The following is a 1,153,433-nucleotide window of genomic DNA, read 5'->3' as shown; positions in this document are numbered from 1 at the left end:
AAAAAGGTTACATGTGTTGTGGTAGTATCGGCAATTATTTATGTTGAGTAAAAATGAATCAGAGAATTCCTGTATAATTTTCGTATAAGAACGGAATAAATTGCAGCAAAGTTTCAGAAATGTTAAATATTACTTTTGGCGAGTCTGCAATGAGTGAAACATGGGTTTTAAGTGGCATAAGCGTTTCTGAATAGGCTGTTGTGACACCTTTTTTTAGTGTTGACACTTGACAATAAGACTAACACTTTGAAGCAGTACACGTGAGAACTTTGGGCCAGTGATGAATGTTTGTTCTTAGTGTGGTAGAGAACCTCCTTCAAAGACTAAGGCTGAGTCGCCATTTTCATTTTGTCTGTTCTATTCTAGTCTATTAACCGAGTTTCAGTCAATTAGATATTATTAGATACTCATGTTATCAGATTCAGAGACTCAGATATTCGGATTATCAGATTTCTAGATTACCAGATTTATTACGTACTGCGATTGCTGGACTATCGGTAGGATAGTTCCGTTGCGTATGTGGAAGATGGACAATGTAATGTAAGTGTTCATGTTTTTTACTAAATAATAATTAAGCTTCATTTAAAGTCAGCGTACGTATTTCAGAAACCTTTTCACTACTCTATACTCAGTAAACAATGCGCGAACGTTTCTGTGGTTTGGTGACTGTTTTTTAATTATTCAGAATTCCATTTTATGTTAAACAGCAACCCTTAATCTCTGAGCTTGTGAGAATTAATTTGTCTTTTACGAAGTCCGATAGCAAAAATTAATTCACGGTCAAATTTTATCTTTGAATTACAGATTAATTCCGTACGCTAAAACCATATTAGCCGCAGCTCGGGTTAACACTGGCTTGTGCAATCATGGATGTAATATCAAAAAGGATAAAGAAAGTGATTTTCATGCAAAATTTACATCAGAATCTACAACAAATTAATTTCAGCTCGAAATAGGAAGGATTCAGTTTTCAATGTTGTAAAGTTTAAAATATATGTTTGCTCTTTACGGTCAAAAAAGAACATTTTTACGTAATTTCACGGGAAAATAGAAGGTACCAACTTCATTTGCATAGTAACTATTGGATTTTGTTAAGTTAAAATACCGGCTTTGATGAACATTATTAGGCTTCAGGTCACTCATTTGCAGAGATGTTTATCTTTCTCAGTCGTAGTGTTTAACCGAACGTCCGATGTAGTAGAAGTGTTGACCGTTACATGACTGAAGAGATTAGGGTTTATATATATATATATATATATATATATATATATATATATATATATATATATATATATATATATAGGGTGTTACAAAAAGGTACGGCCAAACTTTCAGGAAACATTCTCACACACAAAGAAAGAAGATATGTTATGTGGACATGTGTCCGCAAACGCTTACTTTCCATGTTAGAGCTCATTTTATTACTTCTCTTCAAATCACATTAATCATGGAATGGAAACACACAGCAACAGAACGTACCAGCGTGACTTCAAACACTTTGTTACAGGAAATGTTCAAAATGTCCTCCGTTAGCGAGGATACATGCATCCACCCTCCGTCGCATGGAATCCCTGATGCGCTGATGCAGCCCTGGAGAATGGCGTATTGTATCACAGCCGTCCACAATACGAGCACGAAGAGTCTCTACATTTGGTACCGGGGTTGCGTAGACAAGAGCTTTCAAATGCCCCCATAAATGAAAGTCAAGAGGGTTGCGGTCAGGAGAGTGTGGAGGCCACGGAATTGGTCCGCCTCTACCAATCCATCGATCACCGAATCTGTTGTTGAGAAGCGTACGAACACTTCGACTGAAATGTGCAGGAGCTCCATCGTGCATGAACTACATGTTGTGTCGTACTTGTAAAGGCACATGTTCTAGCAGCACAGGTAGAGTATCCCGTATGAAATCATGATAACGTGCTCCATTGAGCGTAGGTGGAAGAACATGGGGCCCAATCAAGACATCACCAACAATGCCTGCCCAAAAGTTCACAGAAAATCTGTGTTGATGACGTGATTGCACAACTGCGTGCGGATTCTCGTCAGGCCACACATGTTGGTTGTGAAAATTTACAATTTGATCACGTTGGAATGAAGCTTCATTCGTAAAGAGAACATTTGCACTGAAATGAGGATTGACAGACACATTGTCGGATGAACCATTCGCAGAAGTGTACCCGTGGAGGCCAATCAGCTGCTGATAGTGCCTGCACACGCTGTACATGGTACGGAAACAACTGGTTCTCCCGTAGCACTCTCCACACAGTGACGTGGTCAACGTTACCTTGTACAGCAGCAACTTCTCTGACGCTGACATTAGGGTTATCGTCAACTGCACTGCATTGCAGGTGTCGTCGTCGTTCTAGGTCTTCCCCAGTCGCGAGTCATAGGCTGGAATGTTCCGTGCTCCCTAAGACGCCGATCAATTGCTTCGAACGTCTTCCTGTCGGGACACCTTCGTTCTGGAAATCTGTCTCGATACAAACGTACCGCGCCACGGCTATTGCCCCGTGCTAATCCATACATCAAATGAGCAACTGCCAACTCCGCATTTGTAAACATTGCACTGACTGCAAAACCACGTTCGTGATGAACACTAACCTGTTGATGCTACGTACTGATGTGCTTGATGCTAGTACTGTAGAGCAATGAGTCGCATGTCAACACAAGCAGCGAAGTCAACATTACCTTCCTTCAACTGGGCCAACTGGCGGTGAATCGAGGAAGTACAGTACATACTGACGAAACTAAAATGAGCTCTAACATGGAAATTAAGCGTTTCCGGACACATGGCCACATAACATCTTTTCTTTATTTGTGTGTGAGGAATGTTTCCTGAAAGTTTGGCCGTACCTTTTTGTAACAATCTGTATATATATGTGTGTGTGTGTGTGTGTGTATAAAATCTATATTTATGTAAATTGTTAATGACTGTTTCTTCTCAAGTAAACTTGTGGAACGAGAGAATATAAAGTGTAACTGAAAATAAAATGGAACACAAAAAACGATCGGACTTGACGCAGAATTCGACTTAAGGAGATCAGCGTTGAATTCTAGCACAAGATACAGTATTTCAGAAACTGTAGTGACTCACGATCCTTTTTTTATGGGAGTTTTGCTGAAAAAGTGTGTAAAGTACGGCATTTTTGCACTGAAATACGATGTGTTTCAAGATGGTGGTACGCGCCTGTAGTTGTTTTCGGAAGTGTTTAGCGATGAATAAACAATTTGACTGCACGAAGCATTTCCGTAATTTTTTGCTGTCAGATTTAAGAGTGTTGTTGTGGTTAGATTTAGAAAGAGTGCGTGATTTGACTGTGATTGGCGTATGGGAAAAGTCGACAAACGCCCGAAGATCGATCTGGCCGCACAAACAAGAGAACGTTAGCGATGATGAGAACTTAAGTAACTGGGAACAAGAAAGTTTTGGTCATGTTGAAATTACGCCAAATATGCCTCTACCTGATTTCGAAGGGCAGATGCAGGCTGAGCCAGAGACTACCTTGCGTACAGATTCTTTCGAATGCTTGTTCCGGGGAATTCGTGAATACGCCAAAGTTCGGGACGACGGTGTGACATCTAGGTTACGAGCTTTTGCAAAGCAGCACGAAGAAAAAGATAGAAAAAAAACATTGCAGGCTCAGTTACAACAACAGATTAGATGATACGTTGAGGTCGTTTACGGAACAGCAAGCTGAGAAAGTACAGCAGACGCTAACTCAGTTTTCAGCGCAATGCAGAACTAAACTAGATAGTTTACAAACCGAATTAGCTCGAATGAAAAGCGATTATGATAAGTTATCACAAAAAGTTAACACGATCGGAAGAAGTCTGCGCAGTGTTCAGACGGCACAACTTAATCTTGAGTTAGCCGTAAATAACATTTCAGAGTAAACACAAAATTTATCTCTGCAAGCTAACGAGCAGATTAAATCAGAGTTTGAGAATCAGGAACAAAAAGCCATTACTCAATTTAATCAGTGACTGACACAAAAAGACGAGCAAATTGTTGCAAAATTAAGTCAAGATTTACCTGTGGCAATAGAGCACGCCGAAGCACAAATCGCTAATGGTGCAATAGTAGGGCTTGAAACTCTGGCTACAGAGTTTCACAGATTACCGAACAAGTAAAGCAACTTAAAAAGGTAATGCATGGCATGAGACATGGTAACGTGGATCATTCATCAGTGGATTATGGTAGAGAAATGTGTTTCGGGAATAATCTCATTACGTCACTGGGTCAGGAACATGTGCCGCAGTCTAGAGGAGTAAATGGTTATTCGCCAGCAGCGAATTATAGAGCTAGTCAACAGGCGAACCTCTTCGCTGATGAGAACCTAATAATATAGAAAATCACTACATCTAGTGGTTTCAATTAAATCGTTTTGCGGCGTGCTCCCTAGATTGTGGATTGAAGGTCAAAAGATACTGTTCATAGTGCTCCTTACACAAGGCGGTGCCGCATTACGGACCACAAAGACAGCACAGTAGTGTGATACGCTCGAACATTTCGAACATGCATTTTTAGACAAATATCGGTCCACTGCGACACAGGAACGTTTACACGAGGAAGTAAACAACCAAGAGCCATACTACCAAAAGAAAGGTTCTTTGCGTAAATATTATGAGAGATCTCTTAATGAAACAAAATATTGGAACGAACATGTGTTACCAAAAAATGTAATCAGGGTACTGAAGTCCAGTTTACCAGTATCCACATAAGAAAAACTATTAACTATACTGGATAATGACACGGAAAAGTTCCTGTCCCTCATCGATTCCATAGACTTCATGCAAGAAGGAATGAAGGTGACTCATGTAATCGGAATGCACATGGTCCAAATTGTGCCAATGGTAACTCCCATAATGGGAATGATAAGCGGAACTTTGATATGTTCAATGATGGTGGACAGAGACAGGATAGACAATACCCCAACAGTAATCGGTATCCATCTCTGAATAATAGAGGAAACGGAAATGGATATTTTCAATTTACATATAGTAATAACCAGAACCATTCCTACCAGAACGACTGATGTAGGAATGAAAATCACCTGCAGAATTATAGCAGGTCAAAATTATAATAGGAATTTCCAAGAGAGTGCCTGAAAACCGAACCAGCAATTAGGCAGATGGCCAACAAATAATGGACCACCTCCTGGTGGATTGTATAATGGAAACAGCATATAGAAAAACTCCATACTGCAGAACACACCAGATCAGTGGCAACACTAACAATCTCATGAAATAAGGGTAGTGTACGTACAAACTGAGCCACTCCCATCTACCTCAAATCCGACAAACGAAAAGGACTGCGCTGCACCCTTGAGTGTGGCTCATGGTACTAAATGGGGAACTCAACCATTAACAAAACTAGGGTAACCATGTTACATGTCCACAACAGAACACTAACAGTCTCTACACTGTCACCTATAAACTGAAGCACGAAATTTACTAAACGACTTCAACACACAGAAAAGTCTAAAAAACACAGTGAGCGAACATTTCCAATAGTTTATTAAATCGTTATTTCGCCACAAACAGCACGAAACACCGCTGAAAATTATTAAATTTAATAACTGTATAACAGTGAAGAAATAACTTTTTCTGTACTTAGCTTTATAGCCGCTACAGCTGCAATTGCACGTCGCTAAATGTAAACACTCTACTGAGGCGTGAGCCCTGGACGAACGACGTAAGCACACTCACGAATAACAGATTAGATTAGATTAATACTTGTTCCATAGCTCATGAATACGACACTTCGTAATGATGTGGAACGTGTCAGATTAATAAAAGATGTCTGTACAAGATATTACATTACACAAAATATTGCATGACACTAATGTTTAAGTTGTTGTTTTTTGCTTTTTTCCCTTAATTTATATCTAAAAATTCAGCCAATGAGTACAAGGAGTTGTCATCTAGAAATTCTTTTAATTTATTTTTAAATGTTAGTTGGCTATCTGTCAGGCTTTTGATGCTGTTTGGTAGGTGACCAAAGACTTTTGTGGCAGCATAATTTACCCCTTTCTGTGCCAAAGTCAGATTTAACCCTGCATAGTGAAGATCATCCTTTCTCCTGGTGTTATAGCTATGCACACTGCTATTACTTTTGAACTGGGTAGGATTATTAACAACAAATTTCATAAGTGAATATATATACTGTGAGGTTACTGTGAGGATCCCTAGATCCTTAAATAGATGTCTGCAGGATGACCGTGGGTGGGCTCCTGCAATTATTCTGATTACACGTTTTTGAGCAATGAATACTTTTCTACTCGACGATGAATTACCCCAGAATATGATACCATACGAAAGCATTGAATGAAAGTAGGCATAGTAAGCTAATTTACTGAGATTCTTATCACCAAAATTTGCAATAACCCTAATAGCATACGTAGCTGAACTCAGATGTTTCAGCAGACCATCAATGTGTTGCTTCCAATTTAACCTCTCATCAGTGGACACACCTAAAAATTTTGAAAATTCTACCTTAGCCACAGACTTCTGTTCAAAGTCTATATTTATTACTGGAGTTGTGCCATTTACTGTACGGAACTGTATATACTGTGTTTTATCAAAATTTAAATAGAGTCCGTTTGCCGAGAACCACTTCATAATTTTGTGAAAAACATCATTTAAATTACATCACTTAGTTCTTGGTTTTTGGATATTATTACTATACTTGTATCATCAGCAAAAAGAACTAACTTTGCATCTTCATCAATGTGGAATGGTAAGTCATTAATGTATATCAATAACAGTAAAGGACCTAAGACCGAACCCTGTGGGACCCTGTACTTGATAGCCCCCCAGTTTGAGGAATCAGCTGTTGTTTTAACATTACATGAACCACTTATTTCAACTTTTTGCATTCTTCCAGTTAAGTATGAATTAAACCATTTGTGCACTGCCCCCACTCAAACCATAATGATTTAGCTTATCTAAAAGAATTCCATGATTTACACAATCAAAAGCCTTTGAGAGATCACAAAAAATACCAATGGGTGCTGTCGGGTTATTTAGGGCATTTAATATTTGATCAGTGAAAGCGTATATAGCATTTTCTGTTGAAAAGCCTTTCTGAAAACCAAACTGACATTTTGTTAGTACTTTATTTTTACAAATATGGGAGGCTACTCTTGAATACATTACTTTTTTCAAAAATTTTTGATAGAGCTGTCAGAAGAGAGACTGGGCGGTAGTTGTTGACATCCGACGTATCCCCCTTTTATGCAATGGTTTTACAATGGCATATTTCAGTCTATCGGGGAAAACACCCTGCTCCAAAGAGCTATTACATACGTGGCTGAGAATCCTACTTATCTGTGGGGACCACTCGAGTCAATAACACAGGAAGAAAGACTCAGATTAATGAAAATCCACTAATAAGTTACTTATACAGCAAATATTAACACAAATAACCTTTAAAATAAGTAACTGAAGACTTAAACTTATAAAATATTGACGAGCAATTTCAACAGCAGTCCAGCACACGTGACGTCACAGCAAAGCCTTGCATTACGTCCAAATCCAAAAGGTAATAGTCGTCTACACGCAGCTGCTGCAGTATACCAGGAACCTCTTCCATTAGAACATCCATTTTAACATCAGCTAATTTCACTTTTTATGGGATAACCACAGGATTTTTATATTTCCTCGAAATAATTTCCAGTGATTCCTTGCCGATTATTTCTCGCAGCCCCCTGCTGTGACACTGTCGGTCCCGTGTAGGAGAAAAGGCAGCTTCGCCTTGACACCATGTCTCGCAGTTACGAAATTGGAGAATTTACTATGCAGATAATAACTAAATGAGGTACACATCTCCTTCTTTAACATTACAGACCGTCCTCTTTCTAATAGTTGTTGGCAGTTCACTTGATCACAGATTTTAACCACCATACTGCTATCGCAAAATGGTTCTGTAAAGGGTGGAAGCACAGTTCCATTCTTCTCGCTAAATACTATACTATTTTCTGTATGATATATGTCGCCAAGGTCAGTAGTCAGATTATCCAGCTTCTGCTGTAATAAATACAAACCGAAGCATTCATCTGTCGGCTAGCAGCTGAGAGACGTTTAGCCCTATGGAAGAGTCCGTGTTGACACTTTCAGCTACAACGGAATAATGAGTTGCGGCTGTCAAGCCTTGTTTTACATTCTGAAGTTCCAAGGTGGTGGATCCACCTTAGTTCCCCGTCCCAGACATAGCACATTGTGGATCCACATCTAGACCTCGTTCTGGATTAAATGTGGGTTGGCCTACTCTGGATCATGGGATCCATCCCTGTCCAAAGCCATGTACAGATATTGTCCCAGATTCTACTGTGTGGATATTGCACTGTACTTGGAAACGTTTTCGGAGGGGGTGGTACAGTGCAATAGATGGACGGAATAGTAGTATAGCGCTGTACCCAATTATGATAACATGATTATGCAGTGTGGGATAAGATGGCACTAGCGAGCGCCAGTCTCCCTCCCTGCTACGGACACCAAACAGCGCAACTGCGCTAAGAGTTATGTAGAGTGTATGACCGGAAATCACGTGACCAGAAGTGCCACCATCTTGGAACTTTAGAGTATAAAAGAAGGCTTGACAGCCGCAACTGATCATTCCGCTGTGGTTGAAAGTGTCAACATGGACTACTACAAAGTGCTAAACGTCCCTCAGATATTAGCAGATAACAAGACCGACAAATGAACGCTTCGGTTTATGGTTATTACAGCAGTACCTGGATAACCTGGCTACTGACGTTGGGTACATAAATTACACAGAAAATAGTTAGTACTTAGCGAGAAGAATGAAAATATGCTTCCACCGATTATAGAACCGTTTTGTGATAACGGTATGCTGGTTAAAATCTCTGATCAAGTGGACTGTCAAGAACAATTAGAAAGAGGATGGTCTGTTATGTTAAAGAAGAAGATGTATGCCTCATTTAGTTATTATCTACATAGTAAATTCTCCAATTTCGTCACTGCGAGACACGGTGTCAAGGCGAAGCTGCCTCTTCTTCTCCACGGGAAAGACAGTGTGACAGGTAGGGGGGTGCGAGAAATAATCGGCAAGGAATCATTGGAAATTATTTCGAGGAAATATAAAAATCCTGTGGTTATCCCATAAAAAGTGGAATTATCTGACGTTAAAATGGATGTTCAAATGGAAGAGCTTCCTGGCATATTGCAACAGCTACGTGTAGACGACTATTACCTTTTGGATTTGAACGTACTGCAAGACTTTTCCGGAATTTTTAAGAAAATGGAAATATGTGACAATTTCAGCATGGAAGGAGATCACCAGGGGAACAGCAAGGCGATTGAGGACAAGGATAAGACAGTTATAATAGACTTTCTAGCATGGTTAAGCTCTAACTGTACAGATATATAACTAATTTATATGTCAGATCACAAGTCCTGGATTGAACAGAGATTTTGGTAACCACATTACAGATTTTGTAAAATGTCCTGATGTGTGACTGGAGAAATTTTTAGGTTTTCCTTGGCTGAGCAGAATGGCATTCCCAGGCCGGAGTCTACAACATACAACTACAGAATCGATTGTGGATTCGACCTTGTGCAAGAGTGTTTACGTGTATTAGGCGTCAACAGACAGCACTTCCAGTGTGCAGCACGTTACTCTGAGACAATTGCATCCATGTGGCGTCAATCAACAGATAACCTACAGAACACGTGGTGTGTTGTGTTTAATAACGTTCTGCAGTTTGTGTACTGGGGTAATAAGAACACCCGGGAATTGACAAGTGTGCAAGTAAGTCTCCCAAACACTCAAGACCGAGAAAAGCTCATCACCTACGTTCTGTCCGAATGCAATTTTAATATCTACCTATAACCTACTTGAAGATTCTTAACTGTGCTTCCAATATAAGCACTATACAGAAATGTCATGTTAAATCAGGAGAAACTTATTTTTATAAGTCTAGAACATCGCTCTCCACAATGCCATCCGTTATAGATATTGCAGAATTAGGACTGGTTGACACAGACGATGTTATACCAGAAGTCCTAAGAAAAAAAATCACTGTGTCGAACAGACTTAAACCACTCTCCATTAATGGAATTACGTCTTTGAGTACAATTACTGGCTCAAATGGCTCTAGGCACTATGGGGCTTAATATCTAAGGTCATCAGTCCCCTAGACTTAGAACTGCTTAAACCTGACTAACCTAAGGGCATCACACACATCCAACCCGAGGCAGGATTCGAACCTGCGACTGTAGCAGCAGCGCGGTTCCGGACTTACAATTAATGTGTTATGCACATGGAGAAGGAAACTGGATATAAAGGACTTTGTAATAAAGAAAAGAAAACTGGAATATATGGAGGAGACAACTGCCATAAACGAAGAATGTAAGCTGCAATTCGAAAAGGAAGTAGCTATTGCGGAAGCACACGCCAGGTTTACATATGGCTTTAAACATACTGCATGGACCAACCTGGTTACGACTGGGAAATGCAAGATTATAGCATTTACTGTAAAAAGTGGTGGTAAGTGGTCATATGTAGGAGCACTGGTCGAAGACGGCGGATTGAAGCATGTTTACTATGTTAAAGGACACACGAAAAATCTGTTTATCAAACTCTATTCCTCCTTGGATCTCCTTAGAAAGGATGGTTACATTATTTCGAAATGTGGTGGGCTTGTTGTTATAAAGTTAGTAACAGAACAGCCACTTGCAGAGCTTAAAACCAACGGAATAACAACCCTATAATGGCAATTCCTTTGCAAAAATTGTAAACTTACATACCATACCGAATTCCACAAGAATGTGCAGCAGAAGATCTGGCAGCCTACACTCAGGAAGATGTGGAATGTTATAACAACTATTGATGTAGGAAACAAAAAAAAAATTCTCGAACGCTCTCGCCTAGAAGAACTGCCAGAAGGAACAGAACTAATTGATAAAGCCATAAAAGAGATAGTTACAGAAAAAGATTAGACACATACTAAAATTCGAGAACACACCTTCTCTGTATTTGTCAAATTACTGGATGGAGAATGAAACAGATGATTCAGATGGGGATTTAAATTGTGAGTTAAAAATTAAACTGGATATTATTAAAAATATAGCTAACAAAAATAAGGAAAGAGTCGTTTTCTGTATGTAAATATATATGCAAAAGTTAGTAAAGATTTTGTGCTAGAATATTTGCTTATCTCATTCGCAAACCCACCGTAAAACCTGAGATAGTTTCTATATACAATGATCCATGTTCATGTATTTCGAATGAGGAAAGTGGATAGTCGGCTGTCCTTGAAAAGTAGTTGAAACTAGGTAGCTGAACGTATGGTAACCCCTTTTTCTTATACGAGGAACAGCTCGGTCACTTCCTGTGACACCAGAATATTGTAGAAGGAAGTAGTTTTACTAATTTAAGGGGCTCCGGAAAGGCGCAAAATCATGAAAAGTTCAATTTTTACTTTTTTGCGTTTTCTGAATCTGCAGACTATTACCTTTTAATAGATATAAAATTTATTCAATTCCGAAGACTACAATTATTTTTAAATTTTTTTTTGAAATGTGTTCTACATGGGCGTGACCTACTGTGGCGCTGTTAAACTGCTGTCAAATGGTGTTATTATTAACGTCCGTGTTCATCAGGTACATTTTAGTGATGTGAGATAAAGTATGTGTTGTGGCTAACCTGTGATGGTTCAATATATATCGCTGGTGTGATTGTCGATTGTTTCATGTTTATTTACTCTGTCGTTATCTCGAAAATATTCGTAATTAATTCTGTTTCTTGAATCTCTGTTTTGTTGAAGTATAATAATGAGTAAAAGTAAAGTTATTAGAAATCCTCTGAAGGCTTTTAAGAAAAGGAGAAATGTTGGAAAGCCAAAGGTATGTGTTATTACTGTAAACAATAAAGACGATGAAAATCCCCAACATAGCTTGTGTCCCAAAGAAGAAGACAGTTGGTGTAAATATAACAAAGGATTGCTAACTGGTGAAGTGTACACTCATAAGCATAGTCTGCCTCATGCAATAATGAAGGTGATAAAACCTATTTTCAGAGACTTAGCAGCACCTGAACTGTTGAAAAAGTGTATTCACGGAAAAACTCAAAACCCCAATGAAAGTGTAAATAGTGTTATATGGTCGAGAATCCCCAAGACTGTATTTGTTGGAATAGAAACACTTCACTTTGGTGTGTATGATGCTGTTGCGACTTTCAATGATGGCAACATTGTAAGGTGCAAGATATTTAGAAATATGGGAATGAAGATAGGTTCTAACATGGTACGAGCGATGCTTGCTTTAGACAAGGAACGCCTTCGGGCTGCAGACAGGGCTGTAAAGAGTCTAGAAATACAAGCAAGAGTAAACAGGAGGAGGAACAAGAGGAAGCTGGAGGAGGAGTTTGCAGAGGATGAAGATAATCCATCCTATGGACCTGGAATGCACTAAAAAGTTAATCCAATCTTTGTCGCTCGATTCCCAAAACTTTTATTTTCTCATACTAATTACATATTTTCTAAGGATCTTCCAAACATATTTGTTTCAAACTTTCAGTAAATGTTACACAGTACCTTCTGCATAATTTAACACAGCCTTTTTCCAAAAAAACTGTATATTTTTGAATATATAAATAAAAAATTGCAAAAAAATGTTGTGAATTTTCATTACAATTGAAAAAAAATCATCTTTAATAACTGAACTAAAATTTTGTAAAATCCCTGTGTTAAGTTGTAGCCCATATTCCAATAAATAATCTGTAAAAAGTTCAACTTCCTACCTCAAATACTTTGTGACGAAAGATGTAATTTATAAGTGTTATTTTAACATTGCAAGTATAGGGCGTTCCGGAGCCCCTTAAAGTTTGTCACCTTAGTGATTAGGCTAGGAAACTTCCAGGGTGATTGTGTCTGATGTTGTATTAATACATTCTGCATTAGAGTATTAAGAGCATTGCATTTCACGTGACTAATATTTTGGAAACCATATGACTTCGACAACATAGCATTTTTAGGTGCAGGACCCTGTAACAATATTAGTGTGTGTTAATGGTTTACAATCTTTTCTCCCATGCTGGTTCCTTCTTGGTACTGATTGCAGACACTGGAGTAATACTTCAGAATTGGTAGCATAATTGATTTACCTGAAATGTTTCAAACTCCACCAAACTGGAGCGCCATCATGTATAAACCACACATTTCTACTTAAGTATCTATTATATCACAACAACTCTTTCATGTCTGCTATACACTGATTAGTGGTGCTACCCTCCCTGACAAGCATGCTTCTGGAGAGATCATGCACTTGTATGGGTGGCGTGGGTAAGATTGGTATTTAACAGTCTTCACTGAATAGCAGTTAAGGACACAGCTCGTTCTGTTCCTTTACGAAATGTGGAATATAGCGGGTATAGTGTCCTCACACTTCTGGTCAGTTGCAGGGAGGATTGCTCAAAGACAATGCGGGGGTGATCTGTCAATCTCTGACTTTATCCTATGAATGCGAGAATACTCTGTGACAACCCATTCACACAGGGAAAGGTGGCCAATCGTAATCGTAAATTCTGCATTATGATCGAATACTACAAATATGTCGATAACTTGACAGCGTCGGTATAGGGCACTGTCTGATATACTTTGGTGTATATGACTCAATGGACGTACTGCACAGTCATATATCTGCATTCGCAATCTGGTACATGGTACTTGCAAAGTACTGGAGGGGTGATTTAGCGATATACAGAAATTGGGAAGCATTCAGCAGTGTCATCGGGTGGCGTTGAAATTATGGAAGAAGTAGTAAAATTGCGAAAATTGATCAAACTGTCAACTGTGGTGCTTATTACTGTACATTGTCCCATATTAATTGTGTCTTTCCCATCCCATCCATCCACTGGTATACTGCTGATTACCACGTAGTGATTGATTGACACCACTTGTTTGAGATGGAGAGTCCCTTGGCGGAACACTGGATATCTGCTACTTGTTACTATGGTGCATGGGATTAAATGTTGAGATGATTACCTTCAGGCAGTTGTTTGGGAGCATTCCTCAATGCTGCAGACTCGCCCTATTTCCATATGCTGTGATGTCCTCCAAATTTTTTTCGCCAATAAGATAACAGTACGTCTTTTTATTTCTACTACTCTGTGTGTGTTTTGACAGCACCATCCAGTGATCGTCATCACCGGAATATTAATTATGTACATCACTCAAAATGAGGAAACGAGCTCTTCAAAATGGAAGACTGAGACCTGCTACCCCACCATGGTGGAACATGAGATTAACTGTATAGCTCATCATCTTTGGATAGCTGTTTGGAAACGCTCTACAAAGCCACGAACTGTTCCAGTTTTCATATGTTGGGATGTATTTCACAATTTCTCAAGAAGAAGCATCGCCTCCGTGTTTTATTTCTACCATCCTGTGTATCGTGGGAGCTGCGTATTTTACACTAAGTGATGTTCGGCGTTCTGTGAGAGCCAGTGCACCAAATTGTGTTAATATCAGTTTAGCAGCTGACACAGACCTTGAAGCCATGGTATAAAAACAAAGTGTATGGCGGAGTACAATTACGTAGTCATACGCTAGCTGGATGTGTTGCAACTGAAAAACAATATATTAAACTGCTTATGAAAGAACAACACAGAAACTTCTTCTTGTTATTGATAGTCTGTTGGATATTGTCTTCCTCCAGTATAGGTGTCAAACCTTTACACAGGTCTGTGCAGGCGGCTTCGACCACTGGCCACCCGTTCTAATGGAGCGATACATCATGTCTTATATGCTCGATGTCAACACACACAGTATTTGTTTTGCGACATATCGATAGAGAGTGATGCAATAAAATCTTATGGGAGGTTCTTTTGCAAGGAGTGGTATGACTGGTTAAAGTTTGGATGCATATAGTTCATAGTTTTTACCTACTCTGGATGTTACAAAATAATGATGAGGAGTGCCCATTAACGTACTAAATGGCTGTATAGCTGATCTGTATCAATATTTCATTTGTCTGAAATGGATGTAATGCCGTCGTGCGCGGCAATTTGAAGATACAGAATGCTCGCAAACTACACCAATTTTGCTAGTAAAAATAATACAAATCGACTGTATATATTCTTACGCAATCATGACTGTTTTCATTGTTATCATCATGATTGCATTTTAAAGTAGGTGTTTACCGCAAGTCCTGTGCTATTTCACACTTCATAAGCTCTAATTATAAAATAGACACCACTTGATTTATAGCTCATTGTGGCACCTAGAAATGATAGTGTTTTTCTTGACATGTTCTGTGATGATAATATTACTTATGAAAATATATCACAAGAATCTGCTGCTATTGCGAATGTTTATCTGCTGGATGATAGAGGAGAGTTATGGAGCAAAAATGTCAGATGTAAGCACGAGTAGAGTATTGGTTTAGGATGTAGCGGAGGAATCCTATAGGGCTTTCTGCTAGGTGTCGTTAGGAGATTCTATTACAAGACATTCTCTCACAATTTGTTTTGCGATCACCTGTGCGATATAGTGCTGCATTGTTAAAATGTGACCTGCCATAGTGTACGAAACAGAAACACCCTCCTGAATTATAGCTTCTTGTTGTCGAACGTAAGATGATTGTGTCCTTTCTGGCATGCGAGAAAATGACATGAAAGGCTGTATTCTGTAATGTTCTCTCACGTGACTGAAATGTTTGTAATACACACATGCCTGACAATTTATTTACAGATACTGATTTAAACATGACCGACGCTCTCAAATCATTTACTTTAATCCATCAAACTGAAAGAAATCACTCCAATCTCTGCAGCTAGGTCATCCGAAATTGGCGGCAGTGGTGTAGTTTTTATCTCCACTTCACTGGATGTCACAAAATAACGGAAGCCGGGGGAAGAGAGAGAGAGAGATACTAATTGTATCCTGTAGTGAAACATAAAAACTATACTGATTTTGCTCATAAAACTGAAAGAAAATATTGACTGCGCCTATTTTTGTGGAAAGAGGACATTTATTATGGTCATGTGCGTGTTTACTTAAAAAAAAATAGGTTCTCGCTTATACGACGTGCGTCGATGTTAAATACAGATATTCTCCATTGCAGAACAGCATGCAGATGAGGGTGGAGGCGCTGTGTGTATGTGGTCACCCGAGGCAGCTGTACTCTCGCCAGGGCACAGCTACATTTTAGACGAACAGGCAAGCAGCACTTGGGGCGCCCGTCATTTATCTCGCTTCGTTTAGGGGACATAACAGCCTTTTGTGCTAGCGCAGAGCGACCGCCTGAACCACCCAGCCAGTTGCTCCGCTGGTCAAAGACTCTGCTACCATCTGCCCAACACTAGCATCTCGTAAGTTGAACACAATTCCCGTCAAAAACAGTAACTTCCGCTCCAGCCTCTTTCCCATCAGCTTGTAAGTGAATGATAGAGTTTAAGTACGTCTGCCACTAGGTTCGTGTGGTAATGTGAAAATTTTTCCCTGCAGGATAACATCAGTGGTATGGCATCGTCAATTTTTGAGCTATATTGCCATTTTAGGCGCTCCTTGTGTAGCGATATGCATATAATAGTGTAATTAGGACAGAACTTTATGATTAATTATGTAAGTAGGACTAATCTTTACTTCAGTTTCCCAACCAAAATAAGTAAAGTAAATCAACCTCCCTTCTGCATCTGGACAGTTTCCATGTCTTGGAGGGTGCACTTGGACTTTCTGTCGAGAAGAACTGGGGTTCGAGTCCCAGAAAGGGCACCGCCATTTTTAATTTCCGGCCAATTCACGGATGGGCATGGGGTGTGACGTCAGCACAGGCCCAGGACGATAAAAATCCCTCCAAAATTCGAAATCCCCACCAATAGGATAGGTGGGGGAGAGGGAGGAATGGGGAGGGGGTGACGACCCACATGTCAGCTGGGGAAAACACATGACGTCATATGAGGGTGGGGGTGGCGGTAGTTAATTGATCAATGTAATTACTTTACATATCAGTTTGATAGCAAAATTGTACTCGTGCCGCCATCTCCCTGCTGTTGACATGAATAAAATTTCCAGCACTGATGCATATTCTTTAACTCCTCCAGAGTATTCAATAACAGCTGTTTCTGTTGGAAGGTAAGTTGATTTATTAGTTCAGAGTACCATAAAAACTTAAGGAGTAAAATAAAATTCCTTCAGTGAGAGAACTGATATTTACAAAACAAAGCAGCTTCATTGTCAGACGAAACTAAAAGCAGTGGCAGTTGACAGCTTGTACATGTGAACAACAATTAATTTAAAAGCTCATGTGATAAATTTTTTAACTAAGGCTTCATCATGTCTGGTTTCATTAACGTTCCTTTTAGTAAAAGTTTTCAGTTAATCAATTAGGTTATTTCCATTTGTTACGGCGTCCATTTCGAGCCGTAGTAGTAAGCAGCTATAATTTGGAATTTATTCGGTTGCGCTACGGCGTCCAGGACAACGTTTCGCCTTCATACAAATCAAAAGAGCCGTCCCGTATACTCTTTGTTTTGTTACAGGCCGTGGGGGCGAAAGGAGTGTCTACCGGCCGCCGTGTCATCGTGCGCATTGCGGCATCATGCGGATGCGCCATGGAGGGACAGGTGGGCAGCTCACCGTTCTCTGGTCGTTCTGCAGACTTTCCAGCGGTGGAGCAGCTGCTCCTCGATCAAGCAGCTCATCACGAGGCTGAGCGCATCCCGTACCAGTCCTCCCACCAAGGAAAACTCCCAGGCAGTACTGAAAATCGAACCCCGGTCCTCTGTATAGCCGCCGTCTACGCTGACCACTCAGCTACAGAGGCGGACGCGAAACAAGAATGAAATAACAAAAAACTGTGATGCAGTAACATTTATAACACATTTATTATATATGTAAAACAAATATGCATTACATTCCACTGAGGATGCTTCATAAGTAAAATGAAGCGAAATGGGTATAGCATAAAAACAGACAGCCTTTTATTCAGTTGACTGTACGGGGATTACTTGTATGACGCACAGTTATCCAAATTTGTGATTTATTTACTTTAAAAACAAAGCAATTTTCGGGAAGACATGATCCTATAATCAAGAAAATAATAATAATCATCGTAAGTATAATAAAGATCTCACAGAAGACTCGACTACAAAAAATAAAGAATTCTAATGGCAAGATGCGGTTCATACACAGAGTGGCCCACTTAAATCTTTCAACACAAATATCTCTGGAACAACAATAGATATTAAAAAACCACTTTCGCAAGTGTGAATGTGGGGCAGGGCTCATGAAACTAAATACCATGACACATTCTAAAACGCAAGAAAATATTATTTACAACATAAACTTACGTTTTTTTAAAGGATCACCCCGTATTATTTCTTATCCAATCAATAACATGAAAAATTAAAACAGGAATGGCGTTGGTTGCATCTGAATAAGTGAATTACATCCTGAGAACTACAAAGCTTTGTTAACGCGTGAAAAGAACTAAACACCCTGCCTTGCATATCCCGAGATGCAAGCGTGAACCACACGTTTCCCGTAATGACGATGTCATTGACGTACTTCGATGCGACAACCGGTGTATTTATTGTTATTTACTGGAAATAATACAGATGCCCAGTCGCACACAATGAAAAATAAATAAAGATTTCTCTCGTTCGTGCTTTATTAATCTTTACTACAGTACTAGAATGGACATGTTGTTGTTGTGGTCTTCAGTCCTGAGACTGGTTTGATGCAGCTCTCCATGCTACTCTATCCTGTGCAAGCTTATTCATCTCCCAGTACCTACTGCAGCCTACATCCTTCTAAATCTGCTTAGTGTATTCATCTCTTGGTCTTCCTCTACAATTTTTACCCTCCACGCTGACCTCCAATACTAAATTGGTGATCCCTCGATGTCTCAGAACATGTCCTACCAACCGATCCCTTCTTCTAGTCAAGTTGTGCCACAAGCTCCTCTTCTCCCCAATTCTATTCAATACCTCCTCATTAGTTTTGTGATCTACCCATCTAATCTTCAGCATTCTTCTGTAGCACCACATTTCGAAAGCTTCTATTCTCTTCTTGTTCAAACTAGTTAACGTCCATGTTTCACTTCCATACATGGTTACACTCTACACAAATACTTTCAGAAACGACTTCCTGACACTTAAATCTATACTCGATGTTAACAAATTTCTCTTCTACAGAAATGCTTTCCTTGCCATTGCCAGTCTACATTTGATATCCTCTCTACTTCGACCATCATCAGTTATTTTGCTCCAGAGATAGCAAAACTCCTTTACTACTTTGAGTGTCTCATTTCCTAATCTAATTCCCTCAGCATCAACCGACTTAATTCGACTACATTCGATTATCCTCGTTTTGATTTTGTTGATGTTCATCTAATACCCTCCTTTCAAGCTACTGTCCATTCCGTTCAACTGCTCTTCCAAGACCTTTGCAGTCTCTGACAGACTTACAATGTCAACGGCAAACCTCAAAGTTTTTATTTCTTCTCCATGGAGAAGAAATAATAGCTCAATATACAGATTGAATAACATCGGGGATAGACTACAACTCTGCCTCACTCCCTTCCCAATCACTGCTTCCCTTTCATGTCCCTCGACTCTTATAGTTGCCATCTGCTTTCTGTACAAATTGTAAATAGCCTTTCGCTCCCTGTATTTTATCCCTGACACCTTCAGAATTTGCAAGAGAGTATTCCAATCAACATTGTCAAAAGCTTTCTCCAAGTCTACAAATGCTAGAAACATAGGTTTGCCTTTCCTTAATCTTTCTTCTAATATAAGTCGTAGGGTCAGTATTGCCTCACGTGTTCCAATATTTCTACGGAGTCCAAACTGATCTTCCCCGAGGTTGGCTTCTATCAGTTTTTCCATTCGTCTGTAAAGAATTCGCGTTAGTATTTTGCAGCTGTGACTTATTAAACTGATAGTTCGGTAATTTTCACATCTGTCAACACCTGCTTTCTTTGGGATTGGAATTATTATATTCTTCTTGAAGTCTGAGGGTATTTCGCCAGTCTCATACATCTTGCTCACCCGATGGTAGAGTTTTGTAAGGACTGGCTCTCCCAAGGCTGTCAGTAGTACTAATGGAATGTTGTCTTCTCCTGGGGCCTTGTTTCGACTCAGGTCTTTCAGTGCTCTGTCAAACTCTTTACGCAGTATGATATCTCCCATTTCATCTTCATCGACATCCGCTTCCATTTCCAGAATATTGTCCTCAAGTACGTCACCCTTGTCTAGACCCTCTATATAATCCTTCCACCTTTCTGCTTTCCCTTCTTTGCTTAGAACTGGGTTTCCATCAAAGCTCTTGATATTCATGCAAGTGGTTCTCCTTTCTCTAAAGGTCTCTTTAATTTTCCTGTACGCAGTATCTATCTTACCCCTAGTGAGACAAGCCTCTACATCCTTACATTTGTCCTCTAGCCATCCCTGCTTAGCCATTTTGCACTTCCTGTCGATGTCATTTTTGAGACGTTTGTATTCCTTTTTGCCTGCTTCATTTACTGCATTTTTATATTTTCTCCTTTCATCAATTAAATTCAATATTGCTTCTGTTACCCAAGGGTTTCTACTACCCCTCGTCTTTTTACCTATTTTTCCTCTGCTGCCTTCACTATTTCATCCCTCAAAGCTACCCATTCTTCTTCTGCTGTATTTCTTTCCCCCATTCCTGTCAATTGTTCCCTTATGCTCGCCCTGAAACTCTGTACAACCTCTGGTTCTTTCAGTTTGTCCAGGTCCCATCTCCTTAAATTCCCACCTTTTTGCAGTTTCTTCAGTTTGAATCTACAGTTTATAACCAATAGATTGTGGTCAAAGTCCACATCTGTCCCTTGAGATATCTTACAATTTAAAACTTTGTTCCTAAATCTCTGTCTTACCATTATATAATCTATCTGATACCTTTTAGTATCTCCAGGCTTCTTCCATGTATACAACCTTCTTTCATGATTCTTGAACCAAGCGTTAGCTATGATTAAGTTATGCTCAGCGCAAAATTCTATCCGGCGGCTTCTTCTTTCGTTTCATAGCCCCAATCCATATTCACCTACTAATTTCTTCGTCATGTGCAGAGCTAGTTGGTATATAAACTTGTACTACTGTAGTAGGCGTGGGCTTCGTATCTATCTTGACCACAATAATGCGTTCACTATGCTGTTTGTAGTAGCTTACCCGTACTCCTATTTTTTATTCATTATTAAACCTACACCTGCATTACTCTTATTTGATTTTGTATTTATAACCCTGTATTCACCTGACCAAAAGACTTGTTCCTCCTTCCACCGAACTTCACTAATTCCCACTATATCTAACTTTAACCTATCCATTTCCCTTTTTAAATTTTCTAACCTACCTGCCCGATTAAGGGATCTGACATTCCACGCTCCGATCCGTAGAATGCCAGTTTTCTTTCTCCTGATAACGACATCCTCTTGAGTAGTCCCCGCCCGGAGATCTGAATGGGGGACTATTTTACCTCCGGAATATTTTACCCAAGAGGACGCGATCATCATTTAATCATACAGTAGAGCTGCATGCCCTCGGGAAAAATTACGGCTGTAGTTTCCCCTTGCTTTCAGCCGTTCGCAGCATGGCCATTTTGGTTATTGTTACAAGGCCAGATCAGTCAATCATCCAGACTGTTGCCCCTGCAACCACTGAAAAGGCTGCTGCCTCTCTTCAGGAACCACACGTTTGTCTGGCCTCTCAACAGATACCCCTCCGTTGTGGTTGCACCTACGGTACGGCTATCTGTATCGTTGAGGCACGCAAGCCTCCCCACCAACGGCAAGGTCCATGGTTCATAGGGGGGGGGGGGGGGGAGAAGGGACATAACGGTAACGAAATACCAGATTCACCAGCCAGAGTAAAGATAATTAATGGATGGTCAAGGATTTAACGGAGGTGTAACTGCTAGTTGTAGGTAGCTGTACATCAGTTACATAATGGTATACGACACGTAAAAGTCATGTCACAGAATATTTTTAATAATTACCTGACATTTAAACTTTTGCACATGATGAAACGATTACATAAATGTACAATAGTACCTACAAAATAAACAAAAACGCACAAACCGTACCCTGGTATGCAATCACATTTCTCACAGCAGAGGCGCTACAACGCAAGTTCGAGAGATCGCCATTTACGTATGAACACCGCTGTGCACCCTCCGATATGGTCCGCCCCTGGTAGCTGAGTGGTTAGCCGGCACGGTAGCTCAGCGTGTTCGGTCAGAGGCCTGCTCGCCCTCTGTAATAAAAAACTGAGTCAAGGAATCAACCATCAGCTTGAACGGTTGTCTTGTGACGTCCGCCCAGACCAAACGCAACGAACAATACCGAACAAAATGAAAAAAAAAAGGAGTGGTCAGCGCGGCGGAATATCATACTAACGGCCCGGGTTCGATTCCTGGCTGGGTTGGAGATTTTCTCCGCTCAGGGACTGGGTGTTGTGTTGTCCCTATCATCATCATTTCATCCCCATCGACACGCAAGCCGCCGAAGTGGCGTCAACTCGAAAGACTTGCACCAGGCGAACGGTCTACTCGACGGGAGGCCCTAGCCACATGGCATTTCCATTTTACCCTCCCATACTGATAGCCCCCTGCTGTCAGTGTTTCTGGTGTTATTGCAGCTCATGCAGCGGTAATACAGGCTTTCGTGTTGTCCATTGCTGTTTGAAACTTGTGATACACACATTTTTCACACGTCCTTAGACAAAAAAGTTCATGGAGATGAGGTCAGGCGACTGCGATGGAAAGCTGTCAGCAGGACTGCCCAGTGCTATCATCGATTTGGGAACTGATGTTTTAGTACATTGATCCGTACCGTTCCGTAGTGTGTACGTAAATAAATAGCGCACGCAAGATGGAAACCGTTACCTTCATATCAACGTTTGAGGCGGGAAACCCTATTACTACTTTCGGCCCTCGTGATAACTGTGAAAGTAAGATTACGTACTTCAATCACATCGCGATTACGAGCACAGTGGCGTTCATGCTTGCGTCTCGGAATGTGCAATAGCGGAGCGTTTCATTTATTTCGAGCGTCAACTTCGCTTTGTAATTTCTCGGGATTTAACTGATATATTCGGATGCAACCAACGCCATTCTTTTTGTGATTTTTCATGTTATTGATTGCTTAAGAAATAATGCTGGGTATCCATTTAAAAAATACAAGTTTGTGTTGAATATAATATTTATTTCTCGTTTTAAGATGTTTCATAGTTTTTTCTTTCATGAGCCCCTGCCTTACATTCATACCCTCCGAAGTCGTCTTTCAATATCTGTTGTTGTATCAGAAATATCAGCGCTGACACGTTTACGTGGGCCACCCTGTAATAAGAAATGCATGTCCATCAACATAAAGTCACATAAGACAGTAATCAGGCCGAAATTCTGTATGCAAAGGAGACACTAAAACTCCATGCGAAAAATGACATAGGAAGCACACTGAGAGAAGAAAACAAAATCGTGTGAAAAATTCTCAGCCTTAAGTTGAGAGAAGAGGGATATACTCGTAGGTCACACTCAAGACCTATCAGTAGAAGTCAGGAAAAAAAAGTTAAAGTTCTAAGGGCACATCAGCAGGCTACCACCAACAAGACTGACGGAAAGAATTCTGACGTACATGTTGTTGTTGTAGTCTTCAGTCCTGAGACTGGTTTGGTGCAGCTCTCCATGCTACTCTATCCTGTGCAAGCTTATTCAACTCCCAGTACCTACTGCAACCTACATCCTTCTCAATCTGTTTAGTGTATTCATCTCTTGGTCTCCCTCTACGATTTTTCCCTCCATGCTGCTCTCCAATACTAAATTGGTGATCCCTCGATGTCTCAGAACATGTCCTACCAACCGATCCCTTCTTCTAGTCAAGTTGTGCCACAAGCTCCTCTTCTCCCCAATTCTATTCAATACCTCCTCATTAGTTTTGTGATCTACCCATCTAATCTTCAGCATTCTTCTGTAGCACCACATTTCGAAAGCTTCTATTCTCTTCTTGTTCAAACTAGTTAACGTCCATGTTTCACTTCCATATATGGCTACACTCTATACAAATACTTTCAGAAACGACTTCCTGACACTTAAATCTATACTCGATGTTAACAAATTTCTCTTTTACAGAAACGCTTTCCTTGCCATTGCCAGTCTACATTTGATATCCTCTCTACTTCGACCATCATCAGTTATTTTGCTCCCCAGATAGCAAAACTCCTTTACTACTTTAAGTGTCTCATTTCCTAATCTAATTCCCTCAGCATCAATCGACTTAATTCGACTACATTCGATTATCCTCGTTTTGCTTTTGTTGATGTTCATCTAATACCCTCCTTTCAAGCTACTGTCCATTCCGTTCAACTGCTCTTCCAAGTCCTTTGCTGTCTCTGACAGAATTACAATGTCATCGGCAAATATCAAAGTTTTTATTTCTTCTCCATGGAGAAGAAATAATAGCTCAATATACAGACTGAATAACATCGGGGATAGACTACAACCCTGTCTCACTCCCTTCCCAACCACTGCTTCCCTTTCATGCCCCTCGACTCTTATAACTGCCATCTGCTTTCTGTACAAATTGTAAAAAGCCTTTCGCTCCCTGTATTTTACCCCTGACACCTTCAGAATTTGAAAGAGAGTATTCCAATCAACATTGTCAAAAGCTTTCTCCAAGTCTACAAATGCTAGAAACGTAGGTTTGCCTTTCCTTAATCTTTCTTGTAATATAAGTCGTAGGGTCAGTATTGCCTCACGTGTTCCAACATTTCTACGGAATCCAAACTAATCTTCTCCGAGGTCGGCTTCTATCAGTTTTTCCATTCGTCTGTAAAGAATTTGCGTTAGTATTTTGCAGCTGTGACTTATTAAACTGATAGTTCGGTAATTTTCACATCTGTCAACACCTGCTTTCTTTGGGATTGGAATTATTATATTCTTCCTGAAGTCTGAGGGTATTTCGCCTGTCTCATACATCTTGCTCACCAGATGGTAGAGTTTTGTAAGGACTGGCTCTCCCAAGGCTGTCAGTAGTTCTAATGGAATGTTGTCTACTCCTGGGGCCTTGTTTCGACTCAGGTCTTTCCGTGCTCTGTCAAACTCTTTACGCAGTATCATATCTCCCATTTCATCTTCATCGACATTCGCTTCCATTTCCAGAATATTGTCCTCAAGTACGTCGCCCTTGTCTAGACCCTCTATATACTCCTTCCACCTTTCTGCTTTCCCTTCTTTGCTTAGAACTGGGTTTCCATCAAAGCTCTTGATATTCATGCAAGTGGTTCTCCTTTCTCTAAAGGTCTCTTTAATTTTCCTGTAAGCAGTATCTATCTTTCCCCTAGTGAGACAAGCCTCTACATCCTTTCATTTGTCCTCTAGCCATCCCTGCTTAGCCATTTTGCACTTCCTGTCGATCTCATTTTTGAGACGTTTGTATTACTTTTTGCCTGCTTCACTTACTGCATTTTTATATTTTCTTCTTTCATCAATTAAATTCAATATTTCTTCTGTTACCCAAGGATTTCTACTAGCCCTCGTCTTTTTACCTACTAGATCCTCTGCTGCCTTCACTACTTCATCTCTCAAAGCTACCCATTCTTCTTCTACTGTATTTCTTTCCCCCATTACTGTCAATTGTTCCCTTATGCTTGCCCTGAAACTCTGTACAACCTCTGGTTTATTCACTTTATCCATGTCCCATCTCCTTAGATTCCCACCTTTTTGGAGTTTCTTCAGTTTTAATCTACAGTTCATAACCTTTAGATTGTGGTCAGAGTCCACATCTGCCCCTGGAAATTTCTTACAATTTCAGACCTGGTTCCTAAATCTCTGTCTTACCATTATATCATCTATCTGAAACCTGTCAGTATCTCCAGGCCTCTTCCATGCATACAACATTCTTTTATGATTCTTGAACCAAGTGTTAGCTATGATTAAGTTATGCTCTGTGCAAAACTCTACCAGGCGGCTTCCTCTTTCATTTCTTAGCCCCAATCCATATTCACCTACTACGTTTCCTTCTCTCCCTTTTCCTAGTACCGAATTCCAGTCACCCATGACTATTAAATTTTCGTCTCCCTTCACTATCTGAATAATTTCTTTTATTTCATCATACATTTCCTCAATTTCTTCGTCATCTGCAAAGCTAGTTGGCATATAAACTTGTACTACTGTAGTAGGCGTGGGCTTCGTGTCTATCTCGGCCACAATAATGCGTTCACTATGCTGTTTGTAGTAGCTTACCCTTACTCCTACTTTTTTATTCGTTATTAAACCGACTTCTGCATTTCCCCTATTTGATTTTGTATTTATAAACTTGTATTCATCTGACCAAGAGTCTTATTCCTCCTGCCAGCGAACTTCACTAATTCCTACTATATCTAACTTTAACCTATCCATTTCCCTTTTTAAATTTTCTAACCTACCTGCTCGCTTAAGGGATCTGACATTCCACGCTCCGATCCGTAGAACGCCAGTTTTCTTTCTCCTGATAACGACGTCTTCCTGAGTAGTCCCCGCCCGGAGATCCGAATGGGAGACTATTTTATCTCCGGAATATTTTACCGAAGAGGACGCCATCATCAGTTGACCATACAGTGAAGCTGACGTACATATTAGGGATTAAGTCAACCACATTGCGGATCACACAAATCAAACTTCGCCTGGAAAAGCACATCTCGATACAATAGCAACTAAAGGGAGCAACATATACAGAGAGAAGAAGCACATATAAAATTTAAGGCCATAGAACGAAATCTGGGACAAACTGGACTGAAGATAGAAAGAGGAAAAAATGGGAGAACCGTGGATGATCAGAAAGAATGTTCAAATGAGGCAGAATGCTTTGCTTGGTCCTACGGTGTGCGACGAAAAATAATGCTGATTATAATGACAAAATGGCTTCAAATGGCTCTGAGCACTATGGGACTTAACTTCTGAGGTCATCAGTCCCCTAGAACTTAGAACTACTTAAACCTAACTAACCTAAGGACATCACACACATCCATGCCCGAGGCAGGATTCGAATCTGCAACCGTAGCGGTCGCGCGGTTCCAGCTGTAGCGCCTAGAACCGCTCGGCCACAACGGCCGGCTGATAATGACAATAACAGTAATAAATATATTGTCTTCAGTCAGTATTTTAATAACTAAAATCGCTGTTGAAGTTATAACGAAATTGATTGCACTAGCAGGAAGAGGACATGACGGATCATAAAAGGACTTAGCATTTTGTTTATTTATAATAAATTTTATGCATTTAATAATTTACTCAAATCGTTCAAGCATGCAAATTACATTTTTATTAACTGTAGGCGAACTACCCATCGCGCAGCTTACGGCGACATCTGAAGTTAATCAACAGGGAAGCTCTCATCCCAGCGATTTTAGGTAGCATTAGGGACACTGAAACTATAATCTTGTACCGGGGAAAGTTCTGAGCTTGACAGCAGATAGGCATGTGAAATCTAGCCGTACATTTCAATTGGAGTTGTGTATACTGGTTTAGAGTTAGAGATTTTCGCAAGTTAGCGACAGCCAGGATATTTATTTATTTGTGGCTTGAACAGTTGCTACTTGTAGTTATTTGCAGTTGGGGGTCCAGTCGGAACTTTTAATTATTTTTGTTAGCCACTGTTCGGACATGTGTTTGTATCAAGTTCAACAAACAGTAAGGACTACTATCTAATTCTTAGTTTCCCGAATACTGATCGGCTCTCAAAATATATAAAAATTACAGCATATCGTACACCGTATAGCAGTTCACGAGCTAATACACGAACTTCAACATTTTAAGTATACTTGGCTCATGCAATAAGCTGACAACATTCACGGTATACGTCCTAATATCTTGTCGGACCTCCTTTTCCCCAGCGTAGGGCGGCAACTTAACTTGGCATGACCTGAAGAAGTCGTTGGAAGTCACCTGCACAAATATTGAGCCATGCTGCCTCTACAGCTGTCCATAATTGCGAAAGAGTTGCCGGTGCAGGATTTTGTGCACGAACTGATCTCTCGATCAAGTCCCGTAAATGTTCGATGGGATTCATCTCAGGCGATCAGGGTGGCCAAGTCGTTCGCTCCAATTCTTCAGAATTTTCTTCAAACCAATCGTGGACAAGTGTGGTCCGGTGAAATGGCGCATTGTCATCCATAAAAATTCCGTCGTTGTTTGAGAACATGAACTCCATGAATGAACCTAACCATGAATCCGCCCATTCTATGTAAACACAGCCCACATCATTATGGAACAACTACCAGCTTCCACAGCGTGTTGTTGAAAACTTGGGCCCATCGCTTCCTGAGGTCTATGCCACACTCGAACCCTACCATCAACGCTTACCAACTGAAATCGGGTCTCATCTGACCAGGCCACTGTTTTGCAGTCGTCTAACGTCCAATCAGAATGGTCAAGAACCCAGGATGTCGTGGTGTTAACAAACCCATTCGCGTCGGTCGTCTGCTGCCACAGCCCAAAAACGCCAAATTTCGCCGCACGGCCCTAACAGATACGTTCGTGGTACGTCCCACATTGATTTCTGCAGTTATTTCACGCAATGTTGCTTGTCTTTTATCACTGCCAACTCTACTCGAAAGCCGCTGCTTTCTGTCGTTAAGTGAAGGCCGATGGCCACTGCGTTTTCCGCAGTGAGAGGTAATACCTGAAATTTGGTATTCTCGATACACTCTTGACGCTGTGGGTATAGGAATATTGAATTCCCTAACGATTTCCGAAGTGGAACATCCTATGCGTCTAGCTCCAACTGCCACTTCGCGTTCAAAGTCTGCTAATTCCCGTCCCGCGGCCATAATCACATTTGGAACCTTGTCGAATGAATAACGCCCACCCCGATAGCTGGGTGGCCAGCGTGACGGACTGCCGTCCTAAGGGGCCCGGGTTCGATTCTCGGCTGGGTCGGGGATTTTCTCCGCCGAGGAACTCGATGTTGTGTTGTATTCATCATCATTCCATCCCCATCCGGCGCGCAGGTCGCCCAATTTGGCGTCGAATGTAATATTAAGACCTGCACCAAGGCGGCCGGATCTGCCCCGTAAGGGGCCTCCCGGCCAATGACGCCAAACGCTCATTTCCATTTTTCCACATGAATAATCTAACTACAAATGGCAGCTCCGCCAATGCACTGCCCTTTTATACCTTGTGTAATCTGCATATGTGCGTATCGCTATCCGAGGATTTATGTCACCTCAGTGTATACTTAAAACGTGATGGCATAAAAAGAAGTAGTTTTAACAAATTTGCATACGCTTTTCTTCCTATGGTGTGGACTCTTGATACGGCAAAGGCGGTAATAGTTAGCTTCTAAACTACTTGTTCCGTGTATACTCAAGGTGAACTCATCCTTAAGAAGATACGTTCTATTTTACTGATTACCTGTCTCATATGAGAAAATAATCAATTAATACTCCGGGAGACTTTATGCACTCATGTTAGCTGAGTTACTTCTTCCCTTTTCCTTTCACTACGGCTAATCACATCGACAGTCAATCTGAATATCTCCTTACCGCCTTCAATGACGTCATTGTCAAAGTATGAAACGGCGATCGGTCGGGCCCCATTGGTTCGTCTATGGTCAGAATGCGGAAATTTTCCTTTACCTAGTCGTATCGACAACATCTTGGTCGCTGCAGGCGTACTTAGCGTTGGGTCTCTACGGCAAGTATAGGGACTTAGTCTAACAAATTTTTCTGGTATATGTTTATGTTTGTAGAGAAAACGAAAATGGGGACCTGAATTACAAAGAAAGAATCTGGAAAAGCGCTAATGATCTGAAAGGAAAGAAGGGTAGTAGTACTGATAAAACTCCTGGTGAAATGCTTCAAGCATTAGACCCAACAATAAAGCTTCTGGTATTTGTCTTAATCAATGAGATATATAAAACTCGTATTATCCCAGAAGAATTTAAGAAAAATATCATGATAATGATTCTAAAGAAGAACAAAGCAGCCACATTTCAAGATCGCATGACTACAAAATAGAAATTAAATCGAAAAAGACAAAAATACACATGTGCTATCAGCAACCAGAAGAAATAAACATCAACATTAGAGGAAATAAAATAAAACAAAAGATATCTTAAAAATATTTAGGAAGTAAGATGGAAGAAGAAGAGAAGAAGAAAATAACAAAGAATTAGATAAATGAAAGCCATGTACACGAATAAAAAGCTTTATCCAAAAAGCGTAAATACTGAAGTAAGGAAACGGGTGATTAAGAGCTGCATCTGAAGCATAGTGAAGCATGCACAACAGGAAAAATTAAATGAAATCTCTTGCAGCATTTGAGGTACGTTGCTAGAGATACCTATTAAAGGGAACAGATTAAACCACCAACCAAGAATGCCTGCAAAGAATTGGCGAAGAAGACACGAATAGATTGCTCACATACTACGATACAAACAGTCCCTTGTAAATGTTCCAGAAATATCATTACACGGAAGAAAGCCCTAGGAAGACCATGTTTGGCATTTATAAAAAAGGATATACAGAATTCAAGAGTCTCTAGTTGTACAGAAATGAAAAAAAAAACAGCTTAAACTACATCCAGGAGGAAAGCTGCCAATTAATCGGAAGACTGATGATCATGAAGATGTTTGTAATGATTTGTGAATGTTTGAAAACAAGTTAAATATACTGGCTGACAGGTATTTTAAATAGTTTCTTCTAGAATTCTGTGGCAACGGCCTTTCCGCAGTGGATACACCGGTTCCCGCGAGATCACCGAAGTTAAGCGCTGTCGGGCGTGGTCGGCACTTGGATGGGTGACCATCCAGGCCGCCATGCGCTGTTGCCATTGTTCGGGGTGCACTCAGCCTCGTGATGCCAATTGAGGAGCTACTCGGCCGAATAGTAGCGGCTTCGGTCAAGAATACCATGATAATGAATAACGACTGGGAGAGCGGTGTGCTGACCACACGCCCCTCCTATCCGCATCCTCCACTGAGGATGACACGGCGGTCGGATGGTCCCGGTACGCCACTCGTGGCCTGAAGACGGAGTGCTTTAGAATTCTAAGAATTCCTCGAAGTGGTGATATAGTACCCAAAGCGCGCCACATCATTAGTTCAGTGTTCACGTGATAATGGGTTGTAATGGGACACCCTCCTCCCACATTACCTCTCTATATAGAAATAGCCGATACCAGGGATACTTCCGAATCTCGTGTAGTTAAACATTATGTCGGCTGTTTCACTAAAAGAATTTCATATGATTTTCTATACAATATACTGTATTTCAGGCTAAAATGTATAAAAAGAAATTAATATTTTGCAATCGATATTTACTAGCTCTGTTTGTATAGCTAAAATTATTCTTCTTTTAGAAATATTTGAAATTACGATATATCTGGCATACTTAAAATTCATATTATTCATTGCATAATCTAACGCTAATTATTAAATTTATTTCTGGATTCATTTACAAAATAATGGTGTAACTTTGTGAAGAGGCTTCTTTTGTCACTGGAATATTGTTAGTACCGCAAAAAGAGTTGAGGTGTAGTGGGCATGCCTCCGATGGAAACGGACATGTTTTTAATTTTGGCAATAATAATGTAATTTTTAGTTTTATGAAAATGGAGACTGTGAAGTCAGTGTGATATAGAAGAATGTGAAAAAATTAAAAACATCATAGAAACAGAAAGTATTTCATCAGTTATTGTGTTAACTGGAACCCACAAAGTAAAAATTGCAGCCTCAAGGATCTACCACTAGACGTACTGTAGCCAACAAAGAGAAAATGAAGATAAGTAAAAAAAAAAATTGTAGTATCTTACGCCACTCGAAGCTTTTGAAACTAATGAAGAGACTGAAAATTCACTGGTGATATGTGGCAGGCTAAGATTACAAGGTGTTGCTACTATCACCGCGTGATGGGATAACTGAGTTCCTCGTACAGTTATCGATCAAAAATGAAATGAAGCACGAAACATGGAAGCGTATACAGCTGGTGGCGTGCGATGAGGGATGAGAACGGCGGTCAGCTGAGAGGTAATTTGCGGACACAGGGAGGGGGCTATCGATCGCAAGGGTCAAGGACGCACCGAGCAGTCTACGTGAAAGTTCACGGCGTCATCACACACAGACACCCCTGTGGGATTGGACTCGCCGACCACAGCTTGGGGTCACCGCCGCACATCTATACGGCGTTACGTGCTACAGACACCTTCAAACTACCAGAATAATGAAGGCAAAAATAACAAGCACAGTTAACGTGGTTGGCACCGAAATTTGCGTAACGTTCAAGAAAACGCTTAAACAGGCTTGATCAGAGCGATTACTTTTATCTCATAACCAGTCAAGACTCGTAGGCTGTCTTCAGATCTTTTCCAAAGTATAGCAAGCTCAAGATAATCCCGTTTCCGGGTTATCTACGCATAATTAAGAGATTTTTGAGAATACTGAAAACTGAACCGGAAATACAAATATCTAATCATACGGGGTGTTCAAAAAGTCTCTCCACAGTGCCGTGTGATTGTTAGCTGCGCGTGCCGTATGCCGCAGTGAATATACCGAAATGAAACTCAGTGAAATACAAGTTATTAATTTATTGAATATTCATTTTACTTACAAATTTTCACATTAAATGCTGAAAGTGTCCCCCTGTTGTTAAATACACAATTCAATTCCTCTAACCATGTTTCCAAACACAAGCTGTAACATTTCTTCTGTAACACAAGCAGTGAAAGTGGATATTGCAGTTTTCTATTCATCAATGGATTTTGGACGGTTTTTATAGACAGTTGCTTTCGTTGCACCTCAGAAGAAAAAGTCAGGTGGTGTTAGGTCAGGCGATCGTGCAGGCCAAAGTCCCTGTGACATTATGCGATCACCATAAACATCAGCAAGCAGTTACATTGAAACGCGAGCTTTATGCGCGGTTGCACCATCTTGTTGAAAATAACCGTTCAGTATTTCACTTAACACAAGTTCTCCTATGAATGAGTACAGAATATCACTGCAGTATCTTTGTGCGTTCATTGTTTCGTTGAAAAATATGGGACCCACAATCCGACGTCCAGAAATTGCAATCCAAACTCCTATTTTCACGGCCGGCCGGAGTGGCCGAGCGGTTCTAGGCGCTACAGTCTGGAACCGCGCGACCGCTACGGTCACAGGTTCGAATCCTGCCTCGGGCATGGATGTGTGTGATGTCCGTAGGTTAGTTAGGTTTAAGTAGTTCTAAGTTCTAGGGGACTGCTGACCTCAGAAGTTAAGTCCTATAGTGCTCAGAGCCATTTGAACCTATTTTCACAGAATGAAGTGGTTCCTTATGAATACACAATGGATTTACAGCACTCTACATACGAGAATTTTGCGAGTTCATGTACCCGGATAAATGAAACCGCGCCTCATCAGTGAAAAACGTTTCATTAAGAATATCACTTCCATCTTGTTGAACGAAATTTTTGAACCATTGACTATAATGCAGTCTCTTGCCATGATCAGTATTTTTCAGTTCTTGCACGACTGTCGCTTTGTATGGGAAACCAATTTTTTTCGTACAGCTGTGTGGGCCGTTCCGACACTAACATCGATTTCCTGGCAGAGTTTTCTTACTGACTTGTTGGGACTCATGGATATTTTATCGGAAATATCGAGTAGTTTATCCTCAAACAAAACGCTAGGACGACCACTTCTCGGTGCATCCGTCACTGAACCCGTACTTCGAAATTTGTGTCAAATCTCGCACAGCATCGCGATGTGAGGGTCTCCGGGAAAACTGAATTAAATGTTTGACGAACTGAAACTGTGTATTTACCGCCAGCTTTGAACACTTGCTCGACTAAAAACACACGTTCTTCAGTGACAAAAACGAAACAAACGAACAAAGGAACTAAACTTAAACATTCACGTCAACACGTAAAGACACATACCAACGATACTAATGACGCTGGCTGAGATACACGAAACAGTGGAATGTTGGGAGAATCCACTTGAAGGGAAGTAACCCAGGCAGGCGAACAATCATATGGCACGCGCGGCTAACAATCATACGGCACTCCGGAGAGACTTTTTGAGCACCCCCGTAATACTAAATTAAAGTTTCCCACTGCGTGTTTCTGTCTGTATGTGAAGGCTAACCTGAAGAACTACTATAGACATTTTGATACCTTTTTCAGTAATAGATTCAAGAGTAAGATTTCTGTATATAATTTATAATTACAGAATGATGCGCGTGTAATAAATAGGTAACACCGTGGCAAATGCATGTTTGAACATAAATGCAGATGCTAGCCAAGTTTGGAGATTGTGCTGTTGCATATGACCACTAACGCCTCCTGTGCAATGTCGTCAATATGTCAGGCACGGTCAGAATGGTGTTCTGTGTAGTAATGAGTGCTTTATGTCGGATCTAAGTGAACTCGAACGTCAACAAATGGTTGGTGCTTGTATGGTGATGGTTTCCGTAACTACAGTAGCCGAAGTGTTTGGTGTTTCAAGAGGCACCTTTTCGAAGATTTACACTGCATACAGGAAAAGTTCAAAAAGATCATCTGCTAAGTCCCAAAACGGATGAAGGTGTGTGTTGAGTGACCGTGACGGTCGTTGCAGGGGATTCTGAGGAAAACCAAGGGGTCGACACTGAAAATGTCACTGCAGCACTGAATATCCCACTCGCGAGCCCTGTCGGCACCAAAACAACACGAAGGGAGCCTCATAAGTAGGGAATTGCAGGGCGAGCTTGAATGCTGAAACCACTTGTCAGAGATGCAAATACTTGTTGACAGGAAGACATGCTACCAAACCCATAAAACCTTGAATGTGGAACAACGAAATAAAGTAATTTGGTCGGATGAGTCCTGTTTGAGACTGTTTCCAACTTCTGGCAGAGTTTACGTCCCAAGAAGAATCATGGCGGGGATTCGGTGATGATTTGGGCAGCCATAACGTGGCATTCCATGGGCCCCATGGTTACTCTGCTGGGTCACGTTATTCCCGGGCATAATGTGAAAATTTCTGCTGATCGGGTGTATCCCATGGAACAATGTTTGATCCCCAGTAATGATGATGTGTACCAAAACGTCAGGACCTCTGTGCACACAGCTCACATCATCCAGGACTGGTTTTGTGAGCACAAGGATGATTATGCGCATCTCTCCTTGCCACGCAGTCACTAGACTCAATATTATTGAGCCTTTGTGGTCTGCTTTGGAGAGAATGGTGTGTGATTGCTATCCACCTCAATCATCGTTACCTGAAATTGCTTCTACGAGGTGTGTTAATAAAGTAATGAGACTGATGTGACAAAAATGTTGCTTAGCGTTTTAGTCAAGTTTGTTGTTGTCTCCTTCAAAGTAGTTCCCTTGTGACTGCAAACATTTTTTCCAACTCTTCTGCCATTGATGGTAACATTTCTGGAACTCATCTTCTGTAATATCCTCCAAGACACTCGCCACAGCTTTTAGGACATCTTGTGTTGTTTGAAAATGGTGTCCATTGACCGCCGTTTTGACTCTTTGAAATAGAAAAAAGTCGCATGGAGCGATATCTGGTGATAAAGGTGGCTGTGGTAGTGTTTTGAGGTTAAAAATTGCTGTACTGACAGAGCAGTATGGGATGGCACATTATCCCATACCAAGAGCTTCAGTTATTATTAGATGAACCGTTTCCCGATTGATGTTCAGTTCTTCTGCAATTATTTTCACGGATAATCTTCGATCAGATCGCACGAGTTCACACAACCTGGCCAAGTTGACATCCATCCGTGAGGCTGATGGTCGTCCACTACGGTCTTCAACATTCCTTCTGTCTTCAAACGGCTCTGAGTACTATGGGACTTAACATCTGTGGTCATCAGTCCCCTAGAACTTAGAACTACTTAAACATAACTAACCTAAGGACATCACACACATCCATGCCCGAGGCAGGATTCGAACCTGCGACTGTAGCGGTCACGTGGTTCCAGACTGAAGCGCCACACCGGCCGGCCGTTCTGTCTTCACTAAACATTTTATGCCAACGAAAAACTTGAGCTCTTGACATAACCTCCTCTCCAATAGCCTTCTGAAGCTTACTGTAAGTTGTCGTCGCGTTTTCACCCAATTTAACGCAAAAAGAAATCGCATACAGTTGCGCAATATTATCGGTTCTATTCCCGTGACGAGAGACACAAACATGTCTTAACTTATTATAGCACAACTCACGACTGAGCCGTTGCATCAATGTGCCGCTTGGACTAGAAGCAGCTTATAGACCAAGGTCAAAGATATTGTGCCTATGTAAGCCTGCAGGGCTGCCACATCGTGCAAACAAAATCAGTCTAATTACTTTACTGTCGCACATCGTATTTTGCGGGAAGACTGGTGTAAGATTCACCTGAAAACTATACAGGGCCTGTATTTATCCATTCCGAGACGACAGGGAGCTGTTTTGAATGCCACCAGTGTTCCTAGGCATGGTAATGTGTTGCGTTTTTGGTGTTTCTAAATATTTGTCCACCCACTGTATCTATTGTTACCTGTTTCATATTTAAATGTTGTTTGAATTGACATCCTCTTGCACTGATGGTAGCTATGAACTGTTCAGCTACTGAGAAGCCGGTATTTGGAGGGAAAAGCAGTAGACATCAACCGCTACTCCAGAGAGTAGCGAAAGTGACCAAAATTTATACATACTATAAACCAGCTGTATCCGGCTACGCTTTGCTCTGGCTGAGTCTCCTTAAATGGAAAAGAAAGAAAAGAGACAGCACACGTTTCTAATATGTATGAGAATTGCATGTAAGGCCTAATCTCCTTCTCTCCCCTGTCTCTGTCTATCTCCCCGTCGTCCTTTCTTTGTCCACCTCCTCCTCCTCCCTCTCTCTCCATCTTCTGCCTCCTCTCTCTCCCCCTCTCTGTCCATCACTATCTTGCCCCTTTCTGTGGCAATCTTCTCCTCTCCCTCTCTCTCTCCATCTTGTCATGCCCTTCTCTCTATTCATTTCTTCCTTCCCATTTCCTGTGTCCGTTTCCTCGCAGCCCTCTGTCCATCTCTCCCTCCCCTCCTCTGACCATCAGACTTGTTTATTGTTATTGCAAATTCAGTTTCTGTAGTAGTATTCTAATTCTAAACCAATGAAGCCATAAATACAACTTGCCTGTTTGCTAACAACGTTTAACTACTTTATATATATATATACTGAAACGCCAAAGAAACTGCTATAGGCATGCGTATTCAAATACAGAGACATGTAAGCAGGTTGAATACGGTGCTGCGGTCGGCAACGCCTACATATGACAGCAAGTGTCTGGCGCGCAGTTGTTAGATCGGTTGCTGCTGCTACAGTGGCAGGTTATCAAGATTTAAGTGAGCCTGAACGTGGTGTTATAGTCGGTGCACGACGATGGGACACAGCATTACCGAGGTAGCGATGAAGTGGGGATTTTCCCGTACGACTATTTTAAGAGTGTACCGTGAATATCAGGACTCCGGTAAAACACAAATAGTTCAAATAGCTCTGAGCACTATGGGACTTAACAGCTGTTATCAGTCCCCTAGACTTAGAACGACCTAAACCGAAATAACCTAAGGACATCACACACATCCATGCCCGAGGCAGGATTCGAGCCTGCGACCGTAGCAGCAGCGCGGTTCCGGACTGAAGCGCCTAGAACCGCTCGGTCACAAAGGCCGGCAATCCGGTAAAACATCAAATCTCCGACATCGTTGCGGCAGGAAAAAGATTATGCAAGAACGGGACCAACGATGACTGAAGAGAATCGTTCAACATGACGGAAGTGCAACCATTCCTCAAACTGCTGCAGATTGGAACACAACCTACGACCAGCTTAGAGACAGAAGTGTTGACACATTCTTCAGGACCTGACCATCATTTTGCAGGACAATGCTCAAGCTCGTACAGTGCAAGCTGATACTGCTTTGTTTCACTGATGGGGCTGCTAAGTGCTATACCATCTACTGCACTCCCCTGACTTAAGCCTTCGTGAGTTCAACTCGATTTCTAAGCTGAAGGAAACACTTCACGGCATTCGCTTCAGACCAGCTACAAATTTGTCGGGCAGTATACCGCGCCACTCGAACTGTCAACAAAACTGGCACTGCCAAGAGTATTCTACGACTTCCACATCGCTGGCAACGGGTTATACACAATTCTGGTGACTACTTTGAAGGTCAGTAAAAATTTGAAACACGTATCTACTTTGTACGAGCTGAAAATAAATAGTTGCCACTATAAAAATTCCACCCTCGTATTTACATGTACGAGAGAAATAGGTACCTAAAACACGCCCATATTAGAATACGTTTTTAGGTAGATTTTCTGGCAGTTATAAGAGGGGCATGAAAGGGAAGCAGCGGTTGGGAAGGGAGTGAGACAGAGTTGTAGCCTATCTCCGATGTTATTCAATCTGTATATTGAGCAAGCACTAAAGGAAACAAAAGAAAAATTCGGAGTAGGAATTAAAATCCATGGAGAAGAAATAAAAACTTTGAGGTTCGCCGATGACATTGTAATTCTGTCAGAGACAGCAAAGGACATGGAAGAGCAGCTGAACCGAAAGGACAGTGTCTTGATAGGAGGATATAAGATGAACATCAACAAAAGAAAAACGAGGATAATGGAATGTAGTCGAATTAAATCGGGTGATGCTGCGGGAATTAGATTAGGAAATGAGACGCTTAAAGTAGTACAGGAGTTTTGCTATTTGGGAAGCAAAATAACTGATGATGGTCGAAGTAGAGAGAATATAAAATGTAGACTGGCAATGGCAAGGAAAGCGTTTCTGAAGAAGAGAAATTTGTTAACATCGAGTATATATTTAAGTGTCGGGAAATCGTTTCTGAAAGTATTTGTATGGAGTGTAGCCATGTATGGAAGTGAAACGTGGACGATTAATAGTTTAGACAATAAGAGAAAGGAAGCTTTCGAAATGTGGTGCTACAGAAGAATGCTGAAGATTAGATGGGTAGATCACATAACTAATGAGGAGGTATTGAATAGAATTGGAGAGAAATTTGTGCCACAACTTGACTAGAAGGAGGGATCGGTTGATAGGGCATATTCTGAGGCATCAAGGGATCACCAATTTAGTATTGGAGGGCAGAGTGGACGGTAAAAATAGCAGAGGGAGACCAAGAGATGAATACACTAAATAGATTCAGAAGGATGCAGGTTGCAGTAGGTACTGGGAAATGAAGAATCTTGCACAGGATAGAGTAGCATGGAGAGCTGCATCAAACCAGTCTCTGGACTGAAGACCACAAAAACAACACATTCCTTTAAAATATATACAGAAATTAAAGTGTCCCTCTGGTGATTTTATGTCTGAACGTGAAAGATATTCTCAGAAAATACCGTAGAGAACTTGATACGATATTTACAGACAAACAAACTGATTCTCGAGGAAGGTTTGTGTATATAATTTATTACGACTACGTAAGCAAGTTGTCCGACAGCAGATATTTACAAGGGAACCTCACATATTGGTCATTACCGATTTCGTCCAAAGTGTGGTATATGCAGGGTTTGACCAGAAATGAAAGTGATAAAAGTGGGAACAATAATAAAGATTTTTCTCCCTCATTGGGAGAGAAAACATCTTTCCAATATCTTTTGACCTAGTCAGACATTTGTGTACCAGATTCGATGCTGTCTCACGAAGACTTTGGGCTTAAAGAACAGATTCTCGAATTCTCCTTTAAGCTTAGCATTTTCCTTCAAAACTATGAAAATACGACTGTGGAAAACGGTTTTCATACCCGAGGCCAAGGAACTAGTTCTCCAGGTGATACTCAAGGGCTCGACGGCACAGGAACAATTGTGAGGTGTATATGGCTTTCAATGCTGGAGAAATTTAGATTTTCACATCTAGTTTTGTTGAATGTTTATGACGTCAATCTCAACTCGAGAAACAATATAATCAAGCTGCAGTCACGATTACACAATCAATTCTCTTGCCCAAAGCCTATCTTGTACTGAATTATGCCTGATATAAATCAGGATATTTGGAGGGCGAGCCGCAACAATTTGAAATCCTGCTGAATTTTGTTTTATATTGTGTTCTCTATTGCGTATACTGGGTGTTACAGAAAGGTACGGCCAAACTTTCAGGAAACATTCCTCACACACAAATAAAGAAAAGATGTTATGTGGGCATGTGTCCACTTTCCATGTTAGAGCTCATTTTAGTTTCGTCAGTATGTTCTTCCACCTACGCTCAATGGAGCACGTTATCAAGATTTCATACAGGATACTCTACCCGTGCTGCTAGAACATGTGCCTTTACAAGTACGATACAACATGTGGTTCATGCACGATGGAGCTCCTGCACATTTCAGTCGAAGTGTGCGTACGCTTCTCAACAACAGATTCCGTGACCGATGGATTGGTAGAGGCGGACCAATTCCATGGCCTCCACGCTCTCCTGACATCAACCCTCTTGACTTTCATTTATGGGGGCATTTGAAAGCTTTTGTCTACGCAACCCCGGTACCAAATGTAGAGACTCTTCGTGCTCGTATTGTGGACGACTGTGATACAATACGCCATTCTCCACGGCTGCGTCAGCGCATCAGGGATTCCATGCGACGGAGGGTGGATGCATGTATCCTCGCTAACGGATGACATTGTGAACATTTCCTGTAACAAAGTGTTTGAAGTCACGCTGGTACGTTCTGTTGCTGTGTGTTTCCATCCCATGATTAATGTGATTTGAAGAGAAGTAATAAAATGAGCTCTAACATGGAAAGTGGACACATGTCCACATAACATATTTTCTTTCTTTGTGTGTGACGAATGTTTCCTGAAAGTTTGGCCGTACCTTTTTGTAACACCCTGTATTGTGTGAAGAAATTTCGTCCATTTTATGTTCATGGTGTAAGGGAACATTGTGTTTTAACCATTTATTTACGGATTTTCGTTGTTGTAATGATTTTGTGTCATAATAATGAGTTACTTATTATTTTCAATTAAGAAAATATACGTATGTACAGCGGTAAAAGAAAGAATGTAAAACAATTTGAAACATAAAACAAAGCGTAAGTAAAACAAATAACTACACTGATAATGTTTAGATATTTTTATCAAGTATTTTGGAAATACTCTGACAGTATATTATTTTCCAAAAATGGTATTTGAAAAACCAGCTTTATTACACATGGATATGCTTGTTTAATTTATGTTAATGGGATGGCTTGCAAAATTACAAATTATCCACATCCGCATCCGGTGACGCCTGTGGGCTGAGGATGACACGGCGGCCGGTCGGTACCATTGGGTCCCCCAGGGCCTGTGGACGGAGTTTACGTTTACGTTTTATATGAGAAAAACTTATGCGTATCATTGTTTCGAAGACATTCCCTCTAAATATAAAATGCAACAGGGTGTGTTTTACCTCTTAAAAGTGAAGCTGAGCACAAACGAAAAAATATGTATTGGATTATTTTGCCCCTCTACACACCCGTCATACTTCATGAAGATCGTTTATTGACACTTGGGAGTGTTCCCTTGTGAGTATAGTGTTAGCCAGTTGAGAAAAAGATTATGTCGGTATTGTCATGTATGTCGGTATTCCCGCGTAAAGTTAACAGTTTCCACCATGAAACTGCCACGTTAAAGGATCAGACATCATACAAGCAAGTACGTAGTAACCTTCAATATAATCAAGCAGAACAATTTGACACTACCCCGCTAGAGCACAATCTTGGTATATTACGAAGTGTGAGATAATTAGACGCGGAGCAACGCCCGCAAAACACATTTTTAACTGTAATGAACCGACACAAAATGTCCGACTCAATGGTTTCGATTACAATCATTTCTTGTCAGTATGTAAGCTCGAAGTATTACGCAATAACGAAACACATCTCCACCTCTTAGACTGGGTACAACAGTTTTTACTCTCGTTACCACCTAATTGGCCTATTACACATAAATTGGTATTCATTTGCAGGTTTTTGGAGGGCAAGCCCGCCACCAGGATGCGCCCCATTGAAAGACAAGGTTACTCATTAGAAGAATTTCAATATGCCTTTTTGTCAAATTACTGGTCGGAAATAACGTAACGAGGAATTAAAGATCAGTTAATCAATTTACTGTCTTTTGAAAATTGTAACTTCCCAAACATTACGCAATTTTTTGAACACATCGTTCAACTAAATCAGCACCTCACCGAGCTATATAGTCAATCGGCATTAATACAGCTATGCGTCTCTAAATTACCGCGTTCATTACGAGTCTTCCCGTTAATCGAGCAACAAAATGAAAACATTCCTGCATTTCGCGATCTTTTACAACTTTTGAAAGTACAATATTGTGACTATTCCTTTGTAAATAAAAATTTCTCCCGGAACAGCAACAGTAATAACATGCATGGATATCAAAACTCATCAAGAAATTTTAATGACTGACGTAATAAGAGGTTCAGGAATGGCAACAACTTTCAAAATAATTTTCACAGACAACAAAATTTTAACAATCAGTATTCACAAAACCAACAACAGTACCAACAGTTTGGTAGCAATAACCAGAATTTTCAACAACAATTTACCACAAAAACCAGGAAGTTGGAAATTCCGGACAACAATATTCTCAGCAAGGTCAACCTAATTTCAATGGTTTGCCGCAAACTTTCATGAATACGCGACAGCATAGCAATAATGCTACACCACAAGTCAATAATTTCGTGTATAGAAACTGAAATGTTCCGTATCAGACGAATTACTGCAAGAAGAGGTCATAATCAGAATTGTCAGCGTAATTATGGCAATAACTTTTTTTCCAGAATCAAGGACAATTTCAACAAGAACCTCCACTTATTCTGAGTGAATTTGACGAAGATTAACACCCACCTCAAAACCCTAATGACCACAACAGCAGAGCTGTACAAATGATTGATATGCCACAACAAGCTGCGACAAATAATCAAATTCCGAATGCTACGTGACTAGAGGACAACCCCCTTGCTTTAGCCTGCAACGACGATCAGCAATTAGAATCTCACGAAACAGTAACTGAAAATGTAATCACTATCGTCGACATTAGAGAAACACTTTTACAAGAAAAGAATCAGATAGCTAGTTGTTAAGTCATTCTGACTTTTTTAACATTTTCATATCTATGCATAGAATGGTATTATGATCACACATTTTTCTCTTGCTTTATTTTGACTGACCAGTTTGACGACTATGGACCATAATGATTTTCTTTTGCAGCAAAAGTGCACTTTCCTTTGCCTTATTCCCACTTTTCCCAGTAACGAGTATCCTTACTTCTGCTATTATTATTTTATTTTCACTTCTCTGTACGTGATGTATTATTTATGTATACTCAATATTTACAACAAATACCATTTTCAAATCTCTTGTCCTTTAGAGATATTCTACTACACTGATCTTTCTTATGGGCTCTGACAGCATATAGACGGATTAATTATGAACTACGTATTTTATCATTTATTACTGTCAATCTTCATGTCCTATTTTATAGAATTATTGCCTGGAAACATTAAGTTTTCAGGCCTACTTACTGGCGCAGCCACTGTTTATATGTAACCACAATTGTTCTGCGGACAGTCACTACCAGTAAATGTATCTATCACTAGCTTACAACTAGAATAGCTCAACTATGAGTCTAAAACATACTCTACGTACCAAATTGTTAGATAACAAGCTATGAACACAATTTGTCACTTATATATTGTTGGCGCTGCCATAAATAACAAGAGTTGTTACCTGCATAAGTTTATGATTTTTTGTTAATATCCGCTACTGTCATATTTTACAATCTTAAAAGCATTTAATGCCTCTAAGTCCTATTTTCTCTTTATGTTATTGTTCTTCTCTACCTCATCCACTGAGATGGTCATGAAACACTCAGTTGTTTACTTGTCTGCAACAATGTAAATGCAAGCTTACTGATGTCGACGGTATTGCAATACAAATGAGAGAGCTGTAATGACACCATTCATTGCACTCACCACTCTACTATGCATCACTTAATATACAATTGGCTGAGTTGTTATTGGGTACCATATCTACTGCTGACGTAAATGAGTCTGCTCAGTCCAAATCTCACTACTTTGACATACCTAGTGATGTTCAAAAAATACTCAAGATAACATGGCTTAAAAATATAATCCTCTGATGAAGAAATATGAACTAATGTCTATGAATCCTCGATTTGCAGACCACCCAGACTGTAACTTTACCTCAACCATGACATTATCCCTGCCCTTTTCACTTTTTACTTCATATTTTATACTTATGACATATCTACACTATTCTTTGTGTAACAGTGCCTATGATTGGTCACAACTATGGGAAAGAGCGTTAAAATGGACACTTGATCTTACATACTAGTGCACATAAGCACTACAATTCTTAACAAGTTTGTAAAGACTTAGTTATGTTGTACTATAACTCTGTATTGCATAACTCAGGTTGTTTTAATTCCCATGTACTTTGTAAAGATCGAGATGCTCTTCTAATTGTATTTTTCTTAGATATTAGGCTACATTTTAGTTTCATGGTGCACATGAGCACTATCATATCTGACTATATTTACATTCATGATTCCTAACCAAAGACGTTAGATGGTTAAAGAAAATGCTTCACAAATTAACCATGATACTTGTATGCTGTTCAAAGAGCCAGATGCTCACAAAGATTTGTATTTCCTTATGAATCATCTGTTTTATGTTACGTTCGCAAACTTTAGTCAGCCTGTACTTACGTAATGTTAAGAATTTGTTGTGTTTTTATGGCCAGTTGCCGTAATAACCCTGTCAAATTCTTCAGAAGGAGGCAGCAGGATTATGAAAGATATATACACAGAGTAAATTAATTCAAGTTTTGAAAGAAAATATTATATTGAACTAGAGATGGTCAAATGTAGAATCGATTGTGTAGTAGCGTCGCTGCTCAACAGCGATCGCTGATTCGTGTTATAGGCAATATGGTACAGTGAAAAGTCTCTGTTGGATTCCTTTCATGTTAATTTCTTAAATCTGTTGTCATTTACGGCATACATTCCACTTCTAAATTTACTGTGGTGTTTCTGACTATCTGGGAGGCTACTGAGCAGTGAAACGTGTTACTTTTACACATAAACAAGAACGATCTGTCACACTACTACACTTTAAAACACAGTTTACATGTAATTCATGTCACACAGTCTCATACGGAACCTACGTCCGCTTTCTTTTATATACTGTATATGATAAGATACTGTCATCCCCTTTCCCTTCTGTGTGAAAGAATGAATGAGCAAATGTATTTCTAGTTGCATGCTGGATGGTAGCAGACAAGCCTGTCTGCTAGAGAACAGTAGGACCAACGTCAGAACAGGTAGCTACGCTTTCTAAAAGCAGAGAGGTTTCTATTCTTAGTATGGTCCTGTACGTCCCTTGTCATGTTGGTATAGGAAGCTACCTCTCTGGTCACTTCCGTTTGTATCTGTTAAGCATGCTCGGTAGGATCCCAGGTCAGTCTGTCCGCGGCGAGCGTCTGAAGTGGTAAGATCTCCGGCTAAGCGCGTGTCTGCTAAGTCCGTAGGACAATGGATTTCTTAAGATCAGCCTAACTGAAAATTTAATCACCTTTATTTCAGGTTTAGCTCTAAAATATCTAATGTTATCTTAAATTGCAACGCAGTGTAATTCGAGTGTGAAGTTCAGAATATATTCTGGTAGTTACTTTGTCACTACTTTGTGAGTAAAGTGGAACCACGTGTTGATCAGTAACTCTAACTAAGATCATAAATCTTAAATGCGAATGTGTGTGAGATTATAACGTCTTGTCTTGACAATATTTTTCAATATAGCAACTTTTCTTTATGTTCAACCCACATGGGGTGTACTTTGTGAGACCAGTACCACGTGCTTATACAATTGTTTGACCTATCAGGTTAGTAGTAAGACGATAGTAGCCAGTTCGAGGTTTTTCTTTTGTAAATTGCTTTTCGATCTAATTTATTTTAATTATCAAAATTATTGTGGAGTTACACTCTTTGTGTAAACCAAGTTGACCACGTGAAGCATGTGGTGTAATCATCAAAGTAGCCCTCAGCTATTCTTTTCGGGAAGATTTCACAGAGAGTTAGTATGAATTTAGTATACCAGTGTGTGGTAATTACATGTCGGACAGGATTGCGCTACGAACGTAACTTCTTTGGGTGAAAATTGAATCGGTTGGTTGTGGTTAATTTCCTCTTGCATATGTTTCAACGTTCTTCGTGTGTTATTTTATGAATGCAGTGTTGTATGCAGTCTCCCAATCTTGGCTCCATATTTGATGTGTTCCGTAAGATTACAATCTTACATTTTCACAATCCTAAATAAGGCACCAGCTTAGTTATGAATCAAGTTTAATATGCTGAAATTTCAATGATCAATGTTAAAATAAATTTCCAAATATAAACTGATTTATTTCTTTTTATTTAAATTCTCTTATATATATATATATATATATATATATATATATATATATATATATATATATATATATATATATATATATATATATATATCACCGGTTTTCGTATGACTATTAAAAGATTATAATTAATGTTAGTCTGGTTGGGAATTTGGTAAGCTAGGCTGGATACCTGGTGAAACAGTTGCGCAGTAATGCAAGGTTAACTTCCTCAGTTAGCTCACAGCTTTTAACCCACTTTTATGGTCTTGAACATTAGCACCGCTTTCAGAACAAATTAATGTAACAACATTACAACAGTAACTTTAGATCTGGAGATGTATCGAGAACTCTGAAGTGTAAAGACGTGTTGTATCTGATATGTACTGGATATATACTTATCGCTACGGCCAGTAATGATTTTTTTGTTTGCAAGATAGTACGAAGTTTGCTGACTGTAAAAGGAATCTCAACAGAAGATGGTAATAATTAAGGTTGTTTTGTTACTAACGCAATGCGTGTATTTATAAGTGATGATTGAGACATTGTATAGCACTCACATCAAGTGATTTTGTAAAGCTAATTGTTAATGTATTATCAGTTTACTGTGTTAATTATGAGCGTTATTAATTTTCAAAGCGTCAGAATACGAGTTTTAAAGTTAGTGTCATATTGTTACTTACTCCAAGTAAATATCAGTTCCCAGATGCATGTCATTTTTAATTAACTGTTTTTCTCAAGAAGTTGTTGCCTCAGTCATATTCGATTTAATTAAAATGTATGCTAAGCAACAGCCTTGCACAATAGCTACTTGGTAACTATATAGTTTAAAGTCTAACAGAGAGAAGTGCGAAGAGCGTTACCATTGCACAGATAAAAGTGATAAATTTTATTGTTTCAGGGATAGCATTCATTAAACATAGGTTCCATTATTTTCAAATAGATCAAGCTTTGTTTTATTACCAGGGTGAATTTGAAATGAATAGTGTTGCATGAAATTCAGTTTTTGTGATACGTAAATGCATGCAGTTTTGGTTTGGTTTAAAGTTATTGACAGTCTACATTCTTGCAGCTAAATTAAATTCATACTCTCGCAGTCACAAACGTTCAGTGCAGGGCAAAGCGCGTAAGCGACGAGATAAAATACACGTTCACATGCCATTACCATTCTAACAGTTATGTTTCAGGCCACCGTTAGTTTCGTAATGTCAATCATATTTCAAACGTTCATGTTACAAAGTGTGCGCTAATTGTGTTTCATTTTACCTTTTGTTGTTACTGTTTTTAACTACCAGTGCATTAAGTTATCTATCGTATACCTAAAAATTTATATTTTATTTTTCATCTTTAAATTCAATGCAAATACCTCCTCAATCTGGTTCTTGTTTTTTCGCTTAATATTATTTTTTCCTGTCATCTGGAGGAAGAGCGGGCTGCATCTAACGCTGCCCCCCCCCCCCCCCTTTACTGAGGCGTGGGAGGATGAAATAGTCACCCAGAAAAAAACTGTGGGTTCTCTTCTCTAAATACAGTACAAACAGCTTTAGAAAAGAAACGAGGAGAAAAGGTACACGATATGTTACATACGAATAAGAGGGGGTGTAAATGCTCAGTCAAGAGCGGGCTTTAGAGCAGCAGTGAAGCCTGAGGCTGGAGTTTATTGGGCTGCAAGAGTCGAGTTGACGGTGCACCCCGAGGAGAGGCGAGAGCTGACGTCAGGGTAATTACAGCGTCAACCGTGCGTCAGGCACGCCGGCGGCCAGGGCTGCAGAACACTCTGGTACACACCAGGCCGCGACGGACGAATAGCAACGTGACAGCCCGTCCCTGACGCACCAAAGCGTGTTGTATTTTATTCCGTATCCACTGTACTTAGCAAAAACGTGGTCTAATCACTTCAGTCTGCAACAGGTTTGAACAAATTACACTGAAGAACCAAAGAATTTGATACACCTGCTAATATCGTGTAGGGCCCCTGCGTGCACGCAGAAGTGCTGCAGCACGACGTGGCATGGACTCGATTAATGTCAGAAGTAGTGCAGGAGGGCATTGACACCATGAATCCTGCAGCGCTCTCCATAAATTCATCCTCATGAATCTTTTCTGAACAGTACGTTGCAAGGCATCCCAGATCTGCTCAATAATGTTCGTATCTGCGGAGTTAGGTGGCCAGCGGAACTATTCAAACTCAGAAGAATCCTCCAGGAGCTGCTCTGTAGGAGTTCTGGTCGTGTGGGGTGTCGCATTGTCCTGCTGGAATTGCCCAAGTCCGTCGGAACGCAAAACGGACATGAATGAGTGCAGGTGATCAGACAGGATATGTCACCTGGCAGAGCCGTATCTAGACGTTTCAGGCGTCTCATATCACTCCAGCTGCACACGCCCCACACCAATATTGAGCCTCCACCAGCGTGAACAGTCCTCTGCTGACATCCAGGGTCCATGGATTCATGAGGCTGTCTCCATACCAGTACATGTTCATCCGCTCCAAACAATTTGAAACGAGACTCGTCCGACCAGGCAACATGTTTCCGGTCATCAACAGTCCAGTATCGGTGTTGACGGGCCCAAGAGAGGCGTAAACCTTTGTGTCGTGCAGCCATCAAGGGTAGACGAGTGGGCCTTCGCCTCCGAAAGCCCATATCGATGATGTTTCGTTGAATGGTACGCACTCTGACACTTGTTCATGGCCCAGCACTAAAATCTGCAGCAATTTGCGGAAGGGCTGTTCTTCTCTTCAGTCGTCGTTGGTCCTGTTCTTCCAGAATCTTTTTCCTGCCGTAGCGATGTCGAAAATTTGATATTTTATCGGATTCCTGGTACTCACGGTACACTCGTGAAATGGTCGTACGGGAAAGTCCCCACTTCAACGCCACCTAGGAGATTCTGTGTCCCATCGCTCGTGCGCCGACTATAACGCCATGTTCAAACTCACTTGCCTGTTTACATATATCTGCATTTGAATACGCATACCTATACCAGTTCCTTTCGCGCTTCAGTGTATTTCCTTCCTTCGGTTAATAAATACATTTAGAATAAACGCTATTTGGGTTCATAGGTTGCTTAATTTGTCAACAAATCCAGATTATTTAAACTCACTCCCTAGCATGTGTCAAATAAGTACTGGTATAGTAAACAAGATCACAGATATGGTACCGCACTGACACACACCCCTCTCCATTTCCTTATGCAGTTATGTTTCATCCACGGTAGTGGATGGTTACTTCTCTGTTTTCAAGGTCGTCACGTGACATTTAGGTAATACTGGTAGAAAACATCGCGAAACTACACAACAACAGAAGAGAAAAATCTATACGAGGTTGCTACGAAAAGTAAAATATTTTCAAGAAATCTGAGAAACCATTGAATGATAAATCAATGCAGTGAAGACTGTTATATGTAGATTCAATCAGAAGAAAAAGGTACCAAACCGTTCGCTCGATGAAAGAATCTTTCGAATTGTGGAGCATATATATTGTTTTCCAGCATTATGAATTACCTCGAAGAAAACGGTGTATTGATACACGGACAAACCGGATTTAGAAAACATCATTCTTGTGAACCACAACTAGCTCTTAACTCACACCAAGTGTTCAGTTCTATTGACAAGAAATTTCAGATCGATTCCGTATTTCTAAATTCCAGAAGGCTTTTGACACTGTACCTCGTAAGCAGCTTGAAGCGAAATTGCATGTTTATGGAATATTTTCCCAGTTGTGTGACTGGATTCGTGATTTCCTGTCAGAGAGGTCACATTTTGTAGTTATTAACGGAAAGTCATCTAGTAAAACAGAATTGATTTCTGGCGTTTCCCGCGGTACTGTTACAGGCCTTATGCTGCTCCCCATCCATATAAACGGTTTAGGAGACAATCTGAAAAACCGTCTTAGGTTGTTTGCAGATGATGCTGTCGTTTTTCGACTGGGAAAGTCATCAGAAGATAAAAAAATACAAAACGATTTAGATAAGATATATGTATGGTGCGAAAATTGGCAATTGACACTAAATAACGAAAAGTCTGAGGTCATCCATGTGAGTGGTAAAAGGAATTCGTTAAACTTCCATTACACGACAAATCAGTCAAATCCAAAGGCTGTAAATTCAATACCTAGGAATTGCAATTACGAACAGCTTAAATTGGAAGCAACACACAGAAAATGTTCCGGGGAAATCTAATCAAAGACTAAGATTTATTGGCATAACACTTAAAAGATGCAACAATCTACTAAAGAGACTGCCTGCAGTGTGCTTGTCCGTCCTCTTTCAGTATACTTTTGCGCGGTGTGGGATCCTTACCAGATAGGATTGATGGAGCACATGGAGAAAGTTCAAAGAAGGGCAGCACATTTTGTATTATCGCGGAATAGGGGAGACAGTGAAATGATACAAGACTTGGGGTGGACATCATTAAAACAAAGGCGTTTTCCGCTGCGGAGGAATCTCCTCACGAAATTAAAATCACCAACTTCCTCCTCCGACTGCGAAAATATTTTGCAGTCGCCGACTTAAATAGGGGGAAACAAGGGAAATCAGAGCTCGCACGGAAAGATGTAGGTGTTCTTTTCCGCGTGCTGTATGGGATTGGAATAATAGAGTTACTGTGAAGGTTGTTCGATGAACCCTCTGCTAGCCACTTAAATGTGATTTGCAGAGTGAAACCTATCACGAAGTGGTCGTTCTACAGTTCTATCCGAGATAGGAAAACGACAGCTACTTACACCTAAACATCCAGAAGTCAGACAGTCATATCGGTACCAAACGTTGTATAGAGTATCAACCAAAATACCATTATAATTTATGCTATGCGCTGTTGTCCGGGAGAAGGTAAACGGTAAGTAATACGTACCACCTGACCAACGGAGCACAGGAAAAGCATAACTATGAGTGTACGTCGTTCGGAGCTACTGTCGAGAAGTCGGAAGACCGTTAATTTGTCATACCGAGGGCCCCGGATTCGAGCTTTTGTCATGCTACTTTTTGTAATGTAGTATGTGTGAAACTGTTATCTGAGAACATGCTCCTGACTCGTAAAAGCACTGATACGAGTTTATAAATGTACGGCGGTGCTGTCATCTAGCATTCAATTATTAATCTTATTGTCACTATTAATATTGTTGTTACTGTGATCAATATTACTATTAACACTTCCGCAAGTGTGAAGCAATTGTTTCTTTATTCTTCTGTTCCGAATGATTGTGTTTATCCTGTGAAACTACTACGCGGCTGCTACGGTCGCAGGTTCGAATCCTGCCTCGGGTATGGACGTGTGTGCTGTCCTTAGGTTAGTTAGATTTACGTAGTTCTAAGTGTAGGGGACTGATGACCTCAGATGTTAAGTCCCATAGTGCTTAGAGCCATTTGAACCATTTTGTGAAACTACAGATGTACTCTACAGGTTTGCTGATTTCAAATAAACGAAACGAAAGCGGACTGCCAATAGAAGTTTGCTATAGACTTTAAGCAATCCTCTTACAAGGCAGGAACATGTCTCATACAACAGTTTCGCACGTACTACAATACAAGAATTGGCACGACCAGTGCTCGAACGCAGGTCACTTGGTACGACAAACTAAGGTTCAAAAATGGTTCAAATGGCTCTGAGCACTATGGGACTCAACGGCTGAGGTCATTAGTCCCCTAGAACTTAGAACTAGTTAAACCTAACTAACCTAAGGACACCACACACATCCATGCCCGAGGCAGGATTCGAACCTGCGACCGTAGCGGTCTCGCGGTTCCAGACTGCAGCGCCAGAACCGCGCGGCCACTTCGGCCGGCGACAAACTAAGGCAGTACCAACTTCCGCACGGGAGCTCTACACGACAGTCCCTCACAGTTATTCTCTTCTTGTGCTCTGTAGGTCATGTGTCACCTATTATTCACCATTTACGCACATTCTCCTCGACGACAGCACATTGCACAAACTATGTCGGAGTTTTGGTTGATACTCTGTCGTTATACGACTTTGATACCGATATGACTGTCTGACATCTCGAGGTTTGGGTGACAGAGGGGTCAAGAAAAGTCCAAGACTAAGCCCTCCAAAACTTGCTACTGCAGTTCACATGCATACAGGAAAACCAATTCAGCACAGACTGTAAGTAATGCGCTTTATGTAGCTGGGTATTGGGACCGAACAGCCCGAAGAAAATCATGCAATATTAAAACGAACAGACGGCCGCTGTGGTCGAGTGATTCTAGGCGCCTCAGTCCAGAACCGCGCTGCTGCTAAGGTCGCAGGTTCGAATCCTGCCTCGGGCATGGATGTGTGTGATGTCCTTAGGTAAGTTGGGTTTAAGTAGTTCTAAGTCTTAGGGGATTGATGACCTCAGATGTTAAGTCCCATAGTGCTTAGAGGCATTAAAATGAACAAAAGGAAGCGAGTTACAATTGCAAGAGAACATAAATCCGATGAGCCTGATTTGTGGAAAAAGGTTGTATTTACTGACGAGAGTTGATCTAAGCTATCTAAGTCAAATGGGCGAGTGACGGTGTGGAGAAAAAAGAATTGTGAACTTGAAAAGACAAATATATTTTAGTAGTTGGGCTGCATAGTGTAAATGGTGTGGGGGGGGGGGGGATTTGTGTTTTATTGGTGGAAATATGGATCACAGTGTTTACATAAACATCCCAAAAATAGATCTATCCAGAAGTGAGAATAATATGGATCTTTTTGGAGGTTATATTTTCACACAAAATACTGATCCAGAAGATACAGTTCTAGATACAAGGTTGCAGCAATCGTAAAGCACTCCCCACTGAATGCCGACACCACCTCAATCCCCAGTCGCTAATCCAATAAAGGAGTGTACACGACAAAAATGTAAGGAATCATCAGATGTCGAATATAAATAATCTAAAACAGGGGTCACCAAACGTTTTTCCCAGCGAACCGGATAAGTTAAAAAAAATGGCTCTGAGCACTATGGGACTTAACATCTGAGGTCATCAGTCCCCTAGAACTTAGAACTACTTAAACCTAACTAACCTAAGGACATCACACACATCCATTCCCGAGGTAGGATTCGAACTTGCGACCGTAGCGGTCGCGCGATTCCAGACTGAAGCGCCTAGAACCGCTCGACCACACCGGCCGGCAAATTATATTATGCTAAAAATGTTATACCTGTTATTCTTATTAATGAAGTCCTAGGTGTGCGTGGTACGTTAAAAGTAAAGGTACGGTGGCTGGTCATTGAAAATTACAAGCACGTGGGAGGGAGGGACGAGGGGAGGAAGAGGAGGCGCCGGGTAAGTGACCAAATGTCTAGCACGAGCCGCGTCATCATTCATTGCAGTACCCGCAAGTCAGAACATAAGCTCTGGGAAAAAGACGAAAAACTAAGTACAGTATTCCGTGCTAACCGTGGGTCAGTGGCACGTATTGCACAATAAAACAACGACAATCAACAAGAAGGCGACATTCGTAAGATGATGGCAACATCAGATATAGTGAGCACATATCCGAATCTCACAAACTAAGTAGCAAAAATCGTTAGTGACTTTTGGCTTTCAAGATATAGTCAATGTTTGGTTTAGTATTGCTGCATCCCATCGAGAGAATTACTTTCAAATTTTCATCAGTCAGTCTCGTTCGATATGCTGACATAACATTCTGCATTTCTGAAAATGTGTGCTCACATACGTAGCTTATTCCAAACACTGATGCCATACCAGAGACAAATTTACTGACTTTCTGAAATTCCACTTCAGGTGAGCAAAGGTTTTCCTTCTCTGTGCTTCTCCTTCAACAATTCATTTGCTAGGAATTCAGAGAGTTTCCACTATAGTTCAACTGGGACATCATAAGGGTTACAATCCAAAGGATTCTGGAACACAAGAATTGTGGTGTCACCGCTAGACACCACACTTGCTAGGTGGTAACTTAAATCGGCCGCGGTCCTGTAGTACATGTCGGACCCGCGTGTCGCCACTGTGTAATCGCAATCCTAGCGCCACCACATGGCAGGTCACAAGACACGGACTAAACCTCGCCCCAGTTGTACGGAAGACATAGCTTGCGACCAGACGTACGAAGCTTTCCTCTCATTTGCCGAGAGACAGATAGAATAGCCTTCAGCTTAGTCCATAGCTACTACCTAGCAAGGCGCCATTTGTATCAGTGCTTATAGCATACTACTATTCAAGAGATGTATTCCAACAAGAGAATAAAAGTTAAGTAACATCTACGTACTTTTCTTCTTATTCATTAATAAGTCTCATGTTCCAGAACTTCAAGCCCGTCTACGTTAGTTTAGCGTGCACCTAGCTACCTCATTGTGTCTATGCTGTATGAGCTAGACACAACAAGAATGTCGCTCTTGTTTCTGTCAAGATCTGGAAAATGTCTCCAGAAAATTCTTCTTCAAGCTGTGAATTTTTTTTATCGGAAAATTATGGTTTATATGTAATGGGATTGTAGCAAAAAAGTCTTTGAAATAGTGAAAATGAGAAAAGTTTTCTCCTTCGAGTTGTACTACATACAATGTCAGCTTTCTTCGAAGTGATTCTGCAGTTATTACATACGAGGTAATCCTTTCCATGAAGTTTAAAGTTCTGTTCATTGATGTGGATTGTAATGTCGATCAATAAATCACTACTTTGACAGCCAGGTGGGATCTGACCGCTGGTTATCGGCTGTATCTTTTTCAGTGAGAAAAACATCTATGTCGTATCAGAGCTTGTAAAAACCATCTCACTGGTGTGTAATAAGGCAAGATACGATTCAGAATTAATTTCTTCACGAAAATCGTGAAACTGACGGTAGTTGAGTGCCTGCACCCGAATGAAGATCACAGTCTGGTTTCAGAACACAAGAAACATTTAAAGTCTTTCCCACAGAGTGCTTACTGATGAGTAAATGCAGTGTATCAAAAAAATGTCCGAAATTTGCAAATCTTTCAGCTGAGTCCTGATTACTGAACACAGTAAATTTAAATCACGTAACAGTCAAGGGGTACCCGCACGAATGAAGATCTAACATCCTAAATGTAATATTTACGTTTCAAGTATATCAGATCGTATCCTGTTCCATACGTTTTATGAATCAAATTCAACTGAGGTCGGCGGACCGAATGAACTGACGTCGTTGGGCAGGTCGAGTTCGCAGGCTGTAGTTTGGAGACTCCTGATCCAAGCAATGCTCTACTATAGCACTGGTGTAAAATCACAACCAAAAGAATCTCTGGAATCCATGTCAAGGATAATAAAGAGGAAACGAGCGTCAAACTAAGTACTAACCGTAACAGTTTTGGTTCAGAGTTTCACTCTCAGTGTTGCAGGCGAATATTTATTTTGTTTTCTAAATTGACTATCCTTCCTTTTGAATGTTTAACTATGTTTATGTAAATAGAAATTTTTCTTTATTGTAATCTCCTTTTCACTGACGAATAAAGGAGCCCATGACGCTGCTGTCCTCCGTTCTGAAAATTTTCCACGATCTTTACAGTCTTAAACATAAACTCAATTTAGGAGTAAACGTAAATATCAAATTCGAGAGGAAAATAGTTTAAATCCTGCTACACGTTTGATACCCATGAACTCACAGTATGGTGAATCACATTCATGAAAAAGGAAGTGTTTCACAGTTTTTATAACCACTTTTAGTATCTTGAAGCGCCCGAGGTCGCTTTTGTTTGCGACGAAAACACAGAATACAATTAACATAAGTTTTTGCAACCCACGCCACAGCAGCTAATGTTGTCCAGCAAAGCAACAAATACGGTCTAATCGCAAATATATTGTCAACATAGCCTGTAACTTCTTATGAAGTTCACACTACTTGAATGTCAGACACTATCTTCGCACGATATTCGTGGCAATATACGTCCATACAGTATTCGATATTGAAGCGTTCCGCAATATTTGGCAAACACTTCGAAGTAGGTGCATTCCAGCGAAGCTCACGCACACTTTCTCTCATCGAATCTTCGGTTATCGATATATCATTCGCTCTCTCCTTCTCATATAGCAGTTCCATTTACTACTTATTAAAAAATTATATCAAACTGAAATATTGCGCAGTCAAAATTAAATAAGTAAACAATAAATACGTTATACAACACATGTAGCTTAGTGGTCATCGCGCGTGACTGCCATGCAGAGGACGCGGGTTCGTTTCCCGGTACTGCCAAGACTTTTTTTGGTGTGAGGACTTGAACGGGTTGCAGTCGCAAGAGGAAGGCGTCAGACACGGCCTACCGATTCACCTCAAATTTGATAGGTGTATAACCTAAAATGAATGACTAAGATACGAGGACGTTCAATAAGTAATGGATCACATCTTTTTTCTCGGCCAGTTTCAGTTGAAAAAATGCGGAAGTTGTTATGGGATATCGTAGGATATTTCCGCTTCAGACCATATAGTTTCATGAAGGTCCGATAGCTGGCGGCGGCATATGTAGCATTCAAAATGGGTACTGGAACGTAGGTGCATTCCAGGCAGAGAGCTGTCTTTGGATTTGTTTACTTGGAAAACCAGAGCATCGCAGATATTCACAGGCGCTTGCAGAATGTCTACGGAGACCTGACACTGACAAAAGCACGGTGAGTCGTTGGGCGAAGCACCTGCCGTCACCGCAACAACGTCGCGCAAGCTTTTCCGATTCCCGTGTGCCGGCCGGCCGTACACAGCTGTGAGCCATGAAATGTTGGAACGTCCGGACACTCTCATTCAAGGTGATCGATGGATCACAATCAAACACATCGCGGAACAGCTGGACGTCTCTGCTGGTAGTGCTGACACACTCGTCCACCAGCTGGGGTATTTAGAGATCTTCTAACCAAACTGCATGCCTACGAAGTATCGCCTCAGTTGTGGGACTGGATTCGTGATTTCCTGTCAGAAAGGTCACAGTTCGTAGTAATAGACGGAAAGTCATCGAGTAATACAGAAGTAATATCCGGCGTTCCCCAAGGAAGTGTTGTAGGCCCTCTATTGTTCCTGATCTATATTAACGATATAGGAGACAATCTGAGTAGCCGTCTTAGATTGTTTGCAGATGATGCTGTCATTTACCTTCTTGTAAAGTCGTCAGACGATCCAAACGAATTGCAAAATGAGTTAGTTAAGATATCTGTATGGTGCGAAAAGTGGCAATTGAACCTGAATAAAGAAAAGTGTGAAGTTATTCACGTGAGTACTAAAAAAAATCAGCTATATTTCGATTACGTGATAAGTCACACAAATCTGAAGGCTGTAAATTCAGCTAAATACTTACTTATTACAATTACAAATAACCTAAATTGGAACGATCACATAGATAACATTGTGGGTAGAGCAAACCAAAGACTGTGATTCATTGGCAGAACACTTAGAAGGTGCAACAGGTCTACTAAAGAGACTGCTTACACCACGCTTGTCCGCCCTATTCTGAAGTATTGCTGTGCGGTGTGGGATCCGCATCAGGTGGGACTGACGGATGACATCGAAAAAGTACAAAGAAGGGCAGCTCGTTTTGTATTATGGCGAAATAGGCGAGATAGTGTCACAGACATGATACGTGAATTGGAGAGGCAATCATTAAAACAAAGGCGTTTTTGACTGCGACGATATCTTCTCAGGAAATTTCAATCACCAGTTTTCTCCTCCGATTGCGAAAACATTATGTTACCACCCACCTACGTAGGGAAAAATGATCATCACGATAAAATAAGAGAAATCAGGGCTCACAAAGAAAAATTTATGTGCTCGTTTTTCCCGCGTGCCGTTCTAGAGTGGAATGGTGGAGAGACAGCTTGAAGGTGGTTCATTGAACCCTCTTCCAGGCACTTTATTGTGAATAGCAATCACGTAGATGTAGATGTAGATGTGTAACCGCTGGGTTTCTCGCTGATTAGCAGAATACGACTACTTGCGCGTTACGAGGCTGATAGTGAAAATTTTTTGTCACACATAATCACAGGCGATAAAACATCGGTTCACCACTTCGAACAGTACACGAAACAGCAATCTATGGAGTAGCGCCGCACCACTTCACCTCCGAAGAAAAAGTTCAAACACGCACCCTTAAGCAGCAACGGTCTTCTAGGACTCTGGAGGGGTTATTCTGTTTGATGTCCTCCCTCATGATGCAACGGTCAACTCGGAAGTGTATTGTACTATCTTCAAGAAATTGAAGAAATTACTTTAGCGTGTTCGTCGTCACAAAATTCTAGTTCTCCTCCACGAAAAAATGCCTGACACAAGTCCGCAAACCCGAGAGGAGCTCAGAAAACTTCATTGGACTGTTCTTCCCCATCCATCCTACAGCACGGATCTCGCACCTTTCCCTTCCATCTGTTTCGCCCAATGAAGAAAGGACTTCGTGGGAAACAGAACATGGATGATGGAGAGGTTACAGATGGAGCAAGATGGTTCCGACGTAGACCAGCAGAGTAGAACCATGCACGCATACCAGCCGTCCTAGTAAGGTGGCGTAAGACCGTCACATTGAACGGAGATTGTATTGAAAACGGGAGTTTTGTAGCCAAAAATGTGGGGAAAGATATGGTGTAATGAAATCCTGAATGAAACCAACTACACTCATGCTCATAAATTAAGGATAATGCTGATACATGGTGAAACAACGCTCTGGTGGACGGTTTGCGGGTTTAAATCACCTCGAGGTATGACCATACGGTGCATTTGACCTGCAGTCGTCGCACTGTGGCGCTGGCAGCAGTCCACATACGCAGAGGTGTGTTGGTGCATTCTGAGTACGGCGTAGCGAGTAAGTGTGCCGACGTTTTCAGACGTCCAAATGGTGACTGTGTGTTGAAAATGGCTCAAAGAACACATATTGATGACATTATGAGGGGCAGAATACTAGGGCGACTGGAGGCTGGTCAAACACAGCAGGTCGTAGCACTTGAACTCCGTGTGCCACAAAGTGTGATCTCAAGATTATGGCAACGATTCCACCAGACAGGAAACGTGTCCAGGCGCTACAGTACGGGACGTCCACAGTGTACAACACCACAGTAAGACCGATATCTCACCATCAGTGCCCGCAGACGGCCATGGAGTACTGCAGGTAGCCTTGCTCGCGACCTTACCGCAGCCACTGAAACAGTTGTCTCCAGACCCACAGTCTACAGACGACTGAACAGACATGGTTTATTCGTCCGGAGACATGCAAGGTGCATTCCACTGACCCCTGGTCACAGGAGAGCCTGTAAAGCCTGGTGTCAAGAACACAGTACATGGTCATTGGAGCAGTGGTCCCAGGTTATGTTCACGGACGAGTCCAGGTACAGTCTGAACAGTGATTCTCGCTGTGTTTTCATCTGGCGTGAACCAGGAACCCGATACCAACTCCTTAATGTCCTTGAAAGGGACTTCTATGGAGGTCGTGGTTTGATGGTGTGGGGTGGGATTATGATTGGTGCACGTACATCCCTGCATGTCTTTGACAGAGGAACTGTAACAGGTCAGGTGTATCGGGACGTCATTTTGCACCAGTATGTCGGCCTTTTCAGGGGTGTAGTGGGTCCCACCTTCCTCCTGATGGATGATAACGCACGGCCCCACGGAGCTGCCATCGTGGAGGAGTACCTTGAAACAGAAGACATCAGGAGAATGGAGTGGCCTGCCTGTTCTCCAGACCTGAACCCCATCGAGCACGCCTGGGATGCTCTCGGTCGAAGTATCGCTGCACGTCTTCAAACCCCTACAACACTTTAGGAGCTCCGTCAGGCACTGGTGCAAGAATGGGAGGCTATAACCCAGCAGCTGCTCGACCACCTGATCCAGAGTATGCCAACCCGTTGTGCGGCCTGTGTACGTGCGAATGGTGATCATATCCCATATTGATGTCGGGGTACATCTGCAGGAAACAGTGGCGTTTTGTACCACATGTGTTTCGGGGCGGTTTTCTCAACTTATCACGAATACCTTGGTCTTACAGATCTGTGTCCTGTGTGTTCTCTATGTGGCTATGCTATTAGCGCCAGTTTTGTGTAGTGCCACGTTGTGTGGCACCACATTCTACAATTATCCTTAATTTATGAGCGTGAGTGTAGTTTACAGAAAAAAGTCTTGCATTACTTATTGAATGCACCTCGTATTTTGGCTCAGCGCCCCGCCGCTTTTGAGAAAAGCAACCCTAAATTTGATGACGCTCAACTGTCTCAAAACTGAAAACTGATCGTTTTTCATCATCATATGTAGGCCGTCCAGAAGCGCATATTTTCCTAGAGATCGGGAAAAGAATGGAAAAGAAACTATGGCGACTGTCACATACGTGTCCATATGGTATACGTTATTTAACCAAGGCGCTGCTAGCGTAGCGACGAAAGCATTTCGCTAGGGAGCAGAGAACCTATGTTTGGTTTTCAGATGCGTTCACCAGGCTTTGATTTTTCATTTTCATTTAGCTTTTTTGTTCTTCTTTCATTTTTTCCACATCGTACTTAGTAGTAATAGCAGAGTTACTGAAGTACAAAGGGCGTTCAAAAAGTTTTGCACAGTCGTATCTAATTTATTTATTTTTTGCAGAAGGAGAATGAAATTTTTTTGTGAACATACTTGAAACATTTAGCTATACATTGAGCCTGCTCAATGTAGCCACCATCAGCTGTGGCGCATCTGGCCCAACGTTTTTTATCATGTAAATGCACGTTGGTAAAATTCTGGGGATAGACTTTTACACCATCGCTTGACACAGGAAATAAGGTCTTTCTCACTATCAAATGTTTTACCGTGCAGGTGGGCCTTCAGACGACCAAAGAGGTAAAAATCAGAAGGAGCCAAGTCCGGAATGTAGGGAGGATGAGGAACAATTTTCCAACCCATTTTCCTGATTTTTTCTTGCGTCATAAGGGCTGTATGGTGTTTGGCATTGCCATGGTGTAGTCTGATGAGCTGAACCTGAAGCTGTGGTCTGTGGGTCTTTATGGCACGTCGCAGCTTGTAACAGTAACAATCCCGGTTAATTGTGGAGCCAGGTTCCAAAAAGTCAATGAAAATGACACCACACTAATTCCAGAAGAAGGAGGCCATCACCTTTCGGCCTGCTGTTCGTGAAAGTCTTGGTTTCTTCTTCCGACGGGAACCCGGATGACGCCACTCCATGATTTTGGTTTTTTTGCTCTCAGGTTCGGACAAAAACAATCATGTTTCGTCCTGGGTAATGATGCCGTCAAAACACTGTTTCCACTCTTCAGTAAAGTTCTCCATGAGACCTTCGCACACATTCTTCCTCATCGTTTTCATTTCTCTTGTCAATAATCTAGGCACACAACGTGCACAGATTTTTCTGTACCCTAGTGACTGTACCAGTGATACCACACTACCCAATGACAAACGAGTCATTTCAGCAAGCTGTCGTGTCGTCACACATCAGTCATTTTGGATGATTTGATCAATGGTCTCCTTATTCACATCACTCACTGCCGTCGATGATGTACCTCATCGTGGATTGTCCAGTAGAGAGAAAGCACCTTCTTTAAACCTCTGCAACCACCGCTGGATACTGTTGCGATCCATTATGTCCTCCCCATAAACAGGGATCAACTTCCTGTGAATCGATGTTGCAGAATCATTGCCGGTCTTGAAGAGCAACTCCATCACCGACTGTTGTCGCAATCTGACATCTACTTCACGGTCCATTATGGCTCATCCTGTAAATAAAATAAAATACTTTTATATACCAACTTATAGCTAAATGTTCCAAATATGTTCCCAAAAAATTTCATTCTCCTTCTGCAAAAAATAAAAAAAATAGCGACGTCTGTGCAAAACTTTTTGAACGCCTTTTGTAAGTGAACCAATAAGGAATAAGAAAATTAGACAAATAAGTTTCTGAAAATACTAGGACTAGTACAGAACTAAAATGTTAAGCCTCGTTATGTGAAACCAGTTCCGATTAAGACTGCTGAGAAGACGAGTATTCTATGCACGTTATCGCATAAGGGAGAAAAACGAACTCTTGTCTTTGTAGGTAGTATACATAAAACAATGCATTCGTACACGGCGCAATATTCCATCACAGCTCCTGGATAATTATTCCCTAAAATTTTCGTGTGCACATAAGAAACTAATGATTAATTTGCTCCCATGCATATAGAAGTGGTCATTCGTATAAGAGACTCATATTTACGTCACTTGCTGAAAACCAGGGCAACTGAAAAATTCAGTTTACAGAACATACCTTGAGAGCGTTGTAAACCCACACATTGCTCATAACAAGTCCTGTTACTGGATCCCTGCAGTAGACAAACTAAAACTGACATCTGTGGTAGCATGTATGTGACGTAGGTCAAGGGACTTGCACGGTAGAAGTAATACCGGGAAACTGCACTCTTGTGTGCCAGCCACGTGATGTTTATTTTCATCGCCAAATTAAACTCCTTATTCGGGGACTTCAAATTACAGACTGATTCTGAAAACCCAGCCGGAATTGCACAATCGCTCCAATGCAATAACGATTCCATACGTATTTCATGATAAACTTTTAGCAACGATTTTTCAGGCAATGTTATCGTTTGGTATGCATCAAAACTAAGGAAATTGAAATACTTTTAAACGTAAGCAAAGTTTGTTTTCCGTCGAATCTTTGGATGCAGTTACGGGAAGACTGCAGTCATTAGATGTTGTTGGTGCTGCGAGTGTGTTTGCATGAATGTTTTGTGACAGACAGGGGTGGTTAGAATTAAAGTGCAGCTACACACGGAGGTCCAGTGTGGGCTGTAATTATCTCATGGCAGCGAAACTTGGTAGCTATGGTAATCCGCTAATACGGAACCGATTTACGATGGAAAAAAATTAGTTCCATCTGTGGCAAGCAGGTGAAAATCTGGCGCTGTACAGCATTTCGTTAACGTCTCCGTTGCTCAAACTCAACAAATTGCATAAGTGGCAAATAATAATGAAATCAACATTATTTCTTTCTTTGATTGACCTTTTCTGCCCACATCCCGTTGCTAGTCCATTAGATATGGAAACATTTCTATATTTCTTTCTGACATTCACAGCGCCACATTTGAACCTGATGACCAAAATTGGAACTAATTTTTGTCCAACGTAGATCAGTTACGCATTGACACATTAGAATATCTACGAAGCTCCGCTGCCGTAGGATAATTACAACCCACACTGGACCTCTGTAAGCAGTTGCACTTTAATCGTAACCAAACGGTGCCATCCATCTAGTTGTTCGGAGGAACCTGACATGTAACAGAATAAGTGAAAGAGCCATTGTGAAGCTACCAAGATTAAATATTTAATTTCTCTAATGCAAGTCGTTTGAGAATTTTTTGGTCTACCTGATTGTTACTCTTCGTTGCTTTACTTGCTTTACTAACACTCCTATTGGTACCAATTTCGAAAAGGAAACAAATACAATGAAAAAACTGCGGAATGCATGTGGAAAACGAATAGAGATTCTTTGACACTAGCCATATGCCTTGGTCGCTACGTCAGCGCTGCTCTTGTTGAATGGTGCATACCTTATAGGTAATTTTTACGTAAACGGCAGTAGTAAAAGTACGAGATTCACACAAAGTCAATGCGTTTTGTGCGATATCCCACTCACCTGTTTACGGCCCATTCTTCTTTGACAGAAACACGGTTAACGGTCAGCAGTAACTTGCTATGTTATCAAACTGGTTGTTCCCGAGGCTGAACGAGGACAACTCCATTTTTCAACAAGCCGGGCACCCCCTCACTGGAGTCGCCAAGCGCATGAATATCTGAATGATACTCGTTTGGATTGGTCCGTCAAACAACCGGCAACGTAGCACTTCCCACTAGGCCTTCACGATCACCGTATTTGACGGACTGTAAGTCCTTCCTGTGGGATTTCATGGACGACAACGTTTATGCATCAACGCTACCACATTACCTAGAAGCGCTGAAGAACCGGATCCGTACTATAATAACATCATTTGCGATGGACATGCTTATCGTTGTATGGCAGGAATTCCAGGATCGACGGGATATTGTTTGCGTCGCTGGTGGAGAACATATTGAACATCTGTAATCTAAACTTGAGAGATTCGTAAATATGTGTCGCAAGTCTGAGAGTTGTATCTCTTACAGTTTAAAAAATATGTAAGAGTTTGAAATATGTGTATTCTTTTTGAAACATCATGTATTATGTTCCAGTTCGCAGTGATGTAAAAACAGGAAAGAAATGAAAAAATAGAATACCCCTCACACACACGAAATCTTTGAAATTTTTAAAAAACTGGAAGAGTTTCAGAAGTGCATCACATTTAGTTTTACAGACGGAGCCAACCCGCAGCAAATATCTGCTGGTGGCTAGGAAATCCATTCAGTATGAATAATGTCCTGAAATTTGCACAAGCTTACACCATAGGCAGAAGCAGTCGAGCGGTGTTACTACACTACTGGCCATTAAAATTGCTACACCAAGAAGAAATGCAGATCATAAAAGGATATTCATTGGACAAATATATTATACTAGAACTGACATGTGATTACATTTTCACGCAATTTGGGTGCATAGATCCTGAGAAATCAGTACCCAGAAAAACCACCTCTGGCCGTAATAACGGCCTTGATACGCCTGGGCATTGAGTCAAACAGAGCTTGGATAGCGTGTACAGGTACAGCTGCCCATGCAGCTTCAACACGATACCACAGTTCATCAAGAGTAGTGACTGGCGTATCGTGACGAGCCTGTTGCGCGGCCACCATTGACCAGACGTTTTCAGTTGGTGAGAGATATGGAGAATGTGCTGGCCAGGGCAGCAGTCTAACATTTTCTGTATCCAGAAAGGCGCGTACAGGGCATACAACATGCGGTCGTGGATTATCCTGCTAAAATGTAGGGTTTCGCAGGGATCGAATGAAGGATAGAGCCACGGGTCGTAAGACATCTGAAATGTAACGTCCACTGTTCAAAGTGCCGTCAATGCGAACAAGAGGTGACCGAGACGTGTAACCAATGGCACCCCATACCATCACGCCGGGTGATACGCTAGTATGGCGATGACGAATACACGCTTCCAATGTGCGTTTACCGCGATGTCGCCAAACACGGATGCGACCATCATGATGCTGTAAACAGAACCTGGATTCATCCGAAAAATGACGTTTTGCCATTCGTGCACCCAGGTTCGTCGTTGAGTACACCATCGCAGGCGCTCCTGTCTGTGATGCAGCGTCAAGGGTAACCGCAGCCATGGTCTCCGAGCTGATAGTCCATGCTGCTGCAAACGTCGTCGAACTGCTCGTGCAGATGGTTGTTGTCTTGCAAACGTCCCCATCTGTTGACTCAGGGATCGAGACGTGGCTGCACGATCCGTTACAGCCATGCGGATAAGATGCCTGTCACCTCGACTGCTAGTGATACGAGGCCGTTGAGATCCAGCACGGCGTTCCGTATTACCCTCCCGAACCCGCCGATTCCATATTCTGTTAACAGTCATTGGATCTCGACCAACGCGAGCAGCAATGTTGCGATACGATAAACCGCAAGTGCGATAGCCTACAATCCGACCTTTATCAAAGACGAAAACGTGATGGTACGCATTTCTCCTCCTTACACGAGGCATCACAACAACGTTTCACCAGGCAACGCCGGTCAACTGCTGTTTGTGTATGAGAAATCGGTTGGAAACTTTCCTCATGTCTGCACGTTGTAGGTGTCGGCACCGGCGCCAACCTTGTATGAAAGCTCTGAAAAGCTAATCATTTGCATATCACAGCATCTTCTTCCTGTCGGTTAAATTTCGCGTCTGTAGCACGTCATGGTGTAGCAATTTTAATGGCCAGTAGTGTATTTTATACCTTCCTGGCACCGTCTGCTCGAAACGTTACAAACTGATACTATCGGCTGGAAAGGAAAATTGTCATCATTCACATCACACATTCCGGTGTTAAAACTGCTCCAAAAAGTAAGTAATTATTGGCAACGCTATTCCGACAGGACATTGACTGAACGACACTAAAAACCTGAAACTGCGATTGCTATTTCATGGAAACTTAACTGTTGAGCTGATGGTAGTAAAGGGAGTACAAACTGGCCACATGTTGGAAAATCGTGCAGCTGTAGAGATAAAAAACTAAACAGCGCCTTGCTAGAACAGTAAAGAAGAGAGAAAAGAAAGTGTGGTGGGCGATTTGGTTAGATATATGGAACGGTCCCTCGCAGCTGGCAGCAGTTTTGGCATTTGTCGTGTGCCTGTCTCGGGACAGCAGTTGTTTCGTTTATTTGCCGCCGTAGCGGCTATAAAACCGATAGGCGGCCCATAACTCTGCCCGGCGTCCCTACCATCACCTGCTGGAGTCTCACGGCAGAGCAGGCAGCTGCAGCTACACGCGAACACTCTCATTCCGCACACAACTTTTCAAGTCATGTACAGTAACTGTTCGTTCATAAACTGTAGCAACCTTTTCTTGCTACTGTAACATTATTTACATATTATTTATGCGTTCCACCTTGGCATGGTAGATGTAATCAGTGTGTTCTGGAGCAATAGTGTAGAGCAGTATAATAAATTATTCTGGTCTGTAATTGGAGTATTATGGTCGGTAAAATATATATCTCTTTCCCATATACAGGGTGTAAATTTTAAGTTGACAAACCAGATTAACTCGAAAAATAAGCTTCACAGGAAAAAATGTGTAGAATCCAAAGTTGATCGTTTTCGAGGGGGACATCTATCTGCAGGTCCCCTGGAGAGGGAAGGGGGGGGGGGCGGATGGCAACTTTAAAATTTCAAATGGGAACCCCCATTTTTTATTGCAGAATCAGATTCTACATAAAAAAACTACGTACATTTTGTCTCAAGCATTTGTTTTGATTCTTGGTAGTTGGCGCTTTAATTCAAGAAAATCCATGTTCTCATTTTTGCCTGAAAAATGATTACGGATAAATAAAAAATATTTACTTCGTAAATTTTGATTCGGTTAGTTAGTTGGTTAACTAGTCAGATGATTTGTTTGATAATTAAAAGTTGAGTGGCCTCATGACCACGGAGTAAACAAAACTTATCCGAATCTGCGGAAAAAATTAATATTTGGGTCAACATTTGTAAAACTCTAATTCCTCCCTCTCAAACCCCACCCTGTGTGGAGAGAGGGAGAGTTTTAGTTTCAGTGAATCAAAATTTACGAAGTAAATAAGTATTTTTCATGTATCCGTAACCATTTTCCACGCAAATATCAGAACATGGATTTTCTTGAATTACAGCGCCAACTACCGAGAATTAAAACAAATGTTTAAGACAAAATGTACGTAGTTTTGTACGTAGAATCTGATTCTACAATAAAAAATGGGGGTTCCCATTTGAAATTTTAAAGTTGCCTTCGGCCCCACCTCCGGGGCGCTGGGGTGGCGGGCTAATTTTAGCACCAGCAGATGTCCCCCAAGAAAATTATCAACTTCGGATTCTCCACATTTTTTCGTGTGCTTATTTTTCGAGTTATTCTGGTTTGTCAACTTAAAATTTTCACCCTGTATGTTAACATCTATTGAACAATTTCTTGCATCAATTATTATAGAACAAACGAAGCACACATAGTGTGCTTCTCTGTACTCACTTCTCATCGTGTCTCCAGACTTGTAAGATGGGCATTTGCCACTCTATGTAATTTTAGAGTAACGATTCTCATATTTAGGTCGGAATACGTTGTCTCATTGTAAAATTACCTTACTCGTTACTAATAATTAGTACAGATCTGTGGTATGTTTCAGCAGCTTAATTATGAGGGGCTTTCAAAGAGTAATGCAATACATCATTTTTCTGCAAGCACTTTGTTTTTATTTAGGATTCCAATATACCGTATTATTCCCCATTCTTTTGGCTACAAAACCTTATTTTCAACATAATCTCCGTTCAATAGGACGGCCTTACTGGGAGGGCCTGTATGCCGGCAGGGTACCACTCTACTGGTCGATTTCGGAATCAACGTCTTGCTGCACCAATAACCTCCCCATCATCCGCGTACCTCTTCCTGCGGAATGCTCTCTTCATTGGGCCAAACAGATGGAGTTGGAAGGTACGAGATCCGGGCTGTAGGGTGGACGAGTAAGAACAGTCCAATGAAGATTTGTGAGCTTTCGGGTGCGCCGACTTGTGTGAGGCCTTGCGTTGTCACGGAGAACTAAAAGTTCGTTTATATTTTTCTGGCGACGAACACGATGTAGTCTTTTTTTTTCAGTTTCCTGAAGGTAGCACAGCGGAGTGCGACCGGACAGCGCGCAGGAGGTCGGACAGATTTTCTCGACCTTTTTCCGATGATGACAGACGCCTCGCTCAACGACTCACCGTGCTTTTGTTCACCGCCTGGTCTCCGTAGACGTTCCACAAGCACCTACGAATATCTGCGATGCTCTTGTTTTCCTCCAAAAAGAAACTCAATGAAGCTCTCTGCTTGGAATGCACCTGCGTTACAGACACCATTTTGAAGGCGACGTATAGCGCCGCTACAAAACGAAACTTCTTGAAACTATTGGGGCTGAAGTAGGAATATCCCACAATGTCACACAATAAACTCCGCATTTTTTCAACCGGAATTGGCCGAGAAAAAAACGTGATGCATTACTTACTGAACGGCTTCGGTAGGTCAGGAAGAGATTAGTTTTGATGATGTAATTTTCTCGTTTTGAGAGTGCTGAAGGGCGATCTGTTTTAATTGTAAAAAATCATTCAACGGCCAAGATCGCACAAAATATTTCTTTATCTAAGACAATCGGTTTCAACAGATTCTGTTGCCGTCTTCAGGTCTTAAAATCTTTTCTTGTAAAACATGTTCATTTTACGCTGAACCTCACGCAGTGGGCGTCAGGTAGATAAAAGTTAGCACGTTATAAAGATTTATCATCGCTAAAATATTTAAAAACATAAAGCTCCTTACACAAAAGGCCATGTCCATGTACATATTGCTTGCAGATGCTTACAGTATGTATAAGCGCATCGTTCAAATGAAAATGTTTTACAACAAAAGATTTTAAGACCTGAAGATGACAGCAAAGTCTGTTGAAACCGGTTTCTTAATAAAGAAGTATTTTATACAATCTTGGCTGTTGCGTCATCAGCGCGGCATTGTATGCGTATCTGCACCTTTTCAAGTCGGACCTGTAGTCAAAAAGTTCCTTTAAATACAAAGCAAGATTATTCCTGCTCTCCAATGCAACTCATCAGTGCATTGTACTGCGTTTCATCACGGGTAGCCGTCACCAAACTTATGTGCTCTCACACGAACACATATGCACCTCATTTCAACACCAAATAAAATGTTAAAGACAATCTCACAGATCCTGATCCACTATGGAGTTTTTCTTAAATCTGACCTAAATTTCAATTCGCGCACGACAGGTTTCTACTCCCGCTGTGGTCTTTCTGACCTGTCACAGGATCTATTAACAAATTCGTTACTAGGTGGTGCTAAGAAGCTACGCTCGTCGCCATTATCATTTCTCACTTTTTTTTGCAGCCAAGTTTTACGCTTTTCAGTCGCCATGATTATCACACTATTTTACACAAAAACACAGAAAAAACTATTTGGAAATGAAAAATAGGAACACATACTAAAATAGCACTGAAAATAATCAATATCTAATTAGTTGCAAATGTGACTGCGATATACTTAGCGCAAATCCACAAGCATGCCGCAACTGCTTTGCTCATTACAATACAGTACAACAATAAGAAACTACAACCACAAAGGAAATTCCGGATATACAATTACGCGCTAACAGTAAACAATAACTAATTTCTAATCGTGCACTAATTATTCAAACTACAAGAAAATGAGAAGGGTTCCTCGGCTAAGGGTCGACAGGTGAAACTAATTAATTTGTTTTGTCTACTGAAATAACTGAGTGGGTGAAACTTCTTATCGTTTACTTAAACCGCTGAGGGAAACTGCTGCTACTGACTCGTTACTTGTTTTTATCATTTCAACACTGACCGGAATTTTCCTGTTAAGACAACTCACACTTAACCTATTCATTTACTACCCACAAAATACATGCCCAACGCAATCTGACTGCTATGGGGTGACAACCTGGCTTCAAATAATTAACACAAAATAATGGCCCTGAATTGAAAGAAATCCTAACAATAACTCATACTTTTTCATAAGTCACTTACCTCACAGAAAATCTTCATAACACCAACTGCAGCAATTACAGCAAGCAGCAACTACAGCCAGCTGAATAAAAAGACTCTAACTACTACAGGCTTTAACTAGTAGTAGGCATATGGTTAGCAAAAGAAAGATTTTGTTGAAGAGTAAACTGTATTTAGCAGATATTACCTTAATCATATGACATCCAGTTCCAAAAATTATATAATCGTCAATAATTCCACTATCCAAACATTAGCAAATACAGCAATCATCATTTTACAATGCATACCCTACCAACACTGAATCTCCATGAAGGACACACGTCCAAACCGTCCGCTCGCTAACTGCTAACCGCTGATTGCTAACTGCTAGTCTGTCCAACCACAGTCTCTTACCAAATGGCGCAGAGCGTTATCACTGATATAAATACAGTCTATAGCGCTGCCAACATACAAACATATAGACAGGCTACTTACAATTGTGTTGGGGGGTCTGGCGAAAGCAAAGGCCTACATTTTGCTTCAATTGATGCTGCTTTCCCCATATATTTTACGGTTAAACACACTGACGAGCCGAAGCGTTATTTTCACTGTTCATGGCGAAGCTGAATGCCGCCTGCGGGCACGTGACGTGGTGACAAAGTATTATATAGAAGCTGAGCAGAGACGGAAGATAAATCATTTTAGAGACAATACGGACAGCGAATCAGGAAATACGTTTGACATAAGTGACTTTGACAAAGGGCCGACTATTATGGCCCAGAACCTGGAAACGAGCATCTCGCAAAGAGCAAAGCTGGTCGGCTGTCCGCGAGTCACTGTCGTGGCATCTACGGAAAGTAGTTGAAGAACGATGAAACCACGAGTAGGCCACAGGTAGGGTTGCCATACGCCACGGATTTCACGGACAGTCCGCGATTTTAGGGTAAATGAAAACGTCCGGGCCGAAAAGGCAAAGGGCCGGCCGAAGTGGCCGTGCGGTTAAAGGCGCTGCAGTCTGGAACCGCGAGACCGCTACGGTCGCAGGTTCGAATCCTGCCTCGGGCATGGATGTTTGTGATGTCCTTAGGTTAGTTAGGTTTAACTAGTTCTAAGTTCTAGGGGACTAATGACCTCAGCAGTTGAGTCCCATAGTGCTCAGAGCCATTTGAACCATTTGAAAAGGCAAATGTCCTCGATATTTGCTGGATTTGAAGTCAACTTCCGGTAATTTCAAAAATTGCTGTCAAAGAAGCATCAATATGTTATCTCTTTGCCTTCACATTATATAAAATCCAAACAGAACAGGCTTTCGAGATATGGAAACAATGGGCAGTCAGGCTCAGGCGTACGGTACATCCTCTTCGATTTGCGAGATTGCGAGTTTGGGCGGTCAGTCATCTCTGGCAATGAAGAGTATTATCCTCTTTGATTAGCTTGTTGAATGTTCGCATGGTTTGTTGTGATTGCGATTTCGTTGTGTTATATTGTATTAAATAGTTGTTATTATTTGCCTGGTGGTTTAATAATGTCGGCTAGACGGAAGGTTAAGTACAGGGAGGAATATACTGAACAATTTCCAAGTATAAAGCGAGGAAGAACTGAATACGAAGCTCAAATGATGACAATAGAACTTCGTGTACTGAATAATGTCATGCATATTCTTATTTTTTGTAATAAATGCTTTCTTAATGAAGCAGTCCTTCCTAAACTCTGGATCATTAATTAAATGCACATTTCCGTTAGCTTATGGGCATGAGGACTCCTTATTCCTCTTATTTCCTTCGATCGGCTACGGTGACCGTAAGTTTCGTCCTGGTTTTGGATTCCGAGATTATGGCAACCCTAGCCACAGGTTGTCGGGCGTCCACGCCTCATCACAGAACATGGAAATCTGATGCTTGGCCGGTCTGTGGCAGACCTGACGACAGAGTACAATGCTGGAGCAGGGACGGGTGTATAGGAGCACATCGCCCAGCTCACATTGTTTAACATGGGGCGCCACAGCAGACGACCACTACATATTTCACTGTCGGTTACTATTTCTATGGGTACGGGATCATAGAGATTGGACTCTGGATCAATGGAAACGTGTCACCTTGTGGATCAATCACTTTTTTTTTTTTTTTTTCAGTCCAGGTCACCGGTCAGAACCGCTGCTCAAAACATGCACCGCACCACGGAATGCTGACTGGTGGGGCAGTTTTATGATATGAGGGCTATTTACTAAGGCTTCCATGGCGCTTATGGTTTTAATCGAAGACACGACGACGGCTGCGGACTACATGAACATCATTGTATACCATTTACAGCCCTTCACGCCTGATGTCTCCCCCGATGGCGACGGCGTCTTCCGGAAGGATAACTGGCCATGTCACAATGCCGAAATTGTGTTACAGTGGTTTCAAGGGCTTAATAATGAACTCAGTTTTCATCTTGGCCGCCAAATTCACCAGATATGAACTCAATGGAACTCATCTGGGACGCAGTCGGGAGTCAGCTCCTCATCTACAAACCACAAACCCGTAATTTACAAGAATTATGTGAACTGTGCCACATACCTCTGGAAACCCACCATGGACTTGTAGAACCCATGACAAGTAGAATCGCTGTTTTATTTCGTTCCATAAGTGGACCAACACGATATTAAGGAGATATTCATGATGATTTGGTTCATCACTATAGGACTAAGTGTGTTGACTGCGACTACCTCCACGATAAGGTGGGGTTACCAGACGGTTCGTTATTAACGGATTCCTCCATTTTTTTCTATAAAAGTTTCTTCCTTATTTTACTATTCACCCGGACTGTATTATTCTCCGTTTTTGTACTTAAGTCTATTACATCTGCGTCTACATCTACATCTACAAGAATACTTCGCAAATCACATTTAAGTGCCTCCCAGAGGATTCATCGAATCACCTTCACAATAATTCTCTTGCATTCCAATCTCGTACAGTGCGCGGAAAAAACGAGCACCTATGTCTTTCCGTGCGAGCTCTGATTTCCCTTGTTATGGTGATCGTTTCTCCCGACGTAAGTCGACTGAATGAAATATTTTCGCATTCGGAGGAGAAAGATGGTGATTGAACTTACGTGAGAAGCTTCCGCCGCAACAAGAAACGCCTTTGTTTTAATGATGTCCACCCCAAATCCTGCATCATTTCAGTGACACTCTCTCCCCTATTTCATGGTAAAACAAAATGTGTTGCACTTCTTTGAACTTTCTCGATGTACTGCGTCAGTCCTATCTAGTAAGGATCCCACACCGCGCAGCAATATTCTAAAAGAGGACGGACAAGCGTAGTGTAGGCAGTCTCTTTAGTAGAGCTGTTACATTTTTTAAGTGTCGTGCCAATAAAACGCTGTCTTTGGTTAGCCTTCCCCACAACATTTTCTGTGTGTTCCTTCCAGTTTAAGTTGTGCGTAATTGTAGTTCCTAGGTATTTAGTTGGATTTACGCCCTTTAGATTGGAATGATTTATAGCGTAACCGAAGTTTAACGGATAAGTGTGGATGACCTCACACTTATCGTTATTTAGTGTCAATTGCCAATTTTCGCACCATACAGATATCTTATCTAAATTGTTTTGCAATTTGTTTTGATCTTATGATGACTTTACTAGTCGATAAAGGACAGCATCTGCAAACAACTTAGGACGGCTGCTCAGATTGTCTCCTAAATCGTTTATATAGATAAGAAACGGCCGAGGGTCTATAAGACTACCTTGGGGAACGCCAGAAATCACTTCTTTTTTACTCGATGACTTTCCGTCGATTACTACGAACTGTGACCTCTCTGACAGGAAGTCACGAATCCAGTCACATAACTGAGACGATATTTCACAAGCATGCAATTTCATTACAAGGGGCTTGTGTAGTACAGTGCAAAAGCCTTCTGGAAATCTATAAATGCGGAATCAGTTTGAAATCCCTTGTCGATAGCGCTTAACATTTCGTGTCAGAATAGAGCTAGTTGTGTTTCAGAAGAATGAGGTTTTCTAAATCCGTCTCGGCAGTGTGTCAATAGACCGGTTTCTTCTAGGTCATACATAATGTTGGAACACAATATATGTCCCAAAATCCTGCTGCATATCGACGTTAATGATGTTGATCTGTAATTTAGTGGATCACTCCTGCTACCTTTCTTGAATATTGGTGTAAGCTGTGCAACTTTCCAGTCTTTGAGAACGGATCTTTCATCGAGAGAAGAGTTGTATATGATTGTTAGGTATGGACCTATTGTATCAGCATACTCTGAAAGCAGCCTAACTGGAATACAGTCTGGATCGGAAGATTTGCTTTTGATGATTATGTCTGGTTTGTGGGGCGGTCAACTGCGCGGTCATCAGCATTCGTACTAAGTCCCAATTGTTACTCGGGCCAATTTTTTTCACAGTCCAATTTAGCTGCTGTCACAAATGATGATGATGATAATATGATGAGTACAACACAAACATCCAGTCCGCGGTCAGAGAAAATCTCCAAGCTGGCAGGGAATCGAACCAGGGACCACGTGATCCAGAGGCAGCAACGCTAGCCACAGAACACGAGCTGCGGACAGAATTGTTTTTGTTAAGTGATTTAAGTTGATTCTCTACTCCGAGAATATCTACTTCTACGTTACTCATGTTGGCAGCTGTTCTTGATTCGAATTCTGGAATGTTTACTTCATCTTCTTTGGGGAAGGAATTTCGGAAAGCTGTGTTTATTAACTCTGCTTTGGTATCACTGTCATCAATAGTATTTCCATTGCTATCGCGCAGAGAAGGCATTAATTGTGTCTTGCCGCTAGAATACTTCACATACGGCCAGAATCTCTTTGGATTTTCTGCCAGATTTCGAGATAAAGTTTCGTTGTGGACACTATCACAAGGATTTCGCATTGAACTCAACGCTAAATTTCGAGCTTCTGTAAAAGATCGCCAATGTTGGAGATTATGCGCCCGTTTAAATTCGGCATGTATTTATCGTTGTTTCTGCAACAGTATTCTGACCAAGGAGAACCAGCTCGTTCGTTTGTTAATTTATTTGGTATAAATCTCTCAATTGCTGCCGATACTATTTCTTTGAATTCAAGCCACATTAGGTGTACACTTGTATTTTTAATTTGGAAGGAGCGGAGATTGTCTCTCAGGAAGATGTCAAGTGAACTTTTATCTGATTTTTGAATAAGTATATTTTTCGTTTATTTTTGGAAGATGTGGGGGTTACAATATTGAATCTCGCTATGACAACCCTGGGTCCACTAATCCCTGTATCCGTTTTGATGCTTATTATTAGCTCAGGATTATTTGTTGCCAAGAGCTCAAGTGAGTTTTCACAACAGTTCACTATTTATGAATTATATTTTGTAGAATAAATGTAATCTTAATTTTTAACGTCTTGAAAAATAAGTGATTATAGTTCCTTTGGTTATCTTGAATTTCGTGAATAGGGGTATTTCGCACGGTGAACAAACCGATGTGAGTCAACATGCACAATACCAGGGACATCAAATTACGGAAAAGTGTAATTCTGGAAGTTCAAATAAACTACCGAGCTATTTTGTTAAGCAGTAAAGAGGTCTATGAGAAAAGCACTTTGGGTGAACTTAATTTAATATACCATACAGTGAAACATAAAGTAATTTATATAAGTGTGCAGTGCGGAAACACACTTGGGTCCCAGAATTTTAATGAGTCTACAAATTGCTTCCTAACATCCACTGGACTCTCTAAAGTGGAAATGATTGTGAAGAATGTTCTTGTGTTGCAAAGCAGCATAAATTCTTTCCTTCAGTACCTGAGCAAGTTGTACCAAATATTTGAAAAAGTGATGGGATTTTTGTTCAGAATCCCCGGCTCTAGTCCTTTGTGGAGCGAATAGTTTCATCCATGAAGAGTAGTGTTCAACGGGTTTAATCAAGGCAGGACTCCACGTAACAGATCACGCCCTGTTTACAATTTTTTTAGATTTACGAAGAATAACACTCAGTTTTTAAAAAGGTGCAAAAATTTGAGTGGAATGTAACGAAAATTAACGTGAATCTTATTTATTAACTCTTGAAAATGATAAATATTCCCTTTTGTGTCTTCAATATGTGTGCTTCCGCGCACGCTATTAGACATACGGAAGGGCTATGTAGTTTTTGTGCCACATAAACTACGTAGTTTAGTTTTGAAAATATTTCTGTAAACAAATAACGAGCCGTCACTCCTTTTTTTATTTTACAGAATCTGATAACGCTACGCCTGCCCGCATTTGCCGTGCTGAGCCGGTAATCAACAATGATTCGCGGGCGGCATGCACCACAGGCGTTCCCACTTTGTAGCACTGCGGTACTAGAAGTGATACAACATTGTATCCGCAATGTTTCGAGATTCGCGGCAATCCGCGCAGTTTTGGGAAGAGAAAGTCATTTGAAGTAAAACAGATTCTCTTACACTGGCTTGCCCGATATAGCTGTAAGTCTAAACTACTGTTGTAACGTTAACATCTTTTTCGTAAAATATATTTCTGGTTCAAATGGCTCTGAGCACTATGCGACTTAACTTCTGAGGTCATCAGTCGCCTAGAACTTAGAACTAATTAAACCTAACTAACCTAAGGACATCACACACATCCATGCCCGAGGCAGGATTCGAACCTGCGACCGGAGCGGTCGCTCGATATATTTCTGTTAACTGGGCACATGCATCTAGAAAACTCATGTATATTTGGAAGACTTCGTATCAGATTAATCTTATTCATGTTGAGCATCACAGCTGACACCAACGTTAATGACTAATAAAACCACCTCACCTGTATTACCTACACTCCTGTATTAAGACCAGTTTCGTTCGTTGAACGTCTTCAGGTTCAAAATGGTTCAAATGGCTCTGAGCACTATGGGACTTAACATCTATGGTCATAAGTCCCCTAGAACTTAGAACGACTTAAACCCAACTAACCTAAGGACAACACACAACACCCAGTCGTCACGAGGCAGAGAAAATCCCCGACCCTGCCGGGAATCGAACCCGGGAACCCGGGCGCGGGTAGCGAAAACGCTACCGCACGACCACGAGCTGCGGACCGTCTTCAGGTGCTATGCTAAAATCATGCCACTGTTTGTCACGACTTTAGCGCAACTCTACAGCCTGAAGACGTTCAACGAATGAAACCGGTCGTAACACAAAAATTATGCATTATTGCAACTGAGAAAATTTTTAATAATGATTAACATCAAATTAAATTGCGTGCCTGTGGAGTATCGTCTCAGTTATGCGACTGGATTCGCGATTTCCTGTCACAAAGGTCACAGTTCGTAGTAATCAACGGAAAATCTTAGAATAAAAGAGAATTGATACCTAGCGTTCCTCAAGCAAGTGTTACACGCACTTATCTGTTACTAATGCGTATAAATGATTTAGGGGACACTCAGGAGCCATCTTAGATTGTCTGAAAAGATACTGCCATTTACCGTCTACTAAACACACAGAAGAACAAAACCAAGTGCAGAATAATTTAGGCGAAATATCAGTGTGGTGCGACAAGTTTCAATTGACTCTAAATAAAGAAAAGTGTAAGGTCATCCACCAATTCAACTAAATACCTACGAATATTTACTAGGCGCTCAGTCCGGAACCGCGCGACTGCTACGGTCGCAGGTTCGAATCCTGCCTCGGGCATGGATGTGTGTGATGTCCTTAGGTTAGTTAGGTTTAAGTAGTTCTAAGTTCTAGGGGACTGATGACCATAGATGTTAAGTCGCATAGTGCTCAGAGCCATTTGAACCATTTTTTGAATATTTACTATTAACAACAGTCTTGATCACATTTTATTTAGTACAGTGACTGGTTTCGACCACTACTGTGGTCATCTTCAGACCAATGAGTAAGAACCTCTTTCTGCTAGAGAATCACTAGTGCGAACCTCCTTAGGTTCTTACTCATTAGTCTGAAGATAACCACAGTAGTGGTCGAAACCGGTCACTGTACTAAATAAATTGTGATCAAGACTGTTCTTAATAGTAAATATTTGTAACATACTGATCACTGTCACTCCCATAATGTATTAAAAAATACCTACGAATTACAATTACGAGCCACTTAAAGTGGGGTGATCGCATTGATAATGTTATGAAGGAGGCAAACCAAAGACTGCGTCTTATTGGCAGAACACTTAGAAGATGCAACACGTCTTCTCAAGAGATTGCACACACTATGCTTGTATGTCCTCTTCTAGAGTACTGCTGTGCGGTATGGGATCTTTACTAGATAGGATTGACGGAGGACATCGAAAAAGTCGAGAGAAGGACTGCTCGTTTTGTATTATCGCGTAATAGGGGAGAGAATTTTGTGGATATGACACGCCACTGGGCGTGGTAATCATTAAAACAAAGGCATTTTTTGTAGTGGCGAGTTTTCACAAAATTTCAGTCACGAACTTTTTCCACTGAATGCAAAAATACACTGACGGGAAAAACCGCAACACAAAAAATAACTAATGTAAGCTAATGAAATTTCAGGAAAACATTTGTCGAAGTATTATATTTCACTGATTAACATTGCAAGGTCACAGCTTAATGTTAGCGTGAGATAAACCATTGTAAATGTGAAATATTGGTACACGAATAACCAATGTAACCGCCAGAATGTTGAATGCAAACATGCAGACGTTGATGCATTGTGTTGTACAGGTGCCGGACGTCAGTTTGTGGAATAGAGTTCCACGCCCATGCACCGCGTCGGTCAAATCAGGGACGGTTAATGCTGTGTATGGAGGAAGCTGGAGGTATGGTCCGATTATGTCCCACACGTGCTCGATTGGAGACAGATCTGATGATCGACTTGGCCAAGACAACATATCGACTGTTCTCGAATGGCAGCACAACAGGTCGAATCACCAGAATGATACACAATTTTTCATTCTGGGCACTTGGGATAACCGCGAGAGTCCTCGTCCTGTCATACGAAATCGCACCCCAGGTGTAGATCCAGTGGATTAGCATGCAGACAGGTTGGTTGCGGGAACTCAACCGGTCCCCTTCTAAAGAAGGAAGAACTAGCTTTCGTCAGGAAACACAGTAGACCTCCAGCCTACCTTCCAATGAGCTCTCGCTTGACACCACTGAAGTCGCAAATGGCGGTAGTTTCGGGTCGGTGAAATGCACGCTACAGCGCGTCTGGCTTAGAGCTGTCCTTGAAGCAACCGATTTATAAAAGTTCGTTGTGTCACTGTGGTGCCAACTGCTGCTCAAATTGCTGCTACGGATGCGGAACGATACGCCACAGCCATACAACTTACACGTTGGGCTTTCCTCTCGTGGCTGTTCGGAGCCCGGTCTTCTTGCGATCGTACATTCTCGTGAACTGCTGTCAGCAGTGATGTACAGTGACTACATTGCTGCCAACTTTCTCTGCAGTATCACAGACGGAACATCCAGCTCCTCGCAGGCCTACTACACGACCTCGTTTAAACTCAGTGAGGTGCTGAAAATGGCGTCTTTGTCGCCTGAAAGGCATTCTTGACTGACATCAACTCACCATGTCCAATGTCAAAAATTGCAAATGTTCAGGACCGTTACAGCGTGCATTTAGAGCAAATGTGATTCGAATCCTCATAGTGGCGCTACTTATGCGACTGGCGCCAAATTTGAATATACGTCACCTTTCAGATAAAGAACAAGGCTACCAACTTTCGTTTACGCCGGCCGGAGTGGCCATGCGGTTCTAGGCGCTACAGTCTGGAACCGAGCGACCGCTACGGTCGCAGGTTCGAATCCTGCCTCGGGCATGGATGTGTGTGATGTCCTTAGGTTAGTTAGGTTTAATTAGTTCTAAGTTCTAGGCGACTGATGACCTCAGAAGTTAAGTCGCATAGTGCTCAGAGCCATTTGAACCATTTTTGAACTTTCGTTTACGTTCCGATTTTTTTTTCTTCGGTGTATTTTATTGACGCCAACCTACATAGGAAGAGGTGGTCAACATAAGAAAATTAGAGAGATCAGAGCTCGTACAGTAAGCTTTTTTCCACGCGCCGATCGAAAATGGAACGTTAGAGAAATAGCTTGAAGGTGGTTCGATGAAACCTGTGCCAGACACTTAAATGTGAATTGCAGAGTAGTTATGAAGATGCAGGTGAAGTACATAACAAACTTGTGACACATGACTGTGAGAAGCTACATTTAGAAACGGTTGTCGACTCCACAGAGCTGCATGTACTGAAACGCGACCAACATGGGTACACTTTGGCTCAAACACCTCTTTCAATTTTAATGCCTCTCATTATGTTCCTAGGCGATTACGGCTGTTTTCTCGACTACATGTCATCTGAATTTATATATTTTACCCACAAAATAATTACTGTGGAGATAGTCACCCCTACTCGCAGTACTATACAACTTCAGGGTATGCAACCGCGATTTAGATGCAGAAGGTTAATGTTCCCACAAAGCTGTTTCTTACCTTATTAGATGCAGAAAAGTAATTACTAATATAATTTAAGATCTCTCGCTTTTAGCACTATTGTCAAACACCATATGTCACGCTCCTCTGTATTTAGTCATTTACACCAAATGACATGCCTGATTTAAATCTGAAACTCAGTTCACCACCTTGAAATAGGTTCTCTCGGATCATTCATAACAATATTAATGAAAATTGCACTTTATTAGCTGTTTTAGTATGACTTATATTTTCAATGTATTTTTAGCCTAAGGCGCGCGCGCATGTGTGTGTGTGTGTGTGTGTGTGTGTGTGTGTGTGTGAAAGAAAGGGAGGGGAGAGGGTCAGAGATGTAGAGGTAGGGGGTAGGAGACAAAGAAAGGAAGAGGAAAAACAGATCAGAGCTGGAAGATGCTTCAATGGTAATTTTTATTAAAGTCAGAAACATGGACACTGTCTCTGCAAATGGAGACTTTGTACCCGATGGGCTACTTTAGAATTGAGTCACCATGGTCATTACCAACAACGTGCGTAGGACACGCAACAATAAACTTTATTATCTACACTGCGATGATGGTTTTCCGGGAAACCATTATTTAGCGTGCCGCAAGTATTAAAAACTGCGCAGTGACGTACCATTAAGCAGATTACTCGGTCAGTAGTTGCCATCACGATCAATAGGCTGATAAAGGTAGATGACCCGAAACGGTCATCCAGCCATGGTTAAATAGCTGGAGTTAAAATATAAGACTCTTTAAGTGTTTTTAAGGTTCCGTTCCTCAGTCGGTAAAAACGGAACCCTTATAGGACCACTGTGTTGTCCATCTTTCTTTCTACCTGTCCGACTGTTCAAAAATTATTGAGGAACGCGTAGACGCGCCAAGTTGAAATTTATGTCGCATATTGAAGTCCACGATCCCTCAACGATGTGAAACAGTGAAGCTTCTTAGTCACTGCAATAAAAATCTACGGCCATTTATATTCATATTTTGATATTCGCAAACTTAGTCATCAAAACTGACAGGGTACTTTCCGTTGACCTAGAATCATGAAATTTATCAAGAAGCAAGGTTTCACTCTACAACCAAAGGAAAACATCCGGAAATCGTTAATTTGTAATTATATCCAACGAAAAAATATTTTTTCATGTGTTATCAGACTGTCTATCTGTTCCTATGTCTCTTAAGACCCCTTTTACTCAGGAAAAAGTAGACTATCAACTTCGTATTTATGTTACATACTAAGGTCCATGGTCCCTTAGTAGTACAATGAAAGTTTGTTTCTAAGTCAATGCGACCAGAAGATGCGGTGATTTAAGTCACATTATTTAACACTAGCAAACTCACTCATTAAAAATCTCCAGAGTTCTTACCCTTGACGTAGAATCATGAAATTTGGCAAGAAGAAAGGAAAAAATCAGAAATTGTTAATTTGTATTATATCATAAGAAAAAAAAATTTCATTTGTCATTTGCTATGCGACTTTGAAACGTCCCCCTAGAAAAATTATACATGACTGTGCTTAAACTGACACACAATATTTTTTAGCGCAACGCAATCTGACTTTCAATAATCCCTACAAAAGAATGGCCCTGACTAATATTAACCTATACTTTTCACAAATCACTTACCTCACAAAAATCTTCGTTACTCGAACTATTGCAATACAGCGAGCGCCACTACTGCCAGCTAAATAAACGATTCAAACTACGGAAGGCACTAACTACTGATAGGCATAGTTAGCAAATGAAAGATTTTGATAGAGAACAAACAATGTATTTACCTTACTAGTATTCAAAAGTCATAATATATATAGCAGTTCATGACATCCAGTCTTACAAATTTCAAAACTCCGCCATTTCTCTCCCAACATCCACCACTGCTGGCGGCTCACCTCCAACTGCGCAACGCTACGCACTGTTAACAGCCAACTGCCCAACACTACAATGGCCAACAACAATGCAAACCAGCCACAGACTGCACACAGCACAGCCAGTGATTTTCATACAGAGCGCTACGTGGCGTTACCAATATAAAAACCTAAACAGCCTACTTACAACTTCAGACATAAAACCTACTCCATGGTCTTGGAATCCCTGGAACCAATATGTCGCCAAACTGTAACCTATATGTAAGCAATACGTAACATAGCTACAGCCAATATGCTTATGTTTGTCTGTGAAAATGGACTCGATAAGCAAACTGAGCTATCAGTAAACGGAGTCTAACCTACATAACACTGTGTGCGGGTTGTATGTCAGATTCATTGTACTTTAAGCCTTCAACAGATCGTTACTTGAAAAACTTAAAACTAACATTTGGATAAGCTACCTGGCTGCGTATTTGAATATGAAAAACTACAGGAACAAATGGACCTGTAACAATGAATACCTTAGCTATCTGACTGCGTTTTTGAACAAGAATTTACAAGTGACACATAAACTGGCTTGTGCAACGGAATTTGCTGGATTAGAGTACATGACATGTTGTGGTGTGTCAGTGTCTCTGTTTTGGCCCTAAGTTTTGTACTCACCTTTTTGGATGACTGTCTTTTTCCATGAGGTTTACAGCAATCTGCAGCAGCATGTAGCAGCAGCGGCTAAAGCTTATTGTTACTAAGAATGAATTTAATAAAAAGGAATTTGGTTGGGTCCTGTCAACTGCTAAATAACTTTTGAGGAGGGATTTCATTAATTAAGTCTATCTAAAACTTCAGAAACCAATAACATACAATGACAATAATAATGACATAGGTATCAGTAATGGCTGAGTACCAGATAACGAATTATTGCAGTTTCAAAGTTACATTAACATTTAATAACCACAACATATTTTTAGATGTGGAGAATAATTATTATTATTTGTAGTATAAGGAGGCTTCTTCTCCTGCCAAGCAAAACATGGGATTATTGCAAACTCGGACTAACAATCACGAGCCTAAACCTGCAATTGCTTTTGCGCTATGCTTTTTACCTTTACCTTGAATACCATCTTCAAGCGTAGTTATGCCATGTGAATCTCTCCTGGCCATATAAATGAAATCTGGCCTTGAGCGTGGTAAGATCTGTCATCACCGACGTGAGAGCAGCGTGACACGTCTTCTGTCTCCGAGCTCTCGACCGACACTACTACTTCCACTCTCACAGACAGATCTCGTCTCTCCTTCTCTTGACTAAACCATCAGTTTGTGTATATACACACTGAAGCGCCAAGGAAACTGCTATAGGCATGCGTATTCAAATGCAGAGATATGTAAATAGGCAAAATACGGCGCTGCGATCAGCAACGCCTACATAAGACATCAAGTGTGTGGCGCAGTTGTTACATCGGTTACTGCTGCTAAAATGGCAGGTTATCAAGATTTAAGTGAGTTTGAATGTGGTGTTGTAGTCGGTGCACGAGCGACCTCATTGCGGACGGAAAAATATCCTGAAAGAACGAGTCCAGAGGTGACTGAAGAGAATCGTTCAACGTGACAGAAGTGCAACCCTTCCGCAAATTGCTGCAGATTTCAATGCAGGGCCATCAACAAGTGTCGGCGTGCGAACCATTCAACAAAACATCATCCATATGGGCTTTCGGATTCGAAGGCCAACTCGTGAACTATTGATGACTGCACGACACAAAGCTTCACGCCTAGCCTAGGGCCGTCAACACCGACATTGGACTGTTGATGACTGGAAACATGTTGCGTGGTGGGACGAGTCGCGTTTCAAGTTGTATCGAGCGGATTGGCGTGGACGGTTATGGAGACAACCTCGTGAATCCATGGACCCTGCATGTCAGCAGGGAACTGTTCAAGCTGGTGGAGGCTCTGTAATGGTGTGGGGAGTGTACAGTTGCGACCCCAGATAGATCTAGACACGACTCTGACAGGTGACACGTACGTAAGGATCCTCTCTGATCACCTGCATCCATTCATGTCCATTGTGCATTTCTACGGACTTGGATAATTCCATCAGAACAATGCGACACCCCACACGTCCAGGATTGCTACAGAGTGGCTCCGGGAACACTCTTCTGAGTTTAACCGCTTCCGCTGGTCATCAAACTCCCCAGAAATGAACATTAATGAGCATATCTGGATTCCTTGCAACGTGCTGATCAGAAGAGATCTCCAATCTCTCGTACTCTTACTGATTTATGGACAGCCCTGCAAGATTCATGTTGTCAATTCCCTGAAGTACTGCTTCAGACATTAGTCAGTCCATGCCACGTCGTGTTGCGGCACTTCTGCTAGCTCGCGAATGCACAATGCAACACTTGGCGGATACTTCGACACTGTGCGATGACTGACAACGTGATAACTGTTCGATGATTACTAGTAACTGATGTCAGCTGGTAACTGATAACTGTGATGACTGGGTGTTGTGTGATGTCCTTAGGTTCTAGGGGACTGATGACCATAGATGTTAAGTCCCATAGTGCTCAGAGCCATTTGAACCATTTGGTAACTGATAACTGGAGGAAAGGGGCAATGGGTTCGCTTAAACCCGACATCGGCAGATGAATCTTTGTTTGCGCACTATTTGTCTGACATCAAGCGGAAGCAGGACATGATCTCGTGCTTTGAACGCTCTCTGTGGCGTCAGATCATAACTGTAGTGGATAGATATGACTTATGGCGGCAGCATAATACAGACCCTGTTATGTGTAGCATTTGTAACGAAGTGGCACCACGCTGGAGGCTAGGTCTGCTCTGTTTCGGCCTCTGTCTACGCAGCTGTGTACCGTTATCTGTTGGCGTACACAGCAGAGAGCATCTGAAATACACTCGTGCGCAAAACTTAGGAAAGACTGTAACTTTCGCATGACTGTCACGGCATGTAACCTAGCTCGATGAAACCTGGGCGATACATAGAAAGAACTCCTACACTACAGTAAAATATAGAAGGTAACTGAGAGAAATTCGAAATTAGACGAACGGAAATGGTATTTTCATCAAAGATGATAATAGCACTGAAGTTACAGCGATTTATGATGGTCCCCTGGATATTACAAAATGCGAGACGTGGTTCATAATAGGGTTTATGATTAATACGGTTGGCAGTACATTCTCTGCAACGTATTCCCATCCCGGCCGCGAGGTTGGAAAGGCCTTCTTGTGGTACGACGTTTCATTCCTCCAACAGCGCAGCAGACGGTTGTATGTCGTTGGTGCCTTTAGACGTGCTGCAATACATCTCTTACGCATTCCACACATGCTCGGTGGTATTTAAGTCCGACGTTCCGCTGGCCAGTCTATTCGCCGAATATCCTCTCGTTCCAAGAGCTCCTCTACTTACAGTGTTAGATGCATTCACGCGTCGTTATCCGTGAAAATGAAGTCAGTACCGAAAGCACCACTGAAAAGACACATGTAGGGAAGGTGAGTGTACCGTATTAAAAAATTTGGAATCAAATGGCTCTGAGCACTATGGGACTCAACTGCTGTGGTCATAAGTCCCCTAGAACTTAGAACTACTTAAACCTAACTAACCTAAGGACAGCACACAACACCCAGCCATCACGAGGCAGAGAAAATCCCTGACCCCGCCGGGAATCGAACCCGGGAACCCGGGCGATTTGGAATCCATTACGCCTATGCAATATTATGCCTCGGAACACCATAACACACGGACCATCAAAACCATCATGTTCGACAATGTATCTGGGTGTATTAAGTGTTCTCACCTCTAGCCATATGAGGATACGTCGAGCATTCTCGAACATGATAGTTTTGGTGGCCCAGGTGTTTGGTGTGGGGAGGCCTAATGTTGCTTGGATATATTGATCTCCCAGTATTTCAACATGGTACAGTTTCCGGTCAATGTTGTTATGACACTGTACTCCTTCCTGACAAACGAAAGCTGGATGAAGCGAAAATGAGAGTAACAAGAGGAATGAGAGAAGTGTTCAGTGTCTTCGAAAGTGTCTATAAATTAATCTGCTATGTATATATTGAAGCGCCAAAGAAACTGATATAGGCACGTGTATTCAAATACAAAGGTATGTAAACCGGCAGAATGCAGCTCTGTGGTCAGAAACGCATATACAGGGTGTTACAAAAAGGTACGGCCAAACTTTCAGGAAACATTCCTCACACACAAATAAAGAAAAGATGTTATGTGGGCATGTGTCCGGAAACGCTTAATTTCCATGTTAGAGCTCATTTTAGTTTCGTCAGTATGTTCTTCCACCTACGCTCAATGGAGCACGTTATCATGATTTCATACGGGATACTCTACCCGTGTTGCTAGAACATGTGCCTTTGCAAGTACGACACAACATGTGGTTCATGCACGATGGAGCTCCTGCACATTTCAGTCGAAGTGTTCGTACGCTTCTCAACAACAGATTCGGTGACCGATGGATTGGTAGAGGCGGACCAATTCCATGGCCTCCACGCTCTCCTGACCTCAACCCTCTTGACTTTCATTTATGGGGGCATTTGAAAGCTTTTGTCTACGCAACCCCGGTACCAAATGTAGAGACTCTTCGTGCTCGTATTGTGGACGACTGTGATACAATACGCCATTCTCCACGGCTGCATCTGCACATCAGGGATTCCATGCGACGGAGGGTGGATGCATGTATCCTCGCTAACGGATGACATTTTGAACATTTCCTGTAACAAAGTGTTTGAAGTCACGCTGGTACGTTCTGTTGCTGTGTGTTTCCATCCCATGATTAATGTGATTTGAAGAGAAGTAATGAAATGAGCTCTAACATGGAAAGTAAGCGTTTCCGGACACATGTCCACATAACATATTTTCTTTATTTGTGTGTGAGGAATGTTTCCTGAAAGTTTGGTCGTACCTTTTTGTAACACCCTGTATGAGACAAGAAGTGTCTGGCACAGTTGTTAGATCAGTCACTGCTGATACAATGGAAGGTTGTAAGGCGTCCGGATTTTACAGACCGTATATAAGCTTGATCCATAATGACAGTACGATACAGTATGAGATCCTCTGAAAATAATAATTATATTATATCAACAAAAGGCAATCGCAGTTAATCTCATGTACCGAAAACTAACAAAACAATACCTACCAACATATGGACAGGAGCATGAATAAACATCTACATCTCCATCTACATACATACTTCGCAATCCACCATACGATGCGTGGCGGAGGGTACCTCGTACCACAACTAGCATCTTCTCTCCCTGTTCCACTCCCAAACAGAACGAGGGAAAAATGACTGCCTATATGCCTCTGTACGAGCTCTAATCTCTCTTATCTTATCTTTGTGGTCTTTCCGCGAAATATAAGTTGGCGGCAGTAAAATTGTACTGCAATCAGCCTCAAATGCTGGTTCTCTAAGTTTTCTCAGTAGCGATTCACGAAAAGAACGCCTCCTTTCCTCTAGAGACTCCCACCCGAGTTCCTGAAGCGTTTCCGTAACACTCGCGTGATGATCAAACCTACCAGTAACAAATCTAGCAGCCCGCCTCTGAATTGCTTCTATGCCCCCCCCTCAATCCGACCTGATAGGGATCCCAAACGCTCGAGCAGTACTCAAGAATAGGTCGTATTAGTGTTTTATAAGCGGTCTCCTTTACAGATGAACCACATCTTCCCAAAATTCTACCAATGAACCGGACTATCCGCCTTCCCCACAACTGCCATTACATGCTTGTCCCACTTCATATCGATCTGCAATGTTACGCCCAAATATTTAATCGACGTGACTGTGTCAAGCGCTACACTACTAACGGAGTATTCAAACATTACGGGATTTTTTTCCTGTTCATCTGCATTACTTTACATTTATCTATATCTAGATTTAGCTGCCATTCTTTACACCAATCACAAATCCTGTCCAAGTCATCTTGTATCCTCCTACAGCCACTCAACGACGACACCTTCCCGTAAACCACAGCATCATCAGCAAACAGTCGCACATTGCTATCCACCCTATCCAAAAGATCATTTATGTAGATAGAAAACAACAGCGCACCTACCATACTTCCCTGGGGCACTCCAGATGATACCCTCATCTCCGATGAACACTCACCATCGAGGACAACGTACTGGGTTCTATTACTTAAGAAGTCTTCGAGCCATTCACATATTTGGGAACCAATCCCATATGCTCGTAGCTTAGTTAGGAGTCTGCAGTGGGGCACCGAGTCAAACGCTTTCCGGAAGTCAAGGAATATGTTGAAATGAAACGTATTTTGGAGACAAACAAAGCAGTGGTTAATGGCATCGGAAAACCCCATTTAACAAGAGAAGAGCGAGCTTCAGCGCACAAAGGGATAAGGCCAGAACAACACATTACTGCTTTTAATGTAAATAAGGCCGGGACCGAGGGTAAGTGCCTGCACAGCATTAACAGGGCTGGGCTCCAACCCAGCAAGAAAAATAAAATTCACCTCCAGCAAGATGGTGATTGGCTGAAGCCATACTGGGCGACACATACACGACACGGTAGGGAGATCCCCATTACATAAAAGCATTTCGAGGACAAAAATGGCAAGCTCGCTCTCTCATCTCGCGGCGGACCGCACAAGAGTGTGGAAAACAGCGAGGGAGTTGAGAGCTTTGCTTTGTGTAAAGTGAGGACGATACACTTCACATATCGTGGCGACGGTTAGCAAAGTGATAGTTAAATATTCCTGTGGGAATTTTTGTGGCAAAGAAATTGTGCATGTCGCTCGAATCCTTAGCGAGTGTGCAATAGTCATTATTTCGACTAGGGAAAGATCAACGTTCTACTGAATGCAGGAAAGTTGAGCCTGAGTGAATACAGTCAACGCTAGAGTAGGGAATTAGCGCTTCAGATCCAGTATGGAGACAACGACATTTCAGATGCCACTAGGTAAAGTACTATCGCACATTAGGCCAAAGTAAATGTTGAGTCTAGTATTGCTCACTCCTACTTGAATACTCTTTGACCATTGAATGTCAAGTCAGTGTTCAGTGTCTTCAAAAGCAAAATTTTGTCAACCGATCTGAGCAAAAATCCTAAGAGGTTTTGGTCTCACATACAATCAGTAAGTGGTACGAAATCTTCTACTCGTTCACTCAATGACCATACTAGCATCGACACTGGAGATAACAGAGAGACGGCCGAAATACTGAATTCAGTCTTTCGAAATTGTTTCACCACAGAAGATGATACCATGGTCGCTGCTTTCATTCACAGTACGAACATCGAAATAGCAGACACCTAGGTAACTGATCGCTGACTAGAAAAGCAATTACAGCCTCCTTGTAATCGGAAGGCATCAGGAACAGATGAGATACTGTACCTATAATATCCTACAAAGATTATGCATAAGATCTTGCTCCCCTTCTAGCAGCAGTTTATCGTAGATCGCTGAATCAGTATTAGTGATTGGAAAATAGCGCAGGTAACTCCCGTTTTCAAAAAGGTCGCAGGACAGATGCACTTCATTATAGGCCTATAATGTTGAAGTGAGTCTGTTGCAGAACTATGGAATATGTTTTATGCTCAAGAATTATGGCGGTTTTGGAGAACGAAAATCTCATCTATAAAATCATTACGGATTTCCCAAACACAGATGTTGCGAGACTCAGCTCGCTCTGTCCCTCCGTGAGATCCACAGCGCTCTATACAACGGCGCTCCGTGTAATGCAGTGTTCCTTGACTTCAGGACGGCATTTGGCACCGTTCTGCATTGCCGTTGAGTGAAAAAAAAATACAAGTTAACCGTGTACCGGAAAAGATTGCGACTGGATTCAAGACTTCCTTGCGAAGTGAACTCAACACGTCGCTCTTAACGGAACAAAATCGTCACATGTAAAGGTAATTTCCGGAGCACCCCAAGGAAGCGTTACAGGACCGTTGCTATTTGTGATGTATATACAAGAGCTAGTAGAAAACGTCGGAAGTTTCATAAGACTGTTCGCAGATGCGGCGGTCGTATACAAAAAGTAGCTGCCCCAGAAAACAGAATCGATTTCCAGAACGACCTGCAGAGGATTGATGAATGGTGGAGACTCTGGCGGTTGGCTATGAACGTAAATAAGTGTAACATATTGCGCGTAGATAGGAAAAGACATCCGCCGGCCGGGGTGGCCGAGCGGTTCTAGGCGCTACAGTCTGAAACCGCGCGACCGCTACGGTCGAAGGTTCGAATCGTGCCTCGGGCATGGATGTGTGTGATGTCCTTAGGTTAGTTAGGTTTAAGTAGTTTTAAGTCTAGGGGACTGATGACCTCAGCAGTTAAGTCCCATAGTGGTCAGAGCCATTTGATCCATTTTGTGAGGCACCCTGCACATCTTCTCAGGTCACACTGATTCATTACCTTCGGTTCATAGAAACAATAAGAACCGCAGACACATTTTGCCTGTAGGTGGTGTTGATCCATGATATCGATGTTGATCTCGAAACCGCGGGCCAACACGGTTCCAATGCTAATCATTTCTGCAGAACATACTAATGTACATGTCCTGTGAATATGAACGACCTATCTCAAGGCGTTAAAGGTATTCTGTTTTTTTTTCTGAACAACAACATAGCTCGCGAGATATTCTCTTCCAAACGCGTACTACGTCTTCACTGCAGAAGCCACGGAAATCTCACAAGTACACATATTGGCACTACGGAATGTTTCTATCTCTCGCGATCAGCCGCAAACCGCTCCACACTCCCCAATTCCCTCTCGCGAGTGTGCGTCCCCGTCGCGTCTCCGCGTCCAGCACTCACAAGGGAACCTCCCCATCGCACCCCCCTCAGAATTAGTTATAAGTTGGCACAGTGGATAGACCTTGAAAAACTGAACACAGATCAATCGAGAAAACAGGAAGAAGTTGTGTGGAACTATGAAAAAATTAGTAAAATATACAAACTTAGTAGTCCATGCGAAGATAGGCAACATTAAGGACACTGGGAGTCAAGGTGCGCCGTGGTCCCGTGGTTAGCGAGAGCAGCTACGGAACGAGAGGTCCTAGGTTCAAGTCATCCTTCGAGTGAAAAGTTTAATTTTTTATTTTCAGTTTATGTGACAAACTCTTATGTTTTCATCACTTTTTTGGGAGTGATTATCACATCTACAAGAAAACCTAAATCGGGCAAGGTAGAAGAATCTTTTTACCCATTCGCTAAGTGTACAAGTTAGGTGGGTCGACAACATATTCCTGTCATGTGACGCACATGCCGTCACCAGTGTCGTATAGAATATATCAGACGTGTTTTCCCGTGGAGGAATCGGTTGACCTATTACCTTGCGATCAAATGTTTTCGGTTCCCATTGGAGAGGCACGTCCTTTCGTCTAGTAATCGCACGGTTTTGCGGTGCGGTCGCAAAACACAGACACTAAACTTATTGCAGTGAACAGAAACGTCAATGAGCGAACGGACAGATCATAACTTTGCGAAAATAAAGAAAGTAAAATTTTCAATCGAGGGAAGACTTGAACCAAGGACCTCTCGTTCCGCAGCTACTCACGCTAACCACGGGACCACGGTGCTGCTGAGTTCGCACTCTCCTTGATGTTCCCTATCTTGCATGTGGACTACTCAGTTTGTATATTTTGCTTATTTTTTCACGGTTCCACAGAACTTCTTCCTGTTTTCTCGATTGACCTGTGTTCAGTTTTTCAAGGCCTATCCACTGTGCCAACTTATAACGAAATCTGAGGGGGGGGGGGGGTGCGATGGGGAGGTTCCCTTGTCAGTCCCGTGTCCTGTGCCGTACTCTCCCGCACCGCCGCACTGCCACAACTGCCTCGTGTCCTCTCTGGAAACGATGCTCCTCCCCAACCTCCACACGTCTCTCTTAGTAACGAGCGCTGTGATTGGCTAGAGCGCTCCCTCCATGTCTCCAAGCCATCATGCACTCACAAACATATTGAAACACTCGAAATACTGGATTTACATTTAAATAACTTGAAATTAAATAAATATTTCTACGGCTGGACCATAAACACGCTCCAACACACATTATTAGTAACATAAACAAATTAAATAAACATACATCAAAGGAATAGAACGAAAGGTAGGCCAGTAGCCTAATGTCTCTGTGCTCTCTAAAACACAGTAAATATTTAACCAATTTCTTCATGAATAGTATATATCGGATATAAACAAAGACATAGATGAATAAATATATTTAAAAGCATGCTGCTACCTTTTGTAGCTGTGGAGTACTTATGGCCTGACGCAATTAGTTGTAATCGGCCACTTTGACCTCCAATAACTCATGTACTATTCAAGTTACATGCCTGTAATTTATACCTATTTATGTTTACACTAATAGCTTTCTAAAGGCACGTCGATCGAAGAAATCGGGCGAAGCGTTTAAACTTTGGAAATTCGTTGCTGGGTGTTACTTGTATAATTTACAGTAAGATATTAAACTTTAAACAAATAAAGATATTGAAAATCTGATCACACCATCAGAATCGTCATGTAGATAATAGTAATGTACATGTTTCTTTTTAAGGTATCATGATTCATCTGGCTACTGTTAATTTCTATTCGAACTGTGAAATGTCAACCATGATGGTTTCACAAAGTCCGTCATCTTTGGCGCTCTCTTTCATTGACACAGCGTCACCATGGAATTCCCAGCCACGCGGTCGGGCTGGATCCCTTTTGCTTCGGCCAACGTCCGGCACCACGTGATCGCTGCCGGGCCGTGGCTCTGATGGAGTGTCCTGCGCGGCCGCCCCAGCTCCGAACATATATTTCCAGGGCGCCACAACTCGCCCGTTACCTCACAAGTATCTACCATAAAATATGTAGGAGCTACTATCCAGTGCGACATTAAGTCGAGTGACCACATATTCCTAGTAGGAAAAGCAGAGGCCAGACTGAGATTCATATGAAGATTCTTTAGGAATTATAAGTCATCCACGAAGGAAGGAGCTTACAAGGCATTTGTTCGACCGATTCTTGAGTATTGTTCATCAATCGGCGAACCTTACGAGGTAGGGCAGATAGAAGAGATAGAAAAGATCCAACTAAAGGAGGCGCGTTTCGTCACGGGATCGTTTAGTCGGCGCGACAGCATTACAGAGATGCTCAACAAACTCCAGTGGCAGCCATTACAAGACAGGTAGTGTGGATCAGGGAGGGTTTACTATTGAAGTGTCGACAGAGCACTTGCGGAATTTTGAATCCTGCCTAGTCGTCAAATGTGCGATGTCTAGGAAACCTGCTTTCTCGGAGCGCTAGACAACAATTCAAACAAATCGTATTAATGAGTTGTATTACGAAAAGTAACTGACAATACCTAACTTTGTGTTAAACAGATGTGCCGCAAGAAAAGGGCGATAGACAAAACAAGAAATCTCTTCAGTATAACAATTCCAAGTTCGAGCTACATAGAATGTACGAGCATGGTAATGAGCTTTGACAGTTCTATTCAAGTTGCTGGTCTTGAAAATTCTCGTAGAACTGGGCAGCGACCAGTTGGGAGCGGCGCTTACGTCGTCTTCGCATAGAGGCCGCTGCCGTGGCGTTGTCGTCCTGGCGAGGGGTAGGTCAGCGTGCGATTGGCTGACGTCTTCTTCTCAGCCCTCTGCGCTCTCTCCTTCCCCACTGGAGCGCCGGCGCTTCACTTTACGCCGTAACACGGAAACAGTCGGATAACATATTACTTTCTCCCATATAAATCTCAGGAAACGACCACAATAAGAAAATTCGAGAAATTAGAGACAGTGCAGAGGCTTACCAAAAGTCATTCTTCCCACGCGCCATTCGCGAGTGGAACAAGGAAGGGAGGATTAGTTGATGGTACTTAAACTAGCCTCCGCCAACACCTTTAGGTGACTTGCAGTGTGTGATATAGACGTAGATGCATGTTTTCAGGGCTGGCCCTGACTTCTTTTTTGTGAATGACAATGCTCGACGGTAACGAACAGCGCAGGTGGAGAAACTCTGACAGTAAGAGGATTTTCGGCGGATGGACTGGTCTGTCAAATCCCCGGACTTAACTCTCTATTGCAACAAAACATAAATTTACGTTTACTGTAAAGGAAACTACTCGCATATGCACGACGATGACGTCTGACGAGACATAGTCTGGCTGCATCGAGTTAGACTGTAGTTAGCGTCATTATATTGGCAGGAACGGTTCAAAATCGATAATCGTCGGGAGTACGTACGCAAATGTGAAAGCACTTGAACGAGTGAATTATTTCTGCCATTTAGATCACATGTAACTGTGTTTTTAAGGTATGTAAAATGCTAATGATAGCACAGATTACTTTTCCGTATCTCTGTAACTGAACGAATTAATCAATATTTTAGGTTTGTCGCCATGTTTCCATGTTCAGCCTCTTACATAATATTATGTGTGTCAGGCCCTACTCCCAGATGTTTTTTGACTGAAACTGGTTACCTGAAAAAAAAAATCATGCAGTAGAGCGTTAAATTCCACGGGCCACGTGTTGGATGCGTTAGGGTGACGTATTGCAGCGCGTCTTCACGCACCAAATATAACCCAGCAGTTAATCGCGCTGGTGGAGAAGTGTAATTCCCTACCACGAGAGCCCCTTTCCAAGATTGTGGCCAGCTTGGGAGTACGTTGGCGTCCGTGGTCATCACACGCCCTATTAAGAACCACGTTCCGCTTTTTATAGCCTCGCGGGGACCATCACAAACCGCGGTGACTATATTTTTATTACTGTATTTGGATAAATGAGTCATTTCTGTTCGTCTCATTGCGTATTTCGTACGGTGTCCTTCTATAGTGTACTGCAGCAGTTCTTTCTATGTACGGCCCGAAGTTTCGTCGAACTGTTATTTGAGAGAGACAAATTATGTAAGCGTTACTTTCGTCCTTTAGTTTTGCATACCAGTGTACTTGTCATTTTCGTAGTGGTGTGCGCTATTAATTTTTTTAAAGAACATAAATGTCAAGGGTTCGAGAGAAGAGGGACACCGACCGCTTTGTGGTAAGCCGTTTACAGTCGGCTACGTCGTCCTGCCGTCAGCTGGCTGGCCGCTTCCCCGTATCAGGCAGGCCTACTTGTTGTCTGGAGGCGCGGCGCTGTGTGGCCGTATCGACCGCCGTGTCTGCCTCTGTCGTGGCCACAGGCACTGCCGCCTGCTCACGCTCAGCACACGATAAGCCGCGCCGACTCGGCCTGAATGAGGTGACGTCACCACGCGCCCATTGATCGCCGCCCGCTGGATCCCGCACTTCTCGCTCTCTCTCTCTCTCTCTCTCTCTCTGTCTCTCCCTCTCCCGCTCTCTCTCTCTCTCTCTCTTTCTTCCAGACAACCCAAAGTTTCCCTGCTAGGCAAGACATCGCTAAGGCGCTGATAGCTCTGTTGTTTTTTGTTTCCGCCCTAATAAGGTAAACTGAGACCTCCACCCGTTATGTCACAGGCTGTTACCGTTGATAGTTTTATTAGATGGTTCAAATGGCTCTAAGCTCTGTGGGACTTAACATCTGAGGTCATCAGTCCCCTAGACTTAGAACTAACCTGAGGACATCACACACACCCACGCCCGAGACAGGATTCGAACCTGCGACCGTAGCAGCAGCGCGGTTCCGGACTGAAGCGCCTAGAAACGCTCGGCCGCAGCGGCCGGCTTTTTATTAGACCTGTAGTGTTTGACGGAGTACTGAACCGCCTAAGTAAAAACAAGGTCCCCAGAGCAGATGGCATCCGTCAGTGTTCTTGAGATTCTTGGGAGAACCAGCCATGAGAAAATATACTCACGTTCAGAAAAAACAGAATACCTTGAACGCCTGGAGATAGGACGTTCATATTCACAGGACATGTACATTAGTATGTTCTGCGGAAATGATTAGCATTTGAACCGTGTTGGCCCGCGGTTTCGAGATCAACGTCGATATCATGGATGAACATCATCTACGGTCAAAATGTGTCTGCGGTTCTTATTGTTGCTATGAACCGAAGGTAATGGATCAGTGTGACCTGAGCAGATGTGCAGGGTGCCTCACAGACGTATGCGCAAACCGTACTGTCAAATCAGTGACTTTAAAAGAGAGCACATGACTGGCATGACAAAATGTGATGCATTCATTTGGGAAAGTGTTGCTCGTGTCGGACGAGGTGTTTCGGCAGTGCAACGAGTGTGTGCAGAATAGTTCATGGGAGGCCGTAGAACACGATGAGATGTGTCAGATGGCACCACCCACAACACTCCCCTAGAAGATAGACACCTCACCCGAATGGCATTGCAGGACAGGTCTGCGTCCGCCTCGAAAGCCTACATTTGACGGATGTGCAGAAACATGCTAGACGGTGTAGCGGGACATCCTCCTCTCACATTACATTCCTCAACAGTAGTTGTCGATACCAGTATTATCTTCCCAATTTTTGACAGGTCAGTATTATCTCCGTTGCTTTTCTGAAAACTTTCGTACGATTTTATGCAAAATGTGTTATATTTCAAGCTAAAATTTATGAAAATGATTTACTTTATCAAATGTTTTAGTCTCGATGTTATAATCGATAAGTATTAGATCTGAAAGTACAGTTAAAATAATTTTATTAGAAACATTTGAAATTACGAACTATTGGTACATTTAAAATTTCTATTGTTGATTACACAGTACTCTACTGGCTACTATGTTTATTTCTGGATTCATTTGTGGAATAATAATCGAAAGAAATAATTTAGCAGAAACTAGTAGAAATTCACTTGGAATACGGTTATTTCCGCAGAGTGTGAGAGTCGTAAGCAGGCTTATGATGTGATAGGACGTATTTTTGTATTTTGTGCGAACAATATAATTTCGGCTTTGTTAGTGTAAAAAATCCAAAGACTGTATGATATACTAAATTGTGAAAAAATATACTAATGTAAAAACAAAAATTCTGCAACAACAGTCTTCAAATTTATCTAGATCAATCCAACCGTGAGGACCTGTGCTTTAAGAATCGGATCCCTAGACAAGAAGGACTGGAGCCAACTCTACATGACGAGCTAAGTAGACTAGAAAGATTATTGTAATCTTCGCTCCTATCAAATTTTTCATAAAAGACTTTGCTTGTTATGGACTATAGCTGCAAGTAGGAAGGAGGGAGTAGATTACAACGGCAATGGTGTATGGAACTACGTCGCTGTGGACAAGAATGGCATCAGATAGTGTTTTCGGACGAATCCCGGTTTTGTTTGTTTGAAAATGATATCCGCATTTTTGTTCGCCTTAGACACAACACAGTGACTGCATACACACAAGACATACAGGCGCCAGTTCAAGGCCTTATGGTGTGGGGTGCTATTGGCTACAACCACAAATCACGGTTGATGTGTGCCCAGGGCACTGTGACCACTGTGACTCCATATGAAAGACGTCCTGTGAACCGTAGCCATACCCTTTCTGCACAACACCCCAGACACCATATTTCAGCAAGACAATGCTCGGCCAACTACATGTTGCTGCACGAACAAGTACCCTCTTGGTGTCACAGGATGTCAGCCTTTAGCCTTGGCCCGCCACATCACCAGACTTGTCACCAATCGAAAGCTTGTGGCATATGATGAAACGACTGGTGCAGCGCTGTGACCCAATGCCAACCATCATAGATGAACTTTGGAACCAGCTGAGTGCAGCAGGGACGGCTATACCACAGGACACCATTCGCGCCTTATACACGTCGATGTCATCAAGCATGGAATAAGTTATTAGGGCTCATGGCGGACCCTGTGCCTACTAGGCAACACGACACATGTTGAACCGAGGTGACTGAAATGCTAATCATTTCTGTAGAACATACACTACTGGCCATTAAAATTGCTACACGACGAAGATGACGTGCTACAGACGCGAAATTTAACCGATAGGAAGAAGATGCTGTGATATACAAATGATTAGCTTTTCAAAGCTTTCACACAAGGTTGGCGACACCTACAACGTGCTGACACGAGGAAAGTTTCCAACCGATTTCTCATACACAAACAGCAGTTGACCGGCGTTGCCTGGTGAAACGTTGTTGTGATGCCTCGTGTAAGGAGGAGAAAAGCTTACCATCACATTTCCGACTTTGATAAAGGTCCGATTGTAGCCTATCGCGATTGCGGTTTATCGTATCGCGACATTGCTGCTCGCGTTAGTCGAGATCTTATGACTGTTAGTAGAATATGGAATCAGTGGGTTCAGGAGGGTAATACGGAACGCCGTGCTGGATTCCAACGGCCTCGTATCACTAGCAGTCGAGATGACAGGCATCTCATCCGCATGGCTGTAACAGATCGTGCAGCCACGTCTCGATCCCTGAGTCAACAGATGGGGACGTTTGCAAGACAACAACCAGCTGCACGAACAGTTCGACAACGTTGCAGCAGCATGGACTATCAGCTCGGAGACCATGGCTGCGGTTACCCTTGACGCTGTATCACAGAGAGGAGCGTCTGCGATGGTGTACTCAACGACGAACCTGGGTGCACGAATGGCAAAACGTCATTTTTTCGGATGAATCCAGGTTCTGTTTACAGCATCGTGATGGTCGCATCCGTGTTTGGTGATATCGCGGTGAACGCACATTGGAAGCGTGTATTCGTCATCGCCGTACTGGCGTATCACCCGGCGTGATGGTATGGGGTGCCATTGGTTACACGTCTCGGTCACCTCTTGTACGCATTGACGGCACTTTGAACAGTGAACGTTACATTTCAGATGTGTTACGACCCGTGGCTCTACCCTTCATTTGATCCCTGCGGAACCCTACATTTCAGCAGGATAATGCACGACCGCATGTTGCAGGTCCTGTACGGGCTTTCTGGATACAGAAAATGTTCGACTGCTGCCCTGGTCAGCACATTCTCCAGACCTCTCACCAATTGAAAACGTCTGATCAATGGTGGCCGAGCAACTGGCTCGTCACAATACGCCAGTCACTACTCTTGATGAACTGTGGTATCGTGTTGAAGCTGCATGGGCAGCTGTACCTCTACATGCGTTCCAGGCTCTGTTTGACTCAATGCCCAGGCGTATCAAGGCCGTTATTACGGCCAGAGTTGGTTGTTCTGGGTTCTGATTTCTCAGGATGTCTGCACCCACATTGCGTGAAAATGTAATCGCATGTCAGTTCTAGTATAATATATATGGCCAATGAATACCCGTTTATCGTCTCCATTTCTGCTTGGTGTAGCAATTTTAATGGTCAGTAGTGTTTTACTATACAAGTCCTCTGAATATGAAAGTCTTACCTCTAGTCATTCAAGGTGGTGTTTTTTCTGAACATGAGTGTAATTCTACCTGATGTGCAGTACGTATGTGACAGGCGAAATACGCTCAAACTGCAAGAAGAATGTAATGACTCCAGTTCCAAAGAAAGGGGTGCTAATAGGTGTGAATAGATCGATTAATCAGTTTAATAAGTCATTGTTGCACAATGCTGACACGAATTATTCACAAAAGAATGGAAAAATTGGTAGAGGCCGACTTTGGAGAAAATTTGTTTGGCTTCCCGAAGTGAAAGTGAAGAATAATTACAGGATCTGTTGAATGGAATGAACAGTCTAATGAGTACAGAATATGGATTGAGAGTAAATCGAAGAAAGACGAAAGTAGTGAGAAGCAGCAAAAATGAAAACCGCGTGAAACTTAACATCAGAATTGAGGATCACGAAGTAAACGAAGTTAAGGATTTCTGCTACAAAGACAGCAAAATAATCCATGATGAACGGGGCAAAGACGACGTAAAAAGCAAACTAGTACTGGCAAAGACGTCATTTCTGTCCAAGAGAAGTCTGCTAGCATCAAACATAGGCCCTAATATGACAACAAAATTTCTGAGAATATACGTTTGGAGCACAGCATTGTATGGTAGTGAACTGTGGAGTATGGCAAAACCGCCCGCCCGGTTAGCGGAGCGGTCTAACGCACGGCTTTCCGGAGTGAGAAGGAGCGCCTGGTCTCCGGTGTCGAGGTCCGGTGAACCGGCCAGTCTGTGGATGGTTTTTAGACGGTTTTCCATCTGCCTCGTAATAGAAATCCTATCATCCTGCCCTTTTCCATCTGCCTTATTCCGGCTTAGGTACACTATGTCGGCGATTGCTGCGCAAACATGTTTTCGACCACCATTACTCTACCACGCAAACATAGGGGTTACACTCGTCTGGTGTGAGACGTTTCCTGGGGGAGTCCACCGGGGGCCGAACAGCACAATAATCCTGGGTTCTGTGTGGGACGGCGAAGGGGTGAAGTGGACTGCGGTAGTCGTCGTGGGGCTGTGGACCACTGCGGCTGCGGCGGAGATGGAGCCTCTCCGTCGTTTCTAGGCCCCAGGTTAACATACAACATACAGGGCAAAACCGGAACAGAAGAGAATCGAAGTATTTAAAATATGGTGCTACAGACGGATGTTGAAAATTAGGTGAATTGATAAGGCAAGGAATTAGGTTCCGCGCATAATCGAGGAGGAAAAGAGTGTTGATGTTGTTGTTGTGGTCTTCAGTCCTGAGACTGGTTTGATGCAGCTCTCCATGCTACTCTATCCTGTGCAAGCTTCTTCATCTCCCAGTACCTACTGCAACCTACATCCTTCTGAATCTGCTTAGTGTATTCATCTCTTGGTCTCCCTCTACGATTTTTACCCTCCACGCTGCCCTCCAATGCTAAATTTGTGATCCCTTGATGCCTCAAAACATGTCCTACCAACCGATCCCTTCTTCTAGTCAAGTTGTGCCACAAACTTCTCTTCTCCCCAATCCTATTCAATACTTCCACATTAGTTACGTGATCTACCCACCTTATCTTCAGCATTCTTCTGTAGCACCACATTTCGGAAGCTTCTATTCTCTTCTTGTCCTAACTAGTTATCGTCCACGTTTCACTTCCATACATGGCTACACTCCATACAAATACTTTAAGAAACGACTTCCTGACACTTAAATCTATACTCAATGTTAACAACTTCCTCTTCTTCAGAAACGATTTCCTTGCCATTGCCAGTCTACTTTTTATATCCTCTCTACTTCGACCATCATCAGTTATTTTACTCCCTAAATAGCAAAACTCCTTTACTACTTTAAGTGTCTCATTTCCTAATCTAATCCCCTCAGCATCACCCGATTTGATTTGACTACATTCCATTATCCTCGTTTTGCTTTTGTTGATGCTCATATCCACCTTTCAAGACACTGTCCATTCCGTTCAACTGCTCTTCCAAGTCCTTTGCTGTCTCTGACAGAATTACAATGTCATCGGCGAACCTCAAAGTTTTTACTTCCTCTCCATGAATTTTAATACCTACTCCGAATTTTTCTTTTGTTTCCTTTACTGCTTGCTCGATATACAGATTGAATAACATCGGGGAGAGGCTACAACCCTGTCTCACTCCTTTCCCAACCACTGCTTCCCTTTTATGCCCCTCGACTCTTATAACTGCCATCTGGTTTCTGTACAAATTGTAAATAGCCTTTCGCTCCCTGTATTTTACCCCTGCCACCTTCAGAATTTGAAAGAGAGTATTCCAGTTAACATTGTCAAAAGCTTTCTCTAAGTCTACAAATGCTAGAAACGTAGGTTTGCCTTTCCTTAATCTTTCTTCTAAGATAAGTCGTAAGGTTAGTATTGCCTCACGTGCTCCAACATTTCTACGGAATCCAAACTGATCTTCCCCGAGGTCCGCTTCTACCAGTTTTTCCATTCGTCTGTAAAGAATTCGCCTTAGTATTTTGCAGCTGTGACTTATTAAACTGATAGTTCGGTAATTTTCACATCTGTCAACACCTGCTTTCTTTGGGATTGGAATTATTATATTCTTCTTGAAGTCTGAGGGTATTTCGCCTGTCTCATACATATTGCTCACCAGACGGTAGAGTTTTGTCATGACTGGCTCTCCCAAGGCCATCAGTAGTTCTAATGGAATGTTGTCTACTCCCGGGGCCTTGTTTCGACTCAGGTCTTTCAGTGCTCTGTCAAACTCTTCACGCAGTATCTTATCTCCCATTTCGTCTTCATCTACATCCTCTTCCATTTCCATAATATTTTCCTCAAGTACATCTCCCTTGTATAAACCCTCTATATACTCCTTCCACCTTTCTGCCTTCCCTTCTTTGCTTAGAACTGGGTTGCCATCTGAGCTCTTGATATTCATACAAGTGGTTCTCTTCTCTCCAAAGGTCTCTTTAATTTTCCTGTAGGCAGTATCTATTTTACCCCTAGTGAGACAAGCCTCTACATCCTTACATTTGTCCTCTAGCCATGTCTGCTTAGCCATTTTGCACTTCCTGTCGATCTCATTTTTGAGACGTTTGTATTCCTTTTTGCCTTCTTCACTTACTGCATTTTTATATTTTATCCTTTCATCAATTAAATTAAATATTTCTTCTGTTACCCAAGGATTTCTATTAGCCCTCGTCTTTTTACCTACTTGATCGTCTGCTGCCTTCACTACTTCATCCCTCAGAGCTTCCCATTCTTCTTCTACTGTATTTCTTTCCCCCATTCCTGTCAATTGTTCCCTTATGCTCTCCCTGAAACTCTCTACAACCTCTGGTTCTTTCAGTTTATCGAGGTCCCATCTCCTTAAATTCCCATCTTTTTGCAGTTTCTTCAGTTTCAATCTGCAGTTCATAACCAATAGATTGTGGTCAGAATCCACATCTGCCCCTGGAAATGTCTTACAATTTAAAACCTGGTTCCTAAATCTCTGTCTTACCATTATATAAACTATCTGATACCTTTTAGTATCTCCAGGATTCTTCCAGGTATACAACCTTCTTTTATGATTCTTGAACCAAGTGTTAGCTATGATTAAGTTATGCTCTGTGCAAAATTCTACAAGGCGGCTTCGTCTTTCATTTCTTCCCCCCAATCCATATTCACCTACTACGTTTCCTTCTCTCCCTTTTCCTACTGACGAATTCCAGCCACCCATGACTATTAAATTTTCGTCTCCCTTCACTACCTGAATAATTTCTTTTATCTCGTCATACATTTCATCAATTTCTTCATCACCTGCAAAGCTAGTTGGCATATAAACTTGTACTACTGTAGTAGGCGTGGGCTTTGTGTCTATCTTGGCCACAATAATGCGTTCACTATGCTGTTTGTAGTAGCTAACCCGCACTCCTATTTTTTTATTCATTATTAAACCTACTCCTGCATTACCCCTATTTGATTTTGTATTTATAACCCTGTAATCACCTGACCAAAAGTCTTGTTCCTCCTGCCACCGAACTTCACTATTTCCCACTATATCTAACTTTAACCTATCAATTTCCCTTTTTAAATTTTCTAACCTACCTGCCCGATTAAGGGATCTGACATTCCACGCTCCGATCCGTAGAACACCAGTTTTCTTTCTCCTGATAACGACGTCCTCTTGAGTAGTCCCCGCCCGGAGATCCGAATGGGGGACTATTTTACCTCCGGAATATTTTACCCAAGAGGACGCGATCATCATTTAATCATACAGTAAAGCAGCATGCCCTCGGGAAAAATTACGGCTGTAGTTTCCCCTTGCTTTCAGCCGTTCGCAGTACCAGCACAGCAAGGCCGTTTTGGTTAATGTTAGAAGGCCAGATCAGTCAATCATCCAGACTGTTGCCCCTGCAACTACTGAAAAGGCTGCTGCCCCTCTTCAGGAACTACATGTTTGTCTGGCTTCTCAACAGATACCCCTCCGTTGTGGTTGCACCTACGGTACGGCTATCTGTATCGCTGAGGCACGCAAGCCTCCCCACCAACGGCAAGGTCCACGGCTCAGGGGGGGGAAAGAGTATATGGGAAAAACTGATAAGAATAAGGGCAGGATGATAGGAGTTTTATTACGAAATCTGGGAATAACTTCCATGGTACTTGAGGGAGCTGTACACGGAAAGAACTTTAGAGGAAGAAAGAGACTAGAATACATCCAGCAAATAATTGAGGGTGTAGGTTGCAATTGCTACTCTGGGATTAAAAGTTTGGCACAGGAGAGGAATTCGTGGCTGGGCGCATCAAACCAGCAAGAAGAGGCTAATGAACTCAGAAAAAAAGAGAGGCAGAAATCTCAGCATCAAAGAAATTTTGAGTCAGGCCTGGAGGTGCGTTCAGGCAGCTAAATGGTGCAGGCGACTTCCGCAGTAAGAAGGAAATACGGATTCGAATCCTAGGCTGGCACAGATTTCCAATATTCACTAGGGGTCTAATAAAACTGTTAACATCAGCAGTTTGTCACATAACAGGTGAAGGTTTCAGTTTCAGTACTGTAACACAACAATATTTCACAATTTTAGGTAATTTCATTGTTTTGCAAATTAATAGAACTTACTTCCACATTATCTTTCCGGGATGCGTGAATTACGACTAATGCAACGGAGAAAAATGTAATACTATGTACTACAAACACTAAAGTACGCATTACGCACACAGCACCGCCAAAACAGTGTATTTATTCCATCAGTCTAAAAAGTTTCAAGATTGGATTAATACAAATATACAGAAAAGTTAAGATGGTGGGTTTAATGCTTCATTTGTTCTATATATTCTGCCCCCACTTCAGTACAACGCACAGAAATATCACACACCCATGTACGACTGTCCGAAACGTCTTTCTTTGCGGTGTTATTCAACTCGTGTGTCACATTGGCTTGAGTGTCGGTCATGTCGTCAAAACGATGAACCTTTTTTCGAATTTTGTCGTTTTCTGCTAGGTTAATATTTATAACGGCAAGTTTCGTCACCCATGATGATTTCTTCCTCAAAATAAATATCCGCGCTTGTATTGCAATCGAGTCATGGCAAGTGTCCATATGTCGTTGTTTTTGATCGGAAGTCAAGGTGCGCGGAGAAATTTGAACACACTTTTCTCTTCTTGAAACTATTCTGTAGAATGTTTTAAACACTTGATTCGTATTTGTGATACAACAAGGTTAACACACAATGACCGCACGTCCACGCTGCCTGCTCACAACTGATTAGTCGAATGTACACCTGTAGTCTATATTTGTAGTTCAAGCTTCCACCGTACTTACTGCGCTGACGTCGCTTACACACTAAAAATTGATGTTAGAACTTTCTCGACTAACGATGTACATCTTTCTGACGTTAATGACAATTGAATCAAGACACTAGATTCGGGGCTAAATGACTTCAAATTCGCCTCCAGTCCTCACAAACTGGTTTTATGAATAGGAAACCAATAACTCAATAAATTATGTGCCGAATGTGAAGAAAGACAGCCAGAAAGTAGAACGTATGGTATGATAAAAATTAAATGTGGAAACCGTTCCTGACAAATACCTTGTGTTCGAAGATGAAACGTATTTTGAAATTCGAACATACTGTTTTTTCACTTTCAACATGTTGTTGACACAGGAGCAGCAACATTTTTAATATTTTATGAAGCGTTACTTAAAAATCTGTCACAGCTGCAGTACATACGGTTCGCGACTAGTTTTGAACTAGCTGGTTCATTGTCAAGCCTGGTCTACTGGGGCAGCACTAAAAGTACCTGATCTAACTTAGTTGTTTTCGTTTGATAAGCACTAGTAAAGTCAATATGACATGTGATTACTCGAGAAATTAATATTGAATCAGCCTGGCTCGGACGAGAAAACCTTCTTTCAGCAATGAAGTACTGCCTTAGAAGTGAAGGAAAAATTTACGAAACCGTTCGGTTAATGTGTAATTCGTGGCCCGTGCAAAATTTGATAAGCAGCTGAAAGCATTTAAAATGCATGACTTCGTGGTTCCGAGATATCCAACTAAATGAAATCTTGGAACTAACCCTCGATTTCCACGATATTGTCTTGCTGGATACTCGATAATCACACAGATATGTGAAATACAGTGCTAAAGGGGGATATCAGTAATGAAACGGAGAGACGGAATATTATACGAAAAGGTAAGGGCGGTTATCTATACAGAATTCTTGCCAGAGGATCGGTCACCAGCTATGGGCCGGCCGCGGTGGTCTCGCGGTTCTAGGCGCACAGTCCGGAACCGTGCGACTTCTACGGTCGCAGGTTCGAATCCTGCCTCGGGCATGGATGTGTGTGATGTCCTTAGGTTAGTTAGGTTTAAGTAGTTCTAAGTTCTAGGGGACTGATAACCACAGCAGTTGAGTCCCATAGTGCTCAGAGCCATCTGAACCATTTGAACCAGCTATGGGATCCCACAATAGTTAGCTAGGCACCGGTAGGAGCACTAGAGGAGACAAACTGGATGGTTCAGAAAATGGCTCTGAGCACTATGGGACTTAACATCTTAGGTCATCAGTCCCCTAACTAACCTAAGGACATCACACACATCCATGCCCGAGGCAGGATTCGAACCTGCGACCGTAGCAGTCTCGGGGTTCCGGACTGCAGCGCCTAGAACCGCACGGCCACTACCCCCGGCTCAAACTGGATGGACAGACAAAGATTACAATATGTACATAAGATGATCAGAGATCTGTGATGTAGTAGGTACACAAACTTGAAAGTGTAAATATAGACTTCTACAGCCGTCGTCACAGTCAATAAAATTCTTCAGTTTATGTGGCTGTATTGTCAATAAGTAAGAGTCTGCGACGTTTTCGGCTACCACAAAATATGACACAAAATAGAGCTTATGTCTCTTATTTCTTTTGCAACAGTAAAGTCTAGGTCAATTTATTCCGTGCACTCTCAAGTAACTTCAGATTAATAATTTAATCTGCTATATATACACTGAAACGCCAAAGAAACTAATATAGGCGTGCGTATATAAATATGGCTCTGCGGTCGCAAACGCCTTTACGAAACAAGTGTCAGGCGCAGTTGTTACATCGGTTACTGCTGCTACAATGGCAGGTTATCAAGATTTAAGTGAGTTTGAACGTGGTGTTATAGTTGGCGCACTAGCGATGGGACACGATTTTCCCATACGACCATTTAACGAGTACACCATTAATATCAGGAATCGGGTAAAACATCAAATCTCCGACATAGCTTCGACCGGAAAAATATCCTGTAAGAACGGGCCAATGACGACTGAAGAGAATCGTTCAACGTTACAGAAGCGCAACCCTTTCGCAAATTGCTGCAGATTTCAATGCTGGGCCGTCATTAACTGTCAGAGTGAGAACCATTCAACGAAACATCATCGATATGGTCTTTCGGAGCCGACGGCCCACTCATGTACAGTTTATGACTGCACGACATGAAGCTTTACGCCTCGCCTGGGCCCGTCAACACCGACATTGGACTGTTGATGACTGGAAACGTGTAGCCTGCTCGGATTAGTCTCTTTTCAAGTTATACTGAGCGGATGGACGTGTACGGGTATGGAGACAGCCTCATGAATCCGTGGCCGCTACATGTCAGCAGAGAATTGTTCAAGTTGTGGAGGCTGTGTAATGGTGTGGGGCGGGTGAATTTGGAGTGATAGGGGGCCTCAGATACGTCTAGATACGACTCTGACAGGTGACACGTACGTAAGCATCATGTCTGATCACCTACATTCACTTATGCCCATTGCGCATTTCGACGGACTTGGGCAATTCCAGCAGGACAATGCGACACTGCACACGTCCAGAATTGCTACAGACTGGCCCCAGGAACACTATTCTAGGTTTAAACACTTTCGCTGGTCACCAGACTCCACAGACATGAACATTATTGAACATATCTGGGATGCCCTGCAACGTGCTGTTCAGAAGATATCTCCACCCTCTCGTACCCTTACGGATTTACGGACAGCCTTGCAGCACTACTTCAGATATTAGTCGAGTCCATGCCACGGCGTGTTGCGGCACTTCTGCGTTCTCGCGGAGGCCGTACACGATATGAGGCGGATGTACCAGTTTCTTTGCCTCTTCAGTGCAGAATGTAATGTGTACGTAGCGTATATCTGTATGGCCGGGACCTCGTGTCAGATTCCTGGATCGATTTCAACAAAATTTGGCACAGAAACAGAGGCCTTCACAAGTATCAACACCGTGGTGTTTATAACCTCCTAGCTCCGATACTAGCGGAGATTCCTTCTTTTCCGCGTCCCCTGTAGTATGATCACTAGGGAAGAAAGGGGCGGCGGGGGATAGGGGTGAGGATGCAACATTAAGATGTGCATGACTAGAACGGCAAATAAGACCCCCAGTTCGGTAACATAGTCAGTGGCACTCACGCACTTTCGTTGAGTACGTTACATATCCACCTGTCAGGAACTTCGACACACATTCAGCCTTGTGACCGCTCTAGCGCCTGAGGCATAGGCTACCCCTTCAGCACCCCTCAGGTTGTGTCCGCTTGCATCAAGCGCTAGAGCAGGCATATGCGTGGTTGCCACCGAGGGTCGTGCCGAATTGGGGGGGGATGGTCTTTGCCGTTTTATTCATGAAAATCTTAATGTTGTGCCCTCCTCCTCTCCTCCCCCCCCCCCCCCCCCCATGATCACGCCACTGGAGGGTGCGAAAAAGGAGGGATGAGAAAGCATAAGAACTAAGAACTCTTTGCTTCTTCGAAACACATTCAGATGTCGTCAGAGACTAGTGATACCAAGCTGTGCAGTAGAGCAAAAACTACGATCTTCCTACACTTCAAAGGTCTCAGATCACGTTCAGTGGGGATGAAACCCCACGTTGTCCTTAGAGTAGGATTGAAACGCCCTAGGGTTGGCAAGAAAGTCGTCTTGTTGCTCACTGCACTGAGAACTACCGTCTCCGACTGTGAATTGTGTGGTAATCGGCGCCCCAATGGATGGAGTGGTTTCATTGACGCCCTGCTACCCCTGATGCATTTTTGTGTCTATTTTGAGCGGTGGTATGTCTGAAACGTTTTCCTCGTGTGATTTCAACGCTGCATATCGCGATTCTGACCTCGATTGCAGAGGCGTAAAAATCGGGAATGTACTGTATGTAAGAGGGGATGTGACGATCTTCCTATCATTTGACATGTGCATGGTGGCGTTGGGCAGAATTGACGTGGAATTTGGTGCCAATTTCGCACCATTAACCCACGTTTCACCTCTTCTGAGCTGTGGCTTTTTTTAATGTGTCGAAACCTTACTTTTTGAAGCATCGCCAAACCCGAGAATGACGCAGGACACGACGCGTTTACATCGTTACAGAGGAAGGCTGTAGGCGTCTTGGTGCCAAATTTCAAACTTATATGTAGCAATGGGAGGTAGTTACGAGGTTTCGAAAAAGTGATCCTGTGGTTTTGTTGTGCAGTGTATATACAGGGTGACTCAGCTGCCCCTACCAATGGGCCTTTGCAACCCACAATGTATTCAAGTACCACATGTAAGATTTTCATATTATTTCACTCATTTCCTGCAAACTACAGAAGAAAATGTACAGGACATTTTTTATAAGAAATTTAATGTAGTTAAATTTTGTACTGGAATATGTTTTCTCTAGAGGCCGTAGAAAAACATATAAAAGTGATCTTCAAACGGGTTTTTCTTGAAAATGTCGAAAACGTTGGCCTCCGGTGAAAATGACTCCCAGTATAAAATGTAGTTACATTAAATTTTCTACAGAAGAGGTCCTGTTCATTTTCTCTGTAAGACTAATAGTTTACACGTAACGAGTGAGAGGGTATGAAAGTAGATGTCATTTTTGAAGGCGTTACGGGTTGCATAAAACCCATCGGTAGGGAGAGCTGAATCACAAGTATCTCCATGCAACTGTAATGTCTAAAAATTTATTTCCATTAAGAATGAGATGCTGTGTGTGTTCTGGTTGCTAAAAACTCCTCATTCCACAGCTAGTCCGATATTCTCTACTCTCGTATTTTGTTCATTAGGCCGCAGTGCGGGACTGCATCAAACGCCTTCCGGAAGTCAAGGAACACGGCATCAACACGGGCGCCGGTGTCAATTGGTTTCTGAGTCTCTTGAACGAACAGAACAAGTTGAGTTTGTTGATGCTTTCAGAACCCGTGTAGGTTTCTGCAGAGGAGATTTTCGGTCTCCAGAAATGCCATAATACTCGAGGGTAAAACACGTCCCAAAATTTTATAACAGACCAACGTCAGAAATGTAGGCATATAGTTCTGTGCTTCCGTACTACGACCATTCTTGAAACCATGAATGATCCGTGACTTTTTTCCAATCATTAGTAATGCTTCGCTCCTCTAGAAACCTACGGTACACTGCTTCTAGATTAGGTAGATGTTCTTTCGCATACTCTGTGTGAAATCGCATTGGTACGCCGTCAGGTACAGTGGCCTTTTCTCTGTATAGCAATTTCAATTGCTTTCCTATTCCGTGGTCACTTATTTCGATATCTTATTTTGACGCTCGTGCGACGATTTAATGGAGAAGCTACGGTGGAATCTCCTTCAGTGAAACGGTTTTAGACGTTTTATATTCGGCCTCCTGTGTGTCATCCTCCGTTTCGATTCCATTACGATGACAGAGATTCTGAACAGATGGCTGCGATCCATTTACTGATTTAACAAGAGTCAAAACTTCTCACAGTTTTCTGTAATGGCGGTAGATAGAACTTCAGATTTCGTTGAGCGCTTCATTCACGGCTCTCTTTGCGCTAATTTTGGGTTCGTTCAGTTTTTGTTTGTCTGTGAGACTTTGCTTATGATTAAATTTGTACTGAATCTCTCATCTTTTGGGTAACAGTTTTCCAACATGGCTGTCGAACCGTGTCTTTCCCATCTATCACAAATTTTGTCGGTACACACCTGTCTAAGGCGCATTGCACACTGTTGAACTTAGTGCTTTCACGCAAAACACTAACAGTGCTGGAGATGAAATTTTCGTGTTGACCGCTCACATAATATGAAAACTGTTTGTTGTCGTTCTTCAGAGTTGCTAATTGGTGAGAGTTCAGGAACGTGGATGCGTATGACATGTAGCGAATGAGAGCTGAATGGGTGGGTTAGTCTTAGTGAAACCAAGCACGTATATCAATTACTATCTGGAAAAATAGTGGCAGTAAGGCGAGATAGTGGGTGTGGAAATGTGGTGACATCGAAAAATAATCTTGACATACAACGTTTACTAGATTGGTGCGAGCCATTGCGGTATTTCTCCCATAGCCGTGAAGGTAACGTGCGAAAGGGAACATCCAAAATTAACCCAAAAATTTATTTATTCTTGCACTTTATTATGGTACCAGATCGATGACAGTGCCAAGTTCTTTGGGTAGACGAACATTCGCTGTGCAATGTCTTGACAGAGTGAGTCTTACAACTGAGTGCGCGCCCGCTTTCCACTAGTCAGCACGAGTTAGAAAGCAGGAGCGGAGGAAAGTACAGAGAATCTTAAGGGAAATAAATTATATTGAGGCAGTAACCCCCCCCCCCGCCCTCCTCCCCCGCACTTGAATCTTTCCACGCCTAAAACAGCTTCAAACGTCTGACACTTTACAAGTCAGTCAACGTGATAAATGTTTGACGTTAAGCTTAAACTATTTTCATTTCATTATTTTGTGAGACTGTAAGGGACAAAAAATTTCGACAGGATTTGAAAATATGTGTTAAGTTAGTTGCAAGTCGTGAAGTGCTCTCTGTATCAAATACTGGACGGGAATAGTGTGGGTAATTGGTGCACCACGAGTAACACTGCCTCAAGAGACACGGTTACTGGGTAATTGGTGCACCACGAGTAACACTGCCTCAAGAGACACGGTTACTAACATTAATACTTGACTTGTTGTGTTAAAACTTTAACTTAAGATTGTAATTCTTATTGAGAAGATCATGACAGCATTTTAAATATTGTCAATAATGATATGAAATACTGAAATCAATTTTTAAAATGTTGTCATGATCTTCTCAATAAAATGAGGTAGATGTCGACGGTAGGTAAGGAGTGGAGGTGTGATAAAAGATAACAGGTTGACTGAAGAGTTCTGGGAAAGTAATTCAAGGACAATTTAAAAACAAAATAAGTAGAAAGTGTAGTGGTGCATGTGTTTAAGATTAACAATCAGACGAGCACGAATAAAAGCGGCACTTGCGTGACAAGGTATTTTATTTAAGATGTAGAAAATTCTTGGGAAATATCCCATAGTACATTAACCAGAGTGAGTCTCCTGTTCTTAAAACAGTGACGTGTGTGAGTGTAAACTTAAGTTCAGTTACAGTCAAGTCTTCGAAGGAAGCACTTGAGCTACGAATTCATGACATCCAGAAACATATGGCTCCCGTATGAAAATATCGGTTACTTTCGATAAGTGCGTGTGGGGCCTGAAGATGGCATAATGAATTGCCGAAACTTGTGGTGACAATAAACAAAAAATTTAAAAAAATATGAGAAAAAATAACATCTCATTTGCATGGCTGTTTGGAGGATTTCATTGTTAAATAAACGTTTCGTTAAGTTGAAATTGCTATCTAACAGAGATACTTTTAATTTCAAGTACTTTTTATTAAACACTAGCTATAAGCAAGGACACTACATTATATCACAAATTTCGATGTACAATGTTGCCAACTACATGTGTAAGTAGGCTGTTTAGGTTTTTATGTTGGTAACGCCACGTAGCGCTCTGTATGAAAATCACTGACTGTGCTGTGTGCAGTCTGTGGCTGGTTGGCATTGTTGGAATATTCGCTATTGTAGTGTTGGGCAGTTGGATGTGAACAGCGCGTAGCGTTGGGCAGTTGGAGGTGAGCCGCCAGCAATGGTCGATGTGGAGAGAGGATGGCAGACTTTTGAGAGGTTGCTATAAGCGGACGACCTGGACGTGTGTCCGTCAGTAAAAGGAAATTTGCCGGCCGCGGTGGTCTCGCGGTTCTAGGCGCGCAGTCAGGAACCGTGCGACTGCTACGGTCGCAGGTTCGAATCCTGCCTCGGGCATGGATGTGTGTGATGTCCTTAGGTTAGTTAGGTTTAAGTAGTTCTAAGTTCTAGGGGACTGATAACCACAGCAGTTGAGTCCCATAGTGCTCAGAGCCATTTGAAAAGGAAATTTGTAAAGATGAATGTCAAAATTTTTCATTTGCTATCTTTGCCTATCAGTAGTTAATGCCTTCAGTAGTTAGAAACTGTTATTTAGATGGCAGTATTGGCGCTTGCTGTATTGCAGTAGTTCGAGTAACGAAGATTTTTGTGAGGTAAGTGATTCATGAAAGGTATGGGTTATTGTTAGTCAGGATCATTCTTTTGTAGTGATTATTGAAAATCAGACTGCATTGCACTAAAAAAAATGTGTATCAGTTTTGAGATGAGCAGAATAAGTAAAGAGAGAACTGCCTGAGTGCTTTCAGTTTTACTCAGCTGTCTCTGTATCAAATAACGTAGAAGTTTACCAGCACAGTCATTCATAATTCTTGTAAGGGGACGTTTCACATGGAAAGACTGAACTGGATACGTGGAATTGGCAAGATACACACGCCCACAGCTCTTAATCTTCCCTTGTCCACATATATGTATTTAGGTTCGTCGCACTCAACTAAACAGTTCCCATTACTTATTCCCTATACAGAAATTTCGATTAGTATCTTACTTACTTTTAAATCAGACTTCCGAAGAAAAGCTCACGAATGTGAACACATAGACTGAATCTGATCAGACCTCATCTCGTATAGGCATGTTTGACAGTGTCGCCTATTCGATGAGATACGATCTTTTTTTAAAAAATTACAAAAATACCTTTTATTCTAACAGTGGCTCCCCTTTTATTTCATGTTGTTGCCACTAATATAGGCTTACCAAAATGATTTGTGGTATTTCATTTATTACTACATTTAGCGATGCTGATGTAACACGTTATTTAGAGCTGGTTGTAAACTTATCAATTTATATTTTTATTTCTGATGTATATCGGTTTTATGTTCGTATTTTACTACACCAGTTATTGGTTGCAAATATGTCTTCCGTTTTGATTATTGATTAACTAATTTCTCTGAAAGTGATGTATTGACACAAGAGTGCATATAAATTATTTCCCTCTCCTTCTGTAATTACAACAGGACAATGCATAGCCAAGTAAAATAGCATCTGGACAACGACGCATCAGACCTGTCTGCTAGCTCGTTAAAAAGAGTCATAGAAACTTCATTCCAAAAACCAGTAATGCAATCCGACAGTGTCTTGATGTAGATGGCTGCAGTGCTGTTACGTGCTCTACAGGCTGCTATCTGCTACTCGTATGATTCTGAAGTTTTTAAGCACGCCCCACTTTCCCCCTCCACCTTTCCATTTCGTCCCTCCCTCCCTCTCTCTCTCCTCCTTCCTCCCTCTCTCCCTCGCTGTCCCTCCCCTTCCCCCCTCCCCATTTCTCTCCCGCTCTCTCTCCCTCCCTGCTACACATACACGCACAGAGTCTATACTGCTGACGTGTCGGAGTAGCCCAGAGCATCTCCGCCGCTATTTGGACTTGTTACAACTTCATCGAAGCAGACGGTCACTGGCTCGTTGACCGCACCAAGTCCTCGATTTGCGGAGGTGCCAACCGAGGCGGGAGCGCTGTTTGTGTCCGCCTAGGCGCGCTCCTTGATTGAGTCAATAGCCGCCTGCGGACGTCAGCCGAGTTAAGCGGACGCTTCCAGAAGGTCGGCCCGCCCTTGCAGGCCGGTCCACAGTGGCCAGCTCGAGGTCGGCCCTTGCGCTGCGTCATGTATTTTGGGTATCGGGACACTACACACATAAACACATTCATTTGACGGAAATTACGTAATAACACTGGAGGAAACGAATGCTGAACATCACTGTGGACGTGGCGTGCGAACACCATACCCGCACCAGGCACCGACAGTGCTCAGTGAAGATGATTAAAAGTGCCACGCTGTTAGTGGTGCACGGACCAAACACCGCTGAGCCCATCACCTTTGCATTTCAACATACTGCAACAGTGATCCATTAGATTAAATCTGTGAACGAGACCGGGTCTTGATCGAGGATCCCTGCCATTCGCTGGTACTCCATACCGCTAAACGGCTAACCTGGTACACAATCCCAGTTGCAGGTTGCCTACCTCACGACCTCCAGGGGCGACAATAATTTGATTTTCAATATTTCATGTAATTATTGACCGAATTTAAAAACAAAAAACGCTGTTACAATCTACTCATTGAGAGCTATAATCTTATATTAAACATTTAACACTGTAAGACGAACATTATAGTTAGGAACTGTGTATATGTCTGGAGGCAGTCTATCTCACGGCGCGCACATTACTCATACCATTATCATCTAGTGTTGGAGAATGAAAGCACGCAGCGACTTCCAGCAAACTTTATACATACATTCAAACCTTCACGAAAGTTCTTCTCGTTGACACACACCACAAAATGATGAAAGAAGAAAAGTTCATCACTTACTACATTTTCGCTATTCATGCGGTAAAACATCGGCACCCGACATGATGTTCTAATTTGACACTTCTTTAATACTAACTTGTTCCTAATACATTTTACCGACGGTATCTACACACACCAGTGAATGCACAGGCAAAATAACACCATTGTACGACTCAGTTCTGGAGATATGACGTCATCAAACATTCAGATGCGTGAAAAAATAGCTTTTGCTGAAAACGGAGCGAATATTATCCACACTTTATTCAAGTATTAATGAGAGCACTTAGCGACTTCCAACACACTTTTAAAACTTTCCTGTTGTGTTCCGAACGTACTTTTGAAGCAGATCATTGTACACTACTGGCCATTAAAATTGCTACACCAAGAAGAAATGCAGATGAGAAACAGGTATTCATTGGACAAATATATTATACTAGAACTGACATGTGATTACATTTTCACGCAATCTGGGTGCGTAGATCCTGAGAAATCAGTACCCATAACAACCACCTCTGGCCGTAATAACGGTCTTGATACGCCTGGGCGTTGAGTCAAACAGAGCTTGGATGGCGTGTACAGGTACAGCTGCCCATGCAGCTTCAACACGATATCACAGTTCATCAAGTGTAGTGACTGGCGTATTGTGACGAGCCAGTTGTTCGGTCACCATTGACCAGACGTTTTCAGTTGGTGAGAGATCAGTAGAATGTGCTGGCCAGGGCAGCAGTCGAACAGTTTCTGTATCAAGGAAGGTCCGTACAGGACCTGCAACATGCGGTCATGCATTATCCTGCTGAAATGTAGCGTTTCGCAGGGATCGAATGAAGGGTAGAGCCACGGCTCGTAACACATCTGAAATGTAACGTCCACTGTTCAAAGTGCCGTCAATGCGAACAAGTATGGCGATGACGAATACACGCTTCCAATGTGCTTTCACCGCGATGTCGCCAAACACGGATGCGACCATCATGATGCTGTAAACAGAATCCGGATTCATCCGAAAAAAATGACGTTTTGCCATTCGTGCACCAAGGTTCGTCGTTGAGTACACCATCGCAGGCGCTCCTCTCTGTGATGAAGCGTCAAGGGTAACCGCAGCCATGGTCTCCGAGCTGATAGTCCATGCTGCTGCAAACGTCGTCGAACTGTTCGTGCAGCTGGTTGTTGTCTTTCAAACGTCCCCATCTGTTGACTCAGGGATCGAGACGAGGCTGCACGATCCGTTACAGCCATGCGGATAAGATGCCTGTCATCTCGACTGCTAGTGATACGAGGCCGTTGGGATCCAGCACGGCGTTCCGTATTACTCTCCTGAACCCACCGATTCCATATTCTGCTAACAGTCATTGGATCTCGACCAACGCAAGCAGCAATGTTGCGGTACGATAAACCGCAATCGCGATAGGCTACAATCCGACCTTTATCAAAGTCAGAAACGTGATGGTACGCATTTCTCCTCCTTGCACGAGGCATCACAATAACGTTTCACCCGGCAACGCCGTTCAACTGCTGTTTGTGTATGAGAAATCGGTTGGAAACGTTCCTCATGTCAGCACGTTGTAGGTGTCACCACCGGTGCGAACCTTGTGTGAACGCTCTGAAAAGCTAATCATATGCATATCACAGCATCTTCTTCCTGTCGGTTAAATTTCGCGTCTGTAGCACGTCATCTTCGTGGTGTAGCAATTTTAATGGCCAGTAGTGTATGTTAGTGAAAAATGGACTGTAGCATTGGAGACGTTATACTACAGACGAATGTTGAAAGTTAGGTGGACTGATAAGGTAAGGAATGAGGAGGGTCTGTGCAGAAGCGGAGAGGAAAAGAATATGTGGAAAACACAGACAAGGAGAAGGGACAGGATGATAGGACACCTGTTAAGACATCAGGGAATGACTTCCATGGTCTAGAAGGAGTTGTAGAGGACAAAAACTGTAGAGGAAGAAAGACATTGGAATACCTCCAGAAAACGATAGAGGACGTAGGTTGCATGTGCTACTCAGATGAAGAGGTTGCCTAAGGAGAGGAATTCGTGGCTGGCCCTAGCAGACCAGTCAGAAGACTGATGATTTAAAAAAATCATTTGCAACTCAGATGTTTGAAGCTATTACATACATGGGAGTTCAGTTCTTAAAGGAATCGGGGTGGGGGTTTACTGGTGCTTTTCTACAAGATGCGTCGGGAACCTTCACTCTCAGAAAATAAAGGAAACAGGAGCTACAAACAAAATATTTTAATTACTAGCCTCCAGAGTAAGCACCAAAAGCTACAACATATTTCTGAGGTCGGCTGTAAACCTGCTGGGAACTGTCAGTAAACACTTCTTGTGGAATCGCTCGAAGGACCGTGGTCACGCGTTGTTGGATATCCGTAAGCTGGTTCAAATGGCTCTCAGCACCACGGGACTTAACATGGGTCATCAGTCCCCTAGAACTTAGAACTACTTAAACCTAACTAACCTAAGGACATCACACATATCCATGCCCGAGGCAGGATTCGAACCTCCTGCGACCGTAGCGGTCACGCGGTTCCAGCCTGTAGCGCCTAGAACTGCTCGGCCACCCCGGCCGGCTATCCGTAAGCGTTTCAGGACTTATATAAGGCGGGAAAACAAAAATAAGACTGCTGGCGCGAAATATGGAGAATAAGAAGGGTGTTGAAGAACAGTCGCCTTGCGTCGAACGAGAAAGTTGAGCACGCAGATCGCAGTGTAAGGACAGGCGTCGTCGTGGAGAAAATTCCATTGTCTACTACGGTATAGTTCTGGTCGAATCCGCCGGATGCGTTGCAGCAGCCCTTTGAAAACTCCATCGTAAACTTGTGTGTTTCCTCTCTATGGCACGCAACAACGTCAGATCACACGGCGGGAACGGCGGCTGCGTCGGTCGTGCGAAACAAATCATTATGTACAGAAAGTGTGTATTATTGAACAAAGTTAACCACAGACTGGCAATAATAGGAGTACATTTGGTCACGTGAGTTGAGAGTAGTTCGCATCGTTACCTCGCGACGCAGGCTTAGAAACTTATTACGGAAAATACTTTTGCAGTTTGCAGTGACGGATTACTGCTAACATACGGGGACTATTCGGAAAGTAAGGTCCGATCGGTCACGAAATGGAAATCACTCTGAAAATCAAAAATATTTTACTTGCAATAGTCAACTACGCCTTCCAGCTAATTCTCTACTTAGTCGACTCTGCGATTTAGACGTTTGTCGTAGCGTTGTATCAACTTTTCAATACCCTCGTCATAGAAGTACGCCGCCTGTGCTTTCTGCCAATTCTCTACGCTGGTCTGCAGCTCGCTGTCTGAGCCAGAACTTTGTCTTCATAGTCAGCTGTTCATGTGAGCATAGATGAACGTCAGAGGGGGATAAGTCCGGGGTGTACAGAGGGCGAGGTAAGACGTCCCATCGAAAACGATGAAGCAGTGTCTTCGTTGCCCCTGCGGTGTGCTGCCGAGAATTGTCATGAAGAAGGAAGCGCATGACAGTTATGTTATGTGGGCTGCATGGCATCAGGCGAAATCTCTCACCAGGCCCTCATACTTGGCGGGCGACAGTATTTTTCTAGGCATCTTTACGTGCTCGCCATGCCCTCAGAACTGAAAAGAGCGACGTAACGCGATCTGTGCAAAGCTTCATCAGATTTTCACCGCGATTTCCATTTCGCACCCAATTGGACCTTAGTTTGCGAAGAGCCCTCTTAATTAAATTTCATCATTTTAGAAAACTAATCTTTTGGGTCATATGCGACCATGTTTGACACTAATGAATATCACTTACGAGAAGTGAAAGGTAAAGGAAAAAATTTTTGCGTCCAAGACAAGTGTAATAAATAACTAACTTTATTGATGATGAGAATGAAAAGGAGTGACAGTGCTGAAACAAAAGGTGACTGAACCTGCCATTAAAATTGTAAGGTTGGGTAAGCTGATGATGTGGAGGGACATGATGTAAACTGGTGAGGAATTTAAGCACCTAGCCAAAAGAAAAAAGAACTGAAGTGTATGTAATAAAACTATACGAATCAGTGTCGTTCAGAAATTGCTGTGATGTTATGAGCAGTACAGACAAGCATTTTTGCGTAAACTTCACAGCTTTGGCACCACAGAAAGTACGTCAAGACTAGCAAGGAACTTTCAAAAAGTGCAAGCTTCATTAGATTTCTACAAAGAAATGAAGCATCAGAATTAAAACTGCGAGTAGTTTATTCTGTCACATTATATTGAATAAATGGCACAGGTAGAGTATGCGAGGAATATAGTCAACTAATAGCGCCAGTCAATGTTTAATTGTTGCGCTATGTTTGACATTAGGTGAGTAGCATGTGAAAGCGGACCCATTGTAAGAATACCGGGATGTACTCCGCCACTGCCTCCATTCCCTGTTCCCCGAACGTAAACATGGCAGTTCGCCTTGTCGGGTAATATGCGCCCAAAGAGTGCGACCTGCTGACTGTCTATGACGTGTTCGGCTAGGAGCAAAAGTTTCTGCTTGCTACCGAGAAAGCCGTGCTGTTGGCTTAGTGGGTGCTTTTCTCCGCTGAAGTTGAGCCGTTGTTTTGACAACGCACTGGCGTTAGTATACCCAAACACGAAGAACTTTCTGACCTCCAAACTTTCGCTATTTCCGGTAATCGATGCCTTTGGCTTCGATACGTTGAGCTACTTCCACTACCTCAGCAGGCAATGAATGCAAGCAGACATCTACGAAAAGGGAACACATTCTTTGGTCTATTTACGTTACATACGCTTAATAATTGGTTAATATAACTTTGAATGCTGTGGGTTCTTTTGCGATTCTGAGCTACATACAAATGAAAGTAATATTTACGGAATATTCCATCGGTTCTAGGAGGAACATAGACATATTAGCAACTTCAGTACAAAGTATTAATATCGCACAATAATATTTACTTCCCCCCCCCCCCCCCCCATGAACCATGCACCTTGCCGTTGGTGGGGAGGCTTGCGTGCCTCAGCGATACAGATAACCGTACCGTAGGTACAACCACAACGGAGGGGTATCTGTTGAGAGGCCAGACAAACGTGTGGTTCCTGAAGAGGGGCAGTAGCCTTTTCAGTAGTTGCAAGGGCAACAGTCTGGATGATTGACTGATCTGGCCTTGTAACAATAACCAAAACGGCCTTGCTGTGCTGGTACTGCGAACGGCTGAAAGCAAGGGGAAACTACGGCCGTAATTTTTCCCGAGGGCATGCAGCTTTACTGTATGATTAAATGATGATCGCGTCCTCTTGGGTAAAATATTCCGGAGGTAAAATAGTCCCCCATTCGGATCTCCGGGCGGGGACTACTCAAGAGGATGTCGTTATCAGGAGAAAGAAAACTGGCGTTCTACGGATCGGAGCATGGAATGTCAGATCCCTTAATCGGTAGGTAGGTTAGAAAATTTAAAAAGGGAAATGGATAGGTTAAAGTTAGATATAGTGGGAATTAGTGAAGTTCGGTGGCAGGAGGAACAAGACTTCTGGTCAGATGACTACAGGGTTATCAACACAAAGTCAAATAGGGGTAATGCAGGAGTAGGTTTAATAATGAATAGGAAAATAGGAATGCGGGTAAGCTACTACAAACAGCATAGTGAACGCATTATTGTGGCCAAGATAGATACGAAGCCCACACCTACTACAGTAGTACAAGTTTATATGCCAACTAGCTCTGCAGATGACGAAGAAATTGAAGAAATGTATGATGAAATAAAAGAAATTATTCAGATAGTGAAGGGAGACGAAAATGTAATAGTCATGGGTGATTGGAATTCGAGTGTAGGAAAAGGGAGAGAAGGAAACGTAGTAGGTGAATATGGATTGGGGCTAAGAAATGAAAGAGGAAGCCGCCTGGTAGAATTTTGCACAGAGCACAACTTAATCATAGCTAACACTTGGTTTAAGAATCATGATAGAAGGTTGTATACATGGAAGAACCCTGGAGATACTAAAAGGTATCAGATAGATTATATAATGGTAAGACAGAGATTTAGGAACCAGGTTTTAAATTGTAAGACATTTCCAGGGCAGATGTGGACTCTGACCATAATCTATTGGTTATGACCTGTAGATTAAAACTGAAGAAACTGCAAAAAGGTGGGAATTTAAGGAGATGGGACCTCGATAAACTGAAAGAACCAGAGGTTGTAGAGAGTTTCAGGGAGAGCATAAGGGAACAATTGACAGGAATGGGGGAAAGAAATACAGTAGAAGAGGAATGGGTAGCTTTGAGGGATGAAGTAGTGAAGGCAGCAGAGGATCAAATAGGTAAAAAGACGAGGGCTAGTAGAAATCCTTGGGTAACAGAATAAATATTGAATTTAATTGATGAAAGGAGAAAATATAAAAATGCAGTAAATGAAGCAGGCAAAAAGGAATACAAACGTCTCAAAAATGAGATCGACAGGAAGTGCAAAATGGCTAAGCAGGGATGGCTAGAGGACAAATGTAAGGATGTAGAGGCTTTTCTCACTAGGGGTAAGATATATACTGCCTACAGGAAAATTAAAGAGACCTTTGGAGATAAGAGAACCACTTGTATGAACATCAAGAACTCAGATGGAAACCCAGTTCTAAGCAAAGAAGGGAAAGCAGAAAGGTGGAAGGAGTATATAGAGGGTTTATACAAGGGCGATGTACTTGAGGACAATATTATGAAAATGGAAGAGGATGTAGATGAAGATGAAATGTGAGATACGATACTGCGTGAAGAGTTTGACAGAGCACTGAAAGACCTGAGTCGAAACAAGGCCCCCGGAGTAGACAACATTCCATTGGAACTAATGACGGCCTTGGGAGAGCCAGTCCTGACAAAACTCTACCATCTGGTGAGCAAGATGTATGAAACAGGTGAAATACCCTCAGACTTCAAGAAGAATATAATAATTTGTAGACTTAGAGAAAGCTTTTGACAATGTTGACTGGAAAACTCTCTTTCAAATTCTAAAGGTGGCAGGGGTAAAATACAGGGAGCGAAAGGCTATTTACAATTTGTACAGAAACCAGATGGCAGTTATAAGAGTCGAGGGACATGAAAGGGAAGCAGCGGTTGGGAAGGGAGTAAGACAGGGTTGTAGCCTCTCCCCGATGTTATTCAATCTGTATATTGAGCAAGCAGTAAAGAAAACAAAAGAAAAATTCGGAGTAGGTATTAAAATCCATGGAGAAGAAATAAAAACTTTGAAGTTCGCCGATGACATTGTAATTCTGTCAGAGACAGCAAAGGACTTGGAAGAGCAGTTGAACGGAATGGATGGTGTCTTGAAGGGAGGATATAAGATGAACATCAACAAAAGCAAAACGAGGATAATGGAATGTAGTCGAATTAAGTCGGGTGATGTTGAGGGTATTAGATTAGGAAATGAGACACTTAAAGTAGTAAAGGAGTTTTGCTATTTGGGGAGCAAAATAACCGATGATGGTCGAAGTAGAGAGGATATAAAATGTAGACTGGCAATGGCAAGGAAAGCGTTTCTGAAGAAGAGAAATTTGTTAACATCGAGTATAGATTTAAGTGTCAGGAAGTCATTTCTGAAAGTATTTGTATGGAGTGTAGCCATGTATGGAAGTGAAACATGGACGGTAAATAGTTTGGACAAGAAGAGGATAGAAGCTTTCGAAATGTGGTGCTACAGAAGAATGCTGAAGATTAGATGGGTAGATCACATAACTAATGAGGAGGTACTGAATAGGATTGGGGAGAAGAGGAGTTTGTGGCACAACTTGACCAGAAGAAGGGATCGGTTGGTAGGACATGTTCTGAAGCATCAAGGGATCACCAATTTAGTATTGGAGGGCATCGTGAAGGGTAAAAATCGTAGGGGGAGACCAAGAGATGAATACACTAAGCAGATTCAGAAGGATGTAGGTTGCAGTAGGTACTGGGAGATGAAAAAGCTTGCACAGGATAGAGTAGCATGGAGAGCTGCATCAAACCAGTCTCAGGACTGAAGACTACAACAACAACAACAACAATATTTATTTGTCCGTTATGAACCGGCTTTCGGCATCTTAGCCCATCATCAGATAACTTCATGCTAAACAGACAGTCCACACAACTTCAGCGAGAATTCATAGCTGTGCAAAGAATACTGTACAGAGAGATGTGACATTGTATGACTATATCGATACAAAACACAAGCATGATGTAATATCTAAAGAGACACTGAACAAATGAATCGTATATTACCGTGTGTTCAAATATTAAAATTATGTGTGTGTACAAAACAGAAATGTTCTACAAGTGAGTAATTCTGAAGAATTTCAAATTTTAAATAAGGGAATTAAATATGTTCCGAAAGCTAATATTTCCGAATAACAGCTAGACATACTGACAGTGGATCTTGAATATTGTTTGTCAGACGATGCGTTTACGAAACATTTGGTAGCTCACGAACTAAAAACTGTAAAAACAGATACGTTTAACGCTAGTTGTAGGGAGCAAAAGGTGTTGTGCACATTGAAGAAAAAACTTTCTTTTCAAGGTGTGATTGCCACCAAGAGTGACAAGGGGAACAGTGTAGCGTTACTTATTAAGTCAGAATATATCGAAAAAGTGTTTACATCCCTCAGCCGTGTAGAGTTCCCTGAGTTACCTAACCATCCCACAATGTAATATGCTATGGAACTGGAGAACCTTATTAGAACTTGCAAATCCATTTTACTGATAGCAATGCCACATATCTCGCAAACATGAATCCAACAGCTCCCAGGTTATATTGGTTATATACGTTTCCCAAAGAAGGTGGTCCAGTAAGATTTGTAGTGCCTTCAGTTTCAGGCAACTTATCATAAATTAGCGGAAGAGTTAGATTCATTAATTAGAACAAAAACTGAATTTCAACCAAAATATAGAGTACCTAATTCACTTGAATTAGTGAAAAAACTTAAAGCATTTATCCATTCCACCTAGTGCAAAACTAGTCTCATTTGATGTTAGGAGCCTGTTTTCTAGTATTGCTGGTGCAGGGGCAATGGATATTTAACAGAATGGTTACATAAAATCCGGAGACAGAAGATATAAGGATGGCATCTGAAACAATCTCTGTTTAGTCAGTGAGATGGGTTAGCAATGGAGTCCCCACTGAGTCCCTTATTAGCCGAAATGTTTGTGGATAATTTTGAGCAAACATTTTTAGATAAAGAACCTCTAAGTTCTAAAGTACAAATTTGGACTAGGTATGTGGATGATGTACTGCGCTTGTGGACACGTCCAACTAGAGAATTAAATAATTTTTTTCAAAATTTGAATTCACACCACAGTATAATCAAACTTACAGTGGATTTGAGAGGAGATCTCACCATTGACATCGGTAACAAACACCATTTATTTAAGATGTACAGGAAAGTAACCTGAACACACACAGTACTACCAGTCAGTTCCCAACATCCCATAACACATAAACATTCAGCCTTCACTCCGTGGTGCACCACCAAACCAAACCAGATTTAGAAAATGAACTGAAAGTAATGAAAGAAATAGCAAACAGTAATGGTTATAGTCCTACACTGATTCACAATGTACTCTGCAAAAAGAAAAGACAGTTCTTCTTTATTCACCTCAGACAGCACAAAACTACACTGATAACAAATGGGCCCCCATGTTATATGTGGGTAGGACTTCACAGGTTATTGCCAGGAAACTAAAATCCAGGAAATATACGCCAGCCTTTTACATTAGGAATACCGTTGCAAACCTTCTCTTCAACAGTAAAGATAAGATTTGTAATGCGCCAAGCCGTTTTCAGCCCGAAAACAGCGCATCGCTGGCTTGTATCGCCTCAACTTATCATCGATTTTTATGTGCTAGAAGAGATCGTCTATACAGTTTTCGTAAATTGTGTTAAAATGTTGTAGATAAGTGACAATTGAGGGTCGAGAAAAGCTGAATCCTGTCAAGTCAGCGAATTTGCAACGCCCAACCGATTGCTGAATAGCGGGGTGCGGCAAAGATAACGACTACGATGCAGCTGGCCACTAGAAATGTTAGCCGGGGACTGCAAAGAAGAAACACTTATTGTTAAAGAGAGAATTGGCGTGACATATTTGTTCGCAGAGAATGGTTCTTGGCTTGTCGTTTGAGAATTCCAGGAGTAGTATTCGAGTAGTATCCGAGTATCGTTCGAGTAGTGAGCCTAGAGAGAAATTATCTCAAGAGTGTGATGAGATCGGCTCACGCGTACAATACATGAACTAGTCTGCAATGGGGATGGAAGTAAAAGGAGTTCAAAGCAGTTCTAAGTCGTTCTTCAGGATTTCCTGGCGAGGCGTTGTCATGTCGATTAATCGGGTTTCTGCCGGTTATTCGAGTCTTTCCTGCACAATATTTCAACTGCGTGACTTGCAGTCTTCTACAGGTGTTGTCTGATACTGATTCCAGTGTGTAATGAGTCCAGTATTTATGCCTGTGTTGTACTAGGCGTTCTCTCTGCGGTCCGCGCCGCGTCTGACGCTCTGTCCGTGGTGTGAGCCGACCAATAGCACCGGCTGTGGCGTTTTCTTCTGGCCGCGGCTGTTCCGAACGCTGTGACCGTACTTCGTGGCTATTATCCGTTGTCAATATAGCTAAGTTTTGAATGGCGTTCAAGCTGTGCTAGACGTTTTATCTGCCGACTGTCGTCATTTGAGTCCTTCTGTGAATTGAGAGGTTCTGTTACCGTGGTGTGACGTGTTAGGCGTTCCGTTCGAAGTTCCTGCCCCCAGGAGCGGCTGCAGTGTCATTTCCAGGACGATTCTGTTCAAATTGTCGCTCGAGACCCGGAAGAACGCCCTCGGATATTGTGTATGTTGTCTGAGGCACCAGGCACAGATTTATTCGCTCATATGATGGAGTCTGAACAGTTCGTAGTGTCCACTCAGGGTGACTATTTACACCTGCCTACGGATTCCGTAAGCTACGACTGTCTCCACTGCATCGTGATGCCAAAGGACCCTGTTGGACCAGCTACATCTGGATGAAATCGTCGTCGACGTTTTGGTGAGTGTTCACATTTCCATTAGCACGCACGAGACACTATTCCGCTTATTCAGCTCAGCACTGCAGATTCGTTAATCTTTCTGTATTGCGGATGATGAATCACTTGGCGACTGCGAATTTGAATCGTCGTACGGCATCATTTTTAAAACACTAGGTAGCAACTCCACACATTTGATGTACGTTGAACAACTTACGTAGTATTTTTTCACAGATGTTTGCACTTTCTAAGGTCTGATGCAGCGTCAGATTGGTTTTCACAGGTTTACAAAATATACACGGGCATGTTTACAGAGACCTGAAACAAAAGTCATACTAGCACGCTTACAAGAAAATCTTAACTATATTCTAATGAAGTTCCTCGTAATTAATTTTAGCTGAGACCTCTTTATCTCTTTTAGTGAGTGAAGAATTAACTTCTCAAAATCTTTTCATCTCCTTTAACAACCAGAAAACTTATAATCAACGCAATAAAGAGCAGTTTAACCACTACACGAGGAAAGGAAAAGCATAGCAACTACATCAAGCTACTTCTGTTTAAGATAAACATCATGCATCTTCTTATACTAGTATTTGTTTTCACAAACAATGTATGCTACTTGCTACGAGGACAGGTGAAATACTAGTTCTAAATGCATGTTCTGCTCACAGCACAGTCTTTCTTATATTTCTATTTGCCCAACATCCTTTGTTTAATATTTATATTTTTCACTTTGCTAACCACAGTTGTAACTGTGTTTTTATACTACAAACCACTATGAATGCATAAATGTTTTGACTGCATTTTATGTTTAGGTTTACTGGTAACTCTGTGTCTGAGTATGGTGTTCGATTTTTTTCTACAACGCTACTTTGGTTTACGCTTTGTACAACGTGAACGTAAGTGTTGATTTACCCCCAAATGTGGCTTCCATAACCATGTATATGTTTCATTGGGCATAGCAGTCAAAAATTTATTTAATCGCTTAAAATGTAGGCTAAGTTAATGTGATATCCACGGTACTCGTTATTCCTCTTCAGCTGGAAGAGCAAAACTTGTGTTTAGCTGTTCAACGTACTGAATATAAATGTACCTACTTATCCTCCTTTCCATAAATTCACACACATTTACTGTTACACATAACTTATCAGCTAATATGAGAGACTGGTTCTTTTACTTGGTATCTTCCACCTCCATTTCAGTCCTTCCGCCAAGTGGGACGTACTACTTTGCATAATTCCCTACAAAATTCTTATTACCACATAACTTCTTAATTATCTATAACTGCCCGTAGGTCAGTCAACGAGATCATTCACACAGGCCGCTATCGACAGGGGATCTCAAGTTGATTCCGTATTTCTAGATTTGCGGAAAGCTTTTGACACCGTTCCTCACAAGCGACTTCTAATCAAGCTGCGGGCCTATGGGGTATCGTCTCAGTTGTGCGGCTGGATTCGTGATTTCCTGTCAGGAAGGTCGCAGTTCATAGTAATAGACGGCAAATCATCGAGTAAAACTGAAGTGATATCAGATGTTCCCCAGGGAAGCGTCCTGGGACCTCTGCTGTTCCTGATCTATATAAGTGACCTGGGTGACAATCTGAGCAGTTCTCTTAGGTTGTTCGCAGATGATGCTGTAATTTACCGTCTAGTAAGGTCATCCGAAGACCAGTATCAGTTGCAAAGCGATTTAGAAAAGATTGCTGTATGGTATGGCAGGTGGCAGTTGACGCTAAATAACAAAAAGTGTGAGGTGTTCCACATGAGTTCCAAAAGAAATCCGTTGGAATTCGATTACTCGATAAATAGCACAATTCTCAAGTCTGTCAATTCAACTAAGTACCTGGGTGTTAAAATTACGAACAACTTCGGTTGGAAAGACCACATAGATAATATTGTGGGGAAGGCGAGCCAAAGGTTGCGTTTCATTGGCAGGACACTTAGAAGATGCAACAAGTCCACTAAAGAGACAGCTTACACTACACTCGTTCGTCCTCTGTTAGAATATTGCTGCGCGGTGTGGGATCCTTACCAGGTGGGATTGACGGAGAACATCGAAAGGGTGCAAAAAAGGGCAGCTCGTTTTGTATTATCACGTAATAGGGGAGAGAGTGTGGCAGATATGATACGCGAGTTGGGATGGAAGTTTATAAAGCAAAGACGTTTTTCGTCGCGGCGAGATCTATTTACGAAATTTCAGTCACCAACTTTCTCTTCCGAATGCGAAAATATTTTGTTGAGCCCAACCTACATAGGTAGGAATGATCATAAAAATAAAATAAGAGAAATCAGAGCTCGAACAGAAAGATTTAGGTGTTCGTTTCTTCCGCGCGCTGTTCGGTTCAAAAAAAATGGTTCAAATGGCTCTGAGCACTATGGGACTCAACTGCTGAGGTCATTAGTCCCCTAGAACTTAGAACTAGTTAAACCTAACTAACCTAAGGACATCACAAACATCCATGCCCGAGGCAGGACTCGAACCTGCGACCGTAGCGGTCTTACGGTTCCAGACTGCAGCGCCTTTAACCGCACGGCCACTTCGGCCGGCGCGCTGTTCGGGAGTGGAATGGTAGAGAGATAGTATGATTGTGGTTCGATGAACCCTCTGCCAAGCACTTAAATGTGAACTGCAGAGTAATCATGTAGATGTAGATGTAGACAGACGCATACATGAAGTACAGTCGGTACATTTAATATTTTTGCTAATAACGTTTTGCCTTCATACTTGTTAGATATGTTTATCAATATTCAATACTTCCTCATGCGCTCTTTGACACTGAATTGCCTGCTGCACTGTGCTTGTGTAAATAACGTTTATTTGCCGTAATGAATCTTAACTTTCTTGAAGGCTTGTAGTTGCTAGCTATCCAAAGTTTTTGAGATTGTAATCATATGTGCCTAATTTCATTTTCTTCTTAACTTTTTTTAAAATTCCTTCCTATACAGTACATTAGTCTTTCGCGTTCACTTTAGAGATAGTTTTCAATAGAGTAGTGGAAAATAATGTAGAATTATCATAGCTTAATCGGTTTTAGGTTTATATAAACATATTAGGTCTTTCTTATTTTAAGTAGCTGTAGATAGTGTAATATAAATCGGATTTAATTTTAGTACCGTCACTATATTTATTAGCCTGTTCCTCTTCGTAACTTACACTTTAACATTTTTTTTATTTATTACTTTAGTATAATCGTAACCTTTCTGTAAATAGTTCTTTCCTCGCGCATGACTGTAGCTCTTTCTGTATAAACGATTTCTTTTGTATATAGCTTTTTACTCTGATGTATCTTTCTCCTTGTACATAATCCTACGTCTATGTACTGTCATATGAGTGAAGTTGGTTTCGAAGTTTTTCACGTAATGATGTGGCAAAATAAACATAACATTGGATAAATAATTCATGATGTGTAGAAAATGCAAAGTGTGTAGAAATAATATTATACATCTATGTTCTTATGTTTAATGCATTGGCTAATGGCATAACTATAACTAGTTATATAAGTAACATGGAAAAATTGCTACTTCAGTTCTTCAAATTCCCTGTAATTTGCCCTTATGTATGTGTCACTGTTTACTTAATGCAGTTTTATCCGTAGAAGTTCCTTTGCACAATTAAGTCTTGTTTGTGATTTTCAGTATTATTGTCTACTAATGGAAATACTACTTCCTGACGATGGAGAAAAAGGCGAGATAGATGATCAGCCTAGGTTACGTGAAATGTTATGGGAAGACTGTAGGAACAATAAACTTGTGTACCCCTTCGCACAAGAAGAAATTAGGCATATAATTCTAAGACTGGAAAAGAAAAAAATCTCCACGACCGGACAGGATCCCTGACGAACTAATACGAGCCTTATGTGATCAATTAGATAGTTACTTGTGCGATCTGTACAATGAGTGTCTTTTGAAGGAAGGGTCCCTGCACCGTGGAAGAACGTTGAAGTGGTAATAATTAGTAAAGGGCAACATAAAGATCCACTGATAGCCAAATCCATCAGACCGGTTTGTCTTCTGAACTTGTAGGCAGGATATTTGAAAAACTATTATGCAGAAGATTACAAGATCACAGATTGCTACACGGAATGAGCCCTCACCAGTACGGTTTTAGAAGAGACAAGTCAACTGAAGACGCAATTAACAAGGCGATTTCGCTAGCGATATATACTCATTCTACGTACGCTCTGGCGACGATGATTGACGTTGCCGGCGCTTTTGATAACCTATGGTGGCCGTCTTTCTTTGGTCGCCTTAGGGATTTTGAGTGTCCAGAAGCGCTGTATAATTGCCTGAGAGGTTATTGTGACGGGCGACATGTTTCTTTAACATGCCCAGGATGGAAAATAACGATAACAATAGCAAAAGGCTGTCCGCATCAGTTTGTGGTGCAGAGTTTTGGGATGCGGCACTGCAACCTGTACTACAGAAGTTGCGAATACACTCCTGGAAATGGAAAAAAGAACACATTGACACCGGTGTGTCAGACCCACCATACTTGCTCCGGACACTGCGAGAGGGCTGTACAAGCAATGATCACACGCACGGCACAGCGGACACACCAGGAACCGCGGTGTTGGCCGTCGAATGGCGCTAGCTGCGCAGCATTTGTGCACCGCCGCCGTCAGTGTCAGCCAGTTTGCCGTGGCATACGGAGCTCCATCGCAGTCTTTAACACTGGTAGCATGCCGCGACAGCGTGGACGTGAACCGTATGTGCAGTTGACGGACTTTGAGCGAGGGCGTATAGTGGGCATGCGGGAGGCCGGGTGGACGGACCGCCGAATTGCTCAACACGTGGGGCGTGAGGTCTCCACAGTACATCGATGTTGTCGCCAGTGGTCGGCGGAAGGTGCACGTGCCCGTCGACCTGGGACCGGACCGCAGCGACGCACGGATGCACGCCAAGACCGTAGGATCCTACGCAGTGCCGTAGGGGACCGCACCGCCACGTCCCAGCAAATTAGGGACACTGTTGCTCCTGGGGTATCGGCGAGGACCATTCGCAACGGTCTCCATGAAGCTGGGCTACGGTCCCGCACACCGTTAGGCCGTCTTCCGCTCACGCCCCAACATCGTGCAGCCCGCCTCCAGTGGTGTCGCGACAGGCGTGAATGGAGGGACGAATGGAGACGTGTCGTCTTCAGCGATGAGAGTCGCTTCTGCCTTGGTGCCAATGATGGTCGTATGCGTGTTTGGCGCCGTGCAGGTGAGCGCCACAATCAGGACTGCATACGACCGAGGCACACAGGGCCAACACCCGGCATCATGGTGTGGGGAGCGATCTCCTACACTGGCCGTACACCACTGGTGATCGTCGAGGGGACACTGAATAGTGCACGGTACATCCAAACCGTCATCGAACCCATCGTTCTACCATTCCTAGACCGGCAAGGGAACTTGCTGTTCCAACAGGACAATGCACGTCCGCATGTATCCCGTGCCACCCACCGTGCTCTAGAAGGTGTAAGTCAACTACCCTGGCCAGCAAGATCTCCGGATCTGTCCCCCATTGAGCATGTTTGGGACTGGATGAAGCGTCGTCTCACGCGGTCTGCACGTCCAGCACGAACGCTGGTCCAACTGAGGCGCCAGGTGGAAATGGCATGGCAAGCCGTTCCACAGGACTACATCCAGCATCTCTACGATCGTCTCCATGGGAGAATAGCAGCCTGCATTGCTGCGAAAGGTGGATATACACTGTACTAGTGCCGACATTGTGCATGCTCTGTTGCCTGTGTCTATGTGCCTGTGGTTCTGTCAGTGTGATCATGTGATGTATCTGACCCCAGGAATGTGTCAATAAAGTTTCCCCTTCCTGGGACAATGAATTCACGGTGTTCTTATTTCAATTTCCAGGAGTGTACATTACTGCGGTAACATAAGCGGTCTGGTTGCATTTGCAGATGTGCTGTTCGTTGTAAGTGGTGACTTCAGAAGAATTATAAAAGACAAACGTAATGCAGCTCCCCAAGAACTTAAGGGCTGGTGTCGAAGTGTTGAATTGTCACTAGCACCTCACAAAGCATCGAACCTACTGCTGAAAAGGAACCTAATATGAAATCCTAAAATAAAATTAAATGATATAACGATTATAAGAAGCGCAGTAACGAGATATCTAGGTGTATTTGTGGACGAATGCCGTAACTTTGCACATCATGTACAGAAAGCAAAAAATGCTTCAAATGGCTCTGAGCACTATGGGACTTAACTTCGGAGGTCATCAGTCCCCTAGAACTTAGAACTACTTAAACCTAACTAACCTAAGGACATCACCCACATCCATGCCCGAGGCAGGATTCGAACCTGCAACCGTAGCAGTCGCGCGGTTCCAGACTGAAGCGCCTAGAACCGCTCGGTCACACCGGCCGGCTACAGAAAGCAGGCAGAAACGGCACCAACGTAATGAATAAAATTATAATCATTGCAAATTTCGGCTTCCCTTGAAGACAATTAGAGTATACCGCCAATCTATATTAGCATCAGTCGTAGGACATGGTGCGAGCGTCTTGGTTCATAGAAGCCAGCCTCAGTAGTGAGAAGTGTTCAACGAGGCGTGTTACTAAGATTAACGGGAGCCTACGGCAGTACTCCAAATGATGCTTCGTTACTAATTCTAGGAATATACCCCCTGGACTTGGAAATTAGGAAACGGGGAGCATTTTACTGGCTAAATAAAGGCAATCAAATGGAAGTACGAAGGGTGCTTGCAACTGAGGCCAGCTCGAAAAATGCCAAAAAAAGATCGTATATTAAAACTGTGGCAAATTGAATGGGACACTTCAGGCATAGGCAGGAGAACATACAAATTCTCGCTAACATCAGAGAGAGGTTAATACTGAGATTTCTTAACCCATCGAGTGGACTGATACATTACCTGACTGACCAAGGTCCTTATGCCACGAATCTATACAAAATCAGAAGAAAGATGAATGATAGCTGTGCCTGCGGCTGTATGGCCGCACCTGGACACACATTGTGGGATTATGTGCTCTGTGAAGATGCAGCGGGTAATGGACACCAGGTATTAAGGATTTGGGACACCAAAGCAGCACTAAGGAGTCGACCTGGCTCATGTTGGACGATAGACTGCAGCCGCAGTATGCAAGAAGGCCAAGGAAGACTTCATGAGGCATTCAACCCTAAGTCATCATCCTTCCGTCCAGGCTAGACAACATACTCTGCAGATGGAGAGATGAATGAGGTGGCGACCACCGAGTGAAATACTGCCCCAGGAATCCATATAGTTTTGGTGGAAGTGATGATGGGAAGTGTGGACTTTTAGAAGTAATAGGGATGGTAGGAATTACTCGCAACAGTGGAAACACTGCTGACGTGCTGCCCGACGCCCAAGGAATCCAGCAGACTATGGCTGCTGACCGGAGTACCATGAGGGCGGATCCAGTAGCCGAAACAACCATGTACAACTTAAATGCTTCAAAATAAATGAACAAACAGAGAACAAATCCTAGTGTTTGGAGTAGATTAGTAGCTGGGTAGTTGGTTAAGGGTTTTAACGTAGTTTTGTAGTTGTACAGGTACTTGTAGTTTTTTTCTTTTTTAATCTCTTTTTTTTAAATAAAGTATCGGAAATAAATAATTAATACATGCCTTATAATTATCCAAGGATATTTGATTTGTGTGGCCTATTTTAGCTTTCTAGACACACTACTGGCCATTAAAATTGCTACACCACGAAGATGATGTGCTACAGACGCGAAATTTAACCGACAGGAAGAAGATGCTCTGATATGCAAATAATTAGGTTTTCAGAGCGTTCACACAAGGTTGGCGCCCGTGGCGATACCTACAACGTGCTGACATGACGAAAGTTTCCAACCGATTTCTCTTACATCAACAGCAGTTGACCGGCGTTGCCTGGTGAAACGTTGTTGTGATGCTTCGTGTAATGAGGAGAAATGCGTAGCATCACGCTTCCGACTTTGATAAATGTCGGATTGTAGCCTATCGCGATTGCAGTTTATCGTATCGCGACATTGCTGCTCGCGTTGGTCGAGATCCAATGACTGTTACCAGAATATGGAATGGATGGCTTCAGGAGGGTAATACGGAACGCCGTGCTGGATCCCAACGGCCTCGTATCACTAGCAGTCGAGATGATAGGCATCTTATCCGCATGGCTGTACCGGATCGTGCAGCCTCGTCTCGATCCCTGAGTCAACAGATGGGGACGTTTGCAAGACAACAACCATCTGCACGAACAGCTCGACGACGTTTGCAGCAGCATGGACTATCAGCTCGGACACCATAGCTGCGATTACCCTTTCCGCTGCATCACAGACAGGAGCGCCAGCGATGGTGTACTCAATGACGAACCTTGGTGCACGAATGGCAAAACGTCATTTTTTCGGATGAATCCAGGTTCTGTTTACAGCATCATGATGGTCGCATCCGTGTTTGGCGACATCGCGGTGAACGCACATTGGAAGCGTGTATTCGTCATCGCCATACTTGTTCGCATTGACGGCACTTTGAACAGTGGACGTTACATTTCAGATGTGTTACGACCCGTGGCTCTACCCTTCATTCGATCCCTGCGAAACCCTACATTTCAGCAGGATAATGCACGACCGCATGTTGCAGGTCCTGTACGGGCCTTTCTGGTTACATAAAATATTCGACTGCTGCCCTGGCCAGCACATTATCCAGATCTCTCACCAATTGAAAACATCTGGTCAATGGTGGCCGAGCAACTGGCTTGTCACAATACGCCAGTCACTACGTTTGATGGCCGGCCGCCGTGGTCTCGCGGTTCTAGGCGTGCAGTCCGGAACCGTGCGACTGCTACGGTCGCAGGTTCGAATCCTGCCTCGGGCATGGATGTGTGTAATGTCCTTAGGTTAGTTAGGTTTAAGTAGTTCTAAGTTCTAGGGGACTAATGACCACAGCAGTTGAGTCCCATAGTGCTCAGAGCCATTTGAACCATTTGAACTACGTTTGATGAACTGTGGTATCGTGTTGAAGCTGCATGGGCAGATGCACCTGTACACGCCATCCAAGCTCTGTTTGACTCAATGTCCAGGCGTATCAATGCCGTTATTACAGCCAGAGGTCGTTGTTCTGGGTACTGATGTCTCAGGATCTGTGCACCCAAATTGCATGAAAATGTAATCACATATCAGTTCTAGTATAATACATTTGTCCAATGAATGTCCGTTTATCATTTGCATTTCTTCTTGGTGTAGCAATTTTAATGACCAGTAGTGCAATAAGCTGTAATTGTGAAGAATAAATCATCAGAATAAATTCACTTTGTTAACCGGCGCACTCTAGCGCGTTGGGTATAGCGCTCATGCTCGAATATGGCCTTTGCATTATGCGGCGGCACGCCCGAAATTTTATGGAACAATGGCCATTGCACCCTATGCCAAAAGTGGAAAGAGGAGAGGGAGAAATGTTCACCACAGCAACTCAGCTAACTGCCTCCTCGCACTGCTTCAAGCGCAGGCTACCAGACTGTATTATTGTTGTTCATTTTTACTGTTTCCAAAAATATATTTAACCTGCCATTTGTATATTGTCATTTCGCTCTGAATAGAATAACAAAATTTTCGACACAGAGATCAAAGAATCTTCCTACTTACCTTGGGTTAGCCGCCCCTTGTGGATGAGCGGTTCTAGGCGCTTCAGTCCGGAACCGCGCTGCTGCTATGGTCGCAGGTTCGATTCCTGCCTCGGGCATGGATGTGTGTGATGTCCTTAGATTAGTTAAGTTTAAGTAGTTCTAAGTTCTAGGGGACTGATGACCTCAAATGCTAAGCCCCATAGTGCTTAGAGCCATTTGATTTTAACCTTGGTTTATGCCTAGTCTTTCGTTATGAGTTTCTCCAATTTGTTTCGAAAGTGATTTGGATAATCTGCGTGTAGTTGAGCGAAAAGTGTATATTCGTCACAGCCTAGAAATGTTTTCATTTTTTACTGTCAGGCAGACTCTCCAAATTTCTATAAGGACTATAGATTGTTGTATTTTTCATAAGGGTTGTAAGCGCTGAAGTGGTTGAGGTGCATTGACCTCTTTTGTTTAGCGTATGAATTCTTTGATATCTTAATGTCGATAGAATCCTGTTTTGGAGTTGCTCAACAAATAGCATCCCGGTTGTGGTATTCATTGTATAATGTACGGCGCCGTGTACAGCAACTGCCAATTTTTGCTAAGCTTTTTGTGTTTTGTAAATTGAGAACGTGTGCTCAATAGTACATCATGTCCAATGTGTAAAGTTGTTATGCGACATGCTGTTTTTTCCTAGCTTGAGCATTTATTTCCAACACTATTAAGGCCTGTCTAACATTTCTTCTAACGGTATCTCTTCCTCAGAAAATTTAGGTAAGGGTTTAACCTAGTCGCCTAATTTATACTTCTCGTACATTAATTCGATTGATGTAAAGCCTGTTGATGAGTGTGGCAAATTATTTACTATTTGATGAAGAGTGGCGTATTCAATCCAATTAGTGTGTATGTATGGCGTACATGTTCTGATAAACCTGTTAAACTCACTAAATACTCGTTTCCATTGGGCTGGCCTCGGGATGAAATTTAGTTCATAAATACGTTTTACGTTATGAGAGTTGACAAATGCTTTACACTTCGACTTCTGAAGATTTTCATTATTAGTCATAATAGCCTTTGGTTTACCCACTCTCAGAAAATATTCTCTCACAATTCAATTCAATTTAAGCATACATCTGCAGATATTTAGAAAACATGTTATACAAAGCTATTACTTATTTTGCTCCTCCTTTTGTTGTTGGAAAAGTACTGCGGCATCGACTGATATGTGGTCAAGGGACTTCGCTGGTATAATAGGATGTAATTCATTGAATCGTGATCTGTTTAAGTGTTTGGTCTTTTCACAGATTGATGACCTGTTGTACTCGACGTCTAATGTTCGTGAAATACCAGTATGACATTATTTTCTGAGTACATTTGTCTGTACCATAATATTCCTATGAGTTATGTGTGTACCTGATAAAACTATCCACATATGCTTTCGATAAACAAATAGATCAGTTACCAGATTGAGGTGTTCGACGTTAAAACTTCATTATGTAACTTATAACGTCTTCTCAATTCTGCATCGTCAGTACTCGTTAGTTCCTGCCTTACCTTGTTCCATCGAGTAGCTTCCCCTTGAAGCTGACTCATATTTTTACAAATTTTCACATAATGGGGCATCGTACATGAGTATAATTCTTAAGTCAGATTTCTGTTCTGTTAATTCTGCTTATTCATTCAATCATTGAGGAAGTCTAGACGGGGCAGTTGCCTTTGACATAAATTAGCTCAAAATCTAACTCTTGAAGAAAAAGATACCATCTCGCCATGTTGCTAATCTTTTGTGCATTAGTTTACATTTCAGTAAGAATGAAAGTGGTGTGGTTTCCCCACAGGAAGTACTCGAATTTGCGGAATGTCCATACTACTGTGAGCGCTTCAACTTTCACATTCTGTCAACGGTCGACTAGCAAAACTGATTATATTTACATTTTCATTTTCGTTAACGTGGTTAATCTGAAACAACATTGCCCGCAGACCCTGGAAGAACGCATCGGTACTGAGGCAAAATTCTTGTCTCATATCAGGAGCCTGTTTTATGGCTACAGAGTCTTGACATTTTTCTGTCCATAGCCATTTGCGGTTTTTCCTCAAAAGACAGAGCAGTGCGTTACTTTTAGTAGCTAGTGAGGCACATACTTACGGAAGAATGACGCTAAGCCCATGAATGCAACTGTTTTCTTTAGTTTGTGGGATAGGAAAGCATCTGATGGCATCTAGTTTGTGTGGAACAGGCGGTATGCCTCTTGGTGAAATAATGTGACCTAAGAACTTAACCTCTTGTTTTGGCAAATTCTGGCTTCTGTATGTTAACTGTGTCTTCTGAATCCATCGCATTGATACTCACTTTATCTGCTAGCTTATTATCCTCATAAGACTGTTTTCATTAAATCAACTGAGATTACGTTATCGCCTGAGTGAAGATAACATGAGCCATCGCCTAGTTCAATTTTCACTTGATATTGCCTGAAAAAATCCTTTCCTAGGAGACAGTTAACTATTAGTTTTTCTACCACTAGGAATGTACAAGTGACCGTGGTTCCAGCGAAAGTTATTGGAATATAGATTTGTAACTCGATGCCTTTTGACTTATTTCCTACAGCTGTTAAAATATAGTAATTTTTCACAGGTAAAGCAAGTAGGTTTAGTTTCCTTTTTATTTTACTGAAAAAGCTGTACGAAACAAGGTTAGTAGCTGCTCCTGTGTCTAGTATCATATATACATCTCTTGTTCCTATTTTGGCATTAACCATCGCCTGTACTTCATCGTTTACTTCTATTATATCATTTGTCTTATCTGTATGTAGATTATTTCGCACATCGATTCTTTTGTTATACTTTAAGAGGTAATTATTTATTAGCGTTATGCCCCCACTTCCGGTTGCGGTCGGTGGCGGGGGTTCTAGGCCCACCAATCGCCGTTCCGTTTACCGTCTGGGGTGAAGGCGTGCTGCCGCTCCCCGTCAGTCACTTCTACAATTTTTACAACGGTCGGTATTTTGCCACGTTCTATTCTGCACATAATTGAGGGCAGTGTTTCGCTGATTTTGGTTTATGCCCTCCCATAGCCGTTGTCTTCATAATTTTTATTCATTCTCATTCCAGTACTTTTGTTGTCTACTATCGCCGCGACCGTGCCAATTATTCCAGCCATTACAGTTATTTCTTGATGGTGAGCCACGGTACACTGAATTATAGTTTCTATTATTTCTCTTTTGGAGACAGTTACTTTGAGGATATCCGAATCCTCCATTACCGTGATATCCCTGTGGCGGTGCGCATGGATGCCAACCGCGATGCGTGTTGACGTACTGATTTCTCCTATTACTGCCGTAGTTGTTGTTGTTGTTAGATTATTAAATCCCTCATTTTTCGGTGAATCCTGCTGGTTTCTGTTACATCCATTTGTGTTTTGACAGCTCTCATAAATGAGGTCAAATGAATCCACGACCGTGAGAAAGTATTCTAGATCATAAGTTGGCACAGTTACCAGTTTCTCACGAATTTTATTCGTCAAACGACTCTTTAATATTCTCAAAACATGGACGCGAGATGTCTGATGCTCCAGTATCTCGTCTTGTACAAGTATCTTTTGAATACCGCTGTAGTTCGCCGTGTTTTACGTTAAATGGCTGCGGGTCAAAATTTCCATTCGTAGTCTTTCCATTATTTCTTTAGGAAGGTCTGTTCGAATGCTTCATGTATTCGACAATGATCTGCCTCTTTGGCTGCCCACAACCGCACGTCACCTCAAATGAAACACACAATGAACTGAATCCTTTACATTTCGGACTAATGGCGAGGTAAAACATTTCTGAAAGCTCTCGCAAAGAGAAAGGGGTGTGTTTTCTTGTATTCTTGTGAGTAGACTGGGAATTGTCTGTGTTTTATTAGACCGTCGTCTATTATGACTGAAGACAGGACAGGAATTACGGCATCAGACAGCGACGCCGTCCTACGCCTTTTCAGAGGCGGCAATACTGATACTGGCACACACGTTTGATTGTTTGCAAACTGTTTTCCTTTGCTTTTGTTATTATCTGATCTTGGTGAAACAATGGTCTCGTGACTACTCTCTAGTACTGCTTTTCTGCTTTTATTAGCTGCGGAAGGCGATTTTGTCCGATCTATCTGCTTCACTGATAAGTTCGGAACGAATTTTACCTTCTACTGCTTTCATATCACCATCCATTTTAGAGAGAATTTTATGTTCTTTTTCGTTAATGGCCTCTTCAATATAAGTCTTTTGTTCCCTAAAGCATGTTTTAGCTACTATAGAATCGCTGTCAAGGGTGCCGGCCTCAGCTCTCTCATTTAATTCTTTTACATCCTTATTGATGCGATCGTACTTGATTTTCCAACAAGTTTGTCCTAAACTCAGAAATCCTACGCCTTGCGTGATTTTTTTTGTATATCATCCGGTAAATTTTCGTACACGGGCCTCTGTTCAGATACGTGTCTTCGAATTGCTGTTACCATTTGAGCCAATCTTTCATATGGGATTTATAAACTACCGTGCGCCGTTGCAAGTTCCTCAAATTGATGTGCACTTCGACCTTGATCTCCACTCATATTAAAAAGTTTTTAATCTAACTGATTGTACATATTAGTAAATTTTGTATCTAATTTATTGCTTGCATTTGTCAACTGCGTGTTTAAGTTAGCACATAAACTTTCGAAGTCGTTAGAAAGTGTAATGACTTTTTGGTCTACGTTATTGAGGCTTTGATCTAAACTGCCGAGAACAGTGGACACGTTTGTGATTTTCGTACTCAAGTCTGTACGTAACTCAATAGTCATTTGTATAAATTTCTGTAAGTGCTATTCTACGGTTGATACCTGCGAATGATGATTGTATAATGTGCGTATAGCCTGAGTATGTTTGTATCTGTTCTGTTCACTCAATATGGAGGTCGGAAAATTTCTTGCGTCTGTTGCATTTTTTCTACCCAAATTATTTTTAGAAAGAGACATTTCCTATTGGAGGCTGTGAAGTAGCCTCATCGACTGTTAGCTATGCCACATCATGTGGTCTAACATTCTGTCCATTGATTGCAGCTGAATTTAGTTGTATATTGTTTTCGATTGTGAAATTGTCATCCTGCTGTGATGCATTGTCATTTTCATCATCTAATACATTAGATTCCGAGTCAGTATTTTCATGATCGCTACAGTTAGTATTAATTTTCTCATTGACACCTGATTCCGTTTTTGCTTATAATAAAATATACACACTGAAATTCAATCATTGAAATATAACAGGAACTCAATAGTTGTGGAAAATTTCACTCGTGATATACGTTCGCGACCAGGTGGCTTCTCATTAAGTCACTGTTACGTATATAAAAATCGTTTATTATTGCAATGAAAAATCAATTATACTTTGCTTGCAGAACGGTTTTAAGCAGGTCAAGGGTCAGGATATTGTGGCGGAATTGCTTTTGCTCGCTGAGATCAATGGAATATTCTTGATCCTACCTTTGGATGACGTATTTCTGTTCACGCTGTGTAAAGTTTAATCACTTGTCTTTGGAGAAAATTTTCTTCCGTTTCCACAATTTTATTCCTTTTCTACTGGTAACATCCTCATTTTCTTTTTGTCGAATATATGTAACAAAGAACACAATTAGTATTTGAACAACCACTGACATTACTTTCTACTTAGGACCCGAAGATTGTGTAATCTTGTGTCTCTCCGGTCGCCAGTGTATTACATTCTATTTTTTTACTACTGGCTGGAAAATGAATTACAGTTTTTGAATTGGATATGTTTCCTGACTTAACTGAGAAGTCGTAAATGAAGTTAATGAAATGCTTTTACTGGCGGCTGCCGAACAGACACCATCAAACATACCCGAAATAAGCATTCTGAGAAACCTTCAGAATAAAGGATGACAGCCAAAAACAGTTGCAGGATAGAATTTTTTTATTAAAACTCTTGACCACGGTTTCGGTACATATAAACATACCTTCATCAGAAGTAAAACTTCTAAAATTACATCATGCCATGGAGAATAATAAAATAATTATGCCAAAGGCGTCGTCAGTAATTTAAAACATCATCTCCATTTATACGACATGTGTAATGGGCACATGTCGTATAAATGGAGATGATGTTTTAAATTACTGACGACGCCTTTGGCATAATTATTTTATTATTCTCCATGGCATGATGTAATTTTAGAAGTTTTACTTCTGATGAAGGTATGTTTATATGTACCGAAACCGTGGTCAAGAGTTTTAATAAAAAAATTCTATCCTGCAACTGTTTTTGGCTGTCATCCTTTATTCTGAAGAATTTTAACAGTTGCTGCTGCAGCCATGTTTAAAATCTTGAAATTCTGAGAAACTTAATAGTAAATGTTCTATTTGGATTTTCTTCACAGTGGGTAACTTTACCTCTTCTTTCTGCTGCGATGGTCGTCTAGAATTCAGAAAAAGTAGAAGTTGCTAATTGTTGACTGTGTCACCTAATGAAAGAAACTCATATTTCGATGCGGTGAGATGAAATGTTTGCCAAATAAATAGTCACTGTGACTTACTTCACGTTATTTATATTAACCCAAAAACCAGTATTATTATTAACAAAAATGTTACAATAGGAAGAGCGATAAAAATGTTCGCGCCTTCTCTTCATCAAGACACACCACAGACTTCTCTCTCTCTCTCTCTCTCTCTCTCTCTCTCTCTCTCTCTCTTTGCCGACTAACAAAATAAAGGACCGCCGCATCTAACAGCATTTTTACTGCAGCGCCTAGCTCCTCTTTTTATCTTACGTATACCTATTTGGAAACATCTAGCAAATGTCATTACACATTCTATTGATATATCAGTCCCCTGCTTTTTTCTCCGAATGCGAAAATATTTTGTTGGCGCCGTCCTACCGAGAGAGAAATGAACACAGTAATAGAGTAAGAGAAACCAGAGCACCCACGGAAGTGATCGCTTTCCCACGCAGTCTTCGAGACTAGTCATTTAGATGGAGTGATGTTCCTCGCTGTAGTCTTCTGTACTAAAGTTCATAAGCCTGTAGATGCACTAGATCTAGGGTGAGTTCTGAATTGCGGCCGTTTAAAAAGATGAGCCTGCTAGTCAGATTCTCGAACTGTGAGGTCATGTGGAGATGTCCTCTAGCGGCGCATATGTGTGGCGCTGTCCTTCGGACAACGGTGAACGAGGAAAGCGATTTCGCCCCGCGGGTGCTGGCGAGAGATTGAAGAGTGCCGTCTTTCGTGTAGCTGTGCCTGACGCGCGGCGATCCGGATGCAGTCGACGGAGGTGTTATCGATATCGCACTTGTCACGAGGGTTTTGATAATATCAGAGCCTCATGGCTAGAGTTGCGTTCTACTAGAACTACAGCTCAGTTGGTATACTACATTTATGGATTGGTAAATGAATGTGTAAGAAACTGGAAGCTGACGACATCTCTTCGTGTATCTGTTTGTTTGGTTGTTTGTTTTGCACATAAGTAGAACCACACATCATTCAGTGTCAGTCCATCGTGTATTTTACATCCTTACAGAATATAAATTGCATTTTGTAAGGAATAAGAATTAGATGACCGCGTAACGCCTTTATGCAAATACAGTTTACAAACACAAACATAAAAAAATACATTTATATAATTGTTATTACGTATGCAGTAGAACGTGCTTCAACATGACCAAAGACAAGAGTTATTGATGAATGCGAAAGATGCTTATGAATGACAGAAACCTGTTTTATTTAAGTCTGACGAAGTACTGAAGTGATGTTTGATGTACTTTTGTATTGTTTTATTTTTCATTTTTTTTTATTTTTGAGGAGTTTGCTTTTTCAAGCGCTATATGAAAAGATCTGTATTTTTTCCTTATTTTTACTACCACATCCCTTTGATACTTGTTGCACATCAACGATTTTCAAATAAAACGTAAATTAAACATTGACAGTTTCAATGTTGCTATAAATTATGTTTCTTTTAAGCACCAAAGAGAAGAGCAACCAAGAAGAACAAAAATGTGCCATAGGCTACCCAGCCCTTTACACATTCTCAATTTGTTTCTAGACAGCTTCCAATTTTAGACGAATCAAGTAAGACACTGATCGCATACGTAAACAAAGCGATCGTTACGAGCCAACGCCCGATAGGCATGCAACACACGTAACATACAGATAACACATGCGCGACCTTAACTGACCAACGCTATTAGGAAAGCTTCCGAAGTCTACACTTACATATGATAGTCTACGGTAGCCTATGGTAGTTGTACAACTCTATTCTATGAGGATTTGTGTATCTGGCGCGTGCTGTGCTATGATGTCACGATTTATAATGAATCCATACTTGGCTGTAAGGAATGGCAAGGGACATACGAGAAATAGAGTTGTTGTATGCAGATCATGGTATGTGGTGTGCTTTATTCTTATTAGTTGAGAGTTCCACGATAAACCGAGAAATAGCAATACTATTTCTAATTTCAGATTCTCACTAACGGTAATTTTGTCAGGATGTGTGCATGTAAACCGCAGTAAGTGCCAAAAACATGGCTGCTAATAATACTAACGTGTGTAGTATTAGTGCAAGCTTTTCAGGGACGATTTGTACAAATCCGAGGATATTGACGGTAATTATGACCCAGATAAAAATCCTGAATATGGTCCTGGACGCAACGGTGCGTCAAAGGTTGTTGCTAAACAGGTAAACTTGATTAATTCTTTACGCAAGTGAACTGTTAAGTGCCGTGCCTTAGCATTCTTTACATGAATTTACGTGACAGCGTAATGGTAAAAACGCTAAGGGACATCCTTATCATTATTTACGTGCTGTGATAAAGCGACAATAAAATCGTAGATTCATTTTTGAGATTGTTACACTTCTTTGTTTCAAAATCTGGTAATGCAAATCTTAGTACCATAAACAGAAACAATTCAGATCTCTTAAATTTGTGTTCCATCCACATGAACCATAGACCTTGCCGTTGGTGGGGAGGCTTGCGTGCCTCATCGATACAGATAGCCGTACCGTAGGTGCAACCACAACGGAGGGGTATCTGTTGAGAGGCCTGACAAATGTATGGTTCCTGAAGAGGGGCAGCAGCCTTTTCAGTACTTGCAGGGGCAACAGTCTGGATGATTGACTGATCTGGCCTTGTAACAATAACCAAAACGGCCTTGCTGTGCTGGTACTGCGAACGGCTGAGAGCAAGGGGAAACTACGGCCGTAATTTTTTCCCGCGGGCATGCAGCTTTACTGTCTGGATAAATGATGATGGCGTCCTCTTGGGTAAAATATTCCGGAGGTAAAATAGTCCCCCATTCGGATCTCCGGGCGGGGACTACTCAGGAGGACGTCGTTATCAGGAGAAAGAAAACTGGCGTTCTACGGATCGGAGCGTGGAATGTCAGATCCCTTAATCAGTAGGTAGGTTAGAACATTTAAAAAGGGAAATAGGTTAAAGTTGGATATAGTGGGAATTAGTGGAGTTCGGTGGCAGGAGGAACAAGACTTTTGGTCAGGCGAATACAGGGTTATAAATACAAAATCAAATAGGGGTAATGCAGGAGTAGGTTTAATAATGAATAAAAAAATAGGAGTGCGGGTAAGCTACTACAAACAGCATAGTGAACGCATTATTGTGGCCAAGATAGACACGAAGCCCACGCCTACCACAGTAGTACAAGTTTATATGCCAACTAGCTCTGCAGATGACGAGGAAATTGAAGAAATGTATGATGAAATAAAAGAAATTATTCAGATAGTGAAAGGAGACGAAAATTTAATAGTCATGGGTGACTGGAATTCGGTAGTAGGAAAAGGGAGAGAAGGAATCGTAGTAGGTGAATATGGATTGGGGGGAAGAATTGAAAGCGGAAGCCGCCTGGTAGAATTTTGCACAGAGCACAACTTAATCATAGCTAACACTTGGTTCAAGATTCATACAAAAAGGTTGTATACATGGAAGAACCATGAGATACTGACAGGTGTCAGTTTATATAATGGTAAGACAGAGATTTAGGAACCAGGTTTTAAATTGTAAGACATTTCCAGGGGCAGATGTGGACTCTGACCACAATCTATTGTTTATGAACTGTAGATTAAAACTGAAGAAACTGCAAAAAGGTGGGAATTTAAGGATATGGGACCTGGATAAACTGACTAAACCAGAGGTTGTACAGACTTTCAGGGAGAGCATTAGGGAACAATTGACAGGAATGAAGGAAAGAAATACAGTAGAAGAAGAATGGGTAGCTCTGAGGATCAAGTAGGTAAAAAGACGAGGGCTAGTAGAAATCCTTGGGTGACAGAAGAAATATTGAATTTAATTGACGAAAGCAGAAAATATAAAAATGCAGTAAATGAAGCAGGCATAAAGGAATACAAACGTTTCAAAAAAGAGATCGACAGGAAGTGCAAAATGGCTAAGCAGGCATGGCTAGAGAACAAATGTAAGGATGTAGAGGCTTGTCTCACTAGGGGTAAGATAGATACTGCCTACAGGAAAATTAAAGAGACCTTTGGAGAGAAGAGAACCACTTGTATGAATATCAAGAGCTCAGATGGCAACCCAGTTCTAAGCAAAGAAGGGAAAGCAGAAAGGTGGAAGGAGTATATAGAGGGTCTATATAAGGGCGATGTACTTGAGGGCAATGTTATAGAAATGGAAGAGAATGTAGATGAAGATGAAATTGGAGATATCAATCTGCGCGAAGAGTTTGATAGGGCACTGAAAGACCTGAGTCGAAACAAGGCCCCGGGAGTAGACAACATTCCATTAGAACTACTGACAGCCTTGAGAGAGCCAGTCCTGACGAAACTCTACCATCTGGTGAGCAAGATGTATCAAAAAAGGCGAAGTACCCTCAGATTTCAAGAAGAATATAATAATTCCAATCCCAATGAAAGCAGGTGTTGACAGATGTGAAAATTGCCGAACTATCAGTTTAATAAGTCACGGCTGCAAAAAACTAACGCGAATTCTTTACAGACCAATGAAAAAACTGGCAGAAGCCGACCTCGGGGAAGATCAGTTTGGATTCCGTAGAAATATGGGAACACGTGAGGCAATACTGACCCTAGGACTTATTTTAGAAGCTAGATTAAGAAAAGGCAAACCTACGTTTCTAGCATTTGTAGACTTAGAGAAAGCTTTTGACATTGTTGACTGGAGTACTCTCTTTCAAATTCAGGTGGCAGGTGTAAAATACAGGGAGCGAAAGGCTATTTACAATTTGTACAGAAACCAGATGGCAGTTATAAGATTCGAGCGACATCAAAGGGAAGCAGTGGTTGGGAAGGGAGTGAGACAGGGTTTTAGCCTCTCCACGATGTTGTTCAATCTGTATATTGAGCAAGCAGTAAAAGAAACAAAAGAAAAATTCGGAGTAGGTACCAAAATCCATGGAGAATAAATAAAAACTTTAAGGTCCGCCGACGACATTATAATTCTGTCAGAGACAGCAATGGACTTGGAAGAGCAGTTAAACGGAATGGATAGTGTCTTGAAAGGATGATATAAGATGTACATCAACAAAACCAAAACGAGGATAATGGAATGTAGTCGAATTAAGTCGGGTGATACTGAGGAAATTAGATTGGGAAATGAGACACTTAAAGTAGTAAAGGAGTTTTGCTATTTGGGGAACAAAATAACTGATGATGGTCGAAGTAGAGAGGATATAAAATGGAGACTGGCAATGGCAAGGAAAGCGTTTCTGAAGAAGAGAAATTTGTTAACATCGAGTATAGATTTAAGTGTCAGGAAGTCGTTTATGAAAGTATTTGTATGGAGTGTAGCCATGTATGGAAGTGAAACAGTGGTCTAGCGGTTCTAGGCGCTCAGTCCGGAACCGCGCGACTGCTACGGTCGCAGGTACGAATCCTGCCTCGGGCGTGGATGTGTGTGATGTCCTTAGGTTAGTTAGGTTTAAGTAGTTCTAAGTTCTAGGGGACTGATGACCACAGATGTTAAGTCCCATAGTGCTCAGTGCCATTTGAACCATTTTTGAAGTGAAACATGGACGATAAATAGTTTGGACAAGAAGAGAATAGAAGCTTTCGAAATGTGGTGCTACAGAAGAATGTTGAAGATTAGGTGGGTAGATCACGTAACTAATGAGGAGGTACTGAATAGAATTGGGGAGAAGAGGAGTTTGTGGCACAACTTGACTAGAAGAAGGGATCGGTTGGTAGGACATGTTCTGAGGCATCAAGGGATCACCAATTTAGTATTGGAGGGCAGAGTGGAGGGTAAAATACGTAGAGGGAGGCCAAGAGATGAATACACTAAACAGATTCAGAAGGATGTAGGCTGCAGTACGTACTGGGAGATGAAGAAGCTTGCACTGGATAGAGTAGGATGGAGAGCTGCATCAAACCAGTCTGAGGACTGAAGACCACAACAACAACAACAAATTTGTGTTTTTGAGATCTTTCACAGCAACATATCCTTAAGTTACCCAGCAAGTAAGCTCTGGTAATTCAATGATAAATCATGTTAGATGCTCTCAGTTTACAAGTAAATAATGTTAAGTTCCCATCGACGTACTTTTAAGAATAAAAATTTGGATATAATTTACTTTCTATCAAGACTGATGTAAAAGCAACCTGCGTGCAACAACACAGCGAAACGGGGTGTGCTTACTCGGTAGCTGAACGTGTCTGGACCACACCAACAGAAAAAGATGGTTTCTTGCAATCCATTTCGTTTCTGTTAAATGCGGCAGTGTACTGTTTGAAGTGTGGTTTCCAATCCTCATTCTTATCATTGAACGCTGGAAATGCAGGCAGCAAAACTGCATACTGTTGAGGTAAAAGTGTAATCTGCTCGTGTGTGATGGAATGTGCTTTCTGTTGCACAATGCTTTTGCTATCGTTGTTGTAGATCTAATTGTTCCTGATGCTGCTTAAGTTACTGCCGTTGCCCCTGAAACTGTTTTTCTTGAGACGGCCGAAGTAGCCGTGCGGTTCTAGGCGCTGCAGTCTGGAACCGCAAGACCGCTACGGCGCAGGTTCGAATCCTGCCTCGGGCATGGATGTGTGTGATGTCCTTAGGTTAGTTAGGTTTAACTAGTTCTAAGTTCTAGGGGACTAATGACCTCAGAAGTTGAGTCCCATAGTGCTCAGAGCCATTTGAACCATTTGTTTTCCTTGAAAATTCATTTGCCGTTGCCGAGCCCTTAGAAATTCGGAAGCCATTTCACTGGTAGCTCGTTCAGATGCGGAGTTTAGTATACCTCCGTGATCACCTTCATGTTTGGCCATAGCAGTATTTTGTTCACAGCACCAAACTAGTTCGAAGCCAACAGTTGTCAACAACACAATTACCAATGCTATAAAGAGGCCGTGAGCGAAGTCCATTAACTTATAGTGAATCAAAGTTTATATTTGAACGATAGTTTCAGGCATTTGTGCTTTTTCAGTGGATATTTATCATAGTTCAATCTCAATAATTCAACAGATTTAGCGAAAAAAAGAGAGAAAACAGTGCCATTAATAACTGCCATGACCATCTCTCTGTAAACGTTCATCACTGAGAACTACCCATTTGTAGTTAATTGTGATAAGACAGTGTACCAGATGGAAGTTGACGCTATGCGTAAATGTTAGTTTATGGTACATAGTTTTCCTGTGTTTATGAGTGCCAATGTTTCTCATTGCTTATGGATATCTGTATGTGCTAAATAATCGGTTATTAACGGTGTCATATAGGTTCCAAATACTTGTAGGACTGATAAAACCTGAAAGAACATAAGCCGGCGGAAGTGGTCGAGCGGTTCTAGGCGCTGCAGTCTGGAACCGCGAGACCGCTACGGTCGCAGGTTCGAATCCTGGCTCGGGCATGGATGTATGTGATGTCCTTAGGTTAGTTAGGTTTAACTAGTTCTAAGTTCTAGGGGACTAATGACCTCAGAAGTGGAGTCCCATAGTGCTTAGAGCCATTTGAACCTGAAATAACATATTATGGAACAAAGCGTTATTGTATGTTCGTAGGCTTGTACGGCCAGTGTCAATTTGAGAAAAAATCATTTTGAATACTGCGCCACGTCAGTTATGTATGTAGGCGGGCCGGATATGTATAAACAAGTTTCATTTTAGAGTGTTCTGAAGATTAGGCATGGTCCAAAATGGATCTTGTGTCATGAACTTGGCGTCGATTTTTTCGAAAAAGGGAGTGACCTTCGCCGGCCGCTTTGACCGAGCGATTCTAGGCGCTTCAGTCCGGAACCGCGCTGCTGCTACGGTCGCGGGTTCGAATCCTGTCTCGGGCATGGATGTGTGTGATGTCCTTAGGTTAGTTAGGTTTAAGAAGTTCTATGTTGTAGCTAGGGGACTGATGACCTCACATGTTACGTCCCATAGTGCTTAGAGCTATTTGAACTGTTTTTTTTTCCTTGAGTGACCTTCGGAGAAACTACAATATCTGAGCAAAAGTATACGAACACTCCTATGTAATGCGAAATTGACTATTGGTTGTCACGACAGGTGGATCCGCAAGTCCAGGGTGTTTCAAAAAGAACGTACGCATTACAAAGTCAAAACTATCGATTCGTACGCCACGGCTCAGTGATAGCAGGAACGAAGACATTGTCTAGTTTATGTTCATTGCCACTAAAAGTTAGTAGTCTTCTGTCTGTTTGGTTACCGTTACATGTTCCAAAATTGCTACTCAGCCGTAAAAATCATTTTGCATTCTCGAGTTCACGAAGTGTAATTCCGTGATTACAGTGCAGTGACGTTTCAGGTTGAGGTAACAAACTGATCCTACCAATAGATGGAACGTTCACAGACGGTATCGACAGCTTCTAGACACAGGATGTGCGTATAAAGGAAAGAGTCTCAGCCGCTCTCTTGTTTCCGACGTAAATGTCGCACGAATTGTAACCACTTTCTAACGTAGTCTTATAATCAACTCGCCGTGCCAGTAGGGAGTTGCAACTGCCTACATCAACAATTTGGGGTGTTATGCTATTGACAATGATAACCCTATCGGACAACGCATCGTGATCAGTGACGAAACGACTTTGCACCTTAGTGGGAAACTACACAAACCCCATGTTCAATTTTGGGGCCTACAGAATCTACATATGCACACGGAACATTCACGAGATTCATTCAAAGTCAATGCGTTTTGTGCGATATCAAACTCATCTGTTTACTGCCCAGTCTGTTCTGATGCAAAACGCCATTAACGGTCAGCAGTATTTTGCTCTGTTACAAAACTTGTCCTCTCCGAAGCTGAATGGCTACAACTTTATTTTTCAACCACTAACGGCGTTCAAAAAGTTCCGCGCAGTCGTCTCTAATTTTTTAATTTTTTGCAGGAGGAAAATGAAATCTTTTGTGAACATACTTGAAACATTTAGTTATGAGTTGGTATATAAACGTATTTTCTTTTATTTGCAGGTGAGCCATAATGGACCGTGAAGTAGATGTCAGGTTGCGACAACGGTCGGTGATGGAGTTCCTCTTCAAGATCGGCGATGACTCTGCCACATAGATTCACAGGAAGTTGCTCCCTGTTTATGGGGAGGACACAGTGGGTCGCAGCAGTATCCAGCGGTGGTTGCACAGGTTTAAAGAAGGTGACTCCTCTCTATTGGACAATCCACGATGCGGTAGACCATCGACGGTAGTGAGTGATGTGAATAAGGAGACCATTGTCCAAATCATCCAACATGACATGTGTGTTCAAATCATCCAGCATGACATGTGTGACGACACGACAGCTTGCTGAAATGACTCGTTTGTCATTGGGTAGTGTGGTATCACTGGTACAGTCACTAGGTACAGAAAAATCTGTGCTCGTTGGGTACCTAAATTATTGACAAGAGAAATGAAAACGATGAGGAAGAATGTGTGCGAGAGTCTCATGCATACCTTTACTGAAGACTGGAAACATTGTTTTGACGGCTTCATTACCCGGGATGAAAGATGGTTGTTTTTGTCCGAACCTGAGAGCAAAACCCAATCCATGGATTGGCGTCATCCGGGTTCCCCTCGGAAGAAGAAACCAAGACTGTAACGAACAGCATGCCGAAAGGTGATGGCCTCCTCCTTCTGGGATCAGTGTGGTGTCATTTTCGTTGACTTTCTGGAAGCTGGCTCCACAATTAACCGGGACCGTTACTGTTTGTCATTGAACAGGCTGCGACGTGCCATCAAGACCCACACCCCCACAGCTTCAGGGTCAGCTTATCAGACTACACCATGACAGTGCCAAACCCCATACTATAACGCAGGAGAAAATCTGGAAAATGGGTTGGAAAATTGTTCCTCATCCTCCCTACAGTTCGGACTTGGCTCCGTCTGATATTTACCTCCTTGGTCGTCTGAGGGCCCACCTGCACAGTAAAACATTTGATAGTGAGAAAGACCCTATTTCCTGTGTCAAGCGATGGTGTAAAAGTCAATCCCCAGAATTGTACCATAGTGCATTTCCATTACGGAAAGAACGTTGGGCCAGATGCGTCACAGCTGGTGGAGGCTACATTGAGTAAGCTCAATGTATAGCTAAATGTTCCAAGTATGTTCACAAAAAATTTCATTCTCCTCCGGCAAAAAATAAAAAAATTAGATACGACTGTGCAAATCTTTTTGAACGCCCTTTGTAGATCGGCCATCCACTCACTGGATTCGCTAAGAGTGTAAATATCTGAATGAAACTCTACCGAGCCTTTGGACTGGCCGTCAAACAGCCGGTGACTTCTCATCTGGCCTCCACGGTCTCCAGATTTGACGCCCTGTGACGTCCTCCTGCAGCGTTTCATTAAGAACAGTGTTTATGCACCAACACCAACACAGTAACTAGACGACATGAAGAACGGGATCCGTACCGCAGTGACGATGGACATGCTTACCCGAATATGGGAGGAGTTCGAGCATTGATGTGGTATTTTTCGTGTCGTTGGTGGCGAACGTATTGCACATCTGTAATCTAAACTTCAGATATTTGTAAATGCGTGCCCCGCGTTTCATAGTTGTATGTCTTACAGTTTAAGAAATACATGCGTTCGAAATAAATATATTTTTTTTAAACATCCTGCATAAAGGAGGAGGGGAGTTTTGTGTTGTTCAATTGGTTCAAATGGCTCTAAGCACTATGGGACTTAACATCTGAGGTCATCAGTCCCCTAGACTTAGAACTAATTAAACCTAACTAACCTAAGGACATCACACACAGCCACGCCCGCGGCAGTATTCGAACCTGCGACCGTAGCAGCAGCGCGGTTCGGGACTGAAGCGCCTAGAACAGTTCGGCCAAACCGGCCGGCATTTGTGTTGTCAGCAGAGGAGAAGTAAGAGCAGAATGAACGTGGACGGATCATTCGATGTTACCTCAGTAACGAATTCATCAGGGATATTTAAACGCTTCTAAACGTGCGCACTGTTGGTGATGTGACTGAAGTGCAAACGAGAATAGAGAACGACATCGAAAACAAGAACAGACAGATCTCATGCATTGAAGAACTGGGGCCGGCGAGCACTTCGGAGAGTGGTTGTAAGAAATCAGCGGAGGGAATCACTCGTGAATACCAAAGTGCTACCGGCAGTCAAACTAGCCCAACAATTGTGCGTAGGGAGTGCAAAATAATTGGGTTCAATGGTCGAGCAGTTCCGGATAGACCGTACACTTCTGTAGGCAATGAGAAGCGACGTTTGGAGTTTTGTAGCCGGCCTGTGTGGCCGTGCGGTTCTAGGCGCTTCAGTCTGGAACCGCGTGACTGCTACGGTCGCAGGTTCGAATCCTGCCTCGGGCATGGATGTATGTGATGTCCTCAGGTTAGTTAGGTTTAAGTAGTTCTACGTTCTAGGGGACTGATGACCTTAGATGTTAAGTCCCATAGTTCTCAGAGCCATTAGAACCTTTTTTTTTTAGTTTTGTAAAGAGTGACACCACTGGACAGTGGATGACTGGAAACGAGTGTTTTGGAGTGATGACTGACAACTTGGAAATCCGATAGAAGAGTCTGCGATTGGCGAATGCCTGGAGAACGTTATCTGCCGACACCTGTAGTGCCAACACTGAAGTTTGGAAGATATGGTGCTACAATATGATGGCATTTTTCGTGGTTAGAATGTAATTCCCTTATTATTGCGCTTAAGAAAATGCTAAATGCGGAAAGATATGAACACAGTAATATCAGAAAATTGAGTCCGCCTTGATGTAAAACACCTTGTTATTTCTTTATTTATTCTCTCAAACTAGTTTCGGCAACAAATATCACCATCAGTGTTTTTTTTAAATCTAAAACATGCATCGTTTTTTAATAATAGTTTTCTATGGACACTTTTATACTACGTTATTTATTGTATGTTATAGCATGTTTTAGGCAATTATTGCCGCTGTCTGCGACAAATTTTCTGTGCGCTTTATTGTTTCTGTTGCCGTTTTTTACTTAACGAACATCATGTCATCTGCAGATATGTGAGCGGCTGTTAGTAAACAAAATACTAAAAGGCGAACTTGGTGTGTCAGCAATTTATACTTGGGGTTGTGGTAGTACCAGTTATTTGGTGACTACTGAGCTGTTACTTAGCTATTCGTGTACTCGCGTTCGTTGGATGGTATGTGGCTGCTTTTATACACAGAAAAACAAAACTTTCGCACTCTGTTTCCGATCCACAAACATTACGCCATCTTGCCGTTCGCGTGTGTCGCGAAAGGTGTATCCCATGTGGCTAGAAAGGCTATGAAAAACTGTAGCGCGAATTACGACGACTTCTGTTCATTATTTATGTCTCTGTGTGTGATGGGGAAGTAAACTACACATAGGAAATAAATATAATCAAACAAATTGCTTTTGAAAACGACTACAAAACAGATGTCATAAACTCAACAAGTTAAAACGGAAACATGCAGTACACACAGACAACACAGCAGGCCACACCACTTCAGAAAAAAGAGAGATGGTACACACTAACATACAATAACAAAATATCACATAGAATAGGAAACATCTTGAAAAAGCAAGGGATCCCAATAATAGCAGAACAAACAATACAGTTCAGAAAATACTAAGTTCAGTCAGAAAAACCTCAGGCAAATTCAGCAATTCTGGAATATAATAACTCACTTGCAACCCCTGTCAGGCCCAATACATAAGACAAACAAGCAGAAATTTCCGAACGAGGTACACAGAGCACATGAGAGGTCTGAAGAGTGACAGCACACATTCAACTTTCGCAGAACATCTAACGAACAAAACGTAACTCCACTAATATCGAAAACGATCTACACATTCTGAGAAACAATAACAGTCTATACCGCCAACTAACAATAGAAGAAAATTACTACATACAAAAGGCTATAGTCAAGGGAAAAAATGTAATAAACGAGCCGGCCGGAGTGGCCGAGCGGTTCTAGGCGCTACAGTCTGGAGCCGCGCGACCGCTACGGTCGCAGGTTCGAATCCTGCCTCGGGCATGGATGTGTGTGATGTCCTTAGGTTAGGTAGGTTTAAATAGTTCTAAGTTCTAGGGGACTGATGACCTCAGAAGTTAAGTCCCATAGTGCTCAGGGCCATTTGAACCATTTTTTGTAATAAACGAAAACACAACACTTTGTAACAACACACTCTTTACCGCTCTGAGAGAACTGATCAACGACACTGAACAGAAAGCACACACACGCAAAAGAACCATTTCCCCATCACACACAGAGACATAAATAATGAACAGAAGTCGTCGTAATTCGCGCTACAGTTTTTCATAGCCTTTCTAGCCACATGCGATACACCTTTCGCGACACACACGAACGGCAAGATGGCGTAATGTTTGTGGATCGGAAACAGAGCGCGAAAGTTTTGTTTTTCTGTGTATAAAAGCAGCCACATACCATCCAACGAACGCGAGTACACGAATAGCTAAGTAACAGCTCAGTAGTCACCAAATAACTGGTACTACCACAACCCCAAGTATAAATTGCTGACACACCAAGTTCGCCTTTTAGTATTTTGTTTACTAACAGCCGCTCACATATCTGCAGATGACATGATGTTCGTTAAGTAAAAAACGGCAACAGAAACAATAAAGCGCACAGAAAATTTGTCGCAGACAGCGGCAATAATTGCCTAAAACATGCTATAACATACAATAAATAACGTAGTATAAAAGCGTCCATAGAAAACTATAATTAAAAAACGAATAGTAAAAATGTAATACCGTCTACTGTGTTTGTATAACCATGCTATTTTCTGCATGTTTTAGATTAAAAAAAAAACACTGATGGTGATATTTGTTGCCAAAACTAGTTTGGGAGAATAAAGAAATAAACGAACAGCAAGGTGTTTTGCATCACGGCGGACTCAATTTTCTGATATTACTGCTTTTCTATGCAAACACGGACCAAATGGAAGAGTTCGAAGACAAAAAGACATGAACACATTTTACAGCATTGTAGACTTCGTGCAGCAGAGGAATAGTTGGGAGACAGTGACTGTTTGTATCAGCATTACAGTGGACCCTATGATAAAGCAGCATGGGTGAGGCAATGGTTTGTGGACAATAACATTCCTGAAATGGACTCCCCCCATCCCCCCACCCACCCTCTCCTGATTCCCGACTTGAATCCAGTGGGGATGGGTTAGGATGTCGCTGCCTTCTCTTGAGGTTGTATAGGCTGCCATTCTTCCACAGACACCTCCTTGAAAGTGTCCCCAGCACAGCTCAAGCCGTAATAAAGATGAAGAGTGGACACACGACATGTTAATGTCTGGATACTTTTGATCAGATACTGTAGGCCTGCAAGTCCTCGATTTCCAACGATCTCCCGTTTTAACAGAAAGAAGCGACATGTCATTGTGGCCAAACAAGTGATTTGCGCCGATCGTGGAACAATTCCGCGATATATCAAACGCGCCCTTTCTCAAAACGGCCGCCTTTCAACCTATGCCACTACCGACCGCATGCGATCCGTAGAGGCAGTAATACGAGGGTCACTCAATAATTAGAGAGATAAATTGGTGTGGAGAAAAAACTGTTAATAGAGCAAGTTTGGTACTTTCATGGCTTTAACTTGGCATCACTGGGATAAGCCCTGATCAGCTGATGTATCAACATTGTTTTGTTAATAATCTGAAAAATACATTTCAAGATGGCGAGTCCGACTGGAACTTCCACATTAGTTGAACAACGTTGTGGTATTCGTTTTTTACTTGCTGAAGGAGAGAAACCAGTGAATGTATACTTTATAATGTCTAAAGTTTATGATGAAGATTGTATGAATCTTGCGACTCAGTGACTGACGAACACTGTTCTAGCCGACCAGGTGCAGTTTCAACTACCTCCCTTGAAAGTCGAATTGATAACTTTATTAGTACCGACCGTCGTGTGACTGTGGCAATGTTCAAGTTAGTACTGGTACAGTTCATAACATTATCTGTAACAAGCTGAAGTACCGCAAAACATATGCAAGATGGGTTCCAAAGCAGTTGACGCGGCTACACCAGGAAACAAGGTTGAGAGTGTGCACGGAGCTAAAGGAACGTTATGAAAGAGAAGGTGAGCACTTCCTCAATAAAATTTTAACTTGTGATGTAACATGGATTCACTGTTATGAGCCAGAATGAAAAAGACAAAGCATGGAGTGGAAGCACACCAACTCACCTGTCAAGGAAAAATTCAAAACCCAAGCATGAGCAGGAAAAGTCATGTTGACAGTGTTTTGGGATGCTAAAGGTCCGGTTTTTTGTGATTATCTCGAAGAGCAGCGTACAATGAACAGCCAATACTACTCCGATGTGCTTTTAAACAAAGTGAAGCCAGCCATGAGAGAGAGACGTCGTGGGTCAGGTGTGATTCTCCAGCAAGACAACGCACGTCCTCATATTGCTTAACTAACAGGTGAAACCATCGACAGAATGGGTTGAAAAGTACTGCCCCATCTCCCTTACAGTCCTGACTTTGCACATAGTGATTTCCATTTGTTTGGTGCACTGAAGGTGGCATTACGTGGGATGAGGTTCCATGACAACGAGGAGTGAAAAAGTTTGTGGGAAATTGGTTCAAACATCAAGATAAAGAGTTCTTTGCAGCCGGAATAAAACAGCTTGCAGCTCTTTGGAACAAGTGCATAAATGTTCAAGAGGATTATTTTGAAAAGTAGGAAAAGTGTTGTTTTGTAAAAATAAACGATTTTTTCCTCCAGATCAATTTGTCTCTTTAATTACTGAATGACCCTCTCATATAACACGGTATAGAGCGTCCTCTGTCTTCACAATGACTTGCAGAGTATAGTTTGGCTGCCGATTTCGTATCACTATCAGTCTTGCGTACTGTCAGATCCATGCTCCTTATTTACCCTCTTCGAGACGATGCGCTTGTCTCGCCGCTGCAGCGTGGAAAGTTACATAATCAGCTAGTGGATGGAGTTGCCGCTTGAAGCGGTCGACGCTTTTAGAAGACGACAGCGCAGACTGTAGGGCGTCAGTGCGCCGAGCCGGCCTTGAACAAGTGATGACCGAGTTATTAATTGCCAGGCACTGGATTACGTCATATCTGTGCTGCTCTGGAGGGCAAGCCAGCTGGAAATTTCCAGCGCTGATTCACTAATTGGGGTCCATGCGCCGCCGCTCATCTGGCGGAAGTCTATTCCCGGCGTGCGCTGCACATACAGCGGGTGGGCTGCCATCGACCGCTGGAAACGCGGCAAAGAGCCGGCCGAGATACCGTCCTAATCCATATACTGGAGTCGTGCTCAGGAAAGCAGGAGTCACATTCCCACAAGGTTACACAGCAGTAACTTGCCACGACTGGCACTTTGTTTGCTTCACAGAAAATACATCGTTACCTGTTTCGAATTTTCCACATTCAATGTTAGGCGCCTTAACTGATAATTACTACTCTTAATTTAAAGTACGCAGTGCTGCAGACTATGTGACAGAAATGAAGACAATCAAATCCATTGTAGGTAACAGTGGTTACCGTGAATACGAAATAGTTTCACGTTCACGACGTATAACACAAAACAAAAGCAAACAAACTGACAAGGCCAACACCTGCTGTGGTGTCACCGCCAGACACCACACTTGCTAGGTGGTAGCCTTTACATCGGCCGCGGTCCATTAGTATACGTCGGACCCGCGTGTCGCCACTGTCAGTGATTGCAGACCGAGCGCCGCCACACGGCAGGTCTAGACACACTTCCTAGCACTCGCCCCAGTTGTACAGCCGACGTTGCTAGGAATGGTTCACTGACAATCACGCTCTCATTTGCCGAGACGATAGTTAGCATAGCCTTCAGCTACGTCATTTGCTACGACCTAGCAAGGCGCCGTATTCAATTAATATTGAGATTATAAAACATGTACCGTCAAGAGCGCTGTACACCAAATATGGATTAAAGTTAAGTATTCCAAGAACTACGTTCTTTTCTTATTAGACTCAACTCCTTTAATTGTTCCAGACCTCACGCCAGTCTGCGTGTAATTAAACGCGTGCATTTCGGCCTCCTCTAGCAACACGGTGTTGGCTCTTCTGCCAACACTACACCTGCAACATACGAAAACGTAAGCGTATAATTACACCTTGTTCAGGGATCATTTCAGAGAAAATACAATCGAGGTATGAATTTACAAACATGTGTATGCAAATGTGGCTCTTGAATGAAGTGACATGTACGAAAACGATGGAGAAAAGAATGTTTGCTGGTGCTAAAATGTTAAAAACGCTGTTCTTGGATTATGTGCAATATGCATTTCAGCTCGTTCAAGAGAAAAAATAAAGCAACTATTAAGACAAATACTGAAGGCGTTTTTTAATTCATACCTCCAGTGTACTGAATACAGTCACGTTTGAAGCTGCGAAATATGGATAAAATTAAATTTAGAGAAAATAGTTAAGCTGTTTACGAATACAGACATTAGAATCACTTTTGCCACCACTATCAATCTCACGGCCGGCCGGAGTGTCCGAGCGGTTCTAGGCGCTTCAGTCTGGAACCGCGTGACCGCTACGGTCGCAGGTTCGAATACTGACTCGGGCATGGATGTATGTGTTGTCCTTAGGTTTAAGTAGTTCTAAGTCTAGGGGAGTGATGACCTCAGGTGTTAAGTCCCATAGTGCTCGCTCAGAGCCATCAGTCTCACGACTACCTGAGAAACTGAGCAAACCAGGAATTTATAAAGTGAGATGCGGTCTTTCCAGCAAATCGTGTATTGGCCATACGGGCAGTGATGTTAAAATTCGGTTCAAGGAACAGTTTGACTGTTTCAGACTTGATAAAGCTAATAATCACCTACTACAAAGCACCGAAATGAAACCGGAACACTATTTCAATAATGGACAATGATCTCAAAAGTACTGCATACTTGAGAGAAGAGTTGTAAAACAGGCATCTTAGAGAAAATGGAAATATTCATCCGCGACCAAAGGTAGAAAAAACAAGATCCTAAATATAATTACAGGCTTCAGGCACTCATATTTCTTCATCAACCTGAATTCAAACCGTTAAAACAGAAAATACCTAACGATTAAGAATATATATGAACCTGTGTTCAATAGCAATAACTTCACACTTCCTCAAAATAATTTTTGTACACCGATGGAAAAAAATCCCAATACCAATAATGAGTTGTGAGGGACAAACGAAACTCGGTAGGCTTGTCTCTACATCTAAAAGATGATGTCTATTCAGATTTCTCCCTAGTCGCACTGAGAGGTTCCACGCTCTCTTTTTCATGTCGCCTCTCATTTTCATCAGTTTTATTAATGATTTATGTCATTGCACAGTGGTAACAGGCCGAATAAGGTTATTCTAATGTGGGTATATGTACTGAGAGCTCAAAGTACTTTTCACATGATTGCTATGCGTGTTGAGAACTGTATGTTGTCTTGCTTCGTTTAGTTTCCTCTGTTACTTCCCTGGATGGCCTGTTGCATCGGAGGACGCGGCACACAGCGTTTCCAGTGTGTGTGTGAGGGGGGGGGGGGGGGGCTGCACTTCCGCTAATACTGAGAGGGTCATACACCAATGGGCTTGAGCGCCTGACGGGACAACTGACCTCGGCCGAGTTTCGCCTATTTGTGTCCAGGGCGAAACGACATGCGAGACGTCTGAGTGTCGCCGCAGTTTGTGTGTTTACCGTTCCGGCGCGTCTGGAGCGATGACTGCTGGCGCCGACTGACTGCATTGTCCTCACAATTCTGAGAATACTTATGGACTGTGCCCTGCTGGGCGCGACTGTCTGGCGACAGATGGCCGGTGGTCTGGGTTTGTTGTTTTTGTAACCGGACAAACGGCAAGTTCAGTGTTCCGAGCTAAATAGCAGAGGCCTGATTGGTCAACTTAAACCGAGGCCAGTTGACGTCTTAAAGTGTGCTCGAAATTGAAAACAACGGTCGCTATTGGCGCGAATGATGTTCTTAGATAGTGTGAGGGAATTTTGGAATCACCAATGAATGCTGATTCACGGTTTTTCGAGAGTAGTGGGGAGTTGAATAACGTTGGCTTCGCTCTTGCGTAGAGCGGGCGCAGGGCATTCGGGATCTCATCTTCGGCGGAGTCGGACGGTCTTGCGACTTAGTCGCACTTTTTCGACAGAACTTAGAATTCTAGGACAGCCTTCGAAGCCAGGGGTTGAAACAGAGTTGCTGCACAGCAGAAGTCAGCGCCTGCATCATCAGAACGCTTCCTACCGACGACCTGCTGCAGGTTTCAGGACTGCTAAAGTATTTTGCGGCTCCGGCATTGTAGGACCTCTCAGTTTTATACTGAAGTATTCAGCAGCACGCGCGCTCACGTTGATACAAGTCCACCTTGCTTGTTTCTCCATGTGATCCCATTTGAGCTCTCACTACTAATCGCGATACTGCAAATAGTAGGGGGTTATTTGGTTCATTAGGACCTCCAGTCATTATCATCAATCTATTGCGTCACAGAGAGTAGGAGTCCCTTGTTCTCGAGCCAACTCCTACTCTCATAATAGTTCAGTATGACCTAACCTTTAGCCCACAGTTTGTATTGACAATCGGATACCTTTGTGTTCTGATTTATAATAAATCACATTGTAATATTTAATCCGCATATCATTTCATAGATAGATGTAGAATCCCATTTCCTGACGTTTATTACGATAAAATTCACTTTTTCTTTACTGAGTAGCCGGCCGCGGTGGTCTCGCGGTTCTAGGCGCGCAGTCCGGAACCGTGCGACTGCTACGGTCGCAGGTTCGAATCCTGCCTCGGGCATGGATGTGTGTGATGTCCTTAGGTTAGTTAGGTTTAAGTAGTTCTAAGTTCTAGGGGACTGATGACCACAGCAGTTGAGTCCCATAGTGCTCAGAGCCATTTGAACCATTTTTTACTGAGTAGATAATGATTTTTATTAAATTGTTGTGAGTGTGCAGTCCTTATTTTACCGACTAGCAGGTCCACCATCAAATCCTTTCATTACTGTTGTGCACATAATTAGGTGGTAGGTACGGAGGGGGTCGAGTGCATGTCCAATTCTCATGCAAAATTCGCCAGAATTAAAGAGGTACAAACTCTTCTTCACCCCGGCACCTCACAGTATAAGAGTGGCGCTAGTAGCACCATTAAGAGGATGCAAACCAGGCTTGCTTTAAAAACCGTGCTGTAACTGTCGTTTGCATTAGTTGTCTTTGTGACTCGATGCAGTGAGTTATGTTAGTCAAAAATGCATTTAACACGACGAAGAAAGACTTGGAGGAATGTAGCCACTGTGCGTAACTGCTGACAGTGGTGCTCACGAGAATGGACGTTCGCAAAAGACCGGGCTCCGGACGGTTGCAGGATCTATCTAGAGGGAAGAGCATCGTGCTCGGCATATAATTCTGGCCCATACTAATGCACCTACAGCAGCTATTTGAGCAGCAGGTGGCACCACAGTGGCACAACGAAAGGATACAAATGGACTACTTGAAGGACAGCTCCGATCCAGGCGCCCTGCAGCGCGTATTCCGCTGTCGCCACACACCGCCGTTTGCTTGTGCCAAGCGAGAGCTCATTGGAGGGCAGCGTGGCTGCCTGTTGGGTTTTCTGATGAAAGCTGGTTCTGCCTCGGTGCCAGTGATGGCTGCGTGTCGGTTAGAAGGAGAACAGTAGAGGACCTGCACCCAACCTATCTGCGTGCTAGGCACACAGGCTCTGCACCTATTCTTATGGTATGGAGTGCAATTTCGTATAACAACAGCAACACTCTCGTGCTTATCCCATGTACCCTGACCGCAGATTTGAACGTCAGTCTGCTGATTCGACCTGGTGTGCTGCAATTTAAGAATAGCGTTCCAGGGGGAGATTTCCAGCAGGTTACCGCTCGCCCACATAGCGCTGTTGTGATCCAACGTGCTCTACAGAATGCCGACATTTTGCCATGCCTGCTCGATAACCAAATATGTCTGCAATCGAGCGCATATGGGACAACATTGGGTGACAACTCCAGCGTCCTACACAATCGGAAATAAGCGTCCCTGTATTGACCGACAAGATGCGACAGGCAAGGATTTTCATCCCGCAAAGAGACTGCTGGTACCTGTACAACACGGTGCAGCCTTAGATTCAACATTCCAGCCGTTATAGCGGTTAATAATGTACCAGCATTTCACATTTGCAATCACTTATCTCGCGGTTACATTAGCCTGTGGTCTTGCACTGGTAAGCATTTAAATATGTTACCTAGACTAATGCATACCCGAAATTTAATTTATTTTTTGCTGGTGTCATTTTCTCCATCAGTGTATTACATGTGTATATGTGATTTATGCATGAGTAGAACCGTTAAATCACTAAGAAGGAATTTCGCCAACCTTTTAGCGTTACGAGTACAGTGCCTTACAAAATGGCGAAAAAACAAGAACAGTAATTATAGATGAAAAAGAATACATAGAGAAAACACTAGATTTTCGCCGGCCGGGGTGGACAGGAGGTTCTAGGCGCTACAGTCTGGAACCATGTGGCCGCTACGGTCGCAGGTTCGAATCCTGCCTCGGGCATGGATGTGTGTGATGTCCTTAGATTAGTTAGGTTTAAGTAGTTCTAAGTTCTAGGGGACTGATGACCTCAGAAGTTAAGTCCCATAGTGCTCAGAGCCTTTTGAACCAACTAGATTTTCTCAAAGACATCACAAAGCTGACCAGTGACCCAACAGCAAGGTACCAGAAAAACATTCGACAGACACTGAAAAACATCAAAAATACATTCTCAAAAGGCCAGGTAAAGAGGATGCAGAAAAATCCAAAAGCACCCACCCTTAATTCCTTACCAAAGGTTCACAAGGATAATATCCCATTCAGACCCGTCATTAACTTCCGAAATGCTCCAGTCTACCACCTAGCCCAACAGACACACACACGCTACTAAAAAAATTGAACACTTTTGATAACAGGAACCTGGAAAACTCAAAGGAATTCATATCATATGACGTCACATCAATGTACACTTGTATTCCATAAATGAAACAATCAACATCATCACACAAAGATTAAAAGAACGAGGAAACACAACAGATACACACATCGGTAAAATAAAAACCACACTCAAGACCATAACATCACAAAATTATTTTGTGTTCAACGAAGAATTTTATTGTCAACATGAGGGATTGCCAATGGGGTCACCAGTTAGTGGCCTTCTAGCTAACATATTTATGAACAACCTGGAGAACATGATCTTCAGACACATAATAAAACCAAAAAAATACAAAGTTATATACTGGTACCGTTACGTCGATAACATAATATGCCTGATTGATGAACCACCTACACACAGAATAGTTACAGAATGAAATAAACAACTTACACCCAAAAAAATTAACTTCACATTTGAAACAGAAACTAACAACATACTACATTTTCTAAATCTCACCATACATAAAACAAACATCACTCACAACTTCACAATATTCAGGAAACCGACAACCACAAGCACCACCATTCACAACCTATCTAACAACCCACGGACACATAAGCAAGAAACTTCAGATTAATGCTCCATAGATTAAACAGAACACCCATGAACAAACAGAACTACACAGAAGAACTAAATACAATAAAACAAATAGCAGTAGAAAATGGTATGATACCCATATGGTAGACAAGTTAAATCAAAAATATGTAAACAGTACAAAAATGAACATACTGCACACATACAGATCCTCACCCAACACAGAACAACACAAAACACAAACAATGACAACACACAAGACACAACAGAGCAACAACACACACACAAAACGAAATGGCACATACTCACCTACAATAACAAGACTGTTCACAGAATATGCAACATATTAAAGAAACAGGGACACCAAATAGGATACAGGACAGAGAAAAAAACACAGAAGAAGATCAAAACACAAGAAACACCCACGGATAAATTTAACAAATCAGGAATATATGAACTCACATGCAACACTTGCCAGTCAGTGTACATAGGACAAATATGAAGAAACTTAAAAACCAGATATTCAGAACATCTCAGGGCTTTAAAAAGCAACAGCTCCCATAGCACATTTGCTGGCCACCTTGTAGCCCACAATCACCACCCAACCACAACAGAAACAGACTTAAGAATACTAAAATCCAGCCACAGCCTATTCATCAAACTGACTATTGAGGAAAAATTCCACATACAGAAGGCAATAGCAGAAGGAAAACAGGTCATAAATGAATACACTACGCTCTGCAAGGTCACACTATTTAACACATTAAAGGAACTTTACAAAAAAGAAAACACAGATAGTCTACCCACACACACAGATACCACACACACACACGAAAAAATGGACACACTACACTCTGCAAAGACTCATCATTTGCACACAAAAGGACACCATGTAAAAAGACAACACAAACAGCTAAGAAGCGTACAGAAAACACACACACACACACACACACACACACACACACACACACACAAAGACACAAAGAAAAAATGTAAACAAAATTCATATTTGCGCCGAACTATCTGGTGAACAAATGAACACTGAATGGGCTGGGACACACAACAACCTCAATTACACTGTGTTTTGGTGAAGTTCAAAGTGCTTTTACGACCTTATTTGTGAAAATACTTGTTATATTTTCTTGTACATCACGACACCTCACCATTATGCTGAGAATAAAAGGGCTTGCCACATGAAAAACGAATATAGGCGCGAAATATCGTTTAGTTGATAGGTTAACTCACAACGAACTTTCTCATCAATATCGTTTGGTTGCAGATGACAAAATACCTGTAATAAATAACACACAAGTGCTCCTGAAAAATCATGCACACCAAGTGTAAAGGTTTTAGCAAAAAGAAACTAACTATTGTTTGAACTAAATATCCACATAATTTTGTAATCCTTTAGTAAAAATGTTCACATTACAGGTTAAATAAAACGGAAACCCACTGATGACGGCACAGTGGTGCTGAAACATGTTTGGGTACAGAGAAAAAACGGTGTTTTGCATAACTGGCGGACCTCAAATCCCACAATTTTAGCTGCAAACACGGGAAACACAAGGAGCTGAAAACCCAAATGATGAATAACAAGAACAGTTTTTGTTTGCTGGTATATGCTGAGATGTTTATTGTTTTATTGTTGCAACAGTGAAGCGTGCTTCCAGAAAGAATTATGGAAGAGAACTGCCAAATAAACCGAGCATTATGCGCTGTATCGAGAATTTAGGGACGCTCTTTGTCTCTAACAGAAAAATACCGGTCGACCAAGTGTTTCACAAGCAACCGTGGAGAGCGTGAGGGTAAGTTTCATACGAAGTCAAAAAAGTAAATAAATAAAAGTAAAAAGAAATAAATTAACGGTCCGCACAAGACACGAGCTCCGAATACCGCAGCAAACTATGTGGAAGATTTTGGAACGGCAGTTACTTTTTAAGTCGTTCCTTCTGCAGCTCGTGCAAGAATTCAAAAAATTGTTCAAATGGCTCTGAGCACTATGGGACAACTTCTGAGGTCATAAGTCCCCTAGAACTTAGAATTACTTAAACCTAACTAACCTAAGGACATCACACACATCCATGCCCGAGGCAGGATTCGAACCTGCGACCGTAGCGGTCACGCGGTTCCAGATTGTAGCACCTAGAACCGCTGGGCCACTCCGGCCCGCGTGCAAGAATTAAAACCGGAAGATTATGACCGGTATCTTTAGTTCTGCATCACAATACAGGAAGCAGTTGAGGAAGAACATTTCACCTGAAAGCTGATTTTCAGCGACGAAGTAACCTTTCATTTTGTTTTTTCTTTTTGGCAAGGTTAATCGCCACTGAGTGACAGCGCGAGCCACTGAAAATTCTTATGAAATTGTGGCCCATGAACAAGATTCACCACAGGGTAATGTTTTCTGTGTGGTGTCACAGACCGTGCTTACGTTACCCCTCTGTCATGCATGCTGAATCTGCCGAGGAGCGCATGAATGCTGCTGCGATGACCTATGGCAGGATGTTGCTACATAAGGCATGGAACGAGCTTCACTACCGCTTGGAGGTATCTTGTTAACAGCACTCATAGAAAATTTGTAAAGTGCAAAAGGCAAACTGGATGACTTTACAGTTCTATTCAAGCATAAATCATATTTGTGCATGTAATAGTTTGGAAAATATAAAGCTTTAAAAATGAATGAATCTTTTATAGTAGCCCTGTATAATTACACCTTATTTACGAGTCGTTTCAGACGAAATAGTCAAATTGCTTGAAAATACAATCATCAGAACCACGTTTATCACCACTAACAACTAAGGACGTAACTGATGTTCACATCAGCTGAGAAACTGAGCAAATTAGGAATTTATAGAGTAATATACAGTCATTGTAACAAATACTGCACTGGCCAGACGGACAGAAATTTTAAAGTCCTTTTTATAGAACATATGGATTCTTCCGGACTTGATACAGCTAACAAATCAACTTTTAGCGAAGTATGCAGACGAAACTGACAGTGCTGCAATAGAAAATCATATTAAAGCACTGCAGAAGGTAACCGGACAAAAAAGTAGTCACCCCTGTGTGCGTGGAGAAATGAATCTTGACACCTTTTACAGGCACGTGCTCAATCACTGGACAATTGCCTCTACGTGAGCATAAAGCAGTAGCGATCAGTGAGACATTTAAGTTACAAGCGGACATTTCACGTAAACATGGGTAACTGTAAGGACGTGACAGAGTGGCAAAAGGAGTCAATCGTGTTTGACGGCTGGCTTTGTTTCGCAGCGGATTGTTAACATATCTACAAGCAGTGGTAAAATACTCGTGGTCACAAAACAAGACGTCAGAATTGTGGTTAGAAAAAGGTTCTGACTAATGGGGACGCGTTCCGTGGCTTTTGAATCAAAATATCTTCCAAACGCGACCGGAATTGCTGCAGGCAGCGTATGAAGTCCATTCCAACCTGTTAACGAGAGAATATTGCGATGTAAACTGCATGCAATGAACATGAGTCGGTCACTTTGCAAGAGGCCGTTGCCCTCATTTCTCACACAGGCACAGGCACAGAAAGACAACAGCTTCATTGGGCGGAAAGAATACCTGATTGGTTTTCTGAGCACTATCCCTCCCTATTACGTCCTGACTGGCATGCAAAATCACCTGACAAAGCCCATAGAAAATCTGTGGAACATGGAACAGCGAGCAAAACCACATCAGCTTCTCCGCAATTTGGTGGAACTGCCAGATCAAATCCTCAGCGAGTGGCTTCACCTAGATGCGACACTTGTAATGATTTCTCTGCGGGTGACCAATTTTTTCTCCAGTGAGCTTACTTTAGAGAAGTGCTAGAGAATGGACATCTTGGAAGAAATGGAAATATTCATCCATGACCAAAAGTGGGAAAACGAGGATCTAAATGAAATTTCAGATTTCTAGAACTCATATTTCTTCATCCAGCTAAATACTGTTAAAACAGAATATACGTAACGATTAAGGATATATTTGAATCTGTGTTCTAATGGCAATAAATTTGCAATTTTTTTAAAGATTTCGTGAGGTGCCATGTACGATTGTGCAATTTCGGTCTTAGGCCATTTTCAAGTATTTCATGGACGTTTCTTTAATTGTATATTATGCCATGTGTGGTATCGACAGCTACGATGCCACTGCTTAGGTTGGCACTGCGACAGACACCGAAGACAGCGCCCGCTAGCCGGCGCTGGAGAGCTCTACGAGCATCGCTACAGATTCAGCCCATTTCATCAGGTGCAGACAGCCAGGACACTTCGCTTCAACTTCGCACCACCTTGCAAGTTATGTAATATGTTTGCATTTGTTTATCCACTAGTAAAGGTGCTTTAACAGTATCTGCAGTACCGAGAGATAAGTACCTTTTCCTGTTCCTACCCACGCGCCGCCTCCCAGGCGGGATACAAACCATGAATGTCCTTGCTCCTACGATTATATGTAATTATCACAAAATAAGTTATAAATAATTTTTCGGTATTTTAGGAGCTTCAGACCCTATAACAATGAAGATTATAAAATTTGCAATTCTTTAAAATAATTTTTTATGGTTGTTATTAACATCAAACTGTCACAGACGTGACAATAAGATGTGCGGAAGACACTGAAAATGAAAGATAACACGAGGATCGATACATCCATAACTAAATCTAAACAGCTTTGTTTTGACTATTGTCTTTTTTCTACTACACACCTGAGTTGAGGACAGAAAAAGATCAGCATCGTTTGTAATATCTGTACTTTATTGCATATCTAGATTTCAGCTAAGATCGCAGCTATCGTCATTGCGTTATACGTAGTCATGCAGACACAGCATAATTATAACGACGTATATTACGGTAAAACTTTGGCTTGTACAAGAATCAAACGTGTTGATGCTGACTTTCTTTCGGTCCTGGATTACATCGAGGTGGCGTCGTTCAATTATTCCCACGTAATCAAACATGATAGTTGAGTTGATTGTGTTGTAAGTAGTCATTAGAGGTTTATGAACAGATCCAAGGAGCCATAGCAGTGGAGGTAACTGTAGACACCACAAGGAGACACCCATATCATGAACAAAGCGAATGATAACGTTTTTTTTAATGTGAACAACAGATGCACAAATGAAGTGAATACTCCCTCATTTTAGGCTGACATTCTCTTTTTCCTCAGGAATACATACCAAGACAGTAAAGAACTTTAAGAACTATGTATAACCTGAAGATGAGGTTTGTTCATCGAAACATATTGCTTCATTAAATAATTTCAGTACCCATAAGTCAGTAAAATTTTGTGAAGTGCCTTTCTATGAAAAATCTTTCCACATTGCTCTTGTCGAATATCGATTATTTCTTCATTAGTATAATTTGAGGATCGGTTGGGTGGAATCAGTTAAGTGCAATGGATTGCGATGTTCTTTATACTTTTGACAAAATCTGCCGCAAATTGTGTATTTCTGGTTGATTACGTAAGCGCACGGCAAACTTCTTTCGGCATAAGTGCCATTATGAAGTATTCCTTTGACATTACATTTGTACGTCATTTCATTTTAGGTCAATGTAATAGCGCTATGAGATTTCGTCTTATATTATACTTACGTGTAGATGGAGTGACGTCCATAAATCATCTTGGAATGAAATTTCTTATATGTAGTATGTCGTTAATATAGGTCACGTAATTCCTTTATATAGAAGAATAATAGTGAAATTTCGTATTATTTGACAGTTATACTATTATATGATCGTTCCAATGCTGATGTAATAGTACTGTAAGATTTTATCTTACTCATATTTTTATTGCAGTAAATAATGAAATTGAAGTACTATAATACGCGGCACAAAAACAATTTCGACACAGATATAGTACTCAAACCTACAAAGACCATACTAAACCTAAAGCAGCAACATACATAAAGATATAACATTGAAAACAGATGACGAAACCAAAGCCAAATCGATTTATGTACCAACACTATACATAGATAACATATCAAGCAAAATAAACAAATTGTTAAGGAATACGAAAATATAACAAGTATTTCTGACTGCTAATAACTTACAAAGTTGAGACCGGGGAAAAGATGTATTCAAAATATCCCGCGGCAACTGCAACAGATTTTAAATCTAACAAACAGGACGACGTTTTAGCAAGGAAGAGTGCGAAAGCAACCAGTTAAGTTTTTACGTACATGAAAAAATGAAAATCATAGAGCGAACTCAATTGAAAATGATTTGAAAATTCATCACAGGAAACAAAGATCAAACCATAATTATTCTGGAAGAACCAGATATTTATGCACAAACAAATAGATATCCTAATGGCATACTAAACGAATAGTCGGACCTCAAACATAAAAGTTATCTGAAAAAAATACTGACATAATAGAAAAAGAAAAAGGATGATCACAACGCGATAAACAATACACACATTAAGATCGCACATCTACATAGTGCACAATATATCTGGCAAAAAATATCTCTGACTACTTAAGATATAATTTTCTTGTAAACACAAAGCATCATGGGAACGATAATAGTTTTACGACTGTCAAAAAATAACACGTAATATCTATAGAAAGAAAATACGTGACTTATGCTAACAGTACAGTACATAAAATAACTTACGTTCTAAGATGTTTTATGGACGTCACTAGACGTAAGTGTAATATAAAATAAAATCTCATAGTTCAATTACATTAGCATTGGAACGATATATAATTTTATAACTGTCAAATAATACGAAATTAGAATATTATTCTTCTATAGAAAGTAAATACGTGACCTATGTTAACAACATACTACATATAAGAAATTACGTTCCAAGATAAATGACATCACTCCGTCTAGACGTACGGCTTCCTCCGTCGGAGGTTCGAGTCCTCCCTCGGTCATGGGTGTGTGTGTCGTCCTTAGCATAAGTTACTTTAAGTTAGATTAAGTAGTGCGTACGCTTAGGGACCAATGACCCATAAGATTTTAACACAAAATTTCCAAAAATTTTCTAGGCGCAAGTATAATATAAAATCGTATAGTGGTATTACATAGACGTAGAATAAAACGATATATAAATGTTATATCAACAGGAACACTTGATAATGGCACATATGCCGAACCAAGCTTGTCGTGAGCTTCTGTAATCAACTATAAATAAACAATTTGCAGCTAATTTTGTCAAAAGTATAAAGATATATTATGACCTTATACGAGCTGCGGACCCATCAGAGAAGAAGCATTGAGATGTTACCATCACTTTATTATACCCTTTTTCAAAAGATATTACTGGTTTATACTAACAAAACGATGCCACGAGATTCAACTAAAACTTCACTACTTTCATGGATACTGCAATCTTGAACGGTATTCCCTACTTGGGAACTATTGTTTCGTTTTCTTCTGACACGCGACCAGAGCGTTCAGTATGCGCTCGGTTACCTTTGGACTGCGTCGTCTGACCGAGTGTTCATGACTGACGACATCGAACACTGTAGACGCCACATAAACGACCGCTTCACTGGGGCGCGCTCAGAAACAAACAACCTTAAAACTCAGTGTTAAGTCCAGAGATGCTTAACCATACGTTATCGCACCTAAAGCAGGTTTTATCTATCCTTGTATCGATCGATATGACGCAACGGTGAACTCAGAAACCTTTGATGTTGTCGTACGGAACATTGATTTACAGGAGAGTTGCTGTGGTCTTTGTAGTGGACTGACAAGTCAGCCAGTCCACAGTGACGGGTAGCCGAAAGGGCACACGTACACACACGCCGACTGGCGCGAAGTCTGGAACAGGATTCGTAATGAATGTGATAAAGAAAAGAACGTAGCTACTAGAACACTTAACTTTTATATCGTCCTCTGGTATACAGCATTCTTGATGATACAAGTGAGACTATCTTGAGATACATGCAATGGTACAAATGGCGCCTTGCTAGGTCGTAGCCATTAACTTAGCTGAAGGCTATTCTGTCTCTCGGCAAATGAGAGAAAGGCTTCGTACGTGTAGTCGCTAGCAATGTCGTCCGTACAACTGGGGCGAGTGCTAGTCAGTCTCTCTAGACCTGCCGTGTGGTGGCGCTCGGTCTACGATCACACAGTGGCGACACGCGGGTCCGACATGTACTAATGGACCGCGGCCGATTTAAGCTACCACCTAGCAAGTGTGGTGTCTGGCGGTGACACCACAGTCTTAGTAACCCTCCCTCTTCCTCCAACAAATAGCTTTAGCGTTTACGTTGTTATTGACGCTTTTACATTCACTCGCTGTGGTCTTCATTATTATTCACGTTCATTGGCCACCAATATGAAGTATCGAACCTTTGAATTTGTTTTCATTTAATGTAAATAGATCAAAACACGTAGTGCGTCTCGATAATTTGTGTTGTTGTAACAACAAAACGAGCTTTCAATAATCAGAAGAGAAGCTCGGTGGCCAAGTGGTTTAGCCCAGGAAAGAAGAAAAAAATTTTCATCGTGAAGTTCATGTAGAGTGTGATCTTGTTTGGCTGTGATCGCTGGCGACTGTCGAACAAAAATATGGCTCTGAGCACTATGGGACTTAACATCTGTGGTCATCAGTCCCCTAAAACTTAGAACTACTTAAACCTAACTAACCTAAGGACATCACATACATCCATGCCCGAGGCAGGATTCGAACCTGCGACCGTAGCAGTCACGTGGTTCCAGATTGAAGCGCCTAGAACCGCACGGCCACACCGGCCGGCGACTGTTGAACATATAAGCGCTTAAGAACGATGGAAATGTTGGTTAGGTGAAGCTGAGAGTTCCGACTGTTCACACTGAATTGCTTAAGTCTGGTGCAACTGCGCGAAAGTTCTGCTAAGTTCGACGTTACATGCCACACGCATAATTCAGACCACACAAATAATTCAGAGGAGTGTGTCACTGCGCACTGGTTTTTAGTAAGCCTGAAGCTTGCGCTTCCGTACCGAATTGTATAAAGTTCAAAACTGTGTCATACCAGCCTCCCAAAATCTATCTCAGTAATTTCAACTAAATTTTCCAACTGCAATAACACGCGAGTCTCACGCAGTTAACTGCTGGTTCACACACGCTATGACTCACTCTGTGCAGCCAGGATTTTGTCTACTTGCATCCTCTACTATACCTCCAAATTCCATACATTTACTGCCCACATTGAGGAATACGGTGATAAAAATGACATCTAATAACGTATACAGTCAGCTGCTCCTAATGGAGTCGCATTTAGCATTTTCTAAAGTGCAATAAGGGGAGAACAAGTTAACGAGGAGGACTGGCATATTGTAAGACATGCCTCCTGTGCATGTCATTGTTGGCACTAAGATGATGGCAGGTAAAGTAAACATAGGGTTTCGCCAACTGAATCCAGCCATCAGATCGCCATGGAGTATAGAATAATTTGTCACTTCACTCCAAAACCCTAGCTTCCAGCCGGCCGAAGTGGCCGTGCGGTTCTAGGCGCTACAGTTTGGAGCCGCATGACCGCTATGGTCACAGTTCGAATCCTGCCTCGGGCATGGATGTGTGTGATGTCCTTAGGTTAGTTAGGTTTAAGTAGTTCTAAGTTCTAGGGGACTGATGACCACAGCAGTTAAGTCCCATAGTGCTCAGAGCCACTTGAACCATTTGAACCTAGCTTCCAGTTGTCCACTATCCAGCGGATATTGCTCATTACACGAACTTCAGCATTGCTTAATATTAAGAACAGGAATGTCAGAAGACAAGGAGAATGTGCAGTATCGAGAAGCTGCTCAGGCATTGTAATCAGGGCTGCTGAGAGTGAGGACTGGCCATGGAGCGTGATACATGGCTGGACTCTTAACTAGAAATATAACAATCCATTTTTATTGACAATATAACGTACTTGGTCTGGCTCTGGAAGCTTGCATAAGTTAAAAATTGATTTTCATTGTATTGTTATACTAACCCAATTTTATTGTTATTTTAAAGAGGTTTGATATGAAACATGACAGTTTGAGGAATATTGGAGATAAAATGTGCTCATTGGGGTAAAATACAGAGTAAATGTAATTTCTTATTAAACACTAACCATATCTTTACAGTTGCAATCGGTTTATGCATGAAAGTGTGCAGTAGCCATATGTTAGAAAAAGCTGTGTGTAAAAATGCAGTTTTTGTGGGTCATATTTCAGGTTATGTTAATGAAACAACTAAGGGTCCTGTGTTCTGGATAGACCTCACTCTAGTGACGATTTGTATACATGTAGGAAGAATTGTGATACTGCAACTATCCTAGAGTACAGGGTAAAAATGTAAATGTTATGCACTTTCTCAAAACCAGGAGATCAAATTGGTTGGTTCTCTTGTCTTAGGTGTGATATAGAGAGGACTTCTGTTGCTTTCATATGCCATCTTTTGTCCATGTGTGATTCCTGAGAAGCTGAAAAATCCACAATTTCTTCTGTACAAAAAGAACAAATTGTGGGGACGGCCACTTTTGCAGTTTCTTTTGATGGGAAATAATGGAAAATTTTACTGTATGTTCTAAAGATGATATTCTCAGGGAACATCAAAACATTTATTTACACCCGCAGTCCCACAGGTGGCCCTCATCGGTCATACACGACATTTTCATATTTCCTCACTCGCTAAGCACAACCAATTAGTCCTAGAGATAAAATTAATAGGAATTTCTTGTACTAAATAAAACGTAGTGAAATTTTGTACCAAGATACGTTTCCAATAAAGACCGCAGTTTTCGAGTTACTTAAGAAAAACGTACAAAAATGACCTTCAACGCATCCTCACTCCCACTCTCAGCCCCCACCGGTCAGGATTTCCAACATTCTGTCAATGACAAATATTTGCGACTGCACGAATCATTTCTCCATTGGACCTTTCTCGGTCTACATTGACTGACCTTATTATGTTACTGGCTTAGTCGAGCTCTTACAAATTGAGGAATTGACGTTCGTGTAAATTTTACCTAACAATTTTGTCAGTCTTAAAAACATAAAAGAAAATTACAGCACTGCATTCGTTAGCCCTTCGGACTACGAAACTACTGTTCTCTTCGAGAGAGCCGGCTGGTGTGGCCGAGCGGTTCTAGGCGCTTCAGTCTGGAACAGCGAGACCGCTACGGTAGCGGGTTCGAATCCTGCCTCGGGCATGGATGTGTGTGATGTCCTTAGATTAGTTAGGTTTAAGTAGTTGTAAGTCTAGGGGACTGATAGCCTCAGATGTTAAGCCCCATAGTGCTCAGAGCCATTTGAACCATTTTTCTTCCAGAGTGGAACGGTAGAGAAATAACTTGTAAGTGGTTTGATGAACCCTGCCAGACACTTAATTGCAAATTGCAGAATAATCGTGTAAATGTAGATGTACAATATGAATAATATGCAGCGAAGTTTTGATGATGCGAGCTGTGTTGATATGGCAATGGTCAGAGAGACAAGAACTCTTAGACCTTCACTTTTCATCTACATCTACATGGTTACTCTGCAATGCACACTTAAATGCCTGGCAGAGGGTTCATCGAACCATTTTCATACTACTTCTCTACCATTCCACTCTAGAATGGAGCGTGGGAAAAAGGAACACCTAAATCTTTCCGTTCTAGCCCTGATTTCTCTTATTTTATTATGATGATCATTTCTCCCTACTTAGGCGGGTGTCAACAAAAAAAATTCGCATTCGGAAGAGAAAGTTGGTGACTGAAATTATGTAAATAGATCTCGCCGCAAAGAAAACCGCCTTTGTTTCAGTGACTGCCACCCCAACTCGCGTATCATATCAGTGACACTCTCACCCCTATTGCGCGATAACACGAAAGGAGTTGGCCTTCTTTGCACTTTTTCGATGTCCTTCGTCAATCCTACCTGGTAAGGGTCTCACACAACGCAGCAATATTCCAGCAGAGGGCGGACAAGTGTAATGTAGGCTGTCTCTTTAGTGGGTTCGTCGCATCTTCTAAGTGTTCTGCCAACAAAGCGAGTCTTTGTTTCGCCTTCCCCACAATATTGTGGTCTTCCCAATTTAAGTTGCTCGGAATTGTAATGTCTAGGTATTTAGTCGAATTGACAGCCCTTAGATTTGTGCGATTTATTGTATACCCAAAATTTATCGGATTTCTTTTAGTACCCATGTAGATGACCTCACACTGTAACCTCCCCACACAAAAATTAAGGGATGAAAATTGACCATAAACCCACAATAACATTAATTAAATAATGAACCATGAACGAAATGTAACCTCCTAACAGAAATAATAATATCTGGTAAATTTTATAAGGACAGCAGCGCTGACCTTCGGCCCTGTATTCTGAATAAAAAAACAAAAATTCTTACCTCAATAAAAACTGCAATTATATCTGCTCTTAATTATACATTCTTCGACACAGCTTCGTGCAATGCTGGCCTATATATTTTTTTGGATTCTTGGAAGCAATGATAATGCATTGGAAAAATTCTTTAAATTGAAATGAATACTTTTCTTTAAAAGAGCTGGCCTATATATATATATATATATATATATATATATATATATATATATATATATATATATATATATATATATATTTGGATTCTTGAAAGGAGTGACGATCCATTGGAAATGTTCTTTGAATTGAAATGAATGTTTTTCTTTAAAAGAGTTACTTTATAAAAAAAATTATTACCGGGGCATTTTTTTGAACAAATTAATTACAATTAACATACATTATTAGATATGCGCAATGCTGCTTCTTTACCTTCTACAACAATACTCATCCTCCAGAGTCCTGACCAGAGTCGCGAGCAGAGCACACCGCCGACGCATGCCGACTCCCGCAGATTACAACCGTCCACTCGCTACTAAAGCCGACCGACTAATACTGTCGACTGACTACTACTGTATCCAACTGACTACTACTGTCGACTCGCGCAGACTAGCGCAGACTCGCGACAAGCAACAACTAACAATAAACTACTCTCTAGTCAGAGATTCTGTCATGCTTCGCCCATCGCCGGCGAAGCATACGCCTTACAACACTTTTCTTTGTTTAGTGCCAATTGCCACTTTTCGCACCATACATAAATTCTCTCTAGGTTATTTTGTAATTGGAATTGATCGTCTGATGATTTTACTATACCGTAAATTACAGCGTCATCCGCGAAGAATCTAAGGGGGCTGCTCAGATTATCACCTAGAGCATTTATGTAAATCAGGAACAGCAGAGGGCCTATGGCACTACCTTGCGGAACGCCAGATATCACTTCTGTTCTACTCAATGGTTTACCGTCTATGACTATGAGGCGGCCGAAGTGGCCGTGCGGTTAAAGGCGCTGCAGTCTGGCACCGCAAGACCGCTACGGTCGCAGGTTCGAATCCTGCCTCGGGCATGGATGTTTGTGATGTCCTTAGGTTAGTTAGGTTTAACTAGTTCTAAGTTCTAGGGGACTAATGACCTCAGCAGTTGAGTCCCATAGTGCTCAGAGCCATTTTATGACTATGAACGGTGATCTCCCTGAGAGGAAATCACGAACTGAGACGATACTTCATATGCACGCAATTTGATTAGTAGTCGCTTGTGAGGAACGTTATCAAAAGCCTTCTGTAAATCTAGGAATATGGAATCGATCTGAGATTCCTTGTCGACAGCACTCATTACTTGATGGTAATAAAGAGCTAGCTGTGTTGCACAAGAATGATATTTTCTGAATACGTGTTGGTTGTGTTTCAATAAGTCATTTTCTTCAAGGTGATTCATAATGTTCGAGTACAGCATATGCTCCAAAATCCTACTGCAAATTGAGGTCAGTGATATGGGTCTGTAATTCAGTGGGTTACTCCTATTTCCATTCTTGAATATTGGTGGGACCTGTGCTACTTTCCAGTCTTTAGGAACAGACCTTTCGTCTAGTGAGCTGTTGTATATGATTGCTAAAAAAGGCGCTATTGTGTCTGCATACTCTGAAAGGAATCTGATTGGTATACCATCTGGACCGGAAGACTTGCCTTTCTTAAGTGATCTGAGTTGTACCGCAACACCTAAGATATCTACTTTTATGTCACTCATGCTAACAGCTGTTCTGGTTTCGAATTCTAGAATATTTACTTCGTTTTCTTTCGCGAAGGAATTACGCAAAACTGTATTTAGTAACTCGGCTTTAGTGGCACCATCATCGGTAACATTTCCATCGCTATCGCGCAGTGACTGTATTGACTTTTTTGCCACTGGTGTACTTTACCCACGTAAAATCTCTATGGGATTTCTACCCTATTGTGAGACAATGTTTCATTGTGGAAACTATTAAAAGCATCTCGCATTGACGTCCGCACTAAATTTCAAATGTGATGACCCCTCTGCGAAGTAAAGCGGCCGTGCTGGCTCTACGTTCCCTTCTGTCTGCGCTGGCTGGATCCCTAGGAGTCCCTGACCAGCGACACCGACGTCTGAAGTCACCTCGCTGGGCACGTCGGAAACGCCTATCTTCGCTCAGGCTTGCCTGCCGCTGATTCTGGACGCACACCGTTATGTCATAAACTGAGGTGATAAAAGTCATGGGATAGAGATATGCACATATTCAGATGGCGGCAGTATAGCTTACACAATATATGAAAACTCACAAGCTGCGACATTGTCGCGAAAAAAACAGTGACCCGTATATACAATAAGTTTTCTTTAATTTACGCCTATGGTTACAAACGTTTTGTTAACAGATTACCGGTTTCGGTCTATAATGGCCATAATCAGATCTGTTTTATAAAAACAAAGTCCTAATGTACTGCAGCCATAGTGGCATCGTCAATTTTCCGATCATTGGCTGGAAACGGTAACGTCTGGCTACTTGGAAACCATTTGCAGCCATTCATGTCATGTCACCGTGCCACAACTGTTCGCGATTGGTATGGTTTTGCCACCCAGATTTGACGATGCCACTATGGCTGCAGTACATTAGGACTTTGTTTTTATAAAATAGATATGATGATAGTCATTATAGACCGAAACCGGTAACCTGTTAACAAGAAGTTTGTGACCATAGACGTAAATTAAAGGAAATTTATATATAAAAGGGCTGCCCGTTGGCGGAGCTGTCACTGTACTCAGGTGACTCATGTGTAAAGCTTTTTGACGTGATTATGCCACACGACGGGAATTAATAGACTTCGAGCGGGGAATAGTAGTTGGACCTAGACGCGTAGGACATTCCATTTCGGAAATCGTTATGGAATTCAATTTTCCGAAATCTACAGTGTCAAGAACGTGCCGAGAATATCAAATTTCAAGCTTTATGTCTCGCCACAGACAACGCAGTGGCCGATGACAGAGAGCAGCGGCGTTTACGTAGAATTGTGAGCGCTAACAAACAAGCAATACTGCGTAAAATAACCACAGAAACCAAAGTAGGACCCAAGACGAACTTATTCATTAGGGCAGTGCGGCTAAATTTGGCGTTAATGGGCTATGGCAGCAGACGACCGGCGCGAGGTCCTTTGCTAACAGCACGACAGGGCCAGCAGTGCCTCTCCTGGGCTCTCGACCATGTCGGTTGGACACACTAGGTGACTGGAAAACCGTGGCTGGTCAAATGAATCCCGAATTTATTTGGGAGACCTGAAGGCTGGGTCCGAAAGCTGGTGGTGGCTCCATACAGGTGTTCGCTGCGTTTAGATGGAATGAAATGGTTCCTCTGGTCCAACGGAACCGATCATTGGCTGGAAATGGTAATGTCTGGCTATTTGCAGACCATTTGCAGCCATTCATGTTCCTAAACAACGTTGTGCCATGTCACCGGACAACAGCTGTTCGTGATTGGTATGGTTTTGCTTCCGAGATCGCCTGACATGAATTCCTCCGAACATTTAATGGACGTAATCGAATAGTCAGTTCGTGCACAAAATCGTGCACCGGCAACACTTTAGTAATTATGGGTGGCTATAGAGGCAGTATGGATCAACACTTCTACAGGGGACTTCCAATGACTTGTCCAGTCGCTACACTACGTCGGGCAAAAGGAGCTCCGACATCATAGTACGAGGTATCACTTTTTGCCACCTCACTGTATTTCAAAGTCGGCCAAACTATGGTGATGTTTCTTTTCTGACGATCAGAGAGGTAACATGGCTCTTCTCATACGCACTGCCTGTATCCCACCTGCTGAAAGACCTGTCCAGGGAGGGTAAATCTTCAACAAAGACATTCATGCGCGACTCACAGCTTCACTTCTTGTGTGGAAATTGTAATATTTCTGGCATAGTCAGCCATCACATTAGGCTCCAAGAAGCCGTTCCCAGAGCAGTGGAGATGCAAGAAGTATATAAATGAAATGTGGTGTGAGGTACCTGTGACAGATGTTACATTCCGTACCATTCATGTGACAAAGACCGCCTGCGTAATGCTACTACTCTGTGATTGGCTGCTGTGTTCGGAGCAAGGAAGTCAAAACGTTGAAGTATAGTTATTATTATTAGTTAAACTACTCATTGTAATGACTTCACTTTTTAATATAAATACACTCCTGGAAATTGAAATAAGAACACCGTGAATTCATTGTCCCAGGAAGGGGAAACTTTATTGACACATTCCTGGGGTCAGATACAACACATGATCACACTGACAGAACCACAGGCACATAGACACAGGCAACAGAGCATGCACAATGTCGGCACTAGTACAGTGTATATCCACCTTTCGCAGCAATGCAGGCTGCTGTTCTCCCATGGAGACGATCGTAGAGATGCTGGATGTAGTCCTGTGGAACGGCTTGCCATGCCATTTCCACCTGGCGCCTCAGTTGGACCAGCGTTCGTGCTGGACGTGCAGACCGCCTGAGACGACGCTTCATCCAGTCCCAAACATGCTCAATGGGGGACACATCCGGAGATCTTGCTGGCCAGGGTAGTTGACTTACACCTTCTAGAGCACGTTGGGTGGCACGGGATACATGCGGACGTGCATTGTCCGGTTGGAACAGCAAGTTCCCTTGCCGGTCTAGGAATGGTAGAACGATGGGTTCGATGACGGTTTGGATGTACCGTGCACTATTCAGTGTCCCCTCGACGATCACCAGTGGTGTACGGCCAGTGTAGGAGATCGCTCCCCACACCATGATGCCGGGTGTTGGCCCTGTGTGCCTCGTTCGTATGCAGTCCTGATTGTGGCGCTCACCTGCACGGCGCCAAACACGCATACGACCATCATTGGCACCAAGGCAGAAGCGACTCTCATCGCTGAAGACGACACGTCTCCATTCGTCCCTCCATTCACGCCTGTCGCGACACCACTGGAGGTGGGCTGCACGATGTTGGGGCGTGAGCGGAAGACGGCCTAACGGTGTGCGGGACCGTAGCCCAGCTTCATGGAGACGGTTGCGAATGGTCCTCGCCGATACCCCAGGAGCAACAGTGTCCCTAATTTGCTGGGAAGTGGCGGTGCGGTCCCCTACGGCACTGCGTAGGATCCTACGGTCTTGGCGTGCATCCGTGCGTCGCTGCGGTCCGGTCCCAGGTCGACGGGCACGTGCACCTTCCGCCGACCACTGGCGACAACATCGATGTACTGTGGAGACCTCACGCCCCACGTGTTGAGCAATTCGGCGGTACGTCCACCCGGCCTCCCGCATGCCCACTATACGCCCTCGCTCAAAGTCCGTCAACTGCACATACGGTTCACGTCCACGCTGTCGCGGCATGCTACCAGTGTTAAAGACTGCGATGGAGCTCCGTATGCCACGGCAAACTGGCTGACACTGACGGCGGCGGTGCACAAATGCTGCGCAGCTAGCGCCATTCGACAGCCAACACCGCGGTTCCTGGTGTGTCCGCTGTGCCGTGCGTGTGATCATTGCTTGTACAGCCCTCTCGCAGTGTCCGGAGCAAGTATGGTGGGTCTGACACACCGGTGTCAATGTGTTCTTTTTTCCATTTCCAGGAGTGTATCTCCCAACAGCTGACTATCAATTAGTCATTTTATAATTGTTAAAAACAATTTAAATCAAAAGCAAAAGACTGACGAAATTGCAGTCGAAACACTTCGGAAGCCCTCGGGTCACGCCTTTTCTGGTATGTCGCGCGAAGTGTTTCGGGCTGTTCGTCACTCTGGATTAGGCAGTCGAGAAGAACAGACATGTTGTCTGTCGTAGGATGTGTTTCCAATTTTTGTTTAAGTTCCTGTTCGTCACTCTGGATTAGGCAGTCGAGATGTACAGTCATGTTGTCTGTGGCAGGATATGTTTGCCAGTATTCAGTATTAAAAGATTCACTCCGGTAGTCACGAGGCACAGACACGTGCCACAAATAGTGTAAAGATACATTTTCGTAAACATTGTGTTTGATCATGTACTTTGCTGTGTCAGAAGGTGTTGTATTAAGATATGTAGTCTCTTCGTGTAGCTATATTAAAACACGCGAGTGGCATCCCAAAGAAGCGATACATTATTTCAGAACAGAACTTCGCTAAAAGTCAGTTTCAGTCTCAAGATACAGAACCTACGACCTGCGTGCTGTTTTCTGCGCTGGGGACATCAACTTGAAGACAGCAGGTTACTGAACTATAACAGAATCTTCGTATTCCATACAGTGCAGTGGAAACAACTAGGCACCTGACGTTTACTGCATGCACGGAACAATTGTACTCAGTGACACGTCTTCTGCAGTAATGCAGAGAAGGTAAAGGAGGATGATCATTATTAACACCAACAATCAATTCATTCTTCCTTTCTTGCCCTTAAATTTGCACACTTGATCTCAGCCTCCACTGTCCGCGTGACACGCTGCTGCAGCAGGTGGATTTCCCCTGGGGCGGTCTCCAGCGGTTGCTGAGCCATTGCTGAAGCCAGCTCTTGCATCATTACAAACTCTGTGTACTCAGTGGACAAGCTAGGAAATTCCAGTCTGTCTGTAAACACTTAACACACAGCTATCACACACTGCGAGGAGAGCTGTCACAGCGTGAGCAGGAAGAAAATACTTTCCACTTAGGCGGTCTATCAGCCTACGGTTCGATATGAAACTCTACTTCTTGCTAACATACCACTAAGCTAAATGTAATCCACGAATACGCAGTGACGGGTGTCGGTCCCTTCAACACTGCGAGACAGCGACACTATCCAGAGACGACGAAAGCCACCTGGCGTCCTCGTTGTAAGTACGCCACAATATGATGGGAAGGCATAAATTTGTAATTGTGATGTATAAATGTAGACTGAACCGAAGAATGAAAATGTTTATGAAGGCAAGGATTTGAACCCAGTGTCTCCTGGTCACTACGCAGATACGTTAACCACTACCCTAGCCTGGCGCAATGGCTTTACCTAACTGCACAAACTACTCTAGTACGCCTCCTGGTACAAATTTTGATTCAGTTTGCATATATACATCACAGATGTTTGAGACTTGAAAAGGTCTCTGGAACCATATAATGTCGTTTTTAAATATCACCTCGAAGAAAACTACGTATTTATTTGTTTGTTTGTAGGTACATGTTTCCAGTTCATGCACGCACTCAAATCCTCTCGCCTGAGTACCGTACCATAGCGCTAGTGGAGGCTAAACAAAATGCCACAGACCGAGGAGAAAACGGAGTGTTGGTGCTGTTGGCTGCATTTCAAGTGGAACAACGATGAGTTGCTGGAAGTGTGCATCAACAATATATGATCATATGATACAGTGATTAGGTGGCGCATATGCTTGCAATGTCGTCAAATAAATCTGAATGACGAACAGCCAAGTGACACACCATCTCACTATAGAGATGATAACGGAAAAAATGAAGATTAATGGACTAGTTTCCAATATGATGGTCGCCTTTGCGAACACGATGAAGATCTGGATTCTACGACTGCGCACCCTCGTTCAAAAAGAGCAGCGGTCAGAGGCAGCAGGCGAAACGTGATGACTTAGTCACTTGATCACAGCGGACGAGTGCTGGCAGTGACCCGGAGACAAGAGCAGCAAAGCAAAATGGTGCAGTAACAGACATTGCTCTTAAGAGGCACACAGTCATTAGAATTACTACCGAAAGATCCTGACCATGTTACGGGAGGCTGTCAAAACCGAGCGTCACGGGAAGCTGACCTAGGATGTGTTTTTGATCCAGGACAATGTCCGAGCTTATTTTGCACAGGTCGCAGCCACACATACTTATCCGCGCTATAAAATTTTGCATCAACTACGTATTCTCCTCAAGTCACCCACTGACCCATCCCTCTTTCCTCGGATGAAGGAACTAATAGGAGTAATACGTTTCCAGAATGACACCGGTGAGGTTTTCGAGACGGAACGTTCCCTGAACACTAAAAATGCAGATTTCGAGGCATCCACCAAGCCATGCATCGCTGAGAAAAGTGTGTCGTACTGAATGATGAATTTGCAGAGGAGGAGTAACCCTTGCGAAGTCTCACTGACTCACTTAAACATTTTATACCTCGTATATGGGCGAACATTGCTTTAAGCCAACACAACATTTTGACTTTTATTATGAATGATCCATCGCAGTTGCATGATCGAAATGTTAGCGGGAAATTAAAGCCGAATCCTGAAAGGATCCGTTCAAAATAATACGCTGCCGTTCCTGCTCCCTAACATCTTCACCTGTGACGGATGCGACCACTGGCTATTCGCCGAGGAACTAAGGTTGTTGATCATGCAAAACGTAATATTCTCGTCCAAACGTTAGAATATTATAGAATAGTGGACACAGCCGACTCATATCATTAATATTATGTGCATGAAAGAATTGCAGAATGTATTAGTTCCATGTCGATCACTTAACAATAGGCACTCATTGTTTGAGGCAAACGTGAGTGCTGCACCACAGGGTTCTGTTTTAGGTCCTTATTTCTGTCACAAATTTTGTACGTTTTCCTGTCATGGCACCCAGTGGAGTCCTTCGTCTTGGTAATCAGCGGCTGGCTTGCTGTAAGAGATCTTTACATTTATTATTATTGTTAAACACTGCAATCAGTCGGGAGAATCAATCGTTTGGGCAATTTGTTCCTTTTACGAAAGATTGCGATTTCAAGATGTGTACGAAGCCTTTTTGGACGATTTAACACAGACTCAGTGGTTGCAGGCTCTCTTCGACACAGCTGAAACTTCCCCACTAATTACAGGGCCAACGTGATCAACAAATGATTCAGAAAAAACTCATTCATTAATTCACTCCAGAACAAAAAAGTCACAAACCTTATTTATGGAGGAAATCGTGTATTAAATCCATCTCCATTACATGTCCAGATCTACGGTGATTCCACGCCTTCATTATTTTCCTTTTACAATCTCTTTCTCTTCAAAACAAACCGCTGGTGGCACAAATGTTAATTGGCTCGCTTTAGCGAGAAGAAAAGCAGAATATGTATCTCTCAGAAACACGTCGATCCCTCAACTGATACTCAAGAAGCTGTCCTAGTTACCACTCTAACAACCATGGAGAATGCGTATATGCATCTCTATTATGTCAAAGAATAAATGCACTAGAAAATACTTTGGCGTCGACGAGCTGTCGCCGCATATAATACGAGAAAATCAGATCAGATAACTTTTCCAAAGTGAATGAATGTGGATGGTTTGATTGAAAATGATTAATTGGTGCGTGGTAGAGGGTACTTGCTGTGGGGACATTACAACGTGTCAGGTGTTTCAAGAATTACGAGGCGATATTGGAGGTGGAACCTTTCCTGAAGAGCTCAAATGCAAATTTCAACGAACATAATCTCTGGCAAGTCATCTATCGTTGCGAAGAAGTGTCACATTGAAGCGTGAACACGTAGACTAGGACTAGCAGCTTCACCAAGTTTCATGGCCACAGCTTGATTTTTCTTTAGATGCTAATAAAAAACCTGGTGACTTCCCCCGTCCAATACGTGCACCGTACTGTTCCGAGGCGGGCCAGTCACGTGTTGGGCGCGTGCCTTTCAGCGGCCTTGTTCACGTCGTCCAATTTAGCGCCAGCGCTCTGTCTGGTGGGCCTTGGACTTCAGAGCTTTGAGCCGCCGCGCCGCCAAGGCTTGAAAGCACCGCCGCTTTGGCGCTCGCCAAATACACTGACGGAAAAAAATCGCAACACCAAGAAGGAGTTGTGCCACACAAACGAAAGGTGGCAGGCGTGTTTGTACATCTGGAAGATGATATCAGTTCCAATTTCGCGTCAGACACATCAGAGTGACCCTGTAACGGTCGTGAGCGTTAGTTACCTTTGAGATTGGACGTGATGAGTTGATGTTCGTCAAGAATGCCGTTATGAGTAAAAGACGCCATTGTCGACACCTCACTGAGTTTGAACGAGGTCGTGTAATAGGGTCATGAGAAGCTGGATGTCCCTTCTGCGATATTCCAGTAGGACTTTGTGAGGTGGCTATAATTTCGCACCTTACAAGAACTCATCCATATACTTTGTCGTGATAAAGAAACACAATTAGGTATCATGTGATAGGCTGTACATCGTATATATGAATATATAAAGGAGACTGACATTTTCACGTACGCCTTGTAAATAATTGTTAACGCTTATTGTATGAAAGGTGACGGAGTGTCTTTATTATAGAAACGGCGTAATGAATGATTGCCTATACTAGTAGAGGTCGGAGCGCCAGTGGAGATGAAACGGCAGGCAGAACTCAAGCTCTGGGTGGAAGGCCCGCACAGGTGTTGGTCCTGCTTAAACACAGGAAGTAGCTAGATGGACGTCGTGGCACCTGAGCTCTGGATCACAATAGGGTGACGGCCGGCCGCTATTGTAGTAGGGGCCGCAAGGATAACCGGATAATACACTAAAAATCTTAGACACAGGTGAGAGGAACGAAGAAGCGGCACCTCGGAAACCACGCAGGCTGGGTTATTTCCAAGGATTTTTACTTAGAAGCGTACCATTGTACGAGTATAGGTTTTTCCTCGCAATCTTTTCGCGCTGGATGACAAAAGACTAAAATATCGTTGGTCGGCGTTCAGAAGAATCTGTAGAGAAGGAGAATATTCCGTGGTTTCGGGAAGATGATTCGTTTTCGGAATTACTATGGTGGAGAGCCGAGCCTTGCTGGGAAGCCAGGGCTGGAGCGACGTGGTCTTCCGTTGTGAGCACCCATGTGTGACGGTCGCTCGATATCAGCTTTGTTGGGACAGACGGACTTGCTGTCTTTGCTCTCATGAGAGTTCACAGTTAGAACAGTTAGGCACTTTACTGTTGCGAACCTACACGATTCTGGACTTCACCTCCGGGTTGGAAGTAGTCGTTGAATACGCAGCGTTCAGTAATTGAGAGCACTTGCAGTGCCTATAATTACGTTGAGACGTTATCTGAAATCCGTCCTTGTGGCTGGGAGTTCGCGTTTCTGGTCTGTAGAACACAGAGAGGAGAAGACAGTATTAGAGTATATTAGTCAGAGGTCCGCCTTCTGCCGTCCTAGTGTTTGAAAGAGTTTTTATATCTGTGGCTGGAGTTCTTCCATCGACGCAGTGTACGAGAACCAGCACGCCGATGCACCAGACGCAGTACATACGGTGATATCGCAAATTGCTTCGGCTTATTAGGGCTATAAAGCTAAACAGCTGTGATCACTTTAGTTTATTTCCACTGAGGTTCCACACCACCGTAGATCATCTTTGAAAGTAGTGGTGGTGGTGGTGGTTAGTGTTTAACGTCCCGTCGACAACGAGGTCATTAGAGACGGAGCGCAAGCTCAGGTTAGGGAAGGATTGGGAAGGAAATCGGCCGTGCCCTTTTTTTTAAAGGAACCATCCCGGCATTTGCCCGATAACGATTTAGGGAAATCACTTGAAAGTAGTGTCTTCTAGTGTTTGGTACATAGAATATGTCAGTCATTTCGCGTTATTGATATTAGATCGCGCAGTCATAATAAGGGGCGGAGTTGGGCAATTGATTAGTAATTTTACTTAGGAAATGTAAACTTTGTAATATAAGGTTTTTTTATCTACAATAAATATATAAGCAGGAACAACGTATATCATTTAGTAGGATTAGTTGCCTTCATCATTCATTTATGTTTAGATTGTAATTTATAGAATTAAGAGATCCTAAGATCTGCTTCAGGGAGTAGTCAGACAGTGCCAAATCTTTATTTTAGCCTTTATTATTCTCCGTTGCGCACATTCATTTTACACCCGCCTGGAGTAGCATCTTGGAACTTGGCAAAAATGTAGCCACTGTATATGATCGCTGGAAGCAGTGGATACGAAAGTGTACAGTCACAAGAAGACCGGACCCTGGACGGCCACGTGGCACTACTGCGAGGGAAAACCACCGTGTTTCCGCGTATGACTCTTTGGAAATTTGTTGTAAGTTCCTATGGGATCAAACTGCTGAGGTCATCGGTCCATAGGCTTACACACTACTTAAACTAACTTACGCTAAGGACAACACACACACCCATGCCCGAGGGAGGACTCGAACCTCCGACGGGGGGAGCCGCGCGAACCGTGACAAGACGCCTAAGACCGCGCGGCTACCTCAGGGCGGCTAAACGCCAGAAGACCTTGGTGAAATGCAGGAAGACATGCAGAGGATTGATTATTGGTGCAGCAACTGGTCAGTTGACGCAGAGCATCTAACGTGTTGTTGTTGTTGTGGTCTTCAGTCCTGAGACTGGTTTGATGCAGCTCTCCATGCTACTCTATCCTGTGCAAGCTTCTTCATTTCCCAGTACTTACTGCAACCCACATCCTTCTGAATCTGCTTAGTGTATTCATCTCTTGGTCTCCCTCTACGATTTTTACCCTCCACACTGCCCTCCAATGCTAAATTTGTGATCCCCTGATGCCTCAGAACATGTCCTACCAACCGGTCCCTTCTTCATGTCAAGTTGTGCCACAAACTCCTCTTCTCCACAATTCTATTCAATACCTCCTCATTAGTTATGTGATCTACCCATCTATCCTACTGTACTGTGCATAAATAGGCGAGGAAAATCACAACTATATGGTTACACTAGTGGCGACAATCACTGGAAAATGGTAACTGCCGTAAGATACCTGCGAGTAGCCATTGGATGCGACATAAATGAGCACATAAAACAAATTGTAGAAAAGGCAGATGCTAGGCTGATATTTCTTAGAAGAATCTTAAGGAAACTAAATTCACCCAGTAAATAAGTGGCTTGCGAAACATTTGTTCGACAGAATCTTGAGTACTACTCATCGGCCCGAATCCTTTCCCACGTTTCCTGTGTTTCATCGACTTTACTTCGTCTTGGTATTCTAGACATATTATGGTTCAGATTATGTGGTATTGACCCCAAGGCACCAATGATGAACTCATTTTTCTTGAACCATCAGTCTTCTGGCTGGTTTGGTTTGGCCAACCACAAATTCCTTTCCTGTGCCAACGTTTTTATCTCAGAAGAGGGGCAGCAGCCTTTTCAGTAGTAGCAGGGGCAACAGTCTGGATGATTGACTGATCTGGCCTTGTAACAATAACCAAAACGTCCTTGCTGTGCTGGTACTGCGAAGGGCTGAAATCAAGGGGAAACTACAGCCGTAACTTTTCCCGAGGACATGCAGCATTACTGTATGGTTAAATGATGATGGCGTCCTCTTGGGTAAAATATTCCGGAGGTAAAATAGTCCCCCATTCCGATCTCCGGGCGGGGACTACTCAGGAGGACGTCGCTATCAGGAGAGAGAAAACTGGCATTCTACAGATCGGAGCGTGGAATGTCAGATCACTTAATCGGGTAGGTAGGTTAGAAAATTTAAAAAGGGAAATGGATAGGTTAAAGTTAGATATAGTGGGAATTAGTGAAGTTCGGTGGCAGGAGGAACAAGACTTTTGGTCAGGCGAATACAGGGTTATAAATACAAAATCAAATAGGGGTAATGCAGGAGTAGGTTTAATAATGAATAAAAAAATAGGAGTGCGGGTAAGCTACTACAAACAGCATAGTCAGCGCATTATTGTGGCCAAGATAGACACGAAGCCCACGCCTACCACAGTAGTACAAGTTTATATGCCAACTAGCTCTGCAGATGACGAAGAAATTGATGAAATGTATGATGAAATAAAAGAAATTATTCAGATAGTGAAGGGAGACGAAAATTTAATAGTCATGGGTGACTGGAATTCGGTAGTAGGAAAAGGGAGAGAAGGAATCGTAGTAGGTGAATATGGATTGGGGGGAAGAAATGAAAGAGGAAGCCGCCTGGTAGAATTTTGCACAGAGCACAACTTAATCATTGCTAACACTTGGTTCAAGAATCATACAAAAAGGTTGTATACATGGAAGAACCCTGGAGATACTAAAAGGTATCAGATAGATTATATAATGGTAAGACAGAGATTTAGGAACCAGGTTTTAAATTGTAGGACATTTCCAGGGGCAGATGTGGACTCTGACCACAATCTATTGGTTATGAACTGTAGATTAAAACTGAAGAAACTGCAAAAGGGTGGGAATTTAAGGAGATGGGACCTGGATAAACTGAAAGAACCAGAGGTTGTACAGAGTTTCAAGGAGAGCATAAGGGAACAATTGACAGGAATGGGGGAAAGAAATACAGTAGAAGAAGAATGGGTAGCTTTGAGGGATGAAGTAGTGAAGACAGCAGAGGATAACGTAGGTAAAAAGACGAGGACTGCTAGAAATCCTTGGGTAACAGAAGAAATATCGAACTTAATTGATGAAATGAGAAAATATAAAAATGCAATAAATGAAGCAGGCAAAAAGGAATACAAACGTCTCAAAAATGAGATCGACAGGAAGTGCAAAATGGCTAAGCAGGGATGGCTAGAGGGGTAAGATAGATACTGCCTACAGGAAAATTAAAGAGACCTTTGGAGAAAAGAGAACCACTTGTATGAATATCAAGAGCTCAGATGGAAACTTAGTTCTAAGCAAAGAAGGGAAAGTAGAAAGGTGGAAGGAGTATATAGAGGGTCTATACAAGGGCGATGTACTTGAGGACAGTATTATGGAAATGGAAGAGGATGTAGATGAAGATGAAATGGGAGATAGGATACTGCGTGAAGAGTTTGACAGAGCACTGAAAGACCTGAGTCGAAACAAGGCCCCGGGAGTAGACAACATTCCATTACAACTACTGACGGCCTTGGGAGAGCCACTCCTGACAAAACTCTACCATCTGGTGAGCAAGATATATGAGACAGGCGAAATACCCTCAGACTTCAAGAAGAATATAATAATTCCTATCCCAAAGAAAACAGGTGTTGACAGTTGTGAAAATTACCGAACTATCAGTTTAATAAGTCACGGCTGTAAAATACTAACCCGAATTCTTTACAGACGAATGGAAAAACCGATAGAAGCCGACTTCGGGGAAGATCAGTTTGGATTCCGTAGAAATATTGGAACACGTGAGGCAATACTGACCCTACGACTTATCTTAGAAAATAGATTAAGGAAAGGAAAACCTACGCTTCTAGCATTTGTAGACTTAGAGAAAGCTTTTGACAATGTTGACTGGAATACTCTCTTTCAAATTCTGAAGGTGGCAGGGGTAAAATACAGGGAGCGAAAGGCTATTTACAATTTGTACAGAAACCAGATGACAGTTATAAGAGTCGAGGGACACGAAAGGGAAGCAGTGGTTGGGAAGGGAGTGACACATGGTTATAGCCTCTCCCCGATGTTATTCAATCTGTATATTGAGCAAGCAGTGAAGGAAACAAAAGAAAAATACGGAGTAGGTATTAAAATCCATGGAGAAGAAATAAAAACTTTGAGGTTTGCCGATGACATTGTAATTCTGTCAGAGACAGCAAAGGACTTGGAAGAGCAGTTGAACGGAATGGACAGTGTCTTGAAAGGAGGATATAAGATGAACATCAACAAAACCAAAACGAGGAAAATGGAATGTAGTCGAATTAAGTCGGTTGATGCTGAGGGAATTAGATTAGGAAATGAGACACTTAAAGTAGTAAAGGAGTTTTGCTATTTGGAGAGCAAAATAACTGATGATGGTCGAAGTAGAGAGGATATAAAATGTAGACTGGCAATGGCAAGGATAGCGTTTCTGAAGAAGAGAAATTTGTTAACATCGAGTATAGATTTAAGTGTCAGGAAGTTGTTTCTGAAAGTATTTGTATGGAGTGTAGCCATGTACGGAAGTGAAACATGGACGATAAATAGTTTGGACAAGAAGAGAATAGAAGCTTCCGAAATGTGGTGCTACAGAAGAATGCTGAAGATTAGATGGGTAGATCACATAACTAATGAGGAAGTATTGGATAGGATTGGGGAGAAGAGAAGTTTGTGGCACAACTTGACTAGAAGAAGGGATCGGTTGGTAGGACATATTCTGAGGCATCAAGGGATCACCAATTTAGTATTGGAGGACAGCGTGAAGGGTAAAAATCGTAGAGGGAGACCAAGATGAATACACTAAGCAGATTCAGAAGGATGTAGGTTGCAGTAGTTACTGGGAGATGAAGAAGCTTGCACAGGATAGAGTAGCATGGAGAGCTGCATCAAACCAGTCTCAGGACTGAAGACCACAACAACAACAACAATAGCATTTGCGACCTACGTCCTCAGTTATTTTTCTGGGTGTATGCCGATCTCTGTTTTTTCACAGTTTTCACCCTCTACAGCTCCCTCTAATACCATGGAAGTTACCCGCCCGGCTAGCTGCGATGTCTAACGTGCTGCTTCCCGAGCGGGAAGGCGTGCTGGCCCCTGGCACGAATTCGTCCGGCGGATTAGTGTCGAGGTCTAATGTGCCGGCCAGTCGGTGGATGGTTGTTGAGGCGGTTTTCCATCTGCCTCGGCGAATGCGGGCTGGCTCCCCTTATTCCGCCTCAGATACACTATGTCGGCGATTGCTGCGCAAACAGTCACCACGCACGCGTAGACTATAATTACTTTTACCACGCAAACATTTGGGGCTACACTCGTCTGGGGGCCGGAGCGCACAATAACCGTGTGGGGCGGCGGTGGGGTGGGTGGGCTGCTGTGTCCTGTTGTGGGATTGTGAACCACTGAGGGCTACGTCGGGACGAAGCTTCTCCGTCGTTTCTAGGTCCCCGGTTCAATACACTATACACCATGGAAGTTATTCCCTGATGTCTTAACAGGTGCCCTATCATCTTGTCCCTCACTCTTTTCAGTGTTTTCCATATACGAGCATTCCTTTCCTCGCCGATTCTGCAGAGATATCCTCGCTCCTCACCTTATTAATCAATCTAATTTTCAACGTTTTTCTGATTTTTCTGTAGCACCACGTCTCAAATGCTTCGATTCACTTCTGTTGCGTTTTTCTCACAGTCTATGTTTCACTACCATACATTGCTGTGCTCTAAACATACATTCTCGGAAATATCTTCCTCAAATTAAGGCCTACGTTTGACACTAGAAGACTTCTCTTGGCCAGGAATGGCCTTTTCGCAAATGCTAGTCCGCTTCTTATGTACTACTTGCTCCGTTCGTCATGGGTTATTTTCCTGCCTCGATAGCAGATTTCCATAACTTCATTTACTTCAACAATCCTGATATTTTCTCTCTGTTCTCATTTCTGCTAGTTCTTACTACTTTCGTCTTTCTTCGAGTTTCTCTCAATCTATATTCTGTTCTCATTAGACTGTCCATACCATCCAGCAGATACTGTAATTCTTCTTCACTTTCACTGAGGACAGCAACGTCGTCAGCGAATTCTATCATTGATATGCTTTCACCTCAATTTTAACGCCGCACTTGAATCTTTCTTTTATTTCACTCACTGCTTCTTCGATGTTTTGATTGAATAGTAGCGGCGTAAGACTACATCCCTGTCTTACACCCTTTTTAATCCGAGCACTTCGTTCTTGGTCTTCCACTCTCATTATCCACCCTTGATTCTTGTATATGATGTATATTACACGTCTATCCCTATAACTTACCCCTATTTTCCTCAGTATTTCGAACATCTTGTACCATTTGACATTGTCGAACGCTTTTTCCAGGTTGACAAATCCTATTAATTTGTCTTGATTTTTCTTTATTCTTGCTCCCATTATCAACCGCAATGTCAGAACTGCCTCTCTGGTTCCTTTACTTTTCCTAAAGGCAAACTTATCGTCAGCTAACAGATCCTCAATTTTTCATTCTTCTGTATATTACTCTTGTCAGCAACTTGGATGTTTGAGCTGTTAAGCCGACTGTGTGATAATTCTGGCACTTGTCAGCTCTTGCTATCTTCGGAATTGTGCGGATGACGTCTTTCCTCAAGTCTGATGGTATATCGCTAGTCTCATACATTCTACACACCAACGTGAATAGTTGTTTTGTTGTCACTTCCCCCCAACGATTTTAGAAATTCCGATGGAGTGTTATCTTTTACCTGCCTTAAATGCAACAATGTCAGGCTTATTGGCTGCAGCCGTTCGGTCGATACGCATTTCTTGATCGTGCATACTAACTTTAGGTGTGTGGTCGTACCATTTGTTGGAGATACACACCTGGAAATGGAAAAAAGAACACATTGTCACCGGTGTGTCGGACCCACCATACTTGCTCCGGACACTGCGAGAGGGCTGTACAAGCAATGATCACACGCACGGCACAGCGGACACACCAGGAACCGCGGTGTTGGCCGTCGAATGGCGCTAGCTGCGCAGCATTTGTGCACCGCCGCCGTCAGTGTCAGCCAGTTTGCCGTGGCATACGGAGCTCCATCGCAGTCTTTAACACTGGTAGCATGCCGCGACAGCGTGGACGTGAACCGTATGTGCAGTTGACGGACTTTGAGCGAGGGCGTATAGTGGGCATGCGGGAGGCCGGGTGGACGTACCGCCGAATTGCTCAACACGTGGGGCGTGAGGTCTCCACAGTACATCGATGTTGTCGCCAGTGGTCGGCGGAAGGTGCACGTGCCCGTCGACCTGGGACCGGACCGCAGCGACGCACGGATGCACGCCAAGACCGTAGGATCCTACGCAGTGCCGTAGGGGACCGCACCGCCACTTCCCAGCAAATTATGGACACTGTTGCTCCTGGGGTATCGGCGAGGACCATTCGCAACCGTCTCCATGAAGCTGGGCTACGGTCCCGCACACCGTTAGGCCGTCTTCCGCTCACGCCCCAACATCGTGCAGCCCGCCTCCAGTGGTGTCGCGACAGGTGTGAATGGAGGGACGAATGGAGACGTGTCGTCTTCAGCGATGAGAGTCGCTTCTGCCTTGGTGCCAATGATGGTCGTATGCGTGTTTGGCGCCGCGCAGGTGAGCGCCACAATCAGGACTGCATACGACCGAGGCACACAGGGCCAACACCCGGCATCATGGTGTGGGGAGCGATCTCCTACACTGGCCGTACACCACTGGTGATCGTCGAGGGGACACTGAATAGTGCACGGTACATCCAAACCGTCATCGAACCCATCGTTCTACCATTCCTAGACCGGCAAGGGAACTTGCTGTTCCAACAGGACAATGCACGTCCGCATGTATCCCGTGCCACCCAACGTGCTCTAGAAGGTGTAAGTCAACTACCCTGGCCAGCAAGATCTCCGGATCTGTCCCCCATTGAGCATGTTTGGGACTGGATGAAGCGTCGTCTCACGCGGTCTGCACGTCCAGCACGAACGCTGGTCCAACTGAGGCGCCAGGTGGAAATGGCATGGCAAGCCGTTCCACAGGACTACATCCAGCATCTCTACGATCGTCTCCATGGGAGAACAGCAGCCTGCATTGCTGCGAAAGGTGGATATACACTGTACTAGTGCCGACATTGTGCATGCTCTGTTGCCTGTGTCTATGTGCCTGTGGTTCTGTCAGTGTGATCATGTGATGTACCTGACCCCAGGAATGTGTCAATAAAGTTTCCCCTTCCTGGGACAATGAATTCACGGTGTTCTTATTTCAATTTCCAGGAGTGTATGTGGAATTCCTACAGCTCTATATACGCTGGCCAAGAAAAAAAATGAAGCACGCAGAGGACACTGTCGTGTGTGAGTGTAGCTTCACACACATATGTACCATCGGCGGGTAGATATGTATAAATGATTTGTATTACAATTCTCTGTTATGAGTATAAAGGTCACCAGTGTACATTAGTGTTCTTCATGATTACTGTCGTTACCTGGCCTAGTAGTGTATGAAAGTGGCACGAACGGCGTTAGATGTAGAGTGATCACTACGAGAGACACGAAGATGACGCATACCCGTGTTAGACAGTGTTATTAGCATTCGGATGAGTTTCAAAAGAGGCCTCCTTCTCAGTCTCTATTTGGTCGGCAGGGCGAATCGCACAATATCCAGATTGGTGGAGCTTTCGGGTGTTACAGTGGCCCAATGTTCGACTAAGCCGTGCTGCGGCTCGCGTTGGTACTGTTTGTAGGTTTCCGCCCTCTGTTGGAGGCCAGACCGTATCATTTAGCTGAAATAGTTGCGGTTGTTTTTCTTCTTCTTGTGTTGACTGGCGCCACTCGGTTTCGCAAGCGTTGCCTGTCCGCTAGTGGCAGCAGCGGCGGTTATCGATATGTAGTAACTGTGGCTCTATCTTGGGGGCGACGTCGTGGTTCTTCTGGGTCGTGTCAGTGTGCAGTTCGGTTGGGGACTGAGGAGGAGCCAGGTCCGCGCAGAGCCAGAACACGCCGAGACCGCTGGCGGCGCATAGACTGCCGGCTCGAAGGCCTGTGGTCACGAGGGTGCACGACCTCGTCGTAAAACGGATCCTGCAAGCTTTAAGTTGAGTGCATTTGGATTCAAGTAGAGAAACCTCCACCACTGCGAGATCTCGCGATTTTCCAGTGACTTGGGTTCGTGTTGCTGCTCATAGTGTTGCCGAGGCGAAGGGCAGCGAGTGGAGTGCTTGGGGAACGCGGATCTGATTATCTTTCCTGGACTTGTAATTACTATTTATTGCGTTCAGTTTGTTACTATTTTTTAAGTTCAACCAGCGGTATTTTTCCTGCCTCGTGGCCGCTAACGCCCCAGTTACCTACCCTGGGGGTTGGTGTACGTTTCCTAGCCTTGCCGCTGCTGTCCGGTGAGGCGTGTAGTTTTGACAGCTTTCTTGATTGTAGGTTGGTTGGCGGTTCTTCTACTTTGGTGGTAGTGATTCCTTTCTTGTTCCGGGCGGTCTAAGCACAGTATTCGGCGGTCGGAGTCCAGACCGCCAGTTCCGGCTTTGGCGTACTTTTACATCCTTGCATTTGGTTTATTGGACGTCAGGTAGCCTCAGCAAGATTATCATTAGTCATTCGTTAGACTGCCACTAGTATGAGTTTCAATCTTGTGAAGTGAATGCAACTCTTGGCTGCCTATCTCATCGCTCGCGAAAGTGTTTTTTGCCAGACCTACTCAGAGGTCGATTCTTGGTGCACCGTCTGTGACTGGGCCTTGTCTTTTATTATTGTATTTGCTTTTTTGTTGTATGTTTCTAAATTTTTTAATATAACTACCATTCTTGGCGTTACAGCAGGTTTAAATGATTGTACTACCAAGTTTACCAACATTTGTCTCACGTGTTTGGTGATCAGTTGCTTGTTCTTTTAAATTAACCTTTACTGTTGTATTTGCTGTATTACTGTATTTTTTTAATTTTTTATATAACTGCTATTCTTGGCGTTACAGCAGATTTAAATAGTTTGTTACCAAGTTTATCATCATTTTGTCTCACCCGTCTGGTGATCAGTTGCCTGCCTTTTTAAATTAACCTTTGCTATTGCATTGCTGTTTTGCAGTATGTTTGTTAAATTTTTAATACTTGCCGTTCTTGGCGTTAAAGGCCTTCAACTGTGACTGTGTTTATTTAATTTATTTATTTATTTATTTATTGATTTATTTAACCTGGTAAGATTAGGGCCATGAGGCTCTCTCTTACATCTAACCAGGCATTCTACTTATTTTACATTCATATGTTTTAGTAGGCATGTTAAACTACATCTAGTACAAAAAGTGAAGTAAACAATTAGAAAGGTACACCTGGAAAAATACATACATATAGAGTTTATATTCGTAGATCATAAGCACTGTTATAATTAGACATTATTGAAGAGACAGATTTTATATAGGAGTGCTGGCAGCAGGGAGTATGAGGGAGACTGATGGTGAAGGGAGGAGAAGAATAGAGAGACATGATGAAACATAATTAAGGAAATATAAAGGGAAAGAAGATTGCGTGGCTAATAGAGATAGATGAAGAGGAAGGCATCTCAGGAGCGAGATAGGAGACGCTAGCTTTGCTATTTGACTGATGAGAGGACTCGCCTTTTACATTAATTTTGTGGAGAACTTTATGAGGATGATAGTAGGAAATGCTTCAACTTCTTCTTGAAAGCAGCAGGAGATTGAATTTTGCGCAAGGTAAGGGGCAATTTGTTCCAGAGGCGGACAGCGGCAACTGAGAAGGAGTTTGCAAAAGTTTTTGTTTTGTGAGTGGGCACAGTTAGGATACCAAATAAGAGTGACCTCGTGTTTCGATTATGATGGCATGACAGGTTTTTAATCTCTGAAGCAAGGTACTGGGGTGCTTGCGCGACGAGGAGTCTGTGAAGTAGAAATAGAGTGTGGTAGTCACGCAATTTGTCCGGCCGCAGCCACCCTAGCTCGGAGTATGAAGCACTAACATGATCATATCGGCGAATGTTGCAGGTGTAACGCACACTGGCATTCATGGTTAGCTCTAGCCGTCTTTTGTTTTCACTACTCATGCCTTGTTGAATCACGTCACAATAGTGGAGGTTCGGTAGAACGAGTGCTTGCACGAGCTGGCGTTTCAAGTCTTGTGGAAACATGTTCCGAAACTTTTTGAGAGCATAGAGACAAGCAGACGTCTTTCGGCACACTGCGACTGTATTCTCCGCCCAGTTGAGATGCTCATCCAAAGTTACACCCAAGTTCTTCACTGTTTTCTGATATGGTATTGGAGTACCGTCGAGCAGAATAGGAGGTAGCCGTTCGCGGAAATCTGAACTTATTAATTTCTGATGGGCTATTAAGATTACTTGCGTCTTTTTGCATTTAGTTTAAGCCCCAGGTTTTTCGCCCATGTCACTACTGAAGACAGATCATCATTCATCTGAGTGATTGCAGTGTTTACATCTTCAGGTCTGATGCTTAGGTAGAGCTGGAGGTCGTCGGCATAGAAATGATATTTACAGGAGGACAGAACCGACGAAATATCGTTGACATATAAAGAAAACAAAAGTGGTCCTAAGACTGATCCTTGTGGCACTCCCGAGGAAACATGTTTCCAGGAAGATTTTTCATTTACGCAGACAACACATTGCTGTCTGTCTTTTAAGTAGCTTTCAAACCATCTCATTGCACTATCAGAGAAATTAAGCTGTTGCATTTTTCTGAGCAATATGTCAAAGCTAACAGTGTCAAAAGCTTTGCTGAAGTCCAGTAGCGTCAATATTGTTGCCTTTCGATTGTCGATGGCATATTTCAGGTCATCAGTTACTTTAATTAGAGCAGTGTTTGTGCTGTGATGTTTTCGGAAACCGGATTGAAATTTGTCATACAGGCTGAATTCATGCAAGTGTTCAGTGATTTGGTCATGAACAATACAGGGTGATTCAAAAAGAATACCACAACTTTAAAAATGTGTATTTAATGAAAGAAACATAATATAACCTTCTGTTATACATCATTACAAAGAGTATTTAAAAAGGTTTTTTTTCACTCAAAAACAAGTTCAGAGATGTTCAATATGGCCCCCTCCAGACACACGAGCAATATCAACCCGATACTCCAACTCGTTCCACACTCTCTGTAGCATATCAGGCGTAACAGTTTGGATAGCTGCTGTTATTTCTCGTTTCAAATCATCAATGGTGGCTGGGAGAGGTGGCCGAAACACCATATCCTTAACATACCCCCATAAGAAAAAATCGCAGGGGGTAAGATCAGGGCTTCTTGGAGGCCAGTGATGAAGTGCTCTGTCACGGGCTGCCTGGCGGCCGATCCATCGCCTCGGGTAGTTGACGTTCAGGTAGTTACGGACAGATAAGTGCCAATGTGGTGGCGCTCCATCCTGCTGAAATATGAATTGTTGTGCTTCTTGTTCGATCTGAGAGAACAGCCAATTCTCTAACATCTCCAGATACTGTAGTCCAGTTACAGTAGCACCTTCGAAGAAAAAGGGACCAAAAACTTTATTGGCTGAAATGGCACAGAAAACGTTCACCTTAGGCGATTCACGTTCATACTGAGTTGTTTCCCGCGGATTCTCAGTGCCCCATATACAGACAATTGACGGTTGACTTTCCCGTTAGTGTGGAAAGTTGCTTCATCACTAAACACAACTTTGAAACGAAAGATTCATCTGTTTCCATTTGAGCAAGGATAAAATCACAGAAATCGATTCTTTTAATCTTATCAGCTGCAGACAGTGCTTGAACCAATTTCAGACGATAAGGTTTCATAACTAACCTTTTTCGTAGGACTCTCCATACAGTTGATTGTGGAATTTGCAGCTCTCTTTTAGCTCTGCGAGTCGATTTTCCTGGGCTGCGAACAAATGCTTGCTGGATGCGTGCTACATTTTCATCACTCGTTCTCGGCCGTCCAGAACTTTTCCCTTTGCACAAACACCCATTCTCTGTAAACTGTTTATACCAACGTTTAATACGAGGTGCGGCTAGAAAAAAACCGGACTGATGCTGGAAAAACATTTATTTACAATTATTTACAATTTCATGTTATCTCCTTCAATGTACTCTCCTCCTCGGTCTCTACACCGCTCCATACTAATTTTCCACTGTTCATAGCAATGCTGCAGATCATTTTCGGTAAGTCCATACATTACTTCCGTCGCTTTTTCTTTTACTGCTTCAACAGTCTCAAATCTAGTTCCTTTCAAAGCTGACTTGACTTTAGGGAAAAGAAAAAAGTCACAGGGGGCCAAATCAGGTGAGTAGGGTGGATGATCTGAGATGGGAATGTTGTGTTTTTCCAAAAACGTCTTCACTGACAACGCACTGTGAGCTGGGGCATTGTCTTGGTGAAGGATCCATGACTTTTTTCTCCACAAATCGTTCAATTTTCTCCGTACTCGCTCACGTAGGGTAGCCAGGACGCTAATGTAGTAATGCTGATTCACTGTTTGTCCCTCTGGTACCCAATCAATGTGCACAATCCCTTTGATGTCAATAAAAACAATCATCATTGCCTTGAATTTCGATTTTGACATTCGTGCTTTTTTTTGTCGTGGAGAACCAGGAGTTTTCCAATGCATCGATTGGCGTTTAGTTTCGGGATCGTAAGTAAAAAAACCACGATTCATCGCAAGTAATAACATTTTGTAAGAAGGTGGGATCACTTTCATTGTTTTCGAGGATGTCAGAACAAACCATTCGTCGGCGTTCCTTCTGTTCAATTGTGAGACACTTTGGAACCATTTTTGAACACACTTTGTTCATGTTGAAACTTTCATGAAGAATCTGCCTAACACTTTCCTTATCAACTCCTGTTAACTCAGATACTGCTCTGATTGTTAAACGGAGATCTTGTCGAACAAGTTTACCGATTTTTTCAATGTTTGCATCAGTTTTTGCTGACAATGGTCTGCCAGTGCGAGTGTCATCACTGGTGTCTTCGCGGCCATCTTTAAATCGTTTAAACCACTCAAACACTTGTGTTCGCGATAAACAATCATCGCCGTACACTTGTTGTAACATTACAAACGTTTCACTTGCAGATTTTCCTAGTTTGAAACAAAATTTGATGTTAACACGCTGTTCTTTCTGTACACTCAACATTTTCCGACGCACAGACAAAACGTCAACTACTTAAAACAGACGCCACGGGCAGACTGAGTGCAGGAGGCAGATGAAACTCGAGCAGTAGGCGGAGCGAGAGTCACGTGACAGGCCACGCGACTTTCAGCCTTATTGCATTCGTTTTATTGTTTCACCAGTACTAGTCCGGTTTTTTTTCTAGCCACACCTCGTACACCACCTATCAGGAGGTTTAACACCATACTTCGTTCGAAATGCACGCTGAACAACTGTCGTCGATTCACTTCTGCCGTACTCAATAACACAAAAAGCTTTCTGTTGAGCGGTCGCCATCTTAGCATCAACTGACGCTGACGCCTAGTCAACAGCGCCTCAAGCGAACAAATGTACAACTAAATGAAACTTTATAGCTCCCTTAATTCGCCGACAGATAGTGCTTAGCTCTGCCTTTTGTCGTTGCAGAGTTTTAAATTCCTAAAGTTGTGGTATTCTTTTTGAATCACCCTGTAGTTTTACAGGCTGGATTCACGAAATACTGCTGCTTTTTGTGCCTTTGACACAGCCCTGACACCAAGAACCACCATACAGTCAAGAAATGGCCTATAAGGAAGTCATTTGTTCCTGGAAACGTAAATGTGAACGATACCCCATTGGTTGCACCTGATAAAGTCATTTCGCCTCTCCTTCAAATCAAGCTGGGCTTTATCAAGAACTTTCTAAAGCTCTGGATAAAGAAAGTGAGGCCTTCAAAAACTTAAGAGTTTCTCAAATTAAGCGAGGCAAAACTTAAAGAAGGTATATTTGTTGGACCACAAACAAGAAAATTGCTCAAAGATCCAACCTTTGATATCAAACTCACAGATATCCAATTAGCTCCTTTTAAAGCAATTGTTAAGGGCTTTTTGGGTAACAAAAAAGACAAAAACTATGTTACCATTGTGAATGATCTGTTTGACAACTATAGGAACCTAGGGTGTAAAATGTCGCTTAAAATTCACTTTTTACATTCTCATCTTGATTTCCTCCCGGAAAATTTGGGAGCCGTAAGCGACGAGCATGGTGAACGATTTCACCAAGACATTCTTAGCATGGAACACCGTTACCAAGGCCATTGGACCCCGCCAGGGGGTCCACAACTCTTTTGTGGATACGTGCGTAACGAGCACGGGACCCCAAGCTAATGTGGCCCTCCTTCCTTTCCGGGCTGCATACCTTCCTTTTCCGCATCCTTCCCTATCCCCCATCTTCATCCCCCCTCCCGTCACCTCTGGCTCTTTCCTTCCCTTTCTCCCCCTGTGGGAGTATGGTTTGTGCCTACATCCGGAGACGGACGCTCGTAAATGTAACACATTCTTTGCCTTCTCTGCTTGCATGTCTTCATCCTTCCTTTGTCCTTCTCTTTTCCTTACCTGTTCTCTTTACCCTTTTCTCCGCTGCGGCGTTTGAGACCTCTCTTCTTTCCTTTCCCTTTCTTTGTTTTTCCCTTTCTCTTTCTTGCTCCCTGAGCGTGTCTGAAGGTTGACCCACGCATTTTCACGCGTAGCCGGTGACGGGGTAACGCGTAATTCCCCGCCCCGGGTATACAGGTAGGACACGTACGTACCCCCTGGTAACGGCCAGGCCCAGGGAGGGGTGATTACCCGAGCTGATACCTTCTGAAAGTGCCGATTGGTTCCTCCGTCCGTTTCTCGGGAGGTGTGACCTGAGGTGTGAACAATCACCTAAGGCGGGAGTGCCCTCAGAGAGGGCCCCCACAAGGGAGGAGCGCGCCATCGGAGACGCCGGTAATCATGGGGGATTCTTCCGAAATGGTTTCCTCATCTTCCACTATGTCTGCTCACAAGCGTAAGTTCACTGAGTCTCAGCCACAGACAGTTCTTCCATCGTTGCCACAGTTCCTTGTTGTTTCTCAGTCTGACGAAGGTCACAACTTCTCCACGGTCAACCCTTTCATTATTCAGAAAGGTGTCGACGCAATTGCAGGTCCTGTAAAGTCTTGTTCCAGATTACGGAATGGCACCTTGTTGTTAGAAAGAGTCAGTGCCCTCCAGGCACAAAAATTGCTGCGTACTTCACTGCTCCACACCTTCCCTGTCCGGGTGGAAGCACACCGTACCTTAAATTCCTCACGTGGAGTCGTTTATACTCGCTCCCTCGACGGATTGTCCGACGAGGAAATTCAACACTACCTGTCTGACCAGGGCGTAACGGCTGTTCATAGAGTCATGAAACGGGTTGACACAAACATCATTCCAACCCGTACTGTCTTCTTGACATTTGACAAAGTTCAACTCCCATCGAAAATCAAAGCGGGCTATGAGATAATTTCCGTTTGCCCTTACGTCTCAAACCCTACGTGTTGCTATCGGTGTCAGTGGTTCAATCACACCAGCCAGTCCTGTTCCAATCCGGCCAAATGTGTTACGTGTGGCAAGGATGCCCGTGAGGGTGCTTGTCCACCTCCATCCCTCGTTGCATCAACTGTATGAGTGACCACGCTGCTTCCTCTCGAGATTGCCCCATTTTTAAAGACGAAAAGCTCATTCAGGAAATCTGAGTGAAGGAAAAGGTGTCGACCTTTGCTGCTCGAAAATTATTCGCCAGTCGAAAGCCCACTGTGCCTCGGACAGGAAAATACAGCACTGTCCTTGCCTCTCATCGGCCAACAAAGGAGGCGGCCACGCAGACTTGTGATCTCACCTTTAGTGACACGGTCGTCAGATCGGCCAGCGCAAAGATCGCCCGTTCAACCTCCCCACTTTCGCCTGCTCCATCTATGGCTCACCCTTCATCGGGTTCTGCTAAATCTCGATCCCAAAAGTCAGACACCCAGACTTCCAAAAAAGAGCATACCCGTGAAGATTTTTCAGGTACCCCAACTTCACAACCATCTGTTCATCCTTCATCTAAACATCATGTTTCCAAGAAGGCTAATAAGAAACCCAGTTCCTCTGCTTCTCCGCCACAGCGTGTCTCATCTACAGCACCACCTGGCGGTAACTGCCCTCGGCCGTCTTCTGTGTCGCCGAGGCGCACTGCTGGCAGCCGATCAACCGGCCAATCGCTGGTGGCAGGAGCTGCTCCTGAACAACCTATGGATCAGGATCTTATGCCTTCGGCTGAGTGCCGTTTCACGCTGTTGGTCGCAAGCTCTGAGCAGTTGTTGAGTTGATGGCAACCTTGGTCACATTCTTCCATTTTCTGTCCACCATTGGAATATCCGCGGAATTCGAGCCAATCGGGATGAATTGACGATCCTCTTACGATCCTACTCGCCTGTCATCTTCTGTCTTCAGGAAACAAAGCTGCATCCCCACGACCGCTTTGTCTTCCCCCATTTTCAGTCAGTCCGATTTGATTTCCCCTCTGTTGAAGGCACTCCAGCACAAGGAGGACTCATGATTCTTCTCCATAATACTCTCCATTATCACCCAATCCCCTTAAACACTTCCTTCCAGGCAGTCGCTGTCCGTCTTTCCCTTTCTGGATAGACCTTCTCTCTTTGTACTGTATACATTCCATCGTCCACATCAATGGCACGAGCTGATCTCCTTCCTCTTCTTGGTCAGCTTCCACCCCCCTATTTGCTGGTTGGGAACTTCAATGCCCACCACCCACTTTGGGGATCTCCACATCCTTGTCCGCATGGCTCCCTACTGCTAGACGTCCTCCACCAAGCGGATCTTGTTTGCCTCAACACTGGGGACCCTACATTTTTGTCTGCCTCCACGACAAATTTCTCTCATTTGGACCTTTCGGTTGGTACTGCTCCGCTAGCTCGGCGCTTCGAATGGTTCGCCCTTGCTGATACACACTCGAGTGATCACTTTCCATGTGTCCTTCGATTGCAGCCACAACTGCCATATATGTGCCCGAGACGCTGGAAGTTTGCCCAAGCCGATTGGACACTTTTTTCGTCTCTAGCGACATTCAATGACCGTCACTTTCCTAGCGTCGACGATGAGGTCACACATATTACAGACGTTATTCTCACAGCTGCGGAACGTTCAATACCTTGCACCTCCTAATTGCCCCGGCGCCCCCCAGTTCCTTGGTGGAACGAGGCATGCCGTGACGCAATACGTGAGCGGTGACGTGCTCTTCGCGTTTTCAGACACCATCCTACATTGGCCAACTGTATCCGCTATAAGCAGTTCCGTGCGCGGTGTCGTCGCGTCATCCGCGATAGCAAGAAGGCAAGCTGGGACTTCTTTACTGGCTCATTTAACACCTTCACTCCCTCCTCGGAAGTTTGGAGTCGGACTCGACGGTTATCAGGCGCGCCTAGTTTCTCCCCGGTCTCTGGGCTCACTGTCGCGCATGATACATTAGTGGACCCCGTCGCAATTTCTACCTCATTGGGTCAACAATTTGCTGAGATTTCGAGCTCTTCAAATTACCCGCCAGCGTTTCTCCCGAAGAAACGTGCAGCGGAAGTGCGACCTCTTGCTTTCTCCTCTCAAAATCGCGAGAGCTACAATACTGTTTTCTCCATGCGGGAACTCCAACATGCACTCTCCTCTTCTCGCTCCTCCGCCTCAGGACCGAATGGTATTTACATCCAAATGTTGCTGCATTTATCATACCATAGTCTGCGTTACCTCCTTCGCCTTTATAATCGAATTTGGACACACAGTACTTTTCCCAGACGATGGCGGGAAGCTATCGTCGTTCCTGTTCCGAAATCTGGCAAGGACAAACATCTCCCCTCTAGCTATCGCCCCATTTCTCTCACGAGTAGTGTATGTAAGGTTTTGAGCGTATGGTGAATTGCCGTTTAGCTTGGTGGCTGGAGTCCCGCAGTCTTTTAACACCTGCCCAATGCGGTTTCCGAAAGCATCGTTCTGCAGTTAACCATCTTGTTTCTCTCTCCACTTATATCATGAACAATTTTCTCCGGAAACTCCAAACAGTAGCAATATTTTTTGGTCTGGAGAGAGCATACGATACCTGTTGGAGGATAGGCATCCTCCGCACACTGTTCTCTTGGGGCTTTCGCGGTCGGTTGCCCCTTTTTCTTCGCGAATTTATGGCAGAGCGCACATTTAAAGTGCGGGTGAACACTACTCTCTCCCGTACCTTCTCCCAACAAAACGGGGTACCCCAGGGCTCCGTGCTAAGTGTTGTACTGTTTGCCATTGCAATAAATCCAATTATGGATTGCCTCCTTCCTGATGTCTCGGGCTCCCTCTTTGTGGACGATTTTGCGACCTACTACAGCTCTCAACGGACCAGCCTTCTTGAACGACGTCTTCAAGGCTGTCTCGATCGCCTCCACTATTGGAGCATCGAAACAGGCTTCCGCTTTTCTCCCAGTAAGACCGTTTGTGTTAATTTTTGGCGTCGTACGGAGTTTCTTCCACCTTCCTTACATCTAGGACCTGTCAACCTTCCGTTTTCGGACGTCGCTAAATTCTTGGGTCTTATGTTTGACAGAAAACTGTGCTGGTCCTCCCACGTTTCCAATCTTTCGGCTCGCTGTCTGCGATCCCTCAAACACCCTCCGTGTCCTGAATGGTACCTCCTGGGGAGCGGACCGAGTGGTCCTTCTCCGCCTCTATCGCGCCTTAGTGCGCTCGAAATTGGACTATGGAAGCATAGTTTACTCCTCTGCTCGGCCGTCTATTCTTCGGCGTCTCGACTCTATCCACCACCGTGGATTACGTTTAGTGTCTGGAGCTTTTTACACCAGCCCTGTGGAAAGTCTTTATGCTGAGACTGCTGAACCTCCGCTGTCCAATCGGCGAGCTGTCCTTCTAAGTCGTTATGCTAACCATTTGTCTTCCATGCCTGCTAATCCGGCCCATGACATTTTTTTCGACGCCTCCTTGGATTTAGGGTATGCAGGCCGCCCTTCCTCCCTACTACCACCGGGAGTCCGCTTCCGTCAACTGCTCCATTCTCTTTCCTTCCGCTTTCCTAAAACTTTCTTGACAACTTGGGGTACAGCACCGCCTTGGCTCCGTCCCCGGACCTGCCTGCTCCGTGACCTTTGTCAGTTTCCCAAGGATGGTACCCCTTCACTTGTTTATCGTCGGGCATTTTCTGCTCTATGTGCACAAATGAAGGAAGCCACATTTATTTACACTGACGGCTCAAAAACATCGTTTGGTGTAGGGAGTGCCTATATTGTTGGCGACACCCCAAATCGATTTCGGCTTCCCGACCAGTGTTCGGTTTATACTGCGGAGCTTTACGCTGTTCTCCAGGCTGTCCACTACATCCGCCACCATCAGCGGATACAGTATGTTATCTGTTCAGTTTCTCTCAGCTCTCTATTCAGTCTCCAAGCTCTCTACCCTGTCCACCCTCTGGTCCACCGAATTCAGGACTGTCTGCGCTTGCTCCACCTGGGGGGCGTCTCGGTGACGTTCCTCTGGATCCCAGGACACGTTGGTATCTGTGGAAATGAGGCGGCCGATCTAGCGGCCAAGGCTGCAGTCTCTCTTCTTCGGCCAGCTATTCGCACGATTCCCTTCGCCGATCTATGGAGCGTTTTATGTCGTCGTGTTGTTCTTTTATGGCATGCACATTGGTCGACACTTCCCCATAATAAATTGCGGGACGTGAAAGCTCTTCCCTGTGCTTGGACCTCTTCCTCCCGAACGCGTCGTCGGGAGGAGGTAATTTTAACTAGACTCCGGATAGGGCACTGTCTTTTTAGCCATCGACATCTTTTAAGCTGCGATCCTCCCCCACTTTGTCCCCTCTGCTCTCAGCTGTGGACGGTAAGACACCTTTTACTTGAGTGCCCCTATTTTACTCCGTTACGCGCCCGTCTACAGCTGTCGCCTGAAATATCGTCCATTTTAGCAGATGACACGCGCTCAGCCGATCGCGTTCTCGAGTTTATTGGTGCCAGTGAGTTGACGTCAGTCATTTGAAGCTCTTTTTGGGGACAACCAACCACTTTCTGTAGTGGGTTTTTAAGCCTTCCTTCTGCTTTTAGTTTCTCCAATTTTTTGAGTTTCGTTCCCATTGCTGCTGGTTTCCATTTTCGTCTTTTACCTTTTCATAAGTCACAGACCGGGCGCTAATGACCATAGCAGTTTTGTGCCCAAAAAAACCAAAACAAAAAAAAGGCCATTGGAACCCTTAGATGATGGGTGACTACTGCTGGGGTCTTGTTAGGGAGAGTGATAAAACGGCAAACAAAAGAAGAGATCCGTCGTCGTATTTTTCAAAAACTAAAGACGATTAAAGGTGAAAATATCTTCTGAACTATTTTATTGCCATCATGTCCGTATATACATACAAAATAGTATTGATTTCAAACGTTCTGAATGCGCATTATTGTTTGAATTAATTGAGTCAGTTTTCGGTGTTACCATTTTTATTTTGCTGTGTATCTAGGAAACGTGACGTCATAGAGAGAAACTGATTTTACCAGTGTATTCAGCACCCCAAAATTAGGTAAATCCACCCATTTACAAACCAGATGCAGAAAAAAAGTTGAAATTTGTTAACTAGTGTAATTATAATTAATTAAATGAAACTGTAATGTGATGTAAACCCAGAGCTGCTGTAAAAGATGGTTTGAATGACCTGATCTGTTCAGGTTAAGTCATTGTGTATAATATGTGTAGGCGTAGTTTGATGGTGCATACCGCTACTCCGCAAGTCGCCCATTGCACCCCATGGTGGTTGTATGGTGTGCTAGCCCTCCATCTCCCATTCATGAGGAAGATTTTGGTTTGGAGCTACAGGGGTTGTGCTCGAAAACATGGTTGTCAAAAGAAGGTATCGCACCAATGGATTTCTTATTGGAAGTCAGTGAAGCAATGGGGAATCAAGTACTGAACTGGCCGGCGCTGGCCAGAATTTTCGAGAATGTTAAAGAATGTTGGAGATGAAGTTCGATCATTGTAGTATTGACAAATGAGTGTTATAAATGTTTGGAAGTGTGTTTCATCGGCGAGGAACAAACGGAAGTCGGCCAGCATCATGCAAATATACGAGTAAGTGTACTAGCTTATTTCCCGCTGCTACACCCGCGTGGGCTGTAGGGTCTGCACAGATTTGTTCGTTTTTCTGTAATCGAATTTTTATTTTGTTCACAAATTGTGACATCTTCTAAACTTATTACACTAATTCAGGCCGTAGAAGAATGGTCTGTTCCGAATGTACTTCTGACGAAAATGTGATTCTGGTAGCTGGAGTCGGTGGTCTTTGTTAATCCTGCCTTCTGAGTTTTTATGGTGGTATTTCCATACAAACTTCCATCTCCTAATACTTATTTATTTAGAAGTCAAATATTAATTTTCGTGTATTTAGCTTCAGATATATTTTGCTATAACGAAATATTTTCATAAAAATTTTGATCCCCTATTTCAACCCATTAAGGGCTGAATTTCCAAAAACACTGAAACACGTACTTTTTTATTTATAATCGAGAAATAAAAAGCCAGTTTTGATGGATGCAACCTTAAAAATGCTTTAGTAGTTGTTTAATAATGATTTATTTTTAAAAAATCTTTTCAACCATTTTTCACCCCCATAAGGAATAAATTTCGAAAAATGTTGAAACACATAGGTCTTTATTTTTGAGCGATAAACCATATACCAACTTTCATAATTCTAGCTTCAAAATCGCTTTAACAGCAATAGATTTTCAAAAAATCTTTCATCCCTTTTTTCACCAACTTAGAAGTGGAATTTCAAAAAATACCTTCTTAAACGACTTGTACAGTATAAAATCAACACACTCTCCAAATTTGAAGTTACTATCAGCAGTTTGGGCTGAGAGATGATGAGTCAATCAGTCAAGACATTTCCTTCTGTATACAGAGTGTAACAAAAATGCATGACACAAATTGCAGGACAGGTTCCTCACAGGTACATGAATAAATTATATTATACGAACATGGTTCTGGAAAGCTTTGTTTCCACATTACAACTCATTTTCCCCATCTCGTTAGTCATTGGAAACACACAAGAACAGAACGTTAGAATCATGGCGAGCGTGCACTACTCTTGGTGACGTCTGGTTGTTACGTCGTGCACCACCAGTGTTTTGTTTTTATGTCCCCGTTGCCATGCGACGCACGTCATTGCTTGTTTGCAGGTAACATCAATTGTTCCAGAGATAAGTACGACCTTTGCAAGCACATAGGGTACTACGTAATCACAGACTTGGCTAATGCAATGGCAGTGTACAGAAGTGCAGAGATGCAGATGCCAATTTGATATATGGATTAGCTGACGGAAATAGCTCTCGCGCTCAATGCAGGAATACTTGAAGCCGTTGATCGTCGACTTGGGGGAGGGGGGGGGGGGCATTTAAGCCTGATACTCACGACCGGCGGAAGCCTAGAGGGATGACACCGCAACGGGAGTCGGCAATCCTTCATGCAGTTCAAAAAAAAAAAAAAAAAAATGGTTCAAATGGCTCTGAGCACTATGGGACTCAACTGCTGTGGTCATCAGTCCCCTAGAACTTAGAACTACTTAAAACTAACTAACCTAAGGACATCTCACACATCCATGCCCGAGGCAGGATTCGAACCTGCGACCGTAGCGGTAGCGCGGTTCCAGACTGAAGCGCCTAGAACCGCTCGGTTCATGAGTTGACGACGACCCTAGTGTCAGTACAAGACATGTAGCTGCAACACTGAATGTTGACCACATGACTGTCGGGTAATTTCCAAGAATGATTGCCTATCGAAGTCACTGGGTCCAAACGATACATATCGAACGTTCGATCGTAAATCTATCATGCGACTCTGGTGGCGGGCGTTATGAGTATGTTTACGTTGGTCACTACAGTAACAACAAAAGAAGAGCGTTACGAAAATACTTGTAATTGCAAAGGAGACGCCTAACCTCACTCGTCGTCGGTGTTGTCGTCATGTGGAAGTCCATTACAGTGGTCTGGATGGGTCATTTGGAAGAGTCGAACCATGTATTCTTCCTGATACTCGTTCGTTTTCCGCACTGTCCACAGCATCGAAACTTCTTACGAAGTTTTACGCACTTCGCACCACCGCAGTCTACATAGACCCTTCTTCCCTCGTCCAGTAGTACTCCATATTTGCGACAAAAAGTCGAACTATTATCTACGCTGGATAAACATGGAATTAAATTCTTCCATGCGAGGGAATCCGCCGAAGAAACATCAAGAACATCAGACATCCCACTCACTAAAGACATAAACCGTCTGGGTTTCCCTAGCAACTCACAAATAATTCGCGAAGATGTGTAATTTAGAGCAAGTAGGGGAACGACGGAAAACAGGTAAAAATGACGATCACAAATAATTGATCACAACACCCGCCACCGGAGTCGCATGATCAATTTCGAATCACACGTTCGATATGTATCGTTTGGACCCAGCGACTTCGATAGGCAATCATTCTTGGAAATTACCGTCTGGCATGTGTTACAGCGTGTGCAGGAGCTGATTTTCCCGCACAGGTGCTCCTATGCGAATGGTTTATTTAACAGAGTGCAAATCAAATTGTAGTGCAACGGTGCTATTCACAGATGTGGCGTCGTTTCAGCGAGATTAGATTGTAAATTTTCACACTCGGCATGTATGGGCAGACGTCAATCCGCATGCAACTTTTGGAGCAAGTCGTCAATAAAGATTTTCTGTCAATGTTTGGGCCATCATTGTTGGTGACTTTGTTAGAGCCTCACTTTCTTGCACCCAGGCTCAACGGACAAAGCTGTCATAATTTCGTTGAGAATGCTGTACCTGATCTGTTAACAGATGAGCCTTTAGCTGTGCGATAAAACATGTACGATGGAACACCTCCTCATTTTAGTGTTTTTGTCCGTCAGCTTCTAAATAAGAGATTCGGTGACATGTGAATAGGTAGACATGGACCAATTGCCTGGCCTCGACGCTCTCCGGACCTATAGCCACTGGACTTTTATTTGTGAGGGCATTTGAAAGCTCTTGTACATGGAACCCTGTAAGTAGGCTGTTTAGGTTTTTATATTGGTAACGCCATGCAGCGCTCTATATGAAAATCACTGGCTGTGCTGTGTGCAGTCTGTGGCTGGGTGGCATTGTTGTAATATTCGCCATTGTAGTGTTGGGCTGTTGGCTGTTAACAACGCATAGCGTTGCGCAGTTGGAGGTGAGCCGCCAGCAGTGGTGGATGTGGGGAGAGAGATGGCGGAGTTTTGAAATTTGTAAGACTGGATGTCATGAACTGCTATATATATTATGACTATTAAGGTAAATACATTGTTTGTTCACTATTAAATTCTTTCATTTGCTAACTATGCCTATCAGTAGTGAAAGGTCTCTGTTGGATTCCTTTCATGTTTGATTTCTTAAATCTGTTGTCATTTATGGAATAAATTCCTCTTCTAAATTTACTGTGGCGTTTCTGACTATCTGGGAGGCGACTGAGTAGTGGAACGTGTTACTTTTACACGTAAACAAGAACAATCTGTAACACTACTACACTTTAAAACACAGTCACACAGTCTCATACGGAACCTACATCCACTTTCTGTTATATACTGTATATGATAAGATACTGTCATCCCCCTTCCCTTCTGTGTGAGAGGATGAATGATCAAATGTGTTTGTAGTTGCATGCTTGAGGGTAGCAGACAAGGCTGTCTGCTAGAGAACAGTAGGACCAACGTCGGAACAGGTAGCTATGCTTTCTTAAAGCAGAGAGGTTTCTATCCTTAGTATGGTCCTGTCCGTCCGTTGTCATGTTGTTATAGGAAGCTGCCCCTCTGGCCCCTTCCGTTTGTCTTTGTGAGCCACCCTCAGGAAGCACACTCGGTAGTAGGGAGTTGCAGTCTGGCGGTGGCGAGCGTCTGAAATGGTAAGATCTCTGGCTAAGCGCGTGTCTGCTAAGTCCGTAGGACAATGGATTTGTTAAGTTCAGCCTAACTGAGAATTTAATCACCTCTATTTCGGGTTTAGCACTAAAATATCTAAGGTTATCTTAAATTGCAGCGTAGTGTAATTCTCGTGTGAAGTTCAGATTATTTTCCGGTAGTTGCTTTGTTACTACTTGGTGAGTAAAGTGGAACCACGTGTTGATCAGTAACTCTAACTAAGATCAATCTTAAATGCAAATGCTTGTGTGATTATAACGTCTCGTCTTGACAATATTTTGCAATATAGCAACTTTTCTTTATGTCCAACCCACGTGGGGTGTACTTTGTGAGACCAGTACCACGTGCTTATATAACTGTTTGACCTGTCAGGTTAACAGTAAGACGTTAACAACCAGTTCGAGGTTTTCCTTTTGTAAATTGCTTTTTGATCTAATTTATTTTAATTATCGAAATTATTGTGGAGTTATACGCTTTGTGTAAACCAAGTTGACCACGTGAAGCATGTGGTGTAATCATCAAAGTAGCCCTCAGCTATTCTTTTTGCGATGATTTCACAAAGAGTTAATATGAATTTAGTATACCAGTGTGTGGTAATTACATGACGAACAGGATTGTGCTACGAACGTAATTTCTTTGGGTAAAAATTTGAATCTGTTTGTAGTGGTTAACTTTCTCTTGCATGCGTTTCAACGTTCTTTGTGTGTTGTTTTATGAATGCAGTGATGTATGCAGGCTCCCAATCTTGGCTCTATATTTGATGTGTTCCGTAAGATTTTCACAATCCTAAATAAGGCACCAGCTTGTTACGAATAGAATTTAATATGCTGAAATTTCATGATCAATCTTAAAATAAATTTCTAAATATGAACTGAATTCTTTCTTTTTATTTAAATTCTCCTTTTTATATATATATATTACCGGTTGTTGTATGACTATTAAAAGATTATAATTAATGTTAGTCTGTTTGGGAATTTAGTAAACCTAGAGTAGATACCTGATGAAACAGTTGCCCAGTAATCCACGGTTAACTTCCCCAGACAGCTCACAGCTTTCAACCCGCTTTCATTGGCTATTAGCACCGATTTCATAGTGAATTAATAAGTAGCAAAATTAAAGCTACAACATTACACATGGCGACCCTGTTCTGTGATTCCGCTAGACTCTGGAATCTCTGAAACGTTAGATTGCGAGCGTGTTATAATCTTAATTTTTTTTCTCCTACAGCGCTCAAACAACTTCTGCGTTGTTCTGAGCAGACTTTCAAAAGATTCACGGCGTTGTTGAGAGGCGTTGAGTCGTTTGTCTTGTTTTGTTTTCTATATTTGTGTGTTTTATATGTGTGTGTGTTTTTTTTCTCGCTTGTAAATTCCACTGTTTCGATCAAAGGTAAAAATTTGTTTTGCGTGTGAAAAAGTGTGTACTAGGTTGGGTATCTTTCGTGTGACTGTCGTAATTTTTGGGGGACACATTTATTGTGATTAGTGTGTTGCGTACTGGGTATAAATTGCACTAATGCAGACACATAACCAAGCTAAAAGTAAGCAACATGGACCAAGGGGATAATTTGATTTCGAATGTTAATGCATCGGACAGTTCCGAAAATACAATGGGAAATACTTCAGACGAAATGCAAAACAGCACGAACGGGCTCACATCAGAGCCAGAAATTAGTTTGCCCCCAACTAACCAAATTGATTTGGCAGAATTCATGAAAGCCTTATTGCAACAAAATAAAGAAAACGCAGAGAAATCCGAAAAATCGATCCGAGAGCTAGGCGAACAAATGACGCAGAAATCAGAAAAATCGTTCCGAGAACAAAAAGAATCATCCGAAAAATCGATCCGCGAGCTAGGCGAACAAATGACGCAGAAATCTGAAAAATCGATCCGTGAGCTAGGCGAACAAATAGACGAAAAACTAATCCCGCAGACAAATAAAGTCGACAAGTCGATGCAGAGAGTGTCCGATGATATCTCACAAAGAATAAACAATCTGGCAAGTGAAATAAAACGTGATATTATGAAAGAATTAGGCCGTACATTTGAACAAATCGATGACCGTCTGCAAGCCTTAGAACGGGACAAGCGGAGTGGCGATGCCGAGTCTAAAGAGAGCGAAGAACAGCTACTTAGGAATTTCCAAGCGCTGAGAGAAGAATGCCAAAGGGAACACCAGCAGGTACTCTCGAGGGTCCAAGAGGCGGAAACGCATTGTCCCACGTCCGTTAGCAACACAATAGCGGACAACAGTTTAGCGATCCATGCGTTGGAACAGCAAATGGAACAATTGAAGCAGACTGGGGCGGAGGACAAGAGACAAATAGATGATAAGATTGCGGCATTAGCGGACATTGTAGGCACGATGAAGCTGACGGAAAGCGAGAACAATACTACACCGGTAGCGGCCGCAGAGACCGAAGAAGTGCGTTCGCTTCTTAAATTTCAGAAGGGACAGTTCGAAGTGAACAGGCGACACAAAGCGGTAACAGGCGAATTACAAGAACGCGTGGCGCATCTGGAAAACCGCATGGCGTGTGATTCCGAACTCGCCAATAGCACTAAAAATAGCCGTACGAACAGTGCAGAGAGGGACTCCGGCCACGAGGGAGATTTTGACGACAGGGAAGAATGTAATTTGAGGGGCAGACATGAAAAAAATAGAAACATTCAAGGGCCTCGCCAGGAGGAAATGCGGGTATTTGATTTCAAACATTTCCTCACGGTGAGAAAGTTTGAGATATTTCGAAATTTGCAAAAAGGAATACATCCACGAGCATGGCTCGAGCAATTTGAGTTTTGTCTTCCCCCCGACTGGGCAAGTTCACATAAGATAGAATATATGTGTGGCTATTTGGAAGGCGAACCGGCGAGTCGCATGAGGTCGGCAGCGCGTCAATGCAACGCCACTCGGGAGTTTCGACAAGCCTTTCTGTCCGCCTATTGGTCGGAAGCGGCACAAGATAGGGTCAAACATGGCATAATTATGCTGCCAAATTTGAACCAGTCTGGTTTCGGCAGCCCTGCACGCCTATTCGACCACATGCTGCAGGCAAATCAATTTTTATACGACCCATACGGGCCTGTGGAACTAATTAGGATATGCATCACCAAATTGCCGATGCACTTGCGGCACGTCATTCTTGCGGGACGATGCAAAGAGGACGTGGAAACGTTTAAAACACTTCTCCAAGAGTTGGAATATAATACAGCAGAATGCCCGCCTAATCAGGCACAAAGTTATTACGGGGCACAGCAGCGCGATCGCAGTCGTGGCTGTATTACTATTCAACGGCGTGACTGGTCGTCGCGACGCGAACGGAACAATAATCGGGACCGACCGTATAGAAACTGGGGTGACAGTCGCGAACACAGGTGGAACAACAGAAATTATCGAGGACGTAGACAAGATCGTGAACGCAACAGGTACGGCAACCAGCATCGTTACTACGATGAACACGGTGGGAGTAGGATTGTAGGCGGAGCACCACGTGATGTTGAAATTCGGCCGGCCAACCCTAGACATAATTCGGCAAATGGAAATGAACGAAACCGGCAATGACAAACGATCAGTGCAGAAGGCGCCCAATCGGAACAAATGAGCGACATGGCAAATGAGAAGAAAGGACAGTGAGAAGTAGAGAGGACGGTGAGGAGAAAGAATTGATTAGTTTAAATTTGTGACGTATGCATTTTCAATAATATGTTGGTAAAAATAATGATAAAGATGTTTCTATGTGATTGATTGAAGTGATGTTTTTAATTTTTTTTCTTTCCTTGTGCAATTAGGATTTAGTTTGATTCAAACGTGAAGATAAAAGGTTTCTTTGTGAACGAGTGAAATGCTGTTTATGTTTTTTTTGTGTCAATTGAAAAGAGTCGCTCCTGAGGGAAGAAAGATCTGTGTTGAATTAATGCAAAACTCAGGGGAATATCCGATCTGTGGGTATTATGGGTCTGGCAAACCCAGGTCCCCAGCTGTTAGTAGCCTTGTTTCCGATTTTCTGCTTTCAGTGCTACTATCTATCTATTACTATTCTATATCTGTCTGTATAAATGAGGATCTCTTACTACAGTATGCGTGCTGTATGAATATTTTAAGATAGGAGAACTCTGAGAAAGGAATGAGTAAGTTTGGAATCTTGAAAACAGGATGCGATAATACAATTGTTTAACCATTGGCTTCCCAATATGCGATGATATGTTAATATTGATGATAGATGTCCTTTTTGTTCTTTATAGCTGAGTACGTAAAGTGCTGTCTGTGGATTTCGTAAGTATATTGATTCCCTTCAAGGTGAAAGAAGAATTGTGGTTTGTGTAATTTACGTGGCCCTGAAATATTATTGTGGTAGTCAAATACGAGCAGTTTTTCAGCAAATGGAGAATGGAACGGAAATGTGGATCCTTTTTGTAGTCTTGATTGATGTTGAGCCAAAGCCTGAAAAATTATTCTGCGTTAATACTTGTCCTAGAAAAGCAACGTTTATGTGTTTTGCTGATGCTGTGAGCATTACAGCTTACTGTTTTCGCTGGTGCGGGATGCACTGCAGCCTATATGATTTGTACTGAGGAAGTTTCCCTCTTGAAGGTAGAGGATGATTAAATAATTTTGATTATGGGACCGAAGGAAAGCTTGGTTTAAGGTAATAAGGATAAAGCAAAACATTTGTCATTTAAACTACAGGAGGATTCGGATCTTTTGTGTCTGTTGTAAGTTCAATATGTTAAGATGATACTGTTTTACAGAATAGAGGTGACCACAATTTTGCCATTCATGAGAAATGAATCCAGAATAACCACCACAGACGATTTGGAAGCGAAAGGTAACTTAAAGAAGGAACGAAATCGAAGCAAAATGGGTAAGAGAATGTAGTATAACCTGCATAATCCAGATATTTTTACCGTTCTCAGAGTCATCTGCGTGATTAATTCTTGTGATAACGTAAATTTAGATGAAATTTTCTTACTGTTTTATGTGTGAATCTTTTATTTGTCTGGCAGTAGTGGCGCTCGCTGTATTGCAGTAGTTCGAGTAACGAAGATTTTTGTGAGGTAAGTGATTTGTGAAAGGTATAGGTTAATGTTAGTCAGGGCCATTTTTTTGTAGGGATTATTGAAAGTCAGATTGCGTTGCGGTAAAAATATTGTGTGTCAGTTTAAGCACAGTCATGTATAATTTTTCAAAGGGGACGTTTCATATGCCGACCCTTAGCCGAGGATACCTCACTGGAATCTTCTGATTTTTTCTTGTAGTTTGTGTAATTAGTGTAGATTTTGTTTATTGCTAGCGCGTAATTGTAGAGAGAATCTCCGTTGTAGTTCCAGTCTTTCATTGTTGTACATTAAAACAGGTGTGGCACGCATGTAAATTTGCACCAAGTATTTCGCATCTGCGCTTGCAATTAACTAGATATAATTTTCGGTGCTATGTTAATGTGTTCTCTTATTTTTGCTCTTCAAATTGTGTTTTTATGTGTTGTCGAATGAAATATTGTGACAATAATGGCGTGTGAAAAACGTAATACTAGGCTCCAAAGTAAACTGAGAAATGACAGTGAAGACGAAAGCAGTGTGTTAGCGCCACCATGTAATGAATTAACTAATGTTCAAAGTAGTAATTTGGTAATTGTGCATAGGGAAATGGAGCGAGCTGCAAATAATGGTGTAGGCAGTGAAACAATTAGTGAACAGGGAAGCATTATCGATCGATCGGTCGGCGACAGCTCGCCTCAGGATTCCGAAATGACAGGACACAATCTTGCAAATATTGTAGATTCAGGTTTTGCGTCCTCACCGTTTTCTCAAATAAATCAAGACACATTTTCTGCTTTTCAAAATGTGAATATTGCCGCTTCAAATGCACTGCCGAATAGCACTGAGGAACATGTTTCAGACACCAGTGCACTGTTATTACAGTTAATGCAACAAATGGGCCAAAGCTACAAAAGTTAGACACAACGCTTGAACAAAATCAGAAACAAATGGGACAAAATCTTCAAAAGTTAGACACAATGGAACAATACCAGAGACAAACACAGCAACAAAAAATGGTTCAAATGGCTCTGAGCACTATGGGACTCAACTGCTGTGGTTATCAGTCCCCTAGAACTTAGAACTTCTTAAACCAAACTAACCTAAGGACATCACACACATCCATGCCCGAGGCAGGATTCGAACTTGCGACCGTAGCAGTCGCACGGTTCCGGACTGCGCGCCTAGAACCGCGAGACCACCGCGACCGGCAAAACACAGCAACAGTTAGACACAGTGGAACAAAATCTTCGGAAGTTAGTCGCCACACTTGAACAAACACGTGAAGATTTAACTACTGAGTTACATAACATTGAATAGAAATGTCAAAAAGTCTGTAATGACGTAAATACACAAATTTGTGAGCATTTCCAACCTATTTTTTCGTGTCATGAAAATGCATTACAGAATCACGAAGCAGCCATAAAAGAACTGCAAAATATTGTTCATGAAAATCACGACACCTTACAAGCTAAAATTGACTCAGTTGCATCTACCGATTCGGTTACGCAACTTGCAAAAACTCAGGAAAACTTCTGCAGAACTTAGCTTTCGGAGGACGATAACTACGACACTTCCACAGAGATTATCTTACAACAAGACGCACAGTTTAGCGCTACAGTGAGTGATTAATTTTGTATTTAAAACATTTATTTTTAAAGATATTTGAAGTACAATGATACAAAGTTTTTCCGTGATACATTTCATTCCATTGCAATAATCTGTAACATCTGAGGGTATAATTACATTAATCCTCACGGGGGTACACGCTTACTTTGTGTACCATGTGTTTGGCAAGCACAAGGAGCCCTAGCTAATATGTTATCTGCTTATACAACTTTACACTTCGGTACCATATTTCTCTAACACATAAATTACACAGCTATCTGATCATTTAACTGAGAGACAAACATTTTTTTTTACTACATCAGTGACACATGTTTACGCAATTACACAGTTGGATAATTTCATACTTATGAAATTGTATTTTGTCTGTACTTTCTGAACTGTTCCTATTTTTTCAGAACCATTGTGATGCTATGAGAGCTTTGAATGATGTATTTGGTATGGGATCATGATTTTTAAAGTACGTTTGAGGTAGATGACACTATTGAAATGAGCAGAGAATTTTTTTTTTTAGGTTTTTAAATTATTGCAGAAAGCTACGACGTTTTTGAGATTTGACTGAGGTGTTATGATGTTATTTTTACGACGACGATGTGTATTATGCTGCTGAGGTACGTATATGATCAATAAGCTGGTGCTATATGAGGAATTTGATTATGCTACGAATTTGTTATGATGAAATATTGAAGAAGTGTCGACGAATATGTATATGTGTAATAAGGTAAGGAATAATGAGTTGTGGTTAGGGACTCTGGCTTGTGAAAAAGGTTGTTGGAAACCAAGAATCGTACTTTAAGAGTTATGAAATGTATTAAATGCGTGAATGTATTACAATGCCGACGAAAATTTTTTGGACACTGTTATATTAATAGGATTTTGTTTCTACACATCTGTAACGCAAATTCTTGACCTGTGAAACTTTTTATATGAGACTGTCACTGTAGTGCAAACTGGTGTCGTAAATATTTCGGTAAGATTGTTAAGTGACCACCTCCACGTAATGCGTTGTGGGCACCCAGCTGCGCGACATTCGCCTGGAAAAAAGCCATTAGTGTGTGCCTTTCAGAGGCACAGGTGGAGAAGAAAAAAAGAAAAGGAGGCGATTATCCTCGCTATTGACATTCCTTTGTAGAAAGCATCGCAAATACGACACGCTCAAACTTGAAAAGATATGATTATACTGTGGAGATCTTAATTTATGATATTTACTAAAGTGCCTAATGAAATGATGAGAAACATTTTACATCTATTGCCTTTCTAGTTGAGAGAATTTTTTTGCCTTTGGAGACGCTATTTGCCTAGTGAATGACGTTTCATATGTTGCTTTATATATATATTTGCTCATTTTGTTTAATATTAAGTTTCTAGCTGCAGCAGCATTGGTTAAAATAAAACTTAATAGATGTACTAATATCACTATTTTCTGTCTACAGACCCAGTAAAGAATAATTTTATGATGTACTTTCGTAGGAAAGAGAGCGCAAATAGATATTTCCCTTCACAGGAATTGCAAAAATAATTTTTTAACAGTAAGTCATGGTGATGCATCAGTCTAGTGTTAAGATGTGACATAGCTATTAGACATGGCCATCTTTACTGTAATATTTTTTTATGCTTGAGCTTTGTCATAATTAGATATAAGTTATTGCATTTGCTGCTGCTGCTTGCTTTGCCAATTTCCATTTTTTTGTCATTGCTGTTTGTGTTAATTGTTTTGTGCTGCTGCATTGCCTCATCCCTTAGTATATATATCTGAGCTCAGTAGATGTAAGTTAGCTTAAAATGGGGTAGGCTATATAAGAGAACGAGTTGTGATGAATTGGAAGAAATGCATTGAGAAGCTATAAGAATATGGTTTGGCCAAAAAAGTATTTCGAAAGAGGATATGAATAAAAAAGTAGAGTTTAGAGACAACAAGTTTAGGTAGGACTTTCTTGGAAATAAATGATGTAAGATAATGGAAAATAAATAATGAGGTAAGAAATACGTGAACATATAAATACAGAAAGCATGCTTGGATAGGATGTTTTGGTGAAAACAAATGTTGAAATAAGACGAAAGATCTATGGAATGAAGTTTTGGGTTGGACTGCAGTATCAAATGTTACACTGAAAACGAACCCTGTCATTTACATTGTGTTATCCCCCTATGTGTTTGTGTACTCTTGTATATTTGTGTTTTTCCTGTCTTTATGTGTTTAGCTAATAAGAGTTATGTTGTAGAATTTTTCTAATAATATGTTATTTACTTTGTAAAGATGTTTAGACATTATTTATTCTGTTTTGTTTTAATGCTCGTGTGTGAAGTTGATGTTTCTAAAGTTATTCTGATCTTTTATGTATGTACTTATCTCATAATTCTTGTAACACTAGTGTACATGTTTATTTCTATACTTTTGTAAAGCCTGCATTACCACAAATGTTATCTGTATTGTTATGTTCTTTAATGATGTATTTTGCACCTTTGTTATTGTATTCTTATGTTATAAAATTGTAATTGACACCAGTTCATCAAATTAAGTAACTTGTAAGTTACATTTCACTGCACACATTTCTGTTGGTCATAGTATATGGACAATATGTGAGAAGTAGTTTGCACGTGTGTTGATAATTCAGCAAGGAACTGGATAACAGCATTGCTGGTTCTAAGGACATTACAAAAAGTTTTGTGAGTACACAAGTGGTGGTTTATGGACTTGCTATATTGTCCGCAAGACTCTTCGATGGTGATTGTGCACCTGCACAGTCGCAACAGATGGTTGCTGGCCGTCTCTACAAGGACTACAGTGGGTCTGCATCTTTGATGGCCCACCAATACCATTATTTCTACAAGGACCGCAGTGGGTCTGCACCTCTGATGGCCCACCAATACCATAATCTCTACCAGGACTGCAGTGGGTCTGCTCTGTGATGACCCACCTACCAATATTCTTCAAAAGTTCGACTGACTCTGCTGTGGGTTTGCTCTGTTGTGGCCCATTACCTGCCTGCATATCAAGAGTCAGCACTGTCTTTCCGTTAGAAGGACAACATTACTTCTTCAAGACTGCATGGAAATCCACTACTTCCATGTGGATTTTCTTTTACTGCTCAGACTTTGAGAAAAACACTGCTATTTTACTGTGATGAACGATCAGGACGGTCTTTATGGACTGTGAGAAAATTTTAGCTTTTGACCAACATTTTACCAATAAGTGTGTGCATTTGATTTCTCTGTTATTGTAATTGTGCAAAATTTTTAACAAATATGTATTGGCCAGTGCCCAAAACAATTTGTAAAATTTTTTTGGGGGACCATGGGGGCTATGTAAGTAGGCTGTTTGGGTTCTTATATTGGTAATGCCATGTAGCGCTCTATATGAAAATCACTGGCTGTGCTGTGTGCAGTCTGTGGCTGGGTGGCATTGTTGTAATATTCGCCATTGTAGTGTTGGGCTGTTGGCTGTTAACAGCGCATAGCGTTGCGCAGTTGGAGGTGAGCTGCCAGCAGTGGTGGATGTGGGGAGAGAGATGGCGAAGTTTTGTAATTTGTAAGACTGGATGTCATGAACTGCTATATATATTATAACTATTAAGGTAAATACATTGTTTGTTCTCTATTAAAATCTTTCATTTGCTAACTACGCCTATCAGTAGTTAGTGCCTTCCGTAGTTGAATCTTTTATTTAGCTGGCAGTAGTGGCGCTCGCTGTATTGCAGTAGTTAGAGTAACGAAGATTTTTGTGAGGTAAGTGATTTGTGAAAGGTATAGGTTAATGTTAGTCAGGGCCATTTTTTTGTAGGGATTATTGAAAGTCAGAGTGCGTTGCGCTAAAAAATATTGTGTGCCAGTTTAAGCAGAGTCATGTATAATTGTTCAAAGGGGACGTTTCATAACCCTTGTACAAGATGTTGAGTCTCTGTGTCCATATAATGTAAGGCTGGGAAACCACACATAATACATCATCGCAACCGAAATTCACTACGACGGCGGTTTGATGGACGTGTCATTGACCACGGAGGGCATATTGAACATCTCCTGTGAGAAATAATTGCATTTGGTATGCTGATGCATTCTGTTCGTGTGTGTTCCCCATGATTAATGAGTTGAAGAAAATGATTTGTAATATAGAAACAAAGTCTTTCCGGACCTGTGTTCATACAATATACGTAATTTCTTCCTCTACGTGTGAGGAATGTGTCCTCCAATTTGTCCCGTACGTTTTTGTTGCACCCTTTCTAAAGAAGATAAAGACGGCAAATCATCGAAGGACTGCAGAGGATTTTACATAAGTAAAATCAGTATGTTCACGTATTCAAAATAGATTGGATCAAATGCTAAGCGATGAGCCGATAAAAGATTAGTTGAAGAACACGAACGTCAATTCAACCCACCTCAAGTCAATGAAATTTCGGTTGTAATTGTGGACAGTGAGTGCAAAAGTCGTGATGTAATTATTCAACTAAGAAGAGAAGGATTATATCGTATCGCAGAAACATCATTCATACGATACACCTCAATATCCGTTAATTTTATGACTGAGAAGACAGTTAATATTTCAACTTGAAACAAGTGAACCTAATTACAGACGACACGGAATTTTAAGAGTATCGCATAATGATCAGAGAGGACGAGGGATAGAATCATATTACCAATTGCCATCACTTATTTAAACATTTTTCGTCCTCTGTAGCACCACCTTTCAAATGCTTCTATTCTTTCCTTGTCTGAACTATTTAGCGTCCAAATTTCATTTCTATACAAGGGTACATGCCAGACAAATACCGAAAGGACTTCCTAACACATAAATTCATATTCGAAGTACCTAATTTCCGTTTTCAGAAGTTCCTTCCTTGATGTTGCAAGTGTGCATTTTATATCCTTTCTACTTCGAGCGTCATCAGGTACTTTGCTGCCCAAATAGTAAAACTCATTTACTGCTTTCTGTGCCTCATTTTCTACATTAATCTCCTCAGCATCATATGATTTAATTCCATTCCATCACCCTTGTTTTACTTTTGTTAATGTTCATCTTGCAATCTCTTTTCGAAATACAATCCATTCCGTTCATCTACCCATTCAAAATCACAATGTCATTGACAAACCCCAAAGTTTTTTTTTAAATTTCTTGTTCCTCAGCTTTTCACAATTTCTCCTTGGCTTCCTTTACTGCTTGTTGAATATACAGAAGGAATAACGTTCAGAGTGGACTACATTCCTTTATTATCTATGCTTCCCTTTTACGTTCTTTGCCACTGATATCTGCAGTCTGACTTCTACACAAGCTATAAATAACCTTTCATTTTTTGTACTCTATCCTTGCTGCCTACAAAATTTCAGACTGTTGTTGCATCAACATCGTCAATAGCTTTCTCTAAACCAAAAGATAGTGTAGGTCTTTTTCGTCTTAGAGTGTATCTTACACACCGGCTGGAGACGTTTCTCATGACTGACCCTCGCCGGCCGGTGTGGCCGAGCGGTTCTAGGCGCTTCAGTCCGGAATCACGCTCCTGCTACTATCGCAGGTTCGAATCCTGCCTCGGGCATGGATGTGTGTGATGTCCTTAGGTTAGTTAGGTTTAAATAGTTCTCAGTCTAGGCAACTGATGACCTCAGGTGCTTAGAGCCATTTGAACCATTTGACTGACTCTCCCAAGGATCTTAATAAATCTGAGGGAATAGTTGAGCCATGCGCGGCTCGTGTACATGCCGTTTATTGCTTGGCATCTTGTCATTGCGATTATGGCATCTCATTTCTTATTAGATTTACTGGCGTCACTAAGTTGCTGGCTTGCCTGCCCGTGAGTGGCAGCAGCAGTGCTTATCGATATGAGTACTGTGGTACTGTCTTTGGAGCGACTGCTAGTATTTCCGGGCCGCGTTGTGTGGAGTGGGAAGTTGCGAACGGACTCCAGTTCGGTTGGGGCGCAGCAGCGGCAGGTCCGTGCAGCTCGAGGGCAAGCCGGGGCCTTCGTTGCACACCGAACGCTGGACGTGTAAGTTGAGTGAAGAGTTAACTGCTAATGCAACCTCGACTGTTGAAAGGTGGCTACACTGAGCCACAGCGCCAGAGATCGCGCTGTATTGTTCCGCCGCCTCCACTGGCAGAGTGTGTGTTGAGATGTCGTAGTAGTCAGTGCTTGTTAAGAACTCGTAGCGGAGAGTGATTGTTCAGATGTCGTAGTGGGCAGTGCTTGTCGAGGACTCGTAGTAGTCAGTTCGTGTTCAGATGTGCTAGTAAGGAGTGCTTGCTGAGATGTGATGCTGAAAAGTTCTTGTTGAGATGTGGTAATAGCGAGTCGGTGTGGAGATATATTGTAATGATTAGAGTGATTTTGGTCAATATATGAAGGTAACGAAACTTGATTTATTTTTCATTATTTCCATGTTTTAAATAATGCGTCATTACAGGTTCAGTCAACAAAGCATCTGGCTTGTGTTCTTGTATTAGAGTGTAATTCTGGTTTTCTTGAGTAATTATGGTATTTCTATTTTCTTTAATTAATTCAGTATAAATGTTATTTAAAAATTCTTGTGTTATTGAAGAGGAACCGTGCCAGATGCGTACGTTGAGTCATACTTCCACACACAGAACAGTTACACTTGTGCTTTGGTCTCGTAGGTTTTATAGTTGCTGGGGACTTAATTAATTAATTGTGTTAATGAAAATTTCCATTTCATTCCTTGTTATTGTTCTAAGCAGTCAGATTGCGTAATAATAATAGTCAGGGCCAACCGTTACGAGACTTCGTAATCGGACAAACAGCTACTAAAGCAGAAATTAAAATTATTTGCATTCTACATTTTAATTAAGCCCCCATGCACTGTTCTGAGATCTCGCCTCTGGTCGGCGGTTTGTTGCTCCCAGGGCCGCTGAGTCTGGTGGCAACAAGTGAAGTGTTTCGAAGCAGTGAAATTTTGCAGCCGTCTTTGTTATTCATCATTGAATTTACTATTATTCTTATTAGTGAAGTGCAAGCAGCGGTATTTTCTGCCTTGTGGCCGCTAACTCCCTAGTTACCTGCCCTGGAGGTTAGTGCACTTTTCCGGCAGTGTACCTTTCCTCGTCGTGTTGATGCTGTCTGACACGGCGTGTAGTTCGACGGCCTCTTGTATTGTACTGTGCATATTTTTTGGGAGGTTCTAGTGTTGGTTCTAGTGTTTCCTTTGGCCTTTGGTGTTTTCTGAAGACGTAGTGTTGTCTGTCTCTGCGCCATTCTCTAAAAATATTCCATCGTTGTACCGGTGATCGGACGTTAGGCGGATTGGTTAGCCGGTCGGTCGGCGCTTAAGCTGCTCCTAGTTTGAGTTGCCATCCTGTTACGTGAGTACAACTCTTGGCTGCCTGTCTCACCTTACATTATGTTTGAGTTACCTTCCCAGGCCGACCATTGGACCACTTGCTGAGAACCGCTTGTCCTGATTCCTTAGACTGAGATGTTTATTTTAAGGATATTTGTAATTTTCTAATTATTGTTGGTGTTGCCTTCAGCCGAGAAATAGCTTCACTCCTTTCGTGATAAGGCCTTCAGCCGTGTTACAGTAAGTTTTTGTAAGCAAACTTGTTTTAAAAGCAAGGGATTTATTTTAAAACTGCTATTTGGAATTGTTTTTCTGACATCTAATTCAGGGCTTCAGCCATTTGTGATTTGAAGTTATTGTTGGTGGCCTTCTGCCCCAAAATTGTGGAGTTTTTATGTGATAGGGTCTTCAGCCGTCATACAGTCAATTATGTGTGTGTTTTTTAAGAAATTGTTTTAAAATTTTAATTTCTTTAAATAAAGTTTACGTATTTGTTGTGCAACCAAGAGTAACCGATTACGGGCCCGCCGACAATCGTAGCCTTATCCTCCCCCGTCCTGAGAAACCAGCTCTCAATAGTGTACAGAGCTAAAAATAGCTACGGTAAAAAGAAAGGGCATTTTAACCCAATAACAGGCTTTCACTACCAGAGACTTCTTCACCTTGCATTTCTTTGTCTGCTGCATCTAAGTAAATTAGACTAGTATCTCACATGGCCTCGTGGCTAGTCTTCCACGAAATTCTTCTTTATATTTCGAACGTGCTATTCTTATTTACAAGGACGATGTTCTTGGGTACAATATTATAGAAATGGAAGAGAATGGAGATGAAGATGAAGTAGGAGATATGATACTACGTGAAGAGTTTGACAGAGCACTGAAAGAACTGAGTCGAAAAAAGGCCCCTGGAGTAGACAACATTCCATTAGAACTAGTGACAGCCTTGGGAGAGCAAGCCCTGACAAAACTCTACCATCTGGTGAGCAAGATGTATGAGACAGGCGAAATACTCTCAGACTTCAAGAAGAAAATAATAATTCCAATCCCAAAGAAAGCAGTGTTGACAGATGTGAAAATTACCGAACTATCAGTTTAATAAGCCACTGCTGCAAAATACTAACACGAATTCTTTACAGACGAATGGAAAAACTGGTAGAAACCGACCTCGGGGAAGATCAGTTTGGATTCCGTAGAAATATTGGAACACGTGAGGCAACACTGACCCTACGACTTATCTTAGAAAATAGATTAAGGAAAGGCAAACCTACGTTTCTAGTATTTGTAGTGAAATCTTTTGATAATGTTGACTGGAATACTCTCTTTCAAATTCTGAAGATGGCAGGGGTAAAATACAGGGAGCGAAAGGCTATTTACAATTTGTACAGAAACCAGATGGCAGTTATAAGAGTCGAGGGACATGAAAGGGAAGCAGTGGTTGGGAAGGGAGTGAGAGAGGGTTTTAGCCTCTCCCCAATGTTATTCAATCTGTATATTGAGCAAGCAGTAAAGGAAACAAGAGAAAAATTTGGTATAGGAAATAAAAAGCCATGGAGAAGAAATAAAAACTTTGAGGTTCGCCGATGGCATTGTAATTCTGTCAGAGACAGCAAAGGACTTGGAAGAGCAACTGAACGGAATGGACATGGTCTTGAAAGGAGGATATAAGATGAACATCAACAAAAGCAAAACGAGAATAATGGAATGTAGCCGAATTAAATCGGTTGATGCCGCGGGAATTAGATTACGAAATGAGACGCTTAAAGTAGTAAATGAGTATTGCTATTTGGGGAGCAAAATAACTGATGATGATCGAAGTAGAGAGGATATAAAATTTAGACTGGCAATGGCAAGGAAAGCATTTCTGAAGAAGAGAAATTTGTTTCTGAAACTATTTGTGTGGAGTGTAGCCATGTATGGAAGTGAAACGTGGACGATACTTAGTTTAGACAAGAAGAGAATAGAAGCTTTCGAAATGTGGCGCTACAGAAGAATGCTGAAGATTAGATGGGTAGATCACATAACTAATGAGGAAGTATTGAATAGAATTGGAGAGAAGAGAAATTTGTGGCACAACTTGACTAAAAGAAGGGATCGGTTGGTAGGGCATATTCTGAGGCATCAAGGGATCACCAATTTAGTATTAGAGGGCAGCGTGGAGGGTAAAAATCGTAGAGGGAGACAAAGAGATGAATACACTAAACAGATTCAGAAAGATGTAGGTTGCAGTAGGTACTGGGAGATGAAGAATCTTGCACAGGATAGAGTAGCATGGAGAGCTGCACCAAACCAGTCTGAGGACTGAAGACCACAACAACAACAACAAATTTGTGTTTTTGAGATGTTTCACAGCAACATATCCTTACGTTACCCAGCAAGTAAGACCTGAGCTGCCTGCGTTGCTTGCGCAGCGCTCGTGTGGCAGGGACCAGGCACGAGGTTCAGTGGCCTGAGGGGAGCTCGAACCGCGACCTGGGCACGGCAGAGGCCGGAGCGACGGCTGCGTATTGATCCGCCGCTCTAGCGCGCTACGCAGCGCCGGTGGCACTCTACACCAGGCCCTCGACAGCTCGCCCCGGGCTCGTCAATACTCTTCGCGGCCTTTGTTCTACGCCATGTCACGCCAACGATCTGTTCCAGATTGTTTAATAGCCATTACTCCATCTATTCGAGTATCCTGAGCGACTTAATTACGCACTACCAACTACAGCTGCTAATGAAGCCTCACACACTCCATGGTTACTGGTACACTACGTATCATAGAACGATGAGACATGTCTCTGAAAGAGTATGATGAAAATAATCTTCCGCGAGTAGCACGTGTTTTAAAGACTCATAGAAATCCTCTAGACTTACAGACTGGCTGTTCCTCTTGACTGTCAGTTGACTTAGCCAAAATTAACTCGTGAACACACGGTAAATCCATAACTGTAAAACTCTTTCACACTTAAATGCAGCTACTCGACCTGTAATTCAGTGCTGTGGGACAATACTCTTATAATAATGTGTCACTGTAGGTCATACGCACACGAACAAAAATTTTATCACTCCCATGAGATGTCAAGGTAATACCGTTAACACCGTTTCTAACCTTGATAACAGTTTCATTTCGGGGAGGAAGTAAGTCCAAAAGTTTCTTCAAGTATACCATATCCAGCAGAAATCAATCATTAATGATCAAATCCCCTACGGTCACCAGATTGTGGGGATGTAGATTCCTGCGTTTCACCCACTGTGCCGCATAGTAACACATTTTCTGTAGGATTAAGATCGAGTCATTTAAAGAGCCTGTCGATATCAGACAGGGGGCCTGAGTGTTCGCTAATGTAAAAACATATCCACACAGATACTCCGCAAACCACCTTAAGGTGCATTGCGGAGGGTATACTGTACCACTACTAGTCATGTCCTTTACTGTTACACTCGTTGTGTAACCTTAATTTCGTTGTTGTCATCATTTCACTCGACACTACATTCAGTTCATATATCGAGGGCATTCCATAGTGAATCTTTGTGTAATTAGACGTTTTTCCCGCAAGAATTGTAGAGTCTCCAAAAGTATGGGAACATCACAAACACAACACATTACTGAGACGCCCTGCTAAGCCCACAGGACAGGACGGGTAGTGTAAGTTGTGGAAAGGGGCCAAAATAAGCGGCTGTCAGTTACACTCGTACATACAACCTTTTATTTGATCAAACATTACAAGAGCCAAGAAAATTTATTAAAAAAAAAACACACACAGCTTTAGTTTTGGAACTTAATTACCGGCTGAATGCGCCGTACAATATCATGCCTTAAGGGCAAGACCACTTTTATTTAAAAAACGGCTGAAAGCCAATAACTTAAAGCTCAACCAAAATCAGAAATTTAAAAGGCAAAGCCTTATCTTAAAACAGTTCCTTAATTAGGCTGAAAGCCCAAAGAATCTGACACTTTAAGAGCACAACAACTTAAATTCAAAATAGGCTGAAGGCCCAGAGCTTAAGACTCAAAAACATTACTTTTAAAAATGCCAAAGGCTTTACGTAAAACAGTTCTTAAATTAGGCAGAAAGCCCAAACCATCTGACGCCTTAAGGGCAAAACAATCTTAATCTAAAAATCGGCTAGAAGCCATACAACTACAAACAACAAGAACAAACAAGAAAAGGCAGCATACCGAAGGGCGCTCAGAAGTTCCAAGGGTCGGCCTGGAATTCAAACACTAACGCTCGCTTAGGTGAGACAGACAGTCGGCCCAACAATTGTCGATCCGACGACAACCCAACCGACAGACAGTCAACGGAGCCACCGACAAGCTAACCTCCGCTTCACCCGACCAGCACACAATAGGCAGTTCAATGGAACAACATAGAAGGTATGGGCGCCCACGACCAATTATACATTGAGCTGTCAAACTACACACCGTGCTGGACAGTGACAACACAATGAGGAAAATACACTACCTGAATTTATATCAACGGCCAGGGCAGGTAACCGCAACGGTAACGGCCACAAGGCAAAAGATTCCGCTGGTGTACTTCAATTCAAATAACCAAGTACAGTTAAACTCCACCGGAGGGTGGCTAAAATTTGCCAACTTGAAAACACACATTGTTGCTATCCCAACAGCCGACAACGAACTCCAAAAGACACAGTGTGAACAGTCATGACTTGCTGGTAGATTAAGTCAAAACTCAACTTTCATTTCCAGGGTCGGTGAGCAACAAACCTCGTAACAATGGGAACAGCACCACACATTCCAACACCGCTTCGATGCCACCAGGGGGCCCGGCCATACCACGCGCCGCAGAGATTTCCTCACTGCTCCACGCCAACCGAGCAACTCACCACGTCCGGAAACGGTGGAAGGACAAAATATACGTCAGCGATGAGACGACAAACCAAACTACCAACCAACGGTCGTCCTGCTCCAATCTCCCTCTGTCGGACAGTTCATGTGTGTCACCAGCGGTTGGCGAGCACTGGCTGTCGGCGCCTCACCGACACTCCACTGCTGCTGCATCCTGACTCCACTGCTGGTCTGTCCCAAAGTGGCTGCCAGACACACGACGACCTGGAAATACTATCGATCGCTCCAGAGATGGTATGACAGTGCACTTGTTGATACGCACTGCTGCTGCCGCTCGTGGGCAAGCAAGGCAGGAGGTTAGTGGTGCCAGTAAATGGAATAAGAAAACGAGGCGGTAGTACCGTAATAGAAGATGACAAATAATAAATCAAATAAACGCGAGCCGTGCACGGTTCAATTACCACGACTATTACAGTGTAGGGAAACCGTCATCATTCAAAACAGCTTCCTGTCGTCTCGGAATCGATGAATACAGATTCTGTATGGTTTTCAAGGGAATCTTATACCATTATTCCTGCAAAATAGTAACAAGTCCAGTTAACGATTATGTAGGTGGACAGCGATCACGCTCTCTTGTCTCAAAAGTAGACCACAAAGCTGAATAATATCGAGATCTGGCTACAGTGGTGACCAGGGGAGGTGCGACAGTTCATCCTCGTGCTCACGAAACAAGTCATGGGCGACGTGAGCTCTGTGAACGGGGCTCCTATCGTCTTGGAACACAGTAACACCATTGGGGAACAAATATTGTACCACTGGATGGACTTCATCTGCCATAATGGCCGTCTTGGAAGACAGCATCACCGTTGGGGAACAAATATTGTACCACTGGATGGACCCCATTAGTTATAACCGCCACATAATCCTTTTGGGGTAATGCGACCTTGCAATGTGGCTCATGTGTCACTCTTGGGACGTAAACTCGAGCAGAAGTTGGAAACAGTGTGAAACAAGACTCATCCGACCAACTGACATTCTTCCATTGCCCCATAGACCAGGTTTTATGATTTCAGCACCTCGTTTTCTCGTCACGGGCATTTGCGTCACTGATGAGTACTTATGGAATTCCACTTCGCCTTGCCATTCCCTGCTTCTGGAGCTGCCTTTGTTTAGTTTTGGTGGTGCCAGGGTTCACGAGTGCGCATTTAGTTCTTCAGTAACTTTTGCACCCGTCGTCCCCTTATTTTTCATCACAATCCTCTTCAATGACCGTGCCTCACGAACACTCAACCACACACACTTCCGCCCACATTGTGACTTACAAGGGAACCTCCCCATCGCACCCCCCTCAGATTTAGTTATAAGTTTGCACAGAGGTAGGCCTTGAAAAACTGAACACAGATCAATCGAGAAAACAGGAAGAAGTTGTGTGGAACTATGAAAAAAAATAAGCAAAATATACAAACTGAGTAGTCCATGAGCAAGGTATGCAACATCAAGGAACATGAGAGCTTACGAGCGCCGTGGTCACGTGGTTAGCGTGAGCAGCTGAGGAACGAGAGGTCCTTGGTTCAAATCTTCCCTCGAGTGAAAAGTTTAATTTTTTATTTTCAGACAATTATCAAAGTTCAGGCACTCAGACATAATCAACTTCGCTCTCCGAAATTCCAGGACATGTTCAGATTTGCTTGGACATATGCAGGATTTGACGGTCTACACACGGAAATATTTGAAAACGTAAAAAACATATGTTTTGACAGAGCAAAGGGAAAACTGTGCGACTGTGAAACTGTTGCACTCATTTTTTGCAGTTTATGTGACAAACTCTTATGTTTTCATCACTTTTTTGGGAGTTATCATCACATCCACAAGAAAACCTAAATCGGGCAAGGTAGAAGAATCTTTTTACCCATTCGCCAAGTGTGCAAGTTAGATGGGTCGACAACATATTCCTGTCATGTGACGCACATGCCGTCACCAGTGTCGTATAGAATATATCAGACGTGTTTTCCTGTGGAGGAATTGGTTGACCTATGACCTTGCGATCAAATGTTTTCGGTTCCTATTGGAGAGGCACGTCCTTTCGTCTAGTAATCGCACGGTTTTGCGTTGCGGTCGCTAAACATAGACAGTAAATTTATTACAGTGAACAGAGACGTTAATGAACGAACGGACAGATCGTAACTTTGCTAAAATAAAGAAAGTGAAATTATCACTCGAAGGAAGACTCGAACCAAGGACCTCACGTTCCACAGCTCCTCCCTCTAACCACGAGACCACGGCGCTCCGTAGCTTACAGTGTCCTTGATGTTGCCTATCTAGTGCATGGACTACTCAGTTTGTATATTTTGCTTATTTTTTCATAGTTCCACACAACTTCTTCCTGTTTTCTCGATTGATCTGTGTTCAGTTTCTCAAGGCCTATCCACTGTGCCAACTTATAACTAAATCTGAGGGGGGTGCGATGGGGAGGTTTCCTTGTTATTGGATGATGTTTTCCCGCTTTCCCTGCATACGGTGTAAATTTTCTACACGGTGTCTCTTGAAATACCACACATTTCAGCCATCTTGGTTACGGAAGCACCCGCCATATGAACACCAACAATTTTCCCATGTTGAAATCCACTAAGCTCCGACATAATGTGCTCACAGTTACACAGAACACTGCCCTGACCACGAATGACACTTGCAACATATAGAGGACACTGCAGAGGCGTCCGTAGCGAAACACAACAGTTTAACCTGCAAGCTTGGCTAGCACTTGCATTTCTGTTCGAGCAGGCATTTCAAGATGTTTCTATATTTTTGTGCAACACCTGTACTTTAGGTTACGTTCCCCAGTTTCCGCGACATCTCACTCGCACACTGTAAGGCACCTGTCATCCATACTACAGAATACAAGGAAAATGCACTCTTTTCTGACAATGCGCCATTCCTGTTGCGTAATGGTCTTAGCGTTGGACGACGTGTGTAACTTACTTCCTGATGTCCCTATAAATGATCAAAGTATTCACTTACCTCTCTCAGATGTTCAATGTACCCTCCATCGGACGCACGACAAACATCCAGACGTTAGCCAAATTTGTTCAGTACTTTCGCTAGCTTGTCTTGAGTTAAAGTATTCACTAGTATTGCTATTCGTCGTCCTAGCTCAGCGAAAGTTGTTAGAAGAGGAGGCACATGTACGGATCTTTCAAAAATACCCACAAAAAATCAGAGACCTTGAGATCAGGCGAACTTGGAGGCGAATGATGGAGTACGAAATGTGTTCGTTCCTTAAAGCCGATCAGTCGTTGAAGACGCTCATTGTTAAGAAATGCTCTTACATGCACGTGCCAGTATGCTGGTCCTCAATCCTGCTGAAAAATGTTCTCGTAATTGTGAAAAAAGCCAACTCTCTACATAACAAGGCGCGTGATTCTTGTTACCATCTTTTCTACCAAAGAGAAGGGGCCGCAAAATCTTTTCCCGAAGCAAAGCACGTTATTCCTTACATAGTCTCTCTCGTGCTCATGGTTGTGCCCGTTGTATTCTCGGCATTCTTAGGTTGTGGGGGTTCACTTTTCAACTTAATGAAACGTAATCCCATCAATGAATTTACAAAATTCTACACATTATTATTTATTACTATCATGAAGTGATTGTAGCAACTGAATCCCCTATAATTTAAAACACGCCAAACATAGAAATACATGGTGACAATTATTGAACTATATGAAAAAAGGTAAATTAGTAACAAACTATGGCGTGCACACATTTATTCAACATGTAAATGTCACTACAGATATTTGGATTTAGGTTATGTCATGTTCGATATGCCTGCCATCATTGACGACGATGTGGCGAATACGAACAGCGAAATTCTGCACGACCCGCTGAAATGCCGGAGCATAGATGCTGTCGATGACCCCCTGAATGGCTGTTTTCAGCTCAGCAAAGGTTTTGTGGTTGCTGTACACCTGTCTTAAAAGGAATCGCATGTGTTAGATCCGGAAAATATGATGGCCAATCGAGGCCCATGCCAGTGGCTTCTGGGTACCCCAGAGCCAGAATGTGGCCCCAAAGTGCTCCTGCAGGATATCAAACACTCTCCTGCTTATATGGGGTAGACTCCGTCTTGCATGGACCACATCTCGTCGAAATCATGGTCACTTTGGATAATGGGGATGAAATCATCTTCCAAAAGCTTCACGTACCGTTCATCGAGGAATATCGCACCAATTATTCCGTGCCTGGACATTGCACATCATACGGTCACCCGTTGTAAGCGAAGAGACTTATCGATCGCGAAATGCGAATTCTCAGTCCTCTAAATGCGTCAATTTTGCTTATTGACGAACCCATCCAAATGAAAGTGGGCTTTGTCGCTAAATCAAACCATACATACGGATAGGGGTCTACTAATTCCCATCATGTCTCGCGGCCAACCGTGCAGTTTGAACGTCCTAACGCAAACAGTTCAGAAGTTATTACGATTTTATTTCGTATAGTTCAATAGTTGTCACATTGTATGACGAGAGGATAACGTCCCGTTGGCACACCGAGTACACTTCTATAGACAACGTGCAAAACTTAAATGAGCACACATGGGCAGCTCGTGGATTTTCCCTAACATAAAGAATTAGTGTCTACAACTGCTGGTGCCAGCGTCATATACTTTCACCTGTAAGAGTTGCAGTGCTGTACTCCCGAAGAAACCCACGCCGACCAGTTGTAACTGAACTGCACCTGCTGACGGGGAGAACACAGAACGACCTTTTTTGCTGTGTTTTGGTCATCTTCACTTCAGGCACATTCGGTTATGAACGAGCGAGAAAGTGGGATAGCTCCAACGGGGAGACTCCTACGTGTATACACATGAACCAGCAACATCTGACTGGCTGGTGTCAACGTAAACTTTTACTTTCTGACTCCATTCATGTAGAAGGTCTTGGAAAATCGGATGAATCTTTTCGAAACATCGTTTATATCACTTCCATAACAATGCAGCCACGGCAAACCATTGTCGCCTGTAGGGCAAAATTATTAATATTGTAATGGAAATGGCCAGTGATAAACTCCCATTGGCTAGTAAATAACCCGATACATACACTTAATTCACTTCGCGATCCAGTAACATTTTCTCCACAACATCTTTTATTTGCTTATGTACTAATATGAAACGCATTTTAAAAAGTTACTTTCAATGAAATATCGTAATTCTAGAACTATCATGCTTATTTCGTGCATCCGTCTAACTAAAAGCTATATTATTGTTATTGTTCTTATTACCAGTGTTAATATTGAGGATTGAAATAACAATATCAAAAGTCCTACTGTTAATGAAAAATGTCTATGTGATTATCGACACTTACGACACATAATGTCTTTGATCTCTTTCGGCCACTTGCTGGAACTTGTGGTGAGAGATAAATTGCTCTCGTTCATGTTTTGAAGTATCCTGCTGAAGTTTGGCTTTGATCCGATTGATATACTTTTAGAAGAGCAATATTGCAGCCCTGTAGCATTTAATATACTGACATATAAAGAAACGAATTGAACCCTGAAATTTTTTAATAAGATGGACTATCATCCCTTCAGACTAACTGTGCCAACAACAAAAAAAAAAGTAACGCAAAACGAAATAAAAGTTAAGTAGAAAGCAAAATTATAAACATTCAGATTTTAATTCAAAAATTTGTAATTTCCACCTCTCATTGGGTAACGGCCTTGCCGCAGTGGTTACACCGGTTCCCGTGAGATCACCGAAGTTAAGCGTTGTCGCGCGTGGTCGGCACTTGGATGGGTGACCATCCAGGCCGCCATGCGCTGTTGCCATTTTTCGGAGTGCTTTCAGCCTCGTGATGCCCATTGAGGAGCTACTCGACCGAATAGTAGCGGCTTCGGTCAAGAATACCATGTTACGGGCGGGAGAGCGTTGTGCTGACCCCACGCCCCTCCTATCCGCATCCTCCCCTGAGGATGACACGGCGGTCGGATGGTTCCGGTAGGCCACTCGTGGCCTGAAGACGGAGTGCATCTCTGATTGCCTCTCAAGATGTTGAACAATTTTCATGTAAACGAGGCCTCTGTGGTAGTGAGGTTCGCTGAACATTATTACTTTTATTTAGATTGCTTCAGTGTTGTGCTAATGAGAGATTACGTTAGAATCTACAGCCATGACATGACCTGCTTTTTTCGTCTCTCTCAATAATGTTTGTCGACGGTAAACTCATCTGTGGAATTGAAGCAATAGAATATATTTTAATCTCCTATGCACAGAAATCTTCGGTACGTTAACAAAATTCATAAAGTAAAAAATACCAAGGCACTACCTGCAAAACCGTTCGTACTCCGATATGTCGTATGATTTTAATTTGCCGTTAAAGGAAGTTATTGAGACTTTTCTCGCAAAGCTCCAGATGATTAGTAGTTACCTCCACATACATGTTTCTCATACCAAGCACCATATGGCACCGGTATGTGTTTTATTCATGGTCTAGGCAGAAAGAAACATATCACGGCAGAAGGTTACATCTCTCAGTGGTCTGAAGAGAAATACGCGGCTGCTGAAATCAATCATTGGCATAGTCGTGGCCCGTGTGATGAATGGCCGTCGCTCACGAACCTGCTGATCGAGACACTTTGTCGTCGTGCATGTATCTCGCTTGTGACTCATACTGCTGCGGAATTTCGAGGTCGCGTCGATACATCTCGGCTGTCAATAAAAGTGTCGTTCCTGCACAAGTAGCCGCGATAGCCGCGTATGGAATACAGAGAGAAACAAAGCCTTCCCTGTGTCGTCTAGATCAATAGAACGTGACGAATATATCGCAGACTTTAATTTTTGGATTTTTTTTTCTAAGAGAAATTTTTTCTTGGAGACAAATGGAAAAATAACTCTGTATGCTTAAATAAAACTTATCAGAATATTAAAATTCGTCTTTTTTCATTATACTGTAATGATGCAACATGAAACTTTACGATCTGCCGATGAAACAGTAATTCTGCCATAGGCCAAGGACCAGACAGACAAATTTAACGCAGTGGATAGCATCTTTAAATCAATCTATTTAAAAGTTCGTAAAGTAAGAATCCGCTTCGGTTGTAATGAGACTCTTCATTACAATGAACCTGAGAAGTATAAAAAAGCCAATGAAGCACACTCGAACTAAATCAAGTGATGTTAGGGGAATTTGATTAGGAAAGTAGACACTGAAAACAGTCGATATATTTTGCTGTTTAAGCCGCAAAGTAACCGACTATGATAGAAGAAGAGAGAATATGAAATGCAGACTGGCTATAGCAACAAAATTCTTTCTGAAACAGAGAATATTCCGCAAGCCACCCGACAGTGTGTACTCTGGTACCATTTACCGATCCCCCCTCCGTGTCCCACTCGTGAACGGCGCTTGGGAAGAACGATTGTCGGTAACCCTCTGTATTAGCTCTAACTGCTCGAATGTTTTCCTAGTGGTCATTTGGTGAGGCGTATGTAGAAGGAAGCAATATGTTGTCTACCTCATCCCGGAAGGTGCTTTCTCGATATTTCAATAGTAAACCTCTCCGTCTTGCACAATGTCTCTCTTATAGCGTCTCTCACTGAAGTTTGTTGAGCATTTCAGAAACGCCTTCGCACTCACTAAACGATCCCTTGAATCAGCAGGCCTTCCTTCGTTGGATCTTCTCTGTTTCTTCTATCAGTCCTAAATAGTAAGGTTCGCAGATTGGTGAACAATACTCAAGAATTGGTTGATCAACCGCCTTCTAAGCCACTTCTTCCGTGGATGAGATATATTTCTTTAAGATTCTTTCTTCGAACGTGAGTCTGGCGTCTGATTTCCCTGTAACTTGTTTTGTGTGGTCATTCTACTTATGGTGGCTCTGGACTGCAACTCGTAAATATTTTGCGGAAGATAGTGTTTCCACCAACTTTTCATCAACAGTATAGTTGCACAGTAGTGGATTTCTTTTCCTATGTATGCACGATGTTACATTTATTTACGTTCAGGGTCAACTGCCAGAGACTGCACCATTCATCAATCTTCCATAGGTCATTTTGCAAATCGATACTGTCTTCTGGCGTTGCTACTTTCTTACAGACAACCGCATCATCTGCGAAGTCTTAAAAAAGCTTTGGACGCTTTTTACTACATCATTTAATCTGAAGTGCCAAACAAACTGGTAAACACATGCGTACTTAAATACAGAGATATGTAAACAGGCAGCATACGACGCTGCGGTCGACAACGTTTATATACGGCAAGTGTCTGGCGCAGTTGTTACATCGGTTACTGCTGCTACAATGGCAGGTTATCAAGATTTAAGTGAGTTTGAACGTGGTGTTACAGTCGGTGCACGAGCAATGGGATACAGCATCTCCGAGGTAGCGATGAAATGGGGATTTGCCCGTACGACCATTTCACGAGTGTACTGTGAATATCAGGAATCCGGTAAAACATCAAATCTCCGACATCGCTGCGCCGGAAAAAGATCCTGCAAGAACAGGACCAACAACGACTGAAGAGAATCGTTCCACGTTACAGAAGTGCAACCTTTCCGCACATTGCTGCAGATTTCAATGCTGGGCTATCAACAAGTTTCAGCGTGCCAAACATTCAACGACACATCATCGATATGGGCTTTCGGAGTCGAAGGCCCACTCGTGTGCCCTTGATGACTGTACGACACGACGCTTTACGCCTCGCCTGGGCCAGTCAACACCAACATTAGACTGTTGATGACTGGAAACATGTTGACTGGTTGGACGAGTCTCGTTTCAAAATGTATAGAGCAGATAGACGTGCCCGGGTGTAGAGACAACCTCATGAATCCATGGACGCATGTCAGCAGGGACTGTTCAAATTGGTGGAGGCTCTGTAATGGTGTGGAGCGTGTGCAGCTCGAGTGGGCGGAAGACCTGATACGCCTAGATACGACTCAGACAGGTGACACGTGACACGTATCTAAGCATCGTGTCTGATCACCTGCATCCATTCATGTTCATTGTGCAGTCCGACTGATTTGGGCAACTCCAGCAGGACAATGCGACACCCCAAACGTCCAGAACTGCTACAGAGTGGCTCCAGGAACCCTCTTCTGAGTTTAAACACTTCCACTGGCCACAAAACGTCCCAGACATGAACATTGTTGAGATATCTTGGATGCCTTACAAAGTGCTGTTCAGAAGAGATCTCCACCCCCTCATACTCTTACGGATTTATGGACAGCCCTGCAGGATAGATGGTGTTAGTTACCTCCAGCACTACTTCTGATATTAGTCGAGCCCATGCCAAGTCGTGTTGTGGTACTTTTGCGAGCTCGCGGGTGTCCTACATGAAATTAGGCAGGTGTACCAGTTTATTTGGCTCTTCAGTGTATGTTCTTACCACTTGACTCATCCTCTATAACCAATGTGTAGTATGACAATTGCAAAGACTACAGGAGGACAACAAACACGTGAATGACCGGACGGAAAACTCCTAATTTCGCAAAAAAAAAAAAAAAAAAAAAGGGATCACGATGGTGATTTGAACACGGATCTCCAGCTTTGCTGTTGCAGATCTTGAATTTGGACTGTTCACTGTTCCTATTTTGCTTCTTTTTACACAGTTCAGTATATCTTCTTCCTGTTTGATCTGTGGTCAGTTTTTGACGTGCTGCCCACTGGGTCATTTTGCCACTAAATCTGAGGGGAGGTGCGATGGGGAGTTCCCTTGTTAGCAACGTTGAAGAAAGTGTATAAAATTTAGATTTGTCATGGAATGTAGAGTGGTCAAAATAAATGTTGCATATTGCTTTATTGTCAATACAGGACATAAGAGGAAACGCAACTGATTTTGTTCTGTCAGATACAGTCATAAGAAAACAAAAATAAAGAAATACACACATTTGCACTTGGTAAACACAAACAAAAAGCAAAAACAAAACCTTACAAAAGATTCCACTGCAAGCACTAAGTTTCTTCTCACAGTTATCTTGGATAATGTTGGATAATTTCCGTCCCCGGTAGTTGAATGATCAGCGCGACAGAATGACAATCCTAATGGCCTGGGTTCGATTCCCGGCTGGGTCAGAGATTTTCTCCGCTCAGGGCCTGGGTGTTGTGTTGTCCTGATCATCATCATTTCATCACCATCGACGCGCAAGTCGCCGATTTGGGGTCAAATAGAAAGACTTGCACCCGGCGAACGGTCTACCCGACGGCAGGCCCTAGTCACACGACATTTACATTTTTTTTGTCTTGGATAATACACTGCTTATGAACCAGGTGGTCCTAGTAAGTGGAGACACTTTTGAATGTGGTTAGGCATACTGCTTACCAAACTGTCCAGATAAGTTTGTGGGGTGTTGTTCCATTCCTCCAGGCTGTGATGTCCTGTAAGGCGTCTGGTGAGACAGGACGATAGCAAACATCTCGCTTTAGCATGGTCCATGCATTATCGGTGCTGTGAGATTCCTCCATCTAACTGATTCTACGCTCCACCAGGAAGGTATTTACAAGATTGTGACAATGGATCGTACCCTGTCGTCCATCAGCGGGAATCCAGCTGCAGTAAGTTCACGAAATGGAACCATAATGCATACAAGGATGTCGACCCGAAACTTCACACCAATCTTCCTCCCATGTCTGGCACAAGGGGTATTCTGCAACCATGCATCATACCACACCAAAACATGACTGAACTACTTTGATAAGGTTGCCGGTCAGTATCAGTATTATCAGCGTGGAGAGCGATGCGAGTCACATCAGGAAAGCGCATTGAGTTCCATTGCTGTCCAATCCAGAAAGAGTGGTTTCGAGCCCAAGCAACATGAGCCCCTCTCCGAACCCGATTTCGATAGATTAAGGTTTTATTTAAGTACGCTGAAAAGGATTTTGCTGAAAAAAATTTTTCGAGCCTTTAAAGAGCATTTTGCTACCACGTGTGTTTATGTGCCACTCCCACTTTTCTGTCACCCACTTTTCTGCATATATTTTAGATCTTTTGAAAGGTGGCTACACTGAGCCACAGCGCCAGAGATCGCGCTAGAGAGTATTGTTTTGCCGCCTCCACTGGCAGTGATTATTGAGAACTCGTAGTGGGCAGTGCCTTGGGAGAACTCGTGGTAGTCAGTGCTGAGATGTCGTAGTGAGTAGTGTTTGTTGAGATGAGCTAGTAGGCAGTGCTTGCTGAGATGTGATACTGAAAAGTTCTTGTTGAGATGTGGTAATAGCGAGTCGGTGTGGAGATATATTGTAATGATTAGAGTGATTTTGGTCAATATATGAAGGTAACGAAACTTGATTTATTTTTCATTATTTCCATGTTTTAAATAATGCGTCATTACAGGTTCAGTCAACAAAGCATCTGGCTTGTGTTCTTGTATTAGAGTGTAATTCTGGTTTTCTTGAGTATTTTTATTTTCTTTAATTAATTCAGTATAAATGATATTTAAAATTTCTTGTGTTATTGAAGAAGAACCGTGCCAGATGCGTACGTTGAGTCATACTTCCACACACAGAACAGTTACACTTGTGCTTTGGTTTCGTAGGTTTTATAGTTGCTGGGGACTTAATTAATTAATTGTGTTAATGAAAATTTCCATTTCATTCTTTGTTATTGTTCTATGCAGTCAGATAGCGTAATAATACTAGTCAGGGCCAACCGTTACGAGACTTCGTAACCGAACAGACAGTTACTGAAACAAACAAAAATTAAAATTATTTGCATTTTATTTTAATTAAGCCCCCATGCACGTGGCGACCGCTGCTTCGGATCGTCCCTTGGAATTCTTCTGATTGTAAAAAATAGTAGACAGTAGTATTGTTGTAGTAATTTGTAGTTTAGTAATTGTAGTCTATTTTGCATGTGTAGATGTGGTAATTGGCATTCTTGTAATGGTATTTTTTCAAAATTTTTTTTTGTTGTCTTGTCTACGGGTTTGACAATTTAGTGCAATTTTTTAAATTGTTCGATTAATCGTGTTTGACGGAAACATTTCGTGTGAATGGTATTGTTGGAGATATAGTGTCATTGTGTGTAATTTTCATATAGTGACGAGTTTTGTACGTTTTGTAAATGATTATGCGATCGATGAAAAAGGCAAAAATGATGGATAGTGAGAATGACGAAATTGTTAACAAAGCGAACTCGCCAACAGACGAAAACAGTATCATGAATAATGAAGTTGAAAACAATTTAATAAGTCGGGAAAATAGTCCGGAACCAATTCAAAACTTTTCACAATTAGAAAATTTTCAGAATTCGAGATTAACGACAGAAGATTCTGGAACAGTATCGAACACACATAGCTTTACAGCGATGACGAAGGAACCTGGTTTTGCGGGAAATGTTAGGGGCGAAAAGAATTTCGAACAAGTTAATATGGAGCAGTTGATGAGTGCAATATTAAATTTTCGATCTGAATTTAAAACAGAGATAGGAACAATTAAAACTGAGATGGGAACAATTAAAACTGAGATGGGAACAATTAAAACTGAGATGGGAACAATGGAAACACGGTTAGACTCACAAATAGGAACAATTAAAATTGAGATGGGAACAATGGAAACACGGTTAGACTCACGAATAGGGACATGTTTCAAAAATATGAAAGATGAATTAAAGAAAGAAATTAGAGAAGAAGTACAACCGATTTTGAAGGCTCGCAATAATAGCTTAATTTCAACAGAAATCAGACAAGAGGAACAGGACAGAGAACGGGAAGAAAAAGATCGCGTGATAGTACAAAATTTTTCAGAGTTAAATTTACAACGTGCAAATGATAAGGAAGAAATACTTGAAAGAATCGAGGAATCCGTACCAAATGACTTAACGCAACAGTGTGAACAGTCAACTACTAAATGTGACAATACCGAAACCCGAGTTGCGATACTTACGGAAGACGTAAACTTATTGGAAAGAGTTGAGGAGATTTCAGATAAATTGACAAGTCTTAGTTTAAATGGGGACAGAGATTCGGATGATACAGCTCCATTACCATTTGCAGAAACCGAAGAGTACCAGAACATAAATAAGCATGTTGAAAATCCGGCAAAATTTAATGAACGTGTTAAAAAGGAATTTGAGGCATTACGAATGCAAGTCAAACAAATTGAAGGCGAAATCGTAGGAAAAGACAGCAAAAAAAATTTAGAATCACAGATAGCAGAGGGGTTTGAAGAAAGTAATTTGTTTCATTTACGGGATGTAACAAGAGAGCGCCAGGCGCGCGAACTTGACAATAATCGACATTCAAACTGGGACAGACGCGGTAGGTCTTTGTCGCCACGAGGCGAAAACTTTGACTATAAACACTTTTTGACTGTTCGGAAATTTAAGATCTTCCGCAATTCTAAGAATGACATACATCCATGTGCATGGTTAGATCAATTTATGTACGCACTTCCGCCAAATTTGCCACTAAGTCACAAACTGAAATTTATGTGCAGCTATTAATGTCCTCAGGGGATTCACTACACTAAGTGAATATGTGCCGTAGCGTTCACAGGGCCCCGAGCTGTAGTGGTGCTATTTCCCTTTTAGTTTTCTGCACCGCTGCCTAATCTTTCACTATTCTTTGCATCTATAAAAACAACTCTTCTACTATCCATCTATCTAGACAGTAGGTAAAGTATAACCGAATATGACTGTTTTACCCAAAAGTGACTTCGGAAATTACCGTTTGGGCTTACTATATTTTCTGCAGCATTCATTCGTAGTTTAAACGAAATTTTACCTGTTTATCTTCGTGACAATATTACTTCATATGTTGACGATATTCTTATTGCTAAACGTTCTTGGAGTGAGCATAACAAAATTTTGGATTCATTATTACGTATTTTTGCACGAGTTGGCATGACAGTGAACTTGGAAAAATCTGAATTTGGTCGTTCTCAGGTGAAATTTCTCGGTCACCTTATTTCTACAGAAGGTATTCTCCCTGATCCAGAGAAACTAGACGCTATTCGTAATTATGCTGTTCCTTCCACAAAACGTGCTGTTCGTAGTTTCCTTGGTGTCTGTAATTTTCTTAGACGCTTTGTTAGATTGGATGATTTGGCCACACCTCGTTTACACATTTCAGTTATGCGCACATTGGTCCCAGAAAATGCTTTCATAAATTACGAGAAAATTGCTACTTCAGTAATATGGAAAAACGTATTCGATCTGTTCTTGCCAAATGCAAATTATGTCAAAAGGCTAAGCCGCCAACTGTTTCTCACAGAGCACCGTTGTTTCCTATCATTCCAGCGAAATTAAAGGACATGGCTGCAGTCGATTTGTTCGGTCCAGTGGTTCGTTCTACTAATGGTTTTGCGTACATTTTCGTAGCAGTGGAATTGACATCAAAATATGTGTGTTTTACACCTTTACGCAAAGCAACAGCTCGTTCAGTATCTAACGCTTTCATCAAACATTTTCTTAAAGAAGTTGGTCATGTTGATAAGGTTATATCAGATAATGGATCACAGTTTCGCTCTAAAATTTGGCTTCGTACTCTACGGCGTCGTAAGATTAAACCAATTTTTATTTCACTTTTTCACCCTCAATCTAATGCTTCAGAGAGATGGATGAGGGAAATCAATAAATTGTGCCGTCTTTATTGTCATCAGAATCACAGAACTTGGGATCAGTATCTTCATATTTTTCAAAACATTCTGAATGAACTTCCTAATGACTCAACTTCTTTACCGCCTCTATTGATATTAAAAAATAAAGTACCAACAAATCGCATTTCTGAAATTGTTCCTTTTCCGCCTACACGGAAACTGCGGCATTCTGAAGTTGTCTACCTGGCTCTACAAAATATTGCATCTGCGGCCGCTAGAAGAAAGAAATCAGCTAAACGTCCTGGTCGTTTAAAAATTTTGTCAGTTGGTCAAAAGGTGCTAATTAAGTCTCATCGTTTGTCTCATAAAGGAAAAGGCTTATGTCGCAAATTTTTTCTGCTTTATAACGGTCGATACAGGATTCGCAAAATTATACATGATAACACTGTTGAAGTAGAAACTCTTAAATCACGACGCTCTAAGGGAATACATCACATATCTAACGTTAAAATTTTTGTGGAATGACATACTTTAGAGAACCTAACAGCTACATGTAAACATGCAGAGAATACAAGGATACCGCGCCGTGTTCCGGCGGCGGCACATACTCAAAGCAACAGTCAAGTCGGCGCGCCGCACAAGGCAGTCGTTGACCGCAAACAATCGCTTCCTACGTCACGCGCCTACAGCTGATCGAGCGCTCAGTGCGAATGCACTGACAGACGTAAACAAATACACAGTCTAATTTCTCCGACTAAATTCAGTATAAAGCTATAGTGACTTGATAAATTATGTTATTAACGTTCAGTATTTTTCAGGATACGGTTGTATAAAATATTTAAGACCTTCAGGTAAATTCTATGTGTGTCCGACGTTAAGAGGACTTGCTATGGAGAAAATTTCAGGAAGAATGTAATTTCAAAAAAAAAAAAAAACCAAAAAGGTAACGATTAATTGAGTTTATTTTTCAGGTAACATATTTCCACTTAGGTACGTACTTTAGACGTAATTTGCTGCTCGCGATTACGTGATTCATACTTTGTGCTAAATTTCATGTTCTATGAATTTACTAGTGAAGCGACGTGCTTGCGCACATTAACTGATTTTGACAATGATTGACTAATGAACAGGGTTGTTATTTGTATATATTATGCATTGCTTGGCTGCACTGCTTTTTCACTGATGTCATATTTTTTAATTATGTGCCTGCTGTGCTTATTTATTTAAATTGTAATTGTCACCTGATTAATTGTGCTGATATGGTTATGTATGTAAGTTATACTTTGTGATTTATCTGCTTGCGCCTTCATGTTTACTTATTAAGATTACATATGAACATTTATTTGCTTATGCTGATATGATGCTAATGACCTGTTTATTACGTAAGGTATATGTTTGCTGCTGTGCGTATTGATTGCATATTTATACATTTCTGTTTGTTGTCATAACTACTCTTTAATTTGGTATGTAGAAATGCTGATATACTGTGTACGAACATGGAGTTTAGGTCACACTATGGTATTAATTATAGATTGTTTGCTTGGCAGAGCCTCGTTATAGGGATTGTGCTGCATCCACTTGTTGACATTCTGTTCGCTACTGGTATATTTACTCGCTATTGCATGTTTTGCTTACGCTCAGTGCATTATATTTTTAAGATAAGAAAATGAACTGCAGTAATTCGACGAACGACATTAGTACAAGAAACTTCATAGAAGTCACATGAGCTGGAGGTTTTATGGAAGCTGTATAAATTTATGTTACTAGGAAGGAAGCTAACGACATGACACACCAACATTAGGTTTAGACCATTGACAGTTATTACACTGCATTCTTCGTGAGCAATTGAAATAGGAAGTGACACTCGACACAAGAAATACTCCACATGTTTGCTTCTGTTTGCCATAATTCTTGAAGTGGTGTACACACTGTGAAATATTATGATCATTCACACTCCGTAATCGTACTTAATTACTGAGAGTTATTCGAACTAAGTCTGTTAGAGGTCATGTATGCATTTCTTTTATTTAATGATGGACAAGGAACCAAAATGTATCTTATAATTTATAATGAGTAGAAAATTTGGGTCAGATGGATTACACAGAGGTTGTGTGTGGACACTGTGTCTTCGGATTGTATGGGATGCTGAATTGAAGTTGCACTAGGATTTTGTCTGTACTTGTTCGAGGAGACTGACTAGAGGGAAGAGTTGTTATGGAAGTGAAATGATATTGGTGCTGAGGTTTATATGTATCGACGTATTGAAGATGTATTATAGAAGTATTGAGATTATGTAAAGTTGATGATTATTGGAGTTTCGTGGACAAGAGGTAAGGTAAATGAGGTATTATTGAAGTATTGAGATTATGTAATGCTGATGATTATTGGAGTTTGGTGGATAAGAGATGAAGTAAGTGAGGAGCATATTTTTTTTGTTGGTCTATATGGAACAAGGAGGATGAAGATGGCAGACTAGAACACTCAAGTAGAAGGAAGATTGTCTACACACACACTTTGTTAAATTAATAAGCAGTACATACTTTTTTTTTGAGAGAGGAAGTATTTGCATATCTTGGCTCACTGACAGTTGTTCAGCAACCGTACATTTTGATCTGGCTTGGCAAACATTGGTCTTGACATGATGACTATGACGTTGACTAACTATTATTGACTGTTATACATTGCTGCCACTACTACTTGATACACATGATGAACATAAAATTTTGACAGAATTGCATTCACACAGTTAACATTATTCAATTACACAGTAGCACTAATATGGATGAAAGATGAGTGAGTGTGTTTTGTGAGTTTTCCTTTTATAATCCCAGAGAAGTGATCCCAACCTATCTCCTAAATATTATTTTACTTGTTGTTGTGGCTTGCACTGACACCCATAAAAATTATAGGTTTACTGATATTTGTGTATTTGTAATATTTAATATGACAATTATCTGATATCATTTGTGTGTTTATTATGATTTGTATGTTTAGTGTAAAAGCATTGTATGTGTATTCAAACTATTGTTCATGCCTGAACTGTCTGATTAGTGATGGTGCTGCACTTTTCAACATGATGCGTGACATTTAGTCATGTTTAATTTCTGCTGATGAACAGTGTGATTAGTGAAAGTGAATAGTATGGACTGCGGTCAGCACCTGTTCAACATTGCTGGGTGCCACTGATGGACTGTTTCTACTGAAAAGATGTCACCTGTTGCTGTGTGCACCTGCTCAACATTGCTGGTGCCACTAATGGAACTGCTTATACTGAAATGGTGTTACTTGTTGATGTCTGCACCTGCTCAACATTGCTGGTGCCACTGATGGACTGCTTCTACTGAAAAGATGTCACCTGTTGATGTCTGCACCTGCTCAACATTGCTGGGTGCTACTGATGGACTGCTTCTACTGAAATGGTGTTACTTGTTGCTGTCTGCACCTGCTCAACATTGCTGGGTGCCACTGATGGACTGCTTATACTGAAATGATGTCACTTGTTGGTGTCTGCACCTGCTCAACATTGCTGGTGCCACTAATGGAACTGCTTATACTGAAATGGTGTTACTTGTTGGTGTCTGCACCTATTTAACATTGCTGGGTGCCACTGATGGACTGCTTCTACTGAAAAAATGTCACCTGTTGATATCTGCACCTGTTCAACATTGCTGGTGCCACTAATGGAACTGCTTATACTGAAATGGTGTTACTTGTTAGTGTCTGCACCTATTCAACATTACTGGGTGCCACTGATGGACTGTTTCTACTGAAAAAATGTCACTTGTTGGTTTTTGCACCTGTTGACCATTGCTGGGTGCTACTGCTGGAACTGTCAACTACTTGTTTCTTGAGCTATGGAAAGCATTTATGTGAATATTTGTATAAACTGATTTTTTGTGTATTACTGTTTGTGAAAAGTTATGAGACTCTTACCTGCACATATTCGTCATTGCTGACGCTATTGATTGAACTGTTTAACCACATAATACTTGTGTAAACTGTTATGTAAAGTCACATGTATGAAGGAATTTTTATTGCTTACTGTATTTTATATATTAGGTTATTGAAAGGTCAGTGCAAAGCCAAAATTTTATCTAGTTATATCATATTTACGCATTAATATTATCTTTTATTTTTGTCTGTATTTTTTTTTGACGAATTTGGTGGTATTTTCACCACCAATGCTGGCAAAAATACCATCAAATTCTAGCCCGTGGAGGAAGGGCATATGAAAGGTGGCTACACTGAGCCACAGCGCCAGAGATCGCGCTAGAGAGTATTGTTTTGCCGCCTCCACTGGCAGTGATTATTGAGAACTCGTAGTGGGCAGTGCCTTGGGAGAACTCGTGGTAGTCAGTGCTGAGATGTCGTAGTGAGTAGTGTTTGTTGAGATGAGCTAGTAGGCAGTGCTTGCTGAGATGTGATACTGAAAAGTTCTTGTTGAGATGTGGTAATAGCGAGTCGGTGTGGAGATATATTGTAATGATTAGAGTGATTTTGGTCAATATATGAAGGTAACGAAACTTGATTTATTTTTCATTATTTCCATGTTTTAAATAATGCGTCATTACAGGTTCAGTCAACAAAGCATCTGGCTTGTGTTCTTGTATTAGAGTGTAATTCTGGTTTTCTTGAGTATTTTTATTTTCTTTAATTAATTCAGTATAAATGATATTTAAAATTTCTTGTGTTATTGAAGAAGAACCGTGCCAGATGCGTACGTTGAGTCATACTTCCACACACAGAACAGTTACACTTGTGCTTTGGTTTCGTAGGTTTTATAGTTGCTGGGGACTTAATTAATTAATTGTGTTAATGAAAATTTCCATTTCATTCTTTGTTATTGTTCTATGCAGTCAGATAGCGTAATAATACTAGTCAGGGCCAACCGTTACGAGACTTCGTAACCGAACAGACAGTTACTGAAACAAAAAAAAAATTAAAATTATTTGCATTTTATTTTAATTAAGCCCCCATGCACTTTATATTCCCTACATTGCACGTTAGGTTTTTTTTTCACTCCTGGGTGTGTTGGCTTTCCTTGGAATGCAACGGTCGGTATTCTTTTGTTTCTGGTGTTTGTAACAACCTGCTTTCAAACACGCGGTTAGTTTTGTTCAAGTGTGATTGCGAGTAGTTGTTTTACTTACATTTGCATTGCTTGTTTACGTGTGGTTTTTTTCTGTTTTTTTCTTTTTTTATGGGACTTAACTACTGTGGTCATCAGTCCCCTAGAACTTAGAACTACTTAAACCTAACAAACCTAAGGATATCACACACATCCATGCCCGAGGCAGGATTCGAACCTGCGACCGTAGCAGTCGCGCGGTTCCGGACTGCGCGCCGAGAACCGCTAGACCACCGCGGCCGGCACGTGTGTTTTGTTGTGTTTATTGAAGATGACGAAACGTGAAGGTATTTTCAAGAAACGACCATTCAGAGGAAACAATTTTAGAAAGCTTTCTGTACAAGAGGTTGTGTCGCCTGGCTATGATGTTTCTAATTGTAATTCTTCAACAAGTACATCATCAAAGAAGCTCTCACCATTTCAAGAGAGTTACAACGAATTTACTGTAACTGACAAGGGGTGCAGTAACATTATTATAAATTTTAAGAATATTATCAGATGCAATTCTAAATTTGTACAATGTAGACAGTGTGATGAGTCACACAGTGTGAAAATTTGTGAGAGTGCCAGTGGGAGAAAAGGCCTACCAATTGCTTTGAATTTAATTTGCACTAAATGCTCAGCTGTGATTTCATTTATGAGTTCTTCAAAACCAGATGCAAGTGGCCCTTGTGAAATCAATACTAGATTAGTTTATGCCTTACGATCGATTGGCAAGAGCATGGCTGCAGGGAGAACATTTTGTTCAGTGATGAACTTACATCAACCATCAACCACCAAATAAATTTGAAAAACTGACTGCAATATTAGAGAAAGTCTGTATGTGAGGTAAGTGAGGAAAGCATGAAACTGGCTGCTAGAGAAGCAGTGGAAGAAAATGATGGATGTTCGGATATTGCAGTTGCACTTGATGGAAGTTGTCAGAAAAGAGGACATACTTCTCTGAATGGAGAAGTGACTGCCACGAGTGTAGACACAGGTAAAGTGTTAGGTGTGGAGCTAATGTCTAAATATTGCAAATGTTGTAAAGTCAGTGAACATAAAGAACACAGCTGTGTGGCTAATTTTAGAGGAACAAGTGGTGGTATGAAAGTTCATGGAGTACAACAAATATCTCATCACCCTGTAGAAACAAGAGGCGTATGGTACACCAAATATTTGGGCGATGGTGACAGTAAGGCATACAACAATGTGGTGAACTCTAAGCCATATGGAGATGCCATTATTAGAAAAATAGAATGTGTAGGCCTTGTTCAAAAACGTTTGGGAACAAGGCTGAGAAAATTAACCGTTGATATGAGAGGAAAAATATTAGAAGATAGAAGATTGTTGACTGTACAGGGTTGGTTAACTAAAACTGAAATCTAAAACTTGCAGGTATACTATGGGCAGGTCAATTAGAAGAAATAAAGAAAATCTGGAGGCAATGAAGAGAGATGTTTGGGCCAAATTCTTCCATAAGTCCTCTACTGATGATAAGCCATGTCATGGATTGTGTACATTAGGAGGAAAATCGTGGTGCAAATACAATAGGGCTCATGCAACTGGAGAATCTTATCCTCACCAGCATTCTCTTCCTGATGCTGTTATTACAGAAATTAAACCTATTTTCAGAGACTTGGCTCATCCTGACGTTCTAAGGAAATGTCTGCATGGGCAGACACAGAATCCAAATGAATGTTTCAACAGCATAATTTGGAACCGTCTTCCTAAAACTGTATTTGTAGGCATGCATACAATGAAACTAAGAGTTCATGATGCTGTTATTACATTCAATTGTGGTAATATTGGAAAGTGTTGGGTACTGAAAAATCTGGGAATTAATACTGGTGAAAATATGATCAATGGGCTGCAACATTGCGATAAAATGAGGATAGCCGATGCAGACAGGTCTGCATATAATATGGACAAGAAAGCAAGACAAACATCCAGGAAGGTAGAAAAGAAGTTGGAAGACCTGCTAGAGGCCAAAGAAGGGCCATCACATGCAGCAAGACAGTTTTAATTAACTGTAAGTAACAAATTTAACAAAAAAATATTTTCTGCAGAAAAAACTTAACATTTTTTGTTGATAAATTTAAAAAAGTGTTTCTTAAAAACTATAGAATTGATGAAGTAGATTTTAGTAGAGTTGACTCTATTAGCATCATGTAACATACAGTAAAAATATTAAGGTCCTGCATCAAATAGTTTTTTCAGAATGGGTAAAATACTTGCCTAAATTAACATGGGTTAGACAGGCAAGGTGGGGTCCCCTTAATAGGAAGAACCCTGATAAGTCTTCCGACACGTAATCCCTGCTGATGAAGCCAGTTTCGTATCGTTTGCGTTGACACCTGTGCTCTTGTAGCTGTTTGGGACTGCCGCTGTAGACGTGTAGCATTGTGTTGAGTGTTTGTGCTTGCTGTTACACGCAGATATCGGTCCTACACACCTGTTGTTTCCCTTCCATGGCCACTTCTCAGGCGATCCTCAACTGATCTTGTCGCTGTAAACTTGTTCCAGGTTTTCGAGACGTCACTTTCACTCACAGCGACCTTCGCTGCGCGGTCCACCTGTCTCGTTCCCTGCTCCGTTAAAGTTACTACACTAATGGCCATCAAAATTGCTACACCACGAATATGACGTGCTACAGACGCGAAATTTAACCGACGGGAAGAAGATGCTGTGATATGCAAATGATTAGCTTTTCACAGCATTCACACAAGGTTGGCGCTGGTGGCGACACCTACAGCTTCTTACATGAGCAAAGTTTCCAACCCATTTCTCATACACAAACAGCACTTGACCGGCGTTGCCTGGTGAAACGTTGATGTGATGCCTCGTGTAAGGAGGAGAAATGCGTACCATCACGTTTCCGACTTTGATAAAGGTCGGGTTGTAGCCAATCGCAATTGCGGTTTATCGTATCGCGACATTGCTGCTCGCGTTGGTCGAGATCCAGTGACTGTTAGCAGAATATGGAATCGGTGGGTTCAGGAGGGTAATACAGAACGCCGTGCTGGATCCCAACGGCCTCGTATCACTAGCAGTCGAGATGACAGGCATCTTATCACCATGGTAGTAACGGATCGTGCAGCCACATCTCGATCCCTGAGTCAACAGATGGGGACGTTTGTAAGACAACAACCATCTGCACGAACAGTTCGACGACGTTTGCAGCAGCATGGACTATGAGCTCGGTTACCCTTGACGCTGCATCACAGACAGGAGCGCCTGCGATGGTGTACTCAACGACGAACCTGGGTGCACGGATGGCAAAACGTCATTTTTCGGATGAATCCAGGTCCTGTTTACAGAATCATGATGGTCGCTTCCGTGTTTGGCGACATCGCGGTGAACGCACATTGGAAGCGTGTATTCGTCATCGCCATACTGGCGTATCACCCGGCGTGATGGTATGTGGTGCCATTGGTTACACGTCTCGGTCACCTCTTTTTCGCATTGACGGCACTTTGAACAGTGGACGTTACATTTCAGATGTGTTACGACCCGTGGCTCTACCCTTCATTCGATCCCTGCGAAACCCTACATTTCAGCACGATAATGCACGACCGTATGTTGCAGGTCCTGTGCGGGCCTTTCTGGATCCAGAAAATGTTCGACTGCTGTCCTGGCCAGTACATTCTCCAGATGTCTCACCAATTGAAAACGTGTGATCAATAGTGGCCGAGCAACTGGCTCGTCACAATACGCCAGTCACTACTCTTGATGAACTGTGGTATCATGTTGAAGCTGCATGGGCAGCTGTACCTGTACACACCATCCAAGCTGTGTTTGACTCAATGCTCAGGCGTATCAAGGCCGTTATTATGGGCAAAGGTGGTAGTTCTGGGTACTGATTTCTCAAGATCTATGCACCCAAATTGTGTGAAAATGTAATCACGCGTCAGTTCTAGTATAATTGTTGTCTTGGTGTAGCAATTTTAATGGCCAGTAGTGTATATTGAGTCTCTGAGTGTATGTTATTATTGTCCAAATCATTCAAAAGCCACGCAACCCTCGTAATACCGCACAGCACAAGTACTGATAAGTTTTCAGGTGACACAGCTGCCACAGACTGCACATACTGCCCCTACACGGTAGAAACATGGTTTGTTTCGTCTAGAATTACACCACAAACAAACCAGTCTATTGGAATCATAACACGTTTCTGGATCACAAGGTTCAGTATTAAAGTTTCGGCAATATGCAGCATTTATTTTGGCCACTGTATTAGTTATTATGTGAGTCATTTTGGGAAATAAATCAGAATTCGTAGCACAACAGAAAGAGAAAACGAAGACGCTTTCAGTATACAATACGCGCTGATCCGCAGTGGGATGGAGAGTATAATATATTCTACATTTCTACTAGCATTTGCCTCGGGATCTATTTCTTCGTTTCCACAAGTCTGCACACGTCTCCCCGCCCTACTCCCTGTGACGGTGGAGGGGGTGCAGTACTTACTGCTCGCACGTTTGCACTCAGCGTCTGCTCGCGGAGCACGTTTCCTGTGAAGCCCTGCGTTACGTGCTGTCGCTACGACTGCAGTCAGCTATCGTACATTTGAGAACGACACGACATGTCACTCCGTCTGCTTTGCAGTCTTAGGATGTATTCTGCGCTCAAACCTAATGTAATATCCCGAACAGAGTGTCTTCCTTTTTGCTACAAGGCATGGATCCCACAAGGATCGGTAATGCCAAACCCAATTCCTGCATTTCTCACATGATACACGAAATCTGTCGCAACGTCCAGAGATCGCAGTGACACACCATTGTCGGCAACACATACCGATAGCACAGAAGGTAGCGAGATCTCGGTGCGTTCCGCAACGACATATGGGAGGCGTTCCTGAAGACTATGCCTCCCCTGTCAGCATAGCAGCCAGCAGCACCCTCTCACGAGAGGTAAATACAGAGCCGAGCATGGGAACGTTCTCACCCAATTCGTGACCACATCTGAAGGAGTCAACAACCAACGAGTTGTTAAAGTTTCAGAGGAAACATACAGAGTGTATCAAAAAGAATCATCCAATTTTTAAAACACTATAGCTATTATGTTATTTGAGATATGTGCGTGAATAACGCACTGTTGGAAAGAGTAAACTCTCGAGTTTTACATGATTCCCGCTAGATAGTAGCAGTTTGCGCCCACTTGAGTTATAGTAAAAATTTTGTCGTGACAACAGAAAGCGGTTTGCGTTCTACACTCCTGGAAATGGAAAAAAGAACACATTGACACCGGTGTGTCAGACCCACCATACTTGCTCCGGACACTGCGAGAGGGCTGTACAAGCAATGATCACACGCACGGCACAGCGGACACACCAGGACCCGCGGTGTTGGCCGTCGAATGGCGCTAGCTGCGCAGCATTTGTGCACCGCCGCCGTCAGTGTCAGCCAGTTTGCCGTGGCATACGGAGCTCCATCGCAGTCTTTAACACTGGTAGCATGCCGCGACAGCATGGACGTGAACCGTATGTGCAGTTGACGGACTTCGAGCGAGGGCGTATAGTGGGCATGCGGGAGGCCGGGTGGACGTACCGCCGAATTACTCAACACGTGGGGCGTGAGGTCTCCACAGTACATCGATGTTGTCGCCAGTGGTCGGCGGAAGGTGCACGTGCCCGTCGACCTGGGACCGGACCGCAGCGACGCACGGATGCACGCCAAGACCGTAGGATCCTACGCAGTGCCGTAGGGGACCGCACCGCCACTTCCCAGCAAATTAGGGACACTGTTGCTCCTGGGGTATCGGCGAGGACCATTCGCAACCGTCTCCATGAAGCTGGGCTACGGTCCCGCACACCGTTAGGCCGTCTTCCGCTCACGCCCCAACATCGTGCAGCCCGCCTCCAGTGGTGTCGCGACAGGCGTGAATGGAGGGACGAATGGAGACGTGTCGTCTTCAGCGATGAGAGTCGCTTCTGCCTTGGTGCCAATGATGGTCGTATGCGTGTTTGGCGCCGTGCAGGTGAGCGCCACAATCAGGACTGCATACGACCGAGGCACACAGGGCCAACACCCGGCATCATGGTGTGGGGAGCGATCTCCTACACTGGCCGTACACCACTGGTGATCGTCGAGGGGACACTGAATAGTGCACGGTACGTCCAAACCGTCATCGAACCCATCGTTCTACCATTCCTAGACCGGCAAGGGAACTTGCTGTTCCAACAGGACAATGCACGTCCGCATGTATCCCGTGCCACCCAACGTGCTCTAGAAGGTGTAAGTCAACTACCCTGGCCAGCAAGATCTCCGGATCTGTCCCCCATTGAGCATGTTTGGGACTGGATGAAGCGTCATCTCACGCGGTCTGCACGTCCAGCACGAACGCTGGTCCAACTGAGGCGCCAGGTGGAAATGGCATGGCAAGCCGTTCCACAGGACTACATCCAGCATCTCTACGATCGTCTCCATGGGAGAATAGCAGCCTGCATTGCTGCGAAAGGTGGATATACACTGTACTAGTGCCGACATTGTGCATGCTCTGTTGCCTGTGTCTATGTGCCTGTGGTTCTGTCAGTGTGATCATGTGATGTATCTGACCCCAGGAATGTGTCAATAAAGTTTCCCCTTCCTGGGACAATGAATTCACGGTGTTCTTATTTCAATTTCCAGGAGTGTATGTTTTGCGCAGTGCCGGACTGGGCTAGCACTTGGGTGACCATCCGGTCTGCCGAGCGATGTCGGCAAGCGGGGTGCACTCAGCCATTGTGAGGCAAACTGAGGAGCTACTTGACTGAGAAGTAGCGGCTTCGGTCTCGTAAACTGTCATACGGCCGGGAGAGCGGTGTGCTGACCACATGACCCTCCATATTCGCATCCAGTGATGCCTATGGGTGAGGATGACACGGCGGCCGGTAGGTACCGTTGGGCCCTCCAAGGGCTGTTCGGGCGGAGTTTAGTTTCAGTGAGTTTCGTACTAGGTACGGTGTAGATCTTCCTACAGCACAGAGCATTAGGCGATCGCATGAACCTTCCGCGAAACAAATCGCCGGACCGTCCCTGAGTGTCTGACACAGACGTTGAAAGCATCCGCTATAGTTCCACAAAAAGTTCGCAGAAATTCGTTCGCCGTGCAGCTGTATAGCTCAGCATGCCCCCGATGTCCGTCTGGCGTGTGTTGCGTCGACGTTTACTCATGGAACCATACAAAATTCAGCTACTGCAAGCTCTCCGTGAAGGTGGCAAGATGGAGGATGACAGTTTTCTTCCACGCTAAGTGTTTATTGACGAAGCAGCATTCCATTTAAACGGAAAGGTGAACCATCAATGTGAGAATATGGGGTACGCAACAACCACATGAAGTTGTACAACATGAGAGGGACTCTCAAAAATTTAATATATTTTGTGCAGTTTCACGGGAAAAGCTGTATGGTCCATTTTTCTTTGCCGCGAACACTGCTACAGAGAGCACGTATCTCGATATGCTTGAGAACTTTCTTTTCGCACAGTTGGAGACTGATTCGAACGACTTCATTTACCAACAGGATGGGGCACCGCACACTGACATCTGGAAGAGCGGCAATTTTTAAATCAAAGGATTACTGAAAGATGGATCGGTCGCACTGGACCTAATGATTCAGCCTTACATTATTGGCCTCCGAGGTCACCGGACCCGACTGTCTGTGATTATTTCTTGTGGGGGTTTATAAAAGACTCTGTTTATGTGCCTCCGTTACCAACAACAATGAATGAACTGAGACATCACGTAACAGCAGCTGTGGAAGCTGTAACTCAAGACATGCTCACAGCGGTGTGGGAACAATTTGAATACCGCATTGACATGTGCCGTGCACCTCAACGTGGGCTTATTGAACACCTATGAAAAGTTGTGAAAAAACTTTTTGAGTTTCCCGTTCATCAAAAAACAATATTCGTTGTGTATTTTATTAGTTTCTGAAATATAGACGTGCCAAATCGGATGATTCTTTTTGTTACACCCTGTACTTTCGTAAATGTTGCTTCTCGTACCGCAATAGAATAATCTGCTAATAAGTGCATCAAGAGATGCTTTTCGAGTCAATGACAGTTGTAAATTATACAACAGTCGTGTGGCAAGGAAATTTGTCAAAGTTAAGAATATCTTCTACTCATATATGTGACAAAGTGAACTAATATTTCATGTGTTCTACTTTGATGAGTCTTCTGCCACAGCAATCAAAGAATCTACAGATACGGCCAGCCGAAAGGCGTTTCGTCTGGTCACAGCAAAAGCCATGGGTCAAGGCAATATTTCTTCACTTCCGAAGCGCTTTTGACCCACTAATGAAAATACGATTGTGTTGGATATCAAACGAAATTTGTAACTGAGTTGAGGATTTGTTGGTAGGGACGGCGCAGAGTGTTGTATTGGATTTCAAAGTGGTGCAAAGGTTCAAAACTCGCTTTAAACATCCAGAAATGTAAGATTGTACACTTCAGTACCTTATAACTCACATATCAATGAGTCACAATTCAAATCACTCAGCATTTACAAATGCCTGTGTGTAAACGGTTTGTAGGGATACAAAGCGGATCGATTGCATAGGCCAAGTCCAAGGTAAAGCAAGTGATAGATCGGTTCTTAGTAGCATACTGGGAAAATGTGATGACTTTACAGCGGAGATTACTTATAAAACTTTCGTACGATTGCTTTAGTATGTGGGCTTCATACCAGACAGGACAGAGAGTATATGGAAAGAACAGCAAGGAGGAAAGCACGAATACTCCCAGGTTTCTTTGACTCTCGACTTTGCGTCACGAAGTGCTGAAAAATCTGAACTAGCAGACGCCAACGATCTCTCAGCAACCTACTTACAAAGTTTGAAAAACCAATATCATGTGAGGTATCTAGGAATATACTGTGTGAGTAAAAAAATTTACGCTTTCAAAAACTCGTATAGACTAAACGTGCAACTTACTTCAAAGATCAACCTGTAAATATATTTTCTCTAGAAAGTTTTTTATGAACGGTGTAAGTAGGCTGTTTAGTTTTTTATATTGGTAACGCCACGTAGCGCTCTGTATGAAAATCACTGGCTGTGCTGTGTGCAGTCTGTGGCTGGTTTGCATTGTTGTTTGCTAGTGTTGGGCAGCTGGATGTGAACAGCACGTAGCGCTGCGCAGTTGGAGGTGAGCCGCCAGCAGTGGTGGATGTGGGGAGAGAGATGGCGGAATTTTGGAGAGCGGACGAACTGGATGTGTATCCATCAGAAAGAGTAAATTTGTAATATTGGATATCATGGACTGTTATATATATATTATGACTTTTGAACACTATTAAGGTAAATACACTGTTTGTTCTCTATCAAAATCTTTCATTTGCTAACTATGCCTATCAGTAGTTAGTGCCTTCAGTAGTTTAAATCTTTTATTTAGCTGGCAGTAGTGGCGCTCGCTGTATTGCAGTAGCTTGAGTAACAAAGATTTTTGTGAGGTAAGTGATTTGGAAAGGTATAGGTTAATGTTAGTCAGGGCCATTCTTTTGTAGGGATTATTGAAAGTCAGATTCCGTTGCGCTAAAAATATTGTGTGTCAGTTTAAGCACAGTCATGTATAATTTTTGTAAGGGGACATCTCAACGGGAGCGATTATTTTGTTGCAGGCTGCCGCTGCCAAAGAGTGCTAGTGCAGGAAATGGCGACTATACCACAACAGAAGAGATGCTGTGTCCTCAGTACCGTCATTCCGTGCTAGTGCGCTGGCGATTCCTTCATTCCTCCAATGATGTAGCTTCCCGAAGATGGTGGAACAGCAATTAATGAGAGGAGCACCACGTGGGCCTGTTTCCGCATGCCATTCCTTTTGTTGGGAATAGAGCAAACTGTCGAAGCAGTGGTTTGAACATTTCATTTACGAAACCTATCCGAGTATGGAGTCTCCTGTGCTTCTCATCTGAGATGTCCATTTCAGTCAATTCTAAAACACTCAGATAGCTGAACTGGCTAGGATTCATCACCGTCATTTAGTTAGCCTCTCTTCTCACTGCACCAATAATATCCAGCCACTGGATAAAATGTTTATGGGAGAGCTGAAGACCTACTATCGCGAAGAGATCTAGCAATGACTTCGAGCACATAACAGAACGCTAGGACCAATTACCGTTGCAGAATTCTTTGGTCGAGTCTATACGAAACTTCAGACCGGTGAAATTGCGGTCAATGTGTTCAGTTGAGAGGCACCCACATGCCTTGCTCATACTGTGGCATCAAGCAGTCAGGCCTGCAAGATGAGTGGTCTTCCAAGCGAGTGGATTCATTCTTATTTATCGAGTAACATGAACTCTCGTACTCACAATTAAGTTACAAATGATCCTCCTGTACGAATAATACGCAACGGAAACGCACATCTGACTACCAGTAATTTACAGAACTCTGACTGTTCACTACGCACTGGCAATACCACATTTTCTTTTTGTCCTTTATTTAACGGCTTTTATCAACACGTGGCCACCGCACTGAATATGAATGGCGCACACATTATAAATTCGCGACATCATGACAACATACAATTCGAAGGAAAAGTCCACCAATCTTTTTCTTTTCACTATCTTATTTATTCCGATAAATTCTATAACCTAAATAAACAAATTCTATAACCTACAACAATAACACATGAAAAATTCCGCCCAGTGGGCATGGCTTTACATTGGTGATTCTCTACCTTATGGTCTCGTAATTATTTAACGCTACAGTGCACTTTCTGGATAGGATGGTGGATCTTTTATTATATCTCACACTTCGACTCTCACAATCATCATCACGAAACTTTCCTCCAGATCGAGCGGTACAGAAGGAACAAGCATAACCCACTAATCTTTTGAAACGATCTTGCTACTCTCCCATGCAAACCACACATACCCAAATTACATGACATACACCACACTACAACACGGAATACAATACAATAAATAGTCACAACACTATCACTTTCAGCTTTCCCACTTCAATTAGTATTTATCCCAGTTTCACACGACACTGCCCCACTTTGTAATTCTACTTTCCTACTATGAACTCTGGAGATATTTGCACGTCTTCCTGTGCAATGCAAGCCAAGTGGCGTTGCTGGATAGACGGCCGACTCACCTTGCTTCTCTCTCAGAGTTTGAATCTAGCGTCACATGGAATCATATCACGCAAAGTAATATTAAGAACATATTCATCACACGCGCGAGTCCTCAACTGATACCATGGACGAGTACTTCTCTTTATCCTTTGTCTCATACACAGATTGAGACTCACACAGTATTCACCACGTGGAAGTACTCGTCTCTAATTTCAAGTCCTGCACACGCCATTTCTTAAATATTTCAACTTATGGTACACACGCTATTTCTTAAATATTTCAACTTATTGTACACACGCTAGTAATTCGGCTTAACTTAAGCACACAGAAGTATTTCAACTTATTGCTACACGTGGTTTCATTGTGACCGTTGGTCACTTCCGAAGATTACTACGATCCCATTAATATTACCTGCCTGACATTTAATTCTCCCCACAAAAGTTCCTGAAATAGAGAAATTATTATTTCAAACTACTCTTAAATATTCCACATGCACACCATGTCTCCACTCTTTTGTCATTACAGAGCACACATAAGACAGGTCTTAACAGCACAAGATCCAGCGGCAGAGTGCTGAAACATGGCCGTTCTTGAGGTCCTCTCGCACCTCTGCTGAAGTGGGGGAGCACCTTGCTACCGTATTGGTCAGCCACATTTCAGGCGCTCAATGCTCAGGTAAATTTCATCTCTTTGGTCCCACCAAAGGTGGCCAAAGGATCGTCTCAAAGATGATCATATATTCACATTCACTATCTGCAGTTAGCAGACGACCATACATTCATTCATTTCACAGATCTCACCAAACTGGATGTAGGGATTTACTTTGTGGGAGTGCACATGTGATCAATTAAATAAATAAATTGTCATTCTTTCCCACACTGGTATCCATCTTCGCTGTATTAATTGAAATTGAGTTATTTTACCAAAAAAAATGTGTTGTTCTGACAAAAATAATGAAGTATGTTGTACCTATTTTCAATGTCGGGCGGTACTGTACCCTTTCACAGTGTTACAGTCATTTTCACGCCCAACGGAAATGTTTACAGCGATCGTGGCTTCATTGTTGCAAACAATGGAAATCTTGGGAGTAGACCTACCAACGTCCTTTTGAGCAAGGAAATCAGGAGCAGCTATATGAGGGTAGAACTAAAGCAGGTTAGAAGAATTTATTAATTGTCTACTACAACACGGCTTTGGTTTGCTATTCTACAAAATTCAAAACAATCTTCATAAATAAACACAAAGCATTTTCTTTCTGCTCGGTTGGTCTGCTGTCGCAGTTAGTTGGAGTCCCTATGACATGTCACCTCTAACGCAAAGCAAGGTACCTGTACCACAAACGATCAGGACAAAGAAGATCTCAAAGGAGCTTCAGTGGAGGGAAGAGCCCCAAACCACTGACTCCTTTTACCGACCTCACAATTCGGATGATACAGTTGCTGAAAGATTCAAAGGAAACTTGAGTTTGATTTCACACACGTACCCGACTCATACGATAATACTTGGTGGTGACTTCAATTTACCCTCGATATGTTGGCGAAAATACATGTTTAATTCCGTAGGTACGCATAAAATATCATCCGAAATTGTGCTAAACGCTTCTCTGAAAATAATTTCGAGCAGTTAGTTCATGAGCCCATGCGAATAGTAAACGGTGGTAAAAACACACTTGACCTCTTAGCACCAAATAATCCTGAGTTAATAACAAGCATCAAAACCGATACAGGGATTAGTGAACACAGGGCTGTCGTAGCGCGACTGAATATTGCAATACCCACATCTTCCAAAAATAAGCGAGAAATATACCTATTCAAAAAAGCAGATAAAAATTCACTTGACGCCTTCCTGAGAGACAATCGCCACTTATTCCAAATTAATAATATAAGTGTAGATCAGATGTGGCTCGAATTCAAAGAAATAGTATCGGCAGCAATTGAGAGATTTATACCAAATAAATTAACAAACGACATAGCTGATCCTCCTTGGTACACAAAACGGATCAGAACACTGTTGCAGAAACAACGAAACAAACGTGCCGAACTTAAACAGATGCAAAATCCCCAACATAGCAGACTTTTTACAGAAGCTCGAAATTTAGCGCGGAGTTCAATGCGAGTTGCTTATAACAGTTTCCACTTTGTCTCGAAATCTGGCAGAAAATCCAAAGAGATTCTGGCCGTATGTGAAGTACGTTAGCGGCAAGAAACAGCCAATGCCTACTCTGCGCGATAGCAATGGAAATACTATTGATGGCAGTGCTGCCAAAGCAGAGTTACTAAACACAGCCTTCCGAAATGCCTTCACAAAAGAAGACGAAGTAAATATTCCAGAATTCGAATCGAGAACAGCTGCCAACATGAGTAACGTAGAAGTAAATGTCCTCGGAGTAGTGAAGCGACTTAAATCACTTAATAAAAGCAAGTCTTCTGGTCCAGACTGCATCCCAATTAGGATCCTTTCAGAGTATCCTGATGCATTAGCTCCATACTTAATAATCATAATCATATACAAACGTTCGCACGACGAAAGATCCGTACCCAGAGACTGGAAAGTTGCACAGGTCACACTAATATTCACGAAAGGTAGTAGGAGTAATCCACGAACTTACAGGCCCATATCGTTAACGTCGATATGCAACAGGATTTTGGAACATATATTGTGTTCGAACATTATGAATTACCTCGAAGAAAACGGTCTATTGACACACAGTCAACATGGGTTTAGAAAACATCGTTCCTGTGAAACACAACTAGCTCTTTATTCGTATGATGTGTTGAGTCCTATGACAAGGGATTTCAGATCGATTCCGTATTTCTGGATTTACGGTAGGCTTTTGACACTGTACCACAAAAGCGGCTCGTAGTGAAATTGCGTGCTTATGGAACATCGTCTCAGTTATGTGACTGGATTTGTGGTTTCCTGTCAAAGAGGTCACAGTTCGTAGTAATTGACGGAAAGTCATCGAGGAAAACAGAAGTGATTTCTGGCGTTCCCCAAGGTACTGTTATAGGCCCTTTGCTGTTCCTTATCTATATAAACGATTTGGGAGACAATCTGAGGAGCCGTCTTAGGTTGTTTGCAGATGACACTGTCGTTTATCGACTAATAAAGTCATCAGAATATCAAAACAAATTGCAAAACGATTTAGAAAAGATATCTGATTGGTGCGAAAATTGGCAGTTGACCCTAAATAACGAAAAGTGTGAGGTCTGCCCCATGAGTGCTGAAAGGAATTTGTTAAATTTCGGTTACACGATAAATCAGTCTAATCTAAAAGCCATAAATTCAACTAAATACCTAGGTACTACAGTTACGAACAACTTAAATTGTAAGGAACACATAGAAAATGTTGTGGGGAAGGCTAACCAAAGGCTGCGTTTTATTGGCAGGACACTTAGAAAATGTATCAGAACTACTAAGGAGACTGCCTACACTCGGCTAGTCCGTCCTCTTTTAGAATACTGCTGCGTGGTGTGGGATCCTTGCCAGATAGGACTGACGGAGTACATCGAAAAAGGTCAAAGAAGGCAGCACGTTTTCTATTATCACGAAATATGGGTGAGGGTGTCACAGAAATGATACGGGTTTTGGGCCGGACATCATTAAAAGAAAGGCGGTTTTCGTTGCGACGGAATCTTCTCACGAAATTCCAATTACTAACTTTCTCCTCCGAATGCGAAAATATTTTGTTGACACCGACCTACATAGGGAGGAACGAGATTGGAATAATAGAGAATTGTGAAGGTGGTTCGATGAACCCTCTGCCAGACACTTAAATGTGATTTCCAGAGTATCCATGTATGTGTAGATTTATTTTCAGTGACGAAGCAATGTTTCACACTGTTTTTGGGGAACAGGAAACTCCCTTTTTTCCATCGAACATATTCTGTATCTCCATCTACATGACTGTAATTCTCAATTAAGTGCCTGGCAGAGGGTTCATCGAACCATCTTCATGCAATTTCTCTACCGTTCCATTCTCAACCAACGCGTGATGAAAACGAACACTTAAATCTTTCCGTGAGAGCTCCGGTTTCTCTTACTTCATAATGATGTTCATTTCTCCCTACGTAGAAGGGCGCCAAAAAAAATTTTTTTCACACTCAGAGGAGAAAAAAAACACCGTTGTTTTAGCGATCGCAGCTGCAATTCGCTTATCATATCGGTGGCATTCTCCCCCAATTTCGCAACAATGCAAAATGACCTGCCCTTCTTTGAACTTTTTCGATGTGCTTCATCAATCCTAAGCGACGTAGATCTCACATCGCACAGCACCACTCCAGAAGAGGGCGGACAAGAGTAGCGCAAGCAGTTTCTTTAGTAGTCCTGTTGAATTTTCTAAGTGTTCTGCCAATAAATCGCAGTGTTTAGTTTACTTTCCCCATAACATTATCTATGTGATCGTTCAAATTTAAGGTATTCGTAAAAGTAAGCTCTAAGTATTTAGCTGAACTGACAGACTTTAGATTTAGCATATTCATTTTAGTACTTATGGAATGACTCCACACTTTTTATTATTTAGGGTCAATTGACACTTTTCGCAACATACAGGTATCTTACCTGAATCATTTTGTAATTGGTTGTGATGATCTGACAATCTGATTACTTTACAAAATGGTAGATGACAGCATCATCTGCAAACAATCTAAGAGGGCTGCTCAGATTGTCTCCTAAATCGTTGGTGTATATCGGGGACAGACGTAAGCCTATAACACTTCCTGGGGGTTCGCCAGATATTACTCGATGACTTTCCGTCAGTTACTTGTGACCTTTCTGGCAGAAAATCACGAATCCAAATGCAAATAAGACGATACTCCAGACACACGTAATTTGGTTAGAAATCGCTCGTCAGAATGGCGTCAAAAGCCCTCTGTAAATCTTAAAATAGGGGCCAGTTTGACATATCCTGCCGATAGCTCTCATTATTTCGTAAAAAAAGAGTAATTTTATTTCACAAGAACGATATATTCTGAACCCGTGTTGCCTGTTGTCAATAAATCGTTTCCTTCAAGATAATTCATAATATTCAGGCACAGTATATGTTCCAAAATCCTATTGCAGGTCGACGTTAGCGATATGGGTCTGTAATTCTGGGGACTACTCCTATTCATTATTCCTATATCCTTCCTTGAATAATGATGTTACTTGTGCAACTTTCCAATCTTTATGCGCGGATCTTCCGACGAGCCAGCGGTTGTGTATCATTGCTAAGCTTAGAGCTATTGTATCATCATATTCTGAAAGGAATCTGACTGGTATATAATCTGGACCAGAGATCTTGCCGTTATTAAATGACTGAAGCTGTTTTGGTACTGCGGGGACGCCTACTTTTAAGTTATTCATATTTGCAGTTGTTGTGACTCTGGCATATTTACTTCGTCTTCTTTGGTGAAGGAATTTCGGAAAACTATGTTTAGTAACTCTTCTCTAGTGGCACTCTCATAGTAACATCACCATTGTCATTGCGCAGTGAAGGTATTTATTGCATCGTGCCTCTAGTCTATACAAGGAGAATCACATAAAACAAGTACCGCAAATATTGCGGAAATGAAAAGTTCTATTAACGTGCATTTTTCACAGAATGGATTGGTGGCCAGGCGGTCGTATTGCTAGCCAATCAAGAGCCAGTAAAATATTTAGAATGCCTGTTGACATTAACAAATAAGGATAAAACAGAATGTCAGTGGTGTCTGCTACAGGACTCTAGTACGAGCCGCTTACGAGATGTGGTATTTTGAAAAGTTCCCACACCGACACTTGTACAATACCTGTGGTAGCACACACAAAAGAACAATACAAATACACACACTAGTTATGTGGATTCTGACCAGTAACGAGATAGTTGACCATCAGAGGTTGTGTTCAAAATCACCACTGGCAGCGGAAATACACGCTTCCAGTCTGGCACAGAACGACCTGTTGCGGAGATGTTCGAGCAGGCTGCAGTAATATGTCGTTTCACATCATTGGGGTGTAGTTGTTACGTCCTTGTCTCAAAATATGGTAGAAAACCCAAAGAGATTCTGGTCGTATGTAAAGTACTAAATACAGTTTTCCGTAATTCCTTCACGAAAGAAGACGACGTAAATATTCCAGAATTCGAAACCAGAACAGCTGCTAACATAAGTGATATAAAAGTAAATATCTTAGGTGTTGCGAAATAGCTCAAATCACTTAAGAAAGGCAAGTCTTCCGGTCCAGATGGTATACCAATCACGCTCCTTTCAGAGTATGCAGATACAATAGCGCCTTTCTTAGCAATCATATACAACCGCTCACTTGACGAAATGTCTGTTGCTAAAGACCGGAAAGCAGCACAGGTCACACCAATATTCAAGAAAGGAAATAGGAGTAACCCACTGAATTACAGACCCATATCACTGACCTCAATTTACAGTAGGATTTTGGTGTATATACTGTACTCGAAGATTATGAATCACCTTGAAGCAAATGACTTATTGATACATAATTGCCGGCCGCTGTGGCCGAGCGGCTCTAGGCACTACAGTCTGGAACCGCGCGCCCGCAACGGTCGCAGGTTCGAATCCTGTCTCGGGCATGGATGTGTGTGAGGTCCTTAGGTTAGTTAGGTTTAAGTAGTTCCAAGTTCTAGGGGACTGATGACATCAGAAGTTAAGTCCCATAGTGCTCAGAGCCATTTGAACCGTTTGATACACAACCAACACGGATTCAGAAAATATTGTTCTTGTGGAACGCAGCTAGCACTTTATTTCCATGAAGTAATGAGTGCTGTCGACAAGGGATCTCAGATCGATTCCATATTCCTAGATTTCCAAAAGGCCTTTGATGCCGTTCCTCACAAGCGACTACTAATCAAATTGCATGCATATGGAGTATCGTCTCAATTGTATGAATGGATTTGTGATTTCCTCTCAGAGAGGTCACAGTTCGTAGTGATAGACGGTAAACCATCGAGTAGAACAGAAGTGATATATGGCGTTCCGCAAGGTAGTGTCATAGGCCCTCTGCTGTTCCTGATTTAGATAAATGATCTAGGTGATAATCTGAGCAGCCCCCTTAGATTGTTTGCAGATGACGCTGTAATTTACCGTCTAGTAAAATCATCAGACGATCAATTCCAATTACAAAAGGATCTAGAGAGAATTTCTGTATGGTGCAAAAAGTGGCAATTGGCACTAAACAAAGAAAAGTGCGAGATCTTCCACATGGGTAAAGAAATCCGATAAATTTTGGGTATACGATAAATCGCACAAATCTAAGGGCTGTCAATTCGACTAAATACCTGGGAATTACAATTATGAGCAACTTAAATTGGAAAGACCACATAGATAATATTGTGCGGAAGGCGAACCAAAGACTGCGCTTTGTTGGCAGAACACTTAGAAGATGCGACAAACCCACTAAAGAGACAGCCTACATTACACACGTCCATCCTCTGCTGGAATATTGCTGGGCGGTGTGCGATCCTTACCAGGTAGGATTGCCGGAGGACATCGAAAAAGTGCAAAGAAGGGCAGCTCGTTTCGTGTTATCGCGCAATAGGGGTGAGAGTGTCACTGATATGATACGCGATTTGGGGTGGCAGTCACTGAAACAAAGATGATTTTTCTTTGCGGCGAGATCTATTTACGAAATTTCAATCACCAACTTCTCTTCCGAATGTGAAAATATTTTGTTGACACCCACCTACGTAGGGAGAAATGATCATCATAATAAAATAAGAGAAATCAGAGCTCGAATGGAAAGATTTAGGTGTTCCTTTTTCCCACGCGCCATTCGAGAGTGGTATGGTAGAGAAGTAGTATGAAAATAGTTCAATCAACCCCCTACCAGGCACTTAAGTGTGCGTTGCAGAGTAACCATGTAGATGTAGATGTCTCTCAGCTTTCCCCACAGTGGAAAGCCTACAGGCGTCAGGTACGGTGAACGGGAGGGGCAAGGTACAGGTTCTCTGCGTCCAATCCATAGAGTTGGAAACAATTGGTAAAGACATACTGTAATACTTCGTGCACTAGGGGCTGGACAGTCATCAAGTTGGTTTCTTCCTAGTCTGCAGAGGGACGCCTTCTAACATTAGTGGAAGATGGTGTGTTAGTAGGCTGCAAAACTTGGGCGCGTCTATGAAAAACGGGCCTATGAGCTGATGGTTCACTATTCCACACCACGCGTTTGCACCCATGGACGCTGACGTTCCATCTGACTAAACGAAAGGGGATTGTCAACAGACTAATAGTGCTTGTTTCGGCGATTTACCTGGTCACGATTGGTAAACGTGGCTTCATCACCAAACGAAATACCTGATACATATGGAATATCTTGTCTTAATGCACATGTGCAGAAGTTAACACGATTTTCGTCATTGTTTTAGTGGAGCTCTTGATGGAGAGAGATGTGATAGGGATGGAACGTATGTCGATGGAGAATACGTAGGACAGTTGCCTGACTCATGCCATTTCCTCATGCCATTGTGCGGGAGCTAAGGTGCGGATGAACTGTAACAGCAGCAAGAACATTAATTTTACCCTCTTCTTTCGTTACTTGTTTTCTTCACGTAACTGGTTGAAGAGGTTGATAAATAATTGCTGAGATAGTTGAAAACTATTGGGATACCTTGCCGCCTACACAGAACGAGAACGAACGTCATTCTTCCTACGGTCTCCATACTCCATGAGCACGTCGACTTTTTCTGCATTGGTAAATCCCATCGTCCACTCACGACCTACTACTTGGACTGTCACACAATAACTGACTAGCAAGTAGCAGTGCCCTCAAGGAACACACAAGCATACTGCAAACAAACATAACATCGTACTTTGCAACTACGCCGGCTGAATGGCGCAAACAATCGTTTGGGAAGTTTGCACGCTATGGTATATCCTAAGCGACTCGGGTTATACTCCTGCTGACATTCCAATTTACCCCAGTTTTAGTTTGTTAATGTTAATAGCCATTGCTCCATTTAAAGAAGTGTATGTTTGCACAAAAATACACTTCCTAATTATTATTACAATCTGTTTATTTGCTAACAGTACGAGCCCCTGACTACCTATCCATTCTGTGAATACTGGACATCAATAGCACTTTCCCTTCCCGCAATATTTGCGGTTCAGCTAATATGCTCCTTCCGCCGTAATACACCGTCGACAGCGACTTACAACAGAGCGACATGCCAACTGTGTTGTTCCTAATGGAGTAGCATCACAGGCTGCTCAATTTGTTCTTTAAGATTATTCAGTGTTAGCGCGTAAACTATGTTCTTGAGAGTTTTCCACAGATAGAAGACTAGAGGAGTTAAATCAGATCTAGCTGGAAGCTCCATACTCCCTCTTCATCCTGTCCATATGGGAGGGAATGAGAACTGCCCTCACATCAATGTCGGAGTGAGGTGGCGCCCCATCCTGCTGAAAATAGTAACCTTCATTTTCAAAAAAAGTCATTAAGGCCAGAAGTTATCATATTCAACATTTCTAATTAAGAGTCACCCGTGAAAGTGTTTTCATAGAAATTCCGCCCGATTAACCCTCTACAAGACAGACCACACCAGACTGATACTCCTGGTAGTTTAACGTGCCTTTCGCCGGTTACGTATGGATTCGCACTGGCCCAGTACACGCGGTTATGGCGATTAATTGTTCCGTTAAGTTTAAAGGTCGCTTCATCCGACCAAAGAATTAGATCTTGGAAACATTGCTCTTCTTCAAATCTGTTAATGAACTACTCACAAAAATCACTTCGCCTATCCGTATCATCCTCGTTAAGAATCTGGAAAAGTTTTGGAATGTAAGGCTTAAGCTTCTGAGTGCGAAAAATTCTATAAATACTGCTTTTGCAGATCCCAGTCTCACGAGACCGTTGCCTCACAGTTTTCTTCTGGGATTGTGTGTACGCCTGGATCGCAGCATCAACACTTTCATTGTCTGTTGAATTTCTCTTTCTTGCGCAATGTCCCTTCTTCATATGCTGCACCGCTCCTTCGACGTGAAACTTCTCTCGCAATCTTGTAATTGTTATCCTTGTTCGGTGGTGGTGTTCCAAATTCCACCCTTCAGCGTCGTCGTACCTGACTCTCATTCTCTGTTTTCCAGTAACACTTCAGCACTCGTTTCCGTTGCTCCAACGGCAACGTCATGTTTGTTTGCAATCCTGAAACAAAAGGAAGCGTTGTTACGTGTTACACCGCCTTCTGTATTATTTTGCACAAAAATTTTATTTCTGTTTCCTTTAATTAAAAAGATATTCAGATCCGAAGAGTACATACATTATTTTTGGACACCCTTAGTTGTTCTCTTTTGACATAGATGTCCCTACAGTGATCACACTGCGACGACTAGCTGTTCAACACCGCCTACACATGACGTTTTATTTAGAGGAGTTTTCGATGCGAGATACTGTATCAGAGTAACCACATTTTGACGTCTTTATTGCTCTGTCGGCTAGCTGACGTCATTTGTGCTTCCCGACGTCTATAAGTGCAGAATACGTGACGTCGGCGATGACATTGCGTGGTACGGCCCAGAATAAGACTCGCATTACGTCATGATGTTTCTCCACGCGACCATTGCGCTCAATGGCAAGGTCGCGTGTCGGCACACCATTTCTGCAACGAGTCGAAGTACCAATGTACAATAGCTGCAATCGCAAATATCGATTGCTTCTGCCTTTAGAATGTCAGTGCGAGCTGCATCTGGTGAGTCACTACCTCTCAGAGTCTCTTACGGCAATCATCGCATTATTTTGACAGTTTGTGGTGTTACATGAAAATGAGGGTTAATTATGTCTTGACTCCCTCAGTACCAGGTCCTTTATTTTCTCCACACTGCCGCACAACTTTGTAAATTACGGATTAAATAAGGCCTTTTCTGCTTGTGGGCTGGTACTTCTGAAATGTGATTCACAAAATTAAATCTCTATATATAAAAGGCAATGTCCAGACTGACTGACTGGAAATTTGGAAATTTGTGGTAAGGATTATAGGACCAAAGTGCTGAGGTCATCGGTCCCTAGGCTTACACACTACTTAATCTAACTTACGCTAAGGACAACACACACACCCGTGCCCGAGGGGGGACTCGAACCTCCGACGGGGGCAGAAGCGCGAACCGTGACAAGGCGCCCAAGACCGTACGGCTATTAGGCGCGGCAGTGACTCATCATTGCCCAGTCCAAAGCGCTAAGGATAGGATCTTGAAATTTGGAGAAGGTGTGGATCTTGTACTATAGGCTTCGTTTAAGAGGGGATTTTTCGAAATTCCAACCCCAAGGGAGCGAAATGGGGAATGAAGGGTTTTTTGAAAAACGTCTTTATTACGGCAGTTTTGAAGCTAGGCCTACGAAAATTGTTATTTGGTTTCTCGGTCAGAAATAAAGAAATACGTGTTCCAGCATTTGTGGAAATTTAACCCTATGGCGGTGAAGGCTTTTTTTTTAAATATATCATTATTACAGAACAACTAAAGTATTTTTAAAGCTACGTATATGAACATTGGTATTTGACTTCTCGGTAACAAATACAAAAATATGTGCTTTAGTGTTTTTATAAATTGAAACATCGGTGGCTGAAATAGGGGATGAGATCTTCTATGAAAATATTTCATTATGAAAACATTTTTAAAGCTAAGCATATGAAAAATTAAATTTCGTTTCTCAGTTAGAAATAAAAAACTACTTTGCAAATACGCTTCTAGGGTTTGCCGCCGGATCGTAATGTGTAACTCGAACAAAATTTCATAGATGCAACTGCTCGCCTTGCAGCAGTGACAGCAGCAGCTACCACCACTTGATGGTGTCGAGCAGTTGCATTGGTGAAATTTTGTGCGAATTACACATTACGATCCGGCGGCAAACCCGAGAAGCGTATTTGCAACAGATCCGTCGGGAAACCTTGAAAAGTCCCAAAAAAATACCTGTTTCACTGTTTTTGGAAATTCAACCGCTAAGGAGGTGAAGTAGGTTAGAGTGATTCACTGACTCATCGCCCAGCCTAAACCGCTAAGGATAGAAAGGTGAAGTTTTGGAGAGGTTGTGGATCTTATACTGTAAGCGTCATTTAAGAAAGGATTGTCCGAAATTCCACTCCTAAGGGGGTAAAATATGGGGCGAAAAGATTTTTGAAAGCAAGAGTATGTCGCTATTAAGGGAATTTTGAAGCTGGAACTACGAAAATGGTATTTGGTTTCTCAGTCAGAAAACAAAAAATACGTGTTTCAGTATTTCTGGAAATTCAGTCACTAAGGGGGTACAATATTGGGTGAAAATTTTATTGAAAATAAATAATTACTGATGAACTCCTAAAGGATTTTTAAGGTTACAGCTATGCCAACTGGTATTTGACTTCTCGGTAAGAAATTTAAAGAAATACCTGTTTCAGCGCTTCTGGAAATTCAACCCCAAGAGAGTGAAATAGGGGCTGCAAATATTTAACAAAATATTTCGTTACCTTAAAACAAATGTAAAGCTAAATTTATGAAAATTGGTATTTCACTTCTCAATTAGATGTAAAGAAATATTTGTTACGAGATGAAAGTAGCTATGGAAATATCTCCACAAGACTGCGAAAGGCTTGATTAACAAAATCTTTGTAGTCCAGCTACCAGGATAGCTTTTTGATCAGAAGCACACTCGGAAAAGACAGTGCTTACATGGCCTTAAATAGCGTGAAAAGCTTTGGAGGCGCTGCAGTTTGTGAACAACACGAAAATTCGATTAAATAAAAACAAAAAATCTCTGCTGGCCATAGAGCCTGCGAGAGCGAAGCAGCGGGCGCTGAACTAGTATTGTATAAGAGAGTCGCACGACTTATCAGTTACAAAATAATGTAGTAAGCTCTGCTATTATTCATGACTAAGTAAAAGGAGCGAATCGGCCCTCCTAACAGCACTATCAACGGTGGGAAGTTCAGCAGGGGAGAGTTTCGTAGCGTGGTCCGCTTTTCAGACTTCCGCCTCTAACCTGCCCTGTAATAGAAACTCAAAGGTGTATACAGAGTGAATCACCTGAAACTTACCCCGCAAATATTGCGCAAGTGGAAAGTACTGTTGATGTGCGATTTTCACGGAATGCATTGGTAGTCAGGGGCTCTAATTGTTCACTGTAGCCGGCCGAAGTGGCTGAGCGGTTCTAGGCGCTACAGTCTGGAACCGCGGGACCGCTACGGTAGCAGGTTCAAATCCTGCCTCGGGCATGGATGTGTGTGTTGTCCTAGGTTAGTTAGGTTTAAGTAGTTCTAAGTTCTAGGGGACCGATAACCAAAGAAGTTAAGTCCAATAGTGCTCAGAGCCACTTGAACCATTTGTTCACTGGACTCGCATTCGGGAGAATGACGGTTCAAACCCGCGTCCGGCCTTCCAGATTTAGGTTTTCAAGATTTCCCTAAATCGCTCCAGGAGAATGACGGGATGGTTATGTTGAAGACACAAGATTGGAAGATTTCCTTCCCCATCCTTGACACAGTCCGAGCTTATGCTCTGTCTCTAATGACATTGATGTCGGTGCGACAATAAACGCTATCTTCCCACCTTCGTTTCGAATTGTTTGCCAATCAACGGATTGTAATAATTCTTAGAACGAGTATTTTTGTGCAAACATATACTTTTTTAAATGGAACAATGCCTATTGACATTAACAAATAAATGCAGGGTAAATCAGAATGTCGCCGGTGTTTGTTAAAGGATTCCTGTAAGAGTCGTTTACGGGATGTCGTATTTTGCAAAGTTCGCACACAGACACTTGTACAATACCTGGAGAGGGAACTTCCTAGCAGATTAAAACTGTGAGCCGAACTCGAGACCTTTACCTTTCGCGGACAAGTGCTCTACCATCTGAGCTACCCAAGTACGACTCACGACCCGTCCTCACAGCTTCAATTCTGCCAGTATATCTTCTCCTATCTTCCAAACTTCACAGAAGCTCTTCTGCAAACCTTGCAGAACTAGCACTCCTGGAAGAAAGGATATTGCGGAGACATGGCTTAGCCACATCCTGGGGGATGTTTCCAGAATGAGATTTTCACTGCAGCGGAGTCTACGCTGATTAAAACTGTGGTAGAGCACTTGCCCGCTAAAGACAAAGGTCCCGAGTTCGAGTCTCGGTCCGGCGCAAAGTTTTAATTTGCCAGGAAGTGTCATATCAGTGCACATTCCGCTGCAGAGTGAATATCACATTCTGAATACCTGTAGAAGCTCACACTAAAGAACAACACAAATGCATACACTAGTTATGTGGGTTCTGACCAGTAACGAGACAACTGACCATCAGAGGTTTTGTTCAAAATTATCATCGACAGCGGTAATGCACTGTTCCTGCCTGGTATGGAACGACTGCAGCACACGTGCTAACATTCCAGAGGATATGTCAGAGCAAGCTGCACTAATACGTTATTACATATCACGGATGTAGCTGGTATCTCCTTGGAGACAGCATCTTTCAGCTTTCCCCCAGTAAAAAGCCAACAGGCGTCTACAGCGTACTTTGGTCGGGCCGGCTACGGTACAGGCTCTCTGCGTCCAGTACAGCTATTTGGAGACAATTTGTGCAGACATGTTGCAGTACTTATACTTCGTGCACTATGGGCTGGACAGCCATCATGCTGGTAAGACAGGCTTCTCCTAGTCTGCAGAGGAACGTCTTCTAACATTAGTGGAAGATGGCCTCTTACTTGTGCGCGTTCAGTGTTCCGTCTATGAAAAACGGGCCTATGGGCTGATGGTTCACTATCCCACACCACACCTTTACACTACATACACGCTGACGTTCCACCTGTCGAAGCCAATGCGGAGTGTCAGCAGACTAATAGTGTATGCTTCGGCTGTTTACCTGGCCATGACTGGTGAATGTGGCTTCATCACTAAACAAAATAATTGATACATATGGAGTACCTTGTCTTAAAGCTCATCTACAGAAGCTAACATTATTCTCATAATCGTTTCAGTATAGCTCTTGATGGAGAGAGATGGGGCAGGGGTGGAACCTATCTCGATGGAGAATGCGTAGCAGAGCTGCCTGACTCATGCCATTTCCTCGTGCGATTGCGCGGGAGCTAACATGCTGATCAACTGCAACGGCAAGAAGAACATTAATTTCCCCGTCTTCTTTCGTCACTTGTTTCCTTCTGTTACGTTGCCTAGGTGTTATATTATCACTTTCACGTAACTGGTTGAAGAGATTGATAAATAATTGCGGAGATAGCTGAAATCTGTTGCGATATCTTGCCGCATACACCGTACAAGAACGAACTGCTTTCTCCCTACGATCCCCGTACACCATAAGCATGTCGGCTTTTTCTGCGTTGATGAATTCCATCGTCCACTCACGACTCGTTGTTTGGATTGCCATACATTGACTCGTAAGTCGCAGTGCACTCAAGGAACACACAAACACACAGTAAGCAAACACAACAACATCGTACATAGCAACTATGCAGTGGCACAAACCACTGTCGATATTTCGTAAACGACTCGCTCTAGAATCCTGAAACAAACACCACTCATATTATAATTTACCCTACTTTTAGTATGTTAGTGTCAATAGGCATTGTTCTATTGTAAAAAGTGTGTGTTTGTACAAAAAATATATTTTCTAAGAATTGTTACAATCTGTTTATTGACTAACAGTACGAGTCCCTGACTGCCAATCCATTCTATGAAAACGGTACATCAATAGCACTTTCTGTTTCCCCAATATTTGTGGTCCACGTTTTAGGTGATTCGCTCTGTATATTAAGAGAAATGGTTATGTAAGATGTATATATCATGAGAAACGTCCGTTTGCTATGTATATTTGACAGTTTGTTCGGAATGTTTACCGCTCTGAGCATATTTGCATTCTTCGGCTACCAGAGGTGTTATCGAATAGAACTCGGGCGTGCGAAGGAGTCGGCAGCAGCTCTCGGCCAGAGAGCGAGTGAGGGCGAGGAGCTTGGATGGTGGATGTGTCGCAGTGTGATTTTTATTTGAGCTGTTCCATGGTGTGTAACTGAGGACTGGAGATGATACGACTGTATAGTGAGACGGCTCGTATGAAAAAAGGTAATTTGCATTAATTTAGGAATTAAGTTTAGAAATTATTGAAGCGGCCAACTTTACAAAACCTCACTGCTGGACATTTTCTGGATGTGAGTGGGGACTGAGGATAAGCGACTGAGTAGCTTTCGTATGTTCATCCTTTTAGCAGGAGGTCTCTGGGACGACGGCCGTTTACTATCCTGACAAGTAAATAAAAACATTTACAGCCGTCTTTAAGATATTATTTTATTTTGTCGCTACCAGTTTCAACGCTTCAGTGCGTCATCTTCAGGTTGTTTTTGATGCGATACAGGTTGATATGATCCCCATGCATACCACATCTGTTGCCAGCCTTACTGGATACACAGATGAAGTGTCAGGATTCCAACCATTAACTGCCAACTCAAGTTGATGGTTGGAGTGCTTCAAATTCGTCTTTACTTACCGGACACCCGTTATTTATATCTCCTACATCTGACATCATTCGCATTGCAAACGTAGATTTGTTAATCGCTTCACTAATTCTGTGGTATGCCAAAGTAAGAATCTATTGTAGGGCTCAACGAAAATTTGTGAAAATATTAAAAATTGTTTTCATTTACAACTTTCTTGTAAATTCAACAGGTGCGTTTTTCTAATAGGGCACAGTTTTTGTTACGCAACGGTTAATTATTGTGTGTGGTTGTTTCCTGAGTTTTTGTTACGCAACGGTTAGTTATTGTGTGTGGTTGTTTCCCGAGAAAACCATTCTGAGTGTCGTTTATAATTATTCTATGTACTGTGTGGTGTCCCGCCAGACACCACACTTGCTAGGTGGTAGCCTTTAAATCGGCCGCGGTCCGGTAGTATACGTTGCATGGGGGCTTAATTAATATATAATGAAAATAATTTTAATTTTTTGATTTAGTAGCTGTTTGTCCGATTACGAAGTCTCGTAAACGGTTGGCCCTGACTAGTATTATTACGCAATCTGACTGCATAGAACAACAACAAAGAATGAAATGGAAATTTTCATTAACACAATTAATTAATTAAGTCCCCAGCAACTATAAAACCTACGAAACCAAAGCACAAGTGTAACTGTTCTGTGTGTGGAAGTATGACTCAACGTACGCATCTGGCACGGTTCTTCTTCAACAACACAAGAAATTTTAAATATCATTTATACTGAATTAATTAAAGAAAATAGAAATACCATAATTACTCAAGAAAACCAGAATTACACTCTAATACTAGAACACAAGCCAGATGTTTTGTTGACTGAACCTGTAATGACGCATTATTCAGGACATTGAAATAATGAGAAAGAAAAGAAAAGTAGTTTGTTACCTTAATTTATATTGATGAAAAGCACTCTAGACATTACAATCTCTCCACACCGACTCGCTACTATCACATCTCAACAAGAACTTTTCAGTATCACATCTCAGCAAGCACTGCCTACTAGCTCATCTCAACAAACACTCCTCACTACGACATCTCAGCACTGACTACCACGAGTTCTCCCAAAGCACTGCCCACTACGACATCTCAATAATCACTGCCAGTGGAGGTGGCGGAACAATACTCTCTAGCGCGATCTCTGGCACTGTGGCTCAGTGTAGCCACCTTTCATATGCCCTTCCTCCACGGGCTAGAATTTGATGGTATTTTTGCCAGCATTGGTGGTGAAAATACCACCAAATTCGTCAAAAAAAATACAGACAAAAATAAAAGATAATATTCATGCGTAAATATCATATAACTAGATAAAATTTTGGCTTTGCACTGACCTTTCAATAACCTAATATATAAAATACAGTAAGCAATACAAATTCTTTCATACATGTGACTTTACATAACAGTTTACACAAGTATTATGTGGTTAAACAGTTCAATCAATAGCGTCAGCAATGACGAATATGTGCAGGTAAGAGTCTCATAACTTTTCACAAACAGTAATACACAAAAAATAAGTTTATACAAATATTCACATAAACGCTTTCCATAGCCCAAGAAACAAGTAGTTGACAGTTCCAACAGTAGCACCCAGCAATGGTCAACAGGTGCAAATACCAACAAGTGACATTTTTTCAGTAGAAACAGTCCATCAGTGGCACCCAGTAATGTTGAATAGGTGCAGACACCAACAAGTAACACCATTTCAGTATAAGCAGTTCCATCAGTGGCACCAGCAATGTTGAACAGGTGCAGATATCAACAGGTGACATCTTTTCAGTAGCAGTAGTCCATCAGTGGCACCCAGTAATGTTGAATAGGTGCAGACACCAACAAGTAACACCATTTCAGTATAAGCAGTTCCATTAGTGGCACCAGCAATGTTGAACAGGTGCAGACCGCAGTCCATAATATTCACTTTCACTAATCACACTGTTTATCAGCAGAAATTAAACATGACTAAATGTCACACATCATGTTGAAAAGTGCAGCACCATCACTAATCAGACAGTTCAGGCATGAACAATAGTTTGAATACACATACAATGCTTTTACACTAAACATACAAATCATAATAAACACACAAATGATATCAGATAATTGTCATATTAAATATTACAAATACACAAATATCAGTAAACCTATAATTTTTATGGGTGTCAGTGCAAGCCACAACAACAAGTAAAATAATATTTAGGAGATAGGTTGGTACCAATTTGGGATAGGGAAAGGAAAACACACAAAAAACACTCACTCATCTTTCATCCACATTAGTGCTACTGTGTAATTGAATAATGTTAACTGTGTAAATGCAATTCTGTCAAAATTTTATGTTCATCATGTGTATCAAGTAGTAGTGGCAGCAATGTATAACAGTCAATAATAGTTAGTCAGCGTCATAGTCATCATGTCAAGACCAATGTTTGCCAAGCCAGATCAGATTGTACGGTTGCTGAACAACTGTCAGTGAGCCAAGATATGCAATTACTTCCTCTCTCCAAAAAAAAAGTATATACTGCTTAGTGATTTAACAAAGTGTGTGTGTAGACAATATTCCTGCTACTTTAGTGTTCTAGTCTGCCATCTTTATCCTCCTTGTTCCATATAGACCAATGAAAAAAAAATATGCTCCTCACTTGCTTCACCTCTTATCCACCAAAACTCCAATAATCATCAGCATCACATAATCTCAATACTTCAATAATACCTCTTCAATACGTCGATCATCAATATCATTTAACTTACCTCTTGTTCACGAAAACTCCAATAATCATCAACTTCACATAATCTCAATACCTCAATCATACCTCTTCAATACGTCGATATATATAAACCTCAGCACCAATATCATTTCACTTCCATAACAACTCTTTCCTCTAGTCAGTCTCCTCGAACAAGTACAGACAAAATCCTAGTGCAACTTCAATTCAGCATCCCATACAATCCGAAGACACAGTGTCCAAACACAACCTCTCGTGTAATCCATCTGATCCAAATCTGCTACTCATTATAAATTATAAGATACATTTTGGTTCCTTGTCCATCATTAAATAAAAGAAATGCATACATGACCTCTAACAGACTTAGTTCGAATAACTCTCAGTAATTAAGTACGATTACGGAGTGTGAATGATCATAATATTTCACAGTGTGTACACCACTTCAAGAATTATGGCAAACAGAAGCAAACATGTGGAGTATTTCTTGTGTCGAGTGTCACTTCCTATTTCAATTGCTCACGAAGAATGCAGTGTAATAACTGTCAATGGTCTAAACCTAATGTTGGTGTGTCATGTCGTTAGCTTCCTTCCTAGTAACATAAATTTATACAGCTTCCATAAAACCTCCAGCTCATGTGACTTCTATGAAGTTTCTTGTACTAATGTCGTTCGTCGAATTACTGCAGTTCATTTTCTTATCTTAAAAATATCAGGCACTGAGCGTAAGCAAAACATGCAATAGCGAGTAAATATACCAGTAGAGAACAGAATGTCAACAAGTGGATGCAGCACAATCCCTATAACGAGTCTCCGTCAAGCGAACAATCTATAATTAACACCATGGTGTGACCTAATCTTCATGTTTGTACACTGTACATCAGCATGTCTATATTCTAAATTGAAGAGTAGTTATGACAACAAAAGGAAATGTGTTAATATATAATCCATACGCAAAGCAGCAAATATGTATCTTACATAATAAACAGGCCATTATCATCATATCAGCATAAGCAAATAAATGTTCATACGTAATCTTAATAAGTAAACATGAAGGCGCAAGCAGATAAATCACAAAGTATAACTTACATACATAACCACAGTCAGCACAATTAATCAGTTGACAATTACAATTTAAATAAATAAGCACAGCAGGCACATAATAAAAAAATATGACATCAGTGAAAAGGCATAGCAGCCAAGCGATGCATAATATACACAAGTAACAACCCTATTCATTAATCACTCATTGTCAAAATCAGCTAATGTACGCAAGCACGTCGCTTCACAAGTAAATTCATAGAACATGAAATTTAGCACAAAGTATGAATCACGTAATCGCGAGCAGCAAATTACATCTAAAGTACGTACCTAAGTGGAAATATGTTACCTGAAAAATAAACTCAATTAATAGTTACCATTTTAATTTATTACTTTTTTTTCTTCGAAATTACATTCTTCCTGAAATTTTCTCCATAGCAAGTCGTCTCAACGTCGGACACGCACAGAATTTACCTGAAGGTCTTAAATATTTTATACAACCGTATCCTAAAAAATACTGAACGTTAATAACATAATTTATAAAGTCACCATAGCTTTATACTGAATTTAATCCGAGAAATTAGACTGTGTATTTGTTTACGTCTGTCAGTGCATTCGCACTGAGCGCTCGATCAGCTGTAGGCGCGTGACGTAGGAAGTAATTGTTTGCAGTCAACGACAGCCTTGTGCGGCGCGCAGACTGACTGTTGCTTTGAGTATGTGCCGCCGCCAAAACACAGCGCGGTATCCTTGTATTCTCCGCATGTTTACATGTAGCTGTTGGTTTCTCTAAAGTATGTCACTCCACAAAAATTTTAACGTTTGATATATGATGTATTCCCTTAGAGCGCCGAGATTTAAGAGTTTCTACTTCAATAGTGTTATCATGAATAATTTTGCGAACCCTATATGGACCGTTATAAAGCAGAAAAAATTTGCGACACAAGCCCTTTCCTTTGTGAGACAAACGATGAGACTTAATTAACACCTTTTGACCAACTGACAAAATTTTTAAACGACCAGGACGTTTAGCTGATTTCTCTCTTCTAGCAGCCGCAGATGCAATATTTCGTAGAGCCAAGTTGACAACTTCAGAATGCCGCAGTTTCCGTGAAGGCGGAAAAGGAACGATTTCAGAAATGCGATTTGTTGGTACTTTATTTTTTAATATCAATAGAGGCGGTAAAGAAGTTGAGTCATTAGGGAGTTCATTCAGAACGTTTTGAAAAATATGAAGATACTGATCCCAAGTTCTGTGGTTCTGATGACAATAAAGACGACACAATTTATTGATTTCCTTCATCCATCTCTCTGAAGCGTTAGATTGAGGGTGAAAAAGTGAAATGAAAATTGGTTTAATCTTACGACGCCATAGAGTACGAAGCCAAATTTTAGAGCGAAACTGTGATCCATTATCTGATATAACCTTATCAACATGAATAACTTCTTTAAGAAAATGTTTGATGAAAGCGTTAGATACTGAACGAGCTGTTGCTTTGCGTAAAGGTGTAAAACACACATATTTTGATGTCAATTCCACTGCTACCAAAATGTACGCAAAACCATTAGTAGAACGAACCACTGGACCGAACAAATCAACTGCAGCCATGTCCTTTAATTTCGCTGGAATGATAGGAAACAACGGTGCTCTGTGAGAAACAGTTGGCGGCTTAGCCTTTTGACATAATTTGGATTTGGCAAGAACAAATCGAATACGTTTTTCCATATTACTGAAGTAGCAATTTTCTCGTAATTTATGAAAGCATTTTCTGGGACCAAAGTGCGCATAACTAAAATGTGTGTACCAAATCAATTTATTGACCCACTCATCAGGAATACAAACTAACCAAACAGAGTTGTCGACCGATTTTCGTTTGAAAAGAATGTCATTGCGAACTAAATAATGCTGTCTAATCGCTACGCTTTCCTTTCTCCTCCACTTCTCCTTAATGTCCTTCCAGATTGGATCCTTATTTTGCTCCTTAGCGATGTCCTGGAGCGAAGACGAAATAAAGTTCTCAAACGCAACACCTTGAATGTACATCAAACAATAATGGTTTTCTTTGCAGTCCTCTTCAGCACTTTGTTTCAAACCCACAGGTGCACGTGATAAAGCATCAGCAACAATATTTGAAGATCCCTGTATGTAAACAATACTAAAATCAAATTCCTGTAGGTACAACGCCCATCGTGACAATCTGCCATGAGTTAATTTTGTCGACATAAGAAATTCCAAAGCTCGATGATCAGTGTAAACCTTAGTATGTCTACCGAACAAAAATGTGCGAAATTTTGTGAAAGCCCAAACAACAGCCAAAGCTTCAAGTTCCGTAATCGAATAATTCTTTTCGGATTTAGAGAGAACACGACTTCCAAATGCAATAGTTTTCTGTACTACAACGCCGTTTTCTTCTATCTCTTGAAATAAATGTGCACCTAGGCCTTTGTATGATGAGTCCGTCGCCAAACAAAAATCTTTAGATAAATCCGGATGTGAAAGAAGTGGAGCAGCAACTAAAGCATCACGAAGTTGTTCAAATTCTGACTGAGCTTCCTCATCCCAACACCAATTAGAATTTTTTCCAGATAGTTCACATAAACGAGGTGTGGCCAAATTGTCCAATCTAACAAAGCGTCTAAGAAAATTACAGACACCAAGGAAACTACGAACATCACGTTTTGTGGTAGGAACAGCATAATTACGAATAGCGTCTAGTTTCTCTGGATCAGGAAGAATACCTTCGGTAGAAATAATGTGACCGAGAAATTTCACCTGAGAACGACCAAATTCAGATTTTTCCAAGTTCACTGTCATGCCAACTCGTGCAAAAATACGTAATAATGAATCCAAAATTTTGTTATGCTCACTCCAAGAACGTTTAGCAATAAGAATATCGTCAACATATGAAGTAATATTGTCACGAAGATAAACAGGTAAAATTTCATTTAAACTACGAATGAATGCTGCAGAAGATACAGTAAGTCCAAACGGTAATTTCCGAAACTGGTAACAGTTACCAAAGGCTAAAAAGGCAGTATATTTTCTACAATCAGGGTGGAGTTCTATTTGCCAAAAACTTGCGCGCATATCAATCGTGGATAAAACTTTAATTCCATGGAAATGTTGAAGTAGTTCATCTAAATTTTGTGGACGGTCAGTTTCAGGAATGATGATATTATTTATCTGTCTGGAATCCAGAACCAAACGAATTGACCCATCCTTTTTAAGAACAACGTGTAATGGGCTGGTATAAGGGCTGACTGCTGGCTCAATAATGCCCTGATCTAACATGTATTGAAGTTCATTCTTAACCTTGTCTCTGTAAGCCAAAGGAATAGCGTACGTTTTTCCGCGAAATGGTGTGTGTTCTTTTACTTTAAATAAATATTGTAAGCCTTGTATAGTTCCTGTGTGATGACTAAACACTGTAGCATGTGAAGTCAAAATATGGTGCAGCTCTTCTTTTGCAACGTCATCTGGCACTTCAGCTTTTTTAACCTTTTCATTAATTAATTCTTCGCTACTAATTATATCCTCCATCGCGTCTCTGTATCTATTGTCATTGTCATGAATAAACACACTGTCGTCATAATGCTCAACGAAAACATCAGAAGTAAGAAACCTTAAACATTTTGTATCTGATTCAGATCTTGCTAAACACTCGAAAAATTTCAAACATTTCGGCATTCCGGCAACAGTCAAATTCACACTTCCTTCTTTAAAGTTCAAAATTGCCTTATGTGTGTTAAGAAACTCCATACCTAATATAATCTGTGTACTGAGTAATGGAACAATAATAAAATTAGCAGACAATTCGTATCCTTGACAAATGAAATTTAGGTTGGTCTGTTGTTTAACTTCCACACCTTTTCCAGAAATCGCTCCTCGAATTGTAGTTTTAGAAATAGGTAACACAGGACAGGCAATAGTTCTTTCACATATACGAAAAACTGATTCACTAATGACGTTCAATGGGCTCCCAGAATCTAAAACTGCAGTGAACTTATTCTTACCCACACATACTTCAATAACAGGATGTAAAAATGCGTCTACATTATTTTCCTTTTCGCCTAGCAAGATGTCTCTCATATCTTCCAGGCGTACGTAGTGTAAAGTTGTAGTGTCATTACTTTCTGAACCGTCTATATTGCTGCCAGAAGCCGAAGCTGCAAGTCATGGTCGATTGTTTGCGTCACGTCTTTGATTATTCCCGTCATTTCGCGGATCAATTTCTACCATTTTCACTTGTCTCTCTGAATTTCTGTCACGCGGAGGATGCCAATTAGGTCCTTCCTGTCTGTTAGATGCAAATTCTTGGTTGTGTCTGTTATTAAAATTTCTGTTTTCCTGTCTGTCTGCATAACTACTTCTTGTATAATTTCGACTGTCACTTCTGAAATTATTGTTGTATCTACTACCCTGGTTATTTCTGTAGTAAGAATTTCTATTATTGTATGAATAATTTCTGTCTTGATGATACCGATTACTGTTTCCGTATGATTGATCATTCCGGTACGAATTACCGTTATTATAATTGTCTGTGTAATCTCTGTTAGAACGTCTGTTATTGTCATAAGGCTGGTATCTATTGTCCTGTCTGTTACGTCTGTCATTCTCAAAATTACCCATATAACGCCCGTTCCGATCACTATCCCTTTTCTCTGAAAATCTATCGTAATTACTGTTACTGAAAAAGTTACAAGAAGTCCCGTCGTCGTTGTCATACTCAAGTTCTTGTAACAAATTCTTAAAAGTCTCAATGTCGTCTTTACATCTTCCAGCTAAAGCAATTTGTCTTATGGATTGTGGCAACTTAGTTAAACAAATGCGAATTAATTCAGTCGGGCTATAAGGGTTGGACAGGAACTGATTCTTTCGAATCATGTCTTCAAAGTATTCTGCCGGCGTGCGGAACTCAGACTGTTTAAAATTACGCTGCATAATCAGACTATGTTTGACTCTGTCTTGTGTGTTTTCGGACCAATATGCCGATAGAAATGCATGATAAAAATCATTCAGATTATTACAATCTCTAATGAGTGCGCGCATCCGCGTCGCCGGTTCGTTTTCTAAATATCCACACTTAAATTCCAGTTTGTGACTTAGTGGCCAATTTGGTGGGAGTGCGTACATAAATTGATCTAACCATGCACATGGATGTATGTCATTCTTAGAATTGCGGAAGATCTTAAATTTCCGAACAGTCAAAAAGTGTTTATAGTCAAAGTTTTCGCCTCGTGGCGACAAAGACCTACCGCGTCTGTCCCAGTCCCAATGTCGATTATTGTCAAGTTCGCGCGCCTGGCGCTCTCTTGTTGCATCCCGTAAATGAAACAAATTATTTTCTTCAAACCCCTCTGGTATCTGTGATTCTAAATTTCTTCTGCTGTCTTTTCCTATGATTTCGCCTTCAATTTGTTTGACTTGCTTTCGTAATGCCTCAACTTCCCTTTTAACGCGTTCATTAAATTTTCCCTGATTTTCAACATGCTTATTTATGTTCTGGTACTCTTCGGTTTCTGCAAATGGTAATGGAGCTGTATCATCTGAATCTCTATCCCCATTTAAACTAAGACTTGTCAATTTATCTGAAATCTCCTCAACTCTTTCCGATAAGTCACCTATTTTTTCTTTCTGTTTACTTACGTCTTCCGTAAGTGTCGCGACTCGGGTTTCAGTATTGACACATTTGGTTGTTAACTGTTCATATTGTTGTGTTAGATTATTTATTCTGTCATTTGGTACGGATTCCTCGATTCTCTCAAATATTTCTTCCTTATCATGTGCACGTTGTAAATTTAACTCTGAAAATTTTTGTACTACCACGCGATCTCTTTCTTCCTGTTCTCTATCTTGTTCCCTTTGTCTAATCTCTACTGCAATTAATCTATTATTGTGAGAATTCAAAATCGGTTGTACTTCTTCTCTGATTTCTTTCTTTAACTCATCTTTCATATTTTTGAAACATGTCCCTATTCGTGAATCTAACCGTGTTTCCAAAGTTCCCATCTCTGTTTTAAATTCAGATCGAAACTGCTCCATTGTTTCCCTATCTGTTTTTAATTCAGATCTCAAAATTCCCATCTCTGTTTTGATTGTTCCTATTTGTGAGTCTAACCGTGTTTCCATTGTTCCCATTTGTGATCCCAGATTTAATATAGCACTCATCAACTGCTCCATAATAGCCGGTTCGAAATTCTTTTCGCCCCTAACATTTCCCGCGAAACCAACTTCTTTTGTCATAGCTGTAAAGCTATCTGTGTTCGATACTATTTCAGAATCTTCTATCGTTAATCTCGTATTCTGTGAATTTCCTGATTGAGAAAAATTTTGAAATGGTTCCGGACTATTTTCCCGACTTATTAAATTATTTTCCACTTCATTATTCATTATACTGTTCTCCTGTGTTGGCGAGTTCGCCATGTCAACAATTTCGTCATTCTGACTATCCATCATTTTTGCCTTTTTCATCGATCGCGTAATCCTTTACAGAGCATACAAAACTCGTCACTGTACGGAAATTACACACAATGACTCTTTATCTCCAACAATACCATTCACACGAAATGTTTCCCTCAAACACGATTAATCGAACAATTGAAATAATTGCACTAATTGTCAAACCCGTAGACAAGACAACAGAAATGAAATTTTGCAAAAAAAATACCATCAGAAGAATGACAATTACCAAATCTACACATGCAATATAGACTACAATTACTAAACTACAAATTACTACAACAATCCTACTGTCTACTATTTCTACAATCAGAAGAATTCCAAGGGACGATCCTGGCAGGGTCGCCACGTGCATGGGGGCTTAATTAAAATAGAATGCAAATAATTTTAATTTTTTGCTTCAGTAGCTGTTTGTCCGATTACGAAGTCTCGTAAACGGTTGGCCCTGACTAGTATTATTACGCAATCTGACTGCATAGAACAACAACAAAGAATGAAATGGAAATTTTCATTAACACAATTAATTAATTAAGTCCCCAGCAACTATAAAACCTACGAAACCAAAGCACAAGTGTAACTGTTCTGTGTGTGGAAGTATGACTTAACGTACGCATCTGGCACGGTTCTTCTTCAACAACACAAGAAATTTTAAATATCATTTATACTGAATTAATTAAAGAAAATAGAAATACCATAATTACTCAAGAAAACCAGAATTACACTCTAATACAAGAACACAAGCCAGATGCTTTGTTGACTGAACCTGTAATGACGCATTATTCAGGACATTGAAATAATGAGAAAGAAAAGAAAAGTAGTTTGTTACCTTAATCTATATTGATGAAAAGCACTCTAGACATTACAATCTCTCCACACCGACTCGCTACTATCACATCTCAACAAGAACTTTTCAGTATCACATCTCAGCAAGCACTGCCTACTAGCTCATCTCAACAAACACTCCTCACTACGACATCTCAGCACTGACTACCACGAGTTCTCCCAAAGCACTGCCCACTACGACATCTCAATAATCACTGCCAGTGGAGGTGGCGGAACAATACTCTCTTGCGCGATCTCTGGCGCTGTGGCTCAGTGTAGCCACCTTTCAACGTCGGACCCGCGTGTCGCCACTGTCAGTGATTGCAGACCGAGCGCCGCCACACGGCAGGTCTACAGAGACGTCCTAGCACTCGCCCCAGTTGTACAGCCGACGTTGCTAGGAATGGTTCACTGACAATTACGCTCTCATTTGCCGAGACGATAGTTAGCATAGCCTTCAGCTACGTCATTTGCTACGACCTAGCAAGGCGCCGTATTCAATTGATATTTATCTTGAAGCATGTACAGTCAAGAGAGGTGTACACGAAGTTTTCCAGCAGCAACGTACCTTATTGGCTATATTAATTACATTGTCCTGTTTCAGACCTCACGCCAGTTTGCGTGAGCTTAAACGCGTGCCTTTCGGCTTCCTCTCGTAGTGACTTGGCTGTCTTGCCAAGTCACAACATACTGTATATTCATTTGCCGATAGCCAGATGCAAAAAAAAATGGTTCAAATGGCTCTGATCACTAAGCGACTTAACATCTGAGGTCATCAGTCGCCTAGAACTTAGAACTAATTAAACCTAACCAACCTAAGGACATCACACACATCCATGCCCGAAGCAGGATTCGAACCTGCGACCGTAGCGGTCGTGCGGTTCCAGGCTGGAGCGCCTAGAACCGCTCGGCAACTCCGGCCGGCCTTAGCCAGATGCAGTTTAAATTAATTAGTATCACATATATTAAAAGTAAATTGCACAATTATGTTCGTGTTTAAAAGTAGGATGGCAAAGGTAATCGTAATTTTAGAAGTAATTGCTTTCACGTTGACAGCGAGAGGCACACACACACACAGTTTTCAATTACTAAAAGTAGGAGCATATTAGTTTCACCTGTTCCTGCTCAGGATGCGATCTTTTCGTAGTTTTTGATTCCGCAGTTAGATAAAAAGGCTCTGCTCTGCAGCCGGCCGGAGTGGCCGAGAGGTTCAAGGCACTTCAGTCTGGAACCGCTCTCAGAGGTATAAATGCAGGGCGTTTAACTCGTGCGGGCCATGCTACAGCGCCTCCGCGTCCTACCAACATTGTGAAGTGTCGGCGAACTGTAATGCGGAAGTGGGATAGTGCTCCGTCATGCAGAAACCACATAAACTGTCGCATTGCCAAAACCAGATTCTCAAGCAGCCAAGACAGAGTATTCCACAGAAGGCCCCAGTACTTGCCTTCATCGAGGCGTTGTGGAATAATAACCGGCCCAAGTATGTGGTCGCCAAGAATCCCTGTCCACCCATTGATGCTGAACCGATGCTGATGAGATGCCTCAGTCATTCCTCGAGGATTGCCTGTAGTCCACAGATGACGGTTATACGGATTTATTATTCAAATTGTAGTAAAGGTTAGTTTGTCCGTAAAGAGGACTGATGACAGAAATCTGATAATTGCGATGTCCGGTGCAATAACCATCGACAAAATTCTTCCCGTAGAGGGCAATCCGCTGCTGATAATCCTAGCACTCGTTGCGGGTGTTAGTAATAGTAGCGGTTGTCATACAGAATACACACAATCGAATTTTAGCCTACACCATGTTGGCTGGAGCGTGTACTAGGGTTTGTCTCAATATCCTGTAGAAACCGGACCTCCAAATCTAACGTAGACGTGGCCCGCTGCCTTCCTGCAAGTTCATCTGCCTGAAAGAATCCATGATCAAACAGACGCCCAAGAAGGGCTTGAAGTGTTGTTTGATGTGGTTGGCGTCTGTGAGCGTACTTGTTTTGATATAGCAGTGCTTCCTCCCGACCATTTCCATCCGCTTGGCCGTATACAAACACCATCTCGGCTTGTTCCCGACATGAATACTCGACCATTCTGCAGCCTACAGTACGTTGCGTCAATCGCAGTCTGCAACACAAAAGGAACACAAGGTACGTGGTGAGCAGAACATTCATTCGTCAGCGCTATCTACCATGGCAACGATACATTTCCAGACACATGTTCATAGGTCTTTTTTCCTCCATTTGCAATCAGGAATCCGTCCGTGCAGTTTGTCGATTTTATTCATGTTCACCCTATATACACTGGTGTCCAAAACGACAATAGGAAATTTTGCTAGGTTGCGTTTATTTTGCCACAAAACAGTACAAACAAGTGATAGTACAGTAGAACCAATGTAATGAATACAGAGCGCAACAACTGCAACATGCGTAACAGTAGACAGAAATGTTCTTTGTTTTTTTCCAACTTAATGGATTTGCACGCACATTCCGACAACTGATTAATGTGCTCAGTATGGGGTGTGACCATCTCTGGCAGCAATACAGTCCTGACAACAATGGAGCATGCTGTGAATGATGTCATCAGTCTCATATTGAGGCAGTAACGCCCATTCTTCCTGCAGAGTTGCTCGCAGTCTTGGAAAGTGGTTGACGGATGCTGACATGATGAAAGCCGTCTCCCTAGTGCATCCCAGACATACTCTATGGCATTCAAATCGGGATAGCGAGCGGGCTACGCCATGCGTGCAATATCTTCCGTTTCCAAGAAAACATCAACTACCCGTGCTCTATGAGTCGAGCATTATCGTCCATCAGTACGATGTTTGGGACCACGGTACCTCGCAACAACCGCAGATGATGTTCCGAGAATTCGTCACGATACCTGATAGCAGTTAAACCTTGCCCATTCACCCGTACAAGTTGATGAAGCGGGCTTCGTGTGGCCGACATAATCCCTGCCCACCCCATCAGGGTTCCTCCTCGATGTCGGTCTCCCTCCACAATGTTTGGGCCCAGAAATCGTGTTCCATGCGAATCCATCGAGAATCACTCTCCAGACTAAATCGAGACTCATCTGTGAAAACAACATTGGCCCACTGTTCGTCCGACCAGGTGGCATGCTGATGACTCCACTTTAGACGTTCCCTTCAGTCAAGACCCGTCAGAGGTAGACATAAACCATGTCTCCGACAGTAAAGGCCACTCTGCCGAAGCCTTCTGCACGCCGTTTGTCTCGATACAACACATCCAGTGGATGCTGCGAGCTCACATGGCAATTGCCTAAGGCGGTAATGTCGTTCCCTTACAGCCAAATAACAGTCCTCTCTTCTAAAGTCACACGGGATCGCCCTGCCCTGATTCGGAATACAGCTTCGGTCTCTATAAACTGTCGCCACATTCGAGAAACAGGAGAATGATTCACATTAAGCCATCGGACCAAATCAGTTTGCAACTGCCCTGCTTCCTTTCTTTCTATGACCCTCCACCGCAGAGAGCATCTTCTCTGTGCCATACTGCACCGACTGTGACTGTGTACACAGCTATTGTGGATGTGGGACTACCCGAAAAACACTATCTTGTTTCACAGGTGCCCTGGCGTCATCGTTGGCATGGTTATCCGTTGACCGGAATGCCATCTCTCGTGCAGAACACGACCGTACGGACATCTGGTTGACAATAGGATTATATTGTGGATTAGATACAGGACAGGGAAATTGCGGTTTGTACCATGTGGCCACGGTGCCTTGTATTGCGTAGGCTGGTCGCCGTACGACAGAACTGCCGTGTCCCTCTGCACTGGCCGGTCGGAGTGGCCGAGTGGTTCTAGGCGCTTCAGTCTGGAACCGCGTGACCGCTACGGTCGCAGGTTCGAATCCTGCCTTGGGCATGGATGTGTGTGATGTCCATAGGTTAGTTAGGTTAAAGTAGTTCTAAGTTCTAGGGGACTGATGACCTCAGATGTTAAGTCCCATAGTGCTCACAGCCATTTGAACCTTCTGCACTGGCCAACGCGGTGCAGTGGCGCGGTGATTCAGTTTGAAATTGTTTTGATATGGCAACGAGTTCAACTTTCGCAACTTCCGCTGTTACCATTGACACCAGTACAGCCACGATGACTGTTCATCGGTATGTGGAATAGAAATATGTGTTTAGGAAAGAGACCCGACTCGAATGGTGCATTCACAAGTACGGTTATAACTCCAGTACGACAGCAAATAAGCATGTGTAATAGCTACGCCAGTAACGACGTTCAGTTATAAAAGAAACAAGTAACGAATACTTTGTAGCGAGTATTTGTATCGACAGTATCGAATACAAGCAAGACAGAATTCAGTCGCCATTGTTACAGCACTAGACATCAGACAATCTTGCAACACATTTATATAGCGTCATATTGTAAGTAGGCTGTTTAGTTTTTTATGTTGGTAACGCCACGTAGCGCCCTGTAAGAAAATCACCGACTGTGCTGTGTGCAGTCTGTGGCTGGTTTGCTAACCATATTGTTGGAATATTCGCTATTGTAGTGTTGGGCAGTTGGATGTGAACAGCGCGTAGCGTTGCGCAGTTGGAGGTGAGCCACCAGCAGTGGTGGATGTGGGGAGAGAGATGGCAGAATTTTAAGAGCGGCCGATCTGAATGTGTGTCCGCCAGAAAGAGTAAATTTGTAATACTGGATATCATGAACTGATATATATATATTATGACTTTTGAACATTATTAAGGTACATTGTTTGTTCTCTATCAAAATCTTTCATTTGCTAACTATTCGTAGCAGTAGTTAGTGCCTTCAGTAGTTAGAATCTTTTATTTAGCTGGCAGTATTGGCGCTCGCTGTATTGCAGTAGTTCGAGTAACGAAGATTTTTGTGAGGTAAGTGATTCATGAAAGGTATGGGTTATTGTTAGTCAGGGCCATTCTTTTGTAAGGATTATTGAAAGTCAGATTGCGTTGAGCTAAAAAATATTGTGTGTCAGTTTAGTGTTGATCAGAATAAGTAAACAGCGAAATGTCTTGAGTACGTTCAGTTCTGCTCAGCTGTTTGAAAATCAAATAACGCAGAGGTTTTCCAGCACAGTAATTCATAAATTTTTCTAGGGGGATGTTTCAATATTTAATATCGGCAACGGCCTTGTCGCAGTGGATACACCGGTTGCCGTCAGATCACTAAAGTTAAGCGCTGTTGGGCGTGGCCGGCATTTGGATGGGTAACAGTCCGGGCCGCCATGCGTTGTTGCCATTTTTCGGGGTTGATGCCAACTGAGGAGCTACTCGACCGAATAGTAGCGGCTCCGGTCAAAGACAACCATCATAACGACCGGGAGAGTGGTGTGCTGACCACACGCCCCTCCTATCCGCATCCTCAGCTGAGGATGACACGGCGGTCGGATGGTCCCGATGGGCCACTTGTGGCCTGAAGACGGAGTGCATATTTCATATCTGTTCTGCGGTGCGTTATATTGCTGATACTTTACAAATACTGCTGCGATTACAATTACAACAATATGAATATGGGATTGTTGAGTTCAGGAGGGCTACACTCAGTGTGATCTAGGATCTCAATAGCGACTAGCACCTAAGAGGACAGACCGCATCCAATAACAAGATTGCGACCAGCGTTGGAATTGAAGTCTCTGCGTTGACCAATATTAAGATGAATGGTTAAAATGACTATGGGACTTAACTGCTGAGCTCATCAGTTCCCTAGAACTTAGAACTACTTAAACCTAACTAACCTAAGGACATCACACACATCCATGCCCGAGGCAGGATTCGAACCTGCGACCGTAGCGGTCGCGCGGTTCCAGACTGTAGCGCCTAGAACCGTTCGGCCACTCCGGCCGGCAATATTAGGATGGAATAATTGTTGTAATAACTTGTACCTGACACACATTTCCTTTTTCATTGCACTAATCGGTTCTTGGAGATGCCTTCAGTCTTATCCTGAACACGTGGGTTGGAAATTAGTCGTCTTTTATTTGCATAAGTAATCATTGTTATGCATCACTTGCTTCTAATGCTTAACCAGTAGAATATTAGGATGGAATAATTGTTGTAATAACTTGTACCTGACACACATTTCCTTTTTCATTGCACTAATCGGTTCTTGGAGATGCCTTCAGTCTTATCCTGAACACGTGGGTTGGAAATTGTCTTTTATTTGCATAAGTAATCATTGTTAAGCATCACTTGCTTCTAATGCTTAACCAGTAGACGTATTTCGTATGTCTGGAGATGCCATAATGCATTAATTTATTATGTGCTTTCTTTTTTGTTAATGACTTTCTTGAGACTAGAAAACTCCGATTAAATGATAACGCGACAAATTATGTGAAAAGGGAGCATATAACGAGTATTGTGAAATTTGGCATTTTTGTGTTCGCAAGTAAAAGCTTTATCTGAGGAGAGTGTATGCCTGTTATTCGGTTTAATCTGCAAGCGTATTGTCAATGTCGTTTTAGTAAAATTTATTGAATTTAGTTGATGTGACATCTGGATTGGTAACAATCAGTCCCAACGGCAAACTTTAAACCTAGGCTTGATATCCGTGTGATTAAACTGTTAATGCCGAAAAATAATTTGTCAGGCCACAAATTATTGGAATCAGACATTTCATTTACAAACGACGTAGCATCTAGCTTCAACTGCTTTAGTTCGAATAAAATAACTTGGTGATTGATATACTGCAGTTGAGAGATGGTAAGAGGGAGATAGAGTGGTGGGCGTACAACGAGCCGCACTTGACAAGCCTCAGTCGTATAGCGAGCACTTGAAGCTCGACGAAATAATTCTGACATTTCGCGGTAGATGGCGTGGGGTGCACACGCTACTACCCATTGAATGCACCGACTGTCTTCAGACTGACGGGCAACTAATAATCCCATCTGTTTGGCGGTGGAGAATGCGAATTCTTCTTACACACATATTTTTTCTTACTGGCGTTCTTATCAAGCATTAACGACTAATCTGTTTTAATAGAAATATAACTGCGATAGATAATGAATCAACTTCAGTAATATTTCCTGCAGTTTAGTGGATGCGGAGTGGAACATCAAATTCAAAAGCGACGAGCTTTAGCGGCGAAAATGTTCTGGCGTGAAAATTTAGTGGGAGGTCAGTTATTTAGGAGAAAATATCCTTTCCCAAGCGAATCTCTCCCTAAAAATGCTGTTAAGCCGCTGGCCAGTTCCTTATAGGCTTCCCTCTGTGGAAGCCCTGTCGCCAGAAACAAACTGGAAGATTGTTTGGTCTAACATCAGCCTCCCGATTTTCCCGATGGAAGTGGCGTCCACGTGGTACCAATTTGTTGATGATATTGTATCTACCAACGCGCAACTTTTTCGTATTGGCCTCTGTGTAATGGATCGCTGCAATCGTTGCCATGAAACTGATACATTATCTCATCGGTTGATTTCCTACGGTCATGACCACTGGAGATAGCTTCGCCGACAACTGGTTTTTCTCCTCAGGACGTCGGAGGCGGCTGTCTCGGGGGAGATTCTCGTGCGTCCCGATTCAACCTTCTTTCCTCGATCAAAGAACAATACCATCATGTGGCTTGTTGGTCATTATGTCCACTAAGTGATGGTGAGTGGCTATGACGCAGATCCGTGTGCCTTTTCCCAATATATGACCACCGCACATTGGACGTGGCTCAGGATGCCCCGTTATCGTGAACTTTTTTCTAATATGTTGTATCTTGTGTTTCTTCGACAAGTCGTTGGATGAGTTGCCATGCCCCCCCCCCCCTTTTTTAATTTTTTTTTTATTTTTGTGGACACTTCTAAAGATTTAGATGTTTCACCATGTAGAACTGAAGGAAGAAAGAATGTGTGGGCACGTTAAAAATGACGCCCCATTCCTTCCTATAAGTTTTTCTGATTTCACCCCTGTTTTTAGCCGGCCGGGGTGGCCGAGCGGTTCTAGGCGCTACAGTCTGTAACCGCGCGACCGCTACGGTCGCAGGTTCGGATCCTGCCTCGGGCATGGATGTGTGTGATGTCCTTAGGTTAGTTACGTTTAAGTAGTTCTAAGTTCTAGGGGACTGATGACCTTAGAAGTTAAGTCACATAGTGGTCAGAGCCATTTGAACCAATCACCCCTTTGTTTTTGTTGAAGTGACTTCTTTTGTTTTATTTTAATTGATTGCTTTCAATAAGTACTTTGGAAAAGAAAAGAGTAAATATTTTCGTTTTTTGTCATTTTTGTCATTTGAGTGTATAATTTCGGTGTGTTTCCTGTGTCGGGAAAAAAAAGAAACAAATTAAAAATTGGTTGCCGTATAGTACTGTGGGGTGAGCGAGCAGTGTAAAAATAATAATAATAATTGAGCGTCTGCCATGTAAGTAGGCGATCCCATGTTCGAGCCCCGGTCGGAAAAAAAGTGTTAATGGTTGCGAATTATGTACATATAGTCGTATTTAAAAAAAAAAAAAAAAAGAAATTGGTGAAAGGTCTCAGTTGGATTCCTTTCATGTTAATTTCTGAAATCTGTTGTCATTTACGGCATAAGTTCCTCTTCTAAATTTACTGTGGTGTTTCTATCTGGGAGGAGACTGAGCAGTGAAACGTGTTACTTTTACACATAAACAAGAACGATCTGTCACACTACTACACTTTAAAACACAGTTTATAAGTAATTCATGTCACACAGTCTCATACGGAACCTACATCCGCTTTCTTTTATATACTGTGTATGATAAGATACTGTCACCCCCCTTCCCTTCTGTGTGAGAGGATGAATGAGCAAATGTATTTCTAGTTGCATGCTTAATGGTAGCAGACAAGCCTGTCTACTAGAGAACAGTAGAACCAACGTCGGAACAGGTAGCTACACTTTCTAAAAGCAAAGAGGTTTCTATCCTTAGTATGGTCCTGTCCGTCCCTTCTCATGCTGGTATAGGAAGCTGCCTCTCTGTTCACTTCCGTTTGTATCTGGGAAGCACGCTCGGTAGGAGCGCAGGTCAGTCTGTCCGCGGCGAGCGTCTGAAGTGGTAAGATCTCCGGCTAAGCGCGTGTCTGCTAAAGTTCTTTCTTAAGTTCAGCCTAACTGCAAATTTAATCACCTTTATTTCAGGTTTAGCTCTAAAATATCTAATGTTATCTTAAATTGCAACGCAGTGTGATTCGAGTGTACAGTTCAGAATATCTTCCAGTAGTTGCTTTGTCACTACTTTGTGAGTAAAGTGGAACCACGTGTTGATCAGTAACTCTAACTAAGATCATCAATCTTAAATGCGAATGTGCGTGAGATTATAACGTCTCGTCTTGACAATATTTTTCAATATAGCAACTTTTCTTTATGTTCAACCCGCGTGGGGTGTACTTTGTGAGACCAGTACCACGTGCTTATACAATTGTTTGACCCATCAGGTTAATAGTAAGACGTTAGTAACCAGTTCGAGGTTTTTCTTTTGTAAATTGCTTTTCGATCTAATTTATTTTAATTATCAAAATTATTGTGGAGTTACACTCTTTGTGTAAACCACGTCAAGCATGTGGTGTAATCATCAAAGTAGCCCTCAGCTATTCTTTTCGGGAAGATTCCACAGAGAGTTAGTATGAATTTAGTAAACCAGTGTGTGGTAATTACATGACGGACAGGATTGCGCTACGAACGTAACTTCTTTGGGTGAAAATTGAATCGGTTGGTAGTGGTTAATTTCATCTTGCATATGTTTCAACGTTCTTCGTGTGTTATTTTATGAATGCAGTGTTGTATGCAATCTCCCAATCTTGGCTCCATACTGGATGTGTTCTGTAAGATTACAAACTCACATTTTCACAATCCTAAATGAGGCACCAGTTTAGTTATGAGTCAAGTTTAATATGCTGAAATTTCAATGATCAATGTTAAAATAAATTTCCAAATATAAACTGATTTATTTCTTTTTATTTAAATTCTCTTTATATATATATATATATATATATATATATATATATATATATATATATATATATATATATATATATATCACCGGTTGTCGTATGACTATTAAAAGATTATAATTAATGTTAGTCTGGTTGGGAATTTGGTAAGCTAGACTGGATACCTGGTGAAACAGTTGCTCAGTAATGCAAGGTTAACTTCCCCAGATAGCTCACAGCTTTTAACCCGCTTTTATTGTCTATCAGCACCGCTTTCGTAACAAATTAATGCATCAACATTACAGTGGAAGGTTCACATGATCGCCGGCGGCTGTCGTGTGGCCGCCGTCCTGAAGCACTTGGCGAACCCGCTGTGTGTTGGTGTTCAAAATTTAGTTGGAAAGGAATTTTTCCATCAGGAAACGCAGAAATGTTGAAATATGCAGTTCGCTGTTACGACACCGAATGCAGCCTGCTCCATATTCCAATGCAGGCAGCGACTGTTTATTTTCCGAATACATTTGTAGTGCTACGGGGATGACGATGGATAATAACATGTCACAGATACAGTATAACACACTTTCATTCACGAAAGAACAGTACACTTCATCCGAACTCAAAGTCAAAAGGGAGACTCACAGCAGAGAGCTTTCTACTAAATCCTGGTCCGCCGCCGACGATGTTTGCCGATGCAGTGTTCCCACACAACAACTTGTTGACAGACCAGCGGCACATTCTCCTAGCTAACTTAGAAATTAATACCATGCAGTACGGCCAGTAAAGTTGATGAGCTACATGGTTTTAAATTTTGCAATAAGGTTTTTTTATTGTAATGTGGAATTGCTCCAGAATTTCCACTGTTATGCCAAAACATTATGAGCACTGCAGGTTGCACGTAATGCAACACATTGCCCAATGTAAGGCTCCAAGGCAGACGATCCCAACGTGTACACATGCTGACGCAATCAATCGATTGCAGCGGCCACGAAATTATCGAGATTGGACCTGGATCTATTGAAACTACTCCAGTGGTCGGATAAACCGTTTCTTGTTACAACATATCGATGGTCGTGCCTAGATGCATTGTCATCCAAGCGGCCAGCTAATCAAACATGTACCGCACCACGGATGTAGGCCGGTGAGGAGGTGGGGGGTGGCAAGGCCTCTTTCCAGCAGGATAACTGTCCTTACAGCAAGGCCAGAATTGCCAGCCAAAAAGTACAGAATAAATTTCTTATTTCAGTTTATGATGACAAAACTGTTAGGCCCGTAGACTATCGGTTTCGGCCAGAAATGACCATCTTCAAATTTGCAGCAAAACATGGGCAAAAAGGCCAGAATCTGAGGATTGTGGTAGTGAATAGTGAACTCATGTTGATGTCGTCACCTGAATAAATATCTGTATTTCAGTCTATGATCCCAAAATTGTTAGGTCCTGCCGGTTTCGGTCAGCAGTGACCGTCTTCAGATCTACAGCAAACATGGGGAAAAACACAAACTTAACTAGTGTATTGTCTACATCTTAAAACAATAAAATAGGCTATAATGAAAAGTATTACTGACATACATGTCGAAAACATGCGCTTTAAGTATGACAAGGCATACCTGTTTAAAAACATGTTCAAATATGATGAAGTCATAGTGGCATCGTCAAAAGCTAAACATCTTTTTTGGCCTATTTTATTGTTTTAAGATGTAGACAATTCAGAAGTTACACTACTGGCCATTAAACCTGATACACCAAGAAGAAATGCAGATTAGAAAGGGGTATTCATTGGACAAATATATTATACTACACCTGACATGTGATTACATTTTCACGCAATTTGGGTGCATAGATCCTACGAAATCAGTACCCAGAACAACCACCTCTGGCCGTAATAACGGCCTTGATACGCCTGGGCATTGAGTCAAACAGAGCTTGGATGGCGTGTACAGATACAGCTACCCATGAAGCTTCAACACGATGCCACAGTTCATCAAGAGTAGTGACTGGCATATTGTAACGAGCCAGTTGCTCGACCACCATTGACCAGTCGTTTTCAATTGGTGAGAGATCTGGAGAACGTGCTGGCCAGGGCAGGTTTAAGTAGTTCTAAGTTCTAGGGGACTGATGACCTCAGCAGGTAAGTCCCATAGTGCTCAGAGCAATTTGAACCATTTTCTGTATACAGAAAGGCCCGTACAGGGCCTGCAACATGCGGTCGTGCATTATCCTGCTGGAATGTAGGGTTTCGCAGGGATCGAATGAAGGGTAGAGCCACGGGTCGTAACACATCTGAAATGTAACGTCCACTGTTCAAAGTGCCGTCAATGCGAATAAGAGGTGTCCGAGGCGTGTAACCAATGCCACCCCATACCATCACGCCGGGTGATACGCCAGTATGGCGATGACGAATACACGCTTCCAATGTGCGTATACCGCGATGTCGCCAAACACGGATGCGACCATCGTGATGCTGTAAACAGAACCTGGATTTATCCGAGAAAGTGACGTTTTGCCATCCGTGCACCCAGGTTCGTCGTTGAGTACACCATCGCAGGCGCTCCTGTCTGTGATGCAGCGTCAAGGGTAACCACAGCCATGGTCTCCGAACTGATAGTCCATGCTGCGGCAAACGTCGTCGAACTGTTCGTGCAGATGGTTGTTGTCTTGCAAACGTCCCCATCTGTTGACTCAGGGATCGAGACGTGGCTGCACGATCCGTTACTACCATGGTGATAAGATGCCTGTCATCTCGACCGCTAGTGATACGAGGCCGTTGGGATCCAGCACGGCGTTCTGTATTACCCTCCTGAACCCACCGATTCCATATTCTGTTAACAGTCATTGGATCTCGACCAGTGCGAGCAGCAATGTCATGATACGATAAACCGCAATCGCGATAGGCTACAATCCGACCTTTATCAAAGTCGGAAACGTGATGGTACGCATTTCTCCTCCTTACACAAGGCATAATAACAACGCTTCACCAGGCAACGCCGGTCAACTGATGTTTGTGTATGAGAAATCGGTTGGAAACTTTCCTCATGTCAGAACGTTGTAAGTGTCGCCACTGGCGCCAACCTTGTGTGAATGCTCTGAAAAGCTAATCATTTGCATATCGCAGCCAGCCAGAGTGGCCGAGCGGTTCTAGGCGCTACAGTCTGGAACCGCGCGACCGCTACCGTCGCAGGTTCGACTCCTGCCTCGGGCATGGATGTGTGTGGTGTCCTTAGGTTAGTTAGGTTTAAGTAGTTCTAAGTTCTAGGGGACTGATGACCTCAGCAGGTAAGTCCCATAGTGCTCAGAGCAATTTGAACCATTTTGCATATCACAGCACCTTCTTCCTGTCGGTTAAATTTCGCATCTGTAGCACGTCATCCTCGTGGTGTGCTCAGAGCCATTTGAAGCATTTTGCATATCACAGCATCTTCTTCCTGTCGGTTAAATTTCGCGTCTGTAGCACGTCATCTTCGTGGTGTTGTAATTCTAATGGCCAGTAGTGTATATTTGCGCCTTTTTGCCCATGTTTTGCTGCAAACTTGAAGATGGTCATTGCTGGCCGAAACCGACAGTCTACGGGCCTAACAGTTTTGTCATCATAAACTGAAATAAGAAATTTATTCTGTACTTTTTGGATCACTATTCTATTCGCACCATGTCGCAGCTTGCAAAATTGACCTACCTGAAACCGATGGTACCCATGTGGGACGCCGTTGGGCGCGTTTCGCAGCACTAAGCACCGGCCCACAATTTACAGGAATTGCATGACCTGAACGTAGACATCTGATGTCACATCCCTACTAAAACGTACCAACAACTTGCAGAACCATTTCACACAAAACTGCTGCTGTAATGCATTCCGAAGGTGGTCTAAAACGCTTTTAGGCAAAGGCTCGTCAGAGTATGTTAGGTGGTGGCACTGTTATAGTTTGTATACCGTCAAGAGTAAATGGTGGATCTGCTGTCATGATAAACATGTATTTGGGGCGATGAACTGAGTGCGAAAGCGGCGTCAGGCGCGGGGAGAGGTCCGTGACCAGAAGGTGGATGCCGGAACCGTGACGTCAGCGGCAAGTGCCTTTCTGACGTCAGCAGAGCACGGCCCCTGCCGGGGTTCCATTACTGCGGCCTAGCCACACCCACGCGCTGCCTGCGCACCATCAAAGGGGAACGAGGAGGCGCCGACTGATCCATCTTCCTGACCGTTGGCCACCGGGGCACGGTGGAATGACGTGATCTCGGCGTCGTGTAAACAAGGCTCTGTGGAGCGTCTGCCTCATCTTGCACCATTGTGGAAAGGACTTGCGCTAGCACTTCTACATAATATCTGCATCAGGTGGTGAAACTGGTCGCTTTTGTTTATGAAACGATGATGAATAACATTGTTTATATTGTTCAGAAAATGGCTCTGAGCACTATAGGACTTAACTTCTGAGGTGATCAGTCCCCTAGAACTACTTAAACCTAACTAACCTACGGACATCACACACATCCGTGCCCGAAGCAGGATTCGAACCTGCGACCGACGTCCGCCACGTTAGTTAATCCAAGCATTAGCTTTTGGTGGTAGTGTTCTGATAAAAAAAAATGCCAGCTTGCCTCATTTACGGGTGTGCTAACCTGTCTGATCATAGCTTAAAGTGTAAATGAATCACACTTCATTCTTAAGTGGATTCGTTCAAGCGATATTTGTTTTATATGCATGAATTTTGGTTTTGATGTTTATTTTTCCTCATTTGGTTTTATCCCTAACATTCGACTTCAGATTTCCTGTCGGACCAACTCGAAAGGCTCCCTGCTTGAACGCTTTGAGAAGGGAAGATTGGAAACCGAGCAAACATAGCGAAACATGTTCTCAGCATTACTCGGAGGAGGTGACAGGCCGAAGATCAGTTTCGTAAGTTCGTATAAACGAAAATGCATCATTACGGAAGCAGCTTACCTTCTTGGTTACTGGAAACATGTAAAAAACGGAAGTTACAATGACGAGGTGAAATGCGTCGTATTACAGGATCAAATTGTTATTTAAGATGAGACTAAATCCTGAAAATGTCTTCGTGACGCTGTGTCATTAAGAAAGCACTGTAATATTTTCTATTTGAAACAAATGTCGCGTGCAAACAACAGACATCAAGACCAAGGAGCAATCGTAAATAAATATGGCATCTAACATAGCGGCGCTGACTCCTAAGCGACGTGCAGCCAAGTCTGTGGTATGTGACACGAGGATTTGGCCAATTATTCTCTATATTGTGGTTTTAACCTTGCCTTGGCGACACATCGTTCATCTCTATCTCCAACATACCTGGCAATGTTTCTGAATGAGTACTTGTACTTTGGTATAGGAGACATGCATTAACCTTTTATTGAAATCTGAAGTTGCTAACCATGCTTACTGAAACCGGGAAATGGCAACAATGGTTGTTTACAAGCGATCTTGGCTAAGAAATTCACCTTCTCTGAAATATTCATTCTTTTATTTCAGTATGAGATCATAATCGCCGCAGCACATGTCATACAGCTTCGTGCTACTTGCTGCGATGGACGACTATGACCGCCTGTGTATTGTACCCAGAGACGTGATAAATTCGTGCCACGCGAAGTATAGGATTCCACGCTCGGCAGACTACCTCGACGTACGTGTAACAAGAAAAACAAACAGAACATTTTATACTTTACATGAAACAAAATGGCAAATTTCACCCTCAAGCACCCACAGAGGAAAGCTGAGGCGACAGGTGGCATCTCTGCGTGTGGTAAGTGGATTAGTACCAAAAACTGTTCACAATAAATATTTCTGGAACTGGGACAATTTCCGTGAAAACTGGTTGCCGGGCAGGAGGCGCAAGCTCCTGCTATTGAGACACCGTGACGACCTTCTGGCGACCATAAGGGGCTGCCAAGCTATCTGGACCCACTCCTCTCTGGCGAGGTATTTGCGACTTCCAGCATAAATGTTCCAGACTCACATAATTAATAAATAAATATGGCGTAAACGTGACAGAGCCAAAACAAAATCGCAAAACAATATCTAAAAGTCATATCACAGTATATCACGGGTATTTCTGTATACAAAGAGCATTCTCAAGTCAAAAGTGGTAACATCTTACTAACATGTGAAGTTCTGGGTAGGCTCTTATCACATATGTTTTGTGTTTCATTAAATTATACTTTCATTGTAAGGTTACGCTGATTAATTTTAAATCATTTGCATTAGAACAAGTGTATGTTTTTATGACGATTTTCTTTAGTCTACTGAACATAAGCGATAAACACAAGAGGGATTTAGTCACCAGAAAAGTATTGTCTCGCAACAGCCTGACAAGGTTTTAGTTGTTTTTAGATTCCACGCCTACAGAAATCTACTAACATATTGGCGTTTTGAGGTTCCCGTGCTTGTAGAAAAAATGGAATGAATTAAGGAAGAGTCTGCCTTTTTGCAAGTACACAAATTATTGTTTTGTTTTGTCACTCAAACACGTTTCAGCACAGCTGTGGCACCCTCAATGGGTTTTCTTTTATTTTCCTGTAATACATACACAGAGGTTATGTTTAGGCTAGGGAATATGATACATCATAATTTGTTGTTATTTAAATTATATATGCTATTTACGTTTTGTTACCCATTGTTTGCCAATGAAAATCAGCCACAGGCATGTTATAAGATCGTCTCCTTTGAATTTTTTTCTTTATTATCCTATTTTTAAAATGTATATCCTGATAAAATTCGTGACTTATGCCAGTTTTTTGTTTTTTTGTTTTTTTTTTGTAATATTTGGTTGGTCCTGAGGTTTGACAGGTTTATTTTTAGGTACTAAACATGTTCTAGTGTAGTTGAGCTGAACCTGTGGACATTGGTAAAAGTTTTGTGAAGCTTACATATCCAAATGTGCATCCAAGCCATAGCAGCACGCAGAATTTACAAATAACCAAGTGGAAACGTGGGTAAACAGCGTCAAAAGGCGAAACATAATCCATGAATAACAAACTACAGGAAATATTTCGCCACACATAAGCTGCACAAAACTTCTGCTGATGTCCACAGTTTCAGCTAACTACACTAAAACACGTTTAATACGTAAAAAACTCGTCGTAGTTCAGGAATAGCCGATCACTGTAGTGGTCAGGTCAAATACAGAAATATGTCAAAATTTTACCAGAACATTCATTTTAAGGATTGGATACTAGACAAAAATTCATTGCAGACACTTTTCTAACATCTCTCATGTTTACAGAAGACGTGGTGTACTAATTTGGATCTGTGGCTGATTTTCATTGATAGCCACCGGACAAACACAATGTGAAATTGAAGGTTAGGTGCATGTATAAATTAAATAACAAAAAAATCTGATGTATCATATTCCCTAAACTAATTACAGTCTCTACATACGTATTACAGGAAAATAGAAGAAAAAAAAACACTGAGGATGCCATAATTGTGGTCCAACATGTTTGGGTGATACAACAAGACAATAATTTGTGCATTTGCAAAAATGCAGACCCATATTTAATTCATTATCAGAAGTCTAGTAGTTTTGAATTTAAAAATGTCGAGCGAAATTTGGATCGGATTCTCGTCTGAAAGGGAATTTCGTTGATGGTCGTTCGAGAAGGAGCAAAAAAAAGGCAAATATCTCATATTGTGAAATCAGGAGATTAAGTGCAATGAGGAATAAACTCGTAAGCAAGTTGTTGTGTAGGTTCTTGTGACTTTCCCTCTGCAGAGCGTGGCGTTTACCACTCTCGTTGTCCTCTTTCTTTGAATTTGTTCTTTCGTCGTTTCTTCGTCAGTGGTTCTATGTAGGTGTCATATGACATCTTTCAAATGTTATCGATGAGAATTTAGCTCAGTTTTTTCTTTATTTTCTTTTCTTTATTACAGTGGATGGCCGGACCCCTGACTAAACATGGTGAGCTATTGTACCGCGAGAAGAAAAAAAGAGAAAAGAAAAAGAAAACTGGTGGTGACGTTTGGTCTGGCGACCCACGGCATGGCAACCAGCGCTGCTGACGACTATGTCATACACCAAATACAGCACTAACACGTCGAGCAGAAGTCAAAACTTCCTCCAGAAACTTTTGCATCCTACAGTGTGACAAAAGCGTGCAAATGGCCGACTTGGAATCCTGTGGGCCGGTCGGCTCTATTGGCGTTCTAAGCGAAGGACTAGGACTCAGCGGCTGGCGGCCAGCGGTCATATTTTATGTCAAAGGCTGTATGCGTCCGCTAGGCGTGTGAATGTTTAAGTGTGTGGGTCTCGTTGTTTCACTTACTCTGACCTGAACTTTCGATGTTATGCGACATTACTCCAGACAGACTCTCGACCAAAAACACAGGGAGACAATTATTAAACTATGTGAAATAAAATAGTCGTAACTTCTGAACGGTGTGCGTTAGGACATTCAAAAAGCACGGTTGGCCGAGAAAGCATGATGGGAATTAGTATTCGCATCCATGCTTTGGTTTAGCGACGAAGCCAAATATAATTTGGATGAGTTCTTCAGTAAGCAAAATTGGGGCATTTGGGGGACTGAGAATCCGTGTTTCACGATGGAGAAGTCTCTTCACCCTCAACGGGTAACTGTATGGTGTGCAGTGTCCACTCACGGAATAATCAATGCGATAATCCTTGATGGCACGCTGACTACCGAACGGTACGCGGTGGTTTTCGAAGATGATTTCATCCCCATTATCCAAAGTGACTCTGATTTCGACAAAATGTGGTTCATGCAAGACGGTGCTCGACCGCATCGAAGCAGTTAGAGTGTTTGATGTCCTGGAGGAGCACTTTGGCGGCCGCATTCTGGCACTTTGGTACCCAGAGGCTACTGGCGTGGACCTCGATTGGTCGCCATATTCTCCGGATCTGAACACATGTGATTCCTTTTTATGGGGCAGACATCAGCCTTTAAATGTAAGGCTACCATTTTCAGGTTAAAGATGAACTTATTTTTTAAACGGCCGGCCGCTATGGCCGTGCGGTTCTAGGCGCTTCAGTCTGGAACCGCGCTGCTACTACGGTCACAGGTTCGAATCCTGCTTCGGGCATGGATTTAAGTAGTTCTAAGTCTAGGGGACTGATGACCGCAGATGTTAAGTCCCATAGTGCTTAGAGCCATTTGAACTTTTTTTGTGGGGCTATATTTAAGACAAGATGTACAGTAATAACCCCAAAACCATTGCTGAGCTGAAAATAGCCAATCAGACGGTCATCGACAGCATCGATGTTCCGACACTTCAGAGGGTCATGCAGAATTTCGCTATTCGCCACATCATCGCCAATGATTGCAGGCATATAGAACATTTCATAACCTAGATAAGTTGGGTAAAATTTTAAAGGAGAATTAATTGGACTATAACAAGCTACATAAAAATGTGTCCGCATCATATTGACAACATACAGAGGTTGCACAAAAATAAAGAAACACTGTAAGAAATGCATTATTAAACGGAAATGCAGACGCTGGTCAAGCCAGTAGTTGGTGCTGTTGTATTCGAAAACGAACGGCACCTACGCAGTGCCCTCAGTACATTCCAAGTGTCAGTCGTGACTAGAAATCTGACCTGTGTTTTCAAACATGGGGAAATGGTGGCGTTCTTATGGTGGGTGCTTCTATATCAAAGCTGGCCGAAGTGTTTGATGTTTCAAGAGGCACTTAATCGAAAATTTATACCACACACAAGAAAATTGGAAAAACATCATCCGGTCACAACACAGACGAAGGTATGTTCTGAATGATGATGACAGCCAGTATTTGAAGCTCCAAAATAATACGCAGACCGCATACGATGCTACATTTTGCCGGCCGTAAGTTAGCCGAGTAGCTCGTCGCTGGCTCCAGAATCTCCGACATGGGTAGCGCTACTTATGCAGAAAGAGATGATGTGGGTGACCAGATAGGAATCTGATCCGCTGTCTTCTCGAATGTCAGTTTACTAATTTAATGAGTATGCTGCATGGTTCTGGCGACTTTTACTAAGGAATAACGATGCATTACTTTATATTTTCGTTAATATGGCTAATCGCATCGCTGTGTATTGAAAGTATCCCATGTAATACGGAAATTCACCGCTATATGTCACGAGAGGCGGACTGCAGAAACTGCAGGGTCAGTGCTCCTGCAGGGCGAGCAGGATTTCCAAAACTACTCATTGGTGATGCAAATGCCAGTAACGGGAAAACGTAGTGCCGCCGCCAAAAAACCTGCACTATGGAGCAATGGAAGAAAGTCATTTGGTCGGATTAGTCTTGTTTCACGCTCTTTCCAGCTTCAGGCCGTGATTACGTCCCAAGAGTGAAACGTGGCAGGGGTTCGGTGCTGATTTGGGCAGAAATGTCGTGTATTCTATAAGTTCCGTGGTTTCTCTGGAAGGATGCATTACTGCCAAAGATTGTGTGGTTTGGCTGATCAGATCTATACAATGGTAGAATGTTTGTTCCCTAATGTTGGTGATATGTCTCAAGAAGACAAGGCCTCTCTTCACACAGTTTGCATCGTACAGGACTTGCGGTGTTTTTTTAAAAATATTTATATTTTGATTAAATTATTATTCTCTTGTGAAAATTCAGAAATCTGTTGTGAGTTTTCGACCACTTGGCGGGAAGAGCAAAGACTTTTCAAAAACTTAAGTTCTGTATGTGGTAGTTTATATATCACCTGAAATCGTTTGCAGAAGGCGTAGCGTTCTCAAGATTAAGAACAGAGTTAGCATTGCCACTTAATTTATTTGTGTCGTGACCATGTTCGATCACGACCGGATATGAGACATAGCAACTACGAACAGAGAAACCTAAGGGACCAGACAGAGCTGAAAATTTTCTTTGCTATATTACATCACACGTTAAAAGAAATTTGATTTAAATCACAAACAAGGTAAATGGCAATGCGCCTTCTGCCTTAACTACCCCGTTTGCCAACATGCAGTCGGTCCCTGGCAACAGTATGAAAACTATAAAAACATCCTTTTTTCTGTTGCCATTAATAGGAGATGGTTAGCATAGGAATACTTTAAGTAATAAGCAGGCACTTCAGCATTTGAGAGCACAACCAATTTAATTACCTTAGTCAGTATTGCTAACAAAAGGCTCCGCACAGTTTCAATTTTCTATCTTGCTGGCTGTTTCTTTAAATAAAGTCCTTTAACATCTTCGATATTTCATTTTAGATGGACACATAAATTCTTCATAGCACTGAATAATAGTAATATTTTATAATAACTAATTAGTGATTGTGGACCACGCCACATACGCGTCCACCGTCATTAAAAATATATCAGGACTGTGGTAACAGAAGAGGATTAAAATTCTTCAGCTGTCAAAAAATAAGAAATACAAAATATCGCTATCGACACAATTTATGAACAATTCGTATTCTGCGCCGTGGAGAGTTAGATATTCTTTGAAATATCAGGTGGTCGCTGCTTAGCGACGATCTAAGAAATTTTTACACAAATTGTATGGTTTTATGAGCCTGCATGGTTAGATTATCGAATGTAAGTTCATTTAAGCTATCGAAACAGATACTAATATTCCAGACTGGCTTTGTGAGCACGAAGATGAGCTGTCGCATGTGCCCCGGTCGCCACAGTCACCAGATTCACTATTGTTAAGTCTTTGTGGTAAGCTTTGGAGAGAAGGGTGTATGATTTCTGTCCACCTCGATCATGGTTACCTAAACTTGCCCCTACTTCGCATCAAGAAAGGTATAAGATTCTCTTGAAAGCCGCACAGGCCCTGTATTTAACAATTCTGAGATGACTAGAAGCTGTTTTGAATGCCAACGCTTTTCTTCATTGTATTACGCGAGCTAATGTGTTTCTGTTGTTCCCACATTTTTATCTACTCCTTCTATTCAGTCGTGTCTGCTGTTTTAGGAGCTGGATACGAGACAGACCTTTATACACACATAAATACATACAGGTGCGTGGGTAAAAATTCGGTAAATTATCAATTATTACATGTAGCCAAGCTGGTGAAGACAAATACTTAACTTCTTTTGTTGAATTTACAATTGTTCATTTAACTGAACACTGTCCTTTCTTCATGTAGTAGTCGATTCTAGTAACTCACACATTGTGACGCAGGTGACAATGGCAAACTTCCAAGCTTCGGCGCGTCTTCTGCTGTCGACACCGTTCGTCACAATTGTCTTCTAACCAAACTGCGTGCCTATGAAATATCGCCTCAGTTGTGCGACTGGATTCGTGATTTCCTGTCAGAAAGATCGCAGTTCGTAGTAATAGACGGAAAGACATCGAGTAAAACAGAAGTAATATCCGGCGTTCCCCGAGGAAGTGTTACATGCCCTCTATTGTTCCTGTTCTACATTAACGACTTAGGAGACAATCTTAGTAGGCGTCTTAGACTGTTTGCAGATGATGCTATCATTTACCGTCTTTTAAAGTCATCAGATGATCAAAACGACTTGAAAAATGATTTAGATAAGATATCTGCATGGTGCGAAAAGTCGCAATTGACCCTGAATAAGGAAAAGTGTTAAGTTATTCACATGAGTACTAAAAGAAATCAGCTAAATTTCGATTACGCGATAAGTCACACAAATCTGAAGGCTGTAAATTCAACTAAATATTTAGGGATTACAATTGCAAATAACCTAAATTGCAACGATCACATAGATAATATTGTGGGTAGAGCAAACCAAAGACTGCGATTCATTGGCAGAACACTTAGGTTCAAATGGTTCAAATGGCTCTGAGCACTATGGGACTTAACATCTTAGGTCATCAGTCCCCTAGAACTTAGAACTACTTAAACCTAACTAACCTAAGGACATAAAATACATCCATGCCCGAGGCAGGATTCGAACCTGCGACCGTAGCAGTCCCGCGGTTCCGGACTGAAGCGCCTAGATCCGCACCGCCACCGCGGCCGGCCAGAACACTTAGGAGGTGCGACATGTCTACCAAAGAGACTGCTTACACTACGCTTGTCCGCCCTATTCTGGAGTATTACTGTGCGGTGTGCGCTCCGCATCAGGTGGGACTGACGGATGACATCTAAAAAGTACAAAGAAGGGCAGCTCGTTTTGTATTATCGCGAAACAGGGGAGATAGTGTCACAAACATGATACGTGAACTGGCGTGGCAATCATTAAAACAAAGGCGTTTTTCATTGCGACGGGATCTTCTCAAAAATTTCAATCACCAGTCTTCTCCTTCGTTTGCGAAAACGTTCTGTTGGCACCCACCTACATAGGGAGAAATGATCATCACGATAAAATAAGAGAAATCAGGGCTCGCACAGAAAAATTTGAGTGCTCGTTTTTCCCGCGTGCCGTTCGAGAGTGGGACGGTAGAGAGACAGCTTGAAGTTGGTTCATTGAACCCTCTTCCAGGCACTTTATTGTGAATAGCAGAGTAATCACGCAGATGTAGATGTAGATGCAGATGCGGATCTCTGCGTGCGCCGACTCATAAACATGCGAACGAGGATACTGTTTAATCCGTCGAGGGCATGGCCATTAGCGGCGATCTCTTTCTGCATATGTAGCGCTACCCATGTCGGAGATAGTGGAGCCAGCTAACTAAGGAACGGCAAAATGCAGCATCGTGCGCGGTCTGCGTAAACACTGTCGATTCCGCCTTTGCAACTTTGTTATTCTATAGAAGTTCAAGGACAATTTAATACAGCTGCTTCCTTTAATAAACAGCATAGGCGTCTGTAATGAAAGTGTCACTTTGGATCGGAACTTCCTGCGTATTGTAACGGAATTTAGTTCCTAGAGGCTGCAACTCGTAGAGTAACGGGGTAACGTGGAGTTCAGTACAACGAGAGAGCAATTGGAGAGCGAGGTCGAACAACTTAAAGTACACAGACGGTGGCGTCACGGTGAGTCAGATAGGCGCTCGTATAGTAAGCTGTCACTGACTTCTACTGTGGCTGCTCGTCTGAGTCACTTCAATTATTTCTCTTCCGTAAAAGTGTCACAGCAGTAAAACATCCGTGTGGCGTGTACGCTTACATTTCGAAACGCGTTTTCTATTTTGAACTATTTAGCAAATATTTGAATCACATATTTAACGTTTGAGAAGTTGATTCTGTTAAAATGTAAATGCTGTTCGCTAAGAAACTCAGCCAGTACCAGTAGTAGTAAATGCGTGGGTGAGTCAAATGAAAAGCTTAAATATTTTTTTAAATATTATTTATTGTGCAGAAGTGGTACAAAGCTGTATCACTTTTCAACATAATCTCCCCAACGCTCAATGCAAGTCCTCCAGCGCTTACAAAGTGCATAAATTCCTTTAGAAAAAAATTCTTTTGGTAGTCCGCGCAACCATTCATGCACCGCGTGGCGTACCTCTTCATCAGAACGGAACTTCTTTCTTTCCATTGTGTCTTTGAGTGGTCCAAACATATGGAAATCACTTGGGGCAAGGTCTGGTTAGTGGAAGTGAACCCAGGTTTCGTCCCCAGTAACGATTCTTGCAAGGGAGCCATCACCTTCTCGTTCAAAGAGCCGAAGAAGTTCTTCAGAAGCACCAACACGTCGTTCTCTCATTTCAGGAGTCAGGTGCAGTGGCACCCATCTTGCAGACACTTTGTGAAACTGGAGCACATCATGCACAATGTGGTGTGCTAACGCATGAATAATCTGTAAACATGGTGCAATGTCATTCAGTGTCACTCGGCGGTTTTCCTTCACTATGGCTTCAACTGCTGCAACGTTCTGTTGAGTCACAAGTTGTGCCTGACCTGGACGAGGAGCATCTTCCACTAAAGTCACACCTTTTGCGAACTTCCTACTCCATTTGTAGACTTGCTGCTGTGACAAACATGCATCCCCGTACTGAACCTCCATTCGTCGATGAATTTCACTACGCAAAAACCGAATAACAGAACGCTGTTATTCCCTGGTGCAAGTCGCAAATGGGGCGGCCATATTTACACTGACACTGCGACGGTATGTGTGGATCTGCACTATGCTGCCACCTACAGGCCATTCTGCAAGCTGTTTGTAGCACGCTTACCAACTTACAGGATAACGGCGTGAAATTTCGATTTGTTATTACAAATTTAAGGTTTTCATTTGACTCACCCTCGTAATTGTTCCATGATTAATGGTAATTAGTAATTGACACTGCCTGACTGTTACTAAGTAAGAAGAGAGATTAGATTTCAACGTTCTGGGGTCGGTGACGTCACTCGACAGGAATTACAAGGTGAGACTGGAGAAGGAAATCAGCCGCGTACTTTTCAAAGGATCCGTTCCGGCAGTTGTAGCCGGCAATGTGGGCAAAACCCGGAAAACCTAAATGTGGGTGGCCAATAGGAATCTGATCCGCAGTCTTCCCGAATGTGACTTTACTAATTTAATAAGTATGCAGCATGGTTCTGCCGATTTTTGCTAAGGAATAATAATGTATTACGTTATTTTTTCGTTAATATGGCTAATTGGATCAAAGGATCATCTAACCTACGCTGTCTACTAAAAGTATCCTATGTAATGAGGAGGTCACCACTAGATGTCACGAGAGGCGGACCCACCAGTGTAAAAGGAGGCGGGGAGTGTTGTATTGTCAGCAGAGAAGCACTAACAGCAGAACGTGAGGAGAGTTCAGTGACTTAGAATGTGGACTGGTCGCTGGATTTCACCCAAGCAAAAAAAAAAAAACTCCACCAGTGAAATTTCAGCCCTCCTATATCTTCCCCAGTCGAATGACGGTGAGGTGATTGCGCAGTGGAAACGTGACGGAACAAACACAGCTAAATCAAGACCAGCAGACGTCATATCCTGACGGACAGCAACCGTCAAGCAATGCAAAGAGTGGTTGCATAAAATCTCGTGAAATCAACGGAAGGAATCAGTCGTGAGCTCCAAAGAGTTACCAGCCGTCCAGTTAGCACAATGACTGTAGGTAGGGATTTAAAGTGTATGAGCGTGGAACTCCTTATAAGCAATACATATCAGAAGTCAACGCGGCGCGTGAGGTGGCGTAGAAAGCGTCGGCACTGGATGAGTGGCAACTTTTGCGCAACAGTTTTTCCGAAAACCCTCAAGTTACGTATCCAAATTGATACTGAAAGATCCATTTGATTGGAATATTTAGTTTATTCCAAGGAATATGATTAACAGCAGTACTACTGATTGACAGTAACTGACTTATGCAACCATACTCTTTTTTTTAGTCTCGATTCGAATTTGCGTGCCTTCTAGAAGTGAGGGAACGTTGAAAGCATTCTGAGTGGTGGAAAGAGCACGCAGAACAGCAGAGTTGAGTGCCAGTCTTAGAGCCAGTTTGCAGAACCTGTGAGGGAGAGGCAATCGTCAATAGGCCACTTGCCATCGGTCGCGTCTTTGTAGGGCTGTGCCAGGACATGCAGCTTTGTTCTGAACGAACACAGATAGGATTTCCCATGGTGAAAACTCCTGGTGAAAACTTTTGCAACGTGAGTGGAGTAATAACGCTCGCTTTTCAGCAGAAAACACTATTGTGAGCAAACGAAGATAGTTGACTGTTTCTCCAGAAAGCACCAGAAACCAGAGATAAACATCCCAGAGACGGGTTAGGGTCCCACAGTTTAGACTCTTTGGAAACGTGAGACAACACTGAACATATTGGCTCGGCAAAAAACAAACAGTATTGTCTGACCTAAATCAATTACAGATTAGAAAGAGAAATGTGACGGTGACGATGAAGACCACCTCACTGGTCACAGATGGAGACAGCGTGAAGCCTCTTTTTTCTGTGAAAGGTGCTAGGACTATAATTATTGGTTGACCAGCTACAGTAGTGGTTCCCAACCTTTCTGATACAAATACCCCAGCGTGCAGTCAGATATTACCTACTACCCCCTCCCCTCCTCCCCTCCCCCTCTCCATTTTCAACATTAGCGCCTAACTAAATTTTAGAGTAAAAAGGAATCTTCTTTGAATAAATTCATTTTTAAAATGATGAAAGGTGAAGCGATTTTATTGAACCACGAACTAATGACTCAGTAAGATAATTGGTACAACTTATTTCAAACAACCTGCTTTTTTAGAATGATGAAGCGTTTCTCTGTGCATCGTGGGCGCTATATACAACTCCTTCTCAAAAAGGAAAGTTGATAATGCACATTGAGAGTAGACACTTGTTACTAAACATGCTTCATGTGCACCACTTCTGTACACAGCGATACTTGCTTCGCACGGATCCTGCACCCCCATTTTAAAATCAACCAAATTAAAATGTGTACTACACAAACGCCTACTTTTTGTAAGTCGCTTGATTGCTGGACTCGTTACTTCTGAAATGGCAGAGACTTTCACCTTCAGGCTGTCAGTGCTTACTGTTTGAATATTGCCAATAATAACAATAACAATAATAATGATAAATAATGCGGTGTAGGCCCTACAGCACGGTAGTAGTCGTTACTATTGTGTTGTGCTGTCAATTAGTTCATTTGTTGTTGGGGAGTGAATAATAAAGCAGTTATGGTCTATTACGGGAACCATAAGGGGCTGTCAAATGAAAACGAGATAGATGCAGAAAAGCTAGTAAACTGTTTATTATTTCAAAAGCTGTCGCCATAATACACTTATCCCACAGTTGATACATGTATCCCCTGTGAGACAAGACGGTCAATGCCTTCATGGAAAATTTTTTTCAGTTTCCTTTGGAACCATGCTTGTACTCAGGCATGCACTTCTTCGTCCGAAGTAAACTGACAGCCGCGACTGTCTTTCTTTCGGACACCAAAAATATGGGAACCGCGTGAGCAGAGGTTAGGGCTGTACGGTGAACGTGTAAGAGATTCCCAGCGAAACTTCAGCAGCCGATTCGAAACAACAGGCGCGCCAGCCCCGGGGAGGCCTGATGGCCTTTTTCTTTGACCGCAAGGACCCCCTGTTTCTCACTGAGCTTCAGGAACAAGGCACCACAGTTAACGCATAGAGGTACGTGGTCACTTTGCAAAAACTGAAGCTTCTCATCAACTTAAATCTTTCAGGAATGTTGACGGACAGCATAATTCAGTTGCAGGATTATGCCCGCCCACATGCTGCCGAGATTTTTTCGACTACGCTGCAGAAGTTTCGCTCGGAAATCGTTACACATCCTTCATACAGTCCCAATCTCTCTCCATCCGATTGCCGCATTTTTGAAACACTGAAAGAAGACTTTCGTGGCCGTTGATTTGCTTCGAATGAAATGTGCGCGCCTGGGTACACGCGTGGTTCCGTAGACAACCGTGAACATTTTACCATGAAGGCACTGATCACCTTGTCTCACAGACGGGTCATGTTTGAAATGATAAATAGTTTACTTACTTTTTTGCCATATGTCTCATTTCAGTTAATTAATGTCGTGTGACTAGGGCCTCCCGTCGGGGAGACCGTTCGCCGGGTGCAAGTCTTTTGATTTGAAGCCACTTCGGCGACTTGCAAGTCGATGGGGATGAAATGATGATGATTAGGACAACACAACACCCAGTCTCTGAGCGGAGAAAATCTCCGACCCAGCCGGGAAGCGAAGCCGGGCCCTTTCAACTGACGTTCTGTCGCGCTGACAAATTCTACCGGGGGCGGACCTCATTTCAGTTGACTGTCCGTTATACTTACAACAACACGAAGGTATTTCCGTGAGATATTTAAGCATATGTGGTGCACCTGAATCATAGAAGTATGTGTGTAGTAGGTGGTCAAAGTATGGAAGATAATTTTCGTATATTAGTTTCAAAAGCTGTGATCTCCACCACATTGTCCTGCGTTAATGCTAGCAGAATATAGTCTCGTTAATTCGATGTGAACGGGACCGGGACAACCTCGAACTGTTGAAAATCGGACTAGGAAATTTATCTACTCCGTCATCAGGCCACGAGTGGCCTACCGGAACCATCCGATCGCCGTGTCATCCTCAGTGGAGGATGCGGATAGGAGGGGCATGGGGTCAGCACACCGCTCTCCCGGTCGTTATGATGGTATTCTTGACCGAAGCCGCTACTATTCGGTCGAGTAGCTCCTCAATTGGCATCACGAGGCTGAGTGCACCCCCAAAAATTGCAACAGCGCATGGCGGCCTGGATGGTCACCCATCCAAGTACCGACGACGCCCGACAGCGCTTAACTTCGGTGATCTCACGGGAACCGGTGTATCCACAGCGGCAAGGAGGAAATTTATGTAGCAAAAGAAATAAAACGATGTTTATAAGAATAAACCACATGAACAACGCCTGGCTTGTTTTTGTCTTTCAAACTCAGAGATTCATCAGAGCATTTTTTGAAGAACATTGTTCCAGTTTCAGTCTGTTCCTTGACCAGTCATCAAAAGAACTTCGTCGACCCCATATTAAAGAGCAATTTTTTAGTTGTTTCTCCTTTGTCTAGTCGTTTGAATGCTTCTAACTTAACATTCAAAGGCAGAAATTTGCTTTTCTTTGTTGCAGCAACAATTTATAGGTGTACAAGCAAAACAGTCAACAAAGGAAACACAACTCTGTTCTCTACGGCTAATGCCAAACCTGAAAGCACCACTTTGAAACAAAAGTTACTTATGCAAACAATTAAAAACCGGGAGAAACGTATGTGTGGCGGGTGTTGTGCCATCAGCGTTGGGGTAAACGTATCGAGGTTCAATTACGCTGTACAGTAGGTTTTTTATTTATTTATTTATTTACACAGCTCGGATCTATGGGACACTCGCAATTCCGAGAACCGAAATATCGAGACTCTACTGTAAATGCAAAAAGAAAAAATTATTATTGGTAAATTATGTAATCAGTCCTACAGTTTTACGAAACAGTGATGGCAGTAATGATATTTTTTTTTAAAAATACTTTCGCTACTTTTCTTTACTCCTCATAAATCTGTATTTTATCCATTTGGGGGTAATTGCCCCCAGGTTGGGAACCACTGAGCTAGAGGAAGGGAACTCGCGTTTTCTAAAGAGCACTTTTGTCGATCGGCGCTCAGATCTACAGCTCAACCAGTCTGAATTAGCAAGAGACCCAAAATACAGTAACGCAAGGTTTCCCTTTAATTAACATTCGGTCAGAAATCGCTCGTTCTCTGAGAGCCTACGCGACCAGACTACCATGCTGAGAGCTGCTGTCGACTCCGCTGGCCTACCGCGTCGCCTGAGCTGACGTATTGGGAACAGAAAAATTTCGAGCTGACCTGCACTTAGCCACTGGCGAGGGGCGTTGGTCCAGTCAGTGATTGATTATGCAGCTTCTTCAGACTCTGCCTGCAATACTATGGTGCAATCGAGCCGCAGCCGTGAGGCAACGTGTAGGCACATTACAATTACCGTCAGACAATCACTGGTCACTTGATGACTACAATTAATTAAGTCGCGCGATTATTAGAATCCTTCACCCCGGCCCCTATGTCAAATGCCAAGGCCTTATTATTCGCTGAAGCGCCAAAGAAACTAGTATAGACATGCGTATTCAAATACAGGTCCGCCCTTCGTGGTCTCGCGGTAGCGTTCTCGCTTCCCGAGCACGGGGTCCCGGGTTCGATTCCCGGCGGGGTCAGGGATTTTTCCTGCCTCGAGATGACTGGGTGTTGTTGTGTCGTCTTCATCATCATCATTCATCCCCATTACGGTCGGAGGAAGGCAACGGCAAACCACCTCCATTAGGACCTTGCCTAGTAAGGCGGTGCGGGTTTCCCGCATCGTTCCCCTACGCTCTGTAAAGAAGCATGGGACTTCATTTCCATTTCATTTCATCAAAATACAGAGATATGTAAACAGACTGAATACAGCGCTGCGGTCGGCAACGCCTATATAAGACAATATGTGTCTGGCGCAGTTGTTAGACGGGTAACTGCTGCTACAACGACAGGTTTTCAAGATTTAAGTGGCTTCGAACGTAGCGTTATAGTCGGCGCAAGAGCGATGGAACACAGCATCTCCGAGGTAGCGATGGAATGGGGATTTTCCCGTACGACCATTTCACGAGTGTACCGTGAATATCTGGAATCCGGTAAAACATCAAATCTGTTACATCGCTGCGGTCGGAGAAAGATCCTGCAAGAACGGGACTAACAACGACTGAAGAGAATCTTTCAATGTCACAGAAGTGCAACCCTTCCGCACATTGCAGCAGATTTCAATGCTGGGCCATTAACAAGTGTCAGCGTGCGAACCATCAATGAAACATCATCGATATGGGTTTTCGGAGCCCACTCGTGTACCCTTGATGACTGCAAGAGACAAATCTTTACACCTCGCCTGGACCCGTCAGCACCGACATTCTGGAGGCCAGCCCGTCTCGAGATACTGACGAACTATTCGTGTTAAGTGTGGTGGAGCATCATCGTGCGCAAACCATATTGGTTGGATGAAGCCTAGATTTACATCACCCAATAAATGAAGAAACTCGTGTCAGAAACTATAGACATTCCCGTAAAAAGTAGGGACCAACGTGATGATCATGAATAAATCCATTCCAGACATTGAGTATAAACACCGGCCGGTGTGGCCGAGCGGCTCTAGGCGCTTCAGTCTGGAACCGCGCAACCGCTACTGTCGCAGGTTCGAATCCTGCCTCGGGCATGGATGTGTGTGATGTCCTTAGCTTAGTTAGGTTTAAGTAGTTTTAAGTTTTAGGGGACTGATGACCTCAGATGTTAAGTCCCATAGTACTCAGAGCCATTTGCACCATTTGAGTGTAAACATCTGTTGGTGTCCGTCTTGTCGCACTTCGTGAAGGTTTCCCTAAGTCTAGACGTGATTCTTATGATAACCGAAGATCCCGTCGCGTAAAAGGCCAACTTTATCAGTGAATAAGGTACATATTAAGGACTGCAGAAACTTCGTGCACTGCCCTAATATGTGTTCACAGAAAGTCATCCTTGGAGGAAAGTCTTACACCCTTGGAAGGTGAGCCGGCCGGTGTGGCCGTGCGGTTCTCGGCGCTTCAGTCTGGAACCGCGTGACCGCTACGGTCGCAGGTTCGAATCCTGCCTCGGGCATGGATGTGTGTGATGTCCTTAGGTTAGTTAGGTTTAAGTAGTTCTAAGTTCTAGGGGACTGATGACCACAGATGTTAAGTCCCATAGTGCTCAGAGCCATTTGAACCATTTTGAATCTTGGAAGGTGATATGGGTACAGAAGATGTTCATGCCGATTGTTTCTACGTCTACTACTACATCTATACTATGCACGCCACTTTGCGGTGTGTGGCGGAGGTTGCTTCGTCTACCAGTGTCACTCGCCCCCTTTCCTGTTCCAGTCGCGAATGGTTCGCGGGAAGAACATTGCCAGTAAGTAACAGTGTCAGATCGAACCTCTCTCATTTTACCTTCACGGTCTTACCGCAAGATATACGTAGGAGGAAGCGTTATACAGGGCGTTCGGAAATTCCCGTTACAAAGTTCTAGGACTTGTAGAGGGGACTGAGTAGATAATACACTCCTGGAAATGGAAAAAAGAACACATTGACACCGGTGTGTCAGACCCACCATACTTGCTCCGGACACTGCGAGAGGGCTGTACAAGCAATGATCACACGCACGGCACAGCGGACACACCAGGAACCGCGGTGTTGGCCGTCGAATGGCGCTAGCTGCGCAGCATTTGTGCACCGCCGCCGTCAGTGTCAGCCAGTTTGCCGTGGCATACGGAGCTCCATCGCAGTCTTTAACACTGGTAGCATGCCGCGACAGCGTGGACGTGAACCGTATGTGCAGTTGACGGACTTTGAGCGAGGGCGTATAGTGGGCATGCGGGAGGCCGGGTGGACGTACCGCCGAATTGCTCAACACGTGGGGCGTGAGGTCTCCACAGTACATCGATGTTGTCGCCAGTGGTCGGCGGAAGGTGCACGTGCCCGTCGACCTGGGACCGGACCGCAGCGACGCACGGATGCACGCCAAGACCCTAGGATCCTACGCAGTGCCGTAGGGGACCGCACCGCCACTTCCCAGCAAATTAGGGACACTGTTGCTCCTGGGGTATCGGCGAGGACCATTCGCAACCGTCTCCATGAAGCTGGGCTACGGTCCCGCACACCGTTAGGCCGTCTTCCGCTCACGCCCCAACATCGTGCAGCCCGCCTCCAGTGGTGTCGCGACAGGCGTGAATGGAGGGACGAATGGAGACGTGTCGTCTTCAGCGATGAGAGTCGCTTCTGCCTTGGTGCCAATGATGGTCGTATGCGTGTTTGGCGCCGTGCAGGTGAGCGCCACAATCAGGACTGCATACGACCGAGGCACACAGGGCCAACACCCGGCATCATGGTGTGGGGAGCGATCTCCTACACTGGCCGTACACCACTGGTGATCGTCGAGGGGACACTGAATAGTGTACGGTACATCCAAACCGTCATCGAACCCATCGTTCTACCATTCCTAGACCGGCAAGGGAACTTGCTGTTCCAACAGGACAATGCACGTCCGCATGTATCCCGTGCCACCCAACGTGCTCTAGAAAATGTAAGTCAACTACCCTGGCCAGCAAGATCTCCGGATCTGTCCCCCATTGAGCATGTTTGGTACTGGATGAAGCGTCGTCTCACGCGGTCTGCACGTCCAGCACGAACGCTGGTCCAACTGAGGCGCCAGGTGGAAATGGCATGGCAAGCCGTTCCACAGGACTACATCCAGCATGTCTACGATCGTCTCCATGGGAGAATAGCAGCCTGCATTGCTGCGAAAGGTGGATATACACTGTACTAGTGCCGACATTGTGCATGCTCTGTTGCCTGTGTCTATGTGCCTGTGGTTCTGTCAGTGTGATCATGTGATGTATCTGACCCCAGGAATGTGTCAATAAAGTTTCCCCTTCCTGGGACAATGAATTCACGGTGTTCTTATATCAATTTCCAGTAGTGTATTTTGGATTGGAACCTATGTCCAGATACGAACCGTTTGGGCGCGTTTCTTTTTTTTTGTGTCTTTTTGTGTTTTTTTTCTTTTTTTTTCTTTAAATACACTCCTGGAAATGGAAAAAAGAACACATTGACACCAGTGTGTCAGACCCACCATACTTGCTCCGGACACTGCGAGAGGGCTGTACAAGCAATGATCACACGCACGGCACAGCGGACACACCAGGAACCGCGGTGTTGGCCGTCGAATGGCGCTAGCTGCGCAGCATTTGTGCACCGCCGCCGTCAGTGTCAGCCAGTTCGCCGTGGCATACGGAGCTCCATCGCAGTCTTTAACACTGGTAGCATGCCGCGACAGCGTGGACGTGAACCGTATGTGCAGTTGACGGACTTTGAGCGAGGGCGTATAGTGGGCATGCGGGAGGCCGGGTGGACGTACCGCCGAATTGCTCAACACGTGGGGCGTGAGGTCTCCACAGTACATCGATGTTGTCGCCAGTGGTCGGCGGAAGGTGCACGTGCCCGTCGACCTGGGACCGGACCGCAGCGACGCACGGATGCACGCCAAGACCGTAGGATCCTACGCAGTGCCGTAGGGGACCGCACCGCCACTTCCCAGCAAATTAGGGACACTGTTGCTCCTGGGGTATCGGCGACGACCATTCGCAACCGTCTCCATGAAGCTGGGCTACGGTCCCGCACACCGTTAGGCCGTCTTCCGCTCACGCCCCAACATCGTGCAGCCCGCCTCCAGTGGTGTCGCGACAGGCGTGAATGGAGGGACGAATGGAGACGTGTCGTCTTCAGCGATGAGAGTCGCTTCTGCCTTGGTGCCAATGATGGTCGTATGCGTGTTTGGCGCCGTGCAGGTGAGCGCCACAATCAGGACTGCATACGACCGAGGCACTCAGGGCCAACACCCGGCATCATGGTGTGGGGAGCGATCTCCTACACTGGCTGTACACCACTGGTGATCGTCGAGGGGACACTGAATAGTGCACGGTACATCCAAACCGTCATCGAACCCATCGTTCTACCATTCCTAGACCGGCAAGGGAACTTGCTGTTCCAACAGGACAATGCACGTCCGCATGTATTCCGTGCCACCCAACGTGCTCTAGAAGGTGTAAGTCAACTACCCTGGCCAGCAAGATCTCCGGATCTGTCCCCCATTGAGCATGTTTGGGACTGGATGAAGCGTCGTCTAACGCGGTCTGCACGTCCAGCACGAACGCTGGTCCAACTGAGGCGCCAGGTGGAAATGGCATGGCAAGCCGTTCCACAGGACTACATCCAGCATCTCTACGATCGTCTCCATGGGAGAATAGCAGCCTGCATTGCTGCGAAAGGTGGATATACACTGTACTAGTGCCGACATTGTGCATGCTCTGTTGCCTGTGTCTATGTGCCTGTGGTTCTGTCAGTGTGATCATGTGATGTATCTGACCCTAGGAATGTGTCAATAAAGTTTCCCCTTCCTGGGACAATGAATTCACGGTGTTCTTATTTCAATTTCCAGGAGTGTATTTGAATCTTTTATTTTTTCTTATTTTTATAAATTTTTAAATTTCTAATTTTGTTCCCAAAAGTTTTATTCTTGCTATAATCATTTGAAAACATGCTGGTAATGCGACCACTTTTATAAGTAAATGATTAGGCGTGACCCAGTACATCGTTTGTTTTACAATTCCACTCAATAATATCCAAGGAAATTTCTCGTGTACTCGTTAACGGGTTCTCATCGACTTCATGCAGTATGTCATCTTCCAATTCAGGTGTGCGACGTCTCCTTGGAGCACCACAGTCACGCCTGCTGACCGTGAAGGCACCCTTCCTCAAAGTCGTTGCGTGATTGTGGTGAAGAGGGTATGTGGTAGAGGCGTACATTATGGAGAAAAATGATAAATGCGACGAGCTGTTCTTCTATTACCGAAAGCTTCGTCATTCAAAAGGATCATGTCGGTGTATTCTGCAAACGTGTACTCAACCATGTTGCTCTAACACTTACAGACACGTCAATGAGGCGCAAACTAGGTCAAAGAGGAAGGATAGACGTCGGATCGCCCGCTGCGATGTAACCAACTACCACCATGGCTACCCTGTTGCATACCTACATGTTTTCAAACAACTGTATCATGGATACGGTACGTTACCAGGAATGGGTTCCAATTCAAAATATTACGTACTCAATCCCCTCTGGTGAGCAAGATGTATGAGACACGCGAAATACCCTCAGACTTCAAGAAGAATATAATAATTCCAATCCCAAGGAAAGCAGGTGTTGACAGATGTGAAAATTACCGAATTATCAGTTTAACAAGTCACGGTTGCAAAATATTAACACGAATTCTTTACGGACGAATGGAAAAACTGGTACAAGCCAACCTCGGGGAAGATCAGTTTGGATTCCGTAGAAATGTTGGAACACGTGAAGCAATACTGACCCTAAGACTTATCTTAGAAGATGGATTAAGGAAAGGTAAACCTACGTTTCTAGCATCTGTAGACTTAGAGAAACCTTTTGACAATGTTGACTGGAACAAGCTTTTTCAAATTCACGAAGGTCGTAGGGGTCAAACACAGAGAGCGAAAGGCTATTTACAATTTGTACAGAAACCATATGGCAGTTATAAGAATCGAGGGACATGAAAGGGAAGCAGTGGTTGGGAAGGGAGTGAGACAGGGTTGTAGCCTCTCCCCGATGCTATTCAAACTGTATATTGAGCAAGCATTAAAGGAAACAAAAGAAAAATTCGGAGTAGGTATTAAAATCCATGGAGAAGAAATAAAAACTTTGAGGTTCACCGATAACATTGTAATTCTGTCAGAGACAGCAAAGGACTTGGAAGAGCAGTTGAACGGAATGGACAGTGTCTTGAAAGGAGGATATAAGATGCTCATCAACAAAAGCAAAACGAGGATAATGGAATGTAGTCGAATTAAGTCCGGTGATGCTGAGCGAATTAGATTAGGAAATGAGTCACTTAAAGTAGTAAAGGAGTTTTGCTATTTGGGGAGCAAAATAACTGATGATGGTCGAAGTAGAGAAGATATAAAATGTAGACTGGAAATGGCAAGGAAAGCGTTTCTGAAGAAGAGAAATTTGTTAACATCGAGTATAGATTTAAGTGTCAGGAAGTCGTTTCTGAAAGTATTTGTATGGAAAATGGCTCTGAGCACTATGGGACTCAACATCTTAGGTCATAAGTCCCCTAGAACTTAGAACTACTTAAACCTAACTAACCTAAGGACATCACACACGCCCATGCCCGAGGCAGGATTCGAACCTGCGACCGTAGCAGTCCCGCGGTTCCGGACTGCAGCGCCAGAACCGCACGGCCACCGCGGCCGGCTATTTGTATGGAGTTTAGCCATGTATGGAAGTGAAACATGGACGATAAATAGTTTAGACAAGAAGAGAATAGAAGCTTTCGAAATGTGGTGCTACAGAAGAATGCTGAAGATTAGATGGGTAGATCACATAACTAATGAGGAGGTATTGAATAGAATTGGGGAGAAGAGGAGTTTGTGGCACAACTTGACAAGAAGAAGGGACTGGTTGGTAGGACATGTTCTAAGGCATCAAGGGATCACAAATTTAGCATTGGAGGGCAGTGTGTAGGGTAAAAATCGTAGAGAGAAACCAAGAGATGAATACACTAAGCAGATTCAGAAGGATGTAGGTTGCAGTAAGTACTGGGAGATGAAGAAGCTTGCACAGGATAGGGTAGCATGGAGAGCTGCATCAAACCAGTCTCAGGACTGAAGACCACAACAACAACAACAACAACTCCCCTCTATGAGTCTTAGAAGTCTGTAACGGGAATTTCGAAACACACTGTATTTGTTGACTGTTCTAGGAATGTACGGTGCCGGAACTTTAATAGTAAACCATGGCGTGATGTAGAACGCCTCTGCTGCACCGTCTGCCACTGCAATTGGTTGATCGTCTCTTTCGTTTTTACTTAATTAACCTGTAACGAAACGTGCTGCTCTTCTTTGGAGCTTCTGTATTTCGCCTATAAATGCTATCCGCAACAGATCCCATTCCGCCGAGCAATATTCAATGAGGCCTTCATATTGATCGAACGAGGACTTCGTATGCTGCCTCCTTCGTTGATGGACCACATTTCCTGAGGATTCTTCCAGTGAATCTCAATTTGGCATCACCGTTTCTTGCGACTGGTTTTATGTAGACGTTCCACCTTAAATCTCCCCGTAAGCATACTCCTAGATATATTATGGAAGTAAATGCTTCCAGCGATTGCTCTGCTATCGTGTAATCTTACAATAAGAGGCCTTTCTGTATACCTAAACGCAAGACGTGACATTTGTTTATGTAGAGGCTCAATTGCCGCTCCCGGTACCAGGCGTCGATCCCTCGCAGGTCTTCCTGCATTTCTCTAGAATTTTCTACCGTTGCGACTTCTCTGTACACAATATCACCATCCGCGAAAAACATCATGGAGCTTTCGATGTTGTCTGCTGTCTTTAATACGAGGTCTGTTTAAAAAATTCCGGAACATTCGTAATTTCGCGCCAATGGTGTGCTGGAGCCAAATGTGGTTGGCATCCCTGCACGCGCCTGTGTTTAATGTGTAACTGCGGGGAGTTTCATTATTGTTTGTCTGTTAGTTATTGTTCAGTGCTGTACTGAGTAGAACGTTTGTGTCGCACAGTTTGCGAATTTCGAGATGGCAGAGTTAGAGGAGCAACGAGTTTGCATTAAATTTCGCGCGAAACCTTTACAGAGACACACCAAATGTTGTAGGAAGCCTACGGTGATGAGTGCTTAAGTCGTGCACTGTGTTACTAATGGCTCACACTGTTTAGAAGTGGCAGGATGGAAGTTAGAGATGACCATTGTTCAGGACGCCCTTCGACGTCTATCGACGACGCTCGTGTCACGAATGTCAACGAAATTGTGCGTGCCGTTCGAAGACTGAATGTACGAGACATTGAAAAAGAATGTAAGATTTCAGTTGGATTACGTCATGAAATCTTGACACAGCATCTTGGAATGCAGTGTGTTGTCGCCAAGTTCGTCTCACGGCTCATGAGTCAAGACCAGAAAGTGCTTCTCCTCGCAACCTGAGAAGAGTTTTTGAATCGCGAAAATGAGAACGAGATGTTCCTTAAGAGAATCATAACTGTTGGTGAGATTTGGGTCTACGGTTATGATGTTGAGACCAAGGTTCAGTCTTCGCAATGGGCCGAGAAAGGTTCTCCAACACCACGAAGAGTTCGTCAGGTGAGATCAAATGTCAAAACCATGCTGACAGTTTTCATTGACTTTGAAGGATTGGTTCACCATGAATTCGTGGCACAGGGACAAACTGTTATTCGGTAGTACCATCGGGACGTGTTGCGACGTGAATGAGAAAATGTGAGGAGGAAACGGCCTGAAATATGACAAGACCATTAAAGGCTCTTGCATCACGATGTCGCACTCGCACATTCGTCGCTGTGGGTGCGTGACTATTGCACAAAAAATGAAATCACTGTGCTACCTGTGGTGTTTCAAAAGTCTAATCAGGAAACATCGCGTTTCTTTACGGCTTGAGCGACGCCAGGTAAGAAATGTTAATATATATATTTATTTATTTGTAGTATGTTAAGTGGAGACTTGTTATTTAAAAAGATTTTGTTTCTTTTCTTTCATGTCGAGCGTCGCAGCAAGATGATCCAGTGGGGACTCCAGACGCGGCGGACGACGAGAGCTAACCACTGTGGCATCGTAGTCGACGGCCGGCGGCTGGAAGAACCGTTGAAACATAATGCTGACCACTGTTGAAGGACGTTTTTTTTTTATAAAATGAAAAGGAGTTCAATGTTGAATGTGGGATGATAAAGTTTGTAATTGGTTGTCAATTGGTTATCAAGTGTTACATAAACTTCGAGTTGGAAGTTAAAACAGTCAGTTGACTGTTGTTACGACATAAATCGTAAACATTACTTGTGTGTGAAATTTGCAAATTTTATTAAAATTCAGACTTCTTGAAGAGATTCTGGCAGAATTTTATCAGGAGTGTGGGCGATCTTCAATAATTAACTACACTCCTGGAAATGGAAAAAAGAACACATTGACACCGATGTGTCAGACCCACCATACTTGCTCCGGACACTGCGAGAGGGCTGTACAAGCAATGATCACACGCACGGCACAGCGGACACACCAGGAACAGCGGTGTTGGCCGTCGAATGGCGCTAGCTGCGCAGCATTTGTGCACCGCCGCCGTCAGTGTCAGCCAGTTTGCCGTGGCATACGGAGCTCCATCGCAGTCTTTAACACTGGTAGCATGCCGCGACAGCGTGGACGTGAACCGTATGTGCAGTTGACGGACTTTGAGCGAGGGCGTATAGTGGGCATGTGGGAGGCCGGGTGGACGTACCGCCGAATGCTCAACACGTGGGGCGTGAGGTCTCCACAGTACATCGATGTTGTCGCCAGTGGTCGGCGGAAGGTGCACGTGCCCGTCGACCTGGGACCGGACCGCAGCGACGCACGGATGCACGCCAAGACCGTAGGATCCTACGCAGTGCCGTAGGGGACCGCACCGCCACTTCCCAGCAAATTAGGGACACTGTTGCTCCTGGGGTATCGGCGACGACCATTCGCAACCGTCTCCATGAAGCTGGGCTACGGTCCCGCACACCGTTAGGCCGTCTTCCGCTCACGCCCCAACATCGTGCAGCCCGCCTCCAGTGGTGTCGCGACAGGCGTGAATGGAGGGACGAATGGAGACGTGTCGTCTTCAGCGATGAGAGTCGCTTCTGCCTTGGTGCCAATGATGGTCGTATGCGTGTTTGGCGCCGTGCAGGTGAGCGCCACAATCAGGACTGCATACGACCGAGGCACACAGGGCCAACACCCGGCATCATGGTGTGGGGAGCGATCTCCTACACTGGCCGTACACCACTGGTGATCGTCGAGGGGACACTGAATAGTGCACGGTACATCCAAACCGTCATCGAACCCATCGTTCTACCATTCCTAGACCGGCAAGGGAACTTGCTGTTCCAACAGGACAATGCAAGTCTGCATGTATCCCGTGCCACCCAACGTGCTCTAGAAGGTGTAAGTCAACTACCCTGGCCAGCAAGATCTCCGGATCTGTCCCCCATTGAGCATGTTTGGGACTGGATGAAGCGTCGTCTCACGCGGTCTGCACGTCCAGCACGAACGCTGGTCCAACTGAGGCGCCAGGTGGAAATGGCATGGCAAGCCGTTCCACAGGACTACATCCAGCATCTCTACGATCGTCTCCATGGGAGAATAGCAGCCTGCATTGCTGCGAAAGGTGGATATACACTGTACTAGTGCCGACATTGTGCATGCTCTCTTGCCTGTGTCTATGTGCCTGTGGTTCTGTCAGTGTGATCATGTGATGTATCTGACCCCAGGAATGTGTCAATAAAGTTTCCCCTTCCTGGGACAATGAATTCACGGTGTTCTTATTTCAATTTCCAGGAGTGTAGTTTAAAGTTTTATTAATGAGTAGTCGACACGTATTGACATTTTGAAAATAATCGATACTGTGAAGTGTATTAAAATTCTGTTTTAAAACTTTATCGGCGATTGTGGTCAAGAAGATCGGTTTTAAAGTGGAATATTTCGTTAAATGAGAACAATATTGATTCATTAGTGACATTAATTAATTATTTAAGGAAAAATTAGGAGAATTTGAATTTATTCTGGCAAAGATATCAAGGAGTGTCAGACCGCACAACGAACATACAAACACTCTGTGACTTTATTGAACTGTCAAAAAATTTTTTACGATAAAACTTTTCTACCACAGGGACTGGTGAATTTTGCTGCGTCTATCCTTATCTTCTATGTTGAATCTGCTACAGCTTAACGTTTTTCTTTATGGGTTTTTCAAGTAACTGGGAAAAGAACTTATAATTTGATCTGCGGCGGACCGTCGATATTGCGTACACGGTTAGGCTGTTGTGAAGCCTGTTGGTTTGCAGATTGCCTTTCTTTCCCCTGCTGCAGACATCGTTGCTGAGTTGCTGCGACAGGATCGGCGGTTCAGCGCATGCCTCACCCTCCGTACTCTCCAGATCTAGCCCCTGCGCACTTTTTTTCTATTTCCAAAGTTGAAAACCCCATTGAAAGAATGAATATTTGCAACGATAGACGAGATAAAAGATTCGCGTGGTCCAGCAAGAGGCGTACCAAGACTGCTTCCCGAAGCGGAAACTGCGTTGGGAAAAGCAATTGCGAAGGAGAGTATTACGAAGGAGATCATCAACACTAAGTAAAAGGTAAGCGTAGAAAAATTTTGTAGACAAAGTTACGGAATTTTTTGAATAGACCTCGTATACTTTGTGAAAAATAATGGACCTATAACACGCCCTTGTGGTACGCCGAAGACTCTTTTGCGTCTAAAGACTTCTCTCCATCGAGAATGACATCCTGTGTTCTGTTTGGTAGAAACTCTTCTTCGGATATGCACAACATACAGTGCTGTGACACGTGGTCGACGACATATGGAAGTTTGCATCTGGTCTTGATTCGTGCTCGGATGGCCGAAGCAGTTACGGCGAGCGCACGTATAAAGCGGGAAATCCGGGTTCGGGTCCCAGTCCAGCACAAATTTTCACTGTCGTCATTCCAATATACAGCCAAAGGTAGTTCATATCCGCAACAGCGAACACATGTCCTGTATTTCTTGACAACTGTAGTCGTAGCAGTGCCGGTTTCTTGGAACAAGCACGCGTGTCCGGAGGAACATCGCATCGTTCTCCTTAATAACATAGACATTGCTATTTCGTATTACTTAACACGATGAGCTGGAAAAGATATTGACGAGAAATGATTTAGCGATAATAGAACACTTTGGTGATCAGCGACAGCGTGACTGATCAAAAGTCTTGGCACCGATCATCCACTTGTACTGCCAACGTACAATTGGCGGAAGTGGTATTGCGACCTACCAGTAATAAAATGAACTAAATGATTGCTAATCGAATTCCTTTCCAATTTCTTCGCAGGCTTCAGCACTCGCGAAGTGAACAATCAGAACCACACTTAAATGTGCTTAGAATGTAAATCTCTCAACTGAGAAACAGCTGTACGAGCCATTCGAATGCAAAACTGCGAAACTTACCATGAGAGACATTTTAACGATCACCTATTAAATGTCTAAGAGGGGAACATTGGTACCGCAAAGAAACAAAATATCGGTATAACCGGACCAGACACACTTATGTCACGTCAAGATTTATTGCTATATTTCCCTGTACTTAAACAATCACGCTTCCTGAACGACAGACTTTGTCTGCTGGCCTGATACTTTGCGCAACTACTCGGTCTCCGAAGTGCAAGTGTGGCATTTCAAGGAAATGGTCAAAGCAAAGTGGAACAGAAAAGAATGCGCTTCTGACTAAAGACACTTCTTTACAGTCAACATTACTTCCGAATTCCAAGCAGTCCAATATCAGACGCTACACTGACTACACTTTCAAACGGCGCTATTGGTGCCGGGTGCTTATAATTAATGTCCAGGTACTTCCCGAGGTCCAGCGTGAGCTCTAGTTACGTATGGAAGCGAACCTAGGCAGAGATGCTAATACACTACTGGACATTAGAATTGCTACGCCACGAAGATAACGTGCTACAGACGCGAAATTTAACCGACAGAAAGAAGATGCTGTGATATCCAAATGATAAGCTTTTCGGAGCATCTACACAAGGTTGGCGCCGGTGACGACACCTACAACGTGCTAACATGAGGAAAGTTTCCAACCGATTTCTCATACACAAACACCAGTTGACCGGCGTTACCTGGCGAAACGTGATGCCTCGTGTAAGGAGAAGAAATGCGTACCATCACGTTTCCGATTTTGATAAAGGTCGGATTGTAGCTTATCGCGATTGCAGTTTATCGTATCGCGACATTGCTGCTCGCATTGGTCGAGATTCAGTGACTGTTAGCAGAATATGGAATCGGTGGGTTCAGGAGGGTAATACGGAACGCCGTGCTGGATCCCAACGGCCTCGTATCACTAGCAGTCGAGATGACAGGCATCTTATCCCCATGGCTGTAACGGACCGTGCAGCCACGTCTCGATCCTTGAGTCAACAGATGGGGACGTTTGCAAGACAACCACTATCTGCACGAACAGTTCGACGACGTTTGTAGCGGTATGGACTATCAGCTCGGAGACCATGGCTGTGGTTACCCTTGACGCTGCATCACAGACAGGAGCGCCTGCGATGGTGTACTCAACGACGAACATGGGTGGACGAATGGCAAAACGTCATTTTCTCGGATGAACCCAGGTTTGTATACAGCATCATGATGGTCGCATCCGTGTTTGGTGACATAGCGGTGAATGCACATTGGAAGCGTGTATTCGTCATCACCAAACTGGTGTATCACCCGGCGTGATGGTGTGGGGTGCCATTGGTTACACGTCTCGGTCACCTATTGTTCGCATTGACAGCACTTTGAACAGTGGACGTTCAGATGTGTTACGACCCGTGGCTCTACCCTTCATTCGATCCCTGCGAAACCCTACATGTCAGCAGGATAATGCACAACCGCAAGTTGCAGGTCCTGTACGGGTCTTTTTGGATACAGAAAATGTTCGACTGCTGCCCTGGCCAGCACATTCTCCAGATCTCTTACCAATTAAAAACGTCTGTTCAATGATGGCCGAGCAACTGGCTCGTCACAATACGCCAGTCATTACTCTTGATGAACTGTGGTATCGTGTTGAAGCTGCACGGGCAAGTGTACCTGCACCCGCCATCCAAACTTTGTTTGACTCAATGCCCAGGCGTATCAAGGCCGTTATTACGGCCAGAGGTGGTTGATCTGGGTACTGATTTCTCAGGAACTAGACAGCCAAATTGCGTGAAAATGTAAACACATGTCAGTTCTAGTATAATATATTTGTCTGCATTTCTTCTTGGTGTAACAATTTTAATGGCCAGTAGTGTACGTTAATGCGGAACCTATTAACGCTGGAAGAAATATTATTTCCAGCTGTGGCCACCAGACGATGTGCACTGTTGGTATGACAGTATGACATCCACGCTGTTATTTCACAAGCGATAATGTGAGTGAACGGTACGCCTAACGAGAAGAGAGACCACGCACTGTTAGTGAAACTGTTTCATGTGAACAGCAGCAATTATAGTGCTGCATTGAGAGAGTATCTCCGACTGAAAGGTCTGAGGAAAGAACCAATATCATTAAACAGTTTGAAAAAGATGATAATGAAATTGGAAAACGCAGGTGAGCTTGGTGTGGCATCTGGAAGAGAAAGGGGTCCTATCCTGGTGGAAGTTATTGACGAGGCTACTGTTGCTGTAATGACCATGCAGCACGTGCCTCGGCTGGTGCTAGAGCTCGTGCAGTCTTACGAGAATTATCTATCCCGTGGTCAACAGTACGGAAAGTTTTGTGGTCTATTTTGGACTGGTACCCGTACAAAATCCAGACGGTACAGCAACTGAAACCTCATAATCCGCAGCAATGTTCTGAATTTGTTTCTCGGTTTTCTGACAGGAACGACGTCGATGACATGTGGCCGGATAGTATTCTGCAAAGTGACGAGGCACATTTTACACTAAAGAGTGCAGTGAATACACAGAACTACCGAATTTGGGGTAGTGTTAAACCACTTGTTCTGCAGGTAGAGTCACTTGTTTCTTTAGGTCAGGTAGAGACCGAACCACCTCCAGACCCAAAAGTCGCATTAATTCACATCAGGTGGTCATGCCGGCCATGCATTTGGAAAACCTCTGAAGCTAGTTCTGCAAGGATCGCAGGAGAGCTTCTGTAAAGTTTGGAAAGTAGGAGACGAGATACTGGCAGAAGGAAAGCTGTGAGGACGGGGCGTGAGTCGTGCTTGGGTAGCTGAGATGGTAGAGCCCTTGCCCGCGAAAGGGAAAGGTCCCGATTTCGAGTCTCGGTCCGGCACACAGTTTTAATCTGCCAGGAAGTTTCATATCAGCGCACACTCCGCTGCAGAGTGAAAACCTCATTCTGGAGTCAGATTGGTATCTCGCCGCTGTTCGGGGCGTCTCCAGACACGTCTTTGGCCTGGAATGTCATTGACTTGAGTAGAATTGTCTTCAGTGATGAGTCTTGCTTTGAACTTAGACCTTAGTCAGCAAGGTCGCCGAGTCTCTCCCCAACTGAGAACATTTGGAACATTATGGGCAGCGCACTCCAACTGGCATGTGATTTTACCGATCTAACGAGCCAATTGGACAGAATTTGGCCCAATACCCTCAGAACGATATCAGACAACTCTGTCATTGAGTGCCAAACCGAACGATTCCTTGCATAATGGTCAGAGGTGAATCATCGCGTTACTGACTTGCTCAATTTGTGAAGGACTTTCTCTTGAATAAACCCTCAATTTTCCTGAAATTGTAATCATTTTTTGTGTGTGTGTGTGTGCATCACATCTACCGATTCCGTTCCATTCGGATAATTCTTTTGTGATATTTTTGTGTTTGCTGTGGACAGATGCTGTAAGCTGGTTATAATGCCGATGGTTTGTGATTCATCCGTATCGCTACTCACTGCCAGAGTTGGTCCTCATCAGGCACAGAGGTCCTGTTTTCAGAACAAGAGGCAGCTTCTGGCGCTCGGGAGAAGTTAAGTGCCGGCGTGTGCGCAGGAGGGGAAAGAGAATGCTATGACGGGCGAGGAGGAGGTGGACAGTTGGTCACGGGAACCGCCGAGGGCAGTGCAGAGGGACAGCTGGACGAGCCAGTCGCTGTCCGTGTGCTGAACTGGACGAAGGCTGTTGCCCAGTGTGGTTCCTCCTGTTGTGTGAACAAGCCCGTGCTATGGAGACGGCCTGCGTGCTTCCTGGCGCTCACCGAGTCGTCGACTACATCCGTATGGACCTCAGTTTGGGAATGGCGAGCCTCCTTGTGCCATCTTGTGTTTGAGTTTCTTTGGTACTATAACATCAGCTTGCTGACTGCATACCTTTGTGATTCGTCATACTGACGAGCACTACGTCAGTCCACTCTTGCCTAAGTTGAAGCTGTAATCAGCAATGGCTAGTAGGCTCCACTGCTAAGCTGTTATTCCATCTCCCGAAGGCTGTTACCGTTACGACGTCTGTCGATTAGCGCTTTTATCCTTAGAGAATTTAATCGTGCGGCTGCTCTCTCCCGTGCAATGAATGGCTGTTTCCTTTAACGATACTTTATTAAAAGGCAAGGAGACTTCCGTCAGTCCGTTTCCTCCATGTACTGAATAATAGTTTTCCCTAAAATTTTGATCATGTTATTAAAAAGGTGAGGTGTTTGCCGGCAGTAAATTTAACTGTGCAACATCTCTCGCCGACGTATTGAATAGTTATGATCTAATCTCGTTTTGACCCAGTGTTCTGAAAAAATGTACATGGTTCTTGTGCTTTCTCAATATCATGAGCTTAAAGCTCATTGGTTTTTCTCTGTTGCAGACAGTTTGTATTTTACTCTTGTTACGCACCCTGACCTGAGTTGCATCGGGCCGCCATACCTACAGTGCATGACCAGCAGGTGCGTAAGGTGGGGCCACCTGGGCATATGTGTGGTATGATTTTTGTATTTTCTGAAATTAGTTAAATTGACTCACTTGCTTAACAGCTCCCTTGCCCATGAAATACTAATTTGGTGATGACAACATTTGTTCTCGAATTTTATAAATTCTTCTAATTTAGGTGTTTTTGTAAAAGGGTTATTAAAATAGTTTAAGCATCTTAAATTTTCTTAAAGGTGCATTGTTTTAAAGGGTTTCAAAGAATTTCTTTGGGTTTTGGAATTTTGTTCAAATAGTTGTTTTTTTTAAAGGGGATTCTTAAATAATTCTTTTAATTTTTGTCAATTGTATTTTATGTAAACAGAGAAAGAGGTCCTAAAATTAACAAGGTTGTGAATTTTTTTTCAAAAATTGTTTTGTTTTAAAAGAGACGGCTGTAAAACATTTTATTTTTACAGCCTTACTTCGTATTTACGTATACTGTTTACCGGTGTTGCCAAGTGTACTTAGTATTGGTGTGTACTGGCTGGATGTTGTGAAAATAAAGATTGTTAAATGTTCTTATCTTCTGTGGGCTCTGTGGCCTTCATTCACTGATCCCCGTGTCCTGTTATCACATTTCATTTTGTGTACTGTAGTTTTGTGTGGCATAGTTGCAGTAACAAGAACTCAACTTATACATGAACTGAATTCGCAGTTTCGAATATGGGCAACCTTCAGCTATATAATGGAATGATATCAAAAATTTGTCGTGATCAGGAACTCGAACCCGGATTTCGTGCCTGTCGCGTGCACTTGCCTTAACCGTCCGGCTATGCGAGCATGCTTTATGCCCAGACCCAGACTTTTTCCAAATGTCGCCATCCATGTGTCTATAAACCTGCACTCGTACATTCATTATGTACACTACTGCCCATTAAAATTCCTACACCAAGAAGAAATGCAGATGATAAACTGGTATTCATTGGACAAACATATTATACTAGAACTGACACGTGATTACATTTTCAAGCAATTTGGGTGCATAGATCCTGAGAAATCAGTACCCAGAACAACCATTTCTGGCCGTAATAAAGGCCTTGATACGCCTGGGCAATGAGTCAAACAGAGCTTCGATGGCGTGTACAGGTACAGCTGCCCATGCAGCTTCAACATGATACCACAGTTCATCAAGAGTAATGACTGGCGTATGGTGACGAGCCAGTTGCTCGATCACCAATGACCAGACGTTTTAATTGGTGAGAGATCTGGAGAATGTGCTGGCCAGAGCAGCAGTCGCACATTTTCTGTATCCAGAAAGGCCCGTACAGGACCTGCAACATGCGGTTCTGCATTATCCTGCTAAAATGTAGGGTTTCGCAGGGATCGAATGAAGGGTAGAGCCGCGGATCGTAACACATCTGAAATATAACGTCCACTGATCAAAGTGCCGTCAATGCGAACAAGAGGTGACCGAGACGTGTAACCAATAGCACCCCATACCATCATGCCGGGTGATACGCCAGTATGGCGATGACGAATACACGCTTCCAATGTGCGTTTACCGCGATGTCACCAACACGGATACGACCATCATGATGCTGTAAACAGAACCTGGATTCATCCGAAAAACTGATGTTTTGCCATTCGCGCACCCTGGTTCGTCGTTGAGTACACCATCGCAGGCGCTCCTGTCTGTGATGCAGCGTCAAGGGTAACCACAGCCATGGTCTCCGAACTGATAGTCCATGCTGCGGCAAACGTCGTCGAACTGTTCGTGCAGATGGTTGTTGTCTTGTAAACGTCCCCATCTGTTGACTCAGGGATCGAGACGTGGCTGCACGATCCGTTACTACCATGGTGATACGATGCCTGTCATCTCGACTGCTAGTGATACGAGGCCGTTGGGATCCAGCATGGCGTTCCGTATTACCCTCCTGAACCCACCGATTCCACATTCTGCTAACAGTCATTGAATCTCGACCAACGCGAGCAGCAATGTCTCGATACGATAAACCGCTATCGCGATAAGCTACAATCCGACCTTTATCAAAGTCGGAAACGTGACGGTACGCATTTCTCCTCGTTACACGAGGCGTCACAACAACGTTTCACCAGGCAACGCCGGTCAACTACTGTTTGTGTATGAGAAATCGGTTGGAAACTTTCCTCATGTCAGCACGTTGTAGGTGTCGCCACTGGCGCCAACCTTGTGTGAATGCTCTGAAAAACTAATCATTTGCATATCACAGCTATCATCTTCCTGTCGGTTAAATTTCTCGTCTGTAGCACGTCATCTTCGTGGTGTAGCAACTTTAAGGGCCAGTAGTGTAATTACAAGAAACGACAACTTAGTCAGAGGAATATATTTTCCCTGGGGCAGTGAGCGCCCATGTTATGACTCCAGGAATAACATCGCTGGGTGGCGACCAAAGCGTGTTTGCGCTAGTAAATGTCGCCGACGACGGATACCGTTGGCCCGCCAGGCAGTCCAGATATTCGCCCGTAGAGCCGTTCCGTGGTTCTATTTCCGCACTCGTCGGATGGGCATATTTGGCAGGGGACGCGCCATTGTACGTGCGGACGCTTGCGTCAGCTACTGCCTACTGCGTACTATCTGGGGAGAGTTTAGCAGCCAGGAATAGACGCATTCCTTGCGTCCACTGCTTCTATAGTCACGTTTCTTTTCTGCTCGTATCAGAAGAACGATTCGCTTATTATGTAGTGATCCATGCCGTTCACGGAAGGGCATGTATCACGTACGTCAAATATAGAGCTCAGAGTAGATATGTGCGTGATCGTAATTAGTTTGTGAACATGAACCACGTACTGTGGGAAAGTATTACCCAGCAGGCGCGGAAGCTATCTGTTACAGAGCATTTGTAATATCCGTGGAGCAAAAAGGAACGAAGGATGAAAGGTGGCTACACTGAGTCACAGCGCCAGAGATTGCACTAAAGATTATTATTCCGCCGCCTCCATTGGGGCAGTTGTAGTTCAGAGGATGTCGAGAGCAGTCGTCGTTCTGTTGGGCGAGAGAATAGACGATCTGAGTGTTGACTGAAATGTTGTACTGTTCTGTTGGTGTAATGTATAGATGAAAGAAGATGCAATTGTCATAATATATTTGAGGAAGGAGATGGGCTTTTGATTTATGATGCTGGTGTAATGGAATATTTTCGTCAATATATAATGAGGTAAAAAGGTATTACAGTTTTCTTTAATAACAATCCCTTTTGCTCACAGGTACAGTAATCAAAGCATCTGGTTCGTGTTCATTTATTAGACTTGTAATTCTGGTTTCTATGTGCAATTATAGTATTTCTGGTTTTTCAATTAGTTCATTGTAAATGGTGTTTAAAATATTTTGTCGTACTGAGAAAGAACCGAGCCAGATACATGTACGTTGAGTCACACTAAACACACAGAACAGTTAAACTTGTGCTTTGTTGTTTCGTAGCTTTTATAGTTGCAGGGGGCTTAATTAATTAATTGTGTTAATGGAAATTCCTTGTCATTCTTTATTTTTATTTTATGCAGTCAGATTACGTGCTAATATGAATCAGGGCCAACCGGTTACGAGACTTCGCAACCGGTCACACAGCTACTAAAATTATTGCATTAATTCATTAATATTAGTCTCTTCTTTTTAATTAAGCCCCCTTGCAAGGAGCATTGGTAACATCGAAGACCTCCGGCACCAAGAAAGACGAATATGATGTATATTATCGATTGATGTTATATACTATTCACAGACATGTTAATGAGAGGTCTTAAAGACATTATTATTAGTTGGTTCGGCGAGTAGTAATTAACATGTAACGTGTAACCGTTAATTGAAGTTTGTGACAATATACAGAGTCAATTGGAATCAGTCTACACTTCATTTAGGTAGAGAAGCAGTGTTTTGTTTTATAGCCTCTTCACTTACAGAAATCTGCACGAAGTAAGTAAGTTCGATGCCTAGGAAGAACAAAGCATAGCACAACTGTACCCTGAAATAAATCACAAGAGTTGCATGATTGAATCTCTACACCAGTCTAGTAAGTATGTGTTAAGGCGACAGTGTTAGATGTAGCTGCGTGGAGTTATAGGTCTGAAACAGACGTTGCTCAAGCAGTCGAAACATCGCCACACAAGCTGAATACAGAAGTTATCAGCCGTTGATAAGCACTCCACGTGGTGACAGTGTGGTTATAAGTGGAAAGTGGCAGAATGAACAAATAAAGAGTCACAATAAAAAATTTTTCGAGCTATTCGAAAATATTATTTGTACACAATGATGCTACTTTTCCTTTTATTATTATTTTAATACTTTAATTCCTTTAATGGGTACTACAAACGTGTCGTAAACTTTTATTCTATCTTTAGATTTTTTAGGTTATTCTTGATTGTCGATATTTCCACAACCTCAAATAATTGACAACTTGTCTGTGGATGAAGAGCCATGACATACCGCTACCACGGCAACGGACGCCGTGGCCAGGGCAAAGATAACACCATATGAACACACCAGCTGCTACCATGACAACGGCGTCCTCGCTACACAGTTTTTTTTTTCTTTATTGTGAGTTCATTCCCCTGCCCCACTCGCTACACAGACTAGAGGGCGCCTGATACACGCTTTATAATCCATGACAACGGCGTCCTCACCACAAGGAGTAGAGGGCTCTGTAGTCCTTCCATATTAGCCGTTTTAGTAAATTGACTCCAATGGTTTCTACGTAAATGTATTAATAGATATATTATAATACAAGACGACACCAGTTTTTGTGTGTCACAGATTGTTTTACTTTATATTATGGCAATAATGTAATATATTTTTACGAATTTTACGAGTTGACTACGGAAAATTTGTTATTATTTTATAATTAACACCATAATTGTAACTCTTTTTAAATGGAATGGTTCCATTTTCTGTCATTTATTGTCACTTAAATTTATGTTAAACCAAGGTGACTAGTAATTACATATAACAAACTGTATTAAATGCCGTTGCTCGCCGCTGGGGGTGTTGCCGTCTATTCACGTGATCTCAGCACGCTATTTAAGCCCATACGAAGGGTTAGTCTCGCATAGTTTCCTGCCGTTATGTAGACAGGAGTGACACCACCAGCAGTCGACCAATGGGTAAGATATTTTAAATTTACGTAATTTTTGCTGTTGTATAATAGTCTTTCTGACGGATATCTATAATTGCACAGTGTAAACGCCCAGAAGATGACCCCTACGTCGGGTTGAAACCGGTTGGCGGTACAATAATAATAATAATAAATGCGATTAAGGCTGTTTTTGAATTATAGATAAAAAGCAGATTGAAAGGAAGAAATTCCGTAATAAATCAGCAAACAGAAGACCTGCTTCCAGGGGCAACAGGGATCATACACAACAACGTCGATGCGCCTGAACCACGAGCATCCGTCTAAACCGGTGAAATACGCAGCCACCGACGTCCGACCTGCACGCAGCCGTCGACGACCGATCCACCGCCAGAGCGCTGTCTACACTAGTGTGACGCCAACACGCATTGTAAACAACTGCGTCCCTCATCAAGCAATCGTCGACGACGAGACCATCATCAGCACGCAGTACAACTATGGGGACCTTCACCATCATTTCATTTCAAAATTTGTGGGTGTAGTGCGTTGATTCGGTAATATTTGTGAGTTTGTTTATGCCGGTGATAACAAAGAAACTGTCTAAGAGGGTGATATGGAAATGTTATTACAAAAACTGGAAGACGTACAGAGACAGTCAAATGAAACGTTTTCACAAGTAATAGAACAATCTAACGAAAAGTTTGTGCAACTACGTCAACACTTGGGAGATCAGGTTAAAGACACTCATGACCAAGTAACGAAAACCCAAAACAGACTGCGACAAGAATTAGTAACTAAGATTAAAGACACTCATGAAGCGTTATAGTCGCATTTATGTCATAAGCCAGTTCAAAGTGTTAAGATAATAAATACACACCGAAGTCTTGAAACAATGAGACTTAGTTCGTGAAAAGATACATGAACATATTAAAGATTTGCATAAGGACTTAGATAATTTACGTATCTTTGCTGAAACAGTATGTAAATTGGTAAAAGATCAAGTCTCAGGTGTGTAAAACCACTTAGAAATTATAGAACAGAGAAGCGACAACGGAGATTCCATATATTCGCATGAGATACATTCATGTTTGGAGGAAAAAATACAAGCATCCCTAGGAGATTTTACGCACTTTAGGAAATGGGCAGCTTTACGGGGAGGAAATCACTAACAACACCAGTGAGTTCAAAAGGCTAGAGGACGAACTGGCAAGAACTAAAACAGAAAGTCAAGTTAAAGGTAAATTTTTCGATAAACATTGGTCTAAAACAATGCAAGAGAAATTGACGCTAGAGTTATTAGAACCGAAACATTTTAACACCTCATGGGATAGTTTCGAAAAGGATATAGAATGGCACCTAACAATATCTAAGTAACCCAACAGAACAAGTACACCTAGCAAAGGTATTGGTAAGGCGTTTACAGTACTATGCAAGAAAGGAAATTTTATATAGAGGTTGGTCTACCGTAAATGAATTTCTGTCGTTGGTTGAAAATCTAGATACGATGAATAATGAGCGCAATAATCCCAGTTCCGAGGATACGTGCCAGGAAGGAGGTAAATTTAACCCTAAATACCAGAAGAAACGAGAGGTTAATTATTATCACGTAAATATAAGTCAGAATAGTAAATCTAAACAACAAAAAAGCGTTGATACACAAAACTTTACTAATAGTCGCCTAAAGGAAGGTGCTAGAATAGTGCAACCTTTTTCGACAAACCAAACAACAATAGTAACGGAAAACGATCGACGTCCTGGTGAAGGGGTCGCGATTCGGGTCGTGTATAACTAAGTGTAGGCTCATATGAAAAAAGTTGCTTGCCTTTAGTCAGTAACAACACTACTATATTGGTTACTCGATGAGGAAGACAAACTAACAGGTATCTAGTTTACTAAACCAATACTTTCGGGGACGATTGGCGATCAGGAAGTGGGTGTGCACATAGATTCGGGGAGTGAAATTTCTATTGTGTCCGAGTCTTTGTTCGAGGTATTAAAACATAAGAAAGTGTATCCAATCCTGCCGGTTACTGGGGTATACGTAGTAGGAATAACTGGAAGCAAAACAAGAGAAATTAAGCATGAAGTGCGGTTACCAATACCATCAAACAATTTTACGTTTATGCAGACACGCTTATTAGTGCCTAATGTAAATTTACAGTTGTTACTAGGAATTGATTTGCTGACAAGATTCAAAGTAATACTGGATTTTTCAGCACAGGTGTTAGCCTGTCCTTATCAAGACCAAGTATTTTTAATACCATTTAGTGGGAAGATTACTAGTAATACTAAGGTATATAACATCCACCTTGTAGCAACGAACACCGTGATGGACTTAGAGAATACTTTAGATACAGAAAGTACGCTGTAAGAGCTAATTAGAATGAAAGCTTATGAATCTGATTTGTTAAACTGAACAGAACAATGATCTATACAACGTATTGTTGAAGTATAGTAAAGTTTTCTTAGATAATCCTGGAGTACTTGGTACCTAATGTATGTAGTTTTAAGATCAAAGATGAATCGCCCTTTTTCTGTAAGACTATCCGGTACCATTAAGAGTACGACCAGCCGTACAAGAGGAAATTAATAAAATATTAGAAGAAGGAATAATAGAAAGGGCTTCTAGTGTATGCACTAACCCGTTATTAGCAGTGCATAAAGCGACGGGGGTATTAGTCTAGTGTTGAGATAGGGAGAATAGTTGGTAGATTAGAAAAAAAAAAGAAGGAAAGAAATGTTTTTGAAAATCAACTACGGCATAAGGACATGCATGACAAGCTCCGGAAAATAGTCAAAGGTGATAAAGGAAGTCTCACCCAAATTTGCCATCTCATATTTCTGAAATGACACAAAATGTGAAAAATGCAACTGGCCTGGGATGCACCTATGTCAGGGGCTCACACAATGAGTAGGAATACGCAATCCCTCCAAGTAAACAAATGCTACTTTCAATACAAAGTTACGTCTTTTTTTAATGGCACATGTATTTATTTATTTATTTATTTTCTCTAAACCTTGTACAATATGGAATACTTAAACTTTATAAAAGGGAATCGCTGCCAAATTTTCTCCCGTAATGCAGTAATCCCTTAATGCGGGTTGCCTGCACTGTCCTGAAGCTTGCTGTAGGCAACCCTTGCTTCGTGCATTATGGCAGAAACTGAGGCGCCGTTACCATAATTTAAAATCTACGCATTTTAGGACGTATGAAGTTTAGTACAGTGAAAATAAGTCTACCGTCACTAATTGTATGTCCAGTTTTCATTTCCGTATAAAAAATATACATGTACCATTTAAAAAAGAAAGAATACGTAAATTTGTGTTGAAAGTGATATTTACATTTACTGATTGCTCGTTGCCTCCCATTGTGTGAGCCCCTGATAAATGCGCACTCCTGGCCAATTTTATTTTTCGCATTTTATTTCGTTTCGGGAACGTATGAGATGGCATAGTTAGGCGGGACAACCTGCTGTGTCTCAGTAGCTATTTTTAATTTTGCTTTTGAAATCTGTAGCTGGAGTCAGCCCAGATAAATGCTGCTCATGCGTATGTTTCATGCGACGGCCTGTGTGAACGAAAAGCGTTGCTTTGTTTCCTGTTACAAACAGCTTTTAAAGTGGAAATTTACGTGCCACTTCGTCAGGGCGGTCCCAGACTAGTCACTTACGATATCCGTTTTATCGACATGTATTAACAAGCGCAGTAAAACACACTAAATAACCATTACTCCAGTAGCGACTTGTGTGGCACGCTGGCCTGCGCTCTCTGCTACAGCGATGCAGCAGCTCTACCCAGTCACTGATGGAGTACTAGTCATTCTTTCTGTTTTACTGTCTCTTTTTATACATATCGATAAAACAAATATTGCACTATACTTCCCCCCACATCCCCAGTCCGGGTTGTTTCCCTGCTGACAAGCTTTGCAGGTTTGCCTAGCTTCTGCATTTATATTCAAGAACGGATTTCTAGTGGCAACGGCCTTGCTGCAGTGGATACACCGGTTCCCGTCAGATCGCCGGCACTTGGATGGGTGACCATCCGGGCCGCCATGTGCTGTTGCCATTTTTCGGGGTGCACTCAGCCTCGTGATGCCAATTGAGGGGCTTTTTTTTTTTTTGGTCATCAGTCTACTGACTGGTTTGATGCGGCCCGCCACGAATTCCTTTCCTGTGCTAACCTCTTCATCTCAGAGTAGCACTTGCAACCTACGTCCTCAATTATTTGCTTGACGTATTCCAATCTCTGTCTTCCTCTACAGTTTATGCCCTCTAAAGCTCCCTCTAGTACCATGGAAGTCATTCCCTCATGTCTTAGCAGATGTCCTATCATCCTGTCCCTTCTCCTTGTCAGTGTTTTCCACATATTCCTTTCCTCTCCCATTCTGCGTAGAACTTCCTCATTCCTTACCTTATCAGTGCACCTAATTTTCAACATTCGGCTCGACCGAATAGTAGCGGTTCCGGTCACAGAAAACCATCGTAACGACCGGGAAAGCGGTGTGTTGACCACGCGCTCCTCCTATTCGCATCCTCAGCTGAGGATGACACGGCTGTCGGATGGTCCCGATGGGCCACTTTTGGCCTGAAGACGAAGTGCTGCTTTTAAGCATTACTCGCGGTTTCCATATTTTTGTTCAATCCCAGTACGTCTAAAACTACGTCTATCTGGACTTCACAACTGCTGTGATCAGTAGTGGGTAGCGTCCACTGTGTACAAATCGTTAACCTTTTAGCTGCAGGCACTACGAAACCTTACAAGCCAACGATTCATCTTGGAACATTAAATAAAAGAAGCCCAAATAAGATTTTACTAAATTTGTTAATTTCGGTTTAAATACTAGATATCGTTAAAACAACAAACATGTCATCATCTGAAACCCTGTTAGCCTCTTGCTGTGCTTATTACAGAAATGCTACTTGAAAAATTAGTGTAACACTTAACAACAGTGATTCTCATGTTCTCAACGACAGTGGATTCTATGCACGACCGTTAACGCGGATTCTACCCTCCAACGACCGAGCGAGGTGGCGCAGTGGTTAGACACTGGACTCGCATTCGGGAGGACGACGGTTTAATCCCGCGTCCGGCCATCTTGATTTAGGTTTTCCGTGATTTCCCTAAATCATTCCAGGCAAATGCCGGGATGGTTCCTCTGAAAGGGCACGGCCGACTTCCTTCCTTAATCCGATGAGACCGATGACCACGCTGTCTGGTCTCCTTCCCCAAACAACCAACCAACCAATCTACCCTCCAACGACAGGGGCCAAGAACAATTTTATTGTAATAGCGCATGTAGCACTACAATTCCTTTTCCTTTAAGCTGATTAAGTGATAAGCATTAATAAAGAGTCACTTCTGACAGGATATGTTCGTTCTGCTGGTGAGAGTAGTATGAGAGATCAAACTTTGCTCTGTGGGACTATAGCGAAAGCAACAATATCTGAAAATCTTTTTGGTACCCATGCAGTGTTTGGAGTCCATGTTAGATTGCAAGAGTAAGTCAAAGCTGTCACACTAAAAGATTACTTTACAATTTATTGGGAGGCACTGGGGCGAAACTACGCAGTGATCCTCTTCATAAAGTGTTGCAGAGTGTAAACTGTTAATTTAGTCAAAACCAAACCTCTAGAATTTTTAAGGCTATTTGTGAGAGAATGGTAAACACATTGCGTCGCTATTTTATGCTGATGTTAATTGAAATTCAAGAGGTAAGGTACTATAAAGTGGCAACTATTAATATCACCATTGTTTGCCTTGATGTTGTAACCTGTATGTGTCCTAAGATCCGATGATGGCGGCTTTAGTTTCGCCGAAACCGATAATCATGGAATAAAAAGAATTCCTGCGATCTTGGCTACCAGTTTATTGTTTTACAACCATCTAGATCGCTCCCACATGAGCATAGTGTGCTCCCTACAAAACATGTGGTGCTACCTGTCCTAGATGGTGAACACCAGATACCAGCAGAAAATTTGGGGAGTGTTGATTTTTTTCGAAAATTACCCTCTTGTAGCTATGTACCTTTAGTAGAAATTATAGTTACCGGTATCTAAAACAAATACTATAAATATGTTCCCTCCTCTTGCCCCACTGGGATAGGATACTGACAAACCAGTGCTTTCAATTGATTTTAAAAACCGGTGTTTTTATACTGTTGAAGATTCAGTTTGTAACCTACTTTAATGCAAGATTTTGATGAATTTCTTTCCTTTACAAATACATTTCAAAATATTTGTATTTTTGACCATAAAGGTTAATAACAGCTATTCGACTTAAGTAAAGACACTTCTGTGAATATTAAATTTCATAGGATGTATATCGCTAAAGATTTCTCGTTTTGGACCCAGTTGTGTTGAGGATTCTAATTCCTTTTGCAACAACTTATTTGCTGCGCGAATTATTCCTCTCTGCTATGAAATCAAGGTCGGTCAAGATCAAACATTGTGAATAAGCTTCAGCAGCCGTTTCGAATACCATTCCGCATTTTGCTAAGTTTTATCCTGGAAAACAGACGTACTCATCTCATTATGGCTTCAGTAAGGTTAAACAACATTTTCTCAGTGTAAGTGATTCGGTATCATTTCACGCTGCTATAGCTTCTCACCTGAAGTCTGGTTAAGACATTTGTCGTAAGTTTCGATTGTTTCCTGACTCATGAATTCATAATTCCACCTAAAATAAATTAAGGAAACCGTAAGGAAACAGTTTTAGAAAGAAATTTTGTAACTAATTACTGTAACAAAACAAGATTTTATATTTAAGTAGTCAGAAATTGTTATCTATACTCCTGAAAATATCCCTGTATCGATTCTGAGTAAAATGAGCTAGTAAATATTGACGTTTGTCCACCAGTTTCGTCATCGTCTTACATTTTGTATCATATGTACTGTAAAATTTCACTAACAGCAATTTTATACAAAATTTTTGTAACTGATGACAAAAAATTGTTAAATATTAATTAAAATTTTTAATTGTAAAGATACGTTTGCAAATAAAAAGCAACTGTAAAAACAGGAGGGAATTGCGATGACTTTCCATCAGGTCAAAGAGAGGTACAGGTCCAAAAAGTTTGAGAATCTCTGCAATAAGCTAATAATTTAACAATGATTCAAACTGTAAAAAATGGCACAGCCTCTTATCGTGTTAAGGAATTAAATAAGAATATTCCCTGCCATCTAAAGTTTTTCTGTTTACAGTGATGAGGTTGTTAAACACAGCTTTGAGCAATGCGCTATTACTATTAACGATGTAAATCCTGTGGCAAGGCAGTTATTATACAGGAATTAATAAGAAAAGGTAACCTTTGAAACAAGATTTAAGACCTGTTGGCAATAATAAATGATAATTAGGGGTATGGACAACATGTGTTAGCAATTAATTCTTTAAAAAAACTGTTCCCATTATATATTATGGATAAAGCTTCATAGACCCTATTACACTTTGAAAGGCAAATGCATTGCCTAGTGTATGATGTTTGATAAAAAAACGTCGGACTTTTAGGATTTATACCAATTATTCATATGAACTGTTCTTCGTTTCTCATTGTCTTAAAATGTCTGTTTAGTACGAAAATAAGTTTTCTCAGTCACATTGTGTGTATGATTTGCCTTTCACAGACGAACAAAAAATACGAATTGGGTGATGATCTCTGACTTTTTTTCGTTCTTTTATTTGCAATAGATTTCCCCATATCTTGCCTTCAGTTTGAAGTTACAGTCGAATAAAGATCAATAAAGAGGAATCAATGAAGAGTTGAGTGCTATGTTTCAGCTGAAACCTTGTGGAACCTTCTAGAAATATACTGCTCATGTTCTACGAAAGGGGAAGGAGGCTGTTGTAAATGATGCGCTTCCAAAATACTTCGAGTTTGTGGCTTAGAGCAAAATATTGTTTTCTTGTTGTTCACATTGTCAAGCTTATTTCAGCGCTGTTACCCCATTAGATGGCTTTTCTCTTCTTACTTGTGTAGTTTCACTGTTTGCTTTGGTTAGCTCAGGCGCAAATTTTGTATAGTCTGTCACGTGTATTATTTTTTGCGTAACTACTATTACGTTGGTGTTTAAAAAAGTGAATTTTTTTCTAACTTTTCATGACCGTCTGAGAGAACGTCGTTATGTTGTTACTTGGTTGCTTCTGACGTAGCGTTTATTATGCAGCAGTGCACAGAAACGCTTAGGCGCCTAGCCAAATCAGCTGGTGGTCTGTGAACCGCACATGATGCACACTCTGTCAAGACGTGGCGCGCTGCTGTGGTAGCAAAATAAACGGCCCACAGTAATAACTCTTCGTGATGGAGGAGGAAGCCGCGAGGTAAACAGATTTATTCTGTAAGGAAACTGTAAACAATTCCATCATTTCGTCTGAATGGCTGTCTTTAGGTGCTGCATCTGTCGTCTCGAAGCCGTTGATTCCGATGTGCCACTTTACCCGGCTTTTCGATGGTAAAGAGGGATTTCTGGACGTACTGGTGTGTGCTTCTCGGCTGGTTACATTTATTGGCTAGCCTGTGCAGCTATCGACGAATTGTAGCAGATACTTCCAAGGCAGTAGTAGATTTCGATGACTTCGTTTACTTTGCTGTCACCAACTTTCTTGTTAAGTTTATCGCTAAGGTCATCTCTGCTACTCCTCATTACTTTCGTTTTTGTTCGATTGCTCTCAGTCTCAGGTGTGTGCTAATTACACTTCACTCTATTTAACAGATACTGCCATTTTTTCTCACGCCGGGGATAGCAATTTCGTCGGTGAATCTTATCACTGATACCATTTCACGCCGAGGGAGGTGGCGCAGTGGTTAGCACACTGGACTCGCATTCGGGAGGACGACGGTTCAGTCCCGCGTCCGGCCGTCCTGATTTAGGTTTTCCGTGATTTCCCTAAATCGCTCCAGGCAAATGCCTGGATGGTTCCTTTGAAAGGGCACGGCCGACTTCCTTACCCGTCCTTCCCTAATCCGATGAGACAGATGACCTCGCTGTTTGGTCTCCTCCCCCAAACAACCCAACCCTTTCACCCTGAGACTTAATGCTTCTCCTGAACCTCTCTCTTATTTTTTATTCCGCTGATTTATTTTATTGCTTCTGCTGTGTGTAGATTGAACAGCGGTGGCGAAAGACTACATCCCTGTTTCATATCCTTTCTAATCCGAGCACGTCTTACTTTACGTTCCAATCTTATTTTTCGCTCTTGGTTTTTGACAATATTGTACATTACTTGTCTTATCCTACAGCTTAAACCCTTTTTCTGAGAATGTCGAACATCTTGCACGATTTTAAATTGTCAATGCTTTTTTTCTATGCCGAAAAATCCAGTGAAAGTGCTTTGATCGTTCTTAAGTCTTGCTTCCATTATCAATGGCAGTGTCTGGTCATTCTTTACGTCTCCTAATACCAAACAGATCCTCATCTAATATCCTCAACTTCATTTTGCATTTTCCTGCATTTCTTGTCATCAACTTGAATGCATGATCCATTAAGCTGATTGCGCGATAATTACCTCCAATGCTGAATGTTCGAATTGTCTTTATGATATTTTTTTCCGAAAGTCTGATAGTACACTTAAATATACTGGTCACATCTCATCTGCTCGAGAGCCATGAAGGTCATCCATAGCACCACACACTACGAATGCGTTTTTAGGAGCTTTGTCAGGACTTCGGTGGAAAACAGCTAATCAGCCGACTAAGTTCTCTTTCTTGGAACCATCAATGTATTGTGCCATGTGTACTGATGCGATTATTTGCATTGAGTCAGTCTACATATTTTTAAACGATTGTCTTTGAAAGGAACACCAGCCGTAGCGCAGAAGCGCCATCATTTTCAAGGATATCTGATCAGTTGCTGTTTGTTATTGTTATTGTATTTTCTGTTTGGAGACTGATCCAATGCAGCTCTTCTCGCTGCTCTCTCATGTGCAAGACATGTTCTTCTCTGTATAACTATGGCACGTTACATTCATTTAAACCTTCTTACTGTGCTCAGTAGCCAAAGGCCTTGCCGCAGTGGTAACGCCGGTTCCCGTCAGATCACCGCAGTTAAGCACTGTCGGGCTGGGATAGCACTTGGATGGGTGACCATTCGGTCAAGCGGGGAGCCTTGTGAGGCAAACTGAGGAGCTACTTAATAGAGACGTAGCCGCTCCGGTCTCGTAAACTGACATACGGCCGGGAGAGCGAAGACCTGTTCGGACGGTAGTTTAACTTTAATGTGCTCAGACTTTGGTCTCCCTCTATAACTTCCATCTCTTACATTTCCCTGCATTACCAATTCCTATATTGATGTCAATTTTTCGTAAAACTTTTCTCAAATAATCCAATCAGTTATTCGATCAAACCATCTAATCTTCAACACCGTTCTGTAACAGAACGAATGTTTGTCTTCACCTCTCCTATGTGCCGCTTACAGTCTATGTTTGACTTCTGTATCAATTAAAAGCTTTTTCTTACATAATGTGTGAAAATTCTTCTGATAGTTTTAATTAATTCGGTCATTGCAGTTTCAACACTTAATAACGACTTCATTGTAAACGTATTTATTTTAAATGTTTTTTTTTCACATTTATATCGTCCACGTATTTTCTTCAACACCAGAGGATAGGTGTGCAAACGACCCAAATAATGGTCAAAACGTTTTACTTTATGTCCGATGACATCCGTAGGATACGAGTTTCAGTGGAGAACCAGGCCTCATCCCCTTGGATCCACCTGCGACCAAGACAGTAACATTGGCTTCTATCACGGCTTTAACAATGAATCACACCTGACCCGAGTCACGCCAAACCATCAACAAAACGGCGTGGCCTGCTGTACATCTACATCTATATGGATACTCTGCAAATCACATTTCAGTGCTTGGCAGAGGGTTCATCCAACCACCTTCACAATTCTCTATTGTTACAATCTCGTATAGCACGCGGGAAGAATGAACACCTATATCTTTCCGTACGATCTCTGATTTCCCTTATTTTATCTTGGTGATCGTTCCTCCCTATGTCAGTCGGTATCAACAAAATATTTTCGCATTCGGAGGAGAAAGTTGGTGATTGGAATTTCGTGAGAAGATTCCGTCGCAACGAAAACGCCTTTCTTTTAATGATGTCCATCCCAAATCCTGTATCATTTCTGTGACACTCTCTCCCATACTTCGCGATAATACAAAACGTGCTGCCTTTCTTTGAACTTTTTCGATGTACTCAGACAGTCCTACCTGGTAATGATCCCACACCGCGCAACAGTATTCCAAAAGATGACGGACAAGCGTAGTGTAGGCAGTCTCTTTAGTACGTCTGTTGCATTTTCTAAGTGTCCAGCCAATAAAACGCAGTCTAAGGTTAGCCTTCCCCCACAACATTTTCTATGTGTTCCTTCCAATTTAAATTGTTCGTAATTGTTATACCTAGGTATTTAGTTGAATTTACGGCTTTTAGATTAGACTGATTTATCGTGTAACCGAAGTTTAACGCTTTCCTTTTAGCACTCATGTGGATGACCTCACACTTTTCGTTATTTAAGGTCAACTGCCACTTTTTGCACCATTCCGATATTTCTTCTAAATCGTTTAGCAGTTTGTTTTGATCTTCTGATGACTTTATTAGTCGATAAACGACAGCGTCATCTGCAAACAACCGAAGACGGCTGCTCAGATTGTCTCCCAAATCCTTTCTATACATAAGGAACAGCAAAGGGCCTATAACACTACCTTGGGGAACGCCAAAAATCACTTCTGTTTTACTCGATGACTGTCCGTCAATTACTACCAACTGTGACCCCTCTGACAGGAAATCGCAAATCCAGTCACATAATTGAGACGATATTCCACAAGCACGCAATTTCACTACGAGTTGCTTGTGTGGTACAGTGTGGTACAGTGTACGCTCCCAGACGTCCGCAACCAGAGTTCCTCTTCCCGACCGACGCTCTCCCGCAAAACACGGCAGGCAGCCGGCCACAGCAACGCCACAGCGCCCTCTGGCTAGAGTAAGGAAACAGCAGAGCGCGAAGCGGGAATTTCAAAAGAAACGCGCTACGGGCAAGGAGGAAATGCAGAGAACCAACCGTGACATTTCGTCACGATTCAAAAGCCAAATAAATACTTTAAGAATCCTATTAGTTCTTCTTCCAAATGTTTATAATTAGTACAAAATTTATATTTGTTTATAAGTCAACAATAGTATGTAAGTCACGAAACAATTATTCGTTTCACACTATAACAAAAGATATTAAATAGGAATAGTCAAAATAAATTAGGAAATAAATTACATACACAAAACTAAGTACAAAATTAAACTTGGTGCTATTTTCTTAAAGACTGGGGCCAACCTCTCTCTTTTATGGGAACGCAGATTATACTCATGCATGTTAAAGGTACTTGGGCAAAAATGAAAATAAAATGAATTTAAGAAGGCAGATGGCAAAATAAGAGAGGAAGTAAACAGATCCCAGCCGACGAAAGACATCTGGTGAATCAGTAGAAGAGGCCAAACGGACTGCATTCCTGCCATGCTGTGGAGAAACTAGCAGTAAGTTAGGACGTCTGCTGCAGAAACATTGGGCTAAGACCAGTGTTCCGGACCGCCTCCAAGGTTGCGCCCTGTTAAAGACGACATTGCTCTTCGAGTGTCCGGCGTCTATGGTGAACCCTGTGAATATGGCCGCATATATATAATTCCAATCCCAAAGAAAGCAGGTGTTGACAGATGTGAGAATTACCGAACTATCAGTTTAATAAGCCACAGCTGCAAAATACTAACACGAATTCTTTACAGACGAATAGAAGAACTAGTAGAAGCCGACCTCGGGGAAGATCAGTTTGGATTCCGTAGAAATACTGGAACACGTGAGGCAATACTGACCTTACGACTTATCTTAGAAGAAAGATTAAGAAAAGGCAAACCTACGTTTCTAGCATTTGTAGACTTAGAGAAAGCTTTTGACAATGTTGACTGGAATACTCTCTTTCAAATTCTAAAGGTGGCAGGGGTAAAATACAGGGAGCGAAAGGCTATTTACAATTTGTACAGAAACCAGATGGCAGTTATAAGAGTCGAGGCACATGAAAGGGAAGCAGTGGTTGGGAAGGGAGTAAGACAGGGTTGTAGCCTCTCCCCGATGTTATTCAATCTGTATATTGAGCAAGCAGTAAAGGAAACAAAAGAAAAATTCGGAGTAGGTATTAAAATCCATGGAGAAGAAATAAAAACTTTGAGGTTCGCCGATGACATTGTAATTCTGTCAGAGACAGCAAAGGACTTGGAAGAGCAGTTGAACGGAATGGATGGTGTCTTGAAGGGAGGATATAAGATGAACATCAACAAAAGCAAAACGAGGATAATGGAATGTAGTCGAATTAAGTCCGGTGATGTTGAGGGTATTAGATTAGGAAATGAGACACTTAAAGTAGTAAAGGAGTTTTGCTATTTGGGGAGCAAAATAACCGATGATGGTCGAAGTAGAGAGGATATAAAATGTAGACTGGCAATGGCAAGGAAATCGTTTCTGAAGAAGAGAAATTTGTTAACATCGAGTATAGATTTAAGTGTCAGGAAGTCTTTTCTGAAAGTATTTGTATGGTGTGTAGCCATGTATGGAAGTGAAACATGGACGATAAGTAGTTTGGACAAGAAGAGAATAGAAGCTTTCGAAATGTGGTGCTACAGAAGAATGCTGAAGATTAGATGGGTAGATCACATAACTAATGAGGAGGTACTGAATAGGATTGGGGAGAAGAGGAGTTTGTGGCACAACTTGACCAGAAGAAGGGATCGGTTGGTAGGACATGTTCTGAGGCATCAAGGGATCACCAATTTAGTATTGGAGGGCAGCGTGGAGGGTAAAAATCGTAGGGGGAGACCAAGAGATGCATACACTAAGCAGATTCAGAAGGATGTAGGTTGCAGTAGGTACTGCGAGATGAAGAAGCTTGCACAGGATAGAGTAGCATGGAGAACTGCATCAAACCAGTCTCAGGACTGAAGACCACAACAACAACAACATATATCGGACAAACAATTCGCACGGTTGCAGAGCGTTGTACTGAGCACAAGCGCCTTATAAAACAAAGGGAGCTTGACGAGTCGTCCATAGCAGAGCATTGCCTAGAAAACGGACATAAAATACAGTTCGAAAATACAAAAGTGTTGGCTCATGCGTCGACATATTGGGACTCCATTATAAAGGAAGCGGGCGAGATTCGTAAACAACAACAATTTCAACCGAGACGAGGGGTACACACTCAGCAGGGCATGGGGCGGGCGATGGACATCGAAAGAAAGCAAAGACAGATGCGTGACGCGGGAGCGGCAGTTTCAAACGTGGCGCCTGCCCCTGGCGTCAGCTGACGTCACCGCTGCTGCCACGGGCAATAGCCTCGCTAGCTGCCCGGGTCGACTTGGGCGCGCGCGCCTCATTGACTCTATCTGCTTGGCAGCTGACGATGTCACCATGCCTATATAAGCAAGAAACCGTAGCAGCCCCGACAGTCAGTGAACTCCTGACGACGATGGCGGGGATGGTCATCGAAAGCTCGTGGATTTTATTCGAATTGGCGCGGCTTGAAAACCGAGAACATTTTATTCAGATCACAGCTTGCTTCGTCACAAGGTGCCATGTGTGGACTAGCGCTTTCCGGTTGAAAAACTGAATCACAGTACTGACGCACAGTACTGAGAACACAGGGTGATCGTGGCTTACTACTGAGATGTTCGTCTCTCAATCAATTCCAGCCGTGACCTGTAATCATGCTTGACTGCTCCCCTCACCACGAATTCAGGATAAAACCAGCATTTAAAATACTGGAAGAATAGGCTCGCTCCCAAGGCCACCGTCATACCCGCCAAAGGTGGTTGTTCAGAGTAGTGCAGAACAGCGATTCAGCGCTGAACACAGTGCTACACGCCACTCATCTGCTTCCCAGTCATGGCACCACTCTATACGCAGCCTCCGTTGTAGCTACGTGTGGGACGGTGAATCTCTAGTCCGGCTTGAAAGGCCCAGATCAAAATGATGCAGAGAGGCCGTTACTTGTTCTCGGATGGCAAGCGTAGAAGTAACGGGGTTAGGGTGTGCTTTGTGCACAAGGTGCGGTCCTCCCTTCTGGCAGTCAGCTGTGGACGACTGGAAACTTGAAGACGCGTGCCAGCCCTCACGTGCCCATGAAATCGAACATAGATCCACTGCCACATCTGAATGCCCCACAAACCTGAATATTGCGCGATACGACCAATTGGCCAACTGGAGAAACGCAATGAGGTCCTTTTCAAACTCTGTCAGCTGCTGATACCGCTCTCTCACACAACTACACGGCATCTCTGTGCCCTTCACAGTGGTCACTCACAATTTGATGTCCTTGACGCTTGCTATAGAACCTACTAGATTTTGGTGGCTGTTCTATCACTCACATTGATTTACAACTAGTGTTGTAAAATTCCTGGGAATTTAAAATCGAAGAAATATTCCCAGGGAATATTGCCGTCAATATTCCCAAAATTCATATATTCCTGGAAATTTATGATTAATTACCAAGATAGCTCAAAAAACTGTTAATTAATAGGTAAAAGCAATAATTATATGGTGAAATCAAATATACATGGATCTGCACTTAACCTCCTTGTTAAAAGTAAACACATTTTTTGGTTTTCAATGTTTTGAATATCAAAGAATTAGCCCTTAGAACTTCCAAGCGTCGAAATTTACGACTCTTACGTTTCCTAGAACTGCCAACGTAGAAATAATCAACCTTTAGAAAAAACGAGTTTATAATATTGATATGCCATCTAGTGAGTAACTAAAGTTACTAAAATACACATGGATGTTTGTTTTTCATTTTGTTAAGTTTTCTGCCGATGTTGGAGATATTTTAGCCTACAAAATTTATTTTAAACTTGTGCGAATTTTGTAAACATTAGTCATTGACAATGGCGATTCGGAGAAGAATTATGCGAATAAACCGGGCGAAATTTATGATTTACTTGAAAATACAAGTGACTTTATTGACATAGAACATGGTAAAATATTAATTAACAATTCTAAAAGTGAAAGTGATAGCGATATTTTGAAAAATAAATTTATCAATCATAATTCTTCGCAGGAAATGAGGAGTCTTTGGATTCTGAAAGTGAAACACCTATAGTCATTCGTTTGCAAAAACTAAAAAATACTACAGATGACGGCCGGTTGAGAACTACGCCTCCAGAGAAATATTTTCTAAGTTTAGGTTTCATTCAGACAAATGCGGAGTTTCAACTTGCCTAAAAATAGTGAACCTAGCGATTATTTTAAATTATTTTTTCCGCCAGACTTATGGTGAATGACGTTTCGCATGCATTTTGCAAGGAAATTAATGCACACAATGATAAATCTTGGATTAAAATGTACAAATTTACTTAGTTAACGTAGTTTTAAGGTTCTATAACTGTTAATAACCGTCAAAACATTCAAAATCTAAAAATTTTCATAAATTTCCAATTTTTTGGGAATCTTACCGGGCCAAAGAAATATTCCTGGCAATATTCTCATTTTATAAGTTCCCTCCCACTGGGATTATACCCGGCCCACACCGGTATTTACAACTCTAATCATTTATATGAATGCGTGGTGTGTGTTCTTTCGGACATGTCCGAAAGAACAGACACCACGCTGAATCCACAGCTGTCATACATATTATGTAAACTGAAGTTGGATGGGAAGGGGGGCGGAGGGGAGAAGGAAAGCACAGGGAAGGACGCTGAATCCGCAGCTGTGATTCATATTATGTAAACTGAAGGTGGAGGGGGGATAAAGGAAAGCAAAGGGAAGGATCTAATGATATCAGCTGCATCTGGACTTTACGCGGAATCGGCCGGCCGAAATGGCCGAGCGGTTCTAGGCGCCACAGTCTGGAGCCGTGTGACCGCTGTGGTCGCAGGTTCGAATCCTGCCTCGGGCATGGATGTGTGTGTTGTCCTTATGTTAGTTAGGTTTAAGTAGTTCTAAGTTCTAGGGGACTGATGACCTCAGCAGTTAAGTCCCATAGTTCTCAGAGCCATTTGAACCACTTTTTTACGCGGAATTAGCAGCGGCGAGTAAAAACGTGTGTCGTACAGGGTCTCGAAAGCAACTGCCTAGTAAGCAAGAGATCCTGAGTTCGAGTCCGGGTCCGGTCGTCGTTGATTCCGTATAAATTCCCGATGTAGCTGGATTCATTAATTCTTTTCCTTTCCTTTCATTTGTGTGTGTGTGTGTGTGTGTGTGTGTGTGTGTGTGTGTGTCACGTTCACTTAACATAATACGTAATATCTAATCTACCCACCAATAATATACAGGGTGTTACAAAAAGGTACGGCCAAACTTTCAGGAAACATTCCTCACCCACAAGTAAATAAAATATGTTATGTGGACATGTGTCCGGAAACGTTTACTTTCCATGTTAGAGCTCATTTCATTACTTCTCTTCAAATCACATTAATCATGGAATGGAAACACACAGCAACAGAACGTACCAGCGTGACTTCAAACATTTTGTTACAGGAAATGTTCAAAATGTCCTCCGTTAGGGAGGATACATGCATCCACCCTCCGTCGCATGGAATCCCTGATGCGCTGACGCAGCCCTGGAGAATGGCGTATTGTATCACAGCCGTCCACAATACGAGCACGAAGAGTCTCTACATTTGGTACCGGGGTTGCGTAGACAAGAGCTTTCAAATGCCCCCATAAATGAAAGTCAAGAGAGTTGAGGTCAGTAGAGCGTGGAGGCCATGGAATTGATCCGCCTCTACCAATCCATCGATCGCCGAATCTGTTGTTGAGAAGCGTACGAACACTTCGACTGAAATATGCAGGAGCTCCATCGTGCATGAACCACATGTTGTGTCGTACTTGTAAAGGCACACGTTCTAGCAGCACAGGTAGAGTATCCCGTATGAAATCATAACGTGCTCCATTGAGCGTAGGTGGAAGAACATGGGGCCCAATCAAGACATCACCAACAATGCCTGCCCAAAAGTTCACAGAAAATCTGTGTTGATGACGTGATTGCACAATTGCGTGCGGATTCTCGTCAGCCCACACATGTTGACTGTGAAAATTTACAATTTGATCACGTTGGAATGAAGCCTCATCTCTAAAGAGAACATTTGCACTGAAATGAGGATTGACACATTGTTAGAGGAACCATTCGCAGAAGTGTACCTGTGGAGGCCACACACACACTGTACATGCCTGTACACACTGTACATGGTACGGAAACAACTGGTTCTCCCGTAGCACTCTCCATACAGTGACGTGGTCAACGTTACCTTGTACAGCAGCAATTTCTCTGACGCTGACATTAGGGTTATCGTCAACTTCACGAAGAATTGCCTCGTCCATTGCAGGTGTCCTCGTCGTTCTAGGTCTTCCCCAGTCGCGAGTCATAGGCTGGAATGTTCCGTGCTCCCTAAGACGCCGATCAATTGCTTCGAACGTCTTCCTGTCGGGACACCATCGTTCTGGAAATCTGTCTCGATAAAAACGTACCGCGCCACGGCTATTGCCCCGTGCTAATCCATACATCAAATGGGCATCTGCCAACTCCGCATTTGTAAACATTGCAATGACTGCAAAACCACGTTCGTGATGAACACTAACCTGTTGATGCTACGTACTGATGTGCTTGATGCTAGTACTGTAGAGCAATGAGTCGCATGTTAACACAAGCACCGAAGTCAACATTACCTTCCTTCGATTGGGCCAACTGGCGGTGAATCGAGGAAGTACAGTACATACTGACGAAACTAAAATGAGCTCTAACATGGAAATTAAGCGTTTCCGGACACATGTCCACATAACATCTTTTCTTTATTTGTGTGTGAGGAATGTTCCCTGAAAGTTTGGCCGTACCTTTTTGTAACACCCTGTATACATGTGTAAAGTTACATTGACATCCGACTATGTCCGCCTGGTGCTACACGCCTTTGGTCCGGAAATGTAATGAAACCATAAAATGAACAACTGATAGGGCAAAATAAACGATACATTAAGCAAACATGATTTTGAGAACACTGCGGTTCATGGTGTGGGTTCCTGTAGTCATGTCCTAGTTCATGAACCACGGGCAACGTATGAGTGGCCAAGTAAGTGGTCCCGACAGTCGGGATACCAGTTACTTTGGAATAAGGCTGGGCATCTCGGACATATTCTGAGTCGTGGTCACCTTTGTGCTCATACGGCAAAGACTACCAAATCCACCGGTTAGTCCCTCAGCCGTTAGGGGTAAAAGCCAATGGGACTCGGGGCAAGTAAGGCTAGCAACCTGCTTCCCTGGTACTTTAAATATGATGCTGGCAACAATCAGAGCAAAATGCCTCGGACCTTTGGAGGTGACGGAGTCCCACCTCTAACTGACAAACTAGGGACTCCTAAGATACTACTTGGCAAACAAATGGTAATGAGATGGGGAGATATTAATATCAATGGGGGCTACTCTGGGAAGAAGGTAGAGCTGTCAAAGGCTGCAAGTAAGATGGGGCTGGACGTTTTAGCTGTTAGTGACATTCGGGTAAGAGGTGAGAAAGAAGAGGAAGTGGGAGAATACAAGGTCTACCTGTCAGGAGTCAAAGCAGGAATAGCACAATGGGGTGTAGGGCTTTTCATCAGGAAAGAAATGGAACCCAGCGTAGTTGCAATAAGGTATGTAAGCGAACGACTGATGTGGATAGATTTGACAGTGTCTAGCAAGAAAATTAGGATTGTGTCAGTATATTCGCATTGTGAAGGGACCGATCAAGATAAGATGGATAGTTTTTATGAGGCACTCAGTGATGTAGTGGTTAAAGGACAAGGACAGTGTTCTGCTCATGGGTGATTTTAACGCCAGGATTGGAAATCGAACAGAAGGGTATGAAAAGGTTATGGGTAAATTTGGAGAGGATATCGAGGTCAACAGGAACGGGAAGCAACTCTTGGATTTCTGTGCCAGTATGGGCTTAGTAATCACAAACTCCTTTTTTAAACATAAGAAGATTCACCGGTATACTTGGGAAAGCAGGGGAACCAGATCTGTCATTGACTATATAATAACAGATCAGGAATTCGGGAAGGCTGTGAGGGACACACGTGTATTCAGGGGATTCTTTGATGACACTGATCATTATTTAATCTGCAGTGAAATTGGGATTGTGAGGCCGAAAGTGCAGGAGGTCAGGTCCATATGTAGGAGGATAAGAGTGGAGAAACTTCAGGATAAGGAAATCAGGCACAAGTACATAACAGCGATATCAGAAAGGTGCCAGTTAGTTGAATGTAGTCAATTACAGTCATTGGAAAAGGAATGGACAAGGTACAGGGACACAGTACTAGAAGTGGCTAAAGAATGTCTTGGAACAGTAGTGTGTAAAAGTAGGAGGAAGCAAACAGCTTGGTGGAATGACACAGTCAAGGCAGCCTGTAAAAGGAAAAAGAAGGCGTATAAAAATGGCTACATACTAGAACTCACGTAGACAGAGAAAGTTATGTTGAAGAAAGAAACAAAGCCAAACAGATAATTGCAGCATCTAAGAAGAAATCTTGGGAAGACTTTGGAAACAGGTTGGAGACATTGGGTCAAGCTGCTGGAAAACCATTCTGGAGTGTAATTAGCAGTCTTCGAAAGGGAGGTAAGAAGGAAATGACAAGTATTTTGGACAGGTCAGGAAAACTGCTGGTGAATCCTGTGGATGCCTTGGGCAGATGGAGGGAATATTTTGAAGAGTTGCTCAATGTAGGTGAAAATACGATCAGTAATGTTTCAGACTTCGAGGTAGAATGGGATAGGAATGATGATGGAAATAGGATCACATTTGAGGAAGTGGAGAAAATGGTCAATAGATTGCAATGCAATAAAGCAGCTGGGGTGGATGAAATTAAGTCGGAACTCATCAAATAAAGTGGAATGTCAGGTCTTAAATGGCTACACAGGATAATTGAAATGGCCTGGGAGTCGGGACAGGTTCCATCAGACTGGACAAAAGCAGTAATCACACCAATCTTTAAACATGGAAACAGAAAAGATTGTAACAACTACAGAGGTATCTCTTTAATCAGCGTTGTGGGTAAAATCTTCTCAGGTATTGTTGAAAGGAAAGTGCGAGTATTAGTTGAGGACCAATTGGATGAAAATCAGTGTGGGTTTAGGCCTCTTAGAGGTTGTCAGGACCAGATCTTTAGCTTACGACAAATAATGGAGAAGTGTAATGAGTGGAACAGGGAATTGTATCTATGCTTTATAGATCTAGAAAAGGCATATGACCGGGTTCCTAGGAGGAAGTTATTGTCTGTTCTACGAGATTATGGAATAGGAGGCAAACTTTTGCAAGCAATTAAAGGTCTTTACATGGATAGTCAGGCAGCAGTTAGAGTTGACGGTAAACTGAGTTCATGGTTCAGAGTAGTTTCAGGGGTAAGACAAGGCTGCAACCTGTCTCCACTGTTGTTCATATTATTTATGGATCATATATTGAAAACAATAGACTGGCTGGGTGAGATTAAGATAAGTGAACACAAAATAAGCAGTCTCGCATATGCGGATGACTTAGTTGTGATGGCAGATTCGATTGAATGTATGCAGAGTAATATTTCAGAGCTAGATCAAAAATGTAAGGACTGTGGTATGAAGATTAGCATCTCCAAAACGAAAGTAATGTCAGTGGGAAAGAAATATAAACGGATTGAGTGCCAAATAGGAGGAACAAAGTTAGAACAGGTGGACGGTTTCAAGTACTTAGGATGCATATTCTCACATGATGGCAACATAGTGAAAGAACTGGAAGCGAGGTGTAGCAAAGCTAATGCAGTGAGCGCTCAGCTACGATCTACTCTCTTCTGCAAGAAGGAAGTCAGTATCAAGACTAAGTTATCTGTGCACCGTTCAATCTTTCGACCAACTTTGTTGTATGGGAGCGAAAGCTGGGTGGATCCAGGTTACCTTATCAATAAGGTTGAGGTTACGAATATGAAAGTAGCTAGGATGATTGCAGATACTAGTAGATGGGAACAATGGCAGGAGGGTGTCCACAATGAGGAAATCAAAGAAAAACTGGGAATGAACTCTACAGATGTAGCAGTCAGGGCGAACAGGCTTAGATGGTGGGGTCATGTTACACGCATGGGAGAAGCAAGGTTACCCAAGAGATTCATGGGTTCAGCAGTAGAGGGTAGGAGGAGTCGGGGCAGACCAAGGAGAAGGTACCTGGATTCGGTTAAGAATGATTTTGAAGTAATATGTTTAACATCAGAAGAGGCACCAATGTTAGCACTGAATAGGGGATCATGGAGGAATTTTATAAGGGGGGCTATGCTTCAGACTGAACGCTGAAAGGCACAATCAGTCTTAAATGATGATGATGATGATGCGGAGATAAGGCGCTGCAGTCATGGACTGTGCGGCTGGTCCCGGCGGAGGTTCGAGTCCTCCCTCGGGCGTGGGTGTGTGTGTTTGTTCTTAGGATAATTTAGGTTAAGTAGCGTGTAAGTTTAGGGACTGATGACCGTAGCAGTTAAGTCCCATAAGATTTCACACACATTTTGGAACACTGCGGAGAGGTAGGACGGATTCTCAAGCTTAGTTTCTCGCTGGCAACTAACATGTGTGACCCGTTTGCTGGGGAAAATACTTTGGTAGCTGGTACTGCAGTGTTGTTTACTGTTCCCCCGTCAATACTTGTAGGCCTCGCGATTCCTACCGGCTTTCCTTGTTTCTTCCGCTCGTATAGAAAACACTTTGGCACGCCACGCGGAAAACTCCAGGGAGCAGAATTTAGTGGCTGGCGTTCCCGTGAGATGCGGCTCTCCTTGGCATTCGGCAGCACGTCTCTAAAGCAGGTGACGCCACCGTGGGAACGCTAAGCGCGCAAACAAACGTTGGCACATCGGCTACGACTCGTACCTCCTCCCTCCAGGAGGAAGGAGATAGATGGCGCCACGCTGTACTCAAACGCCAGAGCGAACGAGCTACAGTCAGAGCAAAATGTGACAACAAGTTTAGAGTCTTTCACTTTGAAGCTTGACTAAGTATCACTAACTGATGTGACTCTTCAAGCTTTCCCGGCGGATAAGTTGTAAATAATCTTCACGGGTTTGCCGCCGGATGGCGTTGTGCAAATTACACAGTATTTTCTCGGAGCAAATGTCCGACATCTTCAGGAGATTGAACCTTGCTGGTGGCTAGGTACAACTGACGGTATCCTCACGTCGACACCACTGTATACAGAATACGCGCTCGAAGAATGCGCAGTCGCGGAAATCACGCATGCACAATGATTTGCAGATAGATGGCGCCACGGCATACTCAAACTCCCTCTGCCTAAAATCGCAGAGCGGCCCTCCTGCGAGTGCGCTGTGCGCTATATTTACTAACATTGCGGCCAGACCGCACTCACTAAAAAACCGTACTAGACCAATGTTACGACGTGTCTGTTATCAAAAAAATCTTGATATTCCCGTCGTGATTTAATAGCATCCAATGCAGGATTCCAAGCGGGGCTCAGTTGAAATCCCGCATCCCAGTTGACGAGGTTATCAGCTGTACGGATATGTCTTGCTTCCTTAATGACACAATCCCAGAAAGATGATGCTGGCGTTCCGTCTTTCATAAGTCATGCAATGTCCTGTATTCAGACACTATTCTGCAATTGCCAACTTTTACGGTTGGCGTAGGCGTATATGACACTGATGTTCATCGCAGCGTGCTTGTACTGTTCTACATGTCTGGCCTATATATGCCGCCCCACACTGACAAGGAATCTTGTACACACCACGTTTCCTCAGGACAAGATCATCCATAACAGAACCCAACAGGTTCCTCAGTTTGGCAGACGGTCGAAATACACACTTAATGTCATATCTTCAGAGGACTCTTCCGATTCTTGATGACATGCCACCAAAATACAGCAAAAAGACCAAAGTGGTGGGTGTCTTCTTCTGCTCCATGGATTGAACTCGCTTGGACCTGAATGCATTACGTATCTGTCTTTCAGAATAACGCCGGCTGTTGTGGACGAGCGGTTGTAGGCGCTTCAGTCCGGAACCGCGCTGCTGCTACGGTCGCAGGTTCGAATCCTGCCTCGAGCATGGATGTGTGTGACGTCCTTAGGTTAGTTAGGTTTAAGTAGTTCTAAGTCCAGGGGACCGATGATCTTAAGACCCATACTGCTTAGAGCCATTTGAACCATCTCTCAGAATAACCATTCTGTCGGAACACTGCCTTCAAATGTTGTATTTCACGTGACAGGCTTTCAGGATCAGATACTACATGCGTTCTATGAACTAACGTACGTAATGCACTACCGCATCGTGCGGGATGATGGCAGCTTGTGGCCTGCAAATATAGATCTGTATTCGTTGGCATGCGGTAGACGCGGTGTCCCGAGGTTCCATCTGCTTTCCTTCGCACCGGAACGTCAAGAAAAAGTAAAGTACAATATTTTCCACGTCCACTGTGAATTGATATTCGGGTGGAGCGAATTTAACTGCTGAAGAAATGTATGTAGAGTATGAAGTCCATGCGTCCACACCTCAAATGTGTCATCCACAAATCGCAGAAAACAAGAGGGTTTGAGATTGGCTGACTGTAGTTGTTTTTCTAGGAAGTCCTCCATAAAATAACTGGCCACCACAGGAGACAGAATTCAAAAAAATTGGTAAACGGGTATACACTGGGTCAAACAAAGTAAAATCGCGAATGATTAGCCATTATGTGTTTGCAGATGGTACGATGGCGTGCTTTTCCTCACATAGTTGTGGAAGCTGCGCATATGATGGTGAACCATGATCTAAGAGTCGAACGTAACAGATATATCGAACACAGGAGTTCACTACTTCCAGGCGCCTTGGGCTTTACTAATAAGGACCTTGCTGGATAAGATGCTGTAATTAGTAATTGAAAGTACAAGCAATTGTGCAAGTTGCTTTTTCAGGTCAAAACGCAAGAACTTTTAATTTTTTGTAAGACATGGAGAGATGCTGATTCATTGTTGCTCAAATGGTTGAAATGGCTCTGAGCTCTATGGGACTTAACATCTGAGGTCATCAGTCCCCTAGAACTTAGAACTACTTAAACCTAACCAACCTAAGGACGTCACACACATCCATGCCCCAGGCAGGATTCGAACCTGCGACCGTAGCTTCATTGTTGCACATTGCAGCTGTGTCTAGTCCAATTAAGATTTCCGTCTGTTTTTACTATTAGACTCTTTGGTGAAGGAGAGATGTTCATATTCATCATATTTATGATTAAAGATGGTAAGGATTCCCAACATTCTGGGTAATGAGCTGTTCAGATTCTCAATATCTGTGTTCAAGTTTATTGGCTTTGCGCTTGGATACAATTTGAGATCATCAGCATACATGTGCTAATATAGGAGGACGAAACTGACGACACATCATTGACATACAATGAAAACAATGTAGGACCTAGTACTGAACCTGGCCGAGCGGTTGTAGGCGCTTCAGTCTGGAACCACGCGACCGCTACGGTCGCAGGTTCGAATCCTGCCTCGGGCATGGATGTGTGTGATGTCCTTAGGTTAGTTAGGTTTGAGTAGTTCTAAGTTCTAGGAGACTGATGACCTCAGATGTTATGTCCCATAATGCTCAGAGCCATTTGAACCATAGTACTGAACCCCAGGGGACACCGACCATTTTACAATGAATCAGTAACGCGTGTGGTTTGACAGCTGTCTCACCAGTGATCTAGAGCCTTTTTATGCATGTAATACGTAATCATTCAAGTACAATGACTTTTATTAAACACAGTGTCCGGTCGAATAATATTGATACACAGTGTAGCTGTGTTGTTCAGTTGTTTTTTTTTTTGGGGGGGGGGGGTGGAGGAGACCAAACAGCAAGATCATCGGTCTCATCGGATTAGGGAAGGATGGGAAAGGATGTCGGCCCTGCCCTTTCGAAGCGATTTAGGGAAGTCACGGAAAACCTAAATCAGGATGGCCGGACGCGGGATTGAACCGTCGTCTTCCCGAATGCGAGCCCAGTGTGTTAACCACTGCGCCACCTCGCTCGGTAATGTAGCTGTAATAAAGCAGTTTTTCTTACAAGGGGAGGCCGCCAATTGTGAAATTCAGATTCGATTCATACTGCGCATAATAAAAGCTCATGGCCAGAGGTGTAATGTGGCAAAGCACCAAGATGCACTTCTCAGCCGTTGTCGAGAAAATCGACAGTTGAAAGAAGCCGTTGCGCTGAAATACTCTCTACGATTGATTATTTTCTACAGCGTCGTGGCGCAGCGGTAAGCGCTCGGGTTCGTAATCCGAAGGTCGCCGGATCGAATCTCGCGCCACGCAATTTTTTTTTTATTATTAGTTTTTTGTAATTCAAATATATATATATATATATATATATATATATATATATATATATATATATGTTGGTGAAGGCGGATCGCTCTCCAATTGTACCGACTCCATTTTTCCCTTTTTTTAACAGGGTGTACCAAAGCTCTCCCGTCCGCACTGATTTTCGACGATGTTATAAGTTGCGCTAGGGACCTCATCTACCTTCTTTCGAAGTTAGCACGCAACTACGCTGTTATGCGGCGGCTCGTTTCGGCCCATTCAACATCTGTCCTTCAAGTGTAACGAGCGAGTAATGGAGTTTATATTTCATACCTGCCACAGCAAAATTGTGTTCGTGGGGTCTATTCTAATTCGAACGTTTGACTCAAGCTATACGTTTTCGTTTCGGAATATCGTTTCTACGTCTTCCATTAACTATACGTGGATAACATTATGAAGATAATTAATAACATTTGTGAAATACAACTTTGTTTGCGGAAAACATAATTATGTTCGAAGTCGCCAGTTTTTCCACGACAGACGACTTTCAACAACTTATTATATGCATAATTGTTGCAACTGATTGCCGGGAATTATATATATATATATATATTATTTGTTTTTTGTAATATATATATATATATATATATTTGAATTACAAAAAACAACCGAGCGAGGTGGCGCAGTGGTTAGACACTGGACTCGCATTCGGGAGGACGACGGTTCAATCCCGCGTCCGGCCATCCAGATTTAGGTTTTCCGTGATTTCCCTAAATCACTCCAGGTAAATGCCGGGATGGTTCCTCTGAAAGGGCATGGCCGACTTCCTTCCCTAATCCGATGAGACCGATGACCACGCTGTCTGGTCTCCTTCCCCAAACCAACCAACCAACCAACAAAAAACAAATAATAAAAAAAAACGTTGCATGTGTAAGTAGGCTGTTTAGGTTTTTTTATTGGTAACGCCACCTCTGTATAGAAAATCACTGGCTGTGCGGTGTGCAGTCTGTGGCTGCTTTGCATTGTTGTAATACTCGCCATTGTAGTGTTAGGCAGCCGGCTGTGAACAGCGCATAGCGTTGCGCAGTTGGAGGTGAGCCGCCAGCAGTGGTGGATGTGGAGAGAGAGATGGCGGAGTTTTGAAATTTGTGATGAACTGCTCTATATATATATATACATGTGATGATATCAAGGTAAATACATTGTTTGTTCTCTATTAATATCTTTCATTTGCTAACTATCCCTATCAGTAGTTAGTGCCTTCAGTAGTTTGTATCTTTTATTTAGCTGGCAGTAGTGGCGCTCGCTGTATTGCAGTAGCTTGAGCAGCGAAGATTTTTGTGAGGTAAGTGATTTGTGAAAGGTATAGTTTAATGTTAGTCAGGGCCATTCTTTTGTAGGGAATCTTGAAAGTCAGATTGCGTTGCGCTAAAAATATTGTGCGTCAGGTTAAGCACAGTCGTGTAAAATTTTTCAAAGGGGACGTTTCATATGGCGACCCTGCCAGGATACCTCACTGGAATCTTCTGATTTTTTCTTGTAGTTTGTGTAATTAGTGTAGATTTTGTTTATTGCTAGCGCGTAATTGTAGAGAGAATCTCCTTTGTAGTTGCAGTCTTTCATTGTTGTACAGTAAAACAGTTGTGGCATGCATGTAGATTTGCACCAAGTATTTCGCAGCTGCAATTAACTAGATATTATTTTCAGTGTTATGTTAATGTGTTCTCTTATTTTTGCTCTTCAAATTGTGCTTTTCTGTGTTATCGTGTGAAATATTGTGACAGTAATGGCGTGTGAAAAACGTAACACTAGGCTCCAAAGCAAACTGAGAAATAATAGTGACGACGAGCGTAGCTTGCCAGCACCACTGTGTAATGAATTAACAGACGTTCAAAGTAGTAATTTGGTAACTGTGCATACGGAAATGGAGCGGGCTGCAAACAATGGCGTAGGCAGTGAAACAATTAGTGAGCAGGGAAGCATTATCGATCGATCGGTCGGCAATAGCTCGGCTCAGGAATCCGAAATGACACGACATGATCTCGCAAATACTGTAGATTCAGGTTTTGGATCCTCACCGTTTTCTCAAATAAGTCAAGACACATTTTCTGCTTGTCAAAATGTGAATGTTTCCGGTGCAAATTCACTGCCGAAAAGCACTGAGGACCATGTTACAGACACCAGTGCATTGTTATTACAATTAATACAACAAATGGGACAAACACAACAAAAGCTTCAAAAGTTAGACACAATGGAACAATACCAGAGACAAACACAGCAAAAGCTTGAAAAATTAGACACAATGGAACAATACCAGAGACAAACACAGCAACAGTTAGACACAATGGAACAAAATCTTCAAAAGTTAGACACAGTGGAACAAAATCTTAAAAAGTTAGACACCACACTTGAACAAACACGTGAAGATTTAACTAATGAGTTACATAACATTGCATCGAAATGTCAAAAAGTCTGTAATGACGTAAAAACTCAAATTTGTGAGCATTTTCAACCTATTTTTTCGCATCATGAAAATGCATTACTGAATCACGAAGCAGCCATAAAAGAACTGCAAACCATTGTTCATGAAAATCATGAGACCTTGTGGGCTAAAATTGACTCAGTTGCATCTACCGATTCAGTTACGCAACTTGCAAATACTCAGGAAAATTTGAAGGACACAGTAGATTCGATTTCAACACAAATGGACACTCTGAAACTTGGTTCAGAAAAACACACTGAGGAAATGTGCTCACTATCGGAGAAAGTAGCTGAACTTTCGGATCAGGTCACTAATTTATCTACAAAGGTAGATGATGATCTGAATGACACAGAAGAGAGCGAACAAATTAGGAAACTGAAACAAAATCTGAATCAAATTAATACGCAACACCAAAGAGAAATCCGGGAAGTACAAGATCAGCTGACACAGGTAATACAAGAATTACGTATTTCAGAGGACACTCGCGCTCCGACATGGGAAGAGGGATATAGAAATACGGAAAAGCCGCAACATAATAACACAGGGCATTTCGGAAGTTATGAAAGAAATTGGCAAGGTACAGCGAATTTTGAGATGAAACCGCCGAAACGACGTAACAATGACCGATATGCTACTCGCCGACACAATGATTTTTACTATAAGCTGTTAAAAAAAAAAAAAAAAAAAGGGAGGCAGAATAACTTCAGACGCAACAGTTCGGCGCACAGTGACGATTCAGGGAGAAATTCTCCACCACGTGACGGACAAGGAAGAAACTACGGAACCTACCGATATGACGTAGGACGATATATTCGTAACGACAGACCTGAATTTCATCAGAACTGGCGGGATTTAAACACGGCAGGGCCCTCTCGGCAAGGCGAATTTGTAGAAGTTCGGTCTCCGAATCCCATTAACGACGCGCGTCAACAAGAGACAACAGACAATGACCCGCACCGCAGGCAAACACCTGCGCCGGCTGGCTCCGAGAAAAATAACATAGACGCTAACCTTGAGAAAAATTCCAGTATTCTTTACTGACGTATACCGCACGATAATTGCATTAAAGTTCAAACTCTGAGTACTATGAAGTGTAAAGGATTGCACCACCCTTCACATGTAAAACCGTTAAATGAAAGATAATCTACTTTTTTTTAATGCAACATTTTGGTTTACTTGCAAATACATTATGGATTCAAGGTGCTTTCTGAGAGATACCAGGTGACACAGTTATTTGACAGCTACACGACTATATCACGACGCTACTAATGTGTGACACAATTCACCTTGTTGCTTTTGCGGTGTATCTGTTTTATATCTGCACAGTTTTTCTGAATTCTTCTGGAAAGAAAAACATGTTTTAGTGGTAACTCTTGTGGTATAGCAACAATGAGACAGCCTTTTTCGTGGCACAACAATACGTTACAGCACAGTACTTTCTTCATCACAACAATAAGCGTAATAACTAAGATATCTATACTCGAAGCATTTCACTTTTGTTTATCATCAGGTAAGTACATTGACTTCTGCAGAACTTAGCTTTCGGAGGACGATAATTACGACACTTCCACAGAATTATCTTACAGCAAGACGCACATTTAGCGGTATAGGCCACGTATTTGAGTGATTAATTTTGTACTTAAAACATTTATTTTTAAAGATTTTTATATTGCAAAGAAAGTTTTCCGTGATACATTTCATTCCATTGCTGTAATCTGTAACACCTGAGGGTATAATTACATTGATCCTCAGGGGGGTACACGCTTACTTTGTGTACCATGTGTGTGGCAACCACAAGGAACCCTAGCTAATATGGTATTTGCTTATACAACTTTAAACATCGGTACCATATTTCTCTAACACAAATTACACAGCTATCTTGATCATTTAACTGAGAGATAAACATTTTTTTACTGCATCAGTGACACATGTTTACGTAATTACACAGGTGGATAACTTCACACTTACGAAATTGTATTTTGTCTGTACTTCGTGAAATGTTCATATTTTTTTCGGAACCATTGTGATACTATGAGAGCTTTGAATGATGTATTTGGTATGGGATCATGATTTTTGAAGTGCGTTTGAGGCGGATGACACTTTTGACATGAGCAGAGAATTTTTTTTAGGTTTTGAAACTATTGGAGGAAGCTATGACGATTTTGAGAGTTGACTGAGGTGTTATGATGTTATTTTTACGACGACGATGTGTATTATGCTGCTGAGGTATGTTTATGGTCAAGAAGCTGATGCTATAAGAGGAATTTGATTATGCTACGTATTTCATATGATGAAATATTAAAGAAGTGTCGACGAGTATATATATATGTGTAATAAGGTAAGGAGTAATGAGTAGTGGTTAGGGACCCTTGACTTGTGAAGAAGTATGTTGGAAACCAAGAATCGTACTTTAAGAGTTATGAAATGTGTGTAAATGCGTGACTGTATCACAACGCTGACGAATATTTGTTTTTGGACACTTATTTATAGGATTTTGTTTCTACAGATTTGCAACGCTAATTCTTGACCTGTGAAATATTTTTATATGAGACTGCCACTGTAGCGGAAACTGCTGTCGTAAATATTTCCGTACGAAAGTTAAGTGACCACCTGCACGTAATGCGTCACGGCCACCTGTGCCAGCCACCTGGAGAAACAGCCATTAGGTGTAAAAAAAAAAAAAGAGGCCATTAACCTCGCTATTGACGTTCCTTTGATGCAAATACGACACGCTAATTACTTGGAAACATATCGTACTTTCTGATATTTACTGAAATGCCTAATGAAATGACAAGAAATAGTTTGTCTACACACCTGATTATGACTACTGTCTTTCTAGATGAGAGATTTTTTTACTAACTTATGAAATGTCACATGACTATTGAATGATATTTTTATGCTTTGCCTTTCATAGTTACTTCTTTCATTTGATATCTAGTTTCTAGCTGTGTTGCAGCATGGGTTTTATAAAAAATATATATATATTTCATTTGCTAATGTGAACACTTTCTGTCAACAGATCTATTAAATAATTATTTTATGACCCACATTCTTCGAAAAAGGAGCTCTTGGAATGGAAAGAACAATAAGAAGGGACTAATAACAGGAACTGCATACACAATTTCTTTTCAACTACTTGGTAATTTTTTTTCCGTAGAGTAAGTTTTTGTGATGCATCACTCTAGTGTTAAGATGTGACGTAAGTTTTAAACATGGCCATTTTTACTGTAATATTTTTTCTGCTTGAGCTATGTCATGTTTAGGTATAAGTTGCTGCTGTTTGCCAGGCATAGTGTTATTGAATTTGACTTTGTATTATTCTGTTAAGCCAGTGTTACTAATGATTTATTTTTATTGCTTGCTGCACATTGCCTTAGATTAGTTGTAATATTACAATTGCTTTGCTAATTTCTTAATGCTGCTTGCTTCGCAAATCTGCGTTTTTTTATTGCTGTTTATATTAATTGTTTTATGTGATGCTGCATTGCCTCGTCCCTTAGTTTAGCATCTGAGCTCAGTAGATTTAAGTTAGCTTAAGAGGGGTAGACTATATAAGAAACAGATTTGGCAACAATGAGTATTGTGCACTAAGAAATAATTATTTCGAAAGAAATATGAACAGAGTAGAGAAAGCAGGTATAGATAGGACTTTTTGGGAATAATGATGAACGAAGGGAGATCTCCAAGAACAAAAAAGGTTTTCTTCGCAAAATACTGCAGTACCAAAAGTTACACTGAAAACGAACCCTGTCCTTTCCATTGTGTTATCCCCCTATGTGTTTGTGTACCCTTGTGTATTTGTTTTCTTCCTGTCTCTGTGTAGTTTCATAGAACTTTTTTCTCTTCTAATACTCAGCTACATGAACTATGATGAGGAATACTGTTATCCTCAAACATAATTTGCATTGATAATATGTTATTTACTTTGTAAAGATGCTTAGACATTATTTATTCTGTTTTGTTTTAATGCTCATGTGTGAAGTTGATGTTTCAAAATTTATTCTGATCTTTATGTATGTACTTATGTCATTATTTTTGTAACACTGATGTATATGTTTATTTCTATTCTATTGTAAAACCTGTACTACAAATGTTATCTGTATTGTTATGTTCTTTAATGATGTATTTTGTACCTTTGTAATTGTATTCTTATGTTATAAAATTGTAATTGACACCAGGTCATCAAATTAAGTAACTTGTAAGTTACATTTCACTGCACACGTTTCTATTGGTCATAGCATATGGACAATATGTGAGAAGTAGGGACTGTTAGTGTTTGCACGTGTGTTAATAATTCAGCAAGGGACTGGTTAACAGCATTGCTGGTTCTCAGGACAATTCAAAAACTTTGTGAGTGCACAAGTGGTGGTTATGGACTTGCTCTATTATCCGCAAGACTCTTCAATGGTGATTGTGCACCTGCACAGTCACAACGGATGGCTGCTGGCCATCTCTACAAGGACTACAGTGGGTCTGCATCTTTGATGATCCATAAATACCATTATTTCCACAAGGACTGCAGTGGGTCTGCGCCTCTGGTGGCCCACCAATACCGTAATCTCTACCAGGACTACAGTGGGTCTGCTCTGTGATGACCTACCCACCAATACTCTTCAAAACTTCGACTGACTCCGCTGTGGGTTTGCTCTGTTGTGGACCAATACCTGTCTGCATGTCAAGAGTCAGCACTGTCTTTCCGTTGGAAGGACAACGCTACTTCTTCAAGACTGCATGGAAATCCACTACTTCCGTGTGCATTTTCTTTTACTGCTCAGACTTTGAGAAAAACACTGCAATGTGATGAATGATCAGGACTGTCTTTATGGACTGTGAGAAAATTTTAGCTTTTGACCAACATTGTATCAATAAGTGTGTGCATTTGATTTCTTTGTTATTGTAATTACGATTATGAAAAATTTTAACAAATATGTATTGGCCAGTGCCCAAAAAAATTTTGTAAAATTTTTTGTGGGGAGCATGGGGGCTATGTAAGTAGGCTGTTTAGGTTTTTTTATTGGTAACGCCACCTCTGTATGAAAATCACTGGCTGTGCTGTGTGCAGTCTGTGGCTGCTTTGCATTGTTGTAATACTCGCCATTGTAGTGTTAGGCAGCCGGCTGTGAACAGCGCGTAGCGTTGCGCAGTTGGAGGTGAGCCGCCAGCAGTGGTGGATGTGGAGAGAGAGGTGGCGGAGTTTTGAAATTTGTGATGAACTGCTCTATATATATATACATGTGATGATATCAAGGTAAATACATTGTTTGTTCTCTATTAATATCTTTCATTTGCTAACTATCCCTATCAGTAGTTAGTGCCTTCCATAGTTCGTATCTTTTATTTAGCTGGCAGTAGTGGCGCTCGCTGTATTGCAGTAGCTTGAGCAGCGAAGATTTTTGTGAGGTAAGTGATTTGTGAAAGGTATAGTTTAATGTTAGTCAGGGTCATTCTTTTGTAGGGAATCTTGAAAGTCAGATTGCGTTGCGCTAAAAATATTGTGCGTCAGGTTAAGCACAGTCGTGTAAAATTTTTCAAAGGGGACGTTTCACATGGAGCGAGATTCGATCCGGCGACCTTCGGATTACGAACCCGAGCGCTTACCGCTGCGCCACGACGCTGTAGAAAATCATTAATCCTAGAGAGTATTTCACGGCAACGGTTTCTTTTAACTGTCGATTTTCTCGACAACGGCTGAGAAGTGCATCTTGGTGCTTTGCCACATTACACCTCTGGCCATGAGCTTTTATTATGCGCAGTATGAATCGAATCTGAATTTCACAATTGGCGGCCTCCCCTTGTTAGTACGTTCGGCGTGCGACAACTATTACGTAATGCGGATGCTCTCTGGGGATTTGACCGAGCGGGACAACACACACGCACACACACACGCGCGCGCGCGCACGCACACATATAAATACAGACACAGAGACAGAGAAGGAGAGAGCCTGCGGCTATTACGAGACAGGTGCACCTGGCGCGCGGTTTCATAACCGTGCCTGACGCGTTTGTGTTAGGATCGAGTCGGCAATTCCGGCTGGCAGAGTTTGGCAACAGGCGCGTGTTTACACCGCAGCGGAGGTCGCGGCTTGGCGCTGCGGCTATCAATAGCCAGCCACGCCTGGCCGAGAGCGCCGCTCCACTCACGTGCCCTCGCAGCTGACCGCCTACCGCTTTCCCAGAACACGCGACGCGCTTCGCACGAAAATTTACTTCTTTCCCTCCGTTCCCGTCCGGTTGTCACCGTTCCTATCTAGCTGAATCATTCTTTGAGGATAAGGAATGGATAATATTCAACATAAGTAATAAAAGAACATGGTTACTGAGACGAACATACACTATGTGATCAAAAGTATCAGGACACCTGGCTGAAAATGACTTACAAGTTCGTGGTGCCCTATATCGGTAATGCTGGAATTCAATATGATGTTGGCCCATCCTTAATAACAGCTTCCACTCTAGCAGGCATACTTCCAATCAGGTGCTGGAACGTTTCTTGGGGAATGGCAGCCCACTCTTCACGGACTGCTGCACTCAGTAGAGGTATCGATGCCGGTCGGTGAGGCCTTACACGAAGTCGGCTTTCCAAAACATCCCAATGTTATTCTACAGGATTCAGGTCAGGACTCTGTGCAGGCCAGCCCATTACAGGGATGTTATTGTCGTGTAATCTCTTCGCCACAGGCCGTGCATTATGGACAGGTGTTCGATCATACTGAAAGATGAAATCGCCATCCCCGAATTGCTCTTCAACAGTGGGAAGCAAGAAGGTGCTTAAAACGTCAATGTATGGCTGTGCTATGACAGTGCCACACAAAACAACAAGGGATGCAAGCCGCCACCATGAAAAACACGACCAAACACCACAGCCTCCGAATTTTACTGTCGGCACTATATACGCTGGCAGATGACGTTCACCGGCCATTCGCCATACCCGCAGCCTGCCACCGAATCGCCACATTATGTGCATTGATTTGTCACTCCACAAAACGTTTTTCCACTGTTCAATCGTCCAGTGTTTACGCTTCTTACACCAAACGAGGCGTCGTTTGGCAGTTACCGGTGTGATGTGTGGCTTATGAGCACCCGCTCGACCATGAAATCCAAGTTTTACTCACCTTCCGCGTAACTTTCATAGTACTTGTAGTAGATACTGATGCAGTTTTGAATTCCTGTGTGATGGTCTCGATAGATGCCTGCCTATTACACATTACGACCTCTTCAACTATCGGCGGTCTCTGTCAGTCAACAGACGAGATCGACCCTTACGCTTTTGTGCTGTGCGTGTCCCTTCACGTTTCCACTTCACTGTCACATCGGAAACAGTAGACCTAGGGATGTTTAGGTGTGTGCAAATCTCGCGTACAGACGTATGACACAAGTGACACCCAATCACTTGACCACGTTCGAAATCCGTGAGTTCCGCGGAGTGCCTCATTCTGCTCTCTCACGATTTCTAATGACTAGTGAGGTCGCTGATATGGAGTACCTGGCAGCAAATTGCAGCACAATGTACCTAGTATGAAAAGCGCATGTTTTCGGGTTGTCCGGATACTTTTGATCACATAGTGTATTAGGCGATTGACAAGCACACTAGATAGACAATTTTTTATCCCAGGCGACATCACGTTAATATCTTCTGACATTGCGTCTAGTCTTCATAATGACCTCATTTTGGCAAAAAATAGAGTACAGCTATACCATAATCAGCTGAAGCCACTCATTGATTAGATCGCGTAGAGCAGGATCGGCCATGGCGTTCGAAACAGCAGGCGTGCACAATATGCTGCACGCATGCGGTCCGAGGCTCAGCGAAGCATATTGTTTAGCAGCGCGATACGACGCTGTTTGTTGCAGTATCTGATACGGTATTTTTCGGTCGGTACGAATTCCTGCAGTTCGGCCGAACAGTGGTATTAGCGATGTTTATCATTCGCCATTTGCTCGTGTTATAAAGGAAGTTCACAGGCCCAGTGGCTGTTTGCGCAAAAAGAGGCAGGCTAGCGATCTAATGATTAATTTGCTCCTCCTTACTATTAAGCTCTTTTTTTTTGAGTCATCAGTATTGTGACTGTTTTGATGCGGCCAGCCACGAATTCCTACCTGCGCTAACCTCTCCACCTCAGAGCTGCAAAATGGTTCAAATGGCTCTGAGCACTATTGAAGTGTTGGCAGAAGAGCCAACACCGTGTTGCTAGAGGAGGCCGTAATACACGCGTTTAAGCTCACGCAGACTGGCGTGAGGTCTGGAACAGAACAATGTCTTGAGAATTGCAAATAAAGTACGTAGATGATGTAATACTTAACTTTAATCCATAATTGGAGTACATCGCTCTTGATGATACAAAAGTATAATAAGTTCAATATAACTGGTAATGGCGCCTTGCTAGGTCGTAGCAAATTACGTAGCTGAAGGCTATGCTAACTATCGTCTCGGCAAATGAGAGCGTGATTGTCAGTGAACCATTCCTATGAACGTCGGCTGTACAACTGGGGCGAGTGCCAGGACGTCTCTCTAGACCTGCCGTGTGGCGGCGCTCGGTCTGCGATCACTGACAGTGGCGACACGCGGGTCCGACGTATACTAGCGGACCGCGGCCGATTTAAAGGCTACCACCTAGCAAGTGTGGTGTCTGGCGGTGACACCACAACTATGGGACTTAACTTCTGAGGTCATCAGTCCCCTAGAACTTAGAACTACTTAAATCTAACTAACCTAAGGACATCACACACACCCATGCCCGAGGCAGGATTCGAACCTGCGACCGTAGCGGTCGCGCGGTTCCGGACTGAAGCGCCTAGAAACACTCGGCCACCTCGGCCGGCCTCAGAGCAGCACTTGCACACTAATTTGTCAATTACACTGGTGTCCAAAATAAAGAAAAAACCGTTATTTCCCCGTTTTTGTGTCTAATTCCCGATATAATCATATAAACTGTCAACAGATGTGTCGTACGATCGTGTTCTGCACGGAAGGTGGCATTCCGGTCAACGGACAACCACACCAACGATGACGTCAGGGCACCTATCAAACGGGGTAGTGTTTGCTGGGTAGTCTCTCATCCACAGTTATTGTGTACATAGCCACAAACGGTCCAGTATGGCACAGATAGGACGTCTACCAGACTCTCTGCGCTGGAGGACCATAGGAAGAATGGATGCAGGACAAACTCATGCGGCCCGATGGCTTAATGTGAATCGTTCTGTTGTTTCTCGAATGTGGCGACAGTTTGTAGCGACCGAAACTGTATCCCGAAGACCATGGAGGGCCGATCATTTGTGACATCAGATAGAGAGGATCGTTATTTGGCTGTAAGAGCATGACGGAACCGCCTTAGTACCGCACGGCAACTGGCATTTGACCCCTCAGCATCCACTGGACATGTATCGAGGCAAACGTTGTACAGAAGTCTTCGGCAGAGTGGCTTTTATTGTCGGAGACCTGCTGTTTGTGTACCTATGACGCGTCTTCACAGAAGGCAACATTTAAAGTGGAGTCGTCAGCATGCCACATGGACGGTCGAACAGTGTGCCAATGTTCATTTACCGATGAGTCCCGATTTGGTCTGGAGAGTGATTCTCGGAACATTCGCATCTGGAGGGAACGTGGATCTCGTTTTCGGGACCCAAACACTGTGGAAAGAGACCGATACCGAAAAGTATACCTAATGGTGTGGGCAGGGATTATGTTAACCATACGAACACCTCTTCACGAATTTGTACAAGTGAATCGGCAAGATTTAATTGCTGTTAGGTATCGTGACGAGATCTTGGGACCTCATGTGCAGTTGGCTAAAATGGCTCTGAGCACTATGGGACTTAACATCTATGGTCATCAGTCCCCTAGAACTTAGAACTACTTAACCCTAACTAACCTAAGGACAGCACACAACACCCAGCGATCACGAGGCAGAGAAAATCCCTGACCCCGCCGGGAATCGAACCCGGTAACCCGGGCGTGGGAAGCGAGAACGCTACCGTACGACCACGAGATGCGGGCCATGTGCAGTTGTTGTGAGGTACTTCGGTCCAAGCCTTTTTATTGACACACGATAATGCTCGACCTCATAGAGCACAGGTGGTTCACGTTCTCCTGGAAACGGAAGATATTGCACTCATGACGTTGGTTGCTCCTCTCCCGATTTGAATCCCACAGAGAATATCTGGGATGCGAGGGGAGACGGGTTGCATCACGTCAGCTTCCACCAACCACTCTGCAGCTTTGCGGGAGGAACGGGCATCATGGCTTTAACATGAGATGGATGACGTTATTCACAGCATCCCCCGCCGTTGTGTTGCCTATATTGCTGCCAGAGGTGGTCACACTCTGCTGAGCACATTAAGCAGTTGTCAGAATGTGTGTGCAAAATTGTTAAGTAGGAAGAAACGAAGAACATTTTTGTCTACCGCTATGCATGTTGCAGTTGTTTACGTTCTGTTTTCCTTAAAATGTTTCTACTTTACTGTCACCTGTTTATACTGTTTTGTGGCAAAATAAACTCAACCTTGCAAAATTCCCGTTTGTTGCTTTAATTTTGGAGACCAGTGTATTTGTTGGGCGTATTAAGACATCTGTTTTCCCGCACAGTTTTTACCCCCTACAGCTCCCTCTAGTACCATGGAAGTTATACCGTGATGTCTTAAGAGATGTCCTACCATCCTATTCCTTCTTCTTGTCTGTGTTTTCCATATATTTCTTTCCTCGCAGATTCTGCGGAAAGCTTTCACATTCTTTAAATTCTTCATTTGTGTAGCCATATTGTCCGTAGTCACTTTACAATTCTTGAGTGTAATTTAGTTCTGTTGTTGCCACTAAAAAATGTGCCTTTTTTTCACCAGACGCGTTTCGCTTTATTGAGGTAATGCATCATCAGTGGACTGTAATTAAGTTATTTACATTTTGATTTGCTTCAAGATCGAATTGCTTTCCATTTTAAAGCAAATCAAAATGTAAATAACTTAATTAGATACTACGGATGATGCTTCACCTCAATAAAGCGAAACACGTCTGGTGAAAAAAAAAAAACACCCATTTTTGTAGTTGCAACGACAGAACTAAAATACTTTAGAGAAACCTCATTCCTTATTTTATCATTTCACCTAATTCTCAACATTCTTCTGTAGCACCAAATATCAAACGCATCGATTCTCTTCTGTTCCAATTTTCTCACTGTGCAATCCTGTGTTTTAAACGTACGTCCTCAGAAATTACTCAAATTAAGAAGTTGTTTTGTACGAACAGACTTGTCCTGGCTAGGACTGCCCTCTTTGCCTGTGGTAATCTGCTTTTTATGTCTTCCTTGCTCCGTCCGCCATGGGTTATTTTGCTGCCTAAGTAACAGAATTACTTAACTTCGTCTACTTCTTAATCTCTAGTTTTCATGTTAAGATTCTCTCTGTTCTCATTCCTACTATTTCTCAATACTTTCGTCTTTCTTCGATGCACTCTCCATTCTTATTTTGTACTCATCAGACCGTTCATTCCATTCAGCAGATCCTGTAATTCTTCGGGCCGGCCGGTGTGGCCGAGCGGTTCTAGGCGCTTCAGTCTGGAACCGCGCGACCGCTACGGTCGCAGGTTCGAATCCTGCCCCGGGCATGGATGTGTGTGATGTCCTTAGGTTAGTTAGGTTTAAGTAGTTCTAAGTTCTAGGGGACTGATGGCCTCAGATGTTAAGTCCCATGGTGCTCAGAGCCATTTGAACCATTTTTTGTAATTCTTCTTCAGTTTCACTGGGGATAGCATTGTCATCAGTGAATCTTAACATTGATATCCTTTCACCCCGAATTTTAATCCCACTCTTGAACCTTTCTTTTACTTTCGTCATTGCTTCTTCGATACGTAGATTGAACAGTAGGGTTGAAAGACTACATCCCTGTCTTACACCCTTTTTAATCCGAGCACTTCGTTTTTGTTCTTCCATCCTTTTTGTCCCCTCTCGGTTCTTGTACATAATGCATATTACTCGCCTTTCCTTGTGCTTACTGCAACTTTTTTCAGAATTTCGAACATCTTATACAATTTTGCACTGCCAAATGCTTTTGCTAGGTCGACGAATCCTATGAGTCTGTTTTGATTTTCCTTCGTCTTTGCTTCCGCTATGAATCGCAGCCTCAAAACTGCCTCTTGTGGTGTGCGTACTGTAAGACCTTCGGTACACACACCATCACATTATTTGACTTGTCGCTCTAACGAAGTAGGCGAGTGTCAGCAATATGTCTCGCGGTCTTATCGTGGCGTGTTTATTTTCTGCCGTTATGTCAGACGATAGAAATGCCACTTGCACGCTTAGAGTAGCAGATTGACGGTGACCAACTTTAAACAGAACTTGATTAATTTTCACACACATTTATTAAAATAGTAACAAGCATAAACCTTATGTAACTTAATTCTGGATGCTATTTACAATTGACAATCTGAAGTTCCTATGGTCTTGGTACGTTAATCTTATTCTCACATATCTCTGATACTTGACAAGGTGTCTGTCTATACATTTATCCTCATGGCTATGTACAGGAATATGATAATCTTGTTAGGCGCAGAGTGAAACTTGACTATAGACTGGTACAGAATAATGCAGACTCATACAGACTGGTGTAGACAAATGCACACTGACTAATCGCAGGTCTGTACACTCGTTATAATACCTCGCGCGTTCAGGTATCACTGCGTGAGCGTGATCCACGAGGAGAAAAGGTTCTACGTTGGCAGCAATCTCATTGGCTACGTTACGTATTAATACGCGGATCGTCGGAAGCAGCATTTGGTCCGTCTCTAAGGCAGCGCCATCTCGTAGTGCGGAGACAGACAAGCGCTGCGCCTGCGCTGTTGTGCTTAGCAGGGCGCGCTCTGGTGGGAAAGTTGTGTACGCGCTGACTACGCGGAACTATGTAAACAACACCTCTCTTATACCTTTACCTTTCCTAAATCCAAACTGGTCATCATCTAACATACCCTCGATTCTGTATATTATTCTGCTCTTCAAATTGGATGAATGAGCCGATAAGCTGATCGCGAGATAATTCTCGCAAGTGTCAGCTCTTTAAAGACTGATGGAACGTCTCATAGATTCTCCATACCAACTTGAATAGTCGTTTGATTGCAACTGCTCCCAATGACTCTTGACATTCCGATGCACTGTCAGCTATGCCTTCTGCCTTATTTGATCTCATGTCTCCCAGAACTCTTTTAAAGTCTGACTCTAATACTGGATCTCCTATCTCTTTTACATTAACTCCAATTTCTTCTTCTGTCACGTCATCAGACACGTCCTCACCCTCATGGAGGACTTCATGCACTCTCAATATTATCTCTGTTGCTTTTAATTTCATCGAAAGTTGGTGAGACTTTTCTATATCCTGAGTCAGTCTCCCTGACGATCATTTCTTTTTCGATATCTTCACAACTGTCCTGCAGCCATTTCGCTTTGGCTGCACTGGACTTGCTATTTCATCCTAAGTGACTTGCATTGCTGTATTCTTGTCTTTCTCTGAACGTTTTTGTACTTCCTTCTTTCATCGATCTGTTGAAGTGTTTTATCTGTTACCCAAGGTTCCTTCGCAGTTACCTTCCTTGTGCCAACGTTTATCTCACCAACATCTATATTTGCCCCTTCTAGAGATGTCCACTCCTGCTCAAAAATGGTTCAAATGGCTCTGAGCACTATGGGACTCAACTGCTGAGGTCATTAGTCCCCTAGAACTTAGAACTAGTTAAACCTAACTAACCTAAGGACATCACAAACATCCATGCCCGAGGCAGGATTCGAACCTGCGACCGTAGCGGTCTTGCGGTTCCAGACTGCAGCGCCTTTAACCGCACGGCCACTTCGGCCGGCCACTCCTGCTCAACTGAACTGCTTATTCTGGTGTTCCTTACCGCAGTATCGACATCCTTAGCGAACTTCAAACGCGTCTCTTCATTCCTAAGTACCTCAGTATCCCACTCCCTTCCACAATGATTCTTCCGGACCATTCTCTTAAATTTCTGTCTGCTTTTCATCACTACTAAATTGTGATCTGAGTCTATACCCGCACCTGGGTAAGGGAAATGGCCACGTCCGCAGCTCGTGGTCGTGCGGTAGCGATCTCGCTTCCCACGCCCGGGTTCCCGGGTTCGATTCCCGGCGGGGTCAGGGATTTTCTCTGCCTCGTGATCACTGGGTGTTGTGTGATGTCCTTAGGTTGGTTCGGTTTAAGTAGTTCTAAGTTCTAGGGGACTGATGACCATAGATGTTAAGTCCCATAGTGCTCAGAGCCATTTCAACCATTTTTTTTAAAATGGCCACAATAACAGGAAAACATATATAAATTATGCCTTATAAATCATATTCTAGTTAATATTAAATATACTCCATATTTTCTTACGAAAGAGGGCGCGTAGGTACCGAAATACGATTGAGTTACAAAAAATGGTTCAAATGGCTCTGAGCACTATGGGACTTAACTTCTGAGGTCATCAGTCCCCTAGAACTTAAAACTACTTAAACCTAACTAACCTAAGGACATCACAAACATCCATGCCCGAGGCAGGATTCGAACCTGCGACCGTAGCGGCCGCACGGTTCCAGACTGAAGCGCCTAGAACTGCTCGGCCACCACGGTCGGCGATTGAGTTACAATTTGAATCTAGGTAAATCTTTTTTTTTTCAAAACACGAATATCGAAAAATAAAAAAGGCTATTAAAAGTCAAAATTTCCTCTTATTGAGACCCTAAAATATAACTTTAAGATATATAACCTGCAGCAAAGAAAAAAAGCAGGATGTGTTGAAAGGTGGCTACACTGAGCCACAGCGCCAGAGATCGCGCTAGAGAGCATTGTTCCGCCGCCTCCACTGGCAGTGATTATTGAGATGTCGTAGTGGGCAGTGCTTGGGGAGAGCTCGTGGTAGTCAGTGCTTGTTAAGAACTCGTAGCAGAGAGTGTTTGTTGAGATGTGCTAGTAGGGAGTGCTTGCTGAGATGTGATACTGAAAAGTTCTTGTTGAGATGTGGTAATAGCGAGTCGGTGTGGAGATATATTGTAATGATTAGAGTGATTTTGGTCAATATATGAAGGTAACGAAACTTGATTTATTTTTCATTATTTAATGTCCTAAATAATGCTTCATTACAGGTTCAGTCAACAAAGCATCTGGCTTGTGTTCTGGGATTAGAGTGTAATTCTGGTTTTCTTGAGTAATTATGGTATTTTTATTTCCTTTAATTAATTCAGTATAAATGATATTTAAAATTTCTTGTGTTGTTGAAGAAGAACCGTGCCAGATGCGTACGTTGAGTCATACTTCCACACACAGAACAGTTATACTTGTGCTTTGGTTTCGTAGGTTTTATAGTTGCTGGGGACTTAATTAATTAACTGTGTTAATGAAAATTTCCATTTCATTCTTTGTTATTGTTCTATGCAGTCAGATAGCGTAATAATACTAGTCAGGGCCAACCGTTTACGAGACTTCGTAATCGAACAGTCAGCTACTAAAACAAAAAATTAAAAATTATTTGCATTTTATATTTTAATTAAGCCCCCATGCACGTGGCGACCGCTGCTTCGGATCGTCCCTTGGAATCTTCTGACTGTAAAAATAGTAGACAGTAGTATTGTTGTAGTAATTTGTAGTTTAGTAATTGTAGTCTATTTTGCATGTGTAGATTTGGTAATTGTCATTCTTCTAATGGTATTTTTTTCTCAGAATTTGATTTGTTGTCTTGTATACGCGTTTGACGATTTAGTGCAATTATTTCAATTGTTCGTTAATCGTGTTTGAGGGAAACATTTCGAGTGAATGGTATTGTTGATGATAAAGAGTCATTGTGTGTAATTTTCGTACAGTGACGAGTTTTGTATGTTTTGTAAATGATTACGCGATCAATGAAAAAGGCAAAAATGATGAATAGTGAGAATGACGAAATTGTTAACATGGCGAACTCGCCAACAGGGGAAAACAGTATGATGGATAATGAAGTGGAAAACAATTTAATAAGTCGGGAAAACAGTCCGGAACCATTTCAAAATTTTTCACAATCAAAAAATTTTCAGAATCCGAGATTAACGACAGAAGATTCTGGAATAGTATCGAACTCAGATAGCTTTACAGCTATGCAGAAGGAAGTTAGTTTTGCGGGAAATGTTAGGGGCGAAAAGAATTTCGAACCGGGTAATATGGAGCAGTTGATGGGTGCTATATTACATTTGGGATCACAGATGGGAAATTTGGGATCACAAATAGGAACAATTAAAACTGAGATGGGAACTTTGAGATCTGAATTAAAAACAGAGATGGGAACTTTAGGATCTGAATTAAGAACTGATATGGGAACAATGGAAACACGGTTAGACTCACTGGGATCACAGTTGGGATCACAAATAGGAACAATTAAAACAGAGATGGAAACAATGGAAACACGGTTAGATTCACGAATAGGGACATGTTTCAAAAACATGAAAGATGAATTAAAGAAAGAAATTAGAGAAGAAGTACAACCGATTTTGAATTCTCACAATAATAGATTAATTGCAGTAGAGATTAGACAAAGGGAACAAGATAGAGAACAGGAAGAAAGAGATCGCGTGATAGTACAAAAATTTTCAGAGTTAAATTTACAACGTGCACACGATAAGGAAGAAATATTTGAGAGAATCGAGGAATCCGTACCAAATGACAGAATAAATAACCTAACACAACAATATGAACAGTTAACTACCAAATGTGTTAATACTGAAACCCGAGTCGCGACACTTACGGAAGACGTCAATAAACAGAAAGAAAAAATAGGTGACTTATCGGAAGGAGTTGAGGAGATTTAAGATAAATTGACAAATCTTAGTTTACATGGGGACAGAGAGTCGGATGATACAGCTCCATTACCATTTGCAGAAACCGAAGAGTACCAGAACATAAATAAGCATGTTGAAAATCAGGAAAAATTTAATGAACATTCTCTGCCTCGTGATGACTGGGTGTTGTGTGATGTCCTTAGGTTGGTTCGGTTTAAGTAGTTCTAAGTTCTAGGGGACTGATGACCATAGATGTTAAGTCCCATAGTGCTCAGAGCCATTTCAACCATTTTTTTTAAAATGGCCACAATAACAGGAAAACATATATAAATTATGCCTTATAAATCATATTCTAGTTAATATTAAATATACTCCATATTTTCTTACGAAAGAGGGCGCGTAGGTACCGAAATACGATTGAGTTACAAAAAATGGTTCAAATGGCTCTGAGCACTATGGGACTTAACTTCTGAGGTCATCAGTCCCCTAGAACTTAAAACTACTTAAACCTAACTAACCTAAGGACATCACAAACATCCATGCCCGAGGCAGGATTCGAACCTGCGACCGTAGCGGCCGCACGGTTCCAGACTGAAGCGCCTAGAACTGCTCGGCCACCACGGTCGGCGATTGAGTTACAATTTGAATCTAGGTAAATCTTTTTTTTTTCAAAACACGAATATCGAAAAATAAAAAAGGCTATTAAAAGTCAAAATTTCCTCTTATTGAGACCCTAAAATATAACTTTAAGATATATAACCTGCAGCAAAGAAAAAAAGCAGGATGTGTTGAAAGGTGGCTACACTGAGCCACAGCGCCAGAGATCGCGCTAGAGAGCATTGTTCCGCCGCCTCCACTGGCAGTGATTATTGAGATGTCGTAGTGGGCAGTGCTTGGGGAGAGCTCGTGGTAGTCAGTGCTTGTTAAGAACTCGTAGCAGAGAGTGTTTGTTGAGATGTGCTAGTAGGGAGTGCTTGCTGAGATGTGATACTGAAAAGTTCTTGTTGAGATGTGGTAATAGCGAGTCGGTGTGGAGATATATTGTAATGATTAGAGTGATTTTGGTCAATATATGAAGGTAACGAAACTTGATTTATTTTTCATTATTTAATGTCCTAAATAATGCTTCATTACAGGTTCAGTCAACAAAGCATCTGGCTTGTGTTCTGGGATTAGAGTGTAATTCTGGTTTTCTTGAGTAATTATGGTATTTTTATTTCCTTTAATTAATTCAGTATAAATGATATTTAAAATTTCTTGTGTTGTTGAAGAAGAACCGTGCCAGATGCGTACGTTGAGTCATACTTCCACACACAGAACAGTTATACTTGTGCTTTGGTTTCGTAGGTTTTATAGTTGCTGGGGACTTAATTAATTAACTGTGTTAATGAAAATTTCCATTTCATTCTTTGTTATTGTTCTATGCAGTCAGATAGCGTAATAATACTAGTCAGGGCCAACCGTTTACGAGACTTCGTAATCGAACAGTCAGCTACTAAAACAAAAAATTAAAAATTATTTGCATTTTATATTTTAATTAAGCCCCCATGCACGTGGCGACCGCTGCTTCGGATCGTCCCTTGGAATCTTCTGACTGTAAAAATAGTAGACAGTAGTATTGTTGTAGTAATTTGTAGTTTAGTAATTGTAGTCTATTTTGCATGTGTAGATTTGGTAATTGTCATTCTTCTAATGGTATTTTTTTCTCAGAATTTGATTTGTTGTCTTGTATACGCGTTTGACGATTTAGTGCAATTATTTCAATTGTTCGTTAATCGTGTTTGAGGGAAACATTTCGAGTGAATGGTATTGTTGATGATAAAGAGTCATTGTGTGTAATTTTCGTACAGTGACGAGTTTTGTATGTTTTGTAAATGATTACGCGATCAATGAAAAAGGCAAAAATGATGAATAGTGAGAATGACGAAATTGTTAACATGGCGAACTCGCCAACAGGGGAAAACAGTATGATGGATAATGAAGTGGAAAACAATTTAATAAGTCGGGAAAACAGTCCGGAACCATTTCAAAATTTTTCACAATCAAAAAATTTTCAGAATCCGAGATTAACGACAGAAGATTCTGGAATAGTATCGAACTCAGATAGCTTTACAGCTATGCAGAAGGAAGTTAGTTTTGCGGGAAATGTTAGGGGCGAAAAGAATTTCGAACCGGGTAATATGGAGCAGTTGATGGGTGCTATATTACATTTGGGATCACAGATGGGAAATTTGGGATCACAAATAGGAACAATTAAAACTGAGATGGGAACTTTGAGATCTGAATTAAAAACAGAGATGGGAACTTTAGGATCTGAATTAAGAACTGATATGGGAACAATGGAAACACGGTTAGACTCACTGGGATCACAGTTGGGATCACAAATAGGAACAATTAAAACAGAGATGGAAACAATGGAAACACGGTTAGATTCACGAATAGGGACATGTTTCAAAAACATGAAAGATGAATTAAAGAAAGAAATTAGAGAAGAAGTACAACCGATTTTGAATTCTCACAATAATAGATTAATTGCAGTAGAGATTAGACAAAGGGAACAAGATAGAGAACAGGAAGAAAGAGATCGCGTGATAGTACAAAAATTTTCAGAGTTAAATTTACAACGTGCACACGATAAGGAAGAAATATTTGAGAGAATCGAGGAATCCGTACCAAATGACAGAATAAATAACCTAACACAACAATATGAACAGTTAACTACCAAATGTGTTAATACTGAAACCCGAGTCGCGACACTTACGGAAGACGTCAATAAACAGAAAGAAAAAATAGGTGACTTATCGGAAGGAGTTGAGGAGATTTAAGATAAATTGACAAATCTTAGTTTACATGGGGACAGAGAGTCGGATGATACAGCTCCATTACCATTTGCAGAAACCGAAGAGTACCAGAACATAAATAAGCATGTTGAAAATCAGGAAAAATTTAATGAACATTCTCTGCCTCGTGATGACTGGGTGTTGTGTGATGTCCTTAGGTTGGTTCGGTTTAAGTAGTTCTAAGTTCTAGGGGACTGATGACCATAGATGTTAAGTCCCATAGTGCTCAGAGCCATTTCAACCATTTTTTTTAAAATGGCCACAATAACAGGAAAACATATATAAATTATGCCTTATAAATCATATTCTAGTTAATATTAAATATACTCCATATTTTCTTACGAAAGAGGGCGCGTAGGTACCGAAATACGATTGAGTTACAAAAAATGGTTCAAATGGCTCTGAGCACTATGGGACTTAACTTCTGAGGTCATCAGTCCCCTAGAACTTAAAACTACTTAAACCTAACTAACCTAAGGACATCACAAACATCCATGCCCGAGGCAGGATTCGAACCTGCGACCGTAGCGGCCGCACGGTTCCAGACTGAAGCGCCTAGAACTGCTCGGCCACCACGGTCGGCGATTGAGTTACAATTTGAATCTAGGTAAATCTTTTTTTTTTCAAAACACGAATATCGAAAAATAAAAAAGGCTATTAAAAGTCAAAATTTCCTCTTATTGAGACCCTAAAATATAACTTTAAGATATATAACCTGCAGCAAAGAAAAAAAGCAGGATGTGTTGAAAGGTGGCTACACTGAGCCACAGCGCCAGAGATCGCGCTAGAGAGCATTGTTCCGCCGCCTCCACTGGCAGTGATTATTGAGATGTCGTAGTGGGCAGTGCTTGGGGAGAGCTCGTGGTAGTCAGTGCTTGTTAAGAACTCGTAGCAGAGAGTGTTTGTTGAGATGTGCTAGTAGGGAGTGCTTGCTGAGATGTGATACTGAAAAGTTCTTGTTGAGATGTGGTAATAGCGAGTCGGTGTGGAGATATATTGTAATGATTAGAGTGATTTTGGTCAATATATGAAGGTAACGAAACTTGATTTATTTTTCATTATTTAATGTCCTAAATAATGCTTCATTACAGGTTCAGTCAACAAAGCATCTGGCTTGTGTTCTGGGATTAGAGTGTAATTCTGGTTTTCTTGAGTAATTATGGTATTTTTATTTCCTTTAATTAATTCAGTATAAATGATATTTAAAATTTCTTGTGTTGTTGAAGAAGAACCGTGCCAGATGCGTACGTTGAGTCATACTTCCACACACAGAACAGTTATACTTGTGCTTTGGTTTCGTAGGTTTTATAGTTGCTGGGGACTTAATTAATTAACTGTGTTAATGAAAATTTCCATTTCATTCTTTGTTATTGTTCTATGCAGTCAGATAGCGTAATAATACTAGTCAGGGCCAACCGTTTACGAGACTTCGTAATCGAACAGTCAGCTACTAAAACAAAAAATTAAAAATTATTTGCATTTTATATTTTAATTAAGCCCCCATGCACGTGGCGACCGCTGCTTCGGATCGTCCCTTGGAATCTTCTGACTGTAAAAATAGTAGACCGTAGTATTGTTGTAGTAATTTGTAGTTTAGTAATTGTAGTCTATTTTGCATGTGTAGATTTGGTAATTGTCATTCTTCTAATGGTATTTTTTTCTCAGAATTTGATTTGTTGTCTTGTATACGCGTTTGACGATTTAGTGCAATTATTTCAATTGTTCGTTAATCGTGTTTGAGGGAAACATTTCGAGTGAATGGTATTGTTGATGATAAAGAGTCATTGTGTGTAATTTTCGTACAGTGACGAGTTTTGTATGTTTTGTAAATGATTACGCGATCAATGAAAAAGGCAAAAATGATGAATAGTGAGAATGACGAAATTGTTAACATGGCGAACTCGCCAACAGGGGAAAACAGTATGATGGATAATGAAGTGGAAAACAATTTAATAAGTCGGGAAAACAGTCCGGAACCATTTCAAAATTTTTCACAATCAAAAAATTTTCAGAATCCGAGATTAACGACAGAAGATTCTGGAATAGTATCGAACTCAGATAGCTTTACAGCTATGCAGAAGGAAGTTAGTTTTGCGGGAAATGTTAGGGGCGAAAAGAATTTCGAACCGGGTAATATGGAGCAGTTGATGGGTGCTATATTACATTTGGGATCACAGATGGGAAATTTGGGATCACAAATAGGAACAATTAAAACTGAGATGGGAACTTTGAGATCTGAATTAAAAACAGAGATGGGAACTTTAGGATCTGAATTAAGAACTGATATGGGAACAATGGAAACACGGTTAGACTCACTGGGATCACAGTTGGGATCACAAATAGGAACAATTAAAACAGAGATGGAAACAATGGAAACACGGTTAGATTCACGAATAGGGACATGTTTCAAAAACATGAAAGATGAATTAAAGAAAGAAATTAGAGAAGAAGTACAACCGATTTTGAATTCTCACAATAATAGATTAATTGCAGTAGAGATTAGACAAAGGGAACAAGATAGAGAACAGGAAGAAAGAGATCGCGTGATAGTACAAAAATTTTCAGAGTTAAATTTACAACGTGCACACGATAAGGAAGAAATATTTGAGAGAATCGAGGAATCCGTACCAAATGACAGAATAAATAACCTAACACAACAATATGAACAGTTAACTACCAAATGTGTTAATACTGAAACCCGAGTCGCGACACTTACGGAAGACGTCAATAAACAGAAAGAAAAAATAGGTGACTTATCGGAAGGAGTTGAGGAGATTTAAGATAAATTGACAAATCTTAGTTTACATGGGGACAGAGAGTCGGATGATACAGCTCCATTACCATTTGCAGAAACCGAAGAGTACCAGAACATAAATAAGCATGTTGAAAATCAGGAAAAATTTAATGAACATTCTCTGCCTCGTGATGACTGGGTGTTGTGTGATGTCCTTAGGTTGGTTCGGTTTAAGTAGTTCTAAGTTCTAGGGGACTGATGACCATAGATGTTAAGTCCCATAGTGCTCAGAGCCATTTCAACCATTTTTTTTAAAATGGCCACAATAACAGGAAAACATATATAAATTATGCCTTATAAATCATATTCTAGTTAATATTAAATATACTCCATATTTTCTTACGAAAGAGGGCGCGTAGGTACCGAAATACGATTGAGTTACAAAAAATGGTTCAAATGGCTCTGAGCACTATGGGACTTAACTTCTGAGGTCATCAGTCCCCTAGAACTTAAAACTACTTAAACCTAACTAACCTAAGGACATCACAAACATCCATGCCCGAGGCAGGATTCGAACCTGCGACCGTAGCGGCCGCACGGTTCCAGACTGAAGCGCCTAGAACTGCTCGGCCACCACGGTCGGCGATTGAGTTACAATTTGAATCTAGGTAAATCTTTTTTTTTCAAAACACGAATATCGAAAAATAAAAAAGGCTATTAAAAGTCAAAATTTCCTCTTATTGAGACCCTAAAATATAACTTTAAGATATATAACCTGCAGCAAAGAAAAAAAGCAGGATGTGTTGAAAGGTGGCTACACTGAGCCACAGCGCCAGAGATCGCGCTAGAGAGCATTGTTCCGCCGCCTCCACTGGCAGTGATTATTGAGATGTCGTAGTGGGCAGTGCTTGGGGAGAGCTCGTGGTAGTCAGTGCTTGTTAAGAACTCGTAGCAGAGAGTGTTTGTTGAGATGTGCTAGTAGGGAGTGCTTGCTGAGATGTGATACTGAAAAGTTCTTGTTGAGATGTGGTAATAGCGAGTCGGTGTGGAGATATATTGTAATGATTAGAGTGATTTTGGTCAATATATGAAGGTAACGAAACTTGATTTATTTTTCATTATTTAATGTCCTAAATAATGCTTCATTACAGGTTCAGTCAACAAAGCATCTGGCTTGTGTTCTGGGATTAGAGTGTAATTCTGGTTTTCTTGAGTAATTATGGTATTTTTATTTCCTTTAATTAATTCAGTATAAATGATATTTAAAATTTCTTGTGTTGTTGAAGAAGAACCGTGCCAGATGCGTACGTTGAGTCATACTTCCACACACAGAACAGTTATACTTGTGCTTTGGTTTCGTAGGTTTTATAGTTGCTGGGGACTTAATTAATTAACTGTGTTAATGAAAATTTCCATTTCATTCTTTGTTATTGTTCTATGCAGTCAGATAGCGTAATAATACTAGTCAGGGCCAACCGTTTACGAGACTTCGTAATCGAACAGTCAGCTACTAAAACAAAAAATTAAAAATTATTTGCATTTTATATTTTAATTAAGCCCCCATGCACGTGGCGACCGCTGCTTCGGATCGTCCCTTGGAATCTTCTGACTGTAAAAATAGTAGACAGTAGTATTGTTGTAGTAATTTGTAGTTTAGTAATTGTAGTCTATTTTGCATGTGTAGATTTGGTAATTGTCATTCTTCTAATGGTATTTTTTTCTCAGAATTTGATTTGTTGTCTTGTATACGCGTTTGACGATTTAGTGCAATTATTTCAATTGTTCGTTAATCGTGTTTGAGGGAAACATTTCGAGTGAATGGTATTGTTGATGATAAAGAGTCATTGTGTGTAATTTTCGTACAGTGACGAGTTTTGTATGTTTTGTAAATGATTACGCGATCAATGAAAAAGGCAAAAATGATGAATAGTGAGAATGACGAAATTGTTAACATGGCGAACTCGCCAACAGGGGAAAACAGTATGATGGATAATGAAGTGGAAAACAATTTAATAAGTCGGGAAAACAGTCCGGAACCATTTCAAAATTTTTCACAATCAAAAAATTTTCAGAATCCGAGATTAACGACAGAAGATTCTGGAATAGTATCGAACTCAGATAGCTTTACAGCTATGCAGAAGGAAGTTAGTTTTGCGGGAAATGTTAGGGGCGAAAAGAATTTCGAACCGGGTAATATGGAGCAGTTGATGGGTGCTATATTACATTTGGGATCACAGATGGGAAATTTGGGATCACAAATAGGAACAATTAAAACTGAGATGGGAACTTTGAGATCTGAATTAAAAACAGAGATGGGAACTTTAGGATCTGAATTAAGAACTGATATGGGAACAATGGAAACACGGTTAGACTCACTGGGATCACAGTTGGGATCACAAATAGGAACAATTAAAACAGAGATGGAAACAATGGAAACACGGTTAGATTCACGAATAGGGACATGTTTCAAAAACATGAAAGATGAATTAAAGAAAGAAATTAGAGAAGAAGTACAACCGATTTTGAATTCTCACAATAATAGATTAATTGCAGTAGAGATTAGACAAAGGGAACAAGATAGAGAACAGGAAGAAAGAGATCGCGTGATAGTACAAAAATTTTCAGAGTTAAATTTACAACGTGCACACGATAAGGAAGAAATATTTGAGAGAATCGAGGAATCCGTACCAAATGACAGAATAAATAACCTAACACAACAATATGAACAGTTAACTACCAAATGTGTTAATACTGAAACCCGAGTCGCGACACTTACGGAAGACGTCAATAAACAGAAAGAAAAAATAGGTGACTTATCGGAAGGAGTTGAGGAGATTTAAGATAAATTGACAAATCTTAGTTTACATGGGGACAGAGAGTCGGATGATACAGCTCCATTACCATTTGCAGAAACCGAAGAGTACCAGAACATAAATAAGCATGTTGAAAATCAGGAAAAATTTAATGAACATGTTAAAAGGGAAGTTGAGGCATTACGAAAGCAAGTCAAACAAATTGAAGGGGAAATTGTAGGAAAAGACAGCAAAAGAAATTTGGAATCACAGATAGCAGAGGGGTTTGAAGAAAATAATTTGTTTCATTTACGGGATGCAACAAGAGAGCGCCAGGCGCGCGAACTTGACAATAATCGACATTCAAACTGGGACAGACGCGGTAGGGCTTTGTCGCCACGAGGCGAAAACTTTGACTATAAACACTTTTTGACTGTTCGGAAACTTAAGATCTTTCGCAATTCTAAGAATGACATACTTCCATGTTCATGGCTAGATCAATTTACGTACGCACTTCCGCCAAATTTGCCACTAAGTCACAAACTGAAATTTATGTGCAGCTATTAAAGTCCTCAGGGGATTCACTACACTAAGTGAATATGTGCCGTAGCGTGCATGGGGGCTTAATTAAAATATGATGAAAATAATTTTAATTTTTTGATTTAGTAGCTGACTGTTCGATTACGAAGTCTCGTAAACGGTTGGCCCTGACTAGTATTATTACGCTATCTGACTGCATAGAACAATAACAAAGAATGAAATGGAAATTTTCATTAACACAGTTAATTAATTAAGTCCCCAGCAACTATAAAACCTACGAAACCAAAGCACAAGTATAACTGTTCTGTGTGTGGAAGTATGACTCAACGTACGCATCTGGCACGGTTCTTCTTCAACAACACAAGATATTTTAAATATCATTTATACTGAATTAATTAAAGGAAATAAAAATACCATAATTACTCAAGAAAACCAGAATTACACTCTAATCCCAGAACACAAGCCAGATGCTTTGTTGACTGAGCCTGTAATGAAGCATTATTTACGACATTAAATAATGAAAAATAAATCAAGTTTCGTTACCTTCATATACTGACCAAAATCACTCTAATCATTACAATATATCTCCACACCGACTCGCTATTACCACATCTCAACAAGAACTTTTCAGTATCACATCTCAGCAAGCACTCCCTACTAGTACATCTCAACAAACACTCTCTGCTACGAGTTCTTAACAAGCACTGACTACCACGAGCTCTCCCCAAGCACTGCCCACTACGACATCTCAATAATCACTGCCAGTGGAGGCGGCGGAACAATGCTCTCTAGCGCGATCTCTGGCGCTGTGGCTCAGTGTAGCCACCTTTCAGTGTGTGTGGTAATGAATGTAATCGTCTTTTGGGAATCTGCTTGAGCTATCAGTAATATGATTAGTGTCGTAATTCAATCTACAACTAAAGTTCTTGAAAATATATGTCAAAGAGCGAAAATCAAATGTACGACATCAAACGTGAACATTACTTTTTCTGGAAGATACGAACTAAACAGCTAACAACTTTACGTTAATGTCAAGTATGAAATTTAACATCCATCGGCAACTATAAAACCTACGAAACCAAAGCACAAGTATAACTGTTCTGTGTGTGGAAGTATGACTCAACGTACGCATCTGGCACGGTTCTTCTTCAACAACACAAGAAATTTTAAATATCATTTATACTGAATTAATTAAAGGAAATAAAAATACCATAATTACTCAAGAAAACCAGAATTACACTCTAATCCCAGAACACAAGCCAGATGCTTTGTTGACTGAGCCTGTAATGAAGCATTATTTACGACATTAAATAATGAAAAATAAATCAAGTTTCGTTACCTTCATATATTGACCAAAATCACTCTAATCATTACAATATATCTCCACACCGACTCGCTATTACCACATCTCAACAAGAACTTTTCAGTATCACATCTCAGCAAGCACTCCCTACTAGCACATCTCAACAAACACTCTCTGCTACGAGTTCTTAACAAGCACTGACTACCACGAGCTCTCCTCAAGCACTGCCCACTACGACATCTCAATAATCACTGCCAGTGGAGGCGGCGGAACAATGCTCTCTAGCGCGATCTCTGGCGCTGTGGCTCAGTGTAGCCACCTTTCAGTGTGTGTGGTAATGAATGTAATCGTCTTTTGGGAATCTGCTTGAGCTATCAGTAATATGATTAGTGTCGTAATTCAGTCTACAACTAAAGTTCTTGAAAATATATGTCAAAGAGCGAAAATCAAATGTACGACATCAAACGTGAACATTACTTTTTCTGGAAGATACGAACTAAACAGCTAACAACTTTACGTTAATGTCAAGTATGAAATTTAACATCTATCGGAGAGCATAAATTGTTTAAAGTGGATCAGAGTTGAAACTTCCTGGCAGGTTAAAACTGTGTGCCGGGTCAAGACTCGAACTCGTGACCTCTGCCTTTCGCTGGCAAACGCTCTAACAACGGAGCTACCTCCGCACGACTCACAAACACTTCTCAGAGCTTTACTTCCGGCAGTATCTCATCTTCTACCTTCCAACCAGCGCCGTTCTCTTGCGAAACCTGCGGGACTAGCACTCTGGAAGAAAGGACAGATTTGCTGTTCTGAGGACTTGTGCAAAAGCGCCATGTATTTATAACGTAGTTTAATAGAGATTTCCTTATCTCTAAATGGGCGCCAACTGACTGTATATGAATCCTAACTGTTTCACATATAACACAACCTTAGGAAAAAAAATTGGACAAAAATTTCTTTACTAAAGTCACCGTACGCTTCCTATTTTCTCTTTTGTTCAAAGACTTTTTCTACTTTTTTAAGTGCTGTATTTTAGAGGCATGATTAAAGATGCCGAAACATTGAATAATATATTACAGATGCAGTAATTTAAAATTAGAGTAAAAGTGGGTTTTAACGCCAAAATGTTACAGAACGGGCTTTTCCTGAATATGACTTAACTCATTACATAATCTTATTTGTATAAAACAGTACCTGCTTATTCAGTTTTACGATTCTGTGCTACGTAACATAGCTGGCTAGTATGCTCTCGGTTAGCAGTGCATGCACCTAAATGATGAACTGATTCTTTTTTTCCGGTTATTGTCAGTATGCAATACGTAAATTTTAATACCGAAGTGCACTGGTGTGAAAAACATTCTGCAAAGAAGTAGAGCCGGCCGCTGTGGCCGTGCGGTTCTAGGCGCTTCATTCTGGAACCGCGTGACCGCTACGGTCGCAGGTTCGAATCCTGCCTCGGGCATGGATGTGTGTGATGTCCTTTGGTTAGTTAGGTTTAAGTAGTTCTAAGTTCTAGGGGACTGATGACCACAGATGTTAAGTCCCATAGTGCTCAGAGCCATTTGAACCATTTTGAAAGAAATAGATAACAAAATAGACAGTACGGTAAGTTTTCTTTAAAAAAAAAGGGTAGAACTAAAATTTTCATGACGCTAGTACCATGAATATGACGCCGATATTCTCTCTCTTGGCTTCACAGAGTAACGATTGCGCGTCGGCGGAACGTTACCACAACTTTGAGGAATGCGGAGGTCGTTGTGCCAATCCTTATCTCCTAAGCTGCTGCTGTTTCTGAGCTATTTTGGTAAAAGGCGAATGTTTACTGGATTAATCTCTAGTGCTTTCTTTTTTGGAAGGAATGCAAGAAAGTATCAGCATATTCATTGTATTAATTAGATCACTGGCGTCTTTCATATTTCCAGAGATATCTTGGAGTACCCTTCAAGTGTCAGTAACTGGGTTATCTCCGTGACCGGCTGTACTCGGTGTAAAGGCTTCAGATATCATTTTGCGCTCTAGTGCTGAGCGACGATGTTAAACAAGCGCGGGCTACACGGCACGTGCGCGCTTTGGTGCAGCACGTTGCTGCCCGAGTGCCCACACAGGCGAACATAGCTAGCGAGGAGGTGGCGCGTGCAGCAGTAGTCTTGTCTACCGGCAGGCGACACACCAGCCTCTGTTATTGGTGGAGTATGAGAGGCACCAAGTAAGCTGGCTGTCATAAGGAGTTGCAAAACTACCGTAGCCTACTGTAGACTGTCATAAGTAAGAGTAGGCCACGGTAGTTTACCCAGTAGCCTTGTTCAGTTAAGCTCATAACCGCATTACCTGTACTTTAGACGTGTTGCCTACCTACCAGGTGCTATCTCATTTCGATCCCCTTGTTTGCGCATGTGATCATTGTCTTACTACGTAGATTCCCCTAGAAACCGGAGGCGATGAACTGCCTAGAAACTAAGTGGCGATATATTCAGGTTCGCGTAACCTACGAAACATTTTTGTTCTACATACTTATACACATATCTGTTACCTAAAAAGAAACCATAGCAAAACTGCAAATGTCAGTGTTTGATTCAGGGTTTATTCGAAAATTGTTGGTTTGTAACGGGAAGTACAGGGCTGCTGTAGTCAAAATAACAAAAAAATACGGATTTACCACGTAGCGCAAGAAAACGCAATTTCCTCAAAAAAGGCTAAAATTAAACAACGGCAAAACAAAAACTTATCAAAAATCGCTTAAATACTTCGTTGAGTTTATACAAAACATTTATTTACTATTAAAAACAGTCTTGATCACGATTTATTTATCAGGGTGACCGGTTTCGACCACTGCTGTGGTCATCTTCAGACCATTGAGTAGGAACCTCTTTCTGTTGCAGAATCACTAGTTAGTAGTGATTCTGCAACAGAAAGAGGTTCTTACTCAATGGTCTGAAGATGATCACAGCAGTGGTCGAAACCGGTCACCCTGATATTCTGCAACAGAAAGAGGTTCCTACTCAATGGTCTGAAGATGATCACAGCAGTGGTCGAAACCGGCCACCCTGATAAATAAATCGTGATCAAGACTGTTTTTAATAGTAAATATTTGTAACACATTGATCACTGCCACTCCCATAATGTATTCAAAAGTAATTATAAAAAACATGTTTCTGTTATTCGTAAACAACTTTCGCACTTATCAATAAGGACAGGAAACTCCTCCCTTCGATGGAGAACGTTCCACTGAATAGAAAACAGCAACAAAAATTATTTAGATTTTTTATGATTGAGCTTGTAAACTGATCTTGCATGAAAAGTAATTCTTGTGGTTACATAAAAGTGCATAAGTTATACGATAAACTAATTTTTATTGCCTGTAAAATGCATTTTATATTTTGTAATGATATACACTACACAATGCACTCACACTGAAAGTTGTGCGGTTCAAATTATGTGAAAAACAAACAAATGCAAAAAACAAAGAGAAGTCTTCGGCTTCCAGTTTCTTCTCACAAATTCATTTATGTTTCTTTCCCTATCAATGTCATCAACACTACCCGTAATCCTACCATTTACGTCATAGTTTTGGTAGGACGCAATTCCAGTAAAGGCGACAGGGACGGGCTAAACTGTGACTTTCTGATATCAGTGATTTCCGTCAGCACTAGTTTTCGGTAACTGCAATTTTTGTTGTGCTTTGTCAAGTAAAAAATCGCAGTTGACGAATTCAGAGCTGGTATCGATCGGCACTCTACTAACATTAAAATGCGATTTCTGCGAGCTATCATCGTAGATGTTACACTGTGATTAGTCGTGAGTAGCAGCCAACAGGCTGTGCCAGTGCAGCGGAAGTGACATGTTCCCGCGTGTGCAGTGTGCTAACTAAGTTTTTCTGCAGTCTGTCATTGAAGTCGTTATTCGAATAAGGGAGGAAAAATAATGTGAAATAGACCGTGAGTGAATAATGAAAATCCCATTCTTCCCTTGTTAAAACCGTTCCATAACCCTAAACTTTTATGCCAATTTGATATTCATAAAGACTTGGTTGTGCGTTTTAAGGCTCATGACCAGGGGAACCCTGCGAAACTTTCGTATTTTTGCAGTTTTAAATATGACAGTCTTTGTAATCAGTGTAGTCGTTGGAATAAGAGTAGTTGTGGGAATGAAGAGGAAACATCCTTAAAAATGAACCGAACAACGTGAAATAATATACATTTATGATATACTATGTGATCAAAAGTATCCGGACACCTGGCTGAAAATGACTTACAAGTTCGTGCCGCCCTCCATCGGTAATGCTGGGATTCAATACGGTGTTGGCCCACCCTTTGCCTTCCACTCTCGCAGGCCTACGTTCGATTACGTGCTGGAACGTTTCTTGGGGAATAGCAGCGCATTCTTCACGGCGTGCTGCACTGAGGAGAAGTATCGATGTAGGTTGGTGAGGCTTGGCACGAAGTCGGCGTTCCAAAACATCCCAAAGGTGTTCTATAGGATGCAGGTCAGGACTCTGTGGAGGCCAGTCCATTACGGAGATCTTATTGTCGAGTAACTACTCCATCACAGGCCATGCATTATGATTAGGTGTTCGATCGTTTGAAAGATGCAATCGCCATCCCTGAATCGGTCTTCACAGTGGGAAGCAAGAAGGTGCTTATAACATCAGTATAGGCCTTTGCTGTGATAGTACTGTGCAAAACAACAAGAGATGCAAGTCCCCTCCATGAAAAACACAACCACACTATAAAACACCAGCGCCTCCGAATTTTACTGTTGGCACGCTGGCACATGACGTTCACCGGGCGTGCGCCATACCCACACCCTGTCATCGGATCGCCACATTGTGTACCGTAATTCGTCACTCTACATAACGTTTTTCCACTGTTCCTCCCGCCTAACTGTCATAGAACTTGCAGTGTATCCTGATGCAGTTTGAAATTCCTGTGTGATGGTCGGCGGTCTCTGTCAGTCAACAGACGAGGTCGGCCTGTACGCCTTTGTGCTGTACGTGTCCTTTCACGTTTCCACTTCACCATCACATCGGAAACAGTGGCCCTAGGGATGCTGAGGAGTGTGGAAATCTCGTGTACAGACGTATGACACAACTGCAAATTATTTTGAACAAAATAATTTACAGAACATTACAATACCTCTGCGTAAACGACATTTGACGTAAGGATGTAATCTTCGTGTACGTTTTTATTCTATAAGAGATACAAAAACGTTACTTGATATAGTTACTCTTGAAAATGTTGCGTACAATTGTTCTTGAGTAAAGATGGGACTTGGTAAATACTTTCCTGCAGTTTGAGGCGTCTCTTTTGCGTTGAAATTTTCCGCCAGTAGTAAGTTGTAGCACAAAATCGATATGCAATGTAGAAGCCGGTTAGAAAAGCTTTCTAACGATACAGCATTCGTTCCTGTGTGTGTTGAGAAAATGGGACGTTGAGTTGAGGCTTGAGAAATAATGTTCATGACTTGTAAGTGAGAAGAGTGGGAACTATAGATCTTCCTGTTGAAAGCCGACAGGGGGAATAATTTAAGTGTAATACCTGAAGATATCTTGGAATTGAAGTGTTGAAAAAATATCCGTAAGTTATGTGATAGAACGCCCAGTTGCGTTTTTCGTAATTTATAAATTACATATGCGTATAATTAAAATCAGAATACTCGTCGGAACTATGTCCATTATACATTTTCTGAATTTACCTTGCACTTTTAGTTTTTATGTAGGAAACTGCGTTGCCTATGTTTAAATATGGCGCGAACGTAAACATTAGGCTACACTATAGGTCCGTCTATTACAACTAACTCTATTTGCCATTCACCGAGCCTCAACCGAATAATCAGCTTTCAATCTAACCTAGACCTCTGGCTATGCTACTGAGAGTCTGTCACCATAACCAAGACATCCGGTGGGAACGGGGGTGCAATATCACATTCTAGCCAAATACTTTAGTGCTGCTGTCAGGTAAAACTCCAAGTTCGAAATTTTTCTCAGAGTAGATTAGCTTCTTGTATCATTTCTTCGACCATAGTTAGATTATATATTCGTGAAACAAGAGGTTCTTAGAACAAGCATGGACGTCAGTCAATTGATGGCATAAGGCGTTCAGTGTTAAATACTGCTTTTAGCTGCTACTTGCGGCTTCTAGTTGTCACTGAAATAGCAGCCAGACTTGATAGCATGACACAGAGAAAATATGGAAAAGGAGGTTCAAATTATCTCTGAGCACTATGCTACTTAACTTCTGAGGTAATCAGTCGCCTAGAACTTAGAACTAATTAAACCTAACTAACCTAAGGACATCACACACATCCATGCCCGAGGCAGGATTCGAACCTGCGACCTTAGCGGTCGATCGTTTCCAGACTGTAGCGCCTAGAACCGCATGGCCACTCCGGCCGGAGAGAAAGGAGGTGTTGCCAGAGTTGTCAGAAACTGTTTTACTTTCAAGAATATTGATATTAATGAATTTTGCTCAGAGCAGGACTTAGAAACCTGTGCAACAGAAGTAGTGTTTCATAAAAAGTCCTTTATAATAGTAAGTATATACAGCACCTCTTCAGGAAACTTTAACTTGCCCATAAAAAATCTGGAAGATCTGTTGTCCCATCTCACAGTAAAAAAGATAGGGAAATAGTGATTTCTGGTGATTTTAATGTGGATTTATTGAAAAGCTCTAGCAGTGAAAAATTACTGCAATCAGTAAAACTGTCATTCAGTTTCATTCCTGCTATGAACTTTGCAAACAGAGTATATAAACGCTCTGAGACAGCTGTTGATAATATCTTTGTAGAAAAATATAGGGAAAAAGTCGTATAACTAAAACAATAGTAAATGGTCCATCTGATCATGACATGCAGCATCTTACGTTAAATATTGCAACTTATCACGATATAAAACCTATTACATCTAAGTACAGGAGCCGGCCGTCGCGGCCGAGCGGTTCTAGGCGCTTCAGTCCGGAACCGTGCTGCTGCTACAGTCGCAGGTTCGAATCCTGCCTCGGGCATGGATGTGTGTGCTGTCCTTAGGTTAGGTAGGTTTAAGTAATTCTAAGTGTAGGGGACTGATGAGCTCAGATGTTATGTCCCATATGCTTAGAGCCATTTGAACCATTTTTAAGTACAGGAGGGTAATAAATGAGTAAAAAATTAAGAATTTTAAGACTTGCTCAAGGAAATGAAATGGACAGATGTTTACAATACTTCTGACTCAAATGGAAAATACAAAGCATTCATTAATAAAGTTACTCCCTCTTTTGAAAATTGTTTTCCCCTAAAGCTAAGACATATCAAACAGCAGTCTAAAAGTAAACCATGGGTTACAGAAGTAATAAAGTTGTCATGTGGGACAAATAGGAGACGGTATCTACTATCTAGAAATAGCTCTGATGTTTCAAAGAATACTGCAAAATATTGAAGCAAGTAATCGAGAAATTCTAAGCAGCTTCATTATGAGAAAAAGATTATTACATCAGGCAACAAAATAAAAACTATATGGGTATACTGAAGAAAGAGATGGGTGGGACCAAAAAAGGAAGAGGAATAGATAGCTCTAAAAATAAGTGAGACATTGGTAACAAGTGCATGTATTATTGCAAACCTCTTAAAGAAGTACTTTACTTCTGTTAATGACAGCTTGGGTTAAGATGTTTATTAAAGAGTGCAATGGAATATCGGCGATCAGTTTTTCCAAATAACTTCAAAAAATTACCTGACATCTCCCAAAGAAGTAGCATCCACCATAAAAACCCTTAATCAAGAGTGCTGGTGTGCGTTGAGTTGTATCTTAACTTACTTTTATAATCAACGTCCAATGTGTGATCAATTTCCAGACAGGCTAAAATATTCTGAAGTTTAGCCTCTTTACAAGAAGAGAGATTAAGAGATACTGTCAAACTATTGACCAATTTCAATTCTGCTGGCCTTTTCAAAAAATGTTTGAAAATGTTGTGTTCGAGCATCTTCTTAAGCATCTGACTACAAACAATATATTGTCCAAGTCACAGTTTGGGTTCTGCAAGGGCTCCGATGTAGAGAGGGCTACATACAAGTACAGTGAGAATGTACTTAATTCATTAGATAACAAACTAGAGGCTACTGGCATTTTCTGTGAGCTGTCAAAAGCCTTTGACTATGTGAATTACCACATCCTCTTAAGTAAATTGGAATATTATGGTGTCACCAGCAATGCAGTGAAATAGTTCAGGTCTTAACTAACTAACAGAAAACAAAGGGTGTCATTACAAAATACCTGTGGAGTAAGCAGTCAGTCTTCATCTGACTGAGAATTAATTACATGTGGTGTTCCTCAAGGTTTCATCTTGGATCTGTTGCTTTCTCTTCAGTATATTAATGGCCTCTCGTCTGTTACATTTCCAGATGCTAAGATTGATTTGTTTGCAGATGATATAAACATTGCAATAAATAGCAAGTCAAGTACAGATTTATAAATGGATGCTAATCATATTTTCATAAAAATTAATAAATGGCTTAAAGCTAATTCACTGTCATTAAACTATGAAAGACTCACTATATGCGGTTCAGAACCTGTAAGAGATTTCCTTCCAACATGCATATATATGAAGACATCCACATCGAAGAGGTATACAGTGTTAAATTTCTAGGATTACAACTCGATAATAAATTCAGTTGTGTAGGGCATACCGCAGAATTTCTGAAGCATCTAAACAAGTCCGCATCTGCAGTGCGGATGTTGTCAGATGTAGGAGATCTAAATATTAAAAAAGTTTGTATATTTCGCTTACTTCAATTCTGGTATGTCATATGGGATCATATTCCTGGGTAGCTCGTCGTAAAGCAGAATGTTTTTAGAGTGTAAAAGCATGTAATAAGGCTCATTTGTAGCGTAAATTCAAGAATATAACGTAGAAAAATGTTAAAGGAACTGGATTTTCTGGCCACTGTTTCTCTGTATATTTACTGCTTAATGAAATTTATTGCAAGTAATACGTCTCTATTTCCAACCAATAGCTCAATACATGGTATCAATACTAAGTTAGATTAGATTAGATTAATACTAGTTCCATGGATCATGAATATGATATTTCGTAATGATGTGGAACGAGTCAAATTTCCCAATACATGACATAATTAAGTTAATTTAACTACATAATTAAGTTAAAATAACAACTTTTTTATTTTTATTTTTTTATTTTTTTTATATAATTTTTTGTTTGTTTTTTTTCCTTTTTTTCTTAATTTATATCTAAAAATTCCTCTATGGAGTAGAAGGAGTTGTCATTCAGAAATTCTTTTAATTTCTTCTTAAATACTTGTTGGTTACCTGTCAGACTTTTATACTATTTGGTAACTGACCAAAGACTTTAGTGGCAGTATAATTCACCCCTTTCTGTGCCAAAGTTAGATTTAATCTTGAATAATGAAGATCATCATTTCTCCTAGTATTGTAGTTACGCACACTGCTATTACTTTTGAATTGGGTTTGGTTGTTAATAACAAATTTCATAAGAGAGTATATATACTGAGAAGCTACAGTGAATATCCCTAGATCCTTAAATAAATGTCTACAGGACGATCTTGGGTGGACTCCTGCTATTATTCTGATTACATGCTTTTGTGCAATAAATACTTTATTCCTCAGTGATGAATTACCCCAAAATATGATGCCATATGCAAGAAATGAGTGAAAATAGGCGTAGTAAGCTGAAATACTAAGATGTTTAGCACCAAAATTTGCAATGACCTTTATTGCATAAGTAGCTGAACTCAAACGTTTCAGCAGATCATCAATGTGCTTCTTCCAATTTAATCTCTCATCAATGGACACACCTATAAATTTTGAATATTCTACCTTAGCTATATGCTTCTGATTATGGTCTATATTTATTAATGGTGTCATACCATTTACTGTACAGAACTGTATGTACTGTGTCTTATCAAAATTCAATGAGAGTCCGTTTACAAGGAACCACTTAGTAATTTTCTGAAAGACATTATTGACAATTTCATCAGTTAATTCTTGATTGTCAGGTGTGATTACTATACTTGTGTCATCAGCAAAGAGAACTAACTTAGCCTCTTCATGAATATAGAATGGCAAGTCATTAATATATATTAAGAACAACAAAGGACCCAAGACCAACCCTTGTGGAACCCCATTCTCGATAGTTCCCCTAGTTTGAGGAATGTGCTGATCTTTGCATATTATGAGAACTGCTTATTTCAACTTTCTGCACTCTTCCAGTTAGGTATGAATTAAACCATTTGTGCACTGTCCCACTCATGCCACAATACTTGAGCTTGTCTAGCATAATTTCATGATTTACACAATCAAAAGCCTTTGAGAGATCACAAAAAATTCCAATGGGTGGTGTTCGGTTATTCAGATCATTCAAAATTTGATTGGTGAAAGCATATATGGCATTTTCTGTTGAAAAACCTTTCTGGAAACCAAACTGACATTTTGTTAGTACTTCATTTTTACAGATATGTGAAGTTACTCTTGAATACATTACTTTCTCAAAAATTTTGGATAAAGCTGTTAGAAGGGAGATTGGATGGTAATTGTTGACATAAGATCTATCCCCTTTTTTATGCAAAGGTATAACAATAGCATATTTCAGTCTATCAGGGAAAATGCCCTGTTCCAGAGAGCTATTACACAGGTGGCTGAGAACCTTACTTATCTGTTGAGAACAAGCTTTTAGTATTTTGCTGGAAATGCCATCAATTCCATGTGAGTTTTGGCTTTTAAGCAAGTTTATTATGTTCCTAATTTCAGAGGGAGAAGTGGGTGAGATTTTTATTGTATCAAATTGCATAGATATGGCCTCTTCCATTAACAGCCTAGCATCTTCTAATGAACACCTGGATCCTACTATATCCACAACATTTAGAAAATGATTATTAAAAACGTTTTCAACTTCTGACTTTTTGTTCGTAAAGTTTTCATTCAATATGATGGTAATACTGTCTGCCTGTGCTCTTGGTTGACCTGTTTCTCTTTTAATAATATTCCAAATTGTTTTAATTTTATTATCAGAGTTGCTGATTTCAAACATGATACACATACTTCTGGATTTTTAATAACTTTTCTTAATATAGCACTGTAGTTTTTATAATGTTTGGTAGTTTCTGGGCCACTACTCTTTCTTACTGTCAGATACATTTCCCTTTTCTGGTTACAAGATATTTTTATACCCTTAGTAAGCCATGGTTTGTTACATGGTTTCTTATGAGTATATTTAACTATTTTCTTGGGGAAGCAGTTTTCAAATGCATTTACAAAAGTGTCATGAAATAAATTATATTTTAAATTGGCATCAGGTTCAGGTACACCTCATCCCAGTCTAACTGCTGTAGGCTTTTCCTGAAATTTGCAATTGTTAAATCGTTGACTGAACGTATTACTTTGGAGGACTGATTAGTACTCCTGAATGGATCTATGTCATATATTGTAGCTAGCTGTGCACCATGATCAGAAAGACCATTCTCAACAGGCTGAGCATTTATCTGGTTAAACTTATCTTGGTCTATAAAGAAGTTATCTATCAGTGAGCTGCTATCCTTTACCACCCAAGTAGGAAAATGAATAACGGGTGTCAAATTGAAAGAACCAAGTAATACTTCAAGGTCATTTTTCCTATTACCCTCTTTCAGAGAACCTACATTGAAGTCCCCACAAATAATAATTTGCTTCCCCCTGTCTGACAGATAGCACAATAACCAGTCCAAATTTTTCAGAAATAGATGAAAATTTCCTGATGGGGACCTACATACAGTTACAATTATAAATGTGCCTTTATTTAATTTAAGCTCACAGGCACATGCTTCTATATGTTTCTCTATACAAAACTTTTTTGTTTCTATACTTTTTGCACAGTGATAACTTTTGACATATATGGCAACTCCTCCTTTCTCCATATTTTCTCTAACTACATGTGCAGAGAGCTTATATCCACTTACATTTACCTTATCCATATCAGTAACAATGTGATGCTCAGACAGGCATAGTATATCTATTTCATCCTCAGCTTCTAAATCTCCTAAACAAACCAGAAGCTCATCTATTTTATTCTTTAAACTCCCAATATTTTGATGAAATATACTTACATTATTTTTAATTATACTTTTATGAGAACCTTTCCTTATTCTAACATTTGCAGTACTCTCCTGTCTGAGTTTCTCATTGTGCTTAGGCCTAGTTCCTATACCAGTGGTCACATGGTGTTCAGAGAGGCAGATTATGTCAACTGGGTTGGGTGACTTTAATTCATCAATGCAGTTACCTAGGACTGGGATACAACTTGGTGGAGATAAATTTCTGGTGATTGATGAAAATTTGTAATTGACACCTGTGATTGGTGATCCAATATGCTAGAATTGTTCTGTTTAATTTCTTTCCTAAACTGAAGATTTGTTTCAATCCTGACCTCTTGTAGAACTTGACATCTTTCTGTCTTACCTATCCTAAAAAAGGTGCTGCTCCAACACCTGTAACCACTGGTATTTTACCATTCATGGCAGTGCCTCCCCCCCCTTAAATTTCCTGATATTACCCCAGCTAGTTTACCCTTCCCTTTCCTGTTGAGATGTAGGCCATGCCTGGTATAGTCCCACCTACTGAGAGAATCAACAGGAACCACACCAATATGAGCCCCCGCACCCAACCCAAGCAGCCGTTCCAACTCCAAATTAACTCTCCCAACAGAAGAGCTCAAATGAGGCCGGTCATGGCGTCTCATGACAGATAAAAACTCAACATTGGTGTGTCTCGATACTGACGCAATCTTTACCAGGTCACACTCTATACTGTACCCAGGATCTCTGTCGATACCGTTCCCTGGCCCTCCCACAATAACCACGGGGTCTTCCCTGGTAAATCCTTTACAGAGTGAACCTAAATCCTCTGTCACCTGATCCAGACTAGACTTGGTTTGAAAAAATTTGTGACCTGGTGTTCTGGTCCTAATTCCTCCTACAAAAGTTGGCCTACACCTCTGGCATGAGAACTGCCTACCAACAAAACTTTCTTCCTTTTCGATGACTTTGCTACATTCTTTTTCAATTTCCTATTGAAAGTTTGTTGTGTCACGTCTACACTTACCTCTGCTTGAGGCTTTTTCAGTTTCTAACTGAAGCAACAGGTCAAACCTATTTTTGACATTCACCACAAAACTGTCAGGCTGAGTTCTAGGCCTGTTCCTTCTGTTACCTGTTGCCACTTCCCACCTCTCTTTGCCCTTCTCCCTCCTTAATCTGTCCAGATCTTCCCTAGCCTGATCTAGCTCAGCCTGAAGGGCAGCAATTTTCTCCTCCTGTTCCACAATCTTCCTATCTCTGCTGCAAATCCTACATAACCACTTATGAGCCTGATCCAGTTCCCCGACACCCACGCCACTGCAGTCCCCCCAATGAAAAAAACTACTGCATGTATCACACCAAACCCCGGAACTAACAATTGGCTCTGAGCACTATGGGACTCAACTGCTGTGGTCATAAGTCCCCTAGAACTTAGAACTACTTAAACCTAACTAACCTAAGGACAGCACACAACACCCAGCCATCACGAGGCAGAGAAAGTCCCTGACCCCGCCGGGAATCGAACCCGGGAACCCGGGCGTGGGAAGCGAGAACGCTACCGCACGACCACGAGATGCGGGCGGAACTAACAATTCTACAGCAAGTCAGGCACTTCTCACTCATAGCAAAAATAATACTTTAGCTAGAATAAATCAATTAAATTACCGAAAATCAAAAAAAGACGTTACAAGAATTAAGCCCATTCACAAATGTATATAAGCAAGTTTCTGATTTAAAATTCCGCTGTTTTTCTGAGATCAGTATTAAAACAGTGAAGATATACGCTATTTATTATATATTTCACTCGGTGGAATTAAAAAAAGGACAATTAAACGAGATACTAGAAGTTTGATTCTACAAAAACGTTACGAGAATTAGGCCTATAAACAAATGTATATAAGCAAGTTTCTAATATAAAGTTACGCTATTTTTCTGAAATCTGTATTAAAACAATAACGTTATACGCTATTTACGGTAGTTTACTTATTTGTTACCGAGAAACTAGTCGAATTACCGTGAAACAAGAAACAAACACGTTTACAAAATTTAAGCCTAAACGCGACTTCGCGAAGTTACGATCTTTTCGTGTTTTCTGAAAAAATACGCAAAGAAAAGTGAAACCTTTAACGGCAAGACTAAATGATACACTAATGCACGTATTTAATTTGTTGTCGGTGTTAAACTAAATTATATTCCTGTCTAAATCACTTAACTTTCTGGAAATAGTTTCTGGCGTCACTTATTCGGCGGCCATCTTGGAAAGTCCCCTTTTCTTACAGGAATAAGAACAATCTACAGAAAAACTTAAAATCACTTACCTCGATCGAAAAAGGAATCCAATATTCAGTAACACACATTTTCAATAAGTTGACAGCAACCGTTAAAACTTGGTTTCAGATCAAGCACAGTTTAAACAGAGTTTGAAAGACTTTTCGATAGGCAACTTATTCTCCTCTGTAGATGAGTATGTTAACAGGGACTGATAGATCAGCTTAAGTAAAAATGTCTGTTGAATTTCAGTTTTGACAGCACCTGGTCACAACAGTCAAGATTAGGCATTTTGTGTATGACAGATTTACTGCAAGTACATAAATATGTTTAATTATGACAGTGTATTAATTCTGTAAATATCAGCAGCTTCAGTTCAATGTAATGTATTCAAATATTCTGAAAATCTCCTGATAAATGATCATGGACATGAGTATTATAATCAAATGTTCTATGTTTTTTTACTTTATACTTTCTGACTTGTTCCACACCTACGAGAATGATCTCATTTAAGGGTCTATGGAACAAAAACTGAATCTAATCTGAACTAAACCAGGTTCTTCAAAATATGTAAGATTAGGCATTTTGTGTATGACAGATTTACTGCAAGTACATAAATATGTTTAATTATGACAGTGTATTAATTCTGTAAATATCAGCAGCTTCAGTTCAATGTAATGTATTCACATATTCTGAAAATCCCCTGATAAATGATCATGGATATGAGTATTATAATCAAATGTTCTATGTTTCTTTACTTTATACTTTCTGACTTGTTCCACACCTACGAGAATGATCTCATTTAAGGGTCTATGGAACAAAAACTGAATCTAATCTGAACTAAACCAGGTTCTTCAAAATATGTAAGATTAGGCATTTTGTGTATGACAGATTTACTGCAAGTACATAAATATGTTTAATTATGACAGTGTATTAATTCTGTAAATATCGGCAGCTTCAGTTCAATGTAATGTATTCACATATTCTGAAAATCTCCTGATAAATGATCATGGATATGAGTATTATAATCAAATGTTCTATGTTTTTTTTTACTTTATACTTTCTGACTTGTTCCACACCTACGAGAATGATCTCATTTAAGGGTCTATGGAACAAAAACTGAATCTAATCTGAACTAAACCAGGTTCTTCAAAATATGTAAGATTAGGCATTTTCTGTATGACAGATTTACTGCAAGTACATAAATATGTTTAATTATGATAGTGTATTAATTCTGTAAATATCAGCAGCTTCAGTTCAATGTAATGTATTCACATATTCTGAAAATCTCCTGATAAATGATCATGGATATGAGTATTATAATCAAATGTTCTATGTTTCTTTACTTTATACTTTCTGACTTGTTCCACACCTACGAGAATGATCTCATTTAAGGGTCTATGGAACAAAAACTGAATCTAATCTGAACTAAACCAGGTTCTTCAAAATATGTAAGATTAGGCATTTTGTGTATGACAGATTTACTGCAAGTACATAAATATGTTTAATTATGACAGTGTATTAATTCTGTAAATATCAGCAGCTTCAGTTCAATGTAATGTATTCACATATTCTGAAAATCTCCTGATAAATGATCATGGATATGAATATTATAATCAAATGTTCTATGTTTCTTTACTTTATACTTTCTGACTTGTTCCACACCTACGAGAATGATCTCATTTAAGGGTCTATGGAACAAAAACTGAATCTAATCTGAACTAAACCAGGTTCTTCAAAATATGTAAGATTAGGCATTTTGTGTATGACAGATTTACTGCAAGTACATAAATATGTTTAATTATGATAGTGTATTAATTCTGTAAATATCAGCAGCTTCAGTTCAATGTAATGTATTCACATATTCTGAAAATCTCCTGATAAATGATCATGGATATGAGTATTATAATCAAATGTTCTATGTTTTTTTACTTTATACTTTCTGACTTGTTCCACACGTACGAGAGTGATCTCATTTAAGGGTCTATGGAACAAAAACTGAATCTAATCTGAACTAAACCAGGTTCTTCAAAATATGTAAGAACCTCGACCAATAGATGGGGCACGGCGTCGAATTTTAAATGCTACTTGCAGTTTTTACTTGTCACTTCTAAAATGAAGCGCCAAAGAAACTGGTATAGGCATGCGTATTCAAATCCAGAGCTATGTAAATGGGCAGAATACGGTGCTGCGGTCGACAGCGCCTGTATAAGACAAGAAGTGTCTGGCGCAGTTGCTATATCGATTACTGCTGCTTCAATGGCAGGTTACCAAGATGCATGTGAGTTTTAACGTGGTGTTGTAATCGGTGCACGAGCGATGAAACACAGAATCTCCGAGGCAGCGATGAAGTAGGAACTTTCTCGTACGACCATTTCACATTTGTACCGTGAATATCCGGAATCCGGAATAACATCAAATCTCCGACATCGCTACGGTCGGAAAAAGATCCTACAAGAACGGAACCAACGACGAACGAAGAGAATCGTTCAACGTGACAGAAGTGCAACCCTTCCGCAAACCGCTGCAGATTTCAGTGCTGCGCCATCAACACGTAACAGCATGCGAACTATTCAATGAAACATCATCGATATGGGCTTTCGGAGCCGAAGGCCCACTCGTGTATCCTTGATGATTGCACGACACAAAGCTTTACGCCTCGCCTGAGCCCATCAACACCGATATTGGACTGTTGATGACAGGAAACATATTGCCGGTTCGGACGAGTCGCGTTTCAAATTGTATCGAACGGATAGACGGCTAGGGTTTCCAACATTCTGCGTGGTGTCTGTTTGTTCAATATCGTGTCTCCCTACCACTTTCGCGCAACGACGCTCTGAGCGTGTTTTTTAGGGAATTGACTAAACCTGGGACCTGTTGCTGGTAAGGAGACGCCAGACCACACATGACATGCAGAGTTCAGAAGAGTTCAGTGAGACTAGCGATGATATAACCAAATGCATAATGATTTCAGCGTAAGCCCCACTGCACTCCCTGTAAAAGAATCTTAATACTAACTAAATTTAGTGGAAGGGGTTCAAGGCTTTCCTATTTTTAGTTAGCTGGTAAAATAACGTCGAAAAAGCAGTTAAGTTTACCATTGGAAATTTTATTCTACTCTCAAAACATTTTTTATAAATTGCACTATTGATAAAAGGAAATGTTTTAATACAGGGTGGTAAAAACCAACTGCATTCAACAAAAATGTGAACGAATATTCCATGAATGGGTTTCCAAGTTCTACAATGGATCGAAGGATGACCTATGCCATATCACATCTATAATCTAGGTTTAAATTAAGTTTCACAAAAGAGAAAACTATCAAAATGGTCTACAGTGACCCTCAATTATCTTTAATTACTTGTCTAGCTTGTCGTAAATTACAGTGGCTGATGTGGCTTCTCAATAACTATATAACAGAAAAATCATCGCGTTTCAGATTTTTACTTCAAGTGGCAAATGTGAACACTATGAGCTTTAATTGACGATCGACACTAGTATTACGCAAAAAGGGGGTGTAACAGCTGAGACTTCTGCAGTTCTGAGTGAAGCTTTATGCGCTGTTATGCGGCATCGCGTGCGTTCATTACCTTGTCAGTGTTCGTCAGGGGGCGGCGGACAGCACAGCTCCGCTCACTTCGCCGTCTCGGAAGCAACTCTCTCCTAACTTCTCCTTACTACAATTTACCGAAGTTGGTTTAAAAAAACTATCTGGCTGTGTTTTCATCTGACCAATCAGGGTCTCAATGTTAACCTTAAGCTCCGCCTACAAAAATTCTGTCTATCCAATGAGAAACATTATACTTTTCGTGGTGGGGCAATGTTTTTAAAGTTTGCAACGTAACAGAGACGCGAAAAAGTCTCACGCTAAAACTTGCGGCTGGGGTGGCCCTTTTAGTGTTATCGTAAGATCTATACTGTTCTTCTGGAGGGCTCTAGCTTTTAACATGGGCTGGGGGTGGTCCTAGCGGTTAGCTGGCAACGTGGGTGTCCGTCCCTTATCGTAGGGCCTTCTAGCTTAACACGGTTCTGCTCTCGGCTTCTGTTCTCGTTACTCCCCTGCGAACTGCGTCTGTCTCATGGTGGGAAGGTATGACATGCATTTAGGCATTCTTGTGTTAGTCTGTGGTATTCCATTTGCTCACTCGTTACTCGTATTACTTTGGTTAATTTAATGTCACGATTTATTCGGAGCTATGTGACATACTACTGGATTTGCTTATCATGTCAGGGTTTTCATGGAAGGTGTTGGATTCGCCTGACGCCTTACAGGGTGTGGAGACAGCCTCATGAATCCGTGGACCATGGCAGTCAGAAGAGGACTGTTCAATCTGTTGGAGGCTCTGTAATGGTTTGGGGCGTGTGCATTTGGAATGATATAGGACCCTTGATACGTCTAGATACGACTCCGACAGGTGACACGTACGTAAGCATCCTGTCTGATCACCTGCGTCCATTCGTGTCCATTGTGCATTCCGACTGACTTGCGCAATTTCAGCATGACAATGCGACGCCACACACGTCCAGAATTGCAACAGAGTGGCCCCAGTAACACGCTTTTGAGTTTAAACACTTCCGCTGCCCACCATGCTCCCAAGACATGAACATAATTGAGCATAATTGAGATGCCTTGCAACGTGCTGTTCGCAAGAGATCTCCACCCCGTAGTACACTTACAGATTTATGGACAGCTCTGCAGGATTCATGGTGTCAGTTCTATCCAGGACTACTTCAGACATTAGTCGATCCATGCCACATCGTGTTGCGGCACTTCTACGTACTCGCGGGGGCCGTACACGATATAGCCATGTGTATCAGTTTCTTTGGCTCTTCAGCATAATTGTGACTGAAATTGCAGTAAGATACCACATAGCTGATTTTGTGGAAACTACGACTTCTTAATCACTTTGGTTTGTAGCAGATACATGATTTCTTGCCTACGCCTTACTGTGTGTTGTTTCTCCAGGCCGAGCGGCCGCTACTGACCCGCACGTGGTGTGAGGGTACCTGCACGGCGCAAACTTAGGCGCCGAAAGTTATTTCATGGCACCTCGTAAGTAAAATCTCTAATAATAAAGATACAGTATAAGCAATGGCACCACATGAAAGAGAAACGAGGTGATAAAGCTTGTCAAAACGCTCTGCATATATAGCAACAAGTTGGATAGTGACGACAAAAGATAATAATATATCCAATACCTTTAAAAATCGAAATCTTCTAACAGCCGTAGAGGACCTTGATGAACAGAGTGTTAAGAAATAGTCATACAATAAGAATATCGCAAAACAGCGTCAGAAGCTCTGTTAAAGTAACACAATTTGAATTACGACCCGCTGTGTTGATTCCGAGAGTTAAAAAAAGGTTTTAGGGCAAAATAATTTGCAAAACAATCAATGTAGAGGCAGTTTTAGAAAACAGACTACGATGATTATCTGTAGACATTTGCTGTAGACATTTGATTCTCGCTGGTTTTCATGCAGATAATAGTCGGTAAAGCTAATGTGAACCATTTCCCTGAATAACAACCAAATAATCCAAAAAACAAAGGAGCCGGCAAAAAAGCTACTGTCGCCACGAAAACACTGGTGAAATTCTAGCCCTCATTCATGTCTAATCCTGACGGTAGCGATAATTTCAATTTGACTTCATTCTTTTTAATTTATGTGCAACCAGAGAAAGAAATTACGCAGGATTTTCTGATAAAAAGACAATGAAACAGGTAGATTTAACAGCTCAAACGAATCAGCATGCCAGCACAAATCACGAAGAGTGTTTATATGTGCAACTTTTTGTAATAATACGTATACTATGTGTAATTTTGTGGGTTTTACGACGTTAAATCGAGTAATGTTGACCTGCGGCAGTTCACTTTGAGAGGTTGGCGAGTAGTGGCGTGTGCTGATAAGTGGGGTGTCATTCGCATTTAAAGCGTTTAAAGTTTTTCGGGTGACAAGTTTGTTGACTTGTACGGTTTGTGGCACAGTTGGAGAACTTAAAGAAGTTGTAGACAGCTGCACCCCTGCACTTTAACTCTGGGCAGCAGTGCAGCGTTAGGCTTGTGAAATTTCTGCATAGGTTCGTGAATTTTAACTCTGAATAGCAACGTCGTGTAATATTATTATATAGGTTCGTGGACTTCGAAATGTTATCCGTAATCGATTTTCGAACTTTAATTTTAAAGAGCAACATGATGTACCTCCCATAGCGCATTCTCGATCGAGCTTGTTGATCGTTGCTCTCCCCGTGTAAAGCAAAAGATTGATAAATATTTTCATTACTAAACGCTACCCAGATTGTGTTAAGGACATTCATTCATTTCACCAAACATAATCCTGCCTTCGATTTAATCAAGTTATAAGAAGTTAATAGAACAATATCAGAATAATGCAGCTGGTGTTTTCCCCTTCCATAGACACATATCAAGCCAATGAACTTTAGCAATCAATCACACACTTAGTTAATCCCATCCACAAACAGTGACAAAACCCGCAGATAAGGTACGTTTTCTCCATGCTATATGCTGCCGTTGTGTTCTTCAATCCGAAGACCGGTCTGATGCAGCCCTCCACCCTACTCTATCGAGTACAAGCCCCGTCACCTCTAGTAACTACCACGACCTACATCCAGTCTACAGTTCTTATCTGTCACAGCTCCTTCCATCACAAAACACACTGTTCCTTAATGCCTCAGGATATGTCCAAGTTTTGCCACAAATTTCTATTTTCCCCAGTTCGATTCATTACCTACTCATTAGTTATTCGATCTCTCCATCGAATCTTCAACATTCTTCTGTAACACCACATTTCAAAAGTTCCTATTTACTTATAGTCGGGTTTAGTCATTGCTCATTTTGACTTGCATACAAGCCTATACTCCAGAGAGATGCTTTCAGAAAAGACTCCTAAAATTTACATTTATATTCTTTGTTAACTAATTTCTCTTTTTCAGAAACGCTTTTCTTGCTTTATTAGTCTGCATTTCATATCCTCACCACTTCGGGCCATCGTCAGCTATTTTGCTTCAAAAGTTGTAGGCAATTTCTCGCTATTGTATTTTACTCCTATTACCTTTAGAAATTGAAAGAGTGTATTGCACTCAACATTTACAAAAGCTGTCTCTAAACCTACAGATTCTACAAATGGTGGTTTGTCCAGCTTTAACGTATTTTCCAAGATAAGTCGAACGGCCAGCATTGTCTTCCAAACTGGTCTTTCCCGAGACTCGCCTCTACCAGTTTTTCTATACTTAATTCTAGTCAGTACACTGCTATCGTAAGTTATTGAACTGGTGGTCCGGCAATGTTCCCATCTGTCACCACTAGCCTTTTTTGTATTAAAAGTAAATTACATTCCCTTTTAAGTATAATGTTGTTTCGCCTGTCTACTACATCTTGAATATCAGATGAAGCAGTTTTGTCATGGCTGGCTCTCAATCGTCTCATTAATAGTGACTGAATGTCGTCTATTCTGCCGACGTTGTTTCTACTTAGGGTTTTCAGAGCTCTGTCTAATTCTTCTCACAGTACCATTTCTCGCGTCTCATGTTCACCTACTTTCTCTTATCTTTCTATGTCCTTAAAGTTATTACCCCCCCCCCCCCCATTAACCATGGACCTTGCCGTTGGTGGGGAGGCTTGCGTGCCTCAGCGATACAGATGGCCGTACCATAGGTGCAACCACAACGGAGGGGTATCTGTTGAGAGGCCAGACAAACATGTGGTTCCTGAAGAGGGGCAGCAGCCTTTTCAGTAGTTGCAGGGGCAACAATCTGGATGATTGACAGATCTGGCCTTGTAACATTAACCAAAACGGCCTTGCTGTGCTGGTACTGCGAACGACTGAAAGCAAGTGGAAACTACAGCCATAATTTTTCCCGAGGACATGCAGCTTTACTGTATGATTAAATGATGATGGCGTCCTCTTGGGTAAAATATTCCGGAGGTAAAATAGTCCCCCATTCGGATCTCCGGGCAGGGACTACTCAGGAGGACGTCGTTATCAGGAGAAAGAAAACTGGCGTTCTACGGATCGGAGCGTGGAATGTCAGATCCCTTAATCGGGTAGGTAGGTTAGAAAATTTAAAAAGGGAAATGGATAGGTTAAAGTTAGATATAGTGGGAATTAGTGAAGTTCGGTGGCAGGAGGAACAAGACTTTTGGTCAGGTGATTACAGGGTTATAAATACAAAATCAAATAGGGGTAATGCAGGAGTAGGTTTAATAATGAATAAAAAAATAGGAGTGCGGGTTAGCTACTACAAACAGCATAGTGAACGCATTATTGTGGCCAAGATAGACACAAAGCCCATGCCTACTACAGTAGTACAAGTTTATATGCCAACTAGCTCTCCAGATGATGAAGAAATTGATGAAATGTATGACGAGATAAAAGAAATTATTCAGGTAGTGAAGGGAGACGAAAATTTAATAGTCATGGGTGACTGGAATTCGTCAGTAGGAAAAGGGAGAGAAGGAAACATAGTAGGTGAATATGGATTGGGGGGAAGGAATGAAAGAGGAAGCCGCCTTGTTGAATTTTGCACAGAGCATAACTTAATCATAGCTAACACTTGGTTCAAGAATCATAAAAGAAGGTTGTATACCTGGAAGAATCCTGGAGATACTAAAAGGTATCAGATAGATTATATAATGGTAAGACAGAGATTTAGGAACCAGGTTTTAAATTGTAAGACATTTCCTGGGGCAGATGTGGATTCTGACCACAATCTATTGGTTATGAACTGCAGATTGAAACTGAAGAAACTGCAAAAAGGTGGGAATTTAACGAGATGGGACCTGGATAAACTGAAAGAACCAGAGGTTGTAGAGAGTTTCAGGGAGAGCATAAGGGAACAATTGACAGGAATGGGGGAAAGAAATACAGTAGAAGAAGAATGGGTAGCTCTGAGGGATGAAGTAGTGAAGGCAGCAGAGGATCAAGTAGGTAAAAAGACGAGGGCTAGTAGAAATCCTTGGGTAACAGAAGAAATATTGAATTTAATTGATGAAAGGAGAAAATATAAAAATGCAGTAAATGAAGCAGGCAAAAGGGAATACAAACGTCTCAAAAATGAGATCGACAGAAAGTGCAAAATGGCTAAGCAGGGATGGCTAGAGGACAAATGTAAGGATGTAGAGGCTTGTCTCACTAGGGGTAAGATAGATACCGCCTACAGGAAAATTAAAGAGACCTTTGGAGAGAAGAGAACCACTTGTATGAATATCAAGAGCTCAGATGGCAATCCAGTTCTAAGCAAAGAAGGGAAGGCAGAAAGGTGGAAGGAGTATATAGAGGGTTTATACAAGGGCGATGTACTTGAGGACAATATTATGGAAATGGAAGAGGATGTAGATGAAGATGAAATGGGAGATAAGATACTGCGTGAAGAGTTTGACAGAGCACTGAAAGACCTGAGTCGAAACAAGGCCCCGGGAGTAGACAACATTCCATTAGAACTACTGATGGCCTCGGGAGAGCCAGTCCTGACAAAACTCTACCATCTGGTGAGCAAGATGTATGAGACAGGCGAAATACCCTCAGACTTCAAGAAGAATATAATAATTCCAATCCCAAAGAAAGCAGGTGTTGACAGATGTGAAAATTACCGAACTATCAGTTTAATAAATCACAGCTGCAAAATACTAACGCGAATTCTTTACAGACGAATAGAAAAACTGGTAGAAGCCGACCTCGGGGAAGATCAGTTTGGATTCCGTAGAAATGTTGGAACACGAGAGGCAATACTGACCTTACGACTTATCTTAGAAGAAAGATTAAGGAAAGGCAAACCTACGTTTCTAGCATTTGTAGACTTAGAGAAAGCTTTTGACAATGTTAACTGGAATATTCTCTTTCAAATTCTGAAGGTGGCAGGGGTAAAATACAGGGAGCGAAAGGCTATTTACAATTTGTACAGAAACCAGATGGCAGTTATAAGAGTCGAGGGGCATGAAAGGGAAGCAGTGGTTGGGAAAGGAGTGAGACAGGGTTGTAGCCTCTCCCCGATGTTATTCAATCTGTATATTGAGCAAGCAGTAAAGGAAACAAAAGAAAAATTCGGAGTAGGTATTAAAATTCATGGACAAGAAGTAAAAACTTTGAGGTTCGCCGATGACATTGTAATTCTGTCAGAGACAGCAAAGGACTTGGAAGAGCAGTTGAACGGAATGGACAGTGTCTTGAAAGGAGGATATAAGATGAACATCAACAAAAGCAAAACGAGGATAATGGAATGTAGTCGAATTAAGTCGGGTGATGCTGAGGGTATTAGATTAGGAAATGAGTCACTTAAAGTAGTAAAGGAGTTTTGCTATTTGGGGAGCAAAATAACTGATGATGGTCGAAGTAGAGAGGATATAAAATGTAGACTGGCAATGGCAAGGAAAGCGTTTCTCAAGAAGAGAAATTTGTTAACATCGAGTATAGATTTAAGTGTCAGGAAGTCGTTTCTGGAAGTATTTGTATGGAGTGTAGCCATGTATGGAAGTGAAACATGGACGATAACTAGTTTGGACAAGAAGAGAATAGAAGCTTTCGAAATGTGGTGCTACAGAAGAATGCTGAAGATAAGGTGGGTAGATCACGTGACTAATGAGGAGGTATTGAATAGGATTGGGGAGAAGAGAAGTTTGTGGCACAACTTGACTAGAAGAAGGGATCGGTTGGTAGGACATGTTTTGAGGCATCAAGGGATCACAAATTTAGCATTGGAGGGCACCGTGGAGGGTAAAAATCGTAGAGGGAGACCAAGAGATGAATACACTAAGCAGATTCAGAAGGATGTAGGTTGCAGTAGGTACTGGGAGATGAAGAAGCTTGCACAGGATAGAGTAGCATGGAGAGCTGCATCAAACCAGTCTCAGGACTGAAGACCACAACAACAACAACAAAGTTATTACCATTGTTCAGACCATGTACACATTTATTCTACCTTTCAGCCTTCCAGTCTTCACTTAGTCTCGCCTTCCCATCTGAGATCATAATATTCATGCAGGTGCCTCTCTTTCACTCTAAAGTCTCCTTAACAGATGGCACCTATCTTTCCCCTGATCATGCATGCATATTTCTACAGCCTGCATTTCTCATCTAGCCGTGTCTGTTTTGCCAGTCTACTCTTCCTGTCAATATGATTTTCTAGGCGTCTGTATTCCCTTTTGCCTGCTTCAGTTGTTGCCTTTTTATATTTTCTCCTTTTGTCATTTAAATTGACTATCCAAGGACTTTTACTGGGTCTCGTCTTTTTGGCGATCTGATCATCTGCTGCCTTCACTATTTCATCTCTCACAGTTACCCAATTGTCTATTGTGTTCCGTATCTCCGTTCGTTCAGTTGTTGCCTAATGGTTCCCTCGTAACTCTCAAAAACTTGTGGTTGTTTACTTACCCAGGTCCCATCCCTCCAATTTCCTACCTTTCTACAATTTCTTCCGTTTTAATTTGCAGTCCATTGTAAATAAAATATGTCTGGACTTCACTTCTGCCACTGTGAATGTTTTGCAATTTAAAAATCTTCGAAATCTCTGTCTTATCATTATGTAATCTATTTGAAACCTCCCGACATCTCCAGATCTCTTCCATGAACACAGTCTCGTTACGTGGTATTTAAAAAAAGTACTAGCAAAGTTTAAATTGTGCTCGGTACAAAATTTTACCGGCCGCTTCCGTTTTCATTTCTCTCCCCCAGTCCATTTTCACCTACTATTTTCTTTCGTGTCGATTTCCTGATATAGACTTCCAGTTCCCCATCAGAATTAAATTTTCGCTCCCGAAACTATTTGAATAGTATCTTTTATCCATCATCCACTCTTTCAATCTCTTCATCACATGCAGAGCTAGCAATCATATAAAGTGTACTGCTGTATTTTGTGTTGGCTTCGGCAGAAAGAAAGCTGTTGTTCTATGAGTGGAAGCGTAGTAGCCTTATTGCGTAGGTAGGTTAGAAGCTTTGGAAATGGAAATGGACAGGCTGAATTTTGATATAGTATGGATTAGTGATGTGTGGTGGGAGGAAGAACGGAACTTTTGGTCTGGCTCATTTTACATTTCGACTTCACGTCTGAGCTAGTTGCGTCCACACTTATTATGGTTGCGCCGTCCTCTTATTAGGTACATCGTCGTATGTTTTGATTCTCTCTCCAAGACAATGAACTCCGCGACAATATTTATCCATCCTTACAACTAAAACAATTCCCCGCATATCCAGTTCCACATCAGGACTCCCTCTCCCCTCTCCAGCTTTCTAATCAATTCTCTTTTTGATGTTAGGTTCCCGGCTACACAACAGACTCAATTCCTGACTTCCCACTGTCCGTCCCAACACCTACCTATATCTCGATAGACACTGCTCGACGGACCTCTACGTCTACGTAGATACTCCGCAAGCAATCGTAGGGTGCTTGACAGAGGGTACCCTGTACCACTACTAGTCATTTCCTTTCCTGTTCCACTAACAAACAGAGCGAAGGAAAACGATTGTCTATATACCTTCATATGAGCCCTAATTTTTCGTATCTTATCTTCGTTGTCCTTTCGCGTAATGTATGTTGGAAGCAGTAAATCGTTTGGCAATCAGCTTCAAATGACTGTTCTCTTAATTTTCTCAATAGCGTTCCTCGAAAAGAACGACTTCCCTTCAGGGATTCCCATTTCAGTTCCGAAGCATTTCATTAACCCTTACGTGCTGTTCGAACCTATTGGTACCATAATCTAGCACTCCGTCTTTTTATTGCTTCAATGTCTTCCTGCAATCCTTTATGGTATAGATCCCAAACACAGCACTCAAGAATAGTTGTGTCCACGCCAGCGTTCTATATGCGGTCTTCTTTACTGTAGATCCACTACACTATGTGATCCAAACTATCCGGAAACTTCACTGTAAATGATTTACAAGTTCGTGGCACCCTCCATCGGTACTGATGGAATTCAATATGGTTTTGGCCCACTCTGAGCCTTGAAGACAGCTTCCACTCTAGCAGGCAAACGTTCAATCAGGTGCTGGAAGGTTACTTGGGGAATGGAAGCCCATTCTTCACAGAGTGCTGCACTGAGAAGAGGTATCGATGGCGGTTGGTGAGGCCTGGCATGAAGTCGGTGTTCCAAAACATCCCAAGGGTGTTCTATAGGATTCAGCTCAGGACTTTCTGCAGGCCAATCCATTACAGGGATGTTATTGTCGTGTAACCACTCCGCCACAGACCGTGCATTATGAACCGATGCTCGATCGTGTTGAAAGATGCAATCGCCATCCCCGAATTGCTCTTAAACAGTGGGAAACAAGAAGGTGCTTAAAACATCAATGTAGGCCTGTGCTGTGATAGTGCCACGCAAAACAACAAGGAATGCAAGCCCCCTCCATGAAAAACAAGACCACACCGTAACACCACCGCCTCCAAATATTACTGTTGGCACGCTGGCAGATGGCATTCACCGGGCATTCGTCATACCCAAACCCTGCCATCGGATCGCCACATTGTGTACTGTGATTCGTCACTCCACACAACGTTTTTCCACTGTTCAGTCGCCAAATGTTTATGCTCCTTAGACCGAGCGAGGCATCTTTTGGCATTTTCTGGTGTGCTGTGTGGCTTATGAGCAGCCGCTCGACCATGAAATCCAAGTTTTCTCACCTCCCGCCTACCTGTCATAGTACTTGCAGTGGATACTGATGCAGTTTGGAATTCCTGTGTGATGGTCTGGATAGATGTCTGCCTATTGCACATTACGACCCTCTTACCTTGTCGGCCATCTCTGGCAGTCAACAGACAAGGTCGACCTGTACGTTTTTGTGCTGTACGTGTCCCTCCAAGTTTCCACTCCACTGTCACATCGGAAACAGTGGACGTAGGGATGTTTAGGAGTGTGGAAATCTCGCATACAGACGTATGACACAAGTGACACCCAATCACCTGACCATGTTCGAAGTCCGTGAGCTCCGCGGAGCGACCTATTCTGCTCTATCACGATGTCTAATGACTACTGAGGTGGCTAATATGGAGTACCTGGCAGTAGGTGGCAGCACAATACATCTAAAATGAAAAACGTACGTTTTTGGGGTGTCCGGATACGCTTGATCACATACTGTACTTCCTAAAATTCTCCCAATAAACCGAAATCGACCATTCGTCTTCCCTACCACAGTTCCCATATGCTCGTTCCATTTCGTATGGCTTTGCAACGTTTCGACTTGACTGTTCTTCTTACCATCCGCATTAACTTTCATTTTCCAACATTTGGAGCTAGTTATATTCATCACACCAACTGGAAATTTTATCCAAGTCGCCTTGCATCTTCCGACAGTCATTCAAATCGACACTTTTCCGTACGCCACAGTATCAACAGCAAATGACCGCAGATTGTTACCTGCCCTGTCCGCCAAATCATTTGTGTATATAGAGACGGTCCCTCCCGCCGGTGGTTAGAGTCCTCCCTTGGACATGCGTGTGTGTGTTGTTCTTAGCATAAGTTAGCATAAGTTAGTTTAAGTTATTTTAAGTAGTGTGTAAGTCTAGGTTCCGATGACCTTAGCAGTTTGGTCCCTTAGGAATTCACACACATTTGAACAACAACGGTCCTGTCACACTTCCCTGGAGCACTCCTGACGACACCCTTCCCTTTGAAGAACTATCGCCGTCGAAGACAACATACTGGGTTCTATTAGTTAAGAAGTTTTCGAGCCACTCACATATACACTCCTGGAAATGGAAAAAAGAACACATTGACACCGGTGTGTCAGACCCACCATACTTGCTCCGGACACTGCGAGAGGGCTGTACAAGCAATGATCACACGCACGGCACAGCGGACACACCAGGAACCGCGGTGTTGGCCGTCGAATGGCGCTAGCTGCGCAGCATTTGTGCACCGCCGCCGTCAGTGTCAGCCAGTTTGCCGTGGCATACGGAGCTCCATCGCAGTCTTTAACACTGGTAGCATGCCGCGACAGCGTGGACGTGAACCGTATGTGCAGTTGACGGACTTTGAGCGAGGGCGTATAGTGGGCATGCGGGAGGCCGGGTGGACATACCGCCGAATTGCTCAACACGTGGGGCGTGAGGTCTCCACAGTACATCGATGTTGTCGCCAGTGGCCGGCGGAAGGTGCACGTGCCCGTCGACCTGGGACCGGACCGCAGCGACGCACGGATGCACGCCAAGACCGTAGTATCCTACGCAGTGCCGTAGGGGACCGCACCGCCACTTCCCAGCAAATTAGGGACACTGTTGCTCCTGGGGTATCGGCGAGGACCATTCGCAACCGTCTCCATGAAGCTGAGCTACGGTCCCGCACACCGTTAGGCCGTCTTCCGCTCACGCCCCAACATCGTGCAGCCCGCCTCCAGTGGTGTCGCGACAGGCGTGAATGGAGGGACGAATGGAGACGTGTCGTCTTCAGCGATGAGAGTCGCTTCTCCCTTGGTGCCAATGATGGTCGTATGCGTGTTTGGCGCCGTGCAGGTGAGCGCCACAATCAGGACTGCATACGACCGAGGCACACAGGGCCAACACCCGGCATCATGGTGTGGGGAGCGATCTCCTACACTGGCCGTACACCACTGGTGATCGTCGAGGGGACACTGAATAGTGCACGGTACATCCAAACCGTCATCGAACCCATCGTTCTACCATTCCTAGACCGGCAAGGGAACTTGCTGTTCCAACAGGACGATGCACGTCCGCATGTATCCCGTGCCACCCAACGTGCTCTAGAAGGTGTACGTCAACTACCCTGGCCAGCAAGATCTCCGGATCTGTCCCCCATTGAGCATGTTTGGGACTGGATGAAGCGTCGTCTCACGCGGTCTGCACGTCCAGCACGAACGCTGGTCCAACTGAGGCGCCAGGTGGAAATGGCATGCCAAGCCGTTCCACAGGACTACATCCAGCATCTCTACGATCGTCTCCATGGGAGAATAGCAGCCTGCATTGCTGCGAAAGGTGGATATACACTGTACTAGTGCCGCCATTGTACATGCTCTGTTGCCTGTGTCTATGTGCCTGTGGTTCTGTCAGTGTGATCATGTGATGTATCTGACCCCAGGAATGTGTCAATAAAGTTTCCCCTTCCTGGGACAATGAATTCACGGTGTTCTTATTTCAATTTCCAGGAGTGTATATGAACTTATTCCTTATGCTCGTAAGGGGGCAATGGGGCACCGTTTCAAATGCGTTCCGGAAATCTAGAAATATGGACTCTGCCTGTTCCTCTTCCACCATATTTCACAGTATATAATGTGAGAAAAAGGCAAGCTGAGTTTCGCACCAGCGATGCATTCTAAAACCACGCTGATTCGTGGCCTTAAGCTTCTCTGTCTCAAGAAAGTTTACTACGCTCGAACTGAGAATATGTTCAGGAATTCTGCAGCAAACCGAAGTTAGGGATATTAGTCTGTAATTTTGCGGGTCTGTTCTTTTACTCTTCTGGTGTACTGGAGTCACCTGCACTCTTTTTCCAATGGCTTGGGACTTTGTGCCGGACTAGAGATTCGAGATAAATGCAAGCTAAGTAAGGGTTCAAATGGGTCTGAGCACTATGGGACTTAACATCTTAGGTCATCAGTCCCCTAGAACTTAGAACTACTTAAACCTAACCAACCTAAGGACATCACACACATCCATGCCCGAGGCAGGATTCGAACCTGCGACCGTAGCAGTCGCGCGGTTCCGGACTGAGCGCCTAGAACCGCGAGACCACCGCGGCCGGCGCTAAGTAAGGGATCAGTACCGTAGAGTACTCTTATACCCACATCCTTCAATCCGACAGTATACATTTTCCTCTTCCTACATCCTCACTTTTTTCCTTCTTCCAGTACAGATCCGTCAGCTGTTGAATGAAACTGCTGTGCGCTTTCTTAAAGCAGCGTTAAACCACTCAGCCACTGTGCGGTTCTTTTTAAAGGCGCGTTACCGTTCGTGAAACCTGTTTTAAATAGATGTAATTTTATTTTTATCTTCTGTTTTAATTTAAACAACAAAAGAGATAATCAGTTTGGTACGTTAGTTTTAGCAACAGCATAGGCTGAGAAGTGGGAGTAACTGGTCGCTGTGGGTCATGTACACTGAAGAGCCAAAGAAACTGGCACACCTACCTATTATCGTTAGGGCTCCCGCGAGCAAGCAGAAGTGCCGCAACACGAAATGGCATGGACACGAGTAATGTCTGAAGTAGTGCTGGAGGGAACTGACACCATCAGTCCAGAAGGGTTGTCAATAATCTGTAGGAGTACGAAGGGGTGGAGGTCTCTTCTGAACAGCACGTTCCAATTCATCCCGGATATGCTCAACAACATACATGTCTGGGGAATTTGGTGGCCAGCGGAAGTGTTTAAACTCAAAGAGTGTTCCTGCACACATACTGTAGCAATTCCTTACGTGTGGTGTGTCGCATTGTCATGCTGAAATTTCCCAAGTTCATCTGAATGCACAATGGACATGTCTGGATGCAGGTGATCAGACAGACGCACGTGTCACCTGTCAGAGTCGTATCTAGAAGTATCAGAGGTCCCACATCACTCCAACTGCAAACGCCCCACACCATTACCGCGCCTCCACCAGTTTTAACAGTCCCCTGCTCACATGCAGGATCCACGGATTCATGAGGTTGTCTCCATACCCGTACACACCCATCCACTAGACACAATTTGAAACGAGACTCGTCCGACCAGGCAACATGTTTCCACTCGTCAACAGTCCAATGTCGGTATTGACAGGCCCAGGCGAGGTGTAAAGATTTGTGTCGTGCAGTCATCAAGGGTACACGAGTGGGCCTTCGGCTCTGAAAGCCCATGTCGTTGAATGGATCGCACGCTGACACTTGCTGATAGTCCAGCATTGAAATCTGCAGCAATATGCGGAAGGGTTACACTTCTGTCTCGTTGAACGATTCTCCTCGTTCGTCGTTGGTCGCGTTCTTGCAAGATCTTTTTCCGGCTGCAGCCATGTCAGAGATTTGATCTTATTCCGGATGCCTGATTTTCGAGGAACACTCATGAAATGGTCGTACTGGGAAATACCCACTTCGTCACTACCTCGGAGATGCTGTGTTCCATAGCTAGTGCGCCGACCACGTTCAAACTCACTTAAATTTTGATAACCTGCCATTGTAGCAGTAGTAACCGCTCTAACAACTGCACCAGGCACTTATTGTCCTATATAGGTGTCGCCGACCGCAGCGCCGTATTCTACCTGTTTACATGTCTCTGTATTTGAATAACCGTGCTGATGCCAGTTTCTAGGGCTCCAGTGTATACAGGGTGGTCCATTGATCGTGACTGGGGCAAATATCTCACGAAATAAACGTGAAACGAAACAACTACAAAGAACGAAACTTGTCTAGCTTGAAAGGGGAAACCAAATGGTGCTGTGGTTGGCCCGCTAGATGGCGCTGCCATATGTTCAAAGGATATCAATTGCGTTTTTTATAAATAGTAACCCCCATTTTTATTACATATTCGTTATTACGTAAAGAAATATGAATGTTTTAGTTGGACCACTTTTTTCACTTTGTGATAGATGGCGCTGTAATAGTCACTAACATATGGCTCACAATTTTAGACGAACAGTTGGTAACAGGTAGGTTTTTTAAATTAAAATACAGAACGTAGGTACGTTTGAACATTTTATTTCGGTTGTTCCAATGTGATACATGTAGCTTTGTGAACTTATCATTTCTGAGAACGCATGCTGTTACAGCGTGATTACCTGTAAATACCACATTAATGCAATAAATGTTCAAAATTATGTCTGTCAACCTCAATGCATTTGGCAATACGTGTAACGACATTCCTCTCAACAGCGAGTAGTTCGCCTTCCGTAATGTTCGCACATGCATTGTCAATGCGCGGACGCAAGTTGTCAGGCGTTGTCGGTGGATTACGATAGCAAATATCCTTCAATTTTCCCCACAGAAAGAAATCCGGGGACGTCAGATCCGGTGAACGTGCTTCGACGACCAATCCACCTGTCATGAAATATGCTATTCAATACCGCTTCAACCGAACGCGAGCTATGTGCCAGACATCCATCATGCTGGAAGTACATCGCCATTCTGTCATGCAGTGAAACATCTTGTAGTAATATCGGTAGAACATTACGTAGGAAATCAGCATACATTGCACCATTTAAATTGCCATCGATAAAATGGGGGCCAATTATCCTTCCTTCCATAATGCCGCACCATACATTAACCCGCCAAGGTGGCTGATGTTCCACTTGTCGCAGCCATCGTGGATTTTCCTTTGCGCAATGGTGCATGTTATGCCGGTTTACGTTACCGCTGTTGGTGAATGACGCTTCGTCGCTAAATAGAACGCGTGCAAAAAATCTGTCATCGTCCCGTAATTTCTCTTGTGCCCAGTGGCAGAACTGTACACGACGTTCAAAGTCGTCGCCATGCAGTTCCTGGAGCATAGAAATATGGTACGGATGCAATCGATGTTGATGTAGCATTCTCAACACCGACGTTTTCGAGATTCCCGTTTGTTGCGCAGTTTGTCTGCTACTGACGTGCGGATTAACGAAGACAGTAGCTAAAACACCTACTTGGGCATCATCATTTGTTGCAGGTCATGGTTGACTTTTCACATGTGGCTGAACACTTCCTGTTTCTTTAAATAACGTAACTATCCGGCGAACGGTCCGGACACTTGGATGATGTCGCCCAGGATACCGAGCAGGACACATAGCACACGCGCGTTGGGCATTTTGGTCACAATAGCCATACACCAACACGATATCGACCTTTTCCGCAGTTGGTAAACGGTCCATTTGAACACGGGTAGTGTATCACGAAGCAAATACCGTCTGCACTGGCGGAATGTTACATGATACCACGTACTTATACGTTTGTGACTATTACAGAGCCATCTATCACAAAGCGAAAAAAGTGGTCCAATTAAAACTTTCATATTTCTTTACGTACTACACGAATATGTAATAAAAATGGGGATTCCTACTTTAAAAAACGCAATTTATATCCGTTTGACCTATGGCAGCGCCATCTAGCGGGCCAACCATAGCGCCATCTGGTTTCTCCCTTCAAGGTAGACAACTTTCGTTCTTTGTAGTTTTTTCGTTTGATGCTTATTTCGTGAGATATTTGGCACGGTCACTATCAATGGACCATGTTGTATATCTTAGTAGAATACACAATTAACAACTCACAAACACCAAAAACAATCCCAAACGAAAGAAAAAATTATTATATTAAAATGAACACAGTAATGAGAAAAAACCCAATATCTTATTAAAGTCACAAAGGATACAACAGAAACTTCTGTGAGTCAAAACCTAACATCTTTGATTGAAATAATAGTAGAATTAAGTAATATTTGAAACCAACATTGCAAAATCCATGGAACAATTGAGTTGTAACTGACTTTCTCGAAATTCTCAAAAGAAAAAAAAATTGAAGCAGTGAAATCAGAACTTAAAATTCATAACATAGCCTCCACAATTGATTTTAATTACACAAAACTGTTTAAGTCCCAGATACAAGTGCGTAACGAAAGTAGATATAAAGAATTTTCGGGACATAACAACTCTGCATGAACTGCATGAAATAATGTCAGGTGGAAGATTGTAACTGAAACAGCTAAGTAACAAAATCAGTATCACACTTAATACCAAGAATTTGGCAATTTTACAACACTGTTTTATAAGTGAAAGATTTATCTGCCGCAGAATTTCGCATAAACGCAAGTTATAACAAACCCCTGCCAACGAACGTTACCTTATTCTGTTTTCGCACTAGTGCCTGTTCTATTTCTTGCTGTTGGTTTGAAACATGTCTTGTAAAAGATGAATTGTTTTTCATTTTTTTATCTAATGATGACGTAATTATTCTGTATGAAAACTATCCAACGGAAAAGGAGTATAATGGTAGGTATAAGAAAACCAATACTGGGTGTAACTCATAAACTGTGTACACGAGAAATATCGAGGATAACTTCTACATCTCTTTCAGTTTTTTTCAAAAACGAAAGTTTAGGGGCAAAGGCTTGCTCTTCTTGTAATTAACTTTAGTTGTCACTTGCGAAGCGATCAGAGGCGCATGTTTGGTGCTCTGTGTAATTTCTAATTACTGTTGCATAATAATTGTCACTTTTCTGTTAAAAGTGTCTGCAGTTATTTGTAGAACCCCTTAGAAAAATTACATTACTGTTGTTGTATGAGTTTCACATTACAGGTCAGTGTATCAGGATTGTGCACACATTGTTCGAGAGCAAAACGTCCGATAACTTATCGCGCTGTGTCGTTTAAGTGCCATGTACATATGAAGTAGAATCTTTGCTCTCTTCACTACGATGTCCGATTTTGTACTTGTTACCACTTTGTTTGTGGATGTCATTATAATATTTATCAAGTTCAATGCTTTCGATTAATGACAATGTACAATAGCTACGAGGACCAGGTACATCAAGAGGAAAAGAAACGATCTATGTATCCGTAAATCATTAAAACCAATGAAATATAATCAATTAGCTAGAGTTTATTTGATGTGTGTTAAAGTAGAAACCGCATCATGGCATAGAATTCAGGACGTGTCTTTGTCAAGCCAAAGCCATCTTAACGCGTTGCACACTTTTGACCAGATTTAAATATTTCTTTCACTTTTTACTCTGCCCGTAAGGAAGGACACGTTACTGACCATAGCTAGTTAGTTTCATGTTCTGCTGATCATTTTACATGATAATTCGTAATGATGTGGAACGAGTCTTTTTACATTCACATCGCAAATTAATTTGTAAATATGGCCGCCCGCAGTGGCCGAGCGGTTCTAGGCGCTTCAGTCTGGAAACACGCTGCTGCTACGATCGCAGGCTCGAATCCGGTCTCGGCTTATGGATGTGTGTAATGTCCCTAGGTTAGTTAGGTTTAAGTCGTTCTAAGTCTACGGGACTGATGACCTCAGATGTTAAGTCCCATAGTGCTTAGAGCCATTTGAACCATATTTTGTTAATACGGCTGCCTACTGGGCATGTGTAAATTTTTTTTTTAATAGGCAGATTTCAGTTAGTAAATCCTACCCACCTCCTTTTTCACATTACAATAATAGAAATTATTTTATGGAACAGAAGAAGTTGTCAAGGAGAAACCTTTTCAGTTTGTTTTCAAATTTTACTAGCAGTGGACAGACTTGAAAACAACATTTGCACTAGTTGTTGGGAAATGCTGTGTATAGCTCTTGCAGGGTTCATTGGCTGATGCGCAGTGAGCAGTTTTCGTCCAAAGCGCTAGGCCAGTTCATTCATGTGTTCTGAAGGAGAGGCCAATAGGTATTTTCCACCTTTCGGCCCGTCAGCGACGACAGAATCAATGCGCGCACTCTGCGATCTTTCTCAAACGATTTTACAGAAACATGTTAATTATGTGAGACAGTGTAAATTCCGACGTGTTTCGGCAAAAGAAGCAAGTTTTGACATGGCAACCAGAGTAATGTGTAGGTTTTGTTCAAAATTCTCCACTCATGACGCTTCTCTGAAAGTTACAGATAGTTAACTAGCAAGGCGAAAATAAATTGCTGCATTTTCGGCGGAATTCTTTTTAGATACTAATTAAAGCAGAGGTGACAGCAGATCTTTATGAATGGTCACCATGGAAGTGTGGGCGTGGAGAAACTCCACTTGATATTTACAAAAAATGTGAGCATAGGCTTCAGTTTTGAAGGCACTTCCCCTCCAGCGCTCAGTGTTTCCCCTACAGCGCTCTGAGCGACCCCCACCACTGCCGCTCTCCCCACACTTCCCCAGCCGCCTGCGCAGTAGCAGCCACGGCATTTTGCACGCACTATACATGGCCCACGGTACAAAGTGCCGTCACTGTCCATATACACCAAGACATCACCGGCCAGATCGTTCGACTTGCATTAGGTAGGGGCCGCTCTCTTTGTATTGTCAGCCGCCAGCCATTGATCGCTTTCCAAGGTGCTCTCTCCAAGTGCCACAGGTTCCGTTCCTCCCTGGCGTACTGGCCATCACAGAACACCAAAACATCAGCTGTGCAATGTGTGTGGTACGATATGGCAACAGAGAAAGACAGTAGTGCTCCTTGTGCCCTGGCAGTGAACTTCGAATATGGGAAAATATGATACGAAAATCCGTATTTTTCCTTTGCGAAACAGAGCCTTAATTGGTAATATTTTTCACTTATACTTTATGGTTGGGCCTCTTAGACTGGTGCTTAAGTGTGTGCCTGGAAAAGTTTTTGCCACCAAAAGAAGTATCGTAAAAGTAGTAGAATATTCGAGAGATTTCAATGAAAAACTAAGATTAGCTTCTCATCGCTGGGGTTCACAGACATGTAAAATTTAGTACATGACATCGTGGACGATTTTTGACTATAAATTGTAAACCTAATATTTCAGTTCCGACTGTGTGACCACTACCGAGCGGTAATAATTGTGCTTTAGTACATGTAAAAACCTGAAAACCACTTGATGTGACATGACACAAAACTGATTTCATCATACTATGTACTTGACTACCTCTTGTGTATACTGCACACTGGATTGCGCTGTAAATAAGTTGCTCACATTTTACGTTATTATTGGTTCAAATGGTTCAAATGGCTCTGAGCACTATGCGACTTAACTTCTGAGGTCATCATCCGCCTAGAACTTAGAACTAATTAAATCTAGCTAACCTAAGGACATCAAACACATCCATGCCCGAAGCAGGATTTGAACCTGCGACCGTAGCGGTCGCTCGGCTCCAGACTGTAGCGCCTAGAACCGCACGGCCACTCCGGCCGGCTGCGTTATTATTGCTCGCATCTATAATCCTACACGGGGTTAATGATTCCATATTTGTGTTTGTTTCATACAAAACACCACCGTTGATCCACACGCCCTGCCGACGGAGTGAGAAAACTATTCCAGCCTGAACACCATCTGCTAAATGGAGCGGGACTTCCAACTGTCCCATGGAATCATGGCGCAAGCTGACTGTTATGTAAACACAAATAACATGTTTTTATATCTTTCAGAAATATCTGTAAAATTTTTCACCTTTTTCATAACATTGTTTCGTCTTTATATTGTTAAAGCTTTTGGATGGAGAGCAGAATGCTTTGCTGTTGACAGCACATCACACACCCATAAAGGGCGAGGGAAATGAAACAGGAATAAATAAAAGAAAACACATGGTGCTTCCTCCACACTAATATGCGGAATATGTCATGCTATAATCATGACAGCATTTATTAGTGTATTCCGATAATGACCAAGAGGACTAAATTAGCTGTTAAATAAAGGTGCACTCTAAGACGAAAACAAAACGACGCACAACAAAGGAATTATCCGAATGGGACGGAAATACACTCCTGGAAATGGAAAAAAGAACACATTGACACCGGTGTGTCAGACCCACCATACTTGCTCCGGACACTGCGAGAGGGCTGTACAAGCAATGATCACACGCACGGCACAGCGGACACACCAGGAACCGCGGTGTTGGCCGTCGAATGGCGCTAGCTGCGCAGCATTTGTGCACCGCCGCCGTCAGTGTCAGCCAGTTTGCCGTGGCATACGGAGCTCCATCGCAGTCTTTAACACTGGTAGCATGCCGCGACAGCGTGGACGTGAACCGTATGTGCAGTTGACGGACTTTGAGCGAGAGCGTATAGTGGGCATGCGGGAGGCCGAGTGGACGTACCGCCGAATTGCTCAACACGTGGGGCGTGAGGTCTCCACAGTACATCGATGTTGTCGCCAGTGGTCGGCGGAAGGTGCACGTGCCCGTCGACCTGGGACCGGACCGCAGAGACGCACGGATGCACGCCAAGACCGTAGGATCCTACGCAGTGCCGTAGGGGACCGCACCGCCACTTCCCAGCAAATTAGGGACACTGTTGCTCCTGGGGTATCGGCGAGGACCATTCGCAACCGTCTCGATGAAGCTGGGCTACGGTCCCGCACACCGTTAGGCCGTCTTCCGCTCACGCCCCAACATCGTGCAGCCCGCCTCCAGTGGTGTCGCGACAGGCGTGAATGGAGGGACGAATGGAGACGTGTCGTCTTCAGCGATGAGAGTCGCTTCTGCCTTGGTGCCAATGATGGTCGTATGCGTGTTTGGCGCCGTGCAGGTGAGCGGCACAATCAGGACTGCATACGACCGAGGCACACAGGGCCAACACCCGGCATCATGGTGTGGGGAGCGATCTCCTACACTGGCCGTACACCACTGGTGATCGTCGAGGGGACACTGAATAGTGCACGGTACATCCAAACCGTCATCGAACCCATCGTTCTACCATTCCTAGACCGGCAAGGGAACTTGCTGTTCCAACAGGACAATGCACGTCCGCATGTATCCCGTGCCACCCAACGTGCTCTAGAAGGTGTAAGTCAACTACCCTGGCCAGCAAGATCTCCGGATCTGTCCCCCATTGAGCATGTTTGGGACTGGATGAAGCGTCGTCTCAGGCGGTCTGCACGTCCAGCACGAACGCTGGTCCAACTGAGGCGCCAGGTGGAAATGGCATGCCAAGCCGTTCCACAGGACTACATCCAGCATCTCTACGATCGTCTCCATGGGAGAATAGCAGCCTGCATTGCTGCGAAAGGTGGATATACACTGTACTAGTGCCGACATTGTGCATGCTCTGTTGCCTGTGTCTATGTGCCTGTGGTTCTGTCAGTGTGATCATGTGATGTATCTGACCCCAGGAATGTGTCAATAAAGTTTCCCCTTCCTGGGACAATGAATTCACGGTGTTCTTATTTCAATTTCCAGGAGTGTAGATGTGATTTGCAAGTACAGACAAACAAATTATTTCAATTTCAGAAAAACTGGATGAGTTATGCAAGAGAAAGAGCTTTGTAAGTAGAGCAAGTCAATAACACGTCGGTACATCTCTGACCGTTAGGCAAGCAGTTATTCGGATTGGCATTAATTGACAGAGTTGTTGGGTGTCTTCCTAAGGCATATCGTGCCAAATTCTGTCCAACTGGCGCGTTAGATCGTCAAAATCCCGAGCTGCTTGGAGCGCCCTATCTGCCTCTTTGGCCTGGAATCTCATTGACTGGCGAAGAATTGCGTTCAGTGATAAGTCCCGCTTCTAACGCAGCCCTGATGATTAGCGAATACGTGTCTGGAGAGGCCCTGGGCAGCAGTTGGATACCTATCTAACTTTCGCCCGCTGTACGGCCCGACAACCAGGATTGATTGTCTGCTGTGACATTCCTTTTCATAGCAGGACCCCTTTGGTTCTCGTCCGTGGTACGTTTACAGTACATGGGTACGTCGAAGACATTCTACACCCGATTTAGTTGCCATCCCGGGCTTACAATTCTAGAAGAAAAAAAATGGTTCAAATGGCTCTGAGCACTAGGGGACTTAACATCTAAGGTCATCAGTCCCCTAGAACTTAGAACTACTTAAACCTAACTAACCTAAGGACATCACACACATCCATGCCCGAGGCAGGATTCGCACCTGCGACCTTAGCGGTCGCGTCGTTCCAGACTGAAGCGCCTAGAACCGCTCGGCCACACAGGCCGGCTGCTGGAAGATAGTCATTGTCCGCATACGGCGATAGTTTGTACTACCTCTCTTCGAGCTTGGCAAATACAATTTGGACCACCAAAGTCGCCTTATCTCTCCCCAGTTGAGAACGTTTGGAGCATTAAGGGCAGAGGCTTCCAACAAGCTCGTGATTATGACGATCTAACGCACCATTTTGTCAGAATGTGGCACGATATCCCTCAGGAAGACATCCAACAACTCCACAATCAATGTCAATGCACACGGGCCAGAGATGGACCAACGCGTTATTTATTGTCTTGCTCAATTTACGAAGGTCTTTCTCTTGAACAAATAATCCAATTTTTCTGAAGTTGTAATCATTTGTTTGTCGGTACATGTACGTCACTTCCACCGATTTCCGTCTCAGTCGGATAAATCCTTTATGACGAGTGGCTGTTTTTTATTTACTGTTTAAAGTGTTCATTTCAAAACTCTCTCCGTCTCGATCTGTGATATCTGCACGTAGTTCACACTCTCCCCCCAAGCACAGGAGATCGCGAGCCGACTCTTTAAAGAGTCCACACACCTGGATCTCCGGACTGTGGTGGCCGGGCCACTTTACTCCGCCTCTACACAGAAGTAGCGGCAGTATAACTCTCGTTCGGTGCCAGAGACTGCGGCTGCAACAGCTGCGGTGGCCGCGCAGACATCTGGCCTGCCTGCCCTCCGTTTCCCTTGTTTTTATTTTCCCCAAGTCTGTTTCAAGGCTGTGGACGCTGCAAGATTGCGACCAGCCACGGGCAGTAAAAACTCTACGTTACGTCCTGGGAAAATCCCAGTGACCCAGGAATCCCGCGTCGACGCCCTACACTCTGCATTCCAATACAAACAGCTACTTTCGCCGCGATCGCTACTTTATAGACATCGCTTTAGAGTTCGAAAGAAAATACCAAATACTATCTCTTAGTTTATTATTTTGCGCATAACCCAACTACACTGATGTGGGAAACTTAAGGACGACAGTAACTTTCGCATGATGCTTCATTGCCAAGTAACATACCTCCGTGAAATTTGAAAAAACTGCTACAGTAGAGTACAGATGGTAAATGAAAGAAATAGGAAAAGAGACAAACAGAAGTGACAGCTTTGCCACGCTTCGCACAGGTTCCTCCGTCGGAGGTTCGACTCCTCCCTCGGGAATGGATGTGTGTGTTGTCCTTAGCGTAAGTTAGATTAAGTAGCGTGTAAGCCTAGGGACCGATGACCTCAGCAGTTTGGTCCCATAGGAACTTACACTATGTTATCAAAAGTATCTAGACACCTGGCTCAAAATGACTTACAAGTTCGTGACGCCCTCCATCGGTAATGCTGGAATGCAATATGCTGTTGGTCCACACTTAGCCTTGATGAGAGCTTTCACTCTCGCAGGCATAGGTTCAATCAGGTGCTGGAAAGTTTCTTGGGAAACGACAGCCCATTCCTCATGGAGTGCTGCACTGAGGAGAGGTATCGATGTCGGTCGGTGAGGCCTGGCACGAAGTAGGCGTTCCAAAACATCCTAAAGGTGTTCTATAGGATTCAGGTCAGGACTCTGTGCAAGTTAGTCTATTACAGGGATGTAATTGTGGTGTAACCACGGACTGTGCGTAGTGAACAGGTGCTCGATCGTGTTGAAAGATGCAGTCGCCGTCCCCGAATTGCTATTCAACAGTAGGAAGCAAGAAGGTGCTTAAAACATCAATGTAGGCCTGTGCTGTGATAGTGCCTCGCAAAACAACAAGGTGTGCAAGCTCCTTACATGAAAAACACGACCACACCAGAACACCATGGCCTCCGAATTGTACTATATACACTACACACGCTTGCGGATGACGTTCACCGGGCATTCGCCATACTCAAACCCTGCCATAGGATCGCCACATTATGTACCGTGATTCGTCACTCGACGCAACGTTTTTCCACTGTTCAATCGTCCAATGTTTACGCTGCTTACACGAAACGAGGTGTCGTTTGGCATTTACCGGCCTGATGTGTGGCTTATGAGCAGCCGCTCGACCATGAAATCCAAGTTTTCTCACCTTCCGCCTAATTGTCATAGTACTTGCAGTGGATCGTGGTGCAGTTTGGAATTCCTGTGTGATGGTTTGGATAGATGTCTACCAATTACACATTACGACCCTCTCCAACTTTCGGCATGTGAACAGCACATCATTCTCCTGGTCGCTGTCGGCTTTCTTGACCTTGGTACCACCACAGTTCTGTCAAGTGACTCCCCATTTGGACTGAAGCTGTTGAGTGCATCCGGTTCCAATCCTCCCACCATGGAAAAATCCGTGGCACTACTGGGAATCGAACCGAGATCACTTGCATGGCAGTCAACCGTGCGGACCAGTCAGCTACGGAGGCGTACATTCAGGGCCGCACTGTGATGAGGCAAATTTTGATGCTCTAAGAAGCGGCATATGTGACTGTGTCCTATGCTGATCTAGCTGAAGCGTTGTAGAACAGATCCTCGCTTAGCCACCTTCCCGCGACGCTTCGTCTTGACAGCCTCCCGTAACCTTTTGAAATGTCGGTAATGTGCTCCTATGACGGTTCGCCCCTTACGAGCGAACTCTCTGAGCACCACACCATGTCAGCCGAAAAAACAGCCATCACCTTGCCGGAGATTGGTTCTTGGTCTTTTTGGGCGATAGTCAATCCATGTTTCCACAGACTACTTTGTTTGCATGTCTTGGGGCCGTGGTGATACAACCAACAGTTGGCAGCCAAAGGAGACATCTGGATTGGTCTGACACAGCTGCAACATTTTTGTCTGCTGCCTCTGTCAGGAGTGTAGCTTGATCGTTTCTTTTGGTTTCGGAAGGATCGAAATGAAAGAAATAAATCAGTTCTACCACAGATTAGAAGAACCTCACCTGGTCATCTGCTGCTCTCTAGACCATGATGGCGTCGGATTCTTCTTTACTTACTGCAGGGATTTCGAGTGCTGATTGAAATTAATTGGTTAATGAAGAGAACAGGGGGAGACTGCAGATCAGTAAAGACAGCTGAAAGAAAAGTAGATATATTCTCAGAAACACACGGTAATGAGGGGTAATCTCGATAGAAATAGATGGTAACTAACCAGGAATACACAGGCGAAAGTACATCGAAAGATATAAAATATGAACAAAGAGAACGACAACTATTTTAGACCCCAGAGAGTTTTGAGGCACCTTAATAACGACGAACTGCAGGGTTCGAATCACAAATTAAAGCAAAGAGCCATGAGGAAAACACGTTGCGAGCACACTTACAGAGAAAGCGCGACAAGGCTACCCACTTTAAGATTGGTAAAACAGGAAGGCTTATGCCTCGCTGTGCAAACCGAACATTCGCATCTTAAACACGGTTTGCTTCGCTATGAGCTTTCTGCCACCAGTGACTTCATAAAAACAGATTGTAACTGTGGATAGTTGCTTCCAAGGCCGTGGAAACGAAGACGTGAGTCGCAAAATGGCGGATAGTATCGAGCGACTGATGGTCACGAAGTAAACTCCACCAACTACTGCCTCGAGCTGAGCCTAACAAGTACTGCAAGGAACTGAGGCCGAATGGGTGTCTCTTTGTAGTTTTGTAAAGTCGAATACTCGCACGCTGTATGCTTCCTCCGAGAGCAAAAGGTACCTGCTGCCAACATGAATGGGGGCGGGAATGCCGATGATCGCTTAGACTTACACCCGAGGAGCTGTTCGGTCCACCCACGTGCAGGTTGGCATTACTGCGGGGACGCCAGTATGGATGGCGGTTATCACTGGAAAAATCGATTTTTTAAATGCCATTTTAACCTGTCTGTTAAAACAGCTGAAACTAACCGGTCTCTGAGAGAACCGATTTTCCGATAAAAGCATATTATGTAGAAGCAGGCAGAAGATCAGCCGTGATAAATATAGAAATCGAACAAAAATTATAAAATTTTCTCTCACTCAGTTTCAAAATACATTGAATCAAAATATTAAATTAAATAAAAGAAGATTAGTCCGTCCACTGTTCGCTGCTTTTCTCGAAAAGTGATAGGTAGTTGAACATAAAATCATCAGTATTCTGCTATTGATTCTAATTTTTCGGAAATCTTCTCAAAAATTGTATTGTAATCGGGGATCAGACCACTGTTTGGGCATTACGAACAGTCACTGCCAAGAGGTGAAAAGTGTGTTTGAAAAATATTTTTCGTGTTAATTTGTTCGTTTTCAAGGGCTACAAACAGCTAAAAGCATATTATGTAGCACAGGAAGAATATCATCTACGTTATATTTTAATTGCATATAATGAATGACTTGTTGTTAAGTTTTTTTATTTATTATTTTTGCCATAATTTCCTTTCTCGTTTCTTATCTCATAGAAATGGCAGATACACCTTTAATCTTTTAAAGCAAATGAAGCGTTGCACGTCACTGCTACGTCACTTCGTGAAAATATTTCCAGGCAATTCAGCAATATAACGGATGTCCGGCGACGACGGCGAGGGCCTACCGTGTAGAAGGGGGGGGGGGGGGCAAGTCTTGAACACTGCACGTACACACGTACTTTAAGCCATGAGTCACGGCAACAGGGACATAATTGTCTCAGCAATCCTGCACGAATTCTTATGGCATATGTTTGTTGCTCGTTTTTGTCGGCATTCTTATGAAAATAGCATTGGCCGCTTTCACCATTTTCCATAATAAGACAACAATTCAAACCACACACAATTTGCTAATAAAAGTTACTCCATTTTTAGAAAAAGGTTTACTTAGAAACGAAACATTTTAGCTCTGCTGCTATGGCTAATTGATATTTTGGTTTTTTGCTCGGTTATTTGTAAAAAATTAAAAAATGCACATGTTGTGACTGAGACCAAACAGATACCGAGAAATACCGGTTGTTCAGAACCAAAATACCGTTATCGGTTTTAACTGGTAAGTTTTCCCATCCCTAGGCACCAGGCATGTGGCCGGCTTCCCTCCGCGTTTACGCCGCCTTGTAGTGGAGTTTTGAAACCAACAGCTACTGTAACTCCTGCAGCTTACGCGATTTTGAGAAATTTATGAATTATCTGATAGGCTAACCCAGAAATTTCTCCATCCCCACCGTTTGATAGTCCTGTGCTCAGAGGAAATCTGTGTTCACAGATGGCCTGAGAAAATCACTTTTAATGCGTAACTATGAGGATAAAATTCATTTCCTTTTTAATATGGGATTGTGCAGTCTACTACTTGCTACTTTTGAATTTTAAAAGTAACCCGAATCTGTGGTTTGAACAGCAAGACAAATTTTATTTTTATCTCTCTCTCTCTCTCTCTCTCTCTCTCTCTCTCTCTCTCTCTTTGTGCATGGACTGGGGTGGACCAGTATAGAGACTTTGACACGCACCCTAAACCTCCCTTGGAAGTTTCTGAGTTAGAGACGGACCTCTTGAATGAGTCTGAGCAGTCGCAGAACCCAGAAGATGTTGAAAACCCAGAAGATGTTGAAAAATGATCCTTGATTGATTAGCATTTTTACACTATAGATCGTGATACATGGTCTTCGAACAGAAGGCCCTCCACTCCTCTTGCTACTCTCTATTGTTCATACAGAGATGGTCTGGTACTTGGTACTTCGTGATTCAGACTTCTATGCGTACGCTGGAAGCGTATGCGCCACCTAACCTCTCTGTCATACGACGGTGCGTCATTACCGTACACTTCCACTAACGCAGCATCTACATCTATACTCCGCAAGCCACCTGACGGTGTGTGGCGGAGGTTACCTTGAGTACCTCTATCAGTTCTCCCTTCTATTCCAGTCTCGTATTGTTCGTGGAAAGAAAGATTGTCGGTATGCCTCTGTGTGGGCTCTAATCTCTCTAATTTTATCCTCATGGCCTCTTCGCGAGATATACATAGGAGGGAGCAATATACTGTTTGACTCCTCGGTGAAGATATGTTCTCGAAACTTCTATAACAGCCCGTACCGAGCTACTGAGCGTCTCTCTTGCAGAGTCTTGCACTGGAGTCTGTCTATCATCTCCGGAACGCTTTCGCGATTACTAAATCATCCTGTAACGAAGCGCGCTGCTCTCCGTTGGATCTTCTCTATCTCTTCTATCAACCCTATCTGGTACGAATCCCACACCGGTGAGCAGTATTCAAGCAGTGGGCGAACAAGTGTACTGTAACCTACTTCCTTTGTTTTCGGACTGCATTTCCTTAGGATTCTTCCAATGAATCTCAGTCTGGTATCTGCTTTAACGACGATTGATTTTATATGGTCATTCCATTTTAGATCACTCCTAATGCCTACTCCCACATAATTTATGGAATTAACTGCTTCGCCGGCCGGAGTGGCCGTGCGGTTCTATGCGCTACAGTCTGGAACCGCGAGACCGCTACAGTCGCAGGTTCGAATCCTGCCTCGGGCATGGATGTGTGTGATGTCCTTAGGTTAGTTAGGCTTAAGCAGTTCTAAGTTCTAGGGGACTGATGACCTCAGAAGTTGAGTCCCATAGTGCTCACAGCCATTTGAACCATTTTAGCCAATTAACTGCTTCCATTTTCTGACCTGCTATATTGTAGCTAAATGATAAAGGATCTTTCTTTCTATGTATTCGCAGCACATTACATTTGTCTACACTGAGATTCAATTGCAATTCCCTGCACCAAGCGTCAATTCGTTGAAGATCCTCCTGCATTTCAAAACCATTTTCCATTGTTAAAACCTCTCGATATACTACAGCATCATCCACAAAAAGCCTCAGTGAGCTTCCGATGTTATGCACAAGGGCATTTATATATATTGTGAATATCAACGGTCCTACGACACTCCCCTGAGGCACACCTCAAATTACTCTTACTTCGGAAGACTTCTCTCCATTGAGAATGAGCTGCGTTCTGTTATCTAGGAACTCTTCAATCCAATCACACAAATGATCTGATAGTCCATATGCTCTTACTTTGTTCATTAAACGACTGTGGGGAACTGTATCAAACGCCTCGCGGAAGTCAAGAAACTCGGCATCTACCTGGGAACCCGTGTCTATGGCCCTCTGAGTCTCTTGGACGAATAGCGCAAGCTGGGTTTCACATGATCGTCTTTTTCGAAACCCATGCTGATTCCCACAGAGTAGACTTCTAGTCTCCAGAAAAGTCATTATACTCGAACATAATACGTGTTCCAAACGGGTTATTGCTGCGATCTGACCCTGTTGAAGGTGGGCAGCAGCCTCTGAGGAACCGTGAGCGGGCCCTTTAGTGCCAGAAGCATCTCTCCTCGCCAAGTACTAAGAAAAAGTTTGCCACCAAAGCGTAGCATGGCCGCTGGCCTCTCTTCTGCGGGGCCCTTGTTCCGCCTCATTAGAGCCTTTGATCGCACCCTGGGAGAGCCCCGCACAAACTGCAAGGCGCCTCATCTGCCTTTGATAGCCGAGATCTTCCCGAACCGCCCCAACAAGACGACGGGACTGAACACCGCGGGTGGCCTGTTAACAGGGGCACACGATTACGCCCGTAATACAAGCGCTCGGCGATAACAGGTACTTCCAAATTGATAGACGAATTACCTAAATGTTACCTAACACCGTATCATTTAGTATCTTCTCCAATAACCTATTCACAATTTTATCCAGCGCTGGAAAAGCGGAACACTAGGGCTACGCTGAAAGTATGCCTCCCCACTTCAGTAAGACAGGGAAATCAGTTACTTTAGATATTTATTGGAAGGGGTACAACAGTCATTGAGTTAGTTCCGACGCACATGTAAGCGTAACTGAGACATCTGTCAGGTTGTTACAACTTGATAAACATAACATGTCCAAATCAAATACTAACTCATTAATATTGAGTTGAATGGATGGATTCAGAGGGTCTCCTTTTTCTGTATACTCAAACATGTTTCACACAGTTATGGTACCGTCAGAAGCGGTTTATTTATTTGCCCTGAAAATATAACTTACAGAACATCTGTGTACTTGAAATAAACGTACACCTGTTGTTACTGCCTTTGTCACTGTATCGTACCTTTATATTACATTTTCTCTGTTAGCGCCTACCTCTGCCAGTCACAGATCTTCAACGAGAATCACATAACTCTTTCACCCCTTTTATTTCGCCACATTACCTACTGTACTCCAATATTGTATTTACATTTAACATGTTGGTTTATGACATGATTCTCATTAATATTTATTGTGACATATCCTCCTGTGGATGAGCAGTTTATGACCGAAATTGTTTGTTTAATTAAATTTAAACGAGGCCATCTGTTCCTTTCATGCAATTTCATTATTTTTGTCACCTTTTTGTCATGTTTGTTTGCCTTTTCGAGTCTGCCATGCTAGTTTTCATCCTGGCAAGGCACTACTAAGCATCTTGAGAAATGGTGGACCAAGCTATCTGTTTTATTTCACTTCTCCCAGCAGCTATTTTTTCTTTTATTCCATTAATGAGCGTTGTCGAATGAATGCGTGGTGAAAACAAGAACACAGGTGACAGAGAATGGAACGGATGGAATTGCTAGGTGCGGGGCGAGAGAGTTCGTTGGGCATTGTGAGCTCAACGAATCACTCTCCACCGCTTTTGAAACAGAGGAATCGTTCTCTAGCTACCACCATTTTCCACAAAATAGAGAAGGGAACAGGCCCTGGCTAGGCTGGGAAGGCTAGCACGAGGCGAGAAATTTGGCTGGATATTTCAGACTCAATGTAACTTTTTAGATCTGTAGACCATTCCGCTAGTGGGGATAGTTTTTAGACCCTTCTTGGCTGACTCGGTTAGTGGACAGATGTGCTTTTCGGAGCATTCTTGTCTGGTCTTAGGAGGAAGGTAATCAAAATGTGTTAATTTTCTGATTCATCGTTTTCAATTCCATGTACTTTAATTTTAATAGGGAAGTTTTTGAGGTTATTTATTCCTTTTTTGAAGGTATTTTCGTGTGCTCAGGAAGATGCAGTGGGGTGAATTTTGATCATCGCAGTAGTCAGTTACAAGTCGGTAACTCTCTTGTAGTTAATTATTGTCCGAGATCTCTAATTGTTAAAATTAACCTGCACTGCGTGTGAAAATGGTTATGCTGATCTCCTTTCAGTGCATTTTATGTTGTTCACTGTAACGATTTCTGGGTTAGCGTCAGCAACCAGTGTTCGTTGGTAATTCTCATGCTACTAGCTACTGTCATCGTGCAGTGGATGGAGCTCAGGATATCGAACAAAATTAGTACCTATATATTGGGAGGATTTCGGCATAAAAGTGATTTCGGAATTTTTAAAAGGTACGTGAAGCTCTAGTTACCCCCAAGACAGCGTTTACTCCCCAGTCACCACTGTATGGCCGTAGTGAACAGTAAACGTAGGATAGTATGCTGTCCGTGTATATCTTCAATGAATGTGAGGAAATGGGACCCCATTCCTTTATCTCAAACAATTACCACAATATCTTGGCGATGAGCGTATTTCCTGTCTTTTAAATTACTATCCCACTAAATCTAAACCATTGTGTGTTACGGGACCGCTTGATTTTTGTTGCAAACGTTTTGATATTTAATGTAAAGGTTTGCTGAACAATCAGTCCGTATTCTAAGAAAGGGAAATAAAAATTTGTCATGAAAATTACAGAGATATTTTACCGTTTACGTAAAAGTATCCCGAACTTTCCCGAGGTTTCTTCATTACCATAATGTGTACCCCCTTCATAATTTTATCTTTTCCTGACTTACTACTGTTTTAGTTAATATTTCAATCAGGGTCATTTTTTCCGTCACATGTCGATGCTTGAACTTCTTCTGCTTGGGATCTGACTTTACTTTACTTTCAATTAGTTATTCCGATCAGAAGCCCCATTTCTTTTCATATATCAAGTCTTAGTGTAGTCACCTGTGTGTATGTGCATGTTTATCAATCCATTCAAAAGTAGGTCATTATCCCAAGTGTATTAAGAGGCTTGTGTGCTGAATTCCCGAGGAAACTGATGATATCACTCCTCTATAGCATATACGTGAGAGACTAAAGTAATATAAGACTGTTTATATTTTGCATATGTTCTACCTGATTTTAAGCTCTGTAATGAACAGTCAAACTTCTGAACGCATTTTAATTGTTATTCAGGATATTCTAGCACCCATTCCTTTAGAGGGTATTTGTAAGTCAGTGATTCACTAAAAGAGGATGCACCCTGAATGAAAGTAAATACGCTCGTCACTGCTTGGTAATGCTGGATCTTTGCTTATCCGTTGCATTAGCTTATTTTTCCTTTTCAGGTCTCTCAGAAAGTATTGGGCTCCAACGTTTAATTTAACGAGTCAGTAGTCTGTAAAAACTCTCGCACGTGCAGTGAACGATCTGCCTGCCCACGAGACAGAATAAGGCGAGTGAAATTTTTCCCTGTGAGTTAACTTAAATAGAATTCCGGCCTGTTTTCGTGACAATAATGATCACGACTGACCATTTAATGACAGAATATGGTAGGGTTTGAAAAAACGCTTTGCATGTGGTGATGGCTTTTCCGACTTAATTTTATTCTGCAAGATCCTTCTCAGGAAATCTCGCGGCTGGAACTGGTTATGAATGCCTGTGTTCGTTATATCTGTGATGTTCGACTCTTTGATCATGCCTCGCCATCATATGCACAGACAGCGCAGAGATTTCATACCCTCTGTCTTCTTTACTGACTTATTAATGAACAGTGTCCCTCAGATCTCTCCTCAACCTTAACGCCCTTGTCTGAACAACATGGCAGAAACATCGGCTTCCTTCAGAGCAAAATACTTTCTGTCCCACTCCGCGATTCACCCACTTTTTCGTTTTCAGTAACAGGAACACGACTCTGAAATAACCTCCCAACTTATATAAGAGAACTGAATAACATCTCCAGCTTCAGAACACAGTTAATGAATATCTACTGAAGCGACAATAAGGATTACCATTGTCCTTGTACACGCTTGTTAGTCTTGTACATCCCTCTATTAGCGGCAACATCTGCAGTAGTACAGATACTGCCAGTATTAAGTTTATTAGCTCGTAGTCAGTTTCACTTACTCACACTGCCGCCTCAGACACTCAAATCGTTTTCATACTATTTCCCGTATTAATATTGTTATTTCTTAGGTAACTATGATGTAAAAAATGTACAGTAAGTACGAAATCTTGTCCGATGCAAGAGAGGGCCTCATGTCGCTAAACAGACCAGGTCATATAAATATTATCGATGGTAAGTAAGGACAAAATTAAGATACCCCCTTTTATGTAGCTATCCAGCTTAGGATTGCTCCATAGAATGTAGAGGCATACTATAGGTCAAATTAAGATACCACTTACATTTGGCGACCCTTGCCATGATCTCGATGTCATGGTAGCCTTCCGGTTTACGCAGCCAGTTCTAAATATACCTTGTAAACTATAAATATAATAATCAATTATTTTCGTTACAACATGTCTCATGCAAATCTGCTCGCATAGTGAGTGCTCAGCATTATCTTACAGTGTTGTCTGATGTACAGCAATGCTTTGTTTATTGTCTTAGAGAGGTGTGTGATTAAATTGTATGGTTCTTTTTGGAGGGTCTGTGATAGTTTGATGTGATGAAAAACGACGTTTTGGCCCCAAGAAGTGTTCAGAACTTCACTGATGTCTTGAAAGATAGAGTAAATGAAGCAACTTTTCTTCTATTGTAACCGATGCCTCCAACAAAACAGGAAGATGTAAGGTATGTTGATCATGGAAAGGGAATAAGAAATACGCTTCTGGACTTCATCGAACACCCTGATTAGACAGCTAATGCTATTCACAGTTTGATCATGCCTTCACTGAATTTACTTAATTTAGATGGGAAGAACCTGTCTGAATACTTTGCAGATAATGCAAATGTAAATTACACTGTGAGTAATTCTGCGTTTAAAATGCTTCAAGAAGGCTACAGGCAACTGGCGAAATCAAATGCTCAAATCACATGCTGCATAATGCAACAAAATTTACATGTGGTGCATTAGATGTAGATATTGGAATACTTGTCTTGAAAATAGGCAGGGTTATTCACCTGCCGCTACTGATGGATTTCATACAATCCACAACACCTTCAAACATCACATTCAAAATTTTCTTAATCTCTCGCTCGCTACTTGCAAACTATTAGTCCTACAGAAAATTGAACAGGACCTTTCTGTAGGAAATTAAATGTAGCTAATTTTCTACTGGAATACGCTTTCACTGGAGGCCACAGTTTTCGAATTATTCAAGAAAGACATGCAAAAGTGACATTCAAACGGGTTTTTCTTTAATATCTTGAAAACCGTGGCCTCGAGCAAAAACGTATCCCAGTACAAACTTTAACTACATTAAATTTCCTACAAAAATGTCCATTTCATTTTTCCTTCAGTACAAACTTTAACTACATTAACTTTCCTACAAAAATGTCCATTTCATTTTTCCTTCAGGACTAATAATTTACACGTAGTGAGATATGAAAATCTCATGCGTGATTTTTGAAAGTCTTGTGGGATGCATAAAACCAAGCATTAGGGGCAGCTCAATCATCCTGTATTTATCACACATTCTAAGAAACAGTGACATAGTTGTGCAGTTGAAATTTATTGCGATTAAAACTCCCTTCAAGTCATCGTCAGATGTTGATCTTTTCCCTTAAAACCATGATCAAATGTCGGTCCTCTGAGTGTCCCTGTTGTCATTGCAGCATCCACGCGGACTCACAGTGGCAGGGTATGTGGTGTGAACTCCTGTCCTGTTGCCACAGGCAGCCTATAACGTCATCGCAACATCTGTGTATTGCTGAACAATAAATGTTTGAGTCTTTAGCACTGTTTTACTAACGCCTTCAGATGTTAGACAGGCATCCACTCACCTAGCTGCTACTCACCCACGTCCTGGGATGGTGGTCCACAACATCCTGACCTCGACCTCCCCTCAACCACTACCCAACGGGACGCTCGACCTCTGGGCATTACAATTACTTGCAGAATAATAGAAATGTGGATAACCTTAGTGGCAGGGTGCCTGATTTGAAGCTTTTCCTAGGCACCACGTTCAAATTTAGAGTCTATGGAGAGTGTGTTTAAGATTCACAGAGTGGTAATTAGAATGACACAAAAGAATGGAAAGCTACAGATAATCTGAATTTAGACAGTAGTTCATTGTACGGAGTCAGCTGTTACAATGCTGCAGTAATACGAAGATACAAATCTGTTGCTAGGGACGTGCGGGGCATGCAGTATTTAAACATCGTGTTGCAGCATTGCTTAATGTCTCAGAAGCAAAAGCTCCTTAATAGCTGCCTTACATAAATAGAACAGTAGCTGCTATACAGTCAGAGCTCGTTGCTGGCGAGAAGAGTGAACTGCAAGCCAGCTTATTTCGGGGTCCGGTCCACTCAGGCAAATACATACAGAATAGAACGCTGCTGCCTGTGCAAAGTAGCGGCATAACTACACTACTGGCCATTAAAAAGGCTGCACCAAGAAGAAATGCAGATGATAAACAGGTACTCATTAGACAAATGTACACTCCTGGAAATGGAAAAAAGAACACATTGACACCGGTGTGTCAGACCCACCATACTTGCTGCGGACACTGCGAGAGGGCTGTACAAGCAATGATCACACGCACGGCACAGCGGACACACCAGGAACCGCGTGTTGGCCGTCGAATGGCGCTAGCTGCGCAGCATTTGTGCACCGCCGCCGTCAGTGTCAGCCAGTTGGCCGTGGCATACGGAGCTCCATCGCAGTCTTTAACACTGGTAGCATGCCGCGACAGCGTGGACGTGAACCGTATGTGCAGTTGACGGACTTTGAGCGAGGGCGTATCGTGGGCATGCGGGAGGCCGAGTGGACGTACCGCCGAATTGCTCAACACGTGGGGCGTGAGGTCTCCACAGTACATCGATGTTGTCGCCAGTGGTCGGCGGAAGGTGCACGTGCCCGTCGACCTGGGACCGGACCGCAGCGACGCACGGATGCACGCCAAGACCGTAGGATCCTACGCAGTGCCGTAGGGGACCGCACCGCCACTTCCCAGCAAATTAGGGACACTGTTGCTCCTGGGGTATCGGCGAGGACCATTCGCAACCGTCTCCATGAAGCTGGGCTACGGTCCCGCACACCGTTAGGCCGTCTTCCGCTCACGCCCCAACATCGTGCAGCCCGCCTCCAGTGGTGTCGCGACAGGCGTGAATGGAGGGACGAATGGAGACGTGTCGTCTTCAGCGATGAGAGTCGCTTCTGCCTTGGTGCCAATGATGGTCGTATGCGTGTTTGGCGCCGTGCAGGTGAGCGCCACAATCAGGACTGCATACGACCGAGGCACACGGGGCCAACACCCGGCATCATGGTGTGGGGAGCGATCTCCTACACTGGCCGTACACCACTGGTGATCGTCGAGGGGACACTGAATAGTGCACGGTACATCCAAACCGTCATCGAACCCATCGTTCTACCATTCCTAGACCGGCAAGGGAACTTGCTGTTCCAACAGGACAATGCACGTCCGCATGTATCCCGTGCCACCCAACGTGCTCTAGAAGGTGTAAGTCAACTACCCTGGCCAGCAAGATCTCCGGATCTGTCCCCCATTGAGCATGTTTGGGACTGGATGAAGCGTCGTCTCACGCGGTCTGCATGTCCAGCACGAACGCTGGTCCAACTGAGGCGCCAGGTGGAAATGGCATGGCAAGCCGTTCCACAGGACTACATCCAGCATCTCTACGATCGTCTCCATGGGAGAATAGCAGCCTGCATTGCTGCGAAAGGTGGATATACACTGTACTAGTGCCGACATTGTGCATGCTCTGTTGCCTGTGTCTATGTGCCTGTGGTTCTGTCAGTGTGATCATGTGATATATCTGACCCCAGGAATGTGTCAATAAAGTTTCCCCTTCCTGGGCCAATGAATTCACGGTGTTCTTATTTCAATTTCCAGGAGTGTATTATGCTAGAACTGACATGTGATTACATTTTCACGCAATGTGGATGCATAGATCCTGAGAAATCAGTACCCAGAACAACCACCTCTGGCCGTAATAACGGCCATCATACGCCTGGGCATTGAGCCACACAGAGCTTGGATGGCGTGTACAGGTACAGCTGCCCATGCAGCTTCAACACTATGCCACAGTTCATCAAGTTGCTCGGCCACCATTGACCAGACGTTTTCAATTGGTGAGAGATCTGGAGAATGTGCTGGCCAGGGCAGCAGTCGAACATTTTCTGTATCCAGAAAGGACCGTACAGGACCTGCAGCATGCGGTGGTGCATTATTCTGCTGAAATGTAGGGTTTCGCAGGGATCGAATGAAGGGTAGAGCCACGGGTCGTTACACATCTGAAATGTAACGTCCACTGTTTAAAGTACCGTCACTGCGAACAAAGGAGACCGAGACCTGTAACCAATGGCACCCCATACCATCATACCGGGTGACACGCCAGTATGGCGATGACGAATACACGCTTCCAATGTGCGTTCACCGCGATGTCGCCAAACACGGATGCGACCATCGTTATGCTGTAAACAGAACCTGGATTCATCCGAAAATATGACGTTTTGCCATGTATGCACCCAGGTTCGTCGTTGAGTACACCATCGCAGGCGCTCCTGTCTGTGATGCAGCGTCAAGGGTAACCGCAGCCATGGCCTCCGAGCTGATAGTCGATGCTGCTGCAAACGTCGTCGAACTGTTCGTGCAGATGGTTGTTGTCTTTCAAACGTCTCCATCTGCTGAGTCTGGGATCGAGACGTGGCTGCACGATCCGTTACAGCCATGCGGATAAGACGCCTGTCATCTCGATTGCTAGTTATACGAGGCCGTTGGGATCCAACACGGCGTTCCGTATTACCCTCCTGAACCCACCGATTCCATATTCTACTAACAGTCATTGGACCTCGACCAACGCGAGCAGCAATGTCGCGATACGATAAACTGCAACCGCGATAGGCTACAATCCGACCTTTATCAAAGTCGGAAATGTGATGGTACGCTTTTCTCCTCCTTACACGACACATCACAACAACGTTTCACCAGGCAACGCCGGTCAACTGCTGTTTGTGCATGAGAAATCGGTTGGAAACCTTCCTCATGTCAGCACATTGTAGGTGTCGCCACCGGCGCCAGCCTTGTGTGAATGCTCTGAAAAGCTAATCATTTGCATATCACAGCATCTTCTTCCTGTCGGTTAAATTTCCCGTCTGTAGCACGTCATCTTCGTGGTGTAGCAATTTTAATGGCCAGTAGTGTACATTCGCCTTATTGCTGCTAGGAAGACAATTTTGCAATCAACACTTGTCATTTTTACTCAACACTTGTCATTGTTCTTCTTTGGCGGTCGCATATCAGGCCTATCGAGCTATTAAAGCTTCAGTTCCATCTTTCAACTGGGCATCCTATCTCCCTCTTTCCTTTGGGTCTGTATTGTAAGGAATCGTTTGTTTCTTCCATTTGTATAAGATATTCCCTTCCAGTTTGGTTTATGATTTTCTATTTTTTCATGTACTGTAAACATACTCAATTCTTGTCTAATATTTTCTAATATTTTCATTAAGACTGCTATCCAACTTAGGATAACATTTGAGAGCTTGTAAAAATTTCATTTCAACTGCCTGAACACGGCTAGAATCTTTTCTCTTCATTAGCCAGGTTTCACTGCCTTGCAGTAGGACAGGTTCAGCCATCACCCTACAGAATTTCATATTTCTGTCTATTCGTGTATTTATGATGTTCTGCTTATAGTACAACATATAATCTGAAATCTCCGTAATTTAATATCTACATCCTTATCTTCATTATAAGTAATACCGCTCCACACTAACCGAAGTACTGAATCGGTTCCAAAATCTGATCTTCAGTTATAATTCTGTTTCGTAATGGGAGTTTGTCATGGAATTACAATTGCTATCTCAAAATTACAATCATTTCTAATTAAGTTTAAAAAATGGGTTGATTTTTGCAATTCGACTTCTGAGTTTTCCGTTAGTTTATTGTCGCCAGCGTATAATCGTATGTCAATGTTTTTAGTTTTCTCTATGTCGATCCTTTCTGGCACTGTTTCGCATGGCATCTAAACAAATATTAAAAAGAGCAGGCGATAAATTACATCCTCGTCTCCCACCTACTTTTATTAACATCAATTTCAATAAAATGAATACCCTTAGCTGCATACAGGTATTGATATAAGTCAACAGGGACAGTTGAAAATGTGTGCCCTGACCGGGACTCGAACCCGGGATCTCCTACTTACATGGCAGACGCTCTATCCATCTTTTTTTTATCTCATTTCGTTCTATACTATTCGTTGAATGTATTCGTGGCGGACGTCCGATGCCACCGGTTCAGGTTGTTCGTTGATCCGTTCACCGAGTTTTTTATTACAGAGGGTAGCTAAACCGTCTGACCGAACACGCTGAGCTACCGTGCCGGCGAAGTCTATCCACTGCCCCAGCTGTACAGCATCCATCTGCGCCACCGAGGACGCAGAGGATAGTGCGACTGCAGGGACTTTTATCTCTGGCACGCCTCCCGCGAGAGCCACATTCGCAACTTATTGTCCCGCACTATACTCATAGTGCCCCTGCCCATCATACTCATTACTCGCTGCTTTACTGCCAATTCGCGTAAGAGGTCGGGCACTGTTTGTGCATCCGCACAGAAGAAGATGGTCAAATGGAATGGCCTGTGAGCCATTATATATATATGAAGATGGACATGTCCGAAAGAACAGATACCATCTTCATATAAACATCAATTTCCTTGTGTAATTGAGAATTTAAAGTACAACTGTAATATAACTGCCATTATACAGTCTATTCATATTTATTAAGTACTTCGGGTATCTAGATTTTGACATAATTTCCCAAAAGCTCTCCGTCCATCCTTTCAACACATGCATTTTCTCAGGTGTTTCGACAAATATTTGCAGTTTCCTTTTTGTATTGTGTAGCTGATCAGCCCAAACAAATAGTGCTCATTGCATCTTTCATGTGACTCCCAGTGTTGGAAAACATCGGTTTGTTTCCGACTATAAGCAGAATACTTTTTAAAGCGCAATTTTACGTCTCCATTCGATAGAGCGGCCCCAGGTAAGTTTAAACAATATCTGTCTTATCGATATGTATTAAAGGCAACAGTAAAACATGAAGAATAGACAGCAGTCCTAAAGCAACTCAGCAGCCCTGCACGGCTGTAGCAGTCAACGCGGCTCAGAACGGAGCTGTCACTGCTGGAGTTCTGGATATTCTTTGAGTTTTACTCTCGTTGTTAAGACGTATCGATAAATCAAATATCGCACTAGACTAATCTGGGGATGCTCTACCGAACAGGCATGTACGACGGTTGCCCAGAAAGTAATGCACCGCATTTTTTTCTTCAACAATTCAAATGTTCAAATGTGTGGGAATTCCTAAGGGAACAAACTGCTGAGGTCATCGGTCCCTAGTCTTACACACTACTTAAACTAACTTATGCTAAGTACAACACACACACCCATACCCGAGAGAGGACTCGAACCTCCGGCAGGAGGGGCCGCGCAATCCGTGACAGGACGCCTTAAACCGCGCGGCCACTCGCCGCGGCCTAACAATTCTTTATTGAACATAATGAGAATTACACACATGAAAGAATGGTGTTTTATCTACACAGCCTATTTTTCCACGTAATCACGTTCTATGGCCTTCCTCCAGAGCGAAACAAGGGCGTGTTAGCCCTAGCGATCCTTGTCCTGGTGGCGGAGTCAGTGCTTCACTGTGTGAATCACCTCCTCACAGTCCTCAAAATGTCTTCGACGAATGGCATCCTTTAATGGCCCAAACAAGTGGAAGTCCGAGGTGGTCAGGTCAGGGCTGTACGGTGGATGGGGTAACACTGTCCAACCCTGTTTTGTGATGTGTTCAGCAGTCCTCAGAATTGGGTGGGGCCGAGCGTTATGGCGTTGCAGCAAAATATCTTCTGGGTTCCTGTGGCGCCGAAGTCGCCGGAAGAGCGTCTTGAGTTTTGTTAATGAGTTGACATATACTTCTCAATTAATGGTACCGCCTCTTGGTATCACATCAATAAGAATCACACCTTCACAGTCCCAGAACGCGGCGATCATGACCTTACTGGCGGAAGCAGTTGCTCTGAATTTTTTCGTCTGTGGGGAATCGGAATGGCGCCATACCATCGACTGTCGTTTTGCTTCGGGCTCAAAATGGTGAACCCAGGACTCATCTGACACAATTCGGGACAAGAAGGACTTCCGCTCAGCTTCAAAACGTTACAACAAATAAAGACAAATGCATTTTTATGTGAGATTTGTGATCCAACGTTAGACACGCAGACTTTTGGGATAATTGCATCCACACTTCCTTTGCTGATTGACAGATGCAACGCCAATTGCCAAGTCGTAGTTGAATGAGGAATGCCTGTTCAGTACACCACTGGGAAAAATTCAAAGCCAAATATCTCCACAATTTTATGAAAAACATTTAGATCAGGCTATTTCTCGGCACCTTTTAACCATGTTCCACGCGCGTGTTTCACTACGGAACAAAAGCAGCCTCAGCCATTTTCATACTGCGCATTAACAGCGCGACAATCAGAGCACAACGCTGCAGAGTCTCAGACTGTACACGATTTTTGAAATAAAAACTACGTAGCTAAAACGTGATTAAGAAAAACGTTGATGGCTGTTACTACATCTACAGGAAAATTAAAGAGACGTTTGGAGAAAAGAGAACCACTTGTATGAATGTCAAGAGCTCAGCTGGAAACCCAGTTCTGAGCAAAGAAGGGAAAGCAGAAAGGTGGAAGGAGTATATAGAGGGTCTATACAAGGGCGATGTACTTGGGGACAATATTATGGAAATGGAAGAGGATGTAGATGAAGATGAAATGGGAAATATGATACTGCGTGAAGAGTTTGACAGGACACTGAAAGACCTAAGTCGAAACAAGGCCCAGGGAGTAGACAACATTCCATTAGAACTACTGACAGCCTTGGGAGAGCAAGCCCTGACAAAACTCTACCATCTGGTGAGCAAAATGTATGAGACAGGCGAAATACCCTCAGACTTCAAGAAGAATATAATAATTCCAATCTCAAAGAAAGTAGGTGTTGACAGATGCGAAAATTACCGAACTATCAGTTTAATAAGTCACGGCTGCAAAATACTAACGAGAATTCTGTACAGACGAATGGAAAAACTGGTAGAAGCCGACCTCGGGGAAGATCAGTTTGGATTCCGTAGAAATGTTGGAACACGTGAGGCAATACAATCTTAGAAGCTAGACTGAGAAAAGGCAAACCTATGTTTCTAGCATTTGTAGACTTAGAGAAAGCTTTCGACAATGTTGACTGGAATACTCTCTTTCAAATTCTGAAGTTGGCAGGGGTAAAATACAGGGAGCGAAAGGCTATTTACAATTTGTACAGAAACCAGATGGCAACTATAAGAGTCGAGGGACATGAAAGGGAAGCAGTGGTTGGGAAGGGAGTGAGACAGGGTTGTAGCCTATCCCCGATGTTATTCAATCAGTATATTGAGCAAGCAGTAAAGAAAACAAAAGAAAAATTCGGAGTAGGTATTAAAATCCATGGAGAAGAAACAAAAACTTTGAGATTCGCCTATGACATTGTAATTCTGTCAGAGACAGCAAAGGACTTGGAAGAGCAGTTGAACGGAATGGATAGTGTCTTGAAAGGAGGATATAAGATGAACATCAATAAAAGCAAAACGAGGATAATGGAATGTAGTCGAATTAAGTCGGGTGATGCTGAGGGAATTAGATTAGGAAATGAGACACTTAAAGTAGTAAAGGAGTTTTGCTACTAGGGGAACAAAATAACTGATGACGGTCGAAGTAGAGAGGATACAAAACGTAGACTGACAATGGCAAGGAAAGCGTTTCTGAAGAAGAAACATTTGTTAACATCGAGTATAGATTTAAGTGTCAGGAAGTCGTTTCTGAAAGTATTTGTATGGAGTGTAACCATGTATGGAAGTGAATCATGGACGATAAATAGTTTGGACAAGAAGAGTATAGAAGCTTTCGAAATGTGGTGCTACAGAAGAATGCTAAAGATTAGATGGGTAGATCACATAACTAATGAAGAGGTATTGAATAGTATTGGGGAGAAGAGGAGCTTGTGGCACAACTTGACTAGAAGAAGGGATCGGTTGGTAGGACATGTTCTGAGGCATCAAGGGATCACCAATTTAGTATTGGAGGGCAGCGTGGAGGGTAAAAATCGTAGAGGGAGACCAAGAGATGAATATACTAAGCAGATTCAGAAGGATGTAGGATGCAGTACGTACTGGGAGATGAAGCACGTTGCACAGGATAGATTAGCATGGAGAGCTGCATCAAACCAGTCTGAGGACTGAAGACCACAACAACAACAAAGTTTCGTTTAACGTAACTTAGTATTAGTAACTTAGTAATGGGATCTACTTCCATGAGAGTAACACCACCAGTGTACGTGTGCTACGACTTCTAATCAATCATCGCGTTTTGCGTTTGCTTACATCAGGTTTATTCTTATGATGAACGGATTATAGGTGGCAAGTAGTTATTTTGTTAAGAACAGTATCATTGGCCAGCATTTTGCAGAGTCTTATTACATTGGCGTACAGGAACTGCGCACACATGTAGAGAGGAGAGAGGAATCTGTCTTGGTAGAGAACACTTGGTCTGCAGTTTCTATACAGAGCACGTTGCCTGGTGAGTCCTTACAGAAGACGTCATCTGGAGATCTTGAGGAAGGCGCTGTGTACATATATAGTTCGCGGATGCTGAAACGGATGTTCCCACAATTGGCAAATGATGTTTGCAGACTGCAGAAGATCATGGCGCTCGAAACGTGCTACATTACTTTGTGAAGAATATATTAAGAAATTGCAGCTTAGGCAAGCGAGTTAGCGTTTGTAGGAGTATTATTAGGGTCACAGAGGAGTATGCGATTAGTGTTTAACATCCTGTCGACAACGAGGTCATTAAAAACGAAGCAGAAGCTCGGATTAGGGAAGGAGGGGGAACGAAATCGGCAGTGTCCTTTCAAAGGAACCATTCCGGCATCTGTCTGAAGAGTTCTGGGGAAACAACGGAAAACCGAAATCAGGATGGCCGGACGCGGGTTTCAACCGTCGTCCTCCCGAATTCGAGTCCAGTGTGCTAACTACTATGCCACCTCGCTGGATTGTTAGGATCAAGTAGGTTCTGCGCATCTTACATTTTTCCTTACAGAAGCCCCATTCATGACTTGCATGGCTTGACTCATTCTTCTGGCACAATAGGCAATCCTATTGTCCCTACCGTGGTTTGTCTTTCCATAATTCACGTGTAAGATCTCCATTTTGTCCCATTTAGCTAAACTTCCTGGAATTTGCAAGGTCATTTAATCGTTAGATTGTAAGGCGTCTAGCTTAATTTCGGCATTCAAGGAAAGTGATGTAAGCTCTCTTTTCATTCGATTTGCCATACTTCATATTTGTACACTGGTTATTTATCAAACTGAAGTCTTCAATCACCGATATGCTACGCCACAGAGATTCTGAGTACAAGCAATGTGGCCTTCGATTGTCAGTAGCATTGTCACTGCCAGTAGCATTCTGATAGAAGTGACTTCAGGTGTTCGTCACGGTACTGAGCGGGCTGGAAATAGCTGGGTCAACAGAAAGGTCCGATTTTACTCGTCGGCTTTGACCCGTGACGTAAGCGTGTTGTGGTGTGTGACGTCATTACGGCGCGGAAAACCTAATACATGGTTTGATGTACTCTTGTTTAAAGAACATGTATACGTAATATGAAGCAATTTGATGAACATATTGATCTGTAGCGTAGCCCACTTGAGGTTAGGTTGGGAGTTTTTTTTTTTTTGGAATGCGGCCACGGCAGCGGCCGCCTATGATTCGAAAATATTGATTTGACACTAATGAAGCCTGTGGGGGGATGGGGGGGCACTGTAGACTCCCCCCACCGCATAACGACATATTTAGTTTCTCCCCACCCAAAAACCCCCAATTTCCCACGCTTGTCCCGTTACAGTCATTAGGCTTTTTGTGAAACTTGTGTATTTCAGTGTTTACAATACGTATTCGATGTTTTTATATCCGCCATATTGGAATTGTTGTTTATGGTCGTTTCCGCGGTATTTGTGACGTCATGGGTCAAAGCCGACGGGTAAGATCGGACGCTTCTGTATTTCCAAATAGCTAGCAGAGCAAAGAGATACAAACGCAGAGGATTTTGAAGCTTGGAAATATGATTTTGTGAAGACTGATTTGAAAGGTGTGAAGATTTTCACGTAATGTTGCCGAGGTGTTGCTTGTTTGCACTTAATTTATGATGAGTTTGTGAAAGGCAAATTATCTGTCGTTTTTCTTTATTGGTTGGGTTAGTTAGTTTGACTGTCCAGACGCGATTAAACAAAGTTATCTGTTCACATAGCTTGCATTCAGAGTTGCAAATGCACTACTCCATTATTATTCCACTAACTCATTTCGTGGAAGGATTGTATTTTTTTCATAAGAAATGATTTTTGTAAATATGGCTGTAATTGTTAAGGAATGAGGTTCAAAATTTAGTTTTGAAAGCTAGTCTTCTCTGCAATCATTTAATAAGTCGAGCTTCTCCTACCATCTCCTCACAAAAATTTCGTTTCGTGATTGTGAGTCACTGCATTGCGCTTCGCGGAACACAGTGCTTAACATAGCCGCATGTCCTTGCAATTGCACTTGCGCAAGGCTTTCTTTTCTTAAGCTGGTTTGCTGCTGCGTTGCACATTTTACTTTCATGACTTGCAAGCAGTACCGAGTTCCCGTTGCCACATGTAATCCATGAACATTTGTCAGGGCCAGTTTAACATTACAGTCAAGACACAATAATATCATTTACAGTTAAGCTTTGGATTTCAAAATTATTATCAGGTTCAGCTTAGGTAAAGTAAAATTCAGTTCAGATTTCATTTACTTTGTCACACACCCTTATTCTTACAGTGCAGTACTACATTTGGCTGGGTGTCGTTTAATGTTTGGAATTTTATTTGATCAGTTTGTGTACGTAAATTCACAGGGCACTTTGGTAGTTATTCCTTCAAAATTAGGTTTGTAATTTTGTACAGTCTTTCTACTCTGTTGGCTTTGTGTGCTGGAACTGCAGGTTATGCACAGTGACGTCATGCATTGGAGAATTCGTCATTTTACTGCACGATATAGAATTTCACAGAATAGTTTACTTAGTTTACAGTTTTAGGTTTTTGATTATTCTGGTAAAAAGTTAACTTGCAGTACAATTACACAATTTCACTTGAATTTGGCGAATCTTTTTATGAGGTAGCGATTATGTAATCACACCCCTTGCACTGCACAGACACATGCGAAATTAAGAATAATCCAATCCATTTCAATTTAGTTAGCAACAACATCAAAGCGTTAAATAGTTACAAGATCAGAACTATTCCATGTTGATAATAGTCAAATTTTGTGTTCACAGCATTTTTAAAGGTCGAACAGGTACCGTGATTTCTTGTTCATGTTTATATTAGCAGAAAAGTTTTATAATAACTTGTAATTGAGACCAGTGTTTCATTTGAGATGATTCGCTGCTTATTAACTTTTGTGTGGTGCAACATTCATTTCATGTTTCATAGGGGCATCCATGTCCTATTAGTTACCTGTTGCGCTACACTTAATTAAAAGGTACAGGGGGCAGGCAAAATAATGTGAACAATGGTAGTAATGGGATAGTTGTGTTTGACGGTCAACAACGCAGGTAAGGCACGTGTCACGGTGGACTGTGCGTGTTCAATACTGACTAGGCATCAGTGCAGGTTGTTTACGAGTAGTGCACACTTCGTATTTGCATTCAGAGGCTGAGGTCGACGTGCAGTGAAAAACCTAACAGAGTTCCCAAGACCGATTAGCTGGAGCATCAGTAACCAAGACAGCCAACTTATTGAATGTTTCAAGAGCAACTGTTTCAACAGTCATGACAGCCTACACAAAACATGGAAAGGCATCGTCGTGAAAACGAAATAGTGGGCGCAAATCAAAAGTAGCTGACAGAGATCATCGTCCGCTAACACGAATTGTGTCAGAACAACATGAAACTACGGTGGCTAAAGTGACTGCAGAGTTCAATAGCCATCTTCGAGACCCCGTATCTATCGATACTGTCCGCCGCGAACTCTAAAAAGCGAATATTCATTGACGTGCTGCTATACCGAAACCATTAGTTACGACAGCCAACGCAAAGAAGTGTAAAACATGATGTCAGGAGCGTAAATCTTGGACAGCTGATCAGTGGGAACACGTCATATGGTTCGACGAGTCAACGTTTTCGCTGTTTCCAACATCGGGCCAGGTTTACGTCTGGAGAACGGAAAAAGAAGCCTACAATATTGATTGCTTGATTCCAACGATTAAGCATGGAGGTAGAAGTGTGATGGTAAGCGCACCCATATCATGTTATTCTGCTGGTTGCATTATTACCCTCAAAGGCCGTATTAGAGCCAACGATTATGTGAACATTACAGGTGATCAGGTGCACTCCATAATTCAAATGTTGTTCCCCAACAATGATGCCGTATTTCAGGACGATAATGCACCCATTGACACAGCCAGTACAGTACAACCGTTGTATGAGGAGGATGCAACTGAACTGCAACGTCTTCCGCAGACTTGAACATTACCGAACCCTCGTGGGCGGTGCTGGAGCGCGGACTCGGGAGCAGATTTCCGCCTCCCTCGTCACTACAGAAGAGGTTCTGATCGAAGAGTGGCATAACATTCCACTGGAGACTATACAGTCATTATATGCCAGTATTTCAAGAAGACTCGCAGCTGTATTACGGGAAAATGGAGGTCCAACCCTTATTAATAAACCATTCCCAAGTAAGTACAGGTGTTCATATTATTTTGCCTAGCCCCTGTGTGAGCCCATGCGGAGCGATCTAACTGTCGGCCAGTCCAGTTGGTGCAAATCATTCTGACGACCAAAGGAGTAGGTTAAAAGCTCAGTTCACTCCTCACAACTCTCTGATAATGTATGTTGTTGTTGTGGTCTTCAGTCCAAAGACTGGTTTGATGCAGCTCTCCATGCTACTCTACCCCGTGCAAGCTTCTTCATCACCCAGTACTTACTGCGACCTACATCCTTCTGAATCTGTTTAGTGTATTCATCTCTTGCTCTCCTTCTACGAGTTTTACCCCCCACGCTGCCCTCCAGTACTAAATTGGTGATCCCTTAATGCCTCAGAACATGTCCTACCAACCGATCTCTTCTTCTAGTCAAGTTATGCCACAAATTTCTCATCTACCCAATTCTGTTCAATACCTCCTCATTAGTTATGTGATCTACCCATCTAATCTTCAGCATTCTTCTGTAGCACCACATTTCGAAAGCTTCTATTCTCTTCTTGTCTAGACTATTTATCGTCCACGTTTCACTTTCATACATGGCCTCACTCAATACAAATACTTTCAGAAATGACTTCCTGACTCTTAAATATATACTCGACAAATTTCTCTTCTTCAGAACGCTTTCCTTGCCATTGCCAGTCTACATTTTATATCCTCTCTACTTTCACCATCATCAGTTATTTTGCTCCCCAAAAAGCAAAACTCCTTTACTACTTTAAGCGTCTCATTTCCTAATCTAATTCCCTCAGCATCACCCGATTTAATTCGACTACATTCCATTATCATCGTTTTGCTTTTGTTGATGTTCATATTATATCCTCCTTTCAAGACACTGTCCATTCCGTTCAGCTGCTCTTCCAGGTTCTTTCCTGTCTCTGACAGAATTACAATGTCATCGGCGAACCTCAAAGTTTTTATTTCTTCTCCTACTCCGAATTTTTCTTTTGTTTCCTTTACTGCTTGCTCAATGTACAGATTGAATAACATCGGGCTTAGGCTACAACCCTGTCTCACTCCCTTCCCATCCACTGCTTCCCTTTCATTCCCCTCGACTCTTACAACTGCTATCTGGGCTCTGAGCACTATGGGACTCAACTGCTGCGGTCATAAGTCCCCTAGAACTTAGAACTACTTAAACCTAACTAACCTAAGGACATCACACACATCCATGCCCGAGACAGGATTCGAACCTGCGACCGTAGCGGTCGTGCGGTTCCAGACTGTAGCGCCTTTAACCGCTCGGCCACTCCGGCCGGCCTAACTGCTATCTGGTTTCTGTACAAATTGGTAATGTATCCAGACACCTATTGATGGTCATTAATGTGGGGTGTGTCCAGCCTTCATCTTTATGATGGTCTTAGCTCTTAAAGCGACATTTTCAGTGAAGTGTCTGAATGTCGGTGGAGGAATGGCAGTCCACTCTTCCACAAGAGTCAGAGAAGATAGTGGGTTGGACCCTACGGTCTGCAGCCAAGTCGACGTTCTAGCTCATTTCAAAGGTGTTCTACTGGCTTCTGGTGGTGACTGTGGGCGGGTCAGCCTATTTTATGAATGTTATTATCCACAGACCATTGCCTGACAGATGCTGCTTTATGACAGGGGGCATTGTGATGGTTGTACAAACAACTGTCGTCTCTGAACTGTCCTGTATTGTATACAGCACAGAATGCTGTAAAATATTTTTTAAAGAACATCATATTCGCCGTTGACTGTGACCAGGAGAAGTCAATTGGCTGTAAAATATGTTCATGTCCCTCGCATTTACCGTTTTCTTAAGCGCAATAAGGGGACGACACCCTAAGTACGAAAACCACCCCCGTACCGTAACACCACCTCTTCCGTATTTCACTATTGGCACTATAAGTGATGGCAGGTAACGTTGTCCTGATATTCGACAAACCCAAATCCCTCCATTCGATTTCCACATGGTACAGCGTAATCCATCACTCCATCTCACTCGTTTCCAGTGATCCACTGTCCACTTGTGTCTCTCTTTACGTTGTCTCAAGCGTCACTTAGCGCTGACTACAAAAATGTGTGGTTTATGGTAAGCTGTTCGACCATTGTTACCTACTCTTTTTAACTCCCTGTACACAGTCATTGTGCTATCTGGATTGCTGGTGCCGTTTTGGAACTCATGAGTGATTCCTTGCGTTGATTTCACGCGATTATTTACAATCACGCTTCGTAATGCTTGGCTATCCCTGGCCGTCAGAACATGAGCTCTGCCCGCTGTTGGTTTATCTGTGGTTGATCCTTAACGTTTCCACTTGACAATCAAGTCACTATCAGTCGACGTGGGCAGCTTTAGAAAGGTTATAGTGTTGCTGTACCGTAATGACTCAAGGAAGTGGTACGGCTAGGCTGGGCTGTGAGTGAGCATTATGCTTAAACATATTTTATTTCACAAAAATTTCATGCGTTAAAAGAAAATGACCACCAAAGATAAAAGTCAAGGCGATAACACTAAATTATTATCCATGAATCACTTATAGAATTTCATGTTTGAGTGCTAAAGATTGGTATAACAACACCAATTATCCATAACAATTTAAATAAAACACACTTAATAGTGATCAGCTGACCAATAATAGAATAACTCAGCATTTATTTGGTAAAAAATAAAATTCGTACACATCATGTTTGTAATGTGGAGTAACTGAAAACACCGAATAAAGAAGCAAGTCTAGCGCACTGTACATGGCTTTCTCATTTTTGAACATCCACACAATTGCAGCACTGCACAATGTTTTCTTCGTCGATTGGGTGTGGTTTCACGTTAGTGCATACGGGAATGGTGAAAAGACTAGTTCAACCGAAAATCCACGATTTCGTCTTTACACAAATGTTTGCTGTTTTGATTTGGTGATCTGGTTCAAATGGTTCATATTTGCACTATGGCACTTAAGATCTGAGGTCATCAGTCCCCTAGAACTTAGAACTACTTAAACCTAACTAACCTAAGGACATCACACACATCCATGCCCCAAGCAGGATTCGAACCCGCGACCGTAGCAGTCGCACGGTTCCGGACTGAAGCGCCTAGAACCGCTCTGCCACCGCGGCCGGCTGGCGATCTGGAGACAGTGCAAATAAGCAAACAGGGTATTCCGAAATTGACATTACAAACTTCTAGGACTTGTAGAGGGAAGTGAATACATGAAATTTTGAATAGGAATCCATGTCCGGAAATGTTCCGTTTCTGTACTACAGCCATTTGAAAACATGTTTGCTAGCTAAGTATGCAATAGGGTACTCATGGTGGTGGTGGTGGTGGTGGTGGTTACATCGGATCGGCTGATGTCATTTGACGTGTGTGCTACTTCTCTAACCTCGTGCTAGCCCCATTCACGTGCTTGTGAGTGTTAGAGCAACATGGCTGAGTACACGTTTGCAGATTACACCGACACGATCCTTCTGAATGGCGAAGCTCACGGTAATGGAAGATTGCTCGTCGCCTTTATCAAGATGGATCTCCGCAACGTCAGACTCCATTGCATGCCTTCTTCGCCACAATTACGCAACGACTTGGAGAAAGGGTGTCTTCACAGTCAGCAGGTGTGAGTGTGGTGCTCCAAGGAGACGCCGCATACCCGGATTGGAAAAGACTGTACTGCATCACGTTGAAGAGAACCCGTTAACGAGTACACGAGCAGTTCTTTTGGCTGTTAATGAGTGGAACTGTAAAACAAATGGTGTGCTAGATCACGCCTGTTCAATTACTTGTAAAAGCGGTCACATTACCAAAATGTTTTCAAATAATTTTAGCACGGAATCGGTAGGTTTCCAGACATAGGTTGCAGTTCAAAATATTATTTACTCACTTCCCTCTGAAGTCCTAGAGGTTTCCAACAGGAATTTAAGAACACCCTGCATATGCATATCTCGGAATCAGTCTTGTTTCTGTAGCAAGAATTCTGATATAAAGGGTGATGCAAAACGTTGGTTGATGTGTGTATTTCGCACAAAGTGGACGGGTTCCTGTACCTCTACACCGCTATCGTAACCGAATTCTTCTAACAAACTCTGAAATGCTCTCACATCATGCATGGTTCAAATGGTTCTGAGCACTACGGGACTCAACTGCTGTGGTCATCAGTCCTCTAGAACTTAGAACTACTTAAACCTAACCAACCTAAGTACATCACACACATCCATGCCCGAGGCAGGATTCGAACCTGCGACCGTAGCAGCCGCACGGTTCCGGACTGCGCGCCTAGAACCGCGAGACTACCGCGGCCGGCCATCATGCATGTTTCTTCTTGCTATTGTGCTGACTTCATGTGGTAATTTCGTAAGACAAATTCGTACAAGCTCTAATGGATCCAGTGGTACACACAAAACTTGACTGCGACGGGCCATCTGTTTAAAATATTGTACAGGATTCTGATACCTGAAGTTGCTATATGTTTCCGCAATGAGTATCCATAATTTCACTTCATCTTGCTTCACTTTGGACCACTAGTCATCCAGAAACGCATGCCAGCATCCACCGCAGATTTTGTATACTCCCACTATTAAACGCATGCGTCTTGTGACTGATCAGTACAGATCTTCGAATGTAGATTCGTTTGATATGGCGGTGAAGACAGAATACTTGTTGACTGATACAAAATGTCTGCGACTCTCATCCTCATCGTAATAATTGTACTTTATGCCAGTCTATCAGTCAGGTAATGTAATACTTCCATCTTTCGCCTGTTCTCTGCCTCACGACTACTCAACGCTACAACCTTCGCATCATCATTCGAACTACTGCTATGCTTCTTATCTCGTTGCAGCTGTAGCAACGCCTTCCGATTCTTTTGATTAGTGTTCACCGGAGACGCTTTGAATTGGAGAACTTTTAGGTCAGAGCTGTACCACATCGTAATTGCAGCTGTTCCACAGCCATTGTTAACACTCCTACCTGATCTACTACCTTACTAACCTCATCACTACATATTTTAGCCCCTTCTTCTAATAAAGGCACTCGATATCCAAGTCGCTGACTTAAAGTGACTTATCCATCGTTAATCATTTTGATCTGTTCTGTAGCTTTGTCCTGCCGCATACTAACTGATTCAAATGTTCTTCACAAATCTGTCACCTCTTTTCTTATTCCATCTTCAGACCTCCTGCGCCCTTCGACAAATGTTTCTAAGCTCTTCGAATTTTCTATGTTAACTTTACTGGATTCGTTTGCCTTGAGCATCAATTTTCTTATTTCTACACATGAACTTTTCTTCACCACTACTGCTTAGATTTTGGAATCGTTCGTCATTTTTGCTTATATTTTCGAATTGTTCGTCATTCTTTTTGCACTCCTCAGCATGTGTTTTACTTTGTGTATCAATTTTCTTGTCTATAATAATAGAAATACTTCAAGAACAGAAACAGCAAATGCAGCGTGTACAGGAGCAGTCGACTCACGACTCACGACCCACAACGCAGAGCGCCGTTTTCTGGTGACAATAGCGGCGGGTTCTGCCGTTTCTTGGAAAGCCTCGCCTTCGTTCTCATTAAGTGCTGAACCAGGGCCCAGGCTATCCCCAGTGCTTCGCATTCCTGACGTACCAGCCTCTCACCGTCTGAGTTCCACAAGCTAATTTCCAGTAACTCGCTTATACTTCCCTGCTGAACAATTTCCTTTTGGCTTTCCACCTTGCCCCCACTACCTATGGACTCCAAATAGCAACTATCCTGTAAAACTGCACTCATGGCTAGCTACACTCTTTACTGTTGCCTACATCAGTTAACGCACTACCTGACAAGTCTAAAAATTTTAATATGTGAAACACACCCAACACTTGAACAGAAAAGATTTAAAGATAAAAGTACTTCAAATAGTGCACCACAGATAACAAGGCCGTTCATAACATCCAGATGCACCAGTAAAAACCAATATGGAACCAGAGGAAACCTGCAAGAGAATTACATGGGTTTATTACTTTCTAGAGCAACTTAACCAAATTTCTATGAATTTCTGCTGTTTGTAAAAGTTATTATTGATGTTCATTTACATTTCATCTCAACAGGTCGTGATCACTGATGCAAGATTCTTAATAAGATCTGAAAAATTTTATCCAGTGAATCTGAACATGATTCTGAATTTGATACTATGAGTTCTAACTAGACTAGAACGTCCAACGTTACAAAAATCCTTCATACACATCACCAATTCCTTACGTGCGGGATCAACTGAGCTTTTGATACTGTACTGTGGATGACAGAATGTCTCACATCAGTTGGACTGGCTGATTGATTGCTCCACGTGGGCTCATACGTTTCAATAAAGTGTAGCACAATTGATAACCAACGGGATACAAGTGGTCCTAGCAAACATAAGGCATGGGTGTTGCTCCTCAAAGATGATAGGCGGACTTCCAACTATGAAATGAAACATGCATCAGAATTAACACCAATTTATTATGAAGTTCCCTGTTAATATATACATGCACAAAAACAATCACAGGATCTGTTTGATCTTGAAAAACGCAGAGCAAATGCTGACTATTATTAACATAGAATAGTTCTTATTTAAGGCTTAAATGACCTAGGAAAGAGTCGTTAGTTTAGCTGAATGAGGAAAAACCTGGTTTTTAAAAATGAGTTATGGAAAGACAAACCTGTCATGGTCACAAGTAATTGCCTAACTGTGCCAGAAGAATGAAAAAATTACGAAATGCGAATAACATCACTGAACTAGTCATGAATGAGGCCTCAGTCACTCAGGAAAAGTAGAAGATTCGCAGAACCTACTTGATACTAACAGTGTGCCTACAAACACTGTCATAACCTGCTCGCCTAAGCTGCAGTTTCTCACCATATTCTTGGTTCAGTAGTGTGGAAAGTTGCGAGCGGCATGATCTGTTGCAGTTCGCAACACTTCATCTCCCAGCTGCGGGAACACCTCCTCCCTATATCTGCGGGCAAAGTTTCCCGCAAGTGCCTCCCACAAGATCCCCATTCTCTTTGGAATCCCAAGGTGAAGTATTCTATTTAGCATTCCCAGACCAAGTGTTCTCTACCGAGGCAGACTTCTCTCTCCTCTCTGTAAGTGCCCATAATTCCCATGCACCAATGAAATAAGGCTCTGCAAAATGCTAGCCAATGATATCGTTGTTAGCAAAATACAATGAAGAGCCAAAGAAAATGGTACAACTGCCTACTATCGTGCAGAAGTGCCGCAACACTTCATGGCATGGACTCAACTAATGTCTGAAGTAGTGCTGGAGGGAACTGACACCATGAATCCTGCAGGGCTGTCCACAAATCCGTAAGTGTACGAGGGAGTGGAGATCTCTTCCGAACCACGTTGCAAGGCATCCCAGATATGCTCAATAATGTTTACGTCTGGGGACTTTGGTGGCCAGCGAAACTGTTTAAGTTCAGAAGAGTGTTCCTGGAGCCACTCTGTGGCAACTCTGGACGTGTGGGGTATCCCATTGGCCTGCTCGAATTGATCAAGTCCTTTGGAATGCACAGTCATCATGAATGGATGCAAATGGTCAGACAGAATGCCTACGTACGTCTCACCTGTCAAGAGTCGTAGCTAGACGTATCAGGAGTCCCATATCACTCCAACTTCACACGCCCCACAGCATTACAGAGCCTCCACCAGCTTGAACAGACCTCTGTTGACATGCAGGGTCCATGGATTCATGAGGATGTCTCCATACCCGTACACATCCATCTGCTTATACAATTTGAAACGAGACTCATCAGACCAGGGAACGTGTTTCCAGTCATCAACAGATCAATGTCGGTGTTGAGGGGCCGCAGGCGAGGAGTAAATCTTTGTGTTGTGCAGTCATCAAGAGTACACGAGTGGGCATTCGGCTCCTAAAACCCATATCGATGATATTTCGTTGAATGGTCCGCACGCTGACGCTTGTTGATGGTCCAGCATTGAAATCTGCAGCAATTTACGGAAAGGTTGCACGTTGAACGATTCTCTTCAGTCGCGTTGGTCCCGTTCTTGCAGTATCTTTTTCCGGACACAGCGATGTTGGAGATTTGATGCTTTACGGGATTCCTAATATTCACGATACACTCGTGAAATGGTGGTACGGGAAAGTCTCCACTTCGTCGCTACGTCGGAGGTGCTATGTACCATCGCTCGTGCGCTGACTATACCACGTTCAAACTCGCTTAAGTCTTGATAAGCGGCCTTGCGATCTAATAACTGCGCCAGACATTTGTCTTATAGAGGATGAGTCAGGAAGAAAGGCGCATGCTTTGAGTGGTGATAGTATTTGCGATTCTGAACAAAAAAACTTCAAATGAATATACGCCCTTGTCTTAATCGTGTCAGGCATACAGCTCTTTGAAAATCACGGGCGTCAATGCAAATCATTCTTCACCAGCACTCATATGCGAACACAACCTAAGTGACATTATGCTACGTAGTGTTGTAAAGACTGACGATTTCAATACCCATTTCTCTTTAACATGATAGGACCACGAGTGCTGCAAGTCTACACGATGTTTCCCTCACGTCTCAGTACTGCAGTGCTTGGACGACTGTACTACAGTGTTCTTAAGTGTACATCCAAAACAATACACGTCAGCATAGCAAAAACGCCATGAGGAGTAAGATGATGTGATCTTTGTCTACGGAAATTACAGAGCCACTGTTCGCGAATACGAATGATAATTTCCTAATCGTAGAGTTCTGGATACCAGGATAATTACCAGTGCGTTTGACAGGCTGCATGACCATGGTATGCTTCCCAGCGTATACGTTGTATCTGAACGTAGCACCAAACAAGATAGCTTGGTCATCCATAAACACGAGTGATCCGCGAAGTACATGAGAGGGGTCTGCATCCGTACCATCGACAGAGCGTGCAACACCTGCATGGAGGACATGATGCCAGGCAAAAGGAATTCCGTCAGTGGCTCATTGCCAGTGAACGCTGTATTTCACGTATTCTATTCACTGATGAGTCAACATTTGGCCGCCACGACATCAGTAGCACGCGCCACTCTCACGTGTGGGCAGATTAAATTTGCACGCTACTGCGGAAACATATTTTGAACGATGTTTCTTAGTGAACGTGTGTCGCGGTATTATTGATGAGCATGTCATCTGTCTAGTTGTTTTTTTATAACCGTGTTAATGGAGTACGGTATCTTGATTTCCTTCAAACTGTTTTCCCACAGTAGTTGGAGGATATTCCTTCGGCAACACAACGTCGTATGTACTTTCAACACGACGGAGCTTCTGCTCATTCTGTACGGCTAGTGACACGGTAACTCAGTGAAACGTATCCTGGCCTTCGAATCGGTAGCCTTGGAGTAATTTCTTCGCCGCCGAGGTCACCGGATCTTACTGCGTTTCATTACTGTTTTTTTTTTTTTTAAGTTGTCTTAAGAGTGAAATCTAGGGACGTACATTGGACAAAAAGGAGGAACTACTCGCTCGTTTATTACTTGTACGTGCTCAAGCAGCTATCTAAGTAGCTCCAAAACGGATTCCACTTGACGGCGGACGTTTTGACTATCTTTTGTGAGGAAATGAACGCAATTAAACAAAATATTAGACCATAGTGTTTAATTTGCTATCTCCTGCATTTGTCCTCTTCCCCAAAATTTTCCTCAGTTTTCTCAGAAGCTGTTAAGAACACGACGTATCTTCATATTACCTGTTTTGTTCAAAATCATTAATACGCATATCAAAAAAGTTTTGCATCATCCCAGTTCCCACAACTTCTGAAGACAGACGTTGACTGTTGATACTTTATCACAGACACAGTTTCTTTGACTGTTCAGAGATGTCACTAAACCCGCCCAAAGATGTAAACAACCATGCAGGAGTAGCACCAATTAGACAGAGGGGGTCCGACAGTCGATCAGTCATTCCACCAGGAAGGAGGTACACGGCTCGTGTTGTCTGTAGTTCAACCATGCCTATACGGTCAATACCGCAGTTCGATCGCGCCCGCATTGTTACTTTGTGTCAGGAAGGCACTGAACAAGGGAAGTGTCCAGGCGTCTCGGAGTGAACCAAAGGGAGTTGTTTGGACATGGAGGAGATACAGAGACACAGGAAATGCCGATGACATGCCTCGCTCAGGCCGCCCAAGGGCTACTACTGCCGTGGATGACCGCTACCTACGGATTGTGGCTCGGAGGAACCGTGACAGCAACGCCACCATGTTGAATAATGCTTTTCTTGCAGCCACAGGACGTCGTGTTGCGACTCAAACTGTGCGCAATAGACTGCTTCGTCCATGGCGAGGCCCATCTTTGTAACCACGACGACATGCAGCACGGTACAGATGGGCCCAAAAACATGCCGAATGGACCGCTCACGATTGGCATCACGTTCTCTTTACCGATGAGTGTCGCATATGCCTTCAACCAGATACTCGTTGGAGACGTGTTTGGAGGCAATCCAGTCAGGCAACGTCTTAGACACACTGTCCAGTTAGTGCAGCAAAGTGGAGGTTCCCCGCTGTTTTGGGGTGGCATTATGTGGGGCCGACGTACGCCGCTGGTGGTCATGGAAGGCGCCATAACGGCTGTACGATACGTAAATGCCATCCTCGGACCGAAACGGCAACCATATCGGCAGCATATTGGCGAGTCATTCGTCTTCATGGACGACAATTCGCCCCCCCCCCCCCCATCCCATCGTGCACATCTTGTGAATAACTCCCTTCAGGATAACGATATTTCTCGATTAGAGTAGCCAGCACGTTCTCCAGACATGAACCCTATCGAACATGCCTGGGATAGATTGAAAAGGGCTGTTTATGAACGGCGTGACCCGCCAACCACTCTGAAGGATCTTCGCCGAATCGCCGTTGACGAGTGGAACAACCTGGACCAACAGTGCCTTGATGAACTTGTGGATAGTATGCCACGACGAATACAGGCATGCATCAAGCAAGATGACTTGCAACTGGGTATTAGAGGTACCGGTGTGTACAGCAGTCTGGACCACCACCTCTGAAGGTCACGCTGTATGATGGTACAACATGCAATGTGTAGTTTTCGTGAGCAATAAAAAGGGTGGAAATAGTGTTTATGTTGATCTCTATTCCAGTTTCCTGTTCAGGCTCCGGTACTCTCGGAACCGATGTGATGCAAAACTTTTTTTGATATGTGTATTATCACCTCTCAAAGCATGTACCTTTCGTCCTGACTCACCCTGTATAGGCGTTGCCGACTGCAGCACTGTTTTCTATCTGTTTACATATCTCTGTATTTGAAGAAGCATGCCTATACCAGTTTCCTTAGCCATTCAGTGTAATTAACTCCCCATCCAGCATAAGTTTCACAATGTTAACCAATTGTCCAGCTGCACACTCACTTCAGCCAGTACGCTAATCTCCACGACCGAATTTCTTGGTAACTTTCGTCCTGACTTCCCCTTCTCTAGCATTTTTAAGGGTAATCAACGAGTAGCCCTCTTACAACATTTTAGACAAGAGGGTATTTACCACGCATAAAACGGCACCGGAAAGTCGTTGCATCACTTTAATAGACTGAAAAGAATTCCTGGGCACAATGCAGCTGCATCACTCCTTAAAGAACTCAGAGATGTGTGTCTGTATCTTACTTCCTCCTCCACAGCATTTTGGAAAGTTCACTCGTTGGCTAAACACAAATGTGTTTTGACCAGATGGTACAGCTTGTAAAAACCAAGATTCTGCAAACAACTGCCGGAATGTGATTTCCAGACGACCAGGCTAAGCAATGCTTGGGCTGAAGCGCTGTACCTACAGTGAGCAGACACTTCATCTCCTGGCCTCCTCTGAAAGGTGTCCCACAACACTGGAGCACTGACCATGCACTGAGTCTCTGCCCTGGGCCTCTCACCCTTCCCTGGATCTTCATGGACCTACATAAACTAAACCTGTTAACCAGAGATTGAAAATACTGCTTAAGTTGGTGCTGTGGCCCTCGAGGGCGGCGGTGGAAGTGTACTAGGCGCCTAGTACACGTCCACCGTGGCGCTCAGGGGCCACAGCACCAAATTACGACATCTGAAAATGGGCTCATAAGAGCACGAAATCGGTCGTGTGATAATAAAAGAACTTTACAACTTAAGCCTCTTTTACAACGCTCAGTTGCGGATGTTCCTCCAACAGGACTGTTTGTAGTAAATATGTTTAGTTTAAAAAATGGTAGGTTTATAGTTTTTATTTCTCCGCTGATTATTAGTACAATAATACAAATGAGAAATAAACGTGCCGCAATACATTATTGGCACAAAAGGTCAACAAATGAGAAGTATTAACTATTCCTAATCATGCAAATGGTTCAAAAATGGCTCTGTGCACTATGGGACTTAAAATCTGTGGTCATCAGTCCCCTAGAACGTAGAACTACTTAAACCTAACGAACCTAAGGACAACACACACATCCATGCCCGAGGCAGGATTCGAACCTGCGACCGTAGCAGTCGCGCGGCTCCAGACTGAGCGCCTAGAACCGCGAGACAATCATGCAAATAGAGAAATCAACGTCTAATTGTAGATTACTATTTAAGTCTAATTATTCACAGTTCATCCACTCGGAAACAATATTGAGGCATGTACAAAATTCGCACGTTAAGTTGTCAGCGTCCTCATCACATCCAGCTCAGAGTTCATGAGCCCTGCGTTTACTGCTCCGTCCTTGATTTTCGTTAGATCTGAAAAACGTTTCCTTGTAGTAAAAGCAGACTGCGTCAGTATACTCATCAGTGGAATTTTCTTCTTTCATTTCTTCTTGAAAAAGTTCCTTTTTAGAGAAACTCTCCTAGCGTTTGGTCCCACGTCTAGCTTCTTACTTTATTTTGTGTTGCCTTACATTGTAGAATATTGGCCTTACCTGTTTGTTTTTCTTCGAACATAATTTTTTTCATTAAAAGCTCTTCGCCTTTATTTCTTTTAACTTCATCCAACACATTTTTATAAAGAATTGAGGTGATTATGGCAGTCTTTCCTGTTTTAGTCATAGTTTGTCTTTGATTCACATTTTCTTTCTTAGGGAAAGGTTTTACATCCTTTGGGCTTAGGTGGAAGTCACCTGGTAGATACTCTTCATTGGTCGGCTGTCGAGGGGAACATCCTCTTGGAGAGGGCTTATCCGCTATAATCTGAAGGTAGTGTGGCGAAATAAATAAAAAAAATTAAATTTATTGATTTTTTGAAATGAGGAAAAATTATGGATATGTAGCTGTAACATTAGAATTTTTGAAAGGCTTTTTTATGGACTGTATTGACCGGCTTGAATGCGGAAAAATTCAGTGCTGCGTGAAATTTTGCCTGTAATATAATTTACAATTCCGATTGATTACATTTTTGAATTCTACGTCATTGTTGATTTTATCAGAGTTCTCACCTTAGACGTAGAATTAGTACTTCTGACGCAATATTTATTCATTAGTCGCCATCGATGTTCTTCTCTTTGTTGACCGTGTGTATCTTCCTAAGTCGGCATCGATTTACTTCACGAAGACGGTGGAAACCAAGGAATACAATGCTACGTTGCTTTAAATAATTCTCGTAAAACTTCGATACTTCTCACTATTTTTTATTCACAAGACAATAAGACTTGCTCTGCTCGTCGCACAAACCATAAACACTAACAAGATGGCTGCCTTTCCGCACACGCCAAAAATTACGTCCGTTCCCTACAAGGTAAAAATCGAAAGTGTCTCTTAACTCCTTCTTGGAGTACGAAACAAAAGAGAATCCAATATGAACATTACAAAGATTGTATTCTACATGCCTCTCAATTTAATCTTTGGCGCAGCCTTTCAGGTATTGTATGTCTCTGCGTCGGAATGTGTCATTACAGTAGCCTGCACTTGAAGACAGATCATAAGCTGGTTCCGGAAATGAATCAGTAGGCCTATTTGAAGAAGACAGAGTGACCAGCAGTTGCAGAATGCTCAGCAGTTTCTTAATGAGCAGAACCAATATTTGAACAAGGCACAATATTAGTGTCCTTATCCAAAGGAATATCAGTAACTCAGCTGCAGAGAGTCTTCATCGGTAAATACATTAGGGTCTAAACAAAAATTTCACATTTTCTAAAGCCATCGATTGCTGTCAATAGAATAACTTATTTAAAACTGTGTAATAATTCTTCCTGGATTATTACCAAGAAATTTTTCAGAAGCTTGTTGCAGAAGATTTTAAAAGGAGACATTAATGCCACAACCAAAGGTTGGAGCTTGTGGCTGCAGTGTGGTGACATGCACACAACAGCTGTGTGATTTTATCTGGCCTTATTACTGAAACCTATGTTCTTAGTATGAGGAAAGTGAGCAGGAACAGTTGGTCTCGCATGTTTTAAAAATTGTTCAATCCGATCCAAAAAACTTTCTCTCTGCATCCACCCGCTGGGGTGGAACGCAAATTCGGTTCCTCACGGAGCCCCATTTTTAAGTTCAGCATTCATTCTTCGCCTAGGGAAGATTACAAAAGAGGGAATTAAAAATTTCCTCCTGCAGGCGTGCACACTACAAAATTCGACAGCAAACCTCTGTCAGCTGAAGCAGCGGCTCCGACTTCCCGTCTTCCATTGAGTGCAAATACTTTGCTGTTCTTGGATTGAACTGTCAGAAAACAGGTTTTATTTACATTATAAATACGATGAGCAGGATAAATCGTTTATCTTGCAATGTTTTAAGGATATTAAAAAAACTCGTCTACGTCCACGTTGCTAAAAGCTTATGCTCTGGTCATAGAGGTAGATTCTGGCTTCCTAAGGCTAATATTATGATGGCGTTCTCTAAAGCACGCTATCCAGACTTTACCTGCCATTTCAAATTCTTGTTGCAACGATGTGATATTTTGTTCTCTCTGCCAACTGGAACGCTAACGCTGCAGGTCATTCATTCACTGTAATTCCATAAAATTACTTTTCCATTTCAAAAATGTAATTAAGGATTTCTAGTTTTTGTTCTTCACTGAACACTGCCATTAAGTTGCCCATAACCTTTTTATTGCCAACAGCATCTCTATTTATCCCTAGAAGTCTTCGTTTTAACGTGTTAGTGGAATACTGAAGTGTTTTGCTGCTGCTGGAAAAAGGTATGTTATCATTCTTTACTGCTTAAGATGTCCTTTGCATCGCAACAGGATCTCATGTTTGTTGCTTTGTTTTCCAGAGGTATTTCTTTGCCATTTTGAAGCTCTTGCAAACCCTTGCAGAAGAGTAGAATAAGGGATGTTAGTTTTGTGTATAAATAATTGTAATGTTTTAATTTCAGTTGTTACAGTATGCATAAAATATGGGTCTCATTGCGATAAACAGATTGCAGATGAATTGTCGGGACATACATTGAATTGTCGGGACATACATCGAGAAACGTATAGCGTGGCCAATTTTCCCGATCGGACGCAGTGTCTGTATCAGTGGTTCACACACGAAACGTAAATTTGTGAGCCAAATGCCATTGCGTGAACCTTGATATCGCAAAAACCAATTGCTCTACACAAAAGTAAAGCAACTAAAGTAATATGAGTGAATTAACTTACTTCAAACGATCGAGAAACCTAAACGTTTTCACAGACAGACAACGGAGCAATCTTCCTTTATCAGCGTCACTGAATACGGTAACGGTGTCGATTACACACAACTTCTCGGTAGGAAGCAGCACTGTTGACGACGCCAAATAAGCAGTGACCACTATTCCCAACCTGGGCACTTTATCCTTCTTTCCCCTATCAGACAGTTATTTCAGTAACCTTCAGTACTGCTGGTTACCTGTTTGCCAATGTGCTTACGTCGTACTTCACTGCTTTCCCTGCGGTCTTGATCACTCTTGTACTACCAAGAAATAACTGGCGGGTAACTGCTAATACTGCGTGGCATCGCTGGGCATTAATACGAGGAAAAAGGACCTGCACCAGTGTTAGGAGCGTCGCATAACGTCTTGGGCGTGCCCAACTTGACTCTCATGCCAGTGCTGATGATGCCGCACTGCTCTTCCAAGAAGTGGCCGCTGAGGCGCTGCACTCAGCCTCTGTGACACCGACTCAGCAGTGATCGGGGCACACTCCACCGCCGCTGCCTCCGGAGATACCACAGCTCATCCGTCAACCCAGTCGTGACTGGCACCTAACCAGAGACACAGCCACTAAGAGGTGGCTCAATATCCTGTGTCGACAAGTGAAAGCTGCCTTAATAGAGCATCGCAGACAGCGATGGTAGAACAAACTCGTCACGACTGAACCCGGTACCCAGCCTTGGGAGGTAGTTCGCCGCTTCACCTAGCACTGCACCAACTTCCTCCTTTAGATACGCCGCAGCGAGTTGCATGTACCCCATATGCAAAGCTAATGCACTGGCGCATGTTTTCCAAAACCATTTGCAACCCCTTGAGTGATCAACCAAACTTCATCACGTGCAGCTGGTTGAAGACAGGCTTCAGATCTTCTCTGATGACTACCCCGAAGATGCAATTAGGCTGACCACTCAGAGGGAGGTGCGGGATGACTATGACGTGTTCCTTCTACAAAAGCTCTCAGGCATGATAACATCTGGGGCCGAGCTTTAAATACACTGCCTGCAGTGGCGGTTACCTACGTCGACGAGGGTGTTCAGCGTCATCCTCAGCCAGAAGCATTATACTCACACTGGGAAACATGTAACTGTAGTGGGTATGACGAAGCCTGGGTAAGACAGGAAAGTTCCTGCCAGTTATAAGGCCATAAGTCTCCTCCCACTCATCAGTAAGGTTTCCGAGCCTATCTTCCTTGTACTACTCACCCTGCTTAAAGAGCACAATGGCATATTACCTAATGAGCAATTTCGCTTCTACCAGCAGCACTCGACCTCTCAGCAACTGTTAGCATTGTTGAGGAGGCTACCCTAGCTTTTAACAACAATGTTGGGGAGCCATATTTTTTATGTATCAAAGCCGGTTGACAGCGTCTGACACTGTGGCCTGCTTTAGAAGCTCCTCCCGCCACCATTGTCAAATTTATAAACTGATCCGCAGCTATTTTGAACACGGCAGCTTCATTGCACATGCTAAAGGGGCGGGGGGAGGGGGGGGGGGGATATCTACCGAACGGGACATTAAGGGCGTGGTGCTGCAGAGCTCCATTTTAGGTCCAAAGCCATATATAAACAACACAGCAGAGTTCCTGAAGTTACCAAGAGTCATCAGTGCCATGTACGCTGCCACAGGCTGTGTCATGCGCAGTTCTTGCCACCAGCGTGAAGAATGGGCTCCGAACTGTAGGGTCGGTTTCAATGCCGCCAAAGGCCAAGGCATGATCCTGACCAAGCGTCTTCGACCAGCGGCCGGCAATGTTGTGCTTTTTGGGCATCCGAGTGAATGGACCAAATCTTCAAAATACCTGGGGGGCTTCTTAGATCAGGATATCACGTGGAAGGAGCACATTCTTCACGTGTATAAGCAAACAACGCAGTGGCTTGGCGCACCAACTGCTCAACGAGAGGTCTTCACTGTCAGTCAGTTTTAGTCTACATCTACAGAATGCGTATTTAGCCAGTCATGAACCACGCCAGTCAGGTATCGAGAAATGTAGCGACTATCCACTCAAGTGACTACAGGCTATCCAGAACAAAATGCTGTGCCGAGTGTTCCATGAGCTGTACGACTTCTTCATTACTATTGGCTGGCGAGGCCTCCGTCCATGACATATATCAACGCGCGGCGAGAGGACTATATACCAAGTCCCGACATTTCCAGAACACCCTCATCCGCCGTCTCTGAAGGAGGAACGACGATCATAACCGCTACAAAAAATCGTTCAAATAGCTCTGAGCACTATGGGACTTAACATCTGAGGTCATCAGTCCCCTAGAACTTAGAACTACTTAAACCTAACTAACCTAAGGACATCACACACATCCATGCTCCAGGCAGGATTCGAACCTGCGACCGTAGCGGTCACGCGGATAACCGCTACAAGCGGTCAGGCAACGCCCTGTGGTGTTGAATGAAACTCATATAAGACATGTACCCAAGACGATACCAAACACACTAGAATCCAAATGTCCACGGCATGAAGTTCCCTTCGCAGTATCCACTGGTTCAAATGGTTCTGAGGACTATGGGACTTAACATCTGAGGTCATCAGTCCCCTAGAACTTAGAACTACTTAAACCTAACAAACCTAAGGACATCACACACATCCATTCCCGAGGCAGGATTCGAACCTGCGACCGTAGCAGTCCCGCGGTTCCGGACTGAAGCGCCCAGAACCGCACGGCCACCGCGGCCGGCTGGTTTCCACTAGGAAACAGGTTTAAATGGGCCTTCATTCAGTGATAGTAACAATTCCTGCCAGGTTTGAAACCAATCATCATCGGATCTCTTTAAGGCCACTGTTCTTACACCATTTTGCATGGCTCCAAGTGGTACGCTACTCCGTGTAGACACGTTACACAGTCCGTCTTGGCACACCAGTGAATCGGACAACTTCATTCACTGTGTGATCACGGGGACATCCAACACGATCCTTTGTGCCACTATGACACTTCTTCAGGTAGACTCATCATACGCCACTGATTACACAAGAACCGACTGGTACATGCACACAACTTCACTAGTATGGCCCTCCAGTGGTGGAGGGTGACATGGTCACCTGGTACGAGTTTTATACCGCTTGTTGCGCTCTAAAGCGAGCAATGCGCTGTTTTAAGAGGGTAAATAATCCTTTGTCCGATGAGTTTCTGCACTGCATCAATGACAGCTAAAAAATCAAAAACGTTTTACCCTATGTGAGAAGGTGTTTTCTCTTCACTGGTGAGATTGTGCTATTTGTAACCAAGGTCACCCTCCTCCGGAATCACCAGCAATTGATAAAGATCACCCCCACCCCTTCTCGTCCCCCTCTCGTCCCCCTCTCCGCATTCGGACAGTCCTTCTGCCCCAAAAAGATTCGAGCACCCAATCCCCATCCTACTTTTATAACTGGAACACTTGAGTGCTCTGGAGTGGGTGGCTTAATGCTGGAGCTTTGCATCATGGCGAGAGAATCGGGGTGTGGCTATTTGTTAATAACAACTTAATCTTATTGCAGTAACGTTAAATCCCGTCACTAGATGTCTGCAATTTGGGTTTTTGTTAACAGCAAATTAAACGTAATATTACGCGATTTTCGTCATTTGAGGTAAGATACCACACGAAGACAAATATGTAAGTACTCTCATTTTGACCGCACGATTAGCCGTGCGGTCTTAACGCCCTGCTTTCCTAGCGGAAAGACGTGCTGGTCCCCGGCACGAATCCGCCCGACGGTTTAGCGTCGAGGTCCGGTGTGCCGGCCAGCCTGTGGATGGTTTTTAAGGCGGTTTTCCATCTGCCACTGCGAATGCGGGCTAGTTCCCCTTATTCCGCGTCAGTTACACTATGTCGGCGATTGCTGCGCTAACACTTTCTTCACGTACGCGTATACCATCATTACTCTACCACGGAAACATTGGGTTTACTCTCGTCTGCTGTGGTCCATTGGGGGGTCCGAACCGCACAATAACCCTGGGTTCGGTGTAGGGCGGCGGTGGGGTGAGTGGACTGTTGTAGCCGGTTGTGGGGTTGTGAACCACTGAGGGCTCCGGCGGGGACGAAGCCTCTCCGTCGTTTCTAGGTCCCCAGTTCCATACAATACAATGCAAAACAATACATTTTCTGTATATTTCCATATTTTCACAATTTTACGCAGTTTTCCAGATTTTTTACAGTTTTAAATATTTGCAGAAGTTTACGTACACTCCTGGAAATGGAAAAAAGAACACATTGACACCGGTGTGTCAGACCCACCATACTTGCTCCGGACACTGCGAGAGGGCTGTACAAGCAATGATCACACGCACGGCACAGCGGACACACCAGGAACCGCGGTGTTGGTCGTCGAATGGCGCTAGCTGCGCAGCATTTGTGCACCGCCGCCGTCAGTGTCAGCCAGTTTGCCGTGGCATACGGAGCTCCATCGCAGTCTTTAACACTGGTAGCATGCCGCGACAGCGTGGACGTGAACCGTATGTGCAGTTGACGGACTTTGAGCGAGGGCGTATAGTGGGCATGCGGGAGGCCGGGTGGACGTACCGCCGAATTGCTCAACACGTGGGGCGTGAGGTCTCCACAGTACATCGATGTTGTCGCCAGTGGTCGGCGGAAGGTGCACGTGCCCGTCGACCTGGGACCGGACCGCAGCGACGCACGGATGCACGCCAAGACCGTAGGATCCTACGCAGTGCCGTAGGGGACCGCACCGCAACCGTCTCCATGAAGCTGGGCTACGGTCCCGCACACCGTTAGACCGTCTTCCGCTCACGCCCCAACATCGTGCAGCCCGCCTCCAGTGGTGTCGCGACAGGCGTGAATGGAGGGACGAATGGAGACGTGTCGTCTTCAGCGATGAGAGTCGCTTCTGCCTTGGTGCCAATGATGGTCATATGCGTGTTTGGCGCCGTGCAGGTGAGCGCCACAATCAGGACTGCATACGACCGAGGCACACAGGGCCAACACCCGGCATCATGGTGTGGGGAGCGATCTCCTACACTGGCCGTACACCACTGGTGATCGTCGAGGGGACACTGAATAGTGCACGGTACATCCAAACCGTCATCGAACCCATCGTTCTACCATTCCTAGACCGGCAAGGGAACTTGCTGTTCCAACAGGACAATGCACGTCCGCATGTATCCCGTGCCACCCAACGTGCTCTAGAAGGTGTAAGTCAACTACCCTGGCCAGCAAGATCTCCGGATCTGTCCCCCATTGAGCATGTTTGGGACTGGATGAAGCGTCGTCTCACGCGGTCTGCACGTCCAGCACGAACGCTGGTCCAACTGAGGCGCCAGGTGGAAATGGCATGGCAAGCCGTTCCACAGGACTACATCCAGCATCTCTACGATCGTCTCCATGGGAGAATAGCAGCCTGCATTGCTGCGATAGGTGGATGTACACTGTACTAGTGCCGACATTGTGCATGCTCTGTTGCCTGTGTCTATGTGCCTGTGGTTCTGTCAGTGTGATCATGTGATGTATCTGACCCCAGGAATGTGTCAATAAAGTTTCCCCTTCCTGGGACAATGAATTCACGGTGTTCTTATTTCAATTTCCAGGAGTGTATTTTATCCAACGACGTAAGCTGCGTCCCACTGCCCTCAACAGTATACCAATGTCACATCATGTCACATTATGTCACATCAGTATCATAATGCTCTTCCAATTATAATGCAGCATATGCCCAAAAGTATCTCAAATATTTATCAATGCTAAGCCATTCGCACATTATTAGTATATATATATATATATATATATATATATATATATCTCTGTGTGTGTGTGTGTGTGTGTGTGTGTGTGTGTGTGTGTGTGTGTGTGTGTGTGTGTGTGTGTGCGGAAATTCTATAAGCACTGCAGTGTTACCGATTTCCAACCACTGTATGTATAAGCAATACCACAGCTTAATAGATAAAATCTTGCTAAGTCACCACCACATGGCCTGTATGTCCCGTCATAGTTTGTGAGTTAAAACGAGTTCGTTATTAGAAATAATGACACAACAGTAACTTATGAAGTCATAGCAAAAGTCTGAGGTACAACAAGTTTCAAGACCGTCACTTCTTGTGTACATAAGTATTACAACAGCATTACAAAATGTGTATCTTGAGAGCTAATCAGTATCTCCAACCACAGCAGGTCATTAGAGGCACGTAGATCTAAGAAAAGGAAGGACAACAAGACGCCTGTTGCAGCAGATCACATCTCGAACACTGGCGCTTGCAGTATGGCCGCAATCGCGAACACTGTGCTAGCAATGGTCGAGAAATTTGCAGTACTTTAGGTCTAATTGTCGCCAACACGACCGACTTGATTGCGGGTGTAAAAACCACTGTTGTGAAAGCAGGCATCGCAGGTAGAGCCATCCCGCACACGGCAAACAGATCCAGACGCGGCGGTGGAAGTATCTGAATACCTAACGCAGACAAGCAACAAGGAGTCACCTCCTCCTCTCTGGAGCAATCAGAATCAAGCTTCCCCGGCCATCCTGCTTTCAAAACTACCGCTTATGCGTGGGCGACCCCATTTTCAGCCAGACAACACTCCCTCGTAGAATTATGACACATAATTTCAAGTAGGTTGTTTAAACAACTGAATTCAATATTATTAGTATACGCAACATTACTATAAGACTCGTATATTAACTTCAGAAAAAAATCCGAATATGTCCGTCGTTATTAACTTAAATTCGACAGACTCATAGAATTCCAAATAAATATAGTAGACTGCAGTATTAAAAAAATAACTATTTCTTACGAAAACCTTATGTGTGCATTAAGAATATATATATATATGCTTCAATAGTGGAAAGCCAATGCATGTTACTAACCTGCTGCAACACGATATTTACGCAAGTAAACCCTCCAATATCATTAGTTTGTGACAATACTATAAAACTTGTAAATAACTATTAAAAAAATCGGTGTATGTTCTTCCACAACTCCTCGCTCTAAATAATAACAATGTCTCAATATTACACCTGTAACTGCAATTAACCAGCCACCAACGGAATTCAATCTGTGACCAAAACATGCAAATTGACTACTTGAGGAAACGAAGTGCCCATACCCGCAGAACAATCTCTTCTCGATTCTTGCGCAGCCGGCCGAAGTGGCCGTGCGGTTAAAGGCGCTGCAGTCTGGAACCGCAAGACCGCTACGGTCGCAGGTTCGAATCCTGCCTCGGGCATGGATGTTTGTGATGTCCTTAGGTTAGTTAGGTTTAACTAGTTCTAAGTTCTAGGGGACTAATGACCTCAGCAGTTGAGTCCCATAGTGCTCAGAGCCATTTGAACCATTTGATTCTTGCGCCCATGTCGATTGCAGCACTTTCGATGTTCCACAGCCGTGACACCTCGTACGTAGTGCTACCCTCTGTATGAGAAACGCAAATCATCCGTACTTTGAAGATATGTGAGAAGTTTAGTCGAGAGTACAACCACGAGTAAAAAGCCACGTTTTTTGGTTCCAAGTAACCGCGGGAATCTTCCCACGCATCAGACATTCCCTGTTCAGCCTGCCTAGTGGTAACGGCCGATTCCTTCGCAATGCCCAGGACGGGAGAGGTCACGCTGCAAATAGTAAAAGACGATGCAGCTGATCAGTGCCCAAGCACCAACGTCGCTTGATAAGGCAGGAAGCGTATCGCCTTACTATACATTTCCATACTTACTGAGAATAATACCAGTTATGACATAGTACTAATAGTTGCATATTTTTCTCGTGCTGCATGAATGTATTAAGTCGATCGCACTAAGAGAAAACAGTTTGAGTCATTAGCGATGAGAAAATTTTGCAGTAAATTGTTACGTCGACAACCTGACTACTGTACTATGATAGATCATGAAATGTGAGTTTTGTTCACCATGCAGTGGTAAACTGCGATCGATGTGTTAGAAGACAGGTCCGCACATTGCTTCCTACAAACAAAAAAAACGAAGATGAACTAAAAAAAATTATGGTCAACCTGTGTGGTTATAAACTTTCTGGGCGCACTCCATGGCAGTGAACCTTTTGTTGCCTACAGAAGTGCTGAAACACTCTCCTTACTAATGTACAAAGTAGTAGAAAACTTTTATCAGAACCAATACTGTAATGTATTTTCCACCGGTCGGTTGAGCCAACGTACTACTATTATGCAAACTCAAACAGCTCAGTCTTCGTCCCTGAAAACACTATTGAGGACTGACAATCGTAACCAACACACATTTCATATAAGAAAAGGAAACAAAAGAAAAATTCGGAGTAGGAATTAAAATCCATGGAGAAGAAATAAAAACTTCGAAGTTCGCCGATGACATTGTAATTCTGTCAGTGACAGGAAAGGACCTGGAAGAGCAGCTGAACGGTACGGACAGATGAACAACAACAAAAGCAAAACGATGATATTGGAATGTAGTCGAAATAAGTCGGGTGATGCTGAGGGAATTAGATTAGGAAATGAGACACTTAAAGTAGTAAATGAGTTGTGCTATCTGGGGATCAAAATAACTGATGATGGTCGTAGTAAAGAGGATATAAAATGTAGACTGGCAATGGAAAGGAAAGCGTTTCTGAAGAAGAGAAATTTGTTAACATCGAGTATAGATTTTTAAGTGTCAGGAAGTCGTTTCTGAAAGATTTGTATTAAGTGTAGCCATGTATGGAAGTGAAACGTGGACGATAAATAGTTTGGACAAGAAGAGAATAGAAGATTTCGAAATGTGGTGCTACAGAAGAATGCTGAAGATTAGATGGGTAGATCACATAACTAATGATGAGGTATTGAATAGAATTGGGGAGAAGAGAAATTTTTGGCACAACTTGACTAGAAGAAGGGATCACTGGGTAGGACATATTCTGAGGCATCCAGGGATCACCAGTTTAGTATTGGAGGGCAGCGTGGAGGGTAAAAATCGTAGAGGTAGACCAAGAGATGAATACACTAAACAGATTCAGAAGGATGTAGGTTGCAATAGCTATTAGGAGATGAAGAAGCTTGCACATGATAGAGTAGCATGGAGAGCAGCATCAAACCAGTCTCTGGATTGAAGACTACAACAACAACAACAACAACAGAGAAAGGGTTCACACAGACGCATATAGATAGTGGTTTGCATCTATTCTTCTGTCTTTCTTCTAGTGATGCAAATTATCCACTGCCGCTGGTATGTGGAGCATGTATGTGTTCTAAAATAAATTTAGTGAGAGACGTCATTATCACGTGACCAACTTACAAGCGTACAATAATCCTGAGATCGACCAACATTAAACAAAAAAAATAGGTTAACATAAGAGTCAAGTTCAATGCCTGAAACTGTTGAGAGGAAGAGTCTGTATACCATATTTCTTAACGCAACCTAGCCAAAGTGTCAGGCTGACGATCAAATTACGTAACCTGACGTTTTCTCACGTAAAGTACATCTAAAAAAGCACTTGAAAATTCGAATCTTCGACGTGGAGTCTAAACGAGCAACTTTCTGAGATTTAAAGAAAATGGTGTTGACTTGTGTAGGAGTACACACATTCCAGGCAATCAAAAATGATAATGGGTTACATGAGCTACCAAACAGCGATACTGACTGTAGTATTACTCTCCTGGTTCAATGTCTGTTCGCCATAGGAAAATTACATTTTATATCAGAATGGGATATATTTGCTTTACAAAAATGCAAGTTTAACAGAGCATTTGCTAATGGTGGAAGGAAGTTGCTGTTTGTTCCTCTAATCAATTCGTCAGCCACGTTACTGAGGGCGAATACTTCCTATGGAACTAAGAGTGGGAAACCTGTTTTTCTTGTTTACAGTTGTGATGTCTGGCAAAAGCACCATCTTCCCAGATGTTTTTCTGATGTGGTACTGTTTATCAAGGCTGTGCCCATATTCGCTGGTGGTTACTTCACGCTGTCTGCATTATCCACCGTAAGTGTGAGTGAGCAAGTGTAGTAGTAATATCTAGTGTGCCACTGGCATTAGGTTCTCGGCAGTGAAGTCGGAGAAGCGTGTACACTGTAAGTGCATTTATTTTAAAATAAATAACGTGTATTTCTCCATGGTTTCCTATTCTATACCATCTGTGGGGGAACTGTTTACAGTGTACTTCTTGTAATGCTTTTACTTGATGAGAGTTGTTGCGACAATGGCTTGCCGCAGCGGTGACACCGGTTGCCGTCAGATCACTGAAGTTAAACGCTGTTGAGCTTGGCTAGCACTTGGATGGGTGACGGTCCAGGGCTGCCAACCGCTGATGGCAAGCCTGGTGGCACGTACACTCAGCCCTTGCGAGGCCAAATGAGGAGCTTCTTGACTGAGAAGTAGCGGCTCTGGTCATGAAAGCAGACATCGGCTGGGAGAGCAGTGCTGACCACATGCCACCCCCTCCCCCCTCCACACACACACACACACACACACACACACACACACACACACACACACCATATCAGCATTCACTGAAGCCTGACGGCTTAGGACGACACGGTGCTCGGTCCGTACCATTGAGTCTTCCGGGGCCTGTTTATACAGAGTAGAGTTTAGTTTAGTTTAGAGTTATTACAGTGCGTTATTTAATGGTGCAAATATAATTTTATGCTACATTGTGGATCGACTACCTGGAAACATATATAGCGCTAATTTCAATATGCAGTCATAAAAATTACTCGGTTTTATCCAATCTATGTCTTTTTGTTAAACCCTCAGCCACCTTCACTATTTCATTTCCTGAAGCTGCCCATTCGTCTTCCCGTTACTTACATAACATGTGTCGAATTTCACATGTTCCAGCAATAATAAGAGCACTCCATTGAAAAGAGAATGGTTGGCGCGTGCTGCCCTAAGATGTACAACTACTTTATTGTAGTAGAATTAAAGCACAAGGAACGTGAAGACGAGGAAGGTTATGCATCCGTCATTACAAATTGCCTGCCTGATATACGTATCAGTATGTACTTCAAATGGGGAGTGATGTTTCGCTGGATTTTCACCCGTCTATATCAATCTACTATTGTTTATCATTAGCATACCAAGTTTCGGGGATTGATTCGGGTTTTCAGATGCTTCGGCAAGATGATATGCTTCGATTGGGCCGCCCGAGGGATACCCCTGCAGTGGATGACTGCTACCTACGGATTATGACTCGCGGGAACTCTGACAGCAACGCCACTATGTTGAATAATGCATTTCGTGCAGCCACAGGACGCCTTGTTAAGACTCTAACTGTGCGCAATAGGCTGCACGATGCGCAACTTCACTCCCGACGTCCTTGGAGAGGCCCATCTTTGTAACCACGACACAATGCAGCAAGATACAGATTGGCATAACAAAATGCCGAATGGACCGCTCCTGATTGGCATCATGTTCTCTTCACCGATGAGTGTCGCATATGCCTTCAACCAGGCAATCGTCGGAGAAGTGTTCGGAGGCAATCCGGTCAAGCTGAACGCCTTAGACACACTGTCCAGCGAGTGCAGCAAGGTGCTGTTTTGGGTTGGCATCATGTGGGGCCGACGTACGCCGGTGGTGGTCATGGAAGGCGCCGTAACGGCTGTACGATACGTGAATGCCATCCTCCGACCATATCGGCAGCATACTGGCGAGTCATTCGTCTTCATGGAATACAGTTCACGCCCCCCCCCCCCCCCTCTCCCATGGTGCACATCTAGTGAATGACTTCCTTCAGGGTAACGACATTGCTCGACGAGAGTGGCCAGCATGTTCTCGAGACATGAACGCTATCGAAAATGCCTGGGATAGATTGAAAAGGGCTGTTTATGGACGACGTGACCCACCAACCACTCTGAGGGATCTACGCCGAATCGCCGTTGAGGAGTGAGACAATTTGGACCAACATTGCCTTGATTAACTTGTGGATAGTATGCCACGACGAATGCAGGTATGCGTCAATACAAGAGGACGTGCTACTGGATATCAGAGGTGCTGGTATGTATAGCAGTCTGGACCACCACCTCTGAAGGTCTCGCTGTATGGTGGTACAACATGCAATGTGTGGTTTTCATGAGCAATAAAAAGGGCGGAAATAATGTTTATGTTGATCTCTAATCCAATTTTCTGTACATGTTCCGGAACTCACAGAACCGAGGTGTTGCAAAACTTTTTTTGATGTGTGTACTAACGTGTTGTTCGAACATACCAGTAACGTGTCCAACGTTACAATATTGGTTTTGAGAAACGTCATCTACTAAGTAAGAATGCCGGCCGGAGTGGCCGTGCGGTTCTGGGCGCCACAGTCTGGAACCGAGAGACCGCTACGGTCGCAGGTTCGAATCCTGCTTCGGGCATGGATGTGTGTGATGTCCTTACGTTAGTTAGGTTTAATTAGTTCTAAGTTCTACGCGACTGATGACCTCAGAAGTTAAGTCGCATAGTGCTCAGAGCCATTTTTTGAATAAGTAAGAATGTGTTCCAGAATTTCCGCAAGCAAGAAACTACCATGGAGTGCGTTCATAAACACGAGTTGATCATAACTTTTGTGTTTCTATCTTCGTTTGATTTCTTCGTAGGAAGAAGTGTGTTGACCTGTCTTCTAACACATAAAAAAAATGGTTCAAATGGCTCTGAGCACTATGGGACTTAACTCCTGAGGTCATCAGTCGCCTATAACTTAGAACTACTTAAACCTAACTAACCTAAGGGCACCACACACATCCATGTCCGAGGCAGGATTCGAACCTGCGACCGTAGTGGTCGCGCGGTTCCAGACTGTAGCGCCTAGAACCGCTCGGCCACAATGGCCGGCTCTAACACATCGATCGTAGTTTACCACTGCATGTGTGAACAAAACTCATATTTAATAAAACCATCACAGTGGTCAGACTGTCAACGTGACAACTTATTGCAAAATTTGTCATCGCTAATGTCTCAGACTGTTTTCTCTTAGTGCGATCAACTTAATAAATTGCTGCTGCAAAAAAAAAAAAAAAAAATTGTTCAAATGGCTCTGAGCACTATGGGACTTAACATCTGTGGTCATCAGTCCCCTAGAACTTAGAACTACTTAAACCTAACTAACACATCCATGCCCGAGGTAGGATTCGAACCTGCGACCGTAGCAGTCGCGTGGTTAAGGACTGAAGCGCCTAGAACCGCTCGGCCACCGCGGCCGGCCATTCCTGCTGCAGGAGAGACATCTGCTAACATTAGTGCTATGTCATAACTGGTATTATTCTCGGTATTTATGGAAATGTATAATAAGAAATTTTTTTGTAGAACGTTTTATGGTTGCCTTTGTTGTGTGTTGGCAGGTGGTACGCTTCCTGCCTTATCAAGCGACGTTGGTGCTTGGGCACTGCTCAGCTGCATCGTCTTTTACTATTTGCAGCGTGGCCTCTCTGTCCTGGGCATTGCGAAGAAATCGGCCGTTACCACTAGGCAGGCTGAACAGGGAATGTCTGATGCGTGGGAAGATTGCCGCGGTTACTTGGAACCAAAAAACGTGGCTTTTTACTCGTGGTTGCACTCTCGACTAAACTTCTCACATATCTTCAAAGTACGGATGATTTGCGTTTCTCATACAGAGGGTAGCACTACGTACGAGGAGTCACAGCTGTGGAACATCGAAAGTGGCTACAATAGGCATGGGTGCAGGAATCGAGAAGAGATTGTTCTGCGGGTATGCGCACTTCGTTTCCTCAAGCAGTCAATTTGCATGTTTTGGTCACAGATTGAATTCCGTTGGTGGCTGGTTAATTGCAGCTACAGGTGAAATTTTAGAGAATCATCTAAATTGCTATTAACAATGGAGGAATGGGATCTTCGTCATTGTGCTTACCGAATGTACATTAAGGAATGTATTTTCTCGTCAAATGTTACATTGCTGAGAATCGTCGTATTTTGTTACAGTATTGAGCCGCTGTAACCGTTTATAGCGATGTGTTATGGAAGGATACACGCGGATTTTTCCTATTTATTTATGAGACTTAAGGTTTTGTCACGAACTAATAATATTGGAGTTTTGTTCTTAAATACTATCGCCTTATAGCTGTCTAGTGTGTGTCTCTGGAATTTGTGGATCGCTCGAAAGTATACTAATAGCTATGGCCATAATCGGATTTTTTCTGTAGTTAATGTACAAGTCTTATAGTAATGTTGCATATGCTAACAATATTGCATGATTTATTTATTTACATAGCTTAATTGTAACTGTGTGTCTTCGAGCCACCTGGAAGAGCTGTCTGGTTGCCCCATGCTTAAATGGTTGTTTTGAAGGCGAGACTGTTGGGAGTGCTTGTTGCCGGTTGCTCCAGAGAGAAAGAGGGGAGTTCTTGGCGCTTATGTCCATAGGCATTCCAATATTTCCACAGTCGTATTTGGACCTGTTTTCCGTTGGCAGAATGGCTCTGCTTAGGATGTCTGCTGTCATAACAGTGACCAGCAACCAAGTCAGTCGTATCGGAGACAATTAGATCTAAAATACTGCATATTTCTCGGGCATTACTAGTGGAGTGCTCCAGTCTCAGCCAGATTCCAAGCGTCAGCATCCAAGGTGCGGTCTACTCCAACATGCGCCATGTTGTGCTCCCTTTGCTTAGATCTACACTATGTGATGAAAAGTATCCGAACACCTTGCTGAAAATGACTTACACGTTCGTGGCGCCCTCCATCGGTAATGCTGGAATTCAATATGGTGTTGGCCCACCTTTAGCCTTTATGACAGTATGACAGCTTCCACTCTCGTAGGCATACGCTCAATCAGGTGCTGGAAGGTTTCTTGGGGAATGGTAGCACATTCTTCAGGGAGTGCTGCGATGAGGAGACGTATCGATGCCGGTCGGTCGGTGAGGCCTGCCACGAAGTCGGTGTTCCAAAATATCCCAAAGGTGTTCTATAGGATTCAGGTCAGGACTCTGTGCAGACCAGTCCATTACAGGGATGTTATTGTTGTGTAACCACTCCGCCACAGGCCGTGCGTTATGAACAGGTGCTCGATCGTGTTGAAAGATGCAATCGCCATCCCCGAATTGCTCTTCAACAGTGGGAAGCAAGAAGGTGCTTAAAACATCCATTTAGGCCTGTGCTGTGATAGCGCCACGCAAAACAACAAGGTGTGCAAGCCCCCTCCATGAAAAACACAACCACGCCATAACACCAACGCCTCCGAATTTTGCTGTTGGCACTACACACGCTGGCAGCTGGCGTTCACCGGCATTCGCCATATCCAAACGCTGCCATCGGATCGCCACATTGTGTACCGCGATTCGTCACTCCACACAACGTTCTTCCACTGTTCAATTATCCAATGTTTACACACATACCAAGCGGGGTGTCGTTTGGCATTTACCGGCGCGAAGTGTGGCTTATGAGCAGCCGCTCGACAATGAAATCCAAGTTTTCTCAGCTCCCGCCTAACTGACATAGTACTTGCAGTGGATCTTGATGCAGTTTGGAATTCCTGTGTGATGGTCTGGACAGATGTCTGCCTATAACACATTACCCTGCCCTCTTCAACTGTCGGTGGTCTCTGTCGGTCAACAGACGAGGTCGGCCTGTACGCTTTTGTGATGTACAGGCCCCTTCACGTTTCCACTTCACTATAACATCGGAGACAGTGGACCTAGGGATGTTTAGAAGTGTGGAAATCTCGCTTATAGACGTATGACACAAGTGACACCCAATCACCTGAACACGTTGGAATTCCGTGAGTTCCGTGGACCGCCCAATTCTGATCGCACCTAATATGAAAAAGTATGGTTTTGGGGGTGTCCTGATACTTATTATGACATAGTGTATTTGCATCGAGTAGCTCGCAGTGGTTGGAGCTTCTGGTCAACTCTCTAGAGGCATATTATATAGCGGGAGCTAATTCTTATACACCTATAACGTATCTTTGGCTGACTGTCTTGGAAATCGGTGTACGTCTGACTTTTGCTATGACTTCATAACTTATTGCGGTGTCATTGTTTCCAATAATGAACTCGTTTTAACACATGAGCTGTAACATAACACATAGGCCATATGGTGGTGCCATAGCAAGATTTTATCTTGTACGCTGTGGTATTGCTTATACATACAGTATCTTTGGTTGGAAATCGGTAATACTGCAGTGTTTATAGAATTCCCTAAGATGTCATTAATTTTCCGGAACATGTCGCGACGTCATTGTTTCTACGAATAGGGGAACCTAGGTGTTTTTTAACATAAGCACTATGATGTCACATACATACAACTACATTGTGATTGGCTAAGAGCATCAATGTGTCGACGTGACGTGGCATGATTATCTTGACGTTAACGTAAAGTATACAGAATTTTGACGAAACTCTCTTAATTGAATAAAATGGTTAAAATTGTAAAAAAGTGGAGAAATGAGAGTACAGTACTTGCATACTTGCCTGGGTGTAAGTTCTGCTGATGCCTCGAATGACGACAATCGCTTAATATTATATTTAATCTGTTATTAACAAATACCCATACTGTAGTTTTGTAGCGACATGATTTAACATTATCACAATAAGATTAAGACGTTATTCGATCCTCTCCGTATGGTGCAAAGCTCCAGAATTAAGCCACCCACTAAAGTGTTCTAGTTATAAAATCAAGAGGTCACAGATTGAATCTCGTTGATGGCTGGTTAATTGTAGTTAATGGTTCATCTTTGGAGAATCAGCTAACTTGTTACTAGTAATGGAGGGATGAGATCTTCGCCATTGTGTTTACCGAATGTACATTAAGGAATGTATTTTCTCGTCAAATGTTTTATTGCTGAGAATTGTCGTATTTTGTTACAATATTGAGCAGCTCTAATAGTTTATAGCGATGTGTTGTGGAAGGACGTATGCGGATTTTTCCCTATCTATTTATGAGAGGAGTTGCTTGTATCTTAGTGGACCAGCAGGAGTGATGGTGGGGGGATAGGGGGAGGGGCTGGTCTGGGGTGACCTTGATTAATTTCCGGTGATTCTGGAGGAGGGGAGTGGGGGGGGGGGAGACCTTGATTATAAGTAGCACTAGTGTGTAACTTAAACAAGACTTTGATACAAGATCGTCATCTTGTATTGGAAAATTGGAAATTTGTGGTAAGTTCCTATGGGACCAAATTGATGAGGTCATCGGTCCCTAGGCCTACATACTACTTAATCTAACTTAAACTAAGGACAACACACACACACACACACACATGCCCCAGGGAGGACTCGAACCTCCAACGGGAGAGCCGCGCGAACCGTGGCAAGGCGCCTGAGACCACGCGGCTACAACGCGCGGCTTCGTCATCTGAGATTGTATGCAAGTCCAAGAATGTCGCATGATAGTTACAGGCGTATTTTCTGCCTGCATGAATCAACAGAGAGAATTCAGTGCACTGGGCTGGGTCACCATTGTACAATCCTGGAAATGGAAAAAAGAACACATTGACACCGGTGTGTCAGACCCACCATACTTGCTCCGGACACTGCGAGAGGGCTGTACAAGCAATGATCACACGCACGGCACAGCGGACACACCAGGAACCGCGGTGTTGGTCGTCGAATGGCGCTAGCTGCGCAGCATTTGTGCACCGCCGCCGTCAGTGTCAGCCAGTTTGCCGTGGCATACGGAGCTCCATCGCAGTCTTTAACACTGGTAGCATGCCGCGACAGCGTGGACGTGAACCGTATGTGCAGTTGACGGACTCTGAGCGAGGGCGTATAGTGGGCATGCGGGAGGCCGGGTGGACGTACCGCCGAATTGCTCAACACGTGGGGCGTGAGGTCTCCACAGTACATCGATGTTGTCGCCAGTGGTCGGCGGAAGGTGCACGTGCCCGTCGACCTGGGACCGGACCGCAGCGACGCACGGATGCACGCCAAGACCGTAGGATCCTACGCAGTGCCGTAGGGGACCGCACCGCCACTTCCCAGCAAATTAGGGACACTGTTGCTCCTGGGGTATCGGCGAGGACCATTCGCAACCGTCTCCATGAAGCTGGGCTACGGTCCCGCACACCGTTAGGCCGTCTTCCGCTCACGCCCCAACATCGTGCAGCCCGCCTCCAGTGGTGTCGCGACAGGCGTGAATGGAGGGACGAATGGAGACGTGTCGTCTTCAGCGATGAGAGTCGCTTCTGCCTTGGTGCCAATGATGGTCGTATGCGTGTTTGGCGCCGTGCAGGTGAGCGCCACAATCAGGACTGCATACGACCGAGGCACACAGGGCCAACACCCGGCATCATGGTGTGGGGAGCGATCTCCTACACTGGCCGTACACCACTGGTGATCGTCGAGGGGACACTGAATAGTGCACGGTACATCCAAACCGTCATCGAACCCATCGTTCTACCATTCCTAGACCGGCAAGGGAACTTGCTGTTCCAACAGGACAATGCACGTCCGCATGTATCCCGTGCCACCCAACGTGCTCTAGAAGGTGTAAGTCAACTACCCTGGCCAGCAAGATCTCCGGATCTGTCCCCCATTGAGCATGTTTGGGACTGGATGAAGCGTCGTCTCACGCGGTCTGCACGTCCAGCACGAACGCTGGTCCAACTGAGGCGCCAGGTGGAAATGGCATGGCAAGCCGTTCCACAGGACTACATCCAGCATCTCTACGATCGTCTCCATGGGAGAATAGCAGCCTGCATTGCTGCGAAAGGTGGATATACACTGTACTAGTGCCGACATTGTGCATGCTCTGTTGCCTGTGTCTATGTGCCTGTGGTTCTGTCAGTGTGATCATGTGATGTATCTGACCCCAGGAATGTGTCAATAAAGTTTCCCCTTCCTGGGACAATGAATTCACGGTGTTCTTATTTCAATTTCCAGGAGTGTATGTTGCTCCTATCCTATAGTTTGTGGAGATTACAGTCTCTGGTTTTTGACCTAGTTGAAAACATTTGGAAATTTAGTTTAAAATGTACATCTCGAAGACGAAAATGTTCATTATTTCTAAGTCAAATGCAAACGCTATGATCGTAAAATAACTACAGGTCGCTGAAGAGTATGTATTCCTTGTCACTTACTAAACAACATTAAGCCAGAAGTTTTTCGCTATATAAAGCTAGGTTGCAGATTATTTGAAATAAATTAGTTCATATTTCAGTCTAAGGTACCAACAGACTGTAAAAGATGAGTGTTGAAAAAGTGTGCCGTGTCTGTTTTAACTTACACCTGTGAAATTTTAAAAAGTAAGTGAATTTTATCCACAAGGCATGCTGTTGAACTCCGTGACTGTTCCTTTATATGGTGTAGAATACGATCCGCTTCCAGTCACAAATGAAGGTGATTTATTTAAGAAGTGACCAGTTTCGAGCTTGTGTCCATCTTCAGGTGATAACACATTCATTCTCATCCTTCCACATTCGTCGTTGGAGTTCACTGTTTAAATAAATGCAAATTACATGAGGTCGACTAAATAGAAAGAATTGTAAGTGACAAAGTGCCACGTGGCGAAAATATTGGTGTACTTACGTACAGCTAAAGTAACCAAATCGTAACTGTACATTTATGAAATTTTTACAAACACATCTCGATTTTCACACATTAACTGCATATTTGCGACAATAGTAATTATATGAGCTGTCATACTACTCCTTTAGAGCATTAATGACACCTAAGACGATAATCACTATAAATAAGACATGAACTCCAACCTTCCAACATGTTTGCATTGAAATCAGAGGTTACTTTCAAGGAACTTACATTTAAAAAGTACAGAAAAGTTACACAAACAGAAACATAGTAGCTATTATGAAGTACGAAAATAAAAACTGTTTCACGATTGTATAACGACACATTAACTGCATATTTGTCACCATAGCAATTACGTGAACTGTCATATCACATCTTTCAGTTCATGTCTTACGTACAGTGTAATTAGCATCTAAAGTTCCATTACTGTTTGAAGGGAGTCATATGACAGTTCAAATAATTGCTCCGGTGAGAACGTGCAGTTAATTTGTGGTTCCACAATCGTGTAACAGTTCCCAATTTCCTAATATTTAATATCTACTATGTCTCTTTGTGTCTAACACCTCTATATTTCTTAAACATAAGTCCTTTGAGCATAACGTATATATTCCAAAGTAAAAACGTTGGATGTTACAGTTACACACCAATAGCACTGTCCCTAGTATCTTGCGCCTTTTGTTGCAAGTCGGTAATGCCTTGTGTAGGCATGGAGAGCGAGTACGCTCAGGCTTCATCATGTCCGTTACGTTTTCTGTTGGCGAGAGATCTGGTGCTCTTGCTGGCCATAGTAGCTTTTGTACACCACGAACACTTACGTGGACGTGCGTTACCCTGATGAAAACACACGTTACATTCATGTCGTAGAAGTGACAGTAGCATGGGCATAAGAGCTTGTGCAATATAGTAGTAACTGGTTACTTTACCCCACACAACCATCAAATGTGACCGCTAGTTGTAACTGACCCTCCCCCCCCCCACCCCCCCACACACAGACACACATAATGAAGATAGGATGGAACCTGTGTGACGTGGGCGAATGCAGTCTGGAGTAGAGAGTTCTTCAGGTCTACAATCGTCACTGTAGTCAATGGAGCGCCATTCCACACTCCAGTCAACTCTTTCACGACACCAGATTAGTGATGTCACTTGTAGCCAGATCAGAAACACACATGACTTAATCCTTCTGCAAGCAGATGGTTCCCAATGGTCCCTGAGCACACAGAAGGTGCAACATATGCCCGGATTTCGTCCACGGATGATGTTCTTTTGGCCACCGCTGCTCGCACAATACGTGCGTCTATACCGCACGGACATTCAGAACCTGGTCTACTGGTGTGGGAATACTCCAAAGAGCACTGTTGAAAGCTGTGACACATCACCAATGCATTGTGCCCAATATGTGCAGCAATCCTTCGATACGTCCACCCAGTTTCCCACAGCCGCGCAATGCGACCGCATTCAAAAGGCCGAAGCTGTTCAGCAGGAGAATGTACTCGTCAGTAGGGCATGGCTGTACCCGAGAATGATTGTAGCAAGCACTGTTCACATCTAAACCCAGCACATTTACTGACTGTAGAATCGAAAAAGCCGGCGCACAGGCAAATCTTCTTAGCGCCATCTGATCGCCAATGACTGTGACAACCCCTCAATGTGTACATATTATACCCTGTTGCCACTGAACAGTCCTTAAAGGGTGCAGCATATGTTTGTTTTTTCTTTTTTATGGCAGCGCATGTCGTACTCTCCTCGGAACCAATGCTCTCGAATTTTCGAATGGTTGAAATGGCTCTGAGCACTATGGGACTTAACGTCTGAGGTCATCAGTCCCCTAGAACTTAGAACTACTTAAACCTAACTAACCTAATGACATCACACACATCCATGCCCGAGGCGGGACTCGAACCTGCTACCGTAGCGGTCGTGCGGTTCCAGACTGAAGCGCCTAAAACCGCCAGCCGGCCTCTCGAATTTTAAACAATAAACCTCTACATGTACTAATCCTACATCTGCACGTCACATGACGTCCCGCGGAGGATACCTCTAGTATCACAATAATTTCCGCTACTGCCTGCGCGCGGGAAGATCGACTGTCAGTACCACCTCTGTAGAGGTCTCGTTCCTCGACCTTTCTGGTCAGCCGGCCGCGGTGACCGAGCGGTTTTAGGCGCTTCTGTCCGGAACCGCGCTGCTGCTACGGTCGCAGGTTCGAGTCCTGCCTCGGGCATGGATGTGTGTGTTGTCCTTAAGTTACTTAGGTTTAAGTAGTTCTAAGTTCTAGGGGACTGATGACAGATGTTGAGTCCCATAGTGCTTAGAGCCATTTGAACCTTTCTGGTCGTGATCATTTCGTGAGACATACGAACGCTCCTGGGTGTTTTACAATAAAACCTCCGTGATCTTGCACCGTGTGCCATAGAGGTCTGTTGAGCATTTTCGCAACACTCTCGCGCTTACTAAACGATCCCGCACCGTGTGCCATAGAGGTCTGTTGAGCATTTTCGCAACACTCTCGCGCTTACTAAACGATCCCGTAACGGAACTTTGTTGGATCTTCTCTATCTCTCCTATTAATTCATATTGATTAGCGTTCCAGACTGTTATTCAATATTCGAGCATAGATCGAACGAGTATTTTGTAAGCCATTTCTTTCATGAATGAATTCCAGTCCCTCCAATGAATCTCAGCCTGGCATCTGCTTTTCCTACAACCAGCTTCATGTAGTTATTTCACTTCAGGTCGCTCCAGAATGTTACTCCTAGATACAAATAAAACGGTTTCTGCAACAGTCACTTGATTATTTTCGCTACGCACTTCGATGGTTCACACCATTATCTTCAAGTGGAGAATTGTTTATTTACATGGCTGGTGTTCGTGAAGAGTACAGAGGTTTTTTCGCAGAGCGGACCAAGGGCAGTGTAGGTTATTTTACTTCTTTTGATATAAAAATTGGCAGTTTAGAGGTTAAAAAACGTGAATTTCTGACAGTAAACTATACTTACAGAGACGGTAGAGTTGTAAAAAGTCTGCTTACTGTTGCCCGATGTATGCAGTGAAGGTGACACACATCAGGCAACAGCATACAGATTTTTTACAACTCTACCATCCCTGTAAGTACAATTTACTGTCAGAAATCCACCTTTTTTAACCTCTTAAATGCCTTTCTAAATGAACAATTTTTTTTTGCATTAGCAAAATACGTAAAGTAACCTTGGTCTGCAACTGTGGAAAGACGTCTGCACCCCTCACCAACACCAGCAGTGTACATAAACAATGCTCTACCTCAAGATGATTGTGTGTACCTTCGAAACCCTTGGTGGCAAAATAAACAAGTGACACGCAGAAACCGTTTCATTTATGTTCATCGACAGTTGCAGCCCTCCTTTATGGACATCCTCGGTATTTTGCTGCTTTACTGTTTCCAGTCAGAGACAGCAACGGATTTGGAATAGCAGTTGACCGGAATGGACTGTGTCTTGCAAGGAGGTTATAAAATATAAGATGGATATCAACAGAAGCAAAACAAGGGTAATGTAATGTAACAAAATTAAATCAGATGAAGTTGATGAAATTAGCTTAGGAACCGAAACACTCAAAGAAGTAGATGGGTTTTGCTATTTGGGCATCAAAGTAACTGATGATGGCCGAAGTACAGAGGGTATAAAAAGTAGACTGGCAATGGGTTAGAAAAGCGTTTCCGAAGAAGAGAAATTGTTAACAACGAATATAGGTTTAAGCGTTAGGAAGTCTTTTCTGAAAGTATTTGTATGGAGTGTAGCCATGTATGGAAGTGAAACATGGACGATAAACGGTTCAGACAGGAAGAGAATAGAAGCTTTCGAAATGTGTTGCTACAGAAGAATTCTGAGGACTAGATGGGTACAACGCGTCACTAATGAGGAGGTACTGGATAGATCTGGAGAGAAACGACATTTGTGGCGTAACTGGACTAGAAGAAGGGATCGGCTGATAGGACAAATTCTGAGGCACCACGGGACCGCCAATTTCCTAACTGTGGAGAGGTAAAAATCGTAGAGGAAGACTAACAGATGAATACAATAAGCATGTTGTAGGTTGCAGCAGTCCTTCGGAGATGAAGGAACTTGTATAGCATAGAGTAGCGTTGCACGATGAGCTGCATCGAACCAATTTTGGACTGAAAATCATAACAACAACGGCGTAATCGAACAGTGATGTATTGCTTCATTTATTTACGTGCAGTACGTTAGGTTGATGCCTCGGTGACTCACTGTTATAGAATACGGCACCAAAGGTCTAGGGTTCAGTTCCGGTCAATCCTACGATTGTTATCTGTTACGTATCACTTCTTTCACCCTTGGTAATGTTTTTGTGTAAAAACTGCAGTTTGAGGCCGTTGTTCGAGGTCCATCTTAAACTGCAGGCTTTCCTATAACTGTGTGGTAAGTCACTAGGTCATTTTATTTAAGCTAATTCTTGTATTTTGGCTATCTAAATTTTAATAGGCAATCGGACTTGAGGGTTAGCTTCGAGAAGAAGAGCTGATGGGAGAACATATTACCAAAGTATACGCGACAATTCGAGAAACTACTTACCGTCTACCTGCTGAAATGTGCCCTACCTACAGTTATCATCATTTTAATCAAAATTCCCAACAACGTACTATTATCAATACCTCACACTGATTTGACAGCACTCAGTTTATACTGTAATCACAGACAAAGTTATCACTACGTTCCTAATCACTCTGACTCTGCAACCGCATTCATACATTTAACACTCTCCTAATCTAGTTTGCCATTGCTAGTACGTTCCTTACGGTCGTCCATAATTTAAAATCTTCCCCAAATTACCAAAATAATTTCAGTTTCACAAATTAAAACCTTTTATTCCCGATCGCGCATCTCGCCCGCATTCGCGGTCTTTCTCCTTCAGAAAGCTTCGGCGCGACTGACTCGCGTGCCAAAGCAATAAAAGGCGGGCGCCTAGCAGCACCCTTCTAGTAAAAGGGGCTTCCCAGTCAGCGACCCTAACTCGCTGGATCAAAGATGCGTAAGGCGAGATTCGATCTGTCCCGGACAGGATCGGTAACTGTAACCTTACATAGTTCTAGTTATCCTACTTTCTAGTAAGGCACTGTGCTATTCAAACCAACCTCCGGGGTGACGACAAAGTTACTTACGTTACATTAATTCTCGTTCAGGTCAGCTGTCAGTCCGTGCGCTAATCGTTGATTCTCTGCTGATCTTGAGTCCTACAACAGTCGTAGCCCCGTACCCTCTCCATGGATGTAGCCCTTTCCCACCATCTTCACACCGTCCAGTTTCAATTTCCCGCCTCGCACTCACAAAGTTCTCAACGTTTAACAACCATTTCCACGTAGGCGACATAGTGGCACATCTATGATAGTCACTCATATATGTATATGTACTCCCTTATCAGCCCTTCACAACCAGCCTGCACCACAACAGCAATAGCCTACTCGCCACAAAAGTCATCGCCTCCTACGTCATAGTACCAGTCAAATCATCATCATCTGCTGACAAACTCTGCGTCGCCCGCCTTTCCATTTTGCCAATTTTGTATTAAAAGCGAAATTAAAAAATTAACTGTGTTTGCAGTGAAGTATCGTGAAAACTTCATTTCCATGTATTCGTGAAAACATCTTTGAGATTATGCAAGAGTCGTACAAAGAAATATAAATAATGTACAGATGTACAAGTACAGTATCCAAACTGAGAAATTTGATTCCGGATAGAATCTGTACACTGGACGCACTGTTCCGCGTGTCTACAACGCGATTTTGTAAACGTCTCTATCACAACGCCTTTCCGTAGCTCTATAGACGGCTATCGTTGTCGCTTAGAGACGTCTACGCTTCGCAATTGGAAGCTGTCAAAAGCGCCGCCAGGTGGCAGAAGGGATCTCTTAAGTTGACTGGACTGTAGGAGTGTCTTAATTGTATAGAATAAATGTATTAAAACTTCATGCATGATGCGGCAGTTTTTCACGCATCTCAGTGTTTATAACGTCATATCTCCTGAACTGTGTGTCGTACAATATTGGAATATGGTGGGTACACACAGTGGCATATGTGGATACAGTCTGCAAAATGTATTGCTAATAGAAACAATAGAAGTAGTAAACATAAACTTCATGCATAATGCTGCAGTTTTTCAGGCATCTCATTGTTTATAACGTTATATCTACTAAAGGGTGAGAGGAAGGTAGTTCTTATCCCCCACAGCGATTGTTGCCTGACAGTAAGGGATATGCGTTCCAAGTTTGGTTGAAATCGCCCATTCGTTCGGAAGGAGATGTAGAAACACACACACACACACACACACACACACACACACACACACTACTGACTATTAAAATTGCTACAACAAAAAGAAATGCAGATGATAAACGGGTATTCATTGGACTAATGGAACCATGGACCTTGCCGTTGGTGGGGAGGCTTGTGTGACTCAGCGATACAGATAGCCGTACCGTAGGTGCAACCACAACGGAGGGGAATCTGTTCAGATGCCAGACAAACATGTGGTTCCTGAAGAGGGGCAGCAGCCTTTTTCAGTAGTTGCAGGGGCAACAGTCTGGATGATTGACTGATCTGGCCTTGTAACGCTAACCAAAACAGCCTTGCCGTGCTGGTACTGCGAACGGCTGAAAGCAAGGGGAAACTACGGCCGTAATTTTTCCCTAGGGCATACAGCTTTACTGTATGATTAAATGATGATGGCGTTCTCTTGGGTAAAATATTCCGGAGGTAAAATAGTCCCCCATTCGTATCTCCAGGCGGGGACTACTCAGGAGGACGTCATTATCAGGAGAAAGAAAACTGGCATTCTACGGATCGGAGCGTGGAATGTCAGATCCCTTAATCGGGCAGCTAGGTTAGAAAATTTAAAAAGGGAAATGGATAGGTTAAAGTTAGATATCGTAGGAATTAGTGAAGTTCGGTGGCAGGAGGAACAAGACTTCTGGTCAGGTGACTATAGGGTTATAAACACAAAATCGAATAGGGGTAATGCAGGAGTAGGTTTAATAATGAAAAGGAAAATAGGAATGCGGGTAAGCTACTACAAACAGCATAGTGAACGCATTATTGTGGCCAAGATAGATACGAAGCCCACACCTACTACAGTAGTACAAGTTTATATGCCAACTAGCTCTGCAGACGACGAAGAAATTGAAGATATGTATGATGAAACAAAAGAAATTATTCAGATAGTGAAGGGTGACGAAAATTTAATAATCATGGGCGACTGGAATTCGGTAGTAGGAAAAGGGAGAGAAGGAAACGTAGTAGGTGAATATGGATTGGGGCTAAGAAATTAAAGAGGAAGCCGCCTGGTAGAATTTTGCACAGAGCACAACTTAATCATAGCTAACACTTGGTTTAAGTATCATAAAAGAAGGCTGCATACATGGAAGAACCCTGGAGATAATAAAAGATATCAGATAGATTATATAATGGTAAGACAGAGATTTAGGAACCAGGTTTTAAATTGTAAGACATTTCCAGGGGCAGATGTGGACTCTGACAACAATCTATTGGTTATGACCTGTAGATTAAAACTGAAGAAACTGCAAGAAGGTGGGAATTTAAGGAGTTGGGACCTGGATAAACTGAAAGAACCAGAGGTTGTAGAGAGTTTCAGGGAGAGCATAAGGAAACAATTGACAGGAATAGGGGAAAGAAATACAGTAGAAGAAGAATGGGTAGCTTTGAGGGATGGAGTAGTGAAGGCAGCAGAGGATCAAGTAGGTAAAAAGACGAGGGCTAGTAGAAATCCTTGGGTAACAGAAGAAATAATTAATTTAATTGATGAAAGGAGAAAATATAAAAATGCAGTAAATGAAGCAGGCAAAAAGGAATACAAACGTCTCAAAAATGAGATCGACAGGAAGTGCAAAATGGCTAAGCAGGGATGGCTAGAGGACAAATGTAAGGATGTAGAGGCTTATCTCACTAGGGGTAAGATAGATACTGCCTACAGGAAAATTAAAGAGACCTTTGGAGAAAAGAGAACTACTTGCATGAATATCAAGAGCTCAGATGGAAACCCAGTTCTAAGCAAAGAAGGGAAGGCAGAAAGGTGGAAGGAGTATATAGAGGGTTTATACAAGGGCGATGTACTTGAGGACAATGTTATGGAAATGGAAGAGGATGTAGATGAAGATGAAATGGGAGATACGATACTGCGTGAAGAGTTTGACAGAGCACTGAAAGACGTGAATCGAAACATGGCCCCCGGAGTAGACAACATTCCATTGGAACTACTGACGGCCTTGGGAGAGCCAGTCCTGACAAAACTCTACCATCTGGTGAGCAAGATGTATTAAACAGGCGAAATACCCTCAGACTTCAAGAAGAATATAATAATTCCAGTCTCAAAGAAAGCAGGTGTTGACAGATATGAAAATTACCGAACAATCAGTTTAATAAGCCACAGCTGCAAAATACTAACACAAATTCTTTACAGACGAATGGAAAAACTAGCAGAAGCCGACCTCGGGGAAGATCAGTTTGGATTCCATAGAAATTCTGGAACACGTGAGGCAATACTGACCTTACGACTTATCTTAGAAGAAAGATTAAGGAAACGTAAACCTACGTTTCTAGCATTTGTAGACTTAGAGATAGCTTTTGACAATGTTGACTGGAATACTCTCTTTCAAATTCTAAAGCTGGCAGGGGTAAAATACAGGGAGCGAAACGCTATTTACAATTTGTACAGAAACCAGATGGCAGTTATAAGAGTCGAGGCACATGAAAGGGAAGCAGTGGTTGGGAAGGGAGTAAGACAGGGTTGTAGCCTCTCCCCGATGTTATTCAATCTGTATATTAAGCAAGCAGTAAAGGAAACAATAGAAAAATTCGGAGTAGGTATTAAAATCCATGGAGAAGAAATAAAAACTTTGAGGTTCGCCGATGACATTGTAATTCTGTCAGAGACAGCAAAGGACTTGGAAGAGCAGTTGAATGGAGTGGACAGTGTCTTGAAAGGAGGATATAAGATGAACATCAACAAAATCCAAACGAGGATAATGGAATGTAGTCGAATTAAGTCGGGTGATGCTGAGGGAATTAGATTAGGAGATGAGACACTTAAAGTAGTAAAGGAGTTTTGCTATTTGGGGAGCGAAATAACTGATGATGGTCGAAGTAGAGAGGATATAAAATGTAGACTGGCAATGGCAAGGAAAGCGTTTCTGAAGAAGAGAAATTTGTTAACATAGAGTATAGATTTAAGTATCAGGAAGTCATTTCTGAAAGTATTTGTATGGAGTGTAGCCATGTATGGAAGTGAAACATGGACGATAAATAGTCTAGACAAGAAGAGAATAGAAGCTTTCGAAATGTGGTGCTACAGAAGAATGCTGAAGATTAGATGGGTAGATCACATAACTAATGAGGAGGTACTGAGTAGGATTGGGGAGAAGAGGAGTTTGTGGCACAACTTGACCAGAAGAAGGGATCGGTTGGTAGGGCATGTTCTGATGCATCAAGGGATCACCAATTTAGTATTGGAGGGCAGCGTGGAGGGTAAAAATCGTAGAGGGAGACCAAGAGATGAATACACTAAGCAGATTCAGAAGGATGTAGGTTGCAGTAGGTACTGGGAGATGAAGAAGCTTGCACAGGATAGAGTAGCATGGAGAGCTGCATCAAACCAGTATCAGGACTGAAGACCACAGTAACAACAACAACAACAGTACGTTCCTTACGGTCGTCCATAATTTGAAATCTTCCTGTGATTACTAAAATAATTTCAGTTTCACAAATGAAAGCCTTTTATTCCTGATCGCGCATCTCGCCCGCATTCGCGACCTTCTCCTCCTGAAAGCTTCGGCAGGACTGACCGCCACCACCTCTAGGTGGTGGTGGACTGACTCACGTGCCAAAGCAAAAGGCGGGCGCCAAGCAGCATCCTTTTAGTAAAATGGGGCTTCCCCGTCAGCGACCCTAGCTCGCTGGATCAAAGATGCGTAAGGCGAAATTCGATCTGTCCCGGACAGGATCGGTAACTGTATCCTTACATAGTTCTAGGTATCCTACTTTCTAGTAAGGCACTGTGCTATTCAAACCAACCTCCGGGGTGACGACAAAGTTACTTACGTTACATTCATTCTCGTTCAGGTCAACTGCCATTCCTTGCGCTAATCGTTGATTCTCTGCGGATCTTGAGTCCTACAGCAATAGTCGTAGCCCCGTACCCTCTCCATGGATGTAGCCCATTCCTATCATCTTCTCTGACTATGCCCGAAACTTCACACCGTCCTGTTTCAATTTCCCGCCTCGCACTCACAAACTTCTCAACGTTTAACAACCATTTCCACATAGGCGACATAGTGGCACATCCATGATAACCACTCATATATGTGCATGTACTCCCTTATCAGCCCTTCACAACCAGCCGGCACCACAACAGCAATAGCCTACTCGCCACAAAAATCATCGCCTTCTACGTCATAGTACCTGTCAAATCATCATCATCTGAGTGTCATATACGTACTAGCTGACAAACTCGGCGTCGCCCGGCTTTCCATTTTGCCGATTTTGTACTGAAAGCTAAATAAAAAAAATTAACTATGTTTGCAGTGAAGTATCGTGAAAACTTCATTTCCATGTATTCGGAAAACACCTTTGAGATTATGAAACAGTCGTACAAAGAAATATAAATAATGTACAGATGTACAAGTACAGTATCCAAATTGAGAAATTTGATTCTGGGCAGTTTCTGTACACTGGACGCAGCTGCTTCGTGTGTCAAAATGCGATTTTGTAAACGTCTCTATCGCAACGCCTTTCCGTAGCTCTATAGACGGCTACCGTTGTCGCCTAGAGTTGTCTACGCTTCGCAATTGGAAGCTGTCAAAAGCGGTGCCAGGTGGGAAGAGGGATTTCCTTAAGTTGGCTGGACTGTAGGAGTGTCTTAATTGTATAGAATAAATGTTTTAAAACTTCATGCATGATGCGGCAGTTTTTCAACCATCTCAGTATTTATGACGTCATATCTCCTGAACTGTGTGTCGTACAATATTGGAGTATGGTAGGTACATACAGTGGCATATGTGGATACAGTCTGCAAAATGTATTGCGAACAGAAATAATAGAGTAGTAAACTTAAACTTCATGCAATGTATAATGCGGCAGTTTTTCAGGAATCTCATTGTTTATGACGTCATATCTCCCAAAGTATGAGAGGCAGGTAGATTTTACCCCCCCCCCCCCCCCCCCCCCCCCCCCCCCCCCCGGGGTTGTTGCCTGACAGTATGGGATTTGCGTTCCAAGTATGGTTGAAATCGCCCATTGGTTCGGGAGGAGATGTACAAACACGCACGCACGCACACACACACACACACACACACACACACTACTGGCCATTAAAATTGCTACACCAAGAAGAAATGCAGATGATAAACGGGTATTCATTGGACAATTATATTATACTAGAATTGACAGGTGATTACATTTTCACGCAATTTGGGTGCATAGATCATGAGAAATCAGTACTAAGAACAACCACCTCTGGCCGTAATAACAGCCTTGATGCGCCTGGGCATTGAGTCAGACAGTTCATCAAGAGAAGTGACTGGCGTATTGTGACGAGCCAGTTGCTCGGCCACCATTGACCAGACGTTTTAAATTGCTGACATATCTGGAGAATGTGCTGGCCAGGGCATCAGTCGTACATTTTCTGTATCCGGAAAGGTCCGTACAGGACCTGCAACATGCAGTCGTGCATTATCCTTCTGAAATGTAGGGTTTCGCAGGTATCGAATGGAGGGTAGAGCCACGGGTTGTAACACATCGGAAATGTAACGTCCACTATTCAAAGTGCCGTCAATGCGAACAAGAGGTGTCCGAGACGTATAACCAATGGCACCCGATACCATCAAGCCGGGTGATATGCCAGTATGGCCATGACGAATACACACTTTCAATGTGGGTTCACCGCGATGTCCCCAAACTCGGAGGCGACCATCATGATGCTGTAAACGGGACCTGGATTCATCCGAAAAAATGACGTTTTGCCATTCGTGTACCCAGGTTCGTCGTTGAGTACACCATCGCAGGCGCTCCTGTCTGTGATGCAGCGCTAGGGTAACCGCAGCTATGGTCTCCGAGCTGATAGTCCATGCTGCTGCAAACGTCGTCGAACTGTTCGAGCGGATGGTTGTTGTTTTGCAAACGTCCCCATCTGTTGACTCAGGAATCGAGACGTGGCTGCACGATCCGTTACAGCCATGCGGATAAGATGCCTGTCAACTCGACTGCTAGTGATACGAGGCCGTTGGGATCCAACACAGCGTTCCGTATTACCCTCCTGAAATCAGCGATCCCATATTCTGCCAACAGTCATTGGATCTCGACCAACGCGAGCAGCATTGCCGCGATACGTTAAACCGCAATCGCGATAGGCTACAATCCGACCTTTATCAAAGTCGGAAACGTGATGGTACGCATTTCTCCTCCTTACACGAGGCATCACAACAACGTTTCACCAGGCAACTCGCGTCTGTAGCACGTCATCTTCCTGGTGTAGTGATTTTAATGGCCAGTATATATACACTCCTGGAAATGGAAAAAAGAACACATTGACACCGGTGTGTCAGACCCACCATACTTGCTCCGGACACTGCGAGAGGGCTGTACAAGCAATGATCACACGCACGGCACAGCGGACACACCAGGACCCGCGGTGTTGGCCGTCGAATGGCGCTAGCTACGCAGCATTTGTGCACCGCCGCCGTCAGTGTCAGCCAGTTTGCCGTGGCATACGGAGCTCCATCGCAGTCTTTAACACTGGTAGCATGCCGCGACAGCGTGGACGTGAACCGTATGTGCAATTGACGGACTTTGAGCGAGGGCGTATAGTGGGCATGCGGGAGGCCGGGTGGACGTACCGCCGAATTGCTCAACACGTGGGGCGTGAGGTCTCCACAGTACATCGATGTTGTCGCCAGTGGTCGGCGGAAGGTGCACGTGCCCGTCGACCTGGGACCGGACCGCAGCGACGCACGGATGCACGCCAAGACCGTAGGATCCTACGCAGTGCCGTAGGGGACCGCACCGCCACTTCCCAGCAAATTAGGGACACTGTTGCTCCTGGGGTATCGGCGAGGACCATTCGCAACCGTCTCCATGAAGCTGGGCTACGGTCCCGCACACCGTTAGGCCGTCTTCCGCTCACGCCCCAACATCGTGCAGCCCGCCTCCAGTGGTGTCGCGACAGGCGTGAATGGAGGGACGAATGGAGACGTGTCGTCTTCAGCGATGAGAGTCGCTTCTGCCTTGGTGCCAATGATGGTCGTATGCGTGTTTGGCGCCGTGCAGGTGAGCGCCACAATCAGGACTGCATACGACCGAGGCACACAGGGCCAACACCCGGCATCATGGTGTGGGGAGCGATCTCCTACACTGGCCGTACACCACTGGTGATCGTCGAGGGAACACTGAATAGTGCACGGTACATCCAAACCGTCATCGAACCCATCGTTCTACCATTCCTAGACCGGCAAGGGAACTTGCTGTTCCAACAGGACAATGCACGTCCGCATGTATCCCGTGCCACCCAACGTGCTCTAGAAGGTGTAAGTCAACTACCCGGGCCAGCACGATCTCCGGATCTGTCCCCCCGTTGAGCATGTTTGGGACTGGATGAAGCGTCGTCTTACGCGGTCTGCACGTCCAGCACGAACGCTGGTCCAACTGAGGCGCCAGGTGGAAATGGCATGGCAATCCGTTCCACAGGACTACATCCAGCATCTCTACGATCGTCTCCATGGGAGAATAGCAGCCTGCATTGCTGCGAAAGGTGCCGACATTGTGCATGCTCTGTTGCCTGTGTCTATGTGCCTGTGGTTCTGTCAGTGTGATCATGTGATGTATCTGACCCCAGGAATGTGTCAATAAAGTTTCCCCTTCCTGGGACAATGAATTCACGGTGTTCTTATTTCAATTTCCAGGAGTATATATATATATATATATATATATATATATATATATATATATATATATATCCTAGCCCTAGCCCGTATCCTAGCCCCTAGCGGTTCTATATATATATATATATATATATATATATATATATATATAGAACCTCCACTCGAAGTCAGACGACAGTACACTGGCTCTTGCTCATACACGTATCGCTTCAGCAAGACGTTTAGTTTTTGAGGATTCGACTACTATCCAAGAAATGCTTCACTAGTACATCCTAATTTACAAAGAAATTTACGCTACCGCATACTGTATATCTGTTAAAATATTTCAATTCAGTGTCATCTAACTGCAACAGCTTCGCATCGTCACTGATTCATAATACGCTATCGAAATACAAAAAAAATTAGAGGGACTTTTGTAGGAATCTTTAAGTAGCAACTTTGCTATGGTAACACATACGTGGAACCCAATATGAGCATGCAACCGTTAACGGACTTTTTAAGTGAATGGAAAGAAGCGCACGGTCACTACACAGATGGATCATGTACCTCAGATTGCATTGGTATCGTGTATATAGACTAGCAGTCATGTCATAGTGGCCGATTCCAGTTTTTCTCCGGAAGCCTCGGTTCTTACAGCGGTGTTCACTGTGATACTAAAGGGATTTAAATATGCTGATGGCTTAGATAAAGATGTAATCATCATTCTGGTAGCCTCAGGAACAACGTTGCTGCTCATACGGAGTCCTGTTGTCCATGACGCCAGTAATTACTTGTTTGACATACCACAGCAGAACTACAGCATCATCAAGAGATAATCACCACGCTACGAGTAAAGAGACGCCATGATACCTGTGTCAATGAAGGAGTCGACGTTCTCGCCAAGAGTGCCATCCACCATGGGACAAAAACGTATGAACATGTCGAATACACAGACCTTCCCCAAGACGTACGGCAGATCAGAATCTTGTGCAACAACGATGCCTATCATATCCACACGGGAGGGGTGGGTGGGGGAGATTGTGCAACTATACTGCCAAGCATCCTTGCACGGCCGTAGTACTCTCTTGCTACGTACCACAGAAAGTCCCTGCTCACCATGTTTCACCACAGCTTTAATCACGCCTTATAACCGTGCATACCTGGCCTGCAATTTCTATGGCTGTTTACAAACAGGCTATTTGCACAGTTCGGCAAAGCTGTACGCGTACACAGAATGTTTGTGTGTCAAATTGAAGTAACGCGTTGCAGAAACTGACAAAGGAGAAATTATAGGAATGTAATGCATTCGCAATAGTTAAAGAAACTTTGAACAATCTGAATTGGGAAGAAAGACATCGAGTATTATCGGAAATTTCGAGAACCAGTACCCAGTGAGGAATCCAAAAGTATTTAGCTGGTCCCTTGATACTGTCATCTATGAATCTCGAAAATAGACTTTCATTTCTACATCCAAATCCGCATCTGTACCCACAAGTCAGCACATGGTGTGCCAGAATTTATAACACTATTTTCTAATGTCCATCATGTGAGACAAGTGACGGCAGTTAAATGTGTTCGTAACCACCAGTAATATAATAATGTGTTAACTTTCAAGTGTGCAATGTCACTACATAGAAAACAGCGACAAAGTACAGTACTGCCTATGTGAGTCTGATGAATAACGCCACTGATTGTGCTTTATAGTAACTGGAACTGAACGGTTATTGTTCGAAACTAAATATTATCATAAGCTGCTCATGAGACAGCCTTGAAAAACCAGGTGTTATTGTTACCAGAAAGCAAGAAATCACAAGCCGCTTACCGCAAAAAAATAGACAATATGTTGGTTAAGACTTTTTGCAGCGGTAATCGATTTAATTTCTGCAATTGTATTAGAAAACTCACAGAAATTTACTTTACAGGATTCAAATAAGACGCGCGTTTGCGTCTGTGGTCAATGTCATTTGCATTCGCGCCTGTTGTGTAGCGTCGTCGCCGAGCGACCTATCTTTGCCTTCGAACATCTTTGGATCGGAAGGCGGCACCCATACGCGGCCATCTTGCTTCCTGCCAGCAGCTGTAGTGGGAGAGCGTTTGTTCCGTTGTTGTGTGTTACGTATGTGGTTATAGCGTGTGTGAGTGTTTACGGGTGTTGACTTGTGCAACCGGTAGTCACTACTAATCCACCTGCATTCATTTCTACATTGTGCCGGGACGTCCTTCTCGCCAATAGATATGCAAGCAGCCGTCGATTGACAGTTACAGCGAGGTAAGCGGAGCCTGCCGGCTGTAAGAGCTTTCAGGTTGCTGGCCTCTTCTGCCCGTAAGCATAGAACTGGGATCCCTAGAAAGTTGAACTAGTTTGCTGTTCCGCTCATCGACGATAGCGGGCGACGAGAATGACCCATATCTGCATGTTTTAAAAAATAATTTATCAGTTCATGTAAACTAACCCTTGCTTCGAAACAGACTTACGACAGATATGCAGGAGTTATGATAACAGACACTGTTTATGTGCGATGATTTCCTTCGTGGTGTAGCGCCAAGCATTACTAATTAATAGCTCCTATTTTTCACTCACACTTGTTTGTTTTTGGACAATCAGTGTATTTACATTCGTCGTTGTTCGTTACATTTCAAGAGTAATGACACATGAGGATGAAGACACTACACGTCTGCAAAAGACTTGTGGTATGTTCTTAGTGCTTAAATTATCGATGCGCAGTTCAAAGTGTAATTGTTTGCCAGCAGCCGTTTTCTTCATCGTAAAAATGTAAAAACATTTTCAAGCTCTACATAATAATAAAACTATGTTAGAATGTTTTCGTATGACATTTAGGCGGTCGCCGTCTTACGCGATATAGACCTGAAAAACGTAAATAGAAGAGGATGGTGCCAAATGGAATTTAGCCAACAGAGTGTTACTATATAGTCAGTCTTTAAGACTGTTCTGTAAAATATCGGGTATAGTGACGCTGAGAATAATTTCGTAATTTCAAAACAGACTAATAGCAGGTTTCAGTAAACGAATGAGGGATGTTGTGGAACATCTTTAGCCTGTGCTTTTTGACCACATAACGATAAACAACAAAGTAACGCAACAAACAGAATAAAGGCTATAAAAATGTAAAAGTTAATTTGTTTTAACTTGGCGTGTCTAACAGCAGACAACACTTTACCTGTGGTGTAAGTAGCTGTGAATATGGTCGATCAGAACTTAAAATAATAATTATTTAACCTGCTTTTTAAAATAAACAATTCGTGTCTAAATCCTGTGAATGTATTTCCCTAATTTAGTTTTAACAAGAGCGTATTTATGGGCAGTTTTGTTTTGTACACATCACTTATTGAAACTGCCTTTCAAAATACTTCTCACTGCAGTTTTTTATTTCCTTATAAAATATAAAATCATATCCTTGCTATGTAGACAGGAAACATCAATTTAAGTGCAGGGCCACAGACTCGTAGCCATACTTGAAGTGTGTTTCAGTTACTAACAAACGTAAATTGTTAATGAATTATCCCTACGATGCTCGGTAAAACACTTTCATGTTGTTATTGAAAATGTAACATATTAGGATCTAGCCTTATTACTCCCAGCTTAAGGGCTTCGAATGATATTTCTGCAACAAAAATTTTGTCGTGGGCGCTCTGAGTTAGCTTGAATTTGCAACGACAGCCTTATCCATAGCGTTGCTCGAGGTGTGGATTTGGTCGGTTTTGAAGGTGACAGTTTGGTTGAGAGTTTGCTAACACAACGAATGTGAGTGCAAAGTATGCTCCTGTCAGGTTGACCTCTAGATAAATTCGACCTAATTGTAGAGGGGATCAGTCGACATCGCGATACCGCCTGATAGACTAATGACATTGTGGAGATTTGAGCCTCAAAAAAACTACCAATGGATGATGTCACTAACACTAAACAAAATCCGACTTACGTATGAGATCTCCACGAGCGTAGGGTAGTTTGGAAAGCGGTCTGTTCTTGTTATTAAAGCCTTGAGACACGTTAAAAATTGTAAAACTGCAATGGAGTACTGCAGTTAATAGTTGGCTTTGACCCATGACGTCATCAAAATAAACACACACACACACACACACCTGTAGCAGCTCAAGCGCTTTCAAGCGTATTCAGTAAGGCGATCACAACCTCACTCATTACCGTACACCAGCGAACTAACACCAATAAGACGCGAAATATTTAACTCCAGCAGTAGAACGAAACTAAGGGGTAACTACGGAAAGTACGGCGTTTCGGGCAGTGTCAAAAATATGTCAATAACAATCGAAACCCCATTTCAAACAAATACTAACCCTCAAAGGACGTACACGGAAACATCAATAATCAACCCGACCAAAAAAAAAAAAAGCGCTATTGGTATCGTACATTTCAATTGATCTATCTAGCTCAAACGAAAGCACCGATACCAGGAACCCACACATAACTCGAAAATCCGGTACAGCAAATTTCGCTTGGCCTATGTAGCTGAAAGTGAGCCCACAATACCAACAATTCACAACAAGCAATGTATTATGAAAACCTAACGCAATGAAAATAACTACCACACTCTACCAACCGCTATAAACAGTGATGTCCTAAATATGAACGTCAGCTACTTACACAAATAACAAACTTATAAACTACTGTAACATACATTTCAGTACCCACACCTCAAAGCAAATTAGGAACACACAGAAACTCACCACACTTACTACGATCAACATCAAAAATACATCAAAACGTATCCACAGCAATCTCACAGATTTACGCTGCCGAACGAGTGCGCACCCCCCCCCCCGTCCACACACACACACACACACACACACACACACACACACACACACTAGAAAACCAAAATAACCAGAAACGCTCTAAAAACACCGCCGCATACACTCTTCGGTGGTTTGAGAAGCAAAGACTTCGCTCAATTTTATAAATTCTGCAAACTGCTGACAACATATTCCTCCACGAGGCCATATAACTGCCCGTAGCAGCAACCAACGAATGACTATTAGATTTTGTCGTAAGATACATGCCTAGTACCAGACGAAATTCCAAAAATTTCTATCCAAACCATGAACAACATGAATTAATTTCAAAACCGAAAACAAATTAATAACCAATAAACTAACGACATTAAAATAAGTCAATGACAAGACAACAAAAACTAACTCCAAAAGAACCGAATAACTTACAGTACAAATCCAATGTTGCACTAACATCTTTCACAAACAGTTTAGAAACATAAAACCCAGCGCTAATGTGTGCTACCGCTTGTCCCAACACTCCCACAGCAAATACAGTCCCTTTTCAAACTTGCCGTGCTGCAATGAAGTCACATAACACGGTTACGTCATGGGCCAAAGCCGACGGGTTGACCCAACAACACTATCCAAGCCACATCCCATAACACTTAAATGACTTATCGTAAACAGAACTGGTGATAGGTGCGTAGTGGAACCCACCGGGAAGACATTTTTTTTTTGGGTGGGGGGGAGGGGTGGAATGCCAATACGGTCACTCCCATCAGCTACCGACCCGAGGGTCAACTTAGTTTGCGCCGGGGTTATACATAGTAAGTAGATCACTGCCACCTTTAAATTATGGCGCGCAAATGGCTGCAAGTATAAACAATAGCCGGCTATATAGCTGTAATAACAGTGAGGCGCTCAGCCCACTGCAACGCCACAGATCAACTTATGTCGACTCAGCTATAGTAGCATCATTGACAGTTTGCAGCACTGAATCAAAAGTTAGCATGTTGTATCAGTGTGAAGGTCGACCTGGGATTGAATCACACTTTTCTGATCTGTACAAGGGCGCTTATCCTGAAGAATCTTTCAGTACAAACAATATATGCAAACTGGTTGTGCGTTACTTCAAGCTAAGTAACTGATTACTTACCACGATAGCATAAAAAGTCTCTGACCTGACCATCCACCACTTTGTTTCAAAAAGTTATTAAACTGGACGAAGTAATTGCATGGCTTTATTTTGAAGAGAAATGCCTCTTCGTTGTCAAGAATGCTTCCTGTCCAATGTTTTCAGAGGGAAAATTCGTAAGTTATTGTGCATCTCATTGTTGTCTGAAAAATAAAATTTTATCAGAAACTCAAGGCAGTAACACTTTTAAAATATATACGCGTTTTACGGCATCACCTCCTGAAAATTATTGTTTATTTTGTCGAAAATGAGCAAACACAGCGCAAAGTATTGTGCATAATGAGTGACAGCCTAAGACATGAAAAGTTGCTTCTTTAAAAATTCTTATGTTTCCTGTTGCTCCAAAATATTGATTCGAGTGAGAAACTTTACTAATTAATTGTAGACCTCCACAGGAAAAACAATGACGTAATTTTTTTGTGAATAAAAAGATGCTCTTTCGAATGGTAGTTATGCTAATATGGACCAGTCGTACTTTCTGAGATAGAAGGTTTTAACGACTCCATCACTTTGGCAAACAAACAAAAAAAAATGGTTTTTGGGCAAATTCAGTCCTGTCTATTCAGAAACCTATGACACCAAAAGTGATAAAACCAACAGGTTTTATAGAAAAAATTATCAGTAACTAAGGTCACAGAATGAGAGGTTCCTAAACGAACTATACAGAGAGATCAAGCTGCATCAACTTCGGATAAATTTAGCAACAAAATTTATTGGCAATTTTAGGTGCCTGTGGGAGCAGAAACAGTGAACCAAATGACATAAAACTTACAGAATGTGCACAATATGCCGCTTCAAATATATTACCTAGTCTTACAGCTTCACCATAATTATGCACTGAATTATAGCACTTCGAATGTGGCTAAAATTTTTTTAATTGGGCACTCTCCATTTAAGGCACTGCTCGCAACTAGTAAAATTTGGGAGCTAGAGATTTGTAAATCTTTTGGTCGTTCAGAAAAATCGGCACACCAAATTTGAACAAAATGTGAAACAGGCGTTCGGGGATTGTCTCTAAAACTAGACGACTTCACATGTAATCAAATTAGATACAGTGCGTCCTAGGAGGTATGGCTAGTATTCAGCAATATGACAGGGAAGATCATTCTAAGCATATAAGTCTTGTAGACATTAGCTCTAAAATGCATACCTTAAGAGCTATGAGCGCTTGCTCATCTACAGAGGAAGACATATCTTCAATTATACAGGTGATCATAGCTCTTTAAGGTTTGCATTTTGGAGTTCACGCTTAGACTATTTTGCTTCGAATGATCGTTCCTGTCATATCCCTGAATATTTGCAACTTCTTCCGGGAGATTGTATAGTTATGCTCTCATTTACCTCTGTTCTCTATATCTCACTCTAAGGCACTTAATCGGTACTTTTTATTGTACAATTTATCCTGTACCATTGATGATGGCTCAAATGGCTCTGAGCACTATGGGACTTAACTTCTGAGGTCGTCAGTCCCCCAGAACTTAGAACTACTTAAACCCAACTAGCCTAAGGACATCACACGCATCCATGCCCGAGGCAAGATTCGAACCTGCTACGGCAGCGGTCGCGCGGTTCCAGACTGTAGTGCCTAGAACGGGTTTATTTAATGCATCTGTGCGGTCTGTAATTAGTGTAATTTTATTCTTGTGATCATTTCAGAAGCAGTATGCAAAAGAAGTTGCCATATTTCTACGGTCCTTAAAATTTTAGAAGTAGTTTCTCTCTAAAACATTCTTTTGCGTGACTAAATTATCGTCATTTATCTGTGCAGTTCAGCTGAGTATTACGTTCACTGCACCATGATAATTCAACTGTGTCTGCGTCTCAAACATTCTAATAAAGGAAAAATCTGTGGCGCAAACCCATGGTCGGGCTGTGAGCATGGTGGCAACTAGAGATGAGCCTTTCTTCGCAGCGGCACTGTCGTATTAGGGGGAGGCTTGTAGGCCCATCGTGTGGCCGCCTTTTACCTCTGGCAAAGATCTGCGGTGCCCTTTCAATAGTAGGTTGCGTGGACATGGGGCCATCCTGGATAGACAGGAAGGAGGAAAATCCTTGCCTCTATCCGGGTCTGAACCAGAAACTGTGCTGTTCCACGACCACCAACAATCGTGTTTTCCTTTTTCGCATCAGTACATGGCATGTCGATTCTATTAAACACAGTCGCAATTGCAGACGATCAGAAATCATTCCACAGCAATAATCAGAAGAAAATTACTTTTTCAGCAGGTAGCGGACGTTCGGTGTTAGGAAAAGGAAATTCAGTTTTCTCTGAACTTATCAATGACAACAAATACGGTAACAATCCACTAATCCATCCATACATATAAAAATGGGCGATATGACTTCATAAACAATGAGATGCATGAAAACTGCCGCGCTGTGCGTGACGTTTAGATGTATTACCCCTTTGCTGTTAACTCTGTTCGCAATAAATTTCGCTTACAGTATCCTTATATACCGCCAAATTAACCTACAAAATTATATCATTGTACCACTCACAGCTCACCCGGAGATATGTCGTCGTGGACACTGAGATGCGTGAAAAACTGCCACATCACGTATAACGGTTAAATTAATTACCCCTTAAGTACTAACTATATTCACAACATATATCGCAGAGCCGGCCGGAGTGGCCGAGCGGTTCTAGGCGCTACAGTCTGCAACCGTTGCGGTCGCAGGTTCGAATCCTGCCTCGGGCATGGATGTGTGTGATGTCCTTAGGTTAGTTAGTTTTAAGTAGGGGACTGATGACCTCAGCAGTTAAGTCCCATAGTGCTCAGAGCCATATATCGCAGACATGTCCACTTATGCCGCTGAATGTACCTACACAAAAACATCATTGTACGAAAGATGGTTCAAGAGATATGATATCGTAGACACTGAGATCCGTGAACAAATGCCGCATAATGCGGGAAATTTGTAATGCATTTATTCTTGACTACTGAGACACTCAACTCGGGAAATCTCTGACACCTGGCAGCGCTTTTGACAGCTTTCAAATGTGAAACGCAAAGGGCTATACGGGAAAATTATAGCCGTTTTTAGAGTTATGAAGAGGCGTTGCCATTGAGATGGTTACTAAACCTCGTAGTAGACACGGGAAGGTGTTGTATTTATATATTTGTGCATTGCGCATATTTCTTTGTACGAATGTTTCATTATTTGTAGGGCGTTTTCACGAATCCATGGAAATGAAAGGTTTGCGATATTACAGTACAAACAAAGTCCATTTTTTGTTTCCGTTTGTCAGCGACTTGTTATGAAATGAACAAAGGCCTTATCACGCTTCCCTGGGTCGAAGTAGAAATTAGGTGTTTTTTTTTTAAAGACACTAATTGCTGTGTTCTGCTTTTCAAAAAGGTCTGTCGCGTAACTGGCAATATAGTACCGTAATTCCTGTTATAGGAGACTGCGTGATAGTGAATCTAGAAACACGGATTCCACCCGGTCTTCTGCATTTATGTCTCTTTTTGGATATCGTGTGTGGAAATCGCCAGTTAGGTACCAAGCTTATTGAACTGGAGAAGAATTCACGCAACCTACAAAGGGTGAGCTATATATATTCCGAGGTAGTCTGTCTCTCTCAGCCTGTGTGGGCAGCGTGAAGCTGCTGCACAGCCGGCTTACAATCGTGTCCGTAGAGATGTTTTCATTCTCTGATATTAGTTTATAGTAGCTGAGCGAGTTGGCACAAGGATTAATCTCTGGACTTGCAAGCCGAGTGCATCAGGTTTCAGATTCCCATCCAGTCATACCTATTTAGGTTTCTCCTAGTTTTCGTAAATCAAACTAAATAAATTCCGCTATGGTCCTTTCGAAAAGGACACGGACGATATGCTTCTACAACTGTAGTTTGTGCTCCATCTCTTATGACCCCGTCGTATACGGTACATTAACCTCAGCCTTCCTTCCACGCCAATTTTGGAGAGAATACGGTGAGAATTGAAAGCAAAGTCCTCTTTAAAGCTTGATAAGCGAATCCATATGAAGGTAAAAGAGCATCGCTGTCGAAATTTTAAAGCGTTATTGCTATTTAATAAATCTGAAAGCGGTGGTCCGAAACTGACGGCGATACTTCAACTTGGCAATTGAAATAATTCGCAAAAGCCGTAAGCAGTCATCCTTACAGAAAAATGCCATGCCGAAGTAAGAGATGTTACGTAAAACGGTTAAATCAAATGCTGGGATGGTTCCGTGTAATAAGATCTAGTCGATTTCCTTCGCAATCCCAGACATTTTTTTTATTTGGCCATCAGCGTGAGCACAATATTTAATCATCAACAATTATAGTATTTAGTCTTCAACAATTACACTATTTAGTACTTTCAGCATTGCAGCCCAGTCAGCAATCGTGATAATCAAATATATAAGCAGGTACAAGCCTCGATTGCGGTAATGAAACCAACCTTTTACCTAGGTTTCAGCCCAAATAATTGAACCTTCTTCAGAAGATATAACTGAATCTATAATTTGTCTAAGAGGGCATGGTCTAGAAATAAAACTAAAACAGCCTGAATAGGCTATTCAGACAAATTATAGATTCAGTTATATCTTCTGAAGAAGGCTCAATTATTTGGGCTGAAAACTAGGTAAAGATTGGTTTCATTACCGCAATCGAGGCTGATAGTTTCTTATATACTACACTATTTAGCTTTCAGCAATTACAGTATTGAGCCATCGACAGTTAAAAAAATATTTTTTTAACATAGAAATGAAAATATTACTTTAAGAGTACGTAAACTATATATTTCCTGACTATTAGCAAAGAAGGAAAAGCTTCTTAATGACTAAACTCGTAAGTAAATGACTAAACTAGTAAGTAATAATTTTTTTCTGTACAGAATGATGTTTACAAGCCGGTTTGTAAAGTTACTACTCTCTGAGCCATCAACAACTTTATAGTTAACCAATAAAATTCTGATTATACCCTCTCCATAGGTTTGTGGTAAGATTTGATAATTCCCAATCGAACAGCTAACTCTTTTCAGACATCTAAGAACCGTCCCATCATTCCATAACTAATGCTTTTAGGGAATGGACAATCCTTGTTATAATCGAGCTTGTACTTCGCAACTAATGACAGTCGACGACGAAAGATTAAACCCTAATCTTCCTTCATTGTGCCTTAGAAACAGCAGCAGTAGTTCCAGTAGACTAATGTTAGTTGTACGCGGTCATTCCTCCCGTCAGACAGGAAGAGCACGGACTGGGAGAGAGCCGCTTGTCACACTTTCTCGCCACGGACCGCTTCGTAAGGTCACGCCTGTCCCTGCTGTCACTGGCCAGGGCCAACTCTGCTACACCTGTTGCTGTGCTCTTGGGGACGTTCCTGTCGAGTCACCTTTTCACTGGAGCGTGGTAGGGCATTGGCGCGTTAAAGCGGGGAAGAAGCTATCAGCGGTATTTGACCGGTAAGCGAGGAGTTAGTTGTGAGGTTGGCAGCCACTGATCACAATACTTCCGGTAGTGTCTTGGGATAAATACCATACCTTGCGTGGAGCCTTCCGCCGTGAGGGCATGTCGCGTTATTGACGGTTATTCGTCTGTCAAATACGATTGATAAGCTCGACGCCCTCTTTGCTGTTGTTGATGACGGGTGTCACGTGCTCCCTCTATTTCAATTTAGACTTGGCAATACTATAGCAGTACGAGCCTTATACTTAATTATCGCGATTTGGAATTTGCCTAACAAGTGGTGCATAGTTTCTGAAATTTTGATTCTCCTGTGTATGAGATCAAATGCTAACTCTTTGAAGAAAGTCTATTTCCAAACCATCAAGCACTGCTGATAAAAAGGTCACTGTCAACTACAGGTTTCGAACATCCCATCTCCTGCAGTTGTCATAAAATTACACGGCCCGGTCATATTAATGTGACCACCGCCCATGTTCGACGCTGTCATAGAACAACCACTCGCACATGGCAGGTGTTTTCTTTTTTTTGGGGGGGGGGGGGGGGAGGGCGAAAGATGGTGCAGTCATCGTCGCAATGCAGAAATGGAGCGATTTACCTGATGTCCAGGACATGATCAATGGCTTTCGGGCCAAGGGTGGAAGAATTTCTGAAACACCTAAGTTTGTAAACAGTTAGCGTGCCGCCGTGGTTAAAATCGGCTATCCAAATCGCGCTATCCAAAACTGGCGCTGAGGCAACTGTGGTTTACCAAGGGCCATGGATGACAGGTACGAACGACGGCTACGGAGATGTGTATGGACGAATAGACGATCAACCAAGTGGCTACCCACAGTGTCTTCTCAACGAACGTTGGTACGTATGAGCCTGCGCAGCAGCCGTATGCTTCATACACCCATGCTGACCGCTGTTCATCGGTAACGAAAGCTTTAATTTGCACAGCGGTACCGCAACTGGAGGCCCATTGAGTGGCAATAGGTGACCTTCCCAGATGAATCATTTTTATGCTTCATCGGACAGATGGGCGTTGGCGCGTACGGCGCGAAACATCTGAAAGCAGACACCCTGCAACAATTGTCAGAATTGTCCAGCCCGGAGAATGAAGCATTATTGTCCGAAGAATTTTTTCGTGGCATTCCCTGGGCGATCTTGTATTCTGGAAGACTCAGTGGATCAACATAGGTATGCATCTATCCTGGGGGGACCGTGCCCAACCGTATGTGCAGTTTGTTTTTGTGCAGCACGATGGCATCTACCAGCAGTACAGTACAAGTGCCACACGGGTTGCAATGAACGTGCGTGGTTCGAAGAGCATCAGGATGAATTTACCGTGATTTCCGGCTGGCAAAGTTCGCGGATTTAAACCAGATCGTGAATGTATACGACCATCTGATCGGGTTGTTCGCGCCATGGATCCTAAACTCCCGCTCAGTACCTTCTGGAACCTCACTGCCTATCTTCCTGGATGTCTCGCATCGATCTGCGCTGCAAAAGATGGTTATTCAGTTTTTAGCAGGTGGTCACTTTAATGTATTTACAGCAACCTGTATGGTGGCCGCCTTACAACGCACGACTATTGACGGCAATGACGCTAGGGCCGGATTCACTCGTACCTGTGCTTGAGTGTCGAGAGACCTCGATGGACATTGTATTTTCGATAACTTGGTCTCAACAAAAATTGCTTGTTAATATGAAAGCCGGAATCACTGCCGTATGGTACAGAAAACACCCGTAGGACATGTTTAGCTTGGACTGTACCTTCCCACACTCTTGGGGGAAGACGCCGTATTGCGCAGTCAGTGCACTCGACGCTTAGCATCATTTGGAGAGAGTCCGCAGCTCGTGTTCTAGTGGCTAGCGTTGCTGCCTCTTAATCACGGGATCCCGGGTTCGATTCCCGGCCAGGTTGGGGATTTTTCTCTGTCCAGGACTGGGTGTCTGTGTTGTCCTGATCATTTTGTCATCATTCGTGAAAGTGGCTAAACTGGACTGTGTAAAGATTGGGACTTTGTACGGGCGCTGATGACCGCGCAGTTGAACGCCCCACAAAGCAAACATCGTCATCATTATTTGAAGAGAGGCAAAACCGTGACTAGTCGAACCACACCAAACGGTTCCAATCAGCTAATGCCCAGTTTCTTTGTTCAAATGGCTCTAAGCACTATAGAACGTAACATCTGAGGTCATCAGTCCCCTAGACTTAGAACTACTTATACCTAACTAACCTAAGGACATCACATACATCCATGCCCGAGGCAGGATTCGAACCTGCGACCGTAGCAGCCGCGTAGTTCCGGACTGAAGCGCCTAGAGCCGCTCGGCCACAGCTGCCGGCAGTTTCTTTGTTGTTTGATCTAATGAACACATGCCTTTTGCGATATACCTGTATCCTAATACCCACTGCATGCAGCTCCTTTAGATGTGAACCTGCAGGCCTTTGACAGCAGCAATTCATGTAGAATTTTAAACAGACTATCATTGACACGACACTCGTCTCCGCCTCTGTAAGTCAGGATATTTCTACGACCACTGTTGTTACGACGTGTTGCTGCAAGTAATTCACCATTCCTTGTAGACACGTTGGACAGATGACGTCGATACACTAACAGAACGGACATCTGCCTTCAGTGTACGGTTATGGGCACATCCAAACACGACAGTTTTTTGGCCACATGTCAAATTTGACTCATCTTCTGGCACTTATTACCGGCAGCCGACTGACACACACACGCCGCTCCACTGTCATGGCCTACGTCAACGGTGGAGGGTCACATCGTCGTCTGATAACCAGTTCTACACCATCCGCAGCGCTCCAAACTGACCACTGTGTTGTTTTAAATGGGTGGCTAATATTTTGTTTAGCTTGATTATCATATCGTGTAAACCTAACCCAAGTGATAATATCTCCGCCATCTGTCTGTATGGAGCCCTGCTCCTGTAATCGAGATTTATCCCCCCTTGTGATTTTCTACATTCTTGTAACTTGTCATTGACGTGTAACAAAATGTACCGCAGTTCATAAATCCAGGCGATCCTTTCCGATGCTTCGAATTACATAGTTCTCCATCTACATCTACATGAATACTCCGCAAATCACATTTAAGTGCCTGGCAGAGGGTCAGCGAACCACCTTCACAATTCTCTATTATTTAAATCTCGTATACCGCGCGGAAAGAATGAACACTTATATATTTCCGTAGAGCTCTGACTTCCCTTATTTTATCTTGGTGATCGTTCCTCCCTATGTAGGTCGGTGTCAATAAAATATTTTTGCATTAGGAGGAGAAAGTTGGTGATTGCAATTTCGTGAGAAGATTCCGTCGCAACGAAAAACGCCTCCTTTCTTTTAATGATTTCCAGCCCAAATCCTGTATCGCTCCTGTGACACTCTCTCCCATATTTCACGATAATGCAAAACGTGCTGCCCTTCTTTGAACTTTTTCGATGTACTGCGTCAGTTCTATCTGGTAAGGATCCCACAACGCGCAGAAGTATTCTAAAAGAGGACGGACAAGCGTAGTGTAGGCAGTCACCTTAGTAGGTCTGTTGCATTATCTAAGTGTCCTGCCAATAAAACGTAGTCGTTAGTTAGCCTTCCCTACAACATTTTCTATGTGTTCCTTCCAATTTAAGTTGTTCGTAATTGTAATACCTAGGTATTTAGTTGAATTTACGGCATTTAGATTAGGTTTACTTATCGTGTAACCGAAGTTTGACTTCCTTTTAGCACTCATGTGGATGACCTCACACTTTTTGTTATTTAGGGTCAACTGCCACTTTTCGCATCATTCCGATTTTTCTTCTAAATCGTTTTGCAGTTTGTTTTGATCTTCCTTTTGTTTTGTACTGTCAACTGATTGTACTGTCTGTTGCGAAGTAAATGATTATCTCTTTGTGATCCATTGTGGGAACTACCTACATTTCGGAGAAGCGTTTTCATGAGTTATTTAAGTACATGTCATGCACATGTCTCAGTTTTACTGTCGTAGATGGATGATACATAATTTGTATAGTAGGTGGATTGTGTGAGGAAGACGATGATCATATTGTGTTAGTGCAGAAGTTCGTAGCTTTTTTTCCATAAGTTTAACAAACACAAGATACACAGAACAGAGACTTTAGTTATCAATAATATATTGTCCTTCACTATTTACAAGTCTGTCAACGCTGGGTTAACTTCTCGATTCCCCGACTGTAGATCACTTGGTTTTGAGGCGAAGAACTCGTCGAACTATGTTCGGAGCGCGTATTCACCCGGAAAGGAAGTTCCTGGAAGGTTGTTCGATAGAGAACAGGTAAGGTGAAAATCTGAGGGCGCAGGATCAGGTGAATAAAATTGGTTCGGAATGACATCCCAACCCAACTCCTGTATAGTGTTTTATGTCAGTATACGGACGGGTGTTATCGTAGAATAACATCACTTCACACAGTCCTCGTGTTCATTGTTCTTGGATGGCGACTGCGAGACATCTCCGTTGTTGAAAATAAATATCAGCAGTGGTGGTTACATCTCGGGAATCAATTCGTAGTACACCAAACTGTCACTGTTAAACCAGATGCATACATTATCTTTTGTGGATGCGCGCAAATCTCTGTACGGGAGGTTACTGCTGTGTTTGCGCTCAAACATTCCTTTCTTTTCCTGATGTTCACATAAAGATACCATTTCTCGTCACCAGTAACGACGCAGGGTAGGAATGGTCGGTATTGTTCACGAGCCAATGATGACGAGAAAGCAGACATGCACATACGGGAACCCGCTTAATTATTCTTACTGCTCGCTTTTGTGTAATCAGCACTTTCTTTCTCGGTGATGACCGATGAGCTACTTCATAAAATTATTGCATAAGACGTTTAATGGAGATATATAAACCAAGATGAACAGTTAACACGAAGAGCGAACCCTAATGACCTCGTTGTCGACGGGACGTTTAAACACCAACAGCAGAATTGTTTGAGCAGGTCAATAATACATTTCTTCCAATACATGTTTTCATCAGTGAATACACACCCAAAAATTTGGAGCATTCTACCCTGTTTGCTGACCCCTGTTCATGTGTTGCATCAGTTGTTCGTATGACTGTTTGTTGTACAGAACTGAATATACAGTGTTTTCTCAAAATTAAGGGAGGGTCAAGTTTCAGAGAGACGCTTAATAATTCCTTGGAAAACATCATTAAAAAACCTTCAGTTCTTTTCCCTCTAAGGGGATTTGTTGTAACACTAATATCGTCAGCAAAAAATGAAGTTTAAGTGAGAAGTCATTCGCATATACGAGGGACAAGAGTGAATCCGAGATTGAACCCTCTGGTTTTCACGATTTTTTTCCAGTCACTAAAATGTTCTCGGCTTGCAACTTTTTACTTTCTTTACATGAAATGTATCCGTAAATTGTTATACACCAGCTGTACCATTTACTAGAAACACATGAAAATTTGTACCGGACGGGGAGTCGGTCCCGGATTTCCCATATATCGCGAGCGGTCGCCTTAACAACTTTTGCTATCCGAGCACTTGTGTGCATCCTAGTATTTCGTTCCATACTGCACGTACATTATTTGTTTACCGCTCATTGAGAGACATGTTTTGCTTCAGTTTCCCTTTGCTGTGGCACGAAATGTCTGAATGACATTTTCATCGTACTACACAGACACTGTAAAATACATACATTGCAAGAACTGTATTTTTTCTTCCTGTTTAAGTATGACTTTTGTTTTGGGTCAACAGTCTTCTGACTGGTTTGATGCGGCCCTCTCCTGTGCCAACCTCATCATCTCAGAGTAGCACTTGCAACCTACGCCCTCCAGTATTTGCTGGATGTATTCCAATCTCTGTCTTCCTCTACAGGTTTTCCCTCATATCTTAACAGTTGTCCTTTCGTCCTGTCCCTTCTTCTTATCTCGGTTTAGACATATCCCTTTCCTCTCCGATTCTGCGCAGAACCTCCTCATTCCTTACCTTATGATACAAAGTACATATCTGTGAAGCCATCCACCAATAAAACTTCGTTTTTCTAGAAGAGTAACACGACCTACATAATCAAATACCTTGGGAAGATATCAGAAAGTACCAACTGGCGTTGCTGGTAAAAGCAGTGTGACTTTCAGTTTGTGGTGTTCTCTTTTTGAATTATACTAAAAGAGTTATTTAAATGTGTACCTCTTGCTTCATTGTGAAATCGTGATTATCTCAATGAAAATGCTAAGTAGCTACGGGGGTTAAACAAAAACCGGGGAAGATATTAGTGGAGCGGGCCAAAGTCGAAGTTTACCCGGGCGCCAGTTACCCTAGTAATTGCACACTATAAGGTGACCTTTTTACGGAAGATCTTAGGAGCAAAAGCTGGCGATCGGCTCGTAGCACACTGGCTGATGGGACAAGCTCCGCCTACTTTCCCCGGATAGCCAACGTGTAGCTTGTAAAGAAAACGAAAAGGTAATGGGTTAATGCGTCGCATAAGTGACACGAAAGTTGATGCCGCGCAAGTAGAAGGATCATATACAGACCCTGACATATAACAAAGCAAGCGAGGTAAGCCTGATTTAACGTCCTGCCGACGACCAGCGTATTAGAGATGGAGCATGCCTTGTTGAACGAGGACGGGGAAGGAGACTAGCTGTATTCTTTTTCTTATAAACTTTGCCAGCATTCGTCGTCATCAGTTTATGAAAATTACGGAAAACTTAAATCTGGATGGTTGGACGGACGTTCGAACTTCTCATCGCGAATCCGAGAACTCGACTCAACATCTCATGCAAGAAAGACAGTTGACCAGACGACGGTCCTAAGAAAAATGTCCGGGGTGACGCGGAGATTTAAGGAATAGATCCAACTAATCCTATTTGTTGGCCGGAGTAACATTTACTAAGCTACGTTCGTGCACATATATGACATGTGAAGGACGCTATGTTACATGATGTACATCCATCGATGGAAATTATCAGGCGATAAGTAAGCGGAGAAACATTCGAAAAGCAATCGAAACTTACATTCAACTGAGACAGTAGATATAATTAACTGTGTTAAAACTCTGGCTCTGAACATTTTCGAACCCATGCTGTTGTATGGATTTCATATTTTTATACGAGGAATCCCACCCTCACGAAATTTATTGTGTGCGGTGCGCATTAAAGCTACGAAGAAAGGAATATGAATGGCGTAATTCTTTTATAAGCTAATTTAAGATGAAGTGTACAGGAAGACAATGTACAGTTTACTGTTTCTCTGTCTTTATATGTCGTGCGCAATCGTAGCTCAGTGAATGACTGTTATTGCGGGGTGGTGGGTACCTGGTACCGAAGTAATTCGGTAGTTTTTTGTGCCGTTGGCTGGTGGGGGAAGGAGAATCGGCGCCATAACTTTCTTGCTTTCAAGTGATACTCGAAATACGGTTCAGACAGCGTATTCGCCTCACTTATATAAAGTACAAGTCCATGTTCGCCTCGTTGGCGTAGACAGATGGATGATAAGCCTGTGGGTAAATTTGTTTGCTAACGGGAAACACGCGATCACGTACAGCAGCATAAACGGTAGTCTGTTTGCTAGCAGTGGTGCTGCTGTTTTCTTCGACGACATTAAAATTAAAGCTCGTAGATTTTCTCTCTAACCTCCAACAAGTGTTTTGCAAATGTCGATTATCCCAAAATGAATAGTAGAAATCCCTGGGAAATGGTAATTTGTCATGGAAGGTGAGGGCGAAGCGGCTGCCTGATCATTCATCCTTATGAGGAAACCTTATAGAGAGACCACACTACAGTTGGCGTCTCCGAAATGGAGAGAGTTGCGGAACACAGGTTGGAATCTGCGGTGCACGCAATCCTTTGTTTGGCGCAGCGTGTAGCCATTACGAGATTACGTTATCTGCGCTTGCGTGCAAGCAGTATTTGTTAGGAGCCTAGCAGAGTCAGCTGGGATAACAGAGCGGTCTGTGCGAGTATATATATACACTGTGTGCATCCTCCGCTTATCTGCACCAGTGACTCATCTCAACTCAGAGCGCCTCCTCGCTAATTGTTTGCTTTGGCCGCGCCTTCCTGTCGTAGCCGCGGCGCGGTATACAACTTGATGCGTCCGCTCTTCGTCACTTTTTCGCGTGCAACAACCATACGTTTCCCGTAGAGTCTGACATTATTTCAGGTCAGTTGGCAATAGCGGCAACTACTGTTGTCATAAGCAGCGTTGTATAACCACGGAGGACAGAAACTTAACTTTAATATCTACATCTACATGGATACTCTGAAATCACATTTAAGTGCCTGGCAGAGGGTTCATCGAACCACCTTCACAATTTTCTATTATTCCAATCCTGTATAGCGGTCGGAAAGAACGAAAACCGATATCTTTCCGTACGAGCTCTGAGCCCCTTATTTTATCGTGGTGATCGTTTCTTCCTAGGTCGGTGTCAACAAAATATTTTTTCATTCGGAGGAGAAAGTTGGTGATTGGAATTTCGTGAGAAGATTCCGTCGCAATGAAAAACGCCTTTATTTTAATGATGTCCAGCCCAAATCCTGTATCATTTCAGTGACACTCCCTCTCATATTTCGTGATAATACAAAACGTGCTGTCCTTCTTTGAACTTTTTCGATTTACTCCGTCAGTCCTATCTGGCTAGAATCCCACACCGCGCAGCAGTATCCTAAAAGAGGACGGATAAGCGTAGTGTAGGCAATTTCTTTCCTCACAATATTTTCTGTGTGTTCCTTCCAATTTAAGTTGTTCGTAATTGTACTTCCTAGATATTTAGTTGAATTTACGGCCTTTAGATTTGACTGATTTATCGTGTGACCGAAGTTTAGCGAATTCCTTTTAGCACTCGTGTGGATGACCTCACACTTCTCGTTATTTAGCGTCGTCTGCCAATTTTCTCACCATTCAGGTATCTTTTCTAAATCGTTTTGCAGTTTGTTTTGATCTTCTGATGACTTTATTAGCCGATAAACGGCAGCTCATCTGTAAACAACCTAACACGGCTCCTCGGATTGTCTCCCAAGTCGTTTATGTAGATGAGGAACAGCAAAGGGCCTATAACACTACCTTGGGGAACGCCAGAAATCATTCTGTTTTATTCGATGACTTTTAGTCAATTACTACGAACTGCGTCCTCTCTGACAGGAAGTCACAAATCCAGTCACATAACGGAGACGATATTCCATAAGCACGCAATTTCACTACAAGGTGTTTGTGCGGTACACTGTCAAAAGCCATTCGGAAATACAGAAATACGGAATCGATCTGAAATCCCTTGTCAATAGCACTCAACACTTTATGCGAATAAAGAGCTAGTTGTGTTTCACAAGAACGATGTTTTCTAAACGCATGTTGCCTGTGTGTTAATAGACCGTTTTATTCGAGGTAATTCATAATGTTCGAACAGAATATACATTCCAGAATCCTGCTGCATATCTGCGTCAATGATATGGGCCTTTAATTAAGTGGATTACTCCCACTATCTTTCTTGAATATTGGTGTGACCTGTGCAACTTTCCAGTCTTTGGGCCTACGTTACTCATGTTGGCAGCTATTCTTGATTCGAATTCTGGAATATTTACTTCGTCTTCTTTTGTGAAGGCGTTTCGGAAGGCTGTGTTTAGTAACAATGCTTTGGCAGCACTTTCTTCGATGTATCTCCATTGCTATCGCGCAGTGAAGGCATTTACTGCTTCTTGCCGCTAACATATTTCACATACGACCAGAATCTCTTTGGATTTTCTGCCAGGTTTCGAGACAAAGTTTCGTTGTGGAAACTGTTACAAGCATCTCGCATTAAATTCCGCGCTAAATTTCTAGCTTCTGTAAAAGATCGCCAATCTTGGGGATTTTGCGTCTGTTTGTATTTGGCATATTGTTTCTGCAACAGTGTTCTGACCCGTTTTGTGTACCGAGGAGGATCAGCTCCATCGTTGGTTAATTTATTTGGTATAAATCTCTCAAAGAGGTCAAGTGTTTTTTCACAACCGTTTACTATTCGCGTGGGCTCATGAACTAAGTGCTCGAAATAATTTTCAGAGAATGCGTTTAGCACAATTTCTGATGATATTTTATGCGTACCTCCGGAATTAAACATGTATTTTCGCCAACATATCGAGAGTAAATTAAAGTCTACAGCAACTATTATCGTATGAGTCGGGTACGTGTGTGAAATCAAACGCAAGTTTTCTTTGAACCTTTCAGCAACTGTATCATCTCAATTGGGAGATCGGTAAAAGGATCGAATTACTATTTTATTCCGGTTGCCATCAATGACCTCTGCCCATACTAACTCACAGGAACTATCTACTCCAATTTCGCGACAAGATATACTACTTCTAACCCCAACGAACACACCGAGCGAGGTGGCGCAGTGGTTAAACACTGGACTCGCATTCGGAAGGACGACGGTTCAATCCCGCGTCCGGCCATCCTGATTTAGGTTTTCCGTGATTTCCCTAAATCGCTCCAGGCAAATGCCGGGATGGTTCCTTTCAAAGGGCACGGCCGACTTCCTTCCCCGTTCTTCCCTAATCCGATGAGACCGATGACCTCGCTGTCTGGTCTCCTTCCCCAAAACAAACCAAACCAAACCAAACCAACCCAACAAACACGCCACCGCGAACTGCGTTTAGCCTATCCTTTCGAAACACCGTTACGTTCTTCGCAAAAATTTCGGCTGAGCTTATCTCCGGCCTATAACGATTTGAGCATCAGTGCTTCCTATTAGTGGTTGGAGCTCTGGTACTTTCCCAAGACAGCTACGATAATTTACAACTGTTATACCGATGGTTCCTGTATCTACGTTCTTCCTGTGTTCGGCCAGCACCCTTTGTGACTGAAGCCCTTCTTGTGTTTCCCCGAGACCCTCTAACCTAAAAAACCGCCCAGTCGACGTCACACAGCTCCTGCTACCCGTGTAGCCGCCTCCTGCGTATAGTGGACACCTGACCTATTCAGCGGAACCCGAAACCCAACCACCCTTTGATGAAAGTTGAGGAATCTGCAGCCTACACAGTCGCAGAACCGTCTGATTCAGACCCTCCACTCGGCTCTGTACCAGAGGTCTGCAATCGGTCCTGTCGACTGTGCTGCAAATGGTCAGCTCTGCTTTCACCTTGCAAGCGAGACTGGCAGCCTTTACCACTTCCGTTAGCCGCTCGAAACCAGAGAGAATCTCTTCTGATCCTAAGTGACACACATCATTGCTACCGACGTGAGCAACCACCTGCAGTTGGCTGCACCCTGTGCTCTTCATGGCATCCGGGAGGACCCGTTCCACATCTGGAACGACTCCACCCGGTATGCACACGGAGTGCACATTGGTTTTCTTCGTGTAACTCGGTCTCTAGCCTTCATACGAGGGCGTGCTGAGAAGTGGTGTTTGAATTATTTATAGGGCAATCTTTTTTAAATAAGAGAACTTAGTCGGCATATTCATTTTCATGTCTACACATACTCTAAGGCAAAAAAAGACGTACCAAGAAGGAGTTATGCAAATTGATCACAAATTGAAATTCATATAGGTATCGGCTGAAAATGCATAACTGTAACCTTTGGCGACTGTTAAACGTGCGAGGCTGCAGCGCAATTTCAGCGCGCAGTCGTCAAGGATTATGAAATAAGCTAAAACCGCGCGGGATTAGCCGAGCGGTCTAGGGCGCTGCAGTCATGGACTGTGCGGCTGGTCCCGGCGGAGGTTCGACTCCTCCCTCGGACATGGGTGTGTGTGTTGTTCTTAGCATAAGTTAAGTAGTGTGTAAGTCTAGGGACTTAAGACCTCAGCAGTTTAGTCCCTTAGGAATACACATTTGAACTTTTTTTCGTGCAAGATGATATACAGTCGCTCAGTCGAGATGCCTACAGTCTTAGCAGTTTTTATTCGGCGGCCTTGCACTACCATATCATGGATTTAATCAATGGTTTCCTTTTTGTTGACCTCAGTTGGAGGCAAGAGCGCGCTTCCTCTTCGGTACTTGTCCCATCATGTCAAAATTTGTTAATCCAAAGGTAAACGGTCTTCAGTGATGGTGCAGAGTCCGAGTTAACTTCATCCAATTCTGTTTTGATTTATGCGGCAGTGCAACCCTTCAAATGATAATGTTTAATAACAGCACGAAACTCGGTTTTGTCTATTTTCAGTCGCTGTCGACACAGTGGCCAATTCAGACGGCTGTCAACAATGAACAGTACGCTGTGCATCGTTGAAATTCTTTGTGCTATGCTTGGAATAATCAAGCTTACCAACCTTGAAGGCGCAACAAAAATGTACCATTTCATGGAAATTTACCTGACTGATCAAATCATCTCCGTAATTGGGGAAACTGTAGTGCTAACAAAAAATTCTATGCTAGTCCGGGACTCTAACCTTGCTTGTCGCGAGCAGTCACCTTTACGATATAGATCCGGAAATCACCCGAGGTTTTTTCTAGTCGCTTGGTACTCTCCGCTGGGCGAGAGATTCACGACAAATGCAAGCTAAGTGTGGGGCCAATACCGAAGACAACTCTCTGTGAAGCCAAATTGGGATTCCTCCTTAATTTTTTAATTTTAATGAGTTACAAGTACCGTGTCACATTTAAGTTGAACTATTCTTAAATGAGTAATACGGACTGATACTCTAACCACCGAATCCAGGCGTTTCGCAAGGCGATACTCTTCCCAATAAGCTATTTAGGAAAGGCGCAGGTACCATCTTTACTGCTTCAATTATGGTCTCTTTTCAAACTTTATAGAAGAGATCAATTAAAAGCATATGCCTTGCAACTCTATCACAAAATATTAGCCGGGAAAGGCAATGGCTTATGTTTATTATCAGATTAACACTCATTTCAGTAGCCTAACTGTCCTACACTAGCTAATGCCGAACAGGTGGTTAGAATCTTACTGATGGAAGAAACTTTCATTGCCATACTTAAGTAAAGAGAGTTGCTGGCGGACAGTTTCTGATTACCACAACGTCCGTATGCTTCGATGGTATCCAAAACGGCGCTAACTCATTTTATAGTAGTTCTTATTGCACCAGTCAACAGAACGTTTGCAGTCAGCGGATGATTGCAGTGAACTGTGCTTTTATGTCACAAAGATGCTTCCACGTTTTTGATAATCACGTTTACTAAGACAGCGGCTTAAGATTTAGCGATGTTACGAAAGCAGTACCACGGCAACGTAAAACTAGCTTGTTCGTGGATGTTTCTTGTTCGCTGTTCTCACTGTATGAGAATCTCCCCACACTCTCTGGGACAAGCCACACCGACTTCCCAGGAACATTTCCTGTCGCTGGTTGCGTTTGTCTGAATACACACATTATGGTATAAAACAGACGTCCATTAGCGGAAAGTCAACTGTCCTTTTCGGACGAACTCGCCTGAAATCAACAATGAATGCCTCCCACACGTGCAGCAGCGAATTCGACTGCTTATACAGTACTAGCTCAGTATGTCTTACATGTTTTATGTTATAACGGTTTAAGCAAAGAAAAAATAGTGTTTAAATTATGAAAAAAATGTCACCCTACTTTGCTGTGCAAATAGTTTACTTATATACTCAAATAAATCCGTTCTGATCTTTATATGTCCATATAGTTCCAGTAGACTCATAACGATTTTATAGAGAGTTTTCCAAAGTCTTGGGACACTCACCCCGTTTATTGTTCGTTTTCTTTAATCTCTTTACAAGGCATTTTTTTCTGTTGACCTTCTTGTCTCAATTATTGTAATACGGCAACGCTGTTTTTATTTCATTTGTGTGAGAAAAGTAGGTATGTCTACATTGTAAAGTGAGATATGTCCGGTCCGATGTAAAAGTAGACTAAAGGCAAAATGTGTAATCAAAAAGACGAAATAATGCGCTCTAGATACGTATATTGACAGAACTATGTCAAACGTTGGGAAACACTTGCTCCGAGTTTGGCTGTGTGAGAAACTTACGTTTTTCCTCTTAGATAATCGTATATGCGTTCTAAACTACTTTGTTAACTGTCAGAGAAGACCAATTAGTCAGTACTTTACAAATTTAATGATTTTGATCGGTCTTACGTGCATAATACAAGCAATGAAACAGTTCTCTTGAAGACATGATGGAGCAGTATCTTGTCTTTTTTTCCGAAGACTGCTTGGATGTAGCTCTCGACACTAGTGTATCCTGTGAAAGCTTCTTCTGCAACCTAACATACCTGCTTACTGTATTCAAGCTTTAGTCTCCGACAATTTTTACCCTCCACAGTTCCGTCCATTACCACATTGACGCCCCCCTGCGGTATCGTGAAGTGGAATAGACTCGAGCTTTTTGTTTGCCTGGCGTAGGGCGAGGGGGGGCGGCTAAAAGGAGTCTTATACCTAGTGAAGCTTTGCATTGACAACTCGGTCATTATTAGGACACCATTCTGTTTTAGCCTATTTCATAATCTTTTCCTCAACCTTTTCGGCTTCTTATTCTCCCGCGATAGGGTTTGACTCCATTTCTCTGAATTTCACAGAAGTGCGGGCCGTTTGGCGAAGGCTACCTTACGTGGAGTGTAATCTATCCACCGTGGGCCGTGATCCTCTTCACCTACTGTTAGAGTGTATTTATGCTCGCATTCGAAATCCAACGCTGTCGCCAATCCGTCGCATGGGGTTGTCATGTATCCTTACAGTTGTAACTACCTAACAACTCAGAGATCGTACAGCTAAAGACTGACCAACCTCCCCATGTATGCCGAGTAGTAGTTTGCCTATCCAATCTGGGGCACCGGGACTCCGGGAAATGTTACTATGCCAGGGAGCCTTTGCTAGGCAGGGTGGCGTCAAAGGGGAGAGCCTCCGACCAGAGGGAGTGGTATCAGGGCGGATGATACGCAGTGAAATGGTTCATACTTACATATACTGGTGGCCGTGCCGAACACGGCTGTCTAAGCGGATACAAAGCCACATTTTAATGCAGAGACTTAAAACTCCAAGGCGTTTCCGTCTTTTTCTACGCCATGGGATGGGAATTGGGCAAGGAGAAATGGAGGTGGATAGTTCGCACAGTCCGCAGCCCGTGGTCGTGCGGTAGCGTTCTCGCTTCCCGAGCCCGGGTTCCCGGGTTCGATTCCCGGTGGGGTCAGGGATTTTCTCTGCCTCGTGATGACTAGGTGTTGTGTGATGTCCTTAGGTTAGTTAGGTTTAAGTAGTTCTAAGTTCTAGGGGACTTATGACCAAAGATGTTAAGTCCCATAGTGCTCAGAGCCATTTGAACCATAGTTCGCACAGTTCTTGATATGTTCCAGAACTGACGGAGAATCTTTCGTGACAACGATACCACTTTTTTAGAGAAACATTTAGGATTGCTGCAATGGAGAAGATGATAAATGGATATTTGTTGATCAAAATATTGAATGCTAATCAATCAGTCACTTCAGGCCTGCGACAAGCTCGGGGATGTACCAGTTGTCATCCCTCCACATAACAAACTCAACAGGATTCAAGGTGTCATCTTTCATCAGATATATCGCTGACAGATGAAGAACTGCGTGCTAACATAGAGGGGCGTGTTCATTTTATTCGTCATTTCCAGAGAGGACATCAGGATAGTAGGCTAGTCATTGGAGCTTTCATCATAGATTTCGATGTAAATGTTTTACCTCAGAAAGTTAAGGTCATTATTTAGTATTTCTCAGCAGCAAAGGACCGAGCGAGGAGGCGCAATGGTTAGCACACTGGATTCACATTCGGGAGGACGACGGTTCAATCCCGTCTCCGGCCATCCTGATTTAGGTTTTCCGTGATTTCCCTAAATCGCTTCAGGCAAATGCCGGGATGGTTCCTTTGAAAGGGCACGGCCGATTTCCTTCCCCATTCTTCCCTCACCCGAGCTTGCGCTCCGTTCTAATGACCTCGTTGTCGACGGGACGTTAAACACTAATCTCCTCCTCCTCAGCAGCAAAGTAATTCGTACACCCATTTCCCCTTCACTGCTTTCTCAGACCCCAGTTTGATTTTTCTTCAGTGGCACTGTAACTGTTACGGTCGCCTCACCTGACCGAACTCACCCAATTAATGGCTAATTACTCTACACTTGGCGTGGCACTTCGGGAGGCGCGGGTCTAAGAAACTCAACGCCCTATTCTTAAAATCTGTAAATACTTCGGCCGCAAGTCGCCCAATGTGTGGCGCCGAATGAAATAAGACTTGCACTTGGTGGCCGAACGCGAATGGGACATCCTGGCCAACAATGTTATACGATCATTTCATTTCACTGTTGAAGTCGAGAGGACATATGGAGACGTCTGCACGCTCATTCGATCAGACACTTTCAGTGAACAGTTGAAGGAATATCCTTCACGAGAATTCGTTCAATGATTCTCAGTCTGGCATTTGGCTTTAGTAAGATTAGATACTTTTCTGAGTCGTCGCATCGCACGAGGAGCCACTGCTGATCAGTGCGCGAGTGTACCAGGCAGAGACATAAAGGACTACCTTCGAACACTATGGTGCGGGTGTCCACAGCTTACAATAACAGTATATTTTTAGTAGTTAGGTGAACCTTGAAAAGTGCATGATATGCCCAAATCATGATGTAGTTCATAGTGTTGCCTTCTCAGCGACGTTTGATAGGTGCTCTCTTCCAGCATAACATTGCCACATGACAATACGTTCTCCAAAGTGTTTCATAATCGTGGCTATTATGCTCACCAGATACGCCTCCAGTGACCCTGTGTGGGCGCTGTTGTCGACTTCTGGTCTGTACTGTGCTACCAGTAACATTCCTTGTCCCATTGCGGAAATATGTGGAAGCAGCTCTTCCAAGATAACACACGGTACCTATAGCATCATTTGTTTGTACGAGCGCAAGTCTGAATTGTAGCTAGATAGGGCGCCACAAATTAATAATATTATTAAATGCACCCTTCTTGAAGGAATGTCGTATTGTGAATAACAACTCATTCATGTGGGATCATTGTTTATAGATTATTATTTTTAATTTTCCACAAGTGTAACTACAGGTAAATGCCGAGATGCCCGGTGCCCGATTTTAACCAGTGTTGTTAACTTCAGTCTGTAGACTGGTTTTATGCAATTCTCATTGCTAGTCTAGCCTGTGCAAACCTCTTCTACTCCGAATAACTCCCCATGCGGGTCCGTGGGCTAAAATAGACCTTAGGTATCCATGCCTGTCATAAGAGGCGACTAAAAGGTCCCATTTTTTGGTTTGACCTGCCACTTTTCAAATTCTACAGAAGTGCGGGTCTTATGGGGGAAGACGCCTTAAGTGGTGCATGAGTTATCCATAGTGCCCTTAGATTCTATCTCCTGAACCTCTTGTCATGGCATTGAATCTCCACCTGCAATTCAACTATTTGGGCGAGGACGCTTTCCGTGGTGTGTCATCTTCTTCCATTGTCTCCTGTCCTCTTTTGACCCCGTGACAGTATTGGATTTCTCTGCACCCAATATCCAACACAGTAGCCAGTCCGTTGTGGTGGGGCTGTCATGTACCCATTTGGTTGTAGCCCCCTGACAACACAGGGATTGCGCTGCTGATGGCTGACCTTTACTCCCCACGTATGCCAAGGAGTAGATGGCTGCCTTCCTGGGGCATCAGGACTCCTGACAATGGCCATCATGCCAGGTGGCCTTTGCTGTAGCTGGGTGGCGCCCGTGGGGAGAGCCCCTGATCGGAGTGGGTGGCATCAGGCAGATGACCCACAATGAAGCGGACTAAGTCATCTCTTGCTAATGACCGTTCAGGGCCAGCAATCTCTAAGAAGGACAAGATCAAGTACAATGCTGACAGATATGACCCTAAATCGTTTCCCTGCCTCGCTACACCATGGGAGGAACGTAGGGCAACAGAAAGAAGAGCCATATTCGCCTTGGTATTTAGTCAGTAGCAGAATGGGCGGGGACTCCTTTCTCCCTATGAAACCTCAATTTTTTGTTGAACATCTTGAGGATAAGTTTGGGGAAGTGACAGCGCTGTCCAAGATGAGAAGCGGTGCAGTCTTGATTCAGACAGCATCCCCAGCCCAGTCCCAGGCGCTTCTCGCTTGTGACTGGCTGGGTGATATTCCTGTTTCCGTCACTCCCCATTAAAGCCGCAACATGTTCCAGGGGATTATTTTCGATCGCGACCTTCTCTTGCAGTCTGATGAGCTCCGCGCCAGTCTAGAATGGCGGGGTGTTCATTTCATCTGGTGCGTTTACAGGGGACCCAAAGACAACAGGGTTGCTACCGGTGCCTTCATCTTGGCCTTTGAGGGTGATTCATTGCCTGAATAGGTCAAGGTGATGGTATACCGCTGTGACGATAAACCTTACGTCCCTCCCCCTATGCGGTGCTTTAAGTGCTGGAAATTCGGGAACATGTCTTCCCGCTGCAATTCCAACGCCACATATGGAGACTGCGGACGTCCACTGTGCCCTTTGCGCCTCCTCCCACTTGTATCAACTGCAGAGAGCAGCACTCTCCCTGCTCGCCAGACTGTACAGGACTCCAAAAGGAGCCAAAAATCATGGAGTACAAGACCCTGGATCAGTTGACTTATCAAGAGGCTAAATGTAAATTTGAACGATTACAATCCGTTCGGTTGACGTCCACATACGCTGCAGCTACATTACCATCGCCATCACAAGTACCAGTCGTACCACACTCTGTGCCACGAACAGTGGGCCCTCGGGGCCTCCAGAATACATCTGCCCCTTGGTGCTAGGGGAAAAATCTCCTTCCATTGCTCCCAAAGTACCTACTTCAGGGACATCGCCCCCCCCCCCCCCCCCCCCCAGCAGGAGAAGCAACAGCCTTTTCCGGATCCTCTCGTGCGGAAGGGTTCCCTTGGGACCCTCTCTCCTAAGGTCTCCACTAATGCCACAGCAGACACTCGCCAGTGGCCAAAGGAGCCAAAAGCTGCTGGACGAAGAGCTACACGGTCTTCCTCCATGCCTGAAGCTACTTCAGAGAAGTCCCCCCAGCAAGCCCCTAAAGAGAAGCGAAAGGGCAAGCAAACAAAGAAGTCTGCTAACAAAAAGTACCCTCCGGTGGCCCCAACACCACCACTTCCTACCAATTCTGCACCTGCACATGAGGTGGAGATCTCAGCGTCTCCTGAGGACTTGGATTTCACTGATGCCTCATCCACAATAGAAATGGATACAAATACTCAATCGGTGGCAGCAAGTTACCCTGAGGCATAACCTGCCTATTTGCATGCTTCATGCCTTCCCAGCCTCAGGATAACGTCATTGTACAGTGGAATTGCTGCGGGTTTTTCCACCACTTGGCTGAGCTACGGCAACTGTTAAGCTTCACACCTACTTTCTGCATTTCCCTCCAGGAAACCTGGTTCCTGGCTATACAGACCCCTGCCCTTCGCGGTTATAGGGGATATTGCAAGAACCGTAGCTACTGTAATAGAGTGTCAGGTGGAGTTTGTGTCTATGTCCTGAACTAGGTATGCAGTGAACCTGTGCCCCTTCAAACCCCTCTTGAAGCTGTGGCTGTCAGGGTAAGGACAACATAGGAAATAACTGTCTGCAACGTATATCTTCCTCCAGATGGTGCAGTACCCCTGAACGCATTGGCTGCACTGATTCATCATCTCCCTAAACCTTTCCTACTTTTGGGAGATTTTTAACGCCCATAACCCCTTGTGGGGTGGCACTGTTCTTACTGGTCGATGTAGAAATGTCAAAACTTTCCAGTCTCAACTCGACCTCTGCCTCTTAAATACTGGGGCCTACACACATTTCAGGGTGGCTCATGTTACTTACAATTGATTTATCCCTCTGCAGACCAAGACTTCTCCCATCTGTCCACTGGAGAGCCCACGATGACTTGTGTGGTAGTGACTACTTTCCCATCTTCCTGTCACTCCCCCAGCGCCATTCTCCCGGACGTCTACCAAGATGGACTTTAAACAAGGCAGACTGGGAAGCTTTCACCTCTGCTGTCACTTCTGAATCACCCCCCCCCCCCCCTCCATGGTACCAACAATGTGGTAGTTGAGCATATCGCTAGAACGATCCTTCCCTAGAGCACCTAATAGCTTTTAAACGGCTCCCGCGTTCGCCAGCTTATAAAAAGAGTGTTGCAGAGTGGCTGGCTCATCCTCTTTTATTATTTCAGCCAGCCCAGACCATATGCTCTTTGGCTTTAATACCTTCTTCCACTTTTCCTCGTGGTGTATGTTTTCCCCGTTTTTTGTTCGTTCCATTCGTTTTCTTTTTAGGTGTGGTGTTGGGTAGTTTTGTACCTTGAGCCTTGCTTGCGTCGGGGAAAAGGGACTGATGACCCTGTAGTTTGGTCCCTTTATACCCCAAACCAACCAACCAACCGAATAACTACTGCAGTCTGTGTCCATTTTAACTTGATTACTGTATTCCGTCCCTTGACCTCTGTCTACAATTTTATCTACAGTTTAACCCCCCTCCCCTTCCCGCCCCTCTCACGCACACCAGTTCCTTCCATTACCAAACTGATGATTCCTTGATGCTGCAGGATGTGTTCTATCAACCAATCCCTTCTTTTAGTCAAGTTCTGCCATAAATTTCATTTTTTCCCAATTCGGTTCATTAGTTACTCGATGTACCCATTTAATTTTCAGCATTCTTCTCTAGCATCCATTTCGTAAACTTTCATCCTCTTCTGGTGTGAGCTGCTTATCGCCCACGTTTCACTTCCGGACAAGTCTACAGCCCAGACTAATAACTTCAGAAAAGACCTAACACGTATGTGCAATCTTAAGAAATTCCTCTTTTTCGGAAACACTTTTCTTCCTGTTGCCAGTCTGCACTGTCTCTCTTCCTTCGACAATCATCAGTTATTTTGCTGCCCAGATAGTAAAATTCGTGTACTGCTTGTAGTGTCTTGTTTCCTAATCTAATTCCCTCGGCATCGCCTGATATGATTCCCATATTCTTATCAAAATGAACTCCTGTTGAAACTGTAAAGGCACTAACGTCGAAAGGACGTTAACTCTAACCACTGTCATCATATCCAATAAAATGTACCACATTAAGTTTAACATTGCATATAAAAGCGCTGTTGTGCTTAATACATTTTAATAAAGTTCTGATTTTATGTTAAAAATTGAGAAAATTACATCCTGGCTGGCAGTTACGATCCTAAGTTTGGTCGTAAAGCCACAACATTTCCCCGTTAAAATATAATGTCTAATGGATAATGTCATTCCTCTTTTATGCAGGCACTAGGGTACCCGCTATTACCGAAGAAATGGTCCTTTCGCAGTATAGGTTATAAATAATATGAAATCACGTTTTTATTTCATATTGGCGTTGTTGTTGACAAATCATATGCAATTGCTCAACGTCTCTGCAACGTAAAGGAAGGCGGTTGGTATTTCATGGCTTGTTTGGTGAAGTAATAATTACGAAATAGTCATAACGTTAAATTTTATATTAATGTACAGTTGATTGAAGAAAAGTTATCATTTTCAGACATTGTCTTCTGTGCGATAATTTTAAATGTGGCAAAGTTTTTCGGACGCCTTACAAATGTAAAAAATATTTTAAGACTTCCTGTGTAACCATGCGAGACTTGTGGTCAGAAGGAACAAGGCTCATATTCTGATGCGATTATCCTATTTTAAATTTTCCTTATACGGTGTTTCCTGCGTCAGTTCAGGAGAATACCGAGATGACTCCATTAACAAGCTCGCAGTTATCCCTTCTGCAGTCCTTGTTCAACCGATGTATTGCTCCACCACGGTGACGGAGCTACACTGAAGAAATTGGTACACCGGCCTAATGTCGTGCAGGGTCCCCGCGAGTACGCAGAATGCCGCAACACGACGTGACATGGTATCGACTAATGTCTGAAGTAGTGCTGGAGGGAACTGATACCATGAACTTGCAGGGCTGTCCATAAATTCGTAAGTGCACAGAGCAGTGGAGATCTCTTCTGAACAGCAAGTTGCAAGGCACCCCAAAAATTCTCAATAATGTTCATGTCTGGTGAGTTTGATAGCCAGCGGAAGCGTTTAAACTTAGAATCCCGCTAGCAATTCTGGACGTGTGGGGTGTCGCATTGGCCTGCTGGAATTTCCTCAGTCCGTCGCAATGCACAATGAACATTAATGGATGCGGATGATCCCACAGGATGCTTACGTACGTGTCACCTATCATAGTCGTCTTTAGACGTATTAGGGATCCCACATCATTCCAACTGCATACGCCGCACACAATTACAGAGCCTCCACCAGTTTGAACAGTCCTCTGCCGACATGCAGGGTCCAAGGATTCATGAGGTTGTCTGCATACCCGTACATGTCCATCCGCTCAATACAACTTGAAACGAGACTCGTCCGACCAAGTATCATGTTTCTTCAACAATAGTTCAGTGTCGGTGATGAGGGCCCAGACGAGTCGTAAAGCTTTGTGTCGTGCAGTCATCAAAGGTACACGAAATCCCATATCGATGACGTTTCGTTGAATGGTTCTCCCACTGACACTTTTTGATGGCCCAGCATTGAAATCTGCAGCAACTTGCGGAAGGGTTGCACATCTGTCACGTTGAACGATTCTCTTCAGTCGTCGTTGCTCCTGTTGTTGCAGGATCTTTTTCCGGTGGCAGCGATGACTGAGATTTGATGTTTTACCGGTTTCCTGATATTCACAATACACTCGTGAAATGGTCGTGCGGGAAAATACCCACCACCTCGGAGATGCTGTGTCCCATCGCCCGTGCGGCGACTATAACGCCGCGTTCAAACTTACTTAAATCTTGATAACCTGCCATTGTAGCAACAGTAACCGATCTAACAACTGTTCCAGACACTTGTTTTATACAGGCGTTGCCGACCGCAGCGCCGTATTGTGCCTATTTACATATCTCTGTATTTGAATACGAATACCTATACCAGTTCCTTTGTCCCTTTAGTGTAGCTGGTGTAAATCACGATCCCGTCATCCAGATTTTAGTTTTCCATCTTCTTCTTTCTTAGCGTCTGTCCCACGTGCTGGCGGGGTCCGTTGTTTTCTCTTGTTGTCGCCACTTCTTGCGATCTTGTACCTGATTAGGGTGAAGGCCTGATATCTTGAGGTCTTCTTGCAGGGTGTCAAGCCATCGCTGCCTTGGTCGTCCTGTTGGCCGTTTCCCATTTACATTTAGGTTGAAACTAGTCTTTGCCACTGTTGTCTGGTCTGCTCTAAGGACATGCCCGTACCAACGTAGGCAGCTTTCTCTAATTTTGCCTACTATTGGTGCAACACCGTATAGCCTGCTAACTTCATTATTTGTGACGTGGTCATGCAGTGTTAATCCCGATGTCCAGCTAAGCATTTTCGTGTCCATAACAGCAAGCCTTTGTTGATGGCCAGCATCCAGCCACATACAATGCAGCTGGACGGATTACCAATTGGCATACTTTTTATTTGAGCCTGTTTGGAATTTTCTTGTCGCATAGTGCTCCAGTAATGGAACGCCATTTGAGCCACGCGCTGCTGAGTTGGAGATTTCTGCACTGAGATTTCCATCGGAAGCAATTGTCGAGCCCAGGTACTTTAAAGTGCTTGCTGTTGGGAGGTCAACACCATTGATTCCGAGGGTTACAGAGACATTTAAATCTGCGGAAAGGTAATGTTTTCAACACATTGAGCCGTAGTCCTACATCTGCAAGGCGGTCATTGCAGGCTTGGACTTGAAGTTTTAGATCATTCTTATCTTCACTGGCCATTAGCACATCATCACTATACAGTAACGTCCAGGACTAGGTTTTCTGCAGGTTTCTTGTGACGGTATCCATGACTGGTAAATAGGAGCGGTGAGAGAGCAGATCCCTGATGAACTCCCATGGAAATAGGGAAGTCGTCAGATAGTCCGGCAGAATATCCTTTCTTTCAGGAGTGCTAGTTCTGCAAGGTTCGCAGGAGAGCTTCTGTAAAGTTTGGAAGGTAGGAGACGAGGTACTGGCAGAAGTAAAGCTGTGAGTACCGGGCGTGAGTCGTGCTTCGGTAGCTCAGATGGTGGAGCACTTGCCCGCGAAAGGCAAAGGTCCCGAGTTCGAGTCTCGGTCGGGCACACAGTTTTAATCTGCCAGGAAGTTTCAATTTAAATGTAATTTTTTTAATTTCTAATACTTAGCCCCGTCATTTTCTCTATCGTGCTGACTTTATTGGCCTTGTTTTTCTTCGTATCATTCCTTTGTCAGTATCTTCTACAATCTACAACCCAGTGCGAAACAGGACTGTTCACCGGTTGGTAAAGCGGCATTTCGTGTAGCAAATGTAAGGATAGTTTCAGGTAACCAATGAGATTGTTGACTGTACATGACTAGGTTGTGGTTAGGCTACAGTCTGGGTTTAAATGCAGGGCTGCAATACATGTTTTCGGCCGCAGTTCAGTCATTGGTCGAACTTAGAATCAGCTAACGACAGAGCATCTCACACTTCCGTCTTGCGGCGGCCGCTTCCAACGTTGCACCGCGTTACACATTAACAGCAGTTGTGAAGTGACCCACCGTGTACGTGTGTCACCTATAAGCGACAGGTAGCCGGCAGCCGATGTGACAAGTGACAGATGTCAAGTGCCGGCCGGTGTGGCCGTGCGGTTCTTGGCGCTTCAGTCTGGAACCGAGTGACAGTTACGGTCGCAGGTTCGAATCCTGCCTCGGGCATGGATGTGTGTGATGTCCTTAGGTTAGGTAGGTTTAAGTAGTTCTGGGGGACTGATGACCACAGATGTTAAGTCCCATAGTGCTCAGAGCCCTTTTTTTTAGATGTCAAGCATCAAGCACTTTTAATTAGACCATAGACCTTTTGTGCCCTCTCCAGGTCACATTATACATGTATCCTTGATCATTAGTCCAAAATCTGTGGCTCTTACGCCATTCAAAACTTTTTATTTGTAATCATTCAATATAGTTTAGGGGTCAGTCCATATGAAATTAACCAATGACCTGATTCTTAACATCGCCGATTTTGATAATTTTTTATACACTGATAGCAGTTGTTGGCATGAAAAATTTCAAATGACATGTTTTTTCAGCCGTATGTTTTTGATTTATTAATTTCTACAGTTTCCAAAATTGTACTATTTTTTGTATTTTGAAATCTTAAATGGCTATATTTCAAAAACTATGTAAAATTTGTACCATTTTATTCAGTTTCTTCCAATGGTGGTGGTGGTGGTGGTGGTGGTGGTGGTGGTGGTGGTGGTGGTGGTGGTTAGTGTTTAACGTCCCGTCGACAACGAGGTCATTAGAGACGGAGCGCAAGCTCGGGTTAGGGAAGGATTGGGAAGGAAATCGGCCGTGCCCTTTCAAAGGAACCATCCCGGCATTTGCCTGAAACGATTTAGGGAAATCACGGAAAACCTAAATCAGGATGGCTGGAGACGCTATTGAACCGTCGTGCTCCCGAATGCGAGTCCAGTGTGCTAACCACTGCGCCACCTCGCTCGGTTTTCTTCCAATCTCTAAACAAAATGTGCTGCTTGTCTACACTCATAAAAATGCTGAATTTTTCCATACCATTTTTTTTTAATTAGTAAAATTTCAGAATTGATATTTTCCACTGTTTTGATAAAACAGTACGTTACTTATATGCAGTGTTTGTTTCAAATTTCACCGGTTGTTGTTTTTGTTGTACAGCACTGAACCGTTCGAGTTACTGAGCTTTGAATACCGGCTATAATCGGTAATGATCCCTCTCAACAACTTCTGGTTGCCCGCGGCAGTTGACTTTTGCTCCGGTCATTTGATTTGAGGTGTAGTACTCAAGTTACACCCTTCACTCAGTGCTTGCATTATCTGGGTTAATTTTAAATCTTTCACCCTCCTTCTATTGATCTTCACGCTGGCAAGCAATGAAGACCCATCTTTGTTCGATTACGCCACTGGCGATCCGTCCTGAAGTCACTGACTACCGTAAAATATCAACAAGTATTCGTCCAAAGCCGTATAAGATGAAACGATAACATACATTTGTAGTAGTTGATGGAGGTGCGAGACTGAGCCGGCCGCGGTGGCCGACTGTTCTAGGCGTTACAGTCTCGAACCGCGCGACCGCTACGGTCGCAGGTTCGAATCCTGCCTTGGGCATGGGTGTGTGTGATGTCCTTAGGTTAGTTAGGTTTAAGTAGTTCGAAGTTCTAGGGGACTGATGACCTCAGAAGTTAAGTCCCATAGTGCTCAGAGCCATTTGAACTATTTTTGCGAGACTGCGATAGATTATAATAATCCCAAGGAAATTCTACCAAGAACCGACGGAATAGCCAGTCAATCCAAGGAAATTTATTTTATCCACAAAACCCCGTGCGATCTGTTCTGGAGTTTTAGTCGTTAGTAAGGGACCCATTCCAGGTAGCATTGGTATAAGAGGCATACTGGATTAAAAGAAGAGTTGCCCTTTGAGTCAACGGTACGTTTAGTGAGTACGAGAGCCTCACATAAATATGAAAGGCGTTGTCAATCACGTAGAGACATAATTAGGAGAACGTACGTTCCAAGCAGAATCAGGCAACACATGACTTCCTCCAACGACGTTGAAACTTGCAAGAGACTCACCGAAAGTCTATCTTTCCCACCCCATTCGCGAATGGAACAGGAAGGAAAATAATGTTACACAATGTATTTTCCACAACTCACCGTCTACACGGAGTAGCGTACCGCTCGCAGACGTGGAAGTGGCCGTAAAAAGATCGTAACCTACAGGAACCGGACACGTGTCACAATTTGTCAGTGACGGTAGGTTGCAAACCTTACATGATTTGCTGCTGTCAGTGAATGATAGTCCATCTCAACTTTGAGTTTCCGCACGAACATTGTGAATGGAACTGCGTGCAATTAACATACGGAATTGGGTACATTGCAAAAGGCCATTGGTCACAGCAGCATAAAAGCTGCTCGTCTCTAATAGGCCATTCAGAAACTGGACAGTAGATATTTAGAGGCGTGTAGTATCACGATTTTGCATATTTTTAAAACAATAGAAGGCAGTGCACTGACGGCCAAATGAATATTGTTCATCACACATTGTGTTGACGGTGTTTCTCGTAACATGACTGGGGCACATTCATTCATGTTCCCATAAACATGAACCAGGATATTTATTTCAGCGTTTTCGGTGACCATATGTCATCTTTTCTTGTAAATCTGTTTGATGGATATGCTGTCCGTCTTCCCTAGAAGACAGCAGACGTATTCGCTGGGCTTCACGCATACGTTCCTTGTTTGACAGGCGCTTAGGTATCCAATTGCATCTCGACTGGTCCGTTAAATGACCGAACTTATACCCGTGGAAATGGTTGGGACTGTTTAGCGCAACTCGTGACACGTAGCAGTGAACATCCCCACAGCTTGGTAGTTCACTTTGAAGAGATGGTCACCAATCTCCAGTGGCAAGCACGAGAAGAGAGATGTTGTTGTTTACTCTCAAAATCCTGACGACATATGTTCCCCGAAGAGGGATTCGTGCTCAAACGGAGGTCTACCAACAGTCGTTCTTTCTGCGGACCTTCCGCGACAAAAACTGGAAAGGGGGAGGGGGACGATTGAGAGTGGTACACAAAGTACCCTCCGCCACAACGATTAGACGGCTTGCCGTGTACAGATGTAGATGTAGAAAAAATTTTAGATTCTCTTCCTGGCCGAATTCAGACGATTATTTATCAAGGCTAGAGGCGGTGTTACACAGCATGTTAGTGAGTTCGTCTCTGAGCGACTAATGTTTCAGTGCGATGTGCTTGCTAAAGGATGATCGCCTGCCTCTGAACTCAAAAATATCAAAACCGACGGTCATTAAGAGAAGACGAGGATTAGTGTTCTGTAGTAGATTGTCTGATACTGATAATCAGAAACCGAGGGTGCAAAGAATTCAGACGTATCCTATATTCTACTGCGTACTGCATCGAATCTGCTAATCAGAAAGGTGCAAAAAGACTTTCGTGTAGAGAAGAGAGTAAACGGCACTCGGGACGACATATTTCGTGATGTGTTTTGGAATGCTCGTTGCAAACTCCAGGACGAACTAGGGATGCCGGGTAAGAATTTGAAGGGAATGTATCACCACAAATAAATCACTGTTACAGTATCAGACATGAAAATTACGCGTTCCACTTTCCTCCGTCTGATTGATGAAAGAGCAATATCGTAGCACTGGACCAAGCGAGGTGGCGCAGTGGTTAGTTAACACACTGGACTCTGATTCGGGAGGACGACGGTTCATACCCGGCCATCCTGATTTACGTTTTCCGTGATTTCCCTAAATTGTTTCAGGCAAATGTCGGAACGGTTCCTTTGGTAGGGCACGGCCGACTTCTTTTCCCATCCATCCCTAATGACACCGATGACCTCGCAGTTTGGTGCCCTCCTCCAAATCAACCAACTAACCTTAGTACGAGGTGGTTATAATTAAATTGCAGCTTCTCACAGAGGTTCAGTAAGGGCTGTAATTATCGTATGACAGCGAACTATGTAGGTGTTTTAATGCATTGCTGCAGCGATTTACGCAAAAAAAGTTCCAATTTCGGCCACCAGCTGGTCGTTGTGGCCGAGTGGTTCTAGGCGCTTCAGTCTGGAACCGCGCGACCGCTGCGGTCGCAGGTTCGAATCCTGCCTCGGGCATGGATGTGTGTGATGTCCTTAGGTTACTTAGGTTTAAGTAGTTCTGAGTTCTAGGGGACTGATGATCTCTGATGTTAAGTCCCACAGTGCTCAGAGCCATTTGAACCATTTTTTCGGCCACCAGGAGGAAATCTGGTGCTGTGAAGACAATAAAGACGTGCAGAATGTTTCCATTTGTAATGGGTTAGGAACGGGATGTGAGCAGAAAAGGTTGGATAAGTGAGAAAGGCATATGCTGCATGTTATTGTTAACCGCCACATACACAATTTCTTCAATATGAGCACAGGATAAGTCGGACGTCAAAAGAATAAAACTTGAAGGATATAATATGCTACGTGTCAACGAGGCAGTCACTATCGTGGAGGTGCTATGTGCCACAGCACCAAGTTGCAGCTTTGAGTTGGTTGGTGAGCATTGCTCGGATAGCGCAAATGCCAGCAAACCAACTTTGAAAGGGAGGTATTGGTAGTAATCTCTTGTGTGGCACACCGGTTCAACTTTTCACATACAATAAGCTTATTTTTTCTTCCTCTTCTTCCAAAACTGCTGCTTGTTTTCCTTCATTTTCCCTTTCAATCTCTGCCGTGGGAATTTACACTCATCAGCCAGGACATTATGACGACCTACCTAATAGGCGAAATGTCCACCTCTGGCTCGGATAAAAGTGGCGAGGCTTCGTGACATGGAAGCATAGTGAAGCCTTAGTAGGTCGCTGGAGGGAGCTGGCATCATATATGCACTCACAAGTCACTTAATTCCCGAAAATTCCGGGGAGGGAGGCGATGAGCTCTGACGACACGTTCAGTCACTTCGCAGATGTATTCTATCATGTTCAGATATGACGAGTTGGGGAGGCCAGCACACCAACTGGGACTCGCCACCCTGTTGCTGAAACCACTCCAATCACACTCCAGGTCTTGCTGAAAAATACCACTGGCATCGGAAATATGATCGGCATGAAGGGATATGGCTGGTCTGCATCCATTGTACGATAGTCCTTGGTCGTCATGGTGCATTGCATGAACTCCACTGGACCCATCGGTGTCCACGTGAATGTTCCCCAGAGCATAATGGAGCCGCTGCCAGCTTGTCTCCGTCCCGCAGTAGAGGTGTCAAGGAGCTGCTCCCCTGGAAGACGACTGATTCGTGCCCTCCCATCGGCATGTTGAAGGTATCGCGAGTCATCAGAAAATGCGACGCTCTGTCATTGCGCTAACGTCCAGTGACGATGGGTACCTGCCCACTTCAATCGAAGTTGCCCATGTCGTGGTCTTCACATTGGCACATGCAGTTCACATTGGCACATGCATGGATCATCAGCTGCGGAGGCCCATCATTAGAAGTGTTCGGTGCACTGTGTGTTAAAACAGTCTTGTACTCTGCCCACCATGAAAGTCTGATGTTAGTTCCGCCACAGTGCACCGCCTTTCCTGTTTTACCAGCCTGCCCGGCTTACGGCATCGGCGGACATCTCTAATGAGGGGTGGCCGCCCAACCCCACGACGTCTGGACGTGGTTTCAACTTGGTTTCGCCACGTGTAGAAGACACTCGCCACAACACTCTTCGAACACCCGACAAGTCGTGCAGTTTCCGAAATGTTCGTGCCGAGTCTCCGGGCCATCACAGTCTGTCAGACTCAAATAGATCGCACGCCTTTCCCGTTCTACAGACGGACAGTACGCTCAGTGCAGCCATTCCTCGCCAGGTGACACTGCTATGCCCTGGACGATAGTAGGTCGGTGGTCTTAATGTTTTGGCTGATCAATGAACAACAAAAATGGCTCTGAGCACTATGGGACTTAAAATCTGTGGTCATCAGTCCCCTAGAACTTAGAACTACTTAAACCTAACTAACCTAAGGACATCATACACATCCATGCCCGAGGCAGGATTCGAACCTGCGACCGTAGCGGTCACGTGGTTCCAGACTGAGGCGCCTAGAACCGCACGGCCACTCCGGCCGGTTAGATGGCTTTGGTACAGTACATAAATGACGTATAGTAAATGGTAGGATTACCGGCAGTGTTGGTGGCAGAAGAAACGTAAATGAACTGGGAGCCGACGAATTCTCTTTGTTTTGTTTGTTATGCATCTAATTAGCACCGCACATCGTTCAACGTTAATCCAATGTGTATTCTACATCCTTACAAAATATAAACTGCATTTCATGAGTAATAAAAATTAATTTATGGCGTTATGTCTGCGCTTTTACGTAACCAAAGCAATTATCTTTGATGCAAGATCAGTTTACATGCACCAACATTAAAAAATCCATATTATTGTAGTAGTTGTTTTTTGTACTCAACAGAACGCTCATCATCACGATCAAAGCCAAAGTTTCGTGTTATTACTGATAAGTGCGAAAGATCTTTGTGAATAACCGAAGCACGTTTTATACAAGCTTAATGAAGTATTGAAGCGATGTTTAATGTTTTTGTTTTGTGTGTGTGTGTTTTTTTTAATTTGACCTGTTTTTCAGGAAACTGCTTATTCTAGTGCTATATGATAATACATTTTTTTTTATTTTTACAACAATGTACCTCTGTTTCAAGTTACAAATCAACAACTTTCGAATAAACCCTGAATTAAATATTGATAATTTCAATTTTACTATAAATATTGCTTATTTCTGAGTAACAGACAGGATGATAACCATGTAGAAAAAATGTTCCGCACGTTACGTACTCTCACTCAGTTTCTAGACGGTTCACCACTTCCGGTTTCTAGGGGAATCTAGTAAGACACTGATCTCATATGCAAACAAAGCGATCGAAATGACGTAATGGCCGATAGCTATGCAATACGCCCAACGTACAAGTAATGCGGTACGATCTTAACTGACCAATGCCAATAGGAAAACAACTGTAGTCTCCGCTTACGTGTGATAGCCTACGGTAGTCTTACAACCATACTGGATGTTTAAATCTTATTGTAACGATTATATCTGAGCAACATCCCAGAATTTATCGTAACAATTAGCAAACAAACTACTGTTTCTTGGACGGTCTGTATTTACAGTTTCTTTGGTCTAGCAGTTTTGTCAATTTACAGCCGTTTTTTTTTTTTTTTTTGTGTGTGTGTGTGTGTGTGTGTGTGTGTGTGTGTGTGTGTGTGTGTGTGTAGTGGGGGGGGGGGGGGGAGGGCGACGGAAAATTACTATTCAACAGTTTCATTACTACGCAGACATTTGATGCCCTAAATGGAATCTGGATACCTCAAGGCTACACAGCCGATCATGAAAATTAAATTACAAACCTAAAAATGAATAAACCGGGAACGAACCAACTTAATGCTGTGTTTATTGAATCATTTTTCGTACACAGCTTGCTAGTCAAATGAGTGAAGACAAAGACGTAAGCAGGGTCGTGCGTGATGCATGAAGGCACGAGAGCCGAGAAAGCTTAGGACACGTGCTAGTCCGTCTGTGCAGGCGTTGACTGCTGGAGCGAATAGTGGGGGTGGGAGGGGGGAGGGAGGGGGGGGGGAGGGCACGAATGTACATACGAGATGAGGCGCCCACACGTGGTACCCGAGAATCTGTTTACGACTGTAGCCGGCTATATAAATCACGGACTCTGTCTGGCCGCACGTGTTCCTGTCCAATCCAAGAGCCATGCTAGGATCATTGCCACGCGTCACAGCGCTGATCTGTGCAGCATGCGAGTTTTAGTTCATCGGCTAAACAGTGCACGCTAAGAAAGGCCGAGAAAATAAATACCGATAATTTATACTCTTTCATCTATTAAGTCCTCAGCGAGTATTTGAGTAAAATAAATAAAGGGTAGAAAGAATTGTAAGGATGTAATAAGGCGCTAAACAATCACAAAACTGAATTAATAATCCTATAAAGGAAATCACATGGCATGAAGGTGATTACCTAGTTTTTGCCAACGTTTTAGAATACTTTCAGAAAATCTGACAGAAGCATTTACTCAAAATCTTCTGGAAAGAACAGCCAATACAACTGGTCTCACAATTTCTACTACAAAACCAAATTCAGGACAGATATAAAAATAAAACTGCCAAAAGTACACTGAAAACCAAATAGGTACAACAGAGCGAGTTAGTACGTTTAATTATCCTGGACAAGCCATACTGCAGAACCGAAAAACAAATTTGCTTAAATGCATGAGTTAATAAAACCCTGAAGAGATATGGTTTTACTATGAATACCTAAAACAGGAAATGCATTTCTACAAATACAAAACTAAAACACTATGTCGCAGAAGTACGACAAGACTGTCTATGTACATGTGAATGCCAAATGATGAACTATAATCTGGGCAAAATAGACATATGAAAGACTGATTACTGGAACAATAATGGGGCGAAAATGAACTGAAAGTGGTTGGAAGCTGAGAAATAATGAAGAGATCCTACAAAATGCTCAAAAAACATCAGACGTAATAACAAGCTGAAATTTGATCTCATTTGCCACTTCTAACTAATGAATAAACGAAACAAATATTCCTATACTTCTAGAAAAAGAAGTCAATAATAGCATGCATTACAAAAATAAGACGAGACGCAGGCGAAACATCAAAGTATCGAAAATGATTTTAGAATAATGATCCACATTTAGAGAGCTTCACAAGGCATGTTAAATACGAAATCAGCAACAACGTGATAAGAAAAAATGTATTAACAGCGTACAGAGAAGATGGAGTACTGGGAAAATACGAAACAATAAATGAAGAAGTGGAATTGTACTTGTTAAGTGATCATAGTTGGTCAATATGAAGATATAGAAACTGGCCTGGTGCGAGTAGCGCTCGCGCTCTGAGGGTTCCGCAAAAACTTAATTATGTATACAGACAGTTCATCCATCCCTGGAATCGAGAATCTCTACGATTTATGTCTGTTATCGATATCGACACTGGCACGATATCGGTCCGGAAAATTCCAAGACTTTCGAGACTGTTTTAAGTTTGAAGTAGGATAACGAATAAGAAAAGATATATTTTTGTCGTGTCATATAGTTACAAATTAACAATTCTCGGATTTTTCCTATTACTTTTAGTCTGAAACTTTGCTTCTTGCCAAATTTTATAATTATACATCAACGAGACGTGCCCCCTCAGTTTTGATGAGTGAGTTTGCGAGTATCACACATGTGACATATGGACGTATCTTTTGGTTGCATTGACTTAGAAGCTTAATTTTTTTACACATCCAAGCGATCACAGACTTCAGTACGTGACATGAATTTCAACTCGAAACGCATACCCGTTCCTGAGAAAAAAAGAGTGTCTTAACAGATGGACCGATTGAAATACGGAACTCTCAAATGGGTAGAAAACGGACTTTCGAGTTTTTTTTTTTTTTTCGCATATTGACTTAAGCTTTGCCTGCTGGCGTGTCCTCAAGTTTGAACTACATAAAACCATAGTGATACAGAACCAAGTACTGTTGTTCACTGCCGGCCGGCGTGGCCATGCGGTTCTAGGCGCTTTAGTCTGGAACCGTGTTACCGCTACGGTCGCAGGTTCGAATCCTGCCACGGGCATGGATGTGTGTGATGTCCTTAGGTTTGTTAGGTTTAATTAGTTCTAAGTTCTAGGCGACTGATGACCTCAGAAGTTAAGTCGCATAGTGCTCAGAGCCATTTGAACCATTTTTTGAACCAAAGCCACCGAACGGTAGTTTTGCTACGGCGCGACCATAAGCGCATTCTGTAAATAACAATATTTTGCACGTGGGCTATTGGAAAATGTTCAAGCACAATTACGGCTATTGTGCAATTCTCTACCACAGAGCAGATTAACAAAGCTTGTAGTGGATGAAAGTGTAAAGAGGACCATCAGTATACTTGTACAACAGCAGCTAGACGCTAACATTATTGCATTGCGCTTTCTAGCCACAACCTACCACAAACATAAAAAAATATAGTAGCTTCATAAAATTACGGGAATTCAGCAGTAACTTTACTGCTGCTAATAATTCGGCTGCAAATTGTCCAGCCAACTTTGGAGCGAATCGGACGGAGTTTCAGCGCTCCTGTTCACATTACATGCCCTCTGAGCGACAGAGGCTGAAGAGAGATATGCCACTGTGAGCCCTATGTGAAGGATGTTGCTTAACAAATTCTGGTCAGCAGGGTGACAGCACCGTTGCGTATGTTAGTTAACTGTTGCCAGTACCAGAGTCCACATTTTGACTACGATTCTTCAAAATTAATTAAATAATTAGTCGGCTGTGTTTCAGCAGCTTCAGTGGAAACTGAATCGAAGTATGAAACGGATGTTAGTCGGAACTTTTTCATGGTCCGTAACATACCTTGCCCTATTGACAGTGGCATATACACTGTCCAGTCGTATTAATGTGACCACCTGTCAGAAGCCTAAATAAACACCGTCTGAAGGGCGGACGACTGCGAGACGTGCAGGTAGAGTGTCAGTGAGGTTGTGGAAGATACTGACAGGGATGTGGAACCATACCGAGTCCGGTGTGCAAGGATTCTCGGTTGAGGATCCATGGCGCGCACAGCCCGGTCGATGTGGTTCCTCAGATTCTCGACTGGGTTGGAATCCGGTGCGTTTGGTGCCAGGGATGTACGGTAAACTCCTTGTGTCGCCCTTTAAACTACGAGCTGTGTGACGCGATGCATTGACCTGCTGGTAAATGTTACCGTGCTGAGGAAAAACAAACTGCATATAGGGGTGGATATGGTCCCCAAGGATAGATGCACACCTGTGTTGGTCCATTGTTCGTTCCAGAATGACGAAATCACCTAGGGAATGTTACGAAAGCATTCCCCAGACAAAAACGCTTCCTCTTCTGGCCTGGACCCTTTGTACGATTCTTTGAGGGTGTCTGTGCTTTCACGCTATACAGACCAACGGAGCGGCCACCTATCCGACGGAGCATAAATCGTGATTCATCTGAAAAGGCCACTTGTCGCCACTGGCTGGACGTCCATATGCGATGTTGGCGTGCAAATTCCAGCCTTCGTTGCCGACGAAGAGCAGTCAACATGGATGCATAAAACAGGCGTCTGCCGCGGAGGCCCATACCCACCAACATTGGCTGTGGAGACACTGTTGGTAACCCCTTGGCTCATCTGCGCTGTCAGTTTCTCAACAGTTGCACGTCTATTCGACCGTAGACATCTCCACAGCCGTCGTTCACCCCTGTCATGTGTAGCCCATGGTGCATTATAGTTGCCTCGGCGCCGGTACTTGTTTGTGCGTTCCTAAGGAATCAAACTGCAGAGGTCATCGGTCACTAGACTTACACACTATTTAAACTAACTAATTCTAAGAACACCACACACACACACACACACACACACACACACACACACACACACACGGGGTAGCACAATCCGTGACATGGCGTCTCCAACCGCTCGGCGTCGTCGGTTCTGGAGAGCGCTATTTTTCCATGCAGGGTATAATTTAACCAAGGCGGCACGCAGACAGTTCACAGATTTAGCCGTTTCATAAAAGCTTCCACCTTTCGCCCGAAATCCAATGATCATGCCCTTTTGGACGACAGATGAATCATTATGTTCCCGCATTATGACAACGAGTGCACTGTTTTCCTGCGTCTCTCCGACACGTTTTATATACTCTCCACCTCTAGTGCTGCACGTACCGTGTATGAATGGTTTATTGCATGTTGACATCGAACATAGCCGGTGGTCAGATTAATGTGACTGCACCGTTTATAAGCCCTTCAGTAAGTTCCTTCGAAGTGGTTATAACCGTTCGGAGACTCCCCTTCAATCTACATCGTTATGATGGGTATACTGTCTCTCCCATCTTCCAAGATAACAGCCCTGTTGACAGGGCTGCAATTCAATGTTCCTGGTTTGACGGACAGCCAGGCACGCAAACCACCTTGACTGACCCTCTACACCATCCGATCTGGGAACTATTTGGAACAGCGTGTGAAACGTAGCAGGCTAGCTGTTGTGACCGAGCGGTTCTAGGCGCTTTAGTCTGGAACCGCACTGCTGCTACGGTCGCAGGTTCGAATCCTGCCTCGTGCATGGATGTGTGTGATGTCCTTAGGTTAGTTAGGTTTAAGTAGTTCTAAGTTCTAGGGGACTGATAACCTCAGATGTTAAGTCCCATAGTGCTTAGAGCCATTTGAACCATTTTGGAAACGTAGCAATCGACATCCCCGCAATCTGTTAGCTCCACAGTATCTAGTCATCAGTGAGTGGCGTGAATAAACTTGTGGACTCTCTACTATGCTGAATACAGGCGATTATAAAGGCGAGATTCAGAGATATACGGTATTAGAGTAATGTCTCATGGGACGAATAATCTTTTATCCATTGTTCTTACTATCAGATACCTGTAAGGCTTTTAATAAAGAGCTAAAACTTCGATTGTTGGTAGGGCACTATGAAGCGTGCGACTTGCACGCACTAGTGGTGTCGACTGTGTTGCGGCAGTGTAACATTCCCGACTGCTACAATTGGTGCTACGGCAGCAACAGATAAGCAAACTCCTCCCGCTTACTCGCCCCTGCACCCACCGCCCGTTCGTGGCAGTGAGACTATGCACAGTCAGCAGTTCCGGGAAAGCGCACCATTCTTAACGACATCGAACTCACCACTGTTCACGGAAATCATTTCGACACACTGCTTGTTTGCTTCGACTGTGACGCACGCATCCTGTGAGAACACGCAGGGATAGAACACACCTCAGTCGTGCTTGTGATATATGTATACCACATTTTATAAGGTACTCAAAGCTTTATCTGTTATTTTGGGATTAACCGTGAACTGAATTTTCATTTAACTTGGCACCTTCGACGCAGTGTGTTGGGAAGACACAGCTTAGTCATCAATCCAGTTTTAATCAGCCTTCCCTTCAGGTAGTGAAGGTAGTTAGTCTCTTCTTTTCACCTTTTTGTGCACAACTTTTTTTTAGAATTTTCGCTGACCCTCTATTTCCGGCCATATTTTTGCGCAGAGCGAAAACAAGACTCCCGTTGGATACACCATGGATTTTTGTTCGAATTTTCAGACTCAAGCGAAGAGTCCGGACAAATGCCATATCGGATTGACAAAGTGTCAAAAAATTCATTTCTTCAAGGCCTAGCCGTTTCGTGCATAAATGATTTGCATTGGTGCGATATTTAACTGTCGAAATGGCTTCCTTCGAATCACGTACTAAATTAGGGACATCTTGAGAAAATAAGACGCTAGGAAAGCAAATGATGTGACAGAAAGGTCATGCTCTCAAAACAAAACTTGGAAAAAAATGGAAAAAGTCAAATGTTTTGTGAAATGAGTTGTATAAAAGTAAGACATAAAGTGCGTTTGACGCGCCTGTGACTGATGCTTGAAAATGTGTACAGTAAATGAGGTGTCAACTGAGCTTTTAAAGTTCAGTGTTTACACTTCGAATTTTAAACAATACTAGATGATATTTGTTTGGTGGATCATGTGGACCGTGCAGTACACTGTTGTGTGGCCTTGTCATATTTCTATCACCTATGTCCAAAGGTATAAAAAAGTTCCAACGTTTTTTCATGCTCAATGATTTTTCAATAGAGAACGTTCAAATATCAGAAAAGAGAAAAGGTGCATTCTCATTCGGCACTTCCAGCATCATTCAAAGGCGCGCAATTGTTTCTCTAGTGTATTTTATTCCATACTTTTACACACAATTTCACAAAATATGGTCGTTCTCTTTTTTCCAAATTTCTTTATTACTATTTTTATCTACAGCTTCATCAGTGAAATCAAACATTCTTCTGTGTAGTCCAAATAACCTGGAACTGTTCACAGTTGATTATAACTAGTCCCAATTTACAAGCACGCTAACATAGTTCCCTCCTCACATCTCGTTACAGGTCCCGAGTTCGAGTCTCGGTCGGGCACACAGTTTTAATCTGCCAGGAAGTTTCATCTCGTTACATATTTGCCGGCTCGACCACATTCCCAAAACCAACGATGTGCCAAAGACAGGCTTCCAAGAAGTTAAATTGGTATGAAAATATAAACCGCAACATAATTTTTTGTCTATCAGAAGGTAGAAAACTGTGTGTTATTTCAAAATATGATTTGTGTAAATTATTCTGTTATTGTTTTTATTCAGATCCGTGTAAAATCCAGTGTAAAGTACCTGTATGACTGGTCACAGAGAATCGTTATAATACCCCTGCACTCCACAGCTGCCGTTGCAACCTTCCTATAGATAACAGCATCGTTTGCAAGTAGCCTCACTTAGCCTACAACATTATCCATTTCATCATTAATATACAGTATAGTCAGAATCAGTTAGAAAAGCTTGTAGGAGTGTTGCAGGGTAAGTTGTGCTGAGAAATAATTGGTATGAGAAAATTCAATACGTTGCGCCGTTCCGAGTTATTTGCCATTGAAATTAGCCAGTCGGGCCCTTGCTCGCGCAAATTCAAGCGGTCCGTTAGAGACGGTGTCGCCAAACGTGTTCTTCGTTTAGATTCCGAAAACCGAACAAGAGAGCGACACAAAAATTGGACATGGGAAGACAATAAGGATCGTGAAAACAATTAACAATAACTGTATCTGGCGGGCCGCTTCAATTTCCGCGCGCAACAGCTTGATTGGCTAACTGCAATGATAATTAACTTGGAAACGGCATAACCTATCAAATTGTTTTCTTAGCAATTATTTCTCAGCACAGCCTACCCTACAACACCCTCACAAGCGTTCTAGACTGTTTCTGACCACTCTGTACATTGTAAAGTGTAACGACCATATCGCCCTTCCGTTATGACCTCGTGAAATTACATCAGTCGGTTTTGTTCCGATAAGAACGATAGGCGTTGTATCTCCGAGGAAGCCCTGAAGCTAGTCACAGACCTGGTCCTATAATTGGCAACGTGTATTTTGTTGACTAAACAATTGTGCGGAACTGTATGGAATGCCTTTCCGAAGTAAAATGTTCAAATGTGTGTGAATTCCTAAGGGACCAAACTGCTGAGGACATCGGTCACTAGACTTACACACTACTTAACTTACGCTAAGAACAACACACACACACCCATGCCCGAGGGAGGACTCTAACCTTCGGCGGGAGGGGGCGTGCAATCCGCGACATGGTGCCTCAAACCGCGCGGCCACTCGGCGCGCCTTTCAGACGTAAGTAACACGTTATTAACCTGCGCAACTTGCCTACAGCGCTGAGGATTTCATGAACGAACAAACCGGGCTGATTTTTCTATAGCAGATTTTCGTTCTGTCACTGAGGAGGACGCTAATGACTGTTTTGTTGTTCACCTAATCCAACAACAGAAATAATCTCCCATCACGTTGTTACGAATGAAGTGCCTTATTTTGTATCGACACTGCGACCAACAGTAATCAATTTGTAATTAGATATACACTCGGCTGTCCAAGTACCACATCTTTAAACCAGTTTCGTTTCGCGCAGCCAAGTTTGCTTACCACGTCTCTGCTATGAAGGAATAAGGAAGATCAAAATTTGCCTTCAATGAACACTCGTAATAACAAATAGATCAAAAGTCAGGTGTATTTAGAAATAGTATGTAACCATAAGGAGCCAGTGGATGTTGTACGACTTCAGTTCTCTGCCTCTTTCTAATTATAAAACCACAATAGCATGGATGCTGCGTACGGAGCCGGAATACCTCTTCCCCCTCCCCCATCTATGGTTACAGAGTAGTCGTCGCTATTGTTCAGATAGCTTCGGCCCAGTGACTAGAGTAAACATGGCTGATGTCAGGCTACGCGAGGTACTATTCTTGTCGACTAAGAACTGCTATCTTGCGTGATTAGCACTCTGAAGCTACTGCCATTCAGTAGCTATGAAGCAGCTTCCACCGTACAAAATAGCAACATTAAAAGTCCTCTATATGAGTATTTCTCCACAGTTTGAACTGTTGACGAATTATTGTCTTAGTAGACGAGTAATAACAAAGTTAATCTACATCTGCATAATTACTCCGCAATTTACAGTTAAGTGCCTGGCAGAGGGTTCATCGAACTACTTTTACGTTACTGCTCTACCGTTCCAATGTCAAACAGCGCGCGGGAAAAACGAACACACAAATCTTTCCGTGCGAGCTCTGATTTCTCATACTTTATTACGGTGATCATTTCTCTCTAGGTAGGTGGGCGCCAACAAAATATTTTCACTTTCAGAGGAGAAAGTTGGCGGCTGAAATTTCATGAAAAGGTCCTACCGCAGCGATAAACGCCTTTGTTGTAATGACTGCTACCCAATTTCGTGTATCATATCCGTGGCACACACTGCCCTCTTTCACGATACTAAAGAACGAGCTGCCCTTCTTTGAACTTTTTCGATGTCCTCCGTCAATCCTATCTGATGCGGATCCCACACTGCACAGCAGTACTCCAGAAGAGGGCTGACAAGCGTTGTTTAAGCGATCTATGTAATAGCCATGTTATATGTTCTAAGTGTTTTACCAGCAAATCGCAGTCTCTGGTTCGCTTTCCCCACAACATTATCTATTCATAATTTGTAGTGATGCATTGTCTCGGAAAGATAATGAAGATGAAAATTGTCGTATATGTCCATCAACACAACACTCTTATACGCCCAATAACGCAAGATTATTAGCAACGTTAAAAACTGTCATAATTTCTGGTCCGTTACCAATGCGCCACATTGCCAGTGCGTGCACAGTTACTGTGAAATTTATGTGTCAATAACTTCATGAAGTACTAGATAACAGCCCGCATCTCGTGGTCGTGCGGTAGCGTTCTCGCTTCCCACGCCCGGGTTCCCGGGTTCGATTCCCGGCGGGGTCAGGGATTTTCTCTGCCTCGTGATGGCTGGGTGTAGTGTGCTGTCCTTAGGTTAGTTAGGTTTAAGTAGTTCTAAGTTCTAGGGGACTGATGACCATAGATGTTAAGTCCCATAGTGCTCAGAGCCATTTTTTTACTAAATAACAAAGCGAGGACTTGGGAAACGAAGTAGGATGGTAGGTAGCTTGTCTGAAAACCACCAACGGCGTGTATAATTCGTTGGCTGAGAGTGTAAAAGATTCTTTATTTTAGCATTTATTATCTCATATTTTATTGGGTGGTCTTAAAACATGCGTGAAGTGCGATGATAATATATTTTCTTATTATAATACAAATGTAACATTTGTATATATGGGAAGCAAATGACTGGAGCTTAATGTAAGTCTTTGTTACAGGAATCGCTGACAGCGTGAGCCAGCATCCGTCGCCGGTAAGTTTCGCAGTCTCTCTCTCTCTCTCTCTCTCTCTCTCTCTCTCTCTCTCTCTGCGCTACTGTGTGTCCATTGTGCTAGCTCTGCACCTGGCGTTGGCGATACGGCAGGCGGTAAACGAGGCTGCCTCTTCATCGTCGAGGTCGTCACAGAATGCCTGAACTCGGAACACTGCAGAACTTGGTGATGGCTTTGTTCTGTATCACTTGCTGGCGCTGTCCAAACACTGTAGTGGGAAAACAAAGGTTTAGCATGAAAACTTCGGTTCCACTACCTTTTGGTGGCTATTATCAACGTGGCCTATATATGTGTTATTTGCTCTAAACAAAAGAGCGCGACGCTAGTAACACGGACCTAAATAAGACGTCCATTGACTTCAGAGATGGCTGCAAGCGATAGAGACGACTACCATTGGACTGAGTAAGAACGGGAAGCGAAGCAAGTACCACACTGGCTCATGGAGTACGAAAGTGGAAATAAGTCTAGAAGCGCGAATGTTGAAGTTTGCGTTTGGACACGCCAGGTACTATGACTAAATGCACGGTGGTTCTCGTTACGCATCCAGCGTTCCACAGCAATGCGAACAAGTTGAGAAATTTCAGGTAGTCTCTGCTATGAACTTCCCTTTTGTTAATGCAGATTCTTTTCACATTTTATTTCGCAGCCTTGTCTCTTTCGGTGACTACACCAGGATTCCAGTTCTGTCATCCCATCTGAGGGTAGGTTTTACCGCGTAAAACACAGTTGATTTATACGTTATCTGATACAAAAATTTCTTTCCTTGGAGCCGAATTTGTAATTTCCGAAATCGGAAGAAAGCAGGACAAAAATAGAGACAGTAAAGGGTATGAGGAACCATTGCGAATCCAAACAGATGCACCTTCGACATTGTACATGATGCTGTGTTGGCTGGAGTTGTGCCCTAATGAAACAAGTCTTGCTTTTCTGTCACTGTTGGCTCTTTCTAAGTCGGATCCTGTTTTAAAACAAACGCTAATGAAACACTGTAGAAGACATTTATGCTTGTACCTTTGCCCAAGTCATCTGTCAAGCTTACAACTAGAGAATAAAAAATAGCTCTGAGCACTATGGGACTTAACATCTGTGGTCATCAGTTCCCTAGAACTTAGAACTACTTAAACCTAACTAACCTAAGGACATCACACACATCCATGCCCGAGGCAGGATTCGAACCTGCGACCGTAGCGGTCACGCGGTTCCAGACTGAAGCGCCTAGAACCGCACGGCCACATCGGCCGGCCACAACTAGAGAATAAAATAGAGGGAAAAAAACGCATTTGCTCATATAATTTTACCCGACAGAACGACCATGGCCTTCTTCGACGAGCTCTACCACCTGACTGTTCCCGTTGTTGTGATTGTTGCTTGGTCTCGAGAGCATGCTGATGGATCCAAGTTTAGTCCATGGTCACTGCAATGTGCGAAAGTTTCTGCTAATTACCGCGGAACATCTTTTCTTCCGTTAAACCTTCTTCTCGATCTTCTCTTGTGGCCGGCCGTGTGGCCGAGCGGTTATAGGTGCTACAGTCTATAACCGCGCGACCGCTACGGTCGCAGGTTCGAACCCTACCTCGGGCATGGATGTGTGTGATGTCCTTAGGTTAGTTAAGTTTAAGTAGTTCCAAGTTCTAGGGGACTGATGACCTCAGAAGGTGAGTCCCATAGTGCTCAGAGCCATTTGAACCATTTTTTCTTGTCGTAAAATCCAGCATTTATCCCTTGCTAGTTGCATTGTACTCAGTTTTTGAAAGATTTTCGTACTGCTCTCATTGCCGTGAAAGAAAAAATAACTGCTAATGCGCACCCGTTGCAGCCTTTTCTTTTCAAACGCATCGGAAGTTTAATTTAGAAAACGAAAACCCGGTTCAGTTTACCAGAAGCACTGCAGCAAAGTTTACATGACTTGAAGGGAAACGTCGTGAATATGTTCACATTAATGGTAGCAATGAACTCCAGCGAAATTTTCACCTAGCACTGAAAGCTTTCCTTAGCGCCGCGCCACGATGGGCGAATTCCAGTCCCATCACAGTTCGAAACATTTTCGCTTCTACAAAAGTTTTGTGTGTGAGGGGGTAATGTCCCCTATAGGACCCGCGGTGGTTGCTGTGAATATGATAGATATACATGGGTTGGGCACAAATATGGAATCACCGCGAGGAATTCATGCTGGAACATAAATGCAGGTGGTGGCCAAGCGAGTAGGTCCTCAGTACGTTGCAAGACTAATTCATGGTCGGAACAGTGTCCGCTGTACTTGTGAGTGCATTATCTAATTGAATTCAAACGTCGGAAATAAGCAAGATAGTCGGAAGTGGTACCCTACCGAAGATTTATACGGCATACAGGGAAAGCGGAAGAACACCATCAGCTAAGTCACAACGCGGACTAAAGTGTCTTGAGTGATCGTGACAGATTGTCATTAAAGAGGATCGTGGCGAAAAGTAAACACTCCACAGCTGCAAAAGTCATTGCAGAATTGTCAGTCGCACACGCGAACGCTACCAGCAACAAAACAACGTGAAGCAATTTCCATAAGCATAGTATTGCAGGGCGAGCTATAATTTCAAAACCACTCACAGGTGATGCAAATGCCACTAACGGGACAGCGTAATGCCGAAGCCGTAAAAGCTGGGCTATGGAGCAATGGAAGAAAGTCATTTGGTGGGATGCGTCTTTTGCGCACTTTTTCCAACTTCGAGCCCAGTTTACGTCCCAAAAGTGAATTATGGCCAGGATTCGGTGATGATTCGGGAGAACATATCGCTGTATTCCGTGGGTCCCATGGTTACGCCGCAAGGTCGCATTACTTCCAAGGATGATCAGGTCCATCCCACGGTAACTGTTTGTTCCCCAATGGTGGTGATGTATTCGAAGACGGCTGGGTCCCTGTTCATACAGCTCGCATCGTCCGGAACTGGTTTTGTGAGCACGAGAATGATCTTTCGCAACTCTTGTTGCCACCACAGTCAGCAGACATTCTGTTCTAGCCTTTGTGGTGTACTTCGGAGAGGATGCGCCATCGCTACCCATCTCCATCATTACCTGAACTTGCCACGATTTTCTTGCTGGAAAGGTACTGATAAGAGTCCCTTGTACATACGGAACCTCTGTTTATCGATCACGAGGCGACTGGAAGCTGTTCTGTCCGCAGCTCGTGGTCTCGCGGTCGCGTTCTCGCTTCCCGAGCACGGGGTCCCGGGTTCGATTCCCGGTGGGGTCAGGGATTTTCATCTGCCTCGAGATGACTGGGTATTTGTGTTTCCTCATCATTCAAAAATGTGTGTGAAATCTTATGGGGCTTAACTGCTAAGGTCATCAGTCCCTAAGCTTACACACTACTTAACCTAAATTATGCTAAGGACAAACACACCCATGCCCGAGGGAGGACTCGAACCTCCGCCGGGACAAGCCGCACAGTCCATGACTGCAGCGCCTGAGACCGCTCGGCTAATCCCGCGCGGCTGTCCTCATCATTACATCATCATTCATACAAGTGGCGTAATTGGACTGAGCAAAGGTTGGGAATTTGTACGGGCGCTGATAATCGAGTAGTTGAGCGCCCTATAAACCAATCATCATCATCATCATCATCATCATCATCATCATCATGGGAGCTGTTCTGCATGCCAACAGGTGTCGTACACCGTATTAGGCACGGTAATGCGTTTTGATTTTGGTGTTTCCATCTTTTTGTCCAAGCCGTTTGATATAAGGCACTGGAGTGGGTGGTCTGAGGGCGCTCAGCACTTGAAACGTGTAGAAGTTCGCCGCGCATTCGGCGCGCCCCGAGTACACGGTACGTAGTAGCGGGCAGTGCTGCGTCGGCCGAGCGCGGACGTAAAGACGCGCCGTGCTGACTCGGCGCGCGTGCCTTATCTGAAGGAATGCGTGTTGTTGAGCCGGCCTGGGAACGGAGATAGCGGCCGCCCCTCCCAGGCGCCTGCACTGCCCACGCTTCCGGCGCCAGAGCTGACGCACTTCCGCTCACCGCGAGGCCAACCATCTCGGCGACGTCGCTCGTACTCTTCTAAAACTTGTTGACCAGCCGTCGCGTATTTGACTTTGTTAGTATGGAGCCAGCCTTATCTGTTTACGCGCTTTAAGCCTTTCTTACGTCCATATTCATACTTGCAAACCACTCAAATAGCATAAAAATAAGCCGACAGTTCTGCGATATAATTATTCTACAAAGTACATCAGTCTTAAAGCACCATTGTAATACTGAATACAGAAGTATACAGTCAGCCATAAGAAGAGCTCCTTAAATCCCCTTGACAAAATAGCAAATACGTTAGGCAACGGGCCTATTCATGGACCTGTGAGCTATTCTAGCAGACAAAATATTACACGGTGTAATTACCCCACGATGATAGCCCGCCCAGCTCAGCGAGTTCGGTTAGAGAGCCGGTTGGCCTCTGTAATAAAAAAAACTGAGTGGAACGATCAACAAACGAACTTAAACGGATGACATGTGACGTCTGCAATAACAAAACACAACGATCAATAACGAACAAAAAGAGAAAAAAAAAAAAAGCTAGCCGTGCGGTCTAACGCGCTGATTCCCGAGCGGAAGGCGTGCCTGTCCCCGGCACGAATCCACCTGGCTTATTAGTGTCGAGATCCGGTGTGCCGGCCAGCCCGTGGATGGTTTTTAAGGGGTTAGGACGTCAAACGGGCCGACTTGCAGCAGAAGAGGCACCACAGGGCATTTAATTCCACTGCCTATACTTTTACAAATAAATTCATAAAACTTTGTCAGCATGACCAGGAAGGATTCAGAACTCACACTCATAGCAGTGGAAGTTCGAAAACATAACGAAGTAATTTTTTTTACATGTGAAATTTCATCTTTTTTTTTCACTTACTAATGGCAGCATTTGTTGTTCTAGGTACATTTTTCTTCATAAGTAAGAGAGATGCTTCGATGAATTTTGCATAACATACAAACCATACTTAAAGGTGTATGAAACTCTAGAATTTTCCAAATTTATTAAAAACTGTGGTAAAAAGTGAGGTAATTAACTATAAAATTTGTTTTTTCTTAACATGAAGTTTAAAATGTAACAGCTTATTCGTTTTTTCATAAATTAAATAACTCTAGAGTTTCATACACCTGTAAGTATGGTATGTATGCTGTGCAAAATTCATCGAAGAATCTCTCTAACTTATGAAGAAAAGTGTACCGATAGCAACAAATGCAGCCATTAGTAAGTGAAAAACTGATGAAATTTCACACTTAAAAAAAATTACTTCCTTATCTTTTAGAACTTCCACTGCAATGAGTGTGAATCCTGAATCCTTCCTGGTGATGCTGACAAAGTTTTATTAATTTATTTGTAAAAGTATAGACACTGGCAATTAAAAAATCCTGTGATGCCTCTCCTGCTCCAAGTCGGCCCGTTTGACGTCCTACCCCCCTTAAGTCAGTTTTCCATCTGCCTCGGCGAATGCGGGCTCGTTCCCCTTCTCCCGCCTCACCACCTCAGTTACACTATGTCTGCGATTGCTGCGCAAACAATGTCTCCACGTACGCGTACACCATAATTACTGTACCACGCAAACATTTGGGGTACACTCGTCTAGTATGAGACGTTCCCGGGGGGTCCACTGGGAGCCGAACCGCACCACACACACACATGATTGTATTTCCGCACCACACACACACACACACACACACACACACACACACACACACATATATATATATATATATATATATATATATATATATTTTAGGATGATTGTATTTATTACGTACTGTTGATGAACAAGGTGAAGAAAAAATGCCGCACTTGGAGATAGGCATGCAATTCCTCGTCCATATTCAAGATAAAAGTTTATCTCGCACAATCAGATGGGTGGCAGTTTGAAAACGTATGTGTGAAAACGAGGAGCTGGCTACACTGTCAGATCGTGCAGCGCATCGCAATGCACCGAGGGTTGTGTGTACCGTACCAGCCGTCGTAGCACACTGGGACACCAAGCCCGCATCTAGAATGGAACTATGGTTCGAATCCTCGTACGGTTCCATTTTTTTGCCGTCCATTTCCTACTTCTCGTCGTTTATAAGTAGGACATCAGTTTTTCACATGACAGTAGCCTATCACATGATAGTGGGATCCATTAAATTGTACGCATGTGTCTACCAACCGCGCAGTGTGCAACCATAACCAAATGGTTCAAATGGCTCTGAGCACTATGGGACTCAACTGCTGAGGTCATTAGTCCCGTAGAACTTAGAACTAGTTAAACCTAACTAACCTAAGGACATCACAAACATCCATGCCCGAGGCAGGATTCGAACCTGCGACCGTAGCGGTCTTGCGGTTCCAGACTGCAGCGCCTTTAACCGCACGGCCACTTCGGCCGGCCTGCAACCATAACCGATCCTGTCAAATTCATATAGGGCGGCTTACCGATGGAGTATAAAAACAGTGAATATGTGGATATGCTTTCGGTGCTCGGTGCATCCGATAACCAAGCTGCTGCACATGCATACGCTGCACGGTACTCTAAAAGGCGTCATCCCGATAAGAATGTTTTTCGTCGCTTGGAGCAACACCTTTGGAAAACGGATTATCTTCGTTCACAAGTAATGGCCTTAGGTCGTACAGCGACTAGATGTGCGACACAAACAGAGAGCGTGGTGTTTGAAACCGTTCACCAGGCACGTCGGCGAAGTACCGTTGATATTGTAAGGCAGTTGCAGATGCCTGAAAGATTGGTTATTGAAGTGTTTCGTGATGAGCTGCTTCCATATCATTACATGTTAATTCAAGACCAGCAGTCAGAGGAGCACACTCCATAAGTGCAGTTTTGTGAATGGCTTTTGCACCAATGGAAGATAACGAACATTTTATAAAATAACGTGATAAGGACTGACGAAAAGCTATTTTCAACGGCCACACGTCACCTGTGGGCTGGGATCGTGGTGGGGGGAGTGCGTTTGGGTCTTATCTGTTGCCGGACGATTTGAATGCGTACGTTGCTTGGAAATACTTTGCATGACGCATAAGAAAACGTTCAACATTGTGTTCGGCGACACCTGTGGTCTCAGCATTTATGGTGCACCGCCACACTTAGGAATGAATGTGCGTAACTGTTTAAATGAAGCGTTTCCAGGGAAATGTATTGGTCGTGGAAGTGGAATGTAGTGGCTTCCATGTTTCCCGGACCTAACTCCACTAGATTTTGAGGGGACACTTACAGGAACAAGTTTATAGTACTGCACCCATGGATGCACGCGACCTATACGCAATGGTGGAGGCGGGTAAGCAGGGACCAGCGAGTGGCGAAGTGTTTGCAAATGCAAGGTCGTCACTTTGAACTTTTTCTCTAAAGTGAATTTCTTTCATACGTGTACGTACCGGCTCTCTGAAGATAAGCCTGGAATTCCAATGTACAGAAAGAAATTATTGAGGGTAGCTTAATGTGCAATCTAGTGTAACTTACCTACAGCGTTTTTGAATCTCATTGAATACCGACGATGTTACTATATTCACTGTTATTTTCTATTGGCTATATTTGCGTCTTGGACGAAACAAAGTGGTCGTTTAGATCTGTAGAAAGTTCATGTTATGTCTTAATGTTTAAATAAAGATAACAGTAACAGAAAAATTACACATACCACATTCTGAAGGTGTAAATTGGAGTTTGATGCTTTAACTGAAGGAAAAAAGTTTGGCGCGAACTGTACTCGAACATCGGCGAGTTTGCATATAGTTCTCCAAGGCACTGTCTCGTCTCAGTGAACTGATGGGACAGCTCCGGCCCAGAGCAGACTCCATGGTTACCTGTTCTTGGCCACGCTGCACTCTGTTCGAATGTTGCCAGAACCTCGGTTTTTAAATCGCCTGTCTATTAAACCTGTTGGCGAATCTCGGCTTTGCTAGACACAGTTTCTTCTTGGGATGGGGAATCCAAGCTGGCCGCCAAATGCAGCATTTTTTCTTCGCCCTGTATATGTAGTGTGTCCTCTTCAGTGAAGCAGGAATTAGTTTGGAGAGGATATTAATTTGAACAAACGTCTAATTTTGTTAGTATTTATGTGACCTGTTGCAAGTGTGTTGACAGTGACAGTTTCCTTTCTCGTGAGGGCCGAGTTGAGAAACTGCGGGTGGCCTAGAATCTGTTGCTGAACTGCCCAATAGAAACAAGTGCCATCAGGTTACCTTCCATTCGGAAAGTGGGTGCACTCAGCGACTGTTACGTGGCTTATAAATTATAGAGTGCAGCAATTAGTCAGCCTTTTTTTAAATTTTATGACCCAAATCCAGATTTGGGCTAGTGGCTAGCCATTATCAGCGCACTATCTTCTATTCTAGATGCATCTCCCTGTCGTTCGGGCGTCAGTCACATTTGTGAAAAAAAGGACGACTGATTGCTGCACTCTATAATTTATAAGAAACAAGTGCCATTGATATTACGGTCCATGTCCACTGACATTGCCCATTCCGCTTTTGCTTGGTTGGCGATCGTACTGTGAATCTCACTGTTAGCTAGGGGTAGGTCGGTGACATTTTGGTACTGCGGAATTTAGGCTTTAGGGGTTGGCGTGTAACTTAGTGTTTGCGTGTGCAGTTTTTTTCAGCACTACCGCTACAGTCTCCCGTTAGCCTAACAATCCTTTGACTTTTTGTGCTGCCCCTCTTTGTATACGTTCATTAACCCATGTTAAACCTACTTGGTGTGGGTAATAAACATTGAAGCAATATTCTGCGACTGATCGTACGGGAGTTCAGTAAACAGTGTCTGTAGAAAAACTACTTTTCCCACTATCCTACCGTTGAATCGTAGTCTGCCACCTTCTTCACGTACGATTGAGCTTCTGTGTGCGTTCCATTTCATATGTGCCATAAATTATTACAACCAAGTGTTAGTGGGTATGAGTTGACTAATTCTAGTTTTGACTGCTTGGTATTGTAGTCATAGAACACAACTTGACTACGTTTTGTGAAATGGACACTTTAACATTTCTGGGCATTTAAAACAAATTCACAATTTTTTAACTAATTTACAATATTATCAAGACCCAATTGAATGTTAGTGAAGGTTTTTTTGGATGATACTACGTTATAGATAACTGCGCAACACACTTCTCTGAGGGAAGCCCGAAGCTACTGCCTGACTCTCCATCCAATACCATATGCTATGTTCTCCCAACTTAGGAAGCCTCAGTTCAGTCACAATTGTGTTTGATGCTTCATATAATTGTGTTTTTGTTAATAAACGTTGGTGGGATACAATATCAAATGCTTATCGGTAGTCAAGCAGTACTGCATATACGTGATTGCCTTGATGCATGGTTTTCAGGATGTCAACAGAGAAAAGCTTCGCATGACTGATCTCATATACTGAACGCTTTTAATTTCACCTATGTCATGTACTTTTTCAATTACTATCAATTTACTATGTGATCAAAAGTATCTGGACACACCCCAAAACATAGCTTTTTGATATTAGGTGCATTGTGTGAGAGAGCAGACTAAGGCCCTCCGCGGAACTTACGGACTTCGAACGTGTTCAGCTGATTTGGTGTCACTTGTGTACGCGAGATTTCCACACTCATAAACATCCCTAGGTCCACTGTTTCCGATCTGATAGTGAAGCGGAAACGTGAAGGGACACGTACAGTACAAAAGCGTATAGGCCGACCTCTTCTGTTGACTGACAGACCGCCGACAGTTGAAGAGGGTCGTAATGTGCAATAGGAAAACGTCTATCCAGTCCATCACACAGGAATTCCAAACTGCATCAGGATCCACTACAAGTACTACGACAGTTAGGCAGGAGATGAGAAAACTTGGATTTCATGGTCGAGCGGCTGCTCATAAGCCACATCACGCCGGTAAATGCCAAACGACGTCTCGCTAGGTGTACAGTGCGTAAACATTGGACGATTGAACTATAGAAAAACGTTGTGTGGAGTGACTAATCACGGTACACAGTGTGTCGATCCGATGGCAGGGTGTGGATATGGCGAATGCCCAGTAAACGTCATCTGCCAGTGTGTGTAGTGCCAACAGTAAAATTCGGAGGCCCACGTGTTTTAGTGTGGTCGTGTTTTTCATGGAGGGGGCTTGCACCCCTTGTTGTTCTGCGTGGCACTATCATAGCACAGGCCTACATTGATGGTTTAAGCACTTTCTTGCTTCCCGCTGTTGAAAAGCATTTCGGGGACGGCGATTGCATCTTTCAGCAAGATCGAGCACTGTTCATAATGCACGACCAGTGACGGAGTGGTTACACGACAATAACATCCCTGTAATGGACTGGTCTGCACAGAGTCCTGACCTGAATCCTATAGAACACCTTTAGGATATTTTGGAACGCCGACTTCGTGCCAGGCCTCACCGACCGACATCTATACCTCTCCTCAGTGCAGTGGGCTGCCATTCTCCAAGCAACCTTCCAGCACATGATTAAACGTATGCCTGCGAAAGTGAAAGCTCTCATCAAGGCTAAGGGTGGGCCAATACCATATTGTATTCCAGCGTTACCGATAGAGGGCGTCACGAACTTTAAGTCATTTTCAGCCAGGTGTCCGGATACTTTTGATCTCATAGTGTATTAATACGTTCAAAATTCGTGACTGATTAAAAACAGGCCTGGAAGCTTTTCAGTGATGAAACTTGAAAGTTTCTGTATCTAAAGACTTTATTTGCAGTGTAATTAGATGAATGTAGATATTACACAAATATCACAAATATTTTGAGGTGTTCACAACTGTTCATAAATCCATTCATTAATTATTTCCACACTCTTGAAATGTGGATTGCAATATTATTGGAAGTTGGCTGGCAGCTTCTATTAGGGACAGCTGTGTTCCAACAGTGACCATTCATACTGGGGGCAACTGTATTTTCTTCATCGCTGACTCAAGATTTGCAGACTCATCAGTATCGCCACTAGCCATAACTAGCATCAGCTTCAGGATCACATTCATCAGCAAAGTCGCTTACGTCACTTTCGCCACAGAGTTCTTCTAACAGTGCTTCCCATAATCTCCCATTAGTAAAATCTCATTTCTACATGCCATTTTCACATAAATGTATTTCACACTCAGTGTCAGAACAGTTACACGATGTGTGGTACGGGGTCATAGTTACCCTTCAAATAATATTCCTGCCAAACTAATTAAACAACAGTGGCACACAACGTCGAAAATCCGTCCTCTGCTAGGTCTCACTCAATGCTGAATTTACATTGGTGGAAGCGGGCAGCGTATGTGTGTTGGCGTATGCAGTGTAGCAAACAAAAAACACCAGGGTCAGACTGGCCCAGGTGTACACTTGTGGGGTTAAAAGATCGGTAAACTCAGCCGCAATTTCTGTATAGAATCTCATAGGGATTCAGTTGGTCCCTGGAGCTTCGTTCAATTTCAGCGATGTTTGCTGTTACTCAACGTCACTGACCTTAATCTCTGTATCACTAATCTTTTAAGTGGTGCGAGACCTAAATGGAGTCAATATTTTTGGAACCATCTTGTGAAAAGAACCGTTGAATGCGGAATTCAGCGGTTATTTTTGTTTTCCTGTCAGTTTCCGTTCCTTTGTCATCCACTAGTGTCTGTATACTAACTTTGGTGCCCCTGACAGCTTTTACATGAGAACAGAATTTTTTTGGGTTTTGTGTGAGATCTTTGCACAACATTATGTTACGGTAGCCGTTGAAGCCTTCATACGTTGCACTGTTGACAGCCAAACGCGTTGCATTTAACATCGTTCTGCCCATCGCCTCATGCTTTGTTTTACTTCTGTTGTGTAGTAGTTGCAATTTTTTAGCAGTTTCATTACAGGTATTTATAATGAATCAATCATTTCATACCGAAGAAAGGGCTCGTCATATTAAGAAACGGAACTTAGGCATGGCCCTACTGATCGTTGTACTTTTGAACGGAATGGAAAGAAAAAGTTTCCACGAATCCATCACAAATTTAACTGTTGTTTATTCATCTGCGTTACTCTTCTGCCGGGAGTCTGCAATTAACTCTAGCACAAACTGGTCGATGGCAGTCAACATGAAGGCGATGACTGGACATTATACTCCCTAAGCATCTTGCTGTATAGAATGAGATTTTCACTCTGCAGCGGAGTGTGCGCTGATATGAAACTTCCTGGCAGGTTAAAATTGTGTGCGCGCCGAGACTCGAACTCGGGACCTTTGCCTTTCGCGGGCAAGTGCTCAAGTGGTAGAGCACTTCCCCGCGTAAGGGGCAGGAAGTTTCATCTAGCTTCATATTTTATTAATGGACGTAACAGCTTCCCAGTTGGAAAGAGATGCAAAGAAAGCTGAAACTGAATCACGTATGCGCCTACCAACAAATAATTTGCTCCGAATCCAGCGTTGCTTCCAGTAGGGAGCGAAACTTCCATACCTCCAATTTTCACTGTTTTTCTTCTTCACAGCAAAATTTATTTAATTTACTAAAAATGACTGTACATGAACATCGATACAGGTTACGTTCTCTAGCCAAACAGTAAAAAAATATAGTAAGAAATGCCATTCGAACTCTTTATCAACGATTTTCGTTTTCATTTATGGCTGGAAAGGATCGGAATCACTGTCTTCGTTTTCTCGAAGACTTGGTTCAAATGGTTCTGAGCACTATACGACTTAACTTCTGAGGTCATCAGTCGCCTAGAACTTAGATCTAATTAAACCTAACTAACCTAAGGACATCACACACATCCATGCCCGAGGCAGGATTCGAACCTGCGACCGTAGCGGTCGCTCGGTTCCAGACTGAAGCGCCTAGGACCGCACAGACACTCCGGCCGGCTTTCTCGAAGACTGTTAGGCTGCTGGCCTGATATGTAGAAATACAGTGTGTGTTTTTGATGATTCTAACGAACAGGTACATCCGGAACAGATCCTGCGTTGTGATCTGTATAATTGGTTTATTCGGAAACGGATGCTTTCTGCCAAACCGTCAGGGAGTTTGTGTCTGTTAACTGATCTTCCAGGTCCTTCGCTGTCTCTGACGGAACTACCAGGTTGACGTCATACATGTTTTGACTGTTCTTCGTGGTGTTTTCTTTTCAAATGCCTACTTGGTTTCCTTTATTGCTTACTTAATGTACAAACTGAATAATATAAGGGAAAGGCACATCCCTGCCTCACTCCCATCTCAGCTACTCGTGAGGCATGCAGCCAGCCACGCTTCCCACGGCTCGGCATGCATCTGCAAGTAGACGACACTGTGAGCACATGAAACTCGGGAATGCTCTAAGATTGGCAGGCGGCTGGCCGCAACCTTCAGCTCGCTGAAACTTCTCTCCCAAAGTCACTTTAATCGAAGCAGAATGCGTTGAGCATTCAGATGTAAATAGATGTTGCATCTGGCCTGTGGAAAGTGACCAGACAACTCAGTCGATTTAAACCAGTCGAGTGCCCGCACACTACAGAAGAGGGCCCCGTACCGTTACGAAGGATTCCCTCGCGTCCGGCTGCAGGTGGCAAGGTGAGCGGGTGGACATACCGTACCGGTGAATGGCGGTCGTAGTACGCTGCGAGCCAAAGCCGCGTGACTGGCGAAAGGGGGGGGGGGGGGGAGGCGTGGCCTTGGGTTGGCTGCGGTCACGTGGCGTGCTGCAGCCTAGCGTGGCCCCACCCGACGACCGCTGCGTCCTGCGCCCCTCCCGAAAGGCGCTGAACGAGGCGTAGAACAGTGGAACCAAACTTTTGCCTCTATTAAATGCGGTTGGTTTCAGCGTCAACTCTGTGCTAGGGCGAAAACTTTTTTTTAAATTGGCTTTCGGGAAGTCCCCATAGAACCATCCCAATAGTTGAATGTCAGTTGCGACGATACGAACGTAAGGGCAACACAACACACTGTCCCCGAGCGGAAGATCTCCGACCCGGCCGGGAATCGAACCCAGGCTGCTTCGGGTAGCAATCCGCCGCGGTGAGCGCGCTGCTATTGAGATGGAAGAGAAATGCTCTTCCTGCAATATTACGGATTATTCCCGGATGTCGGATGAGGCGAACGATTGGTTGTTTACGTCTTGGATGTTACTAGCCTATTTTCGCCTTCACGATATCCACGGGAAACCTTTTTATTTATTTATTTTTTTTTTAAAGAAAAAACACGCCGAGATGTGGTTCGCCGTTAAGTTCTGTTCATCAAGGACTGAGTTCTGTTCCTGACAGAGCTTTATGCTGCATGTGTATTCTGCGCAGTTGTATTCGCTGTGTAATTTGCTATAAGATCCATCCCTACCAGAATAAAATGTTATATAACTTACAACGTTTGCGCCGCAGGAAAAGCAATTCAATAAGGAGCGCATCTGATAAAAACAATTTGGACCACAGAATAGGAACAGGATCTGGAAACAGAACTTTAAACCAAGAACACTAAAAGGGGAAAACATTACTTTGTTACCATAGCATCGTATGTTACTGTTGTCTTCAGTCTGAAGACTGGTCTGATGCAACTCTCCATCCTACTCTACCCTGCGCAAGACTCTTCATGTCTGAATAACTACTGCATCCTACTGAATCTGCTTACTGTATTTATCCCTTAGTCTTCCTCTATGATTTTTATCCCCCAAACTTCACTCCAGTATGAAATTCGCGACCTCTTGATATCTCACAAAGTGCCCTATCAACCAATCCCTTCTATTAGTTAAGTTGTACCATAAATTCCTTGTCACCCCAATTCTCCTCATCAGGTATGTGATCTATCCTGCCAACAAATCCCTTCAGGAAATACTTTATAAAACTTAAGTCCATATTCAATGTTAACAAATCTCTCTTCTTCAGAAACACTTTTCTTGCCATTGCCAGTCTACATTTTATATCCTCTCTACTTCGTTCATCATCAGTTATTTTGCTACCCAAATAGCAAAACTCATCAACTATTTTAAGGCCTCATTTCCTAATCCAGTTCCTTCAGTAACACCTAACTTGATATGACTACATTCCATTATCCTTGTTTTCCTTTTGTTGATGTTCATCTTATATTTTCCTTTCAAGACACTTCCCATTCCATCCAGCTGCTCTTCCAAGTCATCTACTGTCTCTGACAGAATTACAATGTCATCAGTAAAGCGCAAAGATTTTATTTCTGCTCTGTGAACTTTAATTCCTACTCCAAATTTTTGTTTGGTTTTCTTTACTTTTAGTTCAATGTGCTGCGATAGGCTACAATGCTATCTCATTCTCTTCTCAACCACTGCTTCCCTTTCATGCCCCTCGACTCTTATAACTGCTGTCTGGTTACTGTCAAAGTTGTAAATAGCCTTTCGCTCCCAGTATTTTACCTCTGCTATCTTCAAAATTTCAGAGGGAGCATTTGAGTTAATGTTCTCAAAAGCTTTCTTTAAGTCTACAAATGCTATAAACGAATGTTTGCCTTTCCTTAACCTATCTTCCAAGAGAAGTCGTAGGGTCAGTATTGCCTCGCATATTCCTCCATTTCTCCAAAACACAACCTGACCTTCCCTTGAGGTCACCTTCTGCCAGTTTTTCCATTCTTCTGTAAAGAATTCGTGTTAGTATTTTGCAACCATGACTTATGAAACTGATAAGTCTGGAAATTTTCAAACCTGTCAGCACCTTCTTTCTTTGGAATTGGAATTATTACTTTCTTCTTGAAGTATGAGGGCATTTAACCTGTGTCATACATCTTGCACACAATATGGAAGAGTTTTGGCATGGCTGACTCTCCAAAGGCTCTCAGTAGTTCTGATAGAATGTCGTCTACTCCCAGTGACTTGTTTCGACTTAGATCTCTCAATGCTCCATCAAATTCTTCTTGCAGTATGATATCTTCTACCTCATCTTCATCTGCGTCCTCTTGCTCTTCCATTTCTATAATATTGCTTTCAGGTTCATCTCCCTTAGATAGACCTTCTCACTCCCTCCTTTCAGATTTCCCTTCTTTGCTGAGAACTGGTTTTCCATCTGACATGTTGATATTTATACAGCTGATTTTCTTTTCTCCAAAGGCCTCCCTAATTTTCCTGTAGGCAGTATCTGTCTTTCCCCTAGTGAAATATACTTCTAAATCCTTACATTTGTCCTCTAGTAGCCACTCCAGCTACTTTGCACTTCCCATCACTCTCATTTTTTAGAAGTTTGTATTCCCTTTCACCTGCTTCATTTACAGCATTTTTATATTTTCTTTTTCATCAATTAAATTCAATATCTCCTGTGCTATCCAAGTATTTCTACTGGACCTTGTCTTTTTACCTATTTGAACCTATGATACCTCCACAATTTCACCTTTTAAAGCTGTGGAGTTCTGAGAATTTAGTGTCTGGGGGAAGAATCCAGATGGCACATGTGATGAAACAGGCATCAACATCGCTACTGTCACATTGCAGAATGTGTTCTGCAACAGGATATTGTGTGCTGCCAGTCTACACCCTCTACCTATGTCCTTTCATGCTGACTAATAACTTGGTGGCAGTCATACCAATTTAAAAGGCGAAACAGTGCTTACAAAACAACTCGTACATGAAATGTGTATTATTACATATGGCTCTTCCTTTGATTTTATTTTACTAGTTACAGGACTGGTATAGGGGGTGGTTGGAGGGAGCATAGTGGATGTCTTACTGCGAGGACTGTCACAGGTATAGGAGGGATAGGATAGGGAAATGAGTGCAGAAGGACTGTGACTATATTGTGTCTGACCAGGATATTGCAATGATTTTTTTTTTTGGGGGGGGGGGCATAAAGCTATTCTAAGTATGGTGGGGAATGTGTTGGACATTTAAGGACGTGATTTTATGAATTCAGTACTTCGTCATGAATGGTTCTAATTTTGACTTTTGACTAGGCAAAAAAAAAGGCTATTCTTCACCTAACAATGATAACTTCACAATGAAATTTGTAGACAGACGAACTTCAGTATACTAGACCCCATTGTGACATTACTGGCAAAGGAATTATGTTATTATTTATATTTCTGAATTATGTTAATATTTAGAAGAGTGAAGAAATAGGGCTCAAACTCAGACTACGATCAGGAAATAATTATAATAATATAATTCATATAGTATTCATTGTCACCACCACAACCACCCACTTCATACAGAGATGACAGAGGTACATGCAATTCATGAAAGTATTGCGCATTGTGTATAACCTTGATTACATGCTGTAGTTTTACAGGTGTTGGATGAATATGATCAGTTTTTCAAACTTGTGAAAAGAGGTTTTCAACATAATTTGTTGATAATCTGCTAGTAAAAATAAAATGACGCCATGGCTCTGAGCACTATGGGACCTAACTTCTGAGGTCATCAGTCGCCTAGAACTTAGAACTACTTAAACTTAACTAACCTAAGGACATCACACACATCCATGCCTGAGGCAGGATTCGAACCTGCGACAGTAGCGGTCGCGCAGTTCCACACTGTAGCGGCTAGAACCGGTCGGCCACTCCGGCCGGCAAAATGACGCCATAATTTATAGTTTATGCACTAGTTAATTACAATTATATAGTCTCCAGTGGTACGTCACATACAAAATAAACACAAAATGTCCTATTTTACACTCTGTACTGACAGTACCAAGTTGGTGGGAACCACGCATTGGTACCAACTGCAATCCTAAATTTTGCGAGAGTTTACTAATCTAGGGTTAAATAAGACTACTGCCTTTTCTAAAATAAAATAATAATAACAATATTAAAAGAATAAAGGATTGGTGCGTGGCGCACAGAAACGCATAAGACGAAACAGTTCACACTAGCTTTCGAGCTTTTGATCTTTTGCTACTAAAAGTACATACAGTCACAAACACAACCATACAGACACCCAAATGTACAAGCTGCAGTCGCAGCGAGACGAGCATGTTCTCTCTCTCTCTCTCTCTCTCTCTCTCTCTCTCTCTCTCTCTCTCTCTCATTCTGTGCGTGTTTAATATTACTAGAAGAACGAACAGGAGCTCGGAAGCTAGCGTTAACTCTTGCCTGTTAACGTGTTACTGTGCGACACGCACCAATCCTCCATAGGTAAGTGGTTGTATTTCCCTTATCTTACGTATTTTTCCATCCAGGAATTTCCATATTTGTTACAAAATGTTTTAAGTACAGTTTTTTTTATTTTTGTTGTTCTCAGAGACCCGCACAACTTTCGACGTCTCATTACTAAGTAACTTCTTTAATAATTTACAAATCAAATTCTTCTCATAATTAGTTTAATCACTCGTAATGAATTTCAAATAGGTCGGCCTAATTGTTCAGTTAGATACAATGGCAACTCTAGACCATTTGTATGTTTTTCTCTCTAATAGCGGAATCGAACTATCAACAAAAAAAGTGGATAAAACGCCCTCTTCTACTGTAGGAAAAACTTCAGAATTTAGGCAGAGATGTGATCCTTATCTGTGACTTTGCGTGAAGTCAGTTTGAGGTTACTCACTAGACTATTACTCAATATTGTATTAAAAACTTACTATATAATTTCTGCGATACTGGAAAGCGAAAAACAAACGAGATACTATCTGGTACGTTCACAAGTAATGCGATTCGTTTCAGACGACCGAAGTCGTAGGTTACCTTTCACGCCGCCTGCCGTAGAAGGTGCCGCTCTTTTTGCAGGCGCTCAACGATGAGTTCTGTACTTCACTTGGTCAACGCTTGACGATTCTTACGGAAGGGATGAAAACTTTCGTTCTTTTGCTTCGATTTTGTAGCTAGCTCGTGTTGCAACTAGCTGCTGCCCACGTAAACGGGACCGGGGGCCATTTAAATCGGTCTGAGGCAGTCATTACGGGATTTAAATGCCCTCCGCTGCAGCCACTGCCTATACAAGGACAAGGACTGCGTCTCACTGGCGCTGCGCCAGTAGGTAGGAGGGCGGGAATGTGCGCTTCGTCGACCTCGGTGCTCTTGGGATAGTGTTGTTGCTCCGGAAGGTGGAGAGCGTGCTTTCAAGTCGTCCTGCTCCAGTTGCGAGTGTAGATCATAATGTTCCGTTAATATGTGTGTCAGTACATATTACAGCGTGACAGAATTAAAAATTACCTATGGGTATCTAAACATTGGTGGGCAACGGCGTACAGCCAGAAACCAATTTAAAAAATAATAAAAATGTCTACTTTTCGAAACGTGGATTGACGTTTTTATAATTCCGAGAATATTTCATTCTGTACAAAAAAATATGCTGTAACTCAATGGTAAATGTATGAAAAATGAGAAAATAAAAATTTTGTGTTGACTTTCATGAACCTTAGGACCGCCAACCACGTTCGTCTCCCCCTCCCTCCCCATACACCGCAGGGAGAGACAGGAGTTGCTTGATCTTCAGCACTGTCAATTCTGAGCAGAAACATTCGATATTTCTGGCGTTATTAAATTGTTATTGTTGGCGTAATTGTTGTCATTTACCTTCACTATCATTTTCGTTACGATATTTGTTTTTTACTGAGGGGCCAGTAGGTAGTTTTTCGTCCACGTTTATGAATAGGCGTTTACTTAATAGGGAATTTCGTGTCTGGCCCAAAATGCCGAAACACGCGGTGGCATGGAAATGGAAGAAATAATAGGAGTGGATTAAAAGTGATCATCAAAATAAAGTCAATGCAATATACCGTATCTGCGGAAATGATTATTAACTAATGACGATTAATACTTCTCGGGCAAGAAAAGTATGACGAGTGACAGTATAAGCTTAAATGCTTAAAAACAAGTGATGAAGTCACTAAACAGTTGAAAAATTAATCGTATATGATTTCTGATCATGGCACCTGAGCCTTTACGGAAAGAGAATTATCAGTGATGGATATACACCAGTGGGAAGAAAGCGACAACCTATCAATAAATGTAAATAAAATATTTGTTCATTTATTGGAACATAAATTTATAATGTAGCGCGAGTTATTAACCTTTTAAAACAACCAAAAATATATATTTAATGCTGTCAGTGCGAAAAAATCTTGTTAAAGTAAATAAATACAGTTATGTATGGTTTGAAGATATCTAATTTCTGGAAATATACTTTTTATTCCCCCCTGCTTGAAATAAGATAGTCTACATTATTTGTCTCTGAAAAAAGTTGTCATCTCTAGTCAAGACTCAAGTGTAACCGAAAAAGACGAAAAAGTCTGCATCTACATCCACATCCTCCAAACCGCCGTGAAGTGCATGACAGAGGGTACGTCCCATTCGGTCAGTTATCAGGACATTTTTTCCCCATTCCATTCCTGTGTGGAGCGTGAGAAGAATGGCTGTTTAAATGCCGATGTGCGTGCTGTAATTAATCTAGTCTGGTGTACTGGAAACTACGCCCACTGAAATTTTCACCCAGTGAAATTTCCGCCCAGGAAGGGTCGAGGAAGGGTCCGCTAATTGCCTTGCTTGGCACGGTCAAGAGCTGACGGACGCTTCCTAGAGGTTTATGAGCTCGCATTTTTATGCCATACTATACAGCACGCTGTGAACGAGAAGGGCATTTTTAAGGGTGCGTCGACAACTTTCTACAAGAAATCGATACACGCTACTAAACCATGAAACATAAATCAGATGCTGTCTCAGATCCTAGTCATTTGGTTACAACTTCAGAAACGAAACTTCCCACGATTATACAAAAATCAGTTGACAGTTATTCCCGATTCCGTACCCAACGTTATTTTGGCGTTAAGATTTTTCTTAACTTTGTGTTTTTCCATAGCTATATGCAAGGGAATTCTTTTTTTTCATAAGTCAAATTAATTAAGAATTATCTTGGATGCACTATGAGTCAAGCACGGCTGTCTAATTGAGCATCTACACGATAAAAATGGGCTAGCTAAAGATATCGACATTGATGTGGCAATTTCAAAATGTGCAGCTGAAAAAGAAGGAAGAAATTCTGAGCTACATGCTAGTCACCTGTCACTAAGGAGATCTTCGATTACCTGTCTGGCTTCCTTAACAATAAAAACTGTTTGCGAAGTAATTAACATTATACTTAGATTATTTAATCGCGAATATGAAAAACTCTTAAACACAAATGTTTTACTTACGCTTTTGTGAGGCTGCAAAGTTGTGTTTGTGCGTTTGTGGAGTGGGGGGTGACAAATCAAAACTCAACATCGAGTAACAAACTACCTTGCTACGCCACTGTGTAAACGTCAGTCTGAATCAGAAAAAATATTGGATGTGTAGGAAACCAAGTAGGGAATTCCCGGCACAGTTCTGTACAAATTCGAAATTGATCACAGCAAATACCGCCAAGACATTCAATAACGTTTAAACATCTCATGAGTCTTATCTTCACGTCAATAGAATGTGTGTATGTGTCTAGAAACACTATAAAGTGAATGGCAAGTGCACCCACAGAAACAAAGTTTACATTCCACCGATATGTTTCATTTTAGCTCATTATCCCTTCATTCATCGTCATTAACAACATAGCGAAAACAAATTTTGCGTTTGATGTTTTACGTCGCACTGACTTGTTATCATTAGAGATTTACATTCATCAGCCAGAATATTTTGACCACCTACCTAATAGCCGGTATGGCACGGATTAACAGCTGCGACTGGTCGTGGCGTGGAAGCAATGAGGTCTTGGTAGGTCGCTGGAGCGAGTTGGCACCACATCTGCACACACGTCACCTAGTTCCCGTAAATTCCGAGGAAGGGAGCGATGAGTTCTGACGCCACGTTCAGTCACATCCCACATTTGTTCGATTGGGTTCAGATCTGGCGAGTTGAGGAGCCAGCACAACAATTGGATCTCGCCACTGTGTTTCTGGGACCACGCCATCACATTGCTGGTCTTTTGACATAGCGCATTATCTTGTTGACAAATACCACTGCCGTCGGGGAACATGATCGTCATGAAGGGGTGTGGGTGGTCTGCATCCAGTGTACGATACTCCTTGGCCGTCATGGTGCCTTGCGCGAGCTCCACTGGACCCATCGGTGTCCACGTGAATGTTCCCCAGAGCATAATGGAGGCCCCGCCAGTTTGTCTCCTTCCCGCAGTATAAGTGTCAAGGCGCTGTTCCCCCATAAGACAACGGATTCACGCCCTCCCATCGACATGATGAGGAAGATATCTGGATTCATCAGACTATGCAATGCTTTGCCACTGCGCCAACGTCCAGTGACGATGGTCACGTGCCCATTTTGTGGTGTTAACATCGGCACATGCATTGGTCGTCAGCTGCGGAGGCCCGTCGTGTGCTCGGTGCACTGTGTGTTCGGACACACTTGTACTCCGCCCGCAGCTCGCGCTCTAGTGGCTAGCGTTACTACCTGTGCATCACGGGGATACGGATTCGATTCCCGGCCGGGTGGGGGATTTTCTCTGCCCGGGGACTGGGTGTTTGTGTTGTCCTCATCATTTCATCATCATTCGTGAAAGTGGCTAAAATTGGACTGTGTAAAGATTGGGACTTTGTACGGGCGCTGATGACCGCGCAGTTGGCGCCCCACGAGCCAAACACCAACACTTGTACTCTGCCCAGCATTTAAGTCTAATGTTAGTTCCGCCGCAGTTCACCACCTTTCCTGTTTTACCAGTCTGCTCAGCCTACGACGTCCGACATTTGTAGTGAGGGGTGGCCGCTCAACCCCACGACGTCTGGACGTTGTCTCACCTTGCTCTCGCCACATGTAGAAGGCATTCACCGCAGTACTCCTCGAACACCAGACAGGTTGTGCAGTGTGTGAAATGCTCGTGTTGAGCATGCGGGTCGTCACAATCTGTCTTCAGTCAAACTTAGATAGATCACGCGCCTCCCCCATTCAACATCGGGCATCACGCTCACTGATACTGCATGCAGCTTGCGTGTGTCTGACTAGCAGTCATTACGGGCCAGGTGACGCTGTTATCGCCAGGACGGGTTTATATCGATGGTAGGTCGGTGGTCATAATGTTTGGCTGAGCAGTGTAGCTTCCGCTCGGATTTGTGGTTGTAGGAGGGGGAGAAGGCAACCGTAGCCTCCTTAGGGAACCATCCCAGCATTTGCCTGGAATGATCGAGAAATTATGGAAAACCGAATTCGATATGGCCGACCATAGAATTGAGCCAGATTTTTGAAAATAATCAGTTTTTCAATACACTTTATCCAGGCTTAGGCCGGTTAAAATCAGCTTATAAGCATCATCAGTGTATCTTTCCTGATTTTTTTTAAGTTGATGTGTATATTTTGTACATTTTCCTGTCTATATACAAAAAATGGTTCAAATGGCTCCAAGTACTATGGGACTTAACATCTGAGGTCATCAGTCCCCTAGAACTTAGAACTAATTAAACCTAACTAACCTAAGGACATCACACACATCCATGCCCGAGGCAGGATTCGAACCTGCGACCGTAGCAGCAGCACAGTTCCGGACTGAAGCGCCTAGAACCGCTCGGCCACAGCGGTCGGCTGTCTATATACACCTCCTGATAAACTTAGTCAAGTTTCGTAGTTAGGAGACAGCTTTCAAACAAGCCCTGAGCCCACTATCCTCTTCGTACTATTTTACTATTGTTTCCTACCTTTCATCCCGTTTCATGTAGACCGTATTTTTTATTATGAATTTCACCTGCAATGAAGCATTGGCAGAAACAGCAACACAGCAAGGCTCCACAACAGCTAAAAAAATACTGCTAAAAACTAACTACAGTTGGTCCAGGGAAAGTAGGTTCATAATCTTGTTACAGAATGCCAATGAAACACATGACTCAACCTTTAAGTACTGAAGTTTCAGTTAAGAAGGAACCTATCAAAGAAAACAATTGTAAGCTCTAATGTGAAAATTGATGTAATATAATAACTTTCATGGTACAGTAAATTAACTCAGAAAAGTAATTAATGGAATAATTATCAAAAAGCCGACTGTGACTAGGGTGAAGTGGACCAACAATACACGTCTACAAAAATAAAGATAAGCATTTTACCTAATCGAGTAATATCTTGCTCTTCATTTCAAAATCTTTTCTATGTCCGTATGATATCAAGCCACTGTTCTGAGGCGTCATTCCTCCTCGTAATAGATCTGCAACTCACATGGCTCCGAAAGTGTGTCCATGCATTACACGGTACAATCAACGAATCCCCGCCTGCTGCACACCGCAGCTATCCACTACTGTCAAGAATTCTACGACTCCACAGTGCTGCTGCCATAGCAGACACAGATACTGTTGCCTAACAACTGTTTCTCTAACAACAATTCTTCAAATATATCATTTTCCTCTACAAATATTAACACATCCAATAACTGCATAAAAAAGCCATCTTACAAGTGTGGTGACTGAAACTCAGAAAATATTCATGTAAATGCGGAAACCCTCTGAGACTTGTATATCGCAATAGTGAAACTACCCAAAACCGAAGAGTGGTTTACAAAGAGTCTTACAGCTGACGTGGCCGCAGAGACTAGTTACATTCGGCTGCCTCATTCGACTGAAAAAAAAAAACCACGGAACGAAAAACAATCGCCTGGCCAATGTTGTTGAAAACCAGTCTCTTGTCCCACCACTATGGGACAGAGTTTTGCGGAGCTGTTACATTGTAAATGCTTGATCAAGGTTCACACATGTTACGTCGTTGAAGTCATCTTCGGTTGCTCTTTCTACAGTCTGGAACCGCGCGACCGCTACGGTCGCAGGTTCGAATCCTGCCTCGGGCATGGATGTGTGTGATGTCCTTAGGTTAGTTAGGTTTAAGTAGTTCTAAGTTCTAGGGGCTGATGATCTCAGAAGTTAAGTCCCATAGTGCTCAGAGCCATTTGAACCATTTTGCTCTTTCTAATGCGACAGAAAAAAGTATGTAGTTCCGTTTTTTAAAACAATTCTGGTGTCATAAATCGGTAGCTGTAAATGGTACTAATTACTTCGTAGGTCAGCGCGACAGGTTACCCACAAGCTAGCACAAACATTACGTCCATGCGTTATTTAATGATATGAAATCCAGTTGATGATGGACGTATGATGCTCCAAACATCTTAGTGGGAAATATTGTGTGATTAGTGTGACTGTATAGGGCATTTTTTTATTTTCAACTGAGAATGCAGTTAGTAGACATCGCAGTGTGACTCACGCCACAATCACTTGGCGAGGCAGCTGCTTTTGCCGGCCTTGACACGTCGGCGCGCTCGCTGCTGCGCAGATGCCGGGCGACCCCGGGGCGGGAACACGCCGCTCGCGCATGCCGCTTCCCTCGTCTGCATACATACTTGTTTGGGACACGTGCGTAAACAGATACAGAGCACTCAACCCGAGGGCTATTGGCTTCTCAAGGCTACGGCGCAGTTTATGGCGCATCGCATCCACCTGCCGGCCGCTCCTTCAACTCGCATAAAGAGTGCTCCTCCGGCACTTACACTGCCCAGTCACAGTACTACTTACTACTACTACTAGTAGTAGTTATTGTTGTAGAAGATTTATTCGTCCGCTGATTCACAGTTACAAGGATATTGGACATGTCCCACATAGTTCATGTATACTATGGGATCATCCACGTTCGTCTGTTGCCTTGGACTGCTGGGGAAACAATGAATGAGGTGTCTGAATGTCTGTGGAGGCATGGCGCCCCTTTATTCCTCATGAGCCGAAACCAAAGAACGCAGAGATATAGGACGCTGTGGTCTGGAGCGAAGTCGACGTTCTAACAATCTAACCTGTCCTAGAGGTGACCCACTGGGCCCATATCATTAGTCTGAGCAGGCTAGTCCATCTCAGAAATGTTATTTTTCACAAATTATTGCCTCATAGATACCGCATTATGACAGGGTGCGTTGTCACCCTGATAATCATCGACTACGAACTATTTCTCTAATGAACGCTGTACACAAAGCTGAAAATTTGTTAATATCCTTTTGCGTTTAGCGTTTTCCTACGCGCATTAAGGGGACCACACCCTAACCACGGAAAAAAAAGACATATCGCAACACCACCTCCTCCACATTTTGCAATTGGTACTACACATGATGGCAGGTAACGTTCTGCAGTCATCCACCAATCCAAAACCAGTCCGTCGTGCTGTCATAATATGTGGTGTGATTAATCACTCCAAATCAGTCGTTTCCAGTCATCCACTACCTAGTTGCTTTCCTGTTTACACCACATCAAGCGTTGCTTAGCTTTGACAACAGAAATGAATGTCGTATGAGAAGCTGCTGAACCATTGTATTTAATACTTCCTAACACCCTACGCCCCCCCCCCCCCCCCCCCCATGAACCATGGACTTTGCCGTTGGTGGGGAGGCTTGCGTGCCTCAGCGATACAGATAGCCGTACCGTAGGTACAACCACAACGGAGGGGTATCTGTTGAGAGGCCAGACAAACGTGTGGTTCCTGAAGAGGGGCAGCAGCCTTTTCAGTAGTTGCAAGGGCAACAGTCTGGATGATTGACTGATCTGGCCTTGTAACAATAACCAAAACGGCCTTGCTGTGCTGGTACTGCGAACGGCTGAAAGCAAGGGGAAACTACGGCCGTAATTTTTCCCGAGGGCATGCAGCTTTACTGTATGATTAAATGATGATGGCGTCCTCTTGGGTAAAATATTCCGGAGGTAAAATAGTCCCCCATTCGGATCTCCGGGCGGGGACTACTCAAGAGGATGTCGTTATCAGGAGAAAGAAAACTGGCGTTCTACGAATCGGAGCGTGGAATGTCAGGTCCCTTAATCGGGCAGGTAGGTTAGAAAATTTGAAAAGGGAAATGGATAGGTTAAAGTTAGATATAGTGGGAATTAGTGAAGTTCGGAGGCAGGAGGAACAAGACTTCTGGTCAGGTGAATACAGGGTTGTAAACACAAAGTCAAATAGGGGTAATGGAGGAGTAGGTTTAATAAAGAATAGGAAAATAGGAACGCGGGTAAGCTACTACAAACAGCATAGTGAACGCATTATTGTGGCCAAGATAGATACGAAGCCTACACCTACTACAGTAGTACAAGTTTATATGCCAACTAGCTCTGCAGATGACGAAGAAATTGAAGAAATGTATGATGAAATAAAAGAAATTATTCAGATAGTGAAGGGAGACGAAAATTTAATAGTCATGGGTGATTGGAATTCGAGTGTAGGAAAAGGGAGAGAAGGAAACGTAGTAGGTGACTATGGATTGGGGCTAAGAAATGAAAGAGGAAGCCGCCTGGTAGAATTTTGCACAGAGCACAACTTAATCATAGCTAACACTTGGTTTAAGAATCATGATAGAAGGTTGTATACATGGAAGAACCCTGGAGATACTAAAAGGTATCAGATAGATTATATAATGGTAAGACAGAGATTTAGGAACCAGGTTTTAAATTGTAAGACATTTCCAGGGGCAGATGTGGACTCTGACCACAATCTATTGGTTATGGCCTGTAGATTAAAACTGAAGAAACTGCAAAAAGGTGGGAATTTAAGGAGATGGGACCTGGCTAAACTGAAAGAACCAGAGGTTGTACAGTGTTTCAGGGAGAGCATAAGGGAACAATTGACAGGAATGGGGGAAAGAAATACAGTAGAAGAAGAATGGGTAGCTTTGAGGGATGAAGTAGTGAAGGCAGCAGAGGGTCAAGTAGGTAAAACGACGAGGGCTAGTAGAAATCCTTGGGTAACAGAAGAAATATTGAATTTAATTGATGAAAGAAGAAAATATAAAAATGCAGTAAATGAAGCAGGCAAAAAGGAATACAAACGTCTCAAAAATGAGATCGACAGGAAGTGCAAAATGGCTAAGCAGGGATGGCTAGAGGACAAATGTAAGGATGTAGAGGCTTATATCACTAGGGGTAAGATAGATACTGCCTACAGGAAAATTAAAGAGACCTTTGGAGATAAGAGAACCACTTGTATGAACATCAAGAGCTCAGATGGAAACCCAGTTCTAAGCAAAGAAGGGAAAGCAGAAAGGTGGAAGGAGTATATAGAGGGTCTATACAAGGGCGAAGTACTTGAGGACAATATTATGGAAATGGAAGAGGATGTAGATGAAGATGAAATGGGAGATACGATACTGCGTGAAGAGTTTGACAGAGCACTGAAAGACCTGAGTCGAAACAAGGCCCCCGGAGTAGACAACATTCCATTGGAACTACTGACGGCCTTGGGAGAGCCAGTCCTGACAAAACTCTACCATCTGGTGAGCAAGATGTATGAAACAGGCGAAATACCCTCAGACTTCAAGAAGAATATAATAATTCCAATCCCAAAGAAAGCAGGTGTTGACAGATGCGAGAATTACCGAACAATCAGTTTAATAAGCCACAGCTGCAAAATACTAACACGAATTCTTTACAGACGAATGGAAAAACTAGTAGATGCCGACCTCGGGGAAGATCAGTTTGGATTCCGTAGAAATACTGGAACACGTGAGGCAATACTGACCTTACGACTTATCTTAGAAGAAAGATTAAGGAAAGGCAAACCTACGTTTCTAGCATTTGTAGACTTAGAGAAAGCTTTTGACAATGTTGACTGGAATACTCTCTTTCAAATTCTAAAGGTGGCAGGGGTAAAATACAGGGAGCGAAAGGCTATTTACAATTTGTACAGAAACCAAATGGCAGTTATAAGAGTCGAGGGGCATGAAAGGGAAGCAGTGGTTGGGAAAGGAGTGAGACAGGGTTGTAGCCTCTCCCCGATGTTATTCAATCTGTATATTGAGCAAGCAGTAAAGGAAACAAAAGAAAAATTCGGAGTAGGTTAAAATTCATGGAGAAGAAGTAAAAACTTTGAGGTTCGCCGATGACATTGTAATTCTGTCAGAGACAGCAAAGGACTTGGAAGAGCAGTTGAACGGAATGGATGGTGTCTTGAAGGGAGGATATAAGATGAACATCAACAAAAGCAAAACGAGGATAATGGAATGTAGTCGAATTAAGTCGGGTGATGTTGAGGGTATTAGATTAGGAAATGAGACACTTAAAGTAGAAAAGGAGTTTTGCTATTTGGGGAGCAAAATAACTGATGATGGTCGAAGTAGAGAGGATATAAAATGTAGACTGGCAATGGCAAGGAAAGCGTTTCTGAAGAAGAGAAATTTGTTAACATCGAATATAGATTTAAGTGTCAGGAAGTCTTTTCTGAAAGTATTTGTATGGAGTGTAGCCATGTATGGAAGTGAAACATGGACGGTAAATAGTTTGGACAAGAAGAGAATAGAAGCTTTCGAAATGTGGTGCTACAGAAGAATGCTGAAGATTAGATGGGTAGATGACATAACTAATGAGGAGGTACTGAATAGGATTGGGGAGAAGAGGAGTTTGTGGCACAACTTGACCAGAAGAAGGGATCGGTTGGTAGGACATGTTCTGAGGCATCAAGGGATCACCAATTTAGTATTGGAGGGCAGCGTGGAGGGTGAAAATCGTAGGGGGAGACCAAGAGATGAATACACTAAGCAGATTCAGAAGGATGTAGGTTGCAGTAGGTACTGGGAGATGAAGAAGCTTGCACAGGATAGAGTAGCATGGAGAGCTGCATCAAACCAGTCTCAGGACTGAAGACCACAACAACAACAACAACAACAACAACAACAACAACAACACCCTACGCACAGTCACTGTACCATCTGGAACGTACTTCGAAACTCAAGAGTGGTTCTTTCCGTTGATTTCGTGCGGTTTTTTTTTTTTTTTTCAACCACCTTCCACAATGCTCGACAGTCCCTGTCCGTCGGTATATGAGGTCTACCTGGTCTTGGTTTGCCGTTTGTTCTTCACAATCGCATCACCAATAGTCAACTTGGGTAACTTCAGAAGGGTTGAAATTAGGTCTTTTGTTAAAATATCGACTACAGATAATTTTTCCAAAATATGCAGATATTTATCGGAGACACTATTTTATTCTTAATATATCGATAGCAAATTGACAGTATCGAATGCTGATATTTTTATTTTACACGGTACATGATGACAGCCAAAACAGTTGCAGGATAAAGATTTATTAAAATTCTTGACCACGGTTTCGGTATATCTAAATACACCTTCATCAGAAGTAAAATACACCAAAATTACATCCTGCAATGGAGATTAATGAAACAATTGTGCCAAAGGCGACGACGTTTGGTTTCCATTTTGTGTACCGCAATTTTCCAATGGCTTGCATGCTGAAAACCTGTACAGCAGGGGTTCCCAAACTTTTCTTCTAACGGAAATTTTGAGAATTTGGTACTTTGATGGAACTCCTCTGTCCCTCTGGGGACGCGTCTCTTGTTTTTGATTGCTCGTCATTAGCCTTAATTCCAGAACGCTCGAAATGTCATGTTTAGCATTAAGTTATTGTAGATATCTGATCTGTTTGACATTGTCTTACAAATCTGCAGATACTGCTGTGGCAGCAAATCGATAATTGTTTATTATCTATCATATCTCAGAGTTTAAGACTTAAGTTTCACAATTAAAGAAGAAGGAGGAGCTGGTTTATGCCGTGTGAGGATCGCAGCTACAGTAGGTAGTTCAGCAAGTAAGCGAACAATATGCAGGGTAGGGGAACTCGGATCGACCAAAAGTTTCCTTTATGGGGCTGCGGCAGAAATTTCTCTGGTGTTGACGATTTATTTGGGTACAAATATGCAACCAGTCGTTTTTTTTTTATTTTTGATACAGTTTATTTTCTGTGCCTCGACTAGTTTTCAAACCACTGCAAGCTCATTGTTCGATGAAGAACTTTCTGTGGACCATTTGCAACTAGACGCTGCGGTCATGGTGCTGGGGGAAATGACGGAAATATGTTGGTGCCGAGAGGTTTATGAAAGGAAGAGGTTGTTAACGTTTTGGTTACAGGGCACTGCATCGTGGTATCCTCGGCAAATCCTCGTAGTGCACATATTCAGGTTATACATGGTCATGCACAGTATTCAGTTGCACATACAATAAGTAAACACTGATTGTAGTAGAGAGCATATGAATAGGTTAGACATCTCACTGATATACCGAAAATTTGTCTGGATAGCGAATATGTTTGGGCGTGACCAGCGATGCAGTTTTGACCGACTAAGCTACTACTGTGTTTGTTCTGTGACACAAAGCCATTCATTTCTTCAGTGATGTCAACTCCATAGCGATGTTTGAGGCAACAACTTCGGGTATTTTCTGTAAAGAAAAAAATGTTATTTGAGAAAAAAGTTAGGTTTAAAATTTAATTTCCTTCTTTCTATTCACCACTGACATATTCTACTTGTTAGCATAAAAGTTCATTCATGCTCTATGTTCACAAGCAAAATTTAAAACATGATGCCTGTGGACTCAATTATTACTAATATTATACATCACGATACCACATGTCGACTGTCTCACTGCAGAACTGTTTCTGCAGTGCAATTTATTATAGTAATGGCATTACGATACTTCCAGCGTAATTGATTTAATAGTCTAGCTTTCCCCAGTATACATGAGAGAAAATCGGCGTCTTATGCAACCAGCCATGGATTGGAAATTAAAGCGTACTTACCTTCAGCTGTTCAGCTGAAATAATTAACTCCAGCGAATTTAATTACTAACAGCACCCTTTGGTAAAACGTGTATGAGCTGGAACGAATCAGTTTAAATGCATGCACTCGTTGCAGATTGGCTGTCGTTTTATGGCCGTAGCTCCAAATATGTTCATTTTCGAGCTATTGTTATTTGTGTCAGCTCTTGTTTCGCAGACGCATTATATCATTACTGTTTGAAAAACTGTTACGAAGTGGAGCCTCCGTCCTGTGGTGCAAGTGTCTACATCTACATCCATACTCTGCAAGCCACCTGACGGTGTGTGGCGGAGGGTACCGTCAGTACCTCTATCGGTTCTCCCTTCTATTCCAGTCGCGTATTGTTCGTGGAAAGAAAGATTGCCGGTATGCCTCTGTGTGGGCTCTAATGTCTCTGATGTTATCCTCATGGTCTCTTCGGGAGATATACGTAGGAGGGAGGAATATACTGCTTGGCTCCTCGGTGAAGGTATGTTCTCGAAACTTCAACAAAAGCCCGTACTGAGCGCCTCTCTTGCAGAGTCTTCCACTGGAGTTTAATCTATCATCTCCGTAACGCTTTCGCGATTAATAAATGATCCTGTAACGAAACGCGCTGCTCTCCGTTGGATCTTCTCTATCTCTTCTATCAACCCTATCTGGTACGGATCCCACACCGGTGAGCAGTATTCAAACAGTAGGCGAACAAGTGTACTGTAAACTACTTCCTTTGTTGTCGGACTGCATTTCCTTAGGATTCTTCCAGTGTATCTCAGTCTGGCATCTGCTTTACCGACGATTAATTTTATATGGTCATTCCATTTTAAATCACTCCTAATGCCTACTCCCAGATAATTTATGGAATTAACTGCTTACAGTTGCTGACCTGCTATATTGTAGCTAAATGATGAAGGATCTTTCTTTCTGTGTATGTCCTGCTCGGCCCTGTCTGCCACACGGTTTCACAAGGACTCTGGGGTCCGGTCCCTCAAGATAGAAATCTGCAGCACGCCTGCTGCCGTCGGCTCTTTCTCTTTGACGACGTTTACCAAATTCAGGAGAGCGCTCTTAGCTTGAAGAATGTTATGGTGGAATGGACCTGCTCGAAAAACAGTTTTATTGTCTTCGTTCGCAGATAGCGTCCGCCGTCTACGCGACGCAGATGTATGCGGACTAGTGCTTTCCGTTCGCGCTGCCTATTTTGTGACTGGGGAACATCCCCTTGTCTCATGTAGCACGATTTTTTTTTCAGTACTATGTTAATCATCTTTTCCTTCAAACCTACAAAACATGTGATCCAATAAAGTTCCTATCATTGCAAATAATAAATGGTAAACTCAATTCCAACACTATCCCTTAAAGTGTATATGTATACAAGGACCTAATACCATGTAAAATAACAAGTAGTCAAACATTATTTTTTTTTTATTTGATCGTTAATTTCCATTTACTGTCACGGGATTGCAGCGTTATCCTCCTACACCACCACCTACGCTCTACACAAGCAACTTGAAAAGTTTGGCGTCAGAGAATAGCGTGTCTGTTATCCTAAGGCGTGTGGCGGTTTTAAGATTTAAATTAAAATTTAGATAGAGTTGTGCTACTTGCGTGGGCCATACAGGAGAGCCCTCGCCCCCATGAAAAATGACTGATCTTACGACAACGATACTTTGTGGACATGCGGAAGAGAAAAAAGAATTCACCATTGAAAGAAACACATTTTAATTTTCATATCAGGGGGTAACAATTATTAATAGCTTGAAAGACATCATGTTTACGCCAGTGACTGTTAAACTTTTTATTTCCACAATTGCAATTTCGGCCTTAGGCCATTATAAAGTGCAGATGTTTTGGCTTGAAACCATGTCTACTTTATACAAGCTGACACATTTATACGTCGTTGTCATTTGCTGTTATATACATTCGTAACGCTGCGAAGTAGTGCGAGCACACATGTCCATATATCATAAAACAGCACAGTCTGTTTTACGATATATGGACGTGTGTGCTCGCAATACTTACCAGTCTGCCGACCAATGATGGGACGCTCAACGGGTTTAACCTGCGCGCGCGCAACCGTTTTGTAATTCCAATCGCGCACATGTGAAATACTGCTTTGGATATCGGTAATGTTTGATCTTATTTGCATACTTCCTTCGCGGTGTTGCAGTTTTTACGTAGAGAGTTGTATACAATGTTAAGGGTTGGGACATAGTGAACACGTTCTCTTTCTTTGAATATGTAATAGTCCGTTCATAAACAGACAACGCATAGTGCCTTGTGGTGACGCAGAAACCGTCTTGTATTTTTGTTTTTATTATACATTGCAGCTTCAGTCGCTCAAATGGTATCGTTACCGGTTTAGTCCGATTACCAAGTGGTAATGACTTGATTTGAATACGTTATATAGGAAACTAGTCAACTGAAACGTTGAATTGGTAATAAGTCTAAACCGACAATTATCCCATTTGAGTGACCTGAGGCTGAAATATATGATTTTTTAAAAGAAGGCTGTGAACTCTGTTTACAGGTAATTGCTACCTTCGATACGAAAGTTCAAGGAAGTTTTTGAAGAACACAATTCATATTTATTCGAATTGATGGTAAAGTCATTGTATGTGTGTGTTTTTTTTTCCTTTGGTAGTTTTCTATTCCACTATAATGTCTTTCGAATGAAAACGTTAAGTTTGCTTCCTTCGAATTTGACATATTGCTTACCATTTATGACAAATCAAATCCGCAGCTTAGAAAATCTTTTTTAGCAATACGGATTATTTACATGACATAATTTTTCTTTACATTTTCAGATCTGAATATATTAACAGTGCATACGTTTAAATGCAGTTAACATTCAATGGCAATTTCTGTGCGCTTACCACATACTTAAAGTTAACCTGAGTTGGTTATTGGCCAGTATCAAGAGCAGTCGCGCTGTAATGTTGATGTAACATTTGTATTTATAAGTTTTACGTACTCAGCCAAGACATTATCACCATCCACTTAACAGCGCAATACAGCAACGTTTGTGGGTGGCATGGATTCGACAAGTATCTGGTAGATTTCCAGAAGTATGTGGCACCAGAAGTCTACGCACAGGCCACGCAATTAAACTGCGGGCCGATGGTTTGTAAGCGCGGAACTGATAGTCGATAGCGTCCCAAAAGTGTTCCATCGACTACAGACTAGGCGAATTTGGTGGACAAGGCATCAACGTGAGTTTACTATGGTGCTCTTCTGGCCTTGTGATACAGGCAGTTATCCGGCTGGAAGATGCCATTTCCCTCGGGGAACACAGCGAAGATGAAGGGATGCAGGGCGTCCACAGTAATGTTCACGTAGTCCATAGGTATCATTTTGTCTTAGGTTACTACCACAGGTTCCATAGCTTGTAATGCCTACACCGGTTTGCGTCCGTGGCGCAGTGAATGTTGCGTATCGGTACACGACCATCGACTAGATGTAACAAGTAATTTGGTTCATTCGAAGAGACAACACGTTTTCAATGATCTACAGACCAGTTTTGATGATCCTCTGCTCGTTGCAATCGTATGAGATGACGTCGTAGGTTAACATGAGAACACGTATGGGGACGTCAACTGCGGTGCCCCTTGTCCAACAGTGTGCGCTGAATGGTGTGCTCCGAAGCACTTGAGCCTACACCAGCATTGTAGACTGTCGTCAGATCTGCCACAGATTGCCTTCCGCCTATCTTGCTTTACAGAGCGGGCAATCCACTGTCCAGCTTCTACGTTCTGCGAAGTGACGTGGACTTTCAACATCTTGTTAAGCTGTTGGATTCTCCGTTCTTCAACGACTTTTCGTAGACGCTCATGACAAAGGCATGCGAACAGCCTACCAGCTTCGCCGTTTCCAATATACTTGTTCCCAGGCGTCGGACCATAACAATTTGCCCTTTGAGGGAAAGTCGCATATATCAGTGGATGTCCTCATTTGTGGCCTGCATTGTCGCTAGAATGATTCACCATTAGTCTCTGCTCCGCGTATGTACCACAAGGCTTGGCTCTCGTCGACCATCACATCCACCAGAGCAGGGAAATGAAGAGAGAATGTACATTTCGCAGAATTTCAGTGCGGACGCTGAAAAACGTAGGAGCATCATCAAAGGGTACAGAGGGCGGCGGGAGTCGAACACACAATCAGCAATAAATAACTGCGCGAGGCCATCAGGATTTGTCTTGCTGGAGTCCAGGCAGCAAGTACGTACAACAGTACCTGTCGCACCACCCGATGAATACGGCTAGGTCGGTAGTCGAAATGTTTTGCATAATATGGCAACAACTCAACTGGACACCCTGTACAACACTGACGGAAAACAATCGCAACACCAAGGAGGAGTTTTGCGACATAGCGACAGTTGGTAGCCTCGTTTCTGCATCTGAAAGATGTCTGTTCAGATTTCGCGCCAGTCGCATATGAGTGGCGCTAGTAGTGCGCCTATGAGTATGCAAACCAGGTTTATTTCATCAGACGACGTAACGTGCTGAGTTGGTGTTCGTCAAGAATGCCTTTACGGCGACAAAGGACGCCAATATCGACACATCACTGAGTTTGAACGAGGTGTTGTAGCAGGCGTACGAGAAGCTACATATTGCAGAAATATTTGGCGGGAATGTAGTCACTGCACATGGTTGCTGGCAGCGGTGGTCACGAGAATGTACAGTAGAAAGAAGACCAGGCGTCGGAGGACCACGTGGCAGTACCGAGATGGAAGCCCGTCGTGTTCAGCGTATTGCTCTGTCGCATCGTATTGCAACTGCAGCTGAAATTTGAGAACAAATTAGCACCACAGTGACGCAACGATCTGCTACAAATCGATTATTTCAAGGACAGTTTCGAGGCAGACGCGTGCTTTCCACTGACCCCAAACCACCACCATTTGCGATATCTCTGGTGTCAAACGAGAGCTCATTGGAGGGAAAGTTGGAAGTCTGTTGTATTTCCTGATGAAAAGTAGTTCTGCCTGTCGCATCGAATTGCAACTGCAGCAGAAGTTGGCGGCTGCGAAATGCCGGGCCGTTAACGCGCAGGCCTTGGAAAGCTATTTCCGCGGGAGACGTCTGCTCCAACTTATCTCCCCCCAGGCAGGTCTCCCATTCAGTAGAGTGAACACACTGGTGTCAAACGAGAGCTCATTGGAGGGAAAGTTGGAAGAGTGTTGTATTTCCTGATGAAAGCTAATTCTGCCTCGGTGCCAGTGATGGCCGTGTGTTGGTTAGGAAGAGTCAGTTGAAGACCTGCACGCAACCTGTCTGCGTATTACACACACTGGACCTCCACCGGGAGTAATGGTCTGGGTTGCAATTTCGTATGACAGCCGAAGCGCTATGGCGGTTATCCCAATACCCTTACTGCAAATTTGTACGTCAATCTGCTGATAAAATATTGTGCTGCCATTCATGAACAGCATTCCAGGTATATTTTCCAACAGGTTAACACATGGTGCGTTTGCCTACTCCATCATCAGATCCGTCTGCAGTAGAGAATATATGGGACATCATCGGACTACGACTCGTGCATCATCCATTACCAGTAATAACCGGCTCTGTATTGACCGAGCAAGTGCAACAGGCGTGAAAATCCATCCCGCAGACTGACATTAGGCACCTGTAGAACGCAATGCATACTCGTTTGCGTGCTTGCATTCAACATTCTGGCTGTTATACCGGTTATTAACGTACCAGCATTTAACATTTGCAATGGCTTATCTCACACTTTGAATAACCTGTCGTCTTGCCATGTTAATCACGTAATTACATTACCTAGACAAATGTATTCCCGAAATTTCAGTACTCAACACTAATTATTTTTTGGTGTTGCAATTTTTTTCCGTCGGTGTATATCATTAATCAGTTGCGTCGAGGAAACCTGAGAGATTTTTCCCAAATTTTGTATTTCCTGTATTGGTATATCACAGATTTATGCCTAATAAAACATTTATACATATCGTCAGTGGAATATTACTGTGTGGACATTATTTTTGGGTACTTGAATCCCACTCCGCTCATCTTCCACTTTCTCAACTTTAACATTTGATCTGAACGTTCCATCCCATATTTCCTCAGCGTTGTAATTTCTTCCTCCTCCTCGTCGTCAACAAATTTAATAACGTTAACAGGATGCAGTTGCCACTGCCTACAAAGACCTTTCCTGCAGTAACTTTCCGCGCTTGCATTAAGAGGTAACAATGCCTACTACTTTGAAGTGGAAAGTGTGTGAACCTACTCGCTCGACCAAATTAGAGTCCACTACGGCTGTTTCTAAGGTTCTCTCTCTATTGAGTAATACCTCATGCTTCATCCACAGGTCTGTCAGTCGGTTTAGTATCGTATAAAATATTAAGATTATATGGATGCGTAACTTGTGTGGTAATGTTCACACAGCTGACTCTTAGGTTAAGTGGCCAACTGCCCTTTTATGAGGAGAAGCGAGTTGAAATGCCGTCTGGTTCACAAACTAAAAAATCACCGTCATTTTTCTGGCCCATTATCACTAAGTGTTCACTCTACTGAATGGGAGACCTGCCTGGGGGAGATAAGTTGGAGCAGACGTCTCCCGCGGGAATAGCTTTCCAAGGCCTGCGCGTTAACAGCCCGGCATTTCGCAGCCGCCAATTCGCAAATAATTGTGTTTACTTCTCGAGTTTCAGGGGGCGCTAAATTGCCCTGAAAGCGAGCAGGCTTCTGTGCGACGAGGGCGGTAATTGAGTTAACGGCTAGTGCGGGCCTGGGAGGCGGCTATCCTATTACAGCAGGGGAAGGCGGGCCTGCTGTAATCTCCCGCCGCTCCGGGAAGTGAGAAGCCACACGTGAGGACTCTGCGGGCAACACGCGTGGCCTGCGGCCCGGTGTACGCAAGAGCACAGCCGACGTACCGAACTGAAAGTGGGAAATGAATATCTGGTTTTAGATAAATAACATAGATTTTATAAAGTGCAGTTGAGGTCGTGGAAACTCTTCAAACTGCCGACTGTCTGAGTCGAAACATTCGTTTCGTCTGCCATCGGTGCTTCCGTAGCGCCAGGCTAAGCCCGGCGACCGCATTAAAACTAAGAATGTCAGTCAAAAAGTAATACCTCCTACTTTCTTTCTTTCATTTATTTATTATTATTTGTCAAGAATTTCAAATCGAACTACATAGGTTGAAAACCACAACATTAATGATTATCTCATCAATTTTCAGTATAACCGCCGTTCATTTCCACACTTTGAATCCATCTTTTAACACGATTTACCACTATCGTAAAACGAATAGTCCTGCTGCCGAAGCCATTGACGCTAGGACGTGTACACGGCCCCCTTGTCGTCGAAGTCAACCCTACGATGAGTTTTTCTTAACGGCCCGAATAGATAGAAGTGGTGTGGCAACTGGCGTGTGATCTCGCATTCTCACGCAAAAGTAGAACATCCACCATATCTTTTGTTTCGCGAACTCGCCGAAGACGTGCCATAAGATTTCCGAAGTATTGGATAGAATTTATTGTGCATCCCTGTTCCAAAACCGTACTCATACCCTCTGCATCCCAGAATATTGTAACCGTAACTTTCCCTGCCAGTCGGCGCACAGTTTCTCCTGTCAGTTTTTTCCTGAAACTCTTCTCCCTCCAAACAGAAGCGCTCCAAGAGTTGGGAGGCAATTGTTTTTCTTGTCTCTGTTGTGCTCGCTTAAGATTCGCCGTACGCAAATTGTACAAAGCTTTGAGTATCTCAGTTGCTGAATAATCGTCATCACACTGCCTTTACTGAGGGAAGTAGTGCGACGCAAATCTCCTGCTGTCTCCCAGCCGTCGCCAGGAATGATGTCATCGACTCGCTGAATGTTGTGCGGCGTCAGCGCATTCAACGGCCTGTCTCCCGTTTCGTCAGCCAACGGTGTTCAGTTACAGCAACGAACCCATCGTCTAAAAGTCCTGATATCCACTGTTGCATCATCGTGGTCACGTTTTTCAGTTTTTCGTGAATGCGAATGGGCATTTCACCTTCTGTATTCAAGAATTACATCACAGAACGCTGTCTAATACGAATATCGATGTCGACCATTTTGCAGGCAACTGCAGTTCTGGCATCTGTTGACGCAGAAAGTTTCTTCTGCAGTGAATCGGAGAAGAATCTCTTTGGAATAGCGCCAGGTTCAAATTTTTCACTTGATAAACTTTATTTAAGGAGAAAAAAGTAGGAGGTATTACTGCTTGTCTGGTCCTCGCAATAAACAAGCAGAAGAGCGCAATACAAGGGCTCTCGGTTCTGAGCAGCGCTCGGGGCCCGGATTAATCCTCCGCTCTGATTCACTTACAAAGTCTGGTGTATCTTAGATGGGCACAACAGTAATTCATAGACTAGGAAGCAGCAGATAGCCCAGGCCACTGGGGCACACTACATAATATCAATAGACAGTGCTATAATTGAGTAATCAAACAAATTTACGTATTTTTTGAGAAGCAGCCATACAGAACATAACAAGCATTTCCAACCTCTAAAGTCTTTTGCCAATTCTACAGCAAACTGTCTTTTTAGCTGCGCTGGTTCTCGTAGTCCTAAGTAACTGTGGCGTCGGCAGCCGGTGTCCCATGGAGCTAATCTGTAGGACTGAGAAGACGATCTGCGCTGACGAAGTGGCCCCCGAGCGCCGTCGTCGGCGGCCTTTATGCCAGCACGGGGGAGGGCGCCGGTGTCGTAAGGTCTTCGCTGAGAGGGGAGATGCGGCGCATGATTTGCGTGTACCGCCACTTTGGCGGCACACATCGGGATCCGCAGCTACTGAAGTTCGTGCTGGCAGGCTTTTGACGGCCTGACACCCGAAAGTCATACTAAATAATTGTCCACGGCCTCGCATTAACCCGCGAGACAGGTTTATACAAAGGCCGTTCAAAAAGTTTTGCACAGTTGTTTCAATTTTTTTTATTTTCTGCAGGAGGAGAATCAAATTTTTTGCGAACATACTTGGAACATTTAGCTATACATTGAGCATACTCAATGTAGCCTCCATCAGCTGGCCCAACGTTCTTTCCATGATGTAAATGCGCTTTGGTAAAATTCTGGGGATTGACTTTTACACCATCGCTTGACATAGGAAATAAGGTCTTTCTATCAAATGTTTTACCTTGCAGGCGGGCCTTCAGACGACGAAGGAGGTAAGAATCAGACGGAGCCAATTTTCCAGTCCATTTTCCTGATTTTCTCCTGCGTCATAAGGGACGCCTTGTATATGTGAGGGAGAGTGAATTTATTACCGTCCTGTGGGTTTCAGCATCAGGAGTTAAGTTACCGCAACGAGAAGACGACGGTTCAAAATCCTGTTTGGTCATCCAACTTTAGATTTTCCGTGGTTTTCCGAAATCGCTTAAGGCAGATGCCGGGATGGTTCCTCTGAAAAGGACACTGCCTGTCTCCTTTCCCAAACTTTTTTTCTTTTTTTCTTAAGAACAGTTAGAATAAATAAAAACTGAAATTCTAAGCTGAAGTTACAGTTGTCTGTAAGCTTAGACTACGGCACCTTATAGAACGTTTAGGGAAGCTGAGATGGCACATACGCAGATAATGAAGCTGTATGGCATCGGTGACAGGGAGTGCTCTTAATGTCATGTGCCTAAAACTGGAAGGTTACCTACATTCGCACTTTGTTGAGCATCTTTCCTTTGCGCACTGTGTACTGTCGTGAATACGACCATCTCGTGTTGGTATCTGTGATGATTTGAGCGTGTGGTGTAGTAGTACGTGTTCGCCTTATTGTTGTTAATGATTAAGTTGTTGTTGATGATGATGATGATGATGATGATGATGATGATGATGATGATGATGGCAGAGGAGGAGGAGGAGGAGGAGGATGTGGAGGATGAAACGCGGTGTTGGGACATAAAACGTTCTCCTCCAGACCAAGAGAACTGCCGAACTTAATGTCTCTGTTTTTTTCAACGTCAGTTTGACATGATGGTTAAAACTGCTCAAAATGATCGTTTTCTGAATTGAACGATTTTCTGCTTTTTATTCCTCAGTTTGAAGAGACACAGAATCAAAACGTTATATTAAACAGACAAATAAAAGAAAACTTAGTCCACCGTTCGCTTCTTTTCCCGAAAAGTGATAAATGATTGAATACTACAAAAAATCAGTAGTGATCTCCTATTCTAATTTTCTGAAACTCCGCCGGAGATAGAACAACTCTATTTTTCGTGTTAATTTAACCTTTTTCAAGGGATACGAGCAGATAAAGCTACATTATGTAGACACAGGCAGTAGACCAGCTAATTTCTGTGTTTATCGTAAATTGTGAATGAATTGTTAAGTTTTAAGTTTTCTCCTCGTATGATATGGGAGGTTCGTTGTGGCTCCCTCGTTTTGGTTCAGATGGCTCTGAGCACTATGGGACTCAACATCTGAGGTCATCAGTCCCTTAGAACTTGGAAATACTTAAACCTAACTAACCTAAGGACATCACACACATCCACGCCTGAGGCAGGATTCGAACCTGCGACCGTAGCGGTCGAGCGGTTCCAGACTGTAGCGCCTAGAACCGCTCGGCCACTCCGGCCGGCTCCTTCGTTTTAAAACCTTTTAAAGCAAATGAAGCATTGTAGTTCACTGATACCGCACTTCTTAAAATATTTCGAGGCTAGGGATAGTACCATACTGTAATACCGCTGTGTTCGGCTACGACATTAAGAAACCACCATACATACAAGATGGGGCAGAAGTAAAGCTGTGAGTACCGGGCGTGAGTCGTGCTTCGGTAGCTCAGTTGGTAGAGCACTTGCCCGCGAAAGGCAAAGGTCCCGAGTTCGAGTCTCGGTCGGGCACACAGTTTTAATCTGCCAGGAAGTTTCATATCAGCGCACACTCCGCTGCAGAGTGAAAATCTCATTCTCATTCAAGATGGGGCAAGTTTTACACACACATCATCATATGACGACATGGTAATAGTTATATAATTATCTGGCAGCGCTGTACCAGGTCTAGGGTGATTGTTGCTTGTTTCTGTCGGCATTGTTACTACAATAGCACTAATCGGTTTCCTCTTTTTCTATTATAACGCAATATTTCAAAGCAAAGCAAATTTTACGAATAAAAATTACTTGTTCATGAAAAATGTTTATTTTAAAACAAAAAAATTAGATCTAACGCTGTGACTGACTGATGTTTTCCTTTTTTTACCCGTTTATTGGTAAAAAATAAATAACTGTTGCAACCGAGACCAAACAAACACTGAAAAAAACCGGTTAATCAGAACTAAAATACCGGTATCGGCTTTTAACAGATTGTTTATCTCATTCCTATGCGACGGACGGTTCTCCATCCTTGTTCTCTAGTATGTTTTTGCTCCGTAAGACGCTGCATAATCATCTAGAATTTAGTGTATGGTATTGATGCACCCCTTTTTTGTTTAAGCTTCTTATAAAAGTCATGCAAAACTATTTAAATGACAATATAATCTGTTCCAGTTTAGGCCTAACACATTTTCAAATGGTCGCTTGCTACTTTGGTGTGGTGTCTTCAATAAATATTGTACGGCGTTCATTATTTTAGATTACTAATGCTTAGATTACAAAAGTTTCAGATACATTCGAAATCTAATGGAATCAATAACGTACAATACATGTCAAACGCATCACATCTAAGTACGAGTAGTGACCCCTATGAAACGAGCGTAATGCCGACATTGGACCAATAGTGGAACAAAAAGTGAGAGCCGTTTTGACGAATATGTTCTATACCCTTTGAGGTCTGGCGGGATTTGTGAAACCGACGTAAAAAAAAGTATCATTTTCTCTATTCGTCTGAGGCCTGACAGGACTGCAGTTTGGTACATTATTAAGACATCACAGATCTTTCACAGATATGTTATCTGTGACTCCAGAGCAGTTTGAATCTGAGCACGTGCAACCCTCGTGCTATTTGGTTGCGCGTAATTGGAAGTGGGGTCATTCTGTGCTTAATTTTGAGTATTTAGTGTAATAATCCAATCTTCATGTTTTCCCCATTCCTTGATAAATCATTTTATTCTCATTGTTTAGAAGGACAAACTGTTGAAGATTCTAGAACATTTTCGTGTAAAAAAAATTCTGCTTTCAAGCCCCTCGGGTCAACAGCCTCATGTTTTTTGCCTGACTAGATAGGAAGAAATTTGAAACGTCGGACATACTGTAATAACTCCCTTACGATTTTCCATTTGATGTTGGTAAACCAAATGAGAGTAGTGATTCCGAAGCAAAACCCTTTCATAAAGTATTGGAACTCAACAATTTATAGGCCAAACAAACGAAAAATTACAGCACACCATATACCAGTCAGCAACAGAATTCCTTCACTTTACAGAAGCTGAAGATATTCATTTTGAAGATAGCAGTGATAACAATAAACATTTCGCAATTATTTTAAGACGAAAAGGAGACAGGACAGATTTTTCGGTTCTAGATGAAACTGAAACACAAATGTCTTGGAGCTCATAGAGTAATTTTATTGCTAGTCGTGGGAGATGTGAAAACTGTGCTATTTATGTCATAGAATCAGTACCTCATTCTAAGTGCAAGGTGTTCTCATGTGTCAATGAGTCAAAAAATGCTTTTTATCAGTGCCACTTCTCACGAAGTAATGTTTGTTAATGATTGTACGTTTATCACCCTACCGAACTCTCATGCTCCGTTTTGACAAAAATGAAATAATCGTCTCAGAAAATATATTTGTTTTGTTTTCTATCTACTAAGTCAGTTTTCAGCCTGCTATAATGACGTACAAAAACTGAGAACTGTCAAAGTCAAAGAAATGAAATTCAGGCCATAAAGGGCTAACCTAGTAAACAAGATTTGCCCTACGCCTTGACAACAACCTCCTCCTGCAGATCACATGATGGCGATGAAATTTTTCCACCGTCATGATTCGGAGCACCTTCATTTCTAGAGCATCCCACTACAGCGCACGTTAGTGATCTCCCAATCTGCTACTACGGAGGTGGGAAGGAAAGGAGACGACTCGCAGGAAGTCGTGACAGAAGTATGCTAAGCCGGTTCGGTGGTAAGGAGGCAGTACGCAGGCAGGGCAGGTACGACGCCGGCGAGTGTGATAAAGTAAATCGGGAGCGGTGGCGATAAGACGCAGTTGGGAGAGCTGGCGCCGGAGCGGCAATCCACCCACCCTCTCGCGGTGACCTAGTTCCCGCTCGCTGAGAGGGCCCCGGCTACGTAATCCGATAAGCAGCGGTTGTGAGGGGTCGTCCTCCCGTTGTCTGCCAGGGGCTTAACGTCGCCTGTGGTTTGGGGTGCTTGTCGCCACCTACCAGTTGCCGTTCTTTCTCTCTCTCCTCTCTCTTCACCTGCATCTCAGCTTAGAAGGCCACTCTACCATGTGTGGGGGGACGTGGATTCACACTTGGCAGAACGGAACGGAACGGAGCGTCAAAAAGTTGCACAATGCACTTCAAATGTCGCCCACATAAACAGTGGAACTTGACGTGACGGGATGTCGAGGGCATGGTTTCTCTGGAAGAAAGTGTTGATGTTGACATCGTTGTTGTTGGCTTTTGGGGGAGAGGGGGGTGATTTCGTGTTCTGCTGACTTCGGTGACCAACAGATTTCCGCCGTGCTCACTCGTGTTACAGCAGTGGACAGTGTTAGGTTTCACAATAACTTAGATAGAGCTTTGATTTGAAGGTCGCTGTGTCCTTGGGGTCGAAAAGGAGGTGTAGGTCCCGGTTGTCTGCCCAATCACTTAGTCCAGTCCCTTCAGCTGTGGATCTCGGGTGTCCCCATCTGGTGTGCTGAGAGTTAAAATCGCCAGCGTAAACTGCTGGGCGGTTAGCCTCGGGTAGGATACCTGTGGGCCATTTCTGTGATGGAGGTTTGTAAACATTATACAGTGTCATCTCTCCCATTTTTATGCCTATCGCATGCTCTGCTGGTACCACTTTGGTGTCCAAATTCCTTAGGAGTTCGTTCTTCACTAGGGTGGCTATGCCATGTTTGTCGTGTCCGGTGTAGCTCACAGCTGTAAATCCTGGTATTTTGAGTCGATTGATGGTTTCATCTGTGAGATGGGTCTCTTGTAGGAGTACGACACTTACTCGTTCTCTCGTTAAGATCTTTTCGAGGATTTCTCCCTTGGTCCTCGTGTAGCCTTCTATGTTGAACTGGCATACGTTCAGCTTCTTCATGCTAAGACTCTGCTCTGTTTGCCTCTGTGTGGGCCGGGAGGCATTGTCGCGTCCGGCCGCCGTGGATGTGTAGACTTTTCGCCGCTGTGCCATGTTACAGCGTTGCCCGGGGTACACCATCTAGGAGGTCTGACCTTCGTCAGCAACAGGTACACCCGTGCGAGCTATAAGAAGGGTCCTCGAGGCGTTCCCCCGAAGCCAGCACAATCCAGTAATAGTGGAGATCGGACTATCAATCCCAGCCATAAAAAGCCCCCCAATCCCCCGGTGGAACCTGAGGAAAGCTGACTGGGATAAATACCGATCCTATGTTGAGAAAACGATAAATCGGATACCACCAAAACCTGAGAACTACAAAAGATTCGTAAACTTAGTACAAAAAGCGGCCCTAAATGCAATTCCACGAGGATCGAGAAAGGAATACACCCCCTGCTGGACGAAAGAGTGTGAAACACTACTGGAGGAATATGAGAAGACTGGGGACGAGGAGGCTGCAGACCAACTGATCAACGCCATGAATGAGGAACGTAGGAGTAGATGGAAGGAGGCGATGGAGAATTGCCCGCATCTCGTGGTCGTGCGGTAGCGTTCTCGCTTCCCACGCCCGGGTTCCCGGGTTCGATTCCCGGCGGGGTCAGGGATTTTCTCTGCCTCGTGATGGCTGGGTGTTGTGTGCTGTCCTTAGGTTAGTTAGGTTTAAGTAGTTCTAGGGGACTGATGACCATAGATGTTAAGTCCCATAGTGCTCAGAGCCATTTGAATCGATGGAGAATCTAGATTTTACCCACTCCAGCAGGAAGAGCTGGGGCCTGCTGAGGAAATTAGGCGGTGCCACAGCGCCTAACAGGCCGACTCTTGGAACCAGCGCATCTGAGATTGCAGCTGTCCTGAAACAGACCTCCAAAATCCAGCTAAAAACAGCCGAAAAGAGAGAAGTTTCCCAAGAGCTAAGCAGTTTATTGCTTAATAACCCAACCAACATGGGCATTGTAAAAGAAGTGGAGACAGAAGAGATATCCCAGGCCTTGAAGCTAATGAAGACAGGAAAAGCAGCCGGACCTGACAACATCCTACCAGAATTCTTAAAGGAATTGGGAACTTTAGGAAGAAGGTGGCTGGCCAAACTTTGTACGGAATGCATAAGCACGGGGGTTGTGCCTAAGGAATGGAAAGAAGCAAAAGTCATCGCAGTGCTGAAACCCGTAAAGACTGGAGATAATCCTAGGAATTACAGACCAATATCCCTGCTATGTACCTCCTATAAATTATTCGAGAGAATATTGCTGACTAGATTAACTCCATACATCGAAGCCAACATACCAAGCGGGTTTCCGAGCAGGTAGAAACTGCTGCGGTCAAGTGCTGTCCCTCACAACCTATATTGAGAAAGGCTTCCAGAACAAGATGAAAACTGGCCTGGTCCTCTTAGACCTCACATCAGCTTACGACACAATATGGATTGAAGGGTTACTGCTTAAGCTAACTAGAATCATAAATTGCAAGCAGACTTACAAACTACTCAAGAACATACTAACGAACAGGAAAATCAAGGTCTCACTCCATGGCACGAACAGTAAGAGCATGGTTCTGAATAATGGTCTGCCACAGGGTTCGGCACTAGCACCCGCTCTCTTCAATCTATATATAGCTGACTTGCCAGAAACTAAATCACGCAAATTTGCATATGCAGATGACCTGGCCATCGCATATCAGAGTAAAAACTACAACGATCCCGACGAAACACTGAATGCAGACCTTGAAGTCCTGAACACCTATTACTCCAAGTGGCACCTACTTCCCAACCCCAAATGAGGATAAGCCTAAATATTTGGGAGTGAAACTAGACAGGACCCTAACGTACAGCTCACACCTCGAAGACACAAAGCAAAAACTAAAATCCCGCAATCCTATCCTTTCAAAACTGGCTGGAACAACATGGGGATGTGGAGCGAGCACTTTGAGAACTTCAGCACTAGCCCTTGTCTACAGTGTAGCTGAATACTGTTCACCAGTCTGGAGGAGAAGTGCACACGTATCCAAAGTGGATGTCCAGCTGAGGGAGACAATGCGTATAATCTCGGGAACACTCAGGGCCACCCCCTGTGCATGGCTTCCTGTACTAGCGAACATAGAGCCTCCAGAAATCAGGCGATCACAGCTAGCCCTAAAAACCTACAGGAAAATTATAGACAACCCGGACCTCCCTATCCACCAAGATCTGACACCGACAAACAGGCTTAAATCCAGATCACCCTTTTGGAAAATCGGTGAAGAATTAAAAGCCTTTGAGCCGAGAACGGCCTGGAATGAAGTATGGTCGGCAAGTGAATTTAAGAACAAAAATTTAGTACACGATCCGAACAAGAAGATTAATGGCTTCAACCTACCAAGAAGAGTGTGGACAGCTCTAAATCGGGTCCGAACGAGTGTTGGGAGATGTAAACACCTGATGAACAAGTGGGGCCTGGCAGACAGCGCTGTATGTGAGTGCGGTGAAATACAGACAATGGACCATCTACTCGTGTGCAAAGTGTATGGCTATGGTGGTAAACTCATGGACATACATAGACTCAGTGACTCAGCCATAGAGTGGCTCAAAAACATATCTAATATAGTGTAGAATTATATTGTTTTCTTTTTTAGTATATAGTGATAAGAATATTGTAAATTATGCCTCTGTGATGCCGAACGAGTAAATAAATAAAGATAGAGCTGACGCTGCGTATAATAAGATACAGTTCTCTTTGGCGTTAATTGGTAAGCAATTGTTGCATGTGTCTATATGATTACGCTAGCAAATTATTCATTTCTCAGCAGTTCAGCCACACATACTTCTTCAGGAACATTTATTACTTTATCAGTGATGGTTCCGCAATTCTATTACTATATTCTGACTTTTTCTATCTCGTATTAAATATTGTAACCTCATTTTAACCGTTCCACACTGGAGTTAGTGAAGTGACGTTGTGTTGACGTTCATTCTGATATCAACACACTACCATTTGACGGTGATGTTGCCTGCTGTTCCGTTCCATCCCGATGATGTCAAGCGGGAATCGGGCTTAATGCACCGTTACTCTTTATCCTAATATCTGTATCATGGGATGGTATGCATGGAATAATGCTTGGCATTAACAACTTGTACATAACTGACTTAATTTCTATCTACATACAGGATGATAATTATGAACCCGTACATAAGTGACTTCATTCCTATCTACATACAATGTGGCAATTATTGAACTATATGAAAAAAAACATAAATTATTTAGAACTACGGCGTGCATACAGTTTACTCAACATGTAGACGTCACTACATACTGAATTTAGGTTATAATATGTTGGATATGCCTGCCTTCTTTGGCGATGATGTGGCGCAAACGAATAGTGGAACTGTGCATGACCCGCTGAAGTGTCGGAACATCAATGCTGTCGATGACGTCCTGAATGGCTGTTTTCAGTTCAGCAAAGGTTTTGGAGTTATTGCTGTACACCTTGTCTTTAATGTAGCCCCACAAAAAGGAGTCGCATGTGTTCAGACCCGGAGAATCCGGCGGCCCATCGAGGCCCATGCCAATGCCCTCTCGGTACCTAACGCAAACCGTTCAGAAGTTAAGACGATTTTATTTCATATAGTTCAATAATTGTCGCCCTGTATTTAGGCTAAAATGGCAATGTTTGAAACCGTGACTGATTTCTATTCCTACATCTACATGACTACTCTGCAATTCACATTTAAGTGCATGGAGGAGGGTTCGTCGAACCACAATCATACTATCTCTCTACCATTCCACTCCCGAACAGCGCGCGGGAAAAACGAACACCTAAACCTTTCTGTTCGAGCTCTGATTTCTCTTATTTTATTTTGATAATCATTCCTACCTGTGTAGGTAGGGCTCAACAAAGTATTTTCGCATTCGGAAGAGAAAGTTGGTGACTGAAATTTCGTAAATAGATCTCGCCGCGACGAAAAACGTCTTTGCTGTAATGACTTCCATCCCAATTCGCGTATCATATCTGCCACACCCTCTCCCCTACTACGTGATAATACAAAACGAGCTGCCCTTTTTTGCACCCTTTCGATGTCCTCCGTCAATCCCACCTGGTAAGGATCCCACACCGCGCAGCAATATTCTAACAGAGGACGAACGCCGGCCGAAGTGGCCGCGCGGTTCTGGCGCTGCAGTCTGGAACCGCGAGACCGCTACGGTCGCAGGTTCGAATCCTGCCTCGGGCATGGATGTGTGTGATGTCCTTAGGTTAGTTAGGTTTAACTAGTTCTAAGTTCTTGGGGACTAATGACCTCAGCAGTTGAGTCCCATAGTGCTCAGAGCCATTTGAACCATTTTTGAACGAACGAGTGTAGTGTAAGCTGTCTCTCTAGTGGACTTGTTGCATCTTCTACGTGTCCTGCCAATGAAACGCAACCTTTGGCTCGCCTTCCCCACAATACTATCTATGTGGTCTTTCCAACTGAAGTTGTTCGTAATTTTAACACCCAGGTACTTAGTTGAATTGACAGCCTTGAGAATTGTACTATTTATCGAGTAATCGAATTCCAACGGATTTCTTTTGGAACTCGGACGCTTCCCTGGGGAACACCTGATACCACTTCAGTTTTACTCGATGATTTGCCGTCTATTACTACGAACTGCGACCTTCCTGACAGGAAATCACGAATCCAGTCGCACAACTGAGACGATACCCCATAGGCCCGCAGCTTGATTAGAAGTCGCTTGTGAAGAACGGTGTCAAAAGCTTTCCGGAAATCTATAAATACGGAATCAACTTTAGATCCCCTGTCGATAGCGGCCATTACTTCTTGCGAATAAAGAGCTAGCTGCGTTGCACAAGAACGATGTTTTCTGAAACCATGCTGATTACGTATCAATAGATCGTTCCCTTCGAGGTGATTCATAATGTTTGAATACAGTATATGCTCCAAAACCCTACTGGAAACCGACGTCAATGATATAGGTCTGTAGTTCGATGGATTACTCCTAATACCCTTCTTAAACACTGGTGCGACCTGCGCAATTTTCCAATCTGTAGGTACAGATCTATCGGTGAGCGAGCGGTTATATATGAGTGCTAAGTAGGGAGCTATTGTATCATCGTAATCTGAAAGGACCCTAATCGGTATACAATCTGGACCTGAAGACTTGCCCGTATCAAGCGATTTGAGTTGCTTCGCAACCCCTAAGGTATCTACTTCTAAGAAACTCATGCTAGCAGCTGTTCGTGTTTCAAATTCTGGAATATTCCATTCATCTTCCCTGGTGAAGGAATTTCGGAAAACTGCGTTCAATAACTCCGCTATAGCGGCACAGTCGTCGGTAACAGTACCATCGGCACTACGCAGCGAAGGCATTGATTGCGTCTTGCCGCTTGTGTACTTTACATACGACCGGAATTTCTTCGGATTTTCTACCAAATTTGAGACAATGTTTCGTTGTGGAACCTATTAAAGGCATCTCGCATGGAAGTCCGTGCCAAATTTCGCGCGTCTGTAAATTTTAGCCAATCTTCGGGATTTCGCGTTCTTCTGAACTTCGCATGCTTTTTCCGTTGCCTCTGCAACAGAGTTTGGACCTGTTTTGTGTACCACGGGGGATCAGTTCCATCTCTTACCAATTTATGAGGTATGAATCTCTCAATTGCTGTTGCTACTATATCTTTGAATTTAAGCCACATCTCGTCTACATTTGCATAGTCAGTTCGGAAGGAATGAAGATTGTCTCTTAGGAAGGCTTCTAGTGACACTTTATCCGCTTTTTTAAATAAAATTATTTTGCGTTTGTTTCTGGTGGATTTGGAAGAAACTGTATTGAGCCTAGCTACAACGACCTTGTGATCGCTGTATCAGTCATGATGCTCTCTATCAGCTCTGGATTGTTTGTGGCTAAGAGGTCAAGTGTGTTTTCGCAACCATTTGCAATTCGCGTGGGTTCGTGGACTAACTGCTCGAAATAATTTTCGGAGAAAGCATTTAGGACAATCTCGGAAGATGTTTTCTGCCTACCACCGGTTTTCAACAAGTATTTTTGCCAACATATCGAGGGAAGGTTGAAGTCCCCACCAACTATAACCGTATGAGTGGGGTATTTATTTGTTACGAGACTCAAATTTTCTCTGAACTGTTCCGCAACTATATCATCGGAGTCTGGGGGTCGGTAGAAGGAGCCAATTATTAACTTAGTTCGGCTGTTAAGTATAACCTCCACAGATACCAATTCGCACGGAGTATCTACTTCGACTTCACTACAAGATAAACCACTACTGACAGACACAAACACTCCACCACCAATTCTGCCTAATCTATCTTTCCTGAACACCGTCTGAGACTTCGTAAAAATTTCTGCAGAACTTATTTCAGGCTTTAGCCAACTTTCTGTACCTATAACGATTTCAGCTTCTGTGCTTTCTATTAGCGCTTGAAGCTCAGGGACTTTCCCAGCACAACTACAACAATTTACAACTACAATTCCGACTGTTTCTTGATCCAAGCACGTCCTGTATTTGCCATGCACCCTTTGAGATTGCAGCCCACCCCGTACTTTCCCGAGGCCTTCTAACCTAAAAAACCGCCCAGTCCACGCCACACAGCCTCCGCTACCCATGTAGCCGCCAGCTGAGTGTAGTGAACTCCTGACCTATTCAGCGGAACCCGAAACCCCACCACCCTATGGCGCAAGTCAAGGAATCTGCAGCCAACACGGTCGCAAAACCGTCTGAGCCTCTGATTCAGACCCTCCACCCGGCTCTGCACCAAAGGTCCGCAGTCGGTTCTGTCAACGATGCTGCAGATGGTGAGCTCTGCCTTCATCTCGTAAGCAAGACCGGCAGCCTTCACCAAATCAGATAGCCGCTGGAATCCAGAGAGAATTTCCTCAGATCCAAAGCGACACACGGCATTAGTGCCGACATGTGCCACCACCTGCAGCTGGCTGCACCCTGTGATCGTCATGGCATCCGGAAGGACCCTTTCCACATCAGGAATGACTCCACCCGGAATGCACACGGAGTGCACACTGGATTTCTTCCCCTCCTTAGCCGCCATATCCCTAAGGGGCCCCATTACGCGCCTAACATTGGAGCTCCTAACTACCAATAAGCCCACCCTCTGTGATTGCCCGGACCTTGAAGACTGAGAATCATCCTGTGAAACAGGGCAGGCAGCTGCATCTGGCTCAGCCAGAGACAGTGCCTGAAACCTGTTTGTCAGACGCACCGGGGAGGCTTTCTGATCAGCCTCCGGGGACGTCTTTCGCTGTCTGCCACGCCTTGGAACGACCTCCCAATCAACCACAGGCGAGGGCTCAGCCCCACTGCGGGCAGCAACCGGGGCAACCACAGCGGCAGACCGATCTGGGGACAGACGGGACGAGGTTGATATCCCCGGCTCCCCACAGTGGTACCCATTGGCAACAGCCTCAAGCTGCGCGGCCGAAGTCAGCGCCGCTTGCAGCTGTGAGCGAAGGGATGCCAACTCAGCCCTCATCCGAACACAGCAATCACAGTCCCTGTCCATTCTAATCGATGTTGAACAACAGTTACTGAAACACGAGTCAGTGCCTAGATAACGCAACGGAAACACCCAAAGAATGTATTAACTAACCTGTACAAATGCCTAACGACTGCGCTACAATCTGCCTGAATTTACGATTACAGTAACTAAAACTCGAAATTACACCTCCTATACGAAACTCACACGCAATTTAAGTAAGAATCTACGAAGTAAACACTAAAACGCGATGCTACAAGTCTCAAATACTATAATACGCCCGAAATTTATGAATTAAACAATGCAAGTACCCAAAAACACGCAAAGAAATTAAGAATTAAATTATGTAACAAATAAGTAAGCTAGGGGTATACGACTTGCTGCTGCAGCTGCTTATCCAACGGCGGCAGGGAGCACACTCAGACGCTGTCACCTGGAACCTTTTCTAGTATGCGCGCCCTCACGTTTCCGTGCAGTCCAATATCTGGGCACTGTCACATCCAAATTCTCCAAAAATACGAATAGCGCACAATTCGGCCAGCAGGCCAAATGGAGACCCACAATGCCGCCCACTTCAAATTATGTCAGGTTCTGATAATGCAATCTAGTACGAGTATACGGCATCTCCCTCTCCTTCAGTGATCACTCAATATCTGACAATGTTGACGTAAAGTACACAATTAGGCAGCTGAGACAGTTTTTTCCCCAAGGCATTATTTGGCGGGAAAAAAATGTGGAGCTCTCAGAAGACAGTGTCGGATGTCAGTGTAACTTCGTATCTATACATACCGCCGGGAGGTATGTGAATGTTGCAGTTCTCGCTGACAGGTAGGATGGCCACCCGAGTGCCTTAATGTTGTTCGCGTTTTGTGTTGTTACCAGAACTGGTAGGATATACACAACGAGCGTCAACATTGTCAGATATTGAGTGATCACTGAAGGAGAGGGAGATGCCGTATACTCGTACTAGATTGCTTTATCAGAACCTGACATAATTTGAAATGGGCGTCATTGTGGGTCTCCATTTGGCCTGCTGGCCGAATTGTGCGCTATTCGTATTTTTGGAGAATTTGGATGTGACAGTGTCCAGATGTTGGACTGCACGGAAACGTGAGGGCGCGCATACTAGAAAAGGTTCCAGGTGACAGCGTCTGACTATCGCAAGGGACGATCGCCGCATTGTGCACCAAGCACATCGTAACCCCTTCACTCCTGCACCTGCCACCCGAGAACAAGGAAAGGACTCGCAGCAACATTTTGTACCGTCCCATGCACGTTCTGCCGTTAACAACAGAAATGGCTGCGTTTGGAGTAGCGCCGTGACTGTGAAACATGGACTACAGACGAATACTAGTTCTACATTGCTCTGGATGACCATCGTCAGCGAATACGGCGGCAACCTGGCGGGAGATCACATTCTTCCAATGTTTTGTAGAATAGCGGAGTCTTTGCGTCATGGTATCTAGAGCCATCAGATATGACTTCAGGTCACGAGTGGTAGTGGCTGAGGGAACTCTGTCGACACAACAGAAAGTCATGGGCAACATATCTGCACATGTGTTACCTCTCTTCTGACAGTATCGTGGTGCTGTTTTCGAAAAGGATGATGCTCGTCCACACGCGGTACATGTGTCTGTGAACTGCCTGCGTGAGGCTGACGCACTCTCATGGCCAGCAAGATCCGTAGATAGGTCGTCCATAGAACAAATGTGGCACCAGCTCGGACGTCAATTCCGCCCCAGTGATAGTATTCAGGATAGCAAGGTCCATCTACAACCGTTCTGGGCCAGCTTGCCCAAGGAGAGGATAGGACGGCTTAATGATACATTTCCCAGCTGAATTGGTGCAAGCATCCAGGCCAGAAGGGTGCGACGTCATATTGATAAGTGGGCTCTCTGCCAAGTTCTCGCAAATTTGACTCAATTTTGTAATCGATGAAATAACGTTACGTACTCTCTCTACCCGTGAAGTTTCATTCCTTTCCCCATCCTCTTGAGGGTGTGTTGCTGCTTTTGTCAGGCAGGGTATATCGAGGAGCTGTTTTCGCAAAGTTATTGCAGAAACTATGATAAATTTTCTGACGGGACTAAGTATTTGTTAACATTTTGTAGCTGGTGACTTATGACACCAACTTTTTGGATCTATATCATTTGTTCTGTGGCAGTGGAAACAGTCTTCGAAAGAGACTTAGCAACGTAACTCTTTAGCAACTTGATCAAATAGTAAAAAGCTTAAATCTCAGCGAACCACTGTCCCGTCGTCACAAGAGGAGATCCCATAGACATCTGCTCTAGTATAACAGATACAAGAGAAAACATAACTCAGGTACGTTTGTGACTTACGTGTGAGCTTGAAGCCCATAGTCTGTGACCTTCTATTGTAGCGATCAGATGTTCAGACTGCCAAAATGTGCGAGGGCTCCCTTTTTTTATTTTTTATTTTAATTGAAATCACAGTGAACATGCTATGAAGCTTTGCGCAGATACGTTGCGCAGTGGCTCCAGTGTGCCCGTCGAACCTGTCTCCTTGCACTTCGTAGATCTGAGCTCACAGTGAGCACGTAAAGATGCTTAGAGTAGTCTCTCCCACTAAACGTAAAGTGCGTGCTATCATTCGAATCCCTTACGTTCAGGTGTTCCGTCTGATTTCATGCAACTCACATACGTAACTGCCGTGCGTGACAGCAAAGTGCATCAATGATGCAGCAACTTTGAAGCAGCATGTAAAGACGTTCATGGTGCAGGCGGTAAGGGAAGGAAGCGAGTGTCATCCGATTATCTTGTTCAGCGAGTGGATCAGGAAATTCGAGAAAATTGTCTTCGATGGGAAATTCAGAACAAGCGAGCAATACTGGGCCGCATATTATGGCTTCAACAAAGACGCTCCTGCAGCCTTTTCCATGGGAAATGTTTGATTAGCCACCATACAGCCCGCAGTTCGCAGTTCACATAAAACGCTGTCTGTGACAACAGAATTTTGTCACAGACAATGAGCTGTAGACCAACGCAGAGAATTGGCGGAAAGCAGACGCGGCTGGCGTTTATAACGAGGATATTGGAAAGCTGGTGAAGCGCTACAATAAACGTAACGGGCGGTGACTACATATGAAGTGAAGTGACTGGAAGTTGTAGCTGAGTGTTGATTTTCAGTGCAGTATCCGTTTCGTGACTGATTGGGCTTATAATTATTATGTCCTCACTATCTGTCTCTGCAAACATTATTTTAAAAAATCGAGTTACTGGAGACGTGTAGAATAAGATACGCCAAAGAAAAATAATAGCAACAGAAAATAAAAAAAAATCAGTAAGTATTTTAAAAGCGGTAAAACGCAGTACACCTGTGGCTACGACAAAGGTTTAGTGTACTAATGAGAACAACCAAAGTAGTGGTTTACTAACACACTGAAGCGCCAAAGAAACTGATATAGGCATGAGTATTCAAATAAAGAGACATGTAAACAGGTGAACACGGCGCTGCGGTCCTCAACACAGCAAGTGTCTGGCGCAATCCGTTAATGCTGCGACAATGGCAGGTTATCAAGATTTAAGTGAGTTCGATCGTGGTGTTATATTCGGCGGACGAGTGATGGGACACAGCATCTCCGAGGTAGTGATGAAGTGGGGATCATTTCACGACTGTACCGTGATATTAGGAATCCGGTAAAACATCATATATTCGAAATCGCTCCGAGGCCGAAAAAGGATCCCGCAAGAACGGGACCAACGACGTCTGAAGAGAATCGTTCAACGTGACAGAAGTGCAATCCTTCCGCAAACTGCTGCATATTTCAATGCTGGGCCATCAACAAGTGTCGGCGTGCGATCCATTCAACGAAACATCATTGGGATGAGAGTTCGAGGCGAAGGCCCTCTCGTGTACCCTTGATGACTGCACGACACAGAGCTTTACGCCTCACCTGGGCCCGTCACTAGCGACATGGGCCTCTTTATTACGGGAAACATGTTGCCTGGTCAGACGAGTCTCGTTTCAAATTGTGTCGAGGGGATGGACGTGTACGGGGATGGAGACAACCTCATGAATCCGTGGACCCTGCATGTCGGCAGGGGACTGTTCAAGCTGGTGGAGGCTCTGTAATGGTGTGGGGCGTGTGCAGTTGAGTGATATGTGACCCCTGAAACATCTAGATACGACTCTGACATGTGACACGTTCGTAAGCATCCTGTCTGATCACCTGCATCCATTCATGTCCATTGTGAATTGCGACGGACTTGGGCAATTCCAGCAGGACAATGCAACACCCCACACGTCCAGAATTGCCACAGGGTTGCTTTTGAGTTTAAACACTTCTGCTGGCCACCAAACTCCCCAGGCATGAACATTACTGAGCATATGTGGGATGCCTTGCGACGTGCTGTTGAGAAGAGATCTCCACAGCCTCTTACTATTACGGATTTATAGACAAACCTGCAGGATTTATGGTGTAAATTCCCTCCAGCACCACTTCAGACATTAGTCGAGTCCATCTCACGTCGTGTTGCGGCACTTCTGCGTGCTCACGGTTGCCCTCTACGATGTTAACCAGATGTACCAGTATCTTTTTGGTTCTTCAGCGAATAACAGCATCTAAGTAATATACGGACTGATTATTCAATGTAGTCTTAAATTTTACCTGTTATGGAAATTATAGGCAACATTCAGTAACAATTTTCTTTTGTCTCCCTGTCTTAAATTTTGCAACAACGTAGCTATAAAAATATTATTGTACATGGCGAAATGACAGTACCTTAATACAAGTTCTACAAATCTTGACAGATAGAAGTACTATTATCAGTGAGGTATGAAGAAAACGCAGTGAATACGCATTCAGCATTATCACTACGAGGACTGAGCGATATAGCATAGTGACTAATGCCCTCAACTCGCAGTGGAGAGACGCGGATTCAGTTCTCCGGTCGGCCATCCAGTTACCGGTTTTCTGCAGTCACATCACTCCACGCAGATGACGGCATGGTTCCGTAAAAGGACCATTGCTGTTTTTTCTCCTCCAATAGTAAGAAATCCGAGCAAAGCTCCATTTCTAATAATAATAATAATAATAATAATAATAGTTGTGGTCGGTACTTAAAAACACCAACCTTCCTTCCTTCCAAGTTGCCGGCCACTTTGGCCGAGCGGTTCTAAGCGCTTCAGTCCGGAACCACGCGGCTGCTACGGTCGCAGGTTCGAATCCTGCCTCGGGCATGGATGTGTGTGATGTCCTTAGGTTAGCTAGGTTTACGTAGTTCTAAGTCTAGGGGACTGATGACCTCAGATGTTAAGTCTCGTAGTGCTTAGAGCCATTTGAACGTCTTTTTTTCCCCGCGCACCTCTGATGAGCCATTACTTGTCCCTGGAATTTTGTAATACCTGAAATATGTCTTTCATTGTACTGGGTTTTTAATATCTGATTCTGAGAGAGAAATTGTGAGTTGTTTCTGCTGTTATGTCTTAAAAGGTGTCCTGCTTCTGTGGGAGTTTTCTCTGTAAACCATTTATTGTTTGTATGGTTCTTAAGATTTATAAAAAGAGGGTTTTAAAGTTATTCATTGTTTGGGGTGGGCTCTGACGCCCGTAGATATATTGTCTGTTTAGTAATTTTCAAATTCTAGGGCAATTATGTATATTATTCTGGGGCAACCGCAGTTTGCTGTTGGCATGCAATTACTAAATAAAATCTGTTGGAAGATACAACTTAGCGTTTGTGTTTGATTGGTAATTATCGCCATGTCTTTATTGAGTTAAGGTATCCTTGAGCGTGTGTCCCACGTCTCAACCTCAACTGTCAATGCAAGAGCCTATATGATACGCAAGTGAGACGTGAAAAAAAAGACAAAAATAAGAAGAGAGTTGCAGAGTTTCGACCTCACAACTAAAATTAAAATTTATTAAGCCAACTAGTGTAACCATTTAGAAAGAATGCAGCAAGTTCGTCTATTAGAATCCTCATAGACTTCAAGCCCATTGGACAGCAAAACTGATTCCATATTTTTAGATTTACTGAAGGCGACTAAAAAACATATTGCCTATCTACTGACTGACGTCTCAGTTGTGTGACTGGATTCGTGATTTCCTGTTAGAAAGGTCACAGTTTGTAGTAACTAACGGACATTCAGAGTAAAACAGAAGTAATATCTGGAATTCCCCACGGAACTGTTACAGGACCCCTGCTGTTCCTCTCTACATAAACGATTTAGGACACAAACTGAGCAGCTTTCTTAGATTATTTGCAGATGATGCTGTCAATTCAGTCTTGAAAAGTCATCAGCTGATCAAAACGAATTGCAAAATAATTTAGACAAGATATCTGCGTGATGCAATGGGTGGAAATTAACTCTAAATAACGAAAAGTGTAAAGGCATCCACATGAGTAGTAAAAGAAATCCGCTAAATTTCAAAATGGTTCAAATGGCTCTGAGCACTATGTGACTTAACATCTGAGATCATCAGTCCCCTAGAACTTAGAACTACTTAAACCTAACTAACCTAAGGACATCACACACATCCATGCCCGAGGCAGGATTCGAATCTGCGACCGTAGCGGTCACGCGGTTCCAGACTGAAACGCCTAGAACCGCACGGCCACACCGGCCGGCTCTAAATTTCAGCTACACGATAAATCACGCAAATCTAATAGATGTAAACTCAACTAAGTAATTAGAGATTACAACTACGAATAACTTGAACGATCACATAGATAATGTTGTGGGGAAAGCAAAAGAAAGACTTGTGATTTATTCGCAGAACACTTAGAAAAATGTAACAGGTTTACTAAAGAGACTGCTTACACTGCGCTTGAGCGCCCTCTTCTGGAGCATTGCTGTGCGGTGTGAGATGAGCACCAGGTAGGATTGACGGAGGACATCGAAAAAGTTCAAAGAGGAGAAGCTTGTTTTGTACTATCGCGAAATAAGGGAAAGAGTGCCACGGATGTGACACACGCATTGGGGTGGCGGCCATTAAAAAAGGAGCTTCTCGTGAGATATCAATCACTAACTCTCTCTCCTTTTTTGGCACCACTTACATAGGGAGAAATGATCATAATAAAATACGAGGAATCGGAGCTCACACTGAAAGATTTAAGTGTTCGTTTTTCGCGCGCTCTGTTCGAGAGTGGAACGGTAGAGAAGTAGCTTGAAGGTGGTTCGAAGAAAGCATCTGCCAGACACTTAATTGTGATTTGCGGAGTAATCGTGTACATGCAGACGAAAGTGACGAAATCCGAGGACAAGATGGTTTCCGGAATAGGCTGCACAGCCTACTAGTCCATTAACTGATGATGAGTATAATCGCGTGCAGGATAAGCAAAATCAGTGACCGTTACGTGCATGTTTACAATTTGTGTTAAAAGTGCTTTAAGTGTACTCGTCTGTTGAATTCCCGTAACTTGTACTCCCTCCTACTCATGTAATTTCTAATCTGATGTTAGTCACATGAATAATAAAGAAACACAGAGGCAGTTCGAAGCGTAGTGCAGCACAGGTGTGGAGCCTAGAGCTGTTCAGAGCGTTTATTTGGAGGATCCGGCACCGAGGTCCCACCCCAGCCGGACACATCACGTTGACGGGCTCTCCATCATCAGCGAAGCGCGGCCTCAACTCGGCGTGACGCAAGCGTTACGCAATGAGTCAGGTGCACACTGGTTCGTTCCCCCTCGAAATATAAAAAGCCGCCCTGCTGTACCAATTATAGTCCTGCGTCCGTCACAAATGTGTACAGGACGCTAGCCTCTATGGCAGTGCCTCGCAACTCCACGGTCAAAATAAAATTTCGTGAGGGGTAAAAACAAAAAGGACTCCGCAACGAATTCGCTATCACTTTAAATTACTTTCAGAAAAATAGTATCTATTATCGTTATTTCGTTAGACTATAATACTTATACACCATTTTCATAGGCAATTTGACAAATCTTTCTACGTACAGTGGTTCTCAGCTATGCGCATCCGTGTTGGTCTTATGTGTTTTCCAATATCATCCATCCACTTTGCATTGGTCGATGCCACGGTCTTTTTTTATGTCCTCTACTTCAGTAAATAACCTACTTCAGCAGTTCCCAACCCATGGGTCCCGGCCCACTTGAGGGTTGCGGCAGTGTGGCACTTGGCCGTCAACGCTGGTCGAGAGTCGAAGACAAGATAAAAATGATCGGAACTTCGGGGATTTCACTCGTCAGTCTTCAAGGTTATTGCGTACAGAATGACATAAGACATGAATTGCCCCATCGCTATCCTATAGCCCTTCTAAGTGAACGGTCCATTTTGTCATGCCGAAACATGCTGTTTCCTTTTCTTGCACGTAAAGAAAAACAAGAAGAAGCTGCTAACACGGTTCACCACTTCTTTTTTTTTAGTGTTGAAAGTTAACAATATCTTGTGCCACAGGGCGGCTGCGTATATACTACAGGGCTGGTGCGCGGACTTGGCTGGCTGCTAATAGTGTACGCACAACGCGATCGTAACTTGTCGAAATGGTAGTTCCTAAGAAAAAATAGTTTACAAGATCGACTCGCTTGAATTCGCTCATTTAATATCCAGATCGAGCCTGTATGAAAGCTGAAAGGAACGGTGAAGAAGGAAAGACGGACGCTCTGGCGTCACCAGGAAAAAATAATAAAATAATCAACTTAAATTCGCCAAAGAATTGAAGTCTACTGATAAAGACAGCGACCGCGCTATCAGTTGCAATTCAAACTGGCTGCCACCAAGGCGTCGTCCCCCAGTTAAACGACCAGCTGCAACGGACGACGCGCACCGCTGATTAGACCACTGAAACAACATAAAATCACACAGCAACTGGGCAGTATCTATAGTAACACAATCAGTAAAACCTTAGAAAAATTTCAAAACAGGAATACGGCCACATGTGTCCCATAAGCCATTCACTTTCAGAATTAACCACTTTAAATGTCTGCACTACTTTGTCATTAATAATATGTACAGACAAGCTTATTACTGCCAGAGCAGTAAGTGATAATATACCCAAGTACATAAGAAGCTGGTCATAGTGCTAAATCTCGCACTCGTAACTTAACTCGTAACATAATCCAAGAGCCGATTATATATATATATATATATATATATATATATGTGTGTGTGTGTGTGTGTGTGTGTGTGTGTGTGTGTGTGTGTGTGTCCAAAACAGGCAAAGCTCATTTACACACGTACCCACTGTTCAATAAGTCGTGCACCAGTGGTCAATACGAAACAGATAACATAGGCGTCCAAACACTGGGAGAGCCGTTAACTGCAAACAGCGCGAAATTCAATATACGTATATACAGCAGGACTTTAAGAACCTGAATAATTTCCACCGTTTGATTCTGGAGCATATCCGGTTGCAGGCTGATGCGTTCCAAAGCCACTTTCACATGTTCACATCGTTTAGCAGCACAGACGAAACCATCGTCCTCTCACTTGACGCAGTACACCGCACGCACATCTCCGTCCACAGCCCCACTGACCACGTGACGGAAAGAGGCAGCCATGCGCAAAGAGCGACCGCCGGCAACCAGAGCGCACACCAGCGCCGACCAACCGACCAAAACCAGCCCTCTCCCCATTTTTTTTCTTTATTGATTTTCCATTCCCCCCGAAGGGGGCTGGCTGGCAGCAGCTTAGTACGCTGCTCTACAGCCTACAGACTTTTTTAAAAAAGGGAGAAGAAAGAAACAAGAAAAACAGGCGATAAAACGGTGACTTACAGTGTAAAATGGCGGAAAAATGCGGAAAGTTAAAACAGAAAGCAAAAGGGGTTGGCAATGTTGATAAAATACACAGGAATCAGACAAGTAACATAGTAGACACACAATTAAAAAAAACATGGCGACAGTCTGGTTTCTGTTCGCAAGAGATAAAAAAATCGCACCCAGCGACAGTATGATGGCCGTTCGCTACACTTCCCAAAAGACACAACACGGAACACTCACTGTAAAAACACGCACTGTAAAACACTGCACGAAAATGGCGGCACAAATATGACACTCCCGAGCCAAAGGCAGATGGGGGGGGGGGGACCTGGAGGAGGGGGAAAAACAAGGAGGGAGGAGAGGAAAAAACGAAAAGGGGGGGGGGGAACCTAGGAGGGAGAGGACTCGTAAAGGGGGGGAGAGGCAGGGCAGACGCGAGAGGGAATGAGAAGAGGCAGAGGAGGGAAATGAAAAAGGACTTGGGGAGAGAGAAGGGGGCAGAGAGAGGGGAGATGGGGAAAAAGAGGATGGAAGAGGGGGGAGAGGGAGCCTGGGAAAAGGACAGAGGAAAGGAGGGGGAGTGAGGATCAGAGTTGATAGGAGGGATAAATGGAGGGAGAGAGGGCATCATCCGGGAGGGGGAGTTGATGGAAGCCACCTTGGGAAAGGAGATGAAGGGTGTAGATATGGAGGGTAGGGGGGACACAACAGTGAAGACGTGGCAGGGGGCGGGGATGGGAGAGGAGAGGAGCAACCAGGGGGTGAGGGGGATCGAGGCGGCGGGAGGTGTAGAGGACGCAGATATGTTCGAGGAATAGGAGCAGATGGGGGAAAGGAATGAGGTGATAGAGGATCCGCATTGGGGACGGGAGGCGTATACGGAATGCGAGGCGGAGTGCATGACGCTCAAGGATCTGGAGGGACTTATAGAATTTGGGGGGGGGGGGGCAGATATCCAGGCGGGACTGGCATAACAGGATGGGACGGATTAAGGATTTGTAGGTGTGGAGGATGGTAGAGGGGTGCAACCCCCATGTCCGGCCAGAGAGGAGTTTGAAGAGTCGGAGGCGGTTGTGGGCTTTGGATTGGATGGAGCGGAGATGAGGGATCCAGGTGAGGTGACGGTCAATGGTGAGGCCAAGGTAGGTGAGGGTGGGGGTCCCTCTCCCCACAGCGTCGTGCGCTTAAATAACCGAAAAGCGACCAAAGAGGGAAACCGAGCCACGCAATACAGAGTCGATCGCAGAGATCTTAAATGAATACAGAGAAGCGACTGGCGCCAATGGCGCCACGTATCAACAGTGATACTTGTTAAAATTTGAAAACAAAGGTCATTTGATATATCAAAGTAGATTGTGCTTTCTTCTGAAGCTTAGACATTGCAGTTATATTCGGAACCAAATATCGTTCAAATGTCCACCATGGGTTTGACCACAATGACGCACACGATGGGTCCGGTTGTTAATCACTCTGTTCAACATTAGTGGGCGTCACGTCTGCGATAGTCTGACAAATGTTCGTCTCCAAATGTTCCGAAGTTGTGGCTTGTCAGCGTAGACCTGGGCTTTGATGTAGCCCCAGAGATAGAAAATCCATGGCTAACGACCGTGGCGGCCAGTTCACAGACCCACGGCTTGAGATGATCCAGTCACCAAACCTACCCCACAGCTAATTGAGCGTATAATGAGTTTTGTGGCATGTAGCGTCATCCTCTTGGAACCATATGTTTCCAATATCTGTGTTCTCAAGTTTCGATGTGTAGCTGTTGGCATTGATGGTAACTGTTCTTCTCTCATCATCTCGAATTAAATAAGGTCTAATGAAGCCGCCGCGCCATAAACCGTTCAGCACAGTGAGTTCTCCTGAATGCAATGACAAAAAAATGTGCCTCGTCTGAGAAGATGATTTTTCCTCTGAAATTAGGATCAGCTTGCAACTAATGTACGGACCACGGCGCAGTCTGTGATCGTTTGGCTTCAACTACTGAGTGAATACCACTTTGTATGGATGCAAACCCAAATCGTTCCGTAAGGTTCGCCACGTTGATGTCTCAGCTGCAACCGTTGAGGTCGTCTTGAAACTGACACATTTGGCTCTTCCTCGATACTGGCTGCTAATGCTACGATATTGCCGTCACCTCGGGCTTTACTTTGTATTCTTGACGGATTTTGTTGCTGTAGAGTGAACTCCCGGTCAAAGTTGGCCACAGTGTTGTCACGATTTATAAGATTATTGGCAAGACGTATTTCCACTGAGTCCTTGATTACGGAATCCCAAAAACCGGAAACCGGGGCTATGCTGCGCATGTCAACATCTGACGCATGTGCTGTAGGATGCCAGTACATTTCGAATGCGCGAGATTCGGCATAAATACCGCGACTGCACCTGGGCTCTTCAGTAGTTGTGTACTCACCTGATGATGGCCGGACGTCTCTGGGCCGAAATATCGTGGCAGAATGTCGACGGGATCCGGCTCCATACCCGGAAATTATTAGAAGAAGAAATACGCCGGGAAAATTTCAGAAGTCATATCTCCTGTCTGTTGCAGAATAACATCATTGTCTGCATATAAAATACTGATAACAGTATGCTGAATATTTGTTCGTAGTACAGCATTTAATTGTTTCACTAGCCTGGTGAAAACCACACGATAGCGCCAGTTGTCGAGCACCGGCGTTCGCACCAACCGGCTAAGGCGCCAGACTAGAAGTCTGCCGATACAGCGTTAGAGTCTCGTCATACTCTCCCGTAATCTACTTATATCGCTACGAGAATCGCCGGCCGTTGTGGCCGAGCGGTTCTAGGCGCTCTTGTCTGGAACCGCGCGACCGCTACGGTCGCAGGTTCGAATCCTGCCTCGGGCATGGATGTGTGTGTTGTCCTTAGTTTAGTTAGGTTTAAGTAGTTCTAAGTTCTAGGGGACTGTGACCTCATATGTTAAAGTCCCATAGTGCTCAGAGCCATTTGAACCATTTTTGAGCTACGAGAATCACGTTCCTTAGGAAGGTAGAATAAACAACAATAAAAATAGTAATCCTAGTTACATTCGTGACAGCAGGTAAATACAGTCGTAATAACAGATCGTAATGAAGTGACATTGATTTATCGATACGCTATGTGACAAACCCGACATTGCCCAAGTATTCATTTTGCCAATTTTCTATCAAAAAGAAGACAAAAACCAAACTTTGTTCTTGTACGTCCATCCTTCTTTTTGAAGGTTTGAGTGACATAGGCAGTTTAGTTATGTAATAAGTGAATCTATGCAGCGAGATATTAAAAAATAAAAAACATTGGAATTACGGATGTAGATGTTCCCTTTTGTTACACAACTGTGTTTGTTGTGAAGTAACAAAAAAAATTTATTTCCATGTATTCGCGAAAATACCTTTGTGATTATGAAAGTATCATACAAAGAAATATACGTAATGTACAGAAGTATAAGTACAATATACAAAATAAGAGAAATTTCCGAACAAAAAAATGGTTCAAATGGCTCTGAGCACTATGGGACTCAACTGCTGAGGTCATAAATCCCCTAGAACTTAGAACTACTTAAACCTAACTAACCTAAGGACATCACACACATCCATGCCCGAGGCAGGATTCGAACCTGCGACTGCTGCAGTCGCGCGGCTCCGGACTGAGCGCCTAGAACCGCTAGACCACCGCGGCCGGCTAAATTTCCGAACAGTTTGAGTACGCTGGGCACAACTGTTTCGCCTGTCTACAATGTTATTTTGTAAACGTCGGATGGCAACCTGTATATGGAGATTGTTTTCGCCATAAACTCGTTTGCACTTAGCGGTGCAAGCCGTCAAAAGTGCTGGGAGGTGTTAGGGATTTCCTGAATTTGACTCGACAGTAGGAGTGTCTTAGTAGTAAAGAATAAATGTATTGAAACTTCGTGCATGATGCGGCGATTATTCACGCGTCGCAGTGTTTATGGTGTTATATATCCTGAACTCTGTGTCGTACCATGATACACTTTTGTAGGTGTATTTAGCTGCATATGTGGATCCTGTCTGCGAAATCTATTGCGAATGCAGTTAGTAGCACAGCAGTAAGACACACATAACTCGTGCAGGATGCGGCAGTTTTTCACACCACTGACTGTTTATGACACCATATCTCCTGAACCATGTTAAATGGGTAGTTCTTACCCACACAACGATTGTTGCCTGGCATTAAAGAGTATATACGTACCAAGTTCGGTTGATGTCATTCCAGTGGTTTAGGAGGAGACGAGGCAAACACACACACACACACACACACACACACACACACACACACACACACACACACACACACACTTTTATGATATGTAAAGATTCTTGCGCTTACGACAGTGAAGTTACACCGAACTATACCTCCTTCAAATGATGTATACCAGGGCTGGGCGCGTTAGCTGCCTGCGGGCGCCGTGGGCACGTAATCGCCGTGGGGGCATGATGTGCGCGCAGCTCGCATTCTCGTGCTCGCGAACAGGATTGAACGCCGCAGGTAATACAGGAATGACAGCTGACCCTCAAGTTTGTCAAACATCAGTATTCTTTGCATTGTATAATGATTACAGTACGACAAGAGAATGAACATCGAGGTATATATATCAACAACACCTGTCGGCAGCTGAGGGTTACAATTAGTCATCATTTATTCCAGGGAAAAGCTGCACGGTCAACAACAGTAATCTGTTCTTTCGAGAACAGTTACTGTCTTCATATATATATATAGTTAAAGGCTACCCAGTCATTGACCTTCGTCTGTGCGAATGCGCACAGGTTGCCCAAACTCTTACGGGAATCGCCAAAGCGTGCGCGAGTAATGAGTGAGTGGGTAAATGTCTATAAGGTACATTACATATGTAGAATTGTGGACAGTTGGGAATGTGAGTCTCACGGGAAGCGTGCAAGGGATAATTCCCTGCAGATGCGCTATTCATCCGTGTCCTCGGTGGCTCAGATGGATAGAGCGTCTGCCATGTAAGCAGGAGATCCCGGGTTCGAGTCCCGGTCGGGGCACACATTTTCAGCTGTCTACATCGAGGTATATCAACAACACCTGTCGGCAGCTGAGGGTTTCAATTAGTCATTATTTATTATAACAATTATGTGGTAAAGAAAAGCAAAAGAAGTTACGCTACTATGCGTGCCTTTGTGCATCTCGTCACATAAGGCTATGCGCGTCAGTTACTAGTTTATTCACCGATTTCGTATGTTGGTTAGTGAATGAATTATCAGTTTTCACTTTTTTTCGTGTCCGCTCTTGGTAGCTGAGTGGTCAGCGCGACGGAATGTCATACCTAACGGCCCGGGTTCGATTCCCGGCTGGGTCGGAGATTTTCTCCGCTCAGGTACTGGGTGTTGTGTTGTCCTTACCATCATCATCATCATCATCATTTGTGCGACCAGCTCGTACTTCATGTTCTTCTACCTTTTGAGCGTGAATGTTTCGTTCCATCTTCGTTCGAAAAACTAAAGGCTGGTACGAACATTCAGAGCAGGCGATGGAAACGCGACTGACCGTTTGCAGTTTGACAGAGGCACAACAGCGACAGAGAAGCAAGTAAAGAATAATCTTTTCACTGCGTAATGCCGTAATGACTGCTGCAGCGCGGCAAAGTAATATAGCGCCGCAAAGTGACAGCAGTTACAATCAGTACGAAACGTTCCGGATTCTGACGTTCATTTGAGCAGCATTGGGGGTTGGTTAGGGGACGGTATACAGGGATAAAGAAAAGGAGAATAAAATATCTCTCTCATCGATTTAATTTTCTCTTCGTAAATAGAACACAGACGTAAAGTAGTAAGCAGAGAACACATGCTGTTTGTTTATTAAAAATGTATTAATGTAATCTGTCTGCGAAGTGTTAAGTTCAGAAGTGGGAAGTTCCTTTAAAACATTACAATGTTTTCTGCAGTGTGAAATCTTTCAGTGAGCACACGACTACACTGAAAGAGTACGAGGCCCAGCTGAATTTCAGGAAGCCCACTTTCAAAGTATACTGCAAAAGGAGTTTCTGAAACACTAAAATCAAGTTCAAATCGATTTAAGTTTTGTACAAGCTGCAGTGCCGTAGCAAATTCGCCAAAATGTTAGCTCAGTGCCTCCTTTTCAATATTTCATTTATAACTAGTGCAACATTCGAGAAGTGCGCAAATGACATTTCTGAAAGTTGCTTTCTCCGCAACAGCAATTTTCTTTTAAAACCCAAAGCCGGTGTGAAAAGCATCGGTCCAAAATGGCTCTGAGCACTATGGGACTTAACATCTATGGTCATCAGTCCCCTAGAACTTAGAACTACTTAAACCTAACTAACCTAAGGACATCACACAACACCCAGCCATCACGAGGCAGAGAAAATCCCTGACCCCGCCGGGAATCGAACCCGGGAACCCGGGCGTGGGAAGCGAGAACGCTACCGCACGACCACGAGATGCGGGCAAAAGCATCGGTAATTTGTTCATGTTGACCGTGCAAAGTTGTTCAAAAATGTCTCTGAGCACTACGGGACTTAGCATCTTAGGTCATCAGTCCCCTAGAACTTAGAACTACTTAAACCGAACTAACCTAAGGACATCACACACTTCCATGCCCGAGGCAGCATTCGAACCTGCGACCGTAGCAGTCCCGCGGTTCCGGACTGTAGCGCCTAGAACCGCGCGGCCACCGCGGCCGGCTGCAAAGTTGTACCGAAGACGTTCTGGTGATTTGTAAGATCAGCTAAAAACGCAAGATACAGATTCTTCTACTGGCGTTCCTTTCATGTCCATGAATAATGCTATGTTTCTACGCAAGTTGAAAAAAACCTTCTAAAACAACACTTCGACAAAACCAGCTTACTTCACAAGAATACGACACATTGCTGTAAATACACCTGAGCTCTGTCAGGAAGGATTTAAACTCCAATTTCCCAAAACGTGCGATCTCAGTTCATTAACTGTTTATAGAACAAAGTGCATGACTCAAGTTTTTTTTGCCAGTAGAGAAACGTGATGTAAGACGCAGTGTATAGTTTGTATTTCCTGCTGGATACCAACTTGCTTCATGTGGTTCCTTACCAAAGCAAAGACACTAGGCTTTTGATCAAACATTGCAGCAGCTACATCTGATGCAAAAACGAAAGTTTCTCCAAAGAGAGGTCACAATTGTCAATAACGTTTCCTACGCAAGGAAATATGTCGTCAGGCGTATTTGTAAAGTGAATTGGCTCTAAATCAAGTTCCTCCATCAAGTTGACCTCAGCTTCAGCATCTGTCACAGATACTGAGCAACATCCGTTACATCCATACTTCCATTAAAAAAAAAATTGTACCCTTATCTTTCAGTTGCGTTTCCACGTCGTTTGCCATTTCTTCGATGCGTCTGCAAACTCTTCTCCACGAAGGCCGAAACCCGGAACCGTTGCAGGGCACAAGACTCTTCCGACAGCAACAAAACTTTCTGTAACACGTTCTCCATTTCTCAAGGGACTCAATGTTCTCACTATTTTAAGAGCTCAGTCTCAATGCACCAGGACCTTCAACGGCGATTCATGAAATGTAGAAAATTAGAGGGGGAAAAAGAATAATGACGGGACTGGAACGCAGTACAGGCAAACATGCAGGCATTATCACCTTAACTCTACGGCTGACACTCTCTTATTTTATACAACAGGCTCATAAAACTTTGAACCTCAATTTCTCGAAAACGAGAGTCAACCGACGTTTGCCGATTTAGAAGAAGAGAGTACAGCGATTTAGTAAAATCACACGTTTCGTATACTTGTTTCCTATTTCAATTCGAAGTACCTTTCTACTCCCTAATTCTAGTGTGTACTTCATTTACGGTTTTATAAGTACCATGCTGATGGTACACCAGCATATTATCTCAAAGCTGTCACTTGGATGTGAAATCTGGCCATTGTGCCGCCATGATATCAGCTGGACTGCTTTCACCGGAAGTAGTTCCAACCAGCTAGGAACCTGAAATGGGAGTGCGTAACCGTAATTATTAGCGTTAGGCTCTGATTGGTCACGTGTACGGAACAACTGGTGAGACATAGTTTATGAATTCTCCGTGGGGAGCTTCGAGCCGACATTCGACACCCGCCGCCTCTCCCCATATATATATATATATATATATATATATATATATATATATATATAGAGAGAGAGAGAGAGAGAGAGAGAGAGAGAGAGAAAGCTCTGGCGCTTAACAGCTTTATGGTTGGTTAGTTGGAGTGTACTTGTTGAAGACAACCATTTTATTTGTGTTAATGTCTTATCCAAAGTAACTGAACACACAAATGGTAGCAAGAGGCAGTTAGAGAAGATTAAGTAAGATCAGTCAGTGAATGGGATCATGTAACCTTATAGAAGTTCTTTTATCGGGGATTAATGCATCACAAGTGACTACAGATCTCGCCCCAGCACAGCGAAACAGTACGCTAAACAAGCAGTAGTCATTGCAGACGTCAGCTATGTGCCATCGTCTATGCTCGGATGGCTGGATATTTTAGGGTCTTCAGCTACGGCAACAGCATATAGTTATTTTCAGAACGATGACAGGGGCGCTCACCGTAAGAATAGAAACAAGCTTAGCGGAACCGCTGACTCAGCCGTTTGGCAAGGCGAACGCAGGGTGTTACACTTGCCCACGTGACTTACGTCAGCAACACCTGCTTCCTGCTTTGTCTCCCGGCGTACTTCTTTTCTTAATTCCGCGCTTTTTTTGTGAACGCATTTGCTTTCCTCGGCGTGCCTCTTTTGTTTGCTAAAGTTGAAAAGACGCCTGTCAGTGTATTAAGTTAACTGGGACTTCTGTGCACAAATTCATGCATGTTGAAAGTGCAAAAGGAAGATATAATAGTTGGAGCAGGCAACGAACACGTAAAAGTAGAGAAAGGAAGCGGAGGTACATTATGTGGAGGAGTTTAAGAGTAGATGGCAGTGTCCACAGACCACTAGGCTTCCTTTGAAAGAAAATTTACCACTGTAACCAAGAAATAGTATTCGTTTCAGGACGTTTATACGGGGTGACTCGTAGATACGTACGATAAACCCCTATGATGTACAGAAAATGTAGAAATTAGTCGGAAAGTTATGTACCATTTCTCACGCAAACCACACTTACGGAGCTATCACTACATCCCAGTATCTCATAAATTACACATCGGAAGAACACAATACTAAGCCATGATTAAAATGATCAAATCATGAATACATCACAGAGCTGCTTCGTTAGTGGTAAAATGCACGAAAATTTGAATAGTGAACCGTGTGAAAGAGTTTTGTGACTTAGTAAACCCTGTACATCATCCCTCTGGGCCAGGCTGTCAGAGTTACTTAGCGTATGCCCACACCTGCTCACATACTCTGCACGCCACCATACGGTGCATGGCAGACGGTACTCTGCACTACTGCTAGTCATTCCCTTTCCTGCTCAGGTGGGAAATGGAGCGAGGAAAAACCGACTGTGCCTATATTTCCTTACGAGTCCTGATTTCTGTTTGTCTCCGCAGTCCTGTGTGTGGATTCTAAGCTTGGCATCCGACATGGTTATCTGTAAGGAAGTATTTTCCGGTTCAAAAGTGTAGCAATATTTAATAAGATGTGGACATCAGTGTGGTGAAAAGTTGGTAACTAGCTCTTAATAAGGAGAAGTAAAACTTTGTTTGCGTCCTGAAACATTTGACTGCGTTACAAAGCATACAGATACTATTTTAAACCGTTGCGCAAAATGAGTATTAGAGAATAGAAATAGCAAGCTTCGATTTATTGGCAGAACAAAATGGTTCAAATGGCTCCTTAGCACTATGAGACTTAACATCTGAGTTCATCAGGCCCTTAGAACTTAGAACTACTTAAACCTAACTAACCTAAGCACATCACACACCGCCGGCCAATGTGGCTGAGCGGTTCTAGGCGCTTCACTCTGGAACCGCGCGACCGCTACGGTCGCAGGTTCGGATCCTGCCTCGGGCATGGATGTGTGTGATGTCCTTAGGTTAGTTAGGTTTAAGTAGTTCTAAGTTCTAGGGGACTAATGACCTCAGATGTTGAGTCCCATAGTGCTGAGAGCCATTTGAACCACATCACACACATCCATGCCCGAGGCAGGATTCGAACCTGCGGTCGCAGCAGTCGCGCGGTTCCGGACTGAAGCGCCTAGAACCGCTCGGCCACTGCGGCCGGCTATTGGCAGAACAAAGGGGAACTGCAGTTCGACTACGAAAGCTATTGCCTGTGAAACAGTTCTTCATCTTAGAGCGTAATACTACAGGGTGATTCAAAAAGAATACCACAACTTTAGGAATTTAAAACTCTGCAACGACAAAAGGCAGAGCTAAGCACTATCTGTCGGCGAATTAAGGGAGCTATAAAGTTTCATTTAGTTGTACATTTGTTCGCTTGAGGCGCTGTTGACTAGGCGTCAGCGTCAGTTGATGCTAAGATGGCGACCGCTCAACAGAAAGCTTTTTGTGTTATTGAGTACGGCAGAAGTGAATCGACGACAGTTGTTCAGCGTGCATTTCGAACGAAGTATGGTGTTAAACCTCCTGATAGGTGGTGTATTAAACGTTGGTATAAACAGTTTACAGAGAATGGGTGTTTGTGCAAAGGGAAAAGTTCTGGACGGCCGAGAACGAGTGATGCAAATGTAGCACGCATCCAGCAAGCATTTGTTCGCAGCCCAGGAAAATCGACTCGCAGAGCTAGCAGAGAGCTGCAAATTCCACAATCAACTGTATGGAGAGTCCTACGAAAAAGGTTAGTTATGAAACCTTATCGTCTGAAATTGGTTCAAGCACTGTCTGCAGCTGATAAGATTAAAAGAATCGATTTCTGTGATTTTATCCTTGCTCAAATGGAAACAGATGAATCTTTCGTTTCAAAGATTGTGTTTAGTGATGAAGCAACTTTCCACACTAACGGGAAAGTCAACCGTCACAATGTCTGTATATGGGGCACTGAGAATCCGCGGGAAACAACTCAGTATGAACGTGACTCGCCTAAGGTGAACGTTTTCTGTGCCATTTCAGCCAATAAAGTTTTTGTTCCCTTTTTCTTCGAAGGTGCTACTGTAACTGGACTACAGTATCTGGAGATGTTAGAGAATTGGCTGTTCCCTCAGCTCGAACAAGAAGCACAACAATTCATATTTCAGCAGGATGGAGCGCCACCACATTGGCACTTATCTGTCCGTAACTACCTTAACGTCAACTACCCGAGGCGATGGATCGGCCGCCAGGTAGCCCGTGACAGAGCACTTCATCACTGGCCTCCAAGAAGCCCTGATCTTACCCCCTGCGATTTTTTCTTATGGGGGTATGTTAAGGATATGGTGTTTCGGCCACCTCTCCCAGCCACCATTGATGATTTGAAACGAGAAATAACAGCAGCTCTCCAAACTGTTACGCCTGATATGCTACAGAGAGTGTGGAACGAGTTGGAGTATCGGGTTGATATTGCTCGTGTGTCTGGAGGGGGCCATATTGAACATCTCTGAACTTGTTTTTGAGTGAAAAAAAAACCTTTTTAAATACTCTTTGTAATGATGTATAACAGAAGGTTATATTATGTTTCTTTCATTAAATAAACATTTTTAAAGTTGTGGTATTCTTTTTGAATCACCCTGTATATTCAGCTGCGAGCATGCAAGGACTCGTGCGTGGTTCATTATAGAGAGACCGCAGTATCTGAAACGGCAGAAACACGCCTAATATATTGTTACAACCTACTTTAAAAGGCTCCGAGATCTGGTACTCTACAAGACAACTACCGCTGCCGAGGCAGGCGAAACGAAATGTTTTCGCCACTGAAGACTAAAGAGGAGATGAAATTTCGGGGCATGCGCCATCCAGACGGAAGCGTCAACAGCATATAAATCCCCTTCATGTAGCTTGTGTACAAAAGAGTTATATCACTAAATTCGTCTCGTACAGATCTGCTATTTAGGGACATAAAATATCATAGTACCATTTAAAAAAAATGATAGTGAGCCTTTTATTTTTTAGAATATATATCATTCAAGTTATTTTGGGTAACGTAAACAGGGATGGATTTTGCAACTGAACGGTCTTTGTCTGAACCATTTTTTTGCCGGTTCAAAAATACGAGTTGTTACACATGCCACAATATATAATACTAAATGGTAAACACTTTCCTTATGTTCTGCTAAATGACTTTTATTTGGTCGGTCACGAACCGACTTCGGGCTTCTTAGGCCATCGCCAGGTAACTATTGAATGTCGCAAACACGACCTGACGTGCGGCGTACACAGATAATGCTTGTATGTAAGATACAAAAGGTACAGAATGACATGTAGAGCGGTTACAAAGGAAAGTATTCCATTTCTATGTCACTCATAAATACTTACATCTACCTAAAAATGAAGGATAAAGATTATTTGGATATCGTTACATTTAAAACGGTGAAAATACAGTCGAATTTACAACTGTAATCTGTATTTTTTTACATGGTGAGTCCGTGAAGATGATACGAACTCTCAGGGGTGATGGAGAAGGGTAAATGTATCAACTTGAAGTAACGGAATCTAATCCGTAAAAGACGGTGTCGAGAGTTATAAGGGAAAATCGTTCTGATACCCGTAACCGTGGAATACATGTGCCGCTACTGTTGCTTGTACGATTGTGGGGTAGGCAGCGTTAAGAGGTGGTAGTATGGCTCGAAACAAGAAAAAAAAAAAAAAAAAAACAGTAAACACGGGCTGTAAAGTGCATACCTTGAGAGACATGAGCACTTGTTCATCTTCAGTGCTGTGAAACACATTTCTGCTACTGAACGAATGCCAAGAGCTCTTAAGGTTTGCATTTTAGAACCCATTTGTACAAAAATTTTTTTCTAATTTTGGTCTATACTACCTCAAAAAAAAAAAAAAATATCAAAGAGCTTGCTTTGCCTGACTGATCAGTATATATAGGGTGATTCAAAAAGGAAGAATAGATTTCAATTGTTTATTACAGACAAGACTATACATTCGGCATGTCACTGGATAGAGGAAGGTTCAAGCCGCGCTAGTGGCCGCGCGGTTAGAGGCGCCTTTGCACGGATTGCGCTGCCCTTCCCGCCAGAGGTTTCGTGTTCTCCCTCGGGCGCGCGCGTTTGTGTGTGCGTGTGTGTGTGTGTGTGTTTTGTTCTTAGCATAAGCTAGTTCAAGTAGTGTGTAAGTCTAGGGACCGATGACCTCAGTAATTTTGTCCCTTAGAAATTTTTTGAAGGTTCAAAGTTTCGACAAAGCTGCGCTGTTGTTTGTAGCAACATGGTGACTACACCACAAAAGAAATCATTTGTGTGTTGGAATTTCCGCGAAGTCAATCCATTGTTGAAGTGCATCGTGCATTCCACCGTCGATTCAGCAGGAAGCCAATTCTACACAAGCACATTTATGACTGGCATAAAAAATTCTTGGAGGTTGGTTGCATATCCAAAGGGAAGAACACTGGTACGGCGTTATCTTAACAACACCAACCCACAACGTTGGATTGCAAAAGCTGGACGGCAAGATCTTGTACATTGTTTTTGGCATCGAAGATCTCACATAAAAGACAGAGTCGTTGACCCATCCATGGCAGCTTCTCTTCAAGACCTGAGAAATCGAATTGTTGAAGCTGTCGATTCAGTGAACGGGTAACTGTTGATTAGTGTGTAGAATGAAATGAACTACCGTTTGGATGTTTCTCATGCAACGCTTGGTGTTCATATTGGGGGTGTGGTATAGTGTTCGTACAAATAATGAACTTTGAACCTCCCTCTATCCATTGACATGCGTAATGTGTTTTTTTCTTTCAAAGTTTGTAATAAACAACTGAAATCTGTTTCTTCCTTGCCGGCCGGTGTGGCCTTGAATAAAAAATTTAATGCTCTATTGCTATCATAGAATGCAGGACTTTAATTTTTTGCGAAGTTATCAGAAATTTTTAAACAAATAAAATGCTGTACCAGATTTTGTAAATACTGACTGGTCCTATTGGTCCATGCACAGAAGTGATGTAATCTTTTGTCGTAGAATATTGTCACAGCTGTAGCCAATAAGGGGAAGAGAGATTTTTGAGGTTTTGTAGTTCTGTTTGAAAGGGATATTCAGTTAATGGAACAGATATGAGATCATGCACCATCGAATGGAAAGCTGCATGTTTGTGACTGTTTGGGTGCTGGGGGCCGTGCGGTTCTAGGCGCTACAGTCTGGATCCGAGCGACCGCTACGGACGCAGGTTCGAATCTTGCCTCGGGCATGGATGTGTGTGATGTCCTTAGGTTAGTTAGGTTTAATTAGTTCTGTTCTAGGCGACTGATGACCTCAGAAGTTAAGTCGCATAGTGCTCAGAGCCATTTGAACCATTTTTTGGGTGCTGGGAGCTTGAATTTACGAAGGCTATTCGGAAAGTAAGGTCTGATCGGTCGCGAAATGGAAACTACGATGAAAATCAGAAAAGTTTTATTTGCAGCAGTTATCAACACCTTCCAGCTACTTCTCAACATAGTCGTTTCTCCAACTTAGACATTGTCGTAGCGTTGTACCAACTTTCCAATACCCTTCTCACAGAAGGCAACCGCCTGTGCTTTCCGCCAATCATCTACGCTGGTCCACAGCTCGTTGTCCGAGCGAAAATATTGTCTTCATAGCCAGCGGTTCGTGAGAGCAAAGATGAATCTCAGTGGGAGCCAATTACGGGCTGTGTGGTGGGTGATCAAACACTTGCCATCGAAAACGCTGTGGACCATCTTCATTGCCCCTTCAGTGTGCGGTCGAGAGTTGTGATGAATAACGAAACACATGACAGGTGTGTTACGTGGGTTCTATGTCACCAGGCGAAACTCTCACCAGGCCCTCATGTTTGGCGAGAAACACTATTCTCTAGGCATCTTTAGGCTCAGAGCTGAAAAGAACGACATGACGCGATCGTCGGGCATACTAGAGACACTGCCCAACACATTTGTGCAAAGCTTCATCGGATTTTCCTTGTTGCTTCCATTTCGCACCCGATCGGACCTTGCTTTTCGAATAGCTCTCGTACTTGTGCTGAGAGTTTAAATATTGTAGAAATGCATCTAATTAGCTAGTAGTACCAGTCCATAGACACAGGATATGTAAATACAGGATGGAATACCAACAGTATAATCAAAAGAATAGATAGCTGCTCACCGTATAAATGACACGTTCAGTTGCAGACAGACGTAACGGAGGAAGTGTGTGTGTCTGTTGCTGAAAGTTAAATTTGTAACAGTCTATTCGTTGGGCCCTTCTGCAACTTTAGTGTGTCATTTTTACGGTGAGGAGCAGTGTATCCATTTCATTATATTGCTGATATTCCAACGTGAATTTTCCATTGTTCAAATACGGGTTGCTGCAGATAAGACAGGTCATCGCAAAGGTATCCACAGCAAGTAAAGATCTTGCCTTGCCGTTCCCGCCGATTTATGGCGGACACCGTAGCGAAATTTCTGACGTACGTTTATATAGCTGCCGAATGATGACACCCGACTCAGGCTCGGTTCGTGTGTTGACCTTTACGCTTGAAGTCAATCGCTCAGTGCTCCGTTGCTGTAGCCATTAGACAACTTTCCCGTGGAGCTGTTCAGCCTTTCGCAGTGACCCATATAGTCGAAAAAGTGGATATGGATTTCACTTATGGCGAATTTCACGAAACTATTAGAACAACGATGCTGCTGTACGCTGAAAAGTGTCCTGTTTTGCCAAGGCTTCTAAAAATTGAATAAGCTGAAGGTATTAAGAATGATGTACGCCAACGAAAAAGCTGCTTCGCCATTTAAATGGGCTCTTTCTTGCAAGGTTATTCACATCAAAAGCTGTATTCGTGAAAATACGTTTCCGTAATGTTCGATGGCTTGGAGAGTCTCCTCACAGCCGTGCGCTTCAAAAAATAATAATGCATAATTATTTGACTATTTCGACATAGTAATGCATTTTTACAAACTCGCAGAGTTACCAATGGAGGTGGCGGAATACGTCGCCTTCCAAACAAAAATTGTCAATTACATTCGATGGGCCATCACAGAAAAAACCAATGAGCGGTTGCACAGTAGCTGCACGCGGTATTCAAAAAAATGGTTCAAATGGCTCTGAGCACTATGGGACTTAACTGCTGTGGTCATTAGTCCCCTAGAACTTAGAACTACTTAAACCTAACTAACCTAAGGACATCACACACATCCATGCCCGAGGCAGGATTCGAACCTGCGACCGTAGCGGTCGCGCGGTTCCAGACTGTAGCGCCTAGAACCACGCGGTATTCAGTTCTACGCCTTAGTCATACTACGTACGATTTCGGATGTTGCCTAGGAGCGAGCTGAGAGCACTCCCTTAGGGGCCAACACGTCTTTGAATACGTGAAAAATGGGTAATTTCAAATTACGTTTCCCGCCACTTTGAAAAGTGCTGTTTCGAGAAAAATTCGTTTAAAATGTTGGGTTACAATTTTTGTAGTTAAGTGAAACATATCTCCAGTCAGTGGCCCCTGGACTATGCAGCAACCCTTGCAGATCCAAAAGAAGGTCCTCTTGCAACTTCTTTGTGGCCATGGTGGTCCTGCGGGCTTCTTTGGCACCTTCTGTCACGCTCTGCCGTGCTCGCTCGATACGCTTTTCGTCCGCTTTTGTGCAGAAGTTGTAACAGGCTGGTCCGATATCAAGTTCGAGCACGTCCATAATTTCCATAAAGCCTGCTAGGCCGTCAATGAAATTACATGTTGCCGCAGTGGTCGCGATGTCGACTATTTTTTTTTTTCCCCGCCGTGAATGGTTTTCGGAGACACTTTTTTATAAATCGCCTTGTAACTCGATAAAAAGGAGTTTCTGCCGGTTACTAGAATAAAGTAGACATCACAGAGAGCATTTTGAGCAAAAAAAAAGTTTTTTGAAAGTTTCAGAGGACTATTCCCGTCATGAAGGCAACTATTTTGTCCGCATAACGAGTGCCTTACGTGTGCCGCACTTGCCGCCAGCAACTCGACGTAACGCGCCGCCTGTGTCTGTTACGTCACGGGAGCTGTTCATCGAATCAGGACGGGCGGGAATCCCGAAATAGGGGAGTGCGAATCGAGGTCAAGTGGCCGCGGCCGGTCGTCTCGGGCACCACGGCGTGACTTGCGCTCTCACCAAATTCTGACGCTCCGTCAATTGGGCGCGTGCCCTCAGCTAACTGCGCGCTGTGAGAAAGGAGGCTTAAATCCGAGCCTCGCCGTCACTGTTGGGAGTATCAAGTTTGAATACACAAATAACTGCGAACAATCACTACTCATTTTGGAGGATTATAGCTAGCTAGAACCACGCGCGGATGCGAGAAAAATGTGTTGTCCTACAGCTACAATATCAGTGCCTCACAGTTGGAATTACTCAACTCATACAAATACTTGAGTGAGTGTAGTAATTTGTAGGGATGTGAAATGGAACGATTAGATTACCTAGTCGTAGGTAAAGTAGGTGTCAGAGGCCGGATCACTGGTGGGATACCAACAAAATTCAGCCAGTCTACGAAACAGATTCCTTAAATAAAACACTCGTGTGACCCATTCTAGAAAATTTCTCAAGTCTGTTGAGCCCGTACCAAATACGATTAACGGCAAATATTGAACGTATATAAAGAATGGCAACACAAATGGTCACTGGCTTGTTTGACAGATGGGAAAGCGTATACATATTTCTTACCATTTTCCATAGAACTAAGACTGGACATGGACTGAGACGACAGGGCAAAAGACTTGAGGCGTTAGTGATTTGAATGTTTAGGAGAATGCTGAGAGTGCCATGGACAGATAAAATTACTGATAACAGCATTCTAACTAATAAAGAAGACCTTATAATTAAATCTCATCTTTATCTACGATAATGATGAAGCAGAAGAAATGAATTAAAATCTGTGCCAAGGCTGGGACTCGAACCCGGCTTCTTGCTTACTTGGCAGAAATGCTAACCATTACACCACCGCAGCACTATGGTTAAATTAGAGCAGGAGGCGCGAACACGTTCATTGGGGTTGTTGACTTGGTAAGGGGGTGTCAGTAGTGTCAAATGCCCTCCCCAGCACAATCTTCACGTTATATCTTCTGCTTATTTTCTCCCTACATTGTCATTATTGCCAGGGCTCTCCGGCATTGTAATAGCACTCCAGCGTTGGGCGTAATGGGAAGTCCTGTACCATCTATAAGATCACCTATGGTACAGGACTTCTCATTACTCCAACGCAGGGGTCTGTTCCAATGCCGGAGAGCCCTGGCAATAGTGACAATGTAGGGGGAAAATAAGCTGCAGATACGAATTAAAGTTTGTGTTGGGGAGGGCACTCGACTTCAGCAGTTCGTGCAACAATGTTAACGATAGTGCTGCCGTGGCGTAATGGTTAGCATTTCTGCCTAGTAAGCAAGACCCCGGATTCGAGTCCGGTGGCAACTTCAATCATTATCGTAAAGAAAAAGACGTTCTACACACAATAAAATGCAGAAAATTACAATATATCGTTGAAGTGTTTTAAACAGATATAAACTGCTAAAGAGCAGAGGGATGCGACATACACATACGTCAGTAAAACGGTAAAAGGTCCCTTTGAGACGACCCCTCCGTGAGGGCCGTCCATCTTTGTTGAGTACCTTAAAAACGTACATGTACAGACAGAACCGGTGACGAGAGTTCTAGGCAGCTGCAGGCAGGTTACGCAGCTGCTGTTGCGCCTGCTACTAGGCTATCTGACTTTGGGGGATGTCGAAGGCGGTTGCCTGTCAACAAGCGCCTAGATCCTTCGTCACAGGTTATGTTTGTTCAAACGCATGTCCGAAGTGTTTAACAAAGATGGATGGGCGGCACCGAAGGTGTTGCCGTATTGGAGGGTCTTAGAGGGACCCTTTGCCGTTTTATTCACGTATGTGTCATTGCCGCTCCACTCTGATAACGCCACAGGAGGGAAATACAAACACCGTTCGATGCTTCGGACATGCTCCAATTCCGTCGAATGATTTTTGAACGATCCCTAGTGGTTCCACCCTATAAATTAGAGCAGGAGGCGCGAACACGTTCATTGGGGTTGTTGACTTGGTAAGGGGGTGTCAGTAGTGTCAAATGTTTCAAGAATGTCGTCCTGTTTCTCATCAAACTTTGTACCATCGTTTTCAATGGCGAAATTGTGTGAATCGACATTTCGAGGGGAGCGGTGGTTTCATTGGCGCCTTTTACGCCACCTCCTGATGCCTTCTCGTATCGATTCTGAGCGGCGGTATGTCTGAAATGCTTTCCTCGGCAACCCACAAGAAAATTTCGTGATTTCAGCGCTGGGCGTCGCTGTACCGATCTCAATCGCAGAAGCGTCAGAGAAGGGGTGAAATGTGGAGAAGAGAGGGGGGGGGGGAGGGGGTGTGACGGCCTTCCCATCTTGTGACAGTCCCCGGTGGCGTCGGCCACAATTCTGGTGAAATTTGTTGTCAGTGTCAAATCTGACATAACCGTGTGAGCTGTGGCCTTTTTTTCGCATGTGTCGACTCCTTGCAATTTGAAACGTCGCCAAACTCGAGTGTGTCGTCGCAGGGCGCCACGTCTTTGCACCATCACTTAGGAAGGTTGTAGCCACCTTTGAGCTAAATTTCGAACTTGCCCGTCGCAGTGAGGGACAGTTCCGGTGTTTCAAAAAAGTGATCTTTTAATTGTGTTGCGCAATGTAAATTACGAGGTAAGACTTCATTAGAGAAAATTCACGCCAAGCTCAAGACCACCAACTGAGCCCTTGCGAACGGAATTGTTTAAAGTGATTTACAAAACGTGAGTGCCGCGAATGCAGATGAAAGACAAGCGGGTGTGGATAAGGAACTTCCGAATGCAGTACGGTAGCATTTCGCTTAACCACGCATAGCCCTAATTATAGCTCCTTCTCTCGGTGGGTTTATGTAATTTAAGGGAGACAGAGGCGATTTGTACATTTCTGGACAACCTAAGACACCGTCGTCCAGTGGTCACATCCAGATTTCTATACACAGAAATACACAAATATCAGTTTATAAAAATGTGTGTGTGACGTAATATGGCAGTCATACTGATTTAGATTTCTTTATGGTTTCCCAAAAATGCATAAGGAAATTCCGAGAAGTTTCCTTCGAAATGTCCACCGCAAATTTCCTTCCCAAATCCAAGCTTGAGCTTCGTCTCTGATGACCTCGTGGTTGACGGGATTTTAAATCCTAATCCTCCTTCCTAGTCTTCCCGGCACCATGTGATCTTTAGATTATCTGCTCACCAACCTTAAAATTTTGCAGGCACGTTCGCCGCCTTCCCCATTGGTACTACCACCCTTTACTTCTTACCATTAAAGGTGCCCATCTTTCGGGTGGGTGCTAAATTCCGGGTATCTGAATATCTCCCTTGCTTGGCGCTGCACTCCGTAGTTCACTTTGATAACCAGTGGCGAAGATCATCCTGATACGCTATTGTGAGTTTTGTGGCGGTGCTCTCAACGTTTCGTTCTCCACATTTTTTTTTTCCATTGTGGTCAACATTTTCAATTTGAAGCCTTTTATTAACCCGGGTAAGACGCATTTTCAGAGTATTTCATATGGGACAGTATTTTTAAATCAGCTCACCTCATCTGCTTCTGTCATTAAACCCAACTCCAAGAGCAGGTAAAGCAGCTGTGTTGACTTCATTTCCTTTTACAAAAGGCTTTGGAGGAGAAGCTGGCTAAAGGGAAAAACAAAGCAAGTACCAATACTACAGGAAAGACACCGCTTTCAACGAAACCTACTCTGGGACGTTTATGTGATGCATCTCATAGATCTTCATCATCTGGGGCTACTAAAAAGGAAGCTGCTCGTAAGAACAAACCAGGGTGTAACGGAAGACTTTGATTCAAGTGTTGATGAAACCATGCTGGAAGACTCATGATCTGAATATGAAGAGGACGAGGAGTGTGTTTACTACGGCCAACTTTGGTGAAGTGATACTTCCGACCTGCATTAAATGCATCTGTTGCTTCCGCTGGTGTTGTGAACTTTGTGCCGATGTCGACAGTGATACTTCGAAAATTTTTTAATGTGGCGTCTGTATTAAAAGCTACAAAGGCTAAACATTTTTCTTTTTATGGCTGAAACGTCTCCAGAGTAATCGAAATTATGCAGCATTTTTTTACCTGCGAAACAAACATTTGGTATGTTTCTAATTCATTTTATTGTTGTGTTTATTTACAACCCGTAATTAGGAAACATATCTTCCGGAGGTAAAAATTACACGGTTTAATTAATTGTCCTCATAATGAAAAAGTATCAGGAGGATTTGTGGAAGGGTAGTATTAAAATATTCCCTAGTAATGGTATAGCACATTTTCCATAATTTAAGGACACCTAATTTACTAGTAATCTTAAATTTAAAAACGATACCCGATAATAGGGCACTTTCCCCTCAATAAATTTAAGAGACTAACATTAGTAACAAGCTGTCCTATACATCCTTGTCTTCTCCATTCTCTTCTAATGCCCATTTTCATCTTCTTCTCTCAGTCTACTCCTATAGGAATTCCTCTTGTTACCTCCATAACCCTGCCATTTCTCGTTTTTTTTTCCATTTTTGTTACACTCGTAAGACCTCTCGTAAACTTCATCCCACTTACTTCCACATTACCTTTTGCCCATTCGTTCATGATGAAGGTTCTTGCAGCGTACAACAGAATCGGAATATAATAGTCTGGTATTAGTATGTTACCTTATTAGTTTTCTGACAGATTTCTTTGTTCCATATAGTTCCTCTCGCACTTCACATAAAGTTGTCAGTTTGCCTGTTCACTCACCTCTTGGTCATGTCTTCCATTTTCCTGTACTATAATCTGCAGATACTTTTAACTTTTCTCTATTTTCAGCTGCTCTTCTGCCAATTGCCACGTTTACTAGAGGTCTATCTTTTTTTTCCCCCGTTGTGACCACCATCGTACATTTCTATTGCGTGAGATGAAGATGGGATGGACAGAGGAAAGGTCAAGGAGCAAGTCGCTGGAAGGCGTAGAGAGAAGAAGACTGGGTCAGGATAGGGACAGAGGAGTGATGCGGAAATGTACAAGATAATAATGAGCAGCAAACTGTTGAAGCTGTCCGCGAGGGCTTGTACCGCGACCACTTCCTATGTTTGCAGTGCGACGTTAGCGACCAAGATTACTTTGATCTGATACCCTGGAGTACATATTGACGCCAGAAAGATAGTATGCGCTAAGCGGGAGCAGCAGCTGGCTTTGCCTAGTAATTAATTGGGTCGATGTAGTTTCCGCGGCTGTTAAGGCGTCGTGTGTCTCTTCTGTCGTGTGTATTGCAACACTGCATCTTAACACCACCATTTACCTTTACTCGATGCAGAGTCGCTCCATTGTAGAGGCCGTTCGCGCAGGAAATCGCGTCTTGCACAGCCACCTTAAAATAGCCCCACTCGCGATAAACCAACCAACACGGGAAGCTGCAGCGGAACACTCGCTTCCGCCGACAGTCTAGTGCAGGTCTCTTTATACGTCTATTTCGAGAAGCTCCATTCGACTCCCTAGGACCCTGCACTTTCACCGTTGCCTCAGGTAATAAACACAGTGTAGCAACGTTTCAGCTGAACAGTTATTCCCGTGAACTGTGTTGTGTGGCGGCCCAAAAGAGAGAAATCAGTCCAACGAAACTTACGTGGCAAGTAGGAGAGCACTCGTAATTCTTATCTATTGCCGTACACACTGGTGGCACGGTTCATACAAAGTCGGAATGACGCTGTGCGTCACGTTGTTCTCTGCAATGATTGGCAGAAATCAAGAAAAGATTGGTTTAAGTTCTGACAAGATCATCCGTCGTAAAAAATCCATTTTACTTCAAATAGTCCCACTCACGATATACCAGCCTACACGGGAAGCTGCAGTGGAGCACTCGCTTCCACCGACAGCCTAGTCAATAGACTCTAGTGCATGACGTAGTGAATGGTTTACGGTTGAGGTCTGAAGACTCTTTAGACCTCTACGAGCGCAACTGCGATCGAAACATCACAACTCGGAGCAGCAGGGGCTGACGTTCGTTCACACATCAGACACCACGTCTTGCAAACATGAGACACGGAGTGGCAAAATACTGCATATTAAGAATGAACTACGAATGATCAAAGAAGAGACTACTAAAGAGTGGCGAACTTCACTCTAAGCCTCTCGCAAAGTAGCAGTCGTCTTAAGCCTCCTGCGTCGTCACACGAAACTTATACATGTATTATGAAATTCTCGTCTTGACAACAAAATAATTACGTTTTTCATTGCGTGCTTTTACTTTTACAATCAGTTCCGTTGACCATGGGGTAATACCGAAACGCGAATTAAGAAATAAAATATTTTGCGGTGAAGACGAGTTTCCTTATAAGTGCAGAACATGACCACGACCTCTGATAAAGCTTTCACGCGATATGTATCATACATAATTATCTCTTGCAACAAGTAGAGACCCCACCCCAGTATGCATTTGGAACACATGAATAGTACTTCATGTGCGTACTCAAAGAATGCGCGTTCCTAACTGACGGACGAGGTAAACTGCCTTCACGTTTATGAAAAGCGAGCGGATACTACAGTAAAACCATCATCATTACTCATCGTTTCGCCGTAGGTAGCGTCTAACTCCCTTTTATATATATCACACTATTTTATGCGCATCTATGTCAGAAGAGAGCGAGTATGTAAGGCAAACTGTACTGAGTATCCAAACGAAGTCATTCTCGTGTATAGTTTGAAAGTTGCAATAGGTCACGAAACCACGATATATAGGTCGCAAGGTAGGTGACAAGAAACAGTGCAACACGAACATGTCGACAGATACGTGGAAATAATGCAGACTGCCCCTTCGATCCACATGTAGGTCGGCGGAGAGCAAGTAAATCACTGTCGTCAATGGGAAATATTTAGAGAGTAATAGGAGCAGTGTGTAATATTGTTACATATTAGCAGCGTCAAATATGGCATCCAACAAACAGGGACATAATGGTACCGTTAATGTTACACCATTATGATGTGATACTTTCAGAGCATAACGTTACATTGCGTGGCACCCATGTTGTATCCGAGTCGTTCTATGAATGCTTCGCGGATCTGGGGGTGTTTGCCTGGCCCTCGAGGTCAACTGGTGTCAGTCCTCTTGAGACATCTGGGATGTCGTTTTAAAGAGATGGCCACGGTCTGGACCTTGCTCTGAAGCAATTGCCGTGAATGACGGACGTTCTCGGTGTTGATTCTCATGTGTACAGCGAATAGTTGCCGCCATCATTTCAGCCAGGCGAGTAGCTTACACTTTGGATTAGAGATGTACCTAATTTAATTGCACTTTAGTGTAACTGGCAGACTAATTTTTCTGGATGGGAAACATCATTTACCGGCAGTACTAGAAATACACAGGAAGAGCTAGGGTTGGTGACAAAGGCCTGCGTTTTTGCAAATAAAACGTTTGACGATAATAACTGGATGCCAGTCCACGTTTTCCTGGGCCACACACTATTCAATGCCATAAAACACTCTTAATGCAGTAATTACTTAGAAGTTCTGCAGCATGAGCTGCTCGTGCGCCCTAAAATCTTTCAATGACTACTGAAGGTATTTTATATCCATCTATGCAATTACAAGAAAGTTCATATTTTTGCCTTGTCACCAAACACGTTTCCTTTTATTGATTTGGGACATCGTCAGTGGTCTGTAACGAAACATATTTCTAATTTGGCTGATTTTGTAGCAAAATATACCGAGGTGTGAATTTACTTATGGTATTTTGTTTCTGATTTTCGCTTACATCAGGAAGCGTCGTTTGCTTGCATACTTTCTAGACATTTCCTCGTTAGGCACTACTTTTTTTCCCCTAATTTTGCACTCAAAAGGTTTTTATATTCTTTAAAAAGATGTTAGCGCATTGATGAGAACAAGAGTAAAATGAAAAGTTACTGTCCTGACATTGAAACCGTGTTATTTAGGTCCATTTTTTCTGCAAGGTTTGTCTCCTTTTAGGTCAATACACGTTTTCCCGGCGAATAGATTCTGTGCCTGGGGAAGAGCTGCAGACCTAATCAGTAGACTGAAAACGTTTGCTATCCACAAATTTACTTACAAATGGGACAGATGTAAGTCAAATCTGTGAAAGGTAATTATTAAGAGAAATCCCTGTCGCAAGTTACAAAAGAACGGCCGTAGTTTTCCCGGCAGATGAAACTTACATCCTCTTATGTGATGCTGGGCCATGTTCTAGAACCTGGTCAACATACAGCAAATATAGTACTCGTTTACTTTGAGTAAAATATAATGCGCTCCTTCTTCTCATGTGATATACCAAGGGCGCCAAATGTTTTATTAAACACGTTTGTTTATTACCATTTTTGTACTTTCTTTATATTATCATATACAGTATTTTTGACGGTTTAATTTTTCATCCAGTATTACACCAAAACCTTAACAACTGCAATACTGAACTTTTTTAATTATTTAGAAAGATATTGGGAAGGGATTCGCGAAGTTCTGAACTGACAAATGTTTCGTGAACTGTGAGTATCACTCACGATAGAATGGATTTCAACCTAAATTTAATTTTGTTGATCCAGTAATAAACAGCTTCGAGACTTTCGTTAACAGAGTTAACAGCTGCCGTTGATCTTCTAACCTGGCTCTGAGGTATATTCAGTGTACAAATGGTAGCGTGAGACAATCGAATATACTTAGTTTATACACCGCTGATCATTAAAATTGTGACACCAGGAAAGATAGAAAATAACTAAATTTTATTTGTTGTGTGTTTACAGTATAGTTGCAGAAAAACTGATTTAATTTATGAATGATTTGAGTCATACAGGGTGCGAAATTTAGTGCACAAAGTTGCCACCTCTGACAGCAACAGTGGCTCTTAACTTGACTGTGTATCAAGTCGAACAGAGCTTGGATGACAGACAGGTTTACGCCTGATTAAGTCAGTGGCAGAGTTCATCAGTCTTAGTAGCTGGTGAGCGGTGGTGTGCCAGTCTCTTACAACCCATGGCCAATGTTTTTCAGTGGGTGAGATGCCTGAAGAACTTGCCGGTCAAGGCAAATATCGAGCACCCTCGTATCAAAGTAGGTAAGGAAAGCACCGGTAACAAGCGGTCTTTTTTTTAACGTGTTGCAAGATAACATCACAGAAGCGTGGGGATAGTGCACAGCTATGGGCCTTTGCACTATAGAAATCGAAACATGCCGTAATGCCAGGTTGTTGTTGTTGTTGTTGTTGTGGTCTTCAGTCCTGAGACTGGTTTGATGCAGCTCTCCATGCTACTCTATCCTGTGCAAGCTTCTTCATCTCCCAGTACCTACTGCAACCTACATCCTTCTGAATCTGCTTAGTGTATTGATCTCTTGGTCTCCCTCTACGATTTTTACCTTCCACGCTGCCCTCCAATGCTAAATTTGTGATCCCTTGATGCCTCAAAACATGTCCTACCAACCGATCCCTTCTTCTAGTCAAGTTGTGCCACAAACTTCTCTTCTCCCCAATCCTATTCAATACCTCCTCATTAGTTACGTGATCTACCCACCTTATCTTCAGCATTCTTCTGTAGCACCACATTTCGAAAGCTTCTATTCTCTTCTTGTCCAAACTGGTTATCGTCCATGTTTCACTTCCATACATGGCTACACTCCATACAAATACTTTCAGAAACGACTTCCTGACACTTAAATCTATACTCGATGTTAACAAATTTCTCTTCTTCAGAAACGATTTCCTTGCCATTGCCAGTCTACATTTTATATCCTCTCTTCTTCGACCATCATCAGTTATTTTGCTCCCCAAATAGCAAAACTCCTTTACTACTTTAAGTGTCTCATTTCCTAATCTAATCCCCTCAGCATCACCCGATTTAATTTGACTACATTCCATTATCCTCGTTTTGCTTTTGTTGTTGATCATCATATATCCTCCTTTCAAGACACTGTCCATTCCGTTCAACTGCTCTTCCAAGTCCTTTGCTGTCTCTGACAGAATTACAATGTCATCGGCGAACCTCAAAGTTTTTACTTCTTCTCCATGAATTTTAATACCTACTCCGAATTTTTCTTTTGTTTCCTTTACTGCTTGCTCAATATACAGATTGAATAACATCGGGGAGAGGCTACAACCCTGTCTCACTCCTTTCCCAACCACTGCTTCCCTTTCATGCCCCTCGACTCTTATAACTGCCATCTGGTTTCTGTACAAATTGTAAATAGCCTTTCGCTCCCTGTATTTTACCCCTGCCACCTTCAGAATTTGAAAGAGAGTATTCCAGTTAACATTGTCAAAAGCTTTCTCTAAGTCTACAAATGCTAGAAACGTTGGTTTGCCTTTTCTTAATCTTTCTTCTAAGATAAGTCGTAAGGTTAGTATTGCCTCACGTGTTCCAACATTTCTGCGGAATCCAAACTGATCTTCCCCGAGGTCCGCTTCTACCAGTTTTTCCATTCGTCTGTAAAGAATTCGCGTTAGTATTTTGCAGCTGTGACTTATTAAACTGATAGTTCGGTAATTTTCACACCTGTCAACACCTGCTTTCTTTGGTATTGGAATTATTATATTCTTCTTGAAGTCTGTGGGTATTTCGCCTGTCTCATACATCTTGCTCACCAGATGGTAGAGTTTTGTCATGACTGGCTCTCCCAAGGCCATCAGTAGTTCTAATGGAATGTCGTCTACTCCCGGGGCCTTGTTTCGACTCAGGTCTTTCAGTGCTCTGTCAAACTCTTCACGCAGTATCTTATCTCCCATTTCATCTTCATCTACATCCTCTTGCATTTCCATAATATTGTCCTCAAGTACATCGCCCTTGTATAAACCCTCTATATACTCCTTCCACCTTTCTGCTTTCCCTTCTTTGCTTAGAACTGGGTTGCCATCTGAGCTCTTGATATTCATACAAATGGTTCTCTTCTCTCCAAAGGTCTCTTTAATTTTCCTGTAGGCAGTATCTATCTTACCCCTAGTGAGACAAGCCTCTACATCCTTACATTTGTCCTCTAGCTGGCCGGCCGAAGTGGCCGTGCGGTTAAAGGCGCTGCAGTCTGGAACCGCAAGACCGCTAGGTCGCAGGTTCGAATCCTGCCTCGGGCATGGATGTTTGTGATGTCCTTAGGTTAGTTAGGTTTAACTAGTTCTAAGTTCTAGGGGACTTATGACCTCAGCAGTTGAGTCCCATAGTGCTCAGAGCCATTTGAACCATTTTTTTGTCCTCTAGCCATCCCTGCTTAGCCATTTTGCACTTCCTGTCGATCTCATTTTTGAGACGTTTGTATTCCCTTTTGCCTGCTTCATTTACTGCATTTTTATATTTTCTCCTTTCATCAATTAAATTCAATATTTCTTCTGTTACCCAAGGATTTCTATTAGCCCTCGTCTTTTTACCTACTTGATCCTCTGCTGCCTTCACTACTTCATCCCTCAGAGCTACCCATTCTTCTTCTACTGTATTTCTTTCCCCCATTCCTGTCAATTGTTCCCTTATGCTCTCCCTGAAACTCTCTACAACCTCTGGTTCTTTCAGTTTATCCAGGTCCCATCTCCTTAAATTCCCACCTTTTTGCAGTTTCTTCAGTTTCAATCTGCAGTTCATAACCAATAGATTGTGGTCAGAATCCACATCTGCCCCTGGAAATGTCTTACAATTTAAAACCTGGTTCCTAAATCTCTGTCTTACCATTATATAATCTATCTGATACCTATTAGTATCTCCAGGATTCTTCCAGGTATACAATCTTCTTTTATGATTCTTGAACCAAGTGTTAGCTATGATTAAGTTATGCTCTGTGCAAAATTCTACAAGGCGGCTTCCTCTTTCATTTCTTCCCCCCAATCCATATTCACCTACTATGTTTCCTTCTCTCCCTTTTCCTACTGACGAATTCCAGTCACCCATGACTATTAAATTTTCGTCTCCCTTCACTACCTGAATAATTTCTTTAATCTCGTCATACATTTCATCAATTTCTTCATCATCTGCAGAGCTAGTTGGCATATAAACTTGTACTACTGTAGTAGGCATGGGCTTTGTGTCTATCTTGGCCACAATAATGCGTTCACTATGCTGTTTGTAGTAGCTAACCCGCACTCCTATTTTTTTATTCATTATTAAACCTACTCCTGCATTACCCCTATTTGATTTTGTATTTATAACCCTGTAATCACCTGACCATAAGTCTTGTTCCTCCTGCCACCGAACTTCACTAATTCCCACTATATCTAACTTTAACCTATCCATTTCCCTTTTTAAATTTTCTAACCTAGCTGCCCGATTAAGGGATCTGACATTCCACGCTCCGATCCGTAGAATGCCAGTTTTCTTTCTCCTGATAACAACGTCCTCTTGAGTAGTCCCCGCCCGGAGATCCGAATGGGGGACTATTTTACCTCCGGAATATTTTACCCAAGAGGACGCCATCATCATTTAATCATACCGTAAAGCTGCATGTCCTCGGGAAAAATTACGGCTGTAGTTTCCCCTTGCTTTCAGCCGTTCGCAGTACCAGCACAGCAAGGCCGTTTTGTTTAATGTTACAAGGCCAGATCAGTCAATCATCCAGACTGTTGCCCCTGCAACTGCCAGGTACCGGGCCTGTATTGTGCCGAACGCAATGTAGCAACACTCGTTCTCCTCGGAACCTCCACACGTGGATACGACCTTCGTGATGCAGTACGCAGAACCGAATCTCGTCTGAAAAGACGACGTGGCGCCTCTTCTGTGTGCTGTGTCGTCGTTGGATGCACAGCTGTCGGGTCACCTCTCTCTTCTGCTGCCACTCGGCCCAGTGAAAAGGAGTCTTTCCCTTCTGGTGCTAGTAGCCTAAGGCAGTTGAGCTCCTGCACTGCGTTGACAATAATCCTCCAAAACCCATCGTTTCCATATTATCATGATATGATATTCGTGGGATCTGACGAACGAGAACAGCAACATTACAACACGATCGTGCCGTGTACCCGTCGTTCGCCTAAAGGTGTAGGCAACCCCTCAGTTACTGACGCATCACGGGTTTCCACATGTTCAAGGCGTTGCCTTCCCGGACTGCGTCCATCACAACAAGGGCGACAGAGGGCAGGACAAGCGCCACCAGAGGTCCTCCGTGCAGGGGACTCATATCCTCTGCCGTGTCACCTGTGCGGATTTGGGTAGGCACGAATTCCTCCGCGCCCCTCTATATAGGGTGGTGCAAGCCAACATGTCAGCAGTTCGCTCCGTCGGAGCTCTGGGTTCTTAGAAGCTCATCAGTCAGCAGAGCTCGTACGGAAGCCATCGCAGCGGGACCTACATGTCGGCCAGCTACGCCGAACGCTCAACCTCTGTCAGGGATTATCAGTGACAAAGTCTTCGCGTCCCACTACGTTTATTCACCTTGCGTACACCTGTTAGTGTCTGAGAAATTGTACCATTTTCTGTTGAGAAGAGTTTTCATTTGCTATTAAATCTCTCTACTGTGGTCAAAATGGTTCAAATGGCTCTGAGCACTATGGGACTCAACTGCTGAGGTCATTAGTCCCCTAGAACTTAGAACTAGTTAAACCTAACTAACCTAAGGACATCACAAACATCCATGCCCGAGGCAGGATTCGAACCTGCGACCGTAGCGGTCTTGCGGTTCCAGACTGCAGCGCCTTTAACCGCACGGCCACTTCGGCCGGCTGGTCAAAATGAACCCTGTTCTTGTTTACCTGTGTCGTCTTATCTCTTACCAAGCACCTCCCACTGCCAGATATAACAAATTAACTGCAGTCTTGGTACCATCATCTTGCTGTCGAATCTCGACATGCGTTGGTAGGTGTTTCTCCTTCTTACACGAGGAATAAGCTATCAACATTCAGATGCGAAATCGCACTACGGTTGCCGAATCAACACTCTCTTATTTTGTACGCGGCCTGTTTCGGGACACTTAAAGTTCCATAATCTGGTATAAACTGTAGTAATAAAAATATGTTGCAAAATAATGGGAAGGGATCCATAGGTTTGAAATGTCAGCCAAGGAACTACGCGGCTGAAGTTTCTAAAATGATTAAAATAAATTAAGAGAGAGAACAAGACGTTCCTAACAAATAAAATCACTTTACCATCTGAGGTCATCCTCGCCCCAATGTTGTCACGGAACAGAAGTTCCGTATCAAAAGGATACAAGCGGAGACTTAGAAAAATTCGACGGCTGGGGTGGCCGAGTGGTTCTAGGCGCTACAATATGGAACCGCGCGACCGCTACGGTCGCAGGTTCGAATCCTGCCTCGGGCATGGATGTGTGTGATGTCCTTAGGTTAGTTAGGTTTAAGTAGTTCTAAATTCTAGGGGACTGATGATCTCAGAAGTTAAGTCCCATAGTGCACAGAGCCATTTGAACCAACGTAGAAAAATTCGAAATCACGATCGGACACCGAAAGTCACCAAAACGTTGAAACATGTAAAATGCAATAATATAATAACCTTAGGACCCGTGCGAAACTTCCGAAGTTTTATAGTTTTAATTAATGACAGTATTTGGAATAAATGTTTCTCAGGAGGTGTTTGAGCTGCAGCTGTTTTGTAGCGACAATTATCTTTGACAGCTTCTAAAATTCTTTTCCTTGGCGTCGTAAACTTATTATTTTTTATTTATGACAGTTGTATCCACACCACCCTGTTGGTGGCAAAAGTTAATTACTAACGAGCAAATACAAACACAAAATGAAAGAAGGAAAGTAATTTACTGCTCATGACAATGTACGACTGCCATCAGCTGCTTGTAATTTCTAACTGTGGACTGTAATATTTACATTTACCTGTTGCTGAAGAGAAATGTAATGAGAAATACGAATATAAAATACAAATAAGTAAATAACTGTGAAATGTGTAGATTAGAAAATAGTGTTCGCTTCTTGCCTGGTATATCACTAGGGCCACAGTAAGCTCTAACTGTGTTTTGAGGTTTAATTGCAATTCATACTTTATGTAAACACGCTAGGCTGTCGTAGCAATAAGTAAATCGCAACTCAAAGCGACAGTGACAAATATGCTTGTCATTTCGGAAAGCATATTTGTGTAGAAAAATCAGCTTGTACGATGGGCAGAGATAATGGACTACCGAAGTGGTCACGGTTATTATATGTGACAATGCAGTATAAAAATTTTCCAGTTAATAAGACTTTAAAACAAATAAAATGGCTTTTGTAATTACATAATATGAAAAGGGAATCTCGTATTCGTGAGTAATAAATTAACTTCGTAAAACATAGGTATAAAGCTGGGCATCCATGATGACCTTTTTGCCTTCAGAAGCCGGCTAAATAAAATTTCCAACGGTACCTCATTTACATCTGTACGATTAGTTTGGCTTGAGAAAAAGGGATGTTGGCTTGCTAAATAATATATATGATAGACTGTTCCTTATCTGAAATTTCAAACTTTGAGTATCCCCTGCCGGCCGAAGTGGCCGTGCGGTTAAAGGCGCTGCAGTCTGGAGCCGCAAGACCGCTACGGTCGCAGGTTCGAATCCTGCCTCGGGCATGGATGTTTGTGATGTCCTTAGGTTAGTTAGGTTTAACTAGTTCTAAGTTCTAGGGGACTAATGACCTCAGCAGTTGAGTCCCATAGTGCTCAGAGCCATTTGAACCATTTTTGAGTATCCCCTCCCATTGCCTTTTAACACAATATTTTCATTATTACCGTTTACACCAAATGGTGGAAATTCAGGTGTTTCGGAACCGGCAGTGTGTACAAAAAACGAAGAGCGGCGCGTTTCGTCACGGGATCGTTTAGCTGGCGAGAGAGTGTTACGGAGATGCTGAACAAACTCCACTGGCAGATGTCACAAGAGAGGCGTTGTGCATCACGGAGAGATTTACTGTTCAAAATGGCTCTGAGCACTATGGGACTCAACTGCTGAGGTTATTAGTCCCCTAGAACTTAGAACTAGTTAAACCTAACTAACCTAAGGACATCACAAACATCCATGCCCGAGGCAGGATTCGAACCTGCGACCGTAGCGGTCTTGCGGTTCCAGACTGCAGCGCCTTTAACCGCACGGCCACTTCGGCCGGCCGATTTACTGTTGAAATTTTGAGACAGCACTTTTCAGGAGGAGTTGGAGAACATATTATTTCCCCCACGTACATCTCGCGTATTGACCACGAGGAGAAAATTCGAGAAATTACAGCCAATACAGAGGCTTACCGACAATCATTCTTCCCACGCACTATTCGCGAGTGGAACACGGCTGGAGGGATCAGATAGTGGTACCGAAAGTACCCTCCGCCACACACCATTACCTAGCTTGCGGAGTATGATGTAGAAGTAGATGTAAATGTAAAAGATTGTTGATTCATCAACTTCTGTGCGCTTTCTTCAATTTACAAAAGGGGCTTACATAATTGCGGGAACCCCGTAAGAAGAATTCTTTATTCATAAGCGATTTATGAATAAAAATCCACTGTGTAACAGAATTTAGATGGCATTATTTCCATCTACTTCGTGTGGTTGCGTTGAAATGCTAATCATTTGTATATCCAAGCATGTAGTACATTTCATAGCAATTATATTTTTGTGGCATGCGGTCTTGTTTGTGTTTAAATTTTAATGCCAGCAGTGTGTGTAAGGAAAATAACTGGTCACAAAACGGATCCCCGAGCACCGTTTCGTGTTTGCATGCATTTGTTGCACTCTGCAAGGTCTGATTCACATCCTTTTTGATCAGTGAAGAGAATCGTAAGTTTTAACCTTTACTATTGTTAAATCGCAATGGAGAGGGTCGAAAGATTTGCTGAAATTGGACTTACACAGTTGTCGTTTACGTAAGTTTGAAGATGTGTCCACAGCCTTCGTGAAATTTTTAAATGAAATCATTCGGCATCTGGCTGTTATAACTCTTTTTTTTTTTGCAAGTATGCAGAGTCTCGCGGCGGTAATATTGAATAAAAAGTTCTCAGGTTTGAAGCAGCGTCAACTGATTAAAATTACACGAGATTTCGGCCAAGCACTCGTTGGCGATTGTCGAGTCGTTTGACTGCCAGTGTGCTGTCCGTACGCCCTTATATACATCAGCCGTAGGCTGTGACGTCACTGGTGCCCGCGGCATCGCCGTATACGGGCATTCGTTGACTCTGCGTTCGATGTGGCCGCGTCAATCGCGCGATTTGCTGGATGCCACGTCATGCTGAACTGCAGGGCACCATCTCTATTTAGGATGTTATCAGCGATTTTTAGATTAATGGCTTTTAAATAGCCGCACGGTTTGAGGCGGCATGTCACGGATTGCGCGACCCCTCCAGCCTGAGGTTCGAGTCCTCCCTCGTGTGTGTGTGTTTGTGTGTGTGTGTTTTGTTCTTAGCATAAGTTAGTTTAGTGTGTAAGTCTATGGCCCGATGACCTCAGCAATTTGGCCCCTTAGGAATTCACACGCATTTGAGCACTTTTTTTTTTTTTTTTTACACAATCTTAAAAGCCGTTTGTGCGAGTCGCGACGGATGTTTCGTCCAAGTGTAGAAAACGGACACCGTGTAAAATTTGGCGAAACATCCGTCGTGGATCACACACACGGCTTTGGGATTGTGTAATTTAAGAAGCCATTCAAATAAAAATCACTGATAACACTGTAACTAAAGACAGTGGCCTACAGCGATCGCGCTGTTGAAGCGAGCGCATGGAACGACGAGTCAACAAATGTCCGTATACGGCGATGCCGCGGGCATCAGTGACGTCACAGCCGGCAGCTAGTGTGTATAGGGGCGTACCAGCAGCCCACTGACAGTCATACCAGTTGACAATCGCCAAGGAGTGCATGGCGGAAAGCTGGTGTAAATTTAATCACTTGAAAATCCTAGATTGCAATTTCACATTTTTCACGATAAATGATGACAGCCAAAAGGATAAAGATTTATTAAAATTCTTGACCAAGGTTTCGGTATATATAAATATACCTTCATCAGAAGTAAAATATCTAAAATACATCCTGCAATGGAGATAAATAAAACAATTGTGCCAAAGGCGTCGTCAGTAGCTAAGACATCATCTCCATTTGTACAACATGATAGTGGACACAGGGTCGATGCGAACACAGTTTAGCATCAGTACTTCGCCTATGAGTTCATTTATCGTGAAGAATTTCAACAGTTGCTGTTTCAGCCATGTTTAAAATCTTGAAATTTCACATTTGGTTATTTTCAAGCATTGTGGGATGTTGCAACCCACCGAATAATATAAAGCAGTGATATGATGTGTAAGAGCAGTTGTATGTGTTTTAAATCTGTTACATATACCATACACGGTAGAAAGCTAGTGAAATGATATAAACACATTTAAAACGTTGCCGTTCGTCGGCGTGTAGGCAGTCTGAAGTAGCCTGGAAACATAACTGCTGTTACGCTGTCTACAGAAACACTGAAGATAAGTCGTTGGATAATGAAACGAGCGATCCTGGTATGGATCCCTCAAGGGCATTCCCAGTTACACTACCCCATTTGGAAACCAGATCGTTTCCTGTTATGTTGCAGCACTGGTTAGATAATCAGAGAGCTATCACGGCAGTGTAACGCCCACGTTCTCGCGGCGGACGGCTGCGCTCGCTCCAAGACACGGGCCGTCATGCGCCGTCACCGTGCGGCCTCGAGCGGCCCGTCGAGGCTACGCGCGGGGTCGACGTCCGCGCGCCTCTGGCCGCCAACTGGGTCACTTTCACTAGCGCCACGCCAGGGCGTTCACCCCGCGCTAGCGCTCACCTCCCAACCCAAAAATGCCGTTTCGAAATCGTTCCGGCTCGCTATCAGCGTCTCCGGCCTCCCATCTTGAGCACTCCGCATTTCGCAACTGGTCCAGATGACTACCTTCCACTCAACCGTACTTCAGCGCCGCTTAAGCAACAGGGCTAACGCGGGTCTGCGTTCAAGGACAAAAAACTATAAAATCAGCACGGAGATAATGATGCTCAAGTTGTACAAATGTGTGCTTTATTTAATACAACGTGTTTCGGGACGACATGATCCTATTATCAAGTTTTTAAAATGACTATGCTGTCAGGTACAGTCAAAAATTTCGTTCCGAACATTGTGACCGAGCGAGGTGGCGCAGTGGTTACGACAGTGAACTCGCATTCGAGTGGTCGACGGTTCAGATCCCCGTTCGACCATCCAGATTTAGGATGTCCCTAAATCGCTCGAGGCAGTGCCGGGAAGGGTACGGCCGATTTCCTTCCCCATCCTTCCGCAATCCGAGCTTCTGACCCGTCTCTGGTGACCTCGCTGTCGACGGGACGTTAAATTCTTTAATCTCCCTCGTCCCCGAAATTTGTTGCGTTCAGTTAATAACACGTTTGCACAACTGGTGCTTCGTAAACACCGAACTGATATAGTGATAACAGTTGTACATATGGCTTCACATCATAGTCGTACGGAAGTTAGCGACTTGTTTAACTTTTTGTCACTGTAGCCGATAAAATGCTGTTGAACTTTTTTTTCTGTATTGTAACACAGTAATAAAGCTGTCCGGTTGTTCGCTTAGATATGAACCGGAGAGAGAGAAAGCGGACGCTCGCTCCTACCAAACTTTCATACTATTCAGGTTGACTCGGGGCCACGGCAGATAAACAGTAACATAAAAGTGTAAAGTTCAGTTGCAGGTATAGAAGTATGAAACCGAAATTTCCCTGTAGATGGTGCTAGCCGTCAGTGTAGGGCCCGTGAGGCCGCATCTGCAGCACCGTATGCTTCTTGTAACGGCTGACGACGAATGTCGGCACACAGTAACCCAAGTTCCATACATCGCATCGGGGAGAAGACAGTGTTTCGAGTGGTTCGAAAAATTCAAAAGTGGTGATTTTTGACATGAGAAACGACGAGCGCGGGAAACCACCGAAAAAGTTCGAAGACAACGAATTGCAGACATTATTGGATGAAGAGGATACTCAGACTCAACAGGAATTCGCGTAACAATTGAATGTAACGCAGAAAGCCGTTTCTCTTCGGTTGAAAGCTATGGGAAAGGTGCAGAAATTGGGAAATGGGTTCCACATGTACGGAATGAAAAGAGCAAGCAAATCGAAAGACCACTTGTGAAATGCTGCTCGCCTGATACAAAAGAAAGTTTCTCCATTGAATAGTGACATGTGATGAAAAATGGATATATTTTGAGAATCCTAAGTGTTGTAAATCATGGGTGAATCCAGGCAAACGATCGACATCCACTGCAAGACTAAATCATTTCGGAAAGAAGACTCTGCTGTGTTTGGTGGAATCAGAAGGGTGCCATGTATTATTTGCTGCCAAAACCTGGTGGAACCGTTAACACTGATGGCTACCAACAGCAAATGATGGATTTAAATCGAGCATTGCATGAAAAAGACCGAAGTATGGAAAAAATATTGCTCCATGATGACGCCCCATCACACACACCAAAACGGATCAGGGAAACGATCAAGGCGTTCAGCTGGGAAATACCAGGGCATGCAGCTTATTCTCCAGACTTGGCTCCGTCAGATTATCATCTGTTTCCATCACTGGCACACGCTCTCGCTGAGCAACACTTCAGTTGGTATGAAAATGTACGAGAATGGCTCGCTGAATGGTTCGCTTCAAGACAACTGTTTTCTTGGCGTGGGTTTCATGGCCTACCGGAGAGATGGGAGAAATGTATAAATAACAGTGGAGATTATCTTGAATAAAATATTGTTTATTAGTTTCAAAGAACAGACGTGTAATTATTGCAATCAAATTCCAGTTTCATACATCTACACGTGGTACTTAGTCCACCAGAAGAACACGCAGCACAAATAACAGAATGGCAGAAGCAACGGCGTTGTATCCCACTGAATGCTATGCTGACGAGTTAAAATGCAAACTTGCCACTTAAGGATGTACTTAAAAGTCCCGAAATGCATCGTAACCATTATATAGGAACTTCATTAACAGGTTATGGAATGTTAGTTGAGGTAATACAATTACTATCTTTTGTGTCAAACAACTCATTTTAGATATCGGAAGCGTTACTAATAGAGCAATGCACTTTGCTAACAATATGTTAATATTTAGAGTATGTAACCAAGAGACGGCTATAACATTCTGCTTTCAAATTGTGCGATATTCCCGTGGCTATTAAAATTGAGCTTTATAATAGTATAATCTCTACAATCATACATTATCTCCATAACCATAAAAACTCCACAAATACAAGATACTTTTAAGCTTATGATGTCGATTAGAACGTTGACTTTCCCACAGTTGTCATCCTGAATTAAAGTAGTGCAACTGTACTGACCAGATGTCAAAGAAAGGTCAGTGGGAACATATTGTATATTGTACTGCCATCGGATGCCATGCTGTTAATTGTTGTTGTTGTTGTTGTCTTCAGCCCTGGACTGGTTTGATGCGGCACTCCATGCTACTCTATCCTATGCAAACTTCTTCATCTCCCATTATCTACTGCAGCCTACATATCTCTGAATCTGCTTAGTGTATTCATCTCTTGGTCTCCCTCTACGATTTTTACCCTCCACGCTGCCCTCCATTACTAAATTGGTGATCCCTTGATGCCTCAAAACATGTCCTACCAACCGATCCCTTCTTCTAGTCAAGTTGTGCCACAAACTCCTCTTCTCCCCTATTCTATTCAATACCTCCTCATGAGTTACGTGATCTACCTATCTAATCTTCAGCATTCTTCTGTAGCACCACATTTTACCCCTGCCACCTTCACAATTTGAAAGAGAGTATTCCAGTCAACATTGTCAAAAGCTTTCTCTAAGTCTACAAACGCTAGAAACGTAGGTTTGCCTTTCCTTAATCTTCCTTCTAAGATAAGTCGTAGGGTCAGTATTGCCTCACGTGTTCCAACATTTCTACGGAATCCAAACTGATCTTCCCCTAGGTTGGCTTCGACCAGTTTTTCCATTCGTCTGTAAAGAATTCGCAATAGTATTTTGCAACTGTGACTTATTAAACTGATAGTTCGGTAATTTTCACATCTGTCAACACCTGCTTTCTTTGGGATTGGAATTATTATATTCTTCTTAAAGTCTGAGGGAATTGCACCTGTCTCATACATCTTGCTCACCAGATGGTATAGTTTTGTCAGGACTGGCTCTCCCAAGGCTGTCAGTAGTTCTAACGGAATGTTGTCTACTCCCGGGGCCTTGTTTCGACTTAGGTCTTTCAGTGCTCTGTCAAACTCTTCACGCAGTATCATATGTCCCATTTCATCTTCATCTACATCCTCTTCCATTTCCATAATATTGTCGCCGGCCGGTGTGGCCGTGCGATTCTAGGCGCTACAGTCTGGAACCGCGTGACCGCTACGGTCGCAGGTTCGAATCCTGCCTCGGGCATGGATGTGTGTGATGTCCTTAGGTTAGTTAGGTTTAAGTCGTTCTAAGTTCTAGGGGACTAATGACCACAGATGTTAAGTGCCATAGTGCTCAGAGCCATTTGAACCATAATATTGTCCTCAAGAACATCGCCCCTGTATAGACCCTCTATATACTCCTTCCACCTTTCTGCTTTCCCTTCTTTGCTTAGAACTGGGTTTCCATCTGAGCTCTTGATATTCATGCAAGTGGTTCTCTTTTCTCCAAAGGTTTCTTTAATTTTCCTGTAGACAGTATCTATCTTACCCCTCGTGAGATAAGCATCTACATATTTACATTTGTCCTCTAGCCATCCCTGCTTAGCTATTTTGCACTTCCTGTCGATCTCATTTTTGAGACGTTTGTATTCCTTTTTGCCTGCTTCATTTACTGCCTTTTTGTTATTTTCTCCTTTCATCAATTAAATGCAGTATCTCTTCTGTTACCCAAGGATTTCTACTAGCCCTCGTCTTTTTACCTACTTGATCCTCTGCTGCCTTCACTATTTCATCCCTCAAAGCTACCCATTCTTCTTCTACTGTATTTCTTCCCCCATCCGTGTCAATTGTTCACTTATGCTCTCCCTGAAACTCTTTACAACCTCTGGTTCTTTCAGTTTATCCAGGTCCCATCTCCTGAAATTCCCATCTTTTTGCAGTTTCTTCAGTTTTAATTTACAGTTCATAACCGATAGATTTTGGTCAGAGTCCATATCTGCCCCTGGAAATATCTTACAATTTAAAACCTGGTTCCTAAATCTCTGTCTTACCATTATATAATCTATCTGAAACCTTCTAGTATCTCCAGGGTTCTTCCATGTATACAACCTTCTTTTATGATTCTTGAACCAAGTGTTAGTTATGATTAAGTTATGCTCTGTGCAAAATTCTACCAGGCGGCTTCCTCTTTCATTTCTTAGCCCTAATCCATATTCACCTACTACGTTTCCTTCTCTCCCTTTTCCTACTACCGAATTCCAGTCACCCATGACTATTAAATTTTCGTCTCCCTTCACTACCTGAATAATTTCTTTTATCTCATCATACATTTCATCAATTTCTTCATCATCTGCAGAGCTAGTTAGCATATAAACTTGTACTACTGTAGTAGACTTGTCTATCTTGGCCACAATAATGCGTTCACTATGCTGTTTGTAGTAGCTTACCCGCACTCCTGTTTTTTTTATTCATTATTAAACCTACTCCTGCATTACCCCTATCTGATTTTGTATTTATAAGCCTGTATTCACCTGACTAAAAGTCTTGTTCCTCCTCCTCTAATTCCCACTATATCTAACTTTAATCTATCCATTTCCCTTTTTAAATTTTCTAACCTACCTGCCCGATTAAGGGATCTGACATTCCACGCTCCGATCCGTAGAACGCCAGTTTTCTTCCGTAGAACGCCAGTTTTCTTTCTCCTGATAACGACGTCCTCCTGAGTAGTCCCCGCCCGGAGATACGAATGGGGGACTATTTTACCTCCGGAATATTTTACCGAAGAGGACGCCATCATCATTTAATCATACCGTAAAGCTGCATGTCCTCGGGAAAAATTACGGCTGTAGTTTCCCCTTGATTTCAGCCGTTCGCAGTACCACAACAGCAAGGCCGTTTTGGTTAGTGTTACAAGGCCAGATCAGTCAATCATCCAGACTGTTGTCCCTGCAACTACTGAAAAGGCTGCTGCCCATCTTCAGGAACCACTCGTTTGTCTGGCCTCTGTACAGATACCCCTCCGTTGTGGTTGCACCTACGGTACGGCTGTCTGTATCGTTGAGGCACGCAAGCCTCCCCACCAACGGCGAGGTCCATGGTCCATGGTTCATGGCGGGAAGATGCTGTTAATTACGCTAGATGAATTCACATAGTTACGTGCGGCAGTAGTAGAATCACTGGAAGGAGGAAACAGCCCTGAGTTATGTCAGTGTCTTAATAAACTCGTTGGCACCTTACCTTCCTTTGACTGTTAGCCAACTTTCAGGTCGCGTTATTTATAGTGGATGGTGCGCAGACTGACCTGGTATTCGAGAGCTGCTGAGAAAAATGTGAGGTCCGGTCATCCTAATCAGGTTTATTATTTTGTTCAACATGCAGTCACAGATATAGGACATCGCCAGCTGTTATCGATTTAAATGGACACTCCATCTGCGCACAAGAACGTATTGATTTGAGAATCGGTTTCGGCACCCAGCCAACCCTTTGATGACGACGAAGGGGCCTGAAGAACCGGTTGTAGGTGTGAATAGGTTTCCATGCAATTGGAGCTGCAATTTTATCAATTTGAATAAGGATGTCTACGATGTAAGTAAATCAAAGCAGATGAACGGTAGGTCGTTTGTGTTCGGAAGACCACTACTGAATTCTTTCTTCACTTGCATCCATTCTAGCTGCTTTCCCATCAGAAAAATTAAATTCACTTTGTGAAATACTCGTCCGTTTACCGACCGCTAACTAGTCGTGGGTAAGTTTAAAATTCGGCTACGTAAGTCCTTCGATGGAGAAAATGCAAATATGAGTACTGCAAATCGACGGTTCTCAGATTTCTCTTTTCGACTTGGCAGTTACCAGCATAAGATGGTAGAGGTGATCGCGTCGGATAATAAGAAAAACTGTCCGAATAAAATAGGACAAATTTGAAAGAGTTCTTTTATTATGTGAACATTTGTTTATTTGAAATCATTGAATAGATATTTACGAAATAAAAAGTTACAGTGTCCTGTGGTACCCTAGTGGAAATCGTCATAATGAGTACTGGGCTGTCAGATACTTGTACAGTGGTTACGAAAATAAGATTACGTAACGGTAGTTGGATAAAAGAAAAATAAGTTGCTACCAAGCGGCTTTTGTTAATTTTATCGTAAAACAGTAATTTAGGCTTGGTCAGCGTGGACCTACTTACGTACGTAATTCAGCGGTATTCTCGGAATACAAGAAAATTGCAGAAAACATGAACTTTACAGAAGACCAGCACAAAGCAGTTTCTGTCCCGCAAGTCGTAGACTCAGTAGCTGCGACAGGCCTCCAGCTGCTTGCTTGGTGTTAAAGGGTGTGCTAGCCCCATTTGTAGAGGGCATGGTACGGTAGGTCGCAGAGACGTGATACAGGAGACTGATTTCTTTCACCGACACCCGGCTTCGTCCACCCCTCTTTCTGTCGCGGACGGGGCAACGCTACTTACATATCATTCCCTGTTTTGTGCACTATCATATCAAAAGTATTTGGACACACACATTTGCGGGTATTAATATGAGGTATCTCCACTCTCTGCCTTTATGACGGCTTGAACTCTGCTGGGAACACTTTCAGTGAGATGACTGACTGTGTAGAAATGGGAGTCCATTCTTTCTCAAGATCCGAAACCGGACAAAATAGTGATATTGTGCGCTGGGTTCTGGAGCGAAGTCGATATTGTAACTCATCCCAGAGGAGCTCCACACGCTTCAGGTCGGGACTCTTGGCAGCCCAGTGTATTTCAGGAATGTTGCTGTAAAACGTGATTGTTCACAAACCAGTGCCTCAGTGACAGGGTGCATTTTCATGCTGATGCACTCAGTCATCGTCTCCGATTCGTTCCTCTACTGTACGCACTACACAGTGCTATCTAATGTGTTCATATTCTTCCGCATTTAGCGTCTTCCTAAGCGCAACGTGGGGACCATATCCTAACCACAAAAAATACCCCCTTACCGTAACACCGCCTCCTTCGTACTTGACTGTCGGTAGTACAGATAATGGTAGTTAACCTTCTCCAGGCATTCGCCAAACCCAAACGCTTCCATCGAATTGCCATAGCGTATATAGCGTGATTCGTCACACCAAATCACTCTTTTCCAGTCATTCACTGTCCAGTGGAGTCTCTCTCTACACCAATTGTGTCGCTTAGCATTGACTACAGAAAGTTGTTCGACTATTGTATCTCATTCTTTTTTACTTCCTACACACAGTCATTGTGTGAGAAGGAATGCTAGTAACAACTCGGAATTCAACAGTGATTCTTTCCATTCATTTCACGAGGTTTCTGTTTTACAACAAATCTCCGCAGTGTTCGACGGCCCCTCTCCGTCAGTACACGAGGTCTCTCAGGTCTTGGTGTAGCTGTGGTTGTTTCTTTACTTTTCCGCTTCAGCCATATCACCAGTAGTCGAGGTGGCAGCTTCAGTATGGCTGAAATTCCCCTGACGGATTTGTTACTCGGGTGAAGTCACTGAGCTCCTGACCGATCCATTCTTTTGTTACTTCTTCTCTTTTGATAACATGATACCGTTTGTACTTTTTCTTCTGTACTGGCACTATTGAAGGTGGAATCGGAATGACGATCTTGAATGCAAGCTGGCTTGTTATTAGGGAAGATCACGGAAAAAGCAGTGAGTGAGAGACAGGGAGATGAGGGAATCTTTCATATACTGTGATTGAAATCTCTTCACGCCTGCCCTTTGTTAAGCAGTCGCGCCATTGTGGCTATGTGTAAAGTAGCACTAACGCGCCTCTAGTGACCTCGCTGTTGGCAGGACGTTGAACTCTTGAGAGGCAAAAGCTAACAGTGCAACAAATGCCAGCTGGTGAGAGAGTCGTGGAGGACCGGTTCAGGCTTGTTGCGACGTGCGTGTTACTAAGCTGTCATAGTTAAACCCAGTTTAGCTGTATAATGCTCCTTTTAAAATTTTCTTGTCCTTTTGAATGGAAATTGCAATCGCTTTACGTTCGTTATATGTACTCTCTGTGTTTCATGCTAGTTGGCGTGCTACAGAGCAGCATAGATTAAAGAATTTTTGCAGAATACGAGACGCAGTAATTAAAAATAGTTGCATGTGTACGTGCGCTTCATTTTTGTTTGACAAATGATTTAGTAACGCCGATATTACTGTTACTTGTCAACACATTACTACTTCTGCAGGAAGAAGCTGGCTTCCGAAGGGATCAGTACAGAAGCCGAACGACAACGTTCCAGACAAGCTGTAATAGGGAACTAATCTCACCACAGTTGTTTATAACTCTATTGCTTGGTGTTAAAAGCTTAGAGCTACCCCGATATTATATTGTGTGAATCATTCTTGAGGATCAGCTTGCAATTCTCGTTGAATTTGCAGAGTGCAGACGACGCCAGAAAGATAATGGACGGGACTGTCTAATGGGTGTTGGATATGCTTAATGTTTTATGATCTTGATGCTCATCCTGTTCATTGGATACCTAGCTATAGACTAGACATGGCGTCTCCGTTCATGCATTTTTGTTTGTGTAATGGTTCATTCTCCTCGTCAATATGCAAATTGTCCAGAATTAGAATCCAAGTATGTCATCTTGCTATAAGCTGGGCGCTCATTCGCGATACTTCAGCACATGGGCTGTCTGTTGGTGTTCATCCGTCTTACCAAGCAGAGCTGGTCATAAATTTTGAATGCATTATAACGTGTTCTTCCTTTTTGCTGACAACTGTCGAGGGTAAGTCAAAAGGGTTGAATACCGCTGATCGTGGACACAATTTTCAGTTTGTTTAGTCGTCCTGAGGGAGCTCTCCGTGTTTAGCCTTCGTTAAAATTACAGACAAAACTTTCGATTTACAGTTACGTATCTCTAAGTGCAGAACGTTAAATTTTCACTCATTCTTACCTGACCATGAGAAGTGGCGTAGTGTTTCAATAATTAGACTTGCATTCAGAAGAAAAGGGATTCAAATCCCTGTCCAGTCATCCACATTTGGTTTTTGCTTAAACTGTATGCTGCGATGATTCCTTTGAAAAGGACACGGCCGATTTCCTTCCCCGACCTTCTCCAGTCGCAGCTTGCCCTCCGCCTTTAATGACGTCGACGCGACGTTACATCCTGATCTTCCGCGCTTCTTAATCCAAACACTGCTTGGTAACAGTTGATTTGCGTGACTTTCAATCGGACGTATCGTAGATGATACCTGTACCATTCCTGTACGGTGTGTCTACGACAACTCGCATTGGCACAGTAGGCGACGTATCTGATCTTCAGAGATCTAGAACGTCCACAACGTTATGAAAAAAAAAATTATTCTAGATGTTTTGCGGGACACGGATTGTTACCTAATACGGTAGTTCAGTGATTTAGAGCAGTGATTCTATGCGAACTATTTCCGTAATCACAACTGAAATAAAGGAAAAAATTTTATGTGACAACTTTCTACTAAGATAAATAAAGTTACCTACTCCCAAGACATTTTTTAAAATAATTAAAATTAAAATTTTCGAACTATACTTTTTAAAACTGAATCACAGATTTTATTAGCTGAACATATTTTTACAAAACTGCTTTTATTATGAAAATAACCAAAGATATATTTCAGTCAGTTTCAATATTTATTCAGAGATGCGCAGCTAAAATCGTAACAGGTAGGTATAGCCTGTACTGAAGTGTATCAGTAATGCACAGGAACTTAAATGGGAATCCTTGGAAGAGAGCACGAGCACGGGGCACCGGGTTCGATTCCCGGCGGGGTCAGGGATTTTAGATGACTGGGTGTTTGTGCTGTCCTCATCATTTCATCATCATTCATGAAAGTGGCGAGATTCGGCTGAGCAAGGGTTGGGGATTTGTATGGGTGCTGATAACCGCGCAGTTGAGCCACTCGCAAACCAAACACCATCATCACTGGAAGTGAGTCCACGCACTTCTCGCAACATCTGATTGGGTAAATCAAGGGCACCTGTATCCGCGGAAGTTTGTGCAACCGTTCTGCTATCACCACTGTATATTTCGCGCAGAGCCAATGTGAATAACAGAAAAGAGATTAGGATGGGGACACAAGTATATAGATAGCCATGTTTCCGTCGCTCAGTACGCGACGGAATGGGCCAGAAAATTGACAATATTGCTGTTAAGTACCTTCTGCCACGATCTTTACGGTCACATGCAGGTACATATATAGAAGTAAATTGCCTATTGTCACGCAGTCCAGCTGAGTTCCAGAAATGACCCGAACTGCATCTGTCTACGTCTTGTAATAGCCACTGTTTACATGAAAGTTATTAGCACTTCACACTGGTATCAGTTATCCGAAACGAACACGTTTCGCAGTGTCGCGATCCTAGGCGGAGTGGTTTCTGTCCAGACGATAGTATTCTGCGCTCGTTACTTTTATATTTGGCAGCGAACAAAATGGGTAAGGCCAGTAAAAGTTGACGGCCTGCGCAGCAGCGATAAGAGCAGGTAGTAAAAGTATTTACGTTCAGCTGACACAAGGCGCCCCTGAATCACGGGAGGAGAAGTTTCCAGGACGCCTTTCATAACGTCTCGTGCGATGAGTCATCGACCGCCCTGAGGGGGCTCTTAATCTCTCAGCTGGAGCAGAACCAAGACCAGTGTGTGTCTCGCGGGACAGCGCTCGAAATGCAGCGGTGGTGTAGTTCATTACACGGTCTGAGATCACAATGGTGCCCGCCTGTTTCTGCCAAGATGTTGATAGCAACAATTTGACGGCCCATCTGCGTCGCGGCCGTTGCAACCAAAGCGCAGGATGAGGCTAGTTAATGTGAAAGGCTCAGGTGTAGTAATCCGACTACCAGTAGAAGGCCATTGGTGAGCCGGCCGCTGTGGCCGAGCGATTCTATGCGCTTCAGTCCGGAACCGCGCTGCTACTACGGTCGCACGTTCGAATCCTTCCTCGGGCATGGATGTGTGTGGTGTCCTTAGGTTAGTTAGGTTTAAGTAGTTCTAAGTATAGGGGACTGATGACCTCCGATGATAAGTTCCAAAGTGCTTAGAGCCATTTGAACCAGTGGAAGACCATTGGTGAATCGGTGACACCTGATACACATACAAGCTGCAACCACCGTGGTGGCCAGTAACGCTAAGTTTGAGCGTCACACGTGGTGGAAAGTTACAGAGAAACGTAAACAGTAGCATCTCGATCTTGGTCTAAGTGTTTCAGATTTCATTTTTTCGAGCATGTCTTGATTGACCTTCACCATGACACAATTTCTTCTGGTGCCCCCTTACAATAAATGAAGTAGGCTATACAGTTACCGTTTCACAAACAGAGCAACGAAAAATAATCCCAACAGCTGTGCAAGGACACCAAATCTACAAGATGTGCGCCACTTTATAGATTAAATCTCATGCCACAGAAATAAATTACTGACAGCACAAGGTATACCATATTTTAGTTTCAACACTCTATAACAAATATTTGAACCACAGAAATTAAAGGACTACACTACATCCAGGGCGATTGAAAAGTAATGCGCCAAAGAAGAAATGGGATGAACTTGGACTCCTGACAAACTTGTGTGTAGGTGGTACTGCGGAGGAAAATAAGAAAAAATGTCCAGTAAACGTGGGCTGTAAATGCTTACCTAACGAGCTATGAGCACTTGTTCACCTTCGCTACTGTGAAACACCTCGTCTACTGAACATAGGCTTGCAGCTCTTGAGGTACGCATTTTAGAGCCCAATGTTCACTAGACATTCAAAATGGTTCAAATGGCTCTGAGCACTATGGGACTTAACATCTTAGGTCATCAATCACATAGACTTAGAACGACTTAAGCCTAACTAACCTAAGGACATCACACACATCCATGCCCCAGGCAGGATTCGAACCTGCGATCGTAGCAGTCGTGCGATTAGAGACTGAAGCGCCTAGAACCGCTCGGCCACAACGGCCGGCCTACTAGGCATTCTTTTCTTATTTTGATCCATACCTCTGGAAATTCGTCGGTGGACGTCTGGTTCAACTTACATGTTGTGTGGGACATGACTTTTGACTCACCCTATATACTTTTTTTTTTAGTTGAATGCTATATAATAGTTTAGAGAGGTAAGCATAGTAAATTTCTGCGATAGAGCGGGAAATGTAGTCAAGTGGCAAATCCGTTGGCCAACGTCATACTTGTGACAGGTTTGTTGCGACTTTCATAAGGATGCCACGCATAGTGATTGTTTCCTTGATACTATAGAAAGCTCATGTCGCCTATCTCTGCCATGGTGGGCTGTGAAACCACCATCGTAGTAAAGTGACTGGTGGAATAAGTCAGAGTCCCAGTCATTACGCGCTATGCGAAGTCGAGCTGACAGTCATATTTTTATTCATTTGTATCTGAAATCGAGCGTTGTTTTTACAACTGAGCGGCTTATTGTATTAGATTAGCGCATCCGGTGTAGATACTCTCTAACGCTTGATTGTGAATATAAATACGGAAAACTGCGAATACTCACTTCAGAAATATTTTTTTGTTCATATGAACTAATTTTCGAGCCTTTTCAATATCATCTTCAAGTTATATCTTCATTTCATAGTTTGAATTAGAGTTCTGGCTCTGTGACAAGAAGACAGCTAACACTTCAGTGTATCGTTACGCGTGAAAGTTATGTGACACGTAGTGTCGAAAACCGAATTCATTTAACTACTGCGGTGGTATACGCAGTATTTTAGTTGGTATCTACCTAGTACTTTCCATTTTTATTGCCTATTGGTCACAGATTAGGTCGTTTTCCTCTATTTCTGTTTTTTTAGTGAAAAGTGACGTAATTATGACTAGTAGACAATTAAAATGGAAATTGCTTGGTGGATACCAACGGGTAATACTGACGTCATGTCGTCCTCCCCCTACCAGTCTTAGTCATTAATCGAGATTTGAATCTTAGGGGCAACGTAAAATCCAGTATTCATCTGCTGTAACACAAGAAATGCATGTTGATACAGGGTCCTTTTCGTAATCGAGGCTGTTGCTCGAGTTTTATACGAAATACACCAAGCTTAAGGTAATATTACTTTCAAACGTAATGGAACTGTGCTTTTAAGCTTTAGATAATTTGTACTTAACCACTTTTTTTGCAGTCTACATCTACATCGATACTCAGCAAATCACATTTAAGTGCGTGGCAGATCGAATCATCTTCACAATTCTCTATTATTCCAATCTCGGATACCGCGCGGAAAGAACGAACACCGATATCTTTCCGTACGAGCTCTGATTTGCCTTAATTTATCGTGGTGATCGTTTCCCCCCATGTAGGTCGGCGTCAACAAAATATTTTCGCATTCGGAGGAGAAAGTTGGTGACTGGAATTTCATGAGAAGATTCCTCCGCAACGAAAAACGCCTTTGTTTTAATGATGTCCTTTCCAAATCCTGTATCATTTCAGTGACACTCTCTCCCCTATTTCGCGATAATACAATACGTGCTGCCCTTCTTTGAACTTTCATATCAATACAGATAACTGTATCTTTCATTTACAAGTACACACATCTTTCCATTTCACTGTCGTGCGGTTAAAGGCGCTGCAGTCTGGAACCGCAGGACCGCTACGGTCGCAGGTTCGAATCCTGCCTCGGGCATGGATGTTTGTGATGTCCTTAGGTTTAACTAGTTCTAAGTTCTAGGGGACTAATGACCTCAGCAGTTGAGTCCCATAGTGCTCAGAGCCATTTGAACCATTTGAACCATTTCACTGTTCACTGAAAGTGACACTCCTTGAAGTCTCGGAAACCGTGGCTTTCTCTTTCTGTAGCTGCTAAATGCAGAAGAAATTTAAAATTATTGGCACAGCCTGTGGCTCATGTTTTCTTTCGACAGCAGGGTCTACGTGTGAAAGTAATATTAATCCCTCAATATATTTTCCTAGCAACCAAACGCTACACGAGACTTCACCGTTATAATAAACAAATTGACTGAGAAAATGGAGAAAAATTAGCGTTTACTCCATGAGCCGTCTCAAGAGAGATTCGTCTGGCAACTGATCGAAATTTTCCCAGAAGGGCCGTATATAAGAAGTAGCAGCTAATCACAAAGGATGTAAAAGTCGTGCTTGGTTTTTGATGTATTAAAAGGAGTCTGAAATCCGTAAAGAAACTCTTCAAACAAATTGTAGTCGACGCGAAGCATCAGAAAGTACGTGCCAAGCACGCAGATACACTCGTAATAAGTTCCTTTCCAACGTGAACACGTCAGGTTATAGTCAGTTTCTCGTGTTATAGGATTTTCGATTGTACGCTTAAGATTTGGCTGCTGTAAACCATAAATATTACGTTACATTGAGATTTTATTATTATGTGTTGATATTAACAGGAGACGAAGTATTGCTTTAATTGCTTTTTCGTATTCTTACTGGAAAAATCACTGCCTCATTTAGTGACTGGGAAATATGGAAGTTACAGCATTAAAAATAAAAAGTTTTCTGTTTATATCACACTATTCTTCTGTTACTGGGCGCAGGTTAACCGCTTGGGGGCGCTAGCATCGCTTCAGCTGTCAAAATGTGGTATTTTTTTTAAATTCTATAGAGTTTCGGGGCAGTTTGTCGTTGACAGAGATTAAACAGTGACTTTCTTATTATGTAAGGTTATTAGACATTTGGTTAGTGAGTTGAAGCAGGAACAACGGAGATAATCTCATCGTCATTCCTCAGGACACAGTTACTGCCTACACACAGTGTGTTGCGATAGCAACGGGGGCCGGACATCGAAACAGTTGCCCAACTAATCTGTCGCTCTTATGCCCGTTTTCTGTTTCCTAGCCTCAAAAGTTTCGTTGAACAATGAAGTAATTTATGGTGCAATATATAACACCTTTCTTTTCTGAGGACACGAAAAATGGAACGTCACTGGATTAAATACATTAAGCTCGGAGGAATTAACGCGGGGAAACAAATTTCTCTTACCAACGTCGTCAGTCCACTCTCAAATCTACCTAGTTGCGTCAGTTTCTCTTGATATCGTGCGGTGCCGGCCTGAGTCACCAGAGACGAGAGGCTGAAAACTTCTGTTCTTATTTCCCACGAAGTTTCATCATAGCTCTTTGTGACCTGGTCGTAACACCCGCTTCGAAATGTGCATAGGAGGATGCCTCGCATTTGCCAATTCTCGTTTCCTTTCTGTTCCTTTCCTCTCATTTCGTGACCCCGCGCCGGGCTGTTGGCGGCAAGTCCTTTGTGCGTGTCGCTGCCTTATTTGCAGCAGAGGGAAATCTTCCTTTGGCCTGCGAAATTGGAGTGCGGCACCTCTTTGTCGTCGCTGGGAATATCTGCTCACGGCTAGTGCGTTTATTTTGCTAATTCCACGCTCCTCTTTCTGGCTACAGGCGGAGCCTGCCATGCTGTCAAATTCTCTTTATTAAGATGTGGCCCTGAGAAAAGCGTTTGCAGGGTGCGGGAGGGGGAATATCACAGACATCTAATAAAAAATGAAAGATCCACAAAAAAGACAGTTTTTACGATCGGCCAACAACTGATTATCACTCATTTCTGTACCGTTATTTATTAGCTGGTAACATGTTCAGGTTAACTGTGGAGTTACAAAAACTAGTTATACTATTTGGTATTTGAAGCCTCTTCCGAAAGGGCGCAGTCATTTAGTGTAACGTTACACAATGTAATTAAGAGTTCTGAAATTGCTTGCTTCCTCTGCGTGCACTGGGCCCAGTCACTGTGAAAATAATATTACTTTGTATAGATACCCACTGCACGTAAGTATGATAAGTGTACTGTCTCGTTAATGTGCTCATCGCTTACGTTCGACGTCAATGTGCAGTAACCACTCAGAGGCAGAAAGTGGCAGCACTAGCAGTGGAGGGTATATAAAGCGTGTCAAGGGACGCGGAAAACAGTGTAGCCGTTGCCGTAATCATGGAAAGGAGCGATGTGCCCGACATCTGAAAAGGGGCTTGATCATTGGCTGCCGTACGTAGGGTGGAAGCATTTCCGGAACGGCTAAGTCTGTAAACTGTTCACATTCCGCTGTGGTTGTGCATGGCAAAATCAAGCTATACAAAACAGGCGCCGAGGCAGCTGTGGCGCACCACGGGTGATACGAGGGTCACTCCAAAAGAAATGCACACTATTTTTGTAAATCCATCTTTTATTCTACATGTTTGAAAGTTTTACCGTGTGTAGATACATCCTTTTAGAACAATATTTTCATTTCTCCACATAATTTCCAACCCTCTCAATTGCCTTACGCCATCTCGGAACCAGCGCCTGTATACCCGCACGGCAAAATTCTGGACCAACCTGTGGGAGCCACTGTTTGGCAGCGAGCACAAGGGAGTCATCATCTTCAAACCTTGTTCCACGTAGAGAGTCTTTCAGTTTCCCAAAGAGATGATAGTCACAGGGAGCCAGGTCAGGGCTGTAAGGCTGGTGTTTCAGTGTTGTCCATCCGAGTTTTGTGATCGCTTTCATGGTTTTTTGACTGACATGTGGCCGTGCATTGTCGTGCAACAGCAGAACGTCCTGCTTTTGCCGATGTGGTCGAACACGACTCAGTCGAGCTTGAAGTTTCTTCAGTGTCGTCACATATGCATGATGTCCACAAGCAAGAGTCCTTCAGAATCGAAAAACACCGTAGCCATAACTTTTCCAGCAGAAGGTGTGGTTTTGAATTTTTTTTCTTGGGTGAATTTGCATGATGCCTCTCCACTGATTGCCTCTTCGTCTCTGGTGAAAAATGATGGACCCATGTTTCATCACCTGTCACAGTTCATCCAGGAAATTAATCTCCACCATTCTCGTACTGTTCCAAAAGTTGGCTGCATACCATTTTGCTTGTTTCTTTGTGAGTCACTGTCAACATACTGGGAACCCACCTGGCGCAAGCCTTTTTTAAAGCCAACACTTTCAGTATTCTGCCAACACTTCCTTCCCCTATCCCAACGTTGCGTGACAATTCGTTCACTGTGATGCGTCTGTCAGCAGTTACCAATTCGTTAACTCTCTGCACATTGTCTGGAGAGTGTGCAGTACGAGGCCTGCCGCTGCGAGGACAATTCTCAATATTGCCGTGCCCACTTTCATCACGTAACCTGCTTGCCCGCCGACTAACTGTTCTGCGATCGACAGCAGCATCTCCATACACCTTTTTCAACCTCTTGTGGATGTTTCCCACTGTCTCACTTTCACAGCACAGGAATTCTATGACAGCACGTTGCTTCTGACGAACGTCAAGTGTAGCAGCCATCTTGAAGACATTCTGCGATGGCGCCACTCACGGGAACAGGTTGAACTAAGTTTGAAAACGAGCGGGAAGGATGTATCTACACACTGTAAAACTTTCACACATGCAGAACGAAAACTGTATTTCTACAAAAATAGTGTGTATTTCTTTTGAAGTGACACTCGTAGATTGACGGACGGTTGCGGTGGTGCTTACAGGCGAATAGACGTGTAACTGTTGAGCAACGGACTGCCCAGATGAACCGTGCGGCAACCAACAGTGTCTCCCCAACGACCGTATGCGTACGTTGCTCCTAAGCAAGCGCTTGTTTCAAGCACCTTCTGACTGCCATTCATCAGCGACGAAGGATGCAATTTGCACGCCAATACCGCAACTCTGCGTCCACTGAGTTGCGGCAGGTGGCATTTTCAAATGAATCTCGTTTTATACTCCGTGAGACAGATGCCCGTTAGCGTGTACGGCGCGAAAAGTCTGAAAGCAAACACTCTGCAGCAATCATCGGAAGGGCCCAGGCCGCAAAAGGGTGAGTTATGGTCTGGGGGAATGTTTCGTGACATTCGCTGGGTGATCTCGTCATTCTGGAAGGCACAATGGACCTGTGCATCTATCCTTGGTGACCCGCCCATCGCTATATGCAGTTTGGTTTTCCTCAGCGTGGTGGCATCTACCAGCAGGAGAATGCAACGTGTCGTCCAGCTCGCAGTGTACATGCGGGGGTGCGAAGAGCAGCGTGATGAGTTTACCATACTCCCATGGCCACCAAAGTCCCCAGTCAAGAATTTGTGAGACGATCTTGATCGAGCTGTTCGCGCCATGGAACCTGATTTTATCTGTGTTTGCGACATTTGGTTGTCGCCTGAAATTGGCCTTAGAAGCTGAAAGCCGGTTCGTGACCAAATAAATATAATTTTGCAGAACATTAGCAAGTATTTCCCTATTTAATATCATCACATTTGTGTTGAAAAGGGGCGGAAGGCAAATACTTGTAAATTTAATATGTAATATTTTCGGTTTGTGTACATTTATGTGTATCAAAACAGCTGTGGAAGACAATACCAAATGTTCATGTTGATGCGTATCATCATCAGGCGAGCTGCGGGAATCTAACGGGTGATCAAAAATTCAGTATAAATTAGAAAACTGAATAAATCGCGAAATAATGTAGATAGAGAGGTACAAATTGACACACATGCTTGGATTGAAATGGGGTTTTATTAGAACCAAAAAAATACAAAAGTTCAAAAATGTCCGACAGATGGCGCTTCATCTGATCAGAATAGCAATAATTAGCATAACAAAGTAAGAAAAGCAAAGATGATGTTCTTCACAGGAAATGCTCAGTATGTCCACCATCATTCCTCAACAATAGCTGTAGTCGAGGAATAATGTTGTGAACTGCACTGTAAACCATGTCCGGAGTTATGGTGAGGCATTGGCGTCGGACGTTGTCTTTCAGCATCCCTAGAGATGTCGGTCGATCACGACACACTTGCGACTTCAGGTAACCCCAAAGCCAATAATCGCACGGACTGAGGTCTGGGGAGCTGGGAGGCCAAGCATGACGAAAGTGGCGGCTGAGCACACGATCTCACCAAACGACGCGCGCAAGAGATCTTTCACGTGTCTTGCAGTATGGTGTGGAGCGCCATCCTGCATAAACATCGTACGTTCCAGCAGGTGTTTATCAGCCAGGCTGAGGATGATGCGATTCTGTAACATATCGGCGTACCTCTCACCCGTCACGGTAGCAGTCTCTGACGTTTTGCTATCCAGCGCCATCTGTCGGACATGTGAACTTTTTTTTTGTTCTAATAAAACCCCATGTCATTCCAAGCATGTGTGTCAATTTTTACCCCTCTATCTACATTATTCCGTGGTTCATTACTTTTTCAAATTTATACTGACTTTTTGATCACCCGGTACATCCTCTGTTATTAGGACGAAATGACTAATCAGAAAGAAACGAAAGATCTCCTGTAATAGCAGATTGGTTGTCTTTTTAAATTGTGCAAAGGAAATTTTTCTCGGACTTACAGTCTGAATTCTATGACGCCTCAAACTTGGCACTCGTCAAAAAAGTGCTCGAAAAGGCAGGTTTCCTCTTACATTATTATTATTATGTCGGCAACATTTAAACTAAACTGCAACATTCATACACTAAATAATAGACATTTCCACAATTCTGGATGGTACAACGTATCGATGTTCGTTATTCAATGTAAACAGAATATGAGCTCAAAGTCTTCACGTTCGATGTCACTGAATTCTCCAGAAAGAACCTTTCTGCTGTTACTCTTTCTGCACTGACTACACAATGCTGCCTGTTTCGTTTCGTGACAGCGGGTTGCCAGTTCGGCATTACGCAAGGCGTCCGGATAGTTTTGATCTGTATAATTTCGTGGCTTTGCATTTACATTGATCTCATTCCACTGATAGAGTCGTTCATTCGATTTCAGTGCATTAATTTCAGTGCAAAAAAGATAGATGTATCCGTTGGGGGCACGTGCACCACCTAGTGAAGGAAGGTGTGTGAAATGAAAGTTCTGCTGTGGTACGTTATGTGCAGTGCCCGTATGTCGGGTCGTGTTGTGCAGACTAACTCGAGCGCTGGCAGCAGCGTGCCTTCTGGCTCTAGAGACGGTGCTTTGCTATTTCCAGCTCGCACCGCGTAAACAGCGCCTGTGTAAATACACCAGTGGCAGACTTGCTGGCGCGATGTGACGCGGTGCCGACTCTAGCGTTCGTTAGCGCCAAATGTTCTCACAGTGGCAGAGAAGACATTCTAAAAAGTAATAAATTAAGGGTGGCGCTTTCCCTCATTGTACTACCGTTTTTGAGAAGACTCTCACAAAGACGGACTAGGGGAGCCATTTTACTAGAGGAGCAATTTTGGGCCAGCGTGGATCTTCGACGACAGAGACGATTGGTAGAATGATCCTATGAGATCTTACTCGGGACTTTGACAGCGTCCTGTTGTATGGGCTTCTTTATAAACTCTGTAGTGAGGGACTGCTAAGCTTACTTGTAACAGTGGGCGTACATTCGCAGTACAAATCTAAAATATCGAATTCCTTCATAGAGTGATCCATGCAGGATGGCCCTAGTGATCGGTGAGAAGCTCTGCCTTGTACTGTGCGCCTGTTTCGCCAACTTTAAGATAAAAGACTCATATTCGAGAAGGCGATGATTCAGATCGCCGTCCGGATATTCCTATTACGGTTTTCCGTCATTTATTTGAAAAGAGCACAGTGTACTAGTTCTCAATCCGAACTAATGATATGTCTCTAATGATCTCGTCGTCGACGGGACGTTAAAATTCAAAACTTCGCCACGCATCAGCAAGTACATCTCCAAAAATGACATAACTATAAATCCCAGAATCCTATCCCCAGCTATAATTCAGCTCCGACTACAAGATGCTTACCGTGATCTGGAGAGGTGGACACGGTCTAGTGACTGCGACTTACTGGAGCCAAAATCAGCCACTCCTCTGGACCAAGAAACACCGTCAGGTAATTGAAGATGTACGACTGTTTGTCGTTCCATTTCAGTAGACCATGACAACAAAGTATCTCTGGCACTTGATTGGCGCTGACGTAGGAGGTCTGTACTCACACTTCGTCCACATGATGCTTCTAAATCCTTGACGCACTGTGTTTTCTTATTAATCTGGGCCGTAAGAACAAAGGACTGATTGTAGATTGCCTGGCTTTTGCAGATGATATGGCACTGATTGCTGATTCTCTTGAAATGGCAACAGTGCAGGTAAACTGCCTCAGAAAACCTACAACCGAAGTGGGTCTTCAAGTGTCGCTGGAGAAAACAGATTTCTTCACCAACATCAAAGAAGCTAACATAGAGATGTTACTAGACCAGGGAAACATCGAAAGGACTGAGAAATTTAAGTATTTCGGCGAATGGATTGAACCCAATTTATCTGAAAAAAGTCATTATCCATGAGAGTCAACAAGTTGTAACTAGCCTATGGACTGACTATGAACACTTACAACAAAAAATGAAGCTCTACACATCAGTCATATGACCAGAGGCCTCCATGAACCGGAGAGGTCTGATAGATAAATAGGAAGTCAGGAGAATCCTCAGGAAGATCCTAAGCTCGCTAGAATGAGGTGGGGAATTCAGAAGGCGACATAACTCGAAGCTCTACGAACATATCGAGAGGCTCTCTAACTGCGCAAGAAAAATAAGGGTAGCTTTCTATAGCCATGTTGAAAGATTGCCTTCAGACAGATTGACCAACCGTCTGTTCACCTTCTGGCAAAACAAGAAGGTTCGCACCACTTCACTGACAGAAATTGAAACGGACTTTAAAGAACTGAGTATAACTGATCTCCAGAGCAGACAGTCTGTGAGACGTACCCTGAAGGAAGACAGAGGATTTCAGGAAAAGCCCCGAAGGAAAGGTACCCCGTGGACAGAAGAAAGGAAGAAGTTACTTCGGCAGCGGATGCGACAGTACTGGCAAAGATCAAAGCCCAACAGTTGAACAAGCGTGGTCCAAAGTAGGCACATTCGAAACAAGAAGAAAAAGAAAGGTCATCACTGTCCGTTCATTGCCAATTCCAATTTTGCAGGCCCTGGATCTGGTCTGTGCCACAGCACCGAAGTTCATATCAAGCAACTACGACGACTTTAAAACAAGGTACTAGAGTGCATATGCCACGTACAAAGAAATTTTACAGCCCGCTTTCTCTACGATTAGGTAAGGAAGAGCAAGTATTAGACGATTCCAAAATACGCCCGGAAACTTGACAGTAAAGCCAGGACGGCCCATAATTCCATAATACACCCATCAAAAAAAGTTTTTATCACCTCGGTTCGGAGAGGTCCGGAACCTGTACAGAAAATTGGAATAGAGATAATATATATGAACATCATTTCCGCCCTTTTTTTTCTCATGAAAACCACACATTGCATATTGTACCACCATGCAGCGAGACCTTCAGAGGTGGTGGTCCGGATTGCTGTACATACCGGTACCTATAGTACCGAGTAGCACGTCCGCTTGCATTGATACATGCCTGTATTCGTCGTCGAATACTACCCATAAGTTCATCAAGGCACTGGTGGTCCAGATTGTCCCACTCCTCAACGGCGATTCGGCGTAGATCCCTCAGAGTGGTTGGTGGGTCACATCGTCCATAAACAGCCCTTTCCAATATATCCCAGGCATGTTCGATAGGATTCATGCTGGCCACTCTTGTCGAGCAGCGATGTCGTTGTCCTGAATGAAGTCATTCACAAGGTGTCCATGATGGGGCCGCGAACTGTCGTCCATGAAGACGAATGCCTCGCCAATACGCTGCCGATATGGTTACAGTATCGGTCGGAGGATGGCATTTACGTATCGTACAGCCATTACGGCGCCTTCCATGACCACCAGCGGCGTACGTCGGCCCCTCATATTGCTACCCCAAAACAGCAGCGAACCTCCACCTTCCTGCACTCGCTGCACAGTATGTCTAAGGCGTTCAGCCTGACCGGGTTGCCTCCAAACACGTCTCCGACGATTGTCTGGTTGAAGGCATATGCGACACTCATCGATGAAGAGAACGCCATGCTAATCCTGAGCGGTCCATTGGGCATGTTTTTAGATCCATCTGTACCGCGCTGTATGGTGTCGTGGTTGCAAACATGGACCTCGCCATGGACGTCGGGAGTGAAGTTGCGCATCATCCAGCCTCTTGCGCAACGTTTGAGTCGTAACGACGTCGTGTGGCTGCACGAAAAGCATAACTAAACATGGTGGCTGTGCTGTCAGGGTTCCTCCGACCCATAATCCGCAGGTACCGGTCATCCACTGCCATAGTAGCCATTGGGCGACCCGAGGGAGTCATGTCATCGACAGTTCCTGTCTCTCTGTATCTTCTCCATTTCCGAACAACATCGCTTTGGTACACTCCCAGACGCCTGGGCATTTCCCTTGTTGAGAGCCCTTCCCGGCACAAAGTAACAATGCGGACGCGATCGAACAGCGGTATTGACTGTCTAGACATGGTTGAACCACAGCCAACACGAGCTGTGTACCTCCTTTCTGGTGTAATGGCTGGAACTTATCGGCTATCGGACTCCCTCCGTCTAATAAGCGCTGCTCATGCATGGTTGTTTACATCTTTGGGCGAGTTTAGTGACATCTTTGAACTGTCAAAGGAACTGTGTCTGTGATACAGTATCCACAGTCAACGTCTATCTTCAAGAGTTCTGGGAACTGGGGCGATGCAAAACATATTTTGATGTTTGTACAACGCCCACACGGCGGAATGAAGAAACAGGCCGTTACAAAGCGACCTGTGGCCCTACTGGATATCTAGTAAGACGATGAGATGAATGCAGTCACGTCATTAAAAATCCACTACCCATCAAGATGATCAAAAAAGCAGACTGTCATTACTGCCACTATCAGACCATGTTCGAGGGTTTTTCAATAAATAATACCCCACAAAATTTAAACCGCCGTTAAAACTTTTTAATCGGTGTTGACAAATGGTTCAAATGGTTCTGAGCACTGTGGGACTTAACTTCTGAGGTCATCAGTCCCCTAGAACCTAGAACTACTTAAACCTGACTAACCTAAGGACATCACACACATCCATGCCCGAGGCAGGATTCGAACCTGCGGCCGTAGCGGTTGCGCGGTTCCAGACTGTAGCGCCTAAAACCTCACGGCCACACCGGCCGGCATGCAAGACTTGCTTCAGGAGAAATCTGGTAGTGTCTAAATAGGAACCGACATCAAGAAATGCGTCCCTAAAACGACGATTTGAACTCAAATCTAAATTGAAGTGAATATGATAATGGCTAAGCCTGATAAAAGAAGACGCAACGCGTCTGAAATGTGTTGCAGCGGAAAAATGTTGTTAGGGACAAATATTAGAACTTGAAAGTGTTAAACAGAGCCTTCTATCGACTGAGATCTTTCAGAGTTCTATCAAATTCTTGTCGCAGTATCAGATCTCCCATCTCATCTTCATCTACGTCCACTTCCATTTCTATGACCTTGTCGTCTAGTTTATCTCCCCTGTATAGATCCTGTATATACTCCTTCCACCTCCCTGCTCTCCATTCTTTGTTTGGGTCTGTTTTCCCATCTGAGCTCTTTATGTTCGTAGAGCTGCTTTTCTTTTCGCCAAAGGCTTTTTTTAATTTTCCTTTTGGCGGTATCGACGTCCACTAGCAAGTCCTGCTTAGCCATTTTGCACTTCTTGCCAGTATCATTTTTTAAAAGTTTGCATCCCCTTTCGCCTGCTTTATTTGGTGCATTTTTATATTTTCTCCTTTCATCATTTAAATTCAATGTATCTTGTGTTCTCCAAGGATTTTTATTAGACCTCGTCTGCTTACCTATTTGACCCTGTGCTGCCTTCACTATTTCATCTCCTACAGCTACCCATTCTTCTTCTGTATTCATTACCCTTATTGTAGCCAGCCGTTGTCTAATGCTCCTTCTGAAACTCTCAACAGACTGGTTCTTTCAACTTATTCAGGTCCCATCTCCTTTTTTCTACCTCCTTCCAATTTCTTAAGTTTCAATCTACAGTCCATAACCAACAAATTGTTGTCGGAGTCCACATCTGCCACTGGAATGTCTTATAATTTAAAATCCGGTGCGTAAATCTCTGTGTAGCTACACTACTGGCCATTAAAACTGCTACACCACAAAGATGACGTGCTACAGACGCGAAATTTAACCGACAGGAAGAAGATGCTGTGATATGCAAATGATTAGCTTTTCAGAGCATTCACACAAGGTTGGCGCCGGTGGCGACACCTACATCGTGCTGACATGAGGAAAGTTTCCAACCGGTTTCTCATACACAAACAGCAGTTGACCGGCGTTGCCTGGTGAAACGTTGTTGTGATGCCTCGTGTAAGGAGGAGAAATGCGTACCATCACGTTTCCGACTTTGATAAAGGTCGGATTGTAGCCTATCGCGATTGCGGTTTATCGTATCGCAACATTGCTGCTTGCGTTGGTCGAGATCCAATGACTGTTAGCAGAATATGGAATCGGTGGGTTCAGGAGGGTAATACGGAACGCCGTGCTGGATCCCAACGGCCCCGTATCACTAGCAGTCGAGATGACAGGCATCTTACCCGCATGACTGTAACGGATCGTGCAGCCACGTGTCGATCCCTGAGTCAACAGATGGGGACGTTTGCAAGACGACAACCATCTGCACGAACAGTTGGACGACGTTTGCAGCAGCATGGACTATCAGCTCGGAGACCATGGCTGCAGTTACCCTTGACGCTGCATCACAGACAGCAGCGCCTGCGATGGTGTACTCAACGACGAACCTGGGTGCACGAATGGCAAAACGTCATTTTTTCGGATGAATCCAGGTTCTGTTTACAGCATAACGATGGTCGCATCCGTGTGTGGCGACATCGCGGTATACGCACTTTGGAAGCGTGTATTCGTCATCGCCATACTGGCGTATCACCCGGCGTGATGGTATGGGGTGCCATTGGTTACACGTCTCGGTCACCTCTTGTTCGCATTGACGGCACTTTGAACAATGGACGTTACATTTCAGATGTGTTAACGACCCGTGGCTCTACCCTTCATTCGATCCCTGCGAAACCCTACATTTCAGCAGGATAATGCACGACCGCATGTTGCAGGTCCTGTACCGGCCTTTCCGGATACAGAAAATGTTCGACTGCTGCCCTGGCCAGCACATTCTCCAGATCTCTCACCAACTGAAAACGTCTGGTCAATGGTGGCCGAGCAACTGGCTCGTCACAATATGCCAGTCACTACTCTTGATAAACTGTGGTATCGTGTTTAAGCTGCATGGGCAGCTGTACCTGTACACACCATCCAAGCTCTGTTTGACTGAATGCCCAGGCGTATCAAGACCGTTATTACGGCCAGAGGTGGTTGTTCTGGGTACTGATTTCTCAGGATCTATGCACCCAAATTGCGTGAAAATGTAATCACATGTCAGTTGTAGTATAATATATTTGTCCAATGAATACCCGTTTATCATATGCATTTCTTCTTGGTGTAGAAATTTTAATGGCCAGTAGTGTATTATACGTATAGTCAGTCTGAAACCTTCCGGTGTCTCCAGGTCTCTTCCACTTATACAGCCTTCTTTTATGATTCTTAAACCAAGCATTAGCGATGATTAAATTATGCTCTGCGCAAAATTTTACCAGGTGGCTTTCTCTTTCATTCCTTTCCCAGAACTCGTGGTCACCTACTATTTTTACTTTTCAGTTCCCCATCACAATTAAATTTTCGTCTCCTTTATCAGAATAATTTCATGTGTGTCATCATACATTTCTTCAATCTCTTCATCACCTGCGGAGCTAGTAGGCATGTAAACTTGTACTGCTGTGATAGGCATGGGCTTAATGTCTATCTTGGCTACGATAATGCGTTCTCTATACTGCTCATAGTGGCCCAACCGCATTACTATTTTCTTATTCAGTATTAAGCCCACCAATGCATTACCCCTATTTGATTTTGTATTTATAACCCTGTATTCACCTGACCAGAAGTCCTGTTCCTCGTGCCACCGAACTTCAGCCATTCCCACTTTATCTAACTTCAACCTATCCATTTCCCTTTTTAAATTTTCTAACCTACCTGCCCGTTTAAGGGATGTAACATTACACGTATAACGCCAATTTTGTTCTTCTGATGATGACGTCCTCCTGAGTAGTCACCGCCCGGAGATCCAAAAGGGGGACTATTTTACGTCCGGAATATTTTACCCAAGAGTTTAACCATACAGCAGAGCTGCATGCCTTCTGGAAAAATTTTAGCTGTAGTTTCCCCGTGCTTTCAGCCGTTCGCAGTGCCAGTAGAGCAAGGCTGTTTTGGTTGATGTTACGAGGCCAGTTCAGTGAATTATCCAGATTGTTGCTCCTGCAACTAGGCTGCTGCCACTGTTCGTGAACCACACCTTCGTCTGACCTATCAATACCGAGATGCCCGTCCGCTGTGGTTTCACCTGCGGTACGGCTATCCGTATCGCTGAGGCGCGCAAGCCAACCCACCGACAGCAGGTTCTGTGGTTCATTGGGGACTACTACTACTACTACTATATTATTATTATTATTATTATTATTATTATTATTATTATTATTGTAAGTTACTATTTTTACCTACTCGTGACTGGAATGCACAGTGCTCTGGAGATGGTAGATGCGTTATTGATCTCTGCAAGGGCTAAATTGGCAACAAGCAACAATCACACGCACATGCTATTTTCGACGTGCGAGCAGCAGCCTAATGTCTGAATCATTCCTTTTTTCCTCCTTTTTATAGAAAAAAATCCGCTTCAGTTGCTAGTAATTTTCTAAATTTTTTCGGCGTCCGATTTCACTGAGTGACTGGGCCGACCGCCACACATTTATATTTTCATAATTATATGGCGGCATCTGAAAATGGAGCTTAAAGCTTCGAAACCGGTCGTGTAATAAATTTATAAATTACGAGCAACTGAAGCAGGTTTTTATTTTGTAAATATATTCCTTAATTCCAGATGTTCACCTGATCAAATATTTTTGCCTGCATTTATGCAATCACGAGAACTGCACAAAGCGACATGAAGACTATTCTAGGAGATTGCGTTGTTTGTGACCTTCACCCTGTGATCTGATTCCTATTTTTATTCTACATACGTCATAAATAATTTATGGTGTGAAATCAGTGAATTTCTTGAACGTTTCTCTTAAATATATAGGGAGCCTGGGAAGGGATGGTCTGTATTCTGGGATATGACAGGAACGTTCATTCGAAACAAAAGAGTCCAGTAAACATGGGCTCCAAGATGCATACCTTAAGAGCTAAGAGCACTTTCTCAGTAAAAGAGATGTGGTTCACAGTAGCGGAGATACTAAATGGTCGTAGCTCTTAAGGCGTGAACTATAGAGCAGCTTTTGACCAGACGTTTCTTGTTTCGAATTACCGTTCCTGTCATATCTCTTAATATTGGCTATTCCTCCTGGGACGCCCAGTATTTACAAGCACACATTGCAGTGCTTATTACGTTAGAGGTGTAACTGGTTAACGTTACGAGTTATCGTGGTGAATCTAATTTCATTCATCATAATCGATGTTTTTGGAAAGCCGTCGTCTGTGTCATTCAGGATTTAAATAAGGAATACTGCACCAGTCACCTTTTTTCATGCGTAGCACAACGCGTTTCAGTAATTTATGTCTTCCTGAACAATGAAGGGGGCACAATACCTTAAAACCATAAAGATAATTGCGGTACAGGACAGGCAGTAAGTACAACACACAGCCAGACATCACATAATATACCAATGTAAATGATTGCACTTCCAGATAGGAATATACTTGTATATGTGAAAAACTTCGTGCTAAGCTTGGGGAAAAAATGTAACTGGTGCAGTGATTTCTCATTTAAATCACTTGTGATGAGTTCCCGTGCATTGGACACAGGAATTGAACTATAAACATTTGACGGTATGCAACATGTAACAACTGATAATGACTTCCTAATGTTGCGGAAACGTTCCACAGAAAAATTCTAATCTTCACTTAGTTTTCTGTCGTAATTACTGAAACGTAAGAAACATATTAAGAATATGGTGGTCTATGTTGTATTAAAAAGGCGAGCATGACCGACCTCTACGCTCTAGTCAGTAGCATGTAAATTATGAAGTTCGATTGCAGCAGGTGGAAGTTCAGGCGAAGCGGAAGCCATGTTTCAGCGAAATGCCAGATTTGTTAATGACTAGAAAAAGGGTCTCAGATTTTCAGGGGACCTGTCATAAGTTTTATCTGATCACAACTATAATCTTATGAAAATTTTAAGGTCTTGTGTTTAGTGGTTCTCCACTGTAAAGTTATAAGGGGAATATTTAACGTGTGGTGATGTTCCTGGTACATTCATTTTTTTTACCGAGTTGTTTGTCTGTAGAGTTATTTTATCCATGTTCTCTTATTGTCTTATTACGCATTTGTTTATGTAATTAGGAACTTATCCTTGTGCGTGCTCATAAATGTGGGTCTGCACTCACTTTAGGTAGGAACCAAGGTTCCACCTCCGTTCTGACACACAAATCTTGTGTCTTTGTAGTTTTTCTAAGTCGTTTCAAGCAAATATCAAGCTAGTTACTTTGAAGAGGACATGGGCTATATTTGCTTCCACTGCATTGAAAAGGATACTTGCACGTTCACTAACGACACGGCGTAATAAAACGTTTACTAGGCAAAGGTTAGTAATTTACCAGTAGAAATGTTAGGGTGGATTACAGCATACTCGCCGGAAAGTTGAGTTTTTGTGAGGTTAATTACATACTATTGATTCTGTTTTCACGAAGGGAAAATTATAGCACTTTCTTGATCTAAGGCGCTACACACATACAATTTATAATTTAAAGAATATTTCATATGTGCACTTACTGTTTCTCTGGTCTTCTTGCCCGCATCTCGTGGTCGTGCGGTAGCGTTCTCGCTTCCCACGCCCGGGTTCCCGGGTTCGATTCCCGGCGGGGTCAGGGATTTTCTCTGCCTCGTGATGGCTGGGTGTTGTGTGCTGTCCTTCGGTTAGTCAGGTTTAAGTAGTTCTAAGTTCTAGGGGACTGATGACCATAGCTGTTAAGTCCCATAGTGCTCAGAGCCATTTGAACCATTTTTTCTGGTCTTCTTGCTGAACTAAGATGATTTATTGTTTAATCCTAAAGATTTATTTTTGTGTCGCAACTGTACTTCTTAGTAACTACGGTAACCGTGTGTAAAATTCTACATAATATATCTGGTCGAAGTTGTGTTGGATAACGAATCATGTGGATGATGCGTCAGCCGTCTAAATATATAATGTGGATGGCAGAGAGAAAAGCTTGTTTTTTCTTTTGTCAAATACACTATGTGATCAAAAGTATCCGGACACCCACAAAAACATACGTTTTTAATATTAGGTGCATTGTGCTGCCACCTACTGCCAAGTACTCCATATCAGCGACCTCAGTAGTCATTAGACGTGAGAGAGCAGAATGGGGCTCTCCACGGAACTCAGGGACTTCGAACGTGGTCAGGTGATTGGGTGTCCCTTGTGTCATACGCCTGTACGCGAGATTTCCACATTCCTAAACATCCCTAGGGCCACTGTTTCCGATGTGATACTGAAGTGGAAACGTTCTACTGCAAGTACTATAACAGTTAGGCGGGAGGTGAGAAAACTGGGATTTCATGGTCGAGCAGCTGCTCATAAGCCACTCATCACGCCGATAAATGCCAAACGATGCCTCGCTGGGTATAAGGAGCGTAAACATTGGACGACTGAACAGTGGAAAAACGTTGTGTGGAGTGACGAACAACTGTACACAATGTGGCGAACAGATGGTAGGGTGTGGGTATGACGAATGCCCGGTTAACGTCATCTGCCAGCGTGTTTAGTGTCAACAGTAAAACTCGGTGGTGGTGGTGGTGTTATGGTTGTGGTCGTGTTTTTCATGGAGGGGGCTTTTGCATGGCACTATCACAGTAGAGACCTACATTGATGTTTTAAGCACCTTCTTGCTTCCCACTGTTGAAGAGCAATTCCGGGATGGCGATTGCATCTTTCAACACGATAAAGCGCCTGTTCATAATGCACGGCCTGTGGCTGAGTGGTTACTTGGCAATAACATCCCTGTAATGGACTGGCCTGCACAGAGTCCTGAACTGAATCCTGTAGAAGACCTTTGGGATGTTTTGGAACGCCGACTTCGTGCAGGGCCTCACCGACCGACATCGATACCTCCGTGGAGCACTCCGTGAAGAATGGGCTGCCATTCCCGAAGAAACCTTTCTGCACCTGATTGAACGTATGCCTGCGAGAGTGGAAGCTGTCATCAAGGCCAACACAGTAAATTCCAGCGTTACCGATGGAGGGCGCCGCGAACTTCTAAGTTTTTCCAGCCAGGTGTCCGGGTACTTTTGATCACATAGTGTATCAAAATGGAAATAAAAGGACACGAGAGATCTCTCTTGTGCTTAAGATATCATTTATTATGAAACGAAGGGAATTATTTGCTACGAAAACTAAAATTATGATTGTTTGTAACACTCGTAATAAATTTGTAAGAAATTGTTAAATGGTATCCATGACCTTGGTGGTACATGATGATCACAAATGCAACTGGAAAAAAAATTCCTTTGTCTGCCTCGTCTTATTTTAACTATGGCGTATCGTTTAGACAAAAGGTGCTCGCTTAGTTAAAATAATTAGAAAGGAATTTTAGATTAAAATATGTATACCCTTAGATGGATAGAAACAAAGGTTCTGTAACTAGTGAAATTTTCCCCGCTGAATTTTCCTATCCGCGTTCCGTTCCACTTAGAGACTACTGCGAAAGTTTGGAATTATAGGCCTTGAAAGGGAATTATTCGAGTGTGTGTATGTGAAACTCGTCTAGTGTGAACACTAAGGTTTAGTAAACATGTAAGATTAAGAATACCAACATACGTCTAATTTGTACAGAAATGACATCATCTACATCATGAAAGAACGCGTTTGTGTAATATTGAAAAATTTTGTTAGAGAACGAACTATTTTTGTCTCTTGCTTTCGTTGCAGGTTTTTCTCTGAAAAACGCGCATTGAAAGCTGACTTAAACTGGTAAAATCGACTATTTGAAGATCAATCCGGAAATCACAGTGTGCAAAGTTACTGAAACCGTGAACGGTTTTTATTGCCCTCCCCATCATATTTTAGAGACTGTTTTAGGTTTTCTGTCGTTTCACATTCGACAAAATCCAGTGTTTTACGTACCAGAACAGATTCTGGTAGAAGATATTAAGGTATGAGTATCTCAATTGCCAGTTTGCGTTCATACTTATTCTCATGTGGATTCCTTGATGCAAAAATGGCTCTGATCACTATGGGACTTAACAAAAATGGTTCAAATGGCTCTGAGCACTATGGGACTTAACATCCGAGGTCACCAGTTCCCTAGAACTTAGAACTACTTAAACCTAACTAACCTAAGTACATCACACACACCCATGCCCAAGGCAGGATTCGAACCTGCGACCGTAGCGGTCGCGCGGTTTCAGACTGAAGCGCCTAGAACCGCTCGGCCACACCGGCCCACGGATTCATTGGATTTTGTACCATGTTACCCATTGGGTTTGGCAAGCGGGAAGCTAGAGGTTACTGCATTTCACCCTCTTGAGATGAAATACCATGGTATGGTTTTTTTAATTAAAATAAATTCTTCGATTAACTGATGTAAATAAAATATGCACCTACTATTTCGCTTTTAAATATTGTATTTTTCCGTTGTTTCAGTTCCCTGCGACCGAACTGCACGTTGGAGGAACAAGACATACTAGCACGAGTTGTATGAGATAGCTTCGTCCGTAAAGGATTTGACAGTGTATGGAAGGAAGGTAAGAGAGAGAGAGAGAGGTATACACATTTTTCTCGCATAAACTAACATACACCAAACTTCAGAGAAACTTAACTGGCTGCAGCCATTCCTGGAGACCCATGCGATGGACTGTCTGCCGTAGTAACTACAGACATTTTCGTCATATAAAAAGATTTATTATCAATGCCGCAAAAATACAATACTTCCCATTTGCCAAATACTATCACTTACGCCTCCATAAAGTCTTCGAGTGAGCAAAGACCCCTTTTTCCTACTTAGACGATAATATAAATAGTCCTTCATATCATTGAGCCATGTCTGGTGCTGCTTCAGCACCAGTCTACGACAGCACACAGGAAATGATCATCATCCGTAAAACGTTTAGCAAGCAGATATTGAAAAAAATAAAATAGCACGAAAGCTCCACGTCGACATTGCACGGAACATAGTAACATGTCTCTCCGTTGAATCACGTATGACTATCCGTTCACCCATTGTGAAACAGTAGCTCTGGCCGAACTCGTTTCACATTTTCTACAGACTACGACAATAATATCCTGAAACGCCCGGGACGTGTTATTTTCCTACTGCAAAAACAGAGTACACCGCCTGTGACGTCGCTTCCACTACTGCAGCGTTTTACTCCTTCCACTGTCGGGTCAGAGGTGCTGATTGCTCTAGTCACGCCTCTACTTATTACTGTACACAGAAAGCGAAAGGCAGTCAGCCTCAAAACAGCTGCGCATGTTATGTGCACAAACTTACCTTACTTCACGAATGACACATGAACAAATGATGCAAAAATTACTTACCAACTCTGTATTCAGAGTATTGATGAAAAAGAAACATTTCCATCGTAGTAGACTTTTTAAACAATTATTTGTGAATGAATGACTATGCAAGGTTACTTGACGTAGTGATGCAATACGTACTCTTTTTGCGGTATTCTGTGTTGCAGTCGAAAAGAATTTTCTCAGATTGGCAACCGCGTTTCATATTTTCATTAAAAGTTGCCTGCTATCCAAAATTTCCCTGTGAAACTTCCAATCGAAGCAGGCCAATTTCGGCTTTTTCTCGTCACTTCCATCAGCGGAGAACTCCAACCAGAAATAAAAAATTTTGCGGATGTGTGTATCTTGTTTAGAATTTCGTTGTGCATTCTGCTGTGCTGAAACTTTAGTACAGAGATTTATTATAAAAACCGCAAACATCAACGATTAAGCTTACTCTTAAATGCCTGCATGTCATTAGAATTTGATCAAGAGAAATGAGTATCGGATATATTACGAGGGTAATTTCAAAATTAAGGTCTCCTATTTTTTTATAAGTACAGAACTCTGTTTGTGTGGCAGTTGGTCACACTGTTATGAAGAGTGCTTCACGCGCTGTGTGTAAACATGCGCACGCCGCGCTGAGGCGCTCAGTCTTGGCTTGGCATCCGTTGAGAATGGAGCTACCGTTGGATGTTACCGCCAAGTGCGAATTGCGCGCAGTTATTCGGTTGTTGAACGCAAAGGGCACTGCGCCGATTGAGATCCATCGCCAACTGACGGAAGTGTGTGGTGAGTCGTGCATGGATGTCAAAACTGTTAAGTGGTGTAGAGAGTTTGCAGCTGGTCGGACCGAAATTCACGACGAACAAAGGAGCGGGAGAACGTCAGTTTCTGAGGAGACAGTGTTGAAGGTTAACCAAAGCATGCGTGAAGATCGGCGGATCACCCTGGATGATCTCTGCACGTTGGTTCCTGAGGTTTCCCAAAGCACCGCTCACAAGAAGTGTAACGGAAACATTGAACTTCCGGAAGGTGTGCGCAAGATGGGTGTCACGCATGCTGACTGAGGACCACATGCGGCAACGAGTTGATGCTTCCCGCGCATCCCGTTACCGCCTTGCAGCCGAACAGGACATCTTTCTGGGCTCACTTGTCACGGGTAACGAAATCTGGGCATACCACTTTACACCTGAGACCAAGCAACAATCACGCGAGTGGCGGCATCCTTCTTCGCGAAAGCCGCGGAAAAACAAACGAACACAGTGTGCCGGTAAAGTCATGACAACCGTTTTTTGGGATCGGAAAGGTGTATTGTTGGTCGACTTTATGTCCACTGGGACCACAATTAACGCTGACACGTACTGTGAGACTCTGAAAAAACTCAAACGGACAATTCAGAACCGGAGAAGAGGAATGTTGATCAAGGGCGTACACATTTTCCATGACAACGCTCGCCCACACATCGCTCGGCAAACCGTTGCTCTCCTGCAACAGTTTCAGTGGAACATAATCACCCACCCACCCTATAGTCCTGACTTGGCGCCCAGTAACTATCACCTGTTCCCTAAGTTAAAAGAACATTTGGCCGGCAAGCGACGACGAGGTGAAAGAATAGGTTCATAACTTTCTGAACAGCATGGCGGCGAGCTGGTATGACATGGGCATACAAAAACTGCCACAGCGTCTACAAAAATGCATCGACATGAATGGTGATTATGTCGAAAGATAGCTAAATGTTCAGGCTGTAAACTGATGTAAACCATTGTAGAAATATTCAGGTCTATGTACTTATAAAAAAAAATAGGAGACCTTACTTTTGGGATTACCCTCGTACGTAACGCTCGGTCTGAGTATCTCCGGAAGCCATGGACGTTTCTGAAACAAATATGATTATTTTTTTGTGTGGTACGAAAACCATGTCATTACATAGCTAGAGTATTTGTCGTGAGAAAGATTGTTGGCGTGCCGTATATTCTAGAATTAGTGCAACCTTTACCCATTATATGAAACGTATATTCGAAGAAGTACATCCTTTGGCTTTTACTGGAACGTCGCCTATCAGTATTTTGCGAGAGCTTCTTCTCGATGAGCAGCTTTAGTCTAAATTTTACTCTCCATTCTTCCAGACATACGTGTGAACTTAGACAGTTTTGAACCACTTAGTGAGCTCTTCGTTGTTGCCTACATTCCTTCGTTTACAGCTGCTGCGTAAACAGTAGTGACTGTTTTCATCCCACGAACCCCTGCGTTCTGGTAGCTTTTCTTGCACTTTTGCTACCATAAAAAGGTCGCACTAATACAAGTGTAGAGAAAAATCTTTGAGTCACATCGTTAAAATTTCGACTGTAATATTGTTGCGGCATTTAAATGTTGTAGGCACACAAAAAGGTTTTGCTTGTAGATGCGAGTTCCTAAGTGCTCTTATTTAACGGAAAACAAGTTTGTGTGCACTTCGCTACTTCTCCGTACGCCGTATGTCAGGTGTATCTGTTGGGATGTTTCTGTATTGTTTCCAAGTTCCGTGTTCTGGATGATAACTGTTTTTGAAGGATGGTAATGATTGATATAAGGTCCGTTCACGTCTTATCCATCGCCCTTTGCTGTATTTTTACAGTGGAACAGAGGGGTGGGGGAGGTTGAAGTTTCATGTCTAGTCGACGTCGACATCATTATAGATGGTGCAGTAGCTCAGTTGAAGTGGATGGGTGAAGGGAACTTCGTAACATTCGCCCAGAACAGACATGTTATAGTATATCTAATTCAGAATATGAATGTGAAACTCAGCGAAAACATATTTACAGATGTTAACAATCTTTTCAGTCTTTATGTAGGTGATATGGACATTTTATTTAATCTTTCACAAACAGGCTAGATGCCCCTAGAGGCATTGCAGTTTGGACGCGCTGGGAAGTGGTCCATTGTCAAGTGCTGCCTGACCCCTCTCAAAATTCACAATGCTTATTTTCGAAGGTAACTTTTCAAGCAACAGTATTCCCCAAAAGCTCAAAACCATGCTCTGCGATCAAAAGACATTTTTGTAAGTCAGAAAATCGTCACGTTATGAAAATTCTGCTTCGACGGCTCTGATGAACACCGTTTGAACCGCGGCCTGCGCCTACCGGCTTAGCTCAAAACGAGCACCCCAACTATCGGAGCACACAGTCCAGACAGTTGCCTGAAACACCAGGTCCTCCGCCTGCTACAGGCTTGATTCGCCTTGCGTTACGCTTAATCTCAGCGATGGTGTCAAAGCGTGATTACAATCAAGGACCGAACCACAACGCTACTTAAAGTAAGAGTCGACTACAAACTCAACATATATTTTGCTTCATAGAGACCTGCGAATACTTTTACGACAGGGCTTACGCATGTAATGAATTTGGAAGCACCGAAATGAGTGGCAAAAGTGCTGTTACTATAGAGAAACATTAGTGAACGATCCGCCGGTTAACATTTTCCGATAAGGGAAAAAAGAAGAAAACAAAGAAATCATGAATCATACATGAATATAGAAATCAAGCATTAAAATTAGGCCGGGTGAGAGATTCTGTATAGTGATAAAACAAGACCTGTAGAACGTTTGAGCCGCGCGGGATTAGCCGAGCGGTCTTGGACTGTGCGGCTGGTCCCGGCGGAGGTTCGAGTCCTCCCTCGGCACACCTCCCTCGGTGTGTGTGTTTGTCCTTAGGATAATTTAGGTTAAGTAGTGTGTAAGCTTAGGGACTGATTACCTTAGCAGTTAAGTCCCATAAGATTTCACACACGTTTGAACGTTTTTTTTAGAACGTTTGAGATTACCTTAGAGGCGGCTTAGAGGCGTCTGTACTCTGGAAACGGTAGTAATTGCTATTTACCGTCGTGATTCTGTAGTGACTAATTGTCGCGCCCAGCGAAGCAACAAGATTCTAAGCGGTTTTTCTTCACTGAACCGGTAGCCTTCCATGAACTTCTGACGCCTATGGCAACATGGCGTCTAAGCTGTAGTAGGTCCATGTGGCCTGGAGGCTGACTGTACTATCCGCGGAAGAGAGTTGTTGCCTCAACAAGTTTAATCAATAAAATGAGAGCGACCGCTAATTTTGGATGCTATTTAAAACCTTTGGCAGTCAAAGAAAATAAACATTAAACGAAGGTATCGTCAGGCATGTCCCAGGGAACTGATAGGACCCTCTTGGTTTCAGTATATTACGATGGTGCACAAGTTCATAGAGTTTTTGTTTTGCATGTTGGTATTCCGTTTGCTATGAGTTTATTTGTCGATTGCCATTTTTTATTTGTAAAAATAAATGTAAATGTCGTGTGACTAGGGCCTCCCATCGGGTAGACCGTTAGCCTGGTGCAAGTCTTTCGATTTGACGCCACTTCGGCGACTTGCGCGTCGATGGGGATGAAATGATGATGAAGAACACACAACACCCAGTCATCACGAGGCAGAGAAAATCCCTGACCCCGCCGGGAATCGAACCCGGGACCCCGTGCGCGGGAAGCGAGAACGCTACCGCAAGACCACGAGCTGCGGACTTTTTATTTGTAGTGCCCTGTTGCTATTTGAATTAACATATTTTCATCTGGAGATAGTGAGTGGAGCTGTGGACGCTAGAAAATGGAGTGCCAAGTGGAGAAATCTGAGTATTTCCGACGTATTCTTCTGTTAGAGTTCAGTAGAGGGGTGACAGCAGCGAAGGCAGCCAGAAAACATTTGCGTCGTGTATGGGGATAACGCCGTTGGACAGAGCACGGCAAGAAAATAGTTTTCTCGTTGTAAGGAAGGTCGTTTTAACATTAGTGACTCTCCATGTTAAGGAAGACCTTCGGGGTTTGGTGAAGATCGTTTAAGGCATTAATCCAGTATGTTCAAATGTGTGTGAAATCTTATGGGACTTAACTGCTAAGGTCATCAGTCCCTCAGCTTACACACTACTTAACCTAAATTATTCTAAGGACAAACACACACACACCCATGCCCAAGGGAGGACTCGAACCTCCGCCAGAACTAGCCGCACAGTCCATGACTGCAGCGCCTTAGACCGAATCCACTATGATGGACGCACTGTACTTGAGAACTGGCAAATGTGATGAACTGTTGTCATTCCTCCATCGTACGACATTTGCTTGCAACGAGGAAGGTTTAAAAATCGGGTCTATGGGTACCACATGCTCTAGGTTAAAATAACAGAACTCAGTGGATAGCCGTGTGTGCATCTCTGCTTGGCTCACGAACAACACCGATCATTCTTATGCTGTTTCGTTACTAATGGCGAGAAATTATCTCTTCATGCTACCATAACGAAAAGAAAGGAATAGTTGCGTATGAAGACCTTCACGCTTCGACAAAAGATAATGTTATGCGTCTAATGGAACAGCGACGGTGTGATGTACTAAGAATTACTTCACCTAAGTGTAACCGTCACTGCTGACATTTATATTGTCAGAAACAAACACGTCTTGCAGATGCAGTCCAAGAACAACGACCAGGAAGACTTAAGGGCTACTCCACGATAACGCCCGCCTGCATTCTGATAGACGAAAAACACTGTGCAGGAGTTGGGAGCACACGGGTCCGTGGCTGCTAAATGACGTAATTTAATCTGAAGTGATGGGAAACAGCTGAACAACACCCACTTTATCACCTGCTCTTGCGCCCTCAGATTTTCATCTTTTCCGCTTTCTATCGAACAACCTTCACGGTTCTTACTTTCCGTATGAAAATGCGCTTCGAACATGGCTCGACGGCTTATTCGCCTCAGAACACTGTGATTTTTACAGTTACGGAATCTAAAAGTTACGCCAGCGTTGGCAGATTGTTGTAAATGGTAACGAGAGTCTATTATTGATGGCTATAAACTATCTTTTGTGTGTATCTATTGTGTTTATTCAACTTTCGGGAAGACGCTATGAATTTGCGCACAAACCCACTACAAAAACGACCTGACGTGTAGGAAGAGCAGCGTTTTGCGAATCTTTGTTGATGACGCTGTAGTGTACAGTGTAGTGCTGTCTTTAAGTAACTGCAGGATGGTACAGGATAATTTGGATAGAAATTCTTTTTAGTGTGATGAATGACTGTTCACCCCAGATGTGGAAAAATGTGAATTAATTTGGATCATTAGGGAAAACAGAACTTAAATATTCGAATACAGAATTAGTGGTGTTTAGCTTGACAGTGTCACTTCGATTAAATATCTGGGCGAAAATATATAAGTGATGCGAAATGGAACAGGCACATACGACGGGTAATAGGGTAACTGAATGGTCAACGTGGTTTAATTGGAAGAACTCTAAGAAAATGTAGCACATCTATAAAGGAGTAATCGTACGGAACACGTATGCAGTCCATTGTTGAGTACTACTCGAGTGATTGGCATCCCCACCAGATGGATTTAAAGGAAGACAACGAAGTAGTTCAGAGGCGAGCTGCTAAATTTGTTAGCGGTAGGTTATGTGAACTTCAGTGGGAATCTCAGGAAAGAAGACGACGTTAATTTCGCGAAAGACTATTGAGAAAGTTCAGAGCAATAGCTTTTACGACACACTGCAGAGCGCATGAAATATATTCGCATTTGCGAATATGGACAGCCATCAGCTGTATAATGTATTGACTACAATGAAAATTTGCACCGGACCTGGACTCGAACCCGGATTCCTGCTTGTCGCGAGGGGTTGCCTTACTATTAGGCTATCCGAGAACGACTCGAGACCAGACCCAAACATTCATATGTCGTCAACCATGTGTCTACAACCTGCACTCGTACATTCAGTATGTATATTCTGTTCAGCGGCGACATTTTTTGATTAATTAATTGCAATTATCTTTCCCGACGTCGGCGGATAAATACGGTGTTGCAGTGCCTATATAATTTGTGCGTTCATGTCCGAATGAACTCTTCATCGTACTGAAAAACACAGACATTTCAATATCATAAATATCGTATACTGCAGAACGATCGCCGGCCGGTGTGGCCGTGCGGTTCTAAGCGCTTCAGTTTGGAACCGCGTGACCGCTACGGTCGCAGGTTCGAATCCTGCCTCGGGCATGGATGTGTGTGATGTCCTTAGGTTAGTTAGGTTTAAGTAGTTCTAAGTTCTAGGGGACTGATGACCTCAGAAGTTAAGTCCCATAGTGCTCAGAGCCATTTGAACCATTTTTTTGCAGAACGATCCATTGCCACCAACACGTATTTCGCGAAGACGAGACATATCAGGGCCCTTACGGAAGTATATAGTTAGATGTTATACGCTCGTTCCATTTGCCAGTAGAACAGGAAAGGCAGTGATAAGCAATAGTACAACGCACCCTCTATCGTTCATCTGTGGTGGGTTGTGGACAACGTATGTCGATATAGACGTAGTCTAAACTATCCAGTGAGACATCGCTTTTTACAGCCAACGTAACTTGGTTCATTTTGAGAGGTTTGGAAGGACTGCTCGAACGTATTAGCTTGTCAGTCCCATCTGTTTCTAACTCATAAAGCCGGCTCTCTAGGGCATCCTTGCGTTAGGCAAAACGGAAAACTGCATCTTTATGACACTCAGAAACATCCTCATCAAATGGTGTAACGATCCGCAAAAGATACGGAAAAGCACCTCAATACGTACGTTTCATCGCAGCTGTTTAGTATTTCTTGTCTGCCCTTGCATTACACATAAAATTAACAATAAAAATTAAGCGCTTATTTTTGAATCTAGATTTTTCTGCTATTTCCGACCCCGGCTTCCCAAACTCTAATTACTCTACTTGTTAAATTCCACCACACCTGCATAATAAGGCGTCACAATAGTACTGGATTATTCCATACCAAATTATCTTAAGTTTGAAGACTCCACCTGGACCATGAATTTGAATGAACTAGAAGTGACCAACTAATCCAGCCAAGAAATTCCACACATCTGACATTACGAAGCAAGTATGAACTTGTAGACTCTTCGTTTCGTTGGTCGCACTGGTCGTGCCCAAGCTCTGGAAATTGGTTCAGTCTATTCCCGGGACGACACTCGTTAAAGGCAGGATTGGGACCCGTGACGCACAGGCTGGCTATCAATAGGCCGCCGAGGCGGTCGCGGCGTCGATTCCCAACGCTGCTGCATGCTGCGTGACGAAGTTAAAACGGTCAGCCTTTGCGCTGAATATTAACTCCTGCTCACAGCTCCCGTGCGTCACCTGCGCCGCCAGAGTATTTGCGGGCTGAAAGCTGCAGTGGCGACTATATCAAGACAGCCTACTATCACAGAGGTCCGGATAGAAGCCTGCCCTGATGCTGATATCCGTGGGAATGTCTGCGGATATCCACAGTAATAATTACTTTCCGTTTAAACGTTAATGGACTGGGTCAGTACTACTGGACCTTAGCCTTTCACCGAGTGAGCTATCCAAGCAGGACTACGACCCGCCCTCTCACCTTCAATTTCGCCCACATTTCCTATCCAACCCTCCAGACTACACAAAAGTTCTGCGTATCTTGCAGGACTACCTCTCTTAGAAGAAAGGCTATTGTGGAGGAATGGCTAGGGGATTGTTTCAGAAGTAATTTTCAGTATACAGCGGAATATGCGCTGATTTGAAACTTTCTGGCGGACCGAAACTGTTTTTCCTGCCGGGACTCGAACTTGAGACCTATGCCCTTCACGGGCAAGTGCTCTACCAACCGACCTACCCAAGCAGGAGGCACGACGCATTCTCACAGTACATTTCCTGCATTCCAAACATCACGGAAATTCTCTTGCTTATCGCGAGACTAACATTCATGGAAGAAAGTGTATTCGGAGAAACGGCTTAACAACAGCCTACGGGATTGTTTCCAGAAAGTATTGTGGAAGGAGCCTGGATTTTGGAGCTTTGCCTTTCATGGGTCAATGCTCTTCCGACTCTTCTATTAAAGGTGACTCACGAACCGCCCTAAAAGCTTTTCTCACACCATTCCGAATTCTTCCTGGAAACAATCCCCATGGCTGTTGCTACGCTGTTTCTGCGCAGTGCACTTTATTTCAGGAATGCTAGTCCCGCGAGCTAAGTAGGAGAACTTCCGTGGAGTTGGAACGTAGGAGAAGTGGTGCTGACGGAAATGAGGCTGGGAGGGCGGATCGTCACTCGTGCTTGGATAACTCCGTTGATAGAGCATTTGCTCGCGAAAGAAAAAGGTAGCCTCCGAATATCGAATCATTGAGTCTTTTCCAGTTTATTCTAATTCTCCATTTTTTCCAAATAATTTTGAATGCAGCCATCTCAAGGATTGGTATAAATAGTTTGGGGGATGTAGGGGTCACCCTGCTTTATTCGTCATACAACGAAAAATTCCTTCGTGTGTCCTATGGTGACAGAAACCATCGAAGTATCACAGATGTTACGTAATACGTTTATGTGCCTTGTTCGGCCAGTGCCAGTATAACAACAGTGTGTCTGACATGATCAAAAGCATTTTGAAAATCTATAAAAGCTATGCATAGTGCCATTTCATATTCCTCAGCTCGACTATAATTACTTCATGTAGAGTGTCTATATGGTCTTGAAAGTCTCTTCGGATTTGCTGTCGGATCCTATAATCAACTTGATATTTCGGCGATCCAACTGGTCGCCATCTTCGGGAGAATGCTGCTTCTGCTGATGAGTCCCACTGAGAACTGACGCCAGGCTGCAAATCGACGTCCAGTATTGGCCATCGTTCAGTACACGGCGCATGCGCCGCCCATCACTGTTGCTGCCCTCCAAGACTGGGAGGTGGCGCCGCCCTTAGTGGAACACGGCTGGCAACGATATATCGCTCTCAGGGCCGCACCGAAGAACGTTCAATTTTGATGCGAGATAATATAGGCTTCCACGTCTTGCTAAGAGGAAACCCATTGTCTCTGTTGATTATATTATCCGCCAACCTAATTTCAATCGCCTCTTTATATACACTGTTCCAAAAACCGGAAATGTTGGCAACTACCTCAGTTTCATTAAATTTCATACGGTGTCACTCATGTAAGCAGTGTTCTGCTACTGCCGATTTTTCCGGCTGTTGTAGCCTCGTATGACGGCTGTGTTCCACACACCTGTCATGAACTGTGCGAATCAAACGGCCAATTTAAGCCTTCCCCCATTGACACTGAATTATGTACACACCGGGTTTCCTAAGCCCCAAATCATCTTTCAGAGAGCCGAGTAGTGCCCTAATCTTAGAATGTGAACGGAACACACTCTTAATGATAAAATTCCTTAAAATTCGTTCAATCTTAAACGATATGCCTCCAGTATAAGGAAGAGAAGCCACCGATCTACGTTCCTCTTCATGCACCTCCAGAGGTGGTCCAGACTCCATAGCCCGACGAATCTGCTTCTCGGAGTATTCATTTTCCTTAAAAACAGCCATCAAATTCGCAAGTTCTTGGGTTAAGCTGTCCGCGTCGGAAATGACATATGCTCTCCGTACCACGTCCTGAGGACGCCTGCACTGATGAGGTGGATGACAACTCTTATAATGCAGATACCGATCTGTGTGCGTCGGCTTTCGGTGAACACTGTATCCCAAAGTACCATCTGGTTTTTTATAAATCATAACGTCTAAAAATGGAAGCATCCCATCACTTTCAATCTCCATAGTAAATTTGATGCGGGGATGAAGACAGTTGAAGTGTTCCAAAAATCTATTAAGAGCATCACCTCCCTGTGGCCAGACGAAAAAGGTATCATCCACATATCTCCAGAAGTACGTTGGTTGCAAAGCTGAAGTCATCAGTGCCATATCCTCTAAGTCCTCCATAAATAAATTGGCGACTAGAGGTGATAAAGGACTACCCATAGCCACTCCGTCATTCTGTTCAACAATGTTACCGTTAAATAAAAAATACGTGGATGTCAGCACATGACGACAAAGCTTCACCAGCTCTTCATCCAGTTTTTCACTGATCGAACTAAGGGACTCTTCCAGAGGAAGTCGCGTAAAAAGGGATACCACGTCAAAACTCACTAATAGATCTGAAGGACTCAACTTCAAAGATCTCAGTAGTCGAATGAAATATAAATGGTCAATTGTACTGTATCTCTGTTCTGTGATATTGCCGTTCCATCCACTAGATAAGTGTGATATTTGATGAGAGCTTGTAATAGTACCGATTTAGTCGTAAGTAGTCTAGCGATTAAGGTTTAACGTCGCGTCGATGGCGTAGTTATCAGAGACTGAGCACGAACTCAGATAGGGCGGGAAATTGTCAGCGTCCTTTTAATAGGAAGTATCCTGCCATTCGGGTGAGACTGAGGAAACCGCGGAAATATACATGTCGATTGTGAGACAGTGATTTGAACCCCACTCTTCCCGCATGGAAGTCCAGTGCCTTAACCACCGTGCAGCCTCGCTCGGAAACTTAGTATTTCTCAGCGTGGCGTTCAGCGCGGTCAATTCTGAGCGCTTCTGCTGAGCACTGCGGCGAATGTGACTCGCTGGTAGCCAACTTCTGTTACAGCATCCCCCAGGAGATCGTCTGTCGGCTGCCGGTCCTGCTGTTCCCGCATTGCGTAACGTATACGTGAGCGGAGTCACCATCCAATCTCGTTGATGAAGCTAAGTCAGGCAGGCTCCGCACTCCGTAGCATGAAAGCAGCCCTGTACTGTAATGTACTGCTGCCTCGAGCTGTTGCGTAGCCGGTGGTGGCTCCTATAACACGTTACTTTTGCAGTTACAGTTATCCTACCAAAATTGGGGCCTCCCGCACTTGAAACCAAACATTCGTCACAATTTATCATTGCATGTTTGTAAACTAACTGTAAAGATTTTAACCGTTCTACACGTGTGCTTGTGAAGAGCAGAGTTAAAGACTATTACTCGGAGAGGTAGATGACTGTTGTGGCTGCAATGCCAGTGAGATCAAATGACACTGCGGAACTGTGGAATACATGTAAAGAAGAGAAAAAAGAAACGGGAACGGGTGTTTGACCGAACAAAGGAACGAAAAAGGAAGATAACTGTAGTAAGAAGTGAAGATTTGCTTCCTCTGTTGGACAGTAAGAAGTAGTAAATATGTTAAGTGTTTATGGAGAAGTTTCTAGAATGACAAAACTAACTGCTTCGGCTTAATCGTAAAAGCAGCTGGTAGATAGAGTGCAAGCACAGTGACAGACATGGTTAACCAGTAAGTAAAATTAGGATTTCAGTGTAACCTTTATTAAGTGTGAAAGTTGGTGAGGGAGAGGGGCTTAGTGTTTCATTATTACATTTTTCAGGATGACTGTGTTTATAATGTGATTTCTGTTTCACAGATCTGCGTCGTAAATTTGACAGATATTTTACTTCTTTTTCAAGATTGAAAAGAAAACAAATGTGAATCAGAAAGCGGTTTGTTATATGAAATTGTTCTACCAAGAAATAACTGAATGAAACAATTCATGCATTATTTGTGTTGCTGGGAGCCGTTCCTATTGTCACATTGTCATTTACAAATATGGGAAGAAATGGCGGCCGGTGTGACCGAGCGGTTCTAGGCGCTTCAGTCCGGAACCGAGTGACTGCTACGGTCGCAGGTTCGAATCCTGCCTCGGGCATGGAGGTGTGTGATGTCCTTAGGTTACTTAGGTTTAAGTAGTTCTAAGTTCTAGGGGACTGATGACCTCAGATGTTAAGTCCTATAGAGCTCAGAGCCATTTGAACCATATGGGAAGAAATGTAGTTCATGCGATCTGCGAGTCATGTGAAGTTGTTTTGTGTATAATCGTATTTTATGTTTTGCGTGGTTGGTGCTTAGTGGTTTTTTATTTCGGGGCACATCACTTGTCTACATGGATATGGGAAATTACAGTGAGGATGGGCTTTGCACCAGAACAGCAGACGTTAATCTAACGTGCGGATTGGAATCTATATCGGGCTCGCCTCCGTATGTTACAGATTATCGCACTGAGCATGTAGCCAAAGACAGAAGTTCCATAAGCCGCAACATAAACTGGACGACAAAATAAATAATGGGAGAGCAGTGAATGTTCCTATGACAGAGAAGGCAAGTGGGTTGCAACCTTTCTACTTGTAACACTCGCTGCTTCAGAGTGCGAGGGCATGCCGGAAGCGATGCCGACTTTGTTTTATGTGAGACCACTCAAAGCTTTTTGAATAAAACCAACGTCATCAACATCTTTATTCAGGTCTACGTATTTGTAGCCCTCTGCCGACAGAGGTCTCCGAATTTTAGCCTGTAACATGGTGGTGTGTAACGTAGCTATGGTTTCTGTAATACTGTTTCGATTTCGAATAGTTCGTCCACACATCGTGCGCACCCTATCCTTCACCATAACAATTCCAGACCACATACGAGCGCTGCGACATCTGCAGCAGTTCGACGCCTTGGGTTCATTGCCATCGATCATCTTCCATACAGTCCCGACTTTGCCCCATTAGCTTTTTCCGTTTTCCAAAAATTAATGAACGCTATTGAGATCACTTCACTTTGATAGTGATGAAGCGGTGCAAGCAGAAGTAGGTTGTAGGTCCGTCAGAGTTAAACATAGTAGAGTGACGGTATCAACGAACTGGTCTCTCGTTCGTAGAGATATGTTCGTCGCCATGGTGGTTATGTTGAGAAACAGGAAGAATAAAAGATTCAGTATCCTCGTACAGAGTGACAATTATTGAACTACATGAAAAGAAAACGTAAATTAGTTACAAACTACGACGTGCACACACTTTATCAGAATTTAAACGTCACAACACATATTCAGATTTAGGTTATGACATGTACGATGTGCCTGCCATCACTGGCGATGATGTGGCGCAGTCGAACAGCGAAATTCTGCATGACCCGCAGAAATGTAGGAAAATCTCGATGCGGTCGATGACCTTCTACATGGCTATTTTCAGCTCAGCAATGGTTTTGGGGTTACTGCTGTACACCTTATCTTTACTATAGTCCCGCACAAAGGAGTCGCATGTGTTCAGATCCGCAGAACATGTCGGCCAATCGAGGCCAGAGCCAAAAAGCAGACCCCAAAGTGCTCCTCCTGGACATGAAACATACTCCTGCATCGATGCGATCCAGCTCCGTCTTGCATGAACCACATCTTGTCGAAATCTGGGTCACTTTGGATAATGGGGATCAAATAATCTTCCAAAAACTTCATGTACCGTTCGGTAGTCACCGTGCCATCAACGAATATCCCACCGATTATTCCATGACTGGACATCGTAAACCACAGAGTCACCCGTTGAGGGTAAAGAGACTACACGATCGCGAAATGCGGATTCTCAGTCCCCCAAACGCGCCAGTTTTGCTTATTGACGAACCCAACCAAATGAAAGTGGGCTTCGTCGCTAAACTAAACCATGCATGTGCATACTAATTCCTATCATGCCCCGCAACCAACCGTGCAGTTTGAACGTCCTAACGCAAACCGTTCAGAAGTTATAACGATTTTATTTCATATAGCTCAATAATTGTCGCCCTGTATATGTGAAGAATTCTAACAGGTTCTGCATTGTCAGTCCAGTCATTGGATCTCTCTTATTAGCGTGGGTAGTTGCTGAGTAGTGTCCTCCTGTTCGTAGAGATTACTAAATACCACGAACGTTTACACAACCCCATTAAGAGGTTGGTTCAGAACACTGGGACCACAGTCAATGATCTCCTTCGGCCTTGGTCGGTCTGCGCAAAGACTACGTATATAAAGATCTTGCCGAAGACAGAAATGAGCACCTACAGGAACAAATTGATAGCTGATTTCATCATACATCCAATAAAGTGACCAGATACTATGGTGGCTTCTGGCTTCACGTGACCTACGCTCTCTATCGCGCAGTGACGTCCGCTTATTGATTTGTCGAACACGGAGTAAGTGTCACGCGAGGTGTATTGTTCCCTGTCCATTAGCCGAGCAGACGGCCGACACGATTAGAACGTACTGCTAATTAGAGGGCCTCGATTATCAGGCTTTGTAATTAGGACGAACAGGAGTGTCATCGAGGCTCACGCTAGTGGAGAATCCTGCTGTCTCGCACCTTTCGTGAAATTGCGTAAAGAGATTGAAACGAAGGGGTTAACTTTACCTCAACTGCGAATGACCGTTCGTCTCTCATGATGTAGTTCAGTTGAAGACTTCAGCAGACGTGACTGCGTTTATTTGTCAGTAACCTATTTTATTCAGTAATTAGTGTAATCTCGTCAGTAGTCTTACAATAGCACTACATACACTGATCAATGTGAACGTTACGGATTCTCTTCCTCCATTGGATTGAAGCCGCAAATTGTCAAAAGGTGTATCTTAGGTACCAACGATGCTGCTAAACGTTTTGAACCGCTCTGTGCACGAATAATGCCGGATGAACTTGGTTAAGCATACTGAAAAAATATTTGTAAGCTCAATGGACAGAATATTAAAAAAAGTATTCTAGTTGATTTGGAGCGCTGTGTGTTGGAACATTTGACCGCTGACGCAAGTCGTAGTAGTGAAATGCTGTGTGTCAGCTGGTTGTTTGGAATCATCACAGTAAGATGGGTCTACGTGGTAGCATGACAATGACAGAAAGATAATATCGATTTGGACGTTGCCATTACCACGCCATGAACGAAGTTGCCCGATTTTTTGGTGTTGTTGTTGTTGATAATGATGATGATGATGATTGGTTTGTAGGGTGCTCAACTGCGCGGTTATCAACGTGCGTACACTTTCCCAATCTGAACACACTCCAATCTCGCCACCTCTGATGAATGATGATGGAAAGATGAGGACAACACAAACACCCAGTCTCCGGGCAGAGAAAAATCCCCAACCCGGCCGGAAATCGAACCCGGGACCCCTTGAACCAGAGGTAGCAACGCTAGCCACTAGACCACGAGCTGTGTATGATTTTTTTGGTATGTCAGCACCGACTTTCCAACGTGTCTAAAAGGAAAATTGTACCATTCGTAGCCACGTGACATGGCGTAAGAACAGTGGTCGATAACTGTGCGTATCCTGTAAGGACAGGAAGCGAATGTCACGCATTGTGGGCGACAGCCAGTTTCAGAGAGACAGGTATGGTCCGTCAGTGACTTCAGATTCAGTTCAGCCAGTTTCTGGGTGGACATTACAAAGGAAACAGTATACATAGTACATTTGAAGTCGGATACTCCCAAAAGACCATTTCCCACAGCGCAATATAAGGCTGCACGTTTTCAAAGGGCCAAACAACAACAACAAAAAAAAGAAAGAAAACTGGACAATAGCTGTCGGCAGGCGTGTGGAGTAGTCCGATGTGACGATTTTTTGGCTTCTTTTTCAAATGGTGCAACACATCAAGTGCACCCACCACCTTATGAGACTTTCAATCCGCAATGTGTGGAAAGTGTATAGTTCAGGGCGGAGGTAGATTTCTAATGTATTGTGAATGGTGAATGTTTTTCGTACAGTGACTTGGACTCATTCATTCAGGCTGCAGTGACCATAAACCAAGATGTTTATTTCAACATTTTCGGTAACCAAGTGTGGCTCTTCTTCAGCATCTTCATGACGTGTGTGCTGTGGACACACCCGTCTTCCAAGACGACAACAGCCTTGTTCGATACAAGATTGCGTCAAAACTGTTAGCAAACAACGAAGGCGTAAGTGTCCTTACCTCGACGAAGAGCCTGTCCGTCAGCTAGTAGGAAAGGTGAGAGTTGAACGTGACGTTAGTAGAAGTTTTAAGTGCTGCAACCACTTCGCGACTCACCGTAGTCTTGTTCAAGGAAATCCTGATTTTCAAATGAAGATCACCAGTATTCTAGGCGGTGTTGCTTAGGTTTACTTCATGGAAGTTTGGAAGGAATCAGCTGTAGTAAATCACAAGGGAAACTAGTTATAAATATAAAGCCCCCTTGACCTGTGTCATATGCAGTTGAAATATAGAACTTAATCTCAGGGGGTTACAGGCAAGAAAACAACGGCACTAGCCGATCTAATATATTAGCTGAGCCCTGCGGGCTTAAATCACAGTGTAATTATTACATGGGTGGATACTTCGGCAAACAGCCAAGAACAAGTAATGCCGATGTACTAGAATCAGCTGGTCAGCTGTCTTACCAAAATGAATACGTTCGCCACAGATTTATGAGGAATTTAGAGTTCCAAAAAACGTTGTGATGAAATCCATAACACCGATTAAAACGTACAGTGAGGCCCCTTACCAGGTTCGTTCTTGAATTTGATAAGTAAGGTATTAAATAAGGGCTGTTCTGCCCTGTAACAGCAGAATTAAACACTATTCTACTAAAATACAAAACACCAGTAAATAAAACAAGGCAGGCAAGCACTGAACGGGTAATGCGGTAGACAAGCAGCTTACAGAAAAAGTTTAACAGTAAGGGCAGGCTTGCGTACACAATCAACCCAGTAACGTGGTAAGACTGAATCAAAATCCAAATTACAATCCACGTTCGGGTCGGATGCGAATATGTATCAAGAAAAACGTGTGAACACAGCCTGGTAGAAAAATACAAACTAGCGCCATCGCTCACGAATAGCGGCGGAGCGACCACAGATACCTGTTGGATCCTAAAGGAAAGAGGATGCAGTGCTTCACACGTGAGATTACTGTCCTTTACAGAAAGGGCTCCCCATATAGGCACGCAGTGGTTCCACCAGCAGCTTCGTTTCCTCCCACGGTCGAGTAGGTGACGCCCGCGTTCCAGCTACTTGTATGTTCGCCGCAACGAGGCGCTCACACGTCCTAGGTAGAACCGTGCCCCTCCAACTCTCCACTGCTGCCAACAAGTCCTTACCCTTCTGCTTGCTACGCACGCCTCTATATACACGTACACCCCTGCTCTCGCGCTCTTTAATGGTCCGGCGTCCTCCAGTTTCCGCAGCTACGGGGCAGAAACGTTCACAGGTCAGATACTGTGGATAACCGCCAAGGATGGCGCACATGCACGGCACAGTTTGGTTTTGGAAGAGGCTTGACAACAGAAACGGTATATTCTCTTTTCTCGGCGAGGCACTAGACAGGTTAAACAGAAAGTTGCTGCTCACGACCGTTTCCGAGATGCTCGTTCGTGGGAGCTGGCCCATAGTCATCCTTCGTTTGTCAGAGTTGCCCAGTTGCGCCCCGTACCTTTGCAACAAAATGATATTGCAGTACCTGTGTTATTCTGATTACGATGCAAAGTTCCTTTGGAATTACATCGTAATCAGAATAACACTGCAATATCGCATTTCCCTGCCGATACCGGGCAAGCGACTTTCAATTACAACATCTGACCTGTACGGGAATGTACATAGTGGATGTAAGAGTATAGGCCGTAGACGCATGGTTGACGCCATAGAAAGGTTTGGGCCTGGCCATGAGTCATGCACGGATAGCCAAATGGTCACCGGAACGGTAGCTCCGCGTGTTCGGTCAGAGAGCTGGCTGGTCTGTGTAATAAAGAAACTGAGTGCAAGGATCAACAACGAACTTCAATGGATGTCCTGTGACGTCCGCTACGACCAAATCCAACGAACAAAATGAGGAAAAAAATGCTAAGACGACCGCTCGCGATAAGCGGGAAATCCGAGTTCGAGTACTGCTCCGGGACATGTTTTCATTGTCGTTATTCCATTCTACAACTGATGGTTGTCCTTACTCGCAATCGCGAATACATTTAATGTACTATGGTGCCATCATTCTCCATGTTCAGCAAAACAAAGCAACCTACCATAATTTTCCAGTCTCTAACAGTCTTATCGTCAATTGCGAGAGAACGATTGTATGGACACGTCTTGGACACTGTGTTATACAGCTAATGCAAATGACTTCTGTCTCACTAAGCAAATACGTTATATGCGAGCACAGTCTTCGTGACTGGAGTCCGTTTCAGTAAAACTCTTCTGCACGCGTTTCCGCGTCGTGATATGAAAAAACTACTGTCGTTTCGGCTTCTATTGCAGGTTGCGTTCATCAGAGTAATCATGGAAGGTGCCTGCAATAACATCCGAAACGTCAGTGCTTTTGTCATACCATAAGGCGATCAAAAAACGTAAAGTTTCGTGTTGAAACAAGTGTGTGAGATGAATTAGCTCAACTTTTTCTGCAGCCTCCAGTTCCAGGCAAAATGAGTGTGCGCGATCGTTGAGTAGGCACGGTACTTCATCCCCAACCACCTCCTCCGACGCTTCCAATGTTTTGTGAAACGTGTGTCTGAACGAATTGCCACCATCGATAGAGTAGAAGGGTGGTTGTGCTGGGCACTAGGAAAGCGCGTCTGAATCGGTTCCTTCTCAGTATAATTACCGAATCTGAATTCATATTATTGAAAGGACGATGTATTTTAGAGCAGAAGAGTCGCCAGACCAAGTGTGCGGTGATCCTGGAAGAAACGTAGATAATAATAGTAATGTGATGGATCGAAGAACGTCACAATAGTATGGACGTGTAACAAGAATGAGACAAACAAGGGTCCTAAAACTGATACTGGGGTTGGAAATTGAGGGAAAAAGACTACTACTACTACTACTACTACTACTACTACTACTACTACTACTAACTACTACCTAGTTCCAAAATGTACAGATGACGATGGCATGATATGCCGTAGAAAAAAGAACACACAAGACCGAAGTACATGGACGGGCATCTTGAAAAGACAGTGTTGGATACTTCTATAGTACGCATTATAATAAGTTCCAAGTGTTTTTTTATGTTGTAGAGAACCTCTGCTTTGAGGAAAGTAATAATAATAATAATAATAATAATCTGTTTCAGATTTAGCCTGGCACTGTACCTGAAGCAGGAAATGTCTTCCTCTCCGTAAATAAACCCGTCTACAAGCATCAACAGCGACGTAAAAAAAAAATTCATATGAATGAAATATTGACTGAAGTTATTGTACTGCCACTCAGTATATCTACAGTAACTATGTTACTCAAATAGGGGCCGGTGTATGAAAACGAAAGTAAGAACTCTTTCGTCTACCCCTCCGCACAATAATCACTTTTCCCGCGCTGTCGCAGTGCGTATCTCTTGAATGTCGATGGCTGTAATGAGTGTCCGCATAGTGTGGTGTCCTGCTTGTGTTGTATGATGACAACAGATGGGAGAAGGTGAAACCCAGTGCCTGCTCCTCTTGAATACTTCAATAGATGCCATCAGTCTTAACGCTGGCTTTCGACTAGCGGATCCCCATCCACAGTACCGCATGCCCTCACTGCATGAGAGACTGAGGGGAAATTTGCAATTTAATGCAGAATATTGGCGCCAAGTGTGGTCATCAGAAACTTTACGCTTTCGCCTCACCTCCCATTGCCGGACAAATACTGGCGGTGAAAATTTCTTCCGCCACCAGAATTCTAACTGGCTTGGAAGAGCCGGACGCCGTCACACAGGCGTGCATTAACGACCACTTCTACAGAAGTGTGTTGGAGCGGTACAGACGTCTGCCGAAGGAGTATTGTCAGTGACCACAGCCACAGGATGTTGACATAACAACGCTGCCGTTTATATAATTGCCGTCATTAGTTTCTCATTACACCTCACCTGTCTTACCACCGTATCTGTACGCTGAATTTGCATAATGCCGTACGGCTGTTTTCTCGGTTTCCATTCAGACAAGGAGGTGTAATGAATCGTAGATTTCCGTTCGTGGAACTCGTAATAGGCGTTTCCCAATTAAGGGAAAGGGGAACGTCTAATATGGTCTGTGTCGTCTGTTAGGCTGCGCAATAGTCTGGCTGCAAGATGAGCATTAGCCCCCATTAAGAATACGGGCGAGATGGAAATGCTGTGTTGCGTACTTGTTGCCGTACGTTGACCTCACTAATGACGATAACGAGCCAAAGTGCCGTAACTGAGTAAATACGCGGGAAACAAGGCTTTACTAGAAATTCTTTGCCGGTAAATCTTCTGAGTTGTATTGTCGTGTTCCATGAAACTTCTTTGTTCCTGACGTTTCGCTCAGATCTGCAGTGGACATCTTCAGAGTTGCTCCTGGTTTCGCTGAATGTTGCAGACTTTTTCTTCTGGAGTGGCAAGGTGTGAGAAATAGTTTCACTTTATTATATATTCGCTAGCAAAGGGACTTGGACTCTCTGTGGGTCCTTGAGTCCTTTGACGGTGTTGGTTAGGTAGTCGTACGAGTGATTGACAGTAACTATTTACATGTAAGATACCGAATAACTGAACATTTCGTCATCCTTGATGGTCCTGTGGGGGTGCAATAATGGCTCGAGGCACCTTGTATTTGTGCCATTGTCGTGGTAGGGTCTGGTCTACATTCTCAAGTTGGCGGACATTTCCCCGATACTCCTCTAATTTGTGAAAATTTTGAGTTGCTTGGTCTTTCATTTTCTCAGCGACGTATTTTTCTGCAGTCGGCTCGTTATTTCTCTCGTCCTGGCCCACCTTGGGGCGCCTAGGCTCGACTTCAAACACCTGTTCTGTAGTGGTTGCAAACTGCGTATATTAGAGTCGCTTGTTGTTCCCCAAGACGTCGAGCCCTACAGTAGGGAGGGTTGTACCGTTGCTCTACAATGTTTTAATTTCGTTGATGGGTTTAGATTCCTGCCAGTGAAACGCGGCGTGAGTGCTCGGATCATTTTCATAGTATTCAGTGTCCTATCTTGTATGTGTGGGGTAAAAGTCATCCCTTTATCCAGTATCACTCCCAGATATTTCATCGTCGTAGTCCAGGGTATTGGCTGTCCATTGATGATAAGTCGCATCCTCAGTTCCGGCCGTTTCTTCGTAAACAGTATGGTTGCAGTTTTCGTAGTGTTAGGGTGATTTTATTGCTCTTTGCCCACTGTTAGGTGACGGCAAGTTGTCACTGCATCCTGTTGACAAGTGGTTCGATGTTCCTTCCAGAGGTTAGAAAGGCCGTGTCAACGGCGTACAGACTGGCTGTGACATTTTGAGTGGTGGGTATGTCATTAATATACAAATTAAACAGGCATGGCGATATCACCGTGCCCTGTGGGATGCCAGCTGAGAAACTTTTCAGTGATGACTTCTCCCCTTTTTTGTTCAAACATACGTCCTTCCTGCAGAAAGCTATCAATCAGCTAGATGTAGCAGTTGGGGAGACGCGTTTGATCGACTAGTTTGACTATACGCTTGTCACGCCACATCCGATCATATGCCTTTTCGATATCTAAGAAAGCTCCAACTGTGAAGTTTCCTCTATTCAGGTTGAGTTGTATGGATTCTGTTATCCGAAGCAGCTGAAGCTCCGCCGTTAACCGTGGCTGGAAGCCAAACTGTTCGTGGCGGATGATATTTTCTTCCAGATAGTCTTGGAGACGCATTAGCAGCACCCGTTCCAAAATTTTGCCGAGTGTGGGCATCAGATTAATCGGGCGGTAGCTATCTGGCAACCTTGGGGTTTTCCTCTTTTGGTAATAGGGATCGTCCTCACAGTCTTCCAGTCTGCAGGAAAGTAGCCGTTGAGTAAGCAGCTGTTGATAATTCGAGTTAAGAGAACGATGGCCTTTCTCGGAAGATGATTGAGATCGGCGTTGGTTACAGAGCCCGTCCCAGGCGCATCATTGTTGGTCTTCCTTATGAGTTTTTTAACTTCAGAGGGAGTGCTAAGAACAGACGTCTGTTGGGGTTGGGGAATTTGCGGGAGTCGGCGGCGATTCGCTGCCGGATACGGTCCCCTTCCCTTGCGTCCTCTGCATCCTGTGGGGGCGGAGCTGTCACGTGGTGTTTTTATACGTCGGCGTACAATTCAGCTTGGCCAAGCGAGTTTTATATGAGGCCACCGGGGCCGCGTATGCTCTCTTTGGTGGTCTCGGTTGGCGTAGTGCCCTGACAAGTTGCCACTCTTCCGTAGTCTGGAGGAGCATTTCGTCCATCTTTGTTTCCCAGATGTCTTGCCACCATTCTTCATCTCGGCGGCGTAGCGCACGGAACAAACGATGCATCAGCCGTCTATCTTCTGGATGTCTGTATCGTTGCCATCGTTTTCTGTGAGTATTCTGGCGATACTTGATTTCGTTGAGATGACTAGGGAATGTTTCAAATTGACGCTCGTGACGAAAGATATCAGTTGCTGCACGTCTTGTTGCCCGTTGGATTTTAGCCATCAAAGTTGCCACAGCGATGTCAATTTTCGGAAGTGTAGAGACTGCTTGGGTCGGTCGGACGTTATTGTTAAGTTACGTCGCAAAGAGATCCCAGTTAACAGCTCTTGAGTTTGGAGGTGATGTAGGGGGGCCGCCACCCACGAAAAGTCAAAGTACTGGTAGATAATCAGATTACAGGACCTGGATGGTCTGGAGCTGTAGATTTGCAGCGGTATTTTTAACAATCGCTATGTCGAAAATGTTAGTCTCCTGAACGGCGAACTCAGGGGTGCTTGTCGGCTCCCGTGGCCCATAGATGGTGACTTGAAGATCGTTCTCTATATCGTAGAGTAGCTGTCTCATTCGGTTGGCCTTCCTTGAATGCCAAGCCCCACGTGTGGAGTTAAGATCTCCTCCCAGCAAGACCTTACTGAATCGGTCGAAGACAGCATGAAGATCTCTGGCCACCAACTGTTTCTTGGGGCTAAGATACGCCGCCACCGTAGTTGGGTTGCTTATTGCCGTGAAGATTGTAACCGCTGTGGATTCCAGTGATTCCAGGGGCGGTGAATCCTCCTGATGATGTCGTATGGTGTTTTTGACGAACACTGCAGTTCCGCCACCTCGTTGTCCAACCCGGACCGTCCTATAACCATGTATGTTCGGTAATGTGAAACTAGCCATCTCCGTCAGGTGCGTTTTCGAGATCAGAACTGTGTTCAACCTGTGCCGACTAACAAATTCGTTCATTTCAGTTTACTTACGTCTTGCTCCATTAGCATTCCAGATGCAGAGTGGGAGGTGTTTTTTCTGCGGCCGTCATCCATTCCTTAAGGAGCGGTAAACGCCTTGATTATTCCCACCACTAGCGTGAGGATTCCTGTCAGTTTTTGTTGAAGTTGTACATTTAGGGCTGCAGTGTCCGATGTGGCTGGTGTCAACGTGCATAGGGTGGCTGTAGTGGAAACAGATATTGTAGGTTGGTCTCTCCTAGGCGACAGTATGTCTGCATAGCATAGTGAAATTCGTCGTCTTGGAGTCCTCTGTAGGGTAGCTGATATTTGGGGGCTGTCCGGATGGCTGTTGTTCTGGTGCCTGACAGTCCGTCTTGCTGGTCGTCGCTAGCGTTGTCGATGATTGACGATCTTCACCGTGGGTTTCTTGGCCTGATGTTGCGGCTGGACTTTATACAGTGTTTCCCGAAAAGAATGACCCGCTTTTAACTTGTAATAATATTGAGACAAATGTCACTAGGTAACTGGAAACAGTGCTAGATGTAATCGGCATGGTCTAGAGCAGGCTCGTCCAAACTGTGCCCCTGGGGCGCTAGCGCCCGCGATCGCCCGCGGCCAGCGCCTCGGGAGAATTCGTACGTTGTCGCAGTGGCCGAGCCGGGTAGCTCAGCTGGCCGTGCCGACCACCCGCCGAGCCCCGCCATGCCTCTGTACACGCGCTTCGTACGTAATTGTCTTCTGTAACAATGTTGATTGTAAGAATCAAAGAGCTTTATAACCTTATTTCTAATTTTAATAAGTATTCAAACTTGGTCGGTTAAAATTATTACGTACAAAACAGCAAACTAAGGATCCGATTTCTAAACTCTGAAAAGGGATACAAAAAGATGTAGCCCGAATTATAACACAAAATATTTACTTTTAACTACTAACAGTAAGAATAAGACTCTATATCGCTTACATAAAATTATTTCTAAAATAGAATTTTTATGACTAGTTCATTTAATAAAATGATATATTTTTCAGAAGACGCCTATTGTACATAATGACGAGTGTGCATGTGCAGTACTAATAGAATGAACCTGTGGGTCACAAAACAACTAAGATGTTCTTGTTTTGGATATTGTTTTCTAAAGCTTTACGTAGTAATTCTGCCACACGAACACTAGTTGTTACCTAAACAGTAAATTTTCCTTGTTTTATCGCTCATCGACCTCTTTTACAGAGCTGCGCTTCCTCTGTTATATTGTTTTCGTTGGCTCTGACCGCGGGACAGTCCAGCTTAGAGCAGTGCTGTGAGGTCTCACTCGCTCCTCAGCGGTCTCTCTCGCTCCTATGCCGACACTAGCGACACACGGTCGCGGACGGGGCGCTGAACTACACTGCCTTGCGCCCGCCGGGCGCAATTCTCGGATGAGCCTGGTCTAGAGTTTCAGAAAAAATCCTCTACATGTCGCTACGAGCGCAGACCTGGAGCGTGGACATGGAAGATGACACTTCTATGTCAAGGTTGATATTCAGCGATGAGACAACTTTCTATATTAGCGGTATGGTTCACCGTCATAATGTGCGTATATGGGGGCTCGAAAATCGTCATGAAACAATTGAACACAAACTGATTCACCAAAAGTGAATGTTTTTTGTGCTGTTTCGCAAAGCATGGTGTATGGACCCTACTTTTTTGAGGAAGAAACCGTAACAGGACAATCATGTCTTGCAATGCTACGGAACTGGTTATTCCCACAACCTGACTCTGACAATTTCATCTATCAACAAGATGGAGCACCACCGCACTGGCACAACAACGTGCGCAGTTTCCTCAATGCCAACGTGCCTCAACTTTGGATAGGGCGTACATGACCGCGAGACCAGGCTTTACACTCTTGGCCTCCTAGGTCCCCTGACTTAACACCATGTAATTTCTTCCCGTGGGGATATGTTAAACAATGTGTTTACGTTCCTCCCTTATGTCGTGACATTGATGAACTAAAAACCAGAATATCAGCTGCTGTAGCTTTAGTAACAGAAGACACCTTACGCTCAGTTTCGGACGAATTCGGCTATCGGCTAGATGTCGTCCGTGCAGCCAACGAAGGGCGTATTGAACATTTATGATGGAATTTTATAAGCTTCTGTCTTTTCTGAGCAATTTAGTATGCAGTTTTCTGGTGTTAAGTCCTTCTTCCTTATAAATAATTCTATTTAAAACCGGGCATTCTTCTTGGGACACCCTGTATTTCCGGAGGAGTGCCTGGTATTTTTCGCAGCCGCGCCATGGGGCGCGGTGGTCTTTGTCACAGTTAGCACATTTTGCTGTGGAGGTGCTAGGAAGGCTGTAGTCCTTGGTTCGATGGTCTCCAGCTCACTTCACGCAGCGGGGTGGCATCCGGCAATAATTTGCTTTATGCTCGAAGCGTTGACAGTTTTTGCATTGTGGCGGCTCATACTTGGACAGATAATCTTCAATGCGCACCCTCATGTAGAGAAGGTAACGAATGTCGTACATTTAATGGTTGTCTTTTGCGTTAGGACGGCTGACACAATAGGTGGGCAAACCTAACTAAGTCGCCACTGACTCGATTTGCTTCTCTCCTTTTGTACTGATGTATCCTAGTGTGGGGGAATCCCTTTCCAGCGAATGTTTCTTGGTGTTGACGTTCTGTTATGTGTGCAAGCAGTCGTTTGAACGCCGCCTTCACTCCTTTTCCTCCGGTGGTTGGTGTGTGAAGTGTGGGAAATCGTAGGTCTCAAAAAACTTAAGAGCCTTTCTTTGAACCTCAAAGGACTCGAAATGGTATTTAATCCTGTCTTTCTGGAAGATGGCCTTCAGGGTTCCGGAGAGTTGTTGTAGCGCATTATTCAGTTCCAAATACTGGCCAGTACAATAAATCGTCTCGGTGGAACATGTTTTTGTTTTGCTGCGTCAGATGCAGCAGCGGCTTTTTGTTCCGACTTTCCTAGTTTGAGGTTGCGTTTCTGGGTGGACTCGTCCTTGGTGTCATCGCTGGGGTAATAGGTGTGAACCTATTGGTAGTCTCAGGTCGTCGTTTCTGAGGCTTCGCGTCTTCTTTCGAGTTTCTCCGAAGATGCCGTTTGTGACGCAGTAGAACGAAATCATCAGTTTCCGCAACGCTGTTGTCTCTTTCCAGTGGTTCTTGGTCCGTCAATTCTATGTTCTCGCCGAATTCCAGCGGTGTTGTCCTATCCTGTTCAACATCAAGTCCGTCGTGAAGGACGCTACGTCGCGGAGGGTACGAGTTTTCTTCGTCCGTGAACGTTTCAACTTTGCGTGGCACCGACGGCTTCCGCGAACGCTCTTGTTTACCGGTAGAAGCGGCTGTTGTCAGCTGTGTGCATTGTTCACTCGTCGCCGCGGCGCCAGGCGGTTGCACAGCTCCGCCCGAGTTAAACGTTGAATTCTCATAAACCATTTCCATAGTCCGTGTCGTCTCCCTCCAGTGTCCATATGCCGGTGCCGTCATAAGTGGAGGGGTCGCCGGCGGGGCAAACCCCGCCGACCGGCGATCGACCCCCTCCTGCGCGCACGCTGCGTGGTTTGCTCGCGTTGACATCGCACTCTCGACTCCCTGCGACGCGCCGCTCGTTGCAGACCGACATAAATAGTGTGCAGAGGGTTCGTGGTAGACATTTACACGTGATAGCCAGAGATAATCCTTGTCAAAGATAAAGTTTAATTCTGCCGATCACGTGTAAACTCCTACCATGACCCCTCTTCCCAGTATTTATGTCGCTCGCCGAAGTCCGACCCGTCAGTCGACAAGACGCAGAGCAAACACTAGGAGCACCGCTGAGAAAAAAAAGTTTTATGGACCGCGAACATACAACACAGAGAATTCACCGGAAAGAAAGACAGCTCCTCGCGAAAACCTTCAGTGTATCATTACTAGAACTTGTTTTTGTAAAAGAAATTACGCTGTTACCCAACTTCTTTCACTTTCATATTTTTCTTTCACATTATAAATAACTGGAAAAACAAGAAGGTTAAATTTTTAATTTGTTTCGAGATTTTTGGTGTTAACGTGATTATTAAGAAACTACACCAATATTATAAATGGAAAATTTCCAGTTAGAATGATTAAAGCAACTCCTTCAATACAAACAATACACCCAATATTAAATTTTTACAACATGTGCATCATAGCCTGCATTGTCTGATACAGTTTAACCACCATACGAGTGGCTAACTGGTAGGATGAAAGATCTCATGGACAGGATGTCTCTTAGTGTCCGTGCCGTAATGTCCCTGCCTTCAAGATCATCGCTGGCCGTGGTGGCCAAGCGGTTCTAGGCGCTTCAGTCTGGAACCGCGCGACCACTACGGTCGTAGATTCGAATCCTGCCTGGGGCATGGATGTGTGTGATGTCCTTAGGTTAGTTAGGTTTAAGTAGTTCTAAGTTCTAGGGGACTGATTACCACAGCAGTTGAGTCCCATAGTGCTCAGAGCCATTTGAACCATTTTTTTTCTAGGGGACTGATGACCTAAGATGTTAAGTCCCATAGTGCTCAGAACCATTTGAGCCATTTCAAGATCATCTTTACATTTACCAGTTATTATTTCGTTTCTTCCCAACACTAGCTGTAGCATTTTCTTCCAGTTTGTATTCACATGTTAATCAACTCCAAGCGCTCTAATGTTTGAATATTCTACTTTTCATTAAGATTATTAATCATGGAGTTGTATTAGTTTCACAATAGCAATGTTGAGATCAAGGAAGTGTTACATAGTGTCTACATTTTGGCATGGCGGAATAGGAAATATTCGTAAGTAGTTTTAAATGTCAGGTTGTTCTCAGCGAAGAAGTTTGCAATTGTGTCTCTACAGCCATTGGATAATCCTACGTGGCATTTAGAGTCCTGTCTATGTAAAACGAGTCGCTTTGTATATATTGCGGTAGGTGACAGATTTAATAGAGCTTTGGTCTGTAAGGATTATTCGAACGCTCCAAAAACTCACTTCGTTCAGGTGTGTGGGATAGCTCCTTCTGGCATGAGTCAGTTGACACACACATTAAAATTTCTCTCCACGTGCTGAAAAATCGATGGCACATTTTGAATCGGTATTTATCTTCACGAAGACGACCTGATGAGTATTTTCTGGATTCTGTGGACAGACGGTGAATGTAAGTCGAAAGTAAAATATTAAATTGTGATTAAGTAGTAAAAAAATGGATTTGAAAAGATAATGGTAGCAGGACTGATACACTCTGTAGTTAGGAGGCGTTGAGTATTGGAATGTTTCGCAAATGGAAAATTGTGTAAGATTTGATCGTTGCGGGGAGAGCACTTGCCTGGAAAATTCGGCGAAAGGTTATCGAATTCTGGTGATCCGCAGATAAATAGAATTCATTGAGCCAAAAAATTAAATCTATTTATTCTAATGAAACTAAATACTGATTTTTCAACGATCGTGGTAGTTACTGTCTACCGTTTCGCCCGCAATTCCAGTCCGCTCGCAAGCGCCTGTTTCAACAAATAAAATAGTTGTATGTATGCTGATTGGCATTCTAACAACATTTAGTCAATATTTCAGTTCTACTTTTTTGCTGCGTTTTTTTTTTTTTTTGAGGTTTGTTATGTTTATTATTTCCCTTTCGATTGGCTCTTTAAAAAGCACATTATTTTTCTCGTTCTTGTCTTCACAAAAACATCATCGTGTCCATGCGGGTGTATCGTCGTTCTAGCATTCCTGGGTTTCTTAGTTTCAGATGTGTTTTTGTTCAAATAAATGGTTCAAATTGCTCTAAGCACTATGGGACTTAACATCTGAGATAATCAGTCCCCTAGACTTAGAACTACTTAAACCTAAGTAAACTAAGCATATCACTCACGTCCATGCCCGAGCCAGGATTCGAACCTGCGACCGTTGGAGCCACGCGGTTCCGGACTGAAGCGCCTACAACCGCTCGGCCACAACGGCCGGCGCGTTTATGTTATTTTCTTGGACATTAAGATGTGAGAGTCGATTTTCTTTTTGTATTGCGTTTGTGTAATTGACAGTGTGTGAACTGCGACTAACTTCAGCACCTTTTCGGTGTCGCCATCCATGTTACGTACGTTTTTTGCATCCCGTTTATGATATGGAAGGCTTTCGTAGTTAATCACGAGTCACCCATTCGTGCTATACACCTATCCGTAAATTTACAGATGTCTTCTCCTCTAAGTAAAACGAATTCTTTCCGTCTGGGAATACAGTTCTTCTGAGCTTTTGTTCATCTATCTACCGCCCAGGATCTCGGGCCAGTATTTTTTTCGATGACATTGTCATTCGGTTTTCAGAAATTACTGCAACCAGTCGCCTTTTATGTAGATGTATTTTATTTAACCATGACCGGTTTCGAGCTGCCTAGCAACTCATCATCAGATGGTGTATACATTTAGTGCTTTTTTGTACCCATTGTGTGGGTGGTTGAGTATCTGTGGCTAGACAGAAACGAGAACAAATAATCGCTACATGTGGTACAGTAACACGAAATATTTACAGCATAATTTGTGTTTAACGTATAAGAGCAAATAATCACTATATGTGGTACAGTTACATGAAATATTTACAGTTTAATTTACGTTTTGAGGTGTTACTTACAAATAAATCTTTTTGCAGGTATATATATCTCTTTTAGGACGTATTTTTGAAACCATTGTGTCTTGTTTTGCACAATTTCACAAGATAAAACTTTCACTAGATGTATATTACTTTTATGAGGCACTGTTGGAAACATATATCTCGTTTTTTCGTAAACATCGCTGAACACACTTAGCCACAGATACAAATACTGGATTTACACATTATAAACAAGCCAAAGATTGCAATATAACTACAGTATCAAAGATTTCAAGTTGACCAGAGGCATTATTAGTCATCACACACACTGACAAGAGATTTGTCTTTATTACATAGAAAATAAATGTAAATTAGCTTAAACTAGTAAAATGTTTATTTATAAATTAGCTGTGCAATTTAACAGGTATATAAAACTAGATTTTATACATTATATTTCAGTTACATTTAAGATTATTGGTATTGAGAGTATTATGACAGCTATTTTCTTTCTCCTTCCATTGGCTGATCTTGGCATATGATGTCTGGGATGAGAGGTTGATGGTTAACTTGAAATAATAAGTAATGCTGGAACTTGTAAGGGTGTGGAAAAGGAGTTGGCGGTGTGGGGGGGGGGGGGGGGGGAGGTGGTTGTACAGGAAAAAGGAGAGGGGGGGGGGTTGAGAGGGTGATGTGGAGAGAGAAGAGAGCTGAAGGGGGGGGGGCAGAAGTGGTACAGGCTTTTATGTGTGTGTGTGTGGGGGGGGGGGGCATTTTGTTACTGAATGACTGTTTAGTTTTTTAAGTTCAAAGAATCCTTAAAATTCTGAAAGAAGGAGTTATTCGCCAGTTCTGTCTGCTCATTTAAAATGGTATGTGGGGAATTATGTTTGTGGGTAAAAATCTCTAATTGTTCGAGAAGATCCATCTTGAATCCCTTGTCTACAGTGTGTAGGATTTGAAGGTTAGTTTTAATGTCTGTTATGGAATGTTTATTATCTGCTAGATGGGTAGCAAAAGTGGATCTATTTAAGTTGTTTAGGCGAAGTGCATCAGTGTGCTCTTTGTATCGGATCTCAAAATTTCTACCTGTTTGCCCTATGTAGTAGCAGGAGCAGCTGTCACATCTTAATTTATATATACCAGATTTTTGGTAGGGTGTGCTGGCTCTTTTGGTGTTGTGGACTATTTTGTTCTGTATTTTGTTGTTAGTGTGAAAACTTATTTTGACATTATGTGGTTTGAATAGCTTAGCCAGTTTGTATGAGATATTGCCGAGAAACGGCATACAAACGAATTTGGTTTCTTCTGCTACTGAGGTCTGGCTTGCTAGTTTTGCTTTGTTAGATATAATGTTTTTATCTAATTTTTCAATTATGCTTGGGTCATAAGCATTGTTTGATGCTATTGTTTTTAATATATTGATTTCATTAATTTTTGCAGTAGGATCAGCTTGAATCTTGTTGATACGGTTAAGTGCTGATTTGAAAAAAGCTAGTTTATGCTGATTTGGGTGGCATGATGTATTGTTTATTATAACATCTGAAGTGGTGGGTTTCCTATATATCTGAAATTTATGTTTGTTGTTGTGATGTGTTATGTTTAGGTCAAGAAAATAGATACCTTTTTGGGTTTGGTGTTCTACTGTGAACTGTATTTTGGGGTGAACATTATTAAGTTTACCAGCTAAGGCCTCAATTTCAGTGGCTGTCCCATCATATAACAACAGGGTGTCATCAACATATCGTTTATAATAAATGATCTTGTCTGTTTCTATTGGGTTTGCTTTAAAGAATTTAATTTCAAGATCATTAATGTAGATGTCAGCAAGAAGGCCAGCTAGACTACTGCCCATTGCTAGACCATCATGTTGAATATATATTTTGTTGTTGAAGGTGAAGTAATTGTGGGACAGCACTAATTCAAGTAAATCCATCAGCTCACAGATTTCCATGTCACTTAACTTTTTATGTTGTAATAAGTTATTTTTTATTATTCGAAGTGTGTCTATTATAGGTATGTTTGTGTACAGGTTGACAATATCAAGGGATGCAAAGTTAGCTGCATTGGGAATGGAAATTTCTCTGATACTGTCAATCAAATCATAGGTGTTTTTTATGGAATAATTGGTTGGGAATGTGTAATATTTCTTGAGTATTTCATGCAGTTTTTTAGTCACTTTGTACCCTGGGCTATTTATGGAATTCACAATCGGGCGTATCGGGTGTCCATCTTTATGAATTTTAGGTTGTGATCTAAGCTTTGGTGCTGTAGGGTTCATTATAACACATTGTTTGGCTTCAATGGATGTCAGCAGAAAGTTACAATTTTTTAACATGTCTTTTATTTTAGCTTGGTATTTGGGAGTGGGGTCAGATTTCAACTCAGTTATGTTGTTATTCTTGAAAAATTCTAGGGTTTTCTTAATGTAATCAGACTCGTACATTATCACGGCTGTGCTGCCTTTGTCAGATTTAACAACAAGGGCACTACTGTTTGTTAGCTTTTTGTTAATTTGTTTCAGTGTTGCAGATTCATCATGTTTATTACTATGGAGCCTTTGTGCATCTATGGTTTTCTTTATTATTTTGTTTGCATCATGGGCTAGAGCATTTTGATCATTCTGATCTAGTTTTGATGTTATACATGCTATTTTGGTGTTAGTTATTAGGTCTTTAACACTGTTGTAATCAAGTTTTGTGGCTATATTATGTTTAAGTCCCTTATTTAACAAATTTAATTCTGTGCTATTGAAATTAATGCTTGTTGTGTTAACTACTCTCTCAAAGAATTTATGTTGCACGGGAGGGCATTCATTTGGTGGAATGGGGGATTTTTTGGCAATCAGGAGTGAGAGCTTTTCTTTTTGTTTATGTGCAATTTTCAACATCTCTTTATGCACATTTAGTTGGGTTAGATCTAAGAAATTCGTGATTTGGCTTAGAGTGAGATAGTTGCTTAACTCTAAGTGCAGCATGTAGATGTCCCTGTTTAACAAGTCTTTTCGTTTGTAATGTGATCTAATTTCATTTTTGATCCATACAATTTCACATTTTCTCTTGGCTGCTTGTGCAGATTCACTCTGGTCTTTAACTACAACTCTTATGTAATTAGGAGTTACATTCTCTAAGATACATTGCTTATTAAATTTGATGGCAAGAATAGTTTTCATTAGTTTCACTTTGCACTTCCTGTATTTGTTCATTGTTCCTTTTACCTGGCTAGGTAGCAAAATAAGACTTTTATCCATTGTGGATGTGGAGCACTGCGACTGTGGTGTGAACAGGTTTTCAGAAATTACTGCAACCAGTCGCCTTTTATGTAGATGTATTTTATTTAACCATGACCGGTTTCGAGCTGCCTAGCAACTCATCATCAGATGGTGTATACATTTAGTGCTTTTTTGTACCCATTGTGTGGGTGGTTGAGTATCTGTGGCTAGACAGAAACGAGAACAAATAATCGCTACATGTGGTACAGTAACACGAAATATTTACAGCATAATTTGTGTTTAACGTATAAGAGCAAATAATCACTATATGTGGTACAGTTACATGAAATATTTACAGTTTAATTTACGTTTTGAGGTGTTACTTACAAATAAATCTTTTTGCAGGTATATATATCTCTTTTAGGACGTATTTTTGAAACCATTGTGTCTTGTTTTGCACAATTTCACAAGATAAAACTTTCACTAGATGTATATTACTTTTATGAGGCACTGTTGGAAACATATATCTCGTTTTTTCGTAAACATTGCTGAACACACTTAGCCACAGATACAAATACTGGATTTACACATTATAAACAAGCCAAAGATTGCAATATAACTACAGTATCAAAGATTTCAAGTTGACCAGAGGCATTATTAGTCATCACACACACTGACAAGAGATTTGTCTTTATTACATAGAAAATAAATGTAAATTAGCTTAAACTAGTAAAATGTTTATTTATAAATTAGCTGTGCAATTTAACAGGTATATAAAACTAGATTTTATACATTATATTTCAGTTACATTTAAGATTATTGGTATTGAGAGTATTATGACAGCTATTTTCTTTCTCCTTCCATTGGCTGATCTTGGCATATGATGTCTGGGATGAGAGGTTGATGGTTAACTTGAAATAATAAGTAATGCTGGAACTTGTAAGGGTGTGGAAAAGGAGTTGGCGGTGTGGGGGGGGGGGAGGTGGTTGTACAGGAAAAAGGAGAGGGGGGGGAGGTGGTTGTACAGGAAAAAGGAGAGGGGGGGTTGAGAGGGTGATGTGGAGAGAGAAGAGAGCTGAAGGGGGGGGGCAGAAGTGGTACAGGCTTTTATGTGTGTGTGTGGGGGGGGGGCATTTTGTTACTGAATGACTGTTTAGTTTTTTAAGTTCAAAGAATCCTTAAAATTCTGAAAGAAGGAGTTATTCGCCAGTTCTGTCTGCTCATTTAAAATGGTATGTGGGGAATTATGTTTGTGGGTAAAAATCTCTAATTGTTCGAGAAGATCCATCTTGAATCCCTTGTCTACAGTGTGTAGGATTTGAAGGTTAGTTTTAATGTCTGTTATGGAATGTTTATTATCTGCTAGATGGGTAGCAAAAGTGGATCTATTTAAGTTGTTTAGGCGAAGTGCATCAGTGTGCTCTTTGTATCGGATCTCAAAATTTCTACCTGTTTGCCCTATGTAGTAGCAGGAGCAGCTGTCACATCTTAATTTATATATACCAGATTTTCGGTAGGGTGTGCTGGCTCTTTTGGTGTTGTGGACTATTTTGTTCTGTATTTTGTTGTTAGTGTGAAAACTTATTTTGACATTATGTGGTTTGAATAGCTTAGCCAGTTTGTATGAGATATTGCCGAGAAACGGCATACAAACGAATTTGGTTTCTTCTGCTACTGAGGTCTGGCTTGCTAGTTTTGCTTTGTTAGATATAATGTTTTTATCTAATTTTTCAATTATGCTTGGGTCATAAGCATTGTTTGATGCTATTGTTTTTAATATATTGATTTCATTAATTTTTGCAGTAGGATCAGCTTGAATCTTGTTGATACGGTTAAGTGCTGATTTGAAAAAAGCTAGTTTATGCTGATTTGGGTGGCATGATGTATTGTTTATTATAACATCTGAAGTGGTGGGTTTCCTATATATCTGAAATTTATGTTTGTTGTTGTGATGTGTTATGTTTAGGTCAAGAAAATAGATACCTTTTTGGGTTTGGTGTTCTACTGTGAACTGTATTTTGGGGTGAACATTATTAATTTTACCAGCTAAGGCCTCAATTTCAGTGGCTGTCCCATCATATAACAACAGGGTGTCATCAACATATCGTTTATAATAAATGATCTTGTCTGTTTCTATTGGGTTTGCTTTAAAGAATTTAATTTCAAGATCATTAATGTAGATGTCAGCAAGAAGGCCAGCTAGACTACTGCCCATTGCTAGACCATCATGTTGAATATATATTTTGTTGTTGAAGGTGAAGTAATTGTGGGACAGCACTAATTCAAGTAAATCCATCAGCTCACAGATTTCCATGTCACTTAACTTTTTATGTTGTAATAAGTTATTTTTTATTATTCGAAGTGTGTCTATTATAGGTATGTTTGTGTACAGGTTGACAATATCAAGGTATGCAAAGTTAGCTGCATTGGGAATGGAAATTTCTCTGATACTGTCAATCAAATCATAGGTGTTTTTTATGGAATAATTGGTTGGGAATGTGTAATATTTCTTGAGTATTTCATGCAGTTTTTTAGTCACTTTGTACCCTGGGCTATTTATGGAATTCACAATCGGGCGTATCGGGTGTCCATCTTTATGAATTTTAGGTTGTGATCTAAGCTTTGGTGCTGTAGGGTTCATTATAACACATTGTTTGGCTTCAATGGATGTCAGCAGAAAGTTACAATTTTTTAACATGTCTTTTATTTTAGCTTGGTATTTGGGAGTGGGGTCAGATTTCAACTCAGTTATGTTGTTATTCTTGAAAAATTCTAGGGTTTTCTTAATGTAATCAGACTCGTACATTATCACGGCTGTGCTGCCTTTGTCAGATTTAACAACAAGGGCACTACTGTTTGTTAGCTTTTTGTTAATTTGTTTCAGTGTTGCAGATTCATCATGTTTATTACTATGGAGCCTTTGTGCATCTATGGTTTTCTTTATTATTTTGTTTGCATCATGGGCTAGAGCATTTTGATCATTCTGATCTGACATTGTCATTCAATGTTAATGATGTCGCATTTACGTAGAGTGATTCTGGGAGAACTACAGTTTGTTAGTGGCACGGTTTGGCTTTGGTGGAAAGGATTTCTTGTTGTAAATGTCCAAGATGATTTACACAAGTTTTCTATACCACGTTTGTTGCTCATTTTGTCACTGCCATTGTTTCCTATAAGTGCACCTAACTGCTTGAAGTGTTGTTGGTGACTGTTGCTCTTGAGGGATCCCAGAACTGCTTGTTTGATGGCCATGTACTGCACCTCTTCATAAAAAATTAGCAGGCCAGTTTTGTCCGCAGTTTCGTAATGCTTCTCTGGGGGCATGGTAGACCTGATAATTATTGCTAGCTCATCTACTCTTTGTTCCCATTTCATTCTAACTATTTCTTTCTTCCATATTGTGAGAGATAACCCGTCACCATATCTTACTCATGTTTTTATTTTTAAGAAGTTCGGAGATCTCGGGCATAAATTTTACTTGTTTGTTTTCGTTAAAGTCTATTGAATTAAGTTAGTTGCACTATATTCATACAGCACATTAAAAAGGGTGGCGTGGTCAGCATTTTTTTCAAAATTTACAAACGTGAGCACTGTGTGAGTTTACTGGCGGTGCTGTTGAATTGCCTTGAGTTTCAAGATCTGTTGTGCACGGATCGGCCGGTTTCGAAAGCCCACCTGTCTTTACATTATGCAACCCCGTCTTTCGACTTCATATTATTATTATTATTATTATGAGGTGTATTTTTAAGGTACCTTTTAAAATAAAATAAAAAACGAAGCCGTATTACAACTTTATTTTTACATGAAAGCTTGGATCTTAATCTACTTTTAAACATAAGTACCATCCTTCACTAAGGAACTTAGCGTCTCGTATTACCAGCTTTTGAATCTATCCTCATAGAAATCTGCCGCCTGTTTTTAACCAGTCCTGTACTGTCGCTTTGAATCATATTCCTAGTGAGTCTCACGTACCCATTTTACTGAATACTCCTCACTTGGGTCAGTTGTCGGGCACAAGTGCTATTTACAAGCGTATAAGGAAGAGCGAGTACACGAGGTTGTAAGTAAAAAGAGGATTCTCGGTACGTGCACTTAACTTCCGTGCTGAGCGTCGACTAGCCTTATTCGATTTCGTCCAAATTAGTGGTACACGCATTGCTCGCCAGAAATGAGTGACTAGGAGCTACAGATGACCATCCGTGTAGAAGAAACAGCATTTTTGGTGCGGGTCGGGCATGTCATGAGCCATTTGTGTTAGCGTAACTTCCACGCACGGCTGGCGCAGCGGAAGGGGTAAAGAAAGGCAATCGAAGGGTTGTGAGATCGAGCATCTCTGCGGAATTTTTTTCTTTTCAATTTTTACGTTTATTACGATGCAGATAAACGGAAATAATGCTCAATATATTGTGTTTGTTAATTTCATAAAATACATGAAAAGGAGATGCAAAACAATAACTGGAACTGCAAATAAATTTTGCAAGAAAGGATTATAATAAAGTCTACAGGATTTCGTACTCCGTCAGTTTCATTTTGATCTTAGAGAACCCCGCGGCGACTGCACGCGAACAGTGGCTTCCTGATGCAAGTAAAATCGACCCATCGGACGTAGGGGGGCAACGCTACGGAGCTGATTCTATGCCTGCAGATGAGTACAGGCTCTTTTAAACCAGGGATTCAAGAATCGGTGAACTAGTAGGTGGCAAAGTACAGAAATGTCGTCGTTACTTCATAAAAATCTGGAAAATTACAACAGCCGTATACAAAAAAATTGAGTGATGTTACGAAAGATCGACGCGCAGGAGACCTAATTTCTTCTGTTAATTGACTAGTGGGACGGATAGACAAATCAACAATTATACGAAGAGGTTTTTCAAGATGATGAAAGTTTGCAATTGTGCAGTATTTAAGGCGAATCCCCCAAATCGCTAGTGCATCCCTGCGATGTCTGATTCTATTGTCAAGTACAGAATTTGATCCAAAAGCGTCAAAACTATTCTTATCTCGTTGTGGGTGACAAAGAAATCACATCCCTAGAAGACTGCATCAAAACACATTCCATTGTACTAACCAGGTATCTTCTCCAGCATTTGGCGAACTGATTCGATGTACGGTGTTTGCTGCCAAACTGTACGATGTGTGAGAATCTTTCATGAATGCAAGTAGAGTTTGTTTTGGTATACAATAAAGCAATCATGTAATTGCTAAAATACGACGCTTATAACGTATGCAAGATGCCGAGAAAATTTCTGCTCCCCTGTTTTTACGATATCACCCCAGCACGTATAAATCATGGACACTCTAATAATGAAGGTATCTAATTTCATATACGAAGTTCTCTTATACTCCTTACAATCCCTTTTTGGAAATGTATATGCAATCGAAAATTTCATTTGCTATTTATTTCCATAACTTTTATAAACATATTAATAATTAAAATATTTTGAATGTTATTCCAGTTTATTTGCAGTGGAAGTATCACAAAAACTGAAGTTAAAAATGAAAGAAGAAAAAATTTCTCCAGAGACACTCAACCTAAAGGTTACCCAGGATGTATATGCTCCGGGACAGTCGTGAAATACGAGAAAAACCTGGGAATTTTTTCATCTGGAGAAATACGGGAAAAACTTGGTAATTTTTTAGAATTCCCGGAATTAGTTTTCAGTTAATTTTTTTGTAATTTTGACTGGTAAGAACTGATACTATAACAAAGAATTTTACTTTAGCCCGCTACTGCAGATTCATACTGCAGCAATAAAACATAGACGAGAGAATAACACCAAAATAAAACTTCCGTTGCAAAAAAAGAAAAGTGCCATTTACAACAACAAAACGCACTGTACACACGAGCGTCTGCCGACATCAGAATGTGTCAAAGACTATGCAATACTTCGTAACAAAAAACTGCTTTCTATGCGACTTTTAGTGGGCTCCGTTTTGATGAGCGTGACATCACAACTTTCATCTGTAACAGCTCACTGGAAAATATTGCGAATGGTGGCTTGAGAAGCGGTATTTTCAAAGTAAATTTCCTTTTATGTAAGATGAATTACGTTATGCGTGAGAATGTGCGATGAATTTCTTAAATCACAGAGCGTTACTCTCGCTCAGAACTTAACACTGAGGGTGAGCCACATACAAAAATTTCGGGCCCAGAAGACAAGCCATTTATGCTATTATTTAGAATTTTACTGGAAGATTTGTGTTTGGTATAATTATCTTAAAGGATAATACGTGCTAGAAAAGACGAAGTTTCAAGGTTAGTTTTTCATATTTATCTTAGTTTTGTCATTGATTACAAATTATGCAATAACGATGGCAAAAAATGTAAGTATCCTTCAAAACATTGCAAAATGAGTTCTTCAGCAATTTCAGACATAATTGACGTTTCTGTGGATAAATAGAATTGTTCGACGGAACATGTATTCAGGCAGGTAATCGACGAAATATTCGGTGCACAGCAGTGAAATGTGTGATCGTGCTTGACAGAAATATTCAGCTGCTGCAATTTAAGCTGTGATTCTTAGGATCCTGGCCAACAACACTCTCAAAAAAAAAAAAAAAAAAAAAAAAAAAAAAAAAAAAAAAAAAAAAACAGCAAAACCTTTTTGACGATCAATGATGTGTGTGAAAGTTAAGCTTTCCTTGAAGCTATACTGTACTGCTTAGCAGTGATGTTGCTGTTGGCTGACTACGTACTGCTGTTATCAGCCGGCGAGATCATGTGACATGAGCAATGATTGGCTGACAAAAGCGCATCGCAATCTCGGTTTCAGTGCTTGGGAAGGTAACATGCTGTATTTGGTGGAACTCGTGCTTATACTTTCGTAATAAGAAAATATGCAGTGCAAATGTTGCCGTGCTTGCGCGTTGATTTTTGCTGGGTTTCGTGTTTTGAAGTTCCCAATAGCTCTATGTTCGTCTGTGAAACCTTCACCATTCAAAGGACTGATAAGTTTTACACCTCCGAGGGAAAGTAATATTGTCACTTAACACGGAAAAAATGGACTTTCACCCGGGAAAAAGTTTTTACCGGGAAATCCGGGAATTTTTCTTCTGGTACGTATGCACTGATGATCCGAAACATTACGACTACTGCATACCACGAGGTTGGATCCTGCCTGGTGGCGCTGAGAGCACGTAACGCGGCAAGAGAAGTATGTGAACGGAGCAGAGACGAATGGGGAATCATTGTAGCTACGATCGATAAGTGGCGCAGATACGGAAATCCGCGGACTTCAGCGACTTTGACAAAAGCCAGATTGTTGTGGCCCAGTGCCTGGGAGAAGTATCTCGGAAACGGCGAAGGTGGTCGGCTGTTCGCGTGTTACTGTATTCACGGAAAGTGGTTGTGGAATGCTGAAACCACGAGTAGGCGACAAGAAGTTGGACGTCCATACCTCATCACAGCACATAGGATTCGGAGGCTTGCTCGCTCTCTAAAGCAGGATAGGCGGCGATTGTGGCCGATCTGACGACAGAGTACAGCGCTGGCGCAGGCACAAATGTTCTGGAGCGCACATTGTTGGAATGTGGTGTTCGACAGCAGAGGGCCCCTACGTAATCCCATGTTGACCCAACAACATCGTCGTCAGTTATGAGTATAGAGGGTACGGGATCACCGAGATTGGACAGCGGATCAATGGAATCGTGTCGCCTAGTCGGATAAAACCCGTTTGTTGCTAAACCAGGTCGATGGTCGTGTCTAGATTCGCCGTCATACAGGCGAACGGCTGCTCGTAACATGCAGCGCGCCACGGACGAAGGTCGGTGGGAGCAGTCTTACGTTATAGGCGACATCACCTGGGCTTCCATGGGACCAGCGGTAATAATCGAAGGCACCAGACAGCTGTGGACTACGTGAACGTGAACCATCTGTAATCCTGTATGCTTGATGTCTTCCTCAACAGCGACGGAATTTTCCAGCAGAATAACTGTGTGTGTCACAAGGCCAGAATCGTGCTGCAATGGTTTGCGTAGCGTGTTGGTGAACTCACGTTGATGTCTTGGTTATCAAATTCGGCTTATCTGAATCCGATGGAACCCAGCTGGGACGCCATCGGGCCAGCTCACGAACCAACCGCCCATGTGTTAGGGGAAGTGTGTGACATATGCGTAGGCATCTGGTGCCACAAACCTCTAGAAATATGTTAAATACTTGTTAAATCCATGGCACGCAGAATTACTGCTGAAATGCGTTCCAGCCCGCCGATGTGGCCGAGCGGCTCGGTCTGGAACCACGCTACTGCTACGGTCGCAGGTTCGAATCCTGCCTCAGGCATGGATGTGTGTGATGTCTTTAGATAAGTTAGGTTTAAGTAGTTCTAAGTCTAGGGGACTGATGACCTCAGATGTTAAGCCGCATAGTGCTTGGAAGCATTTGAATTTGAATTGCATCCCAGAGGCGGACCAATACGCTTTCAAGTAGGTGGTCATAATGTTTTGGCTCATCGGTGTATACATTCTGTTACCGTTCTTTACTCTTTCCGCTGCGCAAAGCTCTGCCTGGAAACTATGGTACCATAAATGGCTCATGCCTCGACCAATCCGCGCCCAAAATGTTTTTTTTTTTTTTCCCCTAAACGCTTTTCCATCTGGATCTCTCGCTTCTGACCCTTTCATTTCTGGCCAAGACCTACATGTATTTGGACGAAATCTGTAATAACAAGTATATCCGTGATAAGAGAAATAGAGTACATGAGTAGGAAGAAACCGCAAAACCCCCGTTCTCCCAGTTGTCGTATTCCTGAAACTGGAGCGGGAAGGAAGGCGTCTCGATTTCTAATGTATGCAACCCCCAAAATTAGAGTCGAGCTCTGTCTGTTCCTGATGCTTCCAAGGCAGCTCCTCATATCCAATACGAAACGAACCAGTTGACAGTATTAGGTGTTCTTGTCGCTTTCGTGATAGCTTTGCGTGGTTCTCTCATCGAGTAACGGGCTGGTAGTTAATATGCACAGATAGCAGCAGAGGTTAGAGAGCATTGGCCGGAGGGGGAGAGAGTCCTTGGGATCGGGGGCCAGGCAGGAGCCGTGGCCCAGTGCGCTATCGACACGGTTGGCGTGCGGCGAGCAGCGTGTAGCCGGCGGGTGGCGGCGCGCGCAGCCGTATTGATCGCGGGCGCAGCTATTGACTTAGGTCAGCCGCCGCTGCGAGCAGGGGGCTCGCCCCGAGACCGGCCAGTCCCGGCTACCAGGCCCGCCCAGCGTCATCTCCTGCCAGCAGCGCCGGCGCGACCGCAACCAGCCGAGCACAGGCGAGCCGCGCGCTGCAGCCATGAGCAGCCCACAGGCGGCGTAGCCCCCGGTCAGTAGCGCCCGCTCGCCGCTGCTACGACGCTTACCACACGACATGGTAACTACCGACCGCCACCAGTTGCACCCACTTCTCACCATTCCTGACCACCTACCGTTCGCTGCGGCCCGTCTAGTGAACACTGGCTTCCAAGCACAAGCTATTATTGGAAGACTTGCAAACGACGCCTCCCGCGGAGTGTCAAACCAAATAGAAGTCTTTCGAGTTTCTTGCTGCGCCATACCCGCAGTACTCGCGTCGTTCCATGCTCTCTCTTCCCATCTTGTGGCAAAATGCCTGTGTGTCGTAATCCGTCTAGTAATATATTCATCACTGGCGGTGTAGATTAAATCCCCGCAACAGCCGTTCCGTAATCATTTAACCGTCTCCCGGCCCTGTGTTTACGCGGCTGGCAGCTCGCACCGTTTCCCCAAGAAATGCAGTCGTTCTCTCTTATTGGGAGCTGTAACATTCTGTATTCGCGAGGCAATTATTAACGGGGGGGGGGGGGGGTACAAACTGCTGGCCACGTAAACACAGGGGCGGGAGCCTGTTAAGTGATTGAACTGCCATTTCTGGTATTTAATCCACGCTCCCGTCGGTGACTATATTACCAGACGGACTAAGAGACTCCGCCACTTCACCACAAGATGGAAGGAGAGAATATGCCTTCTGAAACGACGCAGATTCACTGGGGATTGATCGCGCCATGTATAAGAGTTTATTGTTCTTGAAAACTTCGCATAGCAGAAGATTACATATGGTATTACTTTTTTATTAACTTGTAGTATCTTGTAAATTTGGAGGATTTCTTGTATATATGACGTCACAGTGAAGTAACTTCCTCATGTATAAAACAGGATGGTTCTCTTACTCTGCGGTGGAGATTTTACTGTTTTGAACCTTCCTGGTAGGGTAAAACTGTGTGACAGACCGCGACTCGACCACAGATCCTTTCAGTTTGCAGGCAATGTTTTATTGACTGAACTATAAATAAATAAAAAAAAGGTTCAAATGGCTCTGAGCAATATGGCACTTAACACTTGAGGTCAACAGTGCTCTAGAACTTAGAACTACTTAAACCTAACTAACCTAAGGACATCACACACATCCATGCTCGAGGCAGGATTCGAACCTGCGACCGTAGCAGTCGTGCAGTTCCGGGGTGAAGCGCTTAGAACCGCTCGGCCATCGCGGCCGGCACTGAACTATCCACGCAAGACTCACGACCCGGTCTCACTCTTGGCTTCCGCCACTGCCTCTCTCGCAGCTTGCAACTTTCACATAAACTCACCATTATACCTTAAGGGACCAGCACTTCTGGAAGAAGCGGTACTGCGGATAAATGGTTTAGCCACAGCCTGCAGGATTGTTTCCAGAATTAATTTTCACTCCGGAGCGGAGTTTGCGCTATTTTCAAACTTCTGACAAATTACTGTAGGCGAGGGGGATGGGGGCGTTGTGCTCAAACACAGAACTTCGCAAGGATCCAGGCTGGAGACCCTCTCAGGCACAAGGTTTGAATGTAAAAGGAACTTTCATATATAACAGGAGTCAGAGAAATTCACTAGTACACTGTAGGTTAAAAACATTCTACGCACATTCTTCTTTTTACCCTTTTCGTGGCCATTATACCTATCCCTTATCTTCACAGGTTCGGCCCGGATGTCCAAACCGTCGCTAACCCGTTACTCTCCGGGACGCAATTAGTGTATCCTACTTGTTTGCGTTTAGTGTTATTAAATGTGAAACTGCGTTTTCGAAATGTTTGCGAATCGCGTAACTGAGGCGGGACATGGGTAACAGCTCCGTGTTCACCAAGTCGGATGTGAGGAACCGCCTAAAAACCACATCCAGAACGGGCGACACATAGCTAACCCGCCGGGCGGATCCGTTCTAGGGCCTCTCGTCTCCCCGACTTCCAGAAACGACAGGCTTACGTGCGAGGTTATCCGGGCGGGTTATACATATTCTTCTATAACACTAAATGTCTTCCAACACAACATCGCAATTATCCACCAAAACCTGTTGTAATTCCCACAGATACTGTAGTGTTGACGTCGCTCTGAACGTGTTTCGATAACATCAGAAGTTCTGTTGATGAAACTTACTTCGATGTGTACATTAGTAAAGCAGAAACGCTACTGAAAAGACAGTACAATGACTTCATTATTGAGTTTCTTATTAATTTTACTGTCTCTGTTTTCCCAAGAATAGCTACCGTGTCTACCATGTAAAGAGGTATTCCTGTCTTGAGGATGATACGGACTGTTGATCCCCAGTCTGCGAATGTGGTCTGGGCAGAGAAGACACATTTGTTTAAGGCCCATAATGGAATTCTGGCGGTTTCAGCTTCAAACACACGTCCGGCTACCCAGTGTTAGAATCTCAGGAGTTCCAACACAGGGATGCTGGTTTCGAAAAGGACACAACTCATTCCTTTCCCATCCGTATCCGATCCTAGCTAGTGCTCTGTCACTTACGGCCTCGTCCATGACTGGACACTGAAACTTGATGTACCATTTTTTTGTTTTCGAATTAGTCGCTTACCCTGTAAACGTGTGGACCATTATTACTTGATACCAGGCGGTCGATCAAAAACTGTAGTGAGTAAATAAATTATATGCAACTGGTGTTGATTTGAGTTTGTTTACATGAGTAAAATCACTACTAACCTCGATGTCACAAAGGACAAAAGTCATGATGTACAAAATAATACCATTATTACCTTGGTGTGGAACCTTCCAGAATTCAGGATCATCATCTTCGGCCATTTTTTCAGGCATCTATAATTACTTTAAAAAATATTCTTACGTAATAGTGGAAACTCACTCTGCTGGCTGTCTTTTCTTATTTGTTTTCCCGGATTTACGAGGCAATTCGAGTGCAAGAATCATCTGTTCAAATGGTTCAAATGGCTCTGAGCACTATGGGACTTAACATCTATGGTTATCAGTCCCCTAGAACTTAGAACTACTTAAACCTAACTAACCTAAGAACATCACACACATCCATGCCCGAGGCAGGATTCGAACCTGCGACCGTAGCAGTCCCGCGGTTCCGGACTGAGCGCCTAGAACCGCTAGACCACCGCGGCCGGCGCAAGAATCATCTGTTCCGGTATATAACTGTGTGCCAGAGTAGTTCGTCAGTATAAAAATAGTGATACTTTCTCCATTCTTCACGGATTCTGTTCTTATAGACTCTAGCCAGCAGCGTAGTTTCGAAATTATCAGAGCTAGATTGTCGTATGACTTGGCAGTTTTGTGGAAGTAAAAAATGAAACGACCACTGAGTACAGTTTCACAAAGTCGCCTTTATAAGCCCGCATCTCGTGGTCGTGCGGTAGCGTTCTCGCTTCCCACGCCCGGGTTCCCGGGTTCGATTCCCGGCGGGGTCAGGGATTTTCTCTGCCTCGTGATGGCTGGGTGTTGTGTGCTGTCTTTAGGTTAGTTAGGTTTAAGTAGTTCTAAGTTCTAGGGGACTTATGACCACAGCAGTTGAGTCCCATAGTGCTCAGAGCCATTTGAATCACCTTTATAACAAGTAAACGACAACAGATCCGCCTGTATGCAGAAAATGTAACTTTCACCAATATTTAACGTCTGTCTTGTATAGAAAAACTACTTTTAGGAACTTCTGCGGACGATATCTATACCCACAGATATAATTTGAAAGCCAGTGTTTATTGCATGGTAGAGAGCACTTAATATACAGGTTGGCTTCCAAGCGCCGATAGGAGAGGGGTGTGGGGAAAGTGACTCTATAAACCTCCGTTCGCTCCATAATCACTCTGGCGTTAATCGTATGGTCCCTGTGCTGGATATGCAACCGGGACGTGTTGCTGGTCCCACCTAATAATGGTTCATGTATAATTGAGAACGTTAAAGGTTGTGTCAGACACATGTGATGTATTTCAATTTCTGTTGAACATTTACCGTTCAGCAAGATGTGCTGGGTTCTTTCATTCATTCATTCATTCATTCATTTATTCATTCATTCATTCATTCACGTAGTCCAAAATATGTAATCCGAATGATCATGTCGTGATTATCAGCCGACATTCGTTAGTGTTACAAATGCTTTCCAAATATCAAGCGTTTGATGTTTTTCACTGCCAAAATTAAGTTAAAACTTTAATAAATCACTTATGTTTAAAAGGCAAGACAGATGTTAATCATTTGTCCGCGTATACAACTATTAAGTAGTTTCGCCTCTTGCAATGTAAAACTTCCACAATACCGTTAATTTCCGGACGCCTTTCTTTTTGGATGTTCGTGGCCAGAGACAGTAATGTACCACGTTTATTGGGGATGCTATTTTCCGTAGCAGTATTTTGTGAATAAAATAGTCTAGATCGCTTAATATATTTCTTTATTTGTAACGTCGTTGCTGCCACTGGCCATCATCGATTTAAAACTTAGAACTTCTAAAACAATACCCCGCCTAGATGTAGGTTTTATTGAGACCCTAAATGTTGGTTTATTAGTTTTAAGTTCTGATCTGATGGTGGTGGTAACCGAAATGATGTTATAAATAAAGAAATGTACTACGCGATCTAGACTGTTTATTCTTAAAATATTTATCTCTGTACTTATTAGTCCTGTAAGCAACCCTCAGCCCAGATATCAAATGTGTCCACCCTACACACACTGAAAAACATATAAATGTGTTTAATGTACTGTCTGGTTGTTGGGACATCTAAGTATGATCGCAGAGAAGTTTTATTATTTAGACAGTTTTCCGTTTAGACAGTGATGTGAGGAAGCGGTACATTGGTAGCAACATATGCGTCATCGACGTAACTGCTGGTAGTTCTGGGCTCTTTAAAGTTCAGTTTAGGCCGATGGCGAAATTTGTCTTTCGTGCCGCTACTTAATTCGCATTCAATGCCTATGTCGTACTGAAAGTGCTGGGAAACGCAACACCGTGCTATTATTAACCCTTTGCTTGCATTCTACGTTTTCAGCGTAGAAACGCGAATTACTTCTCTTTATCACGTGCACTATTTCTGGTAAATATATAAAAAGGTTCCGCTATATGTTGTGGCTCAGGGAGATCTCTCTCTCTCTCTCTCTCTCTCTCTCTCTCTCTCTCTCTCTCTGCAGCTTCCCCCCCTCCCCCCTTTTCCTGTCGCCCCACTTCGTATTCCCCTTTCCCCCCTTCCTTCTCAGTATCTGCGTCTCCCCACCCATCCCGCATGCCTCTTCTCCTCCCCCCCCCTATCCGTTCCTCACCCCTACCTGTCACTCCTCTTGCCCTCCCTCCCTTATACACCCTCCCTCCCCACTCTTTCACCATTTTCATTTGCTAAAAGTGCATCATTCTGCTGGCAAAATTTTTACTTAAAAATTCTTAGAGGCGATCAAAAAGTTTCCGTTCGAAGGCCGCACAGTCCAGAATCTGTATCCGAATAATGCAAAATCGCTCTGAGCATTGAGGCAATCGTCCTAACGACGGACTAGGTTGGAACTATCCGTTTGGTAAAACATCGTGTCCTGCTAAGTGAAGAAATACGTAACTTCGTACCGCACGTCCTCGTCCAACAGGAATTGTCGATCCTTCAAGGACTGTTATAAGGACAGAAGGCGTGAGAATCGCTTAGGGAGAGATTAGAACCATAGGGTGGGTGCTCGAGTGCCTCCCGCTTGAGTTAGCGTTAACTCTGCGTTACGACGGGAACGTGCATTATCATAAAGCAGACATGCTGCCCCATACACATTCTTCGTTCTCGGATGGGTGTCTGCCAGTGTTTGTCCTTCGGCAGCCAAGGAAAGAATATCAGCACGTTGGTCGTGTCTGGAAGCATTTGGAAATAACGTCACCATAATTCTAGTTTCAAATGGTTCAAATGGCTCTGAGCACTATGGGACTCAACTGCTGAGGTCATTAGTCCCCTAGAACTTAGAACTAGTTAAACCTAACTAACCTAAGGACATCACAAACATCCATGCCCGAGGCAGGATTCGAACCTGCGACCGTAGCGGTCTTGCGGTTCCAGACTGCAGCGCCTTTAACCGCACGGCCACTTCGGCCGGCAATTCTAGTTTCCACATTTACTGCAAGTACGACGGAAAGACACGAATGCCACTCTAACCGCTTGCCTGCACGTCGGTACTTGTGTATCCGTACCAGAGTCGCGCGTCGTTGCATATAGGCTGCAGCAACGCCCTGACTTTTTGACCGCCCTTTGGTTCAAATGGTTCAAATGGCTCTGAGCACTATGGGACTCAACATCTTAGGTCATAAGTCCCCTAGAACTTAGAACTACTTAAACCTAACTAAGCTAAGGACATCACACACACCCATGCCCGAGGCAGGATTCGAACCTGTGACCGTAGCAGTCCCGCGGTTCCGGACTGCAGCGCCAGAACCGCTAGACCACCGCGGCCGGCTGACCGCCCTTTATAATTAAGGCTTCATGAGTTGAAAAAATACTCCTGATGAAGGTCCATGTAAGTACACCGAACAAAAATGTCGTCATTCAAGTAGACGGCATGCTAATACGTGTTAACACCACCTCCAGCCTTGGCTCAGTTCAGTGAGGAAGAGAAATCCAAGTTTCTTCCGGCGTGTCTTCTCCAGATGAAATCGTGCATTGACGTCTAGGGGTACGAACTTGCGGAGATATTAATCGATACGTTTCACTCGCTGTTCCAAATAGTCGCAGACGTGTTCTGTTCCATTAAGATCGGGTGATTTAGCAGGCTAGTCGAGGAGCAATGCGTCGAACCAGGAATGTAAGCGTGCAGCCCTGTGAAAGCTGATCTTGTCATCTTGCAAGAGTGGAATGTGCAGAGCATACTCATGACGAGGGTTTAGGACAAAGGGCAACACTTGTTTACCGAGAATGTTGAAATGAAGATCCTGGTTAATGTTCTCGGTAACCCGAATGATCGGACCCAAGCCATGGAACTATAAACACCTTTAAAACATAGCAGCCTTCGACCTGAGATAAATCCTGTACACTGGTGGTTATTATGTCGTCCCTGCCCTCCACACCAGTGGTTCCCACCCTGGGGATAATTACCCTCGAGGGGTAAAATGTAATTTTCTGAGAGGTGAAAAGAAGAGTGTCGAACAGTATTTGTCATAAAACCAAATCATTTCTGGTAGCTCATTACTGTTATTAGTGTTTAATAAGACTGTAATGTTGGTTATAGAAGTTACCAATAATTACTTTTTTGTTTCAAATTCTCTCATTAACGTGTGACACAATGTTGTGAGGGTTTACGGTTTGTGTAACAAATATATGATCATCATCATCATCATCATCATCATCTTCACGTAGTACATTCTCTACCCACATACTTTGTATCATACATCTGTAACAGTAAAACTGGGACACATACATCACATCTGCTTAAATACCTTTTCCAAGTTGTATGTATTTCCCGCAGTTGATCGGATATTTCTTCAGTATTCGTTTCGCAACAATAAGTGAACAAACTGACATCACAAAACAACAGTAACTTTGTAATAGGTAGTACATTACTGCAGGGCCTGCACAGAATTATTATTATTATTATTGTTGTTGTTGTTATCACAAAGCATTGGCTGCCAGAAGCGTTCTAGTTACTGCCAGTTAAGGAGTCCAGCAATCAAGTGGTTTACAGATAAGAGGCCTAATTATTGCGCACACATTGTAATTTGGTTGATTTTAAATGGCTTGCAGCTTGTCGGTGGAACAAACTCGTTGGGGAGAGATGTGGTGTTTTTTGTTTATCGTCTGTGTGGGTAGCTTTCTTTTTTTGAAAGAGAGTTGAAGGTAGCATCCATGATACAAAGAGAATTGCGTCAGCATTCCATAAAAGAAGGTTGTTAAAAATGAACATTACGAATTGTCTCATTGAAGGCATTAGTTCGTGTTTTAGTAAGATAGATACAAAAACAAACACTATTTCATTCTAAAGATTAATTATGTTGGAGATCAGAGTACGAGGCGAAAGGGGGGGGGGGGGGGGGCGTCCGATAGGTACAAACTAACATCTGATTACAGTGATGGGTTATGACTGCATTGCGTCTTTCGAAAAGGGGCAGAATCACGTTTCGACGGACAGCTACTGTCCGAATTCTGTGTTGTTTGGCCCACTGGACTGTGTTGTTTGACCCACTGGAGCCTTGCAGCTTTTATGTTCCGCTGTGAGGAATGCCCTGTTGCGAGGTATCTGACTCCAAATGACTGTTGTGTGCAGCTCCAGAAATGGTGTGTTCAATAAAGACTGCTTCATCGTGATCGGATAATCACCCCTCTTGGATTCCAGAGCTTCCCTGTTCCCGTCATTGTGTGTAAATAGTCGTAATGTTCATTGAGAAACTGCTGCAGACGGGCCTACATTCTGACAGAAGCAATTCTCGTCGGGTTTGAAACTGATGGTCGTCCAGAAGGCGTGGTCTCTGTCGGGTAGAATTTCCTTACAGCCATGTCGGCGATAACGGTCATATGATCACCTAGTACCAATTCTACACCCTGTACCGCCAACAATGTGCTCTTTGATGGAGAATGAGGAAATTTTCTCCAGCGAGATTAATACCTATCGTGTCATTTAAGAAATAGATATCGCAAGGCAGTATTAAAAGTGAGCGATAATAAGTTCTGAAAGTATAAACTTCATTAACGGCGCTTCATCGTAGACGACTTCTTTCTGTTGGCAGATATTCGGTAGTATTGTACCATGAGTCAGTAAGTCATTGCAACTTTTTGTTTTTTTTATAGACAGGACAGACATTTTGTATTACACGTATTTGCTCTGGTAATTCTCAGTGCAGTGATATTTGGGGTAAGAAACAAAAGAAAGCTGCTGGAGACCAAGAGTTCCTTATATAGTAACACTCAGTACACAACGCTGAACGACCTTTCAAAGTCTATAGACTTTCCATCCGGCTTGTATAGTTCTCAACATGCGCTCGTGAATGACGTGATCTCTCAGTCGTCAGTACAGTGGATCCTACCCGTTAGCGTTGTGGTGAAGACAGTGGACTGCAGTTCTGCAGCAGCGGATCTCAAATTCAGGGTCTCGTGTTCTGACTTTCATTGGTCGTCGTCTACATGGATAACTACTGACATTTTGTTTCAAACAACGGCTTACCACAAGGTTCTGTATTGGCACCATTACTTTTCAATGTGTACATAAGCGACATACCAACAACAAATGCGCGGAGGTTCTGTTACGCAGATGACATGGCCCTGGCTGTGCAACATGAAAATTTTGAACAGTGTGAAAACTCCCTTAACCAAGACCTCGGAGGAATGGGTAAATATTTCAGATCTTGGAGATTAATTCGTAACCCAATGAAGTCAGAAGTTACAGTGTTTCATTTAAACAACCAACAGGCAACCCGATCCCTTGACGTTACCTTTGCTGGTAGAAAGTTAAAGCATAACCCAAACCCAAAATATCCTGGTATTAAATTGGATAGATCGCTTACATTCAAACCACACCTAATAGACACTGCTGCTAAGATACGTACAAGAAATAATATTATTCAAAAGCTCGCCAATACTAGCTGGGGAGCTGATGTACATACTCTGAAGATTTCTTCTGTAGCGCTGGTATACTCTGTTGCGGAATATTGCAGCCCTGTTTGGCTTAACAGCAGCCACACGTCTATAGTGGATACTCAACTAAACAATACCATGAGAACCATAACTGGGACCATTAAATCCACCCCACTACCTTGGCTTCCTGTTCGAACCTGCAGTATAGCTCCACCACATCTTAGGCGGCAAACCGCCTTAGTTAATGAATGGCGTAAAATCTCCTCCAATACAACCTTCCAATCCATCAGGTCATTGCCCCAAATCTTTCCCGATTAAGATCTAGAAGACCACCATGGAGAACAGCTCAAAACCTTATGGCTACGTCTTACGATGCTATGGATTCATGGAAAAATGAATGGTCTCAGACTGGACTATCCAAGAACTGCAACGAAATATCACCTGGTGGAAACCTACCTGGTACAGACCTGCCAAGAAGAACTTGGGTTATACTCAATAGACTCAGAACTGGTCATGGCAGAAGTGGCGAGATGCTCTGTAGATGGGGCATACGAGATTCACCACAGTGCGATTGTGGACATCCAGAAAAAAACGATCCAGCACATCATTCAGGAATGCCCTTAACGTGCGTTTAAAGGATCCATTTGAGAACTTTATGCAGCCTCCCCTGCAGCCGTCGAGTGGATGGAAAACCTAGACATAGAACTTTAAGGAGACTCTATAGATTCCATATATGTGACTGCTGAATGACCTTACAGCGACAATTTCTATATGATAATTTTATCTTATCTATGACAAGATACCTTATTGTAACAACCTGTGTATGCCTACTTTATCCTTAATTGAATGTCCATAAGACGAGACATTATTTATGTGTTATAATGTATGTTGATTTTATCTTTATCTGTCTGTATGTATTTAAACATGAAACCATTTGTACTGGAAAACTACATACGATAAATAAATAATAACTACTGACATCAAGGTCACGCACTGTCCGCGCACCTAAGTCTTCCATCCAGCTACGTTTTCCTCCCTCTATAACGTCCTCCTTCCCTTCCTCAAATCTTCTTACCTAAACGCGTGGTAGCATAGGTCAGCGTGAAAAGCCCTCGGTGAGAACAGTATACCCAGGAATTTAGTTGTATTCCAAATATGGAAAAGGCACGTGCGCTAAGCAGGAACGAAGTTGCAGTGAGTTACGAGAGACGCTATGTACAAACCGTTGGTGATATCTCTCTCTCTCTCTCTCTCTCTCTCTCTCTCTCTCTCTCTGTCGAGGCTTCCACATAGGTGATTCAATCTCAGTTAGTAAAAGAAACTCATTTTTCGTTGCGGTGAGATCTTTCAACGAAATGTTAATTACCAACCACCTCCTCCTCTTCCTACTCCTCATGCCAAAATATTTTGTTGATAAAATAAGAGAAAATAAATAAAAAATAATAATAAAATAAGAGAAATCAGAACTCGCCTGGAAAGATGTAGGCGTTCATTTTTCCCACGCGCTATTCAAAAACAAAATAGGGGAGAAATGGTGTGAAAGTGGCTCTGTGGACCCTCCGGCAAAAAGTTAACTGTGAATTGCAAAGTAATTATGTAAATGGAGTTTTCATCGTTTCTTTCATAATATCTATGTGAAGAAATTCGCATCACATATCGTCTAATTATACAACGATAATCTCGCTCAACTTTAAATTTCGTTAGGATAAACTTTCAGTTGAATTTGGTTGGTTATTCTGGGTCGTGCTACCGTGTTTGCCATTCGACATGGAAACAAAAGTTCGTGTCCATTATGCAAAGCGACACGTGAGCAAATCGATTATTTTTTTTTTTTTTTTTAAGTGTGGAGTCGTTCAAGCTCACACCTACGTTGTGACCTCCACAAAACATCTTACTGTCACTTCCGTATTTGTTATTTACTAATCGAAGACTTCACGGGGTGTGGGGCCCTGATGTTATCCCTGCGTCTGGGTACGATTACCCACTAACGAGGTCGCAACGAGGAGATAGATAGCGGACGAAAAGCGAACGAAGGGTGGCGATTTCAGGGGCAGAGGGGAAAAAAAGTGCTAAGGCGAGCGCCAAGGGGAAAGAAACCTCTGCGATGGTCTGTTCGGGTGGTGAAAACAGTAGCGGTTTCTTGCTATCTGCGACAGATCATGCAAGAGTAAGGTGATTGTTAGTTTTGGGTGTCGTGCAAAGCTCGGTGTCGGTATCATCCCTTAGGTCGTCATAAAGAGTGTCAGTCCTTTCGAGGAGGGGTACTTCTGGGATGGGCACGTGCGATGTCTCTTGGACCAGCTGCTGCGTCTGTACCTGTGGCATGCCAAGAATGTTACGCAAGTGGTAGATTGTTCAAAAAGATTTCGGGCTTGCAGCCGGTCGTCGTAAACTTCATTGCACGATATTTCGGCTGGACAACTGCCAGCGATCTTCAGGTGTTTATTAGATACACCAGACCAATAACAACAAAATAAATGGAAATTGTGCTTTACTTTAACCCAGTACAGTTTTGCGATGACTTCATATTAGCGAAATTGCCAAATTTCAGGCAAAATATTTTATTAGCCGTATAAACATTTGCGGACCTATGTTTATATGAACTTTTTTCTTTAGTTTTAGTTGTAGAATAACATATTAAAATATTTGCGTAACTTCGTGAATCACCCTGTATAACACCGGTCTTAAATTCAGTTTATTAATTTATTTATTACAAGCCATTAATTGTATTGGTATAAATATGTTCACAATAGTTTTTCTGATAAGTATGTGTATAGTTTTTGTGTGTCTAATTCTGTAGGCTTGAGATACCCGCGATCAAGTGAGTAATGGTACGAAAATTTAGCGATGGCCGTTGATGCTCCCGTCTTCAGAGGTGGTTTTATATAAGTTGGCATATGTCACCTGTGAATTTATGCTTTTGGCATCTTCTGTTGTAACGGCGGTTAAATTCTGTTCACAGAAACATCTCCTACGTTAGAATGTATAAAATCAATACGAGAGTCGTGTCTAACAAGGGAACCTCCCCATCGCACCCCCCTCAGATTTAGCTATAAGTTGGCACAGTGGATAGGCCTTGAAAAACTGAACACAGATCAATCGAGAAAACAGGAAGAAGTTGCGTAGAACTATGAACAAAAAAAGAAAAAAAATACATATAGTCCATGTGCAAGATAGGCAACGTCTAGGACAATCTGCGTTGAGGAGCGCCGTGGTCCCGTGGTTAGCGTGAGCAACTGCGGAACGAGAGGTTCCTGGTTCAAATCTTCCCAAGAGTGAAAATTTTTCTTTCTTTATTTTCGCCAAGTTATGATCTGTCCGTTCGTTCATTGACGTCTCTGTTCACTGTAATAAGTTTAGTGTCTGTGTTTTGCGACCGCACCGCAAACCCGTGCGATTAGTAGCCGAAAGGACGTGCCTGTCCAATGGAAACCGAAAACATTTGATTGCAAGGTCATAGGTCAACCGATTCCTCCACAGGAAAACACGTCTGATATATTCTATACGACACTGGTGACGGCATGTGCTTCACATGACAGGAATATGTTGTCGACCCACCTAACTTGTACACTTGGTGAATGGGTAAAAAGATTCTTCTACCTTGCCCAATTTAGGTTTTCTTGTGGATGTGATAATCACTTCCGAAAAAGTGTGAAAACATAAGAGTTTGTCACATAAACTGCAACAAATGAATGCAACAGTTTCACAGTCGCACAGTTTTGTCTGTGCTCTGTCAAAACATATGTTTTTAACGTTTTCAAATTTTTCCGTGTGTAAACCGTCAAATCCTGCATATGTCCAAGCAAATCTGAACATGTCCTGGAATTTTGGAGAGCGAAGATGATTATATGTGAGTGCCTGAACTTTGATAATTGTCTGAAAATAAAAATTAAAATTTTCTCCCGAGGGAAGACTTGAACCAACGACCTATCGCTCCGCAGCTGCACACGTTAACCACGGGACCACGGCGCTCATGTGTTTACACCCACCTGGATGTTGCCTATCTTACACATGGATTACTCAGTTTGTATATTTTGCTTATTTTTTCACAGTTCCATACAACTTCTTCCTGTTTTCTCGATTGATGTGTGTTCAGTTTTTCAAGGCCTATCCGCTGTGCCAACTTATAACTAATTCTGAGGGGGGTGCGATGGGGAGGTTCCCTTGTAAGTAAATTTACAATTAACTTTCTTCCATGCTGTTCATGCAAGCAAGTAGATCGTCGTGGATTCAGTTCATATTTACATCCACTTTTGGTTATTACTCTCTTTGAGATGCGGCTTGTAATGAGGAATCAACATTGCAGTTAATATTGTTTCACAAATTACTTCGAAAATGTTAGTTGCTGAGATGATAACATTGCCATTGACTGTAACGCCTTAGGACGATCACTGAAAGTATGCAACTTGACGAAAACAGTTTATTGACACACTTACTGTCATGGAGCATATTATTTACTCGCGTTTAGTTGATTTTTTGTAGTACTGACACTCGTGAATATTTCTTTTAGATCTTTAAAAATGGCTTCATTTCGGGTCCAAATTTTCCGTGGCAGATTAAGTGCTGGTCGACGGTGTAATAAACTGCTAACGAGAGGTTTCAGAAGAGTACGCAGAAGAGTCAGAATCTGGAGGAGACTGATGCAGATAATGTAGCTACTATTTTTACCACCGTAAGTGAGGTTAGAATAAACACAGCAACATACGGAACCGTGTGTGAAACGTCTTGTACAGACGCAGCAGATAGGGTAGTGTTTGCCTGTGCTTCAAGACGTGCGGTGAAACTGGCTCTTATGCTGAAGTAGCTGCCAATGTAGATTTATAAGTACGGTCTTAAGTTGGTTTTGAACTCCAAAAATTTGGGAACTGACTTCCTCCTGAAGTTTACTACAGAACTTGTCACTGCTGATTTCCTGCATATTTTTTCAAACATTTTGAGCACAGATTTTGTGCTCCGGATTCATCTGTATGAATATTTATCTCCACCATGACTCATAATAAATTGAGCAGTTTTATTGATTACTATTCCAAAAGAGTGCATGCTGACATGTATTTCATTGTTATGCTTTATAAAACTTTTTACAGGATTAAATGGCCCGGAAATCGGTGCACATTGCCTTGTCGTCGTCGTCCTTTCTTTCACACGTGACTCAAGTGAGTGTAATAATACGAGGGTTGGAACTTCAATAGTGGCAACTATTTATTTACAGCCCGTACAAAATAGGTACGTGTTTCAAAGTTTTACTGACCTTCAAACTAGTCACCAGCATTGTGTACAGCCCGTTGCCAGGCATGTGGAAGTCGTACGATACTCTTAGCAGTGCGGCCGGCCGCGGTGGTCTCGCGGTTCTAGGCGCGCAGTCCGGAACCGTGCGACTGCTACGGTCGCAGGTTCGAATCCTGCCTCGGGCATGGATGTGTGTGATGTCCTTAGGTTAGTTAGGTTTAAGTAGTTCTAAGTTCTAGGGGACTGATAACCACAGCAGTTGAGTCCCATAGTGCTCAGAGCCATCTTAGCAGTGCCAGTTGTGTTGACAGTTCGAGCGGCACGGTCTATTGCCTGGCGAATTTGTAGCAGTTCTGAAGCGAATGCCGTGAAGTGTTTCCTTTGGTTTAGAAATCGAATTGAACTAACGAGGGCTTAAGTCAGGGGAGTGCAGTAGGTGGTATAGCACTTAGCAGCCCCATCAGTCAAACAAATCAGCAACAGCTTACACTGTACGTGCGTGACTATTGTCCTGCAAAATAATGGACAGGTCCTGTAGAACGTGTCATCGCCTCTGTATCTAAGCTGGTCGTAGGTTGTGTTCCAAAAATGAACAGCATAGAGACAGAAGTGATGGCACTTTCTGCAGGACCTTATCATCATTTTGCAGGACAATGTTCAAGCACGTACAGTGCAAGCTGTTACTGATTTGTTTAACCGAAGGGCTGCTAAGTGCTATACCACCTACTGCACTCCCCTGACTTAAGCCCTCGTTAATTCAATTCGATTTCTAAACCAAAGGAAACACTTCACGGCATTCGCTTCACAACTGCTACAAATTCGTCGGGCATAGACCGCGCTGCTCGAACTGTCAACACAACTGGCAATGCTAAGAGTATCCTACGACTTCTTCATCGCTGGCAACGGGTTATACACAATGTGCTGGTGACTACTTTGAAGGTCAGTAAAACTTTGAAACACATACCTATTTTGTACGAGCTGCCACTAATAAAGTTTCAACCCTCGTACATAAAGTCTTTGTTAGATATGCCGTTTCCTGTAAAAATCTCATTATGTCCTTAATTAGTGTGGTCATACTGACCATAGTTGATTTACAGTTATAGCAGGTATTTAAACCCCAGCTAAACATGCCCCGCAAACAAACATTAATGGTGCAATATTTAGTCGCTTCACGTCAAGAAATACGTAGAGCTGCAAATAACCGTGACATGAGGCCGGGAACTTCAACACCAAACGCAGGAATACCTGGAAAATGTGTAAGCAGATGACATTTCCAGATTTAAGCGGAAATCAAAGAAAATTCTCTCACTGACGATGTTTTAAATCAATAAAAAGAAACGCTTATGGTTATATGAATAGGCATACGGTAATAGTTCCAAAGAAGGAGATTAAGTAAAAGTAGTGCGTGTCATACAAAAAATTTACCGCTGTCGCCCCATGACGAAATGGCTACTGGGAAATATTCAGTTATCCTGAAGGAAACATTCTCTGACTTTAGTCGTTTCGCGTTATATACTTTATTTTTATCTCCATACCTGTCGGTAGCGCATACGCTGCGATAATACTCGTATTTGCCACCCAACTGCCTGACGTCACCGCTTATCTTGCTCTTTATCGTCGCCAGCGCATATAATTTTCTGTCCATGCGTAAGAGCCGTATGCCGCAGATTTATTATCGCTGATACTTCACAAAGCATTGGGCATGAACATCCATGCTGCTTTCGTAGCTGTTGCGTTAAAATGACTGCTCCGGGAACTTGAAGAAGCAGTCCGTACTTGTGATAAAACGCGTATCTCTGAGAAACCACTCTCCCACGACGTTTTCTCGCTTCTCGCAGATAGATACTGTTTAAAGAGCAACCAAACTTAATGGGAGAGTGGTTAGCTAATATGTGTAAAGCCATGCGCCGGAAACTGTTAGTCGCTTCCGTGCTTACACTGTATTGCCACACATCGTCCCAGGCAGTTGCAGCAACAGTAGAGTTTAACTCTCCCGGATATCGCGATAATGTTTTTCTCTGGAGTGAGAAATGCTGGCGATGGTGCAGCGAATAAAACGGATGGTAACGGCTTCGAGTATTCCAGCAAAAACATCTACAGCTATTCGTGAAGACTTCATATATGAAATTCGCCGAGAAAGCCTGCACTCACAGCTATGCGTGAAGTTGTGTCTGGGTTTTCTATGTTAAGACTAAAAGCTGCGTTTTCTTTCGGCAGACCAAGATAGAAGTTCGAAAAGAATAACACTAATAAGTAAAGATTTAACTCGTGAAAGCCGAGAAGTAAGAGAATCCGATCTGTTTGAGGCTTGATGCTGCATAAGGATGCTGAAAAATAAGTGATCTAATAAGGTCACAAAAGAGTTTCTCTGCAGAATTGGCGAGGAGAGGACTGTGTGGAAAACACTAACCAAAGGTTACGGAATAACGTCGGTGGTTAGAGGGAGGTGTTAGAGGGCAAAAACTGAATGAGAACCGAGAGATGTATATTACTAAACTCATGCCAGATTTATGCTTCATTGTCCCAATTACGGGTCACGTCTCGAACTACTTCTAGAGGCAACAAGAATTTCATTTTCACTGTGTCGCCAAATCATTTTTGACAGAATTTTACTATGTAAAAAGCTGTAATAATGTGCTCATTAAGAGATATAACCTTATGTTAAAGATTTCACACAATGACAGAAGTATTACACCTAAAACTGTGTATACGTCTTTAGGCAGCGTAACTCACTGCGCGCAAATACACATATAATCATCTAGCATTTGAGACTGAAAGCACTTAGCGACTTCCAACGAACTGTAAACATAATTTCACTTATTTACAAACTTAATATTTAGCATATTAACTCATTTTTATAGGGATCCGACGTTTGAAGCTGTTTTGCATATGCGATTTGAATTCCTTAAAGAGTCGGGGATTCATTGTTACACAACTAATAATTGAGAAATGTAGTGCTTTCGGATGCTCATCCGAGTTGTTGATTCCAATTGTATGCACACGACTCACCCAGCTGTCGACTTCAGGGTGATGCGAGCGGAGGTTTGCGCGTACTCTCTCCTTGGACTGCGAAGTATTATTGGTGTTGCGCCACATCATGTAGCAGCGTTCGAGTCGCTGTCCACGCTACGCCCCTTGATGCTCATTTGTTTTTCAGAGCCCACTCTGGTACTCCGTGGAACGCATATTTTCTCAGAGTTTTCCACCTGTGATGCGATAGATGGCCGGCAGTATCGTAACAAATTGAGAGTCACACTGCAAACCTCCGTCCAGGTCTGTTACGATTTCCGACATTTTGATTTCGAAACTCGTTAATTACGCTGTCCCAGAAACTTGGCGTTCGCATCAAAACACTGGTCCTGCCCTTAAACTGTCACCCCGAAAAATTTGAGAGACCACAATAACTGAGAATGTTGGGTGTACGTGTGCTACTCTGAGATGGAGATATTGGCACAGAAAAGGTAATCGTTTGTAGCCATGTCAAATCAGTCAGGAAACTGTAAAAATCTCGTGAGCAGCGATGTTCACGCAAATAATCTGGAATTGGAAGTTGGAGCAAGAGAAATGGATTTTTTTTTATTTTATTTTTTTATCAGATGTTGATGCGCGTCTTTCTACATTACTGGTGTGGCACTTATCACATTAAGTTTTGAAGCTCTTCGAATCGTTTTTGCCGTATTTTATAATATAAATATTCTTGTTATATCTGTGCCTTCTGCAAGCCACAAAATGATTTCATTGTCTGTTTTCCAGTTGTGTTTTCCATTTTGATTCGGCACCTACATGCATCTCCAGAGGGTTTCACTTTATCACTATACAGGATGATTTTTTCCATCGTGTACAAACTCTAGGGATTGATCGACGAGAGGATATAGAACAAGCAAGCTCTAATGAACTTACGTCCAGAAATGCGTGGTTTCCATCCTAGAGACTATTTATTCAATCATACTTTGTTACAGAGACTGCAGTCTAAAACGCGCTGTACCATGCAGCCACAGTTACAGTGTGTATGGTTTCCTCCAGAGGGTGAAACTGTTCCTCATACGTCATGCCCTAGCGCTCTCTCCTGCCACAGTAATTGGTAACGTTGTGTCCGATTCACTTCTGTTGCTGACATGTAGTGGATGTGATACATCGCTTTACGCAGTGGTTCCGTATTCAAATCGAGAGCTTGTCGACGGAAAGGAAAATGGCATCGGGCGGCGGTCGGCAAGGCTGTGTCAGGACATTTATCCCCGCCGACAACCAACACAGCATTCAATTTTTGCAACAGTGTTTCGCCGTTTGTCTGAGACAAGGTCGTTTCAGGAAGTAGAAAGTCATGAAGGACGTAGTCCAAATGTTCGGAGACCAAGCTTGTGGAAGGCAGTCGCCGTGTGAGTACCAGGCAGTTGGCCCACCAGTACAGGGTAAGCCATACGACCGTGTGAAACATTCTCCATGGCTGTTACTACCCTTGTCACTTACAGCGTGTGCAAGGCTTACTAGCGACAGGCTTTTCACATCGGGAGCAGATTTGTCACTTGTTTCTTCATCAGGCAACCACGATTCCGGGATTTCTGTCATCCATCCTATTCATAGATGAGGCCACCATTACGCGGAGTAGTATCTTCAAATTTCTTAACCGTCATCTGTGGGATGGTGCGCAGAATAATGGTGCAGCGAATAATCAGCATCGGTGCAGCCGGAATGTGTGGGCCGGGATAGCTGGCGACCGTATTTTGGGACCAGTCTTCCTTCCACGTCGCCTCACAGTCTGGAACTATCAGCATTTCTTGCGGGTAACTTTGCCTCCCCTGCTGGAGGAAGTGCCATTGATGATTCGAAGAGTTATGTGGCTGCAACATTATGATGCTCCAACCCATTTCGCGGTTAATGTCCGGACGCCCCTCAATCGTGTCTTCCCTGGTCGATGGATCGGACGGGGAGGTCCAGTTGCATGGCCTGCTCTTTCACCGAATCTCAACCGATGCGATTTCTGGTTATGGGGCCATCTCAAAAGTACCGTATATGCAGAGCTCGTTTCAGATGTGGAGACACTGAAGCAGCGTATTCATGCTGCATTTGACATTTATCGGATGCAGCCTGGCCGATGTGGACGTGTGAAACAGAACATGCTACAGCCCGTACACGCATGTTTTACGGCACATGAAAACCATTTTCAACACTAACTGTAACTGTGGTTGCATGGTATAGTCCATATTAGACCGCAATCTCTGTAAAGTGCGTATTACACTGCAGTCTCTGTAACAAAGTACAGGATGACAGTTATTGAACTATATGTATTAAAATTGTCATAACGTCTGAACAGTTTGCGTCAGGACCTTCAAACTGCACTGTTAGCCGTGGGGCGTGATGGGAATTAATATGCGCATGCATGGTTTGGTTTAGCGAGCATTTGGGTGGGTTCGTCAATATGCAAAATTGGCGAATTTGGGGGAATGAGAATCCGCATTCCGTGATCGAGAAGTCTCTTTAACCTCAGCGGGTGACTGCGTGTCCAGTCACAGAATCATCCGTGCGATATTCCTTGATGGCACGGTGGCTACTAAACTACACATGAAGGTTTCGGAAAATTATTTGATCACCTTTATCTAAAGTGACCCTGATATCGACTTGCAAAACGGAGCTCGAACCCATCGAAGCGGGAGAGTGTTTGATGTCCTGGAGGAGCACTTAGGGGATCGGATTCTGGCTCTGGGGTACCCAAAGGTCAGTGACATGGGCCTCCATTGGCCGCTATATTCTCCGGATCTGAACACATGGGACTCCTTTTTGTTGGGCTATATTAAAGACAAGATGTACAGCAATAAACTCAAAACCATTCCTGAGCTGAAAACAGCCATTAACGAGGTCATTGACAGCATCGATGTTCCAACGCCGGCCGTTGTGGCCGAGCGGTTCTAGGCGCTTCAGTCCGGAACCGCGCTGCTGCTACGGTCGCAGGTTCGAATCCTGCCTCGGGCATGGATGTATGTTATGTCCTTAGGTTAGTTAGGTTTAAGTAGTGCTAAGTCTAGGGGACCGATGACGCCAGATGTTAAGTCCCATAGTGCTTAGAGCCATTTGAACCATTTAGTCTTTTGTTGACTGTGGAAGTATAAGCACAGCCAAACATCCATCGGAGATCGAAGAATGTATATGGGACAGCATGTCTGTCGAAATCCAGTGTTGTGGGATGGTGCACCAAGGGCTGCTGCTGCTGCTTCATGATAACGCATGCCCGAGGCAGGATTCGAACCTGCGACCGTAGCAGTCGCGCGGTTCCGGACTGAAGCGCCTAGTACAGCTCGGCCACAGCGGCCGGCTTTCAGTCAGTAATGACCATCTTCAGATCTGTTCTACACCATGACCTAATGTGATAAAGCCGTAATGGCATCGTCAAAACATATAAATACACTCAACAAAGCATCGTCACGTAGAACTAATATATGGTGTAAAATGAGCCACATCGTACACACAGTCGTTTTGCAACTGGCGTTACTGTACAAAACATACTGAAGTCATGTTTTGTACTGTAACGCCAGTTGCAAAATGACTGTGTGGATGATGTGGCTCATTTTACACCATATTTTAGTTATACGTGACGATTCATTGCTGAGTGTATTTATATGTTTTTACGATGCCATTAAGACTTTATCACATTAGGACATGGTGTAGAACAGATCTGAAGATGGTCATTACTGACTGAAACCGGTCATCGTCGAAGGACCTTATATTATGATCAAAGACTGGAATAAAAAACATTTGAGAGTACCTGGACCACTGTTTGTATTCGCGACTGTGTCGCAGCTTGTGAGATTTATCGTTGACTGTTGGCTGACCCCCACCACTTGACTCGCTGCGACGTCAATCAAAATGTTATTTTAATGTAATTGTGGCGCAGCGGCGCATCCGGCCCCTGCCGCACGTGACGGTGTGTTGGAGCGACCAGTAATTGCAGAGGCCCGCCTGGTTGCCTGGCTCGCGTCCCGGCCGTATTGATCGCCACAGCCGCCTGACACGGTGGCGTCCAGAACCCAGAGCCCAGCGCCCGATACAGCACACCCCCACCCCCCACCTCCTTCCCCCACCCCACTTCCCCCCTACCCCCCCTCACCCTTTCAGCGCGCTCGTTCCGGCGGGAATTCCGCTGCTAAAATGAAGTTGCGAACAAAAAAAGAGAGAGAGAGAGAGAGAGAGAGAGAGAGAGAGAGATGTACCGCTGCAGAGAGTGAAAGGGGTTCGCTCTCGTGTTACCGCATATCCTATCTGTTTCTGCCAGTGTGCTGCTCAGCCGAATAGTTATATCATGAATTGCAGTTCGCACTGTTGAAACTTCGTAGGTCCACCTTGGTAGCTGCCCTAATCGCGCAGCCCGAAGTGGTCCGGGTTCAACTTCCTGCCGGTTCGGAGATTGTCTTCGCTCGGGAGCGGGGCTACGTGCAGTCCTGACGTTCGCATAGTCGTCATTGGCATTCCACTGTTGAGATGGCTGTATGCTAACGTCCCTAAAGCCAATAAAGAAACTTCGCAGAATTAAAGTAATAAAAGGTTTGTTATCAGTTAAACATAAAAGTTGCTGTAACCAGTCAAACTTACGAGGGTCACTCCAACAGAAACGCACACTATTTTTTTTTAATCCATCTTTTATTCCACATGTTTGAAAGTTTTACATTGTGTAGATACCTCTTTTAGGAACAATATTTTCATTTCTCCACATAATTTCCATCCCTCTCAACTGCCTTACGCCATCTTTGAACCAGCGCCTGTATAGCCACGCTGTAAAATTCTGGACCAACCTGTTGGAGCCTCTGTTTGGCAGCGTGCACAAGGGACTCATCATCTTCAAACCTTGTTCCACGAAGAGTGTCTTTCAGTTTCCCAAAGAGATGATAGTCACAGGGAGCCAGGTCAGGACTGTAAGGCGGGTGTTTCAGTGTTGTCCATCCGAGTTTTGTGATCGCTTCCATGGTTTTTTGACTGATATGTGGCCGTGCATTGTCGTGCAACAGCAGAACGTCCTGCTTTTGCCGATGTGGTCGGACACGACTCAGTCGAGCTTGAAGTTTCTTCAGTGTCGTCACATATGAATCAGAATTAATGGTGGTTCCACTTGGCATGATGTCCACAAGCAAGAGTCCTTCGCAATCTAAAAACACCGTAGCCATCTTTTCCAGCAGAAGGTGTGGTTTTGAATTTTTTTTTTCTATGGGTGAATTTGCATGATGCCACTCCATTGCTTGCCTCTTCGTCTCTGGTAAAAAATGGAGCCATGTTTCATCACCTGCACAATTCTTCCAAGAAATTCATCTCCACCACTCTCGCACTGTTCCAAAAGTTCGCTGCATACCGTTTTCTTGTTTCTTTGTGAGCCACTGTCGACATCCTGGGAGCCCACCTGGCACAAACCTTTTGTAACGCCAACACTTTCAGTATTCTGTAAACACTTCCTTCCCCTATCCCAACGTAGCGTGACAATTCGTTCACTGTGATGCGTCTGTCGGCAGTCACCAATTCGTTAACTCTCTGCACATTGTCTGGAGAGTGTGCAGTACGAGGCCTGCCGCTGCGAGGACAATCCTCTTGTGGATGTTTCCCACTGTCTCGTTTTCACAGCACGGGAATTCTATGACAGCACGTTGCTTCTGACGAACGTCAAGTGTAGCAGCCATCTTGAAGACATGCTGTGACTCACGGGAACAGGTTGAACTAAGTTTGAAAGCAAGCGGGAAGGACATATCTACACACTGTACAATTTTCACACATGCAGAATACAAACTGTATTTTTACAACAATAGTGTGCATTTCTTTTGGAGAGACCCTCGTGTTATATAATTAACTTCCACGCCACGTTTCGGAGGATTATGCTTTCAGTCTCAGGTGGAATTATATCAGTTAACAATATCACTAGTAGAGCTATCCGGACACCCGTCTGTTACGTGGAGTCGACCTGTAGATGACACGAGAGGAGGATCCACCAGTATAAAAGGAGGCGGGAAAGTATTCTGTTAATAGTAGAAAAAAAGTAACACCAGAGTAAGTTGGTCAGGAGAACTCAACTGACCTCGAACGTGGACATTGGATGTCACCTGTTTAACAGATCCATCAGGGACGTTTCAACCCGTCTAAAACTGCCCGAGCCGACTGGTAGTGTGTTCCCAAATGCTACCGGGAGTCAAGCTGGCACAGTGACTTGTGCGTAGAGAATTAAGAGGGGTAGGACGTCAAACGGGCCGACTTGGAGCAGGAGGCACCACAGGACATTTTAATTTCCACTGTCTATACTTTTAAAAATAAATTCATAAAACTTTGTCAGCATGACCAGGAAGGATTCAGAATTCAGTGGAAGTTCGAAAACATAACGAAGTAATTTTTTTTACATGTGAAATTTCATCATTTTTTTTACTTACTAATGGCAGCATTTGTTGCTATAGGTACACTTTTCTTCATAAGTAAGAGAGATGGTTCCATGAATTTTGCACAGCATACAAACCATACTTAAAGGTGTATGAAACTCTAGAATTTTCCAAATCTATTAAAAACTGTGGTAAAAATTGAGGTAATTAACTACAAATTTTTTTCTAAACATGAAGTTTAAAATATAACAGAGCATTCGTTTTTTCATAAATTAAATAAATTCTAGAGTTTCATACACTTGTAAGTATGGTATGTATGCTGTGCAAAATTCCTCGAAGAATTTCTCTAACTTATGAAGAAAAGTGTACCTATAGCAACAAATGCAGCCATTAGTAAGTGAAAAAATGATGAAATTTCACACGTAAAAAAAAAATTATTCTGCTATGTTTTCGAACTTCCACTGCAATGAGTGTGAATCCTGAATCCTTCCTGGTGATGCTGACAAAGTTTTATGAATTTATTTGTAAAAGTATAGACACTGGAAATTAAAATGTCCTGTGATGCCTCTCCTGCTCCAAGTCGGCCCATTTGACGTCCTATCCCCCATTTATCAGTGCTGTGTGACACTTTAGGTAGTGTAAACGACGACGCCACTGGACAGTGGGTGACTCGAAATGAGTGCTTTGGTTTGATGTAGCACGCTGTGCCACCTTGTAGTGCGATGGAAGGTCGACAATACGTTCAGAACTTTACCTGCCAGTGTGTGTAACGCTAACAGTGAAGTTCTGAAGAGTTGGTGTTGCGGTATGGACATGTTTCTCGTTGTTAATGTGGCCCCCTTATTAAGCTTAAGAAAATGCGGAGGGATGTGAACACACTATACAGCATTGTGTACTGCGTGCAATAGAGGAACAAATCGGACACGATAATTGTTTGTAACAGCGCGACAATGCATCCTTTCATGAAGCAGCATCTGCGAGACAATTATTTGTGCATGATAACATTCTTAAAATGGACTTACCTGCCCAAATCCGGACCTGAACCCAATAGAACACCTTTGGGATGAGTTAGAGCGTCGGCTTCGCTTCAACCCGCTACGTCCAACATCATTACCTCTCTTGCGTCGGCCGGTGAGAAAGAATGGGATGCCTCTCCTACATGACATTCAGATACCTCACTGGAAGTGTCCTCAGCAGATTGAAGACATCATGAAGGGTGGAAGCACCACATATTAATGTCTACTAATAGGTGTCCGGATACTTTTGATCATATAGTTTACAATATTCCATGCGTTATTGAGTGACTTAATAAATCAACTTGATGATGGAGGTATAATCCCCGGAAGCGCGTGTGGTATAGTACTTGTGACTGGTAACGGCAAGTTGATTTTTCAGTTGATATTCATAACGATCATGGTCAAACGTTACCCAAAATTTTCACTTTTTTTTCCAAGCAAATGATCTACCATAAACTGAGCACTGAAAACAACTTTATATAAGTGCAGTTGCCGTGGTGCTCTCCGTGGTCTCACGAGACGAGCGCCACTGCCTCTGAAATTGGAGATAACCGGTTCAACTCCCGTCTTTGCTGTATATGCGAATTTTAAATGTGCACATGCTTTGTATTTGTGTGTGGTCACACAGAGGTTTCATATAAACAGTAAATTTAATATCCAGTTCAATTTCCGTACGGAAATAGCTGATACAGTAATAACATATTTCAGTTGTACTCGTACATCTACATCGGTATCGCTCAAGTCACTATAGAGTGCACATCAGAGGTTTCATCGTTTGCTCAGCTTTACCTTGACACACTCCTACCGGCTAGACATACCCGTGACGGATCGCGCAGGTCTTCTTTGAATCTTTTCTATGTCTACCGCCAATCCTAAGCTTCCGAAGCCAATGGACAGTAGGCCTACTCGAGACTTGGTCAGACAAAAAGTTTCGTAAGCGGCCTCATTCGCGTTGCTGCGTCTCTCTCTCTCTCTCTCTCTCTCTCTCTCTCTCTCTCTCTCTCACACACACACACACACACACACACACACACACACACATACGCTCGTTCGCTCCATTCATTCAGACTGTGGCGATTGTTTTCGACTCTATGAAATCCCGCCGCACCTGAAATGATGAGCTCCCATCCGTCGAGGGAGGTTTGCCGAATATTCGAGGCATATGCAGCAGCACGCCGCGAATACAAAGCACCTCCGTGTCACAAAAGCTAGTTCAGGTGCGGAGTTCACAGAATAACGCCGACGGTAAAATGAAACTCGGCCCCAGTACCTGGGTTACCAGCATTCCGAAAATTCCTCTCTTCAGTACTCAATTCACGACGATGTAATGGTATGCGAAAGTAGCCTCCATACAACAAAGCATTGTCAGCTTCAAAAGAAGTCCTGCCGAATTGAAGCCGCATATTGCCGTTGCCTGCCGCTGCACACATTTAGCGGCCGGATTTGCGAGGGGGGGCAGATATATGACTGGCCAGTACAGCTGTTACGAGCCAAAAATTTATATGCATCGTTGCAGCTCAAAACAAGAACGCATAGCCCGGACGAAAATAAGAGGGGCAGGAAGCAGGGAGAACAGTATAACAGAAGTCACGAGTGGCGGAAAAATCATATACGTCCTTCCAACACAGACTCGGTGCCACAAAGAGTATATGGAAAGGAGGAAGCAGAGTTACTGAAAGCCTCTGCTCTTGGAGGAGAGAGGTCATATACGCGTGCCGTGACATTTGTCGGGTTAGTCTGACGCTGGTGAAGTATGAAGCAGCCTTGCTGCCTATGTTGCTGCCTCGCATAGAGTATGTAAAATTCCCCTCCACGGATTATTTCGTTTACTTGCCAACATAGAGTAATACAATCAATGTATTCACAGGGTGTTGTCTTGAATAAGAAAACTAATACAGTAGTTGCTCCTCACACGAGAACTGCATTATTATTGTTTACCTTTCAGCTATGCAGTTGTAAACATGTATATTAACTGTTAACTCTTAGTTTCCTGTAAATTATGCATCACATTTGACGTGCGTAACAGAAAATATAAGTTACTTACACGTCGAGGGGGGCAGGGGATATTGTACCATGAGATGGATATATACTAAAATAGCTGACACCTTAACATTGATCGATGCGGTGGTTATTTTATCGCCATATTAAAAAAAAATAAAAAAGAAGCTATGACGGAAATCTTTGTATGTCGCCGAACGGTATGTAGGTTTGAAAGTGCTGGAACACGTAGGGGTACGGTAAGGAAAGAGGTTCTCGTTTGCTCCGATCCACTCACTAGTCCACAAGGGAAGTGACACACACACCCAGCACGCTTTATCAATAATGCGAGACCCTACCATGCTTCTTAATATATACTACACTACAAATTATGAATAGAGGCTGTTTCTAGACTTCCCAAACGTTTTAGTTTCAGTACCGCTAAATAAAACACGTTCACTCAGCAAGTTTTAACCAAAATCAGGGAAATGTGGTTTCATATTGCCGAGTACCAAGGCTCACGGTCTTGTATAGGAACTTTGCAGCTGATGTAGAAGTGAGGGAGGCCTCAAACTATGCTGTGTGACTTGCCCCCGCGTGCTGTTAGCTACATGACGAGTTGCAATATTATGCATTAAGGTCGAAAAGAAGACTGAGGGTGGTAAAAAGTCAGCAGACTGACACGGGCGGACAACTTGTCACCGTTTGAACAGCAGGTGTTCAGTGCTGAGACCCTTTGGTTCTCCGGCTGACGTGGTTTTAATTTTAGTTCCCACAAGGTCCAGTGTGACGCGTATTTTAAAATGTTGTCTCAATTTCCTTCCGAAAATCGTAATTGGGGATTTTTAACCTTCGGACGACTGGGTACACTTTTATACTCTTAATAAACTAACCACATACAGCTGATGATTTTAGATCATCATTTCATCATGTAGGTTCTGGTGTAACATTTTTTATCGAATACTTAAGATTTTATAAGAATGTAAATATATGAGTGTATGAGTTACCTTTAAGCCGACAGAATCCTTTCTGTTGCTTATTATTTTGATTTGAAGTAGAATCCATTATGACAAAGGCGCACATTAGTCTACATGGATATTCTGCAAATCACATTTAAGTGCCTAGCAGCTATTAATTTATTACTTCTATAATATCGATTCCATAACACTCCTTTGGGCAACAGAACTTTGCATCTGTATCTGTTCATGACTCTCCGTTTGTGATATGAAGCCGATTCAGCATTCCAGGAAATCGTGTGTCAGTCCCTAGATCCTGTTGGATGTGTAGCGTGAACGTGTTTTATTTAACAGTACTGAAACTAAAACTTTTCGGAAGTCAAGAAATCGCCTCGATTCGTAATTTGTAGTGTATTGTATATCAAGAACCATAGTAGGGTCTTGCATTATCGACGTACTGAAAGCAAATCTTGACTGCCATTTTCGAATGTTATTTAAGTCACCGTCAGTGCTTTAATTAGGTGGGACGGCGTTCCCAGAAATATTTACCCCAAATCACCCCAATATAAATTTTATAGCAATCAGCAGTCATGGAATTCGTTGAGTGCAAGAAAACATCTATTTTCCCGCGAATACAGTCTGCAGCTATATTAGAGCTACACTGGGGGCACAAGTCTATTTCCATTGGAAGTGTAAAGATGGCACTGATAGATGGCAAAGAATCTAGTTCAAAGAGAGGTCTTCCAGAAAAATTGTAACTGGTTGATTCGCCTGTTGGTAATAGCACCGCCTGGAAACGGTGTTAGTACCTAAATTTGCGTATTCTATGTAAACTAGTACTTTAAAGGTGAGTTCTTTTTTATTCCAGCTAAAGCACTGGTCATGGGACAAAAAACTATTTTGATGCAGCTCTCCACGCTAGTGTAAGCGCTGTGCAGACCTCTTGAGCCCTGCAGCGAGCATAGTGGAGCACATTCGGGAGGATGCGAAAATATTTTGTTGACACCGACCTACATAGGGAGGAACGATCACCACGATAAAATAAGGGAAATCAGAGCTCGTACGGAAAGATGTAGGTGTTCATTCTTTCCGCGCGCTATACCAGATTGGAATAATAGAGAGTTGTGAAGATGGTTCGGTGAAACCTCTGCCAGGCACTTGAATGCGATTTGCAGAGTATCCATGTAGATGTAGATGTAAATGACGGTTCAAGTCTCTGTCCAGCCATCCAATTTATGTTCCCCGTAAGTCCTTAAATCTCTGCAGGCAAATTCCGGGATGGTGCCATCCTTAGAAAGAAAAAAAAGAAAGAAAAAAAAACCCGAGCTCGTCGTCCGTCTCCAGTGACATAGTTGTCGACGAGACGTTGAACCTTCATTCCAGTTCTGCATAACTACTGCAACCTGTTTACTGTACTCAGGACCTGACCTTCCTCTACATGTTTTGCCCCCCACACCTCCATCCATCGCCAAACTAATGATTCTTCAGCATGTGCTCTCTTAGCAAGTTGTGCCATCAAGATCGTTTCATTCCAATTCGATACAAGAGTAGTCGATTAACTAGTTATCCGATCTAACCATCTAATTGGAAATTTGTGGTAAGTCCTATGGGACAAAACTGCTGAGGTCATCGGTCCCTAAGCTTACACCCTACTTAATCTAACTTAAACTAACTCACACAAAAGACAAGACACACACACACACACACACACACACACGTCCGAGGAGGACACGGCTATCCCGCGCGGCACCTATCTAATCCTCAGCATTCTTGTAGTAGTGTAGTACCCACGGGAAACGGCCAAGTCCTATTAGTTCGACACAAAACAAAGGGAAACTTATGAGACAAGAGATACTGGTCGCCTTTGTGCGACAACAGCCAGACACTGAAGGAAAGTTCCTTAAAATTTCAGAAGCTTCAATATGTATCGTGGATAAAATACTGACCAGAGGCACCAGGGTACCGACGGTCCCATATAACGATAACTACATAAGCTGTAAAAACAAGAATGGTATAATGGCAAACAAGGAGCTGTGGTAAAAGAGGTCTAAAGGGAGCGATTCCTTGTGAGGCGTACCTACACATCATAAAGAGCCTATAGCAGGCCTAAGACATGATTTAACGATAGACGCCTTTAGTAAATGTATTTTCGCGCCAACCGACTTAGCTCAACATGTTGTCAGCGCACCTGAACTTGTATGTGTGATAGATTATTAGAATGATAGTAATATCGACACTTCAGTATATATTTAACAACATATTACGATGTAATAAGTGTCGTACTCATCGGATCTTGAGGGACTCTCACAGGTCAAAAGGTTGCATTTTGACGACGACATGTACTCATGTCAGATAGTTTTATATTCTGACAGAATGTAAGTAATGTACATTTATCTCCAATTTTTATAATTGAGCTACTTTCTTAATGAAATGTTTGCTTAATTATGTGTATACACCCTGTGCTTCACTTTTGTATTTTTGTGTTTAGGTAACTTTGCAGTGTTACTTGAAAATGGCTATAAGGCCGAAATGGCAATAGTAACAACAAATATTTTATACAGTCAACGGCGACTATGGTGTCTTTTAAGGAATTATTGCGAATGTTATTGAGAATATCCGTGATGTCTTGCCACGTGCTGTTCAGAAGAGATCTCCACCCGGTCGTACTCTTACGGATTTATGGGCAGCCCTGCAGGATTGATGGTGTCAATTCCCTCCAGCATTACTTCAGACATTAGTTGAATCCATGCCACGTCGTGTTACGCGTGCGTGCTCGCGGATGCCCTACACCATATTAGGCAAGTGTACCTGTTTCTCTGGGTTTCAGTGTTTATCAGGACTTGATACTATTTCGTGAAGGAAGTCAGGAGCTGTGAAACACTCGTAGTGTTTGTCGTTTCAGTACTTATTCCAAGCCTTACCTTTTGTGATAAGGTAACTTAACAGCAGCATACGTCAGGACTCCCTCTCGCTTAGGCCAGCCGACTATTTCTCTTCTTCCCGGAACCTCACCTTTGGGACGCGACTGTAGTAGGCACCACTTTGGTGACACTGACGTTGAGTATTTCAACAGTATTCTGTTTCCGGCGATTTACTCGTTACAATATCGCGTACGAATCAGTGTCCTTCTACCCCCACGACATCACCAGGACGAAAAACGTTGTCACGTAGAACGTCTCTCCGGGGGGGGGGGGGGGGGGGGGATAGAGAGGCTGGAATCGGCCGCGCAGACTGAAGGGGTGTTGGTGTTCGAGGTACCAGGTTGTCCCGAGGCGGTGCCAGCCGGCAGATGCGTTATGGGAAATCGATGGCAGTTCTCGCGCTCGCTGCCGAGACCGCAATGTCCCCTCTAGCCGCAATAGCAGGTGTGGAATCCGCGGTGAGGCACGCCCACGGCGGCGTGACAAATGGCAAATCACATCGCATGGAAGTCCGTCGTTGATAGATAGCAGTATGGCGATGACCAGCTGCCAAAAAAAGGAAAACGTATTATCCATCGTCGGCAAACAGTTTCTGGGAGAGCGTGCTACGAATGATGGTTCAAATGGCTCTGAGCACTATGGGACTCAACTGCTGAGGTTATTAGTCCCCTAGAACTTAGAACTAGTTAAACATAACTAACCTAAGGACATCACAAACATCCATGCCCGAGGCAGGATTCGAACCTGCGACCGTAACGGTCTTGCGGTTCCAGACTGCAGCGCCTTTAACCGCACGGCCACTTCGGCCGGCTACGAATGATGTGTTGCTCTAGACTTATGTATTTGTTTCCTTTCGAACGAGTAACATCGCTATTTCTTTTTTTGAGTGTGTTTCCATTCCGCCAGAAATAATTTCATTTTGCTATTCGTCTCATTTGTCTCTAATTTAGTGATCTCTCCCTGTGTCATGCTGTCACCCTATCTGTACTATTGCACAAAAACTTAGTTTCAGAATGATTTAGAAAAGATATTTTATGGTGCTAAGAGTTCCATAAGACTCTGAAAAATAAAAAGTGCAAGCTCCTCCATAAAAACAATCCTTTAAGTGTCGGTTACACTGTAAATCACTTAATTGGAACCACGAAACAGAAAATCCGGGGGGGGGGGGGGGGATGGCGAAACAATGACTGTCAGCCCCAGTACTCGAGTGCGGTGTGGGAGCCTTAACAATTACTATTAACCGAAGACAAGTAATAAGTTGCAATAGCAGCAGCTCGTTTTGCACATCACCAACTTTCTCCCCCGAACGCAAAAATATTTTGTTGCCTCCATCTATATAGGGAGAAATGACTATTGTCACAAAATAAGAGGAATTAGTGCCCGCATAGAAAGATTCAGGTATTATTCATTTTTCCCGCATGCTATTCGAGAGGCGAACGGTACGGAAATAGTCTGAAAATGTTTCTATGAATCTACTGCCAAACTGTTGAGTGGGAATTGCAGAGTATTCATGTACATGTAGTTTGCTTATCGATATCTATACTTCGATATTACTATGTAAGGACAAGTAGTTGCTTACTGTTTTTATCAAAAACCTCGAAAAGTAGTTGTCCAATTTACTTCAGATTTTTACACGATACTCTAATAAACGTTCGGACGGACATAGCCTAAATATGTTTTAAATATATATGGTGTAAATATATATGGTGTAAATATATAGTAGTAACTGACGGAACGTCGTCGAGTAAAACAGAAGTGATTTCTGGCGTTCCCCGAGGTAGTGTTATAGGCCCTTTGCTGTCTCTTATCTATATAAACGATTTTGGAGACAATCTGAGCAGCCGTCTTAGGTTGTTTGCAGATGACGGTGTCGTTTATCGACTAGTAAAGTTATCAAAAGATCAAAATAAATTGCAAAACGATTTAGAAAAGATACCTGTATGGTGCGAAAATTGGCAGTTGACCCTAAATAATGAGAAGTGTGAGGTCATCCACATGAGTGCTAAAAGGAATCCGTTAAACTTCGGTTACACGATAAATCACTCAAATCTAAAGACTGTAAATTCAACTAAATACCTAGAAATTAGAATCACGAACAACTTCAATTGGTAGGAAGACATAGAAAATGTTGTGGGGAAAGTTAACCAAAGACCGCGTTTTATTGGCAGGACACTTAGAAATGTAACAGATCTACTAAAGAGACTGCCTACAGTACCCTTGTCCGTCCTCTTGTAGAATACTGCTGTGCGGTGCGGGATTCTTACCAGATAGGATTAACAGAGTGCATTGAGAAAGTTCAAAGAAGGGCAGCACGTTTTGTATTATCGCGGAACAGGGGGGAGGGTGTCGCTGACATGATTCAGGATTTGGGGTGGACACCATTAAAACAAAGGTGTTTTTCGTTGCGGAGGAATCTTCTCACGAAATTTAAATCTCCAGCTTTCTCTACGAATGTGAAAATATTTTGTTGATGTCGACCTACACAGGGAGAAATGATCACCGTGATAAAATAAGGGAAATCAGAGTTTGCACGGAAACCGAAAGTTCTGAAGCGATTTACATTAAAATTGTACAGGTTCTGTAATAAATATTTACAGATTTTCGGTTAAAACTGACAGCGCGTAAGAAAATACTGTGCTGTGAAAATGTGTGGTTTCGTTTTCCTTCTTGCAGTCATTTTGTACTAAAATAGCGGGGCATTTAAACCATTTTTGTTTTGTTTTTATTTAATCGAATTATCATTTTGTTCACAAATTGCAACGCCGACTAACCTTTTCACGCTAATTAAGGCCATATAAGCATAGTCTTTTCCGAATGTACCAATGACCAAAATAACGATTCTGGTACCTAGAGTCGGATGTTTGTGTTAATCATGCCTTTTGCATTCTTGCGGAAATATTTCCGTAGCAACTTTGTTCCCCTAACAAATATTTCTTTATATCTAACAGAGAATTGAAATACCAGTTTTCGTAAATTTAGCAGTAAGATCTTTTTAATGTAACGAAAATTTTTTTTAGAAAATTTCATCCGTTATGGCTTGAATTTGCAGAAGCACTGAAACGTGGATTTGTTTTAATAGCTAATCGAGAAGTCAGGTACTAGTTGCTATAGAAGTAGCCTGTAAAATCCTTGAATAGTACTTTAGTAATTATTTATTTTCAATAAAACTTTCGCCACTATTTTAGGCCCGTAGTTGTTGAATTTCCAAAAATGCTGAAAAAAGTGTTTTTTAATTTCTGACTGAGAAACCAAATACCAGTTTTCGTAGTTCTAGTTTCAAGCCGCGCGGGATTAGCGGAGCGGTCTAGGGCGCTGCAGTCATGGATTGTGCGGCTGGTCCCGGCGGAGGTTCGAGTCCTTCCTCGGGCATGGGTGTGTGTGTTTGTCCTTAGGATAATTTAGGTTAAATAGTGTGTAAGCTTAGGGACCGATGACCTTTGCAGTTATGTCCCATAAGATTTCACACACATTTGAACATTTTTTTTTCTAAAACTTCCTGGCATATTAAAACTGTGTGCCCGACCGAGACTCGAACTCGGGACCTTTGCCTTTCGCGGGCAAGTGCTCTACCATCTGAGCTACCGAAGCACGACTCACGCCCGGTACTCACAGCTTTACTGCTGCCTTTCTTTCGGGAGTGCTAGTTCTGCATGGTTCGCAGGAGAACTTTGTAAAGTTTGGAAGGTAGGAGACGAGATACTGGCAATTTTCAAATATATAGCTTTAAAAATGCTTCCGCAATGAAATATTTTCATAAAATGTTTCACACCCATAGCGAGTGAATTTACAAATATAGTGACATGCGTATGTTTTATTTCTAACAGACAAGCCAAATACAACCCTTTATCCCCTATTTCATCCCCTTAGGGTTGGAATTTTAAAACATCCTTTCTCAAAAGACGCCCATAGTATAAGATCCACACCTTCTTCAGATTTTAAGTTTCTGTCCGTAGCGGTTTGGACGGGCGATTATGAGTCAGTCAGTTAGGCAGGACATGGCTTTTATATATTGAAGAAGACTTTAAACAAAAATTTGTACACCACAATGTGCTGTTTTGTTTCGTTCCTCGCAGTAGTTTTTCGCCGGAAGCACGGAAGTTTTGTATATGACGAATCGGATAATGGTTACAATACTACTACGGAATCCGAATCGTCCGAAACTTCGCAATCCTACCCGAAACTATGGAAATACGCCAATAAAGATACTATCCTCAGATATCCAGCAACAGGAGAGATCTCTCAGACACAGTATACTAATGATCCCAATCAATTTACCCATTAATTTTAAATGACTTCAATTCCCAACCAATGAGTCGTTGGCAATGACAACACACAAGGCACAAGATCAGCTACAGGGGAAAGAGTAGAGAGACAAAGAGGGGAGAGGGGGAGGAAATTGATGTAGAGAAGGGGAAGGAGCAGATGGACAGAGAGAGGCGGGATGAAGCAGTGGAGAGAGGAGGAGGAGATAGACAAAAACGGGGGGAGAGAAGAGGAGGAGGACAGAGAGAGGGGAAGAAAGAGATTAGGACATACAGTATATACAATTCCCATAGATATTTAGCAGTTGCAAAGCATTGCCATGTCCGCTAGTTTATTTGTTAAGACAGAAGGAAACAAGCGCATATATACACAAAATATCGACGTTACAAATTTTAAATTGTTGCTGATCCGAAATTGCCAACGTGCGGTGCACTGGTTGTAACCTCTTTAAGTCGTCCGTGGTAAAATAGACTGGGCATCGCGACACTGCAAGAATGGACTGAGATGTGATCCGCTCCAAATTCACAGGACACACAGTCCATATTGACACATCATTCATGTGGAGATTACTCTTGCCTCTTGCGACACCGGAAGCTATTCGGTTGAGTGATTTCCAGGGACACTTTCTTCAGATATTATTCATCTTTCCAGACGCTGTGTCCTGGCGCCCCCGTTTGTAGTCTCTCTTTCTTTCTAGGCACTGTGGGTACCTAAGATGGAAACATTTCCTTGGTCTACTGTTGTCAACATGCATGGTGGTTATCAAGTAGAGGAGGATCTTCTGATATTGCGTTAGTTTTATACCAACGTTTGGTGATCCGCGGGCCTCTTTCACATACTTTCTTAATGTCGCGGACTGCCTCGTCACGTGACGCGGCAGCAGCGCTATTATCACATAAAGTCAAAATTCATAACGTTCGTGACATTCATGTTTATCGGGTGACGCACCAACAGGAATGGCAACCCTTTCCAGACAAGCCACGCCAACAATATTCATATACTTATACAATGAGATGGCAAAAATCACGGAATAGCGATATGCACATATACACATGGGGATAATATCGCGTGCACAACATATAAAAGGACTATGCATTGGCGGAGCCGTCATTTGTGAAAAGGTTTCCGACGTGGTTATGGCCGCATGACGTGAATTAACAGATTTTGAACCCAGAATGGTAGTTGGAGGGAGACGAATGCGACATTCCATTTCGGAAGTCTACAGGGAATTCAATATTCTGAGATCCAAAGTGACAAGAGTGCCCCGAGAATACCAAATTTCAGGCATTAGCTCTCACCATGGGACAACGCAATGTCCGACACCCTTCACTTAACGTCCGATAGCAGCGGCATTTACGTAAGGTTGTTAGTGCTAACAGACAAAAAGCAATGCATGAAATAACCACAGAACTCAATATGGGACGTACGACGAAAGTATCCGTTGGGATAGTGCGGCGAAATTTATTGTTGATGGGCTACATCAGCAGAAGATCGACACGAGTGCCTTTGTTAACAGCACTACATCGCCTGCGGCGCCTGTATGCGCAGTGATCATATCAGTTGGACCCTAGACCGTGGTTTGATCAGATGAGTCCCGATTTCAGTTGGTAAGAGCTGATGGTAGGATTCGAGTGTGACGCGAGCTCCACGAAGCCATGGACCCAAGTTGTCAGCAAGGCACTGTGCAATCGGTTGGTAGATCCATAATGGCGTGGGCTCTGTTTATGTGGAACTGGACTGGGTCTCCTGGTCCATCTGAACCGATTATTGACTGGAGATGGTTGTGTTTGGCTACTTGGAGACCATTTGTGCCATTCAGTGATGGAATTTTTATGGTTTGCAATGCGTCATGTCACCGAGCCACAATTGTTTGCGATTGGTTTGAAAAACACACTGGGCTATTCGAGCGAGTGATTTGGCCACCCAGCTCGCCCGGCATGAATCCCATCGAACATATGTGGGACATAACCGGCAATACTTTCGCAATTACGAACGGCTATAGAGGGTTGCACGCTTCCCACCTCAGTCCAGATTTCCGTTCGGCCTCAGCCCACTTGGTGAGGGAGACGGTGCCAGGGTAAACGGTGCAGTTGCTTAAAGCCGTGTATTCGCATTATCCAAATAGAGGAGTGTATCAAAGGTTCGCATTTTGTTCGTGTCTGGAGGATAATTAGGTATGTCGGATTTCACTGAACGACAAACAGGAATTATGTGTAACTCTTCAGGCTTTCCCGGCGATCTAATGACATCTTGGGTTTTCGGGTGTTCTGCCGGATATCAGCGTCGTACTTGCACGATATTTCGGTCACGTAGCTCGTAACCTTCATCAGGTCGCACCTGATGAAGGTTACGAGCTACGTGACCGAAATATCGTGCAAGTACGACGCTGATATCCGGCAGAACACCCGACAACCCAAGATGTCAGGAATTATGTGGATACTTCGTCTGGTAGTAACATTCGCTTGGGTTGGCGACAAGCCCGGGCCGCTGAAACATTGCACTTGACGTTTGCGTATAAAGTTGGCAGCGTAACAGAGTACCAAGTGAGGAACGATAGGCGCTAGGCGTTCAGCGTGGGGCGCCAGCCAATCACAGCGCAGTGAGCACTGCTGTTACTCACGTGCTGTGACGTCAAAGTTCCCGCGTTGCCGGCATTGTTTAGTGAATGTGAATACAACGTGAATTGTATGTTGTTTACCGCGTGTTTTCGTTGTACTGTGTGCTATATCGTTGTGACTTTTGTTACGTGAGTGTACATACATGAAAAATGCCACCGAAAAGTTCGTTCACCTAATGACAATCCTTTGCGTCGAGGGGTGCCGCTAAACAGCCAGGCACTGGAGTTACTACGCAGAACTCGTGAGTTTTACGAGCAGGAGAAAAGCTACGTAAGCATTCATGGACAGCCAACAAAGTGGTGGAACGTACGTCGAAAACTCTTGGTATTAGTGCAAGAACCGTAGTAAGTAAGGGAGTATTACTACAAAACTTGGAAGATACTGAAGTGAGCCGTAATGATTCCGAGCTGTCTGGATCAAATAATACATTTTTATCAACCCCGGGAAAGAAGAAAAAGCGGCCTAGTCCTATCACAGATTCAGATTCTTTCCAGACTGATGCAATTCGTAGGAATGTTTATGCTTACTACAGCAGAAAAGAGTATCCGACTGTAGCTAAGTTATTAATCTCTTTAAATGAAAGTGATTTCTTCAGGGGTGGTAAAACATCACTAAAAATTGTGCTAAAAATATGGGTTTCCGTTACAAAACGCTAGACGGACGCAAAGTACTGTTAGAGAGGGCACATATTGTTACCGCTCGTAGCATTTTCTTGCACAAAATTGTGGGCAGAGACATTCGTTCCATAATTTGGCTAGACGAAACGTGGATTAATGCCGGGGAAGCTGTCAGTAAATGTTGGACGGATAACACACCCAGCAGTAGCGGCCATCAGCCGACGGGAAGAGGAGCTAGATTAATTGTGGGCCATGCAGGCTCCTCCAGTGGTTTTGTCCCTGACGCACTTTTAGTTTTTAGATCATAAAAGACTGGTGATTACCATGAAGATATTGATCACACACGATTTGTTGAGTGGTTCAGGAACCTTTTAAAACAATTTCCTGTCCCTACAACAATTGTAATGGACAATGCTCCATATCATTCGGTGATACAGAACAAAGCCCCAACCACAAATGATCGGAAAGAAGTTATGGTGCAGTGGTTACAGGCTCGAAATATTGCAGCGGATATGAGTATGACAAAGGTTCTGTTATATTCTCTTGTTAAAGAAAATAAGCCTACGACACCTACATATGTCAAGTCCTTTACAATAACAGAGGTGGAAAAGCTGTTGCGTGAAGCTCTTGTAACTGTGGATGCAGCCTCATGGAGAAAAAAAGTAGAGCACGTCGAGAAGCGTATACGAGCAGCACAGACAATAGAAGGCATTATCAGTGGCCATGAACAATTAATGATTTGTCTTGCTGATGACGACGATGAAGACGGTTTTGGCGATGAGTCGGACAACCGTGACGATGGCGAGCTGGATGGAATTGCGCCATTATCTTTGTAAATTGGTGAGTGAAAAATTACTAATATTGGTTATTTATTGCAATCTCTAGTTATTATTTATTTTGTAAACTACGTACATTATTGATTTTAAAGTATCAGTCGTCAGATACTTGTTTTTTGTATTTCTTTGCTCCGTTACAGAAAGGGTACGCATTGTTATGCTTTTACATGCATTATTATATGGTTGTTTACTTCCTGTCATTGTAGTACAACTAAAAACGAGTTTTTATATACACAGTAATTGCTCAATCGCTTGCATTCACGAGACGGGACGGAAAACTGTATCGTCTGCTGTGTGTATAGAGGCTGCTGTTGCAACATCGCTATTACAGTATAGCCAACCTAACTAGACAAAAAGCGAACTGTCAAGTGCAGTGTTTCGCCGGCGGGGGTATAGGCAACGTTTGCACACTTCTCCTCAATATATAAGGAGACGGTGTGGCATACTGAGTGCTTACCTCCATTCAACAATTTCATATTTTTTCTCTTGGCCGATATTTAGCATTCCCCCAATCCAGATAAAAATGTAATTTTGGGAAGAATTGTCTGGCTTCGTTTTGCACCATCGACAAATCCGTGAAGGGGTAATGGCCGGCCGATTTGATGGGAGAGTTGAAAGGAGTTACGGGGCGCGAGAGTGAGTCAGAGGGGCACGGGCAGGGTGAGTGGGAGAATTGAGAGGCCCGGTTTGGCGAGGGTGCGTCGGCCATCTTAGTGGGCGTCATCGACCGGTGGCGTTCCGGTCGAAACGACACGCAGCCGCGTGACAGCGCGCGGTGGAAAATTCCGCCGCCGGCAGCGGGCCAAGGCCATTCCCGGGCGCCGGGGGAGTCCCGCTCACACCTCCCAGCAGCGGGGGTCGTAATTGCACCCAGCCTTGACCTCCCTTCTGCTGCTACCGGAGAGCGACCCCTCTTTCATGCGCTGGTAACGGGCCACGTGTGTTGCTCTCTAAGGTACAGAGCCGCTATAAATCAAAATTTTGAAAAACACAGCCCTCAGTTGCGAACACAATTAATTTGTGACCTAGGTTTCGGTGTCACAAAGGACACCTTCTTCGGACAAAATTAAAACTAAATGTTACAGCATAACGTACAAAAAAATACGAAAGCTGCGGTCACACCTGACAGCGTCAGATAGAATAAAAATAAACATAAGGTGGAGGAGGAGGAAGGGGGGGGGGGCAGTGGTCGAGACTGCACACCAAAAGTATCTAGATTTATCCGGATTCTCATACCACTAGGCTATGGTCAATAAGTGTAATTTGTAAATGAAATTAACAGTTCTAATTTGCAAATGAATTAAACAGTTCTAAAGAATGTTTTTACAATTTATATGATGTGAATACATGGTCGTAGTTTTCACGGAAAGCGGTATACGATCGCTATTTTCAGGAAAAGCTACAGTGTTAAGACATGATCTAATTCTTTTCCTGCATCTAAATGTTTGAACTGCCTCTGCCAGGCACAATGTGAGATTCTGCGTGTACGCGATCTGGTAACACATTGCATTGCCAGTGAACGTATCACCACCTGCAGATGTGTAACTCGGTGGTCTCAACAGTCAGTTCTTGGGATCATAAATCTTCAGCGTGCGAGCTCGTTGGTTTCATTGGCCATTCACTTGATCCGTCTAATAATGTGTCTGCTGTCGTCTAGGGAAGCACGACCACAGTACCTATGCGTATGAATGAGGTCGGTCGCCGTACGAAAACCTGTACGCAGATGCCGGAGAGGCGATGGCACGCGGCATGATGACGTCCGTTATTGACTTGTGATTCGTCACGCTGGCTGCCGATTGCGTATTCATGCCCTGTCCGTACGTCAGGGATCATCTAGTCAATAAAAGACCAATTGTTTGGTAATTCATTCTTTGTTGCAAGTTCTGCGCCGAGTTTCGTACGTATAGATTATTCCCTTTGTTGTGGCAAGTATGTTGATCATTGACCTGCTCCGTGAGTGTGCAGCTCGGCGAATGCACCGTGTCAGTATTAAAGCAGTGTTGAAAAGGATGTATCTGCGCCTGTGACAAAGGTGATGTATGGCTCCATTCACGCATATATTCTTTGTTTCGACTTCGTTGGGTTGCCGTTACTGTTCATTTAGAATGAAATCGTATTGTTTTATCCGTTAAAACTGAATGCCGCTAATTCGTAGCAGAAATACATTGTTTTAAGCCGACTGAACTTTAGTCCCGAATCCATCCACATGTCTCTCCTAGCTCAAAGCACTTTCACACTACACACTACACACTACACACACACACACACACACACACACACACACACACACACACAAACGAAGTTTTTTGTAGGGGAGAATGGAAATTGAGAAATTTCAATGGTGCCAGTCCCCCGATTCGGAAATTTCTTTTCGGGAGGCTGTAACTACAAATTCCCACTCAATAATTTCCATTTAGGAACACCTCTGCGTCGCTCCCAATCGACTTGCGTACTCCACTGAAAATTCTACGTCAGACTGCCCAGCTCCCGTGAGTAGTGAATGGAATATGTAAAACAAAAGTAAGTTACAAAAGTGTTGGTTGAATTGTTATGTTTTCATGCATTATATGCGAGGGCCTTCCAGTAAATAATCCAACACATTTTTTCCTCGGCCATTTTCGATTGAAAAAATTCGGAATTCCTTTTGGAACGTCGTGGAATAAGCCGGCCGGGGTGGCCGAGCGGTTCTAGGCGCTACAGTCTGGAGCCGCGCGACCGCTACGGTCGCAGGTTCGAATCCTGCCGCGGGCATGGATGTGTGTGATGTCCTTAGGTTAGTTAGGTTTAAGTAGTTCTAAGTTCAAGGGGACTGATGACATCAGAAGTTAAGTCCCATAGTGCTCAGAGCCATTTGATTTTTGAACCACATCGTGGAATATTCCCGCTCCAGCCCATATACACCACTGGCAATTAAAATTGCTACACCAAGAAGAAATGCAGATGATAAACTGGTATTCATTCGACAAATATATTATACTAGAACTGACATGTGATTACATTTCCACGCAATTTGGGTGCATAGATCCTGAGAAAACAGTACTCAGAACAACCACCTTTGGCCGTAATAACGACCTTAATACGCCTGGGCATTGAGTCAAACAGAGCTTGGATGGCGTGTGCAGGTACAGCTGCCCATGCAGCTTCAACACGATACCACAGTTCATCAAGAGTAGTGACTGGCGTATTGTGACGAGCCAGTTGATCGGCCACCATTGACCAGACGTTTCCAGTTGGTGAGAGATCTGAAGAATGTGCTGGCCAGGACAGCAGTCGAACATTTTCTGTATCCAGAAAGGCCCGTACAGGACGTGCAACATGCGGTCATGCATAATCAAATGGTTCAAATGGCTCTGAGCACTATGGCACTCAACTGCTGTTGTCATCAGTCCCCTAGAACTTAGAACTACTTAAACCTAACTAACCTAAGGACATCACACACATCCATGCCCGAGGCAGGATTCCGTAGCAGTCGCACGGTTCGGGACTGCGCGCCTAGAACCGCGAGACCACCGCGGCCGGCGTCATGCATAATCCTGCTGAAATGTAGGGTCGAATGAAGGGTAGAGCCACGGGTTGTAACACATCGGAAATGTAACGTCCACTGTTCAAAGTGCCGTCAGTGCGAACAAGAGGTGACCGAGACGTGTAACCAGTGGCACCCCATGCCATCACGTCGGGTGATACCCCAGTATAGCGATGACGAATACACGCTTCCAATATGCGTTCACCGCTATGTCGCCAAACACGGATGCGACCAATATGATGCTGTAAACAGAACCTGGACTCATCCGAAAAAATGGCGTTTCGCCATTCGTGCACCCAGGTTCATCGTTGAGTACACCATCGCAGGCGCTCCTGTCTCTGATGCAGCGTCAAGGGCAACCGCAGCCTTGGCCTTCGAGCTGATAGTCCATGCTGCTGCAAACGTCGTCGAACTGTTCGTGCAGATGGTTGTTGTCTTGCAAACGTCCCCATCTGTTGACTCAGGGATCGAGACGTGGCTGCACGATCCGTTACAGCCATGCGGATAAGATGCCTGTCATCTCGACTGCTAGTGATACGAGGCCGTTGGGATCCAGCACGGCGTTCCGTATTGCCCTCCTGAACCCACCGATACCATGTTCTGCTAACAGTCATTGGATCTCGACCAACACGAGCAGCTATGTCGCGATACGATAAACCGCAATCGCGATAGGCTACAATCCAACCTTTATCAAAGTGGGAAACGTGGTGGTTCGCATTCTTCTCCTTGCACGAGGCATCACAACAACGTTTCACCAGGCAACGCCGGTCAACTGCTGTTTGTGTATGAGAAATCGGTTGGAAACTTTCTCATGTCAGCACGTTGTAGGTGTTGCCACCGACACCAACCTTGTGTGAATGCTCTGAAAAGCTAATCATTTGCATATGACAGCATCTTCTTCCTGCCGGTTAAATTTCGCGTCTGTAGCACGTCATCTTCGTGTTGTAGCAATTTTAATAGCCAGTAATGTAGTTTCATCGAGTTCCGATAGGTGGCAGCGCTATCCGTAGCCTTCAAAATAGTGTCTGTAACAGAGATACGTTCCAAGCATAGAGCTGTCATTGAGTTTGTTTTGGCGGTAAACCAGAGCATCGCAGATATTCATAGATGCTTGCAGAGTGTCTACGGACACCTAGCAGTGAGAAAAAGCACAGTGAGTCGTTGGGCAAGGCGTCTGTTGTCATCGCAACAAGGGCGCGCAAACTTGTACGATCTCCCGGGTGCCGGCCGGCCGCCTACAGCTGCGACTCCCTCAATGTTAGAGCGTGCAGACAATCTCATTCGAGGTGATCGACGGATCACTATCAGACACCTCGCTGCAGATCTGGACGTCTTCGTTGGTACTGCTGGCACACTAGTCTACCAGTTGGGGTGCTCAAAGGTGTGTACCCGCTGTGTTCCTCGCCTTCTAACAGAAGAATATAAGGAACAACGAAGGACCATAAGTGCGGAGTTGCTTGCGCCTTAAGAGGCTGAATCGTGACAATTTGTTGTCGAACATCGTCACATGCAATGAATTATTAGTTCATCTCTTCGAACAGCAAAAACAGCTATCAATGGAGTGGCGCGTCTTCTAAGACTTTGAAGGGGTTGTTCTTTTTGATGTCCTCCCGCATTGTGCAACGATCAACTGAAGTGTTTTATGCTACTCTCAGGTAATTGGAGAAACGACCTCAGCGTGTTCGTCGCCACAAGAATGCAAGTGAACTTCTCCATGAGAGCGCGAGCCCTGGCACAAGTCTGCCCATCAGAGATACAAAACTTCATTGGACTGTTCTCCCTTGTTGACACTACAACTTCGATTTCGCACCTTCCATCTGTTTGGTCCAATTAAAGATGCAGTTCGCGAGAGGCAGTACGTGTATGGTGGGGAGCTTATTGACGCAGTGAGACGTTGGCTCCGACGTCAACCAGTAGAGTTGTACCATGGAGACATATAGGCGTTCGCAGTAAGTTGGCGTAAGGGCATCGCAGTGAAGAGAGATAATGTTGAAAAAGAGGATTTTGTAGACTAAAGACGTGGGATAATATTGTTTATTGGAATCCTGAAAAAAACCATCTTGCTTTCGGAAAAAAAAAGTGTTGCATTATTATTGAACGCACCTCGTATGATCCAAATGAGAACTGCAGAGAGCAAATTGAACCCTCGATAAAATGCATAGAACGAAACTGAGCGAATTTTGCCGTATCACGACCGAAAGGTCTGTCATTGCAGGTAGTGCTTCATGATTTCAAATATTTTATAAGACGACGCTGTACTACACCCAGAGGTATTTTAGTGAGAATGATACCGGCCACGGAAATATATTTATGAACGAGTTTTATTTATTTATTATCTTTTGTACGCATTTTTTACTTTTGATGTTCTATATATTAAGACTCGCATTTTTGTCTACTATTCGTAGGTCGCCTTATACTGGCCACAGTTGTGGCTAGGAGCTGTGCTGTTAGTCAGACTTGACGTTATGACCGCAGAAATATGAGATTACATAATGAATGTATCCCTGGCAACCAATTACCAAATGACAACAGTTGCGTATGTACTATAAACTAACGTAACTGAATACCTGGAAAAATTCCTCTATTCTGTTGTGTGTCCCGTCGTCTGTTGTGGATTGTATAGCAACTTAATAGTTCATCGTTTAACTTAGTAATAATTATACATTGCTTAACACTACTGTTCGTGTAGTAAAATAACTTGGCCGCATGGACCTTCCGCACCTACAGGATATACTCATCTGGCAGAATATCATGACCCCTCTACTTTCGGAACCACGGGATCTTGTTCACGTGGAAGGGCATGTATCATTTACACAGCGCTCCAAGCCTCTTCTAACCTAGTTCTCATTGTTTGTGACGTGATGTGTTGGAGGAAAGGATTCAAACCCCGATCTGCTATCCATCTTTAGATTATCCGTATTTTGCCTAAAGTTCTTTAAATGCCGCAATAGTTCGTTTGATATTAACGTGACCAATTTCCTTGCCTACATTTGTCCTAAGCTAGTTTCCACTTCTCTACGGGAGAGTGTACAGGGTGTTTTCCTGTTTCAGGTTCTAGGGACTGTAGAGAGGACTTCATGTACGGGGTGTTCAAAAAGTCTCTCCACAGTGCCGTGTCATGGTTAGCCGCGCGTGCCGTATGCCGCAGTGAATGTACCGAAATGAAACTCAGTGAAATACAAGTTATTAATTTATTGAATATTCGTTTTTACTTACAAATTTTCACATTAGATGTTCAAAGTGTCCCCCCTGTTGTTGAATACACAATTCAATTCGTCTAACCATGTTTCCAAACACAAGCTGTAACATTTCTTCTGTAACAGAAGCAGTGAAAGTGGATATTGCAGTTTTCAATTCATCGATGGATTTTGGACGGTTTTTGTAGACAGCTGCTTTCGCTGCACCCCAGAAGAAAATTTCAGGTGGTGGTAGGTCAGGCGATCGTGGAGGCCAAATGTCTCTGTGAAATTATGCAATCACCAAAAACATCAGCAAGCAGTGACATTGGAACGCGAGCTGTATGAGCGGTTGCACCATAACCGTTCAGTATTTCACTTAACGCAAGTTCTCCTTTGAATGGGTACAGAATAGCACTGCAGTATCGTTGTGCGTTTATTGTTTCGTTGAAAAGCCGGACAGCGAACAATCATACGACACCCACGTCTAACAATCATACGGCACTGCGGAGAGACTTTTTGAACACCCCCTATTAAGTTTTGGTAAGGAACACATGTACGGAAATGTACCGTTGGATGGAAAATACATTTGAAGATCTCGGTACTTTCAAATCACTCGTTTCATGGTACGCACACAAACTGAGATGAGGGCGTCATTGTCTAAGCAAAGCCTTTCCCAGACTATTTCGCACAAATGTTGCTTGTTCCACTTAGCCCGTTGGAGAACATCTGCTGGTAGTATTCGGAAATTGCAGGTGGAATCATCGGTGACAATGGAAGTTTGAGTCAGACCTGGAGGCGTGCTCAGATAGCCGTATGCTGGCTGCTCACGAAAAGCTAGAAATGATGTGCAAATTCCGGCATGACTCAAATTTTCAGTTATCACTGCATTTTTATTGCCATATTCGCTCTTTGAATACACCAAAAGCGCTGTCTCACACATTCCCATTCTTAGTCATCTGTTCATTCACCCCGTGGCTACACAGTACGAGTATTTCCGTCGCTCTGCACAAGACCACCTCTGCATACTTATCCTGCTGCCGTCATCGCGCAGTGACTTGCACCTTGCATTGCGGTCACTGGGCTCTGGACTGGCGCGTTTGTAACCTGTGAGAATACATGGCCAACACTTTAGTTGCATGGCTTTTATCAAGTGGCCAAATATTCGACGCCAGTCTTTGGCTAGCAGGGTTGGGGTTGCGTACCGGTGGTGGTGATGATCATACTGTGTGCATACATCGCAGATAAAACCCCCAGCCTTTCTGTGACGTATGCAATAATGAAGACGTGACAGCCGGCCGCGGTGGTCTAGCGGTTCTAGGCGCTCAGTCCCGAGCCGCGCGACTGCTACGGTCGCAGGTTCTAACCCTGCCTCGGGCATGGATGTGTGTGATGTCCTTAGGTTAGTTAGGTTTAAGTAGTTCTAAGTTCTAGGGGACTGATGACCACAGATGTTTTGTCCCATAGTGCTCAGAGCCATTTGAACCATTTTTGAAGACGTGACGCTCTCTGTCAAAGGCTAGTTAAGTCGACGGGCGCTTTGAAATTATTCGAGAGGCATGGGCGATGTGTCAAGTGAGCGTTTCACCTTCTCCGTTCCTATGATTCACACAATTTTCCGTAATAATACAAGAACAAACCTACACTACATAAACACATATTGCAGACACCTACACGACACAAATACGCACTTGACACGCAACGCTAAAGATTAAAGGAGAACGTCACCGTCTCAGAAATTTAGTATTTCCCATTAACACCCGGGAGAACATTGTTCAGCCATATTTTCGCTGGAATTTCGTCTGTAGGCACAGAGTTAAAATTCGGGGAGCAGTTTCCAGGGAGAGCGTTGGATTGCTACATTATCTATTGGCGGCAAAGCTTTAATAAGTCCATACAACAGTAATTTTAAGAAAAATAACTTTTTTTTGTGTGGTGTGCGATGAATTTATGCCAGAAGATAGTATCAGTTTATTCAACAGTGTATGTATTTATACCAACTGAGCTGTTGAGAACGAAAAAATGTGGACTACAGTGGATAATGCAAGTTAAGGAAAGAACTGAAATAAATAAATAAATGTGTTCCAGCAAACATCGTGCGATTCGTCTGCCCATTACGTTGCCATATCACAGCCATAATTCAGACACTCGCTGCTAAATGAACGGGAATGGAGGTTGTCAGCTATTTCCTGAAAACAAATTGGACAAAAAATACTCGACAGTAACGGTAATGCTGATGGGCATGGTGTAAATGAAGAGGTAATGAGGCCGACAGTTGGCGTAGCTAAACTTGTTAATGTGGCTCCTATCGGACCATTAGTCCTCTAAAACAATTACGCGCACATTTCAGTGGCGCGCGCAGTGAGGAGAGTATGCGAGCTTGCGGCCGTACACGTAACGCCCATTGCCGTCAAGCTATTTTCGTGCTACAGCCCATGTCTGCGTCGCGGTTAATTACGTGCGTTCATATCACAGGCAGCCCGCTCGGCGCGCAAGTGACAGCTGCGTGCACGGATGGTGGAGAGAGGAGGGCGTTAATCTGGAAGAGTTAAATCAAATACTCGCCAGATCCGAATGAAATCCCAATTCGGTTTTACAGAGAATACTGATCGTGTTGTCTCCTTATTTAGCTTGTGTTTATCGCGAATCTGTCCCCAAGCATATAGCTCTAAGCGACTGGAAAAAAAGACAGGTGGCTCCTGTATATAAGAAGGGTGAAAGGACGTACTCGCAAAATTGAAGACGAATGTCCTTAAGATACCTGTGCTGCAGAAATCTTGAGCATATTCCAAGTTCGTATATACGAGGGTTGGAACTTAAATAGTGGCAACTATTTATTCACAACCGATACAAAAGAGTTACATGTTTGCACGTGTTACTGTCGTTCAAAGCAGTCACCAGCGTTGTGTAGAATCCGTTGTCAGCGATGTGGAAGGCGTAGTATACCGTTAGCAGAGCCTGTTCTGTTGATGGTGCGGTCTACTGCCTATCGAATCTCTGGAACAATTCTGAAGCGAATTCCATGAAGTGGTTCCTTCATCTTCGAAATCAAATCAAAGTCACAAGGACTTGCATCTCCAGTTTGAAGCGAATGAGATGCAATGGGAAGAAAGAGTATTAAAAACATGGCCTGTACTAAGATCTCATTTTCTGGAATTCCGCAATGAATCCCCTCGTCTATCAGAAAATATAATCAGATGTAAGAAGAAGACAAAAATTTCGGCATGTTTGTTGGTTCTGCATGACATAATTTTTTCGATAGAAACAACAATGAAGAAGAGTGAATCATTTTCTCTGTCAGTTATCGAGATGCATGCTGAAATGCACGGAATTCGCGAAAAAATTGAGCAAAGAATGAAATACGACTTTTTCGAAAGTAAGACAATATAATTAATGGGTGAATTAAGCACTAACGGAAAAAAACTATTCGCAACTATTTTCTACAGTTCTACAACAATTTTGTGGGATATTTGTTACCATGATATGATTTCTCAGAAAACAACATCCTTTCCAAGATGCTGTTTTGAAACATAAAATCACCAATAAATTAGACCATTTTTAAAAAGCTGCGGAATATTTAAAGATCGATCAACTGAACATGGGTCGCGAAAACGAAGAATTTCAAATAATTAAAAGAAGCCTAGACAAGGGTCAGTCTTTTGATGACAAAAATAAGGGTGTGACTGAGATATGGAAGAAATTCGTGCAAGGATTTTCCAAGAAAGAAATCCCTAGTAGTATTCACGTCATATCGTTCATTTTTATTGTCCCTGCTTAGTAGAAAGGGTTTTTTCACAGAAGGCATTGAAGTGAAGTGTTGTAGGAAATAAATGCACCTCGAATTTGATAAAAAGTGAATTAATGACAATTTTCAACTACGATTATAACTGTATTGATTTTTTAAATAGGTAAAATAAACAAAACATGTTAAAACTTACATATTCGTCATTAAAATATAATAAAGATGAGTAAATAAAAAAATTCGTTCTTCATTTGTCCCGGGAAAAAAAGTGGCAACACTAGTCTGTATACTTTTGACCAGATAGTGTGTGGACATGCTGATTTTCTTTGACTAACGTCCGCAGATGGTACATTTTCAGTTCTCTCTTATCATAGCCGAGAGCAGACTGCACTAATACCGTACCTTGTCAGTTACGGTGTAAGTATTTTAGTGAGCAACAATTTAAATTAGCTCGTTTTGTGCAACGATAAGGAGATAGCTGTAAAATGAAGTTGTTGTCTGTTTAGCTGATAACCAAACGAGTGTGGGCTATAAACTTATTAAATTCTCATATTCTGATGTTTCATTTTCATATCAGTTCTTATATTCATTCATATATTTTATTCATATGTTTATTCTTCAGGAAGATTTGGTGAATTCCCTCGGATGATACCGATCGTAGAAACATTCGAAACACAACGACACGAGCATCGCGTGGAGACAGGTTCAAAAAATGGTTCAAATGGCTCTGAGCACTCTCGGACTTAACTTCTGAGGTCATCAGTCCCCTAGAACTTAGAACTACTTAAACCTAACTAACCTAAGGACATCACACACATCCATGCCCAAGGCAGGATTCGAACCTGCGACCGTAGCAGCAGTGCGGTTCCGGACTGAAGCGCCTAGAACCACTCGCCCACAACGGCCGGCCGACAGGTTCACCACTGTAACATTTTTCTCATATGAATCTCACGCCGAAAGAAACGTCATTAACATTATTGAAGATTTCGAACGTTGGTAATAATTTCTCAGTAAACCATGCATAATGGATCACTTTTCCTAGAAGTGGCTCTTACAATTGATTATGGCTCAAGATAACACTATAGGAATTTCACCGAAAACAATTTTATATAATTTTCTCGTTCCTTTTCTTTCCATTCATCTGACATTGAATTAGTAGACGAATAAGACAACGTTATATCTATATACAGTGAAAACATTCGTGTAGTAATCTTCTACAGACATGGATTTATAAATGAAAAACAAAAGTAATAATCGGGTTTCGAACACTGAGGGCAAAATTAACAAGCCGCGACGCCAACCACTGTGCCATCATTTTGTCTGAAAGTACGCGCGATAAAAGGCACATAAAGTACCTCGAAAACTTTGACCAGCGTTTTTTTCCGAAACGGTCGAGTATCTACGGATAGAGCGAGACGCGTGTACGCGTATTTTGACCCCTCTTCCACTGAGCAAAGTTTCTGGGAAATCGGGCGACGGCGCTTGCCATGTTCTCCTCGTTCGTGATAAACCCCTACTGTACAACTAGTAATCAGTGGCTCGTGACAGGTAATTTGTTGAAAAGCTTAATATTTCTATAGGAAAAAAACACACAATAAGAATATTAATACGATGTTTTTATGTTTTAGGGGAAATGTGTTTAACATTTTTGACCTTTTGTCATTTTAATCGTCAAGAGTCGCAATGTATTTTAGTTTGAGCGCAAAAGCCCAAGATGTCGATCGCCATGTCATAATAATTACATTTAATTTGTCTTGAATTGGCGCAGTGTGTGCTGCCTGTTGAGCGTTTAACATAACAGAAGAAACAGAGGTAAATGAATGAGAGATAATAAATAAACGCCGGCGGTAACAGGACTTGCACACGATCAGATAGATGGCAGACAGCGCAAGCCGTGGTAGGACAATGAAGTGATATGCAGGCTCGGCGCAATCATCAATCGCGTGCTCTAGTTGCACCACCCGCAGTCAGCAGGAAAGAGGAAAGCGCTAAGAGTCGTGTGCTGTCACATGAAGACTGACCCTGCAGAAAGGGGAAAACTTTGTTTCACTTCTGATTCATTTTCCCATACCAGTGCTCCTCTGGCCACCGTGCTAGTGTCAGCATCACGAATTCCGCCATTCTTTTCGTTAAAACAAGTGTCTATTTCATTCACTTTGAATCCAGTATCTCGTTACGTACTTTCTGGGATATTACATCGGTTTTGGGACATCTCACTTTCATCATCTCAAAGGACAAGTACAGCACATCTGAATTCAGTCGCCCGTTTCTGAACGGTCGAAAATAAGAGATTAGACGTCTGACATATAGTCATCAACTACGTACGCAGTACCATTGATGTAAAACCACCCAAACAGAAAATTAATCCGTATTCCAGTTAACCATTTGTACGAAACACACACGAGACGATAGTTGAACACGTCTTATAAACTGAACTATTTCGCAGTCAAGATGATACTCGTACAACACGTATGTACGACGTTTACACCCATCACTGTCTGCTTTTCTGGGAACACGTTCCTAAAGCATTGTCGACAAAAAAACTGCTCTCAAAACAATGTAAATTTTTAAATACAACATCAAATTGTCGTTGGAAAACAGTATTGCAGGACATACCAAGTTGTGAGTTACGGCAGTGATATGAACTTTTTTACATTTACTGCCGTTGTATTTTCACAAATAAGGATATATATTGTAAAAATGTATTGAGATATTAGTCACATTAAAAAAATACAATAAAAACCTTGGAATAACTGTTCTGCTATATTTGTTAAATGATGCTTATTCCTTCCCATGTATACGCTTTGGACAGACATTATGTTCCTTTTTAGTTTAGTGGACTGATTGCTACTCTTTGTAGTAATCACTGGTCGGTCTACCTCTTCTTCGAAAATTGGTTGTTGTTTGTTGTTTTATGTTCTTACCCTCGGCTGCCTTCTTTGGAATTGTTTTCACATATCGTGAGACTGGCGGTGGGGGGAGTCATGTCGAATAAAAGACTTGATAGTGGGACGAAACGTGTAGCGTAAATTAATTGTTATCGACGTGGCTGCTTCTATTGTTTCAGCCGTTGTGGCAGATGGTGGAACAGGGCACAATCTAAATTGTATTAATTTTTGTGCGAAACGTTCGATTTTCTCTACGTGGTAAGCAGAAAAATTTAAAGCATTTATCAGTCAATGTGTCATATCTGTCTTTGTATGCCATTGTGTTTTGTTTGGATGCACACTATACCATGCGCTGCTGCTGTAAAAAGAAAATGATTGGTAGAATTCAAAGTACGTACGGTTACTGATCTTGTACCTTTCAAACATCAACTGCAATGCTATTGGACTCCGTAAACCAAGTAACAGTAGGAAAATGCAGTACACAAATATCGCACTTTCAAGGCATCCCTCTTCTGTTTGTTTGTTAATATACGCTTCTACGCGACACAGTTTGTATGTGACTGTACTAATTGTACTATTCATTCAGGAAAAACCGTAAAGGTTCAGGTACAATGAAAAAGAAAAATCATTAGTTTACATCCGATTTTATTTTTAAGTGCTGTAGAACCTCTGTAATTCGAGGCTATTGGAACCAAGTAGAGCTAGAATTTGGGAAAACTATAATTACACGAAGAGTTTCAATTTTAGATATCTTTTTACTTAGAAATAAATTCAGAACTTGCTGTTCACAGTACTCCAAACGTAATGTTTAACTGTATGAAGTTTCACGCTTTTAGCACTGTCTATCGACCCTTTAGGAAACTAGTGCAGTGTTGGTTTGATATAGTAATCGTTTGCCAGTCGGCGAGAGCAGATCGCAGTGGCCGAGACAATCGTAGATTCCTGGTTAGATTCCACCAGGTTCGATATGCGCAGTGTGATTAGATTTTTAGTAGGGTCAAGATCTTCAGCTATTGAAATCAGTCATAAGTTATGCGTAATGTATGGCCCTGAAGTAATGAGTGACGATCAAGTCCGAAAATGATGTCGAGAGTTTCGAAATGGCAGTGGAGTTGCTGACCAAGTATTCGGACCGATGACGTAGTTGATAATGTCAAACAAAAACTTCGAAGTAATCTATGAGTGACGATTAATGGTCTGGCTAATGAATTCCAAAATGTTGCTCGAACCTCAATTTACAGGATCGTCACTGAATAGCTTCGATATCAAAAACCCAAGTTTTATACTATTTCCAGCATCGCACTTCGTCACCTAGGATGTTTTGTTGGCTTTTAATTGACAAAATAACGTTAGTCGTCCGTAATTACTTCGTCGAATCTTTCTATGTTGCGTACTTGTAGGGACAGTACGAGGACCAACCCTACAAGTGTCAGGTTGAATACTAAACACTGCTTGCTTGCGTGCATGCATACCCCTATAAATGCACGTCGATGTATGAGGTGAACTTCTACACCAAATTTTTCATCTTGAATAATGGTTTCAGTGTCAGAATGTTATCAAAACGAGACATCCAAATCGGCCATTTTGTAAACATAGCCTGTGATCGTATGATAGAAGTTAATTTCGTCACAGTGTGTCAGCACTTTGTGTTAAGCTAATACATTAAGATAATATAGTCGATTTTATCTCTTGTTGGAATTGTGGTTATGACAAAGGGTTGGTCATGTGCTTCAGTGTGACCCAAGTGTTATCACAGTGCCAGACGGTAGTGACACTTGTTGGTTGGTTGGTTGATTGGGAGTAGGGGACCAAACAACGAGGTCATCGGTCCCATCAGATTAGGAAAAGATGGGGAAAGAAGTCGGCCGTGCCGTTTCCAAGGAACCATCCCGTCATTTGCCTGAAGCGATGTAGGGAAATCACGGGAAACCTACATCAGGATGGCCGGACGCGGATTTGAACCGTTGTCCTCACGAATGGGAGTCCAGTATGCTAACGACTGCAACACCTCGCTCAGTAGTGACACTTGTCAGTAGATACTGACTTAGTCTTACAACAAGGTATTTCGGACTGCCCCACTTCGGTTTTCTTCCTATTTTGAAGAATGTGAATGCCAGAGCCTGGGCATCAATTTCCTAAGGCAGTCCGAAGCACTTCTTAGAAACGCAAAAAATCGACTTCGAAGATTTGAACACTGTTAAAATTTTGAGAAGTACGTTAACGGAACAAACTGCAGCTGCATGCGTAGCATGTAGTCGTATGATCCTGAGATAGCTGGTTCTGTTCTCGCTAAATGCATTTTAGTACTTTTATTCGAATTGTATATTTATTAGCAAATTGAAGTATTAACCAAAAATGTTGAACCATAATATTTTAATAAAATTGAAGTTTTTTATTTTTAATTAATAATGACCTAAAATGCGGGTATTGATAATAAATTCAAATTTTGTTAAAAATGCGAGGTATTTATGTGTTAAAATATGTAATTATTCATAATCTGTAAAATAAAAAGGTATTTTATTTTCTGTTTGATGTTTCGCATTTAATTATCAAACTTTTATTTATTATGAATATTCTTCTTTTCACGCAGTTAGTAATCAAAAACAAAAATTTATTTTTAGGAAGTTTTGACTGAATATTTGCAAATTAAAGTTTAAAATTGATAATAAATATAGAATTCAGATAAAAGTTTAAAAAACGCATCTAACGAGAATCGAAACAACAATCTCTCAATTACAAAGCTAGAAACTACACATGCACAAACAGTTTTAAGTAAAATTTGTCATTGTGCTGAAATACAACGATTAGAACGTTTGCAATTGTTTTCACTAAGCAAGGGATGCTTACACTATTATTATTACTTTTACTATTATTATTATTATTATTATTATTATTATTATTTGTAGTAGATATCAGGGTCCATTATGTATGCACAAGATTTTTTGCTATTTAAAAACATTTTCTTTGTTCTAGGTTGAAATGTTGTTTGAACTGATTTTAGATGTCAAGCATTGTTATAAGTGGAAGCTCGAAATTGTGTGTAGTTTTCAGCGTTCAGATCTTGGAAGTTTTTTTTTTTCCGAGTGTCTTTGAAATGTGTACTGTAGTGCTTTAGGAATGCTATGCCCCGGCTCTGACGTTCAAACGCTGTAAGCATGAAGTAAATGGGAAAGGGCCAATCCGCAATTTCAGCTGGCCAGTCGCATTGCCTGCTGGCCAGTGCTCCGACTGGACTGGCGGCGCTGAGCCGTGTGGCCGTGCAATACGAGCTATCCGCTAATTGCTTGTGGAGGACCGGACGGTTGCCTGGCTGTCCCGAGCGGAAAATTGCGCTCGCCCGGCGGCCGGCGGCTTTGTGAGTCAGCCGCTGCCGCGGGCTGTGTCCTGGCTGCCGCTCTCACTATCGGCCGTTGTGCACCACTAACTTACCCTCTGTGTCTGCTCCCGCACGTTACCCTCTGTTTCTGCTCTGAGTACCGTCTCTAGAGCTTACCAGTGCTGCGTATGGTTCTAACACAGCACTGGCGACCGCTTTGAAGTTGGCTGTTTGGCATATAATCTCCACCCTGCACTTGTCACCGCTGTTTCCACGGCACTTGTTCCATTTTTATTGAAACTGCAGTCAGTGTGTGGGTCGCAGTTTGATCTTAACGCTTCGGAAAAATTCGCAGAGTTCTGTAAATTGTAGTTACGTGGTGTCTTCACTGCAAGTAACTGTTCCAACGCACTGAGAGGCGAGGCTCGAATCATGATCACGTACTATTGGCTTGAAGGAATGAAGATTAGGGTTAACGTCCCATCGAGAACCAGATCAACAGATAAGTATATTGGCTTGATTGGGTTGCTGCTACACGTCACTCGGGTATTCAGACTTTGGCAGACTATAAAGTGACATAGATGAAATTTCACCTATTGTGTTATTCAAAACGTTAGCGTTCGTTAAAGTACACGATCCAGCCATCAGTCAAAGCCTGAATAACCATATTTTCAGAGCGGACGTGCAGGAAAAGAGTCAGTGACGTTCTGGAAGGTATCGACAAGGAAGTGAAATCATGCCGACCCCAGTACCATGTCAAGCAGTTCTAGGTTCTTCGGTTGAGCATCCATTGCGCGAACAGCCACATCGAGGTGGTCCCACAGATTCTTGATTGGCTTTGAATCCGGACAGTTTGATGGTCAGTGGAGTACAGTAAACTCATCGTGATGTTCTTCGAACCACACACGTGTACTTCGAGCTGCGTGACACGTTGCAGTGTCCTGCTGGTAGAGAAACAAACTGCATGTCGGGGTGGATATCGTCCCCAAAGATAGATGGATACTTGTGTTCATCCATTGTGTGTGCCAGAATGATGGTGAGGTCGCCCAGGGAATTCCGTTCCCTCCTCCGGACCGAGCGAGGTGGCGCAGTGGTTAGCACACTGGACTCGCATTCGGGAGGACGACGGTTCAATCCCGCGTCCGGCCATCCTGATTTAGGTTTTCCGTGATTTCCCTAAATTTCTCCAGGCAAATGCCGGGATGGTTCCTTTGAAAGGGCACGGCCGACTTCCTTCCACGTTCTTCCCTTATCCGATGAGACCGATGACCTCGCTGACTGGTCTTCTCCCCCAGAACAACCCCAACCCTCCTCCGCCCTGGATCGTAGCGACGATTGTTGTACGCGCCAACGGGCATGTCTGATACAGGGTAAAATGTGATTCATCTGAAAAGGCCACCCGTAGCCACTCAGGATGTCCAGTTGCAGTACTCGCGCGCAAATTCCAGCCCTCGTCGCCGACGAACAACAGTCACCAGGCGCCTACTACTGAGGCCCCTACGTAGCAACGTTCGCTGAACGGTCGTTGAGGAGAAACTGTTGGTAGCCGCTCGGTTCACGCGTGCGGTCAGATGCTCGAACAGTGACATGTCTATTTGTTGCACACATCTCCGCAGCCGACGCTCACTCCTGTCATGTATTGCCCGTGGTGCACCATAGTTGCCGGCCGCTGTGGCCGAGCGGTTCTAGGCGCTTCAGTCCGGAACCGCGTGCTTGCTACGGTCGCAGGTTCGAATCCTGCCTAGGGCATGCATCTGTGTGATGTCCTTAGGTTAGTTAGGTTTAACTAGTTCTAAGTCCAGGGGACTGATGACCTCAGATGTTAAGTCCCATAGTGTTTCCAGCCATTTGGTTTTGCACCATAGTTGCCTCGGCGCCGATTTTGTAGAGCTCCATTTTGCCATGCGCAGTATACTTTAACTACTGCAGCATGCGAACAGTTTACAAACTTGGCCATTTCCACATTTGGTCAAAAAGTCACTGATCATGCCCTTTTGTACGTCAGGTAGATCATTTTCGCGTTACGACAACGCCTGCGCCGTTATCCGCTTTGCTGACGCAGACGCAGCGGCTGGACGACCTTCCTTAGCTCGGCCTGGAGCAGGCTGAGCACAGTGTGCTGTTCCTGCAGTAACTGATGGGATCGGGATTTGTGATCTGACGGATTGGGGGTCCTAACAGTTGATTTGGGTTTGTCCTGAGTCTGCTGGGAAAGAGATCACTTCCGCAGCAGGTCCGGCCAACATGTTGTTGGCCGTGGTCTGGTAGGTGGTCCAGGTCCCTGATGACCCTGTCGCCGTAGTCATCCGCTTTCTTGTAGAACTTGCGTGCTGTGGACCGGAAGCGGCGCTTCAGCAGCAGGATGCCTGTGTCTTCATGTAGTTGTTGCGTGGGGTAAGTCCTGGGTAGGCGCAGGGCGAATTTCAGCGCCTTGTTTTGGACGCTTTGCACGGTGATTGTCTCGTTGTCAGCGGCATTTTCCCATACCACGGCCGCTGTTATTCGCGTCCCCTCTACTCGTTTTATATACTCCAGTTGCTATTGCTGCTACTTGCCGACTCTGAGTGGTTATTGTACGTTGGCGTTGAACATGGGTGGTGTGGCCACATTAATATGACTCCACCGTGTAACGAAACCACCGTCGTCATAATATCGTGTGCTCTCATCTATAGCTGATCTACAAATCCACACGCAAGGTAATTCACATACCCAATTAATATGCTTCTCAGACAAAGATGAAGAATAGATGAAACTTCCCTAATATGCAATTGATGTGCGTTGCTTGCAGACTCGCGACACGAAAAACATCTTCGTCGGCTGCTGGGAAGTTGTGACTCCAACCGTTTAGCGCTAGCCTAACAATAAGCGACTTCACTTGCCGCTGGCCAGACTAGCTCCTCACTCCCAGCGCGGATCACCCTTGTGGACATAGTTCGGTACAACACACGGAGTGATTCGGGTTGTTCATAAGTTTGCTTATGTTTCAGATATTATTGTCAAATTATTTTCGTTTGTATTCCCGAATGACAACATTGATAAATTCATTATTTACATTTATGCAGGGAACATCAACAAAAGCAAAACGAGGATAAGGAATGTAGTCGAATCCAATCAGGTGATGCCTAGGGAATTAGATTAGGAAACGAGACACGTAAATTAGAAGATGACTTTTGTTATTTGGAAAGCAAATTAACTTATAATGGCGAAATAGAGAGGATATAAAACGTAGACTGGCAGTGACTAGAAAAGCAGTACTGAAGAAGAGAAATTTGTTAACAACGAATATAAACTTAAGTGTTAGGAAGTGTTTTCTGAAGGTATTTAAATTGAGTGTAGCCATGTATGGAAGTGAAACATCGACGATAAACAGTTTAGACAAAAAGAACCTTTCGAAATGTGATGCTACAGAAAAATGTTGAAGATTAGATAGGTTGATCACTTAGCTAATCAGGAAGTACTGAATAGAATTCGGGAGACAAGAAATTTGTGTCACAGTTTGACCACAAGAAGAGATCGGTTCATAGGTCACGTTCTGAGACGTCAGTGGATAACCAATTTAGTATTGGAGGAAGGTTGGGGGGGGGGGGATGAAAATGGGCAGAGGGAGACCAAGGGATGAGTACAGTAAGCAGATTCAGAAAGATACAAGCTGCAGTAGTTATCCGGAGATGATGAGGCTCGCAGAGGATAGAATAGCATCGAGAGCTGCATCAAATAAGTCATCTCACTTTAGACCACAACAGCAACAACAACTTTTATGCAAATTCTTATCGGACGTCTTATTTAACAAATTATGGGTAATGAAGTTTTAAGTTTTGGCGCGCATGCAGCACTCTAGCATACCGTCGACCCATAGAATCGCTCCGCATTTTCCACGTCAGTTGAAGAAGCCCACGGAGCTGTGGTGCCATGTGCAAAACCACACCTTGGCCTCTCTCTCTCTCTCTCTCTCTCTCTCTCTCTCTCTCTCTCTCTCTCTCTCACACACACACACACACACGCACACACACACACACACCAATCAGTACTTACGACGTCTGTTGCTATTTATAGTACATAGAAATTAAAGTGAGGATGGAGGAGAGCAAATATATTTTTTTGAGATCAGTAAAACCTGGTTCGAAAACGAAAGAGTCGAAAGTTAGAAAGCCATGCTTATTGTGGGATAATTTCACGAGACCATTCTAAAAAAATGTGGATAATGTGAAAAGGAATTCTTACTCTGAGCTTAACTACATGGTAAGCAGATGATTTCCCGATACTGCCAGGGTTTCTTCGTTCGTTGGAGGGCTCGAAGGGGATGCACTCAGTTTCGTGGTGCCAATTGAGGAGCTACGTGACCAAGTAGTGGCGGCACCCAGACCTGCTGAACCGACAACGGGCGGGAGTGAGGTGTGCCGGCACGGGTATCTGTCGGTCTCGACTGGTCCGTCATTGGCCACAACGTTGGTTTTTAATCAGATGAAGAATAGTGATTAATTTTGCATCTACAACAGCGTTGGAAAAATTTATCACAAAGAACTTTTTTTGACATTGGAAACGCGGGGTTCAAAATGGTTCAAATGGCTCTGAGCACTATGGGACTTAACATCTGAGGTCATAAGCCCCCTAGAACTTAGAACTACTTAAACCTAACTAACCTAAGGACATCACACACATTCATGCCCGAGGCAGGATTCGAACCTGTGACCGTAGCAATCGCATGGTTCCAGACTGAAGTGCCTAGAACCGCTTGGCCACTAAGGGCGGCGGAAACGCGGAGTAATTGGTAACTGGCACGCCGAGTCACTTGGAACGTGGAGAGCCGTTAACGGCATTCCACTGAATTACACAGGAAGTAACTGTCAAGCGACCCGATGTCAATTCGTATCGTAAACCATCTGAGTAGCTCAGAGTGCGGTCGCGCCAAAAGTACGTTGTCAGAAGCGAGTGGCACGCCAGCGGGAAACTGCCTTGTGAGCATGCGTAACACCAGTGCAAAGTCCTAGCGTCAGCGGTCTTATTGTTAGCGCGTGCTTGTGGCGCCGAGGCAGCTCACATGCTGGAAAAAGTGCAGCGACTTCTGCTGACTCGGGAAAAATAACTGCAATACAGGCAACGTGTCGCCTTGTTGTGCGGGGCAGTCTACAGACAACAAACAAGGCATCTGTCTGTTGATTATTATAGGCTCAATAAGAAGGTCGAATACCGCTCCTGGCCTCATCCTTACGAAGTAGTTACACAGTTTGCGATCCAGCATTGTTTTAGTACCGTTGGTATACATGACGTGCGGATGTACAGTGTCGAAACACCATTGAAACGGCGGCCGAACTTCCCCGCATGGGGCCTCCCGGCCAACAATGCCATACGATCATTTCATTTCACCTCTTGCAGCTATTTGTTGTTCACGATCTCTCAGCGTCAGAACTTTCTAATATTCACCTTGTTTCTCTAGAACATTCTTTCCAGGTCCACAAAGAAATTAACTTTCTGTTAGTACTGAAATTTTAACATTGTCGTTCGCCAAAAATCTGCTCTCACATTCTCGCTACCATGTTTCACTAGCAGTGGATTTCTAATGGATCCAGTTTTTTACTTCCCACTATCACTCCCCCTACCCACAAATATTAGTGCCTTATACTGTTCTAATTTCAGAAATATCTACAGCTCTTAATCTAGTGGTTGGCATCGATGCTTCTCGATCGCAGGGCTCCGGTTTCGATTCTCGGCTGGGTCGGAGATTTTCTTCGCTTGTGGACTGGATCATTTCGTTTCACATTCATCACAAAGACGCGCAAGTAACCGAAGTGGTGTCAGATGGAAAGACTTGCACCTGGCGAAAAACAATTTCTGAAGGTGCCTCATGGCCAGTAATGCTATCCGATCTGTTGTCCTCTTCTTTTGCGAAACTAACATTAGATTTCTTCGTTGTTTCTTCAGAACTTAAACACCCACGTTCCAGTATTTACATTTATTGGTAATTAGTTGTTGTTCTTCAGGCTTACGAAAGAAAAAAAAACTCTGCCAGTTACTGAGACCAGTTAAGAAGTCCGCATGCGTCAGGGTACTTTGGGTCTGTAAGACACGTTGTTAATGTGGCCACTCTTATGCCGCACAAACATTACGTACTGTGGAACAGCGCAGGAAGGAATGTGAGAACTCTTACCGCCTGCGCTATCCCGAAAATCAACTTCAGCTGAGCAGACTGTAGAAAACGGTCACCAGATAAAATCTGATGGACTCGCATTCGGGAGGACGACGGTCCAAATCCGTGTCCTGCCGTCCTGATCTATATTTACCGTTATTTCCCTAAATCGCTTCAGGCAAATGCCGGTATGATTCTTTTGAAAGGATACGGCCGACTTCCTTCGCTATCCTACCCAGATCCGATGGGACCGATGGCCTCGCTGTTTGGTGTCTTCCCCCCCCCCCCCCCCCCCAACCAACCAACCAACCAACCTAAAATCTGATGAAACCTCTGTCGTGGGTCGCACCGTAGAGACGGTGCCCTGCAGATCAGCGCGGCATGGGATCCACCGATCGCGAGGGTGACGCGGATACGTCGAACGCCGAATCAACGTACGCCCGTAAACGGCGATGCCGCTAGCACTAGTGACGTTACAGCCTGCAGCTTGTGTATATGTAGGCTCGTGCCAGTAGTACACTGGAAGTCATTCCACTTGACAATGCCCAAGTAGTGCTTCGCCGAATGCTCGTGTAATTTTAATTACTTTACGCGGCAGGAAACTCGACAACTTTTTATTTGTCTGTCTTAATTTTTTTGTTTTCATCTTGGGATATGCTGTAGGTGATCTCGCCATTCTAGTTATAGTCGGTTAATTTTCACCTTAACAACTCTTATAATAAATTACCGTTACTCGCACTTATTGTATGAGCTATTGTAATTTCTCAAATTTAATTTCGCCTTTTATGTAATTTTGTCACAGTAATCACTGTGGTAAGGAGTTTTCAGAAATTAATCATTTATTTGGTTCTGAACGTCTATTTCCTTAATGCGATGGATCTTTGCGCCTGTCTACAGCTTAAATGAAACCAATGAAAGTTTCTGAAATATTATTTGCGTAAATCTTGTGAAGCAGACGAAAAACAGCTGCTTCTTCTGCATATAAACTGCGTGTCACCCTGGTAGATTTCCACTGATTCGCAAGTAATATTTGTGAGGTTAATTGTGTTCTGTATCGAGCCACAAGACCGTCGTTTTAAGTTGAACAAATCCACACACGACAAAAATAGAAGCAACTTCATATAATTTCAGGGTGAAATACAAATTTTTGTTTGTGCTTCGTTTGTAAACATAATAAAAATTTAAAATTATGGATTACACAGAATTATTGATACAGAAGCGGGAACGGATGTCGATTTTCTAATAATGTAGGTATGACCGTTTCAGATTCAGATAATCAGCAAGGAAATTTTTGGCACCAGCTGTGTGTGTGTGTGTGTCACTGTAATCAACACTTTAGAACTTAAGTCTAAAATATCGAACTGAACTAACTGGTGAACATTTAAGCGAACTTGGGCGAACTGCGCTCACCACTTATAATCAAGATTCCAGACAGTTCGGAGCAAAAATAAACGTTCCAGAAAACACATCACAAAAGTAAGTTCTTGTTGTGTAATGAAATGTTCAATGACGTTAATTCCAAAGAAAAAAATAAATGTTCATTTAGCAGTAAAAAATGTCATCTTTGAGGCTGAGGTTGGTCTCTCTTCGAGTGAGAACCATAAGTCTGCATCTCTCAATGGTCATATTAGTGGAAAGTAGTCTCATGATTTGATATCAACAAAAAAGGAAGTTTGCCCTTGAATTATCTCTTTGCAATCTTGGTAAATTAAAATACAAATATTAATGGTTCTAAGCACTATGGGACTTAACATCTGAGGTCATCAGTCCCCTAGACTCAGAACTACTTAAACCTGACTAACCTAAGGACATCACTCACATCCATGCCCGAGGCAGGATTCGAACCTGCGACCGTAGCAGCATCGCGGTTCCGGACTAAAGCGCCTAGAACCGCTCGGCCATATCGGCCGGCTACAAATAGTAATGCAGAAGAAAAAATGTAAATAACATGTAGAATGTTTGTACTTTGAGAGCTTTAATGAACATGACCGTATGCGAGATTTGTTTTCTGTATGTGTACAATTCTAAACACTTATGCACAGTGGCGTCTCTAGTCTTTAATGTCGTTGTATTTCATCTTCGATTGCGCATTTAACAGTCTCTGTTACCATCACGATTAAAAAGAAAGCAATGTTACCCGTTTATTATAAAACCGCGTACGACTGTGTTTGTAGCGTCGGGAGTGGGAATTTAGTCCGGCACGTGGAATTGCACGTGGCGGCCAGCGAGAGTTCAGCAACGCGGACAAGGTCGACGACCCTCCTTAGTGGGTAAGGGGTGGGAGAAAGTGGGGGCAAGAAGGGGGAGGGGGGGGAGTCTGTGGCTAAGGAGGCCCTCTGCAAGACGAGCACCTCTCGCGGCCGTTGCACGCCTGCCTACGTCATCCGCGCAGCGCCGGAAAATGCGGCACACCCACTTGCTTTTCTCGAGACCCTTCCGCGTGGCTTAAGACTCGCCCTGTCTCCTTAATTTTTGCCTACGGTGTATGCTGAAGATTTTGCTGATAAAAAAGCCTGACGGATAGAAGCCTTGCACTTCACAGTTCTGGTCCATATACAGCGATTAAAAAGTTTCCGTTTACGGCCGCACAGTCCAGAATCGGTGTGTCATCCGACCAACATACCAACTTGAAGATACTAGTTTGGTAAAACACGGTGTCTTGCTGCATGAACAAGTCCGTAACTGCCTGCGATAGGAATCGTTGGCATTTCAAGATCTTTTACGAGGAACGGAAGACTTGATAATCTCGCAGTAGGAGATGTGGAAAGAAGAAAGGGTGATCGAATGTCTCCTAGTTGAGTTGGCGTAACTTCTGCTTTACGTTAGCGATATGGGGTCGTGAGTTATCGTGAACCAGAAGCACCACTTACCGCACCATTTTACGACAGACATGCTGCCTCATACACATTGTTCATTTTCGCCCGCATCGGATTCGCGTTCCGTTGCATATATGCTGTAGCAACGTCCTCGGTGGAAACTCTTTGATCGCCCGCTTGTATATATTGTTCAACTGTTGACAGGTACAAACAGAAGGGACGAGTAGAGGACAATGAACCAAGCTAATAGTCGTAATTAACATAGATTCGGAAAGTAATCGCAAGCACAAGTATGATATGAAGTACGCACAACTGCAGCCGTGCAATGTCAAAACATTTTTAATTATAAATCTAAACATTGGGTGATTATCCTTATGGTGAAAGGATGCGTATGTGGGTGTAAACATGATAGAGCACCGTCACACTCCCATTTGACTGTTGCACAATATTTAGCACGTATAGTATACGTAGCTATTGTTGCTGTTCGCATTCAACAGTGTATTTCATATAACATCCTAGGTCTCCAATTATATCTTTGATGAAACTGCACGTAGCATAAATCCTAGACAGCAAATGTATCGGTCTTGAGTCGCCAAAACCATTGGCTCCCAGGTTCCCCGATGTTCTTGTGTGGAGATATTTTAAAAACTTGAGAGTATTAGAACCCTTTTGATAGTGTACGGAACATACTGTGGTTTGCTTTCCGTGCATTCGGAACACTCGTGCGATTGTTGAACGCTGACAGGCATCGATGATAGGCAGGTGCGTATCTGTAGTTTGGATCCTACGATTCTCGGGAATCTATTATAAGTCGTTCACGTGCCCAGTCGTAATATTAACGGAATTGTTTAGTTCTGTACGAACATCAGCCAAATTTAGCCTATCAGGGAACGAGTTATTAACAGAAGCTGTTATTAAATAAGATATTTGCTATAGTGAAATTACAAATATGTGTCAACATTCGAGTGATTGGCTTGAAATAAATTGCTTCTGTAATTCCTTGCAACTGAATGCAAGCGCCTGCTGTCTGATAAACATTTACAACAACAAAAAAAGCTTCTGAAAATACACAAGAGTGGTACTCAATAACAGGTCGTCAAGGTACAATGATTTTATGGGATTAGTACATTCATTTGAAACACAAATATTATAGATATTGATGAAGTCCCAATAGGACAACGAAAAGTAATCTGAAAAATTTTGTGATTTAAAATATGCTGTAGAAGGAAAATAGTGAAAGAGTATATAAATGAAAGCCAGAGTATACCAAATTTTTGGGCATGTAAAAAATGCAGGTAAAAATATTATTGTTACATGAAAAGAATGGAACCAATCACATCAACTAGGCAAGTTGTAAAGACCTACCAAAGTTGTAGTAAACCTAAAGTTGAGGAAAAAAGGTATCGCAGCATTATTAGCTTAGCTGAAACGAACAGGAGAAAAACAATAGTAAATAAAAGATGAAAGTATTAAGCAATCCAGACAATTCACGTTTGACTTTGTCAGAAAAACCCTAGAAGACAAGAACGCTTGGTCTTACGAGAAAAAAAAAAGTTCCCAGAGAATAGAAGTAATGTGAGCACAAAGAAGGATTTTAGGAAAATTTTTTTGGTTAATTGCATAGACCCCATGGTTTCAAACAGAAATTTCTCATTATAATAAATAAATGTAATCCCATAAAATGAAGACTTAATCGAATAGTTTATCAATTACGTTTATACGAACTAGGACAGAACTCCATACTGACGTCAATGGCGGCTTATAAGCTCACGTTTGTAATTATGTCGGAAACGACTAGTTTGCGGTCTCGTATTTACTGAGTCGTTTTTCCTTCTCTTATCGCATATTTACATCCATGTCGTTTTTTACTATTGTTGTGATACATTCTGTTGATCCGTTCTTATAAAAATATTGTCAGGAGTTGACTCGGAATACGTTGACGAACAGTCACTGAAATGCAATTCTCTGACAAGATCATGTGTGCGGCCTACCAGTCACGCATTTTTCCACTTTCTGTTTGTGTCGCCCTCGTATTGCCACCTGCTGGCCTCGTCGATTTATCGACGTGCCCAGTTCACATGCCGGCTGCTGTGTGGGGGCGGAGGGGGGTCGGGTGGGACTTTGACCGGAAACTGGGTCGTTGCCGCGAGCGCCCCTGGCGGCCGCAGCCCGCACTGAGGCGCCGCGTATGCGAAGCGCGTGCGTGTGCGGCAGCAGCGGCGCTGGCCAGCATCGATCCCTGGACGGCCGACCCGAGCGCGGTCACCACGGGACACTGCGATCCCAGCAGGTTTGTGGCATGCCGTTGCTTGAGTAGTACACGCACCTCTGTGTTACGGAGCAAAGCCCTGTGACGTCATCACACAGTGCACAATTTTCAGTTACACCAGAATGAAGTTTCACTCTGCAGCGGAATGTGCGCTGATTTGAAACTTCCTGGCATATTAAAACTGTGTGTCGGACCGGCGCTGGAATCTGGGACCTGCACCATTCACGGACAAGTGCTCTACTGACTGACAGGGAAAGGAGCTGACGTGTGGGTAACCGATTTTGATCCAGTTTTGCAAGGACGTTATGTCTTGAAAATCCAGAGACTGGTGTTTCGGCTGTTAGACAAAAGTTTTTGAAAAAATCTACGTCAACGTTGATGACGAAAAGTCGTATTATCAACGTTATATGTCGAAACCGCGTATGAAACAAACATTTTTATTAATATAAATATGATGCTCGAGTTTTAACGTTTTCATGCTTTAGTTTCGTTATCCATCATTCAGTGCGGCTAGCAGAGCGAGGTCAGCGGTCGGAGGTCAAGGCATTAGACTGCCAAACTGCTGGTCCGTTTTCAGTTCTTGGCCCCGCCATTTTTTTCGTTCGATACTGTTTTCGGTATGTCTGATAGTATTCTGGTAATCGGAATACTTTTCTTTGCCATTTTGAAGTAAAACATGGAGAGGTATGGCTAAAATAATATAAACACATGCAGAGGTGTCCGGAAAAATGAAGACACTCTTTCATAGCCAATATTAGTGGATCAAAATGACATTGTTGTTGTTGTGGTCTTCAGTCCTGAGACTGGTTTGATGCAGCTCTCCATGCTACTCTATCCTGTGCAAGCTTCTTCATCTCCCAGTACCTACTGCAACCTACATCCTTCTGAATCTGCTTAGTGTATTCATCTCTTGGTCTCCCTCTACGATTTTTACCCTCCACGCTGCCCTCCAATGCTAAATTTGTGATCCCTTGATGCCTCAAAACATGTCCTACCAACCGATCCCTTCTTCTAGTCAAGTTGTGCCACAAACTTCTCTTCTCCCCAATCCTATTCAGTACCTCCTCATTAGTTACATGATCTACCCACCTTATCTTCAGCATTCTTCTGTAGCACCACATTTCGAAAGCTTCTATTCTCTTCTTGTCCAAACTAGTTATCGTCCATGTCTCACTTCCATACATGGCTACACTCCATACAAATACTTTCAGAAACGACTTCCTGACACCTAAATCTATACTCGATGTTAACAAATTTCTCTTCTTCAGAAACGATTTCCTTGCCATTGCCAGTCTACATTTTATATCCTCTCTACTTCGACCATCATCGGTTATTTTACTCCCTAAATAGCAAAACTCCTTTACTACTTTAAGTGTCTCATTTCCTAATCTAATTCCCTCAGCATCACCTGACTTAATTCGACCACATTCCATTATCCTTGTTTTGCTTTTGTTGATGTTCATCTTATATCCTCCTTTCAAGACACTGTCCATTCCATTCAACTGCTCTTCCAAGTCCTTTGCTGTCTCTGACAGAATTACAATGTCATCGGCGAACCTTAAAGTTTTTACTTCTTCTCCATGAATTTTAATACCTACTCCAAATTTTTCTTTTGTTTCCTTTACTGCTTGCTCAATATACAGATTGAATAACATCGGGGAGGGGCTACTACAACCCTGTCTCACTCCTTTCCCAACCACTGCTTCCCTTTCATGCCCCTCGACTCTTATAACTGCCATCTGGTTTCTGTACAAATTGTAAATAGCCTTTCGCTCCCTGTATTTTACCCCTGCCACCTTCAGAATTTGAAAGAGAGTATTCCAGTCAACATTGTCAAAAGCTTTCTCTAAGTCTACAAATGCTAGAAACGTAGGTTTGCCTTTTCTCAATCTTTCTTCCAAGATAAGTCGTAAGGTCAGTATTGCCTCACGTGTTCCAACATTTCTACGGAATCTAAACTGATCTTCCCCGAGGTCGGCTTCTACCAGTTTTTCCATTCGTCTGTAAAGAATTCGCGTTAGTATTTTGCAGCAGTGACTTATTAAACTGATAGTTCGGTAATTTTCATATCTGTCAACACCTGCTTTCTTTGGGATTGGAATTATTATATTCTTCTTGAAGTCTGAGGGTATTTCGCCTGTCTCATACATCGCGCTCACCAGATGGTAGAGTTTTGATATGACCGGCTCTCCCGAGGCCATCAGTAGTTCTAATGGAATGTTGTCTACTCCCGGGGCCTTGTTTCGACTCAGGTCTTTCAGTGCTCTGTCAAACTCTTCACGCAGTATCTTATCTCCCATTTCGTCTTCATCTACATCCTCTTCCATTTCCATAATATTGTCCTCAAGTACATCGCCCTTGTATAAACCCTCTATATACTCCTTCCACCTTTCTGCCTTCCCTTCTTTGCTTAGAACTGGGTTGCCATCTGAGCTCTTGATATTCATACAAGTGGTTCTCTTCTCTCCAAAGGTCTCTTTAATTTTCCTGTAGGCAGTATCTATCTTACCCCTAGTGAGACAAGCCTCTACATCCTTACATTTGTCCTCTAGCCATTCCTGCTTAGCCCTTTTGCACTTCCTGTCGATTTCATTTTTGAGACGTTTGTATTCCTTTTTGCCTGCTTCTTGCACGGGAGACTGTCATTTTATTTGATCAAAGTCACTCCCATTAGCAGCCAAAAACGTTGATACCGCTGAATTATTGATCGAACTTCTGCTGTCAGTGTTGCCCGTGTGTTAGCCGCACTGGACGCCAAAATGGTTTCTCGTAACTCGTTCAGTATAGCTGGCTTCTATTGATGAATTTCATTTTTCAAGGCCCCCGTAAGCAGAAGTCGAGACTTGTAAGGTCCGGCGGAGATCGTAGTGGATAGTCAACAGCTCCTCTTTGACCTAGCCATCGTCCAGGTAGATCTTAATCCAAACAGGCTCCGACACCTCTGTGGTGGTGAGGCGGAGCGCCAACTTGTTGTAGGGAAAAATCTTTCTTTCCCAAACGCCTCTCGGGTGGCAGGTAAAATCAATGATTGCCGCATATGATGTGATATTCACCTCACCAATTACGGTACCTTCAAAGAAAAAAGGGCCAACGAAACTTCGCGATGACAGACCACACTAAACGTTAATAACCGGTAGATTAAAACGTTTGTCCATGTGAATGTGAAGATTTTCACGAGCCGAGGACACGTAGTTCGGGCGGTTTACAGCACCGTTAGGTTTGAATTGCGCCTCGTCAGACCACATAACCGTCCTTGCAAACGGTTCATTCTCGCGAATCATGCCTTCACACCATTGTCAGTACTCCATACTTCGATCCGGGTCGTCCTCGTTCAGAGCGTGCAACAATCTTGAAATGTAGACTTTCCTCTTTGCAGTCTTCAGAAAATTCGCTGTGCGCTTGCTCGGCCTACACTGCTTTCACGAGCAACTGGTAAAAGTTTGCAACACAGCAGCTCTCGAAACTGGACTGGTTGACGTTTTTGGTCGGCCAGGCCTTTCCTTATGCACATTCTGAACAGTACTGTCGGCTTCAAATTTATCCTGAATACGATTAATTGTTATACGTGTTGGTGGCTGAGTTCTGCACACATTACGCCATTGCTGTTGTACCTCCATCATTGCCAGTACCACTCCAATACGGCCTTGCGTTGCCCAAACGACAAAATGCGCACCTAGGTCTGTTGAGGAAACAATGGACTACGCTACCGCGCAAAATCGCAACGATCTGTCATTTTGTTCCAAAGATATTAACTATCAAATAGTGTCTACATTTTTCTGGACCGCTCTGTATAATTACGACAGTTATTGTCGTCGCGATACACAGTACACAACACACCAAAGTATATTATTGAATAATCCCAACTGATCGTCTATTCGCGAGCGTTCTCGCCATCAGTGGTGTGAAACGCGTCATAGAAACAGGCAAAACATAAATATTTCTCGCACCATGTGCAACGCACGAACGAAATCTCGCCGTATTAACGTGTTTTCTGCTACTTTGTTCGTGGAAAACATATATAATTCAGTCTACTAAAAACAGATCTATGAGATACCAATTTGGATGCGTACCACACATATAAATGCATATCTTGAAAGACAGACGTGGACAAGTGGTTATGGACTAAAGCATGAATTTTGATAGCGTTGGCCCTATCTTATAATTATTTATTCGGCTGTTATGTCGCATGATTTTGAAATAGAGCGATGAAATTCTTTAGTGTCGGAGAAAATAAACGTCACAAAAAGAGATACGTTTCGGAGGTATCAGTTTCATGGTGCAGGTCGGTTGAGCGTCATTTATCACGATGAAAATAACTGTCAGTATTTTATATATATACTTATTTGATTATTAATCACACCTCTCAGTTCTTTATTTCAGAAAAAGGAGATAAACATATCCTCATTCTCAGAATATTATCAGGTACACCAAAGAAATATGACTGAAGAAAAGAAGTCAGACCAATAATCGAACACAAACCAGTGGTTTGGCATTTAATGCCTTGACCGGTCGACAGCCGACATCGCTCACCTAGACAGATGGAATGACGGGTATCCAAGCTAGAGCATGAGAATACGAAAACGTTAATAACTCGAACGTTATTGACGTTGGACCCCATGTTATACTGATTAAAAATGCTTGTTTCTAGACGATCTTTCGATGTATGGCATTGAAAATACACTTGTCCCTTTTCAACTTTGACCTCGATTTTTCAAAAACTAGGGAGTGTCTAGCAAAAAGGCGAAACTTGTCTATTTATTTTCAATATAGAAGTCCTTAGAAAACGTGACGAAAATCGGTGACCCACATGTTAGATCCTCCCCTCGTGAGCTAGCCAAGCACGACTCACGACCCTGCATCACGCTCGTACCTCTCTCCTACCTTCCAAACTTCGCAGTTCTCCTGCAACCTTGTGGGACTAACACTCAAAGAAAATTGCGGACAAACGTACCGGGATAAGTAAAGCTGTGTGGTCGAGTCGTGATTCGTGTTTGGCTATCTCGATTCGTAGAACACTTGTCTGCGGTTCGAACGACACACACTTTTTATCTGCTGTTTGCAGATAGGCGGACCTGTAATTACCATAATGCACGCTGTTTAGCGCCCGAAAACCTCAAACCACACACACAATTCCCATAATTTACTTGTAAGTCTATTTCCTAAGATTCAAACCGACATCATTTATCAATTCGTAAATCGTTCCGTAGCGAAAGTCTTAGAACGATTCCCCAGTGGTGTGGGAAAAGCACCTGGCTGGAATAGGCAGATCAGATTTACTGCTAGGTGGCCGTCTTGATAGTGCACTGTACTAGAAGTGGTTCTGCTTGTTGACCATTAGTGTTCAGTTTGACAGAGTGAGTCACCGCCAGCGCAGTGGCGCGATTGGTGAAGTTCGGTGACCATACCTATGTCGGTACTGGCTGTATCGGAGGCGGTCACAAGGACATTCATATATTGACTTTTTCCAGCGTAATCACTGTGCAGATTTGAAATATTTGTCCTAATGTTAAGTACCGCTTTTCCGGCCTTTCGCTGGCTGTCCATCGAGGATCTCTGCAGCAGTCCGGCTGTTGCATAACCGCTAAGCGCCAGAACTGGAGTCGTAATCTGCCTATACTGGCCAAGGTCGCGCAGCTCCGCCGGGTGACGCATACTGGCTGCACTGCTCACGTTGGCTACAAGGCCATTAAAGAGCAGTCAACCCAATGTAGTAGCGCCGCGGGGTCCGACACGAATAAGTAGTACGTATCAGATCTCCCGTCATATTTCATTTCTCCAATGCCCCTAAAAATATATTCAAGTTTGTTTTTCAGACACTCAGTTGGAGTCATAACAAAGATTGCTACTAATATCGTGCCTCACTGTTAACAAAATGAGTACGTACTTCAGTGACTTCGCTTCCCCATCACTCTGCTGTGTGCTTCGACGGTGCAAATAACGTGGCGTCTTACAGCAGTTGTATTCAGTCTCTGTTTACGGAAAATAGTCATTTGTCGAGATACTGGGTCTGTATAACGAATGCGCATTTGTTGGAAATAAAAAAGCGTCTGAAGATAGTTTTCAGTTTCAAAGCGATTGAGGTGCATGTTCAAATACTTCTTTTTGTGACTTGCAGTAGTCTAGAATTTTATATGAAAGTATGTGTAAAAGACAAACTTTTCGACACGTTTTCCGTGTCTTTTTTAAATCACAAAGCAGATGATTACGATTCCAAGTTCTTACTAATCGCCCAAGCATAAATATGTTTCTTAATTTCTTTTCTGGAGTCGCGATGTCAATTCTGCATATCGACTTGAAAAGTTCTCCATCGCCTTCTTTCGAAGAACAGGAAGAAATAATCGATTTTCCACATATTGTTACGCCATATGCCTTCTGAAAATTTCGTCGTATCTATGAAGCTATTACATTCGGTTTTTGATTCCTCACGTATCTCTTCGTCCATACACTCTGCCCCCTTACTCTGCCATAAAAATAGCAAGTTTCAATTTTTTTAAACTTGTGATGAAACAATAAGAGATCGTTTATCAAAATACTATTCTGAAATTCAGATTTTTAAAACATAATTTCTTATAATAAAAACAATAAAAACCACGAGATGTAATATTAACAGGTTCTACCGTCTGTCCCCATAGCAGTGCGATTTTGCTCCCTAGTGTGGTAAACTGGCGCAAGGAATCGACCCGGTCATTTCCAGATCACTTTCCCTGACCTGAAATTAATACTTTTACCCCGCTCCATCATCCCTGAAAGTTTGTAACATTATAACGGAATCACCCTGCATATAGACTACAGGTGCAGCTTCTCCAACTTGCACCTAAACCTAATTTTGGCATGCAGGGTGTAATCACAGTGATGGGCAGATGAATATCGACACAGACGCTTGCGTCGCATAGTTTTCTGTAATCCTTTCTTTTGTTGCAATATTTCATACATCGCAGTTAGTCTGATGGGGAGTTTACTAGTGTTTATCGCACCAACTAAATGAAAAGTCAAGGCGAAAAGACTGCTTTATTTCATTCTATGTGTATCAACCGTTCTTCGACTCACTGTCAGCAGTTACTTTGTAGCAAAAAAACTTTGTACATTGAGCTGTCTGCTTAATATCGTTCAGAAGAGAAATGACTCTGTGATGGGTTCAGGCAAATGTACGTAGTACTCCTTTACTCCTATCGCTGCTGTCAAAAGAGGTCTCACAAGCAGAGGACTGAGTACACATTTTGTGTGCTGGGCATCATCCTGTGACGTAAGTGATGTTCCCATAAAAAGAACTGTACTCCGAATAAAGGCTTTGTTGAAACTTGGTTCGACAAACATGTATGCGAAATTGTGTACCCTCACACGTCTGCCTTTATCCAACCTTTCGAAAACCTGTAGTCGATTTTCGAGCAGGGAATCCGATGACAATGTTCTTGCGCCAAATGTTAAACGTGCCTTCATCCATTCTGCAATGTATCGTACCTGTACGACAGATTAAAATTGGACCAGCACTTTATGAATTAAGTTGATTCTCGTATGTCCAGTACCCCGAATATTTCTCAGCTCTTGGAACACAGAAACTCGACACTGATAGGTAAAGTAAAACTTCTCAGCAGTGATTGTTCACATTATGCAGGAAAATGTAATAAGGCATATCATGTGATTCAAATGCTTTGCTGATGATGTGTCTTGTTTCAACGATAAAATAACGGGATACGATCACGTTGTCATTTAACACTTCTACACTGTCAGTATTTACGACCATCAAATATCTGTACAACTTCAGTCCCCAGATGCATGTATTTGAGAGAAACTGAACTCCACAAGAAAATAAACTAAGTAGAATGCTAGAAGGAACTCGCACTTGCAGTTTTCGGAAGATTCAGTATCTGCAACAGGTAACAGTGAGTAGCACTTGATAATGATGTGACCAAATTCGAAATGTCTCCACAACATATACCGCAGCAGCACAGATGTCCAGAGGAAATATTTCTGGATCTATCATCTGTATTCGACCACTATTGACAGTCAAGTCTCGTGGCAGGATGACGAATTCGCTATGTCCAGCAGAGCGAAGCAGGGTAATGCAAGCCACCGACAGTGAATGCGGCGTGTCAGTGGCTTGGCTTAACTGGCGATGTTCTACTAGAGGTGGCTGCCCGAAGAGAAAATATCGTGTAGGGCCTTCGTGGACATGCAGAAATGCCGCAACACGACGTGGCATGGACTCGGCTAATATCTAAAGTAATGCTGGAGGTAACTGACACCATGAATCCTGCAGGGCTGTCCGTAAATCCGTAAGAGTACGAAGGGGTGGAGATGTCTTCTGCAAAGCACTTTGCAAGGCATCCCAGATATGCTCAATAATGTTCATGTCTGGGAAGACTGGTGGCCAGCGGAAGTGTTGAAAGCCAGAAGAGTGTTCCTGGAGCCACTCTGTAGCAATTCTGGACGCGTGGGGTGTCGCATTGTACTTCTGGAATTGCCTAAGTCCGTCGGGATGCACAATGGACGTGAATGGATGCAGTGATCAGACAACATGTTTACTATGGGTCACCTGTCACAGTCGTATCTAGACTTATCAGGTGTTCCATATCACTCCAACTGCACGTGCCTCACACCATTACAGAGCCTCCAATAGCTTGAACAGTCCTCTGGTGACATGCAGGGTCTCTGGGTTCATGAGGTTGTCTCGATACCCGTACGTGTCCATCCTCTTGATATAATTTGAAAGGAGACTCGTCCGACCAGGCAACATGTTTCCAATCATCAACGGACCAATGTCGGTGTTGACGGACCCAGGCGAGGCGTAAAGCTTTGTATCGTGCAGTCATCAAGGGCACACGACGGGGCTTGGGCTCCGAAACCCATATCGATGATGTTTCGTTGAATGGTTCGCACGCTGACACTTGCTGATGGCCCAGCATTGAAATCTGCAGCAAATTGGAGAAGGGTTGCACTTCTGTCACGTTGAACGATTCTCATCTGTCGTCGCTGGTCCCGTTCTTCCAGTATCTTTTTCCGGCCACAGCGATGTCAGAGATTTGATGTTTTACCGGATTCCTGATATTCACGGTACACTCGTGAAATGATCGTACATAAAAATCCGTACTTCATCGCTACCTCGGAGATGCTGTGTCCCATCGTTCCTGCGCCGACTATAACGCCAAACTCACTTAAATCTTGATAACCTGCCATTGTAGCAGCAGTAACCGGTCTGACAACTGCGGCAGAGACTTGTCTTAGGCGTTGCCGACCGCAGCGCCGTATTCTGCTGTTTATATCTCTGTATTTGAATACGCATGCCTATACCACTTTCTTTGGCACTTCATTGTAGTTCCCAGGTGATAGACTTGGGTAGGCGGTCGACACGTGACGTAGTTACCACTTCGAGGTCCGCTAATCCTGAGATGTTCGTGGTACCTGTCATCGAAGCGTCTTCGCCTATCGATGGGCAAATACGTAAATAGGGATATTTTTCCGTAAGATTGTGTACAGGACATGAACAAAACGTGAGTAGGGTGAGAGATTGATGGATGTATAGATGGACAGCCACAATTCGACGAGCGATTGGTAACGGATCATACAGTTTCAGTGGCCAGTGCCACATTGTACGTCCGTACTGTGAGTATTTTAGTCACAGCCGTGCCGGCAGCTGTGTCACGAAACCGCAGGATGGCCACGCGTGCAGTGTGCACACGCTTCCTCAGCAATGGCCCACACGCTTTCGCCTGCAGTTCGTCGCAATGCGCGGCTTTGTCGTGTTTCGGGCGTCCTCACGCGGCGCCGATAAACGCGTGTCCGCCTGGGAGCGATGACCCACCCCACACCACGCTCCCGACCCCCACCCTACGCTCCCGGCCCCCACCCCCTGCTCGTCCCACTGCCGATATACTCACACCACAGCAGGTTCGATCGCCGGCCCACCTTTTGTGTGTGCTGTGATGTGTGGCCGCCACCGTGGCCAAAGATAATCGCCGGATCACGCGGGCTTGACTGCGCAAAACGCAAAGTCGCCTCGTTCTCGCTCGACACTGACTACGTTTGTCACACCGGCGTGAAGCAGCTATAACCAGAGAGCTAGATCGATAATGGCAGTGGGTGCTCGTATTGGAGGTTGTCTGCCCTGCCCTGCATTCCAATCTCTTCACCAGTGGATGGTTGCATCAGTTCGGTTTAGAGAGATAAGCTGCAAAGCCATCAGCGTCCATTTCTAATTTAATCAGATGAGCTTAGTTAAAATGTGACGTGTGGTTGTATCATAAACCATACTTCCTTTCAGTTGAAACACACACATTTAAAAGTGTTACAAATGCAGTTTTAAAACTAACGCAGGCAACGGTAGCTTTCCTAATTGGTTTCACCAGTTACGGTCGTACCCGCGTTGCCTTTAAGTGTTGCATACATTTCTGGCGTTATATCGATCGCTTTCTTAGGTTGCGATCAGTGTCCTACTAGATTCCCCTAAAAACCGTCAAGAAACTGAGTGAGGATAAAAATGGTTCAAATGGCTCTGAGCACTATGGGACTCAACTGCTGAGGTCATTAGTCCCCTAGAACTTAGAACTAGTTAAACCTAACTAACCTAAGGACATCACAAACATCCATGCCCGAGGCGGGATTCGAACCTGCGACCGTAGCGGTCTTGCGGTTCCAGACTGCAGCGCCTTTAACCGCACGGCCACTTCGGCCGGCAGAGTGAGGATATATAAAGGGCCGTGTAACCTACGGAACATTGTTGTTCTACATAGTTATCCGTCTGTCCGTTACTTGAAAATAAACAGTGTTTATGGGAAAACTCAAATTGTCAATGTTTAATTTAGATTTTATTCGAAAATTGTTGATTTGTAATGTGATACAGAGGGATATTGAGTAACAAAAAAGAAAACTATACAGATTTACCATTCAACGCTAGAAAACGCTGTGGTTGTCTAGAAAACGCTGTGGTTGTGAGTCGACATGTTATATTGTTGGTTCCCGTGTACCGAAAGCCAGAAGTCAGAAATGTATTGACGTTTCAAAGAGTACTTGCCAGCATTATGTGGTAGTTGCTGCTTTCTTCTGATCAGAAATATGAAAAAGAAAAACGCAAAGCAAGAATATATCAAACATCGCTTCAATACTATTGAAACTGCCTTGCCTTCGAGCATGATGAATAAAGTTCGATTGAGAGCAAAGAAACAACAGTAATTACATAGATTTTTTTATGTTCGTGCGTGTAAACTGTATTTGCGTCAGAAGTAATCGCTTTGGTTAGATAAAAACGTGGAAGTGACGCGATAATCTAATTTGTTATTACTTATAAAATTTGTGTTCTGTAAGGACTAAGACTAAATGGTGTGCGGTTCTAATATGAGAAAAACAATCAACCACGCATATAAAAACACAAAGAGAATTCGTTGGTTCCCAATTTACCCCGTACAATTTCATTTATGTTTGTATCCGTACCAGTGCTACCAGTAATCCTGTACTATTTACTATTTATGAACCGAAGTTTTTGTAGAGCGCAACCGGACAGAATATTAGTCACCGCCTCAATGGAGAAGACTGGTTGCTGCGGAGCCCTGTAAATACAGAACTGGTACCAGGCGCTCACGTGACTCTCCACTTTTCACAGCAAGTCTCTGCCCCGACGTAGTGTGTGTGTGTGTGTGTGTGCGTGTGTGTGCGTGCGTGTGCCAGTCGGTTGAACGAAATCACAGCAGTAAGACGACTCAACGTGCAGATGTGACGGAATGTCAGAAAGGAGCTTCCGTGTCGTTTTTGGAAGTGTCCATGACCACTCTGTGGATGAAGTTGTCTTACTTTTGTATCAACGCGGACGGTCCAGCGTTTCTACAGAGAACGGTCAAGCACTCGCAGTCATGTAACGCGGCGTAAAACAAATAATACCGACACCGACCAGAGACGAATGCCACCCTTTGTCATTGACAATCTGTTTCAAACGCCACAGGAATTGCTGCTGTCAGTGATTGTGGATTTATCTCAATCATTTTCCGAGCAACCTTTGCGAACGAAACCGTTGTAGAATGGCATTGCCCATAGTGCCACACGAAGCTTCATGCCTTCAGTGGCTCGAACAACACACAAGCTGAACAGTAGCTGACTGGAGTCGCTTAGTGTGGGCCGAAAATTCGCGACTTTGTCTCTTTTCAAATGACGCTGGACTTGGACGACCCCATGGGGTGTTTAAAACCTCAGTGTGTGAAGGGTGTAGTTGAAGGGGCTTGTGATGTGATGGCGTATTTCGTACCATGGCTTGGGCCCACTCATTCCCATTACCCTAAACATGAAACAGGATGTTTATTTCACCATTCTCGGTGACCTATTCTTCTGCATCCTCGTGATGAAACCTAGTCGCAATAGAGAATCATAAAGCGCTCTTAGAAAAAAGTGTTCCGAGACTGTTACATGAAATGCTCCTCCATGATACTGACAAGAGGGAGATTGAGTTAATAATTAAATCACTAAAGACTAAGAACTCTCATGGATATGACGGGGTATCTAGCAGAATACTGAAGTATTGTTCTATGTATGTTAGCCCAGTACTTAGCCATATCTGTAACTTTTCCATTAGGAGTGGCCGATTTCCTGACCGATTGAAGTACTCGGTAGTGAAGCCACTTTATAAAAAGGGAGACAGGGATAATGTTGACAATTTTAGACCTATTTCTATGCCATCGGTGTTTGCTAAAGTTATCGAGAAGGTTGTACATACAAGGTTACTGGAGCATTTAAATTCACATTATTTGCTGTCAAATGTACAGTTTGGTTTTAGAAATGGTGTAACAACTGAAAATTCTATATTCTCTTTTCTCTGTGAGGTTTTGGACGGATTAAATAAAAGGTTGCGAACGCTAGGTGTTTCCTTTGATTTAACGAAGGCTTTTGACTGTGTTGACCACAAAATAAAGTTGGACCATTATGGAGTAAGGGGAGTACCTTACAGTTGGTTTGCCCCTTACTTTAAGAACAGAAAGCAGAAGGTAATTCTCCGCAATATTGAGAGTGGTAGTGATGTTCAGTCCCAATGGGGCACTGTTAAGTGGGGCGTTCCCCAAGGGTCGGTGCTGGGGCCACAGCTGTTTCTTATTTATATAAATGATATGCCTTCTAGTATTACAGGTGATTCAAAAATATTTCTGTTTGCTGATGACACCAGTTTGGTAGTGAAGGATCTTGTGTGTAATATCGAAACAGTATCAAATAATGTAGTTCGTGAAATAAGTTCGTGGCTTGTGGAAAAAAATTTTATACTAAATCACAGTAACACTCAGTTTTTACAGTTTCTAACAATTCAACAAGAACCGATATTTTGATCAGACAGAATGAGCAAATTATAAGTGAGACGGAACAGTTCAAGTTCCTAGGCGTTCGGATAGATAATAAGCTGTTGTGGAAAGCCCATGTTCGGGATCTTGTTCAGAAACTAAATGCTGCTTTATTCATCATTAGAACAGTATCTGAAATAAGTGACAGTTCAACACGAAAAGTAGTCTACTTAGCATATTTACATACGCTTATGTCGTATGGTATTATTTTTTGGGGTAATTCTTCTGATTCAAAAAGGGTATTTTTGGCTCAAAAACGGGCTGTTCGAGCTATATGTGGTGTAAGTTCCAGAACCTCTTGTCGACCCCTATTCAATAGTCTTGGAATTCTGACATTGCCCTCACAGTATATATTTTCTTTAATGTCGTTTGTTGTTAGGAATATTAGCTTATTCCCGAGTTAGCAGCTTTCACTCGGTTAATACTAGTCAGAAATGAAATCTGCATGTGGAATGCACTTCCTTGACTCTTGTGCAGAAAGTAGTGCAGTATTCTGCTGCATCCATTTTCAGTAAGCTACCACAAGAACTCAAAAATCTTAACAGTAGCCCAAACACTTTTAAGTCTAAACTGAAGAGTTTCCTCATGGCTCACTCCTATTCTGTCGAGGAGCTACTGGAAGAGCTGAAAAATTAAGCAATTCCAGTGTTACATTGTTGATCTTCTTTATTTAAACTTACGACTTGTCGCCTGAATATGTTTCTTATATTTCATTTTATCTGTTTTTACTATCGTGTTGTAATTTCATGTATTGACTCGTTCCATGACCATGGAGACTTCTCCTTAATTTGGTCCCACGGAACAATAAATAAATAAATGACTATGCTGTGAATTTTCTTGTCTTCCAAGATGACAACAGCCCTGTTCGAAGGGCTGTACGCGTAAGTTCCTGGTTTGACGAATACTCGGCCACCATATCGCACATCGATTGCCCATTAAATCACCCGATCTCAATCCCATAGAAAATGTCTGGGATATCTGGGTCAAGGAGTGAAACGTAGCAGTTAACATATCTGCAATTTGGTAACTCTACGGAAACTAATCATCAATGAGTGGCTTCAGCTGGACATGCTTGTGCACTCTCTTCCACGCAAAATGTCGGCAAGCATCAACATTAGAAACGGTGTTGCTCGGTTTTGGCGAGAGGTCTCCTAGGGCGACTAATTTGTTGCCCTGCGTGCTTAGTTTTAGTGTGTTATAATTGGATAAGTATCAGACTACAAACCCAAATGTCGGTTGTAGGACTTTTTATCGCGTGACATTTGTGTCACCTACTGCAATGATTTGTTCATATGGAAACTTCCAGGTGTGACTGTGATTGTGAGTCGACGAGTTGTTATTGGTTCCCGTATACTGAAAGCCAGAAGTCAGAAATGTACTGAGGTTTCAAAGATTACTTGCTACCATTATATAAGTGATAGTTGCTGCTTACTTAGGATCAGAAATCAAGCTATTCTTTTAAACAGTTCAGAATAAGCTATAATGAACGTAGGAAATGTGTGTTTTAGTTATTTCCTCACATCAGTTCGCGTCGCACAGCCAAAGAATAAATATTTGAAGCAGTTCATTTCATGTCTGCGCAAGTCCCGAACTACTGACCTTGTGTGTATTTAGCTCTAATGCAATTTGTCGAAGACGAGTCGCGTGTGTCGACGGGTGAAGTGAAAGTCAGCGTTGCTGTAGATTGGCGTCGAAAGTTGACCTGTGGACTAACTTTATGGGCACCTTGAAGTTTATTGTGGCTCTAAATCACTTGGGTTGCGTGCCGTGCTCACGTCTTAGATAAGGTCTCTCCTTGCAGACAGAGGGAAGTGCCGTCGTTTCTCCACAATTACGTGCCTTTGCAGTTGCTGGCTTTGTCAGCAGGTCGATACGAGAGAGGGCAGCCGGCAGCCGTCAGACGCCGAATTACAAATAGCTGCCCGGATTTGCGGAACCATTACCTGGTAGACATCGGCGCAATAAAGCCGACAACTCGAAGGCTTCAGACACGACCGACCGATTCGGCTTTTGTACTGCCTAAAGTTAATGATGGAGGAATTAAAGATAGTTTGGCGCAATACACCCCTTGCCCCCATTTTCTAGAAGACCTCCCCTAACGTTAATGACGCGCAATTGACATAAGATTGACTGAAACGATAGATAATTGAAAACTGAGATTTTTCTTCTTCGTATATGCGATCTGCAAAGGCGTATTGTCCGAGAAATCGAGAAATGAAACTCTTGTGACTGCGGCTAGTAGTTGTTGCTGCTGTTGTTGTTATGGTCTTCAGTCCTAAGACTAGTTTGATGGAAAAGTCCACGATACTCCATCCTTCAGCTCCGAATAGCTACTACAACCTACTTCCCTCCAGTAATGAATTGGTTCAAATGGTTCAAATGGCTCTGAGCACTATGGGACTCAACTGCTGAGGTCATTAGTCCCCTAGAACTTAGAACTAGTTAAACCTAACTAACCTAACGACATCACAAACATCCATGCCCGAGGAGGCAGGATTCGAACCTGCGACCGTAGCGGTCTTGCGGTTCCAGACTGCAGCGCCTTTAACCGCTCGGCCACTTCGGCCGGCCAGTAATGAATTAATGATCCCTTAACGTCTCAGAAAGTGTAGCATCAACTGATTTCTTCTTTTGTTCAAGTTGTCAGACAAATTTCTTTTCTTCTCAGTTGTATTTAGTACCTCCACATTGGTTACGTCATCTACTCCCATAATATTCAGCATTCTTCTATAGCACCACATTTCAGTAGCTTCCATTCTCTTTTTGTCTAAACAATTAATAGTCCACATTTCACTCCCATACAAGATCACACTACAGTAAATACCTTCAGAAAAAATTACCAGACACTTAAATCTATATGTTTTGTTAACGAATTTTTCTTCTTCAGAAAACATTTTCTTGCTCTTGTCAGTCTACATTCTATATGCGCTCTACTTCAGCCCTCAATAGTTACTGTACTGCCGAAATGGAAAAACGTATCTACTACTTTTGGTTTGTTATTGTCAGTAGGCATTGTTCAATTTAAAAAGTGTATGTTTGCACAAAAAAATATGCTTTCTAAGTAGTATTACAATTTGTTTATTGGCTAACAGTACGAGCCTTGTGAAAACTGCACGTCTATAGCACTTTCCATTTTCGTAATATTTGCGATGCAAATTTTAGGTGATTCGCCCTGTATATATGCCAAGAAAGAAGACAGACTGGAATCAACGGTTCGTTACTGTCTAGATATATTAGGGCTACCCAGCTAGTTGATACAGAATTCATTACAGACACAGCTGAAACACTGTCGTGAAAAAATGTGGGCTTGTTCGCGAGCGTCTTGAGGAACCCTTTCAACATTCACCCGAAGTGACAGAAAGAAACCACGACTCAACTATCGCTGGACGGCCATTCGAACCTTGTCCAGTGCTGCTCGATTGGTCTACGGTTACAGAAGTAGATTGTGGCGGTAACTGAGTTCTGACGTCACTCAGCAGTATCACCGCTGCTATTATCTGTGACAGTCTTCCTCACAGTGTGGTGCCTCGACTGGTGACGATTGGATCACAGTTATATTTCGATGAGATCTGACCTTGACTTTTGTACGTCATCATACCTCGAGCGCATTGCTGTCAGTGCCTCTGGCACATCGTCACTTTTCAGTGGATGTGCTCTAACTAGTCGCACTCCAGTAATTTACCCCTCCTTGAAAAGCGAAGAGAACTCGCATTTGACCTGTTAGCTGAGTGTGCAATTGCAGTAAAGGGTAGACAGAATGCTGGCGTGGAGTTGCCTCGTAATGGTCTGTTTGGTCGATATCGCGGGCAGAGCACCGACTTGCACCGCCGATAAGCCCTTCCCTGTTCCTGTCTCTGTGTCCCTGACAAACGTTCTGTGCTCGCGGGCACCAGTCTCCACTCGTCCTTCGGCGAACGCTGCAATGACGAGCACGGTAGCTCTCATTTAAATTGCTCTCGAAGCAGTCACGTTGCTCACAAAATACTACTTTTCACTGTCAAGTTGGCTGTCCCCCAAATGTCGGACTGAGCTAGGGTGGCGTGTCGATAATGCAGTGGACTCACATTCTAGTGGTATGAGGTTCAGATCCCCGTCGAGCTAACCAGCAGCGGGGGGATGGGCCTCGAAACACCTACACTGATGAACTGAAACGTTATGATCATCTCTTTAATAGCGCGTTCGTATATCTTTTGAAAACACCTAGATATGTTTCCGAATGTGTCTGGTAACAGATACATACGTACAGTTACGGCAATTCGCGCAAATTTCTGGCCGGTCGTTTGTTGACGCGAAGCTGGCGCCCTATAGCGTCCCATGTGTGTTCCATTGGGTCGCATCAGGTGAATTTGGTAATCAAGACAACGCCACTTCACTTTCGTACGGAAGGGGTCGTCTGCCGCGCAGTCCCTTGTTCAGCAGTGTGCACTGAAACACTGACGCATGCATCATAACTGTACTCTGTCGTCACATCTGCCGCAGATCAGCGCCTACCCTTATTTACAAATCGGGCAAGCCTGCGACCTCCACGTTATCTGGCGTGGCGTGGACACCTTATTGCCTACTCGTGGTTCCGCCGTCCTTTAAACACTTTGCGTAGATGCTCACGACAGCACCGAGTGAGCAAGCGTTCGTTTCCGGGACGGGCGCTGCTTGGCGCTGGTCCATAGCAGTGTACCGTTTATCAAAATCGCTTACGTCACTGGATTTCCCTATTTGCGGTCCAAATCGCCGGTAGAGTTATTACCCATTTGTCTCTGCTCTATTTACACATGGTGGTCCATTGATAGAGACCGGGCCAAATATCTCACGAAATAAGCATCAAACGAAAAAACTACAAAGAACGAAACTCGCCTAGCTTGAAGGGGGAAACCAGATGGCGCTATGGTTGGCCCGCTAGATGGCGCTGCCATAGGTCAAACGGATATCAACTACGTCTTTTCTTTTTAATAGGAACCCCCATTTTTATTACATATTCCTGTAGTACGTAAAGAAATATGAATGTTTTAGTTGGACCACTTCTTTCGCTTTGTGATAGATGGCGCTGTAATAGTCACAAACGTATAAGTACGTGGTATCACGTAACATTCCGCCAGTGCGGACCGTATTTACTCCGTGATACATTACCCGTGTTAAAATGGACCGGCTGTTGTGATCAAAATGCACAACGGGCGTGTGCTATGAATGCTGCTCGGTATCCTGCACATCATCCAAGTGTCCGGACCGTTCGCCGGATAGTTAGGTCATTTAAGGAAACAGGAAGTGTTCAGCCACATGTGAAACGTCAACCACGACCTGCAACAAATGATGATGCCCAGGTAGGTGTTTTAGCTGCTGTCGTGGCTAATCAGCACATTAGTAGCAGACAAATTGCGCGAGAATCGGGAATCACAAAATCGTCGATGTTGAGAATGCTACATCAACATCGATTGCACCCGTACCATATTTCTATGCACCAGGAATTGCATGGCGACGACTTTGAACGTCGTGTACAGTGTACAGTTCTGCCACTAGGCACAAGAGAAATTACGGGACGATGACAGATTTTTTTGCACGCGTTCTATTTAGCGATGAAGCGTCATTCACCAACAGCGGTAACGTAAACCGGCATGATATGTACTATTGGGCAACGGAAAATCCACGATGGCTGCGACAAGTGAAACATCAGCGACCTTGGCGGGTTAATGTATGGTGGGCGTTATGTGGAGAAGGATAATTGGCCCCCATTTTATCGAAGGCAATCTAAATGGTGCAGTGTATGCTGATTTCCTACGTAATGTTCTACCGATGTTACTACAAGATGTTTCACTGCATGACAGAATGGCGATGTACTTCCAACATGATGGATGTCTGGCACATAGCTCGCGTGCGGTTGAAGCGGTATTGAGTAGCATATTTCATGACAGGTGGATTGGTCGTCGAAGCACCATACCATGGCCCGCACGTTCACCGGATCTGACGTCCCCGGATTTCTTTCTGTGGGGACAGTTGAAGGATATTTGCTATCGTAATCAACCGACAGCGCCTGAGAACATGCGTCAGCGCATTGTCAATGCATGTGCGAACATTACGGAAGGAGAACTACTCGCTGTTGAGAGGAATGTCGTTACACGTATTGTCTAATACATTGAGGTTGACGGACATCATTTGGAGCATTTATTGCATTAATGTGGTATTTCCAGGTAACCACGCTGTAACAGCATGCGTCCTCAGAAATGATAAGTTCACAAAGGTACATGTATCACATTGGAACAACCGAAATAAAATGTTCAAATTCCTAAGCCAAAACTTTGACAGCTGGTAATATGTTTATCTGAGTTTAATTGTATCACTGGTCATGTGAGTAGTATTAGGGACTAATATGTTCATTCACATTAAATTTAGGTCAGTGTGGTATTTCGTATGCGGCCAACTTGAACCCACACGCACTAAAAATTATGTACCAGGATTGATCAAAAAGTAACGAGAATTTTTCAGTTTCGCGGTTGTATACATTCGATTCTCAGATTTTTTATCTTGTTGACACACATGTTCCTGATGTATATTTGCATTTTCAGTTGTTTTGAATATATAGCTTACTGTTAACGGTGGAAAAGGTTATACGTGTTCTCGAGTGCTCGGCGAACTTCTAGTTTCGAAAAAGATCCATCAAAGAATTTGCATTAAAGTTTGCGTGAAAAATGGAATAGTGCAACATAGCATTCGAAAAGGTATCTGTGGCTTTTAGCGAATCTGCTGTTCGTATGGCAAGAGTTTACAAGTGGTATAAATGTTACAAAAGAATCGAGAAAGACGACGACCGCCCTGGACGCCGTAGCACGTAAGTGTCTGACAACAATGTGGTTCAAATGGTTCTGAGCATTATGGGACTTAACTTCTGAGGTCATCAGTCCCCTAGCACTTAGAACTACTTAAACCTAACTAACCGAAGGACATCACACACATCCATGCCCGAGGCAGGATTCGAACCTGCGACCGTAGAGGTCGCGCGGTTCCGGACTGAAGCGCCTAGAACCGCTTGGCCACAGCGACCTGCCGCTAAAATTCAGCGAAACATGTCTGGGTAATAGAGAAAGAAAAAGAAAGTTGTTTGTTTGGGTCATACCCCTTCCAAACACAAATTTAGAACTACTTAATATGTATCAAAGTAACTTAAGGCAACTGTTGGGATGGTCTCTTTCAGAACAACACCTCCGATTTCCTCCATCCTTGTCCTGGCCGTGCTCGTGCTATGTCCGTAATGACTTCGTCGTCGATGGAACGTTAAACCTTCATCTAATGCCGACAAAACACCACAAGCATTCTATAATGCTGTACGGTGATTAAGCGTGGTACTGTATGTGTTGTGAGTGCCTGGTAGCATATTCGTAAGAAGCTAAACGGGCGCTCATAGTGTGTCATTTCCAAAATCATGTGGATTATTCTCAGTATTGCTTGTACGTTTCCATTTGCGGCTAATAAAGCAAGTTTGTAAGGGAGATTACTCGGTTCTTTAAAAATTTTAAGATAAAATAAATCACACGACGGAGTGTTCATTTACTTTTGACATGTATACGTTTAGAGATAAATGAATATAATCCCTCACATACTGTTACAGAAACATTTAGCGTTGAGTGTAAAACTAAATATGCGTTCTTTGAGAGTCAGTGTGACAGTTCTTGTAATGAACTCCTGTTTGGTCAGAATTAGAACATTACTTGGCAGGATCATTAAAATGCAAGATTTAACGTAGTCAGAAAACGAGAAACATTCGAGTACTGTGTGGTTTAGCGAATCCTCGCAAAATCTAAAATTCAGCGTCCGCCGCTCGTAAGCGTGTCTGCTACCTCTCTGCACATTTTCTCCAGTCTGGCTGTAATTTAGTTCTACTCACAGACATTTGAATGCTGCTGGGCTCCATGCTCGTTCCTTTGTAACAGGATTAGTCTCAATAGGGTAGCTACGAATCCAGCATAGTGGACTAACAAGGGAACCCCCCCCCCCGGGATAGTGGCAAGACGGTGCGTTGGATAGCCCTTCAAAAACTGAACACAGATCAAGCATGAAGACAGGAAGAAGGTGTACTGGACTATGAAAAAACAGCAAAACAGAAACAGTGAACGGTCCAAGAGAAGCAAGTGTAACGTGGTGTTGGACTGCTAAGCGGGCGAGCCGTGTTCAAAACTCCATCGAGCCATTTATTTATTTCTCAACATTATGAACTGTCCGTCCGGTTATTGAAATGTTTGTTCTCTTTCTAAAGTCTTCGCAGCTGTCATACCACACACTGGTTGTAGAATATGAGTCATTTGGTAATAATACGTTGCCGTCGCAATTTGATTAGTGAGAGCAGGCGAGATACCAGATAGACGTCTCACGGAAATGAAAACAACAAATAAACTCTTGTGAACTATATCACAACAAAGGAATTCAAGAGTCAATTTCCGAAACGGAACGCAACTGCAAAAACTTTAAAAACGTATATTTTGACAGAGCACAGAGAAACTGTGTGATAGTGAAACTATTGCGTTCATTTGTTGCAGCCTATGTGACAAACTTGCAGCCTATGTGACAAACTACACTTAACCACCAGAGAAGCTGGTAAAGGCATGCGTATTCAAATACAGACATATGTAAACAGGAATAATACGGCGCTGCAGTCGGCAACGCCTGTATAGGACAAGTGTCTGGCGCAGTCGTTAGACCGGTTACTGCGCTACATTGGCAGGTTACCAAGATTTAAGTGAGTTCGAACGTGGTGTTATAATCGGCGCACGGGCGATAGCACACAGCATCTCCGAGGTAGCGATGAAGTACGGATTTTTACGTACGATCATTTCACAAGTGCACCGTGAATATCAGGAATCCGGTAAAACATCAAATCTCTGACATCGCTGCGGTCGGAAAGAGATCCTGAAAGAACGGGACCAGCGACGACTGAAGAGTATCGCACAACGTGACAGAAGTGCAACCTTCCACAAATTGTTGCAGATTTCAATGCTGGGCCAACAGGAAGCGTCAGCGTGTGAACAACTCAACGAAACATCATCGATATGGGTTTCGGAGCGGAAGCCCCACTCGTGTACCCTTGATGATTACACGACACAAAGCTTTACGCCTCGCCTGAGCCCTTCAACACCGACTGTAGAATGTTGATGACTGGAAACATGTTGCCTGGTCGGAAGAGTATCGTTTCAAATTGTATCGAGCGGATGGACGTGTACAGGTATGGAGACAACCTCATGAATCCATGGACCGTGCATGTCAGCAAGGAACTGTTTAAGCTGGTGGAGGCTGTATGATGGTCTGGGGCGTGTGCAGTTGGAGTGATGTGGGACCCCTGACACGTCTAAGTACGGCTCTGACAGGTGACACGTACATAAGCATCCTGTCTGATCACCTGCATCCGTTCATGTCCATTGTGCATCCTGACGGACGTGGGCAATTCCAGCTGGACAATGCGACACCCCATGCGTCCAGAATTGCTACAGAATGGCTCTAGGAACACTCTTCTGAGTGTAAACACTTCAGTTGGCCACCAAACTCCCCAGACATGAACATTATTGAGCATATCTGCGATGCCTTACAACATCCTTTTCAGAAGAGATCTCCACCCATTGGTACTCTTACGGATTTGTGGACAGCCCTGCAGGATTCATGATGTCAGCTCCCTCCAGCACTACTTAAGACGTTAGTCGAGTACATACCACGTCGTGTTGTGGCACTTCTGCGTGGTCTCGGGGACTGAAGACTATATTAGTCAGGTGTACCAGTTTCTTCGGATGTTCAGTGTATTATGTTTTTTTCTTTTTCATTTCCTCGGGAGTGATCACATTCACGTATATACGAACACCTATATCGGGCAAGGAGGCATATCGCACTTACTTACCAGTCGTACAAATAGTGTGCGTCGGTAAGAGATTGCTATCAGATGACACGTGTTGTCAATAAGGCCGTGTATGACACACCAGACGCGTTTTCTGGTGGAGGATTCGGTTGACTTGCCGCCTTGTCATCAAACGTTTGTGGTTCTCATTCTAAAGCCACTTTCTTTCGGTTGCTAATACAGTACGTGTGCAGAATCAACTGTCATTATAGGCCCCTACCTTACATCTCGCTGTTGCAAATGGACGTTACACCAAGGCACAGACACAAATTTGTATTCAGCGAACAAAATTGCCACTACGACTTTTACGCTAAATACAAACCATCATACCACCACTTTAGGCTTTGACCCCTATCTAATGCTACTCCCAGCTACTCCCAGTAAGACTAACCTAGGGCTATGAGGGCGGGCGAGAAAGGATAAAGAAAAAGAAACCACAGGGCAACCATGTAAATTTAACATAACTTTATTTTACGTTTTAATTTATTGTTTTTTGTTTGTTTGTTATCTAACAAAAATTATATATATAATTTTTTGTTACATAAATTGAGCGCCTTGAGTAGTAGTCCATCAACCACGAAACCATTTCTCTTCCCAGCTACTCTGCATTGCAGTGCTTGTGCTTGGACTGTTCACTGTGTCTATCTGAGGGGTATGGGGGATAGGGAGTTTCCCTTGTAAGTGCAACATGAGACATGAGAAGTGCGTGATAGTTCGTTCGGGATAAGAGCTGTGAGGCGCGTGCTACTGAAAGACAGCTGCACAACTTTTATTTGTGTATTTTCTGTGGCAGCTGCATAAATGTTGCAGACGGCAGCTGCGCAACAAGCATATGCTTCCCAGTGGCAATTACGTAATTGGCTTGTCTGGGACATGACAGCCTTTTAAAAGGGGATGTCCTGTCACCGAAGTATTCTCGGCACTCCTTCCGTCGCTGCACTTCCGGATCAGTTGCGGTGCAAGCCCGGAAACGGCCGTGAAGCTGTGCGGTCGTACTTCCCCTCCCGACCCCTCCCCTCCCCTCCCCCTGTCCAAACCATTCCACTGCGACTGGCAACACAATAGAGGGATTCCCGGCCGTGGAACAGTGCCCGCTCTCCCCACCACTACTACTCTCTTGCGCGCCCCTCTGCATCGTACTCCACTTCATCAAGGCAGCATACAGTTGCCGTTTTCCCCTTCCTCTAACTTTCCTGCACACCTCTGCCATCCCCCACCACACCCCTCCCCGCTGCGCCGCTCCTCTCTTCCGCAGTAGGATTCGATCAACTTCCAGGTATCCTCACGACTTAATTCTGAGGCAGAACACGGCAGGCAAATCGCCAGCAGCGGTGTATACAGGGCGTGTTTGGTGCCTAACGAGTGACACCAATTTTATCTGAAGGCTGTCAGGAATGGTCGTCGAAGACGAAGGTTTAAGGCAGGCTATTGATGTTACTGATGTTTCATCTCGCCTCGTTGAAATAGCTTCCTACCGTTCCTGCGCATTGCGCTATATGCGGAAAGGTATTATCCTTCGATTTATGCAAGCTGCTAGCATCACACTGGCGGGACCATCATGATAAATAAATACAGTTCATATGGTTGCCTTCACGGTTTACACAAAGTTCTGACGAGAAACGCAACTACTCACATTAATCCGAAACTAAGCTGAACTGTCTCCTTAAGCTGTGATTCCTTGCGTCAAAATCCGTGATCTAAGTGGACGAGTAGTTTACTACAGGTTTAGTCTCGCGCTCGGTCGAAACGGAGAAACATTTACAGCCGTGCGGGACATCTGTAGAAATCGTTTGACCTGTGGAAGGGACGAGTGTAGTGCCTATAGCCTGAGCTCATACTTTCGAGATTTGAACCATGATTTTATGCATGATTACTTAGCACATAATAGAACAAACAAATTCTGTAAACATACTATCTCATAAAAAAGTATCCAAACTTCTGTTACTGGACAGTAGTAAGGATATCCCCGCTCTCGCCTTTATGATGGTGTGAACTCTGCTGAGGACACTTGCAGTGCGGTGACTGAAGTGTTTAAGGGAATGGTAATCCATTCGTCCTCAAAAGCCTAAATTAGAGAAGGTAGTTAAGCTGGACGCTGGGATGTCGTTCAAAGGCATCCCAAAGGTATTGCATTTGTATCAGGTCGGGATTCTGGGCAGGGCAGTCCACTTTAGGAATGGTTTGTCCACAAACCATTGCCTTCGGATGCTGCGTGATGAAGGGTGCATTGGCATGCTGATGCCATCGTCATCGAGTCGGAACTGTTCCTCTGCCACACACAATGCTGTAAAATGATTTTATACCTTTCCGCTATAAGGGGATCACACTTCAACCACGAAATACACCCTCACATCGTTAACACCACCTTCTCCGTGTTGCACTGTTAGTACTACACATAATTCTAGACAGTGTTCCCCAAACATTCGGCAAAACCGAAACCCTTCCAGCGGATTGCCACAGGGTACAGACTCATTCGTTTCCAGTCATGAACTGTCCAGTGGTGTAGCTCTTTACATCAACTGAAGTGGCGCGTAGTATTGACTACAAAGATATGTGCCTTATGACCAGCTGCTCGGCCATTCTTTTTAACTCTCTACGCATAGTCACTGTGCCAGTTGGACAGCTGTAGCACTTAGCAACTCACTAGTGATTGCTTCCGTTGATTCCAAGCGATTTTTTACAAACCGCCTTCCACAACGCTCGACGTTCCCTGTCCGTCAGTACAAGGCCTTTGTTTAGCTGCGGTTCTTCTTCACGTTTCCGCTTGACAATCATATCAGCAACAGTCAGCTTTGGAAGCCTTATGAGGGTTGAAATTTATCTGATGTATTCGTTACTCAAATCACATGCAATGACCAGTTCACGTTCGAAGTCACTGAGCTGTCCTGAATGACCCTTTCTGCTGTTACTGCTTCTCCGCTGACAAATGCAATACTCCCCGCGTCCTTTTATACTGGCGGGTGCCCGTCTCGTAACATACAGTAGTCAGTTCCGCATTACATATGGATCTCCAGATAATTTTGATCAGATTGTAATTTGGTTAGGATATGAGGGCAAGGTACCGCGCGTCCCGGAAGATGGTGAAAAAGTGCTATATGTAATAATAATTTTCGTTTCGTATGTCTCACTGGTCTGGTACAAAAGTCTTTCAATTGGACGCCACTTCGGCGGCTTGCTTGTCCCTAACCTACCCCAGTTATCCAACCGGGGAAAGGGGACTTACAGTCTGTCGTGAAATCCGAACCACGTGACGTTTTTGGCGACTCCTCACATCGTTGAGAGGTGGAGGCTGGGTAAAACTCACACCGAAAAAATCCGAGGTCCGACCGGGATTCCGCGACCCCTCGGTTTCGAGTCAAGCGCAAGGCCACCAGTGCGATACGTAAAGGGGTGCCATCTGGTGGCGAGCCCGGCGACTTCAGAGCGTAGCGGCTGGTGGCGCAGCCTGTTGGCGGGTAGGCGCCCTACAAGGCAGAGGGCACGCGCGGCGCACGTGGCCCGCTCTTCCGAGGCCAGGGCGGAACTGCACGGTCGCGTGCCACCAGCGGACACGCCCCTCTGCCTTGCGTAACGCGGCGTGGCGTTGCGTAGCCTAGCACCGTTACTCCTGTCGAACCTGGGGTCATGTCCGCTCTGCTCGTCCCTGCTGAACCTTGTGTCGTAATTTAATGCTTCGTTACTGAAAAGGTAACGTTAATTCTACGTAGCTCATCTTCCGACCAGACAACAAGGATGTTAGCATTTCGGTATTGGCTTTAACTGACTTAATAGCGCCCGAACAGGCCTCGGAAAGCCCAACGATACCGACCGACTGCCTTGTTAATCCTCAGCGGATTGGGCGTCATCGGACGCGTGTATGGTGGGACATGGGAACAGTACACAGCTCTCTCGGCTGTTGTGATTTTTTTTTTTTTATTTGGAGCCGCAACAACCCGATCAAGTAGCTCCCGAGTTGGCATCACGAGGCCGAGTGCACCCTGGTAGGTCAACAGCGCACGGCGGCCGGGATGGTCACCATCCAAGTGCCAATCACCCCTGACGGTGCTTAAATTCGGTCATGTGACGGGAACCGGTGTGTCCACCGCGGCACGGCCGTTGACTTTTAACCGATTTAAGGGTCTTTTAAAATTTCTATAGGCTTTAATTTTTACGATCATACAACCATCTCTAATATTTTGAATGTTGGGCTGCATAAGGTTTCTGTGCAGCGACCGTGGAATATAAAATTATAAAGAATGTAGCAACCAGTCGCGGAGCCATAATTTATTTATCTTGTTGCAAATCAATTTCGACTGATCTCAGTCATTATCGGTGCGTTTTTCTAACTGATACATGCCATAAATACAGAACAGCAAACGTGTACTCGATTCTCGTGGCGTTCACTCGACTGTGTGAGGTGCATGGGAGGGAGAGGGGGGGGGGGGGAAGCACAAGTAAACACCGCTTGGCGGAAGTTTGGGTCAGGGACGTTACCGTGCATAATGACACATTAGCTTGAATAGATCGAATAGCCACCCGGAAATCACGGGAATGCGCATCGGCCACGAAGTTGAAGTGTGCACAGGCTGGATGTTCTTCCATAGCCCTCGCAGTGCTTTGCGACGTAGCTAACCGCCACGTTTCCTTAGCATCTTTTACGGCGTGTGGCCACTGTCAAGTAACTTTCGCAAGCACTTGCTGAGTTGCTTAACTGACAACAAAAACTTGAGCAAGTGTACTTCAAGTCGTGTCGGCAAGTTAATTTCGGAAACTTCTTGCACTTACTTCCAGAAGTGTTTCCACCAGAGTCGCGTCGTGAGATGTGCAAGCGAAAGTTCACAGTATCATGCCTAATAACCAGAGGAGCCGCCATCGTTATTGCATCGTTGTTATTATTGAAGAAAAGCCGTGACGAAAAACAAAATTTTAAGAAATAAGAAGTGTTTAGATGAAGGAATGAATATGGAGTAGCACGTATTTAAGTTATGAAGAAATGCTATTAAATGAACTAAAATCTGGTGAAAAGCTCTCTAAAGCAAAGTTTGCATAAATACTTCTTTATTATCGACAACCGATTTCGATAGACTTCACTGTCATCTTCTGGTATGTAACATAGTGCTTGTACATGGACTCTTATCAGGATTTACGACGGAGTATTTGAGAAAGAAGATAATAATTTTTTTGACACTACAAGAAACGGAAATGGAAACTGTACATTCACACGCATTCGACAATTCTTGCAATGTCAAACAAAGAACATTTTTTGCTCAAATGTAACACCATGAATCATGAAAAGAGAGATATCCCTTGTACATGTACTATGTTACAGACCATAAGATGAAAGCAAAGTCTGTCGAAAACGATTGTCGATAGTAAAGATCTATTTATGCGATTTTGGCTACATAAAGCTTTTCACCAAGTAAAACAGATCGCTCCGTCTCCTTCCTCAATATGACGAAATTCAATGAAATCAAATGACTTCGCTGTTAAACATTTTCTGAGAATGTTGTATGCTAGTTCCGAGTCGCTCACATCTATTCTAGGTCTACAATGAAATATTCGAAAACAGGATACGAAAATGTGGCATGCTACATTACTATGATTTCGCCTTTAAATTAGTTCAAATGTGTGTGAAATCTTATGGGAATTAACTACTAAGGTCATCAGTCCGTAAGCTTACACACTACTTAACCTAAATTATCCTAAGGACACACACACACACACACACACACACACACACACACACACACACACACACACACACACACACACGCCCGAGGGAGGACTCGAACCTCCGCCAGGATCAGCCGCACAGTCCATCACTGGAGCGCCTCAGACCGCTCGGCTAGTCCCGCGCGGCTTTTTAATTAGTCTTTGATTTTTGCAAACAGTGTTGTTTTTATTACAAATGTAACGTTTACACTGACGTTAAAAAATCACTTTAAATTTAAATACGTCTGTACTGCCGTTTTAGTTCCCTATCTGATGAAACAAAATAATCGGTGAATTAATTTCGTAGGTCCTTGGCTGTCGGTGGCCAGTTAGTATATTTAGGAGTTCGAAAGGTACATTTGTTTCGGCCCGTGTGTCTTCGCGCCCTTCTCCTTCTCGATACTGACATTTTTGTACCGGCATTAAACACACAATACTTCTGCAAGTTACAGAATGCCTACCAGCAACTGGAGAGTTCAGCAAGCACTTGGCAACAAGGTCCAAGAAACTGTTTCCGCTCACTTGCCGAAACTATTTCTGGAAGTTAGCGAGACTAGCGGAAGTCGACTCGCTGTGCGTTTTTTACCTCATAGATCTCGCAGAAGTAGCTTGTGCAGGCGAGTTGGGGACGTTTGCCTGCTAGTGAGTAGACGCCTTTAGGTCACACTAGACGAGTGCTCCCCGCGTGAAAGCGAATGAGACCGAATAGCGTGGATAGCGAGCGATGGGGAACCACTGCCGCTCATTCGGCTTTACCACGTGGATACAGTACTCGACCCGCGAGTGGTCCGCTTCCAGCGTTGAAGGAAACTGAAAATCTTGATGATGCCCACTCTTGCCAGGTGCATTTACGCAAGGAATGGTCATTTGTTAGGTAAAAAAATAATTCTGAGTAGTGAAAAAGTGATAACGGACAGGAAAGAAATATTGTACAGACTGAGTATCAAATCCTGGACCTTTGGATTTGTAATCCGACGATCCTTTCAACACTAATGAGAACTGCTACGAGAATGGTCTTTTTTGTTGTTGTTGTATGGACGAGTGTACAGCTGCCGTGAATTTTTTGTGGGAAGTCAGTTTCATGAGTAGATGAGTGCAACTATCTCAGACGCGACGTCTTTTTTAAAACTGAAGGCAACTCTTACGCGGTCTTTTCCATTTTACAAATCGACATCACGTCTGAGGTAGTAGTGCCCGTAACTACTATGGTCCTGCGAAACCATTATTAGGGACGTAACCACACGTTACTTCCTCCGCCCGGCTGAGCGGAATATGTCGTGCTATATGCATTACAGTTTTTACTTTGATGTAGCTTGATAGAGTTCAAAGGGGTGAAATTAGCTATTTTATGAAATAAAGTGCTTGTTTAAAAATTGAACAACAGACTACGCAGGAAAGTGGCTTCCATCAAGACTGCTACGAAATTGGGCTTGAAAAAAGTCGTTTTGACTTTATGGAATCCTTCTCCTGGTAGTTAAAGAATGTATGTTAAGTCGCCGATCCTGTACACAATAAACTTCCTAAGTGATTAATACTGCGTGGTGGACTGAGACTCGAGCACCAACCGTTGAATATCACATCTCCAACTTTCCAAACTTAAGAGATATCCATTGAATTAGATTTACCTACGTTAAATGAATGAATGAGTGCGTGAAATCAACGAAGATGCATTGACATGTAATGGTATAAACCAAACCCAGTCAGGAATGCAGAATCCGCTCTGTAAAGAATATATCAACAGCTACTCATAGCTTCTCGGGTATACATTTTAGATCCATGTTCACTAGACATTTCTTCTTGACATGGTTCATTATACAGTACCACCTCTGAAAGTTGCATACCCTACATTCTTAGCAACAACAGTACCAGTACATGTATTCCACTATAACTTTAGACTCGTTCGTCTTCGGTACATGGATCCATACCTCGCCGGCCGCTGTGGCCGAGCCGATCTAGGCGCTTCAGTCTGGAACCGCGCTGCTGCTACGGTCGCAGGTTCGAATCCTGCCTCGCGCATGGATGTATGTGATGTCCTTAGGTTAGTTAGATTTAGGTAGTTCTAAGTCTAGGGGACTGATGTTAAGTACCATAGTGCTTAGAGCCATTTTTGATCCATACCTCAGACTGACACATGTATCCTCCTCCATCATACTAGAAAGTTTGTAACATCATTATGGTGTCACCCTGTACATTTAGAGGCGCCGTGACCTATAACTTAGACGCTCTGTTGAATGATATTTCCGAACATGGGTTCCTATGTAAAATTTAATCTACTAAGTCCGTCCTACAACGTCTAGAAGTGTGTAAAGTGATTTATGTTAAACCCTGTATGTGAAACACGGTGATGAGCAATGTATCTCTTTCATCGTTCTGTATGAAGGATAGTAATGACTTTTTTTATTAACTCCAAAACATAACGTTTCGTATATAATTTTTTGTAAATGATACATGTCCGCAGTCATGGTACACATTGAAATCCACGCGCAGTACAGCACTATAGCATGCCTCTAGGTGAAGCAAAACTGAACGGTGATAAAGTAGATTACGTACAAGGGTACTCATAACGTTTTAATTAAGAACTCGAAAAAATTAAGTTACGTGATACGTATTTGTAGCCTGGTATACATGAAATCCCCAAACCACAGTAGCGTATCACGCCGCTGGACGAGCCAAAACAAAATAGCACAGACCACCAACACTGTCAATGGAGTGCGCTATCTTTACGCTCCTCTAGCAGCCTGCTACGCTATTGTGACGCGTCTGTACTAGGATTGCAGACATGTACCTGCAAACAAACAAAAGACTAATTACGCAATTTTATTTTCCAAGGTGATAATTGAAACTTCATGGCTTCGCCTATTAGAGGCCTTATAAGAACCTCTCTGTCTAGTGGAAAGCTCATAGTGACTTCAGTACTGACGTATTTCTCCGGTTTGTGTGCTGGCTATTGTGCGCGAGCTGTGGTGATTGGCAGCGTGTTTGTACCGGAAGGAGGCGCCCAGTGTGCCAAGGTCGCGACCTCGGCGACTATTCTAATGGCGGACAAATGCCACGGGCGCGATACACACAGGCGGAAGTCGCCCGCGGCTCCTGCAGAAGTCAGCGGCCATTGTGGCGCAATACCTTCTCACGTAATGTCCCAGGCCGGCCGTTAGCGAGGGCCTGACTCAGCGTCTGCCCTTGGTACTGTGCCGGTCAACACAGTTTCTTTAATTTCTTTACCCTATGAGAATTATCAACTGATTGTATCGGATCCGTCGCTGCACTACACAGGGTGGTCAGGAACAGTCTGAAAAGTATGAAATAGTGTTGTAGGGTAGGTTGTGCTGAGAAATAATTGTTAAGAAAAAAAATTCGAAAAAAATAGATGCCTTGCACCGTTTCCATATGAATTAACATTAACGTTAGCCGATACACGCGCAAATTCAAGGAGCTCGCCAGAGGCGCTATCACCAAACGTGTTTGTTTGGCTTCCTAAACCAGAACGAGAGCGATGCAAAAATTGTGCGTGGACCGGGTAGTAAGGATCGAACCCGAGCCAAAGGCTGGGCAGTCTCGTGCTCTATCATCTACGGCTGTACGCTATGAGAACAACTGACAGTAATAAGTAACTGGCGGCTCGCTTGAATTTGCGCGCGCAAAGGCCAAAGTGGCTAACTTACGCTAACTCGGAAACGGCGCAACGTATCGAATTCACGCGGATAGCTTTGTGTGCTACAGCACTCGTTTCTGGGGCTGGGAGGCGGATTGACAGAGAGGGCCGGTGTACCGGCCAGCCTGGATGGGGATTTTAGGCGGTTTCCCACATCCCACTAGGTGAATACCAGGCTGTTACCTATGCGTCACCACAGAGACACGCTACGCAAACATTTAGGGAACTTAGTCACATTTGCACGAAGAATTTACTATAGGAGTAGACAGTTGAGAAACATTTTTGATGAACGTTTCTACGGTGACAGTCATTTTGTGAAATTTTTCGTATTTTATTACAAGCAATCACAGTCGTCAGCAATGTTAAAATTAAAAATTCTTTTGGTGTGACATTTAGCCTTTTTGTTGTCTCCATTTTGGCCAACGTTTAACAACTGGCGTATGCGGAAATCGCGTGACCTTCCGGAAGTATTTTCAACTGGAACTAAAAAATAAAAACAATGATTAGATTTGATTGAGAAAATTTTCGTCATTTCAATGGAAAATGTGTAACATCAGGATGATTTTTCGGAACTGTCCCGCGGCTCCGGCCGCTGTGACCGTGCGGTTCTAGGTGCTTCAGTCCGGAACCGCGCTGCTGCTACGGTCGCAGGTTCGAATCCTGCCTCGGACGTGGATGTGTGTGATGTCCTTAAGTTAGTTAGGTTTGAGTAGTTCTAAGTCTAGGGGACTGATGACCTCAGAGGTTAAGTCCCATAGTGTTTAGAGCCATTTTTTTTTGTCCAGTGGCTCAAATCACCAACTTGATTTTTCAAAATAAAACTTAACACTTTTTCTTTTGATGTTTATGCAGAATCCCCAGCGCTGTCTGATTTAGCGGTGACAGTTCCTCTGCCATTTGGAACCAATGATTTACGAATTGTCTTTTCCAACAGTAGTGGCATTAAGTGAAAATATTAAGGGACGCTTGGAATTACTGCGCCAGAATAAGCACTCGCATCCATTCCATTATAAGTAAACTTTTAGTGTTCCAGCCGTCAGTGTATCGTGCTTTGTTATATTCAAAAATCATGTGATAAACCAACTAGTAGTGTATTTTCTAAATTTTACTCACTTGTTGAATCATAGATCTTTGCGCTAAATTTGTCTAGTTCAAGTATTTTTGTCAAATATTGTTCGCGCTTAAGAATTTATTGGATTAGAGTTTCAGCAAAGATAGTCGATAGCATGGAATTCAGGTAGAAAAATGCGCATGGAAAGTTACATATCGGCTATTTTTACATGCAGTTAGTATTAATTACATAATAACAGAAAGCTGGAATGGCGAAGAAATGTGCCTCTAGGAAAGGAGTCTGCTCTAGACTATATTCATCCTATCGCTCGTCGTGTAAACACACACAGACAGGAAACCCTGCAGGAAAACGCTTGTGGCCTTCAGGATTTTTTCACTGGAATGTAGCTCACGAACGGCGCAGAGGTTCTTGTAAGTGGCGTCCACGTCTGCTGAAGACATTTTAGCCCCTGTCGACTGCTTGTCAGCGTGATTTTTATCGTTTCATTTGCTATCATTGGTCACTCCTTGAATTACAAACAAAAAATTGTGAAATCAACCATTTCCCACTAGAACCAGAGGGACAAAAACTCCAAAGACCCCAGGGGTATTTTGGGACGAAATGAAAAAGAATAAAAATAATATTGTTACAGTACCATAACTTCAAGTAGTATATGCCCACAAAAGACGCTTCTCACTTCCGTGAATCCTAACATTCTTTTGAGTAGGCATTTCTGATATTACCAATCTTCCTGACTATACATTATGTGATCAAAAGTAACCGGACACCTGACTGAACCGCTACGGTCGCAGGTTCGAATCCTGCCCCGAGCATGGAAGTGTGTGATGTCCTTAGGTTAGTTAGGTTTAAGTAGTTCTAAGTTCTAGGAGATTGATGACCTCAGAAGTTAAGTCCCATTGTGCTCAGAGCCATTTGAACCATTTTGAACCTGACTGAAAATGACTTGCAAGTTCGTGACGCCCACCATTGGTAATGATGGAATTTAATGATGATGTTGGCTCACTCTTAGCCTTGATAATAGCTTCCACTCTCGCAGGCATACGTTGAATCAGTTGCTGGAAGCTTTCTTCACAGAGTGCTGCACTGAAGTGAGGTATCGATGTCGATCGGTGAGGCCTGGCACGAAGTCGGCGCTCCAAAACATCCCAAAGCTGTTCCATAGGATCCAGGTCAGAATTCTGAGCAGGCCAGTCCATTACAGGGATGTTACTGTCGTGTAACCACTGCGCCACAGGCCGTGCATTATGAACAGGTGCTCGACCCTGTTGAAAGATGCAGTCGCCATCTCCGAATTTCTCTTCAACAGCGGGAAGCAAGAAAGTGTTTAAAACATCAATGTAAGCCTGTGCTGTGACAGTGTGCTGTGACAGTGCCACGCAAAACAACAAGGGATGCTAGCCCCCCTCCATGGAAAACACGACCACACCATAACACCACCGCCTCCGATTTTTACTGTTGGCACTACACTCGCAGGCAGATGACGTTCAACGGGCATTCGCCACAACCACATCCTACCATCGTTCAGTTGTCCAATGTTTGCGCTTCTTACACCGAGCGAGGCGTCGTTTGCATTTACCGCCGTAATGTGTGGCTTACGAGCAGCCGATCGTACATTAAATCCAAGTTTTCTCACCTCCCGCCTAACTTTATAGTACTTGCAGCGGATTCTGATGCAGTGTAGAATTCCTGCGTGATGGTCTGGATAGATGTGTGCCTGTTACACATTACGACCCTCTTCAACTGTCGGCGGTCTCTGTCAGTCAACAGACGAGATAGGCCTGTACGCTTTTGTGCTGTACGTGTCCCTCCACGTTTCCACTTCACTATCACATCAGAAACAGTGAAATTAGGGATGTTTAGAGTGTGGAAACCTCGGTTACAGTAATCTCGGGTACAGACGTATGACACAAATGACACCCAATCACCTGACCACGTTCGAAGTCCGTGAGTTCAGTGGAGTGCCCCAATCTGCTCGCTCACGATGTTATAGATTACTGAGGTCGCTGATATGGAGTACCTGGCACTAGGTGGCAGCACAATGCACCGAATTTGAAAATCGAATGTTTTTGGCGGTGTCCGGATACTTTTGATCACTTAGTGTATCTTTGTCGTGACATTCAGCTAAACCCCCAATGGCATTAGCAGATCTGCAGTATGCACCACTCTCTTTATTTTTCTCATATTATTTAGTTTTTCTTTGTCAAAGGACTCCGTTTCATGCGTTTTAATAGGTTTTTGAGGAATTCCCGCATATAATTATACTCCCTGATAACAAAAAGAAGCATGTGTACTAGTGAAACTGATAAAGTAATATACTAATGAACAGCATAAAGACAACTGATTGGAATTTTCCAAATTTATATTGTTAGTGAATACTGTTGAACTTCCGAGGTGTCCATCAGGAAAAGTGGCTCACAGAAGAGTTAACGGCAATAATAATAATAATAATAATAATAATAATAATAAAAATAATTGTGAAACTCAGCCTGTAGGGCTCCTATGGTGCAGGACACATTAGGAAATAGCAGCTAACAAATTAAATATAGTACTTTATCCTGCGAACCATGAATTTTGCGCGCAATATCGCCTCATTTTTGCCTAGTTTGTTGTCATCCGTGTCTGTTTTTCTTACTGTGCAAATCGTGGGTTCATTGGGAAGCCACTAAGCGTAAGCAGCATGTGTTGTACACAGCGTATTAGCACAGTGTCTGATGTGAGACAGTGTTTTCAATCTTATGTAGCCGAAGGCACATACTTCGTGATACAGGTATATACAGGTATAACGTGTGTGCGTGTTTAACGTACGTAAGACAACAATACTCTTTTGCACTTGAGGTCACCGTTGGCTATTGAATTAACTGAGGTTACGTGCCCTTGCTGTCGCCTCACAAACGGCGGTGTGAGTAAACAGAATATATATAGCAGCTCGTTTGCATAATTACAAGGACTTCCATCGCAGAATGAGTTATTGCACGACCTGCACGAGAGATATTAACCGCGGTATTCAGCTTTTACAACGGCTTGAAAATACCTTTCTCCAGCGTAAAAAATCTTTACTGCAACAGGAAATGCACAGTAATACAATAAAGAGCGTTGTTATTAAAAGCAAAACGACGATGGCGGTAGCGAGAATGTTGCATGCCGAGTCCACGTTGCTGTGGTGTTCTTAGATGTGGATAGCGCACATAGCAGAGCGAGAGGTGTCTCATTGGTTGAGATAGTAGACTTATGTTCTGCATCTGCAAACCGCTGTGAATTGCACGGCAAGGAATACTTAGCACTGTGCCAAATGTTAGGGTTTCTTCCTGTTCCGAATGGATATGGAACGTGGGAAGAATGATTTCTCGGATGTCTCTGACTGCTTTAATTAGTCTAATCTTTGTCTTTGCTGCTTCTACGGGAGCGTTTCGTAGAAGGCTGAAGTACAATTCGAGATTTTTCACTTAATACTGGTTCTTGAAACACTATATGTGGGTTTTGTGGGAATAGTTGGCTTCCATCTTTAAGAGTCTGCAAGTTCAGGGTTTTCAACATTTATGTTGACATCCTCCCGGGAGTCAAACTTACGTCACCATAATGAGGAGGAGGAGTGGATTTAATTATGTTTGAAGGAACGTAAGGTGTAGCTCGTCCTTTGTTTTCTGCATTGACCTTACGAAATGCTTCTGAAGTCAACACTGTACGAATATGGTTGAAACGTCTCGCCTCAGTCAAGATGTGCAGTTTCACAGTGTTCTAAATGTGTACGCGTCATTGTAGAATCATAATGAGAATTTAATCCGTAACAGTTCGCTGCAGGGAATACAATTTCGTAATACTACTATATACGATTGATTTTTTGATAGTAGTGTCCGCTATAGGCACCGAGCTTGTAGCTGTGATCTCTTTTGATATCTAGGGACTTGGTGCAGTAGTTAAATTCATGTCTCTAAATCTACTGGAGAACGGTTCATATTTCAATGTGATCCACTTGTTTACTTTTTGTTTGGGTACCCTAAATGACTTCAACAAAATCAGAACGATTTCTGCGCGTATCCCTAGTTAATACTTCGTCTCTGATAAGCGTAACGTTGATGCATCGCTAATCTATGGTTTACTTCCCTTCCAAAGCCGATCATTAGCCGCTTTATTTTTAGCTTAAGCTTTCTGCGTCCACAAGATGCCCCTTTTCTCGTGTGCTACTGCAGATGCGCTGGGACAAAAGGCCACGTCAAATTTTGCTGGACGCATTCAGTGGTTCAGTAAGATCCTTTTATATTTCTCTCTAGTAACAGGTATAACTTTGCATCGTAATACATATAGTTTTGGTATTTTGTCCATTATGTCAATAACAAATGGCATTGAAGTATATATTTTGTTAAAATGTTATGAATATAATGACAACAACCACAAAACTATGTGTGTTACACTGTATCTTTTTACTTGTTACTCGACAGAAGACTGAGAGGAATACACGGATGATGTAGAAACATACTGAAAATGTATGGATGCAAAAAGAAGAAAATTGTGTTTGATCAAAGAAGAACACAAGCCAAAGCATGTTTATCTTATTCAGTCCGTAGATTAAGGATTGTGGAATGTCCGCACAGGTATGGAATGGAATATCCCACGGTACAGGGCCCGACGGCTATGCTCCGTTCAGGTTCTGCAAGGTTACGCGTCGTCATACTTTTCCTGTCTTCGCCGGATGTAAACAGATAATTCTACAGTGTTGTGTTGCTCTTCTCCGCGTGGTTGAAGAATGCTACCGGCCGTTGCGTAATGCATGCGACCGACGACCGGAAAAGAAAACATTTATTAAGCGATCGATTATTAAATTGCTTTCTTAATGGTCGTCAGCTACGCTTTGACCCACGAAACAAGGTGAGTTAGTCAAAAGTTGTCCACCGCTGATTTCAGCCCTGCTGCTGTCAGATTGCACTCAGAAAACGCTAAGATTCGGTCACTCCATCGAGTGTTAGATGACACTCCTAGTTCCCACTTAACCGCCTGCAAGTACAAAACAAGACTATCTAAAATGTCTAGGGAGAAAAGTGTCTCAATTAATGGCAAGTGCATATCCATTCAAGTGTGAAGTTTATACACAAACTATACAGTTTATTCACTATAATCATTCCTAGCCATCTCCCGTCCTTCCGCCGTAGCCTTTCTTAATTAGCTGTTATAAATGCACAATCGCTCACGTCTGCCGTCATCAAGTTTGCGTTAGACCAGAGAGCGTCTCCAGAAGCCCTCCACATTAGGTGCTCACGAAAAGAAACGTAACTACCTCATCCCGCTCACTCTATGAACTTGACACGTTAGCTCGCCGGTCCCCATGGATCACAACACTGAAAATAATCGTAACTGCCGAAGAAACGATCGCCACCAACCCGCGCACCGCAGTGAGCTACAAAACACTTTCCTATGCACCACAGAACCTTGGCTCCCACTCGTAGATGTCTGAAGATTATAGCACCACACAGATAGTTTGAACTAACGCCACTTTGCCAGTCAGGGCTTCTGTTACTGGATGATGGGCTTTGTGGATGTCTGTCTGTCAGGAATTGAATATTGAATGTTCTAGCACTCTCTGACTAGAGTTTCATACTCCCGATCCTGGACGCTCAAAGAATAATAATTAAGGTCCAGGTGGGATCACCCGCAATAGGGGCCTAATATAAACCGCCAGTGAATGCGATATGCTTAATTAAAAGCTGGCCCTGTATAAGTACATTGCCCAGTCACGTTAACGTAACCATATGTCAAAAATCTGAATAACTACCTTTTCCAGCGTTCTCGCTTCCCACGCCCGGGTTCCCGGGTTCGATTCCCGACGGGGTCAGGGATTTTCTCTGCCTCGTGATGACTGGGTGTTGTGTGATGTCCTTAGGTTAGTTAGGTTTAAGAAGTTCTAAGTTCTAGGGGACTGATGACCATAGATGTAAAGTCCAATAGTGCTCAGAGCCATTTGAACTACCTTTTCCGGCGTGGACTTTGCGAGAAGTGAGAAAGAGAGTCAACGACGTCCTTGAAGGTATTCTATTGTATGGAACTGGGGATCTAGAAACGACGGAGAGGGTTCGTCCCCGCCGTAGCCTCAGTGGTACACAACCCAACAAGAGGCCGCAGCAGTCCGCTCACCCCTCCGCCGCCCCACACCGAACCTATGGTTACTGTCCGGTTCGGCCCCCAGTGGACCCCCCCCCCCCCTCCAAGGGAACGTCTCACACCAGACGAGTGTAACCCCAGTGTTTGCGTGGTAGAATAATGATGGTGTACGCGTACGTGGAGAAAGTGTTTGCGCAGCAATCGCCGGCATAGTGTAACTGAGGCGGAATAAGGGGAACCAGCCCGCATTCACCGAGACAGGTGAAGACCGCCTAAAAACCATCCACAAATTGGCCGGCACACCGGACCTCGACACTAATCCGCCGGGCGGATTCGTGCCGGGGACCGGCACGCCTTCCATCCCGGAAAGCAGTGCGTTAGATCGCACGGCTAACCGGGCGGGCACCTTGAAGGTACTGACGGGGATGTGGAGCCGTACTGACTCCAGTGCTGTGACCAGCTGCGTTAGGTTTCACGTTTGAGGATCTGTGACGCGTACTTCCCAGTCGAGGTGGCCCCCATAGATTCTCGATTCTGTTTAAATCCGGGGAGTCTGGTGGCCAGGGGAATGGAGTAAACTCATCGCGGTACTCCTCGAACGCTGAATGTACGCTGCGAGCTATGTAACATGTTGCATAGTCGTACTGTTATTGCAGTTGTGCAGGGAACAGGCCTGGAAGTAGACATGGTGCCCAGGGATAGATATGTACTTTTGTTGATCTATTTTGCCTTCCAGGATGACGAGATCACCCACGGAATGTCAGGAAAAGATTTCCAGACCTTAACACTTCCTCCTCAGGCCTGGACCATTCTAACGATTGTTACAGGGGTACCAGACTGCAGTGTCTTTGTTAAGAAGAACGATGCAATGCTCTTTCGTGCGTGCATATCCGAAGGAACAGGCAGCGCGGCGACTACAGCCTTATGAAATACATAAAATACTGTCTGGCCATCCAAATTTAGGTTTTGTGTGGTTTCCTTAAATCCCTTGAGGCTTCTTTAAATCGCTTGAAGCAAATGCCGGGATGGTGCATTTCAAACGGACACAACATGTTTCTTTCTCCGGCCTTACCTATTACGAGCTTCTGCTGTGTCTGTAATAACCTCGTCGTCGGTTAGAATACCTTTTCAGTAACTCAGTAAGTACTGAAAACTAGAAATGTTCCCATGACGCCATGGGAAGCCCCCTAACCTCTTTGTCTGCCCAAATACTCTAGCGTGAACACTCAGCACAGCTTACTAGGACAACCACACTTATTCTACATCTACATTTATACTCCGCAAGCCACCCAACGGTGTGTGGCGGAGGGCACTTTACGTGCCATTGTCATTACCTCCCTTTCCTGTTCCCGTCGCGTATGGTTCGCGGGAAGAACGACTGCCGGAAAGCCTCCGTGCGCGCTCGAATCTCTCTAATTTTACATTCGTGATCTCCTCGGGAGGTGTAAGTAGGGGGAAGCAATATATTCGATACCTCATCCAAAAACGCACCCTATCGAAACCTGGACACCAAGCTACACCGCGATGCAGAGCGCCTCTCTTGCAGAGTCTGCCACTTGGTTTTGCTAAACCTCTCCCTAACGCTATCACGCTTACCAAATACCCCTGTGACGAAACGCGCCGCTCTTCTTTGGATCTTCTCTATCTCCTCCGTCAGCCCGACCTGGTGGTACGGATCCCACACTGGTCGAACGAGTGTTTTATAAGCCACCTCCTTTGTTGATGGACTACATTTTCTAAGGACTCTCCCAATAAATCTCAACCTGGCACCCTCCTTACCAACAATTAATTTTATATGATCATTCCACTTCAAATCGTTCCGTACGCATACTCCCAGATATTTTACAGAAGTAACTGCTACCAGTGTTTGTTCCACTATCATATAATCATACAATAAAGGATCCTTCTTTCTACGTATTCGCAATACATTACATTTGTCTATGTTAAGGGTCAGTTGCCACTCCCTGCACCAAGTGCCTATCCGCTGCAGATCTTCCTGCATTTTGCTGCAATTTTCTAATGCTGCAACTTCTCTGTATACTACAGCATCATCCGCAAAAAGGCGCATGGAACTTCCGACACAATCTACTAGGTCATTTATATACACTACTGGCCATTAAAACTGCAACACCAAGAAGAAATGCAGATGATGAACGGGTATTCATTGGACAAATATATTATACTAGAACTGACATGTGATTACATTTTCACGCAATTTGGGTGCATAGATTCTGAGAAAACAATACCCAGAACAACCACCTCTGGCCGTAATAACGGCCTTGATACGCCTGGGCATTGACTCAAACAGAGCTTGGATGGCGTGAACAGGCACAGCTGCCTATGCAGCTTCAACACGATACCATAGTTCATCAAGAGTAGTGACGGGCGTATTGTGACGAGCCAGTTGCTCGGCCACCATTGACCAGGTGTTTTCAATTGGTGAGAGATCTGGAGAATGTGCTGGCCAGGGCAGCAGTCGAACATTTTCTGTATCCAGAAAGGCCCGTACAGGACCTGCAACATGCGGTCGTGCATTATCCTGCTGAAATGTAGGGTTTCGCAGGGATCGAATGAAGGGTAGAGCAACGGGTCGTAACACATCTGAAATGAAACGTCCAATGTTCAAAGTGCCGTCAATGCGAACAAGAGGTGACCGATACGTGTAACCAATGGCACCCCATACCATTACGCCGGGTGATACGCCAGTATGGCGATGACGAATACACGCTTCCAATGTGTGTTCACCGCGATGTCGCCAAACACGGATGCGATCGTCATGATGCTGTAAACAGAACCTGGATTCATCCAAAAAAATTACAGTTTGCCATTCGTGCATCCACGTTCGTCGGTGAGTACATCATCGCAGGCGCTCCTGTCTGTGATGCAGCGTCAAGGGTAACTGCAGCAATGGTCACCGAGCTGATAGTCCATGCTGCTGCAAACGTCGTCGAACTGTGGGTGCAGATGGTTGTCGTCTTGCAAACGTCCCCATCTGTTGACTTAGGGATCGAGACGTGGCTGCACGATCCGTTACAGCGATGCGGATAAGATGCCTGTCATCTCGACTGCTAGTGATACTAGGTCGTTGGGATCCAACACGGCGTTCCGTATTACCCTCCTGAACCCACCGATTCCATATTATGCTAACAGTCATTGGATCTCGACCAACGCGAGCAGCAATGCCGTGATAAGATGCACCGCAATCGCGACAGTCTACAATCCGACCTTTATCAAAGGCGGAAACGTGATGGCACGCATTTCTCCTCCTTACACGAGGCATCACAACAACGTTTCACCAGGCAACGCTGGTCAACTGCTGTTTCTGTATGAGAAATCAGTTGGAAACTTTCCTCATGTCAGCACGTTGTAGGTGTCGCCACCGCCGCCAACCTTGTGTGAATGCTCTGAAAAGCTAATCATTTGCATATCACACCATCTTCTCCCTGTCGGTTAAATTTCGCGTCTGTAGCACGTCATCTTCGTGGTGTAGCAATTTTAATGGCCAGTAGTGTATATTGTGAAAAGCAGTGGTCCCATAACACTTCCGCCGGCCGAAGTGGCCGTGCGGTTAAAGGCGCTGCAGTCTGGAACCGCAAGACCGCTACGGTCGCAGGTTCGAATCCTGCCTCGGGCATGGATGTTTGTGATGTCCTTAGGTTAGTTAGGTTTAACTAGTTCTAAGTTCTAGGGGACTAATGACCTCAGCAGTTGAGTCCCATAGTGCTCAGAGCCATTTGAACCATAACACTTCCCTGTGGCAGGCCAGAGGTTACTTTAACGTCTGTTGACGTCTCTCCATTGAGAACAACATGCTGTGTTCTGTTTGCTGAAAACTCTTCAATCCAGCCACACAGCTGGCCTGATATTCCGTAAGCTCTTACTTTTTTTATCAGGTGACATTGCGGAACTGTATCGAACGCCTTCCGGAATTCAAGGAAAATGGCATCTACTTGGGAGCCTGTATCTAATATTTCCTGGGTCTCATGAACAAATAAAGCGAGTTGGGTCTCACACGATCTCTGTTTTTCGGAATCCATGTTGATTTGATTTCTACAGAGTAGGTTCTGTGTTTCCAAAAATGACACGATACGCGAGCAAAAACCATGTTCTAAAATTCTACAACAGATCGATGTCAGAGATATAGGCCTATAGTTTTGCGCATCTGCTCGACGACCCTTCTTGAAAACTGGGACTGCCTGTGCTCCTTCCCAATCATTTAGAACCTTCCGTTCCTCTAGAGACTCGGGTACACGGCTGTTAAAATGAGGGCAAGTTCTTTCGCGTACTCTGTGTAGAATCGAATTGGTATCCTGTCAGGTCCAGTGGACTTACCTGTGTTGAGTGATTTCAGTTGCTTTTCTATTCCTTGGACACTTATTTCGATGTCAGCCATTTTTTCGTTTGTGCGAGTATTTAGAGAAGGCTCCCATCGTTCTAAACTACTCTTAAGTCGTTTTTCCCACACGCAGCCAGCTGTGGAGCCATTGACAAAAAATGTCGCTTATGCTACATCGTATTCACGCAACACATTTAACAGATATAAAATCACTCGCTGAGTTACACGTAAAACCCGGAACTTAAGATACGCTTATGTAGAAGTGGTACCAGAAACAGGCTCGTGCTCTGCTGGACCCTCTGTGGTATGTGTAGTTGATGGTGCCAACTATCTGCTGCCTCTCTGTCAGATTTGTATTCTGCTTTTAACTACTTCATCCAGCTGTCATACTTCAGAGATGCTGTTACGCTTACAAGCAGCCTCTGGATCATGTGTAACATCATTTCACAGTCCATAAAGCAGAGCTGAAACCATAAAACCTCGACGTCGATGTGTTTGGCAATTGCATGACCGCAGACAGCCATTCTTCCGCAAGTCACAAGGTTGCAGCACTCGCCATTAAAGCTTTTCCTTTCCGCAGTGCACAATGCTAACTAGCTATAAGCCTTAATTCGTCGAGTGAAATGAAGGAAATTCTAACGTATTGAGAAGAGAGAGTCGTGTGTCCAAGGTAAGTGCTGCAGAAAACGGTTTGGGTACTAACACGAGTGCTTCACCGATGTATATAGTTGGGTGACTTACTATTGTTGTTGTTAATATGTTTGAAAAATGACATGATTCCACCAGGCTGTGTTTTAAATTACTTCATTTGCACTGCTAGTTTGAGGCACTGTCCAGTTTCGAGTGCATTTATAACAACAGGTGTGGACACATCGTCGTCAGTTCGTTAAAATAATTATGTGCCATTTGGTTTTGTGCACAGCACGGTCGTCAACCATCATCTTCTAAAATATAAGGTGCATCACATGCTAAGTTCTTGCGAGAAAGGTAACATTTTAGCCTCGTTAAAATGTCTCATCTAGCCAGAAGCACCAAGGAAACGAACCATACAATGTTTACTACAAATCACACTATATGCACTTATTCAAGTGGGTGTCACATGTGCATGGAAAAAAATTGTCCATTCACGTCATCCAAAAATTTCATTCTTGGCTCTCATGATGGACTACTGGGATTTCATCGCTACCACCACTCACTAAAGGTAACGTCCTCCTGATGGTAGCCTACCTTCTCTGTCCCTCGCAGTCTTTACCGTAGGTTGTTATCACCGCAGATCATTCCACTGATAACACTTTGTGCTATGGCTGTTCCAGACCTGCCTCTTGATTTTCCCCAAGATTTTTCCTTCTAAGATGTTTTTATGTCGCTGTTATGTCGAATTAGGTGTCCAGTTTGTTTAGTTCTTCCCCTTCGTATATTGTTAATCAGAGATATATCAATGTCTTTTTCTCTTCAGTTTGTTACTTAGATTTTCTTTCAGGGCAGAAAGTTTCCATCGCATTTCGTCATATCCACATCGTGATTGTTCAAACATTTTCTTTCCTGTTGTCCTCTGGATCCACCCATTATAACTAACCTTAAAATGCTCCTAATAACTGTCTTGATAAATTTCTTTGTCCCTGTATTAAAGTGCTTGTTTGTTAGCATATTACTCTTATTTCTGAAGGCTTGTCTATTCATTGCAATTTATATATAGTCTATCATATTTTAATATCCATTATACGTCTGTTGTCACTTGTTATTTAACTTCCCAACTATCAAATTCATTTTCTTGAATTAGGATTTTATTTCCTATCACAGTGTTCTAGAGATTGTTCCACAACAATATTTATGAGTCTGTCCGGATTTGATCTCATTACAAGGCCAGTCCGGATTATTCTGTCGTGTGACAATAAGCAGTGTCTTCATTTGTGTGCTGTCGGTATGTGTGTTTTGCGTCCGGCTTGCCGGCTGCTATGACGTAGAGGTTCTAGGCTCTTCAGTCTGGAACCACGCGACCGCTACGGTCGCAGGTTCGAATCTTGCCTCGGTCATGGATGTGTGTGTTGTCCTTAGGTTAGTTAGGTTTAAGTAGTTCTGGGATTGATGACCTCAGATGTTAAGTACCATAGTGCTTAAAAGCCATTTGAACCATTTTTCGCGTCCGACTACATTGTTTCGCAATCATTTCCGGTGTTAAGTTTTTCTTCGTAAAGCTTTACCCGCGCTGTCTAGGGGGCCTTGCCACGCTTCGCGCGGCTCCCCCAGTCGGGGATTCGAGTGCCCCCTCGGGCAAGGGTGTGTGTGTTGTCTGCGTAAGTTAGTTTAAGTTAGATTAAGTAGTGTGTAAGCCTAGAGACCGATGACCTCAGCAGTTTGGTCTCATAGAAACTTATCACAAAAAAATAAAAAAAATTGGTTCAAATGGCTCCGAGCACTATGGGCCTTAACATCTGAGGTCATCAGTCCCCTAGAACTTAGAACTACTTAAACCTAACTAACCGAAGGGCATCACACGCATCCATGCCCGAGGCAGGATTCGAACCTGCGACCGTAGCGGTAGCGCGGTTTCAGACTGAAGGGCCTAGAATCGCTCGGCCACCCCAGCCGGCAAACTTATCACAAATTTCCAAATTCCTTCCTAAAGCGTTTGATAATTATCTGACTGTAAAGCAGCTGTGGCAAGTCGTTGTACACCCTGGTATTTTATTTCACTAGTACCCACCACATGTGGTGAATATTCCCTTATCCACCGCCTGAGGAAGCAACTGTTTGGGAAGTTAGAATAATTTGTTGTGGATTCGATATTAGTTGGACATCTAATTGTAAAATTGTGCGAAATTTTATTTTTATGAAAATGTCGAGGAATTGTATACAGCAAAAGGGCTGTACCTAGTGATGATCAAATAGGTTGCCGTGACGTGTACCATACGGCAATGAGGTCAAGTTTCTTGCTTGGTACGTAAACGAGCCCCTCTCACGCACAGTATTTATTGCAAAATAATATTGTTTCTGTGTATTGCGAGAAATGCGAGGGCGAGCCGCGCAGGATTAGCCGAGCGGTCTGGGGCGCTGCAGTCATGGATTGTGCGGCTGGTCTCCGCGGGGGTTCGAGTCCTCCCTCGGGCATGGGTGTGTGTGTTTGTCCTTAGGATAATTTAGGTTAAGTAGTGTGTAAGCTTAGGGACTGATGACCTTAGCAGTTAAGTCCCATAAGATGTCACAAACATTTGAACTTTTTTTTTTTTTTTTTGCGAGGGCGACAACTGCACGGTATTATTGCGTAATAATTATCCCCGGGACGCTTCAGTTATGACTCTGCCTCCATATAGAACATGTCGGCCTTCGGCGATGTGGACCTTGCATGTATTCCGATTGACTTGTTTGCCACACATTAAACAAGTGAACTGAGTAATTTATCATGTATATGTGCTGTTCCCTGTTTATTTCTATACCGTAACTACCGCTTACTGGAAGCTTACGTGATCTTACGTCTGTGGTGTGCACACCGTTACAAGGGGAAAAAATGTATGCTGATCTGATCTTACCAGTTTGAAAACTGCTGCAAATAAAATCAACATTTCTGCATGCTGTCACGACACCTGGTTGTTAAATTTCCTTTGCTATTGTGGACACCAACGAGTTTGGTGTTTCCTAAACAGTCAGGAATTTCATTTCTCAAAGTACCGCATGATGCTTTAATATTCATCCTCCCCGATCTTTTGTCATTTACTTTTTTCAGTTCTTTGCGGAAATTCATTCGCTGCAGATTAATTTCTCTCCGTCTTGACAGGAACCGCCGCTTATTGTTCAATACTATCCTTACACCATATAATACATTGCACAATATATTGAGCGAGCATCATTGTTTCAGAACTCTGCAGTCGCCTTAAGTATATTGCTCAAACCGTCCATACCGCTCTTAGTTTCCCGCGTGAGGTGCGTATGGAGCTGTTCCGTTGTCAGTTCCATTCTTTCTCGCTTTAGGGAACACACAATGGATACATGTCGGATGGGATTATGACTAGCAGAGCTTGAAATGAAAGTTCTATACAAACAGGGTGATAAAAAGTAAAAGCTTACCTGCTGGAGTGATAACTGTAATTTGCCTTTCTCATGGCTAATGAGTTGTTGGAATGGCAGGGTGTTTCTAACCAATGGACCATTTTTTGTAGCTATGACTTCGCTTCGGAAGAGAAAAGAAAATTATTCGCAATGGTACATCTGTCGCGTAGCACGTAGTCAAATGCTGGTGATGTAGACTGAGGTAGTTAAACCATTAAGTCATTCAGGATGATAGCTAAAATTTCCTCTATATTCCAGCTATGGCTGGCGAAATCATAGTTGCAAAGCAGCTTAAGATTTCCAGAGCTTTGATTATATCAGTTATTGTTCATAGAATTTAGGCCCTGTCAAAGTATCGCACTGTGAGAGAGGAAATCGTTAGGACAAAAGTCCTCATGAAAGGGGAAGGTGTGAGAAATACCTGAAAAAACTGGTCTGTATAACTGGAAATTTGCTCCACACTGGAATAACTTAAAAACAAAAAATTGTCTTAACATTTGACTGTTAACTTCATATTTGATCTTATAGGAATACAAAGAATTTTAATCTTAGATTCATGTAAAGTAAGTGACATGTAACACCCTGTTAACTTAATTTCCCCACGTTGGTGTATCATGGTGTTATGGATTCTCTTGAAAATATCAACGTTTCCTGTTAATTTTCAGTTGAGAAGGGATTTCAATACGACCTGTCGTGAAATTGAGTTTGGCATAAAGGTGGAGAGAGGGGGGAGAATATGTTTAGAGTGTGGGAAGGACGAAATTTAATGAGTGCGATTAAGTCATCTTTATGTAGCAACATGTAGCCTGTAACACAAAATTAATGTGCATATCACATGTTAGGAGAGGATAAAAATGCGTGTCGTTAAAGGTATGAGAAAAAGGTGACCTGACGCAGCTGGTGTATAGGATTATCATATATTAAGGATTCATGAAGCGCGGATAAATAGGCAACGTGTGATATTCACGCTGTATCTGATTACAGCTGGTACGTTTTTAAAATGTTTTCTTAAGTGATACAAGAAAGGAACTTAAAGTTGTTCTTACAGTAGATTTCCTATTGTGTGGGTCAGAAATAAGTCGAGAGCTCGATGACGAACTATGTGCGCGAGGAAACTGTAGCGGCCAAGTGCTAGAGATACCATATAAACGAAACGATAAGAAAACCACAAAATTGGCTTTATTAGGTATTGTGTGGATGCCTTATGGTTTTTGCGTTCCTGAGAGGCAGTACTCTGGAGAAAATTGCAATAGTCGCATTCTGCAAGAGCAGCTGTGTAATTAGTGAGTCGGACAAGACGGGCGAAATCGTAGACTACTTCTCTTTCAATAGTTCTCCATAAGACGGCCTACTTCGTCATTTTCCTATTTATAGTGATTGCTAAATCGTGCTTCGTCATGGATAAGCTGTGTTTCTAACTTGAAAATGACTTTGCGTTTCGTGAGAAACGCCATAATCAGTTATAGTTGAGATGCTTTGTCACTACATGTTGTGCAACGAGACGAGCACTTTCGTTTAAAAGATTAGTCGGATTAGATAAACATGGGGTACTGGCCTTATTGAAGGAGGCACTCACTATTGAACTGTAGTTAGGCAAACGATTGAAAACCCAAATTTGGATGAGTATTGGATCTGAAATGTGATTCTCCCAAATAAACGCTTTGATCACTCAAAGGAACGAAACGTGACTGTCTACAGTACGTTTTTCTTCCTGTGCATTAAAAAACTTATACAACCTACAACTTACTGAAGTTGCTAACAGCGTGCCTTGTAACGAATACAAGACAGTCTTTTTAGTTACATATTATTACTGATTCAGCTTCAGACGCTGATCTACATATGTGCTCCACAAGCTACAGTACATCGGACAGTATTATCGATTTCCTGTCCTATTCCGTTTGCGTACTGAGTGAGGGAAAAAAAAATCGTTGTACTTCTCATTTTACTCTCACGATCCGTGAGCCAGATATACTTCGGTGGCAGCATAGTGGTGGGACAGGCTTCTTTGAAAAAAGGTTGGATAAATTTGACCAACTGTGTTTCGCCACAACTACTTTATCCTTCTTGCAAGGTTTCCCCGTTTAAGTTCCCTGGCGTTTTTTGTTACCATTTTCGTAAGGATATTACTTACCTGTTAGGATTCTAGCTCTGCGTCTTTGAATTCATTCGATGCCTGTCGTCATGTGTACATAATAGAGACTCCAAATACTGAACAGTACTTTGTAATTGGTCACAATAGGGTCTTGTGTTATTTCCTTAACGGATGCACCCAACAAATATAATTGATAAGTCTGCCATGCACCTACCCCAATATTGATGTTACGTGGTCGTCCCATTTCATATTTCTTCTCAGTGTTACTTCTAAATTGCTATATACAAGGACGTGTTAAAAATGATCACTATTAATGTTGTAAACAGATACTGTCCGTTTCTCTTTGTTGTAGGTATTGTCTTTCATTTATCCACATTTAAAGAGAGCCCCCATTCATTAGACCAAGTGAAACTTTTTTGCAGGTCTTTCTGCATTTCGTTACGACCGTCCAACAAAGATACTTTCCTATACACAGCAACGTTGTCGACGCATAATCCTATAGTGCAGTTATCTGATATGCCTAATGTTTTTTATCTAATTAGAGGCATTCTTGGTAGTACTTTACAGGTGTTTTTGTTCTGCAGAGGCATCTGTCGCTGTATACCTGTTGCTCGGTTGAAAGAGTCAACAGAAGAAGATGACTTGTTTAGCTTTTCCTGTCCACCGTGGAGGTTGTTTGTACAGCGATAAAGATAAGGTTATCTGCAAGTCGAGGAGACCTGTGTACGGTCCTTCATGCATCACGAGCGCCCAGCCATACTGTCTGCCACTACTGAACTCTTGTGAACGGATGTAATCGATGTTTGCTCTAAAATTGCTGTCTTCGCTTCCACGATATAATCTAAGATTCCAGCCTGTCCTTTATGAAACTACTTTCCTGCTGAAGTTTTTCGATTTGTATACTGTAGTTGGTTCTATTGCTCAAGTTCTTTCTTGGGTGTGTTCGTGAGACAAGGTCATAATACCAACATAAAAGCCAACCATCACTTTTAGTAATATGTGGTGTGCGTTTATTGTACTACGAGGGGCAGGCACATCAAGACAGAACACCGGCCACAACAGGACCATGCAATGGTTTCGCTCAAAAGTCAACACTACAAACGTTGCCACTGTTATCCTACTGGCAGAGGGAACGGCCAATTACTGTTTCATAGAACGAGGTTGGCCGCCGATGGATCCACAACCGCGTCCACGCATGTCTCTCTTCAGGTCGCCAAAGATGTGAAAATCACAGGGTGAAAGATCCAGGCTGTGTGGAGGATATTGCAGTGTTTCCCAACCAAATCGCGAAGGAGTAGCCTTCGCCTGATTGGCAGTGTGGGGGTGAAAGTGCACCGGGATGATTCCGTCCGACAGCAAACGGTAAAGGCAACAGTGGAAACGTCCCACATCTCCCCCGCCAAAGAAACCCAGAGCTGTTCACATAGGTTCCGGTAAGGCCATGACGACCTCCACCTTCGACTGCAGAAGTCTTAAACTCGTCGAGATCCTCGAGCGTTGAACCACAATCAATGCACAGTGCAGTGTAGACACTTCGCAGGAACTGCGACGGTCGTACTGTCAAAATGCCCAGGAATGTTGTCGAGCGGGAATCATCCTGTTCCATGATAACGCCCCCACGCACACTTGCAATTGGACGAAAGTCACGCTTCGGCGTTTCGGTTGGGAACATTGCAAACATCCTCCTTACAACCCGCGCGATTTTCACATCTGTGGCGATCTGAAGAAATGTATCCGTGGACGTCGATTTCAGTTGGACGAAGAAGTGTTAGAGTGGGCGCGGTTATGGTTCCATCAGGTGCCGACTGCATTCTAGGAAACAGAAATTGATCGTCTCATCTCCCAGAGGGGTAAGTGTCTTGACGCGTGTGTTGATTACTTTAGAATGGAACCATTCCATGGTCTCGTTATGGCGGGTGTTCAGTTTTCATATGACTTCCCCTCATATATACCGCTCAAAAGATACTGATTACTGTGTGAGATATTGGATAAGAAAGGGAAACACTCTTCAAATGGTTCAAATGGCTCTGAGCACTATGGGACTTAACATCTGAGGTCATCAGTCCCCTAGAACTTAGAACTACTTAAACCTAACTAACCTAAGGACATCACACACATCCCGAGGCAGGATTCGAACCTGCGACCGTAGCAGTCCCGCGGTTCCGGACTGCAGCGCCTAGAACCGCACGACCACCGCGGCCGGCTGAAACACTCTTCATTCAAGCCACATTACATTTCCTTTATTAGTCACCAAGGTTGTGAAGATCCTTCACTGCACCCACAGTAAAGTTTGTCGTCGTCTCCGACGAACTGTATGAGCTGCATGCCACTGTCTTGTCAATAGAATATTCTCGGTTGATCTTTAGTTAGTTAACAACTCCGTAAGTCCCCACGAATGGTACTCGTAACTTCGGAAGCAAAAAAGACACATGATAGCTGTTGAGAGGACCACAAGAACGTAACGCCTTTCGCACGTTACTCGTCTGCTCGTTGTTGGCGTGCACACATACATCGTGTAAACAACTGGACAGAAGCAGCTCGGGACTGTTTCCTTGCCGCAGGTCTGTTCGTGTAGTAAATCAGTGGTAATCTTTATATCACTTTCGTAAACCGAGTGAAGTGACGCATTGGTAAGGCACTTGACGTGTTTTCAGGAGGACATCGGTTCAAATCCCCGGCCGGCCATACAGATTTAAGTTTTTCGTGTTGGCATTAAATCGCTAAGGGTGAATACTGGAACGATAAACCCTCGTCTCTCTTTCTTATTGTGAAAGTGAGCCTGCTGCACGGCTTACGCTGCTCTCTTAAAATGGCTCTGAGCACTATGGGACTCAACTGCTGTGGTTATCAGTCCCCTAGAACTTAGAACTACTTAAACCTAACTAACCTAAGGACATCACACACATCCATGCCCGGGGCAGGATTCGAACCTGCGACCGTAGCAGTCGTACGGTTCCGGACTGCGCGCCTAGAACCGCGAGACCACCGCGGCCGGCTCGCTGCTCTCTTCCTCAAGCTATTTCTCAGTTGGCATCTTCAGACTGAGTCGTTCCCCTGCAGATGTCTCTATAGCACAGTAATCTTCGATTGTCAGCGACAGTAGAGCACATTACTCAGCAGCCAGTGACTGTAAGAACTTGGCCACTGCTGCGTCGAAATTGGTGGTGAGAAAAAATTTGAACATATTCTTTAAGTTATCAGAATTCTACAGTAGTTGTGACGGATCAAGGATGTCCTTGTAAAAGTAAAGTAAACAACTATAGGACACAAATTAATGAAAAAACTTAGCAGCAAGTCCCACAACTGACTAAGACAACTATTGATCGGAGAACGTCAGAATATAGGCAATCAGAAACTATTGATCGGAGAACGTCAGAATATAGGCAATCAGAGGTTTTACACAGTCCAAGGTAATACCTGTTAAATATGAGAGGAAACAAACTGGAGTTCAATGTTGCGGCTACTTACATGAAAAAAAAAAATTGGAAAAAATGGCTTACTATTTTATTTGAGCGAGAAAAAGACGGAATTTTGTTGAAGAAACATATCTAACATTGAACCGAAGAAATTTCAAGGGGCGAACGGACGCGTAATTCAAGGTGGCCCGACTTGGCTTGGAAGCTCTTTGCTCCCACATACTAGTCCAGTGTTTTTGCCACAGAAGTCTCAAGTGGTGCCTGATATACGAGGGCGTACTTGCAAGTTACCATATCTGTTCACCTTTGAAACCTAGACAGTGAGGGTTTTCTCAGTACCCACCCCAAAGGTCCGGTAATGAGTCACGCTGCGGGCGTCTAAATATATGGGGAAATCAAAGCCACTTCTACAGAACTGGGCAAGACGCTATAAATTGGGTAGAAACATGGCCGACTTTGAAGAGCGTGGCTCAGTTGGTAAAGTGACTCCAAAAGTGGAGAAAATTATTATTAAATTCTTTTCGGGAAACCCATTCTTAACATTGCCTCATGTGCAAGCAAAATTCACTTTGAAATAGCTGTCAATGTAAATTCGGCGCATTTGGAAGCCTGTTGCTCGTGAATAAGCGGAAAACTTTGTTTCAATAAAGCTCTGGGAGATGCCAAGGAATTGTCGACGCGGCGGGTGACTGGACGTTTTATTAATTATAATTGCATTTTCTTTTAAATGTTTGTTTTGTTCATGTGTGATGTATGTGTATGTTCTAGTTTGTTGTCAAATTTTTCTACTGATTAATCCGACCACAATCTTATTTACCAAATGTTCAAATGTGTGTGAAATCTTATGGGACTTAACTGCTAAGGTCATCAGTCCCTAAGCTGACACACTACTTAGCCTAAATTATCCTAAGGGCAAACACACAGACACCCATGCCCGAGGGAGGACTCGAACCTCCGCCGGGACAAGCCGCCTTATTTACCAGGCTGTGTGTCTAATCATTTGTCTAAAACTACACTACTGGCCATTAAAATTGATACAGCAAGAAGAAATGCAGATGATAAACGGGTATTCATTCTACAAATATATTATACTAGAACTGACATGTGATTACATTTTCACGCAATTTGGGAGCATAGATCCTGAGAAATCAGTACCCAGAACAACCACCTCTGGCCGTAATAACGGCCTCGATACGCCTGGGCATTGAGTCAAACAGAGCTTGGATGGCGTGTACAGGTACAGCTTCAACACGATACCACTGTTCATCAAGAGTAGTGACTGGCGTATTGTGATGAGCCTGTTGCTCGGCTACCATTGACCAGACGTTTTCAATTGGTGAGAGATCTGGAGAATGTGCTGGCCAGGGCAGCAGTCGACCATTTTCTGTATCCAGAAAGGCCCGCACAGGACCTGCCACATGCGGTCGTTCATTATCCTGTTGAAATGTAGGGTTTCACAAGGATCGAATGAAGAGCCACAGGTCGTAACACATCTGAAATGTAACGTCCACTGTTCAAAGGGTGTCCTGACAGTTGCCACGCCTGACAGTTGCCACGCCGGACATTTGCCACGGTTTTACCTGCTCCGAAGGGTTGGATCCCTTGTCTCCCCCTCCTCCTCCTCCTCCTCCTCACCCGCCCGCCCAGTTTGCTTTGGAAGTTCCTTACGTGACCATCAGTATGGAAGTTATTACAACGAACAAGGGCAGGCCTCCCGCTCATTACAAAGGTTTCGCGTATCTGAAACAGAGGGAATATAAAGAAGGTGTTGTTACATGTATGTGCTTACGCCGAAAAGAGGATCATCGCAAGGGAAAGCTGTTTTCGAGGAACGGAGAAGTGTTGAATGTATTAGAACATCTCTGTGGACCACCTGATGATGCGGCTCTGAAAGTGAAAAATCAAGTGGAAAGGGCGAAGAGAAGGTCTCGAAAAGAAACTACACAGTTATCGGAGATATACGCGGATGGAATGGGAAATCTACATAATAAAGTTTGACTTTCTTACAGTGATGCCTAATTCAGAATACATGAAGAGAACCATGGGTCGTCGATGGAGTCAAGAGCAGGGGAATCAACAAGAGCCTAAGAACTCTTATGAAATTGATCTTCATGAAGATATATTAAAAATGGGAGATGGCAGTAGTTTTCTTCTGGAAGAATTAGAGGTGAGAATAATGATTTTTAGTTTAAGCAAAGGAAAAGAAAGTTTAAAAACATGTTCCCATTTTTTTATGGGTGGAACATTTAAGAGATGCAGCAAGCAGTTTGCACAGATCTACACCATACACGTAGACTTAGGAGGCCCGATTAAAGAAACACATTCTTCCTACTGTATTTGCACTGCTCCCTAATAAGAAGAAAGATACATATGTTCGTTTCGTCTGATAAAACAGGCAGTCTGTGAGTGGTGTCCTAAACAAGTAAAAGTGGACTTTGAGGCAGCTGCGATATTGGCCATTCGTCAAGTTTTTCCCACAACTGAAATAAATGGATTCTATTTCCATATGAAGAAGAGTTTATGGAGAAGAACTCGAGTTCGCGGTCTTACTGAGCAGTACCGCTAGAACGAGGATTGAAGACTTCACGTCAGCATGTGTGCAGCGTTGGCAGTTGTAAAACCGGAGGACGTAAGCAATGGATGGATTGAGATTCATGTAGAAGCTCCTGATAACGGAAGGTTCTCTCAATTTTTTGGCTACTTGGTGGACAACTGGCTAGATAATGAGGATATCCCAATGGAAATGTGGGACTGTTACGGAAAAAGGCACCGAACGACGAATGCTGTTGACGGGTGGCACAACAAAATAAATAGTATTATTGGAAACCCTCACCCTAGAATCAACTATTTGGTGGAGTGCTTGAAAACGGAAGCAGAGCTCACAAACCGCATGTACATGAAATTGGAAATGAATCGTGAATGTAAGAAGAGGAAGAAGAAGTACTTGAAGCTGGACGACAGGATAGAGAGAATCGTAAAGAATTATGAAGAGACTGGCAACATTAGGCCTTGCTTGAAATCCATTGAACATATTCAGAAACTGGACTAAAATACGTTAAAAATAATGTATTAAAATACTATGAAGACCACTGAGTCCTCGCAGATTACTGAGATAAAATTATTAAAGCATTGAAGCAGCATTATCTGAGCTAATATTAAGTTGTAATTGTAAATAGAGTGTACATTAGTTCAGCGTGTTTAGGCTGATTTTACACACGCCAGAATGGTAAATGGTCATTTATCATTTTCACGGTCTAAAGCCTGTGCAAAGTGTGATGCGAATCAGCCTTTAATGTAAAAATTAAAAAGTGTTTCAAGCCTCACAAAAGTATCCCTATTGTTGTCACGCTAAGATAACTTTTTTCTACCTTCCAATATTATGGCCATACTATTAAATAATTGTGAGTTCTATAATAATTTTCTGAAGCTTCAGAATCGCAACTATCGCCTAAAATATCATGGTTTGTTAAACTGATAGTATACGCTTTTTTAAAAGAAAATGGGAATTGAACCTTTGAATTGCACCTAAAATTGACATCCCAAAACTGATCTGATCCTAAGGTTGACAATTTTGGCACCTCAAATATTTTTTATTTAAGTTCAGCTGCAAACATTTATAGTAGATGTAAATCTACTTAAGTTCATTTAGATATAGTCCTTTAAAAATTAAAATTTCTTACTAAATTGATTATCTTTAAACAGGTCAGTAAAAGCAAGGAGCTTACTACTGAAAATTAATTGTTACTAAAGAACATCAGAAACAAATGTATTAGACCTACTTTTGTTATACATTAGAGGTTTTTTGAAAAGATATTTGATCATTTCCTCTGTCACTGACAGTGTAATTTCAGTTGCTTTGCAACACCAGGGATATCTACTTCTAAATTATGTTTACAGCTGTTCTCATTTCGAATTCTGGAATATTTACTTCGTCTTCTTTGGTGAAGGAATTTCGGAAAATGCATTTACTAACTCCACTTTAGTGGGACTGTCATCAGTAACATTACCGTCGCGCAGTAAGGGTACTTACTCAGCCTTTCCGCTGGTTTACTTAACATGAGATCAGTATCTCTCTGGATTTTCCACCACATTTCTAGAGCGAGTTTCGTTGTGGAAACTATTAAATGCATCTCGTATTGAAATCCGCACCAAATTTCGAGCCTCAGTAAAACTTCACCAATCTTCGAGATTTTGCGTTCGTCTAAATTATACGTGCCTTTTGCGGTGCTCCTGCAACAGCTTTCTGTCGTGTTTTGTGTACCATGGGGAAATAGTTCCGTCTCTTATTAATTTATTTGGTATGAATATCTCGAGTGCTGTTGATACTATTTCTTTGAACTTAAGCCACATATGATCTTCATTTACATAGTTTGGAAGGATTGGAGACTATCTCTTAGAAAGACGTCACCCGGATTTTTATCTGCTTTTATAAAGAGATATATTTCGCGTTTAGTTTTGCTGAATTTCTTTGTTACGGAAGTGAGCCTCGCTACGATTGCGTGTATCCGTCGTGATGCTCAGGATTATTTGTGGCTAAGAGGTCAAATGTGTTTTCGTAACCATTTACAATTTGAATCGCCTCGTCAACTAATTGTTAAAAATAATTTTTTAAAAAGCATTTAGAACAATTACGGAAGTTGTTTTCCATTTACAACAGGGTATGAAATTGTATTTTTGTCAACATGCGGAAGGTTGATTGAGGTAAATGCCAACTATAATTGTATGAGTAGGGTACCTATTTGTGATGAGACTCGAGTTTTCTTTGAACTGTTCAGCAACTGTTTCATCTGAGACAGGGGGTCGGTAGTAGGAGCCAGTCATTAATTTATTCCGGTTGTCGAATATAACCTCTGCCCATACTAAGTCACAGGAACTATCTGCTTCAAAGTTGATTGTGAGCTTACATTATTTTTCCTTAAGTTGCCCTTCTTGTTTCTGTTCTAGTGCAGATAATTACAATTACGGCTTTTACCCTCCAGAGCCTAAGATGCTTCCTCCGTGACCCTGTAAATACCAGAGCTAAACAATGTAGAACAACAACGTACGTTAGAAGCGTAGCATTCTGTATTACTTCATTCGCTTATGTCTAATATTTTAAAATTGTAAGTCGACTTTAGATGACATGTCAATCATAGATGTTCTTATCTCTGTTTAGTGAACGTGTTTTCAGTTATGTTTTGAACATTTTCAAATGGCTCTGAGCACTATGCGACTTAACTACTGACGTCATCAGTCGCCTAGAACTTAGAACTACTTAAAGCTAACTAACCTAAGGACATCACACACATCCATGCCCGAGGCAGGATTCGAACCTGCGACCGGAGCGGTCGCTCGGCTCCAGACTGTAGCGCGTAGAACCGCACGGCCTTGAACATTGTCCCGCTACACTTTATTAACTAATGTTTTTAGGGAGTAAATTAATATGGAGTACGTCGTTCTTCTTTTCAAACATTCACATACCCATTTATTCTTTCCCTATTGTCTTTTGGGCGTGCAGTTGTAGTAATTAAAGTAGGCACATATGTAGTGATCAAAAAGAAATGATTAGCGTACATTCTCATTCTCGTTACATCGTTCCTTTCTTGTTGCTCCCATGCCGATGGACTGTTTCTATGGCAATCAGTAAGCGTGAAAGGAAGCTACCGTACAGACAGAGCAATCTATATTTATACTTGGCAGAACTAATTACATACTGACATAATCGTCGGTATTACTTTCGTTTACCAAAAGTTATAAATATTTCGATTTCGGAAAAGTAACTCTGAATTTGGCCAAGATGTCGATGAAGAAAGTCCCTTACGTACTGGTTGTATCGAGTAAGATGTGGAGACGGCGGTTTGAAAGCCGACAGAGGTAGTGTGGGGAAGGGCGTCCCTTACCTGAGGGATCGCTACTCAAGCTACCTGGCGAAGGGGCAAGTGTGGCAAATGTCCGGCGTGGCAAATGTCCGGCATTCGTTCCAAGTGCCGTCAATGCGAACAAGAGGTGACCGAGACTTGTAAACAATGGCACCCCATACCATCACACCGGGTGATACGCCAGTATGGCGATGACGAATACACACTTCCAATGTGCGTTCACCGCGATGTCGCGAAACACGGATGCGACCATCATGATGCTGTAAACAGAACCTGGATTCATCCGAAAAAATGACGTTTTGCCATTCGTGCACCCAGGTTCGTCGGTGAATGCACCGTCGCAGGCGCTCCTGTCTGTGATGCAGCGTCAAGGGTAACCGCAGCCACGGTCTCAGAGCTGATAGTCCATGCTGCTGCAAACGTCGTCCAACTGTTCGTGCAGATGGTTATTGTCTTGCAAAGGCCGCCATCTGTTTACTCAGTGATCGAGACGTGGCTGCACGATCTGTTACAGCCATGCGGATAAGATGCCTGTCGTCTCGACTGATAGTGACGCGAGGCCGTTGGGATCCAGCACGGCGTTCCGTATTAACCTCCTGAACCCACCGATTCGATATTCTGCTACCAGTCATTGGATCTCGACCAACGCGAGCAGCAATGTCGCGATACGATAAACCGCAATCGCGATAGGCTACAATCCGACCTTTATCAAAGTGGGAAACGTGATGGTACGCATTTCTCCCCCTTACACGAGGCATCACATTAACGTTTCACCAGGCAACGCTGGTCAACTGCTGTTTGTGTATGAGAAATTGGATGGAAACTTTCCTCATGTCAGCACGTTGTAGGTGTCGCCACCGGCGCCGACCGTGTGTGAATGCTCTGAAAAGCTAATCATTCACATATTACAGCATTTTCTTCCCGTCGGTTAAATGTCGCGCCTGTGGCACGTCAACTTCGTGGTGTAGCAATTTTAGTGCCCAGTAATGTACCTTTCAGTCCCTAATAACCACCCTTCCGACGGGGCCTAATAATCGTATTTCCTTTCTTTCCGCCTTCTTCCTCCCTTCCTCCCTCGAGGTCACCATCTCAGACAAACATGTCAGCATGCGACTGTGGCAAAAGGCCGCGGCTGTGAGGGCGGAAATAGGCAGTGTTTGTGTGGCGCCGCTCTGCTGGCTGCTGGTGGAGTGCCAGCTAGTGGTGGTACGTGCTGGCGGGCACGCGGAGCCACAAACCGGGGCAAGGACGGAGGACGGAGCTGCCTATCTGTGTACAAGCAGCGGCGGAAAACACGACGCGGCAGCAGGCTCCACCCTGCCGGCCGTTTCGCACCTGCTGCGGCAAGATTGGACATCGTGAAGCAAAGGTAACCTGCGTGCAGTGACCTAGTGAAAAGGCCAAACTACGTCCCCAGCTGTGTGGCGTGGAAACGAGCATCCACTAGGCAACTCACTGCCCTGACCGTGTCTAAAGCGCCGACTTCGTGATTCGACCTTCTCTTCACACTCACAGTGAAGTTGATAAGGCGTTATGATAGATTGAGGACAGGAGGAGCTTATTTCGTTGGTTTAGTTTGGGCGAAATCACAATGTGGCATCACTTGGCAATGCAGCTGTCCACCGCTTAACGAAAGAAGCTGCTGTTACAGGGCGTACCACCTAGATTGCAATCCCGTGTACGGATTACCGTGAAAGGTCTCTGTTGGATTCGTTTCATGTTAATTTCTTAAATCTGTTGTCATTTACGGCATAAATTCCACTTCTAAATTTACTGTGGCGTTTGTATCTGGGACGAGACTGAGCAATGGAACGTGTTACTTTTACACATAAACAAGAACGATCTGTCACACTACTACACTTTAAAACACAGTTTATATGTAATTCATGTCACACAGTATCATACGGAACCTACATCCGCTTTCTTTTATATAGTGTATATGATAAGACCCTGTCATCCCCCTTCCCTTCTGTGTGAAAGGATGAATGAGCAAATGTATTTCTAGTTGCATGCTTGATGGTAGCAGACAAGCCTGTCTGCTAGAGAACAGTAGGACCAACGTCGGAACAGGTAGCTACGCTTTCTAAAAGCAAAGCGATTTCTATTCTTGGTATGGTCCTTTCCGTCCCTTGTCATGTTGGTATAGGAAGCTGCCTCTCTGGTCACTTCCGACTGTATCTGGGAGGCACCCTCGGTAGGGTCCCACGGCAGTCTGTCTGTCCACCACGTGTGGATGATCCGTAACTCTAACTAAGATCATCAATCTTAAATGCGAATGCGCGTGAGATGTAACGTCTCGTCTTGACAATATTTTTCACTATAGCAACTTTTCTTTATGTTCAACCCACATGGGGTGTACTTCGTGAGACCAGTACCACGTGCTTAATTGTTTGACCCATCAGGTTAATAGTATGACGACAGTAACCAACTCGATGGTTTTTTTTGTAATTTTTGTTTCGATGTAATTTATTTTAATTATCAAAATTATTGTGGAGTTACACTCTTTGTGTAAACCAAGTTGACCACGTGAAGCATGTAGTGTAATCATCAAAGTAGCCCTCAGCTATTCTTTTCAGGAAGATTTCACAGAGAGTTAGTATGAATTTAGTGTACCAGTGTGTGGTAATTACATGACGGACAGGATTGCGCTACGAACGTAACTTCTTTGGGTGAAAATTGAATCGGTTGGTTGTGGTTAATTTCCTCTTGCATATGTTTCAACGTTCTTCGTGTGTTATTTTATGAATGCAGTGTTGTATGCAGTCTCCCAATCTTGGCTCCATATTTGATGTGTTCCGTAAGATTACAAACTCACATTTCCACAATCCTAAATAAGGCAACAGTTTAGTTATGAATCAAATTTAATATGCTGAAATTTTAACGGAACAATGACCAATGTTAAAATAAATGTCCAAATATAAACTGTATTTCTTTTTATTTAAATTGTCTTATATATATATATATATATATATATATATATATATATATATATATATATATATATATATATCACCGGTTATCGTAAGATGACTACTAAAAGATTATAATTAATGTTAGTCTGGTCGGGAATTTGGTAAGCTAGACTGAATACCTGGTGAAACAGTTGCTCAGTAATGCAAGGTTAACTTCCCCAGATAGCTCACAGCTTTTAACCCGCTTTTATTGTCTTGAATATCAGCATCGCTTTCAGAACAAATTAATGCATCAACATTACAACCGTTACGTTCTGCACAGAGGCATGATAGAATACTGGAAACAACAAGACACAAAGGCAAGAAAAACTCGACCCGTTGTTCCTCTGTTCCAGGTTATGTCACACAAATTCTGTGCCAAGGACCTCGCCTCGCTAATAGCCAGATTCAAATTTAACCACGTATATTTTCACAAACATTTTCAGTCTGTAAGTCGTATAGGAGCCTTTCAGCTCTTGTGGAGAAGAGGAGGAGACAGATCGCTTTTCCTTTGGAGTACTACAATCCTTTTACAAGAACTTGTGAAGCTTCGTCGTCCGTTGCCAGCCCGGGTGACGGCTTTGTTAACCACACAGGACCACAGGCTGTTCCACGCGATGTACAGATTGTTGTCATAATTATCCACATCTAAGAGCAACATATCACTGTCAGTGGACTGCATTTGCCATTGTAATTGTGATTTTCGCAACTACGGAGCAAGAAGATCATTAACTGTTTCTCCCAGTAACGGGCAGTTTTAGTTAAACTGTCTGAAGGTGGCGCTTAAACAGTAGGATAATGTGGTCTGGTGGAGGATTCTACCAGTCACGGGAACCTGTCTTGACGGCGGAAGAATTTCGGCTCTGACGCACAGCTCTGCGAGTGGTTTCTTCTTTTTTACCGAAGAAAGCGGCCGACTGTGCGGAGGGCTGTGCTTTCTGGACAGGCTGCTGAGTTACGATAGGTTGCCACGCACTGGCGTCTCCTAGCGGCCAGAACCGCTTCTCTGGCGCCTCTGGTGTATTCGTGCGTAGAGCACTGTTCATCAAACTCCCTTACAACGGGAAAGGCCACCTTAGCTAAAATTACTGACTTCTGAATAAATTGCAGTTACGACCAGCAAATATACCGAGGCATCATTACTGCCTATTTGAAATCTCTCGCCTCTCCTCGCGGGACTTACAGAATCACGGACCAAATTAAAGTAAAAATTAATTATTGCATACAGGACTGACACTGCTAGCATCAAAGACTTGTTAATTTCTAACCTAATCGTGGTGTGGCGCTCCAGAATGTGACATATCTATCTCTTCTCCACACAGCACATAACAATGTATTCCGACCAGTCTGTCCGAAATACAGAATAAACGCACTTTGCATCGGCATTGTATTGAACTTATCTCAACGCGCTGGTAAATCTTCAAGGACACCTGCTTCCATAGCGTCTCCAGTGCGTTCCATACCTGTTGGTGGCTGCTTAACAGAGGATTCACGCAGCATGCCTGCTACAACCCACATTACTGTACTCTCTCTCTCTCTCTCTCTCTCTCTCTCTCTCTCTCTCTCTCTCACACACACACACACACACACACACACACACACACAGGCTGTTGCTGCACACATGTTGAGCATGGACTTTTTTCTTGTTGTTGAGTGGTGGTGGAAATTGACTCGAACCTCCGACGGCGGGTGCCGCGCTAACCGTTGCAAGGCGCCTTAGACCACGCCTACCCCGCGCTGCCTTGTTGTTGACTGAAAGATCCCTCCCAACAGTTTACAGACGTGTTTCTGTTTCACAGGGTTTATAGCTGAGTAGAATTTTTGAAGTACTGTAATACACTACTGCCCATTAAAATTGTTACACCACGAAGATGACTTGCTACAGACGCGAAATTTAACCGACAGGAAGAAGATGCTGTGATATGCAAATGATTAGCTTTTCAGAGCATTCACACAAGGTTGGCGCCGTTGGCGACACCTACAACGTGCTGACATGAGGAAAGTTTCCATCCAATTTCTCATACACAAACAGCAGTTGACCAGCGTTGCCTGGTGAAACGTTAATGTGATGCCTCGTGTAAGGGGGAGAAATGCGTACCATCACGTTTCCCACTTTGATAAAGGTCGGATTGTAGCATATCGCGATTGCGGTTTATCGAATCGCGACATTGCTGCTAGCGTTGGTCGGGATCCAATGACTGTTAGCAGAATATGGAATCGGTTGGTTCAGGAGGGTAATACGGAACGCCGTTCTGGATCGCAACGGCCTCGTATCACTAGCAGTCGAGATGACAGGCATCTTATCCGCATGGCTGTAACGGATCGTGCAGCCACGTGTCGATCCCCGAGTCAACAGATGGGGACGTTTGCAGGACAACAACCATCTGCACGAACAGTTGGACGACGTTTGCAGCAGCATGGACTATCAGCTCTGAGACCGTGGCTGCGGTTACCCTTGACGCTGCATTACAGACAGGAGCGCCTGCGATGGTGTACTCAACGACGAACCTGGGTGCACGAATGGCAAAAAATGAATCCAGGTTCTGTTTACAGCTTCATGATGGTCGCATCCGTATTTGGCGACATTGTGGTGAACGCACATTGGAAGCGTGTATTCGTCGTCGCCATACTGGCGTATCACCCGGCGTGTTGGTATGGGGTGCGATTGGTTACACGTCTCGGTCACCTCTTGTTCGCATTGACGGCGCTTTGAACAGTGGACGTTACATTTCAGATGTGTTACGACCCGTGGCTCTACACTTCATCGATCCCTGCAAAACCCTACATTTCAGCAGGATAGTGCACGACCGCATGTTGCAGGTCCTGTACGGGCCTTTCTGGATCAGAAAATGTTCGACTGTTGCCCTGGCCAGCACATTCTCCAGATCTCTCACCAAATGAATACGTGTGGTCAATGGTAGCCGAGCAACTGGCTCGTCAGAATACGCCAGTCACCACTTTTGATGAACTGTGGTATCGTGTCGAAGCTGCATGGGCAGCTGTACCTGTACACGCCATCCAAGCTCTGTTTGAGTCAATGCCCAGGCGGATCAAGGCCGTTATTACGGCCAGAGTGGTTGTTCTGGGTACTGATTTCTCAGGATCTATGCACCCAAATTGCGTGAAAATGTAATCACATGTTAGTTCTAGTATAATATATTTGTCCAATGAATACCTGTTTATCATATGCATTTCTTCTTGGTGTAGCAATTTTAATGGCCAGTAGTGTAGTTGTGAACTGTGTTACGGCTGTCCACGTAGCAACATGAGCGGAGTGCAGCGCCGCGTAAGTTTAAAAGTAGAAAGGGAAGCGAGGAAGACTGAGCGTGAGCGTAGTGACGTAAGTGTTAGGCGAGCGGCGGTGATGGGGCAGTGACCGGCACGAGGGGCGGTAATGGGGGCACCGGCTGCAGCCTTGGGGGCAGTGCCTCCGCATGGCGATGGAGGCCAAGGAGAGCAGAACGGCGCGTCGCCGGCGGGCGACCTCGTGGCAGGCGGCGAAGTGCTGTCCACCTGTCGTGGCCTGTGTTGGGAGTGACGAAGATCTAAGAAGAAAAAACCATAACCACATGTATCCGCAAATGTTCTGTTGCTGAGTTGTGAGACTGTAGCAGTACGTCAGCTGCCGTAACTGCTTTCTATACACGTCGTGTCTGACGGTGGCTCACCGCAGTGCAGGCGACTGTTTGATGTAGACCTGACGATGGCTAATGCTGGCGGAAGCCAGCCATTTGGAAAGCAGTTAGTGCGATGGTGCCGGACAGTATATTACTTTTAGTACTGACCAACGCCAGGTGTATTAGAGCGTGCTCGAATCTCGCTGTTGGCTATCTGCATCAGACTCGTGATTGGCTTTCTTCACTTCCCACGATTTATCGTACTGTTGCCACAATCTACATAGCGTGTAAAAACCGCCTACAATGTAAGTGCACTTTTACCCATATCACTTTCTTCTTTTTATTTAGATACTTCGTTAGCTTTTGTGTCTTAGCATTTTTGCTTGTACGAAATATGTGGTAATGTCGGTATACTGATTATTTCACGACTTAACTCGCATGAATATGACTATCAGTAGATAAGTAATGTTTTTTTTTTTTTTTTTAGCGTAAATATTTCCAAGATCGAGCCACAATAACTCCCTGTTCTGTTTCGTAGCCTATTAAGAGCCAAACTTGGAATCGTGTCGTACCAATAAATCATGAACTACTTTCGAAACATGGGCGAGGATAAGGCTCTTCGGTTTCATAATTTTTGCTTTTTTGTGTCATGCTCTCATACAGGAGTACATTCTCAGCGTCACGGGACCACGGGGAACCTTCTTGAAGCACGTAAAGTTGCTGTCAACAACGCGTTATCTTGCCTCACACAGCCCTGCAAACACTGCCAGGATGCTGCGCAAACTTCTTTTCTCAGACTCGTGATAAAGTCACCAGATCCAGACACACCTACTGTGAGATTCGCTATGATTCAGATGTGTGTGACATACATATGCGACAGGATCTCCAAGCTCGAAGTCATCGACAATATTCTACTGTCAATATCGCGAAAATGTATTACTGAAATATCTCCCCATGTCCTGTCCGTATTGTACACACACACACACACACACACACACACACACACACACACACACACACACACACACAGAGAGAGAGAGAGAGAGAGAGAGAGAGAGAGAGAGAGACACCAGTCTGACAGTCTGAAAATGTCTCTCTGAAGGGCAGGGTGTATAACTATTTTCCATTAATTTCAGGTGTGCATTATGTTGATGGCTGAAAGGTACTCCTGGAGCCTTAAGTGGATCTAGACTTGCTGCTTGACAAAAACAAGTAAATGAAGCAGCGAAAAGACACGGTCGAATGTCATTGTAGCTTCGTACATGTACATCGGCGGGTACATAAATGATCAGATTTCAGCGTCAGATGAGTGATCACTGTCTTGGGGTCCTTTTGGTCAGCTGGTTTAATAGTGCAATATCCAAATTTGTGGGACATTCCAATGTGACGGCGGCCCGATATTGGACTGCATGGGAACAGTCATACATGTCGTCAAGGTTCCATTCGACCATCAGGAAGGAGGATCACCATATTGTGCACTAAGCACGTCGTAATCCCTTTGATGAAGCTCTGATGGTACAACGCTAAATCACGGACGTTCTGAGCCCTCACGCGTTACTTCACGTGTTGCCATTTTTTCAACCGGACTCTCCCCATCCTCACATGGAACGTGTCTTTCTGAGAACTGTGTACGTGATGTAGAGGTACTCCTGTGACCAGCAAGATCCTCAGATCTGTCCCCAATGAAACATATTTGGACCATCTTGGATGTCAACTTCTTCCCAGTGCCAGTATCCAGGAATCAAGGATCAGTTAAACAGTTGTACCGAACGAGGTAGCGCGGTGGTTAGCCCACTCGACTCACATTGGGGAAGACGACTGTTCCAACTTGCGTCCAGCCGTCGTGTTTTAGATTTCCTGCGATTTCCCTGAATCGTTTAAGGCAAATCCTGGATGGTTCCTTTGAAAGGACACGGCCGATTTCCTTCCCCATTCTTCCCTAACCCGAGCTCGTGCTCCGTCTCTAATGGGGTCGCTGTCGACGGGACGTTAAACACTCATCTCTTCCTCCCCAGTTAAATAGTTGTGGGTCAGCGTACGTCAGGAGAGAATGCTTCGGCTTTACGATACTCTACCCAACCGAATCTGTGCATGCATCCAAACTAGGCAGGATACAACATCGTGCTGGTAAGTGGGCTCATTCTGCCAAGTTCTTCGAAAATTTGTCTCACTTTTGTAATCACTGAAATACATGACATACCTTTTCAACCCGTGAAGTTCCATTTCATTTCCTCCTCCCCGTCCGGTGCCGCCATTTTATTGTCAGTCAGTGTATAATTAGAATTTCTCGATATAATCATCTTCTTACTTTGAAAATTAGCTGTCTTTTCAAAATTTACAGCACTTTTGGCGCCCTTTAGTTTATTGGAGATACCTTTGAGCGTCTGTTCGCTCCGTCTTCGTAGACTTTCAGTACTACTAGGTATTTCGATGTGATGGGAGCTCTACATTTCCGATCAATATTTAATGATACGCCATGAGATCATTTCTGTGCGTTCTCTGTGGTGTATGAATGGTTGTTTCCCAATTTACTGCTGCAACTGACTATTAACTCTTCTTTCACCTACGAACGCAGCTGGTCACGGCGGACGTTCGAGTCTTCCCTCGTGTGTGTGTGTGTGTGTGTGTGTGTGTGTGTGTGTGTGTGTGTGTGTGTCTCCTTAGGATAGTTAAGGTTAAGTAGTGTGTAAGCTTAGGGACTGATGACCTTAGCAGTTAAGTACCACAAGATTTCACAAACACAACCTACGGACGAACTTACGTAATAGATCCATGTACTGCTCACACAAGTACTAACTAGTCCCATGCAGTGTCTGTACGATACAAGGAAACTACCAATCCTGGTGCAACTGAAAATGTTATCAAGGCCTTGATGGGTACTGCGTAGAGCTTTCTTCGGATAATTCAGTATTATCGCTAACTAAATTATCTACAAAAATTATCAAACTGGAAACTACTATTATCTTCCAAATCATTAATATGCAGCATGAATAGTAGTCCCGCGTCGTAGTTTCCTAGGAGACACCAGCATCTCTATTGTCTATTGACCCAAAAGAACGTGTTCAGTTTTTCCCGTTAAGATATCCTTAGTCCCCACAAACATGACTCCGGTGTTAAATATGATGTAGTTATTTATCTTTTTGTGTAGAAATCTGCTCGAGTTTAAACCGATTTTTCTTTCGGAACTTAACGAAACACACAATCCACTTTATTACCTCGTTTCTGGCTTGTAGGAATTTACGTACAAAGAGCTCGAGTGGTTTGACGTTTCATAATCCGAGCTAATTACTTACATACGATCATTTTGTGGAGCTCTGTATGTCTGGTGGTGTACCGGTATATCGCTTGACTGGAAACCAAGAGGTGGCGGGATCGAATCCCGGTCGGACTACGAATTTTTCAGACTACGAATTTTTCAGACTACGTTTTATCCTAGCCTTCACTCTTCTAAACGATGTGAGGAGCCGCCAAAAAGGACACGTTGTTCGGATTCCACGTTAAACAGTGGGTCCCTTTTCCCCGGCTAGATAACTGGGATAGGGTAGGAACGCGCGGATCGGCTATGTGGCGATGTGGCGTGCAATAGGACGACTTGCACCACGCCAGTCGTCCGCCCCCGGTAGCTGAATTGATTGCCGGTACGGTAGCGCAGCGTGTTCGGTCAGAGAGCTGGCTGCTCTCTGTAATAATAATAAAAAAAAAACAGAGTAAAACGATCAAGAACTAACTTCAACGAATGTCATGTGACGTCCGCTGCAAGCAAATGCAACGAAAAAAAAAAAAGAAAAGTCAGCGTGACGGATTGTCAACCCTGTAGGTCCGGGTTCGATTCCCGGCTGGGCCGGGGAATTTTCTCTGCCCAGGGACTGGGTCTTGTGTTGTCCTCCTCATTATCATCCTGTCATCCTCATCGCCTGCAGGTCGCCGAAGTGGCGTCAAATTGAAAGACCGGCACCCGGCGAACGGTCTGCCCGACGGGGGCCCTAACCATACTATTATATAAAACCAGGCCATTAAGGCTCACGAAATTATTATTATTATCATTTTTTTTCTTTCGGACCGAGGGGATCGGGGCTGTTGTTTCGACCGTAGACTAGCTAAATGTAAATCCACATTTGGTCATCGAGATCCACTTAATGTAGTATCCTGGGGTGGTTCCTTTCCATACCTCACGGCTGATTCCATTGCTCACCTATAGAATCCTCCCGTGTTCTCTTTAGTCCAGCCCGTGTCTGTGCTAGTGCTAAGTTTTTGCTGACTTCACATGCTACACTCTATTATCTTCCTCCCTTGGACCTCAGAGTCGTGCCTCAATGACAGGCATCAGTTACTGTTTACATTACAGATAACATCGAGGCGTTAATCTTTATTAAATACTATCTAATTCAGGTTTACTTCAATACCGCTGATACCCATATCGTCCTTCTACAAGCTGATTAAAATGGTAGCGGGGGGAGGTAGGGGCGCATATGCACTCTGTACTCACTTTTAAGCAATAGACGAAAACTGAGTTTAACCCGGGTTCCCGGGTTCGATTCCCGGCGGGGTCAGGGATTTTCTCTGCCTCGTGATGACTGGGTGTTGTGTGCTGTCCTTAGGTTAGTTACGTTTAAGTACACTCCTGGAAATTGAAATAAGAACACCGTGAATTCATTGTCCCAGGAAGGGGAAACTTTATTGACACATTCCTGGGGTCAGATACATCACATGATCACACTGACAGAACCACAGGCACATAGACACAGGCAACAGAGCATGCACAATGTCGGCACTAGTACAGTGTATATCCACCTTTCGCAGCAATGCAGGCTGCTATTCTCCCATGGAAACGATCGTCGAGATGCTGGATGTAGTCCTGTGGAACGGCTTGCCATGCCATTTCCACCTGGCGCCTCAGTTGGACCAGCGTTCGTGCTGGACGTGCAGACCGCGTGAGACGACGCTTCATCCAGTCCCAAACATGCTCAATGGGGGACAGATCCGGAGATCTTGCTGGCCAGGGTAGTTGACTTACACCTTCTAGAGCACGTTGGGTGGCACGGGATACATGCGGACGTGCATTGTCCTGTTGAACAGCAAGTTCCCTTGCCGGTCTAGGAATGGTAGAACGATGGGTTCGATGACGGTTTGGATGTACCTCCTGATTGTGGCGCTCACCTGCACGGCGCCAAACACGCATACGACCATCATTGGCACCAAGGCAGAAGCGACTCTCATCGCTGAAGACGACACGTCTCCATTCGTCCCTCCATTCACGCCTGTCGCGACACCACTGGAGGCGGGCTGCACGATGTTGGGGCGTGAGCGGAAGACGGCCTAACGGTGTGCGGGACCGTAGCCCAGCTTCATGGAGACGGTTGCGAATGGTCCTCGCGGATACCCCAGGAGCAACAGTGTCCCTAATTTGCTGGGAAGTGGCGGTGCGGTCCCCTACGGCACTGCGTAGGATCCTACGGTCTTGGCGTGCATCCGTGCGTCGCTGCGGTCTGGCCCCAGGTCGACGGGCACGTGCACCTTCCGCCGACCACTGGCGACAACATCGATGTACTGTGGAGACCTCACGCCCCACGTGTTGAGCAATTCGGCGGTACGTCCACCCGGCCTCCCGCATGCCCACTATACGCCCTCGCTCAAAGTCCGTCAACTGCACATACGGTTCACGTCCACGCTGTCGCGGCATGCTACCAGTGTTAAAGACTGCGATGGAGCTCCGTATGCCACGGCAAACTGGCTGACACTGACGGCGGCGGTGCACAAATGCTGCGCAGCTAGCGCCATTCGACGGCCAACATCGCGGTTCATGGTGTGTCCGCTGTGCCGTGCGTGTGATCATTGCTTGTACAGCCCTCTCGCAGTGTCCGGAGCAAGTATGGTGGGTCTGACACACCGGTGTCAATGTGTTCTTTTTTCCATTTCCAGGAGTGTAGTTCTAAGTTCTAGGGGACTGATGACCATAGATGTTAAGTCCCATAGCGCTTGGAAAAAAAAAAAAAAATTAACCTTTCCGTTTTTCGCTGTCGGCATGAATTTTTGTATTATCTGTGACTGACTGACTGTAGGAGTCCGCTATGACAGTCTCCCTGAGGGCTTCGTCCGTTATTGTCGGATGACGTAATCCGTTCAGGTCATTGGCGTCGATGGAAACAAGTTTTACGAAATGCTGATAGGTGCCTAATGAATGGTGGGTGTCTAATGCGGAAAGTATGACATCTGATCCGAAATACATATAAGTAGTAGTTGCAGTGATAGTAGTACTTTCATTCAATCGTGCGTGACTATAAAGCTAACTGGATGTAATACATGTATACAGACATTGACATATTGACAGGTCTGTTTTGATTGGGATGGGGCAAGTAGTCGCCCTTATCCGTAGGAAATTACGGGAAACCTACATCAGGATGGCCAGATTCAGAGTAAGGGCCTCAATCCTCCTGAATATGATGCCAGTCTATTTAAAACAACATTACCTCTTTGGTATTATCCTTGGTGTACAGTTCTGTTTTGTTTATACACTCCTGTAAAAGCCTTAATAATACAAAAATTAGTGCTTCACTGTTCAGTCATTTCTCAATACTGATCACCGCTTAGATGTGATAGTATGGACGAAAACAATTAAAAAAGTTCAAGTAAACATGGGTCCTACGAACTATGAGCACTTTCTTGTCTTCGATAGTGTGAAACTCATCTTGTCTTCTGAACAAGTGCTAACTGGGGTTATGGTAAGCATTTTACAGTCTATGTTTACTAGACAATTTTTTGATGTTTTGGTTCATACTACCACCTTCCAAAATATGGAAGGCAAAGACCTTGCCGTCATAGTGGTGTATTTGACAATATTGAAGATGAACAAGTACTCGTAGCTTTTAAGGTATGCATTTTACAGCCCATGTGTACTAGCCATTTTTTCTTCCTTCCGCCATTCACCGTACCATGGTTTGAGGAGTGTCTTGTAAATCTTTCTTGACAGTGCGGAGTTTTCAGGTAATAGCTTCCTAACTGCAGTTCTCGGCGTACAGTTCATTTTTTAGCGTTATACCATGCACTGTATCCCGTGATTTTTGGCCAACCTGTAATCTGCATATCGATTCGATGGCGTTTCGCGCAACATTTTTTTTCCTGGTGGCAAATTTTCGCATCAGTTTAAAATAAATTGCAGTAGTTTACGGGAAAGACACCTTTTGCATTCTGCGCATCTGAATGTGCAACATGCAAACGGCCCTTTTCATGTATACTATTGCAGTTTTACATAACGCTGTCCTACAGTGCTTCATCGTCATAGCGTTTAAGTTTCCATAGCCGCCAGCTTAAATGAAGTGACTGGTGTTGTAGCGCACGGAGAATATGTTCACACGAAGATGGAATATCACACAAATGTAAACACACCGAAGGGTTAATATGGAGCAACAGGGGTTGAACATCATTGTGGCATCATCGCAGACCTCATTTGTAGGAATTCTTTTTTAAAGTTCAGATTTATCAAACAGAACGCTGCTAGTCAACATCAGGCGAATTCTGACGCAGACTTGCACCCCTGACGTAGTTATCAGGTAGTAATCGTTTCGCTTGCTGGTTACACGGTAAGGTTTGCCTTATAATCTCCACGTCATCACACCGCCTTCCACAAATACAGCAGCGTAATTCCACGTTGGTAGCTTGCGGCAGCTGCCTAGTTTTATGGACTAACAAGGCGACCGCACATTGTCAGTTGTTTCCTCCAAATTTATTGCTTATACAGTGCTTGACCAGATGTTGATGTGACACGAGTGCAGGCTCTACGGGGCCAAGCACTCAGGAAAAAAAAAGCATTTTTGGCGTGGATCCGACGAAACGCGAGTCATTTACATTATGTGATCAAAAGTATCCAGACACCTGACTGAAAATGACTTAAAAGTTCATGTCCCCCTCAATCGGTAATGCTGGAATGCAGTATGGTGTTAGCCCACCATTAGTCTTGATGACAGCTTCCACTCTCGCAGGCATGCGTTGAATCAGGTGCTGGAAGGTTTCTTGGGGAATGTCAGCCCATTCTTCACGGAGTGCTGCACTGAGGAGAGGTATTGATGTCGGTCGGTGAGACCTGGCACGAAATCGACGTTCCAAAACATCCCAAAGGTGTTCTGTAGGATTCAGGTCAGGACTCTGTGCAGGCTAGTCCATTAAAGAGATGTTATTGTCGTGCAACCATTCCGCCACAGGCCTTGCATTATAAACAGGTGCTCGATCGTGTTGAAAGATGCAATCGCCACCCCCGAATTGCTCTTCAACAGTGGTAAGCAAGAAGGTGCTTAAATCATCAATGTAGGCCTATGCTGTGATAGTACCACGCAAAACAACAAGATGTGCAAGCCCCCTCCATGAAAAACATGACCACACCATAACCCCACCACCTTTGAAGTTTACTGTTGACACTATACACGCTGGCAGATGACATTCACCGAGCATTCGTCGTATTCAGATCCTGCCATCGGATCGCCACGTTGTGTACCGTGATTCGCCATTCCATGCAACGTTTTTCCACTGTTCAGTCGTCCAATGATCACGCCCCTTACACCGAGCGGGGCGTCGTTTTGCATTTACCGCTGTGATGTGTGGCTTATGAGCAGCCGCTCGACCATGAAATCCAAGTTTTCTCATCTCCTGCCTAACTGTCGTAGTACTTGTAGTGGATCCTGATGCAGTTTGGAATTCCTGTGTAATGGTCTGGACAGATGTCTGCGTATTACACATTACGACCCTCTTCAACTGTCGGCGGTCTCTGTTACTCAACAGACGAGGTCGGCCTGTACGCTTTTGTGCTGTACGTGTCCCTTCACGTTTCCACTTCACTATCACATCGGAAACAGTGGACCTAAGGATGTTTAGAATGTGGAAATCTCGGGTACAGACGTATGATACAAGTGACATCCAATCAGCTGACCTCGTTCAAAATTCATGAGTTCCGTGGAGCGCCCCATTCTGTTCTCTCACGATGTCTAATGATTATTGAGTTCGCTGATATGGAGTACCTGGCACTAGGTGGAAGCACAATGCACCTAATATGGAAAACGTATGTTTTTGACGGTGTCCGGATACTTTTGATCGCACAGTGTACGTTAGCCTTCTTCCCAGGCAGCGGTTGGAGCAGCGGAAAGAGTACAGGACGGTAATGCGAGCGTCGTGGGGTGCCCATTCGATAGAGCGGTTCCAAATTAGTTTAGTGCTTTATTCGTTTGATCCTCGTGTATTAACAGTGACAGTAAAATACGAAGAATAACGGCAGCACCGCCGGGTCCCGCGGTGACTGCTACCGCCATGCAGCAGCGTAGCTGGAGACTGGCTATTCTTCGTAATGTTCATTTCCTGTTAATGCATATCGATAAAATGAATATCAAGTTAGACTAATCTGGAATCGCTCTATCGAATGGATACGTGAAATTCCACTTTAAAAATTATTTAGTTTCTGACAGGAAGCAAACCGGCGCCAAGTGGTTCTAGGCGCTACAGTTTGGAACTGCGCGACCGATACGGTCGCAGGTTCGAATCCTGCCTGGGGCATGGATGGGGGTGATGTCCGTAGGTTACTTAGGTTCAAGTAGCTCTAAGTTCTAGGGGACTGATGACCTCAGAAGTTAAGTCCCATAGTGCTCAGAGCCATTTGAACCATTTTGAACCAGAGAAAATATGCCTAATGACTCTTACGTGGGGACACCCGGTATGTACACTGCCGGAAATTTAAAAAAAAAATGCAGTACCCAGCAGGAATGTGTTCAGTAGTATCAGGGTAAAAGATGTGCATACTGAGCGAGTTTAGTGTAAGTGGTGCATTTGTCACCCTCATTGGCGATCGGACGGTGCTCAGGAGACTTCTCTGTGCACCCATTGGTTTCAATCTGCAGGCAGTAACGGTGCTAAGTTGAGAGGTCCCCACTGAGTGTAAAGGCTGTCACTTTCATTCTAGAGTACAGCCGTACCACACTGACGACTACGTTTGCTGCACAAGCTGGCGACAGTGTACCGGTAGTATGTCACTGCCTTCAGGGGTGGTCTGAGGAACACTCCCGTACCTCTAGACCAGGTTACGGGCGTCCGCGCAGTACATACGCACCCAGTGTCGACGCATTGTGCGAGCAGGTGTTGCCGACCGATCATGATTCTAGGTCGAAATCCGGGCACATGTTGCACCTGTTGGATCATCAGGATTTACATAACGTGTGTCTCCGGCCAGGGTACCACTGACACGACGACACCGCCAGGCATGGCTACTCTGTTGTGAGGGAGTTGACCTGAGAGTGAATGGTCTGAGCACTATGGGCCTTAACATCTGAGGTTATCAGCCCCCTAGAACTTAGAACTACTTAAACCTAACTAACCTAAGGACATCACACACATCCACACCCGAGGCAGGATTCGAACCTGCGACTGTAGTGGTCGCGCGGTACCAGACTGAAGCGCCTAGAACCGCTCGGTCACAGCGGCCGGCTAGTGAAACGGCGCTCTGCTTCTTCAGTGACGAGAGTGGGTTCTGTCTGTATGCGAATGATGGACGTACACGTGTACGGCGTAGACCTGGTCCAGAGTGCATTCCCCAGGCTTTATAATGTGTCTGTGTGTGGGGGGGGGGGGGGGAGGCAGTATCCGCTATATTGGACAGGTATTATCCCCGTGCTACTGCTATTTCTTCGACAGGAAGGTGGGGCGCTTTTTCAGGTGGACAATGCATGTACACATACGGCTGCTACAACGCAGCGTGCTCCACGTGGTGTACCATAACTGACCTGACAACAACATCGCCAGCTCTCTCGCCAATTGAAAACGTATGGGACATACAGACGAATGGCTTGCAAGCATCATTGCCGAATTGCAACAAAAGACGTAAGAAGCTTGGGACAGTCTATTGCAGAATGCCGTTTGGCATCTTTGTAATAGTTTACATACGAGGTTACACGCGTGCTTTGCCGTTAGAGGGGGTACTCAATGTACTGAAGTGACTGGAGGCCATTTACTTTGATGTGTTCGTTTAATTTGGTCTGAAGTTTTTATCATATACTCCTACAATGAAGAACTAATTCTCACCTCACTTGTCAGTAAAATGACCTTGCCCTAGAGGGTGTTGCAGGTTTTCCGGCAGTGTATATATAAGTAATTACCCCTCTGACACATGCACCCTCCCCCTGTCCTGAATCCGTGCCTTCTCATACGCTCGTACCGAGCGAGGCGGCGCAGTAGTGACCACACTGGACTTACGTGCGGGAGGACGACGATTTAAGTCCCCATCCCGCTATCCAGGTTTGACTTTTCGTGATTTCCTTAACTCGCTCCAAGCAAATGCTTTTTGCTTCCTTTGAAAGGACTCGGTGTATTTCCTTCCCATTCTTCCTTAATTTGCGCTTGTGATTCGCCTCTAATGACCTTTTCGACGACAGGGCTTTAAACTCGACTCTTCCCTTTCTTCCTTGCGTACGCTTCTAGTCCCACAGTTTTGGGTGTTTTGTCAAAACGATCACGAAGCCATACCGCCCAGTTTATTCGTTGGAGAGGTGGTCGTAATTCAGTGGGCGCTCAGTGCAGCGGTTCCAAAGTGCTCGCGCCGTCGTCAGTTCGATCAAGGCCGGCAAGAATCTTCCGTAAACAGACCCTGCCTTCGTGTTGTCACTGTGAACCCAGTGCTGTCTAAGTAGACGGCATTAGTGGCAGTCATGCAAGGTTACGTAACGGCCTCCGGCCCTCTGATAAAGCGTGGCACCCGCTTGTTTGTTTGCTGCGTTCTCTGCGCTCACCGCTGACCTTGGAGACACACGACACCTCTCTTGCACTCGTAAAAACCTTCACACGCCTCTTCTTCTTTTTTGTTTTTTATTGATATTTAATACACTGAACAGGATTACAATTACAATCACAACACTAGATCAGGTTTAAGGAGAGATGTAGCGCAATATAGCGAAAAAAATCGTGGTTTTTTATTGCTTAATTTGTTAGATTGGTCCTAAATTAATAACATCTGAAAAGTTTCACAATCGAAATCTGCCAAGGAACATGTTTTCCACGCTGTGATCCACACCTTCTCTGCGCTAGAAATTTCTTTTTGTTAATCGTTGGTTATACAATCGAAACAACCTGCAGATATATCTAGAATACTGTGTAAGGAATGAAGGCCAAGAAATTAGGAAATGGGAAGCGCTAACAGATTGACAGGGAAGGAAATCCAAATTACAAATAGATTTTGGAAAAGCCATCAGGGACAGTGTGCCTACTGTGACAAGAATTTCATGTGGGCAGTATCCTTCCACAAACTATCCATGGATGAAAATCCTCAGCACTTCTTCTATGACATGTCGTGGTACAAGTATCTTCAGGCAAAAGCCAGTGGAAAGCCATACTCCCATAAGCTGTTTAAAATGTTAAAAGGCAACTTTCAAATATTTAGCCAATCCGTAACTGCTGAAAAAATGAGTACGTGCGAAAACGCGACATACGAATGAGATATGTAACCTCCTTATATGGACACATTGTACAAAAAACAGTATTTTTATGCTCAAATCTTATGAAGATGCATGTGATGCTTGCCTGGTGTTTAACAGCGGGAATGTAAGTAGGATTAAGTGCTCGCAGAATTATGGTGCTATCCAGGTGCATTCTCACTGATCGAACTCAGAAGAAGCAATCGCGACAGAGTCCAGGCAGCAAAAGTTAGTATGCAAATGTTGCCTAGGTAAAGGAGGCAGGGGAAGAAAATACTTCAGGAAAACAAGGAAAAGAATGAAGGTTATTGAAAAGGACAGCGTTAGTGACTAGAGGTACGGCAATATTGTTAAAAATTGAAATAAAAACTTTAAATGAAATTTGCCGTCGAGAATTTTTTTGTTATGCACCTTTTCTCAGGAAATATAAAAGTAACCATCCTGAAATCACTCATTGAATAATCTTGGGTCCACTCGTTATCGTCAACGTGAACATGAACCAGGACATTTATACCAAAATTCTTGGTGTGCAAGTGTTGTCTTTCCTTCTAAATTTCGTGATGAGTATACTGTATGTCTTCCAGATGATGATAACTATGTTGTCCGAGCTGCACTCATACGTTTCTGAAATCCTGTTGACCGGGCTTCATTCATACGTTCCTGGTTTGACGAACACTCGGGCATACCATCGTACCCCGCTAAATCACCCGATCTTAATGCCTTAGGATATGTCTGGGATTAGAATGAAATTTTTGCTCTGCAGCGGGTGTGCGTTAATGTGAAACTTCCTGGCTGAATAAAAGTGTGTGCTGAACCAAGACTCGAACTCGGAACTTTTACCTTTCGCGGACAAGTACTCTACGTGCTGAGCCACCCAAGCAAGACTCACGACCCGTCCTGAGAAGTGTGGAAGGTAGGAAACGAGGTATTGGCGGAAGTAAGGCTGTGAAAACTGGTCGTGAGTCGTGCTTGGGTAGCTCGGTTGGTAGAGCACTTGCTCGCGAAAGGCGAAGGTCCCGTGTTCGAGTCTCGGTCTGGCACACAGTTTTAATCTGTCAGGAGGTTTCAGTGTGTGGGACTGTTTAAAACAGTAGGTGAAACGTAACCATCAACGTACACGCTTTTTGGTAGCGCTATAGGGTCGAATCATCAATGAGTGTTTTCAACTGAACATGAAATGCTTGACTAAACCTATGCTATTCTCTAGGCTAGAGGCTGTGTTACACGATTTAGCGGTTCGTCTCTTGTGGGAGCCAAACGATTAGTCGTTTGTGGTAGTTCCTGTAATCAGTATCACTTTAAGGCGACATTTAATACTTCGGTCGTTCGTGAAACATCGGAGGTGTTCACATTAGTGGGGGACAATGCGTTGTAAACTTCGCACCTAACGAGATGGTGGTCTGGCTAAAAAATAGAACCTGCGTTAGCGAGGAGATGTTTTGGATCTCTGTGGGTCATCTAGATGAAGAGTTTCGCTGATTTACCCAAAATCAGTCAAGGTGAATGCCGGAATGGCCACTGCCGGTTTGATGTCGCGCAGTTCCCGCAGCTATTCAGCCATATGTACTCATCTGTTACTTTATAACTTTTAAAATATGTGGGTAAGGTCACAGTAACATTTTATTTCACTGATGTAAGCACTAGCTTGTGTATTACAAAATACAACTTTTAGACCACTTCCTATTGAGGTCGTGGATACAGTGAAACTGACAGTGTTGCAAATGTATTCTTAACCATGTGTTCACTAAATGGGACGTGTAGGGTAACCACGGGTCTACTTTTTAATTTTTTTATGCTATCGATCGAATTACCACTCAGCCAGCAGATCTGACAGTTGCATACCATTTTAGGCGCTGACTTGTAGAGACTGTCTCAAAATTGATTGTAGCTCATGTTGAGAAGTTGGATGCGCCACATTATAAACTTAGAATGTACAAGTTTCTGTGTGGAAAAAAATTTCGCCTCAACAATTTATACACCAGTGCTAGAGAGTATTGCGTTGGAAATTATAGAGTGGGATAACCTGATCCATGTTTTCCTTAGCGGTGTAATTTATAAACGTATCATTGCGACGTTCTCTGGGAGTAGATGGACTCACTGTCGTATCGGAATGAGTTAAACATTAAAGAGCAAATGCAAACGTTATTTTTAAACACTTTATAGACAAACCCACTGTAAAGTCTCACAGGCTAAAATGAAATTTGTGAAAGGAATATAAAGTACAATCGCAAAAACAGCAAAAAATGAGTTAAATTGACACTAAAAAATTCGGATCATCGGGCAGTTTTGATTAGCAATCTATGTCGTTTGGTGCATGGCCGCACAAATCATTTCTTTGGGAAAGTTTAGTAACATTTTAATGCAAGCAATCTTCGTCGACAAAATTGTGGTGCAAGTTAGTAGTATGTGAAACTATCGTGCCAATTCGTGATACATAAAAATGTGCTTTAATAAAGTAAAATTACGATCAGTGCGTACGTCAGACGTTCGAAAGTACTGTCGTGTTGGCCTTCTGTCTATGGCCGTCCGAAAAAATTACAGCGTCCGTAATACAGGGTGTCCGAAAAGTCTTTCCCTGATTACATAAATTGATAACTCAGGCTAGAAGTAAGGTACAAATATGAAATTGGTGTCTAATTGTATACAAACTATCAAAGTTTTTTTCACACATCAGTAAACTTCCACATGAGCACCCTTGGTAGCACGTAGCACTGTTAAATGTTTGGTGCGCGCTATTGCACGATCGAATTATCGAGCCATTCTTCTACGCTGAGGCTACCATCACATCTGCAGTGTATCTGGACATGTTGCAACTGTATACTGTTCCTCGGCTGCTTCAGTATCATCCCCATGTCTTGTTTCAGCAAGACGGTGCACCGACTCATTGGGGTTTGGACGTCCGTGCCTATCTCGATATGACCTTTCCTGGGTGATGGATTGGTCGTGATGGGCCAACGGTTTGGCCTCCACACTCTCCTGACATAACGCCATTAGTCTTCTTTTTATGAGGTTATGTCACGGACGAGGTCTACGGAACACATGTACCAGATCTTGAAACCCTGCGGCAACGGATAACCACAGTCGTTGAATCGATCCCTCCAGTGATGTTGGCTAATGTGTGGACGGAAATTGAATATCGCCTAGATGTGCTACATGCTACCAAGGGTGCTCATGTGGAAGTTTACTGACGCGTGAAAAAACTTTGATAGTTTGTAAACAATTAGACACCAGTTTCATATTTGTATCTTACTTCTTGTCTGAGTTATCAATTTATGTAACCAGGGAAAGACTTTTCGGACACGCTGGCCGCTGATGTAGCGAATGAAACTCTTCACGACAGATTCAGTAACATTTTATTGAAATACAGAGGAAGTTGGTTAATGGCGTATATTGCGTGAGCTGTATGGATAAACCGCGTCTAAAGTATCATGTTTGTACGATTTGGACGTCTGTGGGACGTTGGAATTTTACCCATGCATCATAAGCTGTTTATTACTTCAAAACAGACGGATAACGAATATAATGATGTTCGCTTGCGTTCGCTTTCCGTTGAGCAGTGTCACCTTTTATATGGATTTTGCTGCTCTCCGGAAGTGATCGTCTTCCTGCGATGCCAGCCAGGAGGAAGCTAGGGGTCAGGACGACGTCACTCATGCGCCGCAATGCACTGCAGCGCCTCTGGCAGCGATATCGTGGACAAGGTCGTAGACGGCGGCCGCCAGTAAACAGCGGGTCCGCGGGGGCGTCCACTAGGAGGCACGTAAGCATAGGGGAAGCGACGTTCTGCCTCTGCGCGAATGTTCGCGCTCCTAAGTGATGTGTTTACCGGCTTTTTGCTGTCTCGTCGGCCTTCTCTCGGCAGTCGTCTAATACAACATCGTTGACAATGTCGACCATCTCTTCATCTGCAACCTCCACTGGACATCGGGGGCCGTGTCGTGATTACGAGTGCAGTTAGTTACAATCAACCTCTTGCATACCCTAAGATGCCCAGACCTAAAAACTCCTTTCGGGTCTTCTTCTGTCTCCTCACGTCATTATCCATTCAAGAATTTATTTTTCGAGAAGGAATGTAGGTCTGAAGCATTTCTGAGAAGAGAATAAACAGCATCAACTTCGATATAGCTTGACACATGTATCAGTGTATGGCCTCAGGCGAAGTCAAATACAGTGAAGAAACCAGCAGATTATTGCCTAGTTCCGCACCACGCAACTTTAGCTTGAGTAGTGTGCAAGAAACGATATCATTTTTGTCTTGCATCGCTAGGACACCAGGCAGCAAAGTGACGTACAGTAAGGTCGACGTAGGCCTGTGTGGTAACACAAAATAGGGGCGCGAGTTAATTCAAAAGAAAAAAACATGAATTCAAAGACTGATTAATTTACTGAAAAAAAGCAAAGCAAAATATATTCTGATGTAATAAAAAATTGGAATTCACATTTACACTGATGTAATGCACTTAGAGAGTACTGTATTAGTGCTGCACAATGGATTTAATAATAAACTTTTCAGTACTAAATTAAAAATAAAGTTTAGTAATTATTAGTAGTGACTCCCTTGCGCCTGGGTTCAAAAATGGCTCTGAGCACTATGGGACTTAACATCTGAGGTCATCAGTCCCCTAGAACTTAGAACTACTTAAACCTAACTAACCTAAGGACATCACACACATCCATGCCCGAGGCAGGATTCGAACCTGCGACCGTACCGGTCGCGCGGTTCCAGACTGAAGCGCCTAGAACCGCTCGGTCATACTAGCCGGCGCGCCTGGGTTACAAAGCATTTTCAAAAGAGGTAAGCCATTAACTATTCGCGAGCTATGTGTAGTACAGAGAGCAATAGAGGGCCATCGATTCTGTTTTTGTTAATGTAGCGGATCGGTGTTGCGAAGTAGCAGTAAATTTAATTACTGTTAGTGATTTGTAAGGTTTTATAACTTCTTATCTGTATCGGCTAAATAGGGGGGGGGGGGCGAACGGTAAAAATTACGATTGAAAATCGGGTCGCGCATACTGCAAGGTCAGAAAAGCTGGTCTAGCGGGGTAGAACACTACACTCCGGCCCTGGAAGTCCCGGGCTCAAGGCCGCATAGGGACGACGATTTTTCCTTATTCGAGTTCTTCCACGCCGGCCCCAGGTCCATTCAGCATGCTATCAAACAAGCACCGGAGAGATTTCACAGGTAGGATGGGAATGGAGGGGGAACACTCGCCCACTTCTAAAAAGCCGCAGCTGAGAACTGCTGCACTTTCACCTGCTTGTCAGGCCAATAGTCCGGCCGCGGGCTGCAGGTCACAGACTTTACCTTTTTTTACCAACTATTGTCGGAGCTGAACGTTAGTGTACGCACCTGAAAAAATTTGGACTCAGTCACCTTACTACAATAGTTATTACACCTACCATCCCACTACGTACGAAAAATGGACACAGGAACTTCACTAGTATGTGATCGAAGCATGGCGAAGTATCGCCTGTACTGGTGATCGACATTACGTGTCTACTCTCATGAGGAGCAGTGAGGAAACGCAGAAGCCAGTAGATTCCACATGCTAGCTGCTTAGCAGATGTTGAGTCAGGTGAGTTGTTGTATCAGTGTCATAAGTAGCCCGCATCTCGTGGTCGTGGGGTAGCGTTCTCGCTTCCCACGCCCGGGTTCCCGGGTTCGATTCCCGGCGGGATCAGGGATTTTCTCTGCCTCGTGATGGCTGGGTGTTGTGTGCTGTCCTTAGGTTAGTTAGGTTTAAGTAGTTCTAAGTTCTAGGGGACTTCTGACCACAGCAGTTGAGTCCCATAGTGCTCAGAGACATTTTTTTGTTCAAAAAATGGCTCTGAGCACTATGGGACTCAACTGCTGTGGTTATCAGTCCCCTAGAACTTAGAACTACTTAAACCTAACTAACCTAAGGACATCACACACATCCATGCCCGAGGCAGGATTCGAACCTGCGACCGTAGCAGTCCCACGGTTCCGGACTGCGCGCCTAGAACCGCGAGACCACCGCGGCCGGCCACTTTTTTTTTTTTTTTTTTTTTTTTTTTTTTTTTTTTTTTTTTTTGTCATAAGTAACAGCAGGCGTCAGTGGGAAAGGCGATGCTAAGTAATATAATTAATCGTTAGTGTGAAACTTCCTGGCAGATTAAACTGTGTGCCGGTCCGAGACTCGAACCTGGATTCTTGGCTTTGGCAGGCAGTGGTCTTACAGACTTAGTAAGATCCGGTGCTCGAATCCTACTCCAACTGTTTCAGTCTTTCAACAAGTTTCATTATAGCTCACATTGCACTGCAGACTGAAAGATATATTCTCCAAATTCATCGAGTGTGTAGACAGTAACAGGGGAAACACTCTGGCAGACTGAAAATGTGTGCCGGCCCAGGTTAAAGGGGTTATTGCTTTTGCACGTATTATAAGGGACGTACGTGTAGAATTCCGCAGGGCTAATGTTTGCCCTCCGTGTTGACAGTGAAATGTGCTGTGCTGTGGTGGTAAAGAGGGTGCGCGATGGGGTAGGTCAGCCCCACGGCTGCCCACAGTAATGTGTGAGTCATACTGTAGCCCGTGCGTCCCCGCTGGCCGCTTGGCTGGCTGCATTATCGACCTTGCCTGTCAGGTGGAGGGGATCCCCCACCCATAGTCATACACTATTGACTGCCGGCTGACCGCAAGGCATCAGAGTTGCGTCACGTTTACGCACAGCTGGAAATTTTGTGGCACCTCATTTGACACCACCAACCACCTGCAATGCGTCACTGAATTACACTCTACAGAGGAAAAATTAAAAACACAAGTGAACAATGCTGCCTGTATCTCACATTAAGACTCGCAATGAATGTCATCCGCCAGCGTGCTGAGCCTAGAAACATCGGTCTACTATTTCTCAGTTCAAAACTCTTGTTTCCAAGTGTAGCAGCAGAAATGTATTTAGGAACGTTCTCTTTTAACCTTACGTCGTCCATGTTCGACTGTGGTTACAAATCTGCGACTATCTGTTACAATGAAAGATAAAACAATTCCCCGTGTTAGTCACTTTTTATTTATTTGTGGGAGTAAATAGAAAAGTCAGTGACACAGATAATTTTTTTTTAATTTGTCTTTTATTGCAAGCATTCTTGTGCCTTTCATTCATATTGCACACAAATTATTGCAACGATTCTTTTTTCTCCTCGCTCTGCATGTATATGACGCGCCGTTGGGAGAACAATAGTCAAACTGGTTTAAAGCCAGGTATGTGCTGCCACCATAACTGGAGACAATATACTCAGCTATTCTGAATGTGAGATGTGTTTGATCCAATAGCTGTTCCTGTATGCACGTTGATCTGAAGCGTTTCTGTCGTTGTTATCTCCATACTTTCCCTTTTTCGTGCTACATACTTGTTTTACTTTATTTTTCCGCAGTCCTCTGTGTCAGGCTTCAATTACAAAATTTAGCTGTAAACGTTTGTAGAATCGTGTCTCATATGTAAGGCACTAGCGCCTAGGAAAGACAAAAAATGAACTTTGTTGATACCACGTCAACGTTGAGGTAGATAAGGAACACCAGCTCCGTTGAAAAAAAGACGTGGACGGGAAAGTTCCCTGGCTTTTGGATGATAAGTTATCGGCATTCACCTAATGCATTGTTTCGCAACCCTTCTGAAACTCTTACCCCTGACTGCAACCAGGAAGATTGAAAATCGTTACAAAACAATCTTTGTCTGCAGCATTCCACTCACTTGTGACACTTGCTTTACTCTCAGTCCCTCCCCCAATTTAAAATCAACCAAATTAAAATTTGTGCTCCATACATACTATTGTAAATCACTTGACTACTGGATTCCTTATGCCGGAAATGACAGAAACTGGAAGGCTTCAGGCTGCCAAAGGTCTGTGTCTGACAACTGCCACTAATAATACTACTACTACTACCACTACTACTACTACTACTACTAATAATAATAATAATAATAATAATAATAATAATAATGAACCGCCTGGAGGCCCGGAAAAAGAATAGGCCTCCGGTTCGTTCTGCGACTGTACGTTCTGCCAATCGCAAAAGGCGACGAAAAGAACAAACCACTAATAGGGCTAACCCCCCTTTTAGTGTGATTAGTTGGTTCAGGACAGAACTAATGAAGCCTCGGACAAGCGCTGTCATGGTCGGGGACGACGCTTGAACCCTTTACCCGTCCACAATGGTAACGACACTGCTAGGCACACGGAAAATGATTTAAATCCAAATAGAGGTGTTTTGCAGGAAATGCTTCCCGCAACCACTCTAGAAGGAAAACAAAGACAGAGGATGAGATGGTCAGATGAAGTTAACCGACACCTCATGTTCTGTTATTACCAAGCAACAAACTTAGGAACCAACACAACTGGATACAGATCACAAGTATACACAACATTTATTACCAGATACCCAGAATTAAAATTTTTAACAGAACAACGTCTAGCTGATCAGATTCGTGTAATAATCAAAAATAACAGGATACCCCAGTCAGAATTAGAAAACATCAAACAACAAGTACAACAAATACTGGACAAAATAATGTGCAATCAGAAGAAGAAAATACAGTAAAAGACTCAAACATCCCAGAGCAAACAAACAAAGAACAACACGCATCAATTAAACAATCAGAGGAAAACTAAATCTTAAGATAGCCACCAGAGCAAGCACAAATAGAACACGAAGTGACACACGTGTTAGATATAGAAGAAAAATTTCAGCTGACGTATATAGAATACAAAGACACAAATACAGACATTAGACCATTCTTGCATAGACCCCCAAATAACCCACAAGTCGAAATAACAATAACAGCTATCAACACAATCATACACAACAAAATGAATGAAAATACAACTATGGAAGAGTTACAACTACTGGTTTATATAGGAGCACTCACTACACTAAATATACACACTAGGCAGAGATCAGAACCAACCAACACACAGAAGAAACCCATAAAACCAGCATGGCAACACAGGCTACAGATCAGAATAGAAAAACTGAGAAGAGACATCGGACAGCTAACACAATTTATAAGAAATGAAATATCAGACAAAAAACGAAAAAGGTTAGGTAAAATCTCACAACAAGAAGCGATAGAGCAATTAGATGAAAAGAAGCAGAAATTACAAGCATTGGCCAAACGACTTAGAAGATACAAAAAAAGTGAAAATAGAAGGAAACAAAACCAAACATTCAACACAAACCAAAAGAAATTTTACCAGACAATAGATAACACACACATTAATATAGACAATCCACCAAACATAACAGACATGGAACACTTCTGGAGCAACATATGATCAAACCCGGTATAACATAACAGACATGCACGGTGGATACAAGCAGAAACAGACACATACAAGATGATACCACAAATGCCTGAAGTGATAATTTTGCAACATGAAGTCACCCGAACAATTAATTCTATGCACAATTGGAAAGCCCCTGGAAAAGATAAAATAGCAAATTTCTGGCTAAAGAAGTTCACCTCAACACATTCACATCTAACTAAATTATTTAACAGTTACATTGCAGACCCATACACATCCCTGATACACTTACACAGAGAATAACTTATCTGAAACCTAAAGATCAAGCAGACACAGCAAACCCAGCAAAATATTAACTTCAGTCATTACACAGTAATTAATGACACATACAACACAGAACAAAATTATAAATTAAGAACAAAAAGCCTGTTGCAAAGGAGCACGAGGATGTAAAGAGCAACTGATAATAGATGCAGAGGTGACATATCAAGCTAAAACTAAACAAAGGTCGCTACACTACGCATACATTGATTACCAAAAAGCTTTTGATAGTGTACCCCACTCATGGTTACTACAAATATTGGAAATATACAAAGTAGATCCTAAATTGATACAGTTCCTAAACATAGTAATGAAAAATTGGAAAACCACACTTAATATCCAAACAAATTCAAATAATATCACATCGCAGCCAATACAGATTAAGCGTGGAATATACCAAGGAAACTCATTAAGTCCTTTCTGGTTCTGCCTTGCTCTGAACCCACTATACAGCATGATAAATAATACAAATTATGGATACAATATTACTGGAACATACCAACACAAAATCACACATTTGCTATACATGGATGATCTAAAACTACTGGCAGCAACAAATCAACAACTCAACCAATTACTAAAGATAACAGAAGTATTCAGCAATGATATAAATATGGCTTTTGGAACAGCCAAATGCAAGAAAAGTAGCATAGTCGAGGGAAAACACACTAAACAAGAAGATTACATATTGGATAACCACAGCGAATGCATAGAAGCGATGGAAAAAACGGAAGCCTATAAATATCTAGGATACAGACAAAAAATAGGAATAGATAATACAAATGTTAAAGAAGAACTAAAAGAAAAATATAGACAAAGACTAACAAAAATACTGAAAACAGAATTGACAGCAAGAAACAAGACAAAAGCTATAAATACTTATGTTATACCAATGTTGACGTACTCATTTGGAGTAGTGAAATGGAGTAACACAGACCTAGAAGCACTCAATACTCTTATACGATGGCAATGCAACAAATACAGAATACATCACATACATTCAGCAACAGAAAGATTCACATTAAGCAGAAAGGAAGGAGGAAGGGGATTTATCGACATAAAAAACCTTCATTATGGACAGGTAGACAATTCAAGAAAATTCTTTATAGAACGAGCAGAAACTAGCAAAATACACAAAGCAATCACTCATATAAATACATCGGCTACACCATTGCAATTTCATAACCACTTCTACAACTCTTTAGATCACATAACATCAACAGAAACAAAGAAAGTAAATTGAAAAAGAAAACACTACATGGCAAGCACCCGTATCATCTAACACAGCCACACATCGATTAAGACGCATCCAACACATGGCTAAGAAAAGGCAATATATACAGAGAGACGGAAGGATTCATGATTGCAATACAGAATCAAACTATAAACACGAGATATTAAAGCAAGAATATTATTAAAGATCCCAATACCACAATAGATAAATGCAGACTTCGCAAACAACAAATAGAAACAGTAGATCACACCACAAGCGGATGTACAATACTAGCAAATACAGAATACACCAGAAGACATGACAATGTAGCAAAAATAATACATCAACAACTTGCCATGCAACATAAACTAATAAAACAACACGTTCCCACATACAAGTATGCACCACAAAATGTACTGGAGAATGATGAATACAAATTATACTGGAACAGAACCATTATAACACATAAAACACCACCACATAACAAACCTGACATCTTACTCACCAATAAAAAGAAGAAATTAACACAACTAATCGAAATATCCAAACCCAATACAACAAATATACAGAAGATAACAAGAGAAAAAATTGAAAAATACATCCAACTGGCTGAGGAAGTCAAGGTCATGTGGCATCAAGATAAAGTTGACATTATACCAATTATCCTATAAACTACAGGAGTCATGCCACACAATATCCACCAGTACATCAACGCAATGCAGCTACATCCAAAATTATATATACAACTACAGAAATCTGTAATTATTGATACATGTTCAATTACCCGAAAGTTTCTAAATGCAATGTAACATATACCGCACAGTTAAAAGGAAGTCACGCTTGATCAAGGTCCGCGTCACTTTCCATTTTTAACCAGACATAACGTCTGAGAAAGGAAAGAAATAATAATAATATTGCGCAAGCACTACACAGCGTAGTAGCCGCTGTGTTGTGCTGTCAATTAGTTTATTTAGCTGTTGCAAAGTGGATAATGAAGCAGTTTCTGGCCTATTGGCGGAACTACCTACAATTCGGAGAATGCATTTTCATGGGATACGTAAGCATATGTGACATTTATGTCTCAGTGTAACTCTCTTAATGCATGGCACAAAAGTAGAAGAGGTTGGACTATGTGAGGAAGATGTTCTTGATACATTCGTTTTTCAAGCTGTAACCTCCACCATATTGTGTCACATGTTAATGCTAGTATTGAAAATAGATGTAATTACCAATAACTTACATAATCAGTATTATAGTCGTGTGAAATACAGGTAATAATAATAACAACTGAGATTCTTGACCGAAACACAATCGAACCCATTTGTTTTTACCCCTCAGAAAATTACATTTCACCCCTCGGGAACCACTGAAATGAAATTAAATGTCGTGTGGCAAGGGCCGCCCGTCGGGTGGACCGGTCGCCTGATGCAAGTCTTTTGAGTTGACGCCACTTCGGCGACTTGCGAGTCGCTGGGGATGAGATGATGATGATTGAGACAAAACAACATCCAGTGCCTGGACCCCATGGCATGACAGTCCGTTGCACTGACCACACAGCTATCGCAGCGGACTCGGGAGTCATTGGCCTAGAGTGATTTAGGCAAACGTAAGTATGGATAGTTTGACGGAGTTACGAGCACTGCCTCCACGTTAAACTGGTAGCTCCTATTGAATATTTAAGTACTGGTAAAAACAAGTCACCCGCAGGTGATATGCGTACGCTGCGTAATACCACCTACAGCCTTGGCCGGCCGAAGTGGCCGTGCGGTTAAAGGCGCTGCAGTCTGGAACCGCAAGACCGCTACGGTCGCAGGTTCGAATCCTGCCTCGGGCATGGATGTTTGTGATGTCCTTAGGTTAGTTAGGTTTAACTAGTTCTAAGTTCTAGGGGACTAATGACCTCAGCAGTTGAGTCCCATAGTACTCAGAGCCACCTACAGCCTTGATAATTGGCTCAATTTGGTGAGAGAGTCCGCTAGTTTGTTCAGTTATGCAATGTCCAGCCGCAGCCACTCGCTAATTATTGGATCCCTTGGATCTACAGAATTGCAGGGCTGTTGACTGGTACGTTTCATCTGCTCTGGTTGCTTGAATATTCGTAAGATTAGGAACGTGTACGTGCAGCCCTGTCAACACCACGGGTGTTGTCACCTTGGAAAACAGGAGTGTCCACAGCGCACTCACGAAAATGCGAAGGAAAGGGCAACATTTGATCTCTGACAGTATTGAAATAAACGTGCTGCCACTTATTCATGGGAACCTGATGAGTCATGGGACGAAAAACGCCTTAAAAATGTCACAGAATCACCCTTGGTCTGATCTACACTCTCCACACATTGTACGATGAAAACCACATGGGGCCGCTGTTGCACTCGACGCCTTGCTTTATATGAAAAGTGGCAAAACCGCCAATTGTCGCACCGTATTGCACTTCTCTAGTTAGCTACTTACGGTATCCAGTTTGTGTTAGCTAACCCATAGAAGACTTGCAGCTTGTCCACCTCGGTAGCTGCGGGATAAGCGTGGCGGATTGCTAAGCGAAGGAGCCCGAGTTCGATTCCCGGCCGAGTTGGAGATTTTCTCCACTCGGGGACTGAGTGTTTTGTTGGCCGTTCGTTCACATCGCCATACATTCCTCTGTAGAGATCACTGAATGGACACGAACCGAATGCCAATAAATTTAAGGAAAAAACCAAGACTTGTAAGCTTTGAGTGTAGCTTTAAGCAATGGGAACTTGCGAAGTACCCGAGTCCGAATGTTCGTTACATGCAGTCCCCTTCGCATTGTTTCCTCGTAAACTGATTACGGTGGGTCTGGACTCGCTGACTGCAACAGTCCTTTCCGGGTTTTATTTTTATCATTGGCAAGGCGCGAGAGTCGTCTCCGGCCGCTGTCAGTTGTTTTACGACCACTGTTCGTCGTGTTTTACATTGCTTGTAGACAATTCGATCAGTCTGCGTTGATAAACCAACAAATCGGGATACGCCATTAACCATATGGTCATTGACACTTCCAAACACAACACCTCATTTCTCCCGTCCTGTCACGTCTCCATATCGACGCATCTTACTTCACCGACTCCGTGCAACCGAATGGAAGATACCCACCACTTCAGTGCCGTGACATAGTCCACATGGCCAGCTGGTAGTACTACTACGCCACCTACAGCGCTTCAAAGCGACAAGTGGGACTAACATTTTGTCCAGTGAACTTAATTTCTGTCTTTTTCGTTACTTCCGCACTTGTACTCAAAGGATCAAAGTACAACATTGGCCATTTTACTTGGCCCTATTCACTGATTTTACATATGACCAAAATATTTTTACATGTTTCTAGGTACTCAGCGGTTGTTGAACAAGGCCGCAGTGGTATTTGTTACTCTGAATTAGATTGATCTGTTGAAAGGAGAAAGAGATTGTGCTCATAATTATGATACTCTCGCTTTCTCAGTGAATGAACACACTGCCAGCAACCTCTTGTGGCAGGTCACGTTCACTGTCCAAGAATGAACCCTTAGTGCGTACCAGCCGTTACAGCGAGCTGCGCGTGTAACCAGCAGCGCACCGCCAGACGAGAAGGCGACGGCGGAGGACAGCGGTCATTGGAAGGCTGCTCTTCCGGTGTGCCTCTTGTTCTGGGAAGCAGGCCTTGTCTGCCAGCTGAATGCCCAGCCGCCTGAGTCACAGGCTCGCCACGAGGTCGACCTTGCCGCCTGTTTCTTTGCACAACAGCGCTGCGGCAAAATAGCTGCAGGCGCGGAAAACTCATCAAAAGTGCCAGCACAAGTTATTCATCGTGCTACCGATTGTCCTCAGCTGGCGGACTAGTTACACCATTTTTACACAATGTAGTTGCATGGCTGTCACAACAGAGAGGTCTGAAGTAGCCTTGGTGACTTCGATTATCAATCGCTTTTGTTTCGGCACATAAAAAAAAAAAAATGCTTTCATCAATAATTCCACCGTCACTATAAACTTCCTATCGTCCCCGAAACGTAAAACCTGCCTGGGACAACATTCGGGACGCCATTGCTACCACACCCAAGATACCGTTCGATATCTAGTACCCGAAAATTGATTATCTCAATTTGGACGACATGGCGAAAGTTGAACTCCAGACGTTTCCTATGTCTCACTTAATGCCATAACGTAGTACATCGTTCGAGATGATAATCTGACCCTGAGGTTGGTTCGTGAAACTTGGCGGTTACGAAAAGACGACACTCGATAGTCTTCCGATATACAGGGCGAATCCGAATTCCAATGACAACATGTCGGAAGCTATCCAAAGATAATTTTTGAATATGAAAAATTGTTCTCGTTATTCGGATATGCATCTGTAACCACCTGGAATCATCTGTCAAAACTGGATTTTGAGACATTGTATCCAAAAAATCTTGTCTGATTATGTGTAGGACGGCATTCGGTATACGATGCATACTCGAGTGACTCATTTTTAAGGTTCTGAATATCAGTCGGTCTCTTAAAATCCAGGAACGCATAGAGGTATAAAGTTCAAATTTGGCACATGCTAAGATACGATCCCTTTGCGGTGAAAAAATTTCAAGCTACTAAGTGAGTGCAATGAAAAGGTACGACCGTTTATGTCGCAATTTTGGTACTAGCAAACTAACTCGTCAAAACCTACAGGGCACTTCCCATTGGCCTAGAGTCAAGATATTTGTGAAGAAGCAAGGTTTAACAGTACAAGTTAAGGAAAAACACCTAACAAGTGTTAATTTGTAATTATATCCCACGAAAAAAATATTTCTTTTGTCATTTGTTATCAGACTTCAAACTTAAAACATAGTCTTGGAATTCCCTGAACCGATATCTTGCCAGTATCAATGTCGATAACAGGCAATCAACGCCGGGCTTCTCGATTCCGGGGGTGGATGAACTGTCTATATACAAAATTAAGATTGTTCGAAAGTCCCAGAGCTTGAGTGCTACTCGCACCTGGCCAATTTTTATTCGAGCATTTTTTATGTAAGGCAGGTATTTCAGTTCGACAAACAAAGCTTAATTTATCACTTCTGCACTCAACGTAGCATGTGTTCCATCAAAAGTAAAAGGAATTTCCTCTACGATTTTCTTTACGAAAGGCAAACTAGTGTTTCATCCAAAGTGATCTCGCTCTTGGTGGATCATTAACCTGAAATGTATGAAAGAAAGGGGTGCCGGAAGGGGGGCGGGGAGGAGGCGAACAAGCAACTGTTTATTCGCGTATAGTCGGAACTAATAAACTAAACGTCTTAAAAGGAAGAAATTGGTAGTATCAATAATAGAAACGTGAAACGGCTGGGCTGGAACCAGGCAAAAGTGAACACAAACAGCGGTACGTGCTGGTCAGCAGAGCCGTGGACAAAGCCCGGCTATCTGGTGTCCAGCGCTCAAGGACACAAAGGGCTGCAGCTGTTTGCTTGCAGATAACGGCCTGATTCAGCGCCCCTATGCTCCCTATTGTCTGCCTGTGAGTTGCTCATCTGGTCACTAGGTACTACCTGTTACAGTGGCTGCCTCGGCCAAGGCAGACATTGGAACTCAAATAAGCACTTCCCTGTGGTAGCGTGTAGCGGCACCTTTCGCCTGGTGACGCCATGGCTGTGGCTTCCAAAGACAACAGTAAGCACTGCAAGCCCATATTGATCCATGTTGGTTCAACAACCAACCCCCACCGCACGGACATGGGTCGAAGCAGAGTCAAAGAGCAAGCATCCCTCCTCATAAAATATCAAAGTGCTCTCATGACTGCGGGGAGTTTATTGGAGCACTCAGGCACAGTTTGGGAGTGAGTAGTTGGTGCATTGTCTTGTCTTGCTGAATTTGTGACAATGACAGGCGTACCAGTTGTCGCATTTCATCCCATGTGTGCATTTGCCAAGATACCGCTGTTGGCCTGAAGTAGCTACACGAACTCGCTGTCTTATGGGCCTGTGATTGGAGCTTGCCATTCGTGAGTCACCGGTCTGTGATGCAGTCCTTAAGTAAAGAAGTTTCTCTCATCTTGATAATCTTTGCACCTTAACGCCGAATGACGTGCGTCTCGGTGGTTCATCTGTCTGCTGGTGTAGTCAAATTATCAGTGGGCAGCACTTGATGTCCAAACCTTGTTGTCCCTGTGAGAAGAGGGTTCACTCTTGCCGCATTACACGCTACACTTTGGCCTATATCTGCACCGTGTCAAAGGAAACAATTTGGTTTCTTGCTGATGCATGTGTGTGTGTGTGTGTGTGTGTGTGTGTGTGTGTGTGTGTGGAGGGGGGTGGGGGGTGGGGTGTCACAAACAAGTGCCCGCTTATCTTCAACAGTAATCTCAGTTTGAGGGTCAGCTGACTGTCGCTCCGTTGATTTGTTTATTGTCAGCGCAAGGATATCCTCGATGTATGGTTCCATTTAGCATACCATATTGAAGAGACTGTACGAGCAGGAACAGGATGGCGATATTTTACACTTAAAAAATTACTCAGACGCTGTTCGCCAGAACTTAATTTGTTGTGAACAAATACTTTCAGTATATTAACACTTTTTCCTATGCCTTTTGCTTGACAGCAGACCAGGCAAGCCGTCACTCCGGTATCGTTACTGACTAATATAGATATCGAAGTGATATATTCATTCTGATTCTTTCAAGCGACGTCATTGAAACCACGGAACGTATCACAATGAATCTCTTCTAGCACAATCCATCTGCAAATATAAACTTACACTAGTGCAGTGTTCTGGTCACTGTTGTTGCTGCTTCATGTTTCCACATGATCCCACACAGCCCTGATTTGATTTGCGCATGGGGCTACGAAATGTTGCGTCACATTACTGCAGTGCTCATTATTAATGAAAACAAATGTCAGTCGTCATTTTGGCGTGGTTGCTTTATTCGACAGTGGTTAAGTTTTAGAGCATGGATTACAGATGTTATAAAATTACTCATTAGTTCAGGATGAGATTGAAACATTGTGAGATTACATATTGTTGGTTACTGACTAGAACTTCGGAAGCATGGTTATTGGCCACGTAGCCTTCGCCACATGGCCGCCTATCACTGGACACCTCGCCTTTATGTGTTGCACCCTAAAACAATTTTTTTTTTATATTGAATGCGCGCCAGTTTATCTTTTTTTAGTATCGCACTTGTAGGTGGCCAATAGATACTGAACTGCTTATTTGTTTTATTCCATAATTTAAATTCTTTACTTAGTTCAGGCCCGGTAGGGATTTTGTAACTGCTACTGTAAAATGTGACGTTTCATAGTTCGTTTACTACCTGCGACCTCTTGATAGGTCAGTTTCCAACTCGTAACGAATATCTGTTACTCCCGTAGAGGTAGGTGAGTTCCATTTCCGTTTTTTGTACACAACTTGCTGCTTCACACATGGAAGAAGGAAGGAAGAAAGACTGGGTTTAACGTCCCGTCGACATCGAGGTCATTAGATAATGAACACAAGCTCGTTACACATGGCATTTATCTCATGTGTTATACAGGATGTTCCAGGAGGAATGGTCAGTATTCAAGTATACGACAGGAACGATCACTCGAAGCAAAAAAGTTTAGAAAACATGGACTCTACAATACTTACCTTAAAAGCTAAGAGCACTTCTTCATCCTAGATACTGTGAAACAAATATCTTCTACCGCAAGTTCTTTGCGTTCCATGTTTTGGAGAGGTAGAGTGCTCAAAAATAGGAAAAAAATTTCTAGTAAACATGGGCTCTAAAATGCTGCCTTAAGAGTTATGACCACTCGTTTAGTAGAAGAGATCCGTTTCATATTAGCTAGGAGGAAGAAGATCTCATACCTCTTAAAGTATGCATTTAGGGTTTATTCCGAATGATCGTTCCTGTCATATCACTGAATATTTACCATTCCTCCAGGGGCACCCTGTGTATGAGTTTCCTTGTCCAGTTTCGTTAATGACGGACGCAGTCTCACTTCAAAGTTGAGAAAGAGACGCCGGCCTCTGTGGCCGAGCGGTTCTAGGCGCTTCAGGCCGGATCCGCGCTGCTGCTACGGTCGCAGGTTCGAATCCTGCCTCGGACATGGATGTGTGTGATATCCTTAGTTTAGTTAGGGTTAAGTAGTTCTAAGTTCTAGCGGACTCATGACCTCAGATGTTAAGTCCCATAGTGCTTAGAGCCATTTTGAAAAAGAGACGGTGACAGCGTCAATGATATATACATGTAGAACAAAAACGGAAGCTAATATATATTCATGCGATGTGAAAGTGGCTGTGTCATTTTTGACAAGGAAAAGTGATGACTTGCTATGTGCAATCTCGAGGGCCATTTGTTTCACTCGGAATAGGGATATACTTAATCAGATAGGAGTAATACCAGATAGCACTGAAGCTCTGATTCATATCTGTGCTCTCACTGATATGACTGTACTCACCTGCTGTTTTGTGAAACATTGGCCAGTCTATCAACAGAGATGGGGCGGTAACTTGGATTCCGGATTGTTAGGAATAATTTAACGAGAATATCAAAGTAAGTACACCCGATGGGCGGTAACACGCCAAGATCTTAAAGAAAACGTCAAAGGGGTTTACAATGAAACCTTTAAACATAAGTCATCGAGGTGCATTACATTAAGTTTAGTATCAGATAGATTGGGTTTTGAGGCGTTGACATATGCGATTGCACGTTTACATGATTTGTTTCATCATTACTGTTGTAACCACGCTGTAGTTTCTCTGCGTTAACACATTTTGACAGCCCCACAACGTGATGCTGGTGGCCGAGACGAGCAGGAAAAGAAAAATACATAGCATTAGACGATTGTTCTCGCTGCCTTTGGTGTCGGTTTTTATCCTCACAAGTTCGACACTGGTGTAACTGTTTGAACTGCTTGTTTTTATCCTGTTGTTTACAGAATCGATGTGTTGTTGCAGAGAGAAAGTGACAACACATAGGTACGGTACACGATTAATGCTGTCATTTTTATTAATATTTATAAATTTGGCGTTTTTCTTCGTATCTTCTTGAATTGCGGGATTAACGTTATAACAATCTCCTCATCCCCGTCTATAATGCCTTAAAGCGGAGCCACTTACTAGATCTTCATATTAAATTACAATGTTCTTGTGGAGAGTAAGGATCATAAAAATCAGATTAGTAATAGCGCTATTAAACTGCATACAAATTTCCAAGTTCTCACAAACACTATCCCAACTGTGTCAAATGTAAAACTGTAGCCCTCATATCATGCGTGGAGCGTCAGAGGAACAGACTGTCATTGGAAGATTGTTACACCAAAGAACCCGCCGATGCCTCCGTCCAGATAGTCCAGACGATAAGTGTAATATTTGAGTCTGCTACACTGTCATTACGTCTGTTACTAAAGACAAATTTTGTACGCTGTTACTAATCCACATTATGTACTAATGGTTCAAATGGCTCTGAGCACTATGGGACTTAACATCTGAGGTCATCAGTCCCCTAGACTTAGAACTACTGAAACCTAACTAACCTAAGGACATCACACCCAACCATGCCCGAGGCAGGATTCGAATCTGCGACCGTAGCGGTCGCGCGGTTCCTGACTGAAGCGCCTAGAACCGCTCGGCCACAGCAGCTGGCCATTATGTACTAGCGTTTATATGAAATAGTGATAACAATCGTCACCAGCCTGTCTCTATGCAACAGGGCAAGGTTTACTAGTTTCAGCCGCTACCCTGTTAAGTCCTCGTCCCTCGGAAAAGATTTCTCGATTCCAAAGCAGCTCCCACACTGATTAACATTAATCACTTTAAACCCAGCATTGTGGTGTTGTACGAGGGATAGACGGCAATTAAATAAACAAATTGGGCGAGAAATGAAACTGTTTGTAGGAGTAGTTTCATACTTTGCTGACTTCAGGTCGGCAACATCTGGATCAGCTGAGAACACCTGACAGATAAAAATGTTTTGTTTATCATCTCATTATCGTATGTACACTCCTGGAAATGGAAAAAAGAACACATTGACACCGGTGTGTCAGACTCACCATACTTGCTCCGGACACTGCGAGAGGGCTGTACAAGCAATGATCACACGCACGGCACAGCGGACACACCAGGAACCGCGGTGTTGGCCGTCGAATGGCGCTAGCTGCGCAGCATTTGTGCACCGCCGCCGTCAGTGTCAGCCAGTTTGCCGTGGCATACGGAGCTCCATCGCAGTCTTTAACACTGGTAGCATGCCGCGACAGCGTGGACGTGAACCGTATGTGCAGTTGACGGACTTTGAGCGAGGGCGTATAGTGGGCATGCGGGAGGCCGGGTGGACGTACCGCCGAATTGCTCAACACGTGGGGCGTGAGGTCTCCACAGTACATCGATGTTGTCGCCAGTGGTCGGCGGAAGGTGCACGTGCCCGTCGACCTGGGACCGGACCGCAGCGACGCACGGATGCACGCCAAGAGCGTAGGATCCTACGCAGTGCCGTAGGGGACCGCACCGCCACTTCCCAGCAAATTAGGGACACTGTTGCTCCTGGGGTATCGGCGAGGACCATTCGCAACCGTCTCCATGAAGCTGGGCTACGGTCCCGCACACCGTTAGGCCGTCTTCCGCTCACGCCCCAACATCGTGCAGCCCGCCTCCAGTGGTGTCGCGACAGGCGTGAATGGAGGGACGAATGGAGACGTGTCGTCTTCAGCGATGAGAGTCGCTTCTGCCTTGGTGCCAATGATGGTCGTATGCGTGTTTGGCGCCGTGCAGGTGAGCGCCACAATCAGGACTGCATACGACCGAGGCACACAGGGCCAACACCCGGCATCATGGTGTGGGGAGTGATCTCCTACACTGGCCGTACACCACTGGTGATCGTCGAGGGGACACTGAATAGTGCACGGTACATCCAAACCGTCATCGAAACCATAGTTCTACCATTCCTAGACCGGCAAGGGAACTTGCTGTTCCAAGAGGACAGTGCACGTCCGCATGTATCCCGTGCCACCCAACGTGCTCTAGAAGGTGTCAGTCAACTACCCTGGCCAGCAAGATCCGGATCTGTCCCCCATTGAGCATGTTTGGGACTGGATGAAGCGTCGTCTCACGCGGTCTGCACGTCCAGCACGAACGCTGGTCCAACTGAGGCGCCAGGTGGAAATGGCATGGCAAGCTGTTCCACAGGACTACATCCAGCATCTCTACGATGGGAGAATAGCAGCCTGCATTGCTGCGAAAGGTGGATATACACTGTACTAGTGCCGACATTGTGCATGCTCTGTTGCCTGTGTCTATGTGCCTGTGGTTCTGTCAGTGTGATCATGTGATGTATCTGACCCCAGGAATGTGTCAATAAAGTTTCCCCTTCCTGGGACAATGAATTCACGGTGTTCTTATTTCAATTTCCAGGAGTGTATTTTCGGCGCGTCCGCCTGAAGTTTCCACATTGATCCATTTTTTTTGCTGTATGAAGATGACAACCTGGCTAAGATCGTTTCTCTAATGATTTTACAGTATATTGAAGTTTGTATGCCGGCCGATGTGGTCGAGCAGTTCTAGGCGCTTCAATCTGGAACCGCGCGAGCGCTACGGTCGCAGGTTCGAATCCTGCCTCGGGCATGGATGTGTGTGATGTCCTTAGGTTAGTTAGGTTTAAGTAGTCCTAAGTCTAGGGGACTGATGACCTCAGATGTTAAGTCCCATAGTGCTTAGAGCCATTTGAACCATTTTTTTTAAGAAAAATGAATGAAACATGTAACAAGTAATGTCTTTGGTTATGTCCTCGTATTTTTACTGAACTTTTAACCACAGCTATAATGAATTGGATGGTTGTTGTTGTGATCAGTTCAGTAAATGACGATTAAAATTCGGCCCGTTGAAGAAATGAGTGAATCCGTTCTTCACACTGAATCCCTCAGCCTTGGCGTTACCGCCGACTCCAACCATGTTTTTTAATTTTTGATACGTCTGCGTTGTAAGGCAGTGGTAACGCATTCTTCAGCATTGTCGAACAACGGTTTTGTTACTGAAATGCTATACGCTCGGTCTTCTTCAGGATCTAAGAATATTTGTGTGACTGCTTCCTGGGGTTTCGTCCCAATAATATACAGTCTTCCTCCTCTTCCCTAACTTCCATGTACTTTCAGAGTGCCAAAATTAACAGGTTTTTAGATCGATCACTGCGCTGCCGCTGCTACTGTTGCGCCATAGTGCACCGCCCGGCCCTGAACTCGCGTCTCGCCAATGAACCCCACAATACTGCTCTTGTCATTTTTTACGCCCCGCGCTCAGGAAAACGTTCCTAGCAGCGTCCAGCATCTCGCACTGAACAGCGAAAGAAGCAGACGTAGTCCGCAGTACACTGCGATAAACTTCTCCATCTACAATTCTATGGTATATATGGAATAGCATATGAGTGGTTTAAGTCATACCTACAGAACAGGAAGCAAAAAGTTTCCTTATATGGGTCAAGTAATTTAAATACGTTTGACACTTCATCTAACTCGGGTGAAATTGCACTAGGTGTTCCACAGGGTTCAATCATGGGGCCCCATCTGTTCTTGATGTATGTGAACGACCTATCTTCCTATCTGAAACAGGAAACTGAACTGACACTGTTTGCTGATGATACAAGCATCGTTATTAATCCAGTAAAATAAAGTCCAATTGAAAAAGTTACAAATAAGGTCTTTGGAAAAGTCATTAATTGGTTTTCTGCAAATGGGCTTGCTCTAAACTTTGTTGTTGTTATTTTTCCACACACACACACACACACAATACATTACAGCTAGTTTTCTGCTGGGAAAAGTACAGTTCCTTCAATAAATGTAACACATCAACAGAAGTCAATAGACAGAGTAGAGCACACTAAGTTTTTGGGTGTATATATAGATGAAAATCTTAATTGGAAAATTCATATTTTGGATCTCTTAAAGCGACTAGGTTCAGCAACTTTTGCAATCAGAATAATTGCCAATTTTGAGGATATAGAAATTAGTAAGCTAACATACTTTGCATACTTTCACTCTCTGATGTCTTACGGAATTATATTTTGGGGTACCTCAACATTTAGGTAAAAAGTATTCACTACTCAAAAGAAAGTGGTTAGAATTATGTGTGGGGTTCATAGTCGCACATCTTGTAGGCATTTTTTTAAAAGATTGGGAATTCTTACAACAATCTCACAATACAGCTTCTCACTAATGAAATTTGTTCTCAACAACATTGACCAGTTTAAAAACAACAATGACATTCATTATTATAATACCAGAAAAAAGAAAGACTTACACTATCCTTTGCTCAACCTATCTTTGGCACAGAAAGGGGTTAAATATGCTGCTATAAAAATTTTCGACAAATTACCAGATGAAATAAGGTGTCTGACAGACAGCAGTAATAGCTTCAAAAATAAACTGAAATCATATCTCCTTGACAACTCCTCCTTTACCATAGATGAATTCATGAATAGGAATAAATAAATATATAAATATAGTATATGCATTTTGTGCCATTTAAGGGAATGGGGTAAATAATATAAATATGAATCTTTAACTCTGTATTTAATATACACTGGGTGATCAAAAAGTCAGTATAAATTTGAAAACTGAATAAATCACGGAATAATGTAGATAGAGAGGTACAAATTGACACATGCTTGGAATGACATGGGGTTTTATTAGAACAAAAAAAAAAATACAAAAGTTCAAAAAATGTCCGACAGATGGCGCTTTATCTGATCAGAATAGCAATAATTAGCATAACAAAGTAAGACAAAGCAAAGATGATGTTATTTACAGGAAATGCTCAAAATGTCCACCATCATTCCTCAACAATAGCTGTAGTCGAGGAATAATGTTGTGAACAGCACTGTAAAGCATGTCCGGAGTTAAGGTGAGGCATTGTCGTCGGATGTTGTCTTTCAGCATCCCTAGAGATGTCGGTCGATCACTATGCACTTGGTAACCCCAAAGCCAATAATCGCACGGACTGAGGTCTGGGGACGTGGGAGGCCAAGCATGAGGAAAGTGGCGGCTGAGCACACGATCACCACCAAACGAGGCGCGCAAGAGATCGTTCACGCGTCCATGTCATTCCAAGCATGTGTGTCAATTTTTACCTCTCTGTCTGCATTATTCCGTGGTTTATTAAGCTTTCAAATTTATACTGACTTTTTGATCACCCGGTATATATTAAAAATTTTTTGTTTCATATGTGCTGTTCTTGTGCATTTGACACGTTCCACATCATAACGGCTACCGTAGCATGGGATTGATCAATGGAACACGCAACCAACTAACTAACTAGGAAAGCGTAACTTCAGTGCTGTATTGCAGTAGAGCTCCACACCACTATTATTTGCATCCGAATCTCCTGACAAGGGAACCTCCACATCGCACCCCCCTCAGATTTAGTTATAAGTTGGCACAGTGGATAGGCATTGGAAAACTGAACCCAGATCAATCGAGAAAACATGAAGTTGTGTGGAACCATGAAAAAATAAGCAAAATATACAAACTGAGTAGTCCATGCGCAAGATAGGCAACATCAAGGATAGCGTGAGCACAGTGGCGCCATGGTCCCGTGGTTAGCGTGAGCAGCTGCGGAACGAGAGGTCCTTGGTTCAAGTCTTCCCTCGAGTGAAAAGTTTTTCTTTATTTCGCAAAGTTATGATCTGTCCGTTCGTTCATTGACGTCTCTGTTCACTGTAATAAGTTTAGTGTCGGTGTTTTGAGACCGCACCGCAAAACCGTGCGATTAGTAGACAAAAGTACTTGCCTCTCCAATGGGAACCTAAAACATTTGACGGACGGACGGACAGATAATAATTGTCTGAAAATAAAAAATTAAACTTTTCACTCGAGGGAAGACTTGAACCAAGGCCCTCTCGTTCCGCAACTGCTCACGCTAACCACGGGACCACGGCACTCCTGATCTTACACTATCCTTGATGTTACCTATCTTGCACATGGAATACTCAGTTTGTATATTTTGCTTATTTTTTTCACAGTTCCACACAACTTCTTCCTGTTTTCTCGATTGATCTGTGTTCAGTTTTTCAAGGCCTATCCACTGTGCCAACTTATAACTAAATCTGAGGGGGGTGCGATGGGGAGGTTCCCTTGTGAGAAATATTCTGTGACCTCATCAAAAATGGCATTCTGTTCAGGTGAGCCCAGAAACCTCTTCCAGAAAGCCTAATATGCTTGCCTAACAATAATTTCAAGGTGGCTCCAACAGCGACACCTCAATAGAGAACCCATGTTGTTGTTGTTGTTTATGTGTTTGCTCATGTATTGTTATTGTTGTTGCTACTGACGGTTGGCGATGAGCATCAGGTTAGCAGGTGCGCGCCTGTTGTTGCATTCACAGGTGGCTGTGGGCAACAAGTGGCGATGGCACCGTAGCAGGTACATACCGGAGGCGAGGGAGGTCCCACGCCCACACTACACAGCATTACACAGACCACGTTCAGTTTGGTGACGGTGTGTTGTTGTTTGTGTTGACAGGTGGCGGTGAGCGGCAGGTAGCGACGGCCGCGTAGCAGAGGCGGCGGAGAGGGCGGGGCCCCCCCATGCTCACGCTACGCCTCGTCTCGACGCACTTCCTGAAGCAGCCGTAGGCGGCCGCCCGGCCACGTCAGCATGTGCCGCGACCGGGACATGAACCCGTAACGCTCCCAGTCTGTCTGTCTCTCTCTCGCGCTCACGACTAACCGAACCCATCCGACCCATCCGAAAAGGACTGAACCTCGCGAGGACAGTAACCAAGTACACACGCCATCGAGAGCATCGCTACACGCATTCTTCTGTTCTTTACGACTACCGTACTGTGATCTGTGAGATAGAAAACGAAAAGAATCAAGAAAGAAAGGAAAAAAAGAAAGAACGCCTCAGACACCAGCCGACACCTCCAATCTGTGGAACATCGCAAGGATCTGTATCGTAAGTACTGATTTATCCCCAACCATTTGTTCTTTTTTAATGGCTGTTATATTGATATATACTGTAGAGCAGGGGTTCCCAACAAAATTTTCTCGAGGACCCCCTCATCGAGCATGATTGGTACCTCGTCATATCACAGTATCAAGTACCTAAAAAAGCCAAATTAAGAATCTTTTTATTCGTTTTCTGTTTTTGGTACTTAGAAAAAACATTTACATATTCATTATTGTAGTGTTCATAGTTCCGCGAAGTCAGCGCGTACACAACTTTCCCACTAAAGTGCGCACCGCTAAGCACAACAGCGCAGGCGCAGCGCTCGTCCGTCTCCGCACTACGAGATGGCGCTGTCTTAGGAGACGGACCAAATTCTGCTTCCGTCGATCCGCGTGTTAATATGTAACGCAGCCAATGAGATTGCTGCTAACGTAGAACCTTTTCTCCTCGCGGATCACACTCGCGCGGTGATACCTGAACGCGCGAGGTGTTATAACGAGTGTACAGACCTCCGATTAGTCAGTCTGCATTTATCTGCACCAGTCTGTACCAGTCTACATTTGTCTGTACCAGTCTATAGTCAAGTTTCAGTCTGCGCCTAATAAGATTATCATATTCCTGTACATAGCCATGAAGAGAAATGAATAGACCCTTTGTGAAGTATCAGAGATATGTGAAAATAAGGTTAACGTACCAAGACCAAAGGAACTTCAGATTATCAGTTCTAAACAGCATCCAGAATCAAGTTACGTAATGTCTATGCTTTTTATTATTTTAATAAATGTGTGTGAAAATTAATCAAGTTCTGTTTAAAGTTGATCACTGTCAATCTGCTACTCTAAGCGTGCAAGTGGCATTTCTATCGTCTGACCTAACGGCAGATGATAAACACGCCACGATAAGACCACGAGACGTATTGCTGACACTCGCCTACTTCGTTAGAGCGACAAGTCAAATAATCTGATGGTGTGTGTACCGAAGATCTTACAGTACGCACATCACAATTATTGAAAAAGTATTGAGCTTAGGACTTTTTCAATTTAGCCATCATTGTTATTGTTAAATTTTTGATTATTGCTCAAAATCTGCTAGACGCAGAATTTAGCGTTCGCTAAAGCTGTGCTCATGCAGGAAGCGGACAAAAAATCTGTTATCATACGAAATATGTTTAATATATTTTTTACTCTAATAGCATCTTGCAGACCCCTCTGGCAAAGCTCGCGGACTCCTGGGGGTCCGCGGACCACCTGTTGGGAACCACTGCTGTAGAGGAGCTGTGTGATACCACGTTTTTAATTTTGTGATTTTCTAACCAACAACCGTAGTCGCGGGTGCTAAATTGCGGTTGTTTGGTGTTGTTTGCCTCATAGTCCATAATTAAAATACCAGTGTCGAAAATACGTTCTTGAGTGGGATCGGCTCCAAAACAAAAGAAAATGTAGTGCTGTGCATATCACGATTGGTCAGGTGTGCGTAAGTGCCCTGGTTGGTACAAAGGGTTATGTTGTGCGACCACAAGACTCCGGGACCCATCTTTTGGATGGAACAGGTGTCTTTATTGGCAAGTTTAAATGTATACGGAGGCTGGCTTCAATTCAGGGGCTAACAAGCAAAAACAATACGATCACTACTGGAATACTAGATGAACCATGGAATGAATTGTGTTATCGAAAGAATGTGTGGGCAACAGGCGACTAGCGCCAAGGATCCGTTCCTTGGTAGCGCGAGCGAGGCTCTCGCGTTGTTTTTATTTAAAGTAACAGAAACGACCCACGCCTGTGCAATCAGTCATCGTATTTTTGGACAAATATTTAAAAAAATGCTTTCTAATATTGTTGGATATTAACACTAAATTTCAAACATTCGAATGAGCTGCCTCGTAGCCAAAAATGCAATGTTACTCCCAGTTGCCTTTCGACTGGAACTGCCTATCTCATTACCGTATTTAGTTTTTTTTATCCTTTCTCGTATTAATTCTTGTCCGTTGTGGACCTATTAGAACACTGCAACCGTTGAAATTGAATTCATTTATAATGAATGAGGTGCAACCGCTTGCTTTTATAGGCGTCTATTTTCCATTACGACATTTAAAGATGCCTGGCATCCCGTCTTCACATGTTTACATTTAGTTGCATGTCGTGAACATTGTTTCTTTATTAACGGCGTTGCAGAATTTTGTAACGGAAATTTTTAGGACAGCTATTCGTAAGTAAAGAAACAATGTTCAGACGTCTAAATAAACGTAAACAATTAAAGATGAGATGAACATAAATTGCGTGTACTCTCATAAAAGCGTGTTTTCAGGCATAATTTGTTGGCGTGATGTGGCGAGAAAGGCGTGCTTTTCATATTAGTGCGTTACGGCATGTACATAACGTCACAGATGGTGTAGTTTCGTTTTTTTGCGTTATGAGCGCTGTTGTCGCATCACGTGACGAATCGGCCTGCATGCTTAAGAATGTATGTGAATCAGGTCCGCGGGTCACGAAAGGTTACCAATGTTGATCTAAAGAGCAAATACCCATATCAAACAAAATCTTCAAAATTAGTATAAACAACACAGTGATGGAAACAATGTTCAACATAATAGAAATTTGCCTCAAGTGAGGCACTGGAACACCACCGTCAGGAAACACGAATAACTGAAGAAAATAACAGCATCCTGCAATAGAATAAATAATCGTGAAATTCAAAGATCGCTCCTGAGGTTTATGGGAAGTTTTTTATCATCACTAGAGCAGATATTGAGGTTGATAATATCCCCCCCCCCCTCACACACACACACACACACACACACACACACACCACTGAGATAAGAGAAAACATGAAAGAAGTGGATAAAACTACAAAAAACGCCAAGAGTACAGTTGGGGGAATTGCAGATGCCACAACGTAGTAAATCCACAACCTCAACCAGTAGGTTAATGAATATTGGCATCGATAACTTTGATGTGTGGTGAAGACAACCAGTAAGATTGAAGTCAGCTAGCAAGCTTCAGCGCCTGCACACAGGCTGTACTCTAGATCATTAAGACTTTTGCCACTAAGTGTTTCCGCGTGGATTCGACTGGAGGGCTGCAACACATTAAAAAAGGATCTCGAAATGCTCGATGCCGGTAACATAGTCACATAAAATAGTGCTGGTAGATCCTACTCGTACAATCAAGTGTAGATCTACTCGTACAATCATGTATGACATCACGAGGAGTAAGAAATAATATCTATCATATGTAAAGGCAAACCAGTGGATGTACATATACCATGCGAACGGCTCTTTACCTTATTTACAAATGTATAATTGTTCCCACTAAAACAACTGATGAAACTGAGGTTTCGTGGAGTCATGTTTTCTAGATTTGTTTGTGGTACACTGGCTTTACCTCCTTGAGCCAATTAGAATTTCCCACGACGTGGCGGTAGAATGAAACTGAACCTCGTCATTTTCTACGTAATGGTGCCTGTGGACAAACAGGTAGGTTTGAAGGAATGGAAACGCCGGAAATCTAAGGAAGGAAAGTTCGCATTTGTGCTAACTTAACCTACATTTACGCAATAGCTCTGTACGTAATGAGGATGTACTCAGTTAAAGATAGCGATATGATGTAAAACATTCTACTGTTGCAAATAATTCGCTAAATTTCTTAACTGATGTAATTTTCTCCGTCCAGTTGATGCTAAAAGAACAATTTCGATTCCGACTCGGAGAAAACATGAAAAAGAATATTTCGGTTAGACTGACTAAGATCGCAGTGCAGTGGGTGTTTCTCATTATTACGGAAAGCCGAAATAAAAGAGGGACCCGACTGTAACTGCGAGTTTGATGTTGCAAACTTATAAATTCCTGTTCCAAACTTTCCGCCAAACTTGACCTGGCACTGAGTTCTTTGTGTTTTCACCCTTCAGGTGCCCCGAAAATGCAAAGCGTGTAAGGTTTCAGTTTAACGTCCTGTTTACTTACAACACTGCTTCTGATGAGTAAAACACGAGACTATTATAAATAGCAACGGCGCCTGGACAAAAATAAAATCCTTGTATTGCAAATGTTTCAAAAAGCGTGATTCACAAGCTAAAAGTGTGTTCGTCGCCCGGGGGCCAGGCTGAGGCAAATATTTACACCGCGTTTGATCGCTCAAGGCGTCGTTGCCTCCGTTGATGAAACACTCAAATATTTTTGCGAGGCCAATGTGGAAGGCTGCTGTTTACATTCCGCTTTCTGGCCATTCGCCCGGACCTGACTGCATCCTGGCTACTGGCGCTGAGTAAATATTGACGAACCAAGCGCGTATGAGGGATTGACAGGACAGTCCGTTGTTTTCTGTTGTGACGAGTGTGGTGGTACAACTCCCCTGTCTCCCACTGCCTGTACCAAAGGAAACTAAGAAGGTGATGGCATGTGGTGGCGCCTGGGAAGCGTCCGTTTCGATCCTGGTTACTGGCATGGATCAATCTGTAGATTCCACGTCGATTAATCAAAGCTGATCATGGGGATGAAGGTGAACAGGAACGGCCAAACTAGGTGAACAGGGAGGGCGGAATCACAGTTGTGACAATGGGAAGAGCCCAAATTTTCCTCATTAATCGAAATGTATTCTGCGTTTAAGATTTACAAACAAATGTAAAACGAATATTAAGCATTCAGATCGGGAAGAAAGAGTGCACTAATATTGAATATCCGATTATACATGTGATCAAGTATCATTTAAAATAAAAGTTGTGGAACTGTACCAATGAAGCCACTATAGAGTTGAGGCGAGCCAGGAAGAGTGAAAAATCAGCAATAAGGAGCAATAGTGGAACGTGATGGTATGTCACCTGTCCTGTGGTCCGAAGCATCTCGCCGTGTTACGCAGACGACGGCCCGCAGTTGTCTTATGATCGCATATACTACTTACATCACTTACGTCGCCGCGAGGGGTAGCCGCGCGGTCTTGGGCGTCTTGTAACGGTCCGCACGGCTCCCCACGTCGCAGGTTCGAGTCCTCCCTCGAGCATGGGTGTGTGTGTGTGTGTGTGTGTGTGTGTGTGTGTGTGTGTGTGTGTGTGTGTGTGTGTGTGTGTGTGTGTGTCGTCCTTAACGTCAGTTAGTTCAAGTTCGATTACGTAGTTCTTAAGCTTAGGAATCGATGACCTCAGCAGTTTGGTCCCGTAAGACCTTACCACAAATTTCCAAATTTACTTACGTCGCGCGAAAAAAATAGTAAACGTCGTACAATAGATCCTCGATTAACCGTTTGGGACAAGGGGAACGCTGAGGAGGTCGGATAAGCAGAGGAGAATGAAACAAGTCATTTGTAGAGCTTAAAACAATGTAATAACGAAATTAACTTAAAAATGCATTTATTATAAAGAAAATGGGAAATAAAGTTTTAGACCCTGAAAATCTATTTGAAAACTTAAAATGGTCTTTATTTCCATTTATTAAACGTTTACTTTGCTACTGCATCATTCCACTTCTTTGCTCACAATATGTACATAGCTGTAGCGGTTGTTTGTTGTTCCAAATGTTGGAGGACATTTCCGAAAGCTGCAGAGTTGCTGATGTTTTCTTATTTTTCCTTCTCCAGTAGCTCAACGCTGTACCGTTGCAAAACAAGATCGATGATCTGATCATCAAATTCTTCATTGGTAGCAGCAGCTTCATCATCTTTTGCTAACCATTCCTCTAAAACAGCATGCTGGATATTAGTCGGAATAGTTGGCTACGACAAACTTTTTCTTTTATGATAGGACCTAAAAGAGGATTCCCCTTAATGTCTTTCCTGACAAAAGTAAACCCTCACAACGTCATCCAAGAGCTCAACTTTCAATTCCGTCAATGATTTTCCAGTTTTTAAAGGATTTTCACCATCTACAGTGAACAAAAAGCTTAGAGATCCTTTCGGTTATTTTTCCAATCTTTTAATCGTTGCAGGCAGGAGTGGCCGAGCTGTTCTAGGTGCTTCAGTTTGGAACCGCGCGACCGCTACGGTCGGAGGTTCGAATCCTGCCTCGGGCATGGATGTGTCAGATGTCCGTAGGTTAGTTAGGTTCAAGTAGTTCTAGGGGACAGATGACCTCAGTAGTTAAGTCCCATAGTGTTCAGAGCCATTTTTTTTAATCGTTGTCAGAAATGTGTGAGAGTTCCTAAGGAGCCAAACTGCTAAGGTCATCGGTCCCAAGACTTGCACACTACTTAAACTAACTTATGCCAAGAACAATACAGACATCCATGCCCAAGGGAGGACTCGAACCTCGGCGGGAGGAGCCGCGCAGCCCGTGACATGGCGCCCAAACCGCACGGCCACTCCGCGTGCCTTTGTTGTCACTCCAACACACATTTCGGAGGTTAATTTAGTAGCTGTCACACCTTTGTCAAGTCTTTGCAGAACACTTAGCTTCTGTTCGATTGTGCCCACAAGTTTCCTTTGATGATTTTTAGCCATATTTACAATCGCCAACAATTCTTGGTCAGTGCACTCCGCAGACGGATGGTCGGACCCAGGGTCGAACAAACGGAGGACTCACTTAATCGAAGGCCGGATACAGAGGTTCTACTGTTCTTGACGTTCAAAGGCTCTCACTACTCCCGTAAACGCGTGAGGCCTCAAACTGGAGCGGACTTTCACCAACATGGCGCTTACCACGAGGTGCTCTGTGACGGACACTGGCTGCGCGGACGCTACGTGTTGACTGCTCCAGGGCACCGACAGGAGGTGAGGCTGAGTGAGCATGCTTGGTCCTATTTAAAAAAAAAAAAAAAAAAAAGTTAGACTTTCAGGATAGCCACTATTGTATATCTCCACCTTAAACGGTTGTTCCTACAAAAAGCTGTCTTTTAAGATAGTTCTGATAAGTAACGGCAATCTGTTTAGATTGCCGTTACCCAACTGATCCTAACCACCAACTACCTCCCAGGAAGGTGTCGATGCGCTCCTGGCGTTCTTCTTCAAAACAAGGAGCCCCTCTGTCACCACCGTCTTGATAACCACACATCATTACAGTTTGAAAGTCGTCACGTTAAAAATAATCTCGCCCAAAATTACCCCTGTACGGAGGTAATGACGCTACGTAATTTCCGTCTCACTCTCGTCTGCTTGACACACAACATCGCGAGGCAGAGTTTTTTATAACTTAATTCCGTAACAAAGTAATGGGGTGAAGTGGAAACACGATTCGCGCGTCGTGGCGCTTTCCGTGCCTCGTGGAGATGTCAGTTGTTATCCCAACTGCACCCAGACTGTAAACGACGGGATTCACAATCAGCTTCCACTTGGCATCCATTAGTGGATAAAGACCAACTGCAGATCATATTGTCCGCTATTCGCTGTCGTGTTGCTCCTGCATGGTTCCTGATTACATCTGCCCACCTTCCATTAGGTAACTCTTCTGTCTTTTCTACGTGTACGTTCTCAGCAAGCCACCTTACTGTTTGGCGGAGGGTACTTGTGGGCCAATGTCACTTTTCGAGACCGAATGGTTGCGGGATGAACGTTTGTTGGTAAGCCTCCGTGTCAACTGTAATAACTATAATTTTAGCTTCATGGTCTTTTTGTGAGATATACAGATGAGGAAGGAATACAAGGTGTTTCAGGAGCGCAGCGACAGACTTTCAGGGATGTTAAATCATACAAAAACGTTTGTATGTTGTTACGGAACATTTTATACTTTCTGTCCGCCGTTTGAGTTCACGCGCACCGCCACCTAGAGGCCTGCTGCGCAGCTCCCAGTTATGGTAAAAACTATGTAAAGCCAACATCGAATACAAATTCCTTCATTTATAAATAACCTGATTCGACAGACTTAGCTGTCATCTTCAGGTCTGTTACATAATGGATATACAGATGATGATGATGATGATGGGTTTATGGGGCGCTCAACTTCGCGGTCATCAGCGCCCGTACAAAGTCACAATTTTTTCACAATCCAATCTATCCACTGTCAAGCATGATGAGGATGATGATGATGAAATGATGAGGATAACACAAACGCCCAGTCCCCAAGAAGAGAAAATCCCCAACCCGGCCGGGAATCGAACCCGGGACCCTGTGATCCAGAAGCAGCAACGTTAGCCACTAGACCGCGAGCTGCGGACGTGAATATACATGGAATATATCTCATATCATGAGTTATAACGTAATACTCGAGATAGAAGTTTTGGTTTGGAATTACAATAAACTAATATGGAACTTTACATTTAAAGACCTTCAAAATTTGTATTATAAAATGTGTTCATTTTGAGTTGGACCTCACATTTTATAACAAAAATTTTTGAAGTTTTATAAATGTACGGTTCCATTTCTGTTTCTTGTAATGCCAACTCATAACTCATCATATGAGATATATTCCATGTATATCCACTATGTTACAGACCTGAAGATAACAGCAAAATCTGTCAAAACTGGTTGCTTGTAAATAAAGAAATATCTATGCCATCTTAGCTCTAGAAAGTGTGTATAGGGTGAAACAGATCACCCATTTTGATTTCTCAACGTGAGAAAATTCAACACTAATGAAGTTGTTCCGTGGATTCGTATCAGTCCTGACACTCAGCTTGTGTTGTAATACTGTAACTTCCGTGTCGGGCATCTTACTAGTCGTGAATTCAAGTTTTCTTGCCGTTGCTTTTCAAAAAATGGTTCAAATGGCTCTGAGCACTATGGGACTCAACTGCTGAGGTCATTAGTCCCCTAGAACTTAGAATTAGTTAAACCTAACTAACCTAAGGACATCACAAACATCCATGCCCGAGGCAGGATTCGAACCTGCGACCGTAGCGGTCTTGCGGTTCCAGACTGCAGCGCCTTTAACCGTACGGCCACTTCGGCCGGCCGTTGCTTTTCAATGAAACATGGAAGTATGGATTTGACGAGCTAACTGACGTCATCAGGTGTGACGGTGATACTAGAGGAAAGGGGGGGGGCAGCTCTTCGTATCTGTGCAAATCAATGCCCTAACAGGAGACGGCCGCACCACAGTATCTTTGCTGCAACTCAGAGACGCTTGCGGAAAACGGAGTTTGCGCCCCCAGCATGTTAGTGGTGGTAGGCGTTACGTGAGACCACCAGATTTTGAGGGTGAAGTGATCCGTACATTTAGCAACGAACATTTAAGCAGTTCCCTCTCTACAGCGCCTACTAAGGCGTATGTGTTTGGAGACTACTGCAAGAGTACAACCTACGTGCGTACCATATTCAAAGGGTGAAGGTTTTAGGACAAACTGATCACCAATATAGTACGCAGTTCGTGCAGTGGTTCGTACACCGACGAGTGGAGGGATATACAAAGTCAACAGCAAAAGAGGATGGTGCAGATATTTTCCATTAACCCTTATTGTTTTTTTCTTATTTTTTCATTTTCCCAGTTTATCGATCAGAAAATTCCTGTAAGAAGACTGAGACTAGTTTTGGTGGTAAAGAACCTCCTAGCCAAACACACCTTTTAATTTTGAACGTAAACTGTCACTACATTTACGAAGTCTGGTGCTGGATGCTGTAGCATTCTCTGTATATTCCTCAGTAAGCTAATATAATTTGAATAAATAGCAACTATGCCAGGTCGGGACTTAAATCCGGACCTCCAGATTATCCCAAGTTTTGAAATGTTGTCGCATGTTTCTTACTCCAGTCTCGGTGGTAGGGGGGGGGGGGGGAGGAAAAGCTGGACAGTTGGTCACATTTAGTCGTCACTTTCGGTGCGAAATAGACTCGAAAACTGTTTAAATTTCACCTTGCCTGTCCGCTTACGATAAGATATGAGTTTCTAGTCTTGTCATTTTACCTCGATATTTCTCCTTTTTAAGTTTCTACAGCTTTTAATATTATGCTTTAATGCTTTATGCTTTAATATTATGCTTTTATTTTCAATCCTGCTTTACAGTGGGATCTGCCACACACTGCAATATGTTTTGAAAGAGATCCAAATATTTCGTCACACAAAATTCGAACAACTGCGAGAGGCAGACCCCACTACAAAGTGGACTGAAGTACAGTGCTCTCCGTGACTAATTGCTAACAACTGGGGGGAAAAACCGTAAGGGTAACATCGTGTTGCAGACGTGTAAAGCATTCTTGAAAGAGAATTTCCTACCCACTTCTTTTATGGCATGATAATATAAAGCAGGCCCACTTCCAAGCAATATGTCTGACAAGACCACAGCCATCCTTGACCAACTGGAGCTTATGCGTCTGTAAAGACTTCAATATGCGCCACATTTACTGGCGCGACAAAGGTTCCACCAACTTGTTCGTAAAATCGAAACCATCGTGTCGGCTTCTGCCTACGGCGTTAGTGGACGCGGTACAGAAAAGCATGTGGTCAATAGACTGCTGCGTAACCATTGTCAGTTTTACGACACTTGAAACCGCTACTTCTCACTCAAGTAACTCCTCAGTTGGTCTCCCGAGGCTGAGAGCTGTCCATTTCAGGCGTCCTCTTCCCCCCCCCCCCCCCTCCCCGCCCCCCTTAAGGAAAGTGTGACTCAGTTTCAGAAGAATAACGGACCAAACATTCAGTAGATATGTATCCTACTGGGGAAAAGGGAACTACAACTCAGTGTAGAATCAGAACTATGCGTCGTTTCTCACGAATCTTCACTTCATTGATAGCTGGAGGCTAGGCTAAATGCAGACTGAAATGTTCCGTAGACCGCCCGGGACTCGGTCCCGCGACCTATCATTTGCTTTATGACTAGGTCGTGAGGCTAGACATCAGAGTTATTGTCCAGATACTCATGGATGAAAGACGAAGTGAGATTGAAGCTGTCAAAGCAAAAGCAAGGAATGTTGGACCCTGTTTTCAAATGTTCCATTACAAAGGAAACGCCAGTAGCACTGTTTAAGATTAAAGTCCTCGCCACAGCAAAAATGAGTGATTTAAGCACTAGCGCCAGTGAGCCTGAGAAACCGATGGAATTGCTAAGATTGAACAAAATTCCAGGCCCGATGGCATCCCTACCAGATTGTGTACAAAATTTGCTTCTCAGTTAGTCCCTCTTTTAACCATATCATACACCACTGGGACTAAAAACTGACTCCAGTAGTTGGAAAAGAGCACAGCTCACACCCTTCTACAAGAAGAATGGTGAGAATCATCGACAGAAATACCATCCAATATCTTGGACATCTATCTGTTGTAAATATAGATAAATCCTTATCAGCACTGGGAATCGAACCTATGACTTCTGCATGGTCTTTAGTTAAGCTGGCCATTAAACTAGCTCTTGTGATGTTCCCTCCCACCACCACCACCACCATTACTATCACCGTCACCATCTATTAACTTCGCCAAACAGTTTATACGGATCCTATATTCGTGTTCAGAGGAAGCCTTTTTTCCAAACTTCGAATTTTTTTTCCGATTTAAGCATGTAAGATATGACAAGAAATTTCGTCAAACTGCGTTGTCCCTGCTAACGACAGGTAATTTTCGCTCATTATTGTTTATTTGGAAAATTTTGTGTGGTTTACAGCATAGTGGACCCACGTGATGTATTAATAGGTATTTTACGTTAAAAGCTCTCCGTCAACTTTGGACGAACTACATGCATCACATGAAATAACAGCCGTCAGCGTCCTCGTGCTGTTAGGGTTGCAATACGCTGAGGTCTTCTTCTGAATCCACCAACCTCTAGATGTTACTCGGTGTGGAGAGAGGTAGCCTGTATAAGGAACCCCGGCACAGGCCCCCTGGTGGAGCTGTTTAAGATTAGCCTCACTGTCATCCGCCGCCCGCCCACGGGCCTCGCGGCTTCATCCTCCTCGCTGGCTGCCCGCTGATTACCGTCCATCCCACCGAGCGCGTGACCTGATTCGACGTACGTGATGTGACTTGCATCGTTGGCAGTAGCCGCGCTCTATATTTGGCAGTGACGCGGTTCACTTATAACAGTGCTTTTATCTCGCTACACAGCCACCGCAGGTTATTTCTAGTATCTGTCGCGGTATTTATACTCCTGTATGCACAATGTGGTCGGGTTATTTATGCGATCGTTCATCTTCGCAAAACCATACATACCTTTCATAAACCATAAAATTATGCGTTAAAAGGAAAACTCTTTCACTCTACACGACTGCACTAGTTTCCTTTTGCCAGTCCGGCGATAAATATGGGAAACTGTCAAAGTCTTCCATATCACCAATTAGCTCATATGCAGTACGTCGCACTCCAATAGTGTTCCTGGGAAGGAAGGAAGGGAGGAAGGAAGATTGAGGTTCACCGTTCAGTCGACAACGTCATTGGAGACTGAGCACAAGCTTAGTCTGTGGAAGGGTAGAAAACGAAAATATGTGAGGAGAATTTGACAGAGCACGGAAATATCTATGTGGAAACAAGACGCCTGGAGTAAACGACAGTCCCTCAGAATTACTGAGTTCCTCGGAAGAGCCAGCTATGACAAAAGTATACCACCTGGTGTACGAGATACATGAGACAGGCGAAATTCTCTCAGATTTCAAGATGAATGTAGTGATTCTTCTTCCAAATAAGCCATGTACTAACATGTGGGAAGATTATCGAACTGTACCTTTATTATTTAATGGTTGCAAAATACTGGCGCGAATTGTTTTCAGAATGAATCTGACCTCAGGGAAGGTAATTTTGGGTTCCGGAGGAGTGTAGAAACACAGGTGGCAATAACGACTCTTCGACTTGAGTTAGAGGTGAGATGAACACACTCTTCGAGATTTTGAAGGTATCAGGGTTAAAACGCAGGGAGAGGAAGGTTATTTACAATTCGTGGAGAAGCCAGACTGCAGTTCGAAGAGTCGAAAGACACGAAAGGAAAGCAGTAGCTGAGTTGTAACATGTCCACAACGTTTTCCTTCCTATAACTGAATATTCATCCCAAGCACGTAGTTACTGTTGTAGAAAACAGTTGCTCAATATTCCGTTACTTTATAGAACAATGCCAGGTTCGTGATCCTTAAGCCTTCTATATCACGGTACTATGATATACCAGCCAGTTTTCCAAAATAGAATCAAGGATCCCCAAAGTACGCTTGTGTGGGAAGGGGGAGGGGAGAGGGGGTGGCATGTACCCTACAGTCTTTGCCTCCACCTAATAAACACATCGGACAAAAAATTATTCACTCCCAAGATACACACTCAAATACCGCGCAAAAGCGTCTTTAGTTTTGCTAATCGCATCAGTTCGTGGAGCAACAGAATTTAGAAGTTTCTTCATGTGTACCATATCCAGTTGAAGCTACTCACTGATGCTTAGATTCTGTAGAGCTACCAATTTGCAGGCATGCTGACTACTAAGTTGTACTCGCTGTTCCAAATAGTTCCACACATTTTTGATAGGATAATATCAATAATTTTTGATGGGATAATATCGATAATTTAACTGGCTACTCAAGCTACGATAGGATCCTCAGTGTTCGTCAAACGTATGTGTATGCGTATGCGGTCACGGCATTCGGTTTTTCTGGAAGACAAGAGTCTCCACAGCATACTCATCATAAAGATGCAGAGGAAAGGAAACACACAGTCACCAAGAAAGTTGAAATTGACGTCCTGGTTCACGTTCACGATAACCTGGAACCTGAAAAGATTGTACCCTAGTGATGACACGAAAAGCATTCTCAAAACATTACAGAAGCGTTTAGAGACTCGTCGTACCACAGTGCACGTCTCCAGTCAGGCACTGTCCCGTTACTAAGTTATTTGTCTTCTTTGAAGGCGTGCATGTGCCGGTGTGAGTAACGGCCTTCCCTGAGGTGCACAGATCCAGTTCCTTTCGCATTGTCGGAAACAGGTTGAGAGGGGCCGCATTCACTGACACCAGCAATTCTTGTCGGGGTTGAATCCGATTGGGATCCAAACGGCATGACGCTCGTCTCCAGGTGCTGCCTGTTACGATCTTTTTACAACGGCTGTGCTTACACCCTGTTACGTGGCTGCAACTGATGCACTTTTGGTCGTAGACACGTTGGACAGTCCACGTTGGCACACCAAGAAACTGGGGCACATACACACAACTTCACTGCCATGATTTGCGTCAGCATTGATTTCACGTGACCTTCTGGTATAAGTCCAACGGCCTTGCCGCAGTGGTAACACCGGTTCCCGTCAGATCACCGAAGTTAAGCGCTGTCGAGCTGGGGTAGCACTTGGATGGGTGCCCATCCAGTCTGCCGAGCGCTGTTGGCAAGTGGGGTGCACTCAGCCCTTGTGAGGCAAACTGAGGAGCTACTTGATTGAGAAGTAGCGACTCTGGTCTCTAAAACTGACCTACGGCCGGGAGAGCAGTGTGCTGGCCACATGCCACTCCATATCCGCATCCAGTGACGCCTGTGGGCTCAGGATGACACGGCGGCCGGTCGGTACCGTTAGGCCTTCCAGGGCCTGTTCGGACGGAGTTTAGAGACCTGGTATAAGTTGTCAACCAACTACAGCATTTCAAAGCGCCCAATTTGCCTTTGTTAAGAAGGTGATTAAAGTTCTGGATGGTGAGCTGTATAGATAGCTGCAGTATTCTACTTGATTCCCTATTATTGGCGTTTACCAACTTAATAACTGTGTTATTTGCACCGAAAAGGAGGCGTTTCTTGTAAAAGTTACGTACACCATCCAGGTTGTTATTGTGTTGCAGCTGAATTTATTCAGTTTTTTTTTTTTTTTCTGTGGTATGATATGGCCAGGTCTTAGGCAATAGCGAATTTGCGATCTGGTAGTGCACATACACTGAGGTGACAAGTCATGATTGCTATATGCCCATATAGAGATGGCGGTTGTATCGCGCACACAGGGTATAAAAGCGCAGTGGTTTGGCGGAGCTGTCATGTGTATTCAGTCGATTAATGTGAAAAGGTGTCCGACGTGATTGTGACCGCACGACGGGCTCTTAAAAGACTTTGAACGGTAAGTGGTAGTTGGAGCTAGATACATGGGACAATCTTTAGGGAATTCAATATTCCGAGATTCACAGTGTCAAGTGTGTGCCGAGAATACCAAATTTCAGGCATTACCTCTCATCAAGGACACCGAGAGCAGCAGCATTTGCATAAAGTTGCCAGTGCTAACAGACAAGCAACACTGCGTGAAATATACTGGTTGAATCCTAGACCACTGGAAAACCGTGGTCTGGTCAGATGAGTCCCGTTTTCAGTCGCTAAAAGCCGATGGTAAGGTTCGAGTTTGGTGCAGACCTTACGAAGCCATGTACACTAGTTGTGAACAAGGCACTGTGCAAGCTGGTGGTGGCTCCATAGTGGTGTGTGGGCTGTTTGTACATGGAGTAGACTGGGTGGTCTTCTGACCCAACTCAGCCGATCTTTGGCTGTAAATGGTTATGTTCGGCTACTTGGAGACCATTTGCGGCTATTCATGGACGTCATGTTCCCAAACAATGATGGAACTTTTATGGATGACAATGTACCTTGACACCGGGCCACAATTGTTGGCGATTGGTTTGAACAACATTCTGGACAATTCGAGTGAGTGATTTGGCCCCCCAGATCGCGCAACACGTATCCCATCGAACATTTGTGGGACATAACCGAGAGGTCAGTTAGTCCACAAAATCCTGCACTTGTAACACTTTCGAAGTTATGGACGACTTCAGATACAGGTTGGCTCAGTATTTCTGCAGCGGACTTCCAACGACTTCTTGAGTCCATGCCATGTCGAGTTTCTGGACTACGCCCTGGAAAGGGAAGTCCGACACGATATTAGGAAGTATCCCATGAATTTTATAACCTCAGTGCATACCTCTCTGTTAGGTGTCAAACGAAAGGTTAGACGTTGTTTAGCGATGTACGCTTATACCAGCCAACGTTTTCTGCCGTCTCCATTAGCTATAAACCAGACGTTGCTTTCAAGTTAACACATTCATGCATCAGTGATCTTTGTTATCTCGACGACATGTCTCAAATCATGCTGTAGAGATATGATCTATAAATGCTCTCAAACGACTTTTACAGAGAACACAGTAAATAGGTCGGTCTCTAGTTCGTTTAGGTTTACGCGGCTTCTGGATGGCTACTGCTCTGACTTGTTACCAGATTTTAGGGATACACTTTCATTCATCGTGTGTAGTCTTCCTATCCCTAACGACTGTTAGTAGCGCAGATTATCCAGATACAAGCAAGTCCTCCAACTGTCGCCAAGCAATGAAAGAATACGCTGCTTTTATTCATGTGCACGATTTTGTGCGGGACAATCTGTAACCTCAAGCGCGTGAGCCACAGTAGAATAAAAACAGTGGAGAATTAGAATAAACGGCGTAAGAATTACTTAAGGTCTGTTTGAGAAAACAATTAAGAGTATTACGATGTAAGATAAAAGTACATTTGATAAACTATCATGAAGTAAAATAAGAAACGGTGCAACTGTGCCACGAACATAGACACCAAAATTTATTTTGATGTTCTATCAGTACACAGTGTAATAACTTAATATCATTACGATTTGGGTGCAAGAAACCGTATATAAATTTTCGTAACTGATATTAATCGACTGACATGTTCAGAGTATGCGGCGTCTTAAAGGTATAACAGCATTGCCTGATAAACCATTCATAGAAGTTTAAAGATAAAGGAGGAAATATACTCAATCATCAGCTGTGACACTCATTATGTAAACAAGATATAATAAGGTCGGGATTAACTGTAATCACGTTTTCCATTTCTGACAGTTGTTCGCTCCTTTATGGGCTTTGGAGACGAAATAACAATTCTTATGCTCTGTTGCTATCTTACTTTCGGAGTCGGTTACCTTAAAACGAATGAGAGAGGAATCTACCAAAACCATTGCAGTCAGCACGCATGAGGCCCTTGAGTAGACATCAACAAATTTAGTCTTTTCTCCGACTCGTCATTTTATAATAAACATTTAAGACATAGGCGGACTTGTCCTCGGTCCAGTCACATTAACGTGACCACCGCCTACGTTCGATGTCAACGTGCAGTAACCACTCACAGACAGCAGGTTGCAGCATTTTTTAGCAGTGTAGGGAGACGCCTAAAACATTTCAGTCCTTGTTGTAATGCGGAAACGGAGCTATTTATCTGACGTACAAAAGGGCATGATCATTGGCTTTCGGGCCTAAAGTGGAGGCATTTCCGAAACGGCCGTGGGTAAAGTATACCGTGAATGGCAAAATGGCGCTATCTATTACGGCGCCGAGGCAACTTCGGTGCTCCACGAGTCATAGATGACGGGGATAAACGACAGCTGCGGAAATGTGTACGGGCGAGTAGAAGTGCAACTGTTGAGCAAGACCACCCAGAAAAACCGACGTGCCACCAACATTGTCTCCTGAACGACCGTTCAGCGAACGTTGTTGCGCATGGGCCTCAGATGGCCTTTTCAGATGAATCACTTTTTTTGCTTTAATGCCGTTGGCGCGTACGGCGTGAAATATCTGAACATCCTGCAACAATCGTTGGAAGGGCCCAGGCCGGAGGAGGGAGCATTGTGGTCTGGAGAATGTTTCTGTGGGTGCTCTCGTCATCCCGGGAGACACAGTGGGTCAACACAAGTATGCATCCATCCTTGGGGACACTGCTAACCCCTATGCACAGTTTGTTTTTCCTCGGCAAGGTGGTATCTACCAGCAGGACGTTGCAACTTGTCACACAGCACGCAGTGTACTTGCGTGGTTGGAAGAGCACCAGGATGAGTTTACCGTGCTCCCCTGGCCACCAAACTCCCCGGATTTAAACCAAATCGAGAATGTATGGCACCACCTCGATTGGGCTGGCCACGCCACTGGAGTCGGCATCGCTTCACATCCCTGTCAGTACCTTAGAGAACATCATTGACTGTCTTCCTGCACATCTCACAGTGGTATGCGCTGCAGAAGGTGGTTGTCCAGGGTGGTCACATTAATGTAACTGGACAGTGTATATTGCCAGTGCAGTGAGTGTTGCGGCATCAACGTTAGTAATATGGAAGGCACTACAGTTTATGGGATGTCTGAAGTGGGAAGGCGGCCAATGGGTGCATGGAGCCATTTACAATTATTGTGCCAGGTCCCGTGTTCGATTCCTGGCCGGATCAGAGGTTTTCATTGCTGTGGGTACTGGTTGTCTGTATAATCCTAATCAGTTCATCTCATCTTCATATTCATCACAAAGACGTGCGAGCCTCTGAAGTGGCGTCAAATAGGAAGAGTTGTACCAGGCGCCCGAACAACCCACGGCCAAATATGCCACACTATCATTTCATACATTTTTTTAAATTTTATTTTTCAGCACAGTAGGGAGCGCCTTAATGCAGAAATTGTGACTGTTTTCTATCCCTGCTTGAGTGGACAAGAACGTTTCCAGCAGTTTGGTGCACCGCCACATGCATTGATACACTTAGACAGATCATTTATTAGAGAATGAGTAAACGCGTCAAACTAGAAATAAATCTGTGTTAGATTTGACCTCAACATGATCTTTTGATATGAGGCGGTATGAGAACGTAAATCGAGATGGTGTGGTGCAGGTGTGGCCAAGAGTTCTGGTCACGCACTGTGCCCTGGCACGAGTGTCATAGCTCTTAGCCTGGCTGGCACGTTTCCCCCACCACCACACCACGCTGAGCATGAGGAGAGGCAAACCTGCGATCGCGCCATACTTAACGGGCTCCGGAAAGCCCTATCTTTCCAATGTTAAAGTAGCGCTTATAAATAACTTACTTTCTCAGAGCTAGGAAGTTGAATTTTTTGCGGGTTATTTGTTGGTGTAGTGGGTACAACTTAACACAGGGATTTTTAAAAACTTGAATTTATTAGAGATAAATTTATTCTATTGTAATCAAAACTCACTGCTTTTTGTGCCATTTTTTGTGAATTAATTTAGCATTATACAGGTTTTTCGCAAAAGGCTGTGTTACGTTACACAGAAGGGACTGTGTACCATTTACTGAAAACCTGAAGCAAATTGGTTTCGTACATCCCGAGAAAACATGTAATTTGTATGAAAAAATAAAAGTTTTAAGAATCGAGCGACAAAGTTTGGATTGCCTTTTTAGTGCATTCCAGGTCTATAGGATGGATTATCATCATCTTCTGCAAATTCCTCTTCCAGCTTCCTCTTTGTCCTCCTCCTGTTTACTCTGGCTTGTGTTTCTAGGCTATTTACAGCCCTGTCAGCAACCCGAAGACATTCCTTTCCTATAGCAAGCCTCCTTTGTTTTATGTTGAAATCTATCTTCATCCTCGTTTTACGAAATACTTTGCACCTTACAAAGTTGCCATTATTGAAAGTAGCAACAGCATCATACACACTAAAATGAAGTGTTCCCATTTCAACAACCGCAGTCTAGGGGATTCTTGACCATTCGCGTATTGAGCCTTCTCCCATGCACTTCACAGTGGTTTACAGTTTGGACGTGATATTGTTTGTAAATAGTCGAGCGATATCTGGCACTGATTAGGTTATCTGTAGATTTACTAAATATCTCCAGGTAGGTGTCGATTGATTGACTAAACAAGGCACATATGGTATTCCTTCTGCCATCCTTGTCGTCTTCTCATGTACACCCTCTTCAACAGGCCGCGCCGTGAATGGGACCTTAAACACTAACTTTCATTGTTTCACACGGTGCACGATCTTCTGCACAAACGGAATTTCCGGCTGCCTATGCTTCAGCTGTTTGATTTGTTTGCTGTTACATCATTATTTGAACGTTTCTGCCGGCCGATGTGGCCGTGCGGTTCTAGGCGCTTTAGTCTGGAACCGCGTGACCGCTACGATCGCAGGTTCGAATCCTGCCTGGGGCATGGATGTGTGTGATGTCCGTAGGTTAGTTAGGTTTAAGTAGTTCTAAGTTCTAGGGGACTGATGACCTCAGATGTTAAGTCCCATAGTGCTCAGAGCCATTTGAACCATTTTGAACGTTTCTTTGGCCACACGTTGTTACCAGTTATGAAACGGGCTCATTATTTTTATAGAACAAAAGTACTGTGTAGATCCCGCTTTATTGAGCCACTTCAACTGTAATTTGCAAGTTTCAGCAGACTGCCATCATCAGGTTCAACAAGAAAGAAGTATCCAGAATATATCGTCACACTGTGCAGTGAATTGTACGACGTACAAGTGCCAACAGTTTGGTTTATTTTGTATTGATCATTCTTTTCTTTTTGAGTCTGATAATTACTGTCGGGCAAACAAATGATGCACCGTAATTATGACGGTTACGGTGTGGCTTTCAAACACGTCCATAAACCTTGCGCTTGTGAACATTCCACGTAAGCAACCAGTCGGATTGTGCAAGGCTGACGTGACTCTGCCCATGTCCGCAGATTATAACATAGCCAGCTCTTGGAAACTGCCTTAACCGCAGAACTTGTCTTTTTGCACAGTCATCGAGTAGTGAGGTCATGCAAATAAAATCGAACCTGCCAGTGGCTGAAAAAAGGCGTTTCATTTAATGCAACGCGCACATGAGTCATTCTGATATATGCCACAGGGACAGCTCAGGCATTGGACGTACTTTGGACTACATGTGCAAGTCAGGGTTATCCCAGTAGCGGATTTTCTTCCTTTGTCGAGACAGCGAACGGTAATTCTGAAATACAAAGTGGTACGTCGTTCCCTTTTCGTACCACATTTACCCGCCATATCTTAGATACCATAAAAGAGGAAGGGAGATGGAATCATGGTTGGTAGTCACAGTTTATAATTAAGACAGTTTATAAACATTACGCCTTTTAAGGAATTTGACAATTACAAATTGTGGACGAGGCACTAGATAAAGCTTTGCAAATACAGTTAGAAACCCAACATACTCAGCACTCAAATAAACAGTCCCTTAAGAGAAAGTTATAAAAAACTTAATGTGCTAGGCATTTATAGATACCTTAAGCATAGCAATTATCAGTTACTTCACATAGCCACTTCATCAAACTCCTTAAAATCAGTTATTGTATTAAGATGGCCACATTTAACGTTCTTCACTAAAATAACCTTATAAGCTTACTATTTCAGTCCGTTAAAGAAGCACTTGTTAAAAGGTCAATTACAAACTTAACGTTGCCAGGCACTAATACCCCTCGCTTTATTTTCCCTTATTAAGAAAACAGAATTACTGACAAACTTCAGAAATTCGAACTCCCATATAGGATTTCCCCCAAAATACATATAATGAAAACAGTTACCAATAAAGGGTGACTTAATGACACTTCAACACTAGTGCCAAGTTGAGATCCAATTACATAACATGATTGAACCACTTACATAAAAAACTACAGCAGAAACACTGATCTTTAAAAATGAAAGTTCACGTGCGTGACGTGTTCATAAAATACTACTAGAAGGAGCTGCGCAAGGAATTCAACAGATGTTATGGAATTTAAAGTTTATCCAGTTGCCAATCGCTAATATTTAAGGAAACAGATTCGTATAAGAACAGATTACATGTAATATATATTTACGTATCTACCAGCTTAAGCCGCCTTGGAGGAAGGAAGGTAAATTCTAAACTTTGGAAGGCGGTATGTGAACAACTCCCGGTAGTGGCCAGGTTCTTAAACACTGCCAGGCCTAGACCTCGGATGACATTTCACTCCCCGCCAAGGCGCTGGCACAATCAATGGTTTATCACAAAGACACTCGAATAACTCTGAAACATGGAAACACTCGGCAGAACCTTTGACTCGATATATGAGTAAGCTTGTAAAGGAACACGTTACACTACTGACAAATTCGCAACTTTGACCTTAAGCATTTTACACATGGACAATTGTATTAATAGAGTGCAGGCTTTGAAAACACCAACATAAAATCATTTGATTACAAGAAACACAGAGTACTAGTAAATCTTCTGAGAAAACTTTCAAATAATGGCCACCATTTAACTAGGCCAACTGAACTCTTCCACACCATCTTAAAGTTCGACTATAAAAGTCTCACCATAATAATGAAATTTAAATGCCTCTGAGTGCGTAGGTCAACAAAACGCAATTACGACCACTTATTTCATATCACGTACACAATACGAAGGAGCGGGTTCCACAGCTTCACCGCTTCACTTCAAATTTTGTTTCTAGCGAAGGCACAGAACTTGTATCTCCTAGCTGCCCATGTCGCCAAAACGCCCGACCAGTTTCACTCCACAACATCTAACGGTCATCACGCTCGTTCGGCAACCGTTGACACTCGTCTCCCAGCAAATGTCACCAGATCTCGAGAGTTACCCGTCGAAGGCTAATAACCAAATCACTTCGCCCGCCAACCCGGAAGATAAGACACGCGAAAAGCAAAGATAGCTTAACTCAACCACAATCGATCTCAACGATACATGAAAAAAATAACACTGGCGGCAGCTCGCCACGGCTCAACAAACGCAGTAAAAACAGCCCCTTATAATTTTCCTGAAACATCAGCTTTAAGCTTGACCCTGTCTCATGGAAGCAGCACTTCGTATTGTTAATTATTTGTAATTTGTATCAACAGTGTAAACGGTTGTTGCTACTGTTCATTTCAAGGAACTCTTCCTTCTGCCGATCTTCGCTCCTCAACCATCAACCTCATGATCCTCAGCTCAAGTCTTAACTGCTTACTCTCTATTTGGCATTTTTATCCTGCACCACCTCTCAAACTCCAGCTATGTCACCCTGTTTTTCCTCAGAAAGTTTGAAACCATGCTTCAGTTGTAGCAATTTAGGAGTTTCTTCCGTCCATCCAGACTCTATTTGTCAGCATTACTTCCTTTTGGTGAACACAATCTTGGAGACTGCACTCATTCATCCCATCTCTTCGTATGCCTGCACTTAATTGCCGTGTAGGCCAGTCATAGCCTCGCTTTTTATCGCGGGTACATGTGAAAGATAAGTTGTCTCTCCCTGTAGCAGTGCCACTTTCCTTGCGGGGTCACGTCAGTTTTTTCAGGTTGACCCAACTTACGTTTTTCTGCTAGCCAGAATTATGCAAATGAGTGATACGTCACTTGCTTACGTTCCTTTATCATCTTAAAGCCAGGTTTCTGTACTTTTATTCCTGTGCTTCAGTGACCTCAGATCTGACGAGGCTTCAAAAACAAAATATTGACCAATTCAGCCGATGTCGTTAACGGTTGCAAAGAATAGCGAGATAATGTGGGAAGGGCAGTTTCGTTGAGTAATTGTGTTGGTAGGTAAAGAATGTTTGCAACTGCCACATTTCTCCTTCTGTAAATGCTCGATTTGTTTAATGTCGGCCGAACATTGAAACTTGACCACTTTTCGTATTTTTCAAAAAAGCTTGTGAAACCAAGTTTATGTATTAACACAATAGGGAGTTCAGTGTACTACAAGAATGTAACGACTTCCTTTTGGTGGGAGAAGGGGAGGCTCACACATCACCTTTCATGTCTGTGGAAGAAGGGAACTCGACTTGTTCCCATGGTAAGAGAACGGACCCATCAGGACAATGTTATGTTGAAGATGAGCAGCGATCGTCTCGTATCGTCAGTCCGCCCCGATAGCTGAATGGCGAGCGAGACGGACTGCCGTCCTAAGGGGCCCGGGTTCGATTTCCGGCTGGGTCGGGGATTTTCTCATCTCAGGGACTGGGTGTTATGTTTCTTCATCATTTCATCCCCATCCGGCGCGCAGATCGCCCAATGTGGCGTCGAATGTAATAAGACCTGCACCAAGGCGGCCGGACCTGCCCCGTAAGGGGCCTCCCGGCCAGTGACGCCAGAAGCTCATTTCCATTACCGATATTCCGGTCGAACCGTCAGCTGGAAGCTTTCGGTATCGTGCTTCACCAGACCCAGACACGTGTTTGCATTTATCCATCACCGAGTGGAAAGGTTTTATGATCATGTATAAGACACTATGAACTTCCTGTGTGGCGTCGTATTGGAGCTAATAAACATCTTGCTTCACTGTCGGATATAACTTTAGTAGCCACTGCATTAATTTTTGACGTAAAGTAAGCCAGCATTACTTGCCGATTCGTTCAATGATTTCCCTACATTGCTCTAGGAAAATACTGGGATGGTTCCTTTGAAAGGGCACGGCCTATATCTTTCCCCATCCTTGATACAATCCGAGCTTATGCTCCGTCTCTAGTGACCTCAATGTCGACAAGACGTTAAACCCAATCTTCCTTCCCCCCCCCCCCCCCCCCCCAATTCGTTCAAACGATTCTCGCTAATCGACTCTGTTGCTATGGCAGATCAGTGCTGTTGCCCAAAAACGAGTGGACAGTTGAAATTGAATACCCTGTCAGCACTGGACATGAATCATGTTGTCCGCCTAGAAAACGCTGCAACGCTGCCCTCGATTCCAATAGGGCGTTCTCTAAGCGTTCTAGTCTGTCTTCTTTTCGTGTCAATAATTTCATAAGGTGCAAGTATCTGTCAGTCGTTGTATGAGACAAGCACATGGAAGTGCTATTAAACTGTCGCTATTCCAGAAAGTTTCTTTTGCCTGGAACAATATCATTAGGTGCAGCATTCAATTTCTTAGGTTTTTCGCGCGCACCAGAGCATGCGCTGCAACAAGTACGTGGTATGGCAACGAACTATCTTCGTTACTCTTCTTCTTTTTTCGCTATAGGCCAGCCAACGCCACGTTTACGCCAGTAAGTTAACTTTTTAGCTTTCTCCAATACTTTTTAAAATATTCATTTTTCTCACTTCTGCTGTCCATTTTCTTCCTTGTCGATTGGCACTGTTTTGTTTTGGAAACAATCCCCTCCGTTAATTTTGTTTCTGCATCTTGTTCTCTCATCAGTTTCTTGCTCGTTTTTCTTGTAGGTTTTCATGCACGTTCCTAAGTCAATTGGGTCTGCCATGTAATTTTTTAAATGCTGTAGAACTTTTTTGGCCGGCCGAAGTGGCCGTGCGGTTAAAGGCGCTGCAGTCTGGAACCGCAAGACCGCTACGGTCGCAGGTTCGAATCCTGCCTCGGGCATGGATGTTTGTGATGTCCTTAGGTTAGTTAGGTTTAACTAGTTCTAAGTTCTAGGGGACTAATGACCTCATCAGTTGAGTCCCATAGTGCTCAGAGCCATTTGAACCATTTTTTTGAACTTTTTTGTCAGTCTGCTAAGACTCTTTGTATGTGCCCACGGAACGTTAAATACGTCTCTTAATTTCATCTGCAAATGTTTCTTCTACATAATTGTATACCTTGGCGTTACTTCTTAATTTCTACTGATGTTCTGTTTCCCTGGTTGCTTCATTTTCTTTTATTGATCCCAAAATATGCGTTTCCGATGCTTATGTACATTCTGGCTTAATTACTGTTTTGTAATGAGTTACATATTTCTAGCGAATGATTATTTACTATAAATATTTTTAAATGAAATGCTAAGTTCATATTTCGCAGTCTTGCTATGATGTCTTCTTTTTCACCTGCAAGTAGGCTGTATTACTTCAGTAGAAATTTGTTTTTTTCTTTTTTTTTTTTCTTCTGATATTTCCACTATTTGTGATTAAATTTGATGGTATAATATCGTTGTTTTTCGTCACCCCTTGTTATTTGTAGTAATGCTTTTCCTGCTATTTATTTCTGATACTTGGATATTTCCTGAATTCCGAGTAACTTTTTATTTAATTTTCCAAAACTTCAGGAATATTTGTTTAAATGATCTTAGTGGGTCTTTTATGGCGCGAAAAATGGATTTCCATTCGCTTTGGCATCTCGTCCGATATTCTGTTGATACTTCAACAAATTTTCGAGGTACTTGTCTCGTTTTATGGTATTCTTTACACTCGGTTGTATTGTCAGATTACTTAGTTATCTGCCACTAGTGTAGGTAACATTCTACTTCATACGAAACTGCACGGCATGTCATTTACGGCTCAGTAGGATAATTTTGCTTCATATTAGAAGCAGAACACACACCTCCGATTTTAGCTGCTAGAGTCCTACCAAATGAGCTATGGAAGCCAGCCACATCACCAGAACACGGATTTTTCCAAGGCTTTTTCTTGCCCGAGTTATTTCTAATATTTTTAGGTACGCCCTAAAACTATCTTCTTCTGTTGTTATTTTTCTTCGCTGTTTGTTTATTCGTGTGTGTTTAAGGTTGATCATACATTGTTTCATTCTAAGTGATTAAACATTGCTTCATTGAAAGAGAAACAAAGAACACGAAACTAGCACTGCTGTCTGCTACAGTTCAGCAGTTGGCTTGATGTCATCGAGCCAGAGAGTAAATTGAAATTACAGTGGAATCCAGACACATTATGTGCTTACAGGCGTTGATAAATATCAACGGGGACAGTTGTAAATGTGTATCCCGACCGGGTCTCGAAACCGGGATGTCCTGCTTACATGGCAGACGCTCTATCTGACTGAGCCATAGAGGACACAGAGGATAGTGCGACTGCAGGGACTTATCTCTGGCACACTCCCCGTGAGACCCAAATTTCCAACTTACTGTTCACACAGTATATTTGTAGTGACCCCGCCCACTGTACTCATTACTCGGACATGTCCGAAAGAACAGATACCATTTTCATATAGAGAGTAGATTTGTTTTTATGCATTTTTTCGCGCTCAGTTCGATTAATGCAACTCATTACAGTTCAGAAAGCTTCCTGTAGGAAAACATGCAACTTCGACTTTGCTCTCGTCTCAGGTTGAACTAAGGGAATAGGTTACAACCATGTAACCACTGCCTTTCATGCACTTCTATTCTTATAATCTATTGCCTGGTTCCTGTACAAGTTGTAAATAGCTTTTCGCTCCCTGTATTTTACTCTTGCTATCCTGTTCCTTACAGGATGGAAATGTATTCTGTGACTAGCAGCCAAAACTTTGTGTAAAGGTAGAACATTGCTTTGAGCGCATGCGCAAATACTTAATGAGATTCATTTAATTAATTCGAGATGGCGCAGTGATATAGTCCTACAGACACTCCTTTTCTGAAGTATAGCCCAGATGCCAGAACTCGATAGTTTCGTAAAACTTAATTATGTGGGTAGATTGTTGATCAATTCTGGGAATCGAGAATCTCGCTGATTTTTACCTGTTATCGACATAGATACTGGCAAAGTATCGGTCCCACGAATTGCAAGGCTTTCGAAAATGTTTTAATATAAAATTTGAAGTCGGATAACAAATTACAAAACAAATTTGTTTTTTCGTGTGATGTAATTACGAATTTTATTTATGTATTTATTTACTTGTGCTGTGAAACCTTACTTCTCGCCAAATTTCATAATTCTAATGGCCGTATATTTTGACTGCATTGACTTAGAAGCTTGAGATTTTTACATAAAAGGGACCGTAGATCTTAATTTGTGCCGTAAATTTCAACTTGATACGTCGACTCGGTTCTGAGAAAAAGGGTTTGAACAGTCGGACGGACAGTAAGGGTTCCGTTTCTGCCGATTTAGATACAGAATCTCAAAAATAATAATAACAAAAAAATTACCGCACGTTGCAGGAATGCAGTAGTGTGTAATACTAAAGGCATTAAAATACTATGTACTCAATTTGACACACTCTACGGTTGTCTAGTGGCAAAAAGTACAGTTCAGATGTAGGCACCACTTTTTGCTCGTTAACTGCTATAAAACGCCAGTGGGGTTCATGGACGACAGTGTGAGACCACGTACTAATAGTTGCTCGCCATTTGGTGTCGCCAGCGGCTTTAACGTTGAAGCAGCAATTTTGTACGACGTCGGTGATGACACGGCATTAGTCGGACAGAGTGGGACAAGACGAGACAGATAGGCATACTCCAAAAACGTTGACACCAGCACGAACAACCAATGTCACCTTCCGGAAAAAAAGAGAGAGATGCCGGCGGATGCTTTGTAAGATGAGTTCCGCCAGCTTGTTATAACTGCGGCTCGGGTGTCAGGGGCTACGGTTGGGAACGTGCTCGCGCCCTTTTGTGTGTGTGTGTGTGTGTGTGTGTGTGTGTGTGTGTGTGTGAGTCGCAGGCTTTGCCGAATGCGTTCTTTGTTTCACGGTTTGCGTCGCCTCGTTCCTTCATCATATGGCCCTTTCGTCTTTAAAGTGACCTTGCGTGCCTTTCCCCACTTCATCGAATAGATGTTACGTAATGAAGTTGGACCTCTTCCACCCCTTCGCAGAATACGTTCTGTTGTTTTTATGTGGTAAGTTAAAACTGCGTCGCGATCAGTGGAAATGGATAATGTTCGGGGTGCCGTTTTTTCACAAAATGTGTTCTACGTCCTGTTCTTTTTACGGTACTCTGCTACATGTCCCCAGATTTAATTGAGGTGCCACCCGAAGGAGAAAATCTTTCCAGTATGCGTTAGTAGATCTACTAACTCATACTGGAAAGATTTTCTCCTTCGGGTGGCAGGAAATTCTTCAGCTGCGAATTCTCTAAAAAACATTTTGGAGACTGTGCAAATCTCTGCCATCAGGATTTTCTTGTCCCTATTTTCTCTTCATATCTTTTAGAACCTCATCTTGCACAGTCTCCTCAATAGTCAGTTCTGCAAAATTCACTCCTTGATTCGCTCCAGTTTTTAGGGTTACCCTATAGGTGTACACGTCACAGGAACTGGTAGTGGAGCGTTTACGTTGCTAAACGCACACCCTTCAACTTAGTATTTATTTTAGTGAAGATAATAAATTATTCGTCGGTGGATTAAATTGGTGGCGTCTGACGAATCGGTCATTACCGACAATCGTATTTTCCGCGCACCGTTGCCGAATGGAACAGGAAGGGGGGAATCGACAGTAGTAAACGAAGTAAAACCGAAAAGTCCGTTAACATTTCAAGAGGCACTAATTCACGGAATAACATAGTTGAAGAGGTAAAAATTGACACATACCTGAAATGATATGGGATTTTATTGAAACCAAACGCGAGTGCAAAATTAGTCCAACGGGCGGCACTGGAGAGCAACACGTCAGTGAAGCCACATGAGACTCGTGTATAAAATGAGCTGTAGTTAGAGAGGGAGCCAGATAATGCCTAGCCTGGCTGATAAACAGGATGGTGCTTCACCCCCATCTCTTGGGCACATCGTTTGGCGAGAATCGCTTGCTGAGCCGCTGCGTCCGTCATGCTTAGCGTCCCAAGTCCTCAGAGCGCAATGCGTGTGATGATGGGTTGTGGGGTTATCTCAAGTCGCAAGCCTACTGCCATGGTCCCACCTCATTAGGGTTGTTAAAAGACAACATCCACGACGAGTTTCCCTCCATAGCTACTGATATGCTGTTACAGTTCTGTTCACAGCATTGTATTGTACATGAATGACGGCCGAAATGTTGCGCATTTCTTACAAAACATTGTCTTTGCTAAAAATCAATTATTATGCTAATTGTATGATATAAAGCGCCGTCTGTCAGTAATCTTGTGCTTTTCTTTTGCTTTCAATAAAACCCCATGTCATTTCAAGCATGAGTGTCGATGTTTACCTCTAGCTAGCAAGAGTAATAGGAGGCAGATTTCAGACAACCTAACAGATGAAAACGAAAATTTCTGTTCCGACACTGACAGTGTTGAGTGTGTATGGAAAAAGTTCAAGGCAATCGTAAAATCCGATTTAGACAGGTACGTGCCGAGTAAAACTGTGAGGGACGGGAAAAACCCACCATGGTTCAACAACAAAGTTAGGAAACTACTGCGAAAGCAAAGAGAGCTTCACTCCAAATTTAAATGCAGCCAAAACCTCTCAGACAAACAGAAGCTAAACGATGTCAAAGTTAGTGTAAGGAGGGCTATGCGTGAAGCGTTCAGTGAATTCGAAAGTAAAATTGTATGTACCGACTTGACAGAAAATCCTAGGAAGTTCTGGTCTTACGTTAAATCAGTAAGTGGATCGAAACAGATGATAATGGCATTGAAACAGAGGATGACACGCGTAAAACTGAAATACTAAACACCTTTTTCCAAAGCTGTTTCACAGAGGAAGACCGCACTACAGTTCCTTCTCTAAATCCTCGCACGAACGAAAAAATGGCTAACATCGAAATAAGTGTCCAAGGAATAGAAAAGCAACTGAAATCACTCAACAGAGGAAAGTCCACTGGACCTGACGGGATACCAGTTCGATTCTACACAGAGTACGCGAAAGAACTTGCCCCCTTCCAACAGCCGTGTTCCGCAAGTCTCTAGAGAAACGGAAGGTTCCAAATGATTGGAAAAGAGCACAGGTAGTTCCAGTTTTCAAGAAGAGTCGTCTAGCAGATGCGCAAAACTATACGCCTATATCTCTGACATCGATCTGTTGTAGAATTTTAGAACATGTTTTTTGCTCGCGTATCATGTCGTTTCTGGAAACACAGAATCTACTCTGTAGGAATCAACATGGATTCCGGAAACAGCGGTCGTGTGAGACCCAACTCGCTTTATTTGTTCATGAGACCCAGAAAATATTAGATACAAGTTCCCAGGTAGATGCCATTTTCCTTGACTTCCGGAAGGCGTTCGATACAGTTCCACACTGTCGCGTGATAAACAAAGTAAGAGCCTACGGAATATCAGACCAGCTGTGTGGCTGGATTGAAGAGTTTTTAGCAAACAGAACACAGCATGTTGTTCTCAATGGAGAGACGTCTACAGTCGTTAAAGTAACCTCTGGCGTGCCACAGGGGAGTGTTATGAGACCATTGCTTTTCACAATATATATAAATGACCTAGTAGATAGTGTCGGAAGTTCCATGCGGCTTTTCGCGGATGATGCTGTAGTATACAGAGAAGTTGCAGCATTAGAAAATTGCAGCGAAATGCAGGAAGATCTGCAGCGGATAGGCTCTTGGTGCAGGGAGTGGCAACTGACCCTTAACATAGACAAATGTAATGTATTGCGAATACATAGAAAGAAGGATCCTTTATTGTATGATTGTATGATAGCGGAACAAACACTGGTAGCAGTTACTTCTGTAAAATATCTGGGAGTATGCGTACGGAACGATTTGAAGTGGAATGATCATATAAAATTGTTGGTAGGGCGGGTGCCAGGTTGAGATTCATTGGGAGAGTCCTTAGAAAATGTAGTCCATCAACAAAGGACGTGGCTTACAAAACACTCGTTCGACCTATACTTGAGTATTGCTCATCAATGTGGGATCCCTACCACCAGGTCGGGTTGACAGAGGAGATAGAGAAGATCCAAAGAAGAGCGCCGCGTTTTGTCACAGGGTTATTTGGTAAGCGTGATAGCGTTACGGAGATGTTTAGCAAACTCAAGTGGCAGACTCTGGAAGAGAGGCGCTCTGCATCGCGGTGTAGCTTGGTGTCCAGGTTTCGAGAGGGTGCGTTTCTGGATGAGGTATCGAGTATATTGCTTCCCCCTACTTATACCTCCCGAGGAGATCGCGAATGTAAAATTAGAGAGATTCGAGCGCGCACGGAGGCTTTCCGGCAATCGTGCTTCCCGCGAACCATACGCGACTGGAACAGCAAAATGGTTCAAATGGCTCTGAGCACTATGGGACTCAACTGCTGAGGTCATTAGTCCCCTAGAACTTAGAACTAGTTAAACCTAACTAACCTAAGGACATCACAAACATCCATGCCCGAGGCAGGATTCGAACCTGCGACCGTAGCGGTCCTGCGGTTCCAGACTGCAGCGCCTTTAACCGCACGGCCACTTCGGCCGGCTGACTGGAACAGCAAAGGGAGGTAATGCAGTGGTACGTAAAGTGCCCTCCGGCACACACCGTTGGGTGGCTTGCGGAGTATAAATGTAGATGCAAGTGTAGATTCCATGAGGTATTAAATTTTCACATGTTAATGGGTTTTTGGTCGTCTGGTACACTTTGCCGACGCCATAAGGTGGCTTGAAAAGTGTAAATCTGAAGGTTGGCTTCTCCTGAACATAAGGGATCTTACTGAAATGGAATCCTTATCACTCTTGGTACTGTATACGCTGCACTGATTCCCAAAGGTGCTAGTACTGCAAGGTCTTGTCTTCGCGGTCACTACGGAAGCGGTATTTACCCGGCTGTAGTATTTTCCCAGCTTCCTCGCTTCACACACGGAGTTCTCCAAATTTTTTTGTATCGCTCTCCAGTGAGTCAAGCAAACCCGTAAGCACTCGCACTGTCCTTTTTTCAATATGTTCGGTATACTTTTTTAGTAATATTTGGCATGGATCCTACACATTTGACGAATTTTCTAGGATGATTCACATGAGTGTTTTGTAAGCAATCTCTCTTTTATACTGACTGTATCGTGCGAGTAACCTAACATTGAATTGAAGTCTGCTACCTGTTTTACCTACGATTGAGCTTATACGGTCATTTCATTTCATTTCATGTCGACACAAACCGATACTCCCAGCTCCTTGTATGGAGTTGACTGATTCCGGTTGTGATTCATTCATATTGTAGCCATATAGTACGACTTTTCTATGTTTTGTGAAGAGCGTATTTTTATTTCTCTTAGCACTTTTCTAATCTTTGCACAACTTCAAAATCTTATCAAAATACCGTCATCGGGAAATTGTCCGAAATTACTGCTTGTTGTTAGTGAGGTCATTAATATACGAAATGAACATCAAGGGTACCAACACGCTTTCCTGGGGCACGCTTGAAGTTACTTTCATTTCCAGTAATTATCATCATCTACAGTCCCTCAACAGATTGGAGTGTAAGAATAAGTTCTATCGGATATTCTGTGTTTAAAGACAAAGAACGAAAGATGCTCATTTTCGCTCTGTTGAGTACAAAACCCGTCGTTTCAGTCATCGTTTGCTTTATCAGTGTTAGGGACCGTAGGCTTGCGACAGTGGATTTATGTCCGGAACGAAGAAAGTTCAAGATCCCCTTCCAGTCACAGTAATTTAATTCTTATTTACCGAAAATCGTTACAGGTGAGATGTGTAGTGGACTCTTAAACGTGACGAGGACAGAGCTTACCATCTTTGTCCCATCAGAATTCGTCCTGAAATCCAAATGACTCTCCATATTCCTAGGTATTTAAGTTTTCGCATTTCCAACAAATCTGAATATTTCCTGGCGTGCGCATACTATTCGTAAATACTAATCTTCAAACATGCGCTAAGGACAGTAATTTTTACTATCTTCTCCAGCTGCCGCATAGAACTAGTATAAGGTGTGGCAAAAAATATTCTTGCAAGCGCGCACACACACACACACACACACACACAGAGAGAGAGAGAGAGAGAGAGAGAGAGAGAGAGAGAGAGTTCACACGACTAACAAAAGAAATAAACCGGATTCCACGCGTGGCACGCAACAGCGTGGGCGCCAATATCCAGTAGTTCCCCTAACTGCCGGAAGTAGGTCTCGTGTGACAGGATATTGCATGTCCACAGCGCAAAAGATGTCAGCTCTGCGTTATTATCTGGGGTTTATTACCTATTCCGAAAAAGGGAGACACGTCACATTACCAGAATGATGATGACCATACTCACTGCCCCTCCCTCGTTTCCCACCCTTCTGCCTCGTTCATCGTGTAGGCTACAGAGAAATAATATTGCCAATTGTTTCGCGTTGTCCTCTCCATTATTTTATTAAATCAAGACGCAGAACTCAACGGTACTGTGAAATTAGTTTACGTACCGGCGCCAGGGAACGTCGATAGGGACTGACTCACTTTATTGTGTCGTTCGTAGACCATCGTTGCCCGTAATCCATGTTTTGTTCGTGCGCTATGAATTGTAAAAGAGCCGCGGATGTGGAGAACAGTAACCTCGGACGAACTAAACCCACCAGCCGCGCGCTTAATGGTCAGTTCAACGACGTTTTATCAGCACGCAGCATGTGGGTGGATTAACTAGCCGCTCCGACGTAATTACGGGCTTATTCGCTAGATCTGACCAAGGTATCGCAGCCACGGAGGACACAATTCGCGGAAGTTTTCAACGTACCGCTTCCTGAACTGCTGAAGGCTAGCTAAAACTTGCATAATGGTGCTAGTCGCTGGTCAGTGCGCTGAAAATGCTCTGCCAGGCTACGCTCGTTGACAGTGCATGGCGGGAGGGTACATCTTACTAGTATTATCCATTGTATGTTTTATTGGACTCCCACACATCCCAAAGGATGAATTATGCTCTACACTGCGCCTGCTTGGCTGGGCGGTAACGTGCTCGCCTCCCAGGCAAGTGGGCCCGGGTTCGATTCCCGTCTGGGTTGCAGATTTTCTCCGCTCGGGGACTGGGTGTTTTGATATCCTCATCCTCATTTCATCTTCATCACCAGCGCGCAAGTCGTCCAATGTGGCGTCGACTGAAATAAGACTTGCACTTGGCGGCCGAATTTCCCGGAATGGGGCCTCCCGGCCATCGATGCCATACGCTCATTTTTTATGCTCTACATCTTTCCAAGTGCTCTTATCCCCGTTATATTACTCTTATCATCGCTTCGCGATGTATAATAATCGCGCAATCTTCTTATATAATACATGTCCTTTAAATTTGTCCAAGAGGATTTCACGAAATCTATGTCCCTTTTCTTCCAAGCGTTCTCATTTAAGTTCCTCTACCATTTCTGTTACACTCTCGTACCGGCTACAACGACCTGTTACGATCCTAGCAGCGCGTCTCTGAATTCGTTCGATTTCGTTGTCATGTCAAATTGATACGTACTCCAAACACTGCAACAGTACTCTATAGTTCGTGACATTAACGTCCTGTACGAGATCTTTTGTAACGAACAGTCAGTTGAAAACCAAGAGAGTTGGAAGAAATAAATAAACTGTTTATTATTTCAAAAATAAGCGCCCTAACTATTAATAAATTTACCCCACTGTGAGCCAAGAGAGTTAATGCCTTCACGGAAAATTTTTTGCCGTTGCATACGGACCCATGATTGTACTCATTCGTCCGAAGCAAATCGATGGCGACCAGTGTTTCATCAGGGCTTCAAAAATATAGAAATCGCGTGGGGAGAGATCGGGACTGTATGGAAAAAGAATGTTAACAGAAGGAGACCGGTGCTGGTACGAGGAAAGGTAAACACGGGCGACGCATCATTTCCGGTGCGTCGCGTCGCGTTCGGTGAGCGCCCTTTGCGACTGACATCGAGAAAAGTTTTCATCCTACTCTTAACATGCCTGGAAAGATTTTAAAATTAGTGCCAAAAATTATTTAAAACTTGAAAGACTGCAAATTACAGTTTTTTGTCAACCTTATGTTGTGCATACTTATTTGCTGTTGATATGTGTCCCAGTCTATAAATGTGTCGAAGTGTGTAAAAAATCAAAACTATTCTGACCTATAGAGTTCGTTTCATAGAAGCCGGCAAACGCAGCTGTAGCATGAAAAAGCAGGGAACTGGCAGAAAAAAATTCCTGTCTGAGAACAAAAGAGGCGTATATGTTGTTATTTTGAAGAAGTAACATAATTTGGAACCCTCAGAATTTTTGAGCTTCGAAGATATTGTGGAGACAATGGCAGGGAGAGGGAGATGATAAGTATGAAGACCCAACTACAAAGAGAGACTAGGTAAAATGAATTGGAATTTTCTGTGTTAAAAGAGAGCGAATATGTACACATGCCAAATTTTTTGGCGAAGACGACAGAATGATGATTGAGGCAGCTGGTTCCCTTCTTTTCTGTCCGAATCTATTAAAGAGGAACATAGTCGCCTTTTTTTTTTACGGGAGCATTTTTCCACTGGTTTTGGTGTTACGTTTTACTGTTCCCCAAACTCGAATATTCTGTCCCATTGTATCACTAATACATCAGTTAAATTGGTCAGAAACCTGTAGGCGCGTACTCCGAACGTACTGCCTGCTTTAAAATAGTAAAATTCAAACTTGGAGCTGAAATTCATTAATGTCGTAGTCCTACTTTTATAATGCCCGTGCGACAAATGTTGGGACGGTTGCATCATACGAATTTACCTTCCTAGAGAGGGAAAGTAGGAAGAAAGATTGGGTTTAACGTCCCGTCGACCTCGATGTCATCAGAGAGCGGCACAAGCTCGGATTGTGTCAAGGATGGTGAAGCAGAACGGCCGTGCCCCTTCAAGGGAACCATCCCAGCATTTGCCTGGAGCGACTTAGGGAAATCACGGAAAACTAAATGTGGATGGCCGAACGCGGGTTGGAAATGTCGTCTTCCCGAATGCGTGTCCAGTGTACTAACCATTGCGCCACCTCGCTCGATACCTTCCTAGAAAACAGGTATCTTCAATGCGATTGAATTATATTTACGTCAATAATTTAACATATTTTTAAATGATAAAATGTTAGCCCACTTTCGTCGTTCTTACTGAAACTTTTTCTTGCTTTAGTTCGTCTTGTAATGCTGTTCTGGCGTGGTCACTGTACGATGCCATCGTTTATTGACTGAAACGATGAACATTTGTTTGTGATAGTCCACGGCCTAAATGAAATGAACGATATCAGACATGATGGGTGGCGTGTGTTCAGACCATCTGTTTCTATGCCCGCAGCAACGTAGTACGACCCTGAAGTCGTAACTTCTAAAAAAACAACGTATTGTGGCTCGTTGATGCGCAGGTACGAGAAATCCATAGTGACATTGGTACTGCTGTAAGTCAGGTTTGACCTGAGGACATAATCGGAAAATATAATTTGTTACGCTAATGTGAGTACAGTTTTGTTAAATGCCACATTATACCAGAAAATGAAATAAAATAAAAATGGCCTTGTGTTCTGACTTGCAGAGGTTCGCTGCAAAGATGGAGAAACTACAGCTTTCTCTTTTACGAGGGTTTGAACTCTAATAGTGGCAGCTATTTATTTACAGCTCGTGCAAAATAGATACGTGTTTCGAAGTTTTACTGACCTTTAAAATAGTCACCAGCATTGTGTACAACCCGTTGCCAGCGATGTGGAAGTCGTGAGATACTCTAAGCAGTGGCAGTTGTGTTGACAGTTCGAGCGGCGCGGTTTGTTGCCCGACGAATTTGTAGCCGTTCTGAAAGGAATGCCGTAAAGTTTATAAATCAGTTTATAAATCGAGTTGAACTTACGACGGCTTAATCCAGGGGAGTGCAGTAGGTGGTATAGCACTTAGCAGCCCCATCAGTCAAACAAATCAGTAACATCTTGCACTGTACGTGCTTTAGCATTGTCCTGCAAAATGATGGCCAGGTCCTGCAGAAAGTGTCATCACTTCTGTCTCTAAGCTGGTCGTATGTTCTGTTCCAAATATGAACAGCATAGACACAGAAGTGATGACATTTTCAGCAGGACCTGACCATCATTTTGCAGGACAATGCTCAAGCATGTGGGCCTACAGTGCAAGCTGTTACTGATTTGTTTGACTGATGTGGCTGCTAAGTGCTATACCACCTGCTGCACTCCCCTGACTTAATCCCTAGTGATTTCAATTAGATTTCTAAAAAATGGTTCAAATAGCTCTGAGCACTATGGGACTTAACATCTGTGGTCATCAGTCCCCTAGAACTTAGAACTACTTAAACCTAACTAACCTAAGGACATCACACACATCCATTCCCGAGGCAGGATTCGAACCTGCGACCGTAGCGGTTGCGTGGTTCCAGCCTGTAGCGCCTAGAACCGCTCGGCCACTTCGGCCGGCTCGATTTCTAAACTGAAGGAAACACTTCACGGCATTCGCTTCAGTATTGCTACAAATTCGTCGGGCAATAGACCGCGCCGCTCGAACTTTCAACACAACTGGTACTGCTAAGAGTATCCCACGACTTCCACATCGCTGGTTACGGGTTATACACAATGCTGGTGACTATTTTGAAGGTCAGTAAAACTTTGAAATATGTATCAATTTTGTACGAGCTGTAAATAAATAGTTGCCACGTCATATTTGATACGGTATCAACGATATCATAAAAGCACGGTACATGTTACACGAAGAGAGCGGATGGAAAGTGCCGCTCTTGCTGAATGTTGTCGAAATGCAAATCTGAAAACTTTTCTGTATTTAAGCAATTTTAAAAAGAATACAACTGATTTTGTGTATTGATTTGTTACTCACGGTGATAACATACGAGCCAGCGGCCTTATCGCAGTGGCAACGCTGATTCCCATCAGATCACCATAATTAACCGTTGTCGCCTTTGATGGGTGACCGTCCGGTTCTGCCGAGCAGCCGGCCGGTGTGGCCGTGCGGTTCTAGGCGCTTCAGTCTGGAACCGCGTGACCGCTACGGTCGCAGGTTCGAATCCTGCCTCGGGCATGGATGTGTGTGCCGTCCTTAGGTTGGTTATGTTTAAGTAGTTCTAAGTTCTAGGGGACTGATGACCACAGATGTTAAGTCCCATAGTGCTCAGAGCCATTTAACCATTTCTGCCGAGCGCAGCTGGCGAGCAGGGCGCAATCAGCTCGTGTGAGGCCAATTGAGGAGCTACTTGACTGAAAAATAGCGGCTCTGGTCATGGCAACTGGCAACGGCCGGGATAGTGCTGTACTGAGCACATGCCCGCGTCCATTGACGCCTATCGTTGAGGATGACACGGCGGTCGGTCGGTGCCGTTGGGTCTTATGAGACCTGTTAGTACGGAGTGATATATACCAGGCAGGGCCTTCTGAAAAGTACTACCTCTGGATTTTTTTATGTTAAAATTCGTAAAAGGTTTTTAAATAAAACAGACGTTATTAACATTCTACAATCTACATGTTTATTCTTCATGTCTACATATTTGAAGCCCTACGCCGCTAGAGGGCTCAGAAGTGTTGCGTGTTACATGAGGGTGTGTAACGTAACTATGTCATTTTGTGAGAAACAATGTGCTGTATTCGAGTTGCAAATTCGAAGAGTTCGTCTACACATGGAGCACCCTCTCCTTCAGCATGCCAATGCGCAATCATAAACGAACATTGCGACTTCTGCAACTATCCGACACCTTGCGTTCACTGTTATCGATCATCCTCGATACAGTCTCAACTTGGCCGTTCGATTTTAATCAGTTTTCAGAACTTAAACACTTTCGAGGACCTTACCTTGATAGTGATGAAGCGGTACAAAAAGAAGTGAGATTGTGACTCCGTCAGCTGTGTCAAATCTTCTACTGTAACGGTATCAACAAACTAGTGCCTCTTGGGAGAAACACGTCGTTTCCAGGGTGACTGTTGAGAAATAATTATGTGGACAAGAAGAATAAAGATGTAGAATGTTAATAACGTTTGTTTTCTTTAAAGAGCTTTAAGAGCTTTCACATAAAAAATTGGGAGGCATTAATTTTCAGCAAAATCTCGTACCAGCTCATTCGGAAAGGACAATATTTCATACTGAAGCCAGTGGCGGCTGCTAACCATAAATTCCCTGCTATCTCGCGAACGTATCGCTTGCGAACGCATGTTTACTGAAATCATTTTCTTTCTATTATCGTATATTTTCATCTGTGGCTGTTTTCACTGTTAATAAAGTGGTATGGCTCATTGGCCTGTTGTATGTCTGTCAACTGGACGCCACTTAGGCGAATTGTTTCTCGTATCTACCCCAGATATACAGCTTGGAAAGGGGACATCCAGTTTTAATGTGGAGTTCGAATCACGTGTCGTAGCTGGAGGCTCCTTACATAGTTGATAGGTGAAGGCTGGAGTAATGGTAGACTGAAAATTTCCGTGGTCCTACCGTAACGCGCTTTGCCACTAGATCACCATTTCGTTATTAATGATGATACAGTCAGTAGATGGACCTTTGCTGATCTTCCAAATCACTTTTCAAGGATGGAACTTGTATTGTATGTTAACGGGGACCTAGAAACGACGGAGAAGCTCCGGCCCCGCCACAGCCACAGTGGTCCACAACCTCACGACGACTACCACAGTCCACTTCACCCCTCCGCCGCCCCCACACCTAACCCAGGGTTATTGTGCGGTTCGGCCCCCGGTGGACACCCCCCCCCCCCCCCCCCAGGGAACGTCTCACACCAGACGAGTGTAACACCCTGTGTTTGCGTGGTGGAATAATGGTGGTGTACGCGTTCGTGGAGAACTTGTTTTCGCAGCAATCACCGACATAGTGTAGCCTAGGCGGAATAAGGGGAGCCAGCCCACATTCGTCGAGGCAGATGGAAAACCGCCTAAAAACCATCCACAGACTGGCCGGTTCACCGGACCCTGACACAAGTCCGCCGGGCGGATTCGTGGAAGACTCTGCAGGAGAGACGCTCAGTAGCTCGGTACGAGCTTTTGTTAAACTTTCGAGAACATACCTTCACCGAAGAGTCAAGCAGTATATTGCTCCCTCCTACGTATATCTCGCGAAGAGACCATGAGGATAAAATCAGAGAGATTAGAGCCCACAAAGTAAGAGCATATGGACTATCAGACCAATTGTGTAATTGGATTGAAGAGTTCCTAGATAACAGAACGCAGCATGTCATTCTCAATGGAGAGAAGTCTTCCGAAGTAAGAGTGATTTCAGGTGTGCCTCAGGGGAGTGTCATAGGACCGTTGCTATTCACAATATACATAAATGACCTGGTGGATGACATCGGAAGTTCACTGAGGCTTTTTGCAGATGATGCTGTGGTGTATCGAGAGGTTGTAACAATGGAAAATTGTACTGAAATGCAGGAGGATCTGCAGTGAATTGACGCATGGTGCAGGGAATGGCAATTGAATATCAATGTAGACAAGTGTAATGTTCTGCGAATACACAGAAAGATAGATCCTTTATCATTTAGCTACAATATAGCAGGTCAGCAACTGGAAGCAGTTAATACCATAAATTATCTGGGAGTACGCATTAGGAGTGATTTAAAATGGAATGATCATATAATGTTGATCGTCGGTAAAGCAGATGCCAGACTGAGATTCATTGGAAGAATCCTAAGGAAATGCAATCCGAAAACAAAGGAAGTAGGTTACAGTACCCTTGTTCGCCCACTGCTTGAATACTGCTCAGCAGTGTGGGATCCGTACCAGATAGGGTTGATAGAGGATATAGAGAAGATCCAACGGAGAGCAGCGCGCTTCGTTACAGGATCATTTAGTAATCGCGAAAGCGTTACGGAGATGATAGATAAACTCCAGTGGAAGACTCTGCAGGAGAGACGCTCAATAGCTCGGTACGGGCTTTTGTTAAAGTTTCGAGAACATACCTTCACCGAAGAGTCAAGCAGTATATTGCTCCGTCCTACGTATATCTCGCGAAGAGACCATGAGGATAAAATCAGAGAGATTAGAGCCCACACAGAGGCATACCGACAATCCTTCTTTCCACGAACAATACGAGACTGGAATAGAAGGGAGAACCGATAGAGGTACTCAAGGTACCCTCCGCCACACACCGTCATGTGGCTTGCGGAGTATGTATGTAGATGGATGTAGATGTAGACCAGGCGTTCCTTCTCACTCCGGAAAGCCGTGCGTTAGACCACTTGGCTAACCGGCCGGGTAGATTGGACTTGACTCACCGGAAACACGTTAGATAAGGTGATTTTCCATGGAAGAAACTTCGTTATAAATTTTTCTACTCGCATTTTTAATTTCTTAATGTTGCTTATTTACTGGTAGGATGCATTTGCACCTTTACTTCACTTTTAAACAGACTTTGCTCAAGAACATTTAGTCCATTGCCAATAGGAACATAACTAAAAATTTAAAATTGTCAAGAAGTACAAACTATATATTCTTATATATTGGGTTGATGCATGAGTTCGTAGCGGTTTTCAATCACCTCACGCAGTCTTCCTGGTCGTCGTTTTTAGCTTTTGTGTAAGACCTCTCAGTTGTTGACAATAAATGTCAGCAGTGATGGTCACACCTCGGTGAAGCAGTTCTTAATACACCACGCTATCGCTGTTCCACGAGATACATAACATCTTTTGTGGACGTACGCAAGTCTTTGTACCGGGATATTTGTTTTGTGCCGGGAGTTGCTGCTTTGTTTGGGCTCAAGCATGCCTTTCTTTTCCTTATACTTGCATAAAGACACAATTTCTCGTCACCAATAACGATACATGATTGTTGTTGTTCACAAGCCAATTGATGAGGAGCAAACAGGGATTTAATTATGGCCGCAGGCTGATTATTGTGATTTCGGCTTAGACCATGCGGTACTCATACACCAGATTTCTGAACCTTCCCCTTTGCATGAATATGTCGCACGATAGTGGAATGATCACAGTTCATCACATCTGCCGGTTCTCGAGTACACGGACATGGATCATTGTGGATTAATGTGTTTAAACGATATACATCAAACCCTGAAGGTCTTCCTCAGCATGGAGAGTTTCTAATGTCAAAACGATGCTCCTTAATACGAGAAAACCATTCTTTTGCTGTGTTTGGTCCAGTGGAATTATCCCCATACGCGGTGCAAATGTTTGTGGCTGCCTCCGCTGCTGTCATCTCTGTACTGATCTCAAACAGAAGAGTACGTCGGAAATGTTACGATACCACCACTTGGCATTCCGGTTTCTAATGTCCACAGGTCCACTCACCGTCACCAAATGACAAAACGACAATATCAACAGTGAACTACAAAGTACCCGGAATATTAACATGCAAAACAAAAACCCTACGTGAGGTTTGCCATTTGGTCCTCTGAGGTAAAATTTCTTTTGATCAGTTCGTCATTAGTTACTGACGGAATAGTAAATGCCTTCAGCTGCCCTCCTAACGATGGCGCACATAGTCGTCCGTAAATCTAGCATGTTGGTGCGATGTACGTGTGTGTGTGTGTGTGTGTGTGTGTGTGTGTGTGTGTGTGTGTACACTTGTCACACAGCTCACAGTTTATGTGGGTGGTTCAAAGAGCACCAGCATGAGTTTACTGTACTCACCCGGCCACCACACTCCCCGCATTTAAACCCAATCGCGAATATGTGAGACCACCTCCATTGGCTGCTCCTCCTTCCAGAACCTCATTGATGCTCTTCCTGCGCGTCTCGCAAGAGTCCGCGGAGTAAAAAAATGGTTATTCAGGCTTTAGACAGATGGTCACATTAACGTGGCTGGACAATGTACAGTCGGTGCATCATCATGTTGTGTATAGAGTTTTAAAATGGGTCACATGCAGTTGACTCAGTTTCAGGTAGACGATCCCTTGGTGTTCATTAATGCGAACATGTCGTGGGGGATTCTTGTCTGTCCCGATCTTGTGTTCGGACTGTGGTATCCTCCTCCTCCCCCCACCCGCATTCTTAGGATCGGAGTGTGAGAATTCGTAGTATGGATTTCACACCTACACTAGTTCCTGAAATTGACACGACGCTAAAATACTGACTGTTTGTCCTCAACTATTGCACGTAAAGATATTAATTTCCCGTTGATTTTGGGCCTTCATTGTGTTGTATATATTTTGCACAGACATGTCAGGTGACATCGCTTTTCGTGTTGGGTGAAATATCTACGTTGTGGGTAACTGATGTATCATGCGCGCCGGTATCAGACGACGTCATTAGACAGGGTTGCTAATTGCGCTAATTTCGCGCTTGCAGCGACCTCGCCAAGTCCGCGGTCACGGCTCTCAGTCCCCTCCTCTCCTTCTCTTGTATTTACCTGTTTCTGCTACACATCGGAAACGACCAGCTCACTTTGACAGTTTGTTCCACGGAGTTTACTTGAACCCGTCTCTCCCATGAGGTACCCGGAGGAATTGCAGCCGCACAGCCAGGTTATGTAAACTAGTCGTAATGCTCTGTCAGACTATTGAGGAGAGTGTTCTAAGCTCGGCCAAGTGTTGATGTCTCATTCCAGATTTTAGTCGCTGAAAGCAATTTTATCTCGTGGAGCTCGTGTAATCTTCTTGTTATTTGATTGTTATTGTCTTCAGGAGGTTGTGAGTTGACGTTGACGATTGCTTTTACACCACCAGTAGTCAGCTGTTTCCGCTTTTCACCGGTTGATATCCGTGTTGGCGCCTTTCATGGTGCTGTCGCGCGTGTGTTAGATTGTCCGTGTTGCTCACTAGTAATAAGAGAAGTGCTGCGTTACTACTTACATACGACAGTCTAATGGCGTGCCTTTTATCCACGAAATTATGAGAATAGTCTCTCTTATTTGGCATGGCTAAAGTATGCAAAAGTATAACACAGCATATATCCGTTTTTAGAAATGCATAATATACGTAAATTTTTAAACTGCTGCGCCGAATAAATACTTTAAACTCCTTACTTTGCTTGGTGTGCAAATCTGGCCTATTACTGTTCAAGCCAAATTGCATTTCGAAAGATGTCCATGATTTGCACCGGTTCACAGTCGACTGAGCATCACCTTGTAGGCATCATTCGGTCATCTTCCTGAATAAGCCCACTCCCGTCGTCATTCAGTCCAACTTCAACTACAGTTTATCAGAGAGTCCAATTTCCTTGCTTGGGTCTATGACTAGATTCTGCGTCCTGTGTCTAAAGGTGTGAGAAATGTTTCATTCATCATATGTCTCTCTCCAACAGATAGTTGGATTTTAAGAGCTGGCCTCCGTAGGCGGGTACGTAGAGCATCTGGCGGTCATAGGGAACACCCGGGATTTTTCCTTGGGAGAGGACTGTGGCGGGATCCACTCAGCGTCGTGATGCCAATTGAGGCGCTACTTGAATGAGAAGTAGCTGCTTCAAGGTCTGGAAAGCCGGCAACGGCCTGTAGAGAGGTGTGCTTGACCCCGTCCCCCTCCAGACCGCATTCTTATGAAGTTATACGGTAGAGGGTGAGACGGCGGCCATTCTCTGCACTTCATTGTGCAGGTGTCTTTAGTGTGTACAAGATTTGGATGTATTGTAAGATCGTATGATTTATATTATTGCACTATTTTGTGATCTAGCTGTCTCATCTCAAAGTCTAGAGATACACTGTCTAACAAGACGTAAAACTAGGACCATTCATGGTAAAATTCTTATTTCATACCATTCTTAAACTACCACTCTAATCGTGTTATCATTGTTATATAAAACGGGCTAACATTATTTCGCTGCTCTATACAATAAAACTAACGACGACGACCTTAATATGTCTGCACCATAGCCCCATGTCGTCATTGTCATTCTGACTACCGGGTAATTTAGTATAAAAAAATGAAACACTTCCCTGATGTTTTGCAACTATTATGTATTCGGCCAGTAAGCAGTTTTCGGCTCGTTATGCCATGGTCAACTGATTATTGTCAGTTCTCATATCATAGTGTTTTAAAGAGGTTGAAAGAATCAGCCAAACAAGCCCTTGACATAAATTTCAATATTTATAAAAACATAATCTTCAGAAGGAGTGGGCCTTTTTACATCCGATCGTGGTAAATTACATTAGCTGAAGCCGAGCGGCTCTTGTCATGTACACTGAAGAGCCAAAGAAACTAGTACACCTGCCTAACATCGTGTAGGTCCCCCGCGGACACGCAGAAGTGGGGCAACACGACGTGGCATCGACTCGACTAATGCCTGAGGTAGTGTTGGAGGGAATTGACAACATGAACCCTGCAAGGCTGTCCATAAATCCACAAGAGAGTACGAGGGGGTGGAGATCTCTTCTGAACAGCACGTTGCAAGGCATCCCAGATATGCTCAATAATGTTCATGTTGGGGTGTTTGGTGGGCACCGGAAGTGTTTAAACTCAGAAGAGTGTTCCCGGAGCCACTCTCTAGCAATTCTGGACGTGTAGGGTGTCGCATTGTCCTGCTGGAATTGTCCAAGTCCGTCGGAATGCACAGTGGACATGAATGGATGCAGGCGATCAGGCAGGATGCTTACGTACGTGTCACCTGTCAGAGTAGTATCTAGACGTATCAGGGGTCCCATATCACTCCAGCTGCACACGCCCAACACCATTACAGAACCTCCACCAGCTCGAACAGTCCCCTTCTGACGTACAGGGTCCATGTATTCATGAGGTTGTCTCCATACCTCTACATGTCCATCCGCTCGATACATTTTGAAACGAGACTCGTCGGACTAGGCAACATGTTTCCAGTCATTAACAGTCCAGTGTTGGTGTTGACGGTCCCAGGCTTTGTGTCGTGCAGTCATCAAGGGTACACGAGTGGACCTTCGGCTCCGAAACCCATATCGATGATGATTCGTTGAATGTTTCGCAAGCTGACACTTGTTTATGGCTCAGCATTGAAATCTGCAACAATTTGCAGAAGGGTTGCATTTCTGTCACGTTGAATGATTCTCCTCAGTCGTAATTGGTTCCGTTCTTGCAGGACCTATTTCCGGTCGCAGTGATGTCGGAGATTTTATGTTTCAGCAGATTCCTGATATTCACGGCACACAGTTGAAATGGTCGTACGGTAAAATCCCCGCTTCATCGTTTCCTCCGAGGTAACTGTGTTTCGTCGCTCTTGCGCTGACTGTAACAGCACGTTCAAACTCACTCAAATATTGATAACTTGCGATCGTAGCAGCAGTAACCTATCTAGCAACTGCCACAGGCACTTTTCTTACATAGGCGTTACCGGCCGCAGCGCCGTATTCTGTCTGTTTACATATATCTGTATTTGAATCCGTATGCCTGTACGAGTTTCTTGGCGCTGCAGTGTATAAAATTGACATGAAAGCCAGAAACATCACATTCTAAAGACAGCAGACAGATTACATTCAGCGTACGTCAGAATAAATGCACATATGTATTCGTCGACTGTTAAAGGCTCTTGTGTACATAAAATTATAAAAGGAGTCCAAAGAACAAAAAAATTTCGTTACATAAGTATTCACCATGGGCTACTCTGATTCATAAACTCATTTTGGTGATTTGATTTCTTCTTGGCCCTCGCACCTTCTACAAATAAAACGATAGACGGAGCTATTTTCACTCCGACGGTTCAGTGTGAATAAATACCTCTCCAGATTTATGCAGTTGCTGAATCGCAGCACTGTTTAAGAGTTTGACATAGGGTTTTACTTTGTGGCGTTATTGTCATGTCCTGTCAAGCACCGATGAAGAATTCAGTTAACTTTAGAATATAGTTACGGCGTAAATGTGGATTCTTGGACTGTATTATTTTTATTCTAGAGTCGTGTCCACATACCCCGTGCATAATAAAACATTTATTCACACTGAACCGTCGGAGTGAAAATAGCCCTGCCCATCATTTAATTTGTAGGAAGTGTGAGGGCCAAGAAGAAATCAAATTAACAAAATGAGTTTGAGTCAGACTGCTTGCTCCTTATCGTTAAAATGAGAATACTATTCTTTGATGAAAGAGCATTTACATTATATTCGTCTTCATGCCATACACGCGCGAGGTAGCCGCGTGGTCTATGGCGTATTGTCACGGTCCGCGCGGCTCCCCTTCGTCGGAGGTTCGAGTCCTCCCTCGGGCATGGGTGTGTGTGTTGTCATTAGCGTAAGTTAGTTTAAATTAGATTAAGTAGTGTGTAAGCTTAGGGACCGATGACCTCAGCTGTTTGGTCCCATAAGCCCTTACCACAAACGTCCAGTTTTTCATGCCATACAGGCCTTCTAAAACCGACGGAATTCCAACTAGGAAAGTACTGTTGTTAATTTCCTTCGGCTGTGTTACTTTAAACATGAGGGTGAACTTAAACTATTTCGCTCAGACATCCTACTGAAATAATGAACATTTCCTGCTAGTTTGTGAGCATGGAACTCTGTGCTGGTTTCCCTGTCTGCCACTGTGACTCTACTAAATGCTTTACGGTATGATGAACGGTTTCATCAGGAGGCAATTCAGCCATTTTTTGCATCCATTCCGCGATGAAATGTAGTTGTGCAACATGCCGAAAGTGTTGCGGCGCCACATGAATCATGCCGATACTGGTGCTTCTATTCTTCTGATTGTTATCACTACCTTTGGCCTCGATCAGATTATCTTACTTGTCACCAGCGGTGTTATCGTAAGCTTTCTGCTGCCTGTTCCTGGTGATATAATTTTTTAGAAAAGGTCTGAGCCTGTAAGATTTTTGCACGTAACATCCTTAGTGAACGGTTTAATATTTTATTTTTAATTTATTCGGGAAATATAGTGGAATGTTGTGGAAGAATATGTGAGTGGCTTTCAGTAAATATAGCAACAGATTTTTCTGAAAACTAGTTGGTTTTATTCAGGATTCCAATATACCATATTATTCCCCAGTCTTTTGGCTGCAAAATCATATTTCCAACATAATCTCTGTTCAGTGCAACGGTCTTACTTATCTTCCTGGGTGGGCCCCTCTACTGGCATGGTGCCACTCTAGTGATCGACATTGGAGCCAACGTCTTGTTGCATCAGTTCTGGGCGCTACAGTCTGGAACCGCGGGACCGCTACGATCGCAGATTCGAATCCTGCCTCGGGCATGGATGTGTGTGATGTCCTTAAGTTAGTTAGGTTTAGGTAGTTCTAAGTTCTAGGGCACTCATGACCTCAGATGTTAAGTGCCATAGTGCTCAGAGCCTTTGTTGCATCAGTAACCTCCACATCAATTGCATCAATAACCTCCGCATCATCCACATACTGTTCCCTGCGGCGAGTGCATCCTTCATTGGGCAAAGTAAATGGAAGGTGCGGAATCCGGACATAAGCTTGAATGAAGAACAGTCCAGTGAAGTGTTGTGAGCTCCTCTCGGGTGCTCAGACTTGTGTGAGGCCTTGCGTTCCCACGGAGAAGAAGAAGAAGATGGTTTGCGTTTTCCTGTGTAACACAAGACCGTCCTCCATGACTTTACCGGCTGAAGGTGCGGTTTTGAACTTTTTCTTTCGAAGGAGAGGTGGTGTTACGCCACTCCGTGGGTTGCCGTTTTGTTGGCGGTTCGAAGTGATGAGCCCATGATTCATCCCCTGTGACGAAGTTCGACAAAAGCTTGTCACAATCAGCCTCCAAAGTCGCAATCAATTTTGCAAAGATGATCCTCCGTTTCGTGCGGTAGCGTTCTCGCTTCCCGCGCCCGGGTTCCCGGGTTCGATTCCCGGCGGGGTCAGGGATTTTCTCTGCGTCGTGATAACTGGGTGTTGTGTGATGTCCTTAGGTTAGTTAGGTTTAAGTAGTTCTAAGTTCTAGGGGACTGATGACCATAGCTGTTAAGTCCCATAGTGCTCAGGGCCATTTGAACCATTGATCCTCCGTTGCTCTTTGTGCTCTTCTGTTGGACGTGCGAAGAATTCAGCGGGCGCACACCTTTGAGTACCCCAGCTGGTGGAAGAGTGTGTCAGCACTACCACCAGAGACGTCCAGTTGTCCAGCGAGGTGTTTGAATGTGATCCGTTGATCACCTCGTAAGAGAGTGTACGCACGTTCCAACAATGCAGGAGTCACAGCTGTGTACAGTCGGCTAGAACGCGAGAGATCGGACAGCTTTGCGTGACTTTGTTGCGATGACAGGCGCCTAGTCCAACTACTCACCGTGCTTTTGTTCAGTGCCAAGTCTCCGCAGCCATTCTACAAACACCAATGAATATCTGCGATATTCTAATTTTCTGCCAAAAGAAACTCAGTGACAGCGCTGTGCTTGGAACGTATTGCGCCGCCACCTGTCGGAACTTCTTGAAATTGTAGGGGCTGAAGCAAAAATATTCCATGATGTTACACAACAAATTCCGCATTTTTTCAACCTAAATTGGCGGAGAAAAAGTATGAGGCATTACGTATTGAATGCCCCTCGTATTATGTCGGCTTTGTTCCATTATAGCAGACTACTTCAGCTAAAATTGTATACCGAAATTTCGAAAGAAATAATCTTTTGGACAAGCTGTACAAAAGAGCAACAATGCCATGAGAAACTTACTAGTACATTAAGAAATTCTAGCAGAGCTTTGAAGAAAGGTATGTCGTCTATGGAGCACAGGTCACACACTGTACAACTTTTCACGTCATGAATTAGCGAAGAGTCTTCTATCTGGTACTCCACATAAAGAGAATGAGCTTAACTAGCATTAAAGTTACATGGAAGAGCTTAAGGATACACATTAGGCTCGAACTAATAGGGCGCTAGTGAAGACCAATCTAGCAAGATGGACCCCGAAGGATGGGAACGACATTCTTTGCTATTGCGGTCAGATCCTAGATATGAAGCATATTTTGGACTGTCGTGCTTCTCCGTTCCTGTGTGCTCTTGAAAATGTGTGGGAAACAAATGAAATGTCCCATTAGTGTAGGTCAGTGTGGAGTCGAAAAACTAAAGATCATATTGTTAGCAATGTACGAGGTGTGTATGAAGAGTAAAGAGACTGACAATACCGGAAGCGATCTGGCAAAGCTGTGTTTTCTACTTGGATAACCGGTGAGTTCATCTCTTCCAAATGCTCAACCGAGTTTCAGGTCCGTACAAAATGGGTTAAACTTGGGGAATCGGCAAGTGTGATCTTTGAAAAGTTGAAACAGGGCATTGGGGAACATTCCTTATAAAAAGCTCAACCTATTCCATGGCGCAAATCATTTTTGGGAAACCGAGAACACGTTGAAGAAGACTGCCGCTAGGGAAGACCTTCAACGTAAAAACACCGACGGAAACTTCGAACTTGTGCGTAGTCTTGTGAGACTGTTGCAGGACAAAGACGTCCTTGAAAGGCTCAGTAAAAGGATGAATCGAGTGATAACAGACATGACAGACAAGTGATGCTGCGTCATGACAACGCCCCATGTCACACGGCCACTTCCATAACACTTTCTTTTTTACTTCAAAATACATTCCTGTTGTTCCACATCCCCCTTATTAACCAGACCTGAGTCCTTCTCATTCTTTTTCTGTTCCCGAAACTGAAAAAATATCTTGAAAGGGCACCATTTTGGGACTCTGGAGAGCATTCAAAAGAATGTGACTGATGTGTTACAAGTCCTGCCAGTTGAAGTCCTTCAGCGCTGCTACCACGACGGGGAACAAAGACTTCGCCAGTGTATAGCTGCCGAAGGAAACTACACTATGTGATCAAAAGTATCCGGAGAACCCCAAAAACCTACGTTTTGCATATTAGGTGCATTTTGCTGCCACCTACTGCCAGGTACTCCATGTCAGCGACCTCAGTAGTCATTAGACATCGTGAGAGAGCAAAATGGGGCGCTCCGCCGAACTCAACGGACTTCGAACGCGGTCAGGTGACTGGGGTCACTTGTGTCATACGTCTGTACGCGAAATTCCTACACTCCTAAACATCCCTAGGTCCACTGTTTCCGATGTGATAGTGAAGTGGAAACGTGAAGAGAGACGTGCAGTACAAAAGCGTACAGATCGATCTCATCTGTTGCCTGACAGAGACTGCCGACTGTTCCAGAGTATTGTAATGTGCAGTAGTCAGACATCTATCCAGACCATCACACAGGAATTCCAAGCATCATGATCCACTGCAAGTACTGTGACAGCTAGGCGGGAGGTGAGAAAACTCGGATTTCATGGTCGAGCGGCTGCTCATAAGCCACACATCACGCCGGAAACGCCAAACGACATCTCGCTTGGTGTAAGGAGCGTAATCATTTTACAATTGAACAGTGGAAAAACGTTGTCTAGAGTGACGAATCTCGGTACACAATGTGGCAATCCGATGGGATAGTGTGGGTATGGCGGATGCCCGGTGAACGTCCTCTGCCATCGTGTGTAGTGCCAACAGTAAAATTCGGAGGCGGTGATGTTATGGTATAGTCGTGTTTTTCAAAAAATGGTTCAAATGGCTCTGATCACTATGGGACTTAACATCTGAGGTCATCAGTCCCCTAGAACTTAGAACTACTTAAACCTAACTAACCTAAGGACAGCACACACATCCATGCCCGAGGCAGGATTCGAACCTGCGACCGTAGCGGTCGCGCGGTTCCAGACTGAAGCGCCTAGAACCGCTCGGAAACTCCGGCCGGCGTGTTTTTGATGGAGGGGGCTTGCACCCCTTGCTGTTTTGCGTGGCACTATCACAGCACAAGCCTTCATTGTTGTTTTAAGCACCTTCTTGCTTTCCATTGTTGAAGAGCAATTCGGGGATTGCGATTGCATCTTTCAACACGATCGAGCACCTGTTCATAATGCACGGCCTGTGGCAGAGTGGTTACACGACAGTAACATCCCAGTAATGGACTGGACTGCACAGAGTCCTGACCTGAATCCTAAGGAACACCTTTGGAATGTTTTTTAACGTCGACTTTGCGCCAGGCCTCACCGACCGACATCGATACCCCTCCTCAGCACAGCACTCCGTGAAGAATGGGCTGCCATTCCCCAAGAAACCTTCCAGCACTTGATTGAACGTATGCCTGCGAGAGTGGAAACTGTCATTAAGGTTGAAGGTGGACCAACACCATATTGAATTCCAGCATTACCGATGGAGGGCGCCACGTACTTGTAAGTCATTTTCAGCCAGGTGTCCGGATGCTTTTTATCACAGTGTATTTCAAGGGGACAGTATTATTGTTGGAAAAAATAAAAAAAAATAAAAAAAATAAAAATTCAATCTCACTACTGTACAATAACCACTAACGTCAAAGGCAAAAATTTCTTTATTGAAAGGTACAAGGCTAAACGGAAAGACTTATTTTCCAGTCAGGGCCGCTCAGAGATAAAGGAAGCTCTTTTGTATTTAAAAGGCCAACGTTTCTTGTTACTTTCTCGACAAAACTGAAGACAATATCTTTTTCTTGCGCTGTCAAATGGCAGAAAGACGATGCTGGTATTAAGTTGAAGAAACATTTGCTTCGTCAATAGGTTTTCGGCGGCACACTTTTTGAAGTCAGCTTATGAGTAGCATAAGCTCCTATTCTTGAACTACGTTGATTACTTTGTAAACCGCTTGCCTACCGTCAGACGGCTTGAGTGACATGTAGCAGCACATCAACTGACTCCGTGTAATTTGTGTTATCCCAACGCACATCTTATTGCTCTGCAGAGAGATTCTGCAAATCGCTTCAGTAGGCATTGATTTATAGTTCCTTATGCACGCAGAGACTTAGTTTGTGAGGCAGATTTCCACATTCAAATAGCTGTTACCTTATAAGGAAGCACCAAGACAGCTGACGCAACAGGCGCTTGCACAGAACAAAGGAATTCAGCAGGGTGTTGAACATAATAGATAACGTTCCTCACGAGTAGATATCTGAGGCAGCCGAAAACAACCAGTCGTATCTGGCATAATATTTTAATATCTAATCTTTGAAACGTTTTCTTCTTGAGAGGAGTTATCAGGTCGTTGAGACCTAACATTCGATTGCATTGTCTGGCACATTTTAAAGTCACGAACACTTATTTATGGTGACAGATTTCTAACACTTTTCTTTCGTTCACGTCGGTGGTTCAAATGGTTCAAATGGCTCTGAGCACTATGGGACTCAACATCTGAGGTCATAAGTCCCCTAGAACTTAGAACTACTTAAACCGAACTAACCTAAGGACATCACACACACCCATGCCCGAGGCAGGATTCGAACCTGCGACCGTAGCAGTCCCGCGGTTCCGGACTGCAGCGCCAGAACCGCTAGACCACCGCGGCCGGCGTTCACGTCGGTAACTTTTATAGTGTACCGCCAGTAATCCTATTTCGGATATATGAATAACAGTACAGCAGGCAGAACGGAACGTTCCCCAAGCAGGAGCGATTCTAGAAGTCGGTGAAGGGGGGGACTAATGGGGTGAGGGGGTTGGGGTGAATGGAATATCGCTTAACGAAAGGAGAGTTGGGGTCCTCCACCGACATATTGGTAACATTTGGTTTTGCTTAAAGTACAGGGTAGAAGTAAGATACAAATATGAAACTGGTGTCTAATTGTTTACAAACTATCAAAGTTTTTTCACGCATCAGTAAACTTCCACATGAGCACCCTTGGTAGCACGTAAGCACATCTAGGCGATATTCAGTTTCCGTCCACACATTAGCCAACATCACTGGAGGGATCGATCCAACGACTGTGGTTATCCGTTGCCGCAAGGTTTCAAGATCTGCTACACGTGTTCGGTAGACCTCGTCCTTGACATAACTCCATAAAAAGAAGTCTAATGGGGTTACGTCAGGAGAGCGTGGAGGACAAACCGTTGGCCCATCACGACCAATCCATCGGCCAGGAAAGGTCATATCGAGATAGGCACGGACGTCCAAACCCCAATGAGGCGGTGCACCGTCTTGCTGAAACAAGACATGGGGGTGATACTGAAGCAACTGAGGAACAGCATACAGTTGCAACATGTTCAGATACGCTGCAGATGTGATGGTAGCCTCAGTGAAGAACAATGGCCCGATAATTCGATTGTGCAATAGCGCGCACCAAACACTCACCTTTGGACTGCCTCTGGTGCACTCAAAGACCTCGCCAGGGGGCTCTGAACCCCAAATGCGTACATTATGGCGATTCACTACTCCACTGACAAAAAAGGTCGCTTCGCCGGAAAAGGCAATTCGTCTGAGATAACCATCATCGTCTTCAATACGTGATAGAATTTCGACCGCAAAGTCATATCGACGTGTGCTGTCATTGGGCAACAAGGCCTGAACGATTTGCGCTTTGTATGCACGAAACAATAAACGTTTGTGTAAAATGTCATGGAGAGAGCTTTTTGGCATCTGTAATTCACGTGAGGCCCTGCGCACCGATTTCTTCGGACTTCGCAGAAAAGACTTGCTTACAGCTTCCACCCTGCCTGCTAAGGGTCTTGGTCGACCAGACCTTGGAAGGTCAGCAACCGATCCTGTGCTCTTGTCTGGAAGTGTCTCTGCACTGTGGTTAGTGATCGTGTCTCATTGTACCACAGGACACACTGTGCCTTCTCCTGATTGGTTAACATGGCTTCTTGGGCACTGCACTTCATCCACTATTTACGTACTGTGAACCTAAAACAGAAAAAAACTTTGATAGTTGTAAGCAATTCGACACAAGTTACATATTTGTATCTTCCTTCTAGCCTGAGTTATCAATTTATGTAATCACGGAAAGACTTTTCGGACACCCTGTAGTTTTTGGTAACCGTTTTGGAGCTCACGGTAAAAAATGTGTATTGAAAAATAATAAGACGCCCAATCTAAGTTAAATGATATTTATTGGTTTAGATAGTAAGCCATTTGCTGCTCTTATTCTTTTGTTAAAATGTGTTTGAAATACATGGCAACCTATATTACTACGTAATTATATATAAAAAAAAAAGATTCAATGCCACCACACCTGTTCTTTCTTAGGCAGAGATCTCACCAGTGGCTATCGTCGTTTGAGAATGTTTTTAGGTGATGAGGCTGATCTGTTGCACCCACCCTGTTGCAATACTTAACGTAGCTACACAAATGCATCTGCTTACGTACCCCATTTGATCAAAAGTATCCGGACACCCCTATGTTATGCGGTATTTGCCAGGAGATATCTGGAGAGTCGGACCCGACAGGAAAATGAGGCCGGTAGTATTGAGTCGTCAGTAGGGAAGCAGTAACAGCAGAATGGATCGATCAGGAGACTCTTACTAATCATTTGATGTCACCTAAGTAAGAAATCCACCAAGCCTTCTAAAGGTGTCCAAGTAGACCGTTTGGGATCAGATTGTGAAGAGGAACGTGAAGGAAGGAAGGAGAGCAGGTAAATCAGGACAAGACTGTCCTCTTGTACTGACTGACAGGACCGTCAAGCATTTTGGAGGGAGGTACAGTTCGAATACAATGAATTTCCTTGAGAAAGAAGTTGCTGTCCATGCATCAGCACGGCTTTAGAAAGCATCGCTCCTGCGAAATGCAACTCGCCCTTTTTTCACATATCTTGCGAACCATGGATGAAGGGTATCAGACGGATGCCATATTCGTTGACCCGGAAAGCGTTTGACTCGGTGCCCCACTGCAGACTCCTAACTAAGGTACGAACATATGGGAATGGGTCCCAAGTATGTGAGTGGCTCGAAGATTTCTTAAGTAATAGAACCCAGTACGTTGTCCTCGATGGTGAGTGTTCATCGGAGGTGAGGGTATCATCTGGAGTGCCCCAGGGAAGTGTGGTAGGTCCGCTGTTGTTTTCTATCTATATAAATGATCTTTTGGATAGGGTGGATAGCAATGTGCGGCTGTTTGCTGATGATGCTGTGGTGTACGGGAAGGTGTCGTCGTTGAGTGACTGTATGAGGATACAAGATGACTTGGGCAGGATTTGTGATTGGTGTAAAGAATGGCAGCTAACTCTAAATCTAGATAAATGTAAATTAATGCAGATGAGTAGGAAAAAGAATCCCGTAATGTTTGAATACTCCATTAGTAGTGTAGCGCTTGACGCAGTCACGTCGATTAAATATTTGGGCGTAACATTGCAGAGCGATATGAAGTGGGACAAGCATGTAATGGCAGTTGTGGGGAAGGCGGATAGTCGTCTTCGGTTCATTGGTAGAATTTTGGGAAGATGTGGTTCATCTGTAAAGGAGACTGCTTATAAAACACTAATACGACCTATTCTTGAGTACTGCTCGAGCGTTTGGGATCCCTATCAGGTCAGATTGAGGGAGGACATAAAAGCAATTCAGAGGCGGGCTGCTAGATTTGTTACTGGTAGGTTTGATCATCACGCGAGTGTTACGGAAATGCTTCAGGAACTCGGGTGGGAGTCTCTGGAGGAAAGGAGGCGTTCTTTTCGTGAGTCGCTACTGAGGAAATTTAGAGACCCAGCATTTGAGGCTGACTGCAGTACAATTTTACTGCCGCCAACTTATATTTCGCGGAAAGACCACAAATATAAGATAAGAGAGATTAGGGCTCGTACAGAGGCATTTAGAGTCATTTTTCCCTCGTTCTGTTAGGGAGTGGAACAGGGAGAGAAGATGCTAGTTGTGGTACGAGGTACCCTCCGCCACGCACCGTATGGTGGATTGCGGAGTATGTATGTAGATGTAGATGTAAAAAAGCGCATGAAAGAAGCGGAAGAAGTCACTCCTGAGTCCCAAAGTACAGCCAGCAGTCCAGGTAGCATAATCACCGTACGTAGGCAGTTAAAAAGCATGCGCGATGTAAAAAGCGACATTCGACAGTGGATGACTGGAAACGAGTGATTTGGAGTGATTAATCACGCTACAGGCTGCGGCAATCCTATGGAACGGTTTGCCTTTTGTGAACGCCTGGAGAACATTACCTGCATCGTGTGTAGTGTCAAGGTGGTGATGTTACGGCTTGGGGGTATTTTTCGTGGTTACTGTGTGGTCCTCTTAAAGCGTTTAAGAAGACCCTAAATGTGGAAGAATATGAGCACATTATTGTTTGCATACGACCGAGGAACAGTTCGGAGACGATGATTGCTTGTGTCAGCATGACAACGCACTCTGTCATAAGGCAGCGTCTGTGAGGCGATTGTTTGTGGAAAATTACGTTCATGAAATGGACTGGACTGCCCAGAGTCCCGAACGGAACGCAGTGGAACACCTTTGGGATGAGATTCGACATTAGCTTCGCTCAAGACCCCAGCGTCCAACTACCTTCTCAGATTTCTGCTGTTGGGGATGAATGGGCTGTCATTCCGCCGCAGACATTCAGACACCCCATTGAAACCCCAAACAACTCAAAAACAAAGAAAGTTTACTAAAAAATAACGGAACAAACTTTCTCTGTCCGTCTCACTGACAACAATGGCGATGTACGAGGGTTGCTCAGACAGTGATGCACCGCATTTTTTTCTCAGCCTAAAACAACGGTACGAATGCGACACGTTACGTACGTATATTTTAAGCCTCCTGAGTGAGCGTGCCATGTTTCCGTCACTTTCGACAGATAGCGTAGTTACAGGACAGTTTCAAAATGGCCTCTGTAGGTAATGTACGTTACAAGCAACGTGCCGTCATTGAATTTTTTACTGCAGAGAAACAAACTGTGGAGAATATTCACAAAAGCTTGTGCAATATCTATGGAGCATCTGCTGGCTGCAGAAGTACAGTTAGTCGCTGGGCATAAAGGATGAGCTCATCAGAAGGCGGTTCGGCGGAGCTCCATGATTTGCAGCTGTTGGGCGGACCATACACGGCTGTCACACCTGACATGTTGCAGCGTGCTGATGTCATTCGCGAGAACAGACACGGCGGTTGGCGCTTCGTCTGTCAGTGATCAGGTGATTCACACAGTGACTAGGATTGGTACCGACAGGGCATACACGCACTTTTTTCGCGCTGGGGGGAGGCCATAGACAGGGATGGAGATTACGTGAACAAATAAGGTGTGTTGATAAAATACCATTCTTTAGTGTGTGTAATTATAATTATGTTCAATGAAGAATTGTTGAATAAAAAAACGCGGTGCAATACTTTCTGGGCAACCCTCGTATTTTAGAAATTGTCTCACCACATCTCGGCGGGCAGCAGTGCTGTTAGGGGCAAAAAATCTGCAATAGGCACTTCTCTCGTCGTGGCCACTTTACCACACCTTCTCCTATCGATCTTACTATTAACTGGTAACCTACATAAATTACTATGTTATATCAATAAATAACAGTAACTGCAATATGAAACACGATAGCAAATGTTTTGAATGTCATTTTTCTTTTACTCGTAGCATTCTATTCAAACAATAAAATATTTGCCGGCCGCGGTGGTCTCGCGGTTCTAGGCGCGCAGTCCGGAACCGTGCGACTGCTACGGTCGCAGGTTCGAATCCTGCCTCGGGCATGGATGTGTGTGATGTCCTTAGGTTAGTTAGGTTTAAGTAGTTCTCAGTTCTAGGGGACTAATGACCACAGCAGTTGAGTCCCATAGTGCTCAGAGCCATTTGAACCATTTTGAATAAAATATTTCCCTTCTTACTTCTGTTAAGACCACGTGGCCGTGCTAAATACCACTCTGCCCCCTGACGTTAGCGGCAAACTTTTCTTAACTCGCGGCCGAATTTACCAGATTCAATTAAAATGAACCACATCTTAACATACCGTCTCTCTAAGTATTTTTGATTGTTAGTGAGCAAGAAAGATACATTATTAACAAGCTCTTAATGTTACTTGAAGTTTTGGACTCTGCTGTTAGCTGCTACTAGCAAATTATTATGAGATACGCCTGAGAGCCGCGGGTCGCACGAACGCTTGATTCGGGCCGCCTGCAGTTCGGCTACCAGTCTAACTTTTCTACGAGGAATGGTGTGCCACCCGGAGACATCAAACACAGCCTAATAACATCCTAACCGAGAGGGGCCGTAGATGAGGGTCAAGCCTTGTCAACGACACTCGGGTTCAAGTACAACAGGCGTTGCGGGTCCATCCCAAACAGTTTCCGAGCGAACACTGCTAATAAATAAATATAGTTACTAGGTAATCATGTGAGCAAGAGAGATCTTCAAATAATGATACAACGTCAGTTGAACATTTAATGCTACCGGAGCGGTGGCTATGATGACTTCGTGGCTCAGTGACGATCATAATTCCTAGCTACCATCGCTATTTTATCGAAACGAGTTGTCACGACTAGCGAGCACCAAGATGATTAAAATGGTTGCTCGTTGAAAATCGGTACTCTTCCTTAAATTTCTGAAGCTTCGCCACTGTGGTAAACTTTTACAGACATGTCCCCAATTTGCAAGTCTGTGTGGTTCAGAGGCTGACTGCACCGATCGTGGGATCGTGCATCGAATACCAGCTAAAGAGTAAGAGCGACCGATTTTTCTCGAGTCGTGTTCCAGACGTCTTCCTCCGAGCAATACAGTAGACTGGACGAAGTGGCACTAGTTACAGTGACCAACCTAACTGCGTTATTGTACCAAGTTCTGAAAGGGCTGTTCTGGAGTGCTGGGTTATCAGTCTCCGGCGACTTTTAAACGTCAACGTCGTCTTGCAGGTGTAAAAGTCATGGGATGCCTCCTAATAACCTATCAGACCTCCTATTCCCCGGCGTAGTGCAGCGGCGCGACGTAGCACGCACCTAAAAAGCCATTGGAAGTCCTCTGCAGAAATATTGAGCCATGCTGCCCGTATAGCCGTCCATAATTGCAAAAGTGTTGCCTGCGCAGGCTTGTTTGCTCCAACTGACTCCTCGATTATGTCCCTTCAGTGTTCGATGGAATTCATGTCGGGCGATCTGGGTGGCCAAATCACTCGCTCGCAACTGCCCAGGATGTTCTTAAAACCATTAGCAAAAAATTGTGACCCGATGACATGGCTCATCGCCATGTAAAAATTCCATAGTAGTTTGGGAACATGAATCTCATGAAAGGCCGCAAATGTTCTCCAAGTAGCCGAACATAACCATTTCCAGTGAATGATGCGTTCAGTTCTACGATAGGGCCAAGCCCACACGATTATGAACCCACTACCAGCTTGCCCAATGCTTTGCTGGAAACTTGGGTAGAGGGCTTCGTGGGGTCTGTGCCACATACAAAGCCTACCATCACCTCTTACCGACTGAAATCGGGACTCATCTGCACAGGCCACGGTTCTCCAGTCGTCTTGGGTCCAACCGATATGGTCGCGAGCCCAGGAAAGGCGCTGCAGGCGATGTCCTGCTGTTAGCAAAGGCACTCGCGTCGACTGCCATGGCCCATTAACATCAAATTTCGTCGCACTGTTCTAAGAGGTACGTTCGTCGTACGTCCCACATTGATTTGTGCGGTCATTTCACGCAGTGTTGTTTCTCTGTTAGGACTGAAAACTCAACGTAATAAATGCCGCTGCTCATGGTCGCTGAAGTGGAGGCCACCCGTCACTGCGTTGTCCGTGGTGAGATGTAATGCCTGAAACTTGATATTCTCGGCATACTCTTAAGACTGTTTATCTCGGAATATTGAATTGTCCAACGATTTCCGAAATCGAATGTCCTATGCCTCTAGCTCCAACTACTGTTCCGTGTTTAAAATCTGTTAATTCCCGTCGTGCGACCATAATGAATTGTTTCATGAATCACCTGAATATAAATGACAGCTCCGGCGACGCACTGCCCTTTCATACCTACCGCCATCTGTATGTGTGCACATCGCTATCCTAAGACTTTTGTCACCTGAATGTATCTCTGCACTTGAAGGCAGATTTTTGTCCTACAAAGTCTTCGTTTTAACGGAAATTGCCATATTGGCGTTAATTTACAACTTACAACCTCCATTGTACTTGCAAGTGTGAAACAAATACTCTTATAGCTCATCAACATCAGTATTTATCATCATCTCTCGGGCTCCCTTGAAACACTCATGAAATTATTATTTCATTTTTTCGTACTCAGTAATTACTAAAGATTTTTCGTTTTGTTAGGTGCAGTGGCGTCTGTTACTTAATTCTGCGTAATTATGGAATATAACATTGATGTCGCCTTTCCTTCATCCTATGGTATCACAATATTTTCCGACGTCGGTGTCGAGCGCAACTGTTGAACGTAGTTATCCAAATATACATCTCGGGTCAGATTGTTCTGACTTCTTGTCAGTTTTGGAGGCACTCAGAAGTCCTCCTTGCTGGTTCGAAAACGTGACACCGGGAGCAGAAGATTAGCAAGACCGCAAAGAAGAGGAATGTGCTTTGTTCAGGATACACGCAGCTGTCGGCGCTGTTTGATGAGACTCCCTGTTTACGCAGCGTCTTACATGGCTATCGATATTCGTTTCAGCGGTAGGGAATGTGATCCCTGCCATCAATCCAATAGCAGCTGACATCCACAGAGACAGTGCTGATACGAGGAAGCAGGGCAGACGCTCATCAGCAGCCGCGTGCACAGTCATTTCCTGCCCTGCTTCACAGTCGCCGTTTGTTGATTCTCGTCGGCGTTTTCCCCAAAACTCGCCCTGTCAGCGCTAGGATCGAGACACAGGCGTCAGGTAGCACTCGCGTGTCATGTTCCTGCGTATTTGGAGTCCTTACCTTGCTTTTTGCAGCCTACTCGAAAACAATCGCATTGCGGAAGTACGTGTAACCCTTGCCCGTCTAAATGGCACCCTCCTGAATTCCCTCGTAAGATTCCCTTTGTTACACGTAGAGTGCTACGTATGCTGTAATGAGCTGTGGGTAATGCTAACCCAGAATCTGCAGATGTTTTCCGCAGGTCAATGTACAGTGCAAGGCGATGGAGTTTTGTGATCTACATCTAAATCCATAATCCGCAAGCCACCTGATGGTGTGTGGCGGAGGGCACTTTCAGTACCTCTATCGGTTCTCCCTTCTATTCCAGTCTCATATTGTTCGTGGAAAGAAATATTGTCGGTATGCCTCTGTGTGGGCTCTAATCTCTCAGATTTTATCCTCATGGTCTCTTCGCGAGATATACGTAGGAGGGATCAATATACTGCTTGACTCCTCGCTGAAGGTATGTTCTCGAAACTTCAACAAAAGCCCGTACCGAGCTACTGAGCGTCTCTCTTGCAGAGTCTCAGAAACGCCTTCGCGATTACTAAATGATCCTGTAACGAAGCGCGCTGCTCTCCGTTGGATCTTCTCCAACAACCCTATCTCTTCTATCAACCCTATCTGGTACGGATCCCATACTGGTGAGCAGTATTCAAGCAGTGGGCGAACAAGCGTACTGTAACCTACTTCCTTTGTTTTCGGATTGCATTTCCTTAGGATTCTTCCAATGAATCTCAGTCTGGCATCTGTTTACCGACGATCAACTTTATATGATCATTCCATTATAAATCACTCCTAATGCCTACTCCGAGATAATTTATGGAATTAACTGCTTCCAGTTGCTGACCTGCTATATTGTAGCTAAATGATAAAGGATCTTTCTTTCTATGTATTCGCAGCACATTACACTTCTCTACATTGAGATTAAATTTCCATTCCCTGTACCATGCGTCAATTCGTTTCAGATCCTCCTGCATTTCGGTACAATTTTCCATTGTCACAACCTCTCGATACACCACAGCATCATCCGCAAAAAGCCTCAGTGAACTTCCGATGTTATCCACAAGGTCATTTATGCATATTGTGAACAGCAACGGTCCTACGCCACTCCCCTGCGGCACACCTGAAATCACTCCTACTTCGGAAGATTTCTCTCCATTGAGAATGACATGCTGCGTTCTGTTATCTACCTGTAGGAACTGTTCAATCCAATCACACAATTGGTCTGATAGTCCATAGGCTCTTAACTTGGTCATTAAACGACTGTGGGGAACTGTATCGAACGCCTTGCGGAAGTCAAGAAACACCTGGGAACTCATGTCTATGGCCCTCTGAGTCTCGTGGACGAATAGCGCGAGCTGGGTTTCACACGATCACGGAGCATAAACAAGGCTATCTCTATTATATTTTCATGGTCTGTGCGCGAGATATGCACTGACTTTTATTTCGGCGTCCCATATCACACATGCATATTGTTTGTTTAAAATTCTCATTCCTACAATAACTAGCTACTGCGTACATATGTGTGATTTCAGTTTACTGACGCTACAAATTATAACAAATCCACATGTCCTTGCTCACTAATATGGCATACGAGATTAATTGTTTCACCGAAACATGCAATCGTCAGACACAACAGTTGCGCGCCAGTACTGATTTTAGCTTGTTGTCAGTTCATTTATAAAACTCGTTACAGGTCACCTGAGAAATTACTGTAATTTACTTTAATGGTCTTGTTTTTGTCATTCTGTCTGCGGGTTAAGTGTCACTGGTGTATATTTGTGGTTTAATGTTTAGGTATGAAGTCCACTACCGCCATAAACTGTTCTCGCGTAGTACTAAGTCCGAAGGCGCAGAGAGCGATCTAACGTTGACAAATTGTACACTGCTTTCCTCCCTCTCTCCACTGTTCGACACAAATAATGGTGAAGAAAATTACTATTCAGGATTCCAGACGCATAGTCCGCCAATACATGTCCTTTTGAAGTCGTTTTGATAGCAGTAAGAGTTTAACTACAAATAATTCCGCCCTCCATTGCAGCTGCTTGAGCAACTTCCAGATCATTCATATTTATTGTACTGATTAATGGGTCTCTCAACGAGGTATTGTATAATAACCACTACAACAAACTTGTAGTGGCGCAAAACGGAATTTAAATTTCATTATCTGCATTTAAAACACCACACCTTTTGATAAAAAAAGAGAAGAAAGATAAGAGTTTTAATGTATCGTATGCACCCGTGGTCTAGGGGTAGCGTCTTTGACTCATAATCAAAACGTCAAAGAGGGCGGAGGAGCGAACAGGGTTTCAGGGCACACACTTGTCGTATGGGTGGGAAACTGCCCCTAAAGGCGGAAGAATCAGCAGTGATCAACGTCATGAGCATGCAGAAGCAATGGAAACCACTGCATTAAAGACACGTAACGTGTATCCATAGGACATGTGGCCTGTAATTGAAGAAGTGTCATGATGATCTCTCCATTGACAAAAGATTCCGGAATAGTCCCCCATTCGGATCTCCGGGAGGGGACTGCCAACGAGGAGGTTACCATGAGAAAATGATTGAATAATCAACGAAAGGATAACGTTCTACGAGTCGTTGTGTGGAATGTCAGAAGCTTGAACGTGGTAGGGAAACTAGAGAATCTGAAAAGGGAAATGCAAAGGCTCAATCTAGATGTAGTAGGGGTCAGTGAAGTGAAGTGGAAAGAAGACAAGGATTTCTAGTCAGATGAATATAGGGTAATATCAACAGCAGCAGAAAATGGTATAACGGGAGTAGGATTCGTTACGAATACGAAGGTAGGGTAGAGATAGTGTTATTGTGAACAGTTCAGTGACAGGCTTCAGGTATACATGCCGACGTCGCAAGCTGAAGATGAAGAGATAGAGAAAGTGTGTGAATATATTGAAAGGGAATACAGTATGTAAAGGGATATGAAAATCGAATAGTCATGGGAGACTGGAATGCAGTTTTAGGGGAAGAAGTAGAAGAAAAGGTTACAGGAGAATATGGGCTTGGGACAAGGAATGAGAGGGGAGAAAGACTAATTGAGTTCTGTCGCAAGTTTCAGCTAGTAACAGCGAATACCCTATTCGAGAATCACAAGAGGAAGAGGTATACTTGGAAATGGCCGGGTGATACGAGAATATTTCAGTTAAATTACATCATGGTCAGACAGTGATTCCGAAATCAGATACTGGATTGCAAGGCGTACCCAGGAGCAGATATAGTCTCAGATCACAATATAGTAGTAATGAAGAGTAGGCTGAAGTTTAAGACATTAGTCAGGAAGAATCAATACGCAAAGAAGTGGGATGACGAGATACGGTTGAAGTTCTCTAAGGCTATAGATACAGCAATAAGGAATATCTCAGTAGGCAGTACAGTTGAAGAGGAATGGACGTCTCTAAAAAGAGCCCTCACAGAAGTTGGGGAGGAAAACATACGTACAAAGAAGATAACTGCGAAGAAACCATGGGTAACAGAAGAAATACTTCAGTTGATTGATGAAACTAAGGAAAACAGAAATACAAGTCGCCTAGGAATGAAATAAATAGGAAGTGCAGGGAAGCTAAGACGAAATGGCTGCAGAAAGAAATGTGAAGACATCGAAAAGAAATGATTGTCGGAAGGACAGGAAAGTCAAAACAACCTTCGGTGACATTAAAAGAAAGGGAGTTAACATTAAGAGTGCAACGAGAATTCCACTGTTAAATGCAAAGGAGAGAGCGGATAGGTGGAATGAGTACATTGGAAGCCTCTATAAAGAGGAATATTTGTCTGATGTGATACAAGAAGAAACAGGAGTCGATTTAGAAGAAATGGGGGATCCAGTACTAGAATCAGAATTTAGGAGAGCTTTAGAGTACTTAAGATCAAATAAGGCAGAAGGGGTAGACAAAACACCATCAGAATTTCTAACATCATTGCGAGAAGTGTCAACAAGCCGACTATTCACGTTGGTGCGTAGAATGTGTGTGTTTGGCGCCACGCCATCTGACTTTCGGAAAGACGGCGAGAGCTGACTAGTGAGAGAATTATCACACAATCAGCTTAACAGATCATGAATCCAAGTTGCTTACAAGAATAATGTACAGAAGAATGGAAAAGAAAATTGAGGATGCACGAGAGAGGCAATTCTGACGTTGCGGTTAATAATGGAAGCAAGACTAAAGAAAAATCAAGACAAGTTCATAGGATTTGTCGACTTGGAAAAGCGTTCGACAATGTAAAATGGTGCAAGATGTTCGAAATTCTGAAAAAAGTAGGGGTAAGCTATTGGGAGAGACGTGTCATATACAATATGTACAACAACCAAGAGGGAATAATAAGAGTGGACGATCAAGAACGAAGTGCTCGTATTAAGAAGGGTGTAAGACAAGTCTGTAGCCTTTCGCCCCTGCTGTTCAATCTGTACATCGAGGAATCATTGATGGAAATAAAAAAAAGATTCAGGAGTGGAATTAAAATTCAAGGTGAAAGGATATCAATGATACGATTCGCTGATGACATTGTTATCTTGAGTGAAAGTGAAGAATTACATGATCTCCTGAACGGAATGAATAGTCTAATGAATACAGAGTATGGATTGAGAGTAAATCGAAGAAAGACGAAGGTAATGAGAAGTAGTAGAAACGAGAACGGCGAGAAATTTAACATCAGGATTGACGGTGACGAAGTAGATGAAGTTAAGGAATTTTGCTACCTAGGCAGTAAAATAAGCAATGACGCACGGAGCAAGGAGGACGTCAAAAGCAGGCTAGCTATGGCAAAAAGGGCATTCCTGGCCAAGAGAAGTCTAGTAATATCAAATATGTGCCTTAATTTGAGGAAGAAATTTCTGAGATCGTACGTTGGAATAAGGCATTGTATGGTAATGAACATGGACTGTGAGAAAACCGGAACAGAAGAGAATAGAAGGATTTGAGATGTGCTACAGAAGAATGTTGAAAATTAGGTGGACTGATAAGGTAAGAAATGAGGAGGTTCTGCGCAGAATCGGAGAGGAAAGGAACATGTGGAAAACACTGATGAGAAGGGACAGGATGATAGGACATCTGTTAAGACATGAAGGAATGACTTCCATGGTACTAGAGGGAACTGTGGAGGGCAAAAACTGTAGAGGAAGACAAAGGTTGGAATACATCCAGCAAATAATTGAGGAGGACGTTGGTTGCAAGTGCTACTCTGAGATGAAGTGGTTAGCACAGTAGAGAAATTCGTGGCGGACTGCATCGAACCCGTCAGAAGACTGATGACCCCACCCCCCTCAAAAAATAAATAAATAAATAAATAAATGCAACGTGGTCATTAAAGGTGAAGCACAGACTCTGTTTGAGAAAGGAAATCTCCCTTCCTCTTTTCAAAATAACGTTCTCTGCTTTTTCTCTGCAGGTTTTGGGAAAACCACTGGAGGCCGAAATTTGCGTCCCTGGACCGAAATTTAAACTGCCACCCTCTCGAATACAAATCCAGTGTCCATATTTTACTACCTCGTTCGGTCGTCTTGCTACAGTAGTCATTAATTTTCGTATGAGTGAACGATGGATACACTTGAAGCACATAGAACTGGACCTGAAAGAACCCTTTTACTTCAGCGTATATGTGGTGCACTTGCAAGCGTATCGAAGTGTATATACCAATTAACCAAAACATCATGACCACCTGTTTAATAGCGTGTTGGTCCATATACAAACACTATACAGAAGCGATTCTGTTTGGTATGGATTCTAAAAGCCCTTGACAGGATTCCAGAAGTATGTTGCACCATGTCTACGCACAGGTCAAGCAATTACCGCAAATTACGGGATGGTGGTTTGCGGGCATTCTGCTGGCGCCCAATATATGTTCCAGTGGGTACAGATCAGGCACGTTTTCTGGCCAAGACGTCGATGTGAGTTCACTATAACGTCGCTCAAACCACTGTAGCACGATTCTGACCTTGCAACACGGACAGTTATCCTGCTGGAAGATGTCAGCGCCGTGGGAGGGAGACTTCAAGCATGAAGCTATGCAGGTAGCCCGCAGTAATGTTCGCGCAGTTCACAGCTGCCATGATGCCTTCGATTACCGCCACAGATCCCGTGGAAGCCCAGCTCAATGTTATGGGATACATAATTCTGCCCTCACTGGCCTGCGTCTTTGAGCGGTGCATGTTTCGTGCAGCCAATCGCCTGGACGACGGCGTGTAAGGAACCAACCACCGACCTGGTGTGACAAGAATTTCGGCTCATTCGACAGATGACACGTTTCTATTGATCCACGGTGCAAACACAGCGATGCTGTGACCACTGCCATCCGCAGGAACACATAGGGCTCGTGTCATGTGGAGCTCCTTGTTCAACAGTGGCCTTTGAACTGTGTACTCCGAAACACATGTGCCTGCTCCAGCATTATACTCTGTAGCCAGATAGAAAGACCAGATAGGCCGGCCGCGGTGGTCTCGCGGTTCTAGGCGCGCAGTCCGGAACCGTGCGACTGCTACGGTCGCAGGTTCGAATCCTGCCTCGGGCATGGATGTGTGTGATGTCCTTCGGTTAGTTAGGTTTAAGTAGTTCTAAGTTCTAGGGGACTGATGACCACAGCAGTTGAGTCCCATAGTGCTCAGAGCCATTTGAACCATTTGAAAGACCAGATAGGAAGACCGCACTGCAGTTCCTTCTCTAAATCCTCACATGAACGAAAAACTGGCTGACATCGAAATAAGTGTCCAAGGAATAGAAAAGCAACTGAAATCACTCAACAGAGGAAAGTCCACTGGACCTGACGGGATATCAATTCGATTCTGCACAGAGTAAGCGAAAGAACTTGCCCCCCTTCTAACAGCCGTGCACCGCAAGTGTCTAGAGGAACGGAAGTTTCCAAATGATCGGAAAAGAGCACAGGTAGTTCCAGTTTTCAAGAAGGGTCGTCGAGCAGATGCGCAAAACTATACGCCTATATCTCTGACATCGATCTGTTGTAGAATTTTAGAACATGTTTTTTGCTCGCGTAACATGTCATTTCTGGAAACCCAGAATCTACTCTGTAGGAATCAACATGGATTCCGGAAACAGCGATCGTGTGAGACCCAACTCGCTTTATTTGTTCATGAGACCCAGAAAATATTAGATACAAGTTCCCAGGTAGATGCCATTTTCCTTGACTTCCGGAAGGCGTTCGATACAGTTCCACACTGTCGCGTGATAAACAAAGTAAGAGCCTACGGAATATCAGACCAGCTGTGTGGCTGGATTGAAGAGTTTATAGCAAACAGAACACAGCATGTTGTTCTCAATGGAAAGACGTCAACAGACGTTAAAGTAACCTCTGGCGTGCCACAAGGGAGTGTTATGAGACCATTGCTTTTCACAATATATATAAATGACCTAGTAGATAGTGTCGGAAGTTCCATGCGGCTTTTCGCGGATGATGCTGTAGTATACAGAGAAGTTGCAGCATTAGAAAATTGCAGCGAAATGCAGGAAGATCTGCAGCAGATAGGCACTTGGTGCAGGGAGTGGCAACCGATCCTTAACATAGACAAATGTAATGCATTGCGCATACATAGAAAGAAGGATCCTTTTTTGTGTGATTATATGATAGCGGAACAAACACTGGTAGCAGTTACTTCTGTAAAATATCTGGGAGTATGCGTGCGGAACGATTTGAAGTGGAATGATCATATAAAATTAATTGTTGGTAAGGCGGGTGCCAGGTTGAGATTCATTGGGAGAGTCCTTAGAAAATGTAGTCCATCAACAAAGGAGGTGGCCTACAAAGCACTCGTTCGACCTATACTTGAGTATTGGTCATCAGTGTGGGATCCGTACCAGGTCGGGTTGACGGAGGAGATAGAGGAGATCCAAAGAAGAGCGGCGCGTTTCGTCACAGGGTTATTTGGTAAACGTGATAGCGTTACGGAGATGTTTAGCAAACTCAAGTGGCAGACTCTGCAAGAGAGGCGCTCTGCATCGCGGTGTAGCTTGGTGTCCAGGTTTCGAGAGGGTGCGTTTCTGGATGAGGTATCGAATATATTGCTTCCCCCTACTTATACGTCCCGAGGAGATCACGAATATAAAATTAGAGAGATTCGAGCGTGCACGGAGGCTTTCCGGCAGTCGTTCTTCCCGCGAACCAAACGCGACTGGAACAGGAAAGGGAGGTAATGACAGTGGCACGTAAAGTGCCGTCCGCCACCGTTGGATGGTTTGCGGAGTATAAATGTAGATGTAGATAGCTGCCTGTCGTGGATTACACATTGGGGGATCCCCCGACATCTAAGTTTTGTGGTGAGACGTGGCCGTCCAATACCAAACGGCCCACTCGTTATTTCACCGTCCTTCAACCATTTTCCACAGATGCTCACAACAGTTGTACGTTAACAGCCCCCCCCCCCCCCCCAGCTTCGCAGTTTCAGAGATCCTCGTTTCTAGCTGCAGCGCGACAGCAATGCACCCTTTGTCAAAACCTCTTACATCAGTGGATTTCCGCATTTTCGGCCCGTATCTCCGCTATAATTACTGCCCATTCGTCTCTCTTCCGCTTACATTCTTTCCTGAATGCGTCACTTGCCCGCAACACCACCCGGAGGCATTCCGCATTTCGGCGGTCAGCGATCATCATGTTTTGTTGGCTCATCGGTGTATGTGGTGCACTTGCAGGCATATCGCAGATACTGCTGCCTGGTGTTACCATATATTTAACTGTCCAGTGCCGGCAGCGAACTTGCCACATTGGCGGTTATCTGTCCAGGGACACAGGGCGTGCACACTTGAAATACTGAACAACACAACACTTAACCTGATCTCGTATCTCATGTTTCTTATCAGTATTGACAATCTAATTATTTAGGGATTCTCAGGGCCACCGTGTATCGCGTTTGTCGATTCTGTTGGACATATTGGGTCCGGTTATAACCGCTAACACATAAATGCAGTGTAATTCTAAAGTCATTCGCGTGACATAATTTGTACTCCTAAATCAAGAATTATTACAGTTCCGAGTAGTCTAATGGACTCCAGTGAAATGGACTGACTGGGTGTTGTGTGATGTCCTTAGGTTAGTTAGGTTTAAGTAGTTCTAAGTTCTAGGGGACTGATGACCATAAATGTTAAGTCCCATAGTGCTCAGAGCCATTTGAACCATATTTTATGAAATGGACTGTTTTGTATTTGCATATTGTAACATTCAGTGATGGGTATTTTTTCTCCATATTATTACACTATTGGCCATTAAAATTGCAGATGATAAACGGGTATTCATTAGTCAAATATATTATACTACAACTGACATGTGATTACATTTTCACGCAATTTGGGTGAACAGATCGTGAGAAATCAGTACCTAGAACAACCACCTCTGACCGTAATAAAGGCCTTGATCCGCCTGGACATTGAGTCAAACAGAGCTTGGATGGCGTGTACAGGTACAGCTGCCCATGCAGCTTCAACACGATACCACAGTTAATCAAGAGTAGTGACTGGCGTATTGTGATGAGCCAGTTGCTCGTTCACCATTGACCAGACGTTCTCAATTGGTGAGAGGTCTGGAGAATGTGCTGGCCAGGGCAGCAGTCGAACATTTTCTGTATCGAGAAAGGCCCGTACAGGACCTGCAACTTTCGGTCGTGCATTATCCTGCTGAAATGTAGGGTTTCGCAGCGATCGAATGAAGGGTAGAGCCACGGGTGGTAACACATCTGAAATGTGACGTCCATTGTTCAAAGTACCGTCAATGCGAACAAGAGGTGACAGAGACGTGTAACCAATGGCACCCTATACCATCACCGCGGGTGATACGTCAGTATGGCTATGACGGATACACGCTTCCAATGTGGGTTCACCGCGATGCCGCCAAACACGGATGCGACCATCATGATGCTGTAAACAGAACCTGGATTCATTCGAAAAAATGACGTTTTGCCATTCGTGCCCCCAGGTCCGTCGTTTAGTACACCATCGCTGGCGCTCCTGTCTGTGATGCAGCGTCAAAGGTAACCGCAGCCATGGTCTCAGAGCTGATAGTCCATGCTGCTGCAAATGTCGTCGAACTGTTCGTGCAGATGGTTGTCGTCTTGCAAACGTCCCCATCTGTTGACTCAGGCATCGAGACGTGGCTGCACGATCCGTTACAGCCATGCGGATAAGATGCCTGTCATCTCGACTGTTAGTGATACGAGGCCGCTGGGATCCAGCACGGCGTTCCGTATTATCCTCCTGAACCCACCGATTCCATATTCTGCTAACAGTCATTGGATCTCGACCAACGCTAGCAGCAATGTTGCGATACGATAAACCGCAATCGCGATAGGCTACAATCCGACCTTTATCAAAGTCGGAAACGTGATGGTACGCATTCCTCCTCCTTACATCAGGCATCACTACAACGTTTCACCAGGCAACGCCGGTCAACTGCTCTTTGTGAAATCGGTTGGAAACTTTCCTCATGTCAGCACGATGTAGGTGTCGCCTCCGGCGCCAACCTTGTGTGAATGCTCTGAAAAGCTACTCATTTGCATATCACAGCATTTTCTTCCTGTCGGCTAAATTTCGCGTCTGTAGCACGTCATCTTCGTTTAATGGCCAGTAGTGTACTCCCTTCGCCGTTCCAGAATTTTTTTCCCACAACCCCTCTAGTGTTGGACAAGCTTTTGATATGTAGATGCAGTAAGGATTTCAATTTGCGTGCACTCACAACAGAAACGGACTTACCGAGAAATATAATGTTGTACATTCGTTCTCTGCAAGTAGTTCACGTGACACAGCTTCCGTTTCAAATGGCTAAAATCGAGTGGAAATTGCTTTGTAGTTTATTTACACCCTTATCAAGAGAATACCGTCCGTAGTTTTCTTACGTGGTTAATTTGCCGTCTTCTGGCTCGTAGACAGTCAGCCGGTAGTTCAAAAGTTGCCTTCTTTCGTTCTTGAGCACGCTTAATCAGAGATGATACGCAGTAATTTCAATTACAGTAGCTACTCACGTACAAAAACGTTAAGCGACATTTTAAACCCAGAGCCGTACCCGAGGGGGAATCGAACGTTCCCCCTCTGTTTTACGAGGCTGCAGCACTACCCAACGCCGTTTTGTGGCTCGGTGATTGAGACACATTTTGGTCGCAATGAGCTGTCCTGATAATCACTTCGCACGCGCCTTTACGGCAAGTAAGTTACACAGCAGTATAATATAGTCTGACAAGGGAACCTTTCCATCGCACCCCCCTCAGATTTAGTTATAAGTTGGCACAGTGGAGAGGCCTTGAAAAACTGAACACAGATCAATCGAGAAAATAGGAAGAAGTTGTGTGGAACTATGAAAAAAATTTGTAGTATATACAAACTGAGTAGTCCATGCAAAGATATGCAACATCAAGGCGAACGCGAGTCAAGGAGCGCCGTGGTCCCGTGGTTAGCGAGAGCGGCTACGAAACGAGAGGTCCTAAGTTCAAGTCTGCCCTCGAGTGAAAAGTTTAATTTTTTATTTTCAGTTTATGTGACAGACTCTCATGTTTTCATCACTTTTTTGGGAGTGATTATCACATCCACAAGAAAACCTAAATCGGGCAAGGTAGAAGAATCTTTTTACCCATTCGCTAAGTGTACAAGTTAGGTGGGTCGAGAACATATTCCTGTCATGTGATGCACATGCCGTCACCAGTGTCGTATAGAATATATCAGACGTGTTTTCCTGTGGAGGAATCTGTTGACCTATGACCTAGCGATCAAATGTTTTCGGTTCCCATTGGAGAGGCACGTCTTTTCGTCTACTAATCGCACGGTTTTGTGGTGCGGTCGCAAAACACAGACACTAAACTTATTACAGTGAACAGAGACGTCAATGAACGAACGGACAGATCATAACTTTGCGAAACTAAAGAAAGTAAAATTTTCAGTGGAGGGAAGACTTGAACCAAGGACCTCTCGTTCCGCAGTTACTCATGCTAACCACGGGACCACGGCGCTCCTGAGTTAACATCCAACTTGATTTTGCTTATCTTGCCCATGGACTACTCAGTTTGTATATTTCACTAATTTTTTTCATAGTTCCACACAACTTCTTCCTGTTTTCTCGATTGATCTGTGTTCAGTTTTTCAAGGCCTATCCACTGTGCCAGCTTATAACTAAATCTGACGGGGGTGCGATGGGGAGGTTTCCTTGTGAGACAAAAAACAATAAATCAAAAATAAAAATACGACGCACCACGAAGGAATTATGCAAGTTGGTCACAAATTTATATTCATACATGCCGCTGGATGAAAGAGCGACGCTGCAGCGCAATTTCACCGCGCGGCTGGCAGGGGTAGTAAACATGGGACATGTCGATACCAGGACGGTAAAGTCTTTGCTAGTCTCATTCCGTGTACTCTATCCCTCGCAAACAGGCGCGTGAACAATATACGGAGATGTCAACATCTGAGAAAGGACGTGTAGGAGCTCAAATATGCCGGTTGGAGTAATCGACGATATGCTCGACATTTTAATAGGAATGATGCCACTATTCTTCGATTTTAGCAGGAATGGGTTAACAGCGGCCGAACACAATGTGGCCTGGAGATACGACAGAACATACGGACCTAGCTGTCGTCAGAGAGGCACGCAGAGCTCCGTATTCATCATTATCGTCGTTCCGACATACAACTGGTGCTTTAGTGACCACAAGGACCACTGATAGACGGCTTGCAGAAAGGGAGCTGGACTCACGGCGCTGCTTGTGCCGACTACCATTGACCTCTGTACACCAACAAGCCCGTTTGCAGTGGTATCGGGCAACTGGCTGGAGTAGAAATGTCTTCAGTGATGAGTCCCGCATCGCAGTGAGCATCGATGATCAGGAAAGACTGTCTAGAGACCCTCCGTACAGCGGTAGGGTACCAGCCTGACTGTGGCCCGCTATTCGGCCCGACAGCGACGAATGATGGTCTGAGATGCCATGTCATAACGTATCAGGACCCCTCTGGTTGTCATTTGTGCCACCCTTACAGCGTAGTGGTACGTCGACGATATTCTACGCCACGTTTTGTTGCGCATCATGGCAAACCATCCTGGGATTACATTTCAGCAAGATAACGCCCGCCCGCACACACTGCTTTGGTCTCGCGTTTGCCAAACGCTATCTTGGCCAGCAAGGTCGCCGGATCTCTCCCCATTTGAGAACATTTAGAGCATTGTGGGCAGGGCCTTACAACCAGCTCGGGATTATGGCGATCTAACGCGTCAGTTGGATAGAATTTAGCACGATGCCACTCTGGAGGACACCCAACTCGTCAGTCACTGCCTAGCGAAAAACTTCTTGCTTAAGGGCGAGAGGTCGACCAGCTCGTTATTGACTTGCTCAGTTTCTGAAGCTCTTTTTCTTGAATAAATCACGCAATTTTCTGAAATTGTAACCATTTGTTTGTCTTTACATGTACATCACATGTATTGATTTCCGCGGGTAAATTCAAATTTTCTAGGTGATTACAACAGATAAAGGTTCGATAATGTTTTAGTCTTGAAACTCTTGTTTCGTAAAAATTACTTTATTATTGTTTTGGTAGACTACTATTTTTTAGCGACCAGTAATTACCTGAACTGTCCAACTACGGCCATTACGGGGTGATATGATGCAGCAGAAACAACAGCTTGTGAAATGAATGTATTCGTGACGTTATCTAAAACCCGCAGACAATCAGTAAAGATTACACTTTTCTCCAACCGTCCTATTCCTTGGCGCGGGCCGGCCGTTGTGGCCGAGCGGTTCTAGGCGCTTCAGTCGGGAACCGCGCGATCGCTACGGTCGCAGGTTCGAATCCTGCCTCGGGCATGGATGTGTGTGCTGTTCTTAGGTTAGTTAGGTGTAAGTAGCTCTAAGTTCTAGGGGACTGATGACCTCAGAGCCATTTGAACCTTGGCGCGGAGCGTCCAGTAATTCGACCTCATTACTGGCTGTCTTGTCCCGCAATATCCCACGAGTCGTTAGCTCTTTCACTGATCGAGCCAAAATAAACGTTAGGTATTTATATTCGGACGGACATATCTCGTGGATTTGTTTCGAAAAATAAATAAGTTTAAACTCGACTTGCAAGGAAATGTTGCGAATTCTTAATACAAAATAAGGTTGCTGCTAAAACAGCGCTGAAGTTCTAGTGTTTCCATAACTTACAATGATGAGCCCAGTGAACAATTAAAAATGCTTATTTACGGATGAAAAAATGCGTGTATTTGTTATAAGTAATTATTCCCGTTAGCATCTTTTTTCCTGATTTAGAAAACTAGCCCGCTCGGGGTCGCAACAAATTTTAATTACGCGCTTTTTTCTTTTTCTGTATACACTTCCTTTTGCATGCTGAAACAAGACCATTGGGAACCGAATTTGAGTTAACCCTGTTACTGAAACTGTTATGTCGCCAGTCATACGACCACACCGCCGCCTGAGAGATCGATCAGCCGGATGCGATTCTCTCGATAAACGGAACAGAAGAACGGCTGCGCTAGCCAAAGAGTACACAGCCAGTCGCAGTACTTACGCTCCCCGCTAGGCGACTTCATGTGCAGCAGGAGAGTAGTGCAGTTGTGCAAGTCTACAGTTTGTAGCCGCGCTCAGTGGTCAGCCAACGCCGATGTTAGTCATCGTCTGCAGCTCAGTCATTGCTGCCGTCAAGTCTTTGTAGCTCCGTTCCAATTTAGTCTTCAAATTCACCGGATTCGACATTCAATATTACGAGATATTAATTAGTCCCTTCAAGATTTGTGACTTGTAAATTATGGCATTCTGCAGACGCTTAGTCTAGTCGCGTCTTCTTTAATTGCCAACCAACTGATCATGGACTACAGCAAAGTTAAGTAATAAATACTATCTTATTTTGTACTCCTGCTAATTAATTGTGTTTTCCTGTTGTAGCTACCAAGCAGTCTTGGCATAGTAGAACCCATGTTTCCATTTCCTTGGCTACCTCATATTTGGCACCTTATGTTGAGGGACTCGATTATGGTGGAAGATCGAGAGCCATCAGAAACAACCACCGTCAGTAACTATGTCGTATAATATTGTGGGACTTTTTGTGAAAGTACATTAAAGCTCAGTTTATTTTTTTCTAAGTAATGCTATTTACCAAATTTACACTTTCGGCTATATTTGTTGCCACTTCCGACGTCCACAGATACTCTTGCAGTACTACTATTTTTCAGGTAGGTAGTTGTAGTGAACTTGCTACGCAGTTGGTTTTACATCCGGTGTCGCTGAGAACTGTACAGCTCAGGCAGCTGCTCCTATAAAGTGGTCAATCAAACTAGCTTATCTGGTTTTCGAAGTGCTTTCTTTTCTCCTAGCAGTATACACATCTTAACACAAAGATAAAAATTTCATTACCTACAAAGATACCTTAACAAGAAGGCAGCAGTTGTTTTTGCATACCTATAGTTAATCTCGGAGTGGAAATTGAAAATCTGATTGACAGGAATATCATTTCAAGTTGGCTGATAATTAAGATATGAAGACACTACTTTTATGTTTCTGGCACAATTTAGATTGTGTACGTGCAAATAAATTATCTACAGGGATAACCCAATGAGTGTATCGACTGAGTAGAACTACCGTATTTGATGCACAAGACATCATGTCATATCAGAGAAGTCGATTTCTCGAATGAAGAAGCTGTGAAACTGTTACAGTATAAGATCAGAAATCACAGCCGATATCGAGGAAGTCTTCAAATATAAATTAATGTCGACGGACGGTACTCCACAGGTATAACGTAATTGATGCAAGCCATATTGGAAAACGCCCCGGCTGCCGTTGTGTGAACCTCTTTCTTGTGCTGCCAGTTTCGGTCATCAGCATCATGGCACCTCATATTATCTTAGCGTATGTTAAGGTCACCGGACTAGATGTGTGTCTCCCCACCGCCACTCCCGCCGTTAAAAGAACGCACTGGTCGCTTTGACGCGGTGTAGATCGCGTAGAACTAATTACCAAGCGGTCATGTGCTCCACCACTGCTGAAGGAAGTCGGGTGTGTGAAAGTGAAATTCAATTGTATGGGATCAGCACACCAAGTTGGGTCGATATGGATTGGTTCAAATGGCTCTGAGCACTAAGCGACTTAACTTCTGAGGTCATCAGTCGCCTAGAACTTAGAATTAATTAAACCTAACTAACCTAAGGACATCACACACATCCATGCCCGAGGCAGGATTCGAACCAGCGACCGTAGCAGTCGCTCGGTTCCAGACTGTAGCGCCCAGAACCGCACGGCCACTCCGGCCGGCGGTCGATGTGGAGAAGTGGCAGAATGGCAGAAAGGTGCTATCGTGTTTGCCCGATTTGTTGGTGAGGGATAGCTGAAAGCTTCTTGTCCCTGCAGGGAAAGAATGCAGAATAGAGTCAGAGGTTTGCCACTACCTTCATTCTACATAGTGCCCCCAACCCCCATCCCAGCCCCCTTCAACTTAGTAAACGGATGGTAGTGGCGGAGGAGGGGGGCGGGGCAGATCAGATAAATGAAGACGATAGTCCGACAATTGGAAACGCTGGAACTTAAGTTTGGCAGGTCTATTGTACTGTAACATAGGGGGACCACTTCGGTCAGCTTTCCGCGGCGTTTCTTTTTAACTTCCAGTTCAGCTGACTGAAAAAGCTGTCTTAACACTGTCTGATTGTACTGCTGGACGGAAGGAAGTAAGCCACCACCACAGTATCGCCGTTTTTCCGAGAAAACGGACGCCATTTACCCGATTCGAAACTTCTCGGTCGCGGCAATTCCGAACTGTGAATGCTTGAAGACACACGTCAATTATCCCGTGAAAGCTCATGTACAAAGTTTTAAGAACAAGTATAAGTGAGGAATCTAGCAATACGCAGAATCCCCTAGGTATCGCTCACGTAGGGACCGCGAACAGATCGGAGTAATAACACGCACAGAGACGTTTAAGTAATCGTTCTTCCCGCGCTCGATATTCCAATGGGACGGGAAGAAGACTCAATAATTGGCACGATGGGAAGTATCGTCTGCCTTGCACTTCTGCGTATGTACTCTTCAAGCCACTGTGCAGTGAATGGCAGTGTGTGCATCATAACTATATTATCCATTTTGTAGCCTATTTAATTGGTTTATTGAGGGAGTCCGCTCCCAGTCTCTCTCATCCTCTTCTCTTGGTCTCTACCTGAGATATGTGATGGAAGCAGCGTAGTGATCGCACAGTCTTCTTCGACTACAGGATCTCTAAATTTACTTAACAGAGTTCAGTGATAACTAAGACGTCTTCCTTTCAAAAATTCCTATTGATGTTCCCCGAGAATTTCCGTTACACTTTCGTATTGACTATACCGATCTGTTGCGGTTGTAGCAGCTCGTCTCAATTCGTTCGATGTCTATCATGCCTTCGCGAGGACGACTCCAAACACTGGAACACTAGGGTAGAATTGGTCGCACAGGCGTTTTCTATACGGCTTCCTTTACAGATGGAGGGCACTTTTTCAAAACTTTCCAACAAAACCAAGTCGTCGATTCGTCTTCCCTATTAATTTTACGTGACGGTCCCATTTCATATCGCTCTTAGTATTACTCCAAAATACTTGAATGATATAATGTTCTCAAGATACCCAACACTAATGTCGTGACTGATAGTGTTTGGTTCTTTCGCTTTGCTATAGACAGTATCTTACATATCTCCAAATTGTCGAAATATCTCTGCAATTTCGTGCGATTGTCCGCCGACGATACTTACTTGTACACATCAGCATTATCATCGAACACTTTCCCACGGAGATGACGAAAGTCGTGGGGTAGTTTTATGCACGTTAACAGATCGCGGCGGTGTCTCATACACAAGGTATAAAAGGACATTGCATTGGCAGAGCTGTTTTTTGTACTCAGGTGATAGTTTCCGACGTGATTGTGGCCGCCTGAAGGGAACTGACACACTTTGAACGCTGAATGGTGGTTTGAGCTAGACGCATGTGACATTCTATTTTTGAAAATCGTCAGGGAATTCAATATTCCGAGATCTCTAGTGCTAAGAGTGTGCCGAGAATATCCAATTTCAGGCATGACCTCTCACCACGGACAGAGCAGTGGCCGACGGCCTTCACTTTAACGACCGTGAGTAGCGGCGTTTGAGTAGAGTTGTCAGTCCTAACAGTCAAACAACACTGCTTGAAATAACCGCAGAAATTAATGTGGGACGTACCACGAACGTACCCTTAGGACAGTGCGGCGAAATTTGATGTTAATGGGATATGGCAGCCGACGACCGACGCGAGTTCCTTTGCTAACAGCACGACATCGCCTGCAGCGCCTCTTCTGGGCTCTTGACCATATCGGTTGGGCCGTAGACAATGGAAAACTCGGGCCCGGTCGGATGAATCCCGATTTCTATTGGTAAGGCTTGATGGTAGGCATCAAGTATGAAGCTGACCCCGCGAAGCCATGGACCCAAGTTGTCAATAATACTGTGCAAACTAGTGGTGGCTCCACAACGGTGTGGGCTGTGTTTACATGTAATGGACTGGGTCCTGTGGTCCAGCTGAGTGGAAATCGTTACGTTTGGCTACGTGGAGATGTCATGTCACCGGCCACAATTGTTCGCTATTGGTTTGAAGAACATTCTGGACAGTTCGAGCGTATGGTTGGGACACCCATATCTCCCACCGTGAATACTATCGAACATTCGTGGGACATAAACGGTAGGTCAGTTCATGCACAAAATCCTGCACCGGCAACACTTTCTCAATTATGGACGACTGTAGAGGGAAGGTGACTCGGCACAGTACTTTTAAGGGGACTTCCAACGACTTGTTAAAGTCCGTACCACGTCGAGTTGTTGCACTATCGGGAAAAAGAAGTTCCTATACGATATAAGGAGGTATCCCGTGACTTCCGTTACTTCGCCCTATTTGGTAGTATGTCAGACGCCTTTCGAAACCCTAGGAAGATGGAATCTACCTTTCAGCTTGATTTATTGTTTGAAGGATGACGTATGTCAACAAAACTGTGTCTCGCACGAGCGAATTTTCTTTGAATCCGTGCCGATTGTGGAGAGAAACTTGTTTTCCTCCAGGAATGTCATAATCTTTTACTTTGCAATATGCTCTCGGACCCTGCAACATGTGAACGTCAGAGATAAGTATATTGACCTGAAACTACGTGCAGACTGTCTGTTACCTTGTTTGTAAACAGAAGCAGTGTGCGATGTTTCTCAATAACGGGGGACGCTTCGCTGTGCAGACGATTCTCGATAAAATATGTGCTAGGAAAGGAGCTAATGCCGCGGCGTATTGAATGTGAAAGCTCAGTGGAATTCTGTCGGGGCATACTACCTTATTCGCTTTTAGTATTCTTAATTGTTTCTCAGTACCTGACGTGCTAATCTCGATGTATCTCACTTCCGATTATTATCGACTGTCAAACATTTTGAGTGAAAACGTTATTGTAGGAGTACGGAATGTAATATTTTAGCGTTCTGTCTGCTGTGTCTACAGATGCTACTGTAGGTGAATCTACGAGAGACTGTATGGAAGCTTTGGATGCATTTTTTGACTTCACTTACTACCAGAATGTGTGTGTGAATTCCTAAGGGAGCAAACTACTGAGATCATCGGTCCCTAGACGGGCACACTACTTAAACTAACTTATGCTAAGAACAACACATACACCCATGCCCAAACTAACTTATGCTAAGAACAACACATACACCCATGCCCGAGGGAGGGCACGAACCTCCGGTGGGCGCGGCCGCGCAGTTCGTAACACGGCGCCTCAGATCGCGCGGCGTCTCCGCGCGGCACTTACGACCAGAACTCAACAGAAGTTTTTGACATTAGCCAGGGTCTGACTATGACAACTGTTGTAGGCTTCACGCATGACAATTTTACGGATGCACGAACTGCTAGTAACTTCCTGTTATTAGTTTTCTTTCAGTCTGTTTTCGCAACATTGTACGAATGGTACTATTAAACTGGGGTATGGATTTGACGTGTTTTATTACTTCGCTTGGAGTGTACCTATTCATTCCGAAGTTCTTAACGCCTTAAGTCATAATTGTTCCGTATTTTCCACATATGAAATAAATGTTCTGTTTTCGCCCTGTAAATACAACTTGATAAAGGCTCTCAGTTTTTTCGAACAGAAATACTTCTCCCATCTTGGTTGAAGACTTCTCTACCTTTGGTGACCATGTTCTTGGACTAGCGTAATGGTCGCTCATCCGTCCGTCGGACTGCGTTTTCGTGGGGCTCCTAAAACCAAATGCCATTTCCCAATACGTCTTCTGGCTGGCCATCTATTCTGGAAATGCGATTCTAGCTGCCGGATTTCCTCTTCGTCAATCGATTTTCGCTCACGTATCCGCCAGGGTAGCCGAGAGCGCTAACGCGCTGCTTCCTGGACTCGGGTAGGCGCGCCGGCCCCGGATCGAATCCGCCCGGCGGATTAACGACGAGGGCCGATGTGCCGGCCAGCCTGGATGTGGGTTTTAGGTGGTTTTCCACATTCCGCTAGGTGAATACCGGGCTGGTCCCCTTGTTCCGCCTCAGTTACACGGCTGGCAACCATCTGAACACTTTCGCACTATTCCATGGATTACACTCGACACAGACAGTTGGGGTACACTACTTCTGTCCTGGGGGTTCGGGGTGGCGGCAGGAAGGGCATCCGGCCACCCCTTAAACATTAACATGCCAAATCCGATTAACGATGGGTGACCCTGCGTAATGTGGGACAAGGCTCAAGCGATAGATAGAAATCTATTTTCGCTCACATGTAAACGCACAACCGTTTTATGAAACCTGCTTAGGTTGTCAAGATACGTCTCCTTTTCAAAAATGCTCGCCCCTACTTGTGGAGTGGAGGAGAAGTGTAAATGCAACAATAAACACGAAGTTCTCTCTCACCGATATTTAATTGTAGAGAAAAAGTGTTTGCGGTCACTAAATGAGAAACTGGAACAGCCGATCTCGAAAGGACATTTGCATAAAACAAATACCCAATCGAATATGCGCGCGCGTTAGAATGCTGCTTCCGGTATTCGAGGAAACGAGCTGGCAGCGGATCGAATCCGACAGGCGGAATAACGACGAGTTCCGATATGGCGGCCAGCCTGGGTGTGGTTTTTGGACCGGCTTTTCACGTCCGACTCATAACACGCTGGTACTTATGTCTTAGTTATACGATTCGCAAAAAAAATTTCTAAAACGTTGACATTGGATCACAATAGAAGCAGATCGAATACACACAGTCCTTATGGGGGGGGAGGGGGGGGGGGAAGAGCGACAGGAAAGGCATCCGGCCCTGTGAAGACACCTGATAAGGATAAGAATAATAGGAAAAAGAAGGTTCATCTTCCAGAAGTTGTCTCCCACGGTAACTTAGAATAATTGATGGTACCGTAGAAAAGATGAGGTCTGTCTGCGACTAGGTGGCGTAGATTATTTCTTTCGCTGTGACGGACGTACATTGGGCGACGTGCTGAGGATACGGTGTGTGCGTGTGTTGCAGTGCGGCGGCAACGACAGCTGTTGCGACAAGCAGAGCGCGGCGATGCGTCGACCGGCGACGCTGTGCGGCTGCGACGCGCCGGGCGAGGAGTGCTGCTACGCGACGGAGGCGCCGTGCGGCGGCACCGGCTCTGGCGGCGCGGCCGCGACCGCGGGGGGCCGGCTGTCGCGCGTCAAGAGGCTGCTGGCCGGCACAGGCACGCTGCTGCTGGGCCGGCGCGCGGAGCCCGCGCCGCGTGTCTTCGGCGTGCCGCTCGACCAGATGGTGCTGGAGCCGGCTGCGGGCGCGCCCGCCGTGCTCGCCAGGCTCGTCTCCTACATTGAAAACCACGGTCAGTCCCTGCCTCCCGGGACAAATCCCGCACCACCTTCCGGTTTTATTATTACTTCTGGTCATTTTCCGCTGCTTCACCTGCATGTGCGTTTGACAAATATGCGAGGGTGAGTCAAATGAAAACCTTAAATATTTTTTTAAACATTATTTATTGTGCAGAAGTGGTACAAAGCTGTATCACTTTTCAACATAATCTCCCCCACGCGCAATGCAAGTCCTCCAGCGCTTACAAAGTGCATAAAAATTCCTTTAGAAAAAATTCCTTTCGTAGTCCTCGCAACGACTAATGCACCGCGTGGCGTACCTCTTCATCAGAACGGAACTACTTTCCTCCCATTCCATCTTTGTGTGGTCCAAACATATGGAAATCACTTGAGGCAAGGTCTGGTGAATATGGTGGATGAGGAAGACACTCAAAATGCGGGTCTGTGATGGTTGCAACTGTTGCACGGCCAGTGTGGGGCCTTGCATTGTCATGTTGCAAAAGAACACCTGCTGACAGCAATCCACGTCGTTTCGATTTGATTGCAGGCCGCAGATGATTCTTTAGGAGAACTGTGTATGATGCACTGGTGACAGTGGTCCCTCTAGACATTTAATGCTCCAAAATGGCGCCTTTCTCGTCCCAAAAGAGAGTCAGCATAACCTTCCCTGCTGGTGGTTCTGTTCGAAACTTCTTTGTTTTGGTGATGAGGAATGACGCCATTCCTTGCTCGCTCTCTTCGTTTCCGGTTGGTGGAAGTGAACCCAGGTTTCGTCCCCAGTCCTCTTGCAAGGAAGCCATCACCTTCTCGTTCAAAGCGACGAAGAAGTTCTTCACAAACATCAACCCGTCGTTCTCTCATATTAGGAGTCAGCTGCCGTGACACCCATCTTGCAAACACTTTGTGAGACTGGAGCAAATCGTGCACAATGTGGTGTGCTGACCCATGACTAATCTGTAAACATGTGCAATGTCATTCAGTGTCACTCGGCGGTTTTCCTTCACTATGGCTTCAACTGCTGCAGTGTTCTGTGGAGTCACAACTCGTTGTGCCTGACCAGGACGAGGAGCATCTTCCACTGAAGTCACACCATTTGCCAACTTCCTACTCCATTCGTAGACTTGCTGCTGTGACAAACATGCTTCACCGTACTGAACCTTCATTCGTCGATGAACTTCAAAAAGTTTCACACCTTCACTACGCAAAAACCCAATAACAGAACGCTGTTCTTCCCTGGTGCAAGTCTCAGGTGGGGCTGCCATCTTTATACTGATACTGCGACGGTATGTGTGCATCTGCACTATGCTGCCACCTACAGGCCATTCTGCACGCTGTTTGTAGGACGCTTACCAACTTACAGGACAACGGCGCGAAATTTCGATTTGTTATTACAAATTTAAGGTTTTCATTTGACTCACCCTCATATATTTCACACATCTCCTCCCCAGCCTCCACATCTTCCTCCTTCACCTCCTCTCTCTCTCTCTCTCTCTCTCTCTCTCTCTCTCTCTCTCTCTCTCTCTCCCTCCCTCCCTCCCTCCCTCCCTCCCTCCCCCTCCCCCTCCCTCCCCTCACCCCACTTTCCATCTCCTCCCCACCTGTTCTCCTCACCTCTCCCTAACCATCTCCTCTTTCCCATATCTATCTGTCCACTCCCTTCTCATGTTTCTCCTCATATCCATCTTGCCCACCTCTTTGCCCATTGTCTCCTCTCTGCCAATCCTGCCAATCTTCTTCTCGCCCCCTCTCTCCCCATCCTTTGGTTCCCACCTCCCTGATGATTTCCTCCTCCCACTCCCAGCCCATCTCCTCCTCTCACCCCATCCCCTCCTGCCTCCTCTGTCTGCATCTCCTCCTCCTCGCTCACTCTGTCCATATCCCCTTCCTTCCAATTTCCTCCTTCCCATCCTCTCCCCATTCCTCCCTGTTCATCTCCTCCACCCATATCTCCCTGCCCATCTTGTCCTATCCCATCTCTCCCTGTTCATCTCCTCCTCTGCCTTCATCAGCTGCCCATCTTCTGCCCTCACTCTCTGCCCCCACTCTCTGTCAGTCTCCTCCTCTGCCAACCTCTTCCTATGCCCTCACTCTCTGTTCACCCTTCACCTTTGCCCTCACGCCTTGTCCATCTCCTTGTCCCCCCTCAATTTGTGTTGATTTCCTCTTGTCCCAATCTTTCTACCTTGTTTCCTCGCCACCTTCCTCTCACTATCCAGTACCTTCTGCCCCTTTTGCTTTTCCAGCTCCTCTTCTCAGCTCCTTTCATTATCCATTTTCTACTCCCCCTCCCTATATTCTTTTCCTTCTCCCCTACTTCCATAACCATCTCCTCCCCCCTCTCTCTCTGTCCGTCCTCCCCTCTCCCAGTCATTCTCCTCTTCCTCCTTATCGCTACAGCGATCTTCTGTCCCTCTCTGTCCTCCCTCCCGACCCCTTCTCTCTGTATGACCCCCTCCCAAACACCTTTCTTATACACTTTCTCTACCCCCCACATAACATCCCCTCTCCCTATCCCTGCCCTCCTCTCTCTCTATCTGTCCTCTGCTAGCCATCCCATCCTTCTCCTAGCCATCACCATTAGCATGTGTAGCCCTTGCACATCAGGTTGATGAAATAGGCTGACACTACTCCTACATGGCAACCTACACGTTAGGAGCTTGAAAATTATCTGCCCCTGACGTTTAGGATGCTTTGTGAAGAAGATCGATAACGCCAGCCGATACTATTCCCAACTGACCTGCCTTTCATGAGGGTGCTTATATGGCAGAGGTTGAAAAAACACATTTTTGCCCACACCTGTGCTTCTATTGGATATAGGTTATAAATCCCACAGTGCTGATTCCCTTTAAGTTTGTTGTTTGTGTGCCAAATTTAGTTCAGATCGATCAGAGGGTTTGTGAGGAGACCCCAGACATACTTACTTACACTCCATGATTATATAAATTACTAGAGGAGTATGCTTAATAATGAACAAGAACATAGGAATGTGAATAAGCTGTGTGAACAGCACAGTGAACGCACTGTCATAGCCAAAGTAGGCATGAAACTAACACCCACAACAGTAGTACAGGTTTAAATTATATGTGAACTATTGCTGCCAATGATGAAGAGATTCAAAGAATGTATGGTAACATAAAAGAAATTATTCAGACTAAAATTTGTGATGGGCGACTCACAGAAGGAAGAGTAGTAGGAGAACATGGACTGTTGTGAAGGAATTTAAGATGAATCCACGTGGTTGAGTTTTGCACAGAGCATTATTTAATCATTGCTAACACTTAGTCTAGTAATCATGTAAGAAATTTATGTAAGTACCAAAGAGCTGGGAACACAGGAAGGTTTTAGATTGATTATAAGATGGTAAGGCAGAGATTTTGTATTCATTTCTTAAACTTTAAGATGTTCCCATGGCAGTTGTCAACTCAGAACATTATTTATTGATTATGAGAGCTACGTATTGAAATTGAAGAATTAGTTTATTCGTCTTGAGTGATAAGGAGGCGATCTGTAATAATTACATGAGAAAAGATGGACTTCTTAGCCAAGATTGCTTGCAAACAACCTTTATTATCAATTACCGGTTTCGGTAAGTATAGTTACGGTCTTCGGATCTGTGGACATATTCATGCAATTTGAAATTATACAGAGATAAAATAAAGTGTAACAACGTACCTCAATAAAAGATTATTATGTGTCTCCTATACCAGCTGTACAAGTACTCTTTCTCAAACATTGCCAGGTATGTGTTTCATGAGGTGAACGTTGCATCGGCAAATCAAGGTTAAAACCATGACATACAGACTATTTTTGCAATTGCTCGCGTCCCATATCACACACTAACACCACTGTGCACTTCGTTACCACCAGGGCACTGCATGACTGCCACATGTTGGCCGGTACTGGCGGGGAAATTGGCAATTGGCACCGACAGGTGTCGCTATTGTATTCGTGTACTTCTTACTTAAAATTATTTATGCATTTTAATTACAGCACGATTCCTGTTACGCGTCGATAAAAGATTCCAAACACCTCCTTCTAAAATTATTGTAAAATACAGGGTGCGGCAGAACCGATTAAGCAATTTTAAGCAGCAATAAAAGTAAATCTGGATGTATAGAGAAAAAATGTTTTTATTTTCGAAGTTAGTACAATATACCATTTTACATTCTTTAGGTTTGAAAATAATGTCCTCAAGACGGCGGCCGTTAGCATCAGTACATTGTTATAGACGATCCCTGAAGTTTCGAGGAACTCTTGCACACATATCGCAGGGTATGGCATTCACTTCGTCAACAATCCGCTCTTTTAACTCTGGTACGATGTGAGGGCGGCTTTTGATAACCTTTTCCCCCAAAGAAAGTAGTCACAAATGCTCAAATCTGGTGACCGCGCAGGCCACCCGACTTCACCCCTCAAAGAGACGAGGCGTCCCGGAAACATTTCTCTCAACACATCAAGCGAAATCCGAGATGTGTGAGCAGTAGCTCTGTCCTGTTCGAACCACGAGTCCCTCAGTCCACGTTCTTCAACAATCTCGTCCATTCTGGGTTGCAGAAAAGTTTCCAACATTGAAACACAACGTATGGAATTCACTGTCACGGTCACTCCTTCCTCCTCAAAAAAAGTAGCGAACTGTTGTTTTCATAATAAGCGCGAACAGCAAAACCACGATGTGCACCGGTCCAGACCATGTTGGTTACTGAAGTGGGTTCAACGATGGAACAAAGGCAGACCACGTGCTACTGCCTACACTCAGCACAGCCCCAGCGGTAATCGATAGAAACTGCTTAGTCGGTTCTGCCGCACCCTTTAGTTATTAAAACAGAAACTAAAAATTAAGTTCACTAGCACAAGTGCCCCTATGTAGGAGCTACTTTACAGCTTGGTGCAGTTTCCACGAACTGATGTACAATAGACTGTTGTATGACAACACTTTTTAATTTATAAAAACCTGCAGAGACAATTGTAAAATAATTGAAATTATAAAAATATGCAGTAGTAAAGTTACAAGGTGGACTCCCGGCGTGTCATTTGGATAGCAGTCAGTGCTGTGGATGACAAACGAAGTAATTACCACGTATGCGTATAATACAATATTTACAGTGATAATGGATAACACATTTAATTCAGAACAGTTAGACGATGTGACTGTTCATCAGATTCATGATCTGTGGCTACATTGTGTTCTAGGTATCTACTACCAAAAATATAGATTCACCACGATGATACAATTGGGCTAAAGTCAATGAGTTAACAATACGTTAAACAAATCTGAAAAACATAAAAAAGGCCAGGTGATGAACAAATTAAATTCGCGCATAAAACCCCCACAAAATGCTCGTTCAGTATATTCTGTTAAGGGTATTTTGCCGTGAGCCGAATTTATCTTCATTGCCCGCAATTCCTATCATTATTTGCTGGTACAACGTGAATTTAATTTGTTCACGACCTAACTTTGTTTTTCGTATTTGTTTAAGGTGTTGTTAACTCATATAAATATCTTCCGACTTCCGCTATTCTGTACAGTTACACCGCAGACATATCATCTGATGGTGTTCAGACTGCTATTGGAATGCTTTCGCCATTGTCGAACTTAACACCCTAGAAACGTATGCAGCGATCCTTCTACCACAGAGGATATGTCCCTCGTCAAAATCATCAGACGATCAATTACAAAATGATCTAGCGAGAATTTATTTATGGTGCGAAAAGTGGCAATTGTCACTAAACAAAGAAAAGTGCGAAGTCATCCACATGGCACTAAAAGAAATCCGATAAATTTTGGGTATACTACGATAAATCGCACAAATCTAAGGGCTGTCAATTCGACTAAATACCTAGGAATTACAATTATGAGCAACTTAAATTGGAAAGACCACATAGATAATATTGTGCGGAAGGCGAACCAAAGACTGCGCTTTGTTGGCAGAACACTTAGAAGATGAGACAAACCCACTAAAGAGACAGCCTACATTATACACGTCCATCCTCTGCTGGAATACTGCTGGGCGGTGTGCGATCCTTACCAGGTAGGATTGCCGGAGGACATCGAAAAAGTGCAAAGAAGGGCAGCTCGTGCGCAATAGGGGTGAGAGTGCCACTGATATACGCGAGTTGGGGTGCCAGTCACTGAAACAAAGGCGATTTTCTTTGCGGCGAGATCTATTTACGAAATTTCAATCACCAACTTTCTCTTCCGAATTCGAAAATATTTTGTTGACACCCATTTACGTAGGGAGAAATGATCATCATAATAAAATAAGAGAAATCAGAGCTCGAACGGAAAGATTTAGATGTTCTTTTTTCCAACGCGCCATTCGAGAGTGGTATGGTAGATAAGTAGTATGAAAATGGTTCGATGAACCCTTTGCCAGGCACTCAAGTGTAAATTGCATAGTAACCATGTAGATGTAAAAACTGTTACAACTTTTCGGTGCCCGATTTGGAAGCAGAATGTGTAGCGATTTCACCACATCTCTCCACCCCTGCCCCCCCCCCGCCCCCCCGCGTTATGGTACATATATAGTACCTTCAAGATGAACACCTGCCACTGCGTGCAACACTGCTCATAATTCAGTGCTCACTCAGAGTATCTAATTTAGGTGTCATTCATTGCATAGTCTGGAGAGTTCCTGAGGATCCATTTGGAAATTATAACAAGTTTTTCAAAGCGAATATCTTCGTAAATTGTAATCTGACGCACTCGTTATTGTCTTTTAAGGCGGATCCACACTGAGCGCGGCTCTGCGCGCTCAGTGTGGACGGCGAACCGCGCTGCGCCGCGTCGTGCCGCGCTGCGCCGCGCAGTTTTCCGGCTGTTGTCGGTACATCAAAGGAAGTGGCGCGTTTGCGCGCGCTCAGTTTAGGCGGGTCTTGGCTCGCTCCATCTTCAGACGATGCGCGCGCTTTAACTGGAACACAGTGCGCGCCTCGGAGCTGCGCAGCGGGGCGCGGACGGCCCATTCCTCTCTGTTAGCTGTGCGCGGGCTGCAGCAGCGCGGCGCGGCGCGCTCAGTGTGGACCCGCCTTTAGATAATGGATGCATAACAGTGAGAACATTGCTAGTACATAAACCTACAATGATTGGACAACGGTTTCCATTCAAAGCTGAGTAGTGTAGACTACTGCTCAACAAGTCTTCAACCCAGTCGTATACGAAAGTCTGCAGGAAAACTGAATGTTCCACGTGTAGTTCACGATAAAGGATCGTGTAGTTCCTTATATCCGAGGCCTTAGTAAAGCGGCTACTATCAGGCTATTTTTCATGTACTCGAGAAAACAAAAACAGCTATCTGACTAGTTTAACGAGTACGAGGACGGGGTACAAGCTGAAGCTGTTATCGAATGATAATACCGCGCGGGCAGGCAGTTTTTCTAGCAGAGCTGTTAGTTATTCTTCCAAAGTTCTTCCCGCTCCAGTCCATCACACTGATACAGAACAAGAATCTAAAGTCGTTTTATACTTGAACGAACGTGAGGTACCACTTTCCTGCACCTTGATATCTTTTTAGTGTTTCTACTGCTTGTTTCTTGGTCCGTACGTAATTCGTAACTCGACTTGCAAGTTAAAATGATAAAATATTTGGATGGTTATACTGGCAGTACCCCTATGTTGAGCCCGAATTTCAATGACTTTGGCATCTTTATCGTTACGCGATGTATATATTAGAAAATACAGTATGTTTCTCGACTTAAGTTTTGGATCATTGACTCTTACAATTTTGTAAGGCTCTCCGCGTTGCACGTGCGTCTTGTAACACCTGCCACTGAAATTCATTGAGAATTTCTGCAACACACCCACTTTAACTAAACAAGCTCCTCGCGAATCTTCCCACGCTTCTTTAGATCCCTTTAATCCGACGTGATAAGGGCCCCAGACCGACGGACATAATACAAGAATTGGTCGGACGAGGCTTTTGTAAGCCGTCTCTAACGTGCGTAGATTACACATTGTTAGAATTCTTCCAAAAAATTGAGTCTGTTATTTACTTCATACACAGTTAGCTTTGTATGGTTATTCCGTTTTAAATCACTCCAGACAGACATTCATAGGTACATTATGGTTGTCATTCCAGTGACTGATCGCTGATCGCGTAGTCGAACAATATCGAATCTTTCATTTATTCACACACTTTACATTAAATTTATTTTGTGCATCAGGCACTGACCATCTCCAAATCTCTCTGCATTTCGAGAACGTTTGGGGAGAAGATAAGTTTGTGGCACAACTTGACTAGAAGAAGGAATCGGTTGGTAGGACATGTTATGAGCCATCAAGGGATCACCAATTTAGTATTGGAGGGTAGCGTGGAGGGTAAAAATCGTAGAGGGAGACCAAGAGATGAATACCCTAAGCAAATTCAGAAGAATGTAGGGTGCAGTACGTACTGGGAGATGAAGCAGCTTGCACAGGATAGAGTAGCGTGGAGAGCTGCATCAAACCAGCCTCAGGACTGAAGACCACAACAACAACAATTACTACTACTACTACTACTTTTTGAACGTCCTGTATGTTGACAGAAGGGTCAGTGAGTGTGTGTACAGTATAAATGAGTGCTGCGAACGCAGCTATGTAACCAGGAATTCCCGAACTCAGAGAAAATTTCAACCTTGCGGCACTCCCCCTGCCAATATCGCCCCATTTTTTGTTTAATTTCCATTCCTGCTCAGCCTCTTCTTTCGTTTTCTGAGATCAATATGACTTTCCACTGAAATGAAATGCACACCTTTCAGAAATTCCGTTTGGTATCATACAAGTCAAAGCATGGAACAGCACACAGTCAAAAGTCCGATTACGTGCAACAGTAATGGAACTCCTTTTCATTGTTTCATCTAGTAGTCTGAAAAAGATTTTAGTGTCTGTACTAGACAAATGTTGGTCTTACAGAATTGTTGCTCAATACACACACTACTAAGCATCTCTTTATGATTTCCTTCCATACAGCGTCGCCAGCATTCCAGTCCATTCCCGTGTAGTAGTAGTAGTAGTAGTAGTAGTAGTAGTCTTCGTCCGTCTTCTTCTTCCTCCTCCTCCTCCTCCCCCTCCTCCCCCCTTCGTCTTATTGTTTTCCTAACTGCTATACAAAATTCAAGGACGCGTTAAATAAATTAAGGCAACGTATTAACTGCTCGGTAAAAATGAATGAAAGTGCAAGAGCATCTTGCCAGGCGTGCACAGAAAATTGGATGTCAAATGGAATGAGGTCATCTTGACAATAGTACCACATGGGGTTCGCTCCGCAAAACGACAAAGTTGAAGGACCAGCTAGCAGTTACGGCGCGCTGTGGTGTTAGACATTACAATATGACCTAGAAACATGGATTAGTTCTCACTGGGAGAATCACTGGGAAACTGTAAGAAGGACGAAGCGTGATGAGTATAGCCCAGGAGTTTGGTGTTGCTCACAGCTTTGTTTCACGTGCGTGGGTAGCGTTCTGAACCGTAGGCACGGCTGTCCGAAGGACAGAAGGTGATCGACCACGGTCAACTACAGCAGCTCACGACTGCTATACTGTGCTACAGGCAAGAAGGAGCTCTCTTCGAAAAGCGGGTGCAACTGCGACCACATTCAACAACATACAGGATCTCCACACTCCAAAATAGCACGGCGATTTCGTGAGGGTAGTCTCTTTGTCCGGCGACCAGTATATTGTGATGCGTTCACACCCGCGGCACCGTTTGCTATGCTGCCAGGGCCACAGGCACTGGACGAATGTGGACTGCGATCACGTGGTGTTCTCGGATGAGAGGAGATTCCGTCAGGGTAATGATTCCGTACCAACCCTCATACTGCGATAGGTGGGTATACATAATGCAGTCAGGAACATCGCCTAACATGGTCGTCTTTTGCATGGGCGTACTGGCCTCCAAATCTTTGAGCGCCGTACAGTCGCTGGTCAACGTTAGTGTGAAACTGTACTGCTTTGTTATAATGCGTCTTTTGAGGGTTATATTAGGCACTGTCTTCATTTTTATGGATGACGCACGACCGCCTCGATCTGCGCAAGTGGAGAAGCTGTTGGGACGAGACTATATTTGGCGAATGAACTAGCCTGCCCGTTCCCCCGACGTAAATCTCGTCGGGCAAGTATGGGATGCGCTGGGGAGAATTATTGCAGCGTGTCGACATGCACCAACGGCCATCCAGCAGTTGTTAGACGAGCTTGTAGGGGAGAGGAACGTCCCAGCACAAGAACTCCTGAGGAATCCTACGGCCAGCATAGGAGAACCTAGCAGAGCATGCATTGCCGCCAGTGCTGATCACACATCCTATTAAGAACCATGTATGACGTTTTATAATGTTCAAGGGCTCGTCATAAACCAAAACGTGTCGTTTCTGTCCGTCTCAACGCATATTTCTTTCAGTTTCCGTCTGTATTTTATTGTAGCAGTTTTTTTATATGTGGTCCAAATTTCATCGAGCTGTGTTATTTGACAGTGGCGTATCACGCGGAAGCTACGTTGTGCATAGGGTTTTCGTATCAGTATATTTCGGCCACGTTCTTCGCCTTTTCTTTTTGCCCTTCCCCATATCTCTTGTCTACCAACAAAGCTGTGCCCGCCACGCAAATTCCATCTGCATCTACGCCTACATCTTCTGTACTCTGCAAGCCACTGTGAAGCGCATGGCATAGGGTACGTCCCATTACACCAGTTATTAGAGATCTTCCCGTTCCATTCACATACGGAGCGCGGAAAGAGTGATGGTTGGAATGTCCCAGTGCATGCTGTAAACGCTTGAATTTTCCTCATGATCCCTATTGGAGCGATAAGTAGGGGGTTGTAGTATATTCCTAGAGTAATCATTTACAGCAGGTTCTTGAAAATTCGTAAGTAGGCTCTCTCGGGATAGTGCACGTCTATCATCAAGAGGGTGCCAGTTCATATGAAATATTTCTTCCGCAGACATATTAAGCCTCAACTTTATCTATGGTAATGAATACAAGCCAAACCAATTAATTAAAATATATACCAATGCCAGGATTCGAACCTGGGTGTTGTGCTCAATTGGTATATGCACTAACAACTGCGCCACCCTGCCACTGGGTTTAACACAGCTGTACGTATTACTCTAGTATGTCGCCCTCCTCCAATACTGATATAAATTAAAGAAAGGGGACATAAAAGTGGGCTCAGGTGTGAATTTTTTTTTTCAGGGTGACGTACTAGTGTAATCCGTGTAGGTGGGCTAGCCGCAGTGATTAACGCACCTGCCTAGTGAACAGGAGATCCAGGCTCAAATCCTGGCTTTGGCACAAATGCTAATTCATTGCGTTGCCTATATTTATTATCTGCCAGTTCACTTTCTTCAGCAACTCTGTGACACTCTCCCAGAGGTGAAACAAACCTGTGACCATTCGTGCTGCCCTTCTCTGTATGCATTCAATATCCCTATTTGGTACGGATCAAACAAACAAACTTGAGCAGTATTCCAGAATGGGTTGAGCGAATGATTTTTGGCAATCTCCTTTGCAGACTGACTGCATTTTTCCAGGTTGTTGTGTTATTGTGGTCTTCAGTCCTGAGACTAGTCTGAAGCAGCTCTCCATGCTACTCTATCCTGTGCAAGCTGCTTCATCTCCCAGTACGTACTGCAGCCTACATCCTTCTGAATCTGCTTAGTGTATTCATCTCTAGGTCTCCCTCTACGATTTTTACCCTCCACTCTGCCCTCCAATGCTAAATTTATGATCCCTTGGTGCCTCAGAACATGTCTACCCACCCATCCCTTCTTCTAGTCAAGTTGTGCCACAAACTTCTCTTCTCCCCTATTCTATTCAATACCTCCTCATTAGTTAAGTGATCTACCCATCTAATCTTCAGCATTCTTCTGCAGCGCCACATTTCAAAAGCTTCTATTCTCTTCTTGTCCAAACTATTTACCGTCCATGTTTCACTTCCATACATGGCTGCACTCCATACAAATACTTTCAGAAACCACTTCCTGACACTTAAATCTATACTCGATGTTAACAAATGTCTCTTCTTCAGAAATGATTTCCTTGCCATTGCCAGTCTACATTTTATATCCTCTCGATTTCGACCATCATCAAGTTATTTTGCTCCCCAAATAGCAAAACTCCTTTACTACTTTAAGTGTCTCATTTCCTAATTTAATTCCCTCAGCATCACGAGACTTAATTCGACTACATTCCATTATCCTCGTTTTGCTTTTGTTGATGTTCACCTTATACCCTCCTTTCAAGACACTGTCCATTCCGTTGGTTTGCTCCTCCAAGTCCTTTGCTGTCTCTGACAGAATTACAATGTCGTCGGCGAACCTCAAGGTTTTTATTTCTTCTCCATGGATTTTAATACCTACTCCGAATTTTTTATTTGTTTCCTTTACTGCTTGGTCAATATACAGATTGAATAGCATCGGAGAGAGGCTACAACCCTGTATCACTCCCTTCCCAACCACTGCTTCCCTTTAATGTCCCTCGACTCTTATAACTGCCGTCTGGTTTCTGTACAAATTGTAAATAGCCTTTCGCTCCCTGTATTTTACCCCTGCCACCTTCAGAATTTGAAAGAGAGTATTCCAGTCAACATTGTCAAAAGCTTTCTCTAAGTCTACAAATGCTAGAAACGTAGGTTGGCCTTTCCTTAACCTTTCTTCTAAGGTAAGTTGTAAGGTCAGTATTGCCTCACGTGTTCCAACATTTCTACGGAATCCAAACTGATCTTCCCCGGGGTCGGCTTCTACCAGTTTTTCCATTCGTCTGTAAACAATTCGTGTTAATATTTTGCAGCTGTGACTTATTAAACTGATAGTTAGGTAATTTTCACATCTGTCAACACCTGCTTTCTTTGGGATTGGAATTATTATATTCTTCTTGAAGTCTGAGGGTATTTCGCCTGTCGCGATAGTGTACGTCTATCATCAAGAGTGTGCCAGTTCATATGAAATATTTCTTCCGCAGACATATTAAGCCTCAACTTTATCTGTGATAATGAATAGAAGCCAAACCAAGTAATTAAAATTTATACCAATGCCAGGATTCGAACCTGGGTATTGTGCTCAGTTGGTAGATGCACTAACAAATGCGTCACCCGGGCACTGCAGTTAACACAGCTGTATGTATTGCTCTAGTATGTCGCCCTCTTCCAGTACTGATATAAGTTAAAGAAAGGGGACATAAAAGTGGGCTCAGGTGTGAATTGGTTCTTTTTTCTTCTTCAGGGTGACGTACTAGTGTAATCCGTGTAGGTGGGTGAGCCGCAGTGATTAACGCACCTGCCTAGTGAACAGGAGATACAAGCTCAAATCCTGGCTTTGGTACAAATGCTAATTCATTGCGTTGCCTATATTTATTATCTGCCAGTTTAGTTTCTTCAGCATATCTGTGAGACTCTCCCAGAGGTGAAACAAACTTGTGACCATTCGTGCTGCCCTTCCCTGTATTCATTCAATATCCCTATTTGGTACGGATCAAACACACTTGAGCAGTATTACAGAATGGGTTGCACGAATGATTTTTGGCAATCTCCTTTGCAGACTGCCTGCATTTTCCCGGTATTCTTCTTCTTCTTCTTCTTCTTCTTCTTCTTGCGTTACGGCCTCTGTAGGACCACGGGTAGCCCCTTCGTGGACTGCATTTTCCTCTTCTTCTCCCAGAACCTCTTCATTCTTTCTCTTCTCCTCTCCCGCTCTTCTTCCGAGATCTTCAGTTTCCGTGTCTCCTGGCAGCTCCACTGGTGACATTCTAATCTTTCCCTTTATTCTTCTCTGTCATTGATCTCCGGCATATTTGTCGGTGTATATTTGTTCCTCCAATTTTCCTTTCCTTCGACCTTGATCCCCAATTCCAACCAGTCCTTTCGAAGTTCAACAATCCACTTGGTTCCTGTCTTTCCCCTTGTCCTCCCTGTTGTTTCCCACACTCTCTTCGTCATTCTGTCCATACTCATCCTAACTACATGCCCAGCAAACCTTCCCCTTTTGAGTCTGATTTCCCCGGATATTGTTCTCATGTTCCGGTACAATTCTTCCCTAGGTCTTCGCATCCACCTCTCTCTCCACCTCTTTTGGGACCTAGTATTTTTCTCAGTATTTTCCTCTCCTCTTTCTCTAGTTGCTCTGCCCCATTTCTTCCTAGTGTCATCGTCTCAGCAGCATATAATACTGCATTCCTCACTGTTGCCTTGTAGTGGCTTATCTTTGCCTCTGTGGATATATTCTTTTTATTGTATAATATCTCTCGTCATGCAGAAGGCTGACCTAATCTTCTTTATCCTGTCTGTTATTCCCTCCTTGCTCCTGTTCCTTCCTGTTATAAATTCTCCCAGGTATTTAAATTTGTCCACCATTTGCACAGTGCCTTCCGGTGTTTCCCAGTCTGCAGTGGTGTTTAATGTCTTTGTCTTGTTATAGGCGATCCTCAGTCCCATCTTTCTGGCTACCTTACTTAAGTTGTCGAGTTGTGTCTTTGCGTCTTCTTCCGTCTCACTTACTATTGCTATGTCATCTGCAAAGGCTAGGCAGTCCACTTGAGCCCTGTTGTCCTTTTTGTCCCCCCACATGGGTCTTTGGTATTCCCATTTCCTCGTTTATTGCTCTCCACTGCCTGATCACTTCGTCCAGTGCTATATTGAACAACAATGGTGACAATCCATCTCCCTGTTTAACACCAGTCTCGATCTCAAATTCTTCTGACAGTGCACCTCTGCTTCTCACCCTTGCTTTTGTGTCTGTCAGAATGTCTTTTCCCGGTATTCAAGAAATAAACCAAATCTAGCACGTGCCGTACCCACGATCGAGCCTGTGTGATCATTCCATTAACGAAGCGAAGGGCACACGCTTCACCTGCCGTACCACTTCTCGAGCGTTTGAGTAGTTGTGTTCGTGGGGAGTGCGTTTGACTGGTAGATGAGTGGCTGTGGACACTGGGAATTTATAGCCGCTTTAATGATGGACGCAAGTGACGTCAGTGCATTTGGACGCAGGCCCACTGTGCGGCGTACTTTTCCGGCCGTGTGCGGGCAACCCGAAGCTGGCGGAGCGACTTCGGGCGCAGCTGGAGGCGGCGGGCGACGCCGACTTGGAGGCCGCGGGGGACCCGGCGACGGCGGCGCAGCTGCTGCGCGCCTGGCTGCGAGAGCTGCCGCAGCCGCTGCTGCCGCCGGGGGCCGTCGCGGCGTTGCTGCGCGCGCACGACTGTGAGTACCTGCCCCTGCCCTTCCCGCTTCTCGCTGCTACGGGGGTGCCCAGAAAGTAACTGCAAAGCAACTGAAATTTGTCGCGACCTATGTGGCGTGTACTGAAAAGGAATAATGAGTGAAAGCTGAGTGAGGCAGTGGTGTATTGATCGTAAAAATCGCCGTAGTGAGGACCGCAACGGTAGGCCTAGCCTTCTGACTGACGAACTGTTGATGAAATTCAACAACAAAATTCGTGGAAATCGCTGTTTGACGATGACGAACTTTCGCTACATTTTCCCCAAATTTAACGGAGTTTAGTGCATGAAATTACGGCGGAGGAGCTTAGTTACCACAAATTTTGTAGACTATTTGGTGGGTTCCTAAAATTATAACAGAAGACCACAAATACACTATCTGCAGCACTGGCCTTTCTCGAACATTACGAGAAAAATGGTAACAGACTTATCGATCCTATTGTTAACAGGGAACAAGACTTCAGTGAAGTGTGTCAACTGTAAAACAACAAGGCAGTCGATGGAATCGAGCCGCAAAAAACCAAGGCAGGGTTTGCAAATGCTGTCAGCAAAAAGAATCATGGCTACTGTCTTTTGAGACCATTTAAGGGTTTGATTCTCGCTGATTTACTTGAACGCAGCACAACAATTAACTCAGAGGTAGTGTCAAACATTGACCAAGTTAACACGGACGATACAAAAACAAGCGTCGGGGAAAACTTTGCGCAAAAGTCTTTTCACGACACCGCGAGTCCACAGGCGGCCAATTGTCACCGAGAGCTGCTACGGAGTTTGTATGGGAGGTTTGATTATCCACCATACAGCCCGGATTTGACGCCTAGCGACTACCACCTCTTCCCAGAAGCGAACACATGGCTCATTGCACAATGCTTTGATACTGACGCCGAACTGCAGCCCGGTATAAACCAGTGCTTCCAATCGCAGGTACTGAAAAACTTGTGCCACAGCATAACTGTCTTAATTTGAAGGGCAGTTGTATAGAAACCTAGCTTAAGAGCATACCTTTGAAATCTTTATAATAAAATTTGATTTTCAGTGTTTTTAATTTCCTTATTTTAAAACTTCTGTTACTTTTCTGGGTAGCCCTCGTTTAAACGTACTTTAACAACAAGCCGGTAACACGAGAGCCGTGCTTATTCCACTTAAATAACAAGCTTGCCCACGTAAACCTTAATATCGACTTCAGTGGAGCACAATTAAATCACAGTCCGCATCCTAAATATAGCTACACACCAGACAAAGCCAGGAGACATTACCGTAATCTCGTAAAACGCCGCCTCTAGCCCAATAATGGCCTCAGTTCGACGAGGAAGAGTGTTCACACCTTCGTTCAGCTGTGACACAGCGAGCTGAATGTACTCGTTTAGGGTTAGATTCTGTACATCTATCTACGTCTATACTCCGCAAGTCACCACAGGGTGTCTGGCGCAAGGTACTGTGTGTGCCACTGTAGCTTATTACCGTTCCTGTTCGAGATGCGAATGAACAGCAGGAAGAACGTTCGTCGGTAAGCCTCCGTGGTGGTGGTGGTGGTGGTGGTGGTGGTGGTGGTGTAGTATGAATAGGGCGCTCAACAGCGAGGTCTTCAGTGCCTTTAGTAAACTGCTGGGTGGCGATTGTGGTTTTATTTTGTGAAAAGTATGTAACAGATAGTAAATCGTACAATGTAATCCTCAGACACCACTCTCTGGAATACTATCGCTCATACACAATCACTTTCACACAGGACACCAAAAGATGTATGCTTGAAGGAGGGTTCGGGATTAAAATACGCAGAATGTAACTGCACAACATGTAAAATAGTGTAACAGGAACTGTGCCTGGTTGCTCAGTGGAAAATAAGAGATGAAGCAACCACCCTGGAAAAACGTTAAATTCTGTTTGAGCTTGAATGTGTCTAATTTTATCTCTGTGTGTGGGTTTTTTTTTCCGCGAGATACAAGGTGGGATCAAAAAGTAACAAGAATTTTTTTTTTATTTGCTGGCTTTATACATCCGATTTTCAATTTTTTATTTATCTTCTTGGTACACATGGTCGTGATAAATATTTCCATTTTCATCTGTTCTATATATTTTGTTTATTGTTTACAGTCAGAAACGTTATACATGTTTTCCAGTGCTCGGCGAATTTTTACTTTAAAAAAATGTGGATTTAAGAATTTGCATCAAATTTTTCTTGAAGGAATAAAGAAAATGGTTCTGGAAAATCGCCGAGTCACCATCAGAGAGGTTGCTAATGATGTCAACATATCCTTTGGCTCACGACAAGCAAGTTTTTCGGGTGTTTTGGGCATGGAACGTGTAGCAGGAAAGTTTGTTCCAAAATAGTTGAATTTCGACAAAAAAACTCATGAAATGCTGAATGAAGTCTACATCAATCCAGAACTACTTAAGAAGGTTAGAAAAGATCACGAAACATAGGTATACGGGGTATGATGTCAGAAACCAAGACAGAAAAAAAAAATCCGACAAGTTCGAACTCATGTGAAGGCTCTTCCCACTGTTTTTCTTTTGTCACAATGGGATATGGAATAATGAGTTTATTACTTCAGATCGTACGATCAATAACGAATACTACCTGTAAGTTGTGATCTGTTGGCGTGAAGCAATCCGAGAAAAACGGCCAGAATTGTGCAAAACCACTCGTGATAATGCTCCCGTCTACACATCAAGGTTTGTTCGTGATTCGCCGGACATGGCCCCGTGCGACTTCTCTCCATTCCGGAGGCTGAAGAGAACCCGGAACGGACATCCTTTTGCCGCCATGATGAGATACAACCTGATCGCTGAAGGAGGTGAACACCATAATGAAAAGCGAGTTCCAGAACTGCTTCCAAGATTGGAAAAAGCGCTGGCACCAGTGTGTTATATCTGAGGGGGACTACTTTGAAGGGGACAAAGATGATTTTGAAGAATAAAGAGACGTTCTTTAAGAAAAACAACAGTCCCAAAAGTTCAGAGTCTGATTTTACTCCTGGCCTATAAGCGACGTTGGAGCAGTAACATAAACAGCAGATGTGTATTCGACCAGGCAGTTGTGAACAGACTGTGTTAAGCACTGGCTGGACATGCGGCCCTAGTACATCAACGTCATTGTGTCACAAGTCGCTATGGAGAAATGAAGTGAACATCCCTAAATAAAGTATTCAAAACGTTTTCCAGGATCTTTTGAAGAAGGGAAAAAAACTTTGTGCGTTGTTTGCACCGCGCACCGTGTCTTCCGAACAAAAACAATATGTCGGGCATTTCATTTCCGGAAGAAAAGTCACGGGTCCCCATACCTGCTGATTTCAATAGTAATCTACCACCAATCGACGGATCCACAAATTTACGTAAAGCGTCAATGCTGGGATGATATAACCGACATTCAAGCCAGTCCAGTACGCGAGTTTAAAAACATCCGAAATATAGAGTTTTCTGACATTTCAAATGGATTTATGAACGTTCTGTGCGTTGTACTCAAGTGGAAGAAGGAGGGTGTGGAGAGACTATATCGAACACCTGAAGCATTAAAACCACCGTCATAATTTTCCTCTATCTTGTATTAATCTATTATCGAAATCTTTTGCAATGCCTGGAAACGTAGGAGGAAGTAATATATTTCTTGAAATCTTCCAGGAAAATGTATCCTCGAAATTTTCACAGTAAACTACACCCTGATACAGAACGCCTCTATAGTAGTGTCTCCCATTGGAATTGAGCATCTCCATGGCGCTTTCCCGCTTACTAAATGAACCTGTAACGAAATGCAACTTTCTTCTTTGGCCTTTTCTCTTTTATATATCAACCCTATCTGGTGCGGCTTGCAGACTGATGAGCAATATTTGAAGTATTGACCGAACGGGGGTCTAGGTTCACCCTTCAGTGCGACATTTTTCACAACGATGGTTGAATTGACGGTGACCACGTTTGTAGAAGACATTATGGTTATTCAGGAAAGGTTTCATGCAGGAAGTACCCTCGCTGTCACTCTGTAAATGGCTGCTACACTATGGCTTCTTCATCCGAGAACAGAGAAAGAAGCCATTGTGTGCCATATCACACGATCGCGGGAGTGAACTTTATAGCTCATAGTAGCAACAAGTGTAACTGTGTCCTGTATAGAACGAGCAGGGCCGCTGATGTGGAGAAAAAATCCCCTTGGACAGCTTCCCGCGACACTTCCACCCCATCAAGAGATTTCGGTGGTACACACCTCTTACGGTTTGCTCCTTACGAACATAATATGTTACCGCCGCAACATGGCAGTCTCAAAGAACACTCATCATCGCCTTACCCGGTGATTGTTGGGTCTTTGCCCGTTTCGGCGGTGACGATTACCATGTTCCCTTTGCTTCCCTTGGTCTTTTATCTTGGGGTCATAGTGATAAACTCAGACAGTACTCGTCCGTGGTGATGGGGTGACAAAAGAAGCCATATTTATTTGCCTCACACAGCTGCAATATTTTCGCTGCTACCGAAAACGAATTACCGTACAGTACTCCACTTAATCCACGGGCTGTGCCAGTTCGTTTCGTGTCGCCTATCGTCGTACCACGGTAATTCAGGCTGGAATTTCAGTGTATACAAGGGCTGCAGACATAACTTGCAAACAAATAAATACGTAACTTTATACATTTTGAGATGATAAAACTGCGTTACTACCCTTCGTGGTGTAGAATTCATGCGATGCCTGAAGTGCCTCTTCCTGGCATTTTGTTCGTGGAACTTGACTGTTACATCATGTTTCCCATATCACAACACGTTTTGGTGGCTGCTAATATCATTATGAAAAAACGCAAAATACGGGGAAAGAAAGAATTCTTGCCCCCAATCACAAAATTTCGATTGAGTTTAGATTTCCATTACCTTCACGAAACACATCGAATAGGCCTAGAGAGTCAGATCTTTTTTCAGTTTGAATCCCATATTTTTAACGTCATTTATCGAACTCTGCACAACACTGATACTTCATACCACACAAAAAATTAGTTGCCTAGGGGTCACATCAGGCAGATATCGTGTAACACCGTTTCTTGCCTTCATAACGGCCTACTGGAAGGAAGACGGTTCGCTAGTTTTTTCAAGTATGTCATGTCCAGCTGAAGCAATTCATTGACGATTAGAGCTGGTAGAGCTACCAAATTCAGGAGATGTTGATCCCTACGTTTCACGCGCTGTTAGAAATAGTCTCAGACGTTTACTATCGGATTAAGACAGGGCGATTTAGAGAGATAAGGGAGGTGCGGTAGAATGCCTGTGTTCATCAAACCTAGAACGTATGCATGCAGCCGTGTGAACACGGCTATTGTCATTTTGGAATATGTTGTTTATGTACGAATGGTCCCAAGTCAGCCTATAAACGTCCTTCCCCTCCGTCTCCACCTCACCCTCGTATCCCTCCAAACCACACTCACTCCCACCTGAAATAAACTTTTGACACACTGCGTTTGAAAGGGATCATTGGTCAGTCGGTGCACTTTGCACCATTTGAATACAGGAAAAATGGCGACTTATCGGACAATACTGCACATCCCCAGTCAGCAATTGTCCAGTTTCTGTTGCTGGGCCCATTGAAGCCCCACAGCTTTATGCATCGCAGCGAGCAATGGAGATCTGCGTGGTACACGACTCAGAATGCCAATGTCATAAAGTTGCTGTCATAATGTCAATCGTAATATGGTTAAAATGGTCCTTTGTTCATTGACAGCAACAATTCCTACGAGGTGTGTGAGAAAAATAATGAGACAGGTGTTTTTATCTACCACAGTTTTCTCTCTTCCCCCCCCCCCCCCCAAACAGCAGTATTGTCCCCTTCAGCTTAGTACCCTTCGGCATCTATACACCGGCGGGGTCGTTGTTCCCAGTTTTGGTAGCAGCGCTGAAAGGCTTCAACTGGTAGGGCTTTCAACATGTTGCTCACACTCTTTCGAATCCCAGAATGACGTCCCTTTAATACTTTTTTAGTTTCGGGAAAAGAAAAAAGTTAGAACGACAGATCAGGTGAACGGGGCGGGGGGGGGGGGGGTGGCTGTGGAACAATAGGAATGTCGTTTGAGGACGTGTCCGTATGACATGGGGCGTTATTACGATGCAGCATCCACTTGTGTGCAATGTCCAGGAGGACATCTTTGTAATACTTGGTTGACATTTTGTCCTGGAGGAACAAATTCTTTATGCAATGGACCCCTAGTGTCAAAAAAGCGAATCAGCATTGTTTTGATCTTTGATTTGCTCATTCGAGCTTTTTTCGAACGAGGGCACGTCTCAGTGTACCACTCCCCACTTTGTCTCAGGTTCGTACTCAAAAATATAGTGATCACACGACTGAACCATTCGTGGTCGTTGGCAGTCCGAGAAGATGAACGCACAAGTTTCTTTGATCGTCCTTTTGCTCAGTAGTGAGGTTTTTCAGCACCATTTTGGTACAAACCCTTCACACGCGCAAAACTGCGGCCAAATTTAATGTACGGTGAAAGTGTTGAACAGGTGACCTATCATTCTTATTGTTCAAAAGTCAGTCTATATGAGCTAGGTTCATTTTCAACATGTTGTTCCGCCTTCCAAAAATGATTTGTGCTAGCGAAAAACTTGTGCTCTTGATAAGGGATGTTGCCCGTAGGCCTGTTTCAACTTTTCAGAGGCCACATGCGCGGATTCCCCAAATTTAACACAAAACTTGATGGCATAACTCTGCTCTAAATTCCACTGTTCCATTTTCGTAACACTTCGTATTTTCAGATCAACTCCCCCCCCCCCCCCCCACCAACCCATTTTTATTGCGTATTAGTCTTCTACACCACAAAAATATGTACGGCTCACTCAAACGACTGTTTCCCATTCGTGGTAGAGGGCACTGTAATCAACAAAAATAAAATGTGCCTGTTTTTGCACTTAAGAACCGACGCACTCGATTTTTCATTTCATTTACAGTGTAAATGTAAACATTTGTGTTCTAACGGTTGATATTTATGTTCGCAATTTACTTTAGTGTTGCAAATGTGTTTGTGCAGTATAAATAATATGGCTAGGCATTGACATGTCCGGCAAATAAGCGACTAGTGTGGTAGTCTTCTGTTCCGTAATGGTTTGAGTGTTGCGAGTCCCCAAATCATCTGAATGCTTGATTTCGGTGGCCCCCTCGAACCCCGCCATCAGGGTGACTAATTTAGACGTGTGTTTTCATCCAATCGCCGTAGCTCTCGCGATGGCCGCTACGCGGCTACCGTCGGAATATAAACCAGAACCGCTGTAATAAGGTAAAATGTTCATTAAGCGATAGTTACAGGCGCACCTGCCATGGACGCTTGTCGAAAGCAAACACCTCATTGGTGATGGACAAAGTAGTCAACGATATTAAGCAGTCTGGTGCGAACAGAAAACTATTACAGCCATGTCGTCGTTCCTGGATGACGCTAAAGGTAGTTAATAACCAGATATCGAAACGGCTAACCATTTTTGTACAACCAAATTTGCAATCTAAGTTAAATTTCGAACATTAATATCACTCTTTAGAAAAAAAAGGTTTATATTTACATCATAAATGAAATGTAGAATCAAATGCATCAGTTCTTAATTGCAAAAACAGACAGACTTTATTTTTGTCGATTGCAGTGCCATCACGGATGGAAAACAATGGTTTGAGTAAACCGTATGTATTTTTTGTCGTTGAATCCAAATAAGCAGTAAAAATGTGGGTTCCCATTTGTAGATGGGAAACTGACCCCGCCCACGCTGGAGGGGTGGTTAGGAGGTGGGCACTTGTGACACAGAGAGACGTCCCCCCTTTGCTAATACTAACTTTTCACATATAACATTGTTTTCGTACGTTGCCTGGTTTTCGAGATATTTAGTTTTCTCAAGTTAAAATGAACACACTGTATATAAGCAGCTTTCGAATGGAAATAAAAGGTCGAATTGTGATAACCTATTCCTCTTAAGTGACCGCCGGAGGATACATAGGGTTCCAACATAAAATCCCCACCCATGCGTGTTTATTCACGCGTGGTGCACGAGAAGAACGAATGTCTTCACGCATCCACTTCGACGGGAAAGTTTTTAATTTTACCGTCACAATCAATAGATCAGATCTATATACAAGAGATATGTTACTAATCATCGCGGAAAGTATGCTCTCTTCATGCACACGGCTATCTTGCGGTGAGTTTCACTGAAAGTCACGAAGTCTTTCTATGACCACTTCAAGAGCGGTGAGTGGATCTGTAGAGGAACAAATTGTAAAACTTATACTCATCCCGGTCAACAGTATGATGAAATAAACCCCAGAAGTGATCTAAGTACACTGTATATAAAGATTTTTATGCTGTTAATCTGTTTTCATTTAATTCTTCTAGGACGAGCGGTGAATATTGTGTCTAGCAGATGAACAATGTCATACCATGTCTCATAAATCAATAAATCTTTCCCTGGGAGCCGGCCGCGGTGGCCGTACGGTTCTAGGCGCTTCAGTCCGGAAACGCGAGACTGCCACGGTCGCAGGTTCGAATCCTGCCTCGGGCATGGATGTGTGTGATGTCCTTAGGTTAGTTAGGTTTAAGTAGTTCTAGGGGACTGATGACCTAAGATTTTAAGTCCCATAGTGCTCAGAGCCATTTCAACCATTTTTCTCCGGGAGGTAGCATTGGAACATTACTCGAACTGTGGTATTTAACTCTCATGTATTTTTTCTTTCTGTAATCGAATATAAAAAAAAGTATCCTCATCGTGCAGTCAATCTGTATCATCGTGATAAGACATTATTATTATTATTATTATTATTATTATTATTATTATTATAGGGACTTGCATTACAAGATGAAGATTCTTAATTTCCGTGAAAGTGTCTTGGTGCACCACTCAGACACGGAGGCGGATTTTTTCCACCTGTTTTACCATCATATAATTTGTCGAAAAGTTGTCAATTGCTATCCTGATATCGAGGGTCATTTATTTGACGTACAGACAGCATCTTTGATGTAGTCTCCAAGTGCGTCATTGGTGTTTGACGGTAGGTTTTCCCTATCCGGATGAAACCGGGCAACGTACTGCTGTCACTTTGCTGGGATTTGTGGCATTCTCTTCACGTCTACTGTACTCCTACCACATTGTCGTTGGGCTCAGACTCCTCGAAACCTTATCTCGAGCAACAAAAGATGTCCGCTTTGAACTTCAAACACGAGCAGTAGCTAGCAGTCTCCTGCCGGACCGAACTGGTTAGAACGTGTTCCATCCACTTTTAAATTTATGGTCGTGTTTTGCATGAGAGTACAGAGGCAATTCAAACAATTCTCTTGGATTGTCTGCCATTACAGTCTCCATTTCGTGACTACACATTCTCTGATTATTGTTCGATCTTTGAGCGTGAACGCGTGCTCATCATCGATAAAAATTCTGTCAGTCACTCTGAAACAGCGTAGGACATCGTCGTGTGCTGCAAAACGATGACACCTTTCTGGGTAGATAACTCGTTCCTTATTAACGGACCCCAATACTCTCATCGTTGCTCACAGCCAGTATAGATGCAAACAGTCGGCCAAATGAATACTACAGCTAAGCGCCTTGTAAGGATTGAGATAATTACAGATACAACGGTAATCGCGGGAGACAAAGATGGTGGAGCAAATCTTAAGTAGTGCTGTTGGAGGACAATTCTGTTATTCGTCTGGAGGGCCTTACGAAAACTATGGAAGACGATAGTGATGCGGGTCGTCGGACGGCAATTGTCACGTTAATTCTCCCCATTGCTTAACGACGGCACCATCTCATCGGTTTGTAACCGGATTGAAGAGCTGAAAAAGTTAGGACAGGGAATGACATTTAGGATAAACCGAACTGTACGGTCAACATATAAAACTGTATTCAACCGGACAACCGTTTTGACGCGTTTTGTCTTCCTTCGAGTTAAGTATCAGCTTATTCAGTCGTTACAAAAATATCTATAAATTAAAGTCGAATCTGAATAATGGTCCCACTTTTCAGTATTCCCCTTCATAGAGCGGTACGAGACTGAAAAGCTGCGATAAGTTTCAGTACGAAAGTTACAACCAAACGGGAAGCAGTCACCTAAACTACAGATTACAATACGGACAGGTAATCAATTGAGCTACCGAGCATACAAATAAGAACTGACTGTCTAAAAGTCGAGCGGGCTTGCAGTTATGCAGAAGTGTTCTCTATTTCCTGACGTGATCGTCGATGCATTCCCGACTGTTATCTTCTCTATCGACGGCATGGAACTCTAAATAGACATTATTGCCAACTCAACTGATAAATTCGCGTCGCATGTGCAGATCGAATGGTTGCTAGCGCAGATCTGCCCAAAAGGGAAAGGGCTCTGTAAAATTAAATTGTGTATTCTGTATGTCCCATCCTGATACAAGCCTTTAGATTAGACGCCACTTCCCCACCTTGCCTGTTAAGTTGCTACTGACTTATTCAAGTAGATTCTCATTTGGCTCCGTCAGATTGATTTGACCCCATTGTAGCCGTCCTAAGTGTCTATTGGTAATCTATCCTCCTCTGTGGCTGAGGTCGCTACTCCGCTCTTGTGCCGTGGCCCTAGGCTCTGTGATAGACAGTTGTAATCTTGGTGGAGGAAGAAATATTGATCGCTAGTATTTGGTCGGCAAGAGCAGGAGAAGTAGCGGCATATTCATCTGTAGTATTTGGCCGGCAAGGGGAAAGAGATTGCATTATGCAGTTCGTAATCACCAGCCTGTGTCCTACGCTAAATTGCAAATCTCTCTACACTATCTTAAGCACTGAGGGCACGTGACACTTGATGATTCCCTGCCTAAGGATGTGAACGTTAATCTTGGCAGTCTCCTGTGTGCTACTGGAGAGGGTTAGGTTGCAAGCCAGCACCAGGTTCACCCTCTCACTTTTTTTCCTTACAAATGCCACGTGAGTCACCTGCACTCAAAGAGCACGAAAGAAACAACTGTCACATTCCACGAAAGAATACCATTGTACGAGAAGGAAGAAAAATACCTTTCCAGTTAGGCGACTGATTCTATCGAGCCAACCACGTCGTGTGCCATACATTACTTATTGGATATCAAAATCCTGGAACCCTCAATCAGCAGCCAGCAACACTCGCCACAAGACCACAGGGATGGGCAGTGGGACACCACAAAACTGACATTAAGGTTACTGTGATTTACATTTGGCCAACACGTCGCTTCCTTTCAGTGGCTCCAATATACATTTTTGTGCTTCTATTCCATTTCCTCGTGAGTGCAAATGAACACAATTCCAGATCTCACAGCCCATGCTTAATCTCATGAATTGGTTGGAAGTAATCTCGGCCCGCGTATGTCGTAAAGAAATGATCTCAAGAGGCAGTTGAATTGATATTTATGGACTGTGTAGGAACTGAAAGAAACTCCTTTTAGATCAGTTACGGATATCAGGTCAGTTTGATTTATATTTCAAAAGAAGCAATAACGTGCGTTACTTTTTTCCTAATGTTGCTGAATGTGGAACATCTTTGCAGTTAAGGGGGTCATGAAAATAAGATGATTTCCGCAATACCTTTGACTTCAAGTAAAATAAAAATTAAAGCTAAATCTGACGATACAGTTTTATTCCTTGCACTTTTTCCTTGAAGAAATCAGTTTTGCATCCACATAGGACGCTCCCTGTAGCAGCTGCGCCAGGGGAAGAACCACTTGCAGCTGGAGCATTAGTCATCGGAGGGAACTCTCGTAGCCCTCCTAATGTACATGTAACAAATTAATTTTATATATATAAGACATTTTAAGTATATTTTCTAGCAGCATACATAATTGAAAAATACTAAGTTCTAACAAAATGGTGATGTGTTCAAACAATGTCATTTTCTTCACCCTCCGGATCGAGACAAAAGCATAAACCGAAAAGAAACTTGTGAAGACATCACTAAACGGCTACGTACACTGATAAGAGTACACAATGAAGAATACCTGCATCAAATTAGACTAAAATCATGTGTATCATTCTCTAATTATGTTTCCCACCGGTCTGAAAAGTATAGTTCCTAGAAATACGGGTTTAAAGTCTTGGGTAACATTTTTTGCAGTTAAGTTAAATACACCTACAGTCAGTGATTCCTGGACTATACAGCAATCCTTCCAGATCCAAAAGGAGGTCTTCCTCGATGTTTGTAGGTATGGCGGTCTTTCGGGCTGCTTAGCAGCTTCAGTCATCTGCTTTTCTTTTCGCTCGACACGCTTTTAATCTGCTTTTGTGTGGAGGTTATAACAGGCTGGTCCAATTTCAAGTTTAAGCTCGTTCATAATTTCCATAATGCCTCTTAGGCCATATGGGCAAAAATGTGTTTACCCAGCCCCTGGCATATAGTCTGTCCTGCACACCAGACATGTTATGTGGGAACAGCATTGGCCTGATATATCGACCTACAGGCCATGGACAAATAAATGATTTTCAAGCCTCTCGTGTGTAGCCTCCCCTTCATGACAGCTGTGTTGTGGGAGTAGTATTGGCCTGCTTTATTGAAATTTATTGCAATAAGCACAGCTGGGGATGGGTTGAGATGATAGAGGTGGGGATGGCAGAGCGAGGAAGAGGAGGAAATGGGCAGAAAGAAGGAAGGACAGGCAGATGCTTGGGGCAGGTGGAAGGAGAGGGGGAAGGCAGAGATGGAAAGAAAGAGAGGGAGGATGATCTGGTCATAGCGAGCAGGAGGAGGATATGGTGAGGGGGTGAGGAGGACGCAATGGAGAGATGGAGGCAGTGGGGAAGAGGAGATAGACAAATAGAGATGGGGGGATAGGGTGGGTTCAAATGGCTCTGAGCACTATGGGACTTAACTTCAGAGGTCATCAGTCCCCTAGAACTTAGAACTACTTAAACCTAACTAACCTAGGGACATCAGACACACCCATGCCCGAGGCAGGATTCGAACCTGCGACCGTAGCGGTCGCGAGGTTCCAGACTGTAGCGCCTAGAACCGCTCGGCCACCCCGGCCGGCGGTGTGTTCAATATCAGTGTGGAGTGCATATATGGGCAAAGCCACTGGGAAGAAGCTAGTAATCCTTAAACAGACCGACTAAAGACATGAATAATCCAGAGTCTCACAACAGACAAGTTCATTGCTATTAACTGTAACTAAATTATGAATGACTCTTGCAGTATTTCCTTAACTAGGCAGGTTTAGGCCACATGTAAGTGTCGTGAAAGTCTCTAGGAAACTTAACAGGTAGTGTTATCGAAAAGGCAACGTTCTTCTTGTAAAACGCTGTTGGGTACAGTTAGAGCATCAGTATTTCACGCAAGGACAAAAAGGTCGATTACGTAACAGTAGTTCTTGAACCGACCCGTTGAGACAGTTGTTCCTGCATTGCTGCACACATCAGTGGAACAAGAAAGAGTGCGAATGGTAATTGTACAGTGCACAGTGGCTTACATAGTACACTTTGAAAACCGAACCTGCTACATAGCTGGTTGACACAGTGTCTCAGACGTAGATCTGACATCATGGAGAACTGAGCATCAAATCGTCAGTTACAAGTGCCGACAGTGTTCTTTCGTAGAGGCTCATTCATCCATTTCCAGCTGACATGGCGCATTTTCACTAATAACCTCGATACCGATACAGTGTTATCCTTATCTTTGTTTTCTTGAACGTGGTGGCATTCTGGAAACTATAAAATTATTACTTATCCATGTAATTGGGTTGATTATATGTTTGTCTCCTCTTTTCCGTGATGAGATATACCTGCATAACTGGATGACCGTGACTAGTTTTGAGACACAGTCATAAGCGTCTCAGCAGGCGGGGGGCAGCAAGGACGTCCAGCACATCCTACGTGCTCTCCCCCCACCCCCCCCCACCCCACCCCCCCCACCCCCCTCACCCCAACCCCCCCACCCCCCCACGGTCTGTCCACTGTAGTGGCCACCTCGGTTACTGACCGCACTGGAAGGTCGTTCAAAGATGTGGCAGGCGGCGAGAGGCATCACCAACTGCCGATCAAAAGGCCTCCCCGTTTCGTCTGACAAACAGGCTTCAGGCCGACAAAGATCCTGAGCCAAATGTAGTCGCTTGTCGTGTTTCAGAAGTCTCTCCGGGCAGTCACAGAGGATGGGATAACTGGGAACCCCAACGTTAGGCACATAGCGGGGCTCCATAAAGATATGGCTGCCAAGTAACGGAAAATGTCGTGTGTGCACTCTTGTTTGAGCCGCGCGGAGTGGCCGTGCGGTTTGAGGCGCCATGTCACGGATTGCGCGGCCCCTCCCGCCGGAGGTTTGAGTCCTCCCTCGGGCATGGGAGTTTGTGTTGTTCTTAGCATAACTTAGTTTAAGTAGTGTGTAAGTCTAGGGACCGATGACTTCCGCAGTTTGGTCCCTTAGGAATACACACACACACACACACACACACACCTCTGTTTGCATACAGGGTGCTGTCAACTACAGATGGTGGCTCATGTCGGTACTGATGATGGTTCCGCTTTGGATCGGAAGAGTGTCTCTCTTGTTTCGGGCGGCTATCTGCAGTAGTAATGACAGCTAGTCTTGCTTGTGAATTGAAGGCAGAGCTCACGATCTGTAGCATCGTCGACACGACCGACTGCGGGCCATTGGTACACAGCCGAGTGGAGGGTCTGAATCAGAGTCTTAGACGGTTCTGCAACTGTATAGGCTCCACATTCCTCGACTTGAGCCATTCATGCATGTCCAAAGGAACAGGCTCTGCGGCGACCACAGCCGATACGAAACACATCAAATGAATTCGTAATTTCGATTAAGGACGTAACATGAGCTGTAGAACAGAATGACGACAGCGAAAATTTGTGCCGGACCCGGATCCGAACCCGGATTTCCCGCTTATCGCGAGCGGTCGCCTTACCATTTGGCTATCTGTGCACGACTCAGGGCCACACCCAAATCTCCATATGTCGTAGACGCATGTTTAACGACATATGGAGGTGTACACTGGGGTCGTTCACAGTTCAGTACACCTTCTTCCTGTTTTCAGGCTAGGTCTGTGTTCAGTTTTGGATGGGCTGTCCACTGGGCCCTCTTACCACTAAATCTGAGGGGGATGCGATTGGGAGTTCTCTTGTTAGTGAGGGGACCTTTACACACGAGAGGCGGATACCGCGGCAGTGTGGGGTGGACTGGGCGGATTTTTGAGTTAGAGGATGTCGCGAAAGTACACAAAGGGCTTCAGTCTCAATGGGTGCAGGGCAAACACAGGACGAGAGTAGACAATTTGTATTGTAAATTATAGTAGCTTTGTTGGGAAAGAACGAGAACTCCAAGCGCTGATAGAAAGCACTGAAGTGCAATTTATTATAGGTACTGAAGTCTGTCTAAAGCCGGAAATAAGAAATAAGGTCAGCTGAAATTTCTAGAAACGACTTAACGGTGTTAAGAAAGGCTAGATTAAATATAGTTAGTAACGGAGTGTTTATTGCTTTTATAAGATCTCCGGGCGGGGACTACTCGAGAGGATGTCGTTATCAGGAGAATGAAAACTGGAGTTCTACGGATCGGAACGTGGAATGTCAGATCCCTTAATCGGGCAGGTAGGTTAGAAAATTTAAAAAGGGAAATGGATAGGTCAAAGTTAGATATAGTGGGAATTAGTGAAGTTCGGTGGCAGGAGGAACAAGACTTCTGGTCAGGTGACTACAGGGTTATAAACACAAAATCAAATAGGGGTAATGCAGGAGTAGCTTTAATAATGAATAGAAAAATAGGAATCCGGGTAAGCTACTACAAACAGCTTAGTGAACGCATTATTGTGGCCAAGATAGATACGAAGCCCACGCCTACCACAGTAGTACAAGTTTATATGCCAACTAGCGCTGCAGATGACGCTGAAATTGAAGAAATGTATGATGAAATAAAAGAAATTATTCAGATAGGGAAGGGAGATGAAAATTTAATAGCCATGGGTGACTGGAATTCGTCAGTAGGAAAAGGGCGAGAAGGAAATGTAGTAGGTGAATAAGGATTGGGGGTAAGGAACGAAAGAGGAAGTCGCCTGGTAGAATTTTGGACAGAGCACAACCTAATTATAGCTAACACTTGGTTCAAGAATCATAAAAGAAGATTGTATACATGGAAGAAGCCTGGAGATACTGACAGGTTTCAGATAGATTATGTAATGGTAAGACAGAGATTTAGGAACCAGGTTTTAAATTGTAAGACATTTCCAGGGGCAGATGTGGACTCTGACCACAATCTATTGGTTATGAACTGTAGATTAAAACTGAAGAAACTGCAAAAAGGTGGGAATTTAAGGAGATGGGACCTGGATAAACTGACTAAAACAGAGGTTGTACAGAGTTTCAGGGAGAGCATAAGGGAACAATTGACAAGAATGGGGGAAAGAAATAAAGTAGAAGAAGAATGGGTAGCTTTGAGGGATGAAGTGGTGAAGGCAGCAGAGGATCAAGTAGGTAAAAAGACGAGGGCTGGTAGAAATCCTTGGGTAACAGAAGAAATACTGAATTTAATTGATGAAAGGAGAAAATATAAAAATGCAGTAAATGAAGCAGGCAAAAAGGAATACAAACGTCTCAAAAATGAGATCGACAGGAAGTGCAAAATGGCTAAGCAGGGTGGATAGAGGACAAATGTAAGGATGTGGAGGCTTACCTCACTAGGGGTAAGATAGATACTGCCTACAGGAAAATTAAAGAGACCTTTGGAGAAAAGAGAACCACTTGTATGAATATCAAGAGCTCAGATGGAAACCCAGTTCTAAGCAAAGAAGGGAAAGCAGAAAGGTGGAAGGAGTATATAGAGGGTCTATACAGGAGCGATGTTCTTGGAAGAGGATGTAGATGAAGATGAAATTGGAGATATGATACTGCGTGAAGAGTTGGACAGAGCACTGAAAGACTTGAGTCGCAACAAAGCTCCGGGAGTAGACAACATTCCATTAGAACTACTGATGGCCTTGGGAGAGCCAGTCCTGACAAAACTCTACCATCTAGTGAGCACAATGTATGAGACAGGCGAAATACCTTCAGAATTCAAGAAGAATATAATAATTCCAATACCAAAGAGAGCAGGTGTTGACAGATGTGAAAATTACCGAACTATCAGTTTAATAAGTCACGGCTGCAAAATACTAACGCGAATTCTTTACAGACGGATAGAAAAACTGGTAGAAGGCGGCCTCGGGGATGATCAGTTTGGATTCCGTAGAAATATTGGAACACGTGAGGCAATACTGACCTTACGACTTATCTTAGAAGAAAGATTAAGGAAAGGCAAACCTACATTCCTAGCATTTGTAGACTTAGAGAAAGCTTTTGACAATGTTGACTGGAATACTCTCTTTCAAATTCTAAAGGTGGCAGGGGTAAAATACAGGGAGCGAAAGGCTATTTACAATTTGTACAGGAACCAGATGGCAGTTATAAGAGTCGAGGGACATCAAAGGGAAGCAGTGGTTGGGAAGGGAGTAAGACAGGGTTGTAGCCTCTCCCCGATGTTGTTCAATCTGTATATTGAGCAAGCAGTAAAGGAAACAAAAGAAAAATTTGGAGTAGGTATTAAAATCCATGGAGAAGAAATAAAAACTTTGAGGTTCGCCGATGACGTAATTCTGTCAGAGACAGCAAAGGACTTGGAAGAGCAGTTGAACGGAATGGATAGTGTCTTGAAAGGAGGATATAAGGTGAACATCAACAAAAGCAAAACAAGGATAATGGAATGTAGTCGAATTAAGTCGGGTGGTGCTGAGGGAATTAGATTAGGAAATGAGACACTTAAAGTAGTAACGGAGTTCTGCTATTTGGGGAGCAAAATAACTGATGATGGTCGAAGTAGAGAGGATATAAAATGTAGACTGGTAATGGCAAGGAAATCATTTCTGAAGAAGAGAAATTTGTTAACATCGAGTATAGGTTTAAGTGTCAGGAAGTCGTTTCTGAAAGTATTTGTATGGAGTGCAGCCATGTATGGAAGTGAAACATGGACGATAAATAGTTTGGACAAGATATTTCAGATTTCGAATTAATAACAACTGCCAGCAAAAATAACTGAGAAATAGATATCCTCGGTGCAGTGAAGCAGCTTAAATCACTTAATAAAGACAAGTCTTCCGGTCCATAAAGTATACCAATTAGGTTCATGCCAGAGTATGCTGATATGGTAGCCCCATACTTAGCAATCATATACAACCGTGTGCTGGACGAAAGATCCTTACCAAAAGACTGGAAATTGCATATGTCACTCAATTACTCAAGAAGTGGAGGAGGAGTAATCTGGTGAATTACAGCCCCATATCACGGACGTCGATTTGCAGCAGGTTTTTGTCACGTATGCTGTGCTCTATCATTATGAGTTATTTTATTGACAAGTAGTCAGAATACAGAAAATATCGTTCTTAACTTGCTCTTTATTCGCGCGAAGTAATGAGTGCTGTCGACAGAGAATCTCAGATTGATTCCACATTTCTACATTTCCAGAACATTTTTCACACCGTTTAATCAGATTGCGTGCCTATGGAGTATGCTTCAGTTTTACGACTGGATTCTTGATTTCCTGTCAGAAAGCTCGCAGTACGTAGTAATCGAGGGAAAATGGTCGAGTAAAAGGGAAGTGATATGTGGCGTTCCCCAGGAAGTGTTATATAGACACTCTGCTGTTATTAATCTATATAAATTATTTAGGAGACAGTCTGAACAACCATCTTAGATTTTTTTGCAGAAGATGCTTTCATTTACCGTCTAGGGTTATGAAGCGATCAAAACCAATTGCAAAATGATTTAGACGATTTAAAGAAGATACGTGTGCTGCGAAAAGTGGCAATTGAATCTAAATAATGAAAAGCACATCCACACGAGTACCAAAAGGAATCCGCTAAATTTCGTTTACGCGACAAATAACGTAAATATAAAGGCTGTTATTTCACGTAAATAGTTAGAGATTACAAATAGGTCAAATGGGAACGATCACATAGATAATGTTATGGGGAAAGCGAACCAAAGACTGCATTTTATTTGCAGACCGCTTATAAGATGCATCAGATCTACTAGAGAGACTGCCTGCACTACGGAAATTCGTCCTCTGCTAGAGTATTGCTGTACTGTATGGTATCCTTACCAAATAGTATTGACGACGGTTATCGAAAAGTACATAGAAGGGGAGGTCGTTTGGTATTATTACGAAACAGGGCAACAATCACGTAGACGGCGCTGCGCTAGCATTCGGACCGGTATGTACTGCAGGCTATTCCACATCATATGTATTTGCTATATGTTACATAAGCCGATAAAGATATCAAACACAGTTTTTCCGTGGTTTATAAATGCAGATTACCGAGAGAAAAGATGTACTTTTTAATATGATGACCATTTGTGTTGAAACATTTCGAAAGAAAGGGTAGGAATGCGTTATATATGAAGGATCTGGCTACCATGAACTAACAGTTTCACCTCCACTAACAGTAAGACGTGACCCCAGAATAATGGGGCGATAACTTAGTTGGCACCTTGGTCATCACATGTTGTATATTTGCTGCTCCGTTTTGAGGAAGGTTCCTCTGCAAACATTACCGAAAGTTATGACATTGATCTTTTGGATAGGGTGGATAGAAATGTGCGGCTGTTTGCTGATGATGCTGTGGTGTACGGGAAGGTGTCGTCGTTGAGTGACTGTAGGAGGATACAAGATGACTTGGACAGGATTTGTGATTGGTGTAAAGAATGGCAGCTAACTCTAAATATAGATAAATGTAAATTAATGCAGATGAATAGGAAAAAGAATCCCGTAATGTTTGAATACTCCATTAGTAGTGTAGCGCTTGACACAATCACGCCGATTAAATATTTGGGCGTAACATAACAGAGCGATATGAAGTGGGACAAGCATGTAATGGCAGTTGTGGGGAAGGCGGATAGTCTTCTTCGGTTCATTGGTAGAATTTTGGGAAGATATGGTTCATCTGTAAAGGAGACCGCTTATAAAACACTAATACGACCTATTCTTGAGTATTGCTCGAGGGTTTGGGATCCCTATCAGTCGGATTGAGGGAGGACATAAAAGCAATTCAGAGGCGGGCTGCTGGATTTGTTACTGGTAGGTTTGATCATCACGCGAGTGTTAAGGAAATGCTTCAGGAACTGGGGTGGGAGTCTCTAGAGGAAAGGAGGCGTTCTTTTCGTGAATCGCTACTGAGGAAATTTAGAGAACCAGCATTTGAGGCTGACTGCAGTACAATTTTACTGCCGCCAACTTACATTTCGCGGAAATACCACAAAGATAAGATAAGAGAGATTAGGGCTCGTACAGAGGCATATAGACAGCCATTTTTCCCTCGTTCTGTTTGGGAGTGGAACAGGGAGAGAAGATGCTAGTTGTGGTACGAGGTACCCTCCGCCACCCATCGTGTGGTGGATTGCGGAGTATGTATGTCGATGTATTCTGTAGAGCTGTAGAATGTCGTAAAAAAGAAGGGCGTTGTTGCATTGAAAACACCATTGTTGCTTCGATATCTCGGTGTGTAAAAAAGTTGAAAGTATTACCAGAAACAAGGAAACTCACACCATCGTTCCGGCTCTTCCACTTGCTACGTTTGTCTCGACGCTTTTACGAAACGTACGGGGTAGAGGGCGTGCGGGGGGTGGTGGTATTTGTGGGGATGTAATCTTGTTCTGTGGGACACTGTGTGCACTGGTGTGCAACACTTAAGGACGAAAGTAACTTTCCCATGATGTTTCACTGTCTAGTGACATAGTTCGACGAAACTTGCTCCATATATAGTAAGAACTGCTACAGTATTGTACAGAAAGTTTCTGAAAGAAAAACACAACAATCAGACGGACAGAAGTGACATTTTAATTCAAGGGCAATAATTACTCTGAGCTCATCACAATTCGCGATGGTTCCACGGACATTAGAAGCGGCAGGACGTGATTCTTAATAGGATTGTGATCCCAAGGACGGCAGTCAATGCTCTGCTAAGTGCTCTCATGCTGGCTTCAAGGCTGATAAGGACTTCTTGTGGTAGGTGACCCCATTTGTCCGCCAGGACCGTTGAGAATTGCTGGAAAACCGTTGGTGCATATGAATGTGCAGCAGTGCATTTCCCTAATGCATCCCACACGTTCTCGTTAGCGTTAAAGTCGGGGAACTGGGCAAGCCAGTCCATTCGGTGAATGTCCTTTTGTGCCAAGAGCTCCAGCACCTGCTCTGTTCGATGCGTTTGCACATCGTCACCCATAAAAATGAAGTGAGAGCCGAATGCACCACTGGAAAGACGCACATGGGACAGGAGTGTTATGTAACAGTAACGTTGACCTGATAAGTGTACAATGTCAGGACGCCCATGCAAGATTATACCTCCCCACACCATCACAGCTGGACCACCAAAACGATCATTGTCGATTCCTCGGATCATTAGGCGTGCCGACCTCTCACCGTGTAAGGATACATCCAGAATCACTACTCAGACTGAATTTGTTCTCATTCGAGTAGAGCACGCGATCCCACTCGTCGCTGGCTCAAACCCTATGCTCTGGCAACCATAGCAAACGGCGCCACGATGTACAGGTCGGCGGGCCAGGACACAACCTCCAAACAGTAGCCTTGCCGCTGTGGAACGTGAGATTGCATGCCCTGCAGTCCTGTTTAATGTGCTCTCAATTGCACCTATTGTTTGATGTGGGTCGCTTCTTGTCTATTGCACAATGTAGCTGTCATGTGCTGCTGTAGATGAACATGGTTCACCACCTCCTGTCCTTCGGGCAGCAGCGCCTTCGGTTCGGAACGCTCCCTATGCACGTGGAACAATCATGTGAGCAGTACCAAACTCCTGCGCTACACTCGTCGTGCTTCGTCCTCCTTCCAGTTTCCCGCTGATTCTGCCCTGTGTGAGCTAATCCCCATGTTGTAAACAGATCATGTTGTAATGTAGAACACCGCAGTGCTTAAACTGCCTCATGTTGACGCAATAAACACGCTGACCTCACTGCGGTGACGTCTAACATTTTTGTGCACGACTGGGAGACGTCTGGCAACATGCTCCCACACTTTATTTCAACTGAGTAGTTAATACCTCACTTTATTTTATCTGTATCGTCCTCAAGCTTTGTAGAGCTGGCTGCATTGTCATTCGAAGCAGTCCAGTATGGCACCAGGTATCCTCTTGTAGACTACCTCCATATCCTTTGTAAGACTTTTGGTTGAATATCGTTAAAGTGTTCTTTGTTATTAGAATGTAGCCTGGGCATCGGCAAGATCTCAGCACGGCGTCCACAGATGTTCTCCAGTGATTGCGGACCTCAGGTGTGAGACTGAAATTGTCTGTTTCGATCTTCTATACATTATTTCTCATAGCATGTTTCTTTCGTTCTACTTTTGGCACACAATAAATAAATAAATAAATAAGTGTCCCTGGACAGGTTGAAACAGTAAATAAATAAAAAATGTTCGTCGGTGGGTTGACAGTAAGTAAATAAATGTTATTGGGCACATGGAAGTAGTTGATTTGGTAATTTGAAGACTGTTTGCGAGTGTATTTAAAAGTTAAGAGTATACATGAGCGTGCCACCTAACGTTTTATGTGGGATGAGCAGTGAAGAAGAATGGACCTAGTTTCCAGAAAAATTACAAACACCACTGTTCATGGATTACTTGGGAACTGTTGTGTGCCTCCGGGTTCTCCTCGTGTGTAACTACAAGGAGAAATAGGGTCAGAGTAACTATGGTAGCACGTGAGTCATGTTGTTCCCCATTTCTCATATGAGAAGAAAGCTCGAAGTTGGAGAGTAGAGTGTCAAAGCCCCCCACCATTTCCCTACAATACTGTAGATACTTTCGCCGCGTTCTTCACAGACCGATCTCTGATTTTGGTGTAAAAGTAGTACATATTTGTCAAAGGCAGCTGTGTGTAAAGGGTCACCAGGTAAATGACTTGGAGTTTGGCAACATGAGACGTTTCGTTTTCAAAAACTTTGAAGTCCACGCCTATCAATTTATTTACAGAACCTAATCCATGAAGTATCTGGGAAGTCGGCTTGCCGTTCACATTGAGGTCTAAGAGTGGGGCGTATTTTTCTGGTGAGCAAGGGTGGTAGAAGGAAGCGGCACAGTGTTATTCTGAAGGGGTTTACGGAAACCATGGAATACCTCTACCGGGATAGTTGCACGTAGAGACAAACACTGTTATTCCGCATAAAAGTCAAATGTCATAAAAACCCTACACCACCTCGCATCATGCGTCAGAGGTTGCTTGCAGAGACCATCAGACAGAATGTCTTCCATTAACCCAGCATTCATAAAGAGTAACTAAATTTATGACTTCATTTTCAGCGATTGAAATTTTAACTCTCCTCAACTAACGCAGTAACGTACATCAGAAGGTGACATCGTGATACTTGCTCTTTGCCTGTTTAAACTATAGATAAAGCCAATTTCACGTACGTCAAACTGTAACATGTTTGTGGTTTCCTTGTTTTGAAGAGTACCTACCATTTACCTTTTCTTCCTAGTGTTAATCGTTTTTTGACAAAGCTGGTACAGAGGAACTGCTTTAATTCCCGTGGTAGCCAACTCCCACCAAGAGAAATATTTCCTTTGTGAAAATCAGATTGCTGTCACTATAGTTTAATGAAAGCGCGTTGCATGTTACTGAACTGTATACAGTTTTGATTACTTTAATTCACTAAATGGTGGGATGACTCGCGCCACAATTTACAAATCGTTAATTAATCCTTCGAACTCTGTTATCATCCTACGGTAGACTATTGATCTGTCCATGCGAATATTTTACTTATTGAAATTATGTATTTTATAGTGTGTTTCTTGTAATACCTTCATGCTAGTGAGTTTAACATTAGACGCGGGCTGATCCCTTGCGAATTTCACTTACGGGGGAAGTACATAACTTCGATGTGCTACAGCCGAATAAAAGTGATTTTAAGATACAGAGACGTGGTTGTAGAACATCGTTGGGTTAAAAAGTAAAGAGTCAGCTGTGAAACCTAATATTTTCCCATTTGACGTAATTATGGTTGCGAAACATGTACCATGAGAAGGAAAGATATCAGCAAAATTCAAGCATTTACGATTAAGTTTGTTCGTAGCTTAGTCGGAAAAATACTGAGGGATAGAATACAAAATGTGGAAATGCGAAAACAGGCCCAAGTTGTCAGACATCTAGGCAAAAGAACCTTACAGCATGTGATATGTTACGGACATGTGACACATTGATTCCAACAGGCTAGCAAGAGTAGTGGACGATATAAAGGACCACGAGGAAGATCAAGCCTCAGTGGAAGCTGACGTCGAGCAGAGGGCATACCTGGGACACGATCGAAGATGGAAGAAAGTAAAACAAAGATACTTGATTTTTTTTCGAAATATCTGGGACATATGACTCATATGCTTTTAGTCACATGTTTGTTTCAAGCAAATATTTAGCCTTTCTCCAAATAACTCATTCATAATGCTTTCAGTCTGCTATTCATAGTTGTCTGTTACGCGGCCTCGTTTCTTTAGTTGCTTGTCTTTCCATAATTAAAATCGTTAACCTTCGAACATCGATTGTATGCAAAAGCACGATAAGACGTATGATCTCAGTAAATTTCGCAGAATCTCACCCGAGTCAGGTTCCTCAGCTCAGACTGGCTTTTCGCCACATTGACCCGCGGTGTACTGCAGTGAAGTTCACACGTGATGTCGCCTTTTCGCTCTGACTGTGCCTCAAGTTCTGGAAGAGAGAGTGCTTTTGTTTCACAACCGAACGCTTGACCAATTGCTGTTCAAACCGTACGGAACAAGTTCCGCGCTCGGCGCATTTTCTGCATTGTTGTTTTCCGCCATCTTGTCACAAACGAGCCTGACGTACCACGATGTAACCGCCTGTTGTCGAGTACAGTAGCTGATAACGGAAGCAGTAGCTCCAGCTTGAAGTTCACGTTTCACGTTGTACGCCCTTGGTGATACGTGAAGCATAACTTTCTCAAGTTCATTTCATCTACATCTATATGGCTGCTCTGCACTTCGCACTTAAGTGCCTGGCAGAGGGCTCTTCGAAACACGTGCAATTTATTTCTCTACCGTTCCACTCTAACAGCGCTTGGGAAAAATGAACACTTGAAGTTTCCTGTATGAGCTCTGATTTCAGTTATTTTATTGTGATGATCATTTTTCCCTGTGTAGGTTGGCGACAATAAAATATTTTCACATTATCATATCCGTGACGCGCTCTGCCCCATTTCGCTACAATACAAAACGAGCCGGCATCCTTTGAATTTATTCGATGTCCTCCGTCAGTTCTATCTGGTAAGGGTACCATACAGCGTAGCATAACTCGAGCAAAGGATGGACAAGCGCAGTGTAGGCACTCTCTTTAGTAGACCTGTTGCATCCTCTAAGCGTTCTGTCAATAAAACGAAGTCTTTGGTTTGCCTTCCCCACAACATTATTTATGTGGTCGTTTCAACTGAAGTTGTTCGTAATTCTTGATACTAGTATTTAATCGAACTGACAGCCTTTACATTTGTGTGATTCATCACGTAACCGAAATTTAACGATTTCCTTTTAGTACCCATGTGGATGACCTCACCCTTTTGCTTAGTGAGAGACAACTGCTACTTTTCGTACCATATACATATCGAGTCTAAGTCATTTTGCAATTATTTTTGATCTTCTGATGACTTCACTAGACTGTAAATGATATCATCATCTGCAAACAGTCTAAAAGGGCTGCTCAGATTGTCCTCTACTTCGTTAATGCAGATTAGGAACAACAGAGGGCCTATAACACATCCCTAGGGAACGCCGAATATCACTCCACGACTAAAATCCAGAAAGAGGTTCCTCAGATCTACCGAGGCTCTAGTTGGGGCACCACAGCAATGCCGAATCGAACTATGGCGTGCAAGGCTTACCAGTACTGTAGGATGGATTACACCAAGCAAAAGACTACCACCCGGCTACACAGAGAATTGGAGTACACGGAGATCCTTAACAGACTACGCTAACGTGTCACGAAATGTAAGAGCAGTCTGACTAAATCGGGTTTCCTAGAGGAGCCGCCACCTTGCAAGTGTGGAGCAACGCAGATGACCTTCCACCTGCTCCAGTGTACCCAATGTCCAGCAACATGCGCAACAGAAGACCTGCTACATGCAACGCCAAATGCAAAAGAGATCGCTAACTTCTGGGCGGCAAAAGTGTAAATAATTGTCCTGTAAATATATATACACACACGACATGTAAATATTGTACATTATTTTCTACATTGTAAATGCTTCTGACACGAGTAAATAAAATAAAATGTTAAGAATTTGTTCCAATTATTGAGTTTTAAATAACGTGTATTGCAGACAGGCCCCCAACTGCCTGAAACTTTTTATATCTGCGATACTCTTGAAAATTTCTGCTATGCAAAATTACCCTGTGGCACTTTGAGATTTTGGATCTTTTGATTTTAACTATTCAGACGCAAGTTAGAAGTAATGAGATCAAAATACATCGAGGCGCATTTCTTCGAAGTTCTTCGCGAAAACATTTTACTCAAATCATCTGCAACACAATTCTTGCAAGGGCACGCTACGGTCTGGGGAACTACCTTCTGGATGAGACTTCTCAGGTTAGTAGTATATCTCAAGAATGTTGACACAAATTTGTAAAGCACACTAGCCAGAAGATTCCGAGGAAAAAGGCTCTGAAGTTCTACGCGCAGCTCATATACCGGTCAGTTTATACGTTGTGGCAGCACAGGAAATGGCTTTGCCCTTAGTGGGCTCGCTTGTCTCGCGGGCGGTCCAGGTTCGATTCTACCTTCGGGTAACTTTTTATTTTGTTTTCTTTTTTTATTGTTATTCTACTGAACTTAGTCAGTTCTCTGCACTTCTGCATTGGCTAAGTTGTTTTTGATGAAGGATCCCAGTCTCATTTTGCGAGTCAAGGCTTAAAGATCTAAACTCTGTCAGGACTGAGGACTGCAGCAGTCCGATTGCATTCAGATAAATTCCACGATTCGACTACTGGACTTAATGCACAGCGATAACATTCAGTCCCTTTAAAAGCTAAACTAGATGCCTGCAACGTATCTGACGTTAACTAGCGGAGAAAAAAGTATCAGGATAAATAGTCAAGGATACCGTGTATAACGCCAAACTCGATCACCTAATCTTCGAAGGAAACTGTATTGTTTACTCTTACTTGAATGACTCTCGACATATCTTTTTATTCGAGCAGCTCACCCCTGTTAACTTTTATCTCCCTTGTGTACCGTAAAACTTCCGCAAAGTCAGCGTACACTCGTCTGTGAAAGTCACAGTTACCCATTAGCTATTACTGCAGTAAAAGCACCGCCGTCTCCCATGACTACGCCAAAGAGATGAAAAGTTCTTTTCCGAAAGTCGGAACTGGCGATAACACTCAGTATTCTAATCCCGCTGGACCTGATTTCTTCTCTCCTTGAGAGACCACGACCGACTCATCGATATCGCGAATTTAGAGGAACTTACATTTTTGAAAATATGTAGGCTTCGCAATCAATCAGTTATGTCTTTCAAGAATGGTTGGCATGTTTCTCGATAACAATACGCAAACACTCTGAGAAATCTGCAGATATTTGTCTAACAGTTGACGTATTGTGAAACGCTAGTTTTTGGTAATTGCTTCGTGTGTTTAATGTACCTACCAGTTCATTGCTGTGTATTGACAGTCAGTCACTTCTGCCATGGCCATAAGTATTCGTCCATCCACCCTTGAACGGCAGACTGACGCACAAACCTTCCACTCAATACATTGTCCAAACACAGCCGTACTTTCACGGTTGAGGTAGCGGCTAGGTGGTTCCTTGCCACAGAGCGGGTTTTACTTTCGGCGGGCTTTTCAGTTGCAGCTTAAATTCTGATCGGCTGTTAACAGAAGAACATGAAGCTTCTCACTGTCGCAGCTCTAAGCACACTGCCCTACTCAGTGAATCTGTATGCAGTAGGCAGTCGATAGGTATGCTTGCAGCTGCTCGTGTTCTGTGTCAGAGACCGACCGAAAATTATAGCTTTACTAGCAAACTTCATTGTCAGCCTCGTTGTGCTTCATTGTCTGCCGTTTACGGCCTGTCAGTTTGTCTAAATTGTTTGTTGTATAGCATTAGCGTCAAAGCGGAAAAGTCAAGTGATACTTGGGAGCAAACATCTTATTTACATTGTACACTAGAAATGAACGACAGGATCCTAACATGGCACTGTTTTAAATCAATAAAACGAAACGTATATCGTGACGAGAAAACTCATTCGAATAGTTCTATGCATAGAACCAGTATTAAAAAATTAATACTGTAGATAATAATGACATTTTCACACAAATGGAGAGTTATTGTAGTGCACTGAATAGGTGAAGCACTTTAATATTTTTACATCGCTCGAGCCCTTTCAAGTCAGTACTCATGAAAATGTTTTTAGAACGGCATCTTCTGTCACAGTGCACGCCCAACACTCTGCCGCATTCTAGTCTCTTGAATTCTGTCAAACTTAGCCGGCCGGAGTGGCCGAGCGGTTCTAGGCGCTACAGTCTGGAACCGCGCGACCGCTACGGTCGCAGTTTCGAATCCTGCTTCGGGCATGGATGTGTGTAATGTCGTTAGGTTAGTTAGGTTTAAGTAGTTCTAAGTTATAGGGGACTGATGACCTCAGAAGTTAAGTCCCATAGTGCTCAGAGCCATTTGAACAATTTTAGCCAGCATATGACAGTTTTGGAGCCTTCTCATCGCGGGTCTCCATTTTGCCGGATGATCGAATAGTGGAATATCCAGATTTCTGGGGCATTCGTATGTAACAGTGGCCCGACGTCAGACTTCATGGGAACGTGAGGGCAGGCGTATTCGTCGTAAAGATTCCTGACGACCACGTCTCACTACGAGAGGAAATGATAGCCGTATTGTGCACCAAGCACACCGCAACCCCTTCAGATCTGCGCCTGCCATGTAATAGCAAGTAATGGGCTCCCTGCAATATCGTGTGTCTTCCCAGACTGTTGATCGAGGACTGACAGCAGCCGGATTAGGAAACTGCTGTCCCATGCGTAGGCTGCAAACGGCTGCGTTTAAAGTGGTGCCGTAACCGGGAAGCGTGGCCTGCTGGTGAAAGGTGCTCCATCGTGTTCAGTGATGCATTGCGGTTCTGAACTACCCCGGACAACGATCGTCGGCAGGTGTGACGGCGATTTCGGGAGAGATCTCATTCTTCCAGTGTTTTCGAGAGATACAGCGGTGGTACTGCTGGCATCATTTTGTGAGGGCGATCTGGTATAACATCAGGACACGGAACGGTACGACATGGACATCTTGGCGTCCTCGTGTGTTACCTCTCTTGCGATGGTATCATGGTGTTATTTTTCTTCGCGTCAGAGTTCTTCCACACATGGCATGAGTCTCTGTGAACTGTCTGCATGCCATTCAAGTACTCCCGTGGGCACAAAGATCTTGAGCTCTGTCGCCAATAAAATATGTATGAGACCAACTGGACGCCAACTCCATCCCAGTAACCGTATTCTGGATACGAGGTCTGTTTAAAAAATTCCGGAACTTTGACTACAAAATTTTTCTACGCTTACCTTTTGCTTATTGTGCATGATTTTCGAAATACTCTCCTCCACACCGCTCCCAACGCCGTTTCCACTCCCGTACAGTCTCTGTACGTCTCTTGCTGAATCGCACGAAGCGCCGTCTGCGAATTTTCTTTTATCTCGTGTATCGTTGCAAATTTTCGTCCTTTCAACAGGGTTTTCGACTTTGGAAATAAAAAGAAGTCCACTGGGGCAAGGTCTGGAAAGTACAGAGGATGAGGCAGCACAGTGGTTTCGTTTGTAGTGCAATAGTGACGCACCAACAAGGATGAATGTGCGAGTGCGTTATCGTGATGCAAGAGCCATGAATTGTCTCGCCACATTTCAGGCTGTTTCCTTCTCATTTCTTCTCGCAGGCGTAGCTACACGCCCCGATAGTACCATCGATTTACAGTTTGTCTCTGTGGCACGAATTCATGATGAACTAATCCTTCAAAGTCAAAGAAAACTGTCAGCGTGGCTTTACATTTGACCTGACCCGACGAGCTTTTTTGGTCTTAGAGAACCTTTCCCGACCCATTGTGAAGACTAAACCTTTGTCTTATCATAACCGTAGACCCCTGTCGCACCACCAGTTATGATTCTCTTAAAGAACACCTCGTTCTCATATGCGCGATCCAAAAGCTCTTCGCAGATTGCGAGGCGAAGGGCTTTCTGGTCTTGATTCACGAGCCGTGGGACGAACTTGGCGGCAAAAACGTGCATTCCAAGATGTCAGGATTGCATGACATGATCTAACTTTTGTAAATTTGTGATAAGTTCTATGGGACCAAACTGCTGAGGTCATCGGTCCCTAGGCTTACACAGTACTCAATCTAAATTCAACAAACTTACGCTGAGGACAACACACACACACACACACACACACACACACACACACACACACACACACACACACACACACGCCCGAGGGAGGACTCGAACCTCCGACGGGGGAAGGCGCGCAAACCGTGGCAAGGCGCCCTAGATCGCACGGCATGATCTAACTGAAATGATACATTCTTCTGCAATCTCTTGGACAGTCAGTCTTCGATTGGCACGCACAATTTGGTTGGCGTTCCTGACTTTTGCGTCGTCGCGTAGACGTCGACGGGCGTCCTGAACGAGGTTCATCTTTAACTTCTGTCCGGCAAGTTTTAAACCGTGTCAACCATTCGTAAGACCGAGTAGGGCGGAAGCTCTCATCGCCTTAGGCTTCTTGCATAATTTGGCGTCTCTGTAAAGGTTTTCTTGAGTTTCGCTCAAAATTTAATGCAGACGCGTTGCTCATCTAACTCTGCCATCTCGAAATTCGTAAACTGTGCGACGCAATGTTCTACTCAATACAGCACTGAACAATAACTGACATACAGGAATGAAATTTCCGGCAGTAACACAATAAACACAGGCGCGTGCAGGGGTGCCAACCACATTTCGCTCCAACACACCATTGGCGCAAAATTACGAATGTTCCGGAATTTTTTGAACAGATCATGACTCATTTCCAACAGATATGTGGCAGTTTGCTTTAGAGTGTTTCTCCATGTCTGGGCGCTTCACTTTTTTGCCACGCAGTGCAGTTTCCATTTGACAGCAAGGACGACGAAATGCACCCCCCATCAATAGACCAATGGGAGACTAAAAATATCATGTACCAAATTATTCAATAAACTGCAAAAAACCGTCGCAGTTGCAACACTAATTTTCTTCATTCATGATTAGTTGCGAGCACTAAGCTTATTATCAATCATCCATTAAGCTATGCAATACCATCCGTTACCACAGCCACTTCCCTGTTCGTTTTCGTTGATCACGTCATTGTAAAGTAGTGCAGGACTGAACTTCATTCACCTAACTAATGTAAGTTAATTGTTGTGATACGACTGTGCGCAAAGCATTTTGGTTGCCATTTCTCAGGGATGTAGCTTTTCCTGACGCGAGAATTACGCCTGCCTTTCACAAAGAAAGTTTCTCCGGCCCAAATTAAAATTAAAAACAGATATTGACGAGATCAATTCTCCTTGGTATAAACCTTTGTAGTGCCTTCAAACATTTTTCTTACTTTATTTTTGTAGGCTGTAGAGAGATTGTACGGTGAGTTTTGCACAGCATACAAACCATACTTACTTGTGTATGAAACTCTAGAATTTATTTAATTTATGAAAAAATGAATGAGCTGTTACAGTTTAAACTTCATGTTTAGAAAAAACTAAAATTTTATAGTTATCTCAGTTTTTACCACATTTTTTAATAGATTTCGAAAATTCTAGAGTTTTGCGTCGAGGAGTTTGTGTTTGATTAGCAGTGCAAAATTCATCGAAGAATCTCTCTTAGTCATGAAGAAAGGTGTACCTAGAGCAACAAATGCAGCCAATAGTAAGTGAAAAAATGATGAAATTTCACATGTAAAATAAAAATATTTTGTTGTGTTTTTGAACTTCCACTGCTATGAGTGTGAATCCTGAATCCTTTGTGGTCATGATGACAAAGTTTTATGACTTTATTTGTAGAAGTATACATTGTGGAAATTATAATGTCCTGTGGTGCGTCTCCTGCTCCAAGTCGGCCCGTTTGGCGTCCTACGCCTTCACTTGACATTCTGAAAGTCATAGATCGGTGCTGTTAGGCAAAGGCAGTATTTTTGACGTCCAAGAAGAATGTGACTCAGTACCACACATACACTTATCATCGAAAGTGTGGTCATATGGTGTATGAAGCGAAATTTTTGCAGGAAGCGCAGCGTCGTGGATGGAGAGTCATTGACAGAAGTTAAAGTAACTTGTGGTGTGATCCAGGCAAATGTGTTTGGACTCTTACTGTGCATGATGTATATTAATGACCTTACGGATAATGTTAATAATAATCACAGACTTTTGTAGATGATGCACTTAACCATAATGAAGTACTGTCTGGAATTCAGTACACAAATGTCCAATAATATGTTAATAAGAATTCGAAGTGTAGCAAGGATGGGCAGATTCGTTTCAATGTTTAGTGAAGTAAAATATTGTACTTCGCAAAATTACACAATCATTGAATCACAGTTGAAACTTGACTACTGAAACAAATACCTTGGTGTAACTGGTTGTGCATACGGAATGTAACGACTACGTTAACTCAGTCTTAAGTGAAACAGATGGCAGACTTCACTTCATTGACAGAATGCTACAGAAATGCAATCTGTCATTTTAAAAATCATTCATGTGAGCCAACCTGGAATACTGTCTATTTGTGGGATGTTTACCGAATAGGATTTACAGAGGATAGTGAACGTATACTATAAAGAACAGCAGGAACAGTCAGGTGTTGGTTTGGTCAACGGAAGGACATCACAGAGGTGCTGAAGAAACTGAACTGGCAGATGCTAGAAGATAGGCGCAAATTGTCCCGTGAATCTCTAAGAAATACACTACAACCTCCTACATATAACTCCCGTAGGATTTGCGAGGAGGATATTAGATTAAGTACAGAGCGCACAAGGAGTCTAAACAATCATTCATCCCGTGATCCACACGTGGATGAAACGGGAAGCGGTAATAATTTGTTCAATGGGACGTGCCTTCTGCCATGCACTTCACAGTGGCTTGCATAGTACGAATGTAGATGTACAGGAAGTACAAATTACACTGCCCAGTTACATTAATGTACCCATCTATCAGAAACCTGATTGAGGTTCTGGAAGGTACCGACAAAGATATGGAAGCATGCCGACTCCAGTGCCGTAGTCAGCTGTGCTGGGTTTCTCGGTTGATGATCCACGGCACATACAGCCCAGTCAAGGTGGTCCCACAGATTCTCCATTGGTTTTAAATCCGGGAACTTTGGTGATCAGGGCAGTAAACGTCATGATGCTGCTCTTCAACTCCGCATGTAAACTGTGATCTGTATGACACGTTGCATTGTCGTGCCGGTAGATGCTATCATGCTGAATCAAAAGCGAATTGTGTGTTGAGGTGGACGTGGTCCCCAAGAATAAATGCTCACTAGTCCATTGTACCTCCCGGAATGACGAGATCACTGAGGGAATGCCACGAAAACATTCCCCAGACAGTAAGGCTCAGAGAGGTCCCTTGCGACGAATGTTGCAGGCTGTTGGCTTCCAGATGTTTCACGCTATACACACCAACGATCACGTGTCATCTGAAAAGACCACCAGTCGCCATTCAGTGGACGTCCAGTTGCGGTATTGGCGTTCAAATTGCAGCCTTCGTTGGCAGTGAACAGTCAGCACGGGTGCATGAGCCAGGCTTCTGCTGCGTAGGCCTAAGTGGAGCAACGTTCACTGAATGTTCGTTGAGCAGACGCTGTTGGTAGGCGCTTGGTTCACCGGGGTGGTCAGTTGCTGAACAGCTGCACGTCTGTTCGCCCGTACACATCTCCACAACCTTCGTTCACCTCTGTCATTTATGGCTTGTGGTGCAGCACAGTTGCCTCAGTGCCGATTTCGGAGTGTGCCATTTTTCCATGCGCTGTGTACTTTAGCCACAGCGGCACGCGAACGGTTTAGAAATGCAGCCGTTTCGAAAATACGTGCGGATGATGATGATGATGTTGATGTTGGTTTGCGTGCCGCCCGTACAAGTTTCAGTCTCGCCATTTCCCGGATGACGACGAGACGACGAGGAGAACACAAACACCCAGGCCCCAGCCAGAGAAAATCCCTGACCCGGCCGGGAATCGAAACGGGGACCCCGTGTTCCAGAGATGGCAACGCTAGCCATTAGACCACGAGCTGAATGCTTGTCACCTTAACCCGAAAGCCATTGGTCGTGCGCTGTTGGACGTCATATAAATCTCTCCGTATTAGAACAATTACTTCTCTGTTACGGTATATTGATAATTTTTCTTATGGACCGTCTGACAGCAACTGGAAAAAAAACACAATTTTAGTGCCATACGCGTTTCGCCTTTATTTTCTGCAAGGCATCATCAGTGGCAGGTTGCGTGAACGATTTCCTACATATTACGCTCCTGTTGCATTTTGGTGTTGTTCTGCTTCTTATGAATGCCAATTTGCGGTTTTTTCGCACATTCCACAGCACTATGAACTGAACACTTGTTTCGACGCAATGTTTTTGTTTCAGACGGTCCATAGGTAAAAATTATCAATATACCGTAATATTACACGCAATTGAGGAAGACAGGACTACAAATGTTGAAGATGTTACTTCACTGTTTTCCGCGTCCCACCGACACGCTTTACATATCCTCCACTGTTGGTGCTGCCACCTACCGTTTGTGAGTTGTTGCACGTTGTCGAACCTAAGCGGTTGCTGTGTTAGTGTGACTAGACCGCGTAAAACTAGCCCGAAAAATATTTCGTACCGCTTCAGACAGGCGACCTAACGTATATCACCCGCACAACGTCAGTGTAAGAAGGGTTGCCTATCTTAAGGTGCATAAAATATTTTCTGGGCCAGTTTTCCTTTGTAAACTCTGTAGAAAGCGACATTCTGACGCCAGGAAGAGAGGAGCGCTGTGGAGAATACCTTCGGTCAATACTTGTCGCAGCAACAGCGCAGCTTTGGACCTTGTCAATTAATTTAAATGAGATTATGACTGGATTGTTGTACAGCAGTGCAGAAAGAGTGAGATGTGTTGTGTGTTGCAGTGGTGCAGGGGGAGGGCGCGGCGTGGCGCGAGGCGGCCGCCGGCGCGCTGGTGGCGCTGCCCGGCGTGCAGGCGCGCTCGCTGGCGCTGGTGCTGCGGCTGTGCGCGCCGCCCGGCTCGGGCCCCGCGCGCCAGCACGCCGCCTCCTGCCGACACCTGCCGCCCGCCGCCGCGCTCGCGCCGCTGCTCATCCGCGGCGAGCCGGGCCACGAGCCGGCCGCCGCCGCGCTACTCGCCGCGCTCGCCAGGGACCTCACCGACAACAGGTCAGTAGGCGGCGTCCTACTCGTGCAACTGCGCGTCTGCCTTCACTTCCGCAGCGCAGTCGTGGTACCTCATCTTATTCCACATGCCTGCGCAGATCTTGACCGTACAGGCACACCGACATATCTACTTAACAAGGCGGGGCCTGAAGACACAGACCATCTATTCGGATCATTTTTTCCAGGTCGCTTGTCTACATACGGGGGTTGCCCAGAAAGTAACGCACACCATTTTTTTCTCAGCCTAAAACAATGCCACGAATGCGAAACGTTTTCTACGTATTACACACATCAAAAAAAGTTTTCCATCACCCCGGTTCCCAGAACTCCTGAACATGGACGTTGACTCTGGATATTGTATTACAGACACAGTCTCTTTGACATTTTAATAAAGGAAGCTATTGAAATAAAAATTACCGCAAACACCCTGAATAGAGACGGTGGCTTGCAGCTCAGCGCCGCGTGGGATCCAGCGATCGCGCAGTTGAAGAGGGCACATCGAACGCCGACCCAAAACATGCCCATATATGGCAGTGTCAGGGGCACCAGTGACGTCACAGCCGGCAGCTAACATATATAAGGGGGCACCAACAGCCCACTGGCAGTTATTCCTCTTGACAATGGCCAAGGAGTGCTTGGCCGAAAGCTAGTATAGTTTTAAGCAATTGACTCGGTTGGAAACCCGAGAACATTTTATTCAGTCTTTGACTGTTTAGAGATGTCACTAAACACGCCCAAATATGTAATCAACCGTGCATGAGCAGCGCCTATCAGACAGTCGATCAGTTCCAGTCATTCCACCAGGAAGGAGGTACACGGCTCGTGTTGGCTGTTGTCCAACCACGCCTAGATGGTCGTCAATACCGCGGTTCGATCGCGTCCCCATTGTTACTTTGTGCCACGAAGGGTTCTCAACAAGGGAAGTGTTCAGGTGTCTCGGAGTGAACCAAAGCGATTTTGTTCAGGCATGGAGGAGATACAGAGAAACAGGAATTGTCGATGACATGCCTCGCTCAGGCCGCCCAAGGGCTACTACGGCAGTGGATGACCGCTATGGCTCGAAGGAACCCTGACAGCAACGCCACCATGTTGAATGATGCTTTTCGTCCAGCCACGGGACGTCGTGTTACGACGCAAAGTGTGCGCAGTAGGCTGCATGATGCGCAACTTCACTCCCAACGCCCATTGTGAGGTCCATCTTTGCAACCATGATACCATGCAGCGCGGTACAGATGGGACCAAAAATATGGCGAATGGACTGCTCAGGATTGACATCGCGTTCTCTTCATTGATGAGTGTCGCATATGCCTTCAACCAGACAATCGTGGGAGACATGTTTGGAGGCAAACCAGTCAGACTGAACGCCTTAGACACACTGTCTAGCGGGTGCAGCAAGGTGGACGTTCCCTGCTGTTTTGGGGTAGCATTATGTGGGGCCGACGTACACCGCTGGTGCTCATGGAGGGCGCTGAAACGGCTGTATGATATGTGAATACGACCCTCCGACATATAGTGCAAACATATCGGCAGCATATTGGCGAGGCATTCGTCTTCATGGACGACAATTCGCGCCCCCATCGTGCACATCTCGTGAATGACTTCCTTCGGGATAACGGCAGTAGTAGAACAAAGCTGTTTGTGAGGCATTTTGTAAGTGAGGATTGCCTACATCAGGGACAGGTTTGCCCCTGAGTACATACCTTCCCCTGATGTACGCATTACACACTAACAAAATGTGCCACAAACAACTTTGTTCTACTAGTAACGATATAACTCGACTAGAATGGCCAGCATGTTCTCTAGACGTGAACCCTATTGAACATGCCTGGGACACATTGAAAAGGGCTGTTTATGTATGTCGTGACCCACCAACCACTCTGAGACGTCTACACTGAACCGGCGTTGAGGAGTGGGACAATCTGGACCAACAGTGCCTTGATGAACTTGTGGATAGTATGCCACGACAAATACAGGCATGCATCAATGCTAGAGGACGTGCCACTGAGTATTAGAGGTACCGCTGTGTACAGCAATCTGGACCACCACCTCTGAAGCTCTCGCTGTATGATGGTACAACATGCAATGTGTGGCTTTCATGAGCAATAAAAAGGTCGGAAATTATGTTAATGTTGATCTCTATTCCAATTTTCTGTACATGTTCCGCAACTCTCGGAATCAAACTGATGTAAAACTTTTTTTGATGTGTGTATTTGAACCTTCCGACAGTAGCGTAACTGCAGGTCAGTTTCAAAATGGCGTCTGCAGGTGATGTGCGTTACAAGAAACGTCCCACCACTGCATTTCTCACTGCAGAGAAAGAAACTGTGGCGAATATTCACAGACGCTTGTGCAAAGTTTGCCGAGCATCTGCTGTCGACAGTAGTACAGTTATTTGCTGGGCACGGAGGGTCAGGTTATGAGAGGGCGGTTCGGCGGAACTCCAACATTTGCAGCGGTCGGAGAGACCATCCGCGGCTGTCATACCTGTCATGTAGCAGCGAACTGATGTCATTCGCGAGGACAAACGCATTACGACTCGGCAGTTGGTGCTTCTTTTGTGCTGCATCTGTCAATCGACAAAGGAAGTGTGGATGCAATTATTCGCACTCTTGGATATTCAAAAGTGTGTACAAGAAAGATGGGTCACGCGATGTCTAATGGTGGATCATAAATCGCACAGAAAAAACGTTTAGTCTTAATTTGTTGCATCGTTTTGAAGCTGACGGGGAGGCCGTCTTGTCCCACATTGTGACAGGTGATGAAACCGGGTTTCACCATTTTGAGCCCGAAACAAAACGACAATCGATGGAATGGCGTCATTCCCACTCCCCACAGAAGAAAAAATTCAAAGCAACTGCTTCCGCCGGGAAGATCATGACCACCGCGTTTTGGGACTGAGAAGGTGTGATTCTCATTTGTGTGATACCAAGAGGCGGTACCGTTAATTGAGAAGCATATGTCAAATCACTAACAAAACACAAGAAGCGCTTCTGGCGACTTCGGCGCCACAGCAAGCCAGGAAATGTTTTGCTGCAATACGATGTTGTTCGGCGCTACACAAGTCTGAGGACTACTGAACACATCGCAACCCAGGGTTGTACAGTGTTACCCCATCCACCCTACATCCCTGACCTAGGCCCTTCGCACTTCTTCTTGTATGGGCCATTAAAGGATGCCATTTATGGAAGACATTTTGAGGACGACGAGGAAGTGAGTCACACAGTGAAACACTAGCTCCGCCACCAGGACAAGGTTTGCTACCTACAGGGCATACACGCGAATTTTTCGCGTTGGAGGAAAGCCATTGAACGGGATGTTGTGTAGATAAAACACCATTCTTTTGTATGTGTAGTTCTCATTATGTATATAATTGTTGAAGAGAAAAATGCGGTGCAAAACTGCCGCTTACAGCACGGTCGTCCAACGCAATCGTCCATCAAAAATTCGTCGTTCGCCACTGAGGCGCTGTAATCGCTGTATAAAGTCGATCGGGACGCGTGTAGCCTGCACAAGAAATTGGTCGGTCAGTCGGGTGGTTGGTGCATGTATATGTTCGTTCAGGTATTTTAGCTCACTACCTCGTACATTTTAGAAAACCATCCCTAAAACCTTGTGATGCGCGACCTATTCAAAATTGACGGAACCGATAGATACTTGAAAACTGAGCATTTTTCACCGTCATGCACAGCGTCCGAAACGCATATATTCCGATAAATCGAGAATACAGACTATTACGAATGTTTCGCAGTTTTATTTTCTTATGTGCTTTTCTTTTTATCGAAATGTGTGGGAATATGTTGATTAATACGATGAATACATCACTAAGGAATAATAAAAGAAGTACATAAATAAACTATTTGGATTAGTAGAAAAATTGAATCCCGCTAGGCAACGGCGGCCATACTTGGGTTAGTAAGGGAAAGTGAAGTTCTGCGGTCTGGCCCTGATGGGACAACCGGACCCAACAGACAGCTATGTCATTTTCAGCCAGTGGCGTCATTCCTTCATTTTCGGTGGTGCATAAGCGATATACACGAACCGAAATGGTTTGCCGTGCCTGAGGCCTTACCCTTGTTACCTACCGACGGTTGCCAGGTAAGTGAAGTAAGTGCTGGGTTACTGCCAGGAAGTCAAAAAATGTTCATCGAAGACCTCATTGAAAGATACTGCGGTGAAATGATCTTTCAGGTTTTCTCGGAGTGAATGTTTACTGCGTGTTTTCTATCCCTCAAACGGGTTGTTGATGCAGTTTTTGGGATGATATTTCTGCGATAGACACACTCGACTTCTGGAGGTGCTACGAGCCGGGTTCAGGCAACGAGCACTCCCCTTAACACCTGTCGTTTTCCTATACGGTGTGATTGAGAGAACTAACTTGATCCTCATTGGATCATCTGAATGCTAGAAACAAGGAAGAGTTACTATATTTTTATCAGGCAGTGCTGAAATTGAGAATGCAGCAACTGGACAGGTTTACCATATCACCAGGGACTTACTAAGCCAGTCGCCGATAAAACTGACAGAACGTATGGATACAGTAAAAAAGGGTGGGACCACACCGTGAAAATGAAATAACACATCTCTCTTTACGCGATTCCATAATCAGTTTCATTATTGCTAAGGTTAAAAGCGTTAGAGAAACACCGATCATCTACTGCGAGAAACGTTCAGCAAGTAATCGCAAACATTTTTTCTTCTCCAGTTTTGGTTAAAAAAATGGTCTTTGTCAAATATTCCCGCTTCAGCCCCTATACTTTCATGAAGCAGATGGCGCTGCTAAATATAGCCTTCAAAATAGCGTCTGTAACGGAGGTGCGAGATTCTATTGGAAGAAAACAAGAGCATCGCAGATATTCATAGGCGGTTGCCGAATGTCTACAGATACCTGGCAGTGAAGAAAAGCACGGTCAGCCGTTGGACGAGGCATCTGTCATTATCACAACAAAGTCGCGCAAATCTGCCCGATATTCCGCGTGCCGGCGTTCGCACACAGATGTGACTCCTGCAATGTTGGAACGTGCGGACACTCTTTCGGGGTGATCGATGGATTGCAATGAAACACATCATCGCACAACTGGACGTCTCTGTCGGTAGCGCCGACGAACTCGTGCATAACTTGGGGGGGGGGGGGGGGTACTCAAAGGTGTGCGGCCGCTGGGTTCCTCGCCGTCTAACAGAAGACTATAAAGAGGAACGAAGTACCTTCTGTGCCGAATTGCTTGCGCCCTACGAGGCTGATAGCGAAAATTTTTTGTCGAACATCGTCATAGGCGATGAAACATGGGCTCGTCACTATGAATGGGAAAGAAAACGACAATCCGTAGAGTGACGCCACTCCACTTCAGGAAAAAGTTCAAAATTGCATCGGATTGTTCTTCCTTATCCACCCTACAGCGCGGATCTCGCACCTTCGGACTTCCATCTCTTTCAACTAACGAAGGATGCCCTCTGCGTGAAGCACTACGTGGGTGATGGCGAGGTTGTTTATGCAACCAGATGTTGGCTCCAGTGTTGGCCAGTAGACTGGTACCATGCGGCCATACAGGCCATACGGTGGCGTAAGGCCGTCGCACTGAACGGAGATTATGTTAAAAAATAGGATTTTGTAGCCAAAAGAGAGCGGAATAGTATTTTATAGAGGAATCCTAAATAAAACAAACCTACGAGGGGCGTTTCAAAAGTCGGTGCAAAAATAAAAACTACTTACGTGTTTGGAGTAAATCTTCTTTATTTTTCGACATAGTCTCCTTGTAGACTTACACACTTCGTCCAACGCTGTTCTAATTTGTTGATCCCTTCCGAATAATAGGAATTGTCCAAGACTGCAAAATAGCTATTAGTTGCTGCGATCACCTCCTCGTTTGAATAAAATCTTTGTCCCTTCCAGCCATTTTTTTTTTTTTCAAATTGGGGAACAAATAGTAGTCCGAGGGAGCCAAGTCTGGAGAGTAGGGGGAGTGTGAAACGAGTTGGAATTCCTATTTCCATTAATTTTGCGACCACAGCTGTTGAGGTGTATGCTGGTGCATTGTCGTGATGGAAGACTTTTTTGCGGTCCAATCGCCGGCATTTTTCTTGCAGCTCGGTTTTCAAACGGTCCAATAACGATGAATAATGTGCACCTGTAATAGTTATACCCTTTTCCAGATAGTCGATTAGGATTATCCCTTGCAAATCCCAAAAGACAGCCGCCATAACCTTTCTGGATTAAGGAATGGTCTTCGCCCCTTTTTGATGCAGATTCTCCCTTGGTAACCCATTGTTTAGATTGTTGTTTGGTCTCAGGAGTATAGTAATGTATCCGTGTTTTATACACAGTGACGAAACGACTCTTGAAGTCCTGCAGATTCTTCCTGAACAGCAGCAAACCATCCTTGCAACACTTCACACGATTCCTTTTTGGTCAAGCGTGAGCAATCGTGGAACCCATCTTGCGGATAGCTTTCTCATGTCCAAATGTTTATGCAAAATATTATGTACCCCTTCATTCGAGATGCCCACAGCACTAGCAATCTCACACACCTTAACTCTTCCGTCATCCATCACCTTATCGTGGAGTTTATCAATGATTTCTGAAGTCGTAACCTCCACAGGGCGTCCAGAACGTTCAGCATCACTTGTGCCCATATGGCCACTCCGAAAATTTTGAAACCACTTAAAAACTGTTCTAATCGAAGGTGCAGAGTCACCTTAATATTTATCAAGCTTCTCTTTAGTCTCCGGATGCATTTTGCCTTTCATAAAGTAAGGTTTAATCACTACACGAAATTCTTTTTCGTCCATTTTTTGACAATCACTCGACTTCCTTGAGTCACACGAATGCCAAACACAAAGAAATAGACTAGTATGGCTGAAACTTGGTGTGCGTTCTTTACAAAGATGCTACTAACTAGACATGACCTCGATACGCGTCGGAGGTGCCATCTCTCGGGCTTGGCACGGACTTTTCAAACGCCCCTCATACTTTCAGAAAAAAGTGTTGCATTACTTACTGAACGCCCGTCGCACGTGTAATTATATATCCGAGGTATTCGCGGATTAATAAGGGTATTTAACAATTAAGTATATAGTACAGTACATCCATTACCGAATCAGGGGTAAGGTACATACACTGTGCAGTTCAAACGTGAACAGGAAAATCAAAGCACTGCTCTTACAGCAGGAAGATATTCATCGTTTCTTTGCGAGGGAAAGGTAAGCTGGTACCGGTGGCAGCGTTATCTTACGCAGATCCCGTTGGTAGGGCTTTGGACATGGTGGCCTAAACTTGGGGTGCACTTTCTGGAGAAGAGCCTAGCGGAGCACTTGCGAGATAAATCGGAAACTATTTCGATATAATCTCACAGATCAATTTTAGCTACTCCTATTGTTTCGGAAAACCAAAGGCTGATATCCAGTAACGCGCTAACGAGGACTCACATACGTGATCGGCGCTGTGAGAAACTAATGAGAAAAGTAGCGAGATGAACCAAATAACGAACTGAAAGAGACGAGAATGAATCAAAATAGATTTGTCCTTTCATTACTCGGTACTGGTTGAGGGACATAAGAAGTCATTCCGTCCGCCGTATCCCAAACTCAGCATAGGAGAAGGTACGGTTGTTTCTTTCAATAGTGGCAGCGGGAGCGGATCAGCCCTTCAAGGTTGATAGAGACTAAAAAAATAGATCGGGCTACCGCGGAGGCCTATTTATTATGAGCCAGAAACGGTCAAAAACTCAGCAGTTCCGTGCGTACCCTGTCGTGTCCAAGTAGAGCAAACGTTTAGAAGTCAGTTTACCTCCATTCTCGATTGTAGATAATTTCTTAAATAACAAAATGTGAGATGATGATAACTGTTGAGAAGCCGGGAAAGCGGGTCTCTCAGATGCTCAGGATCATCATGGTATGGCTAGTCAAATTCTAAGCCTTTCAGTTTACTGCAAAATTACTCTTCGCGATTTGTGTAAATTCTACACTAAACAATTTATGAAAATGTTAATAGAGGACGTCCGGGAAGCAGGAGCGAATTTCAAAGTGCTGTAGAACATACAAGGTTGATTGAAAATGTTATGTTTCTTTTACAAATACATAAAGAATTATATGCTTCATATGACCAACCAGGTCCGCGCGGCAACGAGCAATACGTTCATTGAAGTTCTCGATGACGCGTTCACAAACATCTGGTGGGATACCGTTAATAACACTTTTAATCTCATCCGTCAATTGGTGTATTGTTTGTGGTTTGTTCACGTACACTTTTGATTTCACAAATCCCAACAAAAAAATTCACAAGGCGTAAGATCGATGATCAGGCAGGCCGTTCCTGGTTGCCACGCAAAGAGAGAATTTTTTGAGGAAACATTTAATTCTGCAAAGCAATCGTTTCACGGGATGTGTGACATGTCACATCATGTTATTGAAGCCATATATCGTCATTTTCATCAGTAAGAGGGAAAAACCAATCATAAAAAATGTTTCGGCAACGGTTTCCCTTCACAGTGACGGCAGCTCTCACAACATTTTCAAAAAAGTACGGGCTGTTTACTACTCCTGCCCAGAATCCACAGTACACAGTCATGGAGGTGGAAGTGCGCTTTATCTGAGAAAATTATTCTTTTTGTGAAGTTCTCTTTCTCCACTTGTCGAGCCAAGGCCCATTGAGCAAATCGATGTATCTTTCCACCATCTGCAGGCTTCAACTATTATGTAAGTTGAACATTGTACGCATATATTTTCAGATCTTTTGAAAGGATTTCATGCAGTGAACTTGGTGATCAATTCAATTGTTGAGCTCGTCGGCGTTTTTTTTTTTTTTTTTTTTTTTTTTTGGCGTACGGTCACATTGTCACGCACGACAGCAAGGTTTCCCTGTGTTCGAACAGAACGCGGTCGTCCTGTCTTCTTAACGATTGAAACAGAACCCATGGTCTCAACCTTCCAGATAAATCTCCGAATTGATGATTCGGTTAGGCAGCATTACGTCCGAGTGTCACACGCAATCCACGAACGGTTGCCCTAGAACTTTCACAGTTTTTTGTAATAACTTTTTATCACTCGGGTACGTTGCTTAATTGTCATCTGCTCCATAAATATACATCAAACAACAATGCTCATCACACAAAAGCTATCAGATCGCAGATAAAAATAAAAAAAAAACACGGTTGCCAACCGTCGTATGACAAAATGGCGCAAAATTCAAATTCCTGCTTACTTCCCGGACACCCGTTATAAGTTGTTAATTCAGCATCCATTCCACGGTCACACTTTACTACAATTGTCATTTGCCATTCCTACTCCGTTCTCCACATTTGTCAAAGAAACGAAGCTGTTCAACCTGAAGAAGACAATTACGCGTCGATAACTGCATCGATGTATTCAAGGAATTGAGCTGATTATTTCAAAATATGAACGACAAAGTAAAATAATGAATAAGATTAGAAGCCGACCTCGGGGAAGATCAGTTTGGATTCCGTAGAAATGTTGGAACACGTGAGCCAGTACTGACCCTACGACTTATCTTAGAAGAAAGATTAAGGAAAGGCAAACCTACGTTTCTAGCATTTGTAGACTTAGAGAAAGCTTTTGACAATGTTGACTCGAATACTCTCTTTCAAATTCTAAAGGTGGCAGGGGTAAAATACAGGGAGCGAAAGGCTATTTACAATTTGTACAGAAAGCAGATGGTAGTTATAAGAGTCAAGGAGCATGAAAGGGAAGCAGTGGTTGGGAAGGGAGTGAGACAGGGTTGTAGCCTATCCCCGATGCTATTCAATCTCTATATTGAGCAAGCAGAAAAGGAAACAAGACAAAGGCATTAAAATCCATGGAGAAGAAATAAAAACTTTGAGGTTCGCCGATGACATTGTAATTGTCAGACAGAGCAAAGGACTTGCAAGAGCAGTTGAACGGAATGGACAGTGTCTTGAAAGGAGGGTATAAGGTGAACATCAACAAAAGCAAAACGAGGATAATGGAATGTAATCGAATTAAGTCAGGTGATGCTGAGGGAATTGGATTAGGAAATGAGACATTTAAAGTAGTAAAGCAGTTTTGCTATTTGGGGAGCAAAATAACTGATGATGGTCGAAGTAGAGAGGATATAAAATGTAGACTGGCAATGGCAGGGAAAACGTTTCTGAAGAAGAGAAATTTGTTAACATCGAGTATAGATTTAAGTGTCACGAAGTCGTTTCTGAAAGTATTTGTATGGAGTGTAGCCATGTATGGAAGTGAAACATGGACGGTAAATAGTTTGGACAAGAAGAGAATAGAAGAGTTCGAAATGTGGTGCTACAGAAGGATGCTGAAGATTAGATGGGTAGATCACATAACTAATGAGGAGGTATTGAATAGAATTGGGGAGAAGAGGAGTTTGTGGCACAACTTGACCAAAAGAAGGGATCGGTTGGTAGGACATGTTCTGAGGCATCAAGGGATCACCAATTTAGTACTGGAGGGCAGCGTGGAGGGTAAAAATCGTAGAGGGAGACCAAGAGATGAATACACTAAGCAGATTCAGAAGCATGTAGGTTGTAGTGGGTACTGGGAGATGAAGAAGCTTGCACAGGATAGAGTAGCATGGAGAGCTGCATCAAACTAGTCTCAGGGCTGAAGACAACAACGACAGTGACGGAAATGTTGTCATTTCAGAATTTTTGTACGACTCTGGCATCTGCTGGAAAGAGTGTAATCATGCAGTGAGGTTTTCAAATGATTATAAGATTCCTTGGAGGATAACTATCTGGAGAAAAAGAAAAACTCTTGTGTAGTTGCGGCAAAAGGTAATCTTTAAACACAGGATACCTGTCACTCGCTTGTGTAGACCTGACACATTGTGCCACATGTTAAACGCCTGGAAGTGAAGTCACATTCAGAATGCGTACAGACGCTGTTGATACGGTCTATGCAGCAGGGAAGCGCATCCCTCGTTGATTGTTGCTATCTGTCACCGTCTGTCTGCATCAGCGGTGCCTACCCTCCATGCATATATGCCTCTCCGCATGAATAGCTGTAAAAGAATCACAGCAGTTCCCTGAAGAGCGCAGTCAATATGAATAAGCGCCACGCTGAACTTCCGGCATCTAACATGCGACCAGATAACATCGATGCGTCGGCAAACGTCGCTTGTCGACGGCACCTGCGGGAAAACTGCGTCTGTTCATCGGCGTGACAGACACTGGATTTATCTTTTGCTGTAGTGAGTCTTAAAGTGTGCTGCTCGAGAGGCGGCCGACTGGTCCTATACGCTGAAGAAGCTGAAGAGTGTTCCGGATGCGTGACTGTCGGTCATGACGTGTAGCGCAACAGCCAACGCTTTGGCCGCTAACAGAGATAACTTTCATCAAAGGGAATCCTTTTAGTGTTTCGTTGCAGCTGTACGAGGAGCATTTGAAAAGTCCGTGCAAAGTCCGAGAGATGGCAACATCGGCGCGTATCGAGATCATATTTAGTTAGTAGCATCTTTGGAAAGAACGCACAACAAGTTTCAGCCATATTGGTCTATTTCCTTGTGTTTGGCATTCGTGTGAATCAAGGAAGTCGAGTGATTGTCAAAAAATGGACGAAAAAGAATTTTGTGTGATAAATAAACATTACTTGATGAAAGGCAAAACGTCTCAGGAGACTAAAGAGAAGCTTGACAAACATTACGCCGCGCGGGATTAGCCGAGCGGTCTGAGGCGCTGCAGTCATGGACAGTGCGGCTGGTCCCGGCGGAGGTTCGAGTCCTCCCTCGGGCATGTGTGTGTGTGTTTGTCCTTAGGATAATTTAGGTTAAGTAGTGTGCAAGCTTAGGGACTGATGACCTTAGCAGTTAAGTCCCATAAGATTTCACACACATTTTAACATTTTGATAAACATTACAGTGACTCTGCACCTTCGATTAGAACAGTTTATAAGTGGTTTAAAAATTTTCAGAGTGGCCATATGGGCACAAGTGATGCTGAACGTTCTGGACGCCCTGTGGAGATTAGAACTCCAGAAATCATTGATAAAGTGGCGTCAACTAAAAAGGACTTTCAATACGGCGGCCGAACTTCCCCGCATGGGGCCTCCCGGCCAACAATGTCATACGATCATTTCATTCATTCATAAAATCCATGACAGAAAAGTTAAGGTGCGTGAGGTTGCTAGTGCTGTGGACATCTCGAATGAACGGGTACATAGTATTTTGCATAAACATTTGGACATGAGAAAGCTATCTGCAAGATGGGTTCCGCGATTGCTCACGCTTGACCAAAAACGGAGTAGTGTGACGAGTTGGAAGGATGGTTTGCAGCTGTTCAGGAAGAATCCGCAGGACTTTTTAGCGTCGTTCCGTCACTGTGGATGAAACATGGATACATCATTATACTCCTGAGACCAAACAACAATCTAAACAATGGGTTGCGAATGGAGAATCTGCATCAAAAAAGGCGAAGACCATTCCTTCGGCCGGAAAAGTTATGGCGACTGTCTTTTGGGATTCGGAAGGGATAATCCTCATCGACTATCTGGAAAAGGGTAAAACTATTACAGGTACATATTATTCATCGTTATTGGACCGTTTGAAAACCGAGATACAAGAAAAACACCGGCGATTGCACTGCAAAAAAGTCATTTTCCATCACGACAGTGCACCAGCACAAACTCAGCAGTCGTGGTCGCAAAATTAATGGAAATAGGTTTCCAACTCGTTTCACATCCCCCCTATTCTCCAGGCTTGGCTCCCTCGGACTACTATTTGTTCCCCAATTTGAAGAAATGGCTGGCGGGACAAAGTTTTTATTCAAACGAGGAGGTGATTGCAGCAAATAATAGCTATTTTGCAGTCTTGGACAATTCCTATTATTCGGAAGGGATCAACAAATTAGAACAGCATTGAACGAAGTGTATAAGTCTAAAAGGAGACTAAGTCGAAAAATAAAAAAAATATTTACCCCAAACACGTTAGTAGCCTTTATTTTTGCACGGACTTTCCAAACGCCCTTCGTATTTAAGCTTTCGTGTGCCTATCCACATAGTTGTCACATAACAGGGGTTCTTGGCGTCCTATTGATTGCGTGGTTGTGTTAAGTGTGTGATTTTAATATTTATTAATTGGCAGTGAGCCGTAGGGGGAAGATGTTTCTAGTAACTGCACTTCATATCCGTTTCCCTTTGTGCATCTGCAAGACTACTCAGCAGTTCATCCGTCAGTGGCATGGCAGAGGGTTCATAGAACCACTTCCAAACTACTAATATTTTTCGACCGTTATTTCCCTTAACAAGCTCTACTTAAATAGTTTCAAATTCCGGCTTGGCCACTTTGTTTTTATATTTCCTTGCTTTCGATAAATTACTTTAGGTGGATACCGGGTTGATCTCTCTCTCTCTCTCTCTCTCTCTCTCTCTCTCATTTCAGTAGGCCACAATCGGTCGCTCTCACACATCCCCAACTGAGCGATTGCTGCGTCAGTGATTACAGTGTGATCGGCACAATATTTAAGTCCAGCCCGTAATTCTTTCTTCACTGCCTTACAAACGTAGATTACACCAGAATCAATTTTTGTACATTCAATTTTGTATACCAAATTGCAGTGTCATCTACAGTTAAGTGTTCATACTGTTTCACATTTCATGGCCTGGTCGAACTACTGTGGATCTCAGCATTTTCTACCAGAACCCTCTTACCTAGTTATGGGCTACACTAATGACCAGTTATAACATTAAATAATTATTGAACTCATCAGGCATGACGATACCCGATAGCAACGACCGTCATTTGCGTTCGGCGCGAAAGGTGTCAATAGAACGCGACATAGATGTGTGTGGTCTGTATGCCTCTTTCGCAATCGTTGACAGCTTTCCGAATCAAAATAAGTATTCAGTTGGCCTGACGAGACAACGAGCACCCTTTGCCAGGTCTTCCCTCTGCCAGCACCTTGTATTAAACCCGCCTTCTTCACGTGGTGGTCAGACACGCTGCCTGTTCAGGCACGAAATTGTCAATCGAGATTAATGAGGAACTGAATTTTCATTAGTCCTACAACCAAGCTATGGCAGTAATAATGAGTAGACGAGGGATTTTGTCTTTCTTCTCTTCTCCTCTCTTCTCTTCTCTTCTCTTCTGTTCTCTTCTCTTCTCTCTCTCTCTCTCTCTCTCTTTTTTTTTTTTTTTTTTTTTTTTTTTTTTTTTTTTTAAAATTCGACTGAACACTTCGCATCTGTGTATCTTTCTCTTTTTTTTATATCATCCAGCTTTGCAACTTCTCCCCCCCCCCTCCTCCTCCTCCTCCCTATAATCTTTCTTTTTCTGTCTCTTCGCTGTAGGCAGTTCCTTCACAGTATACTGTATGTTCTTGTCATTTCCACTAGTTTTTCTTTTATCTTCTATTCATAGACGTACTTCTTCATTCATGATTTTGTCTCTGTATTTCAGTTTTAGCATTTTTCTCCACAATCATATTTCAAAATACCCAAAGTATTTTTCCTATTTTTATGACAGTGCGTGATTCGGTTCTGTACATCACACTGCAGACAAAACCATTCACGGATCTCGTAACTTCAATTTACCGCCACTAAACTTCTAAGTACTTTAAATATTACTCCTGTTTAAAGGTAATTCCTTCCGGAGATATTTTTACAGAACCTTCACGTTTGTTGCTTCTCATTACTTGTCTTCCCTGTATTTATTCTCATTCCAAATACTTTTTCTCACTTCAACGATCATCTATATCATTTGCATGCGTAATTGTATTGATACTTTCTCCCACTATTATGCCTCATTTTTTCTCTCATGCCTTGTGTATTAGAGAGACCTGCTGCACAGTCTTTGCAAGTGACCGAAATTAACAAAGCAATTCGTGTAATTATCGCCAGCATATCGGCATATTAATAGTCTGCATTAATTAACCCTTACGTGAGCCGTGGGGAACATGCTTCCCACTACAATGAACTCGCCCCTAGTCTCGTGGGATTCACAGTTCCCACCTCTGTACGGTGGTACTACCTAGTGAACAGTAAAGGGTACTACTTCCAATCGGAAGTTCCCGCCGTTTTTGCTGTACCTTCGCGCAGAGGCATTGTATAGCTGAGTGTTGCTCTGTAGAGGAGCCTTTCAGTGCTGTTTGCGTGACATTTTGTGATTTTTTTCCTCAAAGATATAGTATAAGGTAAATACTTTTGATTTACCCAAATTTATGAAGGAAAACGTAAAATTGGAACGAGGAGATTTCCAGTTTGAAACAAAAGGAGCCATTTCTGCAGTAAAATGGATGGATAACCGTCCAGTCACTTTCCTGTCCTCAATTCATGACCCGTGAGAAACAGCCGCAGTGAAAAGGAAAGACAAGGATGGTGCTAGTACAGAGATTTCTTGTCCTGAAGTTGTGGCAGAATACAACAAAATAATGGGTGGTGTCGCTAAGTTTGATCGATTACGAGAAAGGTATGCTATTGGCAGACGTTCTGTAAAATGGTGGCACAGAATATTTTATTTCCTGGTGGACGTTGCTGCAGTGAACAGTTTTATCCTATGGACAATAAGTAAAAGAGAAAGTGGACAGCATGATCAACTCACATACAGGATCCATCTAGCCAGATGGATCGCTGGCTTCTCATCCCAAAAAAGGAGTGGACAAAAATCTGTCTTTCTGGCAAAAAGGGGTAAAGTACCTGAAGATTTTCGTCATGTGGCTGTAGGGGAGCATCAACCCATTTTAGGAGAAACCTACTGGACGTGCCGTCATTGTAGTACCAAAGCTGCGGAAAAGAGCACTCGCTGTGTTTGTACATATTGTCAGATACCACTTTGCATAGACCCATGTTTCAGAAAATTTCATGGAAAGTAATTGTGAACAATCATTGTAACAAGAGAAGTAAATTTATCAAATAAATATGACATATATTGAAAAAGTTGTTTTTGTCATTTAACTCCAAGGAAGGGCAGTGGGAAGAATACTTCTCACCTTGTTGCGTGACCTCACTTCCACAGTTGGAGCAAATTTGATATTCTGTATGATAAATATACCTATCTGTTAACTACTATGTGCTCTCCATTCATTAAAAAAAACTGCACAGTAATTTTGCCCACGAAAGGATTAACAGTGTGGATGATGAAGTGTGCTCCGAGGAGATAAAATCTGCACGTTCACTGTCTGTCAGTATCTGTGATTCAGCCGAAACAACTGGATTAAGTCTGGAGTGCAGTACCAGAATTTATCTCTTTTCGGAGACAGACAGCTGATGCCTCCTGTCCCGTTCGGAAACCTCAGCTTAATTGCGTAACCGGCTATCTGTCCCGCTGAGCCTGGCGCCAGTTTTCCGACGTGCGGTTTTGACGTCGTCCTGTTTCCGTTGTGTTAGTAAGATAGGAACGAGAGAGAAAAAAAATTGTGCTCCTGTTCCTCGTAAACAGAAGGCAGGTACTGAGTAGCCGAGGATCACATCCGCTGCATTCGGTCCTCCGCTGCAATCTCAGTGGCCGACGTCTTCACAGTTTATATCGACCGTGTGTCAGAGTGAGCGGTGTTATAACGTAGTAACGCTTCTTATTATAGCTATCTGATATTCGATTCTGATGCCTCGGACGTCGTCGTCGTCATCGTCATCACTGAAGCTACATTATTTTACTCCTGTACACTGCTCGGGACTCGACGTTTCATTGGTAACTCATGGTATACATCTATAGCGTGCGGTTAATGTCTTCGAGACAGTTGATGGAGGGGTCGAATCGAGGCAGTTGACAGAGGAGTCGGAACTCACACCTCTGGTAGACAAAGCGAACTGCCAGGCCTCTAGCTCTTCTTCAAGGTCTACGCTATCAGAAACGAGTGACAACATTGAAAAAACACATTCCTAACACTTTAATAACAAGCACATCCGGCTCTCTACAAAACAAGAAGCGTTAGCAGTATGCCTACATAAAACAAACTGGATTACCTGGTCAGCTGTGGGGAAAGACAGGTATGCAGTCTCCATTTTTCCCATTGTTCATTGGCCGCTTTCGTAGTCTTGGGGGTGCGGTCAGTGTAAAGATACTGAACTATTTTTTATGTATATATGCAGACTGAAGCGACGAATGCAGGGTGTCGTAGTGGATACTGAGCAAGATACCCAGGTTCGATTCCCAGCCCCGGTACAAATTTTCATTTGTCGTTTCAGTCTGCATTTGTACATCATAGATGTTTAATTGAAAAGCTTTCTGGAAGCATGTAGTTTCATTTGATTAAACTATTTTTTTTGTCAGATTAGTAAGGATCCCAAACATTTGAACAGTACTTCAGAATAGGGCCGTCGCAAATCTGAGTGCTTCATGTTACTGTTCTTAGAAATCGAAGCCTCCCCTGTTTTTTATGCTCGGACCACTTTGTGGATGTGACAAGAATTTATCATTAATCGCATACTATGAAAGCTTCATTATCATGTTAATCCATTGTCTTCTTCTGCTTCTTCTTCTTCTTCATTCTGCCTGTACCGTTCAGAATACTCTTAAAAGTTACAATCTATTGATACTTTCCTACAGACTACTGTCAGGCATTACGATTTTTGTATATTGCATATATGCATCGCTGTGGCTCCTGTACGTTTTTTAATATTATTTACACGTCTTTCATAAGGTCGTAACCTCTGTCTCTTGTCTCTTCTTATTTCGTGGAATTCGTACTAAGAACATCCATTCGCCCAGCAACATATTCCACTTACCTTCCTTTTCATTCCGTCCATAACTTCGCCACTACTACACTTTGGCTCTGGCTTATTTGCCCGCCTGTACTATCAGTTCCCTTCCATCTATTCCCTTGGTCAATGAGCCATCTCCAGTTTTTGATTGACTTTCGCATTGAATATCAATATCTCACTGCCATAACTCAAAACGACTCATGTAAGTTGACTAGCTGAGTACCTGGCATCGACCGGGTATGTATTTATTTCAGTCTTCTATTAGTCCATCTCCTCCTTCGCCCTCCCTCTGTCCATCTCCTCCACCCCCTCTCATGTTCTTCCCTTCTTCTGTTCATGTCCTCTCCCGGTCTAGACGTCTCTCTCTCTCTCTCTCTCTCTCTCTCTCTCTCTCTCTCTCTCTCTCTCTCTTCCTCCTCTCTCCATCTGCTCCTCCTCCCTCTCTGTCTATTTCCTCATCCCCCTCCTCGCTCCACATTATCACCACAACCACAGTAGGAGGCTGATGGTTCTTAGCTCCACAGTATTTCTTCCCAGATCGCAACTTATATGCGTACCATATTTGGTTCAAATCGTGCCAGGGATCTATGGTGGCCTTCATATCCTTGGCTTGGTGCCCCTACGCATATATCAGATATATTTAAGATACATTTAACATATTTCACACGTATTTTAATAAAGGTTTACTTGTATCTCTAGCGAATGTCGCCCAGTAGTTTCATTTTCATGCATCTCAATGTTTGACATCTCATCTCTTGAACTGTGTGTTGCACAGTAATTTAATTGTGCAGATACATCCAGTGGTATATGTGCATACTGTCTGGTGAATGTGTTGCGAGAAGATATAGTAGTAAAGAAGTAATAAATTACGAAGCCATGCTTCATGCGGCAGTTTTACTGCAAGAATATCGAAAATATAGTAAGCGATAATCTTTATTCCTTCGAATATTTTGTTTAGAGCAGGTTGAAATTATGTGTTAAATTTTTTGAAGTAAGTCACTAAGTGCTCTCATTCTCAAATATCTCAAATATTGGATGAGTGAAGTATGAATACTCGCGCGTTCTGGGCGAAATTGCTTTTTCACCTCCACGCCTGTGATAGGTAGGTGATACTCACCCCCACAGCGATTATTTCTATATGGTAAGTTATATGTGTACCAAGTTTAACTATATCAGTCCAGTGGTTTAGCTGGAACCGCGAGACCGCTACGGTCGAGTTCGAATCCTGCCTCGGGCATGGATGTGTGTGATGTCCTTAGGTTAGTTAGGTTTAAGTAGTTCAAGTTCTAGGGGACTGATGACCTCAGTAGTTAAGTCCCATAGTGCTCAGAGCCATTTGAACCAGTGGTTTAGGAAGAGTTGTGGAACATACACATATACATCCCTCCATTTTTATAACGTATCTGTATTATGAACTTTCCGACTCAGACATGCGTGTATCTTCGTTTTGGATACTTTTTGTTTACTATGAGGACCACTGGCAGTGTTTACCTTTGTTCTTCCTGTTCTGTCCATCCAGTTGCTTTTCAACTGCCCTAAGTACAAAATCCCAGTGACTGATTGTATGAACTCGTTGTTAATTTGTACTGCTTTTTTTTCAGTGTAGTAATGCAAATTACTTTTGGTTTTAGCGTCATAGATTTCCAGGCCTAGTTTCAAACTTTTCGCGATATGTTCCTCCTCCTGTTGTTGAATTTTATCTGTACTAAAGGTAGGCAGTACAGTGCCATCGAAAAAAGGAAGCTGCTTCAATTATGATCTGCTAACAAGTATTCAGTCCGTGTTTTTCTAGTTTAGGAATCTGAAAATTTAAGTGGACTCCCCGAGAAGGGTTCACTGATAAGGCAATATACTAACATGTTGAAATACAAAATGGAAGCTGCAGCAGTTGTGAATTAGTAGTTATTAGTAAACATATTGTTGAAACTGAGTCTTCAAAAACTATGATTCCGATTCTAAGTGTTAATTCCTACTCACACTTTAGTTCTGTAATTCTTTCATGACTTGGAAATGATCCGTTTTGTCGTATCAACTTCTAAAGCTAACCTGTTCGTTTGCTTGTTAGCATCTAAAGTTTCCTATATTGTTGGTGATAATTTTTTTGTGTTTATCCGTAGGGAAGGCTGACAGCTCATTTTGGGGGGAGGGGGAGTGTTTTGTCTCTCGCCTTGTGGAGCCGATCAATTACCTATAGAATTGTTCCAGTTTTGAGGAATTTTATTCCCATTCAGACATCTCGTAAATAATTCCTCCTGTTTCCATTGAAAAAATGACCTGTTCAGTCGCCTTGGCTACCTTCATACCTCAGTTGACTTGAACACCTCACCTGGCAGTACTTGAGGAACGTCTTTCATTTCATATTTTCCTTGGGCCACAACCTACGTTTCCTTTGTTTGTAATCAACTCGAGCCGACTAACGCGGCGTTTTTGTTTGTGTCCATCATTAATTCATTGATGCATTACAGTATTTGCCAATCTGTTATCAACGGTGATTGTCGCATTATATGGAACATCCATTGTATATCTTGGTGGGCAGAATCGAACTGTGTCAGTAAATTCCTATGCATCGTCTGTGAAGAGAGTCATTAATGCTCGTACGAAAGTTTCTCTCTTTCAAATAACTTTGTTGGATCGTTGCTATGAAACAAGACGCCCCACCGAAAGAGTGGACACGCGATTTGAAGATGGGCGATGCACGGGATTGATAACGAAGAAGATGGCGGGTAAGCGAACTGTTGTTGATTATTTTCTGAGCTTAGCAAGTGGAAGGAAACTTTGTCTCGTACTAGTGATTATGAAGACCGTAATATTAAGTGCATTTGCTCATTTACAAGCAAATGATTCGGTAGAGAATTTTCGAGAGCTGCTTTCGAGCAGAGTGATGTATACAAATGCAAAGATCTCAGTCTAAACGACCATGGGTAACGTTAGTAAAAATAACTGGTATCAGAAGTCACAGGGTTATTTGGTAAGCGTGATAGCGTTACGGAGATGTTTAGCAAACTCAAGTGGCAGACTCTGCAAGAGAGGCGCTCTGCATCGCGGTGTAGCTTGCTGTCCAGGTTTCGAGAGGGTGCGTTTCTGAATGAGGTATCGAATATATTGCTTCCCCCTACTTATACCTTCCGAGGGGATCACGAATGTAAAATTAGAAAGATTCGAGCGCGCACAGAGGCTTTCCGGCCGTCGTTCTTCCCGCGAACCATACGCGACTGGAACAGGAAAGGGAGGTAATGAGAGTGGCACGTAAAGTGCCCTCCGCCACACACCGTTGGGTGGCTTGCGGAGTATAAATGTAGATGTAGATGTAGATGTCACTGAGCAACCGGAAGCAACTCTTTCGCATACCGCAGTCCGACTCGAACTTTACAAATTTAAACGCCCCTCGTCACATTGCTATCAAGAAACTCTATTGCTGCTGTAAATACTTCTGCTCAATGCAAATAGCCTATAATCTTCAAATAGTGTATGTTTCGATATTATAGATTATCGATGATTGGAAGGGTACAGTATTAACTGTATACTATCTTGCACTTTGTTTTCAACAACAGAAGCAGTTCGTGTGTAGCACGCAGGACGCTAGAAGAAACGTTTACATTTGAGACTCTGTTCATACCATTAAACTTGGAGATGATTGTGAATCGATTTGGTGTCATTCGTTTTGTTTCATTATGACCATTTACGGGCATGTATTGTGTAAACGCCGGCCGGTGTGGCCGTGCGATTCTAGGCGCTTCAGTTTGGAACCGCGTGACCGCTACGGTCGCAGGTTCGAATCCTGCCTCGGGCATGGATGTGTGTGATGTCCTTAGGTTAGTTATGTTTAAGTAGTTCTAAGTTGTAGGGTACTGATTACTTCAGATGTTGAGTCCCATAGTGCTCAGAGCCATTTGAACCATTTTTTGTTGTGTAAACATTCTGGATGGACAAGTTTATGTAAAACGTATAAGATTATTGTTGTTTTCAGTTTGAAGGCTGGTTTGATGCAGATCTCCAAGTTAGTTTCTCTTGTGCAACGCTTTTTATGTCTGCAGCCTGCAACAGTTTAAACGTCTCTAGAGTCTTTACCCCCAAAACTTGCCTCCATTACGAACTGCACGATTCCTGGATGCCCCAGGTTCAAATGGTTCTAAGCACTATGAGACTTCACATCGGAGGTCATCAGTCCCCTAGACTTAGAACTACTTAAACGTAACTAACCTAAGGACATCACACACATCCATGCCCGAGGCAGGATTCGAACGTGCGACCGTAGCAGCAGCGCAGTTCCGGACTGAAGCGCCTAGAACCGCTCGGTCACAACGGCCGGCCGATGCCCCAGGAAGTGTCCTATCAGTCGATCCCATCTTTCAATCACTTAATATCTTCTTTTAGCCAATTTGTGCACACATTTCCTTTTTCCCCACTTCAGTTCAGTACATCTCCGTTAGTTGCTCCTAATCTCCAGCATTCTACTGTACGACCACATTTCAAAAGCTTCAGTTCTCCCCTTGTCTGAACCACTTATCGTCTACTTATCACTTCCGTTCAAGGTTAGAACTCAGGCAAATACCTTCACAAAAGATTCTCTGACACTTGGGTTTATATTCTATTTTAACAAACCTTATACACACACAGAAACTTTTCTTGCTATTGCCAGTCTGCATTTTATATCGTCAGTAATTTCCCCACCCAGATAACAAAACACATGGTCTACTTGTTGTGTCTGATTTCCTATGGTAATTCTGTCGGCATCACCTGATAGGGCACTTGCCTGCGATATACAAAGGTCTCAGGCTGGAGTCAGGATCCAGCACACAGTATCAATCAGCTAGGAAGTTTCGTGTCAGCGCACACTTCGCTGCAGGAGAAGATTCATTCTGGAAACCATATCCCAGGCTAATCCGTGTCCGCAATATCCTTTCTTCCAGGAGTGCTAGTCAAGCAAGTTATGCAGGTGTGAGGTTTGGAAGGTACTCACCCAAGTAAGGCTGTCAGGACAGGGGTCGTGAGTCGTCCTTGGGTAGCCCAGTCGGTAGAGCACTTGCCCGCGAAAATCGAAAGTCCAAGGTTCGAGTACTGGTCCGGCACACAGTTTTAATCTGCGAGGAAGTTTCAACTCATGACGTGGGTTCAAGAACGCTGTTCATTCCTCTCAACGGCTGTACCAAGTCGTTTGCTGTCTCTGACAGAATTGAATGTGAAACTTTCCTGTCGGATTAAAACTGTGTGCCGGGCCGAGACTCGAACTCGGGACCTTTGCCTTTCGCGATGAAGTGCTCTACCATCTGAGCTACCCAAGCACGACTCATGCCCTCAGAACTGAATGAATGTCATTGGTAAACCTCAAATTCTTTATTTATTTTCCCTGAGCTTTTAATTCCCCTTACCTATTCGTTATTGACTAGGTAATAATTTTTCCTAATAAAATTTTTCCGGCGAAAAGAATTCCCGTGAAACTTGAAAGCGAAGCAGAAAACTGCAACTGGCTACACTGAATATCGCCGTGCCCTAAAACCCCGTGCGTTCTTAGTTGTGATTCACGGTAGGAATTACTGGCAGCGTTTGATATGTGGAAAGCGTGACGCAGCAAAGCTGACGCCGAGGCTGGAGCGTGGCCTTCCGTGTATGGCACTACTTGAGTCTTACGTGGCGTTACGTCAGGCAGCGGCCACGGCCGTGGCAATGGTCGGGACGACCGACTGTGTGGGTGTGCTCAGTCCAGCCGGCTGCTGCAGACGTGTGCCGCCGTCGTATCAGTTCATCTCGCACGCTGTGTACACTGTCCGATCAAAAGCATCTGGAAACGTGTCAGTGGACATCAATATGGGGTGCGTCCACCCTTCGCCCTTACCCTCTACCAATCGCCGTTATGACGGCTAGGGACAATTTCAAAGAGTCTGAATGTGGAGGAATGGCTGCCCATTCTTCCTCAAGAGCCCAAACCAGACAAACTAATGATTCTGGAAGCTGGGGTCTGGAGCGGATTCGACATTCTGATTCATCTGAAACGTTTCTGTTGGACTTAGGTCGGGACTTCGGGCAGGTCAGTCCACTTTAGGAACGTTATTACACACAAACCGTATCCGAACTGTCTATCTGTGTAGTAAAGTGTGTGTATTTTCTTCCACATTAAGCGCTTTTTTAAGTTCATTGTGAGAACCACACTCTAACCACGAAAAACGCCCCCATACGGTACCACCACCTCCTTCGTACTTCAGCGTTGGCGCTACACATGACGGCACTAACGTACTCCAGGTATTCGCCAAACCGAAACACTTCCATCCGGTTGCTACAATGTATAGCGTGATAGATCACTCATTACCACACGTTTCCAGTCGTCCACTGTCCAGTGCCCTTACACTGCCTCAAGGGCCTCTTAGGACTCATTACAGAAATGTGTGGCTTATGATGAGTTACCTCACGTGTTCCAATCCAAACTGATCTTCCCCGAGGTCAGCTTCTACCAGTTTTTCCATTCGTCTGTAAAGAATTCGCGTTAGTATTTTGCAGCCGTGACTTATTATACTGATATTTAGGTAATTTTTACATCTGTCAACACCTGCTTTCTTTGGGATTGGAATTATTATATTCTTCTTGAAGTCTGAGGGAATTCCGCCTGTCTCATACATCTTGCTCACCAGATGGTAGAGTTTTGTCAGGACTGGCTCTCCCAAGGCTGTCAGTAGTTCTAATGGAATGTTGTCTACTCCCGGGGCCTTGTTTCGACTTAAGTCTTTCAGTGCTCTGTCAAACTCTTCACGCAGTATGATATCTCCCATTTCATCTTCATCTGCATCCTATTTCCATAAGGAACCGCAATACTGACCCTACGACTTATCATAGAAAACAGATTAAGGAAAGGCAAACCTACGTTTGTCGCATTTGTGGACTTAGAGAAAGCTTTTGACAATGTTGACTGGAATACTCTGTTTCAAATTCTGAAGGTGGCAGGGAGCGAAAAGCTATATTATAATATCTACAGAAACCAGATGGCAGTTATAAGAGGCGAGGGACATGAAAGGGAAGCAGTGGTTGGGAAGGGAGTGAGACAGGGCTGTAGCTTCTCCCCGATGTTATTCAATCTGTATATTGAGCAAGCAGTAAAGGAAACAAAAGAAAAATTCGGAGTAGGTATTAAAATTCATGGAGAAGAATTAAAAACTTTGAGGTTCGCCGATGACATTGTAATTCTGTCAGAGACAGCAAAGGACTTGGAAGAGTAGTTGAACGGAATGGATAGTGTCTTGAAAGGAGGATATAAGATGAACGTCAACAAAAGCAAAACGAGGATAATGGAATGTAGTCGAATTAAGTCGGGTGATGCTGAGGGAATTGGATTAGGAAATGAGACACTTAAAGTAGTAAAGGAGTTTTGCTATTTGGGGAGCAAAATAAATGATGATGGACGATGTAGAGAGGATATAAAATGCATACTGGCAATGGCAAGGAAAGCGTTTCTGAAAAAGAGAAATTTAACATCGAGTATAGATTTGAGAGTCAGGAAGTCATTTCTGAAAGTATTTGTATGGAGTGTAGCCATGTATGGAAGTGAAACGTCGACAGTAAATAGTTTGGACAAGAAGAGAATAGAAGCTTTCGAAATGTGGTGCTACTGAAGAATGCTGAAGATTAGATGGGTAGATCACGTAACTAATGACGAGGTATTGAATAGAATTGGGGAGGAGTTTGTGGCACAACTTGACTAGAAGAAGGGATTGGTTGGCAGGACATGTTCTGAGGCATCAAGGGATCACCAGTTTAGTATTGGAGGCAGCGTGGAGAGTAAAAATCGTAGAGGAAGACCAAGAGATGAATGCACTAAGCAGATTCAGAAGGATGTAGGTTGCAGTAGGTACTGGGAGATGAAGCTTGCACAGGATAGAGTAGCATGGAGAGCTGCATCAAACCAGTCTCAGGACTGAAGACAACAACAACAACAACAACAACAACAACAACAACATGAAGAGCTGCTCGATCATTGTGTACCCCATTCTATTTAATTCCCTGCGCTCAGTCATTGCGCTAGCTGGACTGCTGGTAGCATTGTGGAACTCACGAGTGATTCCTTCCCTGATTTTTTGCTACCCTCCGCAGTACTCGAACGCCCTTATCCGTCATTATAAGAGTTCTGCCCGGTTTTGATCTAGCTGTGGCTGCTCTTTCGCATTTCCTTTTCACAGTCACACCACAAACAGTCGACTTGGGCAGCTTTAGAAGGGCTGAAATGCTCCTCATGGATCTGTTCCTTAGGTAACTTTCAATGCCTATTCCACGGTCGAAGCCATGGAGCTCTCGTGATCGGCGCCCTCTACTGTTACACATTTTTTACTGACTATACAGTAATTTCTGCCTCCTTTTGTCCTGACTCCGATTCCGCATTACATAGGAGTGTCGAGATACTTTTGATCAGACTGTATTGCAAGAGGGGGTAACAGCTTGCCAGGTTCGTCGTCCATAACCAGCAAATATCCATGCTCGTAAATGAAAATGTAATTGTCTGCCCAGAACTGTTGGACCATCCAGGTAATAGTGGCAGTCGCATACTACATCTTCGGTTTGTCCTGCGAGGATCCGACGTCATTGATCGCACGGGCATCAGACGTCTTCTAATCGCACATTTCATGTAGCATGTGTGGTCGTTTGTACTACTTCTTTCCTAAAACATGTGCTAGAGGCTGCATCTGCCCTCCTGTCTTTAAAAAGACATGGCGTAAATATGTAGACGAAGACGACATTTCCAGTTGAGGTAATGAATGAGTGGCGTATACGAATCTGTTCAAGAGAAATAATTATTTAAAAACGTGTTATTTGTGGAGTATCAAACTTAATCGACCAATTAAACGCAATAATTGTAAATCACTGAAACAGCTAGTCACCGCACGACTTTTATTTACTCCCGTTAAGTGGTACATCGATGGCACATTTATTCGACAGTTACCTTGCAAAAATATGCTGGAAAGCAGCTTCGATACTCTTGGCGTGGTAAAAAAAAGGGCACCACTCTTGGCCGTTAAACTCTAGGATACGAAATTTTCCGACAGCCCGGCGCCAGGGTACAACACGTTAGGCGTGTCCGCTGCTTTCGGCGTGCTAATTGTATGGATATTCTCGCCCATGCCTTGTGCAAGATTGGGGGTGGTTGCTTCAGGTTACCCGTGTTTGTGTTGATGCTGAGCCAGGTGGTGTGGGAGCCGCTCAGTGGAAAAATCTCTCTCTCTCTCTCTCTCTCTCTCTCTCTCTCTCTCTCTCTCTCTCTCTCTGTTTGAGCCGGCCGAAGTGGCCGTGCGGTTAAAGGCGCTGCAGTCTGGAACCGCAAGACCGCTACGGTCGCAGGTTCGAATCCTGCCTCGGGCATGGATGTTTGTGATGTCCTTAGGTTAGTTAGGTTTAACTAGTTCTAAGTTCTAGGGGACTAATGACCTCAGCAGTTGAGTCCCATAGTGCTCAGAGCCATTTGAACCATTTTTTTCTCTCTGTTTGTGCGTGGGGGAGGGGGTAAAGGGGGGGGGGGCGCTCCAGCTTGTTTGTTCATTTAATTTCAAGGCACCCTTTGCCCATAGCTAGGTGCTAGGTTCAGTAATAATGAAATCGTTGTGGTAAACCAATTTTAAGTATGGTCGCACTGCTTGAGGCATCAATAAACTCTCTTTATTTATTTTTTTCTCATACAAATATGACTTTTTATTGTGTCAAGTAACGGCCGCAGGAAAGAGTACCCGGATAACTCGCAAGTCACGTTAAATAGGAAATGCACCATCGTCAAAATTACAGGACACGAACCTCTCCTGCAAGTAGGAAAAGTAGTCCGTCAGATAACTCACACATATTTGCCACTTGGCTTTATTAGTTCATTTGAACATAGCTTGTGGAAGACGCCTTCTTCCCTATGGTCCACAGTTTGTTCAAGAACGTGAGCGGGACAATGCTTCAGAGGTATTCACCTCGCTCGTTCCCATATGTGAGAAGTTCAGCGTTAGTCGGCCATCTCCAAGCTGACAGTGGACTAAAAAAAATGGCTCTGAGCACTATGGGACTTAACATCTGAGGTCATCAGTCCCCTAGAACTTAGAACTACTTGAACCTAACTAACCTAAGGACATCACACACATCCATGTCCGAGGCAGGATTCGAACCTGCGACTGTAGCGGTCGCGCGGTTCCAGACTGAAGCGCCTAGAATCGCATTGCCACTGCGGCCGGCTGGCAGTGGACTAAGATGCCGCTAAACCGTGAAGACGAGAGCTAATGCAGGCAGCTATAACAGCAAAAGGTTAAAGGGATAGATTGCAAGGGAATTGTGTTTATTGAGAATGCCACATTGATTTGCGAACGTAATTATGTTAATGTTCAATTAAAACAGCAGACACTTGTGTGGTGAAACGATTATTTCTCCACATACACAGAAGTGTGAGAACTGTAACAGTGAGCCCTCGAATCAGGATTTTTAATGGGGTTGAAAGTTAAGCAGCTGAGGTGGTGACGCTAGTGGTGCAGGAAGCCGAGCTCGGAAGCTGATGTGAATAGCTGTCACGTGTCCTGAGGCATCCGTGAAACAACGTTGTCTCGAATCACATTTATTACTTGTAATATACAATACGGATTGTCTCCCCCGGGCTGGTGGAAGGCGCGCTGATTCACACACTCGTATGCGACAAGGAATGCGGACACAGCGCTTCGTCGGCTGTGGTCGTTGTGTGGGTCGCGACCCGGCGGCGGTGTCGTGCAGCGTCTGTAAGTTCAAGCCCAGCGCGGTTCACCGGCTGCTAGTGCTGCCAACCCCACTGCTCTCGAAGAGGAAAGTACCCTAAGAGAGTGCCAACAGCACATCACGAACAATAGGAGTCCTGGCGGCGAAAGCTCAGGACCCAAATCAGCAACACTCCTGTAGCCAGGAAGCGGTACTATGCACAACCGGAGAGGCGGTACTCAGGTGTCTCATTTGCAATCATTCGGTACGGCTCTTCAAGTAAAAAGGCCCAGGATGGCCCGCATCAGCTTTGAACACGACAGTGACCAAACAGCAGTCCGCAGCTCGTGGTCGTGCGGTAGCGTTCTTGCTTGCCGCGCCCGGGTTCCCGGGTTCGATTCCCGGCGGGGTCAAGGATTTTCTCTGCCTCGTGATGACTGGGTGTTGTGTGATGTCCTTAGGTTAGTTAGGTTTAAGTAGTTCTAAGTTCTAGGGGACTGATGACCATAGATGTTAAGTCCCATAGCGCTCAGAGCCATTTGAACCATTTGAACCAAACAGCAGTGTTAACTTGCAGCATCTAAGTCCCACTACAGGCGGCTGGCTGTCGTCTCGGAGGCGAAGTCTCCTCTCGGCAGCAGGTAGCACAGTCTTCTCTCGGCAGCAGGCAGCACATCACGTTTAACCAGTCAATTTTTCCTGTAACTAGCGAGACCGTCATTCCGTTTGAATGAGGGATCCAGACGGGATGACTGGACGCTGAGACCGAAGCTTCAGTTTCCCTTACCTGTGCGTTTTCCATCAGCGCTAGGACGCCATGCAGCGGCCTAAGTCGAAGGTTACATGTTGCTGCTCTGTAGTGCAAGGCTCGCAGGAAGCGCATTAGGTGCTGGCACACTTCGCTGTCTGCAGGTGTTGACTACGGCTCGGCTCGGTGTGGCAGCGTATTAGGGGTGGCACCCTGCCTGCCACAACCGCACTCTTTGCGTGTCCCAGGTATCAGTTGTGACACGCGGTAGGGGCCGGCTCTGATTCTCAGCTGTCTGCGCCAACTAATAACTTCTTAAAAATTTGTATACGCACCCGGGACTGAATTTGTTGTGCAACAGAACTGTTGGTTCACAGTTTGGAGTGCACCGTAGGTTAAGACAAGCGAACAATCATTGCTCTGACATGATCTTGCCAACACATTCTACGTAGACTTGTATAACACTTCAGTAAATTCATTGTGATTAGAAAAGTTACATTTTTCTATGGAGAATGTTGCTAGTAGTGTTTGAATTTTTCACACACACATATATATATATATATATATATATATATATATATATATATATATATATATATATATATATATATATGATGCGGTGCCGAATAAATGTTATTTTCTGAAGCCTGCTTACGTCATGTGTACAAAATTCATACCCTCGTGAAAGCCACATTTATGTTTGTTTGAATGAGCGATGGAGTTGACACCGAGCGGTAATTGGCCAGAAACTGCATGCGACAGTGACTAAGGTAACACCAGTTGATTCTCTCTTCAACTGCAACTCCCGCAGTGGCACTAGTTCGCCCGTCGTAGTTCGTACGTCGTAGTTGATGCAGAAAAGTTGTTATTTCGATAATAGATTAAATGAATAAGAAGACTGCAGTTATCCTGCTAGAAAATGTCATGTCCTTGGTGGCAGAATGCTGTCATGCAAGGGTACTCATCATCGGCAATAATATTGATGTAGAACAAAACATCAGTGTTACTCTTTTGTAGCCCTTCGGAGCGTAATTGTGGCAATAGTGATCTGCCTGAGGAGGGGGTCAGTGATGTGCTTAACACAACCGACTCTTATTCTGTCTGCAATAGTTGGCTTAAATTTCCAGTCCACCCAGCCAGATGTATAATTTTCCTTGCTGCTCGTAATATCTTCATGTAGTTCGTATGATACTTTTTGAAATTATTAGACGCAGTTGTTTCCTTCCAAATAGATCTAGTGCTTGAAATTAACATCCTCAACATAGGCTAGATGTTAGACTAGGCTAGATGTTAGACTCTGCCCCGCCTTCCATCCGGCTAGTCTATGTCCCGCGGGGGTGGAAGATGACGTTTCGATTGTTCCATGACCCATTCGTGATGTTTCAGGGTCCTTTGCACTTGTAACTCACTTTATCGGCTCAACGACGCACAGACTTTATCGGCTCAACGACGCTTTGTGCACGGGCGTAGGCTGCGTAATACGAATGAGGCAGCATAGTTGAACGTTATGCTCCGCAAGTTATCTTCTTTAATAATTTGTCTCCTGACAGTTATGCTATAGTTTTCTACCTATCCATTGTACCGAGCTGACGAATATCAACTTTCTCTTCCATGAATGGGACATGGATGTGCAGCGCTTTGTTTTCTAATAACTTTCACCCGACTCACCCAGTTTTGAGGCGTTCAAAAATTGTTGGCACTACAATTTTTTTGTGTTCACGAGAACCATTTACTGCGCAAACGAATACAGGTTATAATACAGATCATATTACAAAGTCTATACTCTTCTGCCGTCGTTCTTGGCAGCTTCCACATTTGCGACAAACTGTTCTTTTTTTTTTTTTTTGGGGGGGGGGGGGGGGACGTGGTATTCCGGCGCCAGTGGTGGTGAAGTTCGTCATTGGTGGTGAAGTTCTTACCCCCCCTTGACCTCTTTCATTGCGTCGAATAAGGCTTGATGCCAGATTTGGTGAATATGAACGATGTGGCAGCACAGTAAAACCTAGTTAACGCGTTGTGGCAGTGGTCTGGGTATTGGCATATAGCCGCACATTGTCATGTTGGAGCTGACACCACGGCCCAATTTTCGATAGTGGCATTATTAAATTATTAAATTCGTCGGCGGAGTTGTGCAGTGACCTGCAGAGTAGATCACAGCTGAGGTCGTATTGGGAGGGAGCCAATCCACCATCAGTATCCCTTTCTGATCCCAGAACGCAGTCGCCATTTCTTTCTGCTCTGATAGTCCCGACCGTGACTTCTTGGTACGAGGGTTCCCTGTATACTTCCAATACGTGCACTGATGTTTCTTTCTCGGAATCTCGTAGGAGAACCATGGCTCACCGAGGTGAACAGACGCTCAAAGAGCTCAGCTGGATCTGCATTGTACTGTTGCACCAGTTGTCGGTATATCTCCACATGCTTCTGTTTCTGCGCAGTTGTGAGGCTGTGCACGCACCTTCATCATCTTCAAATTCTCATGGATGATGATGTTGAGGGTTGCTTTCTGTGGTTCATCAAACGTGATTCGCCTATGCCCCATTATCTGGTCATTGACACACTGGACATTGCTTGGCCTGCTTGGCAATAGATGGACGCCAGGTGATTTTGCGCCGTCTCTGAACTCCGATATCCGACGAAACACGGATCTGTGAATTGGTGCTGTTTCCCCACATGGCTACAATCCTGTTGTGGATGTATGAAGCAGTCTCTCATACCGTCCAGAGAAACAACACTACCCACTGTTGCCCGTGCGTGTTTGCTTCCTTGTTGTTGTTTTTTCGATGTCCACCAACGTACTCACAAGCCGGAATAACTGTTACTGAAATTCACCACGTATAGAAATTAGCGACTGTATCTAGTGTGGTAGACAGTACTATAATCTATCTTCACGCACAAACTTCAATCTGCTACTTTGTAGGAGTCGCAGGAAGAGTTTGTCAGTACTGAAAAACTAAATAATAATGACGGCAAGACGCGAGCGTCTTATGATCCTTATTGTTTGATAGTGGGACAATGGAAGAGTCAACATTTTTCATAGTCGTATTTCTCCATTCTCCGCACACATCTGATTATTATTTCTTCCCCTGTCGGTACGCCAGGCATGCCTTTCATATCGCGCATATGCACTCCAGGTTTACAAGCTCACTTTGAACTGTAAAGCAATCTGAGTCATCAGCGTACGTTGAACACTATAGAGGCAACCAATTAGAAAGTGCAAGTATGTTTCAAAACTACTTACTTCTCTCTAACGAGTTTAAATAATACTTAAGACGAGTGAGAGATCCAGGAGATAGACAGAGTTCAGGAAGTTTCGAACACTACCAGGCATAAAGTAGCTCAAATACGGGACAGTCAGAAGGGAATAGAGCCAGTAAATTAAGGTTTAACATCTGACGACGACGTGGTCACAATCTCATCTTGGGGAAGGATGGGGAATGAAATCGGCGGTGCCTTTTCAGAGGAAATATCCCTGCTTCTCAAACTGTTCAGGAAAATCTCATGAAAACCAAATGTGAATAGCCAGACGGGGCTTTGAACCGCTGCCGTTCAGAACATGAGTCCAGTGTCTTAACCACTTCATCACCTCACTCAGTGCCAGTAAATAGGTTGGAGAGTTTATTTTCCGTAGAACATGAAACATTACCTTTCATGATCCTGCACGTTTGTTGTCAGAGGAATTTTATGCTCAAGGATGCTCTAGTCCAGATGTCATGTGGAAGCGATTCGGGCGAAAACCTCGCCGGATCTTGGCGGCTGTGGGCTAGGATGGCACGCGGATGTTTGTCGCGTGGGATACGTGGAGGGAGGGAGGGAAGGAGGGAGGCATGGCGTGACAAGGAGCGTCTATTTCTGAACGGCGTGACCGCAGCACAGCGGCTAGTGACGCCGTGTGTGTGTGTCCAGAATAAACACGGCCTGCTTACCTGGCGAACTGGCCGAGGCACGAGCATACGCACGTGCTTTCGCTGAGCACGGCTTCTCGCTTCCATGTAAGGCAACGCTGGTGTGCAATACGTCGGGCCGTGTTCACACTTCCGGTAGTCAAATGACGTGTCGCGGCAGGAATGCCTGGCTAACTGAACGCTGGGGGAATATTGGGAGCGATTCAGGCGATTCCCACCGTTTACGCGGACAAATGTGTGCTAAAGAGTAACTGAATTGTTAATTCCGTCCTGTTTGCTAGTACTTTCTTTTGCCGTGAGAAAGGAAGAGTCTCAGTAGCACGTCTTCAACAGGACTCGCGTTCGGGAGGACGACGGTTCAATCCCGCGTCCGGTCATCCTGATTTAGGTTTTCCGTGATTTCCCTAAATCGCTCCAGGCAAATGCCGGGATGGTTCCTTTGAAAGGGCACGGCCGACTTCCTTCCCCATCCTTCCCTAATCCGATGAGATCGATGACCTCGCTGTCTGGTCTCCTTCCCCAAACAACCCAAACCCCCGTCTTCAGCAGGACACTGGAGGCGTTGAGAACAATGATAAGCCGCGACTGCTTGACAGTCGACCACAACACATGGGCATTGTTCGGATGGGGATCCCCTTCGACATCGCCCAAGTATGTTCAGTTTACTGAACTCAGGTCAAGCATGGTTATTTGGAAGAAGGACCAAACAGCGAGGTCATCGGTCCCATCGGATTAGGGAAGAATAGGGAAGGAAGTCGGCCGTGCACTTTCAAAGGGACCATCCAGGCATTTGCCTGAAGCGATTTAAGGAAATCACGGAAAACCTAAAGCAGGATGGCGGGACGCGGGTTTGAAACTTCGTCATCCCGAATGCGAGTCCAGTGTGCGAGTCAAGCATGAAGGAAGTACCTCAGTGCGCATTACAAAGGCTGCCATGCCTCAGATGAGGGTTTGTACGAGAGCAAACTGGACCAGTTTAGCGTCGGGGAGGGAGAGAGTGAAAATGTCTACCGCCATAATCAAACCATTAAGAAGACAGTCTTCACCAACAAAAGTTCTGCCAGAAGTAAAAAATCACGAACCAGAAAAAGACATAGTACGCCTTTACTATTTGTAGTCCTGCTGTTATTCCTCATGTTTTTAGCCTTTTCGCTCGCGCTGTTACGGACCTCCTCTCCGCCGAACTAGAAGGCATTACTCATTACGTTACTATCTTACTTCTGCGTCGGGTCGGCGGAGGATTAGACGTGGGGTAGATACCTGTCGCTGCAGATGAACCAGCCCTCTTTGCATGCAGATCTGCACGACTCATGTTGTCTCATGTAATTATTGCTCATCTCTTGCAGCAGTGTTGCTTCCGATGACTTGCGTTTACCTGTACTACATACTATAACATTTCGACAAGATTCCCCACTAATTCATTAATTTCGAATGGATTATTCCATGAACGAGGGACTGGCGACTTCGCTGTTTAGTCGCTTAAACACCAACCAACCAATTACCAAACAGCGGTCGAACGTGAATCCGTCGAATTTCTTGTCAGAAATTTTACCAACTAAACTGCAGTTCACCACCGACGACATACTTAATATTCATTTAAAACGAAATGCTTGAACTATAAAAACGCCTGCAACGGCCATAATCTTAAAACATATACACGTTTCAAAACGCAATACACAGTTAGGTAGCCTTTCGCTAAACGTAGAGTAACTAAAGCCAGTATGAGCAGGTGGTGTAATCAAAGCAGATGATCAGTACACTGCACGCAGATGGCCGTGAAGCAAGCTTCCCCTGCTTTCGTTGAGACAAACTGTTGTCTTCACCGCGACCAGATGGGCATAGTAACAGCTTGCTCCACCGGTCGGTTGCAACAGAAATAAATTGGCCGACGAGACTACAGAGGCGGTGACGCGCGCGCGTCTTACATTTGGCAATCTGTGCGTCTGTCAACGTCCCCAGCTGTACTGCGGGCTAGCGGACCAGTGCACTGGCAACTGTAGTGTGGGGCAGAGATGCTTGCGTGTCACGTCTTGTAAGTAGTCTCAGTACTCTACAAACCGTCCTGAAGTGCATGACGTAGTGTGGGGGATGTACCTCCCGGTTCATTTGCAGCTGGATCCTCGGGTGGACGATTAGTACATGCCCGTCTGCAAATTAGTGTCGGTTCAATTTCATATTCACTATCTCTACCGAAGTGGCAGGTAGCGGGTTTGTAGTTTCCTTCAGATTCCACCAAGGAAACTAATTCTGAAAGAGATGCAAACAGAAGTACGCAAGATACCTTTTAATGAATATATGTTTGGCACAGAAAGGGGAGAAACCTACAACTATTTAACTCTTTGACAGTCTAACCATCAAATAAAATGTTTGATAGATAGCAGAAATGCTTTCAGATGAAGATTAAAGAAGCTTCGTCCTTAACATCTCCTTCTGTAGTATTTAGTAATTGCTGAGTAGCACGTTCCGCATCATAACATTTGTTTGAATTTGATGTGTGGAACAAGTAACTAAGTAAATGGCCTTTTTTTGTAAGTGACCGCCAGTTCGGTTTAAAATCTTTTGTTGTTTTTCCGTGATCCAACACTATGTCGTCACGCCTCACTGCACCTCATTTATACGTGTTTTGTACGCCATAAATGTTTCCTTCGTCCAGCTCGACATTTTCGACCAATATAACAGTACAGATCGTATAGTTCTGTTATAAGCATTATCTTGCCAATCAAGCTGAATGTGGCCGTTATTGTACCCAAGCATTCTTACGTCCAGATATTTGTAAGAAATATGTGACCCCAGATGTGACCCTTTGCAGTATCACACAATTTTTATTTGTTTAACTGAGTGGAACACTAATCTTTTTTTGCCGTGAAAGCGTGCTAAGAATTCTAGAGTCGGCATGAAACCACCTCATGTCTGGTTATACATTCGTGTGGTCCTCATCGATAAAAGCTTTGTTGTAGATGACTGCCTCTGCTTGCACTTGAGAGCGATACTTCATATCGACCCCATTATTTTAATATTTGATACGAAAAACGATTCTACGTTGTACGGGTATATATTCCCGTGAAACTCTGCTTTTATCGTGCCGTTTACTTGTTTAGTTCTTTAAGCATCTACTTTCGGTATTGATTGCATTTCGATTGATAAAACTTACCTTTTATTTGGTCGCCTTAGCAAACCAGCAAACGGGAAGAACCAACGCACCAGGTAACTGGGCAGCCGCCTGTTACGTGATACGCCGCTTCTAAATTTTTACCTTGTAGAATAATTCTCGCGTTTTACTGCAGTTGAGCGGCTTCAGCAGAACTCACGAACTAGTTCGTGGTAGAAATACAGCCTAGAGGCCGATTCGTTTTGTGAGTCAGTAACAGATTTATTTCAGCGAGCACTCCTGGTGTTACCATATGGTTGCTTCCAGAAATAGTCATCATTATCTCGCCGTAACTGCTGAGAGCGTCTGCGGACTGCATGAGCAATGTAAAGGTTGTGGCTGGGCAGGTTTTGGCGTGCCCCGTGAGGCACTCTGATAGACATTAAAACACTGATCTCAAACTGCAGAAATACAAATTGGACGGTTGTTCCAGTAGGCCTTCTGTAAACGATCATGAAGGTCTCTCGCCGTCAAGTTAATTTGTATTCTCACAGTGACCCAGCAGTAGCAATCACGAAGGCAACCGGCGCTTTGTGTTGTGAGACGAATTATAACTCGAAGTTATCGCTTTTGATGCAGCGCGCGCGCCTACACACACACACACACACACACACACACACACTGAGCTGCCGGCTCCTCACAAGATGACCCGCCCCCGGTACAGGCGAGGCCGGCCTCTGGTTGTGAAGTCACTTCACGTGCTGCAGTACCTGTAGTTGCCTGAATAGGGGCAGGCAGTCCACATGAAGCAGAATGCCGCTTCGTCCACGCGACTCGTTCGCGTACTTCACAGTCTACACATTTCATTATTCCGTCGGCTAACCGAGATCGGTTTTAACAGGGAGGAGACTGTTTTATTTAATATTAAGATACACTCTCAGACAGGGAAGATAAACGCATCACGAAGGAATTATCCGAATGGGACTGAAATGGTCGATGTGGTATACATGTACAAACAAACAACTGGTTACAATTTTAGAAAAATCTGATGATGTATTCAAGAGAAAGATCTTCACAACTTCAGCAAGTTAATAACGCGTTGGTCCATCCCTGCCCGTTATACAGGGTAGTCCATTGATCGTGAACGGGCCAAATATCTCACGAAATAAGCGTCAAAAGAAAAAACTACAAAGAACGAAACTCCTCCAGCTTGAAGGGGGAAACCAGATGGCGCTATGGTTGGCCCCCTAGATGGCGCAGCCAAAGGTCAAACGGATATCAACTGCGTTTTCTAAAAATAGGAACCCTCATTTTTTATTAATTATACGGGTAGTACGTAAAGAAATATGAATGTTTTAGTTGGACCACATTTTTTCGCTTTGTGATAGATGGCGCTGTAATAGTCACAAACATATCGCTTACAATTTTAGACGAACAGTTGGTAACAGTTGGGTTTTTTAAATTAAAATACAGAACGTAGGTACGTATGAACATTTTATTTCGGTTGTTCCAATGTGATACATGTGCCTTTGTGAACTTATCATTTCTGAAAACGCATGCTGTCACAGTGTGATTACCTGTAAATACTACATTAATGTAATAAATGCTCAAAATGATGTCCGTCAACCTCAATGCATTTGGCAATACGTGTAACGACATTCCTCTCAACAGCGAGTAGTTTGCCTTCCGTAATGTTCGCACATGCATTGACAATGCGCTGACGCATGTTGTCAGGCGTTGTCACGCATGTTGTCAGGCGTTGTCGGTGGATCACGATAGCAAATATCCTTCAACATTCCTCACAGAAAGAAATCCGGGGACGTCAGATCCGGTGAACGTGCGGGCCATGGTATGGTGCTTTGACGACCAATCCACCCGTCATGGAATACACTATTCAATACCGCTTCAACCGCGCGCGAGCTATGTGCCGGACATCCATCATGTTGGAAGTAGATCGCCATTCTGTCATGCAGTCAAACATCTTGTAGTAACATCGGTAGAACATTACGTAGGAAATCAGCATACATTACACCATTTAGATTGCCATCGATAAAGTGGGGGACAATTATCCTTCCTTCCATAATGCCGCACCATACATTAACCCGCCATGGTCACTGATGCTCCACTTGTCGCAGCCATCGTGGATTTTCCGTTGCCCAATAGAGCATATTATGCCGGTTTACGTTACCGCTGTTGGTGAACGATGCTTCGTCGCTAAATAGAACGCGTGCAAAAAATCTGTCATCGTGTCGTAATTTCTCTTGTGCCCAGTGGCAGAACTGTACACGAAGTTCAAAGTCGTCGCCATGCAATTCCTGGTGCATAGTAATATGGTACGGGTGCAATCGATGTTGATGTAGCATTCTCAACACCGACGTTTTTGAGATTCCCGATTCTCGCGCTCTTTGTCTGCTACTGACGTGCGGATGAGCCGCGACAGTCGCTAAAACACCTACTTGGGCATAATCATTTGTTACAGGTCGTGGTTGACGTTTAACATGTGGCTGAACACTTCCTGTTTCCTTAAATAACGTAACTATCCGGCGAACAGTCCGGACACTTGGATAATGTCGTCCAGGATACCGAGCAGCATACATAGCACACGCCCGTTGGGCATTTTGATCACAATAGCCATACATCAACATGATATCTACGTTTTTCGCAATTGGTAAACGGTCCATTTTAACAAGGGTAATGTATCACGAAGCAAATACCGTCCGCACTGGCGGAATGTTACGTGATACCACGTACTTATACGTTGATGAGCGAACAGGGTACCTCACACACCACACGCGTGCTTAGGATTCAAGGATTAAACTGTACACCGTTGCAGGTGTAAAGACACTAAAAAGAGACACCTAGTGTGTACTCTGTGCTAGCCACGTGGGGCGGCTATCAGGTGGCGTTATCGAGCAAGGCGCGCCCTTGGAGATAAGTCCAGCGTGTTGTTAAGCGGAGCGGCTTGGCCGTAACGCAAGCTGCCGCACGCACCTGCTGAGTCAGTTCTTCCCCCTGCCGGTCGCACGGCGACGGAAATTTCCAGAAGCATCCCCCCCTCTGTGGGAGCTCGCGCCACGCCTTCGGGAAGTTTCCAGCTCCCAGCTGGACAGCAGCCACCGGCCGCCCTCCGAGGAATTTACATCACACACAGGAATTGTACTTTATACTTGTTAAGACTCAGTGTTGTTGCTTTTAAATACTCCTCAGTAAATTTATTTTGAGCTGAACAAAATTTAAATACAACATCTTCAAAAGTGAGCAGTAACTGAATTTCTTCGACCTTACCCCTAAAGGAACAGTCTACCATCTGAAGGAACAGTCACGCGTTCACGCGTTCAGTAGTAGCAGCCATTGCGTATTAAATTAATACGATGGTTGAAACTTAAAGAGTGGCAACTATTTATTCACATCCGATACAAATGAGTTACAAGTTTGCACTTGTTACTGTCCTTCAAAGTAGTCACCAGCGTTGTGTAGAACCCGTTGCCAGTTCTGTGGAACACGTTAGCAGAGCCTGTTCTGATGATGGTGCGAATGGAGCGGTCTACTGCCTGTCGAACCTCTGGAACAGTTCTGAAGCGAATGCCGCGAAGTGGTTCCCTCATATTCGGAAACAAATCAAAGTCATAATGACTTAAGTCCGGGGAGTATGGTGGATGGTACAGTACTTCCCAGTCCCACCGACCGAACAGAGCAGCACTGTATGCGCCCGCGCATTGTCGTGCGAAATGATTGGTGGGTTGCGCAGAAAGTGTCGCCGCTTCTTTCGCAAAGCTGGCGGCAGGTGATGCTCCAAAAACGAACAGTAATACTGTGCATTGACGGTCTGCCGTGGAGGAAAGTAATGCGTTTGAATAACACCATCACAGTCGTAAACGGGAATCACCATAACTTCAGACCGCTCCATTCCCACTATCTACAGAACAGGCCCTGCTAACGGTATACTACGCCTTCCACGTTGCTGGCAACGGGTTCTACACAACGCTGGTGACTTCTTTGGAGGACAGTAACAGGTGCAAACATGTAACTCTTTATCGGTTGTGAATAAATAGTTGCCATTTAAGTTCCAACCCTCGTACAATGTCTTGTCTCTTCACCCAGACGTGTTTCGAGAGTGTTACACCATCACGTGGATTCCTTGTCGAACATTTAGGTAATCGCACACTTCGACTGATCATGTACTGGTGATATCTGAACACAGTTTGTCAACAGCAGTTGCCGTGTTGGTGCGAATATAAGCTGTGCTGTTAATTTTGATAAATTTATTTTTACGCACTTCGGATGCTTTTGTGTACAAAGCCAGAGAAAGGGGTAGTCGAATAAAAATCGAACATCCGCCGCAACAGGACTCTGTAATGGTTCCAGTCAAAAGTATTCACTACACGCGTTAAGACTTTTATCCCACTGGGAGACAGACGATCAACTCATGTTTCGTGGAACGCGATAGTCTGCTGACGGATCCACAATCGCACCCATTCGTCCTACAGAAACCAACGACCACGCATGTGTTTCTTCAAGTCACCAAAGAAGTGAAAAATCACACAGTGAGAGACCCGGGCTGTACGGAGGATGTTGCAGTGTTTCCCAACCAAAACGCTGAAGCGTACCCTTCGTCCGATTGGCAATGTAGGGGTGGGCGTTATTCACGCAACAGGATGATTCCATCCGAGAGCATTCCAGACGTTTTGAACTCGACGAGCCGAGGGGTCCCTATAGTCGGAGGAGGTCATCATGACCTTACCGGGACTTGCGTTAACAGCTTTGGATTTCTTTGGCGGAAGAGATGTGGAAAGTTCCCGCAGTTGGCTTTGCTGTTTGCCCGCGGATTGTCGCGATGCTGTCTGACAGAATCGTCCTGTTGCGCGATAACGCCCGCCCCACTCTGCCAATCGGACGAAGGCTGCGCTTCGTCGGTTTGGTTGGGAAACACTGCAGAACCCTCCGTACAGCCCGGTTCCTCACCCCACTATTTTCCCATCTTCGGTAACCTGAAGCAAGACACCATGGACATCGGTTTCAGTATTACAAGGAAGTGCAACAGGAAGTGGATCCGTCGACGGCCAACCGCGTTTTACGGAACTAGAATTGATCATGTCGTCTCCCAATAGGGTAAATGTCTTAACGCGTATGGTGATTACTTTTGAATGGAGCCATTCCAAGGTCCCGATGTGGTGAGTTCTCGTTCTAGATTCGCTTCTCTGGCTTCCCATGTGAAAAAGCATTTGTTGTATGTAAAAATAAGTTTAAGTCAAAGCCGAAGCAATGATTCTTCGTTAAAACACTTAAAATATATTGAGAAGTCATTATGGTTATTATTATTATTATTATTATTATTATTATTATTATTAGAATTTGGTGACAGTATCATAGGCCATCTATTTTATATGTACAGTTTTTGAACATAGTCTCCATCAGCATCAGTGGACTGTGCTCATGGCCTTGTTTTCACTGCATGAATTACGCTCTCGTCTTCAAAGTGTGTGGAGCCAGTTGAGCTGCGATGCGCTGGTCTCCAAGAATAAAGGCAGCTTCGCTATTCTCATCATTTCGGGAACAGTGGCCGTGGCAGGACATCCTGAGCGTGGCCGATCATGAACCTCAGTTTATGCCGTTCCTGACGCTTTAGCTCTCTTTATGTCACCCAGCCGTAGTCCTATCAACCGCACCGTTACCATGATGCACTGCACATAACTGTCAATGGATCTTTCTCCGTAACCAAGAATTCAACTGCAGCACGTTGCATGTAGTTGTACAACAATAATTTTTTGTGATAAGTGTAACTATTATACCGCTACAGGAAAATTTCCTTTTTTTAACTTTATTGTTTTCTGTTCTACAAAAGGAACATTCTAGCCCCTACATGGAAACAACAACAGCAGTTTCTGTTTCTGTCACTTCAAGTGAAACCGAGCGGGATAGCGCAGTGGTTAGCACACTGGACTCGATTTGGGAAGGACGACGCTTCAAACCTGCGCCCAGTCTTCGTGATTTAGGTTTTTCGTAATTTCCTTAAATCGCTTAAGGCAAATGCCGGGATGGTTCCTTCGAAAGGGCACGGCTACTTTCCTTCGCCATCCTTCCCTAATCCGAGCTTGTGCTCCGCTTGTAATGACCTCGTTGTCGACGGAACGTTGCACACTAACTCCTCCCTTCCACCCGCCCTCCTCCTCTTCCTACAAGTGAACTATCATTACGCCTTTCAGCACTGAGGTGGTTTACTCATATGCTTGCTTATTACATCATATTGAATACTGACACGGCGTAGACATCTACGAAAATTCGTATTGTTATGTTTTTGCAACCTCTTTGCCAAAAAGGTGAGATATTTCATCATAGAGGGATACCAAAATTCGACCGAAGTAAGCAAGTTGTCGTGGGAGTGTAGGCTTCAGTAGTCTTGCAGAGACGAAGATACTTTCACGGGATAGATTAACGTGCATTTGCATCAAATCAGTCTCCAGTGTGAAGGTGCAACAGCAACATTGGAGGTCTTACAAGTTAAGCAAGAGGTTTCTGTAAAGTTTGAAAGGTTAAAGACGAGGTACTGGCGGAATTAAACCAGTGAGGACGGGTCGCGAGTCGTCTTGCGCAGCTCAGTCTACCGGAAGAGCACTTGTTCAAATTTGTGTGAAATCTTATGGGACTTAACTGCTGAGGTCATCAGTCCCTAAGCTTACACACTACGTAACCTAAATTATCCTAAGGACAAACACACACACACACACACACACACATACACACACACACACACACACACACACACACACACACACATGCCCGAGGGAGGACTCGAACCTCCGCCGGGACCAGCCGCACAGTCCATGACTGCAGCGCCTTAGACCGCTCAAGAGCACTTGTCCACGAATGGCAAAGATCCCCTGAATAATAAGGTTTGCTCACGGGTTTTCTGTTCCAGAGGCAGCACAAAAGGAACCGATCAGAATACAGCTACCAAGGCACTTGAAGTTGAGTAGATCGACGACATTAGCTTATATACAGATGGGAGGTTGATGGAGTTCATAGACTTACGACGGGCGAAACGTTTGCTATTTGCTCATGCGAGTGTAGCAGCTTCGGGCGTTTGAAACACGTGTATAGCTGTTGACAGTCGCTGTAACGCGGTGCGGAGTAGCAGCTGCTTGCAGGGACGCTGTGATGTAAGCGTGCTGAGAATAGTACTTGGTATGTTGCAACAGGCTCTATTTTCACCTTTATAAGGCGTTGCGACGGCAGCCGCTCTCTGGAAGTTGATGAAGCACTGGGACTAACAGAAGTCAAGATTTGCACTATCATTACTCTCTGTGAGAAGCGACTGACAGAGACACGAATGAAATTATTATTGTTGCAGACGGCTGCGATAATTTTGTAATCACTACACTTTCGGAGCTTAGACCAAATAGTCTCTGAACAGCAGGCAGCATAGAAGAGTGAGTGCCTGTGGGTGGTGCTGGGAAACTTCCTTCCCCTTTATTCCCTTCTTCGTCGCAGGTACCTATGGTCTGTGTTACTGACCGTCGGAAAAGTATTGCCTTGACAGTAGACTTCTTATCAGTCGTGTGTGATTGTTCACCTGTTAGGATCTTAAAGAGTTTCTTTCATTTTTTATTTACAACTCCACTGCTAAAGGAAAACATTCTTGTAAAAAGTGAAGCCACAACCATATTACAATCAAGAATAGGGGGAGAAAATTCTGTCATTGATGATGTTGTAGTTGGATAAAGGGGCGCGCGCTATCCCAACGCAAGCCAACAAACTACAGCCAATCACTTCGTTGGGCGATAGTGTGTAAGGGCGACAAGTTGGAGCCAACGAAATGGTTGGCCGTGGCTGTTGGCGGTAACATCAAAGCATTGGCGGTTGGTTAGCGTTGGGTCTCCTCTCCTAGTGCAGACGGTGGATCGAATAGACCTTGGTTCCGTAGTGACCTGATATGTCCCTATAACTGGTGTGTATTTAAATTTTTCAGCACAGCTAGAAGTCGCACTCAGTATGTTTAATTTAACGAGAGCATTTTCAGATACTCTGGAATTTACAGTTTAAATTACAGTAATTGGCTGTAAAATTAAAGAGCGAAACCGGTCAAATAAACGTACTGAGTTAGACCTGTGGCTGTCCTGAAAAACATTTCGACAGTCGCTGTTTCCCCAGCAGCAATACCTGCTCTCGTTAAGAGTGTGTATTTGTTGTGTCTAAAAAGATTGGAGTATGGAGTGGAATATGGAGAGACCATGAAAACTGATAGAGTTTTATCGTGAACCGGAATGTATATGTGCCCCTAAGAACTGCGATTATAAAAACAAATTGAAAAAATTAGACGCTTGGATGGAAACATGTGAGCCGTTAGAAAGAAAAGTGCAAGATATGAAAAAGAAAATGGATTATCTATTGGCATCCCTTCGCCGTGAACGATAAAGAGAAAAAAATTGAGAGGGGCCATTAATATTTCTACGGCAGATACAGCTCTTCTGTCCTCTTCGGAAATTTTAGTGCCCACACAATTCAATAATTCGAAATCCGTAGCTTTCATTCGCTAAGAAATTGTGAAATAGCCCATTCTCCAAATCAGCCTTAACGTAAACGTCAGTTTTGTTCCACCACGCTGCTCCCAACTTTTTTAGAAAGAGATCGTCCACCAGTGTCGTTTCTTTGTCTTCTTTTTCTCAGCAGTTTCTTGCAGCAAAATAAACGCTGCACATGCAGTGACTCTTAAATCCTCTTTCCCTCCACAATACCTGCTGGTAAAATGGCAATTAAAACACTGCTTTATAACAATAACAAAACGGCAGCAACGACGGCAAGTTATCAGAGCTAGCTGAGGTCCCACAAGGCCGAATCCTTTTGCCCCAAGCCCTTCGTTAGTGGAGGATGAGAAGCCGAACGCCAATGCACAGGCGACCAACTTTCATTTGGAGGAAACCTAATGTGTACTCGCATTAAAACGAAACTTGTTTGGAAAAAATACTCTTCAGTACTACACACTATTGGTACCAGTATTGGTAAGTAATTGATACGGTAGTTACTGATACTATACGGAGACTTTTTCCGACGTTATTTCGGAAGCATCAGTGTACGGAAGACGTGAGACGGTTTAATATATTTGCATCGGTCAAATCTTCTCAAATTAATAGTAGCTACAGTTTTCACGTACAAAACATCCAGAATGAAATTTTCACTCTGCAGTCGAGTGTGAATGAAAAAAACGTTTTAGAGTACGGGTCATGGTGTTAGCGGACCAGGCGGATAACGGTGTCAAATGTGGCGTCCACACTGTATACTGGTCGTGCGCAGGCCCATCACATGCTCCATAATGTTTTGGGTTACCGAAAACTTTCTGCAGGATAGGTGTTGAGAAACCTGACTCTGGATCAAAAGTGTGCAGGAATGGTAATCAGCCTCAATCACTACATGCGGTATACGCGAGAGGGAAATGAATTTCTGTTCAGAATCATCACGGGAGGTGAGATACAGGTGCACCACTTTATTTCAGTACCCAAGGCCGCCTCAGTGATGTGGAAATGTCTTAGTTTACCAGCGAGGAAAAAAATCGAAGTGTCACCCCCCCCCCTCCCCCGCAGGAAAGGTTATAGCTACAGTGTCTAGGACGATTCTCCTTGATTTCCTCCAGCAAGCGCCCATCAATGCGGTACACTACTTTGACACCCGCACCAGACTCAGGTCCGCCATTCAGCGAGCGAGACCAAGGCTCTCGAGTGAAGGTGGTGTGTTCTTGGGCGACAACACAAAACCACACACAGCAAGGCTCACACTGGATCAAATTCGTCGCTTCGGATGGGAGAGATCGGATCACCCGGCCTAAAGCCCCGATCTTGGCCCCCGACTTTCACCTGTTAAAAGCCTCCCTCTAGCCACATCACTTCCAAACCAATGCTGAAGTGGAGCAGACTGTGCCACAGTTCCCTGAATCGCAGGACACCGAATTTTACCAGAGTGGTTTCTTCAGGCTGACAAATGTCTCAATGCCGGTGGCGACTATTTCGAATAATAGTTCACGATGCCATGGTGTATTTGTTTTTGGCAGTAAAGTTTCTGTACGAAAAAACAGGACGAAACTCACTTTTTGAACCTTCCTCGCAACTACTACAAAAATGGTTCAAATGGCTCTGAGCACTATGGGACTCAACTGCTGAGGTCATTAGTCCCCTAGAACTTAGAACTAGTTAAACCTAACTAACCTAAGGACATCACAAACATCCACGCCCGAGGCAGGATTCGAACCTGCGACCGTAGCAGTCTTGCGGTTCCAGACTGCAGCGCCTTTAACCGCACGGCCACTTCGGCCGGCCAACTACTACAAGTATTTCTCGCTGCCTTGCATTTCACAGTAGTTTGCAGGGTGTAGCTGTAGATGTTTCGCACGCGCCTACCTATTGTAAGATGATGTGGCATGAGTTGACGGGAAAATTAGGTGGTGCAGCTTCTTATCGCTAGATGTTGCATCAGCGGCCGGAATTAAATGCTCGTCGGGCAATAAGTACCTAACAGACTTCCATGGTGATGGCGACATGAAACGTAGCTGCTAACCCCGTGTATTTCTGCACATGTGAGGGAACCACGTGCCACCCTCATCTTACGTATGTATCGTCCTCCGCTCTGTAAATAGAATGCATCGTATAGTTAGACGTAAGATATAATTTTATGTGACACTAGAAAACAGCTGGCAGCTACCTGCAGGTGGACACATTCCAGGACACGCGGTTACCCTGTATTCTCCCCAATCGTTCTTGGAGCAGTGTTGTACGGTTAATTGTATTTCATATTCAGAATCAAACGTTCATGCCAGAACTACGAGAACATCGTGAAGAAATATAAAAGTATATTTCTCTTTTTGTTCGTAGTTTGGATCTCTTCGGAATGAATCTCATTGTTTCTCAAACCTAGATAGCAAACAGGATTTGTAGCGAGATTAAAAGTAAACCGCAGGAAAGATTGCATTTAACGTAGAGATCATTAGAGACTGAAAAGGCTGTAACCAGAGAGGGATGGAAAAGGGCAATTGTCCGCTCCTCCCAATTCCCCTCCCCCCCCTCTCCTGTAGCAAAAACAATCCTCGCAGACCCGTTTCAGGCGATCTCATCGTCAAACGAACGATAAACCCTATTCTTAACTTTCTCCTTTTGTCAATATAGATCCACATATCCTTTCGCGCGTCGTGCGAGTGAATTGTAAGCTTGTGTGTATTGACATTGGCGAATTCATACACACTGTTCAGATAGCCGGTTGCGTTTACTGCACTGTGGCCAATAAAAAAAGCGATTGCACATTTCGTTTAGTGTTTATTAACGATCCCACTGGTGGCTTGCAGAAACGAATAGCTGTCGTTACAAAATCCTTACGACCAACTGATAGCGGACACGTCAGTGAAGTGCGAATTTGTAGCTTTAGGAAAAGTTTCCGTAACGAGCTTTGCTCGTGTCTTTATGGGGAGAGCTCTGGTCTGACAGAGCTTATCGCCAAAAGGAGTTAATAGTCATGCTATTGCCTCACTGGTAGATAAAAGACCCGTCTGAAAAAGTTCTAGCGGATACAGATATTTCAACGTACTGCTTCTAGTAAGGTACACAACACTCATTCCAAGAAGTTTCCTGCGGTTGAACAAATATTTGAACGAAATCGTAATAAAAGTACCAATCTACAGTGCGTGTCTACTGTCGTGAAGTATCTGATGGATGTAAAGAAAATAACGAATTTCTTAAAAAAATTATATCACTAGATGTAAAGAATCTCATTATTTTTCACTTGAACCTCTGCAGGACCACGGTAGCCCATAAACTGCCTGCATTTTTTTTCTCCTCCCATATCCACTAAATTTTTTGTCTTCTTCTCGTACTTGCTTTTCTAATTTTATTTGCCATCCACCTTGATCCCTAGTTGCAACCAGTCTTTCCTGATCAACGACCCACACGATTCCCGTCTTTCCTCTTGTCATGACAATTTTCTCATGCCCCTTTAGTCACTCTAACCGTATTTGTCCTGATCACATGTCCCATGATTGTTGCCCTTTCTATTTTCTTCTGACAGTGTGCCCATGCTGCTTTACATTTCTTCCCTAGGTCTTTGTATCCATCTATCACTACCTGTTTACGTCCTAGTATTTTCTTCAGTATTTTTCTTTCTTCTGTCTCTAGTTGGTCTGCACCTTGTCTTCGTAGCCTTAGCGTGTTAGCCGCATATGGTACAATATTCCTCACCATTGCCTCGTAGTGCCATGTTTATGTGCCACAAGTTTCTAGCCGTCTGTTCTCTTTTCAAGGAATCTAAAAGGTGATTCCGCCATGATGATAAAAAGCTTTCAGGGGTGTGGTGAAGGGTAAATGTATAAATTTTAGGTGAGGGACCGTGAGCCCAAAACGGCTGAGTCGACATTTATAAGCGAAAATTGATATGATACCTTGACAGCGGAATAAATGTACCGGTACTGTTGTTACAATATTGTGGGGTATGCAAATTTCAGAGGTGGTAGTAAGGACCAAAACAAGAAAAAATGCCTAGAAAAAATGAGCTGTAAAATGCGTTCCTTAAGAGCTGTTATCACTTCTTCATCTTCTCTACTGTGAAACATCTCTTCTACTGAACAAGACAATGCTCACTGAACAAGACAGTGATCCCAAAATTATAAGTTAAACTGAGAAAGAACTCTCTTCCTCTACGTACGTCAATCGATTAAACAACCTATAAGCAGCAGGCAATTCAAAAACCAGTCACTGAGCTCTAAAGTTATTAATTTTTAGTTTTAGAATTCAATTAAGTGTTTGCTGCTTACTGGCTGTTTAAGGGGACATTGTATGTACCATGCCGCCAATGTTAAATTACGGAATTTTGTGACCCATTATCTTGGAAACTTTTTAATACACCAACTTACAATTTTCCATAATTATTGAACGCGACTTTCTAGATTCACTGAACTAGAATTATCACTGAAATTGTATTGTGGGGCATGTAATTTTTTTTTCAAACACTCAATTTTTTGACAATTTTGTAAATAAATGAACATAAAAACAAAACAACTCAGGATATTTTAATTATTCTAGTTCCATATGTGTTGACTCTCACACTTGGAATGCTGTGAAAATTTCATGTCTCTGCCATCAGTACTTTTTTAGTAAATGGGTCATTGAAACTTCCTGGCAGATTAAAACTGTGTGCCCGACCGAGACTCGAACTCGGGACCTTTGCCTTTCGCGGGCAAGTGCTCTACCAACTGAGCTACCGAAGCACGACTCACGCCCGGTACTCACAGCTTTACTTCTGCCAGTACCTCGTCTCCTACCTTCCAAACTTTACAGAAGCTCTCCTGCGAACCTTGCAGAACTAGCACTCCTGAAAGAAAGGATATTGCGGAGACATGGCTTAGCCACAGCCTGGGGGATGTTTCCAGAATGAGATTTTCACTCTGCAGCGGAGTGTGCGCTGTGAGTACCGGGCGTGAGTCGTGCTTCGGTAGCTCAGTTGGTAGAGCACTTGCCCGCGAAAGGCAAAGGTCCCGAGTTCGAGTCTCGGTCGGGCACACAGTTTTAATCTGCCAGGAAGTTTCATATCAGCGCACACTCCGCTGCAGAGTGAAAATCTCATTCTGGAAATGGGTCATTTATTGCAAAAAATGTAGTTCAGAGATATTGAGGTTTAAAACTTTTTTTTATTACAGATTCTTATACAGACTTACATTTTGCGTCTTTTATGCACTAGAATTGCCCTGGCCCGTAGTCTGTGTCTTCTTCAGTGTCACAACAGCCAAGTGCTGCCTCCTCCTTTTCTTTCTTGCTTCTTTTGTCATTTGCTGAGCAGTTAACTCTGCTTCACGTACACGAAGCTCATCCAGTTCCCGCAGTCCTTCAGCTGTGTTCTGTCCAAATCTTACCCCTAACTTCTCCAGAACCTTAAGTGTTTCATAGTTCCCACCATTAAAAGTTTTTACAGCATCAGACACTGCTAACTTTAGAGTCATAAGGCTAACAAATACATTTTTAGGCAGACGGCACCACACAACATTATTGAAAGACTCATTTACATTCTGGGTCTTCCCATGTAAACACTTCTTTAGCTCAGGATTTGCCAAATCTCTGTAAATAGGTTTGATTGCCTCCATTACTGCCAAAGTAAGAGAATGTTTATGTGTATATTCATGCAGAGTGCCAGAAAATTCAGCTTGCCTATATTTACACCAAGTGTTTGCTGGAGGTGGACACAAAGCATGACATGGCTTTGCATCTGTTGATATTCGATGAAAGAAAGTGCTCCACACAGCTGTTTTCATCTTCTCTAAATTGTCACAGTTATCTCTAATGGCTTTCCCATAATATTCCTGTAATTCATCAATTATTTTGACCGTTAGTCTTCCAGCACATTTTATTGTCTTGCCATCAGACAGTTTTGTATTACCCAGCTTGGTTTTTAGGTTACGCAGATGTGTCCCTATTTTTTTTCCTGTCCTACACAACCAAGTTTTGGTATAGGAATATCATACGGCTTACTGTTTTGTACTGCAGTGAAAGGTTCAAATGGCTCAGAGCACTATGGGATTTAACATTTGTGGTCATCAGTCCCCTAGAACTCAGAACTACTTAAACCTAACTAACCTAAGGACATCACACACATCCATGCCCGAGGCAGGATTCGAACCTGCGACCGTAGCAGTCGCGCGGTTCCGGACTGAGCGCCTAGAACCGCTAGACCACCGCGGCCGGCATGCAGTGAAAGCCTTGCTGTCTCCATCACCTAAGTAATTCACATATCTGACATCTCTCTCCTTCTGCACTCTCTGGAAAATGTTAACTGCTTCTTTGACCTCCATTCCTCCACTTCTGCAATCATAATTTTTTATACACTGCTGCTTATGAAGTATTCTGTTCTTCTGATTTACTGTACAACTTGGCAATACCCACTGAGAACTTCAGAATCCAGAACTTTTCCAGTGTCAATACTTATTGCAGATGTAAAACCATTTTTAGAACCAAACCCACGCTTTTGCCAGGATCCATCCACAGCAATGCTGTTGTCTGTGTCACCCTCATTTTGTTCAACATCTTCTGATGTAGAAGCAACTATTGAATCTTCAGCCACAGCATTTACAGAGTCCCCAGTTGCTGTTACATATTTCGTATACCTAGAAGGTGGTTTTGGCAAATTCAACACTGTCCAGAGAACATTACCAGGCCTTGCACCTTTACCAATGCGTCTAAGGCCATAGAACACTCTCACATTAGTTTCATACAATTCATTACCTGAACACTTTGATGAAGTATGAAGTGCTTTTTCGTTTTTGCACTTCTGACATTTAATAATTAATTTAGACACAACACATATTCTAGTTCCAATATCCTCATAAAGTTTAACTTCACCATCACAAAGACAGCAAGAGACAGTTTCAGAAACATGTACAAGGATTTGCAGATCAGTAGTGACGTTGCCCATAATATCATTACCTTTACCACTGTCACCCGTTTCTAAAGTTACTTTCCTTTTCGATGCACCAGGGGGCGTGGTCACTTCAGAAACATTATCGTGGTTTCCTTCACCGCTAGCACACGTATTTTCAAGTACTTCAGAAGAAAATGCAGGTCTCACATATGTTACCCGCAGATTTGCGTTTCTTGAAGTTACTTTTACGCTTAGTCATTTTATTTACATATAAAAAGCAATAGAAGTTACCTTCCGACAGAAGTAGCCGATAATCACACTACTTTTAACGAAAACTAGTATCAGAAACAAAGGACTGATTTGTTTATTCTTAATGCCAACTTCGGAGACGTAGCAGTAGGCACATAACAAAGCAATTCACAGCCTTCTAGACTGTGTAGTTCCCAAGATACGACTGCTCAGATGTGGCAGTATATGTGTATCCGCGAAATTTGACAGTCACACGTCAACATTCAAACTTTTATTTTACGGTCTCACAATTGTCTGATTTCAATGTTTGTATACCAAAATGTTCAGGAAAGTCCAAAGTACATTATGGAGTAGAAAACAGAAAATGTCAAATTTCAATTAATTTCACGTGTAATGGAGTCACAGACGTAGGCAGACGAAGTGTCCCCCTCCCTGTTCATCTCACGTTGTGTGTGTGTGTGTGTGTGTGTGTGTGTGTGTTTCGCGACTCCTTTATTGTTGCGAAACTAGTGAGCCTGACAACAGTTCACACCCCTGTTGTTTTGCGTTGTATTTGTAAACTGGTGCTATTGTTAAACGGCAATGTGCGTCTGTGTGGATGTTAGAAACAAAAATAGAATGCGTCCAAACCTTTGCCACTGACAACGCAATAGTTAATGAGCTACTCTAGATTTCGACACATGCTTTGCTACAAAGCTAGCGTGTTGCCTGCATCTCCACCCTCCGCCCCTCCCCTCCCAGCGGAAGTTTTTCCCCGGTGTTAAGTTCAGTGACTGTGAGAATAGTGTTTACAGGTGTAAGCAGAAATCAAGCGTTTCGCAAGGCGCGGCGGCTACTGTCTACACAGGCGTACGGCATCTGCATACCTGCTGGCCGTTACGTAAGCTCTCTTCCGCCACACACTTCATTGCCATCGTCTGCCCACTTCCTCCTCTCCGCTGCGCTGTGATGATGAGAGATTCACTGAAACTCGTCACGTCTAGCCACCAACAGTAACTGCAATAAAGTAACTACAATAACAGTGCACATGGCACAGCGCTGTTCAATTCCTCTTGTCGTCCGAAGTACTCTGCCAGAGAGGGAGGCGCATATAAGTGGGAACGGCCGCCGGCGCTACAGTCTGGAACCGCGTGACCGCTACGCCTACGCGCATGCGCAATTAAGTATCCACGTCCTAGCGACAGACAGGAACCATATCATTGTTGGCGTGACGTGGTAAGTAGACTGTAGCGTGGCGCAAGCTGAAGAGCTAATGAACTGCTGCAACTTAACTTGGGGCGGGAATAATACTCTCCTGTAGCCGCTTGATTTGCGTTCTAAATATTTACATCCATTTTCCCCAACACAGCAGCTTTGTGAGCCAATAATGCACTGGGAGTGTCGTCAGTTATTGCACTGAAGGAATTTAGCTTCCAGCACTCAAGGCTATTGTATCATCTGTTTGCCAGCGAAACCAGCCACAGGTAAGCAAGAAGTAGTTAGCGAACTATGATTTTTCAACCAATGGAGGTTATTAGCCCACGGTTGGGGGAAGCGTATCGAAAATTTCATTGTGTTTATAGTAATCCAAATATACGGTAGCATATATGATTCGTGGTGAAGGAAGAAGATAGTGGATAATACTTTCGACACTGAATGGCGGAATGAATAGGTTGTGTCCTCGTTGAAGGAACCATTCCCGCTACCGCTTGAATGATGTAGGACAACCGCTGGAAAAGGCTGATTGGTTGGAGATTTGAACCACGTTCCTCCCAAATACGAATCCATTGTCGTGTACATTACGCCACTTCGGCGGATACCCATGCTCGGCGGATACCCATGCTAGAAATAAGCTAATAATTGTAGACGACGCTCTCTCAACGACTGATATCGACGAACACTAGCATTATCACAAACAGCTGTGAGTTAATTTCAGCACAAGTCGCACACAATCCATTGCCATCTCGAGCAACTTGTTTTGTAACCGCAGGTCAAATGTAAGTGCAGAAATTGACCGTTCATTACGGGCTAGCAATCTGCAAACATGTAATCGCCAGTAGCAGCTTTGCCAAGACTGTACAGTATGTACCACGTGGGTAAAAGCGCCGCCCAAAAAATGGGTCACATCCAGGAAACAAAACACTAATACCTTGAACTGCTTCGAGCCTTGATAATAGCCTCACTTCGACAAGGAAGAGAGAACACAGGGTTTTGGTACGCGTAATGCAGTCGAAGCCATTCATTGGTGATTAACATCCTGTAGAAGTGCAGAGCTACCAAGTTGCGATGTTGATTGCCTCGCTTCACCAGCTATTTCAAATAGTCCCAGACATCAGTGGGGTTAAGTTCGAGATGATTTAACAAGGCAATCCAGGTGCGGTAGGATGCCTGAGTGTTCGTCGAATGAAGATCGTATGTTTGCAGATCTCTGAACAAGGCTTTTGTCGGCTTGGAATATGGGAGTATTCACAATATCATCATGAAGATTTGGGAAGAAAGTGCAACAGTTCGTCTCCGACAGCGTTGACAAGAACATCCTTGCTGATGCTCACGGCAATCTGAACCACGGAGCCCAAATGACAGTACGAAGAAAAAGAAAAAAATCATCACAAAACCACCCCAGTGTGAACTATACCCTCCACACACTGTGCGCTAAACGCGTCATTGGGCAATCGGTACTCCCCGTGCCGAGCATCTTTTGAAAAGACGCAGAATCGCGACTCATCGGACCACATTGCATATCTCCAGACAGCTCGTGTCGAATTTCTGTGTCGTTTCCTCCATTGAAGACGAGCCGCTACGAGTAGTGGAATTTTGCGAGGTTCTCTGCTCCAGATGTCCATTGCATGCAGTTCCCTCCGTAGTGTTAGCTTGGAAACTAGTTGAGAGGGACAGCAGTAGTTCCACTCGGGTAGCGTTGTGACTTTCCGCCGTTCCCAATTTGTTAAAAAATTTACGATCACTTTATTGTAACATATTCAACGGCTGCGAGTGGTGCACCATTCGTTGTAGACACACTGAACAGTCTGGGTTGATATACCATCGCATCAGACAACTTCACGGTGTGCTGATTTACTGTTCTATTTCATACAAAAGAACACCCTCCTCCTCCCCCCACCCCACCCCGAACACACACACACACACACACACACACACACACACACACACACAGAGAGAGAGAGAGAGAGAGAGAGAGAGAGAGAGAGAGAGAGAGAGATGGGGGGGTCACTTCCATGACTTTCAAGCTGCTGACAAGAATTTTGTTCCTTGAGTTTGCGTTATGCTTTATCTGAGTTTCAAGCAAATAGTCCGCATCCCGTTATTGACGGTACTGACTGACTTCACAGTGCATAAACTCTCGATTTGCCGTTGCCCACAAAGGACAAATTATATTCTATATATCATGTAGGATTTTAGCCGTATGATGGTATCCATTAATCTAGATTAATTTCCGTGATGAGGAAGACGACTTTCTTCACACTTCACATTGTACTTTTTTCTACATATTGTTGACGGACGTGCTCCAGCTTAAGTCTTGGTCTATGTAATGACCCTACTGGAATGGAACTGAACATCAGCGGTCTGTTTTAGAACAGAGAATTTCCTTCCATGGCATCCTAAGTGCAGAACTTTGATAGCGATATATAATATCTCTGGAAAAAACCTACGAGTGCCGTTCAGCGATTATAAACCTTTTCGTGGAGTAGTTCCCTTGTTATTACTCTGAGACTGGTGCACATCGACCTTTGTCTTATGGGGATTTGAATCTCTCAGAGATCTTTTACTGTGGGAATGTGAGGCTCTCTGTTTGATTTTGTATAAGCAGCCGAACAGCATTCAGAGTTAAAGAGAAAAGTAGGGAGCCATATAGTGCAGCGAATAACTACAATACAACAGCCAGATCAATTACAGAAATAGCTAGGCAATAAAGCACCAGCGTGGTACACTCGTCACTCACTCCCGTTCCTGTTCGGGATTTTTTTGATGCAGTGTGCATCTATGCCGCTGGCGGCTAAAATATTCGTTCTGGATTGCTCCAGGAACTTAAACAGTATGTAAAGCTTGCTGTCTCTGAAAACACTATTTTTCTGACGGATACTCGAGGCATAGCCTCAGTAATGAGTGTGGTTCTTTCCTAACACAATCTATCCTTCCCAAATGTGTTAACGTAAAGCACATTTGCTGTTCGTATGTGTTTAAAATAACCCGGGTAAACTACCGCGAACTAAATCGTAGATATTCCGCCCCACCATTACTACATGTCCCGCCATACATTCGAGCTGCCACTTTACACTTGAAGAGAGCTCGTGAGAGAAATTGCTGACTCATTCTCCTAGAGCCACGTCTTGGTATATTCTCAGACTTCTTGTGTTGTTTGATGAAAGAAAGATTGCAGGGAAGCGATTTTCAACTTGCAAAGTTAAACCTACGCTGCGCGTATACAGGGTGAAAAGTATTTAAACCAACAAATTCTGGGAGGTTGTAGGACACATCAAAACAAATATTTTTCCCTAATGTCATTTTTTGCTATGAGGATTATTTAAACAGGTAGAGGCCGTATTACTATCTTCAGTTGTTAGAGGGCGTATTATGCTCTTCAGTTGTAGGCAACTACTGTCCATCAGTGTAGTAGTGCATTGTCTCTGTTTACTAATGGAGCGATACACCTGGAGTGAGTACACTGATACGGTTGGTGCGTAGTACGTAGCGCACCACAACGGACGAGCTGCACAGCGGGTTTATCAACAATATCCTAATCGCCGTATCCCGCATCATACGACCTTTGCTGCTGTGTACCAACGTCTGCGTGTGACCGGGTCATTTAGCAGATTACCTGGACAGGGACGCCGTCGCACGGTAAGAACGCTGCAATTTGAGGAAGCTGTCTTGCAGCATGTGGCGCGGGATCCTTCAATCAGCACTCGTGCAATTGTGCGTAACATGGGGACGAATCAGACGAATGTAAGAACAGTCCTTCGAGAGCAATTGTTACGTCCGTTTCACATTACAGCGCGTCCACAACCTGGAACCAGTTGACTACCCACCCAGAGCACAGTTTTCGCAGTGGTACCTGGAACAGTGTGAAATGCATCCTACATCTCCATCCTCTGTGATGTTTACCGATGAAGCAACGTTCAGGCGTGATAGTCTTCAACATGCACAATTCGCATGTTTGGTGTGAGGATAACCCACATGCCACAGTTACTAGCGCTCATAAAGTGCGCTTCTTCGTTAATGTGTGGGTCACTGTTGTTGGAGACTGTTTTATTGGGCCGTATCTGCTACCTAGGCCATTAAATGGCAGGCACTATTACAATTTTCTCGCCAGAGCATTGCCAGAATTGCTGGAAGACGTCCCGCGCCCTACAAGACAACGCATGTGGTTCCAAGATGACGGGGCGCCGGCACATTTCAGTCGACGTGTGCGTCGATTCCTGGACCGACGGTTCCCAGAAACGTCGATTGGCAGAGGTGGTCCTGTACCATGGCCTGCTCGATCCGCAGATATGTCCTCTCCGGACTTTTTTGTGTGGGGATAGATGTGCAACCTTGTTTACGCAACTCCTGTTCCATCAGAAGAGGATCTGGTTGCCCGGATAGTAGCAGCAGCAGCAGCAGCAGGAACAATTCAAGATACTCCCGGGGTTTTTGCCCGTGTCAGACAGAACATGATCCGTCGGTGTAACCTTTGTTTACGTGTCAATGGAGGCATTTTTGAAAATCTACTGTAATTGAAATTGGATTGTGTTAATGTGTTGTCTCTTGGTCATAAAAAAATGGAAAAGTGTTTGTTGGTTTAATTAATTTGCCACCAGAGAAACCTTCCTCTACCGGTTTAAATACCTCATAGGGAAAAATGACATTAGGGGAAAATATTTGTTTTGTCTCCTACAACCTCCCAGAGTTTGTCGATTTAAATACTTCACCCTGTAGAAACCGCACGCCTCAGATGGAAACGTGTTCCACTAGTTCTTTCTGATTGGTTTCCGAAGGGCAGGATGATACATAGCAATTAAGAGAAGCTGAAAGGACGCAAATGCCAGTGTTTCGCTACACGGAAAGCGTTCTCCTGATGTAACAACTTTCTTCCTTCTAAACGTCCTTGGTGTATGGGGAGGCACGGTCGCAGTACGACTTTAGCGACGCAAGGCGACGCTGCATTGCGCAACCTGGCGTGCCACTCCCAGCGACGCGGCGTCCCTGCGTTTTACCGCCGTCCTCACTGACTCACGGGTCACCTTCTCCTCTCCCCTACTGCTGCAGACAGTTTTATTGCTGTGGCTTTCACAGCAGTGTAAACCTGTAGCGACCGCGCACGAACGTGTATTACTAATCAGATTGCGTGAATCCGTGAAGTGATGAACGATGAGGAATCGAGCAGTATCCTGGTTCTTCCCAAATGATGCTTCGTTTAACGACTGTGACGTTAGGATTACGGCAATCATATTTTACTCAGAGGAATATAGTCAACCATTCATCCTTTCGCATTCATCAAAGACACAGAAAGAACCTTAATATGTTAACTGAATTAAATATACTGAAACCTAGTGAATGAATCGTTGGGAATGAAGCTGCATTGACATGAAATATTAATTCCGGTAACGTAAATGTCACGACGGTTGAAAATCTTTGTAATCGTGTAACTCGAATCAGGTTTGTGCTGCTTTTTGCAGACGATTTGCTGGTAAAAATTGCATGTCGTCCAGTTCGGATCGTTCATTGATGTCTTACTTTTTCCCCACGTGTCTTCTGACTGGTGCTGCTCACCACGAATTTCTCTCCGTCTCGAGAGTAGCACTTACACCCTATTTCCTCAGTTATTTTTTGGATATTCCTATCTCTCTCTTTCCCGGCAGTTTTTATTCTGTGTAGCCCTCTCAGATACAATGTGTGCTATTCCTTGAAATCTCCAAATATGTCCCCTCGTCCTGTCCCTTCTTCTTGTCAGTATTTTCCAGACGCCGGCCGGGGTGGCCGAGCGGTTCTAGGCGCTACAGTCTGGAACCGCGCGACCGCTACGGTCGCAGGTTCGAATCCTGCCTCGGGCATGGATGTGTGTGATGTCCTTAGGTTAGTTACTTTTACCTAGTTCTAAGTTCTAGGGGACTGATGACCTCAGCAGTTAAGTCCCATAGTGCTCAGAGCCATTTGAACCATTTTCCAGACGTTCCTCTCCCCGCCGAATAGTTCTCTGGGAAACTAACACTACATGTTCTCGAAAAGTTAACTTCTTATTTTATTGTTATTGTGTTCACGCTATATGTGTCTCGAAAATGAGTACTATACAGTACGAAATCTACAAATTTGCTCAGAGTTTAAGCACTGTTACACGACTATACGACGAAAGCTAAAACTGCATCAAGCATACGACAAGCTGTTGTCATTTTTCTCGTGGTGTTTGGTTCTCAGAGTACAACGCTGGCCTATCAAATCTGATGTGCACAATTTTATCCGTCCGACTAGTTCTGTATCAGCGGTATTGATGTGATATCCGAGTGAAATGACGTTTTGGGCAGAGAGGCAATATCTTGTGTGTCCTCGAGGAGCCGTTAACGTATCAAGTGTCATGGGAATCGATATTACCTAGGCAGTAAGGCACGGTGCAATACCACTGAAACTTGCTCTTCCGCCCGTTACATAGAGGCAAATACAGATCAGTCAACTGTGTAGCTTAATCGTTTTTTCCCTGCTTCCTATACTTTTGGCGTAGCAAACACATTACGTAACAGTCGTGGAACTGATGCCGCTGATGTATTTCGGTCTGCACTCTAGACCGGCGTAAACATTCACTGCGTAGCCATCTTATATGTAGCAGGCACATCCAACTTCACAATGCTCAAGTATGAACCTCCTGCCAACGAAACGAAAAAAAGAAAATGCCCAAGTCCCGTAATGAGGAATGTAATCATAAGTTTCCCATACCTTGGAAAATAAATGTCAATATCTCACCCCCCCCCCCCCACCTCCTCCTTTTTCCCTCTCACTTTCTCCTCATAAAACTGATCCCCCTTTGAGGAGGAGGAACGATAGCTAACAGCTTAACATTTGAATTAATTTATAGTAACTGATTAGAAAAGTAGAAGGGAGGAAACAGTCTAATTGTAATCGCTGTGATAAATCATTAAGGAGACTAGTAAACGAATGCGTTGAAGGTGTGCAAGATGCTGCAGAGGGTGCAGCCAAGTGCAACCCAAAAGCAGTTACTGCAGATAACGACGAATTCGTGTCAGACTGTCCTAACATAGGATGTCCACAGGTCACCAGAGTGACTTGGGAAAATACCTGGATGGCTATTTAAAAATGGCCAATTTCCTTCACTATCTTGGTCCAGTTGGACTTGTGCGCTAATGACGATGCTGGCGGTAGTTGCTAATTGCACACATGACCTCCTACACTGTATTGCAGTCACTTTTTAAATTCATTGTAAATCGTAGGCAGAAAATACTTCACACTCGATGCATTGAGGCGAGTTAAGCGAGAAATAGTGAGATACTGTATTCCTAACTTTCTGAAAAAGAGAAACCTGTTAACATCTGGAGGAAGTCTTTTTCAGAAGGTATTGTTCTGGGGAGTACCTTTTTATGTAAGCGAAACATGAACGACAAGCAGATCAGACATGAAGAGAAAAGAAGCTTTTAAAATGTGGTGCTACAGAAGAATGCTGAAGGAAAAAATATTTTTTTTTTCAAATGTGTGTGAATTCCTAAAGGGACCAAACTGCTGAGGTCATCGGTCCCTAGACTTACACACTACTCAACTAACTTATGCTAAGAACAACACACACATGCCTAAGAGAGGACTCGAACCTCCGGCGGGTGGGACCGCACAACCCGTGACATGGCGCCCTAGCGCGGCTGTCCTCAAGGTTAGATGGGTAGATGAATAACTGGGTCAAACAGATGTAGTGTGGAGTAGCTCCGTAGACAGTTGATCAGAATGTATAAAAGCAGCCTTCAGACTGAAGGTCTCAACAACAGCTACTACTACTACTACTACTACTACTACAACAACGGCGGCGGTGAGCATAAGAGCGTCGTCCCAATGCATTAATAACGGCAGGTTTACTTGTTGAATGCAATTGTGAAGTCACCAGTTACACGTAACAATAACAACACTCAACACCCATTCAAATTATCATAAAAATTACAGCAATTAAAATTGTAGTGTGATGAGATGTTTCCAGAGAAGCCACGTAGCTTTATGAAGATGCTTTATTCTCAACTACTGGTTTCGCGTGAGTATAGACGCATCTTCACGTTTATCTGTCAAAAATACAAATCATTATCAGAAATTTTTGAAATGGTAGAAGTACCGGTTAGCAATCTACCGCGCTACTCCGCAGCTCTCGCGGCGAATAAGTCTGTTGCCTATTTTTTTACATGTACTCTGGGGGAGAGGCACAGTGGAAGGGGCGGGGAGGGAGGTAGCAAGAATAGGCTATGTGTAGAAAGCGAGCGCGGCCGCCAAGGAGGGCTTTGCTGGAGCAAGGTTGCGCAACTCTTCGCTTCGCGCCCTGCGTTGTCCCGCTGCTCCGCGCCAAGGTCAAGGTCAAGGTGGAGCGTAGTGGGCGCTGGCGCTCGCACAAGTACACGCACCGCGGCGAACTGCGCAGCAGCCGCAATTATGCAACCTTGTGCTCTCACACATGGTGGCCGCTGCATAATCCAGCGCTATGCCACTTTCCCCGTTCCAGCCGCGAATGGTCTACGGAGAGATCCGTGTGAGCTCGAACTTACCTTCGTGATCTTTTCGCGAGATACATGTACTCTTCTAGGAATATACTCCCTCGGAATTTTAACAGTAAGCTACACCGTGACGCAGAGCACCTGCCTTGGAGCATCAATCATTGGATGTGGATGAGCACCTCTGTCACGCATTCACGCTTACGAAATGAACCTGTAACGAAATACGCTACTCTTCTTTGGATCTTCTTTATTTCCTCTATCAGTCCTATGTGGTATGCATCCCAGACCGACGAGCAGTATTTAACGAGGGCTGTGTAACTCTTTTTTTGAGTGGGCAACATTTCCGGAGGATTCTTCCAATGAATCTGTTTGACATCTGCCTTCCCTCGATTAGTTTAATCTGGTCGTTCCAATTTATAACTTCTAGATATTTACCGGACGTGACTGCTCTCTGTGGATCATCTGCAGTCGTAGAATAATTACGCACTGTACATTATATTAGTTTATGTTGAGGCCCAGTCGTCACTACACACAGAGCTGGCGTGATACCCGCACGCTCATATTTTGTTCATTAGACGGCAATGCGGAACTGTATCGAATGCCTCCCTGAGGCCAAGGAGCACGACATCGACTAGGGCGCACGTATCTACTGCATCCTGGTTCTCGTAGACGAACAGAGCGAGCTGAGTTTCACACGTCGTTGTTTTCAGAGACCACGTTGATTTTTGGACAGGAGATTTTTGGTCTTCATAAATTTCGTAATAAGCGAGTATAAAACGTGTACCAGAATTCTAAAACAGCTTTATTCGGCGTGATGGTACATTTGATGCGATGATACAAAATATTGACTGTTTCTTTTGCCGTTGGTAATGAATCTGATGGACGTCTAGTAGAAGCGTTACCCGTTAGTTGTATCACTATACTGCGCGACGTTCACTATTTCCTACTGATTCTTTCGCGGATTCACACACATGAATTGAACAACTAGTCATCCTACGTAGGCCTATGTAACGTAGAGAACACTGTCGAGCCATGTATAAAGCTCCCTGTCAGTACTACAACAAACACCACACATTTTTGCCGGCCGAGGTGGCCGAGCGGTTCTAGGCTCTACAGTTTGGAACCGCGCGACTGTTACGGTCGCAGGTTCGAATCCTGCCCCGGGCATGGATGTTTGTGATGTCCTTAGGTTAGTTAGGTTTAAGTAGTTCTAGGGGACTGATGACCTCAGATGTTAAGTCCCATAGTGCTCAGCCATTTGGACCATTTTTTCTTGTTCATAGTCAGTTCAGTAAATACGTAGGATAGGGAAGGATGTCAGCGTGGCGTTATTTTAGAGATAATCTATCAACATTGCCCTCAAGTGTTTGAGAGAAACAACGGGCCACCTCAGTCAAAATGTCAGGACAGGATTTTCTCTCCACTCCACACTAACCCGAGACCAGCGCCTTAATCACTGCAGCACCTCTCTGTTTGAGAACTAGAGGAAAAGTGCATGCTTATTTGGCATAAGGGATTCCTTTGCGCCGGCCGAAGTGGCCGTGCGGTTAAAGGCGCTGCAGTCTGGAACCGCAAGACCGCTACGGTCGCAGGTTCGAATCCTGCCTCGGGCATGGATGTTTGTGATGTCCTTAGGTTAGTTAGGTTTAACTAGTTCTAAGTTCTAGGGGACTAATGACCTCAGCAGTTGAGTCCCATAGTGCTCAGAGCCATTTGAAGCATTTGATTCCTTTGCGGTTGTAATATTTTAGTGAACGCATCTTGTATTTAACGATTGCGCACTGACTTTAAACGGACGTTTGTGCATGCCATAGTTGAATGGCGCACGGAGTGTTGACGACTTCTGCTTTTTTACGCTTGAAGAGTGCAATGATTTATGATCATGGTTGCCTTTAAAACGATAGAAGGGAAATATGCGAAGTTAAGAAAGCGCTCGCCAACTTACGCTTTAATAATTCTGTAAGTGCGTATTGTCATCTCAAAACCTCTTCCCGACCTCCACTTTTATTTTTATTTTTGTTGGTGCCTATAATCGTCGACTGTAAACTATTAAAATCATTTGCTGCAACATTTCGTGGCGTGTTCTTACAAAGGTCATCCAACGATCGTGGCCACCTCTTCAAGCATTTTATAAGTTTCTGGAAACAAAGTTTCAGCAGGTGATAGTAACCAAACGTGTGAATATTTTTCCGTGTGGCCAAAACTCTGAAGTAATATATCTAGACATTGAAGCGACCATATTTTTGTTTTAAATGTACATTTTTAACGGCATGCGAGATCTTTTGAAAAATGGATTTTTAGCGTAACAGTTTCATGGATGCCGGCACATTGCCAGCTCCTCTCGAAACGTTCCATAAGGGCCGATGAGTTGAACGTCTCGCTCCAACGGACGCATCGCCATCAAGACAGTGAAGTGTCACATGACCCCACTCCATGACAGACTGCGGCGGAGATTGGAATTTAACTGAGATTGGAATTTAACTTTTGAGTTCTGACGTACAATTATGATCACGGAGCTCGGCACCTTCTCTCTTCATCTTGCCGTTAAATCCTGCCGGTGAAAAGTTTTGGTCACCCAAGTTTTGAACCAGCTTCCGCCGAATCGAGCGCCACGGCACAAGGCATGCAGTCGCCATAGCACGATTGGCGCGTCATCATCGTGTATTTATGTTATGACGGCAATCATCGAGTGCAGTAATGCACGCCCTGAATTATTATTTTCCCCAAAGGTGGCTACGTAACTACCATTGTCAGTTTTACCAAAAATCAAACTTGTATTTAAGTCACAGTTTATACGATTGATCTCGTGAAGATAAGATAGAAAGACGGTAAGTCCGAATTTAAGAGAGATTTAAATAATTACTTAGACGCAAAGTCCAAAGAGTAACATTGGATGGTCGCTCGAGGGCGTACCGATGACCACGGCTTGGTTGATCGCTGAGCTCGTTTCTCACTTAAGCCGAATGTAAACTGAACTGCTTGCTTGGAGTCGTTCTGTCCCGCTGGTGGAGCGGAAGAATGTGTGTCCCTCTCACTTGCGGACACGTCCTCGGCGTAGGAAAAATAGTGCGGCGATTTTGGTGTCGCTGGTCTTTGTGGAGTCTTCCTCAGACCAGCCCGTGAACATGTTGTTGTTTACACACTGTTGGCCTCTGCCGGATTATGTAATCCCAACGTTCCTGGGTGTACTACAGTAGGGTCCGCAAGCTCTAGTATACAACTTGTTACGTGTCATCTGCTTCATTTTGAACGGCAATGACATACTGAATCATCTGTTCAGAATGACATCCAGTTCCATTCTGTTACTATTCCCTTAAAGTCAAGGAGATATGCTCTTCTCGCAGAATCAAGTCGTGAACGTACTTTCTATCCTAACCACAATATTCGCCACCTGTTATGGACCCCTGGCATGTATTATCATCAGACCTGCTCTCCATTTGCTACGGTTGAGACTTGATGGGCAGAATCTGATGGTATGGTTACTGCCACCATCCCGTGATCAGCTACGACAAAAGATGGACCAGATGGTATGTGAAATCTGTACGTTCGTCTCTGCTCTTGCAGAACGGCGTCTTAATCAGGAGAGGCTACACAAACTGCGAAGTTGTTGCTCAAAACTATCTGTCCATCGATATCTGACTATAAATTGTGGGTAAAATTTATCCGTGAGAGACTTGCTTCGGAGTGTCCTTGTCCCACTAGCGTAGTTAGCACAGTCAAGGAAAAGCATACTGCCAGCAGCGGACGTAGTACACCCTAACAGTCCTTGCGAACAGTACACTTTACATGTTTCCAGTTCAGAATTGTTATAGATGTAGGTACACTACTATTCTGCGATGAGGATCAGAGGAGCAAGCGAGGCCCAGCGGCTTCCGCATTATCCTCTGGCATGTGACGTTATTTGGATGCTGTACCGAAGGGCATGGTGCTAGCACAATGCTCTCATAGCCGTTGTCTGCACTACAGATCTAGGAGCCGCTTCTTTCTCAAGTACTTCCTCAGCTGGTCCAATGAGATAAGGCACCTTATTCCATACCTCCCACAAAGGGAAAAACACAGGCAGTGCTGTGAATTGAACCTGGATCCTCGTGATGGCAGTCGCATACGCCGACTGGTCAGCTGCCGAGGCAGTCACTGTGCTTAATGTGGTATTAGAAATCTCATCCTGAAAGAACCACATAATCGAACTGAACGCTCTAGTGCCCAGAGCCATTTAAACTACCCTCTTGGCGAGTGTTTCGAACAACGCCCGTGCGACTTTGTATTCGTGCGGAATCACCTACACCCCATCGAGGTGTATATTCGTGCGGAATCACCTACACCCCATCGAGGTGTATATTCGTGCGGAATCACCTACACCCCATCGAGGTGTACCCTCACGGTACGAAGTACGCTGCTTTGCGTGCCCGTTGACCTTGGCATTTAAACTAGACAGGGCTTAACGAAAATTTCTCCTTCAGTACGTCAAATGAAGCTGACGCTCGAAATTAACTGTGACGGAACCTAGTAATAATTTGAAATTAGTCATCTGGTAATCACCGGCAGGAGTAAAAGAATCGTTAATGGCCATAATACTCGACGGTCGAATAGGCGTGCTGTATCTTGGACGAGTCTGCTTTCCTACGGGCTAGTTTATATGTATCTGTAATACTTCGATGCGGTCTAGACGATCGCAGTCTTATTCATTCGTCATGTGAAGCCCGTCCCAGAAGTCGCGCTTAAGAATGGACGCTAGTCAAGGTCGCATTTCTTAAGCTGGCCTTTAAGCCAACAATACTGTGCGCCCTTATTTATTGAGAATGACACGGCGGTCGGATGGTCCCGATGGGCCACTTGTGGCCTGAAGACGGAGTGCTTTTATTTATAAGCGACTTGAATACCAGGCGGTCTACACGAGTGCGACCTTGACCATCGTTCGCCACATCATGCGCCGGTTAAAGCGCTCGTAATACGTACAGGCTGCCGAGTATGCTTTGCAGCCGGCGTTGCCTATGGTTACACCAACAGGCGGATGACATTTCGTGTCTCCGCGCGGGTAAACCTGTTTGCGAAACTGGCCGCCGTGAAGCCTTTTTCTGCCACACTGCTACTAATTACGTTCAGGAAGCTGCACAAACCGGTTATGTAAATGCGCTGCTAAAAACTGAACTGGGTGCAGTGAGCTGGCAAAACTCGTTTTAGACGGTGTACAAGAAAAGCAAAAGGGGAATGTTGCACTGGTTGCAAGCGAGGCGTATACCGGCTGCAGAAGGCGTAGAGCAAGGGGGAATCGTAACCGCCAATTCCCCTATCTGTCGTTATCTACGTCTGCATACATAATCCGCAAGCCACCACGCGATACATGGCGGAGGGTACCTAGTACCACTGCTTGTCCTTCTCTTTTCTGCTCCACTCTCAAATGGAGCGAGGGAAAGGAACTGTCTATATGGTTCCATACGAGACCAGAGTTCTCTTATCTTGTCTTCTCGTTTCGTAACGCGAGATGTGTATTGATGCCAGGGGGATCGTTCTGCAGTCTGTCACAAATCTCGATTCTCTAAATTTTTTTCAATGATGTTTCGCGAAAAGAACGTCTTCTCCCATCCAGTGATAGCCATTTCAGTTCACAGAACGTTTCCGGAATACTCACGTGTTGATCGAACCTAGCGGTAACGCATGCAGCGGTATGCCTCAGAATTGCTTCGCCGTCTTAATTTAATCCACCGTGGTGGGAATCCCGAACACACTAGCAGTACTCGGGAATGTGTCGCACAATATTATGTACGCGATCTCCTATATAGACAAGCTACATTTCCCTATGATTCTTCCAATAAATCGAAATAGACCATTCTTCTCTACAACCGACCTCACCTGTTCGTACAAATTAATATGATTTGTTGTGTTACTCGTCCATATTTAATGGAGACGACTGTGTCAAGCAGCGCACGACCAGCACAATAATAGAACATGACAAGATTGCTGTGACGTGTGTCAGTCAACCTGCAAGTCCAAAAGTTTAGACTTCGATCCCATATCAATCCTAGAATTTATGTCTATATAATCATTTATGACAGTGCTTTTCGTATATGAAAAGAGTGCACGCTAATAAAGGTTGTTCGTTAAAGCCTTACCTTCCCCCCCCCCCCTCCTCCCACCCCCGATCTTTAGTAGTCGGCTAAACAGAGACAGGTAAGAACACACACATTTAATAGCATCATCCCGTGTAAACCCGCTACGGTTTTCCAGTTTGATAAAAAAGAAAAGACACATAGATGGACTCCTACACCTATATCTTAACGCCACTTGAGCAATGCAGGCTTTATAGAGACGTTTAACTGATCGTGAATTTGCCAAGCTACTAATCCAGATTTCACGAAAAGTAATACACTCGCAAGGATCCAGAATGAGATTTTCACTCTGCAGCGGAGTGTGCGCTGATATGAAACTTCCTGGCAGATTAAAACTGTGTGCCCGACCGAGACTCGAACTCGGGACCTTTGCCTTTCGCGGGCAAGTGCTCTACCAACTGAGCTACCGAAGCACGACTCACGCCAGGTACTCATAGCTTTACTTCTGCCAGTACCTCGTCTCCTACATTCCAAACTTTACAGAAGCTCTCCTGCGAACCTTGCAGAACTAGCACTCCTGAAAGAAAGGATATTGCGGAGACATGGCTTAGCCACAGCCTGGGGATGTTTCCAGAATGAGATTTTCACTCTGCAGCGGAGATCTTCTGTAAAGTTTGGAAGGTAGGAGACGAGGTACTGGCAGAAGTAAAGCTGTGAGTACCGGGCGTGAGTCGTGCTTCGGTAGCTCAGTTGGTAGAGCACTTGCCCGCGAAAGGCAAAGGTCCCGAGTTCGAGTCTCGGTCGGGCACACAGTTTTAATCTGCCAGGAAGTTTCACTCGCAAGGATATTGATACACAGTTTTCGCCATTGTACGGTAATAAGTTTATGAGACTTTGCAATAACATTTAAATGCATAATTGTTGATTAAGTGCAATGAATGGGAGTACGAATAAATCGGAATTAATTTTTATTCTTGAAGTTTTCATTACAGTTGACACAACTATGAGACACCACAGTTGCTCCATAGAAAGTGCCATGAGCGTTTCCGTAAATTCTTATAGTGATTGAAGCGATCAGTTCCAACTCTAGCTACACACTTGCAGTGTTTTTCGAATTTTTTGACCTCTTCTTTTACGTCTACTTTGTGAAAAGTTCTCACGCAGGAACAGCTCTCAACATTAGCAAGTGAAGCCGGTTCTTGAGCTGTTAACGGTGTAGAGCAACAAACTCCGAGAAAGGGGTAGTGTACGTAAAGCTGAAAGGAAGGAAGGAAGGAAGGTTGGTTGGGGTGTAACATTCCAACGTCGATGAGAACCTTGGAGACGGAGCACAAGGTCGGATGGAACACGGATGGTGACGGAAACCTGCAGACACCTTAGCAGTCAGTGAAATGCGACTTCAATTTGGCCGCGGCATTTTTGTACGATACTATTGAACTTGCGTTCTGGACGAGTCGGTTTCAGCAATCAAAATTTAGGTTTTTCGTGCATAGGTGGTTGCTTTGAAAAGGGCACGAGTTCAGTATAAGTACATAGTGAATAGTAGTTTTACTTGTTTCAATCCATTTACTTAACCTCTCTAAGTTTACAATCATCACACACTGTGTGCGCGCGCGCGTTTAAGCAGGTGTACCATTGTTTTGTACAACCATTAAGGAAACTCGGAAGACCGATGTGGAGTTTGGATTTGTAACTCGCAGAAGTAATTAGAGGCTTAGCACAAGCCTCAGTGAGACAAATATGGGACTGGTAATCCATGTCCTTGTCAAAGGAAACATACCAGAATTTGTCTCTAGTGGTTTAAGGGAGAGACCGGAAACAAGGTTTGAGGATTTAAACCACGCCTCTCCAGAATGCGAGTCCAGTGCTTTAACGACAGCAGAACCTCGAACTGATGGTAGCAGGCTGTAGCCGGCATTCCGCGCCGCCCACGCAAGTTCCTCCCGCACCACAAATAGCCCGCGGGCGATAACACGCCGCCAAATACTCTGCACAGAGAACACTACATTCTCACGATGCACACTCGCAGATATTTTTCAGTACACGTCAGAGCAAGTTTACAGGGTGTGACTCTGTGGCTTAGTGGATGTCACACAACATATTGAAAGATCCAACATTCGGGCGGTCCTAGAATACTTTTTCTGTCACAGATCGCGTGTTTCACCTGCAGCAATGAACTGTTAACGTGAAAAATGCCACTTTCCACCGTGTTTGGAGTCCACTTTTATCTGTAGCTTCCATTATAACTGACTGAATCTGTCAGTTCAAAAGTCAAGAGCTACACAATTCCAGTAGGACAGTGTCTTGTAAAACAGTGCTCTGTTCAAACCAATCCTCGGCGTTAGGGCAGCTCAAACTTCAAGCTAATATGAATCCTGGACAGTGGAAACTGCGGGAAACGATCACCAAGAGAAAAATGAACATGCGTCTGTAAACCCATGATTTCCATGCTTGAATTCATTTTATTCAAACAGTGCAGCAAACTGTCCGGTGCATTTCAGTGTACGGTTCTCTACCAGAGAGTGGAACTGATTTGAGTATAGTTACGTTGCACCTACGTGACCCTCTGTACTGTCAGTCACTCCTCCCAACTGGGGAGTCAGTGTCCGCTACAAGTGCAACTACGCGGCATCCCACAGACGACGATCCTGAAAGCGTAAGGAACAACTGAACAACCGGACCAAATATTAGTCACTTCCTCAGAAGTGAGCGCTGCAGACGGTTTACAAGTGGTACCATGCGGTGGTTCAAATGGCTCTGAGCACTATGGGACTCAACTGCTGAGGTCATAAGTCCCCTAGAACTTAGAACTACTTAAACCTAACTAACCTAAGGACAACACACACATCCATGCCCGACCATGCGGTGGTGTGGTCCTCCACTGCTGACGTAACTCATGGCACTGATGTAGTGTCTGTGTGGCAGACGGTTGTATGCAGTCAGCGTAATGAGATGGTCGACGTGAAAAGTTGTACGATTTGTTGGTGTATCAATGCGAACTACACAAGCTCTCTAGAAGGAATAGGGCACATCTAACACAGCCTAAGATCCTAAGCTAAGGGACCTTAAACGAGTGTCATGCTGCACAGTGGTTCAGAACGGCCGATTCCGTGGTCAAAAGTCGAGAAATGAAGGTTGAAAGATCGATGTGTTTGGAATGGATTCTTATAGAGGGAGTATGGGGCATTCAGATTGTATAAGCAGAGGTCACAATATTGTACAACTGCTTCCCTGCGGCAGTCGTAAGTTGCCCCCTTGTAGAAACACATGCGCGATGCTTCAGTGCCCAGTTATACACTGCTTCAGAAAGTCGTACAGAATTTTACAACAAGGCGACCGATTCCTATTTTCCAAAATGGAAAATGTTGATGAAGCCTTGTAGAAACATTTTATGTACTTCAATTTTCGAAAATGTTTGTTGTTGTTTATGAAACGTCATGCTAAAGGTAGTCGTGATTATCATGTTGTTTCGCTTCTTTAGAAATACATTTCTGTCGATACAAAAAAATTTAACACAGGCATTGACAGGGACATGTTTATTGAACTATCTATTAATGAAATTTTCAAGAATTAGCTGCCCGAAAGTTGTCCATTTTGAATAATAACGATTTTAGTGTTGCCGTGCACACTGTCGTGCGCATTACGTACTGTGACTAATGGCAGTATTCTCCTCTCAACTTTCTATACCTGAAGCTTGAAAGGTCCTAGGTATGGATGTTTTCTATCTCTTTCTTAAGTATTGTGGAGGTAAGTGCGGTATATTATTGCAACGGTGTAGCATTTGAATAAAGATTTTAAATAAAATGTACGACGGATTCATCTGAGCCAGATTATGATTTTTAATTAATCAAATGTATTGTATGGAAATATGTACGTAAAATAAAATAGAAATTTACGTATTCTACAAAATTGTTTTTCATTTTGGAATTTCAGATGTTATGAATCTAATATCAAATTCGTAATTAGCGACTCCGAAAACCCAATGGTGCAAATTTTCGGACCGATGAAGTTATAATTTTTCCCAAATGTCCGCCATCTTGAATTTCATAATTTTGATATTAAATTCGTAATCAGTGACCCCAAAAACCTAAAATTGGAAATTTTGGAATTATTATTCTCACTTTTCTAGTTTTCGCCAGGGATTAGGCCGTTCTGAACCACTTTGCGCCGTGTCAATGATGATCGGATTCAAATGCAACAGAAATTGGTGCTGTCAGTGAATGCAGAATTGAACCAACCATTTTTCAAGCAAACGTTGCGAAGAAAGTTGCATACGATGGATTCGGGTGCTTCGCAAAGCCCAGTGTTCTCAGTGGTTCATAAGCCTGCACGTTTTCAACGGCCTAAACAACATAGACTGGATAGTAGCTGACTGGAGGCGTGTAGTGGCCCTCCAAGTAGCGATTTTGCCTCTTTTCAACTGACGCAGGGCGACAAGTGCACTGATATGCCAGTGAGGCGATTAACCCGCAATTCTGGAGGGTGCAGTTCAGGCCGGAATTGGTTCTGTGATGTTTTGGAGGCATTTTTCGTATCATGAACTGGGTCCACTCATTCATATTACATAATCTAGGATGTTTACTTCAACATTTTTGGTAACCAAATGCTCCTCTTCCTTCTGCATATTTCGTGACGAATTTGCTGTAGGCACTTCCATCTTGCAAGATAACAACAGCCTTCGTCATAAGACTGCAGTACTCAGTCACATATGTAATTCATCCAATCTTAATCCCAACAGACTATTGGAACAGTAGGTGAAAGGTATCAGTCAGCATTCCGTCAATCCCGTAGCTCTGCAGGATCCAGTCGTCAGTGAGTGGCTTGAGCTGGATTCCTAAAGAATCTTCTGGACTCTGTTTCTCGCGCTGTTGAGCCCGTTATCAACACTAGAGGCCGCGTTCCGCGGCACTAGCGTGATTTTTCTGATATGATTAATTTTCCTCTCATGTGTCCTTATGTTCTAATGGGCCGTACCGCTACCGTCTTTGGGAACGATAGTAATATCTGGCGGGCAACTATGTTGTTCGATCCACAGTAATGTACTGTGCACTGTATAGGGCGGTAGAATGCAGGAATAAAATGGTCACTGGAATGGAAACATGCATTTCCGGACGTAAGTTCCTTAGACGTTATCACTCGCCTTATCACTTCAGGTGTCTTGTTCCGCAATTTGTCTACAATATTTTGGACGCGGTTGAAGATGTCGAGAAGAGGTATTTGCAGGTGAGATACAGTGGGTGAGTACCCGCCAGGTTAGCCGAGGGCGCTAACGCGCTGCTTCCACTGGACTCGGGTAGGCGCGCCGGCCCCGGATCGAATCCGCCCGGCGGATTAACGACGAGGGCCGGTGTGCCGGCCAGCTTGGATGTGGTTTTTAGGCGGTTTTCCGCACCCCCCTAGGTGAATACCGGGCTGGTCCCCACGTCCCGCCTCAGTTACACGGCTCGCAGACATCTGAACACTTTCGCACTCTTCCATGGATTACACTAGTCGCAGACAGTTGGGGTACACTAATTCCTTCCCGGGGGCTACGGGGTGGCGGCAGGAAGGGCATCTAGCCACCCCTTCAGCTAACATTGTCACATCCGATTAACCATGCCGACCCTGCGTATCTGCGGGACGAAAGGCACAAGCAAAAGAAAAGAAAGAAAAGATACAGTGGGTGAGTATTTTGCTGTGTGAGCTCTGCTCGCAACCTCTTTCCTACAGAGATATTTTTAGTATAAGTACAAATGTTGTTTAACGACGTCCCAGAGCTTTCAAGAAATATTCTGTGGTGATATATTCTGTGGTGATACAAAGTTTGTTGGAGATTTCACTGCATTCTTTCTTGGTAAAAGGCGGGGAATGTGCGTAATGTCATTACGTCAATCTGCCAACGCAGCGCTGGAGCTGCCTCTTTCCCCGATATTTGTAGGGGAAAACTAGTGAAATTACGCTGTACAAGCAGTACTGGCTTTCCCATTCGGCAATTTCCTGCGTCTGCTTTTAACAAGTTCCTCTGCAAATCGTAATGAAGGTCTTGCCACTACATATCGTAATGAAAAAGTACGTATTTACATTTAAAACGTTACTGTTTGTTCATTATCTCGATAGATACGAAAGTTACGAGCACTAGCGAAACAGAAAAATAGTTGCCCTCTGTGTCCTAGCGCTTCACGAAAACTTTAACATATTGCTGGTTGACAGTTTCAGTCGGTCATTCGTTATATGACCACCCTGGAAAATACGTCACCTCAGAGTACTTCAAAAAGATGCTCGAATATGCTGTTCAGACCAATGCAGGGATTAGCAATAGGTTGGAAAATGGAAATGTGCGTACGGCATTGTGGGCCTGGAGTCCCCCATACGGGTAAGTTCGGCCGCCGAGGGCAAGTACTTCTTCCAATCGACGCCACATTGGGCGATTTGCGCGTCGGAGATGGGTATGAAATGGTGACGAGGACAACACAACACCCAGTCCCTGAGCGGAGAAAATCTGCTCCAGCCGGTAATCGAAACCGGGCCCCTTAAGCGTGGTATTCCGCCGCGCTGACAACTCAGCTAACGGGGGCGGACAGCAATGGGTTAAATACGTAGTAAAATGTGAAGTTATACATTTCATTGAACAAAGAAGTAGAATAAGTTCGGAGTCAGTACTGCAGAGCTTCAAACGTTAATAACTAGGACACTACCAACAGGAAAAGCCAACTTACCGAATGTCACAAACATCGAAGTCACCTATATTCGTAACCATAGCCACAAAAGCAGTACACCTTCTGCAAGTTACGAAACACAGATACTAACAGAAGGCAACATTTTTCGAATTAACGGGCAGCCCACTTCCCGTGTATAGATAAAAATACTATCTGAGATGAGCAAGCGAAATCTTCACATGTGGTACGGCAAGAAATAAATCTTCCAGGGTCGTTAGTGTTTCGAAGTTTATTAATCTACGCAGTTGTTAACTGTTTACCCAGTCTACTTTGACTGGGAGAGAGCTTGTTTCCCGTAAAGACCATCTAGGGCGTCATTACCTTTGAAAATGTCAGCAACTGGTATTGGGTGTTCAGCTGGGTAGCGTCATCCAGAGGGTGTAATATTATGGCAAACTGACTCGTTGCCATACACAGGCCTCTGAGCACGGTAACGAATCTGTTCGCTATTCCAGAATGATCTCAAATATATCCACACCCACATTAGCATTGACACCTCAAAAAATACTAGTTTTTATCTAGCCCTGAAAAAAAAAAGCGGTAGTGGGATGAGCCTAGTGCGAAGAACTGCCGAGAGATGGCTGTTGTAACCTTAGTGTAATGGAGAAACAAGAGGAGTAGTGGAGTGTATATAGAGTGACCTTTTGAATTGTTACAATGTCATTTTGTACATGGCATTTCCTAATTATGACGTTGCTTATCTCTGAATTTGTACTTGTCACATTGCTTACATATCGGGTCTTGTAAAGTCACACTACTTCTCCATTTACTTAATTTTTTGCATTGTTCGTTAATGTTATTATGGTTTATAACGTAACTCGTTTATTTTAGTTTGACTTGTAACGTTCCATCGCATAAATTATGGCTTATATTGTAGATATAATTTCCGTATATTTATTTTTCTTTTTAATGTTTTATATGCTAAAATCAACACGTTAACAATACCAGACGTCGCTGGGAGAGACCGAAAAACAGCTTTAATTGCCCAGGCATAAAACATTGAGGCACATCCAGAACCAGAACAGCTGCGTAAGATAAAAGAAGTAGATGAAACCACGAAGGAAAATTCTAATAAGCATGCTTGATTTAATTGTGCGAAGCAGAATGATAATGGAAATGTTTGGCTGCCGTACAGTTACGAATATGCTTAATACTTGCAATCCACGTGTAAGACTTGACTCTTTTGAGAGTGTTTCCGCCATCTCCTTCTCTACTAAAACACTCAAACGGAAGAACGTGCTTCCAAGCAAACAACGGTAACTGAGAATTCCTTAGCAGCGGTGATAGCAGTTCCTTGACAGTAATAGCATGTCATCACCACTTTACTTGCTGAGGATTCGCTTTGTGTATGCGCACGATCAGTTCCAGAAAGGCCCGGATCTGGATGGGGGGAGGGGGTCGCAAACCGGGATATCTGCCCTGGGCGGCAATTTCATGGGGTGCTAAATTCATATTCTTGAAGAAAAATAAAAACCTTGTTTCACAAAGCGTCTAGCATCCAGCGCATGTTGGTCTATCGATTGTTCATATGATTTTGAAACGCTTCCCTGTTGGTTTTTGAACATCTTCTAAGTTCATTTCCGAACGATTCATAAGTTGATTTTTGAATGCGTGTGTGATGTGTCTGCCAAGGGAATCCCCATCACATCTAAAAATAAGAAAGTTTCCAGCACACAAAATGGGATGGGGCTATACGAGCTGAGCCGAATAAACCCGAACGGCTGAACGCCAATTGCTGTTTATGTGGTTGGTTGGGTGTGCGAATGATCAGTTATTAGCGAAATTCATAGATTCAAACTACCAGAGTGGAAATAAACAGCTAACAGGAATAACGGGTAAGAAAGATTGCATATTATCTTCTCGGTGTATCCAAGAAAATGAAATTTCAACAGAAAATTGTTTGCCACATCGCTACACTACCAGTTGTACAGTTCAGGGTTAGCAGTCGCTCAAGTTCAATTCTCGGAATAGCGCGGAAAACGCGTTGTACCAACATGTAATCACGCCTTATCGGAGAATAAATGCGGTATAGCTAAACCCGTGCTTCTGGCAGAGTTAGTGACGTTAATTGAAAAATAAGTAATGACAGTGGCAGTAGTAGTCTAGTAGTCTTTGCATGTCCATCCTCTTGACAGGAGGTCTTTGGGACGACGGTTCAAGCAGCCGTTTGTGTCACATTGCCCTCAAACCGGCCCTGAGGATCATCATAATGGGAAGTACGAACACGTCGGAACTCGGTCAGTCATTTAACTGTTGACTCCTAAAACTTAAAAGTATTTCGGATGAATATCCGTTGAAAGAAAGCAGTTTTATGAAAAGCACCGTATTTCGGCCCACAGTTGACTTGCTTTCTTGCGCAACATAACCAATAATCAGCACAATGAAGAAAAATTCATTCGCATGAATGATATCTCTACCAGCCGAGTGGTTTCCACTCGGCTGCTTGCTGAAAAACAAACTGCATACAGTCGCTAGATTCTGATCACTTTTTTTTTCAGTTACCAACGCGTTTTCGAAGTCTAAACTACATTTTCAGAATCTAGAATGAAATTTTCACAGCGGAGTGTGCGCTGATACGAAACTTCCTGGCAGATTAAAACTGTGTGCCGAACCGAGACTCGAACTCGGGACCTTTGCCTTTCGCGGGCAAGTGCTCTACCACAGAGCTACCCGTGCACGACTCACGCCCCGCCCTCACAGCTGTAATTCCGCCAGTACCTCGTCTCCTACCTTCCAAACTTCACAGAAGCTCTCCTGCTACATTTTCAGAGTCTGTATCTGCATTGTAGCCCTTGTGAATGGAATTTTGATTCAGAAACCCGCCGAACATAGAAAAAAATTATAAATGTATAAATACAATGGACGATTTGTTATTCTTAAACACATAATCTACTGCAAACCACATGCGGGAGCTCCTGCTTCAGTTGAGAAGCTTGTGTATGTGAAGGAACGATAAGGAACCGCAGGATTACATTCTGCGCACACAGCGCTTTCTCAAAAGATTCGCATTAGGCTCCACTGCAGATGCAAGGGCTAATTGTGGGGCGTGGTAGGCTCCTTTGCCAGCGAGAGGAAGGTTATTTTCCTACCGCTGTCGGCCCGAGTCGAGCAGTGCCGACTCCCCTCCCCTACCCGCGACTTCCGATACCCCCACCACCCGCCGGCGCTCCCCCCACCACCGGCCGGCAGCACCCGGCAGAACCGCGCCGCGCGCCTGGTGGTCAGTGATCACGCGAAGCCGCCGGCAGTAGCCGTTCTATATATCGGATGCCGCTGCGAACCGGCCGCTACCATTCCGCGCCAGGACTTGTCTTGTACAGGAGCGTAAGACGCTTGTCGCCCGGTGGACCGTCCGGATAGTGAGTGTGATAGTGAACAGCAGCACACGGTACTGTGTGCGCCGACACCGCTTCGAAACTGGAAGGCCTAACGGCAGACGTTTTCCTCCGGTTTTTGGAGAAGAGGACCTTTCTCAGGCCGCCCGACATTTCTGCGCTGCTGAGCGGAGCCTTTGGTATCGCAGCCGCGCAACAACCACTGCAGGCACTCATGGTGTGCCGACTGACAAGGTAAAGATCCCGGCTGCGCCAGTGCTGCTTACTGTTGTGCTGTTCTCCAAGCGACTGCTAGAATGTGAATCAGTTGGAATACGCGATCTGTGCTTGTAGCCTTCTGCTGCAGAAGCATCCGTTAATGACTGTTGCAGAGACGTCCCCAACGGCTGGCTGCTCATTTAGTGAACTTTTAAATTTTACCAAAATTACTTGTCAGAACATACGAAATTAATGTTAGGTATCGTCAAGGCCCTTGCTGAGAGTTCCGTAGCCGGCACCGTATTGTCTACGTAGACATTTTCGGTGGTGTCATAAACATTTATGGAATTGTTTCATACGTGTCACAGTCGTCAGGTTTACTGTACCTCGTCATCGCTGTGCTTCGTACCAGTTAACTTTAACCCTATCGATTTTCTAGCCAGCAGCGAATTCATGACTTTCGTGACTTCTGAAACGTGGAGCTCTCTACCATTTGCCCTCAGACTGGGGAAACCTACAGAAGGGCGGCGTTTTGGGGTATGTTCGTGTTTGTTCTGCATTACATATTTCGCTGGCATCCAGCTTCAGCTCGTTTAACTCTTGCTGATATTCGTCATTTCACGACACCGCTACACAGTTGCGTATGTAGTGGTTTTGCGGCAACAGTGATTGTGCGTGCATCTGACAGCGTTCCGTAGTTGAAATATTTTCCCCCTTTCGTAAAGCTGCTCAGCTACGCTAATTCTGTAAATTGCGCCCTCCCCCCGTAATATATTCTATTTATTTTGTTATACATGATTTCACGCACACAATTAATTTTACGTTGATTAGCTCAAGATTAGTATGCGAACATATCTGGCAGTTAATTTAGAGAATGATTAGTATGAGATGATGTGATCAACCTGAAAACCTTATATGTGGTGATGTGTAGTGTAGCGTAGCCTGGGATCTAGGGTAAGTTGGAAGGCAACCATTTGAGTATCGAAAGCCACCAAATGTGAATACGAAATAAGGCTGGGGTAGCACATTAATATTTAGTGTACCCACAGCTCTGTGTTCACAATATATTTAACTCGCTTTTCTGTATAACTGCTTTGGAAAGTCATATTACGTAATACACATACCTGACAATTTTGGTTCGGATCTATGAAAGAAGTGTGGAGGACGATGACAGTACGTAACTCTTGCCCAAAGAATATTGTATTCTGAAAACGCAAATGGAGGATTACCCCTGTTTACAAGTCTTTATACTGCAGATATGTTGATCGGTCGTGTTGTTGACACAGGTTACTAGATTTTACCAACAAGGAGCAACAAAGGCGCCCAGGTAAATTCCTGATAGACTTTGTCATTTTTCTCTATATATTGTGATTATCTGTTAACTGCGAATGAGTAAGGGGATATATTAACACATCGTCAGTATAGTTTCAACAAACTACCGAACTGTAGAATTTCTAATCACTTACCTCAAGGTCATCAGATCTCCCGAGGAATCGTTTGATAGTATAAAGAGACAGTACTTAAGGGTGCTATGCTTTATGTACACACTGTGCAGCAACAATTTCGCCGAAAGATTATAACCGCTCACTACGGAGCAGAACGAGAACTCGGCAACAAGCGTTTAGCAACGATGTGTGCCCGGCATCTACCGGTGCAGTTTGGCGTCAGTACTTTCTGGCGCTTCAACAGATGGCAGGCTAGGCTAGATAAGCCCACTGTTAGGAATGATCACGGCTGTGATTGATTCCTAACCTCTAGGGTTTTGGTAGCAATTGTTTCTTAAAACTTATCGCGGGCGTTAAGTCTTTCATCCCTTACAAAGTATTATTGCTGAGCAGTCTCGTTACAGTCCTACTGACCTAATATGGGGTGCTTTACTTTAAACTGTATGATATGCAACATCAATAAATGAAACGTTGGAGGGCACTTTTCATACGCCATCGATCTTCGGCATTTACCCTCAGTGCGCACACACACACACACACACACACACACACACACACACACTCTTTTAATATTTTGTTAAATTATATTAGTCATTTCCCAAACCCTGTCCTGACCAAGATTTTCGGACACTATATATGCCCCAAGGACAAATTTAGACAATTATTGTACTAAAAGAATTCCAACTGTAACATTCTTCCGGAAACATGTAATACATTTATACGCTAAGTTGTTTGTAGACAAATTCCGGAATTAGAAGCCCCCTCCCAAACATTCTCAGTTGGAACTCCATCTGCTCGTCTACCAGCTCGCTCAACCCTCTGGGCTAGAGAATGGACAGTATCATTGTAAAGAAAATGAAGTGAAAAAAGTCGCAGAAATCACAGTCTCACATTTTACCAAGCGTTGTTGATGTTTTCTTCGGTGCTCAGACTGTCAAAGGATAAGAGTAGGAACAGTTTTCTCAGAGAAGTCGTGAAATTGTACTCGACCTTTGTGTCAACCGCATTTAAAATGCACACACTCCTGTCAACACTGATGTCAGGCATATGACATTGTCATTATTATGTCTGCAGTTACATGCATAGAATCGGTTTGTCAGTTAAAAGTAAAACCTGGCTTCAGAAACATTGTAAAATATGCTTCATCTCTGTAGTTTTAATTTGTCACATATTAAGATTAACTAGAACAGGATGAACTTTCATACATAGGCCAAGCTTCAGGAGCAGCTACAGGTTCTTCATGTTAGTTTTGGAACAAATTCAACATGATGCCGTACCCTCCCAAGAGGGAGTGAGAGGGCACTATAATTGTTCCAAGGACAAATTTAGAAAATTATTGTACTAAAAGAATTCCAACTGTAACATTCTTCCGGGAACATATAATAAATTTATACACTAAGTTGTCTGAATACATTCTCTGTAGGCTCGAATTTAATGTATGCGTATCAGGCATGTTTTTAATTCGTCAAGAGGTTAAAAGCAATGCAGCAATAGGAAACTAATTTTATGGAAGCATAGGAAATAAAGTAGTTGGTAGCATTTAGTGTAAATCTTGGATGTCAAATGTAGTACAGCTTCAAAGTTTGTTACATATTCCTATCAGAGTGCTGATTTGTAAGTGGTAGCATAAGCTGGAAAGTATGTAGTCAGTACTGAGAAATCTGTTTTTTTATGATGATTCAGTTACAAAAGTGTTGTATGTCGTGTTTCTGGATGAAGGTGTTCGTGTTCATTTATTCTTTACAAAAATTTGCTTAATACAGTTTAAGAACTTGCGCAAACTGTGGAAGTATGATGTTCTAAGATATCAGATTATTGGAGTAAGTTGTCACTACGCTAAATTCATTGTTTAGGTTGCTGGATCACGCCATCCAAGCGACCGTAGGCAGCCCAGACATCCACATTTATTCTGGAAGCATACAACGAAAGCGCAAGGAACGCCATGACAGTTTCGGCCAAGAGTGCAAAGTAATTAGGTGAGTTGATTAACAGTTCACACCATCATGAACAACTAAAGTTTGACCAATGCAAAGAAGATTGCCAGTCATAGTACTCTGGACACTAAAGTTCTGGCCAATTTGTAGGTCCAACTCTGAGGAACGCCCTCTTGAAAATGACACCAGCCACTGCAAAGACGGAAACGCAATTCGCCGTGTCAGCAGTCATGAGGATTTCTCCCTGGTCCATGCTGGACACAAAGCAGACATCACAAACCAAGCCAATTGCATTGCTGTAAGTATAAGTTAGTTTTTTTAAAATCTCATATGTACTTTGAGAAAGCACAGAATAAACGCTACAGGAAAAAATATATTGTGAAATAGAAGGGTGCAAAATGGTAGCATTACATACGGAATAAGGAGTGTTGTTTTTCATGTTAATGACTGAACTTAGATAAGTAGCTTCCAAAGTTGCAGAAATCTTTACTCATCATCTTATAATTTATTGTAAATTCACCCCATTTTTTGGTTACGCTGTTGGATAATTTCATTCACCCAATATTTTTATTGCAATGGGGTGTACAGTCCTGATAAATTTATTGAATTGGTTCAGTATGCAGCTCTGGATGCTATAGTTTCAGTTTGAACCATCCTTTCAATTCACTGTTGGCTATTACGTAATTTTGACTGTGAAACCATTCTCACGTGAAACACATGTATGTGGATTATGTAGTGGTAGGCTGGACTTTTACAGATGTGGTACCAACTCGTATGAAAGCATTAGTTGGTCAGCATAAGCACTTAACAAGTGTAACGGAGTAATTAACTACTTACATCTACAAGCATACCCGCAAGCCACTGTACAGTGTGTGACAGAGGGTACCCTGTAACACTATTACAGCAATATCACTTGGCTAATTTGTCAGAGATCAGTTGTTTTCACCTCTACTCTGTTGATCACAAAAAAAATCATCATGGTTCTTGTAATCAGTAAATACTGTATTTATTTGCCATCCACACATTATGACCCAGCTCAAACTACTGATATGAAGATTGGAACGTAAATGTTGGAAAAACTAATTGCAAACAACTTACACAAAATAGATCATAGTTTTAATGTCCTTCAAAATGGGCACCAGTGCTGTGTATAACCCATTGCCACCAGTGTGGAAGTTGTAGGACACCCTTAGCAGTGCCAGTTTTGTTGATAGTTAAAGTGGAGCTATCTACTGCCTGATGAATCTCTTAACAGTTCTGAAGTGAACACCATGAAGAGAATCTTTCACATTAGGAATCAAATTAAAGTCACAAGCACGTAAGTCTGAGGAATGTGTTAGGTGGTACAGCACTTCCCAGCCCCACCAATTGAACGATTCATTACAACTTGGGCCACATGCATCTGATCATATCATTCAAAATGATAGATGGACTCAGCAGAAAGTGTCACCATTTCTTTCTCTAAACTGTGGTCCAAACTGTGATCCAAATGAACAGCTTAGAGAAAGAAGCAGCAACACTTTCTGCAGGAAACTTCCTGGCAGATTAAAACTGTGTGCCCGACTGAGACTCGAACTCGGGACCTTTGCCTTTTGCGGGCAAGTGCTCTGGTAGAGCACTTGGTAGAGCACTTGCCCGCGAAAGGCAAAGGTCCCGAGTTCGAGTCTCGGTCGGGCACACAGTTTTAATCTGCCAGGAAGTTTCATATCAGCACACACTCTGCTGCAGAGCGAAAATCTCATTCTGGAAACATCCCCCAGGCTGTGGCTAAGCCATGTCTCCGCTATATCCTTTCTTTCGGGAGTGCTAGTTCTGCAAGGTTTGCAGGAGAGCTTCTGTAAAGTTTGGAAGGTAGGAGACGAGATACTGGCAGAAGTAAAGCTGTGAGTACCGGGCGTGAGTCGTGCTTCGGTAGCTCAGATGGTAGGGCACTTGCCCGCGAAAGGCAAAGGTCCCGAGTTCGAGTCTCGGTCGGGCACACAGTTTTAATCTGCCAGGAAGTTTCATATCAGCGCACACTCCGCTGCAGAGTGAAACTCTCATTCTGGAAACTTTCTGCAGGGTTTGCAAATTATTTTTTAGCACAATGCTCAAGTGCATAGGGCGCAAATTGTGACCGATTTGTTCAGTTGATGGGGCTGGGAAGTGTACCACCCACCACTCTCCTTGGATCTCTGCCCTTGTGATTTCAGTTCAATTCTTAAGACGAAGGAAGCACTTGATGGCAGTTGCCTCAGAAGTGTTACAGAGATTTGTTAGGCAATAGACCGCTCCACCCAAACAGTCAACACAGCTGCCACTGCTAAGGCTATCCTATGACTTGCACATCGCTGGCCATGGGTGACACACAATCCTGGTGACTATTTTGAAGGACAGTAAAGGCTTGAAACATGTATTTGTTTTGTGGAGAAATAGTTGCCACTGTTGAAGTTACAAACCTTCTACATCTTTTCCAAGGCCTGAAATTACTAATTTTGTTTTCCTGAGTATCTATCACATATTAACCTTTTGACTCGCATTTTATTCCATATTTTAACATAATGTAATATCATTTAATTAATGTGTTGCAGCGTATTTCTAGTTTGCCACTACATGAGCGTAACCCAGTTGCTGTGGTTGGCGGTGCAAATATGCACCAAAAAGGTGGCCACCACCAGGCACCACCTGCTTCTGCCCCGGCAACAGTCGTGAGTGACGTGTCCGGTAGTGGCAGCACTACTGTTGGTGAGGCAGATCTGTCCGATGACAATGAACACGAGAGGCAACGCTGCAGTGAACGCTTCTCACGCTCTGCTGTGCCGAGGCCGGCAAGGGGCCGTCGCAATCCCGCTCGCCGCCAGCGTCGCCCGGGTCACCATCGCCGTACTCGCCATTCTCCTGATACTGACACTGACAGCTCCTCAAAGGTGGGTGTGCTCAGATAGATTCGTTCATTTTTGCTGCCCTCCAGTGGATATAATTGTGCTTTTATCACATCATTGATGACACAGCAGTCAACAGGTGCCCTTCATAATATTTGCTTTAGGTGAATTTGGACATTCCATTGATAAAATAAGAATTTTATTAGGTTATTGCAAACTTATGGTTGAGAGTATTTCAGATCATCTGTAAAATATTATTAAGTGTTTTCTATTCTTCGAGAATGCATACTGTTTTATTCCACTTGTTTCATATCTGACTTTCCTTTTTATATTCTTCATTAGCTCATGTACATAGTTTACACGAAGATTTTCTAACTTCGTGATCCATATACGCATCACGGAAGTTGTAAATTATGCCAAAATCATTATGCACTTCGTTAGGCTCCATTGGGCTATCATAGAAAACTCTCAAGCCTTTTCCTGAAATTCCAGTACTGCAGCGTTATTTATTTCTTCTGTAATGTAGCATTGGCTTTGGGTAAACATTTGGGTTGTGTGTTACTTTTCTTCCTTATGTTGGTCATTGTGTCCATGGAATCAGTTGGCCTCACCAAAAAATCAATCAATCATTGCAGTGTATGGGGTTGGTGTCACGACACATTCAGTATGGTTGAGAACTACTTTAGAGCCTGAGGTTGCATCGATCTGCTGATTCTGACTCTGCTATCCTGGAATCTCGATTTCGCCTTAAATGGGTATCTCTTTCAAGGTGGGCACTTGTATGATTAAAATTCTTATGGTTTGGAATATATACATCATAGTAACAGGTAGAGTTTTATTCACCTTGAGTCATTATTTGTCAAAGTAAATTATTCCTCTTGTTTACAGATTCTGTTTTTTTATACTAACTTTTATTAAATTCTTCTGATGCTTTATCTTATGCACGCTGAGAGACCAATATGTATAAAAATAAGAAAGTTACATCTGCTATCTGTTGCATTTGGAAAGATCTATAAAGTAATCAAATCTTCATTTGTTTTCTATTTGTAGTTTAGAAACCTCTTTGAAATTGTGTAAACGAATTAAAGACTTAGTTCATGGGATATTTTTTTCCTCTAGATAGTCATATTTTTCATGTGATGAAGGTTCAATAATTACTATGGAAATATCAGCACTCTTAGATTTTGTTTATACTTACAAAGGGAGTCTCTCAGCTCGAACTGCAATTTGGTGTTCCAGTTGTATGTTAGAAGCATTTTATACCACTGTAATAAGGAGGGTGAAAGCGTTTGATTGTTTTTCTCTTAGTTTGCCCACTATTGGTCTTCAAATATGTATTTGAGGTTCCTCAACAGAATGTATGAAACAAACACAGAATCGCAATAGACACAGTTGGTAAAGCAACGTCTGGACAATCCTCAGAATCACATTCTTGAATTGTATTCTTGAATTCATCAACTTGTATGGGAGTATTATATGTAGCCCGTTGCAGGAATGTTGAAGCAAAGACCGATACACTGGTCAGACGGCTGGTTATGAATAACAAAATGCATTTTTGTTATGAAAATTTTATTTCCTAATTTCGTGTAGAAGTCACTACAGAATGTCCTTATGGAATGTTACCCTTCTCGCATAGCACATCTCGAGAAAGACTGTAGAATGTGCCATAGAAACATGATTGCTTTGACAGCCAGAGCTGTTATGGAAGACCAACATATTCACCAGCCTGGAGCGCATTTTGTTGACGTAAGCTGGAAAATTGCAAGTTTCCAGATACGGCTACAATGCATTTAGGACACTGATCAAAGTGGATTTAATTATTTAGAAATGTTAATGGGTCTCCAAAAAAAAATGTTTAAATATAAATTCCAGTTTGAGCTGAAGGAAGCCCCGCATTAGAGTTGTTGCTTGTGAATCTCCAAGTAGAATGTGCAGTTCATGTAATCCCCATTTACTGATTTATAATTGCAGGAAAATGAGGATGAGGAAAGAGGGAACTCAAGATCCCCTCATTTACATCCTGCTGGCAGCACCATACACTATAACTCATCTGAGGATGAGGCAGAGATCACCAACTCTCATTCCTTCTTACAGCTTCATTCACCCTCTCAGGTAAGAAGAGTTCACATACATTATTGAGAATTCACTGTTAGAAAACAGTTTGATTTCTAATTGCTGATACATGATGTAACTGTTGTTACACTCTTAATTTCTGATCCAGTTACTTCACTCTCAGAATATTATTGTTTCTTTTTTGATTAGTCTAGCACATTATCTTTGTGTATCTCTTAATTACCAATGCCATGAGACAAGTGAGGTTTGCTCCTCAACATTAAGTTAATCGGTATCGCACCTAAGCTTGGTTATTGTTTAAGCAACCAATTTATTGAATCACAATTACAGGAATTAATAGACTCAAGGGTGAAGAAATTGGTGAAAAGCAGTGACAAGTAATAATGTTGGGGGAAAATGTTGAGAAATCTGAAACTTCAGTGCAATCAATATGATCTGACACCAGAAAAGTTGTCAGACAAGGATTCAAGCCCAGCTCTTGTGCTTATTGTGATCAGTCACCTTAACTATTTAGTCCATTCATTTAATTTCACTGAATTCAATTCATCTGAAGTATTATGTGGTCGTCCGCCAAATGTGTTGCCCAGCGATGCTGTTTCCACATATTGTGTGTGAGGACCTCTTGTGTTCAGAAGTAATGTGAGGAGACAGTGACGTAGAAATGAGTTGCTCTCAGATATCCTAATAGGTAAAGATGAGTTATCTGAAAAAAGAGTTGTGTGTTTGGATTCCATTCTGGCTCGTGTTTTTGTACGTCTCAATGTACTTATCGGCCAAGTTGCACAACTACTTTTTTTACACTACATACAGTGCAGTTTGTTGTTAGAAAATGTTGCTGTTATCACAGAAGAAAGGTAGTTTCGTTTTGCAGTTGTATAAACTCTTATTGTATTGCCAATTATTTTCCCAGTAGCAAGCTACAGATACGAAAAAGTGAAAGATGCTAATTCATTTTACAATTCCTTTCACTCCAGTGTGTCTTCTGCTTGTAACTAAGCAGTTCAATTGTCACAGGAACGTGAACGGTCACCCTCACCTGTGCCATCGGCATCGCCTCCTGTAGCTCCTCCACTAGACCTGAAGACTTTGCATCAGCAGGTTGGTGAGAGTGAACCACAACCCTCACGACGTGGTAGCGGTGGTGCAGGAAGTTTGACTATGCACCATTTGGACCCTAGTGTGCCACCATCACCACCTCATGAGCACGCAGGTCCGGGACGCTCACCGCTGATATCACCGGAACAGAGGCTTAAAGCATTGAACAAACAAGCGCACAGGTGAGCATTTAGCTTAGTGCTGACAGAATATACCCTGCCAGATGATATAGTCTAGTCATTGTAAAATCCAGTCACTATTTTCGAAATTTGCATACAATGATTTATTACTTACAGCTTGAAAAAGAAGGTGAAACAGTTTGAGGAGGATTTCCAAAAGGAATATGGGTACCGGCCTTCACACAGTGATAAAATGTATGATAGGGAGATGAAGAAAGTTTGCGCCGAGTTGAACAAAATACGTAAGGAAATTAAACGTAAGTGTCTGTTTCGTACTTAAAATGAGTTACAGGAAGAAATTTACACATTACATGTTAGATAATGCAACTCACATTTCATTATTAATCTTCTCAATCTTCAGAACTAAAAGAGGATCCCACAAGTATTGACTTACTGATGGACACATCAGATACCAGGAGCTCAACTGATATGTCCCATAACCGTCACAAACCTAGGACAATGGAGGAAATGGTGCTGGAAGTGGAGAAGGTAACTGCACATTGGATTATTTTTAACTATGACTTCACAGAGTGAGAGGCTGAAAACTGCAAAAATTTGTTTGGTTTTTGTTGTATTGGTACATGTTAATGCAGTGACAGAAGTAAAGTTACAAAGTGAACTGTGGAATAATTTTGTTTACATTCCTCGCTAAAGTGGTAGCGTGTTATTCAAAGGAATTAACTGGGAAATTGTGCCATGATATAGTTTTTTTATTTGTGTAACTTACAGCCAACAGAGGTTCATCCAAAGTTGGTGTAGGAATGAGTGTCTGCCCTTTCATTTTGAATTGCTCATAAATGTATGTCTCTATTAAAACATGGTTGTAATTCCATTGAATATGGTTCACATGGAGAACAACCAAAAACTGCAACCCCAGATGAAAATATTTTGAAAGTGCACAGTAGGACTATGGTGGATTGAAAACAGGGAATTGAAGTAAGTAATTGGAAAATTCACAATGTCCTCCAGATTTGGCACTTTCGTGATTCCTACCTATTGCCACATCTGGAGATATTTGTAGCTGGGAAACCTGTAGCATGTTTACGGCTGTCGTAAGACAGCCATAAATGAATATTTGGGTGACGTAGTTAAACACTCCAAAATTTATTCATTGGGGAAATAATTGCTTTCTGGCCTTAAAGCCCAATCTTTCACTACCATATTGAAAAAAATTGCCACCTTTACTTCATTTGAGAGTACTTTGACAGTGAAGTATTGCATCCATTGAACTAATTTGTATTTGAGGGAATGAGCAGGATATTGACACACACTTTTATTTAACTAAAAATAAAATTCACTGACATTTTTACTTCAGGTAAAATTTTTCAGTGGCTGCCTTGAAGTCAGAACATCACTAGTGAAAAACCACGTGAAAATTACAGATGAACATGATGTTTCAGTAATAGTTTATATTTTGAAGTAATTTACCGTAGAACCTTATTTGCAGCACTTGGCTGAAAAACGGTACCAAGCAGGCCGTCCAGACAAGGTGGACGAGCTGTCCCCAGAGCAGGCTCTGGATGAGAAATTGGCTGTACAGAAAGTGTTGCTGCATATGGAGGAGATGTTTGGGAGGCCCACTTCAAGAGGAGACCGTGATCTTGTACGCCCTCTGTATGACCGTTATCGTGCTCTCAAGAGGCTTATCATCCGTGCAGGATCAGTGAGTTTTTTGTTCATACAACTTCCTTTGTTTTGTGACTGTATTTAGTAGTTAGTTTGCTTCAGTAATCATGTCACATACCACTTAAATGTTAGAGAAGGCTTGAAGAAGTCCCCATTGTTCTACATTCCACAGTGGGAAATATATACACCGCAACACTCTATGTAGTAGACCATTCCATCCTGACTGCTGATGCTTCGTGGCAGTTTCACATTTCCACACATTAGTCTTACATGTCATGTTACAGAGTTAAATGTTAGGAAATGAAACTGTCATCTTATATGCACCAGAAATCGGGCAAGGCAAGTAAAGTGTTTAACCATTTCAGTACCAAAGTATTTTCAATAACAGTTATTACCAGGGGGTGGCAGTACTTTATGCCCATTAAGAATATGCTTTTTAAAGAGAAACTTTTGTGGAATTTGGGTCCAGAACTTGAAAATATATGTTAGCACATGGTTAGCAATGCCAACATATTTTCAGTAATGTATACTAACAAGATCAGGATAGTTTGTGTCCACTGCAGAGAGAGGTACTTTTTAGAGAGATGTACAGTCATGAACCTGAAAATATTGATAAATCAGATTCATTGTGGCTTCTACTGAGACTTACAGACTTCGTTAAAGCAGTTAATCATTTTCTTTCAAATTTTTTAACTATAAACTACCTGAATAAATGTCATTTTTTTCAAAAGGTGAGCACAAAGTTAACACCTCTACCCCCTCCTTACCCTCTACTGTCCATTGGTATTGTGAGGATTAGATATTGACACTTTCCCATCAACTCCTACTTCTCAGATTTTTGTGCAGATTTAAGTAGGAAAAAATAAAAGGGAGAAAGTGTAGAGATTTCTGGTGTTCATTTAATTTACTATGCTTAGCCATTTGAGACTACTACAAAAACGATTTATGAATTATGTGCAATGGCACTGAAGGTCTGCATTTAACACCAATAGGGATTTTATGGGGAAATGAAAGAGATCATTTGGTTGATGAGTATCATGTAAAAAAATTCCCATATGCTACTGGGAAACAGCTTTCTATGTCCAATAAAATGATAAATTGTATGCACACTTGGTTTACAGCAACAAATTGTAAGTCAACATGGTAATGTTCCGCAAGTTGTAAAGTCTTGAAGATTCAAAAGTTCAAAACAGAACTACACTTCTGCATTTTGTCTACTTCCTTCTGCTTCTATTATGCCTCTTTTTTTACAGTCATTAGTCCTTTACAAAATGACACCTAATGCTCATTGTTCTTCCACAGACAAAGCTGAAGGATAGTGTATCAGAGCTGGCAACAATTCATGAACATGAAGCAATGGAATTTACAAGTTCTCCACTGCCACCATCATTGACGACAACTTATGAGGCTGACACCGCTGAATCAGTACGGCCAAGCTTGCCGTCAACTTCAGAAACACTTTCAACCAACCTCCATTCTCTCCCACTGTAAGTAGCATATAATTGTTTTTCAAAGGCAAACTAAGCATGTGACTGGTTTATGAGCACATTAGGACATTTTTAATTATTTGTATTACTATGTTGTAGGCCTAGATCTGTAGCTTTGTGGAAACTGGAAGTTTTGTGGTTAGGCATAAATGGAATTGCATATGACCGACACATCTTGCAAATCTTTTCTTCTCTTTGATAAAAATTTTGTTTGGCAGCAAGACCAAAGACATTCCATTCCAATGTTAAATGATGCAAAATTTGTGTGTCCTCAGAGTGACTAGCTCTTTTTCTGTTTGTACCAGGCACCAGCCAGTCATATTATGTGAGGAGTAATGTTTAGTTCTTTTTCAGCTAATTCTCATTTTATTTAGTATTTTTATACCATGACTATATTACAGTTTTATTTAAGTGTGAAGAAAAGGCATGAACATGCATTCTCCAAACAATTTTATGAGCCATTTTATTTATTGATTTAGCAATGACAACACATACTGTGACTGCTTGACAGTCATTAAAGTCTGTTGAAGTATGTCCATGGGCATTGTCCCAAGTTGCTGGCTTACGAGCAAAGAATTTATCCTACTAGGCATTCCACAAGGCTACTAATAAATCTGTTGAGTACCCTAAAATCAATACTATCACCTACTGAAGTAATAAGTATCCCACTCATGATTGTGAAAGAAAGCGACAGGCTAGGCAGACTGCTCCAGTAAGATAAATAATTTCTTGTGGCCACTGTACACAGTAGTGTGAATTTATCATGGGTGTGGGAATAAGGTGTAATACAGATCAGGAAAACTTTGTTGAATTGTAGCTGTTTCCTTTAGAAGATATTAATTGTTCCATTCCAAACCATGAGATCAGGTATGAATGTTGGAAAAACGACCCAGAAGCTTAACATTTCGGTATCATGAAATTGTTATTCTGAAGTTTTAAAAGTCCAATATTTTCATTAAACATTCATAGCAACCAGTTTACATTGCTGAGTTGAAAAGCAGGGGTTAGAGGGTCAAAAAATTTTTGTATCATTCGGCTAATTAAGTGGGTACCTATGAAAAATGTGTTAACAGAGTTAAACAACATGTTGCAGGTCGGAGTTGCTGAACCAGCAACGAGCAGCACGTGAGGACAAGAAACGGTTGCGACGATCACTGAGGGAATTTGAGGAGGAGTTCCAGCAGCGCACTGGCAGAAAACTGCAGAAAGAGGACCGCACTGCTATTGAAAGCATATATACAGCATACAAGCACACAAAGGCCAAACTGCGACTACTTGAAGCTCTTGTTTCCAAGCATATCTAAGCAGTAGCTATGCTCCTGCGAAACACACCTCTATTTATATGATGAACACTTCTTAATTTCATGTTTGTTTGGATATCTGGACTCGAGTGTTCCTCATGTGGTTGGTGATCTCTTGGTGAACACCTTTATTGGTGAAGCAAGAACTGTGAAAAAAATTAAATTTGATGTTAATTTCTTTCTATTACTCAGATTAATATACACCAGTAGGAATCTTTGATGTTATTGGGGCAATTACTATGTGGAAGAATGCCATCCAATCCCCAATTATTCTCCAGGCTTACACTGTATTCCATGTCATTATATTAATAACAGGTACATAGTGACATTTGACTCATAAGAGGACTTCACAGTTTTGAAGTGAAGTGTGACATGCAGTGTGTGACACTTACTTTGCAAATTAGTTGTTGTGCTTTTGACTTCTTTCAGTGAATATAAAAATGTGGTTGAGAAGTGAGTTATGCAGTTAGAAACATTCCCTTGCTTGATTTCTTGAAGGTTCTATTCATTCATCCTAATCAAACAGAAGTAGATGATAGTGGTATTTCAATGGCATAGACATTATTGTGGAATTGTGAAACATCTTGGTGTATTAGTGTAGCTGTAATATGTTGCATGGCTGTAAAAGTATTTCTTTGTGTACAAGATTACTTAAATTATGGGGGATCTTGATACATGAATGCAACTTCGCTGTTCTACAATGAATGTGAGTGACTAAGGAATCTCAAATTTTTTATGTGCCAGTTATATCCACCTATGTGGTAGGCATAAGGTTCAGTAACTGAAGTTACTTTAGAACTAGGTGTAAGATACCATTCATTAGGTTCAATGTTTCAAGCATTATCAAGAAAGGTAGACCTTATGTAACCCAGAATTAAGGCAAATAATTTTGCTGCTGTGTGATTTAATGCATGTTCATCATTACTCCATACACATTTTTAGACATACAATCGTACCACTGAAGGAAGGAATAAAAGTAATTTGCAATAGGAAAAGCTTGAAAGTACTGGTTTTGAGAACTGAAATTTTATGAAGCAGAAACACAAGACCAGAACTATCAGTAATTTGAGCATTTCTATTAAGCAGGTGACATTGTTACAAAACCAAGAGACTGGGAAAAAATACACATGTAAGTTAGTGTTTAAAATAATTATTCTCTCCTATACAATACCTATATAAATTTGTCATAGCGAGACAGAGACTGACTATTGTTTTAGTATTTGCAGTACAATGTGTTTGACTAAGTGGAAAATAATGTTGTGGAGAGTTGCTTTTCTGTTAATTTTATTATTGTTGGAAATATATCTCCTTATGGTCCCTTAATACAATGTTGGAAATAGTGTTTTATATGTTAATGTGATCTGTGGAATTTTCTTCTAACATTATGCTGACCTCTGTTACACCTCTCATACAGTTTGTCTGTCTTCTAAATAATTACTTTCTTTCATTTATAATTTGAAACATTATACTACATTTTGAAACACACAGTTTTCACAATATTAAGCAGGAATTCAGTTATTATTGTTGGTTTATTGCTTATGATATTTAACACAGCAACTTTGTGTAACATCCATTTGATGAAACACGATCCTCATGTAAACTATATTTGGATTAGTTATACATGCTGGTTTCCAGTATCAGATTGTAGAAGCTGTGGGTAAAATGCTTAAAAAAGGTGATACCAAATACATGAGAGTTCAAGTTGTATCTCCATGTATTGTGGTTGGTTACCTTTTGTTCAAAGTGGATCTTTCAGTTGCTTTAATTAGCTTTATTTATGTATATGTGTGTTGGTATTTTTAGATTGTTGATTGTGATTGATAAATTTTTGTTTAAAAGAGCTGAAAGACTTATTTGTCAAATAAATACATATTTCAACTGATTCTTATGACAGTTGTTGTAGCTTTTTTCCTTCCTGTACCTCACATTATCTGCTTTGTGTAATTGTAATTCTTGAGTTTTGTTGTTCATGGTTATTAAGTATACATGAATTTTGTTATAATTATGTAAGAGTTTTCAAGGCTGGAGCCCTGTAAACTCAGATTGAATTGTACCACAGTGTTATTTGGAAGCCTACTAAAGTAAGAGCAAAAGAAAGTATGCATACAAATTTGTCCAAATGCTGTTACCGAAGAGGTGCAGCAAAGCTTTGTTTCCAGAATTTGTGTAATCTTCCATTTGCAAATATAAGTAGCTACCAATAGCCTGGAAGACGGTGGGCAATGACTTCGATGAAAATTTCACTCTACACTTTTTTTAAGCAAATGAGAAGTGTAATACTGACATGATTTATTTGTTGTGATGTGTCTCATTACTACTGCAGAAATGAAAAACTGGTGACAGTAATGACCAGTACTGTACCTTACATTCTTATCTGCAAAGCAATATTATTGCAGCATATAGATTTCTCCAGTAAACAAGTTACTTGCATAGATCAGTACAGGTGGTGTATGTATGTAAAAATGCTGTTTAACTAGAATGATGCAATACATTGCAGAATCTGTGGTCCCAGTAAGCAGGGGAATAATTAATATCAAATATGATTAATTTATTTCCTTTACTAATATGCAGTTCATTTCTGATATGTTTAATTAAACATTAGATTTTAAAACTTTTGTTAAATATGTAGTATTGTAAGGAACTCTCTTCTTAGTGCTGTGGAATCACTGATTTACGCACTTAAATGTTTCTCTGATGACTGAACATGGCTTTGCTTTTTCACCTGGAGCAGCAGATCAAATTTGATATTTGATATTGTGCAATTATGTATTGATTTTTTGCCTTAAATGAAAATGAAACTTTTCAGAATGATAACTCAGAAAATTCTCGCCAGCATAAACTTTACAGTTGGAAAACTGTTACATGTGAACACTGATAACTCATTTCTTGTTTGGAGGCTCATAAACAGTTGAGTTTTACTTGACCCATGTTTATTGTTCAGAAAATTTCTAGGCAGAAACAATTACTTTTTGTGCTGTAGGATACACTGTAAAATTACAGTTTATGGTTCACATGCCATGGATATGAGCCCAAATAAGGGCAGCACAGAATAGGCATACTTGCATGAACACAATACAATGTAAACGGAGAGATGGTAAGTGGGATGTTGTGAGATAAACAGTAAGAAATGATAAGGTTGAATAAGATGCGAAGGAGCATCTTTTGCCACCTGTTCAAGCTTTTCCTTTATTTTGAGATTCTGATGGCAGTTTTAGTTCTGTCACTTTACTGGTCCCTTCCTATTTGTTCTTTGGTGGTGTATCTTAATTTATAGCCTTTTCTTCTGTGCTTTCTCACTTTCATTTTTTTCCCCCTTTCAGACAATGCCATGTGTATTTCCTGTGCTTTTGTTTTTCCAGTGTTGAGCATATATGTGGAAGTTTCTTCTCCTTACCTTCATCTGACCTTTTAAATAACTTTTTCAGTTCACTTACGGAGTCACTGTTTTCTTCCCTCCTCCCTGTCTCCCACCCCCTTCCCCCAACCCTTCTCACATAAATATGTCCCTCATTTTGATTACATTGATAAAGTATTTCACTCTTTGATCATGATTGTTACTTCAACATTTCAGCCTAATATGCTGCATTACTTACTATTAGTCAATAACTCTTTATTTTTCATACTTGCTGTTTATCAACTTATCCAGTCTCTTCTTCCCAGTTTGTTTCATTGCTTCAAATATCAATTATGTTCTGGAGTTTAAATGATTTTCATTGTCTGGAGCCCTTACATTCATGTGCTACGCATATCTGACAGTGGTTAGTAATGTCATCTCAGTGTGTGATAAATAAATCACGATTTGCAAGTGCTGTGAAATCTGATATCATTGCACTTTAGAAGACTTGAAATACATGAAGGGGTTCGAGCTGTTTCAACAGCAGTGCCACTTGTTCTTCCTGTTCCAGTTATAAAGGAAATGAGAGGAATAATATTTCTCAAATTTCGATGTACGCTGCTGGTAATAATATGTTTATGTGATTAGTACACCGTCAGTTGATTGGGTGCTCCAGGAGGAGGAATAAAAAAACATGGAAGTAAGATAGGCATAGGAACAAATATTTGGTGCTGCTGCTTATGTGTTCTTTACACTTTTAACTAATTCAACTGCTAATCCACAATTCAGTGCATACTCCCAACAAGAAACATTATGCAAGGTATCATTTGATTTCAGAATTTGAAAGTTTGCATTCTTTGACACACAACTATTAAGTTGGTTACTTACATATTTAAGCCTCTGACATTACTAATCCTACTTTAGGATCAAAACTTCCTGATAAAGAATGTTCCTTGTACTGAACACAGCATGCAGCAGCAGACTAAAACTGCCTTCAACAGACAAATCTTGAGGCAAAATGAGGTAAATAGACCTCTCATACAAGTTGTGATGGCTGTTACTATTGTTAAGCAGCCCATTTCGTACAAGGATTTAAATCTAATCTCTATTACATCTTTGAATCTTTAATATTCTTCACTGCTTTCCTATTTCAAGGAACCCTTGCCATTTTTGATTACAAAATAAATATCTTGTTATTTCTATTAGCCTGGTAACTACATCATGCCTGAGTGATATTGAATTGTAGTCATGCTGCCTGAAACGTATTGTCTGTTCTGATGTTACTGATATCATTGACACGGGACTGGATGCTTAAGTTTCTATGTAAAAAGTTTTCAGGGAACTAGCCTTCTAGACTAACAGTCTTTAAATATTTGAATCATATTTTCCGCCGTACTTCCTTTATTAAAAATACATGTGTTTCATATATCAAAATTTGGTTATTATATACCTTCATTAAAGTCATTCAGTGAATAATTTTGTGTTTTATGAAAATAGTCATTGAATATATCACATGACTGTGAGCACAGTACTGTGGTGTTGCAGAAGAGTGTACTGCAGTGAAAGCTATATATGCCAGGCACCTGGGCAATGCTGAGAGGAATTGTGATACTGTTTCATTTATGAAACACAGGCATTAAAAGGTTCAATGTGCACTTGCATAGTTAATGAATTTATTCGAACTTCATTTACATGATCAGCAAATGTCCAATTACTGGTAACTACCAGATAAATTGAAACAACTTATACTGTGCAAAAGACAATTGCACATTATTCATATCATCACAGTTCCAGATTCTGGAAACTGAATGAAAAGAGAGATCCTAAAGTGATATTTAATCAGTAAAGATCTTTGCAGGTCTAAGATCCTGCTGAAACACGAGAAGAGCGAATATTTAGTTGAATTCTAGAGAACTTTTAATGTTATATTACTATAATTGTTATTAACAATCATTGACATTATTGTCGTTAGCAGCACTGCTCTTCTTGATGATGTTTATAGTGAGATTTTTGTCTGTGATAAAGTAATAATTTAAACAGTAAAAGTTTAAAATTTATGATTTAGAATGCCGGAAAACTGGAGCACCACAGACTTTGTTTTGATGCAACACAAAAATCTACCATGAACAACATACATGTAAATAGTTTGAATTTTACAGTGAAAAATATGCACACTTGTGCTCCTTGATGTAACAGAATTGCACTGATCTTATTACAAAGCTGTGGTATTCCAGATTGCTAAGGCTTTTATTTTAAAATCAATTTTTGAATTGGGTATGCAATATCTTTGGTGCAGATAAAATTGTTGGAGCAACAAAGCCAATTTATTTGGACATGGGGTATGGAAATTAATTGTTATTTAGCAGCTATAAAAAGTAATTGCAGACAATTTCACATTAACTACTATTCTTGAAAATTTGTGATCGGTGTTTTATTTCCTACTGTGTGGTGATAGTATCTGTACTGACAAAATGAAACAAATTATTCTTTGTTATATTATTTTTACCAGAATGATAAGTTACATTGAAAGGGAGAATGAACTCAAACGTAATGTATTTACACAAATTTCCAAACGTGAATTCTAGGAAGATGTAATATATTACTAGTTGTGCTTGTTGTGTGCACCTTGGTATTGTAGCATCAAGTTTAATTTGTGGGCATTGATGGAAATATTTTGAATACTTTTTGCTTCATTTCGGAAATAATAGTAAGTTTGTGTGCTATCTGTAGAAGCATCAAGCTATTATGAGAATAATGCGGATTAATACTTCCGATGTGATACATGTTTATATGCATACATAATTTAGTCCATATGTGAAACTCCTGTGTCATTTCCTGGATTAACAGATCTGTAGTGCAATTAAAAGAAAAAAAAAAATCTTATTCACAGTAGAACCTTGGTCATATATTCAGCCCCAAATATAAATACAGATGTAAAAACTGGGGAGTGAGTGAAATGTTTTGTAAGTTTTTATGTTATAAACTGAATTGATTGTCTTGTGTTGAAAGCTGAGAGAAGAGAAGACAGATGACAATAGCACAGAAATGTTTTTCATGTTGTCTCGTGTGGACATTTCTGTGCCCTTCATGTAGTAATGTCATCTCTTGTACTGTTAATTGTCTTTTTAAGAGTTCCTCTACATCTTAATAAAGCAGTACCTGATTAGAGTGACAATGCTGTCCAACATTTTTGTATACTAGTATGCAGAAATGAAGGAAGTGTTGGAGTGTTTGGTTTCTCAAGTACAAAGAATGCAGCTAGAACACAATAAGTGATTGGTATTTTTATGGCCTATATACACAGAATTGATTAAAACTTTTTTTCAGTTAACCATACAAATGCTTTAACATATTATTGTGTATTAATTATGTACACAATGATATTTGCCTGTTCCCTTGTTTGAATAATAACGAAGTTTTAATACTTCTTCTACTTTGTGCAAAACATTGTGCATTCAGATAATTATATTTGTATGAATTAACATATTGTATAACCAGTTAAACAATACATAAAATTATTGTCTCTAACAAATATATATACTATATTATTTTTATTTGTCCCTTCACTACCAGAACAATATTTTATAATAGAATATAATGTCGAGTGACGAGGGCCTCCCGTCGGGTAGAGCACTCGCGTGGTGCAAGTCTTTCGATTTGACGCCACTTCGGCGGTTTGCGCATCGATGGGGATGAAATGATGATGATTAGGACAACACAACACCCAGTCCCTGAGGGGAGAAAATCTCCAATCCAGCCGGGAAATGAACCCGGTTCCATAGGATTGACAGTCTGTTGCGCTGACCACTCAGCTACCGGGGGTGGACTTATAATAGAATTAAGTGCATTGACATGAAAAGAATGGATCCATTGGGGTGAACTCAGTGAAGATGCAATGACATGAAATGATATTGGTGCAAGCTGTAATGTGTTATTTTTCCTCCAATACGGATGCTTGTTATTTCAGATTTATTTGTGGCAATAAAATGGGTACATCACATTGCCAGTAAGAAAAGAGAACATGTAATCATAAAAACTGGTAAGATATTACAGGCATTCTTGCAACTACTCTCGTGATACAAAATGATTCTACCTTCAGGCCTAACAGTCATCATTGGGGAGCAGTGAGCTTGTTGACATGAAACCATGCATTGTTACTTGTCAATGCAAAAGTTAGTTTTGTTTGATGATAATAATAATAAATAATAATAATAATAGTAACAGTCAGACTTTGTTAATCACATAGTCTGCAGGTTCAACTTGCAAACATTGAAATGAGATAAATGATAGCACGTTTATGGGTTGCAATTGTTGAGTCACCAAACTGACTTTTTTGAACAAATTTACAGGGCAAGAATTAAACAAAATATACTTCATTAACTTCGGAACATAAAGTTTCGTACTATGCTACTAAAATAAAAAAGGTTTAAATTCTATTGTTATTTAACATAAGCACAGGTTGCAGGAATGGTACGACCTTCTAGTAACAAGGCTTCGAGGAGGAGGAGGAGGAGAAATAAAGAATATCTTTTCAATTGGTTTAACAAAAAAGATCAAAAATATCTTTCCTAGATAGTGAATATGCCTTGATAAGATTACATCTCAGAAAATCAACTTTATCTCTTAATATTGAAATATCAGTTTCAGTCATTCTGGCTGCTGAAAATAAAGTATTTCGCTACACATCCTAGTTGAATGGTATAAACAAAGTCTTTCATAGTATATAATGCACCATCCAACATTACTTCAGTCAGGAGCTTGAACTTTTGATGTACAAGGACATAATTACATAGTCATTGTCAAGTTTTGTTGAAACAATTCTCTCATTATAGAATAATAATAATTTTTTCTTGAAAACTGTTCAGGAGTACTATTTCAAAATCATATTCCTGTAAGAATAACGCCCAACATGCCAGGTGTGACAGTTCTATATTTTAACATTCTAACATCTAATTTTTTTTGGTAACCACATCTTGTTTTGTACATGGGATGGAGTAAGAGTTTTGGCAGTAAATTTTGTGCGTAATTATGTCCATATGACGTTTATAAGTATGTATTTCAACAAGAATTATTTTAGTTCAGCCTGCTATAGTGGGTCAAGAGTTAGAGTCTTATCACTTTGTCACTTATGCGATCCTCCTCATTCTCCACAGTGAGAGTGTTCAGTACCAATTTGTGAAGCTTTCATCTCAATAAACTTGAATGTTATACCTTGGCAGTATTTACCATATTTGCCTTTCAGTTTCATCAAATCTGCAACAATGTGTTCAGCACTGATATAGCACTTGCCCAAGGAGAAGGCAATTTTTTCATCCTTAACCCTCAGAAATTCTATGCCAGAAATGCTTTCAGTTAGTAATCCACTTACAAATAGGCCAGGCAAACTATGGCCCTATTCCTTATAACTACCTCAACCTATACCTGCCCTTCTGCATGTTGCGACATGACTCCAACTGCTCCAATAATTTTCAGTTTTGTGCTTAGTAAGTAGGTACCATCGTAACCTCACTTACCTTATTAAATAGTCTTGCTGACATCACATTTATAGTAGTGCCTATGTTAATTAAAACTGTAACTGAGTTTTTTACCCACAATAACATTAATAGTGGCCTGAACGATATTTTTACATGGATCGTGGCGTTTGTAGTGGTCACTATCTAGCTCATGTCTAATGCCTTTGATTTCGTAATATCTTAATAGGTTCATTGAATTGTGCTTACTGCCCCCTCTCCATCCCATGACCATCAGTGGAGGATGTAATGTGATCAGTTCTAGTTTGTTCAAGGAGTCATAGTCAGACAGTCAGGAATCTTACTCACCTCACTAGCATTTACTGTTGGATTTTGTGCTTGCCAGCTCATATCAACAGCACAGTTTGGTACTGGACCACCTGGCTGGTAAGTACCTTTTATGTTTAACTGACTTTGGTTTCTAGTGTTGAATTCAACTTGTTATTATTGTTTTGATACCAATCACCTACTCCATTACTACAGAATCGGGGTTGGTACCTATTCATCCCAATATTTAGTTGTATTTAAATACTTTTCAAAAAAATTTCAAAGGCTTTCTTGCTTACCATGGAATGGCTAAGTGTTGAACGCTTCTTTGTGGACACTTTGACATGAATGCTTTCTCAAACTACTTACAGGTTTGGCAGTTTTAGTTTTCAGTCTTTCCCTTAATAAAGCCTATAGGAAAGGTATTTTCTGTTGTTATGACTAAGATCTAGATAATGCTCCCTAAAAAGATTTTATAAACAGAACAGGATGGATATTTTTCATATATGGTGTGAAAATCTGAAACTGTCATTATTTCAAACAAAAATGTGTTCTGTCGAAACAGATAATAAAGAAGGAGCTGCCCTACACCATAAGGTGTATGGTTAGGTGGCAGATCAGCATGATTCCAATCATCTCTGTGTACTCTGTCTTTTGAAGCTGCACTATTGTAGTCAACACTTGACCTAAAAATAGAGGGTGATGTGTCCTTTACAATTTGTTTGACAGCAGACAATTCCTGCTGCATACTGTTAATCTGAGAACTGCCATTGTTACGCCATTCAGGCAAATCTTTACTTATAGCAGTTTTGTTTTGATTTAACTCTGATATGATAGATACCTCTGAAGTACCTCTTTCAGATAACATTTCAGTAACAAAGTGCTGTCTAACAAGTTGCAATTCTGAATACAATTCATTCATATGGTTGGCCATAGCTGAAATCCATTTTGAAACGTACTAGGAAAACCTGTTCCCTACACATCAAACTGTTCCTGTAACTTAACTTCATGGTTAATAGTAAAATTATCTACCTTTTCATGTAGCTTACGAATAGATTCTTTTGTACAAGTTTGTTCATCTGTTGTTATTGGTATTTTCTCAAGGATGCCCTGGTACATAGTTTCCAATTACCAAGTTTTGATTCTTGGGGAATCCTGTCGCAATGACAAATCTGTTACATTTGTTGACAATTTTGTCAGATTATGTGACATTTTATGTTGCTGTGATGATAAGTGATTCCCTCCCTGCCCTGTTTTCTACATTGTCTCTAAACTTAAATGTATTACTGTAAATAGGTCTCAGTGTGAACTAGCTGTTTGAATAATTTCTTCCCTCTCAGCCTGTGACTGCATTTCACATGCTGAAGCATTAATATTATTGATTTCTGTATCAGTGAGTTTGCTGGCTTAGGCATGTGATTGTGCTCCATTATGTGCTTCAGATCCCATTTTTACAGATTTTTGTATCTTTACTGTAACACAGAGAAGGTTGAAATTATTTGAGTAAAATAACATATTTTAGTTTAATAACAGCACACAAATAATGATGTAGAAAGTGAACTTTTGAGCAAGAACACGTTAATCTGTTGAAAGAATGTAACAACACTATGCCATGTTGCATGCACGTGGTGCAACTTAACTTCATATTACAATTAATAAAAAAATGAGCTGTGAACGAATTATTCGAGCGGCAACAATTACAATGTGTTCAGGCCAGGGAAATAAGATATGTTGTCCTTACCTTATACAATGAGGAATAATGAAGGTCATTAATATTAATTTCCAAAAAAATTATTTGAGTTTCTTTTTCCTTTCTCCTTTTTATATTGTTTTAATTGCTTCTACCTAATGTTGTTTCCTTTAAATTAAATATATTTTGTTTGACTTCAGTTTTTTTTTTTTTGTCAATATTTCACAGTTTCCATTAAGTACATGAAACAGAGAAAAACAATTTGTAACATCATAACGACAATAAAATTTCATAGACAAATATTTATAAAATAGTCTTTTAAGATGTTTGACAGAATAATGCAGCCTCTTTCTTCTGGTATGGGTTTTTATTTATGATAGCAAAATGTCGAAAAAAAGGATACATCACATTGCCACTAATAAAAGAAAACATGTAATCACAAAATTGGTAAGATATTTTAGGTATTCTTGAAACTCTCTCACAATATAAAGTGACTCTTAACTTCAGACCCAGCAGTCATTGTCAGAAAGCAGTGAGGTTGGTGACACGGAACCATGTTATTGTTACTGAGAAACGCAAAAGTTGATTTTGCATGATATCAGTAATCACCATTAGACTGCATTAGTGACATAGACTGTAGGTTTGCCTTACAAATACTGAAATGGAAAAAATAGCATGCTGTGCAATTGTTGTCAGCTAACTAATTACTCCCAACTAATTCATGGGCCATGAATTAAATGAAACAAGCTCCAGAACACAAGGCTTTGTACTATGCTACTAAAATAAAGAAAAAAGGTTTAAATTCCATTATTATTTAACATGGAGCACAAGTTACAGGAATGAAGGCACCTCCTAGGAGCAGAAGAAGGAGAAAGGGGTGTCTGTTCAGTCAGTTTAATAAACAAGCATCGAAAATATCTTTCAAAGATAGTGAAGATAACAAAGATGAAGTTGATTTCCTGAGATGTACCGGTAATCTTATCTGTATTGTCAAAATGTCTATTTCAGTCAAGGTAGCTGTTTGAAATAATATGTTTTGTTACAAAGCTATCTAGAAATACTGAGCCTCCAGTATAATGAACATGTAGTGACAACTGAAAATGTGTGCCTGAACAGGGCACAAAGCAGAGTTTCCTGCTTTTCATGAGCTGTTATCTTAACAATTAGACTGTCAGAGCACATCTCCAAGCCTGACTCAGACTTTTGTTGTCAGTGATGATTTCCATCTATTATTTCTGAATGCTGCTACCAGAAGCTGTCCCATAGGATATGTGAGGAACAGCACCAAGGGTAAATACTGGTGACAAAGTTGGAGTGGAATCTGGTGACACGATCAGATAAACTTAATGCAGTTTTATCATATGATGACATGGTTGGAGACCGTGGCTGTTATTTGAAGACAAATGTTGATGGTGTTAGGACAGCTCTTTGTATGCATCAAAACATGTGGTGCGTGGTAGAAATCTTTTCAGTGACAAATCTAAAGTGCTCAGTGTGAAAAATTTACATGTGCAACAATAAGAATGCAGTGGGAATGTGTTCTCATCTGTTGGACAAATGTTATGAAAACAAACACTCCAAACCGAAATGTCACGTAAGTCACATCCAATGAGAATCTGTAACGCAACCATCTGTGTGTGGCTTGCTTATAATTATGTATTATCTATATTTTAGGACAATTAGTCTGTAGAAAAGGCAGCACATGTTATAAGGAAAGCGTGTAAACAGTCTGAAGATGAGTCATAACGATTCGAAACCAGTAACGGTACCCTTTGAATAACGGAACTGAAAATAAATTTGTGGCTGGTTGCTGTCCCAACACCATCAATAGATAAACTTAGGTTGAAGGTGACTGCTTGCAGAAGAAGGGAAAGTAGGTCTGTGTCCTGATCTGCCACAGATTTTTGTCATGACACATTCATAATATTTTAAATAGTTTCAAACCTTCTTAGTGAAACTGATATTCTTCAGTGTCTCAAGTTTGCAACGGAGTTTTCCTAACTCTTTGACTGATTGGAGTCTAGACAACAAATATATGGAAATGATTATGATATTACAGTGCCTGTGTTATTCTGAAATATGATGCAAAGTTCCTTTGAACGTGTATGCATTGTAATTCGGAATAACACATGTACTGCAATATTGTATTTATCTGTCGACACTGGGGAAGCGACTATCAAACAAAATGTCTCCCCTGTATGGGAATATACATAATGGACGTACAGGTACAGGTTGCAGATGACATATGGGAGTTTGGGTGTGAGCATGAGTCATGCTCGGGTAGCCAAATGGTAAGGCTACCACACAGAATAGGCAGGAAATAAGGGTTCAAGTCCTGGGATGGCACAAAGTTTTGTTATTGTTATTCCATTATACAGTTGATGGATATCCATATTCACATTTGTGAATACTTATTATGTATTCTGGAAATGAAAGTCATTGTGGATTTGCCACAAACTGGAAAATGATAAAGCGTCACCTCAGTCAGCTGAAGCAATTGAGATATGCCCTTGACATTATGTCCAGAAAGCATCTGAAATATTTTTAATAGTGATGACAT

At 43.2% G+C, this 1,153,433-nt stretch overlaps 1 protein-coding gene, 1 long non-coding RNA gene and 2 pseudogenes across 2 annotated transcripts; all 4 read left to right on the top strand.

Annotated features, from left to right (window-relative positions):
- Positions 1 to 30,670: 30,670 nt before the first annotated feature.
- LOC126204612 (5S ribosomal RNA) lies at positions 30,671 to 30,788 on the top strand (annotated as a pseudogene).
- Positions 30,789 to 516,889: 486,101 nt separating this feature from the next.
- Positions 516,890 to 997,727, top strand: LOC126203165 (uncharacterized). The gene is made up of 5 exons (XR_007540232.1): positions 516,890 to 517,094; positions 567,822 to 567,856; positions 699,042 to 699,142; positions 914,419 to 914,853; positions 997,601 to 997,727. It is a non-coding gene; the product is annotated as an uncharacterized LOC126203165 (long non-coding RNA).
- On the top strand, positions 928,860 to 928,977 carry LOC126204673 (5S ribosomal RNA; annotated as a pseudogene).
- A 38,019-nt stretch (positions 997,728 to 1,035,746) lies between the features above and the next one.
- LOC126204180 (protein FAM13A) lies at positions 1,035,747 to 1,141,954 on the top strand. Its single transcript, XM_049938585.1, has 12 exons — positions 1,035,747 to 1,035,756; positions 1,048,218 to 1,048,482; positions 1,129,370 to 1,129,492; positions 1,129,601 to 1,129,748; positions 1,132,021 to 1,132,356; positions 1,134,283 to 1,134,423; positions 1,135,399 to 1,135,661; positions 1,135,776 to 1,135,915; positions 1,136,020 to 1,136,147; positions 1,137,106 to 1,137,321; positions 1,138,587 to 1,138,771; positions 1,139,865 to 1,141,954. Exons 1-12 carry the CDS (start codon positions 1,035,747 to 1,035,749, stop codon positions 1,140,073 to 1,140,075), a joined length of 2,166 nt encoding a protein of 721 aa, XP_049794542.1. The 3' UTR covers positions 1,140,076 to 1,141,954.
- The last annotated feature ends 11,479 nt before the right edge of the window (positions 1,141,955 to 1,153,433 follow it).

This window comes from Schistocerca nitens, chromosome 9 (assembly GCF_023898315.1).
Source record: "Schistocerca nitens isolate TAMUIC-IGC-003100 chromosome 9, iqSchNite1.1, whole genome shotgun sequence".
In the NCBI taxonomy this organism is placed as follows: Eukaryota; Metazoa; Arthropoda; class Insecta; order Orthoptera; family Acrididae; genus Schistocerca; species Schistocerca nitens.
Note: the sequence above shows the minus strand (reverse complement) of the source record. Positions and strands in the feature narration are given on the sequence as shown.

What these genes read in the sequence shown, in the direction of transcription:
- LOC126204180 (XM_049938585.1), top strand. An exon ending in ACCAAGCCAATTGCATTGCT is followed by an intron (nt 1,129,749 to 1,132,020) that starts GTAAGTATAAGT and finishes AATGTGTTGCAG; the next exon opens with CGTATTTCTAGTTTGCCACT. An exon ending in AATACGTAAGGAAATTAAAC is followed by an intron (nt 1,135,916 to 1,136,019) that starts GTAAGTGTCTGT and finishes CTCAATCTTCAG; the next exon opens with AACTAAAAGAGGATCCCACA.